General features: G+C 45.0%; 2 protein-coding genes across 3 annotated transcripts; both read left to right on the top strand.

The window, feature by feature from the left end:
- Positions 1–53623: 53623 nt before the first annotated feature.
- Positions 53624–640295, top strand: LOC146822085 (fucolectin-like). Of its 2 annotated transcripts, none has more exons than XM_085613187.1 (4): positions 53624–53704; positions 97460–97527; positions 554227–554530; positions 639945–640295. In XM_085613187.1, the coding sequence occupies exons 2-4, from the start codon at positions 97461–97463 to the stop codon at positions 640108–640110; spliced, it is 537 nt and encodes a 178-aa protein (XP_085469313.1). In that variant the 5' UTR covers positions 53624–53704; position 97460; the 3' UTR covers positions 640111–640295. The 2 variants fall into 2 exon arrangements, with proteins under 2 accessions (XP_085469313.1, XP_085469314.1); XM_085613188.1 differs by lacking the exons at positions 554227–554530; positions 639945–640295 and adding exons at positions 193191–193494; positions 268685–269147.
- Positions 640296–845201: 204906 nt separating this feature from the next.
- On the top strand, positions 845202–1032302 carry LOC146822086 (fucolectin-like). The gene is made up of 6 exons (XM_085613183.1): positions 845202–845245; positions 905773–905840; positions 972417–972560; positions 987662–987805; positions 1020861–1021152; positions 1032006–1032302. Exons 2-6 carry the CDS (start codon positions 905774–905776, stop codon positions 1032169–1032171), a joined length of 813 nt encoding a protein of 270 aa, XP_085469309.1. The 5' UTR covers positions 845202–845245; position 905773; the 3' UTR covers positions 1032172–1032302.
- The last annotated feature ends 121131 nt before the right edge of the window (positions 1032303–1153433 follow it).

The raw sequence follows: 1153433 nt of genomic DNA on the forward strand, positions 1-1153433 counted from the left end.
GTTTTTTTTCACAAGTTGAGTCATTACGTCCCAGAGGAGACACCCCTAAGCTCCCATTTTTGCACAAAATCCAGCACTTTATTGAGCGGCTTATACAAACCCCTTCATGGTATGGTTCAATTTTAGCTGTCTATTACTAACATTGCATTGTCACTGAGCGATTTACATGAATCTCTTCATGGTATCGTCTAGTATCTATTGTGCAATTTTCACTGTCTATTACTAATGGAGTGTTTGTGTTTTTAAAAAAATTGTATGGTGAAGAGCTGAAACAATAAAGAGATTTATGATTATTTTTAGGCTAGGGTTTAACCAGGGTGAAGGCTGCAGTTTAACAGGGGCAAAAACATTTTCATTTCATTTTTATGGGCAGGAATGGTCCCTAGGACCACTGCCTGCCCTTAAAAAATATTTTTCGAGACAGTCACAAAGGGACAGGGGTCCCCTGGGGACCCCTTTCCATTTGGAGTGGTTTACCACCCCTCTATGAAGGTTGGTAAACTGCAACTGTTTTGCGACCGCAAATGCGGCCGTAAAACAATCGTACATGGCATTTGGAGTCACTTCCTAATAGCGAGTCGCAAATCCTTTTTAGCGAGTCGCAAATAAATTGTGACTCGCTAAATAGCATTTGTACATGGCCCTGTAGGTTTTTGCATGCGCAAATGGGTCTCAAACCCATTTGCGCATGCAAAAACGGGTCGTACATCTGGCCCAAGGTGATTTAATGTTTGGTAATTAGCCTTAAATATCATCATGGTGAAGAGGGTGGGTTGGATTGGGCCTGAAAAAAAGTATTTACAGGGTTGCTGTATACTGGTTAACTTCAACACTCCTGGAGTCAAGGCTCGAGTGTTTGTGCAGTAAGTGGCTCTGAAGAGGTCGGGCCTGGTCATAAAGGTGATGCGGCTAGTGTTTTTCCATAAACCCTGTCTTTGTCGTCTTGTTAATGTTACCCAGCCACTAGTGAAGCGCTCCACCTTAATGACTCATGATGCCTTGGCCAACCATACCACCCATGCTCTCCTCTGATGCTCACAAGGCCATATTCCAAACCCTAATTTACACAACTTATATCCACTGAGTAATAGTTTTGATCCTATTAGCTCTATGGCTAATTGTGATTGACGTTGTTCCACAAACAATGTAGTCATGTTTTAATGTGGCTTGGCTGCGTGGGGTGACTGAGGTGGGGTCAACTTGGAGATACCCAGCTGGAACAAAGCGGGCTTTTCATTTACAAAAAGTAAAGGATCCAATTTGGCTTGAGTGTATTAATCAATTTCACATTATATGTCTTCAGGAGCATTGGGTTCCCTCAGCCTCGGTCTGTTTATATTGTTTTAAAGCTTTTGATGTACCTGCTACCCATTGCCCCTATGGGATGAGGAAAAGGTGGTCTGATACCTTGATTACTTTATTTCCTAAGGCCCAGATAACAACATTTGATACAGGGTCTCCTCCCATTCAGGCCGTGCTAATTAGCTTTTCCAAAACTGTAGATTTTTTGTTGATTACTTTTTATAATGCTAGTGCATTAATATGTAACCTTCACGTTGTATCTGATTTTATGGAATCATTTTCTGATCAGTTTTAAAACCCTTTTGCGTTTCTTTTGTTAGGGGATTTTAACACCCATTTATGTGAAGGGGGGGCTTGTTTCAAATTTACATTCTGTCTGCCCATTCAATATGAATTGATTGCACATGGAACCATTTTCAAATTCCCTAATTCATCAATTTGATCTAGTTTCTATGCTACAGTTGCTTCTCAATCAAGGGGCCATGACTATACCTCCCAGATTCATAGGGTGAGGCTGTGGGTCCATTATTGCTTATATTTTTGTTTCTACCTCTTTGCTTAGGCTAGGCTTGAGTGCATGATTCCATTTTTAGTGATCATAATCCCATTAGTATTACACTGGGCCTGGCTTGGGAGGGTGGTAAACATCAAAGTAAGGACGCTAGAGAGGTGGTTGCAGTGACCCAGGGTAGGAGACTTAAAAGGGCAAAATAGTCCTGATGGACCTACAGCCTAAGCTGTTTAACCCCTTGTGTGCCGAGAATGGCTTGGAGTCGTCCTCGGCCACGGTGGGCGTGTGATGAGGATGGCGCCATGCCGTCCGCACACCCACACTCGGGGGAAGCGCTGGTGCTCCCCCTGTGGGCCGCACCTCTGAAGGACCCCAGCAGGGATGGCAGAGGAAGCACTTCCGCTCCTGTGAGCAATCTGATGACATCAGCGTGCGCACACTGTCCAAACATCATCAAGAGGTGCCAGAGAATTGCTGGAAGTAATTTGCTTCCAGCACGTCTACAGAGAAGGTGAGTCCTTTTGGGGGAAGGGGGGTGGGGGGAAGTGTAGGATGAGAGACGCGGGGGAAGGAAAATAGCTTTTCCTTTCCCCCTGTGCCTGTCTATAGAGGATTCCTGCTCCACGATCGTGGGTGGGGCAGTGATCGTGGAGCAGGAATATAGAACCCATGACCACCAGAGCATATTTCTTTGTTGGGGGAGCGCCCCTCTCCCTAAAAGCAGATTGGTAATTTTTAGGTGATCTGCCATCTGAGGGGGCAGAAGTCCACTAGACATCAGGGATTTTATTTTTATATGGCAGGGAGTGGCCTCTTGGGCAAGGGTTGCTCCCCTTTAATGGGAAAATATTTTGCTATACCTTTGGCCCTCTTCTGCAGATTGACCATATTTGTAGGCTGAAAGCCACTAGACACCAGGGATTTGAATATGTATATATAGTGGAGCGGACCTTTGGGCAGGGGTCATTCCCCTTCATTGGGGCAATGTTTTGGCTGTTTTATCCACTCCTGGGGGCAGATCAGCCATGTTTTAGGCCCATCTCCTCCCAAGGGGGGCAGAAATCTATTAACACCAGGGAGTATTACATTTATGTCGGGGAGTGACCCCTTGGGCAAAGGTCAATCTCCTTTATTGGGGCAATTTTTGGGATGTTTTCTGCCCTCCATGGAGGCAGATCGGCCATAAGACACCAGAATGTTTCTTATTTACATGTCTCAGCAGCGGCAGGAAGATCTAAGGTGGTGGACAAGAGATCAGTTGCTGAGGGGCAGGGAGCTGGTAGAGCAAACTTACAGCAAACTATCCAACCAACATCTGTAATTGAGCCAGCCCCACTGGAGTCTATCCCTCCAACCACTCAGAATAAAAAGGCCATAGTAGCTCCTGAGGGAACGCCAGCTCTTACGTATGCAAAGAAAAATTGCCATGCTAACCTCTCTCCTAATTGCGCACCTTATGTGGTTGTTCTTATAAATGTTCCCCCCATTGAGTGTCATCCTCATCAGGCCTATGAGGAATCTCATGACTCACTAAAAAATAGAACAGCATCATGGTTGAATAAAAACTGTGGGTTTCCACTCCAGTCACATTTGCTGACCAAATACTGTCAACAAGGAGGGTGAACTGGATTGGAACATCCAGGAAATCAACAAATGGAGACTGTATTATTGTTAATTTTAAGCATCCCCAACATGTTGCCACAGTTTTATTAAGAGTGGCATCTTTAGTCTATAATGTGAATAGTATATGTGTACGCCCACTTGGTTACTTTTATACCCATTTGATTAAAGTCCCACCGAATTCTGGGTCATTTCGACCATTCACTCCTATTCAGCCACTGACCCCTAATGGAGCATATTTGTACAATGTTGGTAATCAGTGTGGGAAAGGACTCAATATTGTAACGCAGAATAGATTTGATACTCTCTCAGGTCTAGAGTCATGCGATTGACGTGAGGAATTTGTGGGTCAGGAAAATGGGAGTTGTTAGAGTCGGGGATCTCTGGTTGGCGCAAGGTTGCCCTTGTGTCAAGCAGGAACCCTCTCCTCCACGTCAGGGCGCAGGATAACCCCTCGCGAATGACCCTTGCTCACCCTCTAGGTGCGTGGCGTGAGCAGCCAAGGCGATTCCTCAGGCGTTGTTGGTTAAGCACTTACAATCGTACACACAGTAAATACATCAATCCCCCCAGAAACGGACACCAGACTTGGATATATCTAAAAATACGATTCTTTATGTAAAAATAAGGTATATATATCTCAGCAGACTTATCACAAGACCAATAACGTTTTCGCTATGCCACCAGGTTATACAGCAGGCAAATGTTCTTGGTTCGTAGTTTCAAATGGATAGTTTGTAGTCTCTTTACGTGTAGTTCCAGTACTCACAGAGATCGGTTCCTGCGAACGGGGAAATAAGGCGTTGCGGGCCCCGAGCCCGATACTGGACTTCTTTCGTGATTAGGAGAGTCGGCACAGGTCGGTGCAACTCTCAGCTTGGGAAGTGTTCTTGGGTCCTCAATCAGCAGGTGTGGGCACGTAGGCAGGCGCGGCCAGCGACCCTTTAGCACGGCGGTGCAGGAGGGTCTCCACAGCGGGGGCGGCGCGGCCTGAGATGTCCGGGGATAGCGAAGCGGGGTCGCAGGGCACGGTCAGTGCAGCTGGATGACCCGGCGTAGATCACAGTCGTCGGACGGCTTCCGGCAGGAGGGGTGATAGCGCGTCCAGCGCACTCCAATGGCAGGCGGTGACAGGGGCGCAGGCGGCCTGGCCCGGGGACAGAGAGCGGCTCCGGACGGAGCGGGGCTCTCACGGGATTGCGGCAGGCGAGCTCCTGAGTGTCACGGCCCTAGGAGGGGCGATGAGGGGCGCAGTCTCTTTTCCAGCGGGATGCACACACGGCTCGAATTGGAGGACGAGCAAGAAGCACAGAGAACCCACTGGTCCTGGGGTTCAGTTCAGGGGGCAAGCTCAGATCAAGCCCTTGGAGAATGTTTAAGCACAAAGTAGCAAGGTCTTTTCAGTAGGTCTCTTCCTCTCCTTTCTCAGCAAGGCAAGCAGCAGGCCAGCTCCTCCAGCGTCTTCTTCTCCTTCTAGTCGGGCAGAGGTTCTTTGTGGTAAACAGGATTCTGATTTCTTAGGAGCCAGGCTCCTACTTTTATACCATGATTCTTTTGTTCTTTAGCGCCAGGGGGCCTAGGCCTGGCTCAGTCCAGTTCTGGAGCACTTTGTTATGGTGACTCTGCTCTTTCCTTTCAGCAGCAGGGCAGAGACATCAGCCGCCCCACAGGGGGTGGCGCCGGCTTTGTGGTGGCAGAGCACAGGTCTATTCAAGAGTCAAGGTGTACTCCTCCCACCCATCCAGGTGTAATCTCTCTACCCACCACCTGGCAGCCAACCTGTCTCTGGGGATTCCCCAACCCTGCTCCGTACTGTTGCTGGGCAGAACACACACACATACAGCAGAGGCGGACTGAGATGGTCAGGTCAGTAAATACTAACTTTCTAAAAGTAGTATTTACAAACCCAGGATATTAAAATAAACTTGACTACAAGAAGTATTTTATCATCCTGAGTTCAGGCATACTAAACTTGACACTTCTACCATGCTCTCTGAGTCCACTGGGGTCACAGCGTTGGCGTGATCCCAGCAGCCCATTCTGGCCTATGGAGAGCAGGTAGCCTTCAATAGTGAAGAACGAAAATGGCTGTAATTCACTACTAAGACATGCCACACACATCAGGGCATGTCCTACCTTATGCCTACAATGCACCCTGCCCTTGGGCCTACCAGAGGGGTGGCTAATATGTAGGTAAGGGAAGGTTTAGGGACTGGCAAGTGGGGGCACTTGCGCAGTCAGCGCGACGGTCCCGGACCGCGCACAGGGTCTGCGGTGGCAGGCCCTAGACACACTTTACAAGGCCGCTTCCGTGGGTGGCGCAACCAGCGCTGCAAGCCCACCAGCAGCATTGGCATTCACGAGCCCTGGCACCCCTGGTGCACTTTACTGGGGACTGACAGTGAATCCAATAAACCAATCGTGGACATCAATTACAGGTACACTTTACCTAGGGAGCACTTGCACTGCGGCACGGATTAGCCGTGGCGCAGTGCCCTGAGCGGACAACACCAGCAAAACAGTCGAGGCACACCATCAAAAAGTGGAAGGGAAACTCACGCCAAGGTGCCAGGTCTAACACGTGTCCCCTCCAGCTGAAATGTGGGGAGAACTACCCTTGCCCAGGGGGTTCCTCGTCACTAAGGCGGAAATACCTGGACAGACCGTCAGCGTTGGCGTGATCTGTACCAGGACGGTGTTCCACCGTAAAGTCCATACCCTGTAGGGAGATGGACCACCTCAACAGCTTCGGGTTTTCACCCCTCATTTGCATCAACCATCTGAGGGGCCTGTGGTCCGTCTGAACCCGGAAGTGAGACCCAAACAAGTAGGGTCTTAGCTTCTTCAGCGCCCAGACCACAGCAAATGCTTCTCGCTCAATTGCACTCCACCTACTTTCCCGTGGAAGTAACCTCCTACTGATGAAGGCTACGGGTTGGTCCCAGCCCTCCTCAGTCATCTGTGAGAGAACAGCCCCTACACCATGCTCTGAAGCGTCTGTCTGTACTAGGAATTCCTTGGAGAAGTCAGGGGCCAAGAGCACGGGCGCCGTGCACATGGCAGTCTTCAGGGTGTCGAAAGCTTTCTGACAGGTGTCAGTCCAAATCACGTTCCTGGGCTGCTTCTTCGAAGTCAGCTCTGTCAAGGGGGCAACGATCGTTCCATAGCCCTTGACAAACCTCCTGTAGTACCCAGTGAGCCCCAGGAAAGGCCCTCACTGCGGTCTGCGTCTTGGGGGGTTCCCAAGCCAGGATGGTCTCAATTTTGGGTTGCAAGGGTGCCACCTTGCCACTCCCCACTTGGTGTCCCAAGTACACCACGGAACCCTGCCCGATCTGGCACTTGCTTGCCTTGATCGTGAGGCCTGCTCGGCGCAGCGCCATCAACACTTCCCAGAGGTGGCGCAGGTGTTCAGGCCAGGTGGCACTGGACACTGCGATGTCATCCAGGTAGGCGGCACTGAACGCATCCAGCCCAACCAGTACCTGGTTGACCAACCTCTGAAAGGTGGCAGGGGCATTCTTCATCCCAAATGGCATGACTCGGAACTGGAAGTGCCCATCTGGTGTAGAGAATGCGGACCTCTCTTTGGCCCCATCGGTCAAGGCGATCTGCCAGTACCCAGACGTTAAATCAAACGTACTGAGGAACCGGGCAGCCCCCAGCCGATCAATGAGCTCATCAGCTCTGGGGATGGGGTGCGCGTCAGTCTTCGTGACTGAATTGAGTCCTCTGTAGTCCACACAGAACCGGAGTTCAGGTGTGGCTCCCGGCGCAGCAGCCTTTGGGACCAAGACCACGGGGCTGGACCAAGGACTGCTGGAGGACTCAACCACCCCTAGCGCAAGCATTTTGGAGACCTCCTCCTTAATGCAAGCTCTGACCCTGTCAGTTACCCGGTAAGCCTTGTGCTTTACAGGTAAGCTGTCTCCTGTGTCCACATCATGGACGCACCAATCTGTGACACCAGGAACCAGGGAGAATCGGTCGGAAAACTGTCCCAGCAAGTGGCGGCAATCTTCCTGTTGTTCGGGCGTCAGGGTGGGTGAGAGGTTAACTCCATCCACTGACCCATCTTTCTCAGAGGCCACTAAGAGGTCAGGAAGAGGCTCGGTCTCCTCTTCCATTCCATCATCAGTGGCCAGCAGCATGCCCACTTCGGTCCTCTCTAAGTGGGGCTTAAGGCGGTTAACATGTAGGACCCTCAAAGGGTTCCTGGGAGTCTGCATGTCCACCAAGTAGGTGATAGGACTTTTGCGCTCCACAACCTCAAATGGACCTGTCCACTTATCCTGAAGTGCACACGGCTCCACTGGGGCCAAGACCCACACCTTTTGTCCAGGTTGAAGCTCTACCAGAGTGGCATTCCGGTCGTACCACCGCTTCATCTCCTCCTGGCTGGCTTCCAGATTTGCCTCAGCAAGTTGCCTGAAACGCCGAGTCTGGTTTCGGAAGGCCAGCATGTAACTATATACATTCTGGGGAGGTTTCCTGGGAGATTGCTCCCAGCCTTCCTTTACCAAACTCAGAGGTCCTCTTACCGGGTGACCATACAGAAGCTCAAAGGGGCTGAACCCTAGAGACTTCTGCGGCACCTCTCGGTAAGCGAAGAGCAGGCATGGCAAGAGGACGTCCCACTTACGCCTCATTGGACCGTCCAGGCCCATGATCATGCCTTTGAGGGTTCGGTTGAATCTCTCAACCAACCCATTTCCTTGGGGGTGGTAAGGAGTGGTGAACTTGTAAGTTACCCCACACTCCTTCCACAGGGATTTCATATACGTGGATATGAAATTGGTCCCCCTGTCGCTCACCACCTCTAGAGGGAATCCCACTCGGGAGAAAATTCCCATCAGTGCCCGTCCCACCACGGGGGCCGTCACTGTCCTCAGAGGGATGGCTTCAGGGTACCGGGTGGCATGGTCCACCAAGACCAGGATGAACCTGTTGCCCAGGGCTGTCTTGGGGTCCAGAGGCCCCACAATATCGATACCCACTCGTTGGAATGGCGTCCCGACCACAGGGAAAGGTTGCAGAGGAGCCTTGTGCTTCCCTCCGCTCTTACCACTTGCCTGGCAAGTCTGACAGGTTCTGCAGTAGGAATCGGAATTCTTGTGCATTTGGGGCCAGTAAAAGTGGGTGACAAGCCTGTCATAGGTCTTGTCCATCCCCAAATGTCCTGCTAACGGCACATCGTGAGCCAGCCCCAGTAGGAAGGTTCTGAACTTCTGGGGTACCACCAGCACACGGGCTGACCCAGGTTCAGCAGCCTTAGGCTCGGAATACAGGAGGTCACTCTCCCAGTACACGTAGTGTGTTTTGGCCTGAACACCATTGGCCTGGTCTGCAGCCTGCTGCCGCATACCCACGAGAGAAGGGCATTCTTTCTGCTCCCTGCAGAATTCCTCCCTGGAGGGACCTCCTTCTTGCTGCCAATGGGTCAGCTCAGGCAGATCTCCCAGTTCGGCAATCTGTTCCCCGGTAGGCTCCAGAGCATCCCCCTCAGGGTCTACTTCCTCCTGGGCCGTGGGAACTTCGGGGGCCGGTTTCCCGCGCCTCCTGCGCCTTCTCCCTAAGGCCGGTTCCTGGACCTCTCCCTCAGGCTCCAGGACCCTCTCAACACCCCTACTGGCTGCCATGGACCGGGTGGTCACGCACGCCCAGTCGGGTAGACCCACCATCCTCAGATGCGTGGTCTTCTCCACCTTTTCCCAAGGGGAGCTCTCCAGGTCGTTCCCTAGCAGACAATCTACAGGCATGTCAGTTCTCACAGCGACTTGTAGAGTACCAGAGACCTCCCCCCACTCAAAGGGAACTTGAGCCATTGGACAACGACTCTCTACGTTGTCAGCATTGACAACCCTACAGTAGGCATTGGGTACAATTTGCTCTTGAGACACCAGGTGTTGCCTCACCGAGGTCACGCTGGCTCCTGTATCTCTAAGAGCCTCAACCTTCTTTCCATTGATGGTCACCACCTGCCCATATTTCTTAGTGTTAGAGGGCAGGTAGGTTACAGGGACCATCTCACTGTCTCCTAGCGAGACTAGGGTCATCTGCCCGGGACCCCCACCCTCCTGGACTGCTACCTCCTCCCCAAAGTTAACACTAGCTACTTGCCGGGGTGGAGCACCAGTGGGTGCGGTCTTACCAAACAGGCGACACTTAGGATCAGAGGCAATGTGACCCGGGTCACCACACTTATAACAATTGAAGGGCCCCTTTGGAACAGGTCTACCTGTCGGGGCCCCGTTCTGCTGCGGGGGTGGGGGAGGCTGAGAACCCTTCTGCTGGTTCCCTTGGGAATTACTTTGGGGGCCTTTTTGGAACCCCTTCTGTTTACCCTTGTCCCCCCCACTCTTCTGCTGGGGACCCTGCCCACCTTTGGCGGAGTCTCCCACTTGACCCTTGTGGACCCTGGTGCTGAGCCAGCGGTCCGCCTCCTCAGCAAGCTTCCTCGGGTTGGACAGCTTGCTATCAATCAGGTGCTGGCGTAGCTCAGGAAAACATTGTCTGGACAAGTGCTCCCATGCAATTAAATCAAGCAGCCCTTGATAATCACTCACTTTGCTACCCTTCACCCAACCATCCAGCGCTCTGCAGAAAAAGGTCACATATTCCACATACGTACTCTCAGGGATCTTCTTGGTCTCCCTGAACCTCTGTCTATATAGCTCAGGAGTTAACCCATACCTGGTCATTAAAGCTTCCTTCATATGGGGGTATGAGGTTTGGAGATCTAAGGGTAAATCTAACAGTGTGTCACGCCCTTCAGCAAGGAACCTTCCCCACAACCCCGCTCCCCAGTCTTTCTCAGGGACCCGGTGTGAGGACATGGCCACCTCGTAGGCCCTAAACCACTGCCCTATGTCATCCTTTCTGAAATACTCCTTTACTACATCTTTGGGGATGTACACCTTGGACTCTACCTGCGCTGGTGGAGTGCTGCCACCAGAAGGAGCGGTGTCCAAACTTTTCGCCTTCAGCTCCAACTCCTTCAATCTGATATCATGATCCATTTGGCGTTGTTGTGCCTCCAGGGCCAACTTCTGCTTTTTCATTTCCATTTGTCCTGCCAACTTTGCCATCTCCATTGCATGCGCCCTGTCTGCTGCCCTGTCTGCCAGCTCCTCTGGCGACCGGACTCTGCTGGGCTCCTCAAGGTTGTCGGGTGGAACGATATCCCCCGCATTCCGTGGGTCTCGTGACTCCTTCCAGGCTCTCAGCGCCTTGGCGTACTGGGTTCTCCTCTTAAATCCAGCATGGGGGACTCGGAATTTTACACTGTAGCCTTTCAATTGCTCTATCGTGTAGCCTTCCAGTCTCTCCCAATCCACCTCATCGATTCCAGAAATCACAGAGAGGGCCCTCCCAGCGGAGTGTGAGCCAGGCATGGTTGCAGTAATGGCAGATGTCTCAACAAAGTTCAACAATTACAAACCTGTGGCTGCGTTATTTGGTCTGCTCTCACTATCTGGTGATTAATAATTCACTGTATGCAAATTACGAGTGCAAATCCGAAATCCCAACCGCTGCCAACAATGTTAGAGTCGGGGATCTCTGGTTGGCGCAAGGTTGCCCTTGTGTCAAGCAGGAACCCTCTCCTCCACGTCAGGGCGCAGGATAACCCCTCGCGAATGACCCTTGCTCACCCTCTAGGTGCGTGGCGTGAGCAGCCAAGGCGATTCCTCAGGCGTTGTTGGTTAAGCACTTACAATCGTACACACAGTAAATACATCAATCCCCCCAGAAACGGACACCAGACTTGGATATATCTAAAAATACGATTCTTTATGTAAAAATAAGGTATATATATCTCAGCAGACTTATCACAAGACCAATAACGTTTTCGCTATGCCACCAGGTTATACAGCAGGCAAATGTTCTTGGTTCGTAGTTTCAAATGGATAGTTTGTAGTCTCTTTACGTGTAGTTCCAGTACTCACAGAGATCGGTTCCTGCGAACGGGGAAATAAGGCGTTGCGGGCCCCGAGCCCGATACTGGACTTCTTTCGTGATTAGGAGAGTCGGCACAGGTCGGTGCAACTCTCAGCTTGGGAAGTGTTCTTGGGTCCTCAATCAGCAGGTGTGGGCACGTAGGCAGGCGCGGCCAGCGACCCTTTAGCACGGCGGTGCAGGAGGGTCTCCACAGCGGGGGCGGCGCGGCCTGAGATGTCCGGGGATAGCGAAGCGGGGTCGCAGGGCACGGTCAGTGCAGCTGGATGACCCGGCGTAGATCACAGTCGTCGGACGGCTTCCGGCAGGAGGGGTGATAGCGCGTCCAGCGCACTCCAATGGCAGGCGGTGACAGGGGCGCAGGCGGCCTGGCCCGGGGACAGAGAGCGGCTCCGGACGGAGCGGGGCTCTCACGGGATTGCGGCAGGCGAGCTCCTGAGTGTCACGGCCCTAGGAGGGGCGATGAGGGGCGCAGTCTCTTTTCCAGCGGGATGCACACACGGCTCGAATTGGAGGACGAGCAAGAAGCACAGAGAACCCACTGGTCCTGGGGTTCAGTTCAGGGGGCAAGCTCAGATCAAGCCCTTGGAGAATGTTTAAGCACAAAGTAGCAAGGTCTTTTCAGTAGGTCTCTTCCTCTCCTTTCTCAGCAAGGCAAGCAGCAGGCCAGCTCCTCCAGCGTCTTCTTCTCCTTCTAGTCGGGCAGAGGTTCTTTGTGGTAAACAGGATTCTGATTTCTTAGGAGCCAGGCTCCTACTTTTATACCATGATTCTTTTGTTCTTTAGCGCCAGGGGGCCTAGGCCTGGCTCAGTCCAGTTCTGGAGCACTTTGTTATGGTGACTCTGCTCTTTCCTTTCAGCAGCAGGGCAGAGACATCAGCCGCCCCACAGGGGGTGGCGCCGGCTTTGTGGTGGCAGAGCACAGGTCTATTCAAGAGTCAAGGTGTACTCCTCCCACCCATCCAGGTGTAATCTCTCTACCCACCACCTGGCAGCCAACCTGTCTCTGGGGATTCCCCAACCCTGCTCCGTACTGTTGCTGGGCAGAACACACACACATACAGCAGAGGCGGACTGAGATGGTCAGGTCAGTAAATACTAACTTTCTAAAAGTAGTATTTACAAACCCAGGATATTAAAATAAACTTGACTACAAGAAGTATTTTATCATCCTGAGTTCAGGCATACTAAACTTGACACTTCTACCATGCTCTCTGAGTCCACTGGGGTCACAGCGTTGGCGTGATCCCAGCAGCCCATTCTGGCCTATGGAGAGCAGGTAGCCTTCAATAGTGAAGAACGAAAATGGCTGTAATTCACTACTAAGACATGCCACACACATCAGGGCATGTCCTACCTTATGCCTACAATGCACCCTGCCCTTGGGCCTACCAGAGGGGTGGCTAATATGTAGGTAAGGGAAGGTTTAGGGACTGGCAAGTGGGGGCACTTGCGCAGTCAGCGCGACGGTCCCGGACCGCGCACAGGGTCTGCGGTGGCAGGCCCTAGACACACTTTACAAGGCCGCTTCCGTGGGTGGCGCAACCAGCGCTGCAAGCCCACCAGCAGCATTGGCATTCACGAGCCCTGGCACCCCTGGTGCACTTTACTGGGGACTGACAGTGAATCCAATAAACCAATCGTGGACATCAATTACAGGTACACTTTACCTAGGGAGCACTTGCACTGCGGCACGGATTAGCCGTGGCGCAGTGCCCTGAGCGGACAACACCAGCAAAACAGTCGAGGCACACCATCAAAAAGTGGAAGGGAAACTCACGCCAAGGTGCCAGGTCTAACAGGAGTTTGGAGGAAGTGGGATGCGTAGAGACAATCTGGGCAAAAATGAGTCAGAATAATGTAATCTCATGGAATATTGCGGGGTTGGGCACTAAGATGGAGGATTGCAACTGGATTAGGTACATTAAGCAGTACCAAATCATCTGCTTGCAGGAGACTTGGTCCACTGACTGTAACCACTTTCTCGAAGGGTACAAGGCTTATTATGTCCCTGCAATAGCGACTATTAGGGGCAGGCCCAAAGGGGGAATGGTTACATTCATCTCGGTTGCATTATCCTGTAAAGTACGTAGAGTCTCAACAAGCAGTACTGGAATTAGTCTAGTTCTAACGGGGGAAAACTGTATGGCCGGTGTGGTTAATTTTTATAATGCCATTAATTTTTGCTCAGCTCCTAGTCAGATTGCAGCATTGAATGTTTTTATTAGTAGTTCCATGAAGGACTGTGCCCATAATCTTCTGATTATGAGGGATTTTAATGTCCATCCCTGCGGGGACCCTCTCTTTAAAAGTATCACAGATCTGAACTGCCCATGATCCACGGATTTTCACTTTGAACATATAACTGAGGGGGAACACTTAAATGATATGCTTAATGATCTGGACTTAACGGCGACAATGGCTTTGACTGACCCTACTATGCGCTTTGAGATACCGACCTTTAAGGGTCACGGGAGGGGAACCTTCATTGATTATGTATTATTAACATCATCAATGCAGTTCTTTGTGGGTTCCTTCACTATTGAAGCCAGTGAGTTCAGTGATCACAACCCACTCACTGTACACTTGAGGGGCCCGTGGTTAGTTAAAGAAGGAATGAATTTCTCTTCAGGTAGGGCGAGCACGACAGATGGGAGACGTCGTTTAAGATGGTCTAAGATCACCCCAGATTTGCTGTACAAAGAGATTAAAGTCGCCTGTGCAGATGAGATTACGGTTTGTACGTAAGAAGGTGCACAGCCACACAATGTCCTTAATGCTTTCCAAAGTTTAGCGTATAAGGTTTCAAAGCTTCTGTCAGCTCCAGCAAAGAAGTTGGACATCAAGGGACCTAAATGGTTTAATTATGAATGCTCAAAAGCCGCTAGAAATTTAAGAATAGTACTGGCAGCTAAACCAAGGATAAAGGCAGAAGTTCAGCTATGTCGCAAGATATATAAAACTTCTATCGCCCGACACAGGGAATTCCTTAGGGAAGAGGCATGGAGTGAGATTCTTGATCCCTCTACTCTGCAGTGTAGCACTAGATTCTGGGCAGTGATGAGGAAACCTTTTTTGGTCCAGGAGCCGGGTGACGGCCTAGAATGTCATATTCCTAAGGAGGACTGGGAAGTACACTATAAGAAATTGTACTGTTGCTCGATGGATGAGTCTCTTAGCTCTGCCTTTTTTGTCAGTGGTGAAACAATTAGCTTCAATAGAGGTGAAGTTATTGAGGGCATTGTGGGTCTAACAGCTGGTAAAGCACCAGGGCCTGATGGGATCCCTCCGGACTTGTACAAGTCCGAGCCTAACTTTTGGGCATCCATATTAGAATCTGTTTTTAATGCTGCTGTGAAAGATGGGTGCCCGCAATCATGGGGTGTCTCTACAATTGTCCCGGTTTTTAAGAAGGGGGACCAAGATAGTCCACATTGTTATAGACCCATTTCACTGATAGACTCTATGGTTAAAATTGTAGGAAGAATTCTATTGCAGCGACTCTCTGACTGGGCAGAGGAAAAAAACATCATGTCCATTTCTCAGTATGGATTTTGTAGAGGTCGCTCTACAATAACTCAGTGCCTTAACCTCTTTTTAATATTAAGTAAGTATACCGTATCACAAAGGGGCACCATCCATCTCGCCTTCATGGATCTGTCCTCAGCTTTCGACTGTGTAAACAGGGAAAAGCTGTGGCGGTCCATGAGGGAGAAGGGGGTAGACAGTGGTGTGGTTGATTTTCTGGCTGATCTACATAACAACACCAGAGCTAACGTGAGATACTCTCAAGATCTGAGTGTAACGGATAATTTTAGTATTAGAAAGGGGGTTCGCCAGGGATGTATCTTGGCCCCCTTTCTTTTTAATTTTTATATCAATGAGCTAGATAGCGTGCTACAGAATGTTCCGGCTGACTGTCCTAGAGTCGGTAGGCGGGGAATTCCTATACTTCTGTACGCAGATGATGCAGTTTTAATTTCGAGAACTGAGAAGGGACTTCAATCTCTCCTAGATGCTTTTAAATTGTTCATGACAGATAGAGATCTTTTGGTTAACAATTCCAAATCATTTGTCATGCAAGTAGGTCAGCAACCAAGGAGGACTTTCATATTCAAAATCGATGAAGCTATAATCCCCTTAACAAAAACGTTCTCTTATCTTGGGGTTCGCTTTGATACCAAACTTAATTGGGCCCCTCATCTTGCAAAAAAGAAAGGAGAATTTGTGAGGGTTAATGCTTCTATCTTTAATTTTGCTGCCAAATTGGTGAAAAAACCCATTTGTGCCATTTTAAAACTGTATAATGCAAAGTCAGTGGCAACTGCAATTTATGGCAGTGAAATTTGGGGGTATGTTGGTGGTGAGCAACTGCAGATTGCTGATAACTCTTTTTTGAAGCGTCTGCTCTGTGTCCCTGCAGGCACGTCTAACCTTGTAGTACATGAAGAGCTAGGGTCGCAATATTTAAGTGACATGTTCTCTTTACGTTCCTTGACCTGCTGGCTTAAATTATGGTTAAATTAGGATATACCACTAACGCATTTGATTGTGAGGGATTTTCTGGGTCAGGATAAGGTAATGTGTACTCCTTGGATAAAATATCTGAAATCCAGCTTTGCTAGGCTTGGCCGTCCAGAACTGTTTGAATACCCGAGTAAAATTGTAAAAGGGGATTTGGAGCTCATTAAATGGGCCTTCCTTATGGATAGGAGGACGAGGAGGGAAGGTGTGGAGCTCCAGAAACAAAGCGTGAGGAAATTTGCCATGCTGAAAACTTGTGTAACTATAGAACCGTACCTGACTGGCTCACTGACCTCCCATGAAAAATTTCTGTTGACGAGGTTCAGGTTAAATCTTTTCCATCATCTGTTGATCAGACCAAAAACAGACATTTTTAATAAATCGGCAGCACCCTGCGGCTGCGACGGAAAGTCTCCGCAGGACATGCTGCATTTTATATTTTTATGTAAGTTTTATGAATTCCCACGCTAACGCTATCTGGTAACTTTTTTTAAAAAACTTGATTTTACACAAATCAGACCGGCACTAATGTACTTACAACTTTTGCATAGTGACAGTATCCTCCAAATGAAGGAATTTTTAAAATTAACTGTTAAATTGAGAAATTGTCTGGACCAGTAATGATTCACTGTGTATTTTGCACTATTTATGTCTTCATCTTTAGTAATGACTTTATTCTGTGGAAGAATGTATAGTTATTCACTTTTGGCACTTTACCTGAAATGTGTTTTATACTGTATATGTACTTTTATGGTTTGTAAAAGAACCGAAATAAAGAATTTATTGAATTGAATACATGTCAGGGAGCCCCCCCTTGGGCAAGGGACACTCCCCATTATGGGGTAAATATTTTGGCCATTTTATGTCCCTCTGAGGAGCAGATTGGCCATATTTTTAGGCCCGAAAGCCACTTGACACTAGGGAAAGTTTCTGTGTATGTGTGTGAACTGGAATTCGGCCAACTGTCTTTGTGTACTGGTGTTTGGTTCGCAGTGTGTGTGGACTTGTGTTTGGCTGATGGTGTGTTTGAACGGGGATTTTGCTAGCATTGTGGGTCGACAGGTTTCCGGCTGACGGTGTTTGTCGACTGGCTTCTGGCTGGCGATATGTGTGGCTGGAATTTGGATGGTGATGGGAAAACTGCATAGTGTTTAAAATGGTAACTGTTTTATTTCTTGTCATCACTTGCATTTGTGATCGTAATGTTTTTTTCTCCTTTTTAATTCTAGTGCAAAACTTTAAATTGCCTTTGCTGTGACTCCTGCTTACGGATTTTAGTATTTTTATAAATCTGCTGGATGTGTAGTTGCATGTGTTTGGGAGGAAAAACTTGTTTGCACTGTTTGCTCAAAATGAGTATCATTGCCCTGCCTGAATGTGTTTTATGTAAATTGTGTAATTATGGCTTCTCTTTTATTGTGTGTCAAATTCTCCTTGGATTTCTGCAATATGCGTATTGTGTTGTCTTGTGTGTAATTTTGATTTTTTTTTCCCTTTCTAGTGGGATATCATTGGTGCTTGCTGTGTTTGTGCAGAGTAGGCGCAAGTGATCCTCAGCACAGCTGTCTATGGCAAGTGAGTGGTATTGTTTTGACTTTTCCTTCCAATTTACTATATGCCAGTAGTTTTACTTTCTGTTTGATAAAACCACACTACGTTCATTACTTATTTTACACAGTGTTGGTTATTGTTGACTTTGTTGTGTTACTTTTCTTAATAAGGATTATGGCTAGCCGCAGGATTACAGCTCAGCAGGTTGGTAGCTTGCTTTTTGAATCTTCGTCTGACCATGCTTTTGAGACTGACTCGGCATCCAAGATTTTGGCAGTAAATTTTCTGTCCGAGAGGAATCATCTGATGATTAAGCCACTCTCAGTGCAGAGCCTCTTTTACAGGACAATGATATTCCAATAGTGCAGCAAGAGATATCTAGATTGCAGCCTGAGGCTGAAAGGCTTCCTGATGGAAGAGCTGAATTCTGTGTTGGCCCAAACATGGTGCATTGTTGCCTGTCTTTGGTGGCGTTGCAGGCTGTAGAGTGAATACTGAAAACGTTTTGCCTATAAAAAAATTTTCAGTTGTTTATGGACAATGTATTTTTGGATGAGATTGTTGAACAGACTAATTTGAATGCTGGACAGTATTTGATGGACAAGAGTGCCAGACTTAAACCTCACTCTAGAGCTACCCAGTGGACTCCCACAAATGTGGATGAGCTGAAGAAGTTCTTTTGTTTAACTTTTTTGATGGGATTGACAAGGAACCCATCGCTTGCTTCATTTTGGTCTACTAATGCCTTGATGGGAACAGCTATATTTCCTGCAATCAAGAGTCATGTTCAGTATGTGGTTCTTCTTTGGGTGTTGCATTTTGTTGATAATGCTTCAGCATTGCCATGGGATCGCCCTGATTGGGACCATCTCTACAAGATTCGGCCTATCCTTAATCATTTTGTAGGTCGCTTTTTAGAGATCTGTGTTTCAGGGAAGGAAATAGCTGTTGATAAGTCTTTGTTCATTTTCAAGAGCAGTTTGGTTGTTAAGCAGTACATTCCTAACAAGAGGGCATGTTTGAAATGTAATGCTGTCTGAGAGTAGTACTGGATATGTCTATAATTTCACGGTGTATCCTAGTAGAGATTCTACTATTCACCCCTCTCGTTATCCGTCTACTTTGAGATTCTATGAGAAAATTGTGTGGGAACTTGGTAAAGGACTTTCTAACAAAGGGCACCATTTACACATAGATAACTTCCACACTAGTGTAGAACTGTTCAAGGAATTTTTCAAAGGAGACATTGCTGCATGTGGCACACTGCACTCTAACCGTAAAGGTTATCCTAAAGAGCTTGGGGCAGATGTACAAGAAACTGACGCAAGAAACTGACGCATCTCCGCCTTATAGCAGAGATGCGTCAGTTTCCTTGCACGTGCCAAAAAAACCCTGTGCCAACTTGGATGCTTCGCATTTACAATGCGGTGCACCATTGTTCTCGGATTGACAGATGCATCACACATCTGTTGGCACAAAGATCACGCATTGCTGGAGTTGTGTCACAAGCACGACGCAACTCCAGCAATGCTCTGGGAGGCCTATACTTATTGTGTTGTGTCACTCCTTACGCCTGCTTCAAGTTGTTTGTTCATGCACCATTTTGAAGAACATCATATTCCGAACACCCCCCATCTGGCAAAAACACACCAAAAAAATCTTACGGTACATTGATGACATTTTTATAATCTGGTCTGGTCCTCTCGACACTCTCAATCATGCTCTGGAACAACTCTATCTGATTGATGACCGTATTCAATTTTCGTTTGAAATACATTAAGACACCATCAACTTCCTAGATGTACAAATTCAGAGAACTCACGATAAACTAACTACTAATATCTTTTGGAAGAGCATGGATCGTAACAACATCCTCCATTTTAATAGTTTTCACAAAAACAGCTTGAAAAACAATCTTCCATACTCACAGATGCTACGCGTCAAACGTATTGTATCAGACCCTGTACAATGCTCAGAACAAATGGAAGCAATGCTTTCTAGGTTCAAAATACGTGGATACCCTACAAAAATCCTCGAACAAGCAAAATTAAGATGTGCCACCAGGGATAGAAAAGATCTCTTGACTGTGAAGAACAAACCCGAGTCAAATTGTATGGAAGTAGTATCCAAATACTCCACCATGAGTCACCAGTACAAAAGCATCATCATGAAATATTGGCCAATGTTGAAACTGGAACCTGACTTCAAGGGCCTGTTCACAGACAAACCCATCTTCGCATACACCAGAGGACATCATTTGAAAGAACTACTGACGAAACCATCAGAGAATGCCACCATCATCTCATACAAAGGATTACAACCTTGTCACAATTGTGGTAATTGTCACAACTCCATATCTGGTACTACCATGACTCACCCTATGAAGGGCACACAGATTAAACTAAAAGTTAACGCTACAGGTAACACACCCAATGGGATTTACCTGCTCAAATGCCCATGTGGCTTAGGATACGTTGGTCATACTGAACGGAAAATTCAGACACGCATCTTGGAACACAAGAGCAATATACGTACTAAAAACTTGAAATCAACTGTGGCCACTCACTTTCGTGACAAGAAACATAACATAAGTCAATTGAAATTCCTTGTCTTGGAGGTAGTAGAGAAAAGAGAAGATTGGGACAATAAGAACAGATTGCTACAGAGGGAGAACCATTGGATTCGGTTTCTGAGCACCATGCAACCCAATGGGCTAAACGACCGGATTGAATTCTTGTGTTACTTATGAACTTTGACAGATCTTGTTTAACATGTTTGCTTTCTCATTTCATCATGGTTATATCTCATATTGTGTTTATTGGCACACATATGTGTTCTAATTTTCACTGTCAACTTTGACATCATTTCAGCCACTTTGCACATCTTGGCTACCTTGTCTTCACCATTTAATTTCTAAACTTCTTGACTCACTTCGTTTTTCATTGACTTAACACACGTATTCTTTGAATTTCGTTTATAGAAGTGTACCTTGGTAACCTTATACATGATTGTTGTTCTGTATTTCACATGTCTGCACCTGGCAAATTCTTATACACTTGTGTATCTGTCGTTCCTTCTCCCCATTAACCTTATTTACACTCCGCACCCTATTTTCCGTTCTTCCATGATATGTTTTTTTCACCACTCCCTCCACCCTAAGATGGCACCCGTGTTTATCGGCTTCCCCCATTGATTGCGATCACGAGACCTTTTTACCACGTGACCATACAACTTGTGGTTTACTAACTCACTGTCCAAGGCACAAACGTTTTCACGTTCCTGACATCTTCAGAAAGCGGGTGTTTAACATAGTGTACACCTTTATCCTTATGCCGGTCTTGTGATCTTGCGATTCACTCATTCTATGCACCAGACATGCAAGCTATTTCACGCCACGTGTAACATATTTCACGGCATTCACTTATGCCTTGCTCTATTCACCTTTAATATCTGGTACATGAGCGATTTTTATACTAGTCGTAGAGACACTTGTCTCTTGCACAAGCATGTTGTTTCTATCTCATTGCACACAATTTTGTTTGAGGGCCAACCGTTCACCCTATTTTGCATGTAGGCACTATATGATGGCCAAACATTTACTTATTAGACATTGCAATCCAATTTTGGGTGTGCTTCCCATAAGCGCTGTATTTTTGATTTATCTTTTAGATTGTTCTCCTGACAAAGGGCACTTTACCGCCCGAAATGCATTAGGATTGATGTGTAACATGGTTTACATGCCAATGGATTGATTCATTTTGATAACTCTGCATTTGAAGATGCCTTGGTTTATGAACTTGATGTGAATAAATACTTCGTTATAAGTGACTTTACTTTTCCAGTTTATGTTAAGATTTAACTACAACCCTTACTTTGGGTTTGGTGTGGCTCACTGGTTAGAGGCAGCAGACCTGGAAGCAGAGGACGGCCCGGGACCGGGGTTCAATTCCCAACGGGGCAGGGTCGTGGACCAGGGCCAGCGGACTTGATAATTCTTGCCTCGGTGCCTACTCTAACCAGGGATCACACTCGGCAACTCTGGGCATTAACTTGCCTCATCTCCACAACAGCCCCCACATTCGCCGGGGATGCCTGGTTTCACCTTGGAGATACCCAGGAGGGACCATCTCACAGGGATAGCCAGGACGGGTTCCCCAGCGGTCTACAGCGCCAGGACACCTCAGGGCAGCAGTGCACTTTACAAGACACATACATTTACATTTATAAGCTGTGCACAGGGGACATCTCCTCAATAGGAGATGCTACTTGGTTCTTGACACACTTTTAGGAGAAGAAAGTGAATCTCCAGGAGCACGCTACCAATTTACCAAGCTCTGGAAGTGCGTGTCTTTATACAAATCTTTGTTCAGTTTCAGCAGTCTGTGATAGACAGCCTTGTTGATGTGAGATTTGTAATGTGCTGGGCCCACTGCTGGTGGTGTGAATGGTTTTGTGATTGTCATGCATGAAAGGTGTGTGAATAGCCTATTAAGCGGAAGGTGTCTTGTTGCGGCATTACAGCTCACAAGCGGTGAGTTATTGGTTCAGTTTGTTTAACTTTCAATTATTAACAGTGTATTTCATTTATATGAAATCTCTAGTTAATAAATTTTACATTTCAAACCTTTAACTCACCCTCATGCCAAAACAAACCAGTTTGTGTGGGTACTTGAGGATTAGATGGTTGTGCAGAAATATTGATCTTTTCTGTCTTTCTCTGCTAGTGTGTACATTATCCTTTTGGAAAATCTACCAACTCTAGACAGTTTTGTTAACTAGACACACAGAGTAGTACAGGGTGGTGTTCCTCTCATGGATTCCATCAGGTTTTCTTACCCACAATGCCCCGCAAACCTCAAAATGTGACACAAATCACACATTTTCCTTGCATTGTAGGAATGGATTACACGAGGGTCAACAGTAGTCCTCATACAAGGACTACAGTTGACCCTTGTGTAAGCTATTTCTGTCACGGGCACTAGGTCTAGGCAAACAAGCGGGCTAGAATTGTTATCGGGACAAGTGGGGGAACGCTAGTGGTAGGACGTTTGTGGCTCTCTGCACATTTCTGTAATTTACATCACAGAAATACAAGGAAAATATGTGTTTTTATTTAATGTTTCATAATTGCAGAGTTTCTGGGTAAGACAATATCAGGGGATACATGCAAACCACACCTCCCTGGACTCCTCCAGGTGTCTTGATTTCAGTAATGTCTTGGTTTGATAGGTTTCCCAACATGGTTGCCAACCCCACGACTAATTAGTATACCTACCATAGCTATTGCCACAATACGTTTTGGGTCCTTCCCTGTCACAGGCTCTTGGCCCACTCACACAAGTGAGGTTAGATTTTTATCGGGAGACCTAGGGGAACGCTGGGTGACAGGAAATTTATGCCACCTGGTGATCCCAAAATCTTCCCACACAGAAATGTGAGGAAAATTTGACTTTTTAGCTAAATGTGAGGTTTGCAGGAGATTCTAGGTAGATAATGCTCAGGAAGCACGCAAGCAACACAGCCCTCGACTCCCCCGGGTGTCTAGATGGCCGTCGAGCCCAGGACCAAAAACACAGGTGCCCCCTTGCAAAACCAGGTCATTTTGTGATAAACAATTGTGATGTCTCCGCAATAAATTTTGGGCCCTTCCCTGTTATAGGCGTTTGGTTCTTCCATACAGATAAGGAACTGTTTTTCTCGGGAGACTTGGGGAAACGCTGGCTGGTAGGAAATTTATGGCTGCCTGACGATTCAAGGACTTTTCATCACAGAAATGCAAGGAAAATGGTTTTTTTTAAGGCAAAGTTTAAGATTGGCAGGGGCGTGGTCTGCCGAGCTGCAGAATGGCCGCTCTGTGAGTGTGCTATGCCGGCCGAGAAACAATCCTTCACTTATCCTCACGAACGGAGAGCTAAAGTCCTGCTAACATCCACCCGCAGACAGCGGATTGCCTCTGGTCTCGAGCGGTGTGACCTGCAGCCGTATGCCCTGCTCCGTTGCTGAGTTGTGTGATCTGCAGAGCGGACGCCGGCTGTGGAACTGAGCCCAGATTCTGCGTGGGCGGGCAGCACTCAAAAATTTAGCCCGTGACAGCTGGCGTGGTGCGGGCCTCAGCCAAGGAGACGGAGAGGTACCCCCCTGGGATCGGCTCTCCCCCCTAAATACTGGACCAGACAGCGGTGCAGTGGGGTCCTGCTGATATCCTCACTGCGCACACCCTGCTGTTATGAGGTGAGACACAAAGAGACAAAGGCCGAGAAGAACCTCGTATACTGAAGCCGCCATCTTGTCGCAGCGCGGGTTGGTAGCTTGATTTAAAAATCCCTGGCGGGAAACGTTGGCCCGGTGGTCGGTCTCCTTTGACCCACAGACACATCAACTCCTGACGGAGGCTTCAGACCCTGCTGCATGTATGCCCCACTGCCCTGACTGGGTGTGCACTGCCTACATCCCCGCAGAGCAGCCATTTTGTATGTGGGAAGCATTCGGCAGAGCGCTGGAACACGAGGACAGCAGCGAAAGAAGAATTAGGGTGGACACATTTGGCTACACGACTGGCTGCTCACTCTAACTTAAACTGTGTAACAAGAAACGTTTGCAGGGTGGTGGCGACTCCCACAGCCATGACTACTGGTTGGAGGCGCTGCTAGATGGTCCTCCTTTCGTCCCTGTGGACTGGGAATGCACATCCATCCATGTGAGGCCGATCAAGTCTACCCGAACCGTGAGAGAGAGTGATTGGTGTGATTCCTGTGCCTTGACGGTTGGAGTGGCTCTGAAGCTACAGCCGGTGCTCGCTATGGGAAAACAAGATGCCAAACAACCGAAGTTAACCTTCGACCAGCTGAGAACGACCCGACTCATGGAATCTGACCCTGAAGCTGGAGCGGAGAGAGCCGCGGAGCAGCAGGCAGAAGATCAAGGGGCAGACCTCCGGACATTCATGCTGGAAATGCGGTCAAGTTTACGTAATATTGATACCAAACTTGGCGCGCTCACCACACAGCTGGAGTAAGTCAAATCCCAGGTGGCAACTCACGAACACAAGCTTGATGTGCTGGAGAATAAACAACCTGACTTCCATGAATTTCAAGTGGAAACCAAGGACCAACTTCTGCAGATGGACAGAGTTCTGGGTAAGGGTGGGCGACAATTTTCATTCCGCTCGCGGAAATTGCGAAAATTCGTCATTTTCGCGTTCCGCACAGAACGCAAAAATGTCAAAACTTCCGCGATCCGCGAGGGAAGCGGACATTGTCGCCCACCCTTAATAATAATTACATCTTCTGTCACTAATGAGATCCTCTTGAAAACATCTTTCCAGAAATTCATGTCAAAAGAAAAATTAGCACATAAAACCGATTTGCTTTCTCCAGTTTGCCTCGCCAGCATGTAGATTATTTTTACAGCACGCTGAGTTTTAAGATCCCTCTGAATAGGAATAAAGTGTTCTCACACTCCTGACGTCACAGACCTGCACCCAGAAGAATGCTTGGTTACCTCGGACTCTTGTGTTCAGACTCAGGGGGACTTGTCCCAAGCCCTGGCAGACGCTCTAAGAATGACCCTTGCTCCAGGAGGAATTCATTGAACGCTATCATCAATGCTCCCCGACCCGGTTAATCATCTCCGTTGTCCCTCTCAGAGGGTGAAGCGTGATCCTGCGTACAGTACGTTCAGTGCCAGGACGTACCTTGCAGTGGCTTGGAAGCGTATGTCATCCACCGATGCGGTGACGCAGGGGACCCCAGCATGCTTCTCGGCTGAAACAAAGACCACAAGCACTATATCAAGAATATGACAAGCACACATTAATTCAACCAGTCTGGAAAACACATGCTGATCGTCATTTGCCAAATGTAATATTTACTAACGAGGTCTGCTTTGTAATGTGACATAGATGCCTTTTTTTTAATAAGCAGAGGTAGATTTACATTGATTACAGGAAGCACTTACTTATACTGAATTTGACCTTCAACTCGGCCAACTGCTTTATTTATATCTGTAAGTCTTACAGCCCGAGTTGAAGGTCAAATTCAGTAACGCATTAATCAGCACAAAATCTCCGCGATCACGCAAAATTTCGCATGATCGCAGAGATTTTTTGCCATTTCACGATATTTTGCGAAAGTCACTTTCGCAAATTCCGCCCACCCTTAGTTCTGGGTCTATTTCGCGCCAAGAATGAAGACTTGGAAGCGATGTCTCGTGGAAACAATCTACATATCACGGGCATACCGGAGACCACGGCCATTGTCAAAATGGAAACCTACGTGACCGACCTACTCCGCGAACTGTTTGATACTCACCTCTCCCCTGTCTTTGCGGTAGAGAGAGCCCTTCGCACTTTGGGACCCAAGTCTCCGGTCGGAGCTCTACCTCGACACATCCTGGCTCGAATTCTTAACTACCAGGACCATGATTTGATTTTGCGCCGGGCGCGCGAAATGGGGAAAATTGAACACAAGGGCAATCAGATCTCCTTTTACCCGGATTTTACACCTGCAGTGCAATCGGCAAGATGTGAGTTCCTGCCTGTGAAGCGGATCCTCCTGCAGGTCTAAATCCCTAACTCCTTATTGTATCCCGCCAAACTCAAGATGACACATGATTTACTATTTCACTGATGCCAAGTCTGCCCTAAAATTTGCAAAACACATCGGTGGCAAGAGGTTGAAAAATGGTACCAGACAGATGGACTTGACAGAAACCCAGCTAAGTGACAATGACTAACAGTTCCCTTGTCCCCACATGTACTAGTTTCACTATGTCTAATACTGTTTTCTCTGATCGGAGCCCTGTTTGGCCTTTTAGGCTAGGTTGGCCCAGGGCCAAAACTGATCTACCATGCACCCAGGTGGATGGTCTGTTACTTGTACAGTGGGTTTCCTCTGGGTGGAGGTGCAGATATTGTCACTGCGAAGGCCTGCCTGGGAGACAGCGGGGTTTGGGGGGTCTATACATTGTACCAAACACAGAATTGGCACAATCATCGGCGCAACGTGTCTGAAACGAACTGGGCCTGACTGTTAGGTGGATGTTTTTTTATTTAACTGTTTGCCTTTTTTTATTGACTTTGATCTCTGCAGTATCTTGGCCACCCTGTCATGGTAGGGAAGTAAGCTGGTGTTCCCGCATCCCTATGGGAGGATTCCCGGGTGCCTATTGTGTTTATATTTGTTCATGGGGGGGTTTTCTACAACCTAATTGGGGGAATGGAGTTGGTGGAGGGTTTGGTGATGGGAATGTTGTTGTGTTTTTTACCAGTATAACTATTTGCTGCTCGTTGGGCTGCATTGATAGATCTAAACATAAGATGTGCTGCTCTCACCTCGTGTACTACGCACGCTCTCCACAGGTCACCACCACTCTGCCAAATTAAATTTCCTCACTTGGAACATTAGGGGACTAAACGATGGCAGGAAGGCCAGGCTTGTCCATACATATCTCCCAAGGCACAACATAGACATGTGTCTCTTGCAGGAAACCCACCTTAATGTTGAGCCATCCTCTAAGTTGAAGCACAACAGGTGGAGTCACGTGTATTCCTCCATCTACTCCATCTACTCGCGAGGTGTAGCAGTGTTGGTTAAGCGGTTCTTGGATTGGAGGGAGGGAGAGCTCCATAGGGATCCTGAAGGCAGATACATTATCTTATTGGTTACACTAGGTGGGACCCCATTTGGGATAGTAGCGATATATATGGACCCAACGTAGATTCACCTGATTTTTTTCGAGACATCTGGGCTCGGATCTGGGAATTTGGCTGCAGCACCATTATCTGGGGGGGCGATTTTAATGCCATAGTAGATGATGATTTAGATAGAAGGGGGGCGGCCTGGGGCCTTCATCCCTCAGTGAGCAATGCCCTGAATGCGATCATCTCAGATGGAGACTTAGTAGACATATGGCGCTACAGACACCCTGCGCGTAAGGGGGGCACCTGAATTTCTGAACACCATGGAGCCTGGTCCCGCTTAGATCTGGCTGGTCTCACGAGATGTGGCCACCTGGACCACTGAGGTATCACATCTACCTAGAACCCTGTCAGATCATGCCCCCTGTCTTTTGCAACTGGCACTTCCTGTGACCCCTCCACGCATGTACTCCTGGCGGCTCCCGCCACATGCCCTACTGGACGATGCCTTTAAAGAAGAAATAAGGACAGATATCGTAGACTATTTCACCCTAAATTCCGGATAAGTAGACACAGAGGCCTCAACTCTGGGAGGCATTTAAAGTGGTCATACGAGGTCAGTGCATCGCCCGCCAAGCAGGGGTGTTAAAAGCCATTCGGGGCACACTTGCTTTTCTCGAGTCTCAGATCTGGGGACTGGAAACACAATTCTATTCCTCTAATGACCATAACACTCTAGCTCACTTGAAGACCAAACTGCTTGATTACAATGAGGAAGCGCAACACGAGGTTAAGTTCCTTGGAAAATATATGCCGAGGCGAGGAGATATGGAGAGGGCGATAGGCCGGGAAGGACATTGGCCAGTATGATCTGACCCCCGTGTTCCACTACTTTAGTTCCCGAGCTAAACGGCACACAAGGAACCATCATTAGAGGTCAGATGGATATTCTAGATGAATTTTCCTCGTTTTATTCTAAACTCTATACTGCCACCCAGGAGACAAGCCCAGAAGGTATGCAATCTTTTCTAGACTCTTTGGAGTTAATTTGGGTTAGTCACAGGCACAGGGAGTAAATGGACTTCCGTTCAGTGTAGACAATGTCTCCCAGGTCATAAAAAGTCTGCTTCTGGACAAGGCCCCCGGGTCTGATGGCCTAACCACTGCCTTTTATGAAACTTACGTGGAAGAACTAGCGCCACGATTGTTCGTAGTATATGAGGAAGCCTTAACTACTGATATTACCACTAACCATGCGGGAGGCAATCATAATCACTCTGCTGAAACCTTGGTCAGGCTCCTGCGGTCTTCCTTGACGCTACCAAAGCGTTCGATACGCTCAAATGGCCATACCTATTCGCTATTTTAGGCCGCATGGGATTCAACCCGCTTTTTATTAATCTCATTCATCTGTTATACACTAAGCCCACAGCCCGGATCAGAGTAAATGGCCTCCTGTCGTAACCTATACCTATTACGTGTGGCACAAGGCAGGGTTGTACCCTGTCCCCCCTGCTCTTCGCGATTGCGATGGAACCCCTCACTGCGCGTGTCAGGCAACATCACACTGCCAGGGGGATCGGTTTTAGCACCAGAAGCCTCCTCATTTCGTTATATGCTGATGATTTCACTGTATATCAGGGACCCCGTGTCAAATTTAGACCCCATCTTGTGAGAATTCATTAGGTTCGGAGGACTGGCTGGAGTCTCTATTAATTGGGCTAAATCCGTCATGTTTCCCTTGACGGATAGCACAGTCCCGGTGGCGTCTGAATTTCCTTTACGATGGGATGCTGAGGCCGTGAAATATTTGGGCATCTGGATCAGCCGGAATCTACAGGAGGTGTGGAACTTAAATTACGGACATGCAATCACCTGGTTAGAAGAGAAAGTCTCATTATGTGCTAAACTCCCACTCTCCCTGTCAGGTAAAATAGCTCTAGCCAAAATGGTCATATTACCGAAATTTCTTTATTTATTTGCTAACATCCGGATTCCCCTTACACATGCCTTTTTTAAGACCTTGAGGACACTGCTGATTTCTTTGGTGGGGGTGGGCGGGCAAGCTAGAATATCATGAGACTTGCTGACACTCCTTGCTGAGACAGGGTGGGATGGGTGCTCTGGATATGCACTTATATGCCTGCTGCGCTGAGGTTCAGTTCCTTCACTACTGGATACACCCCACACCCTTCCAGCCTCACGTAGTAGTGGAAACAAATGCGGTGGCACCTGTTCCTCTTCGGGTGGCACTGTACCAGCCATACCGCAGACCCCGTGATGGCATAGATACTGCGGAGACCTTACGTTGGGCGTGGAATGAGCTGCGGCAGCGGGCGGGTACCCCTGTACTACATGCCCCTTCTATACCAAAAGCCTATAACCCTATGTTACCAAACATGAAGGACGGTATTAGTACAACACTGACACAAAAACTTGATCTCCGCACTTTTGCGGACCTTTATCCTAAGATCACATTCAGATCCCCCCGGTGGCAGATGAGGGTCGAACGGTGCCCTTTGCTGATATCTTCCTGTATTATAAGTTACGCGCTGCGTGTCGCTCCTTGCACGACAGCTTTCCGGCGTCCCCATTGCTACTGTCAGCATTAGAGAATTTGCTGAGTTCACCCTCCCCTCGCAAACTTGTCATCCATATCTACACACACACATGCAAAACACGGCCCCACTGGTGACACACAGAGCATTACAGGGGTGGAATGACATACTCCCTGTTCTGCTGACTGAGGATCAGTGGGTGTATTGTTATTTCTAGCCTTACTCCGCGGCATTGCTGACGGAGCCCATCATCAAGGAGGAGAGGGTAGGCTGGCGATTCATTAATGTAGCTCTGTATACTGTATTGATGTTTTATTATGCTTCTGCCTGCTCTTTGATATCGAGATATGCATACGGGGTTATTCACGCTTCGTCGCATCACCCTGGTTTTCTCGAGGCATGATCACAATAACACTCCGTGCCACCTTGTTTTATCTAGTCACTCACCCCTCCATTCCCATGTCGACACGAGGCATGACTAGCACAGCATCCTCACGTTGATACCGCACATGGACGCTCATTCACGCCACCTCCCTGAGCAGTCACCATCGAGGTAACGAAGACTAATCTCACACCCTGCATACCACCTACACCTGGACTCTGGACAGTTTGGTGCCCAGTGAGCTCATGACCATCACCATGTTAACCCAACCTCGGTGGGCATCATCCCAGCACCTTGGTTGACCATCCTAACATGATCACTTTAGACACAACACCGGTTGATGTCCTTTACATGCATGAGGCATCATAGCACATGCTGTGCACTAGTGTCTCCCCATATATGAGATATATAGACCATATATCTTTATTAAGTTATTACCCCCCTTTTTTCCCCCCTTCCCCCTTCTTTTTGTCTCCCCCCTTTTTGTCTCCCTTTTTAGGCTGTGAACAGGATTGACGTATAATAACGGATTCTGGACACTAACTGTCAAGCATACCAGACCTAGGTAACGAATGGGATTACGGGCAGTCTTTACCCGAAACCCATCCTCTAACACACTTTTCCGGTCCTGACGAAGCGCTCTGGGATCCATTAGGGACCATCTTACAGCGCGAAACATGTTGACCTCTCATTAAACCACCTTTGTTAACACACCAATCGGGTCGAGAGAAGTGGGACTTTTATTTGGTCTTGATTCCCCTCTCTGAACAGCACTACAGTGCATCTCCATCCCCGAGTAATTTTTTTAGTTTGGACCAGGGAACTCATGATTAAAATATTTTAGTTCCCTGTTTCATTTTTTATCTTACACTCACTAGCACATTTCTACCCACATACCCTCACTCACAAATGCGGCAACTCCTTAAAAGAACTCCACCAGAGAGCCCCTAACCAAGGGCCCGTGAGGGACTGCAGCGCCACCCCCACGAGGAGCAACCGTGCCCAATGATGATGCTATACATCCGCGAGGGTGTGTGAGGGCACACAGTACTACCACAAGGAGCATCCCCTCCTCACTCTGCACACTCAACCTACCTTTGGAGACATTCCCTTCTATCTACAGCTTACCAGCAGGCTGTCACTTCTCTCTTATATTATAGGAACTGTAACCATCCATTGGAAAAATGTATGACTTTTAGGAGCTATGGTTCAGGACCTTTTCTAATTGCTCCTAGTCCCTCCTCCTTTTTGATATTGTATATTTAGTACGGCCAACGGCCGTGGGACATTTGTATCTTCTCTTCTTTTTCTAACTCACCCTGTCCCCATCTTTCCTGACACACGTGATCTGGGACCACTGGCTTTTCTGGACTGTCTAAAGCTTATTTAGACATACAACTGACACAATGGACAACCCAGGCCTCAGTTTTGATGACGATATGGTAGCAGAGATCTTGAGAGCACCATCACTACTCGCAGAAGATGGTAGTGCACCATCAGGGAGCGGCAATGATGACTGGAGGTCACTCCTAACCCTACGGAAATTACAGATTAAGACAACCCTACACGGGACTATTATGACAGAATATCTGAGAGCTAACATCGCCCCCAATGGCCTGCTGATAACACTGGCCCCAAGGATATTTTTGGAAGATCTGACGTTCCGCCGTGAATGGTCGAGAATATCCTGGAAATGTACCCGTGATTGGTTGATACTAATAATAAATACAGCTAAACGATTATCAGATGAACTACTGATCCAAATCAATCTGTCTGAGAATAGACTGAAGACTGGGATCTCCATCACAGCATTCAAATCTAAGCTCTCAGAAATCAATCTTGAAATGAATGAACATAAAGAATATCTGACAAAACAAAAGATAAGCCAGTTGCAAAAAGACGTCAAACGGTTCGACAAGGAGAAGATCTATCCTTATACCAAAGACGATTATGTGTTCTCTAACACAGACACCACGTCTGATGATGCAAGCAGCCGCAGCTCAGGAAGGTCAGATTCGACTGGGAGTGAATCCAACTACTTCACCAGACAATCAAGACCAAGAGGAGGATACAGACATCAACCTCCTCCACCACCTTTGTTCCACGGGTTCCCTTCCCACCCTTTCCAAACACCCATGTACCAAGGACCATGGATGGGTCCCCAACCTATATGGAATGGTCCCATGGGACAGAATCCTATACCAAACTATCACCAGTATCAGACCCCACCTTTTCTCAACAGAGGGAGGGGCAGAGGAAGAGGCAAAAGAAGAGGAACAACCAAGACCGTCCACTGGCAGGACCCAGAACCAATGACCCTACGCAGCAAGACAACAAGACCTTAGTGGTTAACCTGTCCTCCAGGCCCCTAACTGAAGGTGAAAACAGCCTTTTGGAAAAAGGTTTAGGATTTGTGCCGACACCCAAGGAAGATGATTTTATCTTGCACCAAGAACTCCATCAATTTTTTCGAAAGGTCCGCCTAAGAGCCTTCTTCCAAGACAAACCTCAGCCTCCACCAAACGGATCAGGCCTTAAGAACAAATACAAATTCACTCCAACCTCAGCCATGACCTTAAATAAGGTACTAACATTTGAACAAGCAGTCCTGAAGGAAGTGAACAACATCACTACTGACCGCCCGTTTGACAATCTCTCCAAAAAAGAAAGGTCACTCCTCAAACATCTGACAGAGGATGAAACCATCATCCTGAAACCTGCGGACAAGGGAGGAGCCATTGTCATCCAAGATAAGAACATCTATGATGGTGAATGTACACGACAATTATCTAACATCAGGTATTACGAACCCATTGAGGAAGACCCTACCGCACGCCTCTCCACCATGATACAACACCTCATAACGGAAGCAGAGGCGGAGGAATGGATCTCCAAGGAGGAGGCCCAGTTCCTTCTGAACAAAAATCCACGTATACCATACTTCTACTGCCTCCCGAAAATTCATAAGGGAATCACCCCCCCACCAGGCAGACCCATTGTGTCCGGGATTGATTCCCTGTTAGAACCCTTGAGCACATTTTGTGATGTGTTCTTACGCCCCCTAGTGATGAAAACTCCGACATATCTGAGAGACACCACAGAGGTACTGAACCTCATTGAACGATTCGAGACACCAGAATCTATCACTCTTTTAGTCACGCTAGACGTGGAATCATTGTATACCAACATTCCCCAAGATGCCACTCTGACGGTCCTTGACAAGGCCCTGCGCAACATCGACCCATGGCCATCGACTACACCCATCACTTTCATTTGTGACTGTGCGACGATAGCCTTAAAAGAAAACTACTTTGCCTTTGAGAACAATCTGTATCACCAAATACAGGGCACGAGCATGGGGAGCACCTTTGCGCCGAGTCTGGCATGCCTATACATGGCCAACTTTGAAGAGGAGCACATCCTAACAGAGACCAACCCATATACTAACAACATCTTGTTATGGCGTAGGTACATTGATGACATTATCATCTTCTGGCAAGGGGATGAAGAAACGTGCCGGACATTCTTCATTTGGATCAACACTCTAAATCCATACTTACAATTTGTGGGCACACTGTCATCTGAATCAATCCCATTCCTTGACCTGTTGATATCTTTAAAAGAAGGGTGCCTGATGACCACCAACTACAAGAAGCCCACGGATAGGAACAGCCTCCTCCTATTCCAAAGTCACCATCCGAAATCTCTAAGAAACAATTTACCGGTTGGACAATTCCTCCGCTTACGCCGTAATTGCAATACCATCAAAGAATTTGAGAAGGAGGCGGACTCCTTAACAGAAAATCTGATAAGGAGAGAATATCCAAAGAGAATTGTGAAGCAGGCACGCAAAAGAGCAAGAAATAATCACAGAGGGGCTCTATTAGAAATCAAAGAAAAAAGCACCTCAGACATATTAACATGTGTAACATCCTTCACCCCAAACTCGAACAAAGTCCAAAGGATAATCAAGAAACATTGGAAGATCCTTGAGATGGGGGATTTCCAACCAGGACCAAAACCTCTCTTCGCCTTTAAGAGAACACAAAATCTGAGGGACATGTTAGGGCACACGCGTCCCAAGAACATCACAAAAACGCAACCAACACCATGGAACCTTCCCCCGGTTATGGGTCATTACCCATGTGGGTCCTGTACAGCATGCCCACTGACAAGCAGTACCAAGGAACTTGATCTAGGGTTATCAAGACCATGGAAACAGTTACGCCACACCAACTGCAACACAAAAAATTGTGTGTACATGATCACCTGCCCCTGCGGTTCACGATACATTGGGATGACCACAAGAACAGTCAAAACTCGAATTGGGGAACATAAGAGTACAATCCGGTGCAAGCGCACAGCGACAAGACTCCAAAGCCATTTCTTGGAAATGAATCACTCCCCCGATAGCTTACGATGGACCATAATTGAAGCCAATCCACATTGGTCACCAACCACACTGTTTAGACAGGAACAACGATGGGTGTTCAAACTGCAAAGCAATAAAAGGGGACTCAATGAAGATATTCCCTGGATTGAACTATCCAGATAACTACACACCATGAGGTTGCTTGATAGTAATATTCCCTATCGTAAGCAGAGAGTTTTGTATCCAGAACACCAGTTACATCAACTGCTCAGACCTCCACATGTGTGTTAGAGATACTAGTCACCAACAATATCTCCAATCTTGAATAACACAGTTTACAATCTGTTAGATGAGGTCAAGGTTGCTAAGTATCCCCAGTTATACTAACTATGGATTTCTTACAGCCTTTGCACAATCGTCTTTATGTACTACTTCACCCTTATCCCCGCCTGTGTCATTTAAATCGCATGTACCACATAACCATCTTTTTCCACCCTTGGGCAGGAGACATCATTACATTTCTGTTTATCCTGTTTTAAAATGCTGTGATCTGAGCTCCGATTAGACGGCAATAAACAGAGGGGCAGTATTTACCACATTGACACTGAGACATCACGTCACTTGAGATGCATACCCGGTGCCATAGTAGACAGATCCCCTGTGAGGATTTCTCTGTATTTTTAGATATTGGTACTGTGTCCATGCCTCCACCCCGGACCTACCCTCATGTACCATGTTGATCCTTGTGTTCAAGACTATGTTCTTTTGTAAAATAGTACACACCGACCATGACACTATCGATAATGTATATATTTATTTTCGTAGCATCCTTATTGACTATTAACATAGTCCCCTACCCGTGACCCCCCCCCTTTTGGCCATGGGCACACCGCCCTTATCACTCCCATTGACCTCCGGTTAATTCCCGTTCGCTTCACTCCACTCTAAGATGGCCGCGATAGCCACACATCCATCCGGCCACTTCCGCCCAAGACCTCCGGTCGCATCGACGCAACGTCATTACACAGGGCCCGCTGCATCACCGTTTCCACTACTTAACGAGTCCGCAGCCGCACCAACCTTGTAACCGGCAGTGCAACCGCACGGGTAGGTTTCCCCGAGGCGTAAGGCGTACAGATATGTAAGTACCTCCTTCCCCCTGTGACTGAGGACCCTTGAGCACCGTCCCCTTTACCAGTGTCTTTTATCGTAGACCCATCTCGCATTTATTTTCTAGCCTTACTCCGCGGCATTGCTGACGGAGCCCATCATCAAGGAGGAGAGGGTAGGCTGGCGATTCATTAATGTAGCTCTGTATACTGTATTGATGTTTTATCATGCTTCTGCCTGCTCTTTGATATCGAGATATGCATACGGGGTTATTCACACCTCGTCGCATCACCCTGGTTTTCTCGAGGCATGATCACAATAACACTCCGTGCCACCTTGTTTTATCTAGTCACTCACCCCATGTCGACACGAGGCATGACTAGCACAGCATCCTCACGTTGATACCGCACATGGACGCTCATTCACGCCACCTCCCTGAGCAGTCACCATCGAGGTAACGACGACTAATCTCACACCCTGCATACCACCTACACCTGCACTCTGGACAGTTTGGTGCCCAGTGAGCTCATGACCATCACCATGTTAACCCAACCTCGGTGGGCATCATCCCAGCACCTTGGTTGACCATCCTAACATGATCACTTTAGACACAACACCGGTTGATGTCCTTTTCATGCATGAGGCATCATAGCACATGCTGTGCACTAGTGTCTCCCCATATATGAGATATATAGACCATATATCTTTATTAAGTTATTACCCCCCTTTTTTCCCCCCCTTCCCCCTTCTTTTTGTCTCCCCCCTTTTTGTCTCCCTTTTTAGGCTGTGAACAGGATTGACGTATAATAACGGATTCTGGACACTAACTGTCAAGCATACCAGACCTAGGTAACGAATGGGATTACGGGCAGTCTTTACCCGAAACCCATCCTCTAACACACTTTTACGGTCCTGACGAAGCGCTCTGGGATCCATTAGGGACCATCTTACAGCACGAAACATGTTGACCTCTCATTAAACCACCTTTGTTAACACACCAATCGGGTCGAGAGAAGTGGGACTTTTATTTGGACTTGATTCCCCTCTCTGAACAGCACTACAGTGCATCTCCATCCCCGAGTATTTTTTTAGTTTGGACCAGGGAACTCATGATTAAAATATTTTAGTTCCCTGTTTCATTTTTAATCTTACACTCACTAGCACATTTCTACCCACATACCCTCACTCACAAATGCGGCAACTCCTTAAAAGAACTCCACCAGAGAGCCCCTAACCAAGGGCCCGTGAGGGACTGTAGCGCCACCCCCACGAGGAGCAACCGTGCCCAATGATGATGCTATACATCCGCGAGGGTGTGTGAGGGCACACAGTACTACCACAAGGAGCATCCCCTCCTCACTCTGCACACTCACCCTACCTTTGGAGACATTCTCTTCTATCTACAGCTTACCTGCAGGCTGTCACTTCTCTCTTATATTATAGGAACTGTAACCATCCATTGGAAAAAGGTGTATTGTTGCTGCCAACTCATTGAGTTGTCCTCCGATTACAGGCTTCGCCTGATACATTTCAAATTCCTCCATAGATTTTATAGGACATCTGTGAGTCTGCACTGCATGGGGCTGAGGGAAGATGAGAGCTGCTGGCGCTGTGGGTTCACCCCCGCATCTTTCTTATACATGGCATGGGATTGTCCACGGCTAGCGTCATTCTGGTCCATGATCTTCACGCTGATTAATCAAATAGTTGGCACACCTGCATCGCCCACCCCCCTTATTGAGATTATTGAGCTATGTCAAAGACACACCAGTGAAAGTACGCAAGCTGCATGCACTGCTTCTCTTGTTTGCCAAACGCCAGGTTGCCGTGCACTGGGGGCAGAGGAGGGTGCCTTCCATTAAGGAGTGGATCAGGCATGTCACGTATGGTCATTCCCAATTGACCACATTCTGGGAATTAATGCCCACTACTGCAAGACACAGGGACACACATTTATTGCTTTGGGCCGGGAAGAGACAGGGGACAGTTGAGGATGCTTCGAACGAGCCGGGGTCACCGTATGGGCCATTGTGAAATGTTACTGTTGTTTCTACAGCTCGCCGGCCTGCGTTTCCAGTGGGCTAAGTTGAATTTATAAATTTGTGGACACGTCCCCCATGTGATTATTCTCTATTTGGTGCCGGGTGGTGGTCTAACATATCTCCGGTCAGTATTGGTGAACAGCGCATAATGTATAACATTTGCAATTGAACTGTATGTGCAGACTGTACTCCTGAAAATGCATCGCTTGTATACTGGCTTGTTGTTTTGTAAGTATTATTGTACATTTTCTTCAAAAATGCTAATAAAAAGAATTTTAACCCCCAGGTATGTAGATTTTACAAACTTGCCGGTTTGAGAGGTTTCCCTGGGTGCCAGCTGAGCTGGGGCCCAAAATACACAGCTATCCAAACCGCAAAAAACACATATTTTTTTAGTGGAAAAATGTGATGTGTCTACATTTCAGTTGGCATACTTTTGTGTCGTGGGCGTTTGGCCTGACCACACAAGTGAGGCCCCGTTTATCTGAGGAGACTCAGAGGAACGCTGGGTGGTAAGAACATTTGTAGCTGCCTGAAGACTACACTACATTTCCTCACAGTGATGCAAGGAAAAGATATTTAGGCAAAGTTTGAGCTTTGCAGAGGGTTCTGGGTAAAAAAAACCTGATAAGAGTTACACAAGGCACCCCATCCTGAACTTTCCTGGGTGTCTAGTTTTAAAAAAAAATCTGTTTTGGTAGGTTTCTCTAGGTCCCGGGTGAGCAGGGGCCAAATTCCACAGCCTCCCACATTGCAAAAAACACATCATTTTTCAGTGGAAAAATTTGATGAGTCTATGTTGTGTTTGGCTCCCTTTCGTGTCACGGCACTTGGCCTGCTCACACAAGTGAGGCCCTGTTTTTCTCAGGAGACTTGGGGGCATGTCTTGGTAGGAACTTTGTGGCTGCCTGAAGATTTCTGGACTTGTCCTCAAACAAATGAAAGGATAATGTGCTTTGTATGTAGAGTTTGAGATTTGCAGGAGATTCTGGGTAAAAAAACCTGGGTTAAAGGCACATAAGTAACCCAACCCTATACTCCCCTGGGTGTCTTGTTTACAAGAATGTGCTGGTTTGGTAGGTTTCCCTAGGTGCTGCCTTCAGCAGGGGCCCACAATCCACAGCTACCCACAAAAAACACCTTATTTTTCAGTGGGAAAATGTGATGGTCTGTGCTGCATTTGGTGCCCTTTTGTGTTGCGGGCACTTGGCCTACCCACACAAGTGAGGCCCAATTTTTTTCATGAGACTTGGAGGGGAACGCTGGGTGGTGGGAGATTTGTGGATGTCTGCAGATTCCTGGACTTATCTACAAATAAATGCAAGTAAACTGTGTTTATTAGGTAATGTTTGAGTATTGCGAGGGATTCTGGGTAAAAAGAATTTGATGAGAGCCAGGCTGTCCCCCCACCCTGGACTCCCCGGGGCATCTAAGTTTAAAAAATATGCTGGTTTGGTTGGTTTCCAAAATCTACAGCCAGCTACATTTCAAAAAGCACATTGTTTTTCAGTTGAAAAAAGGTGAGATCTATGTTGCGTTTGGTGCCCTTTTGTGTCATGGGCACTCTACCTACTATATTGCTTCACACTGGAAACAATAAAGTACAATTCACAAGAGAACTCAACACACTTATTGTAAGTTAAACAAATGTATTATGGCAGTTTCAAGATATCAAATAAAAGAAACAAGCACAGAAAAATATGCACACTCCATGAAGAATCAAGCCTTGGTGTATATCACAGTTTGCATTGCAGACAAAATCCTGGCCTATACGACTGGGGAGCCCTCAGTTCAGTCAGGCCAGAGTCTTGATCCGGCTCATAAACAGGTCCTGGGCAACACGTCCATTCCACAGACGAGCTCCTGTCTGAGTGCCAAGATTCCCCGTCATTTATACCTTGAATCAACCTTACAGGAGATTTCTAGAAACCCCCTCTTCCTTCTGTTATAAAATTAAAGCTGGCTGTATTTGTCTGCGTGAAAGTCACTCACAGGAGCTGGCCAGGCCCTAGTATTTGCTCCGAGGCAGAGCTGTACATTCCGCACATTCTCTGGCAAAAACAACCTTAGCCTTGTCAAGCCTGTGAACAGTATCCCACGTTATATGTTCCAGTCACTGCTTTGCTCTGTACTGTGAAGAATAAAAACATCTCCTTTAAACCATCTCCCACCTTCACTCTGCAGGAGCACACAAAATGGAGTCATTTAATCAAAATGGAGTCAATGGTCAATGTATCATTCTGTGTAGCATCACATTCCACACTTTGACCAATGACTCTCATAACATACTGGCCTGAATTCAACTGTTTTAGGTCAAAACATAGATATTAAATTAGGTACACATTGTATACAACAACATATTAATAACAGTCTACATATTGCCATGATTATTCCACCTAAAATAGAGCATAGTTTACCAAAATCAGGTAACCACCCAAATCGCCAATCCTACCATCCTGTATCCACATCCTGTTTCATTCTCTTGACCAGTTCGTTGAAAGCCCCAATGTGAGAGTGGATACATTTATAAAGACCTTCAAATTATGAACATCCATGATCATGTTTTAGAAGCAAATAATAAATTGCTGCTCTATTCTGCAAGATGGCTCTCCCTCCCTGCATATCTAAAAATCATTTATAGAAAATGGATTTGATGGTCAATGTATCATTTCCCATAGCATCACAACCTACCCACAAAAGTGAGGCCCCGTTTTTCTCGCGAGACTTAAGGGAGTGCTTGGTGGTAGGAAATGTGTTGCAGGTTTCAGGACGTTTCCTCACAGAAATGCAAGGACAATTTGTTTTTATAGGCAATGTTTGAGATTTGCAAGGGATTCTGGGTAAAAAACCTGGTGAGAACCACACAAGTCACCCCACTCAGGTTTCCCCCGGGTGTCTAGTTTTTAAAACATTTGCTGATTAGGAAGGTGTCCACAGGTGCCAGCTGAGATAGGGCACAAAATGCACAGCTAACCACATTGCAATAAACACATTTTTTTCAGTGGAGAAATGTGATGTGTTTATGTTGCGTTTGGTTCCCTTTCGTGTTGCACATGACATGAAAGTGCTCCAGATGCACCCTAGACACATCACATTCTTCCACTGAAAGAAATGTGGTTAGCTGTGGATTTTGGGCCCCAGCTCAGCTGGGACCTAGGGAAACCTATCGAACTGCCACATTTATTTTAAAGATAGACACTCCAGGGGATCCAGGGTGTGGTGATTTGCATGGGTCTTGCCAGATTTTTTTTTTACCTAGAATCCCCTGCAAAGCTCAAACTCTATACAAAAAAACAAATGTTTCCTACATTTCTGCGTGGAAAAGTCCTGAAACATGCGGGGAGCAACAAATTTCCTACCACCCAGTATTCCCCAAAGTCTCCCGAGAAAACGGGGCCTCACTTGTGTGAGTTGGTCTGGTGTCCATGATACGAAAGGCAGACACCATATTTTTCCACTGAAAAACAATGTGGTGTTTTGCAATGTAAGAAGCTGCGGGAGTCCAGGGTGAGGTAACTTGTGTGGCTCTCACCAGTTTTTTTCCCAGAAATCCCTGCAAATGTCAAACTTTGCCTAAAAATTTTTTTTTCTGTGTTTCTTTGACAATAACTCCTCGAATCTGCAGGCAACCACAAATGTCCTACCACCTAGCATTCCCCCAAGTCTTCCGAGAAAAATGGGGCCTCACTAGTATGTGTACAATAACGTCACCTGTTGTGCATTATAAAATGGATAGCGCATGTTTCAACTCTTTTAAGGTGCAGTGTAGGGTTCAACAAGGATGCATTCTTGCTCCGTTCTTGTTTACTTTATATATTAACAAATTTGAACATCACATTATAAAAAAGGTTAGGACACTCCTAGGTGGGTAGTCAGCCCCCCCACGTCTTACTTTACTCAGAAGATGGCATGCTTTTAGCCAGAACAGTGGTGGGGTTCCAAAAGTCAATTGACTACTTTTGTGTCCGTTATGATCTCTTTGGACTTGACAGCAAATTATAGAGAGTCCTTTGTGATGGTGATAGGGCCAGAGCAGTTAAGAGCTTAAACAATTTACTCCCAGGGCCATTTGCAGGCTAAAGTTCACGGGGCAGATTTACAAGCCCCTTGCGCCACTTTTGCGTCACTTTTAACATGGGAAAAGTGACGCAAAAGTGGCGCATGGGGCTTGTAAATCTGCCCCCACATTTTCTCCTATTTAAGGGTCCAATTCGATAATACCCATTCCAGGTTCCCTCTAGTTACCACCAAGAGAAATAGGTTCATAAGATCCACAATGGCTGTCTCTAACTTTGCCGCAAGATTGGGCAAAAAACCACTTCAGGCTCTCCTGAAAATTTTGCAAGATAAGTGCTTATCTGCAGTCGCGTATAGTAGTGACATATAGCGTTATAGGGAAAGGTCTGCTTTGCAGACAGCCAAAAATAACTACCTCGCATGCCTTCTGGATGTTCCACAATACAACTCTGCTTTGATTGTCCATCAAGAGTTAGGGGCATTGCACACAGAGGACACACTAGCTTTTTGACCATTACTAAGAAGGATTGCCGCTTGGTCACTGCAAGAGACGCCGTTAAGCAGGGTCATCCTAAAGGATTGCTTATCCCTTGATTATGCCCATAAAGTTCCCTGGCTAAAATATGTTCAAAACTTCCTTTCTGGTCTGGGCTGCCCGGAACTGTTTGAGAAACCTGAGCAGATAGTGAAAGAGGATCAGATCTGGAGGCAAAAAGCATTTATTTTCGCTTCTTATCATAACAGACAGGGTTTAGAATTGCTGACAGCTTCCGTTGGAGCCTATTATTTGTTAAAGGCAGTTCCATTTATGGAACCGTATCTTAATAGGGGCAGCATAACCTAACCATTGCTTTTTGTTGATGGGGTTTAGATTGAATCAATTACACTGGCTTTAAGCCTTCCCAAGATGCATGAGCAGGGGTATGCATTCTAGACTGTGGTTGTGGCTCAGTGTCCGAGCAAGATACACTTCAATTTGTCATGTTTGTGGGTTTTATGTGAAACTACTAAGAGTTTTTATTCTCCTGATGTTAAAGAATATTCTCCTTTGCAATCAAGTACATACGGCTTCAATGTTTTTGCAATTACTGGAAGACAGTTTGTGTGTTATTCTGTTGCCAGTTTTTTCTCAGATGCACTAAAAATACGTGTTCTGTCCCTGACCAACAATCTTTTTTAGTGTTCTTGTTTTTATATTACTGTTTCTTTCAGGCAAAATCTTAGTCTTGATTGAGGGCCCATGATCACTAATAAATGGTGTTCATTGCCTAACACATGGATTTTTTTTTAAACATCCTGTATGAATTTTATTGTTGTTTTTAATTTTATCTGTATTTTATGCTTGCATTATATATATGTGACTTGTTATGAAATTGTGTATGATTCCGAAATAAAGTTTATTGATGTTGATGATGATGAAATCTCCTTGCATATTGTGTGGTGTGGCACATCAGCAAAGGGTGGTGCAATGTCCGGGGCTGAAGGCACAAAGGAGTGTGATGGGTTAGAGGGAAGTCGGGGAAGGCCATGGTCTCTGGCGCTGGGCGTGGTCCAGATGCAGACGGGCTTTGCCATATGCACACCGTCCGCATGCCAGAGTCGGGCCATCTGTGTGGGTCTGTGCTACGTCTGCCATTAAGTAGGTCTTGGGAGGGGGAAGGAGCGCAGGAAGCGGTGGGACTGAGAAGAAGTGCTAAGGCAGGAAAGGAGAGAGTCGTGAGGAATAGGTAAGGAGCGGGAGGAGGAGGGTGGTGAGAGCAGAGAGGGTAGGAAAGGGGTGTCAGAAGAGGTTACACAGAGAAGATAGAGAGACACAGCACAAAGATCTCAGAAAGACTGAGAGAAATGGCACAGGTCAGAAAAGGAGCAAGATAAATGGCACAAAGATTGAGAAAAGTCAAAAAAGAGCAAGCAAAAAGAAACAAAGAACAAGAGAAAAGGCACAAAGAGTGAGAGACGTGGCACAAAAGCAAGAGAGAGAGTAGGAGAAAAGAATAGAGTGAGAAAAAAAGAACAAAGGAAGAAAGTTTCACAAAAGTCATTAAAGAATGAGGGGAAAGGCACAAATAGCAAGAGAAGTAGCACAAAGGTCACAGAAAGAGTGAGTGAAAAGGCACAAAGGTCACAGAAAGAGTGAGAAAAAAAGGCATAAATAGCAAGAGAAAAAGCACAAAAAAAGTCACAAGAGAGAAAAGGCAAAAAGAGCGCAGGAAGTAGGACAAAAGCCACAGAGAAAGTGAGGGAACAGAGTGGGAGAAATGACACATAGAGGGATATGCTCAAGAACGTGTGATAACCAAAATTAGCTTAGCGCAACTCAAGCGCAGTCTATCGCGGGAAAATAACTCTGTGTTAACGTGGTATTCCGAAGCCGGCAGCACCATGCGATAGTCCAACAACGTATCAAATGACCGCGCAAAAATCAACGCGTCTCCGCAAAAATGCGAAACACAAATGCAAAAACAGTTGTGATGCCCCAAATCGCAATACAAAATTCAGCAACAACCAGCAACAGGCCTGCAATTCCCACCCGTCAATGTGGGAAAATGCACTACAAAAGCAAAATAAAAATACACACCAAAACCAAATCAAACTGCGTAGCACCATGGATGCACCCGGACCGAGTGCAGAGGACAACCCGAACCCCACAAGCCCCACGGAGGACCAGCCAGGAACCCTGGGATCAGGGAAGGGCAAGGAGAAGAGGAAGAGGAAGACGGGGTTCAGCCCGCAGGAAGACCGGATCATCGTCACGGAGGTGATAGAACACTACCAACAACTGTTCGACACCTCCACTGCATCATTATTAGCATAAACTGAAATTTGGCAGTCCATTGTCACCAACGTGAATGCAGTCGGAGTATTGAGGAGGTCAATGGAGGAGGTCAAGAGGCACTGGCATGAAGTGCACAGCCAAACCAAGGAGAAACTCGCTGCCAACAGAAAGGTAGCAAAGGCGACTGGAGGTAGGAGTCCTGAGCCACAGGAGGAGCTGGATGAGCTGGAGGAAATGGTGGCCACAGTCATCAGTGTGGAGACGGTGCAAGGAGTTGGGGGTCTGGGCACAGCTCGATATGACCTGACCCAACGGCAACAGGGTGAGTAACGACCAGGGACTGGGGGGTTGGAGGGAGATGGGCACAATGGCACACATGCACAATCATGTGCAGCACACTGCACACCCACAATGAGTGTGGAACATGTCCCTGATACCCTTGGCACACTGCTGCATACATAGAAACAACAAGTAGGCCCCCGTTAACAATGTGCACAAAGGGGCCCCCCTCCATATCACCAATGCCACAACCTACCCATGCACATGAGCTGAATGCAGAAAAGCAGCGGACAATGCAAGTGACACTGCATGACAGATAGCATGGCTGCAGTCACAATACATGACATGGTGCATGAGACGACTTTGAGGTGGCTGATAGTGGACCGCATCCATAAAGGAGCAGGTCACACTCTGACACATCCACGTTCACCTACAACCCATGACGTCAAAAACACATCTGCAGACAAACAATGCACAAGAGTACAAAAACCGTCCAAGATCACAAATGACCCAAGTCGCAGGCATCCCAGCACAGGAAAAGCACACAAGTCAAAGGCACACCAACTCAAAGGGATAAGGGGCCGTCAAATCAGAGCTCCAGGGGAGACTCACCAACAATGCAGCACACACACATAGCAATCACAGTACATCAACATTGATGACAATGTTGTACAAAGTGCAACCCTTACACCATAGGACAGAGGATACAACAGGTGCCGCTGGTGCGCAGTAACTGGCCAATCACATCTGGCATTGCATGACACTGTGAGATGATAATGTACGAGTACAACCACACATCCGTCATGTAGTCGAAATGTCCACTGTCTCCCATCAAATAGCCAGCTTCACCAAAACAGCCAAAATGTACACTGTCATGCAGCCTGATTGTAAACATCTCCAATGCGTGAACATACATGGAACACACTGTTAACCTGCATCTCCCTGTTACATTGCAGAGGGACAATCAACACCTTCTGCAGAGCAGACCACACATCTCTACAGTGATGATGAAGAGGGCACCCTGCACATTTGCCCAGACACCCTCCAACGGCTCATGGACAGCCTCTGCACCCCACCCCCAGGAGCAGGGTAGCCCAGCTGCATTGTGGTGAACCCACACCCTGCACTGACCACACAGCAGGAAGCACACACCACCACGGTTGGCTCACAGGACCCCCACGACCAACACATGGAATTCCAATGTCATGTGCTAGGGTGCCAGGAGAAGATGGCTGATCAGCTGCGGGTGGGTTCGAACTCATGGCAGCCAAACTCGATGCCATCGAGGGTGTCTGAGTCCCATCAGGGACCACTTACAGTCCCTAACGGACACCGACTGCCTGCACCATGCTCACCAACAATCCTTGGCTGTCCTCGCTGGGGCCATTACTCGGATACACGAACTGTCTAGTCAGACAGGCTCCAGCGATGACAGCACAGAGTTGGCACAGATGCGGTGGACAATGGAGACCATGGAGCCGATGCAGGATGGAAGTAGGACTGCCACGGCTGAACACCAGTGAGATGTGGCTGGCATCTTACATGCTTTGCAGATCTTCATCTTGCCATTGCTGCCACAGAGCCTGTACGTTTTCATCTGCCTTCATTCGAGGTGTTCAATGAAGTCTGAGTGTCAGACTGAAATGGATGTGCCACAATGCCGAGTTCCCTAAACTAAATGCATAATGGGAGACACTGTCTATCCAATGTTTATGATAAATGTGATCAGTGGCATCCCTGCAATATCTGCATAAGCAAATGAACTGAGCTAACCAAATTTTTTTTCTAAACGGCAAAAGAAACTGCGGTTCCGAGCATGTTTGGTCTGAAAGAGTCAGCACTGAAAGAGTAAGCAGTGAAAGAAACTGATTAATGGTGGCTAGCATGCCTATAAACATTAAAAGCAGCGACAGGTGAAATGGGTACTAGTAAAAACCAAATAAGTAGCAAAAAAAACACATGTTTGTGAATTATGCGGTGAAATTAATACCCCAGACTCCAGCAATAATGTTAAAAGGGAGTACCAAATACTATCCACCAACCGCCTTTCATTTGAAAAACATTAATGAGATAGGGTTGACATGAGACTGCCATACCATCATAAGTGTCTTGTAGCAACTTGGATGATACAGTAGCCCTTCTAGGGGTTGTGAGGCAACTACAAAGAGGCAGTCAGTGTCCTGCGGTGGATAAGTGCTATAGTGCTAATCACATGGAGTGGGTGCACGGATTGCGCAAAGGCAGCAATGTACATCACTCAAGTCGCTTCAAGTGAGAAGCAGGATGTTCAGTTGTTCTCACCATGTAAAACCCATCACTTTGAATTCTGGTCCCTGTAGTCAGTCCTGTTCTATTAATATGAAAAATAAACTACATGTGGAAGCGTGCTAGACCTCATGTCTGATATCAGGCAACTAGCATAGCAAGAGAACCAAAGACCTTATTACAATCAAGGAAATTGGGGACACATCCCCTGGTTTAGAAGTAAACACAGACACTATTTGGAGGGTGAAGGTAAACACAGACACTATTTGGAGGGTGAAGTGGGCCACCTATACATTTGGGCATTTGTATCACAGCGGACGCTGCAATAATGAGGCTCCACCCTTGGAGGGAAACCGGCCATAACTCCCGATTCCCTGTGGAGAGGTGTGGCTCACTGGTTAGAGGTGGCAGATCCGTAAGCAGAGAATCCGCCAGGGACCAGGGTTCAATTCCCGACGTGGCAGGGTCGTGGACCAGGGTCAAAACGGACTCGATAATTCTCACCTCGGTACCTACTCTAACCAGGAACACACTCGGCAACTCTGGGCATTAAGCTTGCCTCATCTCTACAACGGCCCCCCACAGACGCCGGGGATGCCTGGTTTCACCATGGAGATACCCAGAAAGGGACCATCTCACAGGGATAGCCAGGATGGGTTCCCCAGCGGTCTATAGCGCCGGGACACTTCCGAGTAGCTGTGCGCTGTATAAATGAAAATAACATAACATAACACTTTCTTCTTCAAAGTACTCTGCATAACCATACAGACACCTTGGAGCAGTCTCCTGCTCATACCTGAAGCTGAACTGCCCTGATGCGACCCAGGCCCCTTAGAAAATGAAACTGGGAATTACATAAGACAAAATGGCTCCCTGCAGGGAGCAGGGAGGAGCAGAAACAATGTACTAGAATTAGAGACAGAGGCTTATTTCCAGAAGAAAAGAGATGAGGTTCCACTAGAACGCCCAAATAATTCATGCTTAGAAAGCACATCTGCATTTATTTTCTATTTCTATTTAGGGAGTTTTGTAAAGCGCTTGGTGACGTACAGCGGCGTGTCCCCGCGCATCAGTGCTTAGTTTGCAAAGTCAATAGGTCCCGCCTATGCAAGAGCTATTGGCTTTGACAATGTGTTTTAGCCATGTTGTACACTAGCATGGTTGCTGCTCAGTATGGCTAAATATTAGTGGTGTGGAGGAGAGTCTTGGAATGTCACTTAGTGGTGTGGTGTGGCATAGATTGTAATAGAGTAGCGTGAAGTAGATTAGAGTGAAGTAGAGTGTAGTTTTGTGGCAAAGAATGTCATACAATGGCAAAGAGTATTGTATAGTTGCATAGAGGGAAGTTGAGTTTCATGTAGCGGCGTGGAGTGGCATGGAGGCTGTAGAGCTTAGTGGAGTAGGGTGGAAAAGCAAAGATTGGAGGGACATAACGTGGAGTAAAGTGTTGTACAGAGGAGTGCTGTAGAGTGTCATAGAGTGTTGCAGAGTGTCACAGAATCGAGTGGCAAAGAGGGGAGTAGAGAGTCATAGAGGATAGCGGAGTGGCATAGAGTGGAGAAAGGTGGCATGGAGCGCCGTATATGGAGTTGCGTACAGTTAAGTAGAGTATTGTGACGTAGAGTCGAACAGATTGGCATAGAGTGGAGATAGCATAGAGTAGAGAAGAGTCTCATACAACGGAGTGGCATACAGTGTAGTGGAGTGGCATAGAGTGTCGTGAACTGGAGTACAGCAGAGCTGAGTAGAGTAGAGTAGAGTAGAGTAGAGTGTTCTGCAGTGCCGTCAAGTGCCGTGGGGTGGCGTAGAGTTGCATACAGTGGTGTGTCGTGGAGTGGAGTGAGTAACGTGTCATAGGTTGGAGTATAGTGGAGCATTGTAGGGTGGGGTGGTGCTGAGTGGAGTGTTATGGAGGGTCATAGCGTATCACTGAGTGGCACAGAGTGGAGTAGAGTGTTGTGGAGTGACATGTTGTAGAGTAAAGTGGAGTAGATTGTGGTAGAGTGGACTAGCAGAGACTAGAGTAGAGTGTCGTAGAGTGGAGTGGCATAGAGTGGGGTGGAGTGGGGTGGCATAGAGTGGCGTGTTGTAGAGTGGAGTGCTGTAGATTGGAGTAGAGTGAACTGTCACAAAGTGGAGTAGAGTGTTGGAAAGTGGAGTGGCGAGTCATAGAGTGGAATGTCATTGAGTGGCGGGGCATAGAGTGGAGTGAAAAAGAGTTCAGTGACATGGAGAGGAGTGTTGTAGAGTGGAGTGGAGAGTTATAGAGTGGAGTGCCATAGGTTGAAGTGGCATGTCGTAGAGTTTCATAGAGTTGAGGGGCATAGAGTGGAGTGCCTTAGAGTGGAGTGTTATAGCGCGGACTGTTGGAGATTGGACTGTAGTAGAGTAGAGTGCCATAGAGTGGAGTGGCATGGAGTGAAGTGGCATAGAGTAGAGTGCAGTGGCATAGAGTAGAGTGGAGTAGCGTGTCGTAGAGTAGAGTGGAATGGTGTGGAATGTTGTGTTATAGAGTGGCATGACATAGAGTGTCTGAGAGTGCAGTGGCATAGAGTGCAGTGCCGTCTCATAGAGGAGAGTGGAATGGTGTACCGTAGAGTGGCATGACGTAGACTGTCTGAAAGTGCAGGGGCATAGAGTGGAGAGGCATGTTGAAGAGTGAGTGGTGTCATTGAGTGGAGAGCTGTGTCAGAGTGGGGGCATAGAGTGGACTGACATGGAGTTTTGTAGAGTGAAGGGGAGTGTTGCAGAGTGGAGTGAAATGTTGTAGAGTGGAGTGTCGTAGAATGGAGTGGTGTGTCGTAGAGATTCATAGAGTGTCGTAGAGTGGAGGGTCACAGAGTTGTGTGATGCCGAGTGCAGTACAGTGGAGAGGCATTATCGCATCTAAACACCAGGCAACTCGTATAAAGCTAACACTATAATCAAAGTGTTAACAAAATTAAAAGAAAGTCTCAATACATTGTCTAGAAAGACACTGGGTCTGATTCAAAAATGCTTTACCCTGATGTTGTGTGACTTACTCTTTCAGTGTTCTTGGAAATCTCCTACATTCTACAAATCTCCTAGGCCTCTCACTGCGAGTGGCCCAGTATTTTGATAAAATAAATATATCATGGATAAAATCAGACACTGACATGTTAGTATTTTATCGAATGTGATAATTACAGCATATTCTGAGTTTTCAGGAAATAACAAGAATTTGAGTGCTTTTGCCCTAAAATCCGCATGACCTGCAGAAATTTAACTAATGGTACAATCGCACCTGGTAATTCAATGGTCAACTAAACATCATGTACAACTGACCACTATTTAATAATCCATATTTGTAAAGCACCAACATATCACCCCTTGAGGTTTCAAGGCGCTGGGCGCCAGCAGCGAGAGTGAGGGAGCGATTACCCAGAGTCACATTATGCCGAGCTGAGATACCGATCGAACCGTGGACCCGCGCTCCAGAGTCGGCTGCTCTGGCTGCTGCGCCACACCTCTCCCTTGTAATGATGGCCTAGGAGTAATAATACAGGAGTACTCCAAGAGTAAGTCACAGCTAACTGTTTATGAATAGAGCCTGACATCTCTACTGACTCATCATGGCAACCAGACAATTGCTGACCCATCGGTTGTGGGTGCAGTCACATTTTTTGATCTTGAAACAAATGAATAAACAAATTATATGACACTTGCTAAAGCTTCCGCTGTAGAATAGATGGAGGTGCCTCAGAAATCAAAAACGTAAAAGCATGAATAAAAAACAGGAACACTTTATTAAAAACACGCATATGGGATTGCCTCCAGTGTGGGGCATCTGCAAGAAATGCTGCCTAAAAAGTGGTCTCAGCAACCATCCTCCGTACACAGCAGCACACCAAAGGCAGGCCTCGGAATGCGAATGGCTGCGGATAAAGAAAGACCGTGACAGTCTCCTCTCCTACAACATCTGAAACAAATACAGTCTCGAAAGCAGCTTTACCTTGTGCTAACAAACATCAAAGACTAGAAAGCCGGAATGCGAGAGGCTGTATTGCCAGCATGCCTATGTCTAAGAACTCTCAAAGATACAGGTCTTATGTATTTAATAGCACCGATAGTTATGTGTGGCCTTCTGGGAGTCATTGCAGCTTGAACAAAAAACCACGCTCTGATTTCTAACAAATCTGGAAAGAATATACAAAGTTTCTATAGTAACATGATGTTACTAACGCTTATTTCAGGACCATAACGCGTATAAATGTGTCAACTATGCTGCTGGCATATGAGGGGGTCCTGCAGCTCCTAAATTCCTAACCGCGCAGGGCCAACTGCAGTCTTTCGCCTTCATATGTCGATAAACTGGTTGTGCGTCACTCGACAGGGCTACCTACACTAATAAAAAGCTGCAAAAGACAAAGAAATTGTCATTTTAATTCTGTCAGTCAAGACGAAACACAGCAAGTTCAATAGTAGCATCAACTAACAATAAATCTCAAAACAAAAACAGCAGCACCCAGCTGTTCCCCGCAGAACGCGGCGAGTGCATTATGGATTTTTATTAAGACACTACTTGCTGTGCGGGTATATTACTGATCGCCTTTAAGGTTGAGGTGGTGAAGCCTTCCTAAAAATCGGTCTGTGCATTCGCATAGGTGTCAACAGCAACGGAAGCAAAACAAGCATTTGCAATGCAATAGGTCTCGCATTTACGCGAGTTTCAGCTATTGACATTGCAAATAAAATGTCTTTTATTTTTGTTTTCGTTTTTAAAACATAAATAAAAGGCATTATCATTTACAATGCCAATAGCTTAAACTCGGGTAAATGCGAGACCTATTGCATTGCAAATGCTTATTTAAAGCCTGTATCTCCTACAGTGAGCGAAATCAGGGGGACTGTCAAGGCTGGAGGGCCAACTATAACACTTAAAATGTGGGACGAATGTCACTTTTAAGGCCACCATTTAAAAGTCATCTGGAATGTAAAGGAAGCTCAGTCTTGTTCGATTCATGATCTGTGGAGATTTTCACAGTGTGATGATCCACATTGTTTTCAGTTTGGCTAGGCGTTGCATTTCGCTCATGTAAAGCCTGTCATGTCCCCTCCCACTCTTCACTTAGAGATTTCATTAGGTTTGATGAGTTCTGGTGAAGGCCTCTCATGGACATGTGGAGCGTCATGCTGTAACAACACAGAACCACCAAGTACCTTTTCTGTTACTTCCGTAATACTAGAGGTTTTGCTGGCTGACCATATTACAAATATCTTGCCTCACGAAAAAATGGAGCAAATGTATTTAAAACATTCTTTTTCTGCATGGGCAACAGTGAACGAACCAAACTAATTGCGAGGTAAACATAGATACTACATCGCATTGTTACAATATATCAACATGTGTATCCTAGGTTTCTTTTGACAAACACATAAAATGTGCAAAAGCAATTGGCTTTGCCTTTTAAAAAGTGCAAAATGTTATGTAAGATTGTTGAAAGCAAAATCTTTTTGATTCCTTCCTCATTGACAGGCAGCGCAAATGGTCCGCAAAAGTGAAAGTGATCGCGTTCGCTATCACGATCACACATCAAAGCGGCCGCGCGGCCGCGAAAGTGAAAGTAATTGCGGTAAAGCGCGGCGCGCGCGCCCGCGCACATGCACTGTAGCACTAGGCTGGCCTGGTAGCACTTTTTGGAGCCCTCTCAATAAGTCTCGCCAGACCAGCGCATGCGCTGGGTCAGGCGAGACCTAAAAAGAACGAGACGCGATATGTGGTGGGGGAGGGGAGAAGCTGGAGTGGTGTGCGCGCGTGCGTCATCGCGATCGCTCTGAAAGTGAAAGTGATCGCGATGACGCAGGAGTTTTCAAAGTGCTGCTGAAGGCTGGCGCACGTGCACGGTCGAGTGAACGCAAGCGCTAGGCCAGCCAGCAGCACTTTGAAAACGCACATACAAAATGTCTCTCCGAGTCAGCGCATGCGCTGGGCTCAGCGAGACCTGAAAAGGCACAGAGCAAGAGAAAAGGAACTAAGAGTGAAGTCGCACAAAAGTCAAAGAAGAGAGAAAGAGAAAGAAAGCAAGAGGGAAAGAGTTGAGACAGGTGCCCCAAGACACTGAGGCCCGCCCGCAAGGGCCTTGACCGGTGGCAGGTAAATCCAAGAGGAATATGCCTGTGAAACTGCTTAATCTTTAAGTATGTGAACAAGTGCTACAGGGGAACTCTCTTATGGTATTAAATGACTTTTTGAATTAGAAACCTAATTTTCCATAAAATAAATGCTGATAACTACCATTTTACATGCCACATAATTTAGCTACTCTTGCTTCACAGTTTACACATGAATAATGCTAATCCCGTTTTTCCAATTGGTTCTTTCTGTTTTGTGTCGCCTCATGTAAAACTTTATCTGATATTTTTTATCTTCCCGTTTTAAGGACCTCTCTCTTACTCTGACTTATTTATATTTAGCTTAGCTTTAATTTCCTTATCAGATATATTTCTCCCTGGTTCGACAAACAGATGTTACGTTTGAGACTGTTTGCTCAGATCAACACTGTTTGGATATTGAATTCATCAATAACTGATTGGCGGGCCGAAAAAAAACCTTTTATGTAATTGAGTCATAATAAATTAAGTTCATCTAGTCAAATTATTTCTAAAGTATTTGTTAATGTTTTACCTGTATTAACAGACAACAGATGGCACAATGCAAATATAGTATGGCTCTGTGTAGGACAACAAGGAGTATATAAATGAGTGTGCTTCATGTGTTAAGATCTAAGGCAGAATAGAACCCAAAGACACCTGCAGAGGCTTCGTCTCCCCATCAATACAGGTGAGGACTCTACCTTCTAATTAGTTTTTGGAGTTTAGGTAGGCGTAAAAACTAATCAACATTTGCCCATTTTTATTAGTTATCCTTCAAGTAACGGCGCATGTGTAGAGTTCCTTGAGGTAAATGAGGCAGGAGAAATCTCTAACATAATAGCTAAATTGGTGTCACTTATTGAAACAGCTCGGAATGAGAAACGCTCAGCAGTCTAGTGTTGACGCTGACGTCGTCGCGCACGCCCAGTTATAAAAAGGGCTCATGACGCGACCCCGCTGAGGCGCTGCTTACCGGAATAGTTCTAGCCTGTTACCGTGTATTGAATATTGTTGCTGCTAATCTGGGGGGAATTTTAACGGATCATTTAGCACATTTGTCGCACATTGCACTTTGTATTTTAACTATTTTAAAGTTATAGGAGCTGCTGAAAGTTCTGGGCCATTTTGAAAACTAATTTGTGAAGCTCAGCAGTCTAGTGTTGACGCTGACGTCGTTGCGCACGGCCAGTTATAAAAAGGGCTCATGACGCGACCGCGCGCAGCGGGCGCGCCGGTGGCGCGCCGAATGCGCGCTTAAGGCACGCCCGTCCGGTCCCAGGTGCCACCAACACTGCCTGTGGAAAGAGGACCGTGCCTGTGTATACCATCGACCAGCTTCTGCACTTTAATCGAGTGGAAGGTAAGAAATGTATCCACGGTATGCACCCAGACGCGAAAAATACCCAATGTATGCACTGCCCTTTCCACTTCCGGCAGGCTCTTAACCGGGAAAGTACTCCTGCCCCAGTGGCGGTTTTTAATATGTTGTTACTCAACTATCGGTCATTGCCCAGACATTCTACTGAGATTCGATTATTATTAGAGGATGAGAGCCCTGATGTATTGTTTTTAACGGAAACATGGTTGACTAATGAATCCGCTATGACTCTTACGCAAGCTCTTCCCTCTGGATATACCATTCAATGACTTGATAGAGAGCACAGTAGAAGAGGGGGCATAGCCATTGTATTTAAAACTGAATTTAACTGTCGCATTTCCCAGAGTTCCTTATCAGACTGCGAGAGTTTAGTTTTCTCTATCGGCTTTTCTCACACTTGCACCTTCTCAGGCATTTTAATTTATCGTTCCCCAGGGCCTTTGGGAAAGTTTTGTACTGATCTCCCCGAGACTATAGCTGATTTAGTGCGGTCCTTGTCCAATTTTTCGATGCTGGGAGATCTCAACTTGCACTTTGATGACTATGCTCTACCAGTCATTCATGAGTTTGTAAACAATATGGAATCTTTCCAGTTATTCCAAAAGGTTAAAGGCCGCACTCACTCCATGGGTCATTTACTTGACCCCATTTTTACCAATGTCACTGATCTCCAGGTTGGAAATTCCACTCCGTTACCCTGGACAGACCACCACCTTATTTCTTTTACCTGGACTCAACAGGCGAGTAGTAGTTCAGTAATTACATCTACTAAACTCCTTCGGCCATGGTCACAACTTCCATTAGAGCGTTGGGTAGCAATACTTAATGATACTAGACCGGCTCCAGAGCCTAATCCAACCACTGCCAATTTCAATTTTGAACATTGGTTGAGCTCCTCTTTAGATATAGTGCTCCCTAAGAAATGTATTAAGGATAAATATGGAGCTAATAAGAATGTTTGGTACACTCCCAAATTACGTACGCTTAAGCAGGCTTGTAAGCCATCGGAAAGGAAATGGAGAAAGGATTATTCAATTTTTCATAAAGCAAATTACAGGGAGAACATTAGAAAGTATGAAGAAGAAATTAAGTATGCTCAATCCCTTTACTATGAAAATCAAATACTGGCAGCCTCTAATTCCTCCCGTGAAATATTTCGTATAGTTAACTCTCTTATTAAACCCCATTCCCCACCCACCTTGTGTGAGGACATATTAGCTCGCTGCAACCAGCTGGCCTCTTTTTTCTCTAATAAAATTCAAGAGATTTACACGCCTCTTACTTTAAATCGTATTTTTGACACAGTTGTTACTGTTATTCTGGATGTGATTAATGCTTCATTTCAGAAAGGTATTGTTCCCCTTTCTTGGAAGCAAGCTATGGTGAAAGCACTGTTAAAAAAACCAAATCTGGACCCGGAGGTACTGGGAAATGATCGCCCTATCTCCCTGTTACCAGGGATCAGCAAAATTGCTGAAAAATATGTAAACGGTGTTTTGTCTAGGTTTTTGGAAACCAATAACTGCTTCCATCCGTCCCAGACTGGTTTTAGACCGATGCAGGGTACAGGGACGGCCCTCCTGACGGTAGCTGAGGCCACGAGAAAAAGTTTAGACAACGGAGGCTGCGCTGCTATTATCCTTTTGGATCTCAGCGCTGCCTTCGATACAGTTAACCAACAGTTGCTCATCCACAGGCTCAAGCAGGTAGGAGTAACTAATCTGGCTCTTAAATAGATTCAGTCTTTTCTAGAGGACCGGTCTTTTCAGGTGTTTCACGGAGACTGTATTTCTGATCCTCAACCCCTTCGGTGTGGGGTTCCTCAGGGATCTTCCCTGTCCCCCACGCTTTTTAACGTGTACATGAGCCCTTTGGCAGGGGTCGTGGAACCTTTTGGCATTCAAATAGTCACTTATGCCGATGATACACAGCTGATTGTTTCCTTCAACCAGGTGAATGACTCCACTTCGGACTTTGCACTGTGCTTGGAAGGAATATCAGCGTGGATGGATCACTCTTTTCTGAAGCTGAATGGTTCCAAAACAGAGCTGATGTTTTTGGGTAATGCTACTGAACCTAATTTAACATCTTTTTGGCCAAATTGTTTTGCCCCCCCCCACCTTGTAAAGATCATACTAAAAGCTTGGGTGTGTGGCTAGATCGTAAGCTTGATTTCGGGGAACAAGCAAGGAAGGTGGCTGGTAGCTGCTATGGATTACTGAGGATGACACGGAAAATTATTCCTATCCTCCCTCTCAGTACAAGGAAAGTGGTGATTCAGGCCCTTATTTTATCAAGGCTTGATTATACCAATGCTCTCTATCTAGGAGCACCTTGCTCCACGGTCAGGACACTGCAAGTTGTTCAGAATTGTGCAGCACACCAACTTCTGAACATTCCCAAGCGACAGTCAGCACGGCAAGCACTGTCCACTTTGCTCTGGCTGCCCATTCAGCAGAGAGTACAGTTTAAGGCTCTCAGCATTTTACATAAGATTTTGTCAGGTGCTGCCCCTTCTATTATTGGTTCTCTTGCTTCCTTTTATCATCCGTTCAGACACCTTCGTTCTAGTAATAAGTGGCTCGCAGCAGTTCCCAGAATTAGGAAACTACGTGCCGGGGGCTGATCTTTTTCTTATAATGCAGCTAGGCTCTGGAATTCACTCCCTCTATATATTCGATGCGTAACCAACCATCTGGGCTTTCGGAAATGTTTAAAAACTTTCCTGTTTCCATACATTTCTAGTATTCTTCAGCTTTGGGCCTCTAGCGCGGGGATGCCTTTGGTAACCATGCGCTCTATAAATATTTTTACAATTACAATTACAATTACAATTTAGTCAGAACAAGGCTGACTTAGACCTAGTGAACTGATTCGGTTTGAGCATTAAATGTGAAGTTAGTGGCTTGTTGATTTACATTTTGGGTAGTAAAATGACAGTAACTTCGGTGGTTGAATTATAGAAAATGGTACACTATCCATGTCTGGACCCACAATTTTGCACACCCACCGCAGACAGCAGCAGTGTGCCAAATTACATTAAAATGTAATGTCCCATAACCAAGTGCGAATTCACTCCGCCTCTGGTGCATCAAGTGCAGCAGTGAAATGTGGGTCAGAGGTTTGAGACTTCTATTCTACCCTTTAAAGCAGAGGGAGTGGGAGCACGTTGAGGAGGAGGCGGGGACCCTCGACAAGTGACTGCAGCACGTTAATGGACCAAACGCAAGGGTGACTGGAAGATCCCTGGGACCCCATAGAGTCCTGCTAAAGGGCATCCTCAATGGGATGCCCTGACCGGGCACCATTTCATTGGTGGTACAAAATTAGTGAGCTAACAGATGGACTATTGCTCTTGTACCTGCATCTGTAATACCACTCAAGGGCAGAGGTGTTTCCTCATTGTCATGGGGCCATGCCAATAAGGAGACACCTGCTTGGGATCCATAATACAGAAGGTGGTGTCTGCAGTCCCTTCTGTTAAAACCAGCACAAATGCCAACTATGCCCCTGGGCACTTTCTGTAATATGACCCCTTGGATTTCTCAGTTTGCCACACAATTATCACCCGACTATTGCTGAGAGTGATGGAAAATGTTTTCTTGCCTACAGGCGGGGCACCTTTCTGGTTTGGGATCGCACCATGTAGGTGGGAGCCTTGCTGGGACTTTTTTGATCCATCTGGGGCTAGGATTTGGTCAGCTGATTGTGGGTAAATGTATTTTTTGTAGACGGTATCCCAGGGTCCCAGAGTCAACACAATGTAACTGTAAACCAGGCCATAATCTATATCTACTTGATGCCTCTTAGGGCTCCTTCTGACTGTAGATATCCAGAGGTATGTTTAGTCTTCTGAATTTGCTACTGCAGATTGTTTGCAGTGTGAATAATCTGCAGGAGGTAGTACTGCAGAAATGTGCATTTGCATGTGTACGTATTTTACTCTCCAAATGTAAAAACTATCTCTGACACCTCTGAAAATGCAGAGGTGCTTTGCTCTTTGTCACGAACTATTTACCCTCTAGGGTCTGTTGTACGAAAACATGGTTGCAAAGAAGAAGGTGCAATTACACACTGACAAATGTGCATTCCTTCCATCACCTTGTGTTTTCGTGCAGTAGTGCAACCAAGACTGATTTACGCACATCAGGATTTTCTGTCTAGAGTGGCACAGTGGGCGGAAAAAAATGGCCTTGGAATGTGGCTCAACCTACTGTAAGTGGCTGAAATTCACTCAAGTCTTCCTTTCATTTTTTTAAATTTAATATCTTTATTAAATTTTGAAATAAAAACTTTACATATCTGACCAATCTTACATTTTCATAGTTATTCGGCAACCTGCCGGAAAATACAGTGGCTTGCTCAATACTCTTAACAAGTAAATTTTTATACATGAAAATATAGCTTGAAGTTTTCAGTCCACGTCAGCAAATGTATTACATATCATTTGTGCACTGTCTGCTGTCTCCGCTTACTAGGGGCACAATCATGCTGCATGTTCGCCTTATATAATAAGTGCAGTTTCCAGCCACCAGGTGCCTCTTTTGTATGTGAGAGTCAGGAGCGTTCTATTCGTAAGTATTGTTGTGGTGAATATTCACTGTATGATCTGTAGCAATGTTCTAATAGAAAGATATAACAGTCCTATTAAAGACTTAATAGCGAATTACATAAAAAAAAAATATATATGCAAAATTTGTGAACGATTAAAATATATATGAAAAGAAACCAAAAGAAGACACCATCTAGAACTGGGTATGACTGGGCTGAGGTCTGTGTGTGCAGACATGAGGAAGCTTATGTTCGACTAGGATGGGGTTTGGAACTGGAGGGAACCAAGACATAACGGTCTTTCTCAAGGTGTTGTGTTGTCCAACCGACCACATATGACATACTAAAAGAAGAGAGTGGCCTAAAATTACGTATACGACAGGGGGGGTGCGCATTTAGTAAACTGTGACTACTCCTAAATCATTGGTTGGCTGCAAAGATGCAAGACTATCGACATCCTCCGGTTGTGTGAGTACCTTAAGGACAACATCCCAAGACTGTGCTATTGGAAATATGCGCAATCCCGCCGTCTCTTCTTTATGTAGTGTAGTGTGGTGCTCTCGGCCTCAAGTCTTCCTTTCATCACCTTGTTTTTAGGTTCGAGCATCAGCACACATGCGCTGTCTGCAAGACCTGCTGTTATCAATAATACCACTCTACTCCATCCTGAAACTCGCCCATTGGTCAAACTCCTGAGTCGCATTTCTTCACTGCCTCATAACTGATACAGCCAGCGATACGTCACTTCTCTTGTTCATCAGAGGAGCACTGGCTAAGCAAAGTATTGTTACCCTGCAGTGCTTTCTATTAGTTTAAGAGGACTATAATTTTTTTCCCGACCAGTGAAGCTTTTCATCCGGTTTATTTAGAAGTGTAACACCCCAGGTCCCGAGCAGTGGTGTGCAGGATTAGGCTCACAATCGGACACCTTCCGGTGATGAATGAGGTGGGCACAGGCCTAGGCCTAACAGCACAGCACACACATGGAACATCCACACCGATACTCAGTCTGTGCCGCCAGCCACGTGCGCTGACGTCACCCTTTATTAAATACTCCCTGCATGCAAACATTGTATTGTAGTGTCCGGGTGGCTCACCACATCCCATCAAACCTGGCAATTTGAAGACTGAATGTTCACCCAGTACCACGGCCGGTAACATGGCAACGTCTGAGTAGCAACCCCCATGTCTCTCCTCCAGCACTCCACTTGACCAGCCTCCCTCCAATGAGTCTTACCGCACAAAGTCCCACAGCCTGGTGTTCGGCACTGGGTTGTTGTGGAAGTCATACTGAGGGTGTTGGCTCCTCCCTTCTCCACACACTGCCCCCTCCTGAGAGCTGTCACCTCGGGGCACAGCTTCACTTGTCTCGGCCCTCTCGACAGGTCTTTCTGGGGTTACTCCCATTGTCGGGCTTCCGTCCCCCGGCACTTTTGCTTCCTCCTCTCTCCACGTTTCCACCTCGGGATCCCTCGCGGGCCCACTCGGCCTGGGGACCTTTTTGAATCAGGATACGTTGTGGGTTATACGTTGGTGTCCCTTTTCAGCTACTACTAGAGTCCCTTGGACCCGCACCACTCTCCACGTGTCAGGCTCAAAAGGTGTGTGGAACTTAGACCCAGGGTGTCGATCTTTTCCCGCCACATAATCCCCAACCTTAATGTCAGCCGGTCAGGCCCCTCTTCTCTGGCTGGCCTGGTCATTGTTGTTTTTGCAGCGGGCCTGGGATCGTTCCACATCTATAACCGTCGGGGTCCATGATTCACTGCTGGGTATTCCATCCCTCACCGCTCTCTTTAGCAGAATGTCATGGGGAGCACATTTCTTTGTGCAATGAGGCATTTGGCGGTAGGCTCTCAGGACATGATGTAAACAAGTTTCCAAATTGACACCCTGGGCTACCCCGATCCGTAGGGCCTTGTTCAGTGTCCTCATAAACCTTTCTACATCCCCATTGGCCTGCGGCCATAGTGGTGTTATTTTACGGTGTGGGATGCCATGTTACCTGAGGAATTCCTGAAATTCTTGCCTTGGAACGGCGGTCCGTTATCTGTACGGATCTCCACCGGCAGCCCCAGCAACGCAAATGTCTTCTCCAGTGCAGGCTGTAAATATTCAAATGCCGTCGAGGCCACCAACTCCACTATCGGGAACTTCAAATGGCTATCCACCAACACTGCTATTTGCCGGCCATCAGGGAAACTCCCAAAATCTAAACTCACGCGTTCCCATGGTGACAGGCTGGGACCTTCTGTGACAAGAGCTTCCGGAGGATCCGCCCCCGTTATGATAACTGCATGGCATCGCCAGACCTTGTCTTCCACCATTCGATCCACACCCAGAAACCATACCTTTGTCCTCAGACGAGCCTTGGTCTTCTGGATTCCCTGGAGTCCCTGGTGCGCTAACTCGAATGTGCGCTCTCTGAGAATGGCAGGTATTAGGATCCGCGCACCCCGCAGGATTACTCCGTTTCCTGCCGCACTCAGCTCTCCTCGACACCTCCACATGCTCTCCCAGTATTCCTTCTCCGCGGCCGACCTTCACTCATTCCCACTAAGAAACCACTTCCATTGGTGGTCTTGTAGCGTGCATCCCACCATTTGTAGGCATTCATCTTCGTCCGACGCCTTCCGGATGTCTTCCAATAGCAACGCATGTGGACGAGCATCTTCTTGCAATTGCTTCACGTAGATTTCAGCACCCTCGTCCACCTCCAGCCCTTGTGCTCCACTTGGAGCCAGAGGGTGTCTTGATAGATAATCTGCGGGGTTGCTTGCTTCTGGACGGTAGACCACCTCAAACTTATACTGCTGGAACTGGACGGCCCACCTTTCAATTTGGGGTGGTCTGCTTCGTGCCGTTCGCGCGAAGAGGGATACCAGCGGCTTGTGGTCAGTCACAACAGTTAAACAGTGCCCTCAGAGGTTGACACGCCCATCGGATGGCTAGTGCTTCTCTCTCGGTCTGCGCCTATCTGGTCTCCACCGCCGTGAGTGACTGACTGGCATAGGCAATGGGTACCCACTCATCCTGGTCTGACCTCTGCAGGAGCACGGCCCCCACTCCTATGGGGCTGGCTTCTACTATCAATTCCGTGGCCGCTCCCGGACGAAAATATGCCACCGTGGCCCCTTTTAGTAGTGTTTTCTTCACAGCGAAGGCTTGGACCTCCTTGTACGTCCACTGCCAGGTAGTGTCTTTTTTTGGTTAGTTGCTGCAAAGGTTCCGAAAGGGTGGCCAATCGTGGAGTGAATCGGCCGCAGTAGTTGGCCATCCCCAAGAAGCTTCTGACAGCGTCTGAGGGATGGCTGCCGTTCTAATGACTTCTACCTTTGAAGGATCCACTTGTAATCCTTTGGCCTAGAACCGGTATCCGAAGAATTCAACTTCCTTGGCATAGAATTGGCACTTTGCTTGATGCAGTGTTAGGCCTTGTTCCACCAGCCGCTTCATAGTGGCTCTCAACCTCACATGATGCTCCTCCAGCGACTTCTAGAAGATCAGGATATCATCGCTCACGTTGATAACTTCTACTAAACTGGACAGCACTTCTCTCACGGCCTCTTGGAACACCTCGGCCGCCGAGAACACCCAAAAGCTCAGTCTCTTGAAACGGTGCAGTCCCACATGGGTGGAAAACGTTGTGATGTACCTGCTTTCTTCCGCCAACATCAGTTGATGGTACCCCGAGTTTAAGTCTACCTTCGAAAACCATTGCGCCCCATTCAAGTCAGTCACAATCTCGTCGATGGTTGGAGTGATGTGCCTCTCACGGCGAATGGCTTTATTCGGCAGTTGCATGTCCACGCACAGCCGAATGGCCCCTGGCAGCTTCGGTTTGGGGGCTATCACCAAGGGGTACACCCACGGCCTAGGTCCCGACACCTTTTCGATGACTCCTTCCCTCTCCAAACGATCTAACTCCGCTTCCACCAAGGCTCTGAGATGGAACGGTACCCTCCGGTGACGAATCGCTACAGGCTGGATCGACTCATCAATGTGGAGTTGGACCTCCACTCCTTTTAGGCATCCAAGTCCCCTGAACAGCTCGGGGAACTCTTCCAGGATTTGGTCTGCATGGGACTGATGTATGTGCTTCGCGAATGTCACTAGTCCCACATCTTCGGTGGTGTGGCAACTTAATAACGTCCTGGCCCTGTCACAGGTAACATAGAACCGGGTGGCCGTGACTCTGTCTTTGTATTTTACTTCCGCATCAACTACCCCTTGTAGCGGAATCGGAGTATCACCTCCATATGTCAAAATCCGGGCTGCCGTCGGCATCAGGCGGGGATCTCGGCTTGAGTCTCTTATACTGATCCGAATCCAGTATATTGACCGACGCCCCTGTGTCAATCAGCGCCCTTATACAAGATTCTCCAATCCACACTTGGCAGGTAGGGGGTGGTCTCTTAGTGGTGTTGACTCTTCGGATATGGGAGATCACGAATACATTGTCTTCCTCATCCGCCGTCGTTGACGACTGCTGCCCCCTGCTGTCCACCTCTCCTTCCTCCTGCACCTTCTTGGCTGACTTGGTAAACCTCGACTCCTGAGGTCTGCTACCACCCTGTGATTTACCACTCTGACACACCTTAGCGAAATGTCCATACTTGTTACAATTAATGCACTGCGTCCCTTGTGCTGGCCATACTCTTGCAGCATGCGCCCCCATGCTGCAGTTTCGGCACTCACGTCTCCGGCGCCTCTCCTCTGTCTTGGCCCCATTTCTGGCCCCTCGGCCAACTGCCTTCTTCAGTGCCTCAACCCTTTCTTCCTTGATAGGGGTTGGACATATTGGCTGGCTCCCAAACAATTTCTTCGCAAGCGCCATTTCCATTTCACCTGCACGTGCGTCCACCAGTTCATGTGACCTGCTCAGCACTAGTATTTCTTCCAACGTGATCCCCGGTTGGCAGAGAATCAACTTGCGCAGTTCCTTGCATCCTACGATCAGTTGGGCCCTCATCTCGAAGGCTCGATCGACCCCACTACAGGTGCTGACCAGTTTTCTTAACCTTGCATAGTACATATCGATTGACTCTTCCTCCCGTTGTTTGGCTTGGCGCAACTTGAAATGTTCAAAATCGGGGTTTACTTGCGGATCAAAGTACCGGTTTAAGGCCTGCACTGCTTTGTCATAATCTCCCTTGTCTCCGATATCAGGCAGGTCCTGGAACAGCTCATATAGCTCCTTGCCACCCATTAGTAGCATCAATGACCTCTTCACCGTGTTGTCTGTCTCTCGGGTAGCAACAAAGTAGTTTTCCAACTGCCCCAGCCATTTCTTCCATCGCGGGGTCTGCCAGCTGACTAAATTGCGGGAGAGTTTTTCCGGCTGCGCGGCTCGGCCGCCCACCAGCCGCCCCCACCGCAGCCGTTCTTTCCGGGGAATCTGGCATGGCCACCTCGGTTCACACCACACACTTCCTCTTTCGGTGGGATGCCCACGTCGCCCAGCATGCTTTAGCCGCTCACTGGCTTACACTGCCAGCCCACGCGTCAGCTACTTATTTGCTCGCGGAGTCTGATCCCGTCTCGTCGCCAATGTAACACCCCAGATCCCAGGCAGTGGTGCGCAGGACTAGGCTCACAATCGGACACCTTCCGGAGATGAATGAGGTGGGCACAGGCCTAGGCCTAACAGAAGAGCACACACACGGAACATCCACACTGATACTCGGTCCGTGCCGTCAGCCAGGTGCCCTGACGTCACCCTTTATTAAATACTCCCTGGTTCGCGCCCGGCCCAGGGAGGTGCATGCAAACATTGTATTGTAGCGGCCGGGTGGCTCACCACAAGCAGCACTTTTCAAACGGACTCGTTCATTTTTTTTCATTTTGAGGCATGGGGAGATTAAGTAATTTGTCCACAATCGCAGGATTTTTGAGCCTTCCGGCTGACTCGAACCTGGTTCCCCAGCTTCAAGGTCATCCATTTTGGCCATTACGCCACATCCTCTCTAACTCTCTAAAAAAAGAAATCAAAATACCTCCTTGTTTTCTTTTTTCCCTCTGTCTCTTGGCCTCTGGTGACGCCGCTGGTTTTGTACCACGTCAGGTGGGTTCAATGAATGTGATTTGCACAACGTGTCCTACCAGTATAGCGCTGCTGGTCACACGTATAGGCCGAAGCGGCTAGAATCCTTTTCACCACAATATGTTAAGCAGCAGAGCCAGCCCAGGGGACACGTGTGTAAATGGAGAAGAGAAGAGTACCTCAGGGTGGCGGAGGAACCCAGACTGTGTTTATAGGGCTGATGTGTCCGCTGATGGCATTCTCCGTTGTCACCCGCGTCTCCTTCCACTTCACATCCATCTACATCTCTCTCCCCCTTGTGGGTTTACTTCAAACCCACATTGGTGGATATAGGGTCTGTCTCACCCCCGTGCATGCACAAACAGCACTATAGAGCTGCCTGAATGTCCTGGTGCAGTGATCCCAGGGTGCCCCATCTTAGCCCCCCAGGGGATGAATGGGCATTGTGAGGCACAAAAAGGGAGTCTCTTCCACCCCCTCTGCATTCATTGGACACAGGGAGGGCCCTGGTGCAGCTCTCCAAGTGAATGTCAGTGCCGGGAAGCTTGAGCTAGGCAGTTGAGCACTTTACAAAATGGATTAGCATCTCTGCTGAAGACGTGTTAATTCCTTCATTTCTGAGTCTGACTATCACTGGTTCTGTTTGTTCGCTCTTTTTAGTCGATCACCATATTTTCGAACACGGGGAGTTGGCTCATTGAGGAGGCTGCCAGTATAATTAAGCTGAGTGAGGCTGCTGTCGGTAGGTGTGCCTGCCCTCAGTGGAATGGTGTCAGTGCGCCGCAACACTTTCTTTTATTATAACAGCGCCCTTCATGCATCTCCCCACCTATATGTTGTTCACTGCTGACTTTGTGCGCACTTCATCCTTTCCTTTCGTTTATCTGCCATGGCATCCCAATTTTCATGTATTTTGTTAATGTAGAAACCCATCCAATGAGGAGGCACAGAAGAAAGTGGAAAGTGACACTGTGGAAGAGATGCGGTGGTAAAATAACTTCATAGAAACAGACCCTGGGATCTCCCAGTGTTGACGGAACCTACTTCTGGATCTTTTTTCATCAGTGGGTCAGAATATTCTCTTACAAGTTAGCAGATGTCTGGGAATGGCTCTTTTGACCAATCTTGTACTCACTTAGGGGGACGGAAAGGCGTATGTTAGGCGAAAGTTCTGTATTTTAAGAGTATTTCAGGAGAAAAGTGCTTGATGGTACATGAATTTTAGGTCTCGTCTGGCGAACGCAGCACGAAGCGCTGTCGCCAGCGAGATCTATTGTTGCTGACTTGCCTCGGAAGTGGGACAGGAGTTGGGCACACACATGGTCTCGGCGGATTTGAGTTGGTGTACGCGCTTACAGCCACGCGGCGTGCACGTCTCCTGTCCCCCTTCCCTCGCAAGCCAGCATGCAGTTTCACTTTCGTCCTCACCAGCCTCATGTAAATTATTTTTTTAAATGCGCACGCGCGCTCCAGGCGCCGCGCGCTTTTAATGTACAACATGCAATTTATTTATTTTTTTAAATGCACACGTGTGCTCCAAGCGCGGCGCGTTTTACGTACAGCATGCCCCACTTACCAGCTCTTGTGGGGACTCCGGCTGGTCGCGTGTCTTCAGCAGCTCACTGCAGCACCACGCGGGGCTCCGTCTTGCTCACAGGAGCCCCGTCTGAAACCATGCGGCATTCACGAAGGCGGGGTGGGCTCCCGCCGGACTTCTGCTTTTGTTTTTTTGCCTTGGCTGCTTTGGCGGCCCCCTCCCTGGGCTGCACGATGCAGCACTCATTAAAGTACGGCTGCTTTTGAAGTCCATACGCGCCGCCGCCACTGGGCACGAGCCGCAGTCGCAGAACACGCAAAAAATTCAAATACAGCGCATGCGTGGGCAGCCCTCGACCTCCCACATCTCCTCCCCGGCCCGGATATGGAGCTGCTTTCTGGCGGAAGAGGCTCTTGTAACTCCCGGGCTTGTTACTGTAGTGTCTTTAGGTGAGTGCGTGGGGGCGCCCGTGGTGGCTTTTCCCCTTCTGTTCTTGGGCCGTGCTCGCACTGCCAGTGAGTGTCCATCGGGCATCATCACACAAGAGTACAGTTTGACAACTTTGCAGACTACCACTAAATACATTTCAGGTTTACACCTAATGAGCGACGGGTTACTTGTTTACAGGGAGTTGTGGTTTCACTCCATCTGCCTTACTTTATTTAATTTGCATTTAAATGTTTGATCAACTTGTTCTTTATGGAACTGCGCAAATGTGGTGCCTGGCTATTTGGCAATGTGCAGATGGTTTGATTCACTGGGTTTAAAGCACTGGAACGCTGCCATTTAAACGAACACTGCTGAATATAAAGCAGAGTCAGAAATATGCAGATTCAAATCTGCATTCCTTTCATGCGCACATTGCACAGCTCCATGAGGCACGCGCCTTGCACTTCACCTGTCCTATTTCTAGACCACTGACGGGACTATTGGCTTTGAGCATAAATGTCAACATTGCAGTCTCCACCACAGAGCTCGAAGACACTTAAAGTCGAACACAATGAAGGAAAAATGAACACCTTCATGTTTTCCACAACGCAGCATATCATCCAAAAGACATTTTAATTCCAGCACAACTCTCCACATGCCATTATCTGCTCCTCCACTACTGGCTGGCCCTTCTTGCTCCTTTCACAACATCAAACCTACGCCATCAAGAGAACAAAGGGGCAGATTTATGTTGCACTTGCGCCACTTTTGCGCCGCTGTTGCGTCACTTTTGTGACGCAGCAGGTGTATATAATATCCTTACTTCCACGGATAGAGTAATTTCACAGTTACACGCACATACACTCATCATACACTAGGGCCCATTTCACTAACATACGCTCAAATACTCTACCAGCACTGAACCTGTGGAAAGAAAACTCCTAAACACCCTGCATCTATATCGAGGTCGATAAGACCTGGTTATTGTAACTGCCCTGAAACATGATCTAAATAATCTATACAACAATAATCAAAATAGAGTACTCAATAATTGACAAGAAATAATATCCAACACCATATTCGGAAATTATAATGCTTTATCTAAAATTAGTCAAAGAAAATCAATCAGAATAAATCATTTTTCTCATAATTACCTATTCTAGCTAAATGTCAGAATGGGTCAGGACAGGTCTCTCAGTAAAGTCTCTCGAGTCGCCGTCCTCACAGCGTAGATCCTCACCAACGCAGGTTTGGGAAGAAAATGGCAAAGTGGCAAAAACCCTCTCTAGGCTAACAATTTTTATAGTATTTTGAACAAAGGAAAGAAACATAAAGTATTCATCGCGTCCGCTGAACCTCTGAGCAAAGCGAGAAGGAAAGGATGTAGCATCGCTACATTTGGAAAATCTCCGCTCAGGAAAATCACAAAAATAAAAAGACAGGACAGGAACTGAATATTAAAAGTATCTTCTCAACATCCACATTTCCTCTGGTGAGCTCAGAGTTCATTTAATACGGCTCCATTGTCCTCCAAGGTTACTCAGAAGCCTTTTGGATGCCGGCCCAATGCTGCTGTCCTCACGGAAAGTTTTAACCAGGCAAGGACTGCGGACAGATGACTCGTGATCATATTCAGCAAGGCCCTCTCATCACAAATTATTCACTCGAGGCCTGGCTGCAAACGGCGGCCATGTTTTGTTAGGCCACAATAGGCCACAATAGACCATCTTAATTGAAAGAGACAAAAACAACGTTACCACAGCATAGTGATTAAACAGTGTTAACCCCACTAATACCCTTATGTGTATGTAATTATCTAGCCTTTGCAACACAGAAAAGCATTAATTCGAAAGTGTTTTGTGCTTTAAAATAAACAGCACTCAGCAACATTTAAACATGTTAAACATGCGTTATTATTAATTAGCACACATACGCGTTCCCACGTGTAGTTCTCTTTTGTTAAAACACACATGTTGATAAGTATAAAAACACTTACACAAAACAAATAATTAATAATTAATGATTAATAGATTAATATTAGTTTTGACAAGTAGACAAACCAGAGCTTAAAAACCCGATTGATTTTCAAACAGAAAATTCTGCTCTAGCAATCCCCCCTTTGGTGATTTTATCACCAAATAACCAAAAAACACACACAAAAAACAAAAAAAACAAAACAAAAAAAAAATTAGTGAATTTTAGTCCCATTTTAGGAGAAATTGGAAATTTCTTTTTCTCCTTACACAACACTACACACTAGACACTCTTTCATCATCCCTCTTTGTTTCTAAGTAGACACTCTCCCTCAATTCTTCTAATTCAATTTCTTGTGGTTCTCTTTTCAGCCTTTTATTTCTCTTCTCATTATTTCTTTTAATTAATTTCTTTTTCCCTCCCCTGTTTTTACAACACAAACACACCAATCTAAGTATCAATAAAGCAACAATTATACAAGTTAAAGGAAACAATATCTTGCCTATAATAGTACTACCTATTTTTGCAATAAAACTCTTAACAGCTATCACCTTATTAGCTAATTTAGTCCAGATACTCTCAGCTTCAAGTGGTACTAATTCTTCATGCAAATCAGTAATATTTTTGATATAGACCTTCAGGTCTTTGCTTTCATCTGGAATGTAAGTGCAACAATGTTGAACTTTCAGCATTCCACAGACTCCACCCTCCTTGGCCAATAGAATATCAAGGGCAAGTCGATTTTGCATAGACATGGCACGTACGGCAATCAATTCCGTATTCACCAAAAGAAACCCTCCAGCGGTATTTGTCGATAAACGATCCACCACTGTTGACAGTTTCTGAATCCCATGAGCATTCAAAGAAATTCCCACTGCTGGAATTAAAGCTCCAAAAATGTCACCTACTATTTCAGACCAAGTTTCTCTCTTGAAACGCATTAGTAAATTAATATGTTCTACATCTTCTATTCTATCTATATGAAAGATCTTTGGAAAGACCAGGCCCACATAACACGTGCCATACCAATGGTCAGGCAACTTGTAATAAGCCTTGTTCCCACAAACATAGTACACTCCTGGGAAAATTGTATCTTCTCCACCTCTGAAACCCCATCCTGTTGCAATGAAGTATGTATCATGACATTCACTAGTCCCAACAAAGTATGTATCATATTGAGATTTTCTTCTTGTAATGCACAGCTTACCCTTCTGTGGTGCATCTAGAGCTAAAGTTGGACTAGCCCCATTTCTCAATTCTTTTCCCATCTCAATGTCCCAAATTGTCTCACTCACTTTATATTTCCCTGCTTTCTCATGCATGCTCAATCTCCTTTCCTCCACCATATTTAGGAAAGCTTTCTCCTCTTCTTTCAGACTGCAAGTTAAATTATTCTTAAAAATGTAATCTAATGTTAATTCTTCTTTTTCAATAAAAATCTCACCAAAAATGTTAGCTTCTTTAGCTGGATTCAGCTCTTTGTTCATTGGCAAGTGCCCAAAAATACTATCTTTGTTAGACATCTTATAATCTATTTTCCCTAACAAATAAAAAACACTACTTAATACACTACAAGAAATTCCATACGTAGCTGGCAAATGATGATAAGTAACACCCTCTGAAACGGATGCAGGTAAATGCATACAAACGTAGCAATCCCTAACTTACATTGTTTTCACATATTCATATAACAACTTTGAAAAAACATTACTAGAAAAATCATTAATTGACCTATCTTTATGTATGTAAGTATTACTAATTCTAGTCGGAACTACTTTTTGTGAACTCTTCTCTGTACCTGACACATTTTCTGTATGCATCTCAAATGTACCTATTGTAACTTTAAAAGTAACTAATAAAGCTAAAACACCCCATAGTAGCATTAATAATCCAGTACAGCAGCAGCACATTTTGCACCATCTTCTTAAAAAGGCACATCTACTTTGGTTATTCTCTATGTTAGCCATTTTACTACTTTGACCGTGTCTTTTGACTTAGCCTCTACTACTCCACTACTTGAGGCTCTAAAATTCTAGATTACTTCGAACAATCAATTTCAGTTTCTTCTTCTTTTCACTTTTCCCAAGTGATTTCTTTTGTTCACTCAATTTGGATATTCATCACTCTTTACTTCATTTTCTTCAACATCAAATTGTATTAGATCTCCAACGATATCCTCAGTATCCGACTTTTCATCAATGTCAGTCAAAATTACTTTCAGGATTTCTCCAGTATCTTCCTCAACCACTTCTCGTACGGTCTCCTCTGGATTTCCTTGACTTTCTGCCTCTTCACCTTCAGACAGTGCCACGTACGTCCATTCCGGCGACCTATACTTCTGGTTAGGTTTTCTTATCCTCTTGATCTCTTCTGGTTCCTTTGACACTTTTCTCTTTTCACCTCTTGCTGGATTTTGACTCGACACCTCATTCACTTGTTCAGCTTTCGAGTTATTTGCTCTTATCAGTCTGTATCTCAGCCTCTTTATTCTGTTGTTAGGCCAAAGATCTCCTCTTACAACCTTTTTCGGTCTTGTTTCTGTATTATTTCTCTCTCCAATCCAAGTTCTCTTTCTCAGAACTCGACCCTCTGATTTCTCATTTTCACTTTCATCCGATTCTGTTTCAAATGCTTCTTGTTCTTCAGCAGTTCTCTTTCGCTCCACAGTCTTTTTTACCTCTATTTGAGACTTCCCTACTTCTGTCCCTCCTCGGGTCTCCGACACGCAATCTTCTTGCTGTCTACTTGTCCCTTTACCTAGCTTGTCAAGAATGTTCCCTACACCTCCTCGGGGGTCTTCCGCAATCTGTCCCTCTCTATCTTCTTCTGACCCTGCTTCTTCAGGTACAATCTCAAGTGGTTCTTCTTCGATCTCCTCCTCTTCTGATTCAGGAGTAGTCTCTGTGGAATTGCTCTTTTCTTTTCTTTTCCCTTCACTGCTTTTTAGAACTTCAGGCTCTCTCACAGAATCTGATCTCCTTTCTGAGACTCTCAATGGTTCTCTTGAAGCCTTTTCTGCTTCTTTTCTCACTGGTTCTGTATCTTCATCATCACTGGAATCTGACTCTTCAAAATACTCCTTACCAGTCCCATCCTTTGGGTTTGGAACTCTCAGAGTATGACTCGCATGTACCCAGTTTTTCACTCCAGCACACTTTACTGCAGTTGTCGTAGTTAGAATGACTTGTCTCGGCCTTCCCCACCTTGGAACCAAGCAATTTCTTCTTCTGTGCACCTTAATCCTCACCCAGTCCCCTGGACTCAGATCATGAGCTTGCTTCTTCTCAAGTGTGGTAGCTTCTTCTCCAACCTGGTGAAACACAGAATGAACTGCGTCAGCCAGGCCTTTACAGTAATCCAAAATCATGTCATCAGTTATTGTCATCAACTTATTGACAGGTACATATGCATGTTGCATTGCACGTCCCATGATTATTTCGTGCGGACTTAAACCAGTAGTTCTATCTGGAGTAGATCTAATAGTCATTAGCACTAGAGGCAAGACATCTGGCCATTTCATGCCAGTGGCTAAACACATCTTACCAATCCTGTTCTTGATTGTGCCATTTATCTGCTCAACCACACCAGAAGCCTCTGGTCTGTATGCACAATGTAGCTTCTGCTGTATGCTTAATGCTTCACAAATCAAACTCATGAGCTCATTATAGAAGTGTCCACCTCTATCAGACTCAATCGTTACTGGAAACCCGTACCTAGGAATCAACTCTCTTAACAGTAACTTTGCCACTGTTATTCCATCATTTCTCCTAGTCGGATAGGCCTCCACCCATCTTGAAAACAAACAGGCTACCACTAGAACATACCTCAGTCTGTTCACTTGGGGCATTTCAATGAAATCAATCTGCATTCTTGTAAAAGGACCTCCTTCTCTGCCTATTGTTCCCAGACTCACCACTGTCTTTTTCCCAGTGTTAAATTGCTGGCAAATCAAACATCTTTGACAGATGCTCTCTGCAATTGTCCTGAACTTTGCATTGTACCAGGTCTGCTTAAACGACCTGATCATCGCATCCCTTCCCAAATGTCCCTGGCCATGATACATTCTTGCCATTGTCGACAGCATGGAGTTCGGCATTACTGGTCTGCCATCCCTATAGACCCAAACATGGTCTGTTTCTCTTGGGGCACAACCTGCCTTAATCCAGTCTTTCTTCTCTTCCTTTCCTGCCTCATCCTGCAACTGTTTCACTTCATCCCATGTCTCTAAGACATTAGTAAACATCACAGAACAAAAAGACATTTCACCTTCTCGTTCCCGATTAATAGACTGATTGTTTTTCTCGTAATATTGCGCAATGTCATTGGCATATCGATTTCCAACTGTCACAAAATCATCTCCTTGTCCATGAGCAGCACACTTCACAACTGCTAACTCTTTAGGTAACTGTATCGCTTCAAGTAATTTCCCAATCACTTCAGCATTCTTTATTGGAGTCCCACTCGACGTCAAGAAACCTCTTTGTAGCCAAAGTTGGCCAAAATCATGCACAACTCCAAATCCATACTGACTATCAGTCATCACAGTCGTTCTCAAATCTTTCCCAATTTCACAAGCTTTTGTTAATGCCACTAATTCAGCAACTTGCGCAGATTTCACTCCTTTCAATGGTGATGCTTCCATAACCTCTGAAACTTTGCACACTGCATATGCTGCACATAACACACCCTCATCATTCCTCAGGCATGATCCATCCACAAACAACACATGATCACTCTCATGCAAGGGAAGATCCCTTATGTCTGGTCTCGGTTTTGTACAGTAATCAAGCACATCCAAACAATTGTGATCATCTTCTGTTTTCACACCCACATTTTCAATATCCGGCAACAATGTCGCTGGATTCACATTCACACATCTCTCAAGAGTCACATTTGATGCTCCCAGAATCACTTTCTCATATTTAGTCAGCCGACTATGTGACATGTACTGGGTTCTGCTTCTCGTCAAAAGAATTGCCACATTATGAGGTACGAATACCCTTACAGGATATCCCATTATGATTCCCTCACTCTGTTCCAGGCTTCTGCATGTTGCAGCCACAGACTTCAAACAACCTGGTAAACCTACAGCTACAGGGTCAAGTGTCGATGAGAAGTACGCAATAGGCCTCCTCAGCTGTCCATGTTTCTGAATTAACACTGAAAGTGCACATCCATTTCTCTCACTGCAGTACAATTCAAACTCCTTCTCATAGTCAGGCATACCCAAAGCTGGGGCCTCACACATTCTACTTTTCAGCTCTTCAAATGCTGCCATTTGTTCTCCATCTAGTTCCAATGGGTCTGTCATCTCACTTTTTGTCAGTTTAATCAGTGGCTTTGCTATCAGAGAAAAATTAATTATCCACTGACGACAATAACCCACCATACCCAGGAACATTCTCACTTCCCTCTGGGTTTTCGGGGCTTTCATTCCCCTGATGATTTTAATCCTGTCATCAGTCACGTTTCTCAGACCTTTTTCAATATTGTGTCCAAGATAATGCACCTCTTTCTTGCAGAATTGTAATTTGGCTGGAGATACTTTTAACCCTCCATCTGCCAAATGATTCAGTAAAGCTATAGTATCTACTTCACAAGCTTCACGTGTCTTTGATGCCACAAGTAAGTGATCAATATATTGCACTAGTACTGAGTTTTCAGGCATGATCAAGCTCTCTAATGATTTTTTCAATAACTGATTGAATATCGAAGGACTCTCCGTATACCCCTGTGGGATACGACACCATGCTAAAATACGCTGGCCAAACCTAAATGCAAAAATCGGCTGGCTGTCATGATGCAATGGAATTGAAAAGAACGCATGACACAAATCAATCACTGTATACCACTCAGCATCATGTGGAATCTGATACAAAATCACTGATGGATTTGGCACAATAGGACAACAAGCCACCACAATTTTATTAACTTTTCTCAAATCTTGTACGATCCTAAATTTCCCATTTGGCTTTTTCAGCCCCATTATCGGTGAATTACACGGACTACTCAGTAGTTCTCTCAGAACTCCCTGCTGAATCATTTTCTCAATTATAGGAGTTATTCCTTCAATTATTTCTGGTGTCATTTTGTACTGAGGAATGTTAGGATACGTAATTCCCTCTTTCACTGAAATTTTCACAGGATCTACATTATTCATCAATCCCACATCCTCTCCAGTAAAATCCCAAACTGTCCTTTTCACTGTGTCTCTCAGCTCTCGAGGCAAATCCTCCGGATCAAACACAGCAAATGCACCAACCATTTCACTCTCTCTATTTCCTAGAGTCATTCGGTACAAAACATCCTCATCTGGTGTCTAAAAAGCTATTCCATCCGGTGTACAGAAAATTGTGCAGTTCATTTTGCACAACAGGTCCCTACCTAACAGGTTCACTGGACTAGTGTCACAGACGATAAATCTGTGCATGTCTGAAAATTTCCCTATCTGTACTCCTACTGGTTCAGTAAGACGTGTCCTGATTTGTGTATTGGCTACACCAACTACTTGGATTGCTTCATCCGAGAGAGGAAGATTTCTAATATCTGTTGACCTGACAGTTGATCTTGTCGCACCTGTGTCTACCAAAAAAGTAACACTCTCTTCATTTATTTTCCCATCTACAAATGGTCCTGCCTGGTCTATTTCTAGAGTTGCACCAAGTATGCACTCTTCCTCCTCTCTTTGGCACCGTCAATAATCACCCTCAGACTCACTCCCTTCATTCTTTAACAAGTACTGTTGTACCTGGTTAGAACGCCTTGGTTTGTTTACCTGTTCATCATTGTAGAATCCTTAATCCTGATTATACTTTTGTGACCCTCTATTCTGCGGCAAGGGCGGTTTTGGCTCTTGACTCTGCTGTCTCACAACTTTCTGTTGTTGCTGCTGTTGATTATTTCCTTCGTTCTGCACCTGTTGATTTAAGGATTTTCCTTCATTATTCACTAATGGTGGATTGGTACATTCAGATCTCCAATGTCCCAGTTGGCCACAGTTGTGACATGGGAACTTTTTTTTAGCTTCCTCAAGATTCCCCTTTCCTTTCCCTGCATACCTAGGTCTATTCCCTGCATTATTTCCTGCATTATTCGCCTGTTCCACTAACTGTGCTTCCTGTCTTTCCGCAACTTTCACTTGTGCCCACATTGCTTTCTCTTTCAGCTTTCTTTGTTTTGCTTCAATTTCATCACTGAAGTATTTTGCATGTCTCAGAATCTCATCTATTTTCTTACTCTGCCAATCCACTGTGTGCTCACGAATTCTCTCACTAATCTCAGGTCTCAGGCCATATACAAATCTGTATACAAAATGACTCAAATCTTTGTCACCCAGGTGTTCATCTCCACTGAATTGTTTAAATGCCAGTATCAGCCTCTCGTAAAAAGCATGAACTGATTCTTTTGCTTCCTGTTGTGTTCGATCTATTTTAACCCAGTCTGTCTCTTTTGCAGGTACTTTACTCTTCAGGTATACCATCACCTGATCATACTTTCTCATTACCTCTGGATCTGGTGCTCCTGTTCTCGGATCCCTTGGATATTCCTCAGTAGGCCAACTCACAACTATTTTACACTCAGTCCACAAGTCTGCTGGAACAATTATATCAAACAGACTATTCAGGTCAATCCACAGCACTTTTGACAATTTCACAAACCTATCTACCTGCCTATACCACTCGACGGGCTTTTCTCTCAATCGAGGGAAATCATTCGTAAATGATAAAATATCCTGTCTGGTCCATGGAACATGTACATATCCTCCTCCAGGTATTTCTCTCATAGGATAATTATCCACTGGTTTCTCCTTTTCTCTCACAGGAAATGCTGAATAAGTTCTATCTCCGGATTCTTCTCTTTTCTTGTACCATCTATCCTTCCACTTTTCTACATCTCCCCATCTTCGCAATAATGCAACCATTTCTTTAATCTATCCTGTTCTACCAGTACCATTCAAATTCTCAATATCTTTATCTGTAAAATCCATCCTGTAAGTTTTTTGCAAAGCTTTCACCTTATCAATGTCAACCCCCTGTTCATTCGCTATTGCTCTTAACCTGTCATGTGTATTTCTCGCTCTCCAGGTAATGTTTTTACACATAAACAACAGCTCACCTTCATGATGATTTTTAAGAATTTCTGTTGGAACTGTCCCTGCAACTAGGCCTGGGCAAAAATTTCTTTCCGTTCGCGGAAATTGCGATAATTTGACATTTTTGCGTTCCGCGGAGAGCGCGAAAATGTCAAAAATTCCGGTTTCCGCAGCTTGGCGATAATTTGTTTCTTGCTCGCGCTGTAAAATAATACATTCTCGCGCGCGCGCGATCGCCTTACCTGAATCCCTGCGTTCGCCGACAAGTTTTCTTGATCCGGTCGCGTTCTCCATGAGATGTTGTATTGTTTTTAGCAATTTGCGCTGTCTCGCGACAGTTCGCGCCCGCAGTGACGTCATGCGTTGCGCGATCACGTCTTTCTTCTCGCGATCATGCACCGCGAGAACAACTCAAAACAAGATGGCCGCGCCCGCAAGCAACCACATGGGTAAGTTGGCGACCCGCAACCATGCAGAAAATCTCGCGAACATGCCGGAAAAAAACTTCCGCATCTTCGCGATATTTCTGCTTGTTTGCGATAATTTTAAACATTCTCGCGATAATTTGCGAAGGTTAATTCCGCAAATTCCGCCCACCCCTACCTGCAACAAGCTCTTCTAATTCCACACGTAACCTAGCCACATCAATTGCTTGTGAATCTTTATCCCTCTTCTGAAGAACTTTCATCCAATCATTCAAATCTTCAGCTGTTATTTCAGTAGTTTTTCTCACTGGAACCACTTTCTTTTGCGGTTCTAAAATCGGCATCCCTGAACAACTAGCTTCACTAGCATCCAGTCCTTCACTACATGTGTCATGTCTGGATTGTCTCAGATCACTACTCTCCGTCCTTCTTCCTGAATCTCCTGAGGGACCAGCTGAACTTGTCAACTTATTCCCAACATATGGAATCACCAAACCGTTTTCACCTGTCCTCTGCTTGTCAAACACAGGCATAACCGGACCTATGGTTACAGGCACCGTAACAGCTTCCAAATTCTTTGTTAACTCCCTAATCTTTTCAGTCAACTCTGTTGTAGTTCTAGCTAGTTCTCTTGTATTTTCGTTACCACCTCGATTCCCTCTCTCCCTGAAAGGATTACCACTTCTTAACTCAGGTGTCACATTTTCTGTCTCAATGATACGCACTGTATCTCTTATCGGAGAAACAATTGGTGTGCTCTCTTCTGGTTCTGGTCTATATGGAGGTGGTCTCTTGTAAATCATGTCATTCAAGACCTCATCCTCATATTCATTAACTCCATATCTTCTCACTTCTGACTCAGGAACCCTTTCTGCTCCCCCTTCAACTGTTCTCATAGGATATAATCCCTCTGACATACTAGCATCTCGCCATCTTTTCATTCGATCATGATGAGTTTCACGATCATGTCTCCTCCCGAACATGTACCTGTAATGTCCTCCAGACCTTTGTTTTTCTCGCTCATGTACTTCCTCTTCCCATTCCACTAAAGCCTCAAACTGTGTCGGCCTTGGTTTTGGGTCAAGACATAACATCTTTTCCCGTAAATTTCTCAACACGGCCAGATTAAATGAACCATGTTCTGGAAATGCTAGAACACCATCCTCTTTGGTATACCTAACCCAATTTTCCAACCATATACAGGTATGATACCCATATCTCGCAGCCATGAAGGATGCAGGTGTTTTCGCTGGAGGTAACAATTCACCCTCTCTCGTCTTAACATCTTTATCCTTGTCAAACCACTTTTTGATTTTTCCAAAGAATGTTTTCTTCTTTTTCTCTTCTTGGTAATACATTTTAAAGTTTACCAAAACTTTCTAATCCTTCAGTATTATAAATATACAATACGATTTTTCAACCAATAACAGCGCGACTCACACTAACGCACCAATCCTGGAGCGTCTACGTCACTAGAATAGCTCTTCCAATCCTTGCGCGGCACACACCAACGCACCAATCCCAGCGCGAACACTATTCTGATCCAATATCCAATCAGAGCGCGGTCTGTTTGACGTCAGCAGTCGCTGCAGTCGCCTGTCTCCTGTCTCCTGTCACTCGTCTACCCCTCCTTTACAAAACTCTCAGTAGACTTCGTGTCAAATTTCTACAAAATCTATTAGTTACAACATATAAACATCTCCATTGTCTGCTTTGCTAACCATAGAATAGTAAAGGAAATCTATTTCACAAGAATCAACGGACTTTCATACATCCCTTAACCGTTTCCTCTAGGACTTGTCCAAAGAGTCTTACAATCAATTAAATGTATAAGCATTCACGCACATTCATACAAGAAAATATAGTACATACACACAGAATCCTGCTTCCCGAGAACAGCGAACAATCTGTCCCACTACAGAATTATAACACACATCAACCAAGCAGCTTACCTCTGCCCAGTTCCTCAAACAAGCTCAGAGAATACCTATTACTTCTCCCGCAATAAGCTTTAACGGTGAACCTTACGGATCCCTGGGACTTAAGACCAGAGTTTCACAGATAACCTTCGCTGCCATACGCACTCCTTATATACCAGAAATATATCTAATAGTAACATACAACAATGTCACTAATTCCGAACCCAGACAATGTGACGCGCAGCTTCAATTGTCACACGTTTTTTCCTACAATCCCGTCTTTCCCGAGAGCAGCATATACTTCCCTCTGCCCTACTACGGAACTGCTACTAGCTCCCAAGTTCCAGAAGCACTACATATAACTCAATATGACGACTCCAACATATAGTATTAGTACATATACCAACATCAATCAATAATCAATAATCAATAAGCTAATGTACAAGCAATCTAATCAGATCAAGACAATCATCAATAACCATCCTCTGCTACCAGGAAATTGATAGAGATCAGGGTGTATATAATATCCTTACTTCCACGGATAGAGTAATTTCACAGTTACACGCACATACACTCATCATACACTAGGGCCCATTTCACTAACATACGCTCAAATACTCTACCAGCACTGAACCTGTGGAAAGAAAACTCCTAAACACCCTGCATCTATATCGAGGTTGATAAGACCTGGTTATTGTAACTGCCCTGAAACATGATCTAAACAATCTATACAACAATAATCAAAATAGAGTACTCAATAATTGACAAGAAATAATATCCAACATCATATTCGGAAATTATAATGCTTTATCTAAAATTAGTCAAAGAAAATCAATCAGAATAAATCATTTTTCTCATAATTACCTATTCTAGCTAAATGTCAGAATGGGTCAGGACAGGTCTCTCAGTAAAGTCTCTCGAGTCGCCGTCCTCACAGCGTAGATCCTCACCAACGCAGGTTTGGGAAGAAAATGGCAAAGTGGCAAAAACCCTCTCTAGGCTAACAATTTTTATAGTATTTTGAACAAAGGAAAGAAACATAAAGTATTCATCGCGTCCGCTGAACCTCTGAGCAAAGCGAGAAGGAAAGGATGTAGCATCGCTACATTTGGAAAATCTCTGCTCAGGAAAATCACAAAAATAAAAAGACAGGACAGGAACTGAATATTAAAAGTATCTTCTCAACATCCACATTTCCTCTGGTGAGCTCAGAGTTCATTTAATACGGCTCCATTGTCCTCCAAGGTTACTCAGAAGCCTTTTGGATGCCGGCCCAATGCTGCTGTCCTCACGGAAAGTTTTAACCAGGCAAGGACTGCGGACAGATGACTCGTGATCATATTCAGCAAGGCCCTCTCATCACAAATGATTCACTCGAGGCCAGGCTGCAAACGGCGGCCATGTTTTGTTAGGCCACAATAGGCCACAATAGACCATCTTAATTGAAAGAGACAAAAACAACGTTACCACAGCATAGTGATTAAACAGTGTTAACCCCACTAATACCCTTATGTGTATGTAATTATCTAGCCTTTGCAACACAGAAAAGCATTAATTCGAAAGCGTTTTGTGCTTTAAAATAAACAGCACTCAGCAACATTTAAACATGTTAAACATGCGTTATTATTAATTAGCACACATACGCGTTCCCACGTGTAGTTCTCTTTTGTTAAAACACACATGTTGATAAGTATAAAAACACTTACACAAAACAAATAATTAATAATTAATGATTAATAGATTAATATTAGTTTTGACAAGTAGACAAACCAGAGCTTAAAAACCCGATTGATTTTCAAACAGAAAATTCTGCTCTAGCAGCAGCGGCGCAAATCCTGCGCCATGGTGCGGGGTATTTACAACGTGACGCATCTGGGAGATGCGTCACATTGTAAAGCCCTGCGCCACATGTAGGCGTTCCAGGGCAGGTGGGGGCGTTCCGGCGCAGGAACGCCTCCTAAAAGTGGCTGAGTGAAATCTACAAGATTTCACTCAGTCACTTTTAGGCCCATGCTGCGTCAAAACCCTGCGCCTGCTTGAAGCAGGCATAAGGATTGACGCAGCATTGTGCAGATAGGCCCCCCAGAGCATTGCTGGAGCTGCGTCGCGCTTGCGACGCAACTCCAGCAATGCCCCACTTTTACGGCACAGATGCGTCACGCATCTGTGCACTTTTTGCCCCATGGTGCGCCGCATTATGAATGCGGCGCATCCATGGTGGCGCAGCTGTGGCGCATAATAATTGGCGCATCCCTGCTGATATGCAGGGATGCGCCAGTTGACATAAATCTGCCCTAAAATGTCTGCCCAATTGATGCACTGCTTCTAGAACTTTCAGCCTTTCATTCTACACCATCCTCCCTCAACATACTTCATCCGTCTATCATCTACTTGTGATTAAAGCGCAGGCTGCTGCTCCCTTGGGGGAAGGATGTGGTGTTAGGGTAGCACTGCCTACTTAGGAGCTGGGGGAAACGGGACTCACTTAAAGTCTTGGCGTCTGTTCAGTCAGCATCGTGTGATTCTGGGAAAGCCGCTTAATCTCTCCGTGACTCAAATAAAGACCATGACCTTGTGTAATGTAACTGGCGTTCATGTAAAGTGCTCCAGCACCTTCACACATGTTCGCGCCATACAAAACTGCCAAAAGAAACGGTCTGCATTATTCTACTGTGACCAGTCTGCAGATGTCGGCGTAAGAGCAATATTTAGACAAATGCTACCTGTAGCCTCTTTAGCCAGACCTTTAAAGTACATTGTTTTCCATTTAGGCTTTTGACCTGAAAAGCGCATTAAATCTCATTCCAACTTTCTTTTTCAATAAAAAAAAGCGTTGCAATGCAATAGGTCTTGCTTTTGCGAGAGTTTGAGCTATTCACATTGTAAATAACAATGCCTTTTATTCATGTTTTGAAAACTTGCAAGAGGGGCGTAAACATGCACTCTGTACATATAGCCTTTGCTTACGAGAAGCATGGCTGGCAATAACTGCGCCAATTTTACTGCCAGCCTTGCTTCTCGTAAGCAAAGACTATCTGTACAAAGTGCGTGTTTACGCACCGCTTGCAGGTTTTCAAAACACATCAATAAAAGGCATAGGCATTTACAATGCCAATAGCTCAAACTCTTGCAAATGCGAGACCTATTGCATTGCAAATGCTTGTTATAATTAGAATGTGCTGTTTTCGAGAGGATGATCATGGACGTAGGAAGGGGCATGGTTGAAGGACCACAGAGGATTTCCCCCCCCAGCAAGATATTGGAGTATGGGGAATTGTAATGGCAAAAATCCTACGCTTTCCCAACCACAGTCTAGAGTAACATCACTGTGCTGAGCTGCCCCAGCCAAATGTTTAGACCTGGATTTAGCCAAGTTATTTTGGTTTTACTAAATTACATGTATATAATATACTTCTAGGGGCTTTCAGTTTTATTCATACTGCTACAAACATTGCTTGGAACAAGCATAAACACATGCAGATTTGGAATGCTGGCCAGGGCTTTCTGTTGATAATTTCGTTTTTTTGTTATTTTGCATTCCACATTATGCAATAGTGTCGGAACCCCAGTAAAAATCATGTTTTGTTCTGCGGGTGCTCCCTTTCCCCTAGTAAAAAAGTTTTAAGGGTGTTCTCTTTTGACCATTTGTGGTTGCTCCAGAAAGCAGTCGCCTTCAATGGATTTACACCATCTGGATCTGGGCAATTATTTCACCTCATTATTACCAGATTAACAGCCAAGTACAGTAATAAGCAACTGAAAGATAACCAGTTAAGCTTTCCGAAGGGCCACAAAGGCACACATGACCACACATTTTTAGTAACTCTAGCCGCGCTCACCATCTCATGGTCTGTCTCTCCTTCATACTCTTGACCCGAAAAGACATGTGCTTAACCAGACACTCAACTACCTCTGATAGCTCCTTTCCTTGTTTTAGTTTGAAACCCTCCTATTGAAACTGTATACCTATTTTGTTCTTAAGGCACGGTTTAACTATAGTTGTCCGTAGAGATGTATTCCTAAAGCAGGAAAAGCATTTTTGATTTGCTAATAACGTTGGCGTCGTTTGATGAATCTTCGCGAAATTCTCCCCAAAAAAAGTCTATCCAGGTCAGCTCCTATCCTGAATGTTTGGGGGTGAATCGTCAAGCGGGGGCTGAGAAAAAAGGGGAGGTCCCAAAACGTGATTTTCGTGTGTTAATTTCCATAGGAAATTTTGAGACAGGCTACAGCCCGAACTGCTGAATGAAATTACCCCAGATTTGGCAAAAAGGTAGTGCTTGGTTCAGAAAGCGACCTTTTTTTAAAATGGTGTAAATCCGTTCAGTAGTTGCTGAGAGATTAAAAAAATTTGAGTCAAAAAATCAATTTCCCATAGGAAACTTTAGGCATGGCTACAGCCCGAACTGCTGAACGGAATTACCCCAAATTTGGCAAAAAGGTAGTGCTTGGTTCAGAAAGCGACCTTTTTTTTTTAAAATGGTGTAAATCCGTTCAGTAGTTGCTGAGAAAATCAAAAAATAAAAGTTTCAATATCTATGGCCAAGGAAGATTCGCGAACCCTCCCGACCACGAGCTTTAATCTAATTGGCTGTCAACACTCCAAACCAGGAAGTTTTGGCAGCCATCTTGTGACTCGGTAGAACCAAGTCACAAGAAAACAGAGAATTAAGCATGAAAAACAAGAAAAGGGGGCAGGGTAAAAACACCCTGACGCCCTAGGCCTGCTTAGGGGGTCCCACAAGGACAACAGGCCAAAAAAATGCATTTGTTTTTTAAAATAAATGGGCCGAATTTGCACTGGGTGCTCGAATTCGGACCGAAAAAACCCTCAAAACAAACGCGGGCTCCCACTCTTCGTTTTCAAAAAGCCCCCGGTTGGGCCAAGTCCCGGTGGCACTCATGAATTATGTTGCGGAGGCCTGTGGGGGCCCCTGCAGCCCCAGGGACCACCACCTCCCCGGGGCTTATTAAATTAAATGCGGGGGGACTGCAAATATAAACAAGCGGCTGCCGAGCGCTTGTTTAACTGGTGGTCTTTAGGTGCAAGAGTTTTGCAAGGCTGTGCGTTCGTAGAGGAGGATGGGTGGAGAGACGTGAGTCGGTTTGAGGAAAGACGTTATTCGAGTGAGTGAACTGTTCATCCACAAGTCTGCTCGGGCTGGGGAAGTGGCGCTTTCTGGAGCTTTGGTAATTGTTTTGACAACTTCATTGATGAAGGTGTGGTTAGAAAAACTTTCTAATTATCATCATATTTACATATTCTTCACCCGGCCCCCTTTGGATGTCGGCGTGGTGCAGTTTCGCCATCCCACCGGGACTGCTGTCCTCCCACAGGATGAGCGTCGAAGTTCCCTTCGGAGGGTCTGGGCTGGACTCTGCCCGGGCCCTGGACTTGTGCCATGTCCTCACGCACGGCCGCCTAACCCACCCTGACAGGGTCCTGAGCCTTTTTATCTGGTGCAGGCAGCCTATGGGCACTCCCTGTACAGTGCACACGGGGGCCCGTAGCTCTGGGGGTTACTGGCTAGCGCTGAGTCAGGCCTTGCTTCATTACTTGCAGATAATGCGGGCGCGGCTGTCATTTTGTGGTAATGCTGAGGGCCAGGTGAGCTACTCCGAGCGCCCCCTCCCCACGGGAGAGCTTCACCACAGGCCAGGGCCAGCACTGGCACCTCTCACCTCCCCCACCTCTTTTCAGAACCAGCTACATCTGTGGGGCAAGGCCATCAGAGACAGCCCTGCGCCCACCGACAAAGTGGATATGGGTACTCCCGCGTCACCGACCCACAGCGCCATCTTCCACCACCTTCCATGCTGCATAAGGCAGAGAGGGACTGCAGGTCACATACATGAGAACATAATCTCGACACCTTGCTCTGGTGTCAGCGAGATGGTGTTCTCACATTGCTGGTGGTGTCCGTGACGTGCTGGAAAGGACAGTCCTCATTTACTGGTTTTGTGCAGTGTCATAAGACCTTCTCCATCACCTTGACCACAGCGCCTGCGCCATCTCCTCCGGTTACTCGGCGCTGGGCGCCATAGCATTCATGGAACACCTCTAGCCAGTGCTCTTACAGACCACTCACTTACTTCCCCAAACTGAGGCCTCCATGCGCTCACCAGGCTATCTACATCCCCCCGCCCCCGTCATGTGTGGCAGCCAATGCTCAGACAGCTTCCCAGACTTACACAAAGGCGCACTGAGTACTTCACAGGTCTTTAAAAGACGATTTACTTGCGAATGAGGCTTTGTTGTTTTTTCACCCCTGCATCCACTGTGATTATCGCTGGAAGAATTACCCCCCTGAAATTTTTAGTAGCCCCTCCCGAAATGTGGCTCTAGTTGCGCCTCTCTGTGTGTGACCCTCACAGTATACTCGCACCCCCTGTGCAGACAGCCTGTCCGAAGGCACAGACGCGCCAGTGGAACAGCCATCTTCTGCGCACTGACTCAAGCTGTTCCTTATTTCACTGTCATGGCTAGATGTATTTCTGCCTGATGCGCCATGGGTCATTTCAGAGCTGTGCTCACTGTAAAGGAGGTTTCCATCTTCTTACACTGTTGTCCTTATAGCATCGTCTCCAGAGCATGGTCCTCAAGATTTAAAGTGTCCACTGTTTAAAGCTTTTACCGTTTGCTAGGCACCGCGCCGGGACACTCGTGAGTATCCAAGTGCGTTACAAATTAAAAAAACATAAAACTGGAGCACATCACCTCGGTGTGCTCAGCTGCAATCTTATCCTGCTAGATCCTGCCGACCCTCCTGACTGTCATGTCACCATGCCTGACCAGGTCCCGAGATTCCGGGTCAGGCATGGCAGGAAAAGGATGTGGGAAGGCGCGACAAGTGTGTGCGCATTAGATGGGGAGTAGCGCGATTAAAAAAGAGGAATAAAGACGTGTATAAATACCTTTCGTGTCGGCGCATCATTTAAAGGCGCGCAACGTGAAACTGGCGACGAGGGTGGGATGAAAAGGGTCCCCCTTCCAACTGCACGCGACTCAAACAACGTTTAAAGAGCGCCCAGCCACAAAAGAAGAAGCGCTACCAATTATGCTAATGACCGCTACTGATCGGCTCAGCACTGCAGCCCTGACAAGGACCTCCTGTGAGAAGAGTCTCTGAGGCCCCAAATGAATGAAAGGTGCACAGCACTGGGGTAAGAACTCTAGTTTTCATCACTCCAACTGCCATACAGGTGTCACCTCCGGCGGCCATCTTAGAGTCAGGCGCGCCCTATAGGAACACATTGGTTTCAGTCCGGCGGCCATTTTGAGGTCAGGCAAAGGAAATAAAAGAAGCACCCTGAGCCCGCCAAAGTAGATTTAGAAGCTCTGCAAAGCTGTAAGAAGCATCAGGAGGGACAGTGAAGACAGCAGTGCATCACCATGTCCACTCGACCTGACTCCACACAGAATGTAGCACCAGGTCCAGCCTAAGCCGCACCGCAAGGGCCCATACTAATAGGGGTATCATTCCTGCGTCCCCCTGAACCTCTAATACTGACTTCCGGAAACAGCATGGGCCCCAAGTGGAAAAGCTGGTTAGAAGACTTTGAAGATTTTATGAAAGGCTCAAGAGTAGATGATCCTGACCATCAACTTATATCGTTAAAAAACCTAGTGGGTAAAGGCGTCGGACAAATAATCAAAGAATTACCCCAACCAGACACCGCGTCGTATACAGACGTGAAGGACGCCCTGAACAGAAAATGTCTCCACAAACACAACTAGATTATGAACGCTAAATCTTCAATCTCGCATCCCAAGAACGCGATGAAGCCATGGGTGATTTCATTTCACAACGAAAGCGTCTGGCACGATATTGTAAGTTCGACAATTTTAACACTGAGGACGCAGTTCGATTATGCATCATCGAAGGATGCCTATCCGAATCACTGCAACGTCGACTACTCAAAAAACACTACTCACTCGACGACATTGAAGAACTCACACGTATAAATGACCAAGCTGAAGAACACGCAAAGAAAATTCAAGCCGGAAAAACAGAAAAGAAGGAACAAGCCCTCCGAGTTCAATCCCAGCCAGAATCCAGACGACGGCCGGATCATAGGAGGCCTGACAAATCCACGAGCTCGTCCCACAGTGGGATCAGAAGCAGTGGAACCCAGAAACAACCGCCACACTGCTACCGCTGCGGCCCAGAATATCCACACTCTGGCACCTGCCCAGCCCCGGGCCAACAATGCCACCGATGTGGGAGAGACAATCACTTTGAAGCTATGTGCCAAATCAGGCAGAAAGAAGCTAGGCCAGTCAGACGAAGTGTCGGGACACGTCACCACGCCAGGGCGGTGCATGGCAGAAGAGACCGATCAACCAGCTCATCCAGTTCTAGCACCCAGTCCCAGGCGTCATATCGCTCTCACAGGTCGACATCAAGAGATTCGTCCACACTTTCTCCCATATCACAGGACAGTGACGAATATTTATGCATGGTAGCCGACCCAGACCGGCTGAAGAAATACCCACGACTAGATATTCGAATGGGAAACTACTCTGCCAAGTTTGTTCTGGACACGGGAGCATCACTGAACGACATTTGCATGACGGAATATGAAAAGATGTGCCCGAAACCAAAGATAGAACCGGCTGCAGTACGCGTCTACACATGGATGTCCACGGAGCCACTGCCATGTCTAGGACGTTTTCCCCAACACTAACCTACAAGAACAGATCAATTCAGGCCCAAATTCATGTCATAGAAGGCCCTAAAGCTGCCGTCTGCCTACTCAGCTTACCCGCAGCAGAACGATTGAGGCTGATAGAGATCCTATTCAAAGTGGATGACTCGCCTGACATGATCAACAAATTTCCGATGCTGTTCTCAGGCCTAGATAAACTAGCCAACGTCAAAGTTAAATTACACATCAACGAGCAAGTCGCGCCAGTGGCCCAACACCACAGGAAAGTACCATTTCACCTCCAGCAAGCGGTCGATGATGAGTTCCAAGATCTGCTGAGAGCAGACATCATAGAACGGTCATCCGGACCCACTCTCTGGGTGTCACAGGTGGTAGTCGTGCCCAAACGAGGACATGAAAACAAAGTACACCTGTGTGTGGACATGCGCGCCCCGAACACAGCCATAGAACGGGAAAGACACCCCGGACCTCATATTAGCTACATGATTACCCACCTGAACGTAGCGACAGTCTTTTCAAAATTAGACCGCAACAAAGAATACCACCAGCTTGAACTCCATGAGAAATCAAGATATATCACCACGTTTACCACTCATCAAGGACTCTTCAGATATAAACGCCTCAACTTTGGCATCTCGTCAGCGGCGGAAATCTTTCAAGAAGCCGTTCGGCGGGTGATCCACCACATTCCAAACTCATTCAACTACAGCGACGACATACTTATGTTTGGCACAACACGGGAAGAACTTGACAAAGCCCTAGACCGCATGTGCCATGCCCTTTAAAAACGCCAACCTCACACTCAACAGAGACAAGTGTGAATTCCACAAGTCAACCCTCAAGTTCTACAACCACATCTTCTCCAAAGATGGCATGAGACCAGACCCAGACAAAGTCTCAGCACTCGCTGACACCCTGCAATCTCGCGACGTCAGTGATGTTCGGTCATTCCTGGGCATGGCCACCTACTGTGCCAGGTACATCAAAGACTATGCAACCATTAGCTACCCACTGCAAGAGCTAACAAGACAAGGCCAACCATTTCATTGGTCCAAGGCATGCGAACATACTTTCAACAAGATCAAAGGCGCTGTAAGCTCTGCCGCCCAACTGACCTACTTCAACCCCAAACGGAAAACAGAAGTCACCGTTGACACCAGCCCCATGGGCCTAGGTGCCATCCTTGCCCAATATGATGACGAAAGAGACCAGTGTCACATCATAGCCTATGCCAGTCGCAGCCTCACCGACACGGAGAAGGCATACTCGCAACCGGAGAAGGAAAGCCTGGCCATCGTGTGGGCATGCAAGCATTTTCACTTATTCGTCTACGGGAGCCACTTCACACTCATTACTGACCATCAAGCCTTGATTCCCATTTTCGCCAACCCACGAGCGAAGATTCCTCCAAGGATCAAGAGGTGGGGGATCCGCCTGCAGGACTACACCTATAGTATTATTCACAAACCTGGAAATTCAGAAAACCCTGCAGACTACATTTCACGTCATCCTCAAACAGTGCCACAGACACGCACCTCTCTAGCTGAAGAATACCTTCACTTTTTGACCAAGCGCGCCCACCTGCCGTCCCACTAGACGCGATTGTGGAAGCCACTGCCAAGGATGTCACACTCCAAGATGTCATGCGGCGCATCCGAGCGGATTCATGGAGACATCTGGAGACCTCCCAAACCATCACTGCCATCAACATGCAAGAACTCTCATCCTTCAGACACGTCAAGGATGACCTTATAATCAGTGCAGAAGGATTATCACTGAGAGACAGGAGGATTGTTATTCCTCAGCAACTACGACAAGGTACTATCAATCAAGCCCACGAAGGCCACAGGGGTGTAGTAGCCACGAAGAAAACGCTGAGAGAGAGAGTCTGGTTCCCGTCTCTTGACCAGATGGTGGAAGCCATGCTTCAAGACTTCCCGCAAAGCCAACTAGTGGGGCGAGAAGAACCACACGCCCCACTGCAAATATCTGATCTCCCGGATGGCATGTGGCAACAAGTAGCCGTTGACTTCTTCGGCCCACTAAAATCTGGAAAATATGTCATCGTCATCATGGACGAATATTCTCGCTTTCCCATTGCACACCAACTATCATCCACAAGAGCATCTGCAGTCATACCCGTCCTTGACGAATCATTCGCAGCATGGGGGATTCCACAGACAGTAAAAACGGACAATGGACCACCTTGTAATGGACATGAGTTCACAGAATTCGCAGACCATCTAAACTTTAGACACAGGAAAATCACCCCCCTATGGCCCAAAGCCAATGGGATGGTTGAGCACTTCACGGCCACCCTGAAGAAAACAATACAGCAAGTAGAACTGTCCCAGCGTGACATACAACCAGCGCTCAATGAAGTCCTGAGAGCTTATAGAACAACACCACACAGCAGCACCGACAGATGTCCCGCCACCCTGATGCTCGGGAGAACCCCACGCACCTGGATTCCGACGTCGGACGCCGTCATACACTCCAGACTCCCGACTTCCGATCATGAGACACTAATGAACATTGATAAAGACAAGAAAGCAAAGATGAAAGACTACGCTGACAATCGGCGTCATGGAAAGACATCCAGCATCCAAGAAGGAGATTGGGCACTAGTGAAACAGGAACAGAGAGCTAAAGCCGACAGCCGATATCATGCCCACCCGTTACAAGTAGTGAAGAAGAAAGGAACCATGATCACAGCAGCCTCCACAACAAAGAGAACCATGAGAAACGTATCGCACTTCAAGAAGTGTAATCCAGCAGTCTACAGGCAAGAAGATGAAGCAGACAGAGACACCACAGACCCAGAAAAAGACAGCCTTGAAGAACGCCTTCGCGTAATCGACATGGATGAACCTGGAGAACAGAACCCTCCTCGCCGGCCACAGAGGATTACTCGAAGGCCGGTCCGACTCATTGAAGAACTTTAAAGAATAATAATCCAAGTTGAATGATAATTTACAAAAGGGGGAGATGTCGTGTCGTCATGCATAACCAGGTCCCGAGCTTCCGGGTCAGGCATGGCAGGAAGAGGATGCGGGAAGGCGGGACAAGTACACGCACATTAGATGGGGAGTAGAGCGATTAAAAAAGAGGAATAAAGATGTGTATAAACACCTCTCGTGTCGGCGCATCATTTAAAGGCACGCGACGTGAAACGAACTAGGCCCCTCCTGTCCAGCAGCTTGAGCTGACCCCACTTGCAGGTGGATTTGAAGTTGGGCAGCCCCAAACTAATTCTCCATTGCCATAGGTCCGTCTCCCTTCTCTTGACAGTTCTCCTCTTTTGCTAGAAAGGGCTTCCAACTCCACCAGAGTCCACCTGCAGCGACACGCAGCTCCCTTTAATAAGTTATTGCCAACATGTTGTAGTTGGAGGGCAGGCCATCTTGCAAGAGTCTGCAGCCACTCAGTTAGGATGTAATTTCATTTTAGGCCCCAGGGTTCCAGCAACAGTAGGTTGGTCCTGTTAGACCTCTAGTCTCGTTCCAACTGTCCATAGCTCCTACCTTCCACTCCACCCCGCCATTCTGTTTCACCATTCGCTGTCAACATTCCAGACACCTGTTCAGACACGGCACACATAGATTGCTACAGCCAATAAAACTGCAAACTGTGCACTTAAACAGAAGCTAATTAACAATAACAACTGTTGCCACACACCCTTCCTGTGATGACCTCCCGTGTCTTTGATCTCGCCCACGCCAGGAAGTGACTCGCCGGGCTCACCTTGATAAGATGCTTCCAGGGAGCCTCCCCCAGGCGCAGGACAAAGGGCCGCTGGTGTGAATGGCTCGTCCCGGGGATGTTGTTTGACTGGGATCCTACTATGGGTGGCATGGGAGGAGGCGCTGGTGTTTGAGGCCTTTGTTGGCCAGGATATCTTATGCATGTGGCGCAGACTCTGCTACTGAATTACTCTGGAGTGTTTCACTGCTGGGGGAAGGACCTGCAGTAACCTGAAGCTAGCCAGGTCTAACAGGGCGAAACTTGGGCCTGGTGCCTGGCCTGCCAGCACTTGGGGTTTTTGTCACTGACAGCGTGTCTCCTGCTTCCCACCTGGTGTGCTCCCCATCACTTATTTGGATTGTGTGTAGCAGTTGACTTTAGAGCAGTACTTATGCCACCAGGGATTAGTTCATGTCTGTCTGCAGAGTGAGCCGTGTTACGGGTATTACCTGCAGTGTAAACTACAGATGGGCGCTGCATTGTCTCAGTGTGGAATGCAGTGTCGCAACACCCTTCAGTTCTCTCAAGCCCAGCTGGCCTGGCAGCGCACCTCCCTGTGCTCCTTTTAATTCACTTGAGAAATAAAAACTGTATTGTTGGCTGGAAGCGGCCTCCGTGAAAAGGGACGCCAGTGGCTCTCACTGCACGCAGAGCCAAGGTGGAATCGGGCACGAGTGACTCAATTAAACACACACTCTCTCTCTCCCTTTATGCAGTCACAGGAGTGTTCTGACTTGGAGGACTAAAGTAGGCCACTCCGTGCTCTGTTCTGCTGCTTACAAACCCTGGGAAGCAGACGGTGCCAGAGCTTCTGGGGGGTTGGGCCCGCTTTTAGTGCGAGCCCCAGCTTCTCCTCCGGCAATGGTCTTTGCTATCTTGGGCAATAAATTAATACAAATTAAATGCGTACACCCAGATAGTTGGCATCACAGTTATCAGACCGGACGATTTTAAGATATTAGTATTGGAAATAACAATGCCTTGTATTTATGTTCTAAAACCCAAAACATAAAAAGAAGGCATTGTCATTTACAATGCCAATAGCTCAAAATTGTGTGAATGCGAGACCTATTGCATTGCAAATGCTTGTATTCTCCAGAAACAGACATGATTCAGGAGGTGTGTCAAGCCAACGGATGAAAAAGACAGTTTGTTCTTCCTAACCATCAGATTTTTGGAGAAATATTTTGAACCAAACACAAAAGTTCCCAAAGTAACGGAAAATGAAACCAATTCAGTTCTAGAGTTGCTAGGTTTACGGCCACTCTTGTACTCTGCAACAAGGGCTTTGATTGTCCTGTTCTGGTATGTCGCCTTTATTTGAAAGAAGTCCCACCGCCGTTGTCACTAGTATGTGCCAACGACTGCCTTGAACGTTTGTACATTCAATCCTCCTCCACAATGAAAATGTATCACAGTCAGAAATGTACTCCACCATCACAGTTTCATTTATAACACGGTCCCACACATGAAGGAGTCTGTCCTTTGTAAACCACTGCATTTACAAGTGCTCGTTGTTTTTTTAAGTTTCCATTTTCTCTCATTAAAAATCCCTTGAGGCTTGCAAAAATGAGACTGATTTCAAAATATCTATGAGCGGTTTGTTGCTTCTACATACTCCCTCTCTCTTCCAGGCAGCTGCTGGTGGCCTGCTACACTAGATTTATATGATTTGTGTAACCTGAATAATAGACTTGGAGGATATTTAACCTTCTTGCAAAATGTCACTGGTCAGACAATTTCAGTTAAGACAACAAAAAACACGCACTGGAACACATCAACAGGTTTACTAAACTGTACTCAGGATGCGCTCCTATTGTATGTCAATCAGTGGCCCTAGCTGAATATCACCATGTACCATCCTATTTCACAGAACCCTTTGCCTCTGAACTGGCTCATACCCTGAACACCCTCTTCTTAAGAGCCATGTCTTCCAGTACTCCCACACTGCACATCTCTACCAGGGCTCCCATGAGGTATATCTTTCGATGCTCCACTGAGGCATGTGCACCCAGTGACCCTAAGAGAAACATCTTTACCCCACGCACTTTACCCCAGAGGTGAGTACCATGAAGGTAAGTACCAGGCATGCTTCTTTTTGGTACTTTACCACACCGGTAATCCCCCAACTTAAAACGCGCCATGGGGAGCGTTTGCACACTTGTGACATCAGGTCCCGCCCCCTCCCTTCACCACTGTGCAAACAGGCCCTCTGGCGTGTTGCAAGTTGGGGGATTAACTCCCCTTGAATCCTGAGGGTCCCTGGGGTCCAACTAGCCCACCAGGTACCTCCAGTAGGCGCCACATAGCTGTGCTGCAGAGAGGTGTAAAAAGGGGCGTGGCCTCGGACCACCTCTCTGTAAAGCAGCCATGTGGCGCTTACTGGAGGTACCTGGTGAGCTAGTTGGCCCACAGGGACCCTCAGGATTCAAGGGACTTAATCCCCCAATTTACAATGTGCTAGGGGGCATGTTTGCACAGTGGGGCGGGGAGGGATCGGGCCTGATATAATAAGTTAGCAATCTTGCTGTATGGGACTTACTGGTGGTAATAAAAGGGGTAGTTGCCCCCCAAGGTTGACGTTGGGGGCTAACTACTACTCCTGTTGCCGCCAGTAAATTCCACACAGTGGGATTGCTAAGAGGCGTTTCGAAGGCCATGCTCACTTTTCTCCACCACTCTCGAAATGCAAATTGTATGTTATAGTTAGAAATGTAAAAAAACCTTTGAAATTCACTGAAAAAACCATAGGTTTCAGGCACATTATAGTTAGAAATTAGCTTTTAAAAAACCATTGAAATTCACTGAAAAAACTATAGGTTTCAGGCACGTTATAGTTAGTTGGACATTTCACTCATAAAAAAACAAAGAAATTCGGCCGTTATAGTTAGTTCAGCTAACTATAACTCGCGCCCCCGCAATGCACTGCTGATGACGTCACATATTACATCATTCATGATATGGTCAGTAACATCACTGATGACATCACTGATGACATCTCAAATGACATCACTGATGACATCTTCCACGTAAAAATCTGATGCACCTCCTTACACCCTGATATAACCTTTGATACACCAACTCTAACATACAGACTACAATTTTCAAAACAATAGACACACCAATGCCAGTTACTAAATACGCACTAACTTATTCCTAGGTGTACACACACATCCACTCATTCACCCATACAGTCACTCATACATCCAGTCCCTCATCAATACAACACTATCATATGCACTCATACCCCTACACAGACACTCACACACCACCACATATCCAGAGTTACTCACACACCTAGTCAGTCATGCAAACAATCAATTATACTTCCATTTACTCACTTATACAGACACCACCTCATTTATTCATACAGATACTAACATATAATTACTCTCTTAAAGAATCACTGATACAAGCACACACTCATCCATGCAGCCACTTCACAATCACTGATTCTTACATATAGTTTTTTATATACACCATTGCTCACACAAACTGCCTTTTACATATGTAGTTACTCGCACATGTACCACTGAGACATCCATTCACTCACCAACACACCCATACACACACTCACCCACCCATACAACTATTTTCACATGCACTCTTGAACCCATACACCCAGTGAATCAACAACTCACACATCTATGCAGAGAGTCACACACCACCCACCCACACACACACTCAGGCAGCCATACAAACACTCAGGCAACCAATCAATAACCTATATAGACACTAATGTAGCTATTCACCAACCCATGCAGCAGCTTACACAACAACAGACAGACTGATACAGACATTCACACAGTTTAGTCACTAACCCATGCATTCAGTAAGACACATTTATTCACTCACTTATACAGTCATTCACGCTCCTACTAAATTTGCCACCCAGACACTTATACACCTACTCATTCTTCAATGCACCTTAACATATATATAAAATATATTTAAACTTTATAGAAACACACAGTCACTGGATGATGTCATCGGTGATGTCACTGACCATGTCATGAATGATGTAATATGTGACGTCATCAGCAGTGCATTGTGGGTGCACTAGTTATAGTTAGCTGAACTAACTATAACGACCGAATGTCTTGGGTTTTTTACGAGTGAAATGTCCAACTAACTATAATGTGCCTGAAACCTATGGTTTTTTCAGTGAATTTTTAAGGTTTTTTAAATGCTAATTTCTAACTATAACGTGCCTGAAACCTATGTTTTTTTCAGTGAATAAATATATATATAGATCCATTGACCCATCAGTCCATGGCACTAAACAGGACTACTTTCTGTCTGTGTGTGGGGGGAAGAGGGTCGACACTGTTCTTGTGCAGAATGCCTGTACTCGCACATGAGGAAACCAGTAGCACAAATGAGCTGACCCACTGACCCTTGCTGTATCCTATGGTGGGTTGAAAAAACATGTGATTGACAGTACAACTGAACAATGGATGAAGGGAGCTGCCTGAAAAGGACCTGTACATAACTATGTTAAGGTTTATATATGTTTGTTAAAATGAAAAGCTCTAAAACATTCATGGCAAAAAAGATCTTAACGCGGCGTTGGAAACCCTCGTGATCTCTCTTAATGACTGTAGACGTCTCCTCCTTACTAGCCTTCCAAAAGCGTTCTTTACTCCCTGGAGTTTTCATACACTATGCATCATTCCTCATTTTGAACACAGACAAGCATCGGAAAAAACCTATAGGTCTGCCATTGGTGGAAATCCTTTTTGGCTTTGACAATGTTTTTTGGTTTGTTTTGTCATGGTTTTCATAAAAAATTATCGTTGGGGGAGCTGCTGGCAACTCACCAATTTTTTTTTTAAAATTGTCTAAAAGCAAACTTATTTTTTTGTCTCCAAAAGTATACATTGTCATAGGAGTCCCAGGATCTGAAGGGAACTACTTTGAGGATGGATGTTCTCCATGTGAAAGAGCAGTGTGCTTGCCACTGACAATGACGTTAGCCAGTGGCATTAATGTTAGCAAAATTAAAAGGCCTTGGCTAATGCCAGACCTATAAAGGGGACAATATCACCTTTGTTGTCACGTCTCTAAAATGGCTCACAATAGAAGCATGCTGTATACACAACATAACGTGTGTCTCTTTGGGAGACCTGAAGCTAATATCACATCACTTAGGCTAGAAAATAAGCGTTGTAGGGGGTCCGTGAATTGTGAGAATCCAGAAGTCTGTCTGATTGGAAGGGCATACATCAGCAGGAAGTACACCCCGCACGAGCATTCCATAAAACACCCTCCAAAGAGTACTTCCTGACAAAGCATTGAGATACATAGTTAACATTGAAGCGACTTTTTTTTACAAACTTATGAGGGACTCCCATCATTCTGCGACAGTCTGTTTACATTAAATGTAATTTGTGTTTTGCTCTTATATGTCTGTGATAATATGCAACAAGTTGCTCCTCAAACTCTGCAAATCGTTCTGACTCCTGTGGGGCTTAAAAGATGATAAGTGATATAGGGGAAAGTATGTTTCAGTTATCTGAGGTTGTCATATGAAATGATGGGCTAATCAAATAGGTCTCTTCTCTTCCTATCTCGCCCATTGCTCTGTTTCACTAGCCTCGCCCATGATCACGGTGGCCCTCTGTGCACTCTCCAATTTCAATGAAATCGAAATTGTTTAACATTTGTTTCTCTATTCGCAGAATGAAAGCTGCTCTTGCAACTGCGTTTGTTTGCACACTGCTGCTTGTCGTGGATTCAGCACCGCGAGGTAATGTAAATATTCATTATCAGACATAATTGAGTTTTTTTGCAATGTACACAGCTGCATTTTCAGTGTTATCCTTACATTTGATTTTGGTGTGACAAAACCCAATGTTTAAGCCCTTGAGCATTGGCATCTAGATTGGAATATCCTTCCAGAGTGTTCTCCGGGACAGCACCTGATTCCTCTCTTAGACACTTGAAAACCAGATTTATGTTGCTCTTCTAAAAATAGGATTATTCTACAGCTTGTTCTGAAGGTGTTGTATTACGGAATATCGATGCTAGGAATATCAAGAAACACTAACATCCTGGACAGAATATTGAGAGACAACATATAAGTGGGTATAGAGGAAGTATAGAGTTACTAACTCCACATCTATGGACCTTGAAGATATATCACCAAGGTACATGTTACACCTGTCAGCCTTAGGGTGGTCTTCCCCTGAATGTTTTCCATGCTTACCTCCTCTTTTTGCTGATTCTTTTTTTGGCCTTAGGATTCTGAGTACTTTACCACCGCTGACCAGTGATGAAGTGCATGCTCTTCTCCCTTAAACATGTTAACATTGGTGTATACAAAATTGGTATATTTCATTTACGTGTAAGTCCCTTGTGAAGTAGTATTCCATATACCCAGGGCCTACAAATTAAATGCTACTAGTCAGCCTGCAACATTGATTGTGCCACCCACACAAGTAGCCCTTTAACCCTGTCTCAAGCCTGCCACTGCAGAGTCTGTATGTGCAGTTTTACTGCCACTTTAGCTTGATTTTTGTCAGATATGTAAGGAAAAGGTAGGACATGTACGTTTACGTTTTGCATGTCCTGGTAGTGCAAAACAACTAAAATAATGTTTTATATCTGTGTAATGGTAATGACAAATCCACTTTGCTGATAAAATTGGATTTGACATTACAATTTTGGAAATGCCACTTTTAGAAAGTGGATATGTCTCTGCTCTTACACCTCTGTGTGCCTGCAGCCTGTCACCGATACAAGTCTGGGTGGGGGACGACTACACTTTGTGCATTCCCTCTAGACAGCAACAAACACAGGAAGATTAGGTGTGTCTGAGAGCTCATCTGCATTCTGATGGCTCTTCCTGGGCAGGAAGGGAGATAGGGAGGGCCGACACACTAGAATAGGCAGTGGCCTATTCCCACATGAAGGGATCGTTACCCCCAACTGATAGTCTGGAGCCAGGGCGGGGAAGAAAGGTCCTCTGTTAACCCTTCTTTGAAGTCACCCCAACTTCAAAGTCACAGCTGGGTATAAGTACTGGGTCTCCAACACCCACCAAATCAGACACTTCTGGACCTACAACTGGACTCTGTCAATAGAACTGCTGTGCTGCATCAAAGACGGACACGCTGCTCGACTGCTGACCTGGAAGGCTTGCTTTTATGCTGTGCTGCCCTGCTGTTGACTGACCCTACTGAGGGAGAGCTGGATTCTGCCTTGCACCCAAAGTGTTCTCCAAAAGATACTTGCTTCAGAGGTACCGATGCATCCGCTGACTGCATGAGCAGAAATTAATGCATTGTCACTGTGGATGGTGCAGAACCCGGCTCATCGCATCTGAACCACTGCCTGCAGAAACGGACGCATAGACATGCGCATCGCGCCACAGCAGTCTGCAGAGATCGATGCATCCTTTGACTGCGTGGAGAAAGCTGGTGCATCACACTCAGAACCAACGCATCACTGTCTTGGCGCTTCATCAACGGAACCGACGCAAAGCCACCACTGCAAGACTGACATTGACTCATCGCTCGACTGCACCCCAGATCTCACTATTAAAACCAGGATAAGGTACTTTATCCACCGGGCCTATTGATTTTGCCCCGGTCCAGCACAACCATATAACCCCCATTAGCACGTATTGCTTCTAAGCGCTAGAACTCTTTTTATACTTTAAAAATTGATAACTCAACTTTTACTTATTGAATGTTTATCAATTTTGGGCTTGATTTAGTTATACAATTATTGCCTACTTTTGTAAACCAGTGTGGAGTCTTTTTGTGGCCTTTCATTGTATTACTGTGTGTGTCTGTTGCACAAATACTTTACACATTGTGTGGAAATGTGGATTTTTCTGATCAGTTATGTCCCCTATCTTAGACCCCAACGGTTCCATGTATATGTTACAAGTACATGTATGTTCCCTCCAGTTCCAGTTATGAAGACGCAAACACATGTGCGTCCACCGTCAACATGTCCTTTTTCAGATCCGCCATGAATGGGCCGGATATTCGATTCCTAAGTACGAAAGGCCACCGACTTTATATGGCTCAGTCACTCCATTTTGCAGTTCAGGCGAGTAGGCCCTGAATGCTACCATCAAGCCTTTCCCTGCTTTCTACCTCTGACAGCTCCAGTCTGAGCTCGCATCTGTATCCATGAACTTTGTCCCACTCCCTGCGCGGCTAACGGTGCCTGACTCGGCCTGTCTGCCTGCCTGCCAAAAACTGTATTTCACCTTCAAGATTATCTGCTCCGCTCCTCATCCAATGCATTCCTGTCTAGTAGTTTAAGTAAACATTTCTTCCAGCTACTGAGCAAAGGGCCCGGCTTCTCTGTCTTCATGCAAGTAATTCATGGCCCTGTTACCATGGAAGATTTCTGCCCCTCGCATCTCATGTAGACACTTAGACGCTTGTACACGCACTCACAGTCAGTATAGAATAGATTTTGTTCGAGAGACCTTTCCTTGTGGATAACATAGTTCTTTAAACATAGGATGTTAGATATGATTTGGGATTAGGTTGACTTGACCCCCCAGACTTTTGTCTCCACATGTAGAGCTAAATGTCAAGTCCCCTTCACCCCCTAGTTGCACGTCAATCACACGTCATGCTGCTGCGCGCGCATCTCTGCCAAGTATTTCTGCTGACATTGTGAAATTCTTTTATGGAACCACCCATTGTGACATCATACCTAATGACGTTTTTTTAGTTACGCCCAGTTACGCCTATTTTAGTTACGCATGTATGTCTTTATCGCTGTTATCAATTGTTACGCCTCCTGCATCTGTTTCACTGTAATGCCTCTTCTATAAAAGTGATTACTTGTCAATAATGTATTGCCCTTCACTTCCTGAACCTCCGTGGTGATGGAATATGAAGTCCACAATTCGAATTGTTCTTGGAATAAAGCCCTTTCCGAACCTCTAATTCCACGGATTCTGCCTCTTATTTTACTGAGCTATTTTTAATAATTTTCCGCATCAAATTAAGTACCGGTAATTAAATTATTTACCACATGATTGGCGCCCGAATAGGGACACTTTCTCATCTCACGCGCCGGAGGTGCGTTGCAGGCCCGGTCTCCTGCCACAGCTGGACGGACAACAACGCGTACCCGCAGGATTTCCTGTATCTCCCTCCTGCCAAGCGGGGGTGACTGAGGCTGCGATCAACACCCAGACGAGGCGGTGAGAAGTGCGAAGTATCCCGACCAGAGCCTAGCTGAGAGAGCAAGATCCGAGGTGTACAGAGGCCCACCAGGTTCGGAAGTCCCGAAGTTCCGAAGTTCCGAGTCGAGTCCAGTCCGGTCCAGTTCAGTTCAGTTCCGTTCCGAGGCCTTCCGTTCCGAGCTACCCGGTGAGTACCATTGCCGGGGAGGCGTTCTGACGTGCACATAGGTTGTGCCGGTCAAGACGGGTTTGGGTACACAAATCCGGTCTGCACTGTTTCAGCAGTGTATCTGTACTGTTTAGCAGTATATCTAGTATGTCAAGTATGTTAAGTGACTAGTTCCCTAATGGCCATCGTTATTGTTCATTAAATGTTAAATGTTAAATGTTTTAGATACGTTCTACATATTGTGGGGTGAATGACTGTTCATTATTGTTCATCATTTTTGTTTAGTTGTATTAAGTGTGTTTAAGATTAAGTATCAGATCAGTTCTCAACATGCCGCTCTTCTCAAAGTTAAGACAGATCAAAACTAGAAAAGGGGTACTCGAAGAAGCTGTTCCCATTCCTCCTAGGGACACTCCAGGGTACTTCATGTATCATAAACATGGCCTAGACGCCGTATTATTTCTTGATTTATGGGTAGACTACACCAAGGAATTACCAGAAAATCAGAGATGGCCCGCAGCTGGGACCTGGGATGCAGACTGCATCATGAAAGTAGAGGAAGAGTTATGGAAAAGGAAAGCTAGACAGTCACAGAAAGATGCCGTTGAGTTATGGCGTAAAGAATCCCATAGACGTACAGAAAAAGCACTCAGACAGGAAGAGAAAAGTAAGGAGAATTCAAATAAAGTCCGAGAAAATCTATTAATTGAAGAAGGTACACGAGTAAAATCAGAACAAGTAGACAGACAAAGAAATGCCCTTATGAATGGTATGTATCCCCTTCTGGCCGAAGGGTTACCTAAGGCTACTCCGGAGATACCAAAAGACTTGCCACCCCCATTGTTTCCAATAAAAGTACACCCTAAAGGGCATCCCAGAACCGCAGAAGATGTTTTCCTTTCCTCTTATTTAGACGACGCAGCTCCCGAGTATGCTAACACCGCACCACATAGACCGCCTGCCGAGGGGGTTCAACGCCAAGACCCTGCGTCTGTACCTCTGCAACAACAACCTCCGACACAAGTTCCGGCAAGCACATCTGTTTCTACAGCTGTACCCACACCTATGGTTGCTATATCACGTTCAACGAATCCTTTCATGCCCAGCACCCCAGACGGTGCTACCGGAGGTACAACAAACATTTTTTCCACGCCGCCCAGAATAAATAAACTTTCCTTTCAAGAATTAGCACATCAACGCACGCCCAAACTAGTAACTCCCAACATGCTTAAGGAACTTCTTGTAGATTGTAGATATGACCCTGTGCCCGGCAAAGAGGACGAAATGCTCCTGGCATCATTACGTATCCGACGAGCTGCAATATATTTAGGGAGGCTACCAGGAATGACTACACATTTAGAAAATATATATCACTTTGTCCAGTCAGGGCGAGATTCTGAAAGTATTAACAGAGCCATGGAGTACCAGAAAGTGGAGATACAGGGGGAACTGTTACGTTTCCTCCTAAATTGTGTGATCAGAAATCAAGACCGGCCTGGGGTAAATCCGGAAGCAATGCGAATTCTTACCACATGGAGCCGGAATATATCAGAGGGGAAACATGATAGACTATTAAGTATAGTAGCTATGTGCCGAAAGATCCGCAAAGAAATAGAACGAATACACGAAGAAAGATTAGCGGTAGACCAGCCTGAACAAAACGAGGAGGAGGAAGAATTAGAACTGCCCACAGGACAGTTAGAAACCATGGCCTATGTAGGTAGAGGAAGATCTTGTAATAATACTAGATGCTTTACTGATCCGATACGTCCGATACGTCCAGATAATAATAGAAATTTCCAAACACCTATAATAAATATAAGGTCCCCCGAACATTCGTTCCAAGCCGCTGACAAATTACTCCGAGAACGTAGGGGTTATCATATACTCGATTCTATGGACGAACAAGAATTAGCCAGGTCAGCCGTTCACTGGGTTGACAGTCCCGGAAAATATAGTGATGATACACTAGCACACACGTTTTTGAACCTCACCCCAGATGAACAGCGTTTAGCTGGGATCTACATGATTCAACAACTCCTTATATTATATAAAAGCCAACACTCCGATCCTGGTTCCTTACCTGATATATTGACTGAATTACTCACGAATAAATGGAGAGGTTCAGGTACTGAGTTAATTAGAGAAATACTAGAATCCAGAAAGCAGTACATTCTTTTTGTATGCCCAGAACATGTCTCACTGCCCATCAAGGAAAGAACGACGTATTACATGGATAGACAGAATCCCTTACGCGAAGTGCACCCAATAAAAGGTGATGACAATGAGTTTAAACGTGTATTTGTATACACACCCATATCTAAAATAGAATTATTAGAAATGAAGAAAGTGGTACCCAGTCATGACAAAGACCCAGCGGGTTTCCACCGGGAAATTAAAGACATGTTGCTCATGGGAGAGTATACCTATCCCGACATTATGAAAATATTAAAGGTATTAATGCCTGCGGGCATTTACGAAAAACTCAAAGAAAAAGATTGGGAGGTGGGAGACCAAAAGATAGATTGGACAGCATTAGAAAACGAAGAAAGAGCTCGAGGTCCAGGTTCAGGGCTTGGGGAAAAGACTAAAATACTACCAGGTTTACTAGTACAGGTACTGCCACGTTTATTAACTACGAAAAAGGAAGACTGGGGTGCAATCTCAGCCTGTAAACAAAAGCAAGATGAAGACACTAGTGATTTCTATGCCCGATTCGAAAAATGTTTTGGTATAAATAGTGGCATAAAAGCAAGTAGCGAATCATATCCACATCTGTTTGTGACAAAATTAGTTGAAAATTCCCTGCCCCAAGTGAAGAATAGAGTATTGAAATTTGAGAGTACCTGGCAAGGTAACACTCCGTCACAAATGTTACAAATGCTACAGTACCATCACAATAGAATTAGGGAGGAACAAGAACATGAACAAAGACGCATGAAAGACACGAAAATGAAAATGCTAGTCTCCCAGACAGTTCCAGCTGACGGTCATAAAAAGGGTATGACACAGTCCAGTGATTCAGCAGGTTCTGTAAAAGGGACATGCAACTATTGTAAACAGCCAGGTCATTATATACACGATTGTCCAGTCTTAAAACATAATATCGCCACAGGTATTACAAAAGAAAGACCACGGCCGCTTAGACAGGATCAGAACCAACAAGGAGCCCCGCAGCATGCACAGTCCATGCCAGCACCGCAACAGTCTATGCCAGCTCCACCACCGCAGCCTATTGCTGCCACACAAACAACGACACGACAGATGTACCAGACCGCACAGTATGACTATCCTGATTATCAACGATACTCATGAAACAGCCTAGAGAGGGAAGTTGACTTACCCCTTATCGAGGTCCCTGTAGATCAAGAAGGACCTTATGTACACAGTGAACTATTAGGCCAAGATAGAACATTTTTACTTGATACAGGGGCAAGCCGAACAACCATAAAACGTAGTGAAGTTCCAGGGGCACCCCTCTCAGGCTCACAGAATATTTCCCTTGGCTTTTCAGGAAAACCTATTATTAATGAAGTATCACAGCCTCTTCCACTTACGATTGGACCCTTGACACGAACTACAGATTTATTGCTTACTAAATCATGTCCAGAAAACCTGTTAGGTATAAAAACATTGAAAGCTCTAGGAGCTATAATATGCTGCTCTCCGGAAGGAGTATGATTGTTTTTACGTGATTTCAAAGGGCACTATGTGTCTCGAGACATGGATCACCGACTGCAGAATTTACCTATACATTTATGGGCACAAGGCCCTACAGATGTTGGTTGCATGAACATTACACCATATCGAGTCACACTAAAGGCAGGAGTGGTACTACCACGAATGCGACAATACAAGTTACCGTCAGATGCTGTAGTGGCTTTACTGCAAATCATTGACGAGCTTATTGCCCAAGGAGTGGTTGTGGAAACTGACTCCAATGTATGTAATTCCCCGATAATTCCGATTCTTAAACGAACTGATCCAAAGGCCCCGCCAGTATATCGATTAGTTATTGATCTACGCGAGCTAAACAAATGCATTGTACCACAATTCCCTGTGGTCCCAGACATCTCGTCATTACTGACAGCCATTGATTCCAAAGCAACATTCTTTACTGTGATTGATCTCAAGAATGCCTTTTTCAGCGTCCCAATAGATCCGGAAAGCCAATACTTGTTCGGATTTAGTTTAAATGGACGAAGTTTTAAATTCACACGCGCACCTCAAGGATTTACAGAAAGCCCCAGCATCTATAGCCAAGCACTGAAACGAGAACTTGACAGTATACACATGCCAGTCAACACTGCACTGCTTCAATATGTCGATGATCTGTTGATCACCGCCCGAAGCGAACCTGAATGTGAAAAAGCATCACTGACGGTTTTACAATTTCTAGCCGAAAAGGGGCACAAGGTGTCCCCTTCTAAGCTGCAATTCTGTGTCCAGCGAGTTGTTTACCTTGGGCACTCGCTGTCCAAGGAGGGAAGACAGCTTACACCTGATCGCATTCAGTTAATTGCTAACATGCCAATACCCAAGACACAAAAGGAGGTGCGGGCTTTTATAGGCCTCACTTCATATTGTAGGCAGTGGATCCCTCAATATGCGTTTTTAGCAAAACCACTCATCCAGTTGACAACACAGGAGGCGGCCACATCGACTGTCCTCCCTTGGACTCAGGAACACACACAAGCTTTTGAAAGCTTAAAGACAGCTCTATGTCAAGCACCTGTTTTAGCGACACCATGTTACAATAAACATTTTACACTCTTTGTTACAGAACGCGAAGGTACTGCCTTGTCAGTACTCACTCAGGAACAAGCAGGATCACACAAACCATGTGCCTATTTTTCCAGTACATTAGATCCCGTAGCTCAGGTTTTGCCTGCGTGCCTGAAATCAGTGGCAGCAACAGCTTTAGCAATCAGACAGAGCGATGCCATAGTGTTAGGACATCCATTGACAGTACAAGTACCACATGCAGTAGAAGTTCTTGTGAACCGAACGCAAACACAACACTTGACCATAGCAAGACTTACCGGTTATGAATTGACATTGTTTCAGCCACATATAGAAATCAGACGCTGTAATACATTGAATCCTGCCACACTTTTGCCAGTAAACGGAACAGACCCACTAGCACATGATTGTATTGAAGTTATTACTATCACGACGAAACCCAGACAAGACTTGACAGATGTCCCATTGTCAGATCCAGACCTGACGTTGTATGTAGACGGTTCATGTATGAGAACAAGTACAGGAGAGTTAGTGGCCGCGTATGCAGTCACAACAGACACTGAAGTCATCGAAACAAACTGTATAAACACCTTGTCAGCTCAAGCAGCAGAGCTCACTGCTCTGACACAAGCCTGTATTCAAGCCACAAATAAGAAAGTCAACATATACACTGACTCACGTTATGCATTCGGAGTTGTACATGACTTCGGCGTGCTGTGGCGAGAGAGAGGTTATTTAACTTCTCACGGTGCCCACATTCAGCACGGGTCCCTCATTCATGCCCTGTTAGACGCAATTCATCTACCCACTGCTATATCAATTATGAAATGTAAAGCTCATACGAAAGTTACTGATATCATTTCTCAAGGCAATGATCTAGCTGACAGAACAGCTAAACAGACTGCTCAAACTCACACATCTGACATGACAAAGACAATAGTTCCGACACCAACACATTGCATGACGGTTAAGGATCCCGCTCTTGACGTAGTTGACATACAGACACATGCTACACCAGATGAAATAAAGAAATGGACTGAATTAGGAGGGATCCAAACGGACCAAGGATGGATGACGAAGGAAAAATCTGTATGGTTTCTTCCTGATTCTATGGTTCAAGTTATCATTAATACAATACATAGTCCAGCACACCTAGGAGAAAAAGCTATGCTAGACAGCATTCAACACATCTGGTTCAACAAACATTTACGAGCAGCAGCTAAACAAAAAGTTCGTACCTGTATGATATGTTGCCAGTTTAACCCAGGTAAAAGCATTCCCGTAGAACAGGGTGGATTTCAGCCTCCTGATCACCCTTTTGAAGTCCTCCAGATGGATTACATCCAGATGGAACGATGTCGAGGATTCAAATATGTTCTCGTAGTTGTCTGTGCTCTTTCCCGTTGGACCGAAGCCTACCCAGTTTCAGATTACACTGCCCCGACTACTGCCAAACAGTTAGTTCGAGAATTCTTCCCACGGTACGGTTTACCACGTGTTGTCTACTCAGATAACGGCCAGCCGTTCTCATCCGAACTAATGAAACACGTTTCACTTTTGTTAGGCTATCAATGGAAGTTTCACTGTGTCCGACACCCCGAGGCAGCAGGTCTCGTGGAACGACATAATCAAACTCTGAAAATTAGATTGTCAAAAATATGTAGAGAGAAAGGTGTTGATTGGGTAGTAGCCTTACCAGTTGCACTCTTTTACATGAGAATGGTAGCGCACTCTCGAACAGGGCTATCCCCTTATGAGGTGATCTTTGGCAGACCACCAAATATGTGGGGGACGCCTATACCCCGTAAAATAACTGATGTTGACTGTAATATGCTGACAGATTACCTGGCTTCCTTGATGTCTGCACTACAATCTTGTCGTTCACAGGTAGCTGCAGCCTTTCCTGACAACACCGAGGTGAAACCCCATGACGTAGTTCCCGGGGACCTGGTGTTAGTGCAAAATTTTGACCGGAAGACTCAGCTGGATCCTAGGTGGAGATCGCCTCAACTTGTACTGCTCACCACGAGGACAGCCGTGAAGATCGAAGGTCGCAAAGGCTGGTTACATTCAAGTCATATCAAGAAATTTCATGGACTACCGTCAGATGTAAACGTCACACCTTGCGTGTCTTCACCGATTGACTCAAAGCTCCCTTTGGTTGAACCAAGTGATAAGGAACTATACAAATTAAAATTAAGGTCTAGTAAGTCAGATAATTTGATTGTTTAAGTCCTCTCCAAGGTGAATCGGTTGAATTTGTCTCTGACATGTATCCCCTAGACCTGAATAGAGAAAGAAACAGAAAGATGAAGTTGAAAAAGCATGCGTACTGTAAATCACTGAGTAGTCATTGCACAGTGACGTTATTAATTTTGTTTTTCTTAAGTCTTATAATAATCGCTGCAAGTATATTGTTGCACATATATTGTCCTATTTCTAAACATGTTTACAATGTTACTGCTGAACATTCTTTTAGTGAATTACCCCCGCATGAGTTGTCATATAGATTTGCGCTGCGCAATAACACTTTTATTAGTATGTTACATCATTCCCATCAGACTAGTAATGCTACAAATTGTTGGATATGTGGCCGACTCCCTCCCTATCAGAACTATAAGGGAATTCTGCCTCTCTTTCCATATCCGTTCACACACAATGGCTCCTGTGGAGCATGGTTTAGTTTAATCAATTCCTTAGATTCAAACTCAGTAGTTTATCAAGACAATTGGGTATGGGGAAACCTGAACCTAGTTTTACTCAAAGTCTGCTACCCTGATAAGGAGGGTCATCCCAAAAGAACAGGAACTGATCTAGAAAATGAAGTATATGGATTAGGTAATTTTACGCTTAATCTCATGATCCTGAATGTTGAATCCGAAGCTACACCAAGCTTGCCCGCTATGTCAGTATTTCCAGTTAAAGGTGAATTATGCGTAAGAAAGAATGGTTCAATACATATGGGCCATAGTAAATGCACCACTGTGATAGAATTTAATGATCAAGGCAAATCTACATTTAGAGCTTCTCGCCATTCCTACTTCGTATGTGGTCAGACTGCATATATACGTCTGCCTTTAGATTGGGATGGTACCTGTTACATCGCATTCCTCTTGCCACCTGTTTTTCTAGCCCCTCCTGATTATCACAGAAATACTCATTTAGTACACAGTAGAGAACGGAGAGATCTCCCAATTGTCGATTACACTGAGACGGCATGGGAAAAGTATACAGATTTTAATAAAGGTCTCTTTCCCTATATAGGTACAGTTACCAATAGTAAGCTGATACGTAGATTAACTAGGACTCTTGAAGCCGTAGTGAATGAAACTATTTCCGCCTTAGGCAACTTGACAGAGGAGCAGTCTGCGATGAGGATTGTTGTTCTTCAAAATCGTCTTGTCCTTGACGTCATCCTGGCCGATAGGGGCGGAGCTTGTAGGGTCATCGGATCAAGTTGCTGCGTATTCATCCCAGAAAATTCCCCATCTGTATATAAAGCTATAACTCGCCTTCATAAGATCGTAAACCAGATACACCAGAATCCAGGCACTTGGACTTGGTCCGGGTGGTTTTGGAGCGTGTTGTCAGCCTGGGGATGGAGGGTCCTATCCTTCCTAGGTATTGGCTTTCTCATACTATTCAGTTGCTGCTTATGCCTGCAATGTGGACCAGCGATTTGTGGTCTGTGTGCCACATCGTGTATTCCACATCAAGGTTTTCACTCAAGATCCCGAAAGAAGAAAGAAGAACAAATGATGCTATATGAACAGATCGATGGATTAATGAAGATTGATATCTCCTAAGGGCCAGTAGGGGACAAGGAGGGAATGTGGAAATGTGGATTTTTCTGATCAGTTATGTCCCCTATCTTAGACCCCAACGGTTCCATGTATATGTTACAAGTACATGTATGTTCCCTCCAGTTCCAGTTATGAAGACGCAAACACATGTGCGTCCACCGTCAACATGTCCTCTTTCAGATCCGCCATGAATGGGCCGGATATTCGATTCCTAAGTACGAAAGGCCACCGACTTTATATGGCTCAGTCACTCCATTTTGCAGTTCAGGCGAGTAGGCCCTGAATGCTACCATCAAGCCTTTCCCTGCTTTCTACCTCTGACAGCTCCAGTCTGAGCTCGCATCTGTATCCATGAACTTTGTCCCACTCCCTGCGCGGCTAACGGTGCCTGACTCGGCCTGTCTGCCTGCCTGCCAAAAACTGTATTTCACCTTCAAGATTATCTGCTCCGCTCCTCATCCAATGCATTCCTGTCTAGTAGTTTAAGTAAACATTTCTTCCAGCTACTGAGCAAAGGGCCCGGCTTCTCTGTCTTCATGCAAGTAATTCATGGCCCTGTTACCATGGAAGATTTCTGCCCCTCGCATCTCATGTAGACACTTAGACGCTTGTACACGCACTCACAGTCAGTATAGAATAGATTTTGTTCGAGAGACCTTTCCTTGTGGATAACATAGTTCTTTAAACATAGGATGTTAGATATGATTTGGGATTAGGTTGACTTGACCCCCCAGACTTTTGTCTCCACATGTAGAGCTAAATGTCAAGTCCCCTTCACCCCCTAGTTGCACGTCAATCACACGTCATGCTGCTGCGCGCGCATCTCTGCCAAGTATTTCTGCTGACATTGTGAAATTCTTTTATGGAACCACCCATTGTGACATCATACCTAATGACGTTTTTTTAGTTACGCCCAGTTACGCCTATTTTAGTTACGCATGTATGTCTTTATCGCTGTTATCAATTGTTACGCCTCCTGCATCTGTTTCACTGTAATGCCTCTTCTATAAAAGTGATTACTTGTCAATAATGTATTGCCCTTCACTTCCTGAACCTCCGTGGTGATGGAATATGAAGTCCACAATTCGAATTGTTCTTGGAATAAAGCCCTTTCCGAACCTCTAATACCACGGATTCTGCCTCTTATTTTACTGAGCTATTTTTAATAATTTTCCGCATCAAATTAAGTACCGGTAATTAAATTATTTACCACAATTGCCTTCTTAGATAAACCTGACTGCTGTGTGCCAAGCTACTACGGGTGGTGTAGTGGGCAAAAGAACGATGGATTTAACCCAGATCTCTTGACTGGGGGAGAATGTATGCATTGTCAGCATTCCGTCCATCATTTGTTTGTTGTAACGCTTTTCGCCCTAAGTGGGATGGGTATTCCCAGACGTGGGACCCGTGCTCACTACGCCACTGGAGTCAAGCTATCCTGGCTGATGACGGCTGATAGCCAGAAACCGGTCCTAGGATGCTTGATTCCGGTCCAGGGAAGACATGGCTTGGTAGTTCGGGCTGGACTGTTCCCATGAGGCACAGGGTCAAGACTGATTTGCATATGGCCATGTCTGGACTGGGGTGGTGTAGTGGGCAAAAGAACGATGGATTTAACCCAGATCTCTTGACTGGGGGAGAATGTATGCATTGTCAGCATTCCGTCCATCATTTGTTTGTTGTAACGCTTTTCGCCCTAAGTGGGATGGGTATTCCCAGACGTGGGACCCGTGCTCACTACGCCACTGGAGTCAAGCTATCCTGGCTGATGACGGCTGATAGCCAGAAACCGGTCCTAGGATGCTTGATTCCGGTCCAGGGAAGACATGGCTTGGTAGTTCGGGCTGGACTGTTCCCATGAGGCACAGGGTCAAGACTGATTTGCATATGGCCATGTCTGAACTGGGGTGGTGTAGTGGGCAAATGAATGATGGATTTAACCCAGATCTCTTGACTGGGGGAGAATGTATGCATTGTCAGCATTCCGTCCATCATTTGTTTGTTGTAACGCTTTTCGCCCTAAGTGGGATGGGTATTCCCAGACGTGGGACCCGTGCTCACTACGCCACTGGAGTCAAGCTATCCTGGCTGATGACGGCTGATAGCCAGAAACCGGTCCTAGGATGCTTGATTCCGGTCCAGGGAAGACATGGCTTGGTAGTTCGGGCTGGACTGTTCCCATGAGGCACAGGGTCAAGATTGATTTGCATATGGCCATGTCTGAACTGGGGTGGTGTAGTGGGCAAAAGAACGATGGATTTAACCCAGATCTCTTGACTGGGGGAGAATGTATGCATTGTCAGCATTCCGTCCATCATTTGTTTGTTGTAACGCTTTTCGCCCTAAGTGGGATGGGTATTCCCAGACGTGGGACCCGTGCTCACTACGCCACTGGAGTCAAGCTATCCTGGCTGATGACGGCTGATAGCCAGAAACCGGTCCTAGGATGCTTGATTCCGGTCCAGGGAAGACATGGCTTGGTAGTTCGGGCTGGACTGTTCCCATGAGGCACAGGGTCAAGACTGATTTGCATATGGCCATGTCTGAACTGGGGTGGTGTAGTGGGCAAAAGAACGATGGATTTAACCCAGATCTCTTGACTGGGGGAGAATGTATGCATTGTCAGCATTCCGTCCATCATTTGTTTGTTGTAACGCTTTTCGCCCTAAGTGGGATGGGTATTCCCAGACGTGGGACCCGTGCTCACTACGCCACTGGAGTCAAGCTATCCTGGCTGATGACGGCTGATAGCCAGAAACCGGTCCTAGGATGCTTGATTCCGGTCCAGGGAAGACATGGCTTGGTAGTTCGGGCTGGACTGTTCCCATGAGGCACAGGGTCAAGACTGATTTGCATATGGCCGTGTCTGAACTGGGGTGGTGTAGTGGGCAAAAGAACGATGGATTTAACCCAGATCTCTTGACTGGGGGAGAATGTATGCATTGTCAGCATTCCGTCCATCATTTGTTTGTTGTAACGCTTTTCGCCCTAAGTGGGATGGGTATTCCCAGACGTGGGACCCGTGCTCACTACGCCACTGGAGTCAAGCTATCCTGGCTGATGACGGCTGATAGCCAGAAACCGGTCCTAGGATGCTTGATTCCGGTCCAGGGAAGACATGGCTTGGTAGTTCGGGCTGGACTGTTCCCATGAGGCACAGGGTCAAGACTGATTTGCATATGGCCATGTCTGGACTGGGGTGGTGTAGTGGGCAAAAGAACGATGGATTTAACCCAGATCTCTTGACTGGGGGAGAATGTATGCATTGTCAGCATTCCGTCCATCATTTGTTTGTTGTAACGCTTTTCGCCCTAAGTGGGATGGGTATTCCCAGACGTGGGACCCGTGCTCACTACGCCACTGGAGTCAAGCTATCCTGGCTGATGACGGCTGATAGCCAGAAACCGGTCCTAGGATGCTTGATTCCGGTCCAGGGAAGACATGGCTTGGTAGTTCGGGCTGGACTGTTCCCATGAGGCACAGGGTCAAGACTGATTTGCATATGGCCATGTCTGAACTGGGGTGGTGTAGTGGGCAAATGAATGATGGATTTAACCCAGATCTCTTGACTGGGGGAGAATGTATGCATTGTCAGCATTCCGTCCATCATTTGTTTGTTGTAACGCTTTTCGCCCTAAGTGGGATGGGTATTCCCAGACGTGGGACCCGTGCTCACTACGCCACTGGAGTCAAGCTATCCTGGCTGATGACGGCTGATAGCCAGAAACCGGTCCTAGGATGCTTGATTCCGGTCCAGGGAAGACATGGCTTGGTAGTTCGGGCTGGACTGTTCCCATGAGGCACAGGGTCAAGACTGATTTGCATATGGCCATGTCTGAACTGGGGTGGTGTAGTGGGCAAAAGAACGATGGATTTAACCCAGATCTCTTGACTGGGGGAGAATGTATGCATTGTCAGCATTCCGTCCATCATTTGTTTGTTGTAACGCTTTTCGCCCTAAGTGGGATGGGTATTCCCAGACGTGGGACCCGTGCTCACTACGCCACTGGAGTCAAGCTATCCTGGCTGATGACGGCTGATAGCCAGAAACCGGTCCTAGGATGCTTGATTCCGGTCCAGGGAAGACATGGCTTGGTAGTTCGGGCTGGACTGTTCCCATGAGGCACAGGGTCAAGACTGATTTGCATATGGCCATGTCTGAACTGGGGTGGTGTAGTGGGCAAAAGAACGATGGATTTAACCCAGATCTCTTGACTGGGGGAGAATGTATGCATTGTCAGCATTCCGTCCATCATTTGTTTGTTGTAACGCTTTTCGCCCTAAGTGGGATGGGTATTCCCAGACGTGGGACCCGTGCTCACTACGCCACTGGAGTCAAGCTATCCTGGCTGATGACGGCTGATAGCCAGAAACCGGTCCTAGGATGCTTGATTCCGGTCCAGGGAAGACATGGCTTGGTAGTTCGGGCTGGACTGTTCCCATGAGGCACAGGGTCAAGACTGATTTGCATATGGCCATGTCTGAACTGGGGTGGTGTAGTGGGCAAAAGAACGATGGATTTAACCCAGATCTCTTGACTGGGGGAGAATGTATGCATTGTCAGCATTCCGTCCATCATTTGTTTGTTGTAACGCTTTTTGCCCTAAGTGGGATGGGTATTCCCAGACGTGGGACCCGTGCTCACTACGCCACTGGAGTCAAGCTATCCTGGCTGATGACGGCTGATAGCCAGAAACCGGTCCTAGGATGCTTGATTCCGGTCCAGGGAAGACATGGCTTGGTAGTTCGGGCTGGACTGTTCCCATGAGGCACAGGGTCAAGACTGATTTGCATATGGCCATGTCTGAACTGGGGTGGTGTAGTGGGCAAAAGAACGATGGATTTAACCCAGATCTCTTGACTGGGGGAGAATGTATGCATTGTCAGCATTCCGTCCATCATTTGTTTGTTGTAACACTGCAATGAAGGCCATCTTGGTGAGTACATTTATGCTGATTCCTGAAAAGTATAGACAACGGTTCAGGGCCAACCACAAGATCTCATCACAGACATGAGTGCAGGGGCGGGTCGCTCTACTGCTTTTAAGCAGTGAAAAACATAAAATGACAATATCTTAGAGTTATTATCATTTTATGTTACCTGTCCTGCTGCTTCACGGTGGGCCGGTGGGCGAGGCTGTGGTGCTCTCAGAGCAGGGGATGAGTGGTTTGCCCACTCCTTAGTGCGCAATGACTATTTTGTCGGCCATCTCGGGCCACCCAAACCAGTCATGCACACTTCCCTGTTCTCCATACAGGCTGCATTACAGCCTGCATGGAGAACAAGCCCACCCCTCCAGCCCCTGGCTGAGCGCTGTGTCACGGCGCTCAGACCAATCACAATGCTGAGAAGACGCAGGACCCAGCCTCAAAGTACGTTTTTTTTTTTTATTCCGATCCCCCCTTCCACCGAGCACAACACCTCCCCCTCCCCTGCACGCAAGCCCCGCCACCCGTGAGCCATGCCAGCCACGACTGCATGAGTGGATTTCATTGATTATGCTAGCAAGGCACTGAAGGGTTCGGTGAGGGCCAGCAAGGTTGATGATTATTCAGGGCTGTACAACTTATTTTTAAAGGTGCACATGCTTGATACTTGCTTTCCAGAGCTGCATAAACATATGGTTGATACTGAGCTTTCTGACCCCAGGAAGCTTGCTGAGAAAGCAGGCATCTGGGTCAGCACCAGAGTGTCCAAGAAGATATCTGGTGGACTCCCAAAAGGGTGGTCAGGGTTCCCATGAGAAGAAAGAGGGGGGAGATAAAAAATAATGATCTAACTCAAGGCCCCCAAAACAACTCACAAGGGAAAGGGTCTGATTCTCACTCCCAATCTGGCCACCTGTAAATAAACTACCTTGACAAAAGTCAGCAGCCCAAAACTCCCAAGTGCTAATAGTGCAGTGAGTATGGACACTACAAAAGGGATCTCAATTGTCCAAAAATAGCACACCCTCCCACTGGAGGTAAGAACTCAGGGGTCGCTAGCATAGTGCTGGGGGGAGGATATTTGTCCCAGCAAATGAGGGGGTTTTAGTGGGATTACTCTAGTGTCCCTGGGTGACAGAGAAATGATTCCAAAGATCCATGTGCCCTCAAGTACTACAAAGTAAAGGGTCACCATCAATGGGCAAGGTGTTGAGGCTCCGAGGGACACAGGTGCCAGCACGACTATGGTACGGAGTCAGTTGGTGTCCCCAGAGCAGGTGATTATCAATGCATTCTAACAAGTTGTGATGGCTGACAACGCGGAGGGTCACTGTCCAGGGGCCCTGTTTCCATTTGAGTGGGGGCGGGGTTACAGGTCTTCTGAAAGTTGCCATGAGCCCTGCCATGCTTGTGGACTGTTTGTTGGTTCATTACCTTGAGCAGACTATCTGGAAAGAAGTGGAACTCAAGGCACATGCGGAGATGTTGGGGTTACCTGATTGAACCTGTGCCATGACAAGGTCCTTGGCTACCCAGGAAGGGAGTCAAAAAGGTTTGGAGCATGGAATAATGGCCCTGCCAGCTGCTGAAAAAGGGGAAAGGCAGAGAGTCTGGGAAACCACCCCCTGAATGTACACCCAGTGAGATGGATTGGGCACCTGTAGTGGCCATCCCAGAGTCCACAGAGGAGGACATTGCTTCCCTGGGTGGCCTGCCTACACCTGCTGATTGGCATGTAGAAAGAGGACCCACCAGGGAAGAGTGCTGTAGGGCACAGAGGGAGTGCCCAACCCCTGAGGGCATGAGGCGCCAGGCCGAAGCCTAAACAGCAGGTAATGTTTTTGGGAGCTATCACATTTACTGGGAGGACAACCTCATTTACAGTGAGCCTAAGGCTCCTTTGCATGGGACATCAAGGGCCCAGGTGGTCCCCCAATGGTAAAGGGCCTTCCTACTGGAGCTGGCTCATACGGACAGGACACTTGGGCCAAGACAATACCTTTGCAAGGCTTGCCCCAGATTCCTACTAGTCCAAGATCCAGACATTCTCAGACAGGTTCTGTAGGACCTGTGTGACCCACCAGGCTAGAGGGAAGACAGGGAAAAGCCAAATGTTCCTCTGGAAGCACTGCCTGCTGTTAGCACCCCCTTTGAAAGGGTCAGCATCGACATTGTTGGGCCTATGGATCCCCAGACTGCTTCATGCAACAGGTTGATCCTGGTGGATCATCCCACCTGGGACCCAGAGACAATCCCTCCGAGGACCACCACTGCACCTGCGGTGGCAAAGGCTCTGATGGGGATTTGTATGCAAGTGGGTTTTCCCAAGGAAGTTGTGTCTGACAGGGGCACCAATTTCATGGCTGCATATATGCAGTCAATGTGGAAAGAGTGTGGTGTCACTTACAAGTTCTCCATACCTTACCAGCCCCAAACCAATGGGCTTGTTGAGGGATTCAGCAAGACCCTGAAAGGCGTGATCAGACTGCCTGAGGAAAAAGTGGGATATCCTCTTGCTCAGCCCGTTGTTTTCCTACAGGAAGGTACCACAGAAGGGAGTGGCCTTCAGCACCTTTAAGCTTCCATACAGTCACCCTGTCAGAGGACCTCTCAGTTTGTTAAAGGAAGCGTAGGAGCAAACTCCCAGGAAAATTCCCCATTTCATAGCCAAATGGCTAAGTTGTGGAAGCAAGCTACTGACAACTTGGAAGCCAGCCCGGCTGTAATGAAGGGGTGGAATGACCAAAATTTTACTGCCGTGGAATTACAGCCTGAACGGAAAGTGTGGGTCATGGAACCCGTGGAGCTGAGTGCTCTTCAGGATTGCTGGACTGGCCCCTATCAGGCAATTGAGAAGAAGGGTAAGGCCATTTATGTGGTGGACCTTAGGACCCCAAGGCACCCCCACAGGGTGCTTCACATCAATCACCTCAACCACACTTTGAGAGGTCTGAGCTCACCATGGTGATGGATGGAGCATAGGAAGAAGAGATGGAATCTCTCCCTGACCTCTTGGCTTCGAAGGAGGTGGATGTGTCTGTGAAAGGAGTAATCTTTTTCCCTACTCTGAACAGCAGAAGGACTGTCACCAAGTGTTGGAACAGTACTCCTCTCTTTTTCCCTTATTCCTAGAATTACCCACCTGTCTTCCCATGATGTAAATACAGGGGGCAATCTCCCTGTCAAGAATAAATCTTACAGACCGTAGGATAAGGTGAGATCCAGCATCAAAAGCAAAGTCTCCAAGATGCTGGAGTTGGGGGTGATAGAACCCTCTAGTGGCCCCTGGTCCAGTCCTGTGGTTCTGGTACAAAAGACTGCACCACCAGACACCACACCTGAACTGAAATTCTGTGTGGAATACAAAGGGCTAAATTCTGTGATCATGACTGATGCTCAACCCATCCTGTCAGAGAGATATGAACAGAGGTGTACACATTTTTTGATGCATTACTTAAAGGCAGCTTGACTCAGGTTGGAGAACCAAAGTTCTCTGACATCCATGGTGCTTCGGCAGTCCTCACGGAACTAGCTGTGCGGCTGCCTAGTCTTGATGGTGTTAATCTTGTCTCATAGTAGCACCTCTAAGCAGCCACCCTTGGCAGCCTGGACTTTATGGCACAAAGTCTATGGCTAGCTCTAGCAGCCCATTGATCGTAAAGACCAAGTTCCAGGCTAATATGGGCAGCAGAAGACAATCTCGGCAAGTGGAGGACAAATTTATATATCCTGGTTACAAGTATGTTTAGAAGATTGTCATCTTTACCCAATAGTATTTCATTACAGTAAGACAGTGATGGAATCATTTTTGCCCTTATAACTTCCAGAAGAGCGAAAAGGCTCACCCCCATATCAAGTTTGATAATTCTGACAGTCATCTGTAGGGCCAGAACCTTTGTTTCAACTTTCTCCTGTTGCCGAGCATCAGAGTCTCTTGCATTGTAAAAAATCCCCAGGTATTTATGATCTTATTGCCATTGTAGAGCCAGCCACCTCCTGGTAAGATTTCCTTCTGAGTGTAACAACTTTGGTTTTCTTTAGGTAAACCTCCAAGCTGTTAAAGGCAGTGTAGGAGTGCAGCTGGTTTAGCAATCACTGCAACCCTACTATTGTATAGCTGAACAGGGCTAAACCATCTGCATAAAGAAGGTTGTTGATGTGTTCCCCGTCAGTCTTTGGGGAGTGGCTGTTGATGGTATTGAGGGATTTAGACGGATCAGAAATAAACAGTTGGAAACAGGACAGGGGCTGACACACACTCCTGGTTTACACCCCACATGGTGGAGATTTTTCTTCACACGCAGGCACAATCAGCTAGTATAATGCAAATCCAGGTTTTGGAGTGTAACTAGATAATGATGGGATGCCCCATTTCTTTACTTTGTACCAGAGTGCCCCCCTTGGCACGCGGTCAAACGCTGTCTAGAAATCTACGAAACAGCAAAGCAACAGGGTGTGTAAGGTGGTTGCTTTGGCCAATGAAAATGATATGGGTAAAAAGTTGGATAGTGAACCAGATTTTGCAGTGAAACCCATTTGTTTCTTCAGGATGAGCCCGGCCATCTTCAACCATTGTTGCAGGTCCTTCAACAGTAGGCTGGAATTGACGTTTGCTTTGTTGTTTAGAAGCGCAATCAGTCTATAATTACTTGGATCTGATTTCGGGCCCCACTTTGTAGATGGGTTTTATGATAGCCCCACCCAATGACTCCAAGATTACCGAGCCTGTTAAGCAGTAATCAAAAAGCGATGAGAGCTTGCCAGCACAGAAAGGGATGTCCTGCTTAAAAAGGGCCTGAGGGATGCCGTTAGTCCCAGGTGTTCTACCTGACCTCGCCTTTGCAGCCGACTGAACAAAGATAATGAATCTGTGGGGCGAAGGGACAGACAGCCTCAATCTTTGGGCATAGCTGAGGTGGTGGTTACATCTGGACTAGGTAAACCCCCATCCATTTGGCGATCTAAGTCGCCGCTCAACATGAAATGCCCGAGGAGGAAAGATGACCATTCTGATTCAGTGATGTTCGCACAGCAGGTCCTTCCAGACCCATTCACTTGCCTGTTCACCAAGGCCCAGAGGTTTCTTGAGTTGGATTTCTTGCTCTCACATAGGAGAATTGTCCGGAAGTGGTTTAAGCAACTAGACTTCTTTGCTGAACAGCATGCTTTTCTGCGCTACGCTTGAATACTTAGATTTGCTCTTTATTCACAATGTTTTTTGACTCGTCTCATGGCAGTGTTGCGAGCTTTCTTTAGGTGTTGAATTTTTGTCGTAGGGGGAAATGACTTGGTGTGATTGTATGCCTGAACAAATTATGTGACTGTTCGTGGAAATTTTATGAGAAGTCAGGTAACAAAATTTGTCCACTCAACAATCGTCAGGATGTCACCTAACTCTGCCCCTGCGGTGGATCTTATACATTTAGCCATGATTTTATCGCTGATGTCATCTCTCCATTTGAGGATCCTGAGGTTATGGGTGTAAATACCCTTGCTTGTTTCACAGGGTGAGGTGTGGTGGGACAGAATGGGATCTTGGGGGGCAGTGGTCACTCTCAGTGCTCGGAACTGTGCTGTAGCCTACCACTGAGGGGAACATTTCTGTGTTGCATATGGTGTAGTCGAGATAGGAACGAGTTTTTCCTTTTCTTTATTTTTTTAAAATTTGTATTACCATTTTTATCATTATACAAGCAAGTACAATTTTTCCACATAATACCGTCTCCACCCACCCTCACCCCTCCAACCCCCCCTCCCTACGCAGAGCAACAGATGACCAGCAAAAGCCCACCAAGTTGAGTATGCATTCTTAACTGAGCTCATCGTATAGACTAGAAATTGACAAAAAAAAGGGCACAGACGAAATAAAGTGCTAAGTACCAAGTGCAAACTACAAGTGCCTGGCGGGTTAACAAGGAAATGCTCTTTAAATATATTTATGCTCCCTGCTGGCCCCTTACAATATTTCAAAATATGTTCATACATACAAATGCCATCCCATTAGTAACCTATGCCAAACTGAAGGTATATAAAGTGTCAAGTGCAAAGTGCATCAGTGCTTATCAAATACAAATTCCTGGAGAATGCCTATTGAGCTTGACAGTTCCAGTTAATAAATCCCACAAATTTAATTATAAATTCAAAACACTCTTGGGAACATCCCTCAAATGAATAAAAATTGACAAAAAAGTTCAAGAGCACAACATATATAGTACAGGTAACTTATTCACCATATTTGGCCCAGGCTTGCACTTTGCCCTTTGAGTTTAGTTCCCCCTATGTTGCAAAGTAGTGTGACATACCCAATTGGTCAACCGATCCAAAATAATCATTCAATTTTTTCTGGCACAATTTCCTTTCGTAGCATAAATTGCTTTTTCCATGGTATGAATCAAAAGTAGACGGGCCAACCACTGCTGAAAGAAAGGGGGATTGGAATTCAACCATGCTGAGGCAATACACAGCCTGAGTATGGCCATAGCGAGAAAGATCAGAGCCCCTCCCTCCTTTCTTCCAATGGTATCCTGTACTCCCAATAAAATCACAGAAGTGGTTAGAGATTGTGGCTAAGGCTGAAATTCATTCTTAAATTCCCAAAAGCTATATCCCCATCAGAGGAAAAGAAAACCCCCAATTTGTTTATCCCAGCCTTAAACCAGGTTGCCAATTAATGGCCCCCAAATATCTCTGGCAGGTTCTCATTGTTTCTAGTTGGAGTATAGTAGTTTAATCTGCCAATACCAAGAAGTTTGCGGACAGCAGTAAAGGGCTTGTAGGTTCCCACTAGGGACTTAGACCTCACTCTTTTAAAATATCCTAGTTCTAGTTGCCGCCACAAGCAGCCCTAAGCTTCTGGACCAACAAAACGTTTGAACGTAAAAAGAAATTCTGATATTTGATCATGGAAGCGATCCTGTAGCAGTACGGGCCAGGGTTGCAAAATAGTTGCTCAGTAGTACAGCTTTAAATTTGGGAGCGACCATCCACCGCTTTCCTTTGGGAACGATAAAAACTTTATAGATCTTCTGGGATGAGAATAGGCCCACAGAAATTGTGCAAAGAGATTATCAAATGTATTTGGTATTTGGTTTGAAAATTCTAAAGGAATAGCTCTAAAAAAGTATAAAATCTGCCCAAAAAAGATCATTTTTAAAATATTGCATCTACCAACTAAAGAGAGGTGCAAATGATTTAGCCTATGCAATGACCTCTTCGTCTCAGTAGCTAAGGAAGCTAGATTTTCTTCCTCAATCATGTCAATATTAGGCAAAATGTTCATCCTGAGATATTTAGCTTTATTTACAACCCTAGGGTCAGCCCATTCAATTTTCTCATTCAAACTAAGCTGTGTTTTTTCTTTATTTAAAGCATACCCCGAGACCTCCCCAAAGCCTTGAGACTCTAATTCAATTGCCTCAATGAGTTACAAGCGCTGTATCATCGGCATAAGCCATAATGTTAATATTATATCCATACCTATGTATTGGACGAAAACACGGGTTTATTTCTAGTTTCTTGATAAACAGATCGATATACATTGCGAAAAGCAAAGGAGAGCAAGGGCACCCTTGACAAGTCCCCTGTGATAATGGAAATTGCTCTGTCAGTATCCCATTTATCAAGCCACTAGCCATAGGTTTCATGTATAGTGCCTTTATAGCCTGAATAAATCCGGGGCAAATCCCTATTTTCTGCATGATGGTCCACAGGAAGAGCCAGGAGAAATGATCAAAGGCCTTCAGAATCAGTGCCATCAGGTCTCCTGTGACCTGCGTTGTATCAAACAGTGTGATGGACTTCCTTATATGATCAGTAGTGCCTCTTTTAGGTATAAACCTATGCTGCTATTTAGAAACCAGTCTGTTGATTACTTGAGATAGGCGAGAGGCAATTATTTTAGAAAAGATTTCGGAGTCCCCATTAATTAAAGTTATTGGGCGATATGAGCCCAATTCCTAGAGAGGTTTATAGAGATGTGCTCTAACAAAGTTTTTAATATCTCCTTAATTTGGTCGATAAAGACTTTATAAAACTTGACCGGAATAAGGTCAGAACCAACGTCTTTCCCGTCCAGGAGACTGGTCAATGCAATGGCAATCTCCTCCCACGAGGGGGCCCTTCTAAAAGTTTGCGGTCCTACTCACTCAGTCTGGTCATCAAAATCGGGTCCAGATACTTATCAATAGCACTTTGTCTGGTCATTACATCACTGACCCCTTTCTGGGTATACAATGCTTGATAAAACTGAAGGAAAGCTGCTCTAAATTTGTCTGACTCTGTTACCACCCCAGCCATTGGATCTCTAATTGACCGTATCCCATTATTAGTAACTTGTTGTCTAGTTCTCATAGCTAGGTGATGACCAATTTATTCCCTGAACTTATAAACCTTTTCCCTGGAGGCGGCCCACTTGGAGATGTCTATCTCAGCCAAGATTTCTCCAATTGCTGACTTAGCAGTCGCAACCTCCAACTGTGCCGAATCCACTTCTTTATTTTGCTGGACTGCCCAGATAAGCCTTTCTTCGGACATCGCTAATTACTTTTGAAGCTCGTGTAACAAATGTTTGTCTTCTTTACTCTTCCTTAATGAGAACTGAAGTGTTTTACCCCATAAGCATACCTTTAGTGTATCCCACACCACCCCTATTTGCGCAGAACCAGTATTTATTAACAGAAACACCAAAATCCACCCTTTCATGTGGTCACAATATTTCTTGTTAAATAGTAAGTCTCTCTCGAAGCTCCAGGAAGAAGCATTTTTGTTAAGGTATATCTCCTTAATCCCAAAGATTAAAGGATGTGATCTGACATAAACCGGGGAACAAGCTCAATATTAAGTTCCTGGACCACAGAAGCAGATACTAAAAAAAAATCTAGCCAGGCTTGTGACTGATTCGACACAGAACCCCCTAGCCCCCTAGCCACCCCCAGCCCCCTTCTGAACACCGAGCAATCAGGACTCACCTGACTGATGGACGCCTAAATAGTGACCGCGCCAACCAACCCCACCATGTTAATCAAAGAAGAACAATCAATCTTTCGACCTAGCAAGGCTGGTTTCATATTGGCTTGGATTTTTTGGGGGGAGAACATAGAGCCTACAACCTCAGGATTAAAGTCTACTAGGGGGGTTAACATTGCCCAGTTTTCAACTTAATTCAATTGAGATATTCCTGAGCCATGATTTCAGAAGTAAAACTGAGAGAGAGACCATTTAGATTAGTTTTAAGCTTTGCCGGATTCATAAAATAAACTTGGGCCCTAATCTGTTGCAATGGGACAAACATTTGGCGGTAGAGCCATCTGCGCCCAACTGTTGAATGACTGAAGTCTGGTTGAACAAAAAACGACACCCCATCAAAACCGTTTATGAGTTCGGACGAGCGTGTTTCTAAACCAACTGTCTTAGTAAAAAGGTTCCAAAATAGACTAAGATGACTCTAGATTTCTCCCCTCCATTTGATGGATGTTTCTTATACCTCAGAGGAAATCGATGTGCCTGTTGTATCTCTTTATCCCAATTCCAGTTTGGGTGGTCGGGCAATGCACCTTTCAAGAGATTCACCATAAACTGTCGGGGGTTGTCTCCTTCAACCCCTTTGGGGATCCCCAAGAATCTGAGGTTATTCCAGCGCTGCCTGCTCTCCTGTTCCTCCAACTTCCACATGACGTCAGTCATACAGGTTCCTTGGGAGATACTTTGTGCCTTTAAGGTGCTGACTTCTACTTCAAGACTGCGATTTTCTATCATAGTTACATGTTCAGCAATGTCTGAACAGGTTTTGTTAAGCTTCCTGATCCCCTCCTAAAGTTTCTTGGCCGCAACTTTTGCTTGGCTATTGTCACTCCACACTTCTTCTTGAAACTGTTTGATTGAGTGAAAAAATGGTGGACAGAGAGGGTTCTTCTGTATCAATTCTTAGCTTGTTTCTGTCCAGTCCAGAGACTCTAAATGGCTCATCTTCATTGGAAAGGTAAGCTGCATGCAGGAATAGTCCCATTTTAGATGGCTGTGGCTCTCACTCTATTTCTCCTTTTGCTTATTCTGGGCTGACTTCCTACATTGCGTGGTACCTGCTACATTCGTGGTGCGGCTACAGCTTGAGTCTGAAAGTAAATCGTCTCTTGAAGACAGATTCCCCTCTGTGGAATAATCAGATCCTTCAATTAAGTAAAATAGATTTTCTCCAGCTAGCTCAGGAGAGGGGAACATACGTAGTTGCAACCCTCCAGCTGCAGTCCCATTTTCACGTGCTGGAGTAATAAGGGTATCTTCTTCCCGCCCGCCTTTTTTTTTAGATCCCTCAGCTGAATCCAGGATCTTATCACTGTTGGGCACAGTCACACTAGCTTTAGGGGCCTCCTGTGTCTGGGGCAATGTAGCCTCCACAGGAAGGTCCATCTGCCTTTCCAGGTCTTGGCTCGGCGGTGGTTCCAGGTCAACAGCATGATTAGAACTGGGGGATGGATATCAATAATTGGCGGAGCCTCCGTCCCTGACCCTAAAGGTTCAGTGGGTATCCCAATGGCTACCCCTGCAGCTCAAGAATCACCCACCTTTCTCCCTTTGGAGCTAGCAATACAAGAGGGGGGGAACAAATTAGCGATAGAAAGTTGGGAGCCTCCCCCTTCTCTGTGCGTAGCCCCCACAGTCCTGCGCTGTTGCTTTCTTGCCACCTCCTACAACATCCCTTTTACCTCTAATACCAGCTTCATTGGATGTGTCCGCAGCGGCCGTGGAAGCTGCACCAACAATCCCTGTAGTCAGTGGGGGGGGGTCGGGTCACGTCTTGGTGCCCCTTGCCCCTCTCATTGCCGTAGCGCTACTTTGTGGTGCCCTCGCAGTAGCAATTTGCCCAGATTCCTGGGCCGCGAGGAAGCGCAGAAGTGATGCTGCGGCAGCTGGCACAAAAAGAAATCCAGTGAGGTCAGGCTGCAGCAACCTGATTCGAAGCCGTGAAAAGAGCACCGGTGTCCGACCAGCGCAAGGTTCAGCAGCTTTCTCAGCAGAGACTGAATTCCAAGTCGCATAGCCGATGGCCGATTCACAGAGCAACACGGTGGGGGCGGTGAGCACCATGGTGAGGTACTGAGGTGCCATCTTGCTTGACTCCATAGAAGTGAGTTTTTCCATCAGTTCTAGACCAATTGAGGGGATGTCCTGTGAGAACTGGGCATTTGGATCTTTAAAGCCCATGTTGCTGAGTTGCAGGACCAGGAATTCTCATAGCGGGCTTCATGAGCAGCCCTTTGGCCTGATTGGTTGGACGATGGTCCCAGGAGCCCTCAGGGGAGATCTCATCATTGACCTTGTGGTGATCTTGGAAGACGTTTGTGTTAAAGTCACCTGTTGTCATGCAGTCAGCTAGGGGATGGTCCCTGGCCACGTCACACAGGACCTATATTAGCTGGTTAAGGTTTGGCCTTTTCTCCCTTGCACTCGGATTGATGAACATGTTAATCAGCAAGAGCGAGCGCTGTGATTTCCACTTGCAAATTGGGTTAACAGCTAGGGCACCCGACTTTGAAGGTTTAAGTCTGGCGGGAAGCTCAAACAGTTTGTGCAAAATTCTGGGCAAATCACTTAATCTGCCCGAGCCTAAAACTGTGCCTTTCTGTAATGCAACTAGTGCTCATGTAAAGCGCTTTGATCCATTTGGGTCCAGTTTGCACTACATAAAACAGCAAAACAAAAGTCCTCTTGAAATATTATTGGTTTCATTTTCACCTGCAGTTTTACGTAAATGTATAATGGCAGACCACCTTTTGATCTATTGTATTTGTGCTCTCTGGAATCCGATCTACTGAGTTCGATAAAGCAAGTTATAGTATGACTCAACAGAGACCATGTTTCCTGTAAGGCGATGATTTCAAAGTCCCTCAGAAAGGCTGTGAGATTAGGGGACAGAAGGTTCTGTGAGAAGCCACTGACATTCCAGGAGCACAAAGATAGAGATGATGACTCTGGATGAGAGGGCGCTCATATCTTGATTCAATCTGAGCGCTTACCGGACAGGGCTGATGACCCCAACTTTGAGTCATTTCTTAAAAGGTCATTTGTGGTGACACTTTGATCACTAGAGGGTGTGATGGTACTGCCCAGGGCATTTTTTAGGATTGAATATGGCTCTTTGCTTGGCACCTCTCGTAGTGTCTGGGGTTGTTGCCAGAACCACAGGGTAGCCAATTACTTTAAGGGGCTGATCTTGATGCCCCACGCATTGAAAGCCTCTGTTCTAGATAGAATGGCCTGTGTGAAGTTCACTGAGGTGAAGGTCATCAGTGTAGGTTCTGAAATGTGAGTGCCTCTAGGGGCCAGAAATTAAATTGACTTGATGTTGTGTGACTCCAGACAGCTGAACTCACAGATGGCCTTCCATAGCCTTATTTTATTTTCTATATTTAAAATGTCATGAGGGCCTTGCATGTGGTATTCCAGGATAAACAACAACTTGGCGCTTGAGAGTTGCAGGGCTGCCTGTTTTGCTGGACCATGTCTTCTAGGAGAACTCTGAGTGATCTGTGTGCAGGGTGGCGCAGATGGAACTTCCTGGGGGTCCTCCTCCAAAAAAAAGGGTTAAAAGAGGCTCAGTGGTGTGAATTGTTTCCAACGGTTGGCTTCCGGTTTCCCATGTCCTTACAATTGTAACTTGGTGGGCTCACTATTAACGTGGACAGGAGAACTGGGCAGGTCAGAGGGGCAGCCTAAATTTGGCATCACCCATGGCCCTCCTGGAACCCATGTCCAGCTTGTTGGCCCTTAATGTTGAGCTTTTAAAGCATGAACCAATTCGCCTTGTCGGTTGGTGCAAACCGATGCCAGGGAAGCTTGCAAAAGGATTTGAGCCAAAGGGCCATGAGCTTTTAGTTTGAACTGGTGATGAGACGTGTGTAAGGTTATTGGGGCCACTTTTTTGGACATGAGAGGCCTTGTTCTTTTTTGAGGGAACAGCAGAAACAGGTTACGAGTAGTGGAGGATGAGTTGCTGCTGATTTAGTCTCCCTGCTTCCGGCGGCGCTTCCTTTCCCCCTTGCTAAGAGGTCTTAGAGGCTGTGTTGCATCTAGGTCAATGATTCCAGGTGCTGGCTGTGGCACAAAGCTGGAAATGGCTGCTGATGTGGACAAAGGTGGTGAGCCTGCCTGCTCGGAACATGGGCTTATTGACAAAATATGCACTTTTGATGAGGGGCAATTAAGGTCATCACAAGCACGAGAACCATTTTTGTTATCGTAACTAAGGGGCAAATAGTCAACTGAGGGCATGCGTGCTCGGGGCTAGATCCAATTGACATGATGTGCACATCTGGGAGTTGGACGATGGAGGCTTCAGAAACTTGAAGAGAGATTACTTTTAATGATGGTTGGCATCGCCGTGGTCCAGCAGTGAGCCATTTGATCTTTAAAAAGTTGGAAGTGTAGGAAGGTGGAATCTGACTATATGGTTGCCCCCACTTTTTTCCTGGTGTTTGAGTGGTTTTTGACTAGTCTGGCTGGGATCCTGCTATTCAGGACCCCAGCCTATCTGCTTACTCCCTAAAATGATTGGTGTGCATATTAGATGCACTAGTGATTGGATACTGTGGTACCTTGTGAGCCCCTAGTATATGGTACCTTAGGTACCTAGGGCATTGGTTCTTCACAGGCCTACCAGGGGCTGCAGCATGTATTATGCCACCCCTGGGAAGCATTCTCAATCTGACACCACAGGCCAGCTACTGCAGCCTGTGTGAGGTAGTGTTAGCACTCCTCACTGAGGTATAGGTTTCTATATCTCACCATACACACACATATGAACCTATCAGTCACCCCTATGGTAGGCCCTATCAATCCCAAGGGCAGGGTGCATGGTGTACTATGTGAGGGGGTGCTTCTGCCTGAGCAGGACCCCTCTGCAGCTGGCAGAGTCTATTCTCTGCTGCTGTTTGTGGATGCGGTTAAACCATATACTCTTAAGTGCATTATAACCTCCCGGTTAATGCTAACTTTGGAATGACTGCATCAAAACATGTCGTGTTTGGTGTCAAACGTTTTGGAATCATACCCCCACACCAGTAACTGGTGTGGGAGTATGATCCCACCCTACTAGAGGGGACGACATGTACCCACTGTACCAAACGGTAGAAATCTTCTAGAGCCCTGGCATCACAAAATGGATGCCACCAGCACAGACACCGGGCTGCCCTCCTGCTGCTGACCGAAACTCGCAGTGGAGGGAGCTCAACAAAGGGTTTCCTGTCACAGGGAGGTGTCACAACCTTCCAGGCAGGATTTAGTGTATTGGAGCTGGGTGGGAGCACTCTTAGAGTGCCTTTGAAGTCCTGCACTGGGGGAGCAGTAGGCTCCTCTGTGCATAATCCAGCTCAAACCGGTTCAGGGGCCTCTGCCCCTGTCCTGGCGCGAAACTGGACAAAGGGAAGTGGGTGTAACCACCCCTACCCTGGCCCTCCTAGAGGAGTGGCCATAGAGCTAGTCCCTCCCATCTTTACAGTATAAGATACCAAATATTGCCAATGCAATTCAGATTACACCTGGACGACGCTCTACGAAGAAGAATCCGGTCCCTTCAACGTTCTACTACCTTTAGAAGACCGAAGGATCTCCCTTGGAGCCAAGGAGTGGCTCCCCTGCTTTGCAGGCACCTTAAGGACTGAACAACGGTTGCAAACTTTACCGCTCCCGCCGGGGCCCGAAGTCCCTGCGTCCCCTGAAGTCGATTTCCTGACCTCTCTACGGCCATTTTGAGTCCCCAGCGAAGCTGTGGCGTCTGGACCCCACGAGTGACGAGGAACGACAATGCCAGTGAACCGTGCACTGATTTCAAGTGCAAGCCCTAAACGACGAACTACAAACCTGTGCTTTGGACCACTTAATGTCCAAGTCCCGAGCAGGTACTGAACCAAAGATCAGCGGCCTACCCCGTCCCGAGTGACCGTGGGCTGTTGCTGAAGTTTTCCTGCAAAGGCGTCTTCGCGGTTGCTTGGCTGTTGGCTAGTAGCCCTCCTGAAGACATCCTCGACTATTCCAAGGGCTGGCCTGGTTGCTCTGGGCCTACCCTCACTTATCCTCGCTGGGTAAGTCCCTCGGACCTTGCTGGTCTGAGCCATCCACCATCTTCAATATACCCAAGACTTGCAGTTGCCAAGGGTTGTTGGCTCCAATCCGAGTGCCGACACCACCAACAGCTGCAGACGTCGTGGAACCCTCCAACTCCAGCTGCTGATTGTCATCGATCCCTCCTGGACGACGTGGGCGAAGAGACAAAACACCATCAGCGACGAAAGCGACGCGACAGTTGTGGTCATCTATCCTGAAGGCCACCGGTCACTGGCAAGTGACTCTGAACTCTGTCCCCTCAATTTCCAGGTCGCCTGCAACTCCAATCCATCGTTGGAACCGAACGGACACCTCTCTCGACGACACAAGCAGCAAGAACACCTCGATTCCCATTGAAATCAGCATCGCGACCCGACACCAAAGGACACCTGTGCACCCGGACTCCCTGGGTGAGGTAACTCTGGCATTATGGTGCCCAAGTGTGCATTGGCTATCAAAATACTTACCCTGTAAGTTGTGTGCTTGTTGTCCACTCAGAAGTGCCCTAGAACTTTAAAATACAAATCGCAACATTTTTGCATTGAAGTCTATGAGAACCTCGCGTGCGTGTTTAGACACTGCACGCGCCTCCTGTGGGCTGATTACTTACCTGAAAACACTACAGCAGTGAAGCCCCAGCGATTCCCAAGGCCCTAGGCCTCTTCATTTTGCTTGTCGAATTTGTTATACCATTTACTTAGTATATGGTCTGGTACGCCCCTAGGGCTACAGTGATTTATGTGCTTAATTTGTTGAGAAATGTTGATCTTTTAAATGTTTACCTGGGACTAATCTCATAAAGAGATTAGTAGAGTATATTTAGTAATAAATACATATATATTTCATATATATACCTGTGTGGTGTCTTTTCATTTGGTAATTCAAGAGATTATAAGGTAAAACAAGCTGCTTTACATTCCTCAGAGACTTAGCCTGAAGGCTGCTCTCCACAGCTACCACTAGGATAGCTTTCTTTTAAAAGGTTGTCTTTAAACCTATCTACCAAGAGTCGAATTGGACTGGTGCAAGGTGGCCACTAGAACTAGTGACCAGCAAATGCCAGGCCAACTTCTCACAGGAAGTGAAGACAGATAGTCCATGATAGAGGAACAACAGCAAACAGATTGAGATAGATTGGCAGTTGATTGAACTCTAAGGACTAATTTATTTAAATTGTCGAGCTTACTGTCAATCCCTGCTGTAAAGACCACAAGCAAGTTCAGGAGGTCAACTTGAAGGTCCAGCTTACCAGAATGGTCATTATGGGCAGAAATAGTCGACTGGAGTGTCTGCAGAAGGAGTGGCCATAGAGATACCTGAGGTGGCTTTGTCATCTAACCCAGGGCTGTGAGGGACCTCGGTAAGGATAAGTGACAACTCCAGAAGGGATTGATCATTCAGTTCCATGCCACCAGGTGTTTAGAGTTTCCAAGGGCATCTAGATTGAATGATTTAATAGGTGAGAGTAAGGCTATATTCCCAGCTGGAGCCCGAGTCCATTGAGTCAATGGCGGGCTAAATGGGCAGTCTGCGCTTAGTTCCAGTTTAGATCTGGCCAAGGATGAGCCAATCAATAGAAACGGACACCTGTTTGGGAGCCCTGGGCATCTAGGCTGTTTGTCGTAGCTGCTGGAGTCTATGTGTGGTCACGTTCCGATGCACTGGAGGAACAGACGGTCTTTGAGGTTGGACAGCTTGATGGAAAAGCCAGTGTGAAGCGACAGGAAGGGTTGGCCACTGGAGAAAGGAGCTGAGGGCATGTTTACAGACTTGTGGCTGATAGGGCCTTTGGAGCAGGAGGTTTATTTGGCCCAGACTTCTAGACTTCAGTGGCCTTACCGCCGGTATCTAAGTTTTGTGTCTAGGCTAGACCAAGTTGATGGGGCTTCGACTTTGAGCATTAGGGGGCCCATTCTTCACCTGCACCAAACGTCAAAAAGTCAAGAAGCGTAATTACACGAGTGGTCTACTCTTTCCTTGGGGCCGGCTAGCTGTGATTGGCAGCAGAGGTTGAGTCAGGGTGCCGGGGTTAGCCCATTCAGCTACTGGTGCAGCAGTAAGAGCAGAGTACTGTTGACTAGGCACAGGGCCTGTGGGGATGGGCTCCCCATTCGAGAGAGGGTTCGCCACACAGCCTAACTTGTTCTTCCTCCGCTTCAAAGCTGTTGGTGGTTCTCTCCTCGTCCTTCCAGAACTCATTTTCCCCACTTGCACGACTTGTAACACAAGGAGATCTTGGCTGTTTGAGCACAGGAAGATCTTCCGAGGCCTAGATCTCCTCCACCAGCGCCGCCTGTCCCCCCTGGGTGTTGGGTAACGTCTGTCAAGTGGAAGTTGAATACCAGACACTTTAATCTTTGATCTCTGGACTGTGGGCTTGCTCCTGGCTGCTCCTTGATGTAGCTTGCAGAGAGTTGTGGGGTACAGAGATAGCTGGATTGCTGGGCACAGGGAGGGCAATCAAGGCCTATTGGAAAGCTGTGAAGTTGTAATGCAATTGTGGTGGTGGAGGGGTTTTGCACAAGCCACCTCACTGTGTTCAAGTCGCACCGGCCTAACGCCGGTCGCTTCCGCACTATGGGAGGTTGTGCTGTAAGCTGGTGCGACAAGGATCAAACCCTTACACTCTGCTCGATGTCAGCAGCTGCTGCAAGCGTGGAAGCGTCACTCACTGGCATCTAGGCTGGTCCGTAGTGCTTCAAGTGCAGGGGGTGAAATCCAAACTTCACCAGCCACTCTCTGTCACTCTCCAGGAATTGTCAACACCTCACATACATCAGCACCAAGCCCCCCTTAAGATTGGCGGGGCTTCGGAAGCAGGCTGCCAGCAGTGAACAGCAGATACTTTTCGGTCATCAACAGAATAACTGACCCGCCTTGCTTCAATTACGTATCAGCTCTATTCCAGTCCACGAGAAAGTAAATTGACATGTACGAATGTGTCCGCCCCTCCGGCACCTCACATCGTCTTCCTGTAATTAGTTCACCTCCATTACAATCTCATACTACTTAGGCACTAAATAACCGCTGTCTTGATTGATTCTTCTCTTCAGTGAAGATCGAGTATTCAAATAGGTAAAACATGTATTTCACTTGATCAAGTAAACTGACTGAAGTACTCATCTGCATTTTGATGGCTCTTCATGGGTAGGAAGGGAGGGAGGGCCTGAAACTTACAACTGAATAGGCAGTGCCCTGCTCTCGCAAAAAGGACTGATTACCCCCTACTGATAATCCAGAGCCAGGGCTGCAAAGAAAGGACGACTGTGCATTCCAAAGAACCTTATTTGATGTCACTCCTACTTCAAAGGCACAACTGGGTATACATACTGTGTCTCTGACCCCACCAAAGCAGACACTTCTAGAACTACAACTGGACTCTGTCAGAAGAACTGCTGTGCTGTATCAATAACTGACACTCTGCTGGACTGATGACCTGAAAGGCTTGCTTTTCTTTTGTGCTGCCATGCTACCTGCTGCTGACCCTGCTGGGGGAGAGCTGGACTCTGCCTGGCACCCCAAAGTGTTCGCCAGGTGCTTGTTGACTTGCCTGCTCTTGTGCCTGGTTCACTGAAAGTGGACCCAGGTACTTGCTTCAGAAGCACTGATGCAGCCACTTTCTGCGTGAGCAGAAATCAATGCAGCGTCCCTGTGGCAGGAGCATAACCCAGTGTATTGCATTGGAACCGCCACAGCACCTGCAGAAACTGATGCACAGAATCGCGGATCGCAGCCTCAGCAGTCCTTTGAATTACCATGTGGAGAATCCCAGCTCATTGTACCAGTAACCAGCGCATCTCGGCCTCAGCACTTTGTCATCAGAACAGATGCATCACCACCACTATGTATCGACATAGACTCACCACTCCCCTGTGCCCCAAATCTCGGTGTTGTGACCAGGATAAGGTACTTTGTTCACTGGGGCCTGCGTGGGTCTTGTAGCCAGCCTATGCTCCTTCATGGTCGACCTGAGCTATTGACTTTGCCCCGGCCCAGCGCGACCAGATAACCCCCATTAGAGATTATTGCTTCTAAGCGCTAGAACTCTTTTTACTTTTTTACAATCTCTTAACACTACTTCTACTGGATTTTTGTCGCTTTGGGTTTGATTTATTTATAAAATTATTGTCTATTTTTCTAAACCAGTGTGGAGTATTTTTGTGGTGTTTTCATTGTATTACTGTGTGTGTGTGTATTTCACAAATGCTTTACACATTACCTCTTTAGATAAGGCTGACTGCTCTGTGCCAAGGTACGAGAGGGTGAGCACAGGTTATCTTTAGTGTGTATCGATATTCCGGGCTAAAGGTCATTGCAAAGACATGCCCTCACCAGAAGAAAACTTTCTCTGACACAGAGATAGTAAACAAGACATGATTTGATGCAAGGACGGATGACATGTATCTCTGAGGTTTCAGAGAGCGAAGTAAAAAGGATTAAGGGCCTGATTTAGGGTTCGGTAGAGAGGGTACTCTGTTGCAACGGCGATGGAGTATCATCTCTGCTAAACTGAGCTCATTTAGAGTCGAGCAGAACTTAAGTAGCTCAGCAACGGAGACAACACTGTCTCCTTGGCTGACACTCTCCTCTGATGACCGCTAGCCTAATAGACATCGGGATGTGGCCGTTTCTCCGCCCACCCTATTTATAACGGGCAGACAAATACCCAGTTTCTCCTTTCGCACATCGCGATCCAAAACCTGGCGGTAAGTGAAAAATATAACATTTTGTTGATCCCCACGCCACGGGAAATCGCGCTATTGTGTTTATTTTCAAACAGAAAATCCCACTTTCAAGATTGAAAACTAAAGATATTGAAAATATACCGAATGGTACCATCATGTTTACGGTGCCGTACGGTACACTTTCAGTGCATTGACAGAATTTGTGCCTAAATTATTCAAAAAACATGCTGCATGGCCTTAAGAGAGAATTATGCCCCAGTGTATAAACCTTCGTCTCACTATGGCCAAGACCAGGGTCCATTGAGTGGCTCAGATGACGGAGTCCATTAGTTTGTGTTCTTGTAACATTACTAAGAATGTGTAAATAACCAATGTGACTCAGGTATGTGCTACTGTAATAGCAGATCTGGACAATACTGTCAATGTATTAGTTATAACCAGTGGTCGAAGTGGGCGGGATCGGCAGGGCACGGCGTGCCCCTACTTCTTTAAATCCAAGGATTCCGTTCCCCTACTTTTTTTTTTGAAAATGCGTCCCAGGACGCAAGAAATTGCCATCGCCTATAAATAAAGCTCGGCGTTCCTGGCGTTCGAGGACCGGCGGCAGAGAAGTAATAGGACTCTGTCTTTTCCTTCTTGCCCAGAGAAGAAAAATACAGTGTCCACTTCTGCTCCGCCGCTTCTGCTGCCCCCCCCCCACTCTTTCCTTCTTCCCTCTCTGTCTAGCAGTTCTTCACTTAGTGAAACCCGTGACTTCAAGACGGGGATCTCACTCTCTTTCCTCTCCTTTCTTTGATTTGCTCCCCTGTGTAATGGATTCAGAAAAGAAACACACTTTTGCTAGAAATGTCGTATTTTTCTGACATTTTAATTCCAAAGAGCAGCATCCGGAATAAAAGGTTAAAAATATGAAAAATAACTAAATAAAGTAAGACAGAGTGGTAGCAAACTGGCCAGATTGATTTTATTCACTCCCAAACACATTAGCGCCACTTTTACAGAGTTTGCCAGTGAAGCGCTACTTTTGTTTTCTTGTCTTTGTTTTCTCTGGGCTTGCAACTAGTGCACCAACCCTGGAGGTACTGCAATGTGTGGATTGGAAAACAAAATGTGTACTGCGGCTCTGCTTCCAGGGATGTGGTCTTTTTACCATACTGCTTACGTTTTGTTAGGATATAAGCAATGGACATTGAAATGGGTCCATTTAGGGCCCTGTAGTCATGTCCTTAACTTTTCAGGCAAAAACACTCACTGATTTCTGAATAGTGAATGTAAAAGCGTTAAGGTAACTGTAGAAAGGAAAGAAAGTCTCGTAGACAGCTCTTGTAGTTGTAGTTTATTCTTCAGTTACATCATACAGGTTCCTTTGTAAGTCTTTATGTAAGCCCCACCAGGAGCAGCCTCCTGGCTGCTCAGCCCATCTTCTCCAACTGCCTCCCTTCAAGTCCCAACATCCCTAACATTCTACATGACATCACATAGCTAGACAGAGAACCAGGGCAAGGGAAATGCATAATATTAGAAGCAGATCACTACATATCTTCTCCCTTTAAATATTAACAAAATGAAATAGCGTACAATTCTATAAACATAGGGAGAGAAGATTAACATCTTAGAAATAAACACCATATAACAACAGTACTGAAATGAGAAAAACTCTTCTATTGTTGTAATAATAATAATAATAATATTGTAAAATGTAATAACAGTAATGCAATCATAAATAAGCAAGAAATAGACTGTAAATAGAAATAAATAAATAAATATAATCAAATAACAGGAAATATCACATGCCCTGTACTGCATGTACAGTAATACACCATTTACATCCCGGTCACCTCCGAAATTAATGTAAAGGGGGAATCCACCTCCCAATACATCCCGGTTACCTCCGAAATCTATGTAAAGGGGGAATCCACCTCCCACTACATCCTGGTTACCTCACAAATTAATGTAAAGGGGGAATCCACCTCCCACTACATCCCGGTTACCTCCCAAATTAATGTAAAGGGGGAATCCTCCTCCCTAAACAAATAGCAGGACGAGGGAATATTACATGCCCTCTACTGCATACACACTTACACCTACTGCACAGGGGGAATCCTCCTCCCTATACATATCAATCACCTCTGAAAACAATGTAAAGGGGGAATCCTCCTCCCTATACTTCTCAGTTACCTCCGAAATCTATGTAAAGGGGGAATCCTCCTCCCTATACATCCCAGTTACCACCGAAATTAATGCAGAAGGGGAATCCTCCTCCCTATGCACCCCAGGTACCACACTGGGGCCTTAAGTAATGGGGACACACTACAATCTTCACAAATAGCACTGGGGCCCTAAAGTAATGGGGAAACTAACACCTGCCCCCTAACCAGCCCACAACTTCACATAATACCGCAAAATATCAACATATGCCCTTCTGTATGCAAAGGAACTGAAATACTCACCCCCACAGTGTTAAGTAAGCATCAGACCCCAAAACACATTTTACAACATTTAAAATAAACAAAATACAAAGTGCTGCCCAAGTGAGCATGCCAACATTTCAAAACTTCACCACCTTCCTTTCAAAGCTCTGAATTTACAACGTAATCAGAGAAGAACATTAAGCTTTTAATTAACACACTGGTCATCAAATTACTTCGTGTGTCTCTGGTCTCGCCGTGTTTCTTTTCTTTGCTTACAGTGAATTAGTGCACAAAACGTGGACAAAATGTTCTATTGGTTTTGAGCAATTCTCTGTCAATGCCGGAACTACACGAAATACTCTCTCTGAAGTTGACACTAGGTGCTTGACAAGTTTTCCTGAATATGTGAATACAAAATCCATAAGGTACTCCTTTTAACGCTTTTCCAATGACGTTACTATTTATGTGCTTATGAATATCACCATCAAAACCAGCACTGCCTCAATTAGGCTTCCCTGGCACTAGACTCTCTGTCTCTCTGTTTCCAAAAGAGATTAAGACCATCCAATGCTTTATTCTAAGAGTATTTTATCTTTATTCAATGAGTATTTTATCTGTGGCTCATAGAATAAAATACTTGAAAAGTCCACAAGGTGGCACTGTTGTCACAGATTTAACATTGTTTCCCCCAAAGATGTCTCAAAACTTGCCTGACAGCGTGTGAGGAAAACGAATAAAAATGCTCACCTTATCACCTCATGAGTACATCAACTCATTTCCTGGAAATAGCGTTGGAGAAAAATTGACATATGTATAAGTTCGTGGTGTGTTAGCACAATCCTCCGAGCTCCAACCACAATGCCGCTGGTACACACAGTAAATTAATCTTCGAGCCGGCGGCGTTACGATGTGTTCCAGTAACCATAGGAACAAATAACAATATGGCTGTTTCACGTTATGAAAAACTGCGTGATGACGTGTCCACCCTAGCAACACGGAAAGAATTACTTTACCGTGACGGTGCACTGCCTCTTCACCAACACCCACGGAGATTCCAATACGTCATCAATAGGAGGAAGACAGCACCCAAGGAAAGATCTCTCTACAGAGCAACGGTAAGAAGGAGTTTGATACGTTATTCTGAAGGAGTTTGACACGCTTCACCTCTCTCTTCAAATTATGCCAATGTCGTATTCATTCACTTTCAGCTGCCTCACAAATTCTTACAGGTTGCCACAAGTTCATATTTAAATCGGTAAAATTACTTGTGAAATGCTCTTACTTAGAATTAAACTCATAACATGCAGCTTGTAATGTCGAGTCGAAATACTTTTGAGAAAACATGGATTTCGATTTAACAGACTTGACTCAGGACGCAGTGCGCACGCACCAACAGTCATCCATAAACACTGGGGCTCGATGTATGCCCCCGAATAATACACTTCAGAGTAATATAAGACATCAAACATGCACCATGACTTGTCAGCCGGTTTCAGGGAGAGCACCACAATTTCCTTGAAACCAATTTGCTTTTTACTCAGCTTTTCACATTAAATCAATATTGGAAATTGGTAGATGAATCTGGCACCTTTAGTTTCCTGGGCGACCGATCTCAGGGTCACTGGTGTGGCGGGTGCCAGATAATTTTAATAGTTCAAAATTAGTACCTTAGTTGCAGCTCTTCTCTTTTTCACGCGTAAATTCTTCTCCGAATCGTCGCCAATGTAGAAATGAAAGAAAGTCTCGTAGACAGCTCTTGTAGTTGTAGTTTATTCTTCAGTTACATCATACAGGTTCCTTTGTAAGTCTTTATGTAAGCCCCACCAGGAGCAGCCTCCTGGCTGCTCAGCCCATCTTCTCCAACTGCCACCCTTCAAGTACCAACATCCCTAACATTCTACATGACATCACATAGCTAGACAGAGAACCAGGGCAAGGGAAATGCATAACATTAGAAGCAGATCACTACAGTAACCATGTTGTTCCTGCTTACATTTCACATGGTTTGCTAAATTTTGCATTCCCTATGAGTGTTTGCTTTTTCCAGGATGTTACTTTTTTTTTGTAGGCCACATATTGCTCTTGTCTAGTGCATCATTTAAATTGAGCCGCATCCAGGTATATAGCCGTCAACAATAGGGTTGAAGGCAGTGCGTTTTCTCAGTGGGGCAGTACGGTGTTCAGTGGGGGAGAGGATGTGGCCCTATGCCCAGACATGCTGGATTCTGAACTGGGGAACCAGGTTCAGCCTTAATAACCAGTCCACCAGACCACTCTCCTGAGAGAGCACAATCCCATGATAGACCTTAGAAGGCTTCGCAAGACCCAAGAAGCCCTGGTGTCTTAGCACCAGCAGGTGGACCCTAGCAGGGCAAGTGAGGGTTAACCTTCAAGGCTTGTCCACCACAATCCATACTGAAGTTCACCTCGTCTTGCGAGCAGGCCTATGAAGCAGCACACCCTAGCGCGACTGTGACTCTGTCACTGAGGTCACAGGACCCTTGAGAAGGGCCAGCTCTAGGGCAGTGCAACTCGTGTGACCGCACCGGGTGCTGACTTTGGGTGGAGGCATTATGTTTGCAAGTATATTAAGGTTTTAAAAGCGCTTGCTGCCTCTTTCCTGGCCTCCAGCAATTTTCGGCAACAATAAAAATGTCATGATAACTCTGGTGTTTAATGTTCTCCCTAGAGAGAGATCGGAATTTTGTCTAGTGGAAGTTTTGACTCATGGAAAGGTAGCTCAGAGGGTTAATGTGCCTGCTGCAAAGAACATGTACCATTCAGATCACAAAGTGCACATAATGTAAATAGGTCAGTGGGCTACTGCTTTTGTCAGAGAGATCCTTATGTTACTTGCAGTTTATAAGTTAAAATCCTAACATAGAACAGTGAGCTATTACCTTTCATCTAAGAGCGGTATACAAACTGCAAGCTATAAATTAGAGCGTTATGTTTGATTATCCTAATGTTGCAAAAAGTGCTCTTTTGGACAGAAATCAATTCTGATTATTAAAGAGAACCCCCAACCATGGTATTACGCTTTAAATTCTGAGTTTGTGTTTCTCCAGACCAATCACTATTAAACTATACGGCCTACTAGTATGGTTGTCATGTGACTCCTACACCTTGTAGTCCTTAGTCTTATGTCACATTTTCTATACAGTGATTTATACACATATTGATTGTCTCTGTGTAATGTGTGTGATGTAAAGTGCTCTGACACCCTACATGGATTCACTTTCCAAAAGACATGAGAAGGGAATAAAAGGAATGATTAAATATTTCACTGGAGGTGAGAGGGAATGCAGCAGTCAGATACTCTGTCACTACAATGGGCCTTTTTTCCTAAGTTAAGAATATTTCAAGAACGGGAGGTGGAAACTACATACGTCATCAAATAAAGGCATAAGAAGCATAAGCCTCCTAGAAGGGGACCCTGTTCTCTCAATGATCAGCCTTTATTGTGGCCATACTCACTCTTTAGCATTACTTTTTCTTCACCGTTGAAATTGAGACCTATATATATATATATATATATATATATATATATATATATATATATATATATATATATATATATATATATATATATATTATCTACTGGCGGTCGCCAGTAGATAGTTATAGTTAGGACCGTGTTTCCATAGGAAATCCGCAACATTCTATTTGGAATAACTTTGGCGCCGGTTGACAAATCCTCGCGAAATTTTCAAAATAGGTGGGGCGCTCCGCTCTGCTCCTACCCTGAGAGTCTTGGGGGGATTCGTCAAGCAGGGGCTGAGAAAAAAGGGGGGTCCCAAAAAGCGTTTTCCCCATGCAATTTTCCAAGGTACAGCCCGAACGGCTGAACAGAATTACTTGAAATTTGGCAGAGAGGTAGTCCTCAGGGAAGTGCCTTTTGCAGGTCTGGTGTCAATCTGTTCAGTAGTTCCTGAGAAAATCAAAAGTAAAATCATATATATATGTGGGCGGAGCCTAACCACACATCTCATCCTGAGATCTGATTGGCTGTTAGCACTTTATCCAAGAAGTGTTGGCAGCCATCTTGGGACCAATATACATGATAGCACCTCATTAAAAAGCATTGCAGTTAATAGAATGTTTTAAGTTACATTATAAATCATTTGTTGATGGTACCATACTCATTTTAGGAATTGTGGTATGTTCTAAGGTGATTTCACCATGTGAAAAAGCCTTCTGCTGGGATATCATGATTGAGAGAAAAATATTTTCTCATGCTTTTCCCACAGAGTTTTGGAAGGTGATCTATAAGCTAAACTGAGAGCTTATTTTCTGTAAATTCACATTATCTTTTTCAGTCATGTGAGAATGAAGTCTGACATTCTCAGCAAAACATGTACATCCAACAAGGGCAGAGACTGTCAGTTGATTCCTTTGTGTTCTACTGCAGCTTCCCAGAGTGTTCCAAAGAACAACTAGAGTGCTAACAGTCCTACTTATGATAAACATATGGCACACCTGAAGCCATCTTGCTTGGATTAAAGTGGTAACTCTTAAAACATTTAATTTAAAAAGGAACAAAATGAGGGGGTTCATTTTTCCATAAAAAGTATTATTAGTGCTGCAGAAAGAAAAATTAGGGCACATTTTGAGTGACTTCCCAAATCCTCTTCTATTTCATTAAAAAATTCTGACATGCGGACTGAAACATGCACTTTCAATACCAGCAGCAGTTTTCCCTGGTGAGCAGTAGCTTTACTACAGTGATCTAATGAGCAAAAAGAGTGCTAACATTCTGAATTTATGGCAAATGTGTGACACATCTGAATGCCTTCTTGATGGAATCAAGGTAAAAAACTGAAAGTATTTCCTACTGAGGAGACTGCAGTAAATGAGTAAATTAGGAAACTTCATAACAAATAAGTCTCCCAAGATGGCCACCAGAGACAAAAGCGCCCAAATGTAGCCCAAATATCACCCAGATGTAGCCCAAGTATAGCCCAATGACAGAATGTCCCAGAGTGTTCTTAAAAACAACTAGAGCGCTTACTGTCTTCATTATGACAAAAGTATGGCACACCTGAAGCCATCTTGATTGGAATCAACTGGTAACACTTAAAACATTTAATTTAAAAAGGAGCACAACGAGGGGGTTCATTTTGCCATAGAAATTATGATTAATGCTGAAGAATGAAAATGAGGGCACATTTTGAGTGACTTCTCAAATCCTCTTCTATTTCATTAAAAAATTCTGACATGCAGACTGAAACATGCACTTTTAATACCAGGAGCAGACTTCCATGGTGAACAGTAGTTTTACTACAGTGATCTAATGAGCAACTAGAGTGCTAACATTCAGAATTTATGGCAAATGTGTGACATATCTGAATACCTTCATGATGGAATCAAAGTAAAAAACTGAAAGCATTTCCTACTGAGGAGACTGCAGTACATGAGGAAATTAGGAAACTTCATAACAAATAAATCTCCCAAGATGGCCACCGGAGACAAAAGAGCCCAAATGTAGCCCAAAAGTAGCCCAAAATCACCCAGATGTAGCCCAAATATAGCCCAATGACAGAAGTGTGCAAAACACTTATTATTTTGTGTTTTTGCAGTGTTATATAGTGCAGACTTGTCAGGTATTGGAGTGCTTTACATGAGCATTGGTTACATCACACAAGAACAAATTCATTTTGGTTGTAGACATGGGGAGACTAAGTGATTTGACCAGAATCACAGAATGTCGAGCTGAAGCAGAAACTCCAACCTGGTTCCCCAGTTGCAAAGTCTGCAGTTCTGGAAGTAACACCACATCCTCTCCCCTAAGTGCAACATTTAATCAAGTGGTCAACTGGATAAAAAAACATAAAGATAACAAAGAATTTAAAAGTGCTTTGTCGCTATTTGAAAACTCAGAAAATATGTCCTTGTTTTAGTCTTTTAGAGCACTAACCATAATTTTGATGCCAATAAGACCCTCTCATATATGTAATTTCTAAAGGAAATGCTCTAGGTATTACAGCTTTGATTACATCAAGATGACGTCAGGCGTTCCACACTTTTGTAATAAATATAGAATGTTAGCAATCTAGTTGTTCATTAGGATACTGTTGAGAGGCAGAGGCCAGGGGCACGGACTCTGAAAATTGAAGGCAGGTAGAAGGGTGCAAAGGCAACAATTTAACCACACTGAGCATGCAGGAAGGGCCGTGGCAGCACAACAGACTATGGAGGGCAGTGGAAAGGGGGGCAGGGGCAACAAACCAACAATACAGGACTTGCAAGAGAGGCTCTGGCAATGTAATAGACCATTGTGGGCGGAAGGAAGAGGCAATGGTAGTACAACCATACATGCCAACAGACCCGATTCAGCCAGGAAACGTCCAATGTTTTTAAGCTCAAATGGGCTTTATTTGATCTGTCTCCTGTCTACAATCTCCTCTTTTTCAATGTAACTCAAAGGGGAAAATCAATACCCCAGTTTTTTTTCAAAATCTCCCTCTTACCAAGTTCAAAATGTTCGCAAGTATGGTACATTGGATCATGGAAGGAAATGGGGTAGGGACATGGACTTGGATAACAGAGGACAGGAGGGACATGGAGAGGTGCACCAAACTGACCCTGCAGGGCAGGCATCAGGGACAGCATAATACACCACACAGGGCATGCGGGACGGGAGTGCAGCACAACAATCCATAGAAAGCAAGAGGGAGGGGACAGGACCATGCACATGGACAACAGAGAACAGAGGGGCAAGAGGCAATGGTAGCTAGCTGACCATAATGGACATACAGGAGAGAAAGCTGCAGCGTAACAGACCATAAAGGGCAGGAGGGACGGATCAGGGGCATTACAATGGAACAGACAAGCCAAGAGGGAGAGAGTAGGGGTCTGCACATGTAAACAGAGGGCTGGGGACAAGGGGGCAGGGCAGGAGCAGCAAGATAGCCATGGAGGTCAGGCAGGATGGGCACTAGAAGCAAGACACACCATGAAGAGCAACACTGAGACTGTGATGGCATACACACAGACCATGGAGGGAAGGTGGGAGGGGGTCAGGGGCAGCTAACTGACCACACAGGGAAGGTGGGAGGGGCCATGGCAGCACAGAAGAACATGCATGGCAAGTGGGAGGGTTAGTGGCAGCACAATGGCTATGATGGGCAAGAAGGAGGGTGCAGGGGCATGCACAAAGGACGATGGAGGATAGAAGGGAGGGTCAGGACCTGTGCACAGACAATGAAAGTTCAGGGGAAGGGGCCTCACAACAGACCGCACGGAGCAGGCAGGAGGAGCAGTTGCAGCACAACAGACCAGGGAGGGCAGAAGGGTGTGGCAGTACAATGGACCATGTAAGACAGGAGGAAGAGGATAGGGGCATGGCATGTGGACAGGCAGGGTGGAGGTGGCAGGGAGAGGTTACAGTCATCTGACAATGCTAGGCAGGTGGGAGGGGAGTGGCAGCTCAACAGAACACTCAGAGTAGATAGGAGTGGCAGGTCCATGGAACATGGTGGGCAAAAAGGATGGAGCAGGGGCATGCACAAAGACATCGGAGGGCAGGGGGAAGGAGAATAGGGGCAGCAAGATAAGCACAGAGTTTAAGCAGGAGGTCAATGATGGGCATAGAATTGGGTAATGGAGGGCAGGAGGAGTGGACTGGTACATCATACTAAATTGAGGGCAGTGGCAGCACATCAGACCATGCATGGCAGGAGGGAGGAGGCTAGTCCATGGATTCACACAACAGAGGATAGGGAGGAGGGGGATGGGGCAGCAAGCTAACTGTTCAGAGAAGGCCGGTATTAGGAACTTTATTGTTTTTAAAACGTGTGTCTATGCGAACTACTTAAAATATGAACAAGTATGCAGCATAATCTCACTTTTGTTCAGGAAGAAGAGGACGTTTGTGACTGTGACCACGGGCTCACTTGGCAGAAACACCCCCTGACCCTCCACCCCCTATCGCAAAATGTAATGCCCGTGAAAAGGGTAGGTGAACACAGTGTTATATAGAACATAGTCCTGAGAGCACGATTGAAAATGAAAACTAGATATAGTGTATGGTATAAACTATGCACCAAAAAGTGTGATATAAGATGAACCGGGCGTGAAATATAATATGCAATACATTGTGCGCAATTACAGATTCATTGGAGAGCGCGAGATAGCACAGGCACTAGCGCGTGCTATGCGTTATGCGCCTTGGAGTGTAATATGCACAGGGCAGTGTTGTGTAACCTAACTAGTCTCTAAAGTTGTAATATAAAATATGTGCTGGGGAGTGTAACGTTGCATATGCACTGTGACAAAGATATGGATCCCAGATTGTAATATGTATGGCATAGCACTGTGCGTTATAACATAGGCATCGAGGAAGGCACGTTAGATGGGGCAATATAACCCGTGCGAAGACAAGTGTGGCATGACATATTCACGGGGTGGTGTTACAGTGCACATGGACTAGAGAGTGTCATAGCATATGCACTAGCTAGTGGAATACAACACAGAGGTGTGTGGCACTCAGCAGGCAATAGTGGGTGTAACACAGCATTGGGCTCTGCCAGGAGCGCGCTGTGACTCTCAAGTGATGTTCGTCCCCTTTCCAGAGAGTAAAATAAAAAGTATTACACATCCGGCAGTGGATGTGTGTTTTATTAACCGTGAGGGGGGTTTCTTGCATAGTTTTGGTCGAATTTTTGTCGAATCCCCTTTGAATGGCTTGGTGTGCATGTGTATTAAATGTGCCCGTCAATAGCTACCCATGTTTGTATAAATAAACGACAAGGGTGTCTACCGGAATTAGGCACGGTAGGGCATCAGACATGTCAGAGCTTCACTAATGGTGTAAATACATTCAACGTGGATTCATTGTATGCATAGTCGCCTTTTAATGAATATCACGCAAATCGTCATGGTGATAGGTACGTACGGTTTGTCCAGCATGTCCTAGGTGTGTCTATAAGTATATATTTTTTTAAAATAATAAAAAACAGTGGCCGGCCCTGGGGATTGGGGTCAAAAAAATATAATTAGGAGACAGGCCCTGGGGGATGGGGTCATCAGGGCCAATACATTAGAATAAGAAGGGGAACCACACAGCCCCCCCTTCTTAAAAAATAAAATAAATAAAAGACTGGCATCGTGCCGGAGGCCACGCCCCCTCCTTGCAGCACTCTGCAAATGCGCTCCCTGGCGAATTGTAAGTTGGGGAATTAATTCCTCTTCAATACTGAGGGTCCCTGAGGGCCAACTAGCCCAACAGGCATCTCCAGTATGCGCCAGGGAGCTGCGCTGCAGACAGGTGTTCTGAGGCCAAGCCCCTTTTTACACCTCTCTGCAACGCAGCTCTGTGGCGCTTACTGGAGGTACCTAGTGGTCTAGTTTGACCCTAGGGACCCTTAGGATTCAAGGGGACTTAATCTCTCAACTTAGAACAGCCACAGGGCGCGTTTACACAGTGGTGAAGGGAGGGGACGGGGCCTGAGGTGACGTGTACAAACACGCACTATGGCAGATTTTAAATTGGGGATATAATTTCCCTTCAATACTGAGGGCCCCTGGGGGCTAACTAGCCCACCAAGTGCTTCCAGTAAGCGCCACTGAGCTGCATTGCAGAGAGGTGGTCCAGGCCGTGCCACTTTTTACACCTCTCTGCAACGCAGCTCTGTGGCACTTACTGGAGGTACCTAGTGGGCTAGTTGGACCCTAGGGACCCTCAGGATTCAAATGAACTTAATCTCCCAACTAAAAACGGACACAGGGCATGTTTACACAGTGGTGAAGGGAGGGGACGGGGCCTGAGTTAACGTGTGCAAAAACGCCCTGTGGCCTGTTTTAAGAGGCAGTTTTAATCCCCCTGCCCTATTATATACTAGGGGCTTACAGAGGAGGTCATGCTAATCACAGGGGGACCCCAACACATAATGTTCCCTAGTGTATGTAGGTGTTTTCACTGTATTCTAAGTGTCTTTTAACATAGCACTGGCTCTAGGACTGGTTAGTCAGACTCAGTTACCACCAGTATCCGTCTGAAAAAGTTAAGGGTACAGGATGATTTTGCAACAAGGCTTCTTTCTGCTCTTCTTTTTGTTCTTTCTGCACGTTATCCTTCTTCCTGCACTTTTCTTCGTCTTTGAGGACTTCTGTTGGGCCTTTCTGCACTTCTTTTTTTTCTTTCTGTGCATTTTTTCTTCTTTCTTCACATGTCCTATCTCAGTAGGCATAGTTAGAAATTAGCATTTAAAAAACCTTTGAAATTCACAGAAAAAAACATAGGTTTCAGGCACGTTATAGTTAGGAATTAGCATTTAAAAAACCTCAGAAATTCACTGAAAAAACCATAGGTTTCAGGGGTGTTATAGTTAGCTGGACTTTTCACTTGTACAAAACCATTGAAATTCCCCCGTTATAGTTAGTTCAGCTAACTATAACTCGCGCGCCCGCAATGCACTGCTGATGACGTCACATATTACACCACTCATGACATGGTCAGTGACATCACTCATGACATTACTGGTGACATCTCAAATGACATCACTGATGACATCACTGATGACATCATCCTTGTGATAGAGTGGCAGACCTCCTCTCACCCTAATATAACCTTTGATACACACATTCAAAAATAGAGACTAAAATTTTCAAAACAAAGGACATACCAATACTAGTTACAACAACCTCTTCAGTAATTCTAAGATCCACATACACATCCACTCATTCACCAACAGTTCTATACAGTCACTCATACATGTACTCACTCATCATATGTACTCATACACCTATACATCCTGTTACACAATGCCACTCATCCATAGAGTTACTCACACACATAGTCACTCATGCTAATAAAGAATCAAACATACATTTACTTGCATATACAGTTATACACACACCACCACACTTACCTCTACGAAAACTTACACATACTTAGTCTTTTAAACAATCACTTATAAAAACACATACTTATTCATACAGGAACTCTTTCAATCTCTCACTCTCACATATACTCACTTATATACACCAATAGTCACATATACTAGTTTAAAACATGTAGTTACTCATAAAGACACTATTGAGACAGTCATTCACTCACTAACACACCCATACACACACTCATCCACCCATACAGTCCTGCACACATGCTGTCTTCAACACATACACACAGTGAGTCACACATTCATGCACCTATGCACTATGTAATACCCCCACCAAACCATGCAGACACTCAGACTGATACTCAAAAAACCAACTAATAACCTATATAGACACCCATGTAGCTCTAGTACTCACCAACCCATGCAGCCACTTATACACAAAGTGAGAGACTGATACAGATATTTACATATTTAAACATTACTCACTAAGCCATGTATTCAATCAGTCAGTTACACAATCAATTTTTCAAAAACAAATCATCCATTTAGACACTTATAAACCCATTTATTCTTCCATCGACCTTGAGATATACATATATAATACATATTTAATTTTCAGAAAAACACACATTCACGGGATGATGTCATCAGTGATGTCATTTGAGATGTCATCAGTGATGTCATGAGTGATGTCACTGACCATGTCATGAGTGATGTAATATGTGACGTCATCAGCAGTGCATTGCGGGCGCGCGAGTTATAGTTAGCTGAACTAACTATAACGGGGGAATTTCAATGGTTTTGTACAAGTGAAAAGTCCAGCTAACTATAACACCCCTGAAACCTATGGTTTTTTCAGTGAATATATATATATATATATATATATATATATATATATATATATATATTAGCACCAATACCCACTAAAAATGGGTCCGACACATGCTTAGAGGTTAAATATGAAATTTAATACTATTCAGGCTTAGATCACAAAGTCCTGTAAAAGATGGTGAAACGCTGGGCAGACGCGTTTCAGCCTGTCGGCTTTCCTCAGTGCCCGCTTCACTTTTAATTTCATTTAGGGGCTTGTTCTTAAGAAGACTCCGGTAATGTTCGCTCATTGGAGCAAACATTCTGGCCCGCCCTCCACGACTTCCAGCCATGACAGTCCTGCGTAGATCCATGCCGGTTTTTTAGTGCTCCCCATTGGTGAATGCTGGTACAGTGAACAGCTTCCTCATACACCAGGTGGTGTCCCAACCTCTGTTGGCCATAGAAAGCACTTCTCCCCCGGTGATCCGCGCAGCGAGTAAAGATGACAATATCCACTCCAGCCTCCTCAAACAGCATACAGCTGCTTCCTTTTTCCCCATACGGCCACAAACTCAGGTGAGTGTCTTGGACCTTCCGGGGGGGCGTATATATATATATATATATATTCACTGAAAAAACCATAGGTTTCAGGGACGTTATAGTTAGTTGGACATTTGACTCATATAAAACCAGAGAAATTCACCTGTTATAGTTAGTTGAGCGAACTATAACTTGCGCGCCTGCAATGCACTGCTGATGACGTCACATATTACATCACTCATGACATGGTCAGTGACATCACTCATGATATCACTGATGACATCTCAAATGACATCACTGATGACATAACTGATGACATCATCCAGTGAATGTGTGTTTCTGTAAAGATTAAATATTTTTCATCTATATCTGTGCCAAGGTCTATTCAAGAATACGTCGATGTAAATGTGCCTGAATATATTATTTAGTAGATGCATGACTGACTCTATAAGTCACTGATTGAATGTATGTTACTGAATGCATAGATTAGTGACTAGACTGTGTGACTGTCTCTCTTAGTCTCTCACTTGGTGTGTAAGCAGGTGCATGGCTTGGTGAGTAGCTACATCAGTGTGTATATGTGTTTTTCATTGATTGTATGAGTATCTGTATGGGGGTCTGACTGTCTATGTGGATATGGGGGTGATTTCTGACTCTGTGCATACGTCTGAATGGCCGATTCACTGGTCCTATAGATTCAAAAGTGCATCTCAGAAGGGCTGCATAGATAGCTGACTGTGTGAACAGGTGTGTTGATTAGTGAATTTATGTCTCTGTTGTATATAGGTGAGTTTTTACACACTATATGTGAGTGTTGGGGTGTATAATTGACTACGTGAAAGACAGTGATTGCAAGAGTGTCTACATACACAAATGTGTACATGTATTAGTGATTGTATAAGCGAGTAAGTATGTGATAGTATCTATATAAATAAGGAAAGTGATGTGTGTATAAATAAGGCAGGTGTTGTGTATATATCTGCATAGGTGAGTATATGGGTGTATGATTGATTTTTGGCATGATTGAATAGATGTGTGAGTAACTCCATGGATCAGTAGCACTGTGTAAAGGTATATATACGTTTATGAGTGGATATTATACTGATGTAAAGATGAGTGACACCGTGTATGAGTGACTGTATCAGTGTATATCTGGCTCACAATATATATAGATGGGTATCAGTGGATGGATATCTAGTATCTGGTATTGGTGTGTCTATGCTTTTCAAAACGGTAGTCTGTATTTTAGAGTGCGTCTATCAAAGGTTATATTACAGTGTGAAGAGGTGTGTCAGACTATCACGTGGATGATGTCATCAGTGATGTCATTTGAGATGTCATCAGTGATGTCATGAGTGATGTCACTGACCATGTCATGAGTGATGTAATATGTGATGTCATCAGCAGTGCATTGCAGGCGTGCAAGTTATAGTTAGCTCAACTAACTATAACAGGCAAATTTCTCTGGTTTTATATGAGTCAAATGTACAACTAACTATAACGTCCCTGAAACCTATGTTTTTTTCAGTGAATTTCTAAGGTTTTTTAAATGCTAATTCCTAACTATAACGCCTGTAAAACCTATGATTTTTTCAGTGAATTTCGAAGGTTTTTTAAATGTTAATTTCATATTTTAATATTTATAAAACCTATATTTTTTCAATTTTTTTTATATTTTGCAACTCTATCATCCTTTTTTAAACTTTACAAATTATGTAATCTTTTATATGTTCCCCACAAAATATGTCTATCTGTTTTTGTTTTTTTTAGAAAACTACAGTCCTGTACCGGTAGTCCACCAAGCTCGCTCAACACGCGAATCCTATCCACCATATTTAAATGATGCGCATTTTGTATCCGATGGGTTTGTGGCACCGCGTCCCGCGTAACAATATGTACATATGAGGTCGCGCCAGTTGCTACTTTGGTATGCGACGGGTATGCACTACCAAGCCGCGCGTAACGTCATGTACATATAGGTTCACGCCCGCTGCGTGTTGCGTATGCGACGAGTGCAAGCTGCCACGCCCTGTGTTAAATCATAGAAGGTATGATGTCGCGCCACATACGCCATTCCCTCATTTTTTTTGTCTCATAACTATATCTAAAAAACTTTAAAGTGTATATGAGAGCAAGCGATAATTAAAAATATTTTAAACAGTTATATATTTCTAACTCTAATAAACTTATATTATAATAAATATATTTTCTCAAAATCACATTGGGTGTGGTCTCATTGCGCACTGGCTGCGCGATTGCCATGTAACCATAAAAAAAGCATTTCATTAGTTCATAAAATTTCCCATTGTAACAGTTCGAAAACGCCACCCATTTTAGTCAATATCCGTACTTCATGAGACACACCTCTTCTGCTTAGAGAGCTTTGTTCAAAACTTTTTGCAATATACACATATCTTACACTACACACAACATGCAACCATCATTTTCATCAATATTCCTGCTCTGTAAAGTAGCCTTCCACCTATGATACCCATACACCTAAAAGTTACATTACCGAAATTTTCTCCAATACCACAGGTAACATGGTTCAATATGCTGTCCACAACACAACGTCATATAGTACGGCCCAGAGACAGTATCATGCATAGATAATGAACACACGGACACAGTTAGATAGTGGAAGTGGATAAGGACACGTACGCTCGACTCCTATTTATTACCATGGTGACATATCCAGTGACGTCTGTGCTGGATGTGTGTGTGGTAAGTCTAAACCTGCCTTCAGACAATGGTTGCTGCTAGCATCAACGACAACAGTAATCATTGGACCACACACATAGATTCAATATTAAAAGAATCAATAATTTATGCTGCAGTAAGGTAGGGACAGTAGATGTGAAATAATACAGAAATAATTCCATCGTAAAAGAACAACAACTTGTGGTATACTGATACACAATCAATAGATCGGAAATAATACACAAAAAGATTATATCATAAACGCTCCATCAGTTCTAGTGCACTCACGTAACCACATCAAAAGCACTCAGCATGTGCACAGCCACCGATAATGCGTGCTGTAGACAGCCTGTACTAGGAGCAATATCTGTTGCCATCAACTCTGCATCATCTGCAATACCGACTCAATCTGAATTATGAACACTGCTGTCTGCAGTGTAGGCTATAGCGAGCGGTCACAAAGGACCCGCAGATACGTAAAGTGACTTCACCTACCCAGTTTGTAGTCAGCGAAGCAACAAAAAAGAGTGTGCAAAGCCTGCAATGATACATATGCATGGTGCAGACAGTACACACTGGAGCAATGTCTTTTCCTACAGGACTACCTCATCTACAATAGCGACTCAATCTCAATTGTGAACACTGCTGTCTGCAGTGTAGGCCAGAGTGAGCGGTCACAAGGGCCCACAGCCACATGGCATTCACTTGAGCTCTACAGTTTGCAATACACAAACTAAAAAAGAACATGTGCAGAGCCTGCAATGATGCATATGAGTGGTGCAGACAGAGCACACTGGAGCAATATCTTTTCCTAAAGAACTGCATCATCTACAATACCGACTCAATGTCAAATGTGGACACAGAAGTCTGCAGTATAGGCCAGAGAGAGCGTTCAGCAATGGCCCACAGCCATGTGGCATTGACTTGACCTCTACAGTTTGCAATACACGAAGCAAAAAAAACATGCACAGAACCTACAATGATGCGTATGAGTGCTGCAGACAGAGCATACTGGACCAATGTCTTTTCCTACAGAACTACCTAATCTACAATAGCGACTCCATCTGAATTCTGAACACTGCTGTCTGCAGTGTAGGCCAGAGAGAGCAGTCAGCAAGAGCCCACAGCCACCAGGCATTCACTTGAGCTTTACAGTTTGCAATACATGAAGAATAAAAACGTGTGCAGTTCCTGCAATGATGCATATCAGTGGTGCAGACAGAGTGCACTGGAGCAATGTCTTTTCCTACAGGACTGCACCATCTATAATACCGACTCAATGTCAAATGTGGACACTGAAGTCTACAGTATAGGCCAGAGAGAGCGTTCAGCAAGGGCCCACAGCCACGTGGCATTGACTTGACCTCTACAGTTTGCAATACACGAAGCAAAAAAAACATGTGCGGAACCTGCAATGATGCATATCAGTGGTGCAGACAGAGCGCACTGGAGCAATGTCTTTTGCTACAGCACTGCATCATCTATAATACCGACTCAATGTCAAATGTGGACACTGAAGTCTGCAGTGTAGCCCAGCGAGAGCGGTCAGCAAGGGCCCACAGCCACGTGGCATTGACTTGAGCTCTACTGTTTGCAATACACGAAGCAAAAAAGCATGTGCAGAGCCCGCGATGATGTGTATGAGTAGTGCAGACAGAGCCCACTGGAGCAATGTCTTTTCCTACAGGACTGCATCATCTACAATACCGACTCAATGTCAAATGTGAACACTGAAGTCTGCAGTATAGGCCAGAGAGAGCGTTCAGCAAGGGCCCACTGTCACGTAGCAGTGACTTGAACTCTACAGTTTGCAATACACGAAGCAAAGAAAACGTGTGCAGAGCCTGCAATGATGCGTATGAGTGGTGCAGACAGAGCACACTGCAGCAATCTCTTCTCTTACAGGACTGCATCATGTACAATAGCAACTCGATCTGAATTGTGAACACTACTGTCTGCATTGTTAATTAAAGGCAGTACTCACAAACACAACCATCAATACTTTTTCTCACTCCCTCTTTACAAAATAAAACAACATAAATTACAGAGAGCTCTACAATGAATAAATCAAAACAATTCGAATTAGGACTTCATCTCTTCACAGTCTACACTATTCACTGTTCCTTTGGATTTCCAAGATAAATGTGGTCATTTCAGTAAACCTATAACTGATATAAAAACCTTCTTGAAGCAAGTATACTAAAACAAAATTGTGTATGTTTCAATAGACATTCTAATTACTTAACTACTGGATTCTGTAATTAAATAATCACCACGCAATCTAAATTGTGAACTCTGCGAACTGCAGTCTACACCAAATCCATTGGTCATTCACAACTCACAGCCACATACCGTTGGATTCAGAAGCACGGAGTTGGTTGCACCTGATCAGAGGGGTACACACAAATCATCACAGACTTTAACTTATGACATCCTTAATCATAGAATTAAGACCCCATTTCACTGTTTGGACCTGCTCTACCGCGGTGTATTCCAGCAATACCAGTCTACTAACCCCTATAATCATGTGCAGCAGTTGGCTACGGAAGGACAGAGTCTGATGCACCTCAACGGAGGGAGTTCCCTGAAAACTCAGTAGCAGGTAATATCAGACATCGTCCATTCTGGGATCAAGACACCGTTCCACTGTTGGGACCCAAAGTTGATTGCACCTGATCAGAGGGGGCACACTGAAATCATCACAGACTTTAAATTCTGACATCCTCAATCATAGAATCAAGACCCCGTTTCATTGTTCGGACCTGCTGTACTGCGGTGCACTCCACCGACTGCAGTCAACAAAGCCCAATAATCCTGTACAGCAGTTAGCTACGGAAGCACAGAGTGTGATGCACCTCAACGGAGGGAGTTCTCTGAAAACTCAGCAGCAGGTAATATTAGATATCGTCCATTATGGGATCAAGACACCGTTCCACTGTTGGGACCTACAGTTGGTTGCAGCTGGTCGAAGGGAGTACCTTCATCTCCACTCTCAGATACAGTTCTAACATTGTCCACTATGGTATCAAAACACCGTTCCACTGTCGGTACCTGTCGGACTATTGTGTTACTATTATACAGAGCACTCCATGCTTCTGTGCCTCAGGCTGGGCTCTGTGTGCCTGTGTCGCGGTAGGAAGCGTTAATCTTAGGAGCCTTCCAAGCTTGCAGACCTCGGCCCAGGACCTTCCTCTGGCATGTGTTCGGCCCTCTTTCACATACAGCGGTGTCGAAAGGTGAACTGTGGGGCATATACGCGTCACAGCGGCCATTACGGTTTCTGAGTACCAGCAGGCTGACAGCATCATTCACGCACCCACCTATGCTCACAGCGTCAGCCTGGTGGGAGTGTAAGCTGCACAGACCTGGCAGACACGTTTGCCAAACCGGAAGAGAACCACACCCAAAGAAACATGCCTTTTATTCATACCCCTACGCTAACCTTGCGTACGGCGAGCCAGACCCTTTCCCTAAACATTTGGGGGCGGGGGGAGGCACGTACGCGCTACCATTCCGTAATCTTCTCTACTGACTGTACTATCATGGTTGTGTCCACTGTCCACTTCATTCAATAGACCATCAGTGTATGTTGACATGTACATGTCTGTGCTCTGCATACTCAAGTCTGTCCGGCACATCCCTCAAGAGTTTGCATTGTATACTTTTATAATCGAGAATTACTTGCCACCTTTGCACATACTTTGCTCCCATCTCTCCGCTCATTCTGCACAGTGTGGCAGAGGTGCCATGCCATGTTTGCTTTGTGTACATGGCTAGCCACGGTCCCACAGTACGTAGTGTCGTTGTGTCTGTTAGGTGTACATGTTGTTTGTCATGTTGTATGTGATTATATGAAGTAGCGCGTTTATTCACGAGCAGTGGTTTCTCCCATTTGCATATCGCTGTTTTAAAGGGCATAGAGAAGTTTTTCTCACAGGTGAAAAGTGCGACCACAACATCAGTCATTCATTACAATCCAAGAATGTCCAACTGCACGGCGCTTCTAAGCTTACAGCCCCCAATCTTGTGTCCTTTCTTAAAAGGACGCCAACTCCAACAATCAGACCAACATTCACACAGCTTTCTAACGTCAGTTATCTGCTTCTCAATAACATGCACTCCTACGGAATGTGAGCTGGCATACCGTTTGTCCTTAATGTTTCAAACCGAGTAACTTCCTGTGGCAATGTCTATTCCCACCCACACAAACTAACTCCCAAACTTCAACTTGGCCTTCAATCCCTACTTTGAAAACAGATTTCATTAAACAAACCAAACTGAAAGTGCTTTTGTTCACAACAGAAGTGTCCCTCACGTCTGCAAAAGAAATTTATCGACTGCAGATACCATGAACTTCAAGTAAAATACACTCCCTTTTAAATACGAACTTCCCATTACACTTTGTGAATTGTTACACAATTTTCAACACATGTCACATTTGAGGACCTGGCTTGGCAGTTCGGGCTGGACTGTTCCCATGAGGCACAGGGTCAAGACTGATTTGCATATGGCCAGGTCTAAACTGGGGTGGCATGGTGAGCAAAAGAATTATGGATTTAACCCAGATCTCTTGACTGGGGGTGAATGTTTTGATTTGTTCTGCATTCCGTCTATCAATTGTGTGCCTTTTGCACACTCAACGTCTGGCACACTTTTTTAACAGCCTTCTAACACGCTTTCAAACTGTTCTTCTTTTAATACCAGACTACATTCACATATTCTTTCGATCATCTCTGGAATAACAGGAACAGTGCTCATAATTCTCACCCTCTTTGCAGCCATCCTACTACTAATTCTACTTCTAGAAATGGCTACGCTCTCTATGGTAACAACTATGTCCGACAGAATACACCTCTACGCCAAGCTACATCAATACTGTAAAAAAACGAAAAAACATTTCGGCTGCCAGCCTCTATCTATTATCGGAGCTAGTTACAACATAACATTTATCTACACTTATGCAATATGCGTACAACCATCGTTTGATTGCAAAACTTGGCCATTCGACTGGTGAATGGATGTATGCCTTGCCAACATCTCAACAATCCCTCCAGATATCCAGCAGGTAATGGAGTATCTTGAAAACCATGAACCTGATTGTTCTGGCAGCGGAGCAATGGCGAATGCAATGCAAAAAGGAATCGCAGCGCAATGGGATTCCTGCGCAGCCGCGAAAGATCTCCTGCAACGTGCGACCTTTCACAACATCGCAGATTGCCTGCCCATTCCAATTACCGCTCCAACATTCGAGGAACATTACTGTCCCTTCGAGGATATGAATTGGATCGCTTCGCTTTTTTCACACGATGGCAACAATAGCCTCTTGGAACATTACACATCTCAATCAGCTGAAGAACTTCTGGACTGGAATCTCCAAGACTTGTAAGAAACTCACATTATTCTTGAATGGATTTTTTTTCCATCTTTTTTGACTTTTTCCTTAAAATTGTTTATAATACACTTCAATCCTACTACTTTGATATAATAACTTTCTAAGTATACTCAGACATTTGAACTCTATCCTCATTATTGTCCCTTACGTCTCCAGTCTAACCAGGAATCGTTGATGTATGGCCTATGCAAATACGCTATTTACTTCCAAAATTAACCTAAACCCGACACCCATTTAGAAACCACGTCTATTCTTTGTGCACACACCTCTCTGCATGCTTGTTATTCACAAAGCCCTTTCATACAATTTTACTCAAAGTCAGCCTCAGCTCAGAACCTCACGATAAAAATATAAAAAGACGACTTTGCTTAGGAACTGGTTGGCACAGTGTGGTAATCGTAAACTACCTTTATTTTCATTATACAATGTATTTATTCATGTCTAATAGCTATTCTGTAGGTCACATAGAACTGTAACATATATTGTGCAATTCACTGATGCAGGAGCTTCGATTTGACTACAGCAGAAGCAATTGGAGTTTGTCTAAGCTCGATGCCTTAGCTCTCTACACCAGAATGTTTTCTTGAAACAACTGAAGACAATAATGTACGGTTTGACTACAAAGGTACCGAATGTGCTTCTCAGAAGCGAAATGTTTGTATTCATCCTCAAAGTTCCAATGTGGGTAGAACTAGTACCAATTCTGACATGCACCACATTGAATCTACTGTACAACAGATTGCTAACTATTGTTCTCTTTTTCATTTTCTGTTACAAAAAAGCACTGCCAAGGTACATAAAAAGTTTGATGACTACATTTTGCAATTTCTTTTTTATTTCTTTTCTTAAATGATACATGTACTAATCGTATCCTACCTTTATTTTCTTTATAGAATGTAGAGTCATTCAAGTGTAATAGCTATTGTTTATTTCACATGCAACTGTAACATGTAATATACAATTCACTGATGCCAGAGCTTACATTTGAATACAGCAGAAGTGGTTCATCTTTGCCTCAGCTGGATACCCTAGCTCTTGCACCAGTGGATCCAATTATGGCACTGAAATAAAGACACTTTCTATATAATTTTCAAACTTCATCCCTTTATTACACACAACCACTTTCTTAGACACAACTCATTTTACCATTTTTCTTCTCTGGCATTGCCACACTCTGCATTATATTCCTTTATTCCTGCTTCCTAAAACACTACATTCCACTCTTCAGACCAATAGGGATGAGTAGTTCGTTTCACACTCCCTGCATAGAATAAACGCACACTAACACTACTTACACAGGTATGCTACAGCGGCCAGTATCCTGAAGCACCCACAGCAAATCACTTCACAGCAATAAACTCACGACTTACACTCACAGATACATCCCCGAGTCTTCATACCGATACCACTAAGTACTTTGCTTCCCACTCCCGCTATACTCTAAACGCATACTAACACCACCTGCACAGATATGCTGCAGCACCCACCATGCTACAGCGCCCAGAGAACATCACTTTACAGCACTCAGCTCACAGTTTAGACGCACGGTTTCATCCCAGACTGCACCGGCACCTCAGCTCAGCACCATCTCACAGTGGGCAAAACAGCACTTTCACACCAGTAGGGATAAATAATTCGCTTCACACGGCCTCTATAGCATACCCTACCCACCCTACAAACCTCACAGCACTCCTACCCTCCTCTTTCCAACTTTTTTCTCCCTTTTTTCCCCTTACTCGCTTTAACGGAATCACAAAATGGCGGGCAACACTTCCTAGTTGCAACCGCTCGCAACGCTCGCAGCCAATCACCAGCAAGCTCGTGCTCATACCGCCTCAGCCAATCAGATGGCAGAATTCCCAAATATCGATATCTGTAAATTTCGATATTTCTCAAAAACTATTGAACGGATGAACACTAAATAAACAAAAGCGTGCTTTCTAGACCAAGACCCTTCTCCCTTCCAAATTTGGGGTAATTCCGTTCACCCGTTCGACCTGTAGCCTTGTCTAAAGTTTCCTATGGAAATTAACATTGAAAAAACACGTTTTGGGACCCCCCTTTTTTCTCGGCCCCCCCTTCACGAATCACCCCCGAATTTTCAACATAGGAGCTGATCTCAACTAAGAATTAGTTTTGAAAATCTCACGAAGATTCGTCAATCGGCGCCTAAGTAATTGTGAATAGAATGTTGGCATTTTTCTATAGTAACTAGGTCCTAACTATAACTACCTAGTAGGTAATATATATATATATATATATATATATATATATATATATATATATATATATATATATATATATATATATATATATATATATATATATATATATATATATATATATATATATACATGTATACACATTATATCAACAGAGGGTAAGCGTGACCACATGTGCGTCGTAAACACATGAATCCAACCTCCTCACGGATGAGACCGGCACTGTGGAGGAAACAGTTTCATGGTTTATTGAAAGCTGAAGACTCTCAACACATTTTGGCTGCTCAGATCAGCCTTGTTCATGATACAGACACCATAATTGTTACTTCATTCAAACCAACAAATCATAGTCATAAATGAAAGACTAAGTTTCAAAATAAACAAAATGGGTGTCATCTTAGAATCAGTGGTGGTTGGTGACCCACAAACCCACAAAAATGGTGGTTTGACATAGATACATTTAAACAAGATACCAATAAACATTTACATTTTAAAATGGAAAAAAAAGCATTTCACTTACCTTTTTAGCATGTAGCATGTCCTCGGTGTTCTCCAGCCGGCTCCAGACTCCTACAGCCAGCTCCCGACTCCTCCAGCACGAGGTCTTGCAGCTCCTTATCCAAACCAGACACAGCCCTCATGCTGCATGAGTGAAGTGACTAGATTGGCTGGTGCAGGCTTCTTCAGAGCTTCGAAGAGCAGTGAAGGCCTGGGCCTGCTAACCCGGCTGTCCATGACAGCTGGGTTGGAGAGGTTAAATTGCCCATGTCTTTTTGGCAGTAATATTGTAGCCGGTGAAACCGACATGACTATTTCACAATGAAAGGGCCACACATCATTGCTGTCAATCAGCAGCAATGACACACTGGCCCCGCGCTGCCCTCTCAGTTGGACAGAAAGCTGGAAAACTAAATGGTAATAAAATCTTTTTATTACCATTTTATTTTTCCAGCTTTCTGTAGCTGTGTGGGAAGGTGGGGCGGTGTTCCTCCGCTCCCATAGAGGGACCACCGCTGCTTAGAATGTATATAATACTACGGAACGCACATCAAATTGTGGCAATCCAAGTCAATAATTTGGCAGAAAAATATTTTCTTCTATGTATGAATTTTCCATTTATATACAATATATCCTCTAAATCAACCTGGCATAAACATTATTAACAAAGTTTAATTATACAAAATGTCAGTTGAGCGCCATCTTATAATATTCATGTATGCTTCTAAGTCATTATATAATCCATCAATGTATAATTGCTTACAACACATACACAATTATACTAACCATAAAAAAACTATGTGCAATTACACGATTAATTATTTAGTGAAAAATATCCTAATTATTGCATTGTTAACCTACCAAAATCCCCAGTTTGGACAAGCCTATGCAATGTCTTATTTATCGATATGCCTTTCCAATTACTGCACCACCCTATCGAGTTACCACATTAACCCCAGAGGGCAATGCAATCCATGACCTTCATTATGAACATCTCAAATAAACAAATAAAATATATGTTCTTATGTTTGTAGTGAGTGACATCATATTTCCACCCTATTCATCCATCCTCAATATGCAAAGTCATACTCACTCAAGGCATCTATTGTACAGCTTACAAGCAAGCAGGCTTAACATAGGTATATGTGTAGTTCTTGATCAATATTGAGACCATACGGTTACATACTGTCCATATCCAAAAGGAATCTATTTTCTAATTGTCTCAAATATTATTCTCTATCACTTCCTGTTGGATATAGCCCTTTTTGCAGGGTTATCCCTACACTTTTTGCTTTTTCCTCCTATTTTTTCCTGATCTGTGTGTGTTGGTTTTAGGACTATGGGCACTTCACCACTGCTGATCAGTGCTAAAGTGCATTTGCTCTCTGTGTAAACTGTGTTTTGATTGGTGTCTCCATGATTGGCTATTTGATTTATGTGTCAGTCCCTAGTAAAGTGCACTGCGAGTGCCAGGGCCTATAAATCAAATGCTGTTGGTGGGCTGCAGCACTGGCTTGTGCCACCCACGCAGCCTGTAAAGTGTGTCTAAGGCCTGCCATTGCAGAGCCTGTGTGCAGCCTGGGGCTGCCATGTCGACTTGGCAAGTGCACACACTTGCAAGTCCCTAAACCTTCCCTTTTCTACATGTTAGTCACCCCTAAGGTAGGCCCAAGGTACACCTGTGGGTGCATTGTATGTGAAAGGTAGGACATGCCCTGGTGTGTGTGGCATGTCCTGATACTGAATTACAGCCTACTTCATTTTTCACTTTTGTAAGGCTACCTGTTCTCCATAGGCCAGAATGGGCGGTTTGATTATTACATCCTATAATCCTAACTGACCCATTGAACATGGTAGAAATTCGAGTTTAGTATGCCTGAACTCAGAATGATAAAATACATCTTTTAGTGAAGTTGGTTCTAACATTCTGTGTTTGAAAATACCACTTTTAAAAAGTAGGTTTTTTCTTGTCTAACCATCCAAAGCCTGCCTCTGCTAGGTTGTGTATTCCCTGTCTGGAGTTTGAGTGACAGGGCTGGGGAATTCCAGGAGACAGGGTGAGTCCGCCCAGTGGTGAATAGAGAGATCTGCATCTAGATGGGAGGGAGGAGTTGCACCTGGGACCTGTGCCTGCCCCCCACAGTGCTGGCTGCACCCCCTGTGGTGCGTCTGATGTCTCTGCCCTGCACTGTGAAAGGAGAGAAGGAATCATGTCCACAGAGTGCTCCAGGGCTGTGCCTTTCCTCCACAATGCTGGCTCCACCTCCTGTGGGGCGTCTGATGTCTCTGCCCTGCACTCTGAAAGGAAAGAAGGAGTCATGTAAACAAAGTGCTCCAGGACTGACCAGAACTGGTTTGGACAAGGCAAAGGCCCCTCTGCCCTCAGTGGACAAAGGATTTTGGGGTATAAGTAGTGGGACCCTGATCCCAAGAATTTTGATCTCGCTGGAATCAAGGAACCTGCCAAGACGAAGAGCTGGAAGAGCTGCCAGGAGGAGTACAGCCCCTTTGCTGTGTTGTTGCTTTGTTGGGTTGGCCTTCAGCTGCTGCTTCTGCCTTGGGCAGTGAAAGGACTGGACTAAACTTTCTCTACTTGTGCTGAGTATCTCCAAGGGCCTGAACCGAGCTGGCCTCCTGTTAAGAAGTGTCAGGGACTGCAAAGACTTCACCAACCTCTGGGTACCGCTCCTGGAACCGCTGTTTCAGTTGCCACAGAGAAGAGGGAACCACGACCAACTCCGTCACCGACTCCGTCGCTGGCCTTGTGTCCTGAAGGCACCGCAGGCCGCACCGACTCCCCCTGCACCGCAAGCCTTGGTCTCACCGACTCCGTCACCGAGCCGCTGCCTGCACCGCATAGAGAGACACCGCAACCTGCATCGCCTCGCTTCACTTCGCTGGCCTGGGCTCACCAAAGTGGTCGCTGCTGGCTCGACACCCGTGACCGAGTCATCACGCACAGCTGTCCGGCTTGGCCAGAGCCAAATCCCACCAACCGGCTCTGTTACTCGCATCGCAACTTGCCAGCACCGCATTGAGCACCGTCTCGCCTTCCACCGCAAGCCTTGGTCTCACCGACGCCATCTACACAATAGTCACCGAGCCACTGCTCGCACCGCATCGAGGGACACCACACCTTGCACCGCTTCCACCTTGCACCGTGACCGTGACGAACGCCACAACCGGCTCTGTCACCTGCACCGCAACCTGCCAGCACCGCATCGAGCAGCAACTCCCCCTGCACCGCAAGCCTAGGTTTCACCGATTCCGTCTGTACGATCGTCACCGAGCCGCTGCTCACATCGCATCGAGGGACACCGCACCTTGCACCGCTTCCCATTTTGCAGCGCAACTGCGATGGATGCCATGACCGACTCGCACACCCTTGTGAGCCGCACTAAGATAGGTACTGTGAAGGAATCTGTCCCACTGTTGCTGGCCTGTACCGATGTGGTCAGCGGGAACTGCGAGACTCTGTTGTTTTCAGCGTTGCGGTAGGCTCGGACCGAGCTACCGACTCGTACGAACTGTGCCACGTACAGGTTCTTTTTCTTTTTGGCCTATTTTTGATCTTGCCAGTTTAAACTTGCTTCAACATGCCTGCATCAATTGCGTCATCACTTGCATCAATGGAAATTGCCTTTGAGGAGGATCGATTGGAAGCCTACACTGTCAGGGAATTAAGATCGATTTGCAAGAACCTGAAAGTCCAGGTCAGAGGCCACACCAGGAAGGAGGAGCTACAAAAGGCGCTGAGGGACTGGGTAGCAGCCAGACATGCCAGTGGGCAATCTGGTGATCTCACTGGAAAGGTGGAGGAGCCTGTTCCTAGGGTGGATGTGCTTTTGGGAGGGGAGGAACCCTCCAGGCAAGGCAGCAGTAGCTTGTCCCCATAGGAGCTGGAGGACAGGCGGGAAGCATGGAAGTTTGAGTTGGAAATGCTCCGGATGGAGAGGGAAATAGAAGACAAAAGAACGGCCATGGAGGAAAGGAAGATGATCTTGGATCATGAGCTTAAAATGAGAGATCAGGAGCTGGATTGGGAAGCCGGTAGGGCTTTGTCCAGCCCGGATGGTGGCAGCAAAAGTGTTAGGTCCATTTCTGAGGGTGAGGTACACGCACACACAGATCTGGGGCCCTGCTTCAAGGAGGAGGTTGACATACACCAGGGAGTTCAGGATTGTGAGGTTACTCCAGTGGTATGCAGTGTCCCTGAGGTGGATTGGGGAACTGGCACAGGGGGTCATATTCCTGGTAGTGGGAGGGACACTCTACTGACCCTAGATGAGAGATGCAGGGAGAGGGGTTCCCCCATGATAAAAACCCTGGCAAGTGAGTATGGAGTCCAGCCAGAAGAGCATGGGTTGAGAGACAGCAACAGTCAGACACTATCTCGCCAGTCTTGTGAGATTGATGTGGGGTACTTTTCTGAGGCACTAGATGGTTGGGTGAAGGGTAGTTGGGTTAACACCTGTGGGGGGCTATGTGATTTAATTGTTGGAGAGCATATTTTAAGTCTCTGTTTCCCAGAGCTATGCTAACACCCTGTAGAGTGTGAGATCTCTGACCCCAGGGAGCTTGCACTGGAGGCAGACCTATTGGTGGATTCCAGGGGGTCTGCAGAAGCATCTGGGGGTGACCCTGTAGGAAGTGGTTCAGGTATTTCCCAACCAAGGGTAGTGGGAAAGGTTTGTGGTAGCCCAGATGGGTCCCAGTGTCATGGGAAGGGTGTAGGGACTCACGTCCTGTCTCCGCGGAGATGGAGTGGGAAGGGGCTGAGGCCCAAGGTGCCCGAAACCCGGTCCCAGAGCCTGGGAGGTTCCATGAGGGAACACCAGGTAGGGAGCCTAAATTGTACTGGAAGTCCACCCCTTGAGGGGATCCCCTAGTGTGTGGGGAACTGGGGGACTGCTGTAATTAGCATGTCTTTCCTTCGTCATGCAGCGTACTCAGCTGTTGTTTAATAAGCTGCTTTAAGGTGTTCCGCAAATAATTTACATCTACATTTACATTGACTTTTCGGGCTTCGCAGATATATTTGATGTGCAATAATATTTGTTTGAAAATGCATTGAGTATATTATATACGTTCCCCCACAGAGACGTGGAGTTAGCATTCCGTTGTGATAAGCTCGGCCGAGGTTGGAGACCTTCACTTAGACCCTGAAGCAGGCCTTTTGGTAAGGTACATACGTAGAGAGTTGTTTTCTCTATCCTTAGACCCCGCATAGAGCTGTTTGATCTCACATCGTGGCACATTTTAGCCCTTGGGATTACTTTGGTTTCGATCCTCCCTCTTTCACAGATATCCGTTTATCACTCACTGAGCACTGTGTTATAAGGAACTCGATTTTAATAAAGCTATGCCTATGTCACTCAGTATTTGATACTGTTGAAAAGTACACTTTTCGGTTTCAGATGGAGGGGTGAGAGGGGAATGCACTCCCCAGTGGGAGAACCAGTGGGTCAGGGGTCAGCCAGAAGGGCTGAGCCTCCTAGCAGTGACCATGGTGACACCACTTCTGTGCTGGGGGATCTTCGTACACTGTCAGATGGACAGAGGTCAGAAGATCTGCGCCAGGCAGACTATCACACAACACATGAGTCATGTGTTACCCTCAGGGTGGGACAATTGGGAAGGACACCTGCCACAGGTGCCCTGATAATTCTGGAAGCACCAGTGGGTCAGGGGTTGCCAACTCTGAGGTCAGAGCACCCCGGGACTGACCCTGGTTAGGCCACTGCTGGCCTGGGGGGGTCTTCATGCTCTGTCAGGTGGACAGGAGGCTGGAGACCTGCGCCAGGCAGACTCTCGCCCAACTCATGAGGAGTGTGTTTGCCTTGGGGGGGTTGGTGTACTCCCCCTGAAGTCCTGGGTTGCCAAGCACAGGTCCAGCCTAAGGGTACAGACCCTGGGTTGGAGGGCCAGGTGCAGGGTGTCCCCCCTGACCTGGAGCGAGGGGTGACTGCTAACAGTCCCCCTACCAGTTGGTCTTCTGGGGGTGGCGCTCCATGTGGGAGGGTACAAAGCCCCAAGGGGGAGGGCCGGGTGTGGAAGAGCCCACCCGAGTCCCTTGTTCAGCCTCAGGGTACAGACCCTGGGCTGGTGTACCAGTTGCAGGATAGCACCCCTGAACTGGTGGGCGAATTGTGCAGGACACCTGCCACAGGTGCCCTGACAATTCTGGAGGGGTGTACCGCTCCAGGTGGGAGGGTACAGAGCCCCGTGGAGGAGGACAGGGTGTGGGAGAGCCCACCCCAGTCTCCTGTCCAGCCGCAGGGTACAGACCCTGGGCTGGCGGGTCAATGCCAGGATGTCATCCCTGACCTGACAAGAGGGAGAGTGGACAAAGAGTGCCAGGCACCTGGGGCTACTGCCCCCCACTCTCTGATGCAACAGAGGTTAGAGAGCCCTGAGAGGCATGAGGCCTGGGTCTACCCACTGACAACTGTCGGTTGCCACCGTGGCTTGCTGTGCTGGTGGACAGGGTTGCCCCTGGGAGGGGGACAGGAGTCCCAACCTGGGGGTGGACTGGGCCACACCACTGTGTTGGCCATGTGGGCACTGTCGGCCTGTTGGGACACATCTGTGAGCAAAGTAAGTGTAGGCGCTGCACAGATGGTGTTCACAGGTGAGGAGAGGGATTCCCCATGGGTCAGCTTTGTGGGCCCTGAGAGTATGGATAGAGGGATCCAACTAGGTTCAGGAAGGCATAGAACGAAAATGAAACCCTGCTGTGGCGGGCCAGGTTCCATGTTCTATCGCCCCAAGCAGGGAAGTCCATCGAGGTATGGATTGGTCTTCCCTGGCTTTAGGCTGGAAGGGGGTTGTGTTGGAAATGGCCCTTTTTGCAGAGTTATCCCTAAACATTTTGCTTTTTCCTCCTATTTTTTCCTGACCTGTGTGTGTTGGTTTTAGGACTCTGGGCACTTCACCACTGCTGATCAGTGCTAAAGTGCATATGCTCTCTGTGTAAACTGCGTTTTGATTGGTGCTTCCATGATTGGCTATTTGATTTATGTGTCAGTCCCTAGTAAAGTGCACTGCGAGTGCCAGGGCCTATAAATCAAATGCTGTTGGTGGGCTGCAGCACTGGATTGTGCCACTCACACAAACAGCCTGTAAAGTGTGTCTAAGGCCTGCCATTGCAGAGCCTGTGTGCAGCCTGGGGCTGCCATGTCGACTTGGCAAGTGCACACACTTGCAAGTCCATAAACCTTCCCTTTTCTACATGTTAGTCACCCCTAAGGTAGGCCCAAGGTACCCCTGTGGGCATGTGCATTGTATGTGAAAGGTAGGACATGCCCTGGTGTATGTGGCATGTCCTGATAGTGAATTACAGCCTATTTCGTTTTTCACTATTGCAAGGCTACCTGTTCTGCATAGGCCAGAATGGGCGGTTTGATTATTACATCCTAGAATCCTAATTGACCCAGGGAACATGGTAGAAATTTGAGTTTAGTATGCCTGAACTCAGAATGATAAAATACATCTTTTAGTGAAGTTGGTTTCAACATTCTGTGTTTGAAAATACCACTTTTAAAAAGTAGGTATTTTCTTGTCTAACCATCCAAAGCCTGCCTCTGCTAGGTTGTGTATTCCCTGTCTGGAGTTTGAGTGACAGGGCTGGGGAATTCCAAGAGACAGGGTGAGTCCGCCCAGTGGTGAATAGAGAGATCTGCATCTAGATGGGAGGGAGGAGTTGCACCTGGGACCTGTGCCTGCCCCCCACAGTGCTGGCTCCACCCCCTGTGGTGCATCTGCTGTCTCTGCCCTGCACTGTGAAAGGAGAGATGGAATCATGTCAACAGAGTGCTCCAGGGCTATACCTTTCCTCCACAATGCTGGCTCCACCTCCTGTGGGGCGTCTGATGTCTCTGGCCTGCACTCTGAAAGGAAAGAAGGAGTCATGTAAACAAAGTGCTCCAGGACTGACCGGAACTGGTTTGGACTAGGCAAAGGCCCCTCTGCCCTCAGTGGACAAAGGATTTTGGGGTATAAGTAGTGGGACCCTGATCCCAAGAATTTAGATCTCGCTGGAATCAAGGAACCTGCCAAGACGAAGAGCTGGAAGAGCTGCCAGGAGGAGTACAGCCCTTTTGCTGTGTTGTTGCTTTGTTGGGTTGGCCTGCAGCTGCTGCTTCTGCCTTGGGCAGTGAAAGGACTGGACTGAACTTTCTCCACTTGTGCTGAGTATCTCCAAGGGCCGGAACCGAGCTGGCCTCCTGTTAAGAAGTCTCAGGGACTGCAAAGACTTCACCAACCTCTGGGTACCGCTCCTGGAACCGCTGTTTCATTTGCCACAGAGAAGAGGGAACCGCGACCAACTCCGTGACCGATTGCATCGCCTCGCTTCACTTCACTGGCCTGGGCTCACCGACACAGTCACTGCTGGCTCGACACCCGTGACCGACTCCTCACACACAGCTGTCTGGCTCAGCCAGCGCAAATTCCCGCCAACCGACTCTGTCGCTCCTCGCATCGCAACTTTCCAGCACCGCATCGAGCACCGTCTCGCCCTGCACCATAAGCCTTGGTCTCACCGACGCCATCTACACGATCGTCACCAAGCCGCTGCTCGCACCGCATCGAGGGACACCGCACCTTGCACCGCTTCCAGCTTGCACCGTGACCATGACGAACGCCACAACCGGCTCTGTCTCCTGCACCGTGAGAAAATTCGATTTTCGATCGTGATCGAATTGACCCACCATTTTGTGCTCCACCGCCATTTTGTGTTGCCCTCACTCAGGCAGCACGACGATCGAAGTCTTTTCTGCTTTTCCTGCAATATTGTGTCGAAATAGCCTTGTGCCTCTGTTTACAAAGCTGGTGTTAGAGACTGGCCGAGTACACTAATCCCTGTCTGGTTTTCCTAATCCCTGTCTCAACTATCTGTTGGTTCACACTATTCTCTTCTGACTTTATCTTATCGTCTGGCCTTCGCTGTCCTCTGTTCGTATTCTCTTGTTTCACAACTGTCCTCCAAAACACACAAATGTATCTCGCCACCTGCAAGTCAGTTACAGACCTGGTTAATACCTTAACCTGTGGGAGGGGTGGCAAACACAGATGGAGGAGTGGCTTCTTCGAGTTACTCGATACTTTGTTTTCAAACTTTTCCTATTGGCTCCATCCTATTTGTGAACTATTCTCATTGGCTCCTTTTATATTTTTTAGGTGTGTTCATAGTTAATGTATATTTCATATATGTACTATATAAGATTGTGCGCCACGGAGTGAAGTGGCAGTCTCCTGAGAACATACCGTGTGTACTTCTAGGACAACTGTACTAGCTGCAGCTAATAAATCCGATATTTTACGCCGACAGAGTGTCCCCGTGTCTCTGTGTAGCTAAGCAGGAGAACCCAGGAGATTAAGGCGTACCCTGCGCCGCCAGGCCCAAAAGGTTCTGGTTCTTCAACTGGCGCCCAACGTAGGGCAGCTTCAGTGGTAGTGGTTCTGCCTGAATGTCATGAAGAACCCCGCAGGAGAATTCTGGAGGAATCGCGAGCCACGTCAAGCGACCCCTGTATGTCGAAAGTGGTCCGAAGGTCTTGTGCAGCGTGGTTACTCCTTCCTGACGGCTACTGACGACTGCTGCCCTGACTGCCGCCCTACCTTGGCCCTTCCTTTGGTGATGTATGGTAAGGCGAGACGATAGACGGGCCTCTGTTGGCGTAAGAAGATGTCCTTAGTTAAGTATTTGGTGGGTCACGCCCACAATTTTGGTTCTTTGTTCCTTTGGTCCTTAGATTCGACTATTGCAATAGCCGAAGCCGAGGGGTAAGTGCATTTGTGCTGCGTAAACTGAGTTTTACCCCCTTGAAGTTTGTGAACAGTCCGGTGAAATCACGAGATGCCTGGTCTGACTAAGTTTGGAAAACTTTGTTGCTTTGGTTGTAATAGAGATTCCCGGCTTGAGGACTCTTGTCCGATTCCTTCGGTTGGAACTCCCACATATGAGCTCTATTCTAAACATGGTGTTGGCCCCATTGCCTTTAACGAGACATGGACCCGATACACGAAGAAAGATGGTGTTTTAAAATGGCCAGAAAATGGTAGTTTCGATTCTGATGTGCTAGATAATTTGGAAGCAGTTTTATTCAAAAGAAAAGCCCGTCCGGCAATGTTTGACTCTTTCCGCCTTTGGCGTAAGGAAGCCAAACAGTTCAACGATGACGAAATTAATAATGCGATGGAAATTTCAGAAAGACAGCATCGTATGGCGATAGATAAATGCTATCCGGTGTTGCCTGTTTCCCCTTCCGATAACAAGAAAGACTTAGAAGAAGATCCCCTAATGTCTCATTTATTGAGATTGCCTCCGCCCTATGCACAAGGTGCTAATGCACCCCTGTTGTTACAGCCTGTTCCGCCGCCAGCAGTACCTCCGCCTTTTCCGGCTCTTCCGCCTTTGCCCCTTTCAGTATCTCCACCTCTACCAGTTTTTCCTTTAACTTCAACTTCTTTGCCCTCATCTCCTGATCTTCGATCTCTTTAGCCTTCTGCTCCTCCTGCAAGTACCGATTCTCGTTCCGTTAGTTCGCCTAATACTTTGTCCCCTATTCTTATGTCCAATTCTCTGTCTGTGCGTAAGCGACTCACGGACACTGTCACTGGTATTTTATCTCCTTTCTTTGAAGCGTTAAATGTGTCTCCGGCTTTTGCTCGAAGACAGTCACGTAGTCAGTTCCCAGATTCTGAAGAACGAGAAAGTTTGGACTCTCTCGCATGTAAATGGATTAAGAGGTGTCTCCAGTACAGTGTGCCCGATATTATGTCTACCTTCTCACAATGGAATGCGCCTACGCAAAGATATGTTTTCAATGTAATGTGTGATACTCTCATTAAAGAATGGGAGGATATGAATTCGAGTTTGGTTCCACAGGGTCTGTTAGATGTTCAGGCTGACTTCGATAAAGGACTTATTGTGGGTTCTGAGGTTGAGAAAGCTGTAAGGACACTTATTACCTTTAGATCCTTGTTGTCCTCTCAGACTTTCCTTAATTCCGATCCGTCGGCTAGTTTGACACTGAAAAATTATCCCATGAGAGAGGTTCCTCCAGTGTGGAAGGAGGAAGTTGCGGCTCAAGGTAATAATCCAGCTATTCCTGCTCATTTCCAACGTATATGGGTACATGTCCCTTGGAAACGATCTGAAGTTTTAGCACTTAAACAGACTCTACCGGATCCTCGTAAGAACCCTGCGGGTTATTATAAAGAATTGTCACAGACGGTTGATGCTTGCATCATGAATTTAGCCGATGTTGATATGTTAATGGGAAATGTAGTTCCGCAAGCATTATGGGCTAAGATTCGTAGAGAGAATCATGTTCAAGCATTAGGTGGTGATTGGGCTGCTATAATTGCCGCGGATGCAGCTCAAGTGGGTGGTGCTAAGCCTGATGCTTTGGTTTCAGAACTCCCTGGTAGGATTCTTACATTAATGAAAACGATGATGCCTGCCTTGAGAGTTAACTGGGATAAATTAGCGGCATGTAAACAGAAGAAAGATGAGAGTGTCTCTGATTTCTTCACTCGTTTCGAGGAAACATTTATTGATCACAGTGGTCAATATATGGCTACAGAGGGTGGACAGCGATTATTTGTGGACAAATTTGTATTTAATTTGCTTCCCGAGTTGTCACACAAATTGAAAGATTCTGAAAGTTCATGGGCTGTTTCTTCTTCTGCCCAGATATTGGCTACTGCACAATATTATGAGAACTGAGATAAAGAAGAAAAAGAAAAGCTAGAGAAAAAGACGAAAGAATTGAAAACCAAGGTTCTCTTGCAACAAGCTTATCCTCCTCGTTATGTTCAGCCTCAGTTTCAACAGCCTCCGCAGTTTCAGAGGTTGTATCAAAAACCTGAGCCATATATTCCGCGACCTTTGTTAGGACCTAATCAATGTGCCTATTGTAGAGAGGAAGGTCATTTTAAGAGTAGTTGTCCGGTTTTATTGCAGCGCAGTTGAGCATTATCTGCTCCACGAGGTCGTGGTGGCCTCCAGTCAACAAACAGAGGTAGAGGTCGAGGTGTGTTGACTCAAGAACAGCGTTCCTTTCCTCCTCCTTATTCCGTGAACTATTTCGATCAGAAAAATGTTAGGTCTACCCAGTATTACAATGAAGACCATTATATTGAAGGCGAGAATGAAAGTCTTCATGCTAACTAGGACAGCCTTGGACAAAGTAAGGGAGTTGTGTCGATTCCAGTAGATCAGAATGGACCTTATGTTAATGTCACTACAATGGGTGGTTCAGAGCCATTCCTCCTTGATACTGGTGCGATGAGAAGTTCTATCATTCATTCTAAACTCCCTGGGGCACCTTTGTCTGGCTTAACGAATGTATCAGTAGGATTTTCTGGCGCCCCTGTTCGTAATCCGGTTTCTTGCCCTTTGCCTATTTCAGTTGGCCCTTATGATTTAGAAGCTCCGCTTCTTTTGACGAATGGTTGCGGTGAGAATCTGTTGGGTTTGGACTTATTGAAAAGAATGCATGCTACGATATATTGTTCTCCTTCTGGTGTACATCTTACTTTAGGAAAGAAACTGACTTCTCCAATGTATTTGTCCAAAGATCAGTTTCCACCTGAATTGCTTTCTCTTCCGGCAATGCTTTGGGCCACGGGTCCGAACAAAAGGCTGTCTTGAGATTCCACCTTATGTTGTCACTCTCAAGCCTAATGTTGAATTGCCACGTATTCCACAGTATAGAATTTCCACTGAAGGTGAAAAAGCGCTTTTGGAAATCATTCATGATTTGATTCAGAAGGATGTGGTTGAGGAAACGAGAGGTAACATATGCAATAGTCCTATTCTTCATGTTCTTAAACGCACTGATCCTTCTCAGTCCCCTGTTTATCGTTTCGTAATTGATCTTCGGGAGGTAAATAAAATTGTTGTACCACAATTTCCTGTAGTCCCAGATATCACTGCTTTGTTGACAATGATACCTTCCACAGCGACTTGGTTTTCTCTTATCGATTCCCATTGCTGAAGAGAGTAGGGATATTTCTGGCTTCTCTCTTGGAGGCCGAAGCTTCCGGTTTAAGCGCGCACCTCAGGGTTATTGTGAAAGTCCCTCTATGTACAGCCAAGCTTTAAAATATCATCTTGATACTTTTCATTTGCCGTCTGGTGCTGCTCTTATTCAGTACATGGATGACTTGTTAATCGCTGCTGATTCGAAAGATATCTGCAAAAATGTGACTGTTGCATTGTTACGCCATTTGTTCGATTTGAATCATAAGGTTTCACCTTCCAAACTACAATATGTTCGTCGAGAGGTTACCTATTTGGGTCATCTCCTATCAAAGGAGGGACGACGATTAACCCCAGAACGAATTCAAGCGATTGTGCAAATGTCTGTGCCATCCACACAAAGGGAGGTACGTGCCTTTCTGGGTATTAATTCTTATTGTAGGCAGTGGATTCCGAACTTTTCTTTGTTGGCTAAACCTCTGTTGGCACTCACTTTGAAAGATACACCTCAGCCCTTTTCATGGACTGACGAATGTCAGAAGAGTTTCACTGACTTGTGTGCTGCTCTGCTCCTGTATTGGGTACTCCCGATTACAGTAAACCGTTCACGCTCTATGTCTATGAGAGAGAGGGTTGTGCGTTGTCAGTTTTAACGCAGCGTTTTGGAGACAAACAGCGGCCATGTGCCTATTTTTCAGCTACGTTAGATCCAGTAGCTAAAGCATTGCCTAGTTGTCTTAAAGCGACAGCAGCAGCAGCAATTTCTATTTGACAGTCTGCTGGAGTAGTGTTAGATAACACAGTTATTGTTATGGTGCCGCATGCAGTGGATACCTTATTAAACCGAACAAAAACACAACATCTTACGAGTGCTCGTTTGTCTGGATATGAGCTGACGCTTTTGGCTAGTCACGTGCATATCAAACGATGTAATACTTTAAATCCAGCTACTTTGTTGCCTCTTCCAATAGAGAAAGGTGTTCAAGAACAACATGATTGTTTCCTCCGTACTGAGGAAGAGACAAAAGGAAGAATTGACTTGAAAGATACGCCGCTAGAAAATCCGGATGGAATTCTATGGGTGGATGGTTCTTGTTTCAAGCTTCCTAATGGGGATACAGTTTCAGCCTATGCTGTTACTACTTTACATACAGTCGTGGAAACAGCACGCATTAGACACAATTCAGCTCAAGCAGCAGAACTGATAGCTTTAACGAGAGCATGTGTGTTGTCAAAAGGAAAAAGAGTGAATGTGTACACTGACAGCCAGTATGCGTTTGGTGTGGCGTTCAATTTTGGGCGCCTTTGGAAAGAGAGGGGATTCCTTACCTCCCATGGCACTAAAATACAACATGGTCAATTGGTGACTGATCTTCTCTGTTGGCCATTTCTTTGCCTACCCAAATAGCAATTGTGAAATGTAGTGCGCACAAGAAGATTACTGACGATGTTGGCCGAGGGAATGCATTTGCAGATGAAGTAGCGAAAAAGACAGCGAGAGATGCGACAAGTCGAATGTATGTTGCGGGTCCTGCGAATTGGGTTAGAGAGAGAGGAATGTATGAGAATACAGTAGAAAGTGTAAGGTCGAGTCAGGAAGAGGCTACAGAGAAAGAATTGAGTAAGTGGAAAGAAAGTACAGGAATGTTAGATAAGATGGGATGTTGAGTGGAATTATCGATTTACCAACGTTGGCTGTTACCAGACGCTTATGTACTACCAGTAGTTACTATGGCGCATGGTCCAGCCCACTTAAGTGCGAAAGGTATATGCAAGCTTCTGGCTCCAGTGTGGCAGAATGAAGGAATCCCAAAGTGTGCAGACAATGTAGTGAAACATTGTATTGTTTGTCTAATGTACAATCCCAGAAAGGTAACCCCAACTCCAGCAGGTCACTTTGCTCCTCCGACATATCCATTTGAGGTGTTGCAAATCGATTACATTCATATGGAACGATGCAACAACCTCAAATATGTTCTGGTGGTAGTATGCGCCTTTTCTAGATGGATAGAAGCATACCCTCTAAAAGATAACACAGCTTTATCAACTGCTAAAGTTCTACTAAAAGAATTTTTCCCCAGGTTTGGTTTGCCGCGCATTGTCTGGAGTGACAATGGGGGCGAATTTGTGGGCCAAGTCATGCAAAAAGTTTGTGCGGGTCTTGGTATCAAGCAAAAGTTCCATGCGGCAAACCATCCACAGTCAGCGGGTTTAGTGGAATGCTACAATGGAACTTTAAAACTAAAACTAGCGAAAGTGCAGGCTAGTTCAGGACTTAATTGGCCCGATGCTTTACCATTGGCTCTTTTATCCACCAGAACTGCTGTACAATCTCGTTTGGGACTTAGCCCTTACGAAGTGGTGTTTGGGCGCCCAGCTAATATATGGGGAGTCCCTCGCCCTAAGAAATACTCAGACTTGCCATATCCAATGTTAATTGATTACTTGCACGACCTTACGACTAAATTGCGTGTTCTCCATCAACAGGTTCAGAGTGCATTGCCAGAGGCTTCCACAGATCCAGGTCATTCCATCCAACCAGGTGACTGGGTTTGCACTTTGCATAAAAAATTTCCAAAGGACGAAAAATTTGGAGCCCCGGTGGAAGGAGCCTCAGTTGGTTCTCCTAACGACGAGAACAGCAGTGAAAGTCGAAGGAAAGAAAAATTGGATTCACGGCGTGCATTGTAAGAAGGTGCCTTTGCCTCTACCCTCTGATCAGTGGGTACGTAAGAGCATTAGTGACTCTGAGAGCGAAAAGGTTCCACGATTTGTACCTTTTAGTGATGCACGCCTGAATGGAACATTGTCTGAGAAAGAGGACGACGACATTCTTCAGGAAGCGATAACACCACATCGTAGCTTGAATACGACAAATCCGCGATCATTGTTCCGAGACCAAACTGCACCTGATAAAGAACACTATAACCTAAGACCTAGACTAAAGAACACTTAAGATTTTCTCTCTCCTATGTAGTTTTTCTATCCCGGTTGCAGGGTCACGGTAGGAGTCTTCGTTGCGACCTGAGTAGTGGCAATAGGCCTGCAGGACTTGCAGTGTCATAGGACGGCAGACAATCGTGACTAAGTGATTGAGGAAGATTGCCGTGAGCATCCATTTAGAAAGATGGAAACTACATTAGGCAAAAGAGAAAGTAAGGATAAAAAGAATCATTTTAAAGAAATGTATAGTCGTTTTAGTATTGCTTTATGTATTATTATATTATTGTGTATCCTTTTGGCATGTATAAGTTGGATTATTTATGCTCTGCAGCAAAAAGTTGTCTCTCCTTCTACCTCTGCGTCTTCTTCTACTGTCTCTCCACATCTATTTCATACCCTTCCTCAACATGAACTCATTAGAAGAACCGAATATTACAACAATTCATTTGTCCAGTTATTACATCAACACCAATTAGTGATCAATACAACTGACTGTTGGGTGTGTGGACTAACGCCACATACCACAGAAAAAGGAATGCCGTATTTAGTTCTCCCGTTCTCTTATGAGGGTTCTGTTTGGGCTTATTTTGTTATCTTCTCCAATGCCTATCAAAGCAAATTCAGACGATCCGTTAGTTCATATATTGGTGGTCCGGATTTTAGTCATAGTTCATTGATAAAGGGAATGGTAGCTATGGCTAAAATCATGGAAAATAGTAAGATTTCCGTTGACGAAAGAAAAGCGTACACTAACTGGAACGTCACCCAATATGTCACTAGCCTTAGTTTTAAAGTTAAACAAGGAAAATCTCCACCGATTTGGACTATACCACATCAGGGCAATTTCTGTCTACAGATAAATGGTCAGGCTGCTGACACTGTACAAAGAAATAGCTGTTCCCACACATACGTCTACTCCTCTCAGAATTCGCTGCCTCTAGTACCATCTCAGGGTACATATTTCATCTGTCACGATAGGGCTTACACGTGGTTGCCAACTGGTTTTTCTGGTACCTGTTATATAGCTTTCCTTCTTCCCCCTACATACACTGCTTCTGCAAATCATCATCGAAACAGATATGGCAGAGGGATTATTGATTCTAAAGACACAGCAGGACAAGAGGGCGGAGATTTCCTCAAAGGTTTTCTTCCTTTTTGGGGTCCAATGGTCAACAGCAGAAATATAAGGCAATTGGTTCGTGTCGTAGAAACCACTATAGACATCACTGTAGGAGCCTTAAGTAATTTCACGGCAGAACTACAGGCGGATCGTCTTATGACTTTACAAAACCGTGTTGCCTTAGACTTTGTTCTTGCGGACCGTGGTGGAGTGTGCAAATTGATCGGGTCAAGTTGCTGTATTTTCATACCTGATGACGCTCCGACAGTTTACCAAGCTATCTCTAAGTTACATATAATCTCCGAGTCGATTCATCAGGACAAAGGAGATTGGTCATTATTGGAGTGGTTTCGGGGACTAATGTCAAAATGGGGTTGGAAGGTATTGACATTCCTTAGAGTAGTTTTGACCATCATTTTCTCTTGTTGCCTTTGTATGCACTGTGGCCCCGCCATTTGCGACCTTTGTGCTACTGTGTGCATCCCTAAACCCAAGTCACAAAGAATAGAAAATATTAAAAAGATGGTACAGCAACAACTCGATGACCTCATGGCCATCGACATTGACTCAGATTAACGTAAGTCTATGTATCTTGCCTGAGTTCTGGCAAAAGGAGGGTCTGAGAAAATTCGATTTTCGATTGTGATCGAATTGACCCGCCATTTTTTGCTCCGCCGCCATTTTGTGTTGCCCTCACTCAGGCAGCACGACGATCGAAGTCTTTTCTGCTTTTCCTGCAATATTGTGTCGAAATAGCCTTGTGCCTCTGTTTACAAAGCTGGTGTTAGAGACTGGCCGAGTACACTAATCCCTGTCTGGTTTTCCTAATCCCTGTCTCAACTATCTGTTGGTTCACACTATTCTCTTCTGACTTTATCTTATCGTCTGGCCTTCACTGTCCTCTGTTCGTATTCTCTTGTTTCACAACTGTCCTCCAAAACACACAAATGTATCTCGCCACCTGCAAGTCAGTTACAGACCTGGTTAATACCTTAACCTGTGGGAGGGGTGGCAAACACAGATGGAGGAGAGGCTTCTTCGAGTTACTCGATACTTTGTTTTCCAACTTTTCCTATTGGCTCCATCCTATTTTCGAACTATTCTCATTGGCTCTTTTTATATGTTTTAGGTGTGTTCTTAGTTAATGTATATTTCATATATGTACTATATAAGATGGTGCGCCACAGAGTGAAGTGGCAGTCTCCTGAGAACATACCGTGTGTACTTCTAGGACAACTGTACTAGCTGCAGCTAATAAATCCAATCTTTTACGCTGACAGAGTGTCCCCGTGTCTCTGTGTAGCTAAGCAGGAGAACCCAGGAGATTAAGGCGTACCCTGCGCCGCTAGGCCCAAAAGGTTCTGGTTCTTCAACCGCAACCTGCCAGCACTGCATTGAGCACCGGCTCACCCTGCACCGCAAGCCTTGGTCTCACCGACGCCGTCTGTGCGATCGTCACCGAGCCGCTGCTCGCAGGGCACCGAGGGACACCGCACCTTGCACCGCTTCCATTTTGCATCGCAACCGTGACGGATGCCAAGGCCGACTCGCACACCCGTGTGAACCGCAGTAAGAAAGGTACTGTGAACAAATCTCTCCTGCTGTTGCTGGCCCGTACCAATGTGGTCAGCAGGAACTGTGAGACTCTGTTGTTTTCAGCATCGCAGTAGGCTCGGACCGAGCTACCGACTCATATGAACTGTGTTTTTCAACGTATTTTGCAACTTTTTTTGAAGTACTTTATTGTGTATTTTTATCGTATTTGGTCTTGTTTATATAAAAATATTGGATATTTTTCTAAAACTGGTGTGGTGTCCATTTGTAGTGCTTACATTGTATTACTGTTGGTTTTGTGCAAATGCTTTACACACTGCCTCTAAGATAAGCCTGACTGCTCGTGCCAAGCTACCAAGGGGATGAGAAGGGGTTATTTTAGGAGTGTAACTCCCTTGTCCTGACTAGAGTGGTGGTTTCTGCCTGGCTTGGATGCAAACCTGAGCCAAACAGAAATCCCATTTCTAACACTTCCTCTTACATTTTTGGGTGCCTGTGCTAAGACACAATATCCTAGCTTGGAATCCTCTCCATTATAGAATCTCCAAAAATGCCTTGCACCTGGGTAGCTAAAATCTCAATTTTGTATCGCTCTCAAATGTTGTAAGATTCTTTGATGTATAGGCAATGTCATACTGCCAATATATGTCTTTGACAGGGGCTTGTTAATTGATAGAGCACATGTATGCTTCTGCAGGTCAGACTATCCTTAACCTTGATGTTTTTGTTAACTGATATTCTTGCTGTAGTGATAATAACTCCATGCTCACATGCTTTACATTGATTGCATTTCATAAACCTCTCCCTCTGGGAAATCCATGCCATCTCCCTCTCACCACTTTTTATATCATTTCTCATTAAGTGATCTACCATTGAGTGAGTGCCTCTATAACAAATAAGATGCCTCCTAGGAATATTATGACCAATTACTGGGTCCCTTCTAATAAGATGACAATGTTTGTTGAGGGCAGCCGTCACTCTCACATGTTTTGGTTATAAGTGGTGATAAACCTGAGTCCCTTCTCCCTTTCTTTCCTCTTTGTAGCAGTAAAAAATGTTGCTTCCTTTCTGTACTGCCTTGCATTTCTATTTCACTATTTCACTATATTCCTCATTTGTACTGGAAACCTTTCTAGATCTGTAGAATTTCCTGAAGGGTATACTGTTAACAAGTGGTGCCAGGTGGAAGCTATGAGCATGTAACATGCTGTTGCCTACTGTGGGCTTACTGCACAGTGTTGTCACCAATTTCTTTGCATCTACCTTTATTAGTACATCAAGAAATTCCAGCTCTCTCTGAATTATCTTACTTGTGTAAGCCAAACTCAATCATTTTTGTTTATTTCCTCCACAATGAGGACTGCCTCTACCTTACATCCTCCCCATGTGACAAATAAGTCATATATGAAGTGTACCCATAGTATATTGTGATGTGTGCATTTTTCCATTGTGTTACCTCCAATTACAGTATTACAGAGCGGCGGTATTTATAGTTAGGGTCACCAAAAATAGTTTTTTTTTATTTTTGCCCCTTAATAACTTTGCACCCGTTTGGCGAATGTCCGCAAAAATTTTCAGACCTGTTTAATTTGTTTCATTATCAGAGAACTGAAAGCTTCGCAGTGTTTGTTCAAGGGGGTGCAAAGAAAAACAGGCTTAACATCCAATGTATTTTACATAGACTAATGTATTTTGTGTTGTGGGAAAATGGGCAGTTCAATTTTGCTGAAAATTGGCAGCATTAGATATTAGAATGCACAGATGATTCTTTCAGGTACCGCAGGTAAGTGCAATACGTATTTCTTAAGGTATAATGTTTTTCAACTTAGTGATATCTTGTAGAACAATTCTACTAAAGGTAGCAAGGAAGCCAAAAAACATAAACTAACTGCATATGTAAATTTTCAGATTTACTAGATGAACAACTAAAAGGCCCCTTTATAGTCACTTGCTAATGGAAACCTATAAACAAATACACAACAAATAAAATACATCATAATCTACTGGGATTTCTTTGCATGCCCTCTAGCCCACAAAAAAAGAAATTGCCCAAGCCAAACAAAAAACATCTATCTTATGCAAACTTGTGCAACAAAATGAAAAATTTCCCTAGCAGTGAGTCACACAAACTACTATTTGGAGGACATGATAATTAGCCGCCAGGAAAAGAAGGATAATCTAAATTTTTATAACAATAATACAGATTGCCTTTCACTTACTTTGGCCTTCATACGTAGCACAATCATATTAAAAGAAGCAAAGAAGCCCTAAGAATAAACTAGACTGCATATTTAAGTTTCAAATATACTACATGACCAACTGAAAGACCCATTATGGCCACATGCTAATGGAAACCTATAAACAAATACAGAACAAAAAATAAAACTTCTCCCAACAAAAAACATCTTCATTACGTACTCCTGTACACCAAATGGAAAAGTGACCAAGAAGTGAGATACACAAGCTTCTATATGGAAGACATGATAAATGGCCACGAGGAAAAAAAATCTTATTTTTTATAACAATGATTGCCTTTCATTTACTATGGGCTTTATATGCAGCACAATCCTACTAAAGGTAGCAAGGAAACCCCAAAAACAAACTAGACTGCATATGTGAAGTTTCAGAATTAATACACAAACAACTAAAAGACACATTTATGATCTAATGTTTATGAAAAACAATAAACAAAATACATAACAAATACAATAGATAAAGAGGAAGAAATCACATTAAATCTGATTGCCACTATGTAGTTATACTTAGTATTCACAAGGATAGGAAATCCTTGGATAGTAGCTCCCTAATAATGTTCCACTCGTTTGACGAATCACCACAAAACTTTCCAGACCTATAGCATTTTCTACAGTTTGAGATGATGTAAATATTTGTGGTGATTCATTTTTGTGATGCAAAGATAAAAGGGGGCCAAAACGCGTTTTTCCATCAATGCATTTTCCATAGACTATTGTATTTGATGTAGCACAAAAACAGCAGACTAGAATTATACATTATTGTGCAGAGATGAAGCTTTTTGGGTACTGTAGGTAATTAGGTTAGGTATTTTGTTGTGAGGCATTTAAACTTAGTGATATCTATCACAGCAATACTTTTGCGGAATTTCACAGTTATTTGTGGTACATGGACGTAATCTTATTTAAAAATATAGAAAAAATATATGAATACATTTTCCTACCTATTGCCACTTTAATATTAGGTAGGAAATAAAGTGGTAATAGGTAGGGACCTACTACTTACCTAGATCTAAGGCACTAACATTGAACACAGCCAAAGAGTAATAAAAACAATATGGCTGCTTTTTCATTCTCAAAAAACAGCCATTACTCAATTATATACTGGCTTGTCACCGCCATATACTACTGTATACTGCGAAGTATACCGGCCCAAACTATAACTAAGGCCTAGCTGTATTACTGTATTTTGGTACCCTTGCATCACTCATGGTGTTGCATGGGCAATGCAATACTTTATTCAGATCTACAAAGGAGTGCAAGTCCACCATGCGTGGCCCTGCGTTGATTGGTAAATTTGGAGAAACGTGATGCAGCACACTTTGCTGTCTTGCATTACTCTGCACGCCGTAGCCTACATTGCTGCTAAGTTTCACATACATCCGTAAGCCACCCTGCTGTAGCAACTCCACTATATGCTATTCCACTGTACGCCACTCCACTCTACGTCCATCCACTGTATGAAACTCCACTCTACGCCACTCTACACTATTACACTGTACACAACACCACTGTACGCCACTCCAGTCTACTTTACTCCACTGTATGCAACTCTACTGGACGCTACTCCACTATACGCTATTACACTGTATGCCATTCTGCTGTACAATGTTCCACTCTCCTTTATTCCACTGTATGCCACTGCACTCTACAACACTTCTTTGTTTGCTTTTGGACTGAATGCCACTCCACTGTACGCTACTCCATTCTACATCACTCCAGTGTATGGCACTCCACTATATGCCACTTCATTTTCCGCAATTCGTTTGCACCCCATTCCAATATATGCTACTCCACTCTATACTGTTACACTTTACCTCACACCAATGTGCGCCACTCCAGTCTACACCACTGCATAATACGCCACGCCACTATAAGCTACCCTACTATACTTTAGTACACTCTACGACACTTCACTGTACATCCCCCGGCTCTGCACCACTTCACTCTACACTATTAGACTTTACACAACTCCACCCTGCTCTATTACACTGTTTGTAACACCACTCTACGCCTCTTCAGGTTACGCCACTCCAATGGCCTCAACTCCTCTATATGCTACTCTAATATATATGGAATTACACTCTGTGTCATTCCACTGTATGCCACTCCACTCTATGCTATTCTACTCTCTGCCACTGCATTCTATCCCACTACCATCTATGCTATTCTTTTCAGCGCAACTCCACCATATGCTATTACGCTCTACCCCATTCCAGTGTACGCCACTCCAGGCTACAGCACTTCACTGTACACCACTGCACTGTATGCTACTCCACTATATGCTATTCTAGTCTGTGCCACTTTACTGTACAACACTCCACTCTACACATTCCACTGTATGCTACTCCATTCTACGCTACTCCAGTGCACACCACTCCACCCTTAGCCACTTCATTCTATGCTAGTCAATTAGATGTCACTCAAGTCTACTTTATATGCTATTTTACTATTACAGACTCCACTGTACACTACTCCAGTCTACACCACTCCGCTGTATGCCACTTCACTCTATGGTATTTTACTCTATGCTATTCCACTCTATACCACTCCACTGTACTCCACTCTATGCTATTCCACTGTACTCCACTCCATTCTACGCTATTACACTGTACGCAACTTCAATCTTTGCCACTCTACTCTATAGTATTCCACCCTACCATACTCCACTGTACAGCACTCCACTGTGTGCTATTCCACTGTATGCCACTCCACTCTATGCTATTCTACACTCTGCCACTGCATTCTATCCCACTACCATCTATGCTATTCTTTTCAGCGCAACGCCACCATATGCTATTACGCTCTACCCCATTCCAGTGTACGCCACTCCAGGCTACAGCACTTCACTGTACACCACTGCACTGTACGCTACTCCACTATATGCTATTCTAGTCTGTGCAACTTTACTGTACAACACTCCACTCTACACTATTCGACTGTATGCTACTCCATTCAATGCTTCTCCAGTGTACACCACTGCACCCTTAGCCACTTCATTTTATGCTAGTCAATTAGATGTCACTCCAGTCTACTTTATATGCTATTTTACTCTTACCGACTCCACTGTACACTACTCCATTCTACACCACTCCACTGTATGCCACTTCACTCTATAGTATTCTACTCTATGCTATTCCACTCTATCCCACTCCACTGTATAAAACTCTATGCTATTCCACTGTACTCCACTCCATTCTACGCTATTACACTGTACGCAACTTCAATCTTTGCCACTCTACTCTATAGTATTCCACCCTACCATACTCCACTGTACAGCACTCCACTGTGTGCTATTACACTGTAACCTACCCCACAATCCACCACTCCAGTCTAAGCCACTTCACTGTACGCTACTCCACTCTACGCTACTACACTATACGCTATTAAACTTTACGCCACTACACTGTATGCTACTACACTAAATGCTATTACATTTTACACCACTCTACTGTACGGCACTCCAGTCTACGTTGCTCCACTCTATGCCATTCAACTTTATGCCACTTCACTATATGCTACTCCACTCTATGACACTCCAGTGTACTCTTCTCCACTCTATATAACTCCACTCTGCAAAACTCTACTACTCCCCATGCCACTCTACTAGGCTCTACTCCGTTCTATCCCCGTACAGTCCACTGTCCATATTTTGAGTCTATGTCCGTACACTCTATTGTACAACACTCTACTCCACTCTACAACTGTTTCAAACACTGTACAACACAGCACTTCACTCTACTCTATGAGACGCTACTCCAATTTATAATAGCTTTTTCGATTCTACGCTATGCTACTTCAATGTATGCCACTCCACTCTATGCTAATCCACTTTACCCTACTCCACTCTACGCCACTTCACTGTACACCACTCCACTCTATGCTATTCCACTCTATGCCACTCTATTTTTGACACTATTCCACTCTACGATTTTCCACTGTATGCTGCTCCACGTTATGGTAATCCACTCTATGCCACTACAGTGTACGCCACTTTACTGTACGCGGCTCTATTGTATGACACTCTCCTCCACTCTCTTCCACTCCACTCTATAAAAGTCTACCACACTTCATGGCACTCTATGACATTCTACTTAACCCTATCCCCGTACACTCCACTGTCCAACTCTATACTCCACTATAAACCCATACACTCCAATGTATAAAACTCTGTTCCACTAAACAACACTTTTTATGGGACACAGCAATCCACTCTACAGTTTACTACCTACGCTATGCCAGTACACCCAACTTTATGCCACTCTACTCTACGACACACTAAAACACTCAATTGTACTTTACTCCACACCATGTGACACAAATCACTTGACTCTATTCCACTGTACGAGACTTTACTTTACTCTATGCTACTATTTAACTCACTCTATGCAGCTCCACTGTTTCACGCCCTACTGTAATCTATGCAACTCCAGTCTACAACACTCTACCACACTATATGCCCTTCTCTGATACTTTACTCCTATCTATACCCCTTCACTCCACTGAACAACACTGTACTATACTGCATGCCACTGTACAACACGCCACTCTACTCCATGATACTCTAGTCCACTATATGACACTGTACGCAACTTTTTATATGCCACTGCATCCCACTTTACTCTACTCTATTCTGACACAGTATGCCACTCTATTCCACTGTACCCCACTCCACTCTATGCCACTCAATGCCAGTGTACTCTATAACACTGTATGCCAATCCACTGTACCACACTCTACAACAATCTACTGTACACAACTTCACTCTACAAACATTAACTAGACCATATGCCACTCTACTCCCCTGTAGTGTACGTTATTTTCTAATACTGTACGACACTCCACTATAGTCTACTGTACAACACAGTACTAGTGGAGAGGTATGGTGCAGCGGCCAGGGCAGCTGACTTCGGAGCACAGGGTTCACCTTTCGATCCCCGGTGGCAACTCAGCTCATCACCATGTGACTCTGGCCAATAGCTCACTTAATTTCCACAACTGCCCCCAGCGCTTTGAGACCCATAAGGGTGAGTAGTTCGCGCTTTACAAATACGGATTTACATTTACACTTCCTTTTAGGACTTCTCTTGAGTTTTTTGTTTCATTGGCTTTATCTGAGCTTCATGGCATTTCTTTTGACAACTGATGTTGTATGATTTATTGCTATGAACTGGGATGAGTATTTATAATGTGTTTAACTATATATACTGTTTTGAATTGTGTACTTTTATGGTCCAAATGAGCCGTAATAAAGTTGATTTAAGTGACACTTTACTCAACTGTATGCTACTCCACTCTACTCTACTGAACTCCACGCCACTATAGTTTGTGACATGCCACTCCACTTTATGACACTTTTTTCAACTCTACACTACTCCACTCCAGTGTACTCTACTCTACTCCACTATACTTCACTCTACTGCATTGTATCCCACTCTACGCCACTGTACTATACTTCGCTCTACGCCACTCCACTGTGCAACATCCTACTCCACTGTATGCAACTCCACTCTACAAAACTGTACTACACTCTATGCTACTATTCCACTCTTTGTCCATCCACTCTATGCCACTGTACTACACTGTATGACACTCAACAACATGCCACTCAACTTCTCTCTGCGATACGCCATTCCATTATATGGCACAGCACTTCACTCTAGGACACTCTCCTCCACTGCACTCTATGGTAGTCCACTTGACAATACTCCACTCTATGACACTCTACTTCACTCTACTCAACTCCATGACAGTCTACGACACACTACTCTACTGTTCGACATGCCATTCCCCTGTATAACTCATTGCTCCAGTCCACTAAGTGATACACCATGCCACTACACTATATATCATATTACAACACTGTACGATACTCTACTACACTCATAACATATACATCATTAGACAGAGTGTTAGAGAACCATTAAGGCCAAAATGAGGCTCAGGATGCATGTAAAAGAACATGACATAAGTCTCACCTCTTTAAAGAAGATTACATCACAGTTCATTAATGGTCCACAACCCAGCTTCCTGGTTTGAAGCTTATCTTTGGCCATGCCGTAAAAATATTATATAAATACATACATACATACATATGTTCCACGGATGGCTTTGACCTAACTTATACATATGATACAGCTGTCTTGCAGGCTGTGGCGTTTCCAATGTACAGTTAGATTAACCTCTCTGTAGCAAGCATGGCAGACCCTTCTGTATCAGCAAAACATCTTTCTGTGAAGAAACCTGGATATTGCTTAATATTTTATTGACATTGTGTAGGTTTTTATATGTTGGGTTCCTGAATCCCAGACATCTAGGTGCGACACAAGTATATGAGAGGAATAATGAATGTGGCAATAGTTGAGGTGTCCTTTGTTACACCAAACATATGAAAATACTTTTCCACACAACAATTTAGGAAATTAACCCATACCTGTACTGGTTAGTGGGCATGAGAAAATGGATTATTGGTTGACTGTGGTGTGAGCCCCAGTTAGGCAACAGCCAAAATCCCTAGCAGGGTGAACCACAAAAGGTCACTAAATTAACCTGTGCTTAACCCTGGGTAGCTTAGCACAAAAAGCAGTCAGGCTTAACTTAAAGGCAATGATTAAAGTAATTATGCAGCACACAAACCATAATAAAGTGAAAGCAAAAGAAAAGAAAAATCCTAAACTAATTTAAAGACATATATTAGATTTCAATAAATGACTTGCTACCAAAAATGAGAAAAATCCAGTCAGTAGAAATGTAGTTATGAATTTTTTAAGTTTTTAGTAAAAAGTAGCGCCTAAAAGATCAAGGCTCCAACTGCGGACATATAGTTGCATAAGACCAGGTCAAAGTAGAAAAATATGGCTGACCGCAATGGAGCGTGGTTCAGAAACGAGGTGGATTGGGCACTGTCAGCGCTTACCTTCAGAAATTAAGTAATTTCTGACAAAACCTTTCTGAGACCCTGGCTGCAAGCTGTCTGTAGTGGCTATTGTCTATTGGGTGTAATATTCTACTTTTGAGAAAGTACTTCAGCTTTAATGCATGAGGTTCTTGTCATCACCAGGCAAAGACTAATTGGTGATACAAAAAACTATTTGAAAAGAAGACTTACCACACTAAAAGCCACACATCCCACATGATAAACAAATGTAAACATGAATTTAAATGCCATATAAGTCTTTTATCACATGTTATTTTAAATAAAATCATTTTTGTGCAACAAAAGAACATAAACATACAAAAGAGAAAATATTATTTTGTAAATAGGAACCAAAATGTATTATAGAGTGTTTACATGCTAATTTAGATGATTCTTTAAGTCTTTAAGTTCCTCTACTGTTTATAATAATGCTTCACATTGTTCACATGGGTAACAACCTGCCTAAAATGTCCACACTAGTTTTTATTGTTACTAGATTCAAAGATCTTGATTCATTAATGACCGACCCTTGTCCTATAGTTGCTGCAAATGCACAAGCCAGCCATTGAGAGCTCATTTGCTCGAAACCAATCCATTTGGAGGAAATATTCTGTAGGTATGCAAGGTGAATTTCGATTGGTTTGGACATGTTGGGAAAGGTCTCATTGTTCATTGGTTGTCGGGCCTCAAAGACTGAGCAATGTATTGTGATTGGCTGGGGGAAAGTTTACCAATTCATTGCATATGATGTGCTGATGCTTGGGCCTTCCACAGCATTTACCTGCTGCTCGAGTGCCCTCACAGAAGAGAATCCAAGTTCCATGCCCTTGCCTTCTGCACCATCTTCTGTGGTTTGCAGCTGCTAAAGCGTAAAGAACATTTCATTAAAATATTTTGCAACTTTTCATCTAGAATTATATCACCTATGTGATACAAGGTGAAACTAGACTACAGTAGACCAGCATGAGACCTGCAGTAACAACTGTTATGTTATGTTATGTTATGTTACGACTATTTATTGTGCGCACAGATACTCCAGCCAAGGAGCGTCCTGGCGCAGAGACAAGGTAGCACGTAACACAACCACAGGCTAAAAACAGATGCTAAGAGACAGCTAAAACAAAAAGGTTTTTATGGCCCTCCGAAAAGTCAGAAGGTCCTCCAGCAAGCGGATTTCAACAGGCAAGCAGTTCCATGCTGACGCAGCCATTACCCTAAACGAGCGTCCTCCCATGCGGCTAAGCCTGAATCTGGGAACCACCGCAAGGGCCAGACCCTGAGAGCGAAGGCTACGGGCAGGGACATAGAAAGACAGACAACTCGACAGGATTTCCGGGCCTGTACCTCGCAAGATTTTAAAAGCAAGGCACAATACCTTGAAGAGAATGCGCTTCCTAACCGGAAGCCAGTGTAGGGAGCGAAGGACACCTGTAACTGAGCAAAATCTGGGCAAGCCAACGATCGCCCTCGCCGCAGCATTCTGAACCCGTTGTAAGCGGGTTAGTTCAGCCTGGTTAGCCCCAGCCAGGAGAGAGCTGGCATAATCCAGGCGGGAGATAATAGTAGCCTGGATCACCAGCTGCCTGGTCGGGGCGTCAAAGAACTTGAGAACAGGTCTCAAGCCCCTCAGGAGACCGAAACAACAGGCCGCGGTTCTTTTAGTATGGCCTACAAAGGAGAGGCCCGCATCCAGCCATACCCCCAGATTTTTCACTTCCGATACCGGGATCGGAGTAGGTCCCAACTCTGAGGGCCACCAGTGGTCACCCCACAGCTCCACTCCCTTCCCGACGACCATCACCTCTGTTTTAGTGGCGTTTAGCTGAAGGTAGTTGCCTGTCAGCCAACTAGCCACCGCCTTCAGTCCGGACTGAAACCTGGGGGCCTCAATCTCCGCATCCCCACTGAGAGTAACCGCCAGCTGAGTGTCGTCAGCATATGAGACCAAAGTAAGGCCCCACTGCCTAGCGACATCCGCCAGCGGTCTCACGTAAAGATTAAACAACGTGGGACTCAGCGAGGACCCTTGCGGAACCCCCATGGCCAGTGGTTGGTAGTTGGACTTGAAGGGAGGGATGGCAACACAGAAGGAGCGGTCATCTAAAAAGGAGCGGAACCATTGCAACACCTGACCGCCAATGCCAGTCTCCTCGAGCCGACGCAGGAGGATGCTGTGGTCTACCGTATCAAAGGCGGCGCTAAGATCTAACAAAATAAGCGCCGCCGTTTGACCAGCATCCAACCTTGCCCGGAGGTGTTCCACCATCACAAGTAGCGCAGTTTCCGTACTGTGCCCAGCACGGAATCCGTTTTGTGTGGGGTCGAGGGCATTGGTCCGAGTCAGATGTTCAGACAGGGCCAGGTTAACGTGGGCCTCCGTGATTTTGGCTGGCCAGGGCAACAACGAGATGGGGTGATAGCTCTCAGGCTTGGAAGGGTCCAGGGTGGGCTTTTTAATGATCGGGGACACCACAGCTTGTTTCCACTTAGATGGAACGGTTCCCGTTTCCAAGGAGAGGTTGACAAGGGAGCATACGGCTGTACGCCCTATAAAAGCCTGATCTCGGAAGAGAGCAGGCCTTACTGGATCGGATGGGGACCCAGATTTGACTTGCAGCGCAAGTTTGTCAAAACCATCCAAGGTAAGGGGGGGGAAAACAAGCAGTGTAGTCTGATGATGGATCCCATTTATACTTTCCTCAGTGAACCCTATGCTAGGGAATGTCCTATATATAGCTTGGACCTTCCCCAAGAAGTAAGATGCAAGGGATTCACAATGGGAAAGGGAGCTCACGGTCGTAGAGGTAGTCCGCTTCGCTGTGAGATCTTTTACGGCCTTAAAGATAGCTTTTGACGGATTCGGACTGTTCCGGAATTCGATGGCATAAAAAGCCGCACGGGCTCGGCAGATAGCTCGATGGTAAAGCTTCACGGACTTGGCGTATGCAGCTTTTAGATCAGCCCCATAGGTTTTCCTCCAGGCCCTCTCTGCTCGTCTACAGGCACCCTTTAGGGCCCGAAGAGTGCCATCGTACCAGGGACTCGACTCTCTGGAATTGATTTTAGTTGAAACGATGGGTATCAGAGAGTCCAAGGCCCTAGTTATCCATGAACAGAAGAGGTCATACCCCCTTTCCACATCCGTCAAAGGACCCAGCGGCTCCTCTAATAGAAGACGATGAAAGTCCTCTAGCCGAAGCTTTTTCCAAGCCCTCTTCTGGACCCTTCTAGCCGTAGAGATGGAAGGAGTGGCCGAGACCGGGCAGAGGATGGACACCAAAAAGTGGTCTGTCCATTCCACCGGAGAGACAGAGGTAATTTGAATCCCCAACAGATTGGTAAACAGGGGATCCAAAATATGCCCCCCCAGATGGGTAGGCTGGGAAACCATCTGGGGAAGTTGAAAGGCCTCCAGGTCAGAAGAGATGGAACGCACTGTCAGGCCGGAGAGGGTGCTATGGCACCATTTCTGTTGAATTTAGTGAGGTCTAAAGTATTGATTTAAAGTACTGCAGTCTGTCTGTAGACGTCAGAGGCACCTCTAGTAAAAAATGGAGGCACTGTAACCAGTCTGTCCACTTCTGAGGCACCTCTAGCAATGTGCTGGAATACTGATTCCTTCTCCTGACTTCATAGAGCGCTCTAAGAATACTCTGAAGTACTACACCACTCTGCTGCCTTTTGAGGGACCTCCTGTGGTGACAGAAGGTATAACACAATTATGCTGTCTTTAGGTGGAGCTTTAGTAACAGGAAGAAGATAATGAAATCACTTGGAGAAGGAATGAGGAGGCGTGTAGTGTCATCAGCCTTAATACTATGTTGTTTACATGTGAAATTGGCAAAATCATAATATCAGTGTGGCATTTTTGTTGATATGTTTGCATATGGAATGTGGTTCATGGAACAAATATGGTTCTGTACCGAGGAGTAGTAGATGATGGTGACGTGTGCTACATAAACTAATGATTACTTCATGATGGTGCAAACCTGAGTATGGACTACGAATATTGTTTGATGGCCAGAAGTGACCATGAGAAACCAAACAAAGAATTTATTAAAGGTATTTTTTATAACTCTAGACAATAGCAAATACCAGTGCAAGCTCACTCATTGAAAACTATCACAATGTAGGCTTAAATAAATAAAAGATGTAATATAAGTGATTACATCAAGCATTCCTGCATTATTTATCACCAAACAGCACATAATCACTTAGCACCTGGGAAATAAGTCATACTAATGTTTAATCACAAGTGTAGTGCAATTACTTAAGAACTATACACTCAGAATAGTTTGCCACCATTACTAGCGTTTTAAAAATCTTTAAAATTAACTACTATTGGTTATTTCCTTGAACTCAAGCCTTCAGAAAACCCCAGACTTCCAGGCCAAAAGGAAGGGGTGAAACACGTGTTGACTACATCAGCCTTAAAAGCTGACAAACTCTATAATAACGATTGTACTGAAGGATATCAGAATTATATTGGAAACATAAGTCTATCAAACCAGGCTATATCACTAAAGAAGTATTTGGAATCATATTGTGTGTATCTGAAAACAAAATATACACTCTGGATAACTGAGATCATTGGCAATGGACATTAAAATATTTTCTTACCAAAGTGTTGCTGTTTTTTCATATTTTTCAACTTTCGCATTACTTGCTACTCCATAATCATCAAGAAACATACACCCTATACAGCAAAACAATTTTAGCAAACGAGAGGCTTTGTAGGCCCTTCCTTAAAGGAGTGTAAAATTCTCCCCACAACTGATAGCAGGCAGAGTATTGGCAAGCAGGCCTAGGGTTGGTTCCGCCTAATAAAGACTTCACATATTCTTTAGCACAGATCAGGATGAGCAAAGTACCCTGCAGACATCTGCAGTAGAAGAGCACAATGCACATTTCCCTGGTTTACAATGTGGGAGTGGACATGCTGAGGGAGCTGGATTCATTGTGATGTATATGAAGCCCATGCAAAGTTATGGAAGGTACAGTGACATCCCTGACCTTTCAATGAACACTGGCTGTGCTGCCCCCACTAAAGAAGGGATAGATGGCTCAATTGCGGAAGAAGGAATATATCCTTGAAAAAGTGGAAGTGAAAACCTCAGAATCCGGCCTTAAAATGCCCCAGCTGAGGGTATGACATCCATGTAGAATAGCTTTGCTAATGAAGCAGTCCCACAGCATGGCCAGTTTGAATGGAGCTCAGTGTGAGACCAGTAGAGACCACTTGCCCCAGGTGGGGCATGTAAAGGTAATGTGCAGTGTCTAAGTTACTGAAGTGGGACAAACAAGTAAATGTTTTTTTGTGAATGGTCACGTTGGTGCATTCTGGATATCAGCATAGATATGATTATGCTAACTCAATATAATTATAAAATACCCTTAATGTGTCCTCTATCAAAATGCTTTGCTACAGTCACCTCCTAAACCTGAATGTTGATTGTTTACTGCATTTATGATAGCAATATATCCTTAACATAGTACCACTGATTTTCCAAAGCTTATCTACTGTTCTAAGATATAAATAGTAATTATGTCATGGCATAATTATGTTTCAGGAATGAAGATTGTCCTATTGAAGCAACTACTGCTGGGTCTCAACTCATGTTCTGTTAACTTTCAGGTGAGAATGTGGCCCTGGGTGGTCGAGCCACTCAGTCAACTATTCTTGCTGGAAAATATTTTCAAGAAGGTTTCCTGTCAGATGCAATCAACGCAATAGATGGAAACCAGGATCCCGATTTTTCAGATGGATCCTGCTCCCATACAAATTATGAATATAATCCCTGGTGGAGGGTGGATTTACTGAAACCATACAAAATGTATGCCATTTCCATCACCAACAGATATTCTGCTCCTGAAAGGCTGAGAGGAGCAGAAATTCTCGTAGGAAACTCCCTGTCAAACCATGGAAATAACAATCCAAGGTACAGTGAAAACTTTGTTCCCTTTTATTTGCCATTTACAGATGAGAGGTTGTTTCTTCGGTTCAGCTGTGGCGTTTATTGTATTACAAGACTTACATCTCCAGTACTACATGTGATCAGAGTAATGGATCCCCCATCTTGAAATGAAGAGTGCAAGCATTCAATTTACTAAATACATAATTTAAATGCATATTATGGAAAATAAGTTAGAGTAAGTACAATCCTGTGACATGATTTCCACTCTGATCACATGTGTAAGATATATTTCAAGGCGAGTGTACAAGTTTATGAGCTATAACTTACTTTTAAAGACCTTAATTTAATAATTGTTTTGTCACAATCAATGTTACTTATTTGGACATAAGGACAGTACCTCAATTTACTTTCAGTTTGTTTTAGTTATTTCCTTCCACCAGTTCCTCATTTTATTCATTTCCTTGTGATCTGAGGAATGTTTTAGTCGTTTTTTATTTTTACTTTACATAGTTTACTTTAGTACATAATTATTTACCTCTACTGGCTCCTTACTTTGTCCTTCTTTTCCTTGCGGAACTCTACTCAGGCCTCAAACTTGTTTCAAAATTAAGCTCCAACTCCCCTCCTCATAGTCACTAGCTGATTGTTGCAGGAAGTTTATGATGGAGGTCACTGATTTCGCATACAGCGGACGCTTGACGTGGGCTTGTGTTTGTGCTGTCCTTGCCCAGATAGTGCCAAAGGCACAGAGAGCTGCCATAGTGGGCATCATGGAGTACAATGCTCTCTAATTGGATGTGACCTGAACTGCTTCCTGCAGCTCCCTTCAGGGTGTATGTTGTACATCTTTAGCACTTATGAATTGTGTGTTCTTACACCTGATGTAATGAAGGAACTTACTCATATTTTGAAAGTTCGATTTCTGCCCAAATATACCACTTACTGTGTTGATTTCCTTGTACTGGTGTAAGATGGCCTTTATATTCCTGAGTCCACACCACCCGTCTGAAGTGTCAGGACCCCAAGCTGTCACATTGCCCACCGCAGTTCTCACTGCTCGCCTGAGGTTTTCGGTTCTCTACCACACACCCTGTTGTTGGGCTCAGGGCAACATTCTGGGCAGAGACCTCAGAGTCTTAGGTTGTAGCTCACAGGGAAGGCATCCATGGATATGAAATAATGTCTCCCATTATGTTGCTTCCTGGCCTTATTGCAGCTTCTAGCGGGATATCCTGGGAGCACATGCATTGTGGGACATGCGCTCTATGGACACTAAAGCATGTGTGCACTTCCACTCAAACCCTGTCAGGTTGCAGCTCTCCAGACCTGCCGCAGAGGAGAAGCACACATTACAAAACAGCAAGAATATATCCTCTCCCCAGGGTGCCAGTAATATATTATAATATAATCATCCTTCACCAGTGTGATAAGCACAACAAACTATAAAATGTACGTCCTCTTGCAAGTAGTGCTGCTGACCAGTTCAAGTTGTCTTGGAGGCTGGAGCTTCTCCCCTTCAGCTAGTTTGCTCTTAGGACTTTCCTTTGACCCTTCCTCAGGACCTCCAGGACTTTGCACATCTTCATGAGACACAGGGAGCAGATAATCATAGTCACATATGGAATACTTGCAATGCGGGATAGCCTCATGCTTAAAATATTTACAGGTAATATGAATTAAAGAGAGAGAGTAGTACTCAGAGTAATGCCATTACCGGTATGTAATTTAAGCAATACCGTGTCTCCCCTCCCTATCATGAATTCATAGCAAATGAATTTTAGCAAGTGAACACAACACAGACAACTGGCAGTGCATGCTGAACAGAAATAGTATTTTTTAGAAAAAACTGAAATTCAACTCTCCCCTATTCCGTCATAGGGGATAGAACCATGTATCCAATGAATATTATTTCCTTCTGAGAGCCTATAATGTTTTAAAAAGTTAGCTGAATCAGACCATGTAGCTGCCTGGCAAATCATGGAAATCGAAGCACCATGCAACTTAGCTACTGTAGAGGACATACTACCGGTCGACTTGGATTGTCAATAGACAGACTTGACCCTCAACTTCAAAGGCCTTTGCAATAAGAACTTGATCCACCTTCTCAAAATCGCAGTTGCAGGTTTTTTATTCTCTTCTTCCTGTGTGCTCCTAGTCTGTCACTACTAGGGAGAATCCAGTTTGCTACTCGGGAGGCTGCTTCCAGGATCTGACGTCACACGCCAGCTAGCCAGACTGCACCAGCAGTGCAGAGTTGATCCAAGTGAGCCGGGTGGTACACAGACACCCAGGCACCCGGCATCCGACCCACCGCTTCACTCTCAAAGCTCAAGGCACTTTTATGAACCCCAATATACCCCAACAAAGGCCTAGGTAGTTACACGACCTTTGTAGGAGAGTAGGATCTGCTTCTTATAGTTACCCCCACTATTTGCTAATGTTTCACTGTTTTCGACTTAGTCTGGCTGGGATCCTGCTATCCAGGACCCCAGCCTAGCTGCTTTCCCTCTAAATTGTTTGCATGCACTTTAGGTACACCGCAGATTGGATTCTGGGGTACCCTTATAAGTCCCTAGTATATGGTATACAATATACATAGGACATACCCCAGAGGCCTATCAGGGGATGCAGCATGTATTATGCCACCCCTGAGAGACCATTCAAAATGACACCACATTTTGAATCTGTGTAAGGTGGTGCATGCTCCCCTTACTTGGATATAGGTTCACTATAGCTATCCTAATTACTGCACATAAAAGGTATTACTCACCCCTATGGCAGGCCTTATCAATCCTGAAGGCAGGGTGCTGTGTTTTATGTGAGAGGGTGCCCATATATGAGCAGAGCCCCTCTGCAGCTTTCGGAACCTTTATTCCTGGGTTGTTTGTGATGCAGCCAACCATATACTCTTAAGTGCATTATAACCTCGCGGTAAATGCTAACTTTAAAACGGCTGCATGGAAACATGTCGTGTTTGGTGTCAAACACCTTGGAATCATACCTCCACACCAGTAACTGGTGTGGGAGGTATAATTCCACCCTGCTAGAGGGGGAAATATGACTGCACCAGTACACCCGGTACCAGCTTCACAGACCCTGGCATCACAAAATGGATGCTGCCAACCACAGACACGAGTCTGCCCTCCTGCTGCTGGACGAAACTCCGGCAGGGGACGGCTGGACAATAGGTTTCCTGTCACAAGGAGGTGTGACCACCTCCCAGACAGGCTTTAGTGTATTGGGGCTGGGTGGGTGCACTCCAAGAGTGCTTTGATGTCTGCACTGGGGGCACATTTGGTGTCCCTGTGCATAGTCCAGCTCAAACCGGTTGCAGGGGCTATCAGCCCCTGCTCTGGTGCGAAACTGGACAAAGGACATGGGTGTAGCCACCCCTCTGTCCTGACCCTCCCACAGGTGGGTCGCCAGAGTTTGCCCCACCCCTTCCTTGGGTATAAAGTATGAACCCCTGGCTACAGGACTTTAGATTTGCCTGGACAGAACTCTGCTTTAGAAACCAAGTACTTCAACTATCTACACTTCATTGGATGAGCGAAGAATCTTCCTTGGAGTAAAGGAGTTAATCCCCTGCAAGGCAGGCACCTAAGACGCATCTGACCGGTTTGCATCTAAGCAGCTCCTGAAGGACTCCGAAGATTTTGCAACACAGGTGGTGGGTTCCTAAGCTTCCACAAGGCCGACCAATGCTCTCAGCAAACCTCAGACCCTCAGCCCTTGTGGGGACCGTGCAACCAGAACCCCTGGACACCGTGCACATTTGCAGCAGCATATGCTTTTCGGCGATGCCTGAGGCTGTGCTTTAGGCTACTTGTAGTCCCGACCCCGAGCAGTGATTCCACCAAAGATTACTGACCTACACTCCACGAGTGTTCCGTGGGCTGGTATTTTGTGTTTCCTCTCGAGGTTCCTTCGCGATCCCTGGTCTGTCGACCTGTGGGACCCTGAGAAGGGTACTTTAACTTTCAGTGGGCTTTCCTGGTTTCTCCAGATGTGCCCTGACTCTCCATTGCTTGGGGAGTCCCCAGGACCTTGCTGGTCCACACCGAAGCATCTTTTCTCTGACCGCGTGGGTTGCAGTTGCCAAGGCTTGCTGGTCTCCAATCCGGACACTGACCCCCCAGCACTCGACATCCTTTGTGGGACAGCTCGCCTGTGAACTTTGGTCATCGACGACATATCCTGGACCCCATGGCTGCAGAGTCAATCTTCACCTCATCTCACCTGAAACACCTGACATCGGTGGGCATTCGTCTACCGAGCCCCTTGTCAATCTGAAGTGACCAAGACTCTGTCCCCTCTGCTTTCAGGTTCCTCTCAGCTCTGATCCAGTCTTGGATCACACCGGACACTTTTCCTCTTCACGGCAGCAGCACTTTGCATCATCACGCCATTGAAAACGACGAAGATTCCCGACATCATTTGACACCTATGCACCCGGCTTCCCTGGGTTAGGTAACACGAGTACCCCAGTGCTCACATGGGTGCTGGCCTTAGAACCTTCTAAGTTTGAAAGGGTTTGCTCCAAGTCCTCTCCTAAGTGTCCTTAATCTTTAAAATTCCAATCGCAACTTTCCCATAGGATTGTATGGAGCTCGCGGCTGTGTTCTCACACTGCACGCGTCCCCCTTGGGTACCCTGTGTCACTACCTTGGGTGGTTCCTTGGGGTCCCAGTGATTCTACATGCAATAGGCACTGTGTCTAGTCAAGTCGTGGTTGTTATACCACTTTCTTAATATATGGTTTGGTCTCCCCCTGGGGCCCACTGTGAATTGTGCTATTTACTGTCGTGCTAGTGCTTTAATATTGTGTATATTGTGCTCTAATCTCATAAAGAGGTTAGTAGAGAGTGTTTAGTAATAAATGCATATATTTTATATATATCTTGTGTGGTTCTCCTTTCATTTGGTCATTCAAGAGGTTATAATCTGGTAAACCAAGCTTCTTTACATTCCTTCGAGACTTAGCCTGAAGGCTGCTCTCCATAGCTACCACTAGGATAGCGTTCAATAAAGGTTGTCTTTAACCTAATCATCAATGAGGGTCATTTGGACTGGTGCAAGGTGCCCACTATAACTAGTGGACAGCATATACCAGGCCAACTTCTCACATTGGTGTGCAGCGGTTGGGATTCAAGCTTGCTATTGCTTTACCAGATAATCTCATTGAGTGACTAACTGAAAACCACTATAGGTACATAGGTACATATACTCAAGTCTAGAATAAAGTAAGTACTACTGAACTTAGAGTTGGGTAAGTCAAGGGTCTAGCACACCCTTTCTCCAACTCAAGAGAGTTTAGTAGTTCCCACTAGGTTAGGTAGGTGCCACACCAAATAACACTAGTATGTCTTCTAGGGCAGAACCCAGTGGGGCTCTGACCACTAAGTATGACCATATCCCATTCCAAGAATTGATGAGTATGTGTACTGCTAGGAAACTGAAGACAGGGAAAAATCCCAGAACTCAACGCCTCATAGAGGCTTTGCTTTTAGATGACCTCAGAAAGACCCCAGGGTCTGATGAGGCAGGCAAGTTGGGTGGGACAGCAGAAGAGGAAAGGACAGGAGGTGAAAACCTCTATGACCTGGACTCTGATGCTAGCCAGGAGGATCAAGATAATTCTAACCTGGACAATCCAACTCTACCTGAAGGTGAGGGAGAAAACCTCAGTGGTCCTCTCTATACCCCACCTGGAAGGGTTAACAGTTTACCAAAAAGATCAAGATCTCCTCTCAGGAATCTAATCATTCTGGTACTTCTGTAGGGACCTCTATTTCTCATAGGACTTCTTCTCATAAAAGGGAGTCCTCTTATGATAAGAAGTGCCAACTGCTTGACTATGAGAAAGCTAAGCTCAGAATCAAGAGAGAGCAATTGGCTTTAGATAGGGAATCCCTGGAGCTTCAGAGAGCTTCTCAAACGTTGGGACTAGAGCCCCATGGTGGCAGCAACAGTGTCCCTAGAGGTAGAGAAAATACTCATGACCATAGGAACCTGAACAGGATTGTCCCTCCCTACCAGAGTGGGGATGACATGCACAAATGGATAACTGCACTAGAGGGGGCACGTAAAGTACAGAGGGTCCCTCAGGAGCAGTGGGCAGCAATCTTGTGGCTCTCCTTTGCAGACAAAGGTAGAGACAAGCTCCTCACAGTTAGAGAAGAGGATCCTGATAATTACAAAGTCTTGAAGAGTGCACTGATTGATGGGTTTGGCTTAACCACTGAACAATACAGGTTAAAGTTCAGTGATACCCAAAAGGCACAGACTCAAGACTGGGTTGACATTTTTTAGATTGTGCTACTAAGGCTCTGGAAGGCTGGTTACTTGCCAGTAAAGTGTGTGATTTTAAAGGATTGTACAATTTAATTATGAGGGAGCAGATCTTTAACCCCTTCGGTGCTCATGACGGAACGGTTCCGTCATGAGCCACGGTTGAGCTGTGCTCATGACGGAACCGTTCCGTCATGACCACGCCCGCGCAAGATTCCGTCAGCACAGCGGCGGAATCTGCGCAGCATGGAAGGGGTTAATAATTGTCAAACACAGTTGATGTATCAGTAGCTGGTGGACTCTGATCTGACTTCCCCCTTAAGAATTGGTCCAGAAGGCAGACAAATGGGTCAGAACCAGGGTGAGGCAGAAGGTTCAGAACCAAGGTGGTGATTCCAAGAAGCAGGATTCTAAAAACTCTGATAAGGGTGGGGAGAAGGATAAAGACCAGAAGTCTTCTCAAGGGCCCCAAAAAATGTGCATCTGGTGGGGAGTCACAATCCGACAAGGGAAAAGGCAAGAAGAAACCATGGTGTCAAATCTGTAAATATAAGACCCATTGGACAAGTGATTGTACCAAGTCCAAGGACTCAACTTCAGCCACCATTGCCCCTAAGGCAACTGTTCCCCCTAGTTCAGCCCCAAGTGCAGGTACTCAGAATAAGGGTGTAGTAGGCTTAACCCTGGGATCTGATATGGACTCTGGCCTAGTCAGAGTTCCTACTCAGGCTGTACTGGTCTGTGATGGAGGCATGGATATTGTCTCCCTATTTGTCAGTCCCAGTAATCTGGGCAAATACAGACAGCAGCCTTTGGCTCCTTCAGCAAATCATACGTGGTGAGATGTACCAAGTGACCAATGCTAGCAATATCAGCACAGACCATTCCTTGGCAGTTGTTAATTTCACCTGGGGAGGGGTAAATGGCCATAAGAAGGTTGTAGTAACTGCAGACCTCCCTGTTGAATGCTTGTTGAGCAATGATTTAGAAACTTCAGCTTGGGCTGAGGTGTAGCTCAGGACTCATGCAGAAATGTTGGGAATCCCTGCAGATGTGTTTGCTATGACTAGGTCACAGGCAAATATGTCTAACACTGAACAGGCCCTGGATCCTTGAAAAATGGACCAGGCGCCTTCCAAGAAAAGGAGCAGTAGAGGTAAGGCAGTGTCATCCCCCCTGACTCAGAAAGCAGATTAGTCTCTTGAGGGGGATGATCTCAGTCCTGAAGAAGGAACTGTCCCAGATGAGCTTGAACCTGATCAGGTTGAGTTCTTGGGGACAGGGGGCCCTTCCAGGGCAGATCTGAGCCAGGAGCAGCTGAGCTGCCCTTCTCTTGAACCCCTCAGACAGCAAGCTTCTGCTGAGGCTGCTGGGAGTGCTAGTGGGTCCCACAAGATCTGCTGGGATGATGGACTCCTTTACTCAGAGAGTAGAGACCACAAGCCTGGTGCCACCAGGAGGTTGGTTATACCTCTGAGGTGTAGGGGTTTCCTATTGACACTAGCACATGATATCCCTTTAGCAGGTCACCTAGGCCAAAACAAGACTTGGGACAGAATTGTCCCTCACTTTCGTTGGCCTCACATGTCTGAAGACACCAAGGAGTTTTGTCGCTCCTGTGTCACCTGTCAAACCAGTGGTAAGGCAGGTGGTACCACAAAGGCCCCTCTGATATCACTACCTGTGGTGGGGGTTCCCTTTGAGAGGGTTGGGATTGAAATAGTTGGTCCCATGGATCCTCAAACTACATCTGGGCACAGATTTATCCTGGTGGTGGTGGACCATGCCACTAGGTATCCAGAAGCAATTCCCCTTAGAACGACCACAGCTCCTGTGGTGGCAAGAGCCCTCCTGGGAATCTTTTCCAGAGTGGGTTTCCCTAAGGAGGTAGTATCAGACAGAGATGCAAACTTTATGTCTAGTTACTTAACTGCTATGTGGAAGGAGTGTGGAGTAAATTACAAATTTACCACCCCTTATCACCCACAATGCAATGAGTTAGTTGAACGGTTCAACAAAACCCTCAAGGACTTGTTTAAAGGTCTCCCAGAAAAGCTTAGGCGCAGATGGGACATACTTTTGACCTGCCTTCTTTTTGCCTACAGAGAGGTTCCACAGAAAGGGGTTGGTTACAGCCCATTTGAACTTATGTTTGGACATCCAGTTAGGGGTCCATTGTGTCTAGTGAAGGAAGGATGGGAGTTACCTCTCAAACCCCTAAACAGGATATTGTGGACTATGTACTTGGTCTCCGCTCCAGGATGGTTGAGTACATGAAGAAGGCAACTAAAAACCTTGAGGCTACCCAGTAATTGCAAAAGGCCTGGCATGACCAAAAGATTGTGCTGACTGTTTACCAGCCAAGGCAGAAAGTATGGTGTTGGAGCCTGTGGCCCCAGCAGCCCTCCAAGATAAGTGGAGTGGCCCACATACAATAGTTGAGCAAAAGGGAGAGGTTACCTACCTGGTGTACCTTGGAACTCCCAGGAGCCCCCATAGGGTGTTCCATGTCAACAGGCTCAAACATATGTTGACAGGGCTGACCTGGGCTTGCTCATGGCTACTGATGAAGGACAGGAGGAAGAGAGTGAGCCACTCCCTGACCTGCTCTCTCAGAGCCCTGATGATGGTTCAGTTGATGGTGGAGCCTTGGCAGGCAGCCTCACTGTCCAGCAGCAAACTGATTGCAGACAAGTTCTCAATCAGTTCAGACATATGTTCTCACTGACTCACAGTCAGACTACCTGGTGAACTCATGAAGTGGACACTAAGGACAGTCTGCCTGTTAAAAATAAGATTTACAGGCAATCTGACGATGTCAAGGGCCATATCAGGACTTAAGTCCAAAAGATGTTGGATTTGGGTGTAATTGAACCCTCAGATAGCCCCTGGGCTAGTCCAGTAGTCTTGGTACCCAAACCTCACACCAAAGATGGTAAGAGAGAGATAGGTTTTATGTAGACTACAGAGGTCTCAATGCAGTCACTAGGACTGATGCCCATCCAATCCCTAGGGCAGATGAGATTATAAATACTTTGGCCTCAGCCAAGTTTCTGAGCACATTTGACCTAACAGCTGGCTACTGGCAGATCAGACTAGGTGATGATGCAAAGCCAAAGACAGCATTTTCTACCCCTAGTGGGCACTACCAATTTGTGGTGATGCCCTTTGGTTTGAAGAATGCACCTACCACTTTTCAAAGGTTGGTGAACAAAGTCCTTACAGGTCTGGAAGCCTATAGTGCAGCATATCTAGATGATATTGCTGTCTTTAGCTCCACCTGGGAGGATCACCTGGTCCACCTGAGAAATGTTTTGGAGACCCTGCAGAAAGCAGGCCTAACTATCAAGGCCACCAAGTGCCAGATAGGGCAGAGTCAGGTTGTGTACCTGGACCACCTTGTTAGTGGAGGCCAGATTCAGCCATTGCAGAGCAACATCCAGACCATCATGGACTGGGTTGCTCCAACCACCCAGACTCAGGTCAGAGCTTTCTTGGGCCTGACTGGGTACTATAGAAGATTTGTCAAAGGTTATGGATCCATAGTGACCCATTTCAATGACTTAACTTCTAAGAGAATGCCAAAGAAAGTTCAGTGGACAGTCAGCTGTCAAAAGGCGTTTCATGACCTGAAGCAGGCCATGTGCACTACTCCCATTCTGCAAAGTCCTGACTACTCCAAACAATTTATTGCCCAAACAGATGCATCTGAGTTGGAGGTAAAGGTTGTGTTATCACAATTGAATGATGAGGGTCAGGATCAGCCTGTAGATGTTATTAGCAGAAGGCTGACCCCCAGAGAGAAACGTTGGTCAGCTATTGAGAGGGAGGCTTTTGTTGTGGTTTGGGCTCCGAAGAAGCTGAGGCCATACTTGTTTGGAAATCACTTCATTGTTCAGACGGACCATCCTCCCCTCTTATGGCTAAAACAGATGAAGGGTGAAAACCCCAAACGTTTGCGGTGGTCCATTTCCCTACAGGGGAGGGACAATACAGTGGAGCATAGACCTGGAGGTAACCATACAAATGCAGATGAACTCTCCAGATATTTTCCACTTAGAACATGAAGACTCAACTGGTCAAGGTTAGTTTAATGTCCTTACATTTGGGGGGGGGGGGGGGGGGGGTTGTGTAGGAGAGTAAGATCTGCTTCTTATAGTTACGCCCACTTTTTTCTGATGTTTCACTGTTTTCCTGCTATCCAATTAGCCTAGCTGCTTTCTCTCTAAATTGATTGCATGTACTTTAGGTACACCACAGATTGGATCCTTCTGAGAGCCTATAATGTTTAAAAAAGTTAGCTGAATCAGACCATGTAGCTGCCTTGCAAATCTTGGAAATCGAAGCACCTTGCAACTTAGCTACTGTAGAGGACATACTACTGGTCGATCTTTCTTGGATTGTCAATAGACAGACTTGACCCTTAACTTCAAAGGCCTTTGCAATAAGAGACTTGATCCACCTTCTCAAAATCACAGTTGAAGGTTTTTCTCCTCTTCTTCCTGTGTGCTCCTAGTCTGTCACTACTAGGGAGAATCCAGTTTGCTACTCGGGAGGCTGCTTCCAGGATCTGACGTCACACGCCAGCTAGCCAGACTGCGCCATTAGTGCAGAGTTGATCCAAGTGAGCCGGGTGAAACACAGACACCCAGGCACCCAACATCCGACCCACCGCTTCACTCTCAAAGCTCAAGGAACTTTTATGAACTCCAATGTACCCCAACAAAGGCCTAGGTAGTTACACGACCTTTGTAGTAGAGTAGGAGCTGCTTCTTATAGTTCCCCCACTTTTTGCTAATGTTTCACTGTTTTCGACTTAGTCTGGCTGGGATCCTGCTATCCAGGACCCCAGCCTAGCTGCTTTCCCTCTAAATTGATTGCATGTACTTTAGGTACACCGCAGATTGGATTCTGGGGTACCCTTATAAGTCCCTAGTATATGGCATATTATATACCTAGGGCATAGGTACACCAGAGGCCTCTCAGGGGCTGCATCATGTATTATGCCACCCCTGGGAGACCATTCAAAATGACACCACAGGTCTGCTACAGCAGCCTGTGTAAGGTGGTGCATGCACCGATTACTTAGATATAGGTTCACTATATCTATCCTAATTACTGCACATATAAAGCTATCAGTCACCCCTATGGCAGGCCTTATCAATCCTGAATGAAGGGTGCTGTGTTTTATGTGAGAGGGTACACATGCATGAGCAGAGCCCCTCTGCAGCTTTCGGAACCTTTATTCCGGGGTTGTTTGTGATGCAGCCAACCAGGTACTCTTAAGTGCATTATAACCTCGCGGAACATGCTACCTTTAAAACGGCTGCATGGAAACATGTTGTGTTTGGTGTTAAACACCTTGGAATCATACCTTCACACCAGTAACTGGTGTGGGAGGTATGATTCCACCCTACTAAAGGGAGAAATATGACTACACCGGTACACCCGGTACCAGCTTCACAGACCCAGGCATCACAAAATGGATGTTGCCAGCCACAGACACGAGTCTGCCCTCCTGCAGCTGGACGAAACTCCGGCAGGGGACAGCTGGACAATAGGTTTCCTGTCACAGGGAGGTGTGACCACCTCCCAGACAGGTTTTAGTGTATTGGGGCTGGGTGGGTGCACTCTGAGAGTGCTTTGATGTCTGCACTGTGGGCACATTTGGTGCCCCTGTGCATAATCCAGCTCAAACCGGTTGCATGGGCTATCAGCCCCTGCTCTGGCGTGAAACTGGACAAAGGACATGGGTGTAGCCACCCCTCTATCCTGACCCACCCATAGGTCGGTCACCAGAGTTTGTCCCACCCTTCCTTGGGTATAAAGTAGGAACCCCTGGCTACAGGACTTTAGATTTACCTGGACGAAACTCTGCTACAGAAACCAAGTACTTCAACTACTATCTACACTTCGTTGGATGACCGAAGAATCTCCCTTGGCGTAAAGGAGTTACTCCCCTGCAAGGCAGGCACCAAAGACGCATCTGATCGGTTTGCATCTAGGCTGCTCCTGAAGGACTCTGATGAGTTTGCAACACATGAGGTGGGTTCCTAAGCTTCCCCGAGGCCGACCAGTGCTCTCAGCAAACTTGAGACCCCCAGCCCTCGTGGGGACCGTGCAACCCGAACCCCTGGACACCGTGCACATTTGCAGCAGCATATGCTTTTTGGCAATCCCTGAGGCTATGCTTTGGGCTACTTATAGTCCCAACCCCGAGCAGTGTTTCCACCAAAGATTATTGGCCTACACTCCACGAGTGTTTCGTGGGCTGGTATTTTGTGTTTCCTCTCGAGGTCCCTTCGCGATCCCTGGTCCATCGACCTGTGGGTCCCTGAGAAGGGTACTTTAACTTTCAGTGGGCTTTCCTGGTTGCTTCAGATGTGCACTGACTCTCCATTGCTTGGGGAGTCCCCAGGACCTTGCTGGTCCACACTGAAGCATCTTTTCTCTGACCACGTGGGTTGCAGTTGCCAAGGCTTGCTGGTCTCCAATCCGGACACTGAACCCCCAGCACTCGACAATCTTTGTGGGACAACTTGCCTGCAGACTTTGGTCATCATCAACGTCTCCTGGTCTCCGTGGCTGCAGAGTCAACCTTCACCTCATCTCACCTGAAACACCCGACATCGGTGGGCATTCGTCTACCGAGCCCCTGGTCACCCTGAAGTGACCCAGACTCTGTCCCCTCTGCTTTCAAGTTCTTCTCAGCTCCGATCCAGGCTTGGAACACACCAGACTCTTTTCCTCTTCACAGCAGCAGTACTTTGCAGCATCACGCCATTGAAAACGACAAAGATTCTCGACACCATTTGACACCTATGCAGCCGGCTTCCCTGGGTTAGGTAACATGAGTACTCCAGTGCTCACATGGGTGCTGGCCTTAGAACCTTGTAGGTTTGAAAGAGTTTGCTCCAAGTCCTCTCCTTAGTGTCCTTAATCTTAAAAATTCCTACCGCGACTTTCCCATAGGATTGTACGGAGCTCGCGGTTGTGTTCTCACACTGCACGCGTCCCCTGCGGGTCCCCTGTGTCACTAACTTGGGTGGTTCCTTGGAGTCCCAGTGATTCTACGTGCTCTAGGCACTGTGTCTAGTCAAGTCGTGGTTGTTATACCACTTTCTTAATGTATGGTTTGGACTCCCCTGGACACCACTGTGAATTGTGCTTATTACTGTTACTCTAGTGCTTTAATATTGTGTATCTTGTGCTCTAATCTTACAAAGAGATAGTAGAGAGTGTTTAGTAAGAAATACATATATTTTATATATAATTAGTGTGGTTCTCCTTTCATTTGTTCATTCAAGCGGTTATAATCCGGTAAACCAAGCTGCTTTACATTCCTTTGAGACTTAGCCTGAAGGCTGCTCTCCGTAGCTACCACTAGGATAGCTTTCAATAAAGGATGTCTTTAACCTAATCATCAAGAAGGGTCATTTGGACTGGTGCAAGGTGCCCATTATAACTAGTGGACAGCATATACCAGGCCAACTTCTCACAACCTTTCACCTACATCTGTCCCACCATTGTTCTACATAACAGGTCTGACACTGACTGTTTACCTAGCTGGGTGCTACATGACTGTTGTGTGGTTTTCTCCAATAACTGACCCATGTATTATGCATGAGGATTCTCAGTATCACAGTAGGATTACCATATTCTGCATAATAACTCTGTATAAGGGTCACCTCTATCATCATCCTTGCCTGACATGCCCACAGTACACTTTTAGGTGGAACCCCTAAGGGTATCTTTCGGGTCAATAAGCACTACATCTTGACTGGACAGAGGAGAAAGCCTGCCATGCTGATACGCTGACGCGAGACGCTGAGGTCCCTGCACGCAGCAACTCCAGCACGCAGTGGTCTGACATCCCTTGCGGGGTGTCAAACTTGAGACCAATACGGGGTCCTTTGCTCTCCCACATCAGGTAATGGGGTTGGCTCTATCCTAAGGGGATTCTTGGCTACACACCTACATACATGCTAGGTACATTTAGGTACATCTAGTTAGGGTTTGCATCGTAGGAGTACGCATTATTACTGTTATGTATCTATATGCCTGCACATATTCATTGTTTTAGCTCTATGGTAGAATTCTACCTTTTCTCTGCTCTAATAGTGTTCATAACCATATATATCTGTTTATGTCTAATGGTTATTGCAGCACAAGTATTTTATACTAGAATGACGCTGGTTCACTAAATGCTTATTGCAAATGTCCCCGCCGTTTATTCTGTGTATCTCTCTGAGACAAAGTAAGCAAGAGTGACTGAGCGAAAAGTACTGTACTGTTTCCACGATCCCTGAGGGGTCAGGGTTGTCATGTTTGATAGTTGCCAGAAACTTTTCGCTCTTTGGTAAGAGGAGCTCATAGTGGCACTGTGAGCTAGCTGGTCTACAGACTAACATATCCTTTGGGGTGTCTGGACTCAGTCTGGACACCAATCACCTTAGTTTAAGTTGTCTAAATGCTCAGATCCTGTATAGATGTGTAGGAACTACACAACAGCACAGGCGCCTGGAACTCCGCAGCCTGTAATTGCCATGACACCCACAGCCCAGCGACTGTGCGAATGCGGCAGCCGACAGCCGCTGAGAGAGAGCCTCAGGTGATCGTGGTTAGATCTGGGTTGCGGCTTGTGGACACACCAGGGGAGCCTCACTTGCCAGCACCGCTGCCACCGGTACCCGATTCATCGCTCTCATTTGCACCACAAGCCCTCCACAGGCTCCTGGATCTCCCCAGCCTGCAGTCCCAACTTGCCACACAACCGCTGCCGCACCTCACGCTGCCTTCCTCAACACGCCTCTCACCCCTGACTTTGCTGTCCAAGGGAGGAGCGAGGCAAACTGGGTGCTTATAGAGTGTGGTGTGAGAATTGTTTTTTTATAAAAAACTGCGCCTTCCATTAACGGCGTGAATGAGAATTTTTTTTTTTTTTTTAATTGCGCCTTCCATTAACGGCGTGAAGAGAGCGGACCGCGGGGGCAGTGGGGGCAGCCAAGGTCACAGTTAAGGGACTCAAGGGACCCTATACTTCCTCCCTGAGGTGACTGATGTGACCTTGCCTGCCCCTGCCATCTTCAGCAAAAGGTGCGGCAGGCTCTAAGGCTGGATCTGGGGCTTGAGTGGCATCAAGTTCTGCAGCAAGCTCAGTAAACCGGCAGACATTTGTGGAATGCCCAGCCCCCCCCTCTTATGTCACCTTCTCTCTCCGGCCAACTGACCCCTGCTGCAGCCACCTTGCACGCTGGCACAGCGACCACAGCAGCAGCAGCTGAGGACAGCCAAGGATCAGGAGAGGGGCACAGCAGAAGATACCCCTGAAGTGAGCAGGGGCCTAGAGGGCGGCGGACTGCAGGGCCATCAGCTCCCACTGAGTGTATACCGTGCAGACAGGGCCCCGACAGCCATATGGGCAGCCCCAGGATACCGTGCAGAAGCAGCCCTAGGATCAGCCCTAGGCATCAGCCTTATGCATTAGGAAAAAGACAAACAAACAATAAACAACAATCAAGTCAAGGAGACCAAGGCAGCCTCGGAAACACAAGGTTCAGCCAGGGATGGCCAGGAACAATGAGGTCAGGAAAATCAAGGAGGCAACCTCCCATTAACTCGGGCGGTGGGCAAAAGGCAAGAAGACACCAAAAATCAAATGTGAGGGAACAAAGCAGCAAACAGCATTAATCCCCCTCGATCCAACAATAGAGGGCACGCCACCAAAAATACACGGAGACCAGGATGGACAATGGAAGATCCTCTCCCAAGCCAAAATCTATTCCAAATTCTGCTCCCTAAAGGAAGCAGGCTCCACCATATTCTCATCCAGTAGTGGGATACACGGCCTACAGGACCCCATTAATGTGACGTCCACCTCACCTCAAAAGAGGCAAACGGCACAAGAGGGGCACTCACTGCAAACCCAAACAACAGCGGAGTAGGTCAAAGACACTGTCAGGCACCCCACAACTCACATTGCACAGGAACACACTGCAGTAGGGAGGGGCACATTGGCCCCAGATACACAGAAGCAAAGCAAGAGAGGAAACAGATGACTAAATTGTCCCAATAAACAAAGCTCACCCCTCACAGCCCAGAATCCCTCTTCATGCAACAAGAGGACGACCGCAAAAAGGAGTCACAGGGGGAAACCTTGGCACAAGAACGTGATACAAGTACACTGCCCCTTTCCCCCTCACAGGCCCCTCTTCATTCCTCAAACTGCCCCTCCAAAACAGTTTGCAGCTGACATCGTTATCCCAAGAGGACCACATAAGAAGCTGCAGAGGGGCAGGGTCACATTAGATACAGGAGGACAAGCTGGAAGTCCTCTCCTATCTTGGCACCCAGGAATGGGCCGACATGGTGGCATCCTATTCTCTGGACTCTCTAAAAGGGCTTGCACACAGATCCCCTTCAACTAGTTCCAACAAAAGCAGCAAAGGCAACTTAGATACGGACCCCAACAGGAGAGCCCTCCCAAATAAAACAGTTCCATTACAAACGATAAACGCTTATGCCTCCCTGCTAAATACAAAGCAACGATCGGTGGAGGCAGTTCAGTACCAGTCAGAAATTATGGACATACAATTGAAGCTCCTCAAGACCCTGGCTCTATACGTCAGAGGCATAAGTGAAAAATTAGGGAATCTTAACACATTTATAACACGAGCCCAACAAGAAGGAAACTTAATCTGTGGCTGTGGGTCAATTGTTGAGAAACTATCCTCCCTCCCTTCGATGCTAACCAACCTTGCTGAAGATCTGAAAATAAGCGTATGATAGCCCGCAATGATCCACCAAACACAGAATCAGATGTCTACAAAATACAAAGCCCGGCGAGAGCAGTTGTCAACAACCCACACACAGGAAACATGAGAAGCTCATCTGAGGAAGTCACCATCACCGGACAACGCCATCCCAAGCTGGAGGCATGCCGGCCCTAAACAAAGGAGACAACTCAAGAGGAAAGGCCATAACCAAAGACCAGAAGCAACCCAACTAACTACATATCCACCTTTCTAACAAAAAAAACAAAACTTGCCTGTAACCTACTTTAGTTCAACCCCCTTAACAGCAAGCAACCGAGTAACCCCCAGCCAGGAGGCAAACTACATCAGCAGAGACCCAAAGGAGGCCACTACGCAGTGCAAAGCAAATGCGGAAGCCAAAAGTTTAAATGCAGATATCCAACAAGGAGATCTAAAACACCCCCTGGGGAGCAAGCTACTCCCCTCCGAACCCTATGTACTTTATCCAGCACAACATCAAATGTACAGACTCATCCCACACAGGGAGACTCCACTAGAGACCCAGAGGGCCCCAGAGTCTATGCAAAAAACGACACAGAAAGTACAGCCTTAATAGCAGCACAGACAAATAACGAGCTGGGATGCAAGTACCACAGACACCTATGAGCCCAATCCAGATGTTCCAATTCTGCAAGAGAACACTGGGGGGTCAAGTGCCAAGAGCGGATTGGAACAGTAGGGCCACTAGGTCAGAAGTCGATAGGAACCGGACTCATCGCAGCAACCATCACCCAATTTCAATGGTGCAAACAATCTTTGGTGATGGGACACCCAACCGGTACTCATTAGGAATGCAACCGAAGGGGTGAGATTTCTCAACAGACAATTCCACCGGGCTCCAAACAGACCAATGTGCCATGCTCCTGAAACCTGAATTCAAGTCTAAGGGGAACTGCAACATACTGAACAGAAGTAAAATTTTCCAGTTAATATCAACTATTCCAACTCTAAGAGACATAAGAACAACCAACCTGCTTTCAACAGAATTTATCAGATCAGACGCGCATTCAGATAGTGAGACTACCAAGGCTACATGGGGTTCACCGTCGCTTGACGAACATGAAACATTGAAGTCATGGGGCATAACCATATCGCCGTACCGCAGTGCAGGATATCCTTTCCCATTATTCACCAACCTAGAGATCAAAAGCTGCAACAACAGGAAAACCCCAGTCTCAGTGCGTAGGGGAGCCCGGGGTCAATCATCCACATGGGAATCTGCAAGAAGCGGTCGCCATAGCCAAACCCAGCACCCATTTCAGCAAATGCCCGGGACCTGTGACACTCAGCAAATCATTAGAACCAAAAACGGTTCTGGAGGCTCCCAATGACAAAACACGCAAAAAGAAGGGGCACCTCGACAGAATAACTCAGCCGTTTGCCTTTGCTCATGGAACGTCAATGGTCTAAAAAGCAAAATAGCAGACTTTAATCTGTACATCAAATCATTTTACAAAATTTTGTTACAGGAAACATGGATGACCGAACCATTCCAAATGCAGGGCTTTATATGCTACCATACGCCAGCAACCAAGAAATCAGAATACGGCCACCTATCAGGCGGGCTGGCCACTTACGTATCAACAACTAATACAACCACTATAAAAGAAATCCCCTCCTCCTCAACAATTGTCAACTTGATCAAGATCAATCTCAACTCCAAGGGGAAAAAGGAGGAGGTGTTAATCTTCATGCCTACATAAACCCCCCAATAAATCCAAATATTCAAGGCATCTTGTGGATTGTCTACTGACAACCATAAAGAAACGAGACATACCCAATCTCGTAATTTCAAGGGACTTAAACCTTCATCTCCTAGGATCCTCAACAGACTAAGAGACATGGGCCCAGACCTCGGCCTGGAACATTCTAAAAACAAAACAAAACCCCCAATGCAGAGTGAGCACAAAAGTTAGACGCCTGCTGGAGGACCTGGAACATATTAACCTCAGGGCACTCAATGGCAGATTTCCTGAAGTCTCCCCACCAGCAGCCTCATACTACTCTAAAACGTATGCTCAACATTAGACTACACCCTGATATCCCATTGCATAGCCACTTTTCAGCTCTGAGAGAAGGAGGATAGTGGCCACCAACCATAGAAAGTAACCTTCCTGGCAACTACACCAACCTTTGATCTTCTACTAGAGGGCCGTCTCTTCAGTCACACAATCAACCTTAAAATAATAAAATCCTCTCTAGCAACCACAGGGGACCTGCTTCAAGTGGTGAAAGCCTTATTCCAGAACCAAAACGACCATACAGGCAGAACCATAAGCAAACGGGAAAAATTCACCACAAATCTATCAAGTACCTTCACAACAACAGTCAAATACAGGCCGCCACATGAACTAATGGAAACAAGTCGGCTTCCCAGAGCACTATGGAATCAACCAAAGGACACAAACAAAACACTGAGACTCCTGAGGCATAAACCTAAAGACCTGAATCTCATATCATCACTACAAAAACAGAGGAAAACGCTCAAAATGTTGAAATGGGAACACAAATGTCCAGCGAGGAGGGGCTCTGGGAAAAACTCTTGCATGACACCAAAACCAAAAGCAGTGCACACTTCTGGGCCATGGTGAATAAAATAATGCGCCTATCACATGGAGGAGCAACGTAATATATCACCGAAGGGACAAGGTCGGATTCCCTGTTAACAGATTTCAACCAACAAAGCGGGAGTGGGCTGGGAACTGCAACACACAACCCTAACACTAAAGAGGCCTCCAGAAAAACCTCACCCACGAAATTATCACAAACTATCCGAAAGTGGACAAATCTTCTTAGATTGCAACTATCAAACGACAGATTGCTAAAGGCAGAAGAGAAGGAGCAATTCTAAGAAGGTACACAGATAATGTGCACTCAACACAAAGCGCACAACTCTAGATCTCCCGGTGGTTCTTTCAAATACAGTAAATATTTCAAAAGTTTAATACAATGAGTCATTCACTTGTTTGGATGCTTTATCTTGATGTATCCTTTTCATGATCACAACTTCTAACATATTAGAACAAACAAATTTGCATCATTCATCATCTTCAAAGAGCATAAACAATGTTACATCACACTACATTATACAATTCCATATTTGCAGCTGAGCTTGTGACACGAATCCCAATGTATTTCGGGGTATTAGCCCTTCGTCAGGGGAGCTGCAAAATAACATATATCTGTATAAGCAAAGGGGCTCATTTATGAGGCCCTTCGTCACTTTTGCGCCACCGGTGCGTCACAAAAAGTGACGCACCGGTGGCGCAAAACATGCGCCATGATGCGCCATATTTACAAAGTGACGCATCTACCTAGATGCGTCACTTTGTAAACCCCTGCGCTACATTATACCTGTGTCAGGTATAATGTATGCAGGGTGGGCGTTCCCAAGTAAGTAAGCATCGTAGAAGTGACGCAGTGAAACCTACGAGATTTCACTGCGCCACTTCTAGGGTGCAAATGCGTCAATATCTTACGCCTGCCTCACAGCAGGCGTGAGACTGACGCAGGCCCTTTCACATGGGGCTAAAAATATGACGCATCATTGTTGTCGCAAGGAGGGCGCAATGAAAAGTGACGCATTGTTTTTTTCTCGCAGCGATGCGTCACTTTTCATAAATGAGGGCCAAGACATTTTTTAAGGCAGCAAAACAACTATTCAGGCAATTCAGAACATGCGTAAACTGCTGGTCTTAAATCTTGGGACACAACATCATAAAACGAGAATCTCTAGAGTCTGCTGTTTAGGCGTCATACAAATGTATGGATTAGTAGGGAGGGATACCAACATAATATTTCCTACAGATTTAACTCTCAGTAGCAATTTACCTGCCTCCCACCCGATCACGGATTGGTCCCATTCTGATTCAATTTAAAGAGAAGCACATACAAAATTAAACAAACTGTTTTGGAGGGGCACAAAGTAGGAAAGAGTTGTCACTGTCGGAAGATGAAAGCGTCATACAAATGTGTTGGCATAAAAAGCATGCACGTTAATCCACTCAGCTATCCACACTATATTAACATAACGTCATTTTTCTCTGCAATACTTGGTTTAGAACATCAGAAGCCAAACCAAGCATGCAGTAAAAAAATGTTCCTAAGTAGAGCCCGGAAGTGAGGATCAGTTAGAGGGTCGTCTCTAGGGCACGACAAAACTAGTTGTCTCCAAAGAAATCTCCCATATTTCAGCTTAGTTTAGCTCAGGAGGAGCGACGTGCGTACAAATAATTTCACTTCACCTGGTAGGCATAAAACTGTAATGGCTGGCAAGCTCAAGAAAAAGCCGAATTATTCACTGCTTTTATTAATCTAATTCCGAGGGGTGCAGCCTACTGCTGCACTGCACAACACGCTGCTGCCTGCTTCAACTGAACTGACTCACTGAATAGTGCCGGTGCGGTGTGCATGTGTGTGTCACGATAAGGAGGGAAGCGTTCAATTTTTAAAAAGTTACGCTACCGCATACAGGACCGAATCCTGCCCAGTCAGTGGCCCACCCAGCGCAACACTGACTATAGACATGGATTTATTTTAGTGTGTGATATATTGTCATGCTCTTCACCGGAGACTGCAATGAAGTGCCCATATAGTGTGACACACGTTGCCACTATGTGAGTTGTTGCTCAGGTATGTCTAGACACGGCCCTGATAAAGCACCGGAAAGCACCGGCACACATTGATCCTTGGGGTACTCCACATCTGGTCTCTGTCGGTTCTGAGAGGTAGGGCAGGAGTCTGACTCTTTGTGCTCTGCCTGTGAGGAATCAGGGTATCCAGTCTTGGGCTTTTCCTCGGATCCTGGTGCTGTGGAGTCTGGTGGCACATGTGGGGTGCGAGACGTGTCGAAGGCTGCTGATAGGTCCAGGAGGATGAGGGCTGCCATTTGGCCCTGGTCGAGGAGGGCGCGGATGTCATCAGTGGTGGAGAGGAGGGCGGTCTCGGTGCTATGGTTGCTGTGGAATCCAGATTGGGAGATGTGTAGGACGTTGTTGGTTTCGATGAAGTATGCTAGCTGGGTGTTGACGACCTTTTCCATGACTTTGGCTGTGAATGGAAGCAGCGAGATGGGCCTGAAGGTCTTGAGGTCTGTTGAGTCTGCGGAGGGTTTCTTGAGGAGGGGGTTGACTTCGGCATGCTTCCAGTCATCGGGGAATGTGGTGGTCTCGAGGGAACAGTTGATCGTTCGACCAATCTCGGGTGCGATGGCTGTGGTGGCCCTGGGCACGGTGTGGGGAGGAAAGGGGTCTGAGGGTGCTCTGGAGTGGATGCTCTTCATGGTCCTTAAGGTGTCTTCTGACGTGAGCGGGATCCAGGTGAGTAGGGTCTGTTGGGTTGTGTCACTGAGGGTGGAAGTTGAGGTGGTGCAGAGGTCTTGGTCGTCAAAGGTGTTGTAGAGTGATCTTGAGGTGAAAGAAGGAGCTGAGTCTGTTCCAGAGGTCTTGAAAGGGTGGGATTTCTGTATGATGGAGAAGAGTTCTTTGGAGTTGTGGGTGTTGGAGAGGACCCTGTCTTGGAGGAAGTTCTTCTTTGTAGCTTTGATGAGTTGGTAGTGTGCTGTGGTGGCCGCTCCGCAGTTTTGCGGTTTCTCCATGTCTTTTCAAGTTGTCGGCAGGAGCGCTTGGATTCTTGGAGTGTCGTGGTGAACCAGCATGCTTTCTTGTTGTGTCGTCCTGTAGCCTTCGGAAATGGGGGGCGAGTGTGTCGACGCAGATGGTGATTCATCGGTGGAGGTTGCTTGCGATGGTGTTGCTGTCTGGCGTGTGGTTGGGGGTGGAGTGCTGGTGAGGGCGGATTTAAGGTGTTCTTCGGTGGCTTTGTTCCAGCTTTATGTGGAAGGCGGCGCGCATGCTTGTGTGCAGTGGATGCAGTGGTGGTCGGTCCAGAGTAGTTCCCTGGTGTGGCTAAAGAAGACACTGTTTCTGCCTGTGAAGATGGGGTCGAGTGTGTGTTCTGCTGTGTGAATGGGGTGGAGACAAGTTGCTTCATTCCTATGTTGGTATCGTTCTATAGGAAGGCGGCGGTGTTGGGATCGTTATGGTTGTCCAGGTCGAAGTTTAGGTCTCTGAATAGTATGTAGTCTGTGGAGTCGAGAAGTGGGGTGCGATGCGGTCAGTGATGATGTTGGTGAGCGGAGCGGAGCACGGGTGCCAGGCTTTCGGTAGATGAGGGTTCTGCAGAGAATCGTTTTAGGGTTGGTCTGAATCTGAAAATGGAGATGTTCCTTGGTGGGCGTGGCATTGTCCGGGTCGGTGGTTGTTATGCGGAGGGAGTTTTTGTTAATGATGGTGATGTTTCCTCCTGGGCGGGTGGGGCGGCCTTTCCTCAGGATCTTGTATCCATCTGGGATGGCGGTTGCGATGTCGGGTGCATAGCTGGCGTTAGCCCAGGTCTCTGTGAGGAAGGCGATGTCGGGCTTGTGAGTTTTTAGGAGGTCCCAGATTTCTATGGCGTGTCTGAGCAGGGAGCGCATGTTGAATCTTAGCACAGAGTTTCTCAAGCCTTGGCCCATTCACTCGCTCATCAATTTCGTACAATAAGTGCAGGTCGCATTTGGCCATCTTGTGGCAGGGGATCTCACCAGCAGCAGGAGCCTTCAAGCGACACACTGCAGTCTTCTCCAGAGCCATGTGGCAATCGTTCATTCAGCTGTTGATCGGAGCATCATGTCAGAAGCAGAGACTTCTGTTGTGGGCCCTTTTCCAGGCAGCAGTCTGCAGATTGTGGCTCGCTCCAGCACTCTTTTGGTTACTTGATTCACAGTGCAGCTCACTCCAACACTCCAGTGTGAACTTGTCACTTCTTAGAGGGGGTGACAACTAAATACCTGCAGATGATGATTCCTTGGTGGGGCAGGTGCTGGGGGCTATCTTCGGCACAGAGTGTCTCAAGGCGATGACCTCGATTCTTCATGAAGTTTCTCCATGGCACTTCTCAGGCCATGTAATCTTTAGGACTGGATCAGAACCTACAGCACACTTGGGAGTGCTGTGCTCATTCAGTTGACTTGTGAGGCACGTGGGCCAGCAGCAGGTGCTTAGCAGGCTTCATTTGGGCCTACTGCATGGGCACACCATTCTAGCCTCCTGCAAGCTATGACGGGGATATATGATGAAGATGGTAGTTCTCCATCCAGCAGCATCTCGAGTCATTCAGTGCATTTGCCTATTGAGTCTCTGTCAGACAGGTCCTATGCCAGAGTTAATTACAGCAGTTCCGTCGATGATCTGCCTCTCCATATCTTCCTCATTTGGAGTGACCTTCCTCACTCACAGATAGGATACCTTGGCACCCAGGACAGTCCAGCAATTCCTCCTTCATGCATGACTCTAGGAGATGTTTCCTCACCTCGTGGCTGTCAGTGCGATACCAACCCTTGGCTGCATAGTATTCCCTACGTCCTCTGCAGAGTACATCCTCCTCGGTAGAAGAGACCACAGCAATGAATGGCAATAGGTCTTGAGCTCCCATTTTTATACTTATTTCGCAGGCAGAGGATGCATATTCTAGATCTTCTTCAGTGGAACCAGTTTGGATCGGTCCCCTTTAATGTCTCCCGGCCACCACCCTGCACCCCTGGCCTCTTTCTACAAGGATTTTGCGCCCAGCAGGACTGTCTCCAGGTAGAGAGACCACCACAGAAATACAAAGCGGTGAGAGCAGGCTACACCCAGCTATTTATGAACCCTCCTCAGAGAGATCAGGAAGAGCGATATGAATCTGTACCCATTCAAAGGATCCTTTCCCTAACAACAGATACTGAAGGCCACACCCTGAACCTCATGCCATTTACCTAATAGCAACTGTAGTCAGAGTTATTTACTGACCAATGTATCAGCAAGTGTATTGGCACTTATAAGGAACGTATGTCTTCTGTTTCTTCACTGTACCGTTTGGTGGTTATCCCTCCCATCTAGAAGATGATAGCAATACACATATGGTATCTGGAGAAAGAAACCCCTCCTTCATCTTGTACTCTGGCCTAGTCTCTGGACTTCCAAAATGGAACCTGCAGGCCAGTATTACTCATGCATGGCTCACTAGTATGAATGACTCTCTTGTACAACACTCAGGCTGCATTCAGGATTCTGGGTTCTTCATGAGCAGCGGAACTTTAGATCAAAAGGTCTGTAATTGCACATTCATGGGTCACCGGTAAACGTCTGTCACTAATTCACAATCCATGGTATGCTGCCACCACCCTGTTACTATGAGGCTTTGCTTGGTGTGCCCATCCCAGTTCATAGACAAAGACTGGTCCTAGGTCAATGCTTGTGCAAGATTAGTGTGCGGCATGACCATGCAGTTCAGGCATGCAGGTCATGGGACACAACTGTACATCATGCAGGGGACATACCTGTCCCAAAATGCTTGAATGATATGAATAAAGCTCTGTCAAATTCCAGAATGCACTGTTATGTAACATGTATAAAGGGGAGAAAACTGCCTGAAAGGAATCAGTGACAGTTCTAATACACTGAGATCACCAGCCACAATGTGCTTGCTACAGAGAGGTGACCGTAGCATTGGGCTAGGCTGCTAGACTTATCTGAGCAGGGAGTAGAAAGTAAGCCTGAGTTCTGACTCGCAAGCTAAGGGTACAAGTTGACTGCTGCTACTGAGCAGTCTGATATGATCCTCCTCTGCTGCTTTAAGCCTGCTGGCGTTCTTAAATATTGCCCGATATGTCCCTCTATCACCCTGTCATTTTCTAAGACTGATATTTATTAGTAATCTGCCACTCCACTGTCACTGGGATAGCGTACCGCAAAGCAGACAGAACTTGCATATTACAAGTCAATAAGGACTATCATGACATTCTCTGGGCAGAGGCAGTAGTAGGTGTGCCTTTATGTGGGTAACTCAGAGGTAACTTGATGTATAATAATAACTATGATTTCTCTAGTCTCTCACATTGATGAAAGATGTTAATTATTAACCAATTTAATCTCTGCCAGTATTCAAACCTATGACATTCGTCTTACACATAGATCTCTACAATGATTATATTAGTTCCCATGGGGAATATTGGTTCACTTTTTTAGCTCAAATACTTGGTGTTTCCTCTCATCACCTTCACCTTCCCCATATTCATGTGATAAACATATACCATATTGTGGTAGTCAGTGTGTTGGATATGATTTGGTAAAAATCTAATAGTTGTTGTAAAAGTATATAAACATTAGCCCTTGGACATGGATGCAATACGTTATAGCCGGCCTGCACTGTAACTTCCCTAAACCGGGATATTTCAATTGTTGAGGAATTTCATGATTATTATATAGGGGTGCGCACCTCTGAGGGGCTTACAGTATCTTTAATACATACTTCATCTCTTTCCATAACATTCTATTGCACATTGCACTCATGCATTGCAAGTCAACTCCTTGCAGCTGAGGTGGGACTTGTGTTTTTTGTTCCCAACTCAATGGATCTGGTTTTATCAACCACTGAAGGATGTGAGGGTGAATAATGTCACCGAAATTTGAAGCTGTGACTGCAAGTGGAACAAAGATTCCTAAACTCAATGAACTATCTCGCCAATAATGCATAGGTTTCAGATCCTTATCCCTCCCTTTATCCATGTTGTTATGTTGATTGTAACTATCTCATGGCTAGTTTCATGCCCCGCTGTGAAAGGAGGAGGGTTTTGCGTAGGGCTAGCTACCCCAACATGTATAAAAGTCTTAACCACAAAAGCATCAACAAACAAACGTCCGGGCCTTGGGGAGAGAAGAATCTCATTCACAGAGGGCTATGATGCCTTGTGATGTATGGCAGCGAAACCTGGAAGCCACAAAGCTGATCCACCTACTTTTGACTAAGACTATCACCATCTGGACATGGAATGTGAGGACCATGTACGAGATAGACAAGACAGCCTAATTGGCAGCAGAGATGAAAAAATACAACCTTGCTCTGCTTGGCATCAGCGAGACTAGATGAACACAGTCCGGACTGAAAAGACTGGCTCTAGGAGGAATGCTGCTGTACTCTGGACACGAGGAAGAGAGAACTGCCATCGACTGGATCTTGAAAACATCCACAGCAACTAGAACAAATGGGATCCACTGGACACCTTGGATGGAACTCGTTGACCTGGACTTTGCAGATGACCTGTCCCTACTTTCCCATACCCATCTGCATATACGAGAGTAGACAAACAAAGTGGGAGCCACATCAGCACAACTGGCCTCAACATCCACAGGGGAAAAAACAAGATCCTGAAGGCTAACATGGTCCGCACCACTGCAGTCGTCCTTGCAGGCAATGTACTGGAAGAGGTTGAGGACTTCACCTACCTGGGCAGTGTCATAGATAAGCAGGGTGGCACAGGCGCTGACGTCAAGGCAAAATTTGGCAAAGCAAGGTCTGTCTTCGTTCAGCTAAAGAAGATCTGGAACTCCAAGGACCTAACGCTGCAAACCAATGCTTTAACCCCAACATAAAATCGGTCCTTCTCTATTCAGCAGAAATTTGGAAGACAACAGTGACCACCACTAGTAAAGTCCAGAATTTCATCAACGCCTGCCTCCAAATCTGCAGTGCAAACACCATCAACAACCATGACCTATGGCAGCAGACTTTCTAGATCCCTGCTCATGAAGAAATCATGAAAAGACGCTGGGGCTGGATAGGTCACACCATCCACAAGCCTGCATCAAACACGACCAGGCAAGCCCACACTAGGAACCCTCAAGGGAACAGGAAAAGAGGAATGCCCAGAAACACCTGCCCTCGAGGCCTTAATTCTTACTGCAAGGAGATGGGTTACACCTGGGATCAGATTGAAAGAAAAGTCCAGGACAGAGATGGCTGGAGAGTCCTAGTTGATGACCTACACCCCAGGAAGTGTAATAAGCGTACGTAAGTGAGTATGCCTCAAAATGTTGTGTAATGGTACTGAAATTGCCTACTGTAATGACACCCACTAATAAACCACCTGTGTCATACTCTCCCAAAATAATGAATGTCATGCCTTCTATTTTTAATTGAGTTTCTCGTTGGCAGAGGTATGTCCAAGCAGGAACCACAATCCTTGTCAGGGTAAGTCAGATACACACTTTAAGTTAACCTTTGCTCACCCTCTGGTGACATAGAGCAGTCAGGGTTAACATAAGAGACAATGTGCAATACAATAAACAGTAAAATAGTGTAAACATCACCAAAAGACTCCACACCAGTTTAGAAAAGTAAAGCATAATTTTTTTTAATGAAATAAGACCAAGACGACAAAAATCGTATAAGTAGAAGTCGAGATATGATTTTTTAAAGATTAAATGTAAAAATAGCACTATGAAGCAAGAAGTGCTTAAAGAGTTAATTAGTCGCAACCGGACAGGGACAAAATCAAGAGTTTAGGCCAACTGTGATGGAGCACAGGTGGGATACAGGATCCATGCAAGGCCCGTTGTCTAACAGTGCCTTAATCCTATTCACAAACAATGTGATGCAGAGTGCAGCCAAGTGATCCGTTGGTGTCAGTCCCGCAGTTGAATAGATGCATTGATTTTCTCCATGTAACGATGGTGATGAGCTGGTTTTTGAAGGCGAAGTGCCGGCCCGATGTGCGTTGGTTTCGTGGCTTTCTCGACGCAAACGAAAGGATGTCTTGATCGTCCTTCAGCAGTAGCGGTGATGCAGCAGTTCCAATGCTGCAGTTCCGATGCTCTGGCTCCAAGTGTGACGCGGCCAATTCTGTTCCCGCAACAGCGGTGAAATTTTTGTTCTGCTCGTTGCAGCAGAATGTGTGTCTTATCCACTGAAGCCAGCACCTGTGTTCATTATCAATGAACTAAGCACAGGAGCAGGATTAAACACTTTGATGTCCCTGAGTCCTTGAAGAACAGGAGACTAGTCAACTAGTCCTTGGAAACACTCTGGGACAAGTGATAGAGGTGCAGTCAGAATAAGCAGCAGGCAGCAGAGAGGGCGGCAAAGTAGCAATCTTTCAGAACAGCAGTCCACCAAGCAGCAGTGTTTCAGGTCAAGAAGTGTACTGAGTTGGTAGGGTCAGAGGTCCAGTACTTTTACCCAGTTGTGCCTTTGAATTTGGGGTGTCTTCAAAGAAGGGTCCTTGAAGTGCTCACAGGCCCTTTCATCCTGCCCTTGTTCCAGACTCACTACATGGGGGTATGCAGCCCTTTGTGTGTGGTCAGAGCATAGCCTATTCAGGTGTAAGTGTGAGCCTGTGCCCAACTCCATCCTCCCTTCCTCCCAGGAAGATGCATGAAGTCACATAGCCTTCCTTTGTGTGGGACTGTCTAGAGGGAATACACAAAGTGAACTGTCGCCCAGCCAGTGTTCAGAGACAGGCAGCAAACAACAAATAGATAAGAACAGGAACATGTCCAACTTTCTAAAAGTGGCATTTCCAGAATGGTAACTACAAATCCAATGTCACCATTAAAAAGGATTTGTCATTACCACTCCAGAGGTACTAAACTTGAAACCTTCACCTTCTCTCACTTAGGAATTACAGCTTATTAAAGGTAATAAGGAATCCCCAAAGTTAACCTATGTAAGGGGTAGGCCTCCCATTAGTGAAAAACAAGTTTGGGAGTTTTTCACTATTAGTGCATGGAAAACGTAACCTTCCTTTTGGTTACATATAACCCAGCCCCATGGGCTACCTAGGGCCTACCTTAGGGGTGACTTATATGTATTAAGAGGGGTGTGTAAGGCCTGGAAAAGGGTTTTAAATGCCAAGTCGACATGATAGTGTACACTGCACACATATGGTCTGCAGTGGCAAGCCTGAGACATGTTTACAGGGCTACTTGTGTGGGTGGCACAATCACTGCTGCAGGCCCACTAGTAGCATTTAATTTACAGGCCCTGGGTACATGTGGTGCACTTTAATAGGGACTTATAAGTACATTAAGCATGCCAGATGGGTATGAGTCAATGTTAGCATGATTAAAGGAGAGAGCACATGCTTGTTTGCACTGGTTAGCAGTCATAAAGTGCTCAGAGTCCTAAAGCCAACAAAAGCAAGGTCATAAAAAGAGGAGGAGGAAGGCAAAAGGTTTGGGGGTGACCCTTCAGTGAGGGCCATTCTCTAACACTTTCCCACTAATAAATATCTTCATCCACATTTTGCATCTCCTTGGTCTCTGGGTCATGGTGGCACCCTCTACATCTTCTCTACAGCAAAAGGTTGGTCTTAGGGAACCTAGGCATCTGGCCCTAAATGAGAAAATGTCAGAGGCGCATATCTGAGTGTGCCTTGGGTTCACTTCTTGTTTCCCATGACTGGAGATATTATGAAATCCCTGCTTGGAGGCTGCTGGATCCTTAGCCTGCGTCTGAGGAAGAGGAATGCCAAGTGGTCCTGGATGGGTGAATGAAAACAACCAGCCGCCTTTTGAGTAGCAGCTTGATGAGAGCTTAGTGCCACCTGAGAGATGCAAGAGAGCACAATTAACCAGGGACTTCAGAGGATGGTACTGGAAAAAGAGAGAACTTAAACCCCGTGAGAATTAACTACTCATTGAAGAGGAACGTCGTTTTTGCATCTGAATATACAGACACCTTTCAATACTCATGACTTTATGATAGGCATCATCCTGGCTTTTGGCTGGTAATTTGAATAGGCTAACAGCTGTATGTAGAATCTATGTGAAAGAGTGCTTGCATCATGGGTGGCTCTGTGCAGTTGGTAGAGAGAACCAGAATAGGACCAGAGTATAATAGCAACTTTACAAAGTGGGTTCTGCTTCGATGGACCTGGATGCTTGCAATTGAGGAGGGAATGTCCAATGCCCAGCTCCGCTCTCCTGGCTCTCAATGGTTGTGCTTAATTTAATCTAGCAGTTGATTTGCTGCTAAGTCTTAGGCAGCTTCAATGAGGCTGTGACAGGGGTTGTTTAAATACTTTTCAGCACTAACAAGCAAGCATATAGTTCATCTTACCAGTGCTTGTTGTGATCAGCCTCTGAATGCATGAGCAACATTTATAATAGTCTGCTTTAAGCAGTCTTTTTATTTTCCTTAACAGTATATGGTGCTTTTGTCTCAACTGCCCCATCCCTACCAGTGCAAGTTCCTCTTAGGCATTTTCAATGGCTGAGCTCATTTCTTTATTGACCTCTTTCAATATGGGTGGTGATTTAATTTATTGTTGGGTATACAACAATATACAATGTTAAAATACAGAAAATAATATATGCCATAAAAAAAAATTAGTATAAACAAAGCGACTGTTAAAATAATGACATGAACGAAAAGCTCTCTGTCTTTTCTCACTGTTATGTGCAGTGTACAGTCCCTAAACCCTGTTTCCCCCTATTTTTTACATTTTAGGGCCTGATTACGATCTCGCTGGGAAAGTCCTCCGGATGACTAGGTCCTGGATAGCTTTTCGAGCGAATCAGGCTCCGGGACTCCGACCGACCGATTCCGATGCATCAGCATGCTGATGGACTCAGTTAGGTCGGATGTACAATGTGTACACAGGCTCGCATAGAAACAAGCATTGGCATAGCCAATAGGTCTCGCTTTTGGGACCTTATAAGTGTGTGATTGTGTGTGTGTGTGGTTGTGTATGTGTGGTTGGGTGGTTGGGTGTGGTTGTGGTTGTGTGTGTGTGTGTGTAGTTGTATGTGTGGTTGTGTGTGTGGTTGTGTGTGTGTGTGTGTGGTTGTGTGTGTGTGGTTGTGGTGTGTGTGTGTGTATGTGTGTGGTTGTGTGGTTGTGGTTGTGTGTGTGGTTGTGGTTGTGTGTGTGACAGTAATACTAAAAGCATCTCAAAATAAAGGAACACAAACATCGAGTTTGGAGAAAGACAAAGCATGTTGTAAGTCAAACGGGCGCAGCGAAGCATTGACACAACAACAAAAACAAAACAAGATCACTTAGCGAACACTGAGTGCTGATAATGGATACACACTGCCTATCATCTTAAGAGTTCTATTGCAACCAATGTGCACTCAAACCTGCCCCCTCCTTGCGAGTTGCACCCCATATTTCATGAGTTATAACTGCTGCACCCACCATAGCGCTTTGAGATCTAAAGCGCAACATAGGTCTAATCGACTAAGCAGTCGCCAACATACTGTGCTTTTAAAGAGAATGTGCCAACAGTTTCCAGCTTCCTCATCATGTCCTCATAAAAGCGCGAACAAAAGGACTCCCTGAATGGTGCAACGGACATGAAGCAGCCGCTACGATCAGAAATAAACACTGTGAACGTTGTCCAGTTTCACGGTAACATTTCCTTAATGTCCTTTACGTCACAAAACAGTAATACTAAAAGCATCTCAAAATAAAGGAACACAAACATCGAGTTAGTGGAAAGAGAAAGCACGTTGAGGCAGCGATGGAAGATACATTTAAGGTGGGCGTGATATTGCCTGACGGAGATGCACCCACTAGGAGAATCCCGAACGCTTGTAAGCACGAAGGCGGGGGGAGGGGCAGAGGCAGGGAGCAAGCAAGAGGAAAGACAGATGGCGCTAAATGCTGGCGGTTCGTACATGCACGCTCACGTGAATGTAAGCTTGTCGCCAGCCAGCAGCACTTTGAAAACTCACCTACTAAAGTCACTTCGAGCAGCACAAGCGCGCTGACTCAGCGAGACCTAGAACGGGCTGGGAAAAAAGCGGACTCCTTGTGGCGGGCACACCATGGTGCCCGCCACACTGTGCATGCTTGAACCAGGGGTACCTATGGGCATCCCACATGACTGATTCGGAGGGCGCTGGGTGAAGGGGGGGCCTGCTACGGCCCCCCGAAGTCCGATTCCGACAGCCGTTTCATCTTGTTGAGACCAAGTCGATGAGGATATCTGAACCATGCATCGTACTCGCTCGGTCAGAATCCGGCTCCATTGCATGGCACGATTCGGCTACGCACGAGTCGTATGGAAAATATCGGGTTCGGACACGATTTGGTCGACACGTACGGGATTTTCGCATCGTACTTGGTTGTTCGGACCTCTGTACGATTCGGTAGCAAACAAGGGCTACGAATCGGATCCGGAAGATCCAAATCCAATTTGTAGGCCTTCCGAACGACATTGTAATCAGGCCTTTAGCATTAGAATTGCTAACTTCTGCTGCAAACAAAGGAGCAAAGAAAAAAATGCATTTCCCTACAAGAAACCCCAACGATCCAACACAAAGGTCAACACTGGATTTGTTCACTAAAAAAGAAGTACTGAAGACCCTCCTGTGGGTTCTGATAGAGACAGCGAACAAAAGAGTTGTCTGATTCTGCTTTTTCTAGCAGGGAAGAACAAGGAACTTACCTTTGGTAACACCTTATCTGGTAGAGACACAATCTAGCCACAGAGCCCTTACCTTAGAATATTCCCCAGGTGACAGACTGGGTCTGGAGGTTTTTGAGCATTACCCCTGCACACTTCTAGATGGCGTCATTCAGCTCTGCATCGGCATTGTCAGAGTCGCACGCTGACGTTGGTTACTTTTGTGACTTTCTACTTTAGGAGAGGGGAGCCATGATATGAACTGAAAACTGATGTGACATACTAAGGCTCTGAGAAGGGTGACCCTACTGAATCAGTTCGCAGAGAGTGGAGGATGGGAGGGTCGGTGTTAGACCTGGCATCCTTAGTGTAGTTTCCCCTGACTTTTTCCCTTTAAACCCCCAGTTTTTACTGTTTTTGCTGACTTCGTTATTGCTGGCTTTAGGAATCTGGGCACTTTACCACTGCAAATAAGTGCATGTGCTCTATATTTAAAACATGGTAATATTGGTTTATCCACAATTGGCATATTTGATTTACCTATGAGTCTCTATAAAGTGCACCGCATGTGCCCAAGGCCTATAAGTTAAATGCTACTAGTGGGCCTGCAGCACTGATTGTGCTACCCTCTTAAGTAGTTCTTTAAACATGTCTGAGGCCTGCCACTGCAGAGCCTCTGTGTGCAGTTTAAACTGCCATGTTGAATTAGCAAGTTAACCGACTTTCCAGTGCCAATCCTTCCTTTCATATAGATAAAAGGTAGGCCCTGGACAGCCCATAGGCAGGGTGCAGTGTATTGAAAAAGTAGGATATGTGCTTTTAACCTAACATGTCCTGGTGGTGAAATACTCTTAAATTCATTTTTTGGTACTGCAAGGCCTATCTCTCCCATTGGATAACATTGGGAGTGCCTTATTACATTTTATAAGTGTAATTACAAATTGGAAATATATGAGACCCCCAAGTTTGCTTTCCCTGGAATCACAATTTAAAAACACAACTTATGGTGAAGTTGGTTTTTGAATTGCAATTCTGAAAATGCCACTTTTAGAAAGTTAAAACACACAAAAGGTAATGGGAGGAATGCTTTCAATTTGTCTAACCACAGATCACTTAAGGTAACATCCCAACCCATCATTCTTTTGCTCACCATGCCACCTCAGATTAGACCCAGCCATATGCAAATCAGTCTTGACCCTGTTCCTTATGGGAGCAGTCCAGCCCAAACTGCCAGGCCAGGTCCTCTCTGAACCGGAAACATGGATTCTGGGACCAGGTTTGGGGTATATCCCCTCATCAGCCATCTGGCTTGAATCCAGTGACACAGTGAGTATGAGACCTACGTCTGGGCATATCCATGCCACTTAGAGCGGTACATCAAACACACAAAAGGTGATGGGAGGAATGCTTGCAATTTGTCTAACCACTGGAGATCGCTCAGGGTAGCATCCCAACTCATTGTTCTTTTACTCACCATGCCACCTCAGTTTAGACTGAGCTATATGCAAGTCAGTCTTGACCCTACTCCTTATAGGAACAGTTCAGCCTGAACTGTCCATTTGTCCATTTTCTGTGTGTCTTTTACTTTTAGAAAGTTTGCATTTTCTTACTATAATCATTTGGTGCCTTCTGCCTGTCTCTAGAATACACATCTGGGGTGCATGACAGGTGGCTTTGTGCATTCCCTTTAGACAGCCACACACAAAGGAAGGATAGGTGTGACTGAGTAGCCATCTGCATTCTGACGGGTCATCCTGAGCAGGATGGTAGGGAGGAGCTGACACTTACACCTGAAAGGGTTGTGTCCTGTCCCCACACAAAAGGTTGCATACCCCCCATAGTGAGTCTGGAGCCAGGACAGGAAAGACAGGGCCTTGTGCACTTCAATGGCATCTCTCTAAAGTCTCCCCACTTAAAATGGACAACTGGGTATAACTACTGGACCTCTGACATCACCAACTGAGAACAATTCTGGAACTGAGTATATTCAACCAGGAAGAAGGACTGCTGTGCTGCTGGAGGGACTGCCACTTTGGGGAACTGCTTTGTTGTGTTGGCCTCCTGCCTGCTTCCCTCTTGCCTGGGAGCGAGAAGGACTGGACCTGCATCTCTACATCCCAGAACCTAAGTATCTCCAAGGGCAGGTAGGCAGGTAGGCTTGCCACCTGTTTTCTTAAGTCTCAGGGATATCAAAGACTTCTCTCTTCAACCTGCCACCAGCACCTGGACTCTGCTGTGAGTCCTTCTCTGCCAAGTGGTGCTAATCCAGTCCTGGGCCCTTGGAAGTGGAGTATAGTTCTGCAATTGTGAAAATCCTAGGGGTGCGTGGTAAACTCCACTTCGCCAGCGCAGTTTGAGGAGTTTTTGAACTCCGTGCTCGGCTTGGAGCATAACAGCCTTCGGGTAATTGAAATTGTTGGGAGAGACAGATACAGAAAGGAAAAGAAGCGACCGAAGGTCATTTTTAATTTATTCAAGTAATGATTACAAATATTCGGGACCTGTGACAAGGAGTCGCCAGTCATCACGCAGCATTTAAAGATGGCCACAATCACATTTATTTTTTCCTCATCCCCGTTCTGTGAGAGATACAATTCCAGTAGTGGGCAGTTTGTATGACACACATACATGATACCTGTTCCTTATTGGATGTTCATTGTTTACTTGCCCTCCTTTCTCATTAAGCTTAGTTGATACCCTTTACAGAAGAAAGCAGAAGAGGAAGACTACAATGTTCTATGTGCACACCCACAGAGTCGGAGAGCAAAGTATCTCTATTGTGATTGCTTCCATCTTGACTGTCTCTGCTTGTGGTGAGTGAATACTTAAGGTCAGGAGAGTTAAGCGTGGCTGATTTGAAAGCCACCCATTTGGCAGCATCTGCAGTGTTGCAGGAAGCTGTGTTTTTGTCAATAAATGTATTCCTTCAGTATGAGAAACGATGGCGGCATGTAAGCTGAAACAGTGAGATGAACGGAACTCCGCAGGAATTCACTGACCTTTTTTTCTACTACGTGGAATTCCATGGAGTACAACTCCGTGAACTCCATCCACCCCTAGAACATCCATACATTGTCGATGGTGCACCGATCCTAACGGGCGCATCTCCCTCTATGCCAGTGTATTGCTGCTGCTGTACGGACCACAGACTCCACATCACTGACTGTGCAACACATCGTCTCCTGTTTTGGACGCATCTCCGACTTTGTTCGACTCGGCGCGATGACGCATCGCTTCATGCTGCTCACATCACCTGCAGCCCAGAGGCTCGACAACAGCGCATCGCCCCATTGTTCTTCACATCTTGACTCTCGGCCCATCCTCGATGGTACGCAGTTCAGAACCGACTCATTGCCTACATCTGTGAGAACGACCACGACTCATCATCTACCCTGCTTCCAGCATCAACCAATTTTTCTAAACATGGTGTGGTCTTGTTGTGGTGTTTTCACTTTGTTACTGTTTGAAGTGTTGCATAAATATTTTACAAACTGCCTCTTAAGTTAAGCCTGACTGCTCTGTGCCAAGCTACCAGATGGTAAGCATAGGTTAATTTAAAGTGTGCTTCTGACTTACCCTGACTAGAATTGTGGTTCCGGCTTGAAAAGGGTGCATACCTCTGCCAACCTGAAACCCAATTTCTAACAGTCAGCAAATAATCTGCGGCTCGATAAATTCTCTCCCAGGTAAGGCATTACTGAAGGTAAATAACTTGTTTATCTGATAGCTGCAGATTCCTTACATTATACTAGATACCCAACCAATGACTCCCCAGAGGTGGGTCTGCGAAGCCAATTTAAACCAGAAAGTCCTGCACAACTGAGCGTGCGTAGGGCTCTTCGTGACGCACCTGACTTTCCAGACAGTGGTACGTGGTAAACATTTGAAAAGATGCCCAGGCTGCTGCCTGTCAGATGTCCTGGATAGGGACATCGCTGGCTAACACAGTGATTGCAGATTTGCCTCTGGTGAAATGCATGCGCAAGCCCTCAGGGGGTTGCTTCTTAGCCAATTGTGAGAAAGTCATCCTTTTTGCCTTGATTGTCCCCGTTTCTTGACTGATACTTTTGGCTACTGACTCTGATTGTGCCCTGGGCTCTGCTAACCAGACCCAGGGCCAGTAATCTGAGTAAAAGGTCTATGGTAATTATGTGTAATTACAATTGGTAGGAACCTACCTACCTGTAAGCCCCAAGTTTACGGTAGGGCATGTAGGTTTAGAGGTCCAGTTTATTTAATGCACTTAAGTGTGTACTGCTGTATTGCCTGCTGTCCTTTTAAAGGCAGCCCTGCTTTGCTGGCTGCTTTTAAAATAAAATAATATGCAACTTCAACTTTGGATTTAAAGGTACTTCCAAATTCTTAAACTACCTTATTTTTACATATATGCTACACTAAGGTCTGCACTAGGTGCTCCAAGGTTAGGGCATAATGTTAAAATAAGCAGGGACATTATCAAAGATGTTTAATATGCCCTGCTGAGGAAAAAAATGCCAAATTAATTTGCCCTATTCTAGTACATTCACTCCATAGGTGAACATTGGAATAATTTAATAAAGTATAACTATTGACAGGAGTGAGCAAAAATAATAATTCAAAGACTTACAAGAATAGTTATGATAAATCCAACAACTTACCAGTGTTAGATGTATTATAAGTATGACAGAAAAGAAGTTACAGAACTTGCTTTTCTGCGGGGGCAAAATCCAGCCTTCTAGCAGCCTCTCCTGATTGGCCAGCCTTTGACAGGCTGAGCCAAACTGCTCTATTAATGTGTGAAGTGACCTGCATGGAGACAAAGGGCATTGGGTGGGATAAGATCGGCAGCAGCAAAACAAAAGGCAGGATAAGGTTGAAGAAGCCAAACTGGTCTTCAAAAAATTAATGAGGGTAGGACAGAACACAGGCTCACTCCTACATCCTGCACCCCAGCCAGATAGGAGCCCCAGTAATTGAATTAGCAGAGGGGCTGGAAGAGAAGCGTTAGGGAAAGTTAGCCATGATGCCAGTGGGATGGCTCAGCCAGATTTTAACCTCCAGGAGAGAGTTTCTCCATTTTGAGTTTTAAAGAACAGTGCTTTCTGGACAAGAATATGCCACACTTTGGAGGAAGCTGTCATACTTCTGGGTGGCATCCTGTACCACATTTATCCACCGAGTACTTAAAAATGATAGCTGCTGAGATCCTCGCTGGGGCCTCTCAGCTTGTTTGATCGGACCCCACATAGGAGAGACAGCCTACGGACTCAAATGATGTGGCTTTAATTGGATCAATTTCCAGGGAGCAGCAGAAGGCACGGTCAGTGCAAGCTGCCTAAGGCAACATCTCAACAATTGCTTCTGCCGCCTGGCTACAGTTGTCCGACTTATGCTCTGACAGGATGTTCAATTTCCTGCCTGTTCGCCAGCCGGGGCCCTCAATAACTGTTGCTGCCCTTGTATTACAAATTTAACAGGTGTACGACCTCTCGATAAGTGCTCTGAGTCCGTGACAGCTGAATAGGTGGGTCTGAGCATCTTTACAAAGGTACGCCTTGCACATAACAACGGTTTCACCATTGTCCTCCCATTTATGGCGCATAGCAGCAGCAGCAGTTTTAAAATATAAGAGTTTCTGGTTGCTCAAATTAGTGTAATTCCTAATATTTAAATGCTTACCTACTGTTCATTGCTTGATTTTACTCATGAGAAGGTGTCACTCATTAGTTGTTGAATGTCACTCCCAAGAACACTGAAAATAAGAAAATGTCACACATAGCGATCTGAAACCTTGGCAGCTATGCACACATGTCAAAACTGACTAAGCCATTGTGGCCCACATGTACAAGTCTAATGGGCTGAGCGACTATCTTCAGTCATGATGCTCAGGTGCAGCACATGCCCAAATCATGTCAATTTGGCAATGGAAATATGTCTGCATGACATTGTAAGGCCTCATATGTATGCAGTACTGCAAGCCTCAACAAAGTGCATCTCTCATTCAACCTACATTAAGGATGTATACCGTGAACAATGTGGTGGTCGTTCCCATACAACATCAATGTAGATCACATCATTTTAACACACATTTTAACACACATCCTATCTAAATGACACTGCAACAGGGTCCAAGTGGGGTGCCACCCAACGGGAGGTGAAAACCGGATACATAGGCACAGGTTTCTTCCATGTCCAATCATAATGTGTCCAGCATTCCATATTACACATTGAAGGAGGGAATTGCACAGAGAGTATGAAATTGGTTGTGGAATCTGTCCTTGAATCATTACGTTATGTCAGGACAACAAGCTGACACATGTGCACCATTGTGCAGTGGGGTTGCCACCCCACACGATTATGTGAATAGGTGAACTTAGAAAAACCACGGATGTGCTGTTTGTAAAAAGAAATGCACATTCCATCACTTCACTTTAGATGCAGGTTAGCTCAGCCTTTCTACATTCATTGATGTCCAGTAGTAGAAAAGCAACATGAGGACCTATGCGCGCATTTAATTTTGGTAAAGACCCTCACATGAGAAGAAATAATTACAATGAGGCACCAAAAATCATTGCTGAAGCACAGCAATCCCTGTGTGAAGTATGTGTAGGACAAATCAATCCATGGGCAACGCCGCAGTGGTAGGATGACATGTGGGAGTCCTGCTTCTGCTCTATGTTCTCCAAGATGGTTCGGATAGCCTGAAGCTCTTTGGCCACATTGCTGGTGTCACTTTAGCAGGGCAGTTGTTGATGCCTCTGCCTCATGACACCAGCGATGTCATCCAGGGACAGCTGGAGGCCACAGAGCGGTGACTAAGTGTCCCTATTGGGACTGAGGCACCCACGGATCCCCTCTATAGTGGCTGCCTGGGTCTCTTTCCCAGCCCGTTGGAAGATAATGGTTAGGTCATCGGAGTCCAGGGGCATGGGTGTGGTGGTAGGTGGTGTCTCTGGGTTGTTACTTGGGGTATGTGGAGATGCCACAACTCTGCTGACCCTCCCCGTGTCTGGAGATGGTATCCCCATGGAATCCAGGAGCTCTTGGAGGGTATCATGATCGATGGTTGGTAAGTTGTCATCATCGCCATCATCAATGATGTCAGGGACAGGGTGCTGGCCAGGAGGTAAGGATTCATCCTCTGCAATGAAAAGGGGAAATGCTATTGCTGCTGTCTTCTACATGTTGACATGGTTTTGAACAGTTGACAAACAAAGTGCATGACATTACACTTTCTGTTCTCCATTTATGCATAGGATAGCTGTTACAGTAGTCTGTGGATGGCAGATAGCACTGTATTAATTTAACATGACAGGACCTCAGCATTTTGATCAGTACCACTGTGTGCCAACTCTGAGTGGATGGGGCCTGTCCTAGTAGACAAAATGGAATCACTGACTTTCATGCCATTTTATCATGTGCGGAGTGGGTTATTTGCAGGGTGCCAGACATCTCTTTGATCTAATCTATGGACTTGTATGTGTTAATCGACCCATCTGGCTGTTTAAAATAAGGTCCTGGCAGGCATCTTACTGCCAAACATTGAGGGGACCTTGATCTTACATCGATTCTCCAGTACCTACATCACCTACAACATGTGTGGCAACCTCCAACAAGCTGACGTGGCAGGCTGTTACAGATTGACATGTGTCAGGCAGCACCATAGATGGTAGTGTTGCTCGGAATGGTGACGTACGTACTGAGGGGCATTTTCACAATGTTTTGACACAACATGGTGCAGCAGGCACTTTAGCTTTGCAACCCTAATTCATTGACATACACAGGACAGCACCATACTCACAACGATTGAGGGCACCCCATGTGTTTTCCCTTGTGCTGGCAATGATGATGACTGCAAGCACCAACAGAGACAACCTTGAGCCATGGTGCAAGGATGCCTGCATTGGTGCACAGCTATTCTTTTTGCAGCTGTGCTGAGGTGTGTGCAGGGATGCAACATTATCTAGTGTATACGGCCTTCAATGCATTTCTGATGCATATTGGCACAGGTGCAACATTGCATTAGGAAAAACTAGCGGGCAAAAAAATGACGCTAACACGAGCATCAAGTTGTTTAAAAAAAGTACGTTACTGTGAAAAAAATGACATTCTAGTTTTTCCTAATGCAATGTTGCACCATGTTGTAAATACAGCGCAAACATGGCGTTAGGAATTAAATAACATACGCAGCGGTAAAAGTTTTGACGCTCCTTTGCATGAAAACAGCAGAACACCTTTTCTGAAGGAAGGCAATACCCTGCTCAGTGGTGTCCTCAATACCATACTAATACCTCTGAAATGTATACTACATACAGTAACATTGTCATGAGAATGACCTACGTTCACTGGTGTCATGGTGGGTTCCCCACCGCGCAGTACGGATAGTTTTGAATCGGCATTGCTCCATGCTGACCTCTATGTTATATTTTTGTGCTGGGCATCTTGGGTCATGAGATACTTAGGTGCCGATTACGATCCGGTAAAAAAAATTCCCGTACGACTCGTATCCGGTCTTTTTACCGTACAAATCGTACAAGTGCCGTACAAACTGGCAAGTACGATTCGCATGGGAAAAAGTCCATACGAATCGCATTGGGAATTATTCCCCACACGTCCTCGGGTCGGAAAAAGTGTCCGACACGTCCTCGGACGATTTACCGTACAAACGTGAAATGCGAAGTCCGACCGTGCAAGTACGATCCGTCCCGGGCGTCCGAATTTACAACCGTATGGTAAAAAGACCGTCCGCACCGAACTCCTATAGCAACCATGGAAACGTCCAAACAGGTGCCCGGTAAGCGCCGAACCCCCCCCCAGCCCCCGTACGTTCGAGTCGACCCCCCCAGCCCCCGTACGTTCGAGTCGACCCCCCCAGCCCCCGAACGTTCGACTCGACCCCCCCCAGCCCCCATACGTTCAAGTCGACCCCCCCCAGCCCCGTACGTTCGAGTTGTACCCCCGTGTATGTACACCCGTGTACGTGTCGAACTGTACGTGTCGAACCCCCCCGTGTACGCGCTGGGGGTACGCACCATACATACACGGGTGGGGGTACGACTCGAACGTACACGGGTGTACATACACGGGCGGGTTCGACACGTACAGTTCGACACGTACACGGGTGTACATACACGGGGGGGTACGACACGAACATACGGGGGCTGAGGGGGGGTCAACTCGAACGTACGGGGGCTGGGGGGGGTCGACTCGAACGTGTGGGGGCTAGGGGGGGGTCGGCGCATACATACAGGGGCTGGGGGGGGGGTGGGGTATGGCGCTTACCGGGCCACCTACTCCGGTCGTTTCGCACCGTACTTCGCTTTTCCGGCACTTTTTGGGTGCAGTGAAAATATTGCCGTCCGGACTGCTGTCGGTTCGAATCGTACTTCCTGGGTCGTGAAACGTTGCCTGGAAGCGTCCCGACGTCACGTCGTAGCATTCCCGGATCACATTCGTATGCATATTATCGTCGGTCGGTGTTTTTTACGATTCGTACGGAAATGGTGTTTCCGTGCGAATCGTAATTCCATGTTTGTAATGTTTTACAACCGGGTACGAGTCGGACGGAGAATACGCTCCGACCGACGGTTCGTACCCGGTTTTTACCGGATCGTAATCGGCACCACGGTGTCTCTGTAGCGCTGTGGACTCGCTTGATTCTTATTTACATTCAAGTGTCTCCTTTTCAGTACTAATTGCCCATTTTGGGCTAGAGGCTTAGTTTTGCTTTTACTACTTTTCTTAGCCCTCGGTATCATGGCAGAAAGATTTCCTAGTCTTTTGAAAGGATTCCTTCCTATCTTTTTAATATTTAAAGATATCTGGTTGGAACTTCAATGCGTTATAACATTGCATGGAGTGGTTTCTGTGGGGATTTCTTGTTCCTGCTTGCATGTGTCCCATCCTGATCCAGTCCTTCAGTGGTCACTCCTCCATGTCCATTTGCCTGATCTTGGGAAGGATTTATGCTGGGGTTCTGCCTTTTTTCCCTTCCTTGGAATTTTGCTTTGTGGTAAGGCCCAGAGCTCATTTTAAATCTGGAGCCAGGACTTGCCACCAGAAGCGCAAGGCCGTATCTGTGAACTAAAAGTATCCACAAGTTGTTGCCAAGAAGGCCTGGTCTTGACAAACATGGATCATCAAAGGCTTGACATAATTTGACCACATCACCCCTACATTAAATTACTTCCACTGGATACCCCATCCAACCTAAATCATCTTCAAGGCAGGATGTATCGCTCATAAGTCCCCCAACAAGAAAACCCTAGCCTATCAGGAAAACAAACATAGCCACTTTGGGGGTGGCCATAAAAAGACCAGGAGCCAAAAGATAGCAAGAAGGAAAAAGCCAAAAGGCATTAACATTAGGATCTAGAACAGAATTCCTATTGACATCATATCAGCACTGACTCTTATACAATTAGGAAAAAACTGAAGTCCCAGGTCTTCAAAGAGCACTACCTGTGACCTGATAATCTGCACTTTACTTTGTCCCAATGATTGTAACTTTCCAGGGACATGCCCCCTGTTCAGTTCTCCGTTGCGCTTGAGCTAGGTTTGCACCCTACAAATAATTGTGAGCTCTAGTATATATCCCTTTGTGTACGGTTGTGTCCCATTATCCCTGCTGGTCCAAGCATTGGCAAAGCCAATGACTTTTAACTGACTATTCAAGACTGACTGATTGATTTTGCCAGTGCTTGATCATCTTGAGACCCCTCTTTAGGTTAAGCCGCAGTCAAAGTAAATGACCCTTTTGGGGGAAGTGCCACTGAAGGCGTTGATTTTTATATGGAGCTAGGGTCGATCAGGAAGAAATATGGGCACATTCCTGTACACCTGGCATTCCCTGTTTGAGAGTATATTCCTGAATATATTGAGTACAACAGGTCAGTGCATCGGAAGGTTAGACATTGGTACAGAACTCTTTTCTATACCTTGACTGTGCGTAGGTACCCATTTGCTTGTTTGTTTGTTGGAAGGCAGGAAGAAGATATATCCTGTCACAGGAGAATTCTGCAAGTACGAGCTCTGAGATTTTTTGAATGAACCTATCAGATGTATATTACATATTGGAAAAATGCCTAAATTGTGTGAATCTACAGAGCTCCAAACAGTATATTAATACTGACATAGTGTACAAAGTACATTAATTTGCCTTCAAAGCTGAGTTGATTAGTATAGTAGAATGACTACACTAAAGATTTGTTGTTCTGGGTAGTGGATTATTTTCCTCCAATGACATGGTGAAAAGCCAGTACTGAGCAGGATGCAGAACACAAGGGTGGAGGGAGTAGAGATGTTTTAAGGCTTGGGCAAAGTGGACAATTTAGTATTATTTGGCACCACAGAGGACATGAATTATCAGGAAAAGAGTAATAAAATACAGGGAACCGAGAATATGTCTTGCCCAGAGCCCCCAATGACCTTAAAATGACACTGTAAGGGAGATGGAGAGCCTGTCAATTCTATTAGTGAGCCGCTGGATAATGCTTCAGCTTTGCGTGATTTTCCTGGTTGAGGGAGAATATAAGTATCACTATATTGTAGCTGTTTGTTCTGTATATAATCCTTAGGATTTAAGCCTCCATGATAAGGACCTCTGCAGATGATGTGTTAGGACAAGGGTTGTCTTTGTATGTTTCACAAAAATATGTTGTGTATTTTTCAAGGAGTCGAGTGCTGCTTTTTGGGATCACATTCTATATAGTAAAGTCAGTAGAGCAATGCTCACAATTCAGAAAATAATTAAATATAAAAGTACATTGTTAAAAAACTTATCGTTTTTCATTATTGTGTTTTATGCTAAGCAACTTTGCCAGCATCTTTAAAGTGAGGATCATACAACATCTTTAAGCAATATTAAGGAATATTGTATGCCAAATGCATAGCTGATTTTAACATATGGCGTGTATAAGTTAATAGAGATGGACATAACAGTTAAGTTTAATTTTTCAGAGCATTTTCCTGTGATGCATCAATACATTTTCCCTTTCTGATGTACATTACAGAAAGCATTATATCATGGCCATCTGTGATAGAAATAATTGTGGTTTCTAGTGTTGTTCTCTGCTTCATGGCACTAAATCCTCTGAATGAAAAGAAGTTCCTAATGTTTGCTTGACATATTATATCAGTTTTTGCATTAAAATACAGGATGTATCTAAAACAGACAATAATTTGTGTAATAACTGCTATTAAGTGTGTATGGGGTCAAAGGTCATATGACATTATTTCCTGTGATGTCATTGATGTTAGAGTATGTGTGATCTCACTTCCGCTGCCCCAGGCATTTTTGGTGAATCAACGTTCAGTAGTAGAATTGTGTAGATGGGTTGAACAGAAATGTACCTATTGGATGGTGATGGAGTTTTTGATAGATTGCTCTCTTCATGGCTTTAGCAGCCAGCTGGGCGAGCCAACAGACAATCAGAATTTGCCACGCAATACACTAGTCATGGAGACCTCAGTTAGCCAGAGTTAACTTTCTATAAATTTAGGTTTTGCCTCAAAATTGCATTCATCTAGCATTTAGCCTCTGCTGGTTCACTTTTAACCGGTTTCAGTGTCAAGAAGATTGGATTTTACTCTTTTTAGACGGGTAACTGATTGCATGAAAAATTCTGTGGACCACTTGATACGTTCTTAGTAGTTTTGTGTAAAGATTGAAAATGTACATGGAGAGATTTGACATACGCAAAAGTATCACAGCAGTGACTTGGAGGTTAAAGTCCACATTCACCTACAGTAGGATATGTTTTATCAGTTGGACTCCGAAACAGGGAAGGCCTGTTGAGTGATGCTCTGGAGGCCATGAGTTGGGTCAAACTCTTGCCCTGATGCATTGATATTGATTAATGATAGATTAACACACTGGATGGAAATAGGCTTGCTGTCTGAAACAGAATTTGATTTCCTCAAGACAATATATACTAGGTTCCCCTGCCTCTATCTCTTGCCAAAGATACACAATAAAGCTACATTTTCACCAGGACAACCCATTATATCTGGAATCAAGTCACTCACTGAACAGCTCTCTGAATTCGTGGATAGGTTCCTTAAGCCCCTGGTATTAAACCTTCAATCATATATTAGAGATACCATGGACATTTTGAAAAAGTTTGAAGATTTACAATGGGATTAATCCATGTGGCTTTTCACCATGGATGTTGAGTCCCTATATACTTGCATCAGAAGGGAATTTGGATGCTTTGCAATGGACCATTTTTTGTCTACTAGAAAAGCTAACTTTCTGGAACACAATGAGATGATCCCAGAGATGATCAATCTGATCCTGACTAATGATGTTTCCCTTTTTAATAAGGACTGGGACCAACAACTACAAGGGGAAGTCATGGGGTCCAAATTTGCCCCCTCCTATGCAAATTTCTTTATGGGATTGGTTTGAACATACGTATGCATGGGTCACAGGTGCTGCTGTCTGGACGAAGGATATCCACTATTGGGGTCATTATATTGACGATGTTATCATGATCTGGACAGGCACTGAATTGGGTATGAAGTGTTATTTTTAATACCTTAACAATAATTCCTTCAATGTGAAATTTACATTGAATATGTCCAAAGCAAGGATCACATTTTTAGACATTTTAGGCAGCAAGTTGCATAGTACTCCCTAGAGGATGGACACAGCTGTTAATAGTACCCTGCATTATGATAGTGCACACTTCACCAGGACTAAAACGGCCATTCCATATGGGGAGCTTATCAGGATTGAGAGAAACTTTAGTGAAAACCATCAATTTGAGATGCACGCTCAAGGGTCATTGGATGGATTGGAAAGAAGAGGTTATTAACGCCAAGAACTCAATCAGGCACTTAGACGAGTGCAGACGGTCACTAGAACGGACACATTAAAAGTTTAGGACAAAAAAGAGTCTACGGATCGCCTAGCTTTTATTACAATGCACTCTAAACTCAATCATGATGTGTTCAAGATCCTCCACATACATTGGCAGATCCTGAAAGGTGTCCCAGGGGTGGGAACTTTGTCACAAGAGAACATATCAATTACCTTTAAAAAGTCAAAAACATTTAGGGAAGTACTCTGTCCTAATTATACTGCCCAAAGGTCACCATATGTGGGAACCTGTCTGAAATGCCCTATCGGCGTCTTTACCTGTGGGGAATGTAACAGAACACCGGAATTCTCCTATAATAGCAGACACATGTACCACCTTCAGCATTTTCTTAATTGCCAGTATACTTATGTAGTGTATATCATTATTTGTAACTGCTCCAATATTTATGTATTACAGCAAACAAATGATGGAAGGAATGCTGACAATGCAAACATTCCGCCCCAATCAAAAGATCTGGGTTAAATCCATCGTTCTTTTGCCCACTACGCCACCCCAGTATGGTCCCAGCCATATGCAAATCAGTCTTGACCCTTTGCCCCATGGGAACAGTCCAGACTGAACTGCCAGGACAGGTCCTCCCTGGACCAGAAACAAGCATCCTGGAACCGGTTTCAGGGTATGTCACCCTTCTTCAGCCAGGCTTGCTTGAATCCAGTGGTACAGTGATCAAGGGACCCACGTCTGGGCATACCCATCCCACTTAAGGCGAAAAGTGTCACAGCAAAGAAATGATGGACAGAATGCTGACAATGCAAACATTCTCCCCCAGTCAAAAGATCTGGGTTAAATCCATTGTTCTTTTGCCGACTACGCCATGTCAGTTTGGACCCAGCCATATGCAAATCAGTCTTGACCGTGTGACCCATGGGAACAGTCCAGACCGAACTGCCAGGTAATGCCCTTCCTGGACAGGAAACAAGCATCGTGGAACCGGTTTCAGGGTATGTCACCCTTCTTCAGCCAGGCTAGCTTTAATCCAGGGGCATAGTGCCCAAAGCAACTGTTCAGCTGGACTGTTCCCATGAGGCACAGGGTCAAGACTGATTTGCATATGGCTGTGTTCAAACTGGAATGGCATGGTGAGCAAATAAATGATGGATTTAGGTGCAGATCTCTGTACTGGGGTGAATGTATGACATTGATCTGCATTCTGTCCATCAACTGTTGTTTTTGCATTTGTCACCCACAGTGGAATGGGTATGCCCAGACGTGGGTCCCGTGCTCTCCATGCCACTGGAATCAATTTATCCTGCCTGAAGAGGGGTGAAACCCCAAAACCAGTCCTAGGATGCTTGTTTCCAGTCCATGGAGGACCTGGCTTGGAAGTTCGGGCTGGACTGTTCTTATGAGGGATAGGGTCAAGACTGATTTGCATATGGCTGGGTTCAAAGTGTAATGGCATGGTGAGCAAAAAAACAATGGATTTAGGCCCAGATCTCTGTACTGGGGTGAATGTATGACATTGTTCTGCATTCTGTCCATCAACTATTGTTTTTACATTCGTCACCCCGAGTGTATTTAGGCGCAGATCTCTGTACTGGGGTGAATGTATGACATTCTTCTGCATTCTGTCCATCAACTGTTGTTTTTGCATTTGTCACCCCGAGTGGGACGGGTATGCCCAGACGTGGGTCCCGTGCTCTCCATGCCACTGGAATCAAGCTATCCTGGCTGAAGAGGGGTGAAACCCCAAAACCGGTCCTAGGATGCTTGTTTTCAGTCCATGGAGGACCTGGCTTGGCAGTTCGGGCTGGACTGTTCTTATGAGGCACAGGGTCAAGACTGATCTGCATATGGCTGGGTTCAAACTGGAATGCCATGGTGAGCAAAAAAAAGATGGATTTAGGCCCAAATCTCTGTACTGGGGTGAATGTATGACATTGTTCTGCATTCTGTCCATCAGCTGTTGTTTTTGCATTTGTCACCCCGAGTGGGACGGGTATACCCAGACATGGGTCCCGTGCTCTCCATGCCACTGGAATCAAGCTATCCTGCCGGAAGACGGGTGAAACCCCAAAACTGGTCCTAGGATGCTTGTTTCCAGTCCAGGGAGGACCTGGCTTGGCAGTTCGGGCTGGACTGTTCCCATGAGGCACAGAGTCAAGACTGATTTGCATATGGCTGGGTTCAAACTGGAATGGCATGGTGAGCAAGAAAACGATGGATTTAGGCCCAGATCTCTGTACTGGGGTGAATGTATGACATTGTTCGGCATTCTGTCCATCACCTGTTGTTTTTGCATTCGTCACCCCGAGTGGGACGGGTATGCCCAGACGTGGGTCCCGTGCTCTCCATGCCACTGGAAACAAGCTATCCTGGCTGAAGAGGGGTGAATCCCCGACACCGGTCCTAGGATGCTTGTTTCCAGTCCAGGAAGGACCTGGCTTGGCAGTTCGGGCTGGACTGTTCCCATGAGGCACAGGGTCAAGACTGATTTGCATATGGCTGGGTTCAAACTGGAATGGCATGGTGAGCAAACAAACGATGGATTTAGGCCCAGATCTCTGTACTGGGGTGAATGTATGACCTTTTTCTGCATTCTGTTCATCAACTGTTGTTTTTCCAATATTTTTGTAGGTAGTACTACCAGACAGCTCAAAGTCCGCATTCAAGAACATCATCGAGCTTGTCTTAGGAATGACCAATCGTATGCTCTAGGAGCTCATACCTGTGATTCAAATATTTCTAAAGCCAATTTCAAATTTCATGGTATTGATTTTGTAAATCAAGATGTAAGGTGTGGTAACAGAGAATTGCTCCTGCGTCAATTGGAGGCCTGTTGGATCTGCAAATTGAGGGCTGTGAGCATGGGTATGAACACTGACAATAAAATGCATTTATTCTTATAATGCATTGTAAACCTATGGGTCTGTAAAGAACATGTGATGATTCATGAGACTTCAGTATTTTTAACATCTTTCTGGCCACACATACTTTAGTTTCATTGCTATGAAGATTTAAGAGACAATAATGCTGTATTTTGATGTAATCCTTGATAAATGCTGAGTGTACCATGTGGTTTATTGATTATTTTTCCCAATCTCATCATATATTGAGATGTCATATGGTGACTGTATATCTAGCACTGCCAAACTAAAATAGCAATTTTATTGTTCGATTTCAGTATAAATATCTGTCAGGTGTTAGTATGTATATTGGATTTTGTCAGTTTCTTAATGATTTTTGGGTCTTGAAAAATAAGATACTGAACAATATAATGTTAAATCAAGCCATGCGAGACGTTTCTCTCCCCTCTGCTTACAAGATTACTGTTCCATGCTTTTTGGTGGATGGTCACCTCTGTGTCTATCCTTTTCATAATATCATAACCTTAATTACTCTTCTCGTTCTTCACCCCAGGTGAGATTTTTATTTGCTCTCCTCTATCCTCAGCGAATTATTTTTTATATTCACATTGCTTTGGATAATCGATTGTGTAGTAATTTACTACGCAATTGGTTATTTATTTTTTACTGATTTTGTCCACGAGATTTTAAAATAAACTACATAATTGATGCAAGCTTTGACTCCCATTCACTGCCGGGAGCTTGATACACAAGTGTGTGGTGTGGTGCGAGTTTACTGTCTGTTCGCTTGTAATGGTTGCTCAATAAAGTTGTTTACAATTCCTTACGTCCCCTTCTTTATTCGGTGACAGGAGAATTGATGTTAACAGACGCTTCAGTAAGTGGGAGGCCACGCCTATTCATGGCGTAGTTGCTCATCATAGGCCAGCCCTCCCTTTGAATTTAACCGGGAAATTACAGTAAAAGGAAATTGACTTTTTACTCTTCAGTCCGTTCTTTGCGGACATGAGAGCCGAATACGTGTAAGTCTTGGGATGGTGCTTAACAATGGGCAGCTGTCGTGGGGAGACGGGATACGTTTTTTCGCGGATATGAACATTTTATTCTTACTTAATTAGTGGTCAGGACAGGCACTCAGAAATTGATTCGTACCCGATCCATGAGTTGCCGGTGGGCCCCTTTACCTAGAGTTTTTTGGGGGTCTGGATAACTGATATATGAAGGGCTTTCTATAGCCTTCATATATGTTTGTAACCTTGTGCTTAATGACAGGGCAACTTGTCCGTTATTAATGGATTACGCTATTAGATATATCAATTCTGCTATCATTTGAACCTGAACTAACCCATTGTAGGTTCATTACAGCTGGTCACCGCCCTCGCTCAGAAACCACCCACCGACCCAGACACCGCCGCCTGCAACTTCAGACAATGGATCAACGACTACGCCAACGCCCTCGCCCCGCTCAAGATACCATCCAACAACCGCACCAGCAAGAAAGCCACCTGGTTCACCGAAGAGCTCCAAACCTCCAAGAGAGCATGCTGGAAACTGGAAAAGAACTGGCTACAAGAACGAACACCGGACCAGCCACACAGCCAACAAGGACGCCACCCGCAGACATCACCACCTCATCAGATTAGCCAAGAGATCATCCTTCAAAAACCGCCTGGACAACAACACAAACGACAGCAAAGAGCTCTTCAGCATCGTGAAGGAACTCTCCAACCCCAGCGCCAACACCGACGACATACCTCCCTCACAAGAACTGTGTGACTCGCTGGCCACCTTCTTCCACCGCAAGATCGCTGACATCCACGACAGCTTCAACACCATGACCGCCGCAACAACGCCAGACTCCTCCAACCCTGCGAGCACCTCCCACACCAACCGCCTGACCTCCTGGGCCAACGTCAACGACGACGAAGCACGCAAGATCATGGACTCCATCCACTCAGGATCTCCATCAGACCCCTGCCCACACCACATACTCAACAAAGCAGATGCAGCCATCGCACCCCAACTTCGGAAAGTAAACATCATCTCCCTCGAGACAGCCACATTCCCGGAAAGCTGGAAGCACACCAAGATCAACGCCCTTCTCAAGAAACCCAAGGCGGACCCCTCAAGAACTTCCGGCCCATCTCCCTGCTCCCGTTCCCGGTGAAGGTCATAGAGAAAGTCGTCAACACACAACTGACCTGCTACATCAAGGACAACAACATCCTTGACTCATCCCAGTCCGCATTCTGAAGAAACCACAGCACCGAGACAGCCCTCATCGCTGCCACAGACGACATCAGAATCCAACTAGACAACAGTGAAACATCAGCCCTCATCCTCCTGGACCTGTCAGCCGCCTTCGACACGGTCTGCCACCGCACACTAAAGACACGCCTCCAAGAAGCCGGAATCCAAGAGAAGGCCCTGGACTGGACCACCTCCTTCCTCTCCGGCAGAACACAGAGCGTCCGCCCCCCCCTTCCGCTCCAAAGCCACGAACATCATCTGGGGTGTTCCCCAGGGCTCAGCCCGACACTATTCAATGTCTACATGGCCCCCCTCGCCCACATCGGCCGCCAGCACAATCTCAACATCATATCATATGCAGACGACACCCAGCTGAGCCTCTCCCACACCCGCACACCGCCAAAGCCAACCTCCATGAGGGAATAAAGGCTGTCGCCGAGTGGATGAAGAACAGCCGACTGAAGCTGAGCTCAGACAAAACGGAGGTCCTCATCCTCGGATCCACCCCCTCAGCCTGGGACGACCCCTGGTGGCCAACCGCACTGGGAACAGCACCGACACCCACCGACCACTCACGCATCCTGGGAATCATCCTCGACTCCTCCCTCTCCATGTCGAAGCAGGTCAACGCCGTCTCCACCTCCTGCTACAACACCCTCCACATGCTCCACAGAATCTACAAGTGGATCCCCACCGAAACAAGAAAAACGGTAACCCAGGCCCTCGTCAGCAGCAGGCTGGACTACGGCAACTCACTCTACGCAGGTATCCCAGCCAAACACTAACGACAATTGCAACGCATTCAAAACGCATCCGCCCGACTGATCCTCAATGGCCCTCGCCACAGCCACATCACCCCCCACCTGAAAAACCTACACTGGCTCCCCGTCGAAAAGAGGATCACCTTGAAGCTACTCACCCACGCACACAAAGCCCTCCACAACACCGGACCAGCCTACCTCAACGGCTGACTCAGCTTCTACACCCCCACCCAACAGCTCCGCTCCGCCAGCCTCGCCCTCGCCGCTGTCCCCCGCATCCAACGTACAACCTCCGGCAGCAAATCCTTCTCCTTCCTCACTGCCAAGACCTGGAACACCCTCCCCACCCACCTACGACTGACCCAGGACCTGCTCATCTTCAGAAGACTCCTCAAGACCTGGCTCTTCGAGCAGTAGCAGCACCCCCCGCCCCCCACAGCGCCTTGAGACCCTCACGGGTAAGTAGTGCGCTCTATAATTACTATGATTGATTGATTGATTATTGATTGGCCTATAGGTGCGTAGTTTTTTCATTATGGGGGGACAATTAATTGATTACGGGTACTTGTCATTTTTGCCCTTTATAGACCATAGTATCGCAAGTTGGACATCCATTCCGAAGTTACTTTCTACACCCCATGGACCGTCTGGTGGTGTTGCTAGTGGTAAAGGGGTCAGATTAACAACATCTGACGTTACCAACACGTATTTGGACCTATGCACATCAGTCTAAAGTGATGCCGTCTTCTCTGTCACTGGTCTAGCACAGTTAAACACTTTGCGCTAAAGCCTTTTCACCTTTCGGGTGTATTATTGGATCACTGACAGAATATCGATGCTGAAAATATCGACCTGACAAAATATCGAGGTCAAAATATCAAATACAAAAATTTCGAATTCCTATCTTCAAACAGGTAAGTACAAAAATATTGAATCAAAAATATTGTTGTAAAAAATATAGTTAGTCAAAATATCGAATTTTAAAAAATGTCTTAAAAGTAATTTAAAATTAATAAATTAATAAATAAAATTAACTAAAAGATAATTAAAAATAGTTAAATAACCTTAAAATTAATAAATAATTAGGTGCCGATTCCGATCCTGTAAAACCCGGGTACGAATGGTCATACGGAGCGTATTCTCCGTACGACTCGTACCCGGGAAATCTGGTGCACCGAAACCGCCGCGCACGCCGCTGAAGGTCAGAACAACACCCAGGGGCAAAGGGGGGGCGAGGGGCCGGAAACATAACCTCTACCTCATTTTAAAAATACCATATACTGCCCATACATTACCTCCAGGGCCTGGTCACTTTGGGGGGCGTGTCCACCAAGCCCCGCATACGCGTACCCGTCACCACTACAATGGTGGTACGGCCCGTAACCACGCCCTCCGAGCGTGGGTACGGCCCGTACCACCATTGTAGTGATGATGTAGGTGTACGCGCCGTACCCACGCACTCCGAGCGTGGGTACGGCCCATACCACGCATACCCCTACATCACCACTCCAATGGTGGTACGGGCCGTACCCACGCCCACCGAGCTTGGGTACGGCCCGTACCACCATTGGAGTGGTGATGTAGGAGTACGCGCCGTACCCACGACCTCAGAGCGTGGGTACGGCCCATACCACCATTGGAGTGGTGATGTAGGGGTACGTGCCATACCCATGCCCTCAGAGCGTGGGTATGGCCCGTAACACCATTGGAGTGGTGATGTAGGTGTACGCGCCATACCCACACCCTCAGAGCGTGGGTACGGCCCGTAGCACCATTGGAGTGGTGATGTAGGGGTACGCGCCGTACCCACGCCCTCCGAGTGTGGGTACGGCCCATACCACGCGTACCCCTACATCACCACTCCAATGGTCGTACGGGCCGTACCCACGCCCTCCGAGCGTGGGTATGGCCCATACCACGCGTACCCCTACATCACCACTCCAATGGTAGTACGGGCCGTACCCATGCCCTCCGAGCGCGGGTACGGCCCGTACCACCATTGGAGTGGTGATGTAGGAGTACGCGCCGTACCCATGACCTCAGAGCGTGGGTACGGCCCGTACCACCATTAGAGTGGTGATGTAGGGGTACGCGCCGTACCCACGCCCTCAGAGCGTGGGTACGGCCCGTACCACCATTGGAGTGCTGATGTAGGGGTACGCGCCGTACCCACGCCCTCAGAGCGTGGGAACGGCCCGTACCACCATTGGAGTGGTGATGTAGGGGTACGCGCTCTACCCACGCCCTCCGAGCGTGGGTACAGCCCGTACCACGCGTACCCCTACATCACCACTCCAATGGTGGTACGGGCCGTACCCATGCCCTCCGAGCGTGGGTACGGCCCGTGCCACGCGTACCCCTACATCACCACTCCAATGGTGGTACAGGCCGTACCCACGCCCTCCGAGCGTGGGAATGGCCCGTACCACCATTGGAGTGGTGATGTAGGGGTACGCGCCGTACCCACGCCCTCCGAGTGTGGTTACAGCCCGTACCACACGTACCCCTACATCACCACTCCAATGGTGGTACGGGCCGTACCCATGCCCTCCGAGTGTGGGTACGGCCCGTACCACGCGTACCCCTACATCACCACTCCAATGGTGGTACAGGCCGTACCCATGACCTCAGAGCGTGGGTACGGCCCGTACTACGATTAGAGTGGTGATGTAGGGGTACGCGCCGTACCCACGTTTTCAGAGCGTGGGTACGACCCGTACCACCATTGGAGTGGTGATGTAGGAGTATGCGCCGTACCCACGACCTCAGAGAAGTGTGGCTCACTGGTTAGAGTAGGCAGACCTGGAAGCAGAGGTCAGCCCGGGACCAGGGTTCAATTCCCGGCTCAGCTGGGTCTTGAGTCCATAAATTGTCCATGGACTCGATAATTCCCGCTCCAGTGCATACTTGATTCATGGGTTCACACTCTGCGACTCTGGGCAATAGCTTGCTTAATCTCCACAATGGCCCCTCGCGGCGGGATGCCTGGCTTTCACCTTGTGGATGCCCTGCAGGGTTATCTCACAGGGGAATACCAGGACGGGTTCCCTAAGCAAGCGCTTAGAGACCGGTTGGTGATTTGCGCTATATAAATATCTGTACATTTACATTTACATTTTACCACCATTGGAGCGGTGATGTAGGGGTACGCGCCGTACCCACGATGTCAGAGCGTGGGTACGGCCCGTACCACCATTGGAGGGGTGATGTAGGGGTACGTGCCGTACCCACGCCCTCAGAGCGTGGGTACAGCCCGTACCACCATTGGAGTGGTGATGTAGGAGTACGCACCGTACCCACGACCTCAGATCGTGGGTACAGCCCGTACCACCATTGGAGTGGTGATGTAGGGGTACGCGCTATACCCACGCCCTCAGAGCGTGGGTATGGCCCGTACCACCATTGGAGTGGTGATGTAGGAGTATGCACCATACCCACAACCTCAGAGCGTGGGTACAGCCCGTACCACCATTGGAGTGGTGATGTAGGTGTACGGGCCGTACCCACGCCCTCAGAGCGTGGGTATGGCCCGTACCACGCGTACCCCTACATCACCACTCCAATGGTGGATACGGGCCGTACCCACGCCCTCAGGGCGTGTGTACGGCGCGTACTCCTACACCACCACTACAATGGTGGTACGGGCCGTACCCACGCCCACAGAGCGGGGGTACAGACCGCATCACCCATACATCTAGGGCACCAGTACATTAGTGATACAAGGCGTACACACGCCACGAATGTTGGCTTAGGGCCTGGTGCAGCATATAACCAGTATATTGGGGTGTGTTCATGGCCAGGACAGCAGTGTACAGCACCAAGGGTGCGGGTTTGTCTGCCTAGGAGTCCCAGCAGTGGACAGAGACATGTGAGGGGTGGGTGCCTATCACTCCCAGCAGTGGACAGAGACATTTGAGGGGTGGGTGCAGAGGAATACCAGCAGTGGACAGAGACATGTGAGGGGTGGGTGCAGAGGAATACCAGCAGTGGGCAGAGACATGTGAGGGGTGGGTGCAGATGAATACCAGCAGGGGACAGAGACATGTGAGGGGTGGGTGCCCATCACTCCCAGCAGTGGACAGAGACATGTGAGGGGTGGGTGCAGAGGAATACCAGCAGTGGACAGAGACATGTGAGGGGTGGGTGCCTATCACTCCCAGCAGTGGACAGAGACATGTGAGGGGTGGGTGCCGAGGAATACCAGCAGTGGACAGAGACATGTGAGGGGTGGGTGCCCATCACTCCCAGCAGTGGACAGAGACATGTGAGGGGTGGGTGCACATCACTCCCAGCAGTGGCCAGAGTCATGGGGGTGTGTACATCATGATCAGATGAGCACAACTCTATGGGTGTATGTACGCATCCCTAATGTTCGACTATGTTGATAGTGCCATAACAACACATCACCGACAGCAGTGTCCCACTCCCATGAGGATGGAAGACCTCCCCCCACTGCATGAAACAACATATGTGGGTGTGAGGACAAATGACACATGCATACCTACCCCTGGCGGATGCAGCACAATACACACACAGAGATCAGGCCACAAGACTGTATAGTCATGTCAATGCCCACTACACTAAGAGAGCCACAGGGAACACACACTGTCACGCACATCCCAGGACTGATAGGAATGTACAGGTGCTGGGACAGGCACCAAGATGTTGCCTCTCATGGAAGGAATAGGGTGGACTTCCCCTAGATACAATGCCCACAATTGTCAGTCAGGTGCCCAAATACCCTGCAGAACAAGTACCAATTGTGTGCTAGGCTGGGATAACACACATGCATAGTGCGGAAAATGCTCAATGTCGTCATTAAGGCATGACAACATACTCAATACACAAGTACAGTGACTAGCAAGGATGGCACAGACGATGCAGCCGGAGACATTGCTGAGCAGGCATGGCCATAGTTGAAGGGATCCGTCACCAACAAAGGATATGTAGACCCAGGTCAGCACAACAAAAGTGCAACTCCCTGCAGGGAAGATGTCAGGTGCCACAGAGGAAGGAACGCTCCTTGGGATAATGTCTCCAAACGCAAATAGCACACACGAGCAAAGATATTTTGCAGAGACATTGTGATGGCACGCAGATACTATGGTCCACCCCATGAGCATCAGACTACAACCTTTTCCTGAAACATAACACATTACCACAACCCCAACTCCGGGACCATCAGCACCCACATCAATACCTGAAATGCAATTGTGTTCAAAGTGAAAAGAAAATGCTTTATTCAGCATTAAATTAAAATGTGTAAAAGGAGACTATTTACAAAGGCACAGGGCCAGTCCAGATCAGAAGTCCTTGGGGGCACACATGGCCATGTGTCTCCCCTAGCTTGCCTGCACATTAGAACCCTCAGGTTCATCGACTGCCGTAGTACACGTACGTGTACACACTGGTCGTACACTTACGTTCCCACATTGCTCGTACACGTACGTGTACACACTGGTAGTACACGTACGTGTGTACGGTCCGTACACACACCCGTACTCCGGCGGGAACACCAATGTGATGATACGGACCGTTCACATGCCCTCAGAGCGTGTGTATGGTGCGTTTCACAGCTTACACAGGTGATAGGAGGCGCACACGAATGGAATGGAGGTGTCATACACGGCTGTACATCAAGTCATTGTCATTGCAGTCCTTCATGTGCAGGGCCTAGGTGTGTCAGGCAGTGATATGGCACATGTCTTCTCATGTATTAGCACAATAGATGTGTGATGGCTTGTGTACACATGTCATGTGTGATGTGGCAGTATGTGGCACACTTCCCCTTCCCACTATTCACATGTGTGCATGTAGTACAAACGTGTCAAGCACTGCATCACTGGTATGGCACAGTCACCAACACCCACAAATGTCCCCTGATGCCAGGGACAGGGACACTAACACCTGACATCTAAGTACCAGCCTGCCCCGATGTGACTATGTCCTGTGTGTGTCATGTGTTCCCATGAGCTTGCTGTTGGTGTTCCGTAAAATGCATCTGCTGTTGCTGCATCCAACATGTGTCTGTGTGTAGATGGACATGGCACACATATACGCACACCATGCCACATGTGGATTCACACGTTACGTGTGTCTGGATGCTTCAAAGATGATTTCATGACATGAGGAGATATCTGCCCCGTATCCATGTCTGTGTTTTTGTTTTTCACGTGTACCCCTTCATCGCTATGTGTGTGATCTGTACATTTCCAATGACATGTGACCTGTGCGTCTAGCTTGCTGCCAGCAGTCTGTATGAGATGACATCCTTCAAATGCAGATATGTGGATGTATGTCACTCCTGTGATGTCTCTGGCTGTTCACTTACACTGGCCCACAGCTAGTTTCGGGCCATGTCATGTGGAACGTGACTATCAACGGGTGTAGCTGGCTTGTCGTAGGAGTATCACCTGGCTGGCATACGTGTCCTGGATGTATTGCACAGACCTGACTCTGTATTTAGCAGATGTGTAGTAGCAGTTAAGCATGTGCTCAGTTCATTGACATTGATGTAGTTATGTACTAACTCTTCGTTATTCCTTCCAATTTTCTGCAGGGCACCGCCTCTCCCAAGACCAATGCCAGACTTGGGTGCCATGAGGGAACGTGACTGCATAAGACGTTACCGCTTCAGTTGATAGAGAACTTGACCGCAAAGCATGAACAACACCTCCAACCGCGACACAGGTATCCTACTGTGCTGACCCCCAAGATGAAGGTGATGGCAGCCCTACATTTTTTTTCCACCGTTACGTTTCAATTCACCATAGCTGATGTGGGTGGCATGTCCCAGACCATGTTCAGCCGTGTCCTGCATGATATTTTAGAAGCCATCTTGGAGCACCTGGATGAATTCATCCATTTTCCAACTCGTGAGCAGTTGACAGGTGTCAAGGGTGAGTTCTATGACCTGGGAGGGATGCCCCATGTAATTGGGTCTATTGATGGGACACATGTAGCTTTGGTACCACCACAGGCACAGGAGGTCGCCTATCGCAACCGTAAACATTACCACTCTATAAATGCCCATTTGGTGTGTCTTGCTAACATGCTGATTTCCCATGTCTGTGCATGTTTTCCAGGGTCAGCACACAATGCCTACATCATGAGGCGTAGCAGGGTGCCAGAAATGATGCTGGGGCTGCACAACTAACGAGCATGTCTTGTTGGTGGGTATACTCTGTTTGTCCTTTGTTTAGCGCTATTTTTGTATCTTACGTCATCTACTGACCCACTTATTTACATGATGTTTCCATGTAGGGGACTCTGGCTATCTCAACATGCCATGGCTGATGACGCCCCTCCGCAACACCAGAACAGCTGCAGATCACAGTTACAACAACGCACATGGGCAGACCAGGCGAGTGATTGAGAGGACGTTTGGCCTCCTGAAGAGCAGATTCCGGTGCCTTCACAAGACAGGCGGGTCCCTCCCATATGCACCGGTGAAGGCCTGCAAGATCTTCCTCGTGTGCTGCATCCTGCACAACATGGCAGTGGAGAAGGCTGTGCCACTCATCCTGGATCCGGATGAGCAGGAACATCCACCCGTGGAGGATGAATGGCTTGGTCACGAGGCAAGTGAGGAGGAGGAGGAGGAGGACGACGACATCCGGAGTCAGCTCAAACGCAAATTCTTCTCATAATGGTGAGTCCATGAGTCTGAGTGTGCACGCCTGGAGCCTTGTGTGGCATGTGTTGCAATGTGTGTGTCCAGCTGAATGTATGCTAAGTGACTTAGATGTGTGTTCAGATGTGTCACTCGAGTGATGATGTCCTTCCACACATTTTAGCTTAGACACTCAATTTTAAAATAGCATGGTGACACACTTATTTCTGTAGAGTAAATGACCATGCATGTGGATGACAATTTTTTCCCTGACTTCTTGTGTGTCTGTCATCCCCAGGTAGTTTTGCATGCTGTCTGCTCGTGTCATCGTTGGCCTCCCGCTATTCCTCATGAGTATTGCAACGTGTGCTGAATCAGCGTCCCATGCACGGACATGGAGAGAAATCTTTGTGGTTAAGGATTGCTGCACGGCATTTTTGTGTTGGTAGGTGTTTGGAATGTGTGGGCACTGCTCCTGTGCATGTTGTGTTAGTATACATACATGTTGACTCAACATGGGGCACATGACAAGTTGCATGACTCCCATGTATTGATAGTCACCCTTCGTAACAGTCATCTGTGATGGGACTGTGGATTCTGATGAAGGCATCAATGTGTGTACAACTTCACTCTGAAACATACGGGATGCTACGGGTGGACATAGCGTGGGACATCCCCATGAGAGGATAAATGGGGAATTGCAGCCCCTCCGTGTGCAGCAGGGGGTGTTTGGCTCACACCCTTCACTTGTGTGCCAGTTCAATGGATTTACAGCATCTGTGTTGTGAAGGGGGTGTCCAGTGTAGGTCCCACATGTTCAGCCAAATGACCTGTGAGTATTTTCATATTGATGCATTTCCCTAGGTGTGAACCTGAGTAATAAAGGTGTTCCTCACCCTCCAAGGTGCCTCATCTCTGTCAATGCAGGTCTCTTGCCACTTTGCATGCGGCATCTCTGGCATAGTTGTCAAAGATTGTGAATGTGGGTCTATGTCTAGTTTAGCAACATGCATGCAGTTCTTCAGGGATTTGATTATCCATTGTGCATGATGTCCATGGTTGTGTATGTATTTGGGCATGTTGGTGACCACAAAAGGCCGTCAACACCTGCTAAGGGTGTGTATCCTGTGCGCAGCTCGTCCTTCAGTTTCATGGTCCGGTGTCAGTCATCTTTGGTGATTGTGCATCCATTGTCTCTGGGTGTGCCATGGGAAACCGGACACTCCTTCCTTTACATACGCCTGTTTCAGTAGTCCTTTCTGACATCCTTGTCTTTGTGTGCAACTAGTGGCATAGTTTCCAGCACATGCCACATGCTGCCGCGTCCCCTGCATCAAGGGCACAGAAACTTTACAGATTCGGCAACACACACACCTCAAAGATGCTCCTCCCTTCCTCCCTCCACCATTCATTTGGCTGGCATCAGCTTGTCTGTGCCACTGTTGCGCCCACGCGGTGCCAAATGCTGGACCGTCAGCGCATGCAACGTGCACATTGCATGACCCTCATGTCCTTACATGACCGACATCACACTACAGTCTGATGTTGCAGCCACCCTCCAAGCATTGTCCATCCAAGGAGCTAACGCCTGCTCTCAGGCATACCCTAGGCGCACACACGACACCTTTGCATGATGAGTGTGCAACTCCAACTGCCAACACAGCGCTGCCCCGCCTTCCAGGCCCTGTCACACCAACCAGGTAATGTCCCTCCTACTCCCCACCAGCTCCGTACACCAGCAAGGCCATGGGAGTGGGACTCAAGCCTTCAGCATGTAGTATAGTGGCATCATCTGGCACATGGCCCAGGTATCATCTCTCAGCGTGTCAATCTTCAATGTGTCCAGGTCCCCCTCACCGGCATCACATGCACACAGCACCTCATCATCAGCTCGTATGCCGTTGACAGCCAGGTGCTCCTCACCCTCACCAAAGATGCAGGCATTGGCAGTTCCAACATTCAAGAAGGCATGAGATCCATTGATGAATGGCTGAACATCAGCCACCTGAGGCTGGACTTGTACAGGACTGAGGTAATCATCTGAGGATTGTCCCCTTACAGATGGGTCAACTGCTTGTGTCCCACACGCAAGAGTCCTGCACATGCACCCAGTGGCCATGCACACCAGCTGGTGTGCATCATGGATTTGTCACTCACATTTGCCATGCTAATCACCAGCATCTGTACCTCAGGGTGCAACACCCTCTGCATGATGCACATGATCCACAGATAGATCCACTCCAGGGAAAGACAGACCATGCTGCACAACATGGCAGTGGAGAAGGCTGTGCCACTCATCCTGGATCCGGATGAGCAGGAACATCCACCCGTGGAGGATGAAGGGCTTGGTCACGAGGCAAGTGAGGATGAGGAGGAGGAGGACGACGACATCCGGAGTCAGCTCATACGCAACTTCTTCTCATAATGGTGAGTCCATGAGTCTGAGTGTGCATGCCTGGAGCCTTGTGTGGCATGTGTTGCAATGTGTGTGTCCAGCTGACTGTATGCTAAGTGACTTAGATGTGTGTTCAGATGTGTCACTCGAGTGATGATGTCCTTCCACACATTTTAGCTTAGACTCTCAATTTTAAAATAGCATGGTGACACACTTATTTCTGTAGAGTAAATGACCATGCATGTGGATGACAATTTTTTCCCTGACTTCTTGTGTGTCTGTCATCCCCAGGTAGTTTTGCATGCTGTCTGCTCGTGTCATCGTTGGCCTCCCGCTATTCCTCATGAGTGCTGAATCAGCGTCCCATGCACGGACATGGTGAGAAGTCTTTGTGGTTAAGGATTGCTGCACGGCATTTTCGTGTTGGTAGGTGTTTGGAATGTGTGGGCACTGCTCCTGTGCATGTTTTGTTAGTATACATACATGTTGACTCAACATGGGGCACATGACATGTTGCATGACTCCCATGTATTGATAGTCACCCTTCGTAACAGTCATCTGTGATGGGACTGTGGATTCTGATGAAGGCATCAATGTGTGTACAACTTCACTCTGAAACATACTGGATGCTACGGGTGGATATAGCGTGGGACATCCCCATGAGAGGATAAATGGGGAATTGCAGCCCCTCCGTGTGCAGCAGGGGGTGTTTGGCTCACACCCTTCACTTGTGTGCCAGTTCAATGGATTTACAGCATCTGTGTTGTGAAGGGGGTGTCCAGTGTAGGTCCCACATGTTCAGCCAAATGACCTGTGAGTATTTTCATATTGATGCATTTCCCTAGGTGTGAACCTGAGTAATAAAGGTGTTCCTCACCCTCCAAGGTGCCTCATCTCTGTCAATGCAGGTCTCTTGCCACTTTGCATGCGGCATCTCTGGCATAGTTGTCAAAGATTGTGCATGTGGGTCTATGTGTAGTTTAGCATCATGCATGCAGTTCTTCAAGGATTTGATTATCCATTGTGCATGATGTCCATGGTTGTGTATGTATTTGGGCATGTTGGTGACCACAACAGGCCATCAACACCTGCTAAGGGTGTGTATCCTGTGCGCAGCTCGTCCTTCAGTTTCATGGTCCGGTGTCAGTCATCTTTGGTGATTGTGCATCCATTGTCTCTGGGTGTGCCATGGGAAACCGGAAACTCCTTCCTTTACATACGCCTGTTGCAGTAGTCCTTTCTGACATCCTTGTCTTTGTGTGCAACTAGTGGCATAGTTTCCAGGACATGCCGCCTGCTGCTGCGGCCCCTGCAGCAAGGGCACAGAAACTTTACAGATTCGGCAACACACACACCTCAAAGATGCTCCTCCCTTCCTCCCTCCACCCATTAATTTGGCTGGCATCAGCTTGCCTGTGCCACTGTTGCGCCCAAGCGGTGCCAAATGCTGGACCGTCAGCGCATGCAACGTGCACATTGCATGACCCTCATGTCCTTACATGACCCACATCACACTACCCTCCAAGCATTGTCCATCCAAGGAGCTAACGCCTGCTCTCAGGCATACCCTAGGCGCACACACGACACCTTTGCATGATGAGTGTGCAACTCCAACTGCCAACACAACGCTGCCCCGCCTTCCAGGCCCTGTCACACCAACCAGGTAATGTCCCTCCTACTCCCCACCAGCTCCGTACACCAGCAAGGCCATGGGAGTGGGACTCAAGCCTTCAGCATGTAGTATAGTGGCATCATCTGGCACATGGCCCAGGTATCATCTCTCAGTGTGTCAATCTTCAATGTGTCCAGGTCCCCCTCACCGGCATCACATGCACACATCACCTCATCATCAGCTCGTATGCCATTGACAGCCAGGTGCTCCTCACCCTCACCAAAGATGCAGCCATTGGCAGTTCCAACATTCAAGAAGGCATGAGATCCATTGATGAATGGCTGAACATCAGCCACCTGAGGCTGGACTTGTACAGGACTGAGGTAATCATCTGAGGATTGTCCCCTTACAGATGGGTCAACTGCTTGTGTCCCACCCGCAAGAGCCCTGCACATGCACCCAGTGGCCATGCACACCAGCTGGTGTGCATCATGGATTTGTCACTCACATTTGCCATGCTAATCACCAGCATCTGTACCTCAGGGTGCAACACCCTCTGCATGATGCACATGATCCACAGATAGATCCACTCCAGGGAAAGACAGACCATGCCCCAGGCCCACGACACCAGCCGTGTCAACTACTGCCCCGCCCTCTATGGAGCAAGTACATCCTAACTCCTGGGAAACCAGTCCACATCCAGGCTGCATGTGCACACCTCAGCTTCAACATCCCGCGCCCCAGCCACATCACCGTCCACCAGAGATAGCTGCAATGGATCACTGTGTGCTGCAGGATGACCTTCAGACTCCTCACCCACACTCAGGAGGCAGGCCACAACCCCAGACCCCAAACCAACCTTGGCCATCTGTCATCCGAGACCCCGTTGTGCCAACTCTGTGCATACAACCTTGCCCTGGCCACCATTCTTCACATCCACCGTACTCCAGCATGCAGGACATAGTTCTCCCACCTGGCAAGACATACCTGCTACTCCCTCCCCGGCAACATCCACATGAGCCATGACCTCTACGCCTTCAGGATACTCTTCCCAATTAGTCTGTCCGCACAGTAATGCATGCCCCCCCCCAGCAGCTTGAGGCCATCACGGCTGAGTATTGTGCTCCATGTCTGTATAGTATGATACAGACTCAGATTACAGGGTATGGATGGCTGGAGTTAGTTCAACACTCATGCATAGTTTGACATTTCCCCACACGTAGGTTGTGTACTCATGTAAAATGAACGCAACATGTAATTGTAGAAAATGAGATTTATTCTCGGGGGGGGGGCTTTTTAGTGTGGACAAATAGGTGCTATACAGTGTGCATGGAATCCAACGCTCACAGGGGGAGATGGCATCCTTGTCAGTTGGAGTCATCAGAGTCCAGACCACAGTGTTGGTCATCATTGGTCAGACTGTGATCAGCAAGTCCATGTGGCAGAGAATGTCATTGTGTGAGGTGCTGCTATTGCGCATGAGGGCCAGGTGCCAGGCCAGGTGACCTGGGAGATGTGGATGGTCCGCTGCCTCTCACGGTCTTTTCCGTGGACGACCCACCTTCCTTGCGGGACCCTTAGATGCAGGCCTTGACGATGCTTGGGACGCTCCGTCGGACGAATCCTCCTCCTCCCCCCTCCCTGTGGCTGGTGCTGGTCTTCGCCTGGTGGCACAGGGAGGGTTGCCCATGTTGTCAGCGATCCGACGGAGTGAATGGCTTATGTCCGTTTGCACCGCCAGGAGCTCAGCCAGTCTTGCCTCCATCCGTCCTTGGTGTTGTTGTTGACTGGCGTGTTGCTCGGCCTGCTTGTTCTTAATCTCGTTGAGGGACCCCACTACCTGGCTGATGCCCCTGGTGTCATGCCGGTATGTCTCCAAGATGTGGCGTATGTGTGACATACTGGTTCCCTCAGCTGGCTGGTCAGGTTCGTGCCTCCGCCTGCCTCCACACCCACCACCCCTGCCCACACAAGCCTGGCCTGCCGTTGTGGGCACATCGGGTCTACGGGACCCCTGAGGGATGGCATTTGCAGGGTTGTCTGCCTCCTCCTGGGTGGCCGGAGAACCTTGTCCCTCCAGGTCAGACTGGCTCAGTTGTTCTGTGCGGGCAGGGCTCCTGGGTGTCTCCTGGGATGTGGAAAGAATGAAGGTGGTGGTTGGCACAGATGTACCTGACACAGGTGCTGCAGGGGCTTGGGCACCAGAGGGTCCAGGTTGGTTGGGGTCATCCACAGAGTGCTGAGAGTCGTCGCTGCCAGTGGGATCATCTTGCTGCCGAGACTGGGCCTGTGATTGTTCCCCCCCAGTGTTGGGGGGAGATCCATGACGTTGCCCTGTGTGTGAGAGAGAGACAATGTTAATGCTGTTTCATGCGACATCCATGTTTCATACATGTTCTGGTTGCCACAGTTCCTCCAGGTAGTTGTATGTGCCTAGCATTCACATCAATGTTCACTTGTGGATGTGTATGTTGCAGGGGACTGATTAAAATGTTATCCAGGGTCTTTGACATGTCGCATTTGGCGTTGGATGCTTTTTTGACTGGGGCTTGATCTTGTTGTGTCACATGTCCATTGTGAGAGTGTGTGACTCCATTGGCTGCCCCGGGGGAGTGTGCTTGTGTGAGGGGTGAGTGATCATCACTCAGGCCGACGCTGTTCAACATCCACATGGCCCCCCTCACACAAGTGGCCCGCCACCACAACCTCAAAGACGTCTCCTACGCCGACGACACCCAGCTCATCCTCTCCCTCACCAAGGACCCTCACACCCCCAAGACAAACATCCACGAGGGTCTGAGGGCCATTGCCGACTGGATGCGGAGCGGCCATCTGAAAATGAACTCGGACAAGACGGAGGTCCTCATCCTGGGACCCACACCCTCACCCTGGGACGACTCCTGGTGGCCGATTGCTCTGGGGACATCACCGACTCCCACCAAACATGCACGCAACCTAGGATTGATCCTCGCATCCTCCCTCTCCATGTCCAAGCAGGTCAACGGCGTCTCCTCCTCCTGCTACGACACCCTACGCATGCTCCGCCGGATCTACTGGTGGATCCCGACTTAAACAAGTAGAACAGTGACACAGGCCCTCGTCAGCAGCTGACTGGACTACGCCACTGCACTCTACGCAGGACTCCCATCCACACACGAACGGCGGATACAATGCTTCTGAAACGCCTCAGCACAACTGATCGTCAACGCCCCCCGCCACAGCCACATCACCCCCCTCCTGAGAGACCTGCACTGGCTCTACATCGACAAGAGGATCACCTGTAGGCTCCTCAGCCACGCACACAAGGCCCTCCACACCGCCGGACAAGCCTACCTGCACATCTGACTCAGCTTCTACACCACCACACGCCAGCTGTCCCCCGCATCCAACGTACGCCCACCTGCAGCAGATCCTTCTCCTACCTCGCCGCCAAGACCTGGAAGAGCCTCCAAACCCACCTACGACTGACCCAAGACCTACTTGCCTTTAGTAGACTCCTCAAGACCTGCCTCTTCGGGCATTGGTGGAACCCCCCCACCCTCTGCGCCTTGAGACCCTGACCGGTAAATTGCGTGCCTTACAAGTACCCTGATCGATTGTTGATTGATTGACGGTGCCTGATGGTGGGTGTGGTGTGATTTGGCTGTGGGTCTCCCAGGTGATGTATCTGTCCCACCATGGCGCATGCTGCCATGTCAGTGTGTGTGAGTTCCTGCCCTAGATTTCTGAGCTTGTTGTGTTTGTGTTAGAGTTTGCAGTTGTCACAGGAGGGCCTTGTGCTGCCTACAGCAGGGCCAAGTGTCAGCTACCTTGTCAGTACTTTGCCAGTCCCTGTGCATTGCGCATGGTGCATGGGTGTGTACCTGGGCCATATGGGCTGAGGGTAATGGTGTCTGTTTCTGAGTTGTACAATATGTTTAGTGATCCCCACCCTCCCAGCATCCCGGACATCCTGTCTTGGGTTTGTGGTTTGTGTAGGCTGGGACATGGCATGGCCTTGCTTTGTGAATGGGGCATACTCATGTTAGTGGGCTGAGCGTTGTTTAGAGTGTGGTTGTGTCAGGTGAGGGCTTGGGGGTAGGTGATTGCATTTGTTGTAGTTGGGGTGGGGATGCCATTCCCCCCATGTTACGTGAGTTGTTTGTGTACTCACCAGGCTCTCGAACTCCTTCGACTCCGTATACTCCCACCGGCGAAAGCAGGGCCATCACCTTCTCCTCCCAGGGATGGTAATGTACCGGTCTGCGGGGCAGCCTACCTCCTGTGATGCTACTCTGGGCGTATTCCTCATTCATTTTGCGCTTGACTGCCCTGCGCAGATCGTACCACCTGGCTTGACATTCATTCCTGGTCCTTCTGATGGGTGCAACAGCATTCACCCGATCGACGATCCTCTGCCACAGGCTAGTTTTTTCAGCTATGCTGGTCTGTCTGAAAAAATGTTCCAAAGAGCTGTGGCTCGACTCTGATGATTTCGTTGACAAGGATGTCCAGCTCCTCCCTTGTGAACTTTGGATTCTTGTCTGTGGGCATGGTGTGGGGTGTGGGTGTGGATGGTTGTGGGTGTGTGGGTGGGAATGTGTAGGTGTGTGTGTATGTGTAGAGGGGGTCTGTGTGAAGGAGGTTGTGTGAAGGTGTGTAAGTTAAGGTGTATGGGTGCAGCTGTTTGTGTGTGATGTCTGTCAGCAGTGGGTCTGTTGCAAAGGCTCATGGTTTGTGATTGTGTGCCCTTTTTATTGGTCCATTTGTGGGTGTGGCTGTGTTTAAACTTTAGGTGGGTGTGTTATAAGAGGTGGTTGTGAGTTTGGGCCTCTGTTTGACAATTTGGATGTGCCAGGTCAGTCTTTTAGTTGTTTTTGGTCCTGTAGACGTGTTTTGTGGTGTTGTGCAAGTCAAATTGATGGTCCTTGTGCTGTTTTACCGTGTCCTGGTTCAGTACAAGTCTTTTTCGCGTATGTAAGGTGCGTCCATGGCTATGTTATTGTACAGTGATCACATGTGCAATGGTGTTGTACGACTCGTACATATGCGATGCTGGGGTACGGTGTTGGGGTACGGTGCGTCCAAGCACGGGGCTGGGGTGGGGGTACGGGGCGTACATACGCGGGTGCTGTGGTGGGGGTACGGCGCTTACATGCGCGGGTGCTGGGGTACGGCACGTACATGCGCGGGTGCTGTGGTGGGGGGTACGGTGCAGACATACGCGTGTTCTGGGGTACGGCGCATACATACGTGGGTGCTGGGGTGGGGGGTACGGCGCGGACATACGCGGGTGCTGGGGTACGGCACGTACATACGCGGGTGCTGGGGTGGGGGGGTACGGCACGGACATACACGGGTGCTGGGGTACGATGCGTACATACATGGGTGCTGGGGTGGGGGTACGGCACATACATACACGGGTGCTGGGGTGGGGGGTACGGCGCTTACATACGCGGGTGCTGGGGTACGGCGTGTGCATGCACGGGTGCTGGGGGGTATGGCGCAGACATACGCGTGTGCTGGGGTACGGCGTGTACATACGTGGGTGCTGGGCTGGGGGGGTACGACCCATACATACGCAGGTGCTGGGTTATGGTGCGTACAGGCGCGGGTGCTGAGGTGGGGGGGTCCGGCGCGTACATGTGCGGGTGGAGTGGGGGGTCCGTACGACTTGTACCCCGGACCCAAGTGTACCCGGGGTAGTGGTCGTACAAAGTTTGCTCCGTACGGGACGTTTTCCATACGCTTGTGTATTCGGGACGCCGGTACGGATCGGACTTGTGCGCTCAGACTTCAGTACGTAAATCTGTCCGGGGACGTCTCGTAGACTTTTCCCGAAGCAATTTGTATGTATTTTTACGGTACGAATCGTACCTCGCCGTTTGTACGGGACTTGTATGACTCGTACGTAAAAAAATAGATACGAGTCGTACGGGAATTTTTTTTACCCGATTGGAATCGGCACCTTAATGTAAGTAAAAAAATAAACATCATTTTTTTTAATACATATATATATATATATATATATATTAACGTAGCATTAATATTCAATATTTTTAACGTAGGATAGCGGGAGGGTAAAATTTACTATTACCACTCCAGAGAGTGCAACAGTAGGGAAAGCGTTGGATAGCGTAAGGGTAACAATGACTATTCCCACTCCAGTGAGTTTAACAGTAGGGAAAGCGTTGGATAGCGTAGGGGTAAACATTACTATTCCCACTCCATAGAGTGCAACAGTAGGGAGAGCGTTGGATAGCGTAGGGGCAAAAATTACTATTCCCACTCCAGAGAGTGCAACACTAGGGAAAGCGTTGGATAGCGTAATGGTAACAATTACTATTTCCATTCCAGAGAGTGCAACAATAGGGAGAGCGTTGGATAGCGTAGGGGTAAAAATTACTATTCCCACTCCAGTGGGTGCAACAGTAGGGAAAGCGTTGGATAGCGTAGAGGTAAACATTACTATTCCCACTCCAGAGAGTTCAACAGTAGGGAAAGCGTTGGATAGCGGGAGGGTAGGGAAAGTAATCATCTAATATATTAATAAAAATAAATTAAATATCAATACCAATAAAATATGAATTAAAATTAATTTCCAATTACATATTATTTTATAATTAATCAATTATAAATACAAATAAATATTAATGATTAAAAATGTATTACCTATGTATAATTAATTGCCAACTAATTAATTTTCAAAAACAACAATTAATTACTAATAAAAAATATACCAATTAATAATTAATTAACAGTAAATTAATTATCAATACACAAACATAATGTTAATATGTAATTGATTACAATTAAATTACTTCCCACCCTATTCCCCTATAAACACTCAACCCGCTACGGAAAATAAATTAATAAAATTAACATAATTATCAATTAATCAATTAATAAACATTAATTGCCAATTATTAAAAAATAATTACCAATTAAAAATGAATTAACAATAAATTAGAAATCAATACCAATAAATAAATAAAAATATTTACATTATTACAATTAAGTTACTTCCCACCCTATTCCCCTATAAACCCACAACCCGCTACAGAACTAAAACGCAAAATTAAATTAAAAATAATTAATCATTCCTAAAAATTAATATTTAATTTACTATGATTAAATTACTTCCCACCCTATTCCCCTATAAACCCACAACCCGCAATGGAATTAAATTACGCAAATATTTAATAACATAAAATTCATTACTTTAAAAAAATGTAATGTACATTACAAAAATAATATACACTTTTAACACATATACTTACATACTAAACACTTTAAAAAAATCGATATTATTAAAAATTCGATATATTTTAATGCCTATATTTTATACTTCGATATTTTGACAATCGATATTACTTACCTTCAATTCGATATTTTTAACCACTATATTATGTCCATTCGATATTTTGTCCATTCTATATTTTTACTTCGATATTATGTCCATTCGATATTATTTTTTCGATATTATGTCTAGTTACCATATTATTTTGAGTTCTTGTGTTTCTCTCGCTCTTAATTTAAAAACACATATAGCTCTTCTTGCGGTCTCGCTTCTTTCCTGTTTTTCTTCAGTCTTTTTCTTAGTGTTCAGATACGAGATTCTATTTAGAGCACACTGCTTCTGATGCCTGTATTACATGTTTTGTTGGACCTAACCTGCCTCTGGACCAATAGTGGTCACTTCATCCACTTTTTAAAGAATGTGCACTCACATGGGCATCTGTTTTTCATTACTTGTACAGTATCTTGATGAAGCCCTGTTTAGAGAGAAACACAATGGCTGCACGTGTATTTGGTTGAAGCCAATAGAGAAGAACTTTATATATCATCTGAAGACTCAAGAATATTTCTTTGGCCATTTGACTGCCTATTTCTGTTGCCTCTCTTTTTGTATGTTTTATCTAGCATTTAGTGTTGAAAAGATTGGATTTTACTGCTTTTAGATGGGTAACTGATTGCATGAAAAATTCTGTTGACCACTTGATATGTTCTTAGTAGTTTTGTGCAAAGATTGAAAATGTACATGGAGAGATTTGACATACGCACAAGAATCACAGGAATGACTTGGAGGTTAAAGTCCACATTCACCTATGGTAGGATATGTTTTATCAGTTGGACTCCGAAACAGTAAAGGCCCATTGACTGATGCTCTGGAGGCCATGATTGGCTGGAGCATCTATCTGTCGATGATGTGGAAGACTACACCTGGATGAAGTTGGAGCTGGTAAGGAGATTTGAGATAGGAATGAGATTCTGCAATTTTGTGTGAACAATGGCAAATCGTTTGTAAACAAATTATTTATGTTTTGAGAAGGCTCCTTATAGTAGGTGTTTGATCTCGATATCAACATTAGCGTTGACGTACAATGCTGAAACACAAAGTGTATAATCTCAGAATCAGCTGTTAAACAGAATGACCTATCTTCTTGACAATGCCAACATTTCAGACAGCAGCCAATCAAGCCTAGATAAATGTATCACTTCATGATACACAAATAAAGACATATGCTTTTAAAGGACGTTTGTATTTGGTTCTACAAATGTTTGCTTTAATCGATTTCTGTTCTAAAATTGTTGACCAATTTTTTATAATTGTGCCTTTTAATCAACTGTGACTACTGTAATTATTATTTAACATTCTGTCAGCCTATGGCGAGGTTTGTGCTATATGAGAATAAAAACACATTACAAAAATTCTTAACTGTCGAATGATGCAACAGTCACATTTAGGTTTAGGATTAAGAATGACAGTGGTATGCCAAAGCCCGAATCTGTTGTAATGGGTACAGATGAGATTACTAGTTTTATGACTGGTGACATGTCAGTGTCATGCTACAGAAATACATGTGTGCCTCTAAGGTATCCCTTCTTGCACAAAATCAATTCTGATCACAAGGCAGGCACTTTGGTGCATTGCGTGAAAGATTCACGATCATGGGCCCCTGGGCCCCCACTGCACATCATCTAGTGCTCTGTTGATGCACTTCACAAGTTGCATTGTCTGCATGGAGTTTTGTAGGGTTGTAGCTTTAGGTACAGCTATTGGTCTATGTGCATTGACCCCTTTAAATGTACTTACATGTGTGAATGTGTACATGTAGGTCTGTTGAACTTTAAGAAAATTATTGTATTTGTTTTGTTCTATGAATAAGTGTGCCTGCTGTATGTGTGCAGGCATGTCATGGGTCTCTGTGCATCAACGCTGGATTGGTCATACCGGCCACCAGGCATTTTCCCGGGAGGCTGGAAGGGTGAAGAAGCTGGTTTTGCTACCGAGGGCCTTTTTTGTAGCAGTGAAGCAGTTTTGAAAGCACCTGCTGCAGAGTTCCTTCTATAGACAGTAGCTTTCTGTGAGCAATAAAAGTGTCAAGATAACTGGTGATTAAAGTGCCTGCTGGAGCGAGATTGGAGTTTTGTCTAGTGACAATTTTGGTTAAGCTAAGGTAGCTCAGAGGGTTTTTTTTTTGCCTAACATCTGTAATGTCCATGATTTTCTGCCTTACCTTATTAAGTAATGTTTGCTCGCTTCTTTGTACAATCTTAATAGCTCATTATGTTACCCTCTCTTACCCCCTCTTCAATGTCCCCTTTCCTTTGTCTTCCCTTCCATTCCTGTGAAGTGCTCTGATACCCTACGGGGTCTTGTTTGCGCTATTAACTTTTTAAATACATAAATAAATAATATGCCTACTGCCAAGGACGTGTACCGTGCAGAGCACAGAACAGTATTTTATTTGCAGTGCAGTGCTTAGTGGGTAACTGCTTTTGTCACAGAGATCTTTTCGTTATTGTACAGTTCATCAGTTACAATCAATCTAGCAGTGAGCTATCACCTGTCATCAAGGAGTTACATGCAGAGTACATAGTACAGGTTAGATAGTTATATTTTTTTCTGAGTCTTTCATTAAGCTAATGTTGCTCAAAAGGGTTTGTTTGGGTAGAAATAATTTTTTATAAGTAAAGCTAACCCTAACCACTGTGTTAGGTCTCAATCTTGGATTTGTGCTTCTCCACACCCAGCAATGTTAAATAAAAAATTCCTACCAGTATGGATGACATGAATCCTATACCTTGTAATTCCCTCTGTCTTTCTAACGTTTTCTTTCCCTGTATTTGTGTGTGATGTAAAGTGCTCAGACACCCTACACTGGTATCAGAAGCGCTATAAAACAAATGAAATCCATGTGAGAGAGGGGCGGGGGAGGCATGAGAGGCTCTCTTGGATGATGATAGTGAACTAAATCCTTGCAAGGCTCCAGTAAAGATTGTTGTATCCTGGTGCACTGTAAGGCTATAATGTACTATGCTTTAACAGCATTGAATATAGAATGAACACTGTGTTGTAGAATGTGTCATTTTTTGCCCAACTGTTTTTGGGGGGCGACCCCCCCAACCCCTCCTTGTAGTGGTCAGGCTCGCTCTCTGCACTTACTGTGCACACTTGCCAGGGCTGCTTTGGGTTCCCGTGTTCGGCCCTGCTGTGAATGTACAATCCAAAAAACGAACGTCTTGTCTTGGTTGATATATAAATAGAACACTGGAGTACAGATTGTTTCAAACTTTAATTAATTATTTCATCTTTGTCTGTTTATTGCTTCCCTAGGTGCGCTTACATTTCCGGAATCGGAGCTGGTGCCACCCAGACATTCTACTGCCATGGAATGGTCGGTCGTTATGTGAACGTCATTATACGAGGCCGACAGGAGTGGCTCTCGCTTTGTGAAGTGCAGGTCTTTGCACAACCGGAATGAAAAAAACATCGCAAATAAGGGCATTTAATCAAGATCCTATTATTAGCCATATTCAATATATTTACAAATTTAATTGAATATTGGAGCACTTCTGAATCAATGTATTGAATACACACCAATTGTTCTTTAATTGTTGTAGCGTGAACTGCTAGTTCAAATTACCACATTGAAATTATGCTGTTCATTTTCTTTCAGTCGTTTAATTTCATTCAATTAATTTTCATTCATTTCATTCTGTTCATTTTTATACTCTGGATTTATCTTTTATTTTCAAATGTTTCTTTTAGTTTAATTCAATAAAGATATAATTGCAAATGGTTTTTCATACTGTTATGCATATTCTGCTATGTGACCACAAACTATTATTAGTAGTTGTAGTAGTATTTATTTGTTGATTACTTAAAATTATTACAATCAGCAGAGTACACATACAAGATAAAATTAGATTAAGAATATAACATTCAAACAGAAAATAAAAAGATTCATCTTCCCTTCATAATTGTTTTGCCGCTACAGAGTACAATTATATCCAAACAAGATCTACAACTAAGCCTCAACATAGTTCGTTTGGCTGCAAATAATCAGCAAGCAAAAATAAAGTGCTTTGTGCTAGCAGCTATAGTTTACAGTATACAATACATTTCTCTAAGAAAAACTTTAAAACAATGGAAGCTGCAAAAATGAAAACACCCGTAATAAAATTACATTTAGAGCAACATTAGCAATAAAGTGCAATTGTGCTAGTAAACGTTTAGCAGCGGAAACTAAAGTGCCATGTGCTAGCAACTAAAGTTGTCAGTATACCTTTTATTACTCTTAAAAACTTTAAAACAGTGAGAGATACATACAAAAGAACCAACCGTAGTAAAATTGCATTTGGAACGACATTAGAAATAAAGTGCATTTGTGCTAATAGACTTTAGCAACAAAAATAAAATGCTTTGTGCTGGCAACCTTAGTTTACAATATACCATACATCGTTCTAGAGAGTGCTTTATAACAATGTAAGCGAGAACAAAAGAGAAGAAGTCATAGTAAAATACAATTGTTCAAACCTCGGAGATGATGTGCGTTTCCGCTAAGCAGACTTTAACTGTTTTAATTTAAAGGATGCCAGCACTACCCCTAAAAACATATAGGTAACGATTCCGATCCTGTAAAACCCGGGTACGATTCGTCGTACGGAGCGTATTCTCCATACGACTCGTACCCGGGAAATCCACCGTACAATCCAGCAAGTACGATTCGTACAGAAGTACCATTTACGTGTGAATCGTACAAAACACCGTATGGCTAAAAATTACCTACGAGTCTGATCCTGGACAGCGCGTACGCGACGTCCGTACGGAGTCAGGCTGTGTTTTACGGACCAGCACCTACGTCACTCCGCACAGCTATTTTTTTACGGCAGCCAAAAAAAGCCGGAAAACTGAGTCCGACGTGAAAACGGAGCCCCGGTACACAACGGACAGCCATGGACCCCATCCTACGTGTCATCCCGGCCCTCTTAGCCTACGACCTGGTGCACCGAACCCGACGCACATGCCGCAGAAGGTGAGCACAACACCCAGGGGCCAAGGGGGGGTGAGGGGCAGGAAACATACCCCCTACCCAAATTAAAACCTACAATATTGAGGACATACATTACCTCAACGGTCCGGTCACTCCGGGGGGCGTGTCCACCAATCCCTGCGTCACGCAACAACGGAAGTGGACGTGTATGCCTACCCCTACGGCAACACTACAATAGTGATACGCACCGTACTCACACATACATAGCGTGGGTACGGTCCGTACCACCATTGTAGTGGTGCCGTAGGGGTATGCGTGGTACGGACCATACACACGCCCCCAGAGCGTGTGTACGGTCCGTACCACCATTGTAGTGGTGCCGTAGGGGTACGCGTGGTACGGACCGTACACACGCCCTCCGAGCGTGTGTACGTCGGTATTGTAGTGGTGCCGTAGGGGTACGCGTGGTATGGCCCGTACACATGTCCTCAGAGCGTGTGTATGGTCCGTACCACCATTGAAGTGGTGCCGTAGGGGTATGTGTGGTATGGACCGTACACATGCCCTCAGAGCGTGTGTACGGTCCGTACCACCATTGTAGTGGTGTCGTAGGGGTACGCGTGGTATGGTCCGTGTACACTCCCTCAGAGCATGTGTATGGTCCGTACCACCATTGTAGTGGTGCCGTAGGGGTACGCGTGGTACGGACCATACACACGCTCACAGGGTGTGTGTACGGGCCGTACCACACGTACCCCTACGGCACCACTACCATAGTCATATGGACCGCACCCACGCATACATAGCATGGGTACGGGCCATATCCCCATTGCATTTGTGCCGTAGGGGTACGGGTGGTACGGAATGTACACACCCCATGAATGCGGGGGTACGGTCCGTACCACACGTACCCCTAAGGCACCAGTACATTTGGGATACAAGGCGTACACACGCCACGAATGTTGGCCTATGGCCTGGTGCAGCATATTACCACTATATTGGTGTGTGTGTAGGCCCAGGACAGCAGTGTGCTGCACCAAGGGGGTGGGTGGGTATGGGTGGCTGCAAAGGATTCCCAGCAGTGGACAGACATGTGAGGGGTGGCTGCAGAGGACTCCCAGCAGTGGACAGACATGTGAGGGGTGGCTGCATATCACTCCCAGCAGTGGAAAGACATGTGAGGGGTGGGTGCAGAGGACTCCCAGCAGTAGCCTGCAATATGAGGGGTGGGTGCATATCACTCCCAGCAGTGGACAGACATGTGAGGGGTGGCTGCAGAGGACTCCTAGCAGTGGACAGAGACATGGGGGTGGATGCAGAGGACTCCCAGCAGTGGCCTGCAACATGAGGAGTGGGTGCATATCACTCCCAGCAGTGGACAGACATGTGAGGGGTGGCTGCAGAGGACTCCCAGCAGTGGACAGGCATGTGAGGGGTGGCTGCAGAGGACTCCCAGCAGTGGACAGAGACATGGGGGTGGGTGCAGAGGACTCCCAGCAGTGGCCTGCAATATGAGGGGTGGGTGCATACCACTCCCAGCAGTGGACAGACATGTGAGGGGTGGCTGCAGAGGACTCCCAGCAGTGGACAGAGACATGGGGGTGGGTGCAGAGGACTCCCAGCAGTGGCCTGCAATATGAGGGGTGGGTGCATATCACTCCCAGCAGTGGACAGACATGTGATGGGTGGGTGCAGAGGACTCCCAGCAGTGGACAGACATGTGAGGGGTGGGTGCATATCACTCCCAGCAGTAGACAGACATGTGAGGGGTGGCTGCAGAGGACTCCCAGCAGTGGACAGAGACATGGGGGTGGGTGCAGAGGACTCCCAGCAGTGGACAGACATGTGAGGGGTGGCTGAAGAGGACTCCCAGCAGTGGACAGACATGTGAGGGGTGGGTGCATATCACTCCCAGCAGTGGACAGACATGTGAGGGGTGGCTGCAGTGGACTCCCAGCAGTGGACAGAGACATGGGGGTGGGTGCAGAGGACTCCCAGCAGTGGCCTGCAATATGAGGGGTGGGTGCATACCACTCCCAGTAGTGGACAGACATGTGAGGGGTGGGTGCAGAGGACTCCCAGCAGTGAACAGACATGTGAGGGGTGGGTGCATATACCTCCCAGCAGTGGACAGACATGTGAGGGGTGGCTATAGAGGACTCCCAGCAGTGGACAGACATGTGAGTGGTGGGTGAAGAGGACTTCCAGCAGTGGACAGACATGTGAGGGGTGGGTGCAGAGGACTCCCAGTAGTGGACAGACATGTGAGGGGTGGGTGCATATCACTCCCAGCAGTGGGCAGACATGTGAGGGGTGGGTGCAGAGGACTCCCAGCAGTGGACAGGCATGTGAGGGGTGGGTGCAGAGGACTCCCAGCAGTGGACAGACATGTGAGGGTTGGCTGCAGAGGACTCCCAGCAGTGGACAGAGACATGGGGGTGGTTGCAGAGGACTCCATGCAGTGGCCTGCAACATGAGGGGTGGGTGCATATCACTCCCAGCAGTGGACAGACATGTGAGGGGTGGCTGCAGAGGACTCCCAGCAGTGGACAGACATGTGAGGGGTGGCTGCAGAGGACTCCCAGCAGTGGACAGAGACATGGGGGGTGTACATCATTATCAGATGACCACAACTCAATGGGTGTATGTACGCATCCCTAACTGTGGACAATGATGATAGTGCCATAACAACACATCACTGACAGCAGTGTCCTACTCCCAGGAGGGTGCATGTCACTCCCCCACTGCATGACACACCACATGTGGGTGTGAGGACAAATAACACATGCATACCCACCCCTGGCGGATGCAGCACAATACACACACTAAGATCATGCCACAAGACTGTATAGTCATGTCACTGCCTACTAAACTAAGAGAGCCAAAGGGAACACACACTGTCACGCACATACCAGGACTGATAGGAATGTGCAGGTGCTGGGCCAGCCACCGAGATGTTGTCTCACATGGAAGGACTAGGGTGGCGTTCACACAGATACAATGCCCACAATTGTGAGTCAGGTGTCCAAATACCCAGCTGAAAAAGTACCATATGTGTGCTAGGCCGGGAGTACACACATGCATAGTGCTGAAAAGTTAGAATTTCCCCATGAAGGCATTTTGACATACTCAATACACAAGTACAGTGACTAGCAAGGATGGCACAGACGATGCAGCCGGAGACATTGCTGAGCAGCCATGGCCATAGTTGAAGGGATCCGTCACCAACAAAGGAAATGTAGACACAGGTCAGCACAACAATTGTGAAACTCTTTGCAGGGAAGATGTCAGGTGCCACAGAGGAAGGAACACTCCTTGGGACAATGTCTCAAAACAAAAATAACACACACTAACAATGAATCTTTGCAGAGACCTTGTGATGGCACGCAGACACCATGGTCCACCTCATGACCATCAGAGTAGAACATTTCTCAGAACCATAACACATTACCACCACACCAACTCCAGGAGCCTCAGCACCAACATCAATACCTGAAATGCAATAGTGTGCAAAGTAAAACTAAATGCTTTATTCAGCATAAAAATAAACAATTGTAATGACACTATATACAAAGGCCAATGGCCAGTCCACAACAGAAGTCCTTGGGGGGACACATGGGCACGCGTCTCCCCTAGCTTGCCTGCACATTGGAACCCTCAGGCTCGTCGACCGGGGGGGGCATCATGTGGGGAAGGACCAGGCACCGCAGGGACAGGAGGGGGAAGGTCAGGTGTGGTGGGTGCAGGGGTGGACATCTCCAACGCAGTGTGTGGTGCAGCGGCAAAGGTGGATGTTAGCACGTCGCTGCACACTGCTGCCAGGGTGTCCAGGGTAAGCCCTGCACCGGAAGAAACCCCAGGGCCAACGGAGGGGGGGTGGCCGAGGCGGGGGGGTGGGCAAGGGATGGGGTGCAGCACCCGGGGGGGAGGAGGTGGATGGGGGGGGGGCTTGACTACCCTGGCCGGGGACTTCCTTGCCCGCTTGCGGGGTGATGTCACAGTGTGAGTGATGGCCAGCTCTTCGGGTGTCAGTTTGGCAGGGAAGCCAAGGGGAGTGCTTTTGGAGGGACCGGGTTGTGAGGCCCGCGGACTCCGACTGTGGCTGCGTGCATGTCTTTTTGCCCCAGACCCAGTGGGTGTGCCTACATCCCCCTGAGTGTGCGTGACAGGAGGTGTGCGCTTGCCCTTACTTGGTGGTGTGCTGCCTGTGTCTGGTGGGGTGCGTGCTTGGGAATGTCTGGGTGTGTATGGGACAGGTATGGGAGAGGGAAGTGTGGATGGGGCTGGGGTAGGGGGAACGAAGCGCTGCAGGAGACTCACTGCTGCTGTCAGTGAAGAGTCCATGGACCGCAGAAACCTGCGTTGTTCAGACATCGATGCTGACATGCCTTCCATGAACGACACCATCTGTGTTAGCAGTGTGGTGTGGCCATGGAGGACAGTCAGCACCGATGCCTGCCCAACCTGAAACTGCCGCAGTATGTCCATAGACTCTGCACTGAGGGCAGCAGGGGTGACAGGGGCAGGGGGTGCGGTGCCTTTCCTGAAGGAGACATAGGGTGCCCTGCACGGACAGAAGGGACCGGAGCAACTGGGATGGCGGTGCTGGGAATGGAGGAGGCGGGGTCAGATGTTGGGCTGCTGCCAGGTGTTGTAGCAGCCTCCGCCCCCTCAATGAGGTCAGCCTCGGATCCGTCTGCATCATAGTTCGATTCGCCACCAGACAGGTCCTCTGACTGACTCCTCTCGCCCTCCGTGCCACTGGCTCCCGCAGACTCGCCAGCACTGGTGGCACTGGTGCTGGGTCCCTCATCCAGGTCCGTGCCGGTGTCTCCCTCGGTTTCCAATGATGATGCTGCGGGCGAGGTGAAGATACAGAAAAACATCAGTCACCTGTATACATCTGACACATGAGTACAAAAACAATAGGTCACAGTGCATATCAGGCAATGCATCGGAGTAACAGCTAGATTACTCCGCACATATGAAAGCCCTCTACTCCCCAGTTGGTAGACCCACCATGTCACTTGGACACAAGGAACAATAGGACACACCAGCCCAAAACTTTAATGAGAAAACACTGAGGAGCTAGCGTATGGGAAAAGGTGAGCACAGCAATACAATGAAGTCATGCCACCTCTTGTTTACCCTGAAAGAAACAGTAGTGGTGCACCCAAGGCTAAGTAACACACCTCAATACCAAAGGTGTCCCCACACTCAGACACCTGTAAGTACTGTGGAACACAAAACTAAAAAAACGTGGTCCCTTGGGAATCACAATACTTGACACAATCTACATGGTCAGAATGTGGGAATGTGCCATTTAGTGAACAGAACACACATGTGCCTTCATAACAGATGGCTCCCAAGGAGGTGCACACAAAACTACATGTACCCAGTCATTGAAGAAGCTGCCAGCCTTCTTTAAAGAAGCCACTGTTAGTAAGAAATGTAGTTGCAGCAAGTACATATACATGGGCCCACGGAGGGCTTGATGACTTGACACTCGTAAGTTGGTATCACCAACAACCAACAACCTACCCAATTTCCACAACACTGGGGGAACATGTAGATGTATAATCAGAAAAACAGTCTCATTAGAACAGTGCCTTCTTTAAAATTGTGCCAGTGTGTTCCCTGAAAGTGTAAAGGTGGTTTGGTGTGCACTTCCTTGGGAGACATCTGTCATGCAGGCACATAATAGTTCTTAACAACAAAACATCAAACTAAAGCATAGAAAACATGAAGACCTGTTGACAAGTGTTGTGAGTGGCAAGGTACAATACCTTGTGACTAACAACTTGAATTATGTCAGTTGTCACATGGCCATCCGTTACCTGATGACACAGTTGCCAACACATCTGACCCACTGCCTGTCATGTGGAGTGGCACACATGTCCAAACACAGGACAATGCATGAGCTAATGGGCCTGCTATTGTGTTGTAAATAGGCATACCTGCACTGAGGAGACACCCCCATGGCAAGCCAGAATGTCCACACAGATGTCAGCACACAAAGACCGAACTACGTAGCATCTTGACCACACACTGGTGCAAAACATGAATGAGCAGGAATCATGTATCTAAACAATTGACACATGCTGCAAAGCACAAACATTAAACCCTGCACAACATCACTGGGACACTGCACGTTGAGTCTCTGTCCAGCCAATTATCACACACAGGTCAGACCTGACAAGGTGACATAAGGTCTGGCCATGTAGGCCTCGCTCGCACAAATCCCCCACACCCGAGACAATGTTATTGAGACAGATCAAGAAGTGACACCTCTTAATCAGGCTTTACTAAAATGTGCAGCAAGACTTCCACAAATGTACTCCACATCACCTTGTGAGGCTGCCAACACATATTTGTGACAAAAAACCATTGACAGATAGTTGTGAATAGACACACAGGCACTGCCCAGTGTGAGTATGCACAAGCCAAATGGGGTCTCCCTGTCCAGTGGACACATGTAGCACACTTTGGATAAATACAAATGAGGCCAGGGAACAATGCCACAGAGGCAAACATATGCTGAACACACTGAGAATGGACACAGTGTTGGATGACACACATGATTACGAGGCAAGGGTGTCTCAGGGGACTGTAGTGGGCACACTGCTCCTTGTTCCTGGAATGATCTGACTGTAACATGAGCAACCGTCATGGCACTATGCATATCTCCCACTCATGCACATCATGTCTGAGGCCACAACATTGGTCATGCATGCTGCAAGGGTTTACATTTGAAACCTCACACTCCCATGTTGAGACTCATCATCAGTGCCAAAAAATATGTACCCCCAACAGAGTGAACAGGACAGGGCACAGGCAAGGTACCAACACATGTCACAGACCACCCTCCAACATGATGCTGAAAGCAATGTGCACTTGGATAAACTGGCAGGCTAGATGACCATGTGCAATTGTGATTACACACAGACCAGGGGACACATGTCAAGCAGGGGAAGGGACAAATAAGAGCACCGGTTGACTTTGGGAACAAGAATATGAACTGCACATATAAACCCTGGCAGTGTATCCAGGATACAGAGCACATCCAAAAGCTGGGTACACAACACAACAAACAGACAGGTACCTACCCCCTCCTTGCTGCTGTCCCTGCTGTAACTGCCTATCCAGGTCAGGGAACACCACCGCCAGGACACGCATCATGTGGGTGGTCAGGCGTCGGCGCCCGCCGTGGGGGCGTGGAGGTGAGAGCCATACACAAAAAGGAGCTTAGGGGGTAAATGGGCAGGCCGCCCCCCACTCATCAATTAATAACAACTAAGGACCTACTCATAAATACATCCAGTGAAAAACTTTCATCAGTAACCCCTTCACACTTCAAAACATCTTTGTTTTAAATGATCATGAAGCGGCTATCTTTATGCCGTCCACAGATGGGGTCCGGAATCACTCAAATCTTAATAAAACAATTTGTGTCTGTGTGTAATGTCTCCCCCACTTTCTCTCTACCTACTGTGTATGAGAAAGCAAAACCATGTGCAAACAATCTATAATGAAAAAGGATGGCAGTGCCTCACGGGAGTAACACCATGGGGGTTCAGCAGACAGGTACTCGCCTACTACCTCAGGTTCTCATCATTAGCAACTGCCACCCTAAAAACAATTTCCAAAAAATGATTAAAGTGAAAACAACATATAGTGCTGTGTGTGCACACTGGGCTGCGGTAAATATATCCGAGCTCGAAAACAATGTCAACCCTCAAAGGAGTGATGGGGTCTGATCAGGACCCTCGTCCATCCACGTTAAAAATGAGCTAAACAACACTAGCTACCTAATTTTTATTTCATGCTGTGTGTTTGCTCACTTAAAAACCAACATGTTTCATTTCCTCAAAGAACTTGCGGCAATTTCATCAGTGCTGGGGTCAACTGGCCACACTGCACCATTTATTGAACCGATTTACTTTTTATCAGCACCATGTGGTCGCTATCCTTTTGCATACCTTTACCCTTCTAACTGGCGGGTACCTTTTGTGTCAGAGTGTACCCGTCCACTCTTTCGCTTGCCGCCCAATAGCTGCAAGTGTTTAAATCTGGTCAGCCCGTAACCGTGGTCTTCATGAGTGAGGTGTTTTTCATTATATATTGTGTGCACATGGTTTTGCTTTCTCATACACAGTAGGTAGAGAGAAAGTGGGGGAGACATTACACACAGACACAAATTGTTTTATTAAGATTTGAGTGATTCCGGACCCCATCTGTGGACGGCATAAAGATAGCCGCTTCATGATCATTTAAAACAAAGATGTTTTGAAGTGTGAAAGGGTTACCGATGAAAGTTTTTCACTGGATGTATTTATGAGCAGGTCCTTAGTTGTTATTAAGTGGAGGTGAGAGCCCCAGCTGGACGCGGGCGAGCCGCCGGGTCCAGCACCGGATGTCCTGCCACTGTTTTCTGACTTGGGCTAGGCGCCGACTGCGACCCCCCGCCACTCTCACGGCCCTGACGATCCGCTTCCAAATCACCCCCTTCTCGTAGGCAGTTACCTGTGAGGATGACAAAGTGAGACAACATCACTACACCTGCTCCATGTCACAGAGACACACATTTGAACATCGATGATATGTTGAACAGGGCATAGGATGCTGCCAAGGAATCTCATCTTACTCATATCGACATTGGCCTCTGTGGAAGCCCCAATGCACTACATGGCATTGAAACTACACAGGTGGCAGGAGTGGTGCGACACACTCCCTGATCATGGCACACACTGTGCATCACATGCAATAACAGGCTGATGGACAGCACCTCAAAGCAGTTACATGCCCCAGCCCACTGACGCAACCTCAGCAGAGTACACAGACACACACAGGCACAGATCAATCACCTGCCATTGGCTACAGCGGATACATACCTCACTCTGCACATGTGCCACTTGCCTGTGGGGTGTCACAGGTGTCGGGCTAGCCCAGCAAGTCAGACACACAGCACGGCTTACTCCTCACATCAGATGGGTAGAGCTGTTGCCTCCTCCATGCAGCTGTGGTGCAGCACTTCACATAGACACTCACCCACATGACAAGGAACCTTCACACACATCAATGTCCAGGAGGGCGTACACATCACTTGCACACTGTCACCACAGCTCCCCTCAACTCATACACATCTGTGGGTACAGTCACCTGTCACACCGGGGGGACCACTGAATCACCTCAGGACAATAGCCAAAAAATGCCACCCAGGATTTGCCAGGCTGAATGTGTCATGCACTATGCAGTGAATGTCACAGTAAGCACAATGCAAGTGAGGAGTGCACACAGGAATTACTTCATGCTCTGCATGACAGACTTTCCCCCCCCTGGGGCCCACTCTAAACCTCATTGCATGTCTGTCACACCTGGACACAATGCCAGAAGTGACAGCCACGAAACAGGTGCACAGTCAAAGGTAGTGGGGTCAGCACTCACCTGCTCCCCTGGTCTCCCATACAGGCGGGGGTACTGTGGGAGGAGGACATTGAGCAGGGCCTCATTCTCTTCCATGGTGAATGGCTGGGCCCTCTCCACAGTCCACGGCATGGTGCCAGAGGAAGCACAGACAGCAGCAGTGTGGTCGACAGGAAAGTTGTGCAGGCAAGTGCCCTCTCATGGGTTCTGGCTGACGTATATCTGTCTTGCTGGGGGCTTTCATTTACAGGAGTACAGAGTGATTGGTCAGACTCATTTGCATCCTACGTTTCCTCCAATCACTTTAAACATACACCAATGACACGAATTTGCATGGTTCAAATTTTGAGCATCATAGCAAGGCAAACACCACTTTGTAACATTGTAATTTTTGGACCAACTGACTTTTCAAGCCCACATGATGGACACATTACAACTGAAATCTCTGTATCGATGACAACCAGCATGCATTTTGGGCCTAATACTTGTCCCCTATGTAATTTTTGAATCCCAAAAACATGTACGGTGCATTTCACACGTACCCGTACATGTACGGCACCACTACAATAGTGATACGGATCGTACACACGCTCTGAGAGCGTGTGTACGGTCCATATCACTGTGGTAGTGGTGCCGTAGGAGTACGCACGTGTGTACAGTCCGTACCACGCATACTCCTACGGCACCACTACTATAGTGATATGGACCCTACACATGCTCTCAGAGCGCATGTACGGTCTGTATCACTATGGTAGTGGTGCCATAGGAGTACGTGTGTGTGTGTACGGTCCGTAACACGCGTACTCCTACGGCACCACTACTATAATGATATGGACCGTACACACGCTCTCAGAGCGTGTGTATGGTGCGTTTCACACGCTTACACTGGTGATAGGAGGCGCACACGAAAGGAATGAAGGTCTCCGACTCGCACAAGGCTGTACATCAAGTCATTGTCATTGCAGACTTACATGTGCAGGGCCTAGGTGTGTCAGGCAGTGATATTGCACATGTCTCCTCATGTAGTTGCACAATTGATGTGTGATGACCTGTGTACACATGTCATGTGTGATGGGGCACTATGTGGCACACTTCCCCATCACACTTTGCACATGTGTGCCTGTAGTACAAACGTGTCAAGCACAGCATCACTGGTATGGCACAGTCACCACCACCACCCGCAACTGTCCCCTGATGCCAGGGACATGGACACTAACAACTGACATTTCACAATCACCATGCCCCGATTTGACTATGTCATGTGTGTGTCATGTGTTCCCATGAGCTTGCTGTTACTGTTCCGTCAACTACATCTGCTGTTGCTGCATCCAACATGTGTCTGTGTGGAGATGGGCATGGCACACATCTATGCACACCATGCCACATGCGGATTCCCACATAAGCAGGGTCTGTATGCATCGGACATGATATTTTCACCTCAGGACATATCTGCGTCGTCACAATGTCTGTGTTTTCTGTTTTCACGTGTACCCCTTCATGGCAATGTGCGTGATCTGTACATATGAGTTTCCATGTGACCTGTGCGTCTAGCTTGCCGTCAGCTGTCTGTATGAGATGACATCCTTCAAATGCAGCTATGTGGATGTATGTCACTCCTGTGATGTCTCTGGCTGTTCACTAAGACTGTCCCCAAGCTCATTTCAGGGCATGTCATGTAGACTTGCCAATCAACGGGTGTATCTGGCTTTTCGTAGGAGAATCACCAAGCTAGCATACGTGTCCTGGATGTATTGCGCACACCAGACTCTGAATTTAGCAGATGTGTAGTAGCAGTTGAGCATGTGCTCTGTTCATTGACATTGATGTTGTTATGCTCTCAATCCTCGTCATTCATCACAAATTTCTGCAGGGCACCGCCTGTCCCCCGAACAATGCCAGACTTGGGTGCCATGAGGGAACGTGCCTGCATCCGATGTTACCGATTCACTCAACAGTTGATTGAGGACTTGACCGCCAAGGTGGCACCACACCTCCCACCGTGACACAGATATCCCACTGCGCTGACCACCAAGATGAAGGTGATGTCAGCCCTACATTTTTTTGCCACATGTACGTTTCAATTCACCATAGCTGATGTTGGTGGCATGTCACAGACCATGTTCAGCCGTGTCCTGCGTGATGTTTTGGCAGCCATGTTGGAGCACCTTTATGTATACATCCATTTTCCGACTCCTGAGGAGTTGACAGGTGTCAAGGGTGATTTCTATGTCCAGGGAGGGATGCCCCATGTCATTGGGTCCATTTATGGGACACATGTGGCTTTGGTACCACCACAGGCACAGGAGGTAGCCTATAGCAACCGTAAACATTACCACTCTATAAATGCCCTTGTGGTGTGTCTTGCTAACATGCTGATTTCCCATGTCAGTGCACGTTTTCCAGGGTCAGCACACGATGCCTGCATCATGATGCGTAGCAGGGTGCCACAAATAATGCTGCGGCTGCACAACGAACGAGCATGTCTTGTTGGTGGGTATACTCTGTTTGTCCTGTGTGTTGCGGTATCTCTGGCTCTTACGGCATCTCGTGACCCACTTATTTACATTATGTTTCCATGTAGGGGACTCTGGCTATCCCAACATGCCATGGCTGATGACGCCTCTCCGCAACCCAAGGTCAGCTGCAGATCACCTGTACAACAATGCACACGGGCAGACCAGGCGAGTGATTGAGAGGACATTTGGGCTCCTGAAGAGCCGATTCCAGTGCCTTCACAAGACAGGTGGGTCCCTCCCATATGCACCGGCGAAGGTCTGCAAAATCTTCATTGTGTGCTGCATGCTGCACAACATGGCAGTGGAGAAGGCAGTGCCACTCATCCTGGAGCAGGATGAGCAGGAACATCCACCCATGGAGGATGAAGGGCTTGGTCACGAGGCAAGTGATGAGGAGGATATCCAGAGTCAGCTAATATGCAACTTCTTCTCATAATGGTGAGTCACTGGCTCTGAGTGTGCACGCTTGGAGGCTTGGGTGGCATGTGTTGCAATGTGTGTGTCCAGCTGACTGTATGCTAAGTGACTTAGATTTGTCTTCTGATGTGTGACTCGAGTCATTCCACACATTTCAGCAGGGACAGTTTCTTTTAAATTAGCATGGGGACACCATTGTCCCTGTTTAGTAAATGTCCATGTATGGGGAGAAAAAATATTTTCGCTGACTTCTTGTGTTTCTGTCATTCCCAGGTTCTTGCGCATGTTGTCTGCTCGTGTCATCGTTGTCCTCCTGCTATTCCTCATGAGTATTGCAACGTGTGCTGAATCAGAGTTCCATGCACGGACATGGGGAAATGTCATTTTGGGTAAGGATTGCAGCAAGGCATTTTGGGGGTGGTACGTGTTTGGAATGTGTGGGGACTGCCTCTGTGCATGTTGTGTTACCATGCATACATGTTGACTCACCATGGGGCACATAACATGTAGCATGACTCCCATGAATTGACAGTCACCCTTCGTGACAGTCATCTGTAATGGATTTAGGATTCTGATGAAGGCATCAATGTGAGTAAATCTTCCCTCTGAAACATACGGAATGCTATGGGTGGACATAGTGTGGGACATCCCCATGACGGACTCAATGGGGAATTGCAGCCTCTCCGTGTGCAGCAGGAGGTGTTTGGCTCATCCCCTTAACTTGTGTGCCAGTACATTTGGATTTACTACATCCGTGTTGTGAAGGGGGTGTCCAGCGTAGGTCCCATTTGTTCAGTCAAGTGGAAAAGTGTGGCTCAATGAGTAGAGCGGCAGACCCTGATGCAGAGGTCTAGCCCGGGACCAGGATTCAATTCCCCGACTCGACGGGTCTTGGGCTCAAACATTCCACGGACCTGATAATTCTCGCCTCGGTGCCTATTCCAATCATGGAGTCCCACTCTGCAACTCTGGGCAATAGCTTGCTTAATCTCCACAATGGCCCCCACAACGCTAAGGATGCCTGGCCTCCACCTTGGGGGTGCCCAGGAGTGGACGCCTCACAGGGAAAGCCAGGATGGGTTCCACAGCGGTATCCGTACAAGCGCCTTGAGACCCTTGCAGGTGAGTAGTGTGCTATACAAGTATCAAATTTGATTTACCTCTGAGTCTGTTCGCATTGATGCATTTCCCTCAGTGTGAGCTTGAGTAATAAAGGTGTTCCTCACCCTCCGATGTGCCTCATCTCTGTCAATGCAGGACTCTTGCCACTTTGCATGCTTCATCTCTGGCATAGTTGTCAAAGATTGTGCATATGAGTGTATGTGTAGTTTGGCAACATGCATACAGTTCTTCATGGATATTGATCTCTATTGTGCATGAAGTCCATGGTTGTGTATGTATTTGGTCAGGTTGCTCCCACCAACGGGCCGTCAACGCCTGCTGAGGGTGTGTCTCCTGTGCGCAGCTCGGCCTTCTGTTTCCTGATCCTGTGTCAGTCATCTTTGGTGATTGTTCATCCATTTTCTCTGGGTGAGCCATGAGTAACCTGACACTCCATCCTTTACATGTACCTGTTGCAGTTGTCCTTTCTGACATCCTTGTCTTTGTGTGCTACTTTTGGCCTACTTTCCAGTAGATGCCGCCTGCTGCTGCGGGCCCTGCTGCAAGGGTCCACCAAGTTCCCAGATTCTGCAACCCACACGCCTCCAAGATGCTCCTCCCTTCCTCCCTCCACCCATTCATTAGGCTGTCATCAGCTTGTCTGTGCCACTGTTGCGGCCAGGCAGTGCCAAAGGCAGGACCGTCAGCGCATGCAACGTGCACATTGCACGACCCTCATGTCCTTGCATGACCCACATCACACAACAGTCTCATGTTGAAGCCACCCTCCAAGCAATGTCCAAGCAAAAATCTACTGCCTGCTCAGGCATACCCTAAGTGCACACACAACACCTTCGCATGCTGAATGTGCAACTCCAACTGCCTACACAGCGCTGCCCCGCCTTCCAGGCCCTGTCACACCAACCAGGTCATGTCCCTCCTACTCCACACCGGCTCCGTCAAACAGCACGCCATTGGACTCTGTTACCTCCTCAACACAACAGGCCCACACATCACCATCATGGCAGTGACCTGGATGAAAGCATCCTCAGCACACAACTTCTTCATTGCCATCTCAGATGGATACAAGAGCACCCGCAGGGACGGCACTAACAATCCCGGAGGATGAACTGATATCTATTCCCAAGTACGCACTCAGGGTCACAAATCCGGTTTGACACAAACCCCCTGCAAACCATCAGAGTAACACTCATCTACAGATCTCAAGCCCTACATCCACAATTCCGCAAAGCCATCAACACGTCCATCGTCACGCACGCCTCACATCCCCAGGATACATGTGGCTGTGGGCCAGGAACTTCTGGCTGGATGAGAACAACACCAGCATCCATCATTGGTCCATCCACATTAGCATCCACATCTCCGACGGGCAACACACTGCCACACACCCCTCTACCAATCCCCCAAATATGCTTGATGTAAGTCAACACAGACATGCTGTGTGGGACACTGGAGCCAACACCACCGCCACACCCTGCAACCTCACTCACTGGATCAGCAACTGATCCAACAGTCTAGCCACGTAGACAGACTTTCCTGTGACGCACATCAACAATTAAGCCACCTGGGTCAAGGCAGACCTACTGGACTCATACACGTCTAGCAGGACTCTTGTGCACACTTTGCAACACAAATACCCATCAGTGGCCTTACAACCCTGGAAAACGGCACACACAGCCATCACCATATCATCAGCAAGGACAATTGGAGAACCTTCAGATGGGGAGGAGGACAAAAAACAGCACGACATCAAGGAGCTCATCAGCATTGTGAGTGCACTGACATCAGCTCTCCATCCAAAAGACACTCCACCCTTGCAAGGCTGAGCCAATCCCTTGCAACTTCCTACCAGTACAAGCTCATGGACATACACACAAACCTTGGCACACAGACGCAGAATGCACTATTATACGCGGGACCAACCACCCTCAGGTTTTGGACTTCCATCATCAGCAGATACAACACCCGGCTCATGTGCAACATCCCCTGGGGATCTCCATCAGGCCCCTTCACACACAACATCTCAACCACATCATTCCCCATCCTTGTAGCCCCCGTCCAGCACGTCATGTATGTATCTTTGGAGTTAGCCACATTCCATGGTAGATAGAGGCATGCAGTGACCCAGGCCCTTCTTAGACAATGGTCGGCAGGAACGCTGGCTCTCAAGGAACCTCAACGTGCTTCCGTACCCAGCAAATGTCATCAGGAAGACAGTCAACGAGCAACTGGCAACCTTCCTCCACGCAAAGAGCTCCAGGCAACCTGCACAAGACCGTCTTCCACAGTAATCACCCCACTGCAACCGTCATCATTGCCATTCAACACCGACAACTTTTCCCTGCTCAACAATGGTGAGGCCACCCCCCTTGACCTCTCCACAGCATTATGCACGATGTGGTCACACACTGTCAGCTCACACATCTCCAACACTGGTATCCAGGGGATGGACCAGGATGAAATCACCAAGTGGCTCACCAGCAAGGCCATGGGAGTGGAATTCATTCCTTCAGCATGTAGTACAGTGGCATCATCTGGCACATGGCCCAGGGCTCATCTCTTCAATGTGTCCATGACCACCCTCTCCACCATCACATGCGCACACAACCTCATCATCAACTCGTATGCCATTGACAGCCAGCTGCTCCTCACCCTCCCAAAGACACAGCCATTGCCAGTTCCAACCTTCAAGAAGGCATGAGGTCCGTTGGACTCTGTTACCTCCTCAACACAACAGGCCCACACATCACCATCATGGCAGTGACCTGGATGAAAGCATCCTCAGCACACAACTTCTTCATTGCCATCTCAGATGGATACAAGAGCACCCGCAGGGACGGCACTAACAATCCCGGAGGATGAACTGATATCTATTCCCAAGTACGCACTCAGGGTCACAAATCCGGTTTGACACAAACCCCCTGCAAACCATCAGAGTAACACTCATCTACAGATCTCAAGCCCTACATCCACAATTCTGCAAAGCCATCAACACGTCCATCGTCACGCACGCCTCACATCCCCAGGATACATGTGGCTGTGGGCCAGGAACTTCTGGCTGGATGAGAACAACACCAGCATCCATCATTGGTCCATCCACATTAGCATCCACATCTCCGACGGGCAACACACTGCCACACACCCCTCTACCAATCCCCCAAATATGCTTGATGTAAGTCAACACAGACATGCTGTGTGGGACACTGGAGCCAACACCACCGCCACACCCTGCAACCTCACTCACTGGATCAGCAACTGATCCAACAGTCTAGCCACGTAGACGGACTTTCCTGTGACGCACATCAACAATTAAGCCACCTGGGTCAAGGCAGACCTACTGGACTCATACACGTCTAGCAGGACTCTTGTGCACACTTTGCAACACAAATACCCATCAGTGGCCTTACAACCCTGGAAAACGGCACACACAGCCATCACCATATCATCAGCAAGGACAATTGGAGAACCTTCAGATGGGGAGGAGGACAAAAAACAGCACGACATCAAGGAGCTCATCAGCATTGTGAGTGTACTGACATCAGCTCTCCATCCAAAAAACACTCCACCCTTGCAAGGCTGAGCCAATCCCTTGCAACTTCCTACCAGTACAAGCTCATGGACATACACACAAACCTTGGCACACAGACGCAGAATGCACTATTATACGCGGGACCAACCACCCTCAGGTTTTGGACTTCCATCATCAGCAGATACAACACCCGGCTCATGTGCAACATCCCCTGGGGATCTCCATCAGGCCCCTTCACACACAACATCTCAACCACATCATTCCCCATCCTTGTAGCCCCCGTCCAGCACGTCATGTATGTATCTTTGGAGTTAGCCACATTCCATGGTAGATAGAGGCATGCAGTGACCCAGGCCCGTCTTAGACAATGGTCGGCAGGAACGCTGGCTCTCAAGGAACCTCAACGTGCTTCCGTACCCAGCAAATGTCATCAGGAAGACAGTCAACGAGCAACTGGCAACCTTCCTCCACGCAAAGAGCTCCAGGCAACCTGCACAAGACCGTCTTCCACAGTAATCACCCCACTGCAACCGTCATCATTGCCATTCAACACCGACAACTTTGCCCTGCTCAACAATGGTGAGGCCACCCCCCTTGACCTCTCCACAGCATTATGCACGATGTGGTCACACACTGTCAGCTCACACATCTCCAACACTGGTATCCAGGGGATGGACCAGGATGAAATCACCAAGTGGCTCACCAGCAAGGCCATGGGAGTGGAACTCATTCCTTCAGCATGTAGTACAGTGGCATCATCTGGCACATGGCCCAGGGCTCATCTCTTCAATGTGTCCATGACCACCCTCTCCACCATCACATGCGCACACAACCTCATCATCAACTCGTATGCCATTGACAGCCAGCTGCTCCTCACCCTCCCAAAGACACAGCCATTGCCAGTTCCAACCTTCAAGAAGGCATGAGGTCCGATGGACTCTGTTACCTCCTCAACACAACAGGCCCACACATCACCATCATGGCAGTGACCTGGATGAAAGCATCCTCAGCACACAACTTCTTCATTGCCATCTCAGATGGATACAAGAGCACCCGCAGGGACGGCACTAACAATCCCGGAGGATGAACTGATATCTATTCCCAAGTACGCACTCAGGTTCACAAATCCGGTTTGACACAAACCCCCTGCAAACCATCAGAGTAACACTCATCTACAGATCTCAAGCCCTACATCCACAATTCCGAGAAGCCATCAACACGTCCATCGTCACGCACGCCTCACATCCCCAGGATACATGTGGCTGTGGGCCAGGAACTTCTGGCTGGATGAGAACAACACCAGCATCCATCATTGGTCCATCCACATTAGCATCCACATCTCCGACGGGCAACACACTGCCACACACCCCTCTACCAATCCCCCAAATATGCTTGATGTAAGTCAACACAGACATGCTGTGTGGGACACTGGAGCCAACACCACCGCCACACCCTGCAACCTCACTCACTGGATCAGCAACTGATCCAACAGTCTAGCCACGTAGACGGACTTTCCTGTGACGCACATCAACAATTAAGCCACCTGGGTCAAGGCAGACCTACTGGACTCGTACACGTCTAGCAGGACTCTTGTGCACACTTTGCAACACAAATACCCATCAGTGGCCTTACAACCCTGGAAAACGGCACACACAGCCATCACCATATCATCAGCAAGGACAATTGGAGAACCTTCAGATGGGGAGGAGGACAAAAAACAGCACGACATCAAGGAGCTCATCAGCATTGTGAGTGCACTGACATCAGCTCTCCATCCAAAAGACACAACACCCTTGCAAGGCTGAGCCAATCCCTTGCAACTTCCTACCAGTACAAGCTCATGGACATACACACAAACCTTGGCACACAGACGCAGAATGCACTATTATACGCGGGACCAACCACCCTCAGGTTTTGGACTTCCATCATCAGCAGATACAACACCCGGCTCATGTGCAACATCCCCTGGGGATCTCCATCAGGCCCCTTCACACACAACATCTCAACCACATCATTCCCCATCCTTGTAGCCCCCGTCCAGCACGTCATGTATGTATCTTTGGAGTTAGCCACATTCCATGGTAGATAGAGGCATGCAGTGACCCAGGCCCTTCTTAGACAATGGTCGGCAGGAACGCTGGCTCTCAAGGAACCTCAACGTGCTTCCGTACCCAGCAAATGTCATCAGGAAGACAGTCAACGAGCAACTGGCAACCTTCCTCCACGCAAAGAGCTCCAGGCAACCTGCACAAGACCGTCTTCCACAGTAATCACCCCACTGCAACCGTCATCATTGCCATTCAACACCGACAACTTTGCCCTGCTCAACAATGGTGAGGCCACCCCCCTTGACCTCTCCACAGCATTATGCACGATGTGGTCACACACTGTCAGCTCACACATCTTCAACACTGGTATCCAGGGGATGGACCAGGATGAAATCACCAAGTGGCTCACCAGCAAGGCCATGGGAGTGGAACTCATTCCTTCAGCATGTAGTACAGTGGCATCATCTGGCACATGGCCCAGGGCTCATCTCTTCAATGTGTCCATGACCACCCTCTCCACCATCACATGCGCACACAACCTCATCATCAACTCGTATGCCATTGACAGCCAGCTGCTCCTCACCCTCCCAAAGACACAGCCATTGCCAGTTCCAACCTTCAAGAAGGCATGAGGTCCGTTGATGAATGGCTGAACATCATCCACCTGAGGTTGGACTTGTACAGGACTGAGGTAATCATCTGAGGATTGTCCCCTTACAGCTGGGTCAACTCCTTGTGTCCCACCCGCCAGGGCACTGCACCAGCACCCAGTGGCCACGCACACAAGATGGTGTGCATCATGGACTTGTCGCTCACAATTGCCATGCAACTCACCAGCATCTGTACCTCATGCTGCAACACCCTCCGCATGATGCACATGACCCACAGATAGATCCACTCCAAGGCAAGACAGACTGTCCCCCAGGTCCACGACACCAGCTGTGTCAACTACAGCCCCGCCCTCTACAGAGCAAGTACAGCCAAACTCCGGGAAAACTTGTCCACATCCAGGGTGCATCTGCACACCTCAGCTTCAACATCTCGCGCCCCAGCCACATCACCGTCCACCTGAGATTACTGCAATGGATCACTGTCTGCTGCAGGATGACCTTCAGACTCCTCACCCACACTCAGGAGGCAGTCCACAACCGCAGACCCCAAACCAACCTTGGACATCTGTCATCCAAGACCCCGTTGGGCCAACTCCATGCATCCAACCTTGCCCTGGCCAACATTCTTCACATCCACCGCACTCCAGCACGCCGGACATAGTTCTCCCACCTGGCTACACATACCTGGGACTCCCTCCCCGGGCACCTCCACATGAGCCATGACCTCTAATCCTTAATGATGCTCTTCCAAATTGGTCTGTCCGCACAGTATTGCAAGGCACCCCTCAGCAGCTTGAGCCCATCATGGGTGAGTATTGTGCGCCATGTCTGTATTGGATGATACATTGTGACCCATGTGTGTCCTGTACCGGACTCAGATCCAAGGGTATGGATGGCTGGAGTTCGTTCAACACTCAGGCATAGTTTGACATTTCCCCACACGTATGTTGTGGACTCATACAAAATGACTACAACATCTAATTAAAGAAAGTTTGTTTTATTCTAGGTGGGGGGCGTATATTGTGGGTGAAAATAGGTGCTATACAGTGTGGCTAGAATCCAAAGTTCACAGGGGGAGATGGGATCCTTGGCATTTGAAGTCATCAGAGTCCAGAACACAGTGTGTGTCATCATTGGTCAGACTGTGACCAGCAAATCCATGTGGCAGAGAATGTCAGTGGATGAGGTGCTGCTGTTGCGCATGAAGGCCAGGTGCCAGGCTAGGTGACCTGGGAGATGTGGATGGTCCGCTGCCTCTCACGGACTTTTCCGTGGATGACCCACCTTCCTCGCGGGACCCTCAGATGCAGGCCTTGACGATATTTGGGACGCTCCGTCGGACGAATCCTCCTCCTCCTCCCTCCCTGTGACTGGTGTTGGTCTTCGCCTGGTGGCACAGGGAGGGTTGGCCATGTTGTCGGCGATCCGACGGAGTGAACGGCTTATGTACGTTTGCACCGCCAGGAGCTCAGCCAGCCTTGCCTCCATCCGTCCTTGGTGTTGTTGTTGACTGGCGTGTTGCTCGGCCTGCTGGTTCTTAATCTCTGTGAGGGTCTCCACTACCTGGCTGATGGCCCTGGTGTCACGCCGGTATGCCTCCATGATGTTGCGTATGTGTGACATACCGGTCCCTTCAGCTGGCTGGTCAGGTTCTCGCTTCCGCCTGCCTCCACTCCCACCACCCCTGCCCACACGAGCCTGGCCTGCCGTTGTGGGCACATCAGGTCTACGGGACCCCTGAGGGATGGCAGTTGCGGGGTTGTCTGCCTCCTCCTGGGTGCCCGGCAAACCTTGTCCCTCCAGGTCAGACTGGCTCAGTTGTTAACTGCAGGCAGGGCTCCTGGGTGTCTCCTGGGATGTGGCAGGAATGGGGGTGGTGGTTGGCACAGATGTACCTGAGGCAGGTGCTGCAGGGGCTTGGACACCAGAGGGTGCAGGTGGGTTGGGGTCATCCGCGGAGTGTTGAGAGGCGTCACTGCCGGTGGGATCAGGTTCCTCCCGAGCCTGGGACTGTGATTCTTCCCTCCCATTGTTCGGGGGAGATCCATGACGTTGCCCTGTGTGTGAGAGAGAGACAATGTTAATGCTGTTTCATGTGACATCCATTTTTCATACATATTCAAGTTGGCACAGTTCCTCTAGGTAGTTGTATGTGCCTAGCATTCCCCTCACTGTTCACTTGTGGATGGGTATGTTGCGGGGGACAGATTGATATGTTCTCCTGAGTGTTTGACATGTAGATTTTTGGCTTGGATGCTTCTTTGGCTATGGATTGATCTTGTTGTGTCACATGTCCATTGTGAGAGTGGGTAAATCCATTGGCTGCCCCGGGGGTGTGTGCTTGTGTAAGGGGTGTCTGTGACAGGGCCTGCTGGTGGGTGTAGTGTGATTTGGCTGTGGGTCTCCCAGGTGATGTATCTGTCCCCTCGTGGTGCATGCTGGCATGACAGTGAGTGTGAGTTCCTGTGCTAGACATCTGAGCTTGTGGTGTTGGTGTTTGACTTTACAGTGGTCACAGGAGGGCCTTGTGCTGGCTACAGCAGGGCCAAGTGTCAGCTACCTTGTCAGTACTTTGCCAGTCCCTGTGCATTGAGCATGGTGCATGGGTATGTACCTGGGCCATATGGGCTGAGGGCAATGGTGTCTGATTCAGAGTTGAACAATGGGTTTTGTGAGCCCCACCCTCCCAGCATCCCGGACATCCAGTCTTGGGTTTGTGCTTCGTGTAGCCTGGGACATGGCATGGCCTTGCTTTGTGGATGGGGCATACACATGTTAGTGGTATGAGCGTTGTTTTTGAGTGTGGTGGTGTCCGGTGAGGGCTTGGGGGTAGTTGCGTGCATTTTGTGTAGTTGGGGTGTGGATGCTATTACCCCCATGTTACGTAAGTTGTTAGTGTACTCACCAGGCTCTGCAACTCCTTCGACTCCGTGTACTCCCACCGGCAGAAGCAGGGCCATCACCTTCTCCTCCCAGGGATGGTAATGTACCGGTCTCCGGGGCAGCCCACCTCCAGTGATGTTGCTCTGGGCGTAGTCCTCGTTCATTTTGCGTTTGACTGCCCTCCGCAGATCGTACCACCTGGCTTGGCATTCATTCCTGGTCCTTCTGATGGGCGCAACAGCATTCACCCTATCGACGATCCTCTGCCACAGGCGTGATTTTTCGGCTATGCTGGTCTGTCTGACCAATGTTCCAAAGAGCTGTGGCTCGACTTTGATGACTTCATTGACAAGGATGTCCAGCTCCTCCCTTGTGAACTTTGGATTCATGTCTGGGGGCATGGTGTGCGTTGAGGGTGTGGATGGTTGTGGGTGTGTGGGTGTGAATGTGAAGGTGTTTGTGGGAATGTGGAGAGGGGGTTTGTGTGAAGGAGTGTGTGTGAAGGTGTATATGTTAAGGTGTATGAGTGCAGTTGTTGGGGTGTGCTCTGTAGCTGCAGTGAGCCTGTTGCAAAGGCTCACGGTTTGTGTGTGTGGGCCCTTTTTATTAATCCATTTGTGGGTGGGCCTGAGTTTGAATTTTTGGTGGGTGTGTTATAAGAGGTGGTTGTGTGTTTGGGCCTCTGTTTACCTGTTTGGATGTGCCAGGTCAGTCATTTTTATGTTTTTTGTACTGTAGACGTGTGTTGTGGTGTTGTACGAGTCGAATTGACCCTCCTTGTGCTGTTTTACAGTGTCCTGGTTCAGTACGAGTTGTTTTCGCGTATGTAAGGTGCGTCAATACGCGATGTTGTTGTACCGTGCTCGCATACGCAATGTGGTTGTAAGGTCCGTACATACGCGATGCTGGGGGACGGTTCAGGGGTACGGTGCGTCCAAGTACGGTGCTGGGGTATGGTGCGTCCAAGTACGGGGCTGGGGTACGGTGCTGGGGTACGGTGCGTACAAGTACGGGGCTGGGGTACGGTGCTGGGGTACGGTGCGTACAAGTACGGGGCTTGGGTATGGTGCGTCCAAGTACGGGGCTGGGGTACGGTGCTGGGGTATGGTGCGTACAAGTACGGGGCTGGGGTATGGTGCATACAAGTACGGGGCTTGGGTACGGTGCGTCCATGTACGGGGCTGGGGTACGGTGCTGGGGTATGGTGCTTACAAGTACGGGGCTGGGTTACGGTGCTGGGGTACGGTGCGTACAAGTACGGGGCTTGGGTACGGTGCGTCCAAGTACAGGGCTGGGGTATGATGCTGGGGTACGGTGCGTACAAGTACGGGGCTGGGGTACGGGGCTGCGGTACGGTACGTACAAGTACGGGGCTTGGGTACGGTGCATCCAAGTACGGGGCTGGGGTACGGTGCGTACAAGTACGGGGCTGGGGTACGGTGCTGGGGTATGGTGCGTACAAGTACGGGGCTTGGGTACGGTGCGTCCAAGTACAGGGCTGGGGCATGGTGCTGGGGTACGGTGCGTACAAGTACGGGGCTGGGGTACGGTGCGTACAAGTACGGGGCTTGGGTACGGTGCTGGGGTATGGTGCATCCAAGTACGGGGCTGGGGTACGGTGCTGAGGTACGGTGCATCCAAGTATGGGGCTGGGGGATGGTGTGTCCAAGTACGGTGCTGGGGTACGGTGCTGGGGTACGGTGCGTCCAAGGACGGGGCTGGGGGATGGTGTGTCCAAGTACGGTGCTGGGGTACGGTGCGTCCAAGGACAGGGCTGGGGTACGATACGGACATGGGGGGTACGGTGCTGACATAGGGGGGGTATGGTGCTGGGGTACGGTGCATCCAAGTATGGGGCTGGGGGATGGTGTATCCAAGTACGGTGCTGGGGTACGGTGCTGGGGTACGGTGCGTCCAAGGACGGGGCTGGGGTACGATGCGGACATGGGGGGGGTACGGTGCTGACATAGGGGGGTATGGTGCTGACATATGGGGGTGACGTGCGGATATACGCGGGGGGAGGAGGGGGGCTGTACGACTCGTTTCCCGGGCACAAGTTTACCCGGGATACGAGTGGTACAGAGTTCGCTCTGTACGGGACGTGTTACATACGCTTGTATATTCAGAAGGGCGGTACGGATCGTACTTGTGCGCTCGGACTTCAGTTTTACGATTTGTATGTAAAACTGTCCTGGTACGTCTCGTAGACTTTTCCCGCAGCGATTCGTATGTATTTTTCACGTACGAATCGTACTTCACCGGTGGGACGGGACTTGTACGAAACGTACGTAAAAAAATACGGATACGAGTTGTACGGGAATTTTTTTTACCCGATCGGAATCGGCACCTAAAAATGTAACACATATATTAAAAAACATAAATAATACTTATACAAAAAATACATGACATACATTTAAAATATATACTAAAATACATAACACTAATTAAATATATTTTAAACAACTACGGGGCTTGGGTACGGTGCATCCAAGTACGGGGCTGGGGTACGGTGCGTACAAGTACGGGGCTGGGGTACGGTGCTGGGGTATGGTGCGTACAAGTACGGGGCTTGGGTACGGTGCGTCCAAGTACAGGGCTGGGGCATGGTGCTGGGGTACGGTGCGTACAAGTACGGGGCTGGGGTACGGTGCGTACAAGTACGGGGCTTGGGTACGGTGCTGGGGTATGGTGCATCCAAGTACGGGGCTGGGGTACGGTGCTGAGGTACGGTGCATCCAAGTATGGGGCTGGGGGATGGTGTGTCCAAGTACGGTGCTGGGGTACGGTGCTGGGGTACGGTGCGTCCAAGGACGGGGCTGGGGGATGGTGTGTCCAAGTACGGTGCTGGGGTACGGTGCGTCCAAGGACAGGGCTGGGGTACGATACGGACATGGGGGGTACGGTGCTGACATAGGGGGGGTATGGTGCTGGGGTACGGTGCATCCAAGTATGGGGCTGGGGGATGGTGTATCCAAGTACGGTGCTGGGGTACGGTGCTGGGGTACGGTGCGTCCAAGGACGGGGCTGGGGTACGATGCGGACATGGGGGGGTACGGTGCTGACATAGGGGGGTATGGTGCTGACATACGGGGGTGACGTGCGGATATACGCGGGGGGAGGAGGGGGGCTGTACGACTCGTTTCCCGGGCACAAGTTTACCCGGGATACGAGTGGTACAGAGTTCGCTCTGTACGGGACGTGTTACATACGCTTGTATATTCAGAAGGGCGGTACGGATCGTACTTGTGCGCTCGGACTTCAGTTTTACGATTTGTATGTAAAACTGTCCTGGTACGTCTCGTAGACTTTTCCCGCAGCGATTCGTATGTATTTTTCACGTACGAATCGTACTTCACCGGTGGGACGGGACTTGTACGAAACGTACGTAAAAAAATACGGATACGAGTTGTACGGGAATTTTTTTTACCCGATCGGAATCGGCACCTAAAAATGTAACACATATATTAAAAAACATAAATAATACTTATACAAAAAATACATGACATACATTTAAAATATATACTAAAATACATAACACTAATTAAATATATTTTAAACAACTATGTTTTCGGAAACAATATTAATTATTTCGATAGTTTTTAATCTGATATTTCTTACCTTAAAGTCGATATTCTTCACCACAATATTCTTGCTGTCAATATTTCTGTGTCACAATATTTCAAACTCGATATTAGTGTCAATGCATATTTCCAACTCGATATTTTGACTGAATACCGCTCAATATGGCTATATGGAGTCTTGGCTGTGTGAATTCAGAGTATGTATCTCCCAAATGTTTGGACCTCAATCTTTTCTGATTATTCTTTTTTGCTAAATGTGATACATATATAAACTACACGTGTCAGCTTTCATTTGACTTTCAGGTAGTGGACATATGGGTGCCGATTCCGATCCTGTAAAACCCGGGCACGAATGGTCGTACGGAGCGTATTCTCCGTCCGACTCGTACTCGCGAAAACCACCTTACAAACCCGCAAGTACGATTCGTACAGAAATGCCATTTCCGTACAAATCGTACAAAACACCGACCGCCTAAAAAATACCCACAATTCCAATCCCGGACATCGCGTACGTGACGTCCGGACGGAGTCAGACAGCGTTTTACGAACCAGCAAGTACGATTCGTGCTTACGTCACTCTGCACGTAGCATTTTTTACGGGAGCCAAAAACTGCCAGGAAATTGAGGACGACGCGAAGAAGCACCTGTACGCGACGGACAGCCATGGACCCCATCTTACATGTCATCCCGGCCCTCATAGCCTACGACCTGGTGCACAGGAACCGACGCAGACGCCGCAGAAGGTCAGAACAACACCCAGGGGAAAAGGTGGGGGGCAGGGGCAGGAAACATAACCCCCACCCAAGTGAAAAAGTAAACATGCCCTGTACATACCTTACCTCCAGGGTCTGGTCACTTCGGGGGGGTGGGGGCGTGTTCACCAAGGCCTGCGTCCTGCCACAACAGAAGTGGACGTGGACGCGTCCCATCGCCACAACAATTGTGGTACGCACCGTACCCACGCCTTAAGAGCGTGGGTACGGGTCGTACCACGCCTACCCCAACATCACCCCAAGAATGGCGGTATGGCCCGTACCCATGTTCTAAAGGCCTGGGTACAGGCTGTACCACCATTCTTGGGGTGACGTAGGGGTAGGCGTGGTGCGACCCGTACCCACACTCTGAAGGCCTGGGTACGGGCCGTACCCCTACAGCACGCCAACATTGGGGGTATGGCCCATACCCAGGCCTTAAGAGCATGGGTACGGCCCGTACCACACGTACCGCTACGTCACCCCAAGAATGGTGGTACGGCCCGTACCCACATTCTAAAGGCCTGGGTACAGGCCGTACCACCATTCTTGGGGTGACATAGGGGTAGGCGTGGTGCGACCCGTACCCACGCTCTGAAGGCCTGCGTGGGTACGGGTCGCACCACGCCTACCCCTACATCACCCCAAGAATGGAGGGGGGGGAACAGCAGACACGCAGCCACAGTGGGAGTCCTCATGAACCACTTCCTCCAAAACCACTCCCCTTAGATCCCCTGCCCAACAGTCAGACAAAGAGTCCTTCATGGCCAGTCTGTCCCTCAGCCCCAGTGTGACACCACCCCGCAAGCGGTCGAGGAAGTCCCCGGGCAGGGGAGTTGAGTCCCCTCCCTGTCCACACCCTCCCCCAGTAGCGCTGCAACCCATCCCTCTGACCCCCCGCTCCTTGGTGCCTGTGGTTCCTTCGGGTGCAGGGGAGACGCTGGGAGACCTTGCGACCGTGTGCAGCGACATCCTAACCACCACCTTTGGCGCTGCCCCACCCCCTGTGGTGGAGTCGTCCGTCCCTGCACCCACAACACCTACCATTGCCCCTCCTGTCCCTGCGGTGCCTGGTCCATCCCCCCCACATGATGCCCCCCCCCCTGTGGATGAAAAGGAACTCTGAACTGTGCAGGCGAGCTAGAGGAGACGTGTCCCAATGTGTCCCCCCCCAGGAGTTCACATATGGACTGGCCTCTGGGCCTTGTATATAGTGTACATTTCAATTCAAATATTATTTTTATGCTGAATAAAGCATTTTGTTTTTCATTTGCACACTAATGCTTTTCTGGTATTGCTGTTGGTGCTGCTGCTCCATGAGTTGGGGTGGTGATAATGTGTTAGGTGTCTGGGAAATGTTGTAGTGTGCTGCTCATGGGGCAGACCCTGGTATCTGCGTGCCATCACAGGGTCTCTGCAAATAATCTTTGGTCATGTAAGCTCTTACTGTATGGTGACATTGTCCCAAGGAGTGTTCCTTCCTTTGTGGCACCTGACATCTTCCCTGCAGGGTGTTTCCCAATTGTTGTGCTGACCTGTGTCTAAATTTCCTTGGTGTGTGACGGATCCCTTCAACTTTGGACATGCCTGCTCAGCAATGTCTCCGCCTGCATCATCTGTGCCATCCTTGGTAGTCACTGTACGTGTGTATGGAGTATGTTGCCATGGCTTCATGTGGACATGGTCCCTTTTCCGCACTATGCATGTGTGTACTCCCAGCCTAGGGTGTGCCTACTTCCTCCTGTGTGTGCGTGACAGGAGGTGTGCGCTTGTCCTTCCCTGTTGGTGTGCTGCCTGTGTCTGGTGGGGTACGTGCATGGAGATGTTTGGGTGTTGCTGGGACAGGCATGGGAGTGGGAAGTGTGGATTGTGCAGGGGTAGGGGGGGGACGGAGCACTGCAGGAGACCCACCGATGCCGTCAGTGACAAGTCCATGGACCTCAGCAACATCCGTTGGTCAGACATCGCTGCTGACATGCCCTCCATGTACGACACCATCTGTGTCAGCAGTCTGGTGTGGCCATGGAGGACATTAAGCAGCGATGTCTGACCAACCTGCAACTGCCGCAGGATGTCCACAGACTCGGCATTGACGGCAGCAGGGGAGACAGGGGCAGGGGGTGCGGTGCCTGGCACGAAGGAGACATGTTGTCGCCTAGCACGGACAGAAGGGACCCGAGCAAGTGGGAGGGTGGGGATGGGAATGGAGGGGGCGGCGAGAGATGGAGTGCTGCTTTCAGCTGTGGGAGCAGCCTCCGCCCCCTCTGGGAGCTCAGCCTCGGACCCGTCAGCGTCATAGTCGGTGTTGGGACTGGACAGGTCCTCCGCCTGACTCCCCTCGCCCTCCGTGCCACTTGCTGCGCCAGACTCCCCAGCACTGGTGGCACCGGTGCTGGATCCCTCTTCCACGTCCGTGCCGGTGTCTCCCTCGGTGTCCCCCGACGATGCTGGAGTGCAAGGTGAAGAGACAGGAAATAATCAAACACCTGTATACATATCACACATGAGTCAAAACTACATAGGTCACAGTGCATAGCATGAAAAGCATCATGAGTGACATCTACAATACTACGCACATATGTAGGCCCTGCACTACACAGTTGGTTGACCCACCATGCCACTTGGAAACAATGGAGAGCAAATAACTTGATATCGAATTATACAGAGAAGCAAGTGTCTGTGGACAGTGGAGCACAGCATCTGGACCACACACTGTTGGAAAAAAAAGGATGAGCAGGAACCATGTCTTTAAACATTAGACACATGCTGCAAAGCACAAACATTAAACCCTGCACAACATGACTGGGTCAATACTTGTTGAGTGTCTGTTCACACTGTCATCACACACAGGCCAGACCTGGAGAGGAGACATAAGTTTTGAACATGTAGGCCTTGGCTGCACAACCCCCCCCCCCCCACCTGAGCCTATGTGATTGAGACAGAGGAAGGACTTACACCTCTTCATCTGGGATCACAAAAATGGGCTTCATGAAATCCAAAGTGCACTCTAACTACCCCTCGTGGGGCTGACCATACATATTATTGACAAACAACCATCATCAGATAGTTGTACCGAGACACGCAGGCACTGGCCACAGTGAGTATGCACAAGCCACATTGGGTCACCCTGTACAGTGGACACATGTAGCACACTTTACGTAAATACAAATGAGGCCAGGCTAAAATGCCACAGAGCCCAACCTATGCTGAAGACACAGAGAATGTCCACAGTGTTGGATGACACACATGATTCCTAGGAAAAGGTGTCTCAGGGGACTGTAGTGGCCACACTGCTCCATGGTCCTGGATAGATCTGACTGCAACAGGAGCAACCATCCCCGCACTATGCATATCTCCCCCTCATGCACATCATGTCTGAGGCCACAACATCGGTCATGCATGCTGCAAGTCTGTTCATTTCAGGCCTCACACTCCTATGTTGAGACTCCGCATCAGTGCCAACAATCATGGACCCCAAAATGACTGAACTGGACAGGGCAGAGGCAAGGTCCCAACACATGTCACAGACCACCCCCACACATGATGCTGCAAGCTTTGGGCACTTGGATTAACTGGCAGCCTAGATTACCTTGTGCAAGAGTGACTACACACAGACCAGGGAACACATGTCAAGGAGGGGAAGGGAGGAAGAACAGCACCGGCTGACTTGGGAGAACAGGATATGCACTGCACATATAAACCCTGGCAGTGTATCCAGGCACTTCCAAAAGCTGGTGACACACAACAAACACACATGTACCTACCCCCTTGCTGCTGCTGCTTCTCCTGTAGCCGCCTATCCATGTCAGGGAAGACCACCGCCAGGACACGCTTCATATGGTGGGTCAGGCACCTGCACCCGCGGTTCTTTCCTTCTGGTGAGTCTCCCAGCAGGACCCGGGCGATCCTCCTGGTCCAGCACCGGATGTCCTGCCAATGTTTCATCACCTGGGCCAGGCGCCGACTGCGACCCTCCACCAACCTCACGGCCCTGACGGCCCGCTTCCATATCTCCCCCTTGGAGTAGGCGGCTACCTGTGAGGATGACAAAGTGAGACAACATCAATACACCTGCTCCATGTCACAGAGACACACATTAGAACAATTTGGCTTGTTTGAAGAGGGCATAGTATGCAGCCAACTCATTGTACCTTTGTCATAGGGACATTATCCTCTGGGGAAGGCCAAAAGCACTACGTGGCATTGAAAGTACACAGGTGGCATGAGGGGTGTGACACAATCACTGATCATGGCTCACACTGTGCATCACAAGCAACACCAGGATTATGGACAGCACCTCAAAGCAGTCACATGCCCCAGGCCACTCACGCAACCTCAGCGGAGTACACAGACTGCGGGTAAAAACCTCACTCTGCACATGTGCCACTTGACTGGGGGGTGTCACAGGTGTGGGGCTAGCTCGCACGTCAGACACACAGCACGGCTCCCTGCTCACATCAGATGGGTAGGGCATATGCATCCTCCATGCAGCTGGGGTGCAACACTCCACATAGACACTCACTCACATGACAGGGGACTTACACACACACCAATGTCCAGGGCCCGTACACATCAATTGGACACTCTCACCATAGGTACACTCAACTCACACACATCTGTCGGTACAGTCACCTGTCACACTGGGGGGACCACAGAATCACATCAGGACTATAGAAACAACATTCCCAAGAGGATTAGCCAGGCTGAATGTGGCATGCACCATGCTGTGATAGTCACAGTAAGCACAACGCAAGTGAGGAGTGCAGATATGAACCACATCATGCTCTGCATGGGAGACAATCAATCAATAAAGACTTTATTTCGGTTTTGATTCAAACCATAAAAGTATACATCTAAACATCACATACAAATCCTATAAAATACCATAATTCATGACCAAACAAATCTCACAAAGACTGTACAATAATTCATAGTCTGTAAAGTGCAAATAGCGTAAGGCATAAAAAAGACCATATAGATTCCTAGGGTAAGTGAGGCAGTCAAACAATACAGAAAACCGCCTCATTGATCCATGCAGGTTCTCAATTTAACAGAGAGTTTTAAAAATTCGATTATATGGAGAACACTGTCACTGTGCAAAAGTTGTAAGTACATTAATGCAGGTTTGATCTGATTAAAATTAAGTTTCTTTAAAAGAGCAATCAAATAACGTTTGCGAGGGTATTCATAAAATTTACATAAAAATATAAAATGCAGCATGTCCTGTGGAGACTTTCCGTCGCAGCCACAGGGAGCTGCAGCCTTATTAAAAATATCTTTTTTTGGTCCAATTAACAGATGATGAAAGATATTTTACCTAAACCTTGACAGCAGGAACTTCTCATGGGAGCTAAATGAGCCCATCAAATAAGGCTCCATTGTCTCACAAGTTTTTAACATGACATATTTCCTAACGCTGGGTTTCGAAAGCTCCTCTTCCTCACGTTGAACCTTTCTCCCCATATGAAAGGCCCGCTTAATTACCTCCACATCCCCCTTTAAGATCCCGCTTGGATTTTCAAATGACTCCCGATGGCCAAGTCGGGTGAAACAAGATTTCAAATATTTTAACCAGGGGGAGCGCATTGCCTTGTCAAGAGACAAGACATCTTTCACGATCATATGGGTTAATGGAATATCCTGGTTCAACCAGAGTTTTACCCAGCAAGTCAGAGGGCGCAAGGAAAAGATATCACATAAATATTGGGCCCCAATTCTTTGTGTACTGCCAAATTAGATGTACCAGATGGAACACATAGAAGACGTTTCATAAAAACGTTTTCAGTCACCTGAAGCTGTTCTCCAGCCACATAGCCCCATATCACTGCCGTAGACAGCAGTTGCCACTGATTTGCCATTATAAAGTTTCATCATAGCATTAATGGGCTTCTTCCCCAATTTCGATGCGAAGTTAAAGATGGTAGCATTAACCCTTGCCAGTTCCCCTTTCTTTTTTTCCATGTGGGGGCCCCAATTTAATTTAGTGTCAAGTCGGACCCCAAGATACGAAAACGATTTCGAAATGGGGATAGATACATCATCTAATTTAAATACAAAGTTCCTTATTGGCTGTATTCCAACTTGCATAATTAACGACTTAGAGTTATTGACCAGTAGGTCTCTTTCTGTCATAAACAAATTAAAGGCGTTTAATAAAGCTTGGAGACCCTTCTCGGTTCTAGAGATTAAAACCGCATCATCTGCATATAAAAGAACTGGAATACCCCGTCTGCCAACTATAGGACAGTCAGCCTGTACCGTCTGTAAAACGGAATCTAACTCATTAATATAAAATTTAAAAAGAAAGGGAGCGAGAATGCATCCTTGACACACACCCTTCTTAATCTCAAAGTTGCCCGTGGTGCTCGAATCCGTCGAGTACCTAACGTTAGCGCTAGTGTTACTGTGTAGGTCCATCAAAAAGTTGACAATCCCACTATCCACACCCTTCTCCCGCATGGATTGCCACAGCCTTCCCCTGTTAACACAGTCGAAGGCTGAAGACAAATCCATGAAGGCAGGATGGACAGTACCCTTCCGAACAACAGTGTATTTGCTTAGTATTAGGAAAAGATTAAGAAACTGGGTTATAGTAGATCGACCACTACAAAAGCCGTACTGGGAAATGGACATAATGTTATTTTCTAACGCCCAGTTTGACAATCTCTGTAACCGGATTCTCCCCACTGTGGTAAATAAAATATTACGCTCTCAGAATTTTTCAGAATATCAATAGGATCATGCATAAAGCAAGAGGCTGAGTCTGTGGTATCAGGTTCATAAAGGGCTTTATTCCAATAACTCGAGTCAAAGGGAGAATATTACCATCACCAAAAAGGATCTGGACGGGGCTGAAAAGTATTCTCAATATTCTCAAAACATTATTCACAGAGTACAGTATATATACATTTCTCAATTGTACGTAAGCAAAAGAGCAAGAGAGAATGAGATAAGAGCATGTGGGCGTGTAAGTAGGCGTGAAGGTGGGCGTCCATGTGGGCGTCCACTTGATGATAATAGGTAATTTGTCATGTGTGGGTGGATACCTGGAGGGGGTTGCGTGATCTGCTGGAATTGTACTGGAACTTTGCCTTACTTGTGCTCAACTCGAGCATGACGTGTAACTGACGTGGGGAGGGTTGCTATGCAACCTGACAAGTCTGGAAGTGAGGCCTTCAGTGTCAGAACGACCAGCACATCTTGTATTATCTGATATCCGATGTCTGGAGCAGGGACTGATTTGTGACATAGGTTGCTCATCACCAAGAGCCGATGTGGCATCTATTTCTTCATTTACTTCATTTACTGCAGAGGCCTTACATGGGGGCTATGGGCTTTTTACTGACGTGAGCTTTGCAATCTCACAAAGAGAGACAGTAAGGCTGGGCTCCCTCCTTGCAGATGGGTCGCGTTCATTCCTCCTTCACCAGGCAAGAATGTGTTTCTCGAGGAGCGGGGCAGATAACTTGAAGGCTGAATACAGTTTTTGGCAGGCAACAGGGCGAGTTAGGCACCGTTAGCCGTGCAGGGAGTAGGACAAAGTTCATGGATACAGATGCGAGCTCAGACTGGAGCTGTCAGAGGTAGAAGGCAGGAAAAGGCTTGATGGCAGAATTCAGGGCCTACTTGCCTGAACTGTAAAATGGGGAAAGTGAACCACATAAAGTCGGTGGCCTTTCATACTTAGGAACGGAATATCCGACCCATTCATGGCGGATCTGAAAGAGGACATGTTAACGGTGGACGCACATGTATTTGCGTCTTCATAACTGGAACTGGAGGGAACATACATGTACTTGTAACATATACATGGAAACGTTGGGGTCTAAGATAGGGGACATAACTGATCAGAGAAATCCACATTTCCACATTCCCTCCTTGTCCCCTACTTGGCCCTTAGGAGATATCAATCTTCATTAATCCATTGATCTGTTCATATAGCATCATTTGTTCTTCTTTCTTCTTTCGGGATTTTGAATGAAAACTTGAATGTGGAATACACGATGTGGCACACAGACCACAAATCGCTGGTCCACATTGTAGACACAGGCAGCAACTGAATATTATTAATAGTATCAACCCACAGACGGTCAACACTTTCCATCCCCAAGCCGATATTAATCCCCAGAGCCAACCGGACCATGTCCACGTGCCTGGGTCTTGATGTATGCTTTGGGTAATCTTGTGGAGCCTTGTTATTGCTTTGTATACAGACGGTGCGTTATTAGGAATGAAAGAAATGATATGTAGCACGTCCCACCCCAGTCTAAGGGCAGTTGCACATAGGCTGTCTGGCCACAAATAAAGTAGGTGTGTCGTGATGCTCTGAAATAGGACTTTCCTTTGTCTTTGAATACTATTATAGTATCACACTCACTGTGCCCCAAATGTACTGAGCCTTCTTTTCTGACACACAAGTTCCCTTTTACTGGCAGGACTGTAATTGAAGGCGGACCTGACATGTGTTGGGGCTTTACGTTCAACACTATGAAATCGAGGGTCACATTTCCTTGCAGATACTCTTCATTTTCTAGATCTGTACCTTTCATTTGGGGAAGTCCCTCTTCATCTGGGAAACATGCTTTGTTCATGACTTTATTCAAGTTACCCCATACCCACTCGCCCCTACACTCCTTGTCTTGACATTCTTTGGCATCACCGTTGATGGATGTCATTAAGGCAAACCATGCTCCGCAAGAACCATTATGGGAGAATGGAATAGGAAAAAAGAGGCAAGACTCCCTTTACCTTCTGATACGGGGGAAGTCGGCCACAGACCCAGCAGTCTGTAGCATTGCTAGTCTGATGTGAATGGTGCAGCATCTGAATAAAGGTATTGTTGCGTAAGGCAAGTCGATATGATAGCTCATGGGATGGCAGAGCACTAAATGTGTGCTTGATGGTATCATTAGTGGAGGAGTATAAGAGTGAGGCAATAGAAGGAAAAATAGCATGTAGTATTAAGCTGATACATATTATCGTGATGCTCTTTTTATCAATGTTATTGTCCAAGATCTTATGCAAGCCAAAATACATGTTCAACCGCTTCACCACCTAGTGGACTTAATTGATCAAACGGGTTCTGACTTTTTAGATCAAAGTTTAGCTTTGTGGAAACTTCTGGGGAGTCTCCTCTAGAAAATGGTGTTCAAAAGTCTTTCCTTTGTAAAAGAGTGGTGAAGGTGCAACCATCTTTTCCCCCCTTTGACTTTAACGGCCGTCCCCGTGGTCCAGAGCACTGACTTTGGCACCTTCCATCCAGGAGCGATGGAGTATTCTTTGACCTGGGTGTTGTCAGGGAAGGCGGCAGCAACCTGCGAACAACAAGAGAGTAGTGCAGACATCAAGGAAGCCAGGTAATCTGTCAGCATGTTACTATGAACATAAGTAATCTTTTAGGCATTGGAGTGCCCCACATATTTGGTGGTCTACCAAAGACCACTTCATAGGGAGATAAGCCTGTTCGAGAATGAGCTACCATTCGCATGTAAAAGAGGGCAACCGGCAGGGCTACCATCCAATCTACACCTTTGTCTGCGCAAATTTTAATGTCCGATTATGTCTTTCTACAAGGCCTGCTGCTTCAGGATGTCGCACACAATGGAATTTCCAGGTATACCCTAACAGAAGGGACACCTGCTTCATTAGTACCAGGACATATTTGTAACCTCTACATCTGTTTATTTGGATATAATCCATTTGGAGCACTTCAAAAGGGTGGTCAGGTGGATGGAATCCACCTTGTTCCATCGGAATGCCTTTACCTGGATTGAATTGGCAACAGATCATACATGTTCTGACCTTTTGTTTCGCTGCTGCACGCAGGTGCTTGTTGAACCATATATTCTGTAAGCTATCTATCATTGCTTTCTCTCCTAAGTGTGCAGGACTATGTGCGGTATTTATAATCACTTGTACCATCGAATCAGGAAGAAACTATGTGGATTTGCCCTTGTCATCCAACCCTGATCAGTCAGCACCCCTCCTTGTTCCGACCATTTCTTTAATTCGTCCATAGTAGCATGTGTCTGTATGTCTTGTACATCCTTGGAAGGATCCCTAACTGTCATGGCTTTGGACACTTATTGAACCTGTAACTTTGTCATGTCTAGTGGGGTCTGAGCTGTCTGTTTAGCAGTTCGGTCTGCCAGATCATTGCCTTGGGAAATGGGATCTGTGGCTCTAGTATGTGCTTTACATTTTAGGATAGCTATGGCTGTTAGTAAATGTATTGCTTCCAGAAGGGCTTGAATATGGGGCCATGCTGTATCTTGGCCCCATGAGAGGTCAAGAAACCTCTTTCTCGCCAGAGAATCGGTGTAAATGTTTACTCTCAGGTGCTTAGCTCTTATGCACGCTTGTGTCAGGGTGATGAGCTCTGCTGCTTGTGCTGACAAGATGTCTATTCTTTTAGTCTCTATTATTACAGTATCAGTAGTCACTGCATATGCTGCCACTAATTCTCCCGCCCCTGTCCTCATGCATGAGCCGTCAACTTATAGTGTTAGGTCGGGGTCTGGGAGTGCAACGTCTGTCAAGTCTTGTCTTGGTTTAGTCACGGTATGTATTACTTCAACACAGTCGTGTGGTGAAACGCTTTCTGTACTGGAGGGCAAAAGGGTAGCGGGATTCAGTATGTTGCATCGTCTGATCTCTATGTGTGGTTGAAATAACGTTAGCTCATAGCATGTCAGTTTAGCTACAGTCAGGTGTTGTGTTTGTGTCCGGTTCAAGAGAACCTCTACTGCGTGTGGTACTTGTACTGTCAGAGGGTGGCCCAGCACTGTCGAGTCACTTTGTCTTATGGCTAAGGCCGTTGCTGCAACTGATTTTAGGCACGCAGGCAAAGCCTGTGCTACTGGGTCTAATGTACTAGAAAAATAAGCACAGGGCTTGTGTTTTCCTGCATGATCTTGTGTTAGGACAGATAGTGCTGTTCCATCCCGCTCTGTCACAAAAAGCATAAACGATTTGTTGTAATCAGGGTTTGCTAAAACTGGTGCTTGACATAAAGCTCTCTTTAATTCTTCAAATGCCACAGTGTGTTCTTGAGGACTTTAGTCTTTTTGTGTCTTGGGCTGTGAAAAACCAGAAATCAATTGAATACGTTCCGGTGCCCACAACTAATTCCCCTGAAAGATCACAATAAAACATGAGAAAAAGGGGAAAGCACCATACCTATTTCCTCGGCTTAATTTCTAAGGGGGCTAATTTCTAAGGGGCTTAATTTCTTGGGCTAGCGGGAAGCGAACCTCCTCAGGGGCCAGCAGAAAGCCAATATTCTCCTCCTTCCCCCCCTTTTTGACAGGAGGAAATCTGAAACAGATTTCACTGCTGTCAAACACTATCAAACCCTGTGTCTTGTCAACACTATTAATCCCTGTGTGTAGCTACTGGGCGTAAGCAAAATTATAGGAGATACACAGCGTATTTGAAACGGCGAGAAATCCTTCAAATTAATGTACAAACCTCATTGTGTTAGCTCATAAGCTGGCCAAATGACATCTCATATGCAAATGTCCCTATTACATGAACCTACACCAACCTGAAGTCAATATTAATGCTAGGAGGCCCTAATAGGAATGCTAAATTACCTAAATATTCGGAAAACCAAGTTTAAGAACAGTTGTTAATGTTGATAATTAATAATTTATCTGCTAAAGAAATCAGTCATTTTGCAATAATTTCCACCTATACAATAAACAGCCTAATTTAAAAACAAGTCAACTTTTGGGGCCACCACTTACAAGAATGAGCTTACTAAAGCAAACTTTAAAAAGGAAATCCTGTCAGATATATTCTCATTACCCTAAATACCGAGCCTCATTTGTCACTCTGTGGTGGCAGTCCTTATTTAAAACAGGCCTTTCAAGAGTTAAAATGCGAGTGCACAGATCATAATTGTTCCTTAATGTCCAATCTGGAAACATATGACCGAGGCTGCCTGTCTATAAGAGAAAGGCAGTTATGTGAAAAATATTTTAGTCTTGCATAGCCTTTTTCTTTTGTTTCATTCATCTCCAACACCAATTAGACATACACTGATAACGTGTTGTCTGCTATTTTGACAGCATGATAATGGTAATATCATGTCTGTGAAATTTAGTAATTGTGAACAAGTTCCAGCCAAGCGCTGTGCAAAGATTGCCGTCGTCACGACCATCTCTGTACTTGCACTGGAGAACTTTGTATTAAACGCTAAACAGACTGGTCAATACAACACAAAAACAAAACATATATAAAATACATATGCCAAACCATCAGTATACCAAGCACAGAAAGCATAGACAATTGCACTAACATATATAAATGAGCAGCGATGCGCAATTACAGTACCTACAGCTCAGATGCGAACATTCTGGCCTGCTTAATTTGTCAGGCTTATAATCAATAACTGATTTACCTGCCCTATACACCTCCATCTGACAGTGGGTCATCCCAATGATGACCGTGTCAAGTCTGACACACAGGATCAGCAACAATAATCAAAAATGAAGAACACACGAACCTGTCTTTTTTTTTTTTTTTTTTTTTTAAATGAGCTATGCATCTTTGTACACAATGTACCCTCATGTCCTAGACGAAGATGCATCTCCCATCTTTCCTCACAGACCCGTAACCACTGGATCATTTATCCAATGCAACTGGTGGCAGCTTGTGGCCACAATTCAAAAATGTCTGAATTTGAAAATCGTTTTTATATAGGCACATAGCCCTTAAAATTCCAAGCAAGAGCAACATTTTACTTTCCGGCCAGAAGCAATATAACAATTGCTAAAAAATAAAACAAATCTTCTCCATAGACATTTCCTCGGGACACTTGTTTTGCACAGAATAGAACAAGGGAATCTTTCTCGACTTACATTTCTCAGCTGCCCTGTCTTATCAGGGAAGCTAAAAATAGCCCCTCAGCGCGGCCTGAGCCTGGTCTGCCAGCCATCTTTTTTTGTTTTTCCTACTCCTGGCCCCCAAGGCTCTCCGACTGCAGGCATTACACAGATGCGATGTCAGAGAAGCTTTCTAAGCAGTGCCTCTGTTCTGCTCCTCTCACCGGCCCCCACCTACACTGGCTACAAGGTCAGAATCTGTCTCCGATTTCTGTATCACATTCTGCTCTACACAGCCCCCACCTTCTCCTCACTCTGAAGCTGTCAAAGACAAAAAGACTACTCAATTCCATAAAAACTGCAATAATTCGCCCAATTGAAAAATTATTTTTACATACAATTTGCACTCAGGGGGTCATAATCTTACCGACTTGACCCAGCACATTGGCTCACTGGACCACCAAGAACACAAACCTGTATTCATGAACAATTTGCAAATTCGAAATACCCACAGTTCCAATACTGTTCGGGCTACTATATCATTATTATATGTATCGTGGTACTTGCGGTGGCACTCTAACTGGTCTTTCTACTGGGGCCACTCTTGCTAGGTCCTCTGAAAGGACGGGATAAATACCAGCAACGTCAGTATTTCTTTTTCTGTCAGCCTACGCTCATTTTACCAGCTCCACTTCCTCCTGTAACATCCAGTCTACTTCTCTCTGCTTCGTGAAACACTTACTCTGCCCTCCTATGTGACTCCTTGCGCCAAAACTCAATGGCATCCTTCCAAGCTGATCTACATATTCTCTTTCATAAGAGTGTTTCGTTGTCTATCTACTTGTTCTGCTTTTACTCGGATACCTTCCTCAACTAACACGTTTTCTCGGGCTTTGTCTGAATCCTCCCTACTTTTCTCTTCTTTTCTGAGCGCTTTCTCTGTGCGTCTATGCAATTCTTTACGCCATAATTCAATGACATATTTTTGTTACTGTCTGGCTGTCTTTTTCCATAACTCTTCTTCTACTCTCATGATGCAATCTGCATCCCAGGTCCCAGCTGCGGGCCACCTCTGACTTTCTGGTAAATCCTTGGTGTAGTCCACCCATAAATCAAGAAATAATACGACATCTAGGCCATGCTTATGATACATAAAGTACCCTGGAGTGTCCCTGGGTGGAATGGGAACAGCTTCTTTGAGTACCCCTTTTCTTGTTTTGATCTGTCTTAATTTTGAAAAGAGCGGCATTTTTAAACCTTGCTACTTTATTCTTACTCTTAATACCTGGACTTGAACACAATTAAATACGATAAACATAATAATGAACACTCATTCATACCACAATTTTTAAAACATATTAAAACATTTAACATTTAACATTTAACGAACAACAATGATGGCCATTAGGGAACTAATCACTTAGCATAATACTCGGCAATAACTAGATGCTTCTGAATACTTGATATACTGCTAAACAGTACAGATACACTGCTGAAACAGTGCAGACCGGATTTGTGTACCCAAACCCGTCTTGACCGGCACAACCTATGTGCACGTCAGAACGCCTCCCCAGCAATGGTACTCACCGGGTAGCTCGGAACGGAAGGCCTCGGAACGGAACTGAACTGGACTGGACCGGACTGGACTGGACTGGACCCGACTCGTGACCTGGATACTTCGGAACTTCGGAATCTGGTGGGCCTCTGTATACCTCGGACACAGCTCTCTCGCAGGTGGGCTCTGGGTAGGACAATCTGCGTTCCTCACCGCCTCGTATGGATGCCTGGTCGCAGTCTGTCCCCTTCGTTGGCCTGAGGGAGTTGGCGGGAAGACCCGCGACGTGCGCGCTTGAAGTCCATCACGGCCATGGAAGGGGGCAAAACTGGACCTTCATCTCCGGCGTGTGGGGAAAGAGATTAAACTGTTCGGGCGCCATTATGTGGTAAATAAAATATTACGCTCTCAGAATTTTTCAGAATATCAATAGGATCATGCATAAAGCAAGAGGCTGAGTCTGTGGTATCAGGTTCATAAAGGGCTTTATTCCAATAACTCGAGTCAAAGGGAGAATATTACCATCACCAAAAAGGATCTGGACGGGGCTGAAAAGTATTCTCAATATTCTCAAAACATTATTCACAGAGTACAGTATATATACATTTCTCAATTGTACGTAAGCAAAAGAGCAAGAGAGAATGAGATAAGAGCATGTGGGCGTGTAAGTAGGTGTGAAGGTGGGCGTCCATGTGGGCGTCCACTTGATGATAATAGGTAATTTGTCATGTGTGGGTGGATACCTGGAGGGGGTTGCGTGATCTGCTGGAATTGTACTGGAACTTTGCCTTACTTGTGCTCAACTCGAGCATGACGTGTAACTGACGTGGGGAGGGTTGCTATGCAACCTGACAAGTCTGGAAGTGAGGCCTTCAGTGTCAGAACGACCAGCACATCTTGTATTATCTGATATCCGATGTCTGGAGCAGGGACTGATTTGTGACATAGGTTGCTCATCACCAAGAGCCGATGTGGCATCTATTTCTTCATTTACTTCATTTACTGCAGAGGCCTTACATGGGGGCTATGGGCTTTTTACTGACGTGAGCTTTGCAATCTCACAAAGAGAGACAGTAAGGCTGGGCTCCCTCCTTGCAGATGGGTCGCGTTCATTCCTCCTTCACCAGGCAAGAATGTGTTTCTCGAGGAGCGGGGCAGATAACTTGAAGGCTGAATACAGTTTTTGGCAGGCAATAGGGCGAGTTAGGCACCGTTAGCCGTGCAGGGAGTAGGACAAAGTTCATGGATACAGATGCGAGCTCAGACTGGAGCTGTCAGAGGTAGAAGGCAGGAAAAGGCTTGATGGCAGAATTCAGGGCCTACTTGCCTGAACTGTAAAATGGGGAAAGTGAACCACATAAAGTCGGTGGCCTTTCATACTTAGGAACGGAATATCCGACCCATTCATGGCGGATCTGAAAGAGGACATGTTAACGGTGGACGCACATGTATTTGCGTCTTCATAACTGGAACTGGAGGGAACATACATGTACTTGTAACATATACATGGAAACGTTGGGGTCTAAGATAGGGGACATAACTGATCAGAGAAATCCACATTTCCACACCACAACCTTGACCATAGAGTCTATTAGTGAAATCGGCCTGTAACAAAAAGGACTGCCCCTATCGCCCTTCTTGAAGACAGGGACAATCGTGGAAACTCCCCAAGCAGGGGGACAGCCAATTTTAGCAGCAGCGTTAAAAACAGACTCTAAAATGGGGGCCCAAAAACTTGAATCGGATTTATATAAGTCTGGTGGGATCCCGTCATGGCCGGGCGCTTTCCTGCCAGTAAGTCCCTCTATGGCCTCCATAACCTCGTCTTTATCAAACATAATAATTCCATCACTGTTACCCGGAGGCAAATTAACACCTTCCACTTCCACACAACTGTAGAACTGTTTAAAATGTGATTCCCATTCTTCCTTTGGTATGCAGCATTCTAGCCCATCACCCGGATCCTGGACCAAAAATGGTTTTTTAACTACCGTCCTAAATCTAGAGCTACATTTTAAGGTAGAGGGGTCAAGAATTTCTTCCCAAGCCTCCACTCGTAAGGCAATGGCAGACTTATATTCTTTGCGACACAACTATACATCGGTCTTTATTCTAGGATTGGCTGCCAAGGCTATCCTTAAATTACGAGCTGCCTTAGAACAATCATGATTAAACCATCTCGGCCTCTTATTGTCTAAGATCTTTACTGGGACCATCATCATCTCTGCAACCTTCTCCGTCAGGTTTTGAAAGGCACTAAGAACCTGGACCGGATCTGCCCCTACTTGAATACAGTTCTTTATATCCTGTGTGCAGTTTTCCCTAATATTTTTATATAATAGGTCGGGAGTAATCGTTGACCATCTAAGGCGCCGTCTCCCATCAGTTGTACTCAACCTACCATTAATACATTTCGGGTCCTCATTAGCTATCCAAGGGCCCTTCAGATGAACAGTGAGTGGGTTGTGATCGCTAAATTCACTTTATTCAATATTAAAAGAGTCCACAAATGACTGCATAGGCAGAGAGAGTAACACATAATCAATGAAGGTACCCTTCCCGTGACCTTTGAAAGTTGGGATGTTAAAACACATTGTGGGATCCCTCAATGACATAGCAATGGAAAGATCTAAACAGTTCAATAAGTCATTAAAAAGTTCCCCCTCCATCGTATGTTCCAAATGTAATCCGCCGCGGCGGTCGCACTGCAAATCCTTTAAACATTTCGATAGGGGGTCGCCGCAAGGATGAACATTAAAATCTCCCATAATCATAAGATTATGAAGACAATCCCTCAATGAAGAATTAATAAATACGTTTAAAGCAGATATTTGGTTAGATCCTATGTTGACGTTAACAGCGTTATAAAAATTGACCAGACCAGCCAAACAATTTTCTCCATTCAATACTAAGGCCATAAATCCAGAATTTTCTGTTGAAATTCTGTGAATTTTACATGAGAGTTTAACTGCAATAAAAATCACCAGACCTCCCTTGGGCCTGCCTCTACTTGATACTATTGCAGGAACATAAAATGCCTTATACCCTTCCAGGAAAAAATCACATTCCACCGACCATGTCTCCTGCAGGCAGATGATCATAAATTGCTTAATATACATGATCCAGTTATCATCCGCCATCTTTGAAGCCAGACCTGCAATTTTCCAGGAGATAACATTGTTATAACTAGCTTTAGCCTGTGTGATTTTAATGGGTGATAACCCGGCTGATATTACATTGCCCAGGCCCACAGACACCTCCCGTCAGTCACATGCCTCCAAACCAGATAGGGCATCGTATCTATTCTGTGTCTCCACATTAAACCCATTATTACAATGACCAACAAAATTAAATCTATTCTGTATTTCTCCAGAAGGCCCACACCCAGCTTGGTTAACATTATACACATAAGGTGCATTAAAGGCAGGGGTCAGAATTGAATTTGCTGGCCTATTTTTTTTTTGTGGGTGCGGATCTTTATTCAAATGTGCATAAAAGTAGCCCAAAGGGTGAACAGATATGCTATCCATATTGCACATTAGTAAAGATGCTCTTAATAAAATTGTTGCCACGTGTTGGGGATGCCTAAAATTGACAACAATACAGTCCCCACTGCTTGTTTTTCTGGACGGGCCAACCCAATTCACCCTTCTGACTGTTAATATTTGGTCTGAGTATGCAACAGGGAAACCGCAATTTTTACTGAACCATGCAACTGTTTTATTTTTTAGTGAGGTGTGGGATTCCTCATGTGGTAGAGTTGAGTGGTCATCACAGGATGGGACATTTGTCAGCACCACCACATATGGTGCACAATCAGGTGGAAGGTTAAGGTAGCGGCTTTTCCGCATATCCCTGTGGTCATGTCTGTCCTCCAGGGCTATTGTGGGGTAAGTAGACGACGAAGGTATGGCTAATGTCGCTGGGGAGACTGGTAATGCTGCAGCAATTTGCTGTGGAGTCCGAAGGACATTCCCTGTCCTAGTTTCCTTCCCCTTATCCACCACCTTAGCTCCAGCCAAAGTAGCTGATGCCAGGTGTGTAGTTAACAAACCGCTAAGTCTGTCTACTTGCAATGCCAGAGTGTCAAGCATAGTTGTCAGAGGTCTTAACATCTCCTCTAATTTAGCCTCCAACTTTGCTTCCAATGTGTTAATCAATAGGGTAAATTGCTCTAGATTTAAATTAGCGTCACCCTCACTGTTTCTACTCAAATTAGAGGATCTTAAATCACTGCAGACCGGCTGAGTTATGCCTGCTCTTTTTTTATTATGCCTCCCAACCCGTTTTAATTGTGCTTTCCTACAAGAGCGCACCGGCCTTAGTGCTAATGGAGCTTCCACTATTTCCTCAATTGCAATGTCAATCGAATCTTCCTGTGATTCTACATGCACCTGGGCAGTGACCGGTATCTCCACCCTATCTCTGAAATCCTGATTGATGCCCCCATCTATGTCAACCACTGGTGGGGTCATGACTTCCTGCTCCACTAGAGTGTTCCCCAGTCCTAGAGAGGCCCTACGATTATTATTTATCCGATTTATTCGTTTCACCAGGTAATTATCTAGGGTCCCGGCACGGGAACAGTTTTGTCTGGTTTCGATTTAGGCATAATAACAAGTATAGATAAAATGATACACAGAGCAAATGACACTATGCACTAATAAAAAATAAAACAAATAAAGTCCCACTTTTGCAAATGGTAACCAGCGCAAAAAAGACCCAGTTCACAAACCCAGTCCAATGGCTTCAATCCTCTGGTATAATGGACCTCCAGACGCACAAAAGCATAAACAGTTTCCTACCACAAGGGATACTTGATACTTGAGAAAGGTACACCTCCCTTCACTGAGACCGTTTCCGATCCGCAGATGCGGTTTCATCAGCAGGGGCAGGGGCAATGAGCGGCAGGAACACAATCCAGAGGAGGAGTGTAGCAAGTAGAGCAGTACAGAACAGGAAGTGACAACCTTCAAAACTCCATAGAGACCACAACGTTAGGGGAATGGCCCTGCCCTGGCAATGCCTGGCGATGACGGGCAAGGACGGGCCCGCCCGCGGCCCGGACTTCACCCGGGCGCTGCCCGCGCGCGTCCCGTGCTGCGGGAGGCGCCCCGGTCTTTTGAGGGCTTCCTCCCCTCAGCTGCGTTGTACGAGCTGGCTGCGCAAAGCCCTCTGGGGATTGTAGTTCGCCCTCAATGGAGCCGTTCCCCTCACGGCTTTGGAGTTTACAGGTGCGGGGCGAGGCAGGGACTGTGGCAGACACACCACTAACAACCGTTCCCCTCACGGTAGGCAAGCAGGCTTCAGCGCGCGTCCCACGCTGCGGGAGGCGCCCCGGTCTTTTGAGGGCTTCCTCCCCTCAGCTGCGTCGTGCGCGCTGGCTGCGCAAAGCCCTCTGGAGATTGTAGTTCACCCTCAATGGAGCCGTTCCCCTCACGGCTTTGGAGTTTACAGGTGCGGGGCGAGGCAGGGACCGTGGCGGACACACCAGCAACAACCGTTCCCCTCACGGTAGGCAAGAAGGCTTCAGCGCGCGTCCCCCTTCAGTCTTTCTTTTCCCTGGTGCTGTTGCCCGTAGTGGTGCAGCGCTACTGATGCCAGTCCTCACGTTGTCATCGGGCGGTCGGGTGAGTTCGCGCTGGCTAGTGAAGTCAGCACTCACCTGCTCCCCTGGTCTCCCATACAGGCAGGGGTACTGTGGGAGGATGACGTCCAGCAACGCCTCATTCTCCTCATGGGTGAAAGGCTGGGCCCTCTCCACAGACCTGGACATGGTGCCAGAGGAATCACAAGCAGCAGCAGTGGTGTGGAATGAAAGGTTGTGCAGGCAAGTGCTCTCTCATGGGTCCTCGCTGCCTTATATCTGCCTTGCTGGGCTGTTTCATTTACAGGAGTACAGAGTGATTGGTCAATCTCATTTGCATCCTACATTTCCTCCAATCCCTTTAAACCTAACCCAGTGAGGGCCTTTGCATGGTTCAAAATTTGAGCATGATGTCAAGTCAACAACCACTTTGCAACATAGTATATTGTCTCCAACCGACCTTTGCTGGCCACCTGATGAACAATTTGGAACTGGAAACTCGGTCTCCATGACAACCAGCATGCATTTAGGCCCTTATACTTGTCACTCATGTGTCCCCTATGTAATTTCACTATCCACACACAGGTACGGTGCGTTCCACACGTACTCCTAGGGCACCACTATTCCAGTGATACGGTCCGTACATGCGTGTGTAGGGTCCGTATCCCTATGGTAGTGTTGCCGTAGGCGTACGCCATAGTGATACGGTCCATACACGCGTGTGTAGGGTCCGTATCCCTATGGTAGTGTTCCTGTAGGCATACGCCATCGTACTACGGGCCGTACACACGCGGGTACGGCCGTAGCACTATGGCGTACGCCTACGGCAACACTACCATAGTGCTACAAGCCCTACACACGCGGGTAAGGCCTGTAGCACTATGGCGTACACCTACGGCAACACTGCCATAGTGCTACGGGCCCTACACATGCGGGTACAGCCCGTAGCACTATGGCGTAAACCTACGGCAACACTACCATAGTGCTACGGGCCGTACCCGCGTGTGTAGGGCTCGTAGCACTATGGTAGTGTTGCCGTAGGCATACGCCATAGTGCTATCGGCCGTACCCGCGTGCGTAGGGCTCGTAGCACTATGGTAGTGTTGCCGTAGGTGTACGCCATAGTGCTACGGGCCGTACCCGCGTGTGTAGGGCTCGTAGCACTATGGCAGTGTTGCCGTAGGCGTACGCCATCGTGCTACGGGCCGTACACACGCAATGCTGGGTGAGGGTGCTGGGGTACGGTGATGGGGTATGGTGCATACAGGTACGGGGATGGGCTACGGTGTTGGGGTACAGGGCGTACAGGTACGGGGCTGTGCTACGGTGTTGGGGTACGGTGCCTACAGGTACGGGGCTGGGCTACGGTGTTGGGGTACGGGGCGTACAGGTGCGGGGCTGGGAGACAGGCCTGGGGTGCGGTGTGTACAGGTGCGGGGCTGTGGTACGGTGTTGCGGTACGGTGCCTACAGGTACGGGGCTGGGCTACAGTGTTGGGGTACGGTGCCTACAGGTACGGGGCTGGGCTACGGTGTTGGGGTACGGGGCATACAGGTGCGGGGCTGGGAGACAGGCCTGGGGTGCGGCGCGTACAGGTGCGGGGCTGTGGTACGGTGTTGGGGTATGGTGCAGAGGGGGGGTACGGTGCTGACATACGGGGGTACGGTGCTGACATTTGCGGGGTGTGGGGGGCTGTATGACTTGTATCCGGGCACATGTTTACCCGTGTACATGTAGGCTACAGCGTTTGCTCCGTAAGGAGCATTTTACATGCGGTTGTGTATTCGGACGGGCGGTACGGATCGTACTTGCGCGCTCGGACTTCTGTTTTACGATTTGCACGTAAAAATGTCCGGCTCCCTGTCGGACACTTTTCCCGACGCTATTCGGACATAAAAATTTACGGCTCCCTCTCGGACCATTTTCCCAACGCAATTCGTATGTATTTTTTACGTGCGAATCGTACTTCGCAGTTTGTACGGTACTTGTACGATTCGTACATAAAAATATACGGATACGAGTCGTACGCAAAAAAAAAATCCCGGATCGGAATCAGCACCATAATGTAAGTTGTACTGCAAAGTGCCATCAGTGTGCAATAAGGATTTGCATGTGACATGCCACAACAGTAAATGATGGTACATTGGGATGCAACTTGACCTTCTTAACATCCTGATGTGTCACGAGTGATATTTAGATTTGTTTTATTCTAAGCCTTGTGTGAACATTGTGTAAATCTCACACTTGGATCCATCCAATTTGGTTACTTCTCTTTACCATGGCATGGAACAAGTGCCAAAGTATGAAGGGTGAGCAACTATCCTAGTATGGACATAAGCATGGCGTGTAGAGAATGGCGATTCTCAGATTAACATGAAAAGAGAATCAGGACTTCATTAAAGACACGGAGGCTAACATTATGCATATTATTTTATTGCCACTCCTGAACAGCAGCCCCTTTAAAGAATATCAACCACGTAAAAATCCAGAACTGGAATTTAAATAATCAATAAATGTCCCATGCATGAAACTCTCATCCTCTTTTAAATGCAGAATTGAATCGACTTATTTTTATCCTTCTCTGTCCTCATCCTCCACTTATACTCCATTCTCTTATGCCTAAGACTCTGTAACCAAAAAAGACCAAATTTAGAACATAAATTCCTCTTTTCCGTTTTTTTTCCTTTTTTTTTGCATAAATAAACTTACATGTTGCTTAAACTTTCATTTCTTTCTTTTCATATTCTCCAAAAACAATATCCTTCAAATTTTAAACATATATATATAATATATATATAATTTTTTTTTCTATATATCCATAACATTAGGAAGTGGAGGGAGAGATAATGTTAGCCTCCACCTCTTTAATGAAATCTTAATTCTCTTGTCATGTTGATCTGAGAATCGCCATTTCATTACAAGACCGGAGGCTACCATTATGCATGTTGAAAGCCCTTCAACACCACCTCAGACATATGCTCAATTGGTCTAAAATAGTGTTTTGCAAAAGTACCCACATTTGACCAATCTGCTGCTTTTAAAATATTCTCAAGCCTTCCTCCATACCAACATGACTTGCTAGCCCTTGCTCCTCTAACTGAAAGAGCTTTAGAGTTATCTATGTTCACCCCTGCTTGCTCCATTACACATCTCACCCACCTTGAAATTGTTGCAGTACTTACCACTTTATGAGTCTATACAACAAAATTAATATTTGAAACTCCCCATCACTTCTGTTCTCTAAAACCCTATTTTCATACTCCTTTAAACATTCCACCACACAAAGATTTTTACATTCATCATACCTTGGATAGAATTCTACCTCTAACATTGTTTTTGTCGTTTTCCTTATCTCAAAAAATATACACTCAGGACTAAAGTTTCTATTGTTCACCTCTTAACATTTCACATCTGATACCCTTCTACAAGATAGCAGACACAAAAGTGTTGCTAACTTTACAGAAAGATTCTTACTACTTAGAAACTTATTATTAGGCCAATCCTGAAATAACTTCAATACCAAATTTACGTCCCAAGCACCTCATACAGTGCTTTCGGAGGCCTCCTTAGCCTCATACTCTTCAGAACTTTACAAACCAATTCATTGCTACCTACAGCTTTTCCTCCAACTAAAATGTGCCCTGATGAAATTGCTGATCTGTAGCAACCTTTACTAACTCCACTACAGGAGCCTCTAGGGGATCCATACTCCTTTCCATGCACAACGTACCCAAAATGTCCATATCACTCTATATCATCTACTTGTCCCTGGGGCCCAGGATTCTTCAAGCAAATCAGCAGCCCCTTGCAAAAGTCCTTTGTATGCACATGATCTCCTGACATCTTCTAAACAAGAAGATTCAACATTCAGATCTGAACCAAAGGATGATCCTCTCCTTCCTCGTTTACCAACAAACCTCTCTCTGCAAGCAGCAAAAAAGGGCTCTCTCACGCCAACTCTGACACTGCTGGAAACTATTCCCACGACACCCAAAATGGTGTTATCAACACTAATTGACATCCTTCCCTCCTTACCTTCAGAAGTACTCTCTGAATCATTGCAAAAGGAGGAAAACTATAACCCTTTATCTCTTTCCATTTCTGCTGGAATGCATCTATGGCTTCCACTCCCGGATCTGGCAACCAACAGTAATACCTCGCCATCTGACAGGTTAACCTGCTAGAAAACAGATCCACCTCCATCGGCCCCAAAATCTGATCTATTCTCCTGAAATACTCCTGCACCAGCATCTAATCACTGTAATGCTTCATATTTCTCGAATTCCAATCTGCTATAAAAATCTTCACACTTTGCAGATATTCTGCTCCTAATGCAATCTTGTTCTTCAAACAAAAGATCCACAATTCCTTTGCCCCATCTGACAGCTTCTTTGACCTGCAACCACCTAATCTGTTTATGTAAGTCACTGCAGATATGTTGCCCATTTTCATCAAGACAGTCTTTCCTTGTAATTTCTCCCTGAAACTTCTCAACGCTAACAAACCAGCTGTCAACTCCAACCAGTTTATATGAAGGCCTTCCTCTACTCCTGACCAGGCCCCACCTGTCTCCTGGTCTCCCAAATGTGTACCCCATCCTAACAGACTAGCATCTGTCTCTAGTACAAAGTCTAGTGCACATCAAAAAACCGCTCTCCCATACCATTCCTCCAGATTGTGCAACCACCAACCTAATTCTTCTCTCCCTTACTGACTCAACCTCACTTTGTCTCCGTACCACAAACCTTTCCTCAAAGCCTCTGCCTTCACTCACTGTAACTCATGCTAATGAAACGGACCGGGAAATATCGCCTATATGAAAGATGAAAATAAACCCAGTATTCTTGATAATTCTCTCAACGTCATATGCTCCTTGATGGTTCACTGATACAACATCAACTTAATAACATCGAACTACAAAATTATCGAGTCAATAATACTGTGAAAAAAAATATCGATACACAATACACAAAACAGACATGACACTAACATCGATAAATAAATATTGGCTAAAAAAATCTCGATTAAAAAAAAATAACGTCAAATATAGAACACCAAAATATCAATAAAATTACAATAAAACGAAACACAACTTAAATATCGATATAAACAATATCAACAACACAAACATTGATAAAATACATATAAACTATATTAAATATAATATGTAAACATAAAATAATACTATTTATGATAATATAATAAAATAACTTGACAAATATTTTAAAGAAACAATAAAATTAATTACAATTTAATCACATTAATTAAAACAAATACATTAAATATACAACATTAAAAATGTATCACAAATAACAAAAATAAAAAACATAAATATATATGATGTATAAAAATGTATCAAACACATTTATCTAAATATAAAATTACATTAAATTAAATAAGAACAATAAACACAATTTAAAAAAATAATAAATAAACATGATAATTATTAAACAAATTAAATTGTAACAGCGACCAATACATTTAAAACATACAAACACAAACCAATAGAAAACTAACTAATTAAGCGAACACAATAAAAACAATTAAATAATTAACATAAAATTTACCATATAACGGACAACGATGGAGGAAGAGCGAACCTTTGAGAGAGAAAAGAGAGAAGGAAAAGTAACTACACCAAAAAATATTCCAAACATCCTGTAATAAAGGTAAGCACAAAACATTGTAACTAAATGAATGAAATACGCTTTTAAAATATTATAACATGTTTTCCTTTATATATAACAGATTCAACTTCACTAAAATTGCACCTAAAAAAGTTCAACACAAAGATTTACATACACAACAAGAAAACATAAAACAAAGTAAGCATATGACTAAACCAATAAATAACGTAAATTATTTAAAAGTAACAAATTTAATAAAATAACAAAACATAGCTAACAAAAGCTTTTCTTTTTAACAGCTTCTATAAAATTCAACAAAGCCACAACATCTACCAAGCACACTCCATCAACTAAAAAAGTAAGTATATTTATTTAATTACAAATAAATAAAAAATAAACACTAAATAATATAACTAATCAAATTAATTAAAATTGCAACATATTCTTTTATGTTTCACTGATTATACTTCACAATAACTCCACCCAAAAACCACAAAACAAACATTAGATTTAAAAACAAATACAAAATCAACATAAAAAAAATATAATACAGAGTAAGTATATCAATCAACCAGCAAATAAACGTAACTATGAAAAAGCGATAAATTTAATAAAAAACAATTTATTACTAACAAATACTTTTCTCTCAACAGCTTCTACAAACAAACAAAACCAACATTAACAAAAATATTCACCAACTACATTAAGTAAGTAATTTTTTTCAAATAAATAACGAGACTAAAAATAAACAAATATACTAATATTATAACATTTTATTTTATATTTCACAGATTACGCCTCAATGAAAATAGAAACTAAATAATTAAAATAACACAATAAAATGTAACACGTAAATAAAAATAACATTTTGCTTTTAAACCAACAGAAAAAAGAACCAGTGGATAAACATCAACAATTGAAAAAAAATCCATCAGGAAAATCAAATTAAAATACATGTAAGCTTATTTTCAAATATATTAATTATAGAAAATATTTCATATTCAAAATTGTATAAGTTATATATATATATATATATATATTCACTGAAAAAACCAAAGGTTTCACACACGTTATAGTTAGGGATTAGCATTTAAAAAACCTTGCAAATTCACTGAAAAAACCATAGGTTTCACACATGTTATAGTTAGCTGGACATTTCTCTCATACAAAACCAATGAAATTCCCCCGTTATAGTTAGTTCAGCTAACTATAACTCGCGCCCCCGCAATGCACTGCTGATGACGTCACATATTACATCACTCATGACATAGTCAGTGACATCACTCATGACATCACTGATGACATCTCAAATGACATCACTGATGACATCATCCAGTGAATGTCTGTTTTTCTGAAAATTAAACATGTTTTATATATGTATATCTCAAGAACAATGGAAGAATAAATGGGTATATAAGTGTCTAAATGGATGATTTGTTTTTGAAAAATTGATTGTATAACTGACTGATTAAGTGTATCTTAGTGAATACATGGCTTAGTGAGTAATGTTTAAATATGTAAATATCTTTATCAGTCTCTCACTTTGTGTATAAGTGGCTGCATGGGTTGGTGAGTAGCTACATGGGTGTTTATATAGGTTATTAGTTGGGTTTTTTTAGTATCAGTGTGAGTGTGTGTATGGTTCGGTGGGGGGTATTAGGTAGTGCATAGGTGCATGAATGAGTGACTCACTGTTTGTATGTGTTGAAGACAGCATGTCTGCAGGACTGTATGGGTGGATGAGTGTGTGTATGGGTGTGTTAGTGAGTGAATGACTGTCTCAATAGTGTCTCTATGAGTAACTACATATGTTTCAAACTAGTATATGTGACTATTGGTGTATATAACTGAGTATATGTGAGAGTGAGAGATTGAAAGAGTTCCTGTATGAATAAGTATGTGTTTCTATAAGTGATTGTTTAAAAGACTAAGTATGTGTAAGTTCCCGTAGAAGTAAGTGTGGTGGTGTGTGTATAACTCTATATGCAAATAAATGTATGTTTGATTCTTTATTAGCATGAGTGACTATGTGTGTCAGTAACTCTGTGGATGAGAGGCATTGTGTAACAGGATGTATAGGTGTATGAGTACATATGATGAGTGAGTACATGTATGAGTGACTGTACAGGACTGTTGGTGAATGAGTGGATGTGTATGTGGATCTTAGAATTACTGAAGAGGTTGTTGTAACTGGTATTGGTATGTCCATTGTTTTGAAAATTTTATTCTCTATTTTTGAATGTGTGTATCAAAGGTTCTATTAGGGTGAGAGGAGGTCTGCCACTCTATCACAAGGATGATGTCATCAGTGATGTCATCAGTGATGTCATTTGAGATGTCATCAGTGATGTCATGAGTGATGTCACTGACCATGTCATGAGTGATGTAATATGTGACGTCATCAGCAGTGCATTGCGGGGGCGCGAGTTATAGTTAGCTGAACTAACTATAACGGGGGAATTTCATTGGTTTTGTATGAGAGAAATGTCCAGCTAACTATAACATGTGTGAAACCTATGGTTTTTTCAGTGAATTTGCAAGGTTTTTTAAATGCTAATTCCTAACTATAACGTGTGTGAAAGCTTTGGTTTTTTCAGTGAATTTGTACGGTTTTTTTAATGCTAATTTTTGAATTATTTAATTAAAAAAAAAAAAATATTTTAAAAATAAAATTCCTATGTATCCATTTATATATTATCTGTATTCTTTTATTTGTTTTTGCTTTTTAAAAAAAATTTCAAATAGGATAAAGTTGAACAGTTTTTTAAATTTTTGCAATTAATTTTTCTCCACTTTTTTTTAAAAATAAATTCTTGGGGTGCGCGCTCTGAGCGCGCTCCTAGTACAATTTCGTACGTTTTTTATGAATACCGTCGTACGTTATTTAGGTACGCATATATACGTCATAGTGCGCGCTGGGAGTGCGCACCCAGTACGTATGCGTATGTACGTACGCATGCGTGCGTGCGTCCTACGCGCTCCACGCGGTTCACTTCCGCATACGCTTAAATTACGCGCAATAACGTTCGCGTATACGCGTGTTCAACGTATGCGCGTTACGTGCACGCATATGACGTCTGTACATGCGCTCCTACGCGTTCGCGCATGCGTAATCACGAGGTGCGCGCTCGGAGCTTGCGCAGTGCGCACACCTCGGGTTATATGCTCAATAAAACAACACTTCTAATTGGTTATCATTACTTTCAGTTGCTGATTGTTTCAACACCACACCCAATCCCCTCATGGCAAGTCATGTGATCAAGAATCATCACTTTTGATTGGTTTGAAGTACTTTCAGTTCCAGATTCTTCCCAAACCACACCTACTCCCCTCATTATTAGTTCTGATTCCTTTGGAGAAGGAGCTATTCTGTTGTTGAGAGACAATGGCTGAACAGCAACCATCTTCAGACAGTGACCAGGACACTCTTGAGAGGCAGAGGAGCAGGAAGCAGAAAGACAGCTTTATATGGCAGTTTTTCACTTTTCCAGAGGGACAAAAAAAGGTAAATGCACCTAAAGTTACATGTGTACTTTGTCAAAAAGTCTTGTCACGTGGGAATCCTAACAAGAAATATTCTTTTAGCATTCACACTATGTTGAGGCATGTTGACAAAATGCATCCAGTGACTTTTCGTCGAGCTTCTGGAGCAAACCCTCCACCTGCTCAACCGACGACATCTGCAGCAGCTCAGCCGAGCACATCTTCGGCAGCTCAGCCGAGCACTTCTTCTGCAGTGGTGCCTTTGCCTTCTTCCACACCTCGTTTTGGACCACCTTGTTTTGCGAGGTTGTCCACATGCTGCACTGATTGCGGTAAACTTATTTCTGTGTGTGAGACCAGTCTTGATCTCATTCAGAGAAAATTTGATGCCCATGAGTGCAGTAGGCCATAGATGTTTTTTCTTTTTTTTCGTTTTTCTCTTCCTGTTTCCCTCCATTAACTCAAGGGCTATTTTAAGAGCCACTTAAAAACTAAACCCCAAGAATTTTTGGGGGGGATTTATTTTTTACTTTTTTTGGGGTGCGCGCACCCAAGGTTTTTTTGAATTTTTTTTAAAAAAAAAATAAAAATTTAATGTACAAAAAGAGGTGAAGAAATGGAAGCATGAAAAGGGAGGATTGAGTAATACTAATATTTTTCACTTATTTTTAAAAAAAAAAAAATTTGGGGGAATTTTTTTTTTTAAAAGTAGTTTGCAGGGGAACAGAATTTTTTTTTTTTTTTCTTTCCAGTTCTGCAAAAAAAGAAAAAAAGAATTAATATTCAATCATACATTACAAAAAGCATTACATGTTTTTACATATTTTACAAAGCAATTTTTTGCCCTTTTTTTGCTGTTTTCCGAATTTTTTATTTTTCACTTAAAATAGTGAAAACAATTGTATTCATCATTTAACAGCGGGCAAAAAAAAACCAATCTGAAAGATTGTTTAAAAAAAGCCCTAAAACTTTCCTCACTAAAATATACCTTGTTAGAAATATTACATATATATTACAAGTACTTTTCTAGATGAATAAAAATTTTCTAGACAAACCGTCTTTAAACCTTGTTGCAAAAGCACACATGCCAAAATAATTTCTGTCAAAGGAGTCCACAATTGTTTTTATTACTTTTCCTTTAGGCCAAATAGTAATTTTAAAATCCTTTTTAAGTGATATCTTCAATTATAATCCTTTAAAATTACAAAAAATGCTTTGTTCAGATGCAGTTTTTAGTTTTCAAAATTTAGGTTTCAGAAAAATTAAATAAGAATTGGGTAAATCATAAGGCAAACGTTGCTTGAAAATCAATTGGGAATCATTACACAGTGTCCAGCCTTTTTCACATTTAAGATAAACTGTGTAATGTCCAGAAGTTACAGTAGGTCCTTCATGAAAAATTATTGCAACTGTAACAAAAGTTTTTCCAGAAATTGATAATTGTTGTCCTGTAAACTTCTTTATTAAAGTATCCAATTTTGAACCATCAGCTCTACAACGTTGCATCATTAAAATTACATACTGACCATATTTCTGTAAAAATAACGTGGAAAACATGTCAGATTTGCATTCAGAACATTCCATGTTGTGATTGGCATCTTTAACTAATTTACTAAAAGTCACTGATTTACTCTCTGGTAATGGTAAAAATATGAACCTTTCTGAATCAACATGACTACTACATGTGTTCATACAGTTTTCACAGCAATGTTCCCATTTGTAAGAGACACCAAATAAGTTTTCTACTTCTACTCCTTCATCTTCAAGTACACTCAAAATATATATTAAGAATTCCTGTGCATCTTGCTGGACATTTTCTTTAAACTGTGTAGAACCACAACATACATCTAAAACATTTCTAACATCAGTAGCACTTTCTATTTCAGTTTTATCAGTACTCAGCTTCTCAAAAAGGAGACTCAGCAGAGAACACAATCTTTTTCCATGATTTACTATTATCTGTTCTAGCAACTTTTCAAGATAAAATACAACATTCAGCACTACATTTGCATAGCAGTTGACTCCAGAGCTATTTTCAAAATGGCAACCAACAACCTCTTCAACACTGTCCTTTTTCTTTTTCCTTGCTATCACATCACTGTCCTTTTTTTTTTGTTCTGTTCATCCACATTACAGATATTTTCAAATCTCCTTTTCCGAGAAGCAACATGTTTTTCAATCACAGGATACTGACCAAAATGAGGAGCATAGGTTCTTCTTAATCTATTATACTCCTTTACACAGTTTGTATCAGCACTAACTTTTGAGTCATCAAAGTCTATCATAAATAAACCAGATAATGTTTTCACTCATGACAAAGCAACATATGCCATACCTTCTTTGAACACAGTAGAACCAATGTTTACAAAAGCACTATCTACAGTCAATCCTTGAGACTTGTGTATAGTTACAGCATATGCTAGAGAAAACGGAAATTGCTTCCTACGTACATATAAGTCTTTCACAAGCATGAAACGAACTGAACAACGACAAATGTCTTTAACTTCTTCTATCTGATCAAATTTTATTTTTAAATATTCAATTCCTTCTTTTTTCTGATAATTAATAAAACCCACAACTCTTCCCATAGCTCCATTCACTAAACCTTTTTCTACATCCAAATTTCTCCTTAAAATCACTCGACAATTCATGCAAACATATAGATTTTTTTCTAATCCAGCTGTTTTGGAAATGTTCTTCTCTAGTGAATCCAATTTATTTTTCAGTTTGCCTGTTAATGTAAAAGTAATTCTTTCATGCTGAATTTTGTCCTCTGCTTCCATTTTCTTAATCTCTTCCTTTTCCAATTTCAAAAGTTCCTCATTGAATATTGAGCACTCACGTAGTGTTGGCATTAAGCAGATTACAGTATTTTTTTCTGCAATGTTCTGGTATATTTTCTCTGCAACTATTTCTTCATTTGGAAATAAATTATGTAGCAACTGACTCTGTAATGCTTTTTTGCCAACTTCTGTGAGTAGTCCAATTCTGATATCTTTCAGAATACTTGCATAATCTTCGTCGTTTGCTTGTCTCATATTGGTAGTGAGTTCTTTGTACTCAAAGAACGACCAAATATTCGCATTACCAATGCTTCCTAATGACTTCTTCGTGTCTTCATGTGTCACAGTATTAAACACTGGTTGTCCTTTAACTGGAGTGAGCTGTAAAAGATCTCCAAAAACTATGACGTGTTTACCTCCAAATAACACGTCATAGTCTCTCTTAAGAATTTGTTGCATTCTTAAATGCGCAAAGGCAAGCATTAAATTTGAAACCAAGCTCACCTCATCAATAATGAGAACTTGCATCTTCTTCAACACTCTTGAAACTTCGAAGCATGCTTCTCCAGTTAGCTTGTGGTATTCTATTTTGTTCTCATGCTCCACTGGTAACATTAGCAAGCGATGTAAGGTAATTCCTTTTATGTTATAGGCTGCTAACCCAGTTGGAGCAGTTACCACACAAGACAAATTTGAAGCTGTTTTTTGCTGTAGGTAGCTTCTGATGACTTTTATTAAGAAACTTTTACCAGTTCCAGCTTGTCCACTCACATACATCCTGATTGGTTCAAATGATGTGCATGAGCACTCTTTATTTTCATGTAGTAATCCATGATCAATTTTTTTGGTGACTTCTTCATAAATTTCTTTTTGTTCTTCATTCAGTTGTTGTTCCAGATTTAGTAAGTCGATTGAATCTTCCTGTGCTTGATTCATAGCCGTTTCTACTTCAGTCATGGCTACTGCAGCTTCATTTTCTATGATTGGTTGTCCTAGGGGATCTTGACTAAGTGTTCCTGAACTTTGGCTGTCTTGAGAACTGTCTCTATCTACTTCAGCTGCAATTTTTGCTTCCTGTTCATTTTCTTCATTTAATATTTGGACATAAGTTGAGAAAGTACTGCATTCTATACTGTCTTTGCTAGCATTAAAAGAATCTTCATAGCTTTGAAATTCTCCCAGTAGTTCGTCCTCTGAACGCCATGGTTTAAACAGCTGTAAAAGAGCCAAGTAGTAAAATTCCTTTTTGTCAGTAGTGTCGCAACTCAGCTTCCTGTGATTTATCAAACTTCCTTTTGTTTGCTTCACCAAACATCCTTCCTCACCAATGACTTTATATTTTCCATTGTTGATGTCTTCTGTGGCTTTCCGTGAATAAATGTAGTTCTGCAGCACTTCATAGAGACACATGTTCTCAAGATGATGACTTCTTTTTGGGTAATATGTGTCCAACATGTTTGTTTTCAAAATATCTGTACTTTCTGGGTCATTCTCGGCCAAATATTCAATTTCTCCAACAGATTTCAGTACCCGATTTCTCATTCCTGCAAGACCTAAGCTTACCCAAATTATTCTTCTGGATTTTGAGTAAAGACTTGCAGATGATAACCTATCTGAGCATTCGTAGGATCCAATTTCTCGATGCGATAACATCTTTAAACTGAAACTGTACAGCTTCTTACTGACAGTCTTCTCGGGAGAAATCTCTTCCCACATTTCCTTCAATTCTGTTTTCTCAGATTTAGTGATGTAAGATGTGACATACCGAGCAACAGCAATAGAATTGTCTTCCACATACTGAATATCCATGTTAGCATTCCACATGGATAAAATGACTGGGTTGAAGTCATTTATAAATTTTGACTCTTCTTTTCTTCTTAGGTTGTATGTATTTTTGGGAGATTTTCTGGTTATAGTATGTCGCACAGCTGACATAAAACTGTTGACTCTTCCTTTTGAAAGAACAGGTCTAGGAAATCCAAATCGACACTTTGTGTAGAATTTATCTTTGGTCTTGTACTTCCGTCGACAGTATTTTCCACACCGATGACTTTGGAAACGTAAAACTTGTTCTTTTAACTTTTTCTCTTCTGTGCTTTTAGGTATAGCACATGTTGCATATTCTTCAATGAAAGATAACACTGCTTCATCAGCATCTGTTCCAAACTTTGGGGCATCCTTGATCCACAACAGCATATGAATATGAGGAGCACATCTTGCCTGGTACTCTTTTCTCCAAAAGAAATCCATTACTTCTCCAAGAGGTGGATTTTTTTATTGCAGATGAAGGACATCATAGCCTCAAATCTATGATTGAAATATCTGCAAACATTAACTGGATCCAATGAGCACAGTTCTCCAGCTGTCTTGTATTTAATGTTTTTAATGTTTGAATTTGCCTCTCGTAGAAAATCCAGTAAATCATCCCAAGCGTACTCGGCACAGCTTAGGGTTAGAAACCATGTAGGAGTTCCTAAATTCCGTAACATGCATTTTAATTCACCATGGCGTTGGTACCAATATTCATTTGTCCCACGCTGACAAGCCATCAGATTGATCAGTTGTGTTTCCAAATGATCATCTCGGTGCTGCACTTTCTCCATAAAATCCTTAGCAGACACATTATGTAGATGTACTCCACTTTTTAAAATGTGATTTACTGCATAAGATAATGCAGACAAGTCGCTTTCAAATAAAAGATGAAACAAATAAGGAATACTTTGACGAAATCTTGAATCTTCAGCATATAGTCTAGTAGTCTGATACTCAGAAGCTGGAATCTGTTTTGGGCGTTCATCGTATCGTCCACCTTTTCCTGTAGGAAACAGCTGAGGAAAACATCGAGCTTCCAAGCTCTTCTCCCATACACTCACGGGAGTTCCTTTTGCTTTCTTCATCTGAAACAGATCAATAGTGTCTCCCATAACTTCTTTTGAATGAAGAGGATGTATGCTAAAATGTTCATAAATTTCTTCTTCCTTTGACTTGTCCACTTTTTCAATTTGACCAGTTGGTATTTCTGTGTCTTCTTGTAAATCTTCTTCTTCTTCATCTATATAAATTGATTCATACCATTTATTATTCCTTTTCAAATATAAATTTGCTCTTTGTACTTTCCGTACATCTACCAGCTCCTGCCAAATCTTCTTATTCTTTGTAGGTACACCATTAACCAGAATTACTAATGGTTCAGTTTCCAAAGTATCTGCATCAATAGTTTCCATATTTTTTTTCAAATCCAAGGGCAAATACACCACTCTTCCTTTTAAACCTCTCAGTAAGTCAGAAGGAGGTAATTTACCAGTTTTGGGCTCCATACGTACTATGGTCTGGAACGGATGAACACATTGAATGAGTATAGACTCATATGTATTTAATTCAGAAAGTTCGGCAGGAATAGCATCCAATTCTAAATTATTATGTACAGCTCTGGTCGGCATTCTATTTTCTTCTAACTTGTTATAACAGTATTTACAAATACGCTGATCTTCACCCAATTCAAAACAATTTTCAAGAAATATATATGTTGCAAAATCCTTCCACTTATAATTATCTTCATTTTCACTTTTTTTATACAGATCAACATTCCTTGTTTGAATTTTATAATGACTTCTGCGGCAACAAATACAAGTAATATTTGGTCTTTCATTAGAGGTGATAGTAAATTTTGTCATTTCATCCTCAAAATTTTTAGTAATAATGAGTTCTACATTCTGTTCCTCATTTTCCTCATTTACTGTGTCCTTTTCTGCACTTTCTTGTTCTGGACCAAAGTAACAAAACTGAATCTCATCAGTAACCTTCACTACATCTGATACAGATCCACGGAACAGAGCATTATTCAACTCATTCAACTTTACTGCTGGACTTTTAGCAAAATACAATGTTCTCACAAACTTTCTCATTTCAGTATGATGAACAGCCAGCATCCTAAAATGATGAAAAACACTTTTACACACTTTTCTAGATAGACAAGCCAGAGAATGTCCCTGCAAACCAGTATTTTCTCTCACTCTGCATGGATCTAGTGTTTGAAGCACCTTCATCTTCTGTTTTACACTCTTTTTACTATATTCTCTTAGAAAGTCACGTAATTTATCAATAGATTCCTGAAGCACAGTACAAATACTACTACAGTTCCAAGTGTACACTGGGGCTTTTGGACGTCTCCCCATAGTCTCAGCAGCCATTACTTCTTCCTCATTTCTTGGGACCATTTTCTCTTTTTCCATCACACAACCATCCTTAACTTCATATGCTCTACCATTGGTGTCAACTGCATGCAACAAACTATTACTTTGAAGATAACTCTCTTCATTAAAAAATGGTTCAGTACTTGAACTGTGTTTCCATTCTCCCAAGAACACTTTACAAAAGTTACTTTTTTTCACTTCTCTTTTCCTTTTGCTTTGTGACTTCATTGCATTAACTAATTTATCTAATCTACGCATCCTATTCAAAATTAGAATAAAAAGTTCTCTTTTTATTTCCAAAGCCTTACTTACAATATTTTCTATAAAAAATTTTTCTTTATACATTTTGTTTTTTTCTTATATTTTTTCACATCTTTTAGCAAATTTAACATCACTCTTCTATGAAACATTTTTCGACGAATGTTTTTAAAATCAAATTTTTGTGTTAAATCAGTTTGACATACTTCTGATTGTACATTAGCTTTTTTTTTTTGCTGTTGACTGTGTTGTTGCTTTGTACATAAAACACTGTTTGTTTTAAAGTTATTTTTGCCATTTTTTTGTTTTTTGAAAATCTTTTTTAAGAAATCTCTGCTCTGCTTACCAGTAGACTTTTTCTTTTTGCCATCACCAGCTTCTCCTCCTATTTTTTTTCCCAGTTTTGTCCAGATACACTTCTTGTTGCTTTTCTTTCCTCTTTCTTGTCCTTAAAGGCATTTCTTTTTTCACTGTTTCTCAGCAATACCTGCAAGGAACTTAAAAAAAAATCCTTTTTGTAATTATAATTCATTAAAATATTTTTTTTTACTTTTCATTAATTTCAAATGTTTTTCCATTTGCCTCTCATTTGTGATTTACTAATTTGTGCACAGTGCTAACCACCACAGTTGAAAAAAAACAAGCTGCCCCTTTCCTGCAAGTGCATGTTTAACAGAACAACTGCAACACAAATTATATCTGTGGCCACAATTCCTGTGCGCACACAGCCTCATGGTGTGCTTCTAAGCAGAAAACAGAATTTGATTTGCAAATTCAAAGCACATTTACTACTCTGGTAGATCAAGTGATAATTGCTGTTACAGCCTTACACATTTTCATTGTAGATCACAGAGGCAGAAAAGAGCACATTTCCTAACAGCTACTTCATACCATAAGCATCTGCAACCTGGGTGAGTGTTTAGAGTAGAGCAAAGAAAATGAGGCCTTGGTGACGTTGAATGTGTTTGCGTTACACACAGACCTGAGTAGTACGCATGGGAGTGTTGGAGAAGCTGCTGCGTGTGTGCCAAGAGTGTGTTTCTGCAGACTATGTATTGTCAGCTGCAAGAGAGATGAGCAAGGAGATTTCCAGAACTGCATGAAGACTGCAGGGATGTATGTAACAGTGCATGTGTGCTAAGGGATAATTTGTGTAAACACAACAGACTGCCCCTTTCCTGGGACTGCAATTCTTACTGAACAACAACTTCACAAATTAAATCTCTGCCCACAATTCCTGTGCGCACACAGACTCATGCCATCATTTTATCACATAACACAGGCTGCCCCTTTCCTGGGACTGCATTTCTTACTGAACAACATCTTCACAAATTAAATCTCTGCCCACAATTCCTGTGCGCACACAGACTCATGCCATCATTTTAGGCACATAACACAGGCTGCCCCTTTCCTGGGACTGCAATTCTTACTGAACAACAACTTCATAAATTAAATCTCTGCCCACAATTCCTGTGTGCACACAGAGACATATCATCATTTTAGGCACATAACACAGGCTGCCCCTTTCCTAGGACTGCATTTCTTTTAGAACAACAACTTCATAAATTAAATCTCTGCCCACAATTCCTGTATACACTGCCGATCACGATCCGGTAAAAACCGGGTACGAACCGTCGGACGGAGCATAATCTCCGCCCGACGCGTACCCGGTCGTCAATTTTTACAAACAAGGAATTACGATTCGCACGGGTACACCATTACCGTACGAATCGTAAAAAAGCCCGACCGAACAAAAAAACACCTACCAATGCGATCCGGGAAAGCGCCGACCTGACGTCGGGACACTCGCAGCCAGCCATTCACGACCCAGGAATCACGATTCGCACCGACGTCACCACGCACGGTGAATATTTTGCGGCAGCCAAAAACTGCCGGGAAATCAGGACGACGCGAACAAGGACCACCAGTACGCGACGGACAGACGACGACGCGAACAAGGAGGACCAGTACGTGACGGACACACAGGACGACGCGACCAAGGAGGACCCGTACACGACAGGACGACGCGATCAAGGAGGACCCGTACGCGACAGGACGACGCGATCAAGGAGTACCAGTACGCGACGGACAGACATGGACCCGAACCTACGAGTCATCCCTGCCCTCATAGCAGTGCACCTCCTCTACAGGTTACGACGCAGACGCCGCAGAAGGTCAGAATAACTAAGGGAGGGGGGAAAGTGGGGTGGGGTGGGGGTGGCACGACCAGGGCAGGCCACAAAACAACCACATAAGTCACACACCACACATGGCCTGGACATACCTGACTCCCATGCCCTGGTCACCACGAGGGGGTGGGGGCGTGTCCTGATAAGCCAGCGACCGCCACAACGGAAGTCCGTCACCACGCGAACCGGCAACACAACCAGACAGGTACGTCCCGTACCCACGCCTGAAGAGCGTGGGTACGAGTCGTACCACGCCCACACACACGTCACCCCAACAATGGCGGGACGGATCGTACCCACGTGGCAAAGGCCTGGGTACGGCCCGCACAAGCATCACATAGCGTGGGGACGGATATGTACGGACCCCACCCCCACCCCGTATGCATGGAGCGTACCCCCACCCCAACAGTGTAAGTACGACCCGTACCCCCACCCGCGTATGCAAGGAGCGTACCCCCATGCCAACAGTGGAAGTACGACCCGTACCCTCACCCGCGTATGCAAGGAGCGTACCCCCACCCCAACAGTGTAAGTACGACCCGTACCCCCACCCGCGTATGCAAGGAGCGTACCCCCCACCCCAACAGTGTAAGTACGACCCGTACCCCCACCCACGTATGCAAGGAGCGTACCCCCCACCCCAACAGTGTAAGTACGACCCGTACCCCCACCCGCGGACTCACGGACCGTACCCCCACCCCAACAGTGTAAGTACGACCCGTACCCTCACCCGCGTATGCAAGGAGCGTACCCCCCACCCCAACAGTGTAAGTACGACCCGTACCCCCACCCGCGGACTCACGGACCATACCCCCACCCCAACAGTGTAAGTACGACCCGTACCCCCACCCGCGTATGCAAGGAGCGTACCCCCACCCCAACAGTGTAAGTACGACCCGTACCCCCACCCGCGTATGCAAGGAGCGTACCCCCCACCCCAACAGTGTAAGTACGACCCGTACCCCCACCCGCGGACTCACGGACCGTACCCCCACCCCAACAGTGTAAGTACGACCCGTACCCTCACCCGCGTATGCAAGGAGCGTACCCCCCACCCCAACAGTGTAAGTACGACCCGTACCCCCACCCGCGGACTCACGGACCGTACCCCCACCCCAACAGTGTAAGTACGACCCGTACCCTCACCCGCGTATGCAAGGAGCGTACCCCCCACCCCAACAGTGTAAGTACGACCCGTACCCCCACCCGCGGACTCACGGACCGTACCCCCACCCCAACAGTGTAAGTACGACCCGTACCCTCACCCGCGTATGCAAGGAGCATACCCCCCACCCCAACAGTGTAAGTACGACCCGTACCCCCACCCGCGGACTCACGGACCGTACCCCCACCCCGACAGTGTAAGTACGACCCGTACCCTCACCCGCGTATGCAAGGAGCGTACCCCCCACCCCAACAGTGTAAGTACGACCCGTACCCCCAACCGCGGACTCACGGACCGTACCCCCACCACACCAGTGTAACTAGACCCGTACCCTCACCTCGAATGCATGGAGCGCACCCACACCGTGTATGTTCCAAGCGTACATATCCAGAAATAGGAGGTGTGTGTGCAGAGTCCACCCAGCAGTGCCCTGAGACAGGAGGGGTGGATGCAGAGTCCTCACAGCAGTGCCCTGAGACAGGAGGGGTGGGTGCCTATCACTCCCAGCAGTGCCCAGAGGCAGGAGGGGTGTGTGCAGAGTCCTCACAGCAGTGCCCTGAGACAGGAGGTGTGTGTGCAGAGTCCACCCAGCAGTGCCCTGAGACAGGAGGGGTGGGTGCAGAGTCCTCACAGAGTCCTCACAGCAGTGCCCTGAGACAGGAGGGGTGGGTGCCTATCACTCCCAGCAGTGCCCTGAGACAGGAGGGGTGGGGCCCTATCACTCACAGCAGTGCCCTGAGACAGGAGGGGTGGGGGCCTATCACTAACAGCAGTGCCCTGAGACAGGAGGGGTGGTTGTGGAGTCCTCCCAGCAGTGCCCAGACACAGGAAGGGTGGGGGCCTATCACTCACAGCAGTGCCCAGAGACAGGAGGAGTGTGTGCAGAGTCCACCCAGCAGTGCCCTGAGACAGGAGGGGTGGGTGCAGAGTCCTCCCAGCAGTGCCCAGAGACAGGAGGGGTGGGTGCAGAGTCCTCCCCAGCAGTGCCCAGAGACACACACCTCCTGTCTCTGGGCACTGCTGGGAGTGATAGGCACCCACCCCTCCTGTCTCAGGGCACTGCTGGGAGGACTCTGCACACACCCCTCCTGTGTCTGGGCACTGCTGGGAGTGATAGGCACCCACCCCTCCTGTGTCTGGGCACTGCTGGGAGTGATAGGCACCCACCCCTCCTGTCTCTGGGCACTGCTGGGAGTACTCTGCACCCACCCCTCCTGTCTCTGGGCACTGCTGGGGAGGACTCTGCACCCACCCCTCCTGTCTCTGGGCACTGCTGGGAGGACTCTGCACCCACCCCTCCTGTCTCAGGGCACTGCTGGGTGGACTCTGCACACACACCTCCTGTCTCTGGGCACTGCTGGGAAGACTCTGCACCCACCCCTCCTGTCTCAGGGCACTGCTGGGTGGACTCTGCACACACCCCTCCTGTCTCTGGGCACTGCTGGGAGTGATAGGCCCCCACCCCTCCTGTCTCTGGGCACTGCTGGGTGGACTCTGCACACACACCTCCTGTCTCTGGGCACTGCTGGGAGTGATAGGCACCCACCCCTCCTGTCTCAGGGCACTGCTGGGAGGACTCTGCACACACCCCTCCTGTGTCTGGGCACTGCTGGGAGTGATAGGCACCCACCCCTCCTGTGTCTGGGAACTGCTGGGAGTGATAGGCACCCACCCCTCCTGTCTCTGGGCACTGCTGGGAGGACTCCACGTCCACCCCTCCTGTGTCTGGGCACTGCTGGGAGTGATAGGCACCCACCCCTCCTGTGTCTGGGAACTGCTGGGAGTGATAGGCACCCACCCCTCCTGTCTCAGGGCACTGCTGGGAGGACTCCACAACCACCCCTCCTGTCTCAGGGCACTGCTGTTAGTGATAGGCCCCCACCCCTCCTGTCTCAGGGCACTGCTGTGAGTGATAGGGCCCCACCCCTCCTGTCTCAGGGCACTGCTGGGAGTGATAGGCACCCACCCCTCCTGTCTCAGGGCACTGCTGGGAGGACTCCACAACCACCCCTCCTGTCTCAGGGCACTGCTGTTAGTGATAGGCCCCCACAACTCCTGTCTCAGGGCACTGCTGGGAGGACTCCACAACCACCCCTCCTGTCTCAGGGCACTGCTGTTAGTGATAGGCCCCCACCCCTCCTGTCTCAGGGCACTGCTGTGAGTGATAGGGCCCCACCCCTCCTGTCTCAGGGCACTGCTGGGAGACATCAGGCACCCCCCCCCTGGTACCCCCCCGACAGTACATGGCATGTGTGTCACACCAGGACACAATGCCTGAAGTCACAGTCACTACATAGGGAGAGTCTGTGGCAGTGGCCTATGCACTCACCTGATACCCTGGTCGGCCATACAGCATGGAGTACTGTGGGAGGATCACATCCAGCAGAGCCATGTTCTCCTCCAGGGTGAATGGCTGTGTCCTCTCCACAGCCCTTGACATTGTTCCAGGGAATCAGTTGCAGCAGCTGGGTCGACGAATGCAAAGATGTGCAGGCAAGTACTCCCTCATGGGACCTGGCTGCCTTATATGTGCCCTTCTGCCCAGTCTCATGCACAGGAGTACAGAGTGATTGGTCACTCACATTTGCATCCTATGTTTCCACCAATCCCTTCAAACCTAGCAGTCTGTGGGTTCTCTATCGGTTTCATTCTCCTGCATGATGTCAGCCCCACAAACACATTGCAACAAAGTAGAAGAATTCCAACTGACTTCTGCTGTGCACCTTCCAGAACAATTTCGAAATTTGAACTTGGTCTCCATGACAACCAGCATGCATGTAGGCCTTAATACTTGTCCCCTATGTAATTTGGAGCATCACACACAGGTACGGTGCGTTTCGGGACCCTAGGGCACCCCAAATGCATGGCAACGGCCCGTACATGCATGCCTACGTTCACAATCACTATGGGTCTGCACGCGTATGCGTACTCGTAGTGGTACGGGCCGTACACTCGCATGTACATCGAATTTCTTGATCCCTATTATTTCCTTTTCTCCTTGAAACTTTATGGGTTTTAGTAAGACTTTGCTGCCTTTGAATCCAATAACTAGGTCTCCATTTTCCTGACTTCTATGCGAATGTTCTGAACCTTATTGTCCCATCTCCATTCTGTTTCTCTTTGGTGTTATGTTAGGCCACCATAGATTTTAGTATAAAATTATGTACTAGTGAGTTAGCTCTAATGCTTTCCTCCCTTGAATCTGTATTAATCCTTTCTAGTTGTTCAGCATCGGTGCTACACTTTGATATAAGAGGACGAGTCTGATTGACGGTTGTTCTGTTTGCTATCTCCACTTTGCCATGTTTAGGTGATCCAAGAAGTAGAATAAAGGATGAAAGAGGCAACGATCAAGATTAAGAGTCAGAGAAAGAAGCATAAGCACAAGAGTCAGATCAAGAAGCATAAAATTAACTGCTGGCCCACTTGGGCTAGTTACATACACATGTGTGGATAAATACAAATTTTGAATAATTTTGCAGATTTTGCTATTTTGAAGTTGATTTATTTCTGGATAGTTCTTAGACTCTTGTGAATTAAATTAAGATGAAGTATGTAAACTGACCATTATGAAAATTGGATACATAAGCATATCATGCAATGTTGAAAGGTTATAATTATATGCATATTCCCCTTTCAGGAATTTGGTTACGTTATCCACTTGGATAGGATATCTTTTTCATTAATTACGTTACATTTACCCACTTGGGTAGGATGTGGAGACTTTGTGAACTTTCAGGCTTTATACCTATAACAATGTTTTGAGATAATTGGAGGCATTGTATCGAGTTCGAGAACAATGTTTAATTATTTGCAGCTGCGCAAATTTTAGAAAAAATAGTATCGTTCTATAGAATTTATAATAGAGCATATGACTAAGCAGACTTAGATGTTAGTGGCACATTGCTATTCATGCAGAAATATGAATTAACATTATTTGTGTTCTCGCCTCTGTTCCCATTTGATTGTACAACTTTATTGAGGTATAATTTTTGGTAAACATAACAAAATGCCTTTACCGTTCCAAGATGGCCGCCAAAACCGCCAACCAGGAGTACATGCAAACTGTTGTCCTCTTTTTATGTTATTTTACGCCAGACCTGTGCGTGATGCCGATGCCTTTTTTCTTTTGTGGTGAATGTATTTAACTGTTGAATTCAAACAGATACTTACCCGTGACCAAGACGATATGTTCGTCGAAACGCGTTGGGTAAACTTTTTGGCTTAAAGCACATTAAATTTTCGTGATTGAACTTTGAAAATGCTGTGTCTTTCTTGGGGAGGAGTGCATTCGTGTATGGTATACACATGGTGAGACGTTCATATATATATATATATATATATATATATATTACCTACTGGTGGTCGCCAGTAGGTAGTTATAGTTAGGACCTATTTTCCATAGAAATTCCGCAACATTCTATTCCCAATAAGTCTGGCGCCGGTTGACGAATCCTCGCGAAATTCTCCAATCTTTTGGCCAGCTCCGCTCCGCTCCTACCCTGAAAGTTTTGCGGTGATCCATTAAGCGGGGGTCGAGAAAAAAGGGGGGTCCCAAAACACGTTTTCCCCATGCAATTTCCCATAGGATCTGTTGTCGCAGCTACAGCCCGAACAGCTGAACGGAATGACACCAAATTTGGCAAAGAGGTAGTCCTCAGTTCGGACTCGTGCCTTTTGCATATATGGTGCGAATCTGTTCAGTAGTTCTGAGAAAATTAGGGTAAAAAAGTTAGTGATATCTATAGACGGGGAGGATCCGCGGACCGTACCCGCACCGTAAGCGCACCCTCCCCGAACCGAGCGCGCACCCTCCTGATCACGCGCTGAATGCTAATTGGCTGTCGAGTGTCTCTCTACATTCGAAACCAGGAACTGTTGGCGGCCATTTTCTGCCTCGGTAGAAGCGAGGCTGAAGAAGCAAGGAGAATAAGTGTGTAAAACATATAAAGGGGGCAGAGTGGAAATACTCTGACCCTCTAGAGGTGCTTAGGGGGTCCCATAAGGACCCCCTGGGGCCCCCTGGGGCCCCCTTTTAAAAAAAGAAATGGGGAAATGCGCGCACGGTGCGCACATCCTATCGCGTTGGATGCACGGATTCTCTCGCGGTGGGTGTGCGGATCCACGGCATCGTTTTTTAAAAAACGACAAGAAATCATTGGTTGTATGACAACTTTCTACACTGAGAGGTAGGGTGTATATTTCTGTTTGTTAAAGGTATGATTGTTATTGGTTAACAAAAACAGATTGTAAGGAACATTATATATGATAAGCTGATATGTTGAAAAGTCAAGCACACTTCCTGTCTTGTGTAGGAACATTGTGTGCTGAACTTGTGACCTGTGAGCTCAGTGCAGTGTTCCAGGACCTGTTTCTATGGTAACAGGCAGAAGGCAGATTGGGGGAAGGGTTGAAATGTATTTCAGTTGGAAAGGGTTGAAATGTTTAAGCAATAGAAATGTGTGTTTGCTTTTGAGTTTTTGTGCGAAGGATTGTGATTTGATGTTTACATGTATATGTATGGAAAATGAAAGGGAAACGTTTCCATTCTTTGCTTTTTCTGAGAGGTGCACAGTGCAGAGATTCTGTAAAAGAAAATATGGTGAGTGATTGATATACTTCTAAATCTACAAAAGAACTTGAAAGATTAGTTATTTAATTGTGAGGGGATGTATGTAGACTATTTTGATTTTAATCAGACTAATGTATTTTTCCTGCTAAAGTGTAAGGAGTACTTTTTTTCTCTACAATGTGTGTGCATGTAGAAACCATTCTGTGATAAAGCATTTGTGTTTTTCATGTGTTTGTAGACGGATAACTATGCTGTTTTTATATTTTGGTAGAATTAGAAACCAGTCATTGTTTATGAATTTGTGAAATGAGTTATGTTATGTTTCTATACTAAAATGTAGTACTACTTCTAGATGAAGAAATGTGTTTTGGTATATTGCAAGGGATAGTGTTGTTTGTCTAGAATCACACAGTGAGTCTGTGTGCATTTGGGAACCACTGTGAGAAAAGCATTTGGTAACATCGTGTATTTGCTGACAGATAACTGTTTTAACTTGTCATGTTGTGAAGTTTTAGTAGCATTAGAAGACAGTTATGGCTTATGATTTGATTAAATGAGTCAGGCTTTGACAGAAAAGTGCAGTCCTGAAATATGTAGATTGTGTGCAGTTCCCTTACCAGTTGCACTGTAGTGAATGAGTTTTGGTAAACTCCTAGGGATAGTGGTGCATGTGTAGAATCACAGTGTGAGTTAATGTGTATTTGGGATCAGTGTGAGAGAAGCATTTGGTGATATCATGTATTTGCTTACAGATAACTTTTTTAAAACCTGTCATGTTGTGAAGTTTTAGTAGCATTAGAATCCAGTCTTTGCTTATGTGTGGATTAAATGAGTCATGCTTTGACACTGATGTGCTGTACCTAAATATGTAGATTGTGTTCAGTACCATTAACTCTTCCAGACTAGTGAATGAGTTTTGGTAAACTCCTAGGATAGTGTTGATTGTCTAAAATCACACTGTGAGTCGTGTGCATTTGGGTAAGGATTGTGAGAGAAGCATTTGTTAATATCGTGTATTTGCTGACAGATAACTGTTTTAAAACCAGTCATGTTGTCAAGTTTTAGTAGCATTAGAAGGCAGTTTTTGCTTATGCTTTGATTAAATGAGTCAGGCTTTGACTCAAAAGTGCAGTCCTGAAATATGTAGATTGTGTGCAGTTCCCTTACCACTTGCACTGTAGTGAATGAGTTTTGGTAAACTCATAGGGATAGCGGTGTTTGTCTAGAATCACACTGTGAGTTAGTGTGTATTTGGGATCACTGTGAGAGAAGCATGAGTCAGGCATTGACAGTAAATTGCAGTCGTGAAATATGTAGATTGTATGCAGTTCCCTTACCACTTGCACTGTAGTGAATGAGTTTTGGTAAACTCATAGGGATAGTGGCGCTTGTCTAGAATCACACTGTGAGTTAGTGTGTATTTGGGATCAGTGTGAGAGAATCATTTGGTAACATCATGTATTTGCTGACAGATAACTGTTTTAAAACCTGTCATGTTGTGAAGTTTTAGTAGCATTAGAATCCAGTCTTTGCTTATATGTTGATTAAATGAGTCATGCTTTGACACTGATGTGGTGTACTTAAATATGTAGATTGTGTGCAGGACCATTAACTCTTCCAGACTAGTGAATGAGTTTTGGTAAACTCCTAGGATAGTGTTGCTTGTCTAAAATCACACTGTGAGTCTGTGTGCATTTGGGTAAGGATTGTGAGAGAAGCATTTGGTAACATGGTGTATTTGCTGACAGATACCTGTTTTAAAACCGGTCAATTTGTGAAGTTTTAGTAGCATTAGAAGCCAGTCTTTGCTTATGCTTTGATTATATGAGTCAGGCTTTGACATAAAAGTGCAGTCCTGAAATATGAAGATTGTGTGCAGTTCCCTTACCACTTCCACAGTAGTGAATGATTTTTGGTAAACTCCTAGGTATAGTGGTTGTTGTCTAGAATCACACTGTGAGTCTGTGTGCATTGGAGAACCACTGTGAGAGAAGCATTTGGTAACATTGTGTATTTGCTGACAGATAACTCATCTAAAACCTCTCATGTCGTCAAGTTTTAGAAGCATTAGAAGCTAGTCTTTGCTTATGCATTGATAAAATGAGTCAGGGTTTAACACTAAGGTGCAGTACCATGTACTATTCTGTTCACTGTGGCAGAACTGAAAATTTAAAAGTTTTACCTAAGCACTGTCCTAGAAGTAGTCTGATTATTTAGTCAGTTTCTAACTACCAAATAGATTGCTTCAAATGTCTATGCAGTATGCATGTAGTGTTCTAAAATACTGTACACTTGTCTTTTACACCTTCAATTCCCTAGTCAGTATCCATACACTTCCAGGAAACATCCTGTCACTTCCTTTGCAGTTCTCTAGAGACCCATTCAACAGCATGTACTAATCCATTCACTGTGCTAAAAGCCAAACACTTATAAATTCACCAAGACACACTCTTTCCAGTACTCTAATGATTCAGTCACTGCCTAAGTATTCATGCACTAAGCCAGGTCTTAACACATGGACTAATTCAAACCCCTATCCACTATGCATGCAGTCCTCTTACCATCTACACACTTGTCTTTCACACCTTCAATTCCCCAGTCAGTATCCGTTCACTTCCAGCAAACACCCTGTCACTCCCCTTGCACTCCTATAGTGACCCATTCAGCATCATGTACTAATCCATTCACTGCGCCAATCCGTAATAAATTCACCCAGGCACTCTCCTTGCAGTACTCTAATCATTCAGTCAGTACCCAAGTACTCATCCAGTGACCTAGGCCTTAGTATATGGACTGCTTCAAACCATTATCCACTATGCATGCAGTCCTCTAACCACCTACACAATTGTCTTTCACACCTTTAATTCCCTAGTCAGTATCCATACACTTCCAGGAAATACCCTGTCACTCCCTTTGCAGTCCTCTAGTGACCCATTCAGCACCATGTACTAATCCATTCACTGTGCTAATACCCAAACACTTATAAATTCACCAAGATACTATCGTTGCAGTACTCTAATCATTCAGTCAGTGTCTAAGTATTCATACACTGAGCCAGGCCTTAGCACATGGACTGCTTCAAACCCCTATGCACTATGCATGCAGTCTTCTAACCACCTAGACACTTGTCTTTCACACTTTCAATTTCCTAGTCAGTATCGATACAGTCCAGCACTTGTCACTGCCTTTGCACTCCTCTAGTGACCCATTCAGTACCAAGTACTAATCCATTCCCTGTGCGAAAAGCCTAGCACTTATAAATTCACCTAGGCACTCTCCTTGCTGTATTCTAATAACTCTTTCAGTACCCAAGTAGTCATGCAGTGAGCCACGCCTTAGCACATGGACTGCTTTAAATGCCTATGCAGTATGGATGCAGTCCTCTAATCACTTACACTGTTTTTTACACCTTCAATTCCCTAGTTAGTATTCATACTGTTCTAGCAAACACCCTGTCACTCACCCAGTGTGTCTCCTTATAGTACTGTAATCATTTAGTCAGTTAGCATGTAGTCTTTTAGTGAGGTAGGCTTTAGGGCATGAACTGCTTCAAAGTAGTATGCACTATGCATGTAGTGTTTTAACGTTCGTCACACTTGTGGTTCAGGGCTATAGTTTGTTAGTCAGTTTTTATATAAAATGTGTTTGTACAGTAATGGAATAGTAGAAATTTGAAAGTTATTAATATACATTTATTTGTGATTCTTTTTTACAGATACAGAACAGGAGTGTTTCTCATCTGTTTGCACTCTTCTCGTGCAAGATTGTTTGGATGAAGGGTCCTTAGGTGTTTCATCATACTTGCTGTGCCGCACGAGTATTTTTTGTTAGGATCCCCTCGTAACAGAACTCTTTGGCAAATCTTGCGAGTGACGAAGGTGGCATTGGTCTTTGTTTGCCCCTTGGAAAAAGTAAAAAATGTCCTCACCACTGAAGAAAAAGGTTGTGGGCGTGGTGCCTTCTGCAAAAAAATTTCCTCAGATTCGGTAAATATTTTAAAGCTGCAACATTTACAGTTTTTGTAAGTTAAAATTATACAATTTTGTTAGCTGTATGCATTTTATATATGTTATTTGTTTCTTGTGGTATTTTGTTGCGAATACCATGTTGTTTTTTTTTAACAATCTTTCTTATTTTCCAGATCTGTCGTCGACATCCGTGGTTCCCACAGGAGTGTTCCGCCTTGTTGTTTTGTATTATTGTTGTTACATTTTGTTTATTAGTTTATTGTTTATCTGTATGTTAATAAAAAAATAAAGTTTGAAAATACTTTATCGTTTATATATTTATCATTATAAAAAATAAAGTTTGATAAAAAAAAATAATAACGTTTTTGGTTGTTCTCTTAACTGCTGTGTGACTCTTTCTAGTTCTTATTACTGTTATTTGATGGAGTCCACCATGGTGTTAAATTTTGGGGCACTTATCGCTGGAATACTGGTGATATCCGCAGTTTGCACCAACTTCTGAATAGTGTGTTAGATTTATCTCAACTTTACTTCCGTTAACCTCTTCTGTGCCCATGACGAGATTGTCTCGTCATGGAGCACAGTCTCGCTGTGCCCATGACGAGACTATCTCGTCATGACACCCACCCACTAGGGAAGCGCCAGGCACAGGAGGGGGAAAAGGCCTGGCACCCAAGGGGTTAAAGTGCTGATAATGAAATGGAGAGTAGCCGTTCCCGTGCAAAAAGACACGAGGTGCACCTTTCCGATTTATTCTAAATACTAAAATCCTGTATTGAATTGCACTGAGGTATTGGCTGCACTTACAGTGTACACACAAAATCTATTAAGCAATCTAATTGTATTTATATTGATTGGGAATAGTGTGTCAGGTGCTGGATCTTGACGAGATACACTGCTCAGTTCGTATATTGTTGTGCAAACGAAAAAAATCACATCACAACTTTCACACCAATTGCAATGCGAAACAAATTCCGGGGCGATAAGACACGTTAGCATCAGGGATTTTACAACTGCTTTCTACTGGTGTTAAGCAGGACAACTACCTGCATCATGAAAGGGAACACAGCCAAGAGCCACACCAGAACACCCACAGGTGCCATAGAGTCAATGAGCATGATACAGGGATACCCATGAGGGCCAGAAGACTTATCTCAACAACTCCAGGACCACCAATGCCCCCAAAACCCACATCTTAGTAAGTGTGTCCCTGTGGTCATTGTCTTAGCATGATAGGCACGAGCCCTGCAATATCACAGTGTGCTGTCACCTCAGCATTGGCAGTGAGCCTGGATGTGTAGCTACGCACGCATCCTCCTGCATGCACAACTGGCGTGTGCTGGTCTGGGGTTCACAGGTCAGTGCAGGGGTGTGCCTATCCGGCAAGGGGAACGGGGTGTCTCGGACATGTCCGTGTACAGGAAGTGCGGTAAGTGTGTCTCTGTGTTCTGGTGTGGCCTGTTACAAGAGCCGCAGCTGTCGATGTTGTAAAGTGGCATGCACCACCTCCAAACGGCACTGTGATGTTGTAGTTGGAATGTAGCAGGACATGCGCAAATAGGCATTACAATGGCGTGCCGTACGAGTGCACGAGATACAACAGCTCACCGTACAAAAGTGTGGGGGCTCGTGGGAGGGAGGAGCAGCCGTTTGGCAACATAACACACAGTGAACTCGACCATGTGCCACATGCTGGGCATCTCATCCATGATGACCACGGTCGCAGACATCCCACAACACCAACGACTGGCCTTTGTACACATCCTGTATGAATGCAGCGTGGTTTTCACTTGTATGCTCGTTCAGTGGTGTGATGTTGGTGGGTTGTGTGACTTGTGCTCCTTGTTAGTGTGTTTCATTTTGGCCATTGTTTGTCTATACTTGTGCTGTACTTAATTGTGCATGTGTGCCATTCTGCCCATCTCCCCCGTCCCCCCACTCCCTGCTTCTTCCTTTTCCTAGTGCTGTTGTGTCTACAATTTTGTTGCTGCACACATATATGTAAAGAATAAATTAGAATAGTTCCTTGATTCTTTTAGGTTTCAAAACTTCTCAATTGGTTTCTTTTTAATTTTAAATATGAACCGTTTTTTTTTTAATCTTCAACAACACATAGAAGTCAGAAGTGCAACGTATTCTATCAACACACTTTCTAGAACATTCTACAATACGTGCAGGCTAAAAGTTCATCGATTTTTTTAAAACTTTACGATATTTTTTTGTAACATGTTCTTGAACATTTAACGACACGTGCAGGTTAAAGATTGACGATTTTTTTAAGTTCGAACAGTGCCTTCCAAATGCAAGTAGCAGGTGTGGTTGAGCTGAGCAAATTTTATCCTATGATATGTACTCCATGTTGAAACTGCTTTTTCCTAACCAATCACAAAGATGCTTTTCCACAAAACTAATGTGCACCCTACTTTTAAAAAAGAATGCTTTTCAAGATATCTTTAGAGATAAGTTATAGATAGGAATTAGCATTTAAAAAACCTTTGAAATTCACTGAAAAAACCATAGGTTTCATGCACGTTATAGTTAGGAATTGGCATTTAAACAACCTTTGAAATTCACTGAAAAAACCAAAGGTTTCAGGGGCGTTATTGTTAGGAATTGGCATTTAAAAAACCTTAGAAATTCACTGAAAAAAACATAGGTTTCAGGGGTGTTATAGTTAGCTGGACATTTACCTCGTACAAAACCCTAGAAATTCCCCTGTTATAGTTAGTTCAGCTAACTATAACTCGCGTCCCCGCAATGCACTGCTGATGGCGTCACATATTACATCACTCATGACATGGTCAGTGACATCACTGATGACATCTCAAATGAAATCACTGATGACATCACTGATGACTTCATCCAGTGACTGTGTGTTTCTGTAAAGTTTAAATATGTTTTATATATTTATAGTGAAAGGCCTATGGAAGAATGAGTGTGTGTATAAGTATGTGAATGGATCAATCAATCAATCAATCAATCATAGGCATTTGTATGGTGCACTGCTCACCCGGAGGGTCTCAAGGCACTGGGGGGGGGGAACGGTACTGCTCGAACAGCCAGGTCTTGAGTTGCTTCCTGAAGGCGAGATGGTCTTGCGTTGTCCGGAGGTGGATGGGGAGGGAGTTCCATGTCTTGGCTGCCAGGTAGGAGAAGGATCTTCCTCCGGCGGTGGCTCTGCGGATGCGGGGGACGGTGGCGAGAGCGAGGCTGGCGGAGCGGAGCTGGCGGGTGGGCTTGTGGAAGGTCAGGCGGCTGTTGAGGAACTTGGGGCCCAGGCCGTGGAGGGCCTTGTGTGCGTGGGTGAGGAGTCGGAACGTGATTCTTTTGTTGACGGGGAGCCAGTGCAGGTCTCTCAGGTGTCCGGAGATGTGGCTGTGTCGGGGGATGTCCAGGATGAGTCGTGCTGAGGCGTTCTGGATCCGTTGGAGTTTCTTCTGGAGTTTGGCGGTGGTGCCGGCATAGAGGGCGTTCCCGTAGTCCAGCCGACTGGTGACGAGGGCCTGGGTGACCATCTTCCTGGTCTCGTGGGGATCCACCGGAAGATCTTTCGAAGCATGCGCAGGGTGTTGAAGCATGAAGACGAGACGGCGTTGACTTGTCTGGTCATCGAGAGGGAGGAGTCTAGGATGAAGCCTAGGTTGCGTGCGTGGTCCGTTGGCTTGGGGGTGGCTCCCAGGGCGGGGGGCCACCAGGAGTCGTCCCAGGCGGAGGGTGATGATCCCAGGATGAGGACCTCCGTCTTGTCTGAGTTCAGTTTCAGGCGGCTGTTCTTCATCCATTCGGCGACGTCTTTCATCCCTTCGTGTAGGCTGGCTCTGGCGGCATCCGGGTCGCTGGTGAGGGAGAGGATCAGCTGGGTGTCGTCGGCGTAGCTGATGATCTTGAGGTTGTGTTGACGTGCGATGGTTGTGAGGGGGCTCATGTAGACGTTGAAGAGGGTGGGGCTGAGCGATCACCCTTGTGGAACGCCGCAGAGGACTTCGGTGGCCGCTGACCGGAACGGGGGGAGGCGGACTCTCTGGGTTCTTCCGGCGAGGAATGAGGTGATCCACTCCAGGGCCTTCTCCTGGATGCCGGTGTTGTTCAGGCGCTGTACCAGGGTGCGGTGGCAGACAGTGTCGAATGCTGCGGAGAGGTCCAGGAGGATGAGGGCCGCAGTTTCCCCGTTGTCCATTAGGGATCTGATGTCGTCTGTGGCTGCGATGAGGGCGGTCTCCGTGCTGTGGTTGGCTCGGAAGCCGGATTGCGAGTGGTCGAGGGATCCGTTGGTCTCGAGGAAGGCGGATAGCTGTCTGTTGACGGTCTTCTCGATGACTTTGGCAGGAAATGGGAGGAGCGAGATGGGGCGGTAGTTCTTGAGGTCGGAGGGGTCTGCAGTTGGTTTCTTCAGCAGGGCACTGATCTCGGCGTGTTTCCAGCACTCCGGGAAGGTGGCGGCGTTGAAGGAGGCGTTGATGATGTCGCGGAGGTGGGGTGCGATGATGTGGTCAGCCGTGTTGAAGATGTGGTGTGGGCATGGAAATGGATGATTTTCTAGGTGCGTAACTGACTCTATAAGTGAGTCATTAAATGTATCTTACTGCAGACTAGTGTCTAAACTGTGTGAATGTCTATATGTGTCTGTGTGTTGGTGTATAAGTGGCTGCATGGTTTTGTAAATAGCTATATGAGTGTCTATATGGGTTATTGATTGGTTGTCTGAGTATCTGTATGGGTGCCTGAGTGTTTGTGTGGGTAGGGTATGTGTGACTCTGTGCATAGATGTGTGAGTGGGTGATGCTATGGGTGCATGGATTGAAGAGTGCAACTGTGATGGACTGTATGGTTGGGTGACTGTATATTAGGGTGTGTTAGTGATTGAATGTATATCTCAGTTGTACATGTGTCAATAAATACATATGTGAAACGCACTGTATATGTGGGTAAGAGTATATAACTATCTATATGTGAGAGTGTGTGATTGCGGGAGTGGCTGTATGGATGAGTGTGTGCTTGTATCAGTAATTGTATAAGAGCGTCAGAATTTGTTAGTATGTTTATGAGTAAGTGAACTTGAGTGTGTTTAACTGTATCGGTGAGTAAATTGGACTGTGATTAATTATTTGCATGACTGACTAGGTGTGTCAGTACCTCAATGGATGATTGGCGGTGTGTGAGTGTCTATATAGGTGTATAAATGCATATGATAGTCCTGTACGGAGTGACTGTAAGTATGAGTGACTGTACAGGTGAGTGAGTGGAGATGTATGTAGACCTAAGAGTCAATGAGTGGGTGTGTAGTTATTGGTATTGGAGTATCTATAGTTTTCAAAATGGCCGTCTGAAATTTTGAGTCGGTGTATCAAAGGTTATATTAGGGTGTGAGAAGATGCACTAATTTATCACATGGATGATGTCATCAGTGATGTCATCAGTGATGTCATTTGAGATGTCATCAGTGATGTCATCAGTGATGTCACTGACCATGTCATGAGGGATGTAATATGTGACGTCATCAGCAGTGCATTGCGGGGGCGCGAGTTATAGTTAGCTGAACTAACTATAACAGGGGATTTTCTAGGGTTTTGTACGAGGGAAATGTCCAGCTAACTGAAACCTATGGTTTTTTCAGTGAATATATGTATATATAAATATATATATTTATAAACTGGATTTCTGTGGGGAAATGAGATTGGCCCAAATGGAGACGTGACAACGAGGACGAGCAAGAGGAACAACGTGGGGGAGGGGAAGGGGACAAAACCCACCCCAACCAGACGAAGCAAAAGAAGGAGCAAGGCCCAAAAGAGGAGAAAACAAGAAAAAGCAAAAATAAAAAAGATGGCACATCAAAAAGATCTGGAAATAAACATCTCCAGTATAATTTTAAGTGCTGATCATATAAGCCATTGTGAGTCATTAAATGTATCTTACTGCAGACTAGTGACTAAACTGTATGAATGTCTGTATGTGTCTGTGTGTTGGTGTATAATTGGCTGCATGGTTTTGTGAATAGCTATATGAGTGTCTCTATGGGTTATTGATTGGTTGTCTGAGTATCTGTATGGGTGCCTGAGTGTTTGTGTAGGTAGGGTGTGTGTGACTCTGTGACTAGATGTGTGAGTGGGTGATTCAGTGGGTGCATGTTTTTAAGAGTGCATCTGTGATGGACTGTATGGTTGGGTGAGTGTATGTATGGGTGTGTTAGTGATTGAATGTATATCTCAGATGTACATGTGTCAGTAACTACATATGTGAAACGCAGTGTATATGTGTGTAAGAGTATATAACTATCTATATGTGAGAGTGTGTGATTTTGGGAGTGGCTGTATGCGCCATAGTGCAAGGATATCTGTGTCATGTGCTGTTTGTTTTTCTGCAGGAAGACACAGAATTTGTTAGTATTTTTATGAGTAAGTGAACTTGAGTGTTTTTAACTGTATAGGTGAGTAAATTTTACTGTGATTAATTATTTGCATGACTGACTAGATGTGTCAGTACCTCAATGGATGATTGGCGGTGTGTGAGTGTCTATATAGGTGTATAAATGCACAGAGTGACTGTACAAGTGAGTGAGTGGAGATGTATGTAGACCTAAAAGTCAATGAGTGGGTGTGTAGTTATTGGTATTGGAGTATCTATGGTTGTCAAAATGGCCGTCTGAAATTTTGAGTCGGTGTATCAAAGGTTATATTAGGGTGTGAGAAGATGCACTAATTTATCACATGGATGACGTCATCAGTGATGTCATCAGTGATGTCATTTGAGATGTCATCAGTGATGTCATCAGTGATGTAGCTGAACTAACTATAACAGGGGAATTTCTAGGGTTTTGTACGAGGGAAATGTCTAGCTAACTATAACACCCCTGAAACCTATGTTTTTTTCAGTGAATTTCTAAGGTTTTTTAAATGCCAATTCCTAACTATAACACCCTGAAACCTTTGGTTTTTCCAGTGAATTTCAAAGGTTTTTTAAATGCCAATTCCTAGCTATAACGTGCATGAAACCTATGGTTTTTTCAGTGAATTTCAAAGGTTTTTTAAATGCTAATTCCTATCTATAACTTATCTCTGAAGATATCATGAAAAGCATTCTTTTTTAAAAGTAGGGTGCACATTAGTTTTGTGGAAAACCATCTTTGTGATTGGTTAAGAAAAAGCAGTTTCAACGTGGAGTACATATCATTGGATAAAATTTGCTCAGCTCAACCATGCCTGCTACTTGCATTTGGAAGGCACTGTTCGAACTTAAAACAATCGTCAACTTTTAACCTGCATGTGTCGTTAAATGTTCAAGAAAATGTTACAAAAAAATATCATAAAGTTTTTAAAAATTTATGAACTTTTAACCTGCACGTATTGTAGAATGTTCTAGAAAGTGTGTTGATAGAATACGTTGCACTTCTGACTTCTATGTGTTGTTGAATATTTAAAAAAACGGTTCATATGGAAAATTAAAAAGAAACCAATAGAGAAGTTTTGAAACCTAAAAGAATCAAGGAACTATTCTAATTTATTCTTTACATGTATTTATGAGTGCAGCAACAAAATTATAGACACAACAGCACTAGGAAGAGGAAGAAGCAGGGAGTGGGGGGAGGGGGGGAGATGGGCAGAATGGCACACATGCACAATTAAGTACAACACACATATAGACTAACAATGGCCAAAATGAAACACACCAACAAGGAGCACAAGTCACACAACCTGCCAACATCACACCACTGAACGAGCATAGAAGTGAAAACCACGCTGCATTCATACAGGATGTGTACAAAGGCCAGTCGTTGGTGTTGTGGGAAGTCTGCAACCGTGGTCATCATGGATGAGATGCCCAGCATGTGGCACATGGTCGAGTTCACTGTGTGTTATGTTGCCAAACGGCTGCTCCTCCCTCCCACGAGCCCCCACACTTTTGTACGGTGAGCTGTTGTATCTCGTGCACTCGTACGGCACGCCATTGTAATGCCTATTTGCGCATATCCTGCTACAATCCAACAACAACATCACAGTGCCGTTTGGAGGTGGTGCATGCCACATTACAACATCGACTGCTGCGGCTCTTGTAACAGGCCACACCAGAACACAGAGACACACTAACCGCACTTCCTGTACACAGACATGTCTGAGACACCCCGTTCCCCTTGCCGGATAGGCACACCCCTGCACTGACCTGTGAACCCCAGACCAGCACACGCCAGTTGTGCATGCAGGAGGATGCGTACGTAGCTACACATCCAGGCTCACTGCCAACGCTGAGGTGACAGCACACAATGATGTTGCAGGGCTCGTGCCTTTCATGCTAAGACAATCACCACAGGGACACACTTACTAAGATGTGGGTTTGGGGGGCATTGGCGGTCCTGGAGTTTTTGAGAGGAGTCTTCTGGCCCTCATGGGTATCCCTGTATCATGCTCATTGACTCTATGGCACCTGTGGGTGTTCTGGTGTGGCTCTTGGCTGTGTTCCCTTTCATGGTGCAGGTAGTTGTCCTGCTTAACACCAGCAGAAAGCAGGTGTAAAATCTCTGGTGCTTACGTGTCTTATCGCCGGAATTTGTTTCGCATTGCAATTGGTGTGAAAGTTGTGATGTGATTTTTTTCGTGTGCACAACAATATACGAACTGAGCAGTGTATCTCGTCAAGATCCACCACCTGACACACTATTCCCAATCAATATAAATACAATGAGATTTCTTAATAGATTTCGTGTGTACACTGTAAGTGCAGCCGATACCTCAGTGCAATACAAGACAGGATTTTAGTATTTAGAATAAATCGCAAAGGTGCACCTCATGTCTTTTTGCACGGGAACGGCTACTCTCCATTTCATTATCAGCACTTTAACGGAAGTAAAGTTGAGATAAATCTAACACACTATTCAGAAGTTGGTGCAAACTGCAGATATCACTAGTATTCCAGCGATAACTGCCCCAAAATTTAACACCATGGTGGACTCCATCAAATAACAGTAATAAGAAAAAGAAAGAGTCACACAGCAGTTTAGAGAACAACCAAAAACATTATTAATTTTTTTTTCAAACTTTATTTTTTATAATAATAAATATATAAACGATAAACTATTTTCAAACTTAATTTTTGTATTAACATAAATATAAACAATAAACTAATAAAAAAAATGTAACAACAATAATACAAAACAACAAAGCGGAACACTCCTGTGGGAACCACGGATGTCGACGACAGACCTGGAAAATCAAAAAGATTGTTAAAAAAAACTCAACATGGTATTCTCAACAAAATACCACAAGAAACAAATCACAGATATATAAAATGTATACAGCTAACAAAATTTTATAAGTTTAACTTACAAAAACTGTAAATGTTGCCGCTTTAAAATATTTACCGAATCTGAGGAATTTTTTTTGCAGAAGGCACCACGCCCACAACGTTTTACTTCAGTGGTGAAGAAATGTTTAACTTTTTAAAAGGGGCAAACAAAGACCAATGCCACCTTCTTCATTCGCAAGATTTGCCAAAGAGTTCTGTTACGAGGGGATCCTAACAAAAAATACTCGTGCGGCACAGCAAGTATGATAAAACACCTAAGGACCCTTCATCCAAACAATCTTGCACGAGAAGAGTGCAAACAGATGAGAAACACTCCTGTTCTGTATCTGTAAAAAAGAATCACAAATAAATGTATATTAATAACTTTCAAATGTATACTATTCCATTACTGTACAAACACATTTTATATAAAAAATGACTAAGAAACTATAGCCCTGAACCACAAGAGTGACGATCGTTAAACCGCTACATGCATAGTGCATACTACTTTGAAGCAGTTCATGCCCTAAAGCCTACCTCAATAAAAGACTACATGCTAACTGACTAAATGATTACAGTACTATAAGGAGACACACCGGGTGAGTGACAGGGTGTTTGCTAGAAGAGTATGAATACTAACTAGGGAATTGAAGGTGTGAAACACAACTGTGTAGGTGATTTGAGGGCTGCACCAATACTGCATAGGCATTTAAAGCAGTCCATATGCTAAGGCCTGGCTCACTGCATGACTACTTGGGTACTGACTGAATGATTAGAGTACAGCAAGGAGAGTGCCTAGGTGAATTTATAAGTGCTAGGCTTTTCGCACAGGGAATGGATTAGTACTTGGTACTGAATGAGTCACTAGAGGAGTGCAAAGGCAGTCACAAGTGCTGGACTGTATGTATACTGACTAGGAAATTGAAAGTGTGAAAGACAAGTGTCTAGGTGGTTAGAAGACTGCATGCATAGTGCATAGGGGTTTTAAGCAGTCCATGTGCTAAAGCCTGGCTCAGTGTATGAATACTTAGGCACTGACTGAATGATTAGAGTACTGCAAAGATAGTATCTTGGTGAATTTATATGTGTTTGGGTTTTAGCACAGTGAATGGATTAGTACATGGTGCTGAATGGGTCACTAGAGGACTGCAAAGGGAGTGACAGGGTATTTCCTGGAAGTGTATGGATACTGACTAGGGAATTGAAGGTGAGAAAGACAATTGTGTAGGTGGTTAGAGGACTGCATGCATAGTGGATAAGGGTTTGAAGCAGTCCATATACTAAAGCCTGGGTCACTGGATGAGTACTTGGGAACTGACTGAATGATTAGACTACTGCAAGGAGAGTGCCTGGGTGAATTTATTAGGGTTTGGCGCAGTGAATGGATTAGTACATGATGCTGAATGGGTCACTAGAGGAGTGCAAATGGAGTGACAGGGTGTTTGCTGGAAGTGAACGGATACTGACTGGGGAATTGAAGGTGTGAAAGACAAGTGTGTAGGTGCTTAGAGGACTGCATGCATAGTGGATAGGGGTTTGAAGAAGTCCATATGCTAAGACCTGGCTCTGTGCATGAATACTTAGGCAGTGACTGAATCATTAGAGTACTGGAAAGAGAGTGTCTTGGTGAATTTATAAGTGTTTGGGTTTTGGCACAGTGAATGGATTAGTACATGCTGTTGAATGGATCTCTAGAGGACTGCAAAGGAAGTGACAGGATATTTCCTGGAAGTGTATGGATACTGACTAGGGAATTGAATGTGTAAAAGACAAGTGTATAGTATGTTAGAACACTACATGCATACTGCATAGACATTTGAAGCAGTCTATTTGGTACTTAGAAACTGACTAAATAATCAGACTACTTCTAGGACAGTGCTTAGGTAAAACTTTTACATTTTCAGTTCTGCCACAGTGAACAGAATAGTACATGATACTGCACCTTAGTGTCAAACCCTGATTCATTTTATCAATGCATAAGCAAAGACTAGCTTCTAATGCTACTAAAACTTGACAACATGAGAGGTTTTAAATTAGTTATCTGTCAGCAAATACACGATGTTACCAAATGCTTCTCTCACGGTGGTTCTCAAATGCACACAGACTCACAGTGTGATTCTAGACAACAACCACTATACCTAGGAGTTCACCAAAAATCATTCACTACTGTGGAAGTGGTAAGCGAACTGCACACAATCTTCATATTTCAGGACTGCACTTTTATGTCAAAGCCTGACTCATATAATCAAAGCATAAGCAAAGACTGGCTTCTAATGCTACTAAAACTTCACAACATGACCGGTTTTAAAACAGGAATGTTGTCAGCAAATACACGATGTTACCAAATGCTTCTCTCACAATCCTTACCCAAATGCACACAGACTCACAGTGTGATTCTAGACAAGCACCACTATCCCTATGAGTTTACCAAAACTCATTCACTACAGTGCAAGTGGTAAGGGAACTGCACACAATCTACATATTTCACAACTGCAATTTACTGTCAATGCCTGACTCATATAATGAAAGCATAAGCCATAACTGTCTTCTAATACTACTAAAACTTGACAACATGACATGTTTTACAACACTTATCTGTCAGCAAATACACGATGTTACCAAACACTTCTCTCACAGTTTTCCCAAATGCACACAGACTCACAGTGTGATTCTAGACAAACAACACAATCCCTAGGATTTTACCAAAACTCATTCACTACAGTGGAAGTGGTAAAGGAACTGCACACAATCTACATATTTCACGACTACACTTTAATGGCAATGCCTGACTAATTTAATCAACGCATAAGCAAAGACTGGCTTCTAATGCTACTAAAACTTGACAACATGACAGGTTTTAAAACAGTTATCTGTCAGTAAATACACGATGTTACCAAATGCTTCTCTCACAATCATTACCCAAATGCACACAGACTCACAGTGTGATTTTAGACAATCAACACTATCCTAGGACTTTACCAAAACTCATTCACTACTGTGGAAGGGGTAAGGGGACTGCACAAAATCTACATATTTAAGTACAGCACATCAGTGTCAAGGCATGACTCATTTAATCAACATATAAGCAAAGACTGGATTCTAATGGTACTAAAACTTCACAACATGACAGATTTTAAAACAGTTATCTGTCAGCAAATACATGATGTTACCAAATGATTCTCTCACACTGATCCCAAATACACACTAACTCACAGTGTGATTCTAGACAAGCACTACTATCCCTATGAGTTTACCAAAACTCATTCACTACAGTGCAAGTGGTAAGGGAACTGCACACAATCTACATATTTCAGGACTGCACTTTTGTGTCAAAGCCTGACTCATTTAATCAAAGCATAAACAAAGACTAGCTTCTAATTCTACTAAAACTTGACAACATGACCGGTTTTAAAACAGTTATCTGTCAGCAAATACACGATATTAACAAATGCTTCTCTCGCAATCCTTACCCAAATGCACACAGACTCACAGTGTGATTTTAGACAATCAACACTATCCAAGGAGTTTACCAAAACTCATTCACTAGTCTAGAAGAGTTAATGGTACTGAACACAATCTACATATTTAAGTATAGCACATCAGTGTCAAAGCATGACTCATTTAATCAACGCATAACCAAAGACTGCATTCTAATGCTACTAAAAGTTCACAACATGACAGGTTTTAAAAAAGTTATCCGTAAACAAATACATGATATCACCAAATGCTTCTCTCACACTGATCCCAAATACACACTAACTCTCACTGTGATTCTAGACATGCACCACTATCCCTAGGAGTTTACCAAAACTCATTCACTACAGTGCAACTGGTAAGGGAACTGCACACATTCTACATATTTCAGGACTGCACTTTTCTGTCAAAGCCTGACTAATTTAATCAAATCATAAGCCATTACTGTCTTCTAATGCTACTAAAAGTACACAACATGACAAGTTAAAACAGTTATCTCTCAGCAAATACACAATGTTACCAAATGCTTCTCTCACAGTGGTTCCCAAATGCACACAGACTCACTGTGTGATTCTAGACAAACAACACTCTCCCTTGCACTATACCAAAACACATTTCTTCATCTAGAAGTAGTACTACATTTTAGTATAGAAACATAACATAACTCATTTCAAAAATTCATAAACAATAACTGGTTTCTAATTCTGCCAAAATATAAAAACTGCAGAGTTATCTGTTTACAAACACATGAAAAACACAAATGCTTATCACAGAATGGTTTCTACATGCACACACATTGTAGAGAAAAAAAGTACTCCCTACACTTTAGCAGGAAAAATACATTAGTCTGATTAAAATCAAAATAGTCTACATACATCCCCTCACAATTAAATAACTCATCTTTCAAGTTCTTTTGTAGATTAAGAAGTATATCAATCACTCACCATATTTTCTTTTACAGAATCTCTGCACTGTGCACCTCTCAGCAAAAGCAAAGAATGAAAAAGTTTCCCTTTCATTTTCCACACATATACATGTAAACATCAAATCACAATCCTTCGCACATAAACTCAAAAGCAAACACACATTTCTATTGGTTAAACATTTCAACCCTTTCCAACTGAAATACATTTCAACCCTTCCCCCAATCTGCCTTCTGCCTGTTACCATAGAAACAGGTCATGGAACACTGCACTGAGCTCCCAGGTCACAAGTTCAGCACACAATGTTCCTACTAGGCCTGGGCGAAAATTTCGTTCCGTTCGCGGAAATTGCGATAATTTGACATTTTCGCGTTCCGCGGAGAACGCGAAAATGTCAAAATTTCCGGTTTCCACAGCTTGGCGATAATTTTTTTCTTGCTCGCGCTGTAAATTAATACATTCTCGCGCGCGCGCGATCGCCTTACCTGAATCCCTGCGTTCGCCGACAAGTTTTCTTGATCCGGTCGCGTTCTCCATGAGATGTTGTATTGTTTTTAGCCATTTGAGTTGTATCGCGACAGTTCGCGCCCGCAGTGACGTCATGCGTCGCCGATCACGTCTTTCTTCTCGCGATCATGTACCGCGAGACAACTCAAAACAAGATGGTCGCGCCCGCAAGCAACCTCATGGGTAAGTTGGCGACCCGCAACCATGCAGAAAATCTCGCGAACATGCCGGAAAAAAACTTCCGCATCTTCGCGATATTTCCGCTTGTTTGCGATAATTTTAAACATTTTCGCGATAATTTGCGAAAGTTAATTTTGCAAATTCCGCCCACCCCTCGTTCCTACACAAGACAGGAAGTGTGCTTGACTTTTCAACATATCAGCTTATCATATATTATGTTCCTTACAATCTGTTTTTGTTAACCAATAACAATCATGCCTTTAAAACCAGAAATATACACCCTACCTTTCAGTGTAGAAAGTTGTCATACAAGCAATGATTTCTTGTCGTTTTTCAAAAAACGTTTCCGTGGATCCGCGCACCCACTGCAAGAGAATCCGTGCATCCAACGCGATAGGATGCGCGCATCGTGCGCGCATTTCCCCGTGTTTTTTTTTTAAAGGCAGAAAATGGCCGCCAACAGTTCCTGGTTTTGAATGTAGACAGACACTCGACAGCCAATTAGCATTCAGCCCGCGATCGGGAAGATGCGCACTCGGTTCGGGGAGGGTGCGCGCTCGGTTCGGGGAGAGTGCGCTTACGGTGCGGGTACGGTCCGCGGATCCTCCCCGGCCATAGATATCACTAACTTTTTTACCTTATTTTTCTCAGGAACTACTGAACAGATTCACACCATATATGCAAAAGGCACGAGTCTGAACTGAGGACTACCTCTTTGCCAAATTTGGTGTCATTAGGTTCAGTGGTTCGGGCTGTACCTACGACAACAGATCCTATGGGAAATTGCATGGGGAAAACGCGTTTTTGGACCCCCCTTTTTTCTCAGGCCCCGCTTGACGGATCACCGCAAAACTTTCAGGGTAGGAGCGGAGCGGAGCTGGACAAAAGTTTGAAAAATTCCACGAGGATTCGTCAACTGGCGTTAACGTTATTCCAAATAGAATGTTGCGGATTTTCTATGGAAAATAGGTCCCAACTATAACTATCTACTGGCCAGTAGATAATATATATCTATATATATATATATATATATATATATATATATATATATATATATATATATATATATATATAACTGATAGACCAAAAAATGGCATAAGGAGCACAATTCCTTACTTCAGAAAAGGGGAAACTACTTATGTGCTACGTGGGCTACACTTACACACAATAAAAAATTATGGGAAACAAAACACATTGGAAATGCAGGAGATATAGAATAATATTAACGGTTTAAAAGCAAATATGTAGAGGTGGGTGAAATTCTGCAGAGCTACATGCAAACTCCATGAAATTACGTTAAGATCTGTGAATGGGTAGATATTGGCACTTTACACTGCTTGCATTGGTTTTTAGTACCAGAAGCTTGTTCTGCACTGCAAATGTAGAGCAAACAGCACCACATAGTGCACCATACAGCGCTGCTTCTTTGCGGCTGCTTGAGTAGATTTTGTACTCGAGCAGCAGCTTTCTCACCCCAAATGTTCGCGACCGCCCGGCTTGAAAAAATCTCACTCTGTATCATCCTATCACCCAAACATCACGCTAAGGGACACCAATTGTCACTCTCCAACTTACCATTGGGAAGCCGGGCACAAGTTTGGCTGGAACTCCCCATCACAAGTGTCATTTGGAGTGGCCAAAACTCATCGAACTCCACCGGCAGAGCGGAATTTAGCACCCACCCCTACAAACACGTAAAATAGGTTGTGATCGGTGAAGTAGCACCATATTCTCCTATTTTCTGTGCTGTAGATTTTGCATGGGACAGCTACCATTGGCTATGGGCCTCAATTACAAAGAATAAGCAAAAAAACAACATATTATAAATTGGGTTGTTGATTGGTTGGGGTGTTAACCCTGCTCAAGCAACAGCCACAATCCCTGTCATGGTGCACCACAAAAGTCATTAAATTAGCCTGTCTTTAACCCACTTTAACTATCCACAAAAGCAGTGAGGCTCAACTTTGAGCAATGTGCAAAGTATTTATGCAGCACACAAACAGTAATGAAGTGACAACTCACTGTAACAAAATTCCTACTCCAATTTAGAAAAATATCGAAATTTTTCATAAATTATTTGATACCAAAATAACAAAAAACATAAAACTTTAAGGTAAAAAATAGCCACTAAAAGTTCAAAGCATCAACCGCAGATATCTAGTCATGCGAGACCAGAAAATAAATGGCTGACTGTGGTGGAGTGCGAGTTGGATACATAGAGTGAATTGGGCCCGGTTGGTGCCTACCTTTACATTTTCAGGAAAAAATGTTCTGAGAAGGTAGAAGTTTAGCGGGGCAAGGCTGAAGGGTGTGTATGAGGAAGAGGCATTGTCATCGGGAAGTCACTGGACGAAGTTGCAGTAAAGATTTTGGCGTTTGGACTTGATCTCCTTTTTTGGAAGTCAAAAATCACTAGCGGGACGAGGTTGAAGGCCGTAGCCAAGGAGGGCTCCATGACACCGGATAATAGGATATGCTGCTGCATAGAAGAACATAGTGGGAGCTGCAGCAAAGTCAGACTTACCGGCAATGCTCCTTGGGTGGATAGATGAGCACCTAGGTCGTGGTCTCCTCCCGGTTCTCAGAGCACTTTTTAGCCCAAAAAGTTTCTAAGTCCCAAGTTTTCTATCTGGGCTATCTGGGCACCGTTAACACAACCATTCAGGCTGGGTATAGGTGCGAGTTCAAGACCGTTGAAGCCTTTCGAGCCCCTTTAGCTCTGATTCAGAGGCCAGCCAACTAGCCCTTGGAGTCACTCGAGGGACTTATAAGGGGGTGACGTCTTTGACAATTTGGGATTACCAAGTTGAACATAGCAGTTTTGGGAGAGAGCACAATCACTTGGGTCTGAGCAGCAGAGTCATAACCATCAGCATTTTGATCAAAAAGCAGTGTAGAAGGTGACCTTCCAAAAAGGGTCCTTTCCTACATGACCCCCCGACAAAAGTGGATAAGCAACTAACCTATTCCCTTGTAGTTCCCGTTGTCTAAGTGGAAAAACCTGGAAAGGTTATCTGCATTGGCATGGTCAGTCCCTGGGCTGTGTTCCACAGTAAAGTTCATACGCATCAGGCATCTGAGAGTGTTATGAACCCGGAATACTGGTTGTTGCAGCACACGTATTTTATACTAGAATGACACTGGTTCAATAAATGCTTATTGAAAACGTCCCCACTGTTTATTTTGTCTATCTCTCTGAGACAAAGTGAGCACGAGTGACTGAGCGAAAAGATCTGTACTGTTTTCACAATCCCTGAGGGGTCAAGGTTGTCATGTTTGATAGTTGCCAGAGACTATTCACTCCTTGGTAAGGTTGTGGGGCTTCTAGTGACACTGTGAGCTAGCTGGTCTACAGAATCAGTCTGGAGACAAATCCCGTAGTTTATGTTAAGTAAACGTGCACATCCTACATAGATTTGTAGGAACTACACAACAAGAGGCCGGTTGTCAGTTTGATCCTTAAAGTGAGTCCCAATCAAGTAGGGTCTCCGCTTCTGCAGGTGACCAAAACATAGCATAGGCTTCCCTCTCAATGGCACTCTAATGCAGTGCTCGAGGCAGGAGTCACCTACTGAACTGATATAGGCAACTGGCTGATCCTGCCCTTCATCATTTGTTTGTGCCAATACTGCCCCAATCCCATGTTCAAAGAGTCTGTTTGGACAATGAACTCCTTTTCATAGTCAGGGGCCTTCAGTGCAGGTGCTGATCACATACCCTCTTTCAGGGTGTCAAAGGTCTTCTAGCATCCTGTGGTCCTTATGACCTTCTTAGGCTGCTTTTGGGATATAAGTTCAGTGAGTGGGGCCACGATGGTCCCACAACACTTCACAAACATCTTGTGGTGCCCAGTCAAGTCAAGAAAGGCCCTGACTCAATTCAGAGTTTTGGAGTCTCCCACTCCAGAAATGTCTGGATATTGGGTTGAAGAGGGTGCACTTGGCCTCCACCTACAAGGTGGCCCAAGTACAGAACAGAACTCTACCCAATCTGACACTTACTGGCCTCAACGGTCTGCCTGATACGGGGCCTGTAATGCTTCGTTAAGGTGAACCAGATGATCCTCCCAGGGGGAGGTAAAGACAGCTGAAAGGACTTTATTCACCAACCTCTGGAAGGTGGCCAAAAGGCATCATGCTGAATTGGAAGTAGCCTTCCAGGGCTGACACTGCTGACTGCTTCTTTGCTCCCTCGGTGAGTCCTATCCGCAAGAAACCCTGATGTTCAATTAAAGGTACTCAAACATTTGGCTGTACCCAGGTTGTCATCTAATTAATCTTCTCTTGGAATTGGGTGAGCATCAGTTTTGTTAACTGCATTGAAACCTCTGTAATCCACACTAAACCTCATTTCAGTTTCCTACCTTTAAAATGAGGCTTGGGGACCAGTACCACTGGGCTTGCCAAGGGACTGTCAGAGGGTTCAATAGTCTCAAGCTCTAACACTTTGCTGACCTCAGACTTAACAGAAGCCTTAACGTGGTCTGACAACCCGTAAATCTTATATTTGACAGGGAGGCTGTCACCAGTGTCCACATCATGGGTAAACTATGCTGGCTGACCATGGGTCAAGTAAAAGAGCTAAGTAAACTCACCAGGGCTTGCCTGCAGTCAGATTGCTCTTGTGTCCGACAAAAAAACACCCTCCATTGGCGCACCCTGTGGGTTGTATTTTACAGTAGATCAGGTGGGTTTACTTTCCTCCTCCTGGCCTCCATCAGTGACCATGAGCATGGTCATGTCAGCTCTGCACTGGTGGGGTTTTAGATGATTTGCATGGAGAACTCTATGAGGACTCCTAGGGGTGCCTAAGTCAACCAAGTAGGTGACATCTCCCTTCTTCTCCAAGATTGGATAGGGCCCAGTCCAATTATCCTGGAGTGCCCTGGAAGCCATAGGCTTGAATAGCCACTCCAACTGACCTAGTTGGTTTTCCACCAGTGCTGACTTCTGGTAATACCAGTGCTTGATAAGGCCCTGTCTGACCTCTAGGTTGCTGCCTGCACTTTTCATATACTCTGCCATATGTGAATGAAGGCCTAGTACATAATCCACTAAGTCCTACTTGGGCTTTTCGAGAGGTTTATTTCATTCCTCCCTTACAAGACGCAGAGGACCCCTTACAGGATGGCCAATCAAAAGTTCAAAAGGGCTGAATCCAACCACCTTTTGTGGTATCTGTCTGCAGGCAAACAGTAGGCAAGGTAACAGGACATCCCATCTCCTTCTAATTTTTTCAGGGACACCCATTATCAAGCCTTTTATGGTTTTGTTGAATTTCTCAACTAATCCATTTGTCTGAGAGTGATAGGGGGTGGTGAACTTGTAGCTCACTCCACCTTTTTCCCATGTAGCCTTAAGAAATGCAGATAAGAAATGATCCCCTCTATCAAAGACCACCTCTTTAGGAAACTTACTCAACCCCGATGAAGATGCCAAGGGGAGCCTTTGCTACTGCAGGTGCCGTTGAAGTCCTGTGGTGAATTGCCTCTGGATGTCTAGTGGCATGGTCCACTACCACTAGGATATATTTACTATCACATGCAAACTGAGGGTCAGGAGAACTAATAATGTAAATCCCTACCCTCTCAAAAGGAGTCCTAACCATTGGAAGTGGAATTAAGGAAGCCTTTAGTTGTATGCCATTCTTGGTACTGGCTTGTCAAGTCATGTAGGAGCGACCAAACTCCTTCACTTTTTCAGACATCTGGAGCTATAAAAATGGGCAACCAACTTGCCTGAGATTTTGGTTTGTCCCAGATGTCCAGCTAGGGGGATATCATGCACTAAAGTGAGAATAAGCTCTCTTTATATTTGGGGTCCACCACTCTCCTGTCTTCCCCTGTTTTGGGGTCCCATCCTCCCAGTAGACTCTGTCGGATCTACTGACATATCCCTCTTCTTGCCCTGCAGCCTGCTGACTAAGGCTTTCACGAGTATGCCCTTGGCATATGTCCTCTCTGTAGGGTCTCCCTGCACTTAAGAATTCTTCCAGGTCAGTCCAGACTCCATCCGCTGCAGCTCCCTTCTCAGGCATGAGGGAATCTCCCTCAGGGGAACTCTCCCCCTGGTCTTGTGACCCCTTAGAAGTTGCCTTAACAAAGTTCTTGCCCTTTCTCTTGCTTTAGTCACTTTGGTCCACTGATTCAGTATCCAAGTTCCAATCACTTCCCTGATGTGCTGCCTGCGCTCTGATAGTAACACACACCCACCCCTGGAAACCCAGAATTTCTGTATGAGCCTTCCTCTCCACCTCTGCCCTTGCAGAAGTCTCAAGATCATTTCCCAACAGTGACTCCACTAGATAGCAAGGGACACAATCATCATCTTTGGGCCAGTAACCCCGACCCATTCTAAGCTTACCAAGGACATGGGATGGGGCTTAGTCCTATTGACAGCATTGGTTATCTGGTGACTAAAACCAGGAAATGTTTGGTTTGAGGAAACCAGTCTAGCAGTCACCATAGTGACACTGGCACCTGTATTTCTCAGAGTCTCTGCTCCAGTACCATTGATCTTTGGTCATTGTCCACTCTTCTCCAAGCTTGGAGGTAAGACAACCAGGGCTTCAATATCCACTCCATCCAGGAAAACTAACCTTTAGCCTCTCTAGAATACATTTCTACTCCCACTCCTATGCTAGCCGATCCCTTGGAGTGTCCACCACAGGGGAATATTTAAAGCATGCTGCATCTCCTCTCTTATACCCTTCCTTTTGACAATCATGACATAACACAGAAGCCTTTGCTGGATCCCAGTATTGATCTGCCCTGGTACCCACTTGCCTGTGTACTAGGAGAAGTCTGGGGGCCAACCTTCCTGAGAAGTACTGTGGGGGCCTTTAGAGAACGCCTTCCTTTTACCTTGTTTGTTGCTTACCTACTTCCGTGGGTGGGAAGCATGAGCACCCTTTTTCTGGTCACTCCCACCACGGGTCTTCCTGGACACCCTGGTTCTGACCCATTTGTCAGCTATATTTCCCAGCTCTCTGGGTGAAGACAACTTGAAATTCACTAAATGCTGATGCAATTTCTCAGTGGTGCTATTGGTTAAAATTTGCTCCATCATAATAAAATTACACAGTCCATCATAAGTGTCCACCACATTGTCTTTTATCCTGCCTTCTAGTGCTTTGACTGAAAATTCCACAAAGTCCACCTATGTCTGGTTTTGACCTTTATGGATGTCTCTAAACTTCACTCTGTATTCTTCTGTGGTGAGTCCAAATGCTTATTTTAAGGCATCCTTTATATGTTGATAGGACTTTACCACCTCCTTATTAAGGGACAGAAGTATATCTCTGCCCTTGACTGAGAACAACTCCCAAAGTAGTGAGCCCCAGTAGTGGAGATCTATTCTCCTTATTTTTCAGGCCCTCTCAGAGGTTGAAAACCATTTATCAATGTCATCACCATCACTATACTTGGGGGGGTGTACCTTTGGGGATTTTAGGGCCAAAAGATTCCTACTTTTTCCTATTTAAATTTCTGCCACCATCCTAGGGCTTTATGCCCAATTCAACCCTTCTTTCTTCAAGGGCTAGTCTCCTCACAACAAGTTCTAGCTTTCTCTCCTCCAGGGAGAGTAGGTCAAGCTCATCCTCTAATGGTCCACCCACCTTTTTAGTGGGGGGTCTGCTAGAGTGACTCTTGTCACTTCCAACTGGTGAAGGCGGTCTGGGGAATGGTGGAGAGTTGAGGTCTTCACCATCTTGCCAATCATTTTCAATCAGGGCCAGGGTCTCATCCTCACCTTCTTCAAGGTCATCATCTGCGGTGGGGCTCTACCTCTCTTGTCCTTCTCTCTCATGGCAGCTGAGGCCTCTTTCAAGTTTCTGTTTTTCTTTCATTCATATTTTTACTGAACAGTTGCTCTGTTTACAACAGTACATTTAGAATGAAACAGACTTATAGCGACTCAATCATTGGAAGTACCAAACACATCCATTTCCAACAATGATCGCTTTGTCAGATATAGTGCACACACACTGCCTTAGACACAACATTCAACCAAAAACAGGCCAGGCACGAATGTCCCCCGAACTTCCCTCTAGCCCTGCCCCTAGCCTACGTCAGGTCTCCCTGAATTGGATCTAGCTACCCAACACTTTCTCGTACTCATGGGAGCAGCCTCAGCTCTGGTAAACCTGACGATCCGACAGTTGACACAAGTCTATGTCAATCTTCGAGTCCCGGTAATCAGGGGTCTACTTGCCCCCCATGCTTTTGCGATGTTCCGTTTAGCAACCCCTGCTGTCATTGTCAACCCCAGTTTAGGTAACCTGGGCCTTGTCTCCTCCCCAGAAATGCCCAGTATCAGCCATCCTGCCTCCAATGTAACCCCCAGGCCCATGACAGTTATGAACTCCCTCCAGTACTGTTGAATCTCAGGGCATGGCCACAGTGTATGGAAGGAGGTGCCAGCTGCTCTGCATCCCCTAGCCTAGAGGGCAGAGTCACATCGACCCATGCAGTACAACCTGAATCAAGAAGAGTAGTATCTATGCTGTGGGTGCAATTGTGTAAGGCAGAAATGGACCCTTATGGATATCTCCCTGGGGTTCTGGTTACTACACTCAGTCATCATCTTCTATGAGCCCAATGTCGCCCTCCCAGGCCTTCTGCAGTGAGTGAAGGAGATCTAGTGAAAGAACTTTCTTGGCTATGTGACTTTTACATATATATCTGTTCTAGCCTGCCGTCACGACGTGAGCATAGATATATATTAGCGATCTCTGGGATTAGAACCAAACAACAGTATGACTCTCACTGTAATGGATGAGCTTTGTTTTTTACAACTGGATCAAAGGACGGATCACCAAACTTCAAGGGGCCGGGGTAGGCCAAGAGGAAGAGGAAGAGGAAGCAAAGGAGAGGAGGAGAAGGATACCGGAGGAGCACAAGGAGAAATAATAGAGAGATCAATGCTCTCCAACACGAAACAGAAATCGAGACAGTAAAATCAAACAACACAGTTATTAATTTGAGTACCATTGAATTGACCGAAGAAGATCTTGGAACTGGGTCCCTCTTACTGCCACAAGAATGAATTCATTTATGCAAGCTGTAGGATGGACCTGTATGAATTTGTTCGAGAATTAAAACTGTAGAAATTGCATCAGAACAGAGGTATCCATGAACCCACCTATCACCTACTACCCCCCCCCAGCCAGAACAGATTAGTTTAACTGTAATGGATGTACCTTTTTTAGAGGACATGTGGTCACTACAAAATGAGAACAATGATGAAAGATATATAATAAACGACCCCTTAATGAAAAATGAAAGAGTTGACTCTATAAATCTGATGTTGGAAAAAGAAGATCATACTCCTTTTTTCCCCAGGTCGCGTTTCATACCACAGATGATGAGAGATCATCTAGACATCTTCTCTGAAAACGTGATAATGGAGTTCCGGAGGTTGAACTACAATATGGGTAAACAAAAGATAAAAACAGACCCAAAAGAAGTGCAAATTCATTGAGTTATAAGTAAAATTCAAAAAGAACAAGGGGAACTAGTGAAACCCTCAGATAAAGGAGGAAATGTTGTCCTTTGGGGACGGGATCTGTATAAAAATGAAGCATTGAGTCAACTTAACAATAGAGAATGCTATAAAATAATAGAGACATCAGACTATGAAAGAGTGAGGGATCACTTTTTGAAAGCCTGAATAACTGGAGAGAACAAGAACTTTTGAGTTGGGATGAGTTCATGTTTGTGAAACAAGAGAATCCAGTTATTCAAGTATTTCATATGATCCCAAAAGCCCGTAAGAACATTAACAATCCACCAGGGAAGCCTATAATTTAATTGTGCAATAGTCTGTTTGAGAATGTCTCGAAAAACATTGATTAATTTTAAATCCGACTGTAAAGACACTCCCATCTCACATACGAGACATACGAGACTCATCAGACTTTTTAAAACTTATATATGATGTGCCATGGGATCAAAACATGGTATTATTAACTCTTATTAACTCTTGATATTGCCATACTCTGTACCAGTATACGACATGTTCATGGATTAAGGGCAGCAGGACATTTTTGAGACTAAACCAATGAGATTTGTGAACCATATTAAGATGCTTCTTGAAATGATGGCGTGGACGCCACACCTGCCTACCGTAATTAGAAAGCCTAGCTTTAGGAGGTCTGCTGTCCTGCTTTTCCTACTGCTTCTCCCACCTTGGCCAGCTGCCACTTCAGGAGAGTACTTGTTTTCCAGCCATTCGAGCCATTTGAGCTGCATCGCGTCGCTGAGCAGCAGCAGTGAAGGAGGCAGCGAGGGAGCCGAGAATTGCCAAAAAACCAGCCAAAAAACAGCAAGGGGATATCGGGCGGCTTTTCCTTCTAGCCGCTCACCAAGCGCTCATCAAGCACCCATCGGCGCCGTCAGCCAGCCCAGTGGATAGAGACGGCGTTTTATACCCGTTACATCAGGCGCCTACAGCCAGCCGTGGCCTGCGGGCTGGGCAGGCTGTGAGCAGCAACAGCTGTGGTCACGGCTGCGGAGCCCATTCGGTTCTGACCGGAAGGGCTTGCCACGGTCTTTGACTGCCGATTACTGTGGTGAAAGCCAGCAGACAGACCAGCTGTTCTTGAGTCCTTTTTTCTCCCTATTTAGGTCGAGGACTACCGGTCTGCCGAAGGCAGAACCGGAAGTCGGAAGATTTAATGTTTTCTAGAGTGGCTATTTAGCCCGCCTCTCTTTTTGCTTCTCCTCCATTGGCTGGCTTCCTAAACAGAGGCCAGCCATTGGAGGAGAGAGCCGTCCCTCCAAATAGGCTCTGTCTTTTTCAGATTCGGGGGCGTGTTCCTTGCTGTTCTTTCCACTTTTTAGCCATGCCCTTTTTAGGTGTGTTTTTCTCTCCTCCAGCCAATGGCAAGAGGAGAGAAAAAGTAACACGCCCCCGAATCCGAAAAAGCCACTGCGTTTCTCCGAGGCATTTCTGCTTCGCCTCGGAGAAAGGCGGTGGTGTCTCCTACTAGCTCCATCTGACCACATCCAGGCTTACTCGGGCCCCGGGGGCTGCAGAAATCAGCTTAATTGGCTTCGGAGTTTAGATCGGCTTAGTGTGCTGGTGAGTAGCTGGTTCTCATGGCTCCTTCCCAGCACTTTCCTTGCCGTGACAGAGGAGCTGTCGTCGATTACGTCTGGCTGGCCACACACCCCCTCTCACGTTGTTTTGAACAGAATTTGCATTCTGAATGGCGCCGGGGGCCGAATCGCACACCATTGCCACTGTGCCACTTTGTGATGTAAAAAGTTGAATGTGGCATGTAGCCGCGAGTTTCCGCCTGCTTCCTCCCTTTCTCACTGCTTTTTCTTCGTTCTCTCTTCTCTCTTCTCTCCCTCCAACTTTCTCTTTTCGTGTCTTTCTCTGTCTCACTCCTCGTCGGAGCCCGATGATGAAAATAGGTTCCGGTCCACATCCGTGTGTTCTGTGCGCTACTGTGGAGGTATTTGTACCTTCAGGTCTGTGTGTCACGTCCACAGCGTCCATCCCTTGTGTGCGTGTTCTGCGCCTCTGTGTGTGAGGTACAACTGTAGCTTCAGCGCGCTACGCAAACTGTAAACTTGTGTTTATATCACGTGATTCATTTTAAATGTTGTAGATTATGTTCCATGTGTACCTGCACGAGTGACTGTGTTTGCCTAGCTGTGTGTCGTTACACGCTTCTCTCTGCATCTATGTGTTACTATGTATGCTTTATTCCAGAATCTATGTAACTACCCCTGTCGTTGGGTGTGACAACCTTTGCACTGTGTGCACTCATCTGTGTGAATGCGTGTATATGTGCATATCGATGTATATGACTGTAAGACTGTCTACGTAACAATGTCTATGTATCGTCATAATGGTTTACTATACCGCTGTATCCTCATTAGTATGTTCATAGCTCTTTATACCCCTCGTAGATGTGTCAAAGGAGTCGTCAAAAACTAGTATCTGCCCTTTGCCCCCCACTCCCTTCAGGTTCCCTTTCTCCCCTAGCGCTGCGAAGCTCCCGGGGGCGTTTTAAGTGCTAGAGAACGCATCGTTCTCTTCCAAATCAGGTTTCCTTTGTTCTTGTTTTCTCGTTATCTCATGCTCCCCTCGCCTCCTTCGGACCCCTGTTAGTGCTTTAAACAGGTCTAGGAGCAGTCGGAGCGCTACCCATATTACCAGGATGTCAAAACGCCAGTATACATCGGGAAACTGCTAGCAGCGCTATGCAGCTCTAACAAGGGCTGAGTGAGTATGGAAGACACAATTAAACAACCCTTGCCTTTCCCCTTGGCGTTTTAAAAGGTTAGGAGTAATCTAGGCGCTATCCTAACTCCAATATGACAATATGAGATAACAAGATCAGTATAAAACAACCGGCAGCAGTTACTAGCGCTACGAGGCTAAAACAGTGACAGAAATGCGCTATGCAAAAACTAAGTAACATAGCAAGAAACGCACCTTCACCCCTCTCTTAGTACTATGAGCCTTCTAAGCGCTACGCAAACAACACGACAAGGACATAACACCCCAATAAAATGACCGGCAGCAGTCGCTAGCGCTGTGAGGCCATACCAGTGGCAGAAGAGCGCTATGCAAAAACCAAGTAACATAACAAGCAGTCAGGCGGGCAACTAGAGCCAAATTTCGGGGGGGGGGGGGGCTGAAAAAGATTTCGGGGGGGGGGGCTAAGTCTTCCAGCCTCCATCAGGCTCATCTCCTTTGGAGCCAAACCCTATTACCTCTCCGGCCCCTTAAGCAGCTCCACCAGTGCATCATTTGACTCCTCTGGCACCACAACTGACGTCGCTATAGGTAGGTAATAGGTATCACATATGCAAAAAAAAAAAAAATGCCAATAGAAATGACAATGCCATTTATTTAGGGATACAAAAATCATAAAAAAATAATGAGCAATACCAATAGCTCTACCTAGAATGTTGCCGAGACCATTGCATTGTAAATGCTTGTTCTCCTTTTTTGTATGCCATATACGTCTGCACATCTGCATGGTACCTGCAGTCCGACATAATCATACAAATAAACTTAAACTGCAAGCCCTGTAACCCTGCAGCCCTGCATCACCCCGAATCATCAGTTGGCTGGCACCATAAGACCACCAAATGTGGAGAGTGGATGGAAGGTGAGCAGAGGTGATCAAGAAGAGAGTACTTTGCCATACAGGGTGTGCCACCTCGTCTACCTGCCTGGGGGTCTTGCCTGTGCCAGTCTCCTTGTCTCGCTTGGCGCTGTGCGTTGATGCTGCAAGTTGGGTTGGCACCGAGTGAGCGTGGTGTCGAACAGCTGCCCCTGGGAACTTATCTGACCCCTTGCAGTGTATCTGTGTACCTGTGTATCAGCAACCAGCCCTTCCTCTTGGACACTATGGGAAAAACAAAACCGAGGACTGGAAACTGACTTGGAGTGCAGTGCTGCGAAGAGCACAGAGGAGGCTGCGGGCTGCATACCTGGCCTACTAGAGACAACGAGGGCTACAGAAGCACTTTGAGAGGAGGGGTGGCCGGCAGTCAGCAGCTAGCATCCCGCGGCCCTCTCAGTCAGGGGAGTCCCGGAAGACACCCAGAGTACCCAGCAGTCCCAGCAGAGGTTGGTTACAACGGCAAGAGGCTGCAAGTGGTGGGTGGCCAGTACGGGCTGTGTGGAGGTCAAAGAGGCCAAAGAGGTCAACCACCCAACCAGTCAACCCATCAAAGAGGAAATAATATCTGGCAGGATCAGCGGGTGCCCACCTAGAACAAACAAACAAACAAAAACGAGTAAGCGCAAAAGAGGATCCTTATCGCCTAAGGGCTGCATGGCCGAGCCCCACCCTAAAACCAAAAACCGAGCAAGCGTTACCTCCCCTGACATGGGCCCCACCACAAGGGATAACAATCTGGAGACAGGCCCAACTCAGAACTGCTACAAATTGACACAGCCTAAGATTTATACAAAATTTATTTTTTTAAATCCAGGGGATGCCCTCTTATCACCTTAATCGCAGCACAAGGTCTCAAAACTCCGATTTCACCACTCAAATTATTGGATAGAGGGATGAACAGGAATCAAATCAATGACCAAAGCGCAACATCTGGCACAAAAAGTGACCAGAGTCGAATGACTTACCATCTTACCCACACCGAACACACAGTACATCGGTTTTAATATCAGCTGCGCAAAGTAATGCCAAATCACTGCCACAAGGGCTCTAGGGTCACCCAGATGCTGGAATGTCAAAAGCAATTACACCCAGCAATCTAGAAACAACAAAGAAGCTGGCAAAGCCTCTTGAACGAGCTGGAAGAGAACACACAGACCAGCAGGAAGAGGGAGGTCGTAGTGGGAAAATAGGGAATAATTGTACCACAGACAAGGACTTGACTATAATAGAGATAGGCACATCACCTATTGCCATAAAAAAAAGCAAGGACCAACTCGATCCCACCGCCAGATCCCCGTTTCTTACTGTCCTAAATGCCTCACAGCACGGAACTAGTACTAGGACAAGAGTCGCAAAATTTAAAGGAGCTCTCCAACATTGATGCAGAAGATTGGGATGAATTACTGAAAAATCCTACACAGCAAACACCAGTGAGGCCCAGGTTGGACCCTCAAAATTTCCCCACACCAAAGAACATAGAGCTGAAAGGGACCCAGGGAAGGGAGGCCCTGTCACTAACGTCCAATTTAGGAAATTCAACCAGTCTTCATCAAAAATTGAACTCTGAAAAGGCCCAGGAGCAACTTTTAATGCTAAACAAAGGCAAGCCCAAAGGAGAAAGGGTCAGAATCAAAAACCTATCTCAAAAAAGGAGGACTTTGCCCATCTCTTTAGACAGACACTGCCTGAAATGTCTGACCTTTCAAATCAACCATCTCCAGTGGAAACGGGCAAACCTCAATCAAGTAAATTGCGTCCTGGGCAAGGGTTGGTCCCAAACTCTAACCAACAACCTGCCACCACGGTTTCCTTGTGGCAAACATTGCCAGGGGAAGAAGCAGGAACCTGCACCCACAAGGATCGCAAATTAGCCAGGGAGGAAGGTGAACATCAAATACTGCAGTGCAGAATGAAACTGGAAGAAATCTCAACACAGCGTCATGATTCCAACCAAACAACAGCAGGACTCATGGTCAAAGATGACAAACTCCCTAAGACTGCCATCTCTACCACCCAGTCAGATCATCAATCAGAAAAGGTGTTTAACTACCCGTCCATCACAGTTTCTAATGCTGGAGGGGATGAGTGAATAGTTAACCATATAGATTCCAAACACGGTACTATAAGAATCAAACCCGCCTCCTCGGAGGTTATTGAGCATCTGTCCAGCACTAGGCTGCCCTGCACTGGGTCGGCCACAAATATAACTCTCACTGACCAGAACAGGGCAGAAGCAGCTACAACACCGGCCCAAGCAAGCACAAACAACCACAAATCCATTTACAGGCCACAACTAGATAGCCAAGTGAATGACCTCAACAAGAACGGGAAAATACTGGAGTTTATACCAGTATATGGATCAAGAGGGGCCCACAACATATTAAATCGAGGGAACATTCTTAGTTTATTATCACATATACCCTCGTTATCGGAGGTAACCTCAACAGATTTGGACTCAGTAGAGTTTGTCAGCCAAGGTGACCCTCAGGTGGGTGAGGTCACACGGACAACGTGGATGCCGGAAAACATTGTACAAAGATATTATTGGAAAGATCGACATTTGAAAACTGGGGCATAAAGATAAAATCAACACACCCCTACACCCCTCCACCCCTCCCTACACCCCTCCCACACCACTAACACAGCGGCACACAGATAGATGGATAACAGAACAGACCAACACCTCTAAATCAGTACTGAGAGGGGCAAGGGGGCGCTCGCTGGTCACCATGAGGCAGTCACAGGATATAGGGATGTATCGCCCAAACTATTTACAACATTTACATCAAGGTTTCTGTCACGAAGGCTCAAGATGGCCCACGAGGGCAGTCACCAATCAAGTAAGAAACAATTGACAGAACAGCGGGTACAATTTGCCAGGAGGTGAAATAAATGTACTACGGATATGCTCATGGAACATCAATGGGCTAAATAGCAAGCTGACAGACAATGTCTTCACGAACTATCAAAAGTCATTTCACATCATTGCTTTTCAGGAGACATGGATGACAGATCCACCACATTTACAAGGATATTTACGTTTCTTTGCACCAGCACTCAAAAGGGCAAGATTTGGACACCTCCAGGGAGGCTTGGTGATCTATGTAAACAACACCTGCACAACCTCAGTTCATACAGTTGGTTTGACAACATCAGAATCTATTGCCATATAAATCTCCACCTCAAATGGGCCACCAGGGAATGGGCACAAGGATATAGTAATAATAAATACGTATATACATCTGAATAGGAAGTCCAACGATGCAAAACAACTGGCCAACTTTGTAGAGTTATGCATGAGCGAGGTTATTACACCAAATAGGATACTTACAGGGGACTTTAATTTACATCTGCTTGTCTCATCGACAGCGGAGGAACTATTTATACATAACCAGTTATGGAATATCCCATCACAGGGCAACAATTCATCAGCAGAACCCTAAAAAATCAGCCAGCGCCTAATAGAGGATCTTGAACATCTCAACCTCAGAGCAACGAATGGCAGAAGTATAGGTGACACGCCCCCTGCATTCACTTATCATTCATCCACCTAAAACTCAATGCTGGACTATACCTTTGTGTCTCTAACCCTTTTCAATGACATTTTCTCATTTAGTATGGACGACAAAGCTGATAGTGATCACCGGCCCCAAGAGCTTATACTTCACACAAATAAGCCAAGATTCATAAAATGGAAGGGCCAACCAGGCATAACCACCACAATCAATTATCGGAAAATAAAATGTATGCTTGCGACGCAAGATAACTTCCGGCAAACCGCAAAACTTTGATTTGAATCACGGGAAGGGGACAATGAAATAGAGAAATGGATAAATTATACAAATGCCTTGGCAACATCTTTTTTCAGCCCCAATTAAATCAAAATCGCAGCGGGGCTAAAGAGGCCACACCAACCTCACCATGCCACAAAAGAGAAAGATAAAATCTATCAAAAACAGAATTAATTACTCTTTGCGGCAGGTGCGCCGGTCTCCAACCAACATGTCAAAACTAGCTGTATTGCGACAGCAGAAAACACAGCTGAAGCAAGCAATTTGGGAGGCCAGGAGAGATAATGAGGATACCCTATGGGCGAAACTACATGCAGACTCCAAGAGGAAGGACAGTGCGAGATCCTGGGAGACAATAAAAAGATTCACCTATCCAATGCATGAGGATCTGTCTTCTAATATATCCGAGGAAGACTGGGCTACCTACCTTGGAAATCATTTTCATCAAGGAAAAATCTTATCGCACACAGAAACTAGCATGGACACAAAACAGCGGCCTACCACTTTGAAACACCTATTCAATGAGGGAACTGCAATATCAGAGAAATGGTATGAAGGAGAATTACTGGGAGTCACACCCTCAAATGATTACATTAAAACAATCAAAAGCTACATCAAGAAGGGAAGGCAAGAAAGGGCACCGGGACCCAATGGAATCCCACATGTGCTTTATAAACAAGATACAGAATATTGGGCAAAAGCACTCAGCCCTCTTTTTATGGAAATAAGACTGACAGGCTTACTCCCTCCTTCCTGGCTGACATCGATAATTTCGCCAATCTTTAAATCAGGTGACAAGACTCAGCCTAGGAGCTATCGTTTAGTTGCCCTCCTGGACAATGAGGCAAAATACTTTGCTGCACTTTGTTAGACGAACTGCAACTTTGGGCGGAAGACAACTCGATCATCCCCCTAAATCAAACTGGCTTCTCCAAATCTGTTGGGACTGTAAGAAACATAACACCTATGGCTCTGTTAATCAATGAGGCTGAGATTACAAAAATGCTGTTACACTTGTGCTTTATCGATTACTGGGCAGCTTTGGTCATGTACACCGTCACAGACTCTGGTCGAAATTGGCAGACTGGGGTATACCCCAGGCGTTCCTAAATCTGTTAATTCATCTGCACACTCAGACTTGGGTTCAAGTAAAGTTGGAGAACGGGTCAACTCTATCAAGGAAGATCCCAACAACGAAAGGCCTCAAGCAAGGCTGTGTACTAGCCCCGGCATTATTTAACCTGTTTCTTGCAGATCTGATCCCGCTACTAAATGCCAGTAATTCACATTCTCCAAAGATCGGGAACGTAGCACTACCATGCTTACTACACTCTGATGACTTTTGTTTTGATCAGCCAAACAAAGGAGGGTCTACAGAGTCTTCTTGAGATTAATTTTGAGTACTCCGAGGCAAATAATTTAAATATTAAATTGGAGAAAACCAAAACCATGACAATTAAAAAGAACCTTAAGAAAACACCTGTCTGGTTTTGGGGCAAGACTCGCATAGACTGAGATACAGAGTATAAATATCTGGGGGTGATTATCAACAAAGGTGGGCACTTTGTACCCCAAAGGGAAACAATCAAAAGGAAGAGAATAGCCCTAGCTGCTTCAATGAGAAACCTCAACTCCAAACTGACAGGCCCCTCACTTGCCCTACTAGTTGAAGTTATACGGGCACAACTTCTACCTACAATAAGATATGGGAGCAAGGCACAGAGGGGAAGGGACTCGAAGCTCCTGGATGTTGTGGTCGCAAAAGAGCATAGAATAATTTTTGGTGTACCAACACGAGTCTCTCCAGCACAGATTAGGCTCAAGTTTGGTGTTCAAAAACAGACCCTTGCACGAAAAGGTGCGATAGTCCTCTTCTGGGATGAAGTAAGGAAATCCAAACCAGGCACCCTAAATTGGCATTTGTGGACAGAGTTACAACAGAAAGAATCCTCATCAGCCATAAAAAACACTTCGCAACTAGTCTGTCCACTTTAGGTCTCACCGAACTTTGGGTAACTTCTACAAGTCATTGCCTTCTCAAAAAAACAACAGAGAGAATGGTAAAGTATCAATCCTGTATTGAAGATAAGGCAGCCCCATCAAGAAGGTTGCACAGCTGGATGATCTTGAGCTCCTATACCTCCTTGACTGCACAAAAGTATCTAGCTTTGGGGTTTGCCAAATTTACTAAAATTCTATTTTTTAAATACAGATTAGGACTGCTGCCGTGCACAAAGCACTGGCTGAAAAACCAATCTGATTCCATCTGTCGCCTACGCAGTATAGCGCAAGAAGATATGCTGCACCTTCTCTGTACGTGCAAAGAACTAATACAGGAAAGGAAACAGCTTTTAAAACCACTTTTTAATCAGAGAGGTATTCGCACACGGAGGCAGGCTGTGCTGGCGTGCTTTGCACCTGAGGACATGCAGCTTAACTGCTGCTTTGTAGTGTAGAAGAAAATGCCTAGACAGACCATAAATATAGCTGAAAAGCAAAAGTCGGACGCTGCTAAATACCTGCTTATTTTACCAATGTATTGCAAAGATCAATTAGTTTGTATTGATTTTTAACTGATTTTAGCAAACTGGTTTTATTATTTTAAAAATTGATGATATGTAATGAGATATTTTTGTAGCAATGGTTTTAAGTAACTGTGCTAAATAAAATAAACTTGATCTTGAACTTGAACTTGGAGTGGTGCCTCACGAAAAATATTTTTCTTTTTGGAAATGAAATGTTCCAGCAGGAACAGGGACGCCATGGGCACCTGCTTCTCCCCCAGTTATGCAAATTTAAATCTTGGCTGGTGGGAGGAGCAGGTGCTCGGAGGGCCCATGCTGGAACATTGGACAGAATTTTTTTTAATTTGGGTAAGGTTAATTGATGATGGTTTTGTGCTGTGGCGTAAGCAAGTATAGATGCATTCATTAGTGACCTTAACAACAAATCTAAAGTTTGTGGGGCACCATAGTAAAATCTCATTGGACTTCCTGGATTTAAGAATACTAGTAAGGGGATAGATGTTGGAGACCACGATCTTTTGAAAGCCCACAGCAGGGAACACAATATTGCATGCGGGTTGCTCCCACCCAACGCCACTAATCCGAAGTATTCCATTTGGTGAGTTTTATAGGGCCAGAAGAACATGCAGTACTCTAAGAGACTATGAGATTGTGGAGAAAGACGTGACTAGTCGTTTTATTCAAAGAGGGTATCCCCCAAACCCATACAAAGAGCCTAGAGAAAGCAGACAGAAAGTGTTGCTTGAACCTTCGAAAACAGCGAAAAAGAAAAAACAGAGAGAAAAAAATCAAAACACATAGGTTTATAGCATCTTATAACACCAAACATAGGGAAGTAAGAGCTATTTTAAAAAAGCATTGGCACTTTATTAGAGGAGATCCTGCATTAGGCCCTAATGTAAAGGAATATCATGAAATGACATATAGAAAATCAAAATCTTTGAAAGACCATATTGTCAAAAGTGAATATCAAGAAAGCATGGGCAATCAAACTTGGCTGCAAAGGAGAGAAGGCTTTAGGAAATGTTTAAAATGTAAAGCCTGCCAACATGGGGATAGCCTTACTTTTTAAAAAACAGCTTTCAATAAAACTGTAAAGAGAAGAGGGTGTCTAACCTGCAAGTCAAGTTTTTTGGCATACTTGATCAAATGCCCGTGTGAAAAAGTATACACAGGGAATAATGTGATGTGATGTCATCTGAGTGTAAGACGCCACCAGGGAAGACAATGACGAAGCTGGCGTACGAGACTGAACTACCGCTCCCATGGTTCCGTGCGACGATCATCGCGCACCCGGAAGGGCGTTCTTTAGACGCAGAGGAGGAAGCAGCGGGTGTCCTGGTTACTTCTCCTGCTGAGATGCCGAGTCCCCGAGGTCTGGTAAGGGTACATATGCACCGCCTTGTTTGTTCCAGTCCTTCTTGATCGCTCAGCAGAAGCGGCATACACCTGAGCCTTTGTTTGACATACCGCTATTCCCGTTGGCTGGACCCCATTGCAGGGTCCTTGCGGGAGAGCGGGAAAAGCCCCGTTTTTTCTCTCACCAAGCTGACTGGGGGGTTTGATGTGACTACTTAAACCTTGCTAAACGGTGAGCAGAGGGGCGCATTGAGTGCGTCATCGAATCCGTGCTATTGAACGGGGGTGTTTGCCCTTGCATGTTACGCTACCCCTTGTCTTGTTCTGGAGAGTTTATGACATACGAAAAAGACATAAACAGTGGTAATTGCTTTCAGTCGTGTGTGGTGCTTACGCGACCTGAGTGACGGCACCACAACTAGCTGTTGGTATTCTAGGTTCTGAGACGTATCAGAACGTGGTATTCTTTATTTTCAAAGTGCACACGCTTGACAAATGTGGAGTTGGAATATGTGTTGGTCCAGAGTTTAAAGAGTATCATATTCAAATGCACTTTATGTTCACATGCCCATGCCTGGGGGACCCTCTTGTGTTGTTTTGATACAGGGGAACCTGATATTCCTCAAAGTCAGCTCTGCACCCCTGTAAAGTCCAGAGCAGCATATCTACGGGTAGGTTACGAAGAGGAGCGGAGAATAACGGGTGATTGGGTAAGTACAGGTGTTAACCTATTTCTTCCATATCCTTAGATATGAACTGCGCCCTGAGAACCTCAATGTGCTGACTAGGAAACAAAGGCATTTTTACTTTCCAGGTAGATAGACCAGGAGATGAGCAACTGTGGAAGTGTAGTTGAGTTCAGGCTGTGAGTTATAACAGTGCGTTACTTGAATGTAATTTTCTTACAGGTCTCCCTCCCCGCTGTTCCCATCCTTCCCTTCCCCCGCTTGATCACTCCATGGAGTCTGTGTGCTAAATAAGACCGTGGTGGTATCGAGAGGTGGACCATAACGAGCAACATACGACCCTGAGGACCCAAGGCTACGACAGAGTAACCGGCCCACGTATTTTAATCCTCCCGGTCGTAAGTTGAATATGGCCACTTTAGAAGATGTCATGGCAGCGTTAGCCATAGTACAGACAGAACTAGCGGCCTCTAGGGCCGAAACAGCCCACTTGCAAGCCGTGGTAGACAGAATGCAAAGGAACCCTTTTAATGCAGGCGCAGTACAGGCGACACACACAACACCCCTGGTAGTGGAGGTGCCTACACCCATCCCCCTGGCCATCTCCGAGAGATTCCACGGGGAGAGTAGCAAGGTACAGCTGTTCATGACACAGGTGATGTTGCATTTCTCCTGCAGGGTTAAGGCATTTACCACCAACCACGCTAGGGTCGCCTTCCTCATCTCTTACTTGGCAGGAGATGCTGCACAATGGGCTGTGCCTTTGGTGAAAAGAGACGACCTGATATTGTATGACTGGGACTCCTTTATTAGGGAGTTCGAGAAGACTTTCAACCGTAGATCTGCCATGCTCTCAGCTGACAGGGATTTGCTGGAACTAAAGCAAGGAAACCGGGACCTTATCGCGTACCTCAACGACTTCCGTAGGCTGATTACGGAGACGGAGTGGCCCGAAGCTAAACAGGCTGCTATCTTTCATCAAGGGCTGAGAGAGGAGATGAAAGACATTCTGGCGCAAATAGACCCTCAGCCGGTGTCCTGTGAAGACTTGATAAGTCTGGTGTTACGCCTGGATCATAGGCTCAACGAACGTGAGGGAGAACACAAAAGAAGAGAGCGTCTGCCAGCCCGGTTTGAGACACTCCGTCAACACGAAGGCCACACAACCTCTAAATCCGAGCCAATGGAAATAGATGCTGTGCGGTCAGCGCTGCCCATGGAAGAAAGGGATTACAGAAGAAAGAAAGGGTTATGCATTTATTGTGGCAAGAAGGGGCATTTTTATTAGAGAATGTACACTAAGATCCAAGTATCCTCGAGCAGAAAACAGAAAGATGGTGCCAATAGACTCCACGACCTCTACGGGAAATGACCAAGTTTGAGGATTACCGAATGGACTTCTTCAAGCGATGTATGCATTTCTTCCTTAGACAAGGACCCCCTATGTAAAACCGACCACTTCTTCTTGAACATTTGTTTCCTTATCCATGACAAATGGTGTCCGGTACAAGCTATGCTGGATTCGGGGGCGACAGGCTGCTTCGTCGGTCAGAAAACAGCCATGGGCCTGGGCCTCACTTTGCAAGAAAATAGAACAACCTGAAGATATATATGTGGTGGACGGAAGACGGTTAGATGCTGGTCCTATTCGGTTGTGCACTGAAGAACTAAATGTCCTGCATGGTCTTGACCATCAAGAAAAGCTAGTGTTCAACGTTATACAAGCACCACAGTACGGTGTCATTTTGGGGCTACCTTGGCTGAGAAAACACATTCCCCAGGTGGATTGGGCGGAAAGAACCGTCTCCTTCTTATCGGAGTTTTGCAGACAGCACTGCCTTTCAGACAAAATGAATCTGTCCACGATCTTGCCAGAACAACATCATAACGCTACAGCGGTCGAACACCCGGTGCTCCTACCTGACGAATACAAGGACTTCACAGATGTCTTTAACAAAACAATGGCAGAAACATTACCACCCCACAGGCAATACGATTGCCAAATCGACCTGCTTCCTGGGGCTGTTATCCCTTCTGGGAGAGTTTATGCATTGACCGAACCGGAAAACGCCCATCTCCGTGAATATTTGGACAAATATTTGGCTTTCGGTTTCACCAGGGTTTCAAAATCGCCTGCGGCCTCACCGTTATTCTTTATTTCGAAAGCCAACGGCGAGTTGCGCCCTTGTGTGGACTTTCGCTCACTCAATGCAATCACAATAAAAAATCGATATCCGCTCCCTCTTATCAGTGTTTTGCTGGAGCAGGTAAAAAAGGCGGTCATCTATACCCGGATGGACTTAAAAGGGGCCGACCATCTGGTTCGGATGAGACAGGGCGATAAATGGAAGACGGCATTCAAAACACGCTTTGGCCTCTGTGAATATCTTGTAATGCCGTTCGGCCTATGCAGTGCGCCAGCCGCCTTCCAATACTTCCTCAATTATGTGTTAAAGGAGTTTCTTGACCACTTCGTGGTGGTCTATATCGACGATATTCTGATCTACTCACCACCTACAGAGATCCATGGCACACATGTACGCACCATTCTGCAAACCTTGAGAAGACTTCAACTATACTGTAAAATCAGTAAATGTGAATTTGGTGTCACCACGGTGGAATTCCTAGGTGTAATGTTGACCCCTTGAGGCCAGGAAATGTCCAAACGCAAAATACAGGCCGTAAAGGAATGGCCTTCTCCCACGACGGTTCGCGACATCCAGTGCTTCCTCGGCTTCGCGAAATTTTATCATAGATTTATTGATCATTTCTCCAAGCTAGCCGCTCCGCTTACTCGTCTGCTGCAAAAGAAAGTGGTGTTTCATTGGGTTGAGGAGGCTCAACAGAGTTTCGAGGCTTTAAAGAAGGCTTTTGTATCCGCCCCTGTGTTATGACATGCTTATCCTGATCAACCTTACATAGTGGAGGCAGACACGTCTGAGTACGCGGTAGGGGCTGTGCTTTCCCAATTCCATTGCGATACAGGCCACCTTCACTCAGTGCCATTTATGTCCAGGAAACTTAATTCCGCCGAGCGTAACTATACCATTACGGAGAAGGAGTTATTGGCCATCAAGAACGCATTCCAAGAATGGAGACAGTACTTAATGGGAACCAAACACATAGTCACTGTTTACACCGACCACCGTAACCTACAGTCCATGACCGATGCTAGACACCTAACCCCTCAGCAGCTGCGCTGGATGCTGTTCTTTGCGGAGTATAACTTCCTGGTAACGTTTCGCCCCGGGAGTGAAAACAAAAAGGCAGATGCACTGAGTCGACAAACCTCCCCGACTACTCCGGAGATCCTGCCAGAGAACGCCATTGTGGATCCACGGAAGGTGATATGTGCCATAGCCACCGAGAAATTCCTTACGAGCATCAAGAAGGGCATGACCCTGGACAAATGGAAGGGGTGGTTGGAGAAAAACAAATATTGGACGGTGAAGGATGGTCTTCCGGTACATGGGAACCAGTTGTTTTTACCTATTCCTTGCTTACAGAAACAGGTGTTCCACTGGTATCACACTCTACCCAGCGCTGGACACAATGGCATAGAGAAAACAAGGGAACGAGTGCTCCGTCAGTTTTGGTGGCCCACCATCAAACATGACATAAAAACATGGGTAGGTGAATGCAGGGTCTGTTGCCAGATGAAAGCGACACACACCAAACCGGTTGGGCTTTAGCAGCCTCTTCCTACCCCGGCTCATCCATGGGAACGGATCTCGCTTGATTTCGTGGTAGGGATGCCTCCAGATAAGGGACATACCGTCATTCTCGTAGTAGTGGACTACTTGACTAAATTAGCCCACTTCATTGCATGTAAACAGATACCTACGGCGGGAGAGCTGGCAATACTCCTCTTGAAAAACATAGTAAGATTACACGGACTTCCTCAAGTGATAATTTCGGACAGAGGGACCCAGTTCACTGCTAACTTCTGGAAGAAGTGGTGTGCGGCATTGCATAGAACCTCTAACCTATCCACCAGCTTCCATCCCGAAAACCGATGGCCAAACAGAACAGGTCAATCAGATACTAAAACAATATCTCAGGTGTTATGTGGAGGTCACTACAGAAGCGTGGGTAGACAGCCTATGGTTAGCGGAAATAGCATATAATAGCGCATTACACAGCTCTACTAAACACACACCCTTTCACTGCACCTATGGGTATCACCCTTGTTTCACCCCCTTCCAGCATCCTGTGGGCCAGGGATCTGTGCCAGAGGTACAGGAACGGATAACACATATTCAAAAGACATTACTGCAAGCTCGGAAGGGGCTACAGAAATCAAAGATCTAGTATAAGGCTTATGCGGATAGACATAGGCGAGAAGGGCCTCGATACAAACAAGGGGATTACGTGTGGTTGTCCACCAAAAACATACGCTTCAAGAAGTATAGCGTCTTTAATCCCGATACATTGGCCCCTACAAAATAGTCAAATTGATTAATCCGGTGGTGGTGAAACTAGCGTTACCATCATCCTTGCGCATCCATCCTGCCATTCATGTGTCCCTGCTAAAACCCTCACACTCAGGGATAAAGAAAACACCCGCTCCCGTGTTGGTGGATGGAGAGATAGAACATCAAGTGAGGGGTATTCTGGACTCAAAGATCCATCGCACTAGGCTGTGGTATCTGGTTGCTTGGAGAGGCTACGGTAACGAGGAAAATTCATGGGAACCCGCTACAGGGGTTCACGCTCCCCGCTACGTTAGCCTCTTTCACAAATGTTACCCTCACAAACCTTGCTTCTGTCATTGTGCTTCAGGAGAGGGATGTACTGTAAGACGCCACCAGGGAAGACAATGATGAAGCTGGTGTATGAGACTAAACTACCGCTCCCATGGTTCCGTGTGACGATCGTGTCGATGACGTCATCGCGCACCCGGAAGGGCGTTCTTTAGACGCAGAGGAGGAAGCAGCGGGTGCCAGTTACTTCTCCTGCTGAGAATCCGAGTCCCCAAGGTCTGGTAAGGGTGCATATGCACCGCCTTGTTTGTTCCAGTCCTTCTTGATCGCTCAGCAGAAGCGGCATACACCTAAGCCTTTGTTTGACATACCACTATTCCCGTTGGCTGGACCCGTTGCAGGGTCCTTGCGGGAGAGCGGGAAAAGCCCTGTTTTTTCTCTCACCAAGCTGACTGGGGGGTTTGATGTGACTACTTAAACCTTGCTAAACGGTGAGCAGAGGGGCGCCTTGAGTGCGTCATCGAATCCGCGCTATTGAACAGGGGTGTTTGCCCTTGCATGTTACACTGCCCCTTGTCATGTTATGGAGAGTTTATGATATAAGAAAAAGACATAAACAGTGGTAATTGCTTTCAGTCGTGTGTGGTGCTTACGCGACCTGAGTGACGGGGCCACAACTAGCTGTTGGTATTCTAGGTTCTGAGACATATCTGAACGTGGTATTCTTTATTTTCAAAGTGCACACGCTTGACAAATGTGGAGTTGGAATATATGTTGGTCCAGAGATTAAAGAGTATCATTTTCAAATGCACTATATGTTCACATGCCCATGCCTGGGGGGCCCTCTTGTGTTCTTCTGATACAGGGGAACCTGATATTCCTCAAAGTCAGCTCTGCACCCCTGTAAAGTCCAGAGCAGCATATCTACAGGTAGGTTACGAAGAGGAGCGGAGAATAACAGGTGATTAGGTAAATACAGGTGTTAGCCTATTTCTTCCATATCCTTAGATATGAACTGCGCCCTGATGACCTCAATGTGCTTACTAGGAAACAAAGGCATTTTTACTTTCCAGGTAGATAGACCAGGAGATGATCAACTGTGGAAGTTTAGTTGATTTCAGGGGGTGAGTTATAACAGTGCGTTACTTGAATGTTATTTTCTTACAGGTCTCCCTCCCCGCTGTTCCCATCCTTCCCTTCCCCCGCTTGATCACTCCATGGAGTCTGTGTGCTAAATCAGACCGTGGTGGTATCGAGAGGTGGACCATAAGGAGCAACATACGACCCTGAGGATCCAAGGCTGCGACACTGAGATGTCATCAGTGATATCACTGACCATGTCATGAGTGATGTAATGTGTGACGTCATCAGCAGTGCCTTGCGGGGGTGTGAGTTATAGTTAGCTGAACTAAGTATAACATGGGAATTTCTATGGTTTTGTACGAGTGAAATGTCCAACTAACTATAACTTTCCCTAAAACCTATGGTTTTTTCAGTGAATTTCTAAGGTTTTTTTAACGCTAATTTCTAACTAAAATGTGCTTGAAATCAATGGTTTTTTCAGTGAATTTCAAAGGTTTTTTTAAATGCTAATTTCTAACTATAACGTGCCTGAAACCTATGGTTTTTTCAGTGAATTTCAAAGGTTTTTCAAATGCTAGTTTCTAACTATAATGTGCCTGAAACCTATGGTTTTTTCAGTGAATTTCAAAGGTTTTTCAAATGCTAATTTCTAACTATGCCTACAGAGATAGGACATGTGAAGAAAGAAGAAAAAAACGCACAGAAAGAAGCAAAAGAAATGCGGAGAGAAGCAACAGAAGTCCACAAAGACGAAGAAAAGTGCAGGAAAAAGCAAGACATGTGCAGAAAGAACCAACAGAGGAGCAGAAAGAGGCCTTGTTGCAAAATCATCCTGTGCCCATAACTTTTTCAGACGGGTACTGACGGTAGCTGACTCTGACTAACCAGGCCTAGAGCCAGAGCTATGCTAAAAGTCCCTTAGAATACAGTCAAAATACCTACATACACTAGGGAACACTTTGCGTTGGGGTACCCCTGTGATTAGCATGACCTCCTCTGTAAGGCCCTAGTACATAAAAGGACAGGGGTATTAAAACTACCTCTTAAAACGCCCTACGGGGCGCGTTTGCACAGTGATGAAGGGAGGGGGGGCCTGAGGTGTGTTTGCACACATGTCACCTCTGGCCCCGCCCCCTCCCTTCACCACTGTGCAAATGCATCCCGTGGCGCATTTTAAGTTAGGGAATTCCTCCGCACTTCGTTTTTTTTATTTTCGTGGCCGGATTGGCGCACCCAGCGCGAATTTGGCAGATTTTTCTAGGTTTCCGAGGCAGAAGATGACTGCCAACACTTGCTGGTTTGGAGTGTTGACAGCCAATTAGCATGAAGCTCGTGATCGGGAGGGTGCGTGGATCCACTGCGGCCATATATATCACTATCTTTATTTTTTGATATTCTCAGAAACTACTGAACGGATTTACACCATTTAAAAAAAAGGGCACTTTCGGAACCAAGCACTACCTTTTTGCCAAATTTGGTGTAATTCCGTTGAGCAGTTTTGGCTGTAACCGTGCCTAAACTTTCCTATAGGAAATTTTTTTTTTTACCTCTATTTTTTGAATTTCTCAGGAACTAATTAACAAGTTTACACCATTTTAAAAAAAGGTTGCTTTCTGAACCAAGGGCTACCTTTTTGCCAAATTTGGTGTAATTCACTTCAGCAGTTCGGGCTGTAGCCGTGTCTAAAGTTTCCAATGAGAAATAACAAGGGGAAAATGAGTTTTGGTACCCTCTATTTTCTCAGCCCCCGCTTGACGAATCACCCCTAAACTTTCAGGATAGGAGCAGACCGGAGTGCCACACTAGTTTGTAAACTTTCGCGAAGATTCGTCAACGAGCACCAAAGTTATTGTGAAAACAAAAACCGCTTTTCCTATAGAAACTAGGTCCTAACTATAACTACCTAGGTAGGTAATATATATATCTATATATCTATATATATATATATATATATATATATATATATATATATATATATATATATTTGAAATAGTCGATTCCTGGTCAAAGAAAGAATCCACACGAGCCCACTTAATCAGCAAAGCAGTTTATTCCTCACAGGGCAGAAGAGGACGACGCGTTTCGACCACGTCCGTGGTCTTGGTCACATGACCATAATCTCCATTTGCACCAGTTAAGAAGAGTAAGTGCACTTTTTTTTTTTTTTTTTTAAACATAGTCATAGAAGAAATAAACAAATCATGTTTTCTTTATGTAAATAAATCTTATAAATGCAACTTGCAAAATAATTATTTAGAAATGTACAGAAAAATAATCTAGCAATACAATTCATTTCATTGTTAGTTCGTATTATTAACCAGTTGGTGCAAGAGTGTGGTGTTGAATTCATTTACAGACGATGAAGGACTAGTGCCTATCGGTAAACTATGTGACAATTTCAGTATGCTTTGTTAGAGGAAGTTTTTCTCACAAGTTGAAACGAACAATGTGATGAAGGGTCTAGTGCCCTTTAACAACTATCCAAATGTCGACTTGGAGTAGAGGTGACTCCGGTGCTCATAATTTTATCACAGATGTGAGATACAGGAGGATTCATAGTGGTGTTCCTGTATAAGATCAAAGAGACAGATCTAATTAATGACAAAGTTTAACAAACCATGAACAGACAAAGCTGTATTTTACTCACACTGGTTACATATGATTTTCTATAATTACTCAACCTGTACATTCAATAAAACATAAGCGGAAGAAAAAGAAAAAGAAAAAAGTGCATTATCGTTTTTTTTTTTTTTTTTTTTTTGAAACCTTTATTACAGAATGCAAAAGATATACAAAGATGGGCCTACAACCTTCGGGCCGGCCGCTAGCAAACAGTAAGAGCATAAAATACAGTTAGCAAACACACGCTGCAGCGTGAGAGAGGTCACAGGAGTTGAAAGAAGCGTCGGCGGCACATTATCGTTTTTTTAAAGTTTTTTAAAAACCAAGGGAAGGGAGATATGGACAGGGCGTGAGTGGCCTACCAAGGTTTCCATATTTCAGTATGAGATAATGTCTCATTAAAGGTGGGAATAAAGTTCCTCGTCCTGATTCAGGCCATCCGGAAATGTGGTGCCTGCTAGGAGGATGAGACGTGATTCTAGTTTGCGTAAAGAGGCAATACGGTTCCCTCCTCTGGGGTTGGGTTTGACTGTATCCAATCCAAAATATTTGGCTTTGGTCCAGTCGGCCCCATGTTCCTTCGAGAATGTCTTGCAGTGCTGTAAGTTTGATCGCGATTTGTAATTGCTCGCCAGTGTTCCAGGATACGTTTTTTGATCGGAAAGGTAGTCGATCCGATATACCATAACTGGCAAGGACATACTATTGCATACACCACAAAATCAGTATTGCATGTAATGAGTTTCGGAATTTTCCAGAGTGTTTTTGTTCTTTCAAGTGTGACTTCTAGTACATTGTTACTATTTCTACAGGCCTTACAGTTCCCACATTTCCGGAAACCCTTTGTTTGTTGTAGCCAGCTTGTTTCTTTTGTTTGTAAATGGCTATGTACTAGCATGTCTTTGAGAGATGGACTTCTCATGAATGTAACTGATGGAGTGGCCCCTATTTCATTTTTCAAGATTGGGTCCTGTTTCAGGATATTCCATCTGTTTTTGAGGATACTTCGCATCTGGTTGGATTGACTGCAAAATTTAGTTATAAATCTTACTGTTTTTTTAGGAGTGGTCTGATTCGTTGAAATCTGTTTAGTTTTGTTAAGAATTTCATCTCTCGATTGACTGTCCACTCTTTTTTCAGCCTGCAATATTGCTTTCTTAGGGTACCCTCTTTCCTTGAATCTCATTTTCATATCCTGTTTAGTGTTTTCATACAGTAAGTTCGTACTACAATTACGCTTGGCCCTCAAAAATTCACTGTAGGGGATTCCCCACCTGAAACTCGGTGGATGTGAACTGGCTGCATGCAGGATAGAGTTTCCTGCTGTTTTTTTCCTAAAAAGATTAGTGCTGATTCTGCCGTTATCATTACTGAGTTTCAGATCGAGGAAATCAACGCATTCTTGGCTATAATGTTTGGTGAATTTGAGATTGACATCATTCTGATTAATACAATCAATAAACAGATTAAGTTCGATTTCTGTTCCTTCCCACACAAAAAAGATATCGCCAATATATCTCAGCCATTTTGATACACATAGAGTCCAATGTTCAGTTTGTTCATTCCAGAGCACCTGCTTCTCCCACCAGCCCACCATGAGGTTGGCGTAGCTGGGAGCGAAGCAGGTGCCCATATAAGTGCCTTGTAGTTGTTTGTAAAATTCTTTCTCAAACATGAAAACATTCTCCTTTAGACAGATATTGATCATGTCCAAAAGCATGAGTGTGTGGTCCAGAAATTCTATTCTTCGTTTTTTGAGAAAGAATTTGCAGGCTTTTACACCATCATCATGTCTGATGCTGGTGTATAATGCCTCTACATCCAGACATACCATCCAATGATTTAATCCTAATTTAACATCCTTGATTTTGAGTAGGAAATCTGTGGTGTCTCTAAGATAGCATGAGAGGTCTTCGACAAAGGGAAAAAGAAAGTGGTCTACATATGTGCTAGTATTTTCAAGTAGACTATTTTTCGATGAGACAATAGGTCTCCCTGGAGGTTCAGTCATGTCTTTATGTACCTTTGGAAGAAGGTAAAGTGTCGGGATTGTAGGAGTATTATTCGTGAGGAATTGTTTCTCATCCCATGAAAGTAGGTCTTTGTCATGCCAGACTTGGAGTTTGTCATGATAGGTTCTTTTCAGATCACTATATATATATACATATATATATATATATAATCAAACAAATGCCCGAAGCTTTGGAAGGGCACACAGCTGCCAGCCAACCATCCGGCCTTCACTCATCACTCCCCTCGGCATCTCGACAGGTAATTATCGTTGCCTGACGCGTTTCAATGTATGCACATCTTATTCATAGGCTTGTTCACACAGATTGTGGCAGAGGACGCTCTATTTATTATATTCACGCATGCTCAATTACATTAATTAGCTTAAGTAGGCTTTTGCTTAGTGCTTGAATGTTCAATGGCATGATGGGAACTGTAGTCCCTTCTCGAGCAACAATCCTCCCTTTCGTGGGTCTCTGCACACAATTCAATATTTAAAACATTTCACATCCTTAGTAGGAAGCGAGACGATTTGGAGAGTCCATTTGTACAAGGCTGATAGCGCCGTATGGTCCTGAAATTGTTTCCAACCACAGCCTCTCTTACTTTACCCGAGATGGTGCTCCTTCCTCACGGCGCGGGCCGCCGTGCAAACAGATAATCAAACAAATGCCCGAAGCTTTGGAAGGGCACACAGCTGCCAGCCAACCATCCGACCTTCACTCATCACTCCCCTCGGCATCTCGACAGGTAATTATCGTTGCATGACGCGTTTCAATGTATGCACATCTTATTCAAAGGCTTGTTCACACAGATTGTGGCAGAGGACGCTCTATTTATTATATTCACGCATGCTCAATTACATTAATTAGCCTAAGTAGGCTTTCGCTTAGTGCTTGAATGTTCAATTGCATGATGGGAACTGTAGTCCCTTCTCGTGCAACATTCCTCCCTTCGTGGGTCTCTGCACACAATTCAATATTTTAAACATTTCACATCCTTAGTAGGAAGCGAGACGATTTGGAGAGTCCATTTGTACAAGGCTGACAGCGCCGTATGGTCCTGGAACTGTTTCCAACCACAGCCTCTCTCACTTTACTCGAGATGGTGCTCCTTCCTCACAGCGCGGGCCACCATCACTGATGACATCTCAAATGACATCACTGATTATATCACTGATGACATCATCCAGTGAATGTGTGTTTCTATAAAATGTAAATATGTTTTATCATATATGCCAAGGTATATTGAAGAATGTATAAGACTCAGGATGGATGATTAAGTAGGCGTGTGACTAACTGTATAAGTGCCTAATTAATTGTGTCTTGCTTAATGCATGTGTTAGCGACTGATCCAGATATTCACACAGTTTAGGTTGTTAGTTGGTGTGTAAGTAGTTCCATGGTTTGGTTAGCAACTAAATCAGGATCTATACGAGCTATTCATTGCTTGTCTGAGTACCTGTGTGAGTACCTGAGTGTCTGTGTGGGTGGGTGTGGGTGTCTCTGTGCATAGATGTGTGAGTGGATAATTGAGTGGATAATTCACTAGGTATATATGTTCAAGTCTGTATCTGTGAAGGTCTGAATGGCTGAGTGAGTGTGTGTATGAGTGTCTCAGCGAGTGAATGGATGCCTCAGTGGTACATATGTGAGTAACGAAACTGCAGTAATGGAATGCACACCGTCTGTTCTTTAAATTCCGTGTTTGTCAAAAACGTCCTCCAAGCGTGCGTGCGTAACTGATATAGTGCCTTGCCCTGGTGGCACTTAGAACATAGCAAACCAAACGGGGCGCCATTTACGCCCCAGACCAGTCGCACAGCAAGACCCCAATGCTTTAAATTGATCCTTATTTTACCAAATGTTCATCCATTTTAATTCAGCAATTCTTTTCCAGCTCAACTCCACTTCATCCACTCTTTGGAGAATCATGTAATTTTCCAAGTTTCTAATGTTTTTGATGAGACCATCCGGACTTCTTGTCAAAAACACGATAGACACATGTTTCATCCCAGGCGCGTTCTTTATTAAAAAACCCAATGCATTTCGGACTCCGCGAGTCCTTCGTCAGGGGTAACTATGAATAAAACATACTGTGAATTAATGATGTGCTTAATACATTTGTTAAATCAAAACCCTGCTAGCAACAATAAATGACATGTCCTCTGAAAATCATTTTACATAATAAACAAGCAAAGACATAAAAAAACCGAAAGCATCCCCCTTATAATCATCCCCTTATGAACACCCCCTTCTACTCGGTAAAGCTTCTTATCTAGCTACCAACTGGTTGTAAGAAAACCCCCTTCAGAAGTGACCAATCAGCAAAAACCATTCGAAGAAATCGTTGAAACAGCCTCTATATAAAACGAACTGTTACTGCACCATCAGTTATTGAATTATCTGTTCATATTCTCCCCCCTCCTCCGTAAAGCGAAGCGCCCTTGAGATCCCTCCCGTACTTCACATTCCTGAATTTACTCTGATCAAACAAACCGAAGCTAATGATCATACATAAGCGTGTTATTCTCGTACCTGCCTGGGGATATTGCCAATCTACCATCCATTTCTGGAACGAAAATATCAACCCTCCCGAGAAACGCTCGGTTTTTAAACCTCGCGCGCAAATGCAAGTCCCTCCCCGTTACGCACGTGTTCTCCTTCATTACCTGATCAGGACTGTTACCATAGGTGCTAATAACAAGAAAACTTCAGTTACCAGGGTGCTTTGTTGTAGGATACTCGCAATCACTGAATCCCCATTAACTGCTTGTTAATTAAAAAATCCTTCTCAATGCGTGCATAAACATTCTAAAATAGCTATTGTCGGGTATAACATTATCTTTGCATTGACACAACAATAAATAACGGACCCCCAATTTATAAGAACAAGATGTAGTAGCCTGTTAGTGGATAAAGCTTCCAAGTCCTTTTTATCTTGTCATACTTTCGCGTATCGGGTGCAGACCATAATTTAGGGCAAAAATACATGGTTAATGAAACTGCAGTAATGGAATGCACACCGTCTGTTCTTTAAATTCCGTGTTTGTCAAAAACGTCCTCCAAGCGTGCGTGCGTAACTGATATAGTGCCTTGCCCTGGTGGCACTTAGAACATAGCAAACCAAACGGGGCGCCATTTACGCCCCAGACCAGTCGCACAGCAAGACCCCAATGCTTTAAATTGATCCTTATTTTACCAAATGTTCATCCATTTTAATTCAGCAATTCTTTTCCAGCTCAACTCCACTTCATCCACTCTTTGGAGAATCATGTAATTTTCCAAGTTTCTAATGTTTTTGATGAGACCATCCGGACTTCTTGTCAAAAACACGATAGACACATGTTTCATCCCAGGCGCGTTCTTTATTAAAAAACCCAATGCATTTCGGACTCCGCGAGTCCTTCGTCAGGGGTAACTATGAATAAAACATACTGTGAATTAATGATGTGCTTAATACATTTGTTAAATCAAAACCCTGCTAGCAACAATAAATGACATGTCCTCTGAAAATCATTTTACATAATAAACAAGCAAAGACATAAAAAAACCGAAAGCATCCCCCTTATAATCATCCCCTTATGAACACCCCCTTCTACTCGGTAAAGCTTCTTATCTAGCTACCAACTGGTTGTAAGAAAACCCCCTTCAGAAGTGACCAATCAGCAAAAACCATTCGAAGAAATCGTTGAAACAGCCTCTATATAAAACGAACTGTTACTGCACCATCAGTTATTGAATTATCTGTTCATATTCTCCCCCCTCCTCCGTAAAGCGAAGCGCCCTTGAGATCCCTCCCGTACTTCACATTCCTGAATTTACTCTGATCAAACAAACCGAAGCTAATGATCATACATAAGCGTGTTATTCTCGTACCTGCCTGGGGATATTGCCAATCTACCATCCATTTCTGGAACGAAAATATCAACCCTCCCGAGAAACGCTCGGTTTTTAAACCTCGCGCGCAAATGCAAGTCCCTCCCCGTTACGCACGTGTTCTCCTTCATTACCTGATCAGGACTGTTACCATAGGTGCTAATAACAAGAAAACTTCAGTTACCAGGGTGCTTTGTTGTAGGATACTCGCAATCACTGAATCCCCATTAACTGCTTGTTAATTAAAAAATCCTTCTCAATGCGTGCATAAACATTCTAAAATAGCTATTGTCGGGTATAACATTATCTTTGCATTGACACAACAATAAATAACGGACCCCCAATTTATAAGAACAAGATGTAGTAGCCTGTTAGTGGATAAAGCTTCCAAGTCCTTTTTATCTTGTCATACTTTCGCGTATCGGGTGCAGACCATAATTTAGGGCAAAAATACATGGTTAATGAAACTGCAGTAATGGAATGCACACCGTCTGTTCTTTAAATTCCGTGTTTGTCAAAAACGTCCTCCAAGCGTGCGTGCGTAACTGATATAGTGCCTTGCCCTGGTGGCACTTAGAACATAGCAAACCAAACGGGGCGCCATTTACGCCCCAGACCAGTCGCACAGCAAGACCCCAATGCTTTAAATTGATCCTTATTTTACCAAATGTTCATCCATTTTAATTCAGCAATTCTTTTCCAGCTCAACTCCACTTCATCCACTCTTTGGAGAATCATGTAATTTTCCAAAAACCGAAAGCATCCCCAACATTTGGTAAAATAAGGATCAATTTAAAGCATTGGGGTCTTGCTGTGCGACTGGTCTGGGGCGTAAATGGCGCCCCGTTTGGTTTGCTATGTTCTAAGTGCCACCAGGGCAAGGCACTATATCAGTTACGCACGCACGCTTGGAGGACGTTTTTGACAAACACGGAATTTAAAGAACAGACGGTGTGCATTCCATTACTGCAGTTTCATTAACCATGTATTTTTGCCCTAAATTATGGTCTGCACCCGATACGCGAAAGTATGACAAGATAAAAAGGACTTGGAAGCTTTATCCACTAACAGGCTACTACATCTTGTTCTTATAAATTGGGGGTCCGTTATTTATTGTTGTGTCAATGCAAAGATAATGTTATACCCGACAATAGCTATTTTAGAATGTTTATGCACGCATTGAGAAGGATTTTTTAATTAACAAGCAGTTAATGGGGATTCAGTGATTGCGAGTATCCTACAACAAAGCACCCTGGTAACTGAAGTTTTCTTGTTATTAGCACCTATGGTAACAGTCCTGATCAGGTAATGAAGGAGAACACGTGCGTAACGGGGAGGGACTTGCATTTGCGCGCGAGGTTTAAAAACCGAGCGTTTCTCGGGAGGGTTGATATTTTCGTTCCAGAAATGGATGGTAGATTGGCAATATCCCCAGGCAGGTACGAGAATAACACGCTTATGTATGATCATTAGCTTCGGTTTGTTTGATCAGAGTAAATTCAGGAATGTGAAGTACGGGAGGGATCTCAAGGGCGCTTCGCTTTACGGAGGAGGGGGGAGAATATGAACAGATAATTCAATAACTGATGGTGCAGTAACAGTTCGTTTTATATAGAGGCTGTTTCAACGATTTCTTCGAATGGTTTTTGCTGATTGGTCACTTCTGAAGGGGGTTTTCTTACAACCAGTTGGTAGCTAGATAAGAAGCTTTACCGAGTAGAAGGGGGTGTTCATAAGGGGATGATTATAAGGGGGATGCTTTCGTTTTTTTTATGTCTTTGCTTGTTTGATTTTCAGAGGACATGTCATTTATTGTTGCTAGCAGGGTTTTGATTTAACAAATGTATTAAGCACATCATTAATTCACAGTATGTTTTATTCATAGTTACCCCTGACGAAGGACTCGCGGAGTCCGAAATGCATTGGGTTTTTTAATAAAGAACGCGCCTGGGATGAAACATGTGTCTATCGTGTTTTTGACAAGAAGTCCGGATGGTCTCATCAAAAACATTAGAAACTTGGAAAATTACATGATTCTCCAAAGAGTGGATGAAGTGGAGTTGAGCTGGAAAAGAATTGCTGAATTAAAATGGATGAACATTTGGTAAAATAAGGATCAATTTAAAGCATTGGGGTCTTGCTGTGCGACTGGTCTGGGGCGTAAATGGCGCCCCGTTTGGTTTGCTATGTTCTAAGTGCCACCAGGGCAAGGCACTATATCAGTTACGCACGCACGCTTGGAGGACGTTTTTGACAAACACGGAATTTAAAGAACAGACGGTGTGCATTCCATTACTGCAGTTTCATTAACCATGTATTTTTGCCCTAAATTATGGTCTGCACCCGATACGCGAAAGTATGACAAGATAAAAAGGACTTGGAAGCTTTATCCACTAACAGGCTACTACATCTTGTTCTTATAAATTGGGGGTCCGTTATTTATTGTTGTGTCAATGCAAAGATAATGTTATACCCGACAATAGCTATTTTAGAATGTTTATGCACGCATTGAGAAGGATTTTTTAATTAACAAGCAGTTAATGGGGATTCAGTGATTGCGAGTATCCTACAACAAAGCACCCTGGTAACTGAAGTTTTCTTGTTATTAGCACCTATGGTAACAGTCCTGATCAGGTAATGAAGGAGAACACGTGCGTAACGGGGAGGGACTTGCATTTGCGCGCGAGGTTTAAAAACCGAGCGTTTCTCGGGAGGGTTGATATTTTCGTTCCAGAAATGGATGGTAGATTGGCAATATCCCCAGGCAGGTACGAGAATAACACGCTTATGTATGATCATTAGCTTCGGTTTGTTTGATCAGAGTAAATTCAGGAATGTGAAGTACGGGAGGGATCTCAAGGGCGCTTCGCTTTACGGAGGAGGGGGGAGAATATGAACAGATAATTCAATAACTGATGGTGCAGTAACAGTTCGTTTTATATAGAGGCTGTTTCAACGATTTCTTCGAATGGTTTTTGCTGATTGGTCACTTCTGAAGGGGGTTTTCTTACAACCAGTTGGTAGCTAGATAAGAAGCTTTACCGAGTAGAAGGGGGTGTTCATAAGGGGATGATTATAAGGGGGATGCTTTCGGTTTTTTTATGTCTTTGCTTGTTTATTATGTAAAATGATTTTCAGAGGACATGTCATTTATTGTTGCTAGCAGGGTTTTGATTTAACAAATGTATTAAGCACATCATTAATTCACAGTATGTTTTATTCATAGTTACCCCTGACGAAGGACTCGCGGAGTCCGAAATGCATTGGGTTTTTTAATAAAGAACGCGCCTGGGATGAAACATGTGTCTATCGTGTTTTTGACAAGAAGTCCGGATGGTCTCATCAAAAACATTAGAAACTTGGAAAATTACATGATTCTCCAAAGAGTGGATGAAGTGGAGTTGAGCTGGAAAAGAATTGCTGAATTAAAATGGATGAACATTTGGTAAAATAAGGATCAATTTAAAGCATTGGGGTCTTGCTGTGCGACTGGTCTGGGGCGTAAATGGCGCCCCGTTTGGTTTGCTATGTTCTAAGTGCCACCAGGGCAAGGCACTATATCAGTTACGCACGCACGCTTGGAGGACGTTTTTGACAAACACGGAATTTAAAGAACAGACGGTGTGCATTCCATTACTGCAGTTTCATTAACCATGTATTTTTGCCCTAAATTATGGTCTGCACCCGATACGCGAAAGTATGACAAGATAAAAAGGACTTGGAAGCTTTATCCACTAACAGGCTACTACATCTTGTTCTTATAAATTGGGGGTCCGTTATTTATTGTTGTGTCAATGCAAAGATAATGTTATACCCGACAATAGCTATTTTAGAATGTTTATGCACGCATTGAGAAGGATTTTTTAATTAACAAGCAGTTAATGGGGATTCAGTGATTGCGAGTATCCTACAACAAAGCACCCTGGTAACTGAAGTTTTCTTGTTATTAGCACCTATGGTAACAGTCCTGATCAGGTAATGAAGGAGAACACGTGCGTAACGGGGAGGGACTTGCATTTGCGCGCGAGGTTTAAAAACCGAGCGTTTCTCGGGAGGGTTGATATTTTCGTTCCAGAAATGGATGGTAGATTGGCAATATCCCCAGGCAGGTACGAGAATAACACGCTTATGTATGATCATTAGCTTCGGTTTGTTTGATCAGAGTAAATTCAGGAATGTGAAGTACGGGAGGGATCTCAAGGGCGCTTCGCTTTACGGAGGAGGGGGGAGAATATGAACAGATAATTCAATAACTGATGGTGCAGTAACAGTTCGTTTTATATAGAGGCTGTTTCAACGATTTCTTCGAATGGTTTTTGCTGATTGGTCACTTCTGAAGGGGGTTTTCTTACAACCAGTTGGTAGCTAGATAAGAAGCTTTACCGAGTAGAAGGGGGTGTTCATAAGGGGATGATTATAAGGGGGATGCTTTCGGTTTTTTTATGTCTTTGCTTGTTTATTATGTAAAATGATTTTCAGAGGACATGTCATTTATTGTTGCTAGCAGGGTTTTGATTTAACAAATGTATTAAGCACATCATTAATTCACAGTATGTTTTATTCATAGTTACCCCTGACGAAGGACTCGCGGAGTCCGAAATGCATTGGGTTTTTTAATAAAGAACGCGCCTGGGATGAAACATGTGTCTATCGTGTTTTTGACAAGAAGTCCGGATGGTCTCATCAAAAACATTAGAAACTTGGAAAATTACATGATTCTCCAAAGAGTGGATGAAGTGGAGTTGAGCTGGAAAAGAATTGCTGAATTAAAATGGATGAACATTTGGTAAAATAAGGATCAATTTAAAGCATTGGGGTCTTGCTGTGCGACTGGTCTGGGGCGTAAATGGCGCCCCGTTTGGTTTGCTACATATGTGAGTAACTCCATATGTGAAAGGGAGTATATATGAGTGGTGGACTGTATAAATGACTATATGTGAGAATGAGTGATTGTGAGAGTGCCTGTATGGATCAGTGTGTCCTTGTATTAGTTATTGTATTAGAGTGTAAGTATGTGTTAGGATATGTTCAATTAAGTGACATGGTATGTGTATAACTGTACAGGTGAGTAAATGAAAGTGAGATTGATTATTTCCATTAATGACTAGGTGTGTGAATACCTCTAAGAATGAGAGGCGGTTTGTGAGTGTCTCTATAGATATGTGCCAGGATATGATAATGCTTTATTGATGGCTGACTGTATGTATGACTGAGTGTATGGGTGAATGAATCATTATGTATGTAGACCTACAAATTAGAGAGTAGTTATGTACTAACTGGTACTGGTTTGTTCAAGGTTTCGAAAATTATAGTCTGTATTTTAGACTGGGTGTATCAAGTGTTATATTAGGGTCTGATGAGGTGCATCACATTATCACACGGATGATGTCATCAGTGATGTAATCAGTGATGCCATTTGAGATGTCATCATGATGTCATCAGTGATTTCACTGACCATGTCATGAATGATGTAATGCAGTGCATTGCGGGGGCACGAGTTATAGTTAGCTCAACTAACTATAACAGGTGAATACCTCTGGTTTTATATGAATCAAATGTCCAACTAACAATAACGTCCCTGAAACCTATGATTTTTCCAGTGAATTTCTAAGGCTTTTTAAATGCTAATTCCTAACTATAACGTCTGTAAAACCTATGTTTTTTTCAGTGAATTTCAAAGGTTTTTTAAATGTTAATTTTATATTTTAATATTTATAAAACCTATATTTTTTTCTATTTTTGTGTGTATTATTTTGGAACTCTATTATCCTTTTTTTAATTTGAAAAATATGTCATGTTTTCTATCTTCAAGAAAATAGTATGTATGTTGTTGTTTTTTTGTTTTTGGAGAAAGCTGAAGTCCCGCACCAGGAGCATTGTTTCCACCCTGTGATAGTAAATTCTTGTTTGCCTCGTTGAAGCGAGAAGAGGAAAACCTCGTATCGTTTCAATAAAGCGGATTCGGATGGTAAAAATGGAGAAAAAAAATGACGCGGGGTCTCACCCGTTCATTTAAATGAGCCCCCTGGTGGGTAATGTTCCGGGGCCAATATTATTATTATATTGCGGGGTCTCTGCAGCACTGGGGATCTTAATCTGACATATAAATTAGGCCCGGGAGGGCACAAAGACTTTTCGCAGACTAGGGGATCGACTCCTCTCCGGGTATTGTTTACGAATTGTTCGGGGGCCTTCGAGGCTAACTCAAGTCCGGGGATCGGTAATATTTCGTAATATGACCAGGGGATCTGTAATATTTTTTGTAATATTTCGGAACTCTATTATCCGTTTTTTTTAAACTAGAAAAAAATGTAATGTTTTATATCTTCCCCAAAAAGTATGTATATTGTTTTTTTGGTTTTTTTGAGAAAACGTAAGTCCCATACCGGTATTGTACCAAGCTCCATCAGCACGCAAATCCTATCTGCCATATTCCTAAACTCCTAAAGGATGCAAATTTCGTATCTAACGGGTTTGTGGCACCGCGTCCCGCGTAACATCAGATACGTATGAGGTCATGCCAGCTGCTACTTTGGTATGCGATGGTTACGCTGTACCTAGCCGCGCGTTACATCATGTATGTATGGGGTTGTGCCCGCTGCGTGTTGCGTATGCGATGAGTACACGCTGCCAGGCCCTGTGTTACGTCATAGACGGATTGGGTCGCGCTGGGTACACCATTCCCTCTTTCTTTTTTACGTCTCAAAACTATATCTAAATAAGTTGAAGGTGTATATAATAACAAGCGATAATCTAAAACATTTTAAACATTTATATATTTCTAACTGTAATAAACTTATATTATGGTAAATATATTTTCTCAACATCGCGTCGGGTGCGCACTCCTTGCGCGCTCGGTGCGTGATTGCCATGTGACCTTAAAGAAAAGGATTTGATTGGTTCATAACATTTCCCATTGTAAAAGTTGGAGAACCCCACCCATTTTAGTCATTCTCTCTAGAGCGTTTGATGAGAGACTCCTCTTCTGCTTACAGAGCTTTTTTGAAAACTTTTTGCTATGTGCACATATCTGACACTACACACAACATGCAACCATCATCTTCATCAATATTCATGGTCTGTAAAGTAGCCTTTCACCTGTGATAGCCATGTATGTAAAAGCTACATAACAGATCTTTTCCCCACTGCCAGAGGTAACATGGTTGCATACATTGTCCACAGCCCAATGTAATGTGGTACGGCCCAAGGGCAGTATCATGCATAGATAATGAACACACGGACAAAGATAGATAGTGGAAGTGGGTACGGGCACATGCGCTCGACTCCTTTTTATTACCAGGGGCACATATCCAGTGACGTCTGTGCTGGATGCGTGTGGGGTGAGTGCAAACCAGCCCTCGGGGAATGGTTGCTGCTAGCATCAACTACAACAGTAATCATTGAATCACTCACAGATTCAATAATAAAAGGGTCAATAGTTTGTGCTGCAGTAAGGTAGGGACACTAGATGTGAAATAATACAGAAAAGATTCTATCGTAAAAGAACCATAACTTGTGGTATACTGAGATACAGGCAGTAGATGTGAAATAATACACAAAAAGATTGTATCATAAAGGGTCCATCAGGTCTAGTGCACTCACATTGCCACATCAAAAGCATTCAGCATGTGCACAGCCAGCGATGATGCGTGCTGCGGGCAGGCAGTACTAGGAGCAATGTCTGTTGCCTACAACACTACATCATCTGCAATAGCGACTCGATCTGAATTGTGAACACTGCTCTCTGCAGTGCGGGCCAGAGAGCGGTCAGCAAGGGCCCACAGCCACGTGGCGTTGACTTGAGCTGCACAGTTTGCCGTACGCTAAGCAACAAAAACCATGTGTGGACCCTGTGATGATGCGTATGCGTGGTGCAGACAGAGCGCACTGGACCAATATCTTTTGCCTACAGGACTGCGTCATCGACAATAGCGACTCGATCGGAATTGTGAACACTACTGTCTGCAGTGTATATTGAAGGCAGTACTCAATACAGATATCCATGAATACTTTTTCTCACTTCCTCTTCACAAAAGACAACAACATAAATTGGGGAAAACTCTGCAATAAATAAATCAAAACAATTTGAATTGCTATCTGTGCTGTCCACTGTGTACACTGTTATTCAGTGTTCTTTACCACTACCAAGAAGAATTTGGTCATTGTACTAGACCTATAAGTCCTCTTAAAACACTTCTTCAAGCAAGTATCCTAAAAGGCTATTTTGTATATTTCAATAGACGTTGTAGTTAGTTGCCTACTGGATTCTGTAATTAAACAATAACCACTTGATCTCAATTGTGAGCCTTGCTGACCGCAATGTAGGCCAGACGCAGTGGTCATTAACACCTCACAGCCACGTGCCCTTGGATTGGGAAGCACGGAGTTGGTTGCACCTGATCTGAGGGGGTACACATAAAGCATCACAGACTTTAATATCTGACCTCCTCAATTACAGAATCAAGACCCCGTTTCACTGTTTGGACCTGCTGTACCACGTGTTGCGGGCGGGCCCTACTAGGAGCAATGTCTGTTGCCTACAACACTACATCATCTGCAATAGCGACTCGATCTGAATTGTAAACACTGCTGTCTGCAGTGTAGGCCAGAGAGTGGTCAGCAAAGGTCCACAGCCATGTGGCGTTGACTTGAGCTGCAAAGTTTGCTGTATGCGAAGCAACAAAAACCGTGTGCGGACCCTGTGATGATGCGTATGCGTGGTGCAGACAGAGCGCACTGGAGCAATGTCTTTTGTCTACAGGACGGCGTCATCTACAATAACGACTCGATCTGAATTGTGAACACTGCTGTCTGTAGTGAGACTGTAGTGTAGTGAGCACAGTCTTCCATGAATACTTTTTCTCACTTCCTCTTCACAAAATACAACAACATAAATTACAAAAAAGCACCTGGTCGAAGAGAGTATCTTCATCCCCACTCTCAGATGCAGTTCTAACATAGTCCATTGTGGGATCAAGACACCGTTCCACTGATGGGACCTACTGTTGGTTGCACCTGGTCAGAGGGGGTACACACAAATCATCACACACTTTAACTTCTGACATCCTCAATCATAGAATCAAGACTCCGTTTAACTGTTCGGACCTGCTGCTCCCTGGTATACAGCACCGACTGGTGTCAACCAAGCACAATAATCATTGCAGCAGTAAACTACGGAAGCACAGAGTGTGATGCACCTGAACGGAGGGAGTTGTGTGAAAACCAGGCAGAGGTAATATCGGACATCGTCCATTGTGGGATCAATACACCGTTCCACTGTTGGGACCTAGAGTAGGTAGCACCTAGTCAAAGAGAGTACCTTCATCTCCACTCTCAGATGCAGTTCTAACATCTTTCATTGTGGCATCAAGACACCGTTCCACTGTTGGAACCTAGAGTTGGATGTGCCTGGTCGAAGGGAGTACCTTCATCTCCACTCTCAGATGCAGTTCTAACATCATCCATTGTGGGATCAAGACACCGTTCCACTGTTGGTACCTTTTGGGCTACTGTGTTAGTAGTATACAGAGCCCTCCACGGTGCTGGACATCAGGCTGGGCGCTGTGTGCCTGTGTCGCGGTAGCCAGCGTTGATCTCAGGAGCCTTCTGACCTCGCAGACCTCAGCCCAGGAACTTCTGCCGGCACATGGTTAACTTCTGACATCCTCAATCATAGAATCAAGACCCTGTTTCACTGTTCGAACCTGCTGTACCGCGGTGTACTGCACCGACTGGTGTCAACCAAGCACAATAATCATTGCAGCAGTAAACTACGGAATCACAGAGTGTGATGCACCTCAACGGAGGGAGTTGTGTGAAAACCAAGCACAGGTAATATTGGACATCGTCCATTGTGGGATCAAGACACCGTTCCACTGTTGGAACCTAGAGTAGGTAGCACCTGGTCGAAGAGAGTACCTTCATCTCCACTCTGAGATGCAGTTCTAACATCTTCCACTGTGGGATCAAGACACCGTTCCACTGTTGGGACCTGTTGGACTACTGTGTTAGTAGTATACAGAACCCTCCACGGTGCTCGACCTCAGGCTGGGCGCTGTGTGCCTGTGTCGCGGTAGCCAGCATTGATCTCAGGAGCCTTCCGACCTCCCAGACCTCAGCCCAGGAGCTTCCGCTGGCACGTGGTGGACCCTCTTTCACATACGGCGGTGTCGAACGGTGAACTGTGGGGCATATGTGCATCGCAGCGGCCATCACGGTTTCACGGAACCAGCAGGCTGACAGCATCATTCACGCAGCCACCTTCGCTCACGGCGTCAGCCTCATGGCGGTGAAAGCTGCACAGACCTGGTAGACACATTCGCCATTCCGGAAGAGAACCACACCCAGACAAATGTGCTTTTTATTCATACCCCTGCACCAGCCTTGCGTACGCCGAGCCAGCCCACTACGCTAAAGATTTGGAGGGGGGGAGGAGGCACGTACACGCTATGTTTTCGTAATCTTCCCTACTGACTGTACTATCATAGTTCTGTCCACTGTCTACTTCACTCAATAGACCATCAGTGTATGTTGACATGTACCTGTCTGTGCTCTGCATACTCAAGTCTGTCCGGGAACATCCCCTCAACACTTTGCATTGTATAACTTTATAATTGAGAATCACTTGCCACCTTAGCACATACTTTGCTCAAATCTCTCTCTGCATTCTGCATTGTGTGGCAGAGGTGCTATGTTTGGTTTGTGTACATGGCTAGCTACGCTTCCCACAGTACGTAGTGTCGTTGTGTCTGCTAGGTGTACATGTTGTTTCTCATGTTGTATGTGATTCTATAAGGTAGCACGTTTATTTACGAGCAGTGATTTCTGCCATTTACATATAGAGGCCACTATGCTGCAGCGCCCAGAGCACATCAGTTTATAAACCTTTATAATCGAGAATCACTTGCCACCTTAGCACATACTTTGCTCGCATCTCTCACCCTAACCAACTCACAACTCTCAACTCTACCATCCTCTTTCCTACTCTTTTCGCCCTTTTTTTCCCCTTACGCGCTTCGACGGAATAACAAAATGGCGGCCAACACTTCCTAGTTGCAACGGCTCGCAGCGCTCCCAACCAATAAGCAGCAAGCTGCAGTGATTTCTGCCATTTACATATAGAGGCCAGTATGCTACTGCGCCCAGAGCACATCAATTTACAGCAATCAGCTCACGGTTTCATCCCCGAGTGTACCAGCACCTCACCACCATCTCACTCTGGGCAAAACAGCACTTTCACACCGGTAGGGGTGAATACATCGCTTCACACTCCCTGTGTAGCACACCCTAACAACCTCACAGACCTCGCAGCGCTGCTACCGTCCTCTTTCCTATTCTTTTTGCCCTTTTTTCCCCTTACTCGCTTCGAAGGAATAACACAATGGCAGTCAACACTTCCTAGTTGCAACCGCTCGCAGTGCTCCCAACCATAAGCAGCAAGCTCATGCTCGTACCGCCTCAGCCAATCAGATGGCAGAATTCCCATATATCGATATCTGTAAATTTTGATATTTCTCAAAAACTACTGAACGGATTTACACCAAATAAACAAAAGTGTGGTTTCTAGACCAAGACCCTTCTCCCTGCCATATTTGGGGTAATTCCGTTCACCCGTTCGACCTTGTCTAAAGTGTCCTATGGAAATTAACATGGAGAAAACATGTTTTGGGACCCCCCTTTTTTCTCAGCCCCCCCTTGACGAATCACCCCCAAACTTTTAACATAGGAGCTGATCTCAACAAAGAATTGGTTTTAAAAATTTTGCGAAGATTCGTCAACCCGCGCCAAAGTTATTGGGAATAGAATGTTGCCATATTTCTATGGTAACTAGGTCCTAACTATACCTACCTACTGGCGACCGCCACCAGGTAATATATATATATATATACATATATATATATATTTACCACGTCTCACAGTTACCCAAAGGTGCAGGGTGCACTCCCAGTCAGCACGTTCAATTCAAGGCAAAGAAGCAGATAACACCCAGCGTCCGCAGAGCCTGACGCGTTTCGGGACTCCTCCCTTCATCTGAGGCTACTCTGCAACCTGAGCGACTGCCAACCACAAGACTCCAGTATTTGTCCCAATTATATTTATTCCAACAATCAAACTCAGGTGAGTACTTAGACCAATTGCATTCTGGGACCGGTAGTCTTCCATATGATACCCCAGTGGGTTGGTGGCAGGCATCCAGTAAGTAAAAAATATCACAGGTGTATCTGCAGAGTTCTCACCCGTTCAAGTTTATGCCAGATTGGTCTGCTACGCTGATTTCCACACCAGCAGCGGAACCGCATGTTGTGCGGCGGTGCACCCCCCGACCGGGTCGGCCGGAATATATCACGTCTCACAGTTACCCAAAGGTGCAGGGTGCACTCCCAGTCAGCACGTTCAATTCAAGGCAAAGAAGCAGATAACACCCAGCGTCCGCAGAGCCTGACGCGTTTCGGGACTCCTCCCTTCATCTGAGGCTACTCTGCAACCTGAGCGACTGCCAACCACAAGACTCCAGTATTTGTCCCAATTATATTTATTCCAACAATCAAACTCAGGTGAGTACTTAGACCAATTGCATTCTGGGACCGGTAGTCTTCCATATGATACCCCAGTGGGTTGGTGGCAGGCATCCAGTAAGTAAAAAATATCACAGGTGTATCTGCAGAGTTCTCACCCGTTCAAGTTTATGCCAGATTGGTCTGCTACGCTGATTTCCACACCAGCAGCGGAACCGCATGTTGTGCGGCGGTGCACCCCCCGACCGGGTCGGCCGGAATATATCACGTCTCACAGTTACCCAAAGGTGCAGGGTGCACTCCCAGTCAGCACGTTCAATTCAAGGCAAAGAAGCAGATAACACCCAGCGTCCGCAGAGCCTGACGCGTTTCGGGACTCCTCCCTTCATCTGAGGCTACTCTGCAACCTGAGCGACTGCCAACCACAAGACTCCAGTATTTGTCCCAATTATATTTATTCCAACAATCAAACTCAGGTGAGTACTTAGACCAATTGCATTCTGGGACCGGTAGTCTTCCATATGATACCCCAGTGGGTTGGTGGCAGGCATCCAGTAAGTAAAAAATATCACAGGTGTATCTGCAGAGTTCTCACCCGTTCAAGTTTATGCCAGATTGGTCTGCTATGCTGATTTCCACACCAGCAGCGGAACCGCATGTTGTGCGGCGGTGCACCCCCCGACCGGGTCGGCCGGAATATATCACGTCTCACAGTTACCCAAAGGTGCAGGGTGCACTCCCAGTCAGCACGTTCAATTCAAGGCAAAGAAGCAGATAACACCCAGCGTCCGCAGAGCCTGACGCGTTTCGGGACTCCTCCCTTCATCTGAGGCTACTCTGCAACCTGAGCGACTGCCAACCACAAGACTCCAGTATTTGTCCCAATTATATTTATTCCAACAATCAAACTCAGGTGAGTACTTAGACCAATTGCATTCTGGGACCGGTAGTCTTCCATATGATACCCCAGTGGGTTGGTGGCAGGCATCCAGTAAGTAAAAAATATCACAGGTGTATCTGCAGAGTTCTCACCCGTTCAAGTTTATGCCAGATTGGTCTGCTATGCTGATTTCCACACCAGCAGCGGAACCGCATGTTGTGCGGCGGTGCACCCCCCGACCGGGTCGGCCGGAATATATCACGTCTCACAGTTACCCAAAGGTGCAGGGTGCACTCCCAGTCAGCACGTTCAATTCAAGCCAAAGAAGCAAATAACACCCAGCGTCCGCAGAGCCTGACGCGTTTCGGGACTCCTCCCTTCATCTGAGGCTACTCTGCAACCTGAGCGACTGCCAACCACAAGACTCCAGTATTTGTCCCAATTATATTTATTCCAACAATCAAACTCAGGTGAGTACTTAGACCAACTGCATTCTGGGACCGGTAGTCTTCCATATGATACCCCAGTGGGTTGGTGGCAGGCATCCAGTAAGTAAAAAATATCACAGGTGTATCTGCAGAGTTCTCACCCGTTCAAGTTTATGCCAGATTGGTCTGCTACGCTGATTTCCACACCAGCAGCGGAACCGCATGTTGTGCGGCGGTGCACACCCCGACCGGGTCGGCCGGAATATATCACGTCTCACAGTTACCCAAAGGTGCAGGGTGCACTCCCAGTCAGCACGTTCAATTCAAGGCAAAGAAGCAGATAACACCCAGCGTCCGCAGAGCCTGACGCGTTTCGGGACTCCTCCCTTCATCTGAGGCTACTCTGCAACCTGAGCGACTGCCAACCACAAGACTCCAGTATTTGTCCCAATTAGATTTATTCCAACAATCAAACTCAGGTGAGTACTTAGACCAATTGCATTCTGGGACCGGTAGTCTTCCATATGATACCCCAGTGGGTTGGTGGCAGGCATCCAGTAAGTAAAAAATATCACAGGTGTATCTGCAGAGTTCTCACCCGTTCAAGTTTATGCCAGATTGGTCTGCTACGCTGATTTCCACACCAGCAGCGGAACCGCATGTTGTGCGGCGGTGCACCCCCCGACCGGGTCGGCCGGAATATATCACGTCTCACAGTTACCCAAAGGTGCAGGGTGCACTCCCAGTCAGCACGTTCAATTCAAGGCAAAGAAGCAGATAACACCCAGCGTCCGCAGAGCCTGACGCGTTTCGGGACTCCTCCCTTCATCTGAGGCTACTCTGCAACCTGAGCGACTGCCAACCACAAGACTCCAGTATTTGTCCCAATTATATTTATTCCAACAATCAAACTCAGGTGAGTACTTAGACCAATTGCATTCTGGGACCGGTAGTCTTCCATATGATACCCCAGTGGGTTGGTGGCAGGCATCCAGTAAGTAAAAAATATCACAGGTGTATCTGCAGAGTTCTCACCCGTTCAAGTTTATGCCAGATTGGTCTGCTACGCTGATTTCCACACCAGCAGCGGAACCGCATGTTGTGCGGCGGTGCACCCCCCGACCGGGTCGGCCGGAATATATCACGTCTCACAGTTACCCAAAGGTGCAGGGTGCACTCCCAGTCAGCACGTTCAATTCAAGGCAAAGAAGCAGATAACACCCAGCGTCCGCAGAGCCTGACGCGTTTTGGGACTCCTCCCTTCATCTGAGGCTACTCTGCAACCTGAGCGACTGCCAACCACAAGACTCCAGTATTTGTCCCAATTATATTTATTCCAACAATCAAACTCAGGTGAGTACTTAGACCAATTGCATTCTGGGACCGGTAGTCTTCCATATGATACCCCAGTGGGTTGGTGGCAGGCATCCAGTAAGTAAAAAATATCACAGGTGTATCTGCAGAGTTCTCACCCGTTCAAGTTTATGCCAGATTGGTCTGCTACGCTGATTTCCACACCAGCAGCGGCACCGCATGTTGTGCGGCGGTGCACCCCCCGACCGGGTCGGCCGGAATATATCACGTCTCACAGTTACCCAAAGGTGCAGGGTGCACTCCCAGTCAGCACGTTCAATTCAAGGCAAAGAAGCAGATAACACCCAGCGTCCGCAGAGCCTGACGCGTTTCGGGACTCCTCCCTTCATCTGAGGCTACTCTGCAACCTGAGCGACTGCCAACCACAAGACTCCAGTATTTGTCCCAATTATATTTATTCCAACAATCAAGCTCAGGTGAGTACTTAGACCAATTGCATTCTGGGACCGGTAGTCTTCCATATGATACCCCAGTGGGTTGGTGGCAGGCATCCAGTAAGTAAAAAATATCACAGGTGTATCTGCAGAGTTCTCACCCGTTCAAGTTTATGCCAGATTGGTCTGCTACGCTGATTTCCACACCAGCAGCGGAACCGCATGTTGTGCGGCGGTGCACCCCCCGACCGGGTCGGCCGGAATATATCACGTCTCACAGTTACCCAAAGGTGCAGGGTGCACTCCCAGTCAGCACGTTCAATTCAAGGCAAAGAAGCAGATAACACCCAGCGTCCGCAGAGCCTGACGCGTTTCGGGACTCCTCCCTTCATCTGAGGCTACTCTGCAACCTGAGCGACTGCCAACCACAAGACTCCAGTATTTGTCCCAATTATATTTATTCCAACAATCAAACTCAGGTGAGTACTTAGACCAATTGCATTCTGGGACCGGTAGTCTTCCATATGATACCCCAGTGGGTTGGTGACAGGCATCCAGTAAGTAAAAAATATCACAGGTGTATCTGCAGAGTTCTCACCCGTTCAAGTTTATGCCAGATTGGTCTGCTATGCGGATTTCCACACCAGCAGCGGAACCGCATGTTGTGCGGCGGTGCACCCCCCGACCGGGTCGGCCGGAATATATCACGTCTCACAGTTACCCAAAGGTGCAGGGTGCACTCCCAGTCAGCACGTTCAATTCAAGGCAAAGAAGCAGATAACACCCAGCGTCCGCAGAGCCTGACGCGTTTCGGGACTCCTCCCTTCATCTGAGGCTACTCTGCAACCTGAGCGACTGCCAACCACAAGACTCCAGTATTTGTCCCAATTATATTTATTCCAACAATCAAACTCAGGTGAGTACTTAGACCAATTGCATTCTGGGACCGGTAGTCTTCCATATGATACCCCAGTGGGTTGGTGGCAGGCATCCAGTAAGTAAAAAATATCACAGGTGTATCTGCAGAGTTCTCACCCGTTCAAGTTTATGCCAGATTGGTCTGCTATGCTGATTTCCACACCAGCAGCGGAACCGCATGTTGTGCGGCGGTGCACCCCCCGACCGGGTCGGCCGGAATATATCACGTCTCACAGTTACCCAAAGGTGCAGGGTGCACTCCCAGTCAGCACGTTCAATTCAAGGCAAAGAAGCAGATAACACCCAGCGTCCGCAGAGCCTGACGCGTTTCGGGACTCCTCCCTTCATCTGAGGCTACTCTGCAACCTGAGCGACTGCCAACCACAAGACTCCAGTATTTGTCCCAATTAGATTTATTCCAACAATCAAACTCAGGTGAGTACTTAGACCAATTGCATTCTGGGACCGGTAGTCTTCCATATGATACCCCAGTGGGTTGGTGGCAGGCATCCAGTAAGTAAAAAATATCACAGGTGTATCTGCAGAGTTCTCACCCGTTCAAGTTTATGCCAGATTGGTCTGCTACGCTGATTTCCACACCAGCAGCGGAACCGCATGTTGTGCGGCGGTGCACCCCCCGACCGGGTCGGCCGGAATATATCACGTCTCACAGTTACCCAAAGGTGCAGGGTGCACTCCCAGTCAGCACGTTCAATTCAAGGCAAAGAAGCAGATAACACCCAGCGTCCGCAGAGCCTGACGCGTTTCGGGACTCCTCCCTTCATCTGAGGCTACTCTGCAACCTGAGCGACTGCCAACCACAAGACTCCAGTATTTGTCCCAATTATATTTATTCCAACAATCAAACTCAGGTGAGTACTTAGACCAATTGCATTCTGGGACCGGTAGTCTTCCATATGATACCCCAGTGGGTTGGTGGCAGGCATCCAGTAAGTAAAAAATATCACAGGTGTATCTGCAGAGTTCTCACCCGTTCAAGTTTATGCCAGATTGGTCTGCTACGCTGATTTCCACACCAGCAGCGGAACCGCATGTTGTGCGGCGGTGCACCCCCCGACCGGGTCGGCCGGAATATATCACGTCTCACAGTTACCCAAAGGTGCAGGGTGCACTCCCAGTCAGCACGTTCAATTCAAGGCAAAGAAGCAGATAACACCCAGCGTCCGCAGAGCCTGACGCGTTTCGGGACTCCTCCCTTCATCTGAGGCTACTCTGCAACCTGAGCGACTGCCAACCACAAGACTCCAGTATTTGTCCCAATTATATTTATTCCAACAATCAAACTCAGGTGAGTACTTAGACCAATTGCATTCTGGGACCGGTAGTCTTCCATATGATACCCCAGTGGGTTGGTGGCAGGCATCCAGTAAGTAAAAAATATCACAGGTGTATCTGCAGAGTTCTCACCCGTTCAAGTTTATGCCAGATTGGTCTGCTACGCTGATTTCCACACCAGCAGCGGCACCGCATGTTGTGCGGCGGTGCACCCCCCGACCGGGTCGGCCGGAATATATCACGTCTCACAGTTACCCAAAGGTGCAGGGTGCACTCCCAGTCAGCACGTTCAATTCAAGGCAAAGAAGCAGATAACACCCAGCGTCCGCAGAGCCTGACGCGTTTCGGGACTCCTCCCTTCATCTGAGGCTACTCTGCAACCTGAGCGACTGCCAACCACAAGACTCCAGTATTTGTCCCAATTATATTTATTCCAACAATCAAGCTCAGGTGAGTACTTAGACCAATTGCATTCTGGGACCGGTAGTCTTCCATATGATACCCCAGTGGGTTGGTGGCAGGCATCCAGTAAGTAAAAAATATCACAGGTGTATCTGCAGAGTTCTCACCCGTTCAAGTTTATGCCAGATTGGTCTGCTACGCTGATTTCCACACCAGCAGCGGAACCGCATGTTGTGCGGCGGTGCACCCCCCGACCGGGTCGGCCGGAATATATCACGTCTCACAGTTACCCAAAGGTGCAGGGTCCACTCCCAGTCAGCACGTTCAATTCAAGGCAAAGAAGCAGATAACACCCAGCGTCCGCAGAGCCTGACGCGTTTCGGGACTCCTCCCTTCATCTGAGGCTACTCTGCAACCTGAGCGACTGCCAACCACAAGACTCCAGTATTTGTCCCAATTATATTTATTCCAACAATCAAACTCAGGTGAGTACTTAGACCAATTGCATTCTGGGACCGGTAGTCTTCCATATGATACCCCAGTGGGTTGGTGGCAGGCATCCAGTAAGTAAAAAATATCACAGGTGTATCTGCAGAGTTCTCACCCGTTCAAGTTTATGTCAGATTGGTCTGCTACGCTGATTTCCACACCAGCAGCGGAACCGCATGTTGTGCGGCGGTGCACCCCCCGACCGGGTCGGCCGGAATATATCACGTCTCACAGTTACCCAAAGGTGCAGGGTGCACTCCCAGTCAGCACGTTCAATTCAAGGCAAAGAAGCAGATAACACCCAGCGTCCGCAGAGCCTGACGCGTTTCGGGACTCCTCCCTTCATCTGAGGCTACTCTGCAACCTGAGCGACTGCCAACCACAAGACTCCAGTATTTGTCCCAATTATATTTATTCCAACAATCAAACTCAGGTGAGTACTTAGACCAATTGCATTCTGGGACCGGTAGTCTTCCATATGATACCCCAGTGGGTTGGTGGCAGGCATCCAGTAAGTAAAAAATATCACAGGTGTATCTGCAGAGTTCTCACCCGTTCAAGTTTATGCCAGATTGGTCTGCTACGCTGATTTCCACACCAGCAGCGGATCCGCATGTTGTGCGGCGGTGCACCCCCCGACCGGGTCGGCCGGAATATATCACGTCTCACAGTTACCCAAAGGTGCAGGGTGCACTCCCAGTCAGCACGTTCAATTCAAGGCAAAGAAGCAGATAACACCCAGCGTCCGCAGAGCCTGACGCGTTTCGGGACTCCTCCCTTCATCTGAGGCTACTCTGCAACCTGAGCGACTGCCAACCACAAGACTCCAGTATTTGTCCCAATTATATTTATTCCAACAATCAAACTCAGGTGAGTACTTAGACCAATTGCATTCTGGGACCGGTAGTCTTCCATATGATACCCCAGTGGGTTGGTGGCAGGCATCCAGTAAGTAAAAAATATCACAGGTGTATCTGCAGAGTTCTCACCCGTTCAAGTTTATGCCAGATTGGTCTGCTACGCTGATTTCCACACCAGCAGCGGAACCGCATGTTGTGCGGCGGTGCACCCCCCGACCGGGTCGACTAGAATATATCACGTCTCACAGTTAGCCAAAGGTGCAGGGTGCACTCCCAGTCAGCACGTTCAATTCAAGGCAAAGAAGCAGATAACACCCAGCGTCCGCAGAGCCTGACGCGTTTTGGGACTCCTCCCTTCATCTGAGGCTACTCTGCAACCTGAGCGACTGCCAACCACAAGACTCCAGTATTTGTCCCAATTATATTTATTCCAACAATCAAACTCAGGTGAGTACTTAGACCAATTGCATTCTGGGACCGGTAGTCTTCCATATGATACCCCAGTGGGTTGGTGGCAGGCATCCAGTAAGTAAAAAATATCACAGGTGTATCTGCAGAGTTCTCACCCGTTCAAGTTTATGCCAGATTGGTCTGCTACGCTGATTTCCACACCAGCAGCGGAACCGCATGTTGTGCGGCGGTGCACCCCCCGACCGGGTCGGCCGGAATATATCACGTCTCACAGTTACCCAAAGGTGCAGGGTGCACTCCCAGTCAGCACGTTCAATTCAAGGCAAAGAAGCAGATAACACCCAGCGTCCGCAGAGCCTGACGCGTTTCGGGACTCCTCCCTTCATCTGAGGCTACTCTGCAACCTGAGCGACTGCCAACCACAATGCAATTGGTCTAAGTACTCACCTGAGTTTGATTGTTGGAATAAATATAATGAAGGGAGGAGTCCCGAAACGCGTCAGGCTCTGCGGACGCTGGGTGTTATCTGCTTCTTTGCCTTGAATTGAACGTGCCTGATTTTGAATCCTCCCAAAATCTTTTCAATCCTTTGTTTATAGCCACTTTTTTGGGATCTTTATTACTTATTATTTCTCTAACTATTTTCCTGCCTCTATATTTTTGGTTTTTGTCTACTTCTTTTTTGTTTTTTAGCTACTTTTTCTCTTTATATTGCCTGCTATTCCTTTACTCCTTTATTTATTTTACCTTTTCTTTCCCACCCCGTCCCCAGAACCATGTCCAAGGGTAGGGCTGTTCGCCGGCGCAGCCAGAGCCGCGACCGCCTTCCTTGCATAAGGCGGCGCCCACAAGGGGTGCAGGCACGGGCCTTATTTGGGGAGGTGGAGTTGGCTGCACTAATTTTCAGCGCCACCTCCCCTCAACCCTGGCAGCAGGTGGCAGGCCTGGGTCCGGGTACGGCCTCCGGGAGTGTCGGCAGCGGTGGGGGAAGGTGCGCCGGGCAGTATCACGCTTCTCTGGTGTTCGGCGCACCCAGGCGCTGTTGGACAGGCCACACGAAGGGCTTGCTCCCTCCCCGCACGACAGGGCCCGAGCTCCGGCCCACCAGGCATAACCCACGAAAAGCACCTGTACCCCGTCTCCCGACGGATCTTCTGCCCTCGGACCTCTACTCATCACGGGGCCCAGCCCCACCGGCTCCCCCGGCCGGTTCAAGCCGCCATCTTGGGCCCTGCACCACGAGGCCGCGTGGCCTCGCCCCGACCCTAACCCCGGGCCTGACCGGCCCCGACATCCCGGCACCACCGTCCACCCGGGAGGTGAGCGGACCACTTGGCAGGTCAATGGGAGGACGAAGTGTCAAGAGCTCTTCCCCCGCCAGGTGCCGATCGCCTCCAGCTCCCCCAGGCGCTGGCTCCACCCCCTGCAGGGTGTCTGGACACCTTCATCCCGGGCCCTCCGACCTCCAAGTGCGAGGGTCCGGACATCAAAGAGCGCCTGCCCTATAACTGGGGCAACTCCGGAGCAGGAAGGCAGTTGTATCCTGGAGTCGAGAGACACCGAGAGAACTCAGCCTTGACGGACTACTGGCGCTGCCGTAGCCCGCTCTTGTGAACCATCGTCCTGCCTGCTGGCGCTGCCGCGGCCTTCTGCAACATCCATCCTCGTCGGGACCTGCTGGCGCTGCCGCGGCCCGTTGTAACGACCATCCTCACCGGGACCTGCTGGCGCTGCCGCGGACCGTACATCGACCATCTTTCCGGGACCTGCTGGCGCTGCCGCGGACCGTGTACCGACCATCTCGACCGGGACCTGCTGGCGCTGCCGCGGCCCGTTGTAACGACCATCCTCACCGGGACCTGCTGGCGCTGCCGCGGCCCGTACCAACTAAACCACCAAGCTCGAGGATTGTGAGCTAGTCATCATCTCATCCGAACTACCTGACTGGTAACCAGACTGTCCCGTCCCCCTTACCCTGCATTGAGAGACTTGAATCGAGGGGACCCCTGAGTCCAGACCTCCTTGTACCATTCAACCGTACCTTAAGAAGTGCTTATAAAGAACACTGAACCTTATCCGTGTGTGGTATCTGTCTGTGGGGGGGGAAGTTACTTGTCTGTACGATCGCTGGAGACGGCTCTCCCCGGAGGCCTCTCCTCCTGACCCCGGCCGACCCTCCCGGTCCGTCTACCCTTTCTAACATTGGTGGCCAGCGGCGCGATCCGAATCAACGCGTAATCGTACAGAGAGTAGCTCACCCCACGACAAAAACACGATGTCAGCCAAAGATAGCAGCTCCACCGAGAAATTCCAAATGGATAAGTTAGAAGAATACAACCACCGCGAACTGAGACAATTCTGCATAGAACTTGGCATTGCTACCACCGGCCTGAGTACCAAGGATGATCTAAAGCACGCCCTAGAGTCGTGGACAGAAACTGGGGTCGCCAGACCCTCCGACCAAAGCAGCATCACACCAGAGGGGAACGCCACGGCTCCCGAGGAGCGGGGAACGGGCCTCTCGCAGGAGGAGATCCGAGAAAGAGAAAGAACCAGATTGCACGAGTTGGAAATGGCACGACTCAAGATGGATGGGGAACTCAAGTTAGCTGAACAGAAACTCAACCTCGAGCATATGCGGCTCCGAGAAGAACGAGAAGAGAAGCAGAGACAGAGAGAGCTGGAGGAGAAAAAAATAACGCTCGAGCACGAGCGCCAACTAGCGGAGATAGAACTTCGGAAACAGAATAAAGAACTGGGGGTGCCTGAGCGACCACACACCCCGGGGCCAATCGAGAAAAAAGTCCACATCCCCAAGGATGTTGTCCGCGAGTATGTCCGAGAAGACGACATACAACAGTGGTTTAAAGCCTACGAGATCGCCATGACCTCCCACCGGATCGACCGGAGTGATTGGGGAGCCGGACTTTGGGGGAGGTTTGTCAACGAGGGTCGCGATGCCCTACTGCAGCTCCCAGATCACCAAATGTCGTCCTACGACCACATGAAGGCTGCCCTCCTCACCCGCTACGGCCTCACACCCGAGATGTACCGCCAGAGGTTCAGAGATTGCACCCGGATCCCAGGTACAACTTGGGTAGAATACGTGAACTATTTTAGCCGTGCCTTCGAGGGTTGGATCAAGGGGAGCCATGTCACCACCTACGAACAACTCTTTAACCTTATGGTATGGGAGCACCTGTCGAACAACTGTTTCGTCGAGCTCAGGCAGCACCTCCTCGACAGTAAGCTAACTGACCCCCGGCAGCTCGCCGCCGAAGCTGACCGATGGGAAAGCACCCGGGTGGGCCGGAGGGGGCCACACGAACAGAACAGAAGCAACCCAGGCCAGCACCGTCCTCGGGGAGGAGGAGGGGGCCAGGGGCGAGGGAGAGACGCCTTGCCAGCAACACCCGTGGCCAGCACCCCGCCTCCGGCCGGCCGGGGCAACCCCCCGTGGCGTCCTGGGTTCCGAGCCAACGTCACGTGCCACCGATGCCAGCGAGTCGGCCACTACGCCAATGACCCGAGCTGCCCGCAGAACCAAACACCCAAGCCCCGCCAGGTAGCTGCCGCCGCCCTGGGGGAAGAGCGATTATCGGGGGAACCAGAAGAGTATGAGCCGGCCCAGCAAGAGTGGGAACCGGCCGCCATGGTCCTGGCGTGCTTAGGGGGAAGAGACATGGTCCCACGGGCCCCCCTCCCCGCTAACACCAGGAAATACGGTCAGTGGGTGACCATTAATGGACAGCGAGCCGAGGCCTTGCGTGACACAGGCGCCAGTGTGACGGCCGTCCGCTGTCACCTGGTGAAGCCCGAGCAGATCCTGCCGAACATTCTCTGCCCCGTCCGCTCGGCAGACAACTCTGAGAGTATGTGTCAAATGGCCTGCGTCCTGTTCGAATGGGGAGGGGTCTCCGGCCTGTTGAAGGTGACGGTCCGGGACGATGCCCCCGTGGACTGCCTCCTGGGGAATGACCTCGAGAGTTCCCCGTGGGCCACCGTTGAGAGAAGAGAGCACCTGGGGATGCTGGGCCTCCCGGACTGGGCCTGCGTAACCACCCGGTCCATGGCCGCCCGTGCCGTCCCCCGATCAGAAGAACCGGAATGGCCAGCACCTCCGCCCCCGGTCGCCCCAGTAGAAGACAACGACGAGGCCAGCCTCCCAGACCCGACGACCGAAGGGGACGCGCAACCCCAGAACCTTCCTGACCTGGCTCCGTGGCGTCAAGCAGGGGGGCCCACCCAAGAACAGTTCCGCCAGGAACAAAAGACCTGTCCCTCCCTCGAGGGACTCCGCCAACAAGCCAGCGCCCAGAACGCAGGGGACTCCACCGGAACTCACTGGGCCTACTGGGATAACGACCTGCTATACAGCGAGCAAAGAATCGCCGAGCTGGGGGCCGGTCGAGTACTGGTGGTACCTCTCCGCTTCAGAGACTTTCTGCTCAACCTGGCCCACGATGTCCCCCTGGCTGGACACCTGGGCCAGGACAAAACGTACAGCCGCCTAGTGACCCACTTTTTCTGGCCGAAAATGAGGAACGACGTCCTGAACCACTGCCGATCTTGCCCCACATGCCAAGCCAGCGGGAAGAGTGGTCGGAAGCTGAAAGCCCCTCTGCAACCCTTCCCTGTGGTCACCACCCCGTTCGAGAGGGTGGGGATAGACATTGTGGGGCCTCTGGACCCCCGCACGGCACAAGGACACAGGTTCATCTTAGTACTGGTGGACCATGCCACCCGCTACCCCGAGGCGGTGCCCCTACGGACCGTGACAGCTCCGGTGGTTGGCCGGGCCCTAATGGGGATCTTCTCCCGGGTAGGCTTCCCCCGAGAAGTCGTCAGCGACCGAGGCACGAACTTTATATCCAAATACATGAAGTCCCTCTGGCAACAATGCGGGGTCACCTACAGATTCACGACCCCCTATCACCCCCAAGGGGACGGACTAGTGGAGCGTTTTAACCGCACTCTCAAGGGGATGATTGGGGGATTGGAAGAGCCCCTCCGTCGCCAGTGGGATGTACTACTCCCGTGCCTCCTCTTCGCCTACCGAGAAGTTCCCCAGAAGTCCCTCGGTTTTAGCCCTTTCGAACTCCTGTACGGGCACCCTGTGCGAGGGCCCCTCAGCCTAGTAAAAGAAGGTTGGGAGATGGCCCCCCTAAAGACCCCTCCAGACGTCTTCAAATACCTCCTGGCCCTACGCAATCAGACCCGGCGCTTCAGAGAGATGGCCAAGGCGAACCTCGAGGCCAGCCAGGAGGACATGAAGAGGTGGTATGATCACAATGCCTCCTCCGTTGAGTTCGAGCCTGGACAACAAGTATGGGTGATGTCCCCCACCGAACCATGTGCCTTGCAAGATAAGTGGACGGGGCCCTTCAAAGTGGTCGAGCGCAAAAGCCCCGTCACTTACCTCATCGACCTGGGGACCTCCCGGAACCCCCTTCGGGTCCTCCACACCAACCGACTCAAACCACACTTTGTGCGCTCAGAACTCAGCCTCCTGATGGCTACGGACAGTGGGGCAGAGGAAGACTCCGAACCCCTCCCGGATCTTCTGAAGACTCAGGAGAATGACGGCTCCGTGGACGGGGTCCGGCTCTCTGACGCCCTCACTTCGGAGCAACGCCAGGGCTGCCGGAACCTCCTGCTACAGTTCGCTACCCTGTTCTCCCTCACCCCCGGGGTCACCCCTTGGTGTTTGCACGACGTGGACACCGGGGACAGTCCCCCTGTCCGACACCGGGCCTACCGCGTACCAGATCGGGTACGGGCCTGCATACAGGAGGAAGTGGCCAAGATGCTCACAATCTGGGTCATCGAGCCCTCGGACAGTCCCTGGGCCAGTCCGGTTGTATTGGTCCCCAAAGCCGCTGCCCCCGGCACCGCACCTGAACTGAGATTCTGCGTCGACTACCGGGGCTTGAACGCTGTCACCCGGACCGACGCTCATCCGATCCCCCGAGCCGACGAGCTGATCGACCGACTGGGGGCCGCCCGCTACCTCAGTATCTTCGACCTAACAGCGGGCTACTGGCAGATCGGCCTCACACCCAGGGCTCAGGAACGGTCAGCCTTCTCTACCCCCGATGGCCACTACCAATTCAAGGTCATGCCCTTCGGCATGAAGAATGCCCCCGCCACGTTTCAACGCCTCGTGAACCAGGTCTTGGCGGGGCTCGAAGAGTTCAGCGCTGCCTACCTGGACAATATCGCTGTATACAGCCGCCACTGGCCCGACCACCTCCGTCACCTCCAAGAGGTCCTACAGGCCCTCCAGCGGGCCGGCCTCACAATTAAGGCCGGCAAGTGCCAAATTGGCCAAGGGTCTGTGACCTACCTTGGGCACCAAGTGGGAAGCGGGCTGGTGGCCCCGCTACAACTTAAGATTGCTGCCATCCAGTCCTGGCAGCCCCCCCGTCACCCAGACCGAGGTCCGAGCCTTCTTGGGGCTCACCGGCTACTACCGGCAGTTCGTGAAGGACTACGGCAGCATCGTGGGGCCCCTCACATGTCTCACGTCCAAGAACCAACCGAAGCGGATTAACTGGACCCCCGATTGTCAAGCGGCCTTCGAGAAGCTGAAGGCCGCTCTATGCACCGCCCCTGTGCTCCAGGCCCCCGATTACAGTCGGGAATTCATGGTACAGACCGACGCCTCCGACCACGGCATCGGAGCCGTCCTTTCTCAGTTAAACCCCGAAGGTCATGACCAGCCGGTGGCCTTCATCAGTCGACGTCTCCTGGCCCGAGAACAGCGCTGGAGCACCATCGAGAGGGAGGCCTTCGCAGTGGTGTGGGCCCTCAAAAAGCTCCGGCCCTATCTCTTCGGTACCCACTTCCGGGTACAAACCGACCATCGACCCCTGCAGTGGCTGATGCAGATGCGGGGGGAGAACCCAAAACTCTTGCGCTGGTCCATTTCCCTGCAGGGAATGGACTTCACTGTGGAGCACCGACCAGGCCAAGACCACGCCAACGCGGATGGCCTGTCCCGCTTTTTCCGCCTCGACGAAGAGAGTCCCCAAGGAGATGGGTGACTCTCCCCGCCTTCAGCTGGGGGGGACGCATGTTGGACAGGCCACACGAAGGGCTTGCTCCCTCCCCGCACGACAGGGCCCGAGCTCCGGCCCACCAGGCATAACCCACGAAAAGCACCTGTACCCCGTCTCCCGACGGATCTTCTGCCCTCGGACCTCTACTCATCACGGGGCCCAGCCCCACCGGCTCCCCCGGCCGGTTCAAGCCGCCATCTTGGGCCCTGCACCACGAGGCCGCGTGGCCTCGCCCCGACCCTAACCCCGGGCCTGACCGGCCCCGACATCCCGGCACCACCATCCACCCGGGAGGTGAGCGGACCACTTGGCAGGTCAATGGGAGGACGAAGTGTCAAGAGCTCTTCCCCCGCCAGGTGCCGATCGCCTCCAGCTCCCCCAGGCGCTGGCTCCACCCCCTGCTGGGTGTCTGGACACCTTCATCCCGGGCCCTCCGACCTCCAAGTGCGAGGGTCCGGACATCAAAGAGCGCCTGCCCTATAACTGGGGCAACTCCGGAGCAGGAAGGCAGTTGTATCCTGGAGTCGAGAGACACCGAGAGAACTCAGCCTTGACGGACTACTGGCGCTGCCGTAGCCCGCTCTTGTGAACCATCGTCCTGCCTGCTGGCGCTGCCGCGGCCTTCTGCAACATCCATCCTCGTCGGGACCTGCTGGCGCTGCCGCGGCCCGTTGTAACGACCATCCTCACCGGGACCTGCTGGCGCTGCCGCGGACCGTACATCGACCATCTTTCCGGGACCTGCTGGCGCTGCCGCGGACCGTGTACCGACCATCTCGACCGGGACCTGCTGGCGCTGCCGCGGCCCGTTGTAACGACCATCCTCACCGGGACCTGCTGGCGCTGCCGCGGCCCGTACCAACTAAACCACCAAGCTCGAGGATTGTGAGCTAGTCATCATCTCATCCGAACTACCTGACTGGTAACCAGACTGTCCCGTCCCCCTTACCCTGCATTGAGAGACTTGAATCGAGGGGACCCCTGAGTCCAGACCTCCTTGTACCATTCAACCGTACCTTAAGAAGTGCTTATAAAGAACACTGAACCTTATCCGTGTGTGGTATCTGTCTGTGGGGGGGGAAGTTACTTGTCTGTACGATCGCTGGAGACGGCTCTCCCCGGAGGCCTCTCCTCCTGACCCCGGCCGACCCTCCCGGTCCGTCTACCCTTTCTAACAGGCGCAGCTGACGCACCGGTGGTCCGACATCTTGGACCGTGAGCAGGACCTGCTGGACCTGCTGGGAGTGGAGGTCCCGGGGCTTGGTGAGTACCTATTTAATTATTACTACTTTGTGTCTGTTCTTCTGCTCTGTGTTATATATCGCGAATATCTTTTTTTTCTTCCAACCAGCTAGAATGTTGCTGCTTACATTCCAGGTTAATTACGTTTAAAAGTCTGTGATTTTTTTGACACAGGTGCTCTTCTGCCCTAATCTTACTTGTTTGCAGCTTTGCGTTTGCGCTTGCTTAGCGTGATTCTTTACGAGTTTATTTTAGAGAAATTAAGTTACGTAATGCTACAGTGACTCTAGTCCACTCCTTACTTTGTCCTGTCACTAATAGATAGGGGCGGATTGATACTTCGGTTTAGGTACTTTGTATGAGCTTCTAATTTGTTAGTGGTATGCGTGATGCCCCCTCACTCAGTTACGTGACGTGCTGGTAGTACGGCTGTCTTTATTAGAACCTTTTCTAGTTTGTTCAATGAGTGGTGGTAGGCTTAGCAGTTACTTAGCACTAGCAGATCAGCATCAATCAATCAAACCCAAATTTGGTCTATACAAAACATGTAGTCATGTTCATGTGTCCTCTATGAGTTGACCATATGCATTGTTGAGGAATACAGTGGAAATGCATACTTAATGTACAATTGGCATGCCTGGAATAGGTGGGCTAGGTTGGGTGGTACGTTGTACTTATACTTAGTTGTAACTTGGTATTCTGGAATCAGAATGGAAGACTGGATTACTGTTGATAAATAGTAACTTAAGTAGTCGAACTGCGAATCCCCCGATATGACCAGATGAGATCGGTCAATTTAGTTATTGCAATTGTTGCTTACATAAGTGTTTTTTGACCGTTGTTGAAAAATATTGTATTTGTTTGACACCATCCATCAATGTTTGTCTCTTTCTTATATCTTTCCTGTTCATCAGAAACAAGGGGCAGACCGACAGGGACTGGGCAGTCGGCGGGACACACAGAACACCACCAGGAGGACACCGCTGAGGGCTCCTCTGCTGGCCCCAGTAAGTCTTCTTGTTTTTAATAATATTTCTTATTCCATAACTTGTACTGCCCCATATTTTTCCCGAACTATTGATTGTTTCCAAATGCTATTTTTTTACCACCAATTATCCTTCGATCTGTACGGTTTCAAAAATCTTATCCCTGCCTCCGCTATGATGACTCTGAGTACTACTACATACTATCAGTCTGTCTGTACTGTAGTAGCTAGTCTTGCACAGTTGGCCAGTGCCACTCTTTGTGAAAGGTTGTAATATAAAACTCATATTCAACAGTAGCTCGAGCCATTGAGTCCAATCCGTTGGGTCGTTGTCTTGTACTACTTTTACTCTTATAGATCTTGAGGCTTTGAAAATTCACAGCAACAGCCCTACCAGATTTATTACTATTTTGATATGATACCCTATAGGACATACTACTGTTGTAGGGATCTTGCACATACACAGACATTTGCACCAGAAAATAGGATGTTGGTGATGGTAGGTTGGACCGTCCTTGCACACCTCAATCAGAAATTCCGCACCCACCACAATTCCACTGCTTGACTATAGTACTGTCTTGTCATAACTATTAGGTCTCGGAACACTCCCCCCAAGATACCCAACAAGTAGACAACCCAGAACATAACACACCCAACCTCTCAGTCGTGGAAGCAATTCACATGCACACCCTTACTTTAATTTGCTCACTCGTGTAAGTTAGTCCACACCAAATACCATCAAGTCTATGTAAGTTCAAAATGTTTATTTCAATTTGAGAAGGTCTGTACACTGTTTTCTTATAAATGCAGCACCAACCGGAAAATCCATAACATTAAAACAATATACATTGTTACACTTATACAGTTGGGAATTAAATCATGATAACTGAACAGTGGTGGAAGGCAGCACCACCATCCCATAGCAATTTAGTTTATATAAATTCATAAATGAAGATGTGAGTGAAGGGACCCCTCACCTTAGAAGAACCTAGTACTGGTAGTTGTTGCACCATTCAGAAGCTCTGGTTCGTAGAAGGGAATCTCGCGTCTGTAATCCGAAAAATAAAATGGTGTGCGTTAGTATATTGCAACCTGCAAGCATTTCTCAGCCGTGCCAAAAAGTGTAGCATTTATGGATAAGCAATATGGAGTAACAGTAGTACACCAGTACTTCCTAAAAAAGTGGCTTGTTAATGTTTGTTGACCGCTTGTACGCAGCGCGTAGACTAAACAGTAGCAGTGTGAGGCAGGTCATGTGGGCTCAAAGGTGTCTTATACAAGAAGCTGCAAGGTAACGTCACATGTGCAAAAATAAAAGACACAAAGGTAAAATGGTAGCATGGCTAGGGCTAATTAAGCAAAGGCTACAATGATCATATATAACTATTAGTGTCTACTCTACTACTACCTGATTTGTACTAGTGATGTATGTTAGTATTAACTCGTTTTTCAACCTTGCTACTGATCAATAGGGGGGAGGTGTATATGATGCCTAATAAATATGTAATGTTTTCTAGGTGCACTACCGACCACCATTGCCGGGGCCAGCGAACAAGGCGACACGGAGGGCGAGGACGCAGCAGTTGCTGCCGATACCGACGATGGGGCGGTAGGGGGAGTGGCAGCACCAGTGGCAGGCGGTGGTAAGTTAGATTCATAATCCTTAACTATTGTTGAACTTGACAGTACACTCACTGCAAGGGTGTACTGTATGTATATGTATACTGTACAGTTGTGACTTAGGGCCCCATTAGGATGGTGGGCGTATTGCCCCCGCCGGGCCGGCTGGAATTCACTGCCGACACCGCAGGGGCAAACCTCCCGCCATCCCTGTAGAAAATATTCAGACCCCCAACATGTCGACCAGGCGGAAAAGGGTTCAATATGGCGGTGGTGTCTCTCTGAACACACCACCAGCCATATAATCTGCATTTTGGAATGCCTTTGCGTGTCGGCATTGCCGTCCACCACGGAAAGGCATGCAGACATTGCAGAGTATGCTTGGGGGCCCCCATGGAGGGTAACTACATATGCTATGGTACCCCCCTGCCTTTCAAAGCAAAACGTGACAGGCTCCGTGCGGGGCTCGTCATGTTGTGCTTGGAAAAGCAGCACAACATTTTAGCATTGCTTTCAGCAAAGCCAACCAGAATGTAAATAAAAAAACAGGATGCGCCTGCCACTGTGCCGGCCGCATCATCCTAATTAATTGTCCCCCCGGGACCCCCACCCTTTTTAGTATGAGGATGGCGGGCGGACAAAGTCCGCCCGCTATCCGATGTCGTAAGTAAGTATGAGTTGTTGGGGACGTTTGAAGAGTGAACTAGAAGACTAGAATTCCCTTTAATTGGCATAGGACTAGGAGCCAGAGTATTGAGTAACCAATGGCCTCATCTATCTGATTTCAACTCCGCTTTGAAAGTTTTATGGAGAAGAGCACCTGGTGCACTGTTCAACTAAAAAGTGAAAGACGGGTGGAAGGAAGAAGGACGGGCGACATTTAAAATGTTATGTACTACTGTGCTTTATTTTATAGTGCTACTCTACCATGCCACTATGTGTATAAATAATTACCTTGTCCTACTGTTTTTCTAAGAGTATATTTTACAATTGTCTTGTTTTTTTCTTTTTGATACACAGCTACTCCAAAACTCAACCGGACGGAGTTGGCCGCCAAGGCACGGCGCCGGAAGCTGGAGGCAATCCAGCGGGAATACCGGCGGCTGGTGGTCCCAGCCGAGGAGGAGGAGGAGACTGCGGCAGCAATTGTTCAAGCCTCCTCCAGTGCCCCGGACCCCAGCCACCGCCCTCCAGTGGTACGGCGCCACCGTCTGGCGGCTGCCCACCGCCACCGTGCCATCTCCGGTGCCCCCCCACTGTGGCTGCAACTGCCTCGGCCTTAGATGCCGCGTCGCCCGTTTAGAGGACGAGATGCACCAGATGCGTGTCTTCCTTCAGTCCCGCCCCACCACTTAGTCCCTGTCATCCTGTTCTGCCCCTTTTGTAATTCTTGTTTGGGTGGGTGGGTGGGAACTTGTTTGGGTGTTACGGACTTCTATGGACATTGTTTGGGGTTAGGGAGGGGGGTGGGTCAGCTTTTGTGGGTTTAGTTTATTTTTGTTAGGGTAAATTAAATATATTTTTCTATGTTACATGCAATGTTGTTAATATTTTGTAGGTGGTGTAACTGTTTTACATCACACTGTTTCCTTGCTGGTGCATGGCCGCACATAGCCTGTGTTTGATTTCAATAATTGGCTGACTGTATAAGACACAAACAGATAGATGCGACACACCTCACTCATTGACTGGTCCTTCTAGTACTTTCAGTCTGTCCTGTAGTCTATGCATTCTTTGGAGTGGTGTGTGAAAATGAAATAATTGACAACATGTCCATTATTAATTCTGCCTCCCCCAAACTTCTCTCTTACTGGTGCTTGATGTTTATGTTCAACTGTGGCACAGCACTGGCTGCATGGTGAAGATGGTTTCCTTTTTCATACATGCCATGATTGGGGTGGTGGTGGTGGTGGTAGCAGCATAGTAGTAGTAGTAGACACTGGCAGGGCGGCAGCATTTGCAAAAAAAGAGAAGGAGACAGTGAATCGCCTTTGAGAGACTGTTAGGAGTAGTTGAATGAAGTACAGTACAGAACTTACCGAGCAACAATAATATGCTCAAATATTTGACAAAAAAACAGAATGGTGGTTAGGAGGATAGCCTACTAGACAGAGTTACAAACTATAGTTGTGTCGAGTCACTTGACTAGGCCTACAGCCTAACAGTTAGTGCTGTATATGAGGAATGACAAGAAACAAATCCAATCAATGCCGGCAATTCATGCTGAGGTATATGTTCCTTTGTTAAAAAAAATAACCTCTGAAATATCCTACTCATGGGTGGCCAAGCAGAAGAAGATCATCGCTCTGCCTTGAAATTGAAGTAGTGTTGCTTTCACCACATCCGCCCCAGCAAGTGTGTGATTAAGTATTGGTGTACATTTAATTTAGTTACACCTCGACAATAAGTCACACAGCCCGGGGAAAGAGAGTTAGGGTTTGTTGAATGGATGGGAAGGGGGTTTTTGGGAAAGGTTTGACATAGAAAAACAGTATGCATACATAGACAAACAAACGACAATCATTGAAGACTACCATATCCATATGTTAAGGGAGAAAAAGGCAATGCATGCATGATGATGAGAGACCCGTATTACATACACTTCTAGTTCTTGTTCTGTTGTGCTGGCCTTAATACTTTAACAGATAGCAAATAGAAATTTGAAATATTGGTAGGGAAGAATCGTAATTACACAGAGCAAACCTAATGATGATTGATAATAACAACTCCAAGAACACACTGTTGTAAAGATTGTATACAAGATATTAATCAAATTATTTAAAAGAAGATAAAAGTGGATACTGTTACTGTCTTATCCTGGTCAAAAATGTGGACTGGATTTTTGCATCTCGGCATTCCTCTTGCTCCTCTCGTCCATCAATCTTGGGTGTGTCGCCTCGCCACTCGCCACTGCCAGGCTGGAAAAAAAAAGGTGATTGATTGGTAAGGTAATTAATATGCATTGTAATGTTTTACAAAGTTTCGGGCAAGGCCTGTCCTGTAACTGTAGATTAAAAACCAAATGGGATATTGAGAAAGAAAGTTAAAACAAATGCACAAGTGATGGTGTAGTGCAACAAGAACACTTTCCGAGGTGGCATCTATGCATCATCTCTACTCTAGTCTGCTTCCAGCATTGACCTTCAACAGTAACAGGAGAGAGCAGGCCCACAGTGCTTAGCATTTAGCACATCCTACGTTAACACTTAAAATTCTTTTTTTTTCTCTCAAAGAGTTGGACAAACGCAAAGCACATTATCCATTCCAAACATAGCATTTTACAGTTTAAGTTAGTAAAATCAATGCACTGCAGTCATCCCACCGCTACGCTCTATTCAACTTCTACACAGACATTTGGGTCTGCTGTGGTTGTTGTTGTTGACGGGTTTACCTTTTGGCTTTTCCGTTTATGCCACTCATGAAACGTCCTCCTGAGTCCTGACTTAATCATCATCATCTCTGATACTTTTACTGACTGACTGTGAAGATCGGCCTGCAGTATAAGTAAAATTTTTATGACACAACAAGAGTAGAAATATAAATATTACTGACTTGAGTCATTCTTTATTGTGTACAGAAAGATAGATTACTAGTACACTTTGACATCACTTTGTGCACAACAAACAAACTACGCAAACACAAAGACCAATAGCTTAGAGTCAGGTTTCCAATGCATGCCATTAATTGTCATCATTACCTGTTCCTTCTCATCTTAAGTTAACGGGCCGTCTATTTCGCCATCATCATGATGGACGGTGCTGTTGTGTCAATCATACTCATTGCGCAGATTGAGTGAGCCCCCTTCCTGTATTGAATTAAAAGCAATGGGTCACTAAGCTGCAGGAGAAGTACCAATTTCTTATTTGCAAGAAGGGGGAAATTAGTGTGTTCTGTAGAAAGTCGATTAGTGGCAGTGCACAATTACATAAATTCATGCACAACAAACACAACAAAATCTAAATCATTCAGTCTGCGACTCTGCGTCCAATGCATGGCATCAATCATTACCTGTTCCTTCTCATCTTAAGTTAACGGGCCGTCTATTTCGCCATCATCATGATGGACGGTGCTGTTGTGTCAATCATACTCATTGCGCAGGTTGAGTGAGTCCCCTTCCTGTATTGAATTAAAAGCAATGGGTCACCAAGCTGCAGGAGAAGTGCCAATTTCTTATTTGCAAGAAGGGGGAAATTAGTGTGTTCTGTAGAAAGTTGATTAGTGGCAGTGCACAATTACATAAATTCATGCACAACAAACACAACAAAATCTAAATCATTCAGTCTGCGACTCTGCGTCCAATGCATGGCATCAATCATTACCTGTTCCTTCTCATCTTAAGTTAACGGGCCGTCTATTTCGCCATCATCATGATGGACGGTGCTGTTGTGTCAATCATACTCATTGCGCAGATTGAGTGAGTCCCCTTCCTGTATTGAATTAAAAGCAATGGGTCACCAAGCTGCAGGAGAAGTGCCAATTTCTTATTTGCAAGAAGGGGGAAATTAGTGTGTTCTGTAGAAAGTTGATTAGTGGCAGTGCACAATTACATAAATTCATGCACAACAAACACAACAAAATCTAAATCATTCAGTCTGCGACTCTGCGTCCAATGCATGGCATCAATCATTACCTGTTCCATCTTATTTTCAGTTAATGGCCAGTCTCTCTCGGCTCTGAAAGGAGGATAGCTATAGTAGTCATCTGATTCATGGTCCACTTCTTTTGGAAGGACTAGGAAAGTTTGAATTTGTTGTTACCATCATCCAATCATCATTAATGAGGGAAATGGAATTGAGCAGGAGATTCAGTATGATGGAGCGGAGGAGCTGGATTCGGAGGACTGTACTGTCAAATAGCAGACACCTGAAACTTGTATATTAAATTAGAAGAGTAGAAGACGGTGGTAATGGATTTGTTGTGATTCACAAGTTTATAACTGGAACAACAGACACATAAACAAAGAGGGAAAAAAGGGAGGAAGACAGTAAGTGCGAGCCTAATTGTCAGGGAAGTATAGCTCGTCTGGGGGTTCAGCTAGTTGTAGTTAATCATCTGACACAATAGTTCCGTCACCTGAGCCGCTGTCCTCATCTTCCTCCGTTGATTCATGTATTGTGTAATTCGGTGGTATGAAGTGCTGATTCATTTTGATCATTGTTAACCTCTCCACGTTTTTAGGAGATAGACTGGTCCTTCTCAATGTTACAATGGAACCAGCAGCACTGAAAACACGTTCGGAAGAGACACTTGCGACAGGGCAAGCCAGATAGCTTATCGCCAGCCTGCTGAGCTGTGGCCATTCAGACCTTTTCCTATACAAATATTGCAATGGGTTTTGATCAGCGTACACCTCTGTTGGGTCGTCCAGATAGGCCTGGACCATCCGCTCAATGTTCAGGGTTGCTGCTGGTAAGCTTTTGTGCTGTTTTTTCTGTGCATCAGCACTGTGCTTACAAAGGCCCATCTTTACATACCAATCCTGTAATGATAATGATTGTACTCGGCCTAATGATCCAGTTATTGTTTCTGTAGTCGATAGTAATGGTGAGTGTTGTGATTGTGAGCCAACCGCACTGCCCTCAGCCGACGAAGTTGCACTTGATTCTGCATGGCCTGCTTCAGTATCAGTACTTGTTGTGGGTTGATCTTGCGGGCTTTTAATTAGCAGCCATTCGTTTTCCAACTTACTGGCTGCTTCAGCTATACAACTTTTGTAGCGGGCAACATCATTGTCGGAAAAAGCAAGGAATGTCTTCAGTAGTCCCAATTTTGCACGTGGATCCAGAATTGTGGCACAAATGTAATGTTCTTGTGACAAAATTTTATTTTGTAACCTTACATTTTCAATTAAGCGCCGGGATAAGCTCTCCACCAAGTCATGGGCTTGCCTTCTGTCCTCTACACCTTTGTATGATTCAGACACATTATTCAGCTTATACTCTAGCATTTGCAATAATGGGATAGCTTGGCCCATCGTACAGTCCTCCTTGCTGACTTCACGTGTGAAGACCTCAAAAGGAGAAAGCATCTCAGTCAGGCATTTAATTAGGCTCGATTGCTCCATGTCAAGGATCATGCCTTTAACAGTAGCACTAGCATCTCCTCTTCTTTTCCAGACATATTTATGGAGTGACATGTGCTGTTCGTACAGACGATCAAGCAAGTAATACGTTGAGTTCCAACGTGTTGCCACCTCCTGGATGAGTGCCTTGACTGGCATCCTAAGTTCACATTGGATGATCCTCAGCTGCTTCCGAGCTTTAAAAGAATGGCTGAAATGAGTGCATATTCTTCGGCAGATGGCCAGTAAATTGCTGACTATGGGTTCTTTTTTCAGAAAGTCTTGATCTACAATGTTTCTACAGTGCGCCAAACACGGAACCCTGAAATAGGAACCAAGTTCCATGGCCTTAAGTGCATTACTGCCATTGTCTGTGGCAACAAAACCAATACGAAGCCCTCTGGGCCGCAGCCATTCCAAAACCTTGGTGCGAAACTCGTGTAAAATGTTTTGAGCCGTATGAGATTTCTCCATGGCGAACATGGCTACATTTGCATGTTTCCGAGTACCTTCAAAAATCGCAGCTGTGTCAACAACACCTCGTGCAGATAGTTTATCTTTAACCCCCACAAAAGAGATCCAGTGTGCAGTAATGCACATGTAATCTGTGGCTTGGCTGCTGCTCCACATGGCTGTTGTCAGGTGGATATTGTGCACAGCACTCTTCTGCAAAGCTTGTCCAACCAATTCCAGCACATCATGATGTAGTGCCGGAACAGCAATTCTTGCGAAATAGGACCGGCTGGGAACTTTCCATTTCGGGCAGATGGCAGACACAAATTCAAGGAAACCCACCCCTTCCACAAATGAAAAAGGAAGAAGGTCCAGCGCTAACATTTTAGCCAGCTTCGCATTGTACAATCGTGCCGTTAGGTGGTTGCGTTGGAACTGCCCCTCCAACCTAAACATGCTCTCAATGGTAGGCTGGCTTACTTTCCTTAGTGGTGCTGTTTTCATTAACCCACTATGGCTCAACAACACAGATTGTCTCAGTGAGGTACTCGCCGGTCGCCTTGGTGTCTCACCCAGACTCTGAGTATGGCTCTTACTGCGGTGCCACTCTGATGTTACTGAGGATGATGTGGGCATTACTGCACTTCTGGGGACAGGGTTAGAAATGCCTCCCTCTTCTTCACCTGCCACCACAATAATATCGCTCTCTGATTCATCCCGACCAACTTCAATGGGTTGAGTTTTTCTACTTTCTTTTAACTTAAGTAGGTGATCCTCCCACACGATAGTGTGGTGTATTTTTAGATGACTTGCTTGTCCTCCGGTACCATAGTTTGTACCAAGCTTACCACGTCGAACACCTTGCCGACAAATTGAGCATATAGCAACGTTCTCCTCCTTGGCGCTAACAGAAAAGAAGTCCAAACTGGGGAGGAGAACTTTCTGGCACTGCTGGATGTGCCACTTTCAACACCAGATGAACTTGAGGGGGTGTTTGAAAATGTGTGCCCCTGTGCACCTACACTGTGACTTTTACTACCACTACCTACTGAGATGGTTGAGCTGGATGTAGGTCCCTGCCGGGCCTTGGAAAATATGGCAGCTGGAGGTAGTGGTGGTGTAACCTGTGTTGGTGAGATCCGTGCTACATCCCGCTCAGTAGCAGCCTTTCGGGATAGGGTGAGAATGTTGGTCTCCAATCCCTGTGGGGCGGGAGTAATGTGCGTGATGACTGGCTCGTCTTCATCAACATCATCACCCCCCTCTTCTACATCTACCTCCATAACTCTAAGTTTTTCTGGGACCTTCCTTTTCAGAAGAATTGTCCTGTGGCGTATATCACTCTCAGACCGAGCTGGTGGGACCCAAGTGTCATCACGATCATCAGAAGCGGGGCTTGAAGAAGAAGATGATGGACTAAGCCTCCTTTTCCTTGCTGGTGGTCTGGAAGAAAATAGATCTTCTGAAACAGTGGTTTGACTTTGCTCCACTTTGTCTGCAGGAAGCTCGATTTCCTGAAATGCCCCTACGTCAGGAGCAACAACTACTATGGTGGGCTGTTGCGGCAGCTGCTGCTGTTCTTGTTGTGGCAGCTGCTGCTGTTCTTGTTGCGGCAGCTGCTGCTGTTCTTGTTGCGGCGGCTGCTGCTGTTCTTGTTGCGGCGGCTGCTCACTGATCTGCTGAGTTTGCGCCTGTGTTGAACTTGATTGTGTACTACTTTGCGGTAATGACATTTCTTCAACATCGCTGCTCGTTAGTAGACTGGCTACCTCTGCGACACTAAAGCCCTTGGGCCTAGGTTGGTGGGGTTGGACCGCTGTGCTGCTCCCAGCTTGGTTCCCGGACAACGCTTTGGTGCCAAAAAAAACATTGGCCGGCACACCACCAGTCGTGGTTAATGACACTTCCTTTTTCTGTTCCTTCTTCTCACCGGCAACTTTCTTGGTACTGGACCTGGTACCTTTCTTTGGGGCCATCTTCTTCAGATGTCAGGCAGGATGCAGATGCACAACAAGTTCTGGTCACACGTGGACGTGATGCGCAGCAGGACTTCTGTCTGGCTGGCAGTACAATGGGTAGCCGGGTGATGCTGATGACACCTCCTACTCTGTCTTTTGCGCACCTAAAAGCAAATAAGACAAGAGAAGAACATCAGTGAAATGTTGCATTTGTTGTTGTGGTTCAGTTACTTAGTACTGTACTAGTGCAAACAAAAGATAGTCTAGCCATTTATGACTTTTTTTTTAACTAGAGCTATGTTATACTACTGTGTACAGCCACACACTACACTCTCAGGAAGGATAGGAAAGTTAATAATAACCACCAAAATAAAAATGTAATCAAAGTGGGGTGGACCATTAAATTATTTGAGCATCTCAGCATCCATGGAGCTGCTGCTGGCAAAGGGAGTGGATGGATGGAAGCAGTAAGCCAAATAGCCAATAGGAAAACCATGCAGGCCTATGGCAAAAGCAGGACACTAATAACTCACAGTCCAAACACCAATAAAGGCCACCACCCACATGGACACTCACAAATCACAAACAAGCCGGGGGCCTGGGAAACACCAGGAGCTGACAAAAGGCCTATAAAAGCCAGGTAAAGGATGCATGCTAAGGCACACTGCTCTGCCTTTTTAATGCAACAAAATGGAAATACGAACATTCACAGGCCCCAAAAAGGTCTGCAGGGTGCATGCATTGCACACCAACACACCAGACACATACAACAAAAGCATGTCTTTAAGACAACCAACATCAGAAAGGCCACCCCAAAAAACACACTTCCCCAACTCAATCCAATGCCATCCATGCCCTAAATGATGTCTAAATTCAACAGATCACACAGAAAACACTTGATTAATAAAGCTGTGGCTACCTGCTCTGATCCTAGTGGATGAAAAAGCAGGCCTGTTGGCAGACAAGGCCAGGCAAGCTTGCAGGCCTAGGCTTCAAAATGGCCACCAGCCACATGGCCAGGCCCAACAACATCACAAAGGCCACCCCAAAAAACACACTTCCCCAACTCAATCCAATGCCATCCATGCCCCAAATGATGTCTAAATTCAACAGATCACATAGAAAACACTTGATTAATAAAGCTGTTGCTACCTGCTCTGATCTTAGTGGAGGAAAAAGCAGGCCTGTTGGCAGACAAGGCCAGGCAAGCTTGCAGGCCTAGGCTTCAAAATGGCCACCAGCCACAGGGCCAGGCCCAACAACATCACAAAGGCCACCCCAAAAAACACACTTCCCCAACTCAATCCAATGCCATCCATGCCCTAGATGATGTCTAAATTCAACAGATCACACAGAAAACACTTGATTAATAAAGCTGTGGCTACCTGCTCTGATCCTAGTGGATGAAAAAGCAGGCCTGTTGGCAGACAAGGCCAGGCAAGCTTGCAGGCCTAGGCTTCAAAATGGCCACCAGTCACATGGCCAGGCCCAACAACATCACAAAGACCACCCCCAAAAAACACACTTCCCCAACTCAATCCAATGCCATCCATGCCCTAAATGATGTCTAAATTCAACAGACCACACAGAAAACACTTGATTAATAAAGCTGTGGCTACCTGCTCTGATCCTAGTGGATGAAAAATCAGGCCTGTTGGCAGACAAGGCCAGGCAAGCTTGCAGGCCTAGGCTTCAAAATGGCCATCAGCCACATGGCCAGGCCCAACAACATCACAAAGGCCACCGCAAAAAACACACTTCCCCAACTCAATCCAATGCCATCCATGCCCTAAATGATGTCTAAATTCAACAGATCACACAGAAAACACTTGATTAATAAAGCTGTGGCTACCTGCTCTGATCCTAGTGGATAAAAAAGCAGGCCTGTTGGCAGACAAGGCCAGGCAAGCTTGCAGGCCTAGGCTTCAAAATGGCCACCAGCCACATTGCCAGGCCCAACAACATCACAAAGGCCACCCCAAAAAAAACACTTCCCCAACTCAATCCAATGCCATCCATGCCCTAGATGATGTCTAAATTCAACAGATCACACAGAAAACACTTGATTAATAAAGCTGTGGCTACCTGCTCTGATCCTAGTGGATGAAAAAGCAGGCCTGTTGGCAGACAAGGCCAGGCAAGCTTGCAGGCCTAGGCTTCAAAATGGCCACCAGCCACATGGCCAGGCCCAACAACATCACAAAGGCCACCCCCAAAAAACACACTTCCCCAACTCAATCCAATGCCATCCATGCCCTAGATGATGTCTAAATTCAACAGATCACACAGAAAGCACTAGATTAATAAAGCTGTGGCTACCTGCTCTGATCCTAGTGGATGAAAAAGCAGGCCTGTTGGCAGACAAGGCCAGGCAAGCTTGCAGGCCTAGGCTTCAAAATGGCCACCAGCCACATGGCCAGGCCCAACAACATCACAAAGGCCACCCCCAAAAAACACACTTCCCCAACTCAATCCAATGCCATCCATGCCCTAAATGATGTCTAAATTCAACAGACCACACAGAAAACACTTGATTAATAAAGCTGTGGCTACCTGCTCTGATCCTAGTGGATGGAAAAGCAGGCCTGTTGGCAGACAAGGCCAGGCAAGCTGGCAGGCCTAGGCTTCAAAATGGCCACCAGCCACATGGCCAGGCCCAACAACATCACACGGCCACCCCCAAAAAACACACTTCCCCAACTCAATCCAATGCCATCCATGCCCTAAATGATGTCTAAATTCAACAGACCACACAGAAAACACTTGATTAATAAAGCTGTGGCTACCTGCTCTGATCCTAGTGGATGAAAAAGCAGGCCTGTTGGCAGAAAAGGCCAGGCAAGCTTGCAGGGCTAGGCTTCAAAATGGCCACCAGCCACATGGCCAGGCCCAACAACATCACAAAGGCCACCCCCAAAAAACACACTTCCCCAACTCAATCCAATGCCATCCATGCCCTAAATGATGTCTAAATTCAACAGATCACACAGAAAACACTTGATTAAGAAAGCTGTGGCTACCTGCTCTGATCCTAGTGGATGAAAAAGCAGGCCTGTTGGCAGACAAGGCCAGGCAAGCTTGCAGGCCTAGGCTTCAAAATGGCCACCAGCCACATGGCCAGGCACAACAACATCACAAAGGCCACCCCAAAAAACACACTTCCCCAACTCAATCCAATGCCATCCATGCCCTAAATGATGTCTAAATTCAACAGATCACTCAGAAAACACTTGATTAATAAAGCTGTGGCTACCTGCTCTGATCCTAGTGGATGAAAAAGCAGGCCTGTTGGCAGACAAGGCCAGGCAAGCTTGCAGGCCTAGGCTTCAAAATGGCCACCAGCCACATGGCCAGGCCCAACAACATCACAAAGGCCACCCCCAAAAAGCACACTTTCCTAACTCAATCCAATGCCATCCATGCCCTAAATGTGCTTGAAAATGAAATACATTCAAAAAACAACAAAAGGAACAGTTGCTCCATCATGCACACACCCATGAGGCCATGCCCATGGCTAGCTCGGGCCTACTACTACTACCCACAAAATAAAAATAAAAAAAAGGAATGATGATAATTAATTATCAAAAATAAATTTTAGTTACAAAAACTGCAATGCCCACAATCAGACACAACAACCACTTACTTGTAAAATATCCTATTCCAAAAATCCTCAAATCCAATTGCAATGATGCAGCAGACAAAAAGAGTGATCTTTCCAGCTCCAAATCCAAAGGCAGAATGAGCAGGAGATGGACAAAGCAATGGGAGGAGCCTGCTGGACAGGAACAGGAAGTTGGAGATTCTGTGTCACTTCCTCCCTCTCTCCACCTTTTAAAAAAAGGACTCCTTGCACAAAAAAGGACAGCCAAATGTCAATGTAAGGAGTTGTTTTCATCCAAAATCATCATTTGCAGAAGGTTTCATGCTGCTAGAGCTGATATTCCTCTCCAAATTGAAAATTTTACATGTTCGAGTTCTCAAGCTTCACATTACTTCCGCCGGCGTGTCGAAAATGACATGATCGCGTTCTCTTTGTCCCTGTCGCGTTGGATATGACGTGTTCGGGGTCTCTTTCTCCTGTTCGCGTTCGATTAGACGTGCCCGCGTCCTCACGATGTAGAGTGACGTGTTCGAGATCTCAATCTTCTCATACTCGCGCGGTGCATGATCGCGAGAAGAAAGACGTGATCGCACGACAAATGACGTGATCGCGCGATAATTGACGTTAATGCGGCCACGAACTGTCGCGAGATAGCGCAAAATGGCTACCAACAATCCAACATCTCATGGAGAACGCGACCGGGTCGGGAAAACTTGTCGGCGAACGCGGGGATTCAGGTAAGGCGATCGCGCGAATGCGAGAATGTATTTTTTTACAGCGCGAGCAAGAAACAAATTATTGCTAAGCTGCGGAATGCGGAAATTTTGACATTTTCGCGCTTTCCGTGGAACGCAAAAATGCCAAAATATCGCAATTTCCGCGAACGGATCGGAATTTTGGCCCAGGCCTAGTGTGCACACGCTGAGTACTCCAGGTACCACAACTGTGCATCTCAACTCAATGCCACGTGGATGTGTGCCCATCCTGACCGCTGCCTCCGCTCTACACTGGAGGTACATTGTTCACATTTCAAGATTAGTAGCGACGCAAATTGTGAAAGAGACTATAATGGGTTAAGAAGTACCAAATGCTCCCAATCTGTAAAGTTAAAGTCAACATCATCTGCCTGTGGGCCTTTGCTGATCGCTGCCTCCGGCCTACACTGTAGAACACCGGTGACACGTGGTGCCAACTAACCCTGTTTAACACAAGCCGATCCCACATGTGTAACTGTGTCCTGAGTCCTCAATGGCAGCGACCACAGCACCAGACTCCCTTCGATCACTGAGGGGTATTACCATATGAAACGCCGGCGACACATGGTGCCACTGAACCTGTACTATGCAAGGTTGGTTGGGTCACCAACATATGTACATGGCTGTGGACCCCTGCTGACCGTTACCTCTGCCCTACACTGTGGGCGACCGGTGAAAAATGGTGTCACTAACCGTCTTCAATACAAGCCGATCCCACATGTGGAACTGTGTCCTGAGTCCTGAATGGCAGTGGTCCCAAGTCCGTGAGACAACCACAGCACCGGACTCCCTTCGATCAGTGCGGCATATTTCCATATGCAACGGTGGCGACACGTGGTGCCAATAACTCTGTTCAACACAAGCCGATCCCACATGTGGAGCTGTGTTCTGAGTCCTGAATGGCAGTGACCCCAAGTCTGTGGCAGCGACCACAGCACCAGACGCCCTTCGATAAGTGCAGCATACTTCGATATGAGCATCTTGCAACACGTGCTACCACTAACCCTGTTCAATGGCAGCCGGCTACATGTGGGGGCAGCTAACCCTGTTCAACACAAGCCGCGACACATGGTGCCACTAACCCTGGTCAACACAAGCCGATCCCACATCTGTAACTGTGTTCTGAGTCCTGAATGGCAGTGACCAAAAGTCCGTGAGACAACCACAGCAGCAGACTCCCTTCCATCAGTGTTGCATATTTCCATATGCAACAGCGGCGACACATGGTGCCAATAACTCTGTTCAACACAAGCCGATCCCACATGTGTAACTGTCCTGAGTCCTGACTAGCACCGACCACAGCACCACACTCTCTTCTATCTGTGAGGCATATTTCCATATGCAACGCTGGTGGCACGTGGTGCCACTAAGCCTCTTAAACACAAGCCGATCCCACATGTGTAACTGTGTCCTGAGTCCTGAATGGCAGTGACCTCAAGTCCGTGGCAGCAACCACAGCACCAGACGCCCTGTGATCAGTGCAGCATACTTCCATATGAGCATCTTGCAACATGTGCTACCACTAACCCTCTTCAATGCCAGCCGGCTACATGTGGGGCCACTAACCCTGTTCAACACAAGCCCCCACACGTGGTGCCACTAACCCTGTTCAACACAAGCCGGCGACACATGGTGTCACTAACCCTGTTCAACAGAAGCTGGCGAAACGTGATGTCACTAACCTTATTCAGCACAAGCCGATCCCACATATGGAACTGTGTCCTGACTCCTGAATGGCAGTGACCCCAACTTCTTGCCAGCGACCACAGCACCAGACTCCCTTCAATTAGTGTGGCATATCCACATATCAAACTCATCAATGTGGAAAGTATTGCAGACGGAAAGATAACGCAAAGGATACATTTTACACAAAATGTCGATTTGCCTTTCCACGTCCAGTAATTTCCAATCGAAGAGTGAACAGTTTTATGTCAGCAATGAGGCATACCATCACTCTAAAATCACCCAAAAATACTTATAATTTAAAAAGAACCAAAGCATCGAAGTACAATAATGATTACAATCCGGTGAGTTTGAAGATGTTGAATGCAAATATGGGCATACAATATGTGGCACATAACGCAATTGCTGTTTCTCGCTATGTCACATCATATATTACCAACTCTGAGAAGACAGAATTGAAAGAAATGTGGGTAGAAATTTCACAGGAGAAGACACTTAGCAAAAAAATGTACAGCTTCAGTTTGAAGATACTTTCACATCGAGAAATTGGCTCCTACCAATGTTCGGATCGATAGACATCTGCAAGTTTATATTCAAAGTCAACAGGGATCATCTGTATAAGTCTAGGTTTTGCTGTGGCACAAAATTGAGTTTTAATATAAATGTTATAAAACAAATTTGTGATGATATACAGTTACTTTCCTAACAGTTGGATATGTCTAAGTGTTGAACAACAGATGGAAGCTAATACTGAAGTGAAGTTTGAAAAAGAAATAACAAAGTTTAAAGTAGTTTCTGGTGAAAATCCCAACTATGTTTGTTGCCGAGGTACTCATTATGAAATTCAATCTAGGAATGCACATGTAGTGCCACTAACCCTGTTCAACATAAGCCAATCCCACATGTGTAACTGTGTCCTGAGTCCTGAAAGGCAGTCACCCCAAGTCCGTGGCAGCAACGACAGCACCACACTCCCTTCGATCAGTGAGGCATATTTCGACATGCAAGGCCAGCGACACGTAGTCCCACTAACCCTATTTAACACAAGCCGATCCCACATGTGTAACTGTGTCCTGAGTCGTGAATGGCAGTGACCCCAAGTCCATCGCAGCAACCACACCAGCATACTCTCTTTGATCAGTTAGACATATTTCCATATACAACGGCAGCGACACGTGGTACCAATAACTCTGTTCAACACAAGCCAATCCCACATGTGTATCTGTGTCCTGAGTCCTGAATGGCAGTGACCCCAAGTCCGTGGCAGCGACCACAGCACCACTCTCCCTCTGATCAGTCAGGCATATTTCTATATGCAAGGCCGGCGACACGTGGTGCCACTAACCCTCTTTAACACAAGCCGATCTCACATGTGTAACTATGTCCTGAGTCCTGAATGGCAGTGACCCCAACTCCGTGACACCGACCACAGCACCACACTCCCTTTGATCAGTGAGGGATATTTCCATATGCAACTACAGACTCCAGTAGGCAATTAACTATCACAGTCCTACACCCTACATATTATCCTTTTAGTATCCTTGCTTCAAGAACTTTTTTTTATATCAGTTCCAGCTTTACTACAATGACCAAATTAATCTTCAAATGCAAACTAACATGGAATACCAGTCTACACTGCAGGCAGTACAGCTCGCAATTCAAATTTTAAATACTAATTTCTAACAACAAGATTGTACTTAGAAAATACAACACTTCATCAGTGTATTCTATACTTATTTCATCGTTTCATCATACGCCTACACTGCACTCACTAGGGCTCCCAATGGAAATTATTTCTTCATTCATTAACTACAGAGTCCACTAGGTAAGTAACTATTACAGGTCTCAAATCTACATAATATCCTTTTAGTATCCTTTCTTCTTGAACATTTTTTATATCAGTTATAGCTTTAGTACAATCACCAAATTAATTTTCAAGTACAAACGAACACTCAGCAGTCTACACTGCGGGCAGCAGACCTCGCAATTTTTCTATTTAGCTCTTCTGCAGCTCTTCAAACGTTGGCCGACTGAAATGGAATTACTTGGTCATTGTCACTGCGATAAAGATTCTTTTAATGCATGTAAAGATAGCATTGAATGTACAATTTTCCAAATTATCTCCAAATGTTGAACGAAGAGATTAATCAAGAAACAACAATTGCAGCTGAAATAGCTAACTGTGTCCTGAGTCCTGAATGGCAGTCACCCCAAGTCCGTGGCAGCGACCACGGCACCAGACTCCCTGTGATTAGTTAGGCATATTTCCATATGCAAAGCCGACGACACGTGGTGCCACTAACCTTGTTCAACAGAAGCTGATCCCACATGTGTAACTGCGTCCTGAGTCCCGAACTTCGTGACAGCGACCACAGCACCACACTCCCTTCGATTAGTGAGGACTGCTTCCATATGGAAAGCCGGCGACACGTGCAGCCACAGAACCTGCACTACGCAGGACGGTGGGGCCACCAACGTATACACGTGGCTAAGGGCCCTTGCTCACCGCTACCTCTGTCCTACACTACGATCAGCAGACCTCACAATTCAGACAGAGTCGTGATTCCACATGACGTAGTTCAATAGTCAAGACACATTGCTCCCAGTGCAGCCCGTCCACACCAAGTATCATCACAGGCTCATACAGTCTCAATGCTTCTGGTGTCACTAACCCTCTTTAACACATGCAGATCCCACATGTGTAACTATGTCTTGACTCCTGAATGGCAGTCACCCCAAGGCCATGCAACCGACCACAGCACCACACTCCCTTCTGTCTTATATGTTGTTCTTTTCTTTAAAAACATTTTTTTATATGTAAATCTATACATGACTAAGATTCTTCTTTATCCAACTGCACAGGGCCCACGAAGGTTGTTGGGGGTATGATGGAAATGTGGGAAGAGGGTGCGTTACCTGCTGATGTGGGGAGAGGCAGCGTCAAAGGGGTATCTATCACAGAAAGAACTCCGATATGTTTTCACAAAAGCCTCGTACAAATGCCAGCTGACGAACTGAATCACAAAATGATTTTTCAATACTTATGTAGTGTGAGTTATGAACAGTTCACACCCAGGCTCACAGAGGGACTGCTGTGGCCCATCGGCTCCACTCACAGACGCAGTACTACGAGCCGTCCACGCCATTGTAGATATCCCTGCCCTGTTCCATCGTACGCCACGCCACGCCACGCCACGCCACTCAGATTACGTTCTGACGTTGGCCCCACAATGCTACCTGTCCCAGACGTACTCGCTGTTCCTGTGCAAGTCAGTGGTCTAGTTTTGACATCTCACGCCCACTCCCTGAGGGCACCTCCAAACTGCACTGTGATGGTGTAGTTGGAATGCAGCAGGATATGCGCAAATAGGCATTACAATAGTGTGCCGTACGAGTGCACGAGATACAACAGTGCACCGTACAAAAGTGTAGGAGATCGTGGGAGGGAGGAGCAGCTATTTGCAACGTAACAGACAGTGAACTCGCCCATGTGCCACGTGCTGGGCATCTCATCCATGATGACCACGGTCGCAGACATCCCACAACATGCACGACCCGCTTTTGTACACATCCTGTATGAATGCAGCGTGGTTTTCACTTCTATGCTCGTTCAGTAGTGCGATGTTGGTGAGTTGTGTGACTTGTGCTCCTTATTGGTGTGTTTCATTTTGGCCATTGTACTTAATTGTGTATGTGTGCCAATCTACCCATCTCCCCCGTCCCCCCACTCCCTGCTTCTTCCTCTTCCTGCTGCTGATCTGTCTACAATTTTGTTGCTCCACAGATAAATACAAATTACAATAGTTCCTTGATTCTTTTAGGTTTCAAAACTTCTCTCTATTAGTTTCTTTTTAATTTTCCATATAAACAGTTTTTTAAATATTCACCAACACATAGAAGTCAGAAGTGCAACGTATTCTATCAACACACTTTCTAGAACATTCTACAACACATGCAGGTTAAAAGTTCATCAATCTATTTAAACTTAACAATATTTTTTTGCAACATTTTGTCGAACATTTAACAGCACGTGCAGGTTAAAAGTTCACTATTCCTTTAAGTTCGAACAGTGCCTTCCAAATGCAAGTAGCAGGTGTGGTTTAGTTGACCAATTACCACATCATTGTGCATTGTAGTGAAAACGACCTAGGCACATTCACTGGGGTAGGTTTGGAAATGGTTATGAAGGACACCTTTGGACACCTCAACTCAGCACCATGTCACTCTAGGCAATAGCTCACTTAATAGCTCACATAATTTCCAGGCCGGCCTCGAGAGCCTTCAGACCCATAGGGGTGAGTAGTTAACGCTTGACAAATACCGCATTGATTTGATACGCACACATTTTCCTTCACACTCCCTGTATAACACCCCCTAAGCACCATACACAAGTTACAATGTTTGAAGCAAAAGTTCCTCCGATTAGGTATAACTACATGCTGACACTACTTGACAGATGTGGCACAACGGCCACAGCACATGACTTCACAGCATATGACACCCAATTTGGACTCATTTGAAAGGTCGGAACAACACCCAATACATGTTACAAAGGGAAGTGTATTGGATAGACAAAATGGACTCCATCAGCCCAAAAGGACTCAATGAACGTTGTGATTTAAGTTGTTTCTTGTAAATAACGCCCCCGGCATTCAGTATTGAACTTTTGTATTCACACGTATCAACATTTTAATTTAAGTTCGAGGTCACGAACATTGTTCGAGGATGTATCAGTCAGACTTAACCTTTTTTAACTTCGTTTCAGGTCACACACACCATATGAAGATGTGGTACCATATTCACCATCATTTACCTTCTTTGACATTGTGTCATTCTATTTTGTATACCATGTCACGCAGACACACGTTGGACATTACCCACACACACCACTCTCATTACACTCAGTGGAGAGCCATTACACATTACATCATCGGTTAACCCTTCCATAGTCACCCGACCACACCCATTTTTCGTACCGCTAACACCACTTATACCAATCTCAACCTTCACTTGAAGGTTGAACACCACCTTTTATGACACCCAGACAATTACACATGAACCTTCACCCTGCCACTGCACACACCCGTCCCAGATAACTCTGAATTCACATTTCAGTTGTAGTTTCACAACCACATTTACCTTTCTAATCCTTTTTCTGCACTTTCAGTTGTTTTTGTAACACACATTTCGGTCCTCTCTCTATAGCTACATCATATACGAGTCTTTTTTTGGTAGAACATCACGAGTTCTTTATACACAACGATTTTCTGTCCATATTATATGGGCATGCACTTTTCAATTCCGTTCATTTTTATTTACATTTTTATGTACTTCTGGTACCTACGGTCCACTTGCATTTGCAACAGCAATTCGCGGTAACCAAACTACAAGTCTTTTCACTTTGTAGTTCATCACGCGCTGGTTAGACGTAACGGTTCCACTTCCGTGTCAGACGGGCATTTATGTTCGGCTTCCGACATCGTTACTACACACACATCATTCAGACCGGATGCGTTAGAAGACACCACGCGTACCTAATGAAGTAAGTTGCTGTCACCTAGGAATCTCTGTGGCAAATCCGTATCACTATTGGCCGACAACTTACGGAACACCTTCTTTCACAGATATCAATATATGTAGAATCCACCAACGCGCATTTCTTTTTTCAGACGCGTTCTGTAAGTACGATACTGTTACACGTGTTTTCTTTAGCATGATTGAATTAACCAACACTTGTTACACCGCGTGGTGTTATATATCAATGACCTCCGCATTTTATATCGCACTCTTCTACATCACACATCAATCGTAATCTCACGTTTTACGCACACGAACTAATCCATCAAAGCACTTTTATCCTCGGGCAAGTGACAAGCACCAAATTAACGATTTGAATTGCTATACGATCTAGTATTTTGTCTCTTTTTTGAATCACTGTTCGTACCACATGCATCACAACAAACATGTATTCACATGACGCATGGGTGTATCATCACTACTCGTTTACAAATTCTAAAGCTTTATATTTTGCTGATACCCTGTTCCCTCATTTACAGCACACTGCCACTGAGGAAGGGCTTGTAGGCCCGAAATGCATCAGGCACATAATACTTTGAATGAACACTAATTCAAAGGACCTCCATGCGTGTTCTAACAAATAAACAAAATTGATTGAAGATGAAGTATAAGAATAATAAAAAGATATTCAAACCTAAAAGCATTTTGAAGATTTGTTTACAGATATAGAAACCTCGTGAAGGCAATTTCGGAGTGCAAAAGGGAGACATTCTTTGATGTTTATAGAGTGCGTTTACTATACCATCATAGTCTCACTGTTGCTCTCCATGGTGTGTCTTGCTTCTAGTGTCCATCCTGCCTGAACTCCATGGTCATCTTGCTGCTCCTGCCCTTCCCCTTTGCCCCCAGCCCTCTGTTTCCATGTGCAGACCCCTATTCCCTCCCTCCTGGCTTGTCTGTTCCATTTTAATGCCCCTAATCCATCCCTCCTGCCCTTTATGGTCTGTCATGCTGCAGCTTTCTCTCCTGTCAGTCCATTATGATCAGCTAGCTACCATTGCCTTTTTCCACTCTGTTCTCTGTTGTCCATGTGCATGGTCCTGTCCCCTCCCTATTGCTTTCTGCGGATTTTTGTGCAGCACTCCCGTCCCGCATGCCCTGTGTGGTGTATTGTGCTGCTGCAAACCCTGATGCCTGCCCTGTGGGGTCAGTTTGGTGCACCTCTCCATGTCCCCCCTGTCCTCTGTTATCCGAGTCCATGTACCTACTCCAATTCCTCCTGCCTTCCATGATCGAATGTATCATAATTGCTAACATTTTGAACTTGGTAAGAGGGAGAATTTGAAAACAAACTGGGGTACTGATTTTCCCCTTTGACTTACATTGAAAAAGAGGAGCCCCCATTTGGGCTTAAAAACATTGGGCGTTTCCTGGCTGAATCGGTCTGTTGGCATGTATGGTTGCACTACCACTGCCGCTTCCTTCTGCCCACAATGGTCTATTATATTGCCACAGCCTCTCTTGCCAGTCCTGTATTGTTGGTTTGTTGCCCCTGCCCCCCTTTCCACTGCCCTCCATAGTCTGTTGGGCTGCCACTGCCCTTCCTGCCTGCCCAGTGTGGTCAAATTGTTGCCTCTGCACCCTCCTACCTGCCTTTAATTTTCAGTGTCCATGCCCCTGGCCTCTGCCTCTCAACAGTATCCTAATGAACAACTAGATTGCTAACATTCTATATTTATTACAAAAGTGTGGAACGCCTGACGTCATCCTCATGTAATCAAAACTGTAATACCTAGAGCATTTCCTTTAGAAATTACATATATGAGAGGGTCTTATTTGCATCAAAATTATGGTTAGTGCTCTAAAAAAAACTAAAATGAGGACATATTTTCTGAGTTTTCAAATAGCGACAAAGCACTTTTAAATTATTTGTTATCTTTATGTTTTTTTATCCAGTTGACCACTTGATTATATGTTGCACTTAGGGGAGAGGATGTGGTGTTACTTCCAGAGCTGCAGACTTTGCATCTGGGGAACCAGGTTGGAGTTTTGTGATTCTGGTCAAATCACTTAATCTCCCCATGTCTACAACCAAAATGAATTTGTTCTTGTGTGATGTAACCAATGCTGAAGTAAAGCACTCCAATACCTGACAAGTCTGCACTATATAAAACTGCAAAAACACAAAAAATAGAAAGTGTTTTGCACACTTCTGTCATTGGGCTACATGTGGGCTACATCTGGGTGATATTTGTGCTACATTTGGGCTCTTATGTCTCTGGTGGCCATCTTGGGAGATTTATTTGTTATGAAGTTTCCTAATTTCCTCATTTACTGCAGTCTCATCAGTAGGAAATACTTTCAGTTTTTTACTTTGGTTCCATCAAGAAGGTATTCAGATATGTCACACATTTGCCATGAATTCTGAATGTTAGAACTCTAGTTGCTCATTAGATCACTGTAGTAAAGCTACTGCTCACCGCGGAAGTCTGCTGCTGGTATTAAAAGTGCATGTTTCGGGGGGCGGAGCCAGGCCGGCGGCCAAGATGGCCGCCCGGGCTCCCGGCTCCGTCGACTCTCTCTTTTTGCTGCTGGACCTAGCTGTCGGGGCAGCTCTGCCGACACTCTCCTGGATGTTGGAGAAGGACCGATTTCACCGAGAGTCGCTCCGGCGGCTCTCCGAGCTTCAGGGACGAAGATATGCTTCCCGGTCGGTGTGGCCTACGCGGGTCCCGGAGCCGGGACCTCACGTGATACTGTAGCCGGTGGTGAGTGGAACAACAACGGCCGGGAAAACACGGTCATCCGCGGGGGCGCCCGAACCCGCCCTGAACAACATCCTAGCGCCCATTGCTGAGTGCCGTCCCCTCATGCCGGACGGCCCCCCCCCCCACCCGCCCGAACGCTGCCTCGCTGAATGTGGACGTGTGACGCTGCTCTGTGTCTCTCTGCTGGAGATTGGTACGACCCGCTAGCTGCTGCCTGTATCCCGCGATTCGGCGGATCGGGGCCGATTGCTGCATGGCGATTTGGAGTCGTTCGGACACACTGGATGGCGCAGATGAGACCTCTGGGGGGCAGTTGCGATGGCTATCATAACGGGTGCCACCGGGGAGACGTCCGGATGGCACAAATGATGGAGGCTCTAGTGTGAACTCTGGTGGCTTTAATGCTGTGCGCCCCATTTGGTAGTGATACCCTCATGGAACCCTGCCCGCCCGAGTCAATGGCGATGCGCATTTCAAAAGGAGTGTGGAGTTCGGAAGCCCCTTCCCGTGTTTTGGAAGCACAGCGAGTGGGTTTGGTTCGCATGGCGATTAGTCCCCGGCATAAGTGGAAGTATGAGAGAGCCTGATGCGGTATTTTCACTGTGTGCCTTTGCCTGGTGACTCCCTCTACGATCTGTGGTATGTCCCGGATGGGTATCTCTACGGGACCCTATACGTTGCTGATGAGTGGATGTTGGTGACTGGGGTCTACTTGATCGCTACAAAGGGCATCGTCGGAATGGAACTTGGTCCATGGCCTAATGGAGTGTTCGGGGATTCCATCGGATGTGAGACTGTGGGGACTCCTTTATTGCCCTCTCCCTTGTGGCAGACATCGTCGCGCAACCCATTTAAATTGAACTGCCTACTCTTCCTGAACCGGACTATGTCTTGCTGCGTGGGAGGCGGTTATGGGCTGTGAACGGCTGTGAAATGTGTTGTGTCCTGGCGTATTGGAAGAACTCCTACTCTTCTTTGGATATCCTTGTCTATTGTACTCTTGGTGCATTGTTGGCTACGTTTTGTGTGGACTGGGACATGTTTCTGATAATGGCCGGGTGGGGCTGGGTTACGAAATAGTGATTGTTTCCCTCAGATGCTGACAGGGGGGTAACTGGGGGGGCTGGCGGGGCGACTGCTATTCTGAGTCGATGGGTTCCTCGGCTGTCCTGCAGCGGAACGGATATACCTGTAAGTTACGCGGAGGGGCCGGGGGCCTGTACTGGTGAACCCCCCAATATATCTTTCTCTTTTATATTTCCTTCTTTTATATTTCTCCTTTCTTCTATATTTCGGGTTCCGTACACCGGGCGACAGGCACGCTGTTAAGGGGGAGGCCGTAGCCATTGGCAGAGGTGCAGGGTGGGGGGTTAGGGGGGAGGGGTACTACTGTTCTTTCCTTTTATGTTCCTAGGGCCTCTTTCTTATTCTTTGTCTCTCTTGGCTTTCTCTTACTTCTCCTCTTTCTTTTTTATTTCTTTTGGGAACTGTCTCACAGGTTCCTCTCTATGCGTCCTGGTATTACAGATTACAGGGGTGGATGTTTCTTTAACGTTTTTATATTGCAGCGGGCATGAATCTGTATTGGTGGGCGAATTGTATAGCTCATTGTCTATCCTGTTTAAGGTGCGTCACCGCCAACGTCCTGCCTACAGTAGTCCCGCCTGTGAATACCCTGAGCTGTGGTAACCCCTGTCCTTTGTATTATTGGATTGTGCGGCATTAGATCCTGTTCTTTCTTAAAACTCTAAAAGAAACCTCTTTCATCCTGGTGCCGATATGGTACCGATACTATCCTGAGTTACGACGGGGCATTTGGGAGGCGGGTTGTTGTACTCTTGTGGATTGACTGATTTGCTTTGATCGACTCTGTACTATTGGCTGACTGTGATGGTTTCAGGCCCGGGTTTGTAACTGCTTTATGTACCAATAAAGGTTTATAAAAAAAAAAAAAAAAAAAGTGCATGTTTCAGTCTGCATGTCAGAATATTTTATTGAAATAGAAGAGGATTTGAGAAGTCACTCAAAGCGTGCCCTAATTTTTCTTTCTACAGCATTAATCATAATTTCTGTGGCAAAATGAACCCCCTCATTGTGGTCCTTTTTAAATGAAATGTTTTAAGTGTTACCAGTTAATTCCAATCAAGATGGCTTCAGGTGTTTCATGCTTTTGTCATAAGTAAGACAGTAAGTGCTCTAGTTGTTCTTAAGAACACTCTGGGAAATTCTGTCATTGAGCTATACATGGGCTAAATCTGGATGATATTTGTGCTACATTTGGGCTCTTTTATCTCTGGTGGCCTTCTTGGGAGACTGATTTGTTATGAAGTTTCCTAATTTCCAGATTTACTGAAGTCTCCTCAGTAGGAAATACTTTCAGTTTTTTACTTTGGTTCCATCAAGAAGGCATTCAGAAGTGTCACACATTTGCCATAAATTCGGAATATTAGCACTCTTGTTGCTCATTAGATCACTGTAGTAAAGCTACTGCTCACCAGGGAAGTCTGCTGCTGGTATTGAAAGTGCATGTTTCAGTCTGCATGTCAGAATTTTTTTATGAAATAGAAAAGGATTTGAGAAGTCACTCAAAATGTGCCCTGATTTTTCTGTCTGCAGCACTAATCATACTTTCTATTGCAAAATAAACCCCTTCATTTTATTCCTTTTAAAATAAATGTTATAAGAGTTACCACTTTATTCCAATCAAGATGGCTTCTGGTGTGCAATATGTTTGTCATAAGTAGCACTGTTAGCGCTCTAGTTGTTCTTTAATGTTCTTTGGAACACTCTGGGAAGCTGCAGTAGGACACAAAGGAATCAACTGATAGTCTCTGCCCTTGTTGGATGTACATGTTTTACTGAGAATGTCAGACTTCATTCTCACATGACTGAGAAAGATAATGTGAATTTACAGAAAATATGCTCTCAGTTTAGCTTATACCTTCCAAACCTCTGTGGGAAAAGCATGAGAAAATAGTTTTCTTTCAAACATGATTCATGATATCCCAGCAGAAGGCTTTTTCACTTGGTAAAATCACCTTAGAACACACCACAATTCCTAAAATGAGTATGGTACCATCAACAAATGATTCATAATGTAACAAAAGTCTTAAAACCTTCTATTAACTGCAATGCTTTTTAATGAGGTACTATCATGTATATTGGTCTCAAGATGGCTGCCAACACTTCTTGGATGAAGTGCTGACAGCCAATCAGATCTCACGATGAGATGTGTGGTTAGGCTCCGCCCAGATATATATATATTTTTTCCCATTAATATTTTAAAAGCTACTGAACGGATTTACACCATTTAACTAAAAGGCACGACTCTGAACCAAGGGCTACCTTTTTGCCAAATTTGGTGTAATTCCGTTCAGCAGTTCGGGCTGTAGCTGCGACTAAAGGTTCCTATGGAAAATTGCATGGGGAAAACTCGTTTTGGGACCCCCTTTTTTCTCAGCCCCCACTTGCCGAATCACCCCGAAACTTTCAAGATAGGAGCGGACCGGAGCGCCCCACAAGTTTTGAAAATTTTGCGAAAATTCGTCAATCGGCGCCAAAGTTATTGGGAATAGAATGTTGCGATTTTCCTATGGTAACTATGTCCTAACTATAACTACCTACTGGCGCCTGCTAGTAGGTTATATATATATACATCTTCGTTGAGATCAGCTCCTATGTTGAAAGTTTGGGGGTGATTCGTCAAGGGGGGGGCCGAGAAAAAAGGGGGGGTCCCAAAATGGGTTTACTCCATGTTAATTTCCTTAGGAAACTTTAGACAAGGCTACAGGTCGAACGGGTGAATGGAATTACCCCAAATTTGGCAGGGAGAAGGGTCTTGGTCTAGAAAGCACGCTTTTGTTTATTTGGTGTAAATCTGTTCAGTAGTTTTTGAGAAATATCAAAATTTACAGATATCGATATTTGGAAATTCTGCCATCTGATTGGTTGAGGCGTTACGAGCACAAGCTTGCTGCTTATTAGTTGGGAGCACTGCGAGCGGTTGCAACTAGGAAGTGTTGGCCTCCATTTTCTTATTCCGTCAAAGTGAGTAAGGGGAAAAAAGGGCGAAAAGAGTAGGAAAGAGGACGGTAGCAGCGCTGTGAGGTCTGTGGGGTGGTTAGGGTGTGCTACACAGGGAGTGTGAAGCCATGTATTCGCCCCTACCGGTGTGAAAGTGCTGGTTTGCCCAGAGTGAGATGGTGCTGAGGTGAGGTACCGGTACTCTCGGGATGAAACCGTGAGCTGATTGTTGTAAATTGATGTGCTCTGGGTGCTGTAGCATACTGGCCTCTATATGTAAATGGCAGAAAGAACTGCTCGTAAGTAAATGTGCTACCTTATAGAATAACAAACAACATGAGAAACAACATGTACACCTAGCAGATACAACAACACTACGTACTGTGGGAACCGTGGCTAGCCACGTACACAAACCAAACATAGCACCTCTGCAACACAATGCAGAATGCAGGGAGAGATAGGAGCAAGTATGTGCTAAGGTGGCAAGTGATTCTCGATTATAAAAAAGTTTGTAAACGGATGTGCTCTGTGCGCTGTAGCATACTGGCCTCTATATGTAAATGGCAGAAATCACTGCTCGTAAATAAACGTGCTACCTTATAGAATCACATACAACATGAGAAACAACATGTACACCTAGCAGACACAACGACACTACGTGCTGTGGGAACCGTGGCTAGCCATGTACACAAACCAACCATCGCACCTCTGCCACACAATGCAGAGAGAGATGGGAGCAAAGTATGTGCTAAGGTGGCAAGTGATTCTCGATTATAAAAGTATACAATGCAAACTGTTGAGGGGATGTGCCGGACAGACTTGAGCATGCAGAGCACAGACAGGTACATGTCAACATACACTGATGGTCTATTGAGTGAAGTAGACAGTGTTTGGAACTATGATAGTACAGTCAGTAGGGAAGATTACGCAAACATAGCGCGCACGTGCCTCCTCCCCCCCTCCAAATCTTTAGCATAGTGGGCTGGCTCGGCGTATGCAAGGCTAGCGTAGGGGTATGAATAAAAAGCACGTTTCTCTGGGTGTGGTTCTCTTCCGGAATGATCAACGTATCTGCCAGGTTTGCGCAGCTTTCACCGCCACGAGGCTGACGCCGTGAGCGAAGGTGGCTGCGTGAATGATGCTGTCAGCCTGCTGGTTCCCATAAACCGTGATGGCCACTGCGATGCACATATGCCCCACAGTTCACCGTTCGACACTGCCGTATGTGAAAGAGGGCCCATCACATGCCGGCGGAAGCTCCTGGGCCGAGGTCTGCGAGATCGGAAGGCTCCTGAGATCAATGATGGCTACCGCGACACAGGCACACAGCACCCAGCCTGAGGTCGAGCACCGTGGAGGGTTCTGTATACTACTAACACAGTAGTCCAACAGGTACCAACAGTGGAACTGATGGAGCAGAGTACAGAAGATTTTGTGTGTACCCCGTTCAGACCTATCACCCCCATAACAAAGTAATATATTAATTTTGTTTGCTGTGTATTAACCAAACACACACATTACATGTGGGAAATGCTCTGCATTAACAGGTTTGATTAACATATTAATTAATGGTGTAAAACACAAGTTTAATCTATTTTGCCCATTTAAATAGTGTAATAGTGCATGTCTATGTTGTAGTGTACATTGTGCATTGCATGCTGCTTTTGCTTCATTTTAATGGCTTGCAGTGTGATGCTTTTCCGCTAGGTAACAGTTTTTAGGGGATAAATATTGGCCCTGGGGGTTGGGGGGACAGAAAACACTTATTTTCTGTGTATTCACATTTTCTTTGTGTGTGTTTATCGTAGTTTGGCTGGTGGCCAGTTTCAAGATGGCTTTGTTTTTCCCGGTTCTGCGCAGTAGAGAATGCTTGCATCATCTGGCTGGAGGAACCTCATTCATGCACTGTGCTCCACTGAACTTTGCAACTCCAGCTGACTATGTTCTAGGCCGGTAGTGGCTGAGAGCCAGAATGATAGCACGAGAACAGCTGAATACCTGCCAAAGAGAAACAGTCGAATGCCTGCCAAACAATGACCACGTGGAAACAGCTGAATCCCTGACACTGAACAGGTAAATCCCTGCCAATGAACCTTTGAATGCCTGCTACTGAACTGTGGACAGTCGAATTTATATCTATCAGCTTGTCAAACATAAAGTTATTCACGGACATCCTGGGAGCGGAGAACTACATTGTTATTAATGGACATCCTGGAGCTGAGAAATACATTGTTATGAACGGACATCCTGAGAGCTGAGAACTGCATTGTCATGACCAATCAGAGCAAGGGAAACGACAAGAGTTGAAACATTTGAGGGTAGAGAGCCAGCAAACACAGTATAAATATCAGACCAAAATTGGGGTTTAGTATCAGAGAAGGCGGAGGAGAAAAAGCTGCTTTGGAGAGATGCTGGGAGCTTGGAATTATGCCAGGCTGTGCACTGATGACCCCTGTTGGTTCGAGATCGTTGCGGGACACTAGCCTGGGTGAGAGAAGTCGTCGAGGAGGTCAAGGGTTTATTAAGTAAGTTGGGGTTTTAGTGCTGTGTAGGAAGGTTTTAGTTTGGGAAATCTTTAGAATTAAATGCATGTTTTTAATTATGGTTCACTGATCCTTCATTTTGGAACCCTCTGTCAGTTACATGACCAAGGATTGATTTTTAACCATTTTGAGAATAATGAAATTAATGCAAACCTACATTTTCTCTCTATGACTTTTATTAAACAGTTTCTTGATTTATGTCCTGAATAAATGGCAATGCTCAAGTGAAAATTAATAGTGAGAGAATAAATGATAATTTCCTTTATGCAAATTAATTACATAAAATCTTTTAAATGATTTCAGGTGTTCGTGATTCTTTTTAGAGTCAATTAATTATGCAATTCAATATCTTGTTGTAGTGAGGTTAAGCTGGTCTTGACAATCACCATCAACCAATCCAACTAATTGGTCCATCGACCAAGTGGGTGGAGTGCCTTGATGTTAAAGCTAGGATTCTACAGCTGCAGAGGTACATAATGTATTTAATGTAAATATTTTCCTATAGGTAATAAGGTACCCCCCCACATGTCCAGCGCTTGAATTTCTCATCCCTCCTGTGTGTTCAGACTCGTGAATGGTGACGTGTGTGAGTTGGTGTTATGGGCCCCACCAATGAATGCATGTATGAATGAGTGTGCGTGACGGCGGGTCTGCGGCGCAGGGAGGATATTGGTGTTGGAGTTGGTCTCGCGCTGCAACTTTTTTTCTGGTAGCAGTATGATGGTTTTATTGTTTTGGTTTGGTGATTATTGCTTGTAAATTGCTTATTGATTATTGGTTATTGATTGATATTGGTTTATGTATTAACACTCTATGTTGAGTCGCATCGAGTTATATGTTGTTTGCATGGCTTCTGGGATGTAGGAAGTCGGAAGTTTGTAACGGTTCCGTAGTAGAGCAGAGATAAGCGCTGCTCTCGGAAAAGACAGAATTGTTGTTGCCCTGTAGGTACACGGGGAAAACGTGTGACGATTGAAGTTGCACGACGCATTGTCTGGATTCGATTCGGTAGCATTGTCGTGTGTTGCCATTAGAGACATTTTCTGTAAGAGAGAAGTGTGTATGATAGCGAAGGTTACCTGTGAAATTTTGGTCTTAGGTACCAGGAGGCCAGAAGGTACTCTGATAACGCTTATCACTGGAAAGGTAGCAGGTATTCTCTGAGCTCGCTAGAAGAACAGAGTAGAGGGAAGTGCTACTTTGTTAACGAGTGTCATAATTCTGTAGTAGGACAGACTGTTCGCTGTTCTCTGGAAAGACAGAATTCTGTGTGAATGTACTACAGTTTTCCTGTGTGAAAGTGCGTGAATGAAAAGGCATTCCGGTTAATTGTGAAACTCTGGTTTTATTTCTCAGGAGCATTAGGTCTCCAACTAGGTGTCTTAATTCTGGAGAAACAGTTAGCTAATGCTTGCTAGAAGGGTAAGGTAGAGGGATATGCTACTTTATCAATGGAAGTAACGATTCCGTAGTAGGGCAGAGGTAAGCGCTGCTCTCGGGAAAGACGGAATTCTTGTGGGAAAGGTCTTTTACTATTCCTTGGTTAGCGAAACAGACAATGGTTGTGTTTTTATGTTGTTACTAACAAAATTTTAGGTTAGACAGGGTGGAAAAGCTTACTGAGAACATTTTTGTAAAGGAGGGGTCAGTAGAAGCAGGAGTAGGAGCAGCGGCTGCTGACGTCAGAAAGACCGCGCTGGGATTGGCCAGTCAGCTAGAAACGTAGACGCTCCTGATTGGTGCATTAGTGTACGCCACGCTAGGAGTGGAGAATTACAGGGTGACGTAGACGCTCCGGATTGGTGCGTTAGTGAGAGTTGCGCTGGGATAGGTGGATGCAGAAGTGATGTAGAGCTTTCTGATTTGCTTATGAGTGTGTTTTCACAGTGGTATTGGTTGGAAAGGAAACAGCACAGAGGAAGCTGATTGGTAGAGATTTTGTGTTGCACTGACGTTTCTAGCTGAACGCGAAAACAAAAGTTAACCGAAAATGTATTATATTGGTAAAAAGAAGAAGAAAGTTTCACTGTTTGGAAAGGTAAAAAGATTGTTTGTGAAAGACAAGCCTGCAGTAAAGCAGGAGTGGAGACTATTCTCTCCCCTGGGAACGCCTGTATTTCACATGCTTACGAAGCATGGCTATCACACCTGCTTGTGGGTAGAGAATTGGGTGCGATATACAAAAGGTGATGGTGCGCTTGCATTTCCTCCAGAAGGTTCTTTTAACATAAAAGTTTTGCGGAATTGGAGAGAAACAATGGAGAAACTTGAGCCTAAACCTAGACCATTTGAAGCATTAATGGATTGGGAAGATGCAGTGTATGAGAAAGAATGCCACTGATCAGGAAGAGGTTATGATTTTGGTTTGGATAAATATCAGAATGAGAATATTGAGTACAGAATATGTACATGGCAACAGGTGGATGTACCAAATGATTTGTTTCCTGTCAGGAGTATGGGAGGATCTACAGGAGGTGAAAAGAAAGAGGAAAAGAAGAATGTTCAAATTTCAGGCTGTAGGTACAGTGATACTAAAAAATTAGTTGCTGGATGACATTCTGGGTACCAGACCACCTCCATATCAAGGAGAACATGCGACAGTGGTGCCAAAGCCACCGCCAGCAGAAACTATAGATGTTTTCCAAACTGTTCCAGTCACCATAGGGAATAGTGCAATAAATAGACAGGAATCTGTGCAAATTAATAGTACAGTAACGAAGCCAGAACTCCTTCCAATGAGCAGTACGATTATTTGGCAAAAAACACAAGTGATAAACAGGTCAAATCATGAAGAAGAAGAAAATGAGTTAGCAGTCAGGACACAAAAATTGTCTGAAAAATTGAAAGAACTGCCTTTGAATATGGAAGCTTTAACAGTCCCGATGAATGTAGATTCTAAAATTTCTGTTTGCAAAAGTGAGGATAAAAAGGTAAAGCACCAGAAGCAGAAGAAGGGAATTAATGATGATAAAAAGCTTCAAATAAATAATGATTCAGGGGATAAATAATGGATGCATTGTTAACTCAGTGTCCGCCACTTTATGTGGTTCCCATTAAAAATACTGAAAATAGTGTACCAGTAAGTACTACAGTGGCTACTGCTTCTGTTGAACAGAGAGAAATACAGAATGAAAGAAATGTGCAGACATTTCAGATTGACCCACTACCTGTTGATTCAGCACTGACAGTGTTACCTCCAGGTGTTACTGCTTTAAATGTGACTGAATCAGTGCAAAAACTACCAGCTGCAGATGCACAGACAGTGCCTAGACAAATTATGACTATCCAAATTAATATGGTCCCTACTCAAAAGATTCAAACAGGTGTAGAAGGAGTAAATATGTCAGGGTTTTACTTTGGAATCTCAGAATTCACAGATTATTGAACAGAAACTACCCCAGACAGTCCAAGCATTGAAAGATGGGGGAGAAATCGTGTTTACAGCACTCACAGCCCAGGATAAAATAAATATACTTGGAGATGGGATTTTTCAAACCTGCTTTGAGGAAGCAGCAGTAATTAAAAAGATAGAAAGCATGGGGGAACAAATTAACCCAGACCCCGAAAAAGAGAAACAGCTTAGTGTTTTAAATTCAACATTTTAGCATGAAGAAATTAACAGTCCTTGCAATTTAAATCATGAAAATGTGAACTAGTGTCAGGAAAAATAATTAATTTCCCTGAGTAAGGAAACAAATACATGTGCAGTAACTACACATGGTAGACTGACCGATTTGGCTCAAAAATATGAAATTAATGTTTCAAGAAGTTTACCATTTCAGAAAAGCTTCAGGGTACATATGAATGAAGAGGCAAATGAGACAATGTGTTCTTCAGGAATGCAATTGCACGTTGCAGAAACGAAATATATTTTTAAATGCAATGGGTTTGAAAAATTAGGAGACAAGTGCACAGGAAAACATGAGAAGAAAAAGAAACCCCCAGATTTAGTTGAGGAAAATAATAAGCGGAATGAGGGAGAAGCTTTTGCTTGCTCATTGAGAAAAAGGAGGGATGATGAGAAATGGAGAAGCAGGTGGAGAAAGAAGAAGAAACGAATAGTTGATAGGGGATCATTAGCATGTCATGATGCTCACAAATGTGAAACTGACTATATTACTAGAGGGAATTGGTTTGCAGATGAATTGGCAAATTATTGCACAAAACTTAATTGTTCTTTGAATCAGGCACGGGCAAAGGAAGACACTTTTTCCCACTATCTCATGCTTACTAACACAGTAGAAACATGGAAAGAAGTGAGGCAGTTGCAGGATCAGGCAAGCGATGAGGAAAAGAAAACATGGGTGAAAGAAGGTTGCACACAAAAAGAAGAGGATGATGTTTGGGTTTACCAAGATGAAAGAGCTGTTATTCCCGACAGTATGTTTGCCCATTTTGCACGCATGTATCATGGACAGGCACACACAGATAGGGAAACTCATTTCACCAACCAAGTTATCAGTCTGATCTGTGAAATACTGAGGACTAAACAGAAACTGCATTGTGCCTATTGTCCAGAAGCTTCTGGAGTTGGTGAATGGCACAATGAAAGTCAAATTAGCAAATATGTGTGATTCCACTGACTTGAAATGGCCGAATGTTTTGCCCCTAGTTCCAATAACAATGAGAAGTACACCTGACAGAAGGACAGGTTTAAATCCCTACAAGATACTAGTGGGACGAGCAATGAGAGAAGCATGGGTACCTGATCAACAAGATAGGCCACGGAGAAATAGACTGCAGATTTCGGATACAAGTTCAGAATCAGGTGCTGAGCAACCAGAAGCTGTTAACAGAAGAGAAGCAGACTGTGAAACTGGTGATACTAGATTAACAGACTCTGCGAGTGTACAGCAAGGTGTAAGACTCAATGATTTTTCACCTGACAACGATTTAGATGGTACTGCCGAACTAGGACAGAAACAAAGTCAAGAGCAGAGGCAAGTACATGAAAAAGAGAGAACAGAGGACTCAGAAATCATACAGTTCAAGATAAGGGGAAGTGAAATACAAGCAGACTCAGAGACTGAAAGCAAGGGAGAAGAAGGTTCAGAAATCCTGACAGTTATCGTGTCTGACATTAGAGAAGAAACGGATGATCAGGAAATTCTGAACAAAGACTATAAACCTATGGAGAAGGATGATTCACACATGTGGTCCAACAGAGTAAAGAGACTCAAGTATAAGATAGTGAGAAAAGGAACAACAGCTCTTGAAGATCAGATCTCTGAAATGACAAACAAGTTAGAACAGGAGAAATTGAACAGACCACCTGAGTGGACTTACATAGTCTTACAAAACATAGAAGAAGTGAATTTAAGAAAGGAAAGGGACAGTGACAACGACAGTGAGCAGGACAAAGAAAACGACTTGAGGCCACCCTAACAGTGTTACAGAAAACACATTTGGGTTTTAGCACACAAGACAAAGACGATTTTTCATGAACCATTTCCAAGTGGTTAAAATAAAAGAAGGGGCAAAGGACAGAAAGTCATTCAAGTGTGAAAACACACTTTGTACATATTTAGTAGATTTGATTTGGACCGTCATAAAAATAGATATAACATTTTTGCGGGGGGTGTAGGATGTGTTTATGTTGTACCATTTTACTAATGGTGCTGTTAACAATGTACCAATAGTTGCACAAGTAGATAGAACTGCACTTCACAAGGATAAGTACGTTTTAGATTTAGAACTAAGAATAACATTTTTGTCGAGAACAGAAGAAATGAGAAAGAAATATGCTGAACTAACAAAATTATTGAGAAGAAGTGTCTGATCGAATATAATTTAGTGAGATGAATGGGTGGTTTGGGATTTGGTGATGATGAAATCATCAAAGGGGGGATTGATGGAGCAGACTACAGAAGATTTTGTGTGTACCCCATTCAGACCAATCACCCCCATAACAAAGTAATATATTAATTTTGTTTGCTGTGTATTAACCAAACACACACATTACATGTGGGAAATGCTCTGCATTAACAGGCTTGATTAACATATTAATTAATGGTGTAAATCGCACATTTAATCTATTTTGCGCATTTAAATAGTGTAATAGTGCATGTCTATGTTGTAGTGTGCATTGTGCATTGCATGCTGCTTTTGCTTCATTTTAATGGCTTGCAGTGTGATGCTTTTCCGCTAGGTAACAGTTTTTAGGGGGTAAATATTGGCCCTGGGGTTTGGGGGGACAGAAAACACTTATTTTCTGTGTATTCACATTTTCTTTGTGTGTGTTTATCGTAGTTTGGCTGGTGGCCAGTTTCAAGATGGCTTTGTTTTTCCCGGTTCTGCACAGTAGAGAATGCTTGCATCATCTGGCTGGAGGAGCCTCATGCATGCACTGTGCTCCACTAAACTTTGCAACTCCAGCTGACTATGTTCGAGGCCGGTAGTGGCTGAGAGCCAGAATGATAGAACGAGAACAGCTGAATACCTGCCAAAGAGAAACAGTCGAATGCCTGCCAAAGAATGACCACGTGGAAACAGCTGAATCCCCGACACTGAACAGTTAAATCCCTGCCAATGAACGTTTGAATGCCTGCTAAACGACAAGAGTTGAAACATTTGAGGGTAGAGAGCCAGCAAACACAGTATAAATATCAGACCAAAATTGGGGTTTAGTATCAGAGAAGGCGGAGGAGAAAAAGCTGCTTTGGAGAGATGCTGGGAGCTTGGAATTATGCCAGGCTGTGCACTGATGACCCCTGTTGGTTCGAGATCATTGCGGGACACTAGCCTGGGTGAGAGAAGTCGTCGAGGAGGTCAAGGGTTTATTAAGTAAGTTGGGGTTTTAGTGCTGTGTAGGAAGGTTTTAGTGTGGGAAATCTTTAGAATTAAATGCATGTTTTTAATTATGGTTCACTGATCCTTCATTTTGGAACCCTCTGTCAGTTACATGACCAAGGATTGATTTTTAACCCTTTTGAGAATAATGAAATGAATGCAAACCTACATTTTCTCTCTATGACTTTTATTAAACAGTTTCTTGATTTATGTCCTGAATAAATGGCAATGCTCAAGTGAAAATTAATAGTGAGAGAATAAATGATAATTTCCTTTATGCAAATTAATTACATAAAATCTTTTAAATGATTTCAGGTGTTCGTGATTCTTTTTAGAGTCAATTAATTATGCAATTCAATATCTTGTTGTAGTGAGGTTAAGCTGGTCTTGACAATCACCATCAACCAATCCAACTAATTGGTCCATCGACCAAGTGGGTGGAGTGCCTTGATGTTAAAGCTAGGATTCTACAGCTGCAGATGTACATAATGTATTTAATGTAAATATTTTCCTATAGGTAATAAGGTACCCCCCCACATGCCCAGCGCTTGAATTTCTCATCCCTCCTGTGTGTGCAGACTCGTGAATGGTGACGTGTGTGAGTTGGTGTTATGGGCCCCACCAATGAATGCATGTATGAATGAGTGTGCGTGACGGCGGGTCTGCGGCGCAGGGAGGATATTGGTGTTGGAGTTGGTCTCGCGCTGTAACAGAACGGTGTCTTGATCCCACAATGGACGATGTTAGAACTGCATCAGAGAGTGGAGATGAAGGTACTCCCTTCGACCCGGTGCAACCGACTCTAGGTCCCAACAGTGGAACGGTATCTTGATCCCACAATGGAAGATGTTAGAACTGCATCTGAGAGTGGAGATGAAGGTACTCTCTTCGACCAGGTGCTACCTATTCTAGGTCCCAACAGTGGAACGGTGTCTTGATCCCACAATGGACGATGTCAGATATTACCTGTGCTTGGTTTTCACACAACTCCCTCCGTTGAGGTGCATCACACTCTGTGCTTCCGTAGTTTACTGCTGCAATGATTATTGTGCTTGGTTGACACCAGTCAGTGCAGTACACCACGGTAACAGCAGGTTCGAACAGTGAAACAGGGTTTTGATTCTATGATTGAGGATGTCAGAAGTTAACCACTTGCCGGCGGAAGCACTTGGGCCGAGGTCTGCGAAGTCGGAAGGCTCCTGAGATCAACGCTGGCTACCGCGACACAGGCACACAGCGCGCAGCCTGATGTCCAGCACCATGGAGGGCTCTGTATACTACTAACACAGTAGTCCAACAGGTACCAACAGTGGAACGGTGTCTTGATCCCATAATGGATGATGTTAGAACTGCATCTGAGAGTAAAGATGAAGGTACTCCCTTTGACCAGGTGCAACCAACTCTAGGTCCCAACAGTGGAACGGTGTCTTGATCCCACAATGGAAGATGTTAGAACTGCATCTGAGAGTGGAGATGAAGGTACTCTCTTCGACAAGGTGCTACCATCTCTAGGTCCCAACAGTGGAACAGTGTCTTGATCCCACAATGGACGATGTCCAATATTACCTGTGCTTGGTTTTCACACAACTCCCTCCGTTTAGGTGCATCACACTCTGTGCTTCCATAGTTTACTGCTGCAATGATTATTGTGCATGGTTGACACCAGTCGGTACAGTGCACCGCGGTACAGCAGGTCTGAACAGTGAAACGGGTTCTTGATTCTATGATTGAGGATGTCAGAAGTTAAAGTGTATGCTGATTTGTGTGTACCCCCTCTGACCAGGTGCAACCAACAGTAGGTCCCATCAGTGGAATGGTGTATTGATCACACAATGGACGATGTTAGAACTGCATCTGAGAGTGGGAATGAAGGTACTCTCTTCGACCAGGTGCTTTTTTGTAATATATGTTGTTGTGTTTTGTGAAGAGGAAGTGAGAAAAAGTATTCATGGAAGACTGTGCTCACTGCTGCCTTCAATTTACATTGCAGACAGTAGTGTTCACAATTCAGATCGAGTCGCTATTGTAGATGACGCAGTCCTGTAGACAAAAGACACTGCTCCAGTGCCCTCTGTCCGCACCACGCATACGCATCATCACAGGGTCCGCACACGGTTTTTCTGCTTCACGTATGGCAAACTGTGCAGGTCAAGTCAACACCACATGGCTGTGGGCCTTTGCTGACCGCTCTCTGGCCTACACTGCAGACAGCAGTGTTTAAAATTCAGATCGAGTCACTATTGCAGATGATGTAGTGTTGTAGGCAACAGACATTGCTCCTAGTACGGCCCGCCCGCAGCACGCGGTACAGCAGGTCCGAACAGTGAAACGGGGTTTTGATTCGGTAATTGAGGAGGTCAGAAGTTAAAGTCTGTGATGATTTATGTGTACCCCCTCAGATCAGGTGCAACCAACTCCGTGCTTCCCAATCCAACGGCACGTGGCTGTGAAGCGTTAATGACCATTGCGTCTGGCCTACACTTCGGTCAGCAGGGCTCTCACAATTGAGATTGAGTGGTGATTGTTTAATTACAGAATCCAGTAGGCAACTAACTACAACGTCTATTGAAATATATAAAATAGCCTTTTAGGATACTTGCTTGACGAAGCGTTTTAAGATGACTTATAGGTCTAGTACAATGACCAAATTCTTCTTGGTAGTGGTAAAGAACACTGAATAACAGTGTACACAGTGGACAGCACAGATCGCAATTCGAAATGTTTTGATTGATTTATTGCAGAGTTTTCTGCAATTTATGTTGTTGTCTTTTGTGAAGAGGAAGTGAGAAAAAGTATTCATGGATGTCTGTGTTGAGTACTGCCTTCAATTTACACTGCAGACAGTAGTGTTCACAATTCAGATCGAGTCACTATTGTTGATGACGCAGTCCTGTAGGCAAAAGATATCGATCCAGTGCTCTCTGTCAGCACCAAGCATACGCATCATCACAGGGTCCACACATGGTTTTTGTTGCTTTGCCTACGGCAAACTGTGCAGCTCAAGTCAATGCGATGTGGCTGTGGGCCCTTGCTGACCGCTCTCTGGCCTACACTGCAGAGAGCAGTGTTCACAATTCAGATCGAGTCGCTATTGCAGATGATGTAGTGGTGTAGGCAACAGACATTGCTCCTAGTACTGCCCGCCCGCAGCACGCATCATTGCTGGCTGTACACATGCTGAATGATTTTGATGTGGCTATCTGAGTGCACTAGACCTGATGGACCCTTTATGATACAATCTTTTTGTGTATTATTTCAGATCTACTGCCTGTATCTCAGTATACCACAAGTTATGGTTCTTTTACGATAGAATCTTTTCTGTATTATTTCACATCTGGTGTCCCTACCTTACTGCAGCACAAACTATTGACCCTTTTATTATTGAATCTGTGTGTGATACAATGATTACTGTTGTAGTTGATGCTAGCAGCAACCATTCCCCGAGGGCTGGTTGGCACTCAACCCACATGCATCTAGCACAGAGGTCACAGGATATATGACCCTTGTAATAAAAAGGAGTCGAGCGCACGTGCCCGTACCCACTTCCACTATCTATCTGTGTCCGTGTGATCATTATCTATGCATGATACTGCCCTTGGGCCGTACCACATTACATTGGGCTGTGGACAGCGCATGCAACCATGTTACCTCTGGCAGTGGGGAAAAGTTCTGTTATGTAGCTTTTACATGCATGGCTATCACAGGTGAAAGGCTACTTTACAGAGCATGAATATTGATGAAGATGATGGTTGCATGTTGTGTGTAGTGTCAGATATGTGCACATAGCAAAAAGGTTTCAAAAAAGCTCTGTAAGCAGAAGAGGAGTCTCTCATCAAACGCTGTAGAGAGAATGACTAAAATGGGTGGGTTCCTCCAACTGTTACAATGTGAAATGTTATGAACCAATCAAATCCTTTTCTTTAAGGTCACATGGCAATCGCGCACCGAGCGCGCAAGGAGTGCACACCTGACACGATTTTGAGAAAATATATTTACCATAATATAAGTTTATTACAGTTAGAAATAAATAAATGTTTAAAATGTTTTAGATTATCGCTTGTTCTCATATACACCTTCAACTTATTTAGATATAGTTTTGAGACGTAAAATAAAAAGAGGGAATGGCGTACCTGGGGCTACCCCATACGTCTATGACGTAACACAGGGCCGGGCAGCATGTACTCGTCGCATGCGCGACCCCATACGCACATGATGTAACGCACGGCTTGGTACTGCGTACCCGTCGCATACCAAAGTAGCAGCTGGCGCGACCTCATACGTATATGATGTTATGTGGGACGCGGTGCCACGAACCCGTTAGATACAAAATGCGCATCCTTTAGGAGTTTACGAATATGGCAGATAGGATTCGCGTGCTGATGGAGCTTGGTACAATACCGGTACGGGACTTCAGTTTTCTAAAAAAAAAAAAAGGATATACATACTTTTTGGGGAAGATATGAAACATTACATATTTTTCAAATATAAAAAAAAAGGATAATAGAGTTCCGAAATATTACAAAAAATATTACTGATCCCCGGGTCATATTACGAAATATTACCGATCCCCGGTCTTGAGTTGGCCTCGAAGGCCCCCGAACAATTCGTAAACAATACCTGAGGAGGTGTCGATCCCCTAGTCTGCGAAACGTCTCTGTGCCCTCCTGCGCCTAATTTACATGTGAGATTAAGGTCCCCAGTGCTGCAGAGACCCCGCAATATAATAATAGGATTGGCCCCGGAACATTACCCACCAGGGAACTCATTTAAATTAACGGGTGAGACCCCGCGTCATTTTGTTCTCCATTTTTACCATCCAAATCCGCTTTATTGAAATGATACAAGGTTTTCCTCCTCTCGCTTCAACGAGGCAAACAAGAATTTACTATCACAGGGTGGAAGCAATGCTCCCGGTGCGGGACTTCAGCTTTCTAAAAAAAAAAGAAAAACGATATACATACTATTTTTTTGAAGATATAAAACATTACATATTTTTCAAATAAAAAAAGGATAATAGAGTTCCAAAATATTACACACAAAAAATTGAAAAAGTTATAGGTTTTATAAATATTAAAATATAAAATTAACATTTAAAAAACCTTTGAAATTCACTGAAAAAACCATAGGTTTTACAGACGTTATGGTTAGGAATTAGCATTTAAAAAACCTTAGGAATTCAATGAAAAAAACATAGGTTTCAGGGACTTTATAGTTAGTTGGACATTTGACTCATATAAAACCAGAGAAATTCGCCTGTTATAGTGAGTTGAGCTAACTATAACTCGCGCCCCCGCTATGCACTGCTGATGACATCACAGATTACATCATTCATGACATGGTCAGTGACATCACAGATGACATCACTGATGACATTTCAAATGACATCACTGATGACATCACTGATGACATCATCCGTGTCATAATGTGATGCACCTCATCAGACCCTAATATAACACTTGATACACCCAGTCTAAAATACAGTCTATAATTTTCGAAACCGTGAACAAACCAATACCAGTTAGTACATAACTTCTCTCTAATTTGTAGGTCTACACACATATCCATTCATTCACCCGTACACTCAGTCATACATACAGTCAGCCATCAATAAAGCATTATCATATCCAGTCACATATCTATAGAGACACTCACACACCGCCTCTCATTCTTAGAGTTATTCACACACCTAGTCATTAATGGAAATAATCAATCACACTTTCATTTACTCACCTGTACAGTTATACACATACCAAGTCACTTATTTAAACATATAGTAACACATACTTACACTCTAATACAATAACTAATACAAGGACACACTGATCCATACAGGCACTCTCACAATCACTCATTCTCACATATAGTCATTTATACAGTCCAACACTCATATATACTGCCTTTCATATATGGAGTTACTCACACATGTACCATTGAGACATCCATTCACTCACTGAGACACTCATACACACACTCACTCAGCCATACAGACCTTCACAGATATAGACTTGAACATATATACCTAATATATACCTAGTGAATTATCCACTCACACATCTATGCACAGAGTCACACTCTCCACCCACCCACACAGACACTCAGGTACTCATACAGGTACTCAGACAAGTAATGAATAGCTCATATAGATCCTCATTTAGTTGCTAACCAAATCATGGAACTGCTTACACACCAACTAACAACCTAAACTTTGTGAATGTCTGTATCAGTCGCTAACACATGCATTAAGCAAGACACTATTAATTAGTCACTTATACAGTTAGTCACACACCTACTTAATCATCCATCCTGAGTCTTATACAGTCATTCATTCTTCAATACACCTTGGCATATATGTATAAAACATATTTAAATTTTATAGAAACACACATTCACTGGATGATATCATCAGTGATGTCATTTGAGATGACATCAGTGAAGTCATCAGTGATGTCACGGACCATGTTATGAATGATGTAATCTGTGATGTCATCAGCAGTTCATTGCGGGGGCACGAGTTATAGTTAGCTCAACTAACTATAACAGGCGAATTTCTCTGGTTTTATATGAGTCAAATGTCCAACTAACTATAACGTCCCTGAAACCTATAGTTTTTTCAGTGAATTTCTAAGGTTTTTTAAATGCTAATTCGTAACTATAACGTCTGTAAAACCTATGGTTTTCTCAGTGAATATATATATATATATATATTATCTACTGGCGGTCGCCAGTAGATAGTTATAGTTAGGACCGTGTTTCCATAGGAAATCTCAAAATTCTATTTTGAATAACTTTGGCGCCGGTTGACAAATCCTCGCGAAATTTTCAAAACTAATGGGGCGCTCCGTTCAGCTCCTACCCTGAAAGTCTCGGGGTGATTCGTCAAGCGGGGGCTGAGAAAAAAGGGGGGTCCCAAAATGCATTTTCCCCATGCATTTTTCCATAGGACCTTTAGACTAGGCCTGGGCGGTAAATTCCGTTCCGCTCGCGGAATTTGCGAAATTTAGGTAATTTCGCGTTCCGCGGAGAACGCGGAATTGTCCAAAATGCTGCTTTCTGCGGCTTCGCGGAATTTTTGGTTGTTCGCGATCTCAAAATGCGTGTTCGCGAGATATTTCCCCCCGAGCACGCAAACAGCGGTCGCGAACAGGAAAAAAGCATCGCGAACAAGCAATTCCACGTGTTCGCGGAATTTCTGCATGTTCGCGGAGATTTTAAACCATTTCGCGGAGATTTGCGTAACGCGACTACGCGAATTCCGCCCACCCCTACTTTAGACGCAGCTACAGCCCGAACGGCTGAACAGAATTACTTGAAATTTGGCAGAGAGGTAGCCATAAGGTCAAGGAAGTGCCTTTTGCAGGTCTGGTGTAAATCTGTACAGTATTTCATGAGACAATAGCATTTAAAAGCATATCAATATCTATACGCGCACAGGGTGCGCGCACCGTGCGCGCACCGTGCGACCACCCTAACGTGCGCGAGCGTAATTCTGATTGGTGGTTAAATGTTAGTCAACGTTCGAATCGGTCGAAATCAGGAAGTGTCGGACGCCATTTTGTTTGTTTTCAGTGCGAGAGTGAAAAAGGAAGGTGGCGAACGTGAAAAGGGGGCAGGGTAGAGAGTTCCTGACCCCCTAGCCTTTGTCAGGGGGTCCCTGAAGGACCCCGAAGGCAGAATATATATATTTTTTTTTTAAATCGCGGTGTGCGCGCACCGTGCGCGCACGGTGAAAACCCAAAAGAAAAAAAAAACATTTTTTAATACGTAGTTTATTGTAAAATAAATATATAAAAAAAATAATAATACATAAATAAACTAGCATTTAAAAAACCGTACAAATTCACTGAAAAAACCATAGGTTTCACACACGTTATAGTTAGGAATTAGCATTTAAAAAACCTTGCAAATTCACTTAAAAAACCATAGGTTTCACACATGTTATAGTTAGGTGGATATTTCACTCGTAAAAAACCAATGAAATTCCCCCGTTATAGTTAGTTCAGATAACTATAACTCGCGCGACCGCCACTCTATCACAAGGATGATGTCATCAGTGATGTCATGAGTGATGCCACTGACCATGTCATGAGTGATGTAATATGTGACGTCATGAGCAGTGGATTGCGGGCGCCCGAGTTATAGTTATCTGAACTAACTATAACGGGGGAATTTCATTGTTTTTTTACGAGTGAAATATCCACCTAACTATAACATGTGTGAAACCTATGGTTTTTTAAGTGAATTTGCAAGGTTTTTTAAATGCTAATTCCTAACTATAACGTGTGTGAAAACCTATGGATTTTTCAGTGATATATATATTTATATATACACATATATATAGGTTGCAGTTTTGGTGTATGTGATAACAATTAGTCACTACTGGTATTTCAATGTATACTTTCCAATCAATAGCTTGCTAGATGTTATGTGAGGTGAACTCATACAAACATGCTTGTCTGGTAATTTTATATCATATGCCCGTGCCTCCAACTTATAGCCTATATCAATTTAAGTAATTGAGATATGTCTTATGGCGATGTTCATGGTTTGTACCTTTAAGTTGACCTTTTACCTTGTATGCATGCGTTACTCATGGACAGTTTGGCAGTCGCATTTTTTTTTATGTTAGTCCTGTAATACTTAACAACAAAATGTCCCTTATTTCACAAGTGTACATACAGTTCTACGTATGTATTGAGAACAAATGGCATTTTTGTATGTCTTAGTATGCTTGCTCTCCAGTCTAGCAGTTGTAAGGTTTTGTCTCCACATATATCATTTTTAGGAACATGTGCTGCTCTATAGTTTCTTTAAAAGTGTTCCAATTACTGATATGGTGTAGGACATGATGTTTTGCAATCGTATAGCTTACATCTTTGTGTTGAACGGCCTGTATATGTTCTAGAATTCATTTAATCAACGGGCATATTGTGCTCCCCACATATTTGAGACCACATACACATTCAATGACGTATACCACAAACTGTGTGTTGCTGGTTACTTAGTGTTCAATCATGATTTCTTTCCCATTTGGATCCTTTATGCTTTTTGTATTCCTGCCAATTCTGCATGCTTTTCAGTTGTTACATATCACAAAGTTTAATTTTGTTGTTGTAGCCAACTCTCTGGTTTTCGGCCTGAGAGATGGCTTCTCACTAGTTGATTTTTGAGGAAGTATACTTTTCTATAAGTTATATGTGGTTTTTCGCCCACTGCTCTTGCAATTTTTTTGTCACTTGTCAGAATGTTCCAATGTCTTTGGAAAATTTTATATACCAATTGATGTTCCTTGTTGAATGTTGTTATCATCATGATTGGTTCCACACTCGTAGTGTCTTTGTCTGGTTTCCCCATAACTATTTGTTGTCTTTTTTTTTCCTTTGTTCTCTTAGCTCCTTTTTCAATGTAAGCTTTTGGATATTTGCATTGGTAAAATGTTGTTTTTACTTTATGTATCTGGGCATTCATATCATCTTTTTCTGAGCAGTTTCTTATGTTTCTCAAGAGCTCTCCATATGGGATACTCTTGATAAGTGCTTTGAGATGGAAGCTGGTGCCATGTACTACACTGTTGATCGCAGTTAGCTTCCTATACATGGTCCTTTGCAGTTTCTGATTTTTGACATATACTTTAATATCTAGGAAATCTATTTCCTTTCTTACTGATATTGTGCATGAATCTAAAGTTGTGATCATTGCAATTTAGAGCTTGAAGGTATTGTTGAAATTCTTCTTTTGTCCCATTCCACATCAGGAAAAGGTCATCCATATAGCGCAACCAAATCAATATTTTGGATAGATATTATTTGTATATGTCACTCCATGCAACTTCCCTCCCCCACCAGCCCTTGGTCAAATTGGCTTAGCTGGGGGAGAAGGAAAGTCCCATTGCATTCCCGCAGACTTGTTGGTATAGTTGTCAATTGAAGTAAAAGATATACTTTTGCAGACACTTGTCGATTATTTCTAGGGTCATCGTGGAGTGTTCAGTTTCTCTCACGTGTCATTGTTTTGTAGAGTATTTCACTGCATTCAGTCCTGTTTCATGTTGGATTGAGGTGTTCAGTGACACTATGTCGATTGTTACAAGCAAATAGGTCTTTTGCCATTCTATTTATGATGCAATTTTGAGAAATTCTCCACTCTCTTTCAGATATGACGTTAGCGTTGAGACCATAGGGAAGATATAGTGAGCCACGTATTTTGAGATGTTTTCAAACATAAAGCCACACCTGGACACTATTGGTCTGCCCAGTGGGTTGGTGAGTTTTTCGCGAATCTTGGGGACAAAATCTATTATTGGCATGATTGGGTGGGCAGTTGTTAAGAATTGTTAGTCATCATCATTTAGTAACTTGTTATCATACCATCCCTTTAATTTGATATTTAAATTGGACGTCAACAGATCCATAGGGTTATATTTCAATTTCTTATCATTTTTCTGATCATCCAATTGTCTATGTGCTTCTCTTAAATAATCTTGTTTATTTTGAATCACAATGTTGACTCCTTTATCTGCCGTCTTCACAATTATTGATAGATTTTTCTAAGGCTCTATGTTCTGATATTGTGAGATTTTCTTTGCTGTCGTTCTCTTTTCTCATTTGTAATTTCTCAAGATCATTTATAACACCATCGGGAAAAATATGGCTTTTATTGCCAATATATATATATATATATATATATATATATATATATAGCACACTAGCGTCTTCTTCAAAGAACACCCGCACTCGGAGTTGAACCACAAAAGTTTAATCCTGTAGGTTACGCGTTTCGACAGCAAGCTGTCTTGATCACATAGTATACTACAAGGTGAGGAGGCATTACATAGACATAAAAAGTGACGACGGACTTAGTGTTTGACAAGTGACCAGCGATCAACATAGCGGCCATGTTTGAATATGCATTGTTATACTAACTTTGATTTCTGCGTACCTCAAAAAGGGGAAATAGTATCATCTAAATAGATGCAATTCGATCAGTGCAATGTTCATATGCAGAATTAATTGGATGCATATTGATTTCTGATATTTACAACAATTTAAAGCTGTCTAGTGCATCAAACCGAAAATAATTATTAAAGATCAGCCATTTGAATCTTAAAAAATTGTTGAAAGCATTTGTGCAGAAACACACTCTTTCTAGATTGAATCAACTCGTATTGGTATATGTGAGCTATAATTGTAATTGTTGTTTTGCTATCCCCAAGTGGGCCAATATGTCAAACTCACATGCCATATACGAATAAACACCAATATGTCATAACAAGAAAACACAATTACTTCTGTTCGAGGTACATTTCGCAAAATTATTCAAACCATAATGGTCTAATATTATGCAACCTAATATTCAAATCCAAAAGTGCCTAATGTACTAACATTGCTGTTCACCAGAATTCTACAAAGTGAGTAAGCCTATAAAAACCAAAAGAAGTGCCCAAATGAACTAAACAAATAACTGAAAAGTCTTATCTGAGGAAGAACCACAGACCATGGAACAAAGGTATAGGGAAGCCGGAACGGATGAGACAGTCCGCTGACGGTCCAACCCTTTCTCTCTTCCTATATAAAAAAAACAAAATGTTAAGATAAATATTAGATCCACTATTCTAATGCATAGTGTAAACTAATGGGTTAAAAATTACATCTAAAACAAACATAGAATCAGCATTGTTACAGATAGCTGCATGGTACAGATGAAAAGGAATTACAGAGATACATTAATCACAACGTAAGTGGGTGTTCAATTCTTCATCTAAGTTGTGTCCTGTGGGGTACCTTGTTTCTAATTCGATTATCCATTTGGATTCTCGTTTGCGAAGTTGTAAAGTTCTATTACCTCCCCTAGGACCACTGTGTACTTGTTCCAGCACAAAATATCGTAATAGCGAGCTGTTTGACAAGTGGAATAGCTCAAAATGTCTAGCAATGGGATAATGACTGTCTTTTTTGTTTATGGCGCGTAGGTGTTCCAATACTCTTTTTTTCGCCATAAAAGTGGTGCTCCCCACATACCATAGCTGACATGGGCATACTAACACATATATGCAGTAAGTAGTACTACATGTTAGAAATTGGTTTATATTCTTGGGCAGTTTCTGACCAGGGATGTTAAAGGACTGAATCATGTAACTGTTGCGGCAGGCTTTGCAATGTCCACATGGATAAAAGCCTTTGAGATTATGTTCACTGGTATTAGCCGTAGGTGTTATGTCATTATGGACAAGAATATCTCTGAGGCTGCGCCCTTTGCGGTATGTTATCTTAGGGCAACGATGAAAAGTAGGACCCACAATGGGGTCCTTTGTCAGAATTTCCCATTTGTCTGCAAATTTCTTGTGTATTTGCCCTGAGTTTCCATTGTAAGTGAGAATAACCCTCTTAGTTTCATCTGTGTTGGGGGTATTCTCGGTCTCCTCTTTAGTACTAAGAGTCTGATTACGATCAATAAGATTGACTCTATCGATGGCTCTTTTTAAAACCCACATAGGGTAGCCTCTATCCAAGAATCTTTTCGTCATGACTTCCTGCTGTGACTTGAAAGCTGTGGTGGTACTGCAATTTCTTCTCGCTCTCAGCAGTTCCCCAAAAGGGATACTCCACTTAAGGGTATCTGGGTGACTGCTGAGAGCGTGAAGAAGAGTATTACCTGCCGTGGTTTTTCTAAAGAGATTGGTTTGAAGTGTGTTGTCCTGTGGTGTGACTAGGAGGTCAAGAAATTCGATAGAGACTCTATTCATATTACTTGTGAGTGTAATATTATAGTTTTTAATGTTGAGTCTCTCAATGAATCTTTCTGCTAGTTCCTCAGTGTCAGTCCACATCACAAATAAATCATCTATATAGCGAAGCCAGATCTTGACTTTGCCAAAAGATGAAAAAAGGCTTTCATCATTTCTGATGTCTTCCTCCCACTTTCCTAGAAAGAGATTTGCAAAAGATGGAGCAAAACACGTTCCCATTGCCGTACCAAGTATTTGTTTATATATGGCACCATTAAACATGAAGATGTTATTTGTGAGGCATAGGTACATCATCTCTATAAGCATTCTAGTGTGTTCTAGATATTTAATAGATCTTTTTTTCAAAAAGTGATGACAAGCTTCTATACCCTGCTTGTGATCTATAATCGTATAGAGAGAGTTTACGTCTAACGTTATCAAAAGATCAGTTGGCTCCCAACGAACATTCTCAAGTTTGATAAGGAAGTCCTTAGTGTCCTTAACGTATGAGGGAAGTTCTAATACATATTCCCGAAGGAAATGATCCACATACTTAGAGACATTTTCCAGGGCACTGCCTATGGAGGAAACAATAGGTCGTCCTGGAGGTGAAGAGGGGTTCTTATGTATCTTCGGTAATAGATACAAAATTAATAATTTGGGAAAATCTCTTTTCAGGAAACAGTATTCTTCCCAAGTGATGTAACATTTTTGTTCCCACTCTTTCAATCTTTCCCAGATTTTGACAATGCTGGTATTATACACATCCATATTCACTTTCAGATAGAATTTTTTGTCATTAAGTTGTCTTATTGCTTCTGTAATGTACATATCTCTATCCCAAAGGACAATGTTCCCTCCTTTGTCCGCTGGACGGATAACGATACTCTCATCTTCTGCCAGATTAATCAAAAGTTTCTTTTGTTTCAAGGAAAGATTAGATTGTATTCTCTTATTGGATTGATGTTTCAGTTTCAACAAGGCTTGCGTGACTACTTCTTGGAAAGTGTCTATATTGTCGTGAGGGAGGTTAGGGTAAAATATTGATTGGGGTTTAAACTTCGTGGGGGCAGCAGAGTCTGTGGAGATATCAGTGTCCCAACCCTCAAACTGTGTGGCCGTGACGGTTTCATGTTCCATAATTAGACCCTGTATATCATCAAGTACTTCAACATCTGCAATGTTTTTAGGAAAAAGGAGGACCATTGCTAGCATTGTCTTTGTTTGCCTGATGATCACGTTTATATAGTGCATGCCATTTCTGCAGTTTTACTTTCCGTACAAATTTATACAGGTCTATGCGGGTATCTGCATAATTAAAAACTTCCGTAGGACAGAACGTGAGGCCTAGACATAAGGTACTTTTCTCCAGAAATGTCAATTGTCTGTTACTAAGATTAACAATGGTTTTATTTACCGTGTCTGGATCCATTACTTCATGTATCTTGAGCCACGTGCCTTGTATCCCATGGGCTCTTTTGTGTTGGTCTTTGCATTCCCTTTGTTTTCTGCGTTTCCGTCTTTGTTTACTCCTCCCCTCCCTCTTCCTCTTCCGTGGCCTCTGCCTCGTGATGCTCTCCCCCTTCCTGATGGTGACTGAGGCGTCGATCTCGGTATTTGTCGACCTCTTCTTAGAATTCGGAATTCGTCTAAAAAAGTCGCCATTTTACCCAGAATTGGTCTTTCAGATGTTGAACTGTCTGTAGAGACAGAATTTTCATTATCAGACCCGCTGGTTTCTGTTACAACAGTTTCTGTCTCTATTGTTGTAATTTGTACGGGCTCCATTGACTGTGGTAGATCTTCGTACAAATAGTCATATTTATGACTATACATAAGGATACGGCCTGACTCATAGTCTACGTAATCTCTGTGTAATGTTCTTTGTTTCCGATTTTTTATATCCTCCTCATGTTGTTGTAATTTCAATTTCAATTGACAGGAATTTATTAATCATATCTTGCTCACCATTGTTAGATAATTCAGCTTCCAGGGTACTGATTTCCACTAGCATGTTATCCCTATCCTCCCATGCATATTTTATAAGTATATTTAGCATGTTCCTTGAACTATTTGCTGAATTTTCCTGCCAATCTTGCAACATGCGGGGATTTTGCAATTCGTATGAAGGCATAATGTAAATGCGAAGGCCTCTGGGTACCATCTGTTTGTCAACATAGTCCTGTAGTGATATGGCTTCCCACCATTTCGCAATTTCAGACTTTTTGAGTTTTTCTAGACGTCGTAATTTGGAATTCAATGATGTGTCAACTTGTTGAGGGTTTTTAGCATTAATTCCTTTTCCCGGTGCACTTGCCAGAAGGGTCACTGCTGCTGCCCGGCGTTCCGTTTCTGTATTCATGCTGATGAAAAATATATGTGAATTACTATGCCTTTTAAAAAAAAAAGGCAAATGCGTAATGTTCAGAAAATTGAGAAGTGGACACTCCTCTCCTTGTTGATGTGGTCGTTAGAGGGGAAACTTTTGATTAATCTGGCAGAAGATGAGAGTATCGTTATCCGTCCAGCGGACAAAGGAGGGAACATTGTCCTTTGGGATAGAGATATGTACATTACAGAAGCAATAAGACAACTTAATGACAAAAAATTCTATCTGAAAGTGAATATGGATGTGTATAATACCAGCATTGTCGAAATCTGGGAAAGATTGAAAGAGTAGGAACAAAAATGTTACATCACTTGGGAAGAATACTGTTTCCTGAAAAGAGATTTTCCCAAATTATCAATTTTGTATCTATTACCGAAGATACATAAGAACCCCTCTTCACCTCCAGGACGACCTATTGTTTCCTCCATAGGCAGTGCCCTGGAAAATGTCTCTAAGTATGTGGATCATTTCCTTCGGGAATATGTAATAGAACTTCCCTCATACGTTAAGGACACTAAGGACTTCCTTATCAAACTTGAGAATGTTCGTTGGGAGCCAACTGATCTTTTGATAACTTTAGATGTAAACTCTCTCTATACGATTATAGATCACAAGCAGGGTATAGAAGCTTGTCATCACTTTTTGAAAAAAAGATCTATTAAATATCTAGAACACACTAGAATGCTTATAGAGATGATGTACCTATGCCTCACAAATAAGATCTTCATGTTTAATGGTACCATATATAAACAAATACTTGGTACGGCAATGGGAACGTGTTTTGCTCCATCTTTTGCAAATCTCTTTCTAGGAAAGTGGGAGGAGGACATCAGAAATGATGAAAGCCTTTTTTCATCTTTTGGCAAAGTCAAGATCTGGCTTCGCTATATAGATGATTTATTTGTGATTTGGACTGACACTGAGGAACTAGCAGAAAGATTCATTGAGAGACTCAACATTAACAACTATAATATTACACTCACAAGTAATATGAGTAGAGTCTCTATCGAATTTCTTGACCTCCTAGTCACACCACAGGACAACACACTTCAAACCAATCTCTTTAGAAAAACCACGGCAGGTAATACTCTTCTTCACGCTCTCAGCAGTCACCCAGATACCCTTAAGTGGAGTATCCCTTTTGGGGAACTGCTGAGAGCGAGAAGAAATTGTAGTACCACCACAGCTTTCAAGTCACAGCAGGAAGTCATGACGAAAAGATTCTTGGATAGAGGCTACCCTATGTGGGTTTTAAAAAGAGCCATCGATAGAGTCAATCTTATTGATCGTAATCAGACTCTTAGTACTAAAGAGGAGACCGAGAATACCCCCAACACATATGAAACTAAGAGGGTTATTCTCACTTACAATGGAAACTCAGGGCAAATACCCAAGATATTTGCAGACAAATGGGAAATTCTGACAAGTGACCCCATTGTGGGTCCTACTTTTCATCGTCGCCCTAAGATGACATACCGCAAAGGGTGCAGCCTCAGAGATATTCTTGTCCATAATGACATAACACCTACGGCTAATACCAGTGACATAATCTCAAAGGCTTTTATCCATGTGGACATTGCAAAGCCTGCCGCAACAGCTACATGATTAAGTCCTTTAACATCCCTGGTCTGAAACTGCCAAAGAATATACACCAATTTCTAACATGTAGTACTACTTACTGCATATATGTGTTAGTATGCCCATGTCAGCTATGGTATGTGGGGAGCACCACTTTTATGGCGAAAAAAAGAGTATTGGAACACCTACGCGCCATAAACAAAAAAGACAGTCATTATCCCATTGCTAGACATTTTGAGCTATTCCACTTGTCAAACAGCTCGCTATTACGATATTTTGTGCTGGAACAAGTACACAGTGGTCCTAGGGGAGGTAATAGAACTTTACAACTTCGCAAACGAGAATCCAAATGGATAATCGAATTAGAAACAAGGTACCCCACAGGACACAACTTAGATGAAGAATTGAACACCCACTTACGTTGTGATTAATGTATCTCTGTAATTCCTTTTCATCTGTACCATGCAGCTATCTGTAACATGCTGATTCTATGTTTGTTTTAGATTTAATTTTTAACCCATTAGTTTACACTATGCATTAGAATAGTGGATCTAATACTTATCTTAACATTTTGTTTTTTGTATATAGGAAGAGAGAAAGGGTTGGACCGTCAGCGGACTGTCTCATCCGTTCCGGCTTCCCTATACCTTTCTTCCATGGTCTGTGGTTCTTCCTCAGATAAGACTTTTCAGTTATTTGTTTAGTTCATTTGGGCACTTCTTTTGGTTTTTATAGGCTTACTGACTTTGTAGAATTCTGGTGAACAGCAATGTTAGTACATTAGGCACTTTTGGATTTGAATATTAGGTTGCATAATATTAGACCACTATGGTTTGAATAATTTTGCGAAATGTACCTCGAACAGAAGTAATTGTGTTTTCTTGTTATGACATATTGGTCCACTTGGGGATAGCAAAACAACAATTACAATTATAGCTCACATATACCAATACAAGTTGATTCAATCTAGAAAGAGTGTGTTTCTGCGCAAATGCTTTCAACATTTTTTTAAGATTCAAATGGCTGATCTTTATTAATTATTTTCCGTTTGATGCACTAGACAGCTTTAAATTGTTGTAAATATCGGAAATCAATATGCATCCAATTAATTATGCATATGAACATTGCACTGATCGAATTGCATCTATTTAGATGATACTATTTCCCCTTTTTGAGGTACGCAGAAATCAAAGTTAGTATAACAATGCATATTCAAACATGGCCGCTATGTTGATCGCTGTTCACTTGTCAAACACTAAGTCCGTCGTCACTTTTTATGTCTATGTAATGCCTCCTCACCTTGTAGTATACTGTGTGATCAAGACAGCTTGCTGTCGAAACGCGTAACCTACAAGATTAAACTTTTGTGGTTCAACTCCGAGTGCGGGTGTTCTTTGAAGAAGATGCTAGTGTGCTACATTATATGCCGGGAGACCTGCCCGACTCAACCCGCCACCTGTCTACGGGCCAATGGGACTCCAGTAATCTGGGTCGTTATGTGGATATATATATATATATATATATATATATATATATATATATATATATACACACATATATATATATAAAACCATATTAGGGCAATTACTTAGTTGTGCATGACTTCTAATTGCAGCCCACTTACTTCATAATAGACAACGTCAATTGGTAACTTTCCTCCTGTCTTCTTGTCTTGTTATTTTTATGGACATGTACAAGTGAGAGAACTAAAAGGTGCTGACCTGATTCCATGGTTATCTAAGGGGAATAAAGTGTTGTGTTCTGGGTTGCCACATCACCTGTCACTCTAGAAGGTTAGGAGTTTCAGGTGTGGCACTGTACCTAGTCGGACAATTGGGGTTTCCAGATTCTAATGTAGCAGTGCGACTCAGTCCCTACATACTGACACTCAGCTCAACCCAGACACAGTTCTTTTCCAGACTGAATCCCTGCAACATCCTCACCATGCAATACTATCACGATCCCCAAAGATAGTTCTTGAATTCCTACTAATAACTCCTTAGCTCAATACTGGTAGATAGGCAAATAGCAGTCAGGCTTTACTAGAGGAACATGTACTAAGCTTTTCAGAGTACTGACATAGATGATAAGTAAATGACATGACTCAATATGAATCTGACACCAATTTATAAAACTAAAGTGTATTTTTATTTATTTTAGACACTAAAATTAATGGAATAACATACATATAACCAGAGTTATAGATTTTAAAAGCAATATAAAATCAGTGCAAAATAATACTGTGAAAAATTAACATTGCGGTCAATGGGAAAAACCTCTGTTGGCAATTAGTCACTTGCAGTTCGAATTACGTTGACACCCTACAGAGTTAAGGACATGCTGTCCCTTTGACCAGGCCGCAATACAGTCAGTTCAATTTTGCCTGACCTGTAGCGTTCGGGTGCAGAGTTGCATTCTCTGTCCTTGCCGCTTAATGGAAGCTGCTGGAAACCAGTGCTGCAAGAAAACAGAATGGTAAAACACAACAATGGCACTGCTGCTGATATCAGATGATTGTTGCATGGTGATCCTTGTAGATGCAGCATCGAGTGTGGAGGTTAGTTGCCGGATTGGCAACAAACAAGCCTTGGCAGCAGTAAGCAGAGCAAAAAGTGAATTCGACGTCTAGTGGTCATGGGGAACACAGTAGCTCCCTGAAACTTTGTGGAGGGCAGGACTACAGTTTCTGAAATGCACTAAACCATCTGGTTTTGGGCACGCCCTCATCAGGCCCTGTTATGTCCCCTAAACCAGGCCTAAGTAACAAAGTGAACTTTTACCTACGTTTGTCATACCTTACTCTGTATAACAGTTCTAGCACTGACCTTTTACCTAGATTACGTGCTGAATAAATGTCAACTGGTGTCCTTGAAACTATCCTGATTTGTTATGCATGAGGATTCTTAGATAAATCCCCTGCCCATGACGTACATATCTCTGTACAAAATCTTTCATCCTAGGGTGACCAGGCTACTTGCATAGTTGCAATTATTGATTATGCCTCATCTACATAATCATACTCACAACATATCTATTGTGGTAGAACTCCTGAGGCTACCTTTTCTGTATAAAAGAACTGCCCCTTAACTAGTTAGTGTGAGGAGATGCTTCCACGCTGACACAAGACACTGGGGTCCCAGCCTGCAGAAGCTTCACCACGCAGTGGACTGGCATCCCTTGTGGGATGTCTAATTCGAGACCAAGATGGGGTCCTTTATTCTCTTCCATCAGGTAATCGGGTTGGCTCTTTCCTAGGAAATTCTTGGTGCTACACACACAAACATATCAGGTACATTTAGGTACACTTAGATAGGGTCTGCATAGTAGGAGTTTGCGTGATTGCTGTCATGTCATGTCATGTTTATATGCCTGCATATATCCATTGTTTTAGCACCATGGTAGAGTTCTACCTTCTATTTACTCTGTTTGTGCTTGTACTTTCTTACGTTAGCTTGTGTCTATTGATTGTTCCCACTCTGGGCACTCCCACAGTGCAGACACTTGACTGGGATTTTCTCTGTGGAATCTTGGACAGCGGCCGGGTAGGAGACCTGGTGTGATATAATAGTAAATGGAAGTTTCTGCACTTTTGAGGAGTTGATGGAGTCGGGTAGACCAGAACCAGGACAGTTTATTTTGCATTCCGCACTAAGGGGAGTGGCGGGGATGTTGTGGAGATTGGATGGGAACTCTGTACAGACCATTGGAACTGATGTTAACATTGATGGGTTCCAGATGGGGTATCTCACACATATACAGAGCATGACATGAAGTGGGCACTGACAAGGGGTTCCCAGCACTTAAAGGATGATGGGAAGAGAAATTAACTATGGAAATACAGGACTCCTTATGGCGAGGGTGGTTGGGCTCAGTTAGAATGACTACACAAACTACAAGATTTACTCAATTTAATTATATTCATCACACATACCTTTCCCCACACAGAACAGAAAACATTTTTCCGTGTAGGGGACTGGATATGTCCCAGATGCCAACAGGTTAATGCTGACTGAACTGCCAGATCAACGACGCCGCCTCCACCAGCTTCAACTGCCTTTACATCCTCCGTAAGACCTTCAAATGGACCCCCTCCAACTGCAGAAGGACCGTCACCCACGCAATCATAACCAGCAGACTTGACTACGGCAACGCCCTCTATGCCGGAATCAACAGAATTCTTCTACACAGACTCTAAACCATCCAGAACGCCACAGCCAGAATCGTCCTCAAAACGCCGTAATGCAAACACATGACCCAACACCTACGCGGCCTCCACTGGCTCCCCGTAGAGAAGAGAGTCACTTTCAAACTCCTCAACCACGCTTACAAGGCCCTCAACAACATCAGACCCAAATACCTCAACGAGAGAGTCTCCTTCCACGCACCCAAGAGAGACCTTTGCTCCACCAACCTCGCCCTGGCAGAGGTCCCAAGCATACGCAGAAACAAAACCAGAGGAAGAGCCTGCTCCTACATCGCGGCAAAGACCTGGAACAAGCTCCCGGTGAACATCAGATGCTCTCCGACCCTGCCCACGTTCAGGAAGGACCTCAAGACCTGGCTCTTTGACTGATCCGGAGCCGTCTCTCCCCCTTGCGCCTTGAGACCCTCACGGATGAGTAGCGTGCTATATAAACCCCTGATTGATTGATTGATTGATTGACTTCCTCTACATGGTGTGTTTGTGTCCGCTAATTGTGGTCTTTTGGCCGGTGGTGATCTCCTGTGTAGCAGATGTCACTACATCTATCCTGCCATATGACGCTGCATTTTGTCTTTTATACTTGAGGGTGGTGACCAAACAAATGAAGCGGTTAAGGAGATTCCAGACATAGTCATTGGTACTAGCGAAACGACATATCACAATGGCATGGAGGAATGCTCTCACCCCTCCAGTGGTTGTGTGGCAGAGGGATGTCATTCGCTGTGCAAATACAGAGCTATTGGTTTGAATAGATGCCAGAGCACGAGATGTGAGGTGTAATCTAGCGGAACAATGGAATGAGTATTTAACCAGATCCTTGCCCCTACTGATCACACTAATGTATTCAGACTTGATGCAGTTTGTTCAATTCGGGAGGGGGGTACTGTTGACTACTATGGGGCTATGGGATAATATTTCTAACTTATTTTGCTAATTCGGAGGGAAAAGTTGGGCATGGGGAATGAGCAGTGTTGGTTGATTTCTTTATTTGGTATGTGCTTCTTCATTATGGTGAGAGTTGGCTCTTGATGGCACGGCCTTAAGACCCTTTAGATTTTTTAATCATTCACAGGTGAATGTTTAGCTGTACAGGCTGGTTGAACCAGGTTAATCCGCACCAAAGCACTGTAACACATTTGGAGTGGAAAATGTTTACTACAAGTGCACTATACCAAAAATTTCAATAAAGATATTTGTTTTTTTTAAAAGAAATTGAGTTATTTGTTCATGTGGGGAAGAACTAACATCAAAAACGAACTACAATCCTTTACAGGGTGAACCACAATTGTCAATAAATAACCTGTGCTTGGCACCAAGACCTAACTTAAAGGAAATTTGTAAAGTATTTTTGCAACACTCAAACAATAGTGAAAACACAACAAAAGAAAAAGCTCAAACCAATTTAAAATGATAGACAGTATTTTAATAATCAAAATGGCACCAAAAAGAATTTATTAAGTAGAACAGGAGATCATTTTTTTTAAATTTTGCAGTAAAAATAACGCCCAAAAGCACAAGGCGCCAATGTATGAGCCTTGATTACACTAGACCGGGTCAAAGTCAAAATTTAGATCAAACACGATGGATTTCCGGTCAGATAAAGGGGCCAGGTCTGTCTCTTTGCAAGGTTTACCTTTGCACTTAGGAACCTTTATGGAGAAAGTACTTGTCAATGGAGTGACAGTGGGGGCAGGCTGCAAACTGGACCCATTGCAGTGCGTGTCAACAGTGGCCTGGTGAAGCAAGGGACCTCAGCATTCTGGCAGAAAGTTTGAGGCACTCGACATTGACAGCAAGAAAACACAGAGTGGGTGAAGCCCTCTAAGTTCAGGTCAGGCAGCCGTTGATGACAATGGGTTTCTCCTTGGATTTGATCCAGGTTAAGGCTTCCACGTTCAGACTTAGAAACATTTCTGGAAATCAGGACAGTCCAGTGTCGCAAACTAGCAAGTTGAATCCCACTGATGATTTGGAAAAACTTCAGAAAAAGTTCAAAGTATCGAGTTTTTTAACAGGATGAGTACGCTCTAACATCAGCCACAGGTACATGTCCCGGACGATACCTGTTGGGGGCTAGGACTCCAGCAAAGGGCAATAGCAGGGCCATGTGCAGTTTTAGTTGAAACTGGTTGGCAGGTAAGGCAGAGAAGTTGCAGAAGATTGCCTCTGGAAGCTTGTTGTGACCCTGTAGCTCTAACAAGAGGTCAGCCAACTGACCCATGGAGTCACACCTGGGGTTAGGGAGACAAGGCAAGCAGGAGAAGTCTTCTTTCAGAGTTCAGACCCTGGGCAGTCCTTCTCAAGATACTTCACAGGTTTAGGAGTATTCTGATTTCATCGCCATTCATCAGCTTCATTGGCTGCCGGTGGCAAAACGGATGGAGTTCAAGTCCCTCTGCTCTCCACCGACGTTCCTACTCGTCATCTTCATTCAGCAGTTCAACATCTGGCAGTTGTCCCCTGGGCCAGGAGGGCTCGCGCTGGTGGGCGCTCCTTTTGCACTCTGGCAGTTAACTGTGGAACGCCCTTCCTGTATTTATCCGGAGCTTGGATAACTATCTGTCATTTCGGAGAGCATTGAAGACCCATCTTTTCCCTTCTTTATAGGTTCTGTAGTGCACGCTCTTTTGTCTGTTTTTGTGGCTCTTTCTGGCCCCCTGGTTTTTCTTTCACTTGTCCTGATGAGCACCTTGATGTTAGCGGCCTTTTTGAGCTTTAGCGCCGGGACGCCCCTTTGCTGGGGCAGCTGCACGCTGTACAAATCAGCCTAACCTAACTTGTGTGTGCTGGTGGAAGGTTCCTTTAAAATGTATCAGGGCAGGGCACAACTCCTCCCAAGCCATTCTGTCAGTAAGACCCACTCCTGTCTACACTCAGACTCTTTTGTCTCCTGTCTGACCCCAATAAACATTTCCCAATTGGGAGAGCCATTACAAGCCAAGAGCAACTGAATACTTACAGAAGGTCCTACAAACTTAAGGCATCACTGAAATTACTTGGTGGTGTTGATCTATCTTGCAGGATGTCTCACACATAGTTATATTCTCAACCCAGATAATGTGTGTGAGCCAGTTAGGTTAAGTGAGGTTCAAGTCCAAACAGAGCTTGTGTGTAGTTATAGAAATGCTCAATTACTCACAGACATGGTAGGTTATTATAGTTATGTTCAAATCCCCACAGAGATAGTGTGTTATTATAGTGATGTTCAAGTCCCCACAAAGGTAGTGTTTTATTATAGAGATGTTCAAGTCCTCCCAGAGATAGCGAGTTATTATAGTGATGTTCAAGTCCCCACAAAGGTAGTGTGTTATGATAGTGTTGTTCAAGTCCCCACAAAGATAGTGTTATTATAGTGATGTTCAAGTCCCCACAAAGGTAGTGTGTTATGATAGTGTTGTTCAAGTCCCCACAAAGATAGTGTTATGATAATGATTTTAAGTCTCTACAGAGATAGTGTGTGAAGATAATTAGGTTTAAGTCCCCATTGAAAGAGTGTGTATATTCAAAGCTTAAATCCCATTATAAAGGGTGTTTAGCTAATCATGGTCAAGACCACACAGAGATGGCATGTTATTATAGTGATGTGCAAGTCCCCTCAAAGATAGTGTGCTATTATAGTGATGTTCATGTCCACACAAAAATAGTGTGTTATTATAGTAATACTCATGTCCGCACGGAGGTATTGTGTTATTATTGTGGTGTTCAAGTACCCACAGAGACAGTGTGGGAAGATAATTGTATTCAAGTCTCCCCTGAAATAGTGTGCATCACAAAGCTTAAATTCCCTTACAGAAAGTGTGAAGCTAATGATGTTCCATGTCCAAACAGAGATTGTGTGTAATTACAGGAATGCTCAAGTACCCACAGAGATTGTATTTTATTGTAGCGATTTTCAACTCCCCACAAAGATAGTGTGTTATTATAGTGTTGTTCAAGTACCTACAGAGATAGTGTGTGAAGGTGATTGTGTGGGGACTCTGTGTAAATACCTAACCTTTCCCAGTGTTTTTAAAATGTACCAATAGCAGATAATTGTTAAGAAAAAATCAAAATACAGGATCCTGCTTGAAATGTGCAAATATAGCTTTATTTAATTGCACGCACAGAAACATCCTTATGGGGACTTGAACATGTGTTACTACCCTTGGAAAGACTTGCACCAAAACTTGGAGGGAGTGAGGTTAAGTGGGGAATCCCAGTGAGTGGATCCCTTGAGCAAGGTGTGATGAGATGACCGCCGTAAAGATTGAGGCATTGCCCCTCTGCAAGTTAAATTCAGTGACTCAGAGTGGGCTAAATGAAGCTAGCCATGGTTGGCATCACTGCTGTGCTGATCAGGCTACAGCCCATGTGCAGAGTGAAGTTAGTCACCCTGCATGACAAAAGGGGGCCGCCTGAGAGTACAAGGACCATTACCTGGTTTTATCCTTCTTCAAGAGGGGAGGCTGCTGTGGTGACCGATATGGGCTCAAGCCACCAACTGAGAATCGGAGCTGGAGCAATCAATCTCCCCACCGTGGGAAGCATCAGGTGAAACTTACTGTCTCACTAGGCAAAGTGCTATGACCTCCCAGCCGCTGCCCCTGCAGAGCTGAGAATGCTACTCATCAACAGCATCCACTGCATCTCTCCATGACACCCGCCACTGTACTACTGCTGGAATCTCTGCTTAAACAAATGGGTAAGGCTTATCGTAGAACCAAAAGACCCTGGGGAAACTTGTTCTGCCACATAGTGTTTCAGCCGCTGGAACAATTTTGACTTTGAAAGAATCAGAGTGAGACTCCTGAGACTCGGACTACAAGTGGGGCTTAGCCTGTATATCGCCTATAGTAAATGGGAAATAACCACTGCCATTAGCAAGAGGCAAGTGGGTTGCAGGGACCTGCCTATTGAACACTTGAGCCCTTATCTCAGGGGGCTGTGTATATTGTTTGTGTGTGCTGTATTTTAGATACTCTGTGTCTATAAATGCTCCTTTTTTCATAAAAGCAAGTATTTGCCTGGGCAATCATTTTTTGCTGCTATTGAACGTATTTTGACTAGTGAGCCTGTGTTCAGACCCCTGTATCTACCTGCCTCTCAAGAATCCTAGGACTGCTCTACCCAACTACTACTCAGAGTCAAGTTCTAAAGTGGTACTTGACCCAGTTGCTCAGGATCTATAGTAGGTCAGGCCCCAGGACATCAGGAGTTAATGGCCTCAACCCCCACAGTTGGGGTTAATAGTTCCTGCTAGCCCCGTGGACCACTTCTGACAGGAGGAATGCTTGTAATTTGTCTAACCACTGGCAATCGCTCAGGGTAGCATCCCAATACATCGCTCTTTTGCTCATCTTGCATTTCAGTTTTGGCAACGCAATATGCAAACCAGTCCAGACTCTACTCCTAAAGAGACAGTCCAGCCTGAACTGCAAGGCCAGATCCTCCGTGAAGAGGAACATAAGCAACCCAAGGCTGGTTTCGCCCTGATTAAAGTTCCAGTGGCACAGTGAGGATGGGACATGCAATTGAGGTACTATGGTGGAGCATTATGGTCAAGGATGGATGGGTGCCATGGTTTTAGACAAGTAGGAACATTTAATTTTACAATTGAATACAGTTTACAAGGAACCTTTAGTGTAGAGAGAGTCTAAGAAAGCTGTTTTATATAGAGTAATCAACGGCAGAGTAGTTTTATTTTGTATTTTCAACCTTTTCCCTTTTTAGGTTGCCAGAGATACATGCTACTTTGTTTATTTTATTAAGTAGTTTTAGCAGTACTCACATTTTCTGTTTCAAATTTTAAAACATAGTGGGATGTACTTTCTTTTCAACCACTATGTTCCTTTTTTTCATTTGATCAGTTTCTGATAAGTACATATTTTTTCATACTTAGGGCCTGATGTAAATGTTGTTAGTACTATCGCCATGGAAGAGTACTTTATTCCACCAGGGTGTGAGTACTCCGCCCGCCACATTTAGAGATGTCAGATGGTCCAACAGGCATCTCTTGTGTTTACAGAACCACTGCCATGGCCATGGAACAACTTTCTCATCTTTTGGGGAAGTCTAGGTAGTAAAAGCGCTGCTTACACCTAAAGTGCATGATTGTATCTCAACATCAAATGGTGAGTTTTGAAAGCATCAGTATCCGCTTCCAAATGCTAGCCACCCCAAGATTCCACCGTCGTAGATCCTCTATCACGTAATAGATCATGAATCATTCCAGACTTAAATTTAGAGGCAAAAGCCGGAATAATCAAACTCTCTTGGATTGGATGTGAAGTCAAATAAGCTGCATCAGGCAGAGCAGCCCAATGCTTCTTATTCACCATTCTTGAAACTGCTGCTTTTGGTTAAGACATATTTCAAGTCAATGCAGCCTGGTCCACTAAGGCTTCAATAAATGGTCAAATACCCTTTGTGTGTTGTTTAGCTTTTAATACCTCCATACAAAAGATGATTTTGGTTCCACAGTAGTTCATGTAATTCACATATTTAGCTGCCTTTTTCACAACAAAAAGGCAAATTGTAACTCCTCTACAGAAACTGGACACTCCGGAACAGGAAAATCTATTTCCCGCGTCATATCCAAACAACACATTTTTCAGAGGTGCAAGTGAAGCAGTGCCTGAATCAAGAGGAAGGACCTGGTTTTCTACCTTACTTGCATCATCTTCATCCATTTCCAACCAAAAAGTGCACTTGAATTGAGTTTGAATAAGATCCAGAAAAAGTCATGCTTTTTCTGCATAGATTGCTTAGTTATAATCTTTGGTATTATTGAGAAACAAATCCCTTTTACAAAAGAGTGAGGACCAGATTATGAAAGTGTCAACCAACACAGCACAGCAGCCAAAAATGCTGTGCTGCACTGCGTGACAGGGAGAAAGCAGGAGAGTGCCATAGCTACAGAAATAGGGCACTCTCCTTCCCTCTTCCTAATGCAGGCGCAGATTATTGCTGCCGAGTGCCACGCTCAGACCATAGCTCCACAGTGCAAGGGTGTGTGCGTGAGACTAGCATAGATCTTCTACTGGAAAGGTTCCCTTCCAGTACAAAATACTATGCTTAGACTACCTTTGAAACTTTTCCTACTCCTTATTTGTGTGATAACATTTCTCCTTTTAACGCCTGCTTTGAAGTGGTGTTAATTTTTTACGCAAACCCTGCCTGCTACTGATAGTAGATAGGGGTGGTTGCATGGGAATGCCTATGTATCACACATGCAGTGAGTGCTCTGTAGACGCTGAGTAATGCAAAGCAGTGCTTCATGCGGCTTTGTGTTACATTTAGGCAACTTTCAAGTGCAAAACAAGTTTTATGCTAGAAAATAAATATCAAAATATTTATCCTTTTTTGGGAAAGCCTCAGATTTATTTTGCTGCTTGAACTGGCTTCGCAACCAGCATCACTGGTGTCAAAATTAGCGCTGACAAACAGTACTGGTACCAACTTTGAAGTCAAAGGAACCACTGACACAAAATAAATAAATGATGAAGTAGACTTCAATGGCCATTGGTCTTAGACCCCACTACTACATATGTAGCTCCCTCAACTGGGGAACAATAAGGGCCTTTACCAAAGATCTCCAACAAGGCAAAAGAGTTCCTGCTCAGAAGACATGCTAACAACTGGGAAAGCTAACTTTGCCATGGGCTCTAATTCTGGCACCAGCTCAGAAGAGGAAGAATTAAACTTGCTAGGTCTCTTCAAGTTCATACCATAATGTTGAAAAGATCTACGATGCTCCACCATGTTTTTTATGTCTTCGACAAGTTGTTTTAATCATGGTGTGAGAGCATGTTCTAGGCTTCCCCTAGAGTGATATCTATATTTGCTCTTCATGGAGTCCACTATAGGTTTTGTTTCCCTCTCCTGAACACCTTTTAAAGCACATACAGAGCAAGAAACCACATTGTGCAAATTCCACAGACAAGCATCCCTTGGGGATCCACGCCAGCATTGGTCCACAGTATTTAAAATGCTTAAGAGGTGAGAAAACTGAAACGACTCAAAAGCCTTTCAGATTCAATTAGGGAAAATCCAGATTTTCATTCTCCTCCTGCTAGTTCTAGCGCCAATTTGCAATACAGTGTCATGTACTCTGAGAATATTGCTTGAGCTTTACTTGTAGAAATGCTAGACCATTTCAATTTTGGCCTTACGTGCATTGCAGAGTGTCTTAAAATAGATCATCTTGTGAGTGGAAGCAAGTAAAGGGCTTTTAAAGAAGGGGGAGATGTGGTCTCATAGATTTATGTGTTGGAGTTTCCTTTCCAATTATACTTTGAATTCTTGTTGGGAGTCCTGCAACTGAACGTCTGTTTGCTGAATCCATTTCTGATATAATGGCTCCCGGGTGAGGGGCAGGCGCAGGGGTCGCTGGAGAGGTCGAGCGGAGGGTGGGGGGGGGGTTAATTTAATATCTTTAAAAAAATAAGCTAAACGTACCTTTTTGCCGGCCGAGTCCCGCGTCTCCTGCTCTCCTGCCTCCGGCAGAAACAGGAAGTAGGCAGCCAGGCTCCCTCCCCTAAGCCAATTACAATGCTCTAAGCAGCGTTGTAATTGGTCGGGATGGCGCCCATCCAGGTGCTCATGGGGAGGCCATGTTCTCCATGTAGGCTGCATTGCCGCCTGCATTTAGAACTATGGAGTGCACATGACTGGTTTGAGCAGCCCCAGAGCACCGATCAAACAGTCTTTGCGCACTCAGGGCAGGAGTGGGCACACCACTCCTTCCCTGCTTGCAGAGCAGCCCCGCCCACCCACCCGCAACCAAACATAAAATGGTAATAACTTGAAGTTATCACCATTTTATGTTTCTGCTTCTCGCCCTGCGAGAAAGCAGAGGGGCTACGCTCCACCGCCCTTCTGGAGGAGCCGTCTCTGAATGAGGAAAAGTGCACACAGTAGTAGAAGTACTGATATGTGTGCCTACATTTCCACACAAAAAATCACGTTTCTGAATCAAACCAAGTGAGGGTACTTTTAAAAACTGCATTACGAAGCAATTAACCCTACTCATTATTAAGGTTTATAGGTTGGACAGAGTTTTGCAACATCATACTAAGGCAAAGAGCATGTAAACAAAAGGAACGTACGGCTGACCACAGTTAAGCACACCAAATCCAAAATCAATACACAATTTTTAAAAGGGTGCAGAAACACGTCCAGAGCATGCCGTACTTTTGCTCTACTGGAAAACCAGATATACAAACTTTTTTACACAAAAAGACGGTGCACCAAGGGAAAAGTCTTTTCACTAGTTCCAATTTGTTGTTCTTTTATTTTCATTCAATTTTCAAAAAACAGACTCAGCCAACGCGTTTCGTTCTCTACGAACTTCGTCAGGGCTGTGAAAGAACATAGATAAAAACATACATATGTATAAAACACATAAAGTACACCATAAAACACAACAAACTACATTGCCAATACTACATAGAAAAGTGACATCATTACATGTTGCCATATAAAATAGTAGACACACCTCAACGGACATACAAAATCAATTTCAAATTTGACATATACATATATTGCATACAAAAAGTAGTCAAAAATATCACATATATATATATATATAAAAAAGGGACAACATACATATTAGTCAAATACATATACATCACAAAAAGTTAAAAAGCACTACAGAAAACACATATATATCCTGCTTAGTTTCACAGACAAAGCTTAGTGTATTCTGCCTACCTAAATACGCTGTCCAATGTTACGTGGAGAGACCTCCTTTGAATTAATTTAAAAGTGGGAAAAGAACCCTGAAACCTAATCTACAAACAAGTATGTTGATAGGGATAAAGAAAGTGGTCCTTTTAATACCGAAAACACTAACTCAAATAGATAATGATCTATAAAGAGAGAGAAATAAAGAATTTATTTTTTTATTTATTTATTTAATTAAGATGCCAATTCTTACCATTGGTTGTTTCCAAGGAGCGGCCACCATAATTTCAAAAAAACAGCCGTCTTCCAAAAGGTATACGAATGTATGTAACCTAATACGAATAATAGTTTTACAAGGAAAGAGAAGAGACAAATTCCATTATGGCCTATTGTGGGCATGAACAATCACAATCACCTCAAGTAGCCATTTAGTTCATACAAAAAACGAAAAACGTCTTACCTCTGCAAATATAGAGGTTCTCATGGATATGTCACCGGCTAGTCCAAAAATTAGTTAATCGAAACCTTTGGTTGATTTCTATGTATCACAGGTAAAGGTAAAACGACCTTGTTGTCGTATATTTAGGCCCACAGTACAGGCTCAATCATTCTGGAGAAGTAATATAAAAAACGCAATGTGTCAAAGGAGTCCACTAATGGTTTAATTCTATTTTACAGGAGGTCAAGATCAGTCACATTGCCGAATTATCAAGGTTCTAACTCGATAATTTCTATTGCATATTGTTCATTCGAGTGTGCACTAATGTATCACAAAATAAAGGCCGTAATTATAACCAATTTACATTGGACCGCTTTAAAAAACCGGAGGGTCCTACTTAGTTATATGCATAGAATATTAGCGTCAGACACGTTTTAAACAGGCGAACGATCAACAGCATTTTCCTGGCCTGGACATATAGCTGTCCCTAACTGCCTCACATCGTGCTATTAACATATGAGACTTTTGAGACGATACCAGCGATGATCCTAGCATAAAGCATTAATACACGAACAACGAACAACGCCCATGTCAATAAATCAGCAGAAACATTCCTTTTTTGTCGCACAATTAGCCCCAAAGATAACGATAATATTAAGATAAAATCTAAATCGGCAAACGGTGGAAGCGTTTTCTTCAATACGCAAAGGGGTGTTGCACCAATACACTACCCTCCACATACACCAAAGTGATCTCGTCTTACCTTTCAAAAACGGGCGCTATCTCGTGTCACCGATGAAACCCTACCCCATAGGTCAAACGTCTTAAATAGGCATAGCCCACATGTCACGTGATAAGTTTCAATGTTTGTAAGGTGACAATGCAGACCTTAGTACTCGTTTTACCTCTGCGGGCGCCATTTTGGAATGGTGTTCCAATACATAATATCCAATCTCATATGAGTCAAGAAACATATATATCTGTCATTTAGATAAGTATAAGAGATTCGATATATATGCCCGTCCCGTATTGAGGTGCGACAATAATATATTCACTAAAACGGTACTTTTGCTGAGTTTCCAGCACTCGGGCACCATAATAACAACATACAAAAAAACGATTCAGAAAGGCTTTATTATATATATATATCACTGTAATATGTGCAGCGACCAAATTTAAGTATAAACTAAGTATTTCAGGAAGTACTGTATTAAAACCATATTGGTTATCTAATGGTAATGTTTAAGCCCACGTAGCGACCTATGCGTATCATTTAAAGAGAACTATATCATTGCAAAACATACCGTGTCCAAATGACATAAAAGTATAACATTTATATACATATTTTAATTAAAATCCAATATATGTATTAAGGTTCTATTTTTATTTACAGATGCCATATCCTACGTAATCAATAATCAATGCTAACGACTTTTGCGATATCGAAAATCGAAAGGAAACCTGAGTAGGTAAACACTTGAACTTAAGTAATTGACAAATGAGCGTGAAGGAAGTATAGGCTGGATACGATCCATGTATAATGACGTCCCAGCATTCCCTAATGTTTGTACAATCTTTACCTAAAAGGAAAGAGTGACACGCATCAAATCTTGAAGTGTATATCATTAGGAGCCAAAGTTAGCTCTAATGTGATCAGATTGATTGTTCGCCCGATCTGCACACAATACCAGGAAACATTATTGCCCAACCCTCCATGGGCTCAATATATAACGATTTTTTGTTTATGTTTCAAACCAGTTTGAAACAATGGAAAACAACACTTTGAGAGAGAAGGGCAAAAAGACGAAACGAACAAATAAGATCCAGTGAGGTCCAAGTTATACAAAGAAGGTATCCTTGGGGATATATAGATAAACGGACATTTCTTCAAGATTTTCTCGAGATGTCCTATAATCAGTAATGGTAAGTTCATATAACCAGTGGAGCTTTTAAAATAATGGCCACTAATGACTATCTGTAACTAATCCCATATTAAGATGGAAAGAGCAGACCACTTTCTTTATCCCTATCAACATACTTGTTTGTAGATTAGGTTTCAGGGTTCTTTTCCCACTTTTAAATTAATTCAAAGGAGGTCTCTCCACGTAACATTGGACAGCGTATTTAGGTAGGCAGAATACACTAAGCTTTGTCTGTGAAACTAAGCAGGATATATATGTGTTTTCTGTAGTGCTTTTTAACTTTTTGTGATGTATATGTATTTGACTAATATGTATGTTGTCCCTTTTTTATATATATATATATATATGTGATATTTTTGACTACTTTTTGTATGCAATATATGTATATGTCAAATTTGAAATTGATTTTGTATGTCCGTTGAGGTGTGTCTACTATTTTATATGGCAACATGTAATGATGTAACTTTTCTATGTAGTATTGGCAATGTAGTTTGTTGTGTTTTATGGTGTACTTTATGTGTTTTATACATATGTATGTTTTTATCTATGTTCTTTCACAGCCCTGACGAAGTTCGTAGAGAACGAAACGCGTTGGCTGAGTCTGTCTAAGGCAAAGAGCAGACTGCACTTTTAAGAGTGACGTATCAAGACCAGGAATGAAAGAATGGCTACTGGGTTGATGGGCCTTTATGCTCACGATACATGGTTGAACTAAACGTTGACATATCAAAAATGTATTTATGCATTTAAGGAACCACAATGCGATGTAGAAAGCACCTTAAGTTGTGCGAATTTGGCATAAGACATCGCAAATTACCACCAATTTACAGTTGGTGGTAATTTGCGAATTCTTTGAAAAAAGCACTTTTTTGCTTTTTTCAAAGTGCAATGCCCTTAGGACATGTATGTGCGTCACATGTGCACACATGCACATTTCAGGGGTGCAACAGGGTGTCCTTTTGGAACCCTTGCACACTTGAAATTGCGTGCGCAATTTGCGAGTACCTATTGGGTGCTCGTAATTTGCGCACGCAATTTCCATTCATTCCTATGGGCCTCTTGGCCCATAGGAATAAATGGGAAGGGATTCCTTAAAATTGGGAGTCGTAATTAAGAAATAAGAGGGAATTGCAAAATGTTCCTGATTTTTTTATAAAATCTATTTGGAAATCGCAAAACCTTTCATTGATACATATACCCCCTAGCTACTTAAATTTAAGAAGTAATTAAAAGCAATGATTGCAATTTGACAAAGCTGAAATGTAGAAATATGTTTGTTAAATTAAGGTGTACATTTAAAAAAACAGTAGAAAAAATGTAAATAATGAACATATTTCCACGATGGAAGTTACAGAACAGCTCTGGACTTCAAGTGGGGTGTACTAAATTTGAATTATTTCTTTATAAATCATGTGCAATGTTGCAGTCCAGGGCCCTCCATATTCCATAAACCTTGATGTACAGCTTTTGGGGCACTTGACCCCAAGGAACACCATAAATCAAGGTTTAAGGGAAAATAGGTTGTTTATGCTCCTTTAATTTTTACACAAAATTTTCTTAGATCACGCACTACATTTTTGAAAATGTGTATTACTTTACTGCAAGAAATACATTCGTCATGGGTGGGACTTGAAACTGGACTCCAGAAACTGGTGCCATCTCTCTCATCAGCCACAGAAGCAGACACTCACAAAGGTAATGCACTTGATTTACTTTCCTACAAGGCTTTGTAAGGGACTGTTGGTGCCAAAAATGGATCCAGGCTCATGTTCCCTGTTGCATTCTCTTCGCCGTGCCTGGCCTTATTCCCCTTTGGCTGGGCATGTGCCGCATTATGCAATGAAACTGGTGAATGCTGTCCAAGGCTCTGTAACGGACTAGATGCTTTGAAAGCCTCTTAAGGTTCCTTTGTGAAGGGCTTAGGAAAGGTCTCCTGCCAGAAGCCATGGTGCTATCCTGGACATATAATATACATGTGAAAGGTGTCAAGTGCCTCCTTAAGACTGTCCCAAAAGGAGGAAAAATCTACAGAGGCAGATACCTCCTTGGCAGGTGTAGATAAGCAGGCAGCAAACCTGTCCTGACACAGGGCAGAGAAACAGTCCAACAAAGATCTTCCAGAAACAAGGATTCCAATGGTATCTAGCACGGGGAAAAGTGGAGCAAAAATCAGGGCCAAAATTATAAGCAAAGGAAAATAAACGTGATGAAAAATAGGGAATCATATATCCATCTCTTGTCAATCCTTCCTTAATTGGACGCTCTAGATAGGAAATGACATCACACGAAAATGATGAACTCCATATTGGTTGGGAACTTCAGGCAGTAATCTGTGGAGAAGCCACTATCTCGCAAAGAGCCATAGGTAAAGCTAGCCTCTCTCTTCAGGAGCCTGTCATTGTTTCCCCTTGAAAAGAAAAAATCCACGTCTGACAGCTCCTTTTCCTTGCAGTCTTCCATGCTCCAAACCCTGCCCTCCATTTTTGGTATTCTTCGTAGGGCACGAACACCACTCCAGGGGATGGCAACTGCAGAGAAGACAATGCAGTCTGGCTGGCAACGATGCCCACTACAGAGGCCAGAGAAATACAGCCTTACCAGACAGCTAGCATACAAACCCGAGACGTGCTGTTTTCCTCCAAAGGTACTCCGCCTTGGGTAAGTTTGTTGCAGGATGTAACACCCCCTAGAAAAAGAAGAACTCCTTCTTTCAACCATAGGTAGCAGTCCTAGTGCACTGAAGCCTAGTAGAAGCAGTGTTTAGACAGTTGCCTACCCAGATAGGACAGGCGTTCACGTGCTGAGTCTGGTGCATGCGCTGTAACTGTAGGAGGCGTAGACGCCTGGCTGTGCAGGAAACTGAAAACAGGGCCTCTCGGAGCTTCACAGGCCGCGAGGGCTCTTGGATAACCGGGCGCACCTCTGAGGCTCATTGAGCCAGGCATGTGATAGGCAGCTCATGTGAAATATATTCCAGGAGCCCATCATCTCTTCAGCATCACTGCCCGCCCCTCAGCTGGAATGCGTTACTTTTCATGAAGAGCGCCATCCCTTCTCATTCCTGGTGCAATACTTCACTGACAGTTCTTAGCAGCACTGCCAAACAAGGAATGGGGCAGGACACACTTTTGTCCCCAGGTGTGCACAATCATTCTCTGACTAAAGTCTCCTGCTTATATATAGATTATAAAAAATACGATAAAGTAGCAGATTTTCATTCATAACACACCTTATAATATTGATGTTAGGACATAATTGTAAAGGTAAATTGATTAATTTAAGGTTCAACAAACACTCGTGGACACATGTGAGTAGTTAAGCTATAATGACACAAAGGTGCTTGGGGGCATATCAACAAGCATGCGGTAAAAAATTATCGCCGCTTTTGCGGCCGTTTTTGGCCGAAAAGCGGCGATAATTTTATCGCCTAATCAGCAAGGCCACGCTAACACGTGAAACCTTGCTTTAGCGTCAGGATTCCTAACGCCCAGCTTTGCATCTCTAATGAGATGCAAAGTGGGCGTTCCTGACCTGGCATGACAGGAGAAATGTCGCTAAGCGACATTTCTCCTATCAGCAAGCCTAACGCTATGAAGCATAGCGTCAGGAAAAGTAGCGATAAACCCTGTTATCGCTACTTTCCTTACGCCTGCTTCAGGACTGACTTAGCCATGATATCCTATGGAAGGTGGATATCATGGCTAAGTTTGTGAGTCCCTATCAACTAGCTAACGTGAGATTATCGCTGGGGTTCCAGAGATAATATAACGTTAGCCAGTTAGCGCTAGGATTTTTATCACTGATGAGATAAGCGTTGCTAATAGCACGCTATCTCAGCGATAAAAATTGGCGCTAGCCGGCGATAATTATCGCCGGTTGTTGTTGATATGCCCCCCGGTTCGTCCTTCGCAGGTACTATGTGCATTTCATGTAGCTCTCGTAACTGGGCCTATTTTAATGTAAAATCATTGCCATAGAAATATTTAAATTAATTGTATTTAAGGTTAAGGAATTACTAAGAAAATATTGCAATGTATATTCTAGCCGCAGTGTTGGGATTTTAGCATTATTGGTTCAGAAGGATAAAAAAGGCAACTCTGCGCTGGTATTCAATAATTTGTCAGCAAGTCAGTTACAATTTCATATTCAGTACAAACACTTTTCAGTGAGGCTGAGCCTCCCATAAGTGTGTCGGATAGCACTGCCGTGTCTTAGAAGTGGTGCTGCTGTACTTTTCGTGTACAATACCAGTAGTTCGAGCCAGGGCTGCCGTACCTGCAATGGCTCATCTTAAACATTTTTCAGTGTGTCTACTGATTTTGTATTTCGCATTACCAAGACTTCATTGCTGGAATCAAATATATTTAATTGTAAAACCTTCAAACCCGTTTTCCTGTAGGGTGTTTATACTTTTCATGGACCGTACCAACACTTCTTTGCTTTTGGTTAACTAGATACTTATTAGGAATGGTTAGGAATATTTGCAAGTTATGTTAGGTTAGATGGTATTTGTAAAGCAAATGCCTCCCATATTCATGTCTTTCTGATTTCGTGGCGCCCTTTGGTCCTTTCCATCTTCACTTCACTGCATGACCTTCCCTGGTCTTCATGTGCCTGGGTCTTGCTGTCCAAGTCTCTCTAAATTAGTGTATGCCTTTGTCTGTTGCCTCCCCTACCCATCTAATCTATGTTTTCTCTTGTAATTTTTTCCTATCTTCCTATCTCCTTTCATGTTTCCCTGTGTTGGTGTATGTCTATGTCTTCCCACATTTACCCATTTTCAGTCTTCAAATGTCAGCCTTCTCCTGTCTCATGTCTGGGATTTCCTCTGCCCGTGAAGCTTATGTTTCTGTCTTCTGTGTATGAATGCCATCCATTGGCAAAATCAAGTTCTATCACCAGATGTTTCTTAGTGTTCAAGTAGGCGCAGACAAATACTGTCCAGGAACAGCAGGACACTGTGCAGAGAACACTTTTATTGTAATGGAAGCTTCTCAAACAAAAAAAAAATAGGTGTGCAAGACCAATAGTGACTGGATTAGAAAAAACTAAATTTGTCAGGAAATTGGAGAATAGCAGCACAGTTAAGAGGGGAGATAAAGAGGTTTGCTCTGACTGAAAAATGTTTTATCTAGTGCAGAAGTGACATTTAAAACCCAGGGGTACAGGTGCAAAAGTAAAGAACACACACACGCACCCACAAACCTCCTGGCAGTTAGTACCTAGTTTTATAGGAAAAGCGTTTTTTGGTTTGGCAATAACTTTGGCACCGTTTGATTAATCCTCAAGAAATTTTCAAAACAATTTTGCCACTTGCTTCAGCTGCTGTCTTGAAAGTTTTCAGTTGATCCCTCAAGTGTGGCAGAGAAAAAGGGGGGGTCGCTAAACGTGTTTTCCCCATGCAATTTCCCATAGGGATTTTAGACACAACTACAGCCCAAACCGCTGAACAGAATGACACCAAATTTGGTAGAAAGCTAGATCTTGGTCCAAAAGGCATGATTTTTGTGATTTGGTGTATATCGATTTAGTAGTTTTCGAGATATTAAAGGAAAACTGTATTTGTATATCTAGGGGTGCAGACGGTCCGCGAATCCCACCGATCACGTGCTAAAATATGATTGGCGGCCAACACTTCAACCAAGAAGTGTTGATAGCCATTTTGGGACTCGGACTCAACCAAGTCCCAAACTGAAAGGTAACAAAAAGAGAGGGGGCAAGGTGAGAAATCTCTGACCCCTTAGACTTGATTCTGGGGTCCCCCAGGGACCCCGATTGGCCCAAAAAGCACTTTTTGGTTTTAAATTTCGTGGCAAAAATCACAACTGAATTGCAAATTTATGCTAAAATTTAAAAGAAAATACATGCACTGTCTCCCGCGCTTGTTTGTATTTCAGCCCGCAGGTGGCCCAGGTCACAAGGGCATATTTTACTATATATTTTGAGGAGGGGTGCACACGACCCTCTCTCCAGGCCATTTATTCATTTATTTTAAGCAATTTGTAAAGCGCACCAATATCCATAGGTGTCTCGGGGGACCACCACTTTCCCAGGGCAAAGCCAAAAACATTTCAATGAATGAAGGGGGGCTGTGCAGAACCCCCTCCAGGACCCATATAGCCACAGGGGCCACCCCCTACCTGGGCAAGGCTGGTCGATCAAAAAGGGAGAGGAGGGACGAGTGACCCCCCTTCCGGGCATGTAAACCCTGAGGGTCCACCACCTTCCTGGGTCAGGCCCTGCAATAATAAAGAAGGGGAGCCACTCGGCCATCCTCCTGGAGCCATCAATGGCCCTAAGGACCGCCAACCCCAGGGACGGCTCCCTATGTACCGGGGTGCCCACCCCCAGGACATAGCTGTTTGCTCTTGCTTAGCGGGAGCTTTGGCAACTCCCGTCAAGGGAGAGCAAACAGTAAGTCTGCTCTTAGCGGGCAAGAGCAGGAAAGGCTCTCTTGCTCGCTGGGAGCAGACTTTTCATCTGTTTTCCGTCAGCTGCCAAGTGGGCATGAAAACAGATTAAATTAGTGCTCCCACATGCAGGGAGCAGCTTTTTTGGCTGCTCCCAGTACGTGGGATCAATGTTGTCTCCCGCTGGAGGTGGGGAGCCGGCAGGGAATGTGGGGGCATTGAGGCTATGACGGAAAAGAAAGTGATTTAGCAATGAAGATAACAGGAAAATATACTGCAAATGCAATTCGCTGTGCCAGTGGTCAGGGGCAGAAAGTTGTCCCAAGCGTTGGGGCATTGAGGCTACCCCCACAGTCCCAAAACTGCACACTGGGAGCCCAGGGTGGGCTCTAGGGCACCCAGTATCAAAAGGCTGGGGTCCTGTGGATTGGTACTCTGGGGCTGAAATCGGCCCAGTGAGGGGGGCCACGCCCCCCCTTGTGTTATTGAGAAAGGAGAGTCTGTGGTTCTCCCTTTTAATTACCCTTAGTATGCAAATGCCCCAAATCATCTGCAAGTTGTGCTCATTTGGCCCCGCCAAATTTTCCTAAATGGGCATTTCCACCAAACAAAGAAGTACATACTTCATATAGTTAGGAGTAAGTTCACTTTTTTGGTGGAAATTTCCCTTTTTGTAATCTTGTCCTGTTCTCTAGACGAGGATTCATGTTATCACAGAATTGTGGATCAAGACACTCCAGGAACAATTACTTTGCAGAAATTGCATGCACACAAGGTCATTGGAGACATTTCCTTGTGGTCCATTACAGCTGTAGTGTAGAATACGCACTAGTAATTACCCAATGAAGCAGCACTTACTAATTAAACAGCAGAAAATACTCCATTTGGGTAGGCATTTGGTGCAAAACTTTAGACTCTTGTTGGATAAGCCTGTGTGAACAAAAATGTCTTTCGTTTCTTCCTGAATGTAAGGAGTGGCTTCCCCAAGCATACTCTCTGGCAGCTTGTTCAACAACTGGGAAATCAGTACTAAGAAAGCTCGTCCACCCATGGTGACTTTGACAAACCATGGACAGGACAACAGTCTTGCCTCGGGAGATCGAAGGCAACGTCCTGGCTCGAATCTCCTTAGGTAGTCCTTGATATATTCTGGTGCCATCCCATACAGGGCTTTATGTGCAATTCATAGGCCCTTAAACCAAGTCCTCTGCTTGATTGGGAGCCAATGCATGGGTCTTTGAGTGTTTTTTGTGTGTGTGAGTGGGTGTTTGAAAGGCTGTATGGATCTGTGAGTGGTGGAGTGAGTGTATGTATATATTTATATTACCCAATGGCGGTCGCCACAAGGTAGTTATAGTTTGGACCACTTTTCTATAGTAAATGAAAATTTGGGTTTGCCTATAACTTTAGTGCCATTTGACAAATCTTCACCAAACTTTCCCAAAAATTCCTCATCTGCCTCAGCTCCTTTACAGAAAGTTTCAGGGTGATCCGTCTAGTGGGGGCCTAAAAAAATGGGGGGGTTCCATAAACATTTCCCAAATGTAGGTATCTATAGCAAAATGTAACCTTTAACCAGAAAACCATGCTTTGTGTGATGTAAATCAATTTTGGAGAAATTAAGGTTTAAAATGTGTGTATACTTCGCGACGCAAAGGATCCGTTGACCAGACAGATGAACGATAATTATCTTATTGGTTGCCACAACATCAACAAAGATAGTGCAGCAGCCATTATAGGAGTCAGGGTACCCTGAAAAAATGTAAACAAGCATATAAATGGGCAGGGTAGGAATACCCTGACCCCCTAGGCCTGTGGGGCACTTCCCAGAGAGACCCACCCTGGGGCCCAAACTTTTTTTTTTATATAAAATACAGTGGATCAGCAAAGGATCCACTTTACAATTGATGATCCAAGGGCCCGGGAGGTCATTTTAGGATGAGGCCTCTCTCCCTAAACCAATAGAAGGTCCTAGGGACAACATCCCCTGGGGGTCCATTTATATTTGATGGGGTGGGGGCATACACCCCCCCCCCATTCTGAGCAATCAAAAGGCCCCTGGGAGCCCCATCCCCGGAGCAGAGTTTACTTTTATGGAAAATGGGGGCATGCAGCCCCCTATATGAGAAATTGAAAGACCTTTGGGATCTCATCTCCCAGGACCAATGCTTTTAAATGAAGGGGAGTGTTGCCCCCCGTAACCATTGATGTCTCTTGGACCCCATACCTCAGAAAGAAGAGAGACAGTGTCACATCCGACAGGACAATGTGTTGTTTCCTGTACAGGAGAGTGCATGCAGAGAATATAAATCTAAATCCCAGCCCACACTCTCCTGGGCAGGGAACATACTTTTGCTCTCCCCCTGTGGGAGCAGAAATAAAATTTGCTCCCGCTGGGTGGGAGCCAGGTAATAGAGCTGGCTCCTACCGGCATCCAGGATGGGTGCTGGCTGGGGAGCTGGCAGGGGCCGCGGTGGTCTTGGAGCTCTACCTCATGGCCCTCAACAGTAAAGAAAATTGTAGGTGTCCAGGATGGCACCAAGGGCACCCACGTTAAAACTAATAATGGATGTCTTCCACCGGCACCAAGGATGGGTGCTTGCTGGCAAGCCGGCTGGGGGTGCGGAGCCATGGGTCTCCCCCTGGAACTCCCAATATTTATGAAAGTTGTGGGGCCCACAGTAAATATACAGAAGCCCAGATCCTACCAACAGCCTGGATGGGTGCTGGCTGGGGAGCCAGCAGAGCTCGACAGGTCTTGGGGCACCCCAAGGCCCCAAGGTGTACATAAAGTGTGGGTGTCCCAGTTGGGACTGGGACACCCAAAAATAATAAAGAAAAAAAAAGGAATATTAAATGAGGTGTGAGTTATACTTTCTTTAGGGCACAAGTTATAGTTACTTGAGATAAATATAACTGGTCGTTTTCGATAGTTTTGTTAGATTAAAATGTTATTTTATCATTTTTTCACCTAACTAAAATGACCTTTGATGTTTTTCAGTGAATTTCTAAGTTGTTTTTTAATGTAAAGTAAGTTATTGTTACAATTTTGAACTATAATGTCACTTAAACTTTATTGGTTGTATTTTTATAGTTTATTAATGTAAAGTAAGATGTCTAAGGCTTTGTTCAGATTGGGGTTGAGTGTAGCCAGGCGCTATGCTTCACCCCCACATGCACCCAACCCCCAACTAACCCCTGTTGGAGTCTAACCCCCATAGGAGAACAACCCCTTATTTATTTTTTATTTTGACCCCAGGAAGGGTCTTTCTGGGACCCCCACAAGGTCCAGGGACTCTGGGTACCCCTACCATACTCCCTTATTTCCTATTTACTTTTATTTTCTAGGACTCAGGGACTGAGTCCCCGAGTCTTAAAATGCCAGCCACAGCCTTTGCTTAGATTGCAGCTGGCCAATCACTATATACAGTTGACCTCTCTAATCTGTAGATTCACCAATGTTATTCACAGTCAACCAATCACAGAGCGACAGGACCCGCAGATCCTCCACAGTGGGTCCATGGTGTATATACTTACATTTTGAGCCTTAATTTCTCAAATGCTACTTAATGGATTTACACCAAATCACAAAATGCACATTTTCAGGCCCAATTTATAGCTTCCTGTAAAAATTGGTGCATTTCCATTCAGCTGTTTTTGCGGTATAGCTGTTCAATTTTTTAATGGAAAATTGTATGTGAAAAACGTGTTTTGGTTGTTGGACCCATCACCCATTTTCTTGGTACCCACTTGACAGATCACTCCAAAACATTCAGGAAGGAGCTGAGGTAGATGAGACTTTTTTGGGGAAACTTTGTGGATACCCAGTGGCGATACATATATATTGTTTAAATGCAGTGTCGGAGTTTGACCATCAAACAAGCACAGTACTATGTGATCCCAATTCACATTTTTATTATTTGAGTGGCCATGGCATTTCTGTCAGATCAGTCAGATCGACCTTTGTCACACTTCCCTCCAACATATATGCCTAGAAGAGGTACGCCAGTGCTGCATTGCCTCAAAAAGACATATGTACGAATAGAGCAACAAATAGATGAAGCTGATCTATTGACTGGCTCTAGCAAAAAACTCAACTGGGAAACTGGCCAATGAGGCACCAGAGATTGCCTCCACCTTTGCTTCCACTATAGAGATTTATATGCCCAGTGGCAGCGATCTGCTTTCAAATACACCAAGCCTCTCATTGAGGGTCTCCCCTTGGAGTCGCTACACTCCATAGACACTCCGGATCAGCCCCTTGCAGAGGAGAAGATTTAACCAGCCATAGTTGACATGAACAAGGGAAGATGCCCGCTCTGGATAATTTGCCACTTGTGTATTATAACAAGTTCAAGTCGACCCTCTCTCCCCATCTCTTGCATAGGTATCTGGAGGCTATTGAAAAGGGCCACTGCCGTCCTTAGTCAGATTTTGCCACCATTATTGTTATTACGCATGGACTGTTGCTCTTCATAATGCCCAATCACTCTCATTAACACATAGATCAATATCTTTGCCAAAATATTGGTAAATAGCCTCCTGCGAGTGATCACTTTATGTTAGTCTGCCCGAAACAGTATGGTTTTATGCCCCATCAAAAAGTCTAAGTGTTCATTTGCAACATGACAATTATTCCTCTACTTGCTTTAAAAATTATTTAAATCTAAAGTATTTTAAGGCTTTTTCCTCATGTGTTTGCTGCTTTTGTCTTTATATTTCAAACTGGAAAATATGACTAGATTTCATTTTTTACTCTCATGGACATGAAAAGATCAGAGGCAGGCTATTATCTTCTAAGGTTGTTTACTGTCCAAGCTATTATAGTGTAGTGCAGCCCTGGACTTATAAGTGAAAGAACTGGTTTTAAGTCAGCCTCAAGTTTATTTTTATAAAATCATTTTTTCTTAATGTTATCAAAACCTAATTTTCACCATCAGATTTTGAATATAAAGTGCAAAATTACTTTGATTGACTTTTCTAGAGTTTTTGCAAGTGAAGATGGAAACAAATATAGTAATCACACCCAGGCCTTTATTATGGAAACTGTAGCTTGACCTATACAGTGAAAATAGCTTTCAGTTCTTTTGTTATTGTGAGGGTACACTGTCCAAATACAGTGTGCCATTGTATATATGTTAGCTAGACAGCCTTGTGGTCTTACAAGGCAAACTTTTTGGATGGCTTGTTAATATATCAAACCGGTTATGATATATTCAAATAAAGCAAAGGCTCTTTTACTTCCCATGTGGTATTGATGAAGCCGGATTCGTATCTTATCTTACCATCCCTAAGAATCCTCTCAGGCCGCCAGGACCTTTCTATCTGCTAAATAGTGTAAAGGGGAGGAAATCCAATTCTATTATTTAGTCAAACCAAATCAATTTTGGAATTGGAACTCCAAAGGACCACTGACTCCGGAATACATTTTAAGGGTTTATTACAAAGCCAAAAATAACTGAACATACAAGCACCTCAGCAAGTGGTTAAGGAAATAGATGGGCACTAATACAAACATAATCCTACGCAGGAGTCTCATCCGACTCAGAATAAGAAGAATAGTTACCTCAAGCAGCATCAGGCAAGCAATAGCTGTTCCAATCTCTGTTTTAGTCTGCATTAGCATTGGAAGGAAAACAGGTTAGTCTATCCTTACACTATCACTAAGGTGACATCCCTACTTAGCATCATCCCCAGGCAAGAGAAGAAATAAATGTGTCAGAAGTGAAGACTTCCTTAGAAGTGCACTCACTTTGCATAGGTAAGTAGCCAAAGCTACAGAGCTCGTTCTAAGATGCTCCTTCAAGTTTCCTCTCTAGTCCTCAACCGCCGTTCTCTCCTCACGCCTGCTCTCAAAATCTGCTCTCCACCCTCGGGGCACTGTCCCTAATACAACATCACAGAACAGTAGAACATGCCCTTTACACGCCTCTTCGGACAGGTCTTCTTTTCCATACTTTTCCACTGAAACTCTGACTTGATCCAAAGACCGTTGGCGTGGCCTTGGGTCCCAGGCACCTTCTCCGCCGAAAGTATCATATCTGCATTCCTGTACACTCCCATGATTGCTTCTCCTACCATCCTAACTCCTAAAACAAAGGGTCATTCTACCTAACGAGACGTATGTCCTTGCACCTGCAACTGAAGCAAGTTATCAAGAAAACTTTCCACTTTCAGAAGTCTGCAGTCTATCCTACAATAGAGCCTTCCCAAGGGAAAATACATTTCGGCCTACAATATTCAGCTAACATAGGAAACGAATAGGCCTTTCTCTTAAACGTATATGCGATTAGGCTTTTACATATTTAACCCATGCATTAATATAATTACATTCATAAGCACTCTATTTCATTACATTTTCCTAAATTAATAGTCAAACCTACACGTGCAGCTTAAATATGGCAAACTTTTCACCTAATGCAACACATTATACACAAACTAATCATTGAATATCATGTAAATACCACCTCACCTATTCATTACATAAACCACTATAAAAGCATGATTATACTTCTAGGATTACTCGAATATAAATTGCATTTAATATCACATTTCTACTAGTCACATGAGCTTTTCATTTTATAATTGCAATACATCTCAAGACGCAATCCTAAGACAAACAACACTATATTTCTTTCAGCTATAAGAATCGATTCCAACACTCTATTGTTATACCATGGTAAATACATCACATTCTACCGATCAAAATTAATGTCACACAGAATAGATACATATGGGTGCGGACTACCTGTGGTTATGATTCACCCCTACAAATTTCAGCATAATATGACGCTCTATCAGTATTGTAATGCATTTCAACTGCAGCCCAGCCAGGGTGCAGTGGTGCACCTAGCAGCCATGTATATGTTTGTCATATATGTGGGTGGGGCCGGGAAGAGTGGCAGTTGCTTGCCATCGGTTAATTTTATGTGCCTTTACTTTGTCTTTACAGGACTGTTATGTGGAGCAATTGGTTGAAACGATTTATTAATCCTATTTTAGGGTCAAAGCACACGTACTGTGGCACTGAATAGTAGACCTAATATCAGCAATATAGGATCCAGAAAACACCAAAAAACCTGGAGTGACCACGAGGAAAGGAAAAGTTGCTACATGCTTGTTTTGGTTGAGGCACTACTTGAGTAAATATTTGTGTAACGTTTGTGAACTGGACCTGACTTACACTGTTTTATGTGGGCTCTTGATTTATATGGGCCTCCCCGAGGACCTCCTAAATTTTACTCTTTCTCAACCTATTTTGGAGGACTCTTTCTTGGGCGCATTTTCCTTCCACTTCCATATTTTCATCTCAGTAGAATGTTTACTTGTGCAAATTAGTCATAATATTCAACATATTATTCTGCATACAAAAGACCTGAAGGCATAAAGTGCAGATTCATGACCATACTTTTGCAAATTACCATTTATGGCATGTTATGTTATTAGTGTTTTTATAGCAAGGGAATGAGGTGTGAGGGTGTCCAGGTGCTGTGTGTGAGTCCAGCCCCAGAGGGCTTACTCAACAAGCTAGGTCCTCAGCTTCTTATGAAAGTCGAAAAAGGTGGAGGAGACTCTGATATGTTCTGGGGGCCAGGTATGAGAAGGCATTTGCTTTTATGTATGCATGGGGTATGTGTTACTGTTTTCGACCATCTGTAGTCTTCTTGTATCCTGGTTGGTTGGTTATTCCTTCATACTGGGTATTTCCATAGTCTAATCTTCTGGTGATGCGGGCTTTGGTGATCATTTTCCTTGTATTGTCTAGTAGCCACCTGAAAATTATCTCCAGCATCCTTAGATTGTAGAAGCAGAACAAGACCGCAACTTTGACTTGGGTGGCCATGTCCAGTTTGTTGTCTGGTATGATTTTAAAGTGTCTTGTTTCTGAGCAAGATGTGGGTCCAAAGGTCGGTATGCCACTAGGTAGAGTCCCATAGTGAGGCGCCTTTCCCGAAGACAACCACTTCAGTCTGATCCGAGTTCAGTGTGAGGCAGTTGGATTTCATCCAATTGGACATTTTGATCATGCATGTGGTTAACTTATTACTGGTGTTAGATGTTTTGTCTGAGATGGATAGTATCAGTTGCATGTGGTTGGCATATGTGTGGATGTTTATGTTGTAAGCCCAAATGACATCGGCCAGAAGAGTCATATAGATGTTGAAGAGCATTGGGCTGAGTAAGGAGCCCTGCTGGACTCCGCAGATTATTTCTCATGCCTCAAAGGTGTAAGGACGTGTTGGAAATTGGGTTTCTGGTTAGCAGAGCTATGCACCCTGTCCAAGCAGGAACAACAATCCTAGTGAGGGTAAGTCGGATACACGCCCCAAATTAATCTGCGCTCACCCTCAGGTATCTTGCCACAGAGCAGTCAGGCTTAACTTTGGACGCAATGTGTGAAATTTAGAAATATAAAAACAGTGAAAAGCCCATACAAGAAGATACCACACTTGGTTAGAAAGATAGAACCTAACTTATTAAACATAACCAGACCAAAATGACAAACATCCAATATGTAGAACAAGAATTGTGAAGTGTTTAAAGAATATCTTAAAATGTAGTGATTAAAAGCATAATGCGCCAACCAGGGATATCCGGTCATGATTGACCGGGCAAATCCAAATGTTCAGTCAACCGTGATGGAGTGCGGGTCGGATACAAGGACCAACTGTGTCCTGCTGCAACGTACCGTGGTTGCAGCATTGACGGAGCCGAAATGAGTGGAGCAGGATGTGATGTGTTGGTGCCGAAGTTCAGATTTTTTATACGATGCATCATCATTGAGCAGCACAAATTGAGAGTCGTCATGGTCAAACCCTTTAGATGTAGGGCATGCCTGGGGACACTAAGGTAACCTCTATTTTGTCCCCCAAACTATCCGGGACAATCTCTTCCCCAAGCTCTACACTAGCAAGCCCTAGTGACAGCCCTACAGTGGGGGACTGTGCCCACTACGGACACTTGGCATCCCCCTTGCAGTGTGCTTCTTTTTTGCAATCAAAGCACTTCAGGAGTGCCTACCCTGCAGACCTAATGTCAGGGAAAGATTTATTTTCCTTCTCAGTAGGGGGATCCTGATCCAAACAACTGATTTGGGGCCCTTTAGAGAACTCTTTGCTTTTGTTTTTGTCCCAACCACCTTCTGGTGAGGGACTGCCCACCCTTGTGGTGATCTCGCCCAAATACCTTCCTGAGGACCCTGATGTTGACCCAGTGGTCCATCTCCTCAGCACATTCTTTGGGGTCAGAGAGCTTAATGTCAAAAAGGTGATGGAGCAATCAGAACACCATTGTTACATGCCGTTATGACCTCAACCATATGTCTTATTTGGAACAAACGCGGCCTCAATGATCCCAGGAGAGCTTAATTACTAGATGCATACCATGCCAAACTTCATGCAGATATCTGTTAGCTCCAAGAACTCCACCTCCCTGAGTCCTCCGCACCAGGATTACGTGCACAATATTGTGGAGAGACTTAAACGTTAGTATATTCCAGACAGCCAGTGATATTAGCTGCTATATAAGGCCCCAATACTGATGATCCAGACTTCTTCTCTGAGATATGGCAGCTCACATCCAGCCTTGACCCAAGGGCCATACTATGGGGAGGAAATTCCAATGTCATACTAGATGACCAGCTGGACTTGTCAGGAAAATCTAGGCGTCGGCTCCATAATGCAGCACTGACACTCAACACTATCATCCATGACAACTACTTGGAAGATGCTTGGTGACACACACGACACCCAGACAGATGGCACCTGCATCATGGCAAGTCACAACGCATGGTCTAGGATCAATTATTTGTTGACCTCTTGCGATGCCCAGACCTAGGTCACTAAAATATTACACCTACGCTGTACACTTTCCAATTGTGCTGCAGTATTGATGGAGTGCCTGATCCCTCAGTCGGGCCTGCACTTTCTCCTGGCACTTGCTTCCTGGGGCACTGCAGGATTCAGTCTTTCATGAAGAGACCTGCAATGAGATATCAGAGTACTTCACACACAAGGGCTCCGTCGCGTCTCCCTCCACCCTCTGGGAAGCCTTCAAGGTGGTTATTCGTGGTGCATGTATTGCAAAGAAATGAGGCATCTTAAAAGCTATACAAGGAAGAAATGGAGTATTTCCGTTCCAAAAATACTGCCGCAGTGGCTCAAATTCGAGATAAACTCACAGAATTCTCTGACAAGGCCACTCATTAAACACACTACCTGAATGACAAAACACCATCTCTTCATTATGGGAAGGTCATTAATCCGGGTAGGACTCTTGCAGGGTTGCTGCATGGGCCACCGGCTTCCACATATGTGCTAGAATGCTGGATGACCAATTGGTCCTTCAATCCTCCCCCCAAAGCCTTACTGGACACCATGATCTCCTTCTATACCAACCTCTACACTTCTACATCAGCTCACTCAGATAGAGACCTGAAGGCATACCAAATGATACACAACTCACCTGGCTAGACCGAGTCCATTGGAAAAATCTTGATTCCCTCATCACTGTAAAAGAATGTATGCAGGTCATTCACAGTCTCCTGGGTGACAAAACACCGGACTTAGATGGTCTAACCACTGCATTCTATAATATAAGGAGTGTATGCATCGACCCTCACACCTCACATGCTAGCAATGTTTGAGGTATCCTTAGCAAACAGTTCTCTACGTCCATTGCTCCACAAGGTGGTCACAGTGACACTCCTCAAGCCAGACAAAGCTGCGCAACATTGTGACTCATACCGCCCGTTGTCTATGATCAACATAGACAACAAGTTTTTTGCTAAGATTTTGGCCAATCTCTTCTCCCCAGTTACCTAAGATGATGAGACCAGTTCAAACTTGGTTCATCCTTGGCCGCTCTACTTCCCATAATTTGTGTACCATTTTTACAGTCATGCACCATTTAGACGCTCGGTTTTCAGCTATGGTTGTATTACTTGATGCCAACAAGGCTTTAGATTCAATGGAGTGGCCCTATCTCTTTCCATGACTACGGCTGATGGGACTCAGCTCCCGATTCCAGATAAAGCTCCTCTATACCTTGCCCATCGCCCACTAATGGCCTAATGGCATGCTGTTCTATCCATTTCAATCGCCGGTGGAATACAACAAGGGTGTTCACTGTCACCCATTTCATTTGCCGTGCCTATGGAGCCCTTAGCAGCTAAACTTCACCAGAGGATTAGGGATCTCAACATATGCTGATGACATTGCTCTTTACATTCACGAATGACAGGTAAACCTGGCCCCATTGACTCACGAGATCATCCGATTTGACGGCTTCTTAGGTATACAATCAACTGGTCAAAATCGATTAGTCCCCCTCATGGATGATACCTTGTTTTTCCCTATGGAATACCCATTCGAATGGGTATCCAAACTGGTCCGATATCTGGGGATATGGCACAGCCTCAATCTTGATATACTTTGGAGAGCTAAATATGGCTGCGTTATGTCTTGGCTGGAGGACAGACGCCAAATCTGTCACTGTCCGTCTCAGGACTATAGAAATAGAAAAAATGATCATCCTCCCCAAATTCCTTTATCTCTTTCTCAACTTACTCATCCCTCTCACTGATCAGTTTTTGAGTCATGTGCAAACCAGTCTCATTACACTGACCTGGGCAGGTAAACAACCCTGCATCTCCTGGAAGATCCTAACTCTACCACTTGCCCATGTCACTCTAAGTATTCTGTACCACAATGCTTGCACTACTCACTGCACCCAACACCTTTTCAACCGCACATGGCTATTGAGGCAGACCATGCGGCACCATGACCTCTCACCACTGCTCTCTATTTACCATACAAGGTAACATAATCAGAGATAGACACGGCCAGGCAACATCAGGTGTGCTTGGATGGTCTGAGGAATCACGCAAAACTTCACCATCTTTATGCTCATCAGTCCCACTCAATCGAAACCCACAGCCATCTCTCCTGTTGGATGTGGGTGCCCATGCCTGTGGATGCGATTTCACAACATTCACCAACCTTTATCCAGAAAACCAATTCATGCTACCCTTTGAGACCTCTGTTATCTCACATCCAATGATCGTGGAAATGCTTGTTGAGCACTATATTAAAGCATTTCTGGCCCCTCCGCTGACCCTCCCAGCTCTTGAGTATATAATCACAAACACATCGCCATGCAGGCTAGTATCCCGATTTAACTCAACCATGCAGACCTCTGCACTAGTAGCCATACCAGCCGCTCATACTGCCTGGATGGCGAACACTGTCCCACCCCTAACCAATGGACAATGGTCCTACTGCTTTAACAAGACAACAACTCTCTCACTCAACTACAGGCTAAAATTGATACACTTCAAATTCTAACACTGACTGCACCACACCCCGTGTGACTGCTTAAAATGGGTCTCACCGAAGATTTGTGATGTCTGAGATTCGAATCACCTTAGAATATCTTTTTATATCTGGCATGGGGATGTCCTAGTGTGGCAGAGTAATGGGGGGGGGCGTTTGAACTATACAAGCAATCACTGGCTACTGCCTACCCCTCAGCCCTTTAGAAGCCCTCTAAGGCTATGTCAAAGATGTTACAGTGTGCAACTGCCTAATTATTTCTAAGCTCCTCCTATTTGGGAAGTGCAGAATGACCATATGCTGCTCCAACGTCCTGTTCCCCCCATACACACCTGGTTGCAAGACGTGGTGTATAGTCTGGAGCAGTTAACAAACTATTGGGAATTGATGCCTTCATGGACACTCCCCAAAGGCATTTGGGAACTGCTGCTCTCTACAGAGACGCCACCCTTCCTTCATCACTAGTCCTGGAGATTCCCCCTTGCACCCTGACACCCCCACCTCACTTCTCCTAACTGCCGCGAGGAATCCAGGTTATTCATAACAGTCGACACAGAGGCAGACCGACCAACTTGCTATTGCCTTACACTTCTGTCTGAAGTTGGCATACAAGATCCACTTTTAATGGACTTGTCTTGTTGTTACTGCTTGATGGGGGGGTCATCTGGAAGGGGTCTTTTCTATTAGTAATAATGTATAATTTACCTATTGAACATCTTACTTTCCCCAAAAACCTTCCCCTCCCCTCTCTTCCTCTTCATTTCCCCCATCCTTATCCCTCACAATTATGTCAGTTGTACTATGTTTGCTTTATCTTAACTGCCAATAAATTAATTTAATTTTTTTAAAAAGGTGTTAACGCAGATCTGGAAAACAACACCTGAACATGTGCTCTTTTGCAAACAAGTTTTTTTGAAAACGTCTTCTATTGCATTTTGAAACAACAGAACAGCTTCCAGTGTCAGATACAGCCAATAACAATATCACAGGATAACAGTGGTCAGAGCAAAAACGTAATAACAGGAGCATATACACGTAGCCCGTGATCAGGTTTTCAAAATCTAGACAGCTGTATGCTGAATAGAAACATATCATTAAAGCATAAGAAAAGTTAAATAGAATAGTATTACATCCCTCCAACCCCCCCCCCCCACCCACCCTTGCTAATACGTTATACAGCCCCTGGTAATCCTTTACTTCACCCAACCATCCAATGCTTTGCAAAAGGAATCAACACAACACACTCAGGTCTGTTGGGATAGCTTCTGACTGCCCCTGAACATCTGCCTGTACTTCTTTAGGGTCAAATCAAACTTCCTGATCAGGTTTTCCTTCACGGGGGGAATACCTCCTCCTATCACCCACATCTAGGTCCACTGGGGTGCCCCTCCCCTCACTAAGGATATGCCTCCGCCGACAAGCCCCCAAGCCCCCTCTGAGATCTTGCACATCTGCAGGGCTATGTCATAAGCCCCAAACCATCTGTCTATGTCATCTCTCACAACAACATCAGGCACAAGATTCATGGGTATGTGGAACTCCAATCTTTATTTTCTCACCTTGCTCTTGTCTTCCAGCTCCTCCCTCCCATTCTGTCCAGGAAGGCCCATCAGGATGTGGATGGCCCATCAGTCACACCTAAGCTCCCTTTGTGTGCAACTGCCTGGCAGGAATGCACATTCCCAGCTGTCACCCACCCTAGATGTGCATTCAGAGACAGGGAGAAGTCACGGAATGGTTACAGCAAGAAAATGTCAACATTCTAAAAGTAAATACATTATTATGTTCCTGAAGGAGTTATTTAGGTATACTAAAATCCAACTAGTATTGACTTAAACAAAGAGAAACAACAATGGAGCATACCAACCAAAAATGTCAAAGAATACATTTTTCTATCCAAAATATTCATACAAAACATCGATTACAGGTCTTCAATCAGGGTTTATAATACAATGTTATCCAAACCCACTTTGAACATAAAAGTCAATTTCCGTATCAGTATATGTTAATGGGGAGCAGTGTATACTCTTAACATATCAATAGAATTGTCCAGAAAGAAGTCCATTCCATATTGATAGAAAAATGGAAGCAGAGTTGGATAAATTATTATTAAAGAGGGACAATGTAGAAGTTTTGATCTCCTAATGCAACACAGTCCACGAGACCATCATCAGGACCAAAAGAAATATATAGAGCCAAACTGGATAATCTCCTGCAAGATCTAACAAAATGTGAGAAACATATCATTTAATTAAATTAACACCTAAAAAGATACATAATTATCAAGCACAGGCAAATGCATTATGTTAGAATTGGGAATCTCTGGTTGGCACAGGTATGCACTTGTGACAAGCAGGGACTCTTACTTCTAAGTCAGGATAAGGGGATCACCCTTTCAAATAACCCCTGCTCACCCTTTAGGTAGTGTGGCGCAAGCAGTCAAGACTATTCTCAGGGCGTCATAGGTTAAGCATTTGTGAACACATACAGTAATGCAATGACACACCACAAATGGACACCAGTCAAGGTTATATCAAAAATAGTTCTCTTTATATAAGGCTTAGCACAAGACCAGAATAACGAATAAAATGACCACAGTATTATTTTAAAGTTCAATGTTCTTGTAAAAAGGCTTAAAATGCAAAAATAGGCTTCTTTTAGTCAATTCTGTACGAGTCAAACAATCGGTGCGGACTCCGGGGTCCGTGACGCGCACACTGCGGTGCGAACAGAACAAAGTACCTTAAGTTCGTGGGGTCCGCGACGGACAGTGCGGGACAAGTTGATGGGTCCGGATCGTAGCTCGGCAGCGTATTCGGATGCTGGTCGGGTCGCGGCGTTGGTACGGGACCTTCAGGGATACGTGCGGATTGCCCGGATCAGCTTGCAGAGTCCGTGGCGTTCGGCGTTCGAGTCGTACCTTCGGCGCGGATAGGCGGCGACACTTCTCGGCGCTGTACAGCGTACGGGGAGGATCGGTGCGATGCGGCGTCTCGGCTCTGAGCACGGCACGGTGCAGTACGTTAGCAGCGTACGGACCATACCTGCGGGACGATGGAGCTTGGGTCCGGCGTACAGGGTTCAGCAGCCAGGGCTGTACGACTCGAATCGGCGGGGAAGGTTAGGTGCGATGCGGCCGGGAGGGATACGGTGCGTACTAACACTTTTGGGTCAGCGTAGACACACGGTGCCGGGCGGCAAAGACACGGCTTCGCGGCGGATGGAGTACGAGTCGTACTGGGGCCAAATCCAGCGGGAAACAAGCACAAATTGTCCAGGCAACTCAATTTTGGAAGGCAGATAAGTCCAATGGTCCTGGGACTCAGTTCAGGGGGCAAGCTCTTCTTCCAAGCCTTTGGAGATTGTTGAAAAACAAAGTGCAAAGTCTCTTTCAGTCTTTTCCTCTCCTTTCTCAGCAAGGCACCAACTGCAGGCCAATTCCCCAGGTCAGGGAAAGTTACTCCTCCTTCAGCTTCTTCCAGGTCCTTCTAGTCAGGCAGAGTTTCTTCGTGGTTCAATCAGGATCTGATTTCTTAGGAGCAGGGCTCCTACCTTTATACCAAGTTTATTTTGTCTTTACAGGCCAGGGGGGCCTTTGCATAATCCCAGTCCAGTTCTTTTCAGTGAGGAGCACTTTGTTGTTAGGACTCTGGCTTCTTCTTTCAGCAGGCAGGGCAGAGACATCAGACGCTCCCCAGGGGGTGGAGCCAGCATTGTGGTGGCAGAACACTGCCCTATTCAGAGTCAAGGTGCACTCCTCCCACCCATCCTGGTGTAATCTCTCTATTCACCACCTGGCAGCCCCAGCCTGTCTCCTGGAACTTCCCAGCCCTGTCACTCAAGCTGCACAAAAAAAGATAGCCCTCCCCTCCAGAGGCGGACTGAAATGGTTAGGCACGCAAAGGCTAACTTTCTAAAAGTAGCATTTGCAAACCCAGGATATTAAAATACCCTTTACTAAAAGATGTATTTTATTATTCTGAGTTCAGGCATACTAAACATGAATTTCTACCATGCTTCCTGAGCCTGCTAGGATTATAGAGTGTTATAATCTAGCAGCCCATTCTGGCCTATGGAGAGCAGGTAGCCTTACAATAGTGAAAAACGAAAATGGCTGTAATTCACTATTAGGACATGCCACACACCTCAGGGCATGTCCTACCTTATCCTTACAATGCACCCTGCCCTAGGGCCTACCATAGGGGTGACTAATATGAAGGTAAGGGAAGGTTCAGGGACTGGCAAGTGGGGACACTTGCCCAGTCAGCATGACAGTACCAGACTGCATGCAGGTTCTGCAATGGCAGACCTTAGATACATTTTACCAGGCTGCTTCTGTGGGTGGCATAACCAGTGCTGCAAGGCCACTAGCAGCATTTGGATATACAAGCCCTGGGCACTCCTGGTGCACTCTACTAGGGACTGATAGTAAACCAAATAGCCAAACATGGAAGTCAATTCACATAATACATTTTCCCAGAGGGAGCACTTGCACTGTGGCACTGGATGGCAGTGGCACAGGGCCCTGAGAAGCTAACACCAGCACAAAAATACATTGAGGCACAGACAAAAATGGAAGGGTGACCAACGCAAATGGTGCCAGGTCTAACACATTAGTTTTCACCTTTCTGATTAATATATAATTTTAAGTTTCAAGTTGGTGAGCAGTAATGCAATTAAAGTTAAAGAAATTCTGTACAATTGTATCTGGTGGAAGCAGTGGGCAGAAACCACATGAAAGCTCTGCTCATTTTGGGCTCGAGGTTCCAAAAGGAGCTTGATATGAGCTCAAGCCTGGGTCGAGCTGTATGTGGCTCACCCACCACTAAGAGGTTTTCAATATAATGACACTGCAATTGGCCTCTGTATTTCATGAATTCACTCCTGTTTTACAATATATGGAAATGGTTCTTCATTTATATCTCTTATACTTCGTTATCAGTAAAAAGTGAGGCATTCTGAGGCCGTCTGGGCATTATTAGAACACATTGAAAACATCCACAAAAAATAAATAGGAAGAATCGGTTATAGGATGGAAAGTAAGAGGCAAGGGCTGTCACAGAAGGGTGGAGTGAGGGAGTAAACCAAATATCAATCAAGACAGTGGCAGAAATAGCATGAGGCTAACAAATGATGAGGGGATGAAGTGCTGGGTAACAAGAAAGAGCAATAGAGGAGGTCACATCAGGAAAGGGGAAATTAAAAGCCAACAAGAAGGGAGGAAATGAATGAAGTGAAAGTGGAAAAAGTGAAGGGCTATGGGAAAATAAAGGGGGGTTTGCGGCATGTGATTTGCATCAAAAGAGCGGCTAGTTATCACTAGAGATCAGATGCCGAACTAACTAATAAAATAATTAGAGATTCACCACGAGCTTCAAAGATGAACAATAGTTTATCCACAGACCCATCTTCAGCCATTTCAAGGCATTTGCTTGATGACAACCATTAAAGGCCGGGTTGGCACATGAGACAGGTGGCTTTGGAGACAGGTGAGAATGGGAAGGAAGAGGCAATGACTGCAGTCCTCGGTGTGCTGCCAAGCACGGAACAGTGGCGAGTAATCAGGCCACCTACCCCTCAATGTCCACACCAGCAACCCTTGTAAAAGCCCAGGAGTAAGTAACAAGCTCCGCCTGGCTTCTTTACGCTCGGCCTCCTCCGCCTTCTCTAGTAACCTGGACTTTCTGCAGCATCATGGCCTGGGACTCCTGCAGTGACTTCCGCAGTCTAGTCTGCTGGGACAGCAGCTCCTGAAACTAGACACCAAAGCCCTCTGTTAGCTTGATGTGAACAAAGCCTGTGCCCGGGGCAGGTCGGAAACAGGGAAATGCTAAGGCGCCAAAACATCAGTAAATCACTGCAAAGAAACAGGCAGGAAAACGAGCAGGGATAGAAATGGACTTGGAGGCTTTGAGGAGGACGGGGCTCAGGACTGAAGGTGAGGCTTGGAGCACGATGCATCTTGTCTAAGTCTTGTGTAACAATAAATGTAAGAACCATAACGGAGCAGGCCTTCACGCTTGAAATGCATGCAGCTAGGAGGAGAAGGATTAACTCAGCTGCATGGGCAACGTTTTTAAGGTTTGTACAGCTCTCTGAGCACCGCCACAGGGGCATTCACCTGCTTTAAAGGGGCAAGATTAGCTATGGAGGCAAAAACAATTATACAAAATAGTTAGACAAAAATGGAGGGAAACAGTACTTCGGTGACGAGTAACTGATAAGAGCAGCACACTAAGAACAACACAAGGAACAAGAGGAAAGTGTGCTGCAGCCAATAGACACAGAGGAAAAGTAAGTGGCAAGCACAGGAACCAATGAAAAGCAATGGATGCAAGGGGGCAGGATGTAAGTCCCTTTTAAGAGATATTTAATGCAAAAAATTTCACAAGCGCAAGCACTGTGCAGGCTAAACCTAAAAATGATAAGGAAGGTATGCCCGAGTAAGACATGAATGCGGATCACTCACCAACTCTGTACGAATAGGCCCATGAGTCTAAGCAATGAAAACACAAAATATGTAACATGCACCACAAACAAAATGCCACATGTGATTATAACCAATCAAGTGCTGCAGTGCACTAAGAGCAAACTATACTCACAAAACGCTTACCAATGCATCAGTCATGGAATCCTAAATCTGAATACAGCAATGTAAGTAAGTAAGTAAACTTTATTGTTTGGTTAATTTAAACAGTAATATTGTCACATGTAAACCTTCAAGATAATATAGGTTTAGGTATAAAACCAAACAGTACATATAACCTTTAAAAACCCCAATGTAATATTGATTGTACTGGGGAGTGGCTAGGCTGCATTTTTTTAGGACACGTTCGTGGAGGTTTAAGAAGTTTAACAGCTTAGAGTTCAATTGAGGATTCGACGGGTTGAGACTCTGAATGATGGCAGCCCTACATGCCCTGATCCTTCATCATTTAAAATCAGGGCTCAACAGAGTGGTGCATGCAGGATAAAAATATGGACAATTGCAAATCAGATGTATAAAATCCTCTTTTTATGTCCACAAAGTCACCATGCTATGGGACCATTGTATTTCCAACTAGGTTGGTCAGCTATTGTTGGTAGCTCTGTGAACCAAAGTTTCATCAAGTGTTTCCTCAAAAATACTGACAATGTAAGCCTTAGGTAAAATGCTTGCTTTAGAGAGTCATAGGTATTGATTACCATCCATGTGTGTGTTTGCTGGCTGAACATGTTTTTATCTTGAAACAGGGAGTGAAGTTTTACCGTTTTGCTAGTTATTTGTCTAAAAGATGTAAAAGACAGGCTTTTGTTCCACAATTCTCCCTTCTTGGTAATTTGGAGAGATTTGTATAGATATTGATTGTGTGAGGACAATTTCTCTTTTTCCACATCTGTTCAAAATGCTTTATCGATTGTTGAATGTTCTGAATTAAGTTTTATTTTGAACCAGCTTTTTATGTTAGAATACATCCTTCCAAATGATTCATTAAGTAGTCCAAATTCCAACCATACCTGTGCTGGTGATGCACTTTTGGGTAGTTGGAAGATCCTTGTATAGTTGGTAACAATCGGTTTATTTATAAGTATTGAGTCTTTTCCATATAGGGTGATGCCACGATAAGGTATACAACAATGAATACTGACCAAAAGAAAGGTTTGCCTATAATAATCCTTCCCAGAAAGATCAATATTTGTAAAACTTAAAGTGAATGACATATGAAAACAAACATAGGTAAGAAATGGTGGCCACCAATATGTTACAAAGTCACAGAAGTACCTGGTTTTAGACAGCACAGTTTTTGCGTTCATCAGACCTGCCTGTTTCCTGCATATAAGGAGACTGTGTCAGCACTGGTGTGCAAATGCTGAAATAGCATGCACTCTTAGACAAATATGAAGCTGACCGAATCATGTGTGCACTCCGAAAATGGTGAGCGTCATCTTGAAATGGTAAAACCTTCAAACCTTAAGTATAACGGGAATACCAGTCAAACTCATGATACATACAAACAATGAAGAAACAAATTACATACCAACTTGAACTCTATAGCACCATAACTTGGAAAATGAAATAATCTGAAATGCCAAAAGCACAGGTATACTTAAGCAATGAAGTGACTGATTGGATCATGTGATATTTACAAAAATGGTCAGCGCCATCTTGAAGCGGTGGGACTTGATAAAATAATTAAACTCCTCAATATACAAACATAACAAGAAAACAAATCAAGCCAAAGATAGTAACAAAAAGTAATCATGAAACAAAACTGTGTACACTGTTTTTATAGTGTACTAATGGAAATCTTCTAACACCCAGTAAGGAATACAGAATCATAAAAAGTCATATAAAACCTTAGCATCTTAGAAAAGTATCAGAACCTATATTCTGCATCCTAAATTATGAAAATCATGTCAGTCACAAACAAATAATGGGCTTGTCAGCTGTAGACCAAACAGGCTAAGTGAACTAGCTGAATTTAACCACAACTGTATCCAAAATTCCCAATGAGCAGACAACTAGTACTTAAGTCAGACTTTAATACTGACACCTATCTTATATAGAAAAATGACAATCATGACAACCAGAAAAGGTCATTCACATTGTAGATAGGAATACCAATCAACTTGTTTATTAATCCCTCTCTTACCAGTATGCACGTGTCAAATGTATCTGATCTCTTTGAATTTGAGTAAACCATCCACATTGTGTCTTCCCTCAGAGTGAGCGATTGCTTCCAATACAAACCATTTCATTTCATTGGCAGCATGTGAGCATGATTTGTAATGATCAGCCAATGGAACATTTTGGACAATATAACAAATTTTGGATGGATGTATAATTTTTTGGTGGACGTCTTCAGTAGTTTTAACAAAGTAATGCAAAGTATGCATTAGATGTCATTCTTTGAACCACAATTAGTAACGGAACCTGCTGTGCGATTGCCAGATGGATGGGGAACAACAATTAGACCCTGACCTCATAGTTGAGTTATGTAACAATTTGAGGTTCCCCATGGGCTCTGACCAATATATCCCTTATATTTCTTGCTGTTTTAAAGAAAAACATCAGTCTGTCAAATTTAAAGGATCTAGAATCTGATGGATGGCAGTTGTTTAGTATGATCTTTTTTAACATGTTAGCTTGGATATGGATATCCTCTTGCAACTAATTTCCAAGAGAGAATTTTTGCTTCAGCAAAATAGTCATCTATTTTTGTACAGTCTGGTTTGATCCATAAGTATTGGTCCATGGAGTACATGGAGGATGACTGTTATACTTAAGCAATGTGTTTCTTGCTGCCGGTTTTATGTACAGACCCATATATAGGATGCCTGAATCATTTTTAATCATAAGATCCCAAAAATGTATCATGTTGTTGTATTCCAGTGTGAAATGTAAATTCACGTTCTGCTTGTTTAGCCAGTGGTGAAACTCTAATAATTTGGGTAGAGAACCTTTGCATATTAGAAGGACATCTTCAATATTAGAAAGCCATTTTTTGATGCGTGTCATGTACGGATTGGATACAATGTAAAAAATGTGTTCCTCAAAGGCAGCGACATATAGAATTGCTATGTCAGGAGCAAAAATTGCTCAGGATGCATCTCCTTGTATTTGGGCAAAGAATCTCCATTGAAGGTGAAATATTTATGTTCCAGTGTAATTTTAGAACAGTCAGTTATAAAACTTGTTGGTGTTCTATGCGGTTTAGGACGAGTGTCAAGCACATGATCTATCACATCAAAGGCTTCCCTTTATAGAATACTAGTTTAGAGACTTCCAATATCCATAGTAACCAGAATGTTTGTTTTCATCTAAAAGTTCAACTTCAATTTGTGTAATAACTGCCAACCTATCTCTAGTGTATGATTTAGTCTGGGGAACAAAAAGGCTTAATCGAAAAGTCAACATATTCTGCCAACGGTTCAAGAATGAATTGAGAACCACCTACAATTGGTCGTCCTGGAGGTTTTAATTTCCTTTTTGGGAATTTTCCGAAGCGTGTAAAATGTATGAATGATGATTTATTCTTTTCTATTCCAAAAATTCACTCTCTTTTTTACTCAACCACATTTTAGTTAATCCTGTCGTGGTTTATGTAAAATAATTTTTCTTGATTGTCATAGTGGGATCTTTGAAAACATTTTTATAGTGTGTGGGGTTGCTGTAAAATGTAATTGTCATCGTTAGTTTTATTTTGTACTACAATACTGCCACCCTTATCAGCAGGTTTGTTTACAATGTCATTGAAATGTGGTTTAGTAAAACATAGTTTAATTATCGGAATAGAAAATACAATATCACTACAACATTTTTCATGCTTACAAAAACTCCCACAGATAAAATTAAACCTCCTGGACAACCAATTGTGGCTGGTTAATATCAATTAATCCGCCTCTGCTTTCATTTTTTGGTCAATAAGGAAAGGACTTTTGACATGTTAATAAAGATACACCAATCCCCATTGAAATGTACTGATATCGAAATTGACTTTTATGCTCAATGTAGGTAGGCCAGGGTTCAGTTAATATTGCATTATAAATCCTGATTGAAGAAATGTAATTGAGTATTTATTTAATGTTTTGTATGATCATTTTGGAAAAACAATTGTATTCTTTGAAATTTTGGTTGGTAAGCTCCATTGCTGTTTCTCTTTGTTCAAGTCAATACTGGTTGGATTTTCATACCAACTAAATTGCAATTATTCATAAATAGCTCCTTCAGTAGCATATTATTTATTATATTGATGTATTAAACCCAGTTTCCTTGGGGAATAATAGGTAGCTTTATTATATTTATAACATTCTAAACGTGGTATTTTCAGACTTCCAACTTAATATTCGACTTTACCATCAGTTGTGATTTTGAACTGTGAGTCCTGAGACACCAAATTTGAAAAGTCCATATTTTCCCAATTGAAAATTACACTTATAAAGTGTAATAAGGTAATCCCAATGTAAACCTATGAGAAATATAGGCTTTGCAGTAGTGAACAACAAATTTAAGAGTTTTTCACTACTAGGACATGTAAAACGTAAAAGTACATAACCAACTTTTTAAATGCACTCAAACTTGTCCCTGAGGCTGTCCAGGGTCTACACTAGGGGTGACCTAAATATTTTAAAAAGGAAGGTTTGGGCCTGGCAAGAGGGTTAACTTGCGAGGTCAAAATTAGAGTTTAAAACTGCACCCACAGGCTCTACAATTGAAGACCTGAGACATGTTTAACCCGTTGACCGCGGCGCGAATTCTGCCGTGATGCGGGTGATTTATGGAGTGGGCGTGTTTCGGACGGGGGCCGTCATGCGCACGCTACGGGTTAAAGGGCTAAAGAAGTGGGTGGCAGAATCAGTGGTGAAGGCCCACTAATAGCATTTAATTTACAGACCCTGGGCACATGTAGTGAACTTTTCTAGGGTCCTATAAGTAAATTAAATATGCCAATTCTTGATAAGCCAATGTTACCATGTTTTAATTAGAGCCACATGCACTTTCTAACTGGTTAGCAGTGGTATGGTGCCCAGAGCCCTAAAGGCAGTAACATTGATGTCAGCAAAAAAGGAGGTCAGAAGGCAAACAGTAGGGGGGCAAACCAAGCCAGGTTTAAACGGGGCATGCTTGGTTTTTTCCAGTGAGGAAGGAGAAGACCCAATTGAAGGTGTGTCTCTAGATGCCTGCTTTGTGGAATTGTCTGATTAGAATGGGATTGGGAGACAGTGTTGAAGGCTGCTCATAGGGCTGGAAGGATGAGGGTTCCAAATGTTGAGAATCATCCAGATGTCATCTATTGCTATTATGAGGCTGTTTCTGGGTTGTGATTGCAAGTAAATCCGAACTGTGTGGCATTGAGAGGCTGGTGTCTGCTAAGGTGGGCGGAGAGGCACTTTTTGATTGCTTTTTCCAAGACCTTGAATGGGTAGGAAAGGGGGATATTGTTTGGTGGTTGGTGAGTTTGGTTGGGTCGGCCGAGAGTTTCTTTAGAAGGATGTTGAAAGCTGCGTGTTTTCATCGTTCTGCATAAGTGGTTATACTGATGGAGGTGTTGAGGATTGGGGTGAGGGACTCACTGATGGGAATCGTAAGGTGTGATGGGGCAGGGGTCTGTCAGTGCCCAGGGGTGTATGTTCTTGATGATTGTTGTGGTTTTGACTATGGTAATGGTATCCCATGGAGTGATTGTGTGTCTTTGTTTATCACTGGGAAACCTTTGGAGTGAGTTAAGGAATCCGGTAGAGGGGAGAAGTTGTTGTAGATGGTTGTGATTTGGCTACAACAGACGTTTGACCAGGTGTTAAATAGATAATGGGCTGATATTGCCAGTGGTATCTTTGGGTGTGGAAAAGTCCTTGATGATTGCGAAGATTTCTTTGCTACAGTTGGAGCTGGCATATATATTTATTCGACTAGGGCTTGCCTCATAATTTTTAGCTTTTTATGTCTTCCTCTGGGAGGCTTTGAATGTATCTTTTTCCAATTCCCTTTGCTGCTTCTTCATTTCTGTTCCAGATGTTTGAAGAGTTGCTTGCCCATTCAGAGATCGTCCGTGCACCAGCTGGCTTCTGGTCTAGTTTTTGCTGTGTTTCTTGGAGGCCAGAGTGTCAGCGCAGTTGGTGATCCACTTGCTGAAGTTTTCAATGTTGCATTCTTGTGGAGGGCAGCCGTCATATCTGCCTCAGTAGGGTTGTTCCTGTGTGAGAGTGCTGTGTCCACTCTGGGGGTTCTTCTGTGTTGATGGACTTTGATTGTGAAACTGATTATAGGGTTGTCTGTCTAGTTGACGGGTCTTGTTGTGCTGATTTTTATGTTGCTGGAGCATGCAAAGACAGAATATAAGATGTGTTCAGCGGCATGGGTGGGCTCCGTGATGCATTGAATTAGTCCCAGGTTTCCAAGGCTGTCAGGAAGGGCAGCTGAGGTAGGGTCAGTATGGCCTTCTAGATGGAAATTGAGTCTCCTAAGAGGATGAATGCTCTCAAGTCATGGATTGGGGGCGATGATGTCCGTAATGTTGCTAAATAGGTTGGGTCAAGACTGATTTGCATTTGGCTGGGTGTAAACTGGGGTGGCACGGTGAGCAAAAGAATGATGGATTAAACCCAGATCTATTAACTGGGGAGAATGTTTGATTTGCTTTTCATTGCGTCCATCATCTGTGTGTCTTTTACTTTCTCGCCCTAAGTGTGCTGGTTCTGCCCAGAAGTGGGTCCTGGGCTCCCTGTGCCACTAGATTCAAGCTAGCCTGGCTGAGATGGGGTGATGCCCTGAAACCGGTCCCAGGATGCTTGTTTCCATTCCAGGGAAGACCAGCCTTGGCAGTTTGTGCTGGACTATTCCCATGAGGCACAGAGTCAAGACTGACATGCCTATGGCTGGGTCTAAACTGGGGTGGCATGGTGAGATTAAGAACAATGGATTTAACCCAGATCTATTGACTGTGGGAGAATGTTTGATTTGTTCTGCATTCCGTCGATCATCTGTGTTTCTTTTACTTTCTCTCCCTAAGTGCGCTGGGTATGCCCCGACGTGGGTCCCGGGCTCACTGTACAACTGGATTCAAGCTCGCCTGGATGAGGAGCGGCGATGCCTCGAAACCGGTCCCAGAATGCTTGTTTCTGGCTTGCAAGTTCGGTTTGGACTGTTCCCATGGGGCACAGGGTGAAGACTGATTTGCATATGGTTGGGTCTAAACTGGCGGGGCATGGTGAGCAAAAGAACGATGGATTTAACCAAGATCTATTGACTGGGGTAGAATGTTTGATTTGCTCTGCATTCCATCCATGTGTCTTTTACTTTCTCTTGCTAAATAAGTTGGCTCAGGGATCCGGGGGGGGGGGGGTTTTCTAGGGTTCAACACCCAGGGTGAAGTTTGCTGTGATTTAAAGCTGAGATGAGAGGAAAAGGGTGGAGGTGCAAAGAGGGCAGTAAAGGGGTTCATGAAGGATGCACACAGAGGAGATGGAGAGACATGGCACAAAGGTCACAAAAAGAGTGAAAGAGATGATAATGATCAGAAAGGGGGCGAGAGAAAAGGCACAAAGAGCAAGAAAAGGCATAAAGAGTGAGAGAAAAGGCACAAAGAGCAACAGAAGTGGCGCAAAAGTCAGAAAGAGCGAGTGAGAGAAAGGCATAGATTGAGAGAAAAGGCACAAAATGCAGGAGAAGTTTCACAAAAGTCACAGAATTTTTTGGGAGAAAATACAAAAAGAGTTAAAGAAGTGGCACAAAAGTCAAGGAAAAAGTATGAGAAAAGGGACAGAGTAAGAGAAAAGGCACAAAGAAGTCACAGAAAGAGTGAGAGAAAAGGCAAAGAGAGAAAAGGTTTAAAGGGCAGAAGAAGTGGTACAAAAGTCACATACAACATGGGAGAAAAGGCACAGAGATAGAGTGAGGTGGCACAAAGGTCATAGAGAGCAGAGGGGGGCGTGGCTTCGCCGAGCAGCGTAATGGCCGCACATTAGAGCGGCTCCGCCGGCCGAGCCCAATTAATCCGTGCAGGATCCGTACATACTGCCCTGGCGGGGAGCCTAAAATCGTAGTGTTGACCTGCGGGTGGTGCGGCATCGCTGGGGAGCAGCCGTTTGATAGCGCCGAGCAGAAAGCGGCGAGGACGTTGGCGGGGCCTGCTGGCGCCTGTGAAGCCAGATCGTTGTGTGAGTGCTGCCCCAGGAGGTGACGAATGGTGGAAGGAGGCGGAGCTGTGAGGAGGCTAATGAGCGCCCGACATCAGCGACGGACTGCTCCTAAAGCAATCGTAACACAACCAGCGGGACGCTCTCTGTGCACTGGCGTCGCTGGGCGAACAGTGGAGAAGAGCTCCGGGCATAAGCTTGGGGTGTGCGTTGCGCGCCGTCTCCCGCGGCCTGCTGCAGTCCCCGGAGGCGGCGGGGGAGATGTGCGGCTTCGGCGGGCGGACTGGACATCGCGACTAGGGGACATCATTGGCGCTCCTGGCGGCCGCCGTAGCGGTGAGTGCACTTGGGGCGCTTGGATCCGGCACGACCCTGGTGCAGATTTCGGAAGTGAGCCGGCCCTGGGAGCTGATATCTGGCCACATCAAAGGCGGTGAGCACTGTGGACACTGTAATAGACGCTTCTGCCTGGGCGCCCGCGGTGTGGCAGCGTGCATGGTGGCGGCGCTGTCCCCCCCCCCCCCCGCTGGGCAATACCAAGCCATCAGACCTATGCTCTGGCAGGCGACCCTTGGCGGTAGCTGCACATGTGACTGTGGCACAGAGTGGGGATGTGGAGACTAAGTACTGCTTGGATCCATGACTGAGGAAGAAGGCTTACCTGCCCCATTGTGATAGCCGAAAAAGGAGCTCAGGTGGGGTTGGCCGTGGCTGGATCGAGACAGAGTGAGGGCAAAGCTTGGCCCTGCGTCTGGCACTGTGCTGTGCTGCGGGCGGCCCCCGCTGCTGGCGGCAGAAGAAGTTGGAATCAGCTGCTGAGCGCCGCTGGAGTGCAAAGATGTAGGAGGGTGCGGGGACGTCCGCACGCTGCCATTGTCCGGTACGTAGGCGGCATGTGCGCTCGCAAAATGGCCAGACATGGAGGTTGATGACGTCCACAAGCTGATACAGCGGTGCGGAGTCCAGTCGTGACGTGTCCTGGTGAAGAGGCTACGGGGGAGTGCGTTCAGAGTTGAAAACAAGTGTGGCCGAAATCGCGCCTGCCGTGCCGCTCTGCGGGGAGGATGGTGGCTCTCCCCCTGTGAAGTAGTGGGACAACGATAGGCTGGTACCTCGCACCTCGGGGTGGAGTGGTCAGTGGGCAGTGAGCCCGCCTGCGGCTAACGTTGCCTAGAGGGCCCAGAAGACACCCACAATGGGTAAGCCTGACACGAGGCAACCAAGGATCACTTTTGATAAAAAATCCAATAAAGCAACGGAAGGTGAATCCAGCCAGCAGAGTCAGGTGGAGGTCGGGGCATCGGCGGTGCCGCCGGAGGAAGACATCCGCTCCATGTTTAGGGATCTGAAGTCCAGTCTCCAGGGTCTCGACTCCAAGATGGATTCCCTGGCGGAAAGAATGGACAGGATTACGCACAGGATGGAAAAACAATAAGGCCGAACGAGCGTATTGGAAACCAGAGTTGCAGAGGTGGAAGAGGGACATACTGACATGGATAAGAAATTGCGGGACATGGATGGGGTACTGCGTGTCATCCAGTCAAAGAACGAGGATTTGGAAGCCAGGTCGAGGAGGAACAACGTAGGCATTACCAGGATTTCGGAAACAACAGACATACAAAACATGGAGAAGTACATAGAAACCATGATACAGGACTTATTTGGATCGGCCTTATCCGCAATGTTCCTCATAGAACGTGCCCATAGAACGGTGTGTCCTCGGCCACGGCCGGGGGCGCCGCGGCGGCCCATACTGGCGAGAGTCCTCAACTATAGAGATCGGGATGCGATCCTGCGAATGGCGCGAGAGAAAGGGGCCATTCAATATAATGGGAATGACATCGCTATGTACCCAGACTTCACACTACAGGTCCAGGCAGCCCGCAGAGAGTTCCTGCCAGCCAAGAAGATATTCCAACAGATCGGCACCAAGTACTCGTTGATCTATCCTGCCAAACTGCAGATCCAGGGCCTCGGGAAACCTACATTCTTCACGGATGCGAAAGCTGCCTTGGCTTATGCGAAACAGATGGCCAAAGAGCAAAGGCAGAGAACGCCATCGGGTGAACCCCAGGCTGCAAACACTTTGAGTGACAATGACTGACGGATTCGACAAATCAAGCGAGCTGTGCAGATAAGTCCATATTTTAGAGTTATTTAGAGGCTGGGTTGTTGCTCCCTGTAGTAGCTGCGAGCGCACTATCATGTGGGATCGACACGTTCACATTTTTGTATACTCGAGAATCCTCCCCGGTGCCCCAATAGACACCGAGGACGGGCTGTATTGTCTCTGGTGCCAGGGCAGTAAGTATTAAACTTGCCACCCTGCCATGAGTGCAGGGGTGTTATGCCGGCGGACCCATGTTCCCCATGGGATGACTCCCTTTGGGCTCCCAATGTGGAGTTTTTGTTTATTGTTGTGGGGGGTGTGGGGGGTGGATATCACAACCTGTTTGGGGGGTTGGTGTGGGAGGGTGGGGGGGGTAGTTGTACTGTTGGATACCTGCTGACTATTGGATGTATGCGTAATGGTCATTTGAGGTTGAACTATGTGTATATGCCCGCAGCGGACAGCGGACATGCTGCTGCTGAGACCAGCCCATGGCCTAGGAAACTGTTCACTGTGGGTCCGGGGTGTCCCGCATTCTTTATAGCGTACAAATGCACTACGTTTGGGTTCCTGCTATGTCGCAGCTAAAATGTCTTACATGGAATGTTAGAGGCCTAAATGATCGCCGCAAGTCAAGACTAGTCCACTCATACCTCTCTAGACATGGAGTAGATATATGTTTATTGCAAGAAACACACTTAACGGGAGGCACGTCCGGAATGCTTCGGAATCACAGATGGGGAGAGGTGGTAGAAGGAGGATACTCTAATTACTCTCGTGGAGTGGCAATCCTAATTCGTAAAGGGCTGCAATGGCGCACACATCACAAATTGATAGATAGAGAGGGACGGTATGTCCTATTGCATGGGACACTGTACGATACGCCCGTGGTGTTAATCAATATATATGGCCCAAACTCGGATGCACCTGACTTTTTTCAGCATATCCGACAAAGGATCCAGTCTTGGGGCAGTGTCGCGGTCATCTGGGGTGGGGATTTCAATGTCGTCCTTTCAGACGTAGCGGATAGGCAGGGGGCGGCCCGGGAGCACCACCCCAGGGCGGCCACGGTGCTGCAGGATACTGTTGCGGACCTGCACCTAGTGGATTCATGGAGAGCGTTACACCCTGCGCTTAGAGAGGGCACCTGTGTGACACACCACCGCAACGCCTGGTCGCGTTTAGACTTTTGGTTAACATCTAAAGACATACACACTTGGGTCATCACGGCCGAACACCTGCCACGTACATTGTCAGATCATGCACCTGCACAAATGACACTTCAAGTCCCAGGTCCGTACATAACTCCATTCAGCTGGAGGTTCCCCTCAGGGGCACTGCTGGATCAAGTCTTTAGGGAAGAATTGCGAGGGAAAATAGAAAGTTATTTCACACTCAATGAGGGATCGGTAGAGTCCCCAGGTATGTTATGGGAGGCCTTTAAAGTGGTGATTTGAGGTGAAAGTATAGCCCTAAAAACAGGAGTCCTCCGAGATATACGTACTACGTTACAGAGGCTAGAATGTGAGATTGGAGCGCTGGAACGCGCATGGGCGCACTCCCCATCCCCGGCCATTGGGGCACAGATCAGATCTAAACTGTCCGAATTTCAAGCAGAAGCGGAGAGGGAGACGGTTTACTTGCACAAACATGCACGGAGATACGGAGAGGGGGACAGGGCTGGGCGCACGCTAGCGGGACTGCTCAGACCACCTAGGGGGGCGGACTATATAACCGAAGTGTGTACAGAGAATGGAGAGTTGGTCAGATCACCGCCAGAAATCGTGAACACAATGTCCCGGTTTTATGAAACACTTTATACCTCCAAAACCAATCCCTCGCAGTCCGACATAGTGGACTATTTGGACACTATGGCACTGGCATGGTTTAATGACAGAGCCAGACAATATATGGAGCTGCCCATTACGGTGGAAGACATTAGACAGGTAATAAGTAGCATGCCGGCGGGGAAGGCTCCGGGGGCGGACGGACTTACTGCGGCCTTTTACAAGGAATACTCTGACTTGCTGGCCCCGAGACTGCTGCAGGTATACCTGGAGGCAATGGAGACAGGTATCCTACCTCCCACGCTACGAGAGCCCATTATAGTGGTCCTGCTGAAACCCGATAAGGACCCTGTGGCGCCGGATTCGTACCGTCCACTTTCTTTAATAAATCTAGATACTAAGATTTATGCAAAATTAATTGCTAACAGATTGCAACCCATGCTGCCGCAGATAGCGCTGTCGGATCTGTCTGGTTTCATACCTGGTCGCTCGACTGCCCATAACCTGAGAACGCTGTTTGGCATTTTGCACTATCTGGCCCCCCACGTGCAGGCGATTGCGGCGCAGCTGGATGCCACGAAGGCGTTCGATTCTTTGGAGTGGAGGTTCCTATTTGTTTTGCTGTCCCGTATGGGGTTTAGCCCACTATTCCTTAAACAGATTCAGTTGCTTTACTCTGGGCCAGTGGCACGGGTTAGGATAAATGGGCACGTGTCGGAATCTTTTGCCATCACAAGAGGAACAAGACAGGGTTGTCCGCTATCGCCGCTGCTGTTCGCCATCGCAACGGAGCCACTGGCAGCCCGTCTTCGCCAACACCATACTCATAGGAGCATGGGGTTTTCCTCTAGAGGGCTGTTAATCTCAATGTATGCGAATTATATGATAATATACCTAACAAACCCTAAAGATAACTTTGCAGCGGTGATGCGAGAGATAGTTCGATATGGTGGGCTTACAGGCATTCAGGTAAACTGGTCCAAATCCGTGATATTTCCACTAACTGAGGGAACCATTCAGGTTGACACGGAATTCTCTATTCAGTGGGCAGTCGGGGAAGTCAAATATTTGGGGATACAGGTGAGCAGATCGCTGCATGAAATCTGGCTGTCCAATTACGGCACAGTAACGGACTGGATAGAAAGCAAAATAAAGAAATGGAGTCAATTACCGTTGTCATTGATGGGTCGGATTGCCATTGTTAAAATGGTGATTCTGCCGAAGCTTCTATACCTATTTGTAAACATACCAATGCCGCTAAATACACATTTCTTCAGGAAACTTACATCCCACATCCTAACTTTGGTGTGGGCGGGCAGGCAACCCAGAGCTTCTTGGAAGCTGCTGACATTACCATTTACCCAGGGTGGATTGGGGGCTCCCGACTTCGAGCTGTACGCCTATAGCGCTCAGGCGCAATATTTACATTTCTGGCAACACCCAACACCCTTTCAACTGCATGTGGCAGTCGAAATTGATAGAGTGGTTCCCATTCCGCTGACCACGGCAATTTATCAGCCCTACAAGAGACCCCACATGGAAATAGACACGGTGGAAACTATGAGGTGGGCTTGGAGAGGTATTGCAAAAAGGGCACATCTCGGGGAACTTTACGCTCCATCCATGCCACTGGGCGGTAACCCACTATTCACTCCATTAACGGACAAAACTATTGCAGCATGCGCTAAGGCGCATGCGTTGGAAAAAGGGGGTGATCTGTTTCCGAATGACTCGTTTTTAACCATACAACAGATGTGTGGCTCACGCGCACCCACGTCATCGGACACGCTTCTGTACTACCAGCTTAGAGCGGCTTGCCGTGCTAGATACAAGTCTTTCCCGCAGGCACCTCTGGCACTACCCGCGCTTGAAAATGTCTTGATAAATCCGTCTCCTCGTAAACTGATCACGCGCATTTATACTATAACGCAAAAAGAATCGCCCGTTGTTGAGTGTACGTCCAGGGCAGAGTGGGAGAAAGACCTAAACCAAGTTATCACAGAAAAGCAGTGGCATGATTGCTGTTCACAGTTGAAGGAGCTATCCCCCAATTACCGACTGAGATTAATCCACTTTAATTTCCTGCACAGGCTGTATCGTACACCCTCTCAACTGCATCGCATGGGTATTCACCCAGACGCGCGATGCTGGAGATGTGAGGCCCCAGATGCCACGTTCATACACTTGGCGTGGGAGTGCGGTCCGATAATGGCCTTCTGGGAGGATGTCATAGAGCATATCAGGCGCATCACCAATAACTGGATTCAGGCCACCCAAATGACAGCACTACTGGGCGTTGTATCTGAGGTTCAGAGAGGCTCACGGAGACTTGCGGCCATGCTGCTGCTGCTGGCAAAGAGGCAGGTGGCAATCCACTGGAAGAAGCAGCAGCCTCCCACTATTGCTGCATGGGTTAGCACGGTAATATACTGTAAAGACCAACTTACCAATTACTGGGAGCTAATGCCAAGCAGATCCAGGCCTGTAGACATTTGGAAACCATTCAAGGCATGGCTGGGTGCAGGGGGGTCAGGCCATTTAAGGAAATAAGCAGGGAGGAACTGCAAATCGCGACGAGTACTCAGAGTCGGCATGGACTCACTGGGGCCTAAATCTTGAGTGTGGGGATGTAGTGAGCAGAGTACTTGGAGACAAGGGTCTTGGAGAGGAGGAGAGGGCCAGCTGGGACATGGCAGCTACACGTACCACACGCTACATAGGGTGACACCATCAAAACTAGTACAAGGCTGGTGGGGTGGGGGGGAGGGAAGGGTTGTTGTTTGTTATGATTAATCAGCGTATATGTCTGACATAAGCTGTATTAGTGCTGCAAATGGACCTGGAGGGCGATGCCCTTACAATACGCACAATCGCTGCCGGCCCGCGGGGTTGTAGGCATAAAAGCTGTGTCCTGTTGAACGGTTATCTACCTACTGCATGCTGCCAGCCTCCGGGTTGTAGGCAAACAGCTGTGTACACATAATTTTTCTTTTCTCTTGTTATCTCAATAAAAAAAATAAAAAAAAATTTAAAAAAGGTCATAGAGAGCAAGCGAGCCCAAGAGAGAAAGTGTTGAGGCAGATGCCTCGAGGCGCTACAGCTGGGTCTGCAAGAGCCCTGACCCGTTAAAGGAGCAGTCTCAGGTAAGTTCAAGGGAGTTGTGCCTATGCACCTACCTAATGTGATTTTAGCAGTATGTGAACTAGTGCTGCAAGAGAACGATTCATCATGGTCTTAAATGACTTTGTGAATAGTGCTAATCCTGTGTTTTTTCAATTGTCTCATTTTGGTTTTCTTCACCTTATGCAATCTTTCATTTTCTTCCCTTTTGAAGGACCTCTCACTTACTATCACTCCTTCTTTATGTTTACTTTAGCTTTATTATCCCTGTCAGCTATATGATTCCTGGCCCACAGCAAACAGCTGTTACTTTTGAGACTGTTTGCTCAGCGCAACAATGTTTAGGTATTGAATATATTTGAAAGGCAATTCGTTTTGTTTAAATGGGCCATGCTAAATAAATTTCCTCTAGTCAAATTATTTCTAAAGTAAGTATTTGTTAATGTTTTACCTGTGTTAACAGACAACAGATGGCAAAATGCAAATTCAAAATATGAAATCGCACTGTGTAGGACAACAAAGAGTATATAAATGAGTGTTCTTTATGTGTTAAGGTTTAAGGAAGAATAGAAACCAAAGACATCTGCAGAGGCTTCGTCTTCCCCATCAATACAGGTAAGGACTCAAACTACTTATTGGTTTTTGAAGTTTGGTTGGCTTAAAAACTAAGCATCATTTACATACCTTTATTAGTTATCCTCCAAGCACCAATAATTGTGTGGGGTTCCTAAAGCTAATTGAAGCATAAATATGTAACATAATAGCTAAATTGCAGTCAATTATTGAAAGAGAGTAACTTGGAATGAGAAATGACAGTGTTTCTTCAGAATAAACCTGGTGCCCATGGACCTAGTGAACTGATTAAGTTAGAGTATTTAATCTGGGGGGGAGCGGCTAGCTTTACATGTAGGATGGCAAAATGACAATAACATCTGGGGTTGCATTATGGAAAATGGCAACTTCAATTCTGGGCCAGAAGCACCCACAATTTTACACACCCACTGCAAACATGAACAGTGTGCCAAATTACATATAGATGTACTGTCCCCAGTGTAGGGGCGAATTCTGCCTCTGTTGCGTCAAGCACAGCATTGAGATGCAGCTCAGAGGTTTGAAACTGCCGTTCTGTCTTTTAATGCAAAGGGACAGAGAGCATGTTGAGGATGAGACAGGGACCTTCTATAACTAAGTGCAGCGCGTCACTGGACCCAACGCAAGGGTGACTGGGAGGATCTCTGAGATTTGATAACGGCCTGTTAACGGGTACCTTCAATGGGATGCACTGACTGAGCACCACTTCATTTGTGGCACACAATTAGTGAGACACCAAACTGGACTGCTGTGCCTGCATCTGTAATACCACTCACGGGCAATGGGTTTTCCTCATTTTCATGGGGCCATACCTCCATGCCAATGACGATGCACCTGCTTGGGATCCATAACCTAGAAGGTGGTGTCTGCATCCTTCCAGTAAGAACACACGAATGCCAACTGTGCTCCAGGGCACCTTCTCTAATATGGCCCCTGGATTAATCAGCTTGCCACACAATTACCACCAGACTTTTGCTGTATTAATAATAGAAAATGGTTTCTTGCCTACAGGCAGGACACCTTTCTGTGTTGTGATACCACCATCTAAGTGGGAGCCTTGCTTGGACTTTTATGATCCATCTAGAGCTAGGATTTGTTCAGCCGATTGTGGATAATCGTCTTTTTTGTTCCCAGTATCCCAGGGTCCCAGAGCCAACATATTGCACCTATAAACCAGGGCAGAATCTAGATTTACTTGATGCCCCTCAGGACTCTTTCTGATTTTAGATTTCCAGAAGTTTAGTCATCTACACTTCTACACTTAAACATGCAGATTGTTTGCAACTGGAACAATCTGCAGGAGTTAGATTGAAGAAATGTGCAATTGCTATGCAGGTATTAAGGGCCAGATGTACGACCTAGAATTGCATGCGCAAAAGGGTTTGCGACCCGTTTGCGCATGCAATTTCAGTCTGGGCCATGTACAATTCCTAAATAGCGAGTCGCAATTCATTTGCAACTCACTATTTAGGAATTGCGAGTTGCAATTTGGAAAGGGGCTTTCCCTTCCTAATTGCGTCCACAAATCAATGTACGAATGTTTTGTGACCGCAATTGCGGTCGCAAAACACTCGGAAATTACCACCCTCTTCAAGAGGGTGGTAATGCAGTCGCAATTTTGAAGTAGTCCACAGGGGACCCCTTTCACTTTGTGACTGACTCTAAAAATATTTTTTAAAGGCAGGCAGTGGTACCAGGGACCACTACCTGCCCTTAAAAAATGAAACGAAAATGATTCATTTTTTAAAACAAAATGCATCCCTATTTCCTTTAAGGAAAACGGGCTGCATTTTTTTTTTTAAACTGCTTTATTTAAAAGCAGTCCCAGACATGGTGATCTGCTGAGCCCAGCAGGCCACCATACCTGGGAGGCCCTGCCATTCCCAATGGGGTCGCAAATTGCAAGAGGCTCAATAATATTCATGAGCCTCTCTATTTGCGACCCCATTGGGAATCGCTAACAGTGTCTCTGACACTGTTGTTCATTGGATTTAGCGCCTCACAATTTGCGACTCGCAATTTGTCACAAATTGCGATGCACTAAATCAAATGGTCGCTCATCTGGCACTTAGTTCTCATCTTTAAAAACTAGTTTTACATCTCTCACAATACTGGGGAATTTTTTACACTCTATTTGTAATTAGGCTCTTCCAAAAATGAAGGTGCAAATTACACACCAATGAATCTGCATTTCTTCCATCACGTTATTTTATAGCCTTATAGCCCGCCGTAACGGGCTATACCGGCTATTAAAGGCCTGCTCCAGCATTAAAGGCCCGAGCCGAAGGCGAGGGACTTTAACAAGGGAGCGGGACTTTAATAGCTGGTATAGCCAAGCTACGAAGGGCTATAAGGCTATTAGAACATTCTGACACTAGAGGGCAGAATGTTCTAACAAATTAAACAAAGGCTTTAGGGAGAACGAGGGGATCGAAATCCCCTCAGGCTCCCTGAAGCCTTTATTCACAGCCACAGCTGTGAACAAAGAAGCATTGGAATGCTGGAGCTCTGGGCTTATACCAGCCATTATAAGCCCGGAGCTACTCCATTGTTTTCAATGGAGCTTCCAACATTCCAATGTTCTAATGTGCAGTAGACACCCCGAATGCAGTGGGTATAACCAGACACGGGTCCTGTGCTCACGATGCAATTGGACTCGAGTCACTGCTGAGACCTTAGTAGGTTGAAACTGGTTCTGTGTTGTTGGTGTTCCCATCTGGAAGCAACCTGGTCTGTTTGGTCTGTTCCTATTGAGCAGGACCAAGACTGATTTACATATATCTTGTCCTTCTAAAGTGGCAGAGTGGGTGAAAAACAATACTCTGGAATGTGACCCGACTGGTCGTCAGTAGCTGAGATTAACTCTCCTTCCATCGCCTTGTTTCTTGATTTGCAAAAGGGTTTGTATTTTGCAAACTCACTAATGAACTAATCACTCACATCACAAAATCTATATTTACTGAACGTTACAAAAGCACCTGCATTACTATTAATAATGGCATCGGATGCATAATGTAATCCCTTGTGAATGACTGTGAGCATGTTGATGGAGGTCTACAAGGGACAATAGACCTCCATTCATGCCTGGAATTGTTATTTAAAACAGATAAGTCCTTTAAAGAGATAGTTGCTGCATTTGAAATAGAAATGTTCTAGGAACAGAAGACACCAGTGGGAGCGTGGAACGGTCCACTGAACCACTGTCTGCTCCCCCCAAAACCACTCACAATGTTTTGGCATCCACCTTAGAATTTTCATAACACCCAGTCAGAAACATGTCATGGTTGCAGTGCCCACACGGTATGTGGCATAATGAACGCACCAGCAAGGGCCTGGTAGCAGTGTTTGGGGAGTTGCAATGCCCTCACATAATTACTTAGCAAAACAAAATGAAACAATTTTGTATTTTTGAAAGGGATGCATTGAACGACCAGTCAGTAGCACTAAACAGGACTATTTCCCATGGGTGTGTCAACACTGTTCTTGCGCAGAATGCCTTCACTCACACATGAGGAAACCAATAGCACAAATGGGCTGACCCACTGACCCTTGCTGCAGCCTATGGTGGGCAGAAGGAAGGTGTGATTGACAGTACAGCTGAACAATGGATGAAGAGGGCTGTATGAAAAGCTCCTGTACATTTGTATGTCTAGATTTATATATTTTATCAAAATTAAAATGTCTTGGCTCGTGCCAGACCCAATGACTTGACCTACACTGTTACAACTCCTAATCCCTTGACTTTACCACAGAAACCCTCTAACTTGACTTAAGACCAGAAGAGCAGGAGTTCAGACGATGAAGAACCTTTATAACCTTCATGTCAAAAAAGATCTTGGCATGGTGTTGCAAGCCCTAGTGATCGTCCATGTTGACTGTTGACATTTCCTCCTTACTGGCCTTCCAGAAGAAAGCAAGTTTGCATTCACTCTGCAGCATGTCTCATTATAAACGCAAACAAGCATTGGAAAAGCCTGGGGGTCTGACATTGAATGAAAGCCTTTAGGCTTTGTCAATGTGTTTTTTTTTTGTCATGCTTTTTGTAAAAAGTTATTGTTGGAGGAGCTTCTGGGCACTCCTAAAGAAAATTGTCTAAAAGCAAAATTATGTTTCGATGTTAAAAGTAAAACCATAGTAGTCCCTGCGGGGAGGAGAACTACTTTCAGGGAGGATGCCCTCCATGTCAAAGAGCAGAATGGTTGTCCCTCACAATGACATTAGCCAGGGCTATCATTTTTGTCAAATGAAACGGTCTTGGCTAACGCTAGACCTAAAACGGTGGCCATATCACCAATGTTCTCGCATCTCTATAATGGCTTCCCTTAGAAGCACTCAGTATATATAACATAACGTGGATCACTTATAGAGAACAGAAGCTAATACATGTTATACTGAGCCTAGAAATGAAGCATTGTGGGGTCCTCGAATTGTGAGAAGCCAGAGGTCTGGGTGATGGGAAGCGCACACACCAGCAGGAAGTGCACCCTACACGAGGCGACTAAAAAAACCTCAACGACCACCTGTTGACAAAGCACCGAAATACCTAATTAGAAGCATCTTTCTTTCCAAACTTGTGAGGCGACTCACACCCCCTCCGCCAAAGGGGATTTGTAGGTGGAATTCTACTTTAATATGTTTTTATCAAATGTAAATTGTGTTTTGTTCTTATGCTCCTCATACAAATCGTTCTGACTCCTGCGGGGACTAAAAGTTGAAAACAAATAAAGTTCCAGGCATCTGAGGCTGTCACGTTCAATGATGGGCTCATCATATGGTCCCCTTTTCACCCCATCCTGCTCACTCCTCCGTTTCGCCAGCCTTGCCTCGCCCACGTCCGCGGTGGCTTCTGCTGCCTTTTAATTTCAATGGTTAAAAGTTGATGTTTCTTTTCACAGAATGAAAGCTGTACTTGTGCTCGTCAGCGCGCTGCTGCTTATCGTGGAATCATCAATCAGAGGTAATGTAAACATCAATTATCAGAAGTTATTGAGTTTATTTCCTATGCACAAACCTGCATTTTCTTTTTTTTTTTTTTTTGTAGAGTTTTATATAGCGCGAACTTGACCCGAATCCAATCAGGTATCAGAGCGCTTTACATAGCACCAGTTACGTTACATGAGGACACATTCATTTTTGTTAGTTATGGGGAGATTAAGTGATTTGCCCAGAATCACAGGATGTTCAGCGGCATTACCGAGACTTGAACCCAGTTCCCCAGGTCCGAGGTCGAGCGCCCAAGCCATTAGGCCAACTCCTCATTTGTTAGGGTGCCTATTGTCTAAGCCCTTGATCACTTCCTGCCACCCCTGCATGGTGTACCCCTCCACTGTGGCCCCCTAGGCAGCACCTGGCTCTATCTTAGACACTGAGGGGCTGATTTATGAGCCCCTTGCGCCACTTTTGCGTCACTTTTAACATGGGAAAAGTGACGCAAAAGTGGCGCAAGGGGCTCATAAATCTGCCCCTGAAAGACCAAATGTATGTAACTTTTATTCTTAGGGGTGGGCGTAGCTCACATGATTCAGTGTAGTGTAATGACTCGGAATTGTTGGAGAATCAGAGGGGGATGTGTAAAGTGCTTGTAAAACCAGCATATGAATGGTTACAGATATATACTGAGTTAGAATACGAAAAGTATCAACCTATAATGTTTTTAAATTAATTTTTCCTTAATGTTTCTAAGTTATTTGTCTTTGTGTTGATTATTATTGATGGTATGCAGCTTTATTTGTTGCTTCAACGGAGGACAATGTGTGGCATCTTTGTGGCGTCTTGGCATGGACTCCCTGAGTGGAATGTGAGGTGGAGAACATGCCAAGATTCCAGGGAGCGGCAGTTAGCCCAGGCTTTCTCTCCCTGGAAGAAGCTAACCTTTGTAACTCTCAGAGTCTCAATAAACTTTTTAATGAACGAGAATACAGCAGTTTGCTCTCTTCCTCTGAGCCTGCTTGCTTCCCTCCATTTAGCCTTTTCTCCCCTGAGCAAAGCCACTTTATGCTGAGCCTGCCTGCTGTAGCCCCATTCAGTCTGTTCTCCCAGAACTTCAGTGGCGTAGCTAGCCCTGTGGCTGCCCGTGGGGGTCCCTGCATTTGCCGCCACACGGCCGGAGTGAAGGGGGGTCCTAGCAGATCTCGGTTTCGTTTGACGCCCTAGGCGGCCAATTGAAAAGCGAGGGGAGGGTGACCAACTGGCATGGGTGCAAATTCAGGATGGTAAGTGTAAAAATTCAGGACAGAAGGTCAAAATGCAGGACAAAAATTCAGGACAGAAGGACAAAATTCAGGACAAAACTTCGGGATGAAAGGGAAGTTTTACAGACACATCAGAGGAAATTGCACGACAGTATAAAAGTAAGTAAATAGACAACCACTTAAGTACAAGTCAAAATAAGTTTTATATTAGGTTGAGACAATCGTGCACTTCACAGTTTTTCGGTATGCGTGCAGCTTTGAGCAACTGTGCAGGTCTTTTTGTGGTATTTCATAGGATTATAATCTATGTTTATGGTTACTGCAGTGGGTAGTCCAGTCTGATATTTTGTTTGGTGAGAGAAGTGGTCAGGAAGATCTGCTTGGATAGACTTTGTTTTTAGCATCTCATATCTGAGTGTCATTGTGAGATGTAAAGCGGCACGCATAGGTGAACTAAAGGGAGTATTGCTGTGATGAACCCACTATAGGGAACGCATTATGAGTGTTTCAGCAAGTGGAACTTAAAATATGGATTCTGACTTTGCTTATGGGGGCTTCGCAGAGAGTTGCACGAGCTGATGGGAGTCACAAAGGTGCTTTTCCCTGCAGCGTTCTTAAAGAATGCACTGCCAGTACACTATCACATAGTTCATTTTTGACGCATTGCCTATTTCTACAAACACAATATACATCTCAATTGCAAAAACAACAATTGATGGACAGAATGCAGAACAATGTCATACATTCACCCCAGTACAGAGATCTGGGCCTAAATCCATCGTTTTTTTGCTCACCATGCCGTTCCAGTTTGAACCCAGCCATATGCAAATCAGTCTTGGCCCTGTGCCTCATGGGAACAGTCCAGCCCGAACTGCCAAGCCAGGTCCTCCCTGGACTGGAAACAAGCATCCTAGGACCGGTTTCTGGCATTTCAGCCGTCTTCAGCCAGGCTTGCTTGATTTCCAGTGGCATGGAGAGCAAGGGACCCACGTCTGAGCATACCCTTTCCACTCGGGGTGACAATTGCAAAAACAACAATTGATGGACAGAATGCAGAACAATGTCATACATTCACCCCAGTACAGTAACGCTTTTCGCCCTAAGTGGGATGGGTATTCCCAGACGTGGGACCTGTGCTCACTACGCCACTGGAGTCAAGCTATCCTGGCTGATGACGGCTGATAGCCAGAAACCCTAGTATGCTAGATTCCGGTCCAGGGAAGACATGGCTTGGCAGTTCGGGCTGGACTGTTCCCATGAGGCACAGGGTCAAGACTGATTTGCATATGGCCATGTCTGAACTGGGGTGGCGTAGTGGGCAAAAGAACGATGGATTTAACCCAGATCTCTTGACTGGGGGAGAATGTCTGCATTGTCAGCATTCCGTCCATCATTTGTTTGTTGTAACGCTTTTCGCCCTAAGTGGGATGGGTATTCCCAGACGTGGGACCCGTGCTCATTACGCCACTGGAGTTAAGCTATCCTGGCTGATGACGGCTGATAGCCAGAAACCGGTCCTAGGATGCTAGATTCCGGTCCAGGGAAGACATGGCTTGGCAGTTCGGGCTGGACTGTTCCCATGAGGCACAGGGTCAAGACTGATTTGCATATGGCCATGTCTGAACTGGGGTGGCGTAGTGGGCAAAAGAACGATGGATTTAACCCAGATCTCTTGACTGGGGGAGAATGTCTGCATTGTCAGCATTCCGTCCATCATTTGTTTGTTGTAACGCTTTTCGCCCTAAGTGGGATGGGTATTCCCAGACGTGGGACCCGTGCTCACTACGCCACTGGAGTCAAGCTATCCTGGCTGATGACGGCTGATAGCCAGAAACCGGTCCTAGGATGCTAGATTCCGGTCCAGGGAAGACATGGCTTGGCAGTTCGGGCTGGACTGTTCCCATGAGGCACAGGGTCAAGACTGATTTGCATATGGCCATGTCTGAACTGGGGTGGCGTAGTGGGCAAAAGAACGATGGATTTAACCCAGATCTCTTGACTGGGGGAGAATGTCTGCATTGTCAGCATTCCGTCCATCATTTGTTTGTTGCAACGCTTTTTGCCCTAAGTGGGATGGGTATTCCCAGACGTGGGACCCGTGCTCACTACGCCACTGGAGTCAAGCTATCCTGGCTGATGACGGCTGATAGCCAGAAACCGGTCCTAGGATGCTAGATTCCGGTCCAGGGAAGACATGGCTTGGCAGTTCGGGCTGGACTGTTCCCATGAAGCACAGGGTCAAGACTTATTTGCATATGGCCATGTCTGAACTGGGGTGGCGTAGTGGGCAAAAGAACGATGGATTTAACCCAGATCTCTTGACTGGGGGAGAATGTCTGCATTGTCAGCATTCCGTCCATCATTTGTTTGTTGTAACGCTTTTCGCCCTAAGTGGGATGGGTATTCCCAGACGTGGGACCCGTGCTCACTACTCCACTGGAGTCAAGCTATCCTGGCTGATGACGGCTGATAGCCATAAACCGGTCCTAGGATGCTAGATTCCGGTCCAGGGAAGACATGGCTTGGCAGTTCGGGCTGGACTGTTCCCATGAGGCACAGGGTCAAGACTGATTTGCATATGGCCATGTCTGAACTGGGGTGGCGTAGTGGGCAAAAGAACGATGGATTTAACCCAGATCTCTTGACTGGGGGAGAATGTCTGCATTGTCAGCATTCCGTCCATCATTTGTTTGTTGTAACGCTTTTCGCCCTAAGTGGGATGGGTATTCCCAGACGTGGGACCCGTGCTCACTACGCCACTGGAGTCAAGCTATCCTGGCTGATGACGGCTGATAGCCAGAAACCGGTCCTAGGATGCTAGATTCCGGTCCAGGGAAGACATGGCTTGGCAGTTCGGGCTGGACTGTTCCCATGAGGCACAGGGTCAAGACTGATTTGCATATGGCCATGTCTGAACTGGGGTGGCGTAGTGGGCAAAAGAACGATGGATTTAACCCAGATCTCTTGACTGGGGGAGAATGTCTGCATTGTCAGCATTCCGTCCATCATTTGTTTGTTGTAACGCTTTTCGCCCTAAGTGGGATGGGTATTCCCAGACGTGGGACCCGTGCTCACTACGCCACTGGAGTCAAGCTATCCTGGCTGATGACGGCTGATAGCCAGAAACCGGTCCTAGGATGCTAGATTCCGGTCCAGGGAAGACATGGCTTGGCAGTTCGGGCTGGACTGTTCCCATGAGGCACAGGGTCAAGACTGATTTGCATATGGCCATGTCTAAACTGGGGTGGCGTAGTGGGCAAAAGAACGATGGATTTAACCCAGATCTCTTGACTGGGGGAGAATGTCTGCATTGTCAGCATTCCGTCCATCATTTGTTTGTTGTAACAATATACATCTCAAGCACAGCTCATGGCTCTATGCGACTCTCCCTAAAATCTTACACCTAAAACAAAACAAGCAAACATTTACAATTACTAGTGTAACATTCAAGTAGCAGTTGAGTGTCACTCAGAATGTCAGCTATTAATTCTTTCATCCATCATTCAGTCTTTCACCATTCATTCTGTCCTTCCATCTGTGTGCCCATCCATATCCAAAGCTTTTCAACCATTTGCACACCTATCCATCATCTATTCTTCCATCCACCATTTCACTCATCCATCCATCCATCCATCCACTCTTTCACCCAATCCATCCTTCCACTCAGTCATCCACTCATCCACCCATCCATTCATTTGATCATCCATCCAACCATTTACTCTTTCACCCAAGCCATCCTTTCAGTCATCCATCCACTCTTCCACCCATCCAATCATTTACCCTTTCACCCATCCAGCCATCCTTTCACTTACTCATCCATCCACCCAGTCACTCATCTGTCCACCCATTCACCCTTTCACTCATATCATCCATCTATCTTTCTTCCAGCTCTCCACCCTCCCTTTCACTCATGTATGCATTCTTTCACTCACCATCTTTACATTCTTCTTTTCACTCATCCATTCACCCATTCGCCCATCCATTCCGTCAATCATTCATCCATGCTATCATTCATCCATCCATCCATCCAACCATTTACTCTTTCACCCAAGCCATCCTTTCACTCATCCATCCACTCTTCCACCCATCTATCCATTCACTTATCCATCCAATCATTTACCCCAGACTGTCTGCTATCCACCCATTCATCCTGCTTCCCCTCAATTTATCTCAATTTACTTGATCTTCCTCAGACCTTTACGGTTTTTCCCTCAACTGCCTACTACCCATTCAGGCTACCCATTTTTTTCTCAGCCTGCCCACTTTCCCATCTACCTGTTTGTTTTAAACTCAATCTTTCACTTCTCCATTCTCCCCAAGTCTGCCATTTTTCTCTTAGCATTGCTGCCCACTTTCCCTTATCTACTGCTTTTTCCCATAATACTGCCAACTTTCCACTTTGCCAGGCTACTTTAATCCTAGTCTGTCCGTTCTCTCCAGTCTGCACCTTCCCTCAGTCTGCCCCATTCCCCCACGTCTGCCCACTATTCCCTGTTCTCCTCTCAGCTTGTCACAGTTAAGTTGTGGAATCAATGACAAGGCAAAGGGAGACCCACGTGTCTGTCATATAACATACTGACCAGAGGATGTATTCACAGCCGAGTAAAAATTATGAAAAAGTGTCTAATTCATCTTGCAGCCTGATGATCTTACACTTCCCATGATAAATTACACAGGGCCTTTTTTATGAAAAGTGTGGCATCGCTGCGATGAAACAGCGATGCAACACTTTTCAGTGCGCCCTCCTTGCGACATGATGAATGCGCTGTATTTACTGTATGGTGCTCCATGTCACAAGGATTTAACGATACATCAGGAATGCTGACGTATCTGTAGGCGCAGTAATGACTCATTGCTGGAGTGCGTCGCAGCACCGTAACTCCAGCAATGGGTCATTACACATGGGCAAGCCCCATGTTGAAGGGACCTGTGTCAGTCTTACACCTGCTGTGAGGCAGGCGTAAGATTTTGACGCAGTGGTGTCCTAGAAGTGGCATAGTGAAATCTCATGGATTTCCTGCCACATCTACGACCCTTTGTTGGGGAGAAATTTCCCCCCTGCATTCATTATACCTGACCCAGGTATAATGTAACTCAGGGCTTTACAAAGTGACGCATCCACTTTGTAAATATGGCAAAAAGTGGTGCATTTTTTACACCGCCGCAATGTCACAAAAAGTGACGCAATGGTGGCGCAAAGGGCTCATAAATAAGCCCCACAATATTTAAAGATGTAATATCATTATGTCTGGGCATAATCCCCAAAACATCATGGGATTTGTAGTACTCTCTGTAATTACTTACTTCTGTCTGACGCGCTGAGCTGCTCTACTATGATGTAGGAAACTCCTAATATCTTTTCTGCTGGTTCTAGTGAAAGCAGTAACAGCAGTCATGAGGTCCACACAGAATGATCATATATACACATAAATATTTAAATTAAAGTAGAAAAAGTGAAATACATTTAAAATGACAAAAATACACACCCAACAATAGTAGTAATTACTTTATTTTGGTTAAAAGTACATAAAAATAAAAGCAAATTCAAAAGTGTCACAAGTAAAACAAAGCAATGGCACAAACGCCAACTATCTTAAAATGATGACAGTCCGACCATAGAGTGCAAAGTTAAATACAGTGATAAGAAAGTAAGCAAATTAATGTAGCATGTTCTTAATGACCTAAAAAGATCAAGAAGACAGAATAAACAAAGTGCATTACAAACATGATTTGCAAAGTGCAATAATCATAATTAAAAAAGCAGAAGTAATAATCCAACAATGAATTGCATCAATTGAGGCATGGCAATATTCATAACAACATACTAAAGTGGCAGGGGCAATCGCCAGAGAGTGAAAAGGCAGACAGTGGCCATATCTGATGGACCATTGAATCCCCTCTATTGCGCTCCCCTGGAGCAGATGACGAAATGGCCCATAGTGTGGGCCTCAGCTGGCAGTTTTAGTTTAATAAATGGAACCTGGGATAAAAATACCTGGATAAGGCTAGAACAATTGTGTCATTCATATCATGAATAATTAGGGGAGGCAACAATCAAACACAAAGAGAGAAAGGGTACAATGGAACTACTCCCAGTCCCCTTGGGTAATCAAAATCATCAACCATAGAGGGAGTTATTCCACCTGATGCAAGAGGTCATTGGATGAAAGGAGGAAAAAATAAAAATATATTCCTTAAAAAGAAAAAGTTTTCCTTAGAAAAAACAAGTTTTCTTTAATAAGAACCCTCACTCACCAACCTGGTTGGTGACATGCTACATCATAGGGTCCCCACCCGAGTGGTCGAATGCCGTTTGGGTGTGCTACAATGCCTGATTACAGCAGACAGTGCAACATGAAAGGTGGTGAAAAAAATGAAAATAGCCTATATTAAATCCTAAATTTTTTTAATGGAGCAATAAGGAAAGTTTAAAACCAAGGAGGATGTCCTGTCAGGTATAATTTGGCCCGTGACATCAAATGGATGAAATAAGTGACAAAACTACGGTTTACATGTTTCAACCTCAATGTGCATAATCGCTAGGCTTTCTTCAGGACCTATAGTGACATGAGAGGTATGCACACACTAAGGTGCACCTGTCCCTGTGTCGCAATGAAACCGCAAACTTACAGTTTTACCTTCTCAGCATTCTCTGAAAAGTAATTGTAATCTGTGAAAGGCAAGAGCAGATGACAATAAAACAGTAATTCACACTCTGAGAGGCATTCAGCAACCAGGTGCGAACAACAGTGCTTTCAGCCATGCTGTTCGATAAGCTCTACAGATTATGGTGCCTAATGAGTCAAAGTATTGTGCTCTTGTGATGTGCACCCACGTGTCTAGCTTTGAAACCGTCGGAAAATAACTGATTAGCCACAAATAGTCAATGTATTGTGGGCGTTGCAGTGATTCCTGTAACATCCGTTGTTTTGGGATAACAAATAAACAAGTTTCTTTGGAGATTCTGCATGATAAAAGAAACACTACCACCGTGGTGTCTCGATGAGGACAAACACAGAGGAGAGAAGGAACCACAAGTTCCCGGCTTACTTGGGACAGAGGAATGTCCTGCCCCATGGATCCCGTCGGGGGCGTTGGCTATTGTCAAACTCTGGAGGTAGGTAAAGGAAAGAGACAAGGAAGCAAATGAAATGACCGGCATGTGGATTTGAAAAAAGAAGAGGAACAAGTCCTTGCTCTAAGTCGGTGTTTTTACTTACTTCATCAAGCTCAATTGCCCACCTTACGCACCTATGCTTCCTGTACTTGCTCGCTTGGAAAACGTAGCCCATAAAGCTGTAGGATTCGGCTCCTGAAGGCTCTATTTCTCCGAATGCCTTCTGGAACCGATTTGGTCAGCGCTAAGGTTTTACAGGCATCGTACTTGGTCATTCAGAACTGTGAGCGATTCGGTGAGGAACAAGGGCTCCAGATCGGTTTAGCCAATTCCGAATCCGATTCAGATCCCTTCCGACCTAGATCGCCACCGTGGCGTTCGGATCCTGCATCTTAACATTGCGGCAGTTGCTGCTGACAGCAGCAGCCGCCGCGATGCTAAAATGCTATGTTGTGCATTTCACAGCACTAAGTGTCAGGCACCAGACGGTGCCTGCCACTTAGTGCTGTGAAGTACCCACACCTCCCCAACACAAGGGGGGCCCGCACTGGGCCCCCAAACCCAATCCCAGCCAGCCTTTCCATGGCAGTTCCACCACCATGGAAAGGCTGTCTCCAGCCTTCATCGTAATTTGACGGACAGTGCCTGCTAGGCACCGCCACCATTTTACCAGTGAAGACTGTTCGGCCAGGCAGTCCGGAGGATTGCCTGTGGCGGTTTTGTGGCATACGGTCTTTGCGACCGCCACGGTTGCAGTGAGATTCCCCCGCCATCCTAATTTGGTGGGGGAAACTCGCTGTCGGCGTACGGAAGGACCGCCACCACATGGCTGGCGGTGGCGGTCCTTCCTCCATCCTAATGAGCCCCTAAGTGGCTTTGCCAGTGCTAGTCTTTATTAGCAATAGAAAGTATTTCAGTTTTACTGCATATGGGCATTTTCCTTGGGATAGAATTACAATGCACTCTCCACTGCTCCCGTTGGCTACAACACTATGACAGCTCATAACACAGGAGAGCCATCAATAGTACAAACCTTTTCTAACAATTTGCAGCAAGAGGGTTTTCTGGGCCTGATGTATGAACCTGTAGCGCAGATATGCTAAGCAAAGTACTCCACAGTCATTTGTACTAGAACAGCACAGTGCACAGGTCCCGGTTTACAACGTGGGTATGGAAATGTTGAGGAAGTTGGATGCATTATGCTGCACAGGCAGCCCATACATAGTTATGGAAGAGACAGTGGCATCCCTTGCCTTTCAATGAAGGCTGGCTGTGCTGTCCCACCTGGAGAAGGGATAGACGGGTTGATGGAGAAGGTTGAACTCTATCCCTGAGGAAGCGAAGATGTAACCCTCAGGAGCCCGCTTTAAAGTGCCACCGCTTAGGGTATGAGATCCATGTAGAGTGGCTGTCCTCATGAAGCAGTCCTGCAGCATGGTAAATTTGGATGGAGCTCATTGCACTTTTAATTAAGAGCACTTAGAGGTGCTGCAGGTAAAAGTGGCAAGCATTGTGTGAGGGCTATCCTGTTTAAACTGATAATAACTGATAAAATCCAATCGAAAGCGAAACAGCTCTCATCAGCGTAAACATATAAACACTGATAAATGCCTACAAAGCCACAGAATTCAACAAAAGGAAAGTGAGAAAGAATGAGTTATTTGTTATTTTTTCTGGGGGGACCAAAACACTGTAGCTTTATTATACAAGGTAGTGCAATAAATACTGGACTAAGATCATTCTGCTTGAGTTTTCTTGTTTAGGGATATAACTAAATATTGTATCTTCTTCGTTTTGTTTCCTCCATTTCTTGTGTGCTTGGATTAGAGGTGCAGGATTTAGACACATGTTTAGGTGTGATATAAATGTTGTATACAGTGTCTCGAATCTGGGAGTATTAAAATTATATTTGATCTTTTGGCAATGTTTAATTCTTTCACTGCTTGTGTGAAATGACTGTTTCATAAGCATCTTGGCACCTGGGAAAAGAGTGCTGTCTCCATGCACATGGGATAGTTGATGAAAACACAACACAAGACTTTGCACATTCCTTCAAGATTCATAGCTGCATTGTTACGTACTTTCAGCTAATCCTGATGTTTTACCCAACTGCACTTTATTGATGGGGTTTTTAACTCTATAGTTACAATGTTAACAGCAACATTACAATTTAATGTCTTCTGAAATGTCAGGACTGGTTTAAATTGAGACATTTGTCATGGGGACACTGGGCAGCTTTGAACACCCACACAACCTCTGCACCACCTTAATGTAGTCAGAAAAAGAGTCAGAAAAGCAGTGGTGAGCATGCGTAAAACATCGCGGTTCAGGTGCCTTTGAATGAAGGGTCACAAGTTAATCTGGTGCACTTCAAACGTTTAAAGGCTTCAAAAGGTAATACTATGCCGTTGGCGAAGTTGATCAGCCATACAATGTCATACTACTCAGTAAGGAGTAGGTGAGTGAACCCTAACTGTGTCCAGGAATATGTTTATTAGAGCATTTGAATATAGCAATCTTAATTTTTTGATCAATTAGGAGTACTGAAAAACCAGATGGACTCCCGACAAAGTGAATGTGAGAAGTAAGGAGTTGTGAGAGAGGGTAATGAGATGTAAGTGTGTGAGGGTACAATACACATACTTTCTTTGCTTAAGTCAGTCTAACATATGTCAATTGGACTAACATACCCGGCATTACTTCTACTTTAAACTGAATATGTGCTCTATCACAAACACTGCAAAAAGCTAACATGGCGCGTTTTGATTCCGCATACCATTACTCCGCAAGTCGGACACAATGACTAGCGGAGGCGGGGGTTTGGATGTTGGAATAGTATAATTTACTATTCCAACTCCAGTCTGTGCGGACAGTAGGGAAGGTGTTGGATTTTAAATCCAACACCTCCCCCCCCCTCCGCAAGTCGTTGTTCCGACTTGCGGAGTAATGGTATGCGGAGTAAAGGTTTTGTGGTAAACGTTGTTTACCATTTAAAAAAGGTTATGAAAACCCTAGGAAAACACCACTGAAACTCATTAAAAAAATTAAACACTGAAAAGTGGATAGCCAAGTTGTGTGCAATGTCTTTGAAGTGGACAACAAGCAAATGTTTCTTTGAGAATGGTCATGTTGGTGTGTTATGCAAGTCAGCACAGATTTACTTATGCTAACTCAATTCAACTGTAAATTGTTCCTAATGTCTCCTCTATTAATATTTCTTTGTTAGAATCAACCCTAGACCTGACCCTTGATTGGGTGCTGTATTAATTATGTAAAAACTTCTTTACCAAAAGGACACTTATCTTCACACATTTGTGTACCATTCAAGTGTATTATTATTAGCAATGTCATGACATGAATATGTTTTTGCTCTGAAGATTTGACTAGTGACAGAGGCCCTTCCAACTTAATGTTTTGTCTACTTTCAGGTGAAAATGTGGCTTTGAGTGGGCGAGCCACCCAGTCTAGCATTCTTTATAAAAATGTCGATGGCGCAGATTTCCTGTCAGATGCGATCAACGCGGTAGATGGAAATCAGGATTCCAATTTTTTTCATGGATCCTGTTCCCATACAAATGCAGAATATAATCCCTGGTGGAGGGTGGATTTGCTGAGACCATACAAAGTTAATGCCATTGTCATCACTAGCAGAGATGCACTTTCCGAAAGGCTGAATGGAGCAGAAATTCTCGTCGGAAATTCTTTGACAAATCATGGAAATAACAATGCAAGGTAAAGTAATAAATTGTTCAGTTTTCGTTGCCGTTTACAGATGACACTGCTTGTTGGGTGACAGTTGGGATAGCTGTATAAATTGGCAGTCGAGGTGTAGCGGATTAAAGGGGGTGGAGTCACAAGCCCTGGAGTTTGAAAAGCAGAGCCAAACTTTCAACGTATACATTCACTTGAAAATAAATTATGCTGCAAAGAGATTGGCAACCAGGACATATGTGACAGTAAATCTGTTCTAGATTACTTAATTGGCCACAAAACAACTGCATTTCAAAATATCTAATAGGGTTAAGGCACATGCTGCACTGATCATTGTGTGCCCAGCAATTTTGGGAATTATAATAGCCAGACCCCCAGCTTTTTGCGATTTCGTGAATCGTGATTTTAGCCCAAAATTGCCAAAATGCGCAAAGCCCGCTTTTTCATGTTTTTGTGCTGAGAAAAATAGCAAATGTTTTGCTTCTGTGAGTTATTTATTGTTTTATTGCCTCCTGGCTCTGGACACAGCATGCTATGACCTTCCTAGGCAGCAAAAAGGTGTGTCTTTTCGCTGCTTGACCACCTTTCCAAGATGTGCTCTAAATAATGCAAAGTGCCCTTTCTCCGCTCCTCCTCCTCACTGTTACCTGTTTTGCTTCAGGGAGTGGAGACAGCGAGGACCTCAGGCCTGTATCAATATTTCCTTAATAGTTTTCAGAAGATGAACACGATCTTTTCACATGTAATGAGGTCTGCTATATTTTATCTTCATTTCTCCTCACCCTTTCCTCTGTCGTCTCAAGGAGTAGTACAAAAAAATCATAGCAGAACTAAGTACGGGTAAATAGCTTGTGGTCATCGACTGGAAACTCTAAGAAAATACCAGTACAATGCTACTAGTTAACTAAGTGGCAAGTCAGTTGTCGTGCATTCCCTATAGGTTGCCTGTATCTTATTATAGATGGAGCAACATTATAGATTATGTCAAACATTATGGAGGTTATTGTAAGGTGCACATTCTGATTTTACATATTTGAAGGTGCTCTCATGTGTGGTAATGACCACAATGAAGGCTGAGTCAAATAGAGTATTTACCAGAGGTAACACAATTTAGTCAAGCTTCAAGCCGGGGTTAAGCCCCGATTTTTAGGTCGAGCCTACAGCAACGCATGCGCTGTTGCTCGACTTTTACTAAGGGGCTTTTCAAAGTTCTACCCACAAGCTTTTCTTGGCCTGAAGCTTGTGTGCATGTGAGCGGGCACGGGCGCAGCCACCATCTGCCTTTCTTATCTCTTCCTCCTCGCTGGCCATTACTTTCACTTTCGCAGCAATGGCTCCCCTCCAAGAATATTCTGAGTTCTAGCGACCAAAAACTCAAATTCCAAGCAATGAGGGAGTGAACTGCAGCAAATACATCAAATATTGGGAGCCCTACATGCAAGGTAATGTTTTTGTACAAAAGTCAAATATATTTTGTCCTTCAAAACTCTCTTAGAATACATGTGAAACTTTAGAGATGGCCTCAAACTCCTTCTGAAATAACTTCAGAGGTTAAAGATGCTTTACTTGAAAGTTCTGTGCTCAGTTTGGAAAGGTGGCCCAAGAATCCACGGGTGTTAACTCATTCTTAATACAGAAATAAGCACCGTACTTTCAACTAAGTGCATGCCAACTGTGGAGCCCGCTGGAACCGACTCCATTAGCAGCCCTCTGTGTGATCTCCACATCTGGCCTAACGTAGAGATGTGGCTTCACTGCTATTGCATAAAGTGCATGGACAGTGTGCGTTTTATACACAACGGGAATAAGTCCATTAGAAGACAGACCACTGCTGGGATCGTGTGAAATTGCCAATTGCATAAAATTGCAACTTGGTAGACTTTTTTTTTAACCTAAAAAGCTTCGGCTTAAGCGGGTATTTTTAGTGGCGGGAAACTGTGAGTGGTTTCTACGTGTAGGCAGTATGGAAGAGCCCACTCCACCTGGCCCTCTCCTGCCCACTCTACCTGGCCCTCTCCTGCCCACTCCACCTGGCCCTCTCCTGCCCACTCCACCTGGCCCTCTCCTGCCCACTCACCTCGTCCTTTCACATTCCCCATGAAATTCATGGGTCTCAGTGCATAATAATAAAATATAAATAAGTGCAGGTACCCAAACGTTTTTTTGGAGGTCACCACCCACCTCAGCACTGGGGCTATATCACTCATGGCATAGATACTGCCCTAAGTTTGGTTGGAGCAAGCAAGTTAAGAGAGCCTGCCTTCCGCCAAGGGTCAAGGTGATACCTGCACTACCCATCTTTCAAAGTTACATGTCTGATAGATAACTCACTCCAGAGGCCTTTCAGAGACCTTACTTAGATCTGAATTCACCAAACTGACTGAACTATGACTGTCCCTCTAGAGTCCTGCTAGTCAGACTAATTCCTGCCTGACATCTGACTGACTACCTCTTGACCAGCTCTATCAGTCTTTCACTCACTGGCGTGAACAGGGCACTTTTTTTTATCCCCCTTTCCCTTTAGGGTGTGACTGTAAATGTTATCAGATTCATTACAGAACCAGGAGAATCATCTGCCTCTCATTCTATCCCCCAAACCACCATCACAACAAGCTCTGCACTTCAGCAGGGAGGCCAAGCAATGGATGCTCATGCATGGCCTTTGAACTCCCAGGCTGGCCAGCTCGGTAGTCCATCCGTCAGAATCCTGCAGGTCCTTTTGGCTCTTGTTCTACAAACCCGGAACCTTTTACAGCAGCAGAATCCAGATTTGCACTAAGTTGGAATATAGTGCGCCAATCACATGTTGTACGCTGTACATGGAAACATACTCGCCCGTCCAAGCTCCGCACGAGTCTGGCATCATTTATGTACAAAGCAATCTGTGGCATGATAGCTTACAGATACAGTTACCATATCACAGCAACACGGATGGCGCCTAACTCTGCCTTAGCCATGCCTTCGCGGCATAGCCAATAGGTCTCGCTTTTGGGATCTTATAAGTGTTTAGTTGTGCAGCACAATATCCTTGGTGCGACAACATCACTGTTGCATGGCTAAACACTTATAAGGTCCCAAAGGCGAGACCTATTGGCTATGCCAATGCTTGTTTTTTTGTTTTATGCTGTGCCTTTCAGCGACTGGATGGGTATCTCCTTCTGACATCAAAGGTTAAAGCTTTGCCTTTAAGTCCTTGAGGATGAGAGTAGAGCATGGGTGATTTGCAGAATAGTGTTGTGATTAGGAAAAAACTCCTGGGGACCAGCCTTGAAAGAGTTGGAATGCACGCTTTGCTAATTTTTTGGCAGTCATATAGTTCAAAGTGTTTTTTAGGTCTCGCCTGAGCCAGCGCATGCGCTGCTCTGCGAGACATTTAGAAAGCGGGTTTTCAAAGTGCTACCACCTGCTTTTGCCGGCCATCAGCTTGTGGTTACGCGTGCGTGCACGCTCGAAGCCACCATCTGTCTTTCCTCCTGTCATGGGTCATTAAGTGCATCGCGATCACTTTCACTTTTGCGGCACGCGCGCACACAACTCCCGGGCTTCTTTTCACGCATACACCACTCACATGCTTGTTTTTTTTAAATTCTAACTTTTAGCGCCCCATCCCACTCCGTGGTGTTCATTTGCTTTCCAGTCCCCGTTCATCCAGTGTATCCAAGTCCCTGGATGTTCCTTTTCTTTTAGTTTTATTTCTATATTTGGGGGGCGCTTTACCTTTTAGTAAAGCGCCGGTGCCGCGATTGTAGCAAAAGTAAAGAAATTGATTTTTTTTCTATTTCTTTACTTTTGCAGCAATCGTGGCACCGGCGCTTTACCTTTAACCATGAGTAAAGCACCGGTGCCGCGATTGCTACAAAAATAAAGGAATAGAAAAAAACATCTATTTCTTTACTTTTACTATAATCGCGGCACCAGCCGCTTTACTTTTAACCATGTTAAAAGTAAAGCGCGGGTGCCGCGATTATAGCAAAAGTAAAGAAATAGATGTTGCGCGATTGCTGCAAAAGTAAAGAAATAGAAAAAAATATATATTTCTTTACTTTTGCTATAATCGCGGCACCGGCGCTTTACTTTTTTAAATATTTGTGTTGAAGTCCATTTCATCACAGTCTCAGCAGGGTTTATAGAAACAGGCACAAGCAGTGAGATTCAAGTTTAAAACATGCGCTTAAGCTTTTCACTCGCCAAAGCAGCTCTCCTCTCTGCATGACTATTCTGCCTGAATCCCTGGTATAGCGCCTAACTGTAAGCTGAGCTCCTCTGAACGCTGACAGTTTCTGAAAGATAAATCGGCTGATGGCAAAGACATATAAAGTGATGTGCCCAAGAGCACGTAATTCATTCAAGTAGGGAAGCCAGGATTTAACTTTGAGCCTCTTGGTTGTGAACTCTGTAAATGTAATCATTAACCCACCTCTCCTCAGTAAAGACATTCTGTTCTATGGCTCGCCTTTTTGAACCACAAATGTAAACATCCGGGTTCCTTACTGAATTGAACCTATTACGCTATTTCTGAGCACGCCCAGCGTTGGCAGCCTGTAATCCTGCAGCACGCAGCTGTAAAACTGATTAGTCCTTTGAACACAGAAGTGGCAAAGCCGGTATTCAAACTCTGGTCCCAGAGAACTGGTTTGTTCATTGATCAGCAGATACGTGAATGAATGACTAAATGAATGCAAATATAGCGTGCGACTACCCAGGTAGGGAAAGGATGCCCGGGCGCTTAAGAGGAGGCAGCTGATAGAGTACACAGCAAAGCCAACCCAGCTCACAGATTGTATAACCAGTTCTCAAAAGTCAAATATTTAGATCATGTCATTGATTTCTAATGATGCCAGGTGGGTGAAAAGCCACATGACCTTTTTCTCTAATTGTGGCTTCATGTAATGTGATTTTCCAAGACCTCAGATGGTCAAAAGTCATATGACGCCATGTTTCTCTGATGTCAATGTTACACTAAATACTGATTTTAAAAATTAAAAAAAATCCTATAACTTTTTTCTCACAGAACGTTGTTTAATATGATACTGTATCACGTCATTCTTAGTAGAAGATTATGTAAGTGAGGTCACAGAGTGCATCTACAAATTAGTGGTTACTTAAAATAGGATTTTTGTGTGCAATTAGGAATGTTTCAAGTACACCCACTTCTATTTCTCAAACTCAAATTATATAGCTCCCCTTTTTCTACTGGCAATTCTGGTGCTTGGTTTGATATGGTTCATCATACACGCATACCCTTCCAAACAGAAAGGGAGCATCCCCCACCTACCCCCTCCCTCCCCCCTCCCTCCCCCTCCCTTCAATATTCTTCAAGCTACAAATTGTGCTAGTTTGGCTCAAATGCAAGTTGACACCACAATGAACCCCCACTTCGGTCTATACATCTCTCTGTATACATCGTCAGCTGTTCCTCAATGGTAGCACGTGTATGAGGGGTTTTCTGTGTAGTGAATTTCTGGCCTGCTCCTACTTAAGCACAGCAGCTGGTGGTTCTTTCAAACAGCATCCACACAAAAATAACGATTTATAGGGTGCAGTCATGCCTAACAACTGACAACTTCAGACAGCCTTGGTTTTTAAGCCAAAACACTTTGCAAGCTATAAGTTCTAAGCTATCATTAAAAAATGTGGTGCTAAACTGACGTGGTATGTGGGGGGTGGGTGACTTGGCAGCGTCTTGTCTGCAGACTTCCCTCACACCTAGAGATATGTCAGTTTGTTTTTATGTGCTGGTCTTTGCCATGTTATCTCACCTGGCAGGGGACATGTACATTATGGGCAGAACAGATGTACCTATGCATCTGGCACAGCAGTGTTTGTGGGAGTAAGAGCCAGGTTTTCGCTTGTGCATTGCATTCTTACCACTTCTATGGTGTTGTTGCCCCCTGCCCCCCCCCCCCCCCACAACTGCAGAAGATGTGGAGTGCTCCAACAGCAAAATACTTTTTGCCGGGGCATGGTCAGGATAATTGATGTGAATATTAATATTGGACTCAGACAGTTGAGACATACAGAAAGCTCTGTGGAACGAAATGTTCGGATTATTTTAGAAACTTGGTGGCCAGCCACGTCCTTGCTAATGATGCGTGACAGTCTATTGAAAGATTCTAACCCTCTAGTACCATTACTGACACAAAATGTCCTCCCCCGCCCCCTGAGTTCGTCACATACGAGTCTTTAGGTTGTGTTTCTACATTGAAGCTTTTCAGATATTGACAGCTGGGAGCGGCTGTACCTGAGGCTTCCCAGCCACTGCTGCAGAGGTGGCGGCATTAACGTCACTGCTTTAATGCTTTCATTTTTAGGATACACCTTTAAGGTAAACATATGTAAAACTATATGTATTATTATCTTAAAATATGCGTAGCCTACGGTTTTGAACGGTCGGGAGAGTGAGATTAGTGAGACATCTGTGCACGAAACATACTGGAACTAAAGTTAAAGAAAGAGAAAGGTAAAATATACATTCTGTTTTTTAGCCCACAAGGATGTTCTGATTGGAAAAGGTGTGCTGGAAGATAAAATAGAGAAGTCAGGTGCAAGTAGCAGAATGTTAGACCACATGCAGAGAGGGACTTTACAGCTTGTGCAGCACACAGAGAAGTTCCTCAAAACGAATGGGCACGTTTGAAGATAAGCACCGAATGAGGTGAGGCATAACATAAGAAAAACACGCATTGGCATAGCCAATTGGTCTCGCCTTTGGGACCTTATAAATGTTTAACCATGCAACAGTAATGTTGTTGCACCACAAATATTGTGCTGCTTAACTTAATACTTATAAGGTCCCAAAAGCGAGACCTGTTGGCTATGCCAATGCTTGTTTAGGTTGAGCCTGAGCCAGCGTGCAAGTGCTGCTCTGGCAAACTGCTGTAGTAGATTATGGAGGAGAAGCCCCGCCCACTCTCTGCCAATATTTGACATTGGCTTCTGTGTGTGTCCTTCGTAAATGCAGGCTTCTGATTAAGTAATTGATTTGTTAGTCCCTCCTTAGTGCCACTTTTTCTTCATTTGTAACCTCCCATGGCTACTGGCCCCTTTACTTCGGTTGTTACACGGTACGCGTTATTTAGTCTTGTAAGCACTATTTTCTTCATTGAGTTTCTTCTCCTGCAAGCACGACGTGCTTTGCTTACATTCAGAGTTCCATGCACGCTTTTGTTTTCAAGCAGCCCGAGACAATGGTGGCCACGCCATAGGTCTTGCATTTAAATGCAAGACCTATTGCAATGCAAATATTTTTTTTGAATGGTTGCTTTGCTCCCCTCCTTGCTTCCGTCCTCCCATGACCCACCAACACAAATTCAGGCTCTGCAGAAACTTATGAGAGGCGAACAGCGGCTGTTTAAGGTATGTGGCTGCACTTCGGAGCTCAGTGTGTTAACTTTATTTTAAAATAGCTTTGCTCACATCGTTGATTCCGCCCTCCGACACAAATACTGGCTCCACAGAAACTTATAACTGGCGCGCAACACATGTTTAAAATAGGTGGCTCAGTGTGCTAACATTATTTTTAAATGGCTTTGCTCCCGACGTTGCTTCCACCTTCCAACACAAGCGCAGCATTTCCTTTAACCCCTTCGACGCGCTTGACGGAACGGTTCCGTTATGCACGTCGGTTGGGCTGTGCTTATGACGGAACCGTTCCGTCATGGCCCCGCCCGCCCGCGCACGGAATCTTCAGCGTGGCGCGGAAATCCGCGCCGCCCTGAAGGGGTTAAACAGTGGGTGCGCCCGTCGCTGCTTCTACTCCCGCCCACACACCAGTGGCCGCTCGCATAGGGCGCACTGCGGGGTGGTGGCGTGGGGCGGGGGAGGGGCAGGGTGTGGGGGTAGTGTACTCGGACATATGACTGAATGGAGGAATGTAATAATTACTTTCCTCCATTCCGTCGTGTCTGAGTTTACTACCCCCCCACCCTGACCCGCCTCACCACCCTCAGCACGCCCTATGTGAGCAGCCACTGCCACACACACACACAAATACACCCGATTTAATCAAAGGCATACTGCATATTCCATCAGTAATTGTTTTTTCCTTGTATGCATACTCCGTTGTATTTATTTTTAATTGTATTTGTTTGTGTTAGCAGCCATGCTGCTTGTTCTCCTATTATGCTGAGCACCTTCTTTTCAGAGATACTCTTCATAGGCACTCCACCACATCAGAGTTTAGGCACTCCACCGCATCAGAGTTTAGGCGCTGCACCGCATCAGAGTTTAGGCACTGCACCTCATCAGAGTTTAGGCACTGCACCGCATCAGAGTTTAGGCACTCCACCGCATCAGATCTTAGGTACTGCACCGCATCAGAGTTTAGGCACTCCACCACATCAGATCTTAGGCACTGCACCGCATCAGAGTTTAGGCACTCCACCACATCAGAGTTTAGGCACTGCACCGCATCAGAGTTTAGGCACTCCACCGCATCAGATCTTAGGCACTGCACCGCATCAGATCTTAGGCACTGCACCGCATCAGAGTTTAGGCACTGCACCGCATCAGAGTTTAGGCACTGCACCACATCAGAGTTTAGGCACTCCACCGCATCAGATCTTAGGCACTGCACCGCATCAGATCTTAGGCACTGCACCGCATCAGAGTTTAGGCACTCCACCGCATCAGAGTTTAGGCACTGCACCGCATCAGAGTTTAGGCACTGCACCGCATCAGAGTTTAGGCACTGCACCGCATCAGAGCTTAGGCACTGCACCGCATCAGATCTTAGGCACTGCACCGCATCAGAGTTTAGGCACTGCACCGCATCAGATCTTAGGCATGGCACCGCATCAGATCTTAGGCACGGCACCGCATCAGATCTTAGGCACTGCACCGCATCAGAGTTTAGGCACTCCACCGCATCAGATCTTAGGCACTGCACCGCATCAGATCTTAGGCACTGCACCGCATCAGAGTTTAGTCACTCCACCGCATCAGATCTTAGGCACTGCACCGCATAGGATTGTAGCCACTACACCGCACCAGATCTTAGCCAGTGCATTGCGACGCATCTTAGGCACTATACCACATCTGATTTTAGCCATTATACCATGTCTGATCTTACCCACTCCATCGCATCGGATCTTAGGCACTACACTGCATCTGATCTACCAACACAAATGCAGCATTTCTTTTAAACAGAGGGTGTGCCCATCGCTGCTTCTGCTGCCCCCCCCCCCCACGTACACAAATACAGTGAGTGTAAAACATCAAGGTACTCCCGGATTTAGGCAAAGGCATACTCCATATTCCGCCGCTTTCATTAATTGTTGTTTTTACCTTGCATGCATACTCCGTTGCAATTATTTTTAATTGTATTTGTTTGCGTTCGCAGCCCCACTGCTTGTTCTGCTGTTATGCTGAGCACCTTCTTTTCGGAGAGACTACTCGCAGCTGGTGATGTGGAATTTACAGCAGAGTAGTAAACGTTGAATTTTATTTACTAAGCCTCCACATTCTTTGCATAATCACAGAAAGCATCTGGGAGGGAAATAACGAGGGAGATACAAGTGAAAAAAATTATTGTTCATGTAAGTGGTGCTCATATATAGCACTGCAATCCCTTGAGGTCGAGTTAGCGCTATATAAAACTGCATAAAAACTTGTGCATCAAACAAGAAGGGGTGAGAGGAGCACGAAAACTAACGTTGCTCTTGTATAACTTGTTAATGGTGACGACACCAAGCTTGTCCGGAGACTGTTTTGCTTCATTTCCCTTTGGTAAGGTACAAGAGAGATCGAAGGTGCAGAAGTCCTTGGTTTGTCTTTCACTGCATCCGCTCACCACACAACAGCAGGAGTTCTTATTTATAGGCCTCCTGGCCAAGAAGGAAAGTTTACTGAGTCACTTAGCCAAGCTATTTCTCCGATAGCTACCAAATACAAGCACTGCTTGGTTTTAGGACATTTTGATATCCATATGGATAACCCAGCTGAGCCTGAGTCAATGAGGTTGTGGTTGGAGATTTTTAATCGGGCCCCCTATGTTCATCTCCCCACCCATGAAAAGGGACATATCTTAGACCAGATTTTTTCTAATGTTATAATTGAAGCAGACACTCCGTTTCCGCTGGTGTGGTCTGATCTTTTTCTATTAGGTTTTAAGATCCCCAAGGATCTAGCTCACTCGCAATCCCGCTGCAAGCCCCGTCCGTGTAGCTTCAGACCCTTCAGTCAGATTACACCAGATGCCATAAAGAAAGCTATGAGTCAGCACCCGATTCCTTTTAGCGGCGATCCTGAGATAGATGCACTCAGCCTTGAGAGTTGGCTTGAGGGTCGTGCCTCAGAGCTGGCTCCCCTCACCACTCATGTGGCTAAATCAAACCGCATCTCTGCTCCATGGTTTACTGAAGCCCTTAGGAAAAGCAGAAGTGCTTGCAAAAGGTTGGAGAGAGTGTGGCGGAATAAGTTTCATCCCAAAGATAAAGTTATATACAAACAAGCTCTGAAAGCCCACTATAATAAAGTCCGCGACGAAAAGAAATACTTTTTTGCCTTAAAAATTTAGGTAGCGGCACATCAGAGTAAAGAGATCTTTAAAGTTGTTAAGGACTTCTCTTCTCTTCTAGTGCGGTGGGAACTCCATTTACTCTCACGTCTGCCTGGGTTCATCATATATATTGCCAGCTACTTCCACAATAAAATCTGTACGATCCAAAAGTCTTTTGCTACTTCATCCAAAGCTAAGGAAGACGAGGCAAGGTTTTCATGCATGGCCAGCTCTGGAGTTGGATCTTCCCTCACTCAGTTTTCTCCCATCTCCATAGTGAAATCCCTTGAGATAATGAACACTTTGAAGTCAGGATCCCCTACAGACTCCTGCCCAGCAAATACACTGTCGATCATTGCTGAGATTATAAATCCATCCATCGATCTGGTCTTGTATACTTCATTGCAAAAGGGGCAGGTCTCTAGTAGCTGGGAAAAGGCCAAAATTATTCCCCTATCGAAGAAACCTTCTGCTGACCCAGCAGTAGCATCCAACAACAGGCCTATATCACTGCTGCCTTTTTTCTCCAAAGCCCTCAAAGTACATCAATCTAGTATTGAATGAACATGTGGAAGCTAACCACATACTCCACAAGAGCCAGTCTGGTTTCAGAGCCCATCTCAGCACCGAAACTCCTGTTTTGGAAGTCTCAAAACACAGCTTGATAAAGGGGGAAGTGCAATACTGATACTATTGGACCTGTACGCGGCCTTTGATACCGTGCCCCATGACCGGCTCTTGCAGTGCCTACGTGATTGCTGCATCGGGGCACAGTACTCAAGTGGTTCACCTAGTTTTTGAGTGATCGGCAGGAGGAAATCTGGTCCCCTCTCTAATCAGCCCCCATTCCGCCTATGAAGGCGGGGGTTCCACAGGGATCTATTCTGAGCCCGTCACTTTTTAATATTTATATGGCCCCTCTCGCACTCTTAGCTGTGTCATACGGCGCCAAGATAGTATCTTACACCGATGATACTCAACTGTTGTTTACGTGCGACAAAGGCACAGATTTTAAAGGCAACGAGATCTGACGGAGGTTTTCTCTTGGTTAGGGCGTAACCAATTAAAGTGTAACCCCGAAAAGTCAGAGATTATCTTATTTGGTTGCCCACCATGTGAATCATGGCACCAATGGTGGCCTCATGATATGTCCCCCCCCCCCCACTATTCCAGTGAGTGGTGCAGATCGGGTTCTTCAATTCCCCTCTACTTCCACGGACAGAACGATTTCTCAGTCACACGCACACACACACATCATACGCTGGTGGGGCCCATAACACCAACATTCATTCTATCAAACTATCCGTGCCTACAAAGGGAACATCAGTTCCGAACCAAACTGCTTTTCCTTGACGGAAGAACCACTTTCCTTTGAATCACCTTAACAGTTCCTCCATCAAATAGGTCGATCGAATCATTTAGTTGTCTGGTTTGATAACACCTTAACACTCTAAATTATGCATTAAAACATTTCAATGAAATAATCACCCGACACCTTAATTCAAACAATAGTTTCTTTATCTAAATCAAATGCATGGTAAAAGCCTAATTAATGCAATATCATCTTTGTCATATTTACCTATTCTGGCTATTTGTCGTTTTCTAAGTCAGAACTGGTCCTCAGAATTTTGTCAGTTTTCTGTGCCGTCATTAGGAGTCACCGTCCTCTCCGTCAGCATAACCTCAGGATAATCGATTCTCCATCAGCAGCTTCTAAACACCTCTCTAGTCTACCAATATTTATACTAAAATTTACATTAAAAATGTTACATTCGGCGTTTCTCGGAATTCCGATTGGCTAATTCAAAAATAGTGTATATTTTATTCTGCAACATCTCTTTATTTTCCCATACGCCTAAAGTTCACAAATCGATGGTTTGGGGAAGTGCTTGCTTCTTTGTTGCCATTCGTCAGGAACGAAATGAGTTCAACAGTTCGTTTTTCTTAATGTATCTTTTTACTTCAGGTTCAGGGGCATTTGGAACTCATCCCAGAGTAGTCTTCATGGACATGGCGTGACAGGTCATTCTGGGGACACGATCGATGTCAGTGTAAACGCCTTCTCCCTTGTTTATTTTGTGAGGGAATTCAATTTCTTACTAGGCTTCAGTCGGCGGCCATTTTATGGCAGGCCACAATGGTCAACTTAAGCAAAGAAACACAAAATCGTAATTAATACATGGAAATAATGAAAACAGTGTTATTTCCCTACTAATACCCATATGTGCGTGCATTTATCTAGCCATATGCAACACCTAAAGCCATTAGTGCATGTTTATTTAAAGCGCAAATCACAATAACATCACATAAGCAACGTTTATTTCATTAATATGCGTACTGGCTTAGTTCACTTATTATTTTAGCCATGCAGATGCATTTCCATGTATATTTCTTGTGTTAATAAGGTTGGTTTAATCAAAACACGGCAAACAATTAATATTTATAATTAATCATCAGTTATTTTAGTATAGACATACGAAAATGGAATAGGTATTTCAATTAAGAGTATTATACCTGCTCCAGCAATCCCCCCTTTGGTGATTTTATCACCACAAAATCAAAACCCAAAATGTTTTAATTTTTCCCCTTTTGCGGAAATTCAAAATGTTTTCTTGCTCAAAATTTTTATAATCTTGTTTCCTCTTCATCTTCTCTTTTTGCTTCGATATACATAATCTCCCTCCATTCTTCTAATTCTATTGCAAGTCTCTTTCTGGTTTCTTTTCTATCTTTTAATATTTTCACGTCTGATTTTCTTTTTATTTCTTCTATATCTACAACACATACATCCTAATCTAAGAATTAATAATGCAAAAATTACACACGTTAGTGGAAATAATATTTTACCGAATATGGTGCTACCTATTTTAGCTATGAAATTCTTAATAGCAATCATTTTATTAGCCATTTTAGTCCAAATACTTTCAGCTTCCAGTGGTACTATTTCATCATGCAATTCAGTAATATTTTTGATATAGACTTTTAGATCTTTGCTTTCGTCAGGAATGTAAGTGCAACAATTATGAACTTTCAGCATTCCACAGACTCCACCCTCTTTTGCCAATAAGATATCAAGGGCAAGTCGATTTTGCATTGCCATAGCACGCAGGGCAACCATTTCAGTGTTTACCAAAAGAAAGCCTCCAGCGGTGCTTGTTGACAAGCGATCCACTACAGTTGACAGTTTTCGAATGTTATATGCATTCAAAGATATTCCCACAGCTGGTGTCAAAGCTCCAAAGATATCACCTACAATTTCTGCCCAAGTTTCTCTTCTACTGCGCATTAGTAGGTTAGTTTGTCCAGTGGTTTCTACTCTATCCATATGAAAGAGTTTTGGAAAGACCAGGCCAACTTAACATGTGCCATACCAATGGTCTGGCAACCTATAGTAAGGCTTGTTCCCACAAAGTACAATCCAGGAAAGACTGGATCTTCTCCGCCTCTAAATCCCCATCCTGTTGCAATAAAGTATGTATCATGGCACTCACTAGTCCCTATGAAATAATAATCATATTGGGATCTCTCTCTCATAATACCTAGATTGCCTTTCTGTGGTGTATCTATAGCCATTGTCAGACTGGCTCCATTCTTCAGCTCCTTTTCTTTCTCAATATCCCACATTCGTTCACTCATTTTATTTCCTTCTGCTTTCTTGTGCATTTTTTATCTCCTTTCCTCAACCATGTCTAGAAATGTTTTCTCTTCTTCCTTCAAACTGCATGTTAAATTGTTTCTAAAAACGTATTCTAATGTTAATTCTTTAGTTTCTATAAAAATCTCACCTAAGACGTTAGCTTCTTTAGCAGGATTCAGTTCTTTATTCATAGGCAATTGCCCAAGAATGTTATCTAAGTTAGACAAATTATAATCTAATTTCCCTAATTGATAGAATATACTAATTAGCACACTACATGAAATTACATACATAGCTGGAAGGTGATGATAAGTCACTCCTTCTGAAACAGAGGCAGGTAATTGCATGCAGACGTAGCAATCCCTTACATCCATTGTCTTTACGTATTCATACAGCAATTTTGAAAACACATTGCTAGAAAAATCATTAATTGACCTATCCTTATGTATATGCACATTGCTGGTTCTAGTTGGAACTACCTTCTGGGAACTTTTCCCCATGTTAGTCATGTTCTCAGTATGCCCTCCTAATGTGTCTATTGTTACTTTGAAAAAGATCAGTAGAGCAAGTACACTCCAAAGAAGCATTAATAGTCCTGTACAACAGCAACACATCTTGCACCATCTTTTCATGAAGGTACATCTACTCTTGTTATCTTCTGTGTTAGCCATCTTGTTAAATTGACCGTGTCTTTTGACTTAGCCTCTTCTACTCCACTACTGTACTTTTAGGGCAGCAAGTACCCAACAGGTTATTACAGTCTGTTAGTTTCTATTTTTACTCTTCTCACTTTCTTTCCCAAATGACTTCTTTGGATTCACTCAGTCTGGCCTCATCACTTTTCACTTCTTCCTCGTCGTCAAAATGCAGAAATTCCTGAATATCCGCTTCTTCTCCAATATCGGACAAGATAACTCTGCGGATTCCTACTGTTTCTTCTTCTTCAACCACTCTCAGTAAAGTCTCCTCTGGATTTCCTTGACTGTCTGCCTCTTCTCCTTGTTCAGGCAGTGCCACATACATCCATTCTGGCGACTTATACTTCTGGTTTGGTTTTCTTATTCTTTTGTTTTCTTCAGATATCTCTGTTTCTCCTTCTTTTGCTTGATTCTGACTTGACACTTCGTTCACCTGTGTAGCTTTCGAGGTGTTAACTCGTGTCAATCGATATCTCAGTCTCTTTATCTTGTTGGGCCAAAGGTCTCCTTTAGCATTTCTCTTTGTTTTTCTTTCTTTATTGTTTTTCTCCTCGATCCAAGTTCTCTTTCTCAGAACTCGACCTTCATGTATCTCATTCTCACTTTCTTCAGATTCTGTTTCAGTTGCCTCTTGTTCACCAACAGCTTTCTCTTCCACCTGTTGAGATTGCCCTACTTCTGTCCCTCCTCGGGTCTCCGGCACGCAATCTTCTTGCTGTCTACTTGTCCCTTCACCTAACTCAGTGTTGGTTGTCCCTACACCTCCTCGGGGGTTTTCCGCAGAAATCTGTCCCTCTCTTTCTATTTCTGTCCCTTCTTCCTCTTCAAGGATTATCTCAAGTGGAATTTCTCCAATTTTCTCATTTGGTTTGAATGTCACTTCTGTTGGAATGTTCTTTTCTTTTCTTTCTTTCTTTTTGTGTTCGTTACTGGTAGTTGGGATTTCAGGCACTTCTCCAGAATCTGGACTTGTTTCTGGAGTCTGCAGCGTTCTTCTCAGAATTTCTCCTTGTGGGATTAAAACCGTACTTGGCCCTTTCTCCCCCCTTTCAGGATTTCTTTTTGTCTTTACAGTCTCTTTATCTGAATCGTCACTCGATTCTGAATCATCAAAGTATTCTTTTCCAATGCCGTCACCTGGATTTGGAACTCTCAAGGTGTGACTTACATGTATCCAATTTTTCACTCCAGCACACTTCACAGCAGTTGTTGTGGTCCGGACAACTTGCCTTGGCCTTCCCCACCTTGGAACCAAGCAATTTCTTCTCCTGTGGACCTTTATTCTCACCCAGTCCCCTGGGCTCAAATCATGGGCTGGTTTCCTTTCAAGTGTGGTGGCATCTGCTCCAACCTGGTGAAACACAGAATGGACTGCGTCAGCCAGGCCTTTACAGTAATCCAAAATCATTTCATCAGTTATAGTCATCAGCTTGTTGACTGGTACAAACGCATGCCTCATGGCTCTTCCCATAATGATTTCATGGGGACTCAAACCTGTCGTTCTGTCTGGAGTAGACCTAATCGTCATCAAGACTAGAGGCAACACATAAGGGCATTTCATTCCTGTGGCTAAACACATTTTCCCAATTCTATTTTTGATAGTACCATTCATTTGTTCAACCACACCAGAAGCCTCTGGTCGGTAGGCACAATGCAGTTTCTGTTGTACACTCAATGCTTCACAGATCAATTCCATGATTTCATTATAAAAGTGTCCTCCTCTGTCTGATTCAATGGTCACTGGGAACCCGAACCTTGGGATGAACTCTCTTAACAATAGCTTAGCTACTGTTATCCCATCATTTCTTCTTGTAGGGAATGCTTCCACCCACCTGGAGAACAGACACACTATCACCAAGACATACCTCAACCTGTTGACTTGGGGCATTTCAATGAAATCTACCTGCATTCTGGTGAAGGGTCCTCCCTCTCTGCCTATTGTGCCTAGGCTCACTACTGTTTTTCTTCCAGGATTGTATTGCTGACATATAAGGCATCTTTGACAAAGACTCTCTGCTATTAACCTGAATTTTGCATGATACCAGGTCTGCTTAAAGGCTCTTATCATGGCATCTCTCCCTAGATGTCCCTGGCCATGATACATCCATGCCATGGTTGACATCATGCTGTTTGGCCTTACTGGTCTTCCATCCCTATATACCCACACGTGGTCTTTCTCCCTTGGTGCACATCCTGCTTTTACCCATTCCCTCATTTCCTCATCTCCTGCTTCGTCCTGCAACTGTCTCACTTCTTCCCATGTTCCTACAACGTTAGTAAACATTAAGGAGCAAGAAGACATTTCCTTTTCCTTTGACCGATTAATTGAATATTGGTTCCTAGCACACTACTGTGCCATGTCATTTGTGAAGCGATTCCCTGTAGTGATGTAATCACTACCTTGACTATGAGCAGCACATTTTACAACAGCCAGTTCTTTGGGCAGCTGTATCGCCTCAAGCAATTTTCCAACCACTTCTGCATTCTTTATGGGAGTTCCACTTGAGGTCAGGAAACCTCTCTGTAGCCATAATTGGCCAAAATCGTGGACAACTCCGAAGCCATACTGGCTGTCAGTCATCACAGTCACTCTCAAATTCCTCCCAATTTTGCAGGCCTTGGTTATTGCCACTAGTTGTGCCACTTGAGCAGATTTAACTCCTTTCAAGGGCGATGCTTCTACAACTCCTGAAACCGTGCATACTGCATATGCTGCACTCAACTCTCCTTCATCCGTTCTCAGACAAGATCCATCCACAAAAAACACATAATCACTTTCAGGCAGTGGCAGATCTCTTATGTCTGGTCTGGGTTTTGTACAGTAATCAAGCACATCCAGGCAATCATGATCAACATCATCTCTTACCTCCACACTTTCAGCATCTGGCAACAGCGTTGCTGGATTCACATTCACGCATCTCTCAAGACTCACGTTTGATGCACCTAGAATGACTTTCTCATACTTAGACAGCCGACTATGTGACATGAACAGTGTCCAGCTCCTTGTTAAAAGGATTGCCACATCATGAGGTACGAACACTCTTAAGGGATATCCCATTACGATTCCCTCACTTTGCCCCAGACTTCGGCATGTAGCAGCTACTGCTTTCAGGCATCCTGGCAAACCCACAGCTACTGGGTCAAGTGTTGATGAGAAGTACGCAACTGGTCTCCTCAATCGTCCATGTTTCTGAATTAACACTGAAAGTGCACATCCATTTCTCTCACTGCAGACAAAAAAACCGTACGGCTGACCAATGTTAAGCACACCAAATCCCAAATTAATACACAATTTCTTGATAGGTGCAAAAACACGTCCAGAACAGGCCGTACTTGTGCTCTACTGGAAAACCAGATATACAAACTCTTTTACAAAGAGACGGTGCACCAAAGGAAAAGTCTTTTCAAGTATTCCAATTGTTGTTCTTTTATTCTCATTCAACTCTCAGAAAAATCAGACTCAGCCAACGCGTTTCGTTCTTTACGAACTTCGTCAGGGCTGTGAAAGAATATAAATAAAAACATACATATGTATAAAACACATCAAGTACAACATAAAACACAACAAACTACATTACTAATAATACATATAAAAGTGACATTATTATATGCTTCCATACAAATAGTAGAAACACCACGGAGAACATACAAAATAAATTTCACATATACATATATTACACACAAATTTTATAAAAAATTCTTTTGGAACATATTAGTCAGATACATATACACAACAAGAGTTAAAACTATCACAAAAAACACATATATATCCTGCCTAGGTATGTACATTGTCCAATGTTCTAAATAGAAAACTCCATTTAATGTTTAAAAAAACCTAGGAACCTGATCTGCAAGTGGGTTAATTGATTTAAGATAAAGAAAAAGAAAAAGGTCTTTGTAGATACCAAATAACAATGATTAAAGTGACTACCACTCTAATAGAGGAAAAAAGGAGAAAAAACTTGTATTTATATGCCAATTCTTACCATAGATTGTTTCTAAGGAACGACCTCCACAAATTTCAAAAGTGGCCGGCTTCCAAGTGGTATGTTTGTTCATATAAAATTGTATATAACCTAGTAAGAATGATATTTTTATAGAAAAGATTTCTGTTATAGCCTCATGTGGGCATGAAAGATCGTAATCAAATAGAAATGCGCGAATAACTAAGGCTTTTCATAAGAAAGCGACAGGCACCTTACCTCTCCAAGTAGCTGAAAGGTGTTTGTATAAATGCGATCATAAGTGCGTCACCGGCTAGTTCAAATATCAGTCGGACTCTTAGTTCAGTCCATATGTATCATAGGTAAAAATAGAACAACCCTGTTGTTGTATATTTAGGCCCAATGTACAGGCTCCATTTTTCTAGAAAAACAACACAAAACGGAAAATGTCATGAATGTCCATTCTTAATCTTATTCTGTTTCACAAATATCCATTCTTAATCACATTTCCAGATGTAAACGTTCCAACCCAATATTGATGGATGCGACAGCTTATATCTCCCAGTATATATTTGTCCGTAGCCCAAGACGCAATATTATCATATAGCAAATCTGTCAATTAGACACAACAGAGACCGAAACCAGGATTCCAAAGCTTTTCGCGCAACGGTAATATACAACAAGTTGTGAACCGTAAGTATTCCCATTTTACATTGAACAGCTTTAAAAAGTTCCTACTTAGTTAAACTTAAAATGACGGAGCCGTCACGTAATATGCGCCATGAAAAACAAACAACCAACAAAATGTCTTTGTCACTTGACATTTAGTGGTCCTTGGTCGCCTTACATCGTTTATAACCACAGGATAGTATTGAGGCGATGTCCACGATAGTACTATAAGCAACGCCAAAATCAACCGGTTAACGTAGAAACATCCCTTTAATTCTCATCCCAAGCCCCAAAGAAATATCACGTCAGTATGTCACTTTCTCAACCCACCAAACGACTCTCGTCTTACCTTTCGAAACGGGCGCTTTCTCAGGTCACCGGCGAAACCATGCCCCATAGGTCGGACGTCTTAAGTAGGCCCAACCCACATGTCACGTGACGGATCACGGCAGTATTAAGATAGCTACTACGATATTAGAGCTGAATTTCCAACCTATGGGCGCCATTTTGGAATGGTGTACGGGTGTCAAGTATATAACATCTAATCCCAACTAAAACCGAGGTTCATCCGTATATATTGTTTATAAAAATATACGAAATTAGATTCTAATCCCAAAAGTATGCACCCGTCACATGACGGGTCGCGGAAGTATTTTGCTCGCTATTATAATACTTTGGCTGAATTTCCAACCTATGTGCGCCATTTTGGAATGGTGTACCGGTGTAATGTGTACAACGTCTAATCTCACATAGAAACGAGGCGCTTTCGTATATATCGTTTTTAAAATTACACGCAATTAGATTCTATTGCCAGAACAATGCATCCGTCTCTGTATATTTGGATACGTAATCAATAACCAATACGAAAGACCATAAAATATCAAAAAATAGGGGGGGCCGGGGGGGGGGGGGGTGCGGGGGTCCCCAAATAACAAAGCGACACATTGAAATTACATACGGTTTGTGAAACTAGTAAGAATAATGGTACGTTGGTAATAACCAAGTAAACATAGCGTTCAAATCTAGGCTAAATACGAAGGCCATTTTTTTAAAAATTAAGAGCGAAAAGTGTATGGGCTAGAATTGATTTAAGCAAAATGACGTTAAAGCCTTTCCTAATAAGTACACAATCTTTGCAAAGAAAAATAACATGCAACAATTACTGGTGTCTATATGATTGAATACCCAGTTCAGCTCTGTTTTAAATTACACAATCAATTTCATAAAAGTTAATTGTATGTTCAATACGATAGTTGTCCAATATAAATTCAAATCCAAGAGGGCAGGGATGTGTCGTCTGTCCAATTGGACATATAGTATCTAGAGACATTGTTACCCTGCCCATACGGGCTCGGTATATAGAATTTTATGTTTCAATCTAGTTTTAAACAGTGGAAAACACCACTTAAAAGGAAGGGGAAGAAGACGAAACAGACAGAATGAAGCCAAGTATCAAACAGAAGATATAGAAGACCCTGAGAAATGTGAAGGCAAATGGTCATTTATTCAAAGTCTCCTCTGGAGAGGCCTTATAAACAGAATAGGCGAGTTGGTATACCCAATGGGACTTGTAATATGATGACCGCTCGTGGATATCTACAGATTGTTCCGATTCGAAATAAGACAAATAAGGAAAATGCAGGCACAGAAAGACAGACTAGTCTAATGGTACAAGCGGGTGTAAGGAAGCTCATATTTACCAACATATATTGCATTGGGTATACCAACTCGCCTATTCTGTTTATAAGGCCTCTCCAGAGGAGACTTTGAATAAATGACCATTTGCCTTCACATTTCTCAGGGTCTTCTATATCTTCTGTTTGATACTTGGCTTCATTCTGTCTGTTTCGTCTTCTTCCCCTTCCTTTTAAGTGGTGTTTTCCACTGTTTAAAACTAGATTGAAACCTAAAATTCTATATACCGAGCCCGTATGGGCAGGGTAACAATGTCTCTAGATACTATATGTCCAATTGGACAGACGACACATCCCTTCCCTCTTGGATTTGAATTTATATTGGACAACTATCGTATTGAACATACAATTAACTTTTATGAAATTGATTGTGTAATTTAAAACAGAGCTGAACTGGGTATTCAATCATATAGACACCAGTAATTGTTGCATGTTATTTTTCTTTGCAAAGATTGTGTACTTATTAGGAAAGGCTTTAACATCATTTTGCTTAAATCAATTCTAGCCCATACACTTTTCGCTCTTAATTTTTAAAAAAATGGCCTTCGTATTTAGCCTAGATTTGAACGCTATGTTTACTTGGTTATTACCAACGTACCATTATTCTTACTAGTTTCACAAACTGTATGTAATTTCAATGTGTCGCTTTGTTATTTGGGGACCCCCGCACCCCCCCCCCCCCTCCCCGGCCCCCCCCTATTTTTTGATATTTTATGGTCTTTCGTATTGGTTATTGATTACGTATCCAAATATACAGAGACGGATGCATTGTTCTGGCAATAGAATCTAATTGCGTGTAATTTTAAAAACGATATATACGAAAGCGCCTCGTTTCTATGTGAGATTAGACGTTGTACACATTACACCGGTACACCATTCCAAAATGGCGCACATAGGTTGGAAATTCAGCCAAAGTATTATAATAGCGAGCAAAATACTTCCGCGACCCGTCACGTGACGGGTGCATACTTTTGGGATTAGAATCTAATTTCGTATATTTTTATAAACAATATATACGGATGAACCTCGGTTTTAGTTGGGATTAGATGTTATATACTTGACACCCGTACACCATTCCAAAATGGCGCCCATAGGTTGGAAATTCAGCTCTAATATCGTAGTAGCTATCTTAATACTGCCGTGATCCGTCACGTGACATGTGGGTTGGGCCTACTTAAGACGTCCGACCTATGGGGCATGGTTTCGCCGGTGACCTGAGAAAGCGCCCGTTTCGAAAGGTAAGACGAGAGTCGTTTGGTGGGTTGAGAAAGTGACATACTGACGTGATATTTCTTTGGGGCTTGGGATGAGAATTAAAGGGATGTTTCTACGTTAACCGGTTGATTTTGGCGTTGCTTATAGTACTATCGTGGACATCGCCTCAATACTATCCTGTGGTTATAAACGATGTAAGGCGACCAAGGACCACTAAATGTCAAGTGACAAAGACATTTTGTTGGTCGTTTGTTTTTCATGGCGCATATTACGTGACGGCTCCGTCATTTTAAGTTTAACTAAGTAGGAAGTTTTTAAAGCTGTTCAATGTAAAATGGGAATACTTACGGTTCACAACTTGTTGTATATTACCGTTGCGCGAAAAGCTTTGGAATCCTGGTTTCGGTCTCTGTTGTGTCTAATTGACAGATTTGCTATATGATAATATTGCGTCTTGGGCTACGGACAAATATATAATGGGAGATATAAGCTGTCGCATCCATCAATATTGGGTTGGAACCTTTACATCTGGAAATGTGATTAAGAATGGATATTTGTGAAACAGAATAAGATTAAGAATGGACATTCATGACATTTTCCGTTTTGTGTTGTTTTTCTAGAAAAATGGAGCCTGTACATTGGGCCTAAATATACAACAACAGGGTTGTTCTATTTTTACCTATGATACATATGGACTGAACTAAGAGTCCGACTGATATTTGAACTAGCCGGTGACGCACTTATGATCGCATTTATGCAAACACCTTTCAGCTACTTGGAGAGGTAAGGTGCCTGTCGCTTTCTTATGAAAAGCCTTTGTTATTCGCGCATTTCTATTTGATTACGATCTTTCATGCCCACATGAGGCTATAACAGAAATCTTTTCTATAAAAATATCATTCTTACTAGGTTATATACAATTTTATATGAACAAACATACCACTTGGAAGCCGGCCACTTTTGAAATTTGTGGAGGTCGTTCCTTAGAAACAATCTATGGTAAGAATTGGCATATAAATAAAAGTTTTTTCTCCTTTTTTCCTCTATTAGAGTGGTAGTCACTTTAATCATTGTTATTTGGTATCTACAAAGACCTTTTTCTTTTTCTTTATCTTAAATCAATTAACCCACTTGCAGATCAGGTTCCTAGGTTTTTTTAAACATTAAATGGAGTTTTCTATTTAGAACATTGGACAATGTACATACCTAGGCAGGATATATATGTGTTTTTTGTGATAGTTTTAACTCTTGTTGTGTATATGTATCTGACTAATATGTTCCAAAAGAATTTTTTATAAAATTTGTGTGTAATATATGTATATGTGAAATTTATTTTGTATGTTCTCCGTGGTGTTTCTACTATTTGTATGGAAGCATATAATAATGTCACTTTTATATGTATTATTAGTAATGTAGTTTGTTGTGTTTTATGTTGTACTTGATGTGTTTTATACATATGTATGTTTTTATTTATATTCTTTCACAGCCCTGACGAAGTTCGTAAAGAACGAAACGCGTTGGCTGAGTCTGATTTTTCTGAGAGTTGAATGAGAATAAAAGAACAACAATTGGAATACTTGAAAAGACTTTTCCTTTGGTGCACCGTCTCTTTGTAAAAGGATTTCTCTCACTGCAGTACAACTTGAACTCTTTCTCATAGTCTGGCATACCTAGGGCTGGCGCTTCACAAAGCCTGTTCTTTAATTCTCTGAATGCTGCTAATTCTTCTTTGTTTAATTCAAGGGGGTCCTTTACCTCACTTTTTGTCAATTTTATCAGTGGCTTGGCAATCAGGGAAAAATTACTTATCCACTGACGATAATAGCCAACCATTCCCAGGAACATTCTCACTTCTCTTTGTGTCATCGGGGCTCTCATTCCTCTAATGATTCTGATTCTGTCTATTGCCACTTTTCTCAGCCCTTTCTCAATATTATGTCCTAGGTACTGGACTTCTTTCTTGCAAAATTGCAATTTTGTTGGAGATACTTTCAGTCCTCCATCTGCCAAATGATTTAGCAAAGCAATGGTGTCTGTTTCACAAGCTTCACGTGTTTTCAATGCCACAAGCAGGTCATCGATGTATTGGACCAAAACTGAATTTTCAGGCATTGATGGACTTTCCAGTGATTTCTTCAGTAACTGATTAAATATTGAGGGGCTCTCTGTATACCCCTGTGGAATTCGGCACCATGCCAAAATACGCTCTCCAAACCGAAATGCAAAAATCGGCTGGCTGTCATGATGCAACGGAATTGAAAAGAAAGCATGGCACAAATCATTTACTGTGTACCATTCTGCATCATGGGGAATCTGATACAAAATTACTGATGGATTTGGTACAATGGGACAGCATGACACAACAATTTTGTTAATTTTTCTCAAATCCTGCACTATTCTGAACTTCCCATTAGGCTTCTTCAGTCCCATTATAGGTGAATTACATGGACTGCTCAGTATTTCTCTCAATACTCCCTGCTGGATCATTTTCTCAATTAAAGGTGTTACTCCTTCAATTATTTTGGGTGTCAGTCTGTATTGTGGAATGTTTGGGAAAACTACTCCTTCTTTTACAGAGATTTTCACTCGGTCTACATTTCTCATCAGGCCTACATCTTCTCCAGTGAAATCCCAGACTGCTGCTTTCACTGTCTGTTTTAATTCTTCGGGCAATTCATCAGGATTGAATATGGCATAGGTTCCAGCAACATCATTCTCTCCGTTAGCTATGGTCATTTTATACAGGACGTCCTCGTCTGGTGTCTCAAAAGCTATTCCATCTGGAGTACAGAAAATGGTGCAATTCATCTTGCACAACAAATCCCTACCTAGCAAATTCACAGGACTGGTGTCGCACACCACAAATCGGTGCATGTCTGAAAATTTCCCTATTCTGACCTTTACCGGTTCAGTAAGGTACGTCTTGATCTGTGTGTTAGACACACCAACTACTTGGATTGTTTCATCCGAGAGAGGAAGATTCTTTACATCAGCTGACCTGACAGTTGATCGGGTAGCACCTGTGCCAACTAGAAAAGTAATGTTTTCATCATTAACCTTCCCATCTACAAAGGGTCCTGTCCTGTCTGGTCTATTTCTAGAGTTGCGCCAAGCACGCACTCTTCTTCCTCCCCTCGGCACCGTCCGAAATCCTCTAAATCACTTTCCTCATTCCTCAGCCAATATTGTGACCCAGCGCTCACGCGTTGCGGTTTGTTTACCTGTTCTTCGTTGTAAAATCCCGAATCTTGACTATACTTCTGGGTGTTTCTGCTCTGTGGTAAAGGTGGTTTTGGCACCTGATTCTGCTGATTAACAGCCTTCTGCTGTTGCCGCTGTTGGCCACCCTCCTCACTTTGCACCTGTGGATTCAATGATGGATTTTCATTATTAGCACTCGGAGGATTCTTACACTCGGATTTCCAATGCCCTAACCTACCGCAATTCTGCCATGGAAACTTCTTCTTGGCCTCTTCTATGTTACCTATCCCCTTTCCTGGGCCAAATCTTAGTTTATTTCCTGGGTTATTTGCTTGTTCAACTAACTGAGCTTCCTGCCTTTCTGCAACTTTCACTTGTGCCCACATTGCTTTCTCTTTCAGCTTTCTTTGTTTTGCCTCAATCTCATCACTAAAGTATTTAGCATGTCTCAGGATCTCATCGATCTTTTTACTCTGCCAGTCTACAGTGTGCTGCCTGATCATTTCACTAATTTCAGGACGCAAACCATATACAAATCTATATACAAAATGGCTCAGGTCCTTTTCACCCAGATGTTCATCTCCACTAAACTGCTTGAAAGCCAGTATTAGTCTTTCATAGTAGGCATGAACTGATTTTTTCACTTCCTGATGTGTTCGGTCTATTTTAACCCAATCTGTTTCTTTGGGAGGTACCTTGTTTTTCAAGAAAGCCATGACTTGCTCATATTTTTTCATTACCTCGGGATCTGGTGCTCCTGTTTTGGGATCTCTGGGGTATTCTTTGGCTGGCCAATCTATAACTATTTTACATTCTGCCCACAAGTCTGCTGGTACTATTATATCAAACAGACTATTCAGGTCAATCCACAGCACTTTTGACAGTTTCACAAATCTGTCTACCTGCCTGTACCACTCGACGGGCTTTTCTCTCAATCGAGGGAAGTCATTTGTAAATGACAAAATATCCTGTCTGGTCCAAGGGACATGCACATATCCCCCTCCTGGAATCTCTCTCATGGGAAATTCTGTCACTACCTTCTCTTTCTCCCTCACAGGAAATGCTGGAAAAGTTCTGTCTGAAACATCATCTCGTTTTCTATACCACCTACTTTTCCATTTCTCGACATCTCCCCACTTTCTCAGCAAAGTGATTATGTCCTTAATCTGCCCTATTCGGCCTGTAGTGTTCATGTTCTCAATGTCTTTATCTGTAAAATCCACTCGGTAAGGCTTTTGTAAAGCTTTTACCCTGTCCATATCAACTCCCATTTCACTTGCTATTTCTTCCAGTCTGTCATGCAAATTCTTTGCTCTCCAAGTGACACTCTTACAGAGAAACAACAACTCCTCATCCTGGTAATTTTTCAGCTTTTCTGTGGGGATCGTCCCTACTATTAATTCTTCTAATACCATTCGTAATTTTGCCACATCAATTGTTTGGGATTCTCTTTCCTTTCCCTGCAAGCCCTTCAACCATTCGCTCAATTCATCTGTAGTTATTCCTGTGGATTTTTCTACACTCACTGGTTCTGTTACTCTTTGAGGTTCTAGTATTGATCCTCCAGTCATTCTGTTCCTTTCTATGCAATCGGGACTCAAGAACGGGTTAGTTGTCACATTCAATTCACCTTCGCACATTGTATGTCTCCACGGATTTTCTCTTGTTCTCATTAGGGTTTGTTCTGGCTGAACAACCTGTCTATTGCTCACATACGGAACTGTTAGACCATGTTCGCTTTCTTTCTGCTTCTCAAAAATGGGCATAACTGGACCTATTGTTACAGGTACCGTAACAGCTTCTAAATTTTTGGTCAATTCTCTTATTTTCTCTGTCAGTTCTAGTGTGGTTTTTGCTAGTTCCATTGAATTTTCACTCTCAGCCCTGTTTCCCATTTCTTTCTCTCTTTCCCTAAGGGAATTACTTATTTTCACCTCGGGTGTCATGACTTCCGTTTTGATAATTCGCAGGGTATCTCTCATTGGGGTAACTGGCTTTCCTACCTGTGGTTCCTGTCTATATGGAGGTGGACTTTTGAAAAACATGTCATCCAGGACATCGTTCTCGGACTCATTTACCCCATACCTTCTAGTTTCTACATTATGTCTCTTCTCTGCACACTTTCTCCCTTCCGTCTCCCCTGCCGTTCTTACAGGAAACAGACCTTCAGTCATGCTAGCATCTCGCCACCTTCTCATTCGATCATGATGAGTTTCACGATCATACTGTCGTCCAAACATATACCTATATCTACCACCGCTTCTCTGTTTTTCCCGCTCATGCATCTCGTCTTCCCACTCAGTCTACGCCTCGAACTGTGTAGGCCTAGGCCGAGGCTCTAAGCTCATCATTCGCTCCTCCAAATTTCTTAATATGGCCAGATTAAATGAGCCATGTTCTGGGAAAGCTAAAACTCCGTCCTCTTTGGTGTACTTCACCCAATTGTCCAACCAAATACAAATATGATACCCATATTTCGCAACCATGAAGGATGCGGGGATCTTTGTCGGAGGAAGTAACTGTCCTTCCCTAGTCACAATCTCTTTGTCTTTCACAAACCAACTTTTAAATCTACTTAACAAAGACATCTTCTTCTTTTCTACAGCGTGGTAATACATTTTCCAGTTTTCCGTAAATCCCTAGTCCTCTCTACAACTGTACGATCTCCTGTCCAATTGCAGCGCGACTCTCACTAACGCACCAATCTGGAGCGTCTACGTCAATGTCTCAATCCTCAAATCCCAGCGCGACTCAACACCAACGCACCAATCCTGGAGCGTCTACGTCACCCTGTACTTCTTCCAATCCTTGCACGGCACACACTGACGCACCAATCAGAGCGCTTCTGCTGTTCTAACCCACTGTCCAATCCCAGCGCGGTCTTACTGACGTCAGCAGCCGCTGCAGCAGCTCCTGCTCCTGTCTCTTCGTCTACCCCTCCTTTACAAAACTACTCGGTAGACTTGTTACAATTTCTACGATTCTGTTAGTTACAACATATAAACATCTCCATTGTCCGCTTCGCTAACCAAAGAATAGCAATAGACCTTTTTCACGAGAATTCCGTCTTTCTCGAGAGCAGCGCTTACCTCTGCCCCACTACGGAGTCGTTACTTCCGTTGATAAAATAGCACATCCCTCTACTTCACCCTTCTAGCAAGCATCAATTAACTGTTTCTCCAGAATTAAGACAAATAGTTAGAGACGTAATGCTCCTGAGAAATAAAACCGGAGTTTCGCAATTAACCGGAATGCCTTTTTCATTCACGCACTTTCACACCAGAAAATGTAGCACATTCACACAGAATCCTGTCTTTCCTGAGAACAGCAAACAGTCTGTCCTACTACAGAATTATATCACACGTTAACAAAGCAGCGCTTACCTCTGCCCTGTCCTTCTAACAAGCTCAGAGAGTACCTATTACCTTTCTGGTGATAAGCGTTATCGGAATGCCAAAAGGATCCCTGGTACCTAAGACCAGAACTTCACAGGTAACCTTCGCTATCATACACACTTCTCTTACACAGAAAATATGTCTCTAATGGCAACACACGGTGATGCTACCGAATCGAACCCAGACAATGCGACGCGCAACTTCAATTGTTACACGTTTCCCCTGCATGCATACAGGGCCAACAATTTTGCCTTTCCCGAGAGCAGCACTTGCCTCTGCCCTACTACGGAACTGTCACCGACTTCCTACGTCCCAGAAGCCGTACACACTACATAGAACTCAATACGACTTCAACATATAGTGTTAGTACACATATCAATACAAATCAATAATCAATCGCAAAATCATCAAACCAAGACAATAAACAACCATCATACTGCTACCAAGAAACTGGTGCAGATCGGGTTCTTCATTTCCCCTCTACTTCCACGGACAGAATGATTTCTCAGTCACACGCACACACACACATCATACGCTGGTGGGGCCCATAACACAAACATTCATTCTATCAAACTATCCGTTCCTACAAAGGGAACATCAGTTCCGAACCAAACTGGGTTTCCTTGACGGAAGAACCACTTTCCTTTGAATCACCTTAACAGTTCCTCTATCAAATAGGTCGATCGACTCATTTAGTTGTCTGGTTTGATAACACCTTAACGCTCTAAATTATGCATTAAAACATTTCAATGAAATAATCACCCGACACCTTAATTCAAACAATAGTTTCTTTATCTAAATCAAATGCATGTTAGAAGCCTAGTTAATGCAATATCATCTTTGTCATATTTACCTATTCTGGCTATTTATAGTTTTCTAAGTCAGAACTGGTCCTCAGAATTTTGTCAAAGTTTTCTGTGCCGTCATGTAGAGTCACAGTCCTCTCCGTCAGCATAACCTCAGGATAATCGATTCTCCGTCAGCAGCTTCTAAACACCTCTCTAGTCTACCAATATTTATACTAAAATTTACATTAAAAATGTTACATTCGACGTTTCCCCACTCTAACAATGAAAGCTTAGATTCAAACTGTTGCTGGCACCTGTTTCAGCATGTTGAAAATGCTAAAAAACGTCCTCCCCCTGCTACCGGTTGAGTATTGAAAGACGATAGTATAAGCCCTAATTACATCCAGGTTGGATTACGTCAATATTTTGTATCCGGGCCTACCTATGTATTTACTGAACCGTCTGCAGGTGGTTTAGAATACGGCGGCCAGAGCCACTCTCATGGTGGGACCCAGAGCACGTATGACGATCCACCTGAATGACTTGCAGTGGCTACTGGTATGGAAGATGATCTACTTTCAACCAATCAATCAATCATTTGTAAAGCGCACTACATACCCGCGAGGGTCTCAAGGCGCTGGGTGGGGGGCCGCTACTGATCGAACAGCCAGGTCTAGAGTATCCTCCTGAAGGTCAGCAGGTCTTGGGTCTGTCATAGGCTCAGTGGGAGGGTGTTCCATGTCTTGGCGGCGAGGTGGGAGAAGGATCTCCCGCCGGTGGTTGTTCTTGGGATGCGCGGGACGGTGGCGAGTGAGAGGTCAGCGGGGCGTAGCTGGTGGTTGGGGATGTAGAAGGAGAGCCGTCTGTTGAGGTAGGCTGGGCTGGTCTTTTGGAGAGCTTTGTGTGCGTGGATGAGGAGCTTGAAGGATATCCTCTTGTTGACGGGGAGCCAGTGCAGGTTTCTCAAGTGGAGGGTGATGTGGCCGTGTCGTGGTACGTCGAGGAACTTTAAGGCTCTAGTTCTGGCTGATCTGGCCTTTCATGGCACTGGCACTGAATATCTCAGGAGAAGGGTCCAGCATTATGAGCCAAAACGTTCCATGAGGTCTGCGGGGCAATCTCTGATGCTCATTCCTAAATTTGCCCGCTCTCGGGCTGGCGGTTGCTCCTTTCAAGTACTGGCTGCCCGCTCATGGAACTGTCTGCCTCTCCATCTTAGGCAGGTTCAGGACCTGCTCACCTTTAGGAGACAGCTAAAAACCTGGCTGTTCTAGAAATAAGTTTTCTTTGGGCGGGATGGCCTTCGGGCTTTGGCTGCGTTCTTTTGGTAGTCCTTTAGCGCCGGTACACTCTGTGGAGTAGCAATGCGTTTTATAAATACCTATTTTCATTACATGCCCGCTGTCTCCACTTGCCCCCGGAAGAGCAATTTCCTTCAGTGGCGGGGTGCCATTCACTGCTACTTAAACGTGTCCGCTAGAGACCAACCTGAGCTCCTTTTAGTGACCGGCATTCCTGAAGTCTTTTCACACAGTCATGCCATGTGTGTCCTCTGCACTATTAAGTCAGTGCAGTTTTACTGCTTTCCGCCCATGTGCCTTTATAAATAATAAAAATCCAAACCAAATCCAGTGGATATTTGTGGCACAGCAAATAAAATGGTATGGACTGGCAATTCCCATTGCGGATATCAAAGTGGACTGAATTTCAACACTTATACAATGCATTGAAACCTGCAAAAAGCTTTCCTATATCTGGACCCCGGAACTGTGAATGCCCAGTGATGCACATTGTGGTATAAATCAAAGAAAGTTTACAATGGAAATTAATTGTTGTTTCCAATTTTCATTAATCTCCTGCAATGCTTTATAATTTTTTGCAACTCTTATTTTATTTTAATCCACATATCTTCATATTGTTAGTCTTTCATCTTTCATTTTCTTTGTTTCTGTGCTTTAAAAAAAAATCATGTAACTCATATATTGCACACAACTCTCTCTCTCATACTCATTCACACCACTAGCTCGCTCTCTCACACACTAATACAGCATTTATACTATTAGTTACATTCAAATCCTTCTACACACTTTCAATACCATAACTTTCAAATAATAACCAAACACACATTCTCCTCCTCTACTTTCACTATCTTCTACATACTCAACCACAGCTTCTTTATACCTCTCTAACATTATTTACCCTTCTATCTATAATGTGTTGTCGACAGTTCATTTACCACATCGTACACAAGCTACCTATCCCTCTCATTCTTACTTTCTAATTTATACACCACGCACCCCTATCTAATCACTATACCACATATTTACAGTACACAAATACACTACACAGCACCGAATTCTTCATCTAATGATTCAAATTCAAAGCACATAATTCCAGAACAAACAAAATAAATCCACTCTACTGTAAAAAACCTAAACATAAATGAGAAACAAAAGAATTTGCAATGCCAAAAACAAAGAAATCACAAACACAAAACCGTTTGCATTGCAAAAGCTTGTTTACTTGTCTGCCAATTCCTTTCATTTAATGTACCTGTATGTGATGTATAGCGCTGTGATACCTTACACTGGAATGATTAGTGATATCATAGAATTAAATAAAGAAAACAATAAATGCCTTTTAAATCAATATTTGCATAATTACTGTAATGTCCTGGGGGCCAAATACCTCTCCTGTTACCTTCAATAAGACCCACACAGTATTAAATGGTAGCGGCACCTTCAGTCGATAACCTTCAAGTATTGCCCGGCGGTAATCGCCTCTTATACCATTCGATAATTAACCAACAAAAGAGGCAGGCGCCGGAGACTGGAAGGCAGGAAACAAGGGTTTATTCACTCCGGAGGAGAACACATCAGATCAGACAGCAAGGTATCGTCACGAGGTGCTCTGACCACATCTCTGAGGCCTGGCCTCTTATACACAGGTTTATTGCTTTATTACACGTGACACATTCTTGTTAAGACTTTGATGTACGGAAAGGCATCCTCGGAATCCCCACTTCCAGCTTGTTCCTACACATATCTACAGTGGAAGTCCCCACCCCACCCACAGTAAGAGATGGCTATCACACAGGTGGACATTCCGCCAATTCCCGGGGGTGTGTGCGACTGGTCGGGTCTCGTAGGGTGGGGGCCTTGATCTACTGTAATCCCTTTGATGTGAGGTGTTTCCTTTACAGTGGGGGCAATAAACTGCATCCGCAGGGCTAGGTGATGGCCTGGGATCGGTTCGGACAATCGTGCGCAGAGGAGGGGGGGTTATCAAAAGGACGTATGACCATGTATGGGATGAAAGGAGGTGTTGGCCAGGCGCGGGATGTAGTTCCATGGCAGGGTCGCGCAGAAGTAGAGGGTTTATGGCCCATGTATGAGAGAGCGGGGGTGTCCGGCGCGCGGGGGGGATGTTTGCAGCTCCAAGGGAACGCGCTGGTGATCGGCGAGGGGCAGAGGGGCCATGGTGCTTTCAAAATGGCTACTGCTTAAGTGAGCGTACGGGCCTGAGAGGGGACAAGGTGGCGCCGATTATGTTGACATCGCAAACCAGATTTTAACAACAGCTGGTTTGCTGAGAGGTCATCAGAGGTCATGCCCCCTTTCTCCACCACTCTGCAAATGAACCTTGTGGCGCATTGCTGCTTGGGGGAAGAGGTCCACTTTAGTCCTGGAACCCTTAGGAAGCAAGGGGACCTCATCCCCCCACCAGCAGTTCTCTGAGAGGCACGCTTGCAGAGTGGTGGAGAAAGAGAGCGTGACCTCCGATGACCTCTATGCAATCCCACTGTGTGGGGCTTACTGGAAGTGACAGGAGGTCTTATTGGCCCCTAAGGACCCTCAGCAGCCAAGGGGACTTGATCCCCCCAACCAGCAGCGCGCCATGAGGCGCATTTGGAGAATGGTAGGGAAAGGGGGCGGCTTCCAACGTGTTGTGGGTTTTTTTTCTAAAAGGGAAGGGGGGCTGTGCAGTCCCACTTCCCTGGTCCGATTTCAGGGCCCAGCCTTTTCTTTTTTAAAATTTTATACTCAAAGGGAGGGGGATCCCATTACCCGGGTCCTTCCTCTTTTTACAAAATATATGCAAAAAAGGGAGGGGGACCTCTGGCTTGGCCATTTGCTTTTTTGGGGGATTTCAAAAAGAGAGGAGGGGCTGCACACCCCCTCCTCCCTGGGCCAATTTTGGCCCTGGGGACCCAATCCCCCGAGGTCCAGCCTTTTACAGATGAGGAGAAGGGGCTGCACGGCCCCCTATCCGGGCCGAATTGGGCCCCGGGGACCCCATCCCCGGGGCCTCCCATTTAAAATGGGTGCCTCTAGGGCACCGACTCACCAATGGGACCACAGGGGGGCCTGAAGGCCCCCGCGGACCCTGCTGGCTCCCCACCTCCTTCGGAGCTGGCATTGCTTTGAGACCCAGGGAGCTGCTCCCTGCATCCCAAAGCAAAGTGTCTGTTTCCCTGCTCACTTTACTGCAGGCAAGGAAACAGACACTGCTCTGCTTTCAGCAAGCAAGAACATTTCTGCTCTCGCTTGCTGAAAAGCAGAACACTGTTTGCTATGGCTTGGTGGGAGCAGGGCTCCAGCCAAGCCTAAGCAAACTGCAATGTCCCAGGAGTGGGCACCCCGCGACATTCTTGGAGTCGGCCCTGGGGCATGGCGTGATCCCCTCTCCCATATTCTATTTTTTCCTCAGAGAGGTGGCGATCCCCGGGCTGCGGGCTCTCCCACTCTTTAAATTAGGCACCGTGGAGGTGATGGTCCTCAGGACTGGCGGAGGTCCATGGGCCCCCCAACTCATAAAAGTTAAAGCCCCGGGGAGGTGGTGGCCCGATGGCTGCTGGGAGGTCCATACCGCCCCACATGATTATCTGAGAAACCCCTGGGAGGTAGCAGTCCACAGGGCTAGGAGGGAGCCCAAAAGGCCCCCTCCATTAATTCAACAGACAAGTCCCGACAAGGGGGTGTTCCCCAATGCTCGTGGGGTGTAGTGAGGCCACTCCTCACATAAATTATTGAGGGAGGTGGTGGTCTTCAAGGTTCAATTTACCCCTAGGAGGAGTCCCATGCTCCCCTCCTTTATTTTTACCATGCCCCTGGGATTTGGCCCACCCGGAGGCTTTAGAAAAGAGACGCGCAAGTTATAGTTAATTCAACTAACTATAACAGCCGAATTTCTCTGATTTTGTATGAGTGAAATGTCCTACTAACTATAACGTCCGTGAAACCTATGGTTTTATCAGTGAATTTCAAAGGTTTCTTAAATGTTAATTTCTAACTCTAACGTCCCTGAAACCGATGTTTTTTTCAGAGAATTTCAAAGGTTTTTTAAATGCTAATTCCTAACTTTAATGTCCAAATAATACTTTTTCTTAAATTTTAAATTTTAATAAAAATAATGTGATGTTTTCTCTTTTCTAAAATATGAATTTACATTTTAATATTTTTTTTTAATTTTTATTTTTTAAACTGGACCAGTGTATCTATCATGTACGAATCTTGGTGGGTGCACGCATCTAATAATTTTCGCACCATATTGGTTAAGTCGTGTACGATGCGTGGATGGTACACGATAAGTGCGTGGTTCTCAGCTACGCGTAACGTCACGTATTTATTTCCAGGTGTTCCAGGGGTTGCGCTGGGTGCACAAATCCACCGCAAATCTTTAAGTTTTAAAAGTATATGTATATAACTTTTATATGTATATTATACCAAGAGATTATTTAACATAATTGTTGATATCATATATTTGTAACTGGAACAAAGATATATTATAGTTAAAGTAGGGGCTTTAAAAAATGCTACCACAAGCTGCTTTGGCTGGCCTAGCGCTTGTGTGCATGTGCGCGTGTACGTGCACAGCCGCCATCTGCCTTTCTTATCTACGAGCCGTCATGGCTCATTAAGTGCTTTCACGCGCCAATGCTTGTTATAAGAATGCAGCAATACTTCTAAAATACAGCAGAGGGCGCCATTGTTCTTTCTTTTTCTACAAACTAAAGTATTAAACAAGGTGCCAAGCTTAGTGTAGGATCATTTTCACAGGCGTTATGATAGATTCTGGTAGGCTAGCTACAAGAGTATTTTTACATAACAAATAGCCTGTCACTAATCGTGTTAGATTTGTATTTATGAATTATGGTTTATCCATTTGGCATTAGGATGTCAAATGTTAGTGGAGTGGTAGGAGACAACAGTGTTTTCGTGATGAAAACTATGTGTAGGTCGTGGAATATTTTGTAGTCTGCCAACTTCATGCGTGGGCAGGTCTCGGGTTGATTAGCCTGTATTTGAGATCTGTACCTTGGTACTGTAATGTCAATGACATAAGTGTTCTTTTAATTAGAATTAGCTTTTCTGTAGGAAGGCCTGCCAAAGTGTTAAGAGTGCCTGTTTAATCGCTGAGAATGTTGGAGAGGGTCTCTCTGTAGACTTTGTTCAGCACATATGGGAGAGAGAAAATAATAAAATCTGCTAACCAAAAAGAGACTAGGAAGAATCCTGTCTTAAGGATGAGAAAGCTTAACAGACGATTGAGGGTGACTACATTTATTCATTTTATTAGTACATGCAAAGTTATTAAAATAAAAACAATTGCATGCAAAAACGTTAAAAGTGGTTCCATAATTCACATCAGTGCAACTCCTGTGGAACTATATTTTCTTACCAAACAACTTTGTACAACCAAGTCACTAAGAAGAAAATGCAGGAATAGAGTTGCGGAAGACCCCACTGTAAATAAAACAATTGCATACAAAAATGTAAAAAAATACTGTCTTACAGTGAAATGCTGGCTTACAGTGAAAAAGATGATTGGCAGGAAAGTTCTCTGTTACTTTCCAGAACCCAGCCGACCAATTGGCTGTTGCATCTTCAAAATGTCAGTTTTCAGCCGGTCGTTCTCGAACTCCTACATGGGTTGGCAAGTCTTTACACATGAAACCAAACTGAGGCGAAATTTGCATCTGAATGAGGCTTTGCTAAGTGCTAGAGGCCATGCAAGCACTTTTTCTGGTGTGTATTTGTATTCGACTTGTCCTTAACTTGAATTGAATTTTAAGGGCTTATTTATTATTATTATTATTTTTTAAATCCCGAGGTCTACAAAGTACTTGGAATAATTGTTGTGATCTACTTGTCTATTATTTTTTTGTTATGGATTTGTTTTTCTTTGTGAGAGCACCCTGTTCTGAAGGGGAGTTTTCTTAAAGTGTATTTTCTGCTGATCTTAAATACAAAATAAATAAGTTGAAACTTATCACTTTCACATGTGGTTTACCGCATTCCTATAGTTTGCTACGCCATAACTATAACAAAGCACTCGATGTGCCAACCATAACCAGTGACTTGAAGATTACATTTAGACTTGATTCAGTGATAGGACATAGAGTAACGTGGCCCACTCCAGTATACTGGTAATACTAAACCGGTTTCTGCCATTCCTTATTCAAAATCCTCGCAGCTCAATTCTTTTATATGAACACCAGTTCTCCCCTCACCTCCTACCCTTGCTAGTCGTATTCACTTGTATTATTTTGATACGGTATTAAGCGTCATCTTTATCATCTCCGTGTTCAGAAGTGAAACCATGGACAGTCACTGCTGGAACTGGACACACTTTACTCCGGGCACCCCCTTATGTTTGGGGTAAAGGGGTGTGGCAGCCGAGAGGAGAGGGAGTCACAACAAGCAGAGTCTGACAGTCACCGTATACATTTATTTTCAAAAAAACACTGCTGCAAAGAAATTGGCAGCAAAGACACCCATGACAGTAAAGCTATTTCTGGCTTAATTGGACGCAAACAGGGTACATTTTACACAGGTACAGAACAATGGCCTTGGTCTGACAGAGGATGTCGTTGAGGGAGTGACCCTCTTTTCATCAAAATCCTGTGTTTGCTTTTACAATCGGGATGCGTTAGCGATGGCCTACATCAGCACTGTCATAACCTAGTATGTAGCAATTGTATAGCTCTTCAATCCCTGGTAGCACAACACACAGAATAAATTACTGCATAGCTAAACACTTATAAGGTCCCAAAGGCGAGACCTATTGGCTATGCCAATGCGTGTTTTCATTCCTTCAAGAGCATCTCAGAAGAAACACCTGTTGTCTTCTGCTCCTCTTGTTTCCTTTTTTTAGTGTTTTTTTTAACTCATCAAAAAATGGCAGCTGGCGATGCACCTCAGCAGGTCCACCTCAAGGGGAAGAAGACCTGGAGGAACTCGTCAAGAAAAGATACGAAAGTATTGTGTGGGCACTTTTCTCCATTCCACATGGGGAGAAAAAGGTGAATGCCCGAAAAGTCACCTTCACCATTTGTGAGAAAGTCCTCTCATGAGGTTCGGAAAAGAAATATTCGTGCAGAAGGTCATCGATGTTGAACCATCTTCAGACAATACATGTACGCCGTACTAGAGAACATCTTCGAAGGGAACAACAAAAACAGGCAACTGATGACAACGCTGCTGGCCCTAGCACGTCATCTGCTTCAACATCATCTGGCACACCCAACATCCTCCCTGAAGCAGCATTGTGTCAAATGTAAAAAAATTCCAATGTTTTGGTGAGCAATTACTGGATGCCATCATAGTTGCTACTAGGAACCAACAGTGTTATTTATTTATTTTTTCTGTGCAATGAGTTCATAATTGCATAATTTTTTTTGCATGATTACTGTTAGACACTAAAAAAATTGAAAAAAGAGTTACAAAAAGACAAAAAAAATAGAAAACAAAAAAAGAAGGAAAAAAATGGTTCTTTTTGGAATGCATAATTGGTTAAAAATAGAGAAACTTGCATGTGTTCTATGAATCGACTACATTGTATGAGTGAATAAGTACTGTCTCAGTGAATGGATGAGTGCAGCAGTATTGCCAGAGTCATTGGATGGGTGCATGGATCGTGTTTGAGGGAATGAATGAGTGCAGCAGTAGACCCTGAGTCATTGCATGAGTGCATGGGTAGTGCATGGCTTATTGCATGATGCATGGATAGTGCCTGGATGACTGAGGGAGTGCAAGGGTAGTGGCTAGGCTATCCCATGAGTGTATAGGTAGTGCCTGGGTAATTGCATGACTACAAGAGTATTGCCTAAGTGATTGGAGGAGTGCATGGGTAATGCCTGTGTAATTGCATGAGTGGAGGGGTAATGTCTGGGTGATTGAAGGAGTGCATGGGTAATCCCTGGGTGTATGGAGGTCTGCATGGGTAGTTCTTGGGTGATTGGAGGAGTGCATGAGTAGCACCAGGGTGATTGCATGAGTGCAGTAGTAGTGCCTGGATGATTGAAAGACTGCATGGGTAGTGCTTGGGTGATTGCATGAGTGCTGAACACTGCATGGGTAGTGCCTGAGTGATTGCATGAGTGTATGGGTAATCCCTGGGTGATTGCATGAGTGCTGGGGTAATGTCTGGATAAATGGAGTAGGGCATGGGTAGTGCCTGAGTAATTAGACAAGTGCATAGGTAGTGTCTGGGTGATTTTATAAGTGCATGGGTAGTAGCTGGGTGATTGGAGGAGTGTGTGGATATTGCCTGGGTGATGAGTGCAAGGGTAGTGCCTGGGTTATTCCATGAGTGCATAGGTAGTGCCTTGGTGATTTCATGACTGCAGGGGTAATGCCTGAGTGATTGAAGGAGTGCATGGGCAATGTCTGGGGGATTGAAGGAGTGCATGGGTAATGCCTTGGTGCATGTAGGACTGCCTGGTTAGTTCCTGGTTGATTGGAGGAGTGCATGAGTAGTACATGGATGATTGCATGAGTCCAGGAGTAGTGCCTGGATGGTTGGAATACTGCATGGGTAGTGCTTGGGCGATTGCATGAGTGCCACAGAAGTGCCTGAGTGCATGTATGACTGCATGGGTACTGCCTAAGTGATTTAAGGAGTGCACAGGTAATGCCGGGGTGATTGCATGAATGCAGGGGTATTGTCTGGATGAATGGAGGAGGAGTGCATGGGTAGTGCCTGAGTGATTAGACGAGTGCATAGGTAGTGCCTGGGTGATTTTATAAGTGCATGGGTAGTGGCTGGGTGATTAGAGGAGTGTATGGATAGTACCTGGATGACTGGAGGAGTGCAAGGGAAGCCCTGGGTTATTGCATGAGTGCACAGGTAGTACCTGAGTGCATGTATGACTGCATGGGTAGTGCCTGAGTGATTGCATGAGTGCATGGGTAGTGCTGGTGTGATTGCATGAATGCAGGGGCATTGCCTGGGTAAATAGAGGAGTGTATGGGTAGTGCCCGAGTGATTAGATAAGTGCATAGGTAGTGTCTGGGTGATTTTATAAGTGCATGGGTAATGCCTGGGTGATTGGAGGAGTACATGGATAGTGCCTGGATGACTGAAGGAGTGCAAGGGTAGTGCTGGGTTATTGTATGAGTGCATAGCTAGTGTCTTTTCCACCCGTCACCCTGCAATTCCAGCTTGGTGTCCATGACTGGCTCACAAAAGTGACAGTGCATAGGTAGAGCCTGGGTGATTGCATGACTGCAGGGGTAATGTCTGGGTGAATGGAAGATGCATGGGTAGTGCCTCAGTGCATGTAGGACTGCATAGGTAGTTCCTGGCTGATTGGAGGAGTGCATGAATAGTACCTGGGTGATTGCATATGTGGAGGAGTAGTGCCTGTGTGATTGGAATACTGCATGGGTAGTAGTTGGGTGATTGTATGAGTGCTGCATAAGTGCCTGAGTTCTTGTATGAGTGCATGGGTAGTGCCTGGGTGATTGCATGAGTTCATGGGTAGTGCCTTGGTGATTGTATGAATGCAGTGGTACAGCCTGGGTGAATAGAGGAGTGCATGGGTAGTGCCTGAGTGATTAGACAAGTGCATAGGTATTGCCTGGGTAATTTTGTAGGTGCATGGGTAGTGGCTGGGTGATTGGAGAAGTGCATGGATAGTGCCTGGGTGATTGGAGCAGTGCAAAAGTTGTGCCTGGGTTACTGTATGAATGCATAGCTAGTGTCATTTCCACCTGTCCCCCTGCAATTCCAGCTTGGTGTCCATGACTGGCTCACAAAAGTGACAGTGGCTGGTGAACTTCTCTCTTATGCTGAGATTCTCAAATACTTTCCTTCATATTCAGCCCTGCTCACTGCACGAGCAGCGAGCTCACTGGCCAGGTTCCATCAAGCTTGCGGCCTTCTATAAAAGCCCTCCCTATGGCTAGAGAGCGTGTTCATCAGCAGCACGTGACTTAGTAGCTTACCTCCAGCCCAGCCAGACATCCGGTGCTAAATATCTTCAATACTCTCTGTCACACAGCTACGTTCCTCCATAATATATGTGCTAAGGGCGCGTGGTCAAGATGACGGCCAAGTAGGACGTGCCTGCTCACCGTTCCGGTCTACATCTTGAGCCCCATTAAGATAGCTGCAGACAGTGGTCCGAGGAAGGGGGCAGAGGTCGCCCTGCCTCTCCCACGGATATCTCCTGACTCATCAGAGCCTGAGTCAGCCCAGAAGTGCCATTCAGAACGTGTGCAGTAGTGTTCAAACCTGGGTGCCGGCTGTACCTCCCGCACTGGTGGCCAGAGTGGAGTGTCACAGCGGAGCCGTGGCGCGGTCGGGCCCAGGGCGGATGGAGGAAGGAGTCGGAGGCGCGGAGCTGGCGTCCTGCCACGGAGAACGTGACATGAAGAACTGAGCAGCGCAGCACGGAGGGATACGACCACACTGCTGGTGAGTGGCGGGCTCCCTGTGATGGCGGCATAACTGAGGCGCGTGGCTGAGAAGGAGGAGGTGACAGGCCAGGTTCCGCCTGGAAGGAGATACGATCTTGCAAGCTGAGCCAGATAGCGGATCTCCACTGCACGCATGGTGGGCCTAGTTTTTGTACTCCTCACACTCGAGCTGGCATAAGGACACTGGGAGAGCGGGCAGCTACCAGCAGCCATCGGATCTGCAGCCTTGAAGATGGGAGTCCCGGTTGAGCAGTGGAAGGTAGCACCAACCTCCTTCAGAGGTGAAAGGACCCCCGCATTCAATGCCCCCCCCGGGAACGGATTACAGAGAGTGTAGCTTTGGGCTGTGTGGGGTAGTTGGAGACTGGACCTAACCGGCACTGAAGTGGGCAAGAGGGCAGAGCACCCATCTATCCATACGCAAGCAGGGGTAGGAGCGCCAGCCCAGAGGTGAAGGGACTAATGAGGCAGTGCATAGAGCTTCTTCACCGTGCACTTCCTCCCTTCCAAGAGACTGGTGCTGGGGGAGTGGAGAGACTTGGCCCCGTAGCAGCAGCTGGCATTGGGGTGTCAGGCCTCCCTGTTCCTTCAGAGCCCTCATGATCATTTTCGGGCCAGGCGCCCGACCATATTAAGGAGAGACGGTGAGGTATGCCTGTTTACCCCTTTCCAGTGAAATCAAAGGTCCGGCACGAGAAGTAGCCTTACTCCCCAACACAAGGGCCTGCAGCCGGATGACCGGTGGAACGTGCCAGTGCAATAGAGTTAGTGCCACGGTCCAGGTAGAAAGCAGACAGCTGTGGTTCAGGGATTCCTGCGGGAGCGGTAGAGTGACTTGAGAGGACTCTTCATCAAGGCCGACACACACAGACACAATAACAAGGGGTCATCTCAAATGGCGTCCAACAAGGCAAAGAAAGAATGCTCAGTAAAGAACCTTCTCCTTAAACCTTGCACCACTGGGGCTGAAGCAGCCCAGGCATCGAGTGGCGGTCACGCTGAGTCGGAGCAGCGAGACCCGGAGGGCACGGTTACCAGTTCCTTCCTGGAAACTCTTTTCGTCACACTGAAGGGAGAATTTCACTCCATGAAGAAGGAGATTGCCATGGAACTACGACACATGAGAAGAGATATGGATTCAGTGGGCGAAAGAATCGATACCTTAGTGACGCAGGCCACAATGAGGGACTAAGAGATTGTACAGCTCCAACAAGAGGTACTCCACCTTCACGACCAGCAACTGGATCTTCAGGCCCACGCGGAGGACCTCGAGAACCGTTCTCACAGGAACAATATAAGAATTCGAGCGGAGCCTCAGGGGGCAGAAGTGCAGGACATCGAGGCATACGTGGCAGAGCTCTTCCGCTTTATACTGGGTGCCCCTTCGGACCAACAAATTAAGCTGGATAGGACCCATCGCGTGGGCCCTAAGAGACCGTCAATGGCCCCTTCACTGGACATTCTCACTTGTGTCCATGATTTTCAACTAAAAGAATGAATCCTCTGAGAGGCCTGGGTCAAACACCCTATAGACTTCCGCTCTGCCAGACCCCTCCATTACCAGGACTTAGCTGCTTCTACCTTGCAAAAAAAGAGAACTTTAGACCAGTAACTTCCTGTCTGCGTTCCAAGGAAATCCCTTACTCCTGAGGTCATAGTTTCCGGATTATCTTCAAGTGGGAAGGCAACCTGCGGCAAATCAGCTCCCTGCAGAAAGCCCTAAAGCTGCTTGGTTTGCCCGATAAAGTAGAGGGGGACTCAGAAGCCCTAAAGCTGCTTGGTTTGCCCAATGATGTAGCGGGGAACTCAGCCCATGATAATTCTAAGAGACGTCCTCTCAAGACAGAGAAGTGGAAGAGAGTTGGGAGATACCCACTACGTTTGCATCCGGAGACAATGGCCAAAGAACGACAGGCTCTCATTGCGACTTTGGTGGGAGACTCTGAAGCTGCAGATTGAATCCCAGATCCCAATGCTGTACTGGGGAGGTGGGTGGCTGAGGGGCAATCTCCAGGTCACTGTAAACAGGGGCCTGGGTGGGACGGGGTGGCCTTTTTGGGTCCTGCTGACAACTTACGCCTTTCCATGGGGGTTTCAACCCAGGACTACCATACAATCTGTAAGTTCCTGTTTAGTTTTATTTTTCTTGTTAATGTTTTTTGGGCTAATGGGGCTCTCTCTTCCTCCATCTATTAGTGTAAGTATCACTGGAAATCCGGCAGTGGGGGAATAATGGACACCCAGGGTCAGAATTTACATGATAGTTGCCGGGTCTTGCTGGACCTCGGCATTGCAGGAGTTCTCAGAATATTTGGCAATCTCCTCCGATGGCTGCCTCTCTTAAAGTGGTCTGGCTCAATGTAAAAGGCCTTAACAGCCCAATCCAACGGCGGACCGTTCTGTTGTTTTGGGGAAACACGGAGGCCCATATATGTCTCCTCCAAGTAACACACCTACTGAGTAAAGATTTCCACAGATTGCGGGCCAGACCTTTTCCCCATCAACTGTTTTCCTCCCAGTCCTCTAAGGCAGCAGGGGTGGCCATTTTTGTCTCCACCAAGTTCCCGGGCAAAATATGCCCCAAGCAGGCCGAGATTAAAGGACGATTTCTAGCATATACATTCAAGAGTAGGGCTGTGCACCTTCAACGTAACCACGGTTTATGCCCCGAATGACGGACAGGAGGGATTCCTTCGAGAGGTGATACAGGGTATATCAGGCTCCCAAGACACACATGGCCCCATAAAGATAAAAAACCTTTTAGCAGGCTAGTGGGATGGCAGAAAAAGGCAAACGTCATGGCGAGCGCGTCATGGTGAGCGCTTGTTCAGGAAGTTAGTTGGCTGAGGCAGCCGCAGCCCAGCAGGCGGAGCAGCCCAATTGCCATCCCGGTCGGGGGGTAGGTCACCCTCCTGAGAGCAAGTGGAGCCGGTAGGGGAAGGAGGAAGAGGCAGATGAAGGAGTCTCTGGTAAAGTTATGATTCCACCTCAAAGTCCTTCTCGTTCTTATTTTACAAACAGAAAACAATACTCTGGCCCTGCAGTTTTTCATAGTAACGAGTGGCAAGAAAGTAAGAGGCAGGCTCTCCGGCTGTCAAGGTGGACGGTGCACAGAAATTCTGTTCCGTTTACTCGCTCTTGGCTGCAGGGAAAGCAGCTTGAAGTGTCCCAGGAACCTCCCGGCATTGCAGAATCAAAGATTCACAACCCCCCAATAGGCCACTGAAGGACAAGTTTCGGCCGGACAGCAACCAATCAGGGACAGCTGAGGAAATCCTGCCAATCCCAGGAACCGCAACTTCGTAGCCCCCACGGAGACCTAATGGAATCATCATGTTAGGTAAGCGAGGCAGTTTGAGCTATGGCAACTGTTTATATGTTACATTGATTTAATTGTGGAGTCTCTTCAGTCTGGGAGATGGGGACCGAATCTTGTTTAAAGTCTTGCTGCTGCGCCTTTTCATGGAGAAGTGGACGGCAAAAGCACATGCCCTTGTTAGACCGGTGCAGCTCTAGCATCTATCTTCATAGCATATCATTTCAATGGGATGTGGGGTCGTTCTGGCATGAAGGGGTCCTGGTTGGTAGCCGGCCCTAAATCGGATTGACCGGGACAGCGCCCTGGGCGGAATTACAATTTGGTGTTAGTTGTGGGGGCGGCGGCCGTTGCGTGTGACTTGCAGAGGCCGCCGTTCTCCCCCCAAGGGAGGGAGAGGCTCAGAGGCCGGCGCCATAACCCACGCCGCGCCAAAAGGTGGTGGGGAAACCGGTTCTGGGCGCCTACGGCGACCGGAAGCGACAGTTGGTAGCCCCGCCCGGCCTCAGGCCAGCCTAGTGGCGACTAACATACCCCCCGTCCAATGAACCGGCGAGAAGAATTCTCGCCGGTGCGCCGCTCTCCCCGCTCCACGAAGTTAGGAGCTACTTGGGAGAGCAGTTGCTTATATTCCCCCCTTGCGTTCCCTGCGTTTCCCGCCTGCCCGGGTAACGCACCCCCATTGGGGGGTTTGTATCTAGCATCGCCCCCCCATTGGACGGGGGGGTGGAGTTAGTCGCCACTGAGCTGGCCTGAGGCCGGGGGGGCTACCAACTGTCGCTTCCGGTCGCCGTAGGCGCCCAGAACCGGTTTCCCCACCACCTTTTGGCACAGCGTGGGTTATGGTGCCGGCCTCTGAGCCTCTCCCCCCCCTTCGGGGGAGAACGGCGGCCTCTGCAAATTGCACTCATTTACATAGTTCGGGATGTTCGTAAAATCTGGCGGGTCAGAGGCACCGCTACAAAATAAACCAGCTTCTATAAAGACGAAGTGGAAAATTCCTAAATCAAAGTATATTTACCTAGACAACTAGCACAAACAAGCATTTGCAATGCAATAGGTCTCGAATATACACAAGTTTGAGCTATTGGCATTCTAAATGAAAATGCCTTTTATTTATATTTTGGTTTTTAAAACATAAATAAAAGGCATTGTCATTTACAATGCCAATAGCTTAAACTCGTGTAAATGCGAGACCTATGCATTGCAAATGCTTGTTAGCAAGTGATTGTGGACCGGACTGCCGCTGGTACCACATTGACTGATGCCATTACATTAGAGTATGGTATTTTTCACTTTTTAGTATTATTTTTTGCATGAAATACAAGTGGGTCCTGAAGTATGCCATGAACCAGAAGGCCACACAGGCAGAAACATGTCGACCTTAACTTAATAGGGAATATCTATATCCCTATTTCTCACTTAGCTTTTTTAGCTCTAACCATCGGGGACACCTATTAAAGTTAATTTTGTCCCCAATGGGTTAGTTTTAAATCACTTTTTATATTTAATTTGCACTCTGCCCCTCACTCCGATATCCATTGGATGATTGAAAACACCTCACGCTCCTCTCCTGAGGGAGAGTTGTAGCCCACACTGTGTGCCTTGCGGTCACAGTGTGCAAGAGGTAATTCAATGATGAAGCATGTCACCTTTGGGTGAGTGAGGGTTCTCGTCTTAATAAGACTAACACCCTTTTCCTACACCTACACCTACACCATAGTAGTTTTTGCCTATATATTTTTCAAACTTCTCGTTACTTTAGTGTGAGTGTAGTGTATAGTGGAGTGGTATTGTGGATGATAATTACTCCTAAAAAAAAACCTTTAGTGTGATAAGAAAAATGCTTAACTTCCCACCCTAAAATATCACTTAAAATATAAACTGATTACACAATTTACATAATTTATTTATCAATTAAATATTTGATATTAATAAAAAAATATTCATTATTTATACTTAATTAGCTTCCCGCCCTGTACCCCTTCAAAACTCACAGCCGCTACAAAACTATACATTACTATTAACAATTAAATTAAAAATTATAAATAAATCACAATTAAAAACTAGAACTGAAAATTATTAAAAACAATTATACAATCTATAGCATAAACAATTAAAATATGAACTAAAACACATGCAAATTAAAGAAAAATGTATATTTTTTACAACAATATTAATGCAAACGATATTAATAACAATATTACATAGAAAACTATATTTATGTCCACAATATTTTGGCATCATGATAGTAATGTGGCACAATAATAAACTCAATATTTCTATTGATCAATATTAATGATCCACTATTAAGTCCAAGTACCAAGACACTAACACAGCTGAATGTGCTCGGTAAGCTGTCCAGATGCACGAGTGGGGCAGAGGGCGAGAAGGAGAGAGGAGTGAGGCGGAGGACTGGAGTAGAGAGAGGAAGACAAGAGAATTGGAGTGGCATTAAGTCAAGCTATTGGGCCAGTGGATGGCACCAGTTAGTGGGTGACTTATAGCGAGGGGCTTTGAGGCAGAAGAGGATGGAAACACAGGGGCCCATGCAATAAGTAGAGGCAAAGAATTTAAAAGGGCCAAATGACTTACAGGACCATAAGACTGAGCCAGTTCGCCTTTATCTTGGACAGAGAACCACTATGGAAGCAGCTGGGTCCACTTGTGTCCTGAAGGGCAGGCCCCATTTCAGCTCTGAGTGACTTGCTATATCCTGCCTGCAGCCCTCCACTTTTAGTTTCGAGAAAGATGGATGTTGACCATAGTGGTGGCTGCTCAGTTAATGTGAATGGAGGCAAGCACTCTGAAAAGGCGGACCAGGTGCAACTTGTAGCAAAGTGTTTTGAGCCTGTAGATATGACTATTTACAGCAACACAGATCTCTCACCATGCTTTCACTATTTCACTTTCCTGCACCGTCAAATAGTTGGATCTCCTGGTCTTGCATGATCTTACTCTGGGAGAAGAAGCACATAACAACATAAGCTCCAATTAAGACAGTGAGACTCACTAGACAAAACTCCAAATTAAGAGCACAACCTACACATCTGGTGTCCACAAGTGATCCATCTGCAGCTGGAAAAATCTCTAGGGAGAGATTTGATCAAAGACAGGAAATTCAAGCAAGAACCCAACATGATTCAGTAAACAATCAATGAAACCAACCTTGAAAGAGCAGCTAAAAGGGAACAAAGAGCATCACCTAGTCCTTAGTTAACTACATCAATCCATAATCGCTCTGCTGCTCTCAAAGAAAAAGATTATTTGTTGTGTACCTCAGAGGCTTCTGATCACAAGCAGTTTCATAGTCAACCTAGAACTAGGTCAGCTCTGCCTTCAATGTCACAAAACAGAATCACAAATTATTATGCTAAAAGTATAGTATCTGAATGCCAGGCCGTAGTCGCTTCCCCTTATCCATGTTTGCAATTGGAAGAAAACTATTCACCAAGCTGGTCAGGGGCAACTGCAGTTTCGGACAAGTCCAGAAGACACTAGATGTGAAAGACATTCCCCTGGGAGTACTTTCTCACTTTTGATTCTCTTGTACCAAAGGAGCTTGTAGTAAGTTAGTAGTCAATACTACTATTTTACAGGAGTGCCCAAAATTCCTCCACCAGTCAGTGGTAAATCACCTTTGAATTGCTGTGGAAGTGCACAAGGAACAAGAGTAGGATGAGAACTTTCTGGCTGATGTGGTACTAAACTGTAGCTCAGCCTTGTCTGTAAGATAAAGATGATAGGGAAACTCTGCCTGCATATACCCACAATTTATCCTCATCAAGGGCTAGCAGTAGTACAAACAATAAGGTTGAATGTGACTCCCAAGAATTTGATGAGGAAGTTCTGAGACTAGTGGATGCCACCACTTGCCATATGTCTAAATAGTACACTGAAGTCTTATATTTCAATAAACCTGGTATATTTACACCTGGCAGAGAGTAATCCCAACTTCTAGATATAGTGGCCACTGCTCTAATGGGCTAATCATTGAACTGTGAGCAAATTCTGGTGATGCGTGAAATATCTACGAACATTGCGAAAATTGATAACGGAATGCGGGACACAGTAAGGGATTTGCTAAAGAACTTCCAAACTGGCATTTTAACTAAATTAGCTGAGCTGCCTGAAGTGAGTAACTTCCTTGTGGCAGATTGTAAAAGGAGTTTAATAAAATGTGAGTCATGTAGTGAAGACCCCTGGACCTTAAGGAATGGCACTTCCAGAATGAATACAATAGACACATTTTTTGCCATTGGCCAGCGCACTCTGACTCTGGCTTTATCTAATTTCAATCGAGGAATTCTTACTGATTCCACACATGCCTGCAAATCATCCATTCATACATCGAGCTCTATGGAGCCTCCAAAAAGGAAGAAGTTCCTAAACAATGTTGATAAAAAATATTTGAAAACCCCAAAATAGGAAGCTAAAAAGGCCGATGTTCATTGAAACCTTTGTGACATGCCCAATGAGGCAACATCTGCACTCTTGCAAAGGGAAGCATAGTATTTCATTGACCATCATAAAAATCTCCAAACGATGATTCTTCCTGCTTTGGCAGATACAATGGGCATAACTACAAACCTGAAGTGCTAATCTTCATGCACATAAACAGAGAATTTCTACCGGCCCTGGGTTGCCGCTGAGTTCACTTTGCCCAGCAGTTATAGCTTCATCAACTTCCACAGCAGTCAATATTTTATCAGTCAGATATGTCCATTACTATGCAATAGTCAAACAACAAGTGAATCTTTCTGAACTCGATCACATAGGGATTACTAATGAGTCCCTCAGGGCAAACTCCCATTCACCAGTAGACCTTCGACTTATCAGATTTAGTGCACCCACTGATACCGATCAAAGGGAAACAAATATCTTGTCTGTTACTTTGAAACTGAAGGGTCACGTAAGGGGAATTTCTTAGACCTACATTCTTAAATTTGGCTTTGAGGACCTCAAAAATAATTAGGGAGCAACAGTAAACACTGAATTCAGCTTTGACTCAAAAAATGTCCCCCTGCAATAAGATCCTAAAAAAGACTTTGGGTCCTTGGCTCAGCAGCACCCAGAACACACAGTACCATTCACCACAGTTGCTGATACATTGAGAATTATCGCAGGGAAGGCCAGAGGAGTCCACCTACAAGACGAAAGGTCCCTCACTAGTAACAATCTGTAGATGGCCGACCAACGTCAGATGCCAGTAAACATAGTATTCCACTCACACCAACACAGGTTTCTGGAGGGCAGCATGTAGTATTGAATGAAAGTAACCTTCTAAGGGTCATGCTTTTCTTACCTGGCTTGGGAAACATGTCCTCAAATGATCTAATTTGCATTGACATGGATTCCTTAGCTACTAACGATAAAAAAGACAATAGCAGAACATGGTGGGCAAACAAAACTGTAATTGAGGCAATCATATCTGTAGGTGGTCTACTGCAAACAGGAGAATATTTACATGAGAAGGAGGACCAGGACCATATCCAACCTTCTTCGAGGACATCATTGAATCAAATCTACCACAATATCGAAGGGAGAACTGTTCTATATTGGTGCTCTAGGGAGCACATGATCCTGCTAGTAATAACCTTAATAAGGAGGTTACAAATGAAATAATACAGACCTATTTATCTAGGGCCAGTAGTAATTGTCCTCTAGATGAATACACATAAAGAATTGCACCCAATGATTGCAACCTTCCAACTAATTTGTCATGTCCACCGGCTTTACCGCAAGGGTCTACTTCAACACTCCCAAACCACCTCCCATAGGAAACACCCTCTGTCCAGGTGCCCTGAGTAGCGTTTTCCCAGCCGGGGTGCCTGGCAATGACAACGCCACATACAGAGCTTGGTATCACACATCCTCATTTTTCTGCAGGTAACTGCAAATTCGACATTCTAAAGCAGCCTTCATGGCAATGCAATCTATTCATTATGTCACAGCCGTATGGAGTTCATCAGGAGCCAAAAGGATAAACTCGCAATACACTAAATTTACCCCTCTGTTAAATGAAAACTTACCAATTTTACAAAAGGTTTACACACATATATACATTTATATCTCTCCAATTAATCTCTTTGGCGGTATAATTGTTTGAACCGAACGTTTTGTGCGAAGTTGAAACCAGTAACTATCATGATCCAAGATCTTTTGGGATGGTGAAAAGGCAGCAGCAGTCACTGGTGCTTCAGAATCAGTCTCCCATTCACCATGTAGATATGGTGAACTAGTAATTAAATGCCGAAAGTGAGAGGAGTCTCTGCTAATATACTTCACATGGCACTGGGCAGTCACCATGTGTCCTTTGGTCAACACCACTTAGAAAGTTTCTGCATCAATGGGAGCATCACATTTTTCTTTTCTGAATTTGATGTGCAAGTTCTCTGTCTCTTCTCTGGAAGACTGTTTTTTGAATGTCATTTTCGGTAAGCATATGTTTTCATATTTTGCTTCTGAACAAAGTCCCTCGTATGAGCTGCATTCTGATCCCTTTCTCTCTGATTGGTCCACTTGGGTATTTTGGATGTCATTGCTCTCCCGAACATCAATGTTGGTGGACTTTCACAGGTGGTCGAGTGAGGTGTTTAACAGTAAGCTTGCAGTGTAGAGTTTAACACAGTTTGTAAATTGAGCTTCACAAGTGTAGCACGCTGCACAGCTTTCTTCAGCGTACTCATTAATCTCTCAACCAGTCTGTTGGCCTGCGGCCACAGAGGACCGCTCTTTTGATGCTTTATACTCAGATGCTCTAAAAACTCTTTGAAGCCCCGACTATTAAAAGGCTGGCCATGGTCAATTTTTAGTATAGCTGGTACAGCCTTTGCCACAAAGATGCCATCCAGTTTCTCAATGACTCGTTCTTGAGTGGTCTATAAGAGATCCTCAATGAATTAAAATTGCGAGTATTCGTCCACAATCACCATCAGGTGATGTCTGTTGTCAAGTAGGTCGAAAGAGTCAATGGCTTTTCTCCTACAGACATGCTACAGCAGTTCTGACATGTTTTTAGTGTGTTGAGTAACTTTTGTAGATAGCCAGTTGCATAGAACACAGGACTTTAATTCCTTCCCAACTTGCTTGTTGAGATATGGAAACCAGACTCGATCTCGGAGAGCTCGTTTTGTGGCAATGATTCTCCTATGTCCTTTGTGAGCCACTTCCATCATTTTCTGCCGCAAACTCCGGAATCAAGATTCTCGACCCTCACAATATAACTCCCTCTTGAGTTCATCTTTGACATTTTTGATATTCACCCTCACTGGTGAGAGGTCAAGTGTGCTGTTTCCATGGCTAATGTGTAGTTATATCTTTCAACTTTAGCATTGCACTGTCGTGGCTCATGGCAGTGATTATCTGGGCTAACAAAATGTCAGCTGCTGTGTATGATTTTACTATGACGTTGATATAAACTTCAGCTGACTGGATGGAGTGATTTGACCTTGTCCTTGAATAGGCGCTCTGGAAACGTAGCAAGCAGGGTGATGATCCTTTCCTGGACATTGCACAATGTCAGGAACTGGGGTGCATGCATACAGGGGGTGCAACATGTTCCCCCTGCATGGATCCCCATGCTCTGAGGCAACAGGAGCCTTGTAGGACCCCTCAGTTTCCTCACTGCCACACTTTTCATGGCGGGCTCACCACCATTAAAACTGTGGCATTGAAGAAACTCATAATATGCTTGGCAGTACCACAGTGTCACCGCCAGCATATTGTGGGACTTAGACCGATGCAAGACCACCAGGGACTGTGGATCCCTGAAAGTAGCAGCGGTCTTATGGCTGTCCGACCGCCCAACTCGTAACATGGTAGTCGGACTGCCTGTGCGGTGGCAGCCATACCTCCACAGTGGGTTTGGCAGTCCATCTGACCTCCGAATTCAGAATTTTGCCCTTACCCCTTTGTATCGAAACAGGCCAACATGTGTAGAAAAGGTTGTAATGTACCTGCAATCTCATTCGAGTTCCACCTGATGATAACCTTTATTTGAATCAAGGCAAGGGAAGATGTTTGCACCATTTCGTTGCATCATTATATTCGCAATGTGTGGACCTGGTTGTCGTTCACATTCAATTGCTGTGTTTGCCTGACACATGTCAACGCATATGAGGTCCGCTCCTTCACTGTCCTTTTTTGGCACTACCACGATGGGAGAAACCCATGCTGTTGGACCAGTCAAACGCTCCAGGCTATCCTGTTTAAGCAACTATTCAAGTTCTTTTTCAACAGAATCTTTTAAATGAAAAGAAATGTGCCCATGTCTCTGAGCAACAGGACGGACATCCTCATTAATATGCAACTTTACTTTCAAAGTATTAAGCTTTCTCAAACCATGAAACAATGAAGGTAACTGATGGTGAGCATTCATGTTATAGTTCACCAAAATAAGTCCCATATCAGCAGCATGCTGAAACTGAGTAAACAGGCACTCAATGGTGTTTCTTGAAGCACATGGATGGGTGTATGTATATACTTTGGTTTTCAATGGCATAAGTTGTGGGTAGGGATGCAATTCATTGTATTTTTCTTTAGGCATTAAGTTTATTAACGCACTACTGTTGATGATGAAAGGTATCGAAATACCATTTGCTTTCAATGCAATTTTCACATAATATTTTAATGACTTTGTAGCTTTTGGAGGTTGACTTTTTTTTGACTGGCATTTTTCATAACATGTGGCCAGTCCAACATGTGCACGCTTTTCTGAAGTAAACATCAACATGGCACACCCATCTTCTTCACTTTCACTTGATACTGATATGGAGGAACTGTTTGACGATGAGTTAGATGACAATCTACTTCATTCAGTGTCGATTTGTAGTACCTGTCGTCTCCGGTGAGCCTTGTGGTTGCAAGTCGACCATTGCTTCTGGAAAGTTCTGGCGGTAATTTTGTTTTAGTGCCATGACGCACTTGTTTTTCCCTTTGGCACACTGTCACAAAATGGTCCTCCTTCCCACAGCCCTTACATATATGTCCAATGGTGGTACATTCGTCGTCGTGTGGGAACAAAAATCCACACCTAAAACATAATTTATTTTTATGCGTAGACATCAACTTGTGTCTTCAGTTTTTTGCTTTGAATTCTACTCTTATGTCTGATTCGTTCTGGGCACCTCTGGCCTCCATGTCAGCAGATTCTCGATCTGCTTGTTCAAGTTTCTCTCAGCATTCCTCATCTGAATGAATTGGAAAAGCAATCATTAATTAACCTGACACATAGGGCTTCTTCATTATTACATTAATTGAACGTATAGAGCTTGAATAGTGTGAAGTCTTTCTACAAATTGGACAACTGCAAGGGTAGAGGAGCACAGTAACATAAAGTATTAACATCTGACCTCAAAGAGTCCTACATATCTAAAGCATGTAAATTGAACTCATATTTGAAACATAGAAACTAGTTTTGCACACCAGACAGCAGTTGTCCATTTTGTTAAATCCGGGTTTTTATAACGGTTGACCCAAAGAGTGAGCACTGTTTAAGTAATTGGACAATTAGTGTGCAGGCAACTCAAGACCACAACCCTTCTTGCTGATTTGTCTTTCTACTAATTCATCGATGGTTTTTGCTAACTTTCTGTCATTCTTGACTGAAAATATGTCTTTCATAGTCAACATTTTGCATGGGATTAAATTTAAGATTCTAGCAAGATGTTTGAGGTATTTAATAATATTTCTGTTATCAGTCTCTTCAAGTGCATGAATAAAATCCTCAAATGTCTATATCCACGCAGTCCATCGGTCACCAATGTTGTGCTTTTTGGCGGTATCACATTAAGATGGTGGTTTCAAGAAAGCAGCAGCATTGTAACCTTTTGTGGGAGTGGCTCACGCAGGGGCTGAGTTGTCTCTGTCACTGTCTGCCATCCACTAGTAACTGGATCATCCCCATCCGCTCTGAGGCCCGGTGATGTCCTGGCCTCTGGGTCGTCATTGACAGTCTGAAAATGGTGACCTCTCTCTTGGTCTCCATTGGAACCCTTCACTTTCTCGGAGACCTTTGATGTTGTTCTGAGCCACCAACGGCAAGCTTCAATGATGTGCCACTACAGGAATTTGACAGCTCAGTATGCACAACCTATGTGCTTTTTCTTTGGTCTTTTCGCCTGCCGCTGAAGTCATATAACTCTTCCTTTTTAAGGCTCTGGTAAGTACATTGACACTATGTGATTGTCTACTTCCAACCACAGAACTCTCGTGCACTTGGCTGTTGCTTTGTACTTTTCTTGACACCTAGTTGATCTCTACCTAGCAGCACTTGTAATTGCAGTGTTATTCTATGCTTGGCTGTCGCTTTGTACTTAGTGACACCAGATTGATCTCTGCTTGGCAGTATTTGGAGTCGCAGCATTATCACTTGGTACTAGGTATGGCTCTATGTTGCGTAGTGGCATCAACGAAGTGTAGATTCTCTGTAAATGCTTTCATTTTCAACTGCTTGACAGCAGCTGGAACTGTGCTTAAACTCCTCATGCGTTCATCATCAATTCAAATACTTCAACGACGGCACACGTTGCATGCATGAGCACCTTCCCTGTGCCTCAGCAAACTCTCAGAGAGGACACTGTCAATATTTGGGTTACTTATCCTCTATCTTGTCATGTAGTTCCTAGGACCTCCTAGGACCTGTGTGTTTTGGATTACCTAAACTGGGGCCTAGGTGTATAGACAGACTCTGAGCACCCCCCACAGGATATGTCAGCCGTTAGACCAGCTAGTTCTACAGTGCCACTACCACCCCCTGTATTCTACAGCAGTGTGGGTAGTTTCTAACAACCACTGAACACGACAATCTCGTCACCATTTGTAGCTGCCAATGACTACGCCACACACAGGAGCTTGGTATCACACGTCTTTATTCTTCTGTGAGTAACTGTGAACTCCACATTCTAAAGCAGCTTCACGATAATACACTCTATTAATTATGTCAAAGCTCTACGGAGTTCATCAGAAGCTAAAACTGTTCCATCATTGTTTACTCGCAAGACACCACACCCTGAAACCAAGAAACGTTTTAAAGCTGAAAGCAAAACTTGAGGATAAAAACTAGGTGTCTTTTATCAGACTGGGCCACTGAGCAAGATTGAGTTGGATGGCTATGGTTGCTACTGTACTGAAGCAACAAAAAAAAGTTGACCTAAAGGATGCATTACAATCTGGGTTGCAATAGACCTCGTTATAGTAAAGCAGGACCATATTAAAATTAATATCGATATCCGAATGCTTTAGATAAGCCACAAAATTTGTAGCATCAATATAACTAAAATGTATATGCCACCTGGAAATTCTGTAGACTTCCTATGTCATATGCAGGAGCTAGAGAAAGGTATCAGCATTATTCACCAAATAACTCTCTGCCTGAATGCAGGTCCTGAAGTCGGAGCTAAACCCGCATATCATACTTGAGTGCAGGGATTTTAATACCAAGCCAGAAGTGTCATAGCTAGACCAAGAGGTATATAAAGCAGAGATAGCTTGTGTGTTACCCTCCCATGTTTTTAAATCTCTTGGGAAATCAAATTGTGGGACTAATTTAAATCTGTTTATGCATAGTAACAATCTATGCCAAATTAATGGGTGCACAGCTTTGGATTCCACAGCACAATTCACCTTTCGATGCAAGAGTGTAATTAATTAAATTTTTCTTAACCTAGAGACTTGGTATATGGTCATTAATTTGAACATTAGGAGAAGAATAGAAAGTGACCATGACCCTCTAACTAGAACTCATTGGTTCCCTTATGGAATCACTGGGGATCCATATGGCCTTCTATCATCTCACATGATCAAATCTGATTTTAAATTAAATCAGAGTAAAATTGCGTAGTACAAGTACAAATGAGACTCAAACAGTTTTAATAGATACACCAAATACTGGTGTAATCCAGAAATTAGAATTACTAAAGACAACCCGTAAGTTGGGCAACACCCGTTCTAGGCCCATTAATGCCACTATGGTAGTACCTGGAGCACCAAGACTTAAATGGTTTGTTAGTGAATGTCATAAGCTACAGCACACCTTAGCAAACAATCTAAATAATAGACCCTCCAGATCCAAAGGGTAAGTACGCCTACAAACATCAAGGAAAGAACCGTATTACATTTAAGCGAAGTCAACTCCAAGTAAAAGCAAGACAGGCCCTTAAACAATCGTTAAGACACACAAATACAAAGAGTTTCTTGGAATTGGTGCGATTGTGCTACCAAGGCCCCGTAAAAAAACCTGGAAACCTGCATTCCACCTGCTGTCTACTTAACGCTGTATGATCCAGTGTGCCTGGATCCTTCTACTCCGATGCCAGTTACTCCTATAACTACAAGCCAAAATGAGTACCAAGATAGTATTTATAATGAATCAGACAGCTATTCATGCAACCAACAGAGAGCCCTGTATAGAGTTCTGTGAGGGGAAAATCGGTGCAGCCATTCTTAGCCAAAAACAGTTGAAGGCACCTGGCCGGGACGGAATACCGACCAATACTTCAATGGAGGTGCCAATATGTCAGCCTGGGTCACTATTCTAACAGCACCTTACAATGTAGCTTGGGGCCAAGAGGAGATCCAGGAACCTTGGAGAGCAGCATTTATTGCCCCACTCCATAAAAAAGGCCCCCATAATGATCCTTATTATCATTATTATTAATGAAAAGAATTCCTATCGTCACACAGGATTCGACTTCCATCTGCCACTGTTTAATTCTTTTGCCCCGCTGCATTCCCTAGATGGTGTGGATTGACTACCCTCAATTCCAACGATTGGGGATAGAGTGTGTAAGGCTAGACCAGGACCTGATATTACGGGTCTAGTGGGGAGGGGCGAGTCAAGGAGGGAGCCCCTTGCCCCGGGCATGCTATCTCTTAATCCCTCCCGGGTAACACCTATTAGGTCACATTTAACTACTAGTGATCCTGATATACCAGAGAGTGAGATTATTGGCTGTGAATACATCAGCATACATCCGGCTATATCAGGAGCTCCCCAGTTACTTTGATTTCCGCCTCCACTGGTTCTCCCCCTTTGACTTTGGTTTCATGGAACATCGCTGGCCTCTGTAGTAAAATAACTCTGGAAGACTGGTCTATCTGGGTAAATATGCATGATATCCTGGTATTCCAGGAAACCTGGGCTGTCGATCCTATCTACTTCCCAGGATATTTAAACTTCTCCAAAGGGGCTGTACGTGGAGCAAAAGGTCGTCCTTCTGGTGGCCTTTGCATTTGGGCCAAGCAAACCCTTGGGTATAACCTTAGGGAACTGACTATAGATAGTCCTGACCTATTGATCATTGCATTAGTCCGCAAAGATCTCCCTGAAACTTTGATTATAAATATTTACAACAGGGGTCTCCCGGGCGGCCGTGGTACAAATACATTACTCCAATTAGATGGGTTTTTGGATAAAGTCAATACGGGCACTAATGTTGTAATATTGGGCGACTTGAACTGTTTCGAGCCACTACCAGTTGCCCCCGTCTCTCTCACAGGGGAGGTGGACGCGGTTTTTAATATCCCACCCCTGGATCTCCCTCCTATCAAGAGGTGGTCCGAATCCGCTACTCAGTGGATGAGCCTTTGCATGGAGCGGGGCTATAGAGCTGCCAACGGTCGGACTCCATCAGATAAAGTCGGTAGGCCGACATTCTCTGATGGTAGACGCAGCAAGAGTCGAATTGACTATGCCCTAATTAAGGTGGAGTATTGGCCCATGCTATCTGATATGGTGGTCCTAGACCGACCCGAGAGTGATCATAACCCTCTGGTCTTGAGCTTATTACTATGTCCAGCATCTAGAGATAAACCTTCTGAAATAGTGACCGCTGAAGCTTTATTGACTAATAACCAGCGGCGAGTACGGTGGGACAAGGTAGAAATTGATAGTGTACTACTGTGGTGTTGGGGCCCTAGGCCCTCATGCTGGGGATCATGGACACAGGACACATGGTTGGGTAGTGGGTTAACTGGCCACGAGCACGTGCGCTCGGCCCTTTTATTAGCCTAGTCACCTGACCCAGTGACGTAGGTGGTGGGTGGGTGTGTAGTGGTATACAGACATAGGAACACTAGAACGTGTCCATGCTAGGACACTACATTCCTCCCAATTTTTAATAACAAAAACCCGGAGTCAAATGTCCAACCTAGGGGAGAAAGAAAATATATATATACAGAGGTAATACAGTGACCAAACTTCTGCAGAGTCGCTCACGCTTCAGCAGCCTGGAGTCACAGACGATGTTCTTCCTGTCGCGGACGATGTTCTTCCTGTCGCGGGCGATCACCAGTTCACTGTGGCACCAGTCATGGGTGCTCGATGGAGTAAGTCTGTTTGACGGCTCTGCCTTGAAGTTGCTCTCACAGTCTTTTCTTCGCTTTACTTTCTTGGCGACAAACGCAGTTGTTGAGTTCTTGTGATTCAGCGCTAGATATTGCCGTTCATCTTTTAGTCCAGTCCTTTTCTTTATCTGTGGCGTGTGTTCTGTTTTTTTGCAGAAAGACGGGTCATTCGCAAGACACCCCTCTCACCAGGATGCCCCTCTCACAGGTGTTCCCCTGCCACGGGATATCCTTGAGGCCCTCTTCCTCAGATCTGGCCTGGGTTAAGTGTCCTGTATCGTGTTACTCCCATGCCGATAAGTGCGGGTGCGGAGGAGACGACAGGTCTCACCTCAGATTCCGCAGTCAGACCTGGAGGGTGGCTGTTGGCTCCTGTCTTTAGCACGCGAAGTCTTCATCCTCCTGAGACCTTTGCTGAAGGGCGGCTGACGACCATCTCTCGTCGCGGGGATACTCTCTCTCACCGGCATCCCTGAGGCCTTTGCCCCTGAGTCACCACGGCTGGCATTGACCAGTGTCCGTGTAACCCCAAAGGTGAGTGTTTCGAATGGTCCGGCCTGCTCACCTCTGCAGATCCCAGGTGTGCTGAAAGCATCATCAAACAGATGGTCTTTTCTCCGTGCCACGGGTGTTCTTCAGGACTTGCGCACTGTGTGCTGACGCTTGTCACCTTCCTTGTCTTTGAGGTGTGAGTAGTCTTGCCACACTCTTCTCCTTCCTCTATTTCTTTCTCCGTGAGGATGTCATGTCACTCTGATTTCTTCTCCTTCTTGCAGTGGCAACCGTGCCACTCAGATCTTTCTTTCCCCTTTTTCTATTAGTGGCAGACGTGCCACTCTGATGTCATCTTCCTTCTCTGCTTGTAATGGCAAACGTGCCACTGCGATATCTTCTTTCTTTTCTTGTAGTGGCAAACGTGCCACTGCGATATCTTCTTTCTTCTTTTCTTGTAGTGGCAAACGTGCCACTCTGGTCTCTTCATCTCTTCGCTTCACGACCTACTCTGGACCGTTTCTGTTCTCCTCTTATCTGGCCAGGCTTCTCCATGCAGCGCGCGCACTCTGAACGTGTCCATGCTAGGACACTACATACTACTGTCAGAGATTAACCAAAAGGTTTCCTGCGCTGTTGGGGATCTACAGCATCTATTGAGTGCTGAAGACTCACATACTGAGGCCACCCTAGTACATGACCATTTATTTTTAGATCTTAAGTCTATTTTCTCTAAACCATGTAAGGGCAAAAAAATTGTTACCCAAAAATCTAAGTCTTGGTATAATAAAGCATGCCGAATCTCATATAACAAATTGAAACATGCTATCATCACTAAAGATCGGGTGGTTATTAAACAAACCAGAAAAGACTACTCCAAGGCTAAAGCAATAGCCAAACGAGAGTGGGATAATGACCACTGGAACGATCTTTTGGCCGCTAGCAAAAATAGGAATTTATCCCAGTTTTGGCATATTGTAAAGTGGGGCAACTGTTCTGATACCCAGATTCCCAGCAACCATGTTTCTCCGGGCAACTGGGTCTCACATTTCGAGTCCCAGTTTTCGGATGGAAGCTTGGTTGAGGGGTTTGCCCATGCAGAAAGCAGGGATTTGACCATCTCCTCCACTTTTAATTTTGACTGCGCGGAGGTTGCTGCAGCCTTGAGAAAGGTGCCAAGTGGTAAGGCCCCGGGAATCGATTGTGTTCCCGCGGACCTCTTCAAGTCTGACCCTGACAACTGGGTACCGTATATTGCACATCTCGCTAACGCTATAGCTAGAGGGGCTGCTATTCCTGATTCCTGGAGGGGCGCAGAGATCCTTCCCATTTTTAAGAAGGGCGATCGTTCCTGTCCGGGGAACTATCGCCCGATCAGCCTTATTGACTCCGTTCAGAAGATAATTGCTAGGATGACCCTGGCTAGAATCCAGGCCTGGATTGAACAGGAGGATATCATCTCTCCACTCCAGGCCGGTTTTAGACCCTGCACTAGTACCATCGACCAGGCATTCAAATTTCAACTGATTGTCTGGAAAACGGTTTATCTACGTGGTGGTACCTTATATGCTGCCTTTATTGATCTTCGGTCAGCATTTGACTTGGTCAATAGGACCAAGCTATGGGATGTTTTGGTGGAGCTAGGGATTCCGGGAGACCTTCTGAGCATTATCATTAGGCTGTATGATAACAACTTCGCCCAAGTGCGCTGGGGGAAACAGGGCCAGATTACTAAAAGATTCAGGGTCAATCGGGGTGTCAGGCAAGGGTGCGTCCTTGCGCCAACGTTGTTTCTATTGTTTATCAATAGAGTGGTCCAGTACTTTTCATCTACTCCCACTGACGCACCCATGTTGGGTGGAAGTAAACTTCCACTCCTCATGTTTGCCGATGACACCCTACTTCTTTCTCAGACACTCTCAGGGTTACAGTCGGCATTGAATGTCTTTTCTAAATTTTGCAATGATTTTGATTTGTCTGTGAATGTGTCCAAAACCAAATACATGGTATTTAACAAAGGGAAATGTGTGAAAGGCCAAGTGTTTATGAACAATGATTTGCTCGAGAGAACTAACGTCATGACCTATTTGGGGGTAGTATTTGAAAACAAGTTGGACTGGAGGCCGCAGATTGACGTCCTCACTCTTAAATTTGCTCAGCTTTCTGGATGTCTCGTCAAAGAACAAAAGCAATCCCAGTCGAAAATAATTGGCCCCCCAATGAAAATCCATAATGTTAGGATAAATTCAGCGATCCTTTATGGAGCTGAACTCTGGGGTTTTGCCAATCTCTCTCCCCTGGTCAAAGCTCAACACAAATTTTTCAGAATGCTTACGGGCCTCCCCAGTTCCACCCCATTGAAACCACTACTGCTGGATCTCGGCTCCCATTCATTTGACGACATCGCTAGGTTTAAGCCATTGGCCTTTTGGAGGCGACTTTGGACTGTTCCCGAACTTGGTCCCTATGCCAAAGCCTTTCTTGATGTTCGTTCTATTTTGGGAGCTGGCAACATCACTTGGTTCAGACAGGTTAGACAACTTTTGGAATCCATGGGTTTAGGTACTTTGTGGACTGACCCAGCCAATAACTCATTTCCCTCTAAAAAAGATTTTAAAGATCTATACTGGTCAATGGTACTGCAAAAACAATTAACTTCTGTTTCAACCGACTCTTTGACTGGTAGGTTTCTTGAACAAAAGAATACCCCATTCCTTGAAGCCTACTGGGATACCATCACTAGGCCGAGAGATAGAAAACTTTACCACCAGTTTAGAGTCGGTACATTACCAACAAACTTATTCACTAAAAAATGGAAGGGTGTATCGTCTGATTCTTGTAACTGGTGTTCTGGATGTGTTGACTCCGTGGGTCATATCTTCTTTGTCTGCCCTGTTTACGCAGCCCCTCGGGCTATATGGCTAAAACCCCTTTGTCGTACTCTGGGAACTAGGCAAGGGTCAGTAGCACTTGATTTCCTGCGCTTCGACACTAGCGAATATGTTGTAGTTGCAGTTGCCAAGTTTTTAGCTTGGGCGTGGCTTATTAGATTGAGGAGGCAATAAAATTATTGTACCCTGGATTTTTGAGATTTTAACATTTTGTATTATGTCGTAAAAAATGTTTTTTAAAAAATAAGACAAACTATCCTGTTTATATTCTTTTATATTCTGTAAACTGTCTTTTTATGATGAATTATCGATAAATAAAGACTTTTTGAATTGAATTGGAAAAGCAATCATTAATTAACCTGACACATAGGGCTTCTTCATTATTACATTAATTGAACGTATAGAGCTTGAATAGTGTGAAGTCTTTCTACAAATTGGACAACTGCAAGGGTAGAGGAGCACAGTAACATAAAGTATTAACATCTGACCTCAAAGAGTCCTACATATCTAAAGCATGTATAATGAACTCATATTTGAAACATAGAAACTAGTTTTGCACACCAGACAGCAGTTGTCCATTTTGTTAAATCTGGGTTTTTATAACGGTTGACCCAAAGAGTGAGCACTGTTTAAGTAATTGGACAATTAGTGTGCAGGCAACTCAAGACCACAACCCTTCTTGCTGATTTGTCTTTCTACTAATTCATCGATGGTTTTTGCTAACTTTCTGTCATTCTTGACTGAAAATATGTCTTTCATAGTCAACATTTTGCATGGGATTAAATTTAAGATTCTAGCAAGATGTTTGAGGTATTTAATAATATTTCTGTTATCAGTCTCTTCAAGTGCATGAATAAAATCCTCAAATGTCTATATCCACGCAGTCCATCGGTCACCAATGTTGTGCTTTTTGGCGGTATCACATTATGATGGTGGTTTCAAGAAAGCAGCAGCATTGTAACCTTTTGTGGGAGTGGCTCACGCAGGGGCTGAGTTGTCTCTGTCACTGTCTGCCATCCACTAGTAACTGGATCATCCCCATCCGCTCTGAGGCCCGGTGATGTCCTGGCCTCTGGGTCGTCATTGACAGTCTGAAAATGGTGACCTCTCTCTTGGTCTCCATTGGAACCCTGTGGTAAATTTAAATTACCTAGACTTAATTTATGCGGTAAAATTCAATAAGAATAACTCAGTAAAAATAAGAGGCAGAATCCGTGGTATTTGAGGTTATAAAAGGGAATTTATTCCTTACAAAGGAATTATGGTTCGAACCAGGCAATCGAATTCCATCACCACGGAGGTTCAGGAAGGGATAGGCAATACATTATTGACAAGTAATTATATATATAGTAAATGCATTACAGTAAAGACAGATGCAGGAGGCGTAACAGCTGATAAGAAAGATAAGAATACATATACGTAATGAAAAAGGCGTTACAATAGGCGTGCATAAAGGCGTATACTGGAAACGTCATTAAGAGGATGTCACAGGTGGGTGGATCCATAAGAGAATCCTGCAATGTCAGCAGAAATACATGGCAGAGATGCGCACGCAGCCGCATGACGTGTGATTGACGTGTAACTAGAGGGTGAAGGGAACTTGACATTTAGCCCTACATGAGGAGACAGGAGTCTGGGGGGTCAGATCAACCTAATCCCGAATCATATCTAATATCTTGTGTTTAAGGAACTGTATTATCTAAAAGGGAAAGGTCTCTCGAGCAGAATCTATTCTATACTGACTGCTAGTGCGTGTACAAGCGTCTATGTGTCTACATGAGATGCGAGGGGGCATGGGCCTACCATGGAAACGGAGGCTATGAATTACTTGCACGGAGACAGTAAGGCCGGGCCCTTTTGCTCTGTAGCTGGAAGGATGTTTACCTAAAACTACTAGACAGGAATGTATTGGATGAGGAGCGGAGCAGATAACTTGAAGGTGAAATACAGTTTTTGGCAGGCAACAGGCCGAGTCAGGCACCGTTAGCCGCGCAGGGAGTAGGACAAAGGTCATGGATACAGATGCAGGCTCAGGCTGGAGCTTTCAGAAGCAGAAGGCAGAAAAAGACTTGATGACAGAATTCAGGGCCTACTCGCCTGAACTGTAAAACGTGAAAGGTGTACCATATAAAGTCGGTGGCCAATCATACTTAGGAACGGAATATCCGACCCATTCATGGCGGATCTGAAAGAGGACATGTTAACGTTGGACGCACATGTATTTGCGTCTTCATAGCTGGAATTGGAGGGAACATACATGTACTTGTAGCATGTACATGGAGCCGTTGGGGTCTAAGATAGGGGACATAATTGATATAAAAATTCATATTTCCTCATTCCCTCCTTGTCCCCTACGGACCCTTCATGAAATATCGATCTTCATTAATCCATCAATCTGTTCGTATAACATCATCTGTTCTTCTTTCTTCTTACGAGGTCTTGAACGAAAACTTGAATGTGGAATACACGATGTGGCACACAGACCACAAATCGCTGGCCCACATTGTAGACATAGGCAACAACTGAATATTATGAGAAGGCCAATACCTAGGAAGGATAGGATCCTCCATTCCCAGGCTGACAACACGCTCCAGAACCAACCGGACCAAGTCCAGGTGCCTGGACTCTGGTGTATCTGGCTTACAATCTTATGAAGGCGAGTTATGGCTTTATATACTGAAGGCGCGTTTTCTGGAATGAAAACACAGCAACTTGATCCGATGACCCTACAAGCTCCGCCCCTATCGGCCAGGATGACGTCAAGGACAAGACGATTTTGAAGAACAACAATCCGCATCGCAGACTGCTCCTCTGTTAAGTTGCCTAGGGCGGAAGTAGTTTCATTCACTACTGCTTCAAGAGTTCTAGTTAATCTACGTATCAGTTTACTATTAGTGACAGTGCCTATGTAGGGAAAGAAACCTTTATTGAAATCTGTGTATTGCTCCCATGCCGTTTCAGTGTAGTCGACAATCGGGAGATCTCTCTGCTGTCTATTGTGTACTAAATGAGTATTCCTATGGTAATCAGGAGGGGCTAGGAAAACAGGTGGCAGAAGGAATGCGATGTAACAGGTACCATCCCAATCTAGAGGTAAACGTATATATGCGGTCTGACCACATATGAAGTAGGAATGACGAGAAGCTCTAAATGTAGACTTGCCTTGATCACTGAATTCGATCACAGTTGTACATTTACTATGACCCATGTGTACTGAACCATTCTTTCTTACGCATAATTCACCTTTAACTGGAAATACTGACATAGCGGGCAAGACTGGTGTAGCTTCATATTCAACATTCAGAATCATGAGGTTAAGTGTAAAGTTACCTAATCCATAGACTTCATTTTCTAGGTCAGTTCCTGTTCTTTTGGGAAGTCCCTCCTTGTTAGGATAACAGACTTTAAGTAAAACCAGGTTCAGGTTTCCCCATACCCAGTTGTCCTGGTAAATTACGGCATTGGAATCTAAAGTATTAATCAAACTAAACCATGCTCCACAGGAGCCATTATGTGTGAACGGGTACGGAAAGAGGGGCAGAACTCCCTTGTATTTCTGATAGGGAGGGAGTCGGCCACATATCCAACAATTTGTAGCATTGCTAGTCTGATGGGAATGATGTAACATACTAATGAATGTGTTGTTGCGCAGCGCAAATCTGTAGGACAACTCATGCGGAGGCAATTCGCTAAAAGAGTGTTCGGAAGTAGCATTGAAAGCACGCTTAAAAACAGGATAGTATATGTGCAACAGTATACTTGCAACAATAATCAAAAGACTTAGAAAAAACATAATCAATAATGTCACTATACAGTGACTCCGAAGTGATTTACAGTATGCATCTTTCTTGAGCTGTTTCTGTCTATTTCTCTCTCTATTTCGGTCTAGAGGATACATGTCAGAGACTAATTTAACCGATTCACCTTGGAGAGGACTTAAACAATCAAATTGTCTGACTTGCTAGACCTTAGTTTCAGTTTGTAATTTTGTTGTTCTGTTTTCTCAACCAGGGGGAGTTTTGAGTCAGTCTGTGAGGAAATGTAGGGCTGAGAGTTCAGATTAGAAAGAGGTCCATGAAATTTCTTGATATGGCTCGAGTGTAGCCAACCCTTGCGACCCTCAATCTTCACTGCTGTCCTCGTCGTGAGAAGAACTAGTTTTGGCGTCTGCCAGCGAGGCTCCAGCGGGCTCCTCCTGTCGAAATTTCTTATGAAAACATGGTCTCCAGGAACCACTTCATGGGGCTTCACCTCTGTGTTGTCGGGAAAGGCTGCAGCTACCTGTGAACGGCAAGATTGTAGTGCAGACATCAAGGAAGCAAGGTAATCTGTCAGCATATTACAATCAACATCAGTTATTTTTCGAGGTATAGGCGTCCCCCACATATTTGGTGGCCTACCGAAGACCACCTCGTACGGGGATAGCCCTGTTCGAGAATGTGCTACCATTCTCATGTAAAAGAGAGCAACTGGTAAGGCTACTATCCAGTCGACACCTTTCTCTCTGCAGATTTTGGAAAGTCTAATTTTCAGAGTCTGATTATGACGTTCCACGAGACCTGCTGCCTCGGGATGTCGGACACAGTGGAATTTCCATTGATAGCCTAACAGGAGTGAAATGTGTTTCATTAGCTCGGATGAGAATGGCTGACCGTTATCTGAGTATACGATACGGGGCAAACCATACCGTGGGAAGAATTCTCGAACTAACTGTTTGGCAGTAGTCGGGGCAGTGTAATCTGAGACGGGATAAGCCTCTGTCCAACGGGAAAGAGCACATACAACTACGAGCACATATTTGAATCCTCGACATCGTTCCATCTGGATATAATGCATCTGGAGTGCTTCAAAAGGGTGATCGGGAGGTTGGAATCCACCTTGCTCTACAGGAATGCTTTTACCGGGATTGAACTGACAACAAATCATGCAGGTACGTACTTTCTGTTTGGCTGCTGCTCGCAAGTGTTTGTTGAACCAAATGTGTTGAATACTGTCTAGCATAGCTTTCTCTCCCAGGTGCGCTGGGCTATGTATTGTGTTAATGATAACTGGAACCATGGAGTCGGGGAGAAACCATATAGATTTTCCCTTCGTCATCCATCCCTGATCTGTTTGGATCCCTCCTAATTCAGTCCATTTCTTAATTTCTTCTGGGGTAGCATGTGTCTGTATGTCAATTACATCAAGGGCGGGATCCTTAACTGTCATGCAGTGTGTGGATGTCTGTACTATTGCCTTTGTCATGTCAGTTGCGTGAGTCCGATTCTGAGCGGTCTGTTTAGCTGTTCGGTCTGCTAGGTCGTTACCCTGGGAAATAATGTCGGTCACTTTCGTATGGGCCTTGCACTTCATAATAGATATTGCAGTAGGTAGATGTATTGCGTCTAATAGGGCTTGAATGAGGGGACCGTGTTGAATGTTGGCACCATGAGAAGTTAAATAACCTCTCTCTCGCCAAAGTACTCCGAAGTCATGGACAACTCCGAATGCATAACGTGAATCTGTGTATATGTTAACTTTCTTATTTTTGGCTTGAATACAGGCTTGTGTCAGAGCGATGAGCTCTGCTGCTTGAGCTGACAGGGTATTAATACAATTAGTTTCAATAACTTCAGTGTCTGTTGTGACTGCATAAGCGGCCACTAACTCTCCTGTACTTGTTCTCATGCATGAAACATCTACATACAATGTTAGGTCTGGATCTGATAATGGAATATCTGTCAAGTCTTGTCTGGGTTTCGTCGTAATAGTAATGACTTCAATACAATCATGTGCCAATGGGTCTGTTCCACTTAATGGCAAAAGTGTGGCAGGATTTAGTGTACTACAACGTCTTATTTCTATGTGTGGTTGGAACAATGTTAGTTCGTAACCCGTCAATCTTGCTATAGTCAAATGTTGTGTTTGTGTCCGGTTCAAGAGAACCTCTACTGCGTGTGGTACTTGTACTGTCAATTGATGTCCTAATACTATGGCATCGCTTTGTCTGATCGCTAAAGCTGTTGCTGCGACTGATTTCAGGCACGCAGGAAGAGCCTGAGCTACGGGATCTAACGTGCTAGAAAAGTAAGCACATGGTTTGTGTGATCCTGCTTGTTCCTGAGTGAGTACTGACAAGGCAGTACCTTCACGTTCTGTAACAAAAAGTGTAAAAGGTTTACTGTAACATGGTGTTGCTAAAACAGGTGCTTGGCATAAAGCTTTCTTTAAGCTTTCAAAAGCTTGTGTATGTTCTTGAGTCCAAGGGAGGACAGTCGATGTCGCTGCCTCCTGTGTTGTCAACTGAATGAGTGGTTTTGCTAGGAATGCATATTGGGGAATCCACTGCCTGCAGTACGAAGTGAGGCCTATGAAGGCCCGTACCTCCTTTTGTGTCTTGGGTGGTGGCATGTTAGCAATTAACTGGATGCGGTCAGGTGTAAGCTGTCTTCCCCCCTTGGACAGCAAGTGCCCAAGGTACACAACTTGCTGGACACAGAATTGCAGCTTCGAAGGGGACACCTTGTGCCCCTTGTCGGCTAGAAAATGCAAAACCGTCAGTGATGCTTTTTCACATTCAAGTTCGCTTCGGGCGGTGATCAGCAGATCATCGACATACTGGAGCAGGGCAGTGTTAACTGGCATGTGGATACCGTCAAGTTGTCTTTTCAGTGCTTGGCTATAGATGCTGGGGCTTTCTGTGAATCCTTGAGGTGCGCGTGCGAATTTAAAACTTCGTCCATTTAAACAAAATCCGAACAAATATTGGCTTTCCGGATCTATTGGGACGCTAAAGAAGGCGTTCTTGAGGTCAATTACAGTGAAGAACGTTGCTTCGGAATCAATAGCTGTTAGTAATGAAGAGATATCCGGGACCACGGGGTATTGTGGTACAATGCATTTATTTAATTCGCGCAGATCAATAACTAATCGATATACTGGCGGTGCTTTTGGATCAGTTCGTTTAAGAATCGGAATGATCGGAGAATTACATACATTGGAGTCTGTTTCCACAACCACTCCTTGTGCAATGAGCTCGTCAATGATTTGCAGCAAAGCCACTACAGCATCTGGAGGTAACTTGTATTGTCGCATTCGTGGTAATACCACTCCTGCTTTGAGTGTGACTCGATATGGTGTAATGTGCATGCAACCTACATCAGTAGGGCCTTGTGCCCATAAATGTGCAGGCAGATTCTGTAACCGGTGATCCATGTCTCTTGACACGTAGTGACCTTTAAAGTCACGCAAAAATAGTCGCACTCCTTCCGGAGAACAACATATTACAGCTCCTAGAGCTTTCAGTGTCTTTATACCTAACAAGTTTTCTGGACATGATTTGGTAAGTAATAAATCTGTAGTTCGTGTCAAAGGACCAACTGTAAGTGGAAGAGGTTGCGATACTTCGTTAATAATGGGCTTTCCTGAAAAACCAAGGGAAATATTCTGTGAGCCTGAGAGGGGTGCCCCTGGGACTTCGTCATGACTTATAGTAGTTCTGCTTGCCCCTGTATCAAGTAAAAACTTTCTGTCTTTCCCTAATATTTGACTATGTACATAAGGACCTTCCTGATCTACAGGAACCTCGATAAGGGGTAAGCCAACTTCCTTCTCTAGGCTGTTTCATGTGTATCGCTGATAATCGGGATAATCATTTTGTGCATACTGGTACATCTGTTGTGTAGTGTTTTGTGTTGCAGCAATAGGCTGTGGCTGTGATACTGCTACGGTCTGTTGTGGGACTGGCATAGGCTGTACATGCTGAGGTACTTGTTGTTGGATCTGATCCTGTCTAGGTGCACGTGGTCTCTCCTTAGTTTTACCCGTAGAGATATTGTGTTTCAGAACCATACAATCGTTTATATAATGACCTGGCTGTTTACAATAGTTGCATGTCCCTTTTACAGGAACCGCTGAATTACTGGACTGTGTCGCACCCTTTTTATGACTGTCATCTGGAACTGTCTGAGCAACAAGCATTTTCATTTTTGTGTCTTTCATACGTCTTTGTTCATGTTCTTGTTCTTCTCTAATTCTATTCTGGTGATACTGTAACATTTGTAACATCTGTGAAGGGGTATTACCTTGCCAAGTGCTTTCTACTTTTAATACTCTGTTCTTAACTTGGGGCAGGGAATTTTCGACTAGTTTTGTCACAAACAGATGTGGATACGACTCGCTATTTGCTTTTAAGCCACTATTAATACCAAAACATTTTTCAAATCGGGAATAAAAATCACTAGTGTCTTCATCGGGTTTTTGTTTACAGGCTGAAATTGCACCCCAGTCTTCCTTTTTCGTAGTTAATAAACGTGGCAATACTTGCACTAATAATCCTGGTAATGCTGTAATTTTTCCCCCAAGCCCTTGGCCTGCAGTTCGGGCTTTTTCTTCGTTTTCTAATGCGGTCCAATCAATCTTTTGGTCTCCCACCTCCCATTCTTTTTCTTTGAGTTTCTCGTAAATACCTGCAGGCAATAATACTTTTAATATTTTCATAATGTCAGGATAGGTATAGTCACCCATGAGTAACATGTCCTTTATTTCACGGTGGAAACCTGCTGGGTCTTTGTCATGGCTAGGTACTAATTTTTTCATTTCCAATAGTTCTATTTTAGTTATGGGCGTGTACACAAACACGCGTGAAAAAGAATCATCTGTATTTTTAACTGGGTGCACTTCACGTAAGGGATTCTGTCTATCTATGTAATACGTTTTTCTTTCCATGGTGGGAGCTGAATCATGTTCTGGACATACAAAGGCACTGTATTGGTGCCGATATTCTAGAATTTCTTTAATTAGATCAGTACCCAAACCTCTCCATTTATTCATGAGTAATTCTATCAGGATATCAGGTAGGGGACCAGGATCGGAGTGTTGGTTTTTATACAATATAAGGAGGTGTTGTATCATGTATATACCAGCTAAACGCTGTTCGTCTGGGGTAAGATTCAGAAACGTGTGTGCTAGCGCATCATCACTGTATTTTTCAGAACTGTCAGCCCATTGTACTGCTGACCTGGCTAATTCTTGTTCATCCATAGAATCGAGCACATGGTACCCCCTTCGTTCTCGGAGTAATTTATCAGTAGCCTGGAATAAGTGTTCAGGGGACCTTGTATTTGACATGGTTGCTTGAAAATTTCTGTTACATTCTGGACGTTTCGGACGTATTGGATCATTAAAGTATCTGGTATTATTAAAAGATCTTCCCTTACCTACATAAGCCATCATTTCTCTAGCTGATGATTCTAATTGTCCTGTGGTCATTTCTGACTCTTCCTCCTCCTCTCCCTCTGATTCAGTTTTGTCTGCCTCTAATCTGTTTTCATGTATTCGTTCTACTTCTTTTCGGATCTTTCGGCACATAACTTCTATACTCTTCTGTTTATCATGTCTTCCGTCTGCTATATTCTGACCCCATTTGGTAAGTACTTGCATTTCATCCTGATCTACCTCAGGCCTATCTCTATTTCTGATCAAACAGTTTATGAAGAAGCGTAACAATAGTTTCTGTATATCCACTTTCTGGTATTCCATGGCCTCGTCAATACTTTCAGGGCCTTGCCCTGTTTGGACAAAGCGATATATATTGTCTAGATGGGCAATCATTCCTGGTAGTGTCATTAAATAGATCGAAGCTCGTCGTATACGTAGTGATGATAGCAACATTCTGTCCTTTTTACCGGGCACTGGGTCATATCTACAATCTGCAAGAGGTTCCTTAAGTATATCGGAATTTGCTGTTTGAGGTGTACGTTGGTATGCTAGATCTCTAAAAGTCAATCTAGGTCCTGGCGGTGGCGTGGAAAAACCTCCTGTCGCACCTCCTGAGGTGCCAAGTCCAAAAGGATTTGTTGGATGTAAGGTAGAGAATGTAGATGCCGGAAGGGCTGTAGAAACCGGCGGAACGATTGGAATGTGAGGGGGTGTTTGTTGCTGTGGTGGTGGGGGCAGATGGTCTTGGTGTTGAGCGTTGTCAACCGGTGATGCGCGTTGATGCGCCACATTAACATATTCGGGGGCTGCATCGTCTAAATAGGAAGAAAGGAAAATATCTTTTGCGGTCTTGGGATGTATTTTAATCGGAAGTAATGGAGGTGGCAGATCTTTTGGTACCTCCAGGGTGGCCTTAGGTAAACCCTCGGCCAGAAGAGGATACATACCATTCATAAGAGTGTTTCGTTGCCTGTCTACTTGTTCTGTTTTTACTCGGATACCTTCCTCAATTAGTATGTCTTCTCGGGCTTTGTCTGAATTCTCTCTATTTTTCTCTTCTTTTCTGAACGCTTTCTCTGCGCGTCTGTGCGATTCTTTACGCCATAATTCAATGGCATCTTTCTGCGACTGTCTGGCTTTCTTTTTCCATAACACTTCTTCTACTCTCATGATGCAATCTGCATCCCATGTCCCCGCTGCGGGCCATCTCTGATTCTCTGCTAAATCCTTGGTGTAGTCCACCCATAGATCAAGATATAATATGGCATCTAGGCCATGTTTATGGTACATAAAGTACCCTGGAGTGTCCCTAGGTGGAATGGGAACCGCTTCCTCGAGTATCCCTTTTCTAGTTTTTATCTGTCTTAATTTTGAAAAGAACGGCATCTTTAAACCTTGCTACTTTATTCTTACTCGAACTTAGAGACTTGGACTTAAATACAATTAGTACGATAGAACACAATAATGAGAAATTTGAACAATCATTCATACCACGACATTTTTAAAACATATTATACCATTTAACATTTAAAACGAACAACGATAATTAGAATAAAACTAGTTATGGACATAATACTAGATATACTGGATGTACTGCTAAACAGTACAGATACACTGCTGAAACAGTGCAGACCGGATCTGTGTACCCAAACCCGTCTTGACCGGCACAAACTAATGTGCACGTCTAAATGCGTCCCCAGCAACGGTACTCACCGGGAAGCACGGAACGGAAGGCCTCGGAACTGAACTGGACTGGATCGGACTGGACTCGACTCGACACGTGACATGGATACTTCGGAACTTCGGAACCTGGCGGGCCTCTGTATACCTCGGATCTTGCTCTCTCAGCTAGGCTCTGGTCGGGATTCTTCGCACTTCTCACCGCCTCGTCTGGGTGTTGATCGCAGCCTCAGTCACCCCCGCTTGGTCGGAGGGAGATACAGGAAATCCTGCGGGTACGCGTAGTTGTCCGTCCGGCTGCGGCAGGGGACCGGGCCTGCAACGCACCTCCGGCGCGTGAGATGGGGAAGGTGTCCCTATTCGGGCGCCAATTATGTGGTAAATTTAAATTACCTAGACTTAATTTATGCGGTAAAATTCAATAAGAATAACTCAGTAAAAATAAGAGGCAGAATCCGTGGTATTTGAGGTTATAAAAGGGAATGTATTCCTTACAAAGGAATTATGGTTCGAACCAGGCAATCGAATTCCATCACCACGGAGGTTCAGGAAGGGATAGGCAATACATTATTGACAAGTAATTATATATATAGTAAATGCATTACAGTAAAGACAGATGCAGGAGGCGTAACAGCTGATAAGAAAGATAGGAATACATATACGTAATGAAAAAGGCGTTACAATAGGCGTGCATAAAGGCGTATACTGGAAACGTCATTAAGAGGATGTCACAGGTGGGTGGATCCATAAGAGAATCCTGCAATGTCAGCAGAAATACATGGCAGAGATGCGCACGCAGCCGCATGACGTGTGATTGACGTGTAACTAGAGGGTGAAGGAAACTTGACATTTAACCCTACATGAGGAGACAGGAGTCTGGGGGGTCAGATCAACCTAATCCCGAATCATATCTAATATCTTGTGTTTAAGGAACTGTATTATCTAAAAGGGAAAGGTCTCCCGAACAGAATCTATTCTATACTGACTGCTAGTGCGTGTACAAGCGTCTATGTGTCTACATGAGATGCGAGGGGGCATGGGCCTACCATGGAAACGGAGGCTATGAATTACTTGCACGGAGACAGTAAGGCCGGGCCCTTTTGCTCTGTAGCTGGAAGGATGTTTACCTAAAACTACTAGACAGGAATGTATTGGATGAGGAGCGGAGCAGATAACTTGAAGGTGAAATACAGTTTTTGGCAGGCAACAGGCCGAGTCAGGCACCGTTAGCCGCGCAGGGAGTAGGACAAAGGTCATGGATACAGATGCAGGCTCAGGCTGGAGCTTTCAGAAGCAGAAGGCAGAAAAAGACTTGATGACAGAATTCAGGGCCTAGTCGCCTGAACTGTAAAACGTGAAAGGTGTACCATATAAAGTCGGTGGCCAATCATACTTAGGAACGGAATATCCGACCCATTCATGGCGGATCTGAAAGAGGACATGTTAACGTTGGACGCACATGTATTTGCGTCTTCATAGCTGGAATTGGAGGGAACATACATGTACTTGTAGCATGTACATGGAGCCGTTGGGGTCTAAGATAGGGGACATAATTGATATAAAAATTCATATTTCCTCAACCCTTCACTTTCTCGGAGACCTTTGATGTTGTTCTGAGCCACCAACGGCAAGCTTCAATGATGTGCCACTACAGGAATTTGACAGCTCAGTATGCACAACCTATGTGCTTTTTCTTTGGTCTTTTCGCCTGCCGCTGAAGTCATATAACTCTTCCTTTTTAAGGCTCTGGTAAGTACATTGACACTATGTGATTGTCTACTTCCAACCACAGAACTCTCGTGCACTTGGCTGTTGCTTTGTACTTTTCTTGACACCTAGTTGATCTCTACCTAGCAGCACTTGTAATTGCAGTGTTATTCTATGCTTGGCTGTCGCTTTGTACTTAGTGACACCAGATTGATCTCTGCTTGGCAGTATTTGGAGTCGCAGCATTATCACTTGGTACTAGGTATGGCTCTATGTTGCGTAGTGGCATCAACGAAGTGTAGATTCTCTGTAAATGCTTTCATTTTCAACTGCTTGACAGCAGCTGGAACTGTGCTTTAACTCCTCATGCGTTCATCATCAATTCCATACTTTAACGACGGCACACGTTGCATGCACGAGCACCTTCCCTGGGCCTCAGCAAACTCTCAGAGAGGACACTGTCAATATTTGGGTTACTTATCCTCTATCTTGTCATGTAGTTCCTAGGACCTCCTAGGACCTGTGTGTTTTGGATTACCTAAACTGGGGCCTAGGTGTATAGACAGACTCTGAGCACCCCCCACAGGATATGTCAGCCGTTAGACCAGCTAGTTCTACAGTGCCACTACCACCCCCTGTATTCTACAGCAGTGTGGGTAGTTTCTAACAACCACTGAACACGACAATCTCGTCACCATTTGTAGCTGCCAATGACTACGCCACACACAGGAGCTTGGTATCACACGTCTTTATTCTTCTGTGAGTAACTGTGAACTCCACATTCTAAAGCAGCTTCACGATAATACACTCTATTAATTATGTCAAAGCTCTACGGAGTTCATCAGAAGCTAAAACTGTTCCATCATTGTTTACTCGCAAGACACCACACCCTGAAACCAAGAAACGTTTTAAAGCTGAAAGCAAAACTTGAGGATAAAAACTAGGTGTCTTTTATCAGACTGGGCCACTGAGCAAGATTGAGTTGGATGGCTATGGTTGCTACTGTACTGAAGCAACAAAAAAAAGTAGACCTAAAGGATGCATTACAATCTGGGTTGCAATAGACCTCGTTATAGTAAAGCAGGACCATATTAAAATTAATAGCGATATCCGAATGCTTTAGATAAGCCACAACATTTGTAGCATCAATATAACTAAAATGTATATGCCACCTGGAAATTCTGTAGACTTCCTATGTCATATGCAGGAGCTAGAGAAAGGTATCAGCATTATTCACCAAATAACTCTCTGCCTGAATGCAGGTCCTGAAGTCGGAGCTAAACCCGCATATCATACTTGAGTGCAGGGATTTTAATACCAAGCCAGAAGTGTCATAGCTAGACCAAGATGTATATAAAGCAGAGATAGCTTGTGTGTTACCCTCCCATGTTTTTAAATCTCTTGGGAAATCAAATTGTGGGACTAATTTAAATCTGTTTATGCATAGTAACAATCTATGCCAAATTAATGGGTGCACAGCTTTGGATTCCACAGCGCAATTCACCTTTCGATGCAAGAGTGTAATTAATTAAATTTTTCTTAACCTAGAGACTTGGTATATGGTCATTAATTTGAACATTAGGAGAAGAATAGAAAGTGACCATGACCCTCTAACTAGAACTCATTGGTTCCCTTATGGAATCACTGGGGATCCATATGGCCTTCTATCATCTCACATGATCAAATCTGATTTTAAATTAAATCAGAGTAAAATTGCGTAGTACAAGTACAAATGAGACTCAAACAGTTTTAATAGATACACCAAATACTGGTGTAATCCAGAAATTAGAATTACTAAAGACAACCCGTAAGTTGGGCAACACCCGTTCTAGGCCCATTAATGCCACTATGGTAGTACCTGGAGCACCAAGACTTAAATGGTTTGTTAGTGAATGTCATAAGCTAATGCACACCTTAGCAAACAATCTAAATAATAGACCCTCCAGATCCAAAGGGTAAGTACGCCTACAAACATCAAGGAAAGAACCGTATTACATTTAAGCGAAGTCAACTCCAAGTAAAAGCAAGACAGGCCCTTAAACAATCGTTAAGACATACAAATACAAAGAGTTTCTGGGAATTGGTGCGATTGTGCTACCAAGGCCCCGTAAAAAAACCTGGAAACCTGCATTCCACCTGCTGTCTACTTAACGCTGTATGATCCAGTGTGCCTGGATCCTTCTACTCCGATGCCAGTTACTCCTATAACTACAAGCCAAAATGAGTACCAAGATAGTATATATAATGAATCAGACAGCTATTCATGCAACCAACAGAGAGCCCTGTATAGAGTTCTGTGAGGGGGAAATCGGTGCAGCCATTCTTAGCCAAAAACAGTTGAAGGCACCTGGCCGGGACGGAATACCGACCAATACTTCAATTGAGGTGCCAATATGTCAGCCTGGGTCACTATTCTAACAGCACCTTACAATGTAGCTTGGGGCCAAGAGGAGATCCAGGAACCTTGGAGAGCAGCATTTATTGCCCCACTCCATAAAAAAGGCCCCCATAATGATCCTTATTATCATTATTATTATTAGCAACTTACAATGCGCACAGCTACCCTGAAGGGTTTCACGGCGCACAGCAGTTGCAGGTCTGCTGTCTCACAATGCAGATTTAGAATAGCCACATTTTCAACATCTTGCATAAAGCTAGAAATGACTTACAGTTCTTTAAATTGTCAGCTAAAGGGTTGTAAAGCTCAGGATCTAGATGGGCAAAGGAATGGCCCTTCATTCGGGTAAGCGAAACCTGGGAACACTGAAGAGATCCTGGGTCAAAGATCTTAATAGCTGAGTGGGCTGATAGAGAGATACTAGTTTCTGAATGTGGCTTGGTTCCTGGCAAAATTTGCCCATAAACATATAGCACAGTGTATTGATTCAATGCGCTTGGCCACCTTAAGCCAATGAAATTCCTTGAGCAATTAAGAAACCGAGACATACCTGGGTAAGCAATAAAGCAGTCTGGCAGCTGCGTTTTAAACAATCTGCAGGCACTGTATGGATGACTTATCTGCGTCTAAATACAGCACATTGCCGTATTCCAAGTGGGAAATGACCAATGCCTGTATAACGTTCATCTGAGCCGCTAAAGGAATAAGCCACAACTTTTTCAGCCATTTAAAGACTGCGAAGCAAGTAGCAGGTACCTTAGCTATTTTGGAATATAGCAAGTTTATGAAAACTTGACCACTGCGCACCGTAGCTGTAAAGCTGTTGCTACTAACTATTGTTAATTTACACCAAAATTCCATTAAACAAATCATCATAAATCATAAAGTTATTTCACTTTTACTCAACCATTAAATCTATGCAAAATCATACAGAATACAAAAAACATTCATGTATAATCATTCATATAACGAGGAAATCTTGTAGTTGCTCTTGAAGAAAAACTCTCTTCTCAACTTTGATTATGCCCAATGCATTTCGGGCCGGAATGGCCCTTCTTCAAGGGCTTGATTCTCTAAAAAAACATATATATGGTGTTTACACTCTAATATGCACGGAAGCAGAAATTACTGACAGATACATATAACAGTAATACAAAGTATTGACCAAAACATAAATGTACATGTTTTTATCGGTGTGGTGCTGACCCCACCAAATTGTTAGGCATCGTTGCTACATACTAAATAATACACAAAAACGCAAGAAAAGGAGTTCTTAGAGAAACTGCCACCAAAACATGAACCCAAGTGAAGATTAGACACCAAAACCTAAAACACACAGATCGCTTCACGAAGACAATTTCGTTTATCGAGCTACCACACGAGTTCCTGAGAAAATAATCAAATAAATCCTTAAAGACTGTGCTGAAATTAAATCATGACACCATACATGCCCACCACCATACTGGTGCTCAAAACTGACCTTCCAAACTACTGAAGTCCAATTGGAGATTTAAACACTTCGCTCAAAACGAATACCTGAAAAAATAGTACCATAAAGTTGTACACCCCGTGTCGATATCACAATGATGTACTCCTCGGAATTCCAAAGCCAACTCTGTACAAATATGCTTACCGATTCCACAACTTTCCACCGCCCAAGTCAGTCAGCATCTCCAACAGTCTCAATGACTTTACAAACGATCTCATCGGTACCTCTCGCAACAGACGCCATTATATCGCCAGTTCCGTAACGTCCCGTAATGCGTAACTTAGCATAGAAATAAACATAGGACTACAACATTGTAGTTCGCCTGAGAAACGCTAATAAAAACTACCAAAATCCACGGAAAATAGAAAAAATTATAATGAATCCAAACCTCTATGTATCAAAATCTAAAGTAAACAAAAACCAATCCGCGAAGACAATACAAGGTTATTAGAAAAAAATCCAAAGAAAACCCACATCTTGAAAACAAAAGCAACAAAGTAAACAGCGAGTGAGTGAGTGAAAACATACATAAAGACAACATAAAAAATACATATGCACAAATTTTTATGTATGTAACAACATGAATCCGTATAAAACATGAATAATTAAGCATGATAACAAATACATGTTTGTATACAAAACCCTTTCCAGCTCCTACAGAAACAATCCACACAGATGCGCTCACAAAAAGCAACCTAAATCTACTTTATCATTAATCCCTTTCGGGTCCTGAGTATCCAGTTTTTTTTATCCAAAAAACCTCTCTTTTTAACAAAGTTTTACTAAGATCTCTGCCAGGTATATGATCTATAATTTCTATGACCTGAAATTTAAGTTGCGCAATTGAATGCCGTGCTTTTAACCAATGAAGTGCTAAACTACTTTTGGTATTACTGTTCCTGATAGTGCTCTTGTGTTCAGATATGCGGGTTTTTATTTTGCGTTCAGTTTTACCAATGTAAAACAGACCGCACGGGCACTTTATACCGTAAATCAGATTTTTAGAATTGCAGTCAGCATTATGGTTTAATTTAATCGTTTCCCCTGATAGTGGATGATTGATAACATTACCGCATATTACGTTGTTGCAATGCACACAATTAGAGCACCTTTGGGTGCCCTTGAATTCTTTACAAAGTGCTTTAGGTTTGAATGTCAACATTTCCTTCAGATTTTTGGAACGTTTATAGGCATATAATGGTTTGTCCTTGAGCAAATTACCAAAATCGCTCTCATTTTCTAGAATTTCCTATCTGCTGTTAATAATCCTCTTAAGTTGTTTAGAACAGGTAGAGAATTTAGAAACAAATACTTGTCTAGTCATTTCAGATTTAGATTTGTTTTCCAACAAACTGGCACGTGTCCTATTTTCCATCTTTTTGATAGAATCATCCAAAAGACTGCTTTATTCAAAATGGTCTCAAGAGTAGATGTCAACTGTTTAGTGGGGTCTTCATCAAGTGCAAAATAGATCAATGGATCCATGATATGTTCCTTGACCTTACGATTGTAAAAGATTGTATCCATAATTACAATAGTTCCTCCCTTATCAGCTTTTTGTATCACAATTAGGGAATTTTTTGCAAGAGAGATAAGTGTGTTTCTTTCATGTTTAGAAAAATTAACGCTTTTCAAACTTTTGATTTTAAGTTTACGCAAGTCATTTTTCACAAGATTTTCAAATGCATCAAGCACTTGATGTGACGTGGGAGCTTGAAATGTAGATTTCCGTTTAAACTCAATGAATTCTGGTTCCGGTCTTTCACTCTCCATAATGTTGGCATTCGAGAAGAAGTAACGTAAACGCAAAATCCTCATAAATTTGAAAAAAGCTATCTCATTTTCCAAGGCATTCGTCTGGTAAGTGGGAACATACCCTAATCCTTTGTTCAAGATCCGAATTTGATATGGAGTTAACTCCATAGATGAAATGTTGACAATTAAGTTATTCTCTGACTCCTCAGGTTCTGTTGTGCTTTTTCTTTGACCTCTCCTTGTTTTCCTGTTGGTTTCCCTGGAGGTTGACTTGTATCCATCTCCTGAGCTAAAAAAGACTTAGAAGTGGATGCTGCTGCCAATACTGTTTGGTTTCCATTAGTTCCAGTGTGCTCAGTTTCACTTCTTTTTGCAATTGGTGGGGGTGGTCTGTTGACATTGGTGTCTCCCTCAGTCGCTACACTTTCTTCCGATGACATATTTGTGGTTTTCTTGAAAAAAACTTTTCTTTAGGCATAGACTTCTGCCCATGAGTAAACCTCATTGAGTTTATAATCCAAGGTATCTCTTTTATACTTTCTTAGTTTCCCTTCTTGTAGTTCCTTTGAGTACACATCCAATTTCAAATTAATTTCTTCCAAAGCTTTGTTCCTATCATCACTGTCCATTCTCGTTTCCAAATCTGTACGAATGACTGAGATTTCTTCAGTAATCTCATTGATTGCTGTTGCCAGTTCTTCAATTAATAACAATATTAAATCTAGTGAACATTTGTTCAACACTGCATACCAGCGTTCCATGAAGTCCTTTTTCAAATGAAACCTAAATAACATGGGTTTAATAGACAGTCTTAAACCCCTTGGAATTCTTTTTGCACGGTGATACTGCACCAATGTGGAGGCATGTAGGCGCTGACTGAGTTGTCTTCTTGTAAGAAATTCTAACTGTTTCAATTGCTGTTGTAAAGTGCTTCCCTGCACATTAAAAGATTTGACATCATGTATGAGAGAATATATTTCAGAAGCTTGTTCATTTGTGTAGGCCAAAGTGGTGGCCCTATTGTCTGTTAGATTAGTAATCGCATCAAAGGACATGTTTAGATGTGGGTGCTACCTCTACACCAGACAGTGAAAACTGACAATGAGAACAAGAACTAGAGGAGCACTCCTAGTTTTATTATCTAATCAGTATTTTTAATTGGGATTTAACATTTAATCCTAGCGTGCTGCCAGCCCCTGCAGCACGCTAGAATTAAATGTTAAATCCCAATTAAAAATACTGATTAGATAATAAAACTAGGAGTGCTCCTCTAGTTCTCGTTCTCACCTTAGCTATTTTGCCAACTATTGCTCAATTTCGTTGCTGGATGGAGCCGGGAAGATCCATGGCAAATTGCTACTCCATTGCTTAGAATACTGCGTAGAACCTAACAAGATTATTGCACCATTCCAAGGCGATTTTAGAAAAATTCAAGGCACAATTGACCGAGCCATGAGGCTGCACAACATTGGCCTAAAATATATGCACTCTATGCCCCCACCCTTAGAAAAAAAGCAGCACGAGGCTTGGCTGCTGCTGTAGTGATAGTCTCATGTTATTTCTCCCGCTGTTTTTTTCTGGCAGGAATACATTGGTTCGAATCTTCCAAACCAGTAAATCTGCACTAGGACCAGTGAAACTGTGAGGCTGTTGAAATAGTAGGTACTGATTCCCAAAAACACAAAAGCTCACAGGATTAATCTTAAATATGGGAAACATGTATGCTTAAGTTAGGGAAATGCACCAACACCCCTTCAGACCTCAGGGAGTCATTAATTACCTCCAATGGACACTGACACAGCAGAAGACATTTAGAGATAGAGAGTATCATCTAAAGGGTCTGTTGGTGCTGGACTGCAGCAAATAGGATGGTGCAATGACTCAGGTGAAAGAAACATAACCAAAAAGATATGGGAAAACCCATGTTTTAAGGGCTTTCCTAGACTGTAGAAAATTAGTCCGTTTGAATCTTGCTTGGAAGGAGGTTACAAATGCGAGGGACATGGATGGAAAATGTCCACCAGGTTGTAGTAGCATACAACTGTGAACTACCTTGTGGCAGTGGTTCCCTGTGAGTATGGGAGAGGTCAGATGTTCTAAAAGTATCTGTGAGTCCTGCCATGCCTGTTGATTGTCTGCTATGAAATAATTTAGCGATACCAAAAGGGATGATGGACGGAGCTTTTGAGCAAATCAAACACTCACCCCCAGCCACCTGATCTGAGTTTAATCCATCATCATTCTTTAGCTCACTCCACCAGCCCAGTTCAGACATAGCCATATGCAAATCAGTCTGACCATGTGCCTCATGGGAACAGTCCAGCATTTCCCTTTTTAGGAAAAAATCCCTCACTCACCATCAGGTGACATGCTTCATCATAGGGACTCTCCTCTCAAAGAAACAACCCAGTTTCTTTGAGGGCTACAAACCACTCTTAGGGAGAGAGGAGCTCAGAGATGTTATATATCAAAGGATAATCTAAATCCTCTTATGAAGAGCACTACAGTTTGTTATGATGAGGCATGTCACCTGATGTGAGTGAGGGATTTTTTCCTAAAAAGGGAAATGCCCAGTTTATTTTGGTGGTGCTTGTGATGCTTTAGTTTTCCAACTTGTTATGTAGTTTTTACACACTTTTTGGATTAGTTTTTCATTTAGACCCAGGGATTTCATACTGTTAGGATAGTGGTGTTTGGGGAATAAATCCCGGGTGGTCTTTAAAATTTCCTCAGGACCCTCTTGTTTTCAACTGTTGTTTGTTTGGGAGAATATCGAAAAGTACACCTTGCAGTGCGGGTCTAATAATTTCTGGAGCACAAAGACCCCCCAGGGTGGATCCCTGGCTGGTAGTGTCCTAAGTGCAGGGCAGTCGACTCTAAGATATGTGGCTTACGCTGAGGGATCATAACGCCCTCGGACACTGCTCCAGGGAATGTAGGCGAGAGTGACTGGTACATCACCTCGAGCACCATTTCATGGTCCCGGTGAATGGCATTTCCTTCTTAAGGGGCAAGTGGACAGGCCTTCCACTTGTGTGTCGTCTGTACGCTATTGGTTTCTGGAATTTGTTTTAAACAATTATTTTAAGGCTTATTGCCTAAAACACAGCAACAATAGATGGAATGATATATACCACGATTCCTAGCATACGTCTCATTAGATTTATTGCTTATTGATAAGAAAAAAAGTAGTTGGTGCTTTCTGTATATCAAGCCTAACTGGGATTCTGGGTGCTTTATGGGGCATATTTACATTAACTGGCGCATCCCTGCATATCAGCAGGGATGCGCCAGTTTTTGGGCGCCACAACTCCGCCACCATGGATGCGCCGCATTTACAATGCGGCGCACCATGGGGCAAAAACGGCACAGAAGCGTGACGCATCTGTGCCGTAAAAGTGGCGCATTGCTGAAGTTGCGTCGCAAGCGCGACGCAGCTCCAACAATGGTCTGGGGGCCCTATCTTGTTAATGCTGCGTCAATCCTTACGCCTGCTTCAGGCAGGCGCAGGGTTTTGACGTAGCATGGGCCTAAAAATGACTGAGTGAAATCTTGTAGATTTCACTCAGCCACTTTTAGGAGGCATTCCTGTGCCGGAACGCCCCCCCTGCGCAGGAACGCCTACATTTGGCGCAGGGCTTTACAACGTGACGCATCTCCCAGATGCGTCACCTTGTAAGTACCCCGCACCATAGCGCAGGATTTGCGCCGCCGCTGCGTCACAAAAGTGACGCAACGGCGGTGTAAATGAGGCGCAAGGGGCTTGTAAATCTGCCCCTTTGTATTTATTTTCTGCGCGCAATGTGCACTTTCACTTTTAATTGTCACAATGGCGGCAAATTGACTCTCGCCCTCCCACGTCAGTGCAATGGCAGCGGTAGGCGTCACACACACCACTTGCGGCAATGGCAGGCGCTTCTCATGTTTATTTTCTGCGCGCCAGTTAGCCTGTAAGCCATTCAGGCCGTATTCCAGAAATATTTGTAATATGTTTTCACTCCCAAAATAAATGATGTAACGCTAAGATTTAATTTATTTAAAAAAGCAGACATTGTGAGTGTGACAAATTTTGAAAGATTGTGTTCTTTCTCTGACAGAGAGCTTTTATTTCCAATAGTTCTCATTTTTGCAAATAAACTGCTTTCGTTCAAGCTCTGCATTTCCTTAGCTTTTTCTTGGATTATTTTTATTTATTGTTTTTAATCCTTTAGGGTGGAGCCTGGGCATGAATTGCATTTCCAATGTTCACTCAATACCAGGAAAGCCTGACCTTTGTGTGGCCGTTCACCAGTGGCACGTGACATTAAAATAGATGTTGTAGCACCCAGAATAATGTGCTGCATGGTTAAACACTTATAAGGTCCCAAAGGCAAGACCTATTGGCAATGCTAGTGCTTGTTTAGCTATCTAATTTACTAACGGGGACTCTTTTATTTTGGTGCGGGCCTATTTTCTGTTCCAGTCTGACCCTAATGTCATTTGAACTTTAAGAAATGATTGTAGGTGTGCTGGTCTATGGACGTGTGCCTGCTCTGTGTGCACGAATGTCACAAATCTATCTGCATGGACAATTCAAAACCAGACCTATTCTCTTTGTCAGTGCTTGCCCTTAAATTGAATTTTAACGTGAATAATAGAGAAATGAACAGCACAAATGAATGCAGATCCCTTAAAACATTAATGAGTTCTTCAATCTTTGTCTGTTTATTGCTTCCCCAGGTGCGCCTACATTTCCAGTATCGCAAATGGCGCCACCCAGACATTCTACTGCCGTGGGATGGTCGGTCGCTATGTGAACGTCGTTATACGAGGCCGACATGAGTGCCTCACGCTTTGTGAAGTGCAGGTCTTTGCTGAACCAGAATCACAAAGTCCTAGCAAATAAGGGCATTTCATCAAATTCCTATTAGCTATAGTCAATACAAATTACACAGGAAATTGCATATTTGAGAGTTATTGAATGAATGGATTGAATACACATGAACTGCTAATTCAAATTACCATACTAAGTTCATGTACATTTTTTAAATTTTGTTCATTTGATTAAAAAATAATTTTGAAATATTGAAATGTGTCCTTCAGTTCAATTAAATAAATATATAAGTGTAAAGGTTTTTTGTAATTGTATTAGATGTATTCTGTATTGGAACCATAATCTGAAAGAGGCAATTGTTAGAAAGCTGAGACACCAAACACTACTTTTTCAATGGTTTTGCGGGGTGGTATCAATGTTAAATTAACACAATTACAACCTATTTGTGTTGTCCTGTAAACCACTTGTGACAAAATGCCCCTTTATGTAGGAACCCCCCTTTTGTGAAGCTATGTTTTATTGCTCATTAGGTCTCGCCTAGCGTTGTAGCGCGCATTCGCTGCACACTTTGTGAGGCATGCAGTATACACTATAGCGTGGAAGCTTCGTAGAAGCTCCGGACACTCTCCGCTCATGTTTATGATTGGCTTAGTTGCTAAATGCTGCCTTCCCATTGGTTTTAGCCTTGTTAGTCCCTCCTCCTGACGACCATGTCGTCATTTGTATACTTCCATGGCTACTGGCCCCATTACTTTTAAAACTATTTTGTTCCTGTGGTTCCCCCACTCCCCACCCGGAAGCCGTGACTTCTCGGCCCACCACCACCCCCCCCCCCATTCTCATTAGTGCCTTTTTTCCCACCCGCACTCTTGTTTTAAATGCAATAGGACTCGCGTAAATGCGAGTTCAATTGCATTGCAAGTGCTTGTTTTAAAAGTAGTGCTCAGTCATTGACATTTGACATGGGCGCGATGCCTGACATCACAGCCACCGCCCCTTCCCCTTCCTACCGCCCAACCTCTTTCTCTTCCTCCACTGCCGCCCCTGGACCCCTCGCGTCCTCCAGCTCCCGGCACCGCACAGCTCACCATGGCAAGCGCTCAGAAGCGGCCGCAGCTAGCGCTACACAAAAACAATAATCTAGAAAAGTTTACATAACGGCTAGAGGCATTTCTGGGTACCTGCAGCCAGCTCGCTTCTTTTGAACAGTGGGGAGCAAAGCGTGCACACTTATTCGTGCCTACAGTCAGGAAGCACAAAAGCGGGGCATTCATGGGGAGTGTTTCGATACATGCATCCCCCTGTATGTGGGGGGACTGAGGGCAGGCGGGCAGTGTCAGTGCTGCTGCTGCACGGAGCAGCTCGGTGGTCCCGGAAAGTGCATGGGAGCTTCGTTGAACAGAAAGGGTGCTATGTGTCCCTGCTTCCTTCCCTGCGAGCGGCGGGGTCCATGGTTACGTCACTGCCTCCCCTCCCTTGCGAAAAAAAATACATCTCCTCAGATGTCCGGGTGCGCCAAGAGCTCTGGAGGTGAGCCCCGCGCTCGTTATGCCTGCGTAAAATGTTCTTGGCATTAGGGGCTAAGGGGAGACTCTGCTCATCGGGGCAGTTTCCAGCGTTCCCTTCGTCCAACGAGTCACTGGCAGGAAGTTTCCTCCAGTAGCCAGCAGCCTCTGCCTGCCTGTCTCTGCGCCACCTCCCCTGAACAACGGTCAAAATGCAGGACGACGAGGTAAGGGGGAAAACATGCTCGCATGCTTTTTAATTTAATATTCTAAAGGAAATGGAAGGCGGCGTGTGGATTGCTGTATCTGTGAAAAGATGTCTAGATCGCCCGAAAACTCTGACCCTCTTGTCTCCTCCAAATAAACATTTCTACTTGATACAGCTGCGCATTCTATATTTTTGGTCATTTATGCCCACTAAAAAGAAAAACAAGGCAAATTCTACTGGGTATACGCAATTACCAGTCAGCTGAACACAGTCACAAACAACCAGTTCTACTCAATCAACTGGAATTGATTACACAACATTTCTGCACATGTCCAAAAACTAATATGTCAATAATATGATTCAGGAGAAGCCATTATTTACATAATTGGGAAGCTGAATTTCCACCGGGTTTGTCGCCTTCATGCCTCATTGAATATGAGGCCAGATGATTTCTGTCATTTTGTGTGTGTGAACTGTTCTTTTAGACTGATTTCATCCGCAACTAATTTATTGCACACATACATATCCCTCCAGGGCCATTTAGGCGTGAATTGGTTGGAAGTGAGGAATTACACCCTTAACCACAAACACGTGGGGAGTTCTAGTCCAGAAACACTGAAATTAAGTCAAAGTGCAGGGCGGTATTCATATTTACATATCTTTACCCTGCTTCTCAATTTCATAGTCGTGTGGCTGTTCTAACACTTTACTACCTCTCCATGAGGAGTGTTGTTAATCATGGGATCAACAATACCGAGAACCTACAAAAACAATGTGGTGCGAAATAAAAGTAAAACACGGTTCTCCTGACTGTCGCTATTGAAAAATGCCATAAAAGCAAAGGAAAGTCAATATTGTGGCTGTCACCATGGCCTGGAAATGTACTGAGTGTGAGAGTTGAAGAAGGAAGGCAAGGGACCGCTGTGTCACAGTACATTTCCATTTCTTGGGGATGTGTAGCAAATTATCTAGGTTAGAAGTGGGGAAGCCTCATGTCGTAGACTTTTTAGGTCTCGCCTAGCGTTGCAGCGCACATGCCTTGTTAGTCCCGCCTCCTGACGGCCATGTCATCATTTGTATACTTCCATGTTTACTGGCCCCATTACTTTAAAAACTATTTTGTTCCTGTGGCTCCCCCACTCCCCTCCCGCACGCCGTGACTTCTTGACCCACCACCACCCCCACCCACTCCTGTACGTGCTTTTTTGCCCACCCACACTCCTATTTTAAATGCAATAGGACTCGCGTAAATGCATTAAACAATGTTAACAATGAATTCAGTGGCTGCCGTTTGATGTACTGGGTTTCTGTATTTTTGGCAATAAATTAAAGAACTTTATTATATATTTTCGCCATTGATTTAGCAGACCCTTCAGGTTTTCCCCTTAGATTTTGCATCTTCCCTTGTTCTCGAAATGTTTGGAATACTTCTCAATCATAATCACTTAGGTCGTTATCTGTATATTTGCATTGTTTATGAAAGTCCCCCAGTGCCAAAGCGCCGGATGCTCCCCTGAATCTGGGGAGTAGGTCCCAAGTATTGAATATGTTGTGGTGATTACAGTCATCTGGAAATGTCTTTGTGCTACAAATACATGTGAGCGAAGCTACGTTGCAGTAATGTGTGATAAATGTGTTGCATAGCCAAATACTTAAAAGACCCCAAAGGTGACACAGATTGCATTGTGAATGCTTGTTTTTATAAACTCTGCACTCTGGGACACTGCTAATCAATGCTGGTGGTCTGACCCCTAAAATGTGTCAAATTGGCTAAACCCTTATTGGCATCTTTAACTCTAGTATGTGTTCAGCAAACATATGTAAATAAGGGTCATAGGGAAAATAATTAAAGACTGAGCGAATCTCCAATCCCCATTCCAAGACTTAACAACTAACATGAGATGCTCAGTCTATTCAAACTAAACAAATAACTAATGAGAATCGTGAGATTGAATAGTGAAGCTAAAAGTAGAAACCTAAGAGACCTAACCAATTGCAGAAAACAGTGAGGAAACATTGGCGGATCTTGAATGTGGCATCGGATAACATCCCGCCCCCACTGTTTGCGTTCAAGAAAGGTCTGAGTCTGCGGAACAGTTTGGTCCATACACGACCCCTGTCACAGCCCACATGAGAAGTTAACACTTTGTGGGCATTGAGTCCGGTACGAGGCCATTATCCATGTGGCACATGTAGTGTTTGTCCCCAGACGACCAAAACTACATCAGTAGACATAGGTACTAGTCGTCCGTGGATTTTGCAGCGCCACACCAACTGCAACTCTGACGGCGTGATTTATATGATCACGTGCCCTTGTGCTCTCAAATATATTGGTCACACTACACGTAAAATCAAGTTACGTATTAGTGAGCACAAAAGCACCATCCGTTGCAAGAAGCAGTCCACTTGCCTTACTGATCATTTTCTTGCTAAAAATCACAAGGCCGATGATCTGCGATGGTTGGTGCTAGAACGTCCTGTGATCCCTCAACATGTAGCAGACACATCCAGATTTCTGTTTCTTAAAGAGCAGAAATGGATTTTCAGAATGAAAACTGACACACAAGGTTTGAATGACAACATTCCATGGTCCTCGATTTGAAACCTTGATAGTCCCTTTGTCGTTGATTAAGACACTCTAATTTGAAGGACATTTCTAACTGACATGACACACAAACGTCTTATCAATTGACCTTACTTTTTATGCAGTCAGGAGTAAGGTTGAGATAAGTCTACTTTTCATCTGTGGGTGCTAGACTCTTGTGTTCACTTTCATTGAACACGACTCACTACACCTCCAAGCATCCGCAGATTGAGTAAACACATACGACCATCCACTTTAGGATGTATGGTTTCACGGTATTTGCATATTTCGGCTTTGGGACGAGTACCGCCTAGATGGTGTCTGTGTACCCCTCGGATAAAGCTCTGATCAAGTAGATCGTTTATATTGTAGTTGGGGACCTGTAGATCCTCAGATTACCTTCATAGTCCCAATACTGAACTGTGTCATTATTATGGCACTTCTATACTGTGATAGTTCGCATCAATATCATTGGCCGACACTGCTTCCCTTTGAGCTGTATTGGCTCTCGATCTCTACGCTTTTGCGCGGATCGGGATACAGTACATTCTCTTCAACTTCGGTTACTTCGCGGTTGCAGCGATCAGTGTCTTTCTCTCGAGCATGACGAGTCATACAGGTATGAATGACAGATAGACCTACTACCGTTGTGCGCATGTGTGAGAGCTGTTATAGATTAGGTCTTTTCACGCCAATTACGGCGGGTTTAAAAAGAGCTCTCCTTCTGCCTGCCGTCACCTCCCAGACTGGTCGCAGCCTGGCTTGAAGTACCGACGGACAGCACAGATAAGAAAGGAGAGGTTCTAATATTTATCGCATTCTCAAGTCCTTCTTTTGTTCTAACGTTAATTTATAGTTAGATGGCGTAATTTGATGTGTTTAGCAATTTCATTATACAACGCCATCTTGTTCTGAACCTTGTTTCTTTCCATCTTTAGTAACAAGTAGTGAGGGTTTGCATACAGAGGGCTCTTTGGGCCCTGTAGTTCTTCAGTATGTAGAACTTTCTAGCATCAGACTTTCTCAGCTGTTTTAAAATTGAGGTTTCATTTAGGTCTATCCTTCCTGAAAAAGTGCACCAATCAGGGGTTGTGTGTTTTTCTGGTTTCAGGCTTTTTTTAGGGTCATTACAATGTTTGATATATGGGTGAAGTATGCAGTCAGATTGGTAGCAGTATGCAAATTTTTCTGTTTTTACTACACCAACTAACAGAGCGGTGCCTCTTTCTCCGAGCAGTCAGCCGGGTGAGGTGAGGCTGTTCTCCCACACAAAGCTGGGTAAGTCCAATATAGTTACAATCTATTTTTTGATTTGATGAATGTGACCACCCTGTGGGGTTTTCATCCAACAAATTAGTGCACAATTGGCATTAATTAAAAGGTATTCTTTGAGATAGTGATTTTTGCAGCTATTTTGTTTGTGATAGTCTGACTCTTCTCTTTTCTAGGAAAGAAGAGGTGATTCTTACCCTCCAAATACTGGGTCCGTTTATCTGGTAGGGTGGCCATAGCCACAGACTGGTCGGACCAGCACATATATTATTTTTTATAAGCACTGTCTTATATATACACTTGCACGTTTTGCGTTTACTTTGCAGTAGCTATATTTAATTTTTGTTGAGGTCCTGACGAAAGCCGGGTCGAGTGACCAATCCGGCTGAAACATGTCGACCACAATTGTATTTAGCCAGGAATTAGTCTATATATTTCAAGACTATTAGGTTATTTTAGACACTTGGACAATCTCACAATAAATAAAGATTTTTTTGCCCCAGTAGTCATTTTTAATTAGCACATGCACTAGAGCACTGCACATTTTTGGAGTTCACATAGTTGGAACATACATCTGGGTAAGAGTTTCTTCAGGAGCATCAAGATCAGGTGTCCAGCAGGGCCTGGTGGCTCAAGACTGTGGCCGTTGATCCAGTTCTCCAAGAGGCCCAGATGACGAAGCTCCGCCAACAAGGGTGGGCTGATGGACTCTATAATCTTACCGATTTATGAGCAAACTATCTGATCTCTTAGGTTTCTACTTTTAGCTTCACTATTCAATCTCATGATTCTCATTACTTATCTGTTTAGTTTGAATAGACTGAGCATCTCATGTTAGTTGCACAGTATGTGTTCACCAAAATCCAAACACAGTATGGAAAGTTAAATGTCACCTATGAAATACAGCACTAACTTATCGTCCACTAACGTGATCAAGCAACCATGACTCCAGGCTTACAACTGTAGCCCGGCTACTGAAGTTAAAAATAAATAAAACTCCCTCCCAAACTTTCGAAGTATACCTTTTTGACACGAGAAAAACTTTCTTTTCAGTGTTAATAAGTCACCTTTATGTTGGTCTTGTAGCTATAAGGCAGGGTGGATGGTAAGCCAAAGTAGCATACGTATAAACGCCATGTTAAAATGTCCCTACAGTGACTACCATCTAAAACCTATTTTCAGTGTAGGAAGGCTGACTGCCCCATAGGAAAATACTGGGGAATAATATTAGATATTATTTCTGCTATTTCGAGTTAGGGACTAGAACAAGCATTGGCAATGCCAATCGGTCTAGCCATTGGGATCTTAAATGTATTTAACTATGCAGCTTAGTGACAGGACTGGGTTTTAATTCTCACCCACTAATTTGATACAATTTTTGTGCTTGAAATGTCCGGCTTAACTTCCCTTCCACCATTCTTACCTTGATTGAGCTAAGAATCTGGGGCGCATCTACGAACAGTGCAGCAGGTGCAGTGGCACCGGAGACTGGGAATGTTGGCTATCGACCCCAACTAGGGCTGTGTTACTACAAAATGTGCGGAGCGGGTGGTTGGATGGAGTATTTTCACTGTTTGCAGGAGGGCCCATTGACCCCTTGCTATGCCAGAGGATAGGAAGTAAGGTTGAGATGAGAAGAGGGATCAATGAGATATGTAAGGAGTTAAGTAGTTGGGGATAGAAAGGAACAGACGGTAAGGCAGAACATGGGGAAAGAGTATTTTAAGAGGCAACGAAAAGAGACTGAGCAGAGGGTTTGAGAAGTGCAACGGGATTCAGGAAGAGGGTAGATTCATCATCTCCAAAGGCCAGGATCTAAGATGAGACAAGGAGCTCTAAAGAGTGGAGCCTTCTTGGAAAAAGGCTTCTGGGATAGTTTACAGGCATGCAATCAGGAAATGCTGTAAAAGTGAAATGGCTGGTATGGGGAGTTCTACTGGGATTACAAAATGGTATGTCACCAATCACTGACTTCACTCGACTTGATGTCTGGAACTCTCCTGGACCTGGAAGAAACAGAAGAAGGAAGAATCCTACACATTCTACACACGAAGTGCTTTGCACTTGAACCACCCGGCGACAGGGCGTGCTCTCCATAGGTCGGTTGACTGACCCCTCCTATACTTCGTAAATAAAAGTCGGAAGAAGAATTACATCCTGCAGGGTGAATCAGCAGGCAAGATGGGAATGGCTGGTACTAGACCATGTGGGAGACCAAGATGGAGAGATACCTAGACCTTTAGAGTTACTTCAGCTTTCCTTAAAAAAAGGGACTTTGTCATTTTGCGCACCTCTTAGCGAATGGGAGAAGCCATAAATCTCAAGAGAGATGCAAAGAACACACAGACACAATGGAAAAGACCACACTACCCCTGTGAGAAACCCAACATGGTTCAGGAAAGCAATGACTCTAAGAAAAGAACATGGAATCAGAGCCCTTATGGAAGCACTGTTCATTGGGACGAACTACCTAGGCACCAACAACACTAAGAAGCTGTGCAAATGACATATGTAGCACTACACAAAACTCTGTAGCATACCATATTAAGACATACAGTCATACCAGATGGGCATCGAGCAGGACAATGGTCTGGGAGATCATCTAATTCTCCGTCTCTGTGGTCAATCTGCAGAAGGTGAGTGGGAGAGTGCCTTCCTGCTTCTCATGTGCAATAGAACAGCAATGTTGTTGTTTACTTTTAGTGGAACACATTTTCTGAGACCTTAGCTGATAATAATAATAATGAATATTTGTAGCTCACGCAACAAGGGTCCTCCTGAGTTCTTAGGCTAGTGATGCACAGAATGTGAAACACAAATCTGTGCAAGACAGATACAAAGTAGGGGTCCCCTCTTAAGGCAAAATGGGGGGCTCACGAAACTCAGTCTCACTCAATGATCATCTGAAAATGATTCATGTTCTCTGGTGTTCGTTCCCATAAGCTCTATACATGTGTCTGGGGTATGTTTATGACATTACTTAAGGGACCACATCCGACATAATCAAAGCACAAAAATGTGTCTGCCTTATAAGAGTTGTTGCCCCATATAGATAGAGATAAGAATGATACGTTAGAAAAACTCTGCGACACAAAATAACAAATAGCGAGAAATGTGTCGAAAAAACAGTCAATGAGTCTCTTCTCTGAAGCGCATGTCTCTATCTCAGGATTTCTTGTTATGTAAGAGGCCTTTTAACATCTCCGATAAACCTAGGCATCTTTCATCAGATTAACGAAATGGCTCACACATTGGTTGATATAATTTGATGTGATAATTGTGGCAATCAAGTGATTGTTCGAGGTTCTGGGGGGGGATTGATAACTTGTCACTGACTAATTCATTTTTCAGCACATTGTACTAGATCTGTGTTGACACGCAGGTCTGATGATTTCTTTTCCCCATCCTTTCAACATGTTCTGCCTTTCTGTCAAGAAAGACAGTCATCAGCCTCTCCGGGATCCTTCTTACAGCTTTGGGGGGGGGGGGGGGTCCCTGTTCCCACTCATGGGGGTGTCACTGTTCCCACTCATGGCTCATGTTGGATTGCTCAGGAACTTGATCTGACTCTTTTGCGTTCTCCTGACTGGAGGTTTGATAGCACGCACATTTGCCTAGCTTGTTGTGCACTAGAGAGATGTGTTGGATGCAGAAATAGATAACTGAACATCAGGAAGTACAGAGGATATAAACGGTGAAACTATTGCACATGTATGTTACCTCAAGATAACTTCTAGGATTTTAGTGTATGCGAACTGTTGTTTAATGCCATCTATTTGTGCGTACATTCTTTTATAGTCAACTTTACCGACTGCCAAAAGGATACATAGATACAAAAGGCTCTTAACTAATTGATAAAAACATGTGGATAATTCAATCTGCAAGGCGCACTTAGCAAGAAAAACATCAAACCCCTGATTTATTGTCCTAAGGGCTGCATTCAAGGGAGCCATTTTAAACAGGCTCATTTCAGATGCAATGGCCCATTGTTCATAGCTTGAAATGACATGAACAAATAGTGCAACGTGTTTCTCTTTTAGGGAACATGTGTAGATCCCCACAATATCCGAAAACCAAGACCTACCTAATAAAAGTGGAACATCAGAAATCTCCATTTTCATTCAGGACTTGGGAATTCATTAAGATGCCTTTTATCAGAGACCATGCCATGAAAATGGTTATATATTTCAGTGGACAGTTTACAAGGCAATTCATACAAGGCGTCTTCTATCAGAAGTGATATGCTCGCAACAGTTTAAAACCGACCCTCTGGCTGTGAAAGTGCATGTTGTTCGCAGTGTGATCTGGAAATGCCAGGGTCAACTGCATGGATTTCATGAACTTGTGACTCTGAGCTGGATTCAGCAACCAGGGCCCTGCGGGTTACAAAGAGTAAATGTATTCAGGCATGAGCCATTTTATGAAAGAACGTAGCCCAGTCTTGTATCTACCAAGCAAGCACTCAGCCTCAACCAAATACATTTTACTGGTGGCCCCTGGCTCAGCACTAATGTGGGTCTTTACAACTGACCTCAAATTTAGGATAATTTACTTTATTTCCTGGGCAAGACCTCTGCTCCATCGTTCACAGCAGGACAAATCTAAGCTGTACGATTCACCATCCATGGAAAAACAGTCAGATCACCATACGTCAGCCACTTCGTGAAAGATAAGGTTTTACTTCTATGATCTAATACTCATACATTCCACTCCAGCTTATTGGCAGGTAGAATGGGTCCGAGATAGTCAGTTTGGCTTCTGCCTTCATATCCACTGTTCCAAAGATCCACATGTTCGTTTTGGGCTATTAATTGTCAGTATATTTATTTCAAAATAATAGGCAATGTCCCAGTGGAGTCATATCTGATACCATGTGTATAGTATGGTAATGCGGAAAAGAGTGATCCTGTTTGGAGAAAGGGGGGGTAATGTTTTTACTTTCTTCAAAACACAGGGAAATCCAGCTACATTTGGAATGAGCAATGGGGGGCTTGGGAAATTGCCAAAGATATGAGAAATGCTGCAGCCGGAGAAGCATCTGCTACCCAGCACACACCCGTCTCCGAAGTCATAGATTACCCCTTGGGTCTCCATCCTCAGGAAAAAAACACACTGTGCACTACTACATCTGTATGCGCTGTCGTTCACTGACTGATCTGTGGAACAAATTTCCTTTTAGCTTCAGTGTCACAGAGAAGCCAGTCTTAACAATTGAAAAGGACCTCAGATACACGTTTCAACAAGAGACCTCAACCTGACATGCACTCTGAAGCCAAGCGCATAGCATCACCTCATTCAGCCTCCATGTGCTTAACAAGGAGAGGTTGTGGCGCATCAGATAGAGCTTCCGACTCGGGAGCTGGGGATCCGGGTTCGAGTCTCAGCAGTTCGGTCAACAAACTGTGATTCGGGGCAAATCAGTTAACCTCCGCGTGCCCATTGACAGCGCCTGGAAACCCTCACCTGTAATAAGCCATGCTATATAAATCTACAAGTTTAACAAGAAAACTCAGTGTCATCAGCCTGCTTCTTCCCGCCATTTGTTCCCATGGCAGAAGGTGGAGTAAAGGGTCAAAGTGGGAATGACTGTGTACTTAAAATGAAAGGAATCGCCAAGGGAGAAGTAAGCATGCATTCCTTACACGGAAAAACTTTACCAACCCTTCACTAAAACCAGGCCTGACTAAAACCACCCGTCTGGGGGAGGTCACACCCTTCCTATACACCGGCACGTTTCACATTCTGGACAAGTGCATTCTCAAGCATTATGTAAGGCCCCCTGTGCTTCACCTGAAACAGCAATTCGAGGCAACACTTGTTCCACCTTGCTCTTTGTCCTTGCAGCAAAAATAATTTTAAATATTTACCTCAAAACCACAGTTTACGAGGATTGTTTGGTTGGCCAGCACTATGTACGTTTTATAAAGCATGCAAAGTGTCTTGCACCCAGCCTTCCGGACTACACATAATAAGCATGCAAGGGGTCGTGTGTAGGCCTAGATTTTTCTGAGTAACTCTATGAAAATGTATTATGTTGTGTTCAAATCTCCTATTTTTATACCCATCAAATGGTCGTCTCTTGAGGGTTTTTGGTGGGGGGATGGGATTGGGGGTGGGGGCGTGCCAGTGGCATACAAAAATGTAAACTGTAAACTGCCCCCTGTTTCCTTGAAAAATTAAAAGCCACGAAGTTAACCTTAATTCAGTACAAAACTTGCAGGGTTCCTTTGAGCCAGCAACCGAGATTGTTCCCTTCAGAGGAAGTGCACACGAAGCGCTTGCTGCACAGGGGCGGCCTCTGACGCCCTCTTCCTTCCACTTCAATCTACATTTTAAATGCTGCTCCTACATAGAAGGTGCTTACATTAATTACCAAAAACTAGCTTTAATGGCAGTAAATTATATTTATGACTAACCAGGGAGCATCCTGACGCCAAAACGAGCCTCTTCTCAAACCCTTGTATACCATATTGAAAACGCTTCAGTTCTGAAATGGTGAGACTGTCAAAGAATTATAACGAGTCTCTTTGAAGTTACATCAAAGGCAGTGGAGGGTAGAACTGCTGTAGAGTCAAACATTTGCTAGCATTCACGCCAATAATTTTCAATTCTATTAAGGAGACGGAGGCGAGGATTATGCTATCTCTTTCTTTACTGTCGTAGTACAGCAGCCAAATAAAGCATTCAATTAGTTATTATAAACTACATTGGCCATGATGCTTTGCATTGGTAACGCCCCTTTGGCCCTCCATAAGAACCCTGACTGCAATCCCATCATCCTCTTTCTTTGCTCGAACTGCAAAAGTCCATGAGTCAACATATAACTTCATAACATCCTCCAACATGGAAGTTAACACGGAACCAGGATCCAACAGTACTCTGCAAAATGGAAGAACTTCTTATTCAGACTTCTTGTCTGCTCCTAGGAAAAAATATGAACAACCCATAATATCTGTGGTTTAGAGAATATCAACATTCCATTATCAACGGGTGGGTAGCATGAACAATAACTTTGTACATAGCCGGGTGGGATAATCCTCGCCTCCGTGTCCTTAATAGAATTGAAAATTCTTGGCGCGAATGCTAGCAATTTTTGATTCTATTGCAGGACCGGAGGCTTAGGATTATGCTAGTTTAACGCTTTATTAAATACCACAGATGTTATATCTCCCACCGACTCTAACATATAAGATTTCGACGCCATGGCACCACGCACTGAATACGCACCAAAACTCTGAATGTCAATACCAGCTTCTTTCATAACGTATCGAAGCCATCTAGCAATAGTTGCAGCCGACACTGGCTTAAAACTGCAATGAGCAGTTGGTTAGAACCCTCTAGTCTCAACAAACGGGTACATTCTTCATATGCTTTTAAAACATTGCACCACACATAACTTGTCATTATTGGGAAAGGCATTGTAATCAATACGTCTAGATAGAGTTTTTGTATGACCTGTGATAGTAAAAGAAACTCCTTCCGGAGTAAATACTGTACCTGAAATGTCCAAGGCCGGCATGTCTGAAGAACGCCTGCATGCCGACAGACATAGAATCATTGCCAATTTGGCAAATAACTGCTTCCTGGATAGAAGATTATTCGCAGGCCAGCTGTTAAATAAGAAATTGACTTGCGAGACATCCCATAGGCCCGAGTACTTCGGTTTAGGAGGGTTCGCCACACTTATGCCCTTAAGAAGTTTACATATCACCGGGTGCATACTAACAGATTTCCCGTCTACTTGATTATGGCCTGCCGAGATGGCTGATCTAAAGTTATTCACTGACCGGTAGGCCAAACCCCCGGCTGCTTTGTCAGAAAGGAAATTTACAATGTGGGGTAGGCCTGCCCCCACGGGATCCAAGTGCCGTTCCAGGCACCAACCCATCCAGCTCTTCCATGCTGAAGAGTATCGTTTTCTGGTGGACGGAGCCCAAGCTTGCTTGATGAAAGTAGAAGCCGTCTCCGAATATCCCGGCATTTCCCACTGCTGCCGGAAAGCCTCCATGCCATCAGGGACAGTCTCCCCGCTAGGATTAAGGGATGTTGTTCCCCGTGAGGTCCCAGCAATAGGGACTCCGACCAAGGAAGCATCCTGGGAAGGTTGCAGCTCATCTCTAATAATACAGGGAACCAGGGCTGCGACTTCCATAGAGGTGTCACAAGAGTCACCTCCGCCTGTTCTTAATACTCTGGGTATTAAGAGGAACGGAGGGAACGCATAATTCAAAGTTCCCGACCAGTCCTGAAGGAATGCGTCGGTCGCCTTCGCCTCTGGATCCGGCCTCCAACTGAAAAATTGGAGGAGTTGCCGGTTCAGTCTGGATGCAAACAAGTCCGTCTGGCATTGACCCCACAGGTTCTGTAACCACTGGAACACATTCGGGTTCAGCAGCCAATCGCTGTAATCCCTGAGGTTACGCGAGTTCCAGTCCGCTACAAGGTTGGACTGGCCCAGGATGTATTCCGTTATAACCGTGATCTGACGATTCAGGCAATAATGCCAAAAATCCTTGGCAATCTCTACTAGAAGAGACGACCTCGTTCCTCCCAGCTTGTTTATGTATCTCACTGCTGAGATGTTGTTCATCCTCAGAAGGATGCAACAAGAGCTCTGCTTGGGAGACAGAGTCTGAATCGCCAAATAACCCGCTAGGAGTTCCAGACAATTTATGTGTAATGAAAGTTCTTGGGGTGACCATCTTCCTCCTGTGGAGATATCTCCACAACGCGCTCCCCAATCCCAACGGCTGGCGTCGGATTCGATGACCACTTCGGGTTGTGAACCGAAAATCGCTCTGCCGTTCCACGCTTCCACGTGGCCCAGCCACCACTGCAACTCTTCCCTTACCTCTTGGGATAACGGAACCAAGTCCGTGTACGTTGCACCCTTCTGCAGATGTTGGATCTTTAGCATCTGCAATGCTCTGTAATGCAATGGCCCTGGGAAAATCGTCTGAATTGATGACGCTAGCAAACCTACTATCCTGGCTATAACTCGGAGAGACACGGTCTGTTTGCTGAGAAGAGCAGTAATCTCCTTCTTGAGATCCCTGAGCTTTGTCTTGGGAAGACTTAATTGTGCCGTCTGGGAGTCTATCGCAAACCCCAGAAATTCTGTCACCTGTGCAGAGACTAGTCCCGACTTGGCGTGGTTGATTACAAACCCGAGACTCTGCAACAAAGACATCATCATGTGAAGATGCTGAGCCACCAATTCCTGGCTTTGTGCCATTATCAGAATGTCGTCCAGATAATCATGCGCACACCCTGCTTCCGCAGGTGGGCCACCACTGGCTTCATCATCTTGGTGAAACACCAAGGAGCTGAGGAAAGCCCGAAAGGAATGTCTGGATACTCGAACCACCGACCCTTCCATTGAAACTGAAGGAAACGGCGGTGCGGAGGGAAAATGGGAATGGACAGGTAAGCATCCTTGAGGTCCAATCTGACCATCCAATCCCCCTGCTTCAGCAGATCCGTCAGAAAATGGATACCTTCCATTTTGAAATGTTTGTAAATCAGGTAATGATTGAACTCCCTCAAATTTAAAACCAGTCTGTGTCCACCCTCCTTCTTTTGGACTAAAAAGACATTGCTGCAAAAACCATGAGGTTTGCCGTCGCATGGCGCAATCTCGTGTTTTTGCAGCAATTCTGCTATTTCGGAGTCTATAAAACTGCTTTCTTGTTGGGAAAAATGGAGAGGTTTGGGAAACGTGAGCTGGCGTATCGGGGTATACACTTTGCTTACTCTTTGCTTTGCCACCAGTCGAATATTCATGCTCCCCCGTCGGAGCAGGAGGTAATTCGTTAAAAGCGCTAGCATGCGGCCATTGCTTTTCCTTGCCTGACGGTGGTAGAGTGCCCTTCGCTTTATCTTTAGTAAAACCATGCCTTTTAGCAAAGCTTTCAAGCTGCTTAGTGATAGGTTTAAGAGCAGCAGTTAAAGCTAGTTGCACAGTGTTTGGTACTGTGCTCTCAATAGCCTAATTGACCGAGGATTGGACGGACGCGTCCAGAGCCTCCACAATATTGTCCTCCAGGACAGTCTCCTGCTGTCCCTCATAATACACCTCCTCTTGGTCATCTTCATATCTCACCCAGTCATCCATTTTGTTTACAAGACTGTGGTGAGGTATACAGATATATAAGTAAATGCAATCTGTATTAGTCAATCAGTAATGAGGAGTAAGGGGGGGGCAGCCAACTTTGCACACTGTATCAGAGATGACCACCAGAAACTGTACCAGGCCCCCTCAGCAAAGCTGTAATCAACTATTTTTCAGCCCACCAGGGTGTAGGAGCCAGGAAATGTATTCACAGGAGCGTGTTCCACTCCCTAAGGTCGGTATTATTACAGCCTAACCAGGCGTTGCGTCCACCACCGAGCTTTCACCTTAATCACGGTGAAAATTACACTTGGGAAACGAGCTTGGTGTGTGCAGCCCAACGCGAGCCCTAAAGGAGCCCAATGGGCTCGCTTGTGCAGCACACGCCCGCCTTGAACCACTCGGCTCCTGCGTAGTGCTCGGGCGACAAGGGGAGCCCAGAGCACTCTAGTGCTCAAAGCGCCGTCGAAAAACGACCAAAAACGACCGCACAAGCGGTCGGGTACACGCACGCGACTCGCGCGCTCAAACGAGCATAACGAAGCAACTCCCAGACGCGCTGGGTCCAAAGGACAAAGTCCCTTCACTGCGCGCGACTCGCGCTCAACTCTTGAACAAGTAAGCAAACTCCCTACAGGAATAAAATTGTGCATACAATCTAGGATCAAAACATACAACTAATAATATGTCGCCATACAGCAGAGCGGTAAATAAAGCAGAGCAATTACATTACTGATCAGAGCAATAGATGGGGCACTTATCTCATGCTGTGAGCAGCAAAGAAAAAGAGGATGATGGGATTGCACTTAGGGCTCTTATGGAGGGCCAAAGGGTGGTTACCAATGCAAAGCATCATGGACAATGTAGTTTATAATAACTAATTGAATGTTTTATTTGGCTGCTGTATTACGACAGTAAAGAAAGAGATAGCATAATCCGAAGTCTCCGGTCCTGTAATAGAATTCAGATGTATTTGTTTTATCCTGAGGGTGAGGGCGGAAACGGAGAGCCCGATTGGGACCCGTCTCAGCACCTACCAATTAGAACTGCCACTGATGAGGACAAGCAAGACCTGGCCCACTTAAAGTCCTGGTTTAATTTATGATTGTAACCGGTGTCAGAGGGCTGCAGCAAAACGGGTTCCCTACTTACTGCCCCCTCCCCGCTTATCTCCCTCATTCCTGGCTGATGCCAGGGCTCCCGGCTCTGGTATCTGACCCCCGGGCAGCAGAAAAGTAAAACATCCTGAGTTGCCTTGCCTGACGATCGTGACATTCGGCATCGGTCCACTCCTGCAGCCTCGCCTCATCACACGCTTGCTTAGGCATGCTGAAGTAGATGCCTGCTTGTGCCCCAGGGGGACCGCTAGGTGCATTCTGATAGAAAAGCACTCTAGTAGGTCCCTGCTGGTGGCCCAGGGGCACTGTACATTGCACGCAATGGAAACAAAGATAAACCCCTTTAAGGGCATGTCTTGGAGCGAGGAGAGGTGGCATAACATATAAAGCTGCCGACGTTGGAGCTGGAGAGCAGAGTTCGATCCTCTGCTTGGGCACAAGGTCCACGTGGGCTGTATTAAACAAAAATAATTAAAGGGAGGTGGGCTGTATTAATCATAAACAATTAAACAGTCTCAGATGAGTGGGGAGAGAAAAATTAAAAAAGCGTTGGCAATGCAAAAGTATGGGGGTGTGAGAAGGTTTCTGAAGAAAGTATTCTGTGCAGTAAAGGGGCCAATAGCCGTGGAAGGACACAAATTAAGACATGTCCATCATAAGGAGGGACTAACAAGCCTACAACCAATTGGAAGGCACCATTTAAGACACCAGCCAATGAAAATGATGGGTGGAGCTTATATACATTCTAGGGTATATAGCATGTCTCAACGAGACAGCGCAAGCGCTGCCTAGGCGAGACCTAAAAAATAAGAATGCCTATAAGAAATGTGCATTTTCGTTCATTTAGTATAGAAATTGTGCTGGAAAATGCACCTTTTTACAACCCTTTTCAAAAAAGGTTCCCTGGGGGTTAAACTCTCCTAAAACAAATTGCAGCTTGCTCACATGTGCACCAAAGTTCATTAATTGCTCTTACGCCCACTAGTTTCAAATTCCACCAGCTGCCACTTGTTGGCTTGTGATCGAGATAGTTAGCAGTCCTAGTGTAGTTTGTTCTAAGCATTCTTTACCATTTGGTTGGTTAGGTGGATGATACTTATGAGTCATCCCACAAGTTTTGGCATCCTAGCCTCTGGCGCCGATTTTATATATCTATATATTTAAACCAGCAGATGGAGGTTGAGCTTAGTATTTCCAGTACCTCACTTAAGCCATTTTGGTAGGATGCCAGTTTATTCAATTTAAATTGCACATCCCCCATATTTCTGATTCATACAATGTAGCTGTTTGAGCTTGAGTACAGTAGACAGCGATTACAGGTGCTATAGGCCTGGGTGTAAAGTCTTTATATTTCTTGAGGACTTTCAATAGACTATGGGCAAAGATTGCACTGCTTCTTTCTTGTTGATTGCGATTTCCAACAATAGGTTTTATCAACTTGGATTCCTAAATAGTCAACATTCTCCACTTTGGGAAGCATCACTCAATTGTAAAACGTCCCTTGCAGCATTTGTGAAGGTAGAATATCTTATACTTGGTCTTCTTTGTATTAACCTCAAATCCCCTTATGTCACATAATTCAGAAAATTTGATTAGAAGATTCTGCAAATCCTTTAGGATACTTACCAGTAAGAGGGTGGCAGTTTTGGGGAGTTGTGGATGCAGTCAGATGAGAAATCCACAACATTATTAATAATGGGGGGGATTTTGTTACCTGCTTGCTGACTTTGGTGTCCTTTGGCTGCCCACAATGCCGCATCTGCCACAACCTTAAACCCTGGTGGGACGAGGGTCCCAGGGGCTGCGCGGACACTCAAGCACCGCCTGCTCTGCTCTATACACTCTGGGGAGGACTACAACCTCCAGAGTGCTCTGCTTCAGCCCACAGCTGCTGCGAGTGAGGGGGAGGCATGGCCAACACGCTTATAGCGCAGCCTCTCCACCCCCGCGGCTCGTGGGGATTTTGTTACCTGCTTGCTGACTTTGGTGTCCTTTGGCTGCCCGCAACGCCGCATCTGCCACAACCATAACCCCTGGTGGGACGAGGGTCCCAGGGGCTGCGCGCACACTCCAGCACCGCCTGCTCTGCTCTATACACTCTGGGGAGGACTACAACCCCCAGAGTGCTCTGCTTCAGCCCACACCTACCGCGAGTGAGGGGGAGGCATGGCCAACGCGCTTATAGCGCAGCCTCTCCCCCCGCGGCTCGGGGGATTTTGTTACCTGCTTGCTGACTTTGGTGTCCTTTGGCTGCCTGCAACTCCGCATCTGCCACAACCTTAACACCTGGTGGGACGAGGGTCCCAGGGGCTGTGCGGACACTCCAGCACCGCCTGCTCTGCTCTATACACTCTGGGGAGGACTACAACCCCCAGAGTGCTCTGCTTCAGACCACAGCTGCCGCGAGTGAGGGGGAGGCATGGCCAACGTGCTTATAGCGCAGCCTCTACCCCGGCGGCGCGGAACGTGCGTGGGACGCAGTCTGGACGAAGCCCAGGCCAAAGGCGGCCCCGTCTGAGCCCGTCCGAGTTCAATCGAGGCTGGGCTGGGGCACCCCCCTTTATTCTGTTGTATTCTGTTTTATGTGAGCCTTAATACCTGTGTACTAGCTCCTGTAGAGCACTGTTGTATTAGGGACAGCATTTGGGGGCTGTATTGAGAAAAACACTAGATTCTACATTTTTTTTGTGGGGTCTACGCCTCTCCCACTCATTCGATTAATATTAGTTAGTCTTGTTAATTAGGGAGGCCTAGATAGCAAATAACTATGGGGAAAATACCCCACCACTCACAATGCCAACCACTAGGCAGAAAGCTTCTATGCGAACCCCCATTGCCCAACCGACTGCTATCGACAAAATGTTGCAACAGGCAATAGGAGCTCTCTTTAACACCAATGTTTCCAAGCACCTCACCAATTATGGAGCCAGAAGCACTCTACTCTCCCCAACCATTAGCTGTCCCCGCCACCCCAGAATTGTCATCTGTACAAGAAATCATTGTTTTGGAAAATATTAGTAAGACTGATACGGGTGGGGGGGGGGCAAAAAGGAAAGGAGCATCTCGGAAGCAAAAAGAACACAAGGGAGGGTAAAATGCGAAACATACTCCCGGGGTGGTGCCAAACCAACTGCTAGGGGGACATGTTGCTGATGAAAGTAGCAACAAAACTTCGGAGCCTCCAGTATGGGTATCACATTTGGCAACGGAGCTCAAAGCACACTTCGAACAGCTTATAAAATCTGAACTTGAAGCTGCAATGAGACGTATTGATAAGCTGCCCAAAGTGATAGATTTGTGGGGGAGTAAAATTTATACCATTTTGCACACTATTGAATCCATTAAGCCCCCAAACCGGGACACTGCCTCTCAACAAAACCAGGTAACTTCACCTGTTTGTACTCTGCAACCCCCCACTGAAGGGCAAAAACTAAGTGCACCAATGAACGTGCCCACTGGGACTAATTGTCAAGCCCAACAAAATCAGGCCCCAGTTATTCTCCAACATAGGGCGTCTCATTTCCCAGACAATGCCCACGGATCTCGGGCTATGGCAACTATTTCAGGTTCGCTAACTGAACAACAGCCATAAAGACCCTGTGAAGCAGACACCAGGAAATCCCTCCAATCCAAGTCAAGGGAAATAAACTCTACATTGCCCAGTATAGATCTGCCCCCAGCTTCCACCCCTTATGTTGTCATTTTAGCTGGAAATCGGTCGAGGGGAGTCATATTCTGAATTGAAAAATAAAATCCCTTATTGGTTGAACAAAAACAGACCACTCCCCTATTTAATACATAGAGAAATCCTATTCACACGCAGAATTAGCTGGTTGGGGCAGAGGCAAAAAGAAATACCGGGGGATTGTGTCCTGATTAACTTTAGAGACAGCAGGGTGGTCCAACATATCCTTGGATGGGAATCCTCCAGAGAGACAAGTGGCATCCAGACACTTCCACTGGGCTATTTATACCCCCCTTGTCCCTTGCTAGACAGAGTGGGAAGTGTGTACAAACAGTGGGAATTGAGAGCTCAGAGTGGAAATTTGCTAAACATGGGCCAGGGTTGTGATAACATTATGGGGCATATTATCAAGAAACGGCGTTAAAATTATCGCCGCTTTAGCGGCAGAAAACCGCCGCTAAGACGGCGATAATGGGCTTGATAATATGCCCTTGAGAATTCCCATAGAAGCCCATGTTCTGGTGTCAACATGGGCTTCTATTGGAATTCTCTGTGGCATAGCCCATTATCGCTGCTTTAGCGGCAGTTTTCTGCCACTAAAGCGGCGATAATTTTAACGCCGTGCTTGATAATATGCCCCTATGTCTTTTAACATCCCCGTCAATAATAGATTTAGTCCCCTGGATCTGGTTGATTGACTAAATCCCATCCGTAATAATTTGACCTACACTAACAACCAGCCAGCTGAGCCCCAAAACTGTGAAAGATTTGAAAATAGTGATCAACCCTATGAGGAAATCTATGAGGCTATATCAGCAGCTAGTACCCTTAGTGTTTCGGTTAGGACAACTCGGTATTCTGGCAACACCCCTAAGGATGAGGCAGGGACCCATGACCAGGCTAAAACTTTGTACCAAGTAACACAACAGGATGGGTGTCTTTTGTATACTCAGACTGTAACTTTAGAAGAAACACAGAGTACCAAGATTCTATCCTGGAATATAGCAGGTCTTAGCTAAAAAATGGATCATCCAGATTGGGGAGACTATATAGACAGCCACGAGTTATGCCTCTTCCAGGAAACATGGTCAAGGTCAGATCTGCACACAGTGGAATATGTTGCATATTGTACCCCAGCCGTCCAGGGGCTCTGGGGGAGACCATCAGGGGGCCTTTGTATTTGGGTTTGCATACATCTGTGTTGCAATATTAAAATGATAGACACTCTTCAAGGACTTCAATTGTCATTTTGAACCCCTAAATGGCATAACTACTACCATTACAAGGGAGGAAGATTCGGTCTGGTCAATTCCAGATTGTAACATCTACTCAGTAAGGGGTTGGACCCCTTTAGTTCTGCAGATGAACTCACTTACACTTAGCCACTCACTTAGGGCATGCAATGGTCGATTCTCCTCTGACAGTCCGGGTAATTTTACTGTTAATAAGCTGGAACAGGCATCTACAATTGATTACATCTTGGTAGATGTTGAGTTATGGCATAGAACTATAGCCTTTTCGGTTAAACTCCGTTGTGAAAGTGACCATAACCCATTGGTGTTAGAAGTAGATCTCCCGCATCCCAAGGAAGAGCTGAGTACACCCACACAACCTGTCCCAAATTTAATCGCAACTGAAGGAGGTAGAAGAGTACGTTGGGGAACATTTGCACAACCGATAGAAAAAGTGGCAACTTTGTATAAACAAATCATTCCCTTCTTAGAAACTGCATTCCGAGTGTCTGAAGACATTCGGGGTTCTGAATCTCTGCTTGCACTAGGTAAGAAGCACCAGGATATGTTTTTAAATCTGGCAGACTTTTTTTATATTGGCAAAAATATTAGTAGTTCTGACCCTAAACCCAAACACCCCAGGTATAATAAAGCGTGCAGGGAAGCCAAGCACGCTTTATTACTCGGGATTAAGGTGAATGACAGCCTACGTATTAAAGAAACCAGGGCACAATATAAGAAATCCCTAGCTGAAGCTAAAGCAATGTGGGAGATAGACAAATGGGAAACAATTAGGAAAGCTTTAGACAACAGAGACATGAGAGGCTTTTGGAATCTAGTGAAAACCGGAAAATCTGAAGGCAACTCAGCAAATGAACCAAACTTGGGGGGAAGTAGTCTGGAGATCCCATTTTAAATCTTTATACTCAAAGGTCCCAGATGGAGATCTAGCTGCCAGGGAATCAACCAGACATAAAACCGCCCCAAATATTAGTGCACCTCTTTGCACAATGAAAGAGGTTACTGTGGCACTAGGCAAATTGCTTCCAAGTAAGGCACCAGGGCTGGATAGAATTACTGGTGACCTATTTAGAAATGAACAAGTAGTGTGGGCACCTTACTTAAGGACATTATTTAACGATATCCTTCAAGGTATGGCGTTGCCCCCGACCTGGGCAGGAGCAGAAATCAGTCCACTCTATAAAAAAGGTTCCCCGCTCAATCCGTCAAATTTTTGCCCAATAAGTCTTATTGATGTCACTCAAAAGATATTTGCCCGTGTTCTCCTGGGCTGATTGAAATCATGGATGGATGATAAGAACGTATTAACGCCTTTACAAGCTGGTTTTAGGTCTAAAATCTCAACTATTGACCAGATCTTCAGATTGAAATTGATCCATTGGAAAACCGTAATCTTGGAGGGTGGCAGTCTTTATCTAACCTTCGTGAATCTTAAATCCTCATTCGATATGGTGCAGCGTGATCAGCTATGGGGCCTACTCCACGACATGGGAGTACCAGTATATTTATACCATCAGTTGAAGCACTTACACCAGGATATGTATGCGAGAATAAGATATGGTAAGAAAGGGGAATTGACAGCTCCCTTCCCTGTAGAGAAAGGGGTGAGACAGGGATCTGTGTTAGCCCCGACCCCATTCTCCCTCTTTTTAAATGGTTTAATTGAAACTCTACTGGCAGTAAAAGAAATGGATTCACCAAGGTTAGCGAACCGCAAAATACCAGCTTTAATGTTCGCTGACGATACGCTGCTACTGTCTAAGTCCCCTATGGGTATGCAGCAGGTACTGGAGGAGTTCAGTCTATTCTGCAGGAAGAGAGATCTGGAGATAAACCTCCAAAATATATGGTCTTCCATGCTAATACTAGTAATTGCCCACACCCCCAAATGGAAGGCAGGCCTCTAGAGAGGGTGTCCATCTTCGATTATTTGGGCCTCACACTTAATGATAAAATGGACTGGGGGACCCAAGTAAAGAAAGCTAATTTAAAATTGACTCAGTCCATAGGGAGCATTTAAAAAGTACATAAAAACTGCACCCAAAAAGTAGTAGGCCCACCTGCAGAAATATATAAAACCCAGGCAAGGGGAGCGTCGTTATATGGAGCAGAACTTTGGGGTCATTGCCCATCCACTACATTATCTATAACAGAGAACATCTTCATTAGGCAGCTGTTGGGTCTTCCAAGGAGCACTCCCTTAACATCTTTAAGGATGGATTTGGGTATTGGCCCCATTGCTGAGATAATTGCTTCCAGACCACTCCTATTTTGGCGCCGTCTATGGAGCACGCCTGAGCTAGAAAACTATAGGGAGGAATTGAAGGATGTTATGTCCATTTTAGGAGCAGGGAATATTCCATGGCTGTCCCATATTAGGAACACATGTCACGCACTGGGGAGGGCAAATATGTGGTTAACACCCGAAGCGACCTGCCCCTCCATTCCTAAAAAGTACCTATTCCTCGCCTTTAACCCCTTCGCTGCTAGGCCTTTTCCCCTCCTGTGCTAAGCCCTTTTTGGGCTATTTGAGGTAGTGCGCGCTTAGGCCCCTGTAACTTTTTGACCACATTAGGTATCCACGCCAAATTTGCGTCCTTTTCTTCCAACATCTTGGGGATTCTAAAGGTACCCAGGGTTTGTGGATTCTCCTAGAGGGTTCCCAGAAATTAGTCAAAATACAGCAATTTTTTTTTTTTTTGTGAAAAATGTGAAAAACGGGCTGCAAATGAAAGCTTCTGGGTTTTTCTCTGCAAATGGTATCAAAAAAGGGTTTGTGGGGCTGAAATCACAATTTCTCCAGCTTTTAGGGAATGACAGACTTTTGTTAGAAAACCAACATTTTTTACACAGTTTTGGCATTTTTCTGGGACATACCCTATTTTTGCTATTTTTTGTGCTTTCAACCTCCTTCCAGTTAACGGTAGAAAAGGGTAACAAAACAATAATGGATCCTGGAAAGCTATACATTTTTGAAAAGTAGACAAAATTCTGAATTCAGCAAGGGGTCATTTGCGTAGATCCATCAAGGTTTATTTATAGAAATTTACAGGCAAATATAGGAAAAATTAAAAATTTGTTGAAAAAAGCAGCCTTTTGAGTCAACGTTTTTACCTGTAACTTCTTCGAATTATGACATCTCTTTGAAAGCAATGTACCGTTACATCCGGTAGACCTTCCTGGTCTGGTTGTGGGGACATATAGGACTTGTAGGTTCACCAAGAGCCCAACGAACCCAGAGTAGAAAAATGAGCAGCATTTTGTAATGTTTTTTTTTTTTGGTCCGGGTATATAGCAATTATTGTGGGAAAATGTATACTTGGAAAAATCGGTATGAAAGTCACCTATGTATTTCTGAAATGGGAACAAATTACAGAGTTCAGAAACAGTGCATATTTGCACATTTTCGAAATTGGGAATACTCATATTTGCATGACAATTATTGGTCATTTTTCAAAATGACTTTTTTTTTACACAATGTCTTTCATTTGGAAGGGAGAAATGCATCAAAAATCAATAGGTAATAACAGTTGCTTTACAAATTTGAACTACCCTAAGTCTCCCGAGAAAAATGGTACCTCACTTGTGTGGGTAGGCATAGTGCCCACGACAGGAAGTGGCTCAAAACCTAAGGTGAACACACCACATTTTCACACTGAAAATTTACACTTTTTTTGCAAAGAGTCTAGCTGTAGTTTTTGAACCCTAGCCCTGCCGGCACCTAGGGAAACCTAGCAAACCTATACATTTTTGAAAACTAGACACCCAGGGGAATCCAGGATGGGGTGACTTGACTGCCTCCCACCATGGTCTGTTACCCAGAATCCCTTGCAAACGTAAAAAATTGACAAAAAAAACACATTTTCCCCACATTTCTGTGATGGAAAGTTCTGGAATCTGCGTGGATCCACAAATTTCCACCCACCCCGCGTTCCCCAAAGTCCTACGAGAAAAATGGTACCTCACTTGTGCGGGTCGGCCTAGTGCCCGCGGCAGGAAACGGCGCAAAACGCAACGTGGTTTTGCAGTGAAAAATGACCCTTTTTTTGGCAAAGTGACTAGCTGTAGATTTTGTACCCTAGCCCTGCCGGCACCTAGGGAAACCTAGCAAACCTATACATTTCTGAAAACTAGACACCCAGGGGAATCCAGGATGGGGTGACTTGACTGCCTCCCACCATGGTCTGTTACCCAGAATCCCTTGCAAACGTAAAAAATTGACAAAAAAAACACATTTTCCCCACATTTCTGTGATGGAAAGTTCTGGAATCTGCGTGGATCCACAAATTTCCACCCACCCCGCGTTCCCCAAAGTCCTACGAGAAAAATGGTACCTCACTTGTGCGGGTCGGCCTAGTGCCCGCGACAGGAAACGGCGCAAAACGCAACGTGGTTTTGCAGTGAAAAATGACCCTTTTTTTGGCAAAGTGACTAGCTGTAGATTTTGTACCCTAGCCCTGCCGGCACCTAGGGAAACCTAGCAAACCTATACATTTCTGAAAACTAGACACCCAGGGGAATCCAGGATGGGGTGACTTGACTGCCTCCCACCATGGTCTGTTACCCAGAATCCCTTGCAAACGTAAAAAATTGACAAAAAAAACACATTTTCCCCACATTTCTGTGATGGAAAGTTCTGGAATCTGCGTGGATCCACAAATTTCCACCCACCCCGCGTTCCCCAAAGTCCTACGAGAAAAATGGTACCTCACTTGTGCGGGTCGGCCTAGTGCCCGCGACAGGAAACGGCGCAAAACGCAACGTGGTTTTGGAGTGAAAAATGACCCTTTTTTTGGCAAAGTGACTAGCTGTAGATTTTGTACCCTAGCCCTGCCGGCACCTAGGGAAACCTAGCAAACCTATACATTTTTGAAAACTAGACACCCAGGGGAATCCAGGATGGGGTGACTTGACTGCCTCCCACCATGGTCTGTTACCCAGAATCCCTTGCAAACGTAAAAAATTGACAAAAAAAACACATTTTCCCCACATTTCTGTGATGGAAAGTTCTGGAACCTGCGTGGATCCACAAATTTCCACCCACCCCGCGATCCCCAAAGTCCTACGAGAAAAATGGTACCTCACTTGTGCGGGTCGGCCTAGTGCCCGCGACAGGAAACAGCGCAAAACGCAACGTGGTTTTGGAGTGAAAAATGACCCTTTTTTTGGCAAAGTGACTAGCTGTAGATTTTGTACCCTAGCCCTGCCGGCACCTAGGGAAACCTAGCAAACCTATACATTTTTGAAAACTAGACACCCAGGGGAATCCAGGATGGGGTGACTTGACTGCCTCCCACCATGGTCTGTTACCCAGAATCCCTTGCAAACGTAAAAAATTGACAAAAAAAACACATTTTCCCCACATTTCTGTGATGGAAAGTTCTGGAACCTGCGTGGATCCACAAATTTCCACCCACCCCGCGTTCCCCAAAGTCCTACGAGAAAAATGGTACCTCACTTGTGCGGGTCGGCCTAGTGCCCGCGACAGGAAACGGCGCAAAACGCAACGTGGTTTTGGAGTGAAAAATGACCCTTTTTTTGGCAAAGTGACTAGCTGTAGATTTTGTACCCTAGCCCTGCCGGCACCTAGGGAAACCTAGCAAACCTATACATTTTTGAAAACTAGACACCCAGGGGAATCCAGGATGGGGTGACTTGACTGCCTCCCACCATGGTCTGTTACCCAGAATCCCTTGCAAACGTAAAAAATTGACAAAAAAAACACATTTTCCCCACATTTCTGTGATGGAAAGTTCTGGAATCTGCGTGGATCCACAAATTTCCACCCACCCCGCGTTCCCCAAAGTCCTACGAGAAAAATGGTACCTCACTTGTGCGGGTCGGCCTAGTGCCCGCGACAGGAAACGGCGCAAAACGCAACGTGGTTTTGCAGTGAAAAATGACACTTTTTTTGGCAAAGTGACTAGCTGTAGATTTTGTACCCTAGCCCTGCCGGCACCTAGGGAAACCTAGCAAACCTATACATTTCTGAAAACTAGACACCCAGGGGAATCCAGGATGGGGTGACTTGACTGCCTCCCACCATGGTCTGTTACCCAGAATCCCTTGCAAACGTAAAAAATTGACAAAAAAAACACATTTTCCCCACATTTCTGTGATGGAAAGTTCTGGAATCTGCGTGGATCCACAAATTTCCACCCACCCCGCGTTCCCCAAAGTCCTACGAGAAAAATGGTACCTCACTTGTGCGGGTCGGCCTAGTGCCCGCGACAGGAAACGGCGCAAAACGCAACGTGGTTTTGCAGTGAAAAATGACCCTTTTTTTGGCAAAGTGACTAGCTGTAGATTTTGTACCCTAGCCCTGCCGGCACCTAGGGAAACCTAGCAAACCTATACATTTCTGAAAACTAGACACCCAGGGGAATCCAGGATGGGGTGACTTGACTGCCTCCCACCATGGTCTGTTACCCAGAATCCCTTGCAAACGTAAAAAATTGACAAAAAAAACACATTTTCCCCACATTTCTGTGATGGAAAGTTCTGGAATCTGCGTGGATCCACAAATTTCCACCCACCCCGCTTTCCCCAAAGTCCTACGAGAAAAATGGTACCTCACTTGTGCGGGTCGGCCTAGTGCCCGCGACAGGAAACGGCGCAAAACGCAACGTGGTTTTGGAGTGAAAAATGACCCTTTTTTTGGCAAAGTGACTAGCTGTAGATTTTGTACCCTAGCCCTGCCGGCACCTAGGGAAACCTAGCAAACCTATACATTTCTGAAAACTAGACACCCAGGGGAATCCAGGATGGGGTGACTTGACTGCCTCCCACCATGGTCTGTTACCCAGAATCCCTAGCAAACGTAAAAAATTGACAAAAAAAACACATTTTCCCCACATTTCTGTGATGGAAAGTTCTGGAATCTGCGTGGATCCACAAATTTCCACCCACCCCGCGTTCCCCAAAGTCCTACGAGAAAAATGGTACCTCACTTGTGCGGGTCGGCCTAGTGCCCGCGGCAGGAAACGGCGCAAAACGCAACGTGGTTTTGCAGTGAAAAATGACCCTTTTTTTGGCAAAGTGACTAGCTGTAGATTTTGTACCCTAGCCCTGCCGGCACCTAGGGAAACCTAGCAAACCTATACATTTCTGAAAACTAGACACCCAGGGAAATCCAGGATGGGGTGACTTGACTGCCTCCCACCATGGTCTGTTACCCAGAATCCCTTGCAAACGTAAAAAATTGACAAAAAAAACACATTTTCCCCACATTTCTGTGATGGAAAGTTCTGGAATCTGCGTGGATCCACAAATTTCCACCCACCCCGCGTTCCCCAAAGTCCTACGAGAAAAATGGTACCTCACTTGTGCGGGTCGGCCTAGTGCCCGCGACAGGAAACGGCGCAAAACGCAACGTGGTTTTGCAGTGAAAAATGACCCTTTTTTTGGCAAAGTGACTAGCTGTAGATTTTGTACCCTAGCCCTGCCGGCACCTAGGGAAACCTAGCAAACCTATACATTTCTGAAAACTAGACACCCAGGGGAATCCAGGATGGGGTGACTTGACTGCCTCCCACCATGGTCTGTTACCCAGAATCCCTTGCAAACGTAAAAACTTGACAAAAAAAACACATTTTCCCCACATTTCTGTGATGGAAAGTTCTGGAATCTGCGTGGATCCACAAATTTCCACCCACCCTGCGTTCCCCAAAGTCCTACGAGAAAAATGGTACCTCACTTGTGCGGGTCGGCCTAGTGCCCGCAACAGGAAACGGCGCAAAACGCAACGTGGTTTTGCAGTGAAAAATTACCCTTTTTTTGGCAAAGTGACTAGCTGTAGATTTTGTACCCTAGCCCTGCCGGCACCTAGGGAAACCTAGCAAACCTATACATTTCTGAAAACTAGACACCCAGGGGAATCCAGGATGGGGTGACTTGACTGCCTCCCACCATGGTCTGTTACCCAGAATCCCTTGCAAACGTAAAAAATTGACAAAAAAAACAAATTTTCCCCACATTTCTGTGATGGAAAGTTCTGGAATCTGCGTGGATCCACAAATTTCCACCCACGCTGCGTTCCCCAAAGTCCTACGAGAAAAATGGTACCTCACTTGTGCGGGTCGGCTTAGTGCCCGCGACAGGAAACGGCGCAAAACGCAACGTGGTTTTGCAGTGAAAAATGACCCTTTTTTTGGCAAAGTGACTAGCTGTAGATTTTGTACCCTAGCCCTGCCGGCACCTAGGGAAACCTAGCAAACCCACGCATTTCTGAAAACTAGACACCCGGCGGCTTCCAGGGAGGTATGGCTTGCGTGGATCCCCCAACGTTTCCTTACCCAGAATCCCCTGCAAACCTCAAATTTTGCTCAAAAAATCACTTTTTTCACACATTTTGGGGTGGGAAAGTAGTGGCATCACCGGGCTCACACAAATTTACCACCACCCAGCGTTCCCCCAGGTCTCCCGGTAAAAATGGTGCCTCACTTGTGTGGGAGGCCCAAGTACCCGCGGCAGGCAAGGGCCCCAAACGTAGTGAGGCGACATCAAGATGGCCTATCGCCAAACCACCTGGTTTTGCAAGGGGGGTCACTTTGGTTTTTGGCCCGGTGCGCGGCGGCCATCTAGGGAAACCTAGCAAACCCAGACATTTTTGAAAACTAGATACCCGGCGGCTTCCAGGGAGGTATGGCTTGCGTGGATCCCCCAACGTTTCCTTACCCAGAATCCCCTGCAAACCTCATTTTTTGCTCAAAAAATCACTTTTTTCACACATTTTGGGGTGGGAAAGTAGTGGCATCACCGGGCTCACACAAATTTACCACCACCCAGCGTTCCCCCAGGTCTCCCGGTAAAAATGGTGCCTCACTTGTGTGGGAGGCCCAAGTACCCGCGGCAGGCAAGGGCCCCAAACGTAGTGAGGCGACATCAAGATGGCCTATCGCCAAACCACCTGGTTTTGCAAGGGGGGTCACTTTGGTTTTTGGCCCGGTGCGCGGCGGCCATCTAGGGAAACCTACCAAACCCAGGCATTTCTGAAAACTAGACACCCGGCGGCTTCCAGGGAGGTATGGCTTGCGTGGATCCCCCAACGTTTCCTTACCCAGAATCCCCTGCAAACCTCAATTTTTGCTCAAAAAATCACTTTTTTCACACATTTTGGGGTGGGAAAGTAGTGGCATCACCGGGCTCACACAAATTTACCACCACCCAGCGTTCCCCCAGGTCTCCCGGTAAAAATGGTGCCTCACTTGTGTGGGAGGCCCAAGTACCCGCGGCAGGCAAGGGCCCCAAACGTAGTGAGGCGACATCAAGATGGCCTATCGCCAAACCACCTGGTTTTGCAAGGGGGGTCACTTTGGTTTTTGGCCCGGTGCGCGGCGGCCATCTAGGGAAACCTAGCAAACCCAGGCATTTTTGAAAACTAGACACCCGGCGGCTTCCAGGGAGGTATGGCTTGCGTGGATCCCCCAACGTTTCCTTACCCAGAATCCCCTGCAAACCTCAAATTTTGCTCCAAAAATCACTTTTTTCACACATTTTGGGGTGGGAAAGTAGTGGCATCACCGGGCTCACACAAATTTACCACCACCCAGCGTTCCCCCAGGTCTCCCGGTAAAAATGGTGCCTCACTTGTGTGGGAGGCCCAAGTACCCGCGGCAGGCAAGGGCCCCAAACGTAGTGAGGCGACATCAAGATGGCCTATCGCCAAACCACCTGGTTTTGCAAGGGGGGTCACTTTGGTTTTTGGCCCGGTGCGCGGCGGCCATCTAGGGAAACCTAGCAAACCCAGGCATTTTTGAAAACTAGACACCCGGCGGCTTCCAGGGAGGTATGGCTTGCGTGGATCCCCCAACGTTTCCTTACCCAGAATCCCCTGCAAACCTCAATTTTTGCTCAAAAAATCACTTTTTTCACACATTTTGGGGTGGGAAAGTAGTGGCATCACCGGGCTCACACAAATTTACCACCACCCAGCGTTCCCCCAGGTCTCCCAGTAAAAATGGTGCCTCACTTGTGTGGGAGGCCCAAGTACCCGCGGCAGGCAAGGGCCCCAAACGTAGTGAGGCGACATCAAGATGGCCTATCGCCAAACCACCTGGTTTTGCAAGGGGGGTCACTTTGGTTTTTGGCCCGGTGCGCGGCGGCCATCTAGGGAAATGTTGGACCTGGCCCTTTTTGAAGGGTCATCCCTAAACTTTTTGCCTTCCTCCTGTATTTTTTCTGACCTGGTGTTGGCTGATTTATGACTCTGGGCACCTTACCACTGCTGACCAGTGCTAAGGTGCATATGCTCTCCCTATGGTAAAATGTATACATTGATTGGTGTCCATGATTGGTTCATTTGGTTTACTGTCAGCCCCTAGTAGAGTGCACCAGGAGCGCCAGGGCTTGTAAATACAAATGCCGCTAGTGGGCTTGCAGCACTGGTTGTGCCACCCACAGAAGCGGCCTAGTAAAATGTGTCTAGGATCTGCCACTGCAGAACCTGCGTGCGGTCTGGTACCGTCGCGCTGACTGCGCAAGTGCACCCACTTGCCAGTCCCTAAACCTTCCCTTAACTACATATTAGTCACCCCTCTGGTAGGCCCAAGGGCAGGGTGCATTGTAGGCATAAGGTAGGACATGCCCTGATGTGTGTGGCATGTCTTAATAGTGAATTACAGCCATTTTCGTTTTTCACTATTGAAGGCTACCTGCTCCCCATAGGCCAGAATGGGCTGCTGGAGTCACTACACGCTGTGACCCCAGTGGACTCATAGAGCATGGTAGAAAGTCATGTTTAGTATGCCTGGACTCAGAATAATAAAATACTTCTTTTAGTAAAGTTTATTTTAATATCCTGTGTTTGTAAATACTACTTTTAGAAAGTTAGTATTTACTGATCTGGCCATTCAGTCCGCCTCTGCGCTGTGTGTGTGTTCTGCCTAGCAACAGTAAGGAGCAGGGTTGGGGAAACCCCAGAGACAGGTTGGCTGCCAGGTGGTGGGTAGAGAGATTACACCAGGATGGGTGGGAGGAGTACACCTTTGACTCTGAATAGACCTGTGCTCTGCCAGCACAAAGCCGGCACCGCCCCCTGTGGAGCGGCTGATGTCTCTGCCCTGCTGCTGAAAAGAAAGCGCAGAGTCACCACAACAAAGTGCTCCAAAAACTGGACTGAGCCAGGCCCAGGCCCCCTGGCGCTAAAGAACAAAAGAATTGGTGTATAAAAGTAGGAGCCTGGCTCCTAAGAAATCAGATCCTGTTTACACAACGACGAACCTCTGCCCGAAGAGAAGGACCTGGGAAAGCTGAAGGAGGACTACTGTCTCTGACCTGTGAGACTGGCCTGCAGTGGGTGCCTTGCTGCAAGAAGGAGAGGAAAAGACTTAAAGAAAAGACTTTGCATCAACTTGTGCTGAACTATCTCCAAGGGCTTGCTAGAGAACTTGCCTCCTGAACTGCGCCCCAGGAACATTGGGCGCTACCCCCCCCCTTGAAGGAGAAGAGACTGCTGTGGGTGATTCTACACCGCTGACCCCGGAGAAGCTTGTGCCTTAACTCTCCCTGAGCAACGCGACCTCTGCGCCGGAGTAGCTGTGAGCATCGTGAGGGCCCACAAGCCTAAACACAGTAAGCAACTGCCCCCTCGAGCCGTGCTCGCAAAGTAAGGAGGAGATCCCTGTCCAAACATCGAGCCCTGCGACCCCCCCCCGGGCTGCAGAAATCACCGTGAGGACCTGTGTGCACTGTTCGCCCCAACCGGACGAAGCCGACAGCGCGCTGCGCTGAGATCTCGCCCCCAGGCTGCCCCCTCTGCTTCTGCCCTCGCTGGTGTGCTGTGGAACTAAGGAGTGCCCCCCACGAAGCATCCGCGTCCACGGAGGAGCCGGGACCAAGACGCGACGTGGGACACTCGTGGCTGACTTCTGCAGGCCGCCGCGAACACTTGCAGTGAAAGAACCAAGGTATTTGTGGCTCTGCGCGCAGAAATACGGCCCGTACTAACCTGCGTACGGCCGTAACTGCTTTTGAACTGCTGCTGGGTTCGCACTGTACTGCCTTCGTAAATCCTGAGTTCGAGACGTACTGTGCCTGAGTGTACCGCTGTTCGCACCGTACATTTGCACCGTACTGAGGAGTCAGCCCAGTTCGCCCCGTAACTGCTTTTGAACTGCTGCTGGGTTCGCACTGTACTGCCTTCGTAAATCCTGGGTTCGGGACGTACTGTGCCTGAGTGTACCTCTGTTCGCACCGTACAGCTGCACCGTACTAAGAAGTCAGCCCAGTTCGCCCCGTAACTGCTTTGGAACTGCTCCTGGGTTCGAGACATACTTGTGCCTGGTTCGCATCGTACTGCTAGCTGAAATAATGGCGCTTTGAAAAGTGCTCCTTTTGGCTGAGTTCGAGCCGTAACAGCCTTGGTTCGACCCGTACTTACCCTGGGAACAGCAAGGTTCGAACCGTACCTACGTTTTAACCGTACTGCATTGAAAAGCATTACCGGTGCTCACTCGAGAAGAGTGAGACTCGGCAAGCGTACTCCGGCTCACGCGAGAAGCGTGGGAAACGGCAAGGCACTGTAAAAACCTTGCCAAAGGCACCCCAAAGGCGCTACGAAGTGCCCAGAAGACCTAAGAAACCTATTTTAAAGAGAACTGTGCCATTTTTACAACTGTGGACTGCCCGCAAAGCATTTTGAGAGTAACTGGATTATTTTACCAAGAGAACTGTATTTATGCAACCTGCCTGAAAGAAAACCTTTTATATAAAGAATTATATTTTGGACATAAATACAGCCTTGTGTCTTTGTGTGGTGGGGTGGTGATTATTGTGTGGGACAACTTGAACGCTTAACCTATATGCCCTCTGGAAATTTAGCCTGACTGCTCGCGCCACGTTACCTAGAGGGTGAGCAGGGGTTATTTTTAAAGAGGTGATCCTTTGCCCTGACTTAGATGAAAAGGGTCCCTGCTTGTCGCAAGTGCATACCTGCGCCAACCAGAGACCCCGGATTCTAACAGGAAACCTAGCAAACCCAGGCATTTCTGAAAACTAGACACCCGGCGGCTTCCAGGGAGGTATGGCTTGCGTGGATCCCCCAACGTTTCCTTACCCAGAATCCCCTGCAAACCTCATTTTTTGCTCAAAAAATCACTTTTTTCACAAATTTTGGGGTGGGAAAGTAGTGGCATCACCGGGCTCACACAAATTTACCACCACCCAGCGTTCCCCCAGGTCTCCCGGTAAAAATGGTGCCTCACTTGTGTGGGAGGCCCAAGTACCCGCGGCAGGCAAGGGCCCCAAACGTAGTGAGGCGACTTCAAGATGGCCTATCGCCAAACCACCTGGTTTTGCAAGGGGGGTCACTTTGGTTTTTGGCCCGGTGCGCGGCGGCCATCTAGGGAAACCTAGCAAACCCAGGCATTTTTGAAAACTAGACACCCGGCGGCTTCCAGGGAGGTATGGCTTGCGTGGATCCCCCAACGTTTCCTTACCCAGAATCCCCTGCAAACCTCATTTTTTGCTCAAAAAATCACTTTTTTCACACATTTTGGGGTGGGAAAGTAGTGGCATCACCGGGCTCACACAAATTTACCACCACCCAGCGTTCCCCCAGGTCTCCCGGTAAAAATGGTGCCTCACTTGTGTGGGAGGCCCAAGTACCCGCGGCAGGCAAGGGCCCCAAACGTAGTGAGGCGACATCAAGATGGCCTATCGCCAAACCACCTGGTTTTGCAAGGGGGGTCACTTTGTTTTTTGCCCCGGTGCGCGGCGGCCATCTAGGGAAACCTAGCAAACCCAGGCATTTTTGAAAACTAGACACCCGGCGGCTTCCAGGGAGGTATGGCTTGCGTGGATCCCCCAACGTTTCCTTACCCAGAATCCCCTGCAAACCTCATTTTTTGCTCAAAAAATCACTTTTTTCACACATTTTGGGGTGGGAAAGTAGTGGCATCACCGGGCTCACACAAATTTACCACCACCCAGCGTTCCCCCAGGTCTCCCGGTAAAAATGGTGCCTCACTTGTGTGGGAGGCCCAAGTACCCGCGGCAGGCAAGGGCCCCAAACGTAGTGAGGCGACTTCAAGATGGCCTATCGCCAAACCACCTGGTTTTGCAAGGGGGGTCACTTTGGTTTTTGGCCCGGTGCGCGGCGGCCATCTAGGGAAACCTAGCAAACCCAGGCATTTTTGAAAACTAGACACCCGGCGGCTTCCAGGGAGGTATGGCTTGCGTGGATCCCCCAACGTTTCCTTACCCAGAATCCCCTGCAAACCTCAATTTTTGCTCAAAAAATCACTTTTTTCACACATTTTGGGGTGGGAAAGTAGTGGCATCACCGGGCTAACACAAATTTACCACCACCCAGCGTTCCCCCAGGTCTCCCGGTAAAAATGGTGCCTCACTTGTGTGGGAGGCCCAAGTACCCGCGGCAGGCAAGGGCCCCAAACGTAGTGAGGCGACATCAAGATGGCCTATCGCCAAACCACCTGGTTTTGCAAGGGGGGTCACTTTGGTTTTTGGCCCGGTGCGCGGCGGCCATCTAGGGAAACCTAGCAAACCCAGGCATTTTTGAAAACTAGACACCCGGCGGCTTCCAGGGAGGTATGGCTTGCGTGGATCCCCCAACGTTTCCTTACCCAGAATCCCCTGCAAACCTCATTTTTTGCTCAAAAAATCACTTTTTTCACACATTTTGGGGTGGGAAAGTAGTGGCATCACCGGGCTCACACAAATTTACCACCACCCAGCGTTCCCCCAGGTCTCCCGGTAAAAATGGTGCCTCACTTGTGTGGGAGGCCCAAGTACCCGCGGCAGGCAAGGGCCCCAAACGTAGTGAGGCGACATCAAGATGGCCTATCGCCAAACCACCTGGTTTTGCAAGGGGGGTCACTTTGGTTTTTGGCCCGGTGCGCGGCGGCCATCTAGGGAAACCTAGCAAACCCAGGCATTTTTGAAAACTAGACACCCGGCGGCTTCCAGGGAGGTATGGCTTGCGTGGATCCCCCAACGTTTCCTTACCCAGAATCCCCTGCAAACCTCAATTTTTGCTCAAAAAATCACTTTTTTCACACATTTTGGGGTGGGAAAGTAGTGGCATCACCGGGCTCACACAAATTTACCACCACCCAGCGTTCCCCCAGGTCTCCCGGTAAAAATGGTGCCTCACTTGTGTGGGAGGCCCAAGTACCCGCGGCAGGCAAGGACAACAAACGTAGTGAGGCGACATCAAGATGGCCTATCGCCAAACCACCTGGTTTTGCAAGGGGGGTCACTTTGGTTTTTGGCCCGGTGCGCGGCGGACATCTAGGGAAACCTAGCAAACCCAGGCATTTTTGAAAACTAGACACCCGGCGGCTTCCAGGGAGGTATGGCTTGCGTGGATCCCCCAACGTTTCCTTACCCAGAATCCCCTGCAAACCTCCATTTTTGCTCAAAAAATCACTTTTTTCACACATTTTGGGGTGGGAAAGTAGTGGCATCACCGGGCTCACACAAATTTACCACCACCCAGCGTTCCCCCAGGTCTCCCGGTAAAAATGGTGCCTCACTTGTGTGGGAGGCCCAAGTACCCGCGGCAGGCAAGGACAACAAACGTAGTGAGGCGACATTTGGGATAGGCAATGTTGATGTCGCCTCACTACGTTTGTTGTCCTTGCCTGCCGCGGGTACTTGGGCCTCCCACACAAGTGAGGCACCATTTTTACCGGGAGACCTGGGGGAACGCTGGGTGGTGGTAAATTTGTGTGAGCCCGGTGATGCCACTACTTTCCCACCCCAAAATGTGTGAAAAAAGTGATTTTTTGAGCAAAATTTGAGGTTTGCAGGGGATTCTGGGTAAGGAAACGTTGGGGGATCCACGCAAGCCATACCTCCCTGGAAGCCGCCGGGTGTCTAGTTTTCAGAAATGCCTGGGTTTGGTAGGTTTCCCTAGATGGCCGCCGCGCACCGGGCCAAAAACCAAAGTGACCCCCCTTGCAAAACCAGGTGGTTTGCCGATAGGCCATCTTGATGTCGCCTCACTACGTTTGGGGCCCTTGCCTGCCGCGGGTACTTGGGCCTCCCACACAAGTGAGGCACCATTTTTACCGGGAGACCTGGGGGAACGCTGGGTGGTGGTAAATTTGTGTGAGCCCGGTGATGCCACTACTTTCCCACCCCAAAATGTGTGAAAAAAGGGATTTTTTGAGCAAAAAATGAGGTTTGCAGGGGATTCTGGGTAAGGAAACGTTGGGGGATCCACGCAAGCCATACCTCCCTGGAAGCCGCCGGGTGTCTAGTTTTCAAAAATGCCTGGGTTTGCTAGGTTTCCCTAGATGGCCGCCGCGCACCGGGCCAAAAACCAAAGTGACCCCCCTTGCAAAACCAGGTGGTTTGGCGATAGGCCAACTTGAAGTCGCCTCACTACGTTTGGGGCCCTTGCCTGCCGCGGGTACTTGGGCCTCCCACACAAGTGAGGCACCATTTTTACCGGGAGACCTGGGGGAACGCTGGGTGGTGGTAAATTTGTGTGAGCCCGGTGATGCCACTACTTTCCCACCCCAAAATGTGTGAAAAAAGTGATTTTTTGAGCAAAAAATGAGGTTTGCAGGGGATTCTGGGTAAGGAAACGTTGGGGGATCCACGCAAGCCATACCTCCCTGGAAGCCGCGGGGTGTCTAGTTTTCAAAAATGCCTGGGTTTGCTAGGTTTCCCTAGATGGCCGCCGCGCACCGGGCCAAAAACCAAAGTGACCCCCCTTGCAAAACCAGGTGGTTTGGCGATAGGCCATCTTGATGTCGCCTCACTACGTTTGGGGCCCTTGCCTGCCGCGGGTACTTGGGCCTCCCACACAAGTGAGGCACCATTTTTACCGGGAGACCTGGGGGAACGCTGGGTGGTGGTAAATTTGTGTGAGCCCGGTGATGCCACTACTTTCCCACCCCAAAATGTGTGAAAAAAGTGATTTTTTGAGCAAAAAATGAGGTTTGCAGGGGATTCTGGGTAAGGAAACGTTGGGGGATCCACGCAAGCCATACCTCCCTGGAAGCCGCCGGGTGTCTAGTTTTCAAAAATGCCTGGGTTTGCTAGGTTTCCCTAGATGGCCGCCACGCACCGGGCCAAAAACCAAAGTGACCCCCCTTGCAAAACCAGGTGGTTTGGCGATAGGCCAACTTGAAGTCGCCTCACTACGTTTGGGGCCCTTGCCTGCCGCGGGTACTTGGGCCTCCCACACAAGTGAGGCACCATTTTTACCGGGAGACCTGGGGGAACGCTGGGTGGTGGTAAATTTGTGTGAGCCCGGTGATGCCACTACTTTCCCACCCCAAAATGTGTGAAAAAAGTGATTTTTTGAGCAAAATTTGAGGTTTGCAGGGGATTCTGGGTAAGGAAACGTTGGGGGATCCACGCAAGCCATACCTCCCTGGAAGCCGACGGGTGTCTAGTTTTCAAAAATGCCTGGGTTTGCTAGGTTTCCCTAGATGGCCGCCGCGCACCGGGCCAAAAACCAAAGTGACCCCCCTTGCAAAACCAGGTGGTTTGGCGATAGGCCATCTTGATGTCGCCTCACTACGTTTGGGGCCCTTGCCTGCCGCGGGTACTTGGGCCTCCCACACAAGTGAGGCACCATTTTTACCGGGAGACCTGGGGGAACGCTGGGTGGTGGTAAATTTGTGTGAGCCCGGTGATGCCACTACTTTCCCACCCCAAAATGTGTGAAAAAAGTGATTTTTTGAGCAAAATTTGAGGTTTGCAGGGGATTCTGGGTAAGGAAACGTTGGGGGATCCACGCAAGCCATACCTCCCTGGAAGCCGCCAGGTGTCTAGTTTTCAAAAATGCCTGGGTTTGCTAGGTTTCCCTAGATGGCCGCCGCGCACCGGGCCAAAAACCAAAGTGACCCCCCTTGCAAAACCAGGTGGTTTGGCGATAGGCCATCTTGATGTCGCCTCACTACGTTTGGGGCCCTTGCCTTCCGCGGGTACTTGGGCCTCCCACACAAGTGAGGCACCATTTTTACCGGGAGACCTGGGGGAACGCTGGGTGGTGGTAAATTTGTGTGAGCCCGGTGATGCCACTACTTTCCCACCCCAAAATGTGTGAAAAAAGTGATTTTTTGAGCAAAAATTGAGGTTTGCAGGGGATTCTGGGTAAGGAAACGTTGGGGGATCCACGCAAGCCATACCTCCCTGGAAGCCGCCGGGTGTCTAGTTTTCAAAAATGCCTGGGTTTGCTAGGTTTCCCTAGATGGCCGCCGCGCACCGGGCCAAAAACCAAAGTGACCCCCTTGCAAAACCAGGTGGTTTGGCAATAGGCCATCTTGATGTCGCCTCACTACGTTTGGGGCCCTTGCCTGCCGCGGGTACTTGGGCCTCCCACACAAGTGAGGCACCATTTTTACCGAGAGACCTGGGGGAACGCTGGGTGGTGGTAAATTTGTGTGAGCCCGGTGATGCCACTACTTTCCCACCCCAAAATGTGTGAAAAAAGTGATTTTTTGAGCAAAAAATGAGGTTTGCAGGGGATTCTGGGTAAGGAAACGTTGGGGGATCCACGCAAGCCATACCTCCCTGGAAGCCGCCGGGTGTCTAGTTTTCAAAAATGCCTGGGTTTGCTAGGTTTCCCTAGATGGCCGCCGCGCACCGGGCCAAAAACCAAAGTGACCCCCCTTGCAAAACCAGGTGGTTTGGCGATAGGCCATCTTGATGTCGCCTCACTACGTTTGGGGCCCTTGCCTGCCGCGGGTACTTGGGCCTCCCACACAAGTGAGGCACCATTTTTACCGGGAGACCTGGGGGAACGCTGGGTGGTGGTAAATTTGTGTGAGCCCGGTGATGCCACTACTTTCCCACCCCAAAATGTGTGAAAAAAGTGATTTTTTGAGCAAAATTTGAGGTTTGCAGGGGATTCTGGGTAAGGAAACGTTGGGGGATCCACGCAAGCCATACCTCCCTGGAAGCCGCCGGGTGTCTAGTTTTCAAAAATGCCTGGGTTTGCTAGGTTTCCCTAGATGGCCGCCGCGCACCGGGCCAAAAACCAAAGTGACCCCCCTTGCAAAACCAGGTGGTTTGGCGATAGGCCATCTTGATGTCGCCTCACTACGTTTGGGGCCCTTGCCTGCCGCGGGTACTTGGGCCTCCCACACAAGTGAGGCACCATTTTTACCGGGAGACCTGGGGGAACGCTGGGTGGTGGTAAATTTGTGTGAGCCCGGTGATGCCACTACTTTCCCACCCCAAAATGTGTGAAAAAAGTGATTTTTTGAGCAAAAATTGAGGTTTGCAGGGGATTCTGGGTAAGGAAACGTTGGGGGATCCACGCAAGCCATACCTCCCTGGAAGCCGCCGGGTGTCTAGTTTTCAGAAAAGCCTGGGTTTGGTAGGTTTCCCTAGATGGCCGCCGCGCACCGGGCCAAAAACCAAAGTGACCCCCCTTGCAAAACCAGGTGGTTTGGCGATAGGCCATCTTGATGTCGCCTCACTACGTTTGGGGCCCTTGCCTGCCGCGGGTACTTGGGCCTCCCACACAAGTGAGGCACCATTTTTACCGGGAGACCTGGGGGAACGCTGGGTGGTGGTAAATTTGTGTGAGCCCGGTGATGCCACTACTTTCCCACCCCAAAATGTGTGAAAAAAGTGATTTTTTGAGCAAAAAATGAGGTTTGCAGGGGATTCTGGGTAAGGAAACGTTGGGGGATCCACGCAAGCCATACCTCCCTGGAAGCCGCCGGGTGTCTAGTTTTCAAAAATGCCTGGGTCTGCTAGGTTTCCCTAGATGGCCGCCGCGCACCGGGCCAAAAACCAAAGTGACCCCCCTTGCAAAACCAGGTGGTTTGGCGATAGGCCATCTTGATGTCGCCTCACTACGTTTGGGGCCCTTGCCTGCCGCGGGTACTTGGGCCTCCCACACAAGTGAGGCACCATTTTTACCGGGAGACCTGGGGGAACGCTGGGTGGTGGTAAATTTGTGTGAGCCCGGTGATGCCACTACTTTCCCACCCCAAAATGTGTGAAAAAAGTGATTTTTTGAGCAAAAAATGAGGTTTGCAGGGGATTCTGGGTAAGGAAACGTTGGGGGATCCACGCAAGCCATACCTCCCTGGAAGCCGCCGGGTGTCTAGTTTTCAAAAATGCCTGGGTTTGCTAGGTTTCCCTAGATGGCCGCCGCGCACCGGGCCAAAAACCAAAGTGACCCCCCTTGCAAAACCAGGTGGTTTGGCGATAGGCCATCTTGATGTCGCCTCACTACGTTTGGGGCCCTTGCCTGCCGCGGGTACTTGGGCCTCCCACACAAGTGAGGCACCATTTTTACCGGGAGACCTGGGGGAACGCTGGGTGGTGGTAAATTTGTGTGAGCCCGGTGATGCCACTACTTTCCCACCCCAAAATGTGTGAAAAAAGTGATTTTTTGGGCAAAAAATGAGGATTGCAGGGGATTCTGGGTAAGGAAACGTTGGGGGATCCACGCAAGCCATACCTCCCTGGAAGCCGCCGGGTGTCTAGTTTTCAGAAATGCGTGGGTTGGAAAGGTTTCCCTAGATGGCCGCCGAGCCCTGGGCAAAAAACCAAAGTAACCCCCCTTGCAAAACCAGATTACCTATTGTTACTACAGCGTGAGAATTTAGGAATAATACTGCAAAGAAAATGTGGCAGACAATTTGAGGTTTACAGGACAATGGGGATAAAAAATATTTTTCAAATCACTAGAGAGACATCACCATGAACTCCCAAGGGTTTTCGACAATATCTACAGTTGGTGGGTTATTCTTACATGGAAAGTGTACCTTGGCAGAGAAACAAAAGACAAAGATTCCTGCACAACCATCTATTCCTCAAACACACACACATACTGGTTGGATTTGGCACGAGGGCAAGTCATGGTTCAGTGTATTAAATTTTATTAACAAGAGATTTCACAAAAATGAAATGCACTGTCAATAATTAAATTCACAAAAAACCAAACCAATGACTTGCAGCTCGTGAGCTGTAAAGCCACGTCAAGGCACCAACCGCTTTACAGGCCATTCACACACCTTTCATACGTGATACAAACAAGACCATTCGCACCACCAGGTACAAAAGCAACACAGTACAAAAATCACCAAAAAGGGACAAGGTACACCCTGCTTCAGAAAGACAAATATTACTGCACAGTCATCTAACCCGCAAGCACACACACATACTGGTTGGATTTGGCACGAGGGTGAGTGATGGTTCAGTAGATAAAATTGTATTACCAAGTGATTTCACAAAACATGAAATGCACTGGTAATAATTGAAAGGGCAAGAAACTGAACCATTGACTCACAGCTCGTGAGCTGTAAAGCCACGACAAGGCACCAACCTCTTTACAGGCCATTCATACACCTTTCATACGTGTGAGACATACAAAACCATTCACACCGCCAGCCGCGGGCCCATCACATAACAAAACTCACACCAGCACACAGCGCCATTCAAGGGCCCATCACTTTCACACGCCCACAATCCAGACACAGCAACTACACAGGCTGAAGGATTGCGTGGAGTGGCACTCAGCTAGCAGTGTGTGTAGTGACCAGCAGAAAGTCACTACTCACACACAGCCAGCCAAGCACCAGTCGACACACACCGCTAGCCAAACGCCAGTCCACGCACACCGCTAGCCAAGCGCCAGTCCAGGCACACCGCCATCCAATCGCCAGTCCAGGCACACCGGCAGCCAATCGCCAATCCACCTACACCGCCAGCCAAGCTCCAGTCCACGGACACCACCAGACAAGCACCATTCCACGCACACCGCCAGCCAAGCTCCAGTCCACACACACCACCAGACAAGCTCCAGTCCACGGACACCACCAGCCAAGCTCCAGTCCACGGACACCACCAGCCAAACACCAGTCCGCACACACCACCAGTCCACACACACCGCCAGCCAAGTACCAGTCCACGCACACCGCCAGCCAAGCACCATTCCACGCACACCACCAGCCAAGCACCATTCCACGCACACCGCCAGCCAAGCACCATTCCACGCACACCACCAGCCACGCACCAGTCCACGCACACCGCCAGCCAAGCACCATTCCACGCACACCACCAGCCACGCACCAGTCCACGCACACCGCCAGTCCATGCACACCGCCAGTCCACGCACACCGTCAGCCAAGCACCATTCCACGCACACCACCAACCAAGTGCCAGTCCACACACACCAACAGCCAAGCGCAAGCCTACACACACCGCCATCACATTTTGGATTTTTTTAGAAAAAAATAAAAACACAAACAAATTGCAAATAGATACAAATCTTCTAACAGAAAATCAGCAACTAAATACATTGCACTAACACCAACCTTGAAACAGAATCATATTTTCCAAAGAATACAGACCAGGCAGTTCACTTTACCACTCATGAATGTTCCCATAAATTTTTACGCGTGTGGTACGCTCTGAAACAAGCAGAGAGACACAGTGCAGGATGAGAGGGACAATCGGGGCAGTACATACGACTCTCCTTCCGCAAACCTCTTCGCCAACAGACTCTACATCTCCTACTGGGAAAATCTTTTGCGGGTGTGGGAGGAATGTGATCTGGAAAGTGGCGTTCTTTCAATCTAGCAACATCCTCCACCAGTCCAACTCTAGGAACACTTGCCTGTTCCACTACAACAAGGCTGCCTATTACAGACTCCTGAAACTTAGCAAAAGTCATCTTTGACTCAGGGCAAGAATCCTGGAACACAACAAAAGCATTAAACATTGCCATGTGGAAAAGATGGATAGCCAACTTCTTGTACCAAATGTAAGCCTTACGAAGAGCAGTATAAGGTTCCAACCTCTGATCTACTCTGTCAACACCACCCATGTGCCTATTATAGTCTAAAATGCACACAGGTTTGCGCGCTTCAGCGACCTGACCCCAAACAGTCACAGGTGCAGTGCTTTCATCATGGATGGAAGTCAGCATGTATACATCTCTCCTGTCTGTAAACTTCACAGCAAGAAGCTCCTGGCAACGCAACGCACTGCACTGTCCCCGCACAAGCTTTTGACAAACAAGTTCTTTCGGAAAACCTTTACGGTTACAGCGGATTGTGCCACAAGCAAAAGTGTCCACTTTGGCCAATTCCCTGAACAACCGCACACCAGTGTAGAAGTTATCTACATATAAATGTTGGCCTTTGTTAAAAAATCCTCTACCAAGTTCCCAAACAATTTTCTCAGTCACTCCAAAAGTGGACGGACAACCAGGGAGGTTAAACCTAGATTCCTTACCGGTGTACACCCTGAAATTAGAGACATATCCAGTCCTACTGTCACACAGCATATACAGCTTTATTCCATAGCGTGCCCTCTTACTAGGAATGTATTGCCTAAAAACCAAGCGGCCCTTGAACAACACCAAAGACTCATCCACTGCAATTTCTCTACCAGGGGCATAAATCTCAGAAAATCGATCAACAAAGTGATCAAGGACAGGCCTAATCTTAAAAAGACGGTCACAATCAGGGTGATCTCGTGGCAACGCTAAACCATTATCAACAAAGTGCATCATCCGAAGCAGAAGCAAATACCTGTCACGAGTCATGACTGCCGGAAAAATAGACGTTGCCATCAAGGGACTGCTAGACCAATATGAAGCCAATGATGGCTTCCTTAGCAAGCCCATCAAAAAAGTTAAACCCAAGAACTTCTTCATCTCTTCAACATTTGTGGGAGTCCACCGGGTAGCTCTAGAGTGTGGCTTAAGACTGGCACTGTTGTCCCTCAAAAACTGTTCGGCATACAAATTAGTCTGCTCAACAATCTCTGCCAAAAACACATCGTCCATAAACAACTGAAAAAAATTTACAGGCAAAAAGTTCTCAGTATTCACTCTAGACCCTGGAACACCAGTAAACTCTGGAAATTCCGGCTGCACCATGCCAGGGGCAACCCAGAGGTCATCACTTTCAACGGGAAGACTTGCAGCCCCAGCCTGCAGCCCAGATGCCTCTTGCCGCACTACACCAACGGGAAGTCTTGCAGCCCCAGGCTGCAGCCCAGATGCCTCTTGCCGCACTATCGGCACATCAGTCTCCTCCTCTAACACAGGCACTTCATCCGCACTAAGAGTATCTTCATCATCCGATGACTCCATACGGAGAGACAACTCACTGCCAGAATCGTCCCCTGCCTCCTCTCCCTCAGATGCAGAGTCAGTCTCTGAACCAATATCAGAGGAAGACTCAAACAGCAAACCAACAACCTGCTGAGCAGTCATCCTGCGGCTAGCCATTATACTTACTAAGATAGAAGACTGCACAAACAAGTCAACAACAACCAACAATGTGCAAACAAAGTAAGTAAAGAAATGTGTACCTTTATCACAAAGATCAATGTACTCAAAAACTATACAATCCAATTACAAGAGACAGCTGCACTCACCAGAAACCAACTCTGCAGTGACACAGCAAAAACCAACGATATCAAACTAGAAAGAAGAAAAAAAAACAAATTACTCACAAGACAACAAAATACACATCGAGCACCAATGCAAAAAGTTTTTGACACTCAAAAACCAAACATACTGCTATTATTACACCATTTGCAAAACAGGCAGAGAAATCAAACACATTTACATTGTACAAAAATAAGTCTCTTACCAAACTACACAAACAGCAGAACCACCAGTCACAACACTGCAACGTGAAATGAAGAAAAGCCTTCACCTAGAACAAAAAAGTAAACAAAAAAAAAACATTACAATTGGAATTCACAAAAAATATAACAATAAACATTATAACATGCTATGTCACTACCCAAATGGTCAATCGGGTTGTGTGCCAGAAAACAAATTACACCCTGGAAGCGAGGGGTCACTTCTATTTTTATTTGAACTAATTCCCTGGTGTCTAGTGGCCTTTTCTGCCCCCCCCTGGGAGCAGAAACGGCGAAAAATAAAACCGATCTGCCCCCAGAGGGGGCAGAAAAATCTACAAAATAATTAGGGGCCCAAGGAAGCGACCCTTGCCCAAGGGGTCGCTTCCTACAACAAAAATTAGATCCCTGGTGTCTAGTGGGCTTTTCTGCCCCCCCCCCCGGGAGCAGAAACGGCAAAAAAATAACACCGATCTGCCCCCAGAGGGGGCAGAAAAGTCTTCAAAAAATTTAGGGGGCCAAGGAAGCGACCCTTGCCCAAGGGGTCGCTTCCTACAATAATAATAAGATCCCTGGTGTCTAGTGGGCTTTTCTGCCCCCCCCTAGGAGCAGAAACGGCAAAATAATGACACCGATCTGCCCCCAGAGGGGGCAGAAAAGTCTTTCAAAAATTTGTGGGCCCAAGGAAGCGACCCTTGCCCAAGGGGTCGCTTCCTACAATAATAATAAGATCCCTGGTGTCTAGTGGGCTTTTCTGCCCCCCCTGGGAGCAGAAACGGCAAAACAAATGACACCGATCTGCCCCCAGAGGGGGCAGAAAAGTCTTCCAACAATTTAGGGCCCCAAGGAAGCGACCCTTGCTCAAGGGGTCGCTTCCTACATAAATAATGATATCCCTGGTGTCTAGTGGGCTTTTCTGCCCCCCCTGGGAGCAGAAACGGCGAAAAAAAACCACCGATCTGCCCCCAGAGGGGGCAGAAAAGTCTTATAATAATATATGGCCCCCAGGAAGCGACCCTTACCCAAGGGGTCGCTTCCAAAATAAAATAAAACACATCCCTGGTGTCTAGTGGGGCATCCCTGCTCCACGATCGCGACGCTGTGCGCGATCGTGGAGCAGGAATGCCCTGTATTGAGACATCAGGGGAGAGGAAATACTCTTTCCTCTCCCCCGATGCCTCAATACGCTCTGAAAGGCCCCCGCCGCCCCACCGGAACACACAAGACTCACCTACTCGCTGTGGACGCCTGGAAGCAAATGGCTTCCAGGCGTCCGAGCACTTCCTGATGACGCCGGCGTGCGCTGTGCGCGCTGACATCACCAGGAAGCGTGGGGGGGCTCGGGGGTGGCAGCGGAAACTCTTCCGCTGCCATCCCCGTCTGTGGGGGCACGATCGATGCCCCAGGGGGGGAGCGCCAGCGCTTCCCCCAGGGGCTGTCCTCATGACGGAGCGGTTCCGTCATGAGCACAGCCCAACTGATGCTCATGACGGAACCGCTCCGTCATGAGCATCGAAGGGGTTAAAGAACATAAATTCGCCCAACTGTCGCAGAGCATCAACTCATGCAGTCTGACCTCCAGATTTCTGGATGTCAAACAGCAATACAAGTCAGAGTTGGCACTGGATAGCATTCAACCTCTTATGGCAAAGAAACTGTTTCTGCAATTTAGACATGGGGTGCTCCCACTCCGAGCATTTACAAATAAATGGAAGAGAGCCATTAAATTAGACTGCCCTGGGTGCACTTTGACCGAAGAAACAGAACTCCATGTTCTACTCTTCTGCCCTGCCTATAGAAGGTCATGGTCTAAGTGGGTGCTCCCGCTTTGCAGAAACGAGGGGATTAGAGACCACACTGAGGCCTTTAGGTTATTAAAATATGAGACACACCCACTATTTGTATTTGCCACCTCTAGATTTTTATTTGCGATGTGGTGTATACGCAGAGGCATTATAAAGAAAAATAAGTTCCGAAATAATTCAATTGTGTTCTCCTAATAATTATGCTGCTGAGCTAATGTTTGCACATTCTCCCAACTAGAAAAATTGCTCTGACTTTCTTTGCTAAGGTATTATAAAATTGTATTACTTTTAAAATGTATATATTGCAAATGTTTTTAACGCTTTTAAATTGTGTACATAGAATACCTGGTAAAGGCTGACATCTAAAGTTGTTAACTACGGGGTGATAAGTAGTAGTGGGGTCAGAAAATACTTTAAAAAATTTGTAATATACCATCTCTCCCAGTATTAATGACATTTAGTATTATTTTCAAGTGTATAATTGTCGTGTATTATAAGTTCCTGTAATACATGTAACGCTATAATCATTTGTGCTCTTATGGCTGTATAGCCGAAATAAAGTTTTCTTGACTGACTGACTGAAAACTTGATTAGAAGATTCTGCAAATCCTTTAGGATACTTAACAGTAAGAGGGTGGCAGTTTTGGGAGTCATGGATGAAGTCAGATAAGAAATCCACAACATTATTAATAATACAAGGAGGACAGGGTGGAGGCCAGGACTCACCTGTCTCACTCCTCTCTATAGGTGTGCATTCCTTGGACGCCTTCTACTCCACCAACGTACCTGGGCATGAATGTTGTTATACAGTCTTATCAATGTAGTAAAGAGATTATATGGTGTGCCCACAGACCCAAGGGCAGACCGTAATATATGCCTTTGCACTAGGTCAAAGGCAGCCTTTTGATTCATAAAAGCCACTTGTTGTAACAGCATGTATTTCCATACAATCAGCAAAACCCGGAAAGTTTGATCATTCCTGCTGGTTCTGGACTTAAATGCTGCCTGTAGGGGGGCTGAGACCTGTGCCTTGTTGTTACGAGCCACTCACCTTAATCCCAGGTGGTTCTGTTAGGGTGATGCTAGATTCCCTAGTTGCTACTAGGGTGTACCTCCGGTGACATGAAATAGCACTGTATGGGTGGCAGGCCCCAAGGGAAAAGGGTTTGGGATTGAGAAAGAGAAACAAGACGGTGTGGTGCTCCTCCATGGCAGCTACAGTTGGGTTATTAAAAGTCCTGTCATCCATCTTGTATGAACGCCTGGTCAGAGGAGTATCTGCAAACTAGAAGAACAGTTATTTGACTCACAATGTAGCAATTTGTATGCCCTTAGTTCATACCCCAAACAGACATCTAATAGTCTTTCAGAAGGCCTGTGTCACCTTGGAGTTGGAGTATGAATTCTCAATGAATTGCCCGGTGGATGTTGTCACAATTGTCCTGTAGTTTCCAAAATGCAGCCCAAGGAACCCCTAAGTGCCCTTGTGTCATGTGCTAGGCCTAGATGCCCCAAATGCAGTTCATGTTGTATGAGAGTAGGATCTGCTTCACATGTTTACCCCCCACTTATTGCTGGTGCTTCACTGTTTTTCGACTTTAGTCTGGCTGGGACCCTGCTATTCAGGGCCCCAGCCTAGCTGCTTCCTCTCTAAATTGATTGCATGTACTTTAGGTACACCACAGATTGTATCATGAGGTACCCTTGTGAGTCCCTAGTATATGGTATACTATTTACCCAGGGCATAGTTACCCCAGAGGCGTACCAGGGGCTGAAGTATGTTTTATGCCACCCCTGGAAAGCCACCAAAAATGACACCACAGGTCTGCTACTGCAGCATGGGTAAGGTGGTGCATGCACCCCTTAATGAGGTATAGGTTCACTATACCTCACCTATCACTGCACATACAAACCTATCAGTCACCCCTATGGCAGGCCTTATCAATCCTGAAGGCAGGGTGCTTGGTTATATGTGAGAGGGTGCCCAGGCATGAGCTGAGCTCCTCTGCAGCCTTCGGAATCTCTTCTCCGGGGTTGTCAGTGGTGCAGCCTGACCATATACTCTTAAGTGCATTATATCTTCAACGGTTAATGCTAACTTTGGACTGGCTGCACGGAAACATGTTGTGTATGGTGTCAAACACCTTGGAATAATACCCCCACATCAGTTCTTGGTGTGAAGATATGATCCTACCCTTCTAGAGGGAGAGACATGGTAGTACTGGTATACCCGGTAGAAATCTAATAGAGCCCTGGCATCCCAAAATGGATGCTGCAGCCACAGACACGGGTCTGGCCTCCTGCTGCTGACCAAAACTCTGGCAGGGAAGGCCTGGACAATAGGTTTCCTGTCACAGGGAGGTGTAACCACCTCCCAGACAGGCTTATGTGTATTGGGGCTGGGTGGGAGCACTCTCTGAGTGCTTTGAAGTCCTGCACTGGGGGCACATTTGGTGTTCCTGTGCGTAGTCCAGCTCACACCGGTTCAGGGGCTTCCAGCCCCTTCTCTGGTGCGAAACTGGACAAAGAAAATGGGTGTAGCCACTCCTCTTTCCAAACCCTCCCATAGGTAGGTCCCCAGAGCTAGTCCAACCACTTCCTTAGGAATAAGTAAGGAACCTCTTTAACCAGAACTTTAGCTATCCCTGAACGAAACTCTGAAGCTGAATCCTGGAACTTCGACACTCTGCTCAAGACTAGAGGACTAAAGAAATCTCCCTTGGGGTCAAGGAGTGACTTCCCTGCTTGGCAGGCACCAACAAAGCAATTTGTCGGTCTGCATTTCCGAAGCTCCCGCCAGACTCCAAAGTATTTGCAGTCCAGGAACAGGAATTCCAGACATTTCAGAGGCCGACCCGAGTCCCCAGAAAAGCTGAGACCAACAGCCCTCGTGAGTAGTGTGGAACTGGACCTCCTGGTCACCGTGCACTTTTGCAAGTGCATTGACTTCTCAACGTCTCCTGAAGACATGCTTGAGCTGACTTGTAGCCCTCACCTCGAGCACAAACTCCACTGAAGATTGTTGACCTAGTCACCCCGAGTGACCCATGGGCCGCCATTTTGTGTTTTGTCTTGAGGTCCCTTCGCGATCCCTGGTCCGTCAACTGGTGGGTCCCTGAGGTGGTAACTTTGAATTTCCTTGGGCTTCCCTGATTGCTCCAGATATGCCCTGACTCCCTACCAAGTGGCGAGTCCTACAGACCTTGCTGGTCTGCACCGAAGCATCTTTCTTATTTCTGCGTGGGTTGATGTTGCCAAGGCTTGTTGTGTCCAATCCGGGCACCGATGCTGCAGCACTCGACATCCTTTGTGGGACAGCTAGAATCCAGCTCCTGGTCATCCTCAACGCCTCCTGGTCCTCGTGGCTGAAGAGTCAAGCTTCACCTTCTTCACCTTCTTCACCCGACATCGGTGGGCATCTGACTATCGCCTTCCTGGTCACTGGCTAGTGACCCAGACTCTGTCCCCTCTGCTTTCAGGTTCATCTCACCTTCGATCCAGGTTCGGATCTCTTCGGACACTTCGCATCTTCCCGGCAGCAGCACTTCTTTGCCAGCTTCCATTGAAATCGACGACGCAACCCGACACCATTTGACACCTATGCACCCAGCTCCCGTGGTTGTTGGCCGTAGAACTTCCTAAATCCCAAAGGGTTTGGGTCTGACTCACTTCTAAATGTCCCTAATCTTTAAAAATCTAACCGCAAATTTCCCCATAGAAGCTAACAGGAGCTCGCGGCTGTGTTCACGCACTACACACGGCCCCCGTGGGTCCCCTGTGTCACTACCTTGGGTGGTTCCTTGGGGTCCAAGCGATTCTACAGGCTCTAGGCCTTGTGTCTAGTTAAGTCGTGGTTCATATACCACTATTTTAGTATATGATTTGGCTCGCCCCTAGGGCCTGACGTGTATTTGTCCTATTTTACTGTAATAATTGAAGTGTAAGTTATGTGTTTTGACCTCTAGTCTCATAAAGAAACTAGGAGGGCGTGTTTAGTAATAAACACATATATTTTATATATATACCTGGTGTGGATGTCTTTCATTTAGGCACTCAAGAGATTATAGACTGGTAAAACAAGCTACTTTACATTCCTTCAAGACTTAGCCTGAAGGCTGCTCTCCATGGCTACCACTAGGATAGTTTTCAAGAAAGGTTGACTTTAACCTATAGCCAATAAGGGGTTGCTTGGACTGGTACAGGGTGCCCACTATAACTAGTGGACAGCATATACCAGGCCAACTTCTCACATTGGTGTGCCGCGTGTGGGATTCCAGCTTGCTATTGTTTTACCAGATAATCTCAATTGAGTGACTAACTGAAAACCACTAAAGGTACCCTAGGTACATATACTACAAACTTTAGAATACAGTAAGTTCTACTGAACTTAAAGTTGTGTGTTAAGGGCTTAGCACACCCTTTCTACAACTCAAGAGAGTTTAGTAGGCCACACTAGAGTGGGTAGTACAATACACCACACCTCACTAGTAACGTCTTCAAGGCCAGGAACCAGTGGGTCCCTGCCAGAAGCCAATGGGCTTCTAGTTTTCAAGCATGATAACCTCCCATTCATGGAACTGAGTGCATTATGCACAGCTAGGAAACTGAGGGCAGGCAAAAGTCCAACCACCCAGCCTCTCATAGAGTTACTCAGGTTGGATGATCTCAGCAGATCTATAGGCTCTGAAGGGGTAGGCAGAGTGGGTGGGACAGCACCAGAAGAAGGGCCTAGGGGTGGAACTTCCCATGACCTGACCTCTGATGCTGGCCAGGCAGATGACAGTGATCTGAACCTGGCAAATCCAATTCCCCTAGAAGGTGATGGAGAGGACCACAATGGACCCCTCTTTGTCCCTCCTGGAAGAGTTGGTAGTGGGCCTAGAAGGTCAAGATCTCCCTCAGTGGAGTCTAACCATTCTGGCTCACCCATAGGGACCTCTATTTCCTCTAATAGGAGGGAAACCTCTCAGGAGAGGAAGGAGAGACTGCTTAAGTATGAGGAATCTCAGCTGGAAATCAGAAAGAGGCAGGTAGCCCTAGACAAGGAGACCCTAGAGCTCTACAGAGCTAGAAAAAAGTTGGGACTAGAGTCCCATCGTGGCAGCAACATCCCTAGAGATAGGGAGAGGTCTTATGGCCATAGAAACCTGAATAAGATTGTCCCTCCCTACCTGAGTAGGGATGACATCCACAAATGGATAACTGCACTTGAAAGGGCCTGTAAAGTTCAAAGGGTCCCCCAGGAGCAGTGGGCAGCAATCTTATAGCTCTCCTTTGCATACAAAGGAAGAGATACCCTCATCACTGTTAGAGAGGAGGAGGCAGATGATTACAACAGTCTGAAGAATGCCTTGATTGATGGGTTTGGCCTAACCACTGAGCAATACAGGTTAACGTTCAGGTATACCCAAAAGGCACAGAATCAAGACTGGGTAGACTTTGTAGATTGTGCTCCCAATCTCGGACCTCAGATCCAGAGAAGGCAGCCTGGAAATTAGACAACCTTATACGTGAGGCAGTGGATACTCTAGCTCCCGCTACCCCTAGGTATGCTGCAAGGCGTAGACCCTCTGCCCCGTGGTTTGGGGAGCAACTCAGGCTGATGAGACAAGGCTGTAGGAGACAGGAAAGGCAGTGGAGAAGGACATGGGACAATAAGGATAGAGAGCGCTATAAAAGCTCCCTGAAGATCTATAAATCCTTGGTCATTAAAACTAAACAAGATCACTTCTCCAATATCACCACATCCTTGACCTCGTCGAGGGAACTTTTTACAATCGTAGACTCCCTATGTTCCCTACAGATTCCCGATCCTATTAAAAGCTCGCAGGAGCTCTGTGATAACATTGCTAGTTTTTTCCACACCAAAATTGTGGATATCTCCATGCAATTGGAAATACAGAAGAATCTTCTGGAAACACACACTATTACAAATCTGGCAATATTAGAAACCTGGCCAAAGGACCCCGATAAGATTCTTACTAAATTTCCCCTCATTACCCTTGAAAATCTTAACCTCCTGCTGGATCGGACGAAATCTTCCTCTCCTCTAGATCCTTGCCCCCTCAAAACTCTGAAAGAGTGTAGGGACACCCTCTTACCCCACATCCTGGATGCTAAGAATAATGCCTTACAACATGGTGTATTCCCCTCGGCCTGGAAGAGAGCCATTGTAAAGCCGCTATTGAAGAAACCATCACTGGATCCGGCAGTATTAAAACATTTTAGACCAATTTCTCTCTTGCCGGCTCCAGCTAAAATGCTTGAGATGCATCTAAATCAGTGTCTTTCGGCATTTTTGGAGTCTTCTGGTTTTCTGGACCAAACTCAACATGGGTTTAGAAAACTACATAGCACTGAATCTGCACTCACTGTTGTGTCCAATAACATCAGGATGAATGTAGATAAAGGCCTGACCACAATACTGGTTCTACTGGATCTGACCGCTGCATTCGACACCCTCTCTCCCACGGTCCTAACATCTCGACTAAGGGAGATGGGTGTAGAGGGGTCCGCTCTTAACCTGTTATCCTCCTTCCTAGACCGCAGAGAGCAGAGGGTCAAAATGGATAATTACCTCTCCCCTGTAAAGTCTATGCAATGTGGAGTGCCACAAGGGTCGGCTTTAAGTCCGACCCTTTTCAACATCTATGTGGCCCCACTTGCGAGACTAGTAAGATCCCAGGGGATGGAGGTGGTATCGTATGCAGACGACACGCAGATCATGGTGTCTGTGTCACAGTCTATTAGCATCTCGGCAGCTGGTTTCAGGAGCTGCATGCAATCGATTGCCGATTGGATGACCCTTAATTCTTTGAGGTTGAATGGTGACAAGACTGAGGTCCTGATCTTTGGAAAGGATAGAGATGCCTGGTCGAATGAATGGTGGGCGCCTTCATTGGGGACGTGCCCAACCCCTTCTCAGTCTGCAAAAAACCTGGGGGTCATTTTTGACACTGAGTTGGCTATGAATCTGCAGATAAATAGAACTGTAGCTACCTGCTGGGGAGTTTTAAAAATCCTCCGTAGAATAGTTCACTACTTATCTCCACAAGCAAGAAAACAAACAGTTGTTGCATTGAGCGGGTCTCGCTTAGATTATTGTAACGCACTGTATACTCAGATCAACAAGGGATTGCTGCTGCGTTTACAAGTAACACAGAATGCAGCAGCAAGATTTGTTCTTGACCTTCCTATTTCAGCCTCCGTCACTCTGGCTAGGAAGAATCTTCATTGGTTGCCATTTGAACATCGTATTTCTTTTAAAATTGTTTGTTTAGTCCACAAGGCACTTATGGCAGGACCGACTGATGGATTAGGATCTCTGCTGTCTAGATATGTCCCTGGCAGATGTCTTAGATCTGCTCAACAGAATCTCCTTGTTATCCCCCCTATCAAGAAGACAAGATGGGGAGCAAGAGCCTTTGCATCGATTGCTCCGCGTCTGTGGAACGCACTCCCCTCTGAGCTCAAGGCTATTTCATCTTTGCCCCTTTTTAAGGGAGCCCTTAAGACCTGGTTCTTTAGGAAAGCATATCACTAACATTGCAGGACTATTCTAGCTATTATTTTAGGCGCCTTGATGCCCTTTGGGCTAAGTTTTTGCGCGTTATAAATTTAATTTCATTCATTCTATAAATTTAATTTCATTCATTCATTCAACGTTCAGGTATACCCAAAAGGCACAGAATCAAGACTGGGTAGACTTTGTAGATTGTGCTACTAAGGCTCTGGAGGGTTGGTTACTTGGCAGCAAAGTGCATGACTTTCAAGGATTGTACAATTTGATTATGAGGCAGCAGATCCTTAATAATTGTCAGAATCAGCTGTTGCACCAGTACCTGGTGGACTTAGATCTGACCTCTCCCCAAGAATTGGGAAAGCAGGCAGACAAGTGGGTCAGAACCAGGGTGAGGCAGAAGGTACAGAACCAAGGTGGTGAACCCAAGAAGCAAGATCCTACAAACTCTGACAAGAGTGGGGAACAGGGTAAAGTCCAGAAGTCTTCACAAGTCCCACAAAAATCTACTTCAGGTGGGGATTCAGTCTAACAAGGGAAAAGGCCAAAAGACACCATGGTGCAAAATCTGTAAGCAGAAAACTTACTGGACCAGTGACTGCACCAAGTCCAATGAATCTACTCCAGCCACCTTAGCCACTAAGGCAACTGTTCCCCCTAGTACAGCTACAATTGGTGGTGGTAATGTTCAGAATAAGGGTGCAGTAGGGTTGACCCTGGGTTCTGAGATGGACTCTGCCCTAGTCAAAGTGCCAACTCAGGCTCTTCTGGTCTGTGATGGAGGCATGGATATGTCCTCCTTTGTGAGTCCCAGTAACTTGGGCAAATACAGACAACAGCCTTTAATAAATGGAAAAGAGGCTTTGGCATTCAGGGACACAGGAGCAAGTGTCACAATGGTGACAAAAGATCTTGTGGATCCTGGGTAGATTATACTTGGTGAAATGTACCAAGTGACCAATGCTAGCAATGTCAGGGAAGACCATTCTCTGGTAGTTGTTAACTTCTCCTGGGGAGGGGTAACTGGCCTTAAGATGGTTGTGATAAGTGCAGACCTACCAGTACAGTGCTTGCTTGGCAATGATCTAGAACCTTAAGCTTGGGCTGAAGTTGAGCTCAGGACACATGCAGAAATGTTAGGGATCCCTGCCCATGTCTTTGCTGTGACTAGGTCACAGGACAAAATGTCTAACACTGGACAGGCCCTGGATTCTAGAATAATGGACCAGGTGCCTCCCAAGAGGAGGAGCAGTAGGGTTAAGGCAGTGTCTCCCCCCCTGACTCAGAATGCAGATCAGTCTCCTCAGGGAGATGATCTTGAGCCTGAAGAAGGAACTGTCCCAGAGGAGCTTGAACCTGACCAGGTTAAGTTCTAGGGGACTGGGGGCCCTTCCAGGTCTGATCTGAGCCAGGAGCAGAAAACCTGCCTCTCTCTTGAACCCCTCAGAAAGCAAGCTGCTGATGAGGCTCCTGGGAATGCTAGTGGCACCCATAAGATATATTGGGATGATGGACTCCGTTACTCAGAGTGTAGAGACCACAAGCCTGGTGCATCCAGAAGGTTGGTTATACCTCTGAAGTTCAAGGGCTTCCTATTGACACTAGCCCATGATATTCCCCTAGCTGGACACCTGGGCCAGAACAAGACTTGTGACAGAATTGTGCCTCACTTTTACTGGCCCCACATGTCTGAAAACACTACAGAGTTTTGTCGCTCCTGTGTGACCTGCCAAGCCAGTGGCAAGGCAGGTGGAACCACAAAGGCCCACCTGATACCACTACCTGTGGTGGGGGTTCCCTTTGAGAGGGTTGGGATTGACATTGTTGGTCCCATGGATCCTCAGACAGCATCTGGGCACAGGTTTATATTGGTGGTGGTGGACCATGCCACCAGGTACCCAGAAGCCAATCCCTAAGGACCACTACAGCACCTGTGGTGGCAAGAGCTCTCTTGGGTGTATTCTCAAGAGTATGATTTCCTAAGGAGGTAGTATCTGACAGGGGGGCAAACTTCATGTCTAGTTACTTGACTGCTATGTGGAAGGAGTGTGGAGTGAACTACAAGTTCACCACACCCTATCACCCACAATGCAATGGGTTAGTTGAAAGATTCAACAAAACCTTGAAGGGCATGATCAAAGGTCTTCCAGAGAAGCTTAGGTGCAGATGGAACATCCTTTTACCCTGCCTTTTGTTTGCCTACAGGGAGGTGCCACAAAAGGGGGTTGGTTACAGCCCTTTTGAACTTTTGTTTGGCCATCCTGTTAGGGGTCCTTTGTGTCTGGTGAAGGAGGGATGGGAGATACCTCTCAAACCCCCTCAACAGGACATTGTGGACTATGTACTTGGTCTCTGCTCCAGGATGGCTGAGTATATGAAAAAGTCAACCAAAAACCTTGAGGCTAGCCAGGAATTACAAAAGGCCTGACATGACCAAAATGCTGTACTGACTGTTTACTAGCCAGGACAGAAAGTGTGGGTGTTGGAGCCTGTGGCCCCAGCAGCTCTCTAGGAGAAATGGAGTGGCCCTCATACAATTGTTAAACAGAAAGGGGAGGTCACCTACTTGGTAGACCTTGGAACCCCTAGGAGTCCCCTCAGGGTACTTCATGTCAACAGACGTAAACCATATGTTGACAGGGCCGACATGGGCTTGCTCATGGCTACTGATGAAGGACAGGAGGAAGAGAGTGACCCACTCCCTGACCTGCTTTCTCAGCACCCTGATGATGGGTCAGTTGATGGTGTAGCCTTGGAAGGCAGCCTCACTGTCCAGCAACAAACTGAATGCAGAAAACGTCTTATCCAGTTCAGACATATGTTTTCTCTGACTCCAAGTCAGACTACCTGGTGCACTCATGAAGTGGACACTGGGGACAGTCTGCCTGTGAAGAATAAGATCTACAGGCAACCTGATCATGTCATGGACTGTATAAGCACAGAAGTCCAAAATATGTTGGATTTGGGAGTTATTGAACCCTCAGATAGCCTTTGGGCTATTCCAGTAGTCCTGGTACCTTAACCTCACACCAAAGATGGCAAGAGAGAGATGAGGTTTTGTGTAGAGTACAGGGGTCTCAATGCAGTCACTAGGAGTGATGTCTACCCCATCCCCAGGGCAGATGAGCTGATAGATACTTTGGCCTCAGCCAAGTTTCTAAACACATTTGACCTGACACCTGGCTACTGGCAGATCAGACTAGCTGATGATGCAAAGACAGCATTTTCTAACCCTAGTGGGCACTATCAATTTGTGGTAATGCCCTTTGGTTTGAAGAATGCACCTGCCACTTTCCAAAAGTTGGTGAATCAAGTCCTTACAGGCCTGGAAGATTATAGTGCAGCATATCTAGATGATATTGCTGTCTTTAGCTCCACCTGGGAAGATCACCTGGTCCACCTGAGGAATGTTTTGGAGGCCCTGCAAAAAGCAGGCCTAACTATCAAGGCTACTAAGTGCCAGATAGGGCAGAGTCAGGTTGTGTACCTGGGCCACCTTGTAGGCGGAGGCCAGGTTCAGCCGTTACAGAGCAAAATCCAGACGATAATGGACTGGGTTGCTCCAACCACCAAGACTCAGGTGAGAGCCTTCTTAGGCCTGACTGGGTACTACAGAAGATTTGTCAAGGGGTATGGATCAATAGTGACACCCCTGAATGACTTAACCTCTAAGGAAATTCCCAAAAAAGTTCAGTGGACAGTTAGCTGTCAAAAGGCATTTGATGACCTGAAGCAGGCCATGTGCACTGCTTCCATCCTGCAAAGTCCTGACTACTCCAAGAAGTTCATTGTTCAAACAGATGCATCTGAATTGGGGGTAGGGGCTGTACTGTCACAATTGAATGATGAAGGTCAGGCTCAGCCATTAGTTTTCATAAGGAGAAGGCTGACCCCCAGAGACAAACGTTGGTCAGCCGTTGAGAGGGAGGCCTTTGCTTTGGTTTGAGCTCTGAAGAAGTTGAGGCCATACTTGTTTGGTACTCACTTCATTGTTCAGACAGACCATAAGCCCCTCTTATGGTTAAAACAGATGAAGGGTAAAAAAAACAACTGCTCAGGTGGTCCATTTCCCTACAGGGGATGGACCATACAGTGGAACATAGACCTGGGAGTAACCATGCCAATGCAGATGGACTCTCCAGATATTTCCACTTAGAGCATGAAGACTCAACTGGTCAAGGTTAGTTTAATGTCCCTGAATTTGGGGGGGGGGGGGGGGTTTGGGGTTGTGTGGGAGAGTAGGATCTGCTTCACCTGTTTACCCCCACTTTTTGCTGGTGTTTCACTGTTTTTCGACTTTAGTCTGTCTGGGACCTCGCTATTCAGGGCCCCAGCTTATCAGCTTCCTCTCTAAATTAATTACATGCACGTTAGGTACACCACAGATTGGATCCTGAGGTACCCTTGTGAGTCCCTAGTATATGGTATACTATGTACCCAGGGCATAGGTACCCCAGAGGCCTACCAGGGGCTGAAGCATGTATTATGCCACCCCTGGAAAGCCCCCAAAATGACACCACAGGTCTGCTAAGCCTGGGTAAAGTGGTGCATGCACCCCTTACTGAGGTATAGGTTCACTATATATCACCTATCACTGCACATACAAACCTATCAGTCACCCCTATGGCAGGCCTTATCAATCCTGAAGGCAGGGTGCCTGGTTATATGTGAGAGGGTGCCCAGGCATGAGCTGAGCCCCTCTGCAGCCTTTGGAATCTCTTCTCCGGGGTTGTCAGTGGTGCAGCCTGACCATATACTCTTAAGTGCATTATATCATAAAAACGTTAAATGCTAACCTTGAACTGGCTGCACGAAAACATGTCGTGTTTGGTGTCAAAGACCTTGGAATCATACCCCCACATCAGTTCTTGGTGTGAGGATATGATTCCACCCTTCTAGAGGGAGAGACATGGCAGTACTGGTATACCCGGTAGAAATCTAATAGAGCCCTAACATAAAAAATGGATGCTGCAGCCACAGACACAGGTCTGGCCTTCTGCTGCTGACCAAAACTGCGGCAGGGGAGGCTTGGACAAAAGGGTTCCTGTCACAGGAAGGTGTAACCACCTCCCAGACAGGCATATTTGTATTGGGGCTGGGTGGGAGCACTCTCTGGGTGCTTTGAAGTCCTGCACTGGGGGCACATTTAGTGTCCCTGTGCATAGTCCAGCTCAAACCGGTTCAGGGGCTTCCAGCCCCTGCTCTGGCGCAAAACTGGACAAAGGAAATGGGTGTAGCCACCCCTCTTTCCAAACCCTCCCATAGGTAGGTCCCCAGAGCTAGTCCAACCCCTTCCTTAGATATAAGTAAGGAACCTCTGTAACTAGAACTTTAGATATCCCTGGATGAAACTCTGAAGCTGAATCCTGGAACTTCAACGCTCTACTCAAGACTAGAGGACTGAAGAAATCTCCCTTGGGGTCAAGGAGTGACTCCCCTGCTTGGCAGGCACCAACAAAGCAATTTGCTAGTCTGCATTTCCGAAGCTCCCTCCAGACTCCGAAGTATTTACAGCCCAGGAAGAGAATTTCCAGACATCTCAGAGGCCGACCCACGTCCCCAGCAAAGCTGAGACCCACAGCCCTCGTGAGTAGCGTGGAACCGGACCCCCTGGTCACCGTGCACTTTTGCAAGTGCATTAACTTCTCGACGTCTCCTGAAGTTGTCCTTAGGCTGGCTTGTAGCCCCCATCTCAAGCACAGAATCCACCAACGATTGTTGGCTTAGTCACCCCGAGTGACCTGTGGGCCGCCATTTTGTGTTTTGTCTTGAGGTCCCTTTGTGATCCCTGGTCCGTCGACTGGTGGGTCCCTGAGGGGGTAACTTTGAATTTCCTTGGGCTTTCCTGGTTGCTCCCGGCGTGCCCTGACTCCCTACCAAGTGGTGAGTCCCACAGACCTTGCTGGTCTGCACCGAAGCATCTTTCATGTTTCTGCGTGGTTTGCTGTTGCCAAGGCTTGTTGTGTCCAATCCAGGCACCAACACTGCAGCACTCGACATCCTTTGTGGAACAACTCGAATCCAGCTCCTGGTCATCCTCGATGCCTCCTGGTAATCGTGGCTGAAGAGTCAGGCTTCACCTTCTTCACCTGAAATCACCCAACATCGGTGGGCATCTGCCTATCGCCTTCCTGGTCACTGGCTAGTGACCCAGACTCTGTCCCCTCTGCTTTCAGGTTCTTCTCACCTTCGATCCAGGCTTGGATGTCTTCGGACTCTTCGCATCTTCCTGGCAGCAGCACTTCTTTGCCAGCTTCCATTGAAATCGACGACGCGACCCGACAACATTTGACACCTATGCACCCGACTTCCCTCGGTGAGGTAACACGAGTACTCCGTTGCTTCCGTGGGTGTTGGCCCTAGAACTTCCTAAGTCCCAAAGGGTTTGATCCTGACTCACTTCTAAGTGTCCCTAATCTTTAAAAATCTAACCGCGACTTTCCCCATAGAAGCTAACGGGAGCTCGCGGCTGTGTTCTCACACTGCACACGGCCCCCGTGGGTCCCCTGTGTCACTACCTTGGGTGGTTCCTTGGGGTCCCAGCGATTCTACAGGCTCTAGGACTTGTGTCTAATTAAGTCGTGGTTCTTATACCACTATTTTAGTAAATGGTTTCGCTCGCCCCCTAGGGCCTGACGTGTATTTGTGCTATTTTACTGTAATATTTAAAGTGTAACTTGTGTTTTGAGCTCTAGTCTCATAAAGAGACTAGGAGGGTGTGTTTAGTAATAAACACATATATTTTATATATATACCTGGTGTGGATGTCTTTCATTTAGGCACTCAAGAGATTATAGACTGGTAAAACAAGCTACTTTACATTCCTTCAAGACTTAGCCTGAAGGCTGCTCTCCATGGCTACCACTAGGATAGCTTTCAAGAAAGGTTGTCTTTAACCTATAACCAATAAGGAGTTGCTTGGACTGGTACAGGGTGCCCGCTATAACTAGTGGACAGCATATACCAGGCCAACTTCTCACACATGTGTCAAGCCTGCATCTATCCAACTTGCACTCCTGGGGTGAACAGAAGGTTTTAGGGCTAGAAGCATTTATTCTTGGCAGAGCCCTGCCAGTTGTGAGAGTCTGTTGCGTGCTTCAAAAAAATCAAAGGATATCTTTGTTTCTTAGAATCAACCGCTGTTGAGCTCAAAGCCCAAGAAAGGATAACAGCTTTTATCAAAATATCTATGTCTGCTTCTTTCTTTGTTGTCTTTTTCTTTCTCTAGGGAATCTGATGCTGGAGCAGTCGCTGGGACAGAACATGGTCGTGGAGCAGCTGCAGCCTGAAGTGAAGGGAAGCTGGTGAGTGCAGGACAAGGAGGCCAAGCAGGGAAACAGGGTAGTAGCAGCCTTCAAATAGCAGCCAGATGTGTGTTTCTATAAAGCAACCCCTGTTGAATTTTGGCCGTTACTCCATGTTAGTTTGATTGGCAAGTGCGCCTGCTGCTGTCGCCAGGGTCATGGAAAGTTCAACTTGAGCAGAGTATTTAGTCTTGGAGTGCAGCTGCTACTGTCATCTGGGTCATGGAACGTTCAACTTGAGCAAAGTAATTGGTTTTGGAGTGCACATGCTGCTGCCCCCAGGGTCATGAAACGTTCAGATTGGGCAGAGCAATTAGACTTGATAGTATCACCTCATTAATTTAATTAATAGGTGCTCCTGTCACTGTTATTAAGATTCTGGAATGTTCCTATGGATTATTAACAAGCAGACTATTTTGTTTAGTCAACTGTCTGTGAAGGCCGATAGCTCCGGCTGATATAGCGCAACTCCGCTCTTTATTTGTAGGGGTGCGTTTTAATCATAGTAAGCCCGCATTCCCAGATAATCTGTTGTTGTTTTTGATATTATGCTATTGGAACGTGAATTGTAATAACACGCAAGCAAAGGGTTAGAGATTTCCTTCATGGAACCAAAGAATTAATGTAGTGAATACACAAATTTAGTTAATTATATATATGTGTGTGAAGCATACTCATGATTAGTGGACATATCTTTATAATGACTCCTGTATTGTGTGTATTTTCATAGTACATATCTGCATGTATTTTAAACGTGTGCACTGTACTTATGTTAGCTGAAAACTTGGTAGGCCTCACTTTCGTTTCTCCCTCTTTGCTCTCAGATTGCTGGTTGCTAATTAGAATGTATGTGCTTGTGGAATTCTCTCCTTTCATGTCTCCAAATCGAGGTGCAGGAATTTGTCCTCGTCAGTTTGGATAACGTCTTTGTTTTAGGAGTTGGGCAAGACTTATGGAGAAGAGGATGTTGTTAGACAAGTGGAGCCGATAATGTAGGAGAGTGTCCTTCGTGTCTGGAGAAGCCTGGGAACCAAGCAAGGTTACCTAACAAGAAGGGTCTAATTGGATGAAGTGGTCTTGTGATGTATTCAGGGGTGTGAGTTTTGACTTCTTGTATTGGGGTTAGGGACAGAGTCCGGACACTTCTTCCTTACCTGAAGAAAGGATAGCATCCCAGAACGAGCTCTGTAGCCTTACGCTATTTGACCCAATTGACATGAGTGCACTTCTTAGGAAGTCTTCACGTGCTGACACCTTTTAGAGAATTTGTCTGGGGAGAGCTAAGTAGGGATGTCACGTTAGAGGTAGTGTAGGAACAGATTAAATGCTTTTACTTATGAACCACCAATGAAGAAATATCTTGATGTAGTTTGTATAATCATTTGTGTTCTGATGCTGGAATCGGTGATTTTGCGCCTGTTGCATCAACTACATTTAAGGTGTAGATTTGTTTTTTTATTAGTGCCCATGTATCTTAACACTCTCGTTATGAGGTGTTTGTATGTCCAACTTTTCTTGGTGCTGTAATAAATAGATACTAAACTGAATTAGGAGTCTGTATTCTTTCAGCATCATGGGCATTGGGAAAGTATCATCGATAATTTGATCCCCTCCACACTTACAAGCAGGGAACAAAAGAGCCATCGGCCAGGGGTTCCAGAGTAAGTCTAGAACGTGGAACCCGGCTCCATCACCACCATGCCACAAGGGAATGAACACACAGCAACCCACACCACAGAGTGAACATGCAATTTGGGGAAGGAGAAGGGAACAAGGAAAAATGTGAAATGTCTACCTAAATCATAAGGGCATAGCGGGTTGTGCTGTGGCTGGGACCATGACACTTGTTTACTCAGCTCAGAAGTTTATTCAAAATCTGTCTGCAAAAAACTCTCTGCAGGTTGTCAATAAGGAAGATAGGGTGATAGTTTTCTGTATCACTACTATCACCTTTTTTGGATTTGGGTACTATTTTTGCATTGTGCCAAGAGTTGAGTATGTTTTCACCTTGAATTATCATATTGGTTTTCAGGTTTATGTAAGGGCCCAATTTATTAAATTCTGTTCATAGTAGGTCTCCAGGGACCTTGTCCGGTCCCGGAGCTTTTCCTAATTGGATGGATTCTATAGACTCTGTAGTTTCTTCCAATGTTAAGAAATCCATGTCAGCTTCCACAACGCCATCATTTTGTTGCCTAGTTGAGATGTTACAGGTAGCATCAGGGAGGTGAGGGTACGGTGGGCCCGATTCACAGAACAAACTTAAGACAAAATCCTAAACTTACTACCATTTTGGTATTCACAGAATGCACTTACTACTTCTGGTATTCACAGAATGCACTTACTACTTCTGGCATTCACAGAATGAACTTACTACTTTTACTATTCACAGAATGGATTTACGACTACTAACTTTACGTCCGCACTCGGGCCGGAATTTCCGCCTCCGAAGCGGAAGTTCCGCACCCGGAGCGGAAAGTCCGCTTACGGCCCGGAAGTTCTGATTTCGGGCCGGAAAGTCCGCTCCCGGGCCAGAAAGTCCACTCCCGGGCCGGAAGCTCATATTTGGGGCCAGACTACATTAACTGTGGCCATTGATCATTTGAGCCAAGGGTAAACACCTGTCCAAGTCCCTACCATCCCCCACCATGCATCAGCTGACACACTCCAGCCAATCCTAGCTCTGCAGCATGTATAACTGCAGAGCAGACACACACAAACCCTTTCAACATGTCAATGAATGTGTTTGTTGCACTGCCCCTTGCCATGCGGCAAAACTACTTGAGGAGGAGGAGGAGGAGAGCAGAGAGGATCTTCAGACAGAGGATCAACCTATTTGGAATTTCCAGCCAAGATGTAAGGGCCAGGTACCGTTTCCCTCCAGAAGTCATCTTGGATATGGTATGTGAGTGGGAGCAGGAACTTGATTCTGTGACATGCTGCTCACATGCAATCCCAGCATATCTCAAGATCTTTTCTGCGCTCCATTTCTTTGCCACTGGGTCTTTCCAAAGGGTCTCCAGTGACCATGTGGGCATATCCCAGGTGAGCCAGTCGCGGTGCCTGCATCAGGTACTGAGATGCCTCACTGCAAGAGCCCACAACCACATACAAATGTCACGTACACTGGCCGTGAGACAAAGGGCAGCACAGGATTTCTATCTCATTGCACAATTCCCACGTGTGCTGGGTGCAATTGATTGTACCCATGTGGCCCTTCAGCCACCCCGCCACATTGCACACATCTTCTGCAACAGACACCAATGGCATTCCATCAATGTACAAATTGTCTGTGATAGCAGTGGGAGGTTCATTAATGTGCATGCGGTGTTCCCAGGCAGTACCTATGACAGCTTCATATTCAGCATGTCACCTCTTGCCCGGCGGATGGCTGCGGGAGAATTTGGCAACATGTGGCTACTGGGTAAGTACCAAGCGTTAGAAATTAGGTAAATGTGTTGTTGAAATGTCTGAATGCCCCCCAACATTAACCATTGTACAATAAGAATCATAAAGCTACATACATGTCCCAACAGATACTGCATGTAATACAGTATAGATCATGTCCTGTGCAAGTCAAAGAGGGAAATGTAACCAACTGCCCTTTCTCCACTCCTCAGGAGACGCTGGGTATGCACTCACCCCACATCTCCTCACCCCTTACAGGTGTGCAAGCACTGTACCACAGCGTACGTACAATAGGACACACATACGGACTCGAGCCATCATGGAGTGCACTTTTGGTCTGTTGAAGTCGCGATTCAGATGTCTCGACCGTACAGGGGGTGTGCTGCTGTACTCCCCAGAAGTCGTGTGCAAGATCATATTAGCCTGTTGTGTCTTGCACAACATTGCCTTAACGCATGGCTTACACATACCGCTGGAACCTCGGCTAGCTCTGAATCTGGGAAACCGGGCCATTGCACATAACCGAGGTCAGGGCATGCAAGTCCGTGAGCAGCTCGTTGCCACGTTTTTCACATGCTCAACCTGTAGTGGAATGGACTAAATGGGGATTGCTGTCTGTTGCCAATGATGAAACTTGGATATACACGACTGTGTCAATAAATTCCTTCCTGAAACAACTTTGCAAGCCACACTAACTGCATGTAAATCACAGCTATTGACAGTAGTCAAAAGGTTGAGCGTGCTTCAGCTCATGTGCCCATGTCAGCGATCAGTGTAGTGGATGTCCCTTAAGAATCTATTGACGCAGATGGAAAATTATACATGTACTGAGAGACCTGGCCGGACCTCATGGGTCACTTAATCAGAAAAGGCCATAACCATAGCATTGTCGGGCTTGTGCCCTCAACAGATGTGACTCCCCCACAAATGATGCACCCACAACGTGAGTGATGTCATGGGTGAATCAGACACCATGTGTCTGTGATATATCCACACTGCTCCACCCCAATGTTACGTAACACATCACACAACTCTGGTAATGAGCACCCAATATGGACTACATGTACCATAATGCAAAGTAGGAGAAACTGAAACAGGGGTTTCATGTTGTGTCAGCCACCCCCACCCCATCCATGCAGAAATGTCTTTAAATGCTCTGTTCCCCCTTTTGTTACATATTTTTAATTCTCACATGCACTGTCATTTCATTTTTATCCACAACAGAACAGCAGGATGTCAGTAGATTTGATTACTGATTGTGGATGGATCTGGATGAATACAAAATGGCTGCCAACTATTTCATGTGATGTATTTCCTGCCTACCACTCCCTGTAAAACATATCCTGTATGAAATAATGTGTTCCAGGTCATTTTCGGAGTTTACGGCTTGAAAGCGGAAGTCCCGATCACGGAGCGTAATGCGCATGTGCGGACCCTCCGCTCCGGAACCGGAAACGCTTACGGGCCGTAAACTCCGAAAATTACCTGGAACACATTATTTCATACAGGAAATGTTTTACAGGAAGTGGGAGGCAGGAAATACATCACGGGAAATAGTTGGCAGCCATTTTGTGTTCATTCTGAGTCATCCTCTATCAGAGATCAGATCCTCTGACATCCTGCTGCTCTCATCATCCTTATTTTCCCCATAATGGCTGAGGGTTACGAAGAGAAGGCACCCCCTTTCACTGAAAGGGAGTTAGACATCTTGGCTGAGGGGGTGCTTGCCAAATATCCTCAGCTATATGGGGACCCTGAACACCAGCTGAGCAATGCAGCCCGGGCCGGGCTGTGGTCCAACATCAGTGAGTGATGCAGTGCAGTAGGAGTCCACACCAGGAGTGCGAGGGCATGCCGCAAGCGCTGGGAGGACCTAAAACGGTGGTCCCGACACAAGGCTGAGGAGCTGGTGGGCCAGTCTTCCCAGCACTATGTGCATCGTCCTCGCTTCTCCCCACTGTACAGGAGGGTCCTGCGAGCAGCTTGGTCGACCCTCCATGCTCAGCTGGAGGAGCATGAGCAGCAGGGACATGGTAAGTGCATCATATGCTAAATGTGTCTGGGAGTATGATGTGAGTGAAACAGTGCTGTACCATTGTGTGTCCGATGCCTCCATTCACAGATTCCGTGTCCATGCAGCAGTCACCAAGCTTAAAAAGGCACACTGTGGCATATGGACTGTACAGGGCAGAGTGCATTTTGGGAGTTGTAGTTTCGTCATGACAACTGGCTAAATGAGCCACAATTGTGCATTCATACTGAAATCTGCTCTTCCCGCACCACTACAATTGGCACTAGGAAATCATAACTGATGTGTGCATTGGATGAGCAATGGTACAGACACTGTCCAGTGTGCGCATGGCAGGCCAAAGGGTATTGGATGCTGTGACTTGCATTGCATTTGTAGAGTTTGAGTTCCAAATGAGACAAATCATCATGTGCCATAGAGTCAAGACAGACTTTGACATCCTTGCATCACTCTTAAGCGCTTCTAAATTTTCAAGGTGTGTCCACTGACAGACGTCTCACCCTCAGTGGCCTGTATGACATTTCACATGTACAGGTAGCTGTCACAACAATCCCCCACTGTTCAGTGGTGTACTGCACTACCTTATCAGTCACCAAAGCCAATATGTGCCACTGGATTGTCCGATCATGTGTGGGGACAGCAAAAGGCTAGACTCACAATGTAGCTACACAAATAGCCCAGACCCTCTGTGGATGTGGGACCCACGTTCGCCCCTTTTCTTGTCCCATACAAAGCAGATGACACTTGTCCAGACGGTAAATAGCTGCGACTTCCTATCAATGTCCAAAATCCAAGAAATCAGGACTCTTCATGTTCTCCATTGGTGGACTGCTTTTGGAACCTGCACATGTAGCAGTGGGAGGACACACAGATCACCAGAATGCCAGGTTGAGGGTTGGCCAATACAGTTGTGTAAGCCACAAACATCCACGTGAGATGTCCATGTCAGACTCAATCCAGTAAATGACAGTGAACATACACGTAATGTGAGCTCATAGACACTGACAACTGTAGAGTGTGATCAGAGGAAAATAAAGTCTGACCTTGGCTCATCTATGTATGTGTCTCGTCCTGCATGACACAACCATAACATTAGGATTTTGCTTACATTTCAGCAGGCACAGCTGGCGAAATGGAAGGGCAGCAGGAACAGGTCCGGAGCGCGACGCTACCAGTGCGGCAGCGGCTACACCCTCTTTCCACCTGCGAGGAAGAGGAGGATGAGGAGGGACCCTCAACATCAAGAGGCAAGGGTATTGCGCCCACCCGGACTGACAAGGGACACCCTGATACTGGTGCTACATCACGGGTAGAGGCTGCGGACATTGAAGGGGGGGGTGAACACGACACCTCAGCCCATGATGTGTTGGAGAGCTACTCTCCCCAAGACTCTTCACCTGTGGGCCCTGAAGAGGTGTCCTCGGGCAAGGCCAACACACAATCTGGGCCTGCCATCAGCCCCTCCCTACCTCTAGAGTCCCCCATTCCATCGGGGGCTCCAGCTGCATCCCCTGCAACCAGAGCCCCTCATCGTAGCTGCCAGCTCAACGACATCATTGGCTCCGGACCTGAGGCACCACATCCCTCCTGTACCCCCCAGGCCCCTCCCGATGTTGTTCCTCCTGTGGCTGTGCCAGTGGACTTGATGTGGAGGTGTGAGGGTCAGCCAGACATGTCCGCTCGCATGATGCTACAAGTGTGTATGGAGGTACGCATGATGCAAGAGGACATTCTCCGATCTCTGGCCACCCTCACCACCAGCATCAATTCAATGGCCACAGCCATGTCGTCTCTTGTCTCCCAAATCCCTTCCCATACCACCGTCAATGTCTCCCCCTGTCCGTTGCCCCACACTGTTTCCCCCGTACTCCTCGTGTATCACGAACACAAGTGGTGCCTGTTCCTGCACCCGCCAGCCGTGTGCCTGCATCGGACTCAGAGGATCTGGACATTGTGGTCCTAGAGGATGACCAGAAGGACACTTGACTTTTGACGGACACCTTGTCGTGAACTATTATTCCCATTTCCCCTTGTAAATAGACTGTTTTCCCTGACGCTCCCTGACGTGTTATATTTTTTTTGCCCCAACCCAATCCAGGTTCCCTTCTCCCTCTTCATCAAGATCATCATTTGTTTTCCTTTCTCCCTTCCAAACGGACGGTTGTTCTTCTGTACCTTCATAAATTTCAATGAGGAATTCTAATTACTTCAACTTGTTTGACTTAATTTTGAATGTCTGGTTCAGAATATGGACACATATTTGGTGAGGCATCTGCTGTGCACATAATGGCTTGTTGCAATGATGGGTTACACTTGTAACTGTGTCACACACACACATACCTTCTCACATCTCTAGGCCACCTACATCAGGACATGATACACAGCAGAATCTTTTTTTTGTAGGTCTTTATTTGTTCAACACACATTCACGTGGTTAAATTGTCTTGGCGTTCCTGTCACTGGCGATCGTGCTTGCAACATCGCAATTTGGGGGGTGATGACCGCTCGAAGGGGTCAGGTCTGGCTCGTCGCCTACGTGGAGGTGGGTATTGTCCTTGGGACTGTCCAGGGTCATCTGGGGCAGATAGTGTATGCACATTGGATGTTTGTGCCTGGACAAGGGCTGGTTGTGCACGTGGTGGGAGTGCCTGTACAGGGGTTGGTGTTGGTTGTGCAGGTGGTGGCAGTGCATGTACAGGGGTTGGTGTTGGTTGTGCAGGTGGTGGCAGTGCCTGTACAGGGGTTATTGGTGGTTGTGCAGGTGGTGGCAGTGCCTGTACAGGGGTTGGTGGTGGTTGTGCAGGTGGTGGCAGTGCCTGTAAAGGGGTTGTGGGGGTTGTGCAGGTGGTGGCAGTGCCTGTACAGGGGTTAGTGGTGGTTGTGCAGGTGGTGGCAGTGCCTGTACAAGGATTGGTGGTGGTTGTGCAGGTGGCAGGAGTGCCTGTACAGGGGTTGGTGGTGGGAGTGGCAGTTCAGCCCGCTGGTGTGGATGTGTACCTTTGCTCTGTTGCTGTGCAGTTGGTGGTACAAGTGTGGGGATGTGCTGTCCTGTGGGCAGATATGATGGCTCCCCTCCCTGCGTTGACCATGAAGGGAGACTTTGGATCACTTTCAACATGCCCTCCATCATCTTCATGGCCAAGGCATGGTGTCTTGCACTCTCTTCCCTTTGGATGGATATCATGTCTCGCATATTTCTGGACATGTCCTGCCAAGTCCTATCCATCCTATCCAAAACTTGGATCAGCCTGTCCACCACCTGAGGGAAGTGGACCATGTCTTGCAGGGACTCCGACATGTTGGACAGGGTAGCCCCTATGGCACAAATGTCCTGCCTCACATCTGTCTGCTGTTGGAAGAAGTCCTGCTCCCACTAGCCATCATAGCCAGGTGCAGGCCCTCTCTGCAGCTGCTGCCATGGATGGGACGAGCAGGTCCAACAGCAGGGGAGGGGTGGCAGGTGGGAGCCTGTGGGCAGGAGAATGGTGCCCAGGGGATACCGGCACTACAACAGGGCTGGTGCTTCCCCCAGATGGTGGAGAGGATGGCAGGGATACACTGTCTAGGGAAGAGCGGGTAGGGGAACCACCATGTTGTTCCTGGACGTGAGGGCTGTGAGGGAGTGATGTCTGTGTTGTGATGCGTGGGAGCTGTGGCTAGTTTGCTCGATGCTGGGGACAGGCCATACTTTGCTTGGGAGGAGGCTGACGAACGTTGCTTGGCAGAGGATGTGATGCCCTGACCAATTTTGCCAATCTGGCACGATAGCTCTCATTGGCATCTGTATCGTCATCAAACATGTTGTCCTCATCATCCACCAAGTCGACGTCTTCAGGAAATTCATCCTCCTCCTCTTGAACAGTACTTGCTGCCGACATCACTGCTTGGAGGATCAGGGGATTCTCCCCTCTGATTCCCCGTCGGCCCACACTGGTCATAGGCCTGTCATCCTCATCCTCAGCATCAACTGGAACAGAGGTTTCAACCGTATTAGGGATTGACCACGTATAACATGTGGTGCAACACAAGGGTTTGTATTAACTGTACTTTGCATCAACAGATGAGGATCATGTGACCTGTGTAGGGTACCACCACAAATGAAAGCTCACACCATAGCACTGAGGTGTTACACAGAGATGTACACGAAACAAACAAACTCCCCAGCTCCAGCCACAACTTTCTGTCCCTTGGTGTTCCCCCCTAGTGTCACCTGCTGGACCTGTCTCCTCATAGCTTTTGTAGACATAGCTGTCCCTGATCCAGCAGCTGTAGAGGGAAGTGACAACATTCTCAATGATCTGCATCACTAATTGACAGACAGGCACATGACACTCCTGATTTGTATTTCACTTTGCAAACAACAACTGCTGATTACATGCAGAGGGGAATCTGGATCTCTGTAATGGCTTAGGAATCTAAGCTAGTGACACACCTCATGCCAGAATTACCTGAAGGACATATGCGCGATCATTTCACTGCTGTAGCCAGGCTGTCATGCAGTCCCCGGGATGGTGTCCGCTGCTGTGGTGTCATCCTGTCAGCAGCTGTGATGAGACATACAGGTCTATATTTTTTTAAAACAGATGGTAGCTCTGAGCCAACATGTCATTCACAATGACCATTTGTGGGTAATCCAGGACAATGTGTAGCATGTTTACCTCAAAAAATGTTTTAACCTTACATGTGGGCACCTGCTCACATGCAGCAGTTGCCAGCCGTTACCTCCACACAGCACTGACACCAATAAGATGACACTTCAACAGACACACCTCATGCCAGAATTACCTGAAGGACAGGTGCGCGAGGGTTTCACTGCTGCAGCCAGGATGTCATGCAGTACCCGGGATGGTGTCCGCTGCTGTGGTGTCATCCTGTCAGCAGCTGTGATGAGACATACAGGTCTATATTTTTTTAAAACAGATGGTAGCTCTGAGCCAACATGTCATTCACAATGACCATTTGTGGGTAATCCAGGATAATGAGCAGCATGTTTACCTCATGAACTTTACATGCGGGCACCTGCTCACATGCAGCAGTGGAAAGCCGTTACCTCCACACAGCACTGACATCAATAAGATGACAGATCAACAGACACACTTGTATGAGAAGGTTACTGATAGGAAGGGATAAATGACCCGGAATCCTCTGCATTACACTGCTTTCACCTTTGCCATTAAGACTTACATATTTCCAGAGTCTAATGTTGTCTGTTGACAAGTCAAAAAGGGGTTCATGTGTGAGATGTGCAATAGTCAGGGACATGATGTTGCTCATTTGTGCTTCCCTACGCATGAAGTCACACAGCTCATTTTGGAATGAGAGAACACAGATTTCTTATGTCCATCCTTTGAGTGTCCTCTCTTTGCATACTCTATTTCCAATATCATGGTACTACTTAGCTGACGACGATTGGTGTCTTGTACAGCAGACATCCAAACCTCATATGTCAAACACTCACCTATACATGTGGATACGGTAGGAGAGGAGGCAAGCGGAATGTAACATTTGGTTATGCTCACACATTGCGGATAGGCTGAGAAGCTTTGATGCCTTCCGCCTGCACTGGATTAGAGTGTTGCTCTTCAGCCAAGTCATTTTGCAGGTGTAACTGCATGAAGATTCACCATAGCAGCCCCTACATCCATCTCAAAGGTACACAACTGGCATCAGTGTTGGCCTCAGCCATGCTATTTTCATCCTGGTTTTTCCGATCATTGAATTGCAAGCCGGTTGTGTTTTGGTCACTTCATGATTGTACTATTATATGTCCATTCTGCACTCACTTGGCATACATTTTGTGTCATCCTTTCATTAGCCACCAGGGTCTGATCTTGCATGGGTTCAAATGCCATATGTGAGCATATTGTGATGCAGGACAACAGTGTTGTACAACACATACAACATACGGTGGAGGTGAAAGGCACATTTAATGAGCATTCAGCCTGATTTATTCTTGGGTTTACTTCCCTTGGCCCAGCACCAGAACAGTGTGTGGGCCCTGAACAGATGTCACAGCCAACCTTGTAGCAGAAGTCAGTGTGTGTCTTTGATTCTGGGAGGACCTCGTTGTACCTACAATGATAAGTGTGTTTTGAAACTTTACATTTCTGCAGTCACATGTGATGCACTAGATTTCTGGCACGAAGGATGAGCACAAGCAGTTGTGGGCACCAGCTGAAGTCATAGTTAATATCATGATTGCTCCCACATATAACTTCGAATGGGCCCACTACCTGGATGCAACCTATATCACAATGACATGTCTACGGATCATGATGTGAGGTCCACTACCGTGTTTTGTTGATGGACAACACAAAAGCCAGCCAATGTAAGTGGTACATGACCAGCTGTGTGGACTGGGCATTTGATCTGTATTGGAAACATTCAAAGTTGGACAGTGTATGCATTGTCAATACTACTGACCCTGGTATCTCACTTCTTGTTCATCATTGCCATATTTGTGCAAATTAGATTTATTGATTAGGTCTACAGACACCATTACAACATAGTGGGGACACCCTTTTGACTAGTTGTGGCACTCGATTACAGGATTGGATTCCCAGGTCTGGGGCTGTTGCTGAAAAACATGTCATGTTCCACAATTACAAAGGTATGATGAGCCAAGACATTTAATATTTTGTCTTTCGCTGTTCACAATTATCATTTGCTAAAGGTGGATGTCCATTGACAACTCCAATAGTAATGCGGCTATTTTTTCTTTCTCTGGTTGACTTTCATATGTGGGCATTATATGTCCCTCTGTCACTCCTGACAATTTATGCTTTTTGACCATCTCCTGGTCACTTTGACTTACCAGTCGGTGAGGGTGGTATGCCTATCTCTGTACGATGGCAATTCCTTCCATAAGATGCAGGGACCTCTGCTACTGCAGTTGTCAATACTCTGGCTGAATTTGTCAATGAGTGAGAAGAGAGAAAAGTAAACAAATGGGAAATGTGCTTGTGGAACTTTTCTGTGATTTCCCTATTTCTTCTGCATGCTAACAGTGTTGTGCAGTACTGCCGCAGACTGGGCAGGTAGGAGCAGTGATGCGTTGGGGATGTAATGGCGTGGCAGGGTGGGAAATGTACAACAGAATAGGTGTATGACTATTTTGATCTGATGATTCTCTCACCTTCTGCTTTGTGCTTTAAGCTGGATCAGGGTGATTTACTTCTTGGATATTTTGTAGCAGGTTTACACGCCCCTTGGAATACATTTACACCGCCGTTGCGTCACTTCTGTGACACAGCGGTGGGGTAATACAGGTGACACATTTAGACGTATTCACAACGTAATGCATCTATGGGGATGCGTCACGTTGTGCAGCCCTGCGCAACATTAAACATGCATCAGCTGTGATGTAGGCAGGGTGTGCGTTTCTTTGGTTATGCCTCGTACAAGTGATGCAGTGTAATCGACAAGATTTTACAGAGTCACTTTTCATAGGGTGGTGCTATGCAAACTTACGCCTGCTTGAGGCACATGTAATGAGTGGCACAGAACGTTAGGTGTAGGCGGTCCATGCACATTGTTGGAGTTTCGTCACACTTGCGACACTACTCCAGCAAAGCACACCCCTAATTCCATCAGATGCGACACACATCTGTGTATCCCTGCGCCACAGTGCACCGCATTGTAAATGTGACGCATCCGCGGTTGCACAAGAGTTGGATGGCGTGTCGCATTGTTACTGGCGCATCTCTGCTGATATTTGTCAATTGCTACTTAGCAGGCTTGTGTATTACTGCAACAGTACAGTGCCCATGTTTTCTAAAGTGGGGGAGGGATTTGCCATTTCCATTGGTAAGGATTGTGGGACTTGTGGTGCTACATACAGAGGGTGACACATGAGTCTCTGACTGACTATAATTTTTATATACACTTTGGACTACTTCCTCATTTACAATGACAGTGCAACACAGACAATCTTTTCATGCACTTTTCCTTTTCATCCCACTTACCTGGTACCACGTAGCGGACGTCACTAACAGGCAGCCCATGGACCAAGTGGGGGTGTATTGTGGTCAGGATATCCTCCTCCAGTGGGGTGAGGCGGGTGCGGGGTCCAGAGTATGCAGCAGGGAGGATCCGATTTAATTAAATTCGGGAGTATTTCTCCTTCACCCTCTGCCTCTCAGTCTGCCACTTTTTTTTATGTCCTGGACTGTGCGCCTCTCCTCCCCCAATGCTGTGACAGCAGTGGCTAATTGCTGCCACAGGTCTGCCTTCTGTGTCCCACTGGTACAGTAGGGTGGGAGTCCATATAGGCGTTTGTGGTGCCTCACTATAAACTCCACAAGCATGGTGGTCTCCTCTGCAGTGAAATTCCTCTTCCTTCTAGATAGCTCCATTGTTCTCAGCCAGTGTCAGCTTGCAAACACAAACTCTCTGTGGCCAAACCTGTTCCTTCACTGTGTGCTGCTTTTAAATGTTTTTTGCTGCTGGTCAATTAGTATTAATTGGCTTCAGCTGGAGCATGGTGGGGGATGGTAGGCACTTGCAACATCATGGCAAACTGGAGCTGTTGGCTGGGATTGGCTGGAGTGTGTCAGCTGATGCATGGTGGGGGATGGTAGGGACTTGGACAGGTGTTTACCCTTGGCTCAAATGATCAATGGCCACAGTTAATGTAGTCTGGCCCCAAATATGAGCTTCCGGCCCGGGGGCGGACTTTCTGGCCTGGGAGCGGACTTTCCGGCCTGAAACCGGAACTTCCGGCCCGTAAGCGGATTTTCCGCTCCGGGTGCGGAACTTCCGCTTCGGAGGTGGAAATTCTGGCCCGAGTGTGGACGTAGTAGTCGTAAATCCATTCTGTGAATAGTAAAAGTAGTAAGTTCATTCTGTGAATGCCAGAAGTAGTAAGTGCATTCTGTGAATACCAGAGGTAGTAAGTGCATTCTGTGAATACCAAAATGGTAGTAAGTTTAGGATTTTGTCTTAAGTTTGTTCTGTGAATCGGGCCCTCTGTATCTAAATCTGTAAAGTATTATACCCACTTCCTAGGCAGCAGAGCACATTTCATTGTGCTCATAGCTGACCACTGTCATGTGTGATTATCTGCCAAAATCCTGTAGTGTCCTTCCTCTTTGTGACCTCGAGTAGGTGTAGCCAGTTTGTGTCCTGCCAATTCAGTTTACTTGTACTTAATAATCTTTTCTATGTATTCCTAGCATCCCTAATTGCCTCAGGGCAGTGTGATTTTATAGCTGCTATTAATAAGCTTTTGGAATTATAGCAGCCTTTTGAGAACCACTTTGTCCATTCCTTTTCAGCAGTCCTTATTGTTGCCCAAAAGTTGGGAAAAACATGTTCCATCAATATGCAATCAGTTGAAATGTGTTTCTTTTGTTTGTTATGGAGCAGGGGTCTGTGGTTATGTTGACTCTGGCCTTCTACAAATAGAACAAAAATACATTTTGCAGACATCTTTTGACAGCTGTCCAGTCCTCCTCTTGCCATGAAGAGTTAGGGATGTCCTACCTGATTGATAGAATACATCTTGAACCCCTTTTTTCGTGGATGTCCATCTGGTGCAATCTGAGTGTATCTTTAAACAGACGAATAGTGAAAAATCTTCTAACTATGGAGGAGCATGGAAAGTCCAAATGGCTCAGACGTATTGAATTTTAAAGTATCTATTTAGGTAGATCTGACTTATCATACTCACCAGATTTATTAACCAACAAGGATACGCTTTGAGCAAAAGAAACCTTTTTTTAACTAAGAAGACATGATAGAGAATGCCATGAGTACAGTAAACCTGTGGTCAAGTCACACTTAATGGAAAAAATGACTTGTACTTTAGAACCATGGGGCATATCAACAACAACCGGCGATAATTATCGCTAAGCGCACTTAGCGCTAGGATAATTATCGCCGGCTAGCGTGGATTTTTATCGCTGAGATAGCGTGCTATTAGCAACGCTTATCTCAATAGCGATAAAAATCCTCACGCTAAGTGGCTAACGTGAGATTATCGCTGGAAACCCAGCGATAATCTCACGTTAGCTTGTTGATAGGGACAGACAAACCATGATATCCACCTTACATAGGATATCATGGCTAAGTCAGAAAAATACCAGACGTAAAAAAGCAGCGTTAACCGCAGTTAGCGCTGCTTTTTTTGTCTCTAACAGGGTTAGCGACATTCTTGATAATAGGAGAAATGACGCTTAGCGACATTTCTCCTATTATTTTACTCTGGAACGCCCCCTTTGCATCTCATTAGAGATGCAAGGGGAAGCGTAGAGTAAAAGGGTGCTAACATGCAAATTTGCATGTTAGCACCCTGTTGTTGATAGGGCGCTAGTTTTATCTCTGCTTTTTTGGCTTTTAAAGCCAAAAAAGCAGAGATAAAGCCCTTGTTGATATGCCCCCATATTTGTTAAATGTGTATGACAACTGGGACAGAAATTTGCTTATACAGTTCAGGTTTGGGACAGAACAAAATTGTCTGTCCTTCCCTCTAGGCCAAAGCTGTAAGGGTATTCCGTGCCCCTGTGATAATGCATCAGCACAAGGTACTATGCACGTTATGCTCTTCTGTGATATTTATGCAGCATCACAAAGAAAGTATCTTGTTCCAATTTTAAAAGAGTCAGCCTTGTGCAATGTATACAGCGTTATTATATCTAAAGATGCTTGACTACCCTTTGGTTTGTTTTTTACTGAACCAATTTTTATATTTTCCTCATTTATTATTTTTATGTGCACAAAAAAAAAATTGTAGACGTTTGTAAGGTTGTTGAAGGTTCCATGACAATTGATTTATATATTTTTTGATTGTAATGTTCCTTGGGAGTAGCGTAATTTTGATGAATTGTGTATATGTTATTTTATGTATATACTTTTAAATGTTTTATAACCAAGTAAGGATGAATGACGTTGAGGATGTGAGGGAGGAAGGAGCTAAGCAGCAGCCTACAGACCTCAGTGTCCTATATTCTAAGTAGACCTGTCCAGCTGGTCACCAGAATTGTTGTCACCACCTCTGCTTCACTGTTGCTGGTCTGGGCTTTGTGCTGTCACAGAAGCACCTTCTTCCCGAGCCTGGTCACACAGACCAAGCACACTGACCAATCCCTGCACAGCTTACTGGGAGTCTCATGAAGACTGGCCAATGATACGTGAATAGGCCGGAACTGCTGTGGGTACACTTGCAAGCATGCTACAGGGCTGGCTGATTGCTCAGGCTCAGCAAAGGGGTAAACAGGTACATAGCTTGTGCATCAGGACTACCTGATCAGGACAGTGTTTGACTCAGCTGTTCCCATCTACTTGTGGTAGTAGGACAACCTCCAGCCATGAAGGCAGCACACGAACACCTCAGCCTACCAATCTCCAAGCATCATGGCGATCTGGTGCTTACCACAAGGTGTAGCTGTTGATAAGCGCCCGGATAGGCCCTCACACACTGCTGGCCCTGCCTATAAGCAATGAAGAGGATCCTCTGAGAGCCGTTTGGGTTGGGGAGGAGTCAGACACATGGTGCATTGCCTGGCATGTGACAAAGCTTGCCCAAGCCCTACTGCCTTCAGATAGGCACCTGCCCTTCAGGAAGTCATGATATCTTCCTATACACGAGTTTGCCTCTCCACACCAGCAGGTGGAGAACTGACTGACCCGCGGCCTCCCTCCACCTCACCTTCCCTCTCTCTTTATCTCTATTTGCCTCTCTTCTCTTTTGACAATTTTCCAGGCCTATACTTAAGTTTAAGGTGTTTGTATTATGCAAGGTCTATGAATTCAATTGCCATGATTGTTTGCATTAGGAGGGTGGACGCCCATGCAGTGCTCATGACATGCATTGTGGTAGAGTTTATCAGTCTCCCAACCCATAGGTAAACCTCACCACTCTTAGAAATATGTCAGTAGAAAAATGTTTGTTTCGTTGTAGCTTTACATTGAGATATGGATGACGTGGAGGAAACTGCATCGCTGAGCACCAAAAATGAAAAATGCAAGGGTGTCGGCTTTTTCCTGTTTAATACTCATAGTTTTGCTTTGATTCTCTTTCAAATTAATTGAATTTAAATGTGTTCTACGAAGAAGATGCCTTACTTTTTCTACACCTGGAGAAATGTTCTGGATATTCATATCAAAAGGCAGATATACTAAATATTTGTGCAACCAAAGTTGCTGTTTTGCGTTGTGCAAGGGGGAGAAACCACAGAGCCATATTTACTGAAAATTGCCTGTTGCTGCTCTCTTTCCAACGCTGGTGCACAAACAGGCTGCCCAGTGCCTAGCACAATGCACACATGTTAGAAATGAGGGTCTGTAGTTGGCAGAGGTAGGTACCTTTGTCCAAGTAGGGACCCTTCTTCCTAGTCAGTGTAAGGTGGATACACTTCTAAAATAATCCCTGTTCACCCCCTTGGTAGCTTGGCACGAGCAGACAGGCTTATCTCATGGGCAGTGTGTAAAGCATTTGCGAACACATACGGTAATACAGTGAAAACACTACAAATGTATACCCCACCAGTTTAGAAAAATAAGTAATCTTTATCTAAACCAAACAAGACCAAAAGCGACAAAAATCCACAATACAGTGCTAAAAATATGACTCTCCAAAGGTAGAAATAGTTCTGGCCATAAAAATGGTGAATGCGACCATTTCAAACACAAAGTACCTTGGATGCGTCAAAAACAACAGAAAGAGTCACAAGGAAGGTGATACGTCAGTTTCAAACATACAGGGAAGGTGATGCGTCAGTTCCTTGCTCCAGCTGAGGTGATGAGTCGGATCCTTACTGCTGCACAGGGGAGGTGATGCGTCGGTTCCTTACTGCAGAGCAGGTGATGCGTTGGTTTCTTACTGCATGGGGATGTAATGCGTCGCTTTCTTACTGCGTCCCCTAAATGCCGAACTGCCAGGCCAGGTCCTCCCCTGGACCGAAAACAAACAGTGGGATGGGTATGCCCAGACGTGGGTCCCTTGCTCACTGTGCCACTGGATTCAAGATAGCCTGCCTGAAGAAAGGTGACATACCCTGAAACCGGTCCGAGGATGCTTGTGTCCAGTCCAGGGAGGACCTGGCCTGGCAGGTCGGGTTGGACTGTTCCCATGAGGCATCAGGACTGATTTGCATATGGCTGGGTCCAAACTGGGTTGGGTAGTAGGCAAAAGAACTATGGATTTAACCCAGATCTTTTGACTGGGGGAGAATGTTTGCATTGTCAGCATTCTGTCCATCATTTGTTTGCAGTAACACTTTTCGCCCTAAGTGGGATGGGTATGCCCAGACGTGGGTCCATTGCTCACTGTGCCACTGGATTCAAGCTAGCCTGGCCGAAGAAGAATGACATACCCTGAAACCGGTCCCAGGATGCTTGTTTCCGGTCCAGGGAGGACCTGGCCTGGCAGATTGGGCTGGACTGTTCCCATGAGGCACAGGGTCAAGACTGATTTGCATATGGCTGGTTCCAAACTGGGGTGGCGTAGTGGGCAAAAGAACAATGGATTTAACCCAGATCTTTTGACTGGGGGAGAATGTTTGCATTGTCAGCATTCCGTCCATCATTTGTTTGCTGTGACATGATAGACATTTAGGGGCAGATTCACGAGCCCCCTGCACCACCAGTTAGTTACTTTTTGTGACCTACTTGAGGCGCATTTCACTTCTCCATATTTACAAGGAGAGGAAAAGCCACCCTGCGTGACTTTTCATCTCCTTGTAAATATGGCCCCTTCACACACAGCACTTTGCGTTGAAGGGGCGTTCCATGGGTGTTGCTGTGGGTGTTCCCACGCAACACCCATGGAATGAGACATTTCCAGATTTACAAGTATTCGTAAATCTGGAAATGCATGTCAATGCTATGCCTCCCAGGGGAAGAGTAGCAAGGCACAACGAGGAGACATTTTTCATTTCCCCTCGTTTTTTCCTCTTTCAAAGCATGCTGCATTCTACAGCACGCATTGAAAGAGGAAAATGCCCGTAGTGATTGTTTTTGTGCAGCAAGGTGCCCCTTCCTGCACAAAAACAATCTCCCCATGATGCAGGCATCCTTGCACCATGATGCCTGTGCCGGTGCATGGCTGTAATTTGTGCGCCAGTGCAGGGGAGAGCACAGGAATGCAACATATTATTGTAAATATGTCACATTCCTGTGCTTCGGAAGTGCCGCAGCGTGGCGCAGCCAAAGAGCTTGCATTGCCGTGCTGCGGCACTTCCTTGTAGATCTGCCCCTTAGAATACAGTGAAAACACCTACATACACTAGGGTACACTATGGGTTGGGGTACCCCTGTGATTGGCATGAGCTACCCTATAAGGCCCTAGTACATAATAGGGCAGCGGGATTGAAACTACCTCTCAGTCCTTAGTATAAAATTGGAATGGCAGTTTGAGGTCAGCAGCCCTTCCTGCACTTGCATGTGTGCACTGCTGAGCCTGCGGTCAGTTTAAAGGTAGCCCTGTGTTGAAGGACTTCTTTTAAAAGGTAAATTGTGTCCAAACTCGACTTTGGTGTTTGGGGCACTTAAAAATTGATAACCTACAATGTTTTGGCTTATTAGGTACCCCCAGGGTATCCCCTGGGTGTCCCAGGGGTAGGTGGTCAGGTATGTATAAGGTGTACCCTTATAAAAGGAGTTTTATATGCAATGGGTTAAGTGAGATTCCACATTTCACTCCCCACATTGTGACAACTTTGGTGCTAGGAGCTCTGTGGAGGGAGGATCTGCAATATTTCTGCATATTCAGAAGCTCTAAAGTCTCCCATATCTAAAATATGTTTTTGTAAGCCCTGGTGCTGGAAAAATGATCCAAGTCATTTTTCCAATTGCAAATCCCCTGCCACATAGGTTAACATGGCAAGAAGTTATTAACTAATAACTCTTGATAGGAGAAGGCTAAAAGTACTATTTAAAGACTTCCCAGAATGGTATTAATAAACTCAACAATAAGATATTGTGGAATCTCTCCTAAAATGTACACACAAGAAGTTATAAGACTTTCTTGTTTGTAAGTCCAGGTTCAGCCTTCCAGTGGTCTGTCCTGATTGGTCAGAGCTAAGTGGATTAGCAAGGCTTCTTTGAGGAGGTGATGAAGAGCCCCCGGGGTTGACCAGCTCTGCTGGGAGGGCAGTGTTTTGTTACACAGGAATGCCAGAGCAGGGGGAGCCAGTGTCATTTACAACTCTACTCTTTTGAACTCAGCCTCCGATGCTAGGATTAAGGAAGGAATGAGCAGATGCAAGGGGGGGAGACTATGGAGATTAGCCATCCTAGGGTTGTGTTTAGCCAGCTCTTCTCTCCCTGCTGGAAAATCAGCCATTATGAATTTGGAAGAACATTAACAAAGTAGGTCGCACACTGCTCGTCATACCCGCAAATAGCCCCATAGAACTCTGGATAATGTAGTAGCAACGGTGAGTACGCCTATGCCACGAGTATGTCACTATAATGCCATCCCTGGACACGTGTTTCGAGGTAATTGCCTCTCGTCAGCAGGGAGCAGGTAGGTATGTGGGGTGCCAAGTAGACTGCCAAAATATTAAAGGTAAAATACCTCTACCGGCGCGCAGGTGCGGAACCAAGGCTCGTCAGCCCAAATCGCTCGAGAGAGCTTAAATACATTAACAAAGTAGGTCGCACACTGCTCGTCATACCCGCAAATAGCCCCATAGAACTCTGGATAATGTAGTAGCAACGGTGAGTACGCCTATGCCACGAGTATGTCACTATAATGCCATCCCTGGACACGTGTTTCGAGGTAATTGCCTCTCGTCAGCAGGGAGCAGGTAGGTATGACGACCTGCTGACGAGAGGCAATTACCTCGAAACACGTGTCCAGGGATGGCATTTTAAACTTTATACTCGTGGCATAGGTGTACCCGCCGCTGTCACTACATTCTCCAGAATCCTATGGGGCTATTTGCTAGTATGACGAGCGGTGTGCGACCCACTTCGCATTTTGTATTTAAAGCTCCCTGAGCTATGGGTTGACGAGCCCGGATCCCGCACCCGCGCGCCGTGAGAGGTACTATACCTGATAATTTTTTGGCAGTCTACAGCACCCCGCATACGTACCTGCTCCCTGCTGACGAGAGGCAATTACCTCGAAACACGTGTCCAGGTATGGCATTTTAAACTTTATACTCGTGGCATAGGTGTACCCGCCGCTGTCACTACATTCTCCAGAATCCTATGGGGCTATTTGCTAGTATGACGAGCGGTGTGCGACCCACTTCGCATTTTGTATTTAAAGCTCCCTGAGCTATGGGTTGACGAGCCCGGATCCCGCACCCGCGCGCCGTGAGAGGTACTATACCTGATAATTTTTTGGCAGTCTACAGCACCCCGCATACGTACCTGCTCCCTGCTGACGAGAGGCAATTACCTCGAAACACGTGTCCAGGGATGGCATTTTAAACTTTATACTCGTGGCATAGGTGTACCCGCCGCTGTCACTACATTCTCCAGAATCCTATCGGGCTATTTGCTAGTATGACGAGCGGTGTGCGACCCACTTCGCACTTTGTATTTAAAGCTCCCTGAGCTATGGGTTGACGAGCCCGGATCCCACACCCGCGCGCCGTGAGAGGTAATATACCTGATAATTTTTTGGCAGTCTACAGCACCCCGCATACGTACCTGCTCCCTGCTGACGAGAGGCAATTACCTCGAAACACGTGTCCAGGGATGGCATTTTAAACTTTATACTCGTGGCATAGGTGTACCCGCCGCTGTCACTACATTCTCCAGAATCCTATGGGGCTATTTGCTAGTATGACGAGCGGTGTGCGACCCACTTCGCATTTTGTATTTAAAGCTCCCTGAGCTATGGGTTGACGAGCCCGGATCCCGCACCCGCGTGCCGTGAGAGGTACTTTACCTGATAATTTTTTGGCAGTCTACAGCACCCCGCATACGTACCTGCTCCCTGCTGACGAGAGGCAATTACCTCAAAACACGTGTCCAGGGATGGCATTTTAAACTTTATACTCGTGGCATAGGTGTACCCGCCGCTGTCACTACATTCTCCAGAATCCTATGGGGCTATTTGCTAGTATGACGAGCGGTGTGCGACCCACTTCGCATTTTGTATTTAAAGCTCCCTGAGCTATGGGTTGACGAGCCCGGATCCCGCACCCGCGCGCCGTGAGAGGTACTATACCTGATAATTTTTTGGCAGTCTACAGCACCCCGCATACGTACCTGCTCCCTGCTGACGAGAGGCAATTACCTCGAAACACGTGTCCAGGGATGGCATTTTAAACTTTATACTCGTGGCATAGGTGTACCCGCCGCTGTCACTACATTCTCCAGAATCCTATGGGGCTATTTGCTAGTATGGCGAGCGGTGTGCGACCCACTTCGCATTTTGTATTTAAAGCTCCCTGAGCTATGGGTTGACGAGCCCGGATCCCGCACCCGCGCGCCGTGAGAGGTACTATACCTGATAATTTTTTGGCAGTCTACAGCACCCCGCATACGTACCTGCTCCCTGCTGACGAGAGGCAATTACCTCGAAACACGTGTCCAGGGATGGCATTTTAAACTTTATACTCGTGGCATAGGTGTACCCGCCGCTGTCACTACATTCTCCAGAATCCTATGGGGCTATTTGCTAGTATGACGAGCGGTGTGCGACCCACTTCGCATTTTGTATTTAAAGCTCCCTGAGCTATGGGTTGACGAGCCCGGATCCCGCACCCGCGCGCCGTGAGAGGTACTATACCTGATAATTTTTTGGCAGTCTACAGCACCCCGCATACGTACCTGCTCCCTGCTGACGAGAGGCAATTACCTCGAAACACGTTTCCAGGGATGGCATTTTAAACTTTATACTCGTGGCATAGGTGTACCCGCCGCTGTCACTACATTCTCCAGAATCCTATGGGGCTATTTGCTAGTATGACGAGCGGTGTGCGACCCACTTCGCATTTTGTATTTAAAGCTCCCTGAGCTATGGGTTGACGAGCCCGGATCCCGCACCCGTGCGCCGTGAGAGGTACTATACCTGATAATTTTTTGGCAGTCTACAGCACCCCGCATACGTACCTGCTCCCTGCTGACGAGAGGCAATTACCTCGAAACACGTGTCCAGGGATGGCATTTTAAACTTTATACTCGTGGCATAGGTGTACCCGCCGCTGTCACTACATTCTCCAGAATCCTATGGGGCTATTTGCTAGTATGACGAGCGGTGTGCGACCCACTTCGCATTTTGTATTTAAAGCTCCCTGAGCTATGGGTTGACGAGCCCGGATCCCGCACCCGCGCGCCGTGAGAGGTACTATACCTGATAATTTTTTGGCAGTCTACAGCACCCCGCATACGTACCTGCTCCCTGCTGACGAGAGGCAATTACCTCGAAACACGTGTCCAGGGATGGCATTTTAAACTTTATACTCGTGGCATAGGTGTACCCGCCGCTGTCACTACATTCTCCAGAATCCTATGGGGCTATTTGCTAGTATGACGAGCGGTGTGCGACCCACTTCGCATTTTGTATTTAAAGCTCCCTGAGCTATGGGTTGACGAGCCCGGATCCCGCACCCGCGCGCCGTGAGAGGTACTATACCTGATAATTTTTTGGCAGTCTACAGCACCCCGGATACGTACCTGCTCCCTGCTGACGAGAGGCAATTACCTCGAAACACGTGTCCAGGGATGGCATTTTAAACTTTATACTCATGGCATAGGTGTACCCGCCGCTGTCACTACATTCTCCAGAATCCTATGGGGCTATTTGCTAGTATGACGAGCGGTGTGCGACCCACTTCGCAATTTGTATTTAAAGCTCCCTGAGCTATGGGTTGACGAGCCCGGATCCCGCACCCGCGCGCCGTGAGAGGTACTATACCTGATAATTTTTTGGCAGTCTACAGCACCCCGCATACGTACCTGCTCCCTGCTGACGAGAGGCAATTACCTCGAAACACGTGTCCAGGGATGGCATTTTAAACTTTATACTCGTGGCATAGGTGTACCCGCCGCTGTCACTACATTCTCCAGAATCCTATGGGGCTATTTGCTAGTACGACGAGCGGTGTGCGACCTACTTCGCATTTTGTATTTAAAGCTCCCTGAGCTATGGGTTGACGAGCCCGGATCCCGCACCCACGCGCCGTGAGAGGTACTATACCTGATAATTTTTTGGCAGTCTACAGCACCCCGCATACGTACCTGCTCCCTGCTGACGAGAGGCAATTACCTCGAAACACGTGTCCAGGGATGGCATTTTAAACGTTATACTCGTGGCATAGGTGTACCCGCCGCTGTCACTACATTCTCCAGAATCCTATGGGGCTATTTGCTAGTATGACGAGCGGTGTGCGACCCACTTCGCATTTTGTATTTAAAGCTCCCTGAGCTATAGGTTGACGAGCCCGGATCCCGCACCCGCGCGCCGTGAGAGGTACTATACCTGATAATTTTTTGGCAGTCTACAGCACCCCGCATACGTACCTGCTCCCTGCTGACGAGAGGCAATTACCTCGAAACACGTGTCCAGGGATGGCATTTTAAACTTTATACTCGTGGCATAGGTGTACCCGCCGCTGTCACTACATTCTCCAGAATCCTATGGGGCTATTTGCTAGTATGACGAGCGGTGTGCGACCCACTTCGCATTTTGTATTTAAAGCTCCCTGAGCTATGGGTTGACGAGCCCGGATCCCGCACCCGCGCGCCGTGAGAGGTACTATACCTGATAATTTTTTGGCAGTCTACAGCACCCCGCATACGTACCTGCTCCCTGCTGACGAGAGGCAATTACCTCGAAACACGTGTCCAGGGATGGCATTTTAAACTTTACACTCGTGGCATAGGTGTACCCGCCGCTGTCACTACATTCTCCAGAATCCTATGGGGCTATTTGCTAGTATGACGAGCGGTGTGCGACCCACTTCGCATTTTGTATTTAAAGCTCCCTGAGCTATGGGTTGACGAGCCCGGATCCCGCACCCGCGCGCCGTGAGAGGTACTATACCTGATAATTTTTTGGCAGTCTACAGCACCCCGCATACGTACCTGCTCCCTGCTGACGAGAGGCAATTACCTCGAAACACGTGTCCAGGGATGGCATTTTAAACTTTATACTCGTGGCATAGGTGTACCCGCCGCTGTCACTACATTCTCCAGAATCCTATGGGGCTATTTGCTAGTACGACGAGCGGTGTGCGACCTACTTCGCATTTTGTATTTAAAGCTCCCTGAGCTATGGGTTGACGAGCCCGGATCCCGCACCCGCGCGCCGTGAGAGGTACTATACCTGATAATTTTTTGGCAGTCTACAGCACCCCGCATACGTACCTGCTCCCTGCTGACGAGAGGCAATTACCTCGAAACACGTTTCCAGGGATGGCATTTTAAACTTTATACTCGTGGCATAGGTGTACCCGCCGCTGTCACTACATTCTCCAGAATCCTATGGGGCTATTTGCTAGTATGACGAGCGGTGTGCGACCCACTTCGCATTTTGTATTTAAAGCTCCCTGAGCTATAGGTTGACGAGCCCGGATCCCGCACCCGCGCGCCGTGAGAGGTACTATACCTGATAATTTTTTGGCAGTCTACAGCACCCCGCATACGTACCTGCTCCCTGCTGACGAGAGGCAATTACCTCGAAACACGTGTCCAGGGATGGCATTTTAAACTTTATACTCGTGGCATAGGTGTACCCGCCGCTGTCACTACATTCTCCAGAATCCTATGGGGCTATTTGCTAGTATGACGAGCGGTGTGCGACCCACTTCGCATTTTGTATTTAAAGCTCCCTGAGCTATGGGTTGACGAGCCCGGATCCCGCACCCGCGCGCCGTGAGAGGTACTATACCCGATAATTTTTTGGCAGTCTACAGCACCCCGCATACGTACCTGCTCCCTGCTGACGAGAGGCAATTACCTCGAAACACGTGTCCAGGGATGGCATTTTAAACTTTACACTCGTGGCATAGGTGTACCCGCCGCTGTCACTACATTCTCCAGAATCCTATGGGGCTATTTGCTAGTATGACGAGCGGTGTGCGACCCACTTCGCATTTTGTATTTAAAGCTCCCTGAGCTATGGGTTGACGAGCCCGGATCCCGCACCCGCGCGCCGTGAGAGGTACTATACCTGATAATTTTTTGGCAGTCTACAGCACCCCGCATACGTACCTGCTCCCTGCTGACGAGAGGCAATTACCTCGAAACACGTGTCCAGGGATGGCATTTTAAACTTTATACTCGTGGCATAGGTGTACCCGCCGCTGTCACTACATTCTCCAGAATCCTATGGGGCTATTTGCTAGTATGACGAGCGGTGTGCGACCCACTTCGCATTTTGTATTTAAAGCTCCCTGAGCTATGGGTTGACGAGCCCGGATCCCGCACCCGCGCGCCGTGAGAGGTACTATACCTGATAATTTTTTGGCAGTCTACAGCACCCCGCATACGTACCTGCTCCCTGCTGACGAGAGGCAATTACCTCGAAACACGTGTCCAGGGATGGCATTTTAAACTTTATACTCGTGGCATAGGTGTACCCGCCGCTGTCACTACATTCTCCAGAATCCTATGGGGCTATTTGCTAGTATGACGAGCGGTGTGCGACCCACTTCGCATTTTGTATTTAAAGCTCCCTGAGCTATGGGTTGACGAGCCCGGATCCCGCACCCGTGCGCCGTGAGAGGTACTATACCTGATAATTTTTTGGCAGTCTACAGCACCCCGCATACGTACCTGCTCCCTGCTGACGAGAGGCAATTACCTCGAAACACGTGTCCAGGGATGGCATTTTAAACTTTATACTCGTGGCATAGGTGTACCCGCCGCTGTCACTACATTCTCCAGAATCCTATGGGGCTATTTGCTAGTATGACGAGCGGTGTGCGACCCACTTCGCATTTTGTATTTAAAGCTCCCTGAGCTATGGGTTGACGAGCCCGGATCCCGCACCCGCGCGCCGTGAGAGGTACTATACCTGATAATTTTTTGGCAGTCTACAGCACCCCGCATACGTACCTGCTCCCTGCTGACGAGAGGCAATTACCTCGAAACACGTGTCCAGGGATGGCATTTTAAACTTTATACTCGTGGCATAGGTGTACCCGCCGCTGTCACTACATTCTCCAGAATCCTATGGGGCTATTTGCTAGTATGACGAGCGGTGTGCGACCCACTTCGCATTTTGTATTTAAAGCTCCCTGAGCTATGGGTTGACGAGCCCGGATCCCGCACCCGCGCGCCGTGAGAGGTACTATACCTGATAATTTTTTGGCAGTCTACAGCACCCCGCATACGTACCTGCTCCCTGCTGACGAGAGGCAATTACCTCGAAACACGTGTCCAGGGATGGCATTTTAAACTTTATACTCGTGGCATAGGTGTACCCGCCGCTGTCACTACATTCTCCAGAATCCTATGGGGCTATTTGCTAGTATGACGAGCGGTGTGCGACCCACTTCGCATTTTGTATTTAAAGCTCCCTGAGCTATGGGTTGACGAGCCCGGATCCCGCACCCGCGCGCCGTGAGAGGTACTATACCTGATAATTTTTTGGCAGTCTACAGCACCCCGCATACGTACCTGCTCCCTGCTGACGAGAGGCAATTACCTCGAAACACGTGTCCAGGGATGGCATTTTAAACTTTATACTCGTGGCATAGGTGTACCCGCCGCTGTCACTACATTCTCCAGAATCCTATGGGGCTATTTGCTAGTATGACGAGCGGTGTGCGACCCACTTCGCATTTGTATTTAAAGCTCCCTGAGCTATGGGTTGACGAGCCCGGATCCCGCACCCGCGCGCCGTGAGAGGTACTATACCTGATAATTTTTTGGCAGTCTACAGCACCCCGCATACGTACCTGCTCCCTGCTGACGAGAGGCAATTACCTCGAAACACGTGTCCAGGGATGGCATTTTAAACTTTATACTCGTGGCATAGGTGTACCCGCCGCTGTCACTACATTCTCCAGAATCCTATGGGGCTATTTGCTAGTATGACGAGCGGTGTGCGACCCACTTCGCATTTTGTATTTAAAGCTCCCTGAGCTATGGGTTGACGAGCCCGGATCCCGCACCCGCGCGCCGTGAGAGGTACTATACCTGATAATTTTTTGGCAGTCTACAGCACCCCGCATACGTACCTGCTCCCTGCTGACGAGAGGCAATTACCTCGAAACACGTGTCCAGGGATGGCATTTTAAACTTTATACTCGTGGCATAGGTGTACCCGCCGCTGTCACTACATTCTCCAGAATCCTATGGGGCTATTTGCTAGTATGACGAGCGGTGTGCGACCCACTTCGCATTTTGTATTTAATGCTCCCTGAGCTATGGGTTGACGAGCCCGGATCCCGCACCCGCGCGCCGTGAGAGGTACTATACCTGATAATTTTTTGGCAGTCTACAGCACCCCGCATACGTACCTGCTCCCTGCTGACGAGAGGCAATTACCTCGAAACACGTGTCCAGGGATGGCATTTTAAACTTTATACTCGTGGCATAGGTGTACCCGCCGCTGTCACTACATTCTCCAGAATCCTATGGGGCTATTTGCTAGTATGACGAGCGGTGTGCGACCCACTTCGCATTTTGAATTTAAAGCTCCCTGAGCTATGGGTTGACGAGCCCGGATCCTGCACCCGCGCGCCGTGAGAGGTACTATACCTGATAATTTTTTGGCAGTCTACAGCACCCCGCATACGTACCTGCTCCCTGCTGACGAGAGGCAATTACCTCGAAACACGTGTCCAGGGATGGCATTTTAAACTTTATACTCGTGGCATAGGTGTACCCGCCGCTGTCACTACATTCTCCAGAATCCTATGGGGCTATTTGCTAGTATGACGAGCGGTGTGCGACCCACTTCGTATTTTGTATTTAAAGCTCCCTGAGCTATGGGTTGACGAGCCCGGATCCCGCACCCGCGCGCCGTGAGAGGTATTATACCTGATAATTTTTTGGCAGTCTACAGCACCCCGCATACGTACCTGCTCCCTGCTGACGAGAGGCAATTACCTCGAAACACGTGTCCAGGGATGGCATTTTAAACTTTATACTCGTGGCATAGGTGTACCCGCCGCTGTCACTACATTCTCCAGAATCCTATGGGGCTATTTGCTAGTATGACGAGCGGTGTGCGACCCACTTCGCATTTTGTATTTAAAGCTCCCTGAGCTATGGGTTGACGAGCCCGGATCCCGCACCCGCGCGCCGTGAGAGGTACTATACCTGATAATTTTTTGGCAGTCTACAGCACCCCGCATACGTACCTGCTCCCTGCTGACGAGAGGCAATTACCTCGAAACACGTGTCCAGGGATGGCATTTTAAACTTTATACTCGTGGCATAGGTGTACCCGCCGCTGTCACTACATTCTCCAGAATCCTATGGGGCTATTTGCTAGTATGACGAGCGGTGTGCGACCCACTTCGCATTTTGTATTTAAAGCTCCCTGAGCTATGGGTTGACGAGCCCGGATCCCGCACCCGCGCACCGTGAGAGGTACTATACCTGATAATTTTTTGGCAGTCTACAGCACCCCGCATACGTACCTGCTCCCTGCTGACGAGAGGCAATTACCTCGAAACACGTGTCCAGGGATGGCATTTTAAACTTTATACTCGTGGCATAGGTGTACCCGCCGCTGTCACTACATTCTCCAGAATCCTATGGGGCTATTTGCTAGTATGACGAGCGGTGTGCGACCCACTTCGCATTTTGTATTTAAAGCTCCCTGAGCTATGGGTTGACGAGCCCGGATCCCGCACCCGCGCGCCGTGAGAGGTACTATACCTGATAATTTTTTGGCAGTCTACAGCACCCCGCATACGTACCTGCTCCCTGCTGACGAGAGGCAATTACCTCGAAACACGTGTCCAGGGATGGCATTTTAAACTTTATACTCGTGGCATAGGTGTACCCGCCGCTGTCACTACATTCTCCAGAATCCTATGGGGCTATTTGCTAGTATGACGAGCGGTGTGCGACCCACTTCGCATTTTGTATTTAAAGCTCCCTGAGCTATGGGTTGACGAGCCCGGATCCCGCACCCGCGCGCCGTGAGAGGTACTATACCTGATAATTTTTTGGCAGTCTACAGCACCCCGCATACGTACCTGCTCCCTGCTGACGAGAGGCAATTACCTCGAAACACGTGTCCAGGGATGGCATTTTAAACTTTATACTCGTGGCATAGGTGTACCCGCCGCTGTCACTACATTCTCCAGAATCCTATGGGGCTATTTGATAGTATGACGAGCGGTGTGCGACCCACTTCGCATTTTGTATTTAAAGCTCCCTGAGCTATGGGTTGACGAGCCCGGATCCCGCACCCGCGCGCCGTGAGAGGTACTATACCTGATAATTTTTTGGCAGTCTACAGCACCCCGCATACGTACCTGCTCCCTGCTGACGAGAGGCAATTACCTCGAAACACGTGTCCAGGGATGGCATTTTAAACTTTATACTCGTGGCATAGGTGTACCCGCCGCTGTCACTACATTCTCCAGAATCCTATGGGGCTATTTGCTAGTATGACGAGCGGTGTGCGACCCACTTCGCATTTTGTATTTAAAGCTCCCTGAGCTATGGGTTGACGAGCCCGGATCCCGCACCCGCGCGCCGTGAGAGGTACTATACCTGATAATTTTTTGGCAGTCTACAGCACCCCGCATACGTACCTGCTCCCTGCTGACGAGAGGCAATTACCTCGAAACACGTGTCCAGGGATGGCATTTTAAACTTTATACTCGTGGCATAGGTGTACCCGCCGCTGTCACTACATTCTCCAGAATCCTATGGGGCTATTTGCTAGTATGACGAGCGGTGTGCGACCCACTTCGCATTTGTATTTAAAGCTCCCTGAGCTATGGGTTGACGAGCCCGGATCCCGCACCCGCGCGCCGTGAGAGGTACTATACCTGATAATTTTTTGGCAGTCTACAGCACCCCGCATACGTACCTGCTCCCTGCTGACGAGAGGCAATTACCTCGAAACACGTGTCCAGGGATGGCATTTTAAACTTTATACTCGTGGCATAGGTGTACCCGCCGCTGTCACTACATTCTCCAGAATCCTATGGGGCTATTTGCTAGTATGACGAGCGGTGTGCGACCCACTTCGCATTTTGTATTTAAAGCTCCCTGAGCTATGGGTTGACGAGCCCGGATCCCGCACCCGCGCGCCGTGAGAGGTACTATACCTGATAATTTTTTGGCAGTCTACAGCACCCCGCATACGTACCTGCTCCCTGCTGACGAGAGGCAATTACCTCGAAACACGTGTCCAGGGATGGCATTTTAAACTTTATACTCGTGGCATAGGTGTACCCGCCGCTGTCACTACATTCTCCAGAATCCTATGGGGCTATTTGCTAGTATGACGAGCGGTGTGCGACCCACTTCGCATTTTGTATTTAAAGCTCCCTGAGCTATGGGTTGACGAGCCCGGATCCCGCACCCGCGCGCCGTGAGAGGTACTATACCTGATAATTTTTTGGCAGTCTACAGCACCCCGCATACGTACCTGCTCCCTGCTGACGAGAGGCAATTACCTCGAAACACGTGTCCAGGGATGGCATTTTAAACTTTATACTCGTGGCATAGGTGTACCCGCCGCTGTCACTACATTCTCCAGAATCCTATGGGGCTATTTGCTAGTATGACGAGCGGTGTGCGACCCACTTCGCATATGAATTTGGAAGAATTGGTGCACTCTGGGACAAAACAGTGCCACACTCTGCAGGAAGTAGTCATTCTTTTGGGTGGTACCCTGCTCCCCATTGGACAGGAGTGACCTCCTGCTTGACCCAGAGAAATTGGAATAAGTACCTGAGAAGGGAAGAGCCTCTCAGATCTGTTGCTTGAGACGGGTCATGCTGAGAAGTTTGATGAGCATTTCCTAAGGGCTCACTCTTAAGATTGCACCTTCTGCACCATCTGAAACTACAGCCTGTGGATTACCTTGCTGTAAAAGGACTAAGTTAAGCAAGCTACAGGTTAACAGAGCTCACCTGGAACATCACCACCAAGGATCCTCAACCTGGAGAACTACCAGTGGATTTGTAAGGGTTTTGTCCAAGTGGATTGTGGGAACTGAAGTCCACAACTTTCAAGGACCATCTTGGAGATTTCAGAACCTTGGAGTGAGTTGAGACACTTTGGGACCCTTTGGGGAACTTCAGGAAGAAGTTCCAGGAATTTGGAAAACTTTGGAGCAACTTTGGAAAAAAAGCTCCATAAGGGGACTTTGATCAGGTCTATCGTGACCAGATGTCCTGATAAGGCGCTATAGGTTTCTATGTGCTAGAAATTGCTAAGTCTTTGAAAATTCATATCTCCTGTTGCCTACATAGGATGTTTGTCATTGTGGTGTCATTTTTAAAGATAATAATATTTCCTATGTTTATAAATTGGTGTTGGATTTTTATTGTGCATTGTGTCTTAATTATTTACTGAATTGGTGTTTTTAATTGCCTTACAGATGTCTTTGAAGTTAAGCCTGCCTGCTCGCAGCCAAGCTGCCAAAGCATAGGAATATTTTTCTAAGACCTATTCTGAGCCCTCTACTGTGTTAGTGGCCGTATTGCCAGTGGCAGATATACATTTTCCCCTACTAATAATCCACTTTCCAACACCTGCATCACAGATCGACAATTACATTGACTTCATAAGATGAATAACTGAATATTCAGATTGTGGGTTTCTAAGACTTCCGAAATGTAGACCGGCTGGGAGTAGACGATGAAACACATCGCCTGCGATTCCGTCAGGAGAGGGGAATACCGGGAGAATTGCCAAAGACCTTGTTTTACAAACTAAAAGGGGCAGCAGACTTATGGCTTAAACCCCAAGAAGGCAATTTAGAGGAAGTGATGAACAAGATTTACCTGGAGCAGTTTTTGGAAGCCCTCCCATATGCAACCCAGCGCTGGCTCCGACAACATGCCGGGTTAACCCTAGAACAAGCCATCGAGATGGCGACCTCCTTTGCCCGGGCTCAAGGACGACCCCCCGTCAGAGAACCAGAAAAGAACAACCGGAGTGGTGTCTCCGGAAAACCAGAACGGAAGATATTGAAACCACTGCCACCCCCTCCCCGTGCGGCTCGTGTGGACAGCCCGGCTTACTCCGGGCCCCAATGTTACGATTGTGGAGAGTGGGGGCACATAGCCCGATATTGTCGGAAGAAACGGGAAAGAGAAGAAGAACCGATGGATGTGAGCTATGTACCCCGGTCTATCCTCTTCGCCCAAGAAACCGGGCCGGTCTTCTACGTAAGTGTACACCTCAACGGGAGAACAATAAGGGCTCTCCTGGACTCAGGCTGCAAGCACTCCGTCGTGAGACAGGAATTGATAAGTCCTTCTTGCCTTATAACCGGTAGAACAGTCCATATTAGATGTATCCACGGGGATGTGAAAGAGTACCCGATAGCCAAACTGACGCTGGGGACCGACTTCGGAGTACAGTCAGAAGTGGTAGTGGGGGTTTTAGAATTTCTTCCCGAACAACTAATCATAGTGATAGATAATCCCTGTTTCGCTCCAATGCTGCAAGACGCTCTGAGATCTCCCAGCCATGATGTTTTTCTTACCCCTGAACCATGGGCAAGAGACAATCATTTTCGAACCGCCCAACTGAACGATGCCAGTCTCACTCATTCCTGGCAGAAAGTTCGAGAGCCCCGGGACCCTCAAGACAGGGTCTACCCCACGTTTATCGAACAAAACGGACTACTCTATCGACTAGCTAAACGGGAAGCGGTACCCCAACTGTTGGTCCCTACAGTGTTCCGGGACCAAATCCTTTTCTTTGCACACGCACATCTGCTGGCTGGTCATTCAGGAGCAGAGAAAACAGGGCAGTCTATTTTACAGCATTTTTTTAGCCAGGGGTTTATGCCCAAATCCAAAAATACTGCCAAGAATGTCAGGTGTGTCAACGTCGCAATCCTTACATCCCTCCTCCCGTCCCCTTACAACCCCTACCCATTATTGGTACTCCCTTCGATAGACTAGGGATGGACATAATAGGGCCCTTACCCAAATCAGGGCGTGGACACCTATATGCCTTAGTGGTCCTAGACTATGCGACACGTTATCCGGAAGCCTTCCCCCTCAGGGCTGCTACCTCCAGTGCTATCGCCCAAAAATTGGTAGAGGTGTTTTCCCGAATGGGGTTCCCTCGAGAAATTATCACCGATCAGGGAACCCCTTTCGTCTCTAGATTAATGAAACAAGTGTGGGACCAATTGAATATAAAACATATAAAAACATCGGTTTATCATCCTCAGACAGACGGGTTGGTAGAACGTTACAACGGCAGCCTTAAGCTTACGCTAAAGAAACTCCTGTCTGGGGATGGTAAAAACTCCTGTCTGGGGATGGTAAACATTGGGACCAACTACTTCCACTAGCCCTGTTTGCCTTACGTAGCCAAAACCAAGCCAGCTTAGGGGCATCTCCCTTTGAATTGCTCTTCGGCCGTAAACCCAGGACCCTGCTTGAAATCACTAAGGACAGTTGGGAGAGGGAGGGACTACAAGAAGCCGAAGCCCTCCTCGACTATACCCAGCAACTGCAAACCAGATTACATAAGCTCCGCTCTTTGGCTCAGAATCAGTTAGCCGTGAGTCAAGTCAGGCAGAAAACCTTCTACGACAAGGGCACTAAGTGGAGAGAATTGAACGTAGGGGATTGGGCCCTGGTGTTATTACCTACCGCTTCCCACAAACTAAAAAAGGAATGGCAAGGTCCATCTCAAGTTCTCCGGAAGGTAGGAAAAACCACCTACATCCTACAGATCTCAAGAAAGAAAACCCAAATGTACCATATTAATATCTTGAAAAAGTGGTTAGGACCCCCTCCCGATACAACCCATACGGTATCGGTGGCCTCTTACATACCCCACACTGTCAATGATACTCCCATAAATCCTGATCTAACGACCTCACAAAGGGAACAGGTCCACGCTCTCTTGTTAAATTACTCCGATATCTTCTCTGATCAACCTGGGAGAACCCATCTTGCAGAACACACAATCTCAACTCCTCCAGGAGTTGTAGTAAAACAAAAGCCCTATCGGATACCCGAAGCCCGAAGGGTGGCTTTTCAAGAGGAAGTATCTCGCATGTTAAAAGCTCGGGTAATTGTCCCTTCCCACAGCAACTGGTGCTCTCCCGTGGTCCTAGTGCCAAAACCGGATGGCAGCATTCGATTTTGTATAGACTTCAGAGCCGTAAACCGGGTGTCCAAACAGGATGCCTACCCCCTCCCTCGAGTGGACAAACTGATCGAACGCCTTGGGGAGGCCCGTTACATAACGACCATAGACCTCACTAAGGGGTACTGGCAGATCCCCCTGTCCCCCAAAGATCAAGAGAAAACCGCCTTTTCCACCCCTTCGGGTCACTACCATTTCACGGTACTCCCTTTTGGCTTACATGGAGCACCAGCCACTTTTCAGAGAGCCATGGATACTCTCTTGGCTCCCCATCTACGATATGCTGCAGCTTACTTGGACGATATCGTAGTTTTTAGCAAAACCTGGGAAGACCATTTGATACACCTGGGAGACATCTTTAACAGTCTTAGACATGCCTCTCTTCATGTTAACGCAAAAAAATCGAGAATAGCTTTTCAGAAGGTTAGGTACCTTGGGTATCTCTTGGGAGACGGTCACATCGCCCCACAATCAGAGAAAGTGGCCGCTATATTAGCCGTCCCGTATCCCCAGACTAAACGGGATCTACGAGCCTTTTTAGGGTCGGTAGGGTACTACCGTAGGTTCATCGCCCAGTTTGCTGATTTAGCTGGACCCCTTACCGATCTCCTGAAGAAAACACATCCCTCTCCCCGGTTGCGGGCCCCCACAGAGCAGGAAGAGAGAGCCTTTCTGGCCCTCCAGACTGCCCTTACCACCTCCCCGGTCCTAATGACCCCAGACTTTTCCAAACCGTTCGTACTCCAAACAGATGCCTCGGGGGTAGGGATCGGAGCGGTGCTCTCACAGACAGATGAAGAGGGACAGGAGCGACCACTTCTTTATCTGAGCCGTAAACTCTTCCCGAGGGAACAGGCATACTCAACGGTTGAAAAAGAATGTCTGGCAGTGAAGTGGGGGGTGGAGAAGCTTAGGTATTATCTGGAAGGCAGGCCTTTCATCCTTTACACCGACCATGCCCCCCTAACCTGGTTACAACGCAACCGGGGTCATAATGAACGTATCCTGCGTTGGTTTCTGGCTCTGCAGCCCTACCAAATTGAAGTGCGTCATCGAAAGGGGACATTACAAGGGAATGCTGACTACCTCTCCCGTTATCCTTATTCCCCCGATCGGGGTATTCCAGGGGGGGGGAATTGTCACGGGGTCGCTATCGAGGAAGGTCGGGGTGGAGACATTAACGATTCTTCGTTTCCACCCCGACTACAGGACGCTGACGGCTCCTTTAACCAGGACTGGAGCTTTAAGGAGGCGGGACGGGCAGGTCCGGCGTCATTGGCCGTGGACCAATCAGAAGACTGTCTCGACTGTAAAGCACACCCGGAAGAGGACAGCGACGCGAAAGCCGGAGGAAGGAGCGGAGGCGAAGAGCGAGAGCGTGCGGACGAGGTGGTTGACGGAGGTGAAGAGAGGAGAGCGAGGGTCGGTGGAGTGGCGGAGGAGAACCGTGAAGAGAGGAGAGCGAGGATCGGTGGAGCGGCGGAGAACGCTGAAGAGAGGAGAGCGAGGGATGGTGACCGGACGGAGGAGAGCAGAGTCGGAGGGAGGATCCGAGAGCCAGGAGGCCAACGTCAAGGTACGGGACCGAGTCCTGGGGTTTGCTTTTACACGGGGAGGGACTAGCTAGTGGGAGTCGGGGAGGTCACGGGGGTGTGAGTGTACTTTTTTTTGAGGAAGTTCCTGTTTCTCCTTTCGCCCCTCACACTCCTCTACGAGTATTCATTGTCTTTTGGAGGTGAATATAACGCGGTGACAGCCCCGGTGTTCCCACACTCCCTTAGTCCTTCTCCCTTCTAAATCAAAAGGTCCTCATCTCACCCGTGTATCTTTTTGTTGTTTTGTTCCCTTCACACGTAAACGGCCCGGAGAGAGTCGGAGGGGGAGCCGGAAGTCGATAAGAGACGCTGTCCGAGAGGAGGAAGACCTGGAAGGCGTTATAGTATATGGTTCCACATGGTTATACTTCTAACCTAATAAAAACTCGAAACTACCAAGAACCTTGCGTATAGTGGCTCTTTCCCTCTAGGGGGTCACACTACGACAAGATCACTCCGCTCTATCCTCCTTTCTCTCACAGACTCCACCTGCTCAAGGTCCCACTGCTTCAGGCACTTCCTGAACAGTTACAACTCCTGCAGGGTTGGCAGACTCTACGAGTGGTGACCAATGTTCCCTCTAATTTTCTTTCTCTATGTGCGGCAATATAGATGCTTTGTGCATGGCAGCTAAGGCTGCGTGCACTGAAGATAAGCAAAAACTTAATATACAAGCATGAGTGATGTGCAAGCTACCAAAATCAGTGGTGTTGTAAGGGTGACATGGGCCCTAATGCAAACCAATAAAAAGAACACCCCCAAACACTCACACACTCCTCTGAATTGGTATTGAAAGACACCCATTGTTGGGGCGCAGAGGGCTCCCAGCAACCTTGGGCATAGGTGCCACTGCATCTTGTGTCCTAATCATTCTACCTATAATCCCTCTGTATTTGCTATCTCTATGCCACTATTATCGGACCTTTTTTACCAATGTCCACTTCCACTTGATCTTCTAGCTTGTACTTATCGCCTTCCTCCCTTTTTTGCCTTTTTCTCTCCTTGCTCTTCCTTGCAAACCCACTTTTCTTTCTCTATTTCTGCTCTGCTCCACTTTTCCCTCATTCTTTCTCCCCTCGTCAATCTATGTCCTACTCTTCTCTCTCCCACAGTCTCTCTAATCTGCCTTTATCACTCATTCCACCCTTAACCTGTCTAATCTATATCTTCACTATGCTTCTTTCTCATCTTGTTCCTCTCCTTGGCTCTGACCTCCTTGTATGCCACCTTTTGGCCTACCTATCCCCTTTAGTTTGTTTTATCATCCTTTCCATCTTTTTCCCTACCTATTTCCTTTCTATGTTTCACTCCCCTTTCTTTATTTTCCTCTCCCTTCTTTGCTTTCTAACTCACTTCCATATCTCATCCTCTCCATACGTTTCCTTTTCTCTCTACACTCAAATCTCCCCTTTTCCTCACACATCATTGTTCCTCTAAATCTCTCTTTTATTTCTGTTCTTCCTACTTTTCTAATTTCCAATCCAATCCCCGTTCTCTTCCAATCCAAAACCTGTCTACAGAAATTTGCCATGCTCAATACCAAACGCAAATCATTTTTCTCTCATGCTTTAGTGGCCCCTTCTCTGTGGCATCTTCATTGCCTTCTGATTTTGCACAGTAAAGCAACAGTTGCTCTGCATTGGTCATTTGGTAACTTTTCAGTAGGAACACAAATTGTCATCATAATATTGACAAGTACCTGTTTAGAGATTCTGATCCAGATTTATTAAATCTTTGCACTTTGTTTGCATCACAAACGTGACACAAACCCAGCACCTTGTGTTGTGGTTGGATTTACTTTCCAAAGCACATCATGATTTGTGTAGGTAAGTTGTCCACTGTAATGCCAAGTAGCACTCTGCACTAAATTGTGCTACTGCTTTGGGGGGTGAGGGGGAACATACCATAGGTGGTACATCGGCATTCCCATGCAACCACCCATTAGTTTTGAGGCAAATTCCTATCTAATGGCTTTTATAGATGGGGAATGTACCCAACAAATGATGTCTCCTCAAGGCAGGCTTAGCTGTGGATTAACTTTTAAAAGTCTCCATATTTTTCAAACTTTGTAAGTGTGATGCTCTGTACAGCACACATACAGTGAGAGATGTCTTAATGGATATTTTTTTGTAGTGGAAGGATTCCATTTCAGTACAAACCCTATGCTTGGCAGAATGCTCACATCCTTGTTCTAAGGTCAGGCACTGGAATTATAAGATTTTTCACCAGTGGCCTTTTCTGCATGAATTTGATTTGCCACATGTGCACATAATCCATGAACTGCTGTATAAGGTGCAGATTTTAATCCCAAAACTTTGCTTTTGGCAAAATGGATACAAAGTTACTAAAACCGGGTCTGCCCATATTACTGTGAAGTGGAAGACCCTTCGCAAAGGTTGACTGGTCACCTTTCTGTTGCTTATTGTTGTATTTTGGTGATAAATTGGTACTAATGAGGTGAAACATTTGCCCAGTTAGTGTTAGCATGTGTGAAATGTCAAAATAATAAAGTAATAATACCACAAAATGTGCAGCATTACGCTTCATAACTTGCCTTTTCTTACTGCATAATTCAACTCTTATGCATAATTTGGTCCTCTCCTGACGCATATATCCAGTGTCCCGGACTATGGCAAAAGGCAAAGGTGGGCAACCCAACAAATTAACAGGGACATCTGAGCCAAGGGTTTGCTCTGGCTCTTAAGAACCCATATGCAAGCGAAGCCTTGAACATATGTGGTGTGACAATCATGCAGCACAGATTATGTTAGATTATAATAAACTATCGGAAGCACCTCATTTTAGTACATCAGATTATGTGAAAAGTATTCATTAAACATGAACTGAGAATTGTTCCTGCTCCCATACCACCTCCCCGCAAAAGACAATGTTATTAGTGAACGTAAAGGCAAGTCAGGGGTCATGTGTACCCATATATGGCATACGTTCAAATTATAGATGGATCAACTTTGTTTTGTACAGTGCAACGCCTGAATTCATGTATTTTAAGTTGCATTCCTTGTGATGATGAATAAAAAGAAGGAACGGTTTAAAAGTATTTCCCTATTCTTTAGGATGAAATTTTAATGTTTTTTTACAGTTTTTTGAGCAACCTCGACTGGAAAGTATTGGAGCTCTTTACATGAGCATCCAGACTGGAACCTGTTTCCAGGGCTGGCTTTAGTGCTGGTGGTGCCCAGTGTGACACTGTTTGAAGGCACCCCCAATGACCACCTCCACCAAAGATTCCCTCACTTCCACCCTTCAACAGTGCTCCTCAAATCTCCATAACCACCCTCTCTCTCTTGCATTAGCGCCACTCATAGCAGTGAAGGTTGTCAGAGCACTTTACATCACACACACATTACACTGAGACAATCAATCATATGTGTGTACATTAGTGTATAGAAAATGTTACATAAAACAGAGGATTACTAGGTGCAGCAGTTACATGTCATCCATACTGGAAGACAGCATAATTTAAGAGTGCTTGGTGTGGAGAAGTCCAAACTCAGAATTTGATATTTAACACCATGATTGGGTGTTCTCTTTAATAATAACAATTGTTTTCTACCCAAACATATCTTATTTGCAACATTAGGAAAGTGAAAGACTGGGAAAAAAATCAAAGCGCTCTAATATATACCATGCAGTTTGCATGCAGCTCGTTGATAACAGTTAATAGCTCGCTGTTCTATTTTAGGTTTTTAACTTATAAACTGCAAGTAAGTGAAGTATCTCTCTAACAAAAGCAGTAAATCACTGAACTATCTGGGAAAGAGAGATCACTGATTGGCAAAGGAAGGCATTTAATATTCATGCCCCACGTCAGATTAAAAACTCCCGCCTTAGGCAACATGAAGCATCAAAATGGTTTACAAAGGAGTTGAAAACGATAAAACTCCTTTAACGTCAAGCCGAACGACAGTGGCGAAAATTGTACTCTGAGGAGGATAAGATGAATTATACTGTAAAATTACATGCGTACAAAGTAGCCATTGTGGAGGCTAAAAGAGCCTTCTTCACCAATAAGGTACTTAACTCAGACAACAGCTCTAAGGAAATTTTTAATATTGTGAAAGAACTTTCCAACCCAAGTCGTGTGACCCCACCCCTCATAGCCACTCAGGAACTTTGTAACAATCTTAATAGTTTTTTTTGTGGAAAAAAAAAAAATCAAGATTCTATTGGTTCCATTAACAATGATAATGAAGACAACATGGTCGATCCTAATTCCTTCTCTCTTGTCACCTTTCCCAAACTGGACAAGAAATGTTTTCTGGACCTAGTAGCGAAGGTCAAATCTGGCTCCCCTATGCAAGAATGCCTGATTAGCATCAAGAAAGAAATCTTTTGGGCCTTCCCTGACACCTTCCTTAACTTGCTTAATCTTTACCTGTCCCTTGGCATGGTACCACCAGCCTTTAAGGAAGAAGTGGTTATTCCACTTAAAAAAAACACAGGGACTGGATCCTAAAAAGCTGGAGCATTATAGACCCATATCATTACTACCGTTTCCAGCAAAACTTCTGGAGACTCATGTAGCAGCCTGCCTTAGGTCCTTTTTGAAGCGTCTATGTTTCTGGACTCCCACCAGGCTGGTTTTCGTCCAGCACACTCAACTGAATCTGTGATTTTATCTGTCTTGGACGATCTTAAAGGACAGGCTGACATTGACTGTTCTCAGGCCCTCATCCTCCTAGACCGATCTGCGGCTTTTGACACCGTGAACCACAAACTTTTGTTGGATCGCATCGCCGCAGCGGGTCTCGGAGGTTTGGCTCTAGACTGGTTCAGCTCCTTTTTAGAGGACCGTAAACAATCAGTGTGGCTATCTCCTTTTAAATCTAATTCTGTTGAAATGAGGTGTAGGGTCCCACAGGGTTCCTCTCTTTCGCCAATCCTGTTCAACATTTACATACGCCCCCTAATCTCGAGTCTCCGGCAGTTGGGGATTAAAATCTTCAACTATGCTGATGACATGAAACTAATTTTCACTCTGGAGAACACTACTGAATCAAATGATTTTGTTGGGAGCTCCATGATGCATATAACAACTTGGATGGACAAGAAGCAATTGAAACTCAATTCTGAAAAAACGGAGATCATCATTCCTAGCAACAAACTGATTCATTGGACACCCTCTTACTGGCCCCCAGAGCTAGGTGTGGCCCCAATTCCTAAACCATTGATAAAGAGCTTGGGTCTCCATATTGATTCAGACCTCTCTATGAGTGTCCAAATTAGTTCAGTCACTTCTGCCTGTTTCGTCCAACTCCGCAAATTGCGTAAGATTAGACGGTTCTTTAGTAAAGAAGCCAGTATTCAAATTGTGATTGCCCTTGTTCTCTCAAAAATGATTACGGAAATGCCCTCTACCTTGGGATCCCATTATATTTGAGGCACCGCCTTCAGATAATTCAAAACCAAGCAGCAAGAATCATCTATCTTAAGGATAGAAGATGCCACATCACTCGGCTGCTTAAAGATCTCCACTGGCTCCCAGTGGAGCAGCGTGCGAAGTTTAAAACTGGCTGCATTATTTTCAAATCCATTCAAGAAACAGGCCCTAGGTTAATTTTCTCATGTATTAGTAAACATATGCCCCAGCGTGCTCTGAGATCAATGCATCTGAATCTTTTGACAGTGCCCAGAATCAGACGCAAACGCATTGGTGAGACACGGTTCTCCTTTCTGGGCCCGAAGCTTTGGAACTCACTGCCTACCTCTAATAGGCTTGAGGCGGATTACGTGGGGTTCAGGAAACTACTCAAAACGTGGCTGTTTACCCTGGCGTACAACTAGCTGTTTCCTTGCTTGCTTTTTTCTGTTCTTTCCTCATTCAATCCTTCTTCTTTGTGCCCCCATAGCGCAAAGAGACCTGTTGGTGAACAAGCGCTCTAGAAATCACCATGTAACATAACATAACATAACATAACATAACATAAATACAGTTCTGTGATTTCCATGGTACATGTCCTTTGCATCAGGCATAATAAGCCTCTGCACTACCTTACAATGAGTTAAAACTTCCACTAGACAAAACACAGATCTCACTCCAGAAAGAACATTAATCACTGGAAATATTTTAACATTGTTAATGTGACCAGGAACCAGGCAGCAGGTACTTTTGAAACTTTAATATACTTGCCCTAGAGCTGACCCTGCAATGTTCTCCCAGTTTCAATGTCAGCAGCACTGGCCGTAATGACACATCCACACCCTCTCATTGCACTGTGAAACACATTCACTTATGTTTTGTTTCACACTGCCTGCTAGGCGCCTTTTCGAACACTGGAAGCAGCTCCTTTGTCATGTCATTGATTTACTGGGCCTCCTGGTGCGCCGCCTGCCTCGAAAAGGGACATTTTCACACTGCCCGTTTGTTATGTATTCTGCTCCTGTAGAGGAGAGCGCGCTCCCACATAGTGTCTGCGCCTTGTAAGAAGTTAGGCTGTGCACGCGTGCATCCTAGAGGGAACATAAGTGGTGACAACCCACTTCAATGAAAAATCACAATCCTCATCAGTGTGAACCCTCAAAGTCATTAAATCAACCTTGGCTCAACCCCCTGGTAGCTATAGCACTGAGCAGACAGGCTTAGTTTAGGGCAATGTGTAAATTATTTATGCAGCACCAAAACAGTAAGAAAGTTGAAATGCTAAACAATACAAATTCGAAACTGAATTAGGACAACAGAAGATATTGAATAACCAGCATTACACCTAAATTTAAAAAAGTCCAATTGGGAAAACTGGAGAAATGAATTTTTCAAATTTTAAGCATGAATAGCACCAAAAACATAAAGTGCAAATGATAGTCCATGGTCGCAGGACACCTGGGCCTAGGTGCAATTTGACACTGACTGTAATGGAGCACAGGTCGGATGCACCAACCAGGTTCATTATGGTCAAAGATTTTACAATATGATTTAGGCCCTGATTTATGACTTTAGCGGTTTTCCCACAAAACCGCAGCTACAGCAGTCCAAGAAAGACCGACATGCCGCCGGCGTCCCACTTCACTTGCCACATCAGGAGTGAATCGCTAGGCTGGTGGAGTGCCTGCGGGAGTCTTGCAGTGGCAGCATGTTTCGGCTCAGAGTGAGCCTGAAGGCAATGCCGTCGCACTGCAGCACCTGCACTGTTGTGCGTGCACTGTTGACATGCACCATGTAGTGCATGGCATACAGTGCGCACACAACAGTGCAGGCATAGGGGAGCACAACATGTGCCCCATCCACATTCCCTCATGTCGTAAAATGCCCAGGGGTCCTGCTTGGGCCCCCATCCCTGCTTAACTGCCAACCTTTTCATGGCGGGATCCCCGCCATGAAAAGGTCGGCGGTAAAGCAGTTCATAATTCAGACTGCAGTGTTGGCACAACAGCGCCGCCATTGAACGCTGCTTCGGCCACAGCTCCCACGGAGGCATCTGGGCTCCTGGCAGAGGCGGCAGTCATGCAGCAGTCTTATGGCTGTCTGACCGCCATCATCCTGATTCGGTGATGAGACTGCAGAGGTGGCAATGGTTGAATTGCCACCACGAGGACGGGGGTCCCAGGACAGTTGCTCTCTTAATCAGGCCCTTAGTCCCTTAACCACTTAAAACTGTTGGGCCTTTTCCCTCCCGATGCTGAGCTCTTTTTTGGTTATTTGGGGTGGTTAGCCCATATGCCTCCATAACTTTTTGTCTACAGAAGGTATCCATGCCAAATGTGTGTCCTTTTTCACAACACCCTGGGGATTCCAAATGTTTCCCCAGGATGGGATTGAGAATATAGGCAAAATATAGCTAAATTGTACGTTTTTTTTAAAAAAATAGAAAAAAAGTGCTCTTGGGATATAAGTATCTGTTTTGTTCCCTAAAAACTTCATAAATGAGTTGTTTGCTGTGCTAAAGTCACCATCTTCCCAGCGTTTAGTAATTTGCTGAGCTGAATCGCAAAACCTAATTTTTTACCACACTTGTGGCATGTTTCAAAGACGAAGCCCATTTTTTGTATTTTTTTTGCTTTCAACATACTTCCGCTTTGTGGTAGAAACTAGTGTGAAACCCATGGGTGAGCTAGGATGGCTATGGTTTTTTAAAAAGTCAACAAAATTCTAAATACAGCAAGGGGTCACATGTCAAGATCCCTCAAGGTGTTATCAAAGGAACTAACTGTTGAAATAAAGAAACATTGAAAATGAGTATGAAAAAGAAGCCATTTATGACAACATTATCATCTGTAAATTTTTGTCACAATGGTCGTTTTACAAAAACTGTTTACCATTATATTCGCTAGATCCTTTTGATTGTAGGGATATATAGGGTTTGAAGGTTCGCCAAGAACCCAAGGTAACCAGAGCCAACAACTGAGCAGCACCGTACAATTGTTTTTCATTGCGTACCGAGTATAGACCAATCCATATGGTAAAATAAGTAGAGTGAAAAATGGGTATCAAGCAAACCTATGTATTTATGATTTGTACACAATATATGGAGTTTAGGAGCAGTGGCTATCTGTACATCTCTGAATTTGTGATTCAGAGTGTATTTTTGAAATGCCATCTTTCTTACACACTGGATTACATTTGGAAGGCACAAATGGAGCAAAATCGAATTGACAATAACAAAACATTATCTATACACATGTCTTCCAATACAAAATGGTACCTCACAAATGTGGGTAGGCCTAGTGCCCACAACAAATTTTTCCACAGAAAACTGACACTTTTTTGCAATGTTGGTAGCTGTGGATTATGGGCACTAGCTCAGACAGCACCTATGGAAACCTAGCAAGCCCGTACATTTTTCAAAACTAGACAACAGGGGGAATCCAAGGTGGGGCGATTTGTGTGGTTCTCACCAGATGTTTTCACCTAGAATTTCTTGCATAACTCAAACTTTCACAAAAAAAATTAATTTTCCTCACATTTCTGTGATGGCATGATCTGGAATCTGTGGAAAGTCACAAACTTTCTTCTACCTAGCATTCTGCCAGGTCTCCTGAAAAAATGGTACTTCACTTGTGTGGGTAGGCCCAGTGCCCGCAACAGGAAATGGGCCAAAACGAACAAGGACACATCACATTTTTACCCAGAAAAATTACCCCTATTTTGCAATGTGGGTAGCTATGAATTTTGGGCCTTAGCTCAGTTGGCACCTAGGAAAAACTAGCAAACCTGTAAATTTTTTTTAAACTAGACAACTACAGCAGGAATCCAGGGAGGGGTGACTAGCATGACTCCCACCAAATCATTTTAGCCTGAATCTCATGCAAACCTTAAACTTTAGCTAAAACACATTTTTCTGACATTTCTGTGAGGGAAAGTTCTGGAATCTGCAGGGAGCTACAATCTCCTTCCACCAAGCATTCCCCCAAATCTCCTTAGAAAAATGGCACCACATTTGTGTGGGTAGGCCTAGTGCCCGCCACAAGAAAATGCTCAAAATGAGCACATCACAATTTTCCACAAACATTGACCCCTTTTTAGGGTGAGCATCAGAGATTACCTGTTGTATCTCTCTGTGTGGCTTTGGCAAATCCACCCATTGCTATTGGCTGTTAGCTGCAGCATTCAGAAATGCTGGTTTCTTATTGGTGCATTTCTGTCAAAGTCCCTCCTTTGTGTGTTTAGCTCTCTTTACAATTTCACTGAGAGCATTTTGGTCAGCCGTCAGTTATACAGGGTGTGATGGCCTGTCTTCCCTCCTCCCATCTGGTTTTGGTAGGTGGCCTTGTAGTGTAGTTTACTCTGCTGTGCAGACTCTTTCGTCATCGACGCCACTCGCTGTTTACTTAAGGCGGACATCCGGTAACTGTCTCTGCTCTCTGTCGAACTGGCTGCTTTGGGAGACCAAGCAGCTCTTAATTTAGTTCCACCCCCTCCCCCGCCCGTCTCTTTCCACCCTCGTTCTCTATTCATGTCATGCAAAGAATCTACCAGAACCTTATAATGCACCTGAGCTTCCCTCATGTGCAGTGCAAGGTAAGGATTCATCCCGGAAGGCTGAAGGCGCCCCGCCCGCTCCCCATAGCACTGGCAGGTCTCGCTTTATCTTTAGGTCGAGGACTACCGGTCTGCCGAAAGGCAGAACCGGAAGTCGGAGATTTAATGACTTGGAGAAGAGGGGCTTGAACCAGCCCCTCTTCTCCCCTGTTCTCCATTGGCTGGCCTCGTTAATGCTGGCCAGCCACTGGAGAAGAGGTCAGTCACTCTGATTAGGCCCCGTCCTTTTCGGATCGGGGGGCGTGTTTTTTGCGAGAAGTCTCAAGGAGGAGACAACAGCAAAACACGCCCCCGAATCCGAAAAGGACGCTGCGTTTCTCCGAGGCATTTCTGCTCTGCCTTGGAGAAAGGCGGTGGTGTCTTCCGGTGCCCTCGGCTTTTCTAGTAATTTAGGAAACTGACACGTGCTTGCAGTTGCGGTAATAAATTGTGCCAGTTAGTAAAGAAAATCAGGTGTAAGGAATAGCAGTACGCACAGCCGTCGGAAGAAGAATCCTGGATCAGCTGACGAAACTACGAAACACCCGAAGTTTCGCACGTTGAAGAAAATATTGACAACAGACTCCTTCTGTGTAATTTAGAGCACCTATGCTGCAAACCTGATGCCCAAATTGGCGGCACGTCGAGTAGCAAAATGTACCTGTAAGACGGCCGAACGTTGCGTGAATGAGGACGCAATCGAAGAGCTGAAACTGCAACGGTGACCCAATTGCGGCAGTTAATTCACGCTATGACGCACGCAAGCATCTAAAGTCACTTCCAAGATGGCAACGTTAAGTGCTCGATGTGGTTGCTGAAGAGCTGAAACAGCACAGCGTTTAACTCACTGGCGCAGCCTTCCCAAGATGGCGGTAAAAGTGCGCGGCCCTTACGGAAACAGATGTACAGCCGAAACAAACAGCGAGGCGATCTGCGCACAAGTCTTCACTTAAATATTCACCAGCCGAAACACAGGTGAAAGTAAGGTAATTTGGAAATGCGTGTTGGTCTCCCACTCACCAGACCACCTGCAAATCAACGAAGCTGAAGGTACGCAGCAAAGCTGAAGCTTGAAAGGGAACACAGCAGGATGACGAGATGAACAACAAAAACACTGCGCGAGTATAATCGTTGCCAAAATTGTTATGCAATTCCTCCGGGATATATTATTTACTGAAGTACTGAAGAGGTAAGGAAACAACACGTCCAGCAACCAGCAGGAACCGCTTGTCACAACCGTTATAGAATCCCCGCACTAGACCCATAATGACATATCAACATTCCTGAGAGGGCGGATATGAATTAACCATGCACCCCCATGCCAACTAAGTATAAACACACAGCCTTCTGAGCCAAACGTACAGCGACGATACACCTGTACAGCAGAGGAAACACGTAAAATAGGTACGCAAGACACCACACACCTGTACAAGAACGGCACACTCACGCCCAACATAGCATATACGTTGTACCTTGAGCAGAAAGCCACCTAGCGCCTGTTTCAACTTCTGCTGGTGCTTCTTGCTGTAGGAGTGTCCCTTGCCAGTGAAGGAGGTCTGTCGGCAAACCGGGCAATAGTGCACCCCCATGACTGAACCTGGAGGGCAGGTTGTGCGGCGGCCGTCATCAGTCATTCCCTGGCACAGCCAGGGCTGCCATCTTCTGAAGATTAAATAATTCTGAACTTTGCTCCGGGGTCACAGGTCATACCAGTAGCTACAGTCACCGGTGACTGTAGCTACACAATCAGAATGTTTTATCGTTATTATTTTTTTAACAAGATTGCAATTTTAAAATGTGACTAATCCGGTATTTAAAATAAGCCATTTCATCCCGTTCGAAGATGGCCGCTACCCTCACTCCCAATCGCAAGCGATCATTTCGTTCACCCTCCCCTAACACAGCCAATGGACTTAAGAAGGAGACGCCCATTACTTAGAGTAATGACTCGTCTACGCAAAGCCCATGTTAGAATCAGAACAGTTCATACTGCCTTTGATTGGATCTAAGAAATCCGACCAATAATAACGTGACTCTAATAATAAAACATATCATTTGTGGTATTAATGAGTATGCCCAGTTTTATGATTTTACCACCAAAACCAATATTATGGTTTTGTGTGTTGTGTGGCATACATGCCAATATTTCCTAAGAGAAGGGTGGGAGATTTAAAAAAAAAAAAACCGGGAAAATGTATTTCTCCCATTCACTTCTAATGAGGCCGGAATCGGGTATATTTTCCTTTATTAGGTCGAGGACTACCGGTCTGCCGAAAGGCAGAACCGGAAGTCGGAGATTTAATGACTTGGAGAAGAGGGGCTTGAACCAGCCCCTCTTCTCCCCTGTTCTCCATTGGCTGGCCTCGTAAATGCTGGCCAGCCACTGGAGAAGAGGTCAGTCACTCTGATTAGGCCCCGTCCTTTTCGGATCGGGGGGCGTGTTTTTTGCGAGAAGTCTCAAGGAGGAGACAACAGCAAAACACGCCCCCGAATCCGAAAAGGACGCTGCGTTTCTCCGAGGCATTTCTGCTCTGCCTTGGAGAAAGGCGGTGGTGTCTTCCGGTGCCCTCGGCTTTTTTTTTTTAGGACTCTGAAGCAACACGAGTTAAGTATTGCCATTCACATCTCTGCAGATTCACATTGAAGACGGTGTCTCTAGCGTATCTCTCCTCTAGGTCCAAAGGTGATGAGTAAACAACAAACTTCAACGTAGTAGAAAATCTCATCCAATCTCGCTGGTCCAAGCCAGGCAACGCGTTGCGATGCGCGCGCAAGTTCACGGGGCGAAAGTGTACACGTTACGAACAAGCGCCGGGACGTCATTTCCTGTGCGGCGTTAGTGTTTTTGCTCGCTTTTTCCCGGCCGGCAGTGGGGACTGCCTACTAAGCAGTGCGCAGTTGGCTTTCTACCTTAATAAAAATCTTCACCACCCCTCAGCCCCCGGGCCCCTCACACCGCCAACATGTACGACGGCGAGGAAGGTGAGTTCGAGTCGATCACTATGTGTCTTTCCAGCTGTCTGCTGGTGCCCGTGATCCGGCTCCCAGCGATCAAGTTTACAATGTTAGGCTCCAGTTTGGACTTATGTGAGGTTTCTGACCGGTGGGTAAAGATTTGAACTACTTACGACGTTGGAAAATACAGGGATTTAGTATCACTTGAGAAGTAACAAACGCCCTAGAAATCTTTTGTTGGTGTACCTGTCGTCTACAGGCTATTGCCCTATTCCCACAGTCTATTAGCCCAGCTGGTGCTACTCGCTTTTGTGGAAGTTATGACCATCTACAGCTTCCTTTCTCTATCTAGCCCCTTTTTAGGTCTCGAAAGGGGGCTGCCGCTTGCACCCGTCGCATCTTGTAAACAATGCAGGGAGGAGCCTAGAAGGGGCCGATTTTCTGCAGATCTGGTGGGACAGCGGCAGTGATATCCTCACGTTATCGTAACTCTTCGCTTTTGAAACAGATGTGGCACGATGTATTGAGGGGGCCTGAGACCAGCGAGTCACCTCCTAGCTGGTAAGATAGTACAAAGTGTTAAAATGCCCGGCGCTGGCTTCCTTTGCTATTTGCCGAATTCAGTTGCATGAGGGAAGAGTCAATTTTTGTACGCCCGAGGTCGGCAAAGCAAGCGAGACTGCCCCCACCCACAAAATTGTTGTCGGACATCCCAGACTCGACTCTCGGACAGAGCCAGCTATTCACTTCGACTTTCTTTGGGTCGCATCTGTTGCTGCCGGCATGTGACCCTGGATGTCAATAGTTCAGTCTAGTTCAGCACTAAACAAGCATTTACAATGCAATGGTCTCGGCATTGGTAAAATTAGAGCTATTGGCATTGCTCATGATATTATTTTTGTTTATGTTTTTGTTTTTAAAACATTTAAAGAAACGGCATTGTCATGAGCAATGCCAATAGCTCTAACTTTATCAATGCCGAGACCGTTGCATTGTAAATGCTTGTTTTAATAATTGCAGCCAGCCGGCACTGCCCACAACATATCTATGGAGCCTCGGGTATTAAAGCACCACCACCCGCTGCTTCTTGAAATACACTGGAGTTTCGCCGCAACTTTACTCTGTTCACAACCCCCTTCCCTCCCCCCATGTGCAGTGCAAGGTAAGGATTCAACCAGGAGCGGCCGAAGGCGCACCGCCCGCTCCCCATAGCACCTAACGTATGAGCTAATGGGGAGGCAGGGCTTTCTCTGCATTTATTAGGCTGGAGTGCGTGAAAATCCCTTGTGACCCATGAGGTGTGCATGGGAGAGCGGCTCTGAGATCCTTAAACAGCTGCTGGGAACCCAAGCCAGGGCTGGCCTGCACTGTGGGAAGGCAGGGAGGTCAGTGCGATAGCAGGCAGCCTGTGGAAGTCTGTCGCCTGAGCATGTAAACAGCTAACAGAGACCGTGCCAGGGCCTACAACTGGCAAAGCCACAGGGAGGGGCTGAGGAGCAAACATTCCCTTGACTGTGGCATTACTCCAACAGCCGGAAACTCCAATAAACATCCTAGGAAGGTAATATTGGCCTCCCAGGCGCGCCTACTGGTCAGAACGTCAAATGTGCCCCTGTGGCTTCTGGAGCAAGCTGCACTGCTGGTAGGCTCTAGGGCAGAACTCGTTGGGGCGAGGGTTGCTTCAAAAGTAATGACTCCCTTGCACAATGTGGCGAGGGGCCCATGCCATTCCCGTATCTGGCAGATAGGCTGAATCAGTGGGAACACAATTTTTTTTAAAACATCGATCCAACTCGAATCTATACCTAAAGAAACGTGTTTTGAAGCTTTGCCCTGATAAGGTTAATGACCGTGAACGTGTTCCCAGCTTCTCCCAAAAGCAGTGTAGAGTTTTCCCTTCTGCACAAAGTGCATGAGACCTCCCGTGGAGCACTGATGACAGGTTCATTCAAAGGGCCACACACGTGCACTGAGACCAGTGCTTCTTGTCACACTGCTGCTCAAAGCTTGCATTGTGCTGGGGCCCAACTTTCTTGTTTACCGTTTATCTCCAAGAACCCACTCTGGCCGATTGAACCTTTTTACCTGCCCAATAGCGTGGAGGGAGCAAACCCAATTATCAGAGGATACTTTCCGCAAATTGACATAATTAAAGACTCGAAACTCAATTTCTATTGCTCTCGGGATTTTATTATCAACAAAAACATCTGCAGATATAAGCACCTTAATGCAAGGCACAACAGGTAAATGGGCACTAACACAAATGCTACTCTACGAAGAATGCGCATGCGACTAAATATAAACAGAAGTACAAATTCTAGAAGCATGAGGTAGATAACTACCAAGCCAATGTCAATATTAGGAATCATTAAACCAAAGCATCTCTGTCCCTACTCTATGCTAGATGACATCCCTACTTAGCATTCCCTTGAGACCCAAGAAATCATGAAAAGGTGTCAGAAGTGAAACTCCCAAAGAAGTCTTTACTTAGTGAGAGTTCGATCTAAAGTATCCCTTCAAGCTCCTCGCCCACCTCTTCTCTCCGGATGTATGTCATTACAACGTACACTTTTACAACGCATGCACTTACAACGCATTTTTTACAACGCAACATCCACTACAACGCATTCCATTACACAGCATGACACTACAACGCATTTTTAAAAACTACCTTTACAACGCATTCCATTACATCGCATACTACCTTTACAACGCATACCATTACAACGCATAATATTAAATTGCATTTAAGGTAAGTATTGGATAGTATAGGGGTAAAAATTACTATTCTAACTCCAGGGGGTGCAACAGTAGGGTAAGTGTTAGATAGTATAGGGGTAAAAATTACTATTCTAACTCCAGGGGGTGCAACAGTAGGGTAAGTGTTGGATAGTATAGGGGTAACAATTACTATTCTAACTCCAGGGGGTGCAGCAGTAGGGTAAGTGTTGGATAGTATAGGGGTAAAAATTACTATTCTAACTCCAGGGGGTGCAACAGTAGGGTAAGTGTTGGACAGTATAGGGGTAAAAATTACTATTCTAACTCCAGGGGGTGCAACAGTAGGGTAAGTGTTGGATAGTGTAGTGTAATATTATGCGTTGTAATGGTATGCGTTGTAAAGGTAGTATGCGATGTAATGGAATGCGTTGTAAAGGTAGTTTTTAAAAATGCGTTGTAGTGTCATGCTATGTAATGGAATGCGTTGTAGTGGATGTTGCGTTGTAAAAAATGCGGTTTAAGTGTAGTGCGTTGTAAAAGTTGCGTTGTAAAGGTTGTTCCCCCTTCTCTCCGCTATGAGCTACTCTGTTCTGCTCAGCTGTCCTACTCTCGACTGCTCAACCCTCGGGGCGCTGTCCCTAATACGAAACCCCAAAACAAAGAACAGGCCCTCTGGCACACCTCCTCGATCAGGTCTTCTTCCAGTACTTTTCCGACTCGTGCTGTCCATCTTCCATCGTCCATCAGCTTGGCCTTGAGTCCCAGACACCGTCGGCCCGAGGAGTTGCGATTGGCACATTCCAATGCACTCCCATGTCTGGCTTTCTCCATAATTCAACTCTTAGACAAAGACCTTTTCTACTAACGAACCAACTGTCCTTGCACCTGCGGTGAGATCATGGGATGAAGAAATACTTCGCATCCTTTAACTTTTACAATTTAATGAGGCCCAAAACTTCTAACTAAATAAATCATTGCGGCCTACCGCATTCAGCTAACATAAGAAAATACCAGGCCTCTTCCCTAACGATATATGTGCATTCAGGCCTCTACCAGGTTAAACACACTATTAAATCACATCCTAAGCCTTAGCACTTTTACTTTCACTTACATGAATAAACGACCTACATGAGTTACTTCAATCAGGTTACACGTAGCCTAATACATTACATTGAACACGAAACAAATCATTAAGCATTCCATCGACTATACTCACGATGTGGTTTCGCATTTCTAACACTTCTATGTTACAATATAACTGATACATTTGCTTAATACATTGTGCACGATACATCCAAATATGCATTGATTATATACGGGTGCCAATTAACAGTGAATATGATGCACCCCGACAAATTTCAAACTCTTTAAGCGCTACATCAGTCCCCCCCTTTGATGACAACTTGTCATCACACCATCATTCTCATTCCTCCTGGAATGTAAGCTGATCTAAACGGCAGTCGCTACCATCCCACCATGTCGGATCCCTTCCATCCTTTTAAGATTCTGATATTGACGATCCTGTAACCTCGCCATTCTCTGCTTATTCGCTCTAAGGGCTCTTTCGGCTCTATTCCCTCTGTACCATTTCCATGCTCTTACGAATCCCCACAAACAGATCACACATACCACTGCAATTATGATAGGCTTCAACACAGATCCAAGAAATCCCATTCCCAAGTTCGCAAACCAAGTTCCCACGCGGCCAAATCCTTGACCAATCTTTTCCCACACATTCTCTTCTGTCAGATCTTGTATCTCCTTGTGAATTGTGGTGATATTGACAATGTATTTCTCCAGATCTTTACTATTGTCTGGAATATACGTGCAACATTCTTGGACCTTCAACAATTTACAGACTCCGCCCTCTTTTGCCAATAACACGTCTAACGCAAGGCGATTCTGCAAAACCATATTCCGTATCGATAACATTTCTCCATTCACCGACAACAGTGACCTCGCCGAATTCATTGTCAATACATCCACTACTGTCGCCAACCTTCTTTTTTTCACGTCATTCAGGACCACGCCCAAACTAGGTATAGTCGCTCCATATATATCACCAATCACTACTCCTGCACTCACAGCCCTACGCACTTTAGAATGTCGTCCCGTCTCTAGCATCTTCAAATCCTCAGCATGATAAATCTTTGGGAAGATGATAGCCAAGTAACATGAACCATACCAATTCGCAGGCAATCTCACATAGGCATTCTTTCCACATACAAAGTACACGGTCTGAATCACCTGTACCGGGGCTTGCAAGAAATTCTTAGCAGAGTCCTCCATGGTAAAGGTATGATCACACATACTCTGTCCCACTGGAACCTTCTCATAATAGGTTTTAGGATGAGCAATACACAACTTCCCCTTCTGCACTTCATCTAATGCAATCGGTCCATAACTTCCCTTAGATTTGGGCAATCTCTCCTCATCCGTCCAATCCACTGGGCTATCTCCTGTATTCCATGTTTGAGTCAGTTTTCTGTATCTATCCTCTATCTGTGCTATGAACTTCTTTTCTGTCTCGGACAACCAGCATGTCAAATTACGTCTATGAGCATAAGCTGTATCTAGCTTCACAGTCGGTATGAAATACTTCCGAAGCCTATCTTCTGACTTGTAGTAATCATACTTATTCAAATGCTTGTATGCCGGAACTTCAGGAAGTACTGTATCATAATTTGAAAAGAAATACTCAAACTGTCTTCGGTCATAAAACAAACTAAGCAATAAGCTACTAGAAATCCCATATGTCAATGGAAGATGATGATACCTAATACCTTCATCTACTGAAGCGGGCAACTGCATGCACACATAACAATCCTTCACATCCATCGCATCAACATACTCATACAACAGCTTCGCATAAGCATTGAGTTTGAAATCAGCTCGAGACAAATCTATATGAAACATACGACTCTCCTCAAGCATCTGAGCTCTCTGATCTCTACCAGTGACCCCTCCCTGTCTCGGAGTGGTAGGTGTGGGTGTTCCCTGAACCTCCCCCTCCTGTCTATGGGCCACCATGTATGAAGTTACTACTACTGCAAATATAACGGCTATCACTACCCCTAACAGTGTGCCTATCACTATTTTAGCTCTACGGTGTGTATTTCCAGGTTCCGCCATCTTGGGAATGTTCTCAATGTTCAGTACAGTCTCTGTCGACACAAATCTCTTTCTCATCCAGCAATGTTCAGTTCAGCTACTCTCTTTAACCGGGGGAACCTCTAGCAAAGTCCAATTACTTGTCTTTTCAGTCTGAAAGACTTCCCTAACTCTTCTTTACTCTCCAACGGAAATCCCTAAATTTATTCTTCTTCCACTCGGGCCTAGGTTATCTTCTTTTCAAACTATATACGCCAAAATTTCAATCAGTCCAAAATAACTGTGGGTCCCAACAGCTGTAGGACCCCTTGCAAGATTTCGAGTTTAAGGGTTGTCAGTTCTTGGGGAGCTGGGATAACTGCAAAAGTCGGGAAGTCCAGCGTTTCCAAAATCAGACCACGGATGATGCTCAGAAGTGGCGGATTCGGAATATTGATGGCCAAGATTCCTTCGATCTCCAATCCTGGGATCTTCAACAACACTTCTACTCTCGGAAATGGAGTATTGCTGACCAGTGTGATCGATCTCAGCCGCCCCGTGGCCAGTAACCCTGTCATCAGTCACTGAGTAAGCCCACTCTGGTGAGGCGTACTTCTGGCACGGCACTCTTGTCCTTTTCGATCGCCTCAAAGCACCTTGGGGTTGATCTTCGTCACCTTGTTCTGCTTCCGATTCTTCAGAAACCGGGGCGAGATCTGTTCTTGGTGCCAATCTCAAGTTTACCCGTCTTTGACTCACGGGCCAAACCCTTTCTGCTTCGGTGGCACCCCCAGTCTCCCTACTGGTACTCTGTGCACTACTTTCTCCTTCTGCAGGATTTGACTCAGCACTGCCCTCTGCAGCTCTTTCTTCTTCTGCTTCTGAGTCAGCTTCTGTATTACTTTCACGTTCTCCCTTGGCTTGGTTTAGTGCACAACCAGCTGCGTCCTCAACCCCTACAGCTTGACTTGCCCTCTCAGATGGCTCTGCCACCTCAGCTGGGTTTTCGTTCTCGAGAGGGGCTGTTTCTTCCAAGGATGCTGTAACTCTACGGGTATGGGAAGCGTGTATCCAGTTCGGAAGTCCTCCACACTTCACCGCTGTCTTCGTGATCAAGATGACTTGGAATGGTCCGCGCCAGCGAGCATCCAGACAACTCTTCCTCACGTGTTTGCGCACCAGTACCCAGTCCCCTGGGCACAAGTCGTGGCACAGATCACTTACAGCTGGAACCGTTGCTGTCTGCCCCTGCTGAGACACAGAACGGACCACGTCAGCCAGGCCTTTACAATAGTCCAGTATCATATCATCAGTGATATTAATCAAAGCAGTAGCAGGTATTGCTGGCAAGCGCATCGCCCTTCCCATAAGGATTTCGTGGGGCGATAATCCAGTCCTCCTATAAGGGATGCTACGGAGACTCATAAGAACCAAAGGTAATGCATCTGGCCACTTCAGAGATGTCGAAGAACACACTTTTGCCATTCGGGCCTTCAAAGTCCCATTAACTTGCTCCACAATCCCAGAAGCCTCTGGTCGCTAACTACAGTGCAATCTTTGATCTACATTCAAAGCAGCACAAAGCAGCTTCATTATTTCACTGTGGAAATGCGTTCCCCTATCTGATTCAAAAGAGGTCGGGAAACCGTACCTCGGGATTAATTCCCTCAATAATAACTCAGCTACAGTGAGTGTGTCACACCTACGTGTCGGGTAAGCCTCCACCCACCTGGAAAAGACACATACTATTACTAATATGTACCTCAACACATTACACTTCGGCATTTCAATAAAATCTAGCTGCATCCTATTGAAGGGACCACCTGACCTACCTATGTGACTCAACGTTACAGAGGTCCTCTTTCCTACATTCATCTGTTGACATGTGACACACCTCTGGCACACAGCTTCAGCCACTGCCCAAAACTTCGGATTGTACCACGTCTGACGAAACACTCACATCATTGCGTCTCTGCCAAGATGCACAGCACCATGTATCAGCCTTGCCATGGGGTTCAACAAACATTCCGGCAACACAGCTCGCCCATCATTCGAAACCCATACATCTACATCTCCCTTCCCACATCCAGCTCTTATCCAGCTGTCCCGCTCCTGATTAGAGACTCCATCTTGGAACTGTTTCAGTTCGTCCCATGAGTCTGCCATAGCTTACATCACATCATAATCTGTTATCTCTTCACTTTCCACAACATAGCTCTCGGTAAAATTACATCCCTGCTCTGCACAAAATCGAGCAACTTCATCTGCGTAATTATTACCCAATGACACAAAATCATTTCCTTTAGTGTGTGCAGAACATTTGACAACAGCAATTTCATCTGGGCCTTGCAATGCTTCCAACAATTGTCGTACATAGTCCCCATTTCTGATGGGTGATCCAAAAGATGTCATGAACCCTCTCTGGGACCATAGCTGTCCGAAATCATGAACCACACCAAACCCATATTGACTATCCGTGTAAATCGTTACACGGATCTTATCAGCAGCTAAACAGGCACGGGTCAAGGCAATAAGCTCAGCCTCCTGCGCGGAGTATACTCCCTCTAGACAAGCGGCTTCAACCACCCCTGTGATGGTGCACACAGCAAACGCTGCTCTCAATTGACCGACACTGTCTCTTAAGCATGAACCGTCCACAAAGAAAATCTCATCTGAAACTGGAAGCGGTTCATCGACAATGTCAGGTCTCGGTTTGGTGCATAGTTCAGTCACATCGAGACAATTATGGTCCTCACAATCTTCATCTACGTCTACATTTGGAATCGGCAACAATGTAGCGGGATTTAAAACAGAACACCTCTTCAGCGTCACATTATCTGCAGCAAGGATAACTTGTTCATAACGAGTCAACCTATTATTCGTGAGGTGCTGTGTTTTAGTCCTAGTCATCAACAGTTCAACAGAATGTGGCACATGAACAGTAAGCAGATGACCCATTACAATGCTCTAACATCTTTCGATACTGACACCTGTTGCAGCAACGGATCTGAGACATCCGGGCAACGCAGAAGCTACTGGATCTAAAGTAGCTGAAAAATAGGCAACTGGTCTACGGACTCCTCCGTGACTCTGAGTCAACACTGCTAATGCGCAACCTTCCTTTTCACAACAGAATAAAGCAAATGCCTTGTTATAATCTGGCATTCCCAAAGCTGGTGCACTGCATAAAGCTTCTCTCAGCCTCAAGAACGACTTTAAGCAGTCTTCGTCCCATGGTACCGGATCATTCACATCCTTTCGCGTCAGCCGCTGTAAGGGGTTCGCTTCAAAAGAGAAGTTCGGGATCCACTGGCGGCAATAGCCCACCATTCCCAGAAACATTCTGACTTCCCTCTGAGGGAACTGGCATTCTCAGAATCGCATCAATGCGATCTGGTGACACCTTCCTCTTGCCTTTCTAAATTCGGTGCCCCAAATACTGTACCTCACTCAAACAGTATTGCAGCTTGTTTGGAGACACCTTGTGACCATTCTCTCCTAGGTAGCTCAACAGAGCAACAGTATCAATTCTGCAGGCGTCTTCCGTCTCGGACGCAATGAGCAGGTCGTCAATGTATTGCACTAAAACAGAGTTTTGTGGCAACACCAGACCCTCAAGGTTCTTCTTCAAGATCTGATTAAAGATAGATGGGCTCTCTGTATACCCCTGTGGGATATGACACCATGTTAACACACGACCTTCCAGCCGAAATGCAAAAAGAAATCGGCTTTCTTCATGTAGGGGAATCGAGAAAAAAGCTTGACACAAGTCAATCACTGTGAACCATTCGGCTTCACATGGAATCTGAAATAGGATCACAGATGGATTCGGTACCACTGGACAACATGGAAAAACTATTTTGTTTATTTTTCGCAAATCTTGCACAATCCTAAATATCTCGCTTGGTTTCTGCAGTCCCATGATAGGTGAGTTACATGGGCTACCCATAATCTCCATTAGTATTCCCTGCCTGATCATAGACTCAATCACAGGTTTAATCCCTGCAATAGTTTCAGGAGATAACTTATACTGGGGTGTCCTCGGGAACTCTACGTTTGGTTTAATCTGAATTTTCACTGGGTCTACTCCCTTGACTAAACCAACCTCCTCTCCACTAAGGTCCCACACATCAATAGACACTGAGTCCCTCAAGTCCAGTGGAAGCTCCTACACTGTCAAGGCTGGATACATTTCCACACACACCCGCTGATTTGCAACCTTAAAGGTCGCATCATCATCTCTCGTTTCGACCTCCACTCCTTTCGGGGTACAGTAAATCGTGCAGTTGAGCTTGCACAATAAATCTCTCCCTAGTAAACAAACAGGACTAGAATCGCACACCACGAACTGATGCTGGTCACTGAAATTTCCTATCCTGATCGGAATTGGCTCTGTCAGTGGACTAATCAGTTTTTTATTGGCTACACCAACAACCTGGATGCTTTGTCCAGAAAGAGCCAACCTCGGGACCACTGCCGACCTTATAGTCGATCTAGTAGCCCCCGTATCAACCAAAAAGGTTGTAGGGTGACCGTCAAGGTCTGCTTCTACAAAGGGTCCTTTCTGATCTACCTCTAGAATGGCCCTAAGGATACAATCCTTATCTCCTCTCGGTGTCAACAGACTAACTTCGTTTTCCTCACTCACTTCAAACATTGGCATTTGCAAATAAGTTCGAGCTCCCTGCTGTACGTTCTGTATTCGGGTGGCTGGGGAACCTGCACCTGCGGAAGACCAGTCCCCCCTTTTACCATTCTAGGTCTAGTCACTGTCTGTATCGCTTCCGTCCGAGGGACCTGAACTATCTCCCCTTCCGACTGTATCTGATTCCAGGGATTCAGGGGACACTCGCTTCTCCAATGTCCGACCTGGTGACACTGATGACATGCAGTAGTCTTTTTCAATGTCGCCACATCCATGCCTGTTCTAGGGTCTATTGGCCTTGGTCTTCCCTGCCCCTGAACATTCTGATTTCCCGCCTGATAATTCCCCTGTCTCCGTACCAACGCTCCCCCACTAGGCTGTCCCTGAGCGGTTTGCATCTGAACGAGCAGCAAATTATCTTTCAGCTTCTTGTGTTTTGATTCAATCTCATCTTTGCAATATCGGGCGTACCGCAAAATCTCATTGACGGGCTTGTTCTGCCAACAAATCAAATGCTGCTGTATCATGAGACTAACCTCTGGTTTCAATCCCAACACAAACTTTGAGACGAACTGTCCCATATCCTTAGTCTCCAACACATCTAGGCCACTATACTGCTTAAAAGCCTGTAAAAGTCTCTCGTAAAATTCATGTACCGTCTCCTTAGGTTCTTGCACTGTCCTATCTATTTTCACCCAATCAATATCTTGGAGTGAATCTTTCTCCTTCAACCAGGCGATCACTCGATCATACATCCTCATTACCGCTGGTGACGGGCCATTTGTGTATGCATTTCTCTCAGGCTCATAAGTCGGCCAATCAACGGCAATCTTGCATGCTGCCCACAAATCTCCCGGAACTACAATATCAAATAAGGTATTCAGGTCAATCCACAATACCTTTGAGATCTTTACAAAGCGATCAACCTGCTTGTACCACTCTGCGGGCTTCTCCCTAAGCCGGGGGAAATCATTCGTAAACGCCGCCAAATCACCCCTGCTCCAGGGTACATGCACATATCCTCCATTCTGCACTTCCCTCAAAGGGAAGTTTCCTATCTTTACCTGCCCTCCACCCGGAGGTGGGGTCCCTCCTATCATTCCCCTAGAGCTTTTCTTCCTGGACCATTTTTCTTCCCATTTATCGAGGGTCATCCATATCCGCATGGCTAGGATCAACTCTCTGCTATGGGCCCTCAATCCAACGACCCTTTTCTCCTCCAATTTCTGGTCACTATACTGCAACCTATGGTTTCCTTGAAAGGTTTTAGTTTTAGACAAATCTACCTCATATTGCCTAGCCAATTCTGCCAATTTTTCATGTGCAACTCGTGCTTTCCGAGTCACATCCTTCGCTACAAAGAGTAATTCATCTGGTCCATATGTTACCACTCTTTCAAGGGGTAAGCTTCCACTTATTATCTCGTCCACTTCTGCTTTTAACCTTACTACATCTATCATCCCGGCCCCTAGGGCTCCTCTCAACACCTCTCGACATACCACCCTTCGTCTACCGTCGTCCTCACATTCCTGGTCCTGCGACCTCCCTTCTTCCGATCTATCCCTTGGAGAGGATCGATCTCCGAAAATGACCTGCTCTGTCTCTGCTATCCTTACTCTGGGGTCTTGAATCCTCAAGGGTGGTACCCATGATCGTAAATCTGATTCCGACTCTCTCAGAGACCTCGATCTCTCTGTTCTCTGTTCTCCTTGTCCCCTAGAGGAATCTGACATAGCTGGCAATGGTGTACTCCATTCTTTAGGATTCAGAGTCCGGGCCATTGCACCCGCTAGGCCACTTTCCGCGGCCTCTCTCCTAACCCCTTCGGGGTTGTCTGAGTTTTCGCCCTCCTCCGTATCTGGGTGGTAAATCGAAACAATGGGTCCAATGGTAACCGGTACTTTAAAGGCATCCGGTAACCTCGCATCTCTCTCGACCTTTACGCTTGCCTCAGACGGGCTCCTTGTACCCTCTGTTCCTATCGAGAGTCTTCCTTCTACTCTCATCTCTGGATGGACTGTTACTCCTCTGGTGCCTTCTATCTGAATCAATGTCCCTTCTGGGACCTCTGGATTATACGGAGGTGGTCTCTCTGCCAACAATCTTTCCAATAAATCATCCTCTATCTCACTCTCATCCTCTTCTTCTGGCCTTACATTCTTTACCCCCTCCGATGTGATCAATAAGGGGTACAGTCTATCTCCTTCTATCGCCTGCACTCTCCACCTTTTCTCTGCTGCGTCCCATCTGGCATCCTGGTAAGCCCTGATCGACTTCCTCACCCTCTCCTGATTCCTTCCTCTATCCCTATCATGCGCTGCTCTAATCCACGCATGTAGGGCTTCGAACTGTGCTGGCCTTGGCATAGGTCGTAACCCTGCCATCACAGATTTCAACTGGTACAGCACTGCTAGCCTAAACGAGCCATACCTCGGGAATGCTAATTCCCCTTCACCTTGTGTCATTTTATGCCAATTCTCAAGCCAAATTATCGTATTCAATCCCACATTCTTTGCCATATAATGTGCTGGTGTATCCTCAGGAGGAGCCTCTTCTCCCTCCCGAGTAACCACATGTTTGTCGCCCCTACACAATTCTCGAAAAACCTTAAAACACTTCATGATTAACAAAATTCGATTCCACTCACTGTTTTACCTCTTGGCGTCAAACCCTCCAATAACAGCGCGACTAACACCAACCGGCCTATCACAGCGCGGCACTCTCTGACGTCACCTTCCTTCGTTCGCAGCAGTTCCCTGTCTTTACGCTTACGTCTCACGCCTTCATTCGTCCCATTCATACACTGAAATAACCGTTTGTCCCAAACAAGTTACTTCTCTGGCTGTCCGTCTACAGCCTCTCGAAATTGTTGACCTCGGTTGGCAACTGTCTGTCCCCGTCCGACCAGACAGATCGCCTCTGATAGGTTACAAGTACTCAACTTCACATACAGCAACCCACGACCAGCGTCGAGTTGTCATGCACTCACACATTCACTCCCCCTATCTCGGTCCAGGTGATCGATGGTACCTCACGATCTCCTTTGGGTGGTCAACAAAATCTACCACGGGTGTCTTCTACACCACAATTCCCGGGCGGCGCGCGCTCACAGCCTGATCTCACAATCACTCAACATTCACTCTGACTCCGCAAGACATCACACAACAAATCAACACCGCAATCTACAATCTCTCATTCTGTTCATACTCACTCCAAGAACTGCCGCTTCCTGCCGCACTGCTACTCGCCGTCAATGTTCACCGTCTGCCGTCGTCTGCTGCTCACCATCAGATGATTCACCATCACTTATCTTATATGGGTCTCAAGGATCACTTATCTTAATCTAATCGTTCCTCGTTATCGGAAGTAACCATCCGTCTCTGCTACCAACTGCTGGGGCCCAATTTTCTTGTTTACCGTTTATCTCCAAGAACCCACTCTGGCCGATTGAACCTTTTTACCTGCCCAATAGCGTGGAGGGAGCAAACCCAATTATCAGAGGATACTTTCCGCAAATTGACATAATTAAAGACTCGAAACTCAATTTCTATTGCTCTCGGGATTTTATTATCAACAAAAACATCTGCAGATATAAGCACCTTAATACAAGGCACAACAGGTAAATGGGCACTAACACAAATGCTACTCTACGAAGAATCCACATTCGACTAAATATAAACAGAAGTACAAATTCTAGAAGCATGAGGTAGATAACTACCAAGCCAATGTCGATATTAGGAATCATTAAACCAAAGCATCTCTGTCCCTACTCTATGCTAGATGACATCCCTACTTAGCGTTCCCTTGAGACCCAAGAAATCATGAAAAGGTGTCAGAAGTGAAACTCCCTACGAAGTCTTCACTTAGTGAGAGTTCGATCTATAGTATCCCTTCAAGCTCCTCGCCCACCTCTTCTCTCCGCTATGAGCTACTCTGTTCTGCTCAGCTGTCCTACTCTCGACTGCTCAACCCTCGGGGCGCTGTCCCTAATACGAAACCCCAAAACATAGAACACGCCCTCTGGCACACCTCCTCGATCAGGTCTTCTTCCAGTACTTTTCCGACTCGTGCTGTCCATCTTCCATCGTCCATCAGCTTGGCCTTGAGTCCCAGACACCGTCGGCCCGAGGAGTTGCGATTGGCACATTCCAATGCACTCCCATGTCTGGCTTTCTCCATAATTCAACTCTTAGACAAATACCTTTTCTACTAACGAACCAACTGTCCTTGCACCTGCGGTGAGATCATGGGATGAAAAAATACTTCGCATCCTTTAACTTTTACAATTTACTGCGGCCCAAAACTTCTAACGAAATAAATCATTGCGGCCTACCGCATTCAGCTAACATAAGAAAATACCAGGCCTCTTCCCTAACGATATATATGCATTCAGGCCTCTACCAGGTTAAACACACTATTAAATCACATCCTAAGCGTTAGCACTTTTACTTTCACATACATGAATAAACGACCTACATGAGTTACTTCAATCAGGTTACACGTAGCCTAATACATTACATTGAACACGAAACAAATCATTAAGCATTCCATCGACTATACTCACGATGTGGTTTCGCATTTCTAACACTTCTATGTTACAATATAACTGATACATTTGCTTAATACATTGTGCATGATACATCCAAATATGCATTGATTATATACGGGTGCCAATTAACAGTGAATATGATGCACCCCTACAAATTTCAAACTCTTTAAGCGCTACATCAGTCGTATTGTGTTTTGAGTGTGAGAGACAGGAACAGGACCGGGGAGCACCAGCAATTAGCTATGGAATTTAAGCTGATGGAGTATCGCGTAAACACAATCTTTGCAGCAAAGAATGGTAGCTAATTAGTCTCTACACACATGCTTTCGATCAATTTCCTCTGAAAGGGCTGGCTCCTGCTCAGCTCTGGCTCGCTTCCCTTCTGTTCTCTGCACAAAAGAAGAGCTGCAGTGCAAAGTAAACCGCAGTGTATTCCTGAAAAAAATGACATTCCTTCTCCAGGAGATTGACATGATTTCTCCCCATTCCTTTGGATAGTAGGCTTAATTAAGTGCCTGGCTACAGGCAACCGTTGAATATCATCTGCAATATCCACCAGACAGAATTATCTTTTGTTGATACACACATCCTTAATTAATTTGTCGACCAATAAGTCTGTTTTTTTAATATCTATGATTAATAGCCAATGGAATTGGTGGAAGGATGAGTTGGAAGAAAGGATATCTGTGTGAAGAGGGAGGGAGGACGGACGGCTCTATGACTGCTTTCATAACACTTGTTTATTATAACTTCTCAACATGCTGCCCAGCAGCCACAATGCTCTACAACATAGTTTAAAAACATTGGCAAAGTCAGTAGCTCTGTCAAACACTTACAAGGTCCCAAAGGAGAGACCTATTGGCTATACCAATGCTTGTTTGTTATGTGAGTAGCTGTGGATGTTGAGGGCAAGCTCAGCCGGCACGGTACGGAATCAAGCAAACCTGTACATTTTTAAAACCTGACACCTGGGTTAATCCAGGGTGGGGTGACATGTATGACTCCTACCAAATTTATTTACCCAAAAGCCTTTGCAAACCTCAATTTTCAACTAAAAAACATATTTTCCTCATATTTCTTTGATGGAAGGTATTTGAATCTGCAGGAAGCCACAAATGTCCTACCACTTAGCATTTTCCCCAGTCTCCTGAGGAACATGGTACATTACTTATTTGGGTAGGCTTATTGCCTGCAACAGGAAATGGCCCAAAATGTGACATGAATACAGCACATGTTTCCACAGAAAACTGATCCTTTTTGCAACGTGGATCGCTGTAGATTTTGGCCCCTAGCTCAGCTCGCACCTAGGTAGACCTGGAAACCCGTACATTTCTTAAAACTTGACAAAAAGGAAAGACCAAGAGTGCAGGATTTGAGTGGCTCTCACTCAGTAATTTTACCCAGAAGCCCATGCAAATGTCAAACGACCACTCTGTGATTGCGATATATATATTTGTTAGCCCTGTCATCCTTAGGGTGGTCTTCCCTCAAACATTTTGCCTGCTTACCTCACCTGCTACAGCTTTTTGCTGTATCGTTTTGTTGGCCTTAGGACTCTGAGCACTTTATCACTGCTAATCAGTGCTAAAGTGCATGTGCTTCTCCACTAAACTTGGTGACATGGGTATATACATGGTTGTTATATATGATTTACTTGTAAGCCCCTTGTAAAGTGACTTACCATGTGCCCTGGGCCTGTAATTTAAATGCTATTAGTGGACCTGCAGCACTGGTTGTGCCACCCACACAAGCATCTTTTCAAACCTGTCTCAGGCCTGCCATTGCAAGGCCTGTGTGTGCAGTTCACTGCCACTTCGACCTGGCATTTAAAACTAATTGTCAAGCCTTAAACCCCCTGTATACTACTTATACGTCACCCCTAAGGTAGGTCCTACGTAGACCTAATGGCAGGGTGCTATGTAAGTAAAAATTACGACATATACTTTTAGGTTTTGCATGTCCTAGTAGTGAAAAACAGCTACATTTATTTGCACTACTGTGAGGCCCACTACTCTCATAGGCTAGCATTGGGAATTCCTGAAAACACTTTAAAGCTTTAATACCTGATTAGAAAGGATTACCTGCATCATGTTTCATATCTTTGAAATGGAGATGATAAATCCTTTTTACTGGTGAAGTTAGATTTAACATTACTGTTTAGAAATGTCACTTTTTAGAAAGTGAACATCTCTCTGCTCTTACTGCTCTGTGTGCCTTGCAGTCTGTCTCCACTACACATCTGGGGAGGGTGACAGCTACACTTTGGGCATTCCCTTTAGACAGCCATAAATACAGGAAGGGTGGGTGTCAGAGAGAAGTCTTCTACATTTATCTACATTCTGATAGCTCTTCCTGGGCAGGAAGAGGGAGCTGACACAAACGAGTAGGCAGTGTCCTGTGTCCCACACAAAGGGTTGATTACACCCCACAGATAGCCCAGCAGACATAGCTGGGATGGAAGAAAATGGACCTGTGCACTTCAAAGGCTTGCTTTGAAGTCACCCTCACTTTAAAGGTACATTTGGGCTTTGACCCTAGTATCAAGACAGCAGGCCTGGAGAAAGGATAGGGCATGAAGGCCAGATCCACCATCTTTGGAGCTGGAAAATTGGGTTTTAGTCTCAGAGTTGGCTCAACATCCTTTGATTCTGGGCCAATCACTTAATCTCCCCATGCCTACCAAAAAATAAATGAATGTGCCCTCGTGTAATGTAACTGGTGCTCACATAAAAGCGGTGCAATACTTTCGGGTTAGGTTCTCGCTATATAAAACTGCGAAACATTTCAAATATAAATAAATAAAGTACACTACTGGAACTGGGAAGAACTCTGCCAGGAGTAAAGACAGCTGTGCTACAAGGATTGCCACTCTGCTTGACTGACAGTTCTGAAGAAACGTCTTCTCAGCTTTGCTGAGCCAGCATGCTCCCTGCTGATCACTGCCCTGCTGAGGATCATCAATGGACCCAGCTCATTTGAATCCTGAGTGACTCCAAGGGATTGATGGCTTGCCCCCATTCTGAAGTCTCAGAGCGATCAGAGACATCCTGCAACCCTGCTGCTGCTTCTGGACTCTGCCATCTGTAATTCCTCCCTTGGGTGAGGTTGCCCTCTTGGCCTGGTCCTCAAAAGTGGGTTCTGCAACTGGTTTGCTCTAAAATCAAGACATCGTCACTTCTGTGCCGATCGGAACAGACGCATATCCATAGATGCAGTGCCGCTCCGAAGACATCCCTACGCGGCTTGACAACGACGCAGGACTTGACTGCAAGGTTTGCCAACGACGCAGCATCGAGCCGAAGTCTCAATTGCGATGTTCGACGATGGTGCAGCACCAATTTGAGGTCCTGACTGCGAGGCTCAACGATGACGCAGCAACTGCATCATAAGGGTTTCGACAATGACGTGGGACTTGACTGCGAGGCCTGACTTTGATGCCTGGACCTGACTGTGTGAATTGGAATCAATGCATCGAGTCTTCGACGCCTGCTCCATCCAAGGTACTTTTTCAGCGGGACCAGCGTGGGTCCTGTGGCCGGCCTGCCCTCCATCGCGGTCGGCCTGAGATTTAAATTTACCCCAGTCTAGCGTGATTTGAAGCAACCTTTCAGTGTTATTGGCACCAACTTATTTTTGGTTTATTCTTTGAAAATTCATACCTCCGGTTCTACTTTTTGGATATTTGTCATTTTTTTCTTTATATACTCATAAAAGTATACCCTATTTTTCTAAACCTGTGTGGAGTCTTTTTGTGGTAGTTTCATTGTGTTACTGTGTGTGTGTGTCGCCCACAAATACTTTACACATTGCCTCTTTAGATAAGCCTGACTGCTACTTGCCAAGCTACCACATGCTGAGTGGAGGTCCTTTTTTAGTGCATATCTAGCTTACCCTGACTAGGATTGTGGTCCTTACTTGGACAGGGAACTTACCTCTGCCAACTAGAGACCCAATTTCTAACTATATGTATACCTGTGTATATATATATCAAGGCCCCACGAGGGCTGAAACGCGTAATGGCGGTATTGGTGCTGGGCACTAAATAAACGCTGGCACAAAATTACATTGGGTACGCTTCGTCTTTTGTCAAGGTTTTGGTTACCTGAAGGCGTTTTCTCTTCATATATATATATATTCACTGAAAAAACCATAGGTTTCAGGGGTGTTATAGTTAGCTGGACTTTTCACTTGTACAAAACCATTGAAATTCCCCCGTTATAGTTAGTTCAGCTAACTATAACTCGCGCGCCCGCAATGCACTGCTGATGACGTCACATATTACATCACTCATGACATGGTCAGTGACATCACTCATGACATCACTGATGACATCTCAAATGACATCACTGATGACATCACTGATGACATCATCCAGTGAATGTGTGTTTTTCTGAAAATTAAATATGTTTTATATATGTATATCTCAAGGTCGATGGAAGAATAAATGGGTATATAAGTGTCTAAATGGATGATTTGTTTTTGAAAAATTGATTGTGTAACTGACTGATTAAGTGTATCATAGTGAATACATGGCTTAGTGAGTAATGTTTAAATATGTAAATATCTGTATCAGTCTCTCACTTTGTGTATAAGTGGCTGCATGGGTTGGTGAGTAGCTACATGGGTGTCTATATAGGTTATTAGTTGGTTTTTTGAGTATCAGTCTGAGTGTCTGCATGGTTCGGTGGGGGGTATTACGTAGTGCATAGGTGCATGAATGAGTGACTCACTGTTTGTATGTGTTGAACACAGCATGTGTGCAGGACTGTATGGGTGGATGAGTGTGTGTATGGGTGTGTTAGTGAGTGAATGACTGTCTCAATAGTGTCTTTATGAGTAACTACATATGTTTTAAACTAGTATATGTGACTATTGGTGTATATATGTGAGTATATGTGAGAGTGAGAGATTGAAAGAGTTCCTGTATGAATAAGTATGTGTTTCTATAAGTGATTGTTTAAAAGACTAAGTATGTGTAAGTTTCCGTAGAAGTAAGTATGGTGGTGTGTGTATAACTGTATATGCAAGTAAATGTATGTTTGATTCTTTATTAGCATGAGTGACTATGTGTGTGAGTAACTCTATGGATGAGTGGCATTGTGTAACAGGATGTATAGGTGTATGAGTACATATGATGAGTGAGTACATGTATGAGTGACTGTATAGGACTGTTGGTGAATGAGTGGATGTGTATGTGGATCTTAGAATTACTGAAGAGGTTGTTGTAACTGGTATTGGTATGTCCATTGTTTTGAAAATTTTAGTCTCTATTTTTGAATGTGTGTATCAAAGGTTATATTAGGGTGAGAGGAGGTCTGCCACTCTATCACAAGGATGATGTCATCAGTGATGTCATCAGTGATGTCATTTGAGATGTCATCAGTGATGTCATGAGTGATGTCACTGACCATGTCATGAGTGATGTAATATGTGACGTCATCAGCAGTGCATTGCGGGCGCGCGAGTTATAGTTAGCTGAACTAACTATAACGGGGGAATTTCAATGGTTTTGTACAAGTGAAAAGTCCAGCTAACTATAACACCCCTGAAACCTATGGTTTTTTCAGTGAATTTCTGAGGTTTTTTAAATGCTAATTCCTAACTATAACGTGCCTGAAACCTATGGTTTTTTCTGTGAATTTCAAAGGTTTTTTAAATGCTAATTTCTAACTATGCCTACAGAGATAGGACATGTGAAGAAAGAAGAAAAAATGCACAGAAAGAAACAAAAGAAGTGCAGAAAGAAGCAACAGAAGTCCTCAAATACGAAGATAAGTGCAGGAAGAAGGATAACGTGCAGAAAGAACAAAAAGAAGAGCAGAAAGAAGCCTTGTTGCAAAATCATCCTGTACCCTCAACTTTTTCAGACGGACACTGGTGGTAACTGAGTCTGACTAACCAGTCCTAGAGCCAGTGCTATGTTAAAAGACACTTAGAATACAGTGAAAACACCTACATACACTAGGGAACATTATGCGTTGGGGTCCCCCTGTGATTAGCATGACCTCCTCTGTAAGCCCCTAGTGTATAATAGGGCATGGGGATTAAAACTACCTCTTAAAACAGGCCACAGGGCGTTTTTGCACACGTTAACTCAGGCCCCGTCCCCTCCCTTCACCACTGTGTAAACACTCCCTGTGTCCATTTTTAGTTGGGAGATTAAGTTCATTTGAATCCTGAGGGTCCCTAGGGTCCAACTAGCCCACTAGGTACCTTCAGTAAGTGCCACAGAGCTGCGTTGCAGAGAGGTGTAAAAAGTGGCACGGCCTGGACCACCTCTCTGCAATGCAGCTCAGTGGCGCTTACTGGAAGCACTTGGTGGGCTAGTTAGCCCCCAGGGGCCCTCAGTATTGAAGGGAAATTATATCCCCAATTTAAAACGTGCCATAGTGCGTGTTTGCACACGTCACCTCAGGCCCCGTCCCCTCCCTTCACCACTGTGTAAACGCGCCCTGTGGCTGTTCTAAGTTGAGAGATTAAATCCCCTTGAATCCTAAGGGTCCCTAGGGTCAAACTAGACCACTAGGTACCTCCAGTAAGCGCCACAGAGCTGCGTTGCAGAGAGGTGTAAAAAGGGGCTTGGCCTCAGAACACCTGGCTGCAGCGCAGCTCCCTGGCGCATACTGGAGATGCCTGCTGGGGGCGCGTTTGCAGAGTGCTGCACGGAGGGGGCATGGCCTCCGGCACGATGCCAGTCTTTTATTTATTTTAGTTTTTTAAGAAGGGGGGCTGTTTGGTTCCCGTTCTTATTCTAATTTATTGGCCCTGAAGACCCCATCCCCCAGGGCCAGTCTCCTAATTATATTTTTTTGACCCCAATCCCCAGGGCCGGCCACTGTTTTTTATTATTTTTAAAAAATATATATTTATAGACACACCTAGGACATGCTGGACAAACAGTACGTACCTATCACCATGACGATTTGCGTGATATTCATTAAAAGGCGACTATGCATGCAATGAATCCACGTGGAATGTATTTACACCACTAGTGAAGCTCTGACATGTCTGATGCCCTACCGTGCCTAATCCTGGTAGACACCCTTGTCGTTTATTTATACAAACACGGGTAGCTATTGACGGGCACATTTAATACACATGCACACCAAGCCATTCAAAGGGGATTCGACAAAAATTCGACCAAAACTATGCAAGAAACCCCCCTCACAGTTAATAAAACACACATCCACTGCCGGATGTGTAATACTTTTTATTTTACTCTCTGGAAAGGGGACGAACATCACTTGAGAGTCACAGCGTGCTCCTGACAGAGCCCAATGCTGTGTTACACCCACCATTGCCTGCCGAGTGCCACACACCTCTGTGTTGTATTCCACTAGCTAGTGCATATGCTATGACACTCTCTAGCCCATGTGCACTGTAACACCACCCCGTGAATATGTCATGCCACACTTGTCTTCGCACGGGTTATATTGCCCCATCTAACGTGCCTTTCTCGATGCCTATGTTATAACGCACAGTGCTATGCCATACATATTACAATCTGGGATCCATATCTTTGTCACAGTGCATATGCAACGTTACACTCCCCAGCACATATTTTATATTACAACTTTAGAGACTAGTTAGGTTACACAACACTGCCCTATGCATATTACACTCCAAGGCGCATATCGGATAGCACGCGCTAGTGCCTGTGCTATCTCGCGCTCTCCAATGAATCTGTCATTGCGCACAATGTATTGCATATTATATTTCACGCCTGGTTCATCTTATATCACACTTTTTGGTGCATAGTTTATACCATACACTATATCTAGTTTTCATTTTCAATCGTGCTCTCAGGACTATGTTCTATATAACACTGTGTTCACCTACCCTTTTCACTGGCATTACATTTTGCGATAGGGGGTGGAGGGTCAGGGGGTGTTTCTGCCAAGTGAGCCCGGAGTCACAGTCACAAACGTCCTCTTCTTCCTGAATAAAAGTGAGATTATGCTGCATACTTGTTCATATTTTAAGTAGTTCGCACAGACACAATGTTTTAAAAACAATAAAGTTCCTAATACCCGCCTTCTCTGAACAGTTAGCTTGCTGCCCCATCCCCTTCCTCCCTATCCTCTGTTGTGTGAATCCATGGACTAGCCTCCTCCCTCCTGCCATGCATGGTCTGATGTGCTGCCACTGCCCTCAATTTAGTATGATGTACCAGTCCACTCCTCCTGCCCTCCATTGCCCAATTCTATGCCCCATCATTGACCTCCTGCTTAAACTCTGTGCTTAGCTTGCTGCCCCTATTTTCCTTCCCCCTGCCCTCCGATGTCTTTGTGCATGCCCCTGCTCCATCCTTTTTGCCCACCATGTCCCATGGACCTGCCACTCCTATCTACTCTGAGTGTTCTGTTGAGCTGCCACTCCCCTCCCACCTGCCTAGCATTGTCAGATGACTGTAACCTGTCCCTGCCACCTCCACCCTGCCTGTCCACATGCCATGCCCCTATCCTCTTCCTCCTGTCCTACATGGTCCATTGTACTGCCACACCCTTCTGCCCTCCCTGGTCTGTTGTGCTGCAACTGCTCCTCCTGCCTGCCCCGTGTGGTCTGTTGTGAGGTCCCTTCCCCTGAACTTTCTTGTCTGTGCACAGGTCCTGACCCTCCCTTCTATCCTCCATCGTCCTTTGTGCATGCCCCTCCACCCTCCTTCTTGCCCATCATAGCCATTGTGCTGCCACTAACCCTCCCACTTGCCATGCATGGTCTTCTGTGCTGCCATGGCCCCTCCCACCTTCCCTGTGTGGTCAGTTAGCTGCCCCTGACCCCCTCCCACCTTCCCTCCATGGTCTGTGTGTATGCCATCACAGTCTCACTGTTGCTCCTCATGGTGTGTCTTGCTTCTAGTGCCCATCCTGCCTGACCTCCATGGCTATCTTGCTGCTCCTGCCCTGCCCCCTTGCCCCCAGCCCTACTCCCTCCCTCCTGGCTTGTCTGTTCCATTGTAATGCCCCTGATCCGTCCCTCCTGCCCTTTATGGTCTGTTATGCTGCAGCTTTCTCTCCTGTCTGTCCATTATGGTCAGCTAGCTACCATTGCCTCTTGCCCCTCTGTTCTCTGTTGTCCATGTGCATGGTCCTGTCCCCTCCCTCTTGCTTTCTATGGATTGTTGTGCTGCACTCCCGTCCTGCATGCCCTGTGTGGTGTATTGTGCTGCTGCAAACCCTGATGCCTGCCCTGCAGGGTCAGTTTGGTGCACCTCTCCATGTCCCTCCTGTCCTCTGTTATCCAAGTCCATGTCCCTATCCCATTTCCTTCCATGATCCAATGTACCATACTTGCGAACATTTTGAACTTGGTAAGAGGGAGATTTTGAAAAAAAACTGGGGTATTGATTTTCCCCTTTGAGTTACATTGAAAAAGAGGATATTGTAGACAGGAGACAGATCAAATAAAGCCCATTTGAGCTTAAAAACATTGGACGTTTCCTGGCTGAATCGGGTCTGTTGGCATGTATGGTTGTACTACCATTGCCTCTTCCTTCTGCCCACAATGGTCTATTACATTGCCACAGCCTTGAAGGAGGGTAGATTTTGTATCACAGGGGGCCCCTGGCCCGTTCTGTCCACACCTGAAGTATGAGACCCTTGTCCTTGCCCTGCCAGCTGCATTTGTAGGCCGTATTAAATTGACCAGCGGGTCCTGTGTTGCTATATAATTATCCTGAGACATCCTTACCACTCAGCCAGCATAAAACCCCTGTGTAGGCCCTTCTGTTCAATATGTAGGCCTCTTTGTTAAATTGACCATAGCTCTGCAATTTTAGTGTATAGCAGTCTGAAGGCAGGTCTGCGAGGCCTTCTGATCCAAACTAGTAGCCCCCACCCTACCCGAGTGCTCCGTGCTCGGTATCAAAGTTCAACATCCCCCTGAAGCTGTCGACATACAGTAGGCTGCATCCTGGACTGGTACTTGCTTCCTGGGCAGGTTTCCCGCTTTTAAGGAAGTGGCAACCGCAGAGCGTCAAGTTAGGAGAACTGAGGAGATTTTATACATGAATATATTGAATTCCCGTACAATACCCATTATTTTCTGCTTGCTCTATGGAACTTACGATAAGCGATTGGCCTGAGAGACTGACCTTTTCACCCAGTCCATTGTCAGCATTAAGTGGGTAAATGACGAAATGTCTGGTAAAATCTGCAGACGAAGCTTTTGGGTAGCATACGTAGGTAGATGTAGCATGCAAAGGAGCCCACAAAATGATATAAAAAGGGAGCACCCACAGATATCGACGGACTACCTCGCCGTCTGTATGTAGGTTAACAGGCAGTGCAGGTTTTCCCCAAGAGCTGGGAGCTCTTGTCTTCCTTTGCTTAAAATGTCTTGCTCTGCTTTGTTTGAAGTATCTTATTTTTTTTTTTACCTATATGAAATGTCATGTTATGTTTAACCATTGTTCTCTTTACTTTTGCATTTAAAAGATTTTGTATTGTAATTGCAGGAATTCTTGCTCTAAGAGTAAACGTGAGTGTTCCTAGGTAACATTTTCCTTGGTGTAACTTGTTTCTCATGATGCATTTATAGATGTGTTTTCTCTCTCTCTCTGTCAGTACATTAATTGAGATACAGAGAATATTATGACAGCTGTATGATTATCTGGATTCTGTATTTTGTACTTTATGTCTCTATTCTGCGGTTTCTTTGAAGTTGCATCTTCTCATTAAACTGCCATTGTATTCTGCCTCCAATTCCATGTCTCATATGTCTGTTTTCTTCATTTTTGGAGCAAGCGTTCCTAGGCACCCCGGCTCAAATTAAGGTGCCCATTTTGTCCCTGACTCACTCTCCTGCTCAGTTCTGTGGTGGCTCCCGGGGATCTGGGGACCGCCCCTAGCTTCCTTGACCCGTAATAGATCTTCCCTCCAACAGCCTCTCTTGCAAGTCCTGTATTGTTGGTGTGTTGCCCCTGCCCCCCTTTCCACTGCCCTCCATAGTCTGTTGTGCTTCCACGGCCCTTCCTGCCTGCTCAGTGTGGTTAAATTGTTGCCTTTGCACCCTCCTACCTGCCTTCAATTTTCAGAGTCCGTGCCCCTGCCCTCTGCCTCTCAACAGTATCCTAATGAACAACTAGATTGCTAACATTCTATATTTATTACAAAAGTGTGGAACGCCTGACATCATCTTGATGTAATCAAAACTGTAATACCTAGAGCATTTCCTTTAGAAATTACATATATGAGAGGGTCTTATTGGCATCAAAAGTATGGTTAGTGCTCTAAAAGACTAAAATAAGGACATATTTTATGAGTTTTCAAATAGCGACAAAGCACTTTTAAATTATTTGTTATCTTTATGTTTTTTTATCCAGTTGACCACTTGATTAAATGTTGCACTTAGGGGAGAGGATGTGGTGTTACTTCCAGAACTGCAGACTTTGCAACTGGGGAACCAGGTTGAAGTTTCTGCTTCAGCTCGACATTCTGTGATTCTGGTCAAATCACTTAGTCTCCCCATGTCTACAACCAAAATGAATTTGTTCTTGTGTGATGTAACCAATGCTCATGTAAAGCACTCCAATACCTGACAAGTCTGCACTATATAACACTGCAAAAACACAAAATAATAAGTGTTTTGCACACTTCTGTCATTGGGCTATATTTGGGCTACATCTGGGTGATTTTGGGCTACATTTGGGCTCTTTTGTCTCCGGTGGCCATCTTGGGAGATTTATTTGTTATGAAGTTTCCTAATTTCCTCATGTACTGCAGTCTCCTCAGTAGGAAATGCTTTCAGTTTTTTACTTTGATTCCATCATGAAGGTATTCAGATATGTCACACATTTGCCATAAATTCTGAATGTTAGCACTCTAGTTGCTCATTAGATCACTGTAGTAAAACTACTGCACCATGGAAGTCTGCTCCTGGTATTAAAAGTGCATGTTTCAGTCTGCATGTCAGAATTTTTTAATGAAATAGAAGAGGATTTGAGAAGTCACTCAAAATGTGCCCTCATTTTCTTTCTTCAGCATTAATCATGATTTCTATGGCAAAATGAACCTCCTCATTGTGTTCCTTTTTAAATTAAATGTTTTAAGTGTTACCAGTTTATTCCAATCAAGATGGCTTCAGGTGTGCCATACTTTTGTCATGATGAAGACAGTAAGCGCTCTAGTTGTTTTTAAGAACATTCTGGGACATTCTGTCATTGGGCTATACTTGGGCTACATCTGGGTGATATTTGGGCTACATTTGGGCTCTTTTGTCTCTGGTGGCCATCTTGGGAGACTTATTTGTTATGAAGTTTCCTAATTTCCTCATTTACTGCAGTCTCCTCAGTAGGAAATACTTTCAGTTTTTTACTTTGATTCCATCAAGAAGGCATTCAGATGTGTCACACATTTGCCATAAATTCAGAATGTTAGCACTCTTTTTGCTCATTAGATCACTGTAGTAAAGCTACTGCTCACCAGGGAAAACTGCTGCTGGTATTGAAAGTGCATGTTTCAGTCTGCATGCCAGAATTTTTTAATGAAATAGAAGAGGATTTGAGAAGTCACTCAAAATGTGCCCTAATTTTTCTTTCTGCAGCACTAATCATACTTTTTATGGAAAAATGAACCCCCTCATTTTGTTCCTTTTTAAATTAAATGTTTTAAGAGTTACCACTTTAATCCAAGCAAGATGGCTTCAGGTGTGCCATACGTTTATCATAAGTAGGACTGTTAGCGCTCTAGTAGTTCTTTGGAACACTCTGGGAAGCTGCAGTAGAACACAAAGGAATCAACTGACAGTCTCTGCCCTTGTTGGATGTACATGTTTTACTGAGAATGTCAGACTTCATTCTCACATGACTGAGAAAGATAATGTGAATTTACAGAAAATAAGCTCTCAGTTTAGCCTATAGATCACCTTCCAAACCTCTGTGGTAAAAGCATGAGAAAATATTTTTCTCTCAATCATGATATCCCAGCAGAAGGCTTTTTCACATGGTGAAATCACCTTAGAACATACCACAATTCCTAAAATGAGTATGGTACCATCAACAAATGATTTATAATGTAACTAAAGTCTTAAAACCTTCTATTAACTGCAATGCTTTTTAATGAGGTGCTATCATGTATATTGGTCCCAAGATGGCTGCCAACACTTCTTGGATGAAGTGCTGACAGCCAATCAGATCTCAGGATGAGATGTGTGGTTAGGCTCCGCCCACATATATATATGCTTTTAAATGCTATTTTCTCAGGAAATACTGAACAGATTTACACCAGACCTGCAAAAGGCACTTCCTTGACCTTATGGCTACCTCTCTGCCAAATTTCAAGTAATTCTGTTCAGCCGTTCGGGCTGTAGCTGTGTCTAAAGGTCCTATGGAAAAATGCATGGGGAAAACGCGTTTTGGGACCCCCCTTTTTTCTCGGCCCCTGCTTGACGAATCCCCCCGAGACTTTCAGGGTAGGAGCGGAGCGTAGCGCCCCACCTATTTTGAAAATTTCGCGAGGATTCGTCGACCGGCGCCAAAGTTATTCCAAATAGAATGTTGCGGATTTCCTATGGAAACAGGGTCCTAACTATAACTACCTACTGGCGACCGCCAGTAGGTAATATATATATATATATATATATATATATATATATATATATATATATATATATATATATATATATATATATATATTCACTGAAAAAACCATAGGTTTCAGGGGTGTTATAGTTAGCTGGACATTTCCCTCATACAAAACCCTAGAAATTCCCCTGTTATAGTTAGTTCAGCTAACTATAACTCGCACCCCCGCAATGCACTGCTGATGACGTCACATATTGCATCACTCATGACATGGTCAGTGACATCACTGATGACATCACTGATATATAGATATGTATGTGCATTTACATACACACACACATATATAAATATATATTACCTACTGGCGGTCGCCAGTAGGTAGTTATAGTTAGGACCCTGTTTCCATAGGAAAACCGCAACATTCTATTTGGAATAACTTTGGCGCCGGTCGACGAATCCTCGCGAAATTTTCAAAACTAATGGGGCGCTACGCTCCGCTCCTACCCTGAAAGTCTCGGGGGGATTCGTCAAGCGGGGGCTGAGAAAAAAGGGGGGTCCCAAAACGCGTTTTTCCCATGCATTTTTCCATAGGACCTTTAGACACAGCTACAGCCCGAACGGCTGAACAGAGTTACTTGAAATTTGGCAGAGAGGTAGTCTACAGGTCAAGGAAGTGCCTTTTGTAGGTCTGGTGTAAATCTGTTCAGTAGTTCCTGAGAAAATAGCATTTAAATCAATGTATATATCTGTGGCAGCTTACGGTGCGCTTACCGTGCCCTTACGGTAAGCTTACCGTACGCGTACGGTGCCGTGCGCGAGCGCGATTCTGATTGGCTGTTACAGCTTAGTAAACATTCGAATCGGGCGAAACCAGGAAGCGGCGGCCGCCATTTTCTCTCTCGCACTCTGAGGGGGGGAGGAAAAACAAAGGTTGAAAACATGTAAAGGGGCATGTTAGACAGATCCTAACCACCTAGCCTTGATTAAGGTGGCATAATAGAACCCCCAAGGCAAAAAAATCAATTTTAATTTTTTTCGGAAAAACGCCGATTACGCTTACCGTATGCGTACGGTAAAAATTTAATAAAAAAAAATAACGATCCACACTTTCCCCCACCCGTGTGAAAAAGGTGCCTGACGGGCACCTTTTGTGCATGGCATATAATTCTTAAGGAAAAATTAATAGATTAACTTTCACAACGAAGCGCATAATATGTCCTCCGTGTGCGGACGGTGCGCGAAGCGCATCGTGCGTACATGGCCCATCGCGTGAGTTATAGTTGCCTGCAATAACTATAACGGGGGAATTTCAATGGTTTTTTATCAGTAAAATGTCCAGCTAACTATAACATGTGTAAAACCTATGGTTTTTTCAGTGAATTAATGTATATATATATATATATATATACATATAATGTTGTAATCTATGAATCTATAAGGTAAAATAGGCTCCACAGCCGTTTAGCCACAAGGGTTATGTCTGTTGTAAATACAAGCACAAAGAACACTGGGGTCACTCGAATTGTATCAATTGTAATTCTCTAGCAGAAACCATTACAAAAGTTAAAACAATTATAGCTAGTACTTCCAGTAATTACACAAATGTAGGCCTTAAGAAAGCAACCAGAAATGCTCCCCCTTGTAGCTGCACAACTTCTATTAATACAAAATTTGAAAGTGAAAATTTAAGAGAAAACAACAAGTGAGTAGGAATTATCCAACCCAACATCTTCTCTGTTAGTAATCTTCCAGAACCTCTCCAATTTAGGGGGTGATTAGGATGGCGGGCTTACAGCAGCCCCCGCCGCAATGCCAAAATGTCATGTTGTGCATTCCCATGCACAAAGTGGCAGGCACCGTGCGGTGCCTGCCACCTTGTGCATGGGAATAGAGGGGGTACCATGGGTACCCCCCAAGTGCACCTCTCACCTCCCCCCCACACCACTGGGGGCCCGCAATGAGCCCCCATTGCAAATCCCTGCACCCTTTCAATGGCAGCTAAGCCGCCATGGGAAGGCCTTTAAAACCCAGCATCCTAATATGGATGACGGTGCCTGCTATGCACCGCCACCATATTGAGGCCCAAGTCCGCCCGGCCGGCAATCAGAACAATTGCCGACTGGTGGAAAAGCGGCAGACACACTTTGCGTCCGTCGCAATACCCCCGCCATTATAATATGGCGGGGGTAAATCAGGTTGCGATGGCGGGCGGATTGCCACCGCCGGGCCAGCAGTGGAGATCCGCCCACCATCCTAATGACCCCCTAAGATTCTCTAAATATCCTTTCCTTCTGAATGATAACAAAGCTAGCCAAAAATGAGGACTTTCTTTTACTACAAGAAACCAGATACCACTCAAAGGAAGCAGTATTTGGATAATGGGTAGTACTTTCAAACTATGTCCCCATCCAGTCACACGAAAATACACAACACATGGAAAAATGAACAGCAATAAACTACCCTTAGTGTGTGGATCAGCCAAGCATTGTCCCACCTACATTTTTTTTGTATAGGTAGTTACTGAAAAGAAACACAAAAACATAACGTCTGAAAAAAGAAAATTTACCATAAAATGTTGGTGATAACAAAGGATTAAAAAAAAGTCTCCAAATTGCAAATTCAAAAATGATTGTTTAATTTTTTTCCATTTGATCTGGTAAAAAATACTTAAAAGCTCCCTAATAGAAAAATACATTTATATACAGTAAACTTCGATTTGAATAAAAAAAACATTTCTGCATTAGTATGTGCATGCATACTTTGATGAACATTTTACCCCAACAAATATTGTTATAACATGTGGCTATCGATCAGGGGTTATATCTAAATGTAAGCCCCGTAGCATGTCGAAGTTGTGCAACAGGCCACAATAATCTTGCACACAAAATCTGGGTAGTGCACCAACAACCCCTGCCCCTTGGCAGACATGTAAATTGAGTGAAAAGTCCCAAAAGAGTGTTCTGTGATGGCTTGTATACAGTTGTGTGTCCTATTGTATTTCCGTTGAGGTAATGTGGTTGGATATCTGTAGGGTGTGAGGAGATGGGTAGAGGGTACATACGACATCACCAACAACAAAAATATGCTTCAGTTTAAAATGTGATTGCATTGTTGTTAGTAATATGTAATGAGAATATGTCAGATGCCATCTACCACATGCCCATTGGATCTATTGTGAGATCTTCTTACTTACCAGAGAGCCTCACTCACTGATATTCCCAGCAATGAATCAACATGCAATAGGTGAGTAGTACAAGATATAGTTGTTGTGTGCGCCCCCAGGAAAGGTAGCATACATATAGGTGATTCAGCCCCGAGCATCACAGACAGCTTGCACATTGACAGAATGAATGCCAGAGGTGTCTGTTACTGAAAAGATGTGGTATGTGGGGAGGTGGCTGAAGTGGCACAAGGGTGCATCCAATGGCACCTTACCCACGAGGTAAGTGGGCAAAGGTATAACATTCCCTTGACATTGTTAGCCTTTCCTCCAGCAAAAGTGACAATGCAGTAAACTAGTGTACCTTAATCTGATGCACCTCAGTACCTGAAGCAAGCTTTGGACTGTCATGTTTTTGAGATGACTACATTGTTTGAGCTGACCCTGTTGAAAGATTCAGTGGCCATGAAATGGAGTACAGCCAGTCAAGTTCAATCAACATTATTGTGGCTCAATGAGCCATAAAAGTGCGCAGTGCAAAACAAAATATATACTTAAAAACATAATAAATACAAATCTCAGCTCATGACAATATGTAAAACAGTCATACAACATAAGTGGTCAGAAAAGCTACCACGATGCTCAGACAAAAGCCAGAGGAGTGGGCTTGTAAGGGGTCCGCTGTGTCACTTGAGTTATCTGAGTTAAAAATCATATAGATAGAAACAATCAATACATAGATACAAAGCACAACAATCAATATACAAAAATCCATTAAATATCCACCTACAATTTATAAAACATCACATGAAAACAGTAGCCCTTTGCTTAATGGCGCATTTATTATATATGGCAGCAGAAAAGCAGACCTTGATTGTGGGCAAGGTTAGCAGGCAGATCAAAGCAGCTCTTTAATAATGAATATTGGCCGCCCTGAGGACGGACAGTAAGTAGCATTTCCTCTGCAATTAATAAAATTGACAGAATAACATAAAATGTAGGGTAGTTTGGGATGATTGGCCGTCACAAGGACCTTGTGACCGAAAAGCAGCAAGAAAGTGCATCATGCATAACTTGAGACTAGTCAATAAGAATTTATGATGCATATTTCCCACCCATACTAAGTATGGTACAGGACTAACAAACGGACAAATCACGATGTAACTCTGGAACATTGGTTTATCTACAGCACTCCGCATTCTATCCTCCAAGCATCCCTCTAAAAACTCATTCTTCGAAGTCCTAATAGAGCTGACTAGTTCATTGGTAGGAGAGGTAAACAGCCAGGGAATACTCAAACAGGGGTCGAGTTTTAAGCAGTCCGCAAGCACAACTCTTTTATAGAAAGTCTTGCTTTTGGTCCAGATTCTGATTCACTGAAGGAGGGGTTGAATTATGATGAGATGGTTTATGTAGCCAATCCTTGAATTAGTGTGGCAGATAAAGGAGCTAGTGCTTTGGGGGACAGCTAACAATCTCTTAATAGAGCCATTCTCAACGTTTTCAATGCCCTCCTGATCTTCAATGCCCCATACAAGCCAACATCACATAATTTGGCTTTGTAAGCCATCAAGAGTACCTTTATAGGTTTCTGACCAAGTTTGTTGGAAAAATTGAGAACGGCCTCCACTGTTTGGAGAAGGCAACCAGCTCTACTAGTCTTCAAGGGTCCGCATGAGAGACATGTATCAAATGGAATGCCAAGATAGGAAAAACTGGAACAGAGACAACTTTCTTTCTGATCACTACAAAAGAAACATTATCCTTCTTCCTTCCCCCAAAAATCATTAATCATTATGTGACTCTTGTTGTGGTGAACCATATGATCTAGACTGGCCACAAAATCACAGAAACAGTCCAGCAGTCATTTTAAGCCATTTGCAGTCTTGTCAATTTGGGCAGTGTCATCTGCATTAATTAATGTGGTAATACTACTGGCACCTACACAAGGACAATCTGCCCTGAGGTTTACAAGTTTATCCTCCAAGCTGTTTATATTAATTGAAAAGAGAAAAGAAGCCAAGACACATCCCTGGTGTACAACCCTTGCCAGGCTGAAAGCTGGTGTAGTTCCCCCCCATGCTGTACCTTACACTGGCAGTAACATCATTGTGCAGATCTCTAAGGGAATTAACAATTTAAAGATCAACCCCCATATCAGTCATGATATCCCACATTGCAGCCAGTTTTTCATCAGAGGAAGGGATAGCCTGTAACAGGCTGTAATTGAGCAAAGCGTCTGCTCCCAATCTGCAACCGCATCAAGAGCCACTTAAGTTGAGAAGTGCTATATGTCACTGACTGCGTCTCTGGTATTGCCAAAGATGTTAATCATTGCCGTAAACTCTCTCTCCCCTCCTCAAATAATGATTCCTCAAAATAAGGGGCAAAGTATTCAACACATTCATTGACTTAGTTAAGGCAAAAAACGTTTGTGGGTGTGTGTGTTCATTTCTTATGTGGTCAGTCGGGATATGATTGGTCGGTGCTATAACAAATTTCACCTGCAGACAGATGGAGAAGTCCAGAGCCATCACTGTTTGTATTACCAGGTGTGTGTGTACAGGTGTTGTATGACTTCTTTAAAATCTTTGAATGTTAGGTATCTATCTATCTATCTATCTATCTATCTATCTATCTATCTATCTATCTATCTATCTATCTATCTATCTATCTATCTATCTATCTATCTATCTATCTATCTATCTATCTATCTATCTATCTATCTATCTATCTATCTATCTATCTATCTATCTATCTATCTATCTATCTATCTATCTATCTATCTATCTATCTATCTATCTATCTATCTATCTATCTTTCTCTCTGTTTATCTATCTAGCTGTCTGTCTGCGTCTATCTGTTGTAGAAGACAAATATAAAATAGACAATTTCCTATTATTTACTATATGTTCCTATTGGTATGTGGTGCCTTCATTATATTCTATGGGAGCTTGTTCAGTACTTGTGAGTGGACATGTGTGGTGCCCGACTTACTCCAAGGCTTGGCCGGAGTATACTTACTGTTGTTTTGTGCCCTTTCTGGCTATGTTTAATTTAAAAGTGTGATTTGTTAGTAGCAATTGTTTTACTTTTGTGTTGCTGTGTTTTGATATGTGCTTGTCCCTCCCAAAGCCACTACTTGCCCCTCCTTAAACCCCATTTAGGGAGTAATTGTTACCAATTTTCAAGCCAGTCTCCCTTGTCCCTCCCATATTTGCTACTACAATGTACACAGAAAAGATAAGAGAGGCTGATATGTCCCACCGTAGGTTGTAAATAGCATTTTGTAGTACTGGAGTCATCCTACTGTAGTACTTGTTCACGTACTACAATGGACAGAGTGTGAATGGGCCCCATTATGTTTACCATTGCACTAACCTAAACCCTCCTTAGTTTGATATTAAATTACTTTATCTTTAACTGAAAGATTTAAAAAAGAAGTTACATATTCTAGTATGGCACATTATCAATCCTATACATTTGAGGTATGGAGAAAGCCAAGCCTGCGTGATGCACAGCCACAGACCATAAGGTCTCGCTTAGCCTTTTTTTTCACGTTCGAGTGGTTAAAACACACAGCGCGCACGCATACGTACACGCGGACCTAGCTTTCAGCGAGATTGAACACGGAGCTCTTACTCTGTGGAGGTGAGCATACTCATAAAGCTTAAAACCGTTTACTCTTTCATACGTCATTTTTTAATGACAGACGGAAGGTTCATGACCGCTTTTTGTTTCAGCCAGGCCAATAATTACCACGAGCACGGGACGTGTTTAGCTCGGGTAAGCTTTTTTCTTCAGCACAACGGGTGTTTGGGCACAACATTGGAATCGGGAGATTCCCCCTTAAAATTCATCCCTTTTTTACTTTTTAGCTGACTACTGTCTTTTGTCAACTGTGTGGTCAGGTAAACATAGAGGCTCCCTCCAATTGGTCTAGCAGCATGTCAATAAACTGGCACAGCACTAATCTACTTTTCACTTTTCACCCTGCTTTAATGTATATGCACCAGTGTACCGGTACTCACCGTCTCTTATTTCTTCCTTTTCTCATGGTGCCAGAACCTGTATTCTTCGGGTCTCGCGGCACAACACAACCACATGGCACTTTGTGTTTTTCGTCTCACTTCACTTTTTCGTTTTAGGTTTGCTCACAGAAACCATGAATGTCGGGCACGTTGAATTCTATCGAACATAGCTTTCTCCTTCACTTTAGTTTTTCTTTTTCATTTTCATCACACGCTGAGAGTGCAAATCCTAATGTAACAATTGAAATGTATAACACAGTTACTTACATGGACTACTTTGATTTTTGTTGTTGTTCGATACGGTGGATTTACTTCAAGTCAACATTCCTTTGATGATACCTAACCCCTGAAGAAGGGTTTTTTATTAACCCGAAATGCATTGGGACTCTGTTTAATTTGGGTTGTTGTTCGTACAGAACGCAGATTGTAATAGCATATTTTGATTATTTCACACAACTTGAATAATGTGTTTTGTATGACGATAATACAAAACTCAACGTAGATTGAACAATGTTTTGGTTTTATGTTCAATACAAGTCTTTCTTCCTTTAACAACGAAATTGTGGTAAAATTGGTATAAATATATTGTTTCACAATATTGCTTGCATTTGTTTACAAATATTTGTTTGAGACCTTATGGTCTGTGGCTGTGCATCACGCAGGCTTGGCTTTCTCCAAACCTCACATTTATAGTATGATATTCAGAGGGTTAGGGCTCACACCCCTCAACGTGATAGCACGCTATACAAGAATTATTGGATTTACAGATATAGCATAGATTAGAATACAAGGATTTAAACCAGGTGTGCAGGCCCACCCATTGCATAGCACATTATCAATCCTCTCATATCCACAACGCTCCACCAACTGAAGAAACACATGTAAGTATAAAAAATGGCTGTGATAAAACCAACAAGCATTTGCAATGCAATATGTCTCGCATCTACAAGAGTTTGAACTATTAGCATTGTAAATGACAATGCCTTTTATTTGTTTTGAAAACCTGCAAGCGGTGCGTAAACGCACACTTTGGGCTTATAGTCCTTGCTTACGAGAAGCAAGGCTGGCAGTAAAAGAAGCGCAGTTACTGCCAGCCTTGCTTCTCATAAGCAATGACTAGAAGTACAAAGTGTGTGCTTACGCGACGCTTGCTGGTTTTCGAAACACATTAATAAAAGACATTGTCATTTATAATGCCAATAGCTCAAACTCTAGCAAATGCGAGACCTATTGCATTGCAAATGCTTGTTTTCATCACTTTTAGCCATGTTGCAACATGGCTAAGAAACCTTGGCAAAGCCAACAGTTCTCACATAGAGAGGACCTATTGACTTTGTCAAATGATTCACCCATCACAGAGCGGTATTTTTTTTAAAGCTCCGTGCAATGGGTGGATTGCAGCTGGAAAGAGTATGCTACATGTGCACCGCCAGGGTCTCTGGAAAGCAAGACTCCTGCTGGTTCTTTTTTGAAATTTTGGCTCATTACATCTTTGCACAAAGCATTTATTTCAAGTTACAGATAGTGTAGCGAGTTAAACTATCGCCACTGAAACATGCAGTGATATGAAGGTTACATTTTTGAATTCCCGTAAGGCCATGTGAGCATTTCTTCCTTCTAAAGTCGGTAAATTGATTAACTATCCTCCCTAAATGAAAAAAACTTTTATTTGCGGCAATTAGGGGCATATTATCAAGCACGGCGTTAAAATTATTGCCGCTTTAGCGGCAGAAAACTGCAGCAAAAGCGGCGATAATGCCCTTGATAATATGCTGCAGAGAATTCCAATAAAAGCTCATGTTGACACCAGAACATCCGCATCAGGAGGCGGCAGCGCCGGCCTGGTAGTGGCCTGGACTCGGCCATCTCCAAGGAGGGCGCGGGGCTGGCGGCGGGGCTCGGTGATGGACGTGCCCCAGGTAGGATACGCCTCCTGCAGGTCCTGGGACTCTGGCACTGGTGAGTGAGTGTGAGCTGTGCCTCAATTAATCCACTCCAGGCCCGGGGGTGAATACAGACCGCTGCAGAGAGCAGGCGAGTGAAAGGGGGGTAAAGGAAGGAAAGTGCAACAAGCACAAGTGCGTGCAGCAGCAGGGGGAGGCGCGCGTACGCCGCACGCGGCTGCAGGGGGGCCTGAGCGATTCACTTGCGGGAGCGATAATTGCTACCATATGGCGCCGCATGCTCCCGCAAGTGAATAGCCACACGTGCACGCGTTGCCATTGAAGGCAATGGAACGCATGCACGTTTTTGGCTGAAAAGCCATTGCTAAAGGACTTGTTGCCTAAGCAGCGCATGCGCGCTGCGTAGACAAGACCTAAAAAGGAGTACTTTTTTTTTATAGGAACCAAAGTAATTGCAGTTGAAATAGAAGTCAATTACTTAAATATATTAGATACGTTTATTGAAAAATAATGAGTTCAAAAAAGTTTAAGAGTTTTACCTTATTTGCACTTATGTTTAATAAAAATAGAGATTAAAGTTTTCTAACCATGTTTATTTATTTAATATTTTTGAAAAACGTCTTATCTAAAATTGTCTTAAGTAGTAGTTTTTTAAATTATAATCCAACAAGCTTATTGTTTTGTAAATTTTTTTATATTTATTCACTAGTCATAAAAACACTTTCTAAATATATTACTATTCTTTCACATATTGTAATATTTTTAAAATAGTAATGTTTAATAAACTAATCTTTTCTAAAATTGCCAATAAAATGCTATTTACTAAACACAATTTTATCATTTCTAATGTACTTTCTTATGATTTAGTGATGTGTTGGCATGTTATGTAATATTCCTCAATGTAAAAGTTGTCCACACCAAGGTAAGTGTACCACGTGGCAAAGACTGTTTGGTAAAGACTGCTTATAAAGGTAATTCACGTCTCAAAACTTTGCTTTGGGAACTATAGCTTCACATCTGGCTGGAATTCACAAACCTACTGCTGTAGGTTCTTTTTATATTAAGGTTTTGCTAAAGATAAGTTAATATATGGGTGGGCCACGCAGATCCACTACTGTGGGTGTTGTTCTTCCTAAAGCATACTGCTCAGTTAACCATATTTTTACTCCTGGGTGGGCCAGAGTTTTAGGAAATATCACAATGGTAGTCAAAATCATCTTATTTGTGCATGCCATACAAACTTACAATGATGTGATCCAAGGTTCAGATGGAGCCACTGAATAGTTTCCTCACTGCTTCAGAGTGAACACCACATAACAACTATTGAAGAGTCCATAGGCTAGGGCTAACGCTGCATATCAGTGGCAAGCCTGGTTTCAGAAGCTAGTTATTGCCGCTGTTACTACCAACAGTGCAACTATCCCCTGAGGATTCAAAGGATAATTTCTAAGAAAAATATCTAATGCACCTGCCACTCCAAACAGAAGTCACTCAGCTGCAGGCAAGATGGCTAGCTGTTGTAAGGCATTTCCAACAAAGGCACTAGCACAGCCAACTCACCCTACACCTCTTAAAAGTGTGAACCATATTAAATTCCCTCCCAAAACTTCCTACCTCCCAAAGAAAGTGCTAAATGTCCAAACATCTTTGTCACTTATAAACACCCAAGAAATAGGGCTCTCTTGTCATTGACCTCAATTTACTGCAAGCAGACCAAGAAACAATGGCCAAACAGGTCATGAGCCTGGAAAAGATGCTAGCTGAACTGAAACCCAAAATCCAAGATCTTCACAAACACATCATGGTGTTACAAAAATATATAGGGTTCACAGGGGCTATTAAGGACAATTAACACAAGGATCGTTGAACAACCTGAAAGATTCAAAGGGAGATCCATGGAACTGTTGCTTGAAAACTGTTTGGGAAAAAATGTGGTCCCATCCAGTTTCTCAAAACCATTATTCGTCGAAAGGGCCCACAGAGTGTCAGTTTCTCAACTGAGACTGGGGGTGTCACCGCATCAAGTTGTAGGCTGACTGTTTAATTACATAGACTGTGATCTTCTAATTTAAGACGTTAGGAAAGCCATCTATTGTTAGTGTAGGCACCAAGGTGTTTTTCATTCCTAGCTACTCTGCTTTAGTACACTCAGAAAGACATACCCCCAGGAAGTGGACCAAAAACATAGACAACTGAGACCTAAATACATACTCTTGTTCCAAACCAAACTAAAAACCAATACAGAACCATATGCAGTTTTTTTTACCAACCTAAAAGAGGTATGGGGTTGTGCAGAAAATGGGCAGTGAAACATGGAGTGAACCAATCAACCCAGGCTCTCAAAAAAACAGAGTAACAGGGAGAAACTTAACCACCCACATTTCTGAGCAACAAGAAGCAGCAATAGCAATAGTCAGTGTCTGGGAGCGCAGGGATGTACCTTCCAAAGGAGCAGACACCAATGCGAGCAGCACCTTAATAGAATGGTTGGAACAATGGATCCTTTCTCATGGTTAGGCTTCGAATTTGGCATGGATAGTTGGAATCCTTGCACTCAGTGGGAGTTACACAAGGGAAGTTATATTTCCTAACCAAGGCCTAGGTATCAAGGCGACCTTTTACGAACATTTGTCCTGCCTTACTCTGCATAACGGTTCCAGCAATGACCTTTTACCCAGTTATGTGCTGAATAAATGTTGATTGTTTTCCTTGAAACTAGCCTCATTTAATATGCATAGGGGGCCCGATTCACAGAACTAACTTAAGACAAAATCCTAATCCTATTACCATTTACTCATTGTGGTATTCACAGAAGGCACTTACTCATCAATGAGTAAGTGCCTTCTGTGAATACCAAAATGAGTAAGTGCCTTCTGTGAATACCGAAATGAGTCAGTGCCTTCTGTGAATACCAAAATGGTAGTAAGTTTAGGATTTTGTCGTAAGTTAGTTCTGTGAATCGAGCCCGAGGATTCTTAGCATCATATCTTAATTTCCAGCACTTGACGTACATAACAGGATTAACATACTTGCTGAAGTTTTAACACGCAGTGGTCAGACATCGATTGCTGGGTGTCCAACTCGTGACCAGAATGGGGTCCTTCATTCTCTCCCATCAGGTAATGGGGTTGGCTCTTTCCGGGGGGATTCTTGGCGTTACACTCACATGCATGCTAGGTACATATAGGTACACTTAGGTAGGGTCTGCATAGTAGGAGTACGCTATGATTATGGTCTTTATATATGCCTGCATATATTTGTTGCTTAGCACCATGGTAGAACTGTATCTACTGTTTATTCTGTTGGTGCTTGTAATCTCTTAAATTTGCTTCTGTCTATTGATTGTGACAGCAAAAATGTTTTATACTAGAATGGCACTGGTGCAATAAAATGCTTATTGAAAACGTCCCCAATGTTTATTCTGTGTATCTCTCTGAGACTAAGTGGCATATCATGATCGGGGGCGGATCGCCACCGCCGGTTAGGCGGTGGCGATCCGCTCGCCAGAACCCCCCGCCGGACGGCCATTTACCCCCTGCCACATTAGCATGGCAGGGGGTACCGCTGCGGAAGGAAAGACCGTCCGCCGCTTTTGCGCCGGCAGGCAATCGTCACGATTGCCTGCCGGGCGGAAAAGGTCCACAATATGATGGCGGTGCCTTGCAGGCACCGCCATCCATATTAGGATGGGTGCTTGGGGCATGCCTTTCCATGGCGGAGACTCTGCCATGGAAAGGCATGCGGAGAATGCCTTTGGGGGCCCATTGCGGGACCCCGGGGGGTTGGAAGGTGGATGCCTGCACTTGGGGGGGTACCCATAGTATCCCCCTTCATTGGCATGCACAGGGTGGCAGGCACCACGTGGTGCCTGTCACGTTGTGCATGCGAATGCACAACATACATATTTTGCATTGCTGCGATGCTGCTGACATCACCAACCACCACAATGCATAATATGCAGGATGCGACCGCCAGGGTGGCGGGCGCATCCTATTTGGCATAGCGGGACCTCTGGCGGACGGTCCCGTTTACTGTTACGATGTCCGTCCGCCATTGTAATAGGCCCCTAAGTGAGCACGATTGACTGAAGTACTGTACTGTTTCCACGATCCCTGAAGGGTCAAGGGTTTTCATGTTCAATGGTTGGCAGAAACTATTTGCTCTTTAGTGAAGTTCAGGGCCTCATAGTGGCACTGTGAGCTAGCTGGTCTATAGGCTGACAAGTCCTGTGGCGGTGTCCGGATTCAGACTAGACACCTATTCCTTAGTTTATGTTATCCAACAAACGTGTAGATCCTGTGTATTTTTAGGAACTACATTGCAGTAGTTACTATCAGGCCATAGCCCAGATCATATTTGATATTACTACAAGAGAAGGAATTGGGAACAGAAAGCAACCTAAACCTCCATTTCCGCTGGACAGACAAGATGAATCTGACATTTGTCTGGAGTTCAATAACCGTGATCACCAGAGTTGGCAGCTGGGTATGCCCAAGTATCTCCTTGATTCACACATGGGATGAGATGAGCAATGCACAATCTGTAATATAGAACAAACTGGGGAAGCGTGGAGCCTTCCAAATTCCACAGAATTAAAACAGGAGGGCTGGAGTTTGCATTTCTGAAGGAGGCACTATCGAGTAAAGAGGAAGGGGAGGGAGTACGTTGTAGATGAAGTTGCCAGTTATATTCTACATCTTATTCCTCATATGCCAAGGGTACATTATTATAGATTACCCAAGCATCCATGGCCTCATTTATGAGGCCCCTTGTGGCACCTGAATGTTACTTTTTTGACGTTCCGGTGGCATAATGTGCCCCGGCATATTTTCAAGGCCACATAAGCCACTTTACGTGGCTTTTCATGGCCTTGTAAATATGTGCCCCTTTCAAGCAGAACACTGTGCAAAAGGGGCGTTTTATAGGTGTTGCATTGGGAGTTCCAACACAACACCCATGGAATCTGAAGAATTCCCATATTTTCAGGAAATCGTAAACCTGGGAACGCATCATAATGTAACGCATCCCAAGAGGTGATGTTAGGGAGGCGCAACGAGGATAAATGTTTTAATTTCTCCTTGTTTTTTCCTTTGTCTATGTATGCTGTATTTTGCAGCACACATAGAAAGAGGAAATTGCCTAAATTGATGTATTTTGTGCAGGAAGGTGTCGCTTCCTGCACAAAATCAATCAGCCCTACTACGCAGGCACCCTTGCAGGTGCAAGGGTGCCTGCGTTGGCCCATGGCTGCCCATTGTGCGACGGTGCCGGGGATAAGGACAGGAATCACATAGATACGGCACATTCCTGCCTTTTTGTTTTGATGTAGGGAAGCTCAGCAAGATTCCTTGCAGCATTGCCCTACGCCAAAACCTCATAAATGAGGCTCACTATGCTTAATGGCATGCATCATGGCAGACTCAAGTGGTGGATACACGATGACGGAGGGTCAGTTACATGGGGGACCAATAAGAATCATAAATTTATATATCCAAAACTCTCCACAAAATTCCTTGAGTTGAACTGATAACACTTATGTTACTTTATGATCTTAGAATTTGGAGCAGGGAATTCAACTGCTTTCTAGACCCAGACTGTCAGAACCACTTTCAGAGGGCCATAGGTAAAGTATGGTTTGTACTTCTAGAGTCCCAGGCCCCGACCTACTATGGATTCTGAGCAACTGAGCCAAGTATTGTTTCTGCACTTGACTCTCAGGGTTAGTGTGATCCGAGCAGTGCAAGGGGAGATGTGGATACAGGGAGGTGATCATGGGCTCACAGCTCAAAATACATGCAGTAGCAGAAATAAATTATTGTCTAGCCAAATACTTTTACCATATTAACAAAATAACGACATTCACAAAAAACTACACAGTCCCCTCGGAGGTTGGGACTCTAGGCAGTTCCCTGTATCCCACTTCCTTTTCGCTCTAGCGATAGTGTTTATTGCCCATTCATTATAGGCAACATCCAGGGTATGCCCCACTAATAGTTCAAGTCTCAAGAGTCCACTCTGGCTCTGAGTTTTAAAGTCAAAAGTGTTCCAGTGCCAAGGCGTTATCTAGCAAGCAAATTCCCTTGGGGTCACCTGTCCCAACTACAGTCTTACCCACGCCTTCAAGATCAGAGCAACTGGAGGTCATGAGTTGGAGCTATATGGCTGGTTTGGGTGAGTTCATTGCATGTGGACTATATGGGCTGCGCTAGGCAATCCCTGAGTTCCTCACACATGGTAGTGCAACCACAGTGACAGGAGGTTCCTCGTGGCTATGCCTGGTGGTGGGGAAGTAGTGCGAAGAGCATGATGCTGATCCCTCGTCTAAATGTAGGTGAGTACAAGCTACCACAGCAGCCTCAATCCTCTGGTGATGATCCGGGTCAGGACACTGGTGACCCCCTCTGGCATAAGGGGTCACCCGTGTATCAACTGCACACAGGCCCCAACCTGATCTACACAGCAGATGCCTGCATGGTGGCCCTTCCTGCCATATGGGCTGGCTAGTTCTTCAATAGTCATGGCCCGCTCCGTAAGGCAATCTTCTCATGGCAGCCTCTCCTGTCATACGGGGTTACCAGTTCCTCACTACACCTGGGATCCGGCCCAATCAGCACAGCAATGGTCATGGTTTACTTCACAGCATTCCCTCCTGGAATACAGAGTTGCCATTTCCTCACTGAACACGTGCTCCGGCCCAATCAGCGCAGCAACATCCATGGCTCACTTCATGGCGGCCCTCCTCTGGAATATGAGGGTCATTGACTTTGTCCTGCACATGGGCAATTACTCGATCAGTGCAGCAGCTCTCTCCTCACATCTTGCTCAGGGACTCCACTTGACAGGATTTCTCGCTACCTCAAATGCTCTACTCTTCCTCACAGGGCACACTGGTCTTGGCAAGAAGGCAGAGCTCAAGGGCTGGTGGTCTTGGATTTACAAGGTGATACCCCTCACCCAGCAGGGAAACCAGCAGGCCCTGCCCAAGTCCTTGTCAAAGGCAGAGCTTTTCCTCCTCACACAGCCCGACTGGCTACTGGACAGTTAACACTTTTTGGGGTCTCAAGCTCCCCTTCCTATAGTTCATTTTCAGATGCCAAATGTGATTTACAGTCTCAGTCTTCAAAGGTTATGTTGGGTGGTCTGCTTCCTTTTGAAGGGCCCACTCCTCTACCCTTGCTTCCCTTTGACAGCAGTCTGTAAAAGTAGGAGTGACTCTAAATGTGATAACCCCACAACACGGGCCATGGGAGTGACAAGAGGTCCTACCTGGATGTCAGCCACAGTGATATGTGTATCAGAAGGTTAGCCCATGGCCTCAGACCTAGTATCTAGGATTATGTTATGAGCCCCATCTCCTTCCTGAAATGTGCCCAGGCCCCTTCCTCATGACCCCTTCTCTGAATAAAAGAGCACCCTCTGAAGTGTGCTGGGGAAGCCTGGCTCTTTATTCTCCAACGTGTCCTACCCAGCTTACAGGAATGCAGCAATACACAAATCTGGCTGGGGGGTATTCCTCTACCTCCTCTCTTCACCTTTTCATCATGCAGCCCTGGTTCTCCTAAAATGGAACCCAGAGTCCGCCATGCATTGTACTCTTTACAGGCACATATAAACCCAGTACATGCATTTAACATACATGCACTGCACAGAACTGTATCCTTCATGTACAATATCAATCACAGGTTCACATGCACATTTAATATGCAAGCAATGCACAGTACTGCATAAGGCCTGTATTATACCATTCACAGGCATACATACAATCTGTACAAACATTTAACATGCACACACTGCACAGTACTACATCTTTCATGTATTGCACCACTCACAGTTACACATACACCCAGCAATTCAGTTAACACATATGCACGGCACATTACTGCATTATCCCTGTATTGTACCATTCACAAGCACACATACACCCAGAGCATGTATACAACTCATGTGGTGCATAGCACTTCACACCAAACCGATGTAGGCCAAGGATAAGTGAAGCACACAGCAGGGGAACTTTGAATGAGTGAGCCTGGAGGCCTCACTTCAGTGACACAGGTTTAAAAGGACCTGTTCACTACTACTGATCACTACACGGTATGCTGCCACTACAGAGCTTCTTCTGCTCAACTCCTGGTAAGGGCAGTAGCCTTTCACCACTATGACTGTAGCACTTTGGGCTTCCCTCCCGGTCCAATAAGACTGCAATCAATGAGACAGGCCTATGTCATGTTATCAAAAATCAACATTGGGGATTCAGACCAGTACAGTCGGGGCACTCATGGCAGGGGTGCATGTCCATTACCATAGAGTGGACTTTACAGTCCCAACACAGACAGAGATAAATAGTTTTCACCACCACTCAGCACCTTAAGCAGTTCTGGTGGATGCATGGCACAATACACACTATGAGGAGTGTGACTGTACCTTCTTCTCCCACATGCACTCCCTTAACACCAGAATGGATATGTCTCTTTATATTACAGACCTGCAGATCCAAGTAACATTAAAAAAGAAGCTGAGGTAAACAATTTCAGAGCATTACCTGATTTTAAAGAAACTACAATCGGGCAGATGCCTGACAAAAATATCTTTCAGGTGACTGAAGGGAATAGCCCTTCAGGACACGCCCTAAGAGACTCACTGCAGCAATACTTCTTGATAAATGCTATCTCAGGCAGAAGTGTGATGGTCAAGTAGGAGGTATTTAGGGTCTATATTGGAGGAACCAGTATAGGCATGGCACAGGGTGTTAGGATGTTGCTAAACAGAGCAACCACTAAAATAGAAGATGGCATGAGGTAGTTAGGAAGAGTGTGAGTGTCAAACACTGGCACAAGAGAGCTACTGTTACAAAAGATGACAGAATACTCCAAATTAGTGAGCAGATTCAGACTGTTACATTACATGAAACACCTATCGAAGAAATACAGCAAGGTTGACAACGGTGGGATGCCTGCTCGTCTGGTTGAATTGGAAAAGATGACCCGCCTCATAACTTCTCTTTACAAAGATGATGGAAGATTAGCACCCATACAACCAGCAGTCAATGACATACTGCTTAATTTCTATAGTCGGTTACTCAGATCCAACATCACCAGGACTCTCGCAGAGAAAAAGGCATATGTACAGGGAGCTCAGCTTACTTGAAAGAGCAACACCAGAGTGGTCAACTGACCCCTAGGCACTGAACAACTTAAATAAACATTGTAAGGTTCCTTGCCCCGATACCCTCTGGGCGCAATAGTGCCGGTAGGGCCTCATTAATAAGACCCAGATTCTTACTGGTTTTGTAACTTCCGAATACATTACTATAGGTGAAAAACATTCATTATTGGCTCACTCAGGAAATCAAGTCCAGTCCAGGACCACCTTCCTTTCAGAAGGCTGGTGAAGACATAGCTGTTCACCCAATGCTAATCTCTCCTCTGTTCTTTCATCTCACTCGGTGTTCATTTTAGCACTGGGATGCCCCGTTGCTGGGGCAGCCATGCACTCTACAAATCCTTTAACAATAACATTAACATTAACTTTAACATTAACATCAACAAAGTGGCCCTGCTTCAAACCTCAAACAATCATGACAGAAGGAAGGCTTGTTAATGCAAATGTAAAAACAGAACATCAGAATCCTGGTACAATAATGAAAGAAAACAAGCAACTGAAAGACGAACATGCAATATATAAGGATACAGAGTCTACAAAGCTACCATTTCAAAAGCTAAGAAATATCACTACGCCCAAAACATTTTGGATGGAGCCAATTTGACATGAGGACAATTCAATAACAACTGCCAATTCCATAAAACAGATTACACTGACGACCACGCCTACTACTTGCAGGAACTATGCAATTCTCTTACAGACCCATTTACTAACAAATACCAACTACCCATGTTATCCTGCCAATTAAAACAAAATAGGACCACACTAAATATACCTAAAACAATGCTCCTATACATTTCTGTCCATTAAAAACGCAAGATAAAAATAATCAGCATGGCTGGATTGCCTGTTGACTTGTGCACCACCAAATGTTTTCAAGAACATTCTCAAAGCTGCCTCTATGGCCATACTGGCCTGCGCAACAATCAATAAATTCATTATCCTCCAGATGATTTCCCAGGTTGCCAAAACAGTTACCTTAGGTCAATCCTGAAGCAAGTATTAGACCTGTTAGACTGAGCAAATTACAAGCCAACATTGAAATGATCATCGATGAGTAAGTTGATTGAAATGGTATAATTGATTTAAATCTCAGACTTCCTCTTGAAAAACAACCCTCTCTTTAACCAACAAACAGATTTCTGACATAGTAGAGGCACAGAACCAAAATTAATGGTAGGTTAATGAACCCAAGAATAGCAAGAGCCCTGTTTCACCTGCAGGAAGTGCCTCAGGTACATCAACAGGCAGGCATGTCTATCAATACCAGTAAATGCCATATAGGGAAGGGTTTTGTAGTGTTCTTGGAACACCATGTGCATGGGAGTTAAGGTGCTTCCCCTCCAGGCCAAAATAGAGACTAGGGGTGACGACAAATTTAGGAGTGTAAAGTTACTAGTAACTTTTCACCTTTAGGCACAGGTCTCCATCGCTGGTGCAGAGATCTTCCTTTCATAAAGTATAATGATATTTTTAAAAGTGTATTTTAAAAAAATAGTTTAATGTAAATAATAATTAATAATATGTCTTTACTTCAAAACTATAACAATATAAAAAAGCTACAAAACTATGACTTTAATTAGAAATTAAAATTCAATTAACTTAGATATATGAAATTAAATTATATGTTTTAAAAAATATGTAAAATAAAATGTTTATGTTTAATTATTATTATGTTTATTGTTTTTTCATAATTAGTATTTTTATTTCTAAATTACTTCTTTAACATTGCATTTTTACTTTTTGTAGACGTTGAAATAAATTACCTAATTTTAACATTATTTCCTATAGAATTATATTTTAAGACCCAGTTGTCAATTTCTTCTATGGGAGGGTGTTGCAGTACCAGTGATTGGTCGTTTGTGGTGCTGAGTATTCTCCAGGTCTTTGCTGGAGTATATTTATTTCTATTTTGAATCCCTTTTGGTTGTAGTAACTTTAGAAGTGCAGTTTGGGAGTAGGAATGGACTTACTATTATGTGGGTGGGTGCTTTTGCCTATCCAATCCCCTCTTTAACAGTCCCAAATCCCCTTCTTACTCCATCTTAAAATGCTCCCAATCTGTAAAAGGTAGTTCCCATTTTCCAGCAACTCCACATAGTCCCTTCCACATTTACTATTAAAACATAAATTTAGGTGTGCTGAGAGCTTTGCAGATGGAGAGGAGCACTCCATAGATAAAAGATAGGAGATGTGGAGCCCTCTAAACGTAGGTATGTAAATTTCCCTCTGTTATGCATCAGTAGTTCTATTGTACTACTGCTAAATATACTACAAAATGCAGTTTGTGTATAAACCCGATTGAGCTTAATAGAGTAGATGCATTCCTGTTGGATTTCTCAGTAGCTTTTGATAGTGTGGACTATGAGCGGCTATTTAAAAGGATAAATGATTCATTTATAATTGTATTTAGTTCTACCTCGCAGACAGAACTCAAATTTTGTTTACTGCAATGCGTATCAGCACCATACCCCCAAAAGTTAGGTGTTCCCCAGGGCTCATTGATTTACCTTCTGCTGTTCAAAAAGTACCTGAACGTACTCACTGTGCTTAGAAATTCCTTCAATCTCACCTGCTATAACTGTGCAAGTGATACTCAGATTATTCTTAAAAGGGAGAGCCATTCATACCTTGTAACATCTGAACTTACAAAATGCCTACAGGCAGTCAACAACTAGATGCTACATAATGATCTGAACCAAAATCTCTGAACACTGAGCCCTTAGTTTTTGCTATATGGAAAACATATAACCCAACTAAGGCCTGGCCAATGGAAGTTGGATCCCCTCCAGAAGCAAATTCTAACTCAAAACACAGGCCAACAATGTCACAAAGAGCCACTATATCTACACAAGAGCAATAAAATAGGCTTTCCTTTAACTAGACTGTGAGCACACTACCCTCAAAGAATCAAGACCCATCCCCTCAGACACCATCGAACTCAGCATCCAGAACTTCTCCAATTAGATTTCCACAGCCTCTCTGAAGACCACCACCAGCAACAGACCCACCAAGAATGCTAGTTCATTCACCCTTAAACTACTGACCCTCAAACTCCACTGCAAGAAACTAAAAATAAACTGGTGCTCCAGCAAAAACCCCTCTCACCTAAACCTGTTCAACCCCCACCTCAACAGCTACCATCATAATCTCAGGGAGGCCAAAGAGGAAGCCCTCATGAACCGCATCGAGACGAGTGCCAACCACGCCAAGGAACTTTTCAGCATCATCAGAGAATTCTCCTGCCCCGTCACCGAGCACATGATCCACCCTTTCCAAGCCCTCTGCAACTCTCTGGCAGACTACTTTCACCACAAGATCTCTGACAGTGACTTCGACCCCCAACTCACCGACCTCAACCACCTTCGCACCCACACCGACACTATCCACTCCAACTTAATTACTGAGTGGAAGCAGCTCTTGACCAAAGACACTATCACCATCATGAACTCCATCCATTCCAAAGCACTCACGGACCACTGGCCGCACCAAATCTACAACCTAGGAAGGGAAGTAATCAGCAGCATCCTTACAGAAATACTCAACACCTCCATCACCACAGCCACCGTTCCTGATGTACGGAAGCACATGAAGGTCAAGCCCCCCATGAAGAAACCCTCTGCCAACCCCAGTAAACTCCAGAACTACCGACCCATCTCGCTACTCCCTTTACCCGCCAAGGTCTTGGAAAAAGATATCAGCCACAAGCTTACGGACTTCCTTGAGGAGAGCAAAAATGCTTGATTGCTCCCAATTGGACTTCCAGACCAACCACAGCACTGAGACAGCCCTGATTGCAGCTACAGACAACATCAGATGCATCTTCGACCTAGGTGGAACAGCTGCCCTCATCTTCCTCAACCTCTCAGCGGCCTTCGACACTATCTCCCACCACACTCTCATCAATAGACTCCACCAATTTGGCATCCAAGGCAACACACTCAGCTGGATCTCCTCCTTTCTCCATGGCCGAACACAGAGGATCCACATACCACCCTTCTCCTCTGCACCCAAAGACATCATCTGCGTCGTCCCAAAGGGCTCCTCCCACAGACCCTCCATCTTCAACACCTACATAATGCCACTTGCAACATCACATGTACCCACGGACTCAACATCATCTCTTATGCTGATGAACCACAGCTTGTCCTCTCCCTCACAGAAGATGCTGACACCACCAGAGCCAACTTCCGAAAGACAATGCATGACATCTTCACCACGATGAAGTCCAACTGCCTAAAGTTCAACTTGGACAAAACAGAGGTCCTCATCTTCGGAAGTAAGTTCTTCCCATAGTACGACACATGGTGGCCCTCTGCTCCCTGCCCCTCACCCACCGACCATGCCAACCTCGGAATCATCCTGGACAGCCAATTAACCATGAAACAGCAGATCAACACTGTCTCCTCTGTCTCCTTCCATAATCTCTGAATGCCCTGCAAGATCTTCTGGTGGATGTCCTTCTCAACCAGGAAGACATCTCTCCTCACCTCAGGGCTTTCCACTGCCTCCCTGTCCAGGAAAGATGCTTCTTCAAGCTCCTCATACATGCCTACAAAGCCCTCCACAAAACCAGACCTGCATACGTTGACCACCTCCTGATGTTCCACCAACCAGCCAGAGAGCTCCACTCCTCCACCCTTACCCTGGCTCACATCCCTGCATCCGTCAAAGCTGCTGTGGAGGTCGTTCCTTCTCCTTGATCGCCTCCAAGTCCTGAAACGACCTCACCCTCCAGCTGCAGAACCTCCCTGTCACTGGAAGACTTCAGGAAGAAGCTCAAGACTCGGCTCTTCAACCGCCATGGCCACACAACAGAAGCTCGCAGAACCCCAGCGCCTAGAGACCCCATGGGTGACAAGTCCGCTTTACAATACCTATTGATTGATTGGTTGATGGTAGACTCTACGCGTCAACAGCCCTAGTACTTTCATGCCTAGACTATGCCAACAAATTATACATTGGATTTAAGAAAAAGCCTGATCCAGATAATTTCTCAGCCCAGGCAAATGTGAAATTATTACTGCTGCCTTCAGGGCCCAAAACTGGGTAGCTGTTGCAGGAACAATACCCTTCAAATCCCTCTGCATCCCACAGTGAGCAATTCACAGCATGGGATAGAGTCTTCTCTTAAACAAATTCAGACTCCACACCCAGAGAAGTAACAATATGGGGTGAAGCCCTTTCTCTGTCCAGACCCAAAAACTATTGCACTCCCCACCCAAGAAAATAAAGATGATCAACTATCATCGAGAATTACATTAAAAAAAGTTTTTTACCAAAACATGACTCAGACTCTGTATATTAGCTTCATATCAAAGTGAGAAAAATGTTGCAGGACAGCTTATAAAAATGCGGGTGCGTTACGTCTACAGTGCTACTGAATGGATTTGAAAATTATTACAGGAGCACTGACACTGTCCCACAACTTTACATGGATCAATAAGATGTCCTTCCTGTGATCTACCTAGACACTGTCAATGAAAACCCATATACGGCACTTGGTTGCAAGCACATGGACACCTAACTTGCAAAAAGACAAGTGGAGAAGGGCACACTGATACAGGATATTGACATGTGGGCATTGAGATGGGGAAACTGACTGACTGAATTTGAGACTGGCACTGATAATCATCAAGTAGTATGGGGAAAGTGGGCTAAAGGGACACTGTCACTGACAGGGACAGTAAATGTTCCACAAAGTCACTGACACTGCGACGGCAAAAGGACACAGAACCACAATGACAAGGCCATGGGGACTGACCACAAGACCACACTCCTATGGACCATGGACAGAAGAACATGCAAATCTGCTGTCCCAACATAATGTTGGTGAATGTTGCTCATTAGCAATTGTGTCTGACCTTTATTCTTGAGGTAATAAGGTAGACTATATACTTACACACATAATAATCCCTCAGTCCTGCCCAAAATAATTGTGATCCCTGTTTCCAGCACTGGAAGAAGACCACTATCACAGTTCAGAAGAGGGAGTCTTCATTTGGGTGAGATCTGATGCATGAGGAGGCTGTCAAATACTAAGGCTGTCCTATTTTGATTCCATCTCCTGACTTTCTTCCTTCAACTTGTACTTTATGGGGCAGATGTACGGCTGTTTTTTGCAGCCGCAAATGGTAAATTAGCCCACTTGCGACCACAAAATAGGTCTGCCCTATTTACAAACCCTATTTTGCGTGTCAGTGACTTTTACCGACTCGCAAAATAGGGTTTCCGACTTGCTATTAGGAACGGGCATGCCAAGGGTGCTCTTTTCTCATAGCGACTTGCACTTAGGCCTGGGCGTAGTTCACGGAGTTTTGCTACGTGGAACTCTGCGAAGTTACAAAACCACTCTGCGAAGTTCTGCGAGTGGCGGAATGCAGTGCGAACTGCAGTTTGTGCTGGTATTCCTGCCGCTCGGGTAAAAATTCTACCCAAGCGGCAGCTTGTGCTCGCAAACTTATTGTTCGGGAGCTGGGAAAAAACTACGCTGCACATCGCGAAGTGGAGTTTTCTACACTGCGCGAGCTCCGCGGAGTGCAGAGTGCAGAAAACTCTGCAAACTCTGTGAATGGAGCGTAGTTCACTGCCCAAGCCTACTTGCACTTTAATGTAAGATAGTAAGAATGCAGTTTGCCACCCATTTCAAATGGATAGTAAGCCACTCGCAAATAGGAAGGGGGTCCCCAGGGAACCCCATCCCCTTTGTGACTGGCATTGAAGATATTTTTAAAGAGCAGGCAGTGGTCCCATGGACCACTGCCTACCCTTAAAAAATGAAACAGTAACGTTTCAATTTGGGACCCCATTAAGAATCGTAATGTGTCTGAGACAATTGTAAATTCCAATTTGCGAGTCGCAAATTAGGAGTCACAAAACAACGCAATTTGCAACTCGCAAATTGGAATGGTCGTACATCTGACCCTATGTCTCTTTTTCTCAATGTATATGTTTCTTTTTAACCCTGTCTCCCCTTTTGTCATTTTTCCCTATCCTTCTCTTACTCCTTCTTTCTACCTTTTCTGCCTTTCTCTAGTTTGGTGTGTGTCCAAGCAGGATGATAAAAAACAAGGCTGGCCCTTAGAAATGACTGCCAGTACCCATCATCTGCTCACATTAATCACTGGGACCAAGGCTCTAGAATGCTTACTGAGTGGTTCACTCGCTAGTTGTTACTCCTTCGAATCATGAATGTTGGCCCATTTCCACACTTACTTACCAAGCTGTGCCCAAACTCTTCTGACACCCTAGGGCTTACTTGTCTAACTGTCCTGCCATCTGTACCACCGAGGTCTCTCCTGCACGAGTCGGGTAAATCAGTGCAGTGCTGATTGACAATGGGGCCACATCTTTGTGTGCACTATGTGTTGTGCACACATAACTATGTGCCAGTGTCTTTAAACTCATTCAATTAGGAGCAATGGTTTTTAGTAAAATGTTCCTAGAAATGCTGTGGGACATACTTTCAAAACATCATTTGACACACATTTCCTAAAAAAATCCCATTGTTCTAGGTTCAGTGTGCTTTAAAGGCTTTAGTGAGATGGCTGACCTGTTGATGTCCACCGCACTACCTTCACAGTGTGGTAGGCATAACGGGTCATACATCATACTGGAAAATAAATTGTTGCTGGTGAAAATACCAGATACATTTCCTTTTTCTAAATCAACGTCAGGGCTTGAGGGAAATGCTCCCCACATGTTCTGAATTTGACTATGCTTGCTTTGTTTTGATTTGGCATGGTCTGCTTTCACTTTTGATCAGTGCCAGAGGGCATAACTCTGCCACCAAGCACTGATCAACAATGAATCAACATAGGAGAGGCAGTGAGAGAAAGGGGAACATTCCCCCTTTCTAGTGCTGGTTCTTCCTAGTGGATCGCCGCTTGAGAGTCACTCTCAGAGGACTTATCCCCAAGCAGGGACCCACTCCACTAGACACCAGGGACTAGCTTGTTTGAGGGCTAGGTGCCCTCCCGAGAGCTGGGCTCTCCTTTTCCTCTTGGTTATAACAGTCTTTCTGCCCCAGGGGTGGAGATAGGGGAGAAAGCCACTAGAAAGGAAAATAAAAACACCCAAAAAAAAAGGTGTGTGAAGGTCCACACACACATTGGGCCGTGCCCCATCCCAGAGGGGAAAGGGATTGCTACCCATTGGACAGAAAGCTATTACACACCTGGGGAAAAAGAGCTCAAGAAAAAGAAGGGGTGGAAGAGAGCTGCACTATTTGGGCTCTGGGTCAGCTGGCAAGCAGGGAATCCTACCAAACTCAGGCATTTCTGAAAACTAGACTGCCAGGGAATCCAGGGTGGTGGGACTTGCATGGATCCCACACCGTTTTCTGACACTCAGTGCCCTGCAAACCTCAAACTTTGTCTGAAATCACCCATTTTCCTCACATTTCTGTGAGAAAAACTTCTGCGAACTGCAGGGTTCCACTTCTGATCAAAACAGTACCCCACTAATGTGGTTGAATCAAGTGCCTGCAAAGGATCAGATCAAACCAGTCACACTGCACAACACAGAGCTCCCTTTGCATGCACGCACTGCCTCTTTATATTCAAAACTCCACAAACCTGCAATCAACACCAATACACACATTGACCCCATGCCCCACTCCAACCTACCTCACCCACAAACCCCCTAGAAACACTATAATGCATGCTACTCAACAGCTGCTCGCTCAGCAAGCGCATGGAAGAGTTCTGGGCCCTGCTCAGTCATGATGCCCCGGGCAACCTTTTTCTCACAGAAACCTGCTTGAACTTCATGAAGGCCCCATACATCGCCATTACTGTCCTGGAGGAAGGCAAGATCACCGACAAGACTGATAATTCAAGCCAGAGAAGGGATAGCGATCATAAACAAAGAATCACTTGACTGCACCACCACTGGAGACAGCATGAACCCCTTCATGGAAAACCTCAATTTCAAGCTCCCATTACAGCAACCTACACCCTGAGAAGTTCCCTCATCTAGTGACCCCACCAGACCACAAGCAAACTTCATGCACAACTTCACAGAGTTGATCACCCCCCTCCCTCATCGAAGCCAAGGATGACATCCTTTGGGAGACCTCAAATTTCAACTCAAAGACCTAACCAACCCCAACTCCACAGGCCTCCTGGAGAACCTAGGCAATCACGGACTCACTCAACATGTAACAGAACCCACCCACGGTGCCGGACACACCTTCAATCCCATCTTCCCCACCCCAAACAGTGTCAAGTTCAAAACCACTGCACTCCTCACCTGGACCAACCATACTATTGTACTCTTCCAGATAAACATCCCAGACCACAGGAAACCCTCTACCATCAACCAGCCCGGATGCAGCTAGAACAACATTGCAGAAGCAGACTGGACTCTCATTCTATACAAGTCTGTACCAACCTCCATCGGCAACCTTAATAGTAACATAATCCAATTCAATAGGTCAATAACTGACTCTGCCATTTCCCTCACACCCATCAAACACAATCAACCAAATAGCTCCAGAAAACAGGCTAACTGGTACACCGAGGATCTCCTAGCAACTAAACTGTGCTGCAAACAACTAGAAAGGAAATGGAGAACAAGTCAAGACAGCATTCTGCAAAGCCGTGCTAAAACAATACCACCGCAATAAGAACAATTGTTGGACAGAATGCAGAACAATGTCATACATTAACCCCAGTACAGAGATCTGGGCCTAAATCCATTGTTTTTTTGCTCACCATGTCATTCCAGTTTGGACCTAGCCATATGCAAACCAGTCTTGACACTGCGCCCAATGGGAACAGTCCAGCCCGAACTGCCAGGCCAGGTCCTCCCTGGACTGGAAATAAGCATCCTATGACCGGTTTCGGGCATTCAGCACTCATCAGCCAGGATAGCTTGACTCCAGTGGCATGGAGAGCACGGGACCCACGTCTGGGCATACCCGTCCCACTCGGGGTGACAAACGCAATAAGAACAATTGATGGACAGAATGCAGAACAATGTCATACATTCACCCCAGTACAGAGACCTGGGCCTAAATCCATCGTTTTTTTGCTCACCATGCCATTCCAGTTTGGACCCAGCCATATGCAAATCAGTCTTGACACTGCACCAAATAGGAACAATCCAGCCCGAACTGCCAGGCCAGGTCCTCCCTGGACTGGAAACAAGCATCCTAGGACCGGTTTCGGGCTTTCAGCCCTCATCAGTCAGGATAGCTTGACTCCAGTGGCATGGAGAGCATAGGACTCACGTCTGGGCATACCCTTCCCCCTCGGGGTGAAAAACGCAATAAGAACAATTGATGGACAGAATGCAGAACAATGTCATACATTCAACCCAGTACAGAGATCTGGGCCTAAATCCATCGTTTTTTTGCTCACCATTCCATTCCAGTTTGGACCCAGCCATATGCAAATCAGTATTGACACTGCGCCCAATGGGAACAGTCCAGTCCAAACTGCCAGGCCAGGTCCTCGCTCAACTGAAAACAAGCATCCTAGGACCGGCTTCGGGCTTTCAGCCCTCATCCGCCAGGATAGTCATAGGGCCGGATTCTTGTCTACCCAATTATCTACAAGAACCCTTTCAGGTCGCCAGGATCTTTTTACTTGCCAAATAGCATAGCGGGAATAAACACAATTATCAACAGATAACTACCACAGATCTAAAATTTCCGAGATTTTACTATGAGCAAAAACATCTGCACATAAAGGCACCTTAATACAAGGCACAAAAGATAAATGGGCACTAACACAAAAGCTAGCCTACGAAGAATTCGCATTCGACTAAAAATGAAAAGAATTACAGATTCTAAAAGCATCAAATAGAAAATCGAAATACTGATGTCAATGCTGGGAATCATCAGTCAAAACCTTTCTGTCCCTACTCTATTCTAAAGTGGCATCCCTACTTAGCATTCCCTCCCATGCAAGAGAATCACAGAAAAAGGTGTCAGAAGTGAAACTCCCTAAGAAGTCTTCACTTAGCGAGAGCTCGATCTTCGATGCTCCTTCTAGCTTCCCACCTAAGCCTCGTCTGCTCCACCCACGGGTCACTGTCCCTAATACAAAACCCCAATAGTTCAGAACACGCCCTTTGACACCCCTCTTCAGCCAGGTCTTCCTCCGGTAAATTTCCATCCAAAGCTGTCCATCTTCCATCGTCCGTTAGCTTGTCCTTGAGTCCCAGGCACCTTCCATACTAAGAGTTACAGTTGCACATTCCAATGCACTCCCCTGTTGGCTCCACACCGTATCTCAACTCCTAAAACGAAGACTTATTCTCACTAACGAGCTAAATGTCCTTGCACCTGCAACAGAAACATGGGAACGAAAAAAAAAAAACTCGTCGCATCCTGAAGTTTTACACTTCGCTGCAACTCAAACCTTAACCAAGAAAACCCTGCAGGCCTACAACATGGCTAAAATAAGAAATAAACAGGCCTTCTCTTCTACATTTGCGGTTAGGCCTTACAAAATTAAACTCACTACGAAATCACATTCTAGACATTAATTCGACATTACCATTATGTAAATAAGCAACCTACAATTTTAATTCTAACATGACACACATTTTTTCTATAACAATATTCTGTGAAACTAATCAGCTACGCTGTAATGAATACATTCACGATAACTTGCAACGTTAAACTTCACAAAACGTTATTACATTCTAACACTTCTATGTTACATGATTATAGCAAATACATTTCTATGACGCTTCAAGGTATACATCAATTATATGCAGGTGCCGACTAACAGTGAATATGATGCACCCCTACAAATCTCAGAATCACATGGCGCTCTATCAGTTCCCCCCTTTGATGACAACTTGTCATCACACAATCACACTTCATTCCCTTTGCAGAAAGAACCGATCTAAACAGTGGTAGTATCCATTCTACTCTGTCGGAACCCCTCCATCCTTTTAAGGTTCTGATATTGACTGTCCTGCAGTCTAGCCACTCATCTCTCATTCGCCCTGAGAGCTCTCTTAACCTTATTTCCCCTGTACCACTTATAGGCCCTTACGAGTCCCCACAAGCAGATCACACAAACCACAGCGATAACTAATGGCTTCAGTACAAATCTGAGGAATCCCTTTCCCAAGTTTGCAAACCAACTTCCAATACGACCAAATGCTTTACCAATCTTCTCCCACACATTCTCTTCAGTCAACTCCGTAATCTCTTGATGAATCGTTGTGATGTTATCTATATATCTCTCCAGATCCTTGCTATTGTCTGGAATATACGTACAACATTCCTGAACTTTCAACAATTTACAGACTCCGCCCTCTTTTGCCAATAACACGTCTAAAGCAAGACGATTTTGCAAAACCATCGTTCTTATCGATAACATTTCCCCATCAACCAACAACAATGATCTTGCAGTGTTCATTGACAATTCATCAACCACAGTCGCCAACTTTCTTATTTTCACATCATTCAAGATCACGCCCAAACCTGGTATCATTGCTCCAAAGATATCACCAATCACTGCACCTGCACTTGCAGCCCTTCGTACTTTCGAATGATGACCTGTCTCCAACAAATTTAAATCTTCTGTATGGTAAATCTTCGGAAAAATGATAGCCAAGTAGCATGTACCATACCAATTCGCAGGCAATCTCACATATGCATTCTTTACGCATACAAAATACACCGTTGGAATCACTTGCACCGGACCCTGCAAAAAGTTCTTAGCGGAATCTTGGTAAAGGTATGATCACACGTACTATGTCCCACTGAAACCTTATCATAGTAGGTCTGAGGTCGTCCCACACACAAATTCCCCTTCTGCACTTGATCTAATGCTATAGGTACAAACTTCCCTTGGATCTGTGTAATGTCTCCTCGTCATTCCAATCTACTGAACTCTCTCCTGTATTTCGTGTCTGAGTTAGTTTTCTATATCTATCCTCAATCTGGCCAATAAACTTCTTTTCAGTTTCGGAGAACAAACAGGTCAAATTATGTCTATGCGCATAAGCTGTGTCTAGACTTGTAGTTGGTATGAAATAAGTCCGAAGTCTATCTTCTGACTTATAATAATCATACTTATTCAAATGCTTACATGCCGGAACTTCAGGAAGTACTGCATCATAATTGGAAAAGAAGTACTCAAACTGTTTCCTTTCATAAAACAGGCTAAGCAATAAGCTGCAAGAAATCCCATATGTTAGTGGAAGGTGATGGTATCTTATACCCTCATCCACAGAAGAAGGCAACTGCATACACACATAGCAATCCTTTGCATCCATCGCATCAACATACTCATACAATAGCTTTGAATAAGCATTACGTTTGAAATCACCCCTAGATAAATCTACATGAAATCTACGACTTTCTTCAAGTGTCAAAGCTCTTTGATCTCCTACAGTAACCCGTCTTTGGCTGGAAGTGGTAGGTGTAGGTGTCCCCTGTACCTTCCCCTCCTGCTCATGTGACACTACATATGAGGCTACAACTACCGCAACTATAACAGCTATCACTACCCCTAAAAGTGTACCTATCACTAATTTAGCCCTACGGTGAGTATTTCCAGCTTCTGCCATTTTCGAAAAGTTCTCAGAATCCACTTCGATGACAACAGGTAAAAGTATCTTTCTCATTCGAGTGTCTCTTGTCAGATCAGTTCAATCACCACACCCTGAAGCTGGAAAAACCCCTAGCAATTTTCAGTTCCTTATTTACACAGTCCAGAAAAAAGCTTCCCTAGCCTTCTTTCGTTTTATCTAACGGAAAAGTCCTTAAATTTGTTCTTCTTCCACTCGGGTCTAGGTTATCTTCTTTCTGATTTATATACAACAAAAGTTCACCATCAGTCCATAACAATATACGGTCCCAAAAGCTCCAGGAACCCCTGCAAAATTTCAATTCGAAGTGTCATCAACTCCTGAGGTGTTGGTATGACAACAAAAGTCGGAAAAACTAAGGTTTCCAAAATCAGTTCACGAACTTTACTGAGAAGCGGTGGACTCGGAATATTGAGGGTCAATATCCTATCGATCTCCAATCCTGGATTTTCAGCAACACTTCTACCCTCAGATTCGGAGAACTGATGACCAGCGTCAAGGATTTCAGCCTCCCCGTGCTCGGTATGCCTGGCATCAGTCACAACGTATGTCCACTCTGGTGAGGCGTACCTTCTACACGGCACTCTTGCTCTCCTCGACTTTCTCAGGCCACCTTGAGCTTGCTCTTCGTCAGCCTCCTCTGATTCAGACGTTTCAGAAACTGGGGCAAGATCTCTTCCCAATGCCAACCGCAAGTTTACCCGTCTCTGACCCACGGGCCAAACTCTTTCTGCTTCTGTGACACTTCTGCTCTCCCTTCGAATGCCCTGTGCACTATTTTCTTCTTCGGCAGAGTTTGACTCTACTCCACCCACAGCAACACTTTCTTCGTCTGAGTCAGATTCGGGGCTTCGACTTGTACTTCCCCTTTCAGCTCGGTCTAGTGCACAACCAACTGCATCAGCAACCCTTACAGCTTGACTTGCCCTCCCAGATGGCTCTGCCACCTCAGCTGGATTTTCATTCACGAGAGAGGCTGTATCTTCCAAGGGTGCTGGAACTCTACGGGTATGGGAAGCATGCACCCAGTTCGGCAATCCTCCACACTTCACTGCTGTATTCGTAACCAGGATTATCTGGTAAGGCCCACGCCAACGAGCATCCAGGCAACTCTTCCTCACGTGTTTACGCACAAGTACCCAATCCCCTGGGCACAATTTGTGGCACAGGTCACTTGCGGCTGGAACAGCTGCTGCTTGCACCTGCTGAGACACAGAACGGACTACGTCAGCCAGGCCTTTACAGTAGTCGAGAATCAAATCATCAGTGATGTTAATCAAAGCAGTGGCAGGTATCGCTGGCAAACGCATCGCTCTCCCCATGAGGATCTCATGAGGCGACAATCCAGTCCTCCTATCAGGCACACTACGGAGACTCATGAGAACCAAAGGTAATGCGTCTGGCCATTTCAAACAGGTCGAGGAACACACTTTAGCCATTCGGGCTTTCAACGTCCCATTAACTTGTTCCACAATCCCAGAAGCCTCTGGTCGGTAACTGCAATGCAACCTTTGGTCCACATTCAAGGCCGCACAAAGCAATTTCATAACCTCACTATGGAAATGCGTTCCTCTGTCTGATTCAAAAGAGGTCGGTAAACCGAACCTCGGGATAAGCTCCCTCAGTAGTAGTTTGGCTACGGTGAGTGTGTCACACCTACGAGTTGGGTATGCCTCCACCCATCTAGAAAAGACACATACTACAACTAATATGTACCTCAACCCATTGCACCTTGGCATCTCAATGAAATCCAACTGCATTCTGTTGAAAGGCCCACCTGACCTCCCAATATGACTCAGAGTCACCACTGTCCTTTTCCCTACATTCATTTGTTGACACGTAACACATCTCTGACACACAGCTTCAGCTACTGCACGAAACTTTGGATTGTACCATGTTTGGCGAAACACTCGCACCATCGCATCTCTGCCAAGATGTACAGCACCATGTATCAGTCTTGCCATTGGATTCAACAGACATTCCGGCAACACAGCTCTTCCATCATTCGAAACCCACACATCCTCGTCTCCCTTCTCACATCCAGCTCGCATCCAACTATCCCGTTCTTGGTCAGAAACCTCATCCTGCAACCGTTTCATTTCTTCCCATGTATCGGCCATGGCTAACATCACGTTGAAATCGGTTCTTTCTTGGCTCTCCTCAATATGCCTTTCAGTGAATGTGCATCCCTGCTCTGCACAAAATCGAGCAACTTAATCTGCATAGTTATTACCTAATGACACAAAATCATTTCCCTTTGTGTGTGCCGAACACTTAACAACTGCGATTTCCTCTGGACCTTGCAACGCTTCTAACAACTGCCTCACATAATCCCCATTTCTAATGGGCCAACCAGAAGATGTCATAAACCCTCTCTGTGACCATAGCTGTCCGAAGTCGTGAACGACATCAAACCCATACTGACTATCAGTATAAATCGTTATACGGATCTTGTCAGCAGCCAAACAGGCACGGGTCAAAGTAATAAGTTCAGCCACCTGTGCGGAGTATACTCCTTCTAAACAAGCGGTTTCAACCCCTCCAGTGATGGTACATAAAGCAAACGCTAGTTTCAATCGCCCAGCACTGTCTCTTAAGCAGGAGCCGTCCACAAAGAAAGTCTCATCTGAGACTCGAAGCGGCTCATCGACAATGTCAGGTCTCGGTTTGGTGCACAATTCAGTTACGTCGAGACAATCATGGTCCTCACAATCTTCATCATCCACATTTGGGATAGGCAACAGTGTGGCAGGATTTACAACAGAACACCTCTTCAGCGTCACATTATCTGCAGCCAGGATGACTTGTTCATAACGTGTCAACCTATTATTGGTGAGGTGCTGTGTTTTAGTCCTGGTCATCAACAGTTCAACAGAATGTGGTACATAAACAGTAAGCGGGTGACCCATTACAATGCTCTCACATCTTTCGATACTGACACCTTTTGCAGCAACGGATTTGAGACATCCGGGCAACGCAGAAGCTACTGGATCTAAAGAAGGTGAAAAATAGGCGACTGGTCTACTGACATTTCCATGAACCTGGGTTAAAACTGCCAATGCACAACCCTCTCTCTCATAGCAGCATAAGGCAAATGCCTTGTTGTAATTTGGCATTCCCAAAGCTGGAGCGCCACACAAAGCTTCTCTCAGCCTCAAAAATTACCTTAAACATTCTTCGTCCCATGGTACCGGATCACTCACATCCTTACGCGTCAGCCGCTGTAAAGGCTTTGCTTCAAAGGAAAAGTTTGGGATCAATTGGCGACAATAACCAACCATTCCCAGAAACATTCGAACTGCCCTCTGGGTAGCAGGAACAGGCATTTTCAGTATAGCCTCAATGCGATCTGGTGACACCTTCCTCTTGCCTTTCTCAATTCTGTGACCCAAATACTGTACTTCGCTCAAACAGTACTGCAGCTTATTCGGAGACACTTTGTGCCCATTCTCCGCCAGGTAATTCAACAGAGCTACGGTATCTATCCTGCAGGCGTCTTCAGTCTTTGACACAACGAGCAGGTCGTCAATGTACTGCACGAGAACAGAGTTCTGTGGCAGCACAAGACCTTCGAGATTCTTCTTCAAGATCTGATTAAAGATAGACAGGCTTTCTGTATACCCCTGTGGGATACGACACCACGTTAACACACGGTTTTCCAGTCGAAAAGCAAAAAGAAATTGGCTCTCCTCGTGTAGAGGAATCGAGAAAAAGGCTTGACACAAGTCAACCACTGTGAACCATTCAGCTTCACATGGGATCTGAAACAGGATCACAGACGGATTCGGTACCAATGGACAACATGGAACAACTATCTCATTAATTTTTCGCAGATCTTGTACGATCCGGAACTTCCCACTCGGTTTCTGTAGTCCCATAATAGGCGAATTGCATGGGCTACCCATGATCTCCTTCAGAATTCCCTGCTTGATCATAGACTCAATCACAGGCTTAATCCCTGCAATTGTTTCTGGTGACAAATTGTACTGAGGCGTCCTAGGGTACTCTACATTTGGCTTAATCTGGATTTTCACTCCTTTGACTAATCCAATCTCCTCTCCACTGAGCTCCCATACGTCAATCGACACGGAATCCCTCAGATCAAGTGGAAGTTCCTCCATCATCAATGCTGGATACATTTCCACATACACACGCTGATTTGCAACCTTAAAGGTCGCATCGTCGTCCCTCGTCTGTACTTCCACTCCCTTCAGGGTACAATAGATAGTGCAGTTGAGCTTGCACAATAGGTCTCTACCCAACAGGCAAACTGGACTAGAATCACACACCACAAACTGGTGTCGATCGCTGAAATTCCCTATCTTGACTGGTATTGGCTCCGTCAATGGAATAGTCAGTTTCTTTTTCGCCACGCCAACGACTTGGATAGATTGTCCAGAAAGGGGTAGGTCTGGGACCGCTGCAGATCTTACAGTCGATCGTGTAGCGCCCGTATCAACCAAAAAGGTCGTAGGGTGACCGTCAATATCTGCTTCCACAAAGGGTCCCCTCTGATCTACCTCTAGGACAGCTCCAAGCGCACAATCCTCTTCTCCTCTCGAGCAGGGTCGTGCCAATTGGTCTAGATCGTTTTCCTCACTCCCCTCAAACATAGGCATCTGTAAATATGTCCGAGCTCCCTGTTGCATGTTCTGTATCTTGGGTGGTTGGGGAACCTGCATCTGCGGAACACCCGTCCCCCCTTTGACCATCTTAGGTCGAGTCACTGTGGGGACCATGTCCGCCACAGGAACCTGGTCTAACTCTCCTTCCTGCTGTATCTGGTTCAACGGGTTCTGAGAACACTCGTGTCTCCAGTGTCCAACCTGGTGACACAGATGACATGCTGTAGTCTTTTTCAATGTCGCCACATCCATTCCTGTCTTAGGGTCTATTGACTTTGGCCTTCCCTGACCTTGGGCATTCTGCCCTCCTCCTTGATTATTTCCCTGTCTCCTTCCCAACGTTCCCCCATTAGGCTGTCCCTGGGCTGTTTGCATCTGCACAAGCATCAATTTATTCTTCAACTTCCTGTGCTTGGATTATATATCATCACTACAGTATCTAGCATACCGTAAAATCTCATCTACAGGCTTGTTCTGCCAACAAATCAAATGCTGCTGTATCATGAGACTAACCTCTGGCCTCAATCCCAACACAAACTTAGAGACAAACTGTCCCATATCTTTCGTATCCAACACATCTAGACCACTGTACTGTTTAAAAGCCTACAAAAGTCTCTCATAAAACTCATGCACAGTCTCCTTAGGCTCTTGCACAGTCCTATCTATCTTCACCCAATCGATGTCCTGAGGTGAGATCTTCGACTTCAACCATGTAATCACCTGTTCAAACTTTTTCATCACTATAGGCGACGGACCATTCGAGATCGGGTCCCTGTCAGGCTCCGAAGTCGGCCACTCAACAGCAATTTTACATGCCGACCACAAATCACCCGGAACCACCTTGTCGAACAAAGTGTTCAGATCAATCCACAGTGCCTTCTAAATTTTGACAAAGCGATCAACTTGCTTATACCACTCCACAGGTTTCTCCCTAAGTCGGGGAAAATCATTTGTGAAGGCAGCCAAATCACCCCTACTCCAAGGTACATGGACGAATCCTCCATTCTGCACCTCTCGTAAAGGGTAATTCCCTATCTCCGTCATCCCTCCACCCGGAGGTGGTGTCTCTCCAATTGTTCTCTTAGAGCTTTTCTTCTTAGACCATCTTTCCTCCCACTTGTCAAGCATAACCCATGCACGCATTGCTATGATGAGATCCTTGATATGGGTTCTCAATCCCATGATTCTTTTCTCTTTTAGTTCCTGATCACTGTACTGCAACCTATGACTTCCTTGCAATGATTTCATTTTAGACAAATCCACCTCATACCGCTTGGCCAAATCCGACAATTTCTCATGAGCAGTTTGTGCTTTGCGAGTCACATCCTTCGCTAAAAAAGCAATTCATCTTGTTCGTACATTAAGATTCTCTCAAGAGGTAAATTTCCACTTATTATCTCGTCCACCTCTGCCTTCAATCTTACAACATCTAACATCCTCCCTTTCAGGGCTCCCTTCTGTACTTCTCGACAAACCTTCCCTTTCGTCATACCTACATTCTCGTTCTGATGATCTATCTCTTCTGACATACTCATAGGAACAGAACGATTCACTATTGTGCCTCGTTCGCTCTCTGCTGTTATCACACTCTGGCTCTGGTTTCTCACTGGTGGTGTCCACATTCACAAATCTGATTTTAACTCGGCCAAAGACCTCGGTCTCACTGGTCTCGGCTCTCCCTGTCCCCTAGAGGAGTCTGCTGTGGCTGGCAATGGCGTACTCCATTCTATAGGCTTCGGAGTCTGCTCCATCCCACTCACTGACCCACTTCCCTCGGTCACACTCCTCACTCCTACAGCTGACGATACTGAGCTTCCAACCTTCTCTTGATCTGGGACGTAAACAGAAACAGTGGGTCCAATAGTGACCGGTACCCTTAGAGCATCCGGTAACCTTGCACCTCTCCCAACCTCTGCGCTAGCTACAGACTGATTTCTAGTGCCCACAGCGCCTGTGGAGATCTTTCCTTCTACTCTCACCTCTGACTGAGTTGGTACTCCCCTAGTCCTTTCCATCGGGGCTGACCTCCCCTCCGGGGCATCTGGGTTGTATGGAGGTGGTCTCTCAGACAATAACCTCTCTAGTAGGCCATCATCAGTATCACTGTCATCCTCATCATCCGCTGCCTTTACTTTTAAACCATCAGTCTTTACCAATAAGGGATACAATCTGTGTCCTTCTATTGCCTGTACTCTCCATCTTTTCTCTTCTGCATCCCATCGGGCATCCTGGAATGCCTTAATTGACTTTTTCCCCCTTTCCTTGCTTCTATCTCTTTTCCTATCATGTGCTGCTCTAATCCACGCATGCAATGCCTCAAATTGTGTTGGCCTCGGCAAAGGTCGTAAAGCCGCCATTACAGACTTCAACTGGTACAATACTTCCAACTTGAATGAACCATATCTCGGGAAAGCTAATTCTCCTTCTCCTTGGGTAACTTTATGCCAATTTTCAAGCCAAATTATAGTACGCAACCCCACATTTCTTGCCATGTAATGTGCCAGAGTATCCTCGGGAGGGGCTTCTTCTCCCCCACGAGTAACCATATGTTTGTTACCTCTACACAACTCTCGGAACACTTTAAAGCACTTCATGATGACCAAATTTTGAATGCACACAATATTTTTCGTTTACTTCCTGGTATTAATCCACCAATGACAACGCGTCTCACACCAACCGACCTATCACAGCGCGACACCCTCTGACGTCACTTTTTCCTCCACTCGCAGCAGCTCCCCTCCTTCACAACTCACGTCTCACCCTTGCATTCGTCCCATTCATACGCTGAAATAACCGTTTGTCCCAAACAAGTTACTTCTCTGACTGTACGTCCACAGTCACTCGAAGTTGTCGACCTCGGTTGGCAACTGTCTGTCCCCGTCCGGCCAGACAGATCGCCTCTGATAGGTTACAAATACTCAAATCCACATACAACAACCCACGACCAGCGTCGGCTTGTCATGCACTCACACAATCGCTCCCCCTATCTCGGTCCAGGTGATCGATGGCACCTCACGATCCCCTTAGGGTGGTCAACAAAATCTACTGTGGGTGTCTTCTACACCAAATCGCTTAAGCTACTCGTCGAGCCTAAGACTTTCCCGGGCTGAAAAACTTGTCGCATCCTGAAGTTTTACACTTCGCTGCAACTCAAACCTTAACGTAGAAAACCCTGCAGGCCTACAACATGGCTAAAATAAGAAATAAACAGGCCTTCTCTTCTACATATGCGGTTAGGCCTTACAAAATTAAACTCACTACGAAATCACATTCTAGGCATTAATTCGACATTACCATCATGTAAATAAGCGACCTACAATTTTAATTCTAACATGACACACATTTTCTCTATTACAATATTCTGTGAAACTAATCAGCTACGCTGTAATGAATACATTGACGATAACTTGCAACGTTAAACTTCACAAAACGTTATTACATTCTAACACTTCTATGTTACATGATTATAGCAAATACATTTCTATGACGCTTCTAGGTATACATCGATTATATGCGGGTGCCGACTAACAGTGAATATGATGCACCCCTACAAATCTCAGAATCACATGGCGCTCTATCAATAGCTTGACTCCAGTTGCATGGAGAGCACGGGACACATGTCTGGGCATACCCGTCCCACCCGGGGTGACAAACGCAATAAGAACAATTGATGGACAGAATGCAGAACAATGTCATACATTCACCCAGTACAGAGATCTGGGCCTACAGCCATCGTTTTTTTGCTCACCATGCCATTCCAATTTGGAACCAGCCATATGCAAATCAGTCTTGACACTGCACCCAATGGAAACAGTCCAGCCCGAACTGCCAGGCCAGGTCCTCCCTGGACTGGAAACAAGCATCCTAGGACCGGTTTCGGGCTTTCAGGCCTCATCAGCCAGGATAGCTTGACTCCAGTGGCATGGAGAGCACGGGACTCACATCTGGAAAATACCACCAGCAGATCAAGAAAACCAAGAAAAAAGCACAAGTGGAATGCATATAAAACAGCTCCAACTGTGTCAAAGAAATCTTTGCAATCATCAGAGTTTTCACCACACCGGCCTCCAGCTTCAACGTCACCACCTCACAAGACCTCCATGGCAGACTGGCAGACTTCTTCATCAACAAATTCAAGACCATCTGCAACAACTTTGACCCCCAACCAGATACCTCTAGCCTTGCCATAAGCCTACCCACCAACAACAAAGAAACCATAACCAAATGGAACACTATCACCTCAAAGGAAACTTCCAACTCCAAGAAAATAGTCCACTTCGGAGCACCAGCAGACCCATACCCAATCCACATCCAAAATATAGACTCAGCACCCATAAGCGAGACCCTCAGCCACATCATGAACACCTACATCTCCACCTCCACCTCCCCTGGTACCTGGAAACCCGCAACTGTCAATGCCCTACTGAAAAAACACTAGGGCAGACCGACTCATCTGGCAAACTACAGGCCAGTCTCCCTTCCATGCTTCCCAGCCAAGATCATGGCAAAGATCATTAACAAGCAACTCACCAACCAACTCACCAGACAACACAATCCTGGACACCTCACAATCAGGATTTCGACCCAACCGCAGCACAGAAACTGTACTCCTAAAAGCAACATCAGGATTATCCTAGACCAAGGAGATGCAGCAGCACTCAACTGCTAGACCAATCAGTTGCCTTCAACACAGCCATCCACTCAACTCTCATCTAAAAACTGCAAAGCATGCATATGAGAAACCACCCTCAAGTGGATCTAGTCCTTTCTCACAGGAAACACACAATGAGTATGCTTGATATCATACATTTCAGAAACAAAATAAATCTGCGGGTCCCACACAGATTCCCGCTAAGTCCCCCTCTGTTCAGCAGCTACATGACACCACTGGTGAAGGTTACCAGATCCCATGGCATAAATGCCCTCTCATATGCGGACAACATCTAGCTCATACTTTCCTTGTCAGACAAAACCCCAACATTTGCCACAATGATGAAAGACAACTTCCTCAAGGTCAAATCTGAAATCGTAGTCTTCAGAAGCAGGACCTCCCTGTGGGGCTTCAAATGGCCAGCAGACGTAGGACCCACTCCAACTCTCAAGGCACAAGGAAAGAACCTAGGAATCATCCTGGATGAAAACCTCAGCATGACCACACAAATTAATGCAGTGACCACCAACTCATGTTTCCAGCTACTGTATATGCTGTGAAAGATAATCAAATGGTGCCAGAAAACATAAGGAAAATTGTCATGCAAGACCTTGTGGCCAGCAGGCTTGACTACGGCAATGCACTGGATCCACAAGTAGCTCCTGAATGACTACAAACCTTCCAGAATGCTGCAGAAATATTCGTCCTCACCCTCCTGCGTTACACTCCTACCACCCCACACCTCAAGAAGCTCCACTCGCTCCTAAGCCAGAAGCTCATCGACTTCAAACTCCTCACCCATGCCTAAAAAGCACTCCACAACTCAAGCCCCACATACCTCAACACCGGCATACACTTCCCCCATCCTGGCAGTCATCTCCGCTCAGCCGAACTCTCACTCTCACACATCACCTGCATACACAAGTGCAGAGCAGGAGGTCATGCCTTCTCATACACCATCCCTAAGGAGCGGAACGACATCAGAGCCTCCTTGCTGTTTAAATTCCACAAGCTGCTGAAGACCTGGGTCATTGACTAGCATCCAGGAACATCACTGCCTACCCACATGCTAAGCGCTGGGATACCATCATGGTGGAATAGCGCTCCTAGAAATTAACACAACATAACATAAAATAAAATAACATAACACGTCATATCATAACCTATCATACCATACCCTTAAGAAGGGAGGAAAAGCCTCAGCAGCTAAACTTTTAAAATACACAATTTCCTATTAATTATCACAATTGTTTTGTAATGACAGAATAGTATTAATAGTTTATTAGTTTAAACAAATATCTAAAATAAGTTATGATCTGTAAAATCTCATCATATTCTCCCATTTTCTGTGCTGTAGTTTTTTCTTGGGACAGCTACCCCTGACTAAGGGCCTGTCTATATGGGCCATCGATCACAAAGAATAAGTACAAACACATACATGTGATAAATTGTATTGGGGCTGTTGCTTGAGTGGGGTGTGCCTCTGCCTGAATCCCTGTCAGGGTGAGCCACAAAAGTCACTTGATTAACGTGTGTTTAACCCTTTGGTAACTTGGCACAAAAACAGTGGTTCTTAACTCAGAGCCAATGTATAAACTAAGCAGCACACATATAGTATAAAAGAGAAAACACAACCAAAGAAAAATCCCCCACCAATTAAGAAAAATAGAGTAAATTTTAGTAAACTATTTGACGCCAAATAATAAAAATCCAATCAGTAGAAACAGAGTTATACATTTTCAGTCTTAAGGTAAAATTCGTGGACATCTAGCTGCACGAGACCGGGTCAAAATAAAAAAATATGGCCGACCGCGATGTAGCAGGAGTTGGATACAAAGAGTGGATTGGGACCTGTCAGTGCTTACCTTTGTTCTTAGAAAAAATGTCAGGAAAAATATTCTGAGAAGGTAGAAGTTCAGTGGGGAAAGACTGCAGGTGGTGTCCGAGGAGTCATTGGGGAGCCACTGGATGAGGCCACGGAGAAGATTTCCACATTCAGACAGGATCTTTTTTTTGTTGAAAATATCCAGGGGGCTAAGGCTGGAAGCTGTAGCAGATGATGGCTTTATGAGGCCAGCTACCCTTTCTGTGGAGGACTGCTCAACAGGAAATGCTGCTACAGGGAAGAAAGTAGCGGGAGCACACCAGCAATGCACCTAATGATGATAGACAAGCAAGTTGGCCCAGGACTCCTCTGGGTTCTCCAAGCAGTGTTTAGTCAAAAGTTTTCAACCTTCCAAGTGTGGGATTTAACATCACTACTAAGGGTCCGGAACTGGAGGGGAACAAGTTCAGGGGGTTAGGACTTACTCAGACTGAATCCAGATGCGGGTTCAAGATGGTTGGAGACTATTCTGTCCCTGAGTCTCTGATCAGGAGGCCAGTCAACTAGCTATTGGAGTCACTGTGATAGTCTTGAGTTCAAGAAGTGGAACAGAGCTTGCGCAGCAGAGCAAGCCTTTGAGAGTTCATGGCAGGCTTCAGACAGCAGAGCAGTCCTACCAAGTGCAGCAAAGCAGTATTTTGAAGTGCAGAGCAGATAAGTCCGTTTGAAGTGCTGGAAGTTTCCAGTCTCTCCTGTCCTGGCTCCAGGCTGGATGCATTGACATGCAGGGGTGACAAGTCACTTGTGTGAATGCAAGCCACAGCCTATTGATTTGCAAATGGAGCTGTTCCCAGCTCCCCTTCTCATCCTGCTAGTGATGGCTCAACCAGGAGCACCTAATCCCTCTATTGTGTGGCTGTCTGAGAAGAATAAACAAAGTCTAACTGCCATCTACACCTACTGATGTGACCCAGGAACAGGCTGCAGGCACCAAATAGTTAAGGCAGGAAAATTCCAACTTTCTAAGAGTGGCGTTTTTAAAATTGTATCTTAAAATCCGACTTTGCCATTAAAGATGATTTTAAATTACAATTTCTGAGAGACCCAACATGAAATGTTCACCTTCCCAATCAAAAGTTAGCACATATTAAATGTAATAAGGCAACCCAATGTTATCCTATGGGAGAGGTAGTGAGACAGTAGGAGACAGTAGTGAAAAATGATTTCTTTCACTACCAGGAAATGTAAAACTTAAAAGTGCATGCCCAACCTTTTAATTACAATGCACCGCGGCCTATGGGCTACCTAGGGCCTTCCTTAGGTTTCACTTATATGTAATAAAAGTGGAGTTTAAAGCTTGGAAAGGGGTTATTTTGCCAAGTCGAAGTGGCAGTTTAAAACTTCATGCAGACTGGAAAAGCAGACCTGGGACATCTTTTAAGGGGCTGCTTAAGTGTTTAGCACAATATGTGCTGCAGGCCCACTAGTAGCATTCAATTTACAGGCCCCGAGTATATGGTATAGCACTTTACTAAGGACTTTTAAGTAAATTAAATAGGTCAAACAGGTGTGAACCAATTTTACCATGTTTTATGGAGTGGTCACAAGCACCGAAGCACTGATTAGCAATGAAAACGTGCAGAGAGTCCTAAAGTCAACACAAACAAATTCTGCAAAATAGAGGGGGAAGGCAAAACGTTTTGGTGAAGATCACCCTACGGCTGACAAGTCCAACACTACATAGGTAATGTTATAACAGCGAGTGTGACCTGATCGCTTTTCCTTGGAGGCCCCTACAAAGATAGGGAAGATGTGCAATTGCCTGCTTTTCTCAAGCCCCAATATGTCTCCGCTTTTATATTTTTCAAATACAATATGTGTTTCCCATTGGTTTTTGCCCTCCCATTTTAATTATCATCTTTTTAACAGTATTTTTATTTACATATATTCATTGTACAGAACCCTCTTCTGACCTGTTTGCTCTTTGATATCTCAGACTTTGTCTCTTTGTCTGTCTCGATCTGCCCTAAAAATACCTTAAGACTGAAATGTAGATGGGGCCTGAGCACTGCTGACTCATGTAGGCTGGCCTCTTTGTATCGCTGTCTTTCTTTCCCCTTTTCCAAGTATTTCCTCTATTTTCTCTATTTCACTCCCTCTTTTCTTTGTCTCTCCCCTCTCTCTCATCCTTCATTTAATCTCTCTTTCTCACTCAGCCCCCTTCTTTAATTCTGCTTCCTTCCTGGATAGTCTTGCACGTGTATTCTGGATGAAATCTCATCAGGGTGGAGACAGGTTTTGTTTAATGTACTGGGACTGGAGGTGTCTGTCATCTTTTATTGGGATATAGCATGAGTTCCCAAGAAGTGTATTTATATGTATACTGTATAATCTGACAGTCTGTCTATTCTTTGGAAACCCAGGTGACTCATCATCAGTAGAAAGTTAATCGAAGCACTTTTGTATATAAAATATAAGCCTCTTAGCACTATGTACACAATTCAGATAAAGTGACTGAGAACACTGGGGACAACAGCTCATATGTGGCCCTTCTTCGTACAATGTGGGCACCACTGCACTTTGGCAAATATGTGCTCCAATCCAGTCTGTTTCATTGATTGTTTGACTTGCGAAGTATTTGTGACCCTGTGATGGTGAGTTAGACACCAACCCAAAGTTCAGAGGTCATTAATTTCTAGGTCTCAGCACCTTATGTCAGATGGCATTTGTACAGTGAAAGGTGAACCTTGAGCAGGGCCTTCTGCTGCTGAAGTCTCTACGTGGTGCATGCTGAGTTTTGCTCAGTGGTCTGGTCAAAGGCATGACGCAAAGATTGACTAATCTATTCAAATAACATTCAACACTGTAGAATATGGGGATCAAATATTTTTGATGCTTTTCTCCATAGGCTATACATCTGATTTTAGAATCTTGAATGGTTAACAGTGCTTGTTAATGACCCTCTACAAGTATTCCAATTCACTTGACGTGTGTAAAAATTGCTGAAGGGTGGTTTTTGGGTTGTCTATGGTGTAGCATAGCTGCTTAAATGAAAGGTTCAAGTAACCCCTCAGGTCAAATTCCATATAGAGCTGATTGCCTAACAGACATGTATTATATAACCTTGAGAATCCTGTACAAGTGTTTATTCATATTGATCATCTAGTGGTTGTAAGGGGCTATCACTTGGAAATCAGAGTTACTTCAGTCTGCATGCATGCATCCGTGCAAGCCCTATAGTGCCATGCTGAGGGCCTGCCATTGGACACAGGCAAAGATCAGGACTGGACGAGAGGCCGAAGGGCACAGGAGAAATAATACAGTTGGCACAACCCCGACATCTATCTAGCTAGCTTGTGACCATGAAGGTTCAGTGGAGGGATCAAAATTGAGATGCCAGTGGTGTGAGAGGTATAGGCCTCTCTTGAGAACCCTTCCAGGATGTCCATCTGGTGAAAGAAGTAAAGATTAGTCACTAACTGGCACATGCATCAAGCAAAAATCCAGTCGGTAAAATACAGAATCGCTAAAATCAGCCGTTTGCGAGTGGCAAAAACCGAATCCCAATGCATTAACACAAATCGGGATAAAATAAAGAATCGCTAAATAATTAACCGCAAAAATAAAGAATCGCTAAAAACCAACCCGGAAAAATAAAGAATCGCTAAAACCGAAATCGCAATCACCGAAATCACTAATAGCTCCCGGCAAGAGCCAATCGCTAATTACGAATCGCTACTCAATGCATCAATAATCGCAAATACCGAAAATCCCTAAAATCGCTATTTTGCATGAGCAGCTTAAGGTGAATCCGAACCTGGAGGTAAAGTTACATTTACAAAAAAAAATTCACCAAAAAAAAGAGACATGTGCCACAGATGGTACCAATCAGTAAGCCATTCAAATTGGCCCAGGAGACCCTGTTGGCTTGCACAAAATGGCAGCCCTCTACGTGCTTGCAAGGAGGATGCGAATCAATGCAGCAGGACAGCGCAGGAGAAGGGTCCAGGAGAGAGTCTTCAGAGTGCGCATCACATTGCTAGGACAGACTGAGGATGAGGTGTACGACAAGTATCGTCTGAATCGTGCCATGATCATGCGCTTAATTGCAGACCTCGAACCACTACTGCAGCACCAGACACATCGGACCAATGCAATTCCTGCGCACGTCCATGTCCTATGCAGCCTGCACCCACTGGCCTCTGGAAGTTTCCAGGGGGTCATCGCCGTAGTGGGAGGCGTATCGCAAAGCGCACTCTCACGCTTCTTCCACAAATTCATTGATGCCATGCTGACAATGATACACACCCACATCAGCTTCCCCACAACCCCACTGCAGTTGGACCGCACCAAACAGGCATTCTACCAGGTGGCCCAATTCCCCCATGTCATAGGATGCATCGACTGCACGCATGTCCCCATCTGTCCACCCTCAGCCAATGAGTACATTTTCCGTAACCGGAAGTCCTACCACTCTATCAACGTGCAGGTCGTGTGCGATGCCAAGCACATCATCACGGACCTAGTGGCACAATTTACGGGGAGCACACACGACTCGTACATATTCAGACACAGTGGCATCCACAGGCGCCTACTCAACGGCGAATTTGGAGAGGGACTCCTGCTTGGTAAGTACACATTCCTCTTCCAAACATGAGCACAACATGTATATTCATCACCGTTGCTAAGCCTTTGCTTCCATCTTGTAGGTGACAGTGCATACGCCCTGCGGGAATATATACTCACCCCCTACATCAATCCAGCAACACCACAGGAGCAACGATACAACACGGGGCACATAAGCACCAGAAATGTAATTGAAAGGACCTTTGGAATTCTGAAGAGTCGCTTTAGAATCTTACATAAGATTGGTGGTGCCTTGCAATACAAATCAGACACCTGCTGCAGGATTGTAGCTGTATGTGCCATGCTGCACAACATCGCAACCAGAAGGGGGATACCCATAGAGGTGGACAGGAATGACGACTACCGGGAGGACCAACCACCCGCACAACACCGACAGGCACACGTCCCTAACACAGCTGAGGGCCATAGGAGGCGGACATACATCATGCAACATCATTTCTGATCCAGGTAAGAATGAACCATTACAATTTCAGTTGTGGTGCTACTGTTTAATACACAGGAGCACTGATGTATGTGCGGGCACACATGAACGAAAATAAGAGCTCCCCAAAACAAGAGTGACTAAACATGCCCTTTGTAGTCACGGGTGTGCAAGTGTCAAATAGGAGAGGACCCTGGTTACCCCACCATGGTCATGGATGGCTTACAGTATGTCTAGTGGTGCTTGCCACGAATGCCCAGCCTCCTTTCACTTGTCTCCTCCACCTCACCACGGCCTGCCCCAGTGGCTGTGGAGCAGCGCGAACTGCGCCTCCTGGCGCTGGCCTCCGCCACGGATACACTGCTGACACTTGAGGCAGCCTCACTGCCGTCCTCCCCTGCCAAGGCGCTGCCACTGAAAGTTCCGCTCTGCAAGTGTTCCACTGCAGTGGTCACCTGGCCTAGGGCCTTGGCAACGTCACCACAATAATGGCCCAGGTCCACCTGCAGTGACACCGAGCGGCGTGACAAAACAGCAGTGCTGTTGCACAGCCTAGTGATGGCCTTGGTTGAAGCAGCGGAACGGAGCAAGTTCTGCCTGTGCCTCCGTCTCTCGCTGTGATGCACTGCTCTCATGGCACGGGTGAGTTCCTGGATGTCCTCGCTCAGTTTACCGTTACCCTCTGCCACCACAGTGGTCATGTCCCGCACTGACGCAGTCAGGGTACACATTTCCTTTGCTAGGCGCGCCATGTGAACGCTGATGGTACCCATGTGTCTCCCCTGCAGGCGCTGGACACACAGCATCTGTGCCTCGATGCCACCATATGGGGAGCTTGCATGGTCGCCTACATCCGATGTACAGCACAAGGACCTGTGCCGCTGTGGGACTCGGACACGTGCTGGTGGTGCTGCAGGCGGTGGGACGAGTGTTGTACTTCGGTGCGATGGTGTTGCAGGACTCGGACAGGCATCCATCCATGGGGGGAGACTTGTGCCCTGGGTCTCCGCTGTGTTGTTGCAGTAGGCGCTGCAGCAGGTGTTGGTGGTGGTGGTGGTGGTGGTGGTGGTGGTATGGTTGCTGGTGGAGGTGGTGATTAATCCTCCGCCGGAGTGTCGCCCTGAGAATCTGCTGGTGTCTCTGAGATGATTAGCCGGCCGCTGTCATCTGAATCGCCAGGAGATGCATCTATGTGTGAAACAGTGCATGTTTTTAAATGTAATAAGGCAACCCAATGTTATCCTATGGGAGAGGTAGTGAGACAGTACCAAAGGCACAGGCAGAACTTGCTCCGTTCCGCTGCTTCAACCAAGGCCATCACTAGGCTGTGCAACAGCACTGCTGTTTTGTCACGCCGCTCGGTGTTACTGCAGGTGGACCTGGGCCATTATTGTGGTGACGTTGCCAAGGCCCTAGGCCAGGTGACCACTGCAGTGGAACACTTGCAGAGCGGAACTTTCAGTGGCAGCGCCTTGGCAGGGGAGGACGGCAGTGAGGCTGCCTCAAGTGTCAGCAGTGTATCCGTGGCGGAGGCCAGCGCCAGGAGGCGCAGTTCGCGCTGCTCCACAGCCACAGGGGCAGGCCGTGGTGAGGTGGAGGAGACAAGTGAAAGGAGGCTGGGCATTCGTGGCAAGCACCACTAGACATACTGTAAGCCATCCATGACCATGGTGGGGTAACCAGGGTCCTCTCCTATTTGACACTTGCACACCCGTGACTACAAAGGGCATGTTTAGTCACTCTTGTTTTGGGGAGCTCTTATTTTCGTTCATGTGTGCCCGCACATACATCAGTGCTCCTGTGCATTAAACAGTAGCACCACAACTGAAATCGTAATGGTTCATTCTTACCTGGATCAGAAATGATGTTGCATGATGTATGTCCGCCTCCTATGGCCCTCAGCTATGTTAGGGACGTGTGCCTGTCGGTGTTGTGCGGGTGGTTGGGCATCCCGGTAGTCGTCATTCCTGTCCACCTCTATGGGTATCCCCCTTCTGGTTGCGATGTTGTGCAGCATGGCACATACAGCTACAATCCTGCAGCAGGTGTCTGATTTGTATTGCAAGGCACCACCAATCTTATGTAAGATTCTAAAGCGACTCTTCAGAATTCCAAAGGTCCTCTCAATTACATTTCTGGTGCTTATGTGTCCCGTGTTGTATCGTTGCTCCTGTGGTGTTGCTGGATTGATGTAGGGGGTGAGTATATATTCCCGCAGAGCGTATGCACTGTCACCTACAAGATGGAAGCAAAGGCTTAGCAACGGTGATGAATATACATGTTGTGCTCATGTTTGGAAGAGGAATGTGTACTTACCAAGCAGGAGTCCCTCTCCAAATTCGCCGTTGAGTAGGCGCCTGTGGATGCCACTGTGTCTGAATATGTACGAGTCGTGTGTGCTCCCCGTAAATTGTGCCACTAGGTCCGTGATGATGTGCTTGGCATCGCACACGACCTGCACGTTGATAGAGTGGTAGGACTTCCGGTTACGGAAAATGTACTCATTGGCTGAGGGTGGACAGATGGGGACATGCGTGCAGTCGATGCATCCTATGACATGGGGGAATTGGGCCACCTGGTAGAATGCCTGTTTGTTGCTACTACAGTTTGAAATATTTCATACATGTCCTTATATAAATCAATGTATTTGAGTCTATGTCTCGCTTCTACTGCTGTTGGGAAAATTGTGTGCTTTTCTTACTGTACATGCACACCGGTCTGACATGACTACAACTCCCATGATGCACTACTGTTCTGAGTGAAGATGTGTGGTGCACTTCTGCCTGCACACTGTGATCGAGCTGGGGGGATGGGAATGGCTTTACGCAATGCAGAGTATGGGCACAGCCATGCATCTTACCTTGGGCAGTTGTGGCTGCGCCGGAGGTGTCCATCTGTGTGACTCTCACGACCGCCTCTGGCTCGATGGTCCCTTCTACTAGCTCCTCCAGGGCAGTGTTTGCAGGCACTGTTGATGGTCCCCCTCCTATGCCAGCTGCCTCCCGGACCCTTTCAGCTATCCTCTCCTTGGCCCGCTTCCTGAGGTCGTACCACCTCTTTTTTAAATCGTCTATGCTGCGGGGCGTCACTCCCACCGCATTGACCCTCTCTCTGATGCGCAGCCATATGCATCGCTTTTCATTCTGTGGCACCTTGAGGGACAGCTTCCCGAACAGCCGATCATGTTTGCTGCTCACCCCCTCGATCAGGTGCTCAAGTTCCCGGTCGGAGAACTTGCGCTTTCGCTTCCTAGCAGATTCTGCGCTGGCTGGTGCATCTTTGTCCGTCCTGGTGAGGGTAGGGTGGAAGTCCTGTCAGTGGTTAATCAGTGGGCTCAGGCTGTCTCCTGTTCCTCCTCCTGTGAGCTCCTCTGGCGAGTGAATGAGGGTGGGGCTGCTGTCAAGTCAAGTCAAGTCAAGTCAAGTCAAGTCAAGTGGGGCTGCTGTACTTCCTGGTAGTGATATCATAAGACCGTGCCCCGAGCGACCCGTTTTTTGCGAAATCGCAATTACCGAATTCGCTATTGCCGATTTCAGTATTTGCGAGGTCGCTGTTACCGATTTCGCTAATACCGAAATCGGTAATTGCTAATCGGTGTTTGCTCTACTCGCTAATGTGGATTCGGTAAATATTAGCGATTTTTAAGGAATCGCTCATGTTTACCGAATCTGTTGATGCATTCCGATATGCGATTCCTTAATAACGATTCCTTATTTATCGCTAATAAGGAATCGCTTTTCTTGATGTTGATGCACATGCCCCTAAGTCAATTAGGAGAAGACCAGAGTAGTTCATGCTGCACACAGGGTGGGAGGCACCATGGAGTCTGCCCCTTTGGTGAAAAGCATTAGGAAGAATTCATCACCTACAGAAAACATCTAAGGAGAGATGTGTCAAATCAGAGAGATATTCTCCTGAGGTCAGCAGGCTCAGAGGACCAATAAGAGATTATTATCTTGTGATCTAGCATCTAGGGATAGTTGACAAGCAACTGACAATACCTTGTTCATTTTCCCCCAAAAAACAACGTGAGTACTGTCATGTCCTTTAGGCTAGTCCTGTCATGTATCCCCCTTTTTTTCATACGTTGTCTCACCCACATGACAATAATGGTTCTGAACAGGTGACCTTTTACCTAGTAGCTTCCTCCTGTCTCTTCGACACCAGGCTCTTAGTATTTTATCATAATCCCTGTACCTGACGTACATAAACATGTCCTCAGGCAATGCATAATTTTAGTTTTTCATCCTTGGCCAACAGGCCCACTTTGCATGATCGCATTGTTTTAGAAAAACGTTTATGATTGTTTTGAAAACATTTATGATTGTTTTCAAAACATATCGATTTTAGAAGATACCCAGGAGCGACCACTCTAGTGTATAAGACCCTTATTCCCCCCTGCAAATTAGAGGAGAATTCCTTCCACGCTGACACGGGGTCCTGAATGCTGAATCTTTGACACGCAGTGTTCTGACATCCTTTGCGGGGTGTCTTTCTCGGACCAGAGACGGGGTCCTTCATTCTCTACTATCAGGTTAGGGGATTGGTTCTTCCATATAGGATTCTTGCCTATATACACATATACATGCTACATCAACATATCTAAGCTAGGTACATTTTGGCAAATTATGTAGGGCACTCATTATAGGAGAATGCAAGAGCTACTGTTTTTATCTGAACTGTATATGTTCATCTTCTTAGCACTATGGTAGAAATGTATCTACTGTTTACTATATTAGTACTTGCGATTTCTGTCGTATGCTTCTGTATCCTGATTGTCGCAGCAAATATGTTTTACACAAGATTGACACTGGACCAATAAATACTTATTGACAATTCCTAATCGCTATCCCGTGTATTTACTGAGAATAACTAAGCATGAGTGACTGAGCGAAAAGTACTGTACTGTTTTCCACAATCCCTCGGGAACCAGAGTTGTCATGTTCAGTGGTTGCCAGAAACTACTTACACCACTGTAAGATACAGGGGGGTGGTACTGTAGAGCTAACTGGTCTAATGGCTGATGTGTCCTGTGGGTGTGCCCAGAATCGGTTTGGACACCAAGCCCTCAGTTTAGGTCATCCAAAACCAGCAGGTCCTGGGGATTCCTAAGAACGACACAACAGTACTACTTTCTGATTATAAGATGAGAAAATCAAGAAGTGTGCTACCAGCATAAAATAAGAAATGAGACAACTATCATTGTAGTGTGTCAAAACTGGATTATTGGAATTCTTTGTCCTGAGGCTCACAATAATTGTCACACATATTCTTCTGACACTACCATGCTGCAAGGAGATCCCATCACTCAACTGTCGCTATTCATGCACATGATGCTGATAGCTCAGAGGACACAATACTATACAATGTCATAATCATTTAAGGTAAGAGGAATAATAGCAGAGTAGGGCTGTATAAACATGAAGATCTTTTGTCTGCAAACTAAGGTGGACTACAGAGGATGTGACACTCTCCATATAGGATGCATGGGAGGGTGCAAATTCACTCTCATCATAATTAATACTTCATTTCTAATGTGCACAAAATCTGAGGGCATGCAGGCACGGAGGAAGCGGGAGGATTTGATGGCCTGGACTGAAGATATAACATCAAAAGTTATACCTTGAGGTGTTTTATGAAGTTAAGGAAGTCTTTATGAAGCTACATTTCAGTGCTATGAAATTCTATTAGGTTTTATGTAGCTTTAGCTTGAAAACCTATGTTTTCTTAGCTCTAGCTTTTAAATTGTTATGTTGTCTTAACATTTTTCCTTTTGAGTAAAAGTCTCTTAATTTTTTTACTTTGTTAGTTATCAAACTCTTACATTAGGCATAGTAGTAATCCTCTTGGCACCTTCTCCTCTGGTTCTAATTTTCCAATTGCTTTATTAGTTAAAGTCTTTATTATCAACACTCGCTTGCACCTGGATCATATCCTGCACTTTTCTCTGTCATCTAAGACGGGATTAGGGGTGTTGTGGAGAAGATGGACCCATGCAAGTTAGAAGGTGAACTCAGTTCTCTTTTGGTCAGTCCGATCTTATCCCTCTTCCTAATCTTTCAAATGTTCTTGATACCTTTCTCTAGTCTCACTTTTCCATAGGATCAACTTGCTTGCGAAGTAGAAAGTGGAAGTCATCTCTCCTTCTGTCAGTTCCATCTCATCTTGAGGAATGACAGAGAACAAGTGCTAATAAGGCAAAGGGGAGAGCTGGCCTACATTCTCTTGGCTCCACCCCAATTCCTATTGGCTCAGAGTCAGAAATTCCTTTAGGACAAGTCTTTCCAGCCGCCGATTGGCCTGAATGTGCCCTGCCTATTGATGGGTCGCCACCCTCTAAATAAACATGCCTCTCCTTTCCTCTTTGTAGGAAATTGGCTTATCTGTTAATGTGAGGGGAGAACCCACTACAATAAATAATTACATTCCTTTTCAAACCACAATTGTCACTAAATAAAACTATGCTTGGCATGAAGCAGTCAGGAGTAATTTAAAGGCAATATGAAAAGTATATTTGCAACAATCAAACAGTGTTAGAGTGAAAACACACAAAAAAAATCCCAAGCCAGTATTTTAATAATTAAAATGACACCAAAATGACAAAAATCCAATACATAGAAAGGGAGATAAGACATTTTAAAGTGTGCATTGAAAATAGCACCAAAAGCCAATTTTGCCGTTGTAGTCACTGGTTGGTTATGGAAAAAAGTTCAAAAAACGTTTTAAGTATCCAGGGGCTTATTTACAAAGCCCTTGCGCCACTTTTGCGTCATTTTTAACATGGGAAAAGTGATGCAAAAGTGGCGCAAGGGGCTTGTAAATCTGCCCCCAGTTTTTTGACTGGAGTAGTACTCTCTAATACCAGCCTTGGGTATAGGACCTGGAAGCATCTCTTGGGGACCAGGACTCACTCCAGTAGAGGCCAGTAGCAGGGCACAGGGCTGTTTTAGTTGTAACTGGTCAGCAGGAGAAGCAAAAAGGTTACAGAAGATGGCCTCTACAAGATTGTTGTGTTCCTATAACTCACACAGGAGGTCAGCCAACTGACTCTTGGAGTCACTTCTGAGGTCCTGCAGACAAGGCATGCAGGCCAAGTCTTCCTTTAGAGTTCAGACATCTGCACTTTTCTGCGGATAACACAATGATATTTGCATCGCCCTATTCTCAAGGCAGCCTTAAGGCAATTAACGTGGCTTAAAGCCATGTTAATTGGCTTAACGCTGCCTTGGTAATAGGGCCCCTTTTACGATAAACTTATCGTTAAAGGGGGTGTGCAGTGGGTGTTGCGGTGGGCGTTCCACTGCAACAACCATTCACTTCGACACTGCCACCTATTATCAAGCTTGGTAATAATAGGAGGCAGCGCCGAACTTAAGACCAGAAAAATCCTGGTCTTAAGGTGGCGAAACGAGGAGAAATACTTCATTTCTCCTCGTTTTTGCTTTTTCCATGTGTGCTGCCTTGAGCAGCACACATGGCAAAAGCAAAATGCCAAGGTTTCTTTATGTACAGGAAGGTGTCCCTTCCTGTACATAAAGAAACCTCTTTTTAAAAATGGCAATTTGTAACTTACGTGTGTGCTGCATGAAGCAGCACACACGTAAGTTACAAAATGGCATTCAAAGTTTGTTTATGTGCAGGAAGGAACTCCTTCCTGTACATAAGCAAACCTTCTTTGCTCGCAGACACCCTTGCACTCTGGTGCAAGGGTGCCTGCGCTGGCAATAAGTTGTAAAACGTATCGCCAGAGCAGGGGGAAACGCTAGGCTGCACCATATCCTTGGTAATATGGTGCAGCCTAGCGTTTCCGAAGTGGCGAAGAGAGGCGTTAAGCAAATATGGCTAATGCCTCTCTTTGCCACTTTGTTGATAATATGCCCCCTGGCCTGTTCTTCTTCAGAGTCTACCCTCCACTGTATGCCACTACACTGCCTGCCATGCCGTTCTATACGATTCCACTGTGGGCAACTCCACTATACTGCACTCTACTCTGTGCTGTTCCACCCTATGCCACTGCACTGCACTGCATGCCACTCCACTGTATGTCACTGTACTCTATGCCACACCACTCCAGGCAGCTCCTCTCTATGCCACTTAAGTCTACGCCACTGCACTCTATGCTACTCCCCTCTACACTATTCAACTTTATGCTATTGCACTGTATGCAACTCCACTCTTCCCTTTACACTCTACAATATTCCACTCTATGCCACTCCACTCTATGCCACGCCAGTATATGTCACTTCACTATACGCTATTGCACTCTATGCTACTACACTCTACGACACTCCACTGTAAGACATTCCACTTTACGCTATTGTACTGTGTGCTACTACACTGTACATCACTCCAATGTACATCACTCCACTCTATGCCACTGCACTCTCTGGCATTTCACTGTAGGCTATTGCTGTCTACGCCACTCGACTGGTCACCAGCTCCACTGCCCTCTATAGTACTGTATGCTACTCCACTCTAAAACACTCCATTGTACGATATTCTACTGTATACCACTCTACTCTACCATGTTTTACTCTATTACAGTATACTGTACAACATCACACTTTACAACACTCTCCTCCACTCTAGTGTACCACACTCCACTCAATGACACTCCATTCCATGACAGTAAACTCTACGATTACTCATTTTTAAAATAAAAAATAAAAAAACATTGAAAATCAATTAAAAAAGCCAATGGTTAAAACGTTGCTATAGTTAGGAAAACCTTTTTATTATTTTTTTCCAAACTTAAAATACACAAACACTAGACATTCTTAAGTTATAATTATACATTAAATGTATAATGTATGCATCTCCTTTAAATTAATAAAACTTTATTTATTCTTTAGCTACAAACAAACGTTAAAGTACAGTAAAGTTTAATAACTAAAATTATACCTTTAATAAATAATTTATGCAACACCTTCAAATTATTATAACTCGCGCACCTCCATACACAGTGTATTTACCTCAGTAGTCACACTACATTAACTATAACTCACCATTCTACCATGCTGTGTTCTCTCACAAAAGATTTGATTTGCAATTTCATAACTGTTCTTGTAAATACTATAATTTTGGTATAAGTGAGATAATATAAAATAGCATAAGCAGTGCATGGAGAAGGTGCGAGTTATAGTAAAGGCGGGTTGTTTTGTGGAGTGCTTTATAGGTAAGGATAAGGAGTTTGAAGTGTATGGGCTTGTGTATCAGAAGGCAGTGGATGTTTGATGTCGGCTCAGCTTGGTAGGTTGAGGACTAGTCTGGCTGCCATGTTTTGGATGGTCTGCAGTGTTCTTGTGACCGGGTTGGTTATCCCTGCATACACTGTGTTCCCATAGTTTAGTATTCTACTGATGAGGGCTTGGGTGACCATTTTCTTGGTGTTGTCTAGTAGCCATTTAAAGATTATCTTCAGCATCCTTAGGGTGATGAAGCAGGACAAGACCGTTGCATTGACTTGGGAGCCATGTCCAATTTGTTGTCTATGATGATTCTGAGGTTTCAAGCTTGTAAACAAGGCTTGGGCCACCAGGTAGAGTCCCAAGACGAGGCACCTTTCCCTAAGATCGGTGTGCAGACAGAATATCGAGTAAAAAATATCGAGTTGCACAAATATCGAGTAATAAATATCGTGGTTCGGAAATATTGACAGCAAGAATATTGTGGTCAAGAATATCGACTTAAGGTAAGTAATATCAATTTTAAAAATATCGAAATGTTTAATATCGTTTGCAAAAATATAGTTGTTAAAAATATTGTTTTTTAAAGTAATGGTGTGTATTTTAGTTCATATTTTATATGTCTGTGATGTATGTTTTTTGTATAAGAATTGTTTGTATTTTTAATATATGTGTTAAATCTTTAGAGTTAATAAAAAATTTATTTGAAATTTGCATTTTTATTTCTGTAGTGGGTTGTGGGTTTATAGGGGAATAGGGTGGGAAGTAATTTAATTATATTAAATTAATTGATCATTTTTGATTTATTTATGTTTGTTTAATTGAGATGTTATAGTGTTGAATGTGTAAAGTAATTTATTATTAATTAATTAATAATTGGTTGTTAATTAATTTAATTAATTATTCGGTAATAAATTATGGTAATTGTGTAATGCATTTTAGTTATGTGTTGTGATGTTTATAGGTGTAAAGGGTAGGAAGCAATTTATTTGTAATTGATGAATTAATGATTGGTTGTTAATTAATTTTAATTAATTCATTTAAAATTAATCGTGGTAATTCTGTAATTCATTTTAGGTGAGTGTTTTGGGGTTTGTAGGTGTAAAGGGTGTATGGTAGTTTATTTATTTTTAGTTATACATTTTTGTTAATTGATAATCATTAAATTAATTAAACTTGTAATATGGTAATTGTGTCATTAATTTAGGTGTGTTCTGTGGTGTATATAGCAGTAAAGGGTGGGAAGTAATTTGTGTTTAATTAATTAATATGTAGTTGTTAATTAATGTTAATTATTTGATATTTATTTTGGGTAATTTTTTTTTTGTGTGTGCTGTTTTTACTATTAAAGGGTGGGTATTAAATACATGTTAATTACTTTATTATCAGTTGTTAATAGTAATAAGTTTTAATTTAAAAATACGTTTTAATTGTGTTTTATTATTTTATAGTTTAATTTAGAAGTGTGATCTGGATATTATACTGCTAAAGTGTGTGTAGTCAATTGATGTTTTCTAGTTTCTTTTATTAATATTTTTTCAATTGATTATTAATTATATTAATTATGGAAATACATTTAATTTAAAATATTGAAGTGTTTTGTTTTTGGTGTGGTGTTATAGGGTAGGAAATAAAATGAATGCATTAATATATTAATTAATTTTCATGTTTATAAATATTTTCATGTTTAAAATATTTTTTAAAATTTATTTATTATTTTATTTTATAGAATATTTGGATGTTTTTGTTATATGTAATTAATTTTATAATCGTTTCTTTTTATATATTTAATATATTTGATTTTTCATTTTTTCAAATATTGTTTATTTATTTTATGATTTGTTTTAATGTTTAATATTTTTTAACTGTTTGAGTGTGAACAGTAATTTTTGTCTCTCGGCCATCCAACACTCTCCCTAATTTTGCACTCACTGGAGTTGGAATAGTATTTGTTTACCCCTCCGCTATCCAACAGTTTCCATACTGTTGCACTCACTGGAGTGGGAATAGTAATTTTTACCCCTTCGCTATCAAGCACTTTCCCTACTGTTGCACTCACTGGAGTTAGAATAGTAATTTTTACCCCTCCGCTATCGAACACTTTCCCTACTGTTGCACTCACTGGAGTGGGAATAGTAATATTTACCCCTCCACTATCAAGCACTTTCCCTACTGTTGCACTCACTGGAGTGGGAATAGTTAATTTTACCCCTACGCTATCCAACACTTTCCCTACTGTTGCACTCACTGGAATTGGAATAGTAATTTTTACCCCTCTGCTATCCAACACTTTCCCTACTGTTGCACTCACTGGAGTGGGAATAGTAATATTTACCCCTCCGCTTTCAAGCACTTTCCCTACTGTTGCACTCACTGGAGTGTGAATAACAACTTTTACCCCTCTATTATCCAACACTTATTCTAATGTTGAATTTAGTGGAGTGGGAATAGTAATTTTTACCCCTCTGCTATCCAACACTTCCTCTACTGTTGCACTCTTTGGAGTGGGAATAGTAATTTTTGCCCCCTCCGCTATCCAACACTTTCCCTACTGTTGCTCTCAAAGGAGTGAAAATAGTAAATGTTACCCCTTTGCTATCCAACACTTTCCCTACTGTTGCACTCACTGGAGTGGGAATCGTAATTTTTAAGTTTAAATATTTTTTATTAGTTTAATGTTTTAATTTATTATAGATTTTCGTTTTTTTGTATTTTAAATTATTAATATATATTTTTATGTTTATATTATTTTTACCTTTTAATATAAATTAAAATAGTATATTAATTGTTTTAAAGTAAATATATATGTATAAATTATTACGTTTGTGTGTTTATTTTTTTATTAAGTTTATTTGTTATATTTTAATAAAATGTATATTAAATCTATTTTATTTTGTTATAATTATATTTAATATTTAATATATTTGATATATATTATTTTATTTTATATTTATATAAAAGTAGATATTTTATACATCTATATTTTTTTAAATCAACATTTTTTAGTCAATATTTTTGTACTTACCTGTTTAAGTATATCTTCTTGTTGTTTATATTTTTCACCCGATATTTTTAACATTGATATTTTTTACACGATGTTGCGTCAGGGAACCCTGAAGATTACCACTTCAGTCTTGTCTGAGTTCAGTTTGAGGCAGCTGGATTTCATTTAGGTGTACACTTTGATCATGCATGTGAGGAATTTGTTCCTGGTGCTGGGTGTATTGTCCAAGAGGGACAGTATCAGTTATGTGTGGTTGGCATATGTGAAGATGTTTATGTTGTGGGCCCTTATGATGTCGGCCAGAAGAGTCATGTAGATCTCGAAGAGCGTTGGGCTGAGCGAAGCCCTCTGGAACTCCGCAGATTTGTTCTCCTTCTTCAGAGAAGTAGGGGGGTATGTTTGGGTTCTTCCAGTGAGGAAGAAGGAGACCCATTTGAGGGAGTGTCCCTGGATACCTGCTTTGTGTAATATTTTGGTCAGAATTGGATGGGATACAGTGTCACAGGCTGCTGATAGGTATTAATGGATGAGGGCTGAGGTTTCCCTCGTCTTGAGGGTCATCCGGATGTCTTTCGTTGCTACTAGGAGGACAGTTATGTGCTGTGGTTGGATGGGTAGGCAAGAAGAGTTATCAGTTGGTAGTTGCCGAGTTAGGTCGGGTCAGTCAAGGTTTTCTTTGGGAGGGTGTTGATGGCTTTGTATTTCTATGGTTCCGCAAAGGTGGCAATACTGATGGATGTGTTGAGGTTAGGGGAGAGAGCCTCGCAGATGGGGATTGCTTCTTTGTTGAAGGCGTGATGGGGCAGAGGTCTGCCGGGGCCCCAGAGTGTATGGTCTTCATGGTTGTTGTGGTTTCCTCTGTGCTAATGGTGTCCCATATGGTGTCTTGTCTTTGTTTGTCACTGGGAGACTTCTAGAGAAAGTCGGGGAGCAAGGTTGTGGGGCGAAGTTGCTGTATATGGTTGTGATCTTGCTACAAAAGAAGTTTGATCGGTTGTTACACAGATTGTGTGATGGGCGGATTTTGCCTGTGGTAACAGTGGGTATGGTGAAGTACTTGACAATTGCAGAGATTTCTTCACAACTGCTGAAGCTGGTCTTTTTCGTTTGACTAGGGCCTTCTCATAATATCTGAGAATAGTTTTATGGTACCTTCTCTAGGTGGCTTTAAAAGTGTCTTTTTCCACTTCCCCTCTGCTGGTTCTCCCTTTCTGTTCCAGATGTTTTAGTGTCGCTTGGTCATTCCATGCACAAGCTGACTTTGTTGTGTGGCTTTGTTTCTTGAAGGCCAGAGTGTCAGCACATTTGGTGATCCACTTGTTGAGGTTTCAATGTTCATGAGGCCCATGGGTTCTGCTTTGTCCTTATGGATGGAGGTCGCCCAATCCACCTCTGTCCTTCTGTTTCAGTGTCAGTTAACTGGGCCCGCTCTGGGGGTTCTTCTGTGTTGATGGAGTTGATTTTGAAACTGTTTATTTTGTTGTCTGTCCAGGTGATGGGTCTTGGTGTGTTGATTGTGATGATGTTGAAGGATGTGAACACAGGATCTAGCATCTGACCGGCGGCATGGTGGGCTCTGTGACGCGTTGTGTTAGTCACAGGTTTCCATGGCTTTCAAGAAGGGCAGAAGAGTTGGGGGTCATTATGGTGTTCCAGATGGAAATTAAGGTCCCCTAGGACGATGAATGTACTTGAGTTGAGGACTAGGGGTTGATGAAATTTGCACTGTTGCTAGCATAGTTGGGTCACTGACCCAGGAGGGAGATGACTAGGGTTCCACCCAGCGTGAAGTTCGCTCTGATTTATGATTTAAAATTAAGGTGTTGCATGTAGTTTTTTCTGGCTTTAGAGATGGGGGTTCAGTTGAAGATGTCTTTGTAGACGATGGAGATTTCTTCTCTATGCCTATTTAGGCGGTTTTGCCTGGTGATGTTGTATCCAGCACGGATGACAGTTGCAACATCCAATGTTGAAGCTGTGGTCACTCATGTTTCCTTGGGGAAGAGAAGTTTCAGAGTGTCGTTCGCCAGGTCCCAGATCTCCGTGGGATGCTTACTGATCATCCGGGTGTTAAGCATCTTGCATGATAATGATGTGTGAGAGGTGAAAGTATGTTTGCTGGTAGGTGTGTGAGTGTATGTGAGTGGTTGGGTGTTGTGGGTATGCTCTTGGTTGGAGTTACAAGAGCAGTGGTGCAGGTCAAAGCTACTTCTGTATTGTGTGGTGTGGTGCAACAGCACCACACCACACAATACAGAATGTCTGGATGTCTGGAATTGAAAGCGCAAAGGAGAGTGGCAGGTTAGAGGTGAGTCGGGGGCAGACCATGGATTCTGATGCTCACCGTAGTCCAGGAGCAGACGAGTGCAGATGGGCTCACCTTTGGCACAGCTTCGGCATGCCAGCAGCATTTCCCCCAGTGTGTCTATGCTATGTCGGACATTACGTAGCTCCTGGGAAGGAGTAGGAGTGCAGGAAGTGGTGGGTGGGGCTGAAGAGGTTTACTATGGTAGGGAAGAATGGAGGTGCAGGAAACAGATAAGGAATGGGGGAGTAGAGAGGGGTGCAGAGAAGGTAGAAAATGGGCTCATGAAGTATGCATACAGAGAAGATGGAGAGACATGTCACAAAGGTCACAAAACAGCGAGAGATAGCAAAAGTTAGAAGAGGAGCGAGAGAAAAAGCACAAACAGTAAGAAAAGGCAAAAAGAGCCAGAGAAAAAGACACAATAAATGAGAGAAGAGGCACAAAGAGTAAGAGAAGTGGCACAAAGTCACTGAGAGAAAGTGAGGGAGAGAGAGCAAGAGGGAGTCAAGGAAGGGCCCGCAAGCCACTGGAGCCAGGTCCACAATGGTCTTGACTGGTCAGAGGACCGGTTGCAGGTAAGTCCAGGAGACTTTGCCTATATGAACTAGTGCTACAGGGAACTATTCTTCATTGTCTTAAATGACTTTTTGAATTAGGGCCCTATCTTTTAATAAACATCACGATGATCATTACTTTTTTACATGACACATTTTAGCTACTCCAGCTTCCCAGTTTATGCATGAATAGTGCTCTGGTGCTACAATCCTAGGACCTCTCGCTCACTCTAAATCCTTCTTTATATGTACCTTAGCTTTCATTTTCCTGTCTGCTATATTTCTTCCGCGCCCACAGTAAGAGCATTCCAGACTGTTTGCACAGAGCAACACTGTTTACTTATTTAATTCATAGGTGGCTGGCTGACAGGTCGACAAAAAACTTTTTATTTAACTAAGTCGTGGTAAATTAAGTTTCTCTATTCAAATTATTTCTAGAGAAAGAATTTCTTCGGTTTTGTTTCCGTATTACAGGCAATAGGTGGTAAAATGCCAATGCAAATGTGGTATGGCTCTGTGTATATAAATGAGTGTGCTTCATATATTAGGATCTAAGGCAGAATTTGAATCAAAAGACACCTGCAGAAGATTTGCCTTCCCCATCAATACAGGTAATGACTTACTCTGCATATTAGTTTTTGGAGTTTGGGTAGGCTTAAAAAATAATCAACATTTACATATTTGTATTAGTTATTCTTCATGCACCAGTGCATGTGTGGGGCGTAATGAAGCATAAATCTGTAACATAATAGCTAAATTGGTGTCACTTATGAATAGAGAATAGCTCAGAATGAGAAATGACCATGTTTATTTAGAAGAAGCCCAGTGCCCATGGACCTAGGGAATTGATTTGGTTTGGGTATTAAATCTGGATGTAGTGACTATATTTACATTTATGGTGGTAAAATAACAATACCATCTGGGGTTGCCTTCTGGAAAATGCACCCTATCCATGTCTGGGCCAGATGCACCCACAATTTTCTACACCCACCGCAGGCAGCAGCAGTGTGCCATATTACATATAAATGTGCTGTCCCTACTGCAGGCACAAACTCTGTGCCTCAAGTGCAGTGAAATGTGGGTCAGAGGTTTTAGGCTAGCATCCTGTATTTTCATGCAGAGGGACTGGGAGCACGTTGAGGATGAGGCAGGAACCCTCTGCAAGGCAGTGCAGTGCGTCACTGGACCCCCGCAAGGGTGACTAGGAATATCCCTGGGACCCCATAAGGTCCTGCTAAGGGACATCCTCAATGGGATACACTGACTGGGCACCACTTTATTTGTGGCATAAAGTAGTGAGATGGCAGATGGACTTCTATTCTTGTGTCTGCATCTGTGATACCACTCAAGGGCAAAGGGGCTTCCTAATTTTCATGGGGAAATGCCCCCATGCCAATAAGGAGACACCTGATAGGGATCCATAAACCAACTACGCCCCTTGGCACTTAATGTAATATTACCCCTGGATTTCTCAGCTTGCCACACAATTACCACCAGACTATTGCTGGGAGTAATGCAAAATGATTTTTTGCCTACAGGCGGGACACCTTTCTGGTTTGTGATCGCACCATGTAGGTGGGAACCTTACTGGGACGTTTTTGATTCATCTAGGGCTAGATTTTTGCTCAGCTGATTGGAGGGGAAATGTGTTTGTTGTACCCGGTATCCCAGGGTCCCAAAGTCAAGGCATGGCACTGATAAAACAGGGCAGAATCTAGATCCACTTGATACCCCCCAGGACTCCCTTTGACTGTAGACTCCAGAGGTATGTTTAGTCTTCTGCATGTGCTACTGCAGATTGTCTGCAGTGTGAATAATCTGCAGGAGGTAGTATTCCAGATATGTAACTAAGTAAGTAAGTATTTATTTGTACATGATTAATTAAAATCTTTACAAATCGAGTAAAAACATTAACCCCTTCGATGCTGCGCAGATTCCGCCGCTGTGCTGACGGAATCTTGCGCGGGCGTGGTCATGACGGAATGGTTCCGTCATGAGCACAGCTCAACCGTGGGTCATGACGGAACCATTCCGTCATGAGCACCGAAGGGGTTAAAAGGACAATTAAAAAATTGCAAGGACAATTAACCAAAGGATGTTTAAAGTTCTCTCTGTCCTGTAATTTTGCCAAGTTGAATCAAATTAAAGTGTAGTGTTGTTTAAACCAAAAGTCCTCAAGCACTCATGTATCTGACTCCGGCCAGTTCAAAAAATGTTACGACCTGACAGTTTAGTTTTGTTTTGCTGGGATTAAAGCAAAGTTTGACTGCCTGTCTGCAAGTCCGTATACCGTAAGATTTGAAGGAGTCTCGCAGGAATTTGCATCTCAGGTCTTTCAGTTTGGGGCAAATGCACACTGCATGGACAAGGTCTTCCTTTCCTGCTTTACACAGACGGCATTGTGGTTGAAGATTTTTTCTTATCCACGGCGGTAGGTGAGGGTATACCGGGATTACGCCCAGTCTCATTTTTAAAAATTTCTCTTTCATTCTTAAATTCATGCCCACGTTGAGGTAAGCCTGTGGTTGCATTGGACCATAGTCATTGAGGATTTCCCACCGTGGGCTTTTTTTGTCAGGGCCTCCTTGTCTTCAACTGTAGAGATAAGTCTAACTACTTTTTTGGCTGTTTTTTTAAACGTCACGTGGTCTGTTGGAATGTCCCATAAGTTGGATAGGCCCAGCACTTCAAGGGAGTCAATTAAATACTTCCTCGCTGATGATTTTTGATGCTGAAGAGTCTCATCCCAGATGTTAGAATTTAGGGAATCGTTGTTGGCGGTGCGTATCTTGTGCCAGGCAGTGACGTATGCACACCGTCTTTCTAAGGTTTGTTTCGCGATGCCAAATTCCAGTCGTATTTGTGCGGAGGAGACTTGTTTTGGCAGGTTGAAGATGAGCCTGTAAGAGTTTGATATGATTGTGTCCAGGAGGGTGGCGTCTTTCCCTTGAAGGGGTTCGCTCCCGTAGGTAAGTGTTGGTTGCAGTTTTGCGCGAAGTACTTGGAGAAGTGGATCGAAGGTCAAATCTGGGAGTTTAGTTTTTAAGGATTTTAGGGCAAGGGAGGTTGCCATTCCCTTGCCTCACAGGGAGTCCAGCTGAGGTTTAAAGGTGATCTTCGAGTCCAGTATTATGCCCAAGTATTTGTAGGTTGTTACGTTTTCCAATCGTTCTCCGTTTATGTACCAGTTATGTTCCCTTTTCTTTTTGTAGTTTACTGCCATAACCTTAGATTTATTAAAATTTATCTGCAGAGCATTTTTATTTGAAAAATCGTAGGTAGTGTTTAATAGGTGCTGAAGACCAATGGGTATTCCAGATATGTGCATGTGCAGGGGTTCGTATGTTTTGTTCTCCACATGTAAAAACTATCTCCTACACCTTTGAAAATACAGGGGTGTTTTGCTCTTTGTCACGCACTATTCACCCTGTAGGGCCTGTTGTACGAAATCATGTTTGCAAAGGAGAATGTGCATTCCTTCCATCACCTTGATATTTGTGCAATAGACCCCCTAAGTGCAATGCTTATAACCAACCATATTTACGTATATCAGGTCCTTCTGTCTAGAGTGGCACAGTGGGCGAAAAACAATGGTCTTTGAATGAGGCTCAACCGATAGTAAGTGGCTGAAATTACAAGCCTTCCTTTCATCATCTTTTTTTAAATTTGCAAACAGAGTTGCATTTTGCAAAGCCACTAATGAACTAGTTAGTCACATCATAAAATGTATGTTTACAGAACTTAACAAAAGCACCTGCTTTATTAATTATGACAGGATGCAATCTCTTGTGAATGACTGTGAATGCAAGCATGGAGGTCTGCCACCATTTTTAAAGCAGCTGTGTCCTTTAAATGGAGAGATGCTGCATTTAAAATAGAAATGTTTCAGGCATCAGGGGGACCATCCAGTAGTCTACTGAACCTCTGTCTGCTCCCCCCAAAGCCACCCACAACGCTTTCATGTGCATGGTTTAGCAGCCACCTTTGAAGAGTTGTAACACCCAGTCAAATATGAGGCATGGTTTCAGTGTACTTGGCGTTCTTCAAGCAACAGCAAGGACCTGGTGGTATCAGTGTTTGGAGAGCTGCCATGGCATCCCATAATTATTTAAAACAAACAAGAAGAGGGCCCCTGTAATATTAAATGCAAAGGCAGGAGAACAAGGAAATCAAAGTAACAACAATACGGAATTCATATCTAGTGAAATTAACAGGCATTATCTCGCCATACCTGAAATTCACTACACAGTCATAATGGAGCCAAAATATATAAGTATTTATAAAATTAAGTGAAGAAAATAAACCACCAAATACATCAATTTAAACTTATAAGTTAATCATAACAATTATTTTTAATTTTATTAATATTTTTTAAATCATTTAATTCATATAATGCCACTTTAGAACAGATGTATCAAAAGATATCTTTACACTGTATCTCTGAAATACATAATCATATATTCATAAATTATAGCGCCTTGGAAGACAAAACATGTTTTACTCCCTGACCACTCTCCTCTTCACCCACCACCTTCATGCCACATTCATTCATCATCTAGACACAGTCAGAATACCATAATACATAAAACATGACAAACCAAACAATACAAGGACCCAAAAGCAAAAAATCTTTGCTCTTTTGTTACAGAAAAATTAATTACCTCTTTTCCTTTAGCACATAATAGATAACATTTTATATTCTTAGTGTATTCCAGTTACAACACCATAAACTGGATATAATGGCTGTCACGTCTTGCTTCCTGGCTCTGCAACTACGTGCGTTTCGGTGAAGATCAGGAATCCAGATCGACCTTCCTCAGGGCCCTAAAACATAAGTGCCAGAAGGACAAAGAACCAGGGGTACAGCCAGAGCAACATCTAGAAAATACAAAAAGTTCAGATATTATATGTATATATAAAGACTCCAAATGCCTTATGCTAAAACTAAATATATTAGATAAGTGGTGATGCACAGGATAAAGGGTGTCACATTACCATATACCACACCATAAAGTGTTCAACCATTCAAATAAAGAAACAAAAGCGGAAAGAGAAAATGATAGGTTCACTAAAAATAATCACCCCAGACACGTGAATAAACTAAAAGAAATAAATAAGTGAAATATTTTATACTAGTGAGCATAGCCTTATACCCGAAAATAGATCTATCTTGTGTCTCTGTTGGAGAGAGGTGAAGGAATCCAGATAGGTTCATTATTACTAACTGGTTTGGAAGAAGGAAGGTGAGGAAATGTATAAGGTGCCTCACCAGAGTGGAAAGAATGATAAGGAAGCTTTCTCTATCCACACAATGACAATGACAATGACTCAATGACTGTGGTAAATAAAAATTCCTTTACCGGGACTGAATTTGATACAGAAACATTATAAAATAGCTCAGTAAAATGAGAGGCAGAATCCGTGATATTAGAGTTTCGGAATGGGCTTTATTCCAATAATCGATTATAATCGGATGCTTCAAGTTCCATCACCACGGGGGTTCAGGAAGTGAAGTACATACTTTATTGACAGAGAGGTAACTTTTATAGTACATACATTATAATGAAGTGAATACAGTAGGCGTGACAATTTGATAAGGACATTGACGTTTGTCTGCGTAACCGAAAATGGGTGTAATAATGAGTAAAAAGGAACATGATTGGTTATGATGTCATGTATAGGTGGATCTATAAGATAATACTTGGCATAGATGCGCGCGCAGCAGTATGACGTGTAATTGACGTGTAACTAAGGGGTGACGAGGACTTGACATTTAGCTCTATATGTAGAGACGAGAAGTCTGGGGGGTCAAGTCAACCTAATCCCAAATCATATCTAACATCCTATGTTTAAAGAACTATGTTATCCACAAAAGAAGGACTCTCGGACAGAATCTACTCTATACTGACTGTGCGTGTATGTACAAGCGTCTAAGTGTCTACACTGAATGCGAGGGGGTAGGAATATTTCCTAGTAACAGGGCTATGAATTACTTGCATGAGGACAGAGAAGATGGGCCTTTTTGCTTGATAACTGGAAGAATGTTTACTTAAACTACTAGGCAGGAATGCATCGGCTGAGGGAGAGGCAGATAATTCGAAGGTGAAATACAGTTCTTGGCAGAGAATAGGCTGATGTCAGGCTTCGTGAGCCGCGCAGAGAATGAGACAAAGTTCATGGTCATAGATGCAGGCTCGGACCGGAGCTTTCAGAGGCAGAAGGGAAAAGGAGTTTTGATGACAGAATCAGGGCCTACTTGCCTGGACTGTAAAATGGCATAAGTGAACCATATTAAGCCGATGGCTTTTCATACTTAGGAATGGAATATCCGGCCTATTCATGGCGGATCTGACAGAGGACATGTTGACGGTGGACGCACATGTATTTGCGTCTTCATAACTGGAACTGTAGGGAACCTACATGTACTTGTGACATGCACATAGAACCGTTGGGGTCCAAGATAGGGGACATAACTGACCAGGAAAATCCATATTTCCACATTCCCTCCTTGTCCCCTACTTGCCCTTCAAGAGATATCAATCTTCATTAATCCATTGATCTGTTCATATAGCATCATTTGTTCTTCTTTCTTCTTCCGGGATCCTGAACGTAAATCTTGATGTGGAATGCACGATGTGGCACACAGACCACAAATCGCTGGTCCACATTGTAGACATAGACAGCAACTGAATAGTATGAGAAGGCCAATACCTAGGAAGGATAAAACTCTCCATCCCCAGGCTGATACCGCATTCCAAAACCAACTGGACCAAGTCCAAGTGCCTGGGTTCTGGTGTATCTGGCTTACAATCTTATGAAGGCGAGTGATGGCTTTATATACAGATGGCGAATTTTCTGGTATGAATACGCAGCAGCTTGATCCGATGACCCTACAAGCTCCGCCCCTATCAGCCAGGATGACGTCAAGGACAAGACGATTTTGAAGCACAACAATCCGCATAGCAGACTGCTCTTCCGTTAAATTGCCTAAGGCGGAAATAGTCTCATTCACTACTGCTTCAAGGGTTCTAGTTAATCTACGTATCAGCTTACTATTAGTAACAGTACCTATATAGGGAAAGATGCCTTTATTAAAATCTACATACTTGTCCCATGCCGTTTCAGTGTAATCGACAATGGGGAGATCTCTCCGTTCTCTGTTGTGTACTAAATGAATATTTCTGTAATAATCAGGAGGAGCTAGGAAAACAGGTGGCAAAAGGAATGCAATGTAGCAGGTACCATCCCAATCTAGGGGTAGACGCATATATGCAGTCTGACCACATATGAAGTAGGAGTGGCGAGAAGCTCTAAATGAAGATTTTCCTTGATCACTGAATTCTACTATAGTAGTGCATTTACTATGGCCCATATGTATGGAACCAACCTTTCTTACACACAATTCACCTTTTGCTGGGAATACTGACATAGTGGGTAAGACTAGTTCAACTTCGGATACGACATTTAGAATCATGAGATTAGGTGTAAAATTACCTAATCCATACACTTCATTTTCTAGATCAGTTCCTGTTCTTTTGGGGCGACCCTCCTTGTCAGGGTAGCAGACTTTGAGTAAAACTAGGTTCAGGTTTCCCCATATCCAATGATCTTGGTAAACTGCTGTGTCTGAGTCTATGGAATTGATTAAACTGAACCATGCTCCACAGGAGCCATTGTGTGTAAATGGGTGTGGAAAGAATGGCAGGACTCCTTCATAATTCTGATAGGGAGGGAGTCGGCCACACACCCAACAATTTGTGGCATTACTAGTCTGATGGGAATGATGTAACATACTGATGAAAGTGTTATTGCGCAGCGCAAGTCTATAAGACAATTCATGCGGAGGTAAGTCACTAAAAGAATGTTCAGCAGTAACATTATAAACATGTCTAGAAATAGGGTAATATATGTGCAACAACATACTTGTAATAATTATTAAAAGACTCAATAAAAACAAAATTAATAATGTCACTATACAGTGGCTACGCAGTGATTTACAATACGCCTGTTGTTTCAACATTTTACGGGTATTTCCTCTACTCAGGTCCAAGGGATACATGTCAGAGACAATTCAACCGCTTCACCTTGGAGAGGACTTAAACAATCAAATTGCTCGACTGGTTGGGCCTAAGCTTTAGTTTATAACTTTCAGATTTGTTCGGTTCAACAAAAGGGAGTTTTGAGTCAGTCTGTGAAGTAGTGCAGGGCACAGTGTCTATATCCGAGGATAGTCCATGAAATTTCTTAATATGGCTTGAATGAATCCAGCCCTTGCGGCCCTCGATCTTCACGGCTGTTCTTGTGGTCAACAGGACCAACTTGGGTGCTTTCCACCTGGGCTCCAGCTGAGTCTTTCGGTCGAAATTCCTCACAAAGACAAGATTACCCGGAACAACGTCATGGGGTTTCACCTCAGTGTTGTCGGGAAAGGCTGCAGCTACCTGTGAACGAGAAGATTGTAGTGCAGACATCAAGGAAGCCAAGTAATCTGTCAGCATATTACAGTCAATATCAGTTATTTTACGTGGTATAGGCGTCCCCCACATATTTGGTGGTCTACCGAAGATCACCTCATACGGGGATAGCCCTGTTCGAGAGTGTGCTACCATTCTCATGTAAAATAGTGCAACTGGTAACGCTACTACCCAGTCGACACCTTTCTCTCTGCATATTTTGGACATTCTGATTTTCAGTATCTGGTTGTGTCTTTCTACGAGACCTGCTGCCTCGGGGTGTCGGACACAGTGGAATTTCCACTGATATCCTAACAGAAGTGAAACATGTTTCATTAATTCTGATGAGAACGGCTGGCCGTTATCTGAGTAAACAGCACGTGGTAAACCGTATCGTGGGAAAAATTCTCGAACCAACTGTTTGGCAGTAGTCGGAGCAGTGTAATCTGAAACCGGGTATGCCTCCGTCCAACGGGACAGAGCGCAGACAACTACGAGAACATATTTGAATCCTCGACATCGTTCCATCTGGATATAATCCATCTGTAGGACTTCAAAAGGGTGATCAGGAGGATGAAATCCACCCTGTTCTACGGGAACACTTTTTCCTGGGTTGAACTGGCAACAGATCATACAGGTACGGACCTTTTGTTTGGCTGCTGCTCGTAAATGTTTATTAAACCAAATGTGTTGAATGCTGTCTAGCATAGCTTTTTCTCCTAGATGTGCCGGACTATGTATAGTGTTAATTATAACTTGGACCATTGAATCAGGAAGGAACCATACAGACTTTTCCTTCATCATCCATCCTTGGTCCGTTTGGATCCCTCCTAATTCAGTCCATTTCTTTATTTCGTCTGGTGTAGCATGTGTCTGTATGTCAATTACGTCAAGAGTAGGATCTTTAACTGTCATACAATGTGTCGATGTCAGGACTATTGTCTTTGTCATGTCGGGGGTTTGAGTTTGAGCGGTCAGTTTAGCTGTTCTGTCGGCTAGATCATTGCCTTGGGAAATGATATCAGTAACCTTCGTATGGGCCTTACATTTCATAATTGATATTTCAGTAGGTAGATGTATTGCATCTAATAAGGCATGAATGAGGGGTCCGTGCTGAATGTGGGCACCGTGGGAAGTTAAATAACCTCTCTCTCGCCACAGCACGCCGAAGTCATGTACAACTCCGAATGCATAACGTGAGTCAGTGTATATGTTGACTTTTTTATTCGTGGCTTGAATACAGGCTTGTGTCAGAGCGATGAGCTCTGCGGCTTGAGCTGACAAAGTATTTATACGATTAGTTTCAATGACTTCAGTATCTGTTGTGACTGCATAAGCGGCCACTAATTCTCCTGTACTTGTTCTCATACATGAACCATCGACATAAAATGTCAAGTCTGGATCTGACAATGGAACATCGGTCAAGTCTTGTCTGGGTTTTGTCGTTACAGTAATAACTTCAATACAGTCATGGGCTAGTGGGTCTGTTCCGGTTACTGGCAAAAGTGTGGCAGGATTCAATGTGTTACAGCGTCTTATTTCTATATGTGGCTGAAACAATGTAAGTTCATACCCTGTAAGTCGTGCTATGGTCAAGTGTTGTGTTTGTGTTCTATTTATAAGAACCTCTACTGCGTGTGGTACTTGAACTGTCAATGGATGTCCTAACACTATGGCATCGCTTTGTCTGATTGCTAAAGCTGTCGCTGCCACTGATTTCAGACATGCAGGCAAAGCCTGAGCTACGGGATCTAATGTACTAGAAAAATAAGCACATGGTTTGTGTGCTCCTGCTTGATCCTGTGTGAGTACTGACAAAGCAGTACCTTCGCGTTCTGTAACAAAGAGTGTAAACTGTTTTCTGTAACATGGTGTTGCTAAAACAGGTGCTTGACATAAAGTTTTCTTTAGGCTTTCAAAAACTTGTGTATGTTCTTGAGTCCAAGGGAGAACAGTCGATGTGGCTGCCTCCTGGGTTGTCAACTGAATGAGTGGTTTTGCTAGAAATGCATATTGCGGGATCCACTGTCTACAGTATGAAGTGAGGCCTATGAAAGCCCGCACCTCCTTTTGTGTCTTGGGTATCGGCATGTTAGCTATTAACTGAATGCGGTCTGGTGTAAGCTGCCTTCCCTCCTTGGACAGCGAGTGTCCAAGATAAATAACTCGCTGGACACAGAATTGCAGCTTAGAAGGGGACACCTTGTGCCCTTTTTCGGCTAGAAATTGTAAAACTGTCAGTGATGCTTTTTCACATTCAGGTTCGCTTCGGGCGGTGATCAGCAGATCATCGACGTATTGAAGCAGAGCAGTGTTAACTGGCATGTGGATACTATCGAGTTCTCGTTTCAGTGCTTGGCTATAGATGCTGGGGCTTTCTGTAAATCCTTGAGGTGCGCGTGAGAATTTAAAGCTACGTCCATTTAAACTAAATCCGAACAAATATTGGCTTTCCGGATCTATTGGGACGCTGAAAAAGGCATTCCTGAGATCGATTACAGTGAAGAATGTCGCTTCGGAATCAATAGCTGTCAGTAATGACGAGATATCTGGGACCACAGGGAATTGTGGCACAATGCATTTGTTTAACTCGCGCAGATCAATAACCAATCGATATACTGGCGGGGCCTTCGGATCTGTTCGTTTAAGAATCGGTATTATCGGTGAATTACATATATTGGAGTCTGTTTCCACAACTACTCCTTGGGCAATGAGCTCGTCAATGATTTGTAGTAAAGCCACTACAGCATCTGGTGGTAACTTGTATTGTCGCATTCGTGGTAGCACCACTCCTGCCTTTAATGTGACTCGATATGGTGTAATATTCATGCATCCAACATCAGTAGGGCCTTGTGCCCATAGTCGTGTAGGTAAAATCTGTAATCGGGGATCCATGTCTCTAGACACATAGTGACCTTTAAAATCACGTAAAAACAGTCTTACTCCTTCCGGAGAACAACATATTATAGCTCCTAGAGCTTTTAACGTTTTTATTCCTAATAGATTTTCTGGACATGATTTGGTAAGCAATAAATCTGTAGTTCGGGTCAAAGGTCCTATCGTAAGTGGCAGAGGTTGTGACACTTCATTAACAATAGGTTTTCCTGAAAAACCAAGGGAAATATTCTGTGAGCCTGAGAGGGGTGCCCCTGGAACTTCACTACGTTTTATGGTCGTTCGACTTGCCCCTGTATCGAGTAGAAATTTTCTATCTTGGCCTAATAATTCACTATGTACATAAGGTCCTTCTTGGTCTACTGGAATTTCAATAAGGGGTAAGTCAACTTCCCTCTCTAGGCTTGTTCATGCGTAACGCTGATACTCGGGATATTCATACTGTGCGGTCTGATACATTTGTCGTGTTGTTGTTTGTGTGGCAGCAACAGGCAATGGGGGTGCAGCTGGCACAAACTGTATTGGCTGTTGTGCGGCTGGCATGGCCTGGGCATGCTGCATAGCTCCTTGTTCATTCTGATCTTGTCTGAGTGGCCGTGATCTTTCTTGTGTTTTACCTATGGCGATATTATGTTTTAAGACTGGACAATCGTGTACGTAATGACCTGGCTTTTTACAATAATTGCATGTCCCTTTTACAGGTCCGGTTGAATCGGAATGTGTCATACCCTTTTTATGTCCTTCAGCTGGAACTGTTTGGGAAACTAGCATTTTCATTTTCGTGTCTTTCATGCGTCTGTGTTCATGTTCCTGTTCCTCTTTAATTCTATTGTGGTGGTACTGTAACATTTGTAACATTTGTGTTGGAGTGTTACCTTGCCAGGTACTCTCGAATTTTAATACTCTATTCTTTACTGGGGGCAGGGCATTTTCCACTAATTTTGTTACAAACAGATGCGGGTATGATTCGCTACTTGCTTTTATGCCACTATTTATACCAAAACATTTCTCGAATCGGGCATAGTAATCGCTAGTGTCTTCATCTTGCTTCTGTTTACAGGCTGAAATTGTACCCCAATCTTCCTTTTTAGTAGATAATAAACGTGGCAGTACCTGTACTAGTAGACCTGGTAGTGCTTTAGTTTTATCCCCAAGCCCCGAACCTGGACCTCGGGCCCTTTCTTCTGCTTCTAATGCTGACCATTCTATCTTTTGATATCCTACCTCCCACTCTTTTTCCTTGAGTTTCTCATAAATGCCAGCAGGCATCAACACCTTTAATATTGTCATAATGTCGGGGTAGGTATACTCTCCCATGAGTAACATGTCTTTAATTTCTCGGTGAAAACCCGCTGGGTCTTTGTCATGACTGGGTACCACTTTCTTCATTTCTAACAATTCTATTTTCGATATGGGCGTATATACAAATACACGTTTAAACTGATTGTCCTCACCCTTTATTGGGTGCACTTCTCGTAAGGGATTCTGCCTATTTATGTGATACGTAGTTCTTTCCTTGACGGACAATGGAACATGTTCTGAACATACAAAAAGAATATACTGCTTTCTTGATTCTAGAATTTCTTTAATTAATTCAGTACCTGGACCTCTCCATTTATTCATAAGTAATTCAGTCAGTATGTCAGGCAAGGGACCAGGGTCCGAATGCCGACTCCGATATAGTATAATGAGTTGTTGAATCATATAAATCCCAGCTAACCTTTGTTCATCTGGGGTAAGATTCAAAAATGTGCGTACTACTGTATCATCGCTATATTTTCCGGGACTGTCCACCCAATGGACAGCTGCCCTGGCTAAATCTTGTTCATCCATAGAATCGAGGAAATGATAACCCCTTCGTTCTCGGAGTAGTTTGTCGGTGGTTTGGAACGAATGCTCGTTAGACCTTATATTAATTATAGGCCGGATATTCCTGTTATTATCTGGACATATCGGATGTATTGAGTCAGTATGATATCTAGTCTGATTCCTATTACAAGATCTTCCTCTACCCACATAGGCTATGGTGTCCGACTGTCCTGTGGGCAGTCCTGACCCTTCTTCCTCGTTTTGTTCGAATTCGTCTACCTCTAATCGCTCTTCGTGTAGGCGTTCTATTTCTTTACGGATCTTTCGACACATGGCTATTATACAATTTTGTTTATCATGTCTCCCTTCTGATATATTCTGGCTCCATCTTGTAAGAATTTTCATTACTTCCGGGTCTACCCCCGGTCGGTCTTGATTTCAGATCACACAGTTTATGAGGAAACGTAACAGTTCCCCCTGTATCTCTACTTTCTGGTATTCCATAGCTCTGTAAATACATTCTGGATCTCGCCCTGTTTGGACAAAATGATATATATTATCTAGATGCGCAGTCATTCCTGGTAACTTCGCTAAATACACTGCGGCTCGTCTGATACGCAATGATGCCAGGGTCATTTCGTCCTCCTTTCCAGGCACCGGGTCATATCTACAATCTATAAGAAGTTCCTTAAGCGCACGGGCACTAAGGAGTTTGGGTGTACGTGAATGCGCTGACTCTTGAAAAGTAAGTTTATTTATTCTGGGTGGCGTAGAAAAAATATTGGTAGCACCTCCCGTGGCCCCATCTGGGGCGTCGGGTGTGAAAGGATTCGTCGAACGTGACACAGCAACTATAGGTGTGGACTCAGCTATGGAAGCACCTGTAGAAACAGATGCAGAAACAGATGTGCTTGCCGGAACTTGTGACTCGATTTGCTGCTGTAGGGATACGGGCACTGGATCTTGGCGTTGAACCTCCCTGGTATGCGGTCTATGTGGGGCGGAATTAGCATACTCGGGAGCTGCGTCATCTAAATATGAGGAAAGAAAAACATCTTCTGCGGTTCTAGGATGCCCCTTAGGATGTACCTTGATTGGAAATAATGGGGGTGGCAGGTCTTTCGGTATCTCTGGAGTAGCCTTAGGTAATCCTTCGGCCAGAAGGGGATACATACCATTCATAAGGGCATTTCTTTGTCTGTCTACTTGTTCTGATTTCACTCGGATTCCTTCCTCAATTAATAGTTTTTCTTGAACCTTGCTTGAACTTTCTTTACTCTTCTCTTCCTGTCTACGTGCTTTTTCTGTTCGTCTATGTGATTCTTTACGCCATAATTCAACGGCGTCTTTCTGTGACTGTCTGACTTTCCTTTTCCATAACTCTTCCTCGACTTTCATGATGCACTCTGCATCCCAGGTCCCCGCTGTGGGCCACCTCTGACTTTCTGGTAATCCCTTGGTATAGTCTACCCATAAATCAAGAAATAATATAGCGTCTAAGCCATGTTTGTGATACATAAAGTGCCCTGGAGTGTCCCTAGGAGGAATAGGGACGGCTTCTTCGAGAACCCCTTTTCTGGTAGTGATCTGTCTTAATTTCGAAAAGAGCGGCATATTGAGAACTGACCTCATACTTGATTTTGACCTGATACTTGAATTTGAACAGACATAATACAATAAGCACGATAATGAACAGTCATTCATACCACGATATACAGAACATACTTAAACACTTTAAACATTAAACATTAAACTTTTAACTGAAACAACAATGATGATCGTCTGCATAACTAATCACCAAGCTTAATTCTCGACAATAACTAGACAATAACTAGACACTTCGGAATACTTCGGAATACTTGATATACTGCTAAACAGTACAGATACACTGCTAAAACAGTGCAGACCGGATTTGTGTACCCAAAACCGTCTTGACCGGCACAACCTATGTGCACGTCAGAAATGCCTCCCCAGCAATGGTACTCACCGGGTAGCTTCGGAAACGGAAGGCCTCAGTAACTTGAACTTGAACCGGACTGGACTCGACTCGACTCGACTCGTCGGACACTGGACTTGACTTCGGACTGGTGGGTCTCTGTATACCTCAGATCTTGCTCTCTCAGCTAGGCTCTGGTCGGGATACTTCGCACTTCTCACCGCCTCGTCTGGGTGTTGATCGCAGTCTCAGTCGCCCCCGCTTGACCGGAGGGAGATACAGGAAATCCTGCTGGTACGCGTTATTGTCCGTCCAGCTGTGGCAGGAGACCGGGCCTGCAACGCACCGCCGGCGCGTGAGATGAGAAAGTGTCCCTGTTCGGGCGCCATCATGTGGTAAATAAAAATTCCTTTACCGGGACTGAATTTGATACAGAAACATTATAAAATAGCTCAGTAAAATGAGAGGCAGAATCCGTGATATTAGAGTTTCGGAATGGGCTTTATTCCAATAATCGATTATAATCGGATGCTTCAAGTTCCATCACCACGGGGGTTCAGGAAGTGAAGTACATACTTTATTGACAGAGAGGTAACTTTTATAGTACATACATTATAATGAAGTGAATACAGTAGGCGTGACAATTTGATAAGGACATTGACGTTTGTCTGCGTAACCGAAAATGGGTGTAATAATGAGTAAAAAGGAACATGATTGGTTATGATGTCATGTATAGGTGGATCTATAAGATAATACTTGGCATAGATGCGCGCGCAGCAGTATGACGTGTAATTGACGTGTAACTAAGGGGTGACGAGGACTTGACATTTAGCTCTATATGTAGAGACGAGAAGTCTGGGGGGTCAAGTCAACCTAATCCCAAATCATATCTAACATCCTATGTTTAAAGAACTATGTTATCCACAAAAGAAGGACTCTCGGACAGAATCTACTCTATACTGACTGTGCGTGTATGTACAAGCGTCTAAGTGTCTACACTGAATGCGAGGGGGTAGGAATATTTCCTAGTAACAGGGCTATGAATTACTTGCATGAGGACAGAGAAGATGGGCCTTTTTGCTTGATAACTGGAAGAATGTTTACTTAAACTACTAGGCAGGAATGCATCGGCTGAGGGAGAGGCAGATAATTCGAAGGTGAAATACAGTTCTTGGCAGAGAATAGGCTGATGTCAGGCTTCGTGAGCCGCGCAGAGAATGAGACAAAGTTCATGGTCATAGATGCAGGCTCGGACCGGAGCTTTCAGAGGCAGAAGGGAAAAGGAGTTTTGATGACAGAATCAGGGCCTACTTGCCTGGACTGTAAAATGGCATAAGTGAACCATATTAAGCCGATGGCTTTTCATACTTAGGAATGGAATATCCGGCCTATTCATGGCGGATCTGACAGAGGACATGTTGACGGTGGACGCACATGTATTTGCGTCTTCATAACTGGAACTGTAGGGAACCTACATGTACTTGTGACATGCACATAGAACCGTTGGGGTCCAAGATAGGGGACATAACTGACCAGGAAAATCCATATTTCCACATGACTCAATGACTAGGAGGACACAAGAAACACATAACCAGGCAATCTAGGATAAATAGTAATCTATAGGTCCAGTGTATCTAAATGAAAAGGGTACAAGGAAGTCTGCTACCTCTCTAATATGAAGAAATTAATCTTAGGAGATACGTTGATATCCAATGGTTCATGGATCCCAGACATCAAATGCTCTTAAATGGACAAAAAGCACGAGATTAATTGAACCTGCCGGTATCACAGTTCGTGAATTGCTTACAGACATCTAAAAAACAATGCTTATATGAGATAGATTCATGAGACATGCCCCAAGGGGTAAAAGGATGCACTGGACCCAGCATAAAAGAACAGATGTATATATCAAAGGGACATGGTGTGCAATAAAACCACGGGAGGATTATGTGGAAATTCTCAATGAGGAGGTAAATAGCCAGAGACAGGATGTACAGTCAAATATCCAGAGACTAGCCTTAGCATAATGGACTATGTTCCCTCGAGATGAATTTAGTTTTTTATTCAGTAAAAGATGTCTCAAATGCCCACCCAATGGAAAAAGGATAGCAGCAAATGGAGAATGAAAAAGCGTGTCTTCAAGAAAAACAAAAGAGGCATGGCATATCTAACACCATTTGCTCTGAATATGCTTCTAGACTAGATGCTCTATAAAAGATCCCCAAATATATATATATATATATATTCACAGAAAAAACCATAGGTTTCAGGCACGTTATAGTTAGGAATTAGCATTTAAAAAACCTCAGAAATTCACTGAAAAAACCATAGGTTTCAGGGGTGTTATAGTTAGCTGGACTTTTCACTTGTACAAAACCATTGAAATTCCCCCGTTATAGTTAGTTCAGCTAACTATAACTCGCGCGCCCGCAATGCACTGCTGATGACGTCACATATTACATCACTCATGACATGGTCAGTGACATCACTCATGACATCACTGATGACATCTCAAATGACATCACTGATGACATCATCCAGTGAATGTGTGTTTTTCTGAAAATTAAATAGGTTTTATATATGTATATCTCAAGGTCGATGGAAGAATAAATGGGTATATAAGTGTCTAAATGGATGATTTGTTTTTGAAAAATTGATTGTGTAACTGACTGATTAAGTGTATCATAGTGAATACATGGCTTAGTGAGTAATGTTTAAATATGTAAATATCTGTATCAGTCTCTCACTTTGTGTATAAGTGGCTGCATGGGTTGGTGAGTAGCTACATGGGTGTCTATATAGGTTATTAGCTGGTTTTTTGAGTATCAGTCTGAGTGTCTGCATGGTTCGGTGGGGGGTATTACGTAGTGCATAGGTGCATGAATGAGTGACTCACTGTTTGTATGTGTTGAACACAGCATGTGTGCAGGACTGTATGGGTGGATGAGTGTGTGTATGGGTGTGTTAGTGAGTGAATGACTGTCTCAATAGTGTCTTTATGAGTAACTACATATGTTTTAAACTAGTATATGTGACTATTGGTGTATATATGTGAGTATATGTGAGAGTGAGAGATTGAAAGATTTCCTGTATGAATAAGTATGTGTTTCTATAAGTGATTGTTTAAAAGACTAAGTATGTGTAAGCTTCCATAGAAGTAAGTGTGGTGGTGTGTGTATAACTGTATATGCAAGTAAATGTATGTTTGATTCTTTATTAGCATGAGTGACTATGTGTGTGAGTAACTCTATGGATGAGTGGCATTGTGTAACAGGATGTATAGGTGTATGAGTACATATGATGAGTGAGTACATGTATGAGTGACTGTATAGGACTGTTGGTGAATGAGTGGATGTGTATGTGGATCTTAGAATTACTGAAGAGGTTGTTGTAACTGGTATTGGTATGTCCATTGTTTTGAAAATTTTAGTCTCTATTTTTGAATGTGTGTATCAAAGGTTATATTAGGGTGAGAGGAGGTCTGCCACTCTATCACAAGGATGATGTCATCAGTGATGTCATCAGTGATGTCATTTGAGATGTCATCAGTGATGTCATGAGTGATGTCACTGACCATGTCATGAGTGATGTAATATGTGACGTCATCAGCAGTGCATTGCGGGCGCGTGAGTTATAGTTAGCTGAACTAACTATAACGGGGGAATTTCAATGGTTTTGTACAAGTGAAAAGTCCAGCTAACTATAACACCCCTGAAACCTATGGTTTTTTCAGTGAATTTCTGAGGTTTTTTAAATGCTAATTCCTAACTATAACGTGCCAGAAACCTATGTTTTTTTCTGTGAATTTCAAAGGTTTTTTAAATGCTAATTTCTAACTATGCCTACAGAGATAGGACATGTGAAGAAAGAAGAAAAAATGCACAGAAAGAAACAAAAGAAGTGCAGAAAGAAGCAACAGAAGTCCTCAAATACGAAGATAAGTGCAGGAAGAAGGATAACGTGCAGAAAGAACAAAAAGAAGAGCAGAAAGCAGCCTTGTTGCAAAATCATCCTGTACTCTCAACTTTTTCAGACGGATACTGGTGGTAAGTGAGTCTGACTAACCAGTCCTAGAGCCAGTGCTATGTTAAAAGACACTTAGAATACAGTGAAAACACCTACATACACTAGGGAACATTATGCGTTGGGGTCCCCCTGTGATTAGCATGACCTCCTCTGTAAGCCCCTAGTATATAACAGGGCATGGGGATTAAAACTACCTCTTAAAACAGGCCACAGGGCGTTTTTGCACACGTTAACTCAGGCCCCGTCCCCTCCCTTCACCACTGTGTAAACACGCCCTGTGTCCGTTTTTAGTTGGGAGATTAAGTTCATTTGAATCCTGAGGGTCCCTAGGGTCCAACTAGCCCACTAGGTACCTCCAGTAAGTGCCACAGAGCTGCGTTGCAGAGAGGTGTAAAAAGTGGCACGGCCTGGACCACCTCTCTGCAATGCAGCTCAGTGGCGCTTACTGGAAGCACTTGGTGGGCCAGTTAGCCCCCAGGGGCCCTCAGTATTGAAGGGAAATTATATCCCCAATTTAAAACGTGCCATAGTGTGTGTTTGCACACGTCACCTCAGGCCCTGTCCCCTCCCTTCACCACTGTGTAAACGCGCCCTGTGGCTGTTCTAAGTTGAGAGATTAAGTCCCCTTGAATCCTAAGGGTCCCTATGGTCAAACTAGACCACTAGGTACCTCCAGTAAGCGCCACAGAGCTGGGTTGCAGAGAGGTGTAAAAAGGGGCTTGGCCTCAGAACACCTGTCTGCAGCGCAGCTCCCTGGGGCATACTGGAGAAGCCTGTTGGGGGCACTTTTGCAGAGTGCTGCACGGAGGGGGCATGGCCTCCGGCACGATGCCAGTCTTTTATTTATTTTAATTTTTTAAGAAGGGGGGCTGTGTGGTTCCCCTTCTTATTCTAATTTATTGGCCCTGATGACCTCATCCCCCAGGGCCTGTCTCCTAATTATATTTTTTTGACCCCAATCCCCAGGGTCGGCCACTGTTTTTTATTATTTTAAAAAAAAATATATTTATAGACACACCTAGGACATGCTGGACAAACCGTACGTACCTATCACCATGACGATTTGCGTGATATTCATTAAAAGGCGACTATGCATGCAATGAATCCACGTGGAATGTATTTACACCACTAGTGAAGCTCTGACATGTCTGATGCCCTACCGTGCCTAATCCCGGTAGACACCCTTGTCGTTTATTTATACAAACATGGGTAGCTATTGACGGGCACATTTAATACACATGCACACCAAGCCATTCAAAGGTTATTGAACAAAAATTCGACCAAACCTATGCAAGAAACCCCCCTCACGGTTAATAAAACACACATCCACTGCCGGATGTTTAATACTTTTTATTTTACTCACTGGAAAGGGGACGAACATCACTTGAGAGTCACAGCGCGCTCCTGACAGAGCCCGATGCTGTGTTACACCCACCATTGCCTGCCGAGTGCCACACACCTCTGTGTTGTATTCCACTAGCTAGTGCATATGCTATGACACTCTCTAGCCCATGTGCACTGTAACACCACCCCGTGCATATGTCATGCCACACTTGTCTTCGCACGGGTTATATTGCCCGATCTAACGTGCCTTCCTCAATGCCTATGTTATAACGCACAGTGCTATGCCATACATATTACAATCTGGGATCCATATCTTTGTCACAGTGCATATGCAACGTTACACTCCCCAGCACATATTTTATATTACAACTTTAGAGACTAGTTAGGTTACACAACACTGTCCTGTGCACATTACACTCCAAGGTGCATATCGCATAGCACGCGCTAGTGCCTGTGCTATCTCGCGCTCTCCAATGAATCTGTCATTGCGCACAATGTATTGCATATTATATTTCACGCCCGGTTCATCTTATATCACACTTTTTGGTGCATAGTTTATACCATACACTATATCTAGTTTTCATTTTCAATCGTGCTCTCAGGACTATGTTCTATATAACACTGTGTTCACCTACCCTTTTCACGGGCATTACATTTTGCGATAGGGGGTGGAGGGTCAGGGGGTGTTTCTGCCAAGTGAGCCCAGAGTCACAGTCACAAACGTCCTCTTCTTCCTGAATAAAAGTGAGATTATGCTGCATATTTGTTCATATTTTAAGTAGTTTGCACAGACACAATGTTTTAAAAACAATAAAGTTCCTAATACCCGCCTTCTCTGAACAGTTAGCTTGCTGCCCCATCCCCCTCCTCCCTATCCTCTGTTGTGTGAATCCATGGACTAGCCTCCTCCCTCCTACCATGCATGGTCTGATGTGCTGCCACTGCCCTCAATTTAGTGTGATGTACCAGTCCACTCCTCCTGCCCTCCATTGCCCAATTCTATGACCCATCATTGACCTCCTGCTTAAACTCTGTGCTTAGCTTGCTGTCCCTATTCTCCTTTCCCCTGCCCTCCGATGTCTTTGTGCATGCCCCTGCTCCATCCTTTTTGCCCACCATGTCCCATGGACCTGCCACTCCTATCTACTCTGAGTGTTCTGTTGAGCTGCCACTCCCCTACCACCTGCCTAGCATGGTCAGATGACTGTAACCTGTCCCTGCCACCTCCACCCTGCCTGTCCACATGCCATGCCCCTATCCTCTTCCTCCTGTCCTACATGGTCCATTGTATTGCCACACCCTTCTGCCCTCCCTGGTCTGTTGTGCTGCAACTGCTCCTCCTGCCTGCCCCGTGTGGTCTGTTGTGAGGCCCCTTCCCCTGAACTTTCTTGTCTGTGCACAGGTCCTGACCCTCCCTTCTATCCTCCATCATCCTTTGTGCATGCCCCTGCACCCTCCTTCTTGCCCATCATAGCCATTGTGCTGCCACTAACCCTGCCACTTGCAATGCATGGTCTTCTGTGCTGCCATGGCCCCTCCCACCTTCCCTGTGTGGTCAGTTAGCTGCCCCTGACCCCCTCCCACCTTCCCTCCATAGTCTGTGTGTATGCCATCACAGTCTCACTGTTGCTCTTCATGGTGTGTCTTGCTTCTAGTGCCCATCCTGCTTGACCTCCATGGCTATCTTGCTGCTCCTGCCCTGCCCCCTTGCCCCCAGCCCTCTGTTTACATGTGCAGACCCCTACTCCCTCCCTCCTGGCTTGTCTGTTCCATTGTAATGCCCCTGATCCGTCCCTCCTGCCCTTTATGGTCTGTTATGCTGCAGATTTCTCTCCTGTCTGTCCATTATGGTCAGCTAGCTACCATTGCCTCTTGCCCCTCTGTTCTCTGTTGTCCATGTGCATGGTCCTGTCCCCTCCCTCTTGCTTTCTATGGATTGTTGTGCTGCACTCCCGTCCTGCATGCCCTGTGTGGTGTAGTGTGCTGCTGCAAACATTGATGCCTGCCCTGCAGGGTCAGTTCGGTGCACCTCTCCATGTCCCTCCTGTCCTCTGTTATCCAAGTCCATGTCCCTATCCCATTTCCTTCCATGATCCAATGTACCATACTTGCGAACATTTTGAACTTGGTAAGAGGGAGATTTTGAAAAAAAACTGGGGTATTGATTTTCCCCTTTGAGTTACATTGAAAAAGAGGAGATTGTAGACAGGAGGCAGCTCAAATAAAGCCCATTTGAGCTTAAAAACATTGGACGTTTCCTGGCTGAATCGGGTCTGTTGGCATGTATGGTTGTACTACCATTGCCTCTTCCTTCTGCCCACAATGGTCTATTACATTGCCACAGCCTCTCTTGCAAGTCCTGTATTGTTGGTTTGTTGCCCCTGCCCCCCTTTCCACTGCCCTCCATAGTCTGTTGTGCTTCCACGGCCCTTCCTGCCTGCTCAGTGTGGTTAAATTGTTGCCTTTGCACCCTCCTACCTGCCTTCAATTTTCAGAGTCCGTGCCCCTGGCCTCTGCCTCTCAACAGTATCCTAATGAACAACTAGATTGCTAACATTCTATATTTATTACAAAAGTGTGGAACGCCTGACATCATCTTGATGTAATCAAAACTGTAATACCTAGAGCATTTCCTTTAGAAATTACATATATGAGAGGGTCTTATTGGCATCAAAATTATGGTTAGTGCTCTAAAAGACTAAAATAAGGACATATTTTCTGAGTTTTCAAATAGCGACAAAGCACTTTTAAATTATTTTTATCTTTATGTTTTTTTATCCAGTTGACCACTTGATTAAATGTTGCACTTAGGGGAGAGGATGTGGGGTTACTTCCAGAACTGCAGACTTTGCAACTGGGCAACCAGGTTAAAGTTTCTGCTTCAGCTCGACATTCTGTGATTCTGGTCAAATCACTTGGTCTCCCCATGTCTACATCCAAAATGAATTTGTTCTTGTGTGATGTAACCAATGCTCATGTAAAGCACTCCAATACCTGACAAGTCTGCACTATATAACACTGCAAAAACACAAAATAATAAGTGTTTTGCACACTTCTGTCATTGGGCTATATTTGGGCTACATCTGGGTGATTTTGGGCTACATTTGGGCTCTTTTGTCTCCGGTGGCCATCTTGGGAGATTTATTTGTTATGAAGTTTCCTAATTTCCTCATGTACTGCAGTCTCCTCAGTAGGAAATGCTTTCAGTTTTTTACTTTGATTCCATCATGAAGGTATTCAGATATGTCACACATTTGCCATAAATTCTGAATGTTAGCACTCTAGTTGCTCATTAGATCACTGTAGTAAAACTACTGTTCACCATGGAAGTCTGCTCCTGGTATTAAAAGTGCATGTTTCAGTCTGCATGTCAGAATATTTTAATGAAATAGAAGAGGATTTGAGAAGTCACTCAAAATGTGCCCTCATTTTCTTTCTTCAGCATTAATCATAATTTCTATGGCAAAATGAACCCCCTCATTGTGTTCCTTTTTAAATTAAATGTTTTAAGTGTTACCAGTTTATTCCAATCAAGATGGCTTCAGGTGTGCCATACTTTTGTCATAATGAAGACAGTAAGCGCTCTAGTTGTTTTTAAGAACATTCTGGGACAGTCTGTCATTGGGCTATACTTGGGCTACATCTGGGTGATATTTGGGCTACATTTGGGCTCTTTTGTCTCTGGTGGCCATCTTGGGAGACTTATTTGTTATGAAGTTTCCTAATTTCCTCATTTACTGCAGTATCCTCAGTAGGAAATACTTTCAGTTTTTTACTTTGATTCCATCAAGAAGGCATTCAGATGTGTCACACATTTGCCATAAATTCAGAATGTTAGCACTCTTTTTGCTCATTAGATCACTGTAGTAAAGCTACTGCTCACCAGGGAAAACTGCTGCTGGTATTAAAAGTGCATGTTTCAGTCTGCATGTCAGAATTTTTTAATGAAATAGAAGAGGATTTGAGAAGTCACTCAAAATGTGCCCTAATTTTTCTTTCTGCAGCACTAATCATACTTTTTATGGAAAAATGAACCCCCTCATTTTGTTCCTTTTTAAATTAAATGTTTTAAGAGTTACCACTTTAATCCAAGCAAGATGGCTTCAGGTGTGCCATACGTTTATCATAAGTAGGACTGTTAGCGCTCTAGTAGTTCTTTGGAACACTCTGGGAAGCTGCAGTAGAACACAAAGGAATCAACTGACAGTCTCTGCCCTTGTTGGATGTACATGTTTTACTGAGAATGTCAGACTTCATTCTCACATGACTGAGAAAGATAATGTGAATTGACAGAAAATAAGCTCTCAGTTTAGCTTATAGATCACCTTCCAAACCTCTGTGGTAAAAGCATGAGAAAATATTTTTCTCTCAATCATGATATCCCAGCAGAAGGCTTTTTCACATGGTGAAATCACCTTAGAACATACCACAATTCCTAAAATGAGTATGGTACCATCAACAAATGATTTATAATGTAACTAAAGTCTTAAAACCTTCTATTAACTGCAATGCTTTTTAATGAGGTGCTATCATGTATATTGGTCCCAAGATGGCTGACAACACTTCTTGGATGAAGTGCTGACAGCCAATCAGATCTCAGGATGAGATGTGTGGTTAGGCTCCGCCCACATATATATATGCTTTTAAATGCTATTTTCTCAGGAAATACTGAACAGATTTACACCAGACCTGCAAAAGGCACTTCCTTGACCTTATGGCTACCTCTCTGCCAAATTTCAAGTAATTCTGTTCAGCTGTTCGGGCTGTAGCTGTGTCTAAAGGTCCTATGGAAAAATGCATGGGGAAAATGCGTTTTGGGACCCCCCTTTTCTCTCGGCCCCTGCTTGACGAATCACCCCGAGACTTTCAGGGTAGGAGCTGAACGGAGCGCCCCATTAGTTTTGAAAATTTCGCGAGGATTCGTCAACCGGTGCCAAAGTTATTCAAAATAGAATTTTGAGATTTCCTATGGAAACTAGGTTGTAACTATAACTATCTACTGGCGACCGCCAGTAGATAATATATATATATATATATATATTCACAGAAAAAACCATAGGTTTCAGGCACGTTATAGTTAGGAATTAGCATTTAAAAAACCTCAGAAATTCACTGAAAAAACCATAGGTTTCAGGGGTGTTATAGTTAGCTGGACTTTTCACTTGTACAAAACCATTGAAATTCCCCCGTTATAGTTAGTTCAGCTAACTATAACTCGCGCGCCCGCAATGCACTGCTGATGACGTCACATATTACATCACTCATGACATGGTCAGTGACATCACTCATGACATCACTGATGACATCTCAAATGACATCACTGATGACATCACTGATGACATCATCCAGTGAATGTGTGTGTTTCTGAAAATTAAATATGTTTTATATATGTATATCTCAAGGTCGATGGAAGAATAAATGGGTATATAAGTGTCTAAATGGATGATTTCTTTTTGAAAAATTGATTGTGTAACTGACTGATTAAGTGTTTCATAGTGAATACATGGCTTAGTGAGTAATGTTTAAATATGTAAATATCTGTATCAGTCTCTCACTTTGTGTATAAGTGGCTGCATGGGTTGGTGAGTAGCTACATGGGTGTTTATATAGGTTATTAGTTGGTTTTATGAGTATCAGTCTGAGTGTCTGCATGGTTCGGTGGGGGTATTACGTAGTGCATAGGTGCATGAATGAATGACTCACTCTTTGTATGTGTTGAAGACAGCATGTGTGCAGGACTCTATGGGTGGATGAGTGAGTGTATGGGTGTGTTAGTGAGTGAATGACTGTCTCAATAGTGTCTTTATGAGTAACTACATATGTTTTAAACTAGTATATGTGACTATTGGTGTATATAAGAGAGTATATGTGACAGTGAGAGATTGAAAGAGTTCCTAAATGAATAAGTATGTGTTTCTATAAGTGATTGTTTAAAAGACTAAGTATGTGTAAGTTTCCGTAGAAGTAAGTGTGGTGGTGTGTGTATAACTGTATATGCAAGTAAATGTATGTTTGATTCTTTATTAGCATGAGTGACTATGTGTGTGAGTACCTCTATGGATGAGTGGCATTGTGTAACAGGATGTATAGGTGTATGAGTACATATGATGAGTGAGTACATGTATGAGTGACTGTATAGGACTGTTGGTGAATGAGTGGATGTGTATGTGGATCTTAGAATTACTGTATAGGTTGTTGTAACTGGTATTGGTATGTCCATTGTTTTTAAAATTTTAATTTCTATTTTTGAATGTGTGTATCAAAGGTTATATTAGGGGAAGAGGAGGTCTGCCACTCTATCACAAGGATGATGTCATCAGTGATGTCATCAGTGATGTCATTTGAGATGTCATCAGTGATGTCATGAGTGATGTCACTGACCATGTCATGAGTGATGTAATATGTGACGTCATCAGCAGTGCATTGCGGGCGCGCGAGTTATAGTTAGCTGAACTAACTATAACGGGGGAATTTCAATGGTTTTGTACAAGTGAAAAGTCCAGCTAACTATAACACCCCTGAAACCTATGGTTTTTTCAGTGAATTTCTGAGGTTTTTTAAATGCTAATTCCTAACTATAACGTGCCTGAAACCTATGGTTTTTTCTGTGAATTTCAAAGGTTTTTTAAATGCTAATTTCTAACTATGCCTACAGAGATAGGACATGTGAAGAAAGAAGAAAAAATGCACAGAAAGAAACAAAAGAAGTGCAGAAAGAAGCAACAGAAGTCCTCAAATACGAAGATAAGTGCAGGAAGAAGGATAACGTGCAGAAAGAACAAAAAGAAGAGCAGAAAGAAGCCTTGTTGCAAAATCATCCTGTACCCTCAACTTTTTCAGACGGATACTGGTGGTAACTGAGTCTGACTAACCAGTCCTAGAGCCAGTGCTATGTTAAAAGACACTTAGAATACAGTGAAAACACCTACATACACTAGGGAACATTATGCGTTGGGGTCCCCCTGTGATTAGCATGACCTCCTCTGTAAGCCCCTAGTGTATAATAGGGCATGGGGATTAAAACTACCTCTTAAAACAGGCCACAGGGCGTTTTTGCACACGTTAACTCAGGCCCCGTCCCCTCCCTTCACCACTGTGTAAACACGCCCTGTGTCCATTTTTAGTTGGGAGATTAAGTTCATTTGAATCCTGAGGGTCCCTAGGGTCAAACTAGCCCACTAGGTACCTCCAGTAAGCGCCACAGAGCTGCGTTGCAGAGAGGTGTAAAAAGGGGCTTGGCCTCAGAACACCTGGCTGCAGCGCAGCTCCCTGGCGCATACTGGAGATGCCTGTTGGGGGCGCGTTTGCAGAGTGCTGCACGGAGGGGGCATGGCCTCCGGCACGATGCCAGTCTTTTATTTATTTTAGTTTTTTAAGAAGGGGGGCTGTTTGGTTCCCCTTCTTATTCTAATGTATTGGCCCTGATGACCCCATCCCCCAGGGCCAGTCTCCTATTTATATTTTTTTGACCCCAATCCCCAGGGCCGGCCACTGTTTTTTATTATTTTTAAAAAATATATATTTATAGACACACCTAGGACATGCTGGACAAACCGTACGAACCTATCACCATGACGATTTGCGTGATATTCATTAAAAGGCGACTATGCATGCAATGAATCCACGTGGAATGTATTTACACCACTAGTGAAGCTCTGACATGTCTGATGCCCTACCGTGCCTAATCCTGGTAGACACCCTTGTCGTTTATTTATACAAACATGGGTAGCTATTGACGGGCACATTTAATACACATGCACACCAAGCCATTCAAAGGGGATTCGACAAAAATTCGACCAAAACTATGCAAGAAACCCCCCTCACGGTTAATAAAACACACATCCACTGCCGGATGTGTAATACTTTTTATTTTACTCTCTGGAAAGGGGACGAACATCACTTGAGAGTCACAGCGTGCTCCTGACAGAGCCCAATGCTGTGTTACACCCACCATTGCCTGCTGAGTGCCACACACCTCTGTGTTGTATTCCACTAGCTAGTGCATATGCTATGACACTCTCTAGCCCATGTGCACTGTAACACCACCCCGTGAATATGTCATGCCACACTTGTCTTCGCACGGGTTATATTGCCCCATCTAACGTGCCTTTCTCGATGCCTATGTTATAACGCACAGTGCTACGCCATACATATTACAATCTGGGATCCATATCTTTGTCACAGTGCATATGCAACGTTACACTCCCCAGCACATATTTTATATTACAACTTTAGAGACTAGTTAGGTTACAAAACACTGCCCTGTGCATATTACACTCGCATATCGCATAGCACGCGCTAGTGCCTGTGCTATCTCGTGCTCTCCCATGAATCTGTCATTGCGCACAATGTATTGCATATTATATTTCACGCCCGGTTCATCTTATATCACACTTTTTGGTGCATAGTTTATACCATACACTATATCTAGTTTTCATTTTCAATCGTGCTCTCAGGACTATGTTCTATATAACACTGTGTTCACCTACCCTTTTCACGGGCATTACATTTTGCGATAGGGGGTGGAGGGTCAGGGGGTGTTTCTGCCAAGTGAGCCCGGAGTCACAGTCACAAACGTCCTCTTCTTCCTGAATAAAAGTGAGATTATGCTGCATACTTGTTCATATTTTAAGTAGTTCGCACAGACACAATGTTTTAAAAACAATAAAGTTCCTAATACCCGCCTTCTCTGAACAGTTAGCTTGCTGCCCCATCCCCTTCCTCCCTATCCTCTGTTGTGTGAATCCATGGACTAGCCTCCTCCCTCCTGCCATGCATGGTCTGATGTGCTGCCACTGCCCTCAATTTAGTATGATGTACCAGTCCACTCCTCCTGCCCTCCATTGCCCAATTCTATGCCCCATCATTGACCTCCTGCTTAAACTCTGTGCTTAGCTTGCTGCCCCTATTCTCCTTCCCCCTGCCCTCCGATGTCTTTGTGCATGCCCCTGCTCCATCCTTTTTGCCCACCATGTCCCATGGACCTGCCACTCCTATCTACTCTGAGTGTTCTGTTGAGCTGCCACTCCCCTCCCACCTGCCTAGCATTGTCAGATGACTGTAACCTGTCCCTGCCACCTCCACCCTGCCTGTCCACATGCCATGCCCCTATCCTCTTCCTCCTGTCCTACATGGTCCATTGTACTGCCACACCCTTCTGCCCTCCCTGGTCTGTTGTGCTGCAACTGCTCCTCCTGCCTGCCCCGTGTGGTCTGTTGTGAGGTCCCTTCCCCTGAACTTTCTTGTCTGTGCACAGGTCCTGACCCTTCCTTCTATCCTCCATCGTCCTTTGTGCATGCCCCTCCACCCTCCTTCTTGCCCATCATAGCCATTGTGCTGCCACTAACCCTCCCACTTGCCATGCATGGTCTTCTGTGCTGCCATGGCCCCTCCCACCTTCCCTGTGTGGTCAGTTAGCTGCCCCTGACCCCCTCCCACCTTCCCTCCATGGTCTGTGTGTATGCCATCACAGTCTCACTGTTGCTCTTCATGGTGTGTCTTGCTTCTAGTGCCCATCCTGCCTGACCTCCATGGCTATCTTGCTGCTCCTGCCCTGCCCCCTTGCCCCCAGCCCTACTCCCTCCCTCCTGGCTTGTCTGTTCCATTGTAATGCCCCTGATCCGTCCCTCCTGCCCTTTATGGTCTGTTATACTGCAGCTTTCTCTCCTGTCTGTCCATTATGGTCAGCTAGCTACCATTGCCTCTTGCCCCTCTGTTCTCTGTTGTCCATGTGCATGGTCCTGTCCCCTCCCTCTTGCTTTCTATGGATTGTTGTGCTGCACTCCCGTCCTGCATGCCCTGTGTGGTGTATTGTGCTGCTGCAAACCCTGATGCCTGCCCTGCAGGGTCAGTTTGGTGCACCTCTCCATGTCCCTCCTGTCCTCTGTTATCCAAGTCCATGTCCCTATCCCATTTCCTTCCATGATCCAATGTACCATACTTGCGAACATTTTGAACTTGGTAAGAGGGAGATTTTGAAAAAAAACTGGGGTATTGATTTTCCCCTTTGAGTTACATTGAAAAAGAGGATATTGTAGACAGGAGACAGATCAAATAAAGCCCATTTGAGCTTAAAAACATTGGACGTTTCCTGGCTGAATCGGGTCTGTTGGCATGTATGGTTGTACTACCATTGCCTCTTCCTTCTGCCCACAATGGTCTATTACATTGCCATAGCCTTGAAGGAGGGTAGATTTTGTATCACAGGGGGCCCCTGGCCCGTTCTGTCCACACCTGAAGTATGAGACCCTTGTCCTTGCCCTGCCAGCTGAATTTGTAGGCCGTATTAAATTGACCAGCGGGTCCTGTGTTGCTATATAATTATCCTGAGACATCCTTACCACTCAGCCAGCATAAAACCCCTGTGTAGGCCCTTCTGTTCAATATGTAGGCCTCTTTGTTAAATTGACCATAGCTCTGCAATTTTAGTGTATAGCAGTCTGAAGGCAGGTCTGCGAGGCCTTCTGATCCAAACTAGTAGCCCCCACCCTACCCGAGTGCTCCGTGCTCGGTATCAAAGTTCAACATCCCCCTGAAGCTGTCGACATACAATAGGCTGCATCCTGGACTGGTACTTGCTTCCTGGGCAGGTTTCCCGCTTTTAAGGAAGTGGCAACCGCAGAGCGTCAAGTTAGGAGAACTGAGGAGATTTTATACATGAATATATTGAATTCCCGTACAATACCCATTATTTTCTGCTTGCTCTATGGAACTTACGATAAGCGATTGGCCTGAGAGACTGACCTTTTCACCCAGTCCATTGTCAGCATTAAGTGGGTAAATGACGAAATGTCTGGTAAAATCTGCAGACGAAGCTTTTGGGTAGCATACGTAGGTAGATGTAGCGTGCAAAGAAGCCCACAAAATGATATAAAAAGGGAGCACCCACAGATATCGACGGACTACCTCGCCGTCTGTATGTAGGTTAACAGGCAGTGCAGGTTTTCCCCAAGAGCTGGGAGCTCTTGTCTTCCTTTGCTTAAAATGTCTTGCTCTGCTTTGCTTGAAGTATCTTATTCTATTTTACCTATATGAAATGTCATGTTATGTTTAACCATTGTTCTCTTTACTTTTGCATTTAAAAGATTTTGTATTGTAATTGCAGGAATGCTTGCTCTAAGAGTAAACGTGAGTGTTCCTAGGTAACATTTTCCTTGGTGTAACTTGTTTCTCATGATGCATTTATAGATGTGTTTTCTCTCTCTCTCTGTCAGTACATTAATTGAGATACAGAGAATATTATGACAGCTGTATGATTATCTGGATTCTGTATTTTGTACTTTATGTCTCTATTCTGCGGTTTCTTTGAAGTTGCATCTTCTCATTAAACTGCCATTGTATTCTACCTCCAATTCCATGTCTCATATGTCTGTTTTCTTCATTTTTGGAGCAAGCGTTCCTAGGCACCCCGGCTCAAATTAAGGTGCCCCTTTTGTCCCTGACTCACTCTCCTGCTCAGTTCTGTGGTGGCTCCCGGGGATCTGGGGACCGCCCCTAGCTTCCTTGACCCGTAATAGATCTTCCCTCCAACAGCCTCTCTTGCAAGTCCTGTATTGTTGGTTTGTTGCCCCTGCCCCCCTTTCCACTGCCCTCCATAGTCTGTTGTGCTTCCACGGCCCTTCCTGCCTGCTCAGTGTGGTTAAATTGTTGCCTTTGCACCCTCCTACCTGCCTTCAATTTTCAGAGTCCGTGCCCCTGGCCTCTGCCTCTCAACAGTATCCTAATGAACAACTAGATTGCTAACATTCTATATTTATTACAAAAGTGTGGAACGCCTGACATCATCTTGATGTAATCAAAACTGTAATACCTAGAGCATTTCCTTTAGAAATTACATATATGAGAGGGTCTTATTGGCATCAAAATTATGGTTAGTGCTCTAAAAGACTAAAATAAGGACATATTTTCTGAGTTTTCAAATAGCGACAAAGCACTTTTAAATTATTTGTTATCTTTATGTTTTTTTATCCAGTTGACCACTTGATTAAATGTTGCACTTAGGGGAGAGGATGTGGTGTTACTTCCAGAACTGCAGACTTTGCAACTGGGGAACCAGGTTGAAGTTTCTGCTTCAGCTCGACATTCTGTGATTCTGGTCAAATCACTTAGTCTCCCCATGTCTACAACCAAAATGAATTTGTTCTTGTGTGATGTAACCAATGCTCATGTAAAGCACTCCAATACCTGACAAGTCTGCACTATATAACACTGCAAAAACACAAAATAATAAGTGTTTTGCACACTTCTGTCATTGGGCTATATTTGGGCTACATCTGGGTGATTTTGGGCTACATTTGGGCTCTTTTGTCTCCGGTGGCCATCTTGGGAGATTTATTTGTTATGAAGTTTCCTAATTTCCTCATGTACTGCAGTCTCCTCAGTAGGAAATGCTTTCAGTTTTTTACTTTGATTCCATCATGAAGGTATTCAGATATGTCACACATTTGCCATAAATTCTGAATGTTAGCACTCTAGTTGCTCATTAGATCACTGTAGTAAAACTACTGTTCACCATGGAAGTCTGCCCCTGGTATTAAAAGTGCATGTTTCAGTCTGCATGTCAGAATTTTTTAATGAAATAGAAGAGGATTTGAGAAGTCACTCAAAATGTGCCCTCATTTTCTTTCTTCAGCATTAATCATAATTTCTATGGCAAAATGAACCTCCTCATTGTGTTCCTTTTTAAATTAAATGTTTTAAGTGTTACCAGTTTATTCCAATCAAGATGGCTTCAGGTGTGCCTTACTTTTGTCATAATGAAGACAGTAAGCGCTCTAGTTGTTTTTAAGAACATTCTGGGACATTCTGTCATTGGGCTATACTTGGGCTACATCTGGGTGATATTTGGGCTACATTTGGGCTCTTTTGTCTCTGGTGGCCATCTTGGGAGACTTATTTGTTATGAAGTTTCCTAATTTCCTCATGTACTGCTGTCTCCTCAGTAGGAAATACTTTCAGTTTTTTACTTTGATTCCATCAAGAAGGCATTCAGATGTGTCACACATTTGCCATAAATTCAGAATGTTAGCACTCTTTTTGCTCATTAGATCACTGTAGTAAAGCTACTGCTCACCAGGGAAAACTGCTGCTGGTATTGAAAGTGCATGTTTCAGTCTGCATGTCAGAATTTTTTAATGAAATAGAAGAGGATTTGAGAAGTCACTCAAAATGTGCCCTAATTTTTCTTTCTGCAGCACTAATCATACTTTTTATGGAAAAATGAACCCCCTCATTTTGTTCCTTTTTAAATTAAATGTTTTAAGAGTTACCACTTTAATCCAAGCAAGATGGCTTCAGGTGTGCCATACGTTTATCATAAGTAGGACTGTTAGCGCTCTAGTAGTTCTTTGGAACACTCTGGGAAGCTGCAGTAGAACACAAAGGAATCAACTGACAGTCTCTGCCCTTGTTGGATGTACATGTTTTACTGAGAATGTCAGACTTCATTCTCACATGACTGAGAAAGATAATGTGAATTTACAGAAAATAAGCTCTCAGTTTAGCCTATAGATCACCTTCCAAACCTCTGTGGTAAAAGCATGAGAAAATATTTTTCTCTCAATCATGATATCCCAGCAGAAGGCTTTTTCACATGGTGAAATCACCTTAGAACATACCACAATTCCTAAAATGAGTATGGTACCATCAACAAATGATTTATAATGTAACTAAAGTCTTAAAACCTTCTATTAACTGCAATGCTTTTTAATGAGGTGCTATCATGTATATTGGTCCCAAGATGGCTGCCAACACTTCTTGGATGAAGTGCTGACAGCCAATCAGATCTCAGGATGAGATGTGTGGTTAGGCTCCGCCCACATATATATATGCTTTTAAATGCTATTTTCTCAGGAAATACTGAACAGATTTACACCAGACCTGCAAAAGGCACTTCCTTGACCTTATGGCTACCTCTCTGCCAAATTTCAAGTAATTCTGTTCAGCCGTTCGGGCTGTAGCTGTGTCTAAAGGTCCTATGGAAAAATGCATGGGGAAAACGCGTTTTGGGACCCCCCTTTTTTCTCGGCCCCTGCTTGACGAATCCCCCCGAGACTTTCAGGGTAGGAGCGGAGCGTAGCGCCCCACCTTTTTTGAAAATTTCGCGAGGATTCGTCGACCGGCGCCAAAGTTATTCCAAATAGAATGTTGCGGATTTCCTATGGAAACAGGGTCCTAACTATATCTACCTACTGGCGACCGCCAGTAGGTAATATATATATATATATATATATATATATATATATATATATATATATATATATATATATATATATATATATATATATATATATATATATATATATATATATATTACCTACTGGCAGTCGCCGGTAGGTAGTTATAGTTAGGACCTATTTTCCATAGGAAAACCGCAACATTCTATTTGGAATAACGTTGGTGCAGATTGACGAATCTTCGCGAAATTTTCCAAATTTTTGGCCAGCTCCGGTCCACTCCTATCCTGAAATCACGGTGATTCGTCAAGCGGGAGCCGAGAAAACAGGGGGGTCCCAAAACGCGTTTTCCCCATGCATTTTCCCATAGGACCTGTTGACGCAGCTACAACCCGAACTGCTGAACGGAATTACACCAAATTTGGCAAAGAGGTAGTCCTCAGTTCAGACTTGTGCCTTTTGCTTAAATGGTGTAAATCCGTTCAGTAGTTCCTGAGAAAATTAGAGTTAAAAAGTTAGATATGTCTGGGCGGAGCCTAACCACACATCTCATCGTGAGATCTGATTGGCTGTCAGTACTTCATCCAAGAAGTGTTGGAGGCCATCTTGGGACCAATATACATGATAGCACCTCATTAAAAAGCATTGCAGTTAATAGAAGGTTTTAAGACTTTAGTTACATTATAAATCATTTGTTGATGGTACCATACTCATTTTAGGAATTGTGGTGTGTTCTAAGGTCATTTTACCATGTGAAAAAGCCTTCTGCTGTGATATCATGAATCATGTTTGAGAGAAAACTATTCTCTCATGCTTTTCCCACAGAGGTGTGGAAGGTGATCTATAAGCTAAACTGAGAGCATATTTTCTGTAAATTCACATTATCTTTCTCAGTCATGTGAGAATGAAGTCTGAAATTCTCAGTAAAACATGTACATCCAACAAGGGCAGAGACTGTCAGTTGATTCCTTTGTGTTCTACTGCAGCTTCCCAGAGTGTTCTAAAGAACAACTAGAGCGCTAACAGTCCTACTTATGACAAACGTATTGCACACCTGAAGCCATCTTGATTGGAATAAAGTGGTAACTCTGAAAACATTTAATTTAAAAAGGAACAAAATGAGGGGTTTCATTTTGCCATAGAAAGTATGATTAGTGCTGTAGAAAGAAAAATTAGGGCACATTTTGAGTGACTTCTCAAATCCTCTTCTATTTCATTAAAAAACTCTGACATGCAGCAGACTTCCCTCGTGAGCAGTAGCTTTACTACAGTGATCTAATGAGCAACTAGAGTGCTAACATTCTGAATTTATAGCAAATGTGTGACATCTGAATGCCATCTTGATGGAATCAAAGTAAAAAATGAAAGTATTTCCTACTGAGGAGGACACTGTAGTAAATGAGGAAATTAGGAAACTTCATAACAAATAAGTCTCCCAAAATGGCCACCCACCAGAGACAAAAGAGCCCAAATGTAGCACAAATATCACCCTATATGTAGCCCAATGACAGAATGTCCCAGAGTGTTCTTAAGAACAACTAGAGTGCTTACTGTCTTACTTATGACGAATGTATGGCACACCTGAAGCCATCTTGATTGGAATAAACTGGTAACACTTAAAACATTTAATTTAAAAAGGAACACAATGAGGGGGTTCATTTTGCCATAGAAATTATGATTAGTGCTGAAGAAAGAAAAATTAGGGCACATTTTGAGTGACTTCTCAAATCCTCTTCTATTTCATTAAAAAATTCAGACATGCAGACTGAAACATGCACTTTAATACCAGCAGCAGACTTCTGTGGTGAGCAGTAGCTTTACTACAGTGATATAATGAGCAACTAGAGTGCTAACATTCAGAATTTATGGCAAATGTGTGACATATCTGAATACCTCCTTGATGGAATCAAAGTAAAAAACTGAAAGCATTTCATACTGAGGAGACTGCAGTAAATGAGGAAATTAGGAAACTTCATGAGAAATAAATCTCCCAAGATGGCCACCAGAGACAAAAGAGCCCGAATGCAGCACAAATATCACCCAGATGTAGCCCACATGTAGCCCAATGACAGAAGTGTGCAAAACACTTATTTTTTGTGTATTTGCAGTTTTATATAGTGCAGACTTGTCAGGTATTGGAGTGCTTTACATGAGCATTGGTTACATCACACAAGATCAAATTCATTTTGGTTGTAGACATGGGGAGATTAAGTGATTTGACCAGAATCACAGAATGTTGAGCTGAAGCAGAAACTCCAACCTGGTTCCCAGTTGCAAAGTCTGCAGCTCTGGAAGTAATACCACATCCTCTCCCCTAAGTGCAACATTTAATCAAATGGTCAACTGGATAAAAAAACATAAAGATTACAAATAATTTAAAAGTTCTTTGTCGCTATTTGAAAACTCAGAAAATATGTCCTCATTTTAGTTTTTTAGAGCACTAACCATAATTTTGATGCAAATAAGACCCTCTCATATATGTAATTTCTAAAGGAAATGCTCTAGGTATTACAGTTTTGATTACATCAAGATGACATCAGGCGTTCCACACTTTTGTAATAAATATAGAATGTTAGCAATCCAGTTGTTCATTAGGATACTGTTGAGAGGCAGAGGCCAGGGGCACGGACTCTGAAAATTGAAGGCAGGTAGGAGAGTGCAGAGGCAACAATTTGACCACACTGGGCAGGCAGGAAGGGCAGTGGCAGCACAACAGATTATGGAGGGCAGTGGAAAGGGGGGCAGGGGAAACAAACCAACAATACAGGACTGGCAAGAGAGGCTGTGGCAATATAATAGACCATTGTGAGCAGAAGGAAGAGGCAGTGGTAGTACAACCATACATGCCAACAGACCCATTTCAGCCAGGAAACGTCCAATGTTTTTAAGCTCAAATGGGCTTTATTTGATCTGTCTCCTGTCTACAATCTCCTCTTTTTCAATGCAACTCAAAGGGGAAAATCAATACCCCAGTTTTTTTTTCAAAATCTCCCTCTTACTAAGTTCAAAATGTTCGCGAGTATGGTACATTGGATCATGGTAGGCAGGAGGAATTGGGGTAGGGACATGGACTCGGATAACAGAGGACAGGAGGGACATGTGCACCAAACTGACCCTACAGGGCAGGCATCAGGGTTTGCAGCAGCACAATACACCACACAGGGCATGCGGGACGGGAGTGCAGCACAACAATCCATAGAAAGCAATAGGGAGGGGACAGGACCATGCACATGGACAACAGAGAACAGAGGGGAAAGAGGCAATGGTAGCTAGCTGACCATAATGGACAGCCAGGTGAGAAAGCTGCAGCATAACAGACCATAAAGGGCAGGAGGGACGGATCAGGGGCATTACAATGGAACAGACAAGCCAGGAGGGAGGGACTGGGGGTCTGCACATGGAAACAGAGGGCTGGGGGCAAGGGGGCAGGGCAGGAGCAGCAAGATGACCATGGAGGTCAGGCAGGATGGGCACTAGAAACAAGACACACCATGGAGAGCAACAGTGAGACTATGATGGCATACACACAGACCATGAAGGGAAGGTGGGAGAGGGTCAGGGGCAGCTAGCTGACCACACAGGGAGGGTAGGAGGGGCCATGGCAGCACAGAAGACCATGCATGGCAAGCGGGAGGGTTAGTGGCAGCACAATGGCTATGATGGGCAAGAAGGAAGGTGCAGGGGCATGCACAAAGGACCATGGAGGATAGAAGGGAGGGTCAGGACCTGGGCACAGCCAAGAGAGTTCAGGGGAAGGGACCTCACAACAGACCGCGTGGGGCAGGCAGGAGGAGCAGTTGCAGCACAACAGACCAGGGAGGGCAGAAGGGTGTGGCAGTAAAATGGACCATGGAGGACAGGAGGAAGGGGATAGGGGCATGGCATGTGGACAGGCAGGGTGGAAGTGGCAGGGACAGGTTACAGTCAACTGACAATGCTAGGCAGGTGGGAGGGGAGTGGCAGCTCAACAGAACACTCAGAGTAGATAGGAGTGGCAGCTCCATGGAACATGGTGGGCAAAAAGGATGGAGCAGGGGCATGCACAAAGACATCGGAGGGCAGGGGGAAGGAGAATAGGGGCAGCAAGCTTAGCACAGAGACTAAGCAGGAGGTCAATGATGGGCCATAGAATTGGGCAATGGAGGGCAGGAGGAGAGGACTGGTACATCATGCTAAATGGAGGGCAGTGGCAGCACATCAGACCATGCATGGCAGGAGGGAGGAGGCTAGTCCATGGATTCAGACAACAGAGGATAGGGAGGAGGTGGATGGGGCAGCAAGCTAACTGTTCAGAGAAGGTGGGTATTAAGAACGATATTGTCTTTAAAATGTGTGTCTGTGCGAACTACTTAAAATATGAACAAGTATGCAGCATAATCTCACTTTTATTCAGGAAGAAGAGGACGTTTGTGACTGTGACTCGGGGCTCACTTGGCAGAAACACCCCCTGACCCTCCACCCCCCATCGCAAAATGTAATGCCCGTGAAAAGGGTAGGTGGACGCAGTGTTATATAGAACATAGTCCTGAGAGCACGATTGAAAATTAAAACTAGATATAGTATATGGTATAAACTATGCACCAAAAAGTGTGATATAAGATGAACCGGGGCGTGAAATATAATATGCAATACATTGTGCGCAATGACAGATTCATTGGAGAGCGCGAGATAGCACAGGCACTAGCGCGTGCTGTGCGATATGCGCCTTGGAGTGTAATATGCGCAGGGCAGTGTTGTGTAACCTAACTAGTCTCTAAAGTTGTAATATAAAATATGTGCTGCGGAGTGTAACGTTGCATATGCACTGTGACAAAGATATGGATCCCAGATTGTAATATGTGTGGCATAGCGCTGTGCATTATAACATAGGCATCGAGGAAGGCACGTTAGATGGGGCAATATAACCCGTGCGAAGGCAAGTGTGGCATGACATATTCATGGGGTGGTGTTACAGTGCACATGGGCTAGAGAGTGTCATAGCATACGCACTAGCTAGTGGAATACAACACAGAGGTGTGTGGCACTCGGCGGGCACTGGTGGGTGTAACACAGCATTGGGCTCAGCAAGGAGCACGCTGTGACTCTCAAATGAGGTTTGTCTCCTTTCCAGAGAGTAAAATAGAAAGTATTACACATCCGGCGGTGGATGTGTCTTTTATTAACCGTGAGGGGGGTTTCTTGCATAGTTTGGTCGAATTTTTGTCGAATCCCCTTTGAATGGCTTGGTGTGCGTGTCTATTAAATGTGCCCGTCAATAGCTACCCATGTTTGTATAAATAAACGACAAGGGTGTCTACTTGGAGAGTACCCACCGGCGTGGGTGCCGGGATTAGGCACGGTAGGGCGTCAGACACGTCAGAGCTTCGCTTGCTGTGTAAATACATTCCACGTGGATTCATTGTATGCATAGTCGCCTTTTAATGAATATCACGCAAATCATCATGGTGATAGGTACATACGGTTTGTCCAGCATGTCCTAGGTGTTTCCATAAATATATTTTTATAAAAAACAAAGGCCGCCCCGGGGGATAGGGTCCCCGGGGCCATAAGTGGCCTGAGGAGGGGGGCAACACAGCCCCCCTCCTAAAGAATTTTTTTTTAAAAGGCCACGACCCAGGAGTTGGTGTCCCCGGGGCCGATTAAGGCCTTGGGAGGGGGACCACGTGGCTCCCTGCCAAATTAAATTTTTTTCAACAAAAACCAATTAGTGTGCAGGCCCTGGGGGATGGGGTCCCCAGGGCCAATAAATTAGAAAACGAAGGGGGGCCACACAGCCCTCCTTCTTAAAAAAATAAAATAAATAAAAGACCGGCATCGTGCCGGAGGCCACACCCCCTCCTTGCAGCACTCGGCAAACGCTCCCCCTGGCCAGTTGTAAGTTGGGGAATTAATTCCCCTTCAATACTGAGGGTCCCTGAAGGCCAACTAGCCCAACAGGTATCTCCAGTATGCGCCAGGGAGCTGCGTTGCAGACAGGTGTTCTGAGGCCTGAAGAAAACAGGATAAACGGCGGACTCCAATGACTGCACCTCCTTACTGAGTTCCCAATGTAAATAGAATGGTATTAGATGATGGTGTGCATACTGACACCCCTGCATCCGCCGTTGATGGATGCTAACTGCCAAGCAGATCAGTCAAAATTCAAAAGGGGTTTTGGGGTGGTGCACCACCAGGTAAGTTTACCAGTAAATTACACCAAGTGGTCTGTAGTTGGTATATAAACAAAGTCTTTATTTTAATTCAATTGTTGACACAGAGCCTCAGCCAACGCGTTTCGTTCAATAAAGAACTTCGTCAGGGCTGGAAAGATGCAAAGAAACATACAATAAATAAACGCACTATACAAAACATTTAAAATACATATAAAAGACATCAAGTATGGAAAGAAAAAAACTTATTTATAAATGTTATCTTGAACAAACTGAAAATGAAAGCACAGGACACATCAGGAATATACTTTGTCTTGTTGATATGTCGAACAACACACTTCCAAGAGAAACTGATGTACAACCCTACACAAAAGAATATTACGTAATTCAATATGCAGGGATGCACAGCTGTGACATCATGTTTCTAATGTGGATACGCTTTCAAATTACTAAAAGTGGATGGTTTAGTAGGGGTGTCCCTATCTGAAACCTCATATGCGTGACAAGAATATGTGTCTGTCTATCCCTTCTTACCCCATGATATGAAGATGGTTGTCTCATGAGCAGGGAAGGAGAGGAGAGGGGGAGAGAAGAGGCAGGGGGGAGGGTACTAGACAGGTGTGTATCCGTGAGATAGAACACATGGGGAACACGTACCATGAGTAACGATGCAAGTGCAATCCAATAGCGCCGGAGTTCATGTGAACCAGGAGTCGTCTCTCGGTAGGTTACGAGATGTGCTGGGTGTGCAGTCCTTAACAATCATCCAGTGCCACCATGATAAGGGCACTGTAGAGGTATCTATTAAAGTAGAGTGGATGTGTAAATAGCTAATACGAAATTAATGTCAAAATAATTTCTGAGTTAACCCCCATCTGAGATTCCGAAGTCTAGTTCCCTAAGGTATCAGAGCCGCAAAATATGAGTCAGTCCCTAAGTTTCCAGGATCCACTGCATTCAATTAAATAATCAAAACAAAAAGGACCAGGATCCTTTAATTCAAAAGAAGTGACTCTGATGCCAGCATTGGTTCGTCAGATAGAAAACGCTAGGAACATCAAGCAGAATTCCGACTGCCCATGGTGTGCGGTTAATTCACCAGAGTTTGCAAGGCAACGTGGTCGAAGTGACTCAGTTTAAGATAAAAAGGTGGGACGCTTAGGAAACAAGGCCAGTGGTCCAAAAGTCGGAAGGACAATGGCTTAAACAATGCGTGTCACAGAAAGTTTATGATTTGGTATTGGTGGAATGCCCCATGTCAATGAATCAATGGAACAGGTGATAAGCAATATCCCATAACGTAGGACCCCTGCCGTACCCTGAGAGCCACCAAGAAACACAAAAGGAATAAAAGGAGTAAGAATGGGACACACACGTCTGTAAAGCGAGTAAAACCGAAAATGTAAGAGAACTAGTAAACAAGATCCCATAGTATAGGACCCATGCCGTTCCCAAAACAACAATATATAATGACAGACAAAACCAAGACACATAAGCCTAGAGAGCGAGACACACTATAAAGAAACATAAAAAAACATAAAAGAAGTGGCCCCTATGTCAAATGATCGAAACGGTATTGAGTGGCCAAGAAAATTAAAAATAGGTAGGACCATGCCGTACGTCCCCCTCCGCACAAAGTTAGCTGCATAGTACCCCTCATACCTGTGTTAAGACGGAAGTTCGCGTCCTCCCCTGGGAGTATCCCGTGAAGTGAACCGGGGCAGACGCCGGGTTTAAAAGCATGGGCATGCGTTTGTAAAATCAGCGCACGTCATCGCGTTTCAGCAAGGTGAAACCGAGCGTGTGATAGTTAGCCAATGACAAGCATATTTGGGCCGTTTCTAGGGAGACCCGGTTTGACACTCGTAAACGTCAAGTCTTGACAGGAGCTGTCAGGGGGTGTGTCGGGGATGAGCCAATAGGAGTCACGATTGGTGCTGCATCAGCGGTTAGAGCGCGCCAAGGTCTGAAATGAGAGCGTTAAAAAGAAAGAAAATAAGAGCTAGAAAAAGACGTCCAATACTATGAGGTCGAAGGCTGGGGAAGCACACTATATTAGAAGGAAATGTCAATTTGTAAAAGGCCAGCCATTCGTTACGGTACATATTGATAAAGTGTGTTCCCAAGTCCTTCACTTATAACAAGCTGGACACAAGTGAATGCAGCCAGGTGAAAGGATGGAAAACGCGCCCGATTTTAAAACAAAATTATGGTGAAGTGTGCAAGATAAGCGCGATGTAAACACAACTCACGAAGTAGACATGAGCCGTATCCAAGGAAACCCGGTTACCAACTGAGGCGGCTGGCGTGACGTTGGAACAGATACGTCATTCTCGTCACGTCGTGTTAGAGCCTCTCAGAGGGTGTGTCAAATGATAAACCAATGTGTGCGATGCCTCATTCTTATTACGCGCGCCATGTTCGAAGATAAAAGCTGCAACGTCGAAGGCTGGGTAAGGCGCCCAATTTAGAAAATAGATGCAGCAAGATAGAAAATTTTAAAAAAGCGCCCATTTGAGAGGTCAGATGCCACAGAAAAAATGGCAGAGCAGTGCGTGTTGCAAGAGGGTGTCCGGAAGGCCACCACTTGTGTCTCGATGGACAAAACGTGTGGGGCGTATGTTTGGTTCCCATCTACACATATAAGTGTGGCCTGTTTGGATGAAAAGGTCAAAACCATACTAAATGACGATAAGTGCAACAACGCAGTGCGTGTTGCAAGAGGGTGTCCGGAAGCCCACCATTTGTGTCTCGATGAACACAAAGCGTGGGGCGTAAGTAGGGTTCCCATATACACATATAAGTGTGGCCTATTTGGATGTAAAGGTCGAACCCATACTAAATGACGGTAAGTTGGAGGCTTACCTAAGGAGCATAAGAAAAATGATTAAAATATGTTAATCATGTCCACACAAGTGTGTTGGAGGGAGGCGCTATTTAGAAGGTGGAGAGCGCGCCATAGATCATGTTAAAGAAAGGGCAAACAATGGGATGTTCTAAAGGCAAGAAATCGCCGAATACGAAAGTGTGTTATAAACGTGCACTGCTTATGTGATTCTAAGGCGTGCTGGGTCTGAGAAAAGCCAAGTGCCAGTCGTGTAAGTAGAGCAGCGTCTAATGGGTAAAACATTGTGCACCGATTAACAGGAAAAAAAGGTCGATGCGAAAGGAATTGACGTTCCTAGAGTTCTAGAGTCAGGTTATCTGTAAACCCCGAGAAAGTATTCAGGTCAAGAAATAATGAAATTCATGATCTGAATTATGCCCCATTGCAACCGACCGCAATCTGCATATCCACTTGGATTCAGTTTGTCTCAATACGAGATCCCTGTTGCCTCCCCGTTTGTTTAAGGGAATATGGTCTATGCCAATAAAAAGAAATGACCTGTCATTTGGATGTTCCCTATTGTAGTGTTCAGTCATGGGATATCGTGTATCGTTGTTGATCAGCGCGCGTCGGTGTTCTTGGATACGGGTTTTCAGACATCGTGCTGTACTGCCTACATAGATCTTTTTGCATGGGCACTCCAGTGTGTATATCACGTATTTAGTGTTGCAATTGATGAAGTGCCTAATCTGATGCGTTTTGCCAGTGTTAAAACTGAATTCTTTGCATTTGTTACGTCCCAGGATACATATATTGCAGGAAGTGCATGTGAAGAAACCCACAGGGGGTTTCGGTAACCAGGTGTTGTTTGTCTTCTGGGTGGTCACATAGCTGGGACATAGGGACCTCCTGAGTGTAAGTCCTCTTCTATACACCAGAGAAGGTTTGTTAGTGATGATGGTACGAAGTCTGGGGATATCTGTCAGTAAGTGCCAGTGCTTTCTAAAGGCTTTAAAGATTTTGTCACTGTGTGCGGTATAATTAGTGAAAAAACTGATTCTTTCACCTGTTTTGTGATTTATGCCGGAATTCCGATCTGCCGCTCTGTCAGTTTGTAGGAGAGTCTGAGTTCTGGGAAGTTTAAGAACTCTACGTTCAGCTCTGTCTAGAACGTTGGGGTGATATCCCCTGTGTTTGAAACGCTGTTTGGTGTCATTAATGTTCTCCCTAAATCCTTGTTCCTCACTGCACAGCCGTCTAGTTCTTACCATCTCCCCATAAGGTATGTTGGAGATGACGGAGCTGGCATGCGCACTTGAGGCATGTAAAATGCTGTTGCATGCGGTCTTCTTTCTAAACATGGTGCTGTGTATTGTGCCCTCTCTGATGTAAAAATGGATGTCCAAAAAATCAATACTTTCCTTGCTATAGGACATCGTTAATTGCACATTAAAGGAGTTATTGTTGAGGTACATTAAATACTCCTTGAGCTGGATTTCCGAGCCGGACCATAGACATACAATATCGTCTATGTACCTCCCCCAGAAGACGATGTAGTTGGTCCAGGGGGAGGCATTCCTGCTCCATGCGTGCTCCCTCTCATACCACCCCATGAAGAGGCCCGCATAAGAGGGAGCAAACCTGGTACCCATGGCTGTACCTTGGAGTTGGTGGTACCACCTTTCGTCATGTTTGAAAAAGTTGTTGGTGAGGATTAGCTCAATCATCTCCATGATCATGAGGTTATATGAATAATGGTCAGCCCCTTCCTTATCAAGGAAATGTCGGACAGCCACTAACCCCAATTCTCTTTGTATGCAGGTGTATAGTCCCACCACATCTAGTGTGACGAACATAAGGTCGTCGGACCATGTAAATCCATCCAGTTTGACAAGAATGTCCTTGCTGTCTTTGAGGTAGGAGGGGAGATTGACCACGTGTTTTTGTAGTGTAATATCAACAAATTCCGACATTCGTTCTGTCGGGGATCCCACCCCCGAGATGATTGGTCGGCCTGGTGGGAACTTCCCACCCTTATGGACCTTGGGGAGGATATATATGCAGGGGTAGCGGGCCTGGTAGACAAAGAGGTATCTGTACTCATTTTCAGTTAACAGGCATTCATTCTTCCATTCAGTCAATCTGCCATTAATGTTAGTCTGTAAGTTTTGGATAGGGTTATACTCAATACGCTCATAACATTGCTGATCTCCTAGTTGTCGTGCTATTTCCCCCATGTAATCCTCAATGTTCATTACAACCACGTTGCCACCCTTGTCGGCCTCCCTGATCACAATTTCCTTATCCTTCTGTAATCTGTTCAGGGCCTCCCTCTCCTGTCTTGTCAGATTGTAACGATTTTGTCTATGTGGGCCAGTGCTTTCCATTCTATATAGTTCCTCAGTGATTTTTTCTCCAAATCTATCAATATTGGGATGGTACCCCCCTTGTGGTACAAATTTTGATCTACATTTCAAACCGGTATCACGGTTACAATCCTCAGTAATGTCTAAATCATTCAAAATCGTTTGCATGTCAGGCATCTCATCATCCTCTAAAGATAATAAAGTTTGTACATGTCTAATGTCCTCGATGGTTTTGTTAGTAACAGAGACAGTTGAAACATTAGGGACAGGAAAAGCTGTTTGCTGTGAAAAAAACTCTTTTAATTTTAAGGTGCGTAGAAATTTGTATAGATCAACATGAACATCAACTAGGTCACCATATTGAGTTGGACAAAAGCCTAGTCCTTTCTTAAGAACAGTGCATTCGTTTATGTCTAATTGCCTGTGTGAGAGGTTGATGATTTGGAGATCCATGGGTGAATTTTGGGCAACCTCCAGACTAGTACTGACCCCCGTGGTGGAAAGTCTAGTTTGGTTCTGAGGGACCAGGGCCCCATCAGTTCTTAATCCTTCTTGGAGCGCAGTCGCATGTTGTGACTGTCCGTTCCGCCTGTGGCGCCTCCCGCCTCTCCTTGTTTTCTGGGACCCTTTCTCTGTTGTCTGTCTCCCTCCCTTAGTCTCTCTAATTCTTTCTGGAAGTTGGTTGCTCCTGCCCCTAAAGGGATCTCACTATTTAAGGGGGCTGAGCTGTTACTCTCGTTCGAGGTGAGTGAGGTAGTACTATTAGATCTATTCCCTGTACTGTCTTCTCTAACTCTTTTTCTATCTCCCACAGTACTGGTATTATCATACCTTTTTGCAAAGGTATAAATCCTGCCGTCCTTGTAGTCTTTATCATCTCTTTTAATCTTACGCATTTTTTTGTCTCTGAGATATTGTTGGTGCTCTTCTATTACCTTATTAAGGATAACATAATTCTTATCAACTAGTTCCTTACAATCCATAGCTTCAATTACTTTTTCTAGCTCATCGATTTCTTCCTGCAATTTCTGCCCCTTTTCATGTGCATGTTTGATTAATATCTTCATCATTGTTTGAGAAGATTTTTCCAAATTGTGTTCCCACTCTCCCAAAAGCGGACCACTTAAGTCCTCGAACGTAGGGAAGATAAGGATTCTTAGCCCCCTGGGGATTTTGTTGTTATCGATGTATTGCTGGAGAGTCACACCGTCCCACCAGCGGGCAAGTTCTTGTTTTTTTATTCTTTCAAGTTTGACAAAGCATGTCCGTAGTCCCGAGTCTTGTTGTTCCACAGTGGGTGCAGAGGTAACTGCGCTGAATCCTTTCCCGAATAAGTCCTGTGCAATTTCTTCTCTTCTATCAATGAGTTTAGGCATGTTTTAAAGTATCCAGGGAGGCGTAGTGGAGTGCAGGTCAGTCCAAACTAGACTTGAAGAAAACAGGATAAACGGCGGACTCCAATGACTGCACCTCCTTACTGAGTTCCCAATGTAAATAGAATGGTATTAGATGATGGTGTGCATACTGACACCCCTGCATCCGCCGTTGATGGATGCTAACTGCCAAGCAGATCAGTCAAAATTCAAAAGGGGTTTTGGGGTGGTGCACCACCAGGTAAGTTTACCAGTAAATTACACCAAGTGGTCTGTAGTTGGTATATAAACAAAGTCTTTATTTTAATTCAATTGTTGACACAGAGCCTCAGCCAACGCGTTTCGTTCAATAAAGAACTTCGTCAGGGTTGGAAAGATGCAAAGAAACATACAATAAATAAACGCACTATACAAAACATTTAAAATACATATAAAAGACATCAAGTATGGAAAGAAAAAAACTTATTTATAAATGTTATCTTGAACAAACTGAAAATGAAAGCACAGGACACATCAGGAATATACTTTGTCTTGTTGATATGTCGAACAACACACTTCCAAGAGAAACTGATGTACAACCCTACACAAAAGAATATTACGTAATTCAATATGCAGGGATGCACAGCTGTGACATCATGTTTCTAATGTGGATACGCTTTCAAATTACTAAAAGTGGATGGTTTAGTAGGGGTGTCCCTATCTGAAACCTCATATGCGTGACAAGAATATGTGTCTGTCTATCCCTTCTTACCCCATGATATGAAGATGATTGTCTCATGAGCAGGGAAGGAGAGGAGAGGGGGAGAGAAGAGGCAGGGGGGAGGGTACTAGACAGGTGTGTATCCGTGAGATAGAACACATGGGGAACACGTACCATGAGTAACGATGCAAGTGCAATCCAATAGCGCCGGAGTTCATGTGAACCAGGAGTCGTCTCTCGGTAGGTTACGAGATGTGCTGGGTGTGCAGTCCTTAACAATCATCCAGTGCCACCATGATAAGGGCACTGTAGAGGTATCTATTAAAGTAGAGTGGATGTGTAAATAGCTAATACGAAATTAATGTCAAAATAATTTCTGAGTTAACCCCCATCTGAGATTCCGAAGTCTAGTTCCCTAAGGTATCAGAGCCGCAAAATATGAGTCAGTCCCTAAGTTTCCAGGATCCACTGCATTCAATTAAATAATCAAAACAAAAAGGACCAGGATCCTTTAATTCAAAAGAAGTGACTCTGATGCCAGCATTGGTTCGTCAGATAGAAAACGCTAGGAACATCAAGCAGAATTCCGACTGCCCATGGTGTGCGGTTAATTCACCAGAGTTTGCAAGGCAACGTGGTCGAAGTGACTCAGTTTAAGATAAAAAGGTGGGACGCTTAGGAAACAAGGCCAGTGGTCCAAAAGTCGGAAGGACAATGGCTTAAACAATGCGTGTCACAGAAAGTTTATGATTTGGTATTGGTGGAATGCCCCATGTCAATGAATCAATGGAACAGGTGATAAGCAATATCCCATAACGTAGGACCCCTGCCGTACCCTGAGAGCCACCAAGAAACACAAAAGGAATAAAAGGAGTAAGAATGGGACACACACGTCTGTAAAGCGAGTAAAACCGAAAATGTAAGAGAACTAGTAAACAAGATCCCATAGTATAGGACCCATGCCGTTCCCAAAACAACAATATATAATGACAGACAAAACCAAGACACATAAGCCTAGAGAGCGAGACACACTATAAAGAAACATAAAAAAACATAAAAGAAGTGGCCCCTATGTCAAATGATCGAAACGGTATTGAGTGGCCAAGAAAATTAAAAATAGGTAGGACCATGCCGTACGTCCCCCTCCGCACAAAGTTAGCTGCATAGTACCCCTCATACCTGTGTTAAGACGGAAGTTCGCGTCCTCCCCTGGGAGTATCCCGTGAAGTGAACCGGGGCAGACGCCGGGTTTAAAAGCATGGGCATGCGTTTGTAAAATCAGCGCACGTCATCGCGTTTCAGCAAGGTGAAACCGAGCGTGTGATAGTTAGCCAATGACAAGCATATTTGGGCCGTTTCTAGGGAGACCCGGTTTGACACTCGTAAACGTCAAGTCTTGACAGGAGCTGTCAGGGGGTGTGTCGGGGATGAGCCAATAGGAGTCACGATTGGTGCTGCATCAGCGGTTAGAGCGCGCCAAGGTCTGAAATGAGAGCGTTAAAAAGAAAGAAAATAAGAGCTAGAAAAAGACGTCCAATACTATGAGGTCGAAGGCTGGGGAAGCGCACTATATTAGAAGGAAATGTCAATTTGTAAAAGGCCAGCCATTCGTTACGGTACGCCTCAGTTGGTAACCGGGTTTCCTTGGATACGGCTCATGTCTACTTCGTGAGTTGTGTTTACATCGCGCTTATCTTGCACACTTCACCATAATTTTGTTTTAAAATCGGGTGCGTTTTCCATCCTTTCACCTGGCTGCATTCACTTGTGTCCAGCTTGTTATAAGTGAAGGACTTGGGAACACACTTTATCAATATGTACCGTAACGAATGGCTGGCCTTTTACAAATTGACATTTCCTTCTAATATAGTGCGCTTCCCCAGCCTTCGACCTCATAGTATTGGACGTCTTTTTCTAGCTCTTATTTTCTTTCTTTTTAACGCTCTCATTTCAGACCTTGGCGCGCTCTAACCGCTGATGCAGCACCAATCGTGACTCCTATTGGCTCATCCCCGACACACCCCCTGACAGCTCCTGTCAAGACTTGACGTTTACGAGTGTCAAACCGGGTCTCCCTAGAAACGGCCCAAATATGCTTGTCATTGGCTAACTATCACACGCTCGGTTTCACCTTGCTGAAACGCGATGACGTGCGCTGATTTTACAAACGCATGCCCATGCTTTTAAACCCGGCGTCTGCCCCGGTTCACTTCACGGGATACTCCCAGGGGAGGACGCGAACTTCCGTCTTAACACAGGTATGAGGGGTACTATGCAGCTAACTTTGTGCGGAGGGGGACGTACGGCATGGTCCTACCTATTTTTAATTTTCTTGGCCACTCAATACCGTTTCGATCATTTGACATAGGGGCCACTTCTTTTATGTTTTTTTATGTTTCTTTATAGTGTGTCTCGCTCTCTAGGCTTATGTGTCTTGGTTTTGTCTGTCATTATATATTGTTGTTTTGGGAACGGCATGGGTCCTATACTATGGGATCTTGTTTACTAGTTCTCTTACATTTTCGGTTTTACTCGCTTTACAGACGTGTGTGTCCCATTCTTACTCCTTTTATTCCTTTTGTGTTTCTTGGTGGCTCTCAGGGTACGGCAGGGGTCCTACGTTATGGGATATTGCTTATCACCTGTTCCATTGATTCATTGACATGGGGCATTCCACCAATACCAAATCATAAACTTTCTGTGACACGCATTGTTTAAGCCATTGTCCTTCCGACTTTTGGACCACTGGCCTTGTTTCCTAAGCGTCCCACCTTTTTATCTTAAACTGAGTCACTTCGACCACGTTGCCTTGCAAACTCTGGTGAATTAACCGCACACCATGGGCAGTCGGAATTCTGCTTGATGTTCCTAGCGTTTTCTATCTGACGAACCAATGCTGGCATCAGAGTCACTTCTTTTGAATTAAAGGATCCTGGTCCTTTTTGTTTTGATTATTTAATTGAATGCAGTGGATCCTGGAAACTTAGGGACTGACTCATATTTTGCGGTTCTGAGGCCACGCCCCTTTTTACACCTCTATGCAACGCAGCTCTGGGGCGCTTACTGGAGGTACCTAGTGGGCTAGTTTGACCCTAGGGACCCTTAGGATTCAAGGGGACTTAAACTCTCAACTTAGAACGGCCACAGGGCGCGTTTACACAGTGGTGAATGGAGGGGCCTGAGGTGACGTGTGCAAACATGCCCTGTGGCGCTTTTTAAGTTGGGGAAATAATTCCCTTACAATCCTGAGGGACCCTGGGGGCCAACTAGCCCACCAGGTGCTTCCAGTAAGCGCCACTGCTCTGCGTTGCAGAGAGGTGGTGCAGGCCGTGCCACTTTTTACACCTCTCTGCAACGCAGCTCTGTGGCACTTACTGGAGGTACCTAGTGGGCTAGTTGGACCCTAGGGACCCTCAGGATTCAAATGAACTTAATCTCCCAACTAAAAAAGGCCACAGGGCGTGTTTACACAGTGGTGAAGGGAGGGGACGGGGCCTGAGTTAACGTGTGCAAACACGCCCTGTGGCGCGTTTTAAGTTGGGGAAATAATTCCCCTTCAATCCTGAGGGACCATGGGGGCCAACTAGCCCACCAGGTGCCTCCAGTAAGCGCCACTGCCCTGCGTTGCAGAGAGGTGGTCTAGGCCGTCCCCTTTTTACATCTCTCTGCAACACAGCTCTGTGGCGCTTACTGGAGGTACCTAGTGGTCTAGTTGGACCCTAGGGACCCTCAGGATTCAAGGGGACTTAATCTCCCAACTTAAAATGGCCACAGGGCGTGTTTACACAGTGGGGAAGGGAGGGGACGGGGCCTGAGGTGACGTGTGCAAACACGCCCTGTGGCGCGTTTTAAGAGGCAGGTTTAATCCCCTGCCCTATTATATACTAGGGGCTTACAGATGAGGTCATGCTAATCACAGGGGGACCCCAACGCATTGTGTTCCCTAGTGTATGTAGGTGTTTTCACTGCATTCTGAGTGTCTTTTAACATAGCACTGGCTCTAGGACTGGTTAGTCAGGCTCAGTTACCACCAGTATCCGTCTGAAAACGTTGAGGGTACAGGATGATTTTGCAACAAGGCTTCTTTCTGCTCTTCTGTTTGTTCTTTCTGCACGTCATCCTTCTTCCTGCACTTTTCTTCGTATTTGAGGACTTCTGTTGCTTCTTTCTGCATTTCTTTTTTTTCTTTCTGTGCGTTTTTTCTTCTTTTTTCACATGTCCTATCTCTGTAGGCATAGTTAGAAATTAGCATTTATAAAACCTTTGAAATTCACTGAAAAAACCATAGGTTTCAGGCACGTTATAGGTAGGAATTAGCATTTAAAAAACCTTAGAAATTCACGGAAAACCCCATAGGTTTCAGGGGCATTATAGTTCGCTGGACTTTGTACTCTTACAAAACCATTGATATTCCCCCGTTATAGTTAGATGTACTCACTCATCATATGTACTCACACACCTATACATCCTGTTACACAACACCACTCATCCATAGAGTTACTCACACACATATTCACTCATGTTAATAAAGAATCAAACATCCATTTACTTGCATATACAGTTATGCACACACCACCACACTTGCTTTTACAGAAACTTACACATACTTAGTCTTTTAAACAATCACTTATAGAAACACATACTTATTCATATAGGAACTCTTCCAATCTCTCACTCTCACATATACTCACTTATATACACCAATAGTCACATATACTAGTGTAAAACATGTGTAGTTACTCATAAAGACACTATTAAGACAGTCATTCACTCACTAACACACCCATGCTCACACTCATCCACCCATACAGTCCTGCACACATGCTGTCTTCAACACATACAAACAGTGAGTCACTCATTCATGCACCTATGCACTACGTAATACCCCCCACCGAACCATACAGACACTCAGACACTCATACTGATACTCAAAAAACCAACTAATAACCTATATAGACACTCGTACTACTCACCAACCCATGCAGCCACTTATACACAAAGTGAGAGACTGATACAGATATTTACATATTTAAACATTACTCACTAAGCCATGTATTCACTAAGATACACTTAATCAGTCAGTTATACAATCAATTTTTCAAAAACAAATCATCCATTTAGACACTTATATGCCCATTTATTCTTCCATCGACCTTGAGATCTACATATATAAAAATATTTAATTTTCAGAAAAACACACATTCACTGGATGATGTCATCAGTGATGTCATTTGAGATGTCATCAGTGATGTCATGAGTGATGTCACTGACCATGTCAAGAGTGATGTAATATGTGACGTCATCAGCAGTGCATTGCGGGTGCGTGAGTTATAGTTAGCTGAACTAACTATAACGGGGGAATATCAATGGTTTTGCACGAGTGAAAAGTCCAGCTAACTATAACGCCCCTGAAACCTATGGTTTTTTCAGTGAATATATATATATATGTCACCAAGACTCCTCCAAGAAAAGAGCAGAGGCCACAATTGGGGTAAGCAGGGAGGCCACTTTATTCGATCACAAGCTTCTCAACGGCGAATGCATTTCGGCATCACATATGCCTTCTTCAGTGCCAGGAGTCTTATGAGGAGTTGCAGGTAACATCGTGTATTTAAATGTTGGCCCCAAGATGATTAGTTTAGGTCCACCCCGCCCCCAGGAGCAATGTCCTTTCTCACCATCTGTAGTGCATTTGATACGTGTGCACTACAGTTGCCAGGATGCAATAGAAATCCAGGTAGGTAAGGCGGGTTAGTAACTTGTTGTTATTGCGGAAATTGGCGTCACAATGCCGTCTGGTCAAATCCCCTGCCTGTTGTGTGAATTACAGTGTCCCCCTGGGTCCCCAGACCGCATCAATCTCCACGGAACAGGATTCCATTCGGCGGGGGCAAGACCGGAGATCCTATCTCGCCCAACGCAGAGTTGAATAAGTCCGTCACCGCCCCATCTCCTCCTGGACCCGGGGGTGGGCCTCAGTAATCCAGTACCCTGGAAAAACGCAAAGTCCGCCACAGCAGTGCCAGCGAGACCAAGGCCAACTTTGAGATGCGGGGGCCTCTGGAGCGCGCTTCTGGCATACACACTAAATATCACCAAGACTCCTCCAAGAAAAGAGCAGAGGCCACAATTGGGGTAAGCAGGGCGGCCACTTTATTCGATCACAAGCTTCTCAACGGCGAATGCATTTCAGCATCACATATGTCTTCTTCAGTGCCAGGAGTATAATGAGGAGTTGCAGGTAACATTGTGTATTTAAATGTTGGCCCCAAGATGATTGGTTTATGTCCGCTCCACCCCAGGAGAAATGTCCTTTCTCGCCATCTGTAATGCATTTGATACGTGTGCACTACAATTCCCAGGATGCAATAGAAATCCAGGTAGGTAAGGCGGGTTAGTAACTTGTTATTGCGGAAATTGGCGTCACAATGTCGTCTGGTCAAATCTCCTGCCTGTTGTGTGAATTACAGTGTCCCCCGGGGTCCCCAGACCGCATTAACCTCCACGGAACAGGATTCCATTCGGCGGGGGGAAGACCGGAGATCCTATCTCGCCTATCGCAGAGCTGAATAACTCTGTCACCGCCCCATCTCCTATATATATAAAGCACTTTGCTTGCTCTGCCGCGCGGACAAACAAGCTCGCATTTCAAGGTAATCCTTTTGGTATTTTTATTGCAACTGACGTGTTTTTACCTCTCTGGTCTTTCTCAAAGTGAATTGAACTTGAAGTATTGTGCCCTACTTAACATAAAAAAAACACAGTAAACACGGTGCATCAACATAGAAGAAATACTTTCGCTATACATTTCCTGCATGTATTTTACTCACAGAGGACAGACTCAAAAACAAAAATTAACAATCGCAAGTGTTTGTGACAAAGAATCCTGTGGTTAAAAAGAAAACAAATGCATCTGTCCGGATAAACAAAAGAAAAACATTACAATCGGGGATGCAAACTGCGTAAAGCCCATATCATGCATTTCGAAAGTGTAGAAGGTCAAGTGACCAATGGCTACTGGGCGTGGGAGAATTTCAGAAACAGTATAAAAATATAGGGATCTGTCGACCCCGGCGACCTAATATGGCAGGACTGTCTCCTCAGTAGCCAAACCAGTTATATCAATCATTCAATCAATCAATCAATCATTTGTAGAGCGCACTACATACCCGCGAGGGCCTCAAGGCGCTGGGGGGCGCTACTGGTCAAACAGCCAGGTCTTGAGTAGCCTCCTCAAGGTCAGCAGGTCTTGGGTCTGTCGTAGGCTCAGTGGGAGGGTGTTCCTGGTCTTGGCAGCGAGGTAGGAGAAGGATCTCCTGCCGGTGGTTGTTCTTCGGATGCGAGGGACAGTGGCGAGTGCGAGGTCGGTGGAATGTAGTAGGAAAGTCGTCTGTTGAGGTAGACTGGGCCGGTCTTGTGGAGTGCCTTGTGTGCGTGGATGAGGAGCTTGAAGGATATCCTCTGGTTGACGCGGAGCCAGTGCAGGTTTCTCAGGTGGGGGTGATGTGGCTGTAGCGAGGTACATTGCGGATCAGTCGTGCAGATGCGTTTTAGATGCGTTGCAGTTGTTTGATGAGCTTGGTCGGGGCTCCCGCATAGAGGCGTTTCTGTAGTCGAGTCTGCTGCTGACGAGGGTCTGGATGACTGTTCTTCTTGTATCTGTTGGGATCCACCTGTAGATCTTGCGGAACATGCGGAGGGTGTTGAAGCAGGAGGAGGAGACGGCGGTGACTTGCTTGGTCATGGAGAGCGTTGAGTCGAGGATGATTCCCAAGTTGCGTGCGTGGTCGGTGGATGTCGGGGCTGCCCCCAGTGCCATCGCCCACCAGGAGTTGTCCCAGGCTGAAGGGCTGGAGCCGAGGATGAGGACCTCCTTCTTGTCCGTGTTTAACTTCAGTCGGCTGATCTTCATCCAGTCGGCGACGGCCTTCATTCCTTCGTGGAGGTTGGATTTGGCGGTGATGGGGTCCTTGGTGAGGGAGAGGATCAGTTTAGTGTCGTCGGCGTAGGAGATTATGTTGAGGTCGTGCTGTCAGGCGACGTGTGCGAGCGGGGCCATGTAGATGTTGAACAGTGTCGGGCTGAGGGAAGATCCCTGGGGTACGCCACAGATGATCTCGGAGGCTTCGGATTGGAATGGGGGGAGCCAGAGGCTCTGGGTTCTGCTGGAGAGGAAGGAGGTGGTCCATTCCAGAGCCTTGTCTCAGATCCCTAGGTGTGAAGGCGTGCGCATAGTGTGCGGTGGCAGACGGTGTCGAAGACGGCAGAGAGGTCCAGGAGGATGAGGGCCATGGTCTCACCATTGTCCAGCAGGGTCCTGACGTCGTCGGTGGCGGCGAAGAGGGCAGTCTCGGTGCTGTGGTTGCTGCGGAACCCTGACTGGGAAGGGTCCAGGGTTCTGTTTTCTTTGAGGTATCGGGTTAGCTGTCTGTTGATGATCTTCTCGATGACCTTGGCCGGGAACGGAAGCAGAGAGATGCAAGTGCTTGCTAATGGGCGATAATTGATAAGAAAATAATGCAGTATAGAGGGATTAACATCGAATGGGCCAATCCACTCCGAGGATGGCTAATATATCTGCCACATCCAGATGTCTATCTGGAAAATAACCAATCGCCTGGTTGAGCATACCACATATATATATGTAAACTGTAAACTTAAGGCAAAGATAAAGAGGAGAAAAACAAAGAGACGGGGAAGGACATAGGAAGACAAATGTTCAGGTACGCAATCAGAGGGATAGGAAATGCAGATGAATTCACAGGTAGGAGCCAGATACAGTCTTGGCCTAAATGTCCATAAAGCTCCTCATCTTGATTGAGGAAACAAGGATGTTTGCTGTTAAGGCGGATTATATACTGGGACTCTAGTCAACGCAAAGCACAATCTATGTCTCCACCTCTTACTCCTGCCAAAACCCTGCCAATACCAAAGTCAGAGATCTTCAGGACTTCAGTACTAATTGAACCATGCATCACATTACAGTGTCTGGCCATAGGCTATGTCACATCATTGTTCCTAATGGCCCTGAGATGCTCCAGAATCCTTTTCTTGACAAGAGAGATTCCTCAGACCACATACACATGTCAAAACATATACTACGAAATCACTGTTTCAGTTGATAAACTGTTTGATCTTGTGTTTCTTGCCACCAGGTAACTGGAACATTTTGACATTAGTACTATGTAAGCATGCTTTGCATTTCACACACTTTTAAAAGCCCAGAAGTTCTTTTAACCATGAGCTGCCCTGTGCATGCCCTGGCTCATCATAAGTGTGTACCAGAATGTCCCCAAGTGAGTTGCATCTCCGATATGTGATTTGTGGATTCATGCTGACCATCTTTCCTATAGTAGGGTCCAATCTCACTAAGTACCAATATTTTTTAACAATAGCTCTGACAGCTGCAGAGTTAGAGTTATAGGTTGAGATGAGTCGTACTGAGAGGTTCTTTCCTCCCTGTCTTTTTGGTTTCAAAAGGCTAATCCTGTAAATGTTGCTCACTTTTGCTCTGGCTGTTTCTACTACTTTATGTGTATATCCTCTCATGACAAATCTCTTGGTGATCTTGCTCTCTTCACTGGTGTATGCTCCTGGTGTGCAACAATTTCTTTTGGCTCTAAAGAGCTCTCCGTACGGGATGCTCCATTTGAGTTTGGAAGGGGTTTAACTATTAACATGTAGGACACTATTTTCTGCTGTTGTCTTTCTGTATGGCTTAATCTGAATGGGGTCATCCTGCACCTCCCCTGTGATATCTAGAAATACTATCTTGTTAACACTGGTTTTGCTAGAGAATTTAAGATTCAATTCATTCTCAGAAATCTTACAAAGGAACCTGCCCATTTTCTTTTGTGTGCCGTCCCAGATCAGAAAGATATCATCTATGCACCGTGTCCACAGTACCAGTTGTTGTGTGTATTCCTCAAATTCTTCTACCCAAATATGCTCAGACTCCCACCAACCCTTGAAAATGCAGGCGTAACTGGGCGCGAAGTAACTGCCCATGGCAGTAGCAGTCCCTTCTTTGTACCACTGGTTCCCGAACAGAAAGTAGTTATGTTCCAGACAGAACTGTAGCATATGTAGGAGAACCATGATCTGATCATATAATGCTGTTGATCTATCCTTGAAGGAATGCCTGCAGGTTCTTAGACTTAGTTTATGTTTGATGCAGGTATAAAGGGAGGTCACATCCACTGTCGCTAGGATGTAGCTAGATTTCCATGGTATTTCTGCTACTTTAGAGATGAAATCCATACCGTATTGGCAGTATGAGGGAAGACTGCAAACATACAGGAAAAGAAAGTGATCAACATAGATTCAGGTATTCTCTAGAAGGCTATCAATTGATGACTGGCCTACCCTGTGGCTCAGTGCTGTGTTTATGAACTTCCAGCAGCATATAAAAACACAGTGCACAGTTGTTTTCCCTGTCAAAAACAATATTCATTCTGACGCAGAATATCATTCTGATGCCAGGTCATAAGTAAGTCGAGGAACAAATCGATGGTGATGTATATATAGTGATGCATTGACCTACCAATCCGCGGCACTGTTCTTCGGAATGCCTTCACTCACACATGAGGAAACCAATAGCAGAAATGGGCTGAACCACTGAACCTTGCTGTATCCTATGGGGATGTATGACGTTACAACGCACACTTTTACAACGCATGCACTTACAACGCATTTTTTACAACGCATAATCCATTACAACGCACTACACTTACAACGCATGACACTACAACGCATTTTTAAAAACTACCATTACAACGCATACCATTACAACGCATAATATTTAATTGCATTTAAGGTAAGTATTAGATAGTATAGGGGTAAAAATTACTTTTCAAACTCCAGGGGGTGCAACAGTAGGGTAAGTGTTGGATAGTATAGGGGTAAAAATTACTATTCTAACTCCAGGGGGTGCAACAGTAGGGTAAGTGTTGGATAGTATAGGGGTAAAAATTACTATTCTAACTCCAGGGGGTGCAACAGTAGGGTAAGTGTTGGATTGTATAGGGGTAAAAATTGCTATTCTAACTCCAGGGGGTGCAACAGTAGGGTAAGTGTTGGATAGTATAGGGGTAAAAATTACTATTCTAACTCCAGGGGGTGCAACAGTAGGGTAAGTGTTGGATAGTATAGGGGTAAAAATTACTATTCTAACTCCAGGGGGTGCAACAGTAGGGTAAGTGTTGGATAGTATAGGGGTAAAAATTACTATTCTAACTCCAGGGGGTGCAACAGTAGGGTAAGTGTTGGATAGTATAGGGGTAAAAATTACTATTCTAACTCCAGGGGGTGCAACAGTAGGGTAAGTGTTGGATAGTATAGGGGTAGAAATTGCTATTCTAACTCCAGGGGGTGCAACAGTAGGGTAAGTGTTGGATAGTATAGGGGTAAAAATTACTATTCTAACTCCAGGGGGTGCAACAGTAGGGTAAGTGTTGGATAGTATAGGGGTAAAAATTACTATTCTAACTCCAGGGGGTGCAACAGTAGGGTAAGTGTTGGATAGTGTAGTGCAATATTATGCGTTGTAATGGTAGGCGTTGTAATGGTATGCGTTGTAAAGGTATTTTTTAAAAATGCGTTGTAGTGTCATGCGTTGTAAGTGTAGTGCGTTGTAATGGATTATGCGTTGTAAAAAATGCGTTGTAAGTGTAGTGCGTTGTAACAGTTGCGTTGTAAAGGTTGTTCCCCATCCTATGGTGGGCAGAAGAAACATATGACTGACCGTGCCACTGAACAGTGGCTGAAGATGGCCAACTGAAAAGGCCCTGTACATAAATATGTTAAGGTTTAAATATTTTTGTTCAAATGAAAAGTTCTTGGCTCGCACCAAATCCAATGACTTGTCCCACACCCAACACTGTTACCACTAAATATCTTCACTATAGAAACTCTCTAACTTGACTTAAGGACAGGAATGCAGATTATCAACTCAGACAATGAAGACACATTGAAACAGCCATGGCGTTGCAAACCCTAGTGAACTCCCATGTATACTGTAGATGTCTCCTCTGTACTAGCCTTCCAAAAGTGTTCTTTACTCCCTGGAGTTTGCATTCACTCTGCAGCACGTCTCATTATAAACACAAACTAGCATTGGAAAAGCCTATGGGTCTGGCATCCTTTTGGCTTTGTCAACTTTCTTTTTGTTTGGTCATGGTTTTCGTACAAAATTATTGTGAGGAGCTGCTGGCCACTCACCACTATTAAAATATTTGGGCTAAAAGCAAAAATAATTTTTAGTCTCCAAAAGTATACATTGCCAGAGCAGTCCCTAGCACTAAAGGGACCTACTTTGAGGGTGGAGGTGCTCCATGTGAAAAAGCAGAGTGCTAGTCACTCACAATGATGTTAGCCAGTGGCCATTATCTTAGTAAAATCAAAAGGTCTTGGCTAACTCCAGACCTATACAGGAGACCATATCTTCTTTGTTATCACGTCTGTAAAATGGCTCCACCTTAAATCGCGCAGTATGTATAATTTAATGAGTATTACTTAGAGAGACCTGAAGTTAAAACCTTACCTACTTAGACCAGAGGTTAAGCATTGTAGGGGGTCCTCCAATTGCCAGAAGCGAGAATTGTGTCTGATGTGACGCGCATAACTCAACACAAAGTGCACCATGCACCAGCCTTCTAAAAACATCCTTCAAGGACTACTTGTTGACAAAGCATTGAGATACATAGTTAACATACAAGCGCCTTTAGTTTCTTTACAAACATATTGGGGACTCCTACCCCTCCACCAATGGTGATTTACAGGTGAAACTCCACCACATTCTTTTTACATTAAATGTAGATTGTTTTTGTTTCTTATAACTCTGTATTACATTGAAACATGTTGCTACTCCTGCGGGGCCTAAACGTTGAAAACAAATAAAGGAGAAAGCACGTTTCAGTTATCGGAGGTTGGCCTATTAAATGGTGGGATAATCAAATGGGTTTCTTGTCTTACAATCTCGTCCAGTCTTCTGTTTCAGTAGCCTCTTCCATGGCCATAGTGGCCCTCTGCTTACCCTCCAATTTCAATGAAATCAAAATTGCTAAACATTTCTTTTTCTATTCGCAGAATGAAAGCTGCACTTGCAACCTCGTTTGTCTGCACACTGCTGCTTGTCATGGATTTAGCAGTGATAGGTAATGTAAATATCCATTTATGTTGCTGTTCTGAAAATAAGATTATTCTGCAGCTTGTTCAGAAGGTATTGTACTACAGAATATCGAGGCTAGAAATATCAAGATGCACTAATATTCTGGACAGAATATTGAGGGACCAATAAAAAAAGTAAGTGGTTAGGTATAGATTAACTATTGAAAATCAACTTAAGGTGATTCTCCCAAAATCCAAACTTGATGCCAGAAGGACCGAATCAACCTGACTTTTAAATAAAACCCTCACTCACCAACATAGTTGGTGACATGCTTCATCATGGGGTTTTGCCAGGGGTGCCTTATGCACCTCTGGTGTGCTTCGACGCTGATTTTAGAGCGGAGCAACCAACTTTCAACTAAAGAAGTGAGGTGATTTAGTGAGTGAAAATCAGGAAAAGGGGATTAAAAATCCTGTGTCATCTACCAAAACAATTTAATAGTGGCGAGGCAAGGACAGATAAAAAAGTGAAGAAGGATAATAACTCCTGGCGTTAAATTGGTCAGGTTTATCCTCAAAATGATCGGGTGGTCGACATGTTTCAGCTTGTCAATGTATTTTACTAAGCTTTCATCAGGACCTCATTTTGAAAAAACACCTTGGCTGTATAAGCACTCTAAGGCTTACCCTGACCTCAGGTGTATGGAACCGATACACTCACGGTTTACAGTGGAGGTCTTCAACCGATTCGAAGAGAACCTCATAATCTGTGAAAAAAATTACATATGTACAGATATTAGGTTCAACATACAGGAAATTGTCAAGGTGTATGTAGCATATTGTTGATCCAATGTCAAACTTGGCACAGATTGAAATCGATCTTGTAGTCCCTGTAATTTACAGAACTCATAGTAACATACAACAGTTCCCGTATAGTTTAGGAAACTATGTGAGGTTTATATCCCAAACAGACCCAAGTTCAAATAAACTGGTACTTGAAAAAATTCAATCACAAGTCTATGTTTGGGGTGAGATTATTGAGACAGTGTGGATCAAGTTAAAAAAGGCACTGTTAAACGATTAAAATGGGGCGCAAAATCATCCCAAAAACAAATAAACAAACATTTGGAAAACTTAAAAAAGAGCTTACGTATTTGATGGTGGAAAAATACTCCTTAGGCAAGAAGGCGGCTGGCGGGACTACAGAACAACTGTGGTAGACAAAGGGGACAGAACGGGAAGTGTTACAACCTCGAACAACCCGTCAACCCATACTACCTAAGCGTACCGCTCTATAAAAACCACTAGATGCTTGTGTGGGGCGGTACTCACGTCGTCCAAGTCCTCAGCCTGGCTGTTTCACCTACATGGGACCGCCGAGCCCGGAGTCAACATGAAATGAAACCTAAGTGTTTAAATACACAGGGTTGGCGCGGAGAAGCCGGAAGTATTCTCATCTGCCTGAGGCGCATGCGCAGCAATGGTAGAGGCAGAGAGAAAGAAAGGACTTACTCGCTGGCCCTTAGGAGAGAAAAAAAGACTAGAACGTCAAATCCTCCTATCGTGAAAACTTTATTGAGAGTGTGTTGATTAGCGGCAACAATTAAGCAGAGTTGATACAAAATTCAGGGCATATTCCTGCCAGGGCCCGCAAATGTTTTTTGGACGTCCCAGAGTATAGAGATCTTGGAAATCAAACTCGGGGCTTCAGTTTGAAAGTATACATGAAGTCATCGTGATCGGGTACCTGGGGAGTCAGAAATGACCTTGTTTGCTTAATGTGCGTACGCATCAACAACAGCATGGGCAGAGAAAAAGGACTCAGTCGCTGGCCTATTGGAAACTGCGCTGGAATGTCAAAATGTGCCACTCTTACAAACTTTATTAGGAAAATATGGTCTGTCACCAACGCTCGTACATGGGTAGCACAGGATCGAGGCAGTATTAAATAACTGTGTCTCATACAGTCAGATCTCTGATCTGGCCCTAATAAGTTAGTCGACATCCATAAATATAAGAATCTTGGGAACATGAGTCGGAGCCTCCATTTATATGACCTAACGAGTTGAGAGTACAGGAGACCTGAGGATTTTATGACAGATAAGAGGAAAAAATATTCAGAAAGTAAAGAGTCAGGAGAAATAACAGCAAAACAGGGAGCCTTTAGCTATTATGTCTCAGAACTCTTCCCCATGGAATATTATCGTTAAGGCCCACTAGATGTGTTGATTGTCGGTAGACCCAACGTTGTTCTTTTTCAAACAACAGGGATGGTTTTGCCTGTTCTATGATGGTCCATTGTAAATCATCCGCAGTATGGTTGAAGCGTAAGAAGTGTTCAGTTAATTTTGTCATGCTTCTTTTACATCGAACGTTACTTCGGTGTTCACCAATACGTAACTTGACTTTCCTAGTGGTCATGCCCACATACTTTAGACCACATGGACATGTAATTAGATAGACCACATCAGTCGCATTACAATTAGTGTGGCTACGTTGAGTCCAGATTTTACCATTTTCCAGAGCCAAAGTTTTGGTGGGGGAAGTGAGGTGGCATACACTGCATGACCCACAAGGAAAATGACCCAGAATGGGTGGTAGGCCCCAGGTATCAAGGACAGATGGTTCAGTGGACTTGTTTACGATCCTCGGTCTCGTGTGGACGAGAGAGTCTTTAATACTCATAGCTTTCTTGTATGCAATTAAAGGTTTTTCCCACTTCATGTTATTACTCTCCAGAATCCTCCAATGTTTCTTGATGGATTTTGCAATGGCGTTGGAGGCAACGTTATAAGTTGTTACACACGTTAGTGGTATATCTGTGGGCTCTTTTGGATAATCCTGCAAGAGGACCTCTCTAGGTTGATTTCTTGCTCTTTTGCAACTTTTGGATAAGATAGTTTCAGGATAACCCCTCTGTTTGAGTTTGTGTGTAAGTTCTTTGGACTGTGTACCGAAATCCTCCACCTTGCTACAATTGCGCCTGATGCGCAAGTATTGACCATAGGGGAGGTTTTCCCGTAATGGTCGCGGGTGAAAGCTAGAAAAAGTCAGAAGGTTGTTTCTAGCTGTAGGTTTGTAATATGTTTTAGTCAATAGAGCACCATCGACCTTAGTGACAATCACATCCAAGAAAATCATCTCATGTTTGTGAAAGGAATGGGTGAAGAGCAAATGAGGGTCACAGGTGTTAATCCATGCCAGGAAATCACAAAGGATACTTTCGGGACCCTGCCAGATGATAAAAATATCATCGATATATCGTTTCCAAAAGGAAAGATATGAAGAAAAAGGGTTGAGTTGGCTTAGGATAAATTTACGTTCAAAATCAAAAACATAAAGTCCTGCCACACTCGGCGCAAAAGTGCTGCCCATCGAAGTTCCTGTTGACTGGAGGTATAGTGTGCCCTGATATTCAAAAAAGTTCTTCTTGAGTGCCAAAGTTGCACATTCAATAATAAAGCCTTTCGGTGTTTGGAAGGACCAATTGATAGAGTCAAGAGCTTCCCCAATGACCTTGATTGTATCGTCCTGGGGAATACTTGTATAAAGACTCTCAATGTCTAGAGAGACAAGGATAGTGTTGTCATGATCTACTTTGAGCTCTTGGAGAGATGCCAAAAAGCTTTTTGTATCTTTCAGATATGTCGGGGTATCCTGAATTATTGGTTTCAGAAAAAAATCACAAAATATAGAAAGAGGCTCTAGTAAAGAACCAATGCCCGATACTATGGGGCGGCCCGGAGGGGGTGACTTATTTTTGTGAATTTTTGGCAATGTGTAAAAATAAGGAATTATGCCTTTTCCTTTCGTCAAAAAATCAGCCTCATGTTTGCTTATGTACCCACTTGTCTCGGCATGCTCAACAAGATTGCCTATCGTAGTTCTCAAAAGTGGGGAGGGATCCGAAGTTAGAGGAATGTAATTCTTCAAGTTGTTTAGAAGACGTCTGCATTCAAGATCATAATCTGTGGCATTTTGGATTACGATTCCTCCCCCCTTATCAGCAGGTTTTATCACAATGTCAGAATTACTCTTTAGTGATTGAAGAGCCTGAAACTCAATGGCACTCATATTTTTATAAGTTCCTTGGTCCTGGAAGGCTTCGACATCGTTAAAGACTGCTTGTTCGAATGCAGTGAGCCCCGCTGGAACCAAATGGGGAGTGGGGGTGAATGTAGACTTCAAACGTAAGGCGGTGTCACTGGGATGATCTACAAGGACATCAGATTTATTTTTCTCAAAGAAAGATTTGAGTTTTAACTTTCTGAAAAATTCTGAAAGTTCGCAATGCAAACGGAAGCGATCCAACCGTGCAGTGGGCACAAAACCTAATCCTCTCTCAAGTACTTTGCTCTCTGTCTGTGTCAATGTGACCGAGGAAAGATTCACCACTAAGCTCTCTGATTGCTGGTTCCCGCCTTGCTCCGTGTATGGTTCCCTATCCCTTCCTCCTGCTCCCAGTGGACCTGATTGTTTCCTCTCCTTCTCCCTCATCCTCGCCTGCCTCTGTCTAAAAAAGGAGGGCGGAATGTATTGGATTGGAAGGGAGGTAACTGGACATAACCAGGATTCCAGCCCATCATTGGGAACTGAGGAGGTTGACACTGATTGTGATAACCTAGACCCCCTTGGTTTGGGAAGGGTTGCCAATTCGGTTGATACTGATAAGGTCGATTTCTGCCTCTACCCCGCTGTCTGGATTTTGTGCTCTCATTACTTGAGCCGCTTGAAAAGGAGTCATTGTCATCTGTCATCTCTTCCTGGGCATTACTATCAGTTGGAGGAACATAATCTGGGTTGGCATACAGGTATGTTTTGTTAAAAGAGAAACGCTTAAGATCCTTTTGGAATTTTTGAGCTTTTGACTGTGTCAGTGTTTCCTTATATTCGTTCATTTCTTTATTAAGCTCATCCAATTTCTTTTTATACCCAGTCAAGGTTGTCCGGAAATGCGTTTCAGTGAGTTGAATTTCCACCATTAATGCCTCTGAAAGTCTGAGAGCAGTTTTAATAATTAGTACAAGCCAATCGCGGGTGCAGTGCCACGCAATTTGGGCCCAGTCTCTACGAAACACTGGATCATCAAGAAAAATACGAGGGGCGTTGGTGACCAGAAGGCCCTTGGTGGCAATGTTATTGCGTAGGTACTCTGTTAGTATAGTGCCATGCAGAATGGTACGTATGCGATTTCTTTTTTGTTCAGTCAGTTTTTCCCATTCACTCGTTTGAGAAATAGTTTGTGCTATAGAAGAGTCAGCAAAAAGTGAGGAATCAGCTAGAAGAGCATCAACCTCTGCATCAGTGTACGTAAGCCCTGTGTTTTCCATTTTAAGTGCCAATAAAAATTCATAAACGAGATCTCCAACACTAGAATCAATACAAATCTCTCGCAGCTGTGCGCTGCCCAAATATATCTAGGAACAACAAGAGAGAGAGGGTTGAGCTACACTCTTAACAGAAAATCAACTTAAGGTGATTCTCCCAAAATCCAAACTTGATGCCAGAAGGACCGAATCAACCTGACTTTTAAATAAAATCAGCGTCGAAGCACACCAGAGGTGCATAAGGCACCCCTGGCAAAACCCCATGATGAAGCATGTCACCAACTATGTTGGTGAGTGAGGGTTTTATTTAAAAGTCAGGTTGATTCGGTCCTTCTGGCATCAAGTTTGGATTTTGGGAGAATCACCTTAAGTTGATTTTCTGTCTATTACCACACTCTTTCGTTGTTTTTCATTGACTTTGGGGGATTAAGAGTGTATCTCAACCCTCTCTCTCTTGTTGTTCCTAGATATATTTGGGCAGCGCACAGCTGCGGGAGATTTGTATTGATTCTAGTGTTGGAGATCTCGTTTATGAATTTTTATTGGCACTTAAAATAGAAAACGCAGGGCTTACGTACACTGATGCAGAGGTTGATGCTCTTCTAGCTGATTCCTCACTTTTTGCTGACTCTTCTATAGCACAAACTATTTCTCAAACGAGTGAATGGGAAAAACTGACTGAACAAAAAAGAAATCGCATACGTACCATTCTGCATGGCACTATACTAACAGAGTACCTACGCAATAACATTGCCCCCAAGGGCCTTCTGGTCACCAACGCCCCTCGTATTTTTCTTGATGATCCAGTGTTTCGTAGAGACTGGGCCCAAATTGCGTGGCACTGCACCCGCGATTTATTAAAACTGCTCTCAGACTTTCAGAGGCATTAATGGTGGAAATTCAACTAACTGAAACGCATTTCCGGACAACCTTGACTGGGTATAAAAAGAAATTGGATGAGCTTAATAAAGAAATGAACGAATATAAGGAAACACTGACACAGTCAAAAGCTCAAAAATTCCAAAAGGATCTTAAGCGTTTCTCTTTTAACAAAACATACCTGTATGCCAACCCAGATTATGTTCCTCCAACTGATAGTAATGCCCAGGAAGAGATGACAGATGACAATGACTCCTTTTCAAGCGGCTCAAGTAATGAGAGCACAAAATCCAGACAGCGGGGTAGAGGCAGAAATCGACCTTATCAGTATCAACCGAATTGGCAACCCTTCCCAAACCAAGGGGGTCTAGGTTATCACAATCAGTGTCAACCTCCTCAGTTCCCAATGATGGGCTGGAATCCTGGTTATGTCCAGTTACCTCCCTTCCAATCCAATACATTCCGCCCTCCTTTTTTAGACAGAGGCAGGCGAGGACGAGGGAGAAGGAGAGGAAACAATCAGGTCCACTGGGAGCAGGAGGAAGGGATAGGGAACCATACACGGAGCAAGGCGGGAACCAGCAATCAGAGAGCTTAGTGGTGAATCTTTCCTCGGTCACATTGACACAGACAGAGAGCAAAGTACTTGAGAGAGGATTAGGTTTTGTGCCCACTGCACGGTTGGATCGCTTCCGTTTGCATTGCGAACTTTCAGAATTTTTCAGAAAGTTAAAACTCAAATCTTTCTTTGAGAAAAATAAATCTGATGTCCTTGTAGATCATCCCAGTGACACCGCCTTACGTTTGAAGTCTACATTCACCCCCACTCCCCATTTGGTTCCAGCGGGGCTCACTGCATTCGAACAAGCAGTCTTTAACGATGTCGAAGCCTTCCAGGACCAAGGAACTTATAAAAATATGAGTGCCATTGAGTTTCAGGCTCTTCAATCACTAAAGAGTAATTCTGACATTGTGATAAAACCTGCTGATAAGGGGGGAGGAATCGTAATCCAAAATGCCACAGATTATGATATTGAATGCAGACGTCTTCTAAACAACTTGAAGAATGACATTCCTCTAACTTCGGATCCCTCCCCACTTTTGAGAACTACGATAGGCATTCTTGTTGAGCATGCCGAGACAAGTGGGTACATAAGCAAACATGAGGCTGATTTTTTGACGAAAGGAAAAGGCATAGGGGCCTATGCATCAACAATGCCATTTGCGATTCCTTATTAGCGAAAAATAAGGAATCGCTAATAAGGAATAGCAAAAGGCTATGCATGTAGGAATCGCTATTCAAATAGCGATTCCTTAATATTCCTTATTACCGAATCGGTAATACCGAATCGGTAATAAGGAATACCTACCCATTCATTCCTATGGGCTTGGAGGCCCATAGGAATGAATGTAAAGCCAGTCTGTATTAGCGATTCGGTATTACCGAATCGCTAATAGCGGGAGCACTTTCAAGAGTGCCAGGGTGTCAAAAGGACACCCTGTTGCACCCCTGAAAATGATATGTGCACATATGTTGCACACACACATGCTCTAAGGGCATGTGTGTGCGCAACATGAAACTTTGAAAAATGCACAAAAGTGCATTTTTCAAAGTTTTTGCAAATTACCATGCAGTTCATCTTCATGGTAATTTGCTCCCCCTATTAGCAAAATCGCTAATTTTTTAACTTTGATGCATTGCATTTAAGGAATCTCACTTTGGGATTCCTTAAATGCAATCGCTATTTAAGGAATCGGTATTTAAGGAATCCCTATTTAAAGAATCGCTATTTAAGGATTCCTTAAATAGCGATTTCTGCTTTTGGGTTGATGCATTGGGATTGGGTATTTTTTACTTAATACCGGGAGCTATTACCGAATCGGTATTTTACCGACTGGATTTTGGGTTGATGCATGAGGCTGATAATTCCTTATTTTTACACATTGCCAAAAATTCACAAAAATAAGTCACCCCCTCCGGGCCGCCCCATAGTATCGGGCATTGGTTCTTTACTAGAGCCTCTTTCTATATTTTGTGATTTTTTTCTGAAACCAATAATTCAGGATACCCCGACATATCTGAAAGATACAAAAAGCTTTTTGGCATCTCTCCAAGAGCTCAAAGTAGATCATGACAACACTATCCTTGTCTCTCTAGACATTGAGAGTCTTTATACAAGTATTCCCCAGGACGATACAATCAAGGTCATTGGGGAAGCTCTTGACTCTATCAATTGGTCCTTCCAAACACCGAAAGGCTTTATTATTGAATGTGCAACTTTGGCACTCAAGAAGAACTTTTTTGAATATCAGGGCACACTATACCTCCAGTCAACAGGAACTTCGATGGGCAGCCCTTTTGCGCCGAGTGTGGCAGGACTTTATGTTTTTGATTTTGAACGTAAATTTATCCTAAGCCAACTCAACCCTTTTTCTTCATATCTTTCCTTTTGGAAACGATATTTCGATGATATTTTTATCATCTGGCAGGGTCCCAAAAGTATCCTTTGTGATTTCCTGGCATGGATTAACACCTGTGACCCTCATTTGCTCTTCACCCATTCCTTTCACAAACATGAGATGATTTTCTTGGATGTGATTGTCACTAAGGTCGATGGTGCTCTATTGACTAAAACATATTACAAACCTACAGCTAGAAACAACCTTCTGACTTTTTCTAGCTTTCACCCGCGACCATTACGGGAAAACCTCCCCTATGGTCAATACTTGCGCATCAGGCGCAATTGTAGCAAGGTGGAGGATTTCCGTACACAGTCCAAAGAACTTACACACAAACTCAAACAGAGGGGTTATCCTGAAACTATTTTATCCAAAAGTTGCAAAAGAGCAAGAAATCAACCTAGAGAGGTCCTCTTGCAGGATTATCCAAAAGAGCCCACAGATATACCACTAACGTGTGTAACAACTTCTAACGTTGTCTCCAACGCCATTGCAAAATCCATCAAGAAACATTGGAGGATTCTGGAGAGTAATAACATCAAGTGGGAAAAACCTTTAATTGCATACAAGAAAGCTATGAGTATTAAAGACTCTCTCGTCCACACGAGACCGAGGATCGTAAACAAGTCCACTGAACCATCTGTCCTTGATACCTGGGGCCTACCACCCATTCTGGGTCATTTTCCTTGTGGGTCATGCAGTGTATGCCACCTCACTTCCCCCACCAAAACTTTGGCTTTGGAAAATGGTAAAATCTGGACTCAACGTAGCCACACTAATTGTAATACGACTGATGTGGTCTATCTAATTACATGTCCATGTGGTCTAAAGTATGTGGGCATGACCACTAGGAAAGTCAAGTTACGTATTGGTGAACACCGAAGTAACGTTCGATGTAAAAGAAGCATGACAAAATTAACTGAACACTTCTTACGCTTCAACCATACTGCGGATGATTTACAATGGACCATCATAGAACAGGCAAAACCATCCCTGTTGTTGGAAAAAGAACAACGTTGGGTCTACCGACTATCAACACATCTAGTGGGCCTTAACAATAATATTCCATGGGGAACAGTTCTGAGACATAATAGCTAAAGGCTGCCTGTTTTGCTGTTATTTCTCCTGACTCTTTACTTTCTGAATATTTTTTCCTCTTATCTGTCATAAAATCCTCAGGTCTCCTGTACTCTCAACTCGTTAGGTCATATAAATGGAGGCTCCGACTCATGTTCCCAAGATTCTTATATTTATGGATGTCGACTAACTTATTAGGGCCAGATCAGAGATCTGACTGTATGAGACACAGTTATTTAATACTGCCTCGATCCTGTGCTACCCATGTACGAGCGTTGGTGACAGACCATATTTTCCTAATAAAGTTTGTAAGAGTGGCACATTTTGACATTCCAGCGCAGTTTCCAATAGGCCAGCGACTGAGTCCTTTTTCTCTGCCCATGCTGTTGTTGGTGCGTACGCACATTAAGCAAACAAGGTCATTTCTGACTCCCCAGGTACCCGATCACGATGACTTCATGTATACTTTCAAACTGAAGCCCCGAGTTTGATTTCCATATACTCTGGGACCTCCAAAAAACATTTGCGGGCCCTGGCAGGAATATGCCCTGAATTTTGTATCAACTCTGCTTAATTGTTGCCGCTAATCAACACACTCTCAATAAAGTTTTCACGATAGGAGGATTTGACGTTCTAGTCTTTTTTTCTCTCCTAAGGGCCAGCGAGTAAGTCCTTTCTTTCTCTCTGCCTCTACCGTTGCTGCGCATGCGCCTCAGGCAGATGAGAATACTTCCGGCTTCTCCGCGCCAACCCTGTGTATTTAAACACTTAGGTTTCATTTCATGTTGACTCCGGGCTCGGCGGTCCCATGTAGGTGAAACAGCCAGGCTGAGGACTTGGACGACGTGAGTACCGCCCCACACAAGCATCTAGTGGTTTTTATAGAGCGGTACGCTTAGGTAGTATGGGTTGACGGGTTGTTCGAGGTTGTAACACTTCCCGTTCTGTCCCCTTTGTCTACCACAGTTGTTCTGTAGTCCCGCCAGCCGCCTTCTTGCCTAAGGAGTATTTTTCCACCATCAAATACGTAAGCTCTTTTTTAAGTTTTCCAAATGTTTGTTTATTTGTTTTTGGGATGATTTTGCGCCCCATTTTAATCGTTTAACAGTGCCTTTTTTAACTTGATCCACACTGTCTCAATAATCTCACCCCAAACATAGACTTGTAATTGAATTTTTTCAAGTACCAGTTTATTTGAACTTGGGTCTGTTTGGGATATAAACCTCACATAGTTTCCTAAACTATACGGGAACTGTTATATGTTACTATGAGTTCTGTAAATTACAGGGACTACAAGATCGATTTCAATCTGTGCCAAGTTTGACATTGGATCAACCATATGCTATATACACCTTGACAATTTCCTGTATGTTTAACCTAATATCTGTACATATGTAATTTTTTTCACAGATTACGAGGTTCTCTTCGAATCGGTTGAAGACCTCCACTGTAAACCGTGAGTGTATCGGTTCCATACACCTGAGGTCAGCGTAAGCCTTAGAGTGCTTATACCGCCAAGGTGTTTTTTCAAAATGAGGTCCTGATGAAAGCTTAGTAAAATACATTGACAAGCTGAAACATGTCGACCACCCGATCATTTTGAGGATAAACCTGACCAATTTAACGCCAGGAGTTATTATCCTTCTTCACTTTTTTATCTGTCCTTGCCTCGCCACTATTAAATTGTTTTGGTAGATGACACAGGATTTTTAATCCCCTTTTCCTGATTTTCACTCACTAAATCACCTCACTTCTTTAGTTGAAAGTTGGTTGCTCCGCTCTAAAATCAGCGTCGAAGCACACCAGAGGTGCATAAGGCACCCCTGGCAAAACCCCATGATGAAGCATGTCACCAACTATGTTGGTGAGTGAGGGTTTTATTTAAAAGTCAGGTTGATTCGGTCCTTCTGGCATCAAGTTTGGATTTTGGGAGAATCACCTTAGATTGAGTTTCTGTCTATTACCACACTCTTTCGTTGTTTTTCATTGACTTTGGGGGATTAAGAGTGTATCTCAACCCTCTCTCTCTTGTTGTTCCTAGATATAGATTAACTATTCCTAACTCCACATCTATAGACCTTGAAGATATATATATCTCATTATGGTACATATATGTGGTGTTACCTATAGAAAATCCATACTTACTTACCTTTCAATATTTTGTCCTTCAGTATTGTGTGCGCAACATTTGGTGCCATCGAGATTCCTAAGTCGATATTCCGGGTGCACACCTTCTGAAGGGCATTGTAAAGACACGGCCTCTCCAGTAGAAAACGTTATCTGACACAGAGATAGTAATGAAGACATGATTTGATGCAAGGATGCATGAGATGGATCTCAAAGAGTAGAGTAAACAAGATTGAGGGCCTGATTTAGGGTTCGGCAGAGAGGTTAGTCTGTCACAACGGTGATGGAGTACCCTCTCAGCTAAACTCATGTTCTAAACTCACGAGGAACCCCTTGCTTGTCTTATAAAATAGACATTTTGACAGAGGCATACTACACGCTTTGGCTATTCTTATTCATTGGTCCGACTATAGGACGGCACAAACATACATTTCATTGTGCCCTGAAGAAGTCCTTTTATAAAGACGAAACGCGTCGGCTGTATCGTTGTTTGATCGTCCTGATCGTGTTTTAAAACCTGTATCAAAATAAAGAAAAGAACTTTGAAGATTATACTTGTGGACATGCTTTAAAAATCTTTTTTTTCCTTGTTTGTGTTTGGTGGTACACCTTTGCTTTTGTTTAAACTGTGACATTCCCTGGCTGGAATTGCACTGTGACAGGGGGTGCTTTACAGTGTGCACTCATATAGCAGTAGCTAAGAGCAACAATCACTGAAAAAAGCGTGTTTGTTAAGCATAGTGAAGAAACATTAAAAAACACAAAATTCACACTTGGGTGCATTTGCAGCCATCTTGAAATCTTTTGTCTTTAGAGAATAGCCCATTTTAAGATGGCTGCTGCTATCGCACAACACAAGTTCACACATTGGCAGTCATTTTTAAATGGATTTCTGAAAGAAAAAGTATTCCAAACAGTGCGAATGTGTTGTGACTTCACAAGACATGCATTTATGTTGTAATGCACCAAAAGACAAACATACAAATAAAGATAATCACAATGTGGCAGGGTTGGATGGGGATAAAGGAAGATGGCGCTCAAACGTGTGCACTGTGAGTTTCACTGTGAAAAAGTAGGTGTGGTGCAGTCAGGTCAGGGGTACCAACCCAAGGAAACCCCTGCAATCAAGTGGGAGAGACCCGCTCAAGAGAACAAAAGACAAAGTCCTGCGCACACAATCAGGATAAAGCTATTAGTAGCATCTGTCAGAGGAATGAACAAGAATCAGAGTCTGTAGGATTTTGAAAAGAGAAGGTCGACATCAGCAGAATTTTGAGAAAAGTATTCTTTATGTATGTCAATGTCTGACCAATACATAGCACACAATTATTCAGCCGACACGTGTTTCGTCACACTATGTAAAGATGTGACTCTTCAGGGCTGAGAAGGACATAAAGAAATAACAAAATAAATAAAAAAAATTAAATGAGAAAGCATGACATAACTAAGTTACAGTATAAATGCAACAATGAAAACGCGGGTCCGAGGTGTGAGATGCTCTTAATGTGAAACGGGTGATAAAATGCCTTAGAAACAAATTTTGAAACAAGGTGCACTTTAATCTGTAACACTGGACGAGGCACCCTAAATGGATTAAAGTGGCTATGGAAAATCCAAAATTGGAGAAGGAAAATGGACGGTGCGAGGTGCTCTTATTATGGACCCGGTGACACTTAGTCACTAAAAGACAAAAATCAAAGCATGGAAAGAAGAATGCTTCAAATGGAAGAGGCATCCTATGCGAATTAGAATCGCTTTTCCATATGAATGTATAGCATACTAGATAAAAGCTACACTAGTTAACATATTTCGGGTGCAAGTTAACTAAGGAGAGTGCAAGAAAAATGTGGTGAAAAGACAGAAAAAGGCAGAGATAGTGGACTGAAAACGGCTAGTGATGGTTATCGCAGAATTTCCCAATACGCATGCGAGAATGAGGCCGAACATTAAAACATTTGAAAAATCGTGACAGCAATATACTGGGTAAGCACACATGTAACTTGAGCAAGATGAAAATCGAATAAGTACAGTAATCATTCAGTTTCAAATAGACAAACAAATATGATGACAAGATGGCCGTAGAGACAAGAATCTCTATGCAGTATGACAAGTTGGTTTCAAAATTGTACTAGGTGAGAAAACATAAACGTGGAGCAGGCTAAATCAAATAAATAAATCGAATAAATCATTCTGTTTAAATGAGAAAACAAATAAGAGACCTAATCGCCAAAACATAAGAGACACAATGGCCGTGGTTACTAGAATCACTCAGCAACAATATGACACAAGGTAGTAAAACAAGTTAATGGTAAGTGGTGTTGTACTGTTTGCAGCCTATATACGTGTAGGAAGGCGAATAAGGCAAAATAGGACGATAAGATGCTACAATGGGAAGCGTAATGGGAATAAAGCTGTGATTCGATACATTTAAGTAAAAAGGGCACATTAAAGGTCGATGAGCCGTACACTGGAAAAAGAAGGGATATGGAGAGCATGCACGTAAAACACGGAGAACGAGGCCGTTACGAACAGGATGAATGAAAACCCAGTACCTGATGTTGTAGATAGGCATGGACCTCAAAACGTTAAAGAAAGTGGCAAGGTGAGGGTGCGGTACGAAAAGACCGACCACCCGATGTGGTGAGGTAGGCGGCGATGTGTACCAGCCACTTAGGTGATTGGCTGTACACTCTAAAGTAGAAAAGATAAAATAAGCTATGAGCGGATTTAAAATTAAAATTAAAAGTGTGGCTAGCGGGGTAGAGTCTTACCGGGTGCGTATGTGGATCGCGGGTTCTGCATCCACCGATTCCAGGATGTGGGAACCTCGAGGTCCTGGAACCGGAAGCTTAAGTAGATGGGGTGCCATTTGTTAAAAAAGAATCTAGAGCGCGCAGTGCATGCGGGAGAATATGAAGCAGGAAGTGAGGGAGTGAATGACTCAGTTGTCATGGTTACGTGCCTAAGCAAAATCAAGCGGCTCGTGGGGGCATGCACTTGCAACTAAAGGCAGATAAAAAAGAGATAAGCGAGAAAACAGTGTACAGGTGACCAAATGGAGAAGATTATGTATTCATGTATTTATGCAACAGTGTGCGACAAATATAAAGAAACGGGTACTGTATAAACCTTTGAGAAGAATCCACATAAATATTAATAACTGTCAATGAACAACGAAGATATGGCAAACGGGTGGAAACTCAAAAAATTGCACAGCTAAAGAAAACAAAAAACTAATAGAAAGTTTTTTAATTCTTTTTTATTGACATTTTCAATAACAAACTTAAAACATTGCTTCACACTGCTATGTACGCATCGCAGACAATGACGACAAGCCCCTCCCCCAACAATGTACTGGGTACGGAATGTAAAGGACATCAAGTCAGTATTACATGGCAATCTACGCTTCAACCAACCGGCAATCCGCCACATCTGCCCATCCGGGTATCCCACCTCGACAGCCACCAACCCGCCCCACGAGCAGCAGCAAATATTAACGTTCCCCTCCCACCCGAGGGGAGAGCAGCGTGTTACAGCATTTGTAGCGGGTTTTGCTCCAGCCAGTGTATGAAGGGCTCCCAGATGTCTCTGTGCCTGGACCGCGTCGGCATAAGCTCCCAGTACAGGGCCAACTGGGTTTGGCAGTAAACAACGCTTTGAACCCATACCTTAATGTTAGGTGACGTGGCCGCCCCCCAGTGCATAGCAACCTGTCTCTTAGCCAATAGTAATAGCATTGCTGGCAGTTTACGGTGTTTAGGCTCAATCATGTGGAAAATCCCCAGCAATGCAACCTGGGGTGTGCAGGGGATCAGTAGGCCCGTGATAGTGCATATTATCTCCAGCACCCTTGTCCAGAACAACGCTATTGCAGCACAGCCCCACGCCATATGTATAAAGGTGGCCCCCGGTGCATGACAGCGCCAGCATTCATCAGTATCCCTTAGTCCCATGCGGTGCAACCGTCTTGGTGTGCGGTAAAGCATGTGTATGTACTTGAAGTGGATCAGGCGCAGCCTGTAGTTGGGGGATAGAAGCTCAAGCTGCCTACAGCACAGATCCCAGTGTTTATCAGAAATTTCCTCTCCCAATTCCGCCGCCCACATGCCCCGCGCCGCCGGAAGCATCACAGGGTGGTTAGCCTGCATTCGCACATACAATCTGGAGATCAGCTTGCGGCCAGAATCCACAGACAACACATTCTCCAAAGCAAGCAGATCCGGCGGTGGCGTCGGGAAAGTGGGGAATAGCCTCCGGCTTGAATGGCGGATCTGGTAATACAGAAGCGTGTCTAGTAGCGTAGGTGCCTCCGATCCACACATCTGCTCCAGCGTTAGGAAGGTGTCACCCGGAAATAAATCGCCTCCAGTGTGGAGGCCCAGCTCCGCGGCCCGCCCCCCGGTTCGCATAGCCCGCAGCGACGGCCACTTCGGGTTCCCGCGCAGGGGCACCGAGCGGGTATAAAGCATATCTAATCCGGCCCTGCTTCGCAAACCATTCCAGGCCCACCTGAGCGCGTGCACCGGGTCAATTTCTGTGCACCTTCGGACGTGCGGCGCATATAGGGCAACAGTCAGCGGCAGCAGTGCCGCCCTGTCGGTCTCGATCGCCACGTGCGGTTGAAACGGTGTGGGGTGTGCCCAGTAGTGCAAGAACTGTGCCTGTGCACAGTATGCATATAAGGAGAAGTCCGGCGCAGCCAGACCACCCTGTCTCTGTGGGAGAGTGAGGGTCTCCCAGGACACCCTCGGCTGCTTACCCCCCCAGGCCAGCTCCACCATCAATGATCGCAGTCGTCGCAGAAAGTGTGCGGTCAGGGGCAGCGGGATATTCACAAATAAGTAGAGGAGTTTAGGCAGGATCACCATTTTAGCCACAGCAATCCTGCCAGCTAGCGAAAGGGGCAAATGCTTCCAGCGACCAACTCTCTCCTCCACCCAGCCGGTCACCCGCCCATAGTTTTCTGTCCAGATCTGCTGCATATCTGTGCTCACCCAGATCCCCAGGTATCGCACCGGCCCAGTCGCCCATTTCAGCGGGCAGTCCGGGGTAAAGCGGGGAGTCCCGGTGGTCAGGGGCAGAATGACTGATTTCTCCCAATTAATATTGACACCCGACAACCGTCCATAGTCCAGTAGTTCTTGTGTCAAAGGGGAGAGGTTGACCTGAGGATCAGAAACATACAGTGTAACATCATCAGCATATAGCGATATGGTCAGCGCCCTTGATGAGAAGCCAATTCCCCTGGCCGCATGATGTTGTCTAATACGGGCAGCCAGAGGTTCCGTGGCGACGGCAAAAAGCAGAGGTGACAGGGGGCAGCCCTGTCTCGTGCCTCTCCGAATGGCAAAAGGCTCAGAGATCAACCCATTGACCCTTACCCTGGCAGTAATGTCTTTATAAAGTAGTCGTATGTAACCGATAAAGGCCTCGCTTACCCCCATGCGCTGCAGCAGAGGGAACAGGAATCCCCATTCCAGGGAGTCAAACGCTTTGGTGGCGTCCAGTAGCACAGCCGCAGCCTTAACATGCGGGGCCAAATAGTGCAGTACTCCGAAGAGGGTGCGGAGGTTATGGGACGTTGAGCGGCCCGGTATAAAGCCCGACTGATCCGGGCGGATCATCAGGGGTAAAACCGGCTGCAGGCGAGTTGCAAGCATTTTCGCAAAGATCTTGGCGTCAGTGTTTATTAATGATAGTGGCCTATAAGAGTCGCACTGCTGGGCATCTTTATCTGGTTTCAGGAGGGTGATGATGACAGCCTCCCTCATGGAGTCCGGGAGCACACCCATCTCAACCGCCTCCACATATACCGCCAGCAGGCGGGGGGCCAGGAGATCCATATATTCCTTGTAGAACTGCGCCGGGAGGCCGTCCGGCCCCGGCGCCTTACCAGCAGCCAATGACCCTATGGCCTCACGCACATCTTCCGCCTCAAATGGTCGATCGAAATAACCTTTCTGGTGTGCATTAAACCATATAAGCTGTATGGTATCAAAATATTCAGACAGCTCCGCCTGAGTGTGGGCCGCCCGAGACCTGTATAGACCCTTGTAAAAAGTCCGGAAGGTATCTAGTATTTCCGGGGGGGTATATACGGTATCACCTCCCCTAGTCATCACTGCGGGGACAAATGTCGAGGGCCGCTGTGAGCGCAGCAGGGGGGCAAGCGTCCTGCCAGGGCGGTCCCCCTCCCCATACCGGCGGGCCGTCGCATATTTAGTCAGGAATTTTAGCTCCCTGTCAGCCTCCGCTTGATATTCAGTGAGCGTGGTGCGAGTGGCCGCCAACGTGGCAGCCGAGGGGTCCGAGCAGTACTGCACCTCCAATGAGTGCAGACGGTCTTCTAATTTACCGAGCGCAGCCCTAATGGTCTTTAGGACTTTGGCCTGGCCCGCGATGCAGTGGCCCCTTATCACCACCTTAAAGGCGTCCCACAGGGTGCCTAACGACGTCACGGAGCCCTCATTGTGCTCAAAGTAGTCAAGTATGTGTTGGTGAATATCCTCTCGAAACACCGGGTCCGACAGGGCCTGTGGCGGCAGGCGCCACGTGAAGGGCGTGATATATGGCTTGGGGACTCTCAAAGTCAGCTCGACAGGGGAGTGGTCTGAGAGGGTGCGCGCCTTATGAGCAACTGAAGACACCCATGCATGGGCCTGCGGGGTCAAGAGCCAGAAGTCTAGGCGGGACCAGGCTCCTTTGTGCGGGGTGAAGCATGTGCCTTCCCTAACCGCGGGATGCAATACCCTCCACGAATCCAGTAGGTTATAATCAGCCATTAGGCTGCGTAGAAGGCCAGCAGCTTGTGGGTGATGAGTGCGGGCTGCCCCTTCCCTATCCAAGTCTAGCGACAGCACGGCATTGAAATCCCCTCCCCATACGCAATCCCTTCCACCCAGTGATTGTGTCAAGTGCCAGACGTGGCGGAAAAACCCAGGGTCATCCGAGTTGGGCCCATATGTGTTAACTAACGTCAGCGGCATGTGAAATAGTTTCCCGCTCAGTATGATGTAGCGCCCATCTGTGTCGGTATGTACCTTAAACGTTTGCCAGGGAAGGCCTTTACGGATAAGAATGGCCACTCCCCGGGAATAGCTGGAGCAGCCGGAAGTGTGTACCTCGCCCCATCTAGCGCCTCGCAGCTTGTCTCCGGCGCTTCGAGGCAAATGAGTTTCCTGCAGGAAACATATGTCAATGTGGTGGCGCGACAGATAAGCCTGCGTCAGGCGTATCTTGCGGTGGTCGTTAAGACCGCGGATATTCCATGTAAGGCATCGTAACTCGGTCAGGGAGGTTTATATGTGTGTGTCCCATACGGTGGCAAGGATATCAACGTCCCACAAACCAGTGGCCATCGGGGATCCCCACGCCACCCAGTCCCTGGGAGAAGCAATATTATACAGTCAGCCCGCTGCAGGGGTGCGACGCCATTTCGTGGTGCACTAAGAAATCGCAGTGAGAGAGCAACAACCAACAATAACCAAAACCCTTCCCCACCCACTCCAACCCCCCAAACAGGTTGAGAAACAGTCCCCCCCCACCTCCCCACCCAACAAGAACTGCCATATAACAATGTCTCGGGAATCATCCCACAGGGCGTGGGGTCACCGGCTCACACCCCCGTCTAAAAAACGACAGGGTGGCCGAACAGTGCTGCCTTAGGTAAATACAGTACAATTAGCCACAGCGTAAGGCGGCCCGGCAGTCCTCCCCCAGCAGCGCTCCATAAGGTCTGAGCGGCGCGGGCCGCGACAAGTCGAGCCAGTTCGCACAGGTCCGGGACAAATCCCACGGCCCTCAAGGGCCCCCTGGACTCCCATCCGCGGCTTCAGGTCATGTACCTCACAGTTACGATGTCCGACATCACTTCACATCTCAGAGGGATAGCGCGCTGTGTCACTCTGTGTCGCTCAACTGGCCCAGCGGAGAGGTGCCGTGCTCATCGTCTCGCCCACGTTGCGAGCGCTCCGCCTGCCTGGCAAATTTGAGGGCATCCGCTGCGGCCGTAAAGAACATTGGCTTCCCTTTGTGGTGTATCCGCAGCTTGGCCGGGTATAACATGGCATATTTAGTCCCCACCTTTTGGAATATTTTTTTAGCCGGTATAAATTCTCGCCTTGCGGCCTGTACCGCCTGTGTAAAATCCGGAAATAAGGAGACGGCCATATTTTGGAATCGGAGCTCACCTTTTTCACGCGCCAACCGCAGGATAGTGTCCCTGTCCCGGTAGTTCAGAACACGTGCCAGGATCGGCCGCGGCTGTGCCCCAGGCACGGGCCGCGGCCCAAGTGTGCGGTGTGCCCGCTCGATAAGGAACATGGCCGACAGGTCCGCCCCAAACAGTTCGCGGAACATTCCTTCAATAAATTGTTCCATGTTACCAATATTCGTGGATTCTGCAATGCCAATAATGCGAACATTGTTCCTTCGGGAGCGGGCCTCCAAATCCTCATTGCGCCCTCTGATCACCTCCAGGACCTTGTCCATGCGAAGTAGCCTCTCCTGGGTGTCTCCAATGCTCTCCTCGCAGTCGGTAATCCGCGCCTCCGCCGCAGCGATCTTCTCCTCGTGCTGGTCGACTTTATGAGATATGCCATCAAGCCGCTGGGCCATGGAGTCGAGCTTGCCATCGATTTCCTTGAGGCACCCTTTAAGGTCTCGGAACATACTTCTGACATCGTCCTCCGGTGGTGGGTCTAGCTGCGTTTCAGGGACCACCATTGGCGATGGCGGAGCCGCCACAGCGCCACGGGAAGCCTGTTTCTCAAAGTAGAGCTTCCGCTGCTTGGCGTCGGATTTCCCCATGTCGCCCACCGGGCCCTACACACCCCGGCACCAAGGAAAAGGGGGTCGCCGGCACTGGACCGCAAGGGCCCTGCAGCCTCTACGCCGAGCGGCCAACACGTGTCCCCGGGAACCTCTCCAGGCAGGCTAGGCCCAGCCAGCTTTCGTCTCGCCCAGGCGGCGGGTCAGCAGCAGCTATTCATCAATCGGGGACGCACCGCAGTCAGGTAGCAACCTGGATGGGCACCCAGCCGTTCTCGCTCCACGCTCCACTGGCCACCAACTCGCAGTGCCTCATGTCAGTCAAAGGCCTGGGCACGGATCAGCATAGGCCAGCATTCTGGGGTCGCCACATCGCAGGTATGGATCAGGCTCCGCGGTGGCCTCCTCCCGGCGCCCTAGGTCAGCAGGATCCCCGGCTCCGCCAGCAGCGCCAGGCCGCATCCCCGTCGGCAAGGCCCAGGCAGCCAGATCGTCAGGCCAGCACACTGTGTGCCCCGGAGTCGCCGCGAAGGCCGCACTCAGCCCAGCAGGGGCCCGCAGCTACATCTATGGTTGCAGTCGTCGGGCATCCAGCACTCCGCAGGCGTCCACGCCGGTCCCGACTCGCCAAACGGGCAGCGGCCTCCGACCAGGGCCTCGCGCAGCAGATGGCGCCGCCCACCGCGGAACGCCCCAGCAGCCGGAGTCACGAGGGCCCGTAGCCCCGGATTTCCGCAGCCGATTTCTGTCGCAGAAGCACCGCCGGGATCCTCGGCGTCAGGGCACCTCCCGCCGTAGCTTCCCTGCACGGAAAGTCAGGCAGAGAACGGATGTGCTAACGGATTGATTGTTCGGCCGGCAGAGCCCCGTTACACGGCGGCCATCTTGCAGCTCGGCTCGGCCACGCCAAAAACTAATAGAAAGTTTAAGGCAGTGTTGCCCCACTGTAAGTCATAAGTGGAAAACCAAGCATACAATGAAAAAAGTAAGAGAGCATGTACGTTTTCACAGGCATGGAATAACCTGAAAGGGAAACATCAAATGTATTAAGTTCCTAGAAAGTACTGTAATTCATGGTCAATGTTGAGACCGTGTTTGACCGACTGAAGGCTCATTATCCATGTCGCCTCTTGTCTTCTCAGTCTCAGTTCACGGTTACCACCTCTGGCATTACTTTTGGAGATGTCTATTCCAAAAAAGGAAAGTCTTTTTTGCGTGCCCTGTTTTTTGCATGATGCTATGTGAGACGCCATTGGGTATTTGGCATCTACATTGTGCATGGCACGAACATGTTCGCTGATGCGCTCCTTCAGTGGTCTGATCGTGCTCCCCACGTATTGAAGTTTACATGTGCATTGTAGGATATAGACCACAAAGGAGGAATTGCAGTTGATATTGCAGGTTATTCTGTGTTTTTTGCCATTCCACCCACTGAATTCCTTAGTGCCATTCACGGCCCATTTACAAATGCCGCAGCAGCCACATTTGAAAAAGCCAATAGTATGGGGTTTGAGCCAAGAGGAGGATGCAGACGTGGAGTGAGGAATCGTAGGACAGAGTCTGCTTCTTAATGTTCTCCCTCTCCTGAATGTTATTTGTGGATGATTACTGATGTTGTCCTTGAGGCTTGGGTCAGCCAGTAAGATGCCCCAGTGTTTAATGAAACTTTTGCGTATTGTCGTACTGATGGCATTGTACTCTGTGATCAGTCTGATGGTTTGTTTGTCTGTATTACCGCAAGTCTTGGTCTGTAGAGTCGTTTCTCTTTTGATGTTCTTGATTCTGGTAGTGGCTTTTCTGAGGGTCTGTGGTTTGTATCCCCGTTTCACAAGTCTTTGTTTCATGTCGTTCAGGCAACTGGAAAATTCTGTGTCTTCACTACAGTTCATCCTGGCTCTGGTGAATTCTCCAAAAGGAATTGTCTCTATCTGGTGTAAAGGATGTGCACTTTCGGCGTGAAGAATGGCATTGCAAGAGGTTTGCTTGCGATACAGCCTACTGTGTAGGGATTTGTCTTTAACGTATAGTTCTACATCCAAGAAGGAGATGTTGGTCTTGCTGGATTCACATGTGAATTTCATATCCATGTTGTTGGAGTTGAGGTATTCACAGAACTGATTCAGGTTTTCTTGCGTGCCAGACCAAAGAAGTAAACAATCGTCGATGTATCTACCCCAGTATATGATGTAGTCAATCCATTGGGCTGCTTTCTTGTCCCATAGCCATTCTGTTTCTAAGGCACCCATGTACAGGTTGGCAAAGGATGGTGAGAACTTAGAACCCATAGCCACGCCTTTGATCTGTCTGTACCAGTGTTGTTCATACATGAAAAAGTTGTTATTGAGTATGATTTCCATCATACTGATAACCATGTTTGTGTGTTCCCATAAAGTAGCTGATCTGTGGTGAAGAGATCTGGAAACTACCTCAAGTCCTAGGTCGGGCTTGATGGATGTGTAGAGGGAGACAACATCAAGGGTGGCTATGATCATATTGGGTTGCCATTGTATGTCAGCAAGGATCCCTAGAATATGCTTGGTGTCCTGTATGTAGGAAGGCAAGTTTTTGACCATTGGGTTGAGAAACAGGTCAACATATTGAGCTAGTCTTTCAGTTGGTCCCCCTATGCCAGAAATGATCGGACGGCCAGGAGGAAAAGAGGCCTGCTTATGCACCTTTGGTAGAGTATATAGCACAGGATATGTAGGTTTGGCTGTTGTCATGTAGCATGCCTCGTCTTCATCAATGAGTCCCATCTCTTGCCAACCACGGAGTTTCTTGTTGATGAGACTGGTCAAGAGACCAGTGGGGTTGTTATCCAGAAGTTCATAACAGGTGTTATCTTGCAGTTGGCTCATGATCTCGTTGTGGTAGTCTATGCGATTCATCACAATGACGTTTCCGCCTTTGTCGGCTTCTCTGATGATGATGTTGTGTTCAGCAGTTAGGTCATTGAGAGCCATTCTTTCATCCTTGGTTAGATTTTCTTTGGTCTTACGGTTGCTCCTCGTAAGGTTCCTCTCATACTGATCAAGATCTTCTAGTACTAGGTTGTGGAATACATCAATGGTGTTTCCTCCAGACAGGGTGGGCGTCCATTTAGATTTGTTTTTGAGGCCACTAGGGATAGTGCCCAATGGATCGATGTCGAGGTCTCGTAGTAACAGATCAAAGCTTGGAGGTGGGTCATCTGTTTCAGACATGGAGAGGAGTAGATGGGTGTCATGGACGTCTTTAATGGTTTGAGGGTGTAGGGGGTCGATAACGCGAGTTGGTCTAGTCTGATAGGCAGGCATGGTCTCAAAGTCTTTTTTGAGTTTGAGGCCTCTGATGAAGTTGAACAGATCTATTTTGGATCTGCACAAGTCTCCTGCTTCGTATGGATTGAAACTGAGGCCTTTACTGAGTAGGGAGATCATGTTGTTGTTGAGTGGAAAGGAAGAGAGATTAACTACTTGTATGTCAGTATTGTTGGTCATTACTTGTCGTTCCCCGATCTCAGTTTCTTCTTGTATTGTTCGTTTTCCTGCCCTTTTCCCTCTGCGGGTTTTTTGTCCCCTGTGCCCTGTCTTTTTTGTGTTCTCGTCTTGCGCCTGATGACTTGTACTTCGCGTAAAAAACTGGAACTGGTTGTCTTAGAATTGGATTGATCTAAGCTCTCTGGTTCGCTTTCACTTGTGACCTCTGTGTTGAGAGAAGAAGTGCTTGAAGAGATTGGAGATCTGGGGATATTTGTGGCTCTGGGTGCGTTAAGAACTATACGGTCGTATTTACGAGCAAAGGTGAAAACACGTCCCTCTTTGTAGTCGGCTTCATCCCCTTTTAATAAATAAAGATATATCTGTGTTTTAAAAAACAGATATGAGAATACATATGCAAGTAGAGACATACATTAATCACAAGACCATACTGACCTTAAACTTAAAACCTGACACACTGCACTATACATTTGAAACAGACACATACATTTATGCGGTGCACTTCAAGTGTACATTTCCCCAGACTCACACAAAGTAGCCTAATCACTAATCCCTTTGCCAACATGTTTTAAAGCTCACTTTTTTACTGCCGCTTCACCATTCTGCAACTACTTAGGATGTTACACCTAGCCAAATATAAAGAGTCAACCCTTCACATGTCTCTGCTGTAAGTATCACCATATTCATGAAAGCATGCATGCATGCATGTGTCTGTACCTTTTGCTAGTGGCACAATATATAAAACAAGCATTTGCAATGCAAATTGGTCTCACATTTGTGAGAGTTAGAAGTATTGGCGTTGTAAATAACAATGTCTTTTACCTACCAAAGGAATGAAAGAGGAAATAATATGGAAACAGAAAGGATGCTAGAGAAAGGAGGAAAATGAAACTAAGATGGAATGAATTTGAGGAAAGGGGACAACTGGGGTGAAAAGAAAATAGAGGGGAAAATAGAAACAGCATAATAAAGATAGAATGATGAAAAAGAGAAGTAAAGAAAGCAAAAATGTCCAAAGACTGAAACATACAGAGAGAGTAGGAGAGACACAGTAAAAATACTGGCAAAGAAAGAAAAGGACAATCGCACAGAAAGGTAGAAAAAGGAGGAATAAAGATAAACAGATGAAAAGTGAATGGAAGCGAGGGGGAGAAAGAGAAACTGGCACTGTGATTAAGAGAGACTGAAATAGAAGGAGGGACTGAGATACGCACAGAATAAAAAGTGGAAGGAGAGACATGGGCAGAGACAAAGATACTTTTACAGACAGGTACAAAGAGAAATGGAGAAAGAAAGGGAAAGATGAAGATTATAAAAGAAGGCCATGCATGTGTGACGTGGACTTGCAATTATGGCAACCTCTTAAGCGCACTGTGCTCAGGTGTCGCTGGTAGGCAGCGGTGCTGACAAACACTTTTAAACTGGATGGTGGCAAATAAAAATGTTGAAAATAAAGTGTTTAAATAAAAACATACGATCGTTAATTTTTTACCACACACACCATGATATAGCACGTTCATTGTGCTGGGCGCTCCAGTGTTTTACATGGCTACATCTGTGATATACATATACTGCAAATAGAATCGAGTACACCTGTGCACTGTCAGTGACCTAGCCAAAGAGGGCATGAAAGAGCTGAAACTGGATCATAAATTCAAAGCTCTTCCAAACAGGGGCCTCCAAAATCCTTAAAATGCCCCTGTTAAAGAGGGGCCACAAATTCAGCATCCTCATGAACTGTCCACTTGCAATATTTCAAGTCCTGGGATAGGGTTTTTTACTGAGCCTTTTCCGGTTCCTTTTGAAAAATGTGTTCTGACCACCAATAAGTATTTCCTGGGAAGAAGACTAGGAGAGAGAGAAAGCAAAGTGGGCAGTGCAGGTAAGTTGGAGAGGATTAGCAACTTTGAGCAAACTAAACTTCACACTCCAGGAAGGAATAGGTAGTGATGAATGTAGTTCCACTCTTTCCTTTCTGTTCTTCGTCTTGTGCCCCAAAGGAAATAGGAGGTGAATGCAGCAGTCTTAAAAAGTTTTAAATACTTATATAATATGCTGACTAGCGAGTATGGGAACTGCTAGTGACCTCACTACACCATGTGTTAATCAGCAGCAAGAATGACCTTCGAATATACACCTCTTGATCCTCCTCCCATATACCTTTTCTGCCCTCACCATATTGCCCAATGTGTCCACTCCAAACAACGCCCCCTCCTGATACTTTGCTGCAGAACTAATGGGAAACATTTAAAAAGCAAAATATAAAGTTACATTTCCAGAAGGATGTAAAACGGGAGGAAGTGCACTGTACATGTTATTTGAATTTACTTATCTTAGGAAGAACACTAATTAAATTGCAGTTTTAAAAGGGACATATTTTAATCATTGCGGCTCTGAGCCATGCTCATGAGCACCCTTGCAGTTTATTAGATATATCGGTAAACGCTAATGCTTTAAATTAACAACTGTCCGGGATGTAGCGTATATGACTTCAAGGCACCAAAATGTTTCCTTTGGTGTGCAGAATGTAATGGTATATGTAGCGTGTCTAATATCATTAAGCTCGGCCCCAAAGCAAGCAGCAGTGTGTGTTTTGGCCCGCGTTAGTTTACTAGATTGGCAACACGTGAGCCAGTGATTCTCCTTGTCTGGTCAAACAGCACGGAATTTCAAAAGGCTGCATTATTGGGCACACGCATCAGAGAAATGATTTGCTGGACGCTGTTCTGTTTGAATGGCTTGTCATGAAAGGATATTCAGCCCTTTTTCGACCCTTTTCGACCCTGGCCCTGACCCCTACGTTCATGTTGCGCGCACGGGGAGCAGTTCGGCGACTGGTTACGCTCCCTGGCCGAACCCGTGTTCCACCACAGCAACGGTTGCTATGAGCGTCCTTGCGAGCTATGCTGCAACCTCCTTGTCGCGCTCCAGCTTACGCCACGAGCGGGCCACCGGGACTCCGCGGCCCGGAGACCAGGGCATTTGGTGGAAAACCCGGCGCCTAGCGCACTTCCTCCTATGAGCCTAGGGGCTAACTGACGGCGCTGCGCTGCGGGCTGGCACACAGCGCCCTCCTCACTTGCATGCAATGCGCTTTAGATGAGGCACGACGAAATACAGAAAAGCACCATCGACTCACTTATACGCAATGTACATACCTAATTCCTCTGCATATGTTCAACTGATCTCCGCCGCCGGACCTCCGGGTTGTCGGCTAAATGGCTGTGTCTAACCATCTGAACGTGTGTATTCTAGTATTGCCGAATTGATGCTTTGGCGAAGGACTGTACATTGCCAATCGATGCAACTGCGGTTAATAAAGGTTTTCAAAAAAAAAAAAAAAAATGAAAGGATATTCAGCCCAAGGGCACACGGACAGCTGCAACGCCACATTGTCCACAAAGTCCCCCCATATGCATGTTGGTCCTTTACTACGTGTACGCTTTTCCTACCGGGGTGTTGAGGGTGCCTGATTGTAGCTTACGCACGCACGGTTGCAACATGGTATTTGGAGCGTTTTTCACATATATCATTCAATTGAGCCAAGGCCTGAACTCAAAGTTGGCGTGTGCTAGCTACAACCCTTGCTACAGATCTGATTACAAGACATAAGAGAAGCTTGCGCCGAACAATCCATTTTACATTTATTCCTTTAGACAATTGAACGTATCCGGTGTTTCCATTTCCTAATCCGACAGAGTCTCATGGGGTGCAGCGCTTTGTTCAACCGACGTGATTCCACTTAATTTTGTTTTGTCTCATAGATGTGTTCGGAAACCGAAGCCTGTGTAAGGGGAGGGATGCATGAATTGGCGAGCGGCAGGCTGTACTGTGCAAAGTTTAGCAGCCATGTTGGGAAAGAGATCTGTAGCACTAGCAGCAGGAGGAGCCGGGAGGCGGGGCACACGCGTACACGAAGGAGGACGCGGTTTCAGATTCATCTTCTGCGAGGGAGGGCTATATCGCGGTTTCAGATTTATCTTCTGCGAGGGAGGGCTATATCGCTGTTTCAGATTCATCTTCTGCGAGGGAGGGCTATATTTTAATTGAAGCATTAGCTTTTGATTTGACCTATCTGTAGTGAGATGTCAGGAGAGAGACATTTGCACAGGATTCCACTTGGGAAACAGTACTTCTTGTTTGTTTTCTGTTTATACAGCAATACGAAGCAGGCGAGAATAAAAATATTTGAATTTATTGCTCAGTTCGCTCCTAACGGAAACAAACAACGTGGGTTACGTCAAGGTGTGGTAATGCGAAATACCCTTTCTTTCTCCAGAGAAAGGGCCTCATTCATGCGATGACTCCCACCTGCTCATCTGCAGCTCACCATCCGGAGAGTGGGCTTGCAGAAGAGCAGAGTGTGTCATGTGGATTCTGGGGAGATGTAAAGGTGCGGGGAGGGTCTGAGGTTACGTCAACAAAAAAACCCCATAAAACCGGGCGCCGTGGTAGGCATCGCCCGAGCACATTAACTAAACAAGAAACGGCACGGTGGAAGGCAAGCAGTGTTCTAGGGGGTGGGAAGGGGGTGGGTCTATTGCAAGCTGTGTGAAGGGAAAGGTGGGATGGCCAACAAAAACAATCACTAAGTGAAATCGCCTCAGCTGAAACAAGCCGCCAAAAGGCGGGACGATTAAGTGGAATGGACCAATAGAAAGCCAGCATTTCTGAATTCCACAAGAAAGAACCAATGGGTGGGTGTGCCAAACCCCACAGAAGAGATAAGAACAGGTCGATCGAAGCTCGACCTAAAAAGCATACATGTGCAAGTGAAGACATACTACTGTCACAACACCATGCAGACTTCACTTCACATTTCAAGTGTAGCTTTCCACAGACTCATACAAAGTAGCCTAATCACTAATCCATCTCCTAACATGTATTAAACCTCACTTTTGTGCAGCACTTTGCCTTTCTGCAACTACTTCCACAAGAGTGTTGGGCCTAGCCAAATATAAAGCAGCAACACATCACATGTCTCAGTTGTAAGTCTCACCATATTCCTGAAAGCATGCATGCATATGTCTCTACCTTTTGCTACCAGCATCATATTTAAAAGAAATATACAAATAGATGTATACCTGTGTTTTATACATGTAGCATCCTCAGATGCATAACACATATCAGAATACTTGTGCAAGTAGAGACATACCTCAGTTACAAGACCATCCACATCTTAATACTTAATACTGAAACTGGATCATAAATTCAAAGCTCTTCCAAACAGGGGCCTCCAAAATCCTTAAAATGCCACTGTTAAAAAGGAGCCACAAATTCAGCATCCTCATGAACTGTCCACTTGCAATATTTCAAGTCCTGGGATAGTGTTTTTATACTGAGCCTTTTCCGGTTCCTTTTGAAAAATGTGTTCTGTCCACCAATAAGTATTTCCTGGGAAGAAGACTAGGAGAGAGAGAAAGCAAAGTGGGCAGTCCAGGTAAGTTGGAGAGGATTAGCAACTTTGAGCAAACTAAACTTCACACTCCAGGAAGGAATAGGTAGTGATGAATGTAGTTCCACTCTTTCCTTTCTGTTCTTTGTCTTGTGCCCCAAAGAAAATAGGAGGTGAATGCAGCAGTCTTAAAAAGTTTTAAATACTTATTTAATATGCTGACTAGCGAGTATGTGAACTGCTAGTGACCTCACTACACCATGTGTTAATCAGCAGCAAGAATGACCTTCGAATATACACCTCTTGATCCTCCTCCCATATACCTTTTCTGCCCTCACCATATCACCCAATGTGTCCACTCCAAACAACGCCCCCTCCTGATACTTTGCTGCAGAACTAATGGGAAACATTTAAAAAGCAAAATATAAAGTTACATTTCCAGAAGGATGTAAAACGGGAGGAAGTGCACTGTACATGTTATTTGAATTTACTTATTTTAGGAAGAACACTAATTAAATTGCAGTTTTAATACTTGATAGACTGCACTTCACATTTCAAGCAGACACTGAAAATGATGCGATATATTTGAAGAGTACCTTTCCACAGACTCATACAAAGTAGCCTAATCACTGATCCCTCTGCAAACATATCTTAAACCTCACTTTTCTGCTGCTCCTTCACCATTCTATGTCTACTTAGGGTATTGGGCCTACCCAAATTTAAAACAGCAACCCTTCACATGTTTCTGCTGTAAGTCTCACCATCTTCCTGAAAGCATGCATGCAATGTCTGTACCTTTTGATAGTAGCATCACATATCAAAGAAACATACAAATAGATATACACCTTTGTTTGATATGTCTAGCATCTTCAGATGCATAACACATATCACAATAAATGTGCAAGTAGACACATACCTCAGTCACAAGACCATGAAGACCTTACAACTTGACAGACTGCATGTCACATTTCAAACAGACACCTACATTTATGCTGCGTACTTCAAGTGAACTTACCTACAGACTCATACAAAGTAGCATAATCACTAATTCCCCACCCAACATATCTTAAACATCACTTTTCTGCTGCTTTGCCATTCTACTACTACTCAGGTATTGAGCATAGCCAAATATAATGCAGCAACCCTTTACACGTCTCTGTTGTAAGTCTCCCCATATTTCTAAAAGCATATATGCATGTTTGTGTACATTTTGCTAGTGATACGATATATAAAAGAAGCATACAAGTACATGTATACCTGTGTTTTACACATCTAGTATCTTCAGATATATAACACATATCAGAATACATGTGTAAGTAGAGACATACTTCAGACACAAGACCATGCAGACCTCTCTAAATACTAACAAACTACAATACACATCTCTAGATTTAATAACATATTTCAAACATCACAGTTCTTGAATAATTTTTAAAGTTAGAAAATAAGGCTAATACATAATGCACCTCACAAATTTGTAACTCACCTTTGAAATAGTATTGTAGAATATGAAATGTCAGAAACTCATAAAAGATTTCCTTTTGAACAAAATCAATGTAATGCACCACTCTCAACAAGGTAAAACCAGTGATGGCAAACGTTCCCTCTCTTTCTCTATACAAATAAATGTAAGTAACAAATCTGATTCCTTCCTACATTATTTGAAATTCTGAAACACATTTCTATTGGTTAGAAATATTAACCCTTACCAGCTGGCTTCTAAAAGTGCCCAAACTGGTTCAGTAATTTTCGTGAGTCGCGACTCCACCACATTGCTGCAGTGTAACGTCACGATGGAGCCGCGGATCCATAAAGGAGTTCAAAAACCTATTACTAATAATACTATTATTATTTTTTAAGAACATACCACTTCTAAACATACTACTGATTTGGGAAATCTTTCTTTCATAACATATCACTTATGTATAACTTACAATTTCATATTTTAAAAGCATAGTTAACTTTCAACCCTCCCCATTCTGCTTAATCCCAGGTTCCACAGTAACAGTTTCTGCAACATTCAACTGAACTGGCAGATCACAAGTTCGCCATATTTTCAAGTTCAGCACACAAGTTTACAAATGCAAATAGCAGGTGTGGTGGCTTTTGCAAAATATTACCTTATTCAATCTACTGTACCTTTCAAACATTTTTAAATAACCAATAAGAAACATGTTTTTTTAAAGAAAGTAACATGCATCCTATTTTTGAGTGTAAAATGTCCATTAACAACCAATCAGTTATATGCTTTTTAAAAAACAGCATCTTGTCTACCGCTTTAAATACCTCTCATTCTACCAACTGACTACCTCAGCTACAGACATCTTCTCATTACTTCCAGACATCCCTTCAAGATGCTTACAGTATGGATTGTAGGGCAGAGCTATGTTTTCTGGGGGGAAAGGTATGCTGAACACAGAGGTATTGACAAAGACCTAGCTTTGCAAAATGTGGATATTAAATGGATTGCACAGAAAGGATTAAAGTGGCACAAATTGATGCCTTTGGTTAAACCCTTTTTGCATCTTCAACCCCCTGACCTCATGATTGTGCACTGTGGTGGCAATGACATAGGCACATTGACTGGAGTAGGACTGGGAATGCTCACGAAGGATACCTTTGCACAATAGATGTTGCTTTCCCCCCAAACTGTCTTTGTAAACTTTAATATATGCCAAAGACAGGAATGGAAGTGGTCAAATCAATTCTGTCCAAAGATTGAGAAAGCTAGAAAGAATGTCAATATAGCTGGCTCTGCTTACCTCAGAGACCATAGGAGGGACTTCATCTATCACAACAATCTACTTTTGATAGGGATGACATCTACAGAAGAGATGGTGTACACTTCACAGATCAAGGGAACAGTGTCTTTCTCAACAGCCTAAAGCTGTGCATCCGCACTTACATGTAGCTACAAAAAACTCACAATGAAAACAAGGGCTCTTTTTAGAGCCACCCTATAACACAATAGTGAATCAAATTTGTTTTTACACATACATACTATTTTTTTATTTTTTGTGGATTCGCACACCCATCGCGAATCTGTAAAAGCATGAATTCAATGTGCTACAACACAATACACTTTTCAGGTTTAACTTTTAATTTTTAATTTTATATATTTCTATTAACTCTCTCAAATGTAATCTTATTATTAACATCAATCACTCTACCTCTATAAGGCAACTTCACAAATGCAACACTACCTTCAAAATTATATACTACTAAATTATTTATTTGAGTTTGATCCATGAATCCACCACGATGTTACACGGGAGGCTGTGCTGAGAGCTGCCATGGGGTCGCAACTCCAAAATGGGAAAAAAAAAAAAAAACACTTCCATGATTTCATATCCACCCCAGGGACCCCATCCCCCGGAACATGCTGTCATGTTTTGGACTGCAGGGGGAGCCCCAATGCCCCCGTGTTCCCAACCCGACTCCCCGCCTCCTACGGGAGCCGACATTGCTTTTGGACAAGGGGAGCTGCTAACATGCAGCTCCCCTTGTCTAAAAGCAATTCTGCTTCACTTCATGGAAGGGCTCCAGGAGGGGGGCTGCACAGCCACCCTCCCAACGTATACATAGCCCTGGGGAGGTGGTAGTCCCCAGGGCCGTGGGTCCACAACAGACCTCCATATCTTTTTTACTCAATGCCCCGGGGAGGTGGTGGTCCCCAGGGCAGTGTGTGGGGGGGGTCAAGCCCCCCACACTCACTATTTAGAAATGGTCCCGGGGAGGTGGTGGTCTCTGGGGCTGTGGGGGGGCATGTGCCCCCATGCATAATAAACAAAGGTGGCAATCCCTGGGGCTGGGGGGTACCCTGCCGGCCCCAGCTACATATTAGACATTGCCCCTGGGACCTGGCCCACCCGGGAGCTTAAAACAAATGAAGTGTTGCAGGGATTCTGCTTATGCGCAGAACTATGCGCAGGAACCCAGGCCCTCAGTGAATTGCGGTGTACCAAAAACTCAGCTCAGAACCCAGAACCCCTATCCGGCCAGCATCAGTGTCCCATTCGTTATCCGAGGTTTAGCTCGGCGGTCCCAATGTATAGACAACCCAGAACAAGCGACTTAGTATATTTCTCAGGAATGGTGGGAATCAGAAACACCTTTTCGTAATTATTCTCGTACCAGTCCACAACAGAATAAACAGAGACACGGGAAAAGTTTAAAGAGTTTATTTTATAAACCTCGTGTCCTAATATGCAGCAGTTTGGCTAACATTAGCAGACAAACGATTAAAATCAAAACCATCAGCATAGTTACAATACCATAGAAAATGAAAGGAGCAATCATAATAAAATGACAGTGGCTCTAGGCCACCTTCCTTTCTCTAACACACTAATAGTATTATTAGACTAATAAAAGGTCTCTAGGCTTGAATGGGGAACCCCATACCGTATAGATCAGCTCAGAGAGTTCACATCACAGGATCAGCAATGCTCTGCTCCTAGGAACGCTCTTCTTCCGAATGTGTTGAAAACATGTAACACTGCAATATTAAAAGCATTCGACTTTCAGGTATTTGCAGCTGCGTGCGTGTTATGGCTAAACTAGTGGGCTGATCAACCTGAACTCAACAACATGCACCGTCTAGCGACCCAAACTGTTTCTGTTACACTGTGTACAGACCAAGGTCGCTATTCACTGTTTAAGATGTTAACAACAGACAGTTCTCATGTGAAGCAAAGTCGAGTAAGCATTTCTCAATTCTAATAACATGTGACTACAGTGTCGTGTGCAAAAGCAGCAAAAGCGGCAAGATGGCTTTCTAACATCTAACGCGGTTATGCTAACTTAGCGTTGTACATAGGTAGATAACGATCATCACTACACCCCCCCGTGATCGGACCACTAACCACTAGGGGCGCACTTGTAAGAATGCAGAGTTCAAGTTCGATAGAACGGAACCAAGGACATGAACTATAAATCCATATAAGGGAAGTGAAAAGTTCGAAAAGAAAAAAATCAATGGAAAAAGTTAAAACGCAGTAAAAAAAAACATGTAGAAGACAAAAAATCGATGACGAACTGATTACGGAAAAGAAGTACAAAAGTCAATCCATCAATGTATAGGCACAATAAGTTGCAACTGCTTCCAAGAGGAAATCATTGGAACGTTCCGCAAAATTATCTGCCATCCAGTTCAGGACGGGAAAAGAACACAGACATGTTCCTCAACCACCGGAGCCTCCAGCACCTGGCGAGGACAACCGGGGTGCACCTCAAGGTAACTGTTCGTTAAGAAGTCAATCGCCGCCGCTCCGATGTCCCAATTTCCAAGAACTCCATGCGCCGCAGCACAGGCCAAAATCCCGACACCAGAACAGTTCAACTCGTGAGCCACTAAGGGGCTCATAAGCCGATCATAATCCGGATCAGGAGACACCGGGTTTGACAGACACAAATCCAGAGCCCATTGGAACGGACAATCTAGGCAATGAAAGACAGGCTGCACACAAGTAAAGTAGGCAAACCGGAAGGACAATCCATAGGCTACGCTCAGAGTCGCCAGTGGTAAAGCGCCATAGAATTCAATCATCTGGTTACGAAGATGGTGCAGCCGGGACATGTTGTCGTGCCACGCAAGTTGTGCATCCATAGCGCAAGGCACAGAGCAACAACAGTATTCCAGCTACGAGGGCGAGAAGCAAAGGGAGACCTCCGAACACACTGGAAAAAATAGAATGAAAAAAGGCCGGGATCACTCCAAAAATAGTTTGAAAAGAGGTCACGAGGCCGAAGCCCACGATTTAAAGAAACATGAGCTACGCCACTTGTGGATGAGGCATTAAAGATAGTCTGTATCAAGGTCCCAAAATGAAGTGGGAGATCAGTATTCAAAAGCGCTTGCACCTCAGTGCGCGTGTTAGCTACGTGAAGGACAAATGTTTCCCGGGACGAAGTCAAAGCGACTTCTTTTTGAGACAATAGAGCCCTTATTCTGCTCATCTTGTTGAACTCTGCTTTCAAGGTAGGAATTGAAGGCCATATGGATACATCCAACCGGCCCTGCGGGGGTGGGAAAAGGACGTTATTACAGCAAACTACCCTCTGTGATACAGTCACGATGTAGGGAATTCCCACTAACATCCCACAGCAATCTTCATTATTTAATAGCAAATAACTACCGTTAGCAAGCAGCGTAAAAGATGGAGTAATAACTGGCACCGGAATCCCTTTCAGGACTCAAGCTAAATTAGGGGCATGCACATTACATGCACCATGCAATTGAATGTGCCTACACACAACCGAGTGATCCAGTGCGGAAGTGGACTCTTCACCTTTCAAGTAAACCTCCTTGCCGTCCCTCACACATCTGTATGTGAAAGGGAGCGACCAGACTTCATGCAGGAAGGCAGTACCCAACTGTTCATATCTGCCTAGAGCATAATGTTTCATGCATGAACTAAACTTAAACAGGGGAAACGGTAACGTGATCAACCCATGTACTAGCCACACGGCAGAATTCAATTCAGCAACAGAGAAAGGCAAAGGTTCTAATTTTTCAATGTGAAGCAAAGAATATGTAGCATCTTTCATGGACATGAATTGCTGTTTCGCAGTCAAATTAAAGGGAAGGAATAAAGATGAAGTATTCATGTAATCCCAAGGGACTTTCCCTGCCTTCAACGTTTGCCACGTCCGTGCAAACTGCATAATGGAACGCAATTGATTTTGACCATGATACAATACAGACAAATCATCCTGCACAATGTCGACCACAGATGAAACAATATTATCTAAGGTATAGATTCTGGAAGACAGGGTGTTAATGCTATTATCTATTACAGCCAATACCTTTTCCATATTGGCCTGATCAATAGCACGTAATCTGGAAGCAGCCTCAACTTGTGACTAGGCCTGGGCGGTAAATTCCATTCCGTTCGCGGAATTTGCGAAATTTGGGTAATTTCGCGTTACGCGGAGAACGCGAAATTGCCCAAAAATCTGCGTTCCGCGACTTCGCGAAATCTTTTGCTTGTTCGCGTTCTCAATATGCGTGTTCGCGAGATATTTCACCCCGAGCACGCAAACAGCGATCGCGAACAGGAAAAAAGTATCGCGAACAAGCAATTCCGCGTGTTCGCGGAATTTCAGCGTGTTCGCGGAGATTTTTTACCGTTTCGCGGAGATTTGCGTAACGCGATTACGCAAATTCCGCCCACCCCTACTTGTGACAACTTCCAAACTTCGTTATAAACAGCATACACCCATCGTTTGGGCCTGCCGACTGCAGGACCCTTAACAAAATCATTCAAATCTATTTTGTCATTTATTCGCGCTAAATGGAGTTTAACAGACGCCAAAGTGGAATGTTGCAGCCAAGACTGGCATAACTTCCCTACTGAGTAGGTAGTTACAGTATGAGAAGATTCAAAACGGGGGTCCACACGAACCTGTGTATACCCCTGCTTCAAATCCAGAAACCTATGTTGACAGGAGTCCGAACTCGTTTGCCACACCAACCACCCCTTCGGATTCAATTTAGAAATATTGAAGGACGTGTTGGAAACCTGTGTCTGCAACATATCAAGGGACAGATCCGTATGATTAGCCCAATTGGGACAAGCACCCAGATCCGGCATGGAGGGAGAATTTAACTTTTTAGACGTAGCCAATCCAAAACAGGTTGTCTGAAAAATCGAGGAATTTAAAAATAACATATGATTCGGGATGAGACAGGCACGATGCAATACCTCTGTTCCCTGTACTTGCCATTGTTTGGAGCCCCAAACCGATTTAAGATCGATTGTAGCTTTCCACAGATCATACCCGCCAATTGCCAACTCGTCCATAAAGGACTTGGAATACAATAATTTGGTGTGTGTCAGTCTAACTTTAGAAGCAGCCTTAGGCGCAACCTTAAAATAAAAGGAGGCCGGATGGACTACACTAAAATCAGAAAAATAAGTGAATTTTTCCACTAACTTGGCAGAGCTGCCCATCCTAGGGGCGGGGCAGTGTTCCCATTGTGTAAAATTTACAAAATGTCTAAACGTATTTGCTTTGTGTAGGAAATGCGTGCCATAATGTTGATAACAAAATTGTTCATCATAATTAGCAGTATCTAAATACAAATCCTCAGCATCAAATGCAGCATAATATTTCAAATCAGAAAACAGCGCTTCTATGGCTTGAATATCCCAATCATCTGAGTGAATGTTCTGCTTCACGACATCACCCATAGAAACACGAAATACATTTGGCATATTAATCACTTCAGTGGGGCCATGAATTTGAATTTTAACGGCATCCCAAGCGATCCCATCACGTATAGGCCAGGCAATAATGTTCACAAAAGTCTGGTCCCTCTTCATAATGTGTGATGAGGAGTGTGGGGCCAAAGTTCCATTAATTAGTCGAATTGTATACCGTTCATTCAGGTAGTGTCCATTGATAAGTCTAAAAAACACTACCACAAAGCGAATCGACATAAACAAAAAAACACAGATGAGCACCAGCCTAATGTAAGTCCAAGGGGGTATTAAAAAATGTCTTTTGAACCAAGCCACAAAAATTGAAACCTTGGACGGGGCAATGGAAGTCACTGAACGAGAATCAAAAGAGTCTTGTGAGAGTGCAACTGTGGTGGATTGTAAAACAGGCAAGGTAACATCCGCAGGATAAGCATACTCAACTTCTTCAATCACGCCACTAGGTGTTTGTGGCAACAAGGGACCAGTAGCGGCATGCATCTCGATGGCAACATCAGGCACTATGTCAGAAGCACGGGCCACAACAGAATTTCTCAGCATCGAAGGGCAGGAAACCGCTGGAGTCATACTAAGAAGAATCGGCCACTCATTGTAGTTTGACATTGTCAATCGAAATGTACCTGTTATCCTTTCGACCAGGAAGTGGAGGTAAAATGACAGTTCTTGTACCCTGCACTCCAAGCACTGGAACCGGTGCACGATAAGAGGGGCCAAACTCCTTCTTGTTCTCCACCTTCTCACGGACCAGATCACCAACTCGGGGTAGCCAGCCGACTACCGGAACCTGAACTTCAGCTTCAGATGAGGAGGGCACGTGTTCCTTCGCTAGACTGTTTCTGGCTTCTTGTAGAGAGTGCAATACAGCACAGTGTTCATTTAAGTCAAAGGGTGCGGCTGATGCCGCCATGTCTAGACCATCAAGATCTGGAACAAACATTCGAACACCAAAGAGCATCATGTATGGGGTCCGCCCACCCAGAGACTTTCTAGGGAGATTATTAAGTGCACGTTGCACGTCATACAAGGGGGCAAGCCAGTTCCGGCCAGTACCCAAAACTCTGGCTGTCAAAGATTGCTTTAAGTCACGGTTCATTCGCTCCACTACACTATTGCCCTCAGGCCGGTATGGAGACGAAAATTTGACCTGGACCCCCAAATTTCTCATGGCCTCTTTGTACGCCTTAGAGGCGAACGCCGGGCCCTGATCAGAATGAAAGGTACCACACGCAAAACTTCAAACAAAGACACGCAAATCCTTTATGACAGTGCGAGAATCAGCACTCCTTTGTGGCCATACCCACAGAAAACGTGTGCACGAATCCACTGCAACCAAGATGTATTTGAAAGCAGTATCAGAGGTAAAAGGACCGCAGTGATCTAAATAAACACAACCCAATGGTTTACTAGATATGTTCAACTGAGTTTGTGGTGGGCGCGCCGCAGAAGAAGGTTTAATCTGCTGGCAAATGTCACAATTAAGAACATAAGCTCTGGCCTGTTTGTACAAACCGCACCACCAGTAACGTTGTTGTAGCAAAGATACAGTAGCCGCAACGCCGGCATGCGCGGACGCCATGCCCTCGTGGGCTGCTAATATCAAAGAAGGTCTGCAATCAATCTGTCACCAACGTCATTAATCCTCACTAATGGGACTTTATCAGGACTTAAGCGATAATGGTAATGAGCAGGGAAACCTTTCGGTGGCTTCGTGCCCTGCTCTGTAGCAGCAATAGCTGCCAAGATGTCATCATCGATCTTACTTTTGGATCTTGTAACTGCTGCTACTAAGTATGTTGCCACTGCTGTTTTTGCCGCCTCGTCAGCTAAGCTGTTGCCGACAGCATGGACACCAACTCGTTGGTGACCAAGAGTGTGAATTACATTCACGAGAGGCAGACGGTCTTTAGATCTGCCACTCGAACCCAAAGCAGATTATGCTTAATAGTGCTACCTTTGGAATCATGATAGTCATTCTGAGACCAAAAATGCAGATTGTCGTTGTAAGATTGAACACAATAAAAGGAGTCACTCACAATAAGAGTAGTGACTCGGGGATCAGCAAACTCCAGTGCAAGCACTAGAGCACAAAGCTCCGCCAACTGAGCGGTACAATCACCCAATGACTGCGTGTGCACGGCATCGGACAGGAATTCACCATTTACGAAAGTACCGACTACAATTGTGCAAGCCGCTGAATAGGCGTGCTTAGATCCAGTTGCGGGTTGCGCAGACCCGCCAGTGTATATGACACAATGGTAATCCTCGAGCCGGCGCAGGGACAGAGGAGCCGGATGAATGAATTCATACTGCAAAAACTCCTGAGTCTGAAGCACCGCGTCAAAGATAAAAGTGACGTCCGGCGAGGTCAAGGAAGTGGCCCATTGTATCCACCTTGGATGCAAAGCTTTAGAATTCGGTACACTCGCTTTCGTCACTGCCTCTAGGGCAGGATAGGGTGTTACCACCAACATGCATTTCCCTTGCGACAGCGCTCGTTCTTTCAGAATCGCCATCTGCACCGCTGTCAGAACTTTCTCGACAGCGGAAAAACGCAGTTCAGCAGAAGTGTACAAGTGAGATTTGTAAGCAATGGGGACAGTGTCGCCCTCATTGAACGTTAAGTATGTGAAACCAACTGCGCCGGTCACGATTCGTATGACCAGGTTAGTGTGGTTATCACGTGTCAGTAAGTACTTAGAAGCAAGAAGATCAGCTTGCAATAGCTGCAATATAGCTAAATGCTCAGGCAGCCAACAGGATTTGGAAAAAGTAGGTTGTACCAAGGCGTAAAGTGGCTTGATACGCTGGGCATAATCCGGGATGTAAGTTCGACCGAAATTCAGAAAACCCAGCAGGGATTGCAATTTTTTCAGTGAAGTAGGAGCACGGAGGCATGCGCACTTTTCTAGAAAGTGCGGAGCCAATCCTTGACCTTCATTTTTGAGTTCGTACCCCAAGAACAACACTGTATATTCTGCTATATGCGACTTCGCAAAATTGAATTTGTAACCGAAGTCTGCAAACAAAACAATAATGCGATCAACGCGACGGAGATGCGGGTCCAACTCGTCATTCGTGAGATAAATGTCATCCACATACGAGTACGCATCTGGGTCTACACCCTCCAAGAGGGAGACCACGCGAGCGGTAAAGACACCTGGGCTGTTCTTATAGCCCATTGGCAATCTTTTGAATTGTTTTTGTTTGCCACCAGAGGTGAACGCCGTCCACTCACTACTAAGAGAGGACAGGTTATGGTTATAAAAGCCATTGGAAATGTCAAGTGTGGTTTTAAACCTTTTTCTCACGAGACTATCGACGAGAGCCGAACTGTGGGTGTTCTGTACTGCACAGGTCCGGCAATAAGAGTTAAGGTGCCGGTAATCCAAAACTAGGCGGTACGACCGGTCAGGCTTCGTCACAGTAAAAAAGGGATTATTCATAGGTGACACACATGTTTCGATTACTCCCTGATATTCCAATTGTTCAAGGATCGACGCTACGTGAGACCTAGCTTCACGACGCATGGGGTATTGGGGTTGTGGTTGGGGCGTAGTCCGCAACGGAATCTCATGGCCGGGGGACAATTTATCCCAGCCAACCTGAGTTTGATATAACGCAGGCGCTTGCACCTGAGCCCATTCCCCGGCATACTTATCAGCTAGGACCTTAGGCACTGTGTGTGCAAAGGACGGGAGGATTACCTCCTCCCCTCTAGGAGCAGCCAAAACAAAAGCCGGGGGCCAATCCGCCTTCGCCAACAGAATATCATAGGTAGTGGTCAGATTATCCCAAAAAAAACCTTGAATTGTGCATTGTATGTCACCTTCAATGTGCATGACTATATTATACAGTCTATCAGGGGGAGACACTCGAGTGTCAGAAGTTTCAATATTCACAAATATATCAGTTGCTGTCACCACCAGATATGGACGCAGTGCTTGTCGCACTACTGTAACTTCCGCCGCGCTGTCTAGCAGCGTTAGCGCCCATGTCAGGTTCAGAAGCTGCGTCCGTACCATCTGAGGCATACCTCGCTGTCAGTGCAGCAACTTTTTTCTTCTGAAACGGGGGTCTTTGACGTGCAGAGTCTTCTTGCTTGCCCTTGCCGTCAGTCTGTCGGGGCTGCTCACGTTGCTGTGGTGCACCCCGACTTTTGCCACCGCCTCTGCCACCGGACTGTGAAGCCGATGTTTCCTGTGAAGAACGAGGAGAACGTTGGTCAGAAACCTGAAATCGATCAGGTGACTTAATAGTAGCACGATCACGCAGATCATAAGTGCGCTCACTACTTGACTAGACTGGAGAGGCAGGACGTGACCCCTGTTTCTGTTGCTGCTTTTCCTGCTTTTTCGCCCTCCAACTTTGTTTTGGAAAATTAGGGCGATGATCCTTACCGGACAAGTTTGCCTTCGTCTGCTGAATCAAATCAGGATTCTTCACAGTTGGTTTAACACCTAAGGCGCTACGACCAACTTGTCTATAGGCGTTCGCGATAATTTTCGCGAATTCCCTCGGCTTGTCGTCTTCGTTCACTGTCTCTAATTTATTAAGCACTTGGAATTGCATAGCATCTCCTTTGAGGTTACCCATGATCATGGTAGCAACCACATCGAACACACCGACAAGCCGCATTCCCAATTCAATAGCAGCCACTGCACCATGATTCTTTTGAACACGTTTAATCACGGAGGGCAGTACCGACAGAGACAGAGTGCCAAAGCACTTCGAGTATGTCGCTGCAAAGACCTTACCCCAGTTTTCGCAATCTGCCATATCTGGGACTAAGTCTTTAGGCAAAGCAATGGTAAGGATCCTGTGCTTCTCCACAGGAGATGTACGCGGGTAAACCGCTTCAATTTGATCAAATTTCTCAGCAAGCCAATAAGGGAAATCATCCCTATTTTGGGGTCGCTTGCCCACTACCGAATTGACCATAACTGGACTAATAACCACCGCATGGTGGTCCGTCGGTTGTCCCGCAACAGCAGTAGCGACCACCTGCACGTTGCGCGACACGTACTGCACTAGAGCCCAATGTACTGAAATAAGGGCAGTGTGCAGTACACGCAACTGATCCACCGTTACCTGCAGGTAGCGGGGATGAGGCGTACATCCGGCTAACACCGGCCATGTGGCCCCTGGGATTGACAAAGGGCCCATTATGCCAGGCAGAAATGGGAATTTCTTGAGTCCTATATGGCGTATAGTTGGCTGGTAGTACCGTGGGAGTATAACTGTGGTAAGTATCATCGTCCTCACTCACCGCCGGCAAAGTAACCCAAGAGTAGAACAACTCAAACGGGAACAACGCATCGGCACTTACTACAAAAATCACAGCCATACCATCGTCTGATACCCCATACTGCACCAGATGATGTTTCAGAGGTGCCCGGCTATGATCCGCAATATCGACCGCCATTAGGACACAAAAACAGTAAATCTACAATATATCAGTAGCACTAGGGTTCAGATTAAATAACCTTTTTAATCAAGCTTGAATGAACCTATTTAGTCGAAACTCAGGTAGGCTAAACCGTCACTCCCGTTATCCGGAAACCAGAGTGAGGGTATTGTGGAGTAATACAAGCACTACTAAGGCGTCTCAAATCAATAGACCAAACGTTAGGTGCGCCATGTTGCAGGGATTCTGCTTATGCGCAGAACTATGCGCAGGAACCCAGGCCCTCAGTGAATTGCGGTGTACCAAAAACTCACCTCAGAACCCAGAACCCCTATCCGGCCAGCATCAGTGTCCCATTCGTTATCCGAGGTTTAGCTCGGCGGTCCCAATGTATAGACAACCCAGAACAAGCGACTTAGTATATTTCTCAGGAATGGTGGGAATCAGAAACACCTTTTCGTAATTATTCTCGTACCAGTCCACAACAGAATAAACAGAGACACGGGAAAAGTTTAAAGAGTTTATTTTATAAACCTTGTGTCCTAATATGCAGCAGTTTGGCTAACATTAGCAGACAAACGATTAAAATCAAAACCATCAGCATAGTTACAATACCATAGAAAATGAAAGGAGCAATCATAATAAAATGACAGTGGCTCTAGGCCACCTTCCTTTCTCTAACACACTAATAGCATTATTAGACTAATAAAAGGTCTCTAGGCTTGAATGGGGAACCCCATACCGTATAGATCAGCTCAGAGAGATCACATCACAGGATCAGCTATGCTCTGCTCCTAGGAACGCTCTTCTTCCGAATGTGTTGAAAACATGTAACACTGCAATATTAAAAGCATTCGATTTTCAGGTATTTGCAGCTGCGTGCGTGTTATGGCTAAACTAGTGGGCCGATCAACCTGAACTCAACAATATGCACCGTCTAGCGATCCAGACTGTTTCTGTTACACTGTGTACAGACCAAGGTCGCTATTCACTGTTTAAGATGTTAACAACAGACAGTTCTCATGTGAAGCAAAGTCGAGTAAGCATTTCTCAATTCTAATAACATGTGACTACAGTGTCGTGTGCAAAAGCAGCAAAAGCGGCAAGATGGCTTTCTAACATCTAACGCGGTTATGCTAACTTAGCGTTGTACATAGGTAGATAACGATCATCACTACAGAAGGACCCAGATTCACGTACCCTGCATGAATCACTCTGATTTTTTTTTAAAAATGCTTTTTTTGCCTTGGAGGTCCCTGTGGGACCCACTGACCAGACCTTGGGGGCCAGGGCGATTCTGCCCCGCCCCTTTATCTTTTTTTATCTCCTCTTTTCTTGTGACTCGGTTCTAGTGAGTCACAAGATGTCTTCCAACACTTTTTGGTTTAGAGTGTTGGCAGCCAATCAGAATCAAGCTCATGCTCGGGAGGGTTCTCAGTGATGTCATTTGAGATGTCATGAGTGATGTCATAAGTGATGTCACTGACCATGTCATGAGTGATGTAATATGTGACGTCATCAGCAGTGGATTGCGGTCGCGCGAGTTATAGTTAGCTGAACTAACTATAACGGGGGAATTTCAATGGTTTTGTACGAGTGAAATGTCCAGCTAACTATAACATGTGTGAAACCTATGGTTTTTTCAGTGAATTTTCAAGGTTTTTTAAATGCTAATTCCTAACTATAACGTGTGTGAAACCTATGGTTTTTTCAGTGAATTTGCAAGGTTTTTTAAATGCTAATTCCTAACTATAAAGTGTGTGAAACCTATGGTTTTTTCAGTGAATTTCAAAGGTTTTTTAAATGCTAATTTCTAACTTTAATGCGTGTGAAACCTATGGTTTTTTTACTGAATTTGCAAATTTTTTAAAATGCTAATTTATGTATGTATTATTATATTTTTTATATATTTATTTTACAATAAACTACCTATATATATAGTTATAGATTGACTGTATCCTGTAATATGGAATGGCTCAGCTCTTTTTTTTTTTTATTTTGATAAAGTTGAACAGCATAGTTAATATCTTCCATAAACTTATAAACAGTTTTTTAGGGTTTTTTACGGTGCGTGCTCCGTGCGCGCATGCGTGCGTGCTCCGTGCGCGCATGCGTGCGTGCTCCGTGTGCGCATGCGTGCGTGCTCCGTGCATGCACGGTGCGCGAACGGTGCGCGCACGGCAAGTCATGTGATTACGAAACAACACTTTTCATTGGTTCATAGTAGTTTCAGTTCCAGAATCTTCAAACACCACACCCACTCCCCTCATTATTTCTTCTTATTTCCTGGGAGAAGGAGCTGGAGAGCTTTTCCACTATGTGAGAATGGCAGAACAGCAATCTTCTACAGAGAGTGAAGAGGAGACCTTTGTGCCACCAAGCCAGAGGAAACAAAAGGACTCCTTCATATGGAAGTTGTTTACTTTTCCAGAGGGGCAGAAGAAGGTGAATGCCCCCAAAGTCACCTGCACTGTTTGTGGAGTTGTCCTTTCTAGAGGAGATGCCCCCCAAAAAATACTCCTTTAGCATTTATACTATGCTGAGGCACTTTCAAAAAGTGCATCCTGTGGCTTCTGCCCGTGAATCCACAAGAGCCACAAGAGACAACCCTCCAGGAGCTCAGCCAAGTACATCATCTGCGGCCGCAGATTCACCTGCATCAAGACCTCTGGAAATCCACCCTCTGTTCCAGAAGGTTCATATACGGTGCAATGTGTGCAATGTTGTTATCTGTTATGGTGAGAGCAGCATCAGCTTAATAGAGAACAAAATCCAGCAGCACACATGCTCCACCATATAATTTTTTCCATTTTTTTTTTTGCTCCCGTTGAACACTTTTTCATTCCCTGTTTTTTTTTGCTGCTCTAAAAAAACAAAAAAAATACAAAATTGTAAAAAAACTTTTTAAAAAATACAAAACAAAAAAGACAAAAAAAACAGTTCTTTTCAGAACTCACTTCACTTCTCCAAGAAGAGCTATATTCTTAATATACTGTGTTGTAATTTTATTGAATGAATGTGTAGTGTATACATGAATGATTGAAATGATTGAAATGACTGAGTGAAGAGGAGGAAAGGACTGACAGAATGAGTGAGAAAAGGAAAGTATAATCAGTCATGAAAGGGAAGTGAAAGACTGACTGCAACAAAAGGACTAAGGGTAGAGGATACAGGTAAGAAGAGTAAATGAGTAAGGGAATGGCAGTGAGTAATGGAGGGAGAGGGAGGGGGAGTGAGAAAAGGAGAGTAAGGGACGGAGATAAGAAAAGGGAGTAACAGACGAAGTGGATGAAGTACAGCAGGGTAAAGGGATTGAAAGTAAGAGAAGTGGAGTGATGGTGAGATAACAGGTATGAGGATTAAAAAAGGGGGTAAGAGAAAGTGAGAGATGGGGAGTGAGAGGATGGAGGGATTTAGGAAACTGGAGTGAGAGAAAGGGAGTCAGGATTTCAATGAGCAAAGCAGAGTGAGGGAGAGTGAAGGAAAGAGTGTGAAAAGGTGAAGGGGTGTGAGATACAGACAGGAGGAAGTGAAGTAGGAGAATAGGAGTGACTATGAGTAAAGGATAGTGACAGTTAGGGAAGGTGAGGGAAGGAAAATGACGGAGAAGGTAAAAAAATTAACATAGATGGAAAATGAGTGATGGAGAGAGGAGGAGTGGTAGAAACAGAGGGGCAGATTTATAACAAACTAACGCAGCACGGTGCAGCAAGTAATTTTGCTGCGCCGTGCTGCGTTAGTTTCGAAGCACAGAGATGCGACATATTTACAAGAATATATCGCATCAAACTGCAGCCATGCGCCGGCACAGGCTCCCTTGCACCATGCTGCAAGGATGCCTGCGTGGTGGGGAGATTGTTCTTCTGCAGGAAGGGACACCTTCCTGCACAAAAACAATCACAAGAGGCTTTTTCCTCTTTCAATGCGTGCTGTAGCATGCAGCACGCACTGAAAGAGGAAAAAATGAGGAGAAATGAAAACATTTCTCCTCGTTGTGCCTCGCTACGCCACCGTAGCATTCTCACGCATCTCCAGAGTTACGATTCCTCGTAAATCTGGAGATGTGTCTAGTTCTATGGGTGTTGCGTGGAAACAGCCACAACAACACCCATTGAACGCCCTTTCAACGCACAGTGCTGCGTGTGTAGTGGCTGTATTTACGAGGAGAGGAAAAGTCAAGCAGGGTGGCTTTTCCTCTCCTTGTAAATATGGAGGAGCCCCCTGCGCCACCAGTACGTCATGAAAAGTGACGTAGTGGTGGCGCAGGGGGCTTGTAAATCTGCCCCAGAGATGTTAAGGAAATTAAGGGTAAGACAGACAAAGGGAGAGAGACAGAAACAGAGACAGAGAGCAAGGAACTGAGAAGGAGTAAGGCAGTTAGAATGACTGAGACATATGGAGACAGGGAGAGAAACATGGTTGAAAAAATAGTGATGGAGGCAGTAAACCTAGGGGAGTAGTAGAGAAGGAGTGAGGGAGTTACGAAAGAGCAGTAAAGGAAGAAGAGAGAGGGAAGGGGAATGAGAAAAGCAGAGTGAGGAGAAGTGAAGAAAAGGGAGCATGAAAGTGAACGGGTGACAAATACAGATATTTTAAACTTACTTGACCAACAAAATAACTTAATTAGAAATAAATGTTTTTTTTTAATTACAAGAAAAATGGATTCAATTTCCTAAATTTTCTTTCTCGAGCTGAAAAAAAATGAAAAAAGTAGTAATATTTATCAATACATTTTAGAATACAGTACACATATTTTCATATTGAACAAAGTAATTTTTTGCCCTTTTTTTGCTGTTTTCAGAATATATTGAATTTCACTGAAAATAGTGATATCAATTGCATTCATCACTTAACAGCGGGCAAAAAAATAAACAATCTGAAAGATTGTTTAAAAAAGCCCTGAATCTATCCTCAGTAAAACATACCTTGATAGAAATGTAATATATATATAAAAAATATCTTCTAAGAACAATAACTATTTACAATAAATAACGTCTGTAAATCTTGTTGCTTAAGCACATACACCAAAATAATATCTGTCAACGAAGTCCACAATAGAAACAGTTACCTTTCCATGAGGCCAAAAGGTAATTTTTTAATTCTTTTTTGGTGAAATATCCAATGATAATCCTATAAAATCGAAACAATGGTTTCTTCAGATGCTGCAATTTGTATCTAAAATTTTGGTTTTAGAAAAACTAAGTAGGAATTTGGTAATTCTGCAGGCAAACGTTGCTTGAAAATCAATTGAGAATCATTACACAGTGTCCAGCCTTTTTCACATTTTAGATAAACTGTGTAATGACCAGAAGTTATACAAGGTCCATCATGGAAAATTATTGCAACTGAAACAAAAGTCTTTCCTGATATTGATAATTGATTTACTACAAACTTTTGTATTAATGTGTCCAATTTTGTTCCATCAGATCTACAACGTTGCATCATTAAAATTATATACTGTCCATATTTCTTTAAAAATAACGTTGATAACATTTCTGATTTACATTGAGAACATTCCATGTTGTGATTTGCATCTTTAACTAATTTACTAAAAGTCACTGATTTACTCTCTGGTAATGTTAAATATATGAACCTTTCAGAATCAACATTAGTGCTGCATGTGTTCTAACAGTTTTCACAACAATGTTCCCATTTATAAGAGAGACCAAACATATTTTCTATTTCTACCCCTTCATCTTCCAGTACCATAAGCATATACATTAAGAATTCCTGTGCATCTCGCTGGACATTTTGTGTAAACTGTGTACATCCAGAACACACATCTAAAAGATTTCTAACATCAGAAGCACTTTCTATTTTAGTTTTATCATTACTCAACTTCTCATAAAGGAAGCTCAGCAGAGAACAATCTTTTTTCATGATTTAGTATTATCTGCTCTTGCAAACTTTCAAGATAAAATACAACATTCAGCACTACATTAGCGTAGCAGTTGACACCAGAGCTATTTTCAAAATGACAACCAGCAACCTCTTCAACATTGTCCTTTTTCTTTTTGCTTGCAATCACATCACTCTCCTTTTGTTTTCTCTTCTGTACATCCTCATTACAGATATTCTCAATTCTCCTTTTCCGACAAACAACACGTTTTTCAAACACAGGATACTGATCTAAATGAGGAGCATAGCTTCTTCTTAATCTATTATACTCCTTTACACAATTTGCATCAGCACTAACTTTTGAGTCATCAAAGTCTATCATGAATAAACCAGATAATGTTTTCACTCGTGACAAAGCAACATATGCCATACCTTCTTTAAACACACTAGATCCAATGTTTACAAAAGCACTATCTACAGTTAATCCTTGAGATTTGTGAATAGTTACAGCATATGCTAGAGAAAAAGGAAACTGCTTCCTACGTACATATAAGTCTTTCACAAGCAAAAAACGAACTGAACAATGACTAATGTCTTTAACCTCTTCAATCTGATCAAATTTTATTTTTAAAAATTCAATTCCATCTTTTTTCTGGTAATTAACAAAACCCACAACTTTACCCATAGCTCCATTCACTAAACCTTTTTCTACATTCAAATTACGTCTTAAAATTACTCGACAGTTCATACATACATAAAGATTCTTTTCTAAACCAGCTGTTTTCGATATGTTTTTCTCTAGAGAATCCAATTTAGTTTTCAATTTGCCTGTCATTGTAATAGTTATTCCTTCATGCTGTATTTTGTCCACGGCTTCCATTTTCATAATCTCTTCATTTTCCAATTTCAAAAGTTCTTCATTTAATATAGAGCATTCATGTAGTGTTGGCATTAAGCACATTACAGTATTTTTTTCTGCAATTTTCTTGTATATTTTCTCTGGAACTATTTGTTCTGTTGGAAACAAATTACATAGCAATCGACTCTGTAAAGCTTTTCTGCCATTTTCTGTGAGTAGTCCAATTCTGATATCTTTGAGAATACTTGCATAATCATCAGCATTTGCTTGCTGCATATTGGTAATGAGTTCTTTGTACTCAAAGTATGACCAAATATTCACATTACCTATACTTCCTAATGACTTTTTCGTGTCTTCATGTGTAACAGTATTAAATACTGGTTGTCCTTTAACTGGAGTGAGCTGCAGTAGATCCCCAAAAACTATACCATGTTTTATTTATTTATTATGGAATTTTATAAAGCGCATGGTTACGCACCCCGGCGTGTCCCCGCGCTGAGAGGAAAGAAAAGAGGCAAATCAGGAAGAAGGTCACAGCAGTGCTGAGCGGAAGAGGTGGGTCTTTAATGCTTTGCGAAATTTATTCTCTGAGGGTTCAGGCGCAGCTCTGCCGGGAGAAGATTCCAGTTTTTGGCCGCGAGAAATCTAAAAGATCTCCCTCCCATTTGAGCTTTTCGAATTTTGGGGATGACAGCTAGTCCAGTGCCCGAGGATCGGAGCGACCGCTTCGACCTGTAGGGGGTAATAAGATTGCAGAGGGGAGTAGGCGCCCTGCTCATCATAATCCGATGGCATAGACATAATGCCTTAAAAATAATCCTCTCCCTAACGGGCAGCCAGTGGAGGGTCTTCAAGGTGGCTTTAGATGGTGTACGTCTAGGCAGTCGCAGTATCAATCGAGCTGTGGCGTTTTGAAGAACTTGGAGACGATTAAGGCACTTTGCTGTCACGCCCAAGTATAGAAGATTAGAATAGTCAAGTCTAGATGTGACTAGGGCATGAACAAGAGTCTTCCTGGCACTGACTGGAAGTAGATCGAGAGTTTTCCTTAGACTTTTAAGCATGCCAAAGCAAGTTCCAACCACCCGATTAATCTGGGCGGTAAAGGCGAGATCAGAATCACATACCACTCCCAGATTTTTTGCCTGTTGACACGGCACAGGGGTGGGTCCCAGGCAATCTGGCCACCATGCGGATGACCACACACTCGGTACACCCCCTACCACGAGCACTTCAGTTTTCGACCCATTCAGCTTCAGGCAGTTAGTAGACATCCAGGAAGCAAGCTCCTGCATGCATGCTCTGAAGCTGGATGCTGCGACATCCGGTGCCCGTGACAGCGAGATGATAAGCTGTGTGTCGTCGTCATAGGTCACTAACTGGAGGTCGTGGCTTTCCACTATTGTGGCAATCGGAGAGACATACAGGTTAAACAGGGTGGGGCTCAGGGCAGAGCCCTGTGGAACCCCTTGAATAAGAGGGAACATACGAGAGTAATGTTCTCCCTGTCTAACCTGAAAGCTCCTGTCAGTGAGAAAGGATTGGATCCACCTAAGTGCCGAGCCCGTAACTCCTCCTTTGTTGAGACACTGTAGCAAGATGGAATGTGCTACAGTGTCAAAGGCTGCACTAAGGTCCAGTAAGATGAGGGCCATAGTATGTCCCTCATCAACACCTTTCCTAACGGTTTCAGTGGCCAAGAGTAACGCAAGCTCCGTAGAGTGATGGGCCCGGAAACCAAACTGCGTAGTATGAAGCAGGTTGGCTTTCTCCACAAACGCCATCAATTGAAGATTGGCTACCTTTTCTGCCACTTTAGCCATATAGGGGAGGAGAGAGATAGGTCGGAGATTATCCATCCTGTCCCAGCTGAGGTTAGGCTTCTTTTGGAGTGGAAGAACTACCGCCTGTTTCCAGCTCTGAGGTACATTTCCGGAGCTAAAAGAGAGATCTAGAACATCACTAATATAAGGTTCAAGGGTCTCTATGCTCTCTGCTAGAAGTTTAGGAGATGCAGGGTCTCGTGGGGATCCTGACGTAATCGAGCGACAGATCCGCTGGAGCTCATTCGAGGAAGGGACAAGGAAATTGGTTAGGCTGTTCGTACCTATGTCTGCTAATTTGCTCTCCGAGAAAGCTGCTCCCTTTTCCGTCCCTCCCGAGAACGTGGAGTAGATGGTAACCACTTTGTCCAAAAAGAAGGCAGCGATACGATTGCAGGTATCTTCAGAGACCAATGACGGGTCCATCGAGGCACCGCAGACAGCGATTTCCTTGTAGATTTTAAAAAGCTCCTTAGTAGAATTATTCGCTTCATCTATCCTACCAGAAAAGTACTTAGTTTTGGCACGCCTAATTTGGGTATGATATTCTCTGCGTTTATCTTTGTATCTTTGTTTTTCTTGATCAAGGTAGGCCAGTCTCCACTGTCTTTCATATTGTTTACATTCAGCTTTCATTACACGGAGTTCTTTACTGAACCAAGGGGCGGATTTCTGATGCCTTCTGTGCGAGTTGTTATGGCAGAGAGGGGCAGTGTCATCGAGAGCTTTGTTTATCCGAGCATCTAATCTCTCAGAAGCAGATGTTGCATCCTCACCTCCTGGTTTGCCGCCAATAGACAGGGCAATGTCGAACCTAGTTTTGGAAAATGCAGTCCATTTACGACTCATAAATTTAGAGTTGGTCCTCTTATGACTATTGCTAAGAGGGATGGTTAATGTAAACGGAACAAGGAAGTGATCAGACCATGAGACAGGAACGGGGGCCTTGATTTCAATACCTTCCCAATTCACAAAGATAGGATCCAGTAAGTGTCCCTTTTGATGGGTGGGGGCTTTAGATTTAATCTCTACTTGAAGGGAATGTAATTGTTGACAAAGATCAGTTGCTCCTTTGTCCAACGGGTCATCCCAATGGATGTTGAGATCGCCTAAGAGCATGAATTTATCTCTACGTAAGGCGGTCTCAGTCAGGCCATCGATGAGGCTATTGGAGAACTGAGTGAAAGGACCCGGAGGACGATAAATCAGAAAGCCCTTCAGTGTGTTTCCCTCGTTGACCTTAATGGAGAAGGCACCCGTCTCACTATCAGCAATTGCAAGAGGTTCGAGCTGGCAGTATAGTGGCTGTTTGTAAGCAATAGCTATTCCACCACCTCTGCCCACCATCCTATCTGAGCGAGCCAATGCGTATCCAATGGGGAGAGAGGCTATTATATCAGGCTCAGAGTCAGGGTCGAGCCATGTCTCCGTAAGAAATAGCAAATCCAGTTTCAAATCAGTAAGCAGCTCGTAAATGTCAAGACTATGCTTTCGCATAGATCTAGTGTTGAGCAAACCGCATAAGAGCTTGCTGTTCTTGGTCTTATGCGCGGGCTCAGTGCGCCAGTTGTATTGGCATTCTGTACAATTACCAGACCCCTCTGCCTTAAGACTATGTAAACAAGCTTCATGTTTTCCTCCAAATAACACGTCATAGTCTCTCTTTAGAATTTGCTGCATTCTTAAATGCACAAAGGCAAGCATTAAGTTTGATACCATGCTTACCTCATCAATAATGAGAACTTTCATTTTCTTCAACACTCTTGAAACTTCAAAACATGCTTCTCCTGTTAGCTTGTGGTATTCTATTTTGTTCTCATGCTCTACTGGTAACATTAGCAAACGATGTAAGGTAATTCCTTTTATGTTATATGCTGCTAACCCAGTTGGAGCAGTAACAACACAAGACAAAGTTGAATCCGTTTTTTTCTGCAGGTAGCTTCTAATTACTTTAATTAAGAAACTTTTTCCAGTTCCAGCTTGTCCACTCACATACATTCTGATTGGCTCAAATGATGTGCATGAGCACTCTTTATTTTCATGTAGTAATCCATGATCAATTTGTTTTGTGACTTCTTCATAAATTTGTTGTTGTTCATCATTCAGTTGTTGTTCCAAATTTGGTAAGTCTATAAAATCCTCCTGAGCTTGATTCATAGCTGTTTCCACTTCAGTCATGGCCATTGCAGCTTCATTTTCTAGGATTGGTTGTCCTAGGGGATCTTGACTGAGCGTACCAGAACTTTGACTGTCTTGAGAACTGTCTTTAGCTACTTCAGCTGCAATTGTAGCTTCTTGTTCAATTTCTTCATTTAACATTTGTACATAATTTGTGAAAGTACTGCATTCTATGCTATCTTTACATGCATTAAAGGAATCTTCATAGCTCTGAAAATCTCCAAGTAATTCATCCTCTGAACGCCATGGTTTAAACAGCTGTAAAAGTGCTAAGTAGTAAAATTCCTTTTTGTCAGTAGTCGCAACTCAGCTTCCTGTGATTAATCAAACTTCCTTTTGTTTGTTTCACCAAACATCCTTCCTCACCAATGACTTTATATTTTCCATTGCTGATGTCTTCTGTAGCATTCCTTGTGAAAATGTAGTTCTGCAGTACTTCATAGAGACACATGTTCTCAAGATGATGACTTCTGTTTGGGTAATATGTGTCCAACATATTTGTTTTCAAAAGGACTGTACTTTCTGGTTCTTTCTCTGCTAATTATTCAATTTCTCGAACAGATTTCAGTACCCGATTTCGCATTCCTGCAAGGCCTAAACTTACCCAAATTATTCTTCTGGATTTGGAGTACAGACTTGCAGATGATAATCTATCTGAGCATCCGTGTGACCCAATTTCTCGATGCGATAACATCTTTAAACTGAAACTGTATAGATTTTTACTGACAGTCTTCTCGTGAGAAATCTCTTCCCACATTTCTTTCAATTCCGTTTTCTCAGATTTAGTGATGTAAGATGTGACATACCGAGCAACAGCAATAGAATTGTCAGCTACATACTGAATATCCATGTTAGCATTCCACATGGATAAAATGACTGGGTTGTAGTCATTTATAAATTTTTACTCTTCTTTTCTTCTTAGGTTGTAAGTATTTTTCGGAGATTTCCTTGTAATGGTATGTCGCATAGCTGACATAAAACTGTTTACTCTTCCTTTTGAAAGAACAGGTCGTGGAAATCCAAATCGACATTTTGTGTAGAATTTATCTTTACTCTTGTACTTTCGTCGACAGTATTTTCCACACCGATGACTTTGGAAACGTAAAACTTGCTCTTTTAAGTTTTTTTCTTCTGTGCTTTTAGGTATAGCACATGTTGCATATTCTTCAATGAAAGTTAAAACTGCATCATCAGAATCTGTTCCAAATTTTGGGGCATCCTTGATCCACAACAGCATATGAATATGAGGAGCACCTCTTGCTTGGTACTCTTTTCTCCAAAAGAAATCCACAACTTCTCCAAGAGGTGGATTGTTTTTATTGCAGATGAAGGACATCATAGCCTCAAATCTATGATTGAAATATCTGCAAACATTAACCGGATCCAATGAGCACAATTCCCCTGCTGTCTTGTACTGGATGTTTTCAATATTTGAATTTGCCTCTCGAAGAAAATCCAGTAAATCATCCCAAGCATACTCAGCACAGCTTAGGGTAAGGAACCATGTAGGAGTTCCTAAATTCTGTAACATACATTTCAATTCTCCATGGGGTCGGTACCAATATTCATTAGTTCCACGCTGACAAGCCATCAGATTAATCAATTGAGATTCCAAATGATCATCTCGCTGTTGCACTTTGTTCATAAAATCCTTTGCAGGCACATTATGTAGATGTACTCCACTTTTTATAATGTGATTTACTGCATAAGATAGTGCAGACAAGTCACTTTCAAATAAAAGATGGAACAAATAAGGAATACTTTGACGAAATCTTGGATCTTCTGCATATAATCTTGTAGTACGATACTCAGAAGCAGGAATCTGTACTGGACGTTCATCATATCGTCCACCTTTTCCTGTAGGAAACAGCTGGGGAAAACATCGAGCTTCCAAGCTCTCCTCCCATACACTCACGGGAGTTCCTTTTGCTTTTTTCATCTGAAACAGATCAATAGTGTTTGCCATAACTTCTTTAGAATGAAGAGGATGTATGCTGAAATGTTCATAAATTTCTTCTTCTTTTGACTTATCTACTTTTTCAATTTGCCCAGTTGGAATTCCTGTGTCTGCTAGTAAAACTTCTTCATCTTCATCCATATAAATTGATTCATAGTACTTATTATTTCTTTTCAAATATAAATTTGCTCTTTGTACTTTTCGTACATCTACTAGCTCCTGACAAATTTTCTTATTCTTTGTAGGTACACCATTAACCAGAATAACTAATGGTTCAGTTTCCAAACTATCTGCATCAATTGTTTCAATATTTTTTTTCAAATCTAATGGCAAATAGACAACTCTTCCTTTTAAACCTCTTTGTAAATCTGAAGGAGGTAATTTACCTGTTTTGGGCTCCATACGAACTATAGTCTGAAACGGATGGACACATTGAATGAGTATAGACTCATGCGTATTTAAATCACTAAGTTTTGCAGGAATATCAACCAATTCTAAATTATTATGTACAGCTCTAGTTGGCATTTTATTTTCTTCTAACTTGTTATAACAATATTTACAAATACGCTGATCTTCACCCAAATCAAAACAATTTTCCAGAAACAAATATGTAGCAAAATCCTTTCACTCATAATTATTTTCTTTTTCACTTTTTTTATAGAGATCAACATTCCTTGTTTGACTTTTATAATGGCCTCTCCGGCAACAAATACAAGTAATATTTGGTCTTTCATTAGAGATGATTGTAAATGTTGTCATTTGATCTTCAAAATTTTTACTAACAGTGGGTTCTACATTCTCTTCCACATCTTCTTCAATAACTGTGTCATTTCCTGCACTTTCTTGTTCTGGACCAAAGTAACAAAACTGAATATCATCAGTAACCTTCTCTACATCTGATACAGATCCATGCAACAGAGCACTATTCAACTCATTTAACTTTAGTGCTCGACTTTTAGCAAAATACAATCTTCTCACAAACTTTCTCATTTCAGTATGATGTACTGCCAGCATCCTAAAATGTTGAAAAACACTTTGACAAACTTTCCTAGAATGACAAGCCAGAGAATGTCCTAGCAAACCAGTATTCTTTCTTACTCTGCATGGATCTAGTCTTTGAAGCACCTTAATATTCTGTTTAACACTTTTTTTTACTATATTCTCTTAGAAAGTCACGTAATTTATCAATAGATTCTTGTCGTACAGTACAAATACTACTACAATTCGCAGTGTACACTGGGGCTTTAGGACGTTTCCCCATAACCTCATCAGCTAACACTTCTTCCTCATTTCTTGGAACCATTTTCTCCTTTTCCATTACACAACCATCCTTAACTTCATAACTTCGACCACTGGTGTCAACTGCATACAGCAAACTATTACTTTGAAGATAACTCTCTTCATTAAAAAATGGTTCAGTACTTGAACAATGCTTCCATTCTCCTAAGAACACATTACAAAAGTTATTTTTTTTCACTAATCTTTTCCTTTTGCTTTTTGACTTCATTACATTGACTATTTTATCTAGTCAAAATTAAAATGAATAGTTTTCTTATTAATTCAAAAGCCTTTGCAACAATTGATTCAATATGTTTCTTTTTCTTATAAAATATTGCTTTCTTCCTATTTTTTTCACATCCTTTAGCAAATTGAACACCACTCTTCTCTGAAACATTTTTTTACGAATGTTTTGAAATTCTTTTTTTCTTTTTAAGTCATTCTTACTTGCTTCTGTTTCTACATTAGCATTTAGTATTTTCTTTCGATTGTCTTGTTGTTTTTTTCTTGAAACAGAGGATATACTTTCTTCATTTTTTCTATGTTTGAAGATATTTTTAAAAAAATCCTTAGTCTGCTTACCAGAAGACTTTTTCTTTTTTCCAACATGAGGTTCTTCAACTAATTTTTGTTGTCCAGTTGTCTTCAAATATAGATGTTTTTGCTGTTCTTTTCTCTTTCTTGATTTTATAGGCATGTTTAATTTATTTCAGTGTTGATCAGCAATACCTAAAGGAAACAAAAAAACAAATACCTTTATGTAATTTAAATATATTACTATATTTTTTTTAGCTTTTCAAATCCTATCATATGAGCTGCCCCTTTCCAACGAGTGCAAGTCTAAAAGAACAAGACCAACACAAATTAAATCTCTGACAACAATTCCTGTGTGCACACAGACTCATGGTATGATTCTAGGCAGAAAACGATATTTGATTGGCAATTTCAAAGCACATTTACTACTGTGATAGAGCAAGTGATAATTACTGTAACAGCCTGATACTTTTTCCTTACAGTTTAGAGAGGCAGAAAAGAGCACATGTCCTAACAGCTACTTGAGAGCATAAGCATATGGAACCTGGGTGAGTGATTAGACTTGAGCAAAAGAAATGAGCCTTGGTGATGTTGAATGTGTTAGCGTTACACACTGCTATCTGAAATACCACACAGTGCTGAATAGTAAGCATGGGAGTGCAGGAGAGGCAGCTGGCTGTGTGCTAAGAGTGTGTTTCTGGAGACTGTGTATTGTCAGGTGCAAGAGAGATCTGCATGGACACTTGCTCAACTGCATGAAGACTGCATAGATGTATGTAAGATCACCTGTGGTTAGGGTTAATTGCAGTTTTGAACATGTAGGAACTACCTCACCCATTGCTGAATGCTAACCATCACAGTTCAAGAAAACAAGCTGTCCCTTTCCTACGATTGCAACTCTTACAGAACCAGAGCAACACAATAAAAAATCTCTGACAACAATTCCTGTGTGCACACAGACTCATGATGTGATTCTAGGCACAAAACAGTATTCCTGGGTGATACCAGTACACCTTAACTTATGGTGAAGACATACTCCATAATATCTTACAAGTTCAAGGCAGTTAAATATCTTCCAAAACATAAAATGTAAAACACAACTTTAAAAGAAGAAACAAATTTCTATTATTTATATCAAAATACACCACATACATCCCCTCTCAAATTCATAACTCACCTTTAAAAGTAGTTAGTTGAGAAAGAAATGTGCCAATCACACAGCAGATTATCATAGCCAGAATCTCTGAGCTGTACTCCTCTCACCAAAACCACTAAATGGCAAAATTTCCCTCTCTTTTTTCACACATATACATGTTAACTTCAAATCACATTGCTTCCCACATTTTTTTAAATGGAAACACACATTTCTATTGGTTGAAAATTTCAACCCTTTCCAAATGATTCCTACCCCCAACATGACTTCTGCCTGCTACCATAGCAACAGATCATGGAACACTGGTGTGAGCAGAGAGGTCAGAAGTTCAGCACACAATGTTTCTAATCCATGCGTTCTTTTTATTAAAAAAAAAGTATGTAAGCCTCCATTTTACAACTATCTTTCTTTTCAGATTGCCATTCTACTGAAAGACACCTTCTGAGTGCATCCAGATCTCCTTGAAAGATGTTCACAGTGTTGATTGTAGGTCATAGCTATGTCTACTGGAGTGAAAAATATGCAGAAAAAAGAGGCATTGTGAAAGACCTAGCTTTGCCAAATGTAGACATTAAGTGGATTGGTCAGAGAGGGTTAAAGTGGCACCAATTAATGCCTTTGGTGAAATCCTTTCTACATCGCCCACAGCCTGACCTTATAATTGTGCACTGTGGTGGAAATGACCTAAGCACTTTAACTGGGGTAGGTCTGGAAATGCTTGTTAAGGACACCTTTGTGCAATTGATGTCACTTTTTCCACAAACTACCTTTGTATATTCTAATATATGCCAAAGGCAAAAGTGGAACTGGTCCAACCAATATTGTCCGCAGATTGAGAAAGCAAGAAAGCACGTCAATAAGTCTGTTTCTGCTTTCCTCAGAGACTATGGTATGGGTTCTATATACCACAACAACTTGTGTTACAACATACAAGGCATTTATAGAGGAGACGGTGTACATTTCACAGATGAAGGCAACAGAGTCTTCCTCTTGAACTTTAGACTCTGCATCGGTACTTACTTGTAGGTACAAAAAAACACTCAATGAACACAACGGCTCTTTTTAGAGCCAACCAACATCTAAACACTTAAATTTGATTTTTAATTCTATTTTTTTTATGAATTTATTGCCGCCGTGCGCGCACAGTGCGCACACCGTGCGCACACTCCGCGCGCTCACCGTGCGCGCACTCCGCAATACTTATTAAAACCTTTTTTTTGGGACCGAACGGGTCTTTCATGGTCCCCCTGAGAAGGCCTAGGGGGTCAGGAACTCTCTACCCTGCCCCCTTTTCACGTTCTCCACTTGTGTTTTTAACTCTCCTCTGCCTCTAAAACTCAAAATGGCGGCTAGGGGTGCACGCACCGTGCGCGCACGCCGCGATTTTTTGAAAAAAAAAAATGTTTTTTTCACCCTTCGGGGTCCTTCAGGGACCCCCTGACAAAGGCTAGGGGGTCAGGAACTCTCTACCCTGCCCCCTTTTCACGTTCTCCACCTTTCTTTTTCACTGCCACACACAAAATAGCGTCCAACACTTCCTGATTTCGACCGATTCGAAGGTTGACTGACATCTAACCACCAATCAGAATTACGCTCGCGCACGGCACCATGCGCGCACAGTGCGCGCACGGTGCGCGCATGATGGGTGCCCATGCGCGCATATAGATATTTATGTACTTTTAACTGCAATTTTCTCAGGAACTACTGAACAGATTGACTCCATATATGCAAAAGGCACATCCCTGACCTGAGGACTACCTCTTTGCCAAATTTCAAGTAATTCTGTTCAGCCGTTCGGGCTGTACCTTCGACTAAATGTCCTATGGGAAAATGCATGGGGAAAACGCGTTTTGGGACCCCCTTTTTTCTCAGCCCCCGCTTGACGAATCACCCCGAGACTTTCAGGGTAGGAGCTGAGCGGAGCGCCCCATTAGTTTTGAAAATTTCGCGAGGATTCGTCAACCGGCGCCAAAGTTATTCAAAATAGAATTTTCAGATTTCCTATGGGAACTCGGTCCTAACTATAACTATCTACTGGCGACCGCCAGTAGATTATATATATATATATATATATATATATATATAACCTAGGTAGTTATAGTTACAACCTAGTTTCCATAGGAAAAACATTTGCTAAAAAACTTTGGCGTCGTTTGAAGAATCTTTATCTTTTTAGGTTAGCTCCTATCTTGCAAGTTTGGGGGTTATTCGTCAACCGGGGGCTAAGAAAAAGGGGGGTCGCAAAACGCATTCTCCCGATGTTAATTTCCATAGGAAATTTTGTGATGAACTACAGTCCAAACTGCCAAACGGAATTATCTGAAATTTGGCAGAAAGGTAGAGCTTGGTTCAGAAAGCGACCTTTTTTTTAAATGGTGTAAATCCGTTCAGCAGTTTTTGAGAAATTCAAAGAATAAGAGTAAAAAAATCAATTTCCCATTGGAAACTTTGTGCAAGGCCAGAGCCTAAACTACTAAACGGAATTAACCCAAATTTTGCAAAAAGGTAGTGCTTGGATCAGGAAAGCGACCTTTTCTTTAAATGGTGTATATCCGTTCAGTAGTTGCTGAGAAAATAGAAAAATTAAAGTTTCAATATCTGGGCGGAGCCTATGTCCTGTGCAGGATCTTCACTGTGATTGGCTGTCAACACTCCAAACCAGAAAGTGTTAGCAGCCATCTTGTGACTCTGTAGCAGTGATTCTCTAGAAAACAGAGAAGAAAAGGTATGAAACAAGAGAAGGGGTCAGGGATGAAACACCCTGACCTCCTAGGCCTGCTCAGGGGGTCCCAGAAGGACCCCCAGGGCCCCCAAAAAGTTCCTGAGAAAATTAAAAGTAAATTCACATATATATCTGGGCGGAGCCTAACCACCCATCTCATCGTGAGATCTGATTGGCTGTCAGCACTTCATCCAAGAAGTGTTGGCAGCCATCTTGGGACCAATATACATGATAGCACCTCATTAAAAAGCATTGCAGTTAATAGAAGGTTTTAAGACTTTAGTTACATTATAAATCATTTGTTGATGGTACCATACTCATTTTAGGAATTGTAGTATGTTCTAAGGTGATTTTACCATGTGAAAAAGCCTTCTGCTGGGCTATCATGAATCATGTTTGAGAGAAAACTATTTTCTCATGCTTTTCCCACAGAGGTTTGGAAGGTGATCTATAAGCTAAACTGAGAGCATATTTTCTGTAAATTCACATTAACTTTCTCAGTCATGTGAGAATGAAGTCTGACATTCTCAGTAAAACATGTACATCCAACAAGGGCAGAGACTGTCAGTTGATTCCTTTGTGTTCTACTGCAGCTTCCCAGAGTGTTCCAAAGAACAACTAGAGCGCTAACAGTCCTACTTATGATAAACGTATGGCACTCCTGAAGCCATCTTGATTGGAATAAAGTGGTAACTCTTAAAAGCTTTAATTTAAAAAGGAACAAAATGAGGGTGTTCATTTTGCCATAAAAAGTATGATTAGTGCTGCAGAAAGAAAAATTAGGGCATGCTCAATGCTCTTGAGCTCGGCACCAGGTGCAGTGGCACCTCTCACACAGCCCTAGAGAGGGCCATGTAAAAAAGTATACAAAAAGTGATGAAGGAATGCTTGAATTAATCTCAGCCACTGGTAATTACTTGGGCCACATCCCTATCCATTGTCATTTTGCACACCATGCCACTTTTATTTAGACCTAGGAATATGAATATCAGTTTTGACCCTACTTCAATGGAAACAGTTTCTATGAACTGCTAAGCCAGGCCCTCCCTGAAATGGAGCACAATGAGCTCCTCATGTGGGAATAGATTGTCTCCAGGGACACAGTGTGACGGGACCTGAGCATACCTGTCCCACTTAGGGCAACATATAAAAGCATACAAAGTGATGGATGTAATGCTTGAATGAATCTCAGTCACTAGTAATTACACATGGCCACAGCCCAATCTAGCCTTATTTTTCAGACCATGCCACCTTAGCTAAGACCCAGCTTTATGCAAATCAATCTTGACCCTGCTCCAATGGGATCAGTCCAGCCCAAACTCTCAAACCAGGTCCTCCCCAATCCGGAAGACAAGCAACCCAAAACCAGCTTTGCCTTCTTTATGGGCTCATCAGATGGATATAGATTGGTTCCAGTGACAGTGTGCTCTGGACCCACGTCTGATCATACCTGTCCCACTTAGGGCATCATATAAAAGTATATAAAGTGATGGATGGAATGCTTGAATTAATCTCAGTCACTGGTAATTACACAGGGCCACAGCCTAATCTATCCTTATTTTGCACACCATGCCACTTCAGTGTAGACCCAGCTTTATGCAAATCAATCTTGACCCTGCTCCAATGGAATCAGTCCAGCACAAACTGTCAAACCAGGCCCTCTCTAAACCGGAACACAAGCAACATAAGACCAGCTATGCCTTTCTTATGGGCTCATCAGCTGGATATAGATTGGTCCCAGTGACACACGGTGCATGGGACCCATGTTGGGTATAATCATCCCACTAAGGGCATCATATAAAAGTATACAAAAAGTGATGGATGTAATGCTTGAATTAATCTCAGCCTCTGGTAATTACTCAGGGCTGCCTCCCAATCCATCCCTATTTTGCACTCTATGCCACCTCACTTAAGACCCACCTATACGCAAATCATTCTTGACCATGCTCGAGTGGGATTAGTCCAGCCCAAAGTGCCAAGCCAGGTCCTCCCTGAACCAGAACAGAAGCAACCCACAAATGGTTGGACCAGTGGAGCAGGGTCAAGTCTGATTTACATATAGCTGGGTACAAAGTGAGATGGCATAGTGTGCAAAATAATGATGGACTGATGGACTGGGACTCTGAGTTACCGTGTGCATTACGTGGGGCCGAGCTCTCATTGTGTATTACTGATATAAATATCTTTCATTGGCTTTGGGTATTATCAGATGCATAATTCTAAGTGAACCAGTGAATTATGCGGGTCACTACACTGAGTGTGTATCAGTTTTACAAACAGCTTTGGGTGTGTCAGTCAACGTTTTACAGAGCATTGAGTGAGTTTGGTTATTAGCAATCACAGATTTTTTAGTGGCTTTTGGTATTATCTGTTACAGAGACCTCAGCAAAACTGGGTATTTCAGAAGAGTTATATGTGATCTCTGCTATTTTCATAATAAAACAATTGTAGCGTTTAGTGGAAGACAAACAATAAACCACCACTTTATCTTAACTTAAATTGTACAAGTTCAAATGCAAAACTTTTCTTAATATCTTCATAGGGTATACCAATGTTCTGTAGCACTCTAAAACCATGACTTCCAAGTAGGTCAGAAAAGGTATTGTTATATTTCATGAGTTAGGCCTGACATGTATGGTTACATTTCACCTGCATTTGTCCTACCTTGCCCAAACGTAACGTTTTTTAGCGCTGACCTTTTACCTAGTCATGTGCTGGAATAAATTTTGCTCGGTTTCCCTGAAGCTAATCTCATTTATCATGCATGAGGATTCTCAGTACCATATCTTAATCTTCCACACATGACACAAAAAGTTTCATGTACTCTATAATTACTCTGTACAATGGTCAACAGGCCTGCTGTGCATAATCACATTTCTTTTATAAACATAACACTTGTTTTACAAATATATCGAATATAGGGGAATACACTCTTAGAATAAAACACCCATGGCCCGTTATATTACAGAGGAGAAATCTTCCACGCTTACATGGGGTCCTGCATGCTGAATTCTCAACATGCAGCAGTCCGACATACCTAGTGGGGTGTCCATCTCGAGGCTGAGAAGTGGTCCTTCACTCACTCCCACCAGGTAATGGGCGTGGCTCTCCCCTAGGGGATTCTTGGCTCCTACACCAACATACATGCTAGGTACATCTAGGTACACACTCAGATAGGGTACGCATAGTAGGATTACGCTGATATCGTTTTTTATCTACCTGCATATATTCATCTTGTAACACCATGATAGAAATGTATTTACTATTTACTCTGTTGGTGCTTGCGGCATTGTACATTGGTCTCCATCTTATGATTGGTGCAGCACAGCAAGCATACATGAGAGCACCGCTGATTCAATAAATACTTATTGAAAATGTCCTCATCGAGTACTCTGTTTATTTCTCTGAGACTAAGTGAGCAAGGGTGACTGAACAAAAAGTACTGTACTATTTCCATGATCCACGAGTGGACAGGGTTTTCATGTTCAGTGGCTGCCTGAATATTGTTCACTCCTTTGTAGAAATCGAGGGGCTGATATTGGCACTGTAAAGCTAGCTGGTCTATTGGCTGACATATCCTGTGGGGGTGTCTGGAATCAGTCTTGACAACAATCCCTCAGTTAGGTCATCCACAAACGTGCAGATCCTAGGTATTCTTAGGAACTACACAACAGTATTTTGATCGCTATGCAAACTCCGGTTTGCACAAGTTCCACTACTGAATATCAAGTCTGAGAATATCGAACTACAAGAATATCATGGACACAATATCAAAAGTTAAGTACATAAGGGAAAATTTTGATTTACTATTCCTAACGCCACCTTTAAGTACCTTGAAGATATACACAGTATAATTAACAAGGGGACCCGATCAGGTAGCTTTGGACCCCGGGTAATTACTTATTTTAAAGAACAAAGGTCCTTAGCTTAAAGATAGATAATGAAAACATTTCAACATAGACTTCAATAAGAACTGTGGATAGTCTTCCAATGTCCAGCCGGACAGAGGAACATTTATTTAGAGCAGATGCAAAAGGAATTAAAGTGAAAGCAACAAGGAGGGTGAAACACGGGCACAATCCTGTACCGAGCTTACAAGAAGAAAAAATGAAAAATGAGAAGAAAACAAAGTACCAGGCAAAAACTTTGGAGCAAGTGGTAGCATACAATAAAGTACAATCTTAAGTAAGCTCTAACCAGCAGTTACCACAATTTAATTTACGCAGTGGATAGATTGCGGTACTGTTTGAAAAGTCGACGTTTCGATCCCTAGCTCCTAATGCAATGGGATCATCATCAGGACTAAACAATAAACAATTGCCTGATTTGATTTAGACGCCTTATGAGAGGGCTTGTGGTGTGACAAGCCCAGGAAACATGGCACGTAGTGAGGTATTGGATCACCTTGGATTAGGGTATGTTGATCGTGGTCTGGGAGGATACGATCACGTTCTGTGTGCCCAGCCAGGCACGGCGTTTACGGGAGCGACGCAGGATTCGAGGCAGCAAGCAATGGCTGCTGATATGCGAGGAGCTCAATGGAGTCTCTTAAAGACGGCGTCCGGTCTTCCGTTCCTTACAGCATGGTAGCTGGAACCCTCTGGAAGATATACAGCACCAAGGTACATATATGTGAAGTTAGGTATACAAAATCTATACTTACTTACTTATTGATAATTCAGTTTTGATAATTATCCTTGATATACTGTTACATTGATATTCTGATTACGGTTTTATGGGTGCACACCATTCACACAGGGATCATTCTTCAATTCCAAGCTTTTAATCATGGCCTAAATGTTTACTGAAATCTATTTCAAACATGCTGTGATAAATCGCTCAACTGATCACTCTGATAAATACCTACTGCACCATACCCCATCATGTGTCAATGCTGGGTGCCGAAGTACTATGGGGCCATTGTTTGGGCCCATACTTCAAAGTTACACTATGTCAAGACTAAGTAATACAACGCTCTCTGATTTCGAAGGAACATCTTCAGTATACTGACTGACAATGTGTATTGTGGGTTATCATAAGGAGGCTGAGGTTGGCTCGAAATCATGAAATTAGGGAGTTTGCAAGGTATCTTCCTTTACACTCTGACTCACATACTTTTTGATCTCCATATTTTTGATACAGCTATCAATGCAGATTGTGTGTTTCCATTTATCTACAAAGGAGTAACCTACCAAAGCTGCACCACAAAAGATCATTCTACCATGTGGTGTGCCACCACTAGCAACTATGACCGTGATCATCGCTGGATCGAATGCTATGGCAGAGGTAAGTGTAAAGCATTTTCACATTCTATTGAATTTTCTTTATGGAACTTAAAATTTCCACCTGGATCGATATTTGCCCTGCCTCTAGAAATGTGTCTTGGAGTGTGCAAAAGTAAATACTGGATTGAAGAAACTCTACTGTGTGTTCAAGATAGGATACAAGGATGGTCCAGGTTTCATTATTCGGCACGTCTCTCCCTTAATAAAGGCTCCAGAGCCTTAGGCGTAAGCACCTGTTCTATTTAAGGTTTTTCAACCAGGTCACAGTCCTGAAATTTTTTTGTAGATTCAGTCCCTCTAGACCTGTTAATAGAAGTGCCCCATTAGCCATGAAGAAAATTCTTCTAAGGTGTCAGATTTTGCCCTGCAGAGGTTCAGGTGCCCAGTGCATCTGTCAAGGGGGTTGTACTGGGGTATGGCTTACAATAGACATACATGCTAACCTGTGGTCCCAGGGCCGATTTCCATGTTATCACAATCTGCCTCCCTGGCCATCGCCAAGGACAGATCAATGAATCGATTCCCCACCTTACGCGTAGGAGGTCTGCGAAATACGCCCAGTAGACAAACCTCCACCGAGTCATCAAGGGCACGGCCTAATGCATCATTGATGTTAGTCAGTACTGCCAGCCAGAAGGTTCGTAGCAACACACAACTCCAAGTCATGTGTAGGAAGTCCACGTCCAGCTGACCACATCTCGGGCAGCCTCTCGGTTCCCCTCCAAAGGCAGCCTGAAGATGGGTGGGGGGGTCATGTACGCCATGTGCACTGAATTGTAAATATTTTACTCAGTGTTACACAACATTTTCTTGGGGGATTCAAATATACTACCGCATTCTGTATCTGTGAGTGCCCTATCCAGTATTCCTCCCCATCTGCTCCTTAATTTCAACATCGGAGTCAAATAAGCCTAAATGATTGATGCGTAGAACCATTGTATTTGATGCCCTGCTGTACCCAGTGTAATTAGAGAGTTAAGCACCACATGTGTAGCTGCTTCCTCTTTCCCATTTCCCCACAGTTGCCCAAATATCCTCACCAGCACCTCCTATATTAGAAACTGGCCTGGTGGGAGACAACAACCCTCTACCAATTCGGCAAAGGGAAGTAAGCATTTATCTTGGTAGCAGGCTCCCGTTGTCGCAATCCCAGCCTCTGTCCAATGCGCCATCTGCTCTACCCTGAGATACGCCTGAGGCTCTCCGTAGGGCAGCCTCATCAGTAGCGTGACGGAGAGTATCTCAGAGAATCTGGAAGTCTTGCCATACATTGCCTCCAACACTGTAAAGCCGTGGACTTTAACGTCGTGGTGTACGGAACCCTTGTGGCCTGGACTAGTAGCTTTGCCAGCAGAAGGCGCGGGTGCTGCCGTGGCTCAATCAGATACATCCCTTCTTGGTTCACCCCCTCCAGCCATTGAGCCACCTTTTGCAGCTGTGCAGCCAGTTGGTACAATTCGAAGTCCAGCACTCCCAGACCTCCTTCCCTCATTAGGCTCTGCGTTGTCAGTAATGATACTCTGCTCCTACCATCTACCCATATCAGGTGTCCTACCAAAACATTGAGCGGCCAAAACCACCCCACAGGCATCAGCACCAGTAAATTAGCAAAGGAATACAAAAGGCGAGGCAGCATGACCATTTCGGTTAGCGAGACTCTGGTCATCAGTGGAAGCCTTAATGTACCCCAGAAGGCAACACTAGAGTAAAGTGACTGGAGGGCCAGATTGCCACCCCTCATTTCCTCTAATGAGTGAAATATCCATATACCTAGATATTTAAGGTATCAGGGGTCCAATTGTGTTCCTCAGGGAGCTCCTGTGGTCTAGAGGAGGGCCCAGCCGCTGGGAACAAAGGTGTTTTATGTCGGTAAACCCTGAGGTCCGAGAAAGACCTGAAATCTCCCAACACCCCAAAGGCGGTTCTCCCTCCCCTCACAACGTCTCCCAGATAGATCAACAAATCATCCGCATACAAAGAAATCACATATGTTCTGCCACTCAGCGTCAATCCCATGCCCTCCCCACCTCAGCGAGAGAGCTCAGCCTGAGGCTCCACCGCCAATGCAAACAGGACCGGGGATAAGGGACATCCCTGGCGGGAGCCACGACATATCCTATATTGCGGAGCTATAGTTCTACCAGTCTTAACTCTCGCTACAGGGAGAGTATACAACAGTTGTACCTATTTCAGCCAGCCCACCTCTAGCCCCATTTTCCGCTTGACCTCTAGCAAGTAATCCCATTGCACCGTGTCAAATGGCTTCTCCAGGTCGACTGAGAGAAGGGCAGCACATGAATAGGTTGCAATCTCTGAGTGGTAGACACTGAGTATAATCTGCGTAGGTTGTATAAAGTGTTATGGGAAGGGGTGAATCCATTCTGGTCGGGATGAACCAGGCAGTTCATATGTGGGAATAATCTAATTGCCAAGGTCTTCCTCAATAATTTGAAATCAGTATTAAGAGACAGGGGCCTAAAATCTTTCACCCCAGCATCATGGCCTGTAGTCTTAGGAAGTGGGATCACCAATGCTGACTGTGTGGAGGCAGGTAGGTGTCCCAATCGGAGAGCCTCATTATACATATTAACCAGGTAAGGGACCAATTCAGTTCCATACTTCACGTATAACTCGGCTGGGAAGCCATCAGGGCCCGGTGTGTTGCCCCCTGCCATCAGAGCTATTGCACCCCTGACTTCTTGTGAAGTAATGGGCCCACCCAAATCCTCTGCAGCCTCGTCATCAACAGTGAGAAGGTCTAGGGGCACCAGAAAGGCACTGAGCTCTGCCACTGGAACATCCTCTGGATCGGTGTATAATTGTTCGTAATATCTCTTAAAGAGACTATTAATCTTCCTGAGTCATATTCAGTTGTGCCAACCACAGTCCTGATATGAGTTATTGGGGATCCCCGGGCCTCAGGCCTAACGAGCCACGCCAATAGATGTCCAGCCTTCCCTTCCTCACTCTGCACTCTGTTCATGTACACTCTACAATCATGAGATCTGAGCCTCTCTAGTGCCTCCTCATATTGTTTCCGTTTGGTCAGTAACTGTGCATTTGCCAGTGCCCCCGAGCCCTGCACATTATCCAGCATGCACATGTCTCCCTCCAAATCTAAAAGCTCCCTGTATAGCTTCCTCTGTAGGCCAGTAGTCTGCCCCATGCAGTGCCCCCTCACCTCCACCTTGAATGCTTCCCATTCCACCAGTGTTGTAGATGCGGTGTCTGCGTTTAAAGTATGTATCTAATATAGAACATAGAGATTCCGCAAATGGTGCATCCTCCAGTGCCACGGGGTTGAGCCTCCACGTGGTTATTGGGAGCCTTGCCTCTGGGGTGGGTATGATACTACCAGGGGGCTATGGTCCGAGGATGTCCGACCGAGATGTTCAGTGTATTTAACATAGCTACCAATTGTTGGGGAGCACCAAAATGCATCCAGTCTCATGTGGAGTTGATGGATGTGGGAGTAGAAGGAATATTCCCTATCTCTATTATTTTGAAGCCGTCATATATCTCGTAAGTCCCAGTGTGTAATCCACTCCCGCAGCTCAGATGCCACTCTATATGCATGTAATCCAAAGGGGGGGGTGAGAACGGTCCAGCTGCACATCGGCTACATAATTAAAATCTCTCCCCAACACCACCTGCTCCACTTTTATGGCAGCTATATGGGCGGAGAGAGAGGACAAATCGGCCATTTGTTACTGGTTGGGGGCGTAGCAGCAGCCCAGTGTGACACCCCACTAGAAGCACATATCTCCCCTCTTTGTCAATTAGTGTGCATGTTGCCTCGAAGGGAACCCCTGGATGGATCCATATCAACGCCCCATGGGCATATGCCAAAAACATGGTGGCAAAGATCTTGCCTCTCCATCACCTTCTACGTTCCAACCTCGCCTTGGGTGAGATGAGCCTCCTGCAGGAGCACTATATGTACACCCCTGTATTTCAGGTAGCTATGTATTTTATGGTGCTTGGACATGGAGCCCATCCCCCTAATGTTCCATGTAATTAACTTCAGATCCTGATGTGTGATTGCCATCTGACATTGCTCCATGATTCTTCCCCCCCTTAGTTCCCATCCCCTCTAGGCCATTAAAAATCAGAAATGAGGCATCCCCGCATGCATGAGGAATAGAAGAAGACATACAAAATGTCCCAACTTACAACAACTCCCCGGTCCCAGAGCATCCTGGCAACGGCCATCTGCCCAACTCAAAATGTATTGTTGTGTAAAAAGTCGAAGGCCCAAACGAGTCATAGTAAGAGCCTTCAGGGGTTCGTGGACTCACAGGATAGCATACTATATGCGTACAGCGGGATTGTAAAGAACAGTGTGACGCATAGCATTGCCCTACGCACCAGCCCAAAGGTATGCCCAGCCCGGACAAGTCGTCCCTTGTCAAATAATTTCATCTTCGGGGCAACCACTGGGAGCTCCAAACTATTATTGTCAGAAGTGTTTGATTCCGAGCCCTTAGTTCCCTTCATAGATCTTGATTCCGCCTCCAATGGAAAACCACTTTTCCTCGCAATCTCAGCAACCGCCTGCAGCCCTCTCCCACTCTGTCTGTGAGGAGTTTGGCTTCTTTGCCCCTAGTCGATCAGACCTTTACTGTGATCGTTTCTTGGGTCCGCGACCACGTGCCGCTCGTCGAGATTTCAGCACCGGCCCAGGCTTCTCGGTTTGGTAAGCCTCTATCCAGTCCCAAGCCTCTTTTGAGTCCCAGCAAAACTGGGTCTTGTCGTCTACGACAATGCAGAGCTTGGCAGCAAACATTAGGGAGTACTGGATGCCCTCCTCTCTGAGTGCCTTCTTGACCTCCTTGTACAAGGCGCACCACCGCTGAACTTCCAAGTTGTAATCAGGGAACATCGAGACCTTGGCCTTGTTTTCCACAAATGGACCATCCGTATGAGCTTTCTGTAGAAGAATGTCTCTGTCCATGCAGTGCAGCAATCTGGCTACCACTGGTCTCAGAGGGCGGCCCAGCGCTGGTGGGTGGTCTGGCACCCAATGCGCCTTTTCCAGAGTTAAAAATGGCATCTGCGTTCCTGGGGCCACCACTTCCTTGAACCACGGCTGCAGATACGCCACCATATTGCCATTCTCAATTCCTTCCGGCAGGCCAATGATCTGTATGTTATTTTGGTGACTGCATCCCTCTCCATCCTCCGTCCACCGTTCAAGGGTCCGGTCCCTGTCAGTGAGTTCTGTTACCTGCTGAGAGAGGACCTTGTGTGCAGGTGATAGCTGCTCCAGCCCCGTCTCCACCACTTTCATCCATTCATTAGGCTTTTGGTGTTCTGCACGGAGGACATTAGGCCCACCGACACCGTAATATTGTCCTGGTGGAGTGTGGCCTTCCTGTTGGAGATGGCTTCTAGGAACTTAGACAGTTGTGGCTTGATGGGGTCCAGTTTTGGCTGGGATTCAGGGTTACCCCATGCCTGCTCCTGCTGTTCCTCCTCATTCCTAGAGTGTTTTCCTTGTGGTTTACCCATTGCTGCAGCCACGGTGGGTTGCCGCTTTCCCTTGTCCAGCAGGCAGAGCTCCTCGGGAAACCCCAACTGACTCCAAGGGGACTGCTCTCCTAGCCCCCCAGCCCACGCTTACTTTCATCAGGGCTTCTACGGTCTAGGGAGGTGGGATTTTTCTCACAGCCCTTTGAAATGTCAAAGGAAGGTGTCCCTGCCCCCTGTGTAGCGAGGGTGAATAGGTTCAGGCTGTCCTCTAGGCCCCCAATTGTCTCCACTCCTATTCCCTGCTACCTAGGTTACAGCGATAGCAAGCCCACAGTACAGTCATACGTCTGCCATTTGAGGCACCTCCTCGCCTTCGCCTCCGCCTCATTGTGGGACCTCTCCCCACCTCAGGCCCAGCAAATGTACCTTGGACACATCCACACTTCAGGCCCCAGGCTCACTGCACAGCCCCTCTGTCCTTCCCCGGATATCCCACTCAGGCCTCAGGAGTCAATGTCTCTCTTGTGCCCACTCCCAGCACTCCCGGGGGATAACTCACCACCTGGGGGCCAGCACTGCTCTCATCTCCAAGACTGTAGGATCCAGCAACTCCAGGGTCCACGCAGCGATCATGAGGCCAAGGCCTACCAGTCTTCATGCCTCAGTATCAGCTGACCTGTTTGGTGGTCTCCCTTGTGTGAGGTAGTATGTGCCCCAAGGCAGGGGGCCACAGCATGTAGTGATATCACTCCTTTGTGGGCCGCCTGCTCTGGATGCTCCCCCTCAAGCCAGCCCAGGAAGACCCCACACTTTTCCCATCCACCTGGGTCCGCAGCAAGCGGAGGGCCAGTCGGTCCACCACAGTCCCAGCGTGGAGGCACCAAATTCCACGCAGCTGCACTCACAGATCACGCTCTTCGTAGAGCGCCCCTGCTGTTCCGATTCAATCAATGGGCTGGCAGCCGCCCTTCCACGCCATGTACGGGCCTCACCTCCTTCATTGCAGGACACACCGGTCCCGAGCCCCTCCAATGCTGATCGCTGCCCTTTCAAGACCTGGGCAGCACAGGGAGGCTGCCGTCCAGGCGCTGCTGCCGTCACGTTCTCGGTCCCCTCTGCACTGCCTGCGATCTTGCTGATGGCTGTCCTGGGAATCACCGGCTCCACCCACCCCTCTAGGCCGAGATTACAGGCCAGCATATCTCTAAAATTTCAACACAGTTGCATATAGTTGTAGCACATGTGATATTTTCAATTTTCACAATATTTCTTTTGTGATTATTTACAACAAGTATATATATAACATAGGACATCCCACATAAATACAAACAGTATAGGAATGCTGTCATCATTCATTCATTACCACTGTCATACTGTCACATACTCTCATTCATACGACACAACTTAAACAACATTCTATAAAAAAGGGGTTTAGGACCCTGTGGTGGGTCTCAGGGTGTTTGCAGGCAGACTTATACAATTGTTCTAAAAAACAACGATTGCAGGAGATGAAATTCTCCAGGATCACTTTTCTGAAAACAGTTCGCGGTCTACGGGCGTTTCAATGGAAAGCCATCTTCCTCAGGACCAGGTTTTCTAAAGATTCATTTAAAAAATCAAGGGATGTCTGTGAATAAAGAACAAGGGAATTAACTAGCAGAAGGTCATAACAAAATAATTTCAGTTGAGGAAGACTTCTAATATTTTAGTCATATTTAAAATGATTTTGCTCTTTGCTCATATTGGTGCCCAAGTAACAGTAAGTGAGGAGAGATTATGTAGTACATGCAGGGTTTGATTTTCCATGCAAGAGATTGATAGGCGTGACCAAAGTCCCAGCTGTTAGAAAAGTGTCAGAGCCGATAAGGACGAACAGGAATGGATAGTACATAGAGTGCCGACCAACCATGACATGGAATTACTGTCTAAGGTGTATACCGTGAGATATAAGCACTGGGATGCCCGAGGGTAACTATGCGCTATATACATTTCCTATTCATTCATTCATTCATATACCTGTTAGAACCTAGTTTTACATAGGGGTTTGGCTGACCGTAGAAAGGTTTGTATAGGCAGACCTCTCTCAATGCTGGACCTTCTATATTGTATCCATTAGGTTAAAAATTCTGTAAAAGAACAGTTATGGTGTCTAAATTATTTAATTACATTGCCGGATACGGTTAGGATACTCGTAAGGATTTATTAGTATTGGGCCCAGTTGTGAGATGGATTGGCCTTACCTGTATCGGATCGTATCCTGCCAGTGTGATTTTCCCAAAATGCCAATGTCTCCAGGAATGGAAAGGTTAATCTGAACTCCTGAGTTGGTTTAAAAGGATTACAACACTCTCTGTCTTAATCTCACGATATTTGCTGTTGGAGGGCAAATGGTCTTCCAACTGCAGTCGCCATATTAGAATGGGTAAAGTGCCATAGTGAATATCTAGATAGTAACCATACAGATTTTCTGTATATAAAACAGAATGAATTCTGGATTGAAATTACCGACCTTAGTCAATAATCAATTTAATATTATTATTTATATTAGAGAAGAGAATTGTTATCTACAATGCGTCTGTGCTGTATAATATTACACCAAAAAAGGTATAGAGGTTTACTTTCATTAGTCTTTCTTTCATTATTTGTGCTTTGTTTACATTTCTTTTTGTAATAATGTTAAATTATGTATATATGTTTATTTAGTTTATTATGATTTAATGTTAAATATTAATTTTGTTAGTGTTTGTTATAAAACATACGTATTTTTTTAGAGATTGATGATATCGTATGTTGTTTATTTCCCACCTGCTATGTGCTTATTTAAAAGAAGGCCTGGGCGGTGAACTTCGCTCCGTTTAAGGAGTTTGCGAAATTTTCTGCCCTCCGCACTCCACGGAGCTCGTGGAGTGCAGAAAAGTCCGCTTCGTGATGTGCAGTGGAGTTTTTTCCCCGCTCGTGATCGCAAACTTACTGTTTGCGATTGCGAACAATAAGTTTGCGAGCTGCCGCTCAGGTAGAATTTATACCCGAGCAGCAGGAATATCAGCACAAACTGCAGTTCGCACTGCACTCTGCCACTCACAGAACTTCGTGGCGTTTTTTGTAACTTCGCAGAGTTTCACGTAACGAAACTCCGCAAACTAATCCCAGGCCTATTTGAAAGTAACAATTTTTTGGGGGAATGATATTTACGGTATTGATATTATTAACAATAATAGTTTTAAAAACAATAATTTGTTTAATGATATTTGGGTATTTTTAAATAAAGTATACGGAAGGGATGTTTCTGATCACAAAATTTAATTTCCGATTTTTTAGAAAGTCAAGATTTTTTTAATCGATAGTATGTCAGTGATTTAAGGACTACACAATGTGGAAATCTTATATTGTCCATACTGGTAGGCAGTATAGTTTATGTGTGCTTGGTGTGGAAAAGGACAAACTCAGGATTTGGTAGGTAATACAGGGGTCTGAGTTGGCTTTACTAACAAAAGGATCTCTGTGACGAGTTCAGTAATCCACTGAGCTATCTACATAAAATACATTGGGTAATCTGCATGCTACACCTTATTAGAAGTAGGCATATTAACCCTCTGTGCAACTTTATTATGAGTTAAAACAACTTTAGACAAAACTCCTATCTCTATCCGGCAAGCACCTTAATCACAAAAAATTATCTTAACAGTTGTACTGTTTCTTGATATTTTCTGGAACTCTGGCAGGTGCTTTTAATTCCACAAGATACACACAATGCTCTTGAGCTCGGCACCAGGTGCAGTGGCACCTGTCACACAGCCCTAGAGAGGGCCATGTAAAAAAGTATACAAAAAGTGATGAAGGAATGCTTGAATTAATCTCAGCCACTGGTAATTACTTGGGCCACATCCCTATCCATTGTCATTTTGCACACCATGCCACTTTTATTTAGACCTAGGAATATTAATATCAGTCTTGACCCTACTCCAATGGAAACAGTCTATCTGAACTGCTAAGCCAGGCCCTCCCTTAACCGGAACACAATGAGCTCATCATGCGAGAATAGCTTGTCTCCAGAGACACAGTGTGCTCGGGACCTGAGCATACCTGTCCCACTTAGGGAAACATATAAAAGCATGCAAAGTGATGGATGTAAGGCTTGAATTAATCTCAGTCACTGCTAATTACACATGGCCACAGCCCAATCTAGCCTTATTTTTCAGACCATGCCACCTCAGCGAAGACCCAGCTTTATGCAAATCAATCTTGACCCTGCTCCAATGGGATCAGTCCAGCCCAAACTCTCAAACCAGGTCCTCCCCAATCCAGAACACAAGCAACCCAAGACCAGCTTTGCCTTCCTTATGGGCTCATCAGATGGATATACATTGGTTCCAGTGACAGTGTGCTCTGGACCCACGTCTGATCATACCTGTCCCACCTAGGGCATTATATAAAAGTATATAAAGTGATAGATGGAATGCTTGAATTAATCTCAGTCACTGGTAATTACACAGGGCCACAGTCCAATCTATCCTTATTTTGCACACCATGCCACTTCAGTGTAGACCCAGCTTTATGTAAATCAATCTTGACCCTGCTCCAATGGAATCATTCCAGCACAAACTGTCAAACCAGGTCCTCTCTAAACCGGAACACAAGCAACATAAGACCAGCTATGCCTTTCTTATGGGCTCATCAGCTGGATATAGATTGGTCCCAGTGACACACGGTGCATGGGACCCATGTTGGGTATAATCATCCCACCAAGGGCATCATATAAAAGTATAAAAAAAGTGATGGATGGAATGCTTGAATTGATCTCAGCCTCTGGTAATTACTCAGGGCTGCCTCCCAATCCATCCTTATATTCCACACCATGCCACCTCAGTTAAGACCCACCTATACGCAAATCATTCTTGACCATGCTCCAGTGGGATTAGTCCAGCCCAAAGTGCCAAGCCAGGTCCTCCCTGAACCAGAACAGAAGCAACCCACAAATGGTTGGACCAGTGGAGCAGGGTCAAGTCTGATTTACATATAGCTGGGTACAAAGTGAGATGGCATAGTGTGCAAAATAATGATGGACTGATGGACTGGGACTCTGAGTTACCGTGTGCATTACGTGGGGCCGAGCTCTCATTGTGTATTACTGATATAAATATCTTTCATTGGCTTTGGGTATTATCAGATGCATAATTCTAAGTGAACCAGTGAATTATACGGGTCACTACACTGAGTGTGTATCAGTTTTACAAACAGCTTTGGTTGCGTCAGTCAATGTTTTACAGAGCATTGAGTGAGTTTGGTTATTAGCAATCACAGATTTTTTAGTGGCTTTTGGTATTATCTATTACAGAGACCTCAGCAAAACTGGGTATTTCAGAAGAGTTATGAGTGATCTCTGCTATTTTCATAATAAAACAATTGTAGCCTTTAGTAGAAGACAAACAATAAACAACCACTTTATCTTAACTTAAATTGTACAACAAGTTCAAATGCAAAACTTTTCTTAATATCTTCATAGGGTATACCAATGTTCTGTAGCACTCTAAAGCCATGCCTTCCAAGTAGGTCAGAAAAGGTATTGTTATATTTCATGAGTTAGGCCTGACATGTATGGTTACATTTCACCTGCATTCGTCCTACCTTGCCCAAACGTAACGGTTTTTAGCGCTGACCTTTTTCCTAGTCATGTGCTGGAATAAATTTTGCTTGGTTTCCCTGAAGCTAATCTCATTTATCATGCATGAGGATTCTCAGTACCATATCTTAATCTTTCACACATGACGGACACAAAAAGTTTCATGTACTCTATAATTACTATGTACAATGGTCAACAGGCCTGCTTTGCATAATCACATTTCTTTTTAAAAACATAACACTTGTTTTACAAACATATCGATTATAGGGGAATCCACTCCTAGAATAAAACACCCATGGTCCCGTTAGCTTACAGAGGAGAAATCTTCCACGCTTACATGGGGTCCTGCATGCTGAGTTCTCAACATGCAGCAGTCCGACATCCCTAGTGGGGTGTCCATCTCAAGGCTGAGATGTGGTCCTTCATTCACTCCCACCAGGTAATGGTGTTGGCTCTCCCCTAGGGGATTCTTGACTCCTACACCAACATACATGCTAGGTACATCTAGGTACACACTCAGATAGGGTATGAATAGTAGGATTACGCTGATATCGTTTTATATCTACCTGCATATATTCATCTTGCAACACCATGATAGAAATGTATTTACTATTTTCTCTGTTGGTGCTTTCGGCATTGTACATTGGTCTCTATCTTATGATTGGTGCAGCACAGCAAGCATACATGAGAGCACCGCTGATTCAATAAATACTTATTGAAAATGTCCTCATCGAGTACTCTGTTTATTTGTCTGAGACTAAGTTAGCACGGGTGACTGAACAAAAAGTACTGAACTGTTTCCATGATCCCCGAGGAGACAGGGTTGTCATGTTCAGTGGTTGCCTGAATATTGTTCACTCCTTTGTAGAAATCGTGGGGCTGATAGTGGCACTGTAAAGCTAGCTGGTCTAATAGCTGACATATCCTGTGGGGGTGTCTGGAATCAGTCTTGACACCAAATCCTCAGTTAGGTCATCCACAAACGTGCAGATCCTCGGTATTCTTAGGAACTACACAACAGTATTTTGATCTCTATGCAACCTCCGGTTTGCACAAGTTCCACTACTGAATATCAAGTTTGAGAATATCGAACTACAAGAATATCATGCACAAAATATCGAGCAACACAATATCAAAAGTTAAGTACATAAGGGAAAATTTTAATTTACTATTCCTAATGCCACCTTTAAGTACCTTGAAAATATACAGCACCAAGGTACATATATGTGAAGTTAGGTATACAAAATCTATACTTACTTACTTATTGATAATTCAGTTTTGATAATTATCCTTGATATACTGTTACATTGATATTCTGATTACGATTTTATGGGTGCACACCATTCACACAGGGATCATTCTTCAATTCCAAGCTTCTAATCATGGCCTAAATGTTTACTGAAATCTATTTCAAGTCAAGTCAAACCAACTTTATTCGACACATCATCATAAAAGCATTTAAAAATAATAATATATACAATAAAATTGTCATTCAACTATGTATAAAAGCCTAAATGGACAATGGTTACTCTTTGTATCCCCATGGATCATACTTCCCTAGACTAAACTCTGTATTCAAATGTAATTAGACAAATTGGCTAAAACGCTGGTTAACAGAAAATATTTTTAAAAACTCATGATGACAAAAATATATTAACATAGTTTACCACAGTATAGCAATGCACAATTTTAAATAACAATGGACTTTGTCCTAATTGTCCACATCCATCCTAAGTGTTTAGCAACTGCTACGAATATGGGGGATGAAATGTTCGTACGTAGTATTCTTTCAGCTACCAAACTACATCTTATCCCTAAAAGCTTACATATGGGTTTTAGCCAAACTCTGCGAGGATTCTTATAGGCTGGACAGGCAAATAACATGTGTGCAATAGATTCGTTGGGGGCCGAGCAGCAAGGACGCTTGCTCTCACCAGGTTTAGACCATCTCGAAGTAAAAGACATTAGTGGCAACGAAACCACTCTCAACTGAAAATAGAGCTTCCTGTCTAAGGGGTTAATGATAGTGTCCCAATATGGTTCATAGGTCGAGATGGGTTTGAATTCCAAAAATGTACCTGTTAGGGAAGATGCTTCACTGGTACTAAAGACACTTAATGAGACCATCTCCCAATATTTCTCTTTTCAGAACTTCTTGGTTGGAAAGCAAGCTACAGTAGGTTCGTCCCATAATGTTGGCAGTCCAATTTTAACAAAAAGTTTTTTACACCACACAACCAGCTAATTTTATGGAAGGTGCAGCTTTTATAATATCCATAAAACCTTCAGCATAATCTTTCCGTTCCGGTGTTGTCCACAGTCTTCGCCAGTATAGCACAGAGCGTAGCTTTGCAATATCCTGAAGAGGTTTCCTCCAAAGATCATGGAAGAGCAGGCAAAGCGGAGTACTTTGTGAAAGATTGGTAATGCCTCTCAGGAACTTATTTTCAGATAAGCTTAATTTCGACAAGTTCTCTAGCCCCCAAAGTTGTACGCCATACAATGCAGAGCTTACCACTTTAGCGTCATAAACCTGGAGCACTGGTTTAATGGATTTTGTCAAGGACCGATTGTGCTCAAGGCGTAGAGCCCCTGACAACTGCCGATGTTTCAGAGTGGCCATATCTGGTGATTCCACTTTAAATCATTCTGGATATTGACCCCTAGGTATGTAAAGTCCCTAACTTGTTCCAAGGGACGGCTATACATTAAGGTGCCACCTTTAAAAGCTTTATGTTGATTAAATATCATTAGTTTCGTTTTTGACACATTGACTTCGAGTCCCTGAGCGGAGCAAAACTCCTCGAATACTCTCAGGGCTCTTTGGAGCCCACTCGGGGTCTTCGAAATTATCAAAGTGTCATCAGCATACATTAAAATTGGGATTTTAATCCCTGCCAGAACCGTGGCATCTGTATTGACTCTAGTCATACAATCAACTATCCCATTTATGAATACAGTAAATAATGTCGGGGCCATGACGCACCCCTGGTGCACCCCACGCTCAACAGGAAAAGAATCAGTTACCTGGCCCTGTGAGCCTCAGCGTATTGTTGCATAGTTGCCCTCATGCAATCTCTTTAGGAGCGTCAAAAGTTCAGCGGATAGACCTAAATCTTGAAGGGTCGACCATAGCCTAGAGCGGGGGACGAGATCGAAGGCCGATTTTAGATCCACAAACGCAGCATACATGCTGCCTTTACCCAGGACCACCACCTTCCAGTATAACAAAACAAAACGAAACACCTGATCAATTGTGCTTGTATAGGCGCGAAAACCAGCTTGCAAAGGTGATAGTATGCTGTACTCGTCCACCCAGTCATTGATCTTATTAAGAATTAGTCTCCCCAGTATTTTTTCTAGTGAGTCAATCAAACTAATGGGACAATAGATCCCCGGCACAGATTTGTCACCTTTCTTGTACACAGGGATTATTTCAGCCCCTTTCCAGGAGACCGGTACAGGTGCTCCTCTCGCAATTGCATTAACCAGTAGTAAGATATATTTACCCCATCTGATTTTGTCATATAAGAACACATCAGCGGGGATTCCATCTTGGCCAGGGGCTCTCCCTCCAACGACTGCACAAAGGGCTACCGCAACATCATTAATGGTGAAAGCCTCATCTACAAAAAATACACAGTTTGACAAAAAATACAAAGTCTATTTCAAACATGCTGTGATAAAACTCTCAACAGATCACTCTGATAAATACCTACTGCACCATACCCCATCATGTGTCAATGCTGGGTGCCGAAGTACTATGTGGGCATTGTTTGGGCCCATACTTCACAGTTACACTATGTCAAGACTAAGTAATACAACACTCTCTCATATCTAAGGCACATCTTCAGTATACTGACTGACAAAGTGTATTGTGGGTTATCATAAAGAGGCTGAGGTTGGCTCTAAGTCATGAAATTAGGGAGGTTGCAAGGAATCAACTTCCTAAAGTACCTTCCTTTACACTCTGACTCACATACTTTTTGATCTCCATATTTTTGATACAGCTATCAATCCAGATTGTGTGTTTCCATTCATCTACAAAGGAGTAACCTACCAAAGCTGCACCACAAAAGACCATTCTACCATGTGGTGTGCCACCACTAGCAACTATGACCGTGATCGTCACTGGATCGAATGCTATGGCGGAGGTAAGTGTAAAGCATTTTCACATTCTATTGAATTTTCTTTATGGATCTTAAAATTTCCACCTGGATCAAAATTTGCCCTGCCTCTAGAAATGTGTCTTGGAGTGTGCAAAAGTAAATACTGGATTTAAGAAACTCTACTGTGTGTTCAAGATAGGATACAAGGATGGTCCAGGTTTCATTATTCTGCACTCCTCTCCCTTAACAAAGGCTCCAGAGCCTTAGGCGTAAGCACCTGTTCTATTTCAGGTTTTTCAACCAGGTCACAGTCCTGAAATGTTTATGTAGATACAGTCCCTCTAGACCTGTTAATAGAAAGCAATAAGTTCCCCATTAGCCATGAGAAGATTCTTCTAAGGTGTCACATTTTGCCCTGCAGAGGTTCAGGTTCCCAGTGCATCTCTCAAGGGGGTTGTACTGGGGTCTGGCTTACAATAGACATACATGCTAGCCTGTGGTCCCAGGGGCGATTTCCATGTTATCGCAATCTGCCTCCCTGGTCATCGCCAAGGACAGATCAATGAATCGATTCCCCACCTTACGCGTAGATGTTCTGCGAAATAGGCCCAGTAGACAAACCTCCACCGAGTCATCAAGGGTACGGCCTAATGTATCATTGATGTTAGTCAGTACTGCCAGCCAGAAGGTTCGTAGCAACACTCAACTACAAGTCATGTGTAGGAAGTCCAGGTCTAGCTGACCACATCTCGGGCAGCCTCTCGGTTCCCCTCCAAAGGCAGCCTGAAGATGGTGGGGGGTCATGTACGTCATGTGCACTGAATTGTAAATATTTTAGTCAGTGTTACGCGACATTTTCTTGGGGGATTCAAATATACTACCCCATTCTGTATCTGTGAGTGTCCTATCCAGTATTCCTTCCCATCTGCTCCTTAATTTCAACATCGGAGTCAAATAAGCCTCAATGATCGATGCGTAGAACCATTTTATTTGATGCCCTGCTGTACCCAGTGTAATTAGAGAGTTAAGCACAACATGTGTAGCCGGTTCCTCTTTCCCATTTCCCCACAGTTGCCCAAAAATCCTCACCAGCACCTCCCATATTAGAAACTGGCCTGGTGGGAGACAACAACCCTCTACCAATTCGGCAAAGAGTAGTAAGCATTTATCTTGGTAGCAGGCTCCCGTTGTCGCAATCCCAGCCTCTGTCCAATGCACCATCTGCTCTACCCCGAGATACGCTTGCGGCTCTCCGTAAGGCAGCCTCATCAGTAGCGTGACGGAGAGTATCTCAGAGAATCTGGAAGTCTTGCCATACATTGCCTCCAACACTGTAAAGCCGTGGACTTAAACGTTGTGGTGTACGGAACCCTCTTGGCCTGGACTAGTAGCTTTGCCAGCAGAAGACGCGGGTGCTGCCGTGGCTCAATCAGATACATCCCTTCTTGGTTCACCCCCTCCAGCCATTCAGCCACCGATTGCAGCTCTGCAGACAATTCGAAGTCCGGCACTCCCAGACCTCCTTCCCTCATTAGGCTCTGCAGGGTCAGTAATGATACTCTGCTCCTACCATCTACCCATATCAGGTGTTCTACCAAAACATTTAGCGGCCAAAACCACCCCGCAGGCATCAGCACCAGTAAATTAGCAAAGAAATACAAAAGGCGAGGCTGCATGACCATTTTGGTCAGCGAGACTCTGGTCTGTCTGTACCCCAGAAGGCAACACTAGAGCAAAGTGACTGGAGGGCCAGATTGCCCTCCCTCATATCCTCTAATGAGTGAAATATCCATATACCTAGATATTTAAAGTCTCAGGGGTCCAATTGTGTTCCTCAGGGAGCGCCTGTGGTCTAGAGGAGGGCACAGCCACTGGAAACAAATGGGTTTTATGTCAGTAAACCCTGAGGCCCGAGAAAGACCTGAAATCTTCCAACACCCCGAAGGCGGTTCTCCCTCCCCTCATGACGTCTCCCAGATAGATCAACAAATCATCCGCATACAAAGAAATCACATATGTTCTGCCATTCAGCGTCAATCCCAAGCCCTCCCCACCTCAGCAAAAGAGCTCAGCCTGAGGCTCCACCGCCAATGTAAACAGGACCGGGGATAAGGGACATCCCTGGCGGGAGCCTCGACATTTACTATATTGCAGGGATATAGTTCTACCAGTCTTAACTCTCGCTACAGGAAGAGTATACAACAGTTGTACCTATTTCAGCCAGCCCACCTCGAGCCCCATTTTCCGCATGACCTTTAGCAAGTAATTTCATTGCACCGTGTCAAATGGCTTCTCCAGGTCGACTGAGAGAAGCGCAGCCCATGAATAGGTTGCAATCTCTGAGTGGTAGACACTGAGTATAATCTGTGCAGGTTGTATAAAGTGTTATGGGAAGGGGTGAATCCATTCTGGTCGGGATGAACCAGGCAGTTCATATGTGGGAATAATCTAATTGCCAAGGTCTTCCTCAATAATTTGAAATCAGTTTTAAGCATAGACAGGGGCCTAAAATCTTTCACCCCAGCATCATGTCCTGTAGTCTTAGGGAGAGGGATCACCAATGCTGACTGTGTGAAGGCAGGTAGGTGTCCCAATCAGAGAGCCTCATTATACATATTAACCAGGAGAGGGACCAATCCAGTTCCATACTGAACTCGGCTGGGAGGCCATCAGGGCCCGGTGTGTTGCTCCCTGCCATCAGAGCTATTGCAGCCCTGACTTCTTGTAAAGTAATGGGCCCACCCAAATCCTCTGCAGCCTCGTCATCAACAGTGAAAAGGTCTAGGGGCACCAGAAAAGCACTGAGCTCTGCCAGTGGAACATCCTCAGGATCGGTGTATAATTGTTCGTAATATCTATGAAAGAGACTATTGATCTTCCTGGGTCATATTCAGTCGTGCCAACCTCAGTCCTGATATGAGTTATTGGGGATCCCCGGGCCTCAGGCCTAACGAGCCACGCCAATAGATGTCCAGCCTTCCCTTCCTCACTCTGCACTCTGTCCATGTACACTCTACAATCATGAGATCTGAGCCTCTCTAGTGCCTCCTCATATTTTTTCCGTTTGGTCAGCAACTGTGCATGTGCCAGTGCCCCAGAGCCCTGCATAGTATACAGCATGCACATGTCTCCCTCCAAATCTAAAATCTCCCTGTGTAGCTCCCTCTGTATGCCAGTAGTCTGCCCCATGCAGTGCCCCCTCACCACCACCTTGAATGCTTCCCATTCCACCAGTGTTGTAGATGCGGTGTCTGCATTCTTGGTAAAGTATGTATCTAATATAGAACGTAGAGATTCCGCAAATGGTGCATCCTCCAGTGCCACGGGGTTGAGCCTCCACGTGGGTATTTGGAGCCTTGCTTCTGGGGTGGGTATGATATTACCAGGGGACTATGGTCCGAGGATGTCCGACTGAGATATTCAGTGTATTTAACATAGCTACCAATTGTTGGGGAGCACCAAACTGCATCCAGTCTCATGTGGAGTTGATGGATGTGGGAGTAGAAGGAATATTCCCTATCTCTATTATTTTGAAGCCGTCATATATCTCGTAAGTCACAGTGTGCAATCCACTCCCGTAGCTCAGATGCCACTCTATATGCATGTAATCCAAAGGGGGGGTGAGAACGGTCCAGCTGCACATCGGCTACATAATTAAAATCTCCCCCCAACACCACCTGCTCCACTTTTATGTATGCTATATGGGTGGAGAGAGAGGACAAATCGGCCATTTGTTACTTGTTGGGAGCATAGCAGCAGCCCAGTGTGACACCCCACTAGCAGCACATATCTCCCCTCTTTGTCAATTAGTGTGCATGTTGCCTCGAAAGGAACCCCTGGACGGATCGATATCAACACCCCAAGGGCATATGCCAAAAACATGGTGGCAAAGATCTGCCCTCTCCATCTCCTTCTTACGTTTCCCACCTCACCTTGGGTGAGATGAGTCTCCTGCAGGAGCACTATATGTACACCCCAGTGTTTCAGGTAGCTATGTATTTTATGATGCTTGGACATGGAGCCCATCCCCCTAATGTTCCATGTAATTAACTTCAGATCCTGATGTGTGATTGCTATCTGACATTGCTCCATGATTCTTCCCCCCCAGAGTTCCCATCCCCTCTAGGCCATTAAAAATCAGAAGTGAGGCATCCCCGCATGCATGAGGAATAGAAGAAGACAAATACAAAATGTCCCAACTTACAACAACTCCCCGGCCCCAGAGCATCCTGGCAACGGCCATCTGCCCAAACTCAAAATGTATTGTTGTGTAAAAAGTCGAAGGCCCAAACGAGTCACAGTAAGAGCCTTCAGGGGGTCGTGGACTCACAGGATAGCGTACTATATGCTTACAGCGGGATTGTAAAGAACAGTGACGCATAGCATTGCCCTACGCACCAGCCCAATAGTATGCCCAGCCCGGACAAGTCGTCTCTTGTCAAATAATTTCATCTTCGGGGCAGCCACTGGGAGCTCCAAACTATTATTGTCAGAAGTGTTTGATTCTGAGCCCTTAGTTCCCTTCATAGATCTTGATTCTGCCTCCAATGGAAAACCACTTTTCCTCGCAATCTCAGCAACCGCCCGCAGCACTGCAGCCCTCTCCCACTCTGTCTGTGAGGAGTTCGGCTTCTTTGCCCCTAGTCGATCAGACCCTCACTGTGATCGTTTCTTGGGTCCGCGACCACGTGCCGCTCGTCGAGATTTCAGCACCGGCCCAGGCTTCTCGGTTTGGTAAGCCTCTATCCAGTCCCAAGACTCTTTTGGGTCCCAGCAAAACTGGGTCTTGTTGTCTACGACAATGCAGAGCTTGGCAGCAAACATCAGGGAGTATTGGATGCCCTCCTCTCTGAGTGCCTTCTTGACCTCCTTGTACGAGGCGCGCCTCCGCTGGACTTCCAAGTTGTAATCAGGAAACATCGCGACCTTGGCATTGTTTACCACAAATGGACCATCCGTATGAGCTTTCTGTAGAAGACTGTCTCTGTCCATGCAGTGCAGCAATCTGGCTACCACTGGTCTCAGAGGGCGGCCCAGCGCCGGTGGGTGGTCTGGCACCCAATGCGCCCTTTCCAGAGTAAAAAATGGCATCAGCGTTCCTGGGGCCACCACTTCCTTGAACCACGGCTGCAGATACGCCACCATATTGCCATTCTCAATTCCTTCCGGCAGGCCAATGATCTGTATGGTATTTTGGTGACTGCATCCCTCTCCATCCTCCGTCCACCGTTCTAGGGTCCGTACCCTGTCAGTGAGTTCAGTTACCTGCTGAAAGAGGGCCTTGTGTGCAGGTGATAGCTGCTCCAGCCCCGTCTCCACCACTTTCATCCATTCATTAGGCTTTTGGTGCTCTGCATGGAGTAAATTAGGCCCACCAACACCGTAATATTGTCCTGGTGGAGTGTGGCCTTCATGTTGGAGATGACTTCTAGGATCTTAGACAGTTGTGGCTTAATGGGGTCCAGTTTAGGCTGGGTTTCAGGGTTACCCTGTGCCTGCTCCTGCTGTTCCTCCTCATTCTCAGAGTGTTTTCCTTGCGATTTACCCATTGCTGCAGCCACGGTGGGTTGCTGCTTTCCCTTGTCCAGCAGGCAGAGCTCCTCGGGAAACCCCAACTGAATCCAATGGGACTGCTCTCCCAGCCCCCCAGCCCACGCTGACTTTCGTCAGGGCTTCCACAGTCTAGGGAGGTGGGATTTTTCTCACAGCCCTTTGAAATGTCAAAGGAAGGTGTCCCTGCCCCCTGTGTAGCGAGGGTGAGTAGGCTCAGGCTGTCCTCTAGGCCCCCAATTGTCTCCACTCCAATTCCCTGCTACCTAGGTTACAGTGATAGCAAGCCCACAGTACAGTCATACGTCTTCCATTTAAGGCACCTCCTCGCCTTCGCCTCATTGCGGGACCTCTCCCCGCCTCAGGCCCAGCAAATGTACCTTGGACACATCTACGCTTCAGGCCCCAGACCCGCTGCACAGCCCCTCTGTCCTTACCTGGAAATCTCACTCAGGCCTCAGGAGTCAATGGCTCTCTTGTGCCCACTCCCAGCACTCCCGGGGAATAACTCACCACCTGGGGGCCAGCACTGCTCTCATCTCCAAGATGTAGGATCTAGCAACTCCAGGGTCCACGCAGTGATCATGAGGCCAAGGCCTACCAGTCTTCATGCCTCAGTATCAGCTGACCTGTTTGGTGGTCTCCCTTGTGTGAGGTAGTATGTGCCCCAAGGCAGGGGGCCACAGCATGTAGCGATATCACTCTGCTCTGGATGCTACCCCCATAACCTGTTAGACTCCACCCAGCATGGTTTTCGTGCACAACATTCGACGGAGTCAGCACTGCTTATGGCAGCAGAGGAGATCCGCAGCATAGTCGATAAAAGAGGCAGGGCGATTCTTGTCTTATTAGATCTGTCGGCTGCTTTCGACACCGTTAATCATACGGTGTTGATACGAAGGCTACAGGAGATTAGCATTGAGGGTCCAGCACTGTCTCTTCTTTCATATTTCCTAGAAGGAAGGGAGCAAAGCCTACACTGGGATGGCCTACAATTTGGCAGCTTTCATTTTCCATGTGGGGCTCCGCAGGGCTCAGCATTGTCGCCTACGCTGTTTAACATTTATGTCACTCCCCTGGCCAGACTCATCAGGAAGCATGGCTTTGGTTTAGTCTCATATGCGGACGATTCCCAGCTCATAATTTCCACCGCCAATCAATCTAAAGACATGGCCCTTAAATTCCATAGCTGCCTTTTGGAAATTATGACCTGGATGCATGAGAGCTTCCTGAAGATCAACACTGAAAAGACAGAGATCATTGAGTTCGACCAGGGGAATCCCCTGTGGAACAACTCTTGGTGGCCTTTGAAGGCCGGGGAGGGTCCTAGTCCTGTGTCAAAGGTGAGAAACCTGGGCGTGCTGTTTGACTGCCAGTTAAATTTCTCGGCCCATGTCAACAGCCTTGTATCATCGTGTTTCTTCTTAATAAAAACCTTTCAAAAGATATTCCCCTTCATTACGCCAGAGTTACGCAACACTGTCGTGGTGGCGCTTGTGCTATACAAACTAGACTATTGTAACGCCTTACTGTTAAGGATAAACAAGGCACAGCTTAAAAGGTTGCAGGCTTTGCACAATGCCGCGTCGAAATTACTTCTGGACATTCCCAGAGATCAATCGGTCTCTGCGGGAATCAAAACATTACATTGGCTCCCCGTCCAACAACGGATAGATTTCAAGGCCATATGTTTGGTCCATAAGGCTGTCTTTGGTGGTGGAGCCAAGGATATCCAGAAACTGTTGATCCCCTATACTCCTAGCCGTGTGCCAAGATCCAGTACTCAGAGCCTCATCCAGGTTAGTAGGATTAGGAAAGCCAGATGGGGAGGTAGAGCCTTTTCGAATCGTGCCGCAGGACTTTGGAATGGGCTTCCTTGCTCGTTAAAATCAGTAGACCACCATCAATGTTTTAGGAAAGCTTTAAAAACTTGGCTATTTCAGAGAGCCTAGATTTGAAGACTGTTGTTCCCTCTCTATACCTACCAGCGCCAAGACGCTTCGGCATTCGAGCGCTTTACAAAACTTATATCCTATCCTATCCTATCCTCAAGCCAGCCCAGAAGGCCCCACACTTTTCCCATCCACCTGGATCCGCAGCAGGCGGAGGGCCAGTCGGTCCACCACAGTCCCAGCGTGGAGGCACCAAATTCCACGCAGCTGCACTCACAGATCACGCTCTTCGCAGAGCGCCCCCGCTGTTCCGATTCAATCAATGGGCTGGCAGCTGCCCTTCCACGCCATGTATGGGCCTCACCTCCTTCATTGCAGGACACATCGGTCCCGAGCCCCTCCAATGCTGATCGCTCCCCTCTCAAGACCTGGGCAGCACAGGGAGCCCGCCGTCCAGGCAGGGCTGCCGTCACGTTCTTGGTCCCCTCGGCACTTCGATCTTGCTGATGGCTGTCCTGGGAATCACCGGCTCCACCCACCCCTCCAGGCCGAGGTTCCAGGCCCAGCCAGCCGCCGACCCCACCTCTGCAGCTCCAGATGTGACCAAGGGCCTCTGCACCACAACCGATGCCAGCGCTCCAGCTCCCCGTGCCCGCCCCACCTTTACAAGTCATACGTGCTGGTTTGTACACTGCTAACAAGTGGAGAACTGACGGGCTGGCATTGAGTTCATCGATCACGCGTCTGCCATCTTCGGCTGGTAGGCCATGCCCCCTCGTCTTAGCTTCCCTTTTGAATACTGAAGTAGATGGGATTCTTCTGATGGCTGGGGGTGCGAGTTCCATATTCTTGGTGCAGATCCAGAGAATGCTCCATCATATGTTTTTATCTTACGGAAGAATGAAGGTTTCAGAAGAAGACTACCGGAACTCCAAGAAAGTCTTCTTCCTCTAGACATCGTCATTTTCTGGGCTAGAAACTGTGGAGTTTTGTAGTGTATTACTTTATGTGTTATACAGGCCATCTTCAATTGGTTTCTTGCTTCGTATGGCAACTAGTAGAGCGTTTTCACATGTGGTCAAGTTTTCTAGATCCTGTTATGGGTCTCGCGGCTGCATTAAGACAAGGTAGTCCTGATAAAGTTGTGCATCCATATTCAATCCTCAAGATGACTAATGTCTGAACTGCCGTTTTGAGGTCTGGTGTTTCAATGAGCCTTGCTGTGCTACGTGATATGAAAAGGGTAGGAATGTGCCATATTTAACACCATACAGCGCATTCCTGTCTTTTCCTTGCGCTGCTACACAATGCGCTGCCTAGAGCCAATAAAGGCAACCTTGCACCATGGTGCAAGGTTGCCTGTGTTGTAAGCAGGATCTTTTCTGTGCAGAAAGGTACCCCAGATGCATTTTCATCTTTCTACATGTGCTGCAAAATGCAGCACATGTAGAAAGAGTAAAAACACAGGAGAAATAAAGATATTTCTTCTTGTTATGCCTCATTTGGCAAGGTGTAGCATTTTGATGAATTCACAGGTCTACCAGTTATGGTAAATCTGGGAATCCATCAAAATCCATGGGTGGATGCGTGGGAACACCCACACTCCACCCATGGAACGGCTCCCTTGGGGAAAGTAACACAATACAGCGATTTGCACTGCATTGCGTTACTCTTGATTTATCAAGCCAAGGTGGCCTTGCATAGCTTGATAAATCCAACTGAGTAGGTATGTCGCTCTTGTGCCCCGTTGCATCGCGTAAGGGCATCAAACTCTTTGATGAATATGACTGCAATTTCCTTGCATTGATCTACATTTTATTATTGTTCTTTCACAGTTTTCGCCTGATCATGTGGCTTAAGAATCCAGCTGTTTTCCTCCTGTTAGTTTCTCCTTTTCCTACATGTCGATAACTCTGCAGCAGTCTGAGAAAATAAGTATGGAATAAAGCATGGAAAACATTAATTTTTTATGGAAAATGCAAAAAAATAATTTTCACTAACAGCATTTTTTTCCTAACAAAAGAAAGGAAGTAGCAAAGCGTTTGCTGTCTTAAAATCACTCACATCTAAGTTTTCTGAAAGCTTGAGAGGGAAAAATACATGATTTGTTCCATTACAGTGTGTGTGTGGTTGCATAGGTGAGAAATCCATGGATGAACCCAGAAAAATAGACATTTCGGAAAAGGAGAATACATTCCGAATTCATCCAGGGCTCATTTGTTTACGGAACTTTGGTTTTCAAAACAACATTTGTATAGCGTTCATTTTTGCAGTGCTTGGTTTCTACCCCGGAACCATTACACCTTTTCCACTTAACCAGGCTATTTTCATAGAAAAGTTATTTAATCATTTTGACATTTCTCTAGCATGAAGTTTTGCCAGTCTCATTTTGTCAGCCTGACTGTCTTCATTTTGGAAATTCATTAATATGGTAGAATTCTATAGAAATGAGATCTACTTTTGATAGCAGACTGTAGGACATAATTTCAAAATGTAATGCTTTCCTTGATAACTCATTTGTATTGTTTTCTTTTTTAGTACATTTAAATTGCTTAAAGCAGTGTTTGGCAACAAGATGGCATTTCTCATTTTTGGTACTACAGGACGATCTACAAAACCAATATACTACAACATTCCCCAAATGTTTATGAGTCAGAAATGTAGAGCAGTGGTTCTTTTTACTTCTCTGGACCCCCACTTAATCATTGCTGGAACCAGGGGACATCAACTGAATCATTATGGAATCCAGGGACCGCCTATAAAATCATTACTGCAAGCCAGGGATCCCAGACTAGGGGGTCTATTAGGATGGTGGTTGGAAAATCACCCTGACTGCCATGGGAGTGGGAAAAGACCGCTCGCCAGGACCCAGGCATTACCGCCGGTCCAATTAGTATGCTCCACAGTCAAAATCCAACCGCGGCGGTACGATCGCGGCCATTAACATTGTGGCGGTTGCTGCTGCCAGCAGCACCGCCCCATTGTCAAAAGATGCATGTCTTGCATTTCCCTGCATTGCGTGGCAGGCACTGCACAGTGCCTACCACCTGGTACAGGGAAATGTAGGTGGTGCCATGGGTACCCCAGTGCACCCACACCTCCCCAACACATTGAGGGCCCACAATGGGCCCCCAGAATCTGTCTCCGCCAGCCTTTTAATGGCGGTTCCACTGCAGCAGAAAGGCTGGCTTCTGCCGGCATAATAATAATGCCAGCGGAGCCTGGCCCTGCACTGGCCCCATTTTAGTGGTCCAGATCCGCCAGCCAGGCAATTGTCAGGATTGCATCTGGCGGAAAAGAGGCGGACGGGTTTTTTCACCGCCGTGGTCGTCACCGCCATGCTAATGTGACCTGCGGTTTTCAGGGTTTTGAAAGCGGACGAATGGCCGCCGGCGGCGGCAGCTATTTGTCCACCATACTAATAGACCCCTAAGTATTTTCAGTGGTTTGAACCTCAAAACAATACACAAAAAATTCAGAAACAAGCATTCATCAAACAAATACATAAATGATTAAATATTGTATTTAGTCATATACAAATTTAAAAGCAAAATTAACATTTTAATTTTAATAGGAAGATTAGATATTTTCTGAATTCAGTGTAGGCCACTCATTGTCCCTACTATATTCTGTTTGATGCACATGCACATCTCACACAAATCAATCTGAGGCTACTAACTTAGGGCCTGATTTAAATGTTGGTGGACGGGTTACTTCCTCACAATGGTGACGGATGACCTGTCCACCGAAATCTAAATCCCATATGAAATACTGTGTATTAGATTTTGGAGGACGGGATATCCGTCACCATTGTGACGGAGTAACTTTTTGGCCAACATCAAAATAGTCTTTAATTTTAGGCTCCAATTTCAAATTCCTTCACATTTACAAAACATATAAAAACTTTCAATTGCACATTTTACTTCTCTATATTCAGTTTATAAATCTGTTAATATTATTGAATTTTCCAAGCAGTCGTGGACCCCTTGAGTAGGCTTGACAGTCCCCAAGGGGTCCCCTGACCTCAGATTAAGAACCTCTAATGTAGAGGTTTCATCCTTTGCCCATAAAGCTTACACACGCAAAGCCAACAACTGAGCTTAAGCTTTCATTGATTTTTCATTATGTACCCACCATGCATTATTGATTCTGAAAAAAATAAAAATAAAAATTGGGTGCCAACAAAAGCATTACGTTTTGAAATGATGTCCTACAATCTGTGATCAGGAGGAGATCTTCTTTATACAGAATTCCATCATATTAACTTATATCCAAAATGAAGACAGTCAGGCTCTCAAAATGAGACTGACGAAACTTCATGCTGGTGAAATGCCAAAATGACAAAACACCTTTTCTGTTAAAGTAGCATGGTTCAGTGGAAAAGGTGTAATGGTTCCGAGGTAGAAACCAAGGACTGCAAAAAGAACCAAATTCTTACAATTAATACTAATATATTAATTGTAAGAATTAAAGATTTTTTCGTATTGGTTTGTAGTAGTACAAGGTGGCAATAGTAGATGAGGATGGTGCAGGCGGAATGGGGAGAGGGCAAGCAGGAGGTTGAGCGGCACAAAGGCAGGAAGGAAAGTGATAGGATTGGGGCAGGGGAACTAAGGGGCATGTAAAGCGGCAATAATGGGCTTGATAATATGCCCTTGAGAATTCCAATAAAAGCCCATGTTCTGGTGTCAACATGGGCTTCTATTGGAATTCTCAGGGGCATATTATCATGCCCATTATCGCCGCCTTAGCGGCAGTTTTCTGCCGCTAAAGCGGCGATAATTTTAACGCCGTGCTTGATAATATGCCCCTAAGAGAGGGGGGAAAAAAGATGACAGAGAAATAAGAGGGTTAAGAGGTAGCCCTCGAGATTAGAGAAACCAAAAAACACAAACTGAGGTAAATAATCTTTCTTCAACCAAGGCTTTTCACTGAGTTGATATGTTTGACTCTTTGTAAGGATTGATGTTCCAGGTGTACGAAGCACTGGTCTCAAAATGCTGGTTGCAACTTGCAATGATTATTTTTGTGACCAGTGTGGAATTTTGCGAACCGACCAATGAACTACTTGGTTGGTTATCAAAATACTAGTCGTAGTGGGTCACAATTTTACATACTTCATAAATATTAATGAGGGAGGTTGCAAATTCCGACCCACTATGATTCACGGCCATTACACGGATGGTACTGCTGGTGTCAGCAGACCACCATGTCTGTGATTGCTTTTAAATAAAGCAATCAGTTTTTTTTTATTCAGTCCGTTGAAAATGTACAATGTAAACTAACAAACATTTCTTTTCAGCACTCGCAAAGGAGTGGGATCTCTTCAGGACTCCTTCCCTTTCGTGAATGGGTTACCCCCACTTTTGTGCATTCTGTAAAGTATTATTGATAGATGACTGGATTTCAACCGCAGAATATTAACATATCCTATTCTGAATCGGTATTTGAAAGGGATGCCCTGAACATGCCCATCCAAAAATTATTTGGTATTTAGTTACAAACCCAAATTGCAATTTGGTAATGTGTTAAGGAATCACCATTTGGGTTTGTTAAATACGGTCGCAAACGGGCCCATTTTGCAAAGCAGACTTTTTGCCAACACAAAATGCCATCATACATTTAGCCCCAATATATCTATTAATCCCTTGTCCAGTTGTGCTGGCCCATGGCGTTGGGATATGCATGGCTACTAGGTAGAAAGTGGTCTGCTGGCTCCAACTAGTTTAAAATGGCACTGAAAGGCTACCCACTGGTCTGAATAAAATGGAACATTTATGCCTGTCCTTAGATATTGTTTAAATACATTATAATTGAACATTCCAAAATTCTTCTCACTTTCTTGTGTGCACATTTAAGTGGTAAATTCCAAAACAAGAACATCAATGGATGGAGACAGATCATTCTCCACTGCTGCCATGCAATACAGGAATATTCTTCTATTCTCTCTGCATGTTGAAACAGCATATTGTACAAAAGTGGAATACATCAAATCAATTTGAGAAGATGGGATTTCACCAAAATGTGCAATGTGGGATGGCTTCAATATTAGGCTAACCTGTGGAGTTCTGAAAATAAAGTCCCAAGGCAAGCCAGGGAGATATGGCTTAGTTGAATTGCACAGCTTAGTTTTCTTACCTGTATTACACTGCAAACCACAGTGAAAAACACGTTTTCATAATATTTCTATGCTAAAAAAGGGAATTTCCTGACAGCAAAAACAGTCCTAACATGTTCACTTCTCTAGATAAAAATGGTACCTTCCTATTTGAATGGAAGGGGACTGCGACCACATCAAGGTAATAGGTGACAAGCAAGTGTCAAAAAAACTTTGCCATGATGTATGCCTATAGAATTTCGCCCATTGATCCGATGACTTCCGGGGAACCCGACCAACACCGGACATTTTTTAGTTTTACAAACCCAACGGAAGTCAGAAAGGTTTGACTTGCATGGATGATGATCACTATTTTTTACCCACATTTTCTTTAAAAACTTCACACTATGCCTAAATAGAGCACAGTTTCCCTCTATGTAGGATGCTGGCTCTCTAAATAGTGTTCTAAAACAAAGTACACTGTGCAGCTATTCCAGTGTGTCCCAAATTGGTTTATAGAGGCTTAAGTAGATAATACTAATAATTTCATCCATGGTAGTGTGGGCGAGCAGTTAGGCTAATCAAATGGGATTTGGCCCACCCAGGAGGCTTCCTGAAAAATGTTTCAATTTTGCAGCGGATCCACGGGTCCACTGGTGAATTTGCTGCAAAATTCAATAAAAAAAAAATACATTTAACCTCCATATCTGAAGGGGTGTCAGGTTATTCATACCCTGCCGCCTTTTCTTTTTTTTTACATTTTGTGTTGGGCTCGGCTTGATGCCAAGTTTCAAGATGGCTGCCAACACTTCCTGGTTGAAGTGTTGTCAGCCAATCAAATTTCAGTAGGATCTGGAAGTCCACTGCAAAGATCCATGTCCCTACGTATCTATATATTTTAAACTTAAATAGCTCTGAAACTATTAAATGCAAATCACAAAAAGCACGCTTTCTGGGCCAAATTTGGTGCAATTCCGTTCAGCAGTTCGGGCTGTATTCGTGTTCAAAATCCCTATGGGAAAGCGCATGGGGAAAATGTGTTTTGGGACCCCCTTTTTTCTTGGCCCCGGTTGATGGCTCATCCTGAAACTTTCAATACACGAGCCTAACTGACTGTAGAAAAAGGTTTGAAAAATGTATGAAGATTCGTCAAGCGGCGCCAAAGTTATTGGCAAAACAAAAAATGCATTTCCTATGGAAACTTGGTCCTAACTAAAACTACCTACTACTACCTACACTGTATCAGCTGCTGTACCAGCGTGCTACCTGATCGCGAGTGGTGCTCAAGTAAGCCTGCCTGGCTGCATTCCGTGAACACAAGAATCTCACCTCCTCACAAAGGATAGTGGCACTCCGGAGGAAACAGTTACAGAGTTTACTGATAGCTGAAAACTCTCAATGGATTTCGGCAGCTAAGACCTTGTTCACAATACAGACACCATATTTGTAACTTCATCCAAACCAACACATCATAGTAATAAATGAAGGACTATCTTTCAAAATGAACAAACAGGCGTCATCTTAGAATGTATATGATACTACTAAACGTAACTCAAATCCTGGCATTCCAAGTCAATAATTTGGTAGAAGAATATATTAGCCAATGTATGTATTTTCCATTTGTATATACCATCTAAATCAACCTGGCATAATCATTATTAACAAAGTTTAACTGTATAAAATGTCAGTTGAGCACCATCTCATAATATTCATGTGTGTTTCTAAGTCATTACATAATCCATCAATATATAACTGCTTCCAATATATATGCAATTATATCAACCATAAAAAATAATACATGTAATTCATTGATACACTAGTAATTATTTAGTGAAAAATATCATAATTATTGCATTGCAAACTTTTCAAAAATCTGTTTTGACTGGCCACTGCAATGTCTAATTTATCGACATTCCTTTCTCGATTTTTTGCCCCACTATATCGAGTTACCACATTTAGCTCCAGTAGGCAAGGTAATCCATTCTCTTCAATCTGAACATCTGCAAAACAAATAAAATATGTTCTTATGCTGTAGTGAGTGACATCATATTACAACCCTATTCATCCATCCTCAATCTGCAAAGTCATACCCATTCAAGGCATACCATTGCACAGCTTATAAGCAAGCTGGCTTAACCTAGGTACGTGTGTAGTTCTTCATCGATATTGAGACCATATGGTTCCTACAGTCCATATCCAAAAGGAATCTCATTTCTAATTGTCTCAAATCTCGTTCTATATCACTTCCTCCAACATTTTTAGGTGCCTGTGGGATTCTTCTCCATTATGAAATCTACTAAAATGCCTTGCTCCTGGGTAGCTAAAATCAAAATTTTTTGATCACTCTCAAATGTTGTGATTCTTTTATGTGCAGCCTATATATGTCTTTGGCAGGGGCATGTTAGTTTATAGACGACATGTACTTCTGAAAGTCAAGCTACCCTTAACTTTGATGCTTTGTCACATGGTGTTCTGACTGTGGTGATATTAGCTCCATGCTGAGATACTTTGCATTTATTGCATTTCATAAACACCTCTCTCGGGGAAAATCATGTCATCTGTCTCCCTCTCACCCTTTTTTATATCACCTCTTATTAAGGGCTCTCGCATTGACTGAGTGTGTTTATAACAAATAAGAGATCTCCTAGGAATATTATGACCAATTAATGGTCACTTCTAATAGGATGCCAATGTTTATTAAGGGCAGTCGTCACTCTCACATGCTCTCAGTTATAAGTGGTGATAAATCTGAGTTCCTTTTTCCTTTCTGTCCTGATTGTAGCAGTAAAAAAATATTGCTTCCCTTGTGTACTGCATGACTCTTATGGAAGCTGCAGCCATACTATTTTCACTGTACCTTCTTGCCCGAGTCTAGTTATCATTTGCCTTTCTATTTCACAGTATTCCTCATTTGTACTGCAAACTCTTCTAGCTCTGTAGAATTCCCTGAAGGGTATACTGTTAATAAGTGGTACAGATGGAAGCTATGAGCATGTAAAATACTGTTGCCTACTGTGGTCTTTTGAGAAAAGTGTTGTCACCAACTTCTGTGGATCTACCTTTATTAATTCATCAAGGACTCCAGCTCTCTCTGAATTCTCTTACTCATAACAGTCCAAACTCTAATAATTTTCTTTAACTCCTCCACAACGAGGACTGCCTCTATCTTACAGCATCTCCATATGACAAATAAGTCATCTATAAAGTGTACGCATAGTATAATGTGATAGGTGCATTTTTTCATTGTTTCACCTCCAATTAACAAGTTACAGAGTGGCAGTAGCAACTCTGTAGTTATGGTTAAGATCACCAGAGATAGGGATTTTTGCCCCTTAATAGCTTTGCACCTGTTTGATGAATGTCGGTGAGATGCAGACCTGCTGCACCGATTTCATTATCAGAGGACTGAACGTTTTGTGATGTTTGGTTAAGGGGGTGCAAAGAAAAACAGGCTTGAAATCCAATGTATTTTACATAGACTATAGTATATTGCATCAGATGTTTATGAAATTTGGCTGCATTGGATATTAGGGTGCATGGATGATTCTTTTGGGTACATTAGGTAAGTATGGTAAGTATTTTTTTAAGTTATAGGGTTTTTCAACTTAGTGATATTGTGTAGCACAATACTACTAAAAGTAGCAAGGAAGCCAAACAAATAAACTAGACTGCATATGTAAAGTTTCAGATTTGTTACTTGAACAATAGAAAGATCCATTTATGGCCACATGCTAATGGAAACCTATAAACAATTAAATAAAAAATATAATGCATCTTAATCTACATAAGTTTTCTTTGCATGGTCTCTGGCTCACAAAATAAAAGTGGCCCAACAAGCCAAACAAAAAACATCCTTCATAGACAACCCCTGTGCAACAAAATGAAAAACTGTCCTAGCAATGATTCACACAAACTACTATTTGGAAGACATGTTAATTAGCCACTAGGAACCATCAATAATCAAAATTTTTATAACAATAACAATGATTGCCTTTCATTTACTTTGGCCTTCACATGTAGCACACTCCTATTGAAAGTAGCAAAGAAGCCCTAAGAATAAACTAGAGTGCATAAGTAAGTTTCAGATTTACTACATGAACAATTAAAGGACCCATTATGGCCACATGCTAATGGAAACCTATAAAGAAATAAATAACAAACAGAACACATCTTAATCTACATAAGATTTCTTTGCATCCTCTCTAGCTCACAAATAAAACCGTGCCCAACACACCAAACAAAAACCATCTTAATTAAGTACTTCTGTGCACCAAAAAGGAAAAGCGACCAAGCAGTGGGAAACAAAAACTACTACATAGGACATGATAATTGGCCATTAGGAAAAAGATAATAATCTTATTTTTTTATAACAATGATTGGCTTTCTTTCACTTTGGGTTTTATATGTAGCACACTCCTACTAAAAGTAGCAAAGAAGCCCCAAAAATAAACTAGACTGCATGTGTAAAGTTTCAGAATTACTATATAACCAACTAAAATACATAGTTATGGCCTCATGATTATGTAAAAGAATAAACAAACTACATAATAAATACAATGGATAAAAAGATAGATATCACATTATATCTGATTGCCACTCTGTAGTGATAGTTGGTATTCCCAAAGATAGGAATTCCTGGGATAATAGCTCCCTAATAACTTTTCGCCTGTTTGATGAATCATCACAAAACTTTCCAGACCGATAACATTTTCTACATTTTTAGATGATGTAAAGTTTTGTGGTGCTTTGTTTTTGGGTCGAAAGATAAAAGGATGTCCCAAAACGCGTTTTTTCCCCGTCGCATTTTCCAATTGACGTGGCACAAAAACAGCTGAATGGATTTACATGAAAGTTGGCAGAAGTACACATTATGGTACATAGATGATTCTTTTTGGGTTCTGTAGTTAAGTAAAGTAAGTATTTTTCTAAGTTACGAGGCATTTAAACTTAGTGATATCTGTCACTGCAGTACTCTTGCAGAATTTCACAAACGTTTGAGATACATGAACGAAAACGCATTTAGAATATAGGAAAAAAACTATAAATACATTTCCCTAACTATTACCGCTTTAATAAAGTGGTAATAGGCAGAGACCTTCTCCTTGCCTAGATCTAAGGTCCTAACACTGAACACAGCCAAAGTGTTGTTAAAAACAATATGGCTGCCTTTTCATTCTGGAAAAATAGCCATTACCCAATTATATACTGGCTTGTCACTTCCATGTACTATGGTATACTGCAAAGTATACACACCCAAACTATAACTATAACTAAGGCCTAGCTTTATTATTGGATTGTGGTACCCTTGCATCACAAGGAGAGCAAGGCCACCATAGATGGCCCTGCGTTGATTGGTAAATTTGTGGAAACTCGAGGCAGAGCAATTTGCTGTCTTGCGTTACTCTGCACACCCTAATCTACATTGCTGCTAAATTTCACATACATCCATATGCCACCCAGCTATAGCCACTCCACTATACGCTATTCCACTGTATGACACTGCACTCTACGCTCTCCAATATTCAAGACTCCACTGTACGCCATTCAACTCTATGCAATTACACTGTACGCAACCCCACCGTAGGCCACTCCAGTCTATATTACTCCATTGTACGCCAATCCACTGGATGCTACTCTACTATACGCTATTTCACTCTATGCCGTTCTACTTTACAACACTCCACTGTACAGTATTAATATTCTTAGTGTTATTATTACAAACCCTTGTAGAGTACATGGCTACCAGGAGGCATCCAGTGCTAGCAGTGTCGCACAGACAGTAGAGTAGGTGGCTTATGGTGCAGCATTTTGAAAAAGCCAGGTTTTGAGGAGCTTCCAAAAGGGAAGATGTTGGGTCACTGAGCGAAGATGAGACAGGAGGGTATTCCACAAACTAGCGGCATTGTATGAAAAGGAGCGGTCTCCACATCTTTTCTTTTTTATTCTAGGAACTGAGGTTAGGAATAGGTTGGCGGATCGCAAACGGATAGAAAGAGATGAGAGAATTATTGATCGGGGGCCCTTTCCCTCCAAAGTATCTTGTGAGCTATGCAAAGGGATTTAAACTTTATTCTCTCAGTGATTGGTAGCCCATGTAAGGTATTCAGTGCAGACATGGCGACTGATTTTTGGGGATGTCAAGCAGCATCCGAGCTGCACAGTTCTGTATCATTTGTAGTTTCCTTGTAGTTGACTTAGGGGCCCCTTGGTTGAAGGAGTTTCAATTGTCCAGGTGGGAGAGAATCAGAGCCTGGACTATAAGTCTTGTGTCCATGATGGGAAGCAAGGGTAAGACTTTACGAAGCATCCTAAAAATGCCATAGCAAGTCGCTGCCAGCTTACCTCTTGATGGTCGAATTTAGAGGACTTATCCAGCCACATACCTAAAATTGTGATCTTTGTCTTAGGGACAGGGGGAGAGCCAGGACGGTTTGGTCATGCCAATCCATGTTCTAAGGTGGAGGTGTTGCCCAGGATCATAAGCTTAGTTTTGTCTCCATTGAGCTGAATACAGTAGTGTTCAATCCATTTTGCCACTTTCTCTAAACAAGGTTCAAGGCAAGAAGGAAAGTCCTGAGAGTGATTCAAAGAGAGAACCAATTGAGTATTGTCAGCAATTGTGACAATGTTAATCCCATATGGTAAAACAATCTCTGTGAGAGGTCGCATGTATACATTAAACAATGTGGGCTCAAAGACTAGCCCTGAGGCACTCCACAGCTAAGCGGCAGGCTCTTGGAGATGTTGTGTCCTTCAGAAACCTGGAAAGTTTTACCTTCTAAGAAGGACTGTAACCTGGTGATGACGCCTCCTGAGACTCTGATATTTCTAAGCCTGTTTATAAGGGTGTCGTTATTTACCATATCGAAAGCAGAACTCAAACATAGGAGGATAATAGCAACCTGTTCTTCCTTGGTCGAGGATTTTCTTTGACTCCTTGACCACAGTCAGAATAGTGATTTCCGTACCATGTTGCGGCCGAAATCCAGTGTGGGTGGAGTGAAGCATGTTATGGGTTTCGAAAAACTTCAACAGGATCATGTTGACATATTTTTCCAAAATCTTGCTCATCCCAGGGAGAAGAGAGATGGGACAGTAGTTACCCAGAGTTTCAGGGTCCAAATTTGGCTTCTTGAGAAGTGCCTTCACCATGGCATGTTTCCAGGGTAGAGGGACTTGGCTGGTGGAAATGGATAGGTTTATCAACTTGATTATGACTGGGAATACTACTTCAGCAGCCTTAAGCAAAAAATGATGAGATGCCGGATCGGAGGGGAAGCCCGATTTCACTTGGGAGAAAATTTCTAAAAATGTATCCATATTTATGATTGGGAGTTCCTCCAACAGATGCTCAGCATGAGGATGGAAGTTATCCTTAATGGGAAAGTGGCCAGGGAAGGAGGAGTGAGAGAATGTATTGTATATAAAGATTTATCGCAATACGAAAGGTTTCCCAAGGGGAGTTGGAGTGCTTTTGCTTTTTTTTTACTTCGGCCTGATAGAGTTTATAGTATCCCTATAATCGTCTTTGCTTGTTTCATTATAATCTTTCCTCCATTTTCTTTCAGGTCTTAGATGAGTACCAAGGTGACACTTTCTCTCCAGCTCTTTTATAGCTAGGTTTCTTAGAAATGACTAGTTCGAAAGAGGTTTCACTCCACTGATTGTATTTTCTTTTAGTTGATGTAGGGTTTGAGTCTAACGTAGGCGTAGTGTCTTTGACGGCTAGGATTCATGATTCTAAGGGTAGTTTGGAGCAAGCGCATTCAAAGCTAATAGTGATTCTGAGGGAGGGAGGTTGTACCAGCATTTCTCAGATGATTGGGATCAAGTAGTGATCCAACCAAGACACTGGAGTAGGATCGCCAACTAATAGCTTACTGTCGTTGGTAAAAAAGGGATATAGTAAGTGTCCTTTACTGTGTGTAAAGCCGGTAACGTTTTGTGTTAGCTGAATAGCTAGTACATCTTGAGTGAGCTCAGCAGCATTAGAGGTTAATGCGTCATCAAAATGCAGATTAAAATCCCCTAAAAGGGAGAAGTTGGAGGAGGAGCTAGCCAAATTGGCAGCAGTTTCAGGAAGTGATTTGAGAAATTTTCCACAAGCTCCTTGGGGTCGGTATATCAAAATACCAGAAAAGATATGGGTAGGAAAGAAAGTGGTTGCGAAGGAGAAGTTTTAGCAGTCAGGTATAAGATCAGGCTCAACGTGGCATTTAAAGGAATCTTTAAGAATGATAGCAATGCCCCCACCTTTCTTCTTTTTGCGATCGTTTTGCTAAATGTAATTGCCAGAAGGGAGGGTTTATAAGAGGTTGGGTGTAGACTCCTTGTGAAGCCATGATTCTGGTAAAAATAAGTCATCTGGTTGTTCCTCTTCTAAAAGTATGTAGAGTTCAGAAGAGTGTTTTGGTAAAGATCTGCAATTTAGTAAAAACATTTTATAGGAAAAATGAGTCATGGGTTCAGGTCGAGTCCTTGGGACAGATCGAAGATCAAGGAAGCAATGAGTACAGAGAAAGTCACAATTTGTTAAAGAAATAGAATGTAAAACATTTTCGTTGACTGGAGTTGACTGTAGAAATATCACATTTTGCTTACATGAGGAGGAACCTGGCCCCTGGCACCGGTCTACTCTATGCCATTCCACTGTACGGAACTCCACTCTACGCCACTCCAGTGTATGGCACTCGACTCAATGGCACTTCATTCTAAGCAATTTGTTTGGACGACACTCCAATATACACCACTCCACTGTATGCCATGACACTTTACCCCACACCACTGTACGACAATCCAGTCTACACCACTCCATTATATGCCACTTCACTGTACACTAGTCCACACTACATTATTACCCTCTACGCCACCTGTTGTACAACTCTCAGCTCTGCCCCACTCCATTCTACGCTATATACGACTTTACACAACTCCACTCTATGCTAGTACACTGTATGGAACTCTACTGTACGCCTCTTCAGGTTACGCTACTCCAATGTACACCATTCCGCTATATGCTACTCCAGTATATGGTATTCCACGCAAGGCCATTCCACTTTATGCCACTCCACTCTATGCCATTTCCTTCTACCCCACTCCATTCTACGCTATTCTATTGGACGCCACTCCACTGTACGCCACTCCACTATATACATTACACTCAAACCCATTCCAGTGTATGCCACACCAGGTTTCAGCACTCCCCTGTATGCTACTGCACTGAACGCTACTCTAACACATGCTATTCCAGTCTACACAACTCCACTGTACTCCACTCTATTCCACTGTGTGCCACTACATTCTATTCTTTTACACTGTATGGAACTTCAATCTTTGCCCCTCTACTCTATGGTATTCCACCCTACCCCACTCTACTGTACACCACTCCACTGTGTGCTATTACACTGTATTCTACCCCACAATACACCACTCCAGTCTAAACCACTTCCCTGTACGCCACTCCACTGTACGCTACTACACTATATGCTATTACACACTACACAACTTCACTGTTGGGCACTCCAGCCTACACTACCCTATGCTATTCCACTTTATGCCACTCCACTGTATACTACTCCATTTTATGCCACTCTAGTGTACTCTCCGCTATTCAATATAACTCGACTCTGCAAAGCTCTACTACACTCCATGCCACTCTACTAGACTCTAACCCTGTACACCCCGCTGTCCAAATTTGCACTCAACTATATGTCCGTACACTCTGTTGTAGAACGCTCCACTCTATGACAGTTTCAAACACAGTACAACACAGTACTCCAGTCTACTGTATGAGACTCCACTACAATTTAGAACAGCTTCCTCTCTTTTACGGTAAGCTACTTTATTGTATGCCACTCCACTGTATGCTAATCCACTATACCCTACCCCACAATACACCACTCCAGTCTAAACCACTTCACTGTACGCCCCTCCACTGTACACCACTCAACTCTATGCTATTTAGCTCTATGCCACTCCACTCTTCTACAATGCACTGTACGCTATTGTAATGTATGCTACTTTACTTTACAGTAATCCACTCTATTGTATGACACTCTCGTCCACTCTCGATAACTCCACTCTTTAAAAGTCTACCACACTTCATGGCACTCTATGACATTCCACTCTACTCTATCCCGTACTTTCCATTGTCCAACATTGTACTCCACTCTAGGCCCATACACTCAAATGTTTAACACTCTGTTCCACTATACAACACTTTTCTATGCAACCAAGCACTCTACTGTTAGAGACCCCACTCCAGTTTACTACCTATGCTATGCCAGTATACTACATGAATGCCACTATACTCTATGACACACTAATACACTCTATCATACTTTACTCCACACTATGTTACACCACTGCACTTGTATGAGACTTTAACTCACTCTACACTACTATACAATAATCCACTCTTTAGGATAGGATAGGATAGGATAGTCATTTATAGAGCGCTCGAATGTCGCGGCGTCTTAGCGCTGGGTGTGAACGGGAGGAGACTGAGTTGTAGAACTGGAGATTTTGTTTGGAGGAAACAGCCAGGTCTTCAGCGTTTTCCTAAACAACAACCGATTGGGTTAGAGTCGCATGCTTGCAGGCATTTGATTCCATAGCTTGGCTGCACAGTACGATAGATTCCAATCCCCGCTTCTTGCTTTACAGATTTTAGGGGTATGGATGAGGCCCGTGTTTGTAGATCTAAGAGTTCTGGTTGGAGAGTACCATGTAAACAGCTTCTGGATCTCCACTGACCCTCCACCGTCAAGAGCCTTGTGCACAAGACAGAGGGCCTTGAATTCTGCTTGTTGCTGGACAGGGAACCAGTGGAGAGACCTTATGCCTGCTGAGGTAGAATGGTCTTTGGGAATATTTAATAACAATCGTGCCGCAGCATTTTGCGGTGATTGTAATTTCCTGGTCTAAGACTTATCAGTGCCCTTAAAAAGTGCGTTGCAGTAGTCTAATTTCGAAAGAAAGAGCGCTACTACAACAGTGTTTTTAAACTCCCCTGGGATTAAAGGGAAAATCTTCCGTAAACATTTTAGTAGGAAGAAACAGGAGGAGATCAGACGATTGACCTGGGCCGAGAAGTTGCAGCTCCACTGTTTCACACACTACTTTAATCCATGCAACTCCACTCTACAACACTCTACTACACTGTTCACCATTCTCAGACACTTATCTCCTATCTATACCCCTTCACTCCACTGTACAAAACTGTACCATACTGTATGCCACTGTACAAAACTCTACTCCATGATACTCTAGTCCACTTTATGACCCTGTATGCAACTCTTTATATGCCACTGCACTCCATTTTACTCCATTCTACTGACACAGTAATCCACTTTATTCCACTACTCCACTGTACATCACGCCACTCTACACCACTCAATGCTATTGTACTCTACAACACTGTATGCCGATCCACTGTACCACCTTCTACAATACTCTACTGTACACCACTTACCCTACAAAAATCCACTAGACCATATGCCACTTCACTCTACTGTAATGTACATTACTTTCCAATAGTGTATGACACTCAACTACACTCTACTGTACAACGTGGTACTCCACTATATGACACTTTACTCAGATGTATGCTGCACTACTGCACTCTACATCACTATAGTCTATGACATGTTACTCCACTCTATGACAATTTACTCTACTCTACCCAATTCCACTCTACACTACTCCACTCCAGTGTTCTCCACTCCGCTATACTCCACGCTACTACACTTTATCCCAATCTACGCCACTGTACTATACTCCGCTCTGTGCCACGCCACTGTGCAACATTCTACTCCACTGTATGCAACTCCACTCTATGTTATGTTAATAAAATGTATTGAGTGTTCGTATACCCTGAGGTGTCTCGGTGCTGAGGCTAAGAAGAAACACGACTGGATGAAGATATTAGTTATAAAACAGCTAAGTTGACGGCTCCTTCCTGAAGGAGAACACCGAGTGCAGGGATCTAATATGAAGGGGAGTGTGTTCCACAGCTTAGTTGTTTCCTTGATCAGACTTCTTCCCACCCCAATTTGATTTTGAGAATCAACTAGTTTTGCCCCAGCAGAGAGAGTGAGGAATTTGGTGGGCTGGTCCCATTTAAAAGATGCCTCTGGGTCAGAATTATTCAAGGCTTTATAGACAATGCATAGAGCATAGAATGTGATACAGCTTCTTACTGGGAGCCAGGGCAGTTTATGAATTTCTTTTGCGATGGATTGGAATTTCGGTAAATTTAGTAATAATTTGGCAGGTACATTTTGAGCCACCTGCAGTTGGTTTAAATGTTATGCTTGGATATTTAGATAGAGACTGTTTCAATAATCCAGCTGTGATAACACTAATGTCATGATAAAGGTCCTTCTAGTGTTAGTTAAAAGAAAAGGAAGACTTTTCTTCATTTTCCTTATTGTAAAATAAGAGGAACAGACCATAGTATTTATTTGGTTTCCATAAGTCAGCTTATTATCAATCAGGACACCTAAATTCCTAGATCTGGTTACAGGGTTAGGTAAAGCACCTAATACTTCAGGGCACCAGGGAAGGCCCATGCTGGCGAAAGGCTACCAAACATTATTAACTCTGTTTTTTGGGGGGTTAAGCTGTTTGCTCATCCATGAACTTACCTCCCGCATACAGTCATGAAAGCGTAATGAAGTAGATGGCTCATTTTTGAAAGCCGACACAACTATTTGTGTGTTGTCCATGTATGATGTCAGAGTGAAGCCAAGGTTTTCAATCAGGACCGCTAGCTCAGTCACATACAGGCACATGCATCAAACATGCTATTTCCGATCCCTTATTAGCGAAAAATAAGGATTCGCAAATAAGGAAGCGCAAATGCCTATGCATGTAGGAATCGCTCAGAAAATGACACCCTGTTGCACCCCTGAAATAGTGATGTGCACCCATGTTGCGCACACACATGCCCCATGGGTATGTGTATGCGCAACATGAAACTTTGACAAATGCACTAAAGTGCATTTGTCAAAGTTTTTGCAAATTACCATAAAGTTCAACTTCATGGTAATTTGCGCCCCTTATTAGCAAAATCGCTATTCTAAAGTTGTTCTTGCATTGCATTTAAGGAATCGCAAATTGCGATTCCTTAAATGCAATCGCAATTTGGGAAATCGCAAATAATTGTGAATTCTCAAATTGCGAGTGCCTTGAACCTAGATGCATGGCAAATGCCTTTTTTGCGGGCCCAAACGGATAATTTTTGCGAATCGAAAGTTTAAATGGTTGATGCATGAGCCTGATAAACATTAAATATTGTCGGACTGAGTGTGGATCACGGTTGGACCCCGAAGGGCAGAATAAAACAATGTACTACACTCTATGACACTCTCCTCCACTCTATGTCCATCCACTATACGCCACTGTACTACAATGTGTAGCGCTTGACAACATACCACTCAACTTGTCTCTACGATGCACCACTCCATTATATGACTCAGCACTCCACTCTACAACACTCTCCTCCAATGCACTCTATGTCACTCCACTTGACAATTCTCCACTCTATAACACTCTACTTCACACTACTCCACTCTAAAACACTCTACTCCACTCTATGACAGCCTACAACATCCTACTCTGCTGTTTGACATGCCATTCCCCTGTATAACTTATTGCTACAGTCCACTATTTGAGAAACCATGCCACTACACTATATAACACTTTAATACACTGTAGGATAATCTACTACACTCTGCTCCATTCGATTCCAATCTATAACACTCCAGTCTATGACAACAGCCTTTGCAACACTCTATTCCACTGTACTGTTTGACACTCTACATAACAACTCTCTACTTGCGACACTGTACTCTACAATTTGAAACAAATTTTTATTAAATTTTTTAAATAACATTGAAATGTAATGAAAAAAAGAGGCTACAGATCAGTTATAGTCAGGAAAACTTGTTTTCCCTATAAAACCAGGCTTAAACTACACAAACATTAAAAATTCTAAAGTTATAGTTATAACTTGCATTTACAATTTATTCACCACCTTCAAAATATTACAAGTGGCATACTTTGTTATACACTGTTTTCAGCTTGCTAAATAGACAACACTAACTATAGTTTACTGCTATAATCATACGGCAGGACTATGCCGTCCATCTTAGTCCATTTGTTACGTCTTGTAATCTCAAATGAGTCGCATAGTGGAGCTGGTATCTTGCTGCCAATCCTTTATTTCTCATGCAACAGGAGTAAGGCATACCAAATACCAAAAGCTGAACCATAGAAATTCAGCAGTTATAGTTATTGTTATCTCAAGTACCTAAATTCGTATCCTAAGGTACTCAGAATTCATGACCCCGCATGTCACAACTTACTTGAGCCCATAGGTGACATAAAAGGGTGAGAAGCTCACACTGCCTCACACGTTTCTCCACTATCTCATTGCTTTTTTCTGCAAAACCCCAGGGAAGATAGGAAGGCTCTCCTGGTGTGTTACAAAGGAGTGTGGATTTGCACCTGATCCTATTTGGGATGGAAACAGCAGAACATATACATTCCTACCCAGAGTGTTAGAAAGCAATGATGGCCAAAATGAGGCTCAGGATGCATGTAAAATAGTATGACATAAGACTCACCTCTTTAAAGAAGATTACATCACAGTGTATTAATGGTCCACAACCCAGCTTCCTGGTTTAAAGCTTGTCTTTGACCATGTACAGCATTCCACTGCCTTCTGGCTATTCCACGCTGTAAACATACTATATAACATACATACATATGTTCCCTGGATGGCTTTGACCTAACATATATATATATATATGATACAGCTATCTTGTAGGCTGTGGAGTTTGCAATGCACATTTAGATTAACCTCTCTGTAATGAGCATGGCACCCTTTGAAGCACCCTCATGTATCAGAGAAACATTTTTCTGTGAATAAACCTGGATAATGCATAATATTTTATTGGCATTGGGTATGTTTTTTATATGTTGAGTTCCTTAATCCCAGACATCCAGTGAGCACACAGTATATGAGAGGAATAATGAATGTGGTAATGGTTAAGGAGGCCTTTGTTACGTCAAACATAAAACAAACTTTCAACACAACTAATTAGGAAATGTGTCCACACCTGCACTGTTAGTGGGCGCCAGAAATTGAGTTGTTGGTTGACATTGGTGTGAGCCCTGGTTAAGTAACAGCTGCCATCCGTTGCAGGGTGAATCACAAAATCACGAAATTAACCTGTGCTTAACCCTGGGTAGCTTGGCACAAAAAGCAGTCAGGCTTAACTTAGATGCAATGTGTAAAGTATTTATGCAGCACACAAACCGTAATAAAGTGAAAATGCAATACAAGAAAAATCCAACACCAATTTAGAGAAAAAGAGTACATTTCAATACAATATTTGTGACCAAAATGACAAAAATCCAATAAATGGAAGAGGAGTTATGAATTTTGTAAGTTTTTAGTAAAAAATAGCACCTAAATATTCAAAGCACCAACCGCGGACATATAGTTGGGCAAGACCAGTCAACACTTACCTTCGGACCATAAATAAATTCTGGGAATTTTTTTTGAGAAGGTAATGTTGAGCGAGGCAAGGCTGCAGGAGGTGTCCGATAGTGCTGGGTCGTCTAGTGTTGGGTCAAAGCTGCGCTGAAGATTTCTACGTTCGGACCTAGTCTCTGAAATTTAGGCTGAAAATCTTCAGTGGGACAAGGCAGAGGGCTGTAGCCGAAGACGGTTCCACAAGGCCGGATACCCCATTGGCGAAGGAAAATTATTTGCTGTTGCATAGAAGAACGTAGTGGGAGAAGCCATGAAGTCAATCTGACCAGTGATGCACCTCGGGCAGGTAGAAAAAACAGGTTGGTCCAAGTCTCCTCATGGTTCTCAGAGCAGTGTTTAGCCTTATTTTTTAAGTACATATTTTTAGATTTTGGCTATTTGGACATTTTAAGCACCACTCCCAAGGGTCCAGGGTTGGTGGGGTACCACTTCGAGGGTCAGGACTCACTCAGTTTGTGTACAGGTGTAGGACACCTTTTGGGTCCCTGAGGCTCAGATCAGGAGGCCAGTAGACTAGCCCTTTGGAGTCACTCTGGTGGTCCTGGGTTCAAGTTGCAAGTACAGTCCTTCTTCCCCAGGCAAGAGCGCAGCAGGGAAGAAAGGCAGAAATTCATCAAGGCAGCAGCAGTTGAACAGTCAAGCAGAGTGGCAGTCCTTTCAGCAGCACAGCAGTCCTTCTTCCTGGCAGAGTATCCACTGGTCCAGAAGTGTACTGAAGTGTTGGTATCTGAGAATCACCTTTTTATGCTCTTGTACCCTCCTACTAAAAGGTAGGAGAAGCATCAGGACAGTAGCTTTGAAGTGCATAGAATTTCCTGACTTCTCTGCCCTTGCTCTAAGCTGGCTGCAGTGGCTATTATCTATTAGGTGTAATACTTTACTTTCTAGAGAGTACTTTAATGCATGAGGTTCTTTTCATCACCTGGCAAAGACTAATTGGTGAATATATATATATATATTTTAAAGAACACATACCATACTAAAGGCTACACAGCCTGCATGATAAACAAATGACTGCTTGAAGTATGATGCATATAATTTTTTATCAGGTGTTATTTTAAAATAAAATCATTTTTGTGCAGCAAGGGAATACAAACATACAAAACAGAAATTGTTATTTTAAAAATAAGATCCAAAATGAATTATAGAGTGCTTACATACTAATTTAGATGATTCTTCAAGTTCCTCTACTGTTTATAGTTATGTCTTACTTTGTGTTGTTCACATGGTTAACATTCTGCCTAAAATTTCCACAAAACGTTCTTTGGGCGACTGGATTCAAGGATTTTGATTAATTGATGACAGACGTTTGTCCCATAATTGCTGCAAATGTGCAAGTCAGCCATTCAGAGCGCATTTGCTTGACACCAATTTATTTGGAGGAAACCTTTTGTAGGTATGCAAGATGGATTTCGATTGGTTTGGGCTTGCTGGGGAAGTTCTCATTTTTCATTGGTTGTTGGGCCTTAAAGACTGCGCAATGTATTGTGATTGGCTGGGGGAACGCTTACCAGTTATTCATTGCATGTGATGTGCTGATGATTGGGCCTACCACAGCATTTACCTGCTACATGTGTGCCGTTACAGAGGAGAATCCAAGTTTCATGCCCTTGCCATCTGCACCATCTTCTGTGGCTTGCAGCAGCTAAAGAGAAAAGAACAGTTCATGAAAATATTTTGTTACTTTTTACCTGGACTAGAGCACAGTTGACCAGCATGCGACCTGTAGTAGCAACTGTGATATGGCACCACTTCAGCTGACTTTAGTGGGGTCTATAGTACTGATTTAAAATATTGTAGTCTTTCTAAGGACGTCAGAGGGACCTCTAGTAACAAACTGAGGCACTGAACCCATTCTGCCATTTCTGAGGGACTTTTAGCAACGTGCTAGAATACTGCACTCTTCTCCTGACTTCACCGGGCGTTCTAACAATACTCTGAAACACTACACCACTCTGCTGTTTTTAGGGGTACCTCCTGTGATGACATAAGGTACAACTCTCTACCACTGACTTCAGGTGGAGCTCTACTCACAACCAAAAGCACTACACTCTTTCTGCTCACTTCCAAAGGACATTTAGTTGCAACCTGTACACTACACCTCTGTTCAGTCAAAAGCATAAAGAGGAAGAAGATAATGAAATCCCTTTTGGGGACGGAAAAGAGGAGGTGTGTAGTGCCATCAGCATTAATACTGTGTCAGTTATGTGAGAAATGTGCATAATCATAAAATTATCAAGTAAGGAATGTTTGTTGATTTGTTTGAATATGGAATGTGGTTGATGATACAAATATGGGTGTGTACTGAGGATTAGTGGAGGATGGCGAAATGTTCTACACGCGCCAATGATTGCTTCATGATGGTGCAAACCTGATCATAGGGTACAAATAATATGTGATGGTCCAGATGTGACCATGTGAAACCAAACAAAGAATTAGTTAAGGGTATCTTTTATAACTCTTGCCTACACCAGTGCATGCCCCCTCATATACAATTATCACTATTTAGGCTTAAATAAATAGAAGATATAATATAAGTGATTACATCAAGAATTCTTGTATTATTTATCACCAAACAGCACATAATAACAGCACCAGGAAAATAAGTCGTGCTCACGATTAATCACGAGTGCAATGCAATTACTTAAGAACTATATACTCAGAATAAATTGGCACCATTACCAGAGTTTTAAAAATCTTTAAAATTACCTACTATTGGTCCTACATTTCCTCGAATTCCAGCCTTGAGAAAGCCACAGGCTTGCAGGCCAAAAGGAAGGGGTGAAACAGGTACTGCCTACATCAGCCTTAAAAGCCGAGAATAAACTCTATAATAATCATCGCACTGAAGGATATCTGAATTATATTTGAAACATAAGTCTATCAAACCAGGATATATCACAAAAGAAGTATTTGGAATCATGGTGTGTGTATCTGAAAACAAAATATACACTCTGGATAAGTGAGATCATTGGGTATGGACAATAAAATAATTTCTTACCAAAGATTTCATTGCAGGATTTTGTATTTTTTAACTTTTACATTACATGCTACTCCATACTCATCACTATGCAGTGAAACTATTTTGACAAAAGAGAGGCATTGTAGGCCCTACCTTCATGCAGGGTAAAATTCCCCCTACAACTGATAGCAGACAAGGATAGACCAAGGGTATTGATAAGCAGGCCTAGAGTGGGTTCAGCCTAATACATACTTCACATATTTCTGTAGCATAGATCTAGCTGAACTAAGTACCCTGCAGGCACCTGAAATAGAAGAGAAGAGTGCACAGGTCCCTTGTTTACAATGTGGGTTTGGACATGCTGAGGGAGATGGATACATTGTGATGCATAGGAAGCACAACATTATATATGGAAGATACAGTGACAACACTGGCCGTGCTGTCCCACCTGAAGCAGGGATAGATGGCTCAATGGCGGAAGTAGGACTCTATCCCTGAGGAAGCAGAGGTGACACTCTCAGGACCCAGCCCTAAAATTCCCCAGCTCAGGGTATGACATCCATGTAGAGTAGCTGTGCTAAGGAAGCCTTCCCACAGCATGGACAACTTGAATGGAGTTCAGTGTGAGACCACTTGAGACCACTTAGACGTGGTGCAAGTAAAAGTAATGTGTGGTGGGCAAAGTCATTTATGTGGGACAAACATGTATATACTTTTGTGAACGGTCACATTGGTGCATTCTGGATATCAGCTTAGACATGATTCTGCTAATTCAATATAATTTTAAAACACCTTAATTTGTCCTACATCAAAATGCTTTGTTACAATCACCTCCTAGACCTAAATGTTGATGGTTTACTGCATTTATGATGGCAATATATCTTTAATATAGGACCACAGATTTTCAAAACCTTGTGTACCTTTCTGAGATATAAATAGTAATTATGTTATGGCATAAATATGTTTTAGAAATGAAGACTATCTTATTGAAGCAACCACACTTGGGTTTCAACTCATGTTCTGTTTACTTTCAGGTGAGAATGTGGCTCGGGGTGGTCGAGCCACCCAGTCAAGTAATTTTTCTGGGTATGGTTACCTGGTACAAGCAATCAACGCAATAGATGGAATTAAGGATCCCAATTTTTCACAAGGATCCTGTAGCCATACAGAATATGAATATAATCCCTGGTGGAGGGTGGATTTACTGGAACCACGGATAATTTATGCCGTTTCCATCACCAACAGTAATTCTCATCCTCAAAGGCTGAATGGAGCAGAAATTCTCATAGGAAACTCCCTGTCCAACGATGGAAATGACAATGCAAGGTACAATGTATACTCTGTTCACTTTTATTTGCCATTTACAGATGACAGGTGCTTGTTTCTTCGGTTCAGCTTTGGCGTTTATTATATTACAAGACTTACAAATTCCAGTCCTGCATGTGATCAGAGTAATGGATCCCCATCTTGAAATGAAGAGTGCACATATTCAATTTACTAAATACATAATTTAAATGAATATTATGCAAGATAAGTTAGAGTAAATACAATCCTATGACATGATTTCCACTCTGATCACATGTGTAAGACATTTTTCAGGGCGTTTGTTCCGGTCTATGAGCTATACCTTACTTTTAAAGAGCATCATTTAATAATTGTTTTGTCACAATCAATGTTACTTCTTTGAAATAAGGGCAGTACCTCAATTTACTTTCAGTTTGTTTTAGCTATTTGCTACCACCATTTCCTCATTTTCTTCATTTCCTTGTGATCTGAGGAATGTTTTAATACTTTATTTTACTTTTGCTTAAGTTACTTTACTTTAGTACATAATTATTTAACTCTACTGGCTCCTTAATTGTTCCTCCTCTTCCTTGTGGAACTCTACTCAGTCTTCAAACTTGTTTATAAATAAAGCTTCAACTCCTCTTCTGATAGTCACTAGCTGATTGTTGCAGCAAGTTTATGATGGAGGTCACTGATTGTGCATACAGCGGATGCTTGACGTGGGCTTGCCAATGGCAAGTGTGTTTGTGTGGTCCTTGACCAGATAGTGCCAAAGGCAAAGAGAGCTGCCATAGTGGGAATCATAGGGAACTATGCTCTTGTGTTCGATGTGACCTGGACTGCTTCCTGCGGCTCTGTTCAGGGTGTATGTTGTACATATTAGCACTTATGAGTTGTGTGCTCTTAGACCTGATGTGAATAAAGGAACTGATTCATATTTCGAAAGTTCAATTTCTTCCCAAACATACTTCTGGACAATAACCACTTTCTGTGTGATTTACTTGTGCTAGGTGTAATATGGCCTTGATATTCCTGAGTCTACACCTCCACCCATCTGGAGTGCCAGAACCCCAAGCTGTCACATTGTCCATTGCAGTTCTCACTGCTTGCCTCAGGTTTTTCCGTTCTCTACCACAAACCCTGTTTTTGGGCCCTGGGCAACATTCTGGGCAGAGACTTCAGAGTCTTAGGTATTAGTTTACAGGGGCAAGGCATCCATGGATATGAAATAATGTCTCCTATTCTATTGCTTCCTCGCCTTGTTGCAGCTTCTAGCAGGATATTGGAGGAGCACATGCATTGCGGGACACATGCTCCATGGACACAACAGCATGTGTGCACTTCCACTCAAACCCTGTCAGGTTTCAGCTCCCCAGACGTGCCATAGAGGAGAAGCACACATTACAAACCAGCAATAATATAACCTCTCCTCAGGGTGCCAATTATATAATCATCCTTCACCAGTTTGATCAGCACAAAAAACTATAAAATGTATGTCCTCTTGGAAATAGTGCTCCTGACCAATTCAAGTTGTCTTGGAGGCTGGAGTTTCTCTCCTACAGCTACTTTGCTGTTGGAACTTTCCTTGAACCCTTCCTCGAGACCTCTAGGATTCTGCAATTCTTGGTTGGGCACAGAGAGCAGAGAAGTTTAGTCACATATTGAATACTTGCAATGCAGGATAGCCTCATGCTTAAAATATTTAGTGGTAATATGAATTAAAGCGAGAGAGTAGTACTCAGAGTAATGCCATTACTGGTATGTAATTTAAGCATTACCTTTTCTCCTCTCCCTATCATAGACAACACAGACTACTGCCAGTGCATTCTGAACAGAAATAGATTTTACTATAGAGAACAGAAATTCAATTCTCCCCTATTCCTTCATAGGGGATATAACCCTGTATCCAATGAATAATTTGTACTTGTGAGAGCTTTCAATGTTTAGAAAAGTTAGTTGAATCAGACCATGTAGTTGCCTGGCAAATCTCGGAAATCGAAGCAACATCCAACTTAGCTACTGTAGAAGACATATTGCGGTTCGATCTTTCTATCTAGAATTGCCAAAGGACAGACTTGACCCTCAACTTCATAGGCCTTTGCAGTAGGGAACCTTATCCACCTACTCAAAGTCGCAATTACAGGTTTTTCTCCTCTTCTTCCTGGACCAAAATTTACTTACGGAATGTCTGAACCCCTTGTAAAACATGAGGAGAGCCCTCCTAACATCTAGAGATGATTTGCCAGAATGTATTCCTACTGCGTAGAATCAGAAGGAAAAACTTCCTGCAAAATCAACTCCTGTTTTTTGTGAAGGGAGGAACTGATTTTTGGAAGGCACTGGAACTAACAGCACGCTGTCCTGAAATTCTCTGCAGAAGGAAACTTGACAAAGCTCCTAATTCCCCCAACCTTTTTGGCTCATGTTATGGCTACAAGAAAGACAATTTTCAGAAAGTCAGATACTCAGGTCTTCCGATTCCATAGGCTCAAATGGAGCTTTAGTAGAAGCCTCCAAAACCAAAGTCAAATCCCAGACAGGAAAACACTTTAAAGGTCTAGAACAGGTATTTGACAAATCTTTCAAGAGCCTAGCATCTAAAACCTCCTTATCTGCCAAATTTTCCCCTGGACCCCAGAATACATGTATCACCCTCCTCCCCAGTCAATCCCAACCATGATCCTTCCTGCATGAATTCCATGATCATGATCAAACTCACAGATGTGGGATCTAAACCTTTCCCCTCACAGCAATGTGAAAAAGAACCCCAGTGTTTAACATGTTATCTGCAAGTTGACCACTTCCTGGAATGCTGTAACGTAACCACCAGCTCTGCTGGAACTCCCTGGCCCAATATGGTGGAGTTCCCTCCCCACCAACGCAGTGGACGGCCCGTCTAAATACGGGCAGACCATAGGTTTGGTTACGGTAATGTCTGTCACTAATGTAGCAAAACTTCACCCACGGCCATTTTGTTACTGTCTTTCACCACCAGGCAAATCTTGGCAGTAGAAAAACAAAACATGCCATGGCAAGGGGGCATTATTTTTTTTTTCAAAGCAAAAACCCCGTTTTGGGACTGTCTTTTCAAAATATAAAAGAAAACAGTTTGGTGCAAGGCAAGGTATTGACAGGAACCGCCATGAGGGCAGTTCCTGCAAATGCTTTATAAATGACCACTAGTTTGGACATCATTTATACATTTGGCGGCTGGCATCAGTCAGGATGGAGTAATTTACTCAGTAGTCCTAGTTTACGTTAGGCATTTGGAAATATTTGCTGCATGCAGTTACAGGCTTCCATTGTGAGCATGATTGTAAGTATACAGCACTGGCGTCAATAGGCGTCATTGCAGGGCACGGCATGGCAAGCGCTTACAGCATGCACTTCTGCCTGTGCTTAAACTGATGTGGCAGGGGTGGATCTGCATTGGTAGCATCTTAAGCCCCTCCACTGGAGTGAACGCAGATCCTGTCTAGACCAGTGACCTTGACTGGCAAACTTGCAGCTGGAGCAGTGTCTCTTCCCCCAGCCACGGAGATCCACATTGAACTGTCAATCACACACAAAGGTCATATTTGGCTCAAGGACTGCAGGAGCCTCCCTGGGTGGAGGTGAGTCCAATGTCCATGTTAATTTGGCCATTGGCCTCTTTCAAAAGGCAGCCTGTGGCAGGGCTTTTTATCTGCAACTGCTGCAGTGGTTTTATGGACACTTGAGTGGGTGTTAGGGACAGAAGCAGTAATAAAGTGGACCTTACAGCACTGGGATATGTTTGTTTGTTGGAGCCGGGATGATGACCATCCAGGGAAGCTCATTGAAGCGAGATGTAAAAAGTAAAGCCATTTCACGGAGCTAGGAGGCTTGAATTGTACCTCAAGCTTGATGCCTGCTCGTTGCTTTCTTTTCAAAATCTTGCTTGGGCCGCAGAGAACCTAAACACTCATGAGACCAGGGGCCGCAGGACTTACCAGGCCATAACAGTGGGGGATGAGGCCTCATTCACTGCTAGATTCCGGCCCGCAGCTGGAGATTCCGGCCCATAGGTGGGGTTTCCGGCCGGTGGTGGAGACTTCTGTTGTGTGCCTTTCCGCCACTGGCTGAAATCTCCACCTCCGGGCCGGAATCTCCACCACCAGGACAGAATCTCCACCACCGGACTGGAATCTCCGGCCCGAGTGCGGACGTAAAGTTAGTAGTCGTAAATCCATTCTGTGAATACAAAAAGTAGTAAGTGCCTTCTGTGAATACCAAAAGTAGTAAGTACATTCTGTGAATACCAAAAGTAGTAAGTACGTTCTGTGAATATCAAAAGTAGTAAGTATAGGTTTTTGTCTTAAGTTAGTTCTGTGAATTGGGTCCCTTGTGGCTATCAGTGCGACACCAACCCCTGGCTGCATCTTGTTCCCTAAGTCCTCTGCAGAGTACATCCTCCTCAGTAGAAGAGACCACAAAAAAAACAGTGATATGTCTTGAGCTTCCATTTTTATACTGATTTTGCTTGCAGAAGATGCATATTCTAGGTCTGATTCCGTGGAACCAGTTTGGATCGGTTTCCCTTTCATGTGTCCTGCCCGCCATCCTGCACCCCTGGCCTCTCTCTACATGGATTTTGCGCACAGCAGGACTGACTCCAGGTAGAGAGCCCACCATAGAAATACAAAGCGGTGAGAGCAGGCTACACCCAGCTATTTACAACCCCTCCTAAGAGAGATCAGGAAGAGAGAGTAAAATCTGTGGCCCTTCGAAGGGCTCCTTTCCTTAACAACCAACACTGAAGGCCACACCCTTACCTCATGCCATTTACCTAATGGCAACTGCAGTCAGAGTTATTTCCAGGCTAATGTATCAGCAAGTGTGTTGGCACTTATAAGGAATGTCTGTCTTCTCTATGTTCACCATAGCGTTTGGGGGTTCCCATTCCCATCAACGAGATGACAGCAATCCACAAATGGTATCTGGAGAAAGCAACCTCTCCTTCATCTTGTACTCAGGGCAAGGCTCTGGACTTCCAAAATGGAACCCGCAGGCCAGTATCATTCATGCATGGCTCACTATTACATCTAATTCACTAGTACAATGCTCAGGTCGCATTCAGGATTCTGGGTTCTTCATGAGCAACAGAACTTTGGATCAAAGGGCCTGTAACTGCACATTCATGCATCACAGGTAAAAGCCTGTCACTAATTCAAAAACCATGGTATGCTGCCACCACAAATGTAATCCATGACAAGGACAGGACTGCCCGTCCCCATGAGGCTTCACTTGGTATGCCCCGCCCAGTTCATAGTCAAAGACAGGTCCTAGGTCAATGCTTGTGCACAAGATTAGTGTGTGGCATGATCAAGCAATTCAGGCATGCAGGTCATGGCACACAACTGAGTAACACTAGAGGGAAGATGCCTGCGGTGTATGAGCTCCTGGTCGTGGCTCCTGAGGCTTGGGATCACCATTGGGCTTTTATTCCTGGATTGTCCCCGCCATCAAACACAACTACAAATGCCCAGCGAAAGCGAACAATAACATCCACTTACTCGAGGTCTCTGCTGCGTCTCGGCTCCGGGGCCATGTCTGACTCACCATAGTGGATAGACGCTGGCGAGACGAGCGTGGTGCAGATCAGATACCTGGAAGCTGGATAGGAGGAATCCGATGAGTGGCTTCCCCCTCCTACATTGCCGCCTGAGGTACTGAATCCGTGGCCTCTAAGACCGGGATCCGGGATCCCACCACGCGCAGCTGAAGACTGCTCCATAGGCGCCCCCGCTGTCCTGCTCATGAGTCCAACACAGGTTTAAACCGGATCAGTGAGGATGCCACGCAGAACTTGCTTGACCTTAACTTCACTAGCTCCTTGCCGGAATTGAACGGAGTTGTGACTTTATACCAGGAGTCTGCTCGAACTCGACTCATGGCCTCCTGGATTCTTGCTTCCCTTGCAGCGAGGCTGATGACCTGGATGTGGGTGCTCGCATTTGACCCCTCTCGCCCCGCCTAACTGCTCGTTACTTGGCACCCGAAAGTGAGCGCTTAGTAGCATCGAGGCAGGGTGGTGCTCTCCTCTCCACTAGAGTCAGACAGATGACTTGAGTTCCTGTCAGTCTGTTCCTGCTCGCCCAGCCTAAATGGCCTTTGTGCTCACTCGCTGGTTCTACAGAGTGGGGGGCAGGAGCTGCTGAGGTGGCAGCCTTCTACCTGCAATGCAGATTGACCACACTGTTTCTGGCATGGGTCCAGGTTCAGTGACACAGTTGATCCCCTGGAGTTAATTTAATTCATCCTGGTTGATTTTTTGGGCTGACTGACCCTGATCAGCTGGCCCTCAAGGCCTATACCACCATTTTCCAAACCCACTTCAGTTCATTCTCAGAAAATGATGCCCCCCTCACCAGAAGTGCACCAAATTTAAAAGAGGACTAGCAACGTACTCCATTTAAACCTAATAATGGGACGGCCATCTTTGACTGCCTTAACCTCTTGGTTATTAGGGAAAGAAGGGGTGATGCAATAAGATAATGAACAATAAGGTAGAAATCTAGAAGCGACATGAAACATTTAAGGAAATTACTAGGATGAGAGAGTTTTTTATATTTATATACAAACCATACATTTATTTACAAACCAAAGCTCGGTTGACACACTGGACGGAGCACTTGCTCACTCACCCAATTGTTGAAAACGATGCCCTTCTCAAATCAATCCATATACTAACCCACATCCCCCAATTGGCAAGACACCCCTTAACAAACAGAGACTCTAGTACAAGGGACAACCACGATGACCTATTCATACCTTAGGACCACGATGCAAATGTTGAGAGATTAGGCTCAAACACTAGGAGCATAAAATACCCCATTAACCTCGCAGTTTTGCAAAAAAAAAAATCAAGCACAGCCTTCTCAAACAACTCCTGGAAATACTTATAGCTGATACTTACCAGAGCATATCTAATGGCAACACGAAACCGGACCTTATTTTCTACATTAAACGCCCTTCAAAATGGAGGAATGTCTTCCTCACACACCAAAAAATTGCTAAAACTACCAAAAGTCCCTATGGTACTAAACTTGTCACATCTCCTTCTCAGCTTTACAATGCTGAGCCATGCATAACAATCTTCAGAACTGGGAAGATACTAATTCAAGCAGCAGACCATCACCTCTCCACATTTGACCGACACTTCCCCGATCTCGTCACCTATCTAATCAAACTCACTCCTACTCCTATCACAACACGCATACATGTGGAGAGCCCAGAACTGTCTCACCTGCAAGATTCCTCCACTCTACCAAATCCCACTGTCGCTTCCACATCCTGTATTCAAGGAAACACTAACTACAGTACCACTGCTCCATCCACAACAAAAGGCCATATAAAAAAAACAACCATGTTGCCCACAGCGCACATAACAACACCAGCCCAAAGGAAATACCATCTAACAATGAGCCCCACAAAATCAGACTACAACATCCCCTCAATGAACCCTCCCTACACACCCAACCCCTCAACATATCCTACCCCAATGTTACCCATCCTTCCTCCATTAGCGATCAGATGCCTACTTTAATCTCAGAATTCATCACCAGCCTACCGAATCACGAATTAACCAACCTCACCAACACATGCAACCTAGCTCTGAGAACAGTAAACTGGGCCCCCCATAAAAATCCTACAACAGTTCGAAAGCCCGCCAACCATACCACCATCCCACAGAGCCGCAGGTCTGATAGGCCCCACCGAGCACTCAACACCCTATCGGACATAGAAACTAAACTTCTCATCAAATCTTACAACCCCAAATTACCACGAGAAGTCTCAAAATCACCTCCTAAAATCCCAGTAATCATTGGCACAAATAGAATCCTTCAACCTAGCTTAACCCTCAGACAGCCTGCTCAATACACCACTATCCACACACTATACTCGGAAAAAAGAACCCTCCCTACCTAACCTGTATGCTCATAAACTGTAGATCTGCTGCTAAGCATGCCACAGATATTGCTGAAACCTTACTATGGAAGAAATCGACATTGCGTTTCTTACCGAAACTTGGCTTAATGATCACTCAATCTCAATACTAGACCTACTCACTCCTACTGGTTATTCCATCACCAGAAAAGACCAAACAGGGCAAATAGAGGGTGGACTGGCGATCAGCCACTAAAACGAAATACAACCTAACCACCTTGAGTCCATGAACTACACCACCTTCGAATACCTTGGATTAGAAACCAAAACGAAAGACAACTCAACCATCAGATTTCACATCATTTATCACCCACCAGGTAACCGCACACCCTACATTGAGGAACTTACTGACCTAATAACCCAACTCTCACTTACAGATTCCAACAGCATTCTCCTGGGCGACTTCAACCTACACTGAACTGACAGAAATAACCCCACAATATCCAACCTGAATAACCTACTAGAAATAAACGATCTCAAGCAACTCTGTAATGAACCAACCCACAAAAAAGGTTCAACCCTGGATGCAAATATCACCAAAGATAAACTTGTTTCCATTCGATCCATCTTACCAACAGACTGGTTGGACCACCATCTAATTCTCTTTAACCTACAGCGCCCATACATCCCGGCAACATCCTGCAAACCCTTACACTGGGCTAGAAACATCAAACATTTCCCACCTTTGGAACTAGAGTCCAGGATCAAAGACAACTTACAGTCAGGATGCCTCTTCCAAACCGTTGACGAACTTACTGCCCTCTACAACTCATCGATAACAGATGCTCTTAACCAGGTTGCACCACTCAAACTAAAGAGATCGAGAAAAATCCAATCCAGATCCTGGTTCAGTCTAGACCTAAACAAGGAAAAAAGACAACTGAGACAGACCGAAAGGTTATGGAGACAGAACCCCTAAATGACCAACCTCGTACTCTTAAGAGCCAAATGACTCTTCTTTAAGAAACACATTTTCAAGGAAAAAGTCACCTTCTTTTGTAATCAACTCAAGCAATCAAAAAACTGCCCTAAGGAACTCTTCAATATAATAAAACAACAAACCACGCTTACCTCCCATCAAGAACCAATATCCACAGCTGAATGATGTCAAACTATAGCTAACTTCTCCACTGACAATATAGCCAAAATGTATCGCTCCTTGTCCTTAGAGATTACCTCAAGAACCCAACCAACCAACTCTACCAATACCGAACCCCTTCAACCAAAGAATAACGCTAATTGGTCTGATTTCAAACCCTTGACAGAAGATGAAATGTTCAAAATTATTGCCAAACTCAAACCCACATCCCACTTCGCAGACCACCTCCCCTCAACCTTTGTTCAGAAACTCAACCACATCATCTTCCCAATATGGTCCAAAATCATAAATGCCTCTCTATCATCAGGCCTCATTCCAGACTCCCTTCAACTCAGACAAGTCACCCCCATACTAAAAATACCTGGTTCAGACTCAAGTGATCTTAACAATCTCAGACCCATCACCAATCTCCCTTTCCTTGCCAAAACACTGGAGTAATGTGTCCTAATTCAACTTAATCAACAGATAGAAAAAATCAACCTCCAGGGCACCTTCCAATCAGGTTTCAGGAAAGGCTGCAGCACCAAAACAGCTATACTCAATATAACAGACGACAGACACAAGGCCCTGGATGTAGGTGACTCTTGCCTCTTAATACTACTTGACCTCTCAGTGGAATTTGATACACTACACCACCTGGCCTTACTCGAGACACTCCAGAAACGCAATGGTATCAATGGCACAGTCCTGAGATGGTTCACATCATATTTTCAACATCGCTCCCAACAAATAAAATGGACTGATATTTCTCGGACCCTGCACCAGTAACTCAAGGAGTACCTCAAGGTTCCATGCTCTCACCAGCCCTATTCAATCTCTTCACAGAACCCCTCACAGCCATCCTAAACCAAGCGGGTATCAAATATCACATATATGCAGACGACACTCAACTCTACTACAGAATAAAATCCCCTAGCGACCTACACCATCTTAATGCTATAATCAGCTACAATCAATCTAGCACTGTGAGCTATGAAGTGTCATCAAGGAGCTACATGCAAACTACAAGGTACAGGTTAGGTAGTTATATTTTTTTCTGAGTCTTTCCTTAACCTAATGTTGCTAAAAAGGGTTTGTTTGGGTAGAAATAAATTCTTATTGGTAAAGCTAACCCGAACCACTGTGTTACGTTTTGAATCCTGGGGTTGTGCTTCTCCACACCAAGCAATCTTAAAAAAATTCCTACCAGTATAGAATCCAACACATTGTAATTCCCGCTGCCTTTGTAACATTTTCTATACATTGATTTACACACTTATTATTTATTGTCTCTGCCTGTATTTGTGTGTGATGTAAATTGCTCTGACACCCTACACTGGTATCAGAAGCGCTATAAAACAAACAAAATACATGTGAGAGCGGGGCTATGGAGATATGAGAGGCTCTATTGGATAGTGATAGTGAACGAAATCATTGAACTGCTCCAATAAAGAGTTTTGTATCCTTGTGCACTGTGAGGTCATCATTTACTATGTTTTAAAAGCTAATAAATTGAATATAGAATGAACACCGTGTTGTAGAATGTGCCATTTTTGCCCATTTTTGATTTTGAGGGACAAACAACCCTAAACCCTCCTTGTAGTGGTCAGTCTCACTCGCTGCACCCACTGTGCACCGTACAGGGGTTAGTCTGACAACATTTGCCAGGGCTGCTTTGGGTTTCCGTGTCCGGCCCTGCTGTGCATAAACAATTAAAAAACCAAACATCTTGTGTGTGTCAACACTTGCTCTGGAATGTCCTTGAATAATTGATATATAAACAGAGTGTAGATTGTTTTAAACTTTAATGAGTTATTTAATCTCTGTCTGTTTATTTCTTCCCCAGGTGTGCTACCATTTCCAGTATGGCAGCTGGCGCCACCCAGACATTCTATTGCCATGGAATGGTTGGTCGTTATGTGAACGTCATTATACGAGGCCGGCAGGAGTGCCTCATGCTTTGTGAAGTGCAAGTCTTTGATGAACCGGAATTACTAAATCAAGGCAAATAAAGACATTACATCAAATTCCTATTAGCTATATTCAATAAAAATGACACAGGAAATTGCATATTGGAAAACAATTGAATCAATGTATTGCTTACACGTCAGTTGTTTTGCAATTGCTGAAACATGAACTGCAAATTCAAATAACCACACTATTTTAATTAAAAAATATTTTGGAATGTTTATAAGTTTCTTTTAGTTTAATTTAATAAATAAATAACTAAGGGAGTTTTATTTTATTGGATGAATTCTGTGTTGTGACCACAATCTGTAAAAGGCAATTGTTAGAAAGCAGAGGCACCAAAGCGCTACTTTTTCAATGGCTGGGCAGGATGGTATCAATGTTTGGTTAACACAATTACAACCTACTTTTGTTGTCCTGATGCCACTTGTGAGAAAATGCCCCTTTACATGGGCTCACACTAATTTTTGTTGTTCAGTTTAATTGCTGGTTCAGACTCTGCATACTGGGATACTGTTGTTCAGTGCTTGTATTTTTATTATTTTTTAAAAGCCCACCTCAATGGTGAAGTCATATTTCTAATGAATATTAAGGAAATATAACTTTTAGAAAGTCAACTTTTCTTGCTCAAAGCACCTGTAAGCTAATTTGCATATTCTCCCCAGCTGTAGGCCTGTGTGAAAAATGCTCCCAGAACAGAGACAATAAAATATGTGTGGGGAGAAGTTTTGTGCCTCTGGCAGGAAGATCAGTTGGGGTGGATGCAGAAACCTAATTTACTTCAATGTTTCCTCCTGTGTCACAAACAAATATTAGCTAACACCTGAGCAGGCCTCCTATTTTGCCCTACCACTCAGGCAGGAAGCAAATCCAATAGGGCTGATCCCAGAACTGGTTTAGAGTGACCAAAGAGGAGGAGACTGCTTATTAACCTGGCCATTCCTTTGGGTAGGCACACAAGATCTGCATAAGAGGAGAAAAAGGTTCTCTAACTTGGGAGCAAGTGGCACTGTAGGATTGTTTGCAGTGCAGCAACCAGGACCTGCTGTAAAAGAAGGCAGTGTTTCCTCTGGGAATATTTACCCCATTGGTTCAGGAGGAGCCTAGGTTCACCCCCTGCCCACTAGCTAGTGCCAGTCCTAAATGTGACTGTTCAAGGCATCTTCTTCAGAACATTCCGGACCTTGGAAAGAACAGAAGAAGGCCTGCATCTGCTGACTGAGACCTGTGAGAAGACTCGAAGGGCTAGACCTGCTACTAGTTGTACCCAAGACAGAAAAGTGAACTCCAAGGGTCAGGTGGTTGACCTTATTTGTAAGCAAGCTACCACACCACAAAAAGCTGCAAGAAGATTTTTCCCTGTAGTGCCCAGCTGACCGGTAATAACCTGGCCTGGAATCTGCGGGTGGCCTTTGCTGGAGTGAGTCTTGACTCCTAAATGTTGTTCCTAAGGTCTTTGCACCATTAGCTATGTCTAACTGGCCTTTTCCTATCACCTCTGACAAACTGGAACTTAGAATCTTTTTGAGCTCATAGACCTCTAGAGAACCAGGACGAACCTGCCAAGTCGATCCTCCTAGGACGTGACCTCCTTGAGCTACATAAACAGGTTTCTCAATTCAGAGCTCCTTCCCAGCAGCAAATCCAGTTCAGTGGGCCCTCAGCAAGATGGTATCCGGCCTCATGGAATTCATAGTTGGATGCAGCCCTGTCTTTCTGAAGGATTCCAAGCTTCAAAAAAGAGTGTAAGCCCCAGGGGAAAAATCTTGACCGGGCAAAGGTGGAAAACATTTCTAAAAGGCAAGAGGACTTCTGCAGGTGCGAAATTAAAATTTTCCCTGAGCCATTCCCACCAAAACAAAGGGGTCAGCAGGTACTCGTCCAACCCCTATCCAGGGTTGTGAATACTTTTTCAGATACATCCTTCAGCTTTGCCCGCTGAATGATTCTGACTTCCATTTCAGAGAGAAAGTCCCAAGGAAAAACCTCTGACTGGGTGGAACGTTGTTGGTGCAACCGACCTATGCTCCATTGATGTTGGCCTGAAATCAGACCCGTGTCCCAGTCTACAGCAACCATAGATTGTTGGTGCTTTGTGCTTTTTGCCACAATTTTCACTTAAATTTTCTAAAATTCATATCCCCAGTTCCCCTTCTTTTTGGTGTCATTTTGGTCATTAAGCTATACTCTATTTTTTAAACTGAGTTTGGATTTGTAGTATGTTGTATGACTTTTAAACTGTTTTGTTATTCCAAAATGCTTTATATATGTCTCTAAGTTGAGCATGTCTGCTTTGTGCCATTGACACCAGGGGTTGATCTAAGGTTTAAACTACTGAAACCTTTAACTGCACTTAACGAAGATAGTGACATTATTACTTGTTGTGGACTACCATCGATGTCAATTAATAGGTCATTTTCTTACACCACTTTATATTCATATGTTTGTGTGGGTGTGTGTCTACATATACTGACTCCAAACAAACATCCTACCTTAAATATCAGCATAACATATAACTTACTGTATCCCAGCTCTACAAGCAATCCAGAGGCATTGACCTGACATGGGTAATCCTTCTCAGACTCCTACCCCATATATTGTCTTAATACCTGACCAAGTCCACCTCAGGGTGATTCTGCCCCAGCCCCACTGTACACTCTGAGACACCAACTCAACATTTAACTGTCTCCCCATTTGTATAGCTGCTCATTCCTGGGTCTTTGCTAACATGGCCTTACCAGATGTTCAACAGACTCTGTCCCAGAAGTACCGGTCTTCAGGGACACTCATCTTAAATGACTGATTTCACCCTAGCCAGTAAGTATTCCAGTATTCTACCCTGCGCTCCCAACTCATGGTCCTGTGTATTTACCAAAGAGTGATTGAGTGGACGCCCTAAGTATTCAAAAGAGGCGCTGACAATCGCACATAGAGATGACATACAGGACACACTTTTTGTGGCTTGCACATCAAGCATATAATTAATAATCCTTTGATATTACAAGTATTTCACGCAGAAAAAAGTTCACAACTTTGCATGGGCTAATGATCGGACCCTCTCCCCACCCTAGGCTGCTGCAGAGAGACAGCGCGCCTCAAAGATTTCAGTCAGAAGATGAAGGGACACAATGTTGACATGTTCAATTTTCAATGTAAAGCAAATGCGGTTATCTTATCTGAAGAAACAAGAGATAGTATCTCACTCTTTGATAGAAACAAAGTATATTCTTTAATTTAAATATTGATAAATAATGATTATTACTGCTTAAAACTGATGGTAGCCGGTCAAAAACGCACTTTTCCCATGAAGTTCATAATTGAGCTGTATTGAACATATAAGCTGTCATTCTTCATCTGGTCAGATCTTGCCACAGGCAGTAGCAGATGCCTGCTGTCAAGGTTCAGACTCAGGGTTAGGGAAGTTTTATTTCATTAGGGCAGGGAATGTATTATAGGCTTATCAGTTTTTGGAGGAAGGATGAAGAGGTAGAAAGACTAATCCGCAAGAACCGTTAAATGGGGACTTACCCACCAATAATGGATTAGAAATCTTTATGCAGAAATGTGTGGAATACCTTCACGCTTCTCTGAGTTCACAAGGGTTTTGGTGAACTTGTTTTCATTGTTGGACTCACATGCCTGGGAGAGAATACCAAGGACCTGTCTGGGTGGCAGAGGACATTACCTCTGCCATTCTGACAGACTACTGTCTGCAAATCTAGAGATGACCATCAACCAAGCAGTCACCTCTGTGCACTGGAAGGTACTGCAGCCCCGGTCAATGTACAAAAGGTTTGGTGGGCGTCCGCTGTCATATTTTTCTCAGACACAAAATTCCAAAGCGGGAGTTTGTTTCACAGAAAGCTAATAATCTCCACAACCTCAGAGTTTGAATTCATTTTCAGATGCCAATGAGGGAACAACACCAACAACATATTACCCATGATAAACAAAAACATGGGAGCCTCTTTAACCCCTTCGCGCGGCAGGAATTCCGCCGCGGCGCTGGGGGGGTTTGGGGGCAGGTGCGGTGGCGCTGTGCTCGTGACGGAACCACTCCGTCACGAGCCACGGGTGAGCTGTGCTCATGACGGAGTGGTTCCGTCACGTCTCCGCCCACTGCGCTAATCGCCCGCACAGGCGGGGAATTAGCGCCGCGTGGGCGGAGCGGCCGCCAACGGCCGCAGCATGACGGAACCACTCCGTCATGAGCACACGGCACCCGTGGCTCATGAAGGAGTGGTTCCGTCATGAGCAGGGAAGGGGTTAAAGGGATCCAATAAGAGCAAAGCAAGGGCCAAGAAGCTTAAAAGGTAACGCTTTAGTTTGTGTAGCCCCTTGTTCCTAATGCAAGGGTTCATTAATCATGGGTAAGAAGAAAACTAACTCACTCCCTGAGAAAAAAGTCAACACAGGCACAATAACTGAGTTGATGACTAATTATTTGACTTCTGTGATGGGGCTATTAACACTGAAATTGGATTGGTAGAGGGTAAGATGTGCGCTGTTAAAAGGCAGTTGTCTCAACCATCTGTTGAGTCACAGGTTATAATGACATATCACAATAGGGAGTGCCTGGGGATACCAGAGGATCGATCATTGATGATGGCTACTCTAGGAATAGTGAAGGGGGAGTCAGGAAAGAGCTCAAATATTATTAGAAGGAACCCTGGTGTAATGCTCGACCCCGAGACAGATATTTCAGCAGCGACCACCGCACTGTCCGACTCACCCCCACCTAGAAGGAAAAAAAAAGACTCTCCTGTACTTCCAGTGAGCGGGGGGGAGCAGTGAGCCCAAACTCAGAAATGTTGAAAAATGATACCAGAAACTGTCTACAGAAGCAAGTTAGCAATTTAAGGAAAATCGCTTCAAAGGATCCGGCAACCCTAGAGTTTAGATTAAACAGTGTTCCAAATGTTTTGGAAAGCTAGAGAAATCCCTAAAAGCCGTTTGCACAGTAGCCCTAGATAAATTAAAACTGATGACACTAAGAGACTATGGGGTAGATTTTCAAACATTTTGCGCTGGGTAAGCGTCACAAAAGTGCACTGGAAAGCACCCTAAAAGTAGCGCAAAGCAGCACGAAGCACTGCTTTGCGTTACTGACCGCCAAGGGGGTGTTACATGGGTGGTACATGGGAGTTCCCATGCAACCACCTATTCCTTTTGACACAAAAGCCTATCTACAATGAATTGTAGACAGGGTTTTGTACCAAAAGTTAATGCTAGTTCAAAGGAGGCGCTAACAGGAGAAATTATTTTATTTCTCTGTGATTTTCTGACTTTGCATGCGTGCTGCACTGTGCAACACACACTCAAAGTGGGAACAGCTTGACACTTGTCTAGGCATGTTATTTTGTACAGGAAGGATACCCTTCCCGTACAAAACCTCATGCACGCACCTAGCGCTATGGCGCTAAGGTATGTGCGTGGTGCACAGCAGCTGAAATCAGTGCTGGCGCTAGGGAAAGGAGAAGAGAAAGTCATATCGCTGTGGATATGATGCTCTCCTACTCCCTCCCTGTCATGCAATGCAGTGCTGCCTCTTTGTGAGTTGCGTTGTCTGACTTTTTGAAAAACTTGCTCCATCTTTATTCGGTCCATGCACTCAGAGGACCGGGCACCACCCTGGCTGAATTTGTCATTTCCAGTAAGACAGGTTGTTACGGGGGCTTGTACTGCACTTGATCTGTCTGCATTTTTAAGTCTTAATTTCACAGGTTCTAGTACTGGGGTAGAGGGTCAAGAATTTGAATGCACGCAGAATATTTGGGTCAGAATTAAGTGGGAGAAAGTTTTTTTAAAGTTTGAGTTTATTGAAAATTTCCAGAAAAAAAAGAACAGCATTATAATAAAAATAATGAATTGTAATTAACATGGGGATCATAAAAGAACAAGGATATACAACAGTTATAGTTACTATGCTGTATGCATAGAGGAATAAGTTCAAAACAGGGAGGGGGAAGGAGGAGTGAGGGGAAAAGAGAACAATATATTATGACTCTGCAAAAATTGTAGCTAAAAGAGGTAAGAAAGTAAACACTGTAGGCCCATTATTACATAAAATTAAACATTATAGTATAAATATATAAGCATAAAACAGCTTTTAAATATATTAAGGAAAAGACAACATGGAGCAGTTATGGTGGCTTCCGTACGTCCTCTGCTACAGTTAAAATTTTAACAATAGAAGAAGGGGACAAGGATAAATATGTGGTAAGTGGAATCCATGAAATATTTCTTTTAATCGCTAAAGAAATAGGGGTAACATAATTGGTGTCTAGTCTATTATGAAAAAACACGGCATTCCACCAAGCTCTAAAAGTAAGTTTATCCAATTTGAGGTTATTAAGTGGAAAGCTACAGCTAACAATAAATCTAACAGCTTGAAATGTGATGATAATTGAGGCCATTGGGGTGACAAGGAGCCTAAGAAAATATTGAGTAAAGAAAAGGGGATTTTAACTTTAAAAATCTTTAAAATTTTGGACCAAACTAACTGCCAGAACTGGTGGACATTAGGGCAATCAAATAACATATGTTTTAAATCAGCATTAGAACAGGAACAGAACCAACTTGTAGAAAGAGTATTAGGTGAGAAAGAAGCTAGTGTTGCAGGGAAAAGTAGTAGGCGTTGATAAACAAAATAAAGGGTCTGAGTGGTATTAGCAGCTCTTGATGTTTTGTGAATTTTAAGCCATAATTTATCCCAAATGGAAGTTGGCCAGCATTGTACTAAGGGGCAGATTTACAAGCCTCCTGCGCCACCACTACATCACTTTTTGTGACGTACTGGTGGCGCAGGGTGCTCCTCCATATTTACAAGGAGAGAAAAAGCCACCCTGCGTGACTTTTCCTCTCTTCGTAAATATGGCCCCTTCGCACGCAGCACTGTGCATGGGTGATGCTGTCATGCAACATCCATGGAAAAAAGACACATCTCCAGATTTACGAGAAATCGTAAATTTGGAGATGCGTGTGAATGCTACTCCACCCTAGAGATGGCGTAGCGAGGCGCAACGAGGAGAAATGTTTTAATTTCTCCTAGTTTGTTCCTCTTCAATGCGTGCTGCATTCTACAGCACGCATTGAAAGAGGAAAAAGCCTCTTTGGATTGTTTTTGTGCAGGAAGGTGTCCCTTCCTGCACAAATCTCCCCACGAGCAGGCATCCTTGGACCAAGCTGCAAGGGTGCCTGCGCCGGCGCATGGCTGCAGTTTGTGCGCCAGCGCAGGGGAGAGCATAGGAATGCGACATATCCTTGTAAATATGTCGCATCTCTGTGCTTTCCAAACTAACGCAGCACGGCGCAGCAAAATGACTTGCTGCACCGTGCTGCGTTACTTTGTTGTATATCTGCCCCATAGTCTTTTTCCCATGCCAATTCAGTCTTTGACTTAAGTCTATCCGAAGGTAATAATAAACACTTTATGTAGAGGGGGAAGTATCTAATATAGGAAAAAGAGTAGTGCATGCTATAGGAAGATTGGAGGTGGATGGTAGTGAGAGGAGATATTGATTAAGAGAAGGAAGTAGAAGGTTGTATTGTGAATTGGAAATAAAAGACAATGAAATATTTTGTTTGAAGATCAGTGAAAGATCGGGGATGATAAGGCTATTTGAGAAGGTTTTTCATTCCAAAGAAACTTAGTTAAAAGCGAATCAATTTTCTTAAAATAATAGAAGGGGAATGTGTACAGGGATCATAGAAATAATATATAAAGTCAGAGGGGTGAACTTCATTTTAATCGAATCCATACGTCCCCACCAAAAGAGGAAAAGAGGATGGCAACGTGCAATATTATCATTTAACATTTTGATAATATAATCAAAATGTAACTTTAAAGTCTCTGGGATAGTCGGGGAGAACCACAAGCCCAGGTATTTTAGTTTTGAGGGTTGTAAGGAAAAACCAGTGTGAGTAATATAATGCTTGAGAAATACAACATTTAGAGGCAAGACTTCACATTTATCCGTATTAAGTCGATAACCCGATAATTGAGAAAAATATCAACTTGCTGGAGAAAAGGAGGGAGAGATGTAGCTGGGTTGGAACAAAATAAAAGGATATCATCCGCGTAAACAGGCATTTTAACTTGATGTGAACCACATTGGAATCCAGAGATATGAGCATTTTGTCTAATTTTAGTTAGAAAGGGTTCCAACACTATTACAAATAATAAAGGTGATAGAGGAAACCCTTGTCATACCCCCCTAAGAAGAGAAAAATAATCCAAAACGTTACCATTAACGAAGATAGACGCTCTAGGACCTGAGTATAATAAGGAGATTAAAGTGATCAGTTTGGGAGGAAAACCTATCCATTTTAAAGCATGAAACGTAAAGTCCCAACCAGTCCTATCAAAAGCTTTCTCTGCATCTAAAGCTATAGCAACAATAGGATAATCTAATGAAGAAGCCTTGTTAAGGATATTGAAAAAGGCTTTAGAATTATGACATGCTAACCGACCCTTTAAAAAGACAGGGATGGATTAGGCCATATCTAGCATTTATAGTTCTTAATTGAGGTTGGAGGTCAAGAAATTTCTTCAGACGATTTGCAGAAGCAGATAGCTACATCTTGTGAGAAGAACAGACGGTGACCCTCCCAAGAGATTTGTTTTTTGGCTTCGACTGTCAACATGACTTGGAACAGATCTGTATATTGTAAGAAATACAAGATGATACCACGAGGTTTTGATGAAACTCTGGGACCAAGCCTGTGAGCCCGTTGTATGTTGAGTGGGAAAGAGGTCCACATGTCCAGAAGCTTAGGTAGAAAATATTGGAAATAAACTGTTAGGTTAGAGCCCTCCATATTTTCAGGAAGTCCATAAATATGTAGGTTGTTCATGCGATTCCGATTTTCCAAGTCCTCAGTATGTTTCTTGAGGAGAGCTATTTTCGATTCCAGAAGGGGAACACGAAAGCATGTAGACTGTAGAGATTCCTTGGATTGTTCCATCATGAGAACACGTGATTCCAAAGAAGACCATTTACTGTCCAGAAGTCGCAGAGTCGTAGTAGTTTCCTCCATGAAAGGCTTTAATGCACGAATTTCCTCAAGAATCAGATCCATAGAAACTGAAGAAGCATGCACTGGGGACGGAGGGTCTTTTTTTGTTCGTTTGGTGGAGCTCACAGGTGTTTTTGTTGAAGGGTGTAGTTTTGAAATAGCACCTGATAAAGATTCAGATTTCTTAATTTCCCCATAGAAGGGAAGGGGAACATATATGGAGCACTGTATATGTTGAGTCTGTGGCATGACAAGGCAAACTCAATCTAGCGATGAGGAAAATGCAAACCACAGTTCTCGAAGGTCAGAGCAGTTAGGAAAGAATTAAAGCATTCTCTCTTTCAAGTAATATGATTGTATCAAAATCTGTTTTCACAATTCATAAAGGTAGTGTCAATATATCGAAGAAATGATCCACAGAAGCAATGTTTAAGTAAACATCTCTCAGTAATCGAAGGAATAAGGCTTGTTTAAAACTTTAAAAAGGAAGAGAAAAAGATTTGGTGCATCACGCTGATGCAGAAAGTGGTTAAAGAGCTCATTACGGCACAAGCGCGGTGTAATTAAGGCGCTTCAAAGTGAAAAAATGAAGCCCGCCCGCCAAACAAAATGGCAAACGCAACCTTTCTTCTGAGGAGAAATCCCCTGAGGCCGATTTGGCCAGAGAAACTATAAAGGGGGTAAAGCTGTGGCACTCCAGCGACTCACCATATCAAGAGGAATAGAGCCCTTGCATTCTCGTTCCTCGGCGAGTGCCAGGGCGGTCTCCAATATCAATTAAGCGTGCCACCACCATCTTGAAGCGGCACCGAAACCACTCCCCCGGGAGAAAGTTAATAATGAGCAATTCATGTTTGTGCTCATAAGATACAATCAGCACGTAATCACAGCAAGCACAAGTCACGATGGAGATCCTCATATTGTTTTAGAACCATTTAAATCATTGTGTTCCTCCAGTTCCTTCATGTTAGTTGCACACAAACCGCCTAAGAGGAAGCTGTCACATGGTTGCTTTACTCATGCAAGCACAGCTGCCCATAAAAATGTAATCAGGGTGAGTCACTTACCCCAGTAAACACCTGGGTTGATCACTTTACCAAAATCTTTGACCCAGTTGGTCCTGCGCAAGAGCGTGTTGAGAAGGGAGAAGCAACTTATGATCAAGGTGCTGCTCTCCTTTTGAGTCAGTCAATTGACATTAAGGACATCATTCTTGCAATTAATATGAGCCCCCAAGGAAACAAAAAAACATGTTGCAACGGAGCCCCCATGGATTTATTTGAAGGTTAATATATCCTTCTGGGCCTCTTTGGTAACAAATGTCTTAAGAACTGCAAAAGTGGACCCATTAGTACGATCTTGGAAGGCAGCAGAACTTGTACCAATTTTTAAAAAAGGGATTGGGAATCTCCCAAGTTGTTATCACTCATCTCACTATTAGATGATACCATCAAGACCTAAAGCAGAGTATTATTTTCAATATTGGAGGCCTGGGCAGAGGGAAATAATGATCTGCCACATGTACAATTTTTATTTTGCCCTGGGCTGGACAGAGTCGAGCAGTGCCTTAACCTTCACCTCATAACTAGGGGTGGGTGGAATTGGATGAATTTAGTAATTCCATGTTACTCTTGTAACGCAAAATTACTAATAACTTCCACAACTCCGCCCGCCGAATGAATCAAGAGATGTATTTATTACACCAGCCACTGCAACTTCGGATGCAAAAAAGTTGAAGCACTGTCGGGCACCCTTTTGCTTTCTGCTTTCGGCTCCTTGAAGCATGTTGTGTGCCTCAGTCAATTCAGCACTGCACCTGCCAGCGTGGGCTGGCTAAGCTACAATTACCAGGAACCACAGCTGCTCTCACTGCGCAGACTTCACCTTTGGACCTTTCGCTGTGATAGCAGGTCCTACTTGTCAGGGCATGTATGATGGACAAGGTGCCCTGTCTGTGCTCAGGAACTGCCTACCACCCGTGTCTATCAATGCACATTTGGACCGCTCTCAGCAGGTCCCCATTGTCACCTGAACAGGCCCCCCAACGCCTAGGGGAGGAGCACCCTTAGTAGTGCTACGGGGCTGAGCCTCCACCTGGGTCAAGTAGGGGGGTTGCACAAAGAGGGGGTCAAGTGACGTCCTCGGGGTGTGCAGGAAAGTCCTGGTGGGTTATTTAAGGCTGCGCCCAGGGGTTTCAACCTCTTTGTCCCTTTCAACTGCTGGGAGCTTAAGGGGGGGCACGTCATCAACCACCCACCCACCCAGCAGAAGATCAAGGCCTCACAGAGCACTGACAGTTAACAACAAAGGGGGAAGCACAGCAATGGAGGTTCAGTGTCTGGATGGACCCCAGGAGGGGGTAGGATCAATGTGTGAAGAGAGTAGGCGGGGAGTAGGGACTGTCAATAAACATAGTGATCCACCCACAGATGTATATGTTTGTCAAACTTCCCCAGATAAAGTGTAGATCCCCACAATGGTGGAAAGTACACACTAGTTGTTAAAATACCCCTCACACACCAAAAGGGCCCTTGGTGTCATGCTTCATCATAGGGGTCTTCCCGCCCCTCTACGGGACGGGGCGTGCTACGACCTACGTGTACGTGGGAGCACTGTTATTAGTGTTCAGGTACCCCGATGGGCCGGTGTGCTATGCGGTGCCCTGGATGTCAAGTCGTGCAACTGTTTACTGTAGCACGTTGGGGCCTGCTGGCTCAATGTGCGCAGTAGAGTGGGAGTTTGGTGGGCCTAGACGGCCAAGTTCAAGTGTACAGCCAAGTTCAAGTGTAATGTTGTGCCTAATTTCCTCACTGCCTTTGACATGTTGATGCCGATAGAGTGTGATGCTGTGTATAATTTTATATATCCAAGTAGGATATGTTTACTCTCGTATTGGTTTGTGGTGAATTGCATGGTTTGAAGTGAATAAAAAGGCTATGACTTAGACAACATACACTGACTTGGAGAGTTTTTGGGTACAGCGGAGAGGAAAGGTGACGGAAATGGGAGAGGAGTGAATGTCACGTTTTGTGCCTACTATGACATAACAGCACCCCAGGCTCTCCTACGGCCTTGGCAGTACTGTAGGAAGGGTCTCACAGAGCCAAGAAGCGTTGTGTGTGTCTGAACGCAGCCCCCTTCCCTCTCTTTTGCAGGCAGCGGCCGGGCGAGGATGGCGCATCCTATCCTGTGCAAAACCAAAGGAAATGATGGACGGAGTGTTGAACATTGCAAGCACTCACCCCCAGTCAACTGATCTGGGTTTAATCCACCACCGTTCTTTAGCCCACTCTGCCACCCCAGTTCAGACATGGCCATATGCAAATCAGTCTGACCCTGTGCCTCATGGGAACAGTCCAGCCCGAACTGCCAAGCCATGTCTTCCCTGGACCGGAAACAAGCTGCCTAGGACCGGTTTCTGGCATTTCAGCCGTGTTCAGCCAGGCTTGCTTGAATCCAGTGGCAAAGTGAGCAAGGGACTCACGTCTGAGCATACCCTGCCAACTTATGGCGAACAAAGCAAAACCAAAGGAAATGATGGACGGAGTGTTGAACATTGCAAGCACTCCCCCCCAGTCAACTGATCTGGGTTTAATCCACCACCGTTCTTTAGCCCACTCTGCCACCCCAGTTCAGACATGGCCATATGCAAATCAGTCTGACCCTGTGCCTCATGGGAACAGTCCAGCCCGAACTGCCAAGCCATGTCTTCCCTGGACCGGAAACAAGCTTCCTAGTACCGTTTTCTGGCATTTCAGCCGTCTTCAGCCAGGTTTGCTTTAATCCAGTGGCAAAGTGAGCAAGGGACTCACGTCGGAGCATACCCTGCCAACTTATGGCGAACAAAGCAAAACCAAAGGAAATGATGGACGGAGTGTTGAACATTGCAAGCACTTAATTACTGGCCATCTGACCCACATGAAAGCCCCCACTCTCTGGCCTTCACCGATTTATTAAGCAGCCTTAATGGTCGTCAGCACGTCCACACAGCTACCCATTCTAAAGGCCACACCCTAGATCAGGTCTGGACTTACAACCTTGAAATCACATCACTTACAATCCTCCCTTGCCTCTGGTAGGACCATTCCTTAATCTCTTTCCTTCTTCCGGCCCCCCCACCGCCCTCCCGCAGCCGTGGCGCCAGCCTCCTGGCCCGTAACTGGAATAAAGCCAACCTTGACCTTTTTCTCTCCTCCCTAACATCCTCTGCTCCACCCGGCTTAGGCCCTCCAGACTCTCAGGAAGCCGCTCTCGTCGACTGGTTGGAATCTGCCAGCAACATAGTCGCCCCCCTTAAGTCTATCCGAACTAAGCGCCCTCATGATGCTCATCGCTGGTTCTCCGATAGCCTCAAATCCCTTAAACTGGGACTTCGCCAAGCTGAGCGCCGCTGGCGTCGAAACTACGACCCCTTAGAAAAAGTCCATTTCCTCAAACTATCCGGAGAATACAAACATGCAATCTCAACTGCAAAATCTGTCTATTTTTCCATAAAAATTCTCAACTCTGTGAAAAAATCTAAAGACATTTTTGCGATTGTGGAGGAACTTTCACACCCGGATAGAGTGACTATCAAACCCCTCCCCTCTCAGGCACTCTGCGATTCCCTTAACCAATTTTTCATAGACAAAATCAGTAAAATCAAAAATAGTATTTCCTCCAGACCTCCAGCAATGTCTCCCCCAGAGGCCGCTCCCTTTTTCAACTCCCGCTCCCTGTCACAGCTGCCTCCTATATCCGATGAAGACTTCTTCCCCCTGCTCCACAAAGTCTCATCCGGTTCCCCCACAGACTGCTGCCCCCCGGCAATTCTCCGGCCCGCTTTTTCGACCTGCCCTGGCCCCCCACTGGCCCTCTTGAACAACTCTCTGTTGCTCGGCGTGGTCCCCATCCAGTTCAAGAACGCCGAAGTTATCCCCATATTAAAAAAAACCAACGCCGAGCCCACGGTCCTGGGCAACTTCCGCCCCATTTCTCTCCTGCCTTACCTGAGCAAGGTACTCGAGACGCACGTGACCAGCGTCCTCAGTTCCTTTATCGAGGACTCCAATTTCTTAGACTCACAGCAAGCTGGGTTTAGACCTGCCCACTCGACAGAGTCGGTTATCCTCTCTGTTATGGAGGAACTCCGTAGAGGCGCCGACTCCAACACCAGTCAAGCCCTGGTGCTCTTAGATCTGTCAGCGGCCTTTGACACGGTCGATCATTCCATCTTAGTCGATCGTGTCAAAGAGGCAGGCATCAGCGGGACAGCCCTAAACTGGGTTTGTTCCTTCCTTGCAGACCGCCATCAATCGGTCCGTCTCTCCCAGTTTACGGCAAACCAGACGAGAGTCACCTGCGGTGTCCCGCAGGGTTCTTCCCTGTCACCCCTTCTCTTTAACCTTTACCTCACCCCCCTGATCCGCTCCCTCCGCGGTAGGAATGTCACTGCATTTAACTATGCAGATGACATACAGCTCGTCTTCAATCTCGACTCCTCGGACGAAGCGGCTCTAGACTTCCAGTCCACCCTTTGCCATATCAGTAATTGGATGAGCACTCACCATCTTAAACTTAATCCCGACAAGACGGAGCTCGTTCTTGTCGGAGGCCCTTCCAATCCCTGGAATTCTACCTTCTGGCCCTCTTCCCTCGGCCCTCCCCCCCACCCTGCTGATAAAGTGAAAAGCCTCGGGGTCTACATCTCCCAAGACCTCTCAATGCAGCATCAGGTCAGTGCCACTGTGTCCTCCTGCTTCTTCCAGCTCCGGAAGATCCGGAAAATTGCCCACTTTCTGACCACTGAAGCCCTCACCTTGGTACTACTGGCATTAGTCATCTCCCGAATCGACTACACCAACGCCCTGTACGTTGGCATTCCACAATATCAAATCAACAGACTACAACTTATTCAGAATCAAGCGGCTCGCCTTATCTATCACCAACCGAAACATCACCATGTCCGTCCTCTCCTCAAGGCCCTCCATTGGCTTCCTATTTCGGAGCGCTGCAAGTTTAAACTTGGTTGCCTGACCCATAAATCTCTGGCAGGCACCGGTCCCTCCTTTATTTCCTCCCTCTTGCATCCCTATACCCCCTCTAGGAATCTCCGCTCCTCTCATCTTGCGCTCCTTCAGACTCCCCGCTTCAAGCGCAAAAAACACGGTGGTCTCAGATTCTCCTTTTTGGCACCCTCTTTCTGGAACTCTCTACCGCTGGAATTGAGACTTTCTCCCTCTCATCTTCACTTCAGGTCCCTCCTAAAAACCTACCTTTTTCTCGGTATTTATTCATAAATCTCTTTTTCCTCGCTTTTGCTTCTGCCTCTTGTTGATTAAAGTGAATAGCGCCAAGAAACCGTCCAGTGAATGCCGCGCTTTATAAGTAATTTTTACATTACATTTTACATTACATTACACTCACCCCCAGTCAACTGATCTGGGTTTAATCCACCACCGTTCTTTAGCCCATTCTGCCACCCCAGTTCAGACATGGCCATATGCAAATCAGTCTGACCCTGTGCCTCATGGGAACAGTCCAGCCCAAACTGCCAAGTCATGTCTTCCCTGGACCGGAAACAAGCTTCCTAGGACCGGTTTCTGGCATTTCAGCCGTCTTCAGCCAGGCTTGCTTGAATCCAGTGGCAAAGTGAGCAAGGGACTCACGTCTGAGCATACCCTGCCAACTTATGGCGAACAAAGCAAAACCAAAGGAAATGATGGACGGAGTGTTGAACATTGCAAGCACTCACCCCCAGTCAACTGATCTGGGTTTAATCCACCACCATTCTTCAGCCCACTCTGCCACCCCAGTTCAGACATGGCCATATGCAAATCAGTCTGACCCTGTGCCTCATGGGAACAGTCCAGCCCGAACTGCCAAGCCATGTCTTCCCTGGACCAGAAACAAGCTTCCTAGGACCCGTCTTCAGCCAGGCTTGCTTGAATCCAGTGGCAAAGTGAGCAAGGGACTCACGTCTGAGCATACCCTGCCAACTTATGGCGAACAAAGCAAAACCAAAGGAAATGATGGACGGAGTGTTGAACATCTTCCAGCTGCTCGAGCCCTGCTGCTGAACACATGCCTCAGCCCGAGCTGGAAAAGGGCACTCCAGAGAAGCTGGAGGGTAAGCAATTGGCAGACAAGATCTGGAGGAGTGCACTGGCCTGGCGAAGGTGTTGGGGATAAACACGTTACTGAAGAGCCTGTTGGAGTCAAACGAAGTGCCCTCCATCATCCTGTGGGGGCGTCCGGGATGTGGCAAGCTGGGATTAACATACCACAGTTATCACAGTTGATTTTCCATAAAACTCTAAGCCTCTCATAACATCTGTCATGCAATGTAAATGCACATTTCTCATCCCAAATGTACTGTTCTTGCAGAATACAACAATTTTCGTGTTTGCAATTTACACCTATTTCAGTGTTCCAAGGTCACTGATAATGTTTTCACCGGTGGCCCGAAGGAGTTCCCTTAGCACCTCCAGTGTCCTAGGTTTGCTCACTGCAACATGATGGATTTAGAGGCAACAATGTTCCGCTTTCTAGAATGGCTTGTTCATACCTCCACTTCTAGCCCGAGTCCACTTTGATATCCTGTGGACAGACGCTCTCTAAATTCAGCAATTGGCATTCTGCTTATAGCATCCGTGAATCACGATCTCTCACTGCGCCTTCGCGAGAGCAGTCAGGTGAGGGAGCAAAGGTGCGTGGGGTGCAGCTGCGTCGGTCTCTATGGAGAACAACCTGATTTTCCTCCTAGACCTTCTATGGTCCCTGGATGCAGGTTGGGGGTTTCATGAAGTGTCACTGATAGGGTCTAGCTTTTAGTGGTGCAACAGGTGCAGTGGCACCAGGGCCAGGAGTTGGGCGGAGCCTTATGGACCGCCGACAAAGCTTGTCTTTTGCTACTAAGTTGGGGGGATGCATTTTTGTTGCTTGCAGCAGGACTCAGGGCATACTTGCAAAGTCACTGGCCACCTTGTGTAGCCCTACACTCATTGTAAACAAAATCTGTGTTCCACTGGTCAGGAAGCCACAATTGCTACATTTACTAACAAAATGCATGTTGACCTCATCTGGCAGCAGAAGGACACATTTGGCAAATGGGGAATAGAGCTAAAAAAGTTAATTCCCCCGCGTTATCCGAGCCCATTACAACCACCTTCGAACACCACGAGTCTCCTAAAAGGAGCAAAAGGCCCAGATTATCAAAGTCAAACGAGGGATAAAGAGCACCAGTCCAGGAAAATTACCATCACGCTTGAGTACCCCGAAGCTGGCAAACCTTCGACATCTTGGGCATTAAAAAGAGAAGGCATATCCCTGGGAAAGGCATGAACATCTTCAACACAAGCCCCCAATCGCTTCAAGGATGTACCATTTGTTCCTGGAACGTGCACGGCCTTCACTCAAAATCAGAAGACCCAGATTTCATGAATTTTATTACACAATATAATATTCTCCTTTTCCAAGAATCCTGGCAAACAATTCCATCCCCCATAACAGGTTTTAAAGAATTTCTGAATCCAGCTAAAAAAGCCTCCAGATATGGAAGAGGAAAAGGAGGACTCTCCACCTTTATTTCCACAAAAATTCCATGGCAGGCTTCTATCGTAGACTTAGACAGTTCCTGGACGTTGTGCGTTAAAATAGATGTCCCAGAGACCTTCACCCTGCTCATCCTCAATATCTACATTCATCCTGCATCTAAAAAAAAGAAGTTAAGAATTGAACAACTAATTACCTCAATAAAAACATTAAAACTCGCCTATCCGGATGCCAAAATCATTTTGTCGGGCGACTTCAATATGAACTTACTACATGAAAGGAGTAATGGAACAAAGGGGCCCACACAAGCCCCCAATCGTCTGGACACTTTTGGCAAGAAATGCGCATCTCGCTTGAAAGACCTCTCAATGTGCATACTCAATGGCCAAGGTCCTACCGACCAACCCGCAGCATACACTAGGGTCACACAAAAAACACGTTCCATCATAGACTATACCATTATAGATTGTGACCTTCTCCCGCACATTACGAACTTTCAGATAAAAGATCGGGCTGAAAGCGACCATCAGCCACAATCCTTTACATTATTAATAGCCTTTAAAATTTCAGCGAAAGTAAAAGCACTATCATCTCTAACACAATGCTATAATTTAAAACGCCTTCGCTGGAATAAGAACAACATCAAGGCCATCGAAAACACCTATACCAGTCTTTTGGAAAAATCCAACCTTGAAACACTAACCATAAAAGCTTGGGAGTCTTTTATTTTTGAAATCAACAACATATTTTCCAAAAATACCCATGCCCGCCAAGCCGGAAACTCAAAAGGGGCTGTTTGGTTCAATAATAATCTGAGGAAACAAAAACAACTACTAAATAAATACCTCAGACAATTACGATCCCGGGGTCCAGAAAACCATCAGGAACTTCTGCCGTTAATTGCAAAAACTAGGAAACAGCTAAAAAATGACATAAAACGTACAAAAAAAGAGCATCAAGAACACATTTGGGCTAAACTCCACCATGCCTGTAAATTGGGGGATTCCAGGCTTTTCTGGGAACAAATAAACCAACTAACCAATGGCCGGACTCAATATCTCCATTCGGAAATACTGGAGGCTACATGGAGAGCCCACATTGAACGCCTTTACAACGAAGTTGCACCCCGACCGACCTTAAACTACGAAGAACAAACAGCGAAGGAGGCAGGAGGCCGAGACCTAGTCAACGGTACCAATAACCTCGAACTGCCTGGGGATTCAGTGCTATTTACAGAAATTCAAGTGCTAAAAATAATAAAGAACTTAAAATCGGATGGAGCCCCTGGCCCAAACGGCCTACCAAATGCCTTGTTCCGACATGACCCCGTATTCTGGTCTCAAGTCCTGACTCCCTTTTATTCCAAAGTCACAGCAGATTGTCTGATCCCAGAGTCCTGGAGAGGAAGTATCCTTACCCCAATCTACAAGTCGGGTCCACGTTCGGACCCCTCTAACTACAGACTGATCGCATTAATAGATGTAGAGGCGAAAATTTACGCATCTAACCTCTTAGCAGATCTAGAGGCCTGGGTTAGTCTAAAAAACCAAATACCTCCTACGCAAACTGGATTTCGGGCGTGGATGGGCACCTTGACAAACATCTCTGCTGTCACTCTCTTAGCCAATCAGGCCTTCGAAAAATCAAGGCCCCTGTATGCCTGCTTCGTGGACCTTAAGGCGGCCTTTGATAAAGTTTCAAGAGCCGCTCTATGGGCTAAGATGCAGGCCTGGGGGGTTCCGCCTAGACTCCTGGAGGCCATCATCAATCTGTATTCTAACACCTGGGTGCAAATTAAGAAAGGAGACGGGTTAAGGGTCACCGGTAAGATTTCAACTCTGAACGGGCTAAAACAAGGTTGCGTTTTAGCGCCCTGCTTGTTTAACATCTACACGTCAGATCTCGACAAACACCTTCAATCAATTCCAGCTGACCCCCAAAACTGGGCAAAATACCAACGCCATGCCTTCAGTATGCAGATGATATAGTACTACTAGCACAAACACCAGCTGGCCTGCAGAAACTGATCACGGGACTAGGAGCCTATACCAACTCCAACCAACTTACGATCAATCATCAAAAGACAAAAGTAATGCGTTTTTCAAAACATAACAAAATCTCGTCCAGGTACTCCTTTTCCTGGCAATTGGGCGAACAACGTTTGGCCTGCGTAACTTCCTATAAATACTTAGGCTTTCTGCTCGATAGCAAGTTAAACTTTAAACAACACATGGAACAAGGAAGCATAAAAGCAAAACAACTGCTGTTCGCCTTTAAAGTTTTGAAAAAAAAGCTTACAGGTTGTTCCACTAGCCACCTACTTCAAGTGATCGCTGCAAAATTTTTGCCTTCCATCTCGTACGGTTCAGAAATCCAGAATATCAAAGATGCAACTACCCTAAATACAGCACAATCCGTATTCTTCAAAAGACTGTTTACAATTCCGCTACACATCTCACAAGACCAAATCCGTCTAGAATTTGGATTAAAAAACCAGATCATGGCCAGACAAGGTGCTTTAGTGAAGTATTATTGGAGGATGAGGGAGGCAGAAGATAACACCCTAGCCCATCGTTGTTGGGTTGAGATCGAAAGTCAAGCTAGACATGCCAACTCAACGACGAGAATATTGCAGGAATCCTTGTCGGCGTTACAGCTAGAGGAGGTCTGGTCATCAGCAGTAACGTATCCTGGATTTAAAAACGCGGCAAATTCCGCAATCAAGAGGAACTCCCTATTAACTGACAAAAAGTCTTTTTCTAAAAAACATCACGCCTGGGCCGTGATTCAGACATACCAGAGGCTAAAACCGCAACGGTATCTGACTGAACATATTTCCTACTATAAAAAGCATTACTTGATGTTACTAAGACTGGGTTCATTCCCCTCAAAAGATCTAACCCCGCAATGGAAATACGTATGGCCATCGAAGGAATGTCGCCTTTGCTGTCAAGGGGAGGAGTCATTATTACACTTATTATGCATATGCCCCATTTTATTGAAAACACGTAAATCCATTCTTCGGGAGATCTTAAAGAAAGAACAGATCAGAACATGTAGAGTTGCGGTCATCAGGTGTCTTGGATGGTTCTCAACTCCACTCTCCTGCAGTGCTATAACATTTTGGAAAGTAGCAGCAAAAGAATTGGACAAAATTTCTTTATGACAAGCAAACATTTAACTTTTTGATGGACTTTCTACTGTGATCATGGCTCCCTTTTCCAACGATTTCTTCCAGATCAATGTTTCAAAACGATACCTAAAAAAAAAAATAATAATAATAATAATAATAACAATTTTTTACATAATTATATCTTTTATATACATATGTTTATATAATGTTTAGAACTAGAATTTTATGATGGTTTGCCATCCTTTTATGATTTTTAAAGAATTAATAAAAGTATTTTTGACTTGACTTGACTCACTTTAATGAGTAAACTACTGAACCAGCAAGTTATGTACTGCTTCATCCATGGTCAGCGTTTTGGAGAGCTCAATGAAGCTGAACTCGGGGTGCTGGATGTCTGAACTGTGGGCTCGAACTGAAGAGTCTGGAGACCCCGATGTTTGTCCATAGTAATGGCTTCCCACGTGCTGACCCTGGAGCAGCATGGATTGTGGGTCTATGAATGATAGTGAGTTGCATTGTGCATCGCAGTCTGCCTCACTGTCTGGCTGTTTTGTTTAATGACGCGTTTTCAAGTTTCATCTCCTCCCAGCTGCTACACTTGTCTTGCTTCTAAGAAGTACAATACTTTAGTTGTTTCATAAAAGTGAAGTGCATGTGAGACACAATTAAGGGTGGGTGGAACTCTGCAGAATCTCGCAGAGTTTTTATCTAACTCTGTGGAATTTTCTAGAGTAAAACTCTGTGAGGTCCGCCCACCCCTACACATAACACGAAGGCCAGGAATGCGACTTTTCACATGACTTATATGGACGGACCTCTCCTGTTCTTTTGACTCGGTACATTGTTCTAAACTGGGATGTGTTATGGAGGGGATGGGCACTGAAAAAGCCGAGATAGATCTGCAACAGCAAATTCCTTTGGGCCACATCAGCCAGGATTGGTTTTGAAATGAATGGCGAACTCGCTCTAAAAATTAAATCCACTGTTTGATTTTGACAGGGCTGTGTCACGACTTCTTTTTTTGTTCCTAATTCTCATCAACTGTTTAGAAAACTATCTGTGTATTGCAAGGAAAGATGTGCCACTGTTGCGGAACCACGCACCTTCTGGACTTTTAGATGTGAATGACGCAATCCTAATAGCACGAACCGCGAATGGACTCCAAGGGGCATATCATCAAGTGACTTTTCACCACTTTATCTGCACTTTTCGTCCGAAAAGCGGCGATTTAATTATCACACTATTAGCAAGACCGCGCTAAGATGATGTGGGGCTAGTTTACTTGCGATAGCAGCCGCTTTGTTAATGTTTTGCATGTCAGCGATAATTATCTCTAATGACATGCAAAGTGGGCGTTCCTTACAATGAATGCATGAAAAACGACGCAAGCACAACTTTGCACTATTTACAATGCAGAAACAGCGATAAATAAAGTAGCGCTAACCATGAGTATAGCAGGTATTGTACGTCTGATCAAAACTTTACTAAACCATCCTTACAATGGGAGGTGGATTCTAAGTTTAAGTCCACACTTGTGTATTAGCGAGATTTTCCATTATCGCCGAAAATCTTCGCAGGATTCATCCCGCTATCGCTGCCTTACACCACTATCGCTGGATTTCACATTGCCTCTGCGCAGCACGTTGATGATACGCCGCTAACAGGGTGAGAAAATTCAGCGATAGTCGGCGATATTAAAAAACGAGCTAAGCGCGATTTGTGATACTTATCGCATTTTGTTGATGATATGCCCCCGAATTCTTTCAGCACTTTTATGAATGATTTGGGTCTTGAAACTAATTTAGCCATATCGCTCGCTATGAGACTAGAGATTGTGTTCTCTAATCCAGAGAGTACTGCAAACTAATCAAAAGACCTTATTAGTAGTTTATTCTTTAATTATCGCCATAAGACTCATATGGAGGTGATACAAAAACCACAGAATGGTAGCCTAAATCAGCTTTCAAACCTATCATTAGGATTAGAGTTTTATTTAACAATTATTTCTAATACTCAGCATAGATTTCTTCTCACACGATTAGAATGTAACAATATTTATTTTTCAGTGGCGTTCCCAATGCATGGTTTTTGGTTTTTAAATCTTTCTAGTTGCCAATGGGACAATTTTTTGAAGCAACGCACATTCCACTTTATTTTTTTGCACTTAATATACCTCTCATCTGAAATGCTTTTTAGTCCCAATTCTATGTGGAAAGGAATATTTGACAAAAAAAATAGCTTTAATCTTACTACAACAGCGAGGCTCACTGTGATTATGCCTTGTGGTAATCAAATGTATTGAGTGATCATTTGAGAGTCTGAGAGTTTTTATATAGCGCTAGCTAGACCCAAAGGTATCAGAGCGCTTTACAAGGCATGTAATTGACGGATTCAAGGTTGACATATGTGGGAGGAGAGAAAGAAAACATAGTGCAACATTATATAAGTAAATCAGAAAGAAACAGATAGTACAACATTATCCCTCTAAGACATTAGTGATTGATTAAAAGCGCTACATTGGGTCAGGTGACCATATCGAATGTTCTTGTTGGTGTAGCAAGTTCTGGAGAGCCAGTTGAAGTATTTGTTCATCAGTAGTGATTTGACGTTCCTTTTGAAACAAGTATAGAAAGAATTATAGCGGAGGTCTTTCGGGAGTGAGTTCAAATCCATGGAGCGTTCCCTCAGAAAGAGTGATTCTGGGATGATTTTTTCTTTCTTTTAGGAGGGATGAGAAGGAGTGAGTTGGAGCTCCTTAGGTCACGATTTCCACCCACTCTTGCAAGTTTGTTGTCTAAATATTTAGGATTAGAAGTGTAAAGGGCTTTGTGTGTGATACAAGCCGTCTTGAAGATGCATTTCCCTTCCATTGGGAGCCAATTGAGACTCTTGAGAGCAGGTGAGATGTGGTCAGATCTTTTGGTGTCTGTGAGGAGTCTAGCAGCAGCATCAATCATTTTTCTTAGAGGCGCATGGTGGATTTTCGGGATCCTAATGAGTGTGGCATTGCCGTAATCAAGTTTCGAGAGGACAAGTGTTTGCACTACATTCTTTAGATCTTCAGGTGGGATAAACAGTTTGATTCTCTTCTGATGTTTTAGGGTGTAGAACTCCCCTTTGGCTGAAATGTTGATGTGATCTTTCATAGACATGTTTTGGTTCAGGGTGATACCCAGTGACTTTACTGTGTTCGAAAGTGAAAGAGAACAGTTTAGTGCATCCAGATTCTTGACCCATTCTTGGAATGTTAGAGGTTTACTTTTTGGGGAGAGGAGCGGTAGTTCAGTTTTGCTGGGGTTCAGCTTTTGGCACCTGGAGTTTCACCAGGTTTGCATATTATTTAGTGTGCTATTTAGATGACAAATATCTCTGGGCGATGTTATTTTGTGTTGTCAGCATATCGGTGATAGTTGCCTCCTGCTTGATTTAGAATAAATAAGAGGGGTTCCATGAAGAGAATAAATAGGACTGAGAGAAGATTGAGCCTTGTGGTACACCTCGTGGACCTGGAGCCGGCCTCAAGAGACAGCTGTTGATGTTTATTGGCTGAGACCAATGTAGCAGATAGTACTTGAACTATTTCAGGACTGTGCCATTGATACCAGTGCGGGTCTTGAGTGTCTCGAGTAAAGCTTAATGATTTACTGTACCAAGTTCCGCCAATAAATTGAGTAGGATTAGGAGGCAGGAGTCGCTATCATCTAAGGATCTGTGAATGTCATCTGATATATAGAGCAGCTCAGTTTCCATGCTACAGCCTTTCCTGAATCCTGGTTGGAATGTGTCGTGGAGGTTGAATTCCTCAATGTGTTGGTTGAGTTGTAGTAGGACGCACTTCTCAATAGTCTTCCCTAGGAAAGGAAGGCAAGTGACCGGTCTAAGGTTATTGAGGTCCTCTGGGTCCGCACCTGGATTTATGAGAATTGGTGTGACTTCGCCTAGTTGGACAACGTCAGGTGTTAGGCCTGATGAGGCAGAGTTGATGATGATTTTGGTCCAAAATGGAGCGATGATGTGGTTGATCCTGGCTTCTAGCTCTGTTAGAGGGATTTGTTTGATGTTCCTTGCCCAGTAAATGTGTGTTTGTTGGATGGGGCTGGGTAGGATCTGGGGTAAGCATTGAAATTGAACAATAGTAGATGGTGGTCCCACCAGTCGATGGGTATGATGGATCAGAGCGAGACAAGCTCATTTTTTGGTGATTATCGCATCAAATGTAGATCCTTTGATGTGTGTTTGGTAGTTACAGAGTTGCTTGAGGGCATTTATTTCAAGAAGGTTTGTTAGGTCCTAGATTGAGGTGTCATCTGTATCATTACAGAGCAGGTTGAAGTCACCTAATAACACGTAGTTAGTGTCAGTTAGGGAGAACTGTGTTATTAGGTCGGTTAGTTCTTCAGTGAAGAGTAGGCAGTTGATGGATGGTGTGGAGTTTGATAGGAATGAAGCCTTTTGTCATGAGTTCGACTCCGAGGTATTTAAAGGTTGAGCAGTTCCTAGTTTTTTAAAGAGTTAATGCGGGTATCTTCTTTGTGGATGGTTGCTAGCCCGACCTGCTCTGTCCCCTCTAATGATGGAATAGCCTGGTGACGTAAGCAAGTCCAGGATTGGGGCTGAGTGGTTGTTAAGCCATGTTTCCGTTAGGAATGCAATGTTGAATCCCTCCGCTAGTATAGTTTCCGCTATTTCGGTTGCATGCTTAACTGCTGACCTTCAGTTACCAAGCATGCAGGTTAGGGAGCTAGGGGTATTATTAGCAGGGTATAGTGTCTGGAGAGTGTTGTATTGAGCAGGTGGTCTGGGAGATAAGATAGCTCGAGGGAGTCTGTGAGTGCCCATGATTACTGGGATACTGAATGGAGGTTTGGGATCCACTTGAGGGGATTTCGTGATGTATGATTCATTGAGTGCTTCTACTTCAATTGTGGGTACAGGATTGAGGGCTTGGTAGGATCTGTGGGACAGGCTACATAGGGAATTGAGGTCTGGTCGATGTGCCTGCTGTTGCTTGAGGGTCCTTTTAAGGGTGCCCATTTCTCCATTTTCTGAGAGGAATTGCCTGTTAACTTGACCTGAATCTCTAGGTTGTTTCTTACATTAGAGAGTCCTGTTTTTAGGTCTCGGCTAGCGATGGCTGCGCTTGCGCAGTCTCGCTCGCGAGAGATAATGACTTGGGAGAAGAGGGGCTTGAACCCGCCCCTCTTCTCCCCTGTTCTCCATTGGCAGGCCTAGTAAATGCTGGCCAGCCATTGGAGAAGAGGTCCCGTCACTCCAATAATGCCCCGTCCTTTTCGGATCGGGGGGCGTGTTTTTTGCGAAAAGTCTCAGGGAGGAGACAACAGAAAAACACGCCCCCGAATCCGAAAAGGACGCTGCGTTTCTCCGAGGCATTTCTACTCTGCCTCGGAGAAAGGCGGTGGTGTCTTCCGGTGCCCTCGGCTTGTTTCAGACCGTATCTGCAGCCTCTGCTCAGTCCGCTCTTTCTCGTTTTTCTATGTGTGCGCTCATACTTTCTAACCCCAGGAAGTCATTGGCAGTTGCTGTTATGACATCACCAAACACTTGTTCGCTTCCCCACCTACTTCCTTTCGCTTGCTCTTCCTATTACTCAGAATGCAGCGCGTTCGCTGGTGATCTCTCCTCCCCTTTGTTCGTCTATGCGGGTGCTGACGTTTGTTGGAGGAGGTGCTCGGCTTGTCGTTTTAGTGTTGACCGGTGGAAGAGGCTGTGTGTCCAGACCGAAAGTGCCAGAGAATCCGTGAAGGAGACTGGGGGAGGTGAAGGAGACTGGGGGAGCTGACGGAGGAGCCCCGTACGCGGGCGCTTCCGGTCACCATGGCGGTATGTAGTGAGTCTCGGCGGGTGGTGACGTACCGCGGTCCTGAGCGCGCGCATTTCTTTCGTTGTTTCGGTTGAGACTTGTACATAACATGTCTCTTCCTCTCCTGGTACTTTAGAGGACCCCATCTCGTAAATAGTTAGATCCGTCTCGCCTTCGATTTCCAGGGTGCTTAATCGCTGCCAAAGTCCCTCCTCCACCATCCGCCATCTTTGTGCCGTCCCGCCCCTACTGACTTCGCTGCTCAAGTCCGCCATCACTGTCTGCCCCCCCCACACACACAGCTGCTCTCTGCTTCTGATCACTTCATGCATGTTAATTGCACAAATTTGTTTCCCCATGCCTATATTACCTACGTGCCTTTCTGTTCTCAACTTCTGAGTGTGTAGAGTCCTTACATTATTTTTCATGTGTATTGCGCTTCATGGTGCTCTTTTTGCCCAAATAGTTGCTACATATGACCCCTTTTCATTGCGATTTTGCCAGTACCACCAATTGGGAATTGTAGAAATCAAGACATAGGATGCTAATTGTGGTTGATCAAAAAATGTGCACTCTATAGACGTGTCACGTAGCATGCTTCCACTTGGCAGATATGCAGAAAACGCCTTGATTACAGATTGTTTTGTTGTAGTTTGCATTCAGCTATCGTTAAAATGCTCAACACGATGTTACTTGTTATATATCTGGATGCAATGACAGAAACAGCAACATACAAGTGGGGCGGCACACTATGCAAAGCACAGATTTTTAGTATACGTGTTTTTAAGCCACGCCGTTAATTACATTGGCCATGCCCCATTGAGAGACCTCCGAGTTTTTCCATCCCACTGAAAGCCCTGGTTACAAGGAACAGGCAACATCAGTGTACATTAGTGGGAAAAAAATTATAATTTCACATTAGCAAAATTAATCAACATTACACTGAGATCGATAATAATATTATAAGATCAAAGGGGTAGGATAATATGATCAACTGCTACCGTTGCTTCATTAAGTATAGAAACACGAACGGCAACGGAACATAAGGCTGGGGAACGGCGAGCAACATAATAGGCACGCCGCCTTTTGAAAACACTAAGCAATAAAGCACAGAAAAAGTACAAGGGCAACATTAACAAGCATTTACAATGCAACGGTCTCGGCATTGTTAAAGTTAGAGCTATTGGCATTGCTCATGACAATGCCGTTTCTTTAAATGTTTTAAAAACAAAAACATAAACAAAAATAATATCATGAGCAATGCCAATAGCTCTAACTTTACCAATGCCGAGACCATTGCATTGTAAATGCTTGTTTTTCTATTCAGCTAAGGTATAGGGTAAATATGTTAGGGAGGAGTCCTGCTCTATATGCGCATGAACATGCAGCGGGTCCTGTGTCAACAGAAGGCGTGTGATCTTCAATAGAGGTAAGGGCGGTGTCATCGAGGTTAGAAGTAGTGAGGGCTCAATTGGTCTGGATGTGTTCCCTTTTGGGAGGCCAGGATGGGTTCAAGGGGATGCTATTATGTTCAATCTGCAAGTGGGTGTGTTTTGGTGTGGCCATTAGTTAGGGTGGTAGGACTGGCGCTTTCCTTACTATGGAGTATGTCAAGGGAGGTAATAGTACATTGTGTGGCAGAGGAGTCATGGTGGCAAATGGGAACAGGGCAGGGTGACTGTCAGAGGTAGAGGGGAGAGGGTGCGAGGGGATCAGGACCATCTTGTAAAAATAAGGCGAAAAGGGACTAGAGGTGACGGTCAAAGGTGGTTAGGTAATGCTCTGTCGCTTGGATTAGTAATGGATTGGAGATCTCCCCTCTGAAGCTTTGGTAGGGGGCAGTGGTGAGTTTAATTCCATAGGGAATTTTAATTGATTTTGTAATATTTAGGTGGAGAAGAAAGATGTTTCGCCATTTCGCCTAGTGTTTTGAGTGAAAGGTATAGTCAGTTTTTGTTTTACCGTTGCTCGCTGTGTAGTAGATATCGGCTATTTGTGTCTTCTGAAGTTGCTGGAGTAGGTTGCGTTTAAAAGTTTTCATGGCATTGTTTGAGAGATTCTTTGGATATTTTATACTCCGGGAATTGGGGCCATATTTCTCAAGTGAGGTGTTGTGGGGATCAGGGTGGGTGAAAGTCATTGTGTCTGTTCTTTGTATTCAAGCCCCTACATAGATGGGGAGATGTAATGTGTATTGTTGTGTATTTTGGGCAAATGACTGAGATACGCGTCACTGTCTTCGGTCATAGAGAGCCTGGGTAATCAGCATACGAGCAGGCAGCGTATCGTTAAGTGGATGGTAGATTGTGTCTGAGAAGTCTTATGTGTTTTAAAGTCCTGAGCAGGTTATATTTGTTGTGGGGTCTAAGTCCTAGATATAGCTAAAAGGTTGGTAGAAGTTTAGGGTCAGTGGGATCAGGTTTATAGTTCTATCATTACAGCTGCCATCCCCCAAGAGAGTCATTTTTCCTATATCGGTGTTGGTATATAATGCATTTTAGATTTGGGAATCCTTTAAACCTTCTTGTTGTTGTAAACTGCTGGGGGGGTAGGTTCCCTGAGGGTATGTAACGGAGCTATTTCTATTCCAGTGCCTGGGAGCTACTTTGATTAACATTCTGGGGCCATTTTTCTAGAAAGTCCTGACTCTCTTTTCATGCTCATACTGCTGATAACTGGACAGTCGTCGTTTCTTGTATTTCATGAACGGTGGTGATCAGTTCCTATCTTAGGGGCCTATTGCGTTGGTGGGTGGACTTTGTCTGCCCGCCACCGTAATGGAACACAGGACCGACTGACAGAGGTGCGGTGGTCCCGCCAGGCCAATTAGGATGCACCCGCCACACTGGTGGGTGCATCCTCGACTTTAACATTGCGGCGAGCGGTGCTGTAAGCAGCACCCACCGCAATGTTAAAGCCCATGTTTTGCACTGCCATGCACAACGTGACAGGCACTGCGCTGTGCCTGCCACCTTGTGCATGGCAATGCCCAGTGCTGCCACCCATCCCCCCACCTCCCCGGGGGCCCGCAATGGGCACCCACGGTGATTTCCCATATGCCTTTCCATGGAACAGCATTCCACCGCAGGCATCATAATATGGATGACGGTGCCTGAAACATATTGTGTGCCTTTTTCGCCCGGCCGGCAATCCGACCGGCGGAAAAGCTGCGGACAGTCTTTCTGCCTGCCCTGATACCCCTCGCCATACTAATATGGCAGGGGGTTAAACAGGATCATTTGGCAGGCGGATCGCCACCGCCCGAGATCCTAATAGGTCGCTTAGTCTCCAAGCTCCCATTGTGGTATTCCTTTCTCGCTTTTTCTGAATTAGTACCGAGAAGGAAGCTCAGGCGTCATTGGCTCTGAGAAAGAGGTATGGAGCATCTGTTTGCATGCACATGTTTTTATCTCTGTATGTAGGTACAATTTTAATAATGCCTGGAATTGTTTTTTATGTACTTTTTTGTAACCCAATTATGTATTTTGCGATGTTCTTCTTTTATGGCTATTGTGGCCAAATAAAGAAAAATTGTCTGACTAACTGAATGAATGAAGAGAGCAGCCAAACAATTAAAATACCCCCTGCCAGTACCACACCTCTAATATTAAAGAGCACTCTAAGGAGACTTCTTCACCCTTTGGTGCTCCTTCCATCCATCAATTAATCCATCCTTTCACTCTTCTATCTATTTATCCATTCTTCTGCCAGTTCCTTCACATTTTCATCCACCCTTTCTTTGTATACATCTCTCAATACCTCCATGTATCCATTTATCTACCCTTTCACCCGTCCATCCTTTCTCCCTTCCATATCTATCTATTTTTCATCCTTCAGGTTATTCACCCTTTAAACTATCGACCCATTCATTCTTTAACCCTTCAATCTTACCTTTCACCTTTTCATCCTTAATTTTGACAGTTCCTTCCTTCTATCTGCCCATCTTTTATCTCTCATCCTTACATTTTCCTTCTGACCTTTCTCTCTCATTCTCACTTTTCTACTTGTTGTACTTTGTATGTTTTCTGATATTTTCATCATCTCACTTTCTCAGTTTCTGTTATTGTGCATGAAAACAAAAGTACTGGTTTTGGGACAATATTTGAAACAAGGGAAAAAGACCTTAAATAGTTTCTAGAACAGGAATTGACCATGATGTCTACTTATACATACTTGGGAGTCAGATTTGACAATAACTGCAACTTTAAGTCACACTTGAATATTATAAATGCCAAAACAAGATCACTGTGATTCAGATTTAAATTAATGCATACTAAGCTACAGGCCCCTTCTTTCGAGTCAAACCATAACATTATTTGCAGTAAGCTGTTACCAACGCTTTGTTACGATTCCGAAATCGTGGACATTATCCATGCAAACATGTACAGGAGGCTTTTTATACACCACACCACACCACTACATCCATTGTACAGATCCACTGAGTGTTTGGGCTTGTAAAGCAGCACTTGGCCCGTCAGGGTGCCTTTAACAAAATCTGCAAAAAGCTATGGGATTCATCACAAAATTCTTAAGACATCTAGTGCGGGTAGAATTAACTACACTGAAAGACCGAAAACCCATGGGTATCCTACTTGCAACATCCTTCTCTGATCCTAATCTCAAGACCTCTTGGGACCTGTCTATTCTGCAAACCACTTTTAAAAGACTTGTGAAACAAAAGCTGTAAAATACTCTCTTTTTTCTCCAAGTACCAAGAAAGGCTCATGTCTGGATGGTTATAAATTCCTACAGTCAACTAATCCAATAGCATTATCTGAAATCTAAGGGGCATATTCACAAGGAAGTAGCAAAGTGAGGCGTTAGCCGTCATGGCTTGATGCCTCACTTCACCACTTCAAAACGAAAGGCTGCACCATGTTCACAAGGATATGGTGCAGCCTTGCGTTTCCCCCTGCGCTGGCGCTAAATGTAGCAGCTTCGCGCCAACGCACGCAGGGCCGGTTTTACGGCAGTGCAACTGGTGCGGCCGCACTGGGCGTTGACCTGTGGAGGGGGGCGCTGTGACCTCAGTGGGGCGCTATGTTTAGCAATATTTTATGATAGGAGAGATGATGGGCACTTTTGCAGCTGGTAGTGAGAGAATCTGAGGAGGCGGTCATGGGATGTGGGGGCACCAAAAGTGATTGTCGCACCGGACGTCACGAGCGCTAAAGCCGGCCCTGTGCAAGGGTGTCTACGTGCAAGGGAAGATTGTGTATGTACAGGAAGGTCCCCCTTCCTACACATAAACAATCTTGAAATGCCGTTTTGTGACTTCTATGTGTGCTGCTTAATGCGGCACACATAGAAGTTGCATGCCGGCATTTTCAAAAAATGATTGTTTATGTGCAGGAAGGGGGACCTTCCTGTACATACACAATCTGTGGCCTTTTGCTGTTTTCATGTGTGCTGCACAACGTAGCACACATAAAAACAGCAAAAACGAGGAGAAATTCAAAATTTCTCCTTGCTTCGCCAGGCTAAGAACACGTTTTCCGTGGTCTTAATTCTGGCGCTGCCTCCTATTTACGCTGCTCTTGTTAATAGGAGGCAGCGTCAGAAGCAATGGGTGTTGCGGTGGAACGCCCACAGCAACACCCATTTCCCTCCCCTTTCACACTAAGTATAGTGTGAAAGGGGGCCTTATTCACAAGGCAGCGCTAAGAGTAGCATAATACTGCCGTGTGAATAAGGTGAAGCCCCTATCGCCGCAGGAACGTCGAAAAAAGGGACGTTCCTGATGCGATAGGGGCTTGTGAATATGCACCTAACGTTGTATCATGTATCAAATTAATATTTCTCTTCTATATATTGGGAAGATTTCTAAGGATTTAACTCCATGGTGGAAACAAACTTGGTCAACTAGGAACAGCGACATCTTAAGGACTTTGGGGGCCATGGGTGGAACCTATTTTGGATCTTCTGTTCCCAATAACTTTAAATTTGTGATCTATTTTAGGGTACATCATTCTGATTGATCAGACCTTAAAAGTTAAGAAATATTAAAAGCAAGAAGGCAAAGGATAGGCAATTGCTTATTTAAAATCAGCATCCAGCCCCTTTAACATCCCTCCTTTTCTGAGTTGTCCTTGGACTGTCTTGATCTACGTAGTGCACATAGACTGGCATGAAAGTGGACCATGGGGCAGCCCTGTATGAGGCTGGTAGAGTTGCCAACATTCTGTGTCTTTTTTAGCACTGGATAGTGCCTAATTGTACATTTTTAATAATTACCAAGGAGTTTATTAATCATTTAAATAAAGCTTTTTATACTAGAATAATATCTTAACACTTTGCAGACCAGCAGACAGAAGATACACATAAACAAATGACGAGGTTACCAGCCCTTGGGGTCCAGTGGCAGGCTACTCTTAAGCTGCATAGGTGGACAGTAACTATGACACTGTAAAGAAAGCCCAGAGAATGGACAATATTGTTTTGTTCCTGTCACTATATGCCAAAAAGTGCCTGACAGGTTACACTGGTTGTACATGTTTGCGATGGTCAGACCGCCAGTCTGAGGGTGCTTGTGTTCCCATCTGAAGGACACCTGGTCTGGCACTTTGGGCTGAACTGTTTCTATTCGAGGGGGACCAATGCTAATTTGCACATGGGACTTTCTGAGTAGAATGGCACAGTGGGTGAAAAAGCATGAACAATCACCAGTGGCTGAAATTCAGACATTCATTCTATCACTTTTTGTAAGATACTAGGGCTCTGCAGCATATATCAGACTCAATGTATTCACGTTCTTGAAGACTGCTATGGAAAGAGGCATGATACAGGACTGCCTGTCTCCACTCCTTTTTGCCCCTACTCATGAGTCTTTCTCCAATTATATTTGTAGTAGGGACAAAATTTACACAGTGTAAATTGGGGTTGACAGATTTAATTCGACCATGCGGCCGATGATATCTCTATCCAATCCACTGAGATCGCAGCCAGGCTTGCTACTGGAGTTTTGGTACTAACAAGCAGTGTATAGTTTAAAATAAAATCACTAAATCTGGGGCAATGATCATCTCTCTTGCAGAGGAATCAATTACTGTTGGAAAGTGGATTATTGGTAGGCGCAAATGTATATCTCAATAAACAACAAAAGAGAGCTACGAAACAAAATCGGTAAGAAATCACTCTAAATTTGTAAAAGAACCCTCACTTACCAATCTAGTGGTGACATTCTTCATCATCGGGTTCCCACCAGAGAGGCCGAATGCCTCCCTGGTGTGCTACTACGCCTGTGTTACAGCTGAGGTGGTTTTAAAATGATATGTAAGTGCAAAAGGTGAGTGCAGTGTAGTGATGTTCAAAATGTGCCATGATTTTATCCAGAAAGACTTTATTAATGGAAAATCTGGCACAAAAAATGAGGGATAAAACACTGGAATGGTCTACCAGGTGTATCCATTAGGTGAAAGTGATAAAAAAGGGAAATTGATCAACATGTTTCTGCCATTTATGTGCGTTTTAGCAGGACATTAGTAAGGATCAAAAGAACTCCACGGTGGTATGCGCACCCTAAAGCGCACCCTAACCTGTGGAGGTTAATGAAACAATGTAACTTACAGTTTCTGATAGCGTCTCCAGAATTTCTGAAAACCTTGTATCTATATATAAAAATATAGAAACAAAAACACAATAGGTCACATGTCATACATAGGAGCTGTTTATGCATGCATACACCAGTACAAACGTCTGGATGAGACATCCTGGGACTATAAGACACCTCGAGACTTTGTCATACAATGTGCCACTTTACCGCTCAAAAAGAACTTCTTTGAGTATAAAGGGGATTTGTCCCTTCAAACAATGGGAAATTCTATGGGAAGCGTTTTCGCCCCTAGTGTGGCTGGTCTTTATGTGTTTTTATTTTGAGTGTAAATACATCATGACTGTAGACAACCCCTTTACATCTAATCTATTACTTTGGAAAAGATATATAGACGACATTTTCATCATTTGGCAAGGATCAGAGTCTATTATAAAAGAATTCTTTGTGTGGATTAACACATGTAACACCAATTTACGGTTCACTCACTCTTATCACAAAGATGAAATGTTTTTTCTGTACGTGATCATTACAAAAACAGATGGACATCTGACCACCAGAATCTACTACAAGCCTACCGCAAAAAACAACTTACTGTCTTTCTCCAGTTTTCATCCGAGACCACTACGAGAGAATTTACCATATGGACAGCATTTGTGGATTAGGCGCAATTGTAGTAAGGTGGAAGACTATTGTACACAATCAGCCGAACTCACAAATAAGTTACAAAAACGAGGTTACCCTGATAAAGTCTTGAACAAGAGTTACAAAAGGGCAAGAAACCAACCGACGGAAGCTCTACTTGAGGATACTGTCAGACAATCCGGAGAGGTTCCACTTACATGTGTAACCACATATAGTGTTGCTTCCAACGCCATTACTAAATCTATTAGGAAACATTGGCGTATCCTTGAAAGCAACAACATAATGTGGGAAAAACCTCTATTTTCCTTTAAAAAAGCCAGTTGTCTTAAGGATACTTTAGTACATACACACCCAAAAATCAATGAGAATGGTGAGGAACCCTCAGTACTTAATGTGTGGGATCTCCCTAAAGTTACTGGGCACTTTCCATGTGGGACGTGCAGCGTCTGTCATTTGACCACACCAAGTAAAACATTGGATTTGGAAGTAGGTAAAAAATGGATACAACGGTCACACACAAACTGCAATACCACCAATGTGGTCTACCTTATTACATGTCCATGTAATCTACGATACATAGGTATGACCACACGTAAGATAAGGCAGAGAGTGTGTGTTAGACCTGGCACCATGGCGTGAGTCTCCCTTCCACTTTTTGTCGCTGTGCCTCATATGTTTTGCTTGTGTTAGCTGCTCAGAGCACTGTGCCACTGCCAACCAGTGCCACAGTGCAAGTGCTCCCCATTTAAAATGTATATGTTGGTTGGATTCCATGATTGGTTTATTTGGTTTACTGTCAGACCCCAGTAAATTGCACCAGGAGTGCCCAGGGCTTTTAAATACAAATGCTGCTGGTGGGCTTGCAGCACTGGTTGTGCCACCCACAGAAGCGGCCTAGTTAGATGTGTCTAAGGTCTGCCATTGCAGAACCTGCGTGCAGTCTGGTACTGTCATGCTGACTGGGCAAGTGCACCCACTTCCCAGTCCCTAAACCTTCCCTTAACTTCATATTAGTCACCCCTATGGTAGGCCCAAGGGCAGGGTGCATTGTAAGCATAAGGTAGGACAAGCCCTGATGTGTGTGGCATGTCCTAATAGTGAATTACAGCCATTTTCGTTTTTCACTATTGCAAGGCTACCTGTTTCCATAGGCCAGAATGGGCTGTTAGAATTGTTACATCCTATGATCCTAACAGACCCAGGGAACATGGTAGAAATTCGAGTTTAGTATGCCTGAACTCTGAATAATAAAATACATCTTTTAGTAAAGTTTATTTTAATATTCTGTGTTTGCAAATACCACTTTTAGAAACATGGTATTTGCTTGCCTAACCATTTCAGCCCGCCTCTGCTATGATGTGTATCTGTCTGTCTGGTTTGTGTGAGTGACAGGGCTGGGGAAACCCAGAGGGGCAGGGCTAGGTAGCCTGGTGGTGAATAGAGAGATTGACATTCAGATGGGTGGGAGGAGTGCACCTGGACTCTCAATAGGGCTGTGCTCTGCCACCACAATGCTGGCTCCACCTCCTGTGGAGCGGCTGATGTCTCTGCCCTGCACCCTGAATAGAAAGTCAGAGTCATGTCAACAAAGTGCTCAGGAACTGGTTTGGACTGGGAAAAGGCCCCTCTACCCCAGAGGAACAAAGGAATTAGGAGTATAAGTATTGGGACCCTGCTCCCAAGAAATTAGATCCTGCTTGACAAGAAGAACCTCTGCCTGAGGAGAAGGAACTGGGAAAGCTGTAAGGAGGAGTACTGTCCCTGACCTGGGGGATTGGCCTGCAGTGGTTGCCTTGCTGCTGAAGGAGAGGAGAAAGACTACAAAGACTTTATTTCAATTTGTGCTTAAAAAGATCTCCAAGGGCTTGGAATAGAGCTTGCCTTCTGCTGAAGTCTCAGGAACAACAAACTTCACCCCCCAGCTCCCCAAAGTTCTTTGGAAGTGCCTGCTGCTGTTGTTGGGCCTTCTGAGGCACTGCGTGTCGCAAGGAGCTGGAAGCGCGACTCAAGAAGGAGAAGCGTGCCGCTGTCGGAACTGCTGTTGTCGCATCACGTAAAGGGTGTTGCCGCTGCAGCATCGAGCGGAAGTGTTTCGCATCATCCAGGAAGTGTCTCGCAATGCCGAAGAAGCGTGTCGCCATCGCAGCCATCGTAGCTGACGCATCGCACCACATCAAGAGAAGAGTCTCGCATCGAGGAAGAAGCGTGTCGCCATCGCAGCCATCGTAGCGGTCGCATTGCACCGCATCAAGAAAAGCGCCTCGCATCCACGGAGAAGCATGCCGCTGTCGGAGCTGCTGTCGTCGCATCGCGTAAAGGGGTGTCGCCGCTGCAACATCGCATCGAGCGGAAGCGTCTCGCAAACGTCGGAGAAGAGTGCTGCTGCCAAGGCCGCTGTCGTCGCATCGCGTAAAGGGTGAAGCCGTTGCAGCTGACGCATCGAGTCGAGTCTTCTCGCAACATCGGAGGAGCGTAACGCATCTGGAAGATCTTTACGTCTTTATTTCTTTGCACCAAAAACTTCATCGCATCGACATCGTTGCAACACTTTCGTGTCGCATCTAAAAGGTACATTGACTTAAAGTGTTGCATTTAAGAACTTAAGAGAACTAAGAAACCATCTAAAGCAACAGTATTGTGTATTTTTGTCGTTTAATGATCTTGTGGTAACTCTATATAAAGAATCCTTATTTTTAATATAAAACCTGTGTGGTGTCCATTTGTAGTGTTGTCACTTGGTTACTGTATGTGTTCACAAATGCTTAACCTATAACGCTCTGAGATAAGCCTTGTCTGCTCGCGCCAAGCTACCTAGAGGGTGAGCAGGGGTTATTTTAGGAGTGTAACCCCTTACCCTGACTAGAGGAAAGGTTCCCTGCTTGTCACAAGTACCTAAAAACAGAAATGGCTCAGCAAACAACTCAGTATCTTGATGATGAATTTTTTCTTTATTTTGTTGTTCAAATTTTCTGATTTAAAAGTACAGCATACAATTCATAGCCGACGCGGCGCGTTTTGTCCCAACGGGACTTCTTCAAGGCTACAAAAATATATATACAGGACATACATTGTTATATACAGTTAAAAATACATAAAAATACATAAGAAAATGACAATTATCACTAAGAGTTCTAAAGTGCTTTTTCGAAACCTTAGTATGTACAGTCAAAACCGAGAATCTATGCGGATTTTGAGGATATATTCATACAGCAGAAGAAAAGTATCAATGATACAATTAAGGAGGATCTAACAGAGTTTCACTGATCTTTTCTAACATTTACAGACAATTATAATTAAATTCAGTTTTATTTACAATTATTATATCCAACATGTTATGGACAATTTATCTCCACTAATTCTACAGGCAAATTATGCCACAGTCAACATTGAACAATAGTATCCAGCATGCGAAGGAGTCAAGAATTGCCTAAGGTTGCACATACCTCACAAAAAACGCGCCGCGTCGGCTATGAATTGTATGCTGTACTTTTAAATCAGAAAATTTGAACAACAAAATAAAGAAAAAATTCATCATCAAGATACTGAAGTTCATCGTGAATCTTTTGGGATATATTACATACCTGTTTGTCTATTGACTTTGACATGTAAATTTGTCCATAACACATGTACTCGAGTTGTGTGCTGAGCCATTTCTGTTTTTTGCATTTTTTTGGGTGACACCAAATACTAGGGACGCAGGAAGGTCACGTCCCTGGCTCTTTGCACCACATTTCTGTTGATTCACACTATCTACTAGCTTGATTAGTGCAGATTCTCTAGTGCCCTGATCTTCTTTTTGTTCTTTTGTATTATATTGTCACAAGTACCTACCTGTGCCAACCAGAGAACCCGGATTCTAACATCTGAGTAATATCCGTTGTAGAAAAAATACCACTAAAGTAACAGAGCATTTCCTCAAATCTAATCACACTACCAGTGATTTACAGTGGACTGTTATTGAGTACATAAAACCAGGAAAGAAAGCCTTTCGGTTCTCATTCAGAAAGAACGGAGATGGGTTTATCGACTGGCTACACATCTTAATGGGCTCAATAATAATATACCATGGGGCACAGTGATGCGTCGCTGAGATTTCCTGTGTAAATTCAAGTTCTGTACTTAAAATTGGAGGCTCTATGTTTGTGAGTTGCGCAATTATGCCTGACTAGTTTCAAATAGCTGAAATTGCGCATTTATTTTACTTAGAGCCTAAATCATAAATGCCTCATATGATGTTTTTTGATGAGAGGTTGGCTTTGGCCTTTAATATGGGATATGAGTGCCAAAAAAAAAAAACGCCCTTCCTTTGTCCTTTTTTTCTGAATGAATCTTACAATTATTATTCTCTGTACTTTTCAGAATGCGGTCCCAATAAAATATTTTTCCACTCGTATTTAGTCTGTGGCGGTTGACAAATATTCTAATAACATTTAGTATCTTGGCATTCACAAAGTTTTGCACTTGATAATCTATTTATGGTGGTCTATGTATATCGGATTAACATTCTAGTCTCTGAGAACTCCTATTGTGACAATAATGTTTTTCCGCTTACGATAATTACAATATGGCAGCCTATGAATAGTAGACTAACATTCTAGTCTCTAAGAACTTCCTCACAGAGTTACTTCCTAATTGGTTAGACGCAAGTCACATGATGAGTGACACGTCGCACGCGTGCCGATACTCGGCTTTGATTCTGCCTTAAAAACGCCTTAAACAATGAGAATGGCGTCAGCGGGATCCCTTGAGAGGCACCGAGTAGGTGTACAGCGGGCGGGAAGCTTTGACGAAGTAAGCTACCATTTCTCACAGGATACAAGGTAACTTTTGGGTCTTGTGACTGAGTTTACGATTTTTGGTGGTTTGCTTCTTTACAGTGTGTGACTACAAGCCACCACCGCCCTCCGAGATTCATGGAGTAATTCTCCCTTGAGTTTTAAGTAAGCTATTTTCTCGTTTCACTGCCACTACTATGGGAATTCCAACTGTTTGCAATAGTTGTACCCCATTTTTTAATCAAGTTCACTCTCTTTTTAATTTGCGTAAACATCCGGATATGTTAGGTGTGGGTGCCCTACTTAATGAGTAGATGGAGATGCTCCGAATTTAGAATACTGCCACCTTTCTAAAAGATATAACAGAGTTAAGAGGTTGTGGTCACTAATATGGCAGAAGGACTTTCACCTCCTCTGGGTAAAATACGGTACATTTGATATAGAAATCACTCACTGGTGTATGCATGCATAAACAGCTCATATGTATGACATGTCATCTATTGTGTTTTTGTTTCTATATTTTTATATAGATACAAGGTTTTCAGAAATTCTGGAGACGCTATCAGAAACTGTAAGTTACATTGTTTCATTAACCTCCACAGGTTAGGGTGCGCTTTAGGGTGCGCATACCGCCATGGTGTTCTTTTGATCCTGACGAATGCCCTGCTAAAACGCACATAAATGGCAGAAACATGTTGAACAATTTCCCTTTTTTATCACTTTCACCTAACGGATACACCTGGTAGAGCATTCCAGTGTTTTATCCCTCATTTTTTGTGCCAGATTTTCAATTAATAATGTGTTTCTGGATAAAATCATGGCACATTTTTAACATCACTACACTGCATTTACCTTTTGCACTTACATATCACTTTAAAACCAGCTCCGCTGTAACACAGGCGTAGTAGCACACCAGGGAGGCATTCGGCCTCTCTGGTGGGAACCCGATGATGAAGCATGTCACCACTAGGTTGTTGAGTGAGGGTTGTTTTACAAATTTAGAGTGATTTCTTACCGTTTTTGTTTCGTAGCTCTCTTTTGTTGTTTATTGAGATATTTCCCTGGGGGATTAAGAGTTGCAGAGAATTTATCCTCCCTCTCTTGTTGTTTGAATATTTGCAAATGTATATCTGTTGCTGCCAATAAGGCCACAAACACAGTATAGGCTCAGAATAGGTCTTAGAAAATTATTTGCATGCTCAGCCCTTGGTAGCTTCGCTGCGAGCAGGAAGGCTTTTGTTTTTTAACTCTATTTTTCAGTTTGCTTAAGTACAAAGGATACACATATGCAAATCCATTCACTTGTTCATTGCTATACATTGTCGCCATCTGACATTACAAAATATAAAAATTGCAATAGTGATACATCTGTCCGGATTGGAAATAAATAAATTATAATTCAATAACATTGTTATCAAGAAGGGTTCCCCCGACCTCCCCTTTATCACTACCCCTTTTCCTTGCCGTCCTGTCGGCTTTATAAACTCGCCTGCCCCATGTCAGGGTTTGCCTCAGCTGCCGGTAGGTATCTGATTTCAAGGGGATTCTGGATTAAGAGGCTTACCCCACTCCCGCCGGGACAATGCCCTGCTCCAGTTGAGAGCTGGATGTCCGATTCATGTTCTCCACATACAAAAGATATGGGCCCCAGATGTCTTTAGGACGAGATGTGCTGGGCATTACGCTAGCGTAGTTTTTGCTATTAACATTACAGTAGGCCAAGCTGTTCAACTAACACTGGACAGTAGGTGCTGATTTACGTCCCCAGTGTATCACTACCTCCCGCTTCGCCAGCAGGAGCCCCAGAGATGCGAACCATCTGATTTTCTTGGGGAAATTAACTGTGTATCCCAATAGGGCCATCTCCGGTGTAGGAATCAGGGGTAGATTAATCATTTTCCCGAGTGTGTTGTGTATGCGTTCCCAGTAGGGCTGTAGTTTAGGACATGTACAGGTAAGATGTGCAAAGTCAGTGTGCGGCACCGCGCATTTACGACAGTTGTGTGGTCTGGATGGATCGATTCTATGCGCTTTGGCAGGGGTGAAATAAATGCGACGTAAACATTTGAAATGTGGGAGTTTGTGCTTGCTGTTGAGTGAAACTTCTTGTGTAACTGTGCAGCATTTGATCCACTGCTCATCTGTTGTCGGACGGCCCAAATCGATTTTCCAGTCTCTGCGGATCTTATCGTCGTTTACAGGCCTCATATTTGCACAAGTCTTATAGAATTTGGAAATTAAATGTGCGCTATTTGTGTTCTCAATTATCATCATGAGGGGGGAAATGATTCGGGCTCAACCGGGAAGTTAGGTAGTGTGGAGCGTAACATGGACCTGATGCGGTCTAGGACAAATCTATCCATAATGCTACTTGCTTAGAAACAGGCATCATCCGAGAGTGAGAAACTGTGACCCCCAGGGTATAAATCGCCCACTGTGGAAATTCCGAATTTTGTCAGAGTGCGCTGCACTAAACGTTCACCCAAGATCGGGATCCAGCGGGCATTGGGGATGGGCAATGCAGAGGAATATAATGCGGTGGCACCAGTCAGCCATCTCAGTCTATCCCATGCCCAGCTTGTAGTGGAAACGGTTTGGATGTCATGGGAGTCCCTAGGAACGCCCTTGGGTAGGACAGTTGAGAGCCTCTCTGGAAGAACAAAGTCAGCTTCAGGCCAGAGATACGGTATCCTGGCATCTGGATGAAACCAGGAGTGTGCATAACAGCATTGGGCCACTACATAATATAACTGTAAATCTGGGACATTGTACCCCTCCCTCTGTCATACAGCAGTGTGAGCGCGAGCAGGCAGGCTTAACTTCAAAGACAGGTATAGAGAGCATTTAAAAATATTAATTCAGTAAATAATTAAGACACAATGCACAATAAAAATCCAACACCAATTTGTGAAAATAGGGAATATTTTTATCTTTAAAATGACACATTAAACGATAAAAATACAATGTAGGGAACCGGAGTTATGCATTTTTATAGCTTTTGCATTATATAGCACACAGAAATATATAGCGCCTTATCAGGACACCTGGTTGCGATAGACCAGGTCAAAGTCAAAGTTTCAAGACAACCACGATGGAGTCTTGCACGGCTACCCCTCGCGGCAGGTCTCTGTCAAAGTTTTTACCTTCTGACTTAGAAACTTTTCTGGAGCTATTGTTCCCGGGGTCTCTTGAAGCTCTCAGCCAGTCCAGATTTGGTGAGGGTTCACCAAATTGCCTTGCGACGAGCTTCCGGTCAAACTTATGGAAGTCCGACATCCGGAGCGTTCCAGAGGGACATACCAAGGATGAATGAATGAATGAATGAATTTATTTATAAAGCGCTACGTTCACTCCAAGGAGCAGCTTGGCGCTAACAGACCATGAGCAGAGAACAGAGCAGTAGTGAAAAATATGAGGAAGCGTGTAGACTGAGTCCCTATCGGTTATCCTGATATCAGGGAGAATACAGTACTATCAGTAACAGAAAAAAAAACATGTTTTTAGAAGCTTCCTAAAAAGGCATTCTGATTTAGCCAGTCTCAACTGGAGCGGCAAGCTGTTCCAGGCTTTTGTACCCAGAACCACTATGGTTTTTCCACCTTTTGTTTTCAGTCGATAACTAGGGACTGTCAGATAGTGTGCTAAGGATGATCGGAGAGGACGCTGTGTGGTATAAGGCCAAATTCTAGTTCTAAGATATGCTGGCCCTGATGATAGTTAACATTTTGAATAAGATTCTTTTATGTATAGGTAGCCAGTGTAGATGTTGAAGTGCTGTTGAAGAGGAGGCTCCTCTCGGAAGCCTAAGCACCAACCTGGCTGCTGCGTTCTGGACCACTTGTAACTTTTTTATAGTAGATTTATTTGCCCCCGCATACAAGCTGTTACAGTAGTCCAGGCGTGAAAGCACTAGAGCTACCGCAACCGATTTCCTAGCATGAAGAGGTAATAGGTCCAAGAACTTTCTCAGAATTTTTATACTATAAAAGCACATGCCTGCTACGGCTAATGCTTGACTATGAAATGATAAGGAATGATCAAATAAAATTCCTAGGTTCCGCTCTGTATCGGCAGTGTTGGGTGGAGGGACCATATTTTCAGGCCACCACTGCCTGGGCCTGAAAATATGGTCTGGTTGAAGGCAGACGGCTTGGCGCTCGTTGTTGCTCCCGGTCACCTTTTCTTCATTCGGACTTAGAAACCTTTATGGAGCTTTTGCTTTGCGGGGTCCCTCGATGCTCTTCACCAGGCTGGATTCTGTGAGGATTCGCCGTCCTCGGATTTTGGCTACTCCCTGTCAAACTTTGGAAGTCGGTCCTAAGAAGCTTTTCAGCGAGACGAACCTGGACAACAGGCGGACTCGCGGGTTGAAGGCAGGCGGCTTGGCTGGCCAGGTTGAGTCGGTCCACTTATGGAGCTTTTTCCAAAGTTGCTCCAATTTTCTCCAAATTTCTGGAAATTCTTCTTGAGGTTCCTAAAGTGTCTCAAACTTACTCCAAGGGTTTGGAAGCTCCAAGATAGTCCTTGAAAGTTGAGGACTTCAGTTTCCACAATCCACTTGGACAAAACCCTTACAAATCCACTATTAATGCTCCAGGTTGAGGATTCTTGGTGGTGATGTTCCAGATGAGCTCCCTTAGCCTGCAGCTTGCAGGGAGTCCCATCTTTAATCCTTTTACAGCAAGGTAGTCCATAGGGCTGTAGTTCCAGATGGTGCAGGAGGCACAATCTTCAGAGCGCAGGCCTTAGGGAATGCACATCAAACTTCTCAGCAGGGCTCTTCTTGCTCTCTTAGGTTTCAAGCAGCAGATCTGATAGGCTTTGCCCCTCTCAGATATGTATTCCAAGTTCTCTGGGTCAAGCAGGAGGGCTCTCCTGTGCAATAGGATACATGGTAACACACCATGATAAGACCACATCCTGCAGAGTGTGGCACTATTTTGCCCCAGGGTGCACCAATTCGTCCAAATTCATCATGACTGATTTTCCAACTTGTTAGAGAAGAGCTGGCTAAACACACCCCTAGGATGGCTAATCTCCATAGTCTCTCCCGCTTGCATCTGCTCATTCCTTCCTTAAGTCTAGTATCTGGCTGGGTTTAAAAGAATAGAGTTGTAAATGACACTGGTGTCTTCCCCTTCCATTGAAGTCAATTGTTTAAGACTCCTCCCCCAGTCCTGGCATTGTTGTGTAACAGAATACTGTCCTTCCAGCAGAGCTGGTTAACCCAGGGGCTCTTTATCACCTCTTCAAAGGAGCCTGGCTGATCCACTTAACTCTGACCAATCAGGACAATCCACTGGAAGGCTGAATCTGGGCTTACAGACAAGAAAGTCCTAAACTTCTCTGTACATTTTAGGAGAAATTCAACAATATCATATTGTTGGATTTATCAATTCCATTCTGGGAAGTCTTTGAATGCTATTTTTATCATTCTCCTATCAGGATTTATTTGCTAATAACTTTGTGCCATGTTAACCTATGTGGCAGGGGATTTGCAAAGGGAAAACAGGACTTGGGCAGTTTTTCCAGCACCAGGGCTTTTAAAAACATATTTTATAAGTACTCTGCCAACATCTACAGGAAGGACCCCTACCCCTGGAACACCTAGGGGAGACTTTAGGGGATCTGAATATGCAAAAATATTGCAGATCCTCCCTCCAGAGTGCTCTTAGCGCCAAAGTTGATTTTGTGCAGCACATTATCACAATTTGGGGAGTGAAAAGTACAATTTCACTTAACCCAGGGCATATAAAACTCATTTTATAAGGGTTCTCCTTATAAATATCTGACCCCCCCCCCCCACCCCTGGGACACCTAGGGGTGGCTCCGGGGGTGCCTAATATGCCCAAACATTGTAGGTTATCATTTTTAGGTGTCCCAGACACCAAAGTCAAGTTTGGGCACAATTTTCCTTTTTAAAGCAGTCATGCAACACAGGGCTACTTTTAAACTGACCAGGCTTCAGCAGTGCACACATGCAATTGCAGAAAGGGCTGCTCCCCCTGCCCTATTACGCGCTAGGGCCTTATAGGGTACGTCATGCCAATCACAGAGGTACCCCAACCCATAATGTACCCTAGTGTATGTAGGTGTTTTCACTGTATTCTAAGTGTCTCTTTCAGCATAGCACTGGCCCTGTGCCTGATTAGGCAGAGGCCGGGGTCAGTCAGTTACCACCAGTACCAGTCAGCAAAAAGTTTGGGGGTGTCCAGGGCACAGGATGACTTTGCAACATAGCCCCTCCATAAATGAAAGGTGATGGGTTACTAACCTACACCCTGGTAGTCCTCGTCAACTAAGTGGAAAAACCTGGAAAGTCCATACGCATTTGCATGGGCCACCCTAGGTCTGTGTTCCACTGTAAAGTCCATTCCCTGTAGGGAAATGGACCACTTTAACAGCTTGGGGTTCTCCCCTCTCGTATGCATGAGCGATCTGAGAGTCCTGTGGTCAGTCTGAACAAAAAAGTGAGCCCCAAACAAATAAGGTCTCAACTTTTTCAGGGGAAAAAAACACACAAATGCCTCTCTCTCTATGGCACTCCACCTCAGCTCTCTGGGAAGACGTCTCCTGCTAATAAAGGCAACAGGCTGATCAAGGCCCTCTTCATTTAGCTGTGACAACACCGCCCCAATCCCTTGCTCTGAAGCATCTGTCACAAATTCCTTTTTGTAGTCAGGGGCCAGCAGCATCAGTGCTGAACACATGGGAGCTTTCAGAGTGTCAAAAGCCTTCTGACACTCTAGGGTCTAATCCAACTTTTTGGGCCTCTTCTTAGAAGTGAGTTATGTTATGGGCCCCACAATGGTCCCATAATTTTGTAAAAACCTTCTATAATGCCCTGACCTGAGTCTGGGTAACAGGAGCTGTCCAATTTAAAATAGTTTGGATTTTAGGTTGAAGAGGCTGTACATGGCCTCCACCTACAGGTGGCCCAGGTAAACCACAGAACTCTGCCCTATGTGGCACTTACTTGCCTTAATAGTCAAGCCTGCCTGCTGCATGGCCTGAAGCACTTCCTATAGGTGGCATAAGTGATCCCCCAGGTAGAACTGTATACAGCTGTATCGTCCAGATAAGCTGCAAGGAACTATTTCAACTCAGACAAGAACCTGTTCACCAACCTTTAGAAGGCGGCAAGGACATTCTTTAAGCCAAAGGGCATTACCTTGAACTGATAATGTCCCTCTGGTATGCAGAATGCTGACCTGTCGTTTGCTCCATCAGTGAGGACAATCTGCCAGTAACTTGAAGTCAAATCAAAAGTACTCAGGTACTTAGCAGCCCCTAACCTGTCAATGAGCTCATCAGCTCTAGGTATAGGGTGAGCATCAGTCTTTGTAACTGCATTCTGTCCTCTATAGTCCACACAGAACCTTAACTTGTGGGTCCCCCCTGGGGACTAGGTTTGGGCACGGGCACCACTGGACTGGCCCATGGACTTTCATATGGTTCAATTAGCCCCAATTCTAGCCTTTTAGCTACCTCAGCTTTAATGCTGGCTCTGACATGGTCAGACAACCTGTACAGTATATTTTTGACAGGTAGTTCTGTCACCAGTGTCAATGTGGTGCACACACCACTCAGCGATGTCTGGGGTCAAAGAGAACAGGCCAGAAAACTGCCCCAGCACTTGCATACAGTCTCTGTGCTGCACGTCTGTCAACTTGGCAGAGAGTACCACCCCCTCCACTGACCCATCTTGTACATTACTAGAGAGGAGGTCGGCCTCTGGCTCAGTTTCCTATGCCACTCCCTCATCATTGACCAGTAACATGGTCATATCTGCCCTATAATTGTAGGGCTTCTATCTATTCACATGCAGGACTCTATGAGGGTTCCTGGGGGTGTCAAGGTCAACCAAATAGGTAACCTCACCCTTCTTTTCTAAGATTGGATAGGGCCCACTTCACTTGTCATGGAGGGCCCTGTGAGCCACAGGCTGCAACACTCACAACAATTGTCCTGGAGTATACTCAGGCATAGTAGCCTTCTTATCATACCATGCTTCGTGAGTTTCTGTCTGGGCTCCAGTTTTCTGCTTGCCTTGTACATGTATTCTGCCATTTTAGATCTCAGGCCTAGCACCTAAGTAAAAGGGATTTATAAAGGGCATGGCTACCCGCAGGCATCCCAGTGCTACCAAGAGGAGCAAACAAGGTGTGAGGTCTTATGGGAACAGCCAAGTTTTGAGTTTTTTTCTGAAACACTGTTAGCCTTAGTTCTAGGTCCATGCTATTTCAGAGTTTACGGGCTAGGTGTGAAAAAGATCTTCTATCCCATCTTGCTCACCTTATTTTTGGGGTGTTCATCAGGAAGCTGGCTCCTGACCTAAGGCCTCTGTGGGGAGAGTACTGGGAGACCAAGGCTTGTAGCATAATTGGGCCTCTACCTTGTATGGCCTTGTGGGCCAGTCAGAGGGCCTTGAATTTAACCCTTGCCTGGATTGGCAATAACCCTGGGTGGTGAACTATGCTACGCTCGCAGAGTTTGCGGAGTTTCGGTAACTTCGGGGTTCGCGTGGAACGCGTAGTTACCGAATACTACGCAATCTGCATCATAGCATAGATGTTTTTCTTCTTCGCGCACTCAATATGCGTTCTAGCGCACGCGGTTACGACTTACTGGGATTCTGCGTTCGCCGATGAGATTGCCTATCAGTTCGCGTGCGCCACGAGATTTGGAATCCGGCTGCACGATCCCGTGAGAGTGTCCGAACACGTCATTCGGACGCACCATCTGACTTCCGCCGGCAGTGTTGTTAAGATCGCGATCCCGAACATGCAGAAATTGCAATCTGGCGAAGAATATCTCTCGAGCATGATAAAACCTTCTTGAAAATGATCATTTTGCTCAAAAAAACTCCTCAGATTGTGATTTGGCTGTAGTTTTTTGTGCAAGGAGTCCTTTTTCTATTTTTACTTTTTTTTTCAAGAGGAAGGAAGTGCCTCTGAGTCTCCAACTTCCTGTTCCTGTCCAGCAGGCTCCTCCCAGTGCTTTGCCCATGTACTGTTCATTTTCATTTGGATTTGGAACTGGAAGGGTCACTTTTTGTGTCTGTCTGCTGAATCATATCATTGGATTGGATTTGAGGACTTTTGAATTTGAGATTTTACACGTAAGTTGGAGAATTGGTGTACTTGTTGTTTGTTTGATTGGGGCATTGTTTGAACCTACATTTTTTGGGAGTTTTCATTGTTTTTTAAATTTATTGTTGTGGGTGGCCTGTAGTTTCAGTAGGAGCATAGTTGTTTTTTTTATTGTAATTTCAGCCAGTAGGCCCAGAGGTACCCATGGATACATGTTTCTGTGGTGTCTGTTGAATTTAAACATCATGTAGGGCATGGATGGCATTGGATTGAATTGCTAAATGTGGTTTTTGGGGTGTATTTCACTTTTTGGGTGTGTGTTAATAAATGAATACCTTTGTTGGATGTGTGTGTGTGCTTGTTGTGTAACTTTCCAACCTTTCATAGCCCTTTGGATTTTCATTTTTGCATTTTTGTATTAAAGCTGTGTTGTTTAGCAGGCCTCCTTTGTCTGGTCATATATAGGGCTGCTTGAGTTCATTGTTTTCCATGGCCTGTTTTGACTGTGAGTTACCATGTGGCTTGGGGCCATTTTGTGGTGGAAATTTAGTAGTGTGCTGTTTTTCCATATAGGCCTGCATGTCTTTTCTTTGTTCCCCTTGGCTTATGCTTCTTGTTGTTGTGGCCTGGCCATGTGGGTGGCGGCCATTTTGTGAAGGCAGGCAGTGTGCTTTTGCCATAGGCTTGCATTGTCTGTCTTCCATTTCTTTTTGTTGTGGGTGGTTAGCGGCCATTTTGTGGAGCCATCCAGGCAATGTGCTTTTGCCATAGGCCTAGATTGTCTGTCTACACTTCCTTGTTATTGTGGGTGGCCTGGCCATGTGGGTGGTGATTATTTTGTGGAGCAAAGCAGTGTGCTTTCTTTTGCCATAGGCTTCCTAACTTGTGGCCTAGTCTGCCAGTAGGCCCAGAGGTAGTCATCATAAAAACTGTTTCTGTATGTTTAATTTTAACATCATTTATGGCATGGATGGCATTGGATTGAATTGCACAATTTGGTTTTTGGGGTGGTATTTCAGTTTTGGGTGTTTCTTAAATAAATAGGCCTTTGCAGCCAGTAGGTAACCCTGGGCGTTCAGCTCGCTGAGTTTTGGAAACTCCGCACTGCGCGACAACTCGGACTTACACTTTTTTTCTTCTTCGCGCGCTCAATATTTTGTGAAGATAGCGATGCCGAACACGCAGAATTTGCAATATGGCGAAGAATATCTCTCGAGCAGCCTAAAACCTTCACGAAAATCATGATTTTGTTCATTTTGCTAAAAAAACTGCTCAGGTTGTCATTTGGCTGTAGTTTTTTGAGCAAGGAGTCATTTTTTTTTTTTTCCAATTTTTCTTAAAGAGGAAGGAAGTTCCCCACAGTCTCCAACTTCCTGGTCCTGTCCTTTGTCTTCAATTCATTGTTATTGTGTGTGGCCTGGCCATGTGGGTGGCGGACATTTTGTGAAGCCAGGCATTGTGTTTTTGCATAGGCCTGCATTGTCTGTCTTGTCTTCCTTTTCTTGTTGTTGTGGGTGGCCTAGCCAAGTGGTGGCGGCCATTTGGGGGGACCAGACACTGTGCTTTTGCCATAGGCCTCCAAGCTTATGGCCTAGTCTGCCAGTAAGCCCAGAGGTACTCATCAATCATCATGGGTGCATGAAACAACTGTTTTTGTGCTGTCTGTTAACTTTAAACATCATTTAGGGCATGGATGGCATTGGATTGAATTCTAAAATGTGTTTTTTTGAGGGGGTTCACTTATTGGGAGTGTGTTAGGCCTTTTCAGCCAGTAGGACCAGAGGTACTCATGGGTGCATGAAACAACTGTTTCTGTGGTGTCTGTTGAATTTCATGTAGGACATGGGTGAGATTGGATTGCATGGCAAAATGTGGGTTTTTTGGGGTGTATTTTACTTTTTGGGTGTGTTAAATAAATGCCTTTGTTGCATGTGTATGTGTTGTTGTGGTTTTTTTGTAACTTTCCAACCTTTTTAGCCATGTGGATTTTCGTTTTTGCATTAAAACTGTGTTGTTTATCAGGCATCCTTTGTCTGGCCATATAGGCCTGCTTGAGTTCATTGTTTTCCGTGCCTAGTTCCTGTGAGTGACCATGTGGCTGGGGGCCATTTTGTGGTGGTACTTAGTAGTGTGCTGTTGTTGCCACATAGGCCTGCGTGTTTTTCCATTGTTCCTCTTGTCTTACTGCATCCAAATCCATCCCCATTGCCAGCTGCAGCTCCCTGATGCTGCATCCATCCCACGTGATGCACAAATTAAAGCCAAAAAGGCTCCACTACATTTGTATTTTTGTTTTTGTTCTTTGCTATTCTTATTCTTTCTGAGTGTACACACTACACCAGGAAGGCCATTGTCAAAGTCTCATAAATGGCTACACTGTTGTTATTCACTGAGTTACTAAAATGTAATAATTGTGACCACCACACACTAAGTTATATATTATATATTATATTTGTTTGATTGTACTATTAGTTATTTAAGCACAACAAATTCCATGTTTGACTGATGTTCTTCTGGTTTTTTTGCTTTTAGGGGCACGAAAGACTGAGAAGGAGGTGTGTCATCATCGCCCGTTGTACTGCCAGACAGAGGTCCTGCTGCACACGACGTGATGTGTGACCAGACCAGACATCTGTGCAACTTGTGCAACTGAGTGCTGCTGACATCCAAAGAAGATAGCCCCAAAGAAAGCAGGTACCAGGTCCTCCAGTACTAAAAAAGTTGCTATTGAGAAGAAGGAACAGAAGAAGGAAGTAACACTTAAGTCTGGTGTGCCGCCTAAAACCATTTTTGGAAAACCAAAAATTACACCTGCTGCAGCGGTGTCTGGGGGCAACCTGGGGGCAGCACCTCTGCATCAGTGGGCCCAACCCACCAACCCAGGCCCAAGCACATGAGTGTGGAAGAGGTAGCCAGCCTAATGGTGTAGACCAGTGATGCTGAGACTGAGATAAACTTATCGCTATCTCTAAGTTGTACCCAATCAACGCAGGAAGAAACAGCAGATAAGTGGTCAACAACAGCCGCAACCACCGCCCGCAATAGTAATTGTTCCTCCCGAAGATGGGGCAGTTCAGGAAATTGAGCCTCATGCAGAGGAAGAAGAAGAGGAAGCCACTCATTCAGAAGATCCATTGTCTTCCAAATCCCCAGCAAGGAAAAGGAGGGTTAGTTCATCGAGTTCTTCGCCAAGCACCCCTTCTGATGATCTAGATGCCAATTGGGAGCAACAAACTGAGTCTGAGAGGGAGACAGGTCCCAAGACCAGGCTAGGAAAAAGGAAGGTTCCAGAAAGCCTTACACTTATGGCGGTCGCTGCAGAACAGCAGGATGATGATGAGCCAGTCATCATTGACATTACTCCCGCCCCAGTGGAGACCGACTTACCACCACATCCCAAATTGCTGTGAGGGATGTGGTACGGATAACACCAACACAGGTAACACCAACACCACCTACAGCGTCTATATTTACATTAGCAAAGGCCCGGCAGTGACCTACATCCAGCACAACCACCACCTCGGTAGAAGTAGGTAGTGGTACTACACAGAGTCAAATTCAACGCACACCCTCCAGTTCATCTGGCATTGGAAGTGGCACCGCCAGCAGGAGACAAAAGTTAAGCTCCCCAGTTTGGGACTTCTTTACGGTTAGCGAAAAGAAGGAGAAAGTTGCTATATGATCCATTTGTAATACCTCTGTTAGTCGGGGTAAGCTTGGTACATACTATGGTACCGGAGGCCAAATAACACCACTTGATCAACTGGGAAGACCACCTTCGCCGCATAAAAACTGCAACCATTGGTGTTGGTAGGGATCAACGAGTAGAAGATCCGATCACGGTGGACGAGGAAGGACAGAGAGACATTCTTTCTGGTAGTGGTACACAAAATAGCCCTGTCCCCAGCAGTGCAGTGGTATCGCCCACATCCTCAGCAACATCTCAGTGGCACAAGAGTAAGAGTCATCCTGAGACAGCAAGGATTACCGCAATGAAAAAAAGTGCGTCGTTGAGCCTAACAGGAAGGAAAACCATGCAGCCTACCATTATCAGCATGTTTAGGGCGGAGGGGCAGTACGAACGCAACCACCCAATAGCATGTTTGTACAATGCGAAGCTGGCTAAAATGTTAGCACTGGAACTTCTCCCTTTTTCTTTTGTTGGTTTTCTGGAATTTGTGACAGCCATCTGCCCAAAATGGCAGGTTCCCTGCCGCTACTATTTCGCCGGAGTTGCTGTTCCAGCACTACATCACGATGAGCTGGAATTGCTTGGAAAAGCCTTGAAGCAGAGTGCTGTTCAGAGTATCCACCTGACAACAGACATGTGGACCAGTTGCCAAGCCACTGATTACATGTGCATCACTGCACACTGGATCTCTTTAGTGGGGGTTAGAGAAAAGATATCTGCTGGTGTTGACGCTGCTGAGATTTTTCATGCCACTCGCAAACATGCATCTGTAGCCATGTTTGCCATGGAGAAATCTCATACTGCTGCAAACATTTTGGATGAGTTTAACAGCAAGGTCTTTGAGTGGCTGCACCCATGAGGGCTTAACATTGGTTTTGTTGCCACAGAAAAAGGCAGTAACGTAGTTAGGGCCATGAACGATGGTGGCTATTTCAGGGTCCCTTGTTTGGCACACTGCATTAACATTGTTGTTCAAGACTTTCTGAGTCAGCAACTTACTGGCCACCTGCAGAAGAATATACACACATTTCAGCCATTCTTTTAAAGCCCGGAAGCAACTGAGGGTCATTCAAAGTGAGCAGAAAATGCCAGTCAAAGCACTCATCCAGGAGGTGCCTACACTTTGGAACTCAACTTATTACATGCTTTGTCGTCTGTTTGAGCAGTACATACCACTCAATGCTTATGTCATGCAAAGATTAGGGGATCCTGCTGTGAGAGGCATGACCATTGAAATGGGCCAATGGGACCTTGTTAAATGCCTGACAGAGATGCTACTTCCTTTTGAGGTCTTCACACGTGAAGTCAGCAGGGAGGACTGTACTATGGGCCAAGCTAACCCATTGTTGCACATGCTAGAGCAACAGATGAAGGAGGTGTCTGAAATGTACGCAGGTGTGGATGACAAACAGGACGCATATTATTTGGCGGACTCCTTAGCCGTTCGCTTATCTGGAAATAAAAGGATTCAAAATAACATTGTGTCACATCAACATTACATTAATGCCACAATTTTGGATCCACGGTACAAAGTATTTCTGAACAGTAAGGCAGTAATTTCTTTTTCGGAAGTGGATGTTGCCAAGTACATAACTTTGATAGCTAAGGAAGCCATTGACTTCGAAAACGAACGGCCGGTAATTAGAGGCCCGCCACCCCAGGCCAGAACAAGTACTACAGGTCATCCAGAGACAAGTTCTACTTCAGAGCCGGAGGGCAGTGCGTTTGCCTCCCAGCAGTCACCAACAACACCACTAACATCAACAACAGCAAGAACAGAATCATCACCAGCCATAGTACAATCGGCACATGATTGGTTTCTACGCCATGGGTATGGGAAGTCCAGTGCTGATGCACAGGCAAAAGAGGCCAGGCAAATAGGAGCTCCCCTGAGCATTGAGCGTATGGTCCAGGCCTATCTGGATGACACAACAGAGAACTTCATGGATCGAAATCCATTGGTCTATTGGTCTGGGAAAAGAAGCCAATGGGCAGTGCTCAGCAGGCTGGGGATAAAGTATCTGGCTTCCCCTGTCGCAAGTGACTCTTCTGAGCATGTTTTCAGTGCTGCTGGTGCCATTGTAACTGTGAAAAGGACCAGTCTCTCACCCAAAAGCGTGGAGAGGTTAACCATGATCAAAATGAATCAGCACTTTATACCAACAGAGTACAAAATACTTGAATCACAGCAGGAAGAGGACAGCGACTTAGGTGACGGAAGTACTGTGTTAGATGACCTACTTCTGATCGAACCACCAGAGTTTGAGGATGAGCTCCTCTTCCCTAACAACTAGGTTTTCAAATTGTTACTTTCTTCCTTCCTTTATTTGTGTGTGTCTCTGTCTTTCTGGTTCGAATCACAACAAATCCATCACCACCATCTTCTCTTTTTATTTTCATATTGGAGTTGCACCTCTGTGCATTTAACTGTCCACTCCTCAGAGTCCTGCTTCATCTTCCTGACTCGCCCTAAATACATTTCCCTCAAGCCAGACATTGGATGGAGAATAGTACAAGACATTCATGCCTCTAAAATTCCCTTCAGAAGAAGTGGAACATGACTATAGCTATCCTCCTTTTGTTTCCGAGCCAAAACTCATTACTGTCAGAACTAGGCCACCGCCTCGGCAGGCTTCAAAAGCTCAACAATGTCAGAACAGAAGGTACTTGGCAGAGAAAGACCAGACTCTTTGAAGAAACTTGCTGACATTTCACATTTCTGCAAACTCAATTGACCAATGACCGCTACCCAGGCCACGGCCCATCTTAAAGTGCTGACCATGTGAACCAACTTCAACTGCGACAAAGTGCCACAGATGAATAAGAAAACCGAAACAGCGATGAACACTCAAAATGAATGTGGAATAATAATGAGGTCACTGCCTTGGTAAAAAAACACACCCCTGGCAGAACTAGGCATCTGACAGCCAAAGAGAAGAGCAAGACAGGTAATGATGGCATGCGTTGGATGCAGACTCAGAGTGATTGCTGTTTTTTGTGTTGATGACGTTGTGCATGAAATTGAACTGTACTAGTAATTAATCTACCAACTAAAAGTGACTCAAGTGACAGTCAATGTTTCCCTTCTTGTTGTTTAATAACCAAATTGTACGCCTACTACTGCAAGCCAATATCCGTTGCGTTTTTTAATATGGAATATGGACTTAGTCGGAGTCATACTCGGTACACTACAGACTGAGTTGGAGTTGGATAACACGTGCAACACCATGATGATGACCATACTATCTTCGCAGTCAGTGTCAGGGTCTAAATACTTATTGCTGTCTGAACCACACAGGAGCAGAATGACGCTGGATCCCAATACCCTTCTCAGAACCAACCCTGCTAGGTCTTTTAGTACTTCATTGCAGGTAAGTTCTAAGGGGGGGAAAGGGGTTGGGACAGAAAAGAGACTGCTCCAATATTCTGCCTGTTCCGCTACGTCTTCTTCTTCTTACAGGACTGCAACATTAACATGTAAAAACCTTTATTTACTGTACCTTTTATCTTACTGATTTTTCCATGGTGTATATATAACTTATCTTACCAGAAAGTTTACTGAAGCTTACTTCTCTTCTACTTCTCATGCATTGTTTGCTTGGTTGTATGAAAAGTCTTCACTCAAATCTCTTTTCTTTTCATTCTCAGGTACAATCTGCACTTGATCCTGCTATTCCTTAATGTAAGAAAGATAAGGTAAGTATTTATTTCTGTATTCCTAATTTACGTATTATTTGGGTTTCTCTTTCTTTCTATTAACTCACTGTTCAGAGACTGGAGTGGGCCTTGAACTGGGGTTTCTGAAGTAGGATGACTGGTTTTCTGTCTTTAATTAGTTTTTAAACAATGCTTCAGAACTTAGGTTAAATGTTAAAAAGGAAGCTTCCTTTTATTCAGGCCTTCAGTTTTAATGTTTGCTGGAAGCACAATTTATTCTGCCCAGTTTTAATGTTTGCTGAAGAGTTAATTTATTCTGGCCATAGAACATTACTGGAGTTCTCTAACTGGGCCTTCACTTATTTATCTTCAAACCTAACACTGGCATGAGAAAGAAATATGCTGCCTTTTGACCCTGACTTTCACCTTTTAATTAATTTTCTGAAGAGTGAACAGCTGGGCTTTTGACCCTGACTTTCACCTTTTAATTAATTCTCTGAAGAGTGAACAAGTTTCAGTCAAACAAGACACCCTGTGTTGAAAGGTCACCTCCCGGTCTGACAGATTCTGGAACAGCTGAATAAGGAAAGCAATTACTGAAAGGTAGTTCCAGTTTTCTCAATGAAGGAAAATATATTCTGACTTCCTTTCCTTTTTAAATAGAAATTTACCTCTGACAGATAGCCTTTTCTCACAGAATGTTTTATTTTAGCTACATAGTTTAACACTAAGTTGGTTAGTGAGGGAATGTAGTTCCGATGAAGCTAACCCCGATTTAATCGCAACTACCCTAACTGACTTCCACGACGCTGGGGAAAACAGGTGCTCTTCCAATTATTTCTTCAGTGAAGTGCACAGTGGAATGTTGAAGCACACTTCACCAGGTGTTCTGAAGCATAAAAGACTAGACTGCTAACAGCAGTGTGCTGTTGCAGTATGTGCATGTTGGCAGCCATCTTGGAGTTCCATCGGTGGCAACAAGCACTCCAGCTTGAGGGATGATAATTTAGGAGGGGGGAGATGGTAGCCAGCGTTGCGTTAAAAGGAGGAAACCTCCCGGAAGTCCTGACAGTACCCCCTCCCAATGGGGTTTCCTCCAATCGTGGTTTAGCTGGGAATTGTGCATGAAAAGCTCTAATTAATCGAGGGGCATGGACATTAGTACTCTTTTCCCAGGAACGTTCATCAGGTCCATAACCCTGCCAATCAATTGAGGTAGAAAAGTTCATTACGTATGAGTTTTGAATCTAACATTCTTTTAACTTCATACTCTGCCTCACCATTAACAATCAGAGGATCAGGAGGGGAGGACCTGCGCAACCCCGGTTGAATTGGTTTGAGGAGAGAAACATGAAAGACTGGATGAATTTTGGTAGTGTTAGGAAGAGATAGTTGATAGGTGACTGGATTTATGACCTTCTGAATTGGATAAGGACCCATAAAACGTGGCTGAAATTTACGGGGACTTTTAAGTCTGAGATTTTTTTTACTCAACCAGACTATGGGCCATATGTAGGTGGGCTAATACCGCTCGGTAACGGCCGAAAATCGGTAAATTTTCCGTTACCGACCGGTATTTAGCCATTTGAGATGTAGGAGGCTGGATTGAAGGATTCGGTCATTTACCGATTCGGTATTTTAAGAAATCGGTAAATTACCGAATCGGTAAATTACCGAATCCTTAAATCCTATGTAGGGAGCACTCAAGTGAGTGCATTTTTAGGTTAAGGATTCGTTATTTACCACCAACTACAAGTTAATGGTAAATACCGAATACCTTTCCAAAAGCAATTTTGTGCTTTTTTAAAAGTGCCATGTGGCAGACATACATGCCCTTAGGGCATGTATGTACGCCACATGTGCACACATGCACGATTCAAGGGTGCAACAGGTTGTCAATGTGACACCCTGCCACCCTTGAATATGCTCCCCCTATTACCGATTCGGTATTTACCAAATCGGTAATAGTGAATGGCTTCCCATTCATTCCTATGGGCCTCCAGGCCCTTAGGAATGAATGGGAAGGTATGCCTTATTACCGATTCGGTAAATACCGAATCGGTAATAACGAATATTACCGAATCGGTAAAATATACCGATTTTTTACCTACATTCTATTTACCGATTCTTAAATACCGAATCGGTAAATTTCGGTATTTATGAATGGGTAAATCGAAATTACCTACATATGGCCCTAAGTCTCCTATATGAAGCTCAGGTTCTTTTTTACGTTTTCGGTCAGCGAAGTGTTTGTAGCGATCCTTCGTGATTGACAGATTCTGGGTTATAAAGTGATGGATCTTAGTTAACTGTCGGGCGATATCTTGAACAGCAGGGAGATTAACTTCATCAAAATTAGCATGAGAATTGGGATGTCTGCCTGAGTTTATAAAGAAAGGAGAGTGGCCAGTGGATACATTTATAGCATTATTGTGAGCATACTCCGCAGTCCATAAATGGTCAGGCCAGTCACCCTCCTCGTCTAACAAATAAAGTCTGAGGTGTTGTTCTAAGTCTTGGTTAATGCATTCAGTTTGACAATCAGTTTCTGGGTGAAAACTGGTGGAATACCGATGGTCAATATTAAGGCCCTTGATGTAAGCCTTCCAAAATCGTGATAGGAACTGGGAGCCCCTGTCTGAAATGAGAACCCTAGGGATTCCATGAAGGCGGATAACATGTTGATTGAAAAGTTGGGACAATTGTTTAGCAGTGGGTGTACCTTTGAAGGGTATATAATGTGCCATCTTACTAAAGATGTCGACAACCACAAGAATGGTATTATACCCATGGGAAGAAGGTAGCTCAACAATCAAATCTAAGGAGACAGTGTGCCAAGGATATGGGGGAGTAGGCATGGGTTGTAGGAGATCTTTAGGAGCTTGCCTGTCCGATTTTCCCCATGCACAAATCTCACAGCCTAACACATATTGACGGACGTCTCTGCACATATATGGCCACCAGAAACGACGTTTGAGTAATTCTTTAGTTTTCACAACACCTTTGTGCCCGGCCAGAGGGTTGTCGTGACATTCCTGCATCACCTTCAGCTGTAGCTCCTTGGTGGGTAAATATAAGGTGGTGCCGAAATAGGGGAGGCCATTGCGAATGAAACGTTGTGGATCTTCCGTGGCCCAGATCTCCATTTCAAGGTCGGACATCAAATTCCGAACGTGATGTTCAAAAGATTCTAAGGAAATAGTTCCAATGAATTTTCCATCAGGTATGATATGCTGATTTTCAATAGCTGAAGTTTGATTTTCTGTATCGAGTCTTGAGAGGACGTCAGCCTTTCAGTTTTTTAATCCAGGACGAAAGGTGATGACAAGGTCAAAGTCTGCAAAGTCAAGAGACCAACGCAGCTGATGTGGTGTGAGAGTTCGAGCAGATCGCAAAAATGTGAGGTTGCGTTGATCCGTAAACACTGTTACCGTGTGTTTTGCCCCCATTAAATAATGTCTCCAATCTTTGAAGGCATCCTTGATTGCCAGGAGTTCTTTTTCTGTAATAGTGTAGTTGCATTCCACAGGATTAAGTTTGCGGGACCGATATGCCACTGGGTGTAACTGTCCCGTGTCCTTGTGCCTCTGAGAAAGTATCCCTCCGATGGCTTGGTCCGATGCGTCTGTTTCCAGATAAAAAGGCTCAGAGGGATCTGCATGAAGCAACACTGGTGCTGTGGTGAAACTGTCCTTCAACAACTGGAAAGCCTCTTCTGCTTCTTCGGACCAGTGGAATGGAACTCCCTTCTTCAGAAGACGAGTCAGCGGAAGTATCTTATTGGAGAGTCCATTGATGAATCGTCTGTAACAATTAGAGAATCCGATAAAGCTTTGAACCTCCTTAATACAGGTAGGAGATTTCCAATCTGTTATCGCTTTCACTTTTTGTTCATCCATTCGAACTCCTGCAGGCGCTAACACAAAACCTAAGAATTCTACGGTATCTGTGTTAAAAAGGCATTTTTCCAATTTAACGTACAGAGAGTTCTCTCGTAGACATTGTAAAACAGCTCTGACCTGGTTGTCGTGTTCTTCAACCGTGTTGAAATAAATCAGGATGTCATCTATGTAGACTATAGCACATCGGTCAATGAATTCACTTAAGACATCGTTGATAAAGTACTGGAAGGCTGCTGGTGCGTTACAGGGACCGTATGGCATCACAAGATACTCAAAGGCCAAATGTGGTCCTGAACGCAGTCTTCCACTTGTCGCCTTCCCTAAGTCTAATCAAGTTGTACACTCCTCGTAGGTCTAGACGAGTGTATATCTTTGCTTCCTTCACTTGATCAATTAGTACCGAAATGAGAGGCAACGGATAACGATTCTTAACAGTTATCCTGTTAGTTGCTCTAAAGTCAATACTAGTCCTGAGATCTCTGTCTTTTTTCGGCAAGAAAAAAAGTGGGGAAGAGACAGGGGTCTGCGACGGTTGAATAAATCCGTTCTCCAGATTCTTAGTGAGGTATTCCTTCAAATTAATGATTTCCTTCTCCGTTAAGGCGTAAACCCTGCTGCATGGTAGATTAGCCCCTGGTTCTAAATCGATTTTGCAGTCATAGGGCCTGTGGGGGGGCAACGTCTCAGCTTTAATCTCATCAAAGACATCAGCAAGGTCTTGGTATTCTTCTAGTATCGCAGTAGTTTGGATCACACATACCGCACTTCCCACTTCACACAGCTGGGTGGCTGCGCAGGGCACAGAAAAATGTGTTTGGTCATTGAAACAATTTTTGGTGCAGTAATTTGAATTTAATTGAATAGTTCGGGCTCCCCAATCAATTAACGGGATGTGCTCAGTTAGCCATGGTAAACCTAGAATCAGTTGAAACTGGGGGGCGTCTATTAAATTAAATTGCAAGGTCTCTTGGTGTCCCTCGACAGTAGTCATGTGTTCCTATTATGTATAGCTGGTTATGGGCCCTGAAGTTAATTCTATACCATCCACCGCTCTGACCTTCTCACTTTTCTCCTTCTTGATAGCTTGTAAACCAATCAGGTTAGCGAATTTGTGGTCGCAGAAATTACCTGTTGCCCCTGAATCCACCATGGCGGTTATTCCTGTCAAAACCATACCTCTAAACCTTAATGTCACAGTCATAAGCAAATGGGGAGAGGAGGCTTGTAGTGTATTTGCCAAATGGTGATTTGTTGGAGTCGTTTTTCCATTCGCATCCACAGGTCCAAATCCGCTTACCTGTGGTGCCTCTAGTTTTCCTTCTTCTTTGCGGGCAGCTTTGGTCTCCTTAAACAGTTCTTGACAAAATGTCCACTTCCTCCACAATGTAGGCACAGCTTGTTTAGCCTTCTCTTTTCTTTTTCTTCTTTAGAGAGTGGACCTCTGACTACACCAATTTGCATGGGTTCAATTCCCGAAGAACTCTCTACTGTCCATGTGGATTCTGTTTTGACACTGTCAAAACGAGGAACACTTGGTCTAAAATCCTTCCGCCGTTCTCCTTTCCGCTCACTTTGCCGCTAATCAATCTCTAAGGTTAAATCCACTAAGGCAGAGATATCGGTGGGGCGATTAGGGATCTGAGATAGAGCGTCCTTCAGTTCCTCTTGCAATCCTCTGTAGAATACTGCTGCTCTTTTATCCTCTGGCCAGTTGGTCTCGACCACTAGTTTATTAAATTAGGCTAGGTAAGACACGAGTTCTCGGTTTCCTTGCTTAAACTCCTACAGTTCGTTGTCTGAAGCTTGAGATGCTGTTCTCCTATCAAAAATTCAGAGAAATTCCTTCTTGAAGTCATCTAAACTGTACAAAATTGGGTCATCCTTGGTTACTAATGGCATGGACCATGAGGAGGCATCCCCACTAACGTAGGACAAGATAAACACCACTCTGGATTGAGCATCGGAGAAGATCGTTGGGCGGCACATAAAATGCAGAGAGCATTGGATCAAAAAATGTGTGCTTTCTGCGGGTCTCTATTGAATCGCTCTGGAGGGGCAAGAGGAATTACTGGGGATAATGAGTGGATTACTTGTGTGGGGCAAAGGATGAAGTGCTGATGTTAGGACTCTGGGTTTCAAAGGATGTGGTGCTTGGCCTGGATCCCAAAACTGGTGTTCCCGTTTTAAAGGTAGTTATCTCCTGTCTTAGTATTTTATTTTCCTCTCTAACTGCCCCCAAGTCCCTTTGTATATTACTCAAAATCTCACCCAATTTTTTTAAATCAAGTCCTTCTGCCATTCTGCTCAGGTGCTTGTACCAACGTGGGCACTTCACTCTGTCAGGGTCTAAATACTTATTGCTGTCTGAACCACACAGGAGCAGAATGACGCTAGATCCCAATACCATTCTCAGAACCAACCCTGCTAGGTCTTTTAGTACTCCATTGCAGGTAAGTTCTGAGGGGGGAAAAGGGGTTGGGAGAGTGAAGTGACTTCTCCAATATTCTGCCTGTTCAGTTACGTCTTCTTCTTCTTTTTACAGGACTGCAACATTAACATTTAAAAACTTGTATTTACTGAGTCTTTTAACTTACTGATTTTTCTATGGTGTATATATAACATCTTACCAGAAAGTTTACTGAAGGTTACTTCTCTTCTACTCATGTATTGTTTGTTTGGTTGTATGAGAAGTCTTCACTCAAATCTCTTTTCTTTTCATTCTCAGGTACAATCTGCACTTGATCCTGCTATTCCTTAATGTAAGAAAGATAAGGTAAGTATTTATTTCTGTATTCCTAATTTACGTATTATTTGGGTTTCTCTTTCTTTCTATTAACTCACTGTTAAGAGACAGGAGTGGGCCTTGAACTGGGGTTTCTGAAGTAGGATGACTGGTTTTCTGTCTTTAATTAGTTTTTAAACAATGCTTCAGAACTTAGGTTAAAAGTTAAAAGGAAGTGTTCCTTTTATTCAGGCCTTCAGTTTTAATGTTTGCTGGAAGCACAATTTATTCTGCCCAGTTTTAATGTTTGCTGAAGAGTTAATTTATTCTGGCCATAGAACATTACTGGAGTTCTCTAACTGGGCCTTCACTTATTTATCTTCAAACCTAACACTGGCATGAGAAAGAAATATGCCAGGCTTTTGACCCTGACTTTCACCTTTTAATTAATTCTCTGAAGAGTGAACAAGTTTCAGTCAAAGAAGACACTGTGTGTTGAAAGGTCACATCAGGGTCTGACAGATTCTGGAACAGTTGAATAAGGAAAGCAAGTACTGAAAGGTAGTTCCAGTTTTTCCAATAAAGGAACATATATTCTGACTTTGTTTCCTTTTTAAATAGAAATTTACCTCTGACACGATAACCTTTTCTCACAGAATGTTTTATTTTAGCTACATAGTTTAACACTAACCTGATTAGTGAGGGAATGTAGTTCCGACTAAGCTAACCCCGATTTTATCGCAACTACCCTAACTGACTTCCACGATGCTGGGGAAAACAGGTGCTCTTCCAATTATTTCTTCAGTGAAGTGCGCAGTGCAATGTTGAAGCACACTTCACCAGGTGTTCTGAAACCTAAAAGACTAGACTGCTAACAGCGGTGTGCTGTTGCAGTATGTGAATGTTGGCAGCCATCTTGGAGTTTCATCGGTGCCAACAAGCACTCCAGCTTGAGGGATGAACTGACCTTTGATAATTTAGTTGGGGGGAGATGGTAGCCAGCGTTGCGTTAAAAGGAGGAAACCTCCCGTGAGTCCTGACAGTCAGTCAGTTGGATCGGAGATCACTGATGGAATAATTTCAAATCAATTGGCATAAAAGGAAAAATAAGTCAACAACTACAGCAGACCTACATGTCTCTGTAGTGGTGGAGTCGAGTAGTCACAAGTGTAGTAGTGGAGGTATGACTGACACCCGTGTTTTGATTTAGTTACTTACTTTGGAAAATGCTATGTTGCTGTATATGTGTCCTCCTGTAACTGTTTCTGGTTAATGCTGTAAACAGACTTGTTGTTTAATAACAAAATTGTAATTCTAGTACAGGGTGATCCATTGGGTATTTGAATATGGACTCTGGACTCACTCGGTACACTACAGACTGAGTTGGACATCATGATGACCACATACTATACTCTTCACAGCCAGTCAGTACTTAGGATCGGAGATGATTGATGGAATAACTGCATTTCATGAAGTGGCATAAAAGGTAAACACAAGTCAACAAGAACCACAGCAGGCCTACATGTCCTTTTAGTGGTGGAGTCGAGTTCAGTGGTATGACTGACAGCGGTGCATTGATTTAGTCACTTAATTTTGAAAATACTAGGTTGCTGTATATGTGCTTTGTCTGGCTCTGTCAAAATTTCAGCTAAATGGAGGTTTGGTCACGGCCCGGTGCCGTGGGCCTGCTCTGTCCGGTTGTTGTTGTAGCCTAAAATGCTGTAAACAGAGTAGACATGAGGTATCCATGCCGCCTCAGTCTGAAAGTGTTCTCTTCTTTTGTTGCACTCACTCCACCGTAAATGATGCATTTTTTTATTCATTGGTTTTTCAATATCCCATTTGTTTTTCCATTTACACTTACAGCCCAGCTTTTAACCTGTGCTATACTTGGAAAAACAACGCACACTTACCTTACCAATGAATCAACATCTGCCAGGCAGGCAGTGGCATCACCCAAGATTGATGGACAGAGCATCCAGGGAAGGGACTGAGGACCAAGAGGAATGCTGAGATGCAACTCCCCATTTTGACCAGGATAACACAGTAACAGTATCAACTTTCATCATCTTTTAAATAATTTGATCAATTTTTTGTCTTCAATCATTGCTACCGTGTGTTGTTGTTATTATTAATTATGTTTGCTCTCTGCTTATAATTCTTCCCTACAGCTATTTTTACATTTTATTTGCGATCTTTAAAAGTAAGCCCGGTAAAACTGAACAGAACACAAGCTGTATGTAATCTGTGTCTCTATGAGGGCAGACAGGCAAGGCAAATTGTATATTATTAACATACTGATGCCCTGTACTGTCTAATTGTCTAGTAGTAGTTAGTAAGTTTTACTTATCATTAACCATCAAGTTATCATCAGGGGCGGATGTGGCAAAAGCAACACTAATTCAATTTCAAGGCAGGGGGAGGATCTTCTTCTGCTTGCCCACCCATGATCAGTATATTTGCGAGGTAACTTTTTAAACAAAGGAACCTAATCCATCATCATTAATTGCCAGCATCGATTGTCATCCTATTACACACAGCACTAAAGGTTACGCTTGTGTTGAGTGTAGACCTATTTGAGTGACTCGACACAACTACAGTTTGTAACTTGTTGTACTAGGCTATCCCCTCCACCATTATGTTTTATTTACTTCGCTCTACCACTCCTCCCAGAGTCTCTCTCAGGCGACTGACTGTCTCATTTTCTTTTTTTGTAATTGCTGCTGCCAGTGTCTACTACTACCACCACAACCATGGCATCTCCATTCTCTTCGGAAACCCAACCTGCATCGTCATGCAGCGATCGCTGTGCCTAACTTAAACATCAATCACAGGTAAGAAAAGATGTTTGGGGGAGGTATAATAATGGACTAGGAGGAGAGACTGACAGTACTAGTAGGACAAGTCACTCAGTGAGGGGTACCGCATCTATCGGTTTGTGTCTTACAAAGTCAGCCAATTATTTACATCAAACACTGTCTGTGGCCCTGCAGCAGCAAGCAAACAGTGTGACGTAAAACAGTAACCCCACCTACAAAACATTAACCACATTGTATGTAAAGTATAATTTAATCCCCAAACAAAAATAAACTATGTAAAAAATCCTACAACAACACCTGACCCACCCCTCTACCTAACCCCAACCAATGTCCCAAAACAAAAAACAAAAAATCAAATGTCCAATTGTCCATGTTGTCCATAAAAACCCCAATGCCCGATTTCCACCCACCAAAAGAACCTATAAAAAAGGGGCGTTTAAACAGGGTCTTTAGCGGAGAGCTCTTCGGATGTCGATCTCCAGGACCTTGACCCTCTTCTTGAGCTCCTCTAGCTCCTCCTCCATTCCGGAGGAGCATGCGGCATGCATATGCCCTGCAGGTGCATCCACGGGGGGCAGCAGTAGTGCTGGATGTTGTTGGTGGACGGCGGCAGGCGGCTGCCTGACCGCAGTGCTGTACCACTGGAGGGGCCTGGCTGGGGCCCGGGGCATTGGAGGAGGCTGTAGCTGCTGCCGCCTCCTCCTCCGCCAGAACCACCAGCCACCGGTACTCTGTGCGGATGGCCTCCAGCTTCCGGTGCCGGGCCATGGCTGCCAACTACTTCCTCGTTGGTTATGGAGGAGCTATATCAAGAAAAAAAACAGACTATTACCAATACTCTTAGCAAAACAGTAACACAAAATTAATTCAACACATAGTGGCATAGTAGCAGCAGCACTAGCAAGCACAGTACCTAACAACATTTGTTGTATGTATCTGTCCTCCCACTTCCTCGGCCTTGAACATTTGTGGGAGTTTCAGGTATTATACTAGCACTATGGAATCCAGTACACGGTACACCAGTCTTCTTTTTCTCTCTAGTTTATCGAAATTACATAACCTTGTTGTAGCCAGCATGTCAGCTCAGCCAGCTTGCCCCAAAGACAAACATACTCGAGTCATGACGCAGACTCACGTTAGATTTATTTACTACTTTCTGCAGGTGGGGAAGTTCATATTTTTCTATTACGAGTGGCATTGGCCATACTCTCTCTGTTACATCAAGGGCAATTGCTCAATTTCACTTTCACCCTGCCCTGACTACTACAAAAAGGCAGATTATATATCTGATCCAATGATCATTGCTTATATATGGGACGACATGAGGTACTTTGTTTTGATTGATTGTGTAACCAACAGATAGGCCACCCCCCATGGCAGGCTGGCTGACACACTTGAAAATAAATTAACATAGGTAGGGAGTGGTCCTCGGAGGAAGGCGCTTGATAACTACATACATACACAATATATCTATATATGATGTGCTTGCAAACTACTGTGAGTAAAGGGAGTATCCTGAAACTACGACTTATATTCCCCTCGGCTTTGCTACTGTGGCGCGGTTTCTTTTACATTCTCTTCAAACTAAGACTCTGGTCTGGTCTCCACCTATGCTATCTATGATGAATACATCCAGGCATCTATCCATTCAAAGTAAACTTCTATCATTCTTCTTAATCTCTCAACAAACCTTTGTTTATTTCACACAACAACCACCCATGCGTCCTTCCTTGCTTGCCTTGGCTTTGAGTTTGACCCAAACACCGCTGATGATTCTTGCTATCCTATCCACGCACACGGAGTCGCCCACCCAGGCAGGCATCTTTTCTTTCACCTTCCAGCCATCCTTCAACAACCTATGCATCTGATTCCTATCAGCCACCTATGCATGCTTCCAACGCATCCTTCTCTGCCAGTCATATTACATCTCGCCCGTCCTTCCTCCTTCCACCCTTCTTTTGCTTTTTGTTCAACACATCCATCAAGGTCATCTGATCTGACATTTGGTCTTCTCCATAAAACTTTCACAGCTGAGTTGGAGTCAGATAGAAGAGGCCATTGGTTACTCAACTCACGCTGCTAATGCTATTGCTAATGCCATTGCTAAGTAAAGGGTGTCTTCTTCAACCGTTGTTTAATGTTCACTACAACTTCATACTTACTAAGTCTCAACAATACAGTGAGTGTACAACCTTCCCGCTAGTGTAATGTCAATAAGTAAGGAAAATAACTTACCACCGCCCGCCACTGCTGCTGGCTCACCCCCTGTAGATCCTGCAGGTGCCGCATCTACTTCTCCCTCTGGAATGACCACATCGCCATCGCCGCTGGCCCCGGCACTGGTGGTCGGTAGTATGCCAAGAAAAAACATTACACATTTTTAGATGCCATATATACACCTCTCCCTATTTATTCTTTTTCACCAGCAAGATTGGAAAAAAAAGTTAATATACATATTCAACATACATCACTAGTCCAAATCAGGTACTAGAGTAGAGTAGACATTAGTAGTGTTATGGTGGTCCCTAGGGTCATTCTATTCTACTCTACTCTTTGCAAAGTTAGCCTGAGCCATGCAACCATTTTAGCTTCATTTCTTACTCTTTTGCGCACGTGACGTTGCCTCACAGCTTGTTGTGTAAGACGCCTTTGAGCCCAAATGAGCTCATACAGCTACTGTCTGAGCGTTGCGTACAAGAGGTCAAAAAACAAGCCACTTTGTTATGGAGTTCTGGTCAGTCTGTAATGCTTAGCCATAACATGATACACTTTTTGGCTTGACTGAGAAATGCTTGCATTATACTATCTAACGCACACCATTTTTCTCATAACAGGCAGAAAATTCCCTTCTACGAACCAGAGCATTGCAGAGCTTATGATGTAACCAGTACTTCTACATTCTAAGGTAAGGGGTCCCCCAGACTTCACACAGAGATCTTTTGTCTTCGATGGAATTGTAACAATGTTTATTGTTTTAATCTTATGCATTTTGCTGTTGGAGCTGGCTCGTATACTATGCTGAATTGAATTGTAGTACAACATACAGAGCTTGTTAGTTGAAAATAAACCTTTTGAACTTACACATAGACTCTGTTTGTGGTATTTGGTGTGGTGGACTTACACGAGTGAGTGAGCGAAAGGGTGTTATTATGTTCTGGGTTGTCTAATCATTGGGTATCTTCGGGGGTGCGGGGACCTAATGAGAGACTATAGCTAGTCAGTCAGGGGATTGTGTTTTCTGACTGAGGTGTGAGGAAGGTCCAATCTCCCATCACCAACATCCTATTTTCTTGTGGATAGTTCTGTATGTGGCTGTGCAGAATCCCCACAACAGTAGTAGTGTGTACTATATCCTTTCAAAAATAGTCAAATATCTGGTTGGGCATTTTGTTGGTGGGAATTGTCGAAAAGCCTCAAGATTAAGAAGACCAGAAGAGGATAGCCCAAAGGACTGGACTCAGTGGCTAGAGCTATTGGTGAATCTGAGTTTTATTTAAAACCTTTTAAATAAAGAGTAGCCAACTGGGCAAGCTTAGCAACAAACAGACTAATAGTAGTAGTACAGAGTGTCATAGCAGAGGCAGTTAGAGGCATGGATAACAAAAATTTAGAAACAGTCTAGATCGAAGAAGATTTGGAAAAAAATAGAATTAGGAAACAGAAATAATAGTTCAGAAAAAATAACGTGCAGTAAAAGTTAGGGAAATATAATTATTAATATTAACCACTGGAGGACTTACTGGGAACAGCAGCAGAGCCCTCGGTAGAGGAGCGGTCCTGGCCCTGGGAGGCATCTTGATCTTGTCCTGCCGACTGTGACCCCGTCTTCTTGCCCCTGGGTGCTGATCATGTAAGATATAATAAAGAAAGAGACAAACATTAAAGATTGGTGTACTGTGAAACAAATAAAATATTTTTTAAAACGCTCCAAAAACATTTTAGGAAACAAGAATTGCAATAAAATTGACCTATCTAATCAGATCGACTAGTAGTATTATTGCGGGGTTCACGGACCGTCTACTTATTATTTATGAACACTAATCCAGTTTTCCATTCTGATTCCAGAATACTAACTAAGCCTATGTCCCACCTGACCTAGCCCACATATTCCAGACGGGCCAATTGTTCACTATGTCTGCATTTCAATTTTAGCCTTCAAAAATGCATAGATGGAGGACACATGCAAAAATGTGTGCATACACCAAATTGTTGGTTGGTTGCGTCTGATGTTCTGCTAGTGGCACTGCTAAGTCTTACCACTCACTAAATAAACTACAAAAGGTTCTACTAAGGACTGGGGTACGCAGCACTCAGTGCCAGAGCATGCATCACGCAGACCTCTTCTTAGTGACAGGAGGACAAAGGAAGTACTAGAGTCTCTCTAGCAATAGCATTACCTAACGTAAGTTCTCTAAGTAAACTCTTACATAATCAGCCCAAGTGAGTGCAAAGTTGCAAACAAGTAAGAGTAGCGCCGAGCACCTGTGTCCTACAATCACAGAAGATGTTGAAACGTAATTTACCTGCAATGTAAGCAGCAGTATTCTTGCTATTCGGAAAACAAATATAAACAATACTTATACTACCAGTATATAATATTAGCTACTCACCAAGCCCCACGTCCTCGACACCTAGCAGGTCCAGCAGGTCCTGCTCTCGGTCCAAGATGTCTGACCACCGGTGGGCCAGCTGGTTATGGGTGCGCCGGACCCCTGACTGATGAAACACTGCCCGGCACACCATGGTCCACCGGCGGTGACGCTCCTGGATAGGGTACCTGGAGCCAGGCCTGCCGCCTGCTGTACAAAAAAAACAAGGGCGGCCACCTCCACCTCACCGAAAAGCTCCTGGGCCTGCACCCCTGCAGGGCGCAGTCTGCCGCAAGGCAGGCGACTCTTAGGCGCAGGCGCCTTGCCCGGGGAGTTGTTAGTACCCTTAGGCATGGTTCTGGGGTCAGTGGGAGGTGGAAATGAAAATTTAGAAGGAAAACATAAAGTTAGGGGAAGAAGTAGGAGCTTAAAGAAGGAAGTAATATAAAACAGTAGAAAAGTGAAAAAAAAACGCAGTAAAAGTAGAAATAAAATGCAAAATATAGACTTAGGGACAGAAAGGGATAGATAATAAATAAATAAAAAAATGTAAATACCTAAGGATTGCGAAGATAAAGGGAGGATAGAAAAGCAGGCCCCAGAACCATAGCATAGAGTGAAAAAACAATATGGCTGCGCCCATCGTGACCGCGTGGGTAAGTGCATCGCAAATGGGCGGGACAAGTGAAAAACAAGATGGGCTCGCCCGTAGGCGACCGCATGACTAAGTTCGTGAGATACTATCCCCCGAGCAAGCAAACAGCGTCCCGAACACGCAATACGCGTTCGCGATCAAGAAAAACACATCGGGAACAGGCGGGACAAGCAACTACGCACGCTCATGTAGCGCTTTTGCAACTTCGAGTAGCCTCACACAGTGTGACTACGCCCTGGGTTAATTGGCAACTAATGAAGCTTCTTCAACAATGATCTAACTGATTGATGTCTGGGGATTTTGAGAAGCAGTCTGGCTGCTGCGTTCTGCACCACCTGCAACCTGTCTGTGGTAATTTGGGTGAGCCGAGGTACAGAGAGTTGCTGTAGTCCAGTCGCGAGACTACCAAAGCCTGTATCATCGTTTTTCTAGATTTTTCTGGGATTAAACTCAGGATTTTTCGGATCATCCGAAGGATGCCGAAGCAGATGCCCGAGAGTTTTTTGGCCTGAATTTCCATAGTTAGGTTTTGGTCTAGCCACAGCCCAAAGTTCTTTATATACGTTTTAGGAGGGTGGGGGTCCTAAGTTTCTCGGCCAGTTAATCTCAGAGCGTGGGCCTGATCCATTGCTCAGGAACATGAGCTCCGTATTATCCCCGTTCAATTTAAGGCTACAGTTGGCCATCCAAGCTCCTATTTTTTCCAGGCATGGAACTAGTTGCAAATGGCTGGATTTGGGAGTTTCTGCCATACAGACCACCAGCTGGGTTTCATCCGCATACGAAACAATGGACAATCCGAATTCCTTCACCAGGTGTGCTAGTGGTCTTAAATAACTGTTAAAAAGGGTCGGGCTCGGGGAGGAGCCCTGAGGTACTCCGCATGGGGCTGTGAATGTATCAGACAGAATACCTGCCTCCATACATTGGAAGGATCTTTTACTCGGAAACCAGGCCACCCATGGGTTGGCCTTGTCTTGAATCCCAATGTCTTTGAGCCTGTGAATAAGAATCTCATGGTCTGCCGTGTCAAAAGCTGCGCTTAAGTCTAAGAGCAAGATTGAAGCTGCTCTTCCTTGATCAAGTATGGATTTTAGTTTTTCTGTGACCACGAGTAGGGCCGATTTTGTGCTGTGTTCCGGGCGGAACCCCATCTGGGACGCAGGTGCAGGATGCCATTATCTTCCAGGAATTGCAAGATGGAGCTGTTAACATGTTTCCCAGCAATCTTTCCCAGAATGGGTAGCAAAAGATAGTAGTAATCCAAAGGGAGGGACAGGGGGCTTTATTTAAGGAGGTCCAACGTACATGTCCCAGAAGTCTATTTTCAAAACGGGGTACGGAGTTCCTCAAATACAGGAAAAAGAGATGGGGACCAAGAAGGGACCAAATAGTCACCAATTGGTTGTAAGGAAAAGTTAAGGGGAGGGCCAGGGGAGTGCCCTTTGCGGAACTAGAGCTCTCACACACCCAGCAAGCTAGGTGTCATGCTTCATCATATGAGCACTGCCCCTCGTCAAGTCGGCGCTGCAATCCTTGACGGGCTCCCGAAACCGGGGCTCTTTAACGGGGATCTTTTGTTCCTGCCGATATGTGCTTGGGGGTGAGGGGCCTAGTGAAATGGATGTAGCAGGAAATGGAAATGTTAAAAAAGGTTAGTCAGTCCTAATCATGTTTTATTCTGAAGGTAGACTACCCTATTAAAATTGGTGTAGAGTGGCTAAGTCATAGAATTAAGGTGTCTAGACGTGAAGCTCTACTCTAAAAGATCGACATGTTTCTTGCCAAAAATGTCTGGAGGATCAAGGCAATTCATCAGGATCAAAAAGCTGTCTACATAAAAGTGGTAATGTGAACTCTACATACCACGTCCTAGGTTGCTGCCCTAGTAAATTGACTAAATAAGCTAGCAACGGTGCTGGCGGTTAAAGAGGACACCAATTGGGTCCAACGTCAGTAAACGTTAATCCCGAAGACCTACCCAAAACCGCCAGGGACCGGGGTGGATAGGCAAATATTTTCCCATGGATGTATGGTCCAATTGTTTTTTTTTTTGTAGGGACTTTACTATACCATGCTTCCATTCTTTGGGTACTAGGCCTTTCTCAAGGGCTAGGGAGATAAAGTCGGGCAATTAGGCCCATGTGGAGTCACCCCCTTGTAGAAGGATGTGAGGGGGGCGGGATCTATTGGAGACCCGGATTTGATGTTACTTAGGAGGAGACCTGCATGCTCTTTGCTCAATGCAGGGAAGGAGAGTAATGATGGGGAAGGAGTAACCTTGGACAGTTCTGGGCCTGAAAAGGGTGCTGGCTTGCCTGCAGAGTCCTTCGTCTCTTAGGAGATCTGGCCTGTGATTGAGTGAAGTGAATCGTAGGGGTCTTCAACTTTACTTTTAAAAAAGGTGACTAGATCATTACATCTCTCCTTTGAAGGTTGGGGGATGTGTGTGACCGGTTCAATTATAAGAGATTTAACTATTTTGAACAGTTCTTTGGAAGAATTGGAGGACCTCTCAATTCTCTCTTCAAAGAAAACTGCCTGTGCTTTACTGATATCCTTGTTATAATATTGGATGGCTGCTTTATATGAGGTTTGAAAGTCTGGGGCATATATTTTCCTCCAACACCTCTCTAGTTGTTTGCAGTGTTTCTTTTGGGCTACTAGCCAGGGGCTGAACCAGGTAGCTCTATTAAGTTTCCGCTGCTTTATCGGTCTGGGCTTCTTAGAGTTTTTATACACGGAACTGGTAATCCATTCTGACCACCACTTGTGTGTCTCATCGAAGTCTACTGTGTTTGGGGGGATAGTTGCCTCCAGATCTCTGGTCCTGGATTCAGGGGAAAGCCTTGGCCATTTACGTCCTAGGACTATGTAGCCCCCTGAGGGCTTGGGTATCGGGCCATCTCGTACAGAATGGGGATGTAAAATTGATCTGACCAGGAAATCTGGATAGGAGTGAGGGCCTGCAATCTGGGATTGTTAGAAAAGATGGGGTCCAGAATATGCCCTTTTTTGTGCGTCGCAGAGCCCATACGTTGCGTAAGTTGCAAGGACTTAAGGTCGACCAAGAGTCTCTTGGGTGATGGGTTGTTAGTGTCAGCCATATGGAGTTTAAAGTCACCTAGTGTGGCGAAAGCACTTTTCCCTATGATCAAGCTGGCCAGGAAGATCATGTATGGACTCTACAAAAGATGTAAAAGTCCCTGGAGTCCTGTAGATGAGGCTGCCCGATAAGGAGGATGTGGGGGAGAGGGACAGTCTGAATTGGATGGCCTTGCAATTGGTTAGATTGAGGTGGCTGGCGGAGCAGCTCAGATGTAATTTATAAATGATGGCAACGCCGCCTACCGCTTTTCCCACTCTATCAAGCCAATGTATCCCATAGCCTTGGGGAAGGGTACCAATGATGTCTGGACATGAGCTCTCTTTAAGCCAAGTTTCAGTGAGAAACAGAGCATCAAGGTCTTCCTCCTTTATAAACATCCCTACCTCAATGTTATGTCCTGAGAGGGATCGTCAGTTGATTAGACCCATCTTCCAGTGCTTGTGGTTATGGCTCATCAACTCTGGGCATCTGCCAGTCTGTAGGGAACTGTCTAATGAGAAGCCGCATTTTTGGCAGCTCAGAGGCTTGTTGGCATCAAGGGATTGGAGGGAGAGAGGGGAGATAACTGGTCTGAGTGATTCAAGTTCCTTTTGATTATTCTTGTGGAGTCAGGGCCAACTTGGGCAGGGTTTCTGGCCCCTGGTCCCGGCTGGGCGCAGGCGGGCTTGCATTTGGCGCACCGTCCACGCAGATGCCACCATAAGTAGGCGAGCCACTTGAGTCTAGACCGCTAACCCACCCACTCCATGACCGAGGGGAGGAGCAATCCTCTCTATGGTCTGAAGGGGTGGAGCAGGTTCCCTTCACGCTATGGAGCTTCCTGAAGACGTAGTAAGACTTTAGGTGCAATGCCTAATTGCGCAATTAAATGCGGTACAGCGCAAAACAAATTAAATTTCATATTCAGTCAGCAAATAGTGACACAGTAATTTTTAGAACAGGCTAAAACGTTTTAAAACAGTGCACATTAAAATGATTCGAACTTGTGTCAGCGAGGCAGCGCAATGAAGCAACACTGCAATGCCTCTCAGAGAGTCAGGCAGCAGAGGCTCCTCTTAGCTGTGCATCCACGCAGCTGCCACCATAAGTAGGTGAGCCACTTGAGTTTAGACTACTAACCCACCCACTCCGTGACTGTGAAGAGGAGTGATCCTCTCTATGGTCTGAGGGGGTGGAGTGGCTTCCCTTCACGTTATGGGGTTTCCTGAAGACGCAGTAAGACTTTGGGTGCAATGCCTATTACGCAATTATATGCGGTATAGCACAGAACTTAGTTCATAGTCAAGAACATTACCTCTTGCTTCTTTAAGAGGCTTCTCTAAAGACTCTCTCGGCAGACACAATGGCCTCCTCACAGGGTGTTCAAACAACTCAAAGGGACTGAATCCAACCCTTTTTGTGGCACCTCCCTGTAGGCAAACAGTAGACATGGGAGGAGAACATCCCATCTCCTCCTAAGTTTCAACAACCTGTTTATCATGCCCTTCAAGGTTTTGTTGAGTCTCCCAAATAGACCATTTGCTTGTGGATGATAGGGAGTGGTGATGAACTTGTAGTTGACACCATACTCATCCCACATAGCAGTCAGATATCTGTACAGAAAGTTTGTGCTGCTATCTGACACCAACTCTTTCCGGAAACCCTCTCTGGTGAACACACCCAGCAGTGCTCTAGCCACCGCAGCAGCATCAATGGTTCTAAGAGGGATTGCTTCAGGGTACCTAGTGGCATGGTCCACTGAAACTAAGATATACCTATTCCCTGATGCAGTAGGTGGGTCTAGGGGACCAACAATGTCCATCCCCACCCTTTCAAAAGGAACTTCCAACCACTGGCAGTGGTATTAGGGGAGCCTTTGTCTTGCCCTCTGTCTTGCCACTGGCCTGAAATGTGACACAGGAGCTGCAAAACTCCTTTACCATTTCAGACATATGGGGCCAGTAGAAATGGTTCACCAACCAGGTTCCATGTCTTTCTTCACCAACTGTAGGTTACACCACCTTGTTACAATGTCCACAACAAATAACTGTACAAATGTCCATCCAGTAATGAAAATAATCAAAATTCTTTTATTCTTTTTTGTAATTTCGAAAAACGTACACCAAACAGCAAACAGCCAACGCGTTTCGTTCTAAACGAAGAACTTCATCAGGGCGAATTAAATCTTAGACTTTCAAGTTTCAATCCAAGCATGCAAGAGTGGTCGTCCGGTGCATTTCACTGTTTGTTCACCGCGTCTTCCAACATTTTTTATATATATATAGAAACGACAGGCAGAGACAAACTATGTCTCCTATGCCGATCAAGAAAACTTGGTCGGGCTACAATCGCCACCGGTAAAGTTCAACGCTATGTAGTCCGAGACGGAGATACTTTGGTACATCAGCCCTTTACACTATACGTTTTCAGAGCCTGTTTTTGCCCTGGCTGGTTACAGTCAAAGCACTTACTCACCTTTGAGGGATCAAAGAACCTACTATTATTTCCCTGATGACCCCTTACTTTGAATTTGGGTTTGCTCGGGCCCTCCCTCCTTGCTCAGGTTTTTGTGGGTCTTTGGAGGTCTCCTTCTATTTTTGACCTTCTTTCCCCGGGCTTATCCACGAGGAAGGACCTGTCCTCTTTTCTGAATGGTGCTGAATGGAAACCCAGGTTCTCACCCAATCATCAGCTGCTTCTCCCAGCTCTCTGGGGTCTGTCAGGTTTAGAGTCCAATAGATACTGGCGTAAATTATCTTCTGCACAATGAGTCAAAATATGCTGTTTCAAAAACAAATTATACAATCCCTCATATGTGTTAACTTTGTTACCAACAATCCAGCCTTCTAGTGCCTTTACTGAAACATCCACAAATTCTACCCACGACTTTGAACTCATTGTTTGGGTGCCCCTAAACTTCACCCTCTAGTAAGACCAATTTTTTGACTAAGCATGCCTTCATCTGCTGGTAAGATTCTGCATCCTCCCCCCTGAGGGTCAGGAGGCTATCCCTCCCAGCGACTGGAATCAACTCTGACAGGAGTGTACCCCTATACTTAGAGTGGACACTACTCATTCTAAGGGCCCACTGAAAGGCTGCTAGTCACTCGTCAATGTCATACCCTCTTGGTGTACATGGGCACTATAACCTTGGGAAGTTTGTGATCAAAACCCCCACACCTGGGCATCTCAAAATCTTCATCATTTTCACTGCCACCATTTCTATTGAACGCCTCCTTCCTCTCTCACCTCTTCTCAGCCAATTCTAGTTTCCTTTGCTCCAAAGTTATCAAGCTGTCTCTTTGCAAGGGACAGTGGTGGTCATATCACTAACACTAGAGAAAATGGAAGATGCACCATCCTCACCCCCCCTTGAATCTCCTCAGCTACCCCAGCCCAGGCCTGTAGGGGCTTATGCAACCCTGCCTTCCTAATCTTGTTGGAAGCTGGCAGCCCCTAAGACTACACTGTTGCCTAGGATCAGTGATCCTGAACTGGGACAGTTTAGCCACGTCCAGCTCCATGGTTCGCTAGTTTTGGCTCACAACAACTAGGCACAACAGACTTAGAACAATTTGGAAAACTCAAAACAATGGATTAAAAACAGGTTAGTATAAATTCCAAACATCAAACTCAAAAGTTTTGTTCTACGGTAATTTAAAGGATTTTCACAATCTTAATTCACTTTACTGAAAGGTGTACTTTTTAAACACAAGTCATCATCCCACCGCTGTCTCCAAATGTTGGAAAGCGGATTATTAGTAGAGGCAAATGTATATCTGCTGCTGGCAAAAAGGCCACTAACACATTATAGGGCTCAGAATAGGTCTTAGAAAATTATGCCCATGCTCAACCCTTGGTAACTTGGCTGCGAATAGGCAGGCTTAACTTCAAAGACAGGTACGTTAAGCATTTAAAAACTCCCAATTCAGTAAATGATTCATACACAATGCACAATGAAAGTCCAACACTAATTTATAAAAATAGGAAATATTTTTATCTTCAAAATGACACCAAAATGACAAAAGTCCAATGTAGGGAACCGGAGATATTACATTTTTAAGATTTAGCATTATATAGCACATAGAAACCTATAGCGCCTTATCTGGACTGTGTTCACGATAGCACCGGGAAAAGACAAAGTTTCAAGCCGACCGCGATGGTGCCCTGAGTGGCTACCCCACGGGGTAGGTCTCGGTCAAAGTTTTTACCTTCTGACTTAGAAACTTTTCTGGAGCTTTTCATCCCGAGGTCTCTCGTAGCTCTCAGCCAGTCCAGATTCAGTGAGGGTTCACCAGATTGCCTTGCGACGAGCTCCCGGTCAAAGTAATGGAAGTCCGACATCCAGAGCATTCCAGTGGGACTAACCAAGGATCCAGGCCGACTTAAGTTTGCAGCTAGGCGGCTAGGCTCTCGCAGTTGCTCCCAGTCACCCTTTCTTCGTTCAGACGTACAAACCTTTATGGAGCTTTTTCTTGTGGGGGTCCCTCGAAGCCCTTCACCAGGCCAGATTCAGTGAGGGTTAGCCAACCTCTGATTTCGCCTATTCCCGGTCAAACTCTGGAAGTCGGACCTACGGAGCTTTTCAGCAGGATGAACCTGGACGACAGGCCGACTTGCGGTTAAAGGCAAGCGGCTTGGCTGGTCAGGTTGAGTCGGTCCACTTATGGAGCTTTTTCACAAATTTGCTCAAAACTTCTGGAACTTCCTCTTCTTGAAGTTTCCCAAAGGGTCCCAAAGTGTTTCAAACTTACTCCAAGGGTCTGGAAGCTCCAAGATGGTCCTTGAAAGTTGAGGACTTCAGTTCCCACAATCACTTTGAAAAAACTCTTGAGAATTCATGGTGGTGTTATTCTAGGTGAGCTCCGCTAACCTGTAGCTTACAGGGAGTCCACTCTTTAGTCCTTTTACAGCAAGGTAGGCCACAGATCTGTAGTTCTCGATAGTGCAGAAGGTGCAATCTTCAGAGTGCAGGCCTTAGGGAATGCACATCAAACTTCTCAGCATGGCCCATCTTGCTCTCTTAGGTTTCAAGCTGCAGATCTAAGAGGCTCTGCCCCTCTTAGATACTTATTCGAAGTTCTCAGGGTCGAGCATGAGGGCACTCCTGTCCAATTGGGGGCAGAGTAACGCCCCAAGATATGACTACATCCTGCAGAGTGTGGCACTATTTTGTTTCAGAGTGCACCAATTCTTCCAAATTCATCATGGCTGATTTTCCAACAGGGAGAGAAGAGCTGGCTAAAAACATCCCTAGGATGGCTAATCTCCATAGTCTCTCCACCTTACATTTGCTAATTCCTTCTTTAAGCTTAGCATCTGGCTGGGTTCAAAAGAATTGAGTTGTAAATGACACCGGTGTCTTCCCCTTCCATTCAAGTCCATTGTTTACAACTCCTCCCCCTGCTCTGGCATTCCTGTGTAACAGAACACTAATCTCCCAGCGGAGCTGGTTAACCTCAGGGGCTCGTTATCACCTCTTCAATGAAGCCTGTATAATCCACTTAACTCTGACTAACCAGGACAGACCACTGGAAGGCTGAATCTGTGCTTACAGACAAAGAAGTCTTATAACTTCTTGTCTGTACATTTTAGGAGAAATGCAACAATATCATATTGTGGGATTTATCAATACCATTCTGGGAAGTCTTTGAATGCTATTTTGTATCATTTTCTTATCAGGATTTATTAGTGTTAGAATTGGGAATCTCTGGTTGGCACAAGTATGCACTTGTGACAAGCAGGGACTCTTACTTCTAAGTCAGGATAAGGGGATCACCCTTTCAAATAATCCCTGCTCACCCTTTAGGTAGTGTGGCGCAAGCAGTCAAGACTATTCTCAGGGCGTCATAGGTTAAGCATTTGTGAACACATACAGTAATACAATGACACACCACAAATGGACACCAGTCAAGGTTGTATAAAAATAGTTTTCTTTATATAAGGCTTAGCACAAGACCAGAATAACGAATAAAAATGACCACAGTATTATTTTAAAGTTCAATGTTCTTGTAGAAAGGATTAAAACACAAAAATAGGCTTCTTTTAGTTAATTACGCTTCTTTCACATAAATACGCTTCTTTCAAGGCTCTGTACTGTTCGTACCTGGATGTGCGACTCGTTGGCGTTAAAAACAAAGAAAGTACGGTTCTAACAATTGTTGCGGACTCCGGGGTCCGTGGGCGTGCACGCTGCGGTGCGAACAGAACAAAGTACCTTGGTTTCGTAGGGTCCGCGACGGACAGTGCGGGACAAGTCGATGGGTCCGGGTCGTAGCTCGGCTGCGTATTCGGATGCTGGTCGGGTCGCGGCGTCTGTACGCGGCGTTGATACGGGACCTTCAGGGATACGTTGCGAATGGCCCGGATCGGCTTGCAGAGTCCGTGGCGTTCGGCGTTCGAGCCGTACCTTCGGTGCGGATAGGCGGCGACACTTCTCGGCGAGCCGTACAGCGTACGGGGAGGATCTGTGCGATGCGGCTTCTCGGCTCTGAGCACGGCACGGTGCAGTACGTTTAGCAGCATACGGACCGTACCTGCGGGACAACGAAGCTTGGGTCCGGCGTACAGGATTAGGCAGCCAGGGCTGTACGACTCGAATCGGCGGGGAAGGTTAGGTGCGATGCGGCCGGGAGGGATACGGTGCGTACTAACGCTTTTAAATCAGCGTAGAAACACGGTGCCGGGCGGCAAAGACATGGCTTCGCGGCGGATGGGGTACGAGTCGTACTGGGGCCAAATCCAGCGGGAAACAAGCAAGAATTGTCCAGGCAACTCAATTTTGGAAGGCAGATGAGTCCAATGGTCCTGGGACTCAGTTCAGGGGGCAAGTTCTCTTCCAAGCCCTTGTAGATTGTTGAAAACAAAGTTGCAAAGTCTCTTTTAGTCCTTTCCTCTCCTTTCTCAGCAAGGCACCAACTGCAGGCCAATCCCCCAGGTTAGGGAAAGTTACTCCTCTTTCAGCTTCTTCCAGCTCCTTCTAGTCAGGCAGAGTTTCTTCGTGGTTCAATCAGGATCTGATTTCTTAGGAGCAGGGCTCCTACATGTATACCAAGTTTCTTTTGTCTTTCCAGGCCAGGGGGGCCTTTGCCTAATCCCAGTCCAGTTCTTTTCAGTGAGGAGCACTTTGTTGTTGGGACTCTGGCTTCTTCTTTCAGCAGGCAGGGCAGAGACATCAGACGCTCCCCAGGGGGTGGAGCCAGCATTGTGGTGGCAGAGCACAGCCCTATTCAGAGTCAAGGTGCACTCCTCCCACCCATCCTGGTGTAATCTCTCTATTCACCACCTGGCAGCCCCAGCCTGTCTCCTGAAACTTCCCAGCCCTGTCACTCAAGCTACACGCAAAGAAGATAGCCCCTCCCAGCAGAGGCGGACTGAAATGGTTAGGCAAGCAAATGCTAACTTTCTAAAAGTAGCATTTGCAAACACAGGATATTAAAATAAACTTTACTAAAAGATGTATTTTATTATTCTGAGTTCAGGCATACTAAACATGAATTTCTACCATGCTTCCTAAGCCTGCTAGGATTATAGAGTGTTATAATCTAGCAGCCCATTCTGGCCTATGCAGAGCAGGTAGCCTTACAATAGTGAAAAACGAAAATGGCTGTAATTCACTATTAGGACATGCCACACACTTGAGGGCATGTCCTACCTTATCCTTACAATGCACCCTGCCCTAGGGCTTACCATAGGGGTGACTAACATGAAGGTAAGGGAAGGTTTAGGGACTGGCAAGTGGGGACACTTGCCCAGTCAGCATGATAGTACCAGACTGCATGCAGGTTCTGCAATGGCAGACCTTAGACACATTTTACCAGGCTGCTTCTGTGGGTGGCACAACCAGTGCTGCAAGCCCACTAGCAGCATTTGGATATACAAGCACTTGGCGCCCCTGGTGCACTCTACTAGGGACTGACAGTAAACCAAATAAGGCAAACATGGAAGTCAATTCACATAATACATTTTCGCCTAGGGAGCACTTGCACTGTGGCACTGGATGGCAGTGGCACAGGGCCCTGAGCAGCTAACACCAGCACAAAAATACATTGAGGCACAGACAAAAATGGGAGGGTGACCCACGTCAATGGTGCCAGGTCTAACACGTGTCCCTTCCAGCTGAAATGTGAGAACTACCCTACCCCAGGGAGTTCTCATCACTAAGGCGGAAAAATCTGGAAAGACCATCAGCGTTGGCGTGGTCTATACCGGGGCGATGTTCCACCATGAAATCCATCCCCTGTAGGGAAATGGACCACCTTAACAACTTAGGATTCTCACCCCTCATCTGCATCAACCACCTGAGGGGCCTGTGGTCTGTTTGAACCCGGAAGTGAGACCCAAACAAGTAGGGTCTTAGCTTCTTCAATGCCCAGACCACAGCAAATGCTTCTCGCTCAATCGCACTCCACTTTTGTTCCCGGGGAAGTAACCTCCTACTGATGAAGGCTACGGGTAAGTCAAAGCCCTCCTCAGTGACCTGTGAGAGTACAGCCCCTACACCATGCTCTGAAGCGTCTGTTTGTACCAAGAACTCTTTGGAGAAATCAGGGGCCAGGAGCACGGGCACCGTGCACATGGCATTCTTCAGGGTCTCAAATGCTTTCTGACAGGTGTCAGTCCAGATCACATTCCTGGGTTGCTTCTTAGAAGTCAGCTCTGTCAAGGGGGTAACAATGCTACCATACCCCTTGACAAACCTCCTGTAATACCCAGTGAGTCCTAGGAAGGCCCTCACCTCCGTTTAGGTTTTGGGGGGTTCCCAAGCCAGGATGGTTTCAATTTTGGGTTGCAGGGGTGCCACCTGGCCGCTCCCTACTTGGTGCCCCAAGTACACCACGGAACCCTGCCCGATCTGGCACTTGCTTGCCTTGATCGTGAGGCCTGCCTTGTGCAGTGCCATCAACACTTCCCAGAGGTGATGCAGGTGTTCTTCCCATCCGACACTGAACACTGCTATGTCGTCCAGGTAGGCGGCACTGAATTCCTCCAGCCCAACCAACACCTGGTTGACCCACCTCTGGAAGGTGGCAGGGGCATTCTTCATCCCAAATGGCATCACCCCAAATTGGAAATGCCCATCTGGTGTGGAGAATGCTGATCTCTCTTTTGCCCCGTCGGACAAGGCGATCTGCCAGTACCCAGACGTTAAATCAAACGTACTGAGGTACTTGGCACTCCCTAGCCGATCAATGAGCTCATCAGCTCTGGGGATGGGGTGCGCGTCAGTCTTGGTTACTGAATTGAGTCCTCTGTAGTCCACACAGAACCGGAGTTCGGGTGTGACACCCTGCGCTGCAGCCTTTGGGACCAAGACCACTGGGCTGGCCCAAGGACTGCTGGAAGACTTAACCACCCCAAGAGCAAGCATCTTTGAGACCTCCTCTTTGATGCAAGCCCAAACCCGGTCAGTTACCCTGTAGGCCTTGTGCCTCACAGGTAAGCTGTCTCCAGTATCCACATCATGGACGCACCAATCTGTGATACTGGGTACCAGGGAGAACAGGTCAGAAAACTGCCCCAGCAGCTGGCGGCAGTCATTCTGTTGTTCCTGGGTCAGGGAGGAAGAGAGGATGACACCATCCACTGACCCATCTTTCTCTGTGGCTTCCAGGAGGTTAGGAAGAGGCTCGCTCTCCTCTTCTGCCCCATCATCTGTTGCCAAAAGCATGCCCACTTCAGACCTCTCTAAGTGGGGCTTAAGGCGGTTGACATGCAGGACCCTCAAGGGGTTCCTGGGAGATTGAAGGTCCACCAAATAGGTAACAGAACTCTTCTTCTCCACAACCTCAAAGGGACCGGTCCACTTGTCCTGTAGCGCACAAGGCTCCACGGGGGCCAAGACCCATACTTTCTGACCAGGCTGAAGCTCGACCAGAGTGGCATTCTGGTCATACCACCGCTTCATCTCCTCCTGGCTGGCTTCCAGATTTGCCTGAGCAAGTGCTCTGAATCGCCTAGTCTGGTTCCTGAAGGCCAGCATGTAACTGTATACATTCTGGGGAGGTTTCCTGGGAGATTGCTCCCAGCCTTCCTTAACCAAACTCAGAGGTCCTCTTACTGGGTGACCGTACAGGAGCTCAAAGGGGCTGAACCCTAGAGACTTCTGTGGCACCTCTCGGTAAGCAAAGAGAAGGCATGGTAAGAGTACGTCTCACTTACGCCTCATGGGTTCTTCCAGACCCATAATCATGCCCTTGAGGGTTCGGTTGAATCTCTCAACCAACCCGTTTCCTTAAGGGTGGTACGGTGTGGTGAACTTGTAGGTTACCCCACACTTGTGCAAAAGAGATTTCATATACTTAGATATGAAATTGGTACCTCGGTCAGACACCACCTCTAGAGGGAATCCCACTTGTGAGAAAACTCCTATCAGTGCTCGTCCCACCACAGGGGCCGTCACTGTCCGCAGAGGGATGGCTTCCGGGTACCTGGTAGCATGATCCATCAGGACCAGGATGAACCTGTTGCCCATGGCTGTCCTGGGGTCCAGAGGCCCCACTATATCAATGTCCACTCGCTGGAATGGGGTACTAACCACCGGGAAGGGTTGGAGAGGAGCCTTCTGCTTCCTTCTACTCTTCCCACTTGCCTGGCAAGTCTGGCAGGTCCTACAGTGAGCATCTGAGCTCCTGTGCATTTGAGGCCAATAGAAGTGGGTGACAAGCCTTTCATAGGTCTTGTCTTGCCCCAAATGCCCTACCAATGGTACATCGTGAGCCAGCCCCAGTAGGAAGGCTCTGAACTTCTGGGGTACCACCAGCGCACGGGCTGACCCAGGTTCAGCAACCTTAGGCTCAGAATACAGGAGGTCGTTCTCCCAGTAGACTAAATGTGATCCGGACTGATCACCAGCAGCCTGGGCTGCAGCCTGCCGCCGCATACCCACAAGAGAGGGGCACTCTCTCTGCTCCTTGCAGAATTCCTCCCTGGAGGGGCCTCCTTCTTGCTGCCAATGGGTCAGCTCAGGCAGGTCCCCCAGTTCGGCTATCTGTTCCCCTGTAGGCTCCAGGGCATCCCCCTCAGGGTCTGCCTCCTCCTGGACCGTGGGAACTTCAGGAGCCGGATTCCCGTGCCTCCTGTGCCCTCTCTCAAAGGCTGGTTCCTGGGCCTCTCCTTCAGGCTCCAGAACTTCTTGAGCACCCTGTCTGACTGCCATGGACCGTGTTGTTACGCACGCCCAATCCGGCAGACCTACCATCCTCAGGTGAGCCCTCTTCTCCACCTTTTCCCAAGGGGAGCTCTCCAGGTCATTACCTAACAGACAATCAACAGGCATGGCCGCTCTCACAGCCACTTGCAGAGTACCAGAGACCCCCCCCACTCAAAGGGAACCTGAGCCATTGGACACTGACTCTCTGTGTTGTCGGCGTTGACAACACGGCAGAATGCGTGTGGGACAACCTGCTCTTGAGACACCAGGTGTTGCTTGACAGCAGTCACACTGGCTCCTGTATCTCTAAGAGCCCCCACCCTTTGGCCATTTATGGTCACCCACTGCCCATACTTTTGAGTATTGGGGCAGTTGGGCCTCAGCGACCATCTCACTGTCTCCTAATGAGACTAGGGTCATCTGTACAGGATCCCCCTCCCCTTGGACATCTACCTCCCTCCCAAAGGCTACACTAGCCATCTGCCTGGGGGGTGGAGCACCAGGGGGTGCTGGGTTACCAAACATGGGGCACTTGGGATCCATGGAATAGTGGCCCAGGTTGTTACACTTGTAACATCTGGGGGGCCCTCTTTGAACAGGGTTACCTGTCGGGGCCCCGCTCTGCTTCAGGGGTGGGGGTGGCTGAGAACCTTTCCCTTGGTTCCCCTGGGAATTACTTTGGGGCCCTCTGTAGAACTCCCTCTGTTTACCCTTGTCCCCCCCACTCTTCTGCTGGGGACCCTGACCACCTTTGGCGGGGCCTCCCACGTGACCCTTGTGGACCCTGGTGCTGATCCAGCGGTCCGCCTCCTCAGCAAGCTTCCTAGGGTTAGTTAACTTGCCATCGATCAGGTGCTGGCGTAGCTCAGGAAAACAATTATCAGACAAGTGTTCCCATGCAATTAGATCAAACAGCTCTTGGTAATCATTTACTTTGCTACCCTTCACCCAACCATCTAGCGCTCTGGAAAAAAAGTCACATATTCTACATAAGTGGTACCAGGCTTCTTGGTGCATTCCCTAAATCTCTGCCTGTACAATTCAGGAGTTAACCCATACCTTGTCATCAGAGCTTCCTTCATGTGTAGATAGGATGTGGTGACATCAGAGGGGAGATCTAGCAGTGTGTCCCACCCCTCACTCAGGAACCTTCCCCACAACCCCGCTCCCCAATCTCTCTCAGGGACCCGGTGGGAGGACATGGCTACTTCATAGGCCCTGAACCACTGCCCAATAGCATCATGCTTGTAATACTCTTTCACCACATCTTTAGGAATGTGCACCCTTGACTCTGTTAAATTGCTGCCACCAGAGGGAGAGTTGTCTAAACTCTTGGCCTTGAGATCCAACTCCCTCATTTTTACTTCATGCTCCATGGCCAGCCTTTGTCTTTCCATTTCCATTTGAAGCTTTGCCATCTCCACTTCATGTGCTCTTGCAGCAATCCTGTCGGCCATCTCCTCTGGCGACAGGCCTCTGCCAGGCTCAGGAGCACCTTCTGGGGGGATCACCTCCAGCACATTCTCTGGGAACTTGGATTCGTACCAGGCCCTCAGCGCCTTTGTATACTGATCCTTGTTTTTCAATCCAGTTTGGTTAATTCTGTACTTGGAGAGGTATCCTTTCAAAACTTCACTTGTGCACCTCATCAGTGCCTTCTCATCCCAATCTATGTCATCAACCCCAGAGAATATAGAGGCCGCCCTGCCTCCATTGACTGAGCTAGGCATGGTTTCTTAAAGTGGAGATTCTTCAGCGAAAACAAAAATCAATACTGTGTGGCTGCGTTATCAGTCTGAACTCACTACGTGGTGTTCACTCAATTACTGTACATGAATCACAAATGCAAATTCAAATCCTCACCGTTGACCACCAATGTTAGAATTGGGATTCTCTGGTTGCACTTGTGAGAAGCAGGGACTCTTACTTCTAAGTCAGGATAAGGGGATCACCCTTTCAAATAACCCCTGCTCACCCTTTAGGTAGTGTGGCGCAAGCAGTTAAGACTATTCTCAGGGCGTCATAGGTTAAGCATTTGTGAACACATACAGTAATACAATGACACACCACAAATGGACACCAGTCAAGGTTGTATAAAAATAGTTTTCTTTATATAAGGCTTAGCACAAGACCAGAATAACGAATAAAAATGACCACAGTATTATTTTAAAGTTCAATGTTCTTGTAGAAAGGCTTAAAACACAAAAATAGGCTTCTTTTAGTTAATTACGCTTCTTTCACATAAATACGCTTCTTTCAAGGCTCTGTACGGTTCGTACCTGGATGTGCGACTCGTTGGCGTTAAAAACAAAGAAAGTACGGTTCTAACAATTGTTGCGGACTCCGGGGTCCATGGGCATGCACGCTGCGGTGCGAACAGAACAAAGTACCTTGGTTTCGTAGGGTCCGCGACGGACAGTGCGGAACAAGTCGATGGGTCCGGGTCGTAGCTTGGCAGCGTATTCGGATGCTGGTCGGGTCGCGGCGTCGGTACGCGGCGTTGATACGGGACCTTCAGGGATACGTTGCGGATGGCCCGGATCGGCTTGCAGAGTCCGCGGCGTTCGAGCCGTACCTTCGGTGCGGATAGGCGGCAACACTTCTCGGCGAGCCATACAGCGTACGGGGAGGATCTGTGAGATGCGGCTTCTCGGCTCTGAGCACGGCACGGTGCAGTACGTTTAGCAGCGTACGGACCATACCTGCGGGACAACGAAGCTTGTGTCCGAGGCGTAGTGGATTAGGCAGCAAGGGCTGTACGACTCGAATCGGCGGGGAAAGGTTAGGTGCGATGCGGCCGGGAGGGATACGGTGCGTACTAACGCTTTTAAATCAGCGTATACACATGGTGCCGGGCGGCAAAGACACGGCTTCGTGGCGGATGGGGTACGGGTCGTACTGGGGGCCAAATCCAGCAGGAAACAAGCAAGAATTGTCCAGGCAACTCAATTTTGGAAGGCAGATGAGTCCAATGGTCCTGGGACTCAGTTCAGGGGGCAAGTTCTCTTCCAAGCCCTTGGAGATTGTTGAAAACAAAGTTGCAAAGTCTCTTTTAGTCCTTTCCTCTCCTTTCTCAGCAAGGCACCAACTGCAGGCCAATCCCCCAGGTTAGGGAAAGTTACTCCTCCTTCAGCTTCTTCCAGGTCCTTCTAGTCAGGCAGAGTTTCTTCGTGGTTCAATCAGGATCTGATTTCTTAGGAGCAGGGCTCCTACATTTATACCAAGTTTCTTTTGTCTTTCCAGGCCAGGGGGGCCTTTGCCTAATCCCAGTCTAGTTCTTTTCAGTGAGGAGCACTTTGTTGTTGGGACTCTGGCTTCTTCTTTCAGCAGGCAGGGCAGAGACATCAGATGCTCCCCAGGGGGTGGAGCCAGCATTGTGGTGGCAGAGCACAGCCCTATTCAGAGTCAAGGTGCACTCCTCCCACCCATCCTGGTGTAATCTTTCTATTCCCCACCTGGCAGCCCCAGCCTGTCTCCTGGAACTTCCCAGCCCTGTCACTCAAGCTACACACAAAGAAGATAGCCCCTCCCAGCAGAGGCGGACTGAAATGGTTAGGCTAAAAGTAGCATTTGCAAACACAGGATATTAAAATAAACTTTACTAAAAGATGTATTTTATTATTCTGAGTTCAGGCATACTAAACATGAATTTCTACCATGCTTCTTGAGCCTGCTAGGATTATAGAGTGTTATAATCTAGCAGCCCATTCTGGCCTATGGAGAGCAGGTAGCCTTACAATAGTGAAAAACGAAAATGGCTGTAATTCACTATTAGGACATGCCACACACTTCAGGGCATGTCCTACCTTATCCTTACAATGCACCCTGTCCTAGGGCCTACCATAGGGGTGACTAACATCAAGGTAAGGGAAGGTTAAGGGACTGGCAAGTGGGGACACTTGCCCAGTCAGCATGACAGTACCAGACTGCATGCAGGTTCTGCAATGGCAGACCTTAGACACATTTTACCAGGCTGCTTCTGTGGGTGGCACAACCAGTGCTGCAAGCCCACTAGCAGCATTTGGATATGCAAGCCCTTGGCACCCCTGGTGCACTCTACTAGGGACTGACAGTAAACCAAATAAGCCAAACATGGAAGTCAATTCACATAATACATTTTCCCCTAGGGAGCACTTGCACTGTGGCACTGGATGGCAGTGGCACAGGGCCCTGAGCAGCTAACACCAGCACAAAAATACATTGAGGCACAGACAAAAATGGGAGGGTGACCCACGCCAATGGTGCCAGGTCTAACAATTAGGTAATAACTTCTTGCCATGATAACCTATGTGGCAAGGGATTTGCAAATGGAAAAATTACTTGGGCCTTTTTTCCAGCACCAGGGATTATAAAAACATATTTTATAACTACACTGCATATATCTACAGGACCCCCAACCGTGGAACACCTAGGGTAGATTTTAGGGGTTCTGAATATGCAAAAATATTGCAGATCCTCCATCCACAGGCACCTAGCGCCAAAGTCGATTTTATGCAGCACTTAATCACTATGTGGGGTGTGAAATGTACAATTTCACTTAACTCAGGGCATATAAAACTCATTTTATAAAGGTTCCGCTTATAAATACCTGCCCCCCCCACCCCTGGGACACCTAGGGGAGACCCTGGGAGTACCTAATATGCCTAAACATTGTAGGTTACCATTTTTAAGTGCCACAGACACCAAAGTCAAGTCTGGGCACAATTTACCTTTTTAAAAGCAGTCCTGCAACACAGGGCTACTTTTAAACTGCCCAGGCTTCAGCAGTGCACACATGCAAGTACAGAAAGGGCTGCTAGCCTCTAAACCACCATGCCCTATTATATATTAGGGACTTAGACTTAGTTTCAATCCCCCTGCCCTCTTATGTACTAGGGCCTTATAGGGTTGGTCATGCTAATCACAGGGGTACCCCAAACCATAGTGTACCCTTGTGTATGTAGGCATTTTCCCTGTATTCTAAGAGTCTCTTTAAGCATAGCATTGGCCCTGGGCCTCCTTAGGCAGAGCCCAGTGTCAGTCAGAGTCAGTTACCACCAGTACCAGTCAGCAAAATGTTGAGGAGGGTCAGAAGATTCTGACGCTCAAGCGGGCCCCAGTCGTACTGACAATCACCCTGGTCAGCCTTTTTTAGATCGAGGAGGCAAAGCGAAAACCAAAACATGGTACCAACATCCAGGAGAGAGACAGACTCGCAGGAAATATTATCAATGGGGCCCTCAGCCATACTAACACCCAATAATAATCAATCAGAAACTATCCCCATTTTTTATCTATCTCAACATATATTGTCATCGGCAGAAGTATCGCTGCTCAGTAAGGGTCTTTCCTTTGTGATCACAGAAAACACAATTTATTTTGTTTTAAAAAACAGAGATTTTTCAATTTTTCAGGAAAATAAGGTTGTAACTATTTTTCAAAGATAAGGAACCCTCTGTTCAAGACTCATGCACAGGACTCAGACCCCCTTCTAATTTCTATCCTACTAACGGCATGATGCCACCAGAATTATTAACCTTTGAAAAATTGGTTATACAAGGAATTGACAACGTGAAAACTAAGAAATCCTATATTCCATACAACATCACATTACTGGAGCGCCAAGCTCTCCAGGCATTAAAAAGTGATGATTCTGTAATTTTGAAACCTGCAGATAAGGGGGGTGGCATGGTTGTGCAAAACCGTGAAGACTATGAGGTAGAAATTCGTAAACAAATAAATGAAGAAAAACATTACAGAAAGTTGAGTAGCAATCCACTCCCTCAGATTTGTAAAGATATTCTGCAAATCACCACAGTGGCAAAAGAAGATGGATATATTACCAAAAAAGAATTTGAATTTCTTAATGCTGAGAATCCTAGGACCCCGGTCCTCTACACTATACCAAAAATACATAGGAGTACCACTAATCCCCCAGGTCGACCGATACTATCAGGTTGTGGTTCCGTGTTGGAACCCCTAGGCTCATACATAAACTATTTCATCAGAGACTTTGTCCTTTTGCAGGATACTTATGTCAAAGATACCATGTACATGATAAATCTAGTAGACGGTATGCCATTCAATCTAGGCAGTGACCTATTAGCTACTTTAGACATCAGTTCATTGTATACGAATATACCTAAAAAGGAAAGTATAGAGATAATAGAGAGTCTCCTAGAATTAAGACCTAGGCCTATACAAGTACCTACCAACTTCATCATCAGTCTCTTACGAATTGCTCTACAGAGCAATTATTTCATTTCAGATGGTTATTATTACCAACAGTGTTCTGGCACCAGTATGGGAGCAATTTTTGCTCCAAATCTAGCGAATATTTACATGGACCATGTAGAGCATAAATTTGCCCTTAATAATGACAATATGTATCGCACCAACATTAAATGTTGGAAGCGATACATTGACGATTTTTTATCATTTGGACAGGTACGGTCACAGATTTCAATAACTTTGTTACCTATTTGAACACAGTTCAAACACATCTTACATTTACATCTACTGTTCATCCATCCTCTATAGCATTTTTAGATCTCAATATCAACCATGAAAATGGGGCACTTTACACTTCCCTTCATAGAAAGATCACGGAAAGGAACACGCTGCTATCATATCGTAGCCACCATCCACGAGCCTTGAGAGACGGTCTACCATTTGGGCAGTTTCTCAGGATCCGCCGCAACTGTACTCACAAAGCAGACTATATGAGAGAGGCGGAAATACTCAAAACAAAACTAGTCAATAGGGGCTACCCAAACAGACTTGTAAAAAGATCACTCAAACAAGCCTGTTATTGTCCAAGGGAAGAACTATTGAAGACCAAAGAGAAACCAGACATGGATAAAATAGTATGTGTCACCACTTTTGGAACACATACAAATGAAGTGCGCAATCTCTTAGTAAGCAATTGGAATATCATCAGAAGTATAGATGCGGCTCTCGACACACCACTTTTTGCCTATAAGAGAGGGAAAAATATAAAAGACCACCTTGTAAGATCTGCCACTGATAAAAAAGCAAATTCACCCAACACTCTTATTAATGCATGGGGTTTACCCAAAATTAAAGGACACCATAAATGTGGTAACTGTGTGTCCTGTGAATTCACATTCAATACTTCCACCTTTGAGCATGGCAATCTCAAATATACGTTAGAAAAGTTTTCCAATTGCAACACAAGAAATGTGGTATACTGTATCTGGTGTCCTTGTAACCTTCCATACATAGGCCAGACTCAACAACCTATCATAGCGAGGATTGGCCAACATCGGAGCCGCATTCGAAGATCTGTTCCCAATGCTCCCCTGGTCTCCCATTATATGGAGAAAAATCACACCGCCAATGATTTCAAATGGCAGGTGATTGATATCGCCTGCTTACCAGTGAGAGGAGGAGACATTACAAACATACTGCAGCGTACTGAATGCAGATGGATAGATAGGATTAATTCAATCGAACAGGGCCTCAATTCCGCTGAGGCATGGAGAGGCTATGTAACCACCTTGCACTGAGACTAATGAATAAGATGAGTTCCATCACCCATTATGAACGTTTCTGTAACCAATGCCCCTACCAACAGTTATATATCACCACTTTGCCTATCTTTTAAGGTAATAGCACAGATGCCACGTATATGCAGCCGATGCTAGAGAAACCGGTTTTTATCTAGATATCCTTCATTTCGATATAAAAGTTTGCATAACACAAAATTAATTTTTGTTTGCACATTGTAGTAATGAATGGTTATAGAATGTGGGCAAATATCCCGTACATGAGGGTTTTTGACAGACATCATGCAGTAAACAGAAATGTAATGTACCTATTAAGGAGCACATCGATATTTTGCTCTGATTAGACAGAGCTATTTAATGCTTATTGTTGCGGTTTATTCTCTTAGAATACGCAAATAATCGAATATGCTACTTACCAGTATGCATCTGTTCTTGGCATGTAGGGCTGCTGACATTCATATCTGTGCATAGATCGCCGCCTAGTGTTGGGTCCGGATGATTGCACATTGTTGTCCTGGAAGAGTCTTCGAAGTATCACGAGATAGGTGGCTCCTCCCCTGGACTACAGTGCGCATGGGCATCCTCTCCATCCTCAGATTGTTTTTCGCCATTGTGGCAGTGATTGAGTAGATACTGTAAGTGATGACCATGTTATACAGTAAGTCTGAGTGCTGCAGCCGCTACAGGCGCCGGGGAGGAGGGTGGGCGATATGAATGTCAGCAGCCCTACATGCCAAGAACAGATGCATACGGGTAAGTAGCATATTCGGTTCGAGGCATGTGGGCTGCTGAATTCATATCTGTGCATAGATTATATAGCAGTCCCTCCATTAGCGGCGGCTGCCCGTGCCAGCTGCAGCAGTCTGAAAAAGCGTTTTGAGAACAGCCTGTCCTACAGCTGCCTGCTGTTTTGAATGTACATATACGCAGTAATGCTTAGTAAATGTATGTATAGTGGACCATGTAGCTGCTCTACATATTTCCTCTAAAGGAATGTTACCCAGGAAAGCCATGGACGCTCCTAACTTCCGTGTGGAGTGTGCCTTTGGGGGAATCGTTAATGTGCGTTTAGCTTTTTGATAGCATATTTGAATACATTTAACGATCCATCTGGCTATCCCTGCTTTGGAAATGGCGTTGCCTTTGTGTTGTGGAGAAAAAGCAACGAAGAGTTGTTGTGTTTTCCTAAAATCCTTTGTTCTGTCTATATAGTACATGAGGGCCCTCTTTAGATCTAGTGTATGAAGCATCCTCTCTGCGACATTTTCTGGATTAGGAAAGAAAACCGGCAGTTCAATAGTCTGATTCATGTGGAACTGCGATATGACTTTAGGCATGAACGTGGGGTTGGTACGTAGTACAACCCTATTTGCGTGAACCTGTATGAATGGCTCTTGAATGGTTAGTGCCTGGAGTTCACTAACTCTTCTCAACGAAGTGATCGCCACTAAGAAAGCTACTTTCCAGGTGAGGAATTTAATCTCACATGAATGTAGAGGTTCAAAAGGTGGACCCATTAATCTGGTGAGGACCACATTTAGGTTCCACACTGGAGCCGGTGGGTGCCTTGGAGGAATCACTGTTTTGAGTCCCTCTAAGAAGGCTTTGATGGCGGGCACCCTGAATAAAGAGAGGTGCTGCCTGTTTTGAAGATAGGCGGCTAACGCGGTGGGGTGTATACGGATGGAGCTATACGCCAGATTGCATCTGTATAAGTGTAACAGGTAACAGATGATGTTCTGAATGGATGCATCCAGCGGATTAATGTCATTGTGAGTACAGTAAATGACAAACCTTTTCCATTTAGCCGCATAGCAAGCCCTGGTTGTGGGTCTCCTGGCCTCCTTGATGATATCCATACATTCAGGAGGCAGGTTGAGGTAGCCAAACTCTAAGACTTCAGGAGCCAGATCGCCAGGTTTAGCTGCTGCGGATCTGGGTGCTGAATTGCGCCAAGGTTCTGTGTTAAAAGTTGGGGTGTTAGCCGCAGTCTTTGATGCGGTACCACGGAAAGTTCTAGAAACGTGGTGTACCATGGCTGGCGTGCCCACGTGGGAGCAACTAGGATGAGTGTTAGGGAGTGTTGCCGCAGTTTGTGTGCCACCAGCGGTATCAAGGGCGCTGGGGGAAAAGCGTACGCAAATCTGCCGGACCAGTTCATCCATATCGCATTGCCCTGTGACTGCGGATGTGGGAACCTGGCGGCAAAGCTTTGGCATTTTGCGTTTTCGTTTGTGGCGAATAGGTTTATCTCTGGATGACCCCACTGTTGGAAGTACGGTTGGAGTACCGATGGATGCAGCTCCCACTCGTGCATTTGGTGGCTGTGTCTGCTGAGCAGATCCGCCATCTGGTTGTCCTTGCCCGGGAGGTGTTCCGCCATGAGGAATATGTTCCTCTGAATGGCCCACTTCCACATGCTCTGAGCCAGATGAGACAACTGTGGAGAGTGTGTTCCTCCCTGTTTCTGTATGTAGTACACGGCAGTCATGTTGTCCGTCCGGATCAACACGACTTTGTTGCACAAGTGTACTTTGAATGCCTTCATTGATAGGAAGATTGCCAGCAGTTCTAGAAGGTTGATGTGCATCTTCTTTTGCTGCGTAGTCCATAGTCCCTGCACGGTGTAATTGAGTACATGAGCTCCCCATCCCTGGAGAGATGCGTCTGCTGTCAGTGTTATTTGTGGGACAGGCTCTTGGAAAGGTCGGACATTGCAGAGGTTTTGTGGATTCCACCAATGCAGAGAGTTGTATGCCCGACCGCTCACCAACACTAGGTCTGTCAATTGTCCTTGAGCCTGATTCCATTGACGTGCCAAGCACTCCTGAAGCGGGCGCATGTGTAGTCTCGCGTGCGGGACTATGAAGATGCAGGAGGCCATCATGCCTATTAACTGCATGAACACTCGCGCTGGAAGGGAGTGTTGAGGTTTGAACTTTGTGATGAGCAGTTGCATGCTGTTGATCCTTACTAAATTTGGCTGAGCTGTGGCTGCCAGAGTGTTTATGGTCGCGCCCAGGTACTGGCGTACGTGTGCGGGTTGAAGATGTGATTTTGGATAATTTAGTGAGAATCCTAGACTGTGAAGAAGGTGAATGGTGTGGGATATGTGGCTGGCACATTGCTGGGCTGACTTTGCCTGAACAAGCCAGTCGTCCAGGTAAGGGAAGACGTGAATGTGGTGTCTCCGTAAATGTGCAGCCACTGTCGCTAGGCACTTGGTAAAGACCCTGGGTGCTGTTGTTACTCCGAAAGGGAGAACTTTGAACTGATAATGTTGATCCTGAATAGTGAACCTGAGATATTTTCTGTGTGATGGGTGTATGGGTATGTGGAAATACGCATCTTTCAAATCCAGTGTGGCTAGGAAGTCTCCCTGACTGAGTAACGGTAGAACCTGCTGGAGGGTGAGCAAATAAAAATGCTCTGACAGAATGGAGTGGTTGAGGGGTCTCAGGTCTAGTATAGGTCTGAGACATACGTCCTTTTTTGGGACCAAGAAGTACAGAGAGTACACTCCTGTCCCCTGTTGGTTTACGGGCACGACTTCTATTGCACCTTTTTGCAGCATACTTAGTACTTCCTGCTGCAATAATGCCAAGTGCTCTAAGGACATAGGACGGTGCTTTGGCGGTATGTTGGGTGGAGTGGAGGTTAATTCGAGACAGTAACCGTACTGGATAATTTCCCTGACCCACCTGTCTGTGGTGATGGACTTCCGGACTGACAGGAACTGTTGGAGTCTCCCCCCGACAGGTGTTATGTGGTCGGGGGGCAGGGAGAAGGCGTCACTGTTTGTTTTTGGGGGAGGACCTGGTGTTGCCATACCCACGTCCTCTGCCTTTGGTGCTGGATATCCACCTCTATTGTTTTTATCATAGGTACTTTGTGTACCCGCTTTATTGTACTGCTGCTGGGACCCCTGACCTCTAGCTGCTCCTCTATTCCCGAGGGCGACGAAAGGAGCCACTCCGAAACTGCTGCGACTGCAGAGCCCCCATAGATTTTGCAGTTTCAGTGTCTTTCTTAATTTTTTCGAGGGTAGTGTCAACCTCGGGGCCAAATAAAAAGTCTGGGTTGACCGGTTGATTTAAGATATTGTTCTGAATTTCAGGTTTGAAGCCTGAGATTCTCAACCATGCGTGCCTCCTCAACATTACACTAGTGTTGATCGCCCTCGCTGCAGTGTCGGCTGCATCTAGTGCGCATTTGATGGACGCATTTGTAAGGAGTTGGCCCTCTCTGATAAGGAGCTCCGCTGCCTCTTTGTAGTCATCTGGCAAGTGTTGTAGCAGCGATTCTAGTGTGTCATAGTGTGACCTATCATATCGGGCCAGGAGGGCCTGGGTGTTGGCAATGCGCCAGATGTTTGCTGCTTGCGCTGCTATCTTGCCTGATGTCTCCAGCACTTTGGACTCCTTGTCGGGGGGAGGAGCATCACCTGTTGTTTGTGAATGTGCTCGTTTGCGAGCATTAGAAACAACCATGGAGTCTAATGGTAACTGACCCTTAATGTACATAGGGTCTCCGGGTGCTGGCTTGTATTTTTTCTCGATTCTCGGGTTCAACACCCGTGCCCTGGTTGTTTCTTTAAAAATGTCTTTTGCAGGTTTTAGAACCCCCTTCAACATTGGCAGAGTTTTGACGATTTTCTCAGAGGAGGCGAACGTGTCCACTAAGAAATCCTCCTCTACAGTGTCAGAATGGAGGTCCACTCCATGATTGGCAGCAGCCCATTCAATGAGGGCATTGAAGGCAGCAGTATCCTCCGTGGGAGATGTCTTTATATTATAAAGCTGCGTGTCAGGAGCATCTGGTGCGTTACCCTGGTCGGTGGGGTCTCCCCATGCCTGATCTGGGTCTTGCAGGTGGTCATCAGGATCGATATCCACCGGATAAGTGGTATCTTCCCCTATATAGTCCTCTCCGGCATCCGCCTCCAAATGCGAGGAGAATAAGACGGTGGGTCCTGAAGGTATGGTTGAAAGGTTTCTTGAAGCACTGGTGTGGAACCTGCTGGCAGTTTCTGTTATAAAGGAATCTTGTATGAGTCCAAACCCTTCTCTGGTGTATTTTTCCGCTTGCGGAGCAGCAGCCTACCAGTGTCGGCGTCGATAAAGTGTTCCTGCGAAGGCTCGATATCGATTTGTCCAGCGGATAGTGTCTGTGTTTGGTGGACATGTGTCCGAATTTCGAACATTTTCGGTGCCCTGGGCGGCGGCAATCCAAATGTGATGTGCGCCGGCGCCGAGTGTGCTTTTGCGACCTTGTGCGTTTCGGGACCCGACTTAGGTTGGAGGGTTGCCCGGTCCCTGATGCGTTGCAACAACGCTGAGACCTGTTGCAATGTGAACGCAGATGGCGCTTTGGAACCGATAGGCACCTTGGAGGCAGGCGTCGATGCGGTATCCGTTTTTTTCCCAGTCTTTGGGTCGTCGATCCAAAGGTTGGTATCGACGCTCCTTGGAGCCGATGATTTGGTAGGCGCCGCACTCTTTGATGTCGACGCAGACGGATCGACCACCATGACCTTGGTGGGTTGGGCCGCAATCTTCGGTGCCATAGGCCGAGGCACCTTGTGGGGACCGAGGGCCTTCTTCCTTGACTCGGTGCCGGAACCCTTCTTGGTGAGCTCGGCACCGAAGTCCTTTTTGGGGTGTTCGGTGCCGATGACCTGCGCTGGCGTGGAAGGAGTGGAGGGCTTCGAGGCCTTCGATCCGACCTGAACCAGTTGCACTTTCGGTTTCGATGTAACCTGTGCGACGGATGGTTTCGGTTTCACTGAATGAAATCCAGTCGTCTTCGACATTAATGGCTCCTGTGGAATGTTCGAGGCCGGGCCTTGAGGCGGGGCCGAAGAACTTTGTGATTGATCTTGGGTAAGGCCGCAGGCGATCCCTCGACCTGAGCCTTATGAAGACTTTGTCTCTCGGCCTCCGTATGAACGGATTGGCCTAGCTCTTCGCTGGAGCTATCTTCCTCGACTCCAAGGGCCTCATCGATGTCTCCTACCTCGCCGACGACGTCTTCGTCCTCGAAGATCACCTCATCATCGTCTTCCGATCGGGATTCACGTTCGGAAGCATGGCTGGAGTCTATGTCTTCTACGCTCTCGACTTCCTCATCCTCGGTGCCGAAGATGTTGACCGGGGCAGGCGCTGATTGCTGTGCCTCCAATCTCGTCGCCCGTCGATTCCGCAGAGTCTTCTTTGAGCAGAACCGGGCGCAGGCCATACATTTTTACTCATCATGATCCGGTGAGAGACATTTGTTGCACACCGGATGGACATCGACGTGTGGGTATTTCGCATGGCATAAAGGACATCTCTTGAAAGGAGTCCTCGATTCCATCGTCGAGCATTGATCGATATTCGGACCGAAGCGGATCAGAAAAGCGTGAAGAAGTTACTAAAAAAGTGGTCGATACCGAACGCGAACAATACCGACGAAATCTAAAGGCCTTTTGGCCTTAAACTAAAGTTTCCGAACTTGAGCTAAGATAAGCACATCCGAACCCAATGGCGGAATAAAACAATCTGAGGATGGAGAGGATGCCCATGCGCACTGTAGTCCAGGGGAGGAGCCACCTATCTCGTGATACTTCGAAGACTCTTCCAGGACAACAATGTGCAATCATCCGGACCCAACACTAGGCGGCGATCTATGCACAGATATGAATTCAGCAGCCCACATGCCTCGAACATTATATTTACTTTGATCCACATTAGAAAATGTAAGTATAGCATTTAGTGCATTGTTCCTCATTACTGCGTCTAGGTACTAGTCTGTCTTCTGTTTTCATTCTCGTGGCACCCAGAGCAATAGATCGCTCACAATTTCGGCGCTCCATTAACAAACTGCCGACCGATAGGCCTGACTTTTTCTATATTAACGCAGCAGCGCAGTCACTCGTGGTCATCGTACCAGTAACTAACCCCGATCCAGGGAATCACAAGCTTTATTCGCGGAGACTTGTCCGATCACATTCTACAAAGTAAGTGACAACGCGATACAGGCACTTAATTCTCCTCGGTTTTAATTGCTTTCCCTCACATTCTTTAACTTTTATAGTTATTCTATTGCGATTCCACGATTTGTGAATATGTGGCTATATTGAGTGGAGCCCTTAACGGAAGACTGAGCATCACAGCGATACCAAGAACTTTTGAAGATAACATTGACATATACACATCATCGTAGAGCCAGCGCTCCATCACGTGAGGTATCTTTATTATTTATATGGAGTACTGTGGCTTCTGTGCGCAGTAATTCAATCAATTGCCATTAGTTATTTACGCAGCAATATTATTCCTTGTCTCCCTTTCCTTAAACTCACGATTCAAGAACCCGGCTGGGTCCTCACGTGAGTTATTTTCTCCTTTTTCACTTTTCACCAAGGCACCACACCTTCACAAAGATACGCTCTTTTTACAATCCAGGTAATTAGTGCATATTCAAGTCCTTTTTACAGTTTCTCACATCTGTGCCGGTATATGGGCCTTTTGCTAATCCCTATTAATTTATTCTAGATGTCCCTACATTGATAGTCCTGAAGAGACCCTACATTTGCAGAAGGGTCGAAACGCCGTCGACCAGTACATAGGACGGATCATTACCCGGCCTACATCATTGTATATGTGGACTGTTGTCAAAATGTATCTAAATGGCCGTTCTTTAAAAATCTATGGAAACCCTGTACTAAGAAATGTGTTTGTTTCACAATGTATAGTCACTTTTTAGTTCCATGTTTCACTACGGGACACTATGCACAAAGTTTTGCGCTTTTGATTTAAAGAAGTGTATATACTAATTGGTGTTTTTCTATAAAATATCATCTTGAATATACTGTGTAGAGAATTATTTTTCCCCCTGACATTATAGTCCTTACGGATTATTGCGATTGTGCAGATTTATTGCTTACATTATTCCATATTATCCACTGGAACCGTTGTTTCTTTGTATATAATGTAATACCCTGGTTCCTTGTGAGTAGGGTTCCCCTGTTTTTTTGTAGTGACACTTATGTACTAGGGCCTTATAGGGTAGGTCATCCCAATGGGGTTGCAAATTGCGAGGCTCATGAATATTAATGACCCTCTTGCAATTTGTGAGCCCATTGGGAATGACAGGTGCTCCCACCGATGGTGGCCTGCTGGGCTCAGCAGAGCACCATGTCTGGGACTGCTTTTAAATGAAGCAGGTTTTTTTTTCAAATGCAGCTCATTTTCCGTAAAGGAAAACAGGATGCATTTAATGAAACGTTTTTGTTTAATTTTTTAAGGGTAAGCAGTGGTCCCTGTCAATTGATCTCTCTGATCAAATCTCACTCATTTCCCTTACTTATTCTTATTTGCTCTTGCAAGCACTTCTACTTACTCAGTCTGACTGCCTCACGCAGTCTTACTCATTCTCACTCTGACCCACCTAGTCTCACTAATTCTCACACTGTCCCATTCATTCTGATTCACTTAATCTCGCTATGACTCCCACATTCTCATTTAGATTCATTCTGGTTTACTCAATCTCACAGTTTCCCTGATTCACTTGGTCTCACTGATTTATGCAGTCCCACTCATTGATCAATATCACTCTGACTCACTCATATTCACCTAGTCACACTGATTCTGACTGATTCTGACTCACTCAGTCCCACTCATTCCGAGTCAATCCTACCCACTTAGTCTCACCTAATTGTCTCACTCAGTCTCACTCACACTGACTCCATCAGTATCTCCGATTCTCACTCTGACTCACTCAGGCTCACTCTGATTCACTCTGTATCATACACAGTTGCACTCATTTACTCACTGTCACTCTTGTTCACACACACCTGTTCATTCTCACTCATATGTACTCTTACTATGATCTATTCGTACTCACTTGATTCATTCCTTCATTGATTCCCTCACCTTCACTCACACACACCAACATGCACACAAATACACATTTTCTCTTTCACAGAAACATATTCTCACAAATGTGCACACAATATGTAAAAGCTTGTTTACCTACCTTGCATGAGTGCTTATTCTTTTACAAATTAGGGGCGTGATTTAGAGCTCGGCGGACATGTTATTCTGTCACTACCGTGACATACAGCCTGTCCACCGAAATATAAATCCCATAGGATGTAATGGGATTTTGATTTTAGCAGACGGGCTATTGTTCCCGTCGTGACTTAGTAACCCATCGTCTGAAACCAAATCAGCCCCAGATCAATGAATCCGTCATATAGGTAGCCCTAAAATAAGCCTCAGGCCCAGGACCTCAAACATTCTTAAGATGGCTCTTTAGATGTGGCACGCCCGCATTGCATTCCTGGAGTTACCTGAAGACATCTGTACAAATTTGAGGGTTATGGAATTTGTTAGTTGGAGTTAAGACTTCCAGAAAATTCATACATTATAGCAGGCATTGCATCTAAATATTACATTGTGGTCTTTGTAATTATTATCTTCATGCAATAGCAAACATGTGCATTACCTCTGTAAATCAAGCACGTACATCTGCTTCGAAAAATATTTAGATTTCCCAGAGTCCATTTTCTTTACAGTGGTATGTTATCAGCTGTAACTGGGCACTAATATTAAATACATCAACTGATTTGTAGAGCGTGGCTTGTCACCTGTGAGGGTACCCAGGCACTGGCACGGACCAGGAGGTCAGTTGAACGGCCGGGTTTTCAGCGTTCTTCAAAAATCCTGAATGGTTAGGGAGGTCCTCAGGTGCAGGCTGAGGTCATTCTATTGCAGTTCTTGGCTGTGAGGTTGAAGAAGGCATGTCCTCCATTTATTCTGAAGGAGATGTGGTGGGTGTTGGTCAGCGTGAGGGTGGAGGAATAGAGGTCTCTGATGGGCATATGGAATTTCAGGCAGTGGTTGATTTAGGTGGGACCAAAGTCATGTAGGGCCTTGAATGCCAGTGGAGTTCTCTGAGGTGGAGGGTGAGGTGTGACACAGGAGGTCTAAGATGAGTCTTGCAGTGGCGTTCTGGATGGTCTGGAGTCTTTTGATGAGGTGTGCATCGATTTCCGACAAAGAGTGCATTTCCGTAGTCTAGACGGCTGGTGATGAGGACTTGGGAGATGGTGCATCTGGTGCTTTGGGGAGACACTTGAAGCAGGCAGAGGCTACGGCTCTGACTTTAGATTTCATGGTGAGTTTGTTGTCCAGGATGATGCTGAGGTTCCTACCGTGTTCGGTTGAGGTTGGGGTTGGGGCAGGTCTGAGTTTGTTAGGCCACCATGAGGCATCCCATTGGGGTTCTTTCGTGCTGAAGATGAGGACTTCAGTCTTCTCCATTTTGAGTTTGAGGCAGCTAGTTCTTATTCAATCAGTGATGCTGGTCATGCAGTTAAGGAAGATTGGAGGGGAAGTGGCGGCGAGGGAGAGGATGATCTGTTGTCATTGGCATATGAGACGGTCTTGAGTCCGTGGGATCTGATGAGGTCTGCCAGGGGTGTCATGTAGACATTGAAGAGTGTGGGGCAGAGAGATAATCCTTGTGAGATGTTGCAGATGGTAGGTTTGGGATCCAAGGTGTAGGGTGGTAGGTGGATTCATTGTGTTCTCTTTGTGAGAAAGGAGGCGTTCCATTCAAGGGCCAGTCTTTGGATGCCTATGTTGTTCAGTCTTGTGATTTGCATGTGGTGAGAAATGGTGTTGAAGGCTTCTGAGAGGTCCAGGAGGATGAAGGCCACTGTCTCCCTTTGGTCAAGGAGTGTTTGAATGTTGTCAGTGGTTGTGATCAGTGCGTTCTCTATGCTGTGTTTGCTGGGAAGCTAGACTAGGAGCCACCCAGGAGGTGGTGCTGTTCAGGGAGGCTGGATAGTTGTTGGTTTATTGCTTCCTCAATGACTGCAGCTGGGAAGGGGAGCAGCGAGATGGGTCTGTAGTTGCTCAGTTCACTGGGATCGGCTGTGGGCTTCTTGATTAAGGGCTTGACTTCTTTTTTTTTCCATTCTTCGGGAAATGTGCTGTGCCCATCGAGGTTGCTGAATTCATTGATGATGTAAAAGAGCTTTTTATGGTTGCTTCTAAGCGTGATATCAGGGAATCCTTTTTGGTCTTACATATTTGCATAAGGTCATGTTTGTGTGTCGAATAGTGTCTTTAGTAGTACAGCATCTTCTTTCGAGGAGTTTGTAGTGGCGCTTGGTGGTTCTGATGTTATGTTATGTAAATTTGCTCTTGTATAGCGCGTGTACACTGACAGGTCTCTTAGCGCTTTGGAAGAAGTAAAACACAGTCAAAGATGGGAATTGTCTCCATGGTACTGAAAGGTCTTAGGCCGTACCTAATGCTTCCCTAAAAAGAATAGTTTTTAGCTGTTTCTGAAATGGAAGAAGACCAGGTTCTTTACGGAGAGTAACAGGCAACTGGTTCCAAAGTTGTGGCAGAAGGACCGAGAACGCTCGTCCCCCTTTGGATGTGGTGTTACATCGTGGGCAGGTCAGCCGGCCGGCTTCTGCTGAATGCGGCGCGCGCCCTGGCACATATTTGAGTAGGCGTTCTTTTATGTACCATGGGGCGTGACCGTGAAGAGCTTTGTGGGTAATGCACAGTCCCTTAAACTTCGCTCTTTGCTTGATAGGCAGCCAGTGCAACTTGCCCAGCAAGGAAGTGGCGTGCGTTCTTCAGGGCAGCCTGAAGATCAACCTGGCTGCGTCGTTCAGTACCACCTGCAATTTGTTGGTGAGTTTCTGGGGGAGCCCGACATAAAGCGCATTGCCGTATTCAAGTTTCGAGAAAATAGTTGCTGATAGTTTTCAATGACGAGACTGAGAGAAGAGGAAACAGTTTCCTCAGCTGTCTTAGAAGACCTGTACATGTTCCGACCACCGAATTGACTTGGTTGGTCATAGAGAGCTCAGAGTCGATCTTAATGCCCAAGCTTTTCACAATGGGTGCTGGGCTGGGAGTGGCCCCCAACTCTTGGGGCCAGAACCGATCACTCCAGGGGTTGTTTTTTGTTGAGATGGCTAGGACTTCCGTTTTGTCAGGGTTGATTTTTAGGGAGTTGGCAGTCATCCAGTTTACTGTGAACCTGAGGATGTTCTGGACTGACTTTTGGGCATGAGCCGAATTATCGATCCTCAGGATGAGTTGGGTGTCATCCGCGTAGTTGAATACTCGGCAGTCTATTTTGGCTAGCGCGGCCACCAGAGGCTGTAGGTATACATTAAAGAGGAGAGGGGACAGTGCAGAACCCTGAGGAACCCCGCAAGAGATGTTGCCCTTTTCCGATACCTGCTCGCCTAGTTGGATCCTCTGCGACCGTCCTGATAGAAAGGATTCTAACCATTTGTAGGCCTGCCCCCGAATGCCGAGGTCCGCCAGCCGGGTCAGTAGTTTTGAGTGGCTGACCGTATCGAATGCCGCTGAAAGATCTAGTAAGATCAGGGCGCTCGATTCTTTGTTGTCGGCCTTAATCCTAAGTTCATCCAGTACTGATAGCATGACCAGCTCCGTACTATGGTGGGCTCTGAAACCTGCCTGGTGAGATTGGTGTAGCTCGTGTTCCTCCAGGAACACTGAGATTGTCTTCAGGACATGTTGCTCAGCAACCTTCACCAGGAAAGAGAGCTGGGAGATAGGCCTATAATTTTTTAGCTCTGCCCTATCTACCCCTGGTTTCTTTAATAGAGGAGTAACTCTAGCCTCCTTCAAGTTTGAGGGGACCCGGCCAGTCACCAAGGAATTATTCAGGAGGGTGAGAATCTGGCTTTCGAGCACAGGAAGTGCCGTCCTTAAAGTCCTCGGCAGGCAGGCATCGGCAGGGGAGCCTGATTTAGTGCCATTCATCAGGAGCTTCAAAGACCTTGGGTCTAGTTGAGGGAAGCTAGTTAGATGATGACAAGAGAGGGGTAGGGGTGTAGTCAGCTCCAAGGAGCTCATGGTGATGGGGGGGTGTCCTCAGTGTACCAGCTAGCCTGTTGAGGGGATCTTTGTGTGGTTTTCTTGATGAGGTGATGATATTTGTGCAGTCTGTGATCCAGAAATTGAAGCTTTTGATGTCTTAGTTCACACTGTGGTGGTGCTTAGGTGGGTAGAGGACAAGGGCTTTGGTCAAATCGCTTTTGGATGTTTTGTCCAACTGCGGCTTGCAGAGTTGTGTCGGGTGGCAGGTGGTGGTTTGGGGCGGTGTTGGTGAGGGGGGCAATGGAGTGGCCAGTCCAGGTGAGTTCTGTGGTGTGGTTGTAGTGTACTCTGTCACTGAGGTGAAAATGGGGTAGAGAGTGTGTCCTGTGCTGTGGGTGGGCTCGCTGAAAATCTGGGTGATCCCAATGATGTTGAGACTGTTGATAAGGTTGTTGGAGTTCGGGTCATTTTCAGTGTCACGGTGGAAGTTGTGGTCACCTAGGAGGATGTAGTCCTTGGAGCCAATGGTGAGAGGGGCGATAATGTTGGTGATGAAATCGCAGAAGATGTTGCGGGGTCCTGCCGGGCAGTACAGTAGGGTGCTCCTGATGGTGTTTTTATTGTCTGTTTCAATTCTGAAGATGAGGTGTTTCATGGAAGGTATGGTGTGGTCGTTTGTTGTGGTGCATCAGAGGGAATCCCAGTGAATGATGGCGAATCCACCACTGGATTGTTGACACAGTTTCGATGGGTGAGCTTGCATCCTGCTGGTATGGTGGTGGCATTGTCGGGTGGCTGCTGGGTTGAGACAGGTCTTGTGAGGAAGATGATGTCAGGTGCAAGAGAGCTGATCAAGTCCCAGACTTTGGTGGAGTGTTTGCACAGCAAGCAGGTGTTGAGGAGGGTGCATGCAAATTGGTTGTTGGAGGGGCATGTGGTAGTTGTACGAGTGGGTGTGGTATCACAGGTGAGGCAGCAGCTAGTGTAGGTGAAGCAGGGTGGTGCAGCAGCAATGTTCTGTTCGTTAAGGGCACGCAGGTCGGCGGCTGTATAACTCTTGGGAGAGGTGAAAGGACTAGGATTCCAGACGTTGGGTGCCATTCTAGGCAAGGACGAGCATAGATGAGGTTTGCCTTTGGTGCGACAACTGCATGCCCGCTGTGCATGTCCTCTGCATAGCCGCACTATGCAGATGTCTGTGACTGACCTCCAAACTTTGTGTTTCTGTGGTGTCTGAAGTGGGACCACAACTCCATGGCCAGTGCCAAGTGCAAGGCAATGAACCCCAAAGCCAACCCCAAGTGGGCCATGAAGCGTTTGACCACTCATCACATGACTCTGTGTGACTCCAGGTCCTGTTCATGAGGGTAGTATTGGGACTGCTCCAGGAGTTACTCATTTAGATCTTAGACGCGAACCCAGAATTCTTCAGGTGAGTCCCACAAGAAGAAGTCCAAAAAGTCGAAGAGCTCTTCAACTTCTCCATATCGCTCCTATTCTTCAAGTAACTCAAAGGAATGATGCAACAGATCAAGGCCACGCTCCCAGGTTGTTCCTGTGGAGCAGACATCTGACAATGGGTCTGTTCTGTTTCTTTCCGGGTTTCTAAGAGCTAGAGTGAACTCCACCTAACGAATAGAATTTTATGAGGCCATGAGCCTCATTTTGGGCTGTCAAATCCTTCTGGAGCACCTTTGGGCCCCATCGGTTCAGAAAGGTCTCCGTCGAGGCTCAGCTGGCGGGTCCTTCCTTGGTGCTAGTCAGACCCTCAAGATCCGTTGGTGGATCTGAATCAGCCCAAGCCATGACTTTGCAAACTCCTCTGGGGACCATTCAAGTAGCATTGTGATGCCCGGCTAATACGGAGCCAGACCGGTGTCCTCTGACATTGGCTCCGTGGCAGACCAGGCCAGCACAGCCTGAATTGGCGATGGAGCTCTATTTTTCTTAGGGGTCCTCTGAGGATTCCCAAACTAGACACCCGCTCGCAGAGTCCATGTTCGATGACACCTTGTATGAGGCCTTGGCTGATGGCAGTTATCTGGACACCTCAGTAGATGCTGACCTTATCTCTCCTCCTACAGTGGCTATGAAGAAAGAGTCTTCTTTTGTGTTGGCGGTCTAGATGGTGGCTGAGGTCCTGGACCTAAAGCTGCCCATGGTCAAGGTCAAGACCACTATCTTGACAGAGGTGCTTCTGCCCCGGATATCCTCTTCAGAACCCTCTCTCTCATTTAGTGGACACCTCACAGGTTTCCTGCTCACGGCCTGGGCTAAGCCCTGCACAGGCAATCCTATGCACAAGACCATCCCTCGCCCATATCGCCCTTCTCCAGGGATCCAGCCTTTCTCTGCCTGCAGGCCACCTCTGGGAGCCTGGTGGTCCAGGCCTCAACCTCCAGTATGAATCCTGAAGCTTTTCCTACCACAATACTGGATATAGAATCCAAGAGGCTGGATACGTTCAGAAAGAACATTCTCTCTTCCACCAGCCTGGCTGCAGTCTGTGAACACCACATGCTTAGTGGGCCATTATTCCCACAATGTGTTGGATACGGTTGTACAAGTGCTGTCCATGGTCCCGGAGGAGTCGTAGGCCATACTCTCCTAAACTATTGCTGATGGGAGAGATGCGGCATAGTTCACCATCAGATGTGGATTGGATACAACCAACTCGCTGGATAGAGCCATTGCTTCCATTTTAATGCTTCGATGTCATGCCTGCTGAACACAACTGGCTTCTTGGAGGATGTCTAGGCATCCCTTATGGACATGCCCTTGGATGGGACTTGCCTTTTTGGTGCCATGGCGGATTTGGCTCTTGACGATTCAAGGATAGGTAGCACCACCTCCTAAATGCCCGAGCAGACAAATTCAGCTGTCAAATGCCTGATGGATAATGAATGACGTCTTCAGCCCGAGGTGGTGCATGGTCTCTTTAAAGAGTAGAGAGAAATTTCGCTGGATCTGTTTGTTACCACTGAGGATGTGCAAAAGATTGTATTATTGTTTACAAAAATCTAGTTGTATTAAATATCGATTTTTAAATATATATAATTTAAAATATTAAAATAAACACACATATATATATATATATATATACACTAACATTAATTTATTAAAATACAATATATTTAAATGTATATTTTAACAAATATAACAAATAAACTTACTTTTAAAAATGTAAATACATATATAATATATACATTACATATATATGAACATAGGTATAAAAATATCAATAAAACAATATTTTAAATAATAATATAATTTATACTTATTGAAGTATACCAAAAACATATTATATTAAAAAAGGAAAACAACTTAATTTAAAATGGAGTAAACACATTTTTTTACATTAATTACAAATAATGTACAATTGACATTGTAAAATATTGTTAAAATAAATAAATTATATAAATTACAACATGAAATAAATTACTAAAACAAAATAAATACATATAAATTTCCCACTACATAAAAAAAAAAATTAATGCTAAATAAATATAGAAACAAGTACTCCCACCCAACACAACACGACAGTGACAATGTTTTTTACATCACAAAAAAATAAGATTTACTACTCTAACTACATTAAATATAAAATTAATTAAAAAACATTGGAAAATACACACCACGGTACTAATGGGGAACATAGCGGCTGCTAGTTACTAACGGTCGCGAGCTCTCCAACGCTGATGGTGGACTTGGCTAGCTAGAATTGGTAGTTTGTGCCTACCGCAATGGATTTGGCGATGTAAACTTGGCGTGCGGGCTGCTGCGGGGTTGAATTTTTCTTTTTGGGCGTTTTTTGGTGTTTCCTCTAGTTTCCTTGCCACGCTAGCCCTGGCGTTTTCGGTGCTGCTGCATGGCGGAGGAGAATCGTTGGTGAGACGCTGGGAGGAGTGTGGGCTGAGGCGGCAGCGCAGCTTGGGAGGAGTCGGCACTCTGCAGCAAGGACAGGTTTCCCGCGAAGGAGCACCGACGGGCTGGGAATATTCAGCGCTACCCAGGACCATGCAAAGGAGGAATGCTTCGAGAAGTGTTTGCCTAAAAATCCCGCTTTGATCTGAAACCAGAAGGCGCAGGAGCAGGGAAATGCAAGCAGAACAACGCTGATGACCCCGGTAAGGAGGCGGGGGCAGGTCTCACCAGAGGATGGTGATTCTGGAAAGGGGGCTGAAAACCCTGGTATAACCATAGTCAATAGAGGGAATAAGGAGAAAAAGCAGAAAAAGGAGAAAAAGGATAAGAGAGGGGGGTTTAAGGTCACAAAAAGTGATAGTAATATCATAAACAGGTAAACACTAAGGAGTAGAGGGGATTGGGTTAAGGAGGATCTTAATTTAAGCATTGCAAATACAAAATCGAAAATCCAGGTGATCTCTCCAATCACGCAACCCAAATCTCTTTCAGATAATGCAGCTGCGTTTGCAGCAGCACTAGACGTGAGTAAAGGGGCTGCAGGGAATCAAGGGCATAATAAACTCAAACAAATAAAGAAGGGGAAGCCCACAAAGTTAAAATCACCCCCTCCCTGCATTCGTATTTCAAGGTACAAACGCAGGAAACATCAACTAAAACAAAAGACTACTCCAGTCCGGGCTCACAACAATCCCCTAAGGCTACACCAAATAGCTAGGAGGTGGAGGAGAGTATGGCTACTGCTATAGACTCCAAGGAACTTCCGTAATCCAAATAACAACAAAAAACAGCTTTGACCCATTAATAGGCCTTGAAGACGGCTCAGACTTGTGTTTGGATAGTATAATTCCTAGGACTGAGCAGAGTCTGATCACTTCACAACCCCCTCCTGAACATACGGCACCGGCTATGTTAGGAGAATCAGGAACATTGCCAGCCCAGCCGACCTTCCCCGATTTAGAGAATCTAATGACTACAATGCTATCCGAAATAAGGGAGAGGTTCGTTATATGAAAGTAATCAACAAAAAATACAAGGGCACTGTGAATCGATATAAGAAAAAATCAATAGTTTAGTGGAACTAGTTGGAGCTATTGAATTCGCACACGAACTGCTCTCAGTGAAGGTGGGAGATAACCAAGAGGAGATTTTGAAACTAAAGAAAAACGAACAAGAATTGAGAGACAAGATAGAAGCCCTTGAAAATGATGCAAGATTAAATAATATAAGAATTCTGAATGTTCCTGAGGGGTCAGAAGGTAGGGATATCAAGGCCTTTGTAGTTTCCCTAATAATCGAGCAGAATAAGGATCTCGATCAAGCTTTACTGGAGGAAGATATACAGAGAGTTCATCTGGACCCTTTTGTACTGTTTATAGGTAGGAAGGCAGCGAGAAGGATCCTAGTAAACTTCAAAACTTACTCACTGAGAGAGAGTATCCTTACAGGAGCATTACAAGTGGGATCTTATGGGAAAAATGACTGGTAATTCCATATAAGGTCGGATATATCCCGTACAACACTGGATAGACAATGGGAGCTTGGCAAATATATCCAGGAATTAAGAGATCTTGGCGCCACTGCAAAAATCCAGTTCCCCGCATCCCTAAGGGTCATGAGAAATAATAAGATGCATAACTTCCGGGAACCAAATGATGTGAGAGTGTTTATTGAACAGATTAAAGCACAAGTGGCATAATAGTGATATTATTAAGTCCATCAGGAGGTAGGAGAGCTATAAAATGAGGTGTCACCAGTATACCTCAAGTTGTCAGGGAGGGTTCCCCAGGGAGGGTGGGTTCACGGGCGTATAATCTAATTTTAGGAAAAAGCAAAACAATAAGATTCACCAAGGGAGGGGGAGCATGTGGGAGAAAAGCAAAACAAAAAGTCCTCAAATGTCATTTATGTTTTATTTTTTAGTTAGTTTAGATGTGTTATGACTGTCTTTATTGTTTGATTCTTGGAGTTACTCAAAAAATTACAGGAGCGTTACTCATCTGAATGGCAGATCTAACTAACTCTAGATGTCTGAAAATTCTGACATGGAACGTCAACGGGTTGAGGGGGATACCATCAAGGAGAAGGATATTAGAGTATTTGAAGTTGTGTGATTCAGATAGTGTTTTCATTCAAGAATCCCATTTCTTAAAAGAAGAATGATCGGAAATTGAAAAAAGTCATTCATGGATAGACCATTGTATTTGTATCACTCAATCGGTTACAGTAAAAGGGGTCGCAATTGTGTTTAAAAAAGCTTCCCAGTGTATTTTAGGTGAAACATTGGTCGATCCATTAGGAAGATGGGTAGTAGCAAAGGCAAAGATCCAGGGAATTTGGCTCGCACTCGTAGGTTATTATGGGCCAAACCTGGATGACCCAACTCCCCTAAACACATTATTTGTATTGTTAATTGAGATAAACGAACCCATTATCATGGGGGAGGATTTTAATGTACCCCTTAACCTTGCGCACGATACAACGTCTAAGAGGGTGGCTGTCACTGCACCAAAAATGAGAGTGACCCTAACGCAAATAATCCAAGACCTAGGTTTTGTCGATATTAGGTCTTTAAAAGGTGAAAAGGCGGGGATAGAACTGGGAAAATATACATTCCATAACAAAAAACACGGTCACCGATCAAGGATAGATTTTTTCCTGGTAACAGCAGCTATTAGTGACCATATCAAGAGTGTGGTACATATTACGGAGCATTTATCCGATCATTTGGCAGTTTCACTGCAATTTTCAATGAAAGAAAAGTCAGCCGAAAGGCGCTGGACTTTGAACCGATCGCTTCTTTTAGATTCTTTAATAATTGGTAAATTGAAAAACTCTACAAATTAGTTTTTTCTTTTTAACCTTGACTCAGCTCCCTCAAATAAAGTATGGGACACGTATAAAGCTTACCTTAGAGGCATATTAGTTGGTATTAATGCGTCACATAATAAAAAGGTCAAGAAGGAGATTAAACTTTTAAAAGATTCAATCAATGCAATACAGGGTAATATAGGGTGTAGTTCAAATTCAACTAACGGCTTGGGTCTTGAAACAGAATTAGCAAAAGCGAAAGTTAACTTAGCCGATTATTTGGAGATTTAGGTAAAGGAAAAATGGGAGGCAAGTAAACGTGCTAACTATGAGTATGGGGAAGGATGTGGCAAACTTTTGGCATGGAAGGCGAAAGCAGATCAAGCCAGAAATGCGATTAAATAATTAAAATGTCAATCTACCGGAAATAGTATCACTGAAGACAGGGAGATTGAACAGGCCTTTGTCTAATTTTTTCAAGATCTCTACAAAGAAGATACAAACCCGGACAGGGATCGAATCACAGCCTTTTTTCAAGATATTAATCTCCCACTCCTCAGTGATGAACTTAGGGAAGAATTATCCGCCCCCTTCACAATAGAAGACATTTATAGTGCAATAAAAAGCCTAAAGAAAGGCAAGGCGTCAGGGACTGATGCTCTCCCAAATGAAATCTATTCCCATCTGAAAGAAGAATTGGCTCCCATTTTGCTTGATCTTTTTAATTTGGCGTGTATCTTAAATCAAGAACTGCCTTCATCCTGGGACCTAGCCCCAATAATCATCTTGTTAAAACCTAATAAAGATCCAAGGTTATGTGAATCATATAGGCCGATCTCCCTTCTTAACAGTGATTATAAACTGTATACCCAGATAATTACTAAAAAGTTGGATCGGATGGTCGGCCTTTTGAGTCACAATGATCAGAAGGGTTTTATAAAGGGCAGGCATTTACATGACTTAACCCATGAGTTGATAGGCGTAATTGACTTAGCAATGGAAAGCACCAGTCCCCTAACGGTGATGACAAGCGATACGGCCCAAGCGTTTGACAGGGTTAGTTGGCCTTTCCTTCAAGAGTTTATTTAGCGTTTTAACCTAGGTCACAACTTCATTTCTGCAAATAAGACTCTATAAAAATCCATCAGCTCGAGTTTCAGTAAATGGCATTCTATCTAAGCAGGTTACAATAGGTAGGGGCACCAGGCAGGGGTGCCCACTTTCTCCCCTATTGTTTAATTTGTATATAGAGCCACTCGCCATTAAATTAAGGGCATGTAAGAACATCATACCATTCTCTTGTAATGGATGGGATAAGAAAATCGGCCTTTATGCAGATGACTTGATGATATTTACCGGCCATTTACAGGACTCAATAGTAGCCATTTGGGAAACGTTAGAGAGTATTAATCCAACCAAGACAGAGATTATGCAATGGAACACAAATTACAGCTGTGACCTAGTCCGACAGAGCATCAGGTATTTAGGGATTGAGGTGGTCCAGAAACTTGATTTATTAGCAAAAACTATTTTTGATAAAGTTACTTCTAAGGTCAGGAAACAATTACAACAGTGGGAGTCGTTACCTCTATCTTTTCTAGGCAAATCTAATCTCCTGAAAATGGCAATTGTACCTAAATATACCTTTTTATTTAACTCCATTCCATTAGAGTTTAAGAAGGACTGGATAAAGAAAGTGCAAGACCCTTTTTCTAGTTTTATATGGGGCAAGAAAAGACCTAGAATAGCTTGGCGGAAGTTCAGGGAAAAAAAGGAAAATGGTGGAGTAGCCAGTCCAGACCTCCTTTAATACCAAAGAGCCTTCCATCTAAAAATTTTCAGGCAATTATTAAGAGACACCTCTGACCTTTCACCCTTTTTTCAAGGTCTCGCTTTCAGTCCTCCGGACCGATCCAGCTTTTTCCTTTTTAAATTCGGAGACCAGAAATTTTTTAAATAGGTGAGACTGAAAATTCTTCAAGCAACATGTAAGGTATGGTTCCAAATAAGGGGATATTGCAAATCCCGTACTACAATAACTACACCCCAATCTGGAAAGCGCTTGGAACACCAGTTTGTCTACAAGACTCTCTTGCTGTTCTAATTAAAGAAAAAGGAATTGACAGATGGGGCCGATTGTTAGAGGGCTCAGAACTAATTTCTTGGCAGAAAATACAGGACATTACAGAAGGTTCCGCCTCCAAATTCAAATATTATCAGTTGTTAAGCTAGGAAAAAGCGTTGACAAATGTGGAAAGGGAAACAATTTTTATGAGTCAAATTAATTTTGTCCTCACCGGGCCGAAAGGAAATTTCAACATGGTACTGGATGTTGATACAGTCCCATGAAGATTTACAGCCTTGGTTTAAAGCAACTTGGAGGAAGGTGCTGCCGAACTATGGCAAGTATCTCTATCTTTTTTACGACACAGTGTGAAGTCTGCACCTCTAAGAAAAAATCATTTATTTACTATCCACAAGGCATATTGGACTCTGCAAAGGCTCTCCAAAATGGGTTTACAATTTGGGAAGAAGTGCCTAAAGTGCGGTGAATTAAATGCAGATGAAGCACATATGTTTTGGCGGTGTCCTTCCAACCAAGTCTTCTGGGAAAAAGTAGGTGCAACGATTTCCAGTATTATGGGGCATATAATTAAGGTGAGAAAAGCGCTGGTCATTTTCGGAGTAATTCCAGATGAAGACTCCATAATTAATATAATTAAACAATATAAAACCCTTATTTTGTTTGTTAATTTTACTGGTGCGTAGAGAACTGTGTACTAAATAGATTTTTCCCGTTTCACCTTCAGAATGCAAATGTATCAATTATATACATAGAACTGGAAAATTAGACAGGGCAACATATAACACGAAAAACACAAAATTTTGGAATTTATGGGATAATTGGTGTAAGAATACATCTCATTAAGAGGAATTTCTACAAGTATTCTTTTTTTATTTTTCTTCTTTTAGTTCTTTTTCTTTTATATTTTTTCCCTTTTTACTTTTTTAAATGTATATTATTTAGTCCTATGATTAAGTAGCAGCAATGCAGACTGTCAGGGGTTCTCCAAGATGGATTGGTAGACCTGGACCGGTAAATCCATATGTACCTGTGGTAATGGAAAAAAAGGAAAGCGGCTAGGCCAATCGAGGGCCCGAAATGTTATACATCCCCTTCGTAAAGGAGAGATCGGACTCCTCATATTGTTTGCCCGAAAAAAAGCCGAAAAGCCAGTTTCATCTCCAAATTTTAACTGCTTACAACAAATGAGGACAACAACAACAACAAAAAAAACATTGGAAAATACTACAGTTTACTATTCACTGTACAATTAACACACCAATAAATATTCTAATTAACAAAAAAAAATACATAGTCCCACTCCAGTCAGTGCAACAGTAAGGAAAGTGTAGATTGCGGAGGGGAAAAATTTAATATTTCCACTCCAGTCAATGCAACAGTAGGGGACTGTTGGATTGTGAAGGGGTAACATTTATTATTCCCACTTGTTAAAAATAATTAAAATATCTTAAAACAATTAAAATAAATGTTAAATAAAAAATACAAATATATTTAATATAAAAATGTAAAATAAGTTTACTTCCCACCCCAACCTCCTTCAAAACTCACAACCCACATCTAAATTAAAAAAAAACTTACTTGCACAATTAACATAATTATGTATCAATTAAACAAATATAATTTATGAAAAACTAAATATAAACTCATTAGAATCAATCAACTTGCCACCTTTTACCCATATAAACTCCACAGACCCCACCTAAAATATAACTAAAAAAGCAATAAACACAATTGAATTAATTTACATTAATTATTAGTATTTAACAAGTAATTAAGAAATAAAATAAAATTATTTACTCCTCACCCTATAAACCCCACAATCCAAACCTAAAAAACCTTAAAACAATTAACATAATTATCAATTAATATTAACAATTAATTATTTATTAAAAAATACAACCCCACAGCCCACAACTAAATAAATTAATTACACAATTAACATAATTAATTATCAATTAATCAATTCTTATTCACAACTAATTATTAATAAATTACTTCCGACCCTTTAACCCTATAACCTTACAACCCTCACCTAAAAAATAAACAAAATTACACAATTAACAATAAATTATCATCATCATCAAATTATTCGATAAATACAAAATTAATCATAAAAGTTCAAACATACATCGCAGATAAAAGCTATAAAAGACCATTAAAAAAATTCACTCATCTCATCAAATGTGCAATTTCCTGGTTCTCAATGACAGACAAAAAGGAGGCAACACTATAACAGGTTAAATGGTCAGGCAGCATTCGTAGAAAATATTGTCTAACATTGTGCTTGCGCATAATTGGAATTAAAAATCTCTTTCGATGATCACAATAAAATTTACAACATAAAAATGTGCAGATCGGTTTGGTGCGAGGAACTGTCACATGGCAACATGGGAGATCATTAATAGAATAAATGCCAGCAGGAAAGCCCAACATACATGTAATAAAGTTAAGGCGAGATCTTAACAAAATAAATCTGTGCCGGGGGTTTGTTACAAATTCCAGGTAGGATGGTACCATTACCCTCTTTGGGCCCTCAAGATACTCTCTGACTGTAGGTTTACTATTCTGGATGGTCATTCTCGCCTCATTGCCAAATTTTAAAAAGATGGCTTTTAAAGCTTTTTTCGAAATAGACACACATTTTTCTGGCGATTCATATAAACTCCCTAGATCTAAAATGTGAAGAGTGCTTTCAACATAAGCTAACCCTAGATGTTCTGTGAGTGTTCTAAAGATAAACAAACCTAGCTTTTTAGAGAAAGAATGGATGGCATTTATGCTCTTTTCTAGCATGATCCCTCGATTCACCACCATGCTAATCCAGGATTATCTATAGTCAAAAGTCATCCCTAAATAAGAGAACAATTCTGTCTGCACCACTTTGCGATCAGAGATAAAAAAAGGAAAGGTGTTCTTCACCTTTTGGCCTGCAATTAAAATAAATGAGTTAGATTAGTTTGTTGGTAAGTCCAGACTTTGCATAAATGTTACATATGTGTCCAGCAATTTCTGGAGGGCTTTTCCTGTACGTGCATTTAACACTGCATCGTCTGCGTACATTAAAATTGGGATGCGCATCTTGTTTATTCTAGGGACGTCTATAGCTGATTCAAGAAATTGAGACTCTACCCCATTTGTATATAAAGCAAACAAAAAAGGGGTGAGAACGCACCCTTGGCGAACTCCTCTAGATAATGAAAACCATCTTAAGCACTCACCCTGTTGCCCATACCTTACACACGCTTCGGGCTTCGAGTACAATTCTCTTATAAAAGGAATTATTTCATGGTCTACCCCCATTTCTTTCATGATCCTCCAGAGGTGGGAATGGGTTACGCAGTCGAAAGCTGCGCTAAAGTCCATGAAGGCCATATATAAATTACCTTGCTTAGCCTGGGTGTACTTTGCTATGAGTAGACTCAGGTTAAGACACTGATCTTGGGTTCCTCTACCTTTTTTAAAACCATGTTGGGCTCTTTAATAGTACTCTGCCCATATGTTTTGCCAAGGAGGGAGATTGGACTATAGTTTCTATGATCTTGTTTGTCTCTTTTTTTATAAATGGGTATTAAAATTGCTTTATGCCGGGAAATAGGCAGATCCTCTTTGGCTATTGCATTGAATACATTATGAGCACTGGCCCCCAAAGGTCAGGACAATCTGTAAATAAAGAAAGCTATTGGGGTGCCATTTAGACCAGGGGTCTTGTTACTAGTGCATTGTGTCAGAGCTAGGCTTATCTCTAAATTATTAAAAGTGAGGGCAATGTTAGGTGTAGAGACAAGCTCTTCACCCAACGTCCGGGTACCCTCTCTCTTTCCATTACAGATTTTGCTAAAATGCTCCAACCATTAGTCCTCATCCACAATGTTGTGAAGGTTAGGATCTGTAAAAACGGGGCATTAATCGTTGCCCAAAAATCCATTGCAATATTTGCTGTAGATGCTTTGACCACTTTTTCCCATGTTTCTTCCTTCAGTAACTTTAGCCTATTCTCCCTGGCCGCGGAATACCTTAGGCGAGCCTGTTTAACCAGGGCTGGGTCTTTTGGCACACCCTTAAAAAGTTGATGTAAACAAGAAAGTGCTTTAGTGCAATTCTGGTCGAACCAACTCTGTCCCTTGCCTTTTTGTGGCCCTTCGCTCTTTGAGAGATTCTTTTTCACTTCTAGCAGAATGGCTTCAAAGGCCTCAATAGTGCTCTGAGGGTTCGGGTTTAGATTTAGACATAGTGCTTTTTTTTTGGCCTACTTTACACTACCCGGTGGGTAAGGACTGCCTTACCAATTTTCTCCCACTTAAGTGTAATCTCATTCTTCCATGCAATATAGGGTTTTATATGTGAGATGTTAATCATGGATATCTACCCAATGCATATGACAAGCTACGGTCGCATGGTTGCTAGAGCCTGAGAATGTAACCGTACTGTTACTGAAAACCTCTCCCAGGGAGGCAGAGGCTATTATAAAGTCAATCTTGGAGCTGTTTGAGGTGGAACAGAAGGTTTCTAGCAGGTGGCCAGTAGAATCCGACAGAGAGTTTATTATCTCCAGGCCTTTTGTGTTAATGAACTTATTTAGTACGTTCCCATAATGAATATGACAGAAATGCACACTACCCCCTCCTCCCTCGTCTGTTAGGCCACAGATTGAGGTTAGTGCAAATGAGCAAGGATGTATGCTAAAATCGCCCACCCACAACACTGCTGGATCTTTTTTGCACGAAGTGATTAGCCTATTCATATTTTCCTCCACTATAGAGACAACTTTCCACATCTCGCCCCCAATAGATTATTATGGAAAATAATCAGTAGTATGGTCTTGCCCTCAGGACCTTTGAAGTATATCATATTAAAATATTGACAGTAATTGTGAAATGACAATACTTCATATCTCAGTGTTCTTTAAAAATGTCACAATCCCGCCCCTCGCCCTACCAGCATTTGAGGCAATTGCGGGGGTGTAATACGACCTATAGCCATCTCTATGAACAGGACCCACTGCCAAAGTCTCTTGCAAACAAACTCAATCAAAGGTGGAAATATACTTCAGCCAATCTGGATCCAACAATTTGTGTCCTAGGCCTGCAATGTTCCATGTAATGGCTGAAAAATTGTCCCTATCTTCTAGTGGAGGGGCTTCAGTGTCCGAACACTCCAGAACATCATTCACTACTACATTTTGAGACCCCTCCTTAGTTCTCAGTCAATCACAAACATCCAGGTCCAACAACGCCAAAAAGCGGTTAGAAGTTGATAAAAATGGTGCAGTATTTCCCCCGCACTGCAACCGCAATTGTGCCTCCAATGGGAAAGGAGTACGGTTATGAGCCTTTTTTCTATTTATAGCTGGCTGGTTTACCAAGCTAAGAAACTCTATGAGCCATTACAATTTTAAAATGTCCCTCTGACTGATCATTGATGGTTTTATAAATCCAATGTTGAGCTTAGTAAATTCCTTGAGTGGTGGTTTCTATTTGGTCTCTTTTTAGGACAGGATTGTTTGCCAAAATACCCACATAGGGACATGCAGCTGGTGGAAGATCTAGCTTTGGCCCCTCATCCATCCTTTGCATAAGACTAGAGCCCCCTACCCTTGTGACTAAAATACCCTGTTTTGTGCCCCTTGGGTACAGAAGAGGTCGGGACACCATCAATGGCTCTGTTACTTGGTTTGTGGCTGATACTGGGAGGCAACAAGTGACATTACACCAAGATGGAGCCCGACTTAAAAGTGCATAATATGATGTTGATGGTTTGCCACAGGCGGGGGAATTGCACTGTTATTCACAGTGGCGGCTCACAGATGTAATGCTGTAGGGCGTCGAGGCGGGGTGGGGGAGGGGCTGGGAAGGGGGGCAGTGGAGTCCGACATATGACGGCAAAGGTGAACGTAAATAAATAAATACCTGCTGTTGTATGTCGGACTCCACTACCCCCCCCCAACCAGCCCCTCCGCCGCCCTGCCTCACCGCCCCACAGCGTTACCTCTGCAAGCCGCCACTGGGTATTCACCATGCCACCGAAGTCACCCCCTACAGGATTTTACAACTGCCCTGTGGGATTCTCTCTGGCCCCAACATCAAAAGGCAGCATGTGCTTCGTTGATGCTAGCTCCTTTATTGCCTTTTCAATGGATTCTAAATGTCGGCTTATAGGATATAGGAGTTCATTGAATTTTTCAAGGAAGTCATCCAGGTTCAAAACCTAGGTGGGGTGACTGTCGGCTGCAGTTGCGGGTTCTCCATATTGTCAACTGGTAGATTTACTGATGCTATTTTGCATTCTCTTAGAATTTTTAATGCAAAGGGTTTTAAAGGGGCCCTGTATCCGTTTTTTTACAGGTACTGCAACCAGTGGTATTAATCCCTCTGATATAGGATTAGCAATAGCACACCTGGTAGTAGTAGAGGCGGGAGGTCTTATAACGGCCGTTTTTGTGCCCGGTGTGCTCGGTATTACCCCCGTGGCGCATATCAGATGACAAGTCCCTGTTTGTGACATCATCCATGCTCATCGATAGTCTCCTCTCTGCTTGGTTGATCTCTAGTGCTAAGGCAGATGAAGCTTTTTCTAAAAATGTATACAAAGATGTAAAGGTTGCCTCATCCGCTGGAGGGTGGGCTGTCTTCTTCCTCCCCGTATTTACAGCACTCTTTTTCACCATCTTTCAGCCTCACTTTCAGCAAGCGTTAGAGTGGGGGCTCAGCTCAGCCTCTTTCGGGCTCAGACCTTGGCCCAGGTTTCGCCCTGGCACGGCCCAGGAGTGTCGCACCACGCGTCCCGCGTCACGAGAGCATAGCGCGCCATTCAGCGTGAATCCATCTCACAGGCTCTGACAGGATTTAGGGGCATATTATCAAGAAACGGCATTAAAATTATCACCACTTTAGCTGCAGAAAACGGCCGCTAAAGCGGCGATAATGGGCTCGATAATATGCCCTTGAGAATTCCAATAGAAGCCCACGTTTCGGTCTCAACATGGGCTTCAACTGGAATTCTCTACGGCATATTATCAAGCCCATTATCGCAGCTTTAGCGGCAGTTTTCTGCCGCTAAAGCGGTGATAATTTTAACGCCATGCTTGATAATATGCCCCTTAGAGTCTCCCTAGCGGTGGCAGGCGGCACCCAGCACGGCTCTTCCCCAGCGTAATGCAGGTGTGTCAGTGGCTTTCACGGCAGTGGTAGCGTAGCGCGCTTTTCAGCACGAATCCACCTCGCAGTGTCTGACGGTAGTTACAGACTCCGCAGTGCTGGCAGGCAGCGACCCACCAC

The sequence above is a fragment of the Triturus cristatus genome, chromosome 6, assembly GCF_964204655.1.
Source record: "Triturus cristatus chromosome 6, aTriCri1.1, whole genome shotgun sequence".
NCBI classification, from domain to species: Eukaryota; Metazoa; Chordata; class Amphibia; order Caudata; family Salamandridae; genus Triturus; species Triturus cristatus.

Bases quoted from the DNA above. Each gene is read 5' to 3' on its own strand.
- LOC146822085 (XM_085613187.1), top strand. From the start codon at position 97,461: ATGAAAGCTGCTCTTGCAACTGCGTTTGTTTGCACACTGCTGCTTGTC. The intron at 97,528-554,226 runs GTAATGTAAATA...GTCTACTTTCAG, and splicing joins CGTGGATTCAGCACCGCGAG to GTGAAAATGTGGCTTTGAGT. The intron at 554,531-639,944 runs GTAAAGTAATAA...TTGCTTCCCCAG, and splicing joins CATGGAAATAACAATGCAAG to GTGCGCCTACATTTCCAGTA.
- LOC146822086 (XM_085613183.1), top strand. From the start codon at position 905,774: ATGAAAGCTGCACTTGCAACCTCGTTTGTCTGCACACTGCTGCTTGTC. The intron at 972,561-987,661 runs GTAAGTGTAAAG...TTTTTGATACAG, and splicing joins GATCGAATGCTATGGCAGAG to CTATCAATCCAGATTGTGTG. The intron at 987,806-1,020,860 runs GTAAGTGTAAAG...GTTTACTTTCAG, and splicing joins GATCGAATGCTATGGCGGAG to GTGAGAATGTGGCTCGGGGT.